Here is a 1,153,433-nt window from a genome sequence, read left to right as displayed (position 1 = left end):
ATTGGCTTGGTAGTTTGGTCTGCCCTGTTCCCATGATGCACTGGGCCAGGGACGGACTAATTTGCATATAGCCAGGTTCTGAGCTGGGATGGGGCAGTGAGATAAATAACGGTGATGGATCAAGCCCTGATCTTTGGACTGGGTAAGAGTGGTCTGCTTAATTCAGACACTCTGTTCATCACCACCCCCTTTTCTGAATCGTTTTTGGCCACTATAGGTGTGGCAGGGTATACTCAGACATGAGTCCCTTTCTCACTGCTCCATCAGGATTCAAGCAAGCCGGGCCGAAGAGGCTGAAATGCCAGAAACCGGTCCCCGGTAGCTTGTCTCCTTTCTGGTGAAGAATTGGCTTGGTAGTTTGGTCTGCCCTGTTCCCATGATGCACTGGGCCAGGGACGGACTAATTTGCATATAGCCAGGTTCTGAGCTGGGATGGGGCAGTGAGATAAATAACGGTGATGGATCAAGCCCTGATCTTTGGACTGGGTAAGAGTGGTCTGCTTAATTCAGACACTCTGTTCATCACCACCCCCTTTTCTGAATCGTTTTTGGCCACTATAGGTGTGGCAGGGTATACTCAGACATGAGTCCCTTTCTCACTGCTCCATCAGGATTCAAGCAAGCCGGGCCGAAGAGGCTGAAATGCCAGAAACCGGTCCCCGGTAGCTTGTCTCCTTTCTGGTGAAGAATTGGCTTGGTAGTTTGGTCTGCCCTGTTCCCATGATGCACTGGGCCAGGGACGGACTAATTTGCATATAGCCAGGTTCTGAGCTGGGATGGGGCAGTGAGATAAATAACGGTGATGGATCAAGCCCTGATCTTTGGACTGGGTAAGAGTGGTCTGCTTAATTCAGACCCTCTGTTCATCACCACCCCCTTTTCTGAATCGTTTTTGGCCACTATAGGTGTGGCAGGGTATACTCAGACATGAGTCCCTTTCTCACTGCTCCATCAGGATTCAAGCAAGCTGGGCCGAAGAGGCTGAAATGCCAGAAACCGGTCCCCGGTAGCTTGTCTCCTTTCTGGTGAAGAATTGGCTTGGTAGTTTGGTCTGCCCTGTTCCCATGATGCACTGGGCCAGGGACGGACTAATTTGCATATAGCCAGGTTCTGAGCTGGGATGGGGCAGTGAGATAAATAACGGTGATGGATCAAGCCCTGATCTTTGGACTGGGTAAGAGTGGTCTGCTTAATTCAGACACTCTGTTCATCACCACCCCCTTTTCTGAATCGTTTTTGGCCACTATAGGTGTGGCAGGGTATACTCAGACATGAGTCCCTTTCTCACTGCTCCATCAGGATTCAAGCAAGCCGGGCCGAAGAGGCTGAAATGCCAGAAACCGGTCCCCGGTAGCTTGTCTCCTTTCTGGTGAAGAATTGGCTTGGTAGTTTGGTCTGCCCTGTTCCCATGATGCACTGGGCCAGGGACGGACTAATTTGCATATAGCCAGGTTCTGAGCTGGGATGGGGCAGTGAGATAAATAACGGTGATGGATCAAGCCCTGATCTTTGGACTGGGTAAGAGTGGTCTGCTTAATTCAGACACTCTGTTCATCACCACCCCCTTTTCTGAATCGTTTTTGGCCACTATAGGTGTGGCAGGGTATACTCAGACATGAGTCCCTTTCTCACTGCTCCATCAGGATTCAAGCAAGCCGGGCCGAAGAGGCTGAAATGCCAGAAACCGGTCCCCGGTAGCTTGTCTCCTTTCTGGTGAAGAATTGGCTTGGTAGTTTGGTCTGCCCTGTTCCCATGATGCACTGGGCCAGGGACGGACTAATTTGCATATAGCCAGGTTCTGAGCTGGGATGGGGCAGTGAGATAAATAACGGTGATGGATCAAGCCCTGATCTTTGGACTGGGTAAGAGTGGTCTGCTTAATTCAGACACTCTGTTCATCACCACCCCCTTTTCTGTACCAAAAAAGTACAGCAACTGGATAATGGTCACATACTTTTAAATCTGCTATACTTGCGCTCAGAGACATTCCACACGCTCATTTCACTCTCGAAGAAGGCAATAGCATGGGCTTTGTTGGCAATATTCCACTCTGGATAATTGCAAAGGTTGGTCATCTATACACACATCTACAGAACATTATAACGTTGACAGTAAGCAAAAAAGGAAACCCGACTGTTCCAGTTTTATTTAAAAAGATGATTGACTACAGCTACCTCTGCTTTCCATCGACCTCAAATTTAAAGGAAGCAGCCACTGTTTTTAAGCCAGCGCAAAGCATATGATCTACAACAAACTAAGCTGCAAACAGAAATATTTGTAGGAAATTGGGTTGCTGGTTGTGGGGGGGGGGGGGGGGTGGGTGATACCCTACTCAGGCAGCAACCACAATTTCTGTCTGGGTGAAGTCACAAGCAGAACCCAAATTAACCTGTGCTCAATCCTCTGGTAGCTTGGCACAAAGCAGTGAGGCTTCACTTAGAGGCAATGTATAAAGTATTTAATGCAGCACTTAAAACCGTAATAAACTGAAAACGGAAACATCACACATCGATTTAGAAAAATTGAGTACAATTTAATACATTTGTGAACAAAACAACAAAAATCCAATCAGTAGAACCACAGATATGCAATTTGAGAGATGTATGTATAGTGCCAAAAAGCTACAAAGCAGCACTTACGGTTACCTGGTCGTGCTGTACTGGGTGAAAGTCCCAACCTCAGGCTGATGGAGCATGGGCCGGAAAAAGGAACCAGGTTAGTCCAGCTGAAAGAGTTACCTTTTAAAGTCCGGCGTGAATAGTTCAGTTCGCACTGGAAGGGGCCATGAGAAGCAGGGAAAGTGTGACTGATGGCTGTTGCTGTATCGTGAAGGGCAGGCCGGTCATCCTGGTTTGTTGACACTGTAATGAGAATATCCTGTCTGGCGTTGCGGCAGCCCGTGGTGACCACCGCCTTTCCCCACTTCCCAAACATCAGAAAATACTATGAGGCACTTTAAATGCCTTTCTTTTGCTACTCTGATGGGTGGCTGCAAATCAAGGCCCTCTGGCAGACAATTCCTTGAATATCTGAGTCAAGTCAACCTCCGGAGCGAGAGAAAACAGCTGGAGTGGGATTAAGAAGCAGAAGGCCCTAAAGCCTGCTCCCAGCTTCAGATAGGACTGCAAGCTCCAGCCCTATGAGAAATTTGGAAGGACACTGGATCGTTTTCATTCTGTGCTATGCAGATTGCAGTTGATCAAAGGTTCACTAATGATGGCCCTGACAGCCAGATTTTAGCAGACATGTCTGACAAATTCTATGGATTGGGCCTGTGTAAAGTGTATTTTCTGACGGACGCATAGACACATGATCAATACTTAAGTTCATCTGCAGACTCCCCTATACACATCACCATACAGATGGATCATAATGATGTCGGGTTTAGTCCTGGCTTGGCGCACTCTTCCTCTTGCACACCGATGACCGATCGCATGAAAACACAATTTAAAATGATCATGTTTTCATGCAAGCTCTCCCAGAGCTCCGAGTATGGTCAATTGTGGAGGCTCACAGTTTGTGGTGGGTCACTGCCTGAAGCCTTGTACACAAACCACCATTGTCCTGAGGTATTTGAAGATTCCAAGGGACAAAAATCTCAATCCCTAAGGTACCTCAACCTCTCATTATTGCAGGAGTAGCATGTATATGCCCTCTTGGCTTCACAGCTCTACTGACAAGTTGGGCATTACCAGAAAAACTTCTCTGTATTAACTGTTTCTGGAAGTTCCTGTGCATAGGCAGGTGCATATGTATCTGTGGGACAACCAGCCCCCTGAGAGCACCAGCTTTACGACCGTGGTCTCTAAAGTAATCTATTTTCGCATGTAACCATGAGACACCCTGAGGATTTCTCGTTGTCCTCATCTTTTCTAGCTTGCTCATGCCTGCCAGAATAATGCATTTGCGGGTACCTGTATTCCAGCATCCGGTCACCTACAAGAGTAAGCAGCTCTTAGTTCTGCACAAGTAAGTATATAGGCAGAATCCTTCTAGGTCTATGCTCTTCATACTGCTAATTGAGGATACTCACCTCAGGTGTCTTCTGGGTTTTCTTTGGGCGAGTGATTTGACAGCGACTCATTTAGCACCTCTAGCTGTATATGGTGGTTTCCCACCAGACAATCCTACTGAGATGTCATCACAAGCACTTTAATCATTACAATCATCTGACTTGTAAGTCCGCCTCAGCAATCGGATATTAGAAACCTAGTGTACTGTTTGTCTGGAAGCACTGTTCAATCCCTCGATTTGTTAATGTATTGTTGCGATTCTCAAAGTTGTGCATAAATGTGGCCATACTCGCGTTGGCGTCCATAGAGCAGTGACCCTCTACCATCAACGTAAACTGTATAGAAACTCAGAGTTGTTGGGAGGCATCTGTGCAGGTGCCTCTTGGCCTTCTTCCCATAATCCCACAGCTATCTTTGCTACCTCCATATAGACCGTGCCGCTATTCCATGGGGAAGAACAGGCGGGCAGGGTGAGGACGTGAAATTGAGGTTTGCTCATGAGAACTCTTTTGAGGTGACTTTTTCTGTTACACCCAAAGCCACTCAGAATCCTGATGTCTCTGCTCTCTTTCCCTGTTTTCTTGACCTGTCCACATTTAGCTGGTCACTTTAGGTTTTCGCTTCCAGTCTCTCTGGGCTTGTCTTATTCTCTGGCCTTCACCGGAAGGAGCCCGATCTCTAGCCTTTTCTTTTCTATGATGTGTGAGATACCGGGGAACTACTAGGAGCCACAATTCTTGGAGGTCCTGGGGCTCCATACGGATGCACCACTGGATGTCACACTGCAGCAGCAACTACCTGGGATACCAGGGCACCATTAGCTTCTGATTCTGAGGGGCCTGAACACACCCGGGTGTTTAAGAGAACCATACCTGATTTTTCCAGCTGGGAATTCAGGCAGAAAGAATCACATGAAGTTTTGGCTGCATAAGCAGCCACAACTCTTTTATCTTTTTTTTTTATATAGTAGGTGGAAGCCTGCTATGAATAAACTTCCTGTTGGTCCCCTCTGCTAGTGAAAAACAGCTAATTCTCTCCCTTATTTGCCCCATCCCTTCTCTCACTCGTCACCCCAACCACAGGCCTGCACAAACATTTACTACTTGTCCATGTGTTAAAATCACCTGGAATGGTCAACTCAGTGCGGGTTTACAAGCAGAAAATACAGACCCACGTGGTAGTTCCCTATTGCTAGGGCAAGGCGCTAGTGCAAAATGACTGCACCATATGGTAGACTCTTGTATGATATTATCATTAACCCAGAACTGTGCAACTTAGAATCATTTACTACCCGGCCTTCCTAGACCCTCTGGGTCCAACCCCAGAGGGAAGAAGACGTTTTTTTGTTCTTGTCAGAGGAAAGGATGCTTCATCTAAATAGAATTAGCTAAAGGAGAGTCAGAGGGGGAACAGAACCTAATTGCTACTGACCCTTTGTTGGACGCCCTGCCGCTCCTGACCTTTTGACTGTGTGGGGAAGCCGTGGGTGTGGTGCTCCCTGCCTCCCGCTGCCTCGCTGTAACTGATCATCCACGCAGCACGGCCGCCGAGTGGAGTGCAGCCTGAGAACTACAATACCCAGCAGCCCATGCGTCACGCGCTCCCTAAACCGCGCCAGGAGGCGCTTAAAAACAGCGTGAGCCCCTGCACGAGCGGGGAACAGAACCTAATTGCTACGGACCCTTTGTTGGACGCCCTGCCACTCCTGACCTTTTGACTGTGTGGGGAAGCCGTGGGTGTGGTGCTCCCTGCCTCCCACTGCCTCGCTGTAACTGATCATCCACGCAGCGCGGCTGCCGAGTGGAGTGCAGCCTGAGAACTACAATACCCAGCAGCCCATGCGCCACGCGCGCTCTGTAACCGCGCCAGGAGGCACTTAAAAACAGCGTGAGCCCCTGCACGAGCGGGGAACAAAACCTAATTGCTACTGACCCTTTGTTGGACGCCCTGCCGCTCCTGACCTTTTGACTGTGTGGGGAAGCCGTGGGTGTGGTTCTCCCTGCCTCCCGCTGCCTCGCTGTAACAGATCATCCACGCAGCGCGGCCGCCGAGTGGAGTGCAGCCTGAGAACTACAATACCCAGCAGCCCATGCGCCACGCGCGCTCTGAAACCGCACCAGGAGGTGCTTAAAAACAGCGTGAGCCCCTGCACGAGCGGGGAACAGAACCTAATTGCTACTGACCCTTTGTTGGACGCCCTGCCGCTCCTGACCTTTTGACTGTGTGGGGAAGCCGTGGGTGTGGTGCTCCCTGCCTCCCGCTGCCTCGCTGTAACTGATCATCCAGGCAGCGCGGCCGCCGAGTGGAGTGCAGCCTGAGAACTACAATACCCAGCAGCCCATGTGCCACGCGCGCTCTGAAACCGCGCCAGGAGGGGGCATGGTCTGTTTCTTGGGTGAGCCGGCCCTAACACTTCTCTTTTCTGACAATTTTTTCCATGTGTCTAGGGTGCTTTCTGCCGCCCCAGTTGGGAGAGGGGTGTCAGGTTGGTTCAATCCTTCATATGGAGCAATCAAGCTGCCATATTGGCACTGACCAGTTTTTGTAAATCGGTCTTTGCCGCAAATCCAGGCATGGCAGATTTTATGGCATACTTCCAAGTGGTTTACCTAGTGGTCATTACTGACTGGATGTTTGGTGCCGTATCCGACTCTGAGGGAGCTTTGGGTGATTAGTGGATTAACGCCTGTACAGGACATCTGTGGGGGCTGGGTGGGTTTGGCATCAGTAGAGTGATGATCCACCAGCCACTAAGATAGTACTGGTAAGAAGGAGAGACTCTTTGCATGCCCTGGAATGGGCAAATAAGTTAACAAGAGAAGCCCCACTCTGTGCAAGGATACTTCAACATAGGGTCCCTGAAGTTGAAGGCTTCAGAGCTGGGATACACTTGACATCTTTATAATGGGGAATGTGGTCACAAGTAAGTCTACAAATTCCTTCACAACACTGCGGAACGAGTTTGGACTTTTATAGCCCCAGTTCTTCTGCTGTTTACAGCTCCGTCGTGCACTAACACCGTACCGAACCATTCTTGAGGAGCTCCCCCAAATCCACCCTTCAGAATTGAAACTCACCATATCTGAACTTACAGATGTAAAGATAATGGGAATGTTTAAGCATTGGTAATACATACGCCTGGCACCTTCCCAGTACTATTAGAGGCATAGAAGGCTGACGTTGGTCCCTTGGATGCAGTGAAGTGGCACACTGCTCTGATGGACCCTAGACCAATAGCTATATCAAGCTACAAGCTTATCCAATTCAAATATTTACGTTGTATACACTTATAACGAATAGGACTCTAGTACTCTGGAATATGGGTAGATCCTCCCCCAACATGTTTGGGTATGGTAACTTTCATCAGGGGCTTCTGGGATGCAGTGCTGGAGATACTGTCAGCATAATAGGACACCGAGCTGTCCTAAACCCTCAACCCCCCCCCCCCCCACCCGTGCTACCAAACGGTCTAGATTAAAAAAGATGTTGCCTTGCTTTTAGGGACCTGGACTTCACAGATGTTAAAGGGGTGACTGATTAGCACAAGAGGGAGGCGGAAGCTCTAAGCCTATGTAAGCAGGGCTAGACCGGGGCAGAAGGCTAGACAAAACAATATACGAGGCTCAGAGCTGCCCGTAGAAGCACAGCAAAGTGTGGGAAATGAAGAAATTTGAAACCCCCCAACTGATGTACTCCATTATGTTTATACATTTAGTAATTGTACTTTCTATGTTCTTTGTTATATCATGTTTTATATGCTCTGTATCTAGAGTCTGCTCTCTCTGTCTATGGTGTCTGTGAGGTGATGTAGAATTTTAGTGTGCAGTAGATGGAGAAGCTCAGAAGGGCTAGACCTGAGCTGATGCCAACATGCTCCTGGGGGGTGCTATTGAATATAACTTCCCTGTTCCATGTCCCATGGCATTCTCTGCTCTTGTTGATCTGGTGCATAGAAAGCTAGTAAAACTGTTTATTAAACAATGAAGTCTAATGAGAACTTTGTAACCGCGCCCTAAGGAGTCTCTGAGGGTCCCACTCAGAATGGTGTTTGTGAGATATGTGGTAGCAAAGTCACCATGTTATCATTGAGAGACACACCAGATGTAGCGTCTTTGATAGCTTTTTCCTAGTTGAAGTCTTTGCGAGCTACAACCAAAACAACTGTCTCTAAGAACTGTGTGAATCTGGCCCAACATGGTGTCTATAAGGGGTTGACAATGCTACCCAAAATATACAGCTGTTTACCGTCTTCCCTTCTTTCTTGTCTCCCAGGGAAAGTCATCATGCATGACCCCTTCGCCATGCGCCCATTCTTTGGATACAACTTTGGCCACTACTTATCACACTGGCTGAGCATGCAGAACCGTCCATCTGTCCACCTTCCCAAGATCTTCCACGTCAACTGGTTCAGAAAGGACTCCGAAAACAACTTCCTTTGGCCAGGCTTTGGGGAGAACTCCCGAGTCCTGGACTGGATCTTCCGTCGTGTGGATGGCGAACCCAGTGCCCGGGTTACACCCATTGGTTATGTGCCGGCAGAAGGAGCCCTGGACTTACAAGGGCTGCCCCCAGTTGATACCAATGAGCTCTTCTCCCTACCGAAGGGATTCTGGGAGCAGGAGGTGGGCGAGGTCAGGCACTACCTGACCGAGCAGGTGAACCAAGACTTGCCTGGTGAGGTAGTGAGTGAGCTGGACGCGCTGGAGGAACGGGTGAAGAAGATGTGAGTGTCTGAACGAAGAAGGTGCAAGTTTTTACTGCCTGCTCTGTTAGTGAGGGAGTAATGGCTACACCCCTTCCAGGGGTGAAACTGTGAAACATTCCATTGTTTACATGATTTCTTCAGGACTAAAATCAGATTATTTTTCAGGGAAGACACTTCATCGCGAACCAAAGAAGGCTTTCTGTGGGGAGGAAGCGGAGGGAAATCGGGACTGGGTTGGGTCTTTCCGGTATTTTTTTGCCTTTTAACTATTTTTGTACAGAAATAAATTGAGGGAAGTGTGTTTTCTTTACTTGTTGATGAAAAATAAAGAACTATGCTGCGAGTTTGGATTACTAGACTCAACTCTGTTGTTTGCGTAAAATGGAGGAAGGGTAATGTAACCCTTCAATGCAAGCCTCAAAACAGCCCATTCCTCAATATTCACTCATATGAGGCCTGTTCTTCTGCCCTATTGCAATCACTGGTCACTAAGGAAAATCAGTGTGGCTTGTTCATTTAGCACTGGTATCCCAGAGCCTCCAATTGAATAACCACATTACTATATTTAGGAGTTTGACTCTTTGTGAGCAGCCATTTTGACAAGTATATTTCCTATTTACAGGGAAGTTTAATAGGTCAGCTGAAATTAATCTATAAACAAAAACAAAGAATGGTAATACGTTCTGGTTTTCAGATATAATCCCAGCCTTCTGTACGGCGACTGATCATCCGGGAGTTGGATATAGGCTGACGCTAGTTTCCCCTACGGGGACTGGGCAGGTCAGGGAATATGTAGGCTCATTACACTTGCTGTCCTAACTTGTACTGCATCCCTGCAGATATGTCTAATATCCGAGTGAACAAGCATCTCAAAAGATCTTGTGATGTTGTCGCATCAGGTAAAGCACAATTTCAATGGGGAATCGGGTATAATCGAACAAAAGGGTGATGGTTTGCAAATTCCAAGCCACATAATACATTAATACAAGGCCCTCTGGCAGACAATTCCTTGAATATCTGAGTCAAGTCAACCTCCGGAGCGAGAGAAAACAGCTGGAGTGGGATTAAGAAGCAGAAGGCCCTAAAGCCTGCTCCCAGCTTCAGATAGGACTGCAAGCTCCAGCCCTATGAGAAATTTGGAAGGACACTGGATCGTTTTCATTCTGTGCTATGCAGATTGCAGTTGATCAAAGGTTCACTAATGATGGCCCTGACAGCCAGATTTTAGCAGACATGTCTGACAAATTCTATGGATTGGGCCTGTGTAAAGTGTATTTTCTGACGGACGCATAGACACATGATCAATACTTAAGTTCATCTGCAGACTCCCCTATACACATCACCATACAGATGGATCATAATGATGTCGGGTTTAGTCCTGGCTTGGCGCACTCTTCCTCTTGCACACCGATGACCGATCGCATGAAAACACAATTTAAAATGATCATGTTTTCATGCAAGCTCTCCCAGAGCTCCGAGTATGGTCAATTGTGGAGGCTCACAGTTTGTGGTGGGTCACTGCCTGAAGCCTTGTACACAAACCACCATTGTCCTGAGGTATTTGAAGATTCCAAGGGACAAAAATCTCAATCCCTAAGGTACCTCAACCTCTCATTATTGCAGGAGTAGCATGTATATGCCCTCTTGGCTTCACAGCTCTACTGACAAGTTGGGCATTACCAGAAAAACTTCTCTGTATTAACTGTTTCTGGAAGTTCCTGTGCATAGGCAGGTGCATATGTATCTGTGGGACAACCAGCCCCCTGAGAGCACCAGCTTTACGACCGTGGTCTCTAAAGTAATCTATTTTCGCATGTAACCATGAGACACCCTGAGGATTTCTCGTTGTCCTCATCTTTTCTAGCTTGCTCATGCCTGCCAGAATAATGCATTTGCGGGTACCTGTATTCCAGCATCCGGTCACCTACAAGAGTAAGCAGCTCTTAGTTCTGCACAAGTAAGTATATAGGCAGAATCCTTCTAGGTCTATGCTCTTCATACTGCTAATTGAGGATACTCACCTCAGGTGTCTTCTGGGTTTTCTTTGGGCGAGTGATTTGACAGCGACTCATTTAGCACCTCTAGCTGTATATGGTGGTTTCCCACCAGACAATCCTACTGAGATGTCATCACAAGCACTTTAATCATTACAATCATCGGACTTGTAAGTCCGCCTCAGCAATCGGATATTAGAAACCTAGTGTACTGTTTGTCTGGAAGCACTGTTCAATCCCTCGATTTGTTAATGTATTGTTGCGATTCTCAAAGTTGTGCATAAATGTGGCCATACTCGCGTTGGCGTCCATAGAGCAGTGACCCTCTACCATCAACGTAAACTGTATAGAAACTCAGAGTTGTTGGGAGGCATCTGTGCAGGTGCCTCTTGGCCTTCTTCCCATAATCCCACAGCTATCTTTGCTACCTCCATATAGACCGTGCCGCTATTCCATGGGGAAGAACAGGCGGGCAGGGTGAGGACGTGAAATTGAGGTTTGCTCATGAGAACTCTTTTGAGGTGACTTTTTCTGTTACACCCAAAGCCACTCAGAATCCTGATGTCTCTGCTCTCTTTCCCTGTTTTCTTGACCTGTCCACATTTAGCTGGTCACTTTAGGTTTTCGCTTCCAGTCTCTCTGGGCTTGTCTTATTCTCTGGCCTTCACCGGAAGGAGCCCGATCTCTAGCCTTTTCTTTTCTATGATGTGTGAGATACCGGGGAACTACTAGGAGCCACAATTCTTGGAGGTCCTGGGGCTCCATACGGATGCACCACTGGATGTCACACTGCAGCAGCAACTACCTGGGATACCAGGGCACCATTAGCTTCTGATTCTGAGGGGCCTGAACACACCCGGGTGTTTAAGAGAACCATACCTGATTTTTCCAGCTGGGAATTCAGGCAGAAAGAATCACATGAAGTTTTGGCTGCATAAGCAGCCACAACTCTTTTATCTTTTTTTTTTATATAGTAGGTGGAAGCCTGCTATGAATAAACTTCCTGTTGGTCCCCTCTGCTAGTGAAAAACAGCTAATTCTCTCCCTTATTTGCCCCATCCCTTCTCTCACTCGTCACCCCAACCACAGGCCTGCACAAACATTTACTACTTGTCCATGTGTTAAAATCACCTGGAATGGTCAACTCAGTGCGGGTTTACAAGCAGAAAATACAGACCCACGTGGTAGTTCCCTATTGCTAGGGCAAGGCGCTAGTGCAAAATGACTGCACCATATGGTAGACTCTTGTATGATATTATCATTAACCCAGAACTGTGCAACTTAGAATCATTTACTACCCGGCCTTCCTAGACCCTCTGGGTCCAACCCCAGAGGGAAGAAGACGTTTTTTTGTTCTTGTCAGAGGAAAGGATGCTTCATCTAAATAGAATTAGCTAAAGGAGAGTCAGAGGGGGAACAGAACCTAATTGCTACTGACCCTTTGTTGGACGCCCTGCCGCTCCTGACCTTTTGACTGTGTGGGGAAGCCGTGGGTGTGGTGCTCCCTGCCTCCCGCTGCCTCGCTGTAACTGATCATCCACGCAGCACGGCCGCCGAGTGGAGTGCAGCCTGAGAACTACAATACCCAGCAGCCCATGCGTCACGCGCTCCCTAAACCGCGCCAGGAGGCGCTTAAAAACAGCGTGAGCCCCTGCACGAGCGGGGAACAGAACCTAATTGCTACGGACCCTTTGTTGGACGCCCTGCCACTCCTGACCTTTTGACTGTGTGGGGAAGCCGTGGGTGTGGTGCTCCCTGCCTCCCACTGCCTCGCTGTAACTGATCATCCACGCAGCGCGGCTGCCGAGTGGAGTGCAGCCTGAGAACTACAATACCCAGCAGCCCATGCGCCACGCGCGCTCTGTAACCGCGCCAGGAGGCACTTAAAAACAGCGTGAGCCCCTGCACGAGCGGGGAACAAAACCTAATTGCTACTGACCCTTTGTTGGACGCCCTGCCGCTCCTGACCTTTTGACTGTGTGGGGAAGCCGTGGGTGTGGTTCTCCCTGCCTCCCGCTGCCTCGCTGTAACTGATCATCCACGCAGCGCGGCCGCCGAGTGGAGTGCAGCCTGAGAACTACAATACCCAGCAGCCCATGCGCCACGCGCGCTCTGAAACCGCACCAGGAGGTGCTTAAAAACAGCGTGAGCCCCTGCACGAGCGGGGAACAGAACCTAATTGCTACTGACCCTTTGTTGGACGCCCTGCCGCTCCTGACCTTTTGACTGTGTGGGGAAGCCGTGGGTGTGGTTCTCCCTGCCTCCCGCTGCCTCGCTGTAACTGATCATCCACGCAGCGCGGCCGCCGAGTGGAGTGCAGCCTGAGAACTACAATACCCAGCAGCCCATGCGCCACGCGCGCTCTGAAACCGCACCAGGAGGTGCTTAAAAACAGCGTGAGCCCCTGCACGAGCGGGGAACAGAACCTAATTGCTACTGACCCTTTGTTGGACGCCCTGCCGCTCCTGACCTTTTGACTGTGTGGGGAAGCCGTGGGTGTGGTGCTCCCTGCCTCCCGCTGCCTCGCTGTAACTGATCATCCAGGCAGCGCGGCCGCCGAGTGGAGTGCAGCCTGAGAACTACAATACCCAGCAGCCCATGTGCCACGCGCGCTCTGAAACCGCGCCAGGAGGCGCTTAAAAACAGCGGGACGCCGGGCGAAGCCCGGGCAAAGGGCAGGCCCTCTTAGGCCCTCAGAGGCCGAGTGAGGCCGGGCAGGGCTTATTCTCGTACATTCACTGCCAGGTACCTAGTTCTTGTTCTATTAAATGAAATGTCTATTAAGGTTATAAGCCCTGAGAAAGTAATTGTAGAAAAACAGGGGGGGTCACTTAATGGCACTCTTGATGGTTACTTTGTAAAAGTTCCAACTGATTTAGACATTGAGATAACACTAGCAGAGCGAAGGGCGCTGCGCCGTCGCTCGGTAGAAAGCATGAAGAACAGAATACCGACAGATCTCATGTCCCATACCCACTCACAAAACGAAGGTAGTTTTAGTGGCAATAATGACTTCACATCCCTGGAGAGTGTGCCACTTCTACTCAGAGATTGTTCACCCACACCTAGTGTCTCCACTGAACAGCCTTCGAGCCATATTCCCTCCCCGAGTTCCACAAGCTTAACAAGCATAACTGAGATTTCGACCGTCCCAACTCTTACACATAGCAAATCTGCCCAAAGTAAAACAAAGAAGGCTATGCCGCTTAAGGCCCATGGCCCACCACCCTGCAAAAGAAGACGTAAGGGGATGGAATGGCAAAAATCGAAAATCAGTCATTCTGACTGGGAAATCTTCTAAGCCTATCATTATTACGGATCAAGTTGTAACTGCTGCACTTGATAAATTGCCAAATGCGACAGTCCCCTTGACTTTTTTACAAATGGACAGGGATGCTAGTACCAGTGTATCAACTGTAGGTATTGCTGAACCCCTGCAGCAACCAACACATTCCACCGTTACACTGGACAGCATAGAACACCTAATTAGGTCTTACACACTACCAATTATTGAGAGGTTAAATAGGGTGGAGGAACGACTCCAAGCAATAGAGTCGGGAATTAGGAGTAAGGATGGTCCTACAAAGGCATTGTCGAATGTGGCTGTGCAACTTCCAACATTGGCTACATTACCCACCACATCTGCCCCAAATGTTACAACTCAACCGACAATAGCTTTATCCAAACCTCCCAAAACAATAAACACCAACCAACATAAGCAATCTCCCCTAAAGCAGACGATTAAATCAGTTGCGAACCCTGCCACTCAACCCACAAGGGGCATGGAGAAGATACGCATGGGGAAATCTCGAGGGGAGGTGGGAGGCATTAGGCACCCGGAGGTTCCAGCAATCGGGGGTCCATTGGTAGAACTCACACCCGAAGCTGTCCCTTTTGTGGTTGTCCTCACAAGTGTCCCCAAACTGGCAGAAAATAAGAGGGAAGGGTTTGCCCAGTTAAAGAATGAAATCATTCATTGGTTTAGTATATATAGACCAATTGCAAACAACATCAACGGCGAAATAGTATACGTACGCCGACTTCAATGGCTGGGTGGAAGAGGCAAAGACATTGAGGGAGATGTAGTTGTAGTCAACTTCAGAGATCCGCATGCGGTCAATTTTATACTAAATTGGCCCCCTGGCAATGGTAATAACAGCATCATCCCTCGTGCCTTGACGTATTTTTATCCTAGATCCCTTGTACTCCCTCCAACTTACACAAGTGGACAATCATTTAATAATACTTATCATCCAATTTCATATAACATCAGGCATCATTTACATGCACAATACCTAGCACCTGCTGTCGATCGCTTTGGGTGGAACATCGTACCTTCTAGGTATAATACTAATGCTAACCGGAGAATGGATCATTTGAGACCATTCACACCCCTGGAGACAGCAAACAGGTTTGATGTATTTTCGGGCATGGAAGACTGCGATTGAAGACTACAGCCTACACGGGGTATGGGTGGTCTAATATACTCTACCAGTCCCTCAGTCAAAGACCATGGGCTATCCAAGGTAAACATATCTAACTTGGAGTTACATCAGCCGTTGGAGGGAACCAATGTAGCCAGTCACAGCTGGGGAAAATACAACCCATTATTTCCACGTCATTCTGTGAATGACATTTATGTGGAATCAACACATGTTAAACCCTTAAGCATACAAATGGCCCAAAAAGTCCCGGGTCTGGAAGAAGCCTTTGCGGGACCAAAAGATACGATCAGATTATATCCTCAAGCAGCTTGTAGGGGGGAGTACAGGGGAAGATACAATTAAACACAGTTTAGTCTCTCACAAACTAAGTAGGAGGGCGATAGGAGTAGCAGAAGTAGATGCCGAAGGACCCAATGATAGTTTGCAGAGTAATGGGTTAGCTGAGACTAATGACACCCCCGGACATACAATTACCGAGAAGGATGTGTATCGACAGTATGACCAGGCCCCAAGTGAAACAAGTAATGACCAGGCTAGACAGTTTATAGTGTCATGGAATGTAGCCGGTCTTAGGAACAAGATGGTTTCCAGGGACTGGTCAAACTTTATGGATAAATATATTGTAATCACCATGCAGGAAACCTGAGCAGTGGAACCCCAGTATAGGTCAGGATACCTAAATTTCTCGATACCGGCAACCCACACAAACGGGGGAAGGCCTATGGGGGGCCTGACCACATGGGTTAAGCAGGATGATAGGTACATTGCTGCTCAACTAGATTCCAATTCTAAGGACATTCTAATTGTAAAAATAAACTCCCCTACGTTTAGAGATTTAATAATCTTCAATGTGTACGCCAGGGGGAAACCAGGAGGTAAATCTTCAAACAGTCGATCAACTGGGTCACCTTATAAAAACACTTAGGGGAAAAGCAAATGTATTGATATGTGGTGATTTTAATTGCTCCTTTGAGCCCCTGGACCAATTTGATATTGACCTTACAGAGGCAGAAGATGATAGCTGGCAAATCCCCCAATTAAACATACCTCCCATAAAGAGGTGGACCCAAGCAGCTCTCCAACTCAAGATCTTAAGTCTTGAGTGTGGACTTAGAGCAGCCAATGGAAGAACAAATGGGGATAAGCATGGAAGTCCCACATTCAATAATGGCATTAGCTCAAGCAGGATAGATTATATCCTAGTCAATCTTGATTTCTGGTCAGCTATTCGGGATATGATTGTCATTAAAAGAACTGAGAGTGACCATAATCCCCTCAGCTTAGAGATACAGCTCCTCAAGGGCAAGGGAGGAGCTGCAAGGGATATAACAAATGACATCGTTCTTGCTAATGATACAAGGCGATTAAAATGGGGTGAATGTCTAGGTAATTGCCATCGCATTACAGAAATGGACGCACTGGTGTTGGGTGCAATTTCCGAGTTACAGGGTTGCTCATCCGATGATTACTATGTGACCAGGGTGGTCCCAATTCACACAGCTCTTTTTTTAAATCTTAGCAAATTTTTTATTAAGGCAAGAAAAGATCCACCTCGCAAAGGTAGAAAGAAGCCAGATTCCTGGTATGGCAAAAGTTGCAAATTTGCTTACAAGTCCCTAGCACTAGCAGTGCGATCAATGGACAGGCTCCTAATACGTGATGCTAGGCGTCACTACAAAACAACTCAGCAGGAAGCAAAAAAATCTTGGGACAACAAATACTGGGATGAATTATATGAGGCAAGTAAGTCCAGAAACATGACAGATTTCTGGAATCTAGTGAGATGGGGCAAAGGGAATAACAAGCCGCAGCTGGAAAATTCTGTCCCTCCAGAACGCTGGATAATGCACTTTAAATCACAGTTTGCACGCCCTGAAGGGGTAAGCGTAGGAAGTTTCGACCCTATTGTAAACTACACAGCGAGTACCCCGCTGGTGTTTAGTCGGAGGGATATCGAACAAGCTCTTAATACAATACCGAGAGGAAGAGCACCGGGTCCAGACATGATTCCGGCAGACCTTTTTCTGCATAGTAAAGAGGTCTGGGTGCCGTATATAGAGTTGCTGGCGAATGCCATCTCTAGGGGCTCGCCAATACCAGAAGTATGGAGAGGAGCTAAAATAATACCAATATTCAAGAAAGGGAATCGTGCTGATCCTGCGAACTACAGGCCAATTAGCCTAATTGCATGCATTCAGAAGGTGGTGGCCAGGCTCGTTCTCCTTAGGATTCAGAACTGGATAGACGACTCAGGGGTCATGTCTGTGCTTCAGGCAGGCTTTCGCCCATTTACGAGCACTGTGGATCAAGTTTTTAGATTTTGTGCCATATATTGGAAATGGGTTATCCTTGGAGGGGGCACTCTCTTTGCAGCCTTTGTCGATTTGAAATCTGCTTTTGATCTCGTGCCACGCACTAGGCTGTGGCAAGTGCTTCACGAACAAGGCATGCCACACGAACTCCTAGCCTTCCTGATCAAATTTCGTGAAAACAATTATGCTCAGGTCAGGTGGGGAAAACAGGGCCAGGTCACTGACAAATTTGCAACGGAAAAGGGAGTCAGATAAGGGTGCGTCCTCGCACCAACTCTGTTTACGTTGTACATAAACAGAGTCACGGAGTACTATAGGGAAGTACACACAGATGCACCCAAACAAAATGGCATCCCGGTTCCCTTATTAATGTTTGCAGACGACACCCTTATACTCTCAAAAACGCAAGAAGGGCTTCAGAAAGCAATTGGCTGTTTCGAGATGTTCTGCAATGATCATGATCTAATCATTAATGTGTCGAAAACAAAATGTATGGTAATGCATAGACACAAAAAAGTAAGGGGCACAGTTTTAATGAATGGTGAGCTCTTAGAACAAACAGATAGTTTCAGTTACTTGGGCATCACACTGGGGTTTCGGTTAGAGTGGAAGCCACATATGACCTATTTAACCACCAAACATGCACAGCTGTCTGGCGTCCTACTGAGAGAGTTAAAAACCTCAGCCACACAACCTATAGCCCCAGCCCTCAAAATATATGACACAAAAGTTAGGGCTTCAATGCTGTATGGGGCGGAACTGTGGGGGGTCTCTGATGTCACAGCTTTGACTATAGCACAAAATAAATTCCTACGGTGCCTAACAAGGCTCCCGCAATCCACACCAATGGTACCCTTGTATATGGATCTGGGCTGTCGGAAAATACAGGACATATGCAGCTTTAGACCTATTGCATATTGGAGGAGGCTATGGGTTAAACCCGAACTTTCCCACTATGCTCTAGCGCTTCTCGAAACCAGGAACATGGATTCGGGGGGTAAAATACAATGGTTTAGACAGGTCAAGCTGCTTTTTAAAGCCCTAGGAATGATGGAATTATGGGAAAACCCCTCAGAAAATACCTTCCCCTCTCAAAAGATCTTAAAAGAGTTGTACTGGGCATATATAACTCAGAAGGAGTTCCAGAAACATACCAATCCATCGCTCACTAGGGATTTTTTGGCACAAAAACACACTCCTGCCTATGAGCGATACTGGGACCTCATTACCATTCCAAATGATAGGAAACGTTTTCATCAATATAGGGTGGGAACGCTTCCTATCAATTCATTTACCAGCAAATGGTCAAGTAACAAAGATCAGCATATGTGTCCTTTCTGTGTAGCCCAATCTGAAAGTTTAGCTCATGTTTTATTTATATGTCCAGCTTACAAAGCCCCTCGTCTTAAACGGATTAGACCTATCTGCATACAGAAAGGCATCCAAAGTGGCTCTGTGGCACTAAGAATTGTTAGAACAGATTGCACCGATAGTATGGTAATCGCACTTGCTAAATTCTTAAAATGGATGTGGACAATACGCAGGAATAAATAAATTGAAATTACAGTAGTCTGCACTATTATAAAATGGATTTTATATTTACACAGTATTTTTTTTTTTAAATGACTGAACTGGAACACCTTGTACATAGCAATGATCGGATAGATCAAAATGAATTTCTCCTGTATATTGAGAATAATGGATGTAACAAGTATGAAATGTAGTTTTTAATGTTTTACTGTGCTGTCTTTTATGACTAATTGTCTAAATAAAGACTTATTTGATGATGATGGAATCAGAGGCCCATAAGATGGAACAAGGAATTAGCGATGTTTGATTCAGGACGTCTGGAAACTTTTCACAGCTTGTGACAGCGGGAGGGCCCTTTGGATCCAATGGTGATGTTCCTGGTAAGTTAATGATATTTCTATATATATTTATATGGTTTATCTGCTGCTGGAACAGCAGCCTCATATGTGTGAAATGTTTGTGAATTTGCATTGACTGCAAGAAATTAAAAATGTCTCTGTTATATGCTTTGTGAGCCTCAACCATGAAGGTAACATTTCCACCGCCATTGACTAGCCCATATCTAGTTGAATGATTAGTTCCTGCTTATCTGCAATCAATAGCAGTAAGTACTGCTTGCAGTGGCATATTAATGAATGAAATTCAAAGAAAGAAAAGACTATAGGGGACTATCTTTTTAAAAGACCATGATTGATTAACCTGCAGAAATACCTAGGTATAAACCTAGGTATACCATGAGCATCTCATGGTGTACCTAGGAGGATAAACCTTGAACATCTCAGTATAAAGGTAATATAGGAGCTTTGGGCACACTAGAGGAATTACTTCGGAGACCCATTAAATAGGTACCAAACCTATAACATCAGTGGTGGCATGTAATATGGCTCCCACAGATTTAGTAGGACTGTGTATTAGGTCAACATAACTTCATAATACAGAGACTGAGTCTTATATCATCAGTAAAAGTTGGTTCGGCTAGCTCTCAGTACCACATCTAAACTCCTAAACCTCCAGAGTTATAAATGCTGTCTTTAACCTCGAACATGATCCCTCTTATTCACAAGGAATTTGTTGAAACAGATATAATTTGTCACATTTGCATGCCGAAAGTTTTACAAAAAAGAAACAATAATGCATTTTCAAATGTTTATTGAAGCGACCTAATTCTTATGAGTAAAACATGAACTCCGATGACTAAACAGATGAGGCACATCATTGTTGTAAGTATTATTAGAATGGTAGCTATCTCTAATATCCCTACTTTTACGAGAGCATAGGATAGGATGAGGATTTATAAAGCGCACTAATACCCGAAGGTGCTAAGGCACTGATGGGAGTACCCTTTTACCAGACTGTTGGACCGGGCCTTGTGGCGCGGTTTCCCCCGTTCCTCAGCAACCCGTTAGCCTAGCCCCGCACCCAGAAACCCCTGGTCGTCCCGTCCCCTGTCCGCCCCGCTCCCTACACGACCCTGCCACCTGACCACCATCCCTGCCTTCCGCCATCCCTCTTTCCGGTACCGGGCGCCCAGAACCTGCATCAACCCACAGGGCCCCCGGCCGCCATTACCCTTCCCGAGGTCCCTGACTCCCTAGGCCTTGCCTGACCCCGGCCCCAGCGAAACTTAGGCTTCAGACGCGCCATGCCCGGCTGGGGGGTAGAGGGCTTCCTGAGTGAGATAAGACATGGAGTTTCGATTGCACCTCTGGCCTCCCCCTGGGAGACTGGTTTCTCTCACACCTCTGGCCTTCCCCTGTGGGCCGGTTTCATTCACACCTTTGGCCTCCCCGAGAGCTGGCTCCAGACCCTGCTGGGCGTCTGGGAATTCCCGGACACATCTTCTAAAGGATCAAAGAGCCAACCGACGGAACACTCCAACGACCAGCCCCGAGGCAGGAGATCCCCGCCTGCGAGGGTCCGGACATCAAAGGGCCACTGCGCTATATCAAGGCCCGTCCAAGAACTAGCGGGTAGTTGTATCCTGGACGAGAGAGCCCTGCTGATTGGATCGCGGCTCAACCCTTGGGGAGAAGAATGAAACTGGGAACTTATCGAGCCCTGCTGACGCTGTCGCGGCTTATCCTCGTGAAGAAGGAACTGGAACCTCGGAGCCCTGCTGACCTCGTCGCAGCTCATCCTTGAACTCTAAGGACATTTGTTGAACACCCTGAGCCCTGCTGACTTGGTCGCGGCTCCTCAAGAACTGACAGACTCTCTGTTCACTCCGGATCGAGCCCTGCTGACCTCATCACGGTTCGAGGAGTACTCTGGTCCGGCGGGACCATCGACGCTACCAACACGACCTGGTTCGAGAAGAAGTGAGTGGAGCAGCCAGTACGATCGCCATCTTCCGTATCCCCGGGCTCGAGGATTGAGAGCTGTGCGCAGCGTACGCTTCTTACTGGCCTAATATTGAGACTGTCTCGCTTCCTTCCTCCTTACCCCTGAGACTTTACGATCCCTAGATCGCTTGTAAATACGTGTTCATTTTGCCTAAATCTCTACTGTGTGATAAAGAACTTGCTTACTGAAATCCACGGTGTGGGGTCCGTTCATAGGTGTGGTGTGAGCTCAGTGTGTACGATCCTAGACTCGAAGTCCTCCCCGGCGAGGACCTCACGTTAAGACTCGGCAATATTCTTGGGAGAGGTGGGTCCCGGAGTGGTCGGGAGAGCATATCCTGGCCCCCCGGTGATCGCCCCTTCCAACATTGGTGGCAAGCGATGGGATAAGAGCCCACGTCTAGAGATTGTACAGTAAAAAGACCACACTACCCGAACGAAGAACACAAGAACAACAGAAGGGAAGAACAATCATGAGTTCCACCGGAACAAGCGAGAAGCCCACATTCCAAAAGGACCTTTTAGAGGATTATACCCACAGAGAACTGAAACAATTCTGCAAGGAACTTCACATCGCTACCACTGGTTTAAGCACCAAAGAAGACTTCCAGAAAGCCCTGACAGCCTGAGTAGAGTCCGGGGCCCCCCTCCGCTCACCGAAACCCGCGCCCAGGAAGGTGAGAGAACTGACTCCCTGGCACGGAGTCCCAGCAAGGAAAGGGGTCTGTCACATGAGGAGATGACAGACCGAGAGCGAACCCGAATCCACGAGCTAGAGCTAGCGCGCCTTAAGATAGAAGGAGAGCTCAAGCTAGCCGAGAAAAAGCTGTCCGTCAAACAATTACGGCTACAAGGGGAACTAGAAGAAAAGAAGCTCCAGAGGGAGCAAGAGGGGAAGAAACTCCAGCTCGAGCATGAGCGCAGCTTAAAGGAACTTGAACTGAAAGCCAGAAGTGAAGACACCCGACCCCCGGGGAACCGAGAAACCCCGTCCCCGGTGGAGGCCAAAGTACACATCCCCAAGGATGTAGTAAAAGAGTACTACAAGGGGGAATGACATCCAGCAGTGGTTCAAAGCCTACGAGGTCGCCATGACCTCCCACCGGGTGCCCGAGAAGGATTGGGGGGCCGGATTGTGGGGGCGCTTCCTCAGTGAGGGAAGAGACACCATGCTGGACCTGCCCTCCACCGTCATGAATTCTTACGCGCATATGAAGGACGCTCTGCTATCCCGATATGGGCTCACTCCGGAGATGTATCGCAGCGGTTCCGAGACTGCAAAAAGATCCCCGGCACCACATGGGTAGAATATGTGAATTTCTACAGCCGGGCCTTGGAAGGGTGGATCAAGGGCAGCAAGGTGACCACCTTTGAAGGACTATTTGACCTCATCGCATATGAACACCTATCCACAAACTGCTTTGTGGAACTGAGAGAGCACCTTCTGGACAGCAAACTGACCGACCCCCGGAAGCTTGCTGTCGAGCCAGATCGTTGGGTGAACACCCGAGTCCCGAGGGGGCCCGTGGGAGACTATGGCCGAAACGAACACTGCCAGAGAGGAGGGGGAGGTCAAGATAGGTAGCGGGGGTCCCAGACCGGGCCCCAGCGGAGCCCCCCCCCCCGAAACCAGTCAGGAAGCTCTCCTTCGGTAACAAGAGCAGGGCCCCCCTCAGGCAGACAGGGACCCCGAGCAAGCATAGCCTGCTTCAGATGTCAGCAACCCGGCCATTATGCCAGTGATGCCCATTGCCCCCTGAACAAGAAACCCGCTGCTGCGAGTCCCCCCGCGCACCAGCTAGCCACTGTGGCCCTAGAAGAGGAAGAGATAGAAGACACAGAGGGGTGGGAACCAGCAGCCATGTCATTAGTCTCCCTTGGGGATAGAGAAATGGTCCCAGGAGCCCCCCTGCCCGACAACACTGAGAAGTACCGACAACAGGTAACCGTCAACGGGCACCGCATTGAGGCCCTCCGAGACACAGGAGCCATCATCACCGCAGTACGCTGTCACCTGGTCACAGAAGACGAAATTATACCCCACGCCTCCTGCAGGGTGATCTCAGCCGACAATTCCGTCCGCACCTGCCGAATAGCGCAGGTCCCGTTTGAGTGGGGAGGAGTCTCCGGTGACTTGCGAGTAGCTGTCCGCACCGACATGCCCGTGGACTGTCTACTGGGCAACGATCTGGAGAGCTCCCCGTGGAAGCAGGTAGAGCGACGGACTCACTTACAGATGGTGGGCCTGCCCGAATGGGCTTGCGTAAGCACACGTGCCATGACCACCAGAGTGTCCACCCTCGGGGAGGTGGAACCAGAGACCCTTCGCCCGGTCCCTGACGACCTGGAGGGCAGCGAGCGACCCGAGGTCCTCGAACTACCCCCCGGGGAAGAAATTGACCCCGATGCAGGTCCCCTCGGCCCTCCCGTTGAACAGACCCCGAACTCGGACGACCTTCCTTAGTTAGCCCAGTTGCGCCAGGAAGGAGGACCTTCCCGAGAGGAATTCTGCAGAGAGCAGACCTCCTGTCCCTCTCTAGTCGGACCGTGGCAGCAGGCCGCCGCCCAGGCTGCCGGAGACCAGTCCGGCTCCCACTTTGTCTATTGGGAAAATGGCCTCTTGTATAGTGAACAGAAGTCCGCCGAACTAGGGTCAGCCCGGGTGCTGGTGGTACCCCCTACGTTTCCGCGGCTTCCTCCTGAACCTAGCCCATGATGTGCCCCTGGCGGGACACCTGGGACAAGACAAAACCTATCACCGTCTGGTCACTCATTTTTATTGGCCCCGTATGCACGCCGATGTGGAGACCCACTGCAAGTCCTGCCCCACGTGCCAGGCCAGCGGGAAGAGCGCAGGGAAGCACAAGGCTCCTCTCCAACCCTTACCCGTTGTCAGTACCCCCTTTGAACGGGTAGGAATAGACATTGTGGGGCCCATGGACCCCCGGACCTCCTTAGGCCACCGGTTCATCCTCGTCCTGGTGGATCATGCCACCCCGTACCCCGAGGCCATTCCCCTCTGAATGGTGACGGCCCCCGTAGTGGGGCGGGCCCTCCTGGGGATCTTCTCCCGGGTGGGATTCCCGTGAGAAGTGGTGAGCGACCGAGGAACGAACTTTATCTCCAAGTACATGAAGTCCCTGTGGCAACAGTGTGGGGTGACGTACAAGTTCACCACTCCATACCACCCCCAAGGTAACGGCCTGGTTGAGCGATTCAACCGTACCCTCAAGGGAATGATCATGGGTCTCGAGGAGCCTCTGAGGCGCAAGTGGGACATCCTCCTACCCTGCCTCCTGTTCCCCTACCGGGAAGTCCCCCAGAAATCCTTGGGGTTTAGCCCATTCGATCTGCTTTACGGGCACCCTGTCCGGGGACCCCTCAGCCTGGTCAAGGAGGGTTGGGAAGTGGCACCCCAGGATCCACCCCCAGATGTGTTTCGATACATTCTGGCCCTCCAGAACCAGACTCTGAGGTTCCGGGAGCTTGCAGAGGCCAACCTCGAGGCAAGCCAAGAAGAAATGAAACGTTGGTATGACCAGAATGCCACTCTGGTCGAGTTTCAGCCCGGCCAGCAGGTTTGGGTGATGGCCCCGGTGGAACCTTGTGCCCTTCAGGACAAGTGGACCGGACCCTTCAAAGTGGTGGAACGCAAGAGCCAAGTTACCTATCTCATAGATGTGCAGTCCCCCAGGAACCCCTTGAGGGTCCTCCATGTGAACCGCCTCAAACCCCACTTCGTGCGGTCCGAGTTGAGTTTGCTCCTCGCCACCGACGACGGAGAGGACACGGAGTCCCTCCCCGATCTCCTGTGTGTGAAGTGAGTCTCTCCTCCTCCTCACCCCCGAGCAACGCGAGGACTGTCGCCAGTTACTGGGACAGTTCTCTGACCTTTTCTCTCTCGTCCCCGGCGTCACCGGTCGGAGCGTCCACGATGTGGACACCGGGGACAGCCCTCCGGTACGGCACAGAGCCTACCGCGTCCCTGACAGAGTCCGGGCCTGCATCAAGGCCGAAGACTCCAAGATGCTAGCCCTGGGAGTGGTCGAGGCATCTGACAGCCCATGGGCCAGCCCCGTGGTCCTGGTGCCGAAGGCGGTCACCCCCGGCGCTGTCCCCGAGCTGAGGTTCTGTGTGGACTACCGTGGGCTCAACGCAGTCACCAGGACCGACGCTCACCCCATTCCACGAGCAGAGGAGCTCATTGACCGCCTAGGGTCTGCTCGCTATCTCAGCACCTTCAACTTAACCTGCGGGTACTGGCAAATCGCACTCACGGAGGGGGCCAGGGAGAGATCCGCTTTCTCCACCCCGGATGGCCACTACCACTTCCGGGTGATGCCCTTTGGAATGAAAAATGCCCCCGCCACCTTCCAGAGGCTGGTTACCCAGGTACTGGCTGGGTTGGAGGGATTCAGCGCCGCGTTTCTAGATGATATCGCGGTATTCAGCGCCCACTGGACCGAACACCTACAACACCTCTGGGAGGTGTTGATGGCCCTGCGTCGAGGGGGTCGCACCATCAAAGCCAGTAAATGTCAGATCGGACAAGGGTCAGTGGTCTACCTGGGGCACCAGGTCGGGAGCGGCCTAGTGGCCCCCCTCCAACCCAAGATCGATGTGATCGTTGCCTGGGAGGCCCCCACGACTCAGACGGAAGTGCGGGCTTTCCTGGGGCTCACAGGGTACTACCAAAGACTCATAAAGGGGTATGGCAGCCTCGTAGTCCCCCTCACGGAATTGACCTCCAAAAAGCAGCCGAAGAGAGTTAGCTGGACCCCCGCCTGCCAGGAGGCGTTTGAAGCATTGAAAGTCGCCATGTGCACTGCCCCCGTACTGCAGGCCCCCGACTACTCCCGAGAGTTCGTGGTCCAAATGGACGCGTCCGAGCATGGCATCGGAGCAGTCCTGTCTCAGATGAATGAAAAGGGCCTAGACCAGCCAGTGGCGTTCATTAGCCGGAGGTTACTCCCTCGAGAGCAAAGGTGGAGCACCATCGAGCGGGAGGCCTTCGGTGTGGTTTGGGCCCTGAAGAAGCTGAGGCCCTACCTGTTCGGTACTCACTTCTGGGTCCAAACCGACCATCGACCCCTCCTGTGGCTAATGCAAATGAGAGGGGAGAACCCCAAACTGTTACGATGGTCCATCTCCCTCCAGGGGATGGATTTCACTGTTGAGCACCGGCCTGGTGCTGACCGAGCCAACGCGGACGGCCTGTCCCGGTTCTTCCGCCTCAGTGAAGAGAACCCCCAAGGGGATGCGTAGTTCTCTCTGCCTTTCAGCTGGGGGGGAAGCGTGTTGGACCTGGCCTCGTGGCGTGGTTACCCCCGTTCCTCAGCAACCCGTTAGCCTAGCCCCACACCCAGAAACCGCTGGTCGTCCCGTCCCCTGTCCGCCCCGCTCCCTACACGACCCTTCCACCCAACGACCATCCCCGCCTTCCGCCATCCCTCTTCCCGTTACCGGGCGCCCAGAACCTGCATCAACCCACAGGGCCCCCGGCCGCCATTACCCTTCCCGAGGTCCCTGACTCCCTAGGCCTTGCCTGACCCCGGCCCCAGCGAAACTTAGGCTTCAGACGCGCCATGCTCGGCTGGGGGATAGAGGGCTTCCTGAGTGAGAAAAGACAAGGAGTTTCGATTGTTCCTCTGGCCTCCCCTGGGAGACTGGTTTCTCTCACACCTCTGGCCTTCCCCTGTGGGCCAGTTTCGATCACACCTTTGGACTTCCCAAGAGCTGGCTCCAGACCCTGCTGGGTGTCTGGGAATTCCCGGACACATCTTCTAAAGGATCAAAGAGCCAACCGACGGAACACTCCAACGACCAGCCCCGAGGCAGGAGATCCCCGCCTGCGAGGGTCCGGACATCAAAGGGCCACTGCGCTATATCAAGGCCCGTCCAAGAACTAGCGGGCAGTTGTATCCTGGACAAGAGAGCCCTGCTGATTCGATCGCGGCTCAACCCTTGGGGAGAAGACTGAAACTGGGAACTTATCGAGCCCTGCTGACGCTGTCGCGGCTTATCCTCGTGAAGAAGGAACTGGAACCTCGGAGCCCTGCTGACCTCGTCGCGGCTCATCCTTGAACTCTAAGGACATTCGTTGAACACCCTGAGCCCTGCTGACGTGGTCGCGGCTCCTCAAGAACTGACAGACTCTCTGTTCACTCCGGATCGAGCCCTGCTGACCTCGTCGTGGTTCGAGGAGTACTCTGGTCCGGCGGGACCATCGACGCTACCAACACGACCTGGTTCGAGAAGAAGTGAGTGGAGCAGCCAGTACGATCGCCATCTTCCATATCCCCCGGCTCGAGGATTGAGAGCTGTGCGCAGGGTATGCTTCGTACTGGCCTAATATTGAGACTGTCCCGCTTCCCTCCTCCTTACCCCTGAGACTTTACGATCCCTTGATCGCTTGTAAATACGTGTTCATTTTGCCTAAATCTCAACTGTGTGATAAAGAAATTGCTTACTGAAATCCACGGTGTGGGGTCCGTTCCTAAGTGTGGTGTGAGCTCAGTGTGTACGATCCTAGACTCGAAGTCCTCCCCGGCGAGGACCTCACGTTAAGACTCGGCAATATTCTTGGGAGAGGTGGGTCCCAGAGTGGTCGGGAGAGTATAGAGTATTAGAATTGTTGGGAGCAGCAAAAGCTGAAGGAGTGACAGAAGAGGATGTAGAAAGTGCAGAGCACAGGCTGTTGATAAAGGTCAGAAAGTTGAAAATGGAGCAGAAGGCAAAAGGGGGAGTGTGTGCCTCAGAGCGTATCCTGTGGGAAGTTTATGTCCAAAGCATTGATGGAAGTGGTACAAGAAGTGGGAGGGTAGCAAGGGTCAGTGGGTGTTCTTGTATAAAGACGGGTCATAGGAAACTGCATTTAAGTTATTAGCTGTGCTGCAAAATTTCTTTAGTTCACCATGCTTGAGGGGAGAAGAGTATGGCACATACTCCTTTAGGATTAAGGTGCGACAGGGCCACATAAACAAGGGTAGATGGCAGGCTTGATTAAGAGTTTGGGAGATGGTTTTGCAGGGATGCTGTTTGGGAACAGAACTTTGCCTGGGATCAAAGAACGTCAGTAAGTAGGGACTGAGTCACCATACCACATCAGTACCCATGAGCCCTAAACCAGACTGACTCACTTCCTAGAGTAGCACCCCAGAGCACAACACTCTAGTCCCCTCAGGGAACCCCGGTAACAAGGCATTACCTTTCGTTCTATCACTCATGCATGTCCACAACAATGAGACACAAAAACAGCTTACAACATTTATTGAAACTATCATGCTCTATTATGAAGCAACAGAGCTGCGACTAGAAAACATACAAAGCTTAGTAGGGTAATTAGCATTACCATTAAACCTTACACAATGAAAAGCCCTATCATGGTTATTGGTGTATTTGCCTAAGCCTAGCCTCACAATAATATAACAAAGATCTCTGTGATGGTATCGGGCCCCATACCTGACATTTGCCGTTAGCTGGTCTGCATCTCAGATTGTGCCGGGCAGGCACTCTCGTCCCGGGACCTTTCCTCTGCTAGAAACCTCTCTGTTTTCAAAACGGCAAGTCTAGGCTTATATGATAAGAAATGCCCTACTTGAAAACAGCAGCTGGGTCTCCTCTATTGTGTCTAGGTGTTAGTGTCCGACCACAGAGAAAAACAGGGCACAATGTTGTTTGACCTAGTATGAAATGTTCCGACTGAATCCCAGCAGAAGAACTGAATAATAAAACACGTAACAATAATAGTGTGACACAAAAACAAGCGTGTTACTTTGTAACATGTGGAAAGCAAAAGCAGCCTCCAACGTGTACAGTTAGGCTAACATGGGGGGAAAACTACAGCAGGTCCTATAGAAGAATCACAACATGATCAGCTGGGTGAACAGGACTTATATGCACAGTGACTTAGAAGAATTGTAAAGAGTGGTTAATTGCTGTTTGTTGATTATTTTTCAGGTTCACTTTTAGGCCTTTTAAGGGGTGACATGTTAATTTGGATTTGTGGACCCTCATTGTTAAATGGGCAGAGAAGCAGCAGCCACACATTGGCAGGGGAAACAGGTATGTTTTGATGAGTAGCGGACAAAAGTTAAGTGGTTGCAGAAGGTTGGTGTGAGGTGGCAAGAATTGTTACTGGCGATAAACAGAATGTTGGGATAGTACGGTTGCCCGGGTGTGCTAGCACTCCACTTAGTTGAGAACGACTTGGTTTCTTTGAAAGGTCTGTACCTTATTAAGGTGATGAAGAAAGATCTAAAGGAAGTGAAGAAAAATTGGGTGGGCACTTATGTGCTGAGGACCAACGTGGTACCTAGAAGAGTGTGGAGAGGTGCAGATACACTGGAGGTGATAGATAAGGACAGATGAAGATCCCATGAGGCGTGGGGACTGTGAGGCCTGGTTCTGCCGACCCCCCGCCCTCCCTCTCTCCAAGACCATCACGGAAGCGAGGAAGCGAAGACCGAGGTAAATGACGACGCCTGGCCTTAAGATGGCCACCGCCTGAGACAGTTGAAGACCCCAGTAGGCTGCTCCTCACTAAGGCCCGGCTCTGCCCCCACACCACGTAGCACGCTAAGGGCTGGGGCGGAAAGATCCACTTCACCATTCCTCCCCCACCACCACCCACGCTGCAAGGTTGAGGGGAACTGGCGATGCCTGGCCTCAAGATGGCTGCCGCCTAGGACTAGAAGGACGGAGGAAGAGCTACTGAGACTATTCCTTCCGAAGCGAAACATGCCTCCCTCGCCCTGTCCTGCACAGTGAGTCCCTTGCTTTACCCCAACAGAGCCGTGGCTAAAGAAAGGGAATCAACCGAAGAACCGACTCAAACTGGGGATGCCTGGCCCTAAGATGTGGACCGGACCTGAATGATCTATTGAAGATCACTGTAGGCAACCCCTTCTGAAGCCGAACACGCTTCCACCTGCCCCGCCCGCAATCAACCTGCCGTTCAAGACAGCCCCTGGATCGCCTAACTAACTGTTCACAAATCCTAAGATCATTCCAATGACTCCTAATCAAGCGTAACCCGCCCCTCCATCTCCTACCCGTTGACAATTAAGGGCAGCCCTCAGAAGATTTCTGGACCCTCTGATGATGGTCAACAGGAACCATCATGGATCACCCTCCGTTCTCCTTCAGGGACACCAGAGACTTCCAGCCTACTGTAAGGTACCTGACCAGCTCTTAGCCCCCTACCGCAATTAACCTTTACCTCGGTCCTCTCCTTATCCCCCTCCTCCTGCCCCCAGCCCCCTCAGCAACCACCCCTTTAACATAGTACACTCTGTGCCCCCCCTACTTGCTCCACGTCGCTTTCCCCCCCTCAGTCACCCTGTCATTATCATAGTCCACGCTTTGCCCCCGTATCCACTCCTCCCATTAGCAGGGCAGAACCACTAGTGCCCTCCTATCACTCATCGTGGCCAGTCACCCCTAGAAGATACTCCCAGTCCTATGGAGGGCTGCCACCTTTTTTAGCTCATCCCTTCCCGCATACACTTTACGCTAAAATGTCTCCAGGCTCACCTGCCGAACAGCCCATGTTGATCCACACAAAACCACATGGCGCTAATACCCTCGCGATCATCTTCCCCCCTAACCTCTCATCAAAAGCGAGAAGAAATCTCAAACATAATCTTATCAGACAACACCCAGAAACGCTATTTGTAGACATATACCACTGCTCCTCCAAAGGGCAGGTAAAGATGGATTTCATCTTCCATACCGATAAACCTGAGAGCTGGAACTCCACTCTACGAATGCAACTACACATATCTAAAACGACGACCACCTCACATAGTTGTAAACTGACGACCTCTCTCCCTAACCAGGCAACTAGAAAAGGTAATACCTCAGTGACCATTTACGCAAATGGCACAGTTCTGATACAGGCCAACATCGAAAACTTGGAGGCCTTTGACAAGCTCTTCCCTACGCTTTGCGCCTCCCATCTACACACTCTGGGTTCCGCATCAACACAGCCCCCCTCCCTGACCAACCGGCCCCCTCAGGAGACCCATTTCTCTACCTCCACTCCCTCATTAAGACCCCCCATACCCCCCTCTAAAATCTTCTCCTCCCACTCCTCTGTCCCCTCGAATCGAGACAAGGACGATCAATCCCCACAGCCCCCTCAACCCGATTCTCCTCTACTTTACCCCACCATCCCTCGGGTCCGGTCTATTGACCCCCTTCCTTCACTCGATGAAGAGCAACCTCCATTGCCCCCTCAATCACACCCTCCTCAACAGTTCAGTAGCAACTCTCGGACTCGGTCTACCGACCCCCCTTCACTCCTCGAGAAGCATTAGGGAAGAGCCATCGACCAATCCCCCTACCAAGGGCCGCGAACAGGGATAGCCTAGTGGTCCCTTCCATCATTAGACCTCAGGAGACGACCCTGCCCCCGACCCCACGAGTTGTCCCAACTCAAAACTGCACCCCACCTGCCTCTAAAGACATGACTCACCGGCTGGATTTGCTAGAAAACCAATTAGAAATTATATTTAGAGGCCTCGAGGAAATCCTCTCCAACCTAAACAAGGCGAGAAAGCCCCAACAATCCCATTCAATCCCTTCCTTTCCGGTGGTGCCTACCCCACTAAAACGCCAACTCGCGACTGCTCCCACACGCGGAAACAGACTTCTGAGGCCCACAAAAACTGACACGATGACCCCCCCACAAACTCTCACTGGAATCACAGCACCGTCGACCGGAGCTCAGAGCCACACTAACAAGGTCATGGAGACACAAAAACAAAGACCACCCAGAGCGATAGCAGCAATGTCTGAAAAAGAAGCCTTGGACCTATCCTCCACTTATGACTCCTCTCTCCTATTGCCCTCGAACTCCAAAATTCAAGTGATCACGGGCTTCGGAAGAGACCTCCCTCCCACAAAAACTGTAAGACCTCCACCCTCCCTCACCTCCATTCCGAGGGCCCTATTAGGAAAACATATGAACAAAATCAATCCAGCAACTAACTGCATGCTCATTAACTGTCGATCCGCCGCCAAACATACAACGGAATTAGCTGAAACCATCCTTTCTCAGAACCTTGATATTGCGTTCATCACGGAGACATGGCTAAAGGAGACCTCCCCACCCTGTCTAGACATGCTGGTACCCTCTGGTTTCACCATCATCAACAAAGACAGAAAAGACCAACGTGGGGGTGGGGTAGCCATCATCCATAAAGATGTCATCGACATCACGGTAACAGACTCATGCAAATACAGCTCCTTTGAATGTCTATCTGTCTCCATCAAGACTAAGGAAAACCGCCCTTTGATAGTTCACCTTCTCTATCACCCTCCTGGCAATTCCCCCACTTTTGGCGAACACCTATCTGACCTGATTGCCCATTGCGCTCTCAAAGACTCTAACTTCATAATCCTGGGTGATCTCAAATTACGCTGGAACGAAACCAACAACACATTAATTCAATCTCTCAACAATCTCCTTTGTGATAATAACCTTTCCCAACACTGCTCTGAAGAAACCCACAACAAAGGAGCGACCCTAGATGCCATCATTGCCCACCAAGACGTAATCACGGTCGACAACATCCTCCCAGTCGACTGGTCGGACCATCACATGATTCTATTCCACATCAACCAAAGACTCCTATCCCTGCCCAAGATCCCCCCAAATGGGCAAGAAATCTAAACCAGATCCCCTTGGACGTTATGGAAGAGAGACTCAAGTTCCTCCTACCCAATGACAACGATCTCTCCACTAACGACCTCACCTCGCTCTATAACGCGAAGTTAGAAACCCTCCTAGACCAACTAGCACCCCTGAAACTTAAAAAAAAGCGAACCATCCCATCAAGATCCTGGTTCGACTCAGACACTAATGAAGAAAGGAGACAACTTAGAGCCACAGAAAGACGCTGAAGGAACCTGCCCTCCATGTACCACCGTGACAAACTCAGAAACATCCGGAAGAAGCATAATAATCACATCAAGAACAAAAAATCTATGTTCTTCTGCTCCGCTCTCGAGACCGCAAAAAACAGACGTAAGGAACTTTTCAATATCATTCGACAGCAAACATCCAAACCAGATACTTCCCTGGAGCTGGCCTCCAAAGAACGATGCGACAACTTTGCCAACTTCTTTGAAGATAAGATCTCCAAGATCGATCACTCCCTGGCCACCAACCACTCCCTCCCCCCCCCCCCCACAGCAAACAAGATGGGGTGCTGGTCAACGCCCCCCTCCCTCTACTAATCCCTGGTCACTCTTTCAGCCCATTCTTGAAGAAGAGATAGTCAAACTTATCGCCACCTCCAAACCATCTTCTCACACCCTTGACCCCCTCCCTGCTCAACTCACTAAAAAACTGAAAGTCTCCCTTGCCCCACTGTGGTGCAAGATTATAAACAGCTCCCTAAAAAGTGGAGAAGTCCCAGACTGTTTGAAAGTGGGACAAGTCACCACAATACTAAAAAAACCAGGCCTGGACAAAAATGACTTAACCTCTTGACCGCGGCGAAAATTCCGCCGTGGTGCGGGTGATTTACGGCGTGGGCGTGGCTCGGATGGCCCCCGGCCGTCCTCCGCACACGCCCACCGTGACGTCGGACTGCCGCCGGCCGTCCGACGCATGGAAGGGGTTAAACAACTTTAGATCCATCTCTAACCTTCCTCTCCTCTCCAAAATCCTAGAAAAATGCGTACTCAACCAACTAACTCGGCACTTGGACAATACCAGTCTCCTAGACTCTCATCAATCGGGAATCAGGAAAGGGTGCAGCACAGAAACTGCAATCCTCAAAGTAATTGATGACCTACTCAATTCTCTGGACTCAGACCATTGTTCCCTCCTCATTCTCCTAGACCTATCGGCGGCATTTGACACGGTCGATCACATTCTTCTTCTCAAAGCTCTGGAAGAAAGGGCCGGGCTCGACGACGTGGTCCTTAATTGGTTCTCCTCATTCCTAAACAATCGCTCACAAAGAATAAAAATCAGAAGCTATGAATCTGACCTACACCCAGTCACAAGGGGAGTACCCCAAGGCTCAGTGCTCTCCCCCCAACTCTTTAACATCTACATGGAACCCCTCACCACCCTACTCAGGAAAGCCAACATGCCCTTCCACCTCTACGCTGACGATACACAACTCTACCTAGAAATTTCCTCTTCTAAAGATATCCATAGACTTAATGAAACACTAAAGGAAGTCCAACGGTGGCTGTCAGGTAACCACTTAAAACTCAACCCGGACAAAACTGATTTACTTCTTATCTCGAACAAAGAAGAGAACCCACAAATGAACGAATGGCTAAAAGAAATTGATGCGCTCAATGGAAACCTCTCCTTGGCTGACTCCGTTAAATCATTAAGCATCACTCTAGACTCTTAACTTGATTTGACCAAACACATCAAGATTTCGGCCAAGAGTGCCTTCCTCAACCTGAAACTTCTAAACAAAATTAAACCTTTCATTCCATCCAAAGATCTCAAACAAGCCACCCAAGCATTGGTTTTGTCACGACTGGACTATGGAAATGCAATCCTCTCGGGAATACCCAAAACTCACCTTGCTCCTCTGAAAACAACCCTAAACGCGGCTGCCAGAATGGTCACTGGAATAAAGAAATTTGATCACATTTCTCCGGCACTAAAAGACCTTAAGTGGCTACCTATAGAAATGCGGGCTAACTTTAGAACAGCCTGCCTCACCCATAAAGCCCTTCACACAGGCAAACCAGAATATCTGGCAGCCAAACTCAGAAAAGCAGGTCAGAACAGGTATCTCTGAAGCTCTAACACCCTACTTCTTATCCCGCTCAAAGCACGAAAACAAAAAACATTGGCCAGATCCTTTGCCGGAAATGCTCCCAAAATATGGAACTCTATCCCCCCCCACATCAGAACTATTCCTTACTTCCCGCTAGGGCGTAGATTTTATTAACATCAAACAGGTTAATTCCACATAACCACTACATGAATATAGGCATACTACTTGGAAAACCGAAGATATACATGCTTCACACTTCAGTGATATTCATATGTCAAACACTAATATGGTAAAATATATATTACATTTCAGCATATCATTAAGCTGTCCAGCCTCTGGAACACTCAACTGCGCACATTATGCCGGCAGGCCACAATGCGCTAACAGTAACAATTGCATTTACCTGAACCAGGGCACCACCTAACGCCTCAGAGGTACCTGACCAATGGATACACCTTCGGGCATACACATACCAAATGTACAATGAAATTATAATTGCAGTCTCAGGTGACACAGCATTAAGTTGTTCATAGTGTAGAATCCTCCGCTGTGTACGTACATTGTGCCGGCAGGCCACAACGTGGTACAATGAACGTTATCTTGCTTGAAAACCAGGGCACCGCATAACGCACCGGCCCTCCGAGGTACCACCTGAACCCAGGCAGCCTCCCAAGAATCAACTCAGTCCTTCAATGACGTGTTACGGCAGTAGAGTTGAGGACCGCGGCAGGCCGGTCCCTCTCCCCGCCACTCCACTGCAGACTTCAATCTTACCCTGTCCTGGGGGTCTATCCCCCTCCATTGTTGAGCATGCCTCTTTGTTAACTGTCAGTGCTCCGCCTGCTCTGCTATACTTTAATGCCGGGCGGGTGGGTGGTTTTCCGGCGCTCTGCGGCTAAGTCCAAGGAGACAAAAGAGGGCGATCCCCAGGAGACCCTGCCTTAAATAGCTTCTACACTAGGAATCGGTTTTGTTTCCTTGATGATGAGAGCCTCAAGATGGCCGCCTGGCAGGAGCTCCCGTGAAGAGCTCCTGGTGCTGGGGATTCCTTCTGGGCTCTATCCCTGTTTAGCACATACCAGCTCGCCGGATCTTGTAGCAGAAAAGTAACTGGAGCATGTAACAGGATTGGGAAGTAACTGGATTGCCCGAGGGGTCCTCTCATGGAGATCGGAGCCTGAAACTGCGTGAACCGGCTGAGCCTCTGGATTCAAGCCCTCGCTTCAACAACGGACAACACCCACTGAGACAGAGTCTGACCTGAAGGAGGCAAGACCTGCTGAGCCGGCACTCGGACTGCGGAGCTATCGCAACCTGCCACTAGACCCGTGCCTTCAGAAACACCACATCGCGGCGCAGCTGAAGCCCCGGGGAGCCGCTGAGTCGGCTCGGCGGATGGTCCCGAGCTAGCACCGCCACAACAGAGGAATCCAGAAACACCACGGCTGAGGTTTTCATCAGACACTCTCCGCGCGGAGTAGCGGAAGCAACAGACCAGCCCAGCAGCATCGGGACCAAGGTGGACCGAGCACCGGACCCATCCCCCCATCTCGAAATTGGCAGATGCTGGCCGCTACGGGGGAACAACGGACAACACGCGCTGTAGGGGAGCACCGCGGGACGAACACCGGACCCCGCCTCCACTCACGAGTTGAAGCAACGGACCCCCCCCCCCACCCAGAAGCCGCCGATCGCACACCGGGATGAGGACATCACCCCCCTCCCCTCTCCCGCCCGCCCCGCAGTAAAGGAACCCCAACGGACTGGAGGGCTGAGAGGAGCAGAGGACTCCGGCATGGAAATAGGTTGCAGACACTGGTGGAGCACATTAGCGTGCAGCGGACACAGTCTTTGACTACAAGAGAAGGTATTTATGTACATTTTCCTGGTTCTGAACTGTATTGTACTTGTACTTGTACAAAATGGCGGGGTCGGAAAAACAAGAACCTAAGGCTATAAATCACCTACTGTGCCCACGAGAGTCCATCGGGATGAGTATCCCTCACAGCGTGAGAAACGAAACTGATCTCACTGCTCACAAGCATGAAAATAAAAAGAGGACTAAATGTCTGATCTCACTGCTCACAAAGCTTGGAAATAAATAGAGGACTAATGTCTCTTCTCCCCATATGTGGTGGCCATTTTGATACAGTCTCCCCCTCGGACCACCATCTTGGCTAATCATTCTTTTGCACCATATGTACTAAGAACTGGACTCCTCAGGCTATCTCTAATCGTATTTGGCACTTTCTCCGTAACTGGTACACATGACACCTTTCCTTCACCTGTGATACAACGTACGCTACCTCATATCTAGCTTGGAACTGGGCTTGCTTCTAACGGAACCTGGAACCTCTCCACCCTGCTCACAAGCAATAACAACAAAAAAAGGACTAGCGTCTCCAGACCCCCTACATGGCGGCCATTTTAGACTGACCTCTCTCTCTACTCAGCGGCCATCATGGACTAGTCATTGCCTTTTACTGCAGGCGCTAATTTTATTTTATCTTATTGTTTTATTATTGGCTTACTACACTGTATGCATTGATATCACATTGCTATCGTATATTCTAGTGTTATATTGTTATTGCTGCAATATGTATGCACATTTATGGGATTTAGTAACTCATTAGTAGTTTAGCCCTATTCTAGCCTGTATTTTATATGCGGCAAGCTGCACATATCTCACCTCTATCCCCATCATTCACTGTCCGCTACCGCATTTATTTATTTACTTATTGGTTTTTCATTGTAAGCTACGTCACGATATTGCACTGATTATTACTACCTCATTCAAGTCGCTCTGTCAGGCAAGCTGCGCCCAGCCACTTTCTAAGCCTAGACTACACTGCTGCTACCTTGTACATTCTGATATGTAACTTAGCTTCCACCTAATAGGCCTTACCTCGCATAGTTGGTCACACGGTGTAAGCTGACTGCTACCTTGTATATAGGACACATTTGGTAAGATGCTCCCACGCACTGGCTGTTCGGGGATCACACTGACTTCTACCTCTTATATCTTTGCTCACTCACTAGTGTCTTCCTTGGCCCTGTAACTAGCGGCTGACAGTTTGTACTATCGCCCTAGTTCATACACCTAACACCACAGCCTCTCTAAAATGGAGCTCAACGGCAAGCACACTTTTAGAATTAACTACCCCTCCACCCCTCTCTCCAAAAATGCCACTAAACGTTTTAAACACAACTTCTTGAGGTCGCACCCGGAAACACCCTTTGCTGACACCTACTTCTCATCGGGCAATGGAGCCCTGAATACTGATATCATCTTCCACACCTCACGCAGAGCCCAATGGAGAAAAACTTTCCTATCTCTACTCACAGTCTCCACCACCAGGAAAACAACCCATGGCTTAATTCTCACCATCACACCTTCCCACCTCTTCCCTGGCAGGTCTACCATTACAATCTACAATAACGGGATTGTCCTGATCCAATCCACGGACAAGAACCTGGAACTACTAGACAACCTGTTCCCCAAGTTCAAAGAGCACCTCTCCAAGCTGCGGACCCACACCCAGAACTCCGCCAGCACTATCCCCCCTGACCTCGCAGCCACCACCTACTACACCTCTACCCCCAGCACCCCAGTAAATGGCCCACCTGCTGTTAACGCCCGCCACTCCCCAAGGACAGTCACAAATATCTCCACCGCACATACTAGCAGCCCCTCTAACATGACCCTTCTTATCCCCACCCACACCCCCTCCATCCCTCTCCCCCCGGACAGAACATCCCCCACCCACAACACACCACCATTTGAACGAGCCACCGCCCAAAGTTTATCCACCCCCCCCTCCCATCCCCCCCTCGACAGACACCTCTCCCTCCCCATCGCCCTCTCCACTCCCACCCACGTGTCTCTCACACCCGACACAACAACTCCCACCCACAACACGCCTACATCTGCACACACCATCACTCGGAGTTTATCCACCCATCCACCCCATCCCCCCCACGGCAGACACCTCTCCCTTCCCTGCTCCCTCCCCACTCCCACTCACAACGCCATCCCCCTCCCAACACAAGATACAGAACATACCTCCTCCCTTACCCTATCACCCCCCTCTCTCCCACTTCCTATTCTTAGCCCTCACTACCCTCCTGTCTCCCCCACTGTCTTCAACCTTCACTCACTCTTCTACTCACCTGTACCGTCTCCCACTGAAGTCACTACCTATGCTTCCCACCCACCGCCTGCCTCACCTTCACCACTCACACCCCTCGCCCACAAACACGTCCACACCTTGAATACCATCCCACTCATTAGCACCGCGGAACACCTCAGCAACCCTCCTGACCTGACTTTATCCACACTCCAACAAGTCAAAGAGGAAATTTTACAAATCAAAAAAGACGTCCACGCAATCAAAGACCTTCTCTCCTCACAGCCCAGTCTACCCCCCACCATCCCACTACCCTACAAACGACGCACCCTTCCTACATACACTCGCCCCCGACGACACCAGCAATGGTCTACTATCCCCGTTCGCAATAACTCCCACCGCCCCCGTCGTGTTCTCAGCCCCTTGTCGGACCTCGACCTTTGCTCTCTCCTACGCTCTTATGGCCCAGGTCCGGTAAAAGACTTTTCCAGTTCGCACATCCCCATACCCACAATTCCCACAAACCCTCTGAGGCTCCCAACACTCAACAACAGAGGCTCCGTCCCTAACAACCTCAGGAAAGTTCCCCTCACACTAGAAAGCTCGACCACCCTTCTCTCTCCCAAACTCAAATGCATCCTACTAAACTGCAGATCGGCCCAGAGACATTCCTCCGACATCGCGGATCTTGTCTCAAAAAGGGAGCTAGACCTAGCCATTCTAACGGAAACGTGGCTCACTGAAGCCTCTACCCCGATTATGGACATACTAGTCCTCCCCAATTATCACATCATTAGGCTGGACAGGTCTCCTGGCAAGACGGGCGGGGGAATTGCATGCATTTTTAAGAGCAACCTCTCTGTTACTCAAGTCACCTCCCCCTCCCTTTCCTCCTGTGAACTCCTCTGCCTAGACATCACCAGTGAGGGCAAACAAGTCTGTACTTTACATCTCATCTATCACCCGCCGGGTGACAATCTCATATTCACCCAACAAGTCATGGACCTGATCACCTCCAATGCCGGTCGGCAGACCACTCAAGTCTACCTGGGTGACTTCAATCTCCACTGGAACGATCAGAAAGACACCGTGGTGAATAGTCTCAAAACTTTCCTCAATGCGCTTGACCTCACCCAATTATGCGATAAACCAACACACGACAAAGGCGCGATACTCGATCTCATCATTGCCAAAGAGAACGCTATTCAACTGGAGGCGATTCTACCCTGCGATTGGTCAGATCACCACATTATCACCTTCTTTATCAACGAAAAAGTTAAACCTAACCCTACTCAACCAATCAAATCCAAAACATGGAAAAGGGATTTGAAGAATCTTAACCCCTCCACCCTACCTCCCCACATCGGCAACCTCCTCCTTCCCCCTTCAGGTGCCTCGGATGTTCAATCACTGACTGACCACTACCTTGACTCTATGAATACAATAGTCAATGAAGTCGCCCCTCTGCAACTGAAGAGAGTCTCCACCAAAATTTCTAACCCCTGGTATGATGACAGACTCAATGACGAAAGGCGTAATATGCGAATGGCAGAGCGCACCTGGAGATCGGACCCTTCAGCACTGCATCTCAAAAAGCTTAAGAACAAGAGAAATGCCTACTTTAGGAAAATAAAGCGCACAAAGTCGGACTTCTTCAGCCGCCAGTTGGACCAAGCGAAGAATAGGCCAAGAAAGCTGTTCGAGCTAATCAAGACCCAAACAAAGGCACAACCCACACAATCAAATAGCACAACAAATGACACCCCACACTGTGAAGCCTTCTCTGCTTTCTTTAAACATAAGACTGACAACATAAGAAGTGACCTCATCATGGATGTAAACCGATACTCCAACTACACCAGAATGGCAGACACTCAACCTAAAAACAAGGCATCCTGGCAGTACTTCGATACCTATTCGGAAGAAGCTATACACAAACTGCTCTGCACCTTGAAGCCCTCTAATCACCTCACAGACCCTCTACCTGCTAATGCTGTAAAAGACTTTATCCCCTTGCTCCTCCCTCTCTGGACCAAGATCATCAACAGCTCTTTGCAACAAGGACACATTCCAGACTCCCTTAAGGTGGGGCAAGTCACGCCTATACTCAAGAAACCTACAGCTGATCCGTCTGACCTAAACAACTATCGGCCCATCACCAATATCCCCACCCTGGCCAAATTGCTGGAGAAATGTGTCCAACTCCAACTAACAAAACACATTGATCAATTTGACCTCCTCAACCCTCATCAATCAGGCTTCAGAGCGAAACATAGCACGGAAACAGCTATGACACACATAATTGATGACGCCCTCCAAATTCTGGATCGCAATGAGTCCTGCCTCCTCATCCTTCTTGATCTCTCGTCAGCATTTGACACGGTCAAACATGAGAACTTGCTGGAGCTGCTAAGTACTAGAATGGGGCTATCGGGAACTGTTCTCAAATGGTTTTCGTCTTTCCTTCACAACCGGTCTCAGAGGTTCAAGATCGACAATGTACTATCTACACCTGTGCCTGCAGATCTAGGGGTTCCACAAGGATCCACCCTCTCCCCTACACTGTTCAACCTCGTTATGGAACCCCTCGCCACCTTGCTTCAAGCATCCAATGTTCAATTCCATATGTACGCTGATGACACACAACTCTACCTAAAGTTACAATCCCCGGAAGATATCAAACATCTGAATTCCACGCTTATCAACACCCAAGCTTGGCTGGCGGATAATCACCTCAAACTAAATGCTCTGAAAACTGAGTTCCTACTCATCTCACCCCCGGCGAAAATCTCCACCACCCAAACCTGGCTCAACAACCTAACAGCACTCAATGTCCAACCTACCATCGTGGACTCGGCGAAATCCCTAGGCATCACACTCGACGCCAAGCTCGACATGCAGCAGCACGTCAGCAAAGCCACAAAAGCAGCTAATTTCCAAATTAACACGCTGAGGAAAATTAAACCCTTCCTCCCGGCCAAAGACTTCCAAACTGCTGTACAAGCTTTAGTCATCCCTCGAATAGACTACGGAATTGCGACCCTCAGCGGTCTCCCACTATCCACAACAGCACCCAGAAGAGCCTCCCTGAACGCTGCCGCGAGACTCATTACTGGCTCTAGAAAGCATTCGCACATATCCCCAGACTTAAAGTCTCTAAAATGGCTGCCTTTTGAAGCCAGAATACAGCTAAAAATTGCAACTATGACACATGCGGCCGTGCACCACAAGGCACCCAACTACCTCGCTCAAAAGCTGTCTATATCAGGAGGTTCGAGATCCAATAGGAGTACAAAAAATCTACTCCTGAAACCTCGTAGATTCCGGAAAGTGAAAACTTACAAACGCTCCTTCTCAGGAATGGCACCCAGGATCTGGAATGCGCTCCCTCCTGAAACAAGGCTAATCTCCTCCACTGCACTCTTCAAGAAAGAGGTGAAAACAATCCTTCTGGCCAAGATCTCCTGATCGCTACAGATGTTGGTTCAGAGACTCTGCATTGCTTTGTACCACTGCTCAGCCTATCCCCTGGCACTATACTCGACTTGTTGGGGGCACTACTATGATACTCTCTTACTACCGACCAAGATATGATACACGTTGGTTTACTGATCCACTTGTACACCGTTGTAGTGGGATCAATGACTTGTGCTGTTCTATATTACTTCCTTACCTGATTGTATATGGATTGGTTTTATGTATGTTTTTATTATCCATGTTATTACCATGTTATTGACTATTATATTGTTCCCATTATCTCTGTTTACTCCTACTGCCCCTTCCCTGTCTTTGTGAAGCGCTCTGATATCTGTAAGGATCATGTTCGCGCTATATAAAACTTTGAATAAATAAATAAAATAAACTCAAAATCCTTTTCCTCGACCGCTCCCTATCGAACAGATAGGAACCGCTAGGAGTGTTCAAAGTGCCTTTACTCTCTTCTCGATGCGGATGGCCATCTATACTCTGATTCATATCCTGAACGCCTCGTTGATTGTACTGTATTTGCTGTCTTTTGCACTGCTCTATACTTGTTGTAAAGCGCTCCGATACCTTCCGGTCTGGCTAGCGCTATATAAAACTTCTTAAATAAATAAATAAATAAGGCATGGAAACAAGTCAACAGGGATATGAGGAAGTTCTGCTGGGAAGAAGGGGGCGGTAGAGTGAGGCACCTTGTGTATGAGGAGGTGGTGTTCTTCCGGGATGACAGGGTCTATTTGTCAGCCATGGGTATGGATTTACACCTCATGCAGTTGAGGGAAGGTCACTAGGGGTAACAATGTTGAAAGGATAAAGACACAGTAAGGCAAAAAGTTGGAGGGGACAGAAAAACCTCTGTTAGGCCGGGGTTCTCCGGGTGGCGATGTTGCTGGAGGTTCATGCTGAAAAACAGTTTAATTTCAAGTTGAGGAGGCAAAATTGCTCAGAGGGGTTGGGAGGAGTAGGAAAAAGTTGACATTTCAGTCATAGACAGGAAGTTTAACGTTTGCAGGTTTAGGAGTTTAACGGAAGTTCGAGGTGTTATGTAAAGATGAGGTGAAGCATGGTTGTTTTGGGAAGGTATGATGGGATGGTTATTTAGGGGTGTGGACAAGTGAGATTATAGATGAGATCAATGTTTGGTGAGGCCTGTTTTTAGTCTGTAAGGCTGAGAGCCAAGAGTGATGGCACCTGCCCCATTAAAGTAGCCTTTTCCGCACAAACTGTAGTCGAATAGTCTGTGGCGGCACCTTCTCGCCCAGACATGTAGTTACTAAACTTTTACATATTTGTCCAAGGCTTTGTTTTAGAAGGCAACCGAAAAAGCCAGCCCAACTGGTCGGGGCGGTGGGAGATGGATGGACCCACACATCCTCAGCTAAGCTCCTGGATACTGGGCAATTCCAAATACAACACAGAAACTTGTGAAGTGGGAGTTTCTACTTTAGTGAAGGGAAACTGGACTGGCAGGGAAGAAAATGTTTCTGCAGCCCCCAGGCAGCTACAGCCCCGGTGCAGGGAACAAGAGAACAAAGCCATGCAGTCTGTCACGTCCACAGAGAGATATGGTAAAGTGCAGCAGGGGAACCAACGTTTTGTGCAGACTTGAACCATGTTTTATAATCCCATTCTCCTTGCACGCCAGGCACTCTTTTAATCCCATACCATGGGAGGAACGCGAAGACAATAGTCTTGTGCGCCGGCATAAATGTACAGGGGACTAGTAGATGCTTCAAGCCAGAAGAACAGGTTTACAGCAACGGTGCCCCCGAATGAGTATGGCTGACATCGACCGTCTGATCGCCATAGGCTGCTTAGAGCGTGCAGCAGCACCCCCTCGAGTACCGGTGAGGCAAGCTTGCCTGGTTCGACTGACCGGGCAGCCTCAATTCTACCATCGAAGGTCAGAAAACAACACGGACGTCCGCCAGCGCACTCCAAGTCTGTCAGGTCCAATGGGAGGGGGAGGGGGTGCACGTCAGAAAACAATGGAACTGGTCTGGGGAGTACAATTTTTAAAAGGCGAGCTAGAACTTCTTTCTCTACAACCTCTGACCTTCTTTGTGGATTTGCACCGAGGCCACTGCGCGCGCTCTCTCTCCTTAGTTACACTGCCTGTCTCAACATGACGAGTCCCTTCTCAAACAGACGTCAGGTGTCTTGTTTTCCCAAAACGCCCTTTCACCTTTTAACTCATGAAAGCCCCGTGGCCTGGCCTAGTAGGTCCCGTGTGTATTAAGTGTGGTGCATGACTCTAGTGCCTCGCTATTTGCTACTGCAAGACATTTATCGACAGTTCCCTATCCTATACGCAGGTCACCGTTATCTCGGAATCCGTAGAATCACCCGGTTTATTCTGCACAGACCTCCCGTGAGACTCGGTAAATGTTCTGGGAAATACAAAATAGCCTACATATACTTTCAGTATCACGAAGTAATGCAAAGCAGGACGCTGACATTACATAGAAACCCCCTCGAAGGGCCCTGCTGCTTCTACGACGATGAAAAAGACTAGATAGTTCCAGAAGGCCAGATGTCTGTCGTGCCTTAGTAAGCGACAGGTATCGCCTATGACAGTTGTCGCTGACCAATGGTGGCCGTAAAGTACAGCGGGGCAGATTTACAAGCCCATTGCGCCACTTTTGCGTTACTTTTCCCATGTTAAAAGTGACGCAAAAGTGGCGCAAGGGGCTTGTAAATCTGCCCAAGCGTTACTTAAGCGATACAAAAGGGGATGATGGACGGAGCGTTTGAACAAATCAAACACTCACCCCCAGTCAACTGATCTGGGTTTAATCCATCACCATTCTTTAGTTCACTCAGCCACCCCAGTTCAGACATGGCTATATGCAAATCAGTCCGACCCTGTGCCTCATGGGAACAGTCCAGCCCGAACTGCCAAGCCATGTCTTCCCTGGACCGGAAACAAGCATCCTGGGACCGGTTTCGGATTCATAATCCTCATCAGCCAGGCTATCTTGAATCCAGTGGCCAAGTGAACAAGGGACTCACGTCTGAGCATACCCTGCCACACTTAGGGCGAACAAAGCGATACAAAAGGGGATGATGGACGGAGCGTTTGAACAAATCAAACACTCACCCCCAGTCAACTGATCTGGGTTTAATCCATCACCATTCTTTAGTTCACTCAGCCACCCCATTTCAGACATGGCTATATGCAAATCAGTCTGACCCTGTGCCTCATGGGAACAGTCCAGCCCGAACTGCCAAGCCATGTCTTCCCTGGACCGGAAACAAGCATCCTGGGACCGGTTTCGGATTCATAATCCTCATCAGCCAGGCTATTTTGAATCCAGTGGCCAAGTGAACAAGGGACTCACATCTGAGCATACCCTGCCACACTTAGGGCGAACAAAGCGATACAAAAGGGGATGATGGATGGAGCGTTTGAACAAATCAAACACTCACCCCCAGTCAACTGATCTGGGTTTAATCCATCACCAGTCTTTAGTTCACACAGCCACCCCAGTTCAGACATGGCTATATGCAAATCAGTCTAACCCTGTGCCTCATGGAACAGTCCAGCCCGGACTGCCAAGCCATGTCTTCCCTGGACCGGAAACAAGCATCCTGGGACCGGTTTCGGATTCATAATCCTCATCAGCCAGGCTATCTTGAATCCAGTGGCCAAGTGAACAAGGGACTCACGTCTGAGCATACCCTGCCACACTTAGGGCGAACAAAGCGATACAAAAGGGGATGATGGACGGAGCGTTTGAACAAATCAAACACTCACCCCCAGTCAACTGATCTGGGTTTAATCCATCACCATTCTTTAGTTCACTCAGCCACCCCAGTTCAGACATGGCTATATGCAAATCAGTCTGACCCTGTGCCTCATGGGAACAGTCCAGCCCGAACTGCCAAGCCATGTCTTCCCTGGACTGGAAACAAGCATCCTGGGACCGGTTTCGGATTCATAATCCTCATCAGTCAGGCTATCTTGAATCCAGTGGCCAAGTGAACAAGGGACTCACGTCTGAGCATACCCTGCCACACTTAGGGCGAACAAAGCGATACAAAAGGGGATGATGGACGGAGCGTTTGAACAAATCAAACACTCACCCCCAGTCAACTGATCTGGGTTTAATCCATCACCATTCTTCAGTTCATTCAGCCACCCCAGTTCAGACATGGCTATATGCAAATCAGTCTGACCCTGTGCCTCATGGGAACAGTCCATCCCGAACTGCCAAGCCATGTCTTCCCTGGACCGGAAACAAGCATCCTGGGACCGGTTTTGGATTCATAATCCTCATCAGCCAGGCTATCTTGAATCCAGTGGCCAAGTGAACAAGGGACTCACGTCTGAGCATACCCTGCCACACTTAGGGCGAACAAAGCGATACAAAAGGGGATGATGGACGGAGCCTTTGAACAAATCAAACACTCACCCCCAGTCAACTGATCTGGGTTTAATCCATCACCATTCTTTAGTTCACTCAGCCACCCCAGTTCAGACATGGCTATATGCAAATCAGTCTGACCCTGTGCCTTATGGGAATGTGGTAAATAAATAAATAATACCCTATTTTTGACTAGACTTATAGCATAACAGATAGCTCAATAAATAAGAGTCAAGATTCGAGGTAGTAGGAGTTTCTGCAGGTTTATTACAGCATAAGGACAGGATCAGGACAACCTGCATAGGAACAGAATGACAGGGCCCAGCAGGGGAAAAGAGGCCCAGCAGCTGCTGGGGCTTGGTCTGGGATGAGCGCGCTAACATTTAATAACAAAACATTGACTTATATACATAGCGCAAACACATAGCATTACATTGCAGTAGGCGTAGCAGTGGGTGGAGCAGAAGGCGTGACATGTAACAGTCTCGAGAGATAACAGTAAAAAGAGGTGTAACTGGGAGTTTACTTAGACATGTGATGCAAACGTAACAGAATATGTCATGAATGGGCGGAAACATTGGAGGGGGCTACCTAAGGAGCCGGGACCTCTAACCTAATGGTGCGCGAAAACTAGCAATGACGTGTTACTAGGAGAAGCTGGGGGCTATGAACTCTGTTCTAGGAGCAGAGACTAGAGTCTAGAGGGTCGGAGCGACATGTACCTAAACCCTATCTGGTATCTAATGTTTAGGGAACATGTTGATATAAACTAGAAGTCATGAGGGGAAAAGCTAACCTGATTCTAAGACTGGACCATGCATTATTCTACATGTAGTGCGTGAAGAATATTAAATGACTATTAAATACAGTATTTCTCTAACGTGGAGACGAGAAGGCTAGACAATGATGGAAACTATTGATGCAGTTCAGTAGCTTAGGAATGCAGAGGAGGAGGACTGAACTGATAGCAGGAACTATAACATACTTTTGGTAGACTCAGAGGCAGAGCCGGGCTGCACCGGGCACTGCAAGGCAGGAAGTGAGTGAAGGGTCGAGGATACAGGTGGGGGCTGTGTCGCTCCTCAGCGAGGCTTTCAGGAGACAGGAGTTGAATCTGTGGTCCGGGCCCTTTTGAGGCCTGGAAACGGGGACTTTATAATTGAATAACGTGCACACTGAGAAACGTGGCAACATTACTTTACATAGGCCTGATATTCGTAGTATTCACGAGGACTAGAAACTAACATACTAGAGGTGGACACAACTGTAATTGCGTCTTTAATCGGGCATAGGGAATAACATATGCATATTGGTCATGCACACATAACATATGATGGATGAGGCGTAGGGACACAGAACATGGCAAAATTTACTTTTCCACATTCCCTCCTTGTCACTACGTTTCCATCAGGAAACATCAATATTCATGATACCGTCTATCATTTCATACAGTACCATTTGCTCGTCTCGAATTGTCTTGGAACGAGATTTAGAACGGGGCTTGGGACTAGGAATACAAGAGGTAGCACACATGCTGCAAATCGCAGGGCCACATTGTATACAGAGGCAGCAGCTAAATATGATCGCTACTGCAATACCTAGAAAGGACAGGACTTTCCATCCCCATGCGGAAATTATATTCCAGAACCAACCGGACCATGTCCAGGTGCCTGGATCTTGGTGTAACAGATGGGCAATTTTATGGAGTCTGGTTATAGCGGAATAAACAGACGGCGCGTTATTTGGAATGAAAATGCAACAACTGGATCCGAGAATTCTACAGGCCCCGCCCCTATCGGCCAGTATGACGTCAAGGACGAGACGATTCTGTAAAACGACAATTCTCATAAAGGACTGCTCTTCAGTTAAGTTACCTAGAGCGGAGGCAGTCTCATCTACTACTGCTTCAAGGGTTCTTGTTAACCTACGGATTAGCTTACTATTTACAACTGTACCTAAATAAGGGAAAACTCCTTTATCTATATCAATGAATTGCTCTGCGGCGGTTTCAGTATAATCGACAATCGGGAGATTTCTCTTGTGTCTAGTGTGTACTAAGAAAGAATTCCTATGATAGTCAGGTGGGGCTAGAAAAACAGGTGGCAGTAGGAAAGCAATGTAACAGGTTCCCTCCCAATCGAGGGGCAGACGAACATATGCAGTTTGACCACAAACAAAATAAGAATGACGTGAAGCTTTAAAAATAGATTTCCCACTGTCACTATACTGGATAACAGTAGTACATTCACTATGACCTATATGTACAGAACCATAACTACGGACACATAATTCGCCTTTGACTGGTAGTACTGAAATAGCGGGTGAGTCTGGAGTAGTATCAGACTGAACATTCAGAACCATGAAATTCGACGAATAATTTCCTAAATTATATACTTCATTTTCTAAATCTAAACCTGTTCTGTGGGGGAAACCTTGCTTGTCTGGAAAACATGTACTGTTAAGAAAAGACATATCTGTTGAAGATGACGTTAACGTGGACCATGCTCCACACGAACCATTGTGTGAGAATGGATAAGGAAAGAGTGGCAGAACTCCCTTCGGTGTCTGAAAAGGGGGGAGTCGACCACACACCCAACAATTAGTGGCATTGCTGGTCTGGTGTGAATAATGTAACATACGGATGAATGTGTTATTACGCATGGCGAGGCGGTATGAATATTCGTGAGGAGGCAGATCACTAAACGTGTGCTCTACTGTAGCATGAGCAGACATATTTACATGAGGAACTGGAAAACACAGATAGAAAGCATAACTGGTGCAGGAAATCATTATGCTAAGAAACAATATGAAACTTAGAAAAACGATGCATTTAAGTGAACTTTGACTGACTCTCTCACTATGGGGGTCTATTTTATACATGTCAGAAACAGTCTAACCGTTTCACCTAGGGGAGGACTTATACAATCAAACTGGCTGACTTATTAGACCTGAGCTTTAACTTATACTCCTGTTGCGGAGTTTTCTCTAACAAGGGAGGGGTTGTAATAATGTCCGGTGCGGGACAGTCCTTTAAAACAATATTCTGGCAATCCTTCGAATCCTGGGAAATGTTCTTGGAAGTGTTTTTGAAGACTGATTTCGGTCCTTTGAAAAGTTTTACATGAGAAAGATGAACCCACCCCTTCCTGCCTTCCAACTTGACGGCAGTTCGGGTGGTCAAGAGGACCTGACGTGGCTCCTTCCAACGTGGTTCCAGCGGACTTGATCTGTCAAAATTTCTGATCATCACCAAGGATCCTGGAACGATCTCGTGCGGTGCCACCTCGGTATTGTCTGGAAATGCGGCGGCAACCTGTGAACGACATGAGTTGAGGGCAGACATCAAGGAAGCTAGGTAATCTGTCAGCATATTACATGAAACATCGGTAATACTTCGGGGTCTAGGAGTACCCCACATATTGGGGGGGCGGCCGAAAACGACCTCATACGGGGACAGACCTGATCTGGAATGTGCGACCATACGCATGTAAAACAGAGCGACTGGCAAAGCTACTAACCAATCCACACCCTTGTCTTTACATACTTTTGCTATACGGATTTTCAGAGTCTGATTATGCCTTTCGACTAGTCCAGCTGCTTCTGGATGGCGTACACAATGGAACCTCCACTGGTACCCTAACAACAGGGAAACGTGTTTCATTAACTCTGAGGAGAATGGCTGACCGTTATCAGAATATACGACTCTAGGGAGTCCATATCTAGGGAAGAATTCACGAACCAACTGCTTGGCAGTGGTCGCGGCTGTGTAATCTGGGACTGGATATGCTTCTGTCCATCTGGACAAGGCGCATACAACTACAAGGACATACTTGAAACCTCGACATCGCTCCATTTGAATATAATCCATCTGGAGGACCTCAAAAGGGTGGTCAGGGGGCTGGAAACCACCTTGTTCCACCGGGACACTTTTACCTGGATTAAACTGACAACATATCATACAGGTACGGACTTTCTGCTTGGCTGCAGCTCGTAAATGCTTATTGAACCAAATGTTCTGGATACTGTCTAACATAGCTTTTTCTCCTAAATGTGCTGGACTATGTGCGGTATTGATAATGACTTGAACCATAGAATCGGGGAGAAACCATGTGGCTCTACCCTTCGTTAACCATCCTTGATCTGTCTGGACCCCTCCTTGTACAGACCATTTCTTGATTTCATCGGGAGTAGCATGTGACTGAATATCTATGACATCTTGAGTAGGGTCCTTAACTGTCATGCATGTAGTCGGATCTGGAATATGTGTCTGATTAACTGGAATGTCTGGAGTCTGTGCTGTAAGCTTGGCTGTGCGGTCTGCTAAATCATTACCTTGGGAAATAATGTCAGTAACTTTCGTATGTGCTTTGCACTTCATGATAGCAATGGATGTCGGTAAATGTATGGCATCTAACAGAGCTTGAATAAGGAGACCATGCTGAATCTTGGTTCCATGAGAAGTCATGAAACCTCTCTCCTGCCAGAGCACTCCGAAGTCGTGTACAACTCCGAATGCGTAACGTGAATCTGTGTAAACATTAACTTTCAGGTTCTTGGCGTGTATGCAGGCTTGTGTCAGAGCAACTAGCTCTGCTGCTTGAGCGGACAGAGTATCAATACGGTGTGTTTCAATAACTTCAGTGTCAGTAGTCACTGCATACGCGGCGACTAGTTCTCCTGTACTAGTTCTCATACATGAACCATCCACATAAAGTGTCAGGTCAGGATCTGGTAACGGAATGTCTGTCAGGTCTTGTCTTGGCTTTGTCGTAATGTTAACTACTTCCACACAATCATGTGTGTCTGGATTTGAACTAACTGATGGTAACAGTGTAGCAGGATTCAGGACGTTGCAGCGTCTAATTTCTATGTGTGGTTGGAACAGTGTCAATTCATAACCTGTTAAACGTGCAATGGTCAAGTGCTGAGTTTGTGTTCGGTTTAAAAGAACTTCTACTGAATGTGGAACTTGTACTGTCAGGGAATGTCCTAAAACTATGGAATCACTTTGTCTGATAGCCAGTGCTGTGGCTGCAACTGACTTGAGGCACGCAGGCAACGCCTGGGCGACTGGATCTAATGTGCTCGAAAAATAAGCACAGGGCTTGTATTGACCTGCTTGATCTTGTGTGAGGACAGATAATGCTGTACCTTCGCGTTCAGTAACGAAAAGTGTAAAAGGCTTACTGTAGTTCGGTGTAGCTAGAACTGGGGCTTGACATAGGGCTTTCTTTAACTCATTAAAACTAAGTGTATGTTCAGATGTCCAAGGGAGGACAGTCGATACGGCTGCCTCCTGTGTCGTTAACTGTATCAGTGGCTTGGCTAGAAACGCATACTGGGGAATCCATTGTCTACAATAAGAAGTAAGGCCGATAAAAGCACGTACCTCCTTCTGGGTTCTGGGCTGGGGAAGACTCGCTATTAACTGGATACGGTCGGGTGTCAACTGCCTACCCCTCTTGGACAGCAAGTGTCCTAAGTATACCACTTGCTGGACACAGAATTGAAGCTTCGAAGGTGACACCTTGTGCCCCATCTCGGCTAGAAAATACAGAACTGTAAGTGATGCTCGCTCGCAAGCACGTTCAGAACGGGCTGTGATCAGTAGATCATCGACATACTGGAGCAGGGCAGTGTCAGTTGGCATGTGAATGTTGTCTAGTTGTCTCTTGAGTGCTTGACTGTAAATACTAGGGCTTTCTGTGAAACCTTGAGGAGCGCGTGTAAACATATAGCTCCTTCCATTTAAACAAAATCCGAAAAGAAACTGGCTGTCCGGATGAATGGGAACACTAAAAAATGCATTCTTGAGGTCAATGACAGTGAAAAACATGGCTTCGGAATCAATGGCTGTTAACAGGGAAGAAATATCTGGGACAACTGGATACTGAGGAATAATACATTTATTAAGCTCTCGCAAATCAATCACTAATCGATATACTGGGGGTGCATTTGGATCAGTACGTTTCATGACTGGAATGATCGGAGAATTGCATACATTGGAGTCAGTTTCTACAACTACTCCTTGAGCCATGAGCTCGTCAATAATTTTGGATAAGGCTGCTACAGCCTCAGGTGGCAATCTGTACTGCCTGATTCGTGGTAACACTACACCTGGTTTGAGAGTCACACGATAGGGTGTGATTTGCATGTAACCTACATCAGTTGGACCTTGCGCCCATAAATGCTGCGGAACATTAGACAATCTTGAATCAAAATCTCGTAATACATAGTGACCCTTAAAGTCACGTAGGAACAGACGTATTCCCTCTGGGGAACAGCAAATAACTGCACCTAATTCTTTCAGTGTCTTAATACCTAATAGATTTTCTGGACATGACTTAGTAAGTAACAGATCAGTAGTACGGGACAATGGACCTACTTCTAGAGTAACTGGCTTAGATATTTCATTAACTATGGGTTTTCCTGAAAATCCAAGGGAAACATTTCTTGAGCCTGAGAGCGGAGCCCCTGGAACTTCGGCGTGACTAATTGTGGTCCTACTTGCCCCTGTATCGATCAAAAACTTTCTGTCTTTCCCTAATACTTGACTATGAACATAGGGACCTTCTTGATCTACAGGAATCTCGATGAGAGGCAAGCCTACCTCCCTCTCTAGGCTGTTTCATGAATATGACTGGTACTCTGGATACTCGGACTGTGCATACTGGTACATCTGTGATGTAACGTGCTGTGTTGCAGCAATAGGCTGCGGTACTGTAACTGTCTGTTGTGCATTCTGTGACTGAGGAGTCTGTGAAACTTGTTCTTGTCTTGGCGGACGTGGTCTTTCTTTGGTCTTACCAGTAGCTATGTTGTGTTTCAGAACTGCACACTCGTTTATAAAATGACCTGGCTGTTTACAATAATTGCAGTTCCCTTTAACGGGAGCCGCAGGATGACTGGCTTGATTCGGACCCCTCTTCTGACTGTCTTGAGGAATAGATTGTGCAACTAGCACTTTCATTTTCGTGTCTTTCATACGTTTTCTTTCGTGTTCTTGCTCTTCTCTGATTCTATTCTGGTGATACTGGAGCATCTGGAGCATCTGGGACGGAGTATTGGCTTGCCAGGTGCTTTCGACTTTCAAAACTCGATTTTTAATTTGTGGACTTGAATTCTCGACTAATTTAGTAACAAAAAGGTGAGGGTATGACTCACTACTTGTCTTGAGACCACTGTTAATACTAAAACATTTCTCAAATCTAGAATAAAAATCACTAATATCCTCATCTTGTTTCTGTTTACAGGCTGAGATTGCATCCCAGTCTTCTTTTCTTGTTGTCAATAATCTGGGTAAAACTTGAATCAATAATTCTGGTAATTCTTTACATTTATCTCCAAGACCGGTACCTGGTACTCGTGCCTTGTCTTCAGCTTCTAGAGCTGCCCAATCGATCTTTTTCTCTCCCACCTCCCATTCTTTTTCCTTTAACTTTTCATACACCCCTGCGGGTAGCAGAACCTTTAACATTTTAATGATATCTGGGTAAGTGTATTCTCCCATACGGAGCATGTCTTTTAATTCTCTATGGAACCCCGCTGGATCTTTGTCATGACAGGGAATTAATTTCTTCATTTCGAGAAGTTCCATCTTTGAAATTGGAGTGTATACAAACACTCGTTGCATTTCGCCACCCGCCCCTTGGACTGGGTGGACTTCTCGTAACGGATGCTGTCTGTCTATGTAGAAGGGTTTACTTTCTGGGGGTGAGACATGAACAAAATGCGGGTTCAAGAACGTTCTATACTTGTGGCGCTGTTCTAGAATGACACTAATTAAATCGGTACCTAGACCTCTCCATCTGTACTGGAGTAACTCGTTCAGGATATCATGTAACGGGCCTGGATCAGAATGTTGACCCTCATACAGAGTAATGAGGTGCTGGATCATATACATACCCACCAGTCGCTGCTCGGCTGGGGGCAGTTTCAGAAACATTTGTGCCACTATTTCGTCTGGAAAAGTGGTAGAATCAGTAATCCATCGGACTGCTGATCGGGCTAGTTCTTGTTCGTGCATGGTACTTAATTCGCTATAACCGACTCGTGATTTCAGAATGTGATCGATAGCTTGAAATACTTGTTCTAGAGAGCAAGGCTCTCGTTCTGGTGCTGGATGATGAAAAATAGACTTAGGTTCTGGACGTAAATGGCGATCTGGAAATCTGGATTTTCCTACATACGCTATTCTGACGGGATTCTCGTCTTCCTCTTCAGGATCAGAGATACTTTCTTTCTCGCTTACTTGTGCTGCTTTACGCTGTTCGTGTAACCTTATTATTTCTTTACGAATTTTCTTGTACATACTCTCCATGGCACCGACGGTCTTGTGCTTACCCTCGGCTATATTATCACTCCACCTTGTTAGGATTCTCATCTCGGCGGGATCTTTAGACGGGTAATCTTGTTCCCTTATTAGACAATTGATCAGGAACTTTAATATCATGAGCTGAATCTCGGCTTTCCTTTGAGACATAATCTCGCCAATACTTTCTGGATCATCCCCTGTACGGATGAAACGATATATTCTGTCTAGATCTTCTTTCATATTCGGTAAGGTGACTAGATACTCGGTCACTCTCCTTACACGTAAGGAATATAAAACCATAGTATATTCGCCTGGAACTGGATCATAGACACATTCGGCAAGGGCTTGTCTGATTTCTGCAACAGACTTATTACTTTTAGGAGTACGCTGTGATGCTTGAGCATGTAATTCGAGTGCTGTTAAACGCTTGTGTGGCGGCGGGGTTTGAGGAGGACCTCCTCCTGCGGCCCCTAGACTAGAATCGTCGACTGACATTCTTCGTGCTTGCAGAGTCGGTAATTGTAACGTGGGCTGAACTTGTACGGCGGGCTGACCCGGGGGTACCGTAACAGGTACTCCGGTGTCAGGAGGAACGGGAAGTGCCTGATTTACAGGGACTGGCGGAGCGCGAACAGGATTTGCATATTCTGGAACTGTGTCGTCCAAATAGGACGAAATAAAAATATCAGCTGCGGTCGGTTTGTGACGTAGCTTGGTCGGAACTAACGGTGGCGGGAAATTACTGGGTGCCTCTGGGGTCGCTTTTGGCAAGCCTTCGGCAAGGAGAGGATACATACCCTTAATAAGGGCATGCCTCTGTCTGTCTGACTGTTCGGCTTTGACTTGTTCACCTATCTCGATTAATTCTCTTTCTTGGGCTCGTTCTTGGGATTCTCTACTTAACTCTGACTTTCTGACTTCCTTTTCCGTTCTTCTATGCACTTCCTTACGCCATAACTCGATGGCATCTTTCTGTGACTGTCTGGCTTTCTTTTTCCATAATGCTTCTTCTACTCGCATGATACATTCGGCATCCCATGTACCCGATACGGGCCATCTATACTTTTCTTCTAACTGTTTGGTATACTCTACCCATAAATCTAGATACAATATGGCGCTTATGCCATGTTTCTGATACATAAAGTGACCTGGACTGTCCCTAGGCGGAACAGGAACTGCTGCTTCCAGCAGACCCTTTCTAGTTTTTAACTGACGTAACTTGGAAAAGAGCGGCATTCTAAACTTGAATCGGAACACAATACAATACACGAAAAACAATAACAATTGGGAAAACAATTCAGGCATACCACGACATTGGAAATACATTAAACAACATTATAAATAACAGTTCGAACAGAATACTACCTGAAAAAACTGAAAACAGAAACAGAACAGAATTCTCGAGAACGGAACAGACTAGAGTTACTGGATGCACTGCTGTAACAGTACGGAACATACCGGTCCCATAAAGGAACACATCAAGACCCGTATCCACCTAGGTGAACACTTCGTTTGTGGGCTTGGGTACCACCAACCCACGGACCAGGAGTCAATTTAGACTGACCCTGTCTAGACACTACCCCAGCAATGGTACTCACCGGGCAGCACGGAACGGAAGGCCTCGGACGGGACTGGACTACGACGACGAACTTCGGACTTCGGACTTCAATTACGGGTGGACCTCCGGATACCTCGGACCTTGGACTCTCGGCTTGGGCTCTGGTCGGGACTCGCCGCGTTCCTCCACCGTCTCGTTCGGATGCTGGACCGCCTCCTCCGTCTCCTCCGTGGGCCTGAGGGATACTTGAAGCAGAAATATCTGCACTTGGCCAGTATGGTTCCGTCACGACTGCAGAGGGTCAGGGGGTCGGCGTGGCTTCACCGACGCGTGGGGAAAGGGCAAGTCCCTATTCGGGCGCCATTATGTGGTAAATAAATAAATAATACCCTATTTTTGACTAGACTTATAGCATAACAGATAGCTCAATAAATAAGAGTCAAGATTCGAGGTAGTAGGAGTTTCTGCAGGTTTATTACAGCATAAGGACAGGATCAGGACAACCTGCATAGGAACAGAATGACAGGGCCCAGCAGGGGAAAAGAGGCCCAGCAGCTGCTGGGGCTTGGTCTGGGATGAGCGCGCTAACATTTAATAACAAAACATTGACTTATATACATAGCGCAAACACATAGCATTACATTGCAGTAGGCGTAGCAGTGGGTGGAGCAGAAGGCGTGACATGTAACAGTCTCGAGAGATAACAGTAAAAAGAGGTGTAACTGGGAGTTTACTTAGACATGTGATGCAAACGTAACAGAATATGTCATGAATGGGCGGAAACATTGGAGGGGGCTACCTAAGGAGCCGGGACCTCTAACCTAATGGTGCGCGAAAACTAGCAATGACGTGTTACTAGGAGAAGCTGGGGGCTATGAACTCTGTTCTAGGAGCAGAGACTAGAGTCTAGAGGGTCGGAGCGACATGTACCTAAACCCTATCTGGTATCTAATGTTTAGGGAACATGTTGATATAAACTAGAAGTCATGAGGGGAAAAGCTAACCTGATTCTAAGACTGGACCATGCATTATTCTACATGTAGTGCGTGAAGAATATTAAATGACTATTAAATACAGTATTTCTCTAACGTGGAGACGAGAAGGCTAGACAATGATGGAAACTATTGATGCAGTTCAGTAGCTTAGGAATGCAGAGGAGGAGGACTGAACTGATAGCAGGAACTATAACATACTTTTGGTAGACTCAGAGGCAGAGCCGGGCTGCACCGGGCACTGCAAGGCAGGAAGTGAGTGAAGGGTCGAGGATACAGGTGGGGGCTGTGTCGCTCCTCAGCGAGGCTTTCAGGAGACAGGAGTTGAATCTGTGGTCCGGGCCCTTTTGAGGCCTGGAAACGGGGACTTTATAATTGAATAACGTGCACACTGAGAAACGTGGCAACATTACTTTACATAGGCCTGATATTCGTAGTATTCACGAGGACTAGAAACTAACATACTAGAGGTGGACACAACTGTAATTGCGTCTTTAATCGGGCATAGGGAATAACATATGCATATTGGTCATGCACACATAACATATGATGGATGAGGCGTAGGGACACAGAACATGGCAAAATTTACTTTTCCACAGGAACAGTCCAGCCCGAACTGCCAAGCCATGTCTTCCCTGGACCGGAAACAAGCATCCTGGGACCGGTTTCGGATTCATAATCCTCATCAGCCAGGCTATCTTGAATCCAGTGGCCAAGTGAACAAGGGACTCACGTCTGAGCATACCCTGCCACACTTAGGGCGAACAAAGCGATACAAAAGGGGATGATGGACGGAGCGTTTGAACAAATCAAACACTCACCCCCAGATCCACAAATATCACAAGCAATAGCCAACACCACTGAATGGGAAAATCTTACAGAGAAAAAAAGAGAGCACATTCGTACCATACTCCACGGTACTATCCTGAAACAATACCTCGTGTCTAACTCAGCACCAAAAGGGTTGTTGGTCACAAATGCCCCTCGGATCTTCCTCAACGATGCGACCTTCAGAAAAGACTGGGCCATGATCGCGTGGCACTGCACACGTGACTGGTTAGTCCTAATAATAAAAACAGCGCTCAGACTTTCCGAGGCTTTGATGGTGGAAATAAGGGAAACCGAATCCAACTTTAAGGCTACTATTACCGGTTTCAAAAAACGGTTAGATGAACTCAACAAAGAACTCAATGAGTATAAAGACAACTTGATGCAGTCAAAAGCAACTAAACTGCAAAAAGACCAAAAGAAATTTGATTTCGAAAAGATCTATCCCTATTCTGCTCCTACTTTCACCCCACCGACTCGGAATACAAATAAATCTGATCACTCTGACGATGATTCGTCCAATAGTAGTGGATCAAGCAATAACTCATTTAAGCAAACGAAGGGAAGAGGCAACCGTGGCAATAGGAACAACAGGGGCAGGCAAGGGAACCAGGGCCAACACCAACAATGGCAACCACCACAAATGATGATGGGCCATCACCCCTTTGCCTTCCAACAGCCACAATTTCCTTTTTTGGGCTGGAACCCAGGTTTCATGCCTCCAGCCAATTTCCAAAACCAATACAGACAGCCTTTTTTAGAGAACGGCAGGAGGGGCAGAGGAAGAAGGAGAGGCAACAACCGAGTATCCTGGGAAGAGGAAGACCCTGTAGCGAATCACACTCGCAGCAACCAACAACCAGGAACGAGCAGGATGTGAGTTTAGTGACTAACCTATCTACAAAAGAACTAACACCCACTGAAATTCAGGTACTTGAGAAAGGCTTAGGATTCGTCCCTAAAGCAAGACCTGATAAGTTCAAGTTACACTGTGAACTTGCAGGCTTTGTCTGGAAACTGAAATTGAAAGCATTTTTTGAAGGGAAGAACGACCCAAATGAGGCAATGAGGAATGGTGACACAGGACTGAGACCAAGTTCAACTTTCACCCCTCCCCCACACACTATACCTGCGGCTATTGTAGCCTTTGAACAGGCAGTATTCAAAGATCTGGAGTCTTGCCAAAACCCTACAGTATTTGGTAATTTCAGCACCGCTGAATATCAAGCATTACAACAACTTCAGAATGACAGTACGATAACCATAAAGCCGGCCGACAAAGGCGGAGGCATTGTCATCCAGGACACTCTTGATTATGAAAGAACCTGTAATCAACTACTTGGGGATACCCGTAATTATACTCCACTGACAACAGACCCTACTGCAGTTCTCACCAGTAAAATCACGACCCTTGTCCAACAGGCTGAGGAACAAGGACACCTGTCCAAAAACGAAGCAGCATTTTTGAAGAACACCAACAGTGTTATACCATATTTTTATACTTTACCGAAAATGCACAAAAATAGATTGCCACCCCCTGGGCGTCCTATCGTCTCAGGCATCGGATCTCTCTTGGAGCCCTTGTCGCAATTTTGTGACTATTTCCTCAAACCTTTGGTTCAATCCACTCCTACCTACCTCAAAGACACAAAAAGTCTTTTACGATTACTATCAGATGTGACCTTCCCTGAAAACTCAGTCACCCTTGTAACTTTGGACGTGGAAAGCCTCTACACGAGTATCCCACAGGACGACACGATTAGGGTCCTTACAGAATCCTTAGACTCGATTGAATGGGATTACCAGACACCCAAAGCCTTCATCATTGAGTGTGCAACCATAGCCTTGAAGGAAAACTTGTTTTCTTTTAAAGACAGGCTATTTCTTCAGTGCTCAGGGACATCCATGGGCAGTATTTTCGCTCCTAGCGTGGCTGGATTGTATGTAGCTGATTTTGAGGCAAAGTACATCCTGCCACCTACCCTAGTTTTTTCGTCATCAATGCTCTTATGGAAGCGTTACATAAATGACATTCTACTCCTATGGACAGGCAATGACACAGACCTAGAATCCTTCCTACAATGGATTAATACTCTAGACCACAACTTGCGGTTCACAAATACCAAAAGCAGATCGGAGATAGTCTTCCTTGACGTTGTAATCACAGTGAATGGAGCTGGCCTTACAACCAAAACTCACCATAAGCCAACTGCGAAAAACAACCTTCTGGAGTTCAGTAGTTTCCACCCTCGCCCACTTAAGGAGAACCTTCCCTATGGGCAATACCTCAGACTGAGACGAAACTGCAGTTCACTCTCGGATTTCAAAGAACAGTCCTCAAGTCTCACAGAAAAACTGAAAGACAGAGGCTATCCAGCACCAATCCTAACTAAGGGTTTTAAAAGAGCAAGGAACCAACCTAGAGAGGCTCTTTTAGAAGAAAAGATCACCAACTCTGATTCTATACCACTCACGTGTGTTACTACATACAGTAGTCTCTCTAATCTGATGAAGAAATCAATCAACAAGCATTGGAGCATATTGACTTCCTACAAAGAAAACTGGGAGAAACCCCTTTTTTCTTTCAAGAAAGGACGGAGTCTTAGAGATGCCTTGGTGCATACTCGCCCCAGGGCAAAGCCACCCAATCCCACACCAACAGTCACCGCTGCTTGGGGTATGCCCAGAGTCATAGGTCATTACCCTTGCTCAGACTGTAGTGTCTGCCACCTAACTGAAGCTACCAAAACTCTGTCGCTTGAAGCAGGAAAAGTATGGACACAAAGAGAACATACAAATTGTAACACTATGAACGCTGTTTACTTGATCACTTGCCCCTGCCAGCTACGCTATGTTGGTATGACCACACGCAAGGTCAAACAACGTATCTGCGAACACCGGAGCAACGTCAGATGCAAAAAAGTGACTACCAAACTGAGCCGTCATTTCTTGGACAGTAATCACACTCCAAATGACATGAGGTGGACAGTAATTGAAGTTGTGAGTGGCACAACTAACGTAACCAGTAGACTATTTGAAAAGGAACAACGCTGGGTGTATCGCTTGGGCACAAATGTAAATGGGCTGAACGATGACATCCCATGGAACACAGTACTACCTTGAGACGAATCCCTTGTGACTCATACGGTTACCACAACCATCTGAGTAACTCTCTAATGATTCTATTGGCATTTACCCTGAGATTAGCCCATTACTCAATATGACTCTGTATATTCCCAACAGTGGCAAACTTAACAGAAATATCGCTTTCTTTGATCTCTGTTTCACCTGTTCGCTTTTTTAACAACAATGTCCGCTAATATTGCACTATCCTTTATAATATGTCTGCATTAGCCATTGAGTTTAATTCATACACGTTTTTTCCCAAATGCACAATCTGACATATACAAAATACATACTGTTGCACTTGATATTTCAAGTGGATCTAGGCACTCTCATTGTACACTCTTAACTTGAATTACGAGATGCGCACTTATGATAACATTGCTAACATCATCGCTCGATTTGCCTATACGGGGAGACGGCAGCCAAGCCTCCCTCTGAATCTCGACCGCGCCTCCCGGGGAGGGCGGGCGTGTTCCAAGCCTCGATGTGGCGGGACACGCCCACCCGGAAGAGCGGCTCACACGGCAAGCGAAACCTTTAAACAGAGCGCTACCAGCCCCGTCTTACCATCCTCGGGGTCCGGTATTGAGGCCACAGCTAGGTTAACGGCGGGTTGAGAGCGCTGAGGGCGTGAGTTGACACTCCTGCGAGATCGCCGAAATTCCGCCTAATAAGCTAAGTGTTCAATCGTGCACTCATCTTTTTCAACAATACCTCTTCTTCCTTCTAGGATGTGCCAGGTCGCTCCACCCCCCCTCCCGAGACCCATGGTGCGAGTAGCGCCCTATTTTAAAGTGAGATTTCAACTTGAGATACCATCTTGAGGGGCACTGACCTTTTAGGTCCATTGATCCCTTCATAAGGAGTACACATATTGTGTTTTAAACCCCCTTTTAATATTCCTTGTAAATAGACACCTTTAGCACTTCACTTCCCAGAGTTATCCGCTACTATCCTCTAGGGGCTATTCGGATGGTGTTTAAAATCAGTGTTACTTTGGGAACACCATATATGCCACATATTATGGAGCACTATGATGATACAGTAAGGCTTATATTAATAATATGTATGTTTGTCTTCTGTTTGTCTATGTTTTTCATATTACAGGTGCTGTAACACTCCTAAAAATTTTTGGAGTATTTTTGGAATGAGCACCACGCTCTTCCCTTTTTTAAGCACTTTTTCACCTTTTTAATTTTCACTTTCACGTCCCCAGGTTAGGGTGGGTGATTAGAGAGCCCATACCGCCGGGGTTTAGTCCTGACGAATGCCTTGGTAAATAAAACCACCCATATGGCAGAAACATGTTGACTGAGATTAATATTAGTATTTTCTGAATTTAACCAATCCTTATACCTTGGCAGCTAAATTCAGACACATAAATGCTCTTTGTTCTGTGCCTTAGGGATCACTTATTAAAATGTATTTTTGATACCCATTCTAGGCACTATTAAAATTTTCACCTTATTTGATAACACGCCCTCCCTACACAAACCAGCTCCGCAGTCTTTCTGGCGTCGCAGCACACCAAAGAGGCACTCGGCCTTTTTGGTGGGGCCCGATGATGAAGCATGACACTGACTAGGTCGGTGTGTGAGGGCTTTCTTTACCACCCAAAGTGGGTGTGTGAACCTTGGAGTGACTCCATCTCTTGTGGTTTTGAGAGATTGTTCTGACCTCTCTTTTCTTGTTTATCTGTTCCCATGAGGCACAGGGTCAGACTGATTTGCATATAGCCATGTCTGAAATGGGGTGGCTGAGTGGGCTAAAGAATGGTGATGGATTAAACCCAGATCAGTTGACTGGGGGTGAGTGTTTGATTTGCTCAAACGCTCCGTCCATCATCTCCTTTTGTATCGCTTTGTTTGCCCTAAGTGTGGCAGGGTATGCTCAGACGTGAGTCCCTTGCTCACTTGGCCACTGGATTCAAGATAGCCTGGCTGATGAGGATTATGAATCCGAAACCGGTCCCAGGATGCTTGTTTCCGGTCCATGGAAGACATGGCTTGGCAGTTTGGGCTGGACTGTTCCCATGAAGCACAGGGTCAGACTGATTTGCATATAGCCATGTCTGAAATGGGGTGGCTGAGTGGGCTAGAAAATGGTGATGGATTAAACCCAGATCAGTTGACTGGGGGTGAGTGTTTGATTTGCTCAAACGCTCCGTCCATCATCCCCTTTGTATCGCCTTGTTCGCCCTAAGTGTGGCAGGGTATGCTCAGATGTGAGTCCCTTGCTCACTTGGCCACTGGATTCAAGATAGCCTGGCTGATGAGGATTATGAATCCGAAACTGGTCCCAGGATGCTTGTTTCCGGTCCATGGAAGACATGGCTTGGCAGTTCGGGCTGGACTGTTCCCTTGAGGCACAGGGTCAGACTGATTTGCATATAGCCATGTCTGAAATGGGGTGGCTGAGTGGGCTAAAGAATGGTGATGGATTAAACCCAGATCAGTTGACGGGGGGGGAGTGTTTGATTTGCTCAAACGCTCCGTCCATCATCCCCTTTTGCATCGCTTTGTTCGCCCTAAGTGTGGCAGGGTATGCTCAGACGTGAGTCCCTTGCTCACTTGGCCACTGGATTCAAGATAGCCTGGCTGATGAGGATTATGAATCCGAAACCGGTTCCTAGGATGCTTGTTTCCGGTCCATGGAAGACATGGCTTGGCAGTTCGGGCTGGACTGTTCCCATGAGGCACAGGGTCAGACTGATTTGCATATAGCCATGTCTGAAATGGGGTGGCTGAGTGGGCTAAAAAATGGTGATGGATTAAACCCAGATCAGTTGACTGGGGGTGAGTGTTTGATTTGCTCAAACGCTCCGTCCATCATCCCCTTTTGTATCGCAAGCGTTACTTAAAACACGAAGATATTGCAAAATTCCTGTTTGACAAACTCCAATGTAAGTTCTTCCGTGCTGTTGCAATTATAAGGGGGCAGGTTTATTTGGAAAGGCCAGAGTTCAGCAGAACGTTGCATTGACAGCAGCTCAAGGAGAAAGAGGGGGCCCTGCCGGGGACGTACCTGCCATGTTTTGTGCTGAGCTCGTGCTTATGTTTTCAAGGCGCGGCCTACCTTTCACGCGCCCCACCTTCCTCGGTGTCACTTCAGACATTTAGCGGCTGCCACTGCATTGTCCTGGTACACATCTTTTTACAATGCCCGTTTGTTTATCCAAGGAGCGTTAATGTTAAGCAGTGAGATGATTACACCTGCATATTGGAGGCTTTCTCTGCCCTCTCACCGGCAGGGATGTTTAAGCTTTGAAAAGACAAGCACTGGCAACCACTAGGCTGTTTAACCCTTAAAAAGACAATCACTGGCAAACCCAATTTGTCCGTCCTTTGCAAGAGCTATTGGATTTGCCAAAGTGGTGTAGAATGAATTGGCATAGAGTGCAGTGGCACAGAGCGCAATGGTGCAGAACGCAGTGGTTACAGTAGAGTGGTGTCGCGCCTTCCCCTCAATCAACACAGGAGCCCGGAGTAGGATTCAACACGTCTTTATTCTCGTGTGCCTACTCGCAACTGAACTACCCAACTTCCCCAACCTCACTTCCTCTTCCTCCCCACACCCCTTCCTGTCCTGCCTGTCCTGTCGCAGACATGGATCAGGCAGTGACGATATGACACCTCCCCCGTTTGTACAAAGTCTCGCTGTTTCTTAGATTTCTTCAATAAGGCGCACTGGCCGCTTGGTCTGTCGCCTGGGCCGGTCATGCTGTTCAGGTGTCCCGGCTTGGCGGCGCATGACATTGCCCCGTCTGGCTGGACTGGGACGGGTTTCATCGCCACTTCCGCTTTGGCCTTCTGTGTCAGTGGTGGATTCCCAGTGTTGACTTTCATTTCGTCCGTGAGAGTTACATTTCTTGAAATGTGAAACATTTCTAGTTATCCGTTTGTGGTCAGCCTCTGCCGTGATCATAGTTCCTTTCCGGCTGCTAACCTTCAGGGGGTGAGCGAGGTAACGGCTGTCTGCTTTTGTTTTCCGGTCACGCCGGACCATCACTCAGTCTCCTACTTGAATGTCAGCGTGTCTTGCATGTCTGCGCTGATCGGCGTATGTCTTCATTTGTAGCTTTCTGTCATAGTCTATCTTGACTAATGTCTCATGATCGATGTTTGCAGCTTGTGGTTGGAGTGCACTGTCTAGAGTGGGCAGTCGAGTGCGGGGAATTATTCCCAACATCAGAGTGGCTGGGCATTGATTGGTAGTGTTGTGGGGCGTAGTGCGGTATGCCCTCAGCACTTCATTCAGGGCTTGCTGGATGTCCCGGTGGGCCAGTTCCGCTTGCTGCACTGCTTTCTTTAAAGTCCCCATAAAGCGTTCCACCATGCCGTTGGCCTGGGGCCATAAGGGTGTGATCTTTTGGTGTTTAAAATTAAGGTGTCTTGCGAATTCTGCAAATTCGTGGCCATTGAATAGTGGGCCATTGTCCGACTTGACTCGCAGTGGAATGCCCCATGCTGCAAAGGTTTCATCGAGAACTGGAATCACTGCAGTCGCCTTGGTGGATGATATCAGGTGTGCAAACGGGAACCGGGAGTATTCGTCCATAATGACGACGATGTATTGGCTTGACTTTAGGGGGCCAAAGAAGTCAACGGCGACTTGCTGCCATACTCCTTCTGGTAATTCCGACATTTGTAAAGGAGCCGGTGGTTCGTCACGGCTTACTAGCTGGCACGAGACGCAGTCTTTGAGTGTGTTCTCTACCATTTGGTTGAGTGTCGGAAACCAGACGCGTTCTCGTAGGGCCTTTTTTGTGGCACTTATCCCTCTGTGCCCTTCATGAGCGAGGTTGATCACTCCTTGTCTTAGTCTTTGAGGAATGACAATCTTCCCCCCTCTCAGGAGTAAGCCGTCTCCGCTGATAGACAGTTCTTCATGAACATGTTTGAATGCAGTTAGTTCTTGAGAACTTTGGCCAGAGTCCTGAGACGTGTCCTTCACGTGTCGCCATGAGTTGTTGCGTATGCGATCCGTGACGTCTTGAATGATGGGGTCCTGAGCGGATGCTTCTTGGATCGCCGGTAGGGGAACTGTTGGCGGACACGCCGTGTCGATGACAAAGTAGATATATTCTTCAGCCACTGAGCGTTCCCCGTTGGAAATTGTCTTAGGATGTCGGGACATATAATCCGCCGGATTTTCCTACTTCCCGGGCTTGTGGACAATGGTATATATGTAGTCCTGAAGTCGTAGTCCCCATCGTTCGATGCGTGGGGGAATCTTGGCTTTGGGGTTACCAAAGATGGTGACAAGTGCTTGGTGGTCAGTGATGATGGTAAAGTGTTGCCATAAACAAAGAGATGGAAATGTTCACAGGCCCACACCACCGCCAGGCTCTCCTTCTCCGGTTGAGAGTATCGTTTCTCAGTGCATGTAAGACTGCGACTGGCATATGCGATGATATGGCGTTGATCTGAATCCTCCTGATTCTGTGCCAGGATGGCGCCGAGGCCCACCGGGCTGGCGTCAACGGTAATTTCAGTACGTTTCTTGGCATCAAAATACGCCAGATTGATGGCAGAGCTAACAGCGTGTTTGATCTTGTGGAAGGAGTGGTCACAGGCATCTGTCCACGCAAAAGGCTGACCCTGACGAGTGAGCTCTCTGAGAGGGTGGCTGATGGTGGCGAAGTCTTGGATGTAACGTGCACAGTTGCTCGCCATTCCGAGGAAGGTACGGAGGTCGCTTACGTCTTGCGGTGTTGGCGTGTCCGCAAGTGCAGATACTTTGTCTGGATCCGGTTTCATGCCATCTTTGGAAAAGATGTGGCCATAACATTTCAAAGTTGACCTGTGAAACTCACATTTCGCGGCATTCAAAGTTAGGTTTGCATTCAGTAATGCGTGGCATACTCTGTCCAGAGCTGTATCGTGCTCGGTCTGATCTTTTCCGAATACTAGCAGATCATCACTGTAATTGAATGCGTTGGGGATCCCTTGAATTACTCGTCTGATAGCCTCTTGAAAGATTTCGGCCGCTGACGAGATGCCAAAATTCAAACGCTTGTAGCGGAAGAATCCTTGATGGGTTGTGAAGGTAGTGATATAACGTGACTTGTCATGGAGCTCTAGCTGATGGTACCCCTTATTGAGGTCGAGTTTTGAGAATACTGTGGCACCGTTGAGGCGGGCGATCATATCACTGATGTGTGGACCAGGGTGGCGTTCTCTTTTGATGGCCACATTTGGTGCACGCATGTCCACACACAGGCGCACTTTGTTGTCTTGTCCCTTTTTTGGTACTAACACTACGGGTGACACCCATGGAGTTGGACCGGAAGTGCGCTCAATGATATCAGTCCTTAGCAGATCCTGGAGTTCGTCATCAACAGCTTGCTGTAAATGGAATGGTACTTTCCTGTGGTGTTGCGCTACTGAAGTCACGCGCTCATCAATATGTAGTTTCACCTTGAATTGGTTTAGCTTCCCTAGCCCCTTGAAAAGATTTGGAAACTTCGTAACAATGTCCAAGGCATCTTCAGTCATGTAAAGGAGTTCCACGAGCTTCAGTCTTTCAGCTTTCGGCAGGCTGAGCAGACAGTCGGCCACGTCTGGGCCTTCAACAACGTGAATATAGGCTGGGATTTGTCGTTCTTTGTACGACAAAGTCGTGTGGAAACGGCCTAGGCATGGCAGTGGCTTCCTGGACATCCACGTGAGTATGCGGACAGCTGCAGGTTCTAGTTTGGGTTGTGGTTTCATGCTCTGGTACTCCAGTGCGCAGATATAGTTCAGAGAGGCTCCCGAGTCTAGGACAAACTTTGCCAGGTGATCTCCTATCCGGATGTCTAGCTCCGGATATCGCTTCAGTCGGTCCGGGTCTGATACCATACAGATGTACTCGTCACTGTCTTGTGACACGGGTGTGCGTGGCGATGACTCGCTGGATGTTGATCTTCGTGATCGGTATGAGCTCACAGACCGGACACTTGACCGGGAAGAACTAGAGGAGCGGTCTTCTCTCCCCTTCACCGCACGGGCGTGATGCTGTGTAGTAGTTCGAGGTTTGGATGACCTTCGCCCCGAGCGTTGAGTTTGACAGACAATTTTGAAGTGATTTTCCCTGTTGCAGCGGTGGCACCTTTGCCCGATAGCTGGGCATTGTCCTGAATGGGGGTAGTCCTGGCGGCATCTGTAACACGCGGGTGCCGGTTTACTTGGTTTGCTATGTCGTGATTCATGACGTGACGACAACCTCCGGGAAGACGTAGAATGTGCTGGTTTACTCGTTTTGTGGCGATCGTTCCGATGCTTATTTTCCTTGTGTGCTTGCATCCTGAATGCTTGCTCTTTCCGGTCAGTCTTATTGGTCTCCATCTTCTTTGCGTGGTCCTCAGCCTGGTCGTTAATGCATGTCATTTCCTCAATGTCTTCGAGGATGTAATGCTTCTTCAGCAGTCGCCGGCGTAGTGACTCAGAGTGACACCCTTCAATTATGCGGAGCCGTAGCGCATCCTCGGTGTTGAAGTTGTCGAACTCGCAGTGACGAGCCAGCCGTCTGATGCGCACGATGAAGTCGCACATGCGCTCGTCTCTCTCTTGCGTGGCCAGGTTGAACGTGTAACGTTCATAGTCCAAGTTGCGCTTGTGTAGAAATCTACGATCAAGGGCTCCCTTGACATCGTCGTATGAGGTGGTGGCCGCGTTAGGCAGTTCCTTCATGATCTGCGCAATATCTTTCCCCACCTGGTTCCGCAGGGCTATTAACTTCTGCTTGGGGTCTTGTACTTGGGACCCGGTCATGTAATCTTCAAAATCCTCGGCCCAGCTCTTCCACTTAGGCCCCATGCTGTTACCGGACGTCAGCTCCAGGGAGTCCGGTGGCCTCAGATACGGCACTCTCATGAGTGCTGGGTGAGCTGGTGCTAGCGTTGGTGGGTTGCCTGGGGCTGTCGATGCTCCTACTGAGGCACCTGTCGAGCTGGTAACCGACATCTTTGCTTGTTGGTCCCCTCAGCTGGCTGCTGCAGTTTAATCAGTGAATTCAGCTTCTCTGACGTTCACCTGGCAGGTTTTATGCATGTAGTTCAATGACGCCTGAATTCAAAATGGCCGACATCAAAATTTAAATGGTTGTCAATGTGCAAATGCCTGACTTTAAGATGGCCGCCCCTCGGGACACGTGGCTTTGGCTCGAGAGTGTCTCATGCTGGGTCAGTGTAGGCACTAAGCTCGCCTGCCAAGTCTTGTAACTAACTTCTGGGCTAATTCTGGTTTTTCGGGCCTCACCCTCGCACCACCGATCGTGGCAGGTTGTCTCCGAGCGCTCCCTGGCTTCCGCGCCGTTTTTGCGCCGTTTTTTTTTTCTTTCTGGTCGCTTCTCCTGAATGCTCTCTGGGTGGCCTTCCAGTCGTGTGGCAATTTCGTGGTTGCCGCCGTCGTTGCATATCAGGGCAGCATTCGGGCGCGGCGTGTGGAACTCTCCGTTTCGCGCGCTCCTTACACGCTGCGCCGACACCGGCTGCAGACTCACTGTTCTTTGGCCGTTCACGGACGGCAGGGGTTTAGGCAGTGTGTGGGCTTGGAGCACATCCCAACCTCGTCGCCAGTGTCGCGCCTTCCCCTCAATCAACACAGGAGCCCGGAGTAGGATTCAACACGTCTTTATTCTCGTGTGCCTACTCGCAACTGAACTACCCAACTTCCCCAACCTCACTTCCTCTTCCTCCCCACACCCCTTCCTGTCCTGCCTGTCCTGTCGCAGACATAGATCAGGCAGTGACGATATGACAAGTGGCATTCAGTGCAGTGGTGTAGAGTGGTGCAGAGCAAAGTAGAGTGGGTCTTAGAGTGGAGTGGTGCACCGCAGATTACAGTGGTCTGATGATTTCAAGATGAAACATGGGTTTCAGAGCAAAATGAAAGTATGGGGCTATTTACAAATGAATGGAGATTTGTTTTTCGCATGTTCAGAAGACGCTGTCACCCAGTTGGTCACCGTTATTTGGAATAGCCCCGCCAGGGCCTAAGTAGCTGTGCTCTACATAGGCAAACAGGTACCATCCTCTACAAGAGTATTTTAAATGGGCGTGGCGTGTACCAGGCGTGCAAAGTCCCAGCCTCGTGCAGGACCTGTTCAGAATGTTGAGGGCGCCAGTGCTTTATGCAGTAAATGCGGCCGGCACACAGATTGGTGCAGAGCCTCTTTATTTGAAAAGCAGATATATATCGCCGATTTCGTTGTGTTTTTTGCCATGTTGCTCAGTTATTTAATGCGCCAGATGTGGGAGAGATCGGTGCACAACCTTCAAGGTAACCAGACTCGACCTCGCTCTGTAAGCTCACGCTAGCACCTTGAAGCTGTGCACTTAAGCCTGTGAGAGAAATCTCTTGCTCCTTCGGTGTCTCTCTGGCCGCTAATCTTCAACCACATCGGCCACCGTGGATTGATTCGGGGGGAGTGGGCGCCCTTTGAACCAAGGGCAGCCATTGTCAGCCCAGCGTGTTCAGACTCAGCAATGTGCCAAGGCTGCAATCTCTCCTCTCTGGGTTATGTTTTAACCAGAAGGGGAGGGCGAGGGTTAAGTGCCAGTGTCCGCTGGGCTCAAGTGATGGAATGAGAGCACTGGCTGCAGGAGTATTTGATTGTAGAGCTGCGCACTCACTCACTCACCCACTCACTCACTCACTCCGTGGTAGTCCTGCCAGAGTTCAGCTGTACTCCTGGGCTCGTAGCAGTATTATTGAGCACACAGTTGCACTCTCGAGAAGTACTGCCTGGGCCCTTGGGACAGATGGTGGATGCCAAGGTTCCATGGGCGTGGTAGGGGGCATGTGGTGTTACTGCTGTGCGCAGGTTTTTAGGGGAGTATTGCCTGGCAGTAATCTTAGTGGCAGTACCGTCTGCCACATGCCTCAGTAGCAGCATTGCTAGGCATCCAGAGAAGCACTGCCATGGGTTGATGATGGCACTGTTGGGTGCATGTCTGGATGATATTGCTGCAGGGTTGTGGTTTCCATGGTGTAATGCAGACACATGGCTTGATGGTACCACTATCTAGTTCAGATTGATGGCCCTGGAAGGCTTGAAGCTCTGCGGTAGGACCGCCAGGCAAAGGGCTCCAGGGTAGGACTGCTGCACAAGGGCTCCATGAGGCTACTTCCGGCCCCACAGCCTGAATATGGTGCAGCAGAAAGTAGGGCTCAAAGTTACTACTGAGGGCCACTGAACTCAGGTGGCACTGCAAGGCGCATGGCTTGGCAGTAGTGCTGTTAGACCAGGGCACACATCTAGTTGGCAGTACTGGCATCCAAACGGTTTCATGGCAGCATTGCTGGGCCGGGACCCCGTGTTAATGCGGGCTAGTGCAGGGCTATTACTGTAAGGTGCAAGGTTTGAAGGGAGCATTGCTAGGCCGGGACCCCATGTAAGTTCTAGCTAGTGCAGGGCTATTACTGTAAGATGCTAGGTTTGATAGCAGCATGGGAGAACTGCTGAACAGGCAATATGGTAGCAGTATCACCATGCTAGAAATTGACGGTAGTACTGCTGGACACAGGGCACAATGGTGATACTTGAAGCACACAGAAGGTGATGGGATGCTGCTTGCAATAAATTTAACCACTGGCAATCGCTCAGGGTAGCACTCCGACCCATCGTTCATTTGCTGACAATGCAACCGCAGATTGGACCCAGCCATATGCAAATCATTCTTGACCCTGCTCCTCACAGAAACGGGAAACAGCCTTTACAACGAGATTTTTACCACGTTGTACCTTTACTACTCATTTTTTACCATTTAGAACGCATATGCTTTGACATCATATGCCTTTACCACGCATTTAAGGTAGTTTCGGGGTTATGGGTGTCTCTTCCCACAAATATGTTGTTTATATATATAAATATATATATAAACAACGACAATGCGTGCTAAAGGCATACCCTGTAAAAGCATATGCACCCTAAAAAATGCAGGTACAAAATGTGTGTTAAAGGCATGCAGAGTATTTCCTTGCATTTTTGCATCATACAACCAATGGGGAACAGTCCAGCCTGAACTGCCAAGCCAGGTCTTCCCTGAACCAGAACACAAGCATCTTGAGACCGGTTTCGCACTCTAGGTATGGGCTCTTTAGATGGATACAGTTTGGTTCCAGTGACACAAAGCGAGCATAGGACCCATGTGGGCATACACATGCCACTTGGAGTGCTACCTTGCGCTAATGCCAGAGGTTATACTTATTGCAAGCAGCCTCCCATCGCCTTTTGTGTGTTTCATGTACCGCACTTGGGCCTAGATGTATCAAGCCTTTTGCGAATCGGCCTTTGCGAATCGCAAACGGTCAATTTGCATGTTTTGGCATGCATCAAACATTCGCAAATTAAGGAATCTCAAAAATTTGCGATTCCTTATTTTGCCATAGCATTTAAGGAATTGCAATTTTGGGTTCCTTAAATGCTATGCTGTAGCATTTTTGAATTGCGATTTTTGGTTAAGAAATCGCAAATTACCACCAACTTGTAGTTGATGGTAATTTGCGAATTCTTTAAAAAATGCACAATTTGGCATTTTTGAAGGTGGCATGTGACTCACACACATGCCCATCGGGCATGTATGTGCGCCATATGCACACACATGTACATTTCAGGGGTGCAGCAGGGTGTCCTTGAGACACCCCTGCACCCTTGAAATTATTCTCAATTTGAGATTAATTTCACAATCATTCCTATGGGCCTCCTGGCCCATAGGAATGCATGGGAAATTATTCCTTAATTGCGAATTCGCAATTTGCGAATTCGCAAATAAGGAAGATTAAGAAATCGCTAAAAAATATCGATTTTTCTACATACATTCCATTTTGCGATTTCTAAATAGGGATTCCTTAAAAATCACTATTTAGAAATCGCAAAATTGAATGTTGATACATCTGCCCCTAAGTGTTATGGGTATGCCCGGGCATGAGTCCCATGCTCACTGTGTCGCTGGAAGCAAGCTGTACCCAGCTGACGAGCCCACAACTAGAACGAAACTGAATTGCTTGTGTTCCGGTTTTGGGTAGATTTGGCCTGGCAGTTCGGGCTGGACTGTTCCTATGAGAAGAGTGAAGACGAATTTGCATATGTCTGGGTCCAAAATGGGGTGGTGATGTGAGCCAAAGAAGGATGGGTTGGAGTGCTACACATGTTGTGTGGTGCAATGGCAGTACTCCCTGCCTAGAAATTGATAGCAGTACTGATGCCACAGGGCATAATGGTAGAACTGCTGGACGATAGATTGTTGACCATACTGCCAGCTGCAGAGTGTGATATTACCTGGCGGCCCACTGACCTCTGGTGATAGTGAACGGGCCTCAGCAGTAGTGCTGCTGGTGCCTAGCGTTAAGGGGCGGTATCGCAGTAGACACAGTCTGGTGCTCGTACTGCCAGCCACAGGGCTCACAGGAGGGACTGCTAGCCTCAAGGACTCGTGATGATACCGCCAGAACTGCCAACATTGCCTGGCTATTCCTACAGAGTGCAGACAGGCAGTGCGGCAGCCCACATGTCACAATGGCCGTAGAGTCAGGGTAGGGGCTGGTGGTAGCACTGCCAAGCGCAGGGCCATTGTCACTCTGCAAAGCCCAAAGGTGGCACTGCTGGGCATAGGGCTGGATGTAACTAGTGAAGGCCACTGAGCGCCAGCCATGACTGCAGGGCGCAGGGCTCGATGGGCTGAGGGAAAAAGGCACCACAACTGACACAGGACCAATGGAAGTAAAGTGGGCCCCTGCCCCACAAGTATTACCGCAGGCCAGCGCTCAGTGGGGTGCGGACAAACGGTGCGGGGCACGCCGGGAGCTGCTGTGGTTTCCCACGACCCACCAGCAGTACTGTGGCGTGTTTGTCTTTAGTGCTGATGGCCGACACCCCACAGCAGTGCTGTCAGACACAGGGTGCAGCGCCTGAGAGCAGTGTGCCTGCCCCACTCAGTCATCCCTTCTGCCTCCTTCCTTCCCCCATACGAGTCAGGAGCCCACCAGGGCCCCTGCCAGGGAATGTCCAACGCTGCTATTAATACAGAGTTATTTTTATTGTCATTACACTCTGTGCCCGGACCCCTCCAGTCACCAGGCGTCTCGGGTGACACACGCTGGCTCGTGAGAGATGCGATTCATTTGTGTTGGTTGCTGGATGTGGGGGTTACGAGGGTCGGTAACAGAAGGGGTAGGTGCTGGGGAAACATGCAGCTGTGTAATGAGGGTGAGGCGGTGTGGCAGGTGCCGGCAAGTGAAGTGATATACAGAGATGTGGTGGGGGCTAAAAAGGAAGTGATGTATAAGCACTGGCAGTGAACGGATCCACGTACCGAAAAAGAGGTGATATGGTGGGTGCTGCTAGAGATGAGATGTGTGTGCTGGGGTGAAGAGACGTGGTAGGTGCTAGGGTGAAGAGAGGTTGTAGGTGCCTGGGTGAAGAGAGGTGGTAGGTGCTGGGGTGAAGAGAGGTGGTAGGTGCTGGGGTGAAGAGAGGTGGTAGGTGCTGGGGTGAAGAGATGTGGTAGGTGCTAGGGTGAAGAGATGTGGTAGGTGCTGGGTTGAAGAGAGGCGGTAGGTGCTGGGTGAAGAGATGTGGTAGGTGGTAGGTGCTAGGGTGAAGAGATGTGGTAGGTGGTAGGTGCTGGGGTGAAGAGATGTGGTAGGTGCTAGGGTGAAGAGATGTGGTAGGTGCTGGGTTGAAGAGAGGCGGTAGGTGCTAGGGTTAAGAGATGTGGTAGGTGCTAGGGTGAAGAGATGTGGTAGGTGCTGGGGTGAAGAGATGTGGTAGGTGCTAGGGTGAAGAGATGTGGTAGGTGCTGGGTTGAAGAGAGGCGGTAGGTGCTGGGGTGAAGAGATGTGGTAGGTGCTAGGGTGAAGAGATGTGGTAGGTGCTGGGTTGAAGAGAGGCGGTAGGTGCTGGGTGAAGAGATGTGGTAGGTGGTAGGTGCTAGGGTGAAGAGATGTGGTAGGTGGTAGGTGCTGGGGTGAAGAGAGATGGTAGGTGCTGGGGTGAAGAGAGGTGGTAGGTGCTCGGGTGAAGAGAGGTGGTAGGTGCTGGGATGAAGAGAGGTGTTATGTGCTAGGGTTAAGAGATGTGGTAGGTGCTGGGGTGAAGAGAGGTGGTAGGTGCTGGGTTGAAGAGAGGTGGTAGGTGCTGGGGTGAAGAGAAGTGGTAGGTGCTTGGGTGATGAGAGGTGGTTGGTGCCAGGGTGTAGAGAGGTTGTAGGTGCTGGGGTGAAGAGAGGTAATAGGTGCTAGGGTGAAGAGATGTGGTAGGTGCTGGGGTGAAGAGAGGTGGTAGGTGCTAGGGTGAAGAGAGGCGGTAGGTGCTGGGGCGAAGAGAGGCGGTAGGTGCTGGGGTGAAGAGATGTGGTAGGTGCCTGGGTGAAGAGAGGTTGTAGGTGCCTGGGTGAAGAGAGGTGGTAGGTGCCTGGGTGAAGACATGTGGTAGGTGCTGGGGTGAAGAGATGTGGTAGGTGCTAGGGTGAAGAGAGGTGGTAGGTGCTGGAGTGAAGGGGTGAAGAGAGGTGGTAGGTGCTGGGGTGAAGAGATGTGGTAGGTGCCTGGGTGAAGAGAGGTGGTAGGTGCTGGGGTGAAGAGAGGTGGTAGGTGCTGGGGTGAATAGAGTTTGTAAGTGCTGGGCTGAAGAAAGATAATAGGTGCTGGAGTGAACCGATGTGGTAGGGACTGGGGTGAAGAGAGGTGGTAGGGGCTGGGGTTAACAGATGTGGTAGGAACTGGGGTGAAGAGAGGTGGTAGGTGCTGGGGTGAAGAGAGGCGGTAAGTGCTGGGGTGAAGAGAGGTGGTAGGTGCTGGGGTGAAGAGAGGTGGTAAGTGCTGGGGTGAAGAAAGGTGGTAGGTGCTGGAGTTAAGGGGTGAAGAGAGGTGGTAGGTGCTGTGGTGTAGAGAGGTGGTAGGTGCTGGGGTGAAGAGAGGTGGTAGGTACTTGGGTGAAGAGAGGTGGTTGGTGCTAGGATGTAGAGAGGTTGTAGGTGCTGGGGTGAAGAGAGGTGGTAGGTGTTGGGATGAAGAGAGGTGGTAGGTGGTAGGGTGAAGAGATGTGGTAGGTGCTGCGGTGAAGAGAGGTGGTAGGTGCTAGGGTGAAGAGATGTGGTAGGTGTTGGGGTGAAGAGAGGTGTTAGGTGCTGGGGTGAAGAGATGTGGTAGGTGCTGGGTGAAGAGAGGTGGTAGGTGCTGGGGTGAAGAGAGGTGGTAAGTGCTGCGGTGAAGAGATGTGGTAGGTGCTGGGGTGAAGAGAGGTGGTAGGTGCTGGGGTGAAGAGAGGTGGTAGGTGCTGGGGTGAAGAGAGTTTGTAAGTGCTGGGCTGAAGAAAGGTGGTAGGTGCTGGAGTGAACAGATGTGGTGGGGACTGGGGTGAAGAGAGGTGGTAAGGGCTGGGGTTAACAGATATGGCAGTAACTGGGGTGAAGAGAGGTGGTAGGTGCTGGGGTGAAGAGAGGCGGTAAGTGCTGGGGTGAAGAGAGGTGGTAGGTGCTGGGGTGAAGAGAGGTGGTAAGTGCTGGGGTGAAGAAAGGTGGTAGGTGCTGAAGTTAAGGGGTGAAGAGAGGTGGTAGGTGGTAGGTGCTGGGGTGAAGAGATGTGGTAGGTGTTTGGGTGAAGAGATGTGGTAGGTGCTGCGGTGAAGAGAGGTGGTAGGTCCTAGGGTAAAGCGATGTGGTAGGTGCTGGGGTGAAGAGATGTGCCAATTGGGGGTGGGGTCGCACACTACTCACACACCAGCGATATCGCCCCTAAGGACTATGGTAATTGTAGTTACGTGTTCCGCGATGCATCTTCTTTCGATTCTCTGCTATATTCGCTGTCTTCGCCATCCCTGGACACGTGTTTCGGGGTATCACCCCTCGTCATCACGGATAGGCAGTGTTCTGGGGTTGCCGGTGGCTGCCAAATATCTGCCAGGTTTAGTACCACTCAGGCGCGTAGGTGCGGGGTCCCAGGCTCGTCAGCCAACTGCTCGAGGGAGCTTTAACATTACAATTGGGGGTGGGGTCGCACACTACTCACACACCAGCGGTATCGCCCCTAAGGACTATGGTAATTGTAGTTACGTGTTCCGCGATGCATCTTCTTTCGATTCTCTGCTATCTTCGCTGTCTTCGCCATCCCTGGACACGTGTTTCGGGGTATCACCCCTTGTCAGCAGGGATAGGCAGTGTTCTGGGGTTGCCGGTGGCTGGCAAATATCCGCCAGGTTTAGTACCATTCAGGCGCGTAGGTGCGGGGTCCCAGGCTTATCAGCCAACTGCTCGAGGGAGCTTTAACATTACAATTGGGGGTGGGGTCGCACACTACTCACACACCTGCGGTATCGCCCCTAAGGACTATGGTAATTGTAGTTATGTGTTCCGCGATGCATCTTCTTTCGATTCTCTGCTATCTTCGCTGTCTTCGCCATCCCTGGACACGTGTTTCGGGGTATCACCCCTCGTCAGCAGGGATAGGCAGTGTTCTGGGGTTGCCGGTGGCTGCCAAATATCTGCCAGGTTTAGTATCACTCAGGCGCGTAGGTGCGGGGTCCCAGGCTCGTCAGCCAACTGCTCGAGGGAGCTTTAACATTACAATTGGGGGTGGGGTCGCACACTACTCACACACCAGCGGTATCGCCCCTAAGGACTATGGTAATTGTAGATACGTGTTCCGCGATGCATCTTCTTTCGATTCTCTATCTTCGCTGTCTTCGCCATCCCTGGACATGTGTTTCGGGGTATCACCCCTCGTCAGCAGGGATAGGCAGTGTTCTGGGGTTGCTGGTGGCTGCCAAATATCTGCCAGGTTTAGTACCACTCAGGCGCGTAGGTGCGGGGTCCCAGGCTCGTCAGCCAACTGCTCGAGGGAGCTTCAACATTACAATTGGGGGTGGGGTCGCACACTACTCACACACCAGCGGTATCGCCCCTAAGGACTATGGTAATTGTAGTTACGTGTTCCGCGATGCATCTTCTTTCGATTCTCTGCTATCTTCTCTGTCTTCGCCATCCCTGGACACGTGTTTCGGGGTATCACCCCTCGTCAGCAGGGATAGGCAGTGTTCTGGGGTTGCCGGTGGCTGCCAAATATCTGCCAGGTTTAGTACCACTCAGGCGCGTAGGTGCGGGGTCCCAGGCTCGTCAGCCAACTGCTCGAGGGAGCGTTAACATTACAATTGGGGGTGGGGTCGCACACTACTCACACACCAGTGGTATCGCCCCTAAGGACTATGGTAATTGTAGTTACGTATTCCGCGATGCATCTTCTTTCGATTCTCTGCTATCTTCGCTGTCTTCGCCATCCCTGGACACGTGTTTCGGGGTATCACCCCTCGTAAGCAGGGATAGGCAGTGTTTTGGGGTTGCCGGTGGCTGCCAAATATCTGCCAGGTTTAGTACCACTCAGGCGCGTAGGTGCGGGGTCTCAGGCTCGTCAGCCAACTGCTCGAGGGAGCTTTAACAATACAATTGGGGGTGGGGTCGCACACTACTCACACACCAGCGGTATCGCCCCTAAGGACTATGGTAATTGTAGTTACGTGTTCCGCGATGCATCTTCTTTCGATTCTCTGCTATCTTCGCTGTCTTTGCCATCCCTGGACACGTGTTTCGGGGTATCACCCCTCGTCAGCAGGGATAGGCAGTGTTCTGGGGTTGCCGGTGGCTGCCAAATATCTGCCAGGTTTAGTACCACTCATGCGCGTAGGTGCGGGGTCCACGGCTCGTCAGCCAACTGCTCGAGGGAGCTTTAACATTACAATTGGGGGTGGGGTAGCACACTACTCACACACCAGCGGTATCGCCCCTAAGGACTATGGTAATTGTAGTTACGTGTTCCGCAATGCATCTTCTTTCGATTCTCTGCTATCTTCGCTGTCTTCGCCATCCCTGGACACGTGTTTCGGGGTATCACCCCTCGTCAGCAGGGATAGGCAGTGTTCTGGGGTTGCGGTGGCTGCCAAATATCTGCCAGGTTTAGTACCACTCAGGCGCGTAGGTGCGGGGTCCCAGGCTCGTCAGCCAACTGCTCGAGGGAGCTTTAACATTACAATTGGGGGTGGGGTCGCACACTACTCACACCCCAGCGGTATCGCCCCTAAGGACTATGGTAATTGTAGTTACGTATTCCGTGATGCATCTTCTTTCGATTCTCTGCTATCTTCGCTGTCTTCGCCATCCCTGGACACGTGTTTCGGGGTATCACCCCTCGTCAGCAGGGATAGGCAGTGTTCTGGGGTTGCCGGTGGCTGCCAAATATCTGCCAGGTTTAGTACCACTCAGGCGCGTAGGTGCGGGGTCCCAGGCTCGTCAGCCAACTGCTCGAGGGAGCTTTAACATTACAATTGGGGGTGGGGTCGCACACTACTCACACACCAGTGGTATCGCCCCTAAGGACTATGGTAATTGTAGTTACGTATTCCGCGATGCATCTTCTTTCGATTCTCTGCTATCTTCGCTGTCTTCGCCATCCCTGGACACGTGTTTCGGGGTATCACCCCTCGTCAGCAGGGATAGGCAGTGTTCTGGGGTTGCCGGTGGCTGCCAAATATCTGCCAGGTTTAGTACCACTCAGGCGCGTAGGTGCAGGGTCCCAGGCTCGTCAGCCAACTGCTCGAGGGAGCTTTAACAATACAATTGGGGGTGGGGTCGCACACTACTCACACACCAGCGGTATCGCCCCTAAGGACTATGGTAATTGTAGTTACGTGTTCCGCGATGCATCTTCTTTCGATTCTCTGCTATCTTCGCTGTCTTCGCCATCCCTGGACACGTGTTTCGGGGTATCACCCCTCGTCAGCAGGGATAGGCAGTGTTCTGGGGTTGCGGTGGCTGCCAAATATCTGCCAGGTTTAGTACCACTCAGGCGCGTAGGTGCGGGGTCCCAGGCTCGTCAGCCAACTGCTCGAGGGTGCTTTAACATTACAATTGGGGGTGGGGTCGCACACTACTCACACCCCAGCGGTATCGCCCCTAAGGACTATGGTAATTGTAGTTACGTGTTCCGCGATGCATCTTCTTTCGATTCTCTGCTATCTTCGCTGTCTTCGCCATCCCTGGACACGTGTTTCGGGGTATCACCCCTCGTCAGCAGGGATAGGCAGTGTTCTGGGGTTGCCGGTGGCTGCCAAATATCCGCCAGGTTTAGTACCATTCAGGCGCGTAGGTGCGGGGTCCCAGGCTTGTCAGCCAACTGCTCGAGGGAGCTTTAACATTACAATTGGGGGTGGGGTCGCACACTACTCACACACCTGCGGTATCGCCCCTAAGGACTATGGTAATTGTAGTTACGTGTTCTGCGATGCATCTTCTTTCGATTCTCTGCTATCTTCGCTGTCTTAGCCATCCCTGGACACGTGTTTCGGGGTATCACCCCTCGTCAGCAGGGATAGGCAGTGTTCTGGGGTTGCTGGTGGCTGCCAAATATCTGCCAGGTTTAGTACCACTCAGGCGCGTAGGTGCGCGGTCCCAGGCTCGTCAGCCAACTGCTCGAGGGAGCTTCAACATTACAATTGGGGGTGGGGTCGCACACTACTCACACACCAGCGGTATCGCCCCTAAGGACTATGGTAATTGTAGTTACGTGTTCCGCGATGCATCTTCTTTCGATTCTCTGCTATCTTCGCTGTCTTCTCCATCCCTGGACACGTGTTTCAGGGTATCACCCCTCGTCAGCAGGGATAGGCAGTGTTCTGGGGTTGCCGGTGGCTGCCAAATATCTGCCAGGTTTAGTACCACTCAGGCGCGTAGGTGCGGGGTCCCAGGCTCGTCAGCCAACTGCTCGAGGGAGCTTTAACAATACAATTGGGGGTGGGGTCGCACACTACTCACACACCAGCGGTATCGCCCCTAAGGACTATGGTAATTGTAGTTACGTGTTCCGCGATGCATCTTCTTTCGATTCTCTGCTATCTTCGCTGTCTTTGCCATCCCTGGACAAGTGTTTTGGGGTATCAGCCCTCGTCAGCAGGGATAGGCAGTGTTCTGGGGTTGCCGGTGGCTGCCAAATATCTGCCAGGTTTAGTACCACTCAGGCGCGTAGGTGCGGGGTCCCAGGCTCGTCAGCTAACTGCTCGAGGGAGCTTTAACATTACAATTGGGGGTGGGGTCGCACACTACTCACACACCAGCGGTATCGCCCCTAAGGACTATGGTAATTGTAGTTACGTGTTCCGCAATGCATCTTCTTTCGATTCTCTGCTATCTTCGCTGTCTTCGCCATCCCTGGACACGTGTTTCGGGGTATCACCCCTCGTCAGCAGGGATAGGCAGTGTTCTGGGGTTGCGGTGGCTGCCAAAAATCTGGCAGGTTTAGTACCACTCAGGCGCGTAGGTGCGGGGTCCCAGGCTCGTCAGCCAACTGCTCAAGGGAGCTTTAACATTATAATTGGGGGTGGGGGTCGCACACTACTCACACACCAGTGGGATCACCCCTAAGGACTATGGTAATTGTAGTTTGTGTTCCGCGATGCATCTTCTTTCGATTCTCTGCTATCTTTGCTATCTTCGCCATCCCTGGACAAGTGTTTCGGGGTATCACCCCTCGTCAGCAAGATTAGGCAGTGTTCTGGGGTTGCCGGTGGCTGCCAAATATTGCCAGGTTTAGTACCACTCAGGCGCGCAGGTGCGGGGTCCCAGGCTCGTCAGCCAACTGCTCGAGGGAGCTTTAACATTATAATTGGGGGTGGGGTCGCACACTACTCACACACCAGTGGGATCGCCCCTAAGGACTGTGGTAAGTGTAGTTCGTGTTCCGCGATGCATCTTCTTTCGATTCTCTGCTATCTTCGCTATCTTCGCCATCCCTGGACACGTGTTTCGGGGTATTTACCCCTCATCAGCAGGGATTAGGCCGTGTTCTGGGGTTGCCGGTGGCTGCCAAATATTGCCAGGTTTAGTACCACTCAGGCGCGCAGGTGCGGGGTCCTAGGCTCGTCAGCCAACTGCTCGAGGGAGCTTTAACATTATAATTGGGGGTGGGGTCGCACACTACTCACACACCACCAGGGATGGCGAAGACAGGGAAGATAGCAGAGAATCGAAAGAAGATGCATCGCGGAACACGTAACTACAATTACCATAGTCCTTAAGGGCGATACCGCTGGTGTGTGAGTAGTGTGCGACCCCACCCCCAATTGTAATGTTAAAGCTCCCTCGAGCAGTTGGCTGACGAGCCTGGGACCCCGCGCCTGAGTGGTACTAAACCTGGCAGATATTTGGCAGCCACCGGCAACCCCAGAACACTGCCTATCCCTGCTGACGAGGGGTGATACCCCGAAACACGTGTCCAGGGATGGCGAAGACAGCGAAGATAGCACAGAATCGAAAGAAGATGCATCGCGGAACACGTAACTACAATTACCATAGTCCTTAGGGGCGATACCGCTGGTGTGTGAGTAGTGTGCGACCCCACCCCCAATTGTAATGTTAAAGCTCCCTCGAGCAGTTGGCTGACGAGCCTGGGACCCCGCACCTACGCGCCTGAGTGGTACTAAACCTGGCAGATATTTGGCAGCCACCGGCAACCCCAGAACACTGCCTATCCCTGCTGACGAGGGTGATACCCCGAAACACGTGTCCAGGGATGGCGAAGAGAGCGAAGATAGCAGAGAATCGAAAGAAGATGCATCGCGGAACACGTAACTACAATTACCATAGTCCTTAGGGGCGATACCGCTGGTGTGTGAGTAGTGTGCGACCCCACCCTCAATTGTAATGTTAAAGCTCCCTCGAGCAGTTGGCTGACGAGCCTGGGACCCCGCACCTACGCGCCTGAGTGGTACTAAACCTGGCAGATATTTGGCAGCCACCGGCAACCCCAGAACACGGCCTAATCCCTGCTGATGAGGGGTAAATACCCCGAAACACGTGTCCAGGGATGGCGAAGATCGCGAAGATAGCAGAGAATCGAAAGAAGATGCATCGTGGAACACGAACTACACTTACCACAGTCCTTAGGGGCGATCCTGCTGGTGTGTGAGTAGTGTCCGACCCCACCCCCAATTAGGGTGAAGAGATGTGGTAGTTGCTGGGGTGAAGAGAGGCGGTAGGTGCTGGGATGAAGAGAGGTGGTAGGTGCTAGGTTGAAGAGAGGTGGTAGGTGCTGATGTGAAGAGAGGTGGTAAGTGCTGTGGTGAAGTAAGGTGGTTGGTGCTGGAATTAAGGGTTGAAGAGAGGTTGTAGGTGGTAGGTGCTGGAGTGAAGAGATGCGGTAGGTGTTTGGCTGAAGAGGTGTGGTAGGTGCTGCTGTGAAGAGAGGTGGTAGGTGTTAGGGCGAAGAGATGTGGTAGGTGCTGGGGTGAAGAGATGTGGTAGGTGCTGGGGTGAAGAGAGTTGGTAGGTGCTTGGATGAAGAGAGGTGTTAGGTGCTGGGGTGAAGAAAGGTGGTAGGTGCTGGGGTGAAGAGAGGCGGTAGGTGCTGGGGTGAAGAGAGCACCTACCTACCAGTAGGTGCTGGGGTGAAGAGATGTGTTGGGGTAAAGAGATGTGTTACGTGCTGCGGTGAAGAGAGGTGGTAGGTTGTAGGTGCTGGGGTAAAGAGAGGTGGTAGGTGCTGCGGTGAAGAGATGTGGTAGGTTATGTTATGTTATGCAGGGGTTTTGTATAGCGTACGGCTACTCAGAAGAGTGTCCCGACGCTTTAGATTGCGCACTAATCTCATAACACAACAGGGAAAATAAGAGACAGAAATAAGAGAAACCTAAAAGGGGCCGAAACTAAGAGGAAAAGAGCCAGGTTTTAAGCCCTTTCCGAAAGGCCAACAAATTAGGAATGCTGCGCAGGGACACAGGAAGTTTATTCCATAACTGAGGTGCTAGTAGTTTAAAAGAGCGGCCTCCGATGCGGGCTCTCTTCACACGAGGAACCGCCGCAAAAGACAGGGCTTCAGACCTGAGCGGCCTAGCAGGCAAATAAAAGGCCAGCCTCTTCTGCAGGTATTTTGCTCCGGAGGCGTGCAAGGCTTTGTGCGCCAGAGTAAGCGTTTTAAAAATTATCCGCTTCCGGACAGGGAGCCAGTGCAGAGCCTCCAGAAGACCCGAGGCTCTGGCACGGCGCGATAGTCCAAAAATGGCCCGTGCTGCCGAATTCTGGACAACCTGTAGCCGTTGGAGCAGATACTCTGGCAAGCCGAGATAAAGGACGTTGGCATAGTCAATTCTCGAGCCTATGATCGCCTGCACCGTGATCTTCCTATGTTCCTCCGATAACAGGGGAAGGAACTTTGCTAGCATCCGGAGTAGGCCAAAGCAGGTACCAGTGAGACCGATTACCTGTGAACGTAGTGTGAGGCCATTATCGATCTTAATCCCAAGGTTTTTAGCCACCTGGGACGAACTTGCTGGTGGAAACATGTTCTCAGGCCACCACACTTTCCAGTCCGGATCCGAACTGCACCCAAAAAAGAGGACCTCGGATTTATCCGAGTTGCACTTGAGGCTATTGTGATGAAACCATTGAAACACCGCCTCAAGGCAACCCTGGATCCTACCTCCATCGAAGTCCGCACCCCTCTCACAGGTGAAGAGGAGCTGGGTGTCATCGGCATAAGAAACGATCTGGGCCCCGAAAGACTCCGCCAATGCCGCCAAAGGGGTCATAAAGATGTTAAATAGAGTTGGACTCAGGACAGAGCCCTGAGGAACTCCGACACCCAATGGCGACATCTCGGCGGAGCAAGCAGAAGCCCAGACCGTTTGTCGACGGCCTGCCAGGAAAGATCGAAACCACTGGAGCACCGTCCCTCTGAGACCAACCTCTGAGAGTCTTACAAGAAGACCCTCATGCGGGACGGTGTCGAAGGCCGCCGACAGATCTAGCATCACCAGCATCGCTCTCCCGCCCGAATCCAGCACCTCCTTAATCGCCTCCGAGACTTCTAGGAGGGCTGTTTCGGTGCTAAGATTGGCGCGGAAACCCGACTGGGTAGGGTGCAGTAGGTCATGTGACTCCAGGTAATCGGCAAGCACCTTATGGACATGCTTTTCAATTACCTTTGCAAAAGCCGGCAGGAGCGAAATAGGTCTATAATTCGCCAACACCTCCACATCCAGGCCAGGCTTTTTAAGCAGGGGAATGATCATGGCCTGCTTCCAGGCCTGGGGAACCACACCCTGTGCAAGAGAACAATTCAACAGGGGGTTCACAAGAGGATTGATGACAGCTGCCATTTTAGCCAAAAATTTTGCCGGACAGGCATCCCGAGGGGAACCTGATTTAAGGCCAGCCATCAGGTCAAATGAGGCGGTCAGCGAGAGAGGAGGGAAAGCTGCCAAGGCCACACCTGCGTTGAGTCGGGTATCAGCGGTTTTCTCCACCCGACCCAGTATCTTAGGCTCCAGCACAAGGAAGGAGTCCTGGATCCGCTGGATCTTAGAGGTGAAAAAATCCGCAATCGCCCTGACCCAAGGCGCAGGAGGGGAAGACTGGGTTGGTACTGCGCGAGACGTTGTGAACTCCCGCACAACGGCGAAAAGCTCCTTACAGGAATTGGAGGCAGCTTCAATTTTTCTCGCGAAATAAGCCTTCTTCTCCGCGAGGATGTTCCGATGGTAAGCTTTCGCCACAGACCTGTAGGTGAGTTTCGCTGCTGCGTCGTAATTTGCGCGCCATGCTCTTTCCGCTACCTTGCATTGGCGCCGAGAGGCCGCCAATGCTTCAGTAAACCAAGGGGCAGAGGCACCTTTTCCAGGTTTGCGGAGGGGTCTCAGAGGAGCCAGATCATTAAGTCTCTCTGAGAACCAGGCCTGCAGTTGTTCCACATCCTCCTCTAAGTTTCCTGCTAACACGAAAGGGTGGTCCGCACAAGCTTGTGCTAGCAGTTCCGGAGTAATCCGGTGAAGTGCCCTGAATCCCACGGAAGACTGCCGGGGGGCGCCGGAGGTGCTGGGGTGAAGAGAGGTGGTCGGTGCTGGGCTGAAGAGAGGTGGTAGGTGTTAGGGTGAACAGATGTGGTAGGTGCTAGGGTGAAGTGAGGTGGTAAGTGCTGGGGTGAAGAGAGGTGGTAGGTGCTGGGGTTAACAGATGTGGTAGAAACTAGGATGAAGAGAGGCGGTAGGTACTGGGGTGAAGAGAGGCGGTAAGTGCTGGGGTGAAGAGAGGAGGTAGGTGCTGGAGTGAGGAGAGGTGGTAGGTGCTGTGGTGAAGAGAGGTGGTAGGGGTTGGGGTGAAGAGATGTGGTAGGTGCTGCTGTGAAGAGAGGTGGTAGGTGTTGGGGTCAAGAGATGTGGTAGGTGCTGCGGTGAAGAGAGGTGGTAGGTGCTGGGGTGAAGAGATGTGGTAGGTGTTGGGGTAAAGAGATGTGGTACGTGCTGCTGTGAAGAGAGGTGGTAGGTGGTAGGTGCTAGGGTGAAGAGATGTGGTAGGTGCTGGGGTGAAGAGATGTGGTAGGTGGTAGGTGTTAGGGTGAAGAGAGGTGGTAGGTGCTGGGGTGAAGGGATGTGGTAGGTGCTGGGGTGAAGAGAGGTGGTAGGTGGTGGGATGATGAGAGGTGGTAGGTGCTAGGGTGAAGAGAGGTGGTAGGTGCTGGGGTGAAGAGAGGGGATTGGTGCTAGGGTGTAGAGAGGTAGTCGGTGCTGGGGTGAAGAGAGGTGGTAGGTGCTGGGGTGAAGAGAGGTGGTAGGTGCTAGAGTGAAGAGATGTGGTAGGTGCTGGGGTGAAGAGTTGTGGTAGGTGCTGGGGTGAAGAGAGGTGGTTAGTGCTGGGGTGAAGAGAGGTGGTAGGTGCTGGGGTGAAGAGAGGTCTTAAGTGCTGGGGTGAAGAAAGGTGGTAGGTGCTGGAGTGAACAGATGTGGTAGGGACTGGGGTGAAAAGAGGTGGTAGGTGTTGGAGTGAAGAGCTGTGGTAGGTGCTGCGGTGAAGAGAGGTGGTAGGTGCTAGGATGAAGAGATGTGGTAGGTGCTGGGGTGAAGATCTGTGGTAGGTGCTGGGGTGAAGAGAGATGGTAGGTGCTGGGATGAAGAGAGGTGGTAGGTGCTAGGGTGAAGAGATGTGGTAGGTGATGGGGTTAAGAGATGTGGTAGGTGCTGGGGTGAAGAGAGGTGGTAGGTGCTGGGATGAATACAGGTGGTAGGTGCTAGGGTGAAGAGATGTGGTAGGTTCTGGGGTGAAGAGAGGGGGTAGGTGCAGGGGTGAAGAAAGGTGGTATGTGCTGGGGTAAAGAAAGGTGGTAGGTGCTGGAGTGAAGGGGTGAAGAGAGGTGGTAGGTGCTGGAGTGAAGAGATGTGGTAGGTGTTGGGGTGAAGAGATGTGGTAGGTGCTGCCGTGAAGAGATGTGGTAAGTGCTAGGGTGAGGAGATGTGGTAGGTGATGGGGTGAAGAGATGTGGTAGGTGCTGGGGTGAAGAGAGGTGGTAGGTGCTTGGATGAAGAGAGGTGTTAGGTGCTGTTGTGAAGAGAGGTGGTGGGTGCTAGGTTGAAGAGATGTGGTAGCTGTTGGGGTGAAGAGATGTGGTAGGTGCTGGGGTGAAGAGAGGTGTTAGGTGCTGTGGTGAAGAGAGATGGTAGGTGCTGGGATGAAGAGAGGTGGTATGTGCTAGGGTGAAGAGATGAGGTAGGTGCTGGGGTGAAGAGAGGTGGTAGGTGTTGGGATGAAGAGAGGTGGTAGGTGGTAGGGTGAAGAGATGTGGTAGGTGCTGCGGTGAAGAGAGGTGGTAGGTGCTAGGGTGAAGAGATGTGGTAGGTGTTGGGGTGAAGAGAGGTGTTAGGTGCTGGGGTGAAGAGATGTGGTAGGTGCTGGGGTGAAGAGAGGTGGTAGGTGCTGGGGTGAAGAGAGGTGGTAAGTGCTGCGGTGAAGAGAGGTGGTAGGTGCTGGGGTGGAGAGAGGCGGTAAGTGCTGGGGTGGAGAGAGGTGGTAGGTGCTGGGGTGAAGAGAGGTGGTAAGTGCTGGGATGAAGAAAGGTGGTAGGGGCTGGAGTGAAGGGGTGAAGAGAGGTGGTAGGATGTAAGTGTTAGGGTGAAGAGATTTGGTAGGTGTTGGGGTGAAGACATGTGGTAGGTGCTGAGGTGAAGAGAGGTGGTAGGTGCTAGGGTGGAGAGAGGTGGTAGGTGCTGGGGTGAAGAGAGGTGGTAAGTGCTGGGGTGAAGAAAGGTGGTTGGTGCTGGAGTGAATGGGTGAAGAGAGGTGGTAGGTGGTAGGTGGTGGAGTGAAGAGGTGTCGTAGGTGTTGGGGTGAAGAGATGTGGTAGGTGCTGTGGTGAAGTGAGGTGGTAGGTGGTAGGTGCTAGGGTGAACAGATGTGGTAGGTGCTAGGGCGGGGAGAGGTGGTAGGTGCTAGGGTGAAGCGATGGGGTTGGTGCTGGGGTGAAGAGAGGTGGTAGGTGCTGGTGTGAAGGGAGGTGGTAGGTGCTGGGATGAAGAGAGGTGGTAGGTTCTGGGGTGAAGAGAGGTGTTAGGTACTGGGGAGAATAAATGTGGTAGGTGCTAGGGTGAAAAGAGATGGTGGGTGCTGGAGTGAAGAGAGGCGGTAGGTGCTGGGATGAACAGAGGAGGTAAGGGGCTGGGTTAGATGATGGGGGTGAAGGAGTGTGGTGGGTCTGAAAGTGAAGTCATATGGTCACCACTAGGGATCTGGAGATAAGGATTCTGAACGTGAAGGGATGGGGTGGCTGCTTGGTAGAGAGTTGTAATAGGGGCTGTAAGTGAAAGGACGGGGACACTGGTAGTGAGTCCTGGTGTGAAGAGTTGTGATGTATGCTAGAAACAACGTGATGTGGGGAATGGTTTGAAAAGACCCCCGAGAGTGATGTAAATTATGGGAGCACTGAGACTGAAGAGTTGTTTGTGCTGTAAGTGGGGCGAGAGGCCGAGAATATAAGGATGAGGGGGCAAATGAAAGGTGTGGTTTAAAATTAAATTCTGTAATCTGTTTGATCCTTCACCTTCATGGAACTACATACAAAATAGCGCAGTGCTTAAAGGAGAAATACATGCACAAAGTTAAGTTAAGCAGTGGCAAATGCACTATAGTACATTATGAAACCTGTATTAGTTAATGCATTGCAAAGGCCTGGGGGTTGCCAGAGAGCCACAGAGTTAAATGTTGGTTGGTGCAGTGGAGAATAGTGACTTCTGTATTTTTAGTGCTACTAGGTCCCAGCCTTGGACAGAAAGCAATGTAAATATGGATTATTTTGAACTTGCATTACACACAGTGTAAAATAGACTGCTTCGAAATGCATAAAAACGTTTAAGATGAAATGGTGCTTCCAAAATATAGATTTTAGTACTATCCAGACTGTACGTAATGCATTTTTAGGTCGAGTCTGGGCAGCGCATGCACTGCAGCGAGGCATGCAGTATTGGTGTGCCCTGCCCACTCTCCACCCATATTTTTAATTGGCATGTGTCATTTTCCTTCATAAACGCTGGCATTGTTAGTCACTTCTTGTTACCGCCTTGTCTGCATTTGTTACCTCCCATAACGACTTGACCTTTTACTTGTCTTGTTACACAGTCTGCTTTATCCTGGCTGTGAGCACTATTTTGTTTAATGATTAGCCCCTATTCCAACCACTACGTCGCAGCATGCCGCCCGCTTTAATTTTATTTACTAATGGTGGTCCGCTAAAACTATAGCGGCCGCATTTCTTACTTTATTTATTTTAGCAGCGCAGTCCACTTTAAGTACAGTGGTTGCACTTACTTAGTTTTTTTTTGGTTTACTAGCGACCATGCAGCGCTTTCACATTCATGGAGGCCGCCCCCCTTTCTTTAGCCAAGCCATAACTAAACATAGGTGCGCAGCCGCTATTAAAGTGAAAGCGTGGCATGGGCACTTTTACAAAAAGAATCTGTTTGTCAACTTGACAAACAGATGCTTTTTTTTGTCAAAGCCCCCATACCCCGGTTTCACTTTACTGTCGGCCACGTCCCTTTCTTTAGACGCGGCTTGTCTAAAGAAAGTGGCATAGGCTCCATGAGCATGAAAACGCTGCATGGGCTCTAGCAAACAAACAAATATTTGCAATGCAATAGGTCTCTCATTTGCAAGAGTTTAAGCTATTGCATTACCAATAGCTCAAACTCTCGTAAATGCGAGACCTTTTGCATTGCAAATGCTTGTTTTTATATAGCTGGCTGTTAAAGCACTTCACCACTCAGCTGGTAACTCTCTTGCACTACCACCCAAAAAGAATAAATCTGTGTCATCACAAATCTTCAAGTAATTCCATCAATTCAAGCCAGTACAGGATCCTAAGCACCTTTTACATTTGCAGATTAATCAATAGCGCAAGCAGGCTCCCTGTCAAGATGGCTTGTTTTTGGTTTAGAAGACTCCATGCCTTACATTTCTGCAGAAGCATTTACATTATTGGAATTAACCGTCCAGGCACGGTTGTTTATTCACAAAAATCTAGGGGTACGGTTTCTAATAAATTAAAAAAGTATGAGCACGCCGTGCCATTCCGATCCCGCCCACTTTGACCACTGAGTGGGTCCTAAAGTGAAACCTGTGTAATTCACGATACATAGGGGCAATGTTGTCACATTTCTTTGTGCCCAGTGCTAGTCTAGTGACAGAGGTGGTGAGTCCACAATGTTTTATTTTATTTTAACATGTAACAAAGAAATTGGGCTTTCTGAGGCAAAGTAGTGCCTTATGCTGTCCATTTAGTTAGTGAAAAATGACAGAAACTTGCCTGAAAGATAATATGTGGGAGAATCCAACTAGGAAGGGGAGCTGGAGCTGGGTGACACCATTTCCTTGTCAGTCTTGATTATTACTTTGGTAAAGTTGGAGGGTTCGGAGATGCAGGCCTGGCAGTGAGCTGACTTTGCTTGCACAAGAAGCTTTATGGATCATGCAAGAGCATGGCACGATGTGTGACTGGATGGTATGTAGGATTTGATCCGGCACCTTCCCAGTGCCCTATCTTGACGTTTCAGTTGGTGCAGATTTTCAGATTACCATTTCTTAGTCTTCAAGGGACCCCATTTAGAAGAGTAGATGTAAGCCGGAGTGCGAAGAGTCAGGGTAAGTTTGGAGACCAAGTGAGATAATGTGTCCTCAGGAGTAACTACAGGAGGGTACAGCTGCTACAGCACTCCACTGTGGAACTGGTAAAAAGCATCCAGGGTGCACAACGAGAACAGATGGCCGAAACAGTCTAGTTCCTGGTTCTCTTACATAACTCATTATCAGTGTACAGGTAGTCTGCCCGTGATAGCTGCAGGAAGTTAAGAAACGGAAGCTACATGTATAGCAGAAACCATGCCAAAAGGCAGCTGAGAGATGTACAGGGTCGAACGTACATCCAAGGAGAGATTGGAGAGGTAGCTCGTTTCTGGGAGGAGAAGTGGACTGTAGTGTTCTTACAAGAGGTACATCTTCACCATTTTCCCAAACTGGAACAATGTTGAGGTGGTTCCTGATGGATACAGTGATGTTGTTCCAGCCCCTATGTGCATAGAAGGAAAAGGCCTTCTGACTTGTTTCTTTATTACACTTCTTAGTTCCAGCCTGATGATGTCTTAGCTGCAGGTTTGAAAAGAGCCATCAGACATGGTGAGCCCATCTTCAAGATAATCAGGGGTGCTGGGTGTGATGCTTTGTTAATGTTGCCGCTCATAAGAATATGATGCGGGCGGAAAGGAAAAGCCAATGGAGCTCCATCAGGATAGGGATGATGTTTTAGTATTTCTGCAGGCCCTGGATATGATGTGCTGCCCTTAAAAGGGGCCAAATGTGAAGTCTGGGAGACCACGAGGCAGGACATTATCACTATTCAGATTTAAGAGTATGAAGGTTCTGAAGCTGTTTTCTGAGAAGGAACGTTTCGCTTTCTTTAGAAGGCAGCTGATAATAGGTCATCTGTGTTTTGTGTTTTTTGGCAATGTGTCCTTTGAGGGTGGGGTTGGGTTCAGGGTGAATTCAAGTGACAGCATTCTGGAAAAGTAGGGCTTGAAGTCATCAAGGTTCTTGCCATTCAGCCAGGTTTGTGCTATTTCTTGCTTGCTGCTCTTGACAAATAATAGGAATTTTGTCTTGGTGGGCTTGAGCTTCAGTTAGGTACTGGACATCCAGGTCTAGAAGATCTGCTGGCAGAGTTTGAGGTATTGGATGTCTGAAGTAGTGGAGACGTTCAAGAAGAGTTCTTTATCAGTTTCCACCATGGTAATGCTGGCTACGAAGTACCACGCCTCCGAGACCCCACCCCCCGGCAATGGCGGTAATGGCGATGCGCTGCTCTCGGAGAGGGTGATGGCGGCGATTTTCTTCTGGCAGTGCGGCGATATGGCGCGTTGAGAGCGCGAGGAGCGCCGAGGTTCAGGATGTTTCCCGGGCGAAGAAGGGACTGCTACACCCGGACTTGAAGTGGTTTCGCGGCAGCTGAGGTAGCAGTGGGGAGTTCAGCGTGCACGCAGCCTGTGGGACACGGCTGATGTGCGGTCTTTTTGAGCCTTTCTGAGCTTGAGTGTCTTGGTTCAGGCTTTTCTCCCCCCTGTGGCTGTTCACATGCTAGCAGCGGGAGGATGCGTGAGGCAGTTATACGCTGGCATACATGAAAAAAAAACTGAATAAAAGAGACAGGAAAAGAGGTGAGGAGGTTGTGGGAGGACGCTCGCTATTCCCTGGCAATTTAATGGCAATCTAGAGCCAGATTTAAGTGAAAAGAGATTACAGGGGCAGTAGCAGAAGTATAGAAGACTCACAGAATATTGAAGACGAAGGTGTATAGGGGGGAAAATGGGCAAGCCCCGGAAGGATGGAAATGCTGCTAGTAAACCTAGCAAAGCAGATGTTGCAGCTCGCCTCAAAGCGAAAACACGGCAAGCTTTGGCAAAAAAAGCTGCACTTCGGGCTGCCAAGTATAAAGACAAGGAAAACAACTCCACCTCCCCGGTCTTAACAGCACCCTTGAGAGTTCAGAGGATGAGCCCTCCCCCACCTTTGCCTCCCCCCAGCGTGAGGGGCAGGGGCAGCCCGAGTCAGTGGAATTAGTGGTTGACCAGTAGAGCGATACATTGGAGCAGATAGAAGCGGTTGCTCTATCAACTAGCCCAGCTCAAGTCGTCCTGAAGAAAGGCGCAAAAGAAGTTAAGAAATTTCCACTGTTTATAAAGGAAACCACCTCACAACCTCTACAACTTCCACACCCACAATCCTCCTCCCTATCCTCCTCACTGATCTCGGACTCAGCTTTAATATCGCCCAACACTCCATTGCTAGAGACAGGACCGGTCTCACCAGGATCATTAGCTCCTAAAGATCAGGCAGCGATGCAGCAAAATCTTGATACCGAGCATTTAGGAGTCCAACAGCAACAGCAGGATCTAATTCAAGTGCAAGCTACGGTAGCACCCTGTATGCTTTCAGCCTCATTGAGTGCAGCAGAAAGACTACGTCTAGGCTAAATCCCTCTCAGGCCCAAGATTCGGTAGATAAAGTTAGAAAGAACTTGATTGAAACCTCTGCAAACTCGATGTCACCACAGCCCCATCGACAATCCCAACTCTAACCTCAATCAGGACCTCAAGGGCAAGTATTGACAGAAGCTGCATTAGTACAGGTAGATCCTAAGGTGGGCAGCATGAGGATTGGCACTGATGATTTGCTAAGTAACTCCAGCCAAAACATGGAGACTACGGGGATTTATCAGCTAGACATCAGAGATATGTTGAATCTAATCTTGGGAGAGATAGGCAAAATGAAAAAAGCGCAGCAAATGGAAATCGCTGCCCTGCATCAAAGATTGCGAAAAATTGAAGATGTAATGTCTGGTTTTCCCATTAGATTGCAGGAGACAGAAGCCAGAATTTCCGTATTGGAGGATCAAATGAATGCGGCCATGGGAGAGGTAAAAGAGGCGGCAAAAAAGAAAAATTACCTTGAGAATAAACTGGAGGAACTTGAGAATCATTCTCGAAGGTCCAACCTCTGGATTGTTGGGGTTCTAGAAGGGATTGAAGGCTCCCAACCCCTCCAATGGGTAAATTAATTTATTAAACAGAATGTTCTGCCTGAGTGTGAGGGCGAATTTACTATTACACAAGCTCGCCGAGTTCCAGCACAACCTTTTCTTAATTCTACGATACCTAGAACTATTCTACTAAATTTCGCCGACTTTCGTATCAAGGAGAGAATTCTGACAAGAGCGATTCAGCAGAGACAGTTTTCTGTGAATGAGACTAACAAGTGTCGCATATTCTCTGATATGACTGCTGCCGCTGCACGCAGGAGAAAAGAATTAGTTAAAATCTTGCATTTGTTTAAAGCTCATGGCGCGCCAGCATCAATCGCTCAGCAGTCAAAACTAAGAGTTTTAGTCAAAGGAAAGTTTTTTTTATGTTTTCAGATCTTGAAGAAGTACATGCTTTGTTCAAAGAGATTTCAGCAGGGTCTAACGCATGAATATTGATATATATATAGAGTTATCAGTAGCAATGGCAATATTAAGGGTGCCCTTCCCAGAGATACAAGCTGGGCTGGCTAGGAAATGTATTTCCTGATAGGCAACTGTCGATTGTAGTTAAGAGTATTGTTGCCATTGGTGCTTATTTAGAACAGCTTTTCGGTAAATTTAAAAGGGGTCCCCTTACATTTAGCGTATTGACTCTGGCATGCACTTAGATTGATTTTTCTTTTTTAAGATTGCTGGGGTTAGCGGGGTCACTGAGGGTTAAATTTCATGACACCCAGGAAGTCTGATGGGAGGGGTGAAATGTGGGCAGCGTGGGTGGCAGGGTTTTTTCCACATTTCAAGGGGTGGGTATTTTTTTTCTGGGGTGGGAAGCAGGGCACAGCAGGAAAAAGAGCACGAGCAGAAGGTTCAGAAAGTATAGGAAATGCACAAGTATGGGCTAATTATGGAAACCAGTAAATGTAAGATCCTATCAGTCAACACTAATGGATTATTAAACAAAATGAAATATGGCGCTCTCATTAGATGGGTATCTTCATTAAATCCCCAGGTTTTGTTTTTACAGGTGACACACTTGAAATCAAATTCTCCTAATCTTTTTATACCTAAGATTTTTTCTAAAGTTATTTTTGCATCTTCAGGTTTTGCAGTTAGAGGGTTAGCAATCTACTTTTCTAGTAAACTTCCCTGGGAATTCATACAAGTGCATAGGGATATACATGGGAGGTGGTTATGGGTAGTAGCCAAGTTACAGGGGAAAACGCTAAATTATATAAATTATTATGGTCCAGTCTCAGATGATATCGCACCTCTGACTCAGATTAATGATTTATTGATAGGATCTCCCGGGCAGGTGGTATTTGGTGGGGGCTTTAATTATATACAGGATATTAGGAAAGATACCTTGAATAAAAATAAAAAACAACTAAAACCAACTACAAAAAAATAGTGGGAACCATTATATAAGAATATCAATTGGTGGACCCATGGCGGGAAGTCAATCTAGATAAAGAATTCTACACCTGCTACTCGCACCGTTTTCGGACGGCATCTCAAATAGATTATTTTCTCACCTCCAGATCCCTTCGGATTCAAGATGCCGGCATAGACTGTAACCCTTTTTCAGACCATGCCTAGGTTGGGATAGATTTGGTGCTTGGGGGAAGAGGTAGGGAATGTCCCAGGTGGCAGCTGGATTGGCTCCTATTGCAAAATGAAGATTGGGTTCAGAGATTTAGAAAGTGGATTCTGGAATATTTTCTGATTAATGAGAGTACAGCTTCCCCTTTTTCAGTATGGGGGGTGTAAGGCAGCAGCCCGTGGACAGATAATAGCTTACACGGCGGACTAAGATAGCTCAAATACAAACCGAAGTGGATCGAGAATACGCTCTTCAACTTCAGCTTCTTCCAAACCTATATGAGCAGGCAAGAACAGCGCTGAGGGACTTTTTTATTTTAGAAGAGGTTTGCTATTCACATATTTTTCAACAGAGGGTCTATGAAGAAGGCCAGTTAAATGGTAAATTCCTGGCAAATTCCACAAGGAAAAACCAAGAATCAGCTACAATACCTAAAATTATGGATCCTCTGACTGGTCAAGAAATAGCCGATAGCAGCAATATTTCACAGATTTTTTTGGACCATTTTTGCCAACTATACTCTACTGAGTATTTAGTGGAGGAGGAGCAAATTCAGGAATATTTTATAAATATGAATGTCCCCAAACTATCAGATAATCGAATTGGCGAATTGGGAAGGGAAATAGAAGCTACCGAGATTTTAGCAGCCATTAAATCAACAGCGGGGGCAAAAGCTTGTGGGCAGGATGGTTTTCCTCTCGAGTTTTATAAAGTATTTTTAAAAGAACTTGCTGCCCCATTGAAAAACTTATTTAACTTTGTTTAAAAAGGTGGTGAAGTCCCAGATGTTTTTAAAGAAGCAATAATTGTTTCTTTTGTTAAAAAGGATAAAAATCCAGAAGATGTGAATTCATATAATTCCCATTAGTCTGTTGAATTCTGACTATAAAATTTTGATGAAGGTATGGGCAGAACGTTTTTTACTTGCCGTCCAAGAAATAATTCATAACGATCAAACCGGCTTCATAGCCGGGAGGTCAATGGCGGCTAACACCCAGTTTTTAATACATGTACTGGATTATTTTAACACAAATTCCTTCCCGGCTAGTATTGTAATGGTTGAGAAAACCTTCGATCTTGTGAATTGGAAAACTTTGTTTTTTACCTTGGGCCGGTTCGGGTTTCCTGCACAGGTAGTTAATATGTTACGAAATATCTACCAGAGGTCACAGACCAGGTCATAATCAACTCAAACCATGCAGGAGCCATTAACATAAACCGTGGAACCAGGCAGGGCTGCCCGCTTTCGCCATTACTTTTTACTTTTTTTATAGAACCTCTGGTTTTAAAGATTCAAAATAATGCTGCTATCCAACCCCCGATACCTGGTATGGCTAAAGCAAAACTTTTCGCTGACGATATTATTTTATACCTGATTCACGACAGAGAGAACCTCGAAACAGCTCTGAGGAAATTCTGGGAGTTTGAGCAAATAGGCGGATATAGAATAAATGCCAATAAAACCGAGGTTCTAGCCCTTAATGCTGATTTGAATTATTTTCCATCTTGTCTAAGGACACAAGCAACAAAAGCTGAGCCCATAAGATATCTCGGGATATATGTATCTAATCAGTATCATCAGTTATTTGAGTTGAACTATCTAAAAATTAAGGGCAAGATTAAGAAGCTGCTAGAACAATGGACATTACTCCCCCTTTCGATTGTGGCTAGAGTCTCAATGATTAAAATGTCTGTACTCCCTCTGCTTATTTTTTTATTTTCTAACGTCCCGATTAAAATAAATCAGTCATACTTTAATGAAATTGATACTATACTCAGGGAATTCATTTGGGGTAGGAAAGCTCCGAGGGTGAAATTAAATGTGGTCCAATTACGCACAGTACTTAAAATTTAGGGAATCTACGAGTCTCAGCCTCCAGTGGCAAGCGAGACATAAAAGTATTTGGGAAGTCTGTGGATTCTCCGAGTTAAGGCATTTTATAATCCAAAATAGGCCGATCTCCTGGCAAGAAATAATGGCAAGGGCGGAAGGCCATCGGAAGCCGACTTTTCTCAAATATCTACGCGTTGTTTATCTGATAACGAATACCAGTGGCATTTTGGACACCCCAAGTCAATTCATGATAGCTCTTTATGGGGCCAATATTAAAGGGGTGGGAAACTGGTTTAGGCTGCTACATAAGCAGGGACAGGCTTCCGTGATAGAGACTCTTCTGGACAAAATAACTCGGGAGACCGGATGTAGGTTGAATATGAAGAAGTGGGAATCTATGTGCCTCCTAGGAAGTAAATCCTTGCGTGACGCAAATTTTAAAAGCATGGCCTTCCTATCACGATGGCTATCTTATTTAACTCCGGCCACTTTAAATAAAAGATTTCCAGGCGTAGAAAATAGGTGCTTTCATTGTCAAATAGATGGGGAGGGCGGGTGGCACCATACTTTTTTTGCATGTTCAGGACTTAGGCTGTTTTGGGAAGAGGTTTTCTCGGATACTGGGCAAGCAATCAGTAAGAGTATTTCGCTCAAGGCTGAAGCTGTCTTGTTTGGTATCAGTCGAGATGAAAAGATACTATTGAAACCCGAAAAGGCCTTCCTATTCATTTCATGTATGGTCGCTCGCTCCCTAATTTTACAGAATTGGAAATCTAGGGAAACACCTTCTCATCTGAAGTGGTTCAATAAAATGAAAAGAACTCGAAAATTTGAGGAAGCTTACACTAGGAGGGTAGGAGCTACCAAACAATTCGAAAAAATTGGAAGTTTTTTAATGAACTGCAAGAATTTAAGGAGAGATCATAGCACCAGGGTTGGCAAATTAATGTAGCAGCTTTTTATTAAATTGCACTAGCACTTTTTCCTTATTGCACTTTAACAGCACCAGCACTTTTTCTGGCACTATATAGAATACATTTTGCACTTTGGGCAATGATGTAAGAAACTGCTACAGCCACAAACAAAAAAATAATAATATATAAACGTGTTGTATTTATGTTGGTTTTAGGCGATAAGATGGCACTAGCACTTTATTTGCATTGCAATTTAGGAGTATTGGGAATTTTTCTTATTGCTACTGTGTTCTAGGATAAATTTGCACTGGTTTTACAAATGAAAACATAATTAGCTGCTTTAGTTTTAGCTCTTTGTCATTTTCTATGTTAAATTGTGACGCTGTCATTTTGATTTTTGAAACTGGTTTTAATGTTAGTAAAAATGTTTTTTGGTACACCATGTATTTTCATGAACCTAATGCTCTGCTCAATAAAAATTCATTAAAAAAAAAGAAGAGTTCTGTATCCTCCGCATTTTGATGAATTGTAATACTGTTATCCCTGAGGAGAGCCTCAAGCGGCGCCATGTAGATGCTGAGCATGATAGGGAACAGTATGGACCCCTGGGGGAAACTGAGGGTGAAAGAGATTTCTTGGAAACTGGAGGTGCTCATGTGAACCAACTAGTGTCAGTTGAAAAGGTAGGAGGAGAACCAGTGAATAACATAGCAGTGAATCTCTTTGAGACTCCATAGTGTGCATGAAAGTGGATGTCAGTAAGACATTGAGTTATTCATTGCAGAGAATGTGAGTCCCTCACGAGCAATAGGTCTGCAATTGTCTTACTGGGAACCTAGTACCCATCAAAGAACTTAACTCTCTTAGGGTAGCGAAGCAGAGCAGCCCACAACATACTCACGAGATGTATTGTGAGCAATCAATCCCAATACAACGGCACACAACGACAAACACTCAAAAAATTATTGTCAAGTTAGTGCCTTTTCTTTTAAAAAGGAAAAGTACTTTTATCACATACATTACTAAATAATACTCATTAAGGTACAAATATATACATCAGTAGATGGAAATGCCTTAGGTGACACCCTCATATCACATTTTACCACTAGTGGATCCTGAACACAATCGCAATAGCTTCCACCTATGTCAGGTGTAGCATCACTACAAGGGGGAGTCATTATGTATAAGGCAGACCTACTGGCTTTGTCATGGTGTGAACACATTAATAAAACCGCCACACATCATGACATCACCAATGTGTCACCATTAAAAGTGATGGGGGCAATAATCTTACTCAGAAGTAAGTATTATAATTATAAGCACTGCAGTGTTCATCAACATTTATATTTAAAACAAACACAAACATATTTGTCAGACTCTTTTACACTCTATAAACCTCACAATGCAGCTATAGAACCCACTACTAGGCATCCGCCACACACTCAAGCCTAAAGGCACAATGCTCCAGCTCAGAGTACTTAGACGTAAGTGGAACCCCTCCCGAGGCCGTTAATTCAATATGTCCTGAGAATGAATGTGAATATTATAAAAACACTTTAGGGGGCTGCTGCAATCTTTGCAGCCCCTCACAACACTTGAAAAATGTGCAGGTGGTGTCCCTGCCCCTCTTTGGGGCATCACAAGACAGGCAGGATGCGGGTACAGGCCAGTGCAGGGCATTATAGGGTACTCCATAGCCCAAGCGAGTGCATATTATATGATGGGCAAAAGCCGTATTCCATATTATGTGTGTGTTCCTTTGTCATTTTGTTAGGTGCCCGAGTCCCACTCAGGACACCCACATGCTGGAGGATTCGTTGGAGGCCTTGGGGGGAGCCTAAGACCCCAACGACCCCACTGGTTCCCTGCACATTCTTCTTTTAGTTCCCGGTTGGAGTGGTGCAGTCCCCTGCCCGTGAGGAGTGCGGGCAGGGTAGGAATTGACAGGTGAGACCCTGACCTAGAAATGTTCCTAGGGAGTGGGAAACATGCTTGGCCACACTTTCTGCTTGCCCAGGGGGATGGGGTTCTCCATGACATTGTTTGACTTGCTTTGGCCCTTCCTTATTTCCACTGCACTGGATCCTGGGGAGATGGGAGCCACCTCGGGCAATCCAGATTAGGGGGAGGGGATCCTTCTAAAGCCCGCACTCCCAATACATTAATTAGTGCACACTGCATTGCCCTCACTCTGGAGGGATTTTTAGAGAAATACAGAGGAGCACTATCTGCCTGTGTTCATGTTTCTTTGAGGTTAAAGGTCAAATCTTTAAAGATGAAGATCTCTGGCCTCTTTGGGCCAATTGTCTCCATCCTGAGCTGTTATGCTCCTAGTGGTGAGCACATGTGTTCATGTGCGACCAGCCTAGTGCCTCATACTCTAGCTGCAAAGCAGCAGCTTTAGCTATACGGTAAACACATTCAGTCCAATTACTGTGAATTTACTGTGAGTGAGATTCAGGTAGTCCAGAAACCGGGTAGTCATAAGTGAAAAATCCTGGTGGCCTAAATGGGCAGAAGCAAGTTCTACACTGTTTTTTGTAATAATTATATTTTTCGTGCTAATTTTAGCGCAAACTGGGCATTTACATAAAAAAATGGCATGAGAAAGCAGTTTCGCCAAAAATATTGCACTGAATAAGAGATTTGCATTTTGCCTAATTATGCAGGGTTGCTCATACATTTCAAGAAATTTTTAATAATTGGGCAAAAGCAAATTATGCAAACTTGGCACAGCACTATGACTGATAGTGAAGTTATGTGGTGCACACTATTGATGACACAGGTTTGTGCTGAAAATGAAGTAATCTAGAGACTGGGGATGAAGAGATGTGGTAGGTGATTGAAGGCAAGTAATGTGGTAACTAATGGCGTAAAGAGTTACGGTTGGTAGCTCAATGGACTGCGAATCAGACACTTTTATACTTAACGGGGAGAACCTGCCTAAAGTATCCCCACAATCTCTGGACAACCTGATCTGAGGGGATGGCACTGGGGTTTTATTACACTGCTGCCTATGATTTGGGACTGAGTACTTATATAGTTGAGGGAAACCGCGAGTGAATAATATTGTTTAGGCTTAATGATGCTGCATGTGGTCATTGTTCAATCTAATGTCCCTGACCAGGAGTTCTTGATAACTATGACACCAGCTGGCTCATGTTCCTGGGCAAAGCCTGAGAAATGGGCTGGCACAACACTGCTGAAGCTCATACTACTTATCCCCCCCGCCCCCAGATTAGCCCCTGCCAGGAGACTTGAGGTGGTCGACTATTAACAATATTTTTACTTTTCAGGTTTGGGTGGCAGGCTGTTGCTGGGCTACTCTTGGATTGGGGACTTTGTAGTTGCGGTTTTGTTTGTTTGTCTCAGGGGTTGCAATGCCTGTGATTCCGAGCGAGCGGGCCACATGGGTGATTGAGGATCGTCACAGGGGTCACATGCACTCTTTTACTAAATGGCAGACCCTAAATTTACCTAAACTTTGTGTCCTGGGACCGCCCTAAACGCCACAACGTTCACAGATATCTGAAGAGGCAAGGAGTGCAAAAGGCTATGTTACAAGAGACTCACCTCGCGGGGGGGTAGACCACTTACTGCATAGATGGCAGGGACTATCATTTGCTACCTCTTACTAGGCCTATTCTAGGGGTGCTCTTATATGGATGTGGGCGAGGACACCTTTTGAATTTACACACTCCACAATCGACCAAGAGGGATGATATGTGCTGATTAGGGGTACAGGGCCGGCTCTAGGCTCATGGTGGCCCTGTGCAGGGAGCGTAGGTGGGGGCCCCGGAAGAGTGGGTCCGGACGGGGTGGAGTTCAGGAAGGTGTTTTAATAATACGTCCAGAAAAGTCGTTAGATGATTGACCAGTACCTGCGGCTGCTCCTACCCTTCCGAATTCGTCTCAGAACGATACAATTTAGGAGGAGGAGGGCATTGTGACACACGACATGAGGAACTGGGCGCACAGACAGCTGCAGTGCCAGGGCCATGACAGGGGCACCGGACCCCCACAACCCCCCACAGAGAAATAATCGGTCATTAGTTATGATTTCTATGCCTATATAAGGATATGGAGATCTATACCTATATAAGGGCAAAGGGCATTAATCTGGAAAATTACACTAGGGTCCTAAAATGATACATATCAATGTATGCAAAAACTGACTGTAGGATATGCAGGCAAATGAAAAACGTGGAGTTAGAATAGTAATTTTGACCTCCCTGTGTTTGCCTCGCCCACTGCGGCCCTGGGGACGCAGTTCAGGACAAGTAATGTGACGAGCGAGTAGTGAGCAGCAGCAGGCCATATCTAATATATGCGGCTCTGTGCTGCTTTAATCTCACCCTTGTGCAGGTCAGTAACTTTTGTTGCTGTGCTGCATTGCGATAAAGAAAATTTGCCCCTTGGTGTGCATGCCTGGCGTGCCCAATCTAGCCTTAACCCTAGCACTCTCCGGCAGTTGGTGGCAATTAAATTTAAAATATACTCTATGGGATTTCCTTATTTCCTTACTTCACTTCACCCTCTCTCTTAACCTAACTCTAGTTCTACTTCTCCATGTACCTTTAACCTCCCTCCATCTCTATGTATCTCACATGTGTCTACGGGACGCCCCACCTGAGGAGTGTGGTGCTCTGGCAGAGCTGGGTGAGTCCCAGTAACGGACAGCAGGACTGCTAGAGAGAGAGATAGCAGCGAGTTCCTTCCCCTGGAGTAACCATAGGTGCTCTCCGCGCTCCACCGGGGCCCGCGCCTGGCTGTGTGAAACTGAAAGCGCTCGGGTTGGCACGGTCGCTCCCCTGCCCCACGAGCTCTAGGGGCCCCCAGGAGTCGCTGGGATTTGGAGCCATATTTCAACTGTCTGCCGCTTAATAGTGCAGAAATACCCTTTCTCTCCAACTTTATTGGCACAGGCGGAGCAGGGGGCCTAAAGAAATCAATCACCACCACCAGTTTACATGGGAGGCCGCGCCCGCTGCCACTTACTGGAAGACAGACAGCGGCCTACGAGTCGATGGATGCGGCACCGCCAAATTGAATAAGCGGCGGGCCCCCCTCGGAGAAAGTGTCAGTGATTCCGAAATGTAATACTCGGCAATGATTAGGCCTTCCGCTGGCTGGGAGCCAGACATATACTGCCGCTTAATTTAATGCAAAATAGTAGAGCCCCCGACTCCACCTTTATTATAGGCCCTGCAGGCACAGGCGGAGAGGGGCCTAAAGGAAATAAGTGGCCGGTGCTGCCACTGGAAGACAGACAGCGGGCGGCCTACCTCGATGCGGCAAAACTCCCGGCTGCAGTAAATTCGCCCCTCCGACCTCAAGCATTAACAGCTACACTCACGCCCGGCTACCTATCTTCATAATATGACTCGCTTGCTTGCCATGACGCGTCGTGATAGTCTCGCCCCTCCGACCTCAAGCATTAACAGCTACACTCACGCCCGGCTACTATCTTCATAATATGACTCGCTTGCTTGCCATGACGCGTCGCGATAGTCAGTCAGTGCCACAAACAGTGTGCAGAAATATCATTATCAATCATCTGAGAGAATGGATCTATTCTGCCTTTACCCGGCAGGTGCGTTCACACTTCTTCATTTTATTCTCAGTCTGAGCTCAGGGGCCGCTCAGCTTTTGTCCGACTCCGACGTCGACGACCACCAAATGGCTGGGTTGTGCAGAGAGAGTCATACGCCACCAGTCCCACAAGTTAGTTACGCACGCGGGGAAGTCAAGCAGCAGCAGATCACTCTATCCTGTCTTCCAGCGTCTGTGCCAGCCAGCCGGGTGACAGTCATGTTGATTTGAAACACCCCGGCGCCCCTGCTGCCCAATCAGGAACGAGGTCGGTGCGGACTCGGAGCCAGAGGCCAGGGAAGTTAAAGGGAGGAGGGGGGGGGGTGACTCACTGTGTCAGGGCTTGGAACTGTGACTGTCGGAACTTAGTATTGGAAGCCGGGGTCGGAGCCGGAGGCCGCCAAATCCTGCCAGGGGGCCGCCAGTGCCACGATGTATCATTGATCCTTCCGATCCTCGTCGTGGCGGCCCCTGGGGTTTGGCGGCCCTGTGCAGGTGCACACTTTGCACATGCCTAGGGCCGGCCCTGAGGGGTAAAATGTTAGGCAAGGACATAATACTGGGGAGCGTGTATGCACCGAACCAAGACCAAGTAGCTTTCTTCCAAGTGCTGTCAACCCCACTGGCTCCTTTGGTAACTGATGACATTTTACTGGGGGGGTTGTGGGGGGGTTAAACTGAGTGGCTGATGTTACACTTGAACTTAAGACACACAAGACCTCCGAAGGCCGTAGGTACTCGAATTATTCCCACAGTTACCATTTGCATACTTGACTGGATGTGTTTGTTTGTTCCACCAGACTAAACCAATATGGGACCCGTATGGAATACTTGGGACGCACAGTGTTGCCCATAGCCCATGACCTTTAGGGTTCCGACTGGTTGAGGAGCGCTCGGAGATCCCCTGTCCCTAGAGGACACATGCTTTAGCAACTCATTAAGCACTGCTATCACTGAATACTTCACTCATAATCAGGGTGCTGCATCATCTGGCCTCCTTGAGTGGGAGACATTTAAAGTGGTGGTGTGAGGCCACTCCCTGTGGCAGTTAGTCGGGGTGAGGAGGGAGCTCAATGAGGAACTTCGCCAGTTGGGTGGTAAGCTACACGATCTGGATAATGCACGAGGGACTGATGAAGCCACACAGGCCTGACTCAAGGAAGCCAGGGAGCAATACAACGCTATACTTGAGGGCCTGTGCTGCCATTATTATAAAGTCTATGGGCCTGAATTAGATCTTGGTGGATGGGTTACTCCGTCACAATGATGACGAATATCCCGTCTACTGAACTATAAATCCCATAGGATATAATGGGATTTATATTTCAGTGGGCTGGATATCTGTCATCTTTGTGAATGAGTAACCCATCCGGCAAGATCTAAAGCAGGCCCTATATTGCTAGGGCACATGACGAGGTGAGTAGACCGGGCAGGCCCTTGGTCTGGCTTATTAGGCCTGAATCCTGAGGGCACCTACTGCGCAGATCTTGTTGAGTGATGACACACAACTCTACTCACCCAGGGCGATCAATACATCGTTCCAGGAATACTATGAATCCTTTTGTATGCATCCAAACCCTCTCTCACCAGGGACCCTGACCACTTTCTTGGACCACATCCCTTAGCGTGAACTGGACCCTGGAGTCTGGGAAGCTCTGGGAGGCTTGGTGTCGACTCAGGAGATCAAATTTGCCATTAAAGAAATGGCCTCCAGGAAAACCCTGGGCTCTGATAGCATACCTGCAGAGTTTTATACCACTTTTGCTGGGACTTTGGCCCCTTGGCTGGAGTCTCTATATGCTGAATTGCTGCAACTAGGTTCTCTACCTGCATCCACTAGAGACCCTATGGTAATTCCACTTCCCAAATCCAATTTACTGAGTACCCACACTTCTGCATTCCATCCCTTATCCATGTTAAATATGGTTTTAAAATTCTTAGTAAGATCCTGGCCCTCAGAATGCTCCCCCATATGACTGCATTGAAACATAACAAACAAAACTGGTTTATTCCTGAGCAGAGCACCTCTCTGAACCTCCGTAGACTATATCATGTTCTTATCACCCAGATGTATTGCACCGCCCAAACACTACCATTGGTGGACCTTAAAAAGGCCTTTGACTCGGTGAGGTGGGACTTTCTTTTTGAGGTCATGCATAAGATGGGGCTGGGGGAGAACTGGGTTAAATGGGTTAAGTTGCTATACTCTGCCCCCACCGCCAGGGAAAACAGGCCACACTATTACCACACAATACAATTTATTTATTTATTTATTTATAAAGTTTTATATAGTGCGAACATGACCCACGTGGGTATCAGAGCGCTTTACAGTATATGGTTAAAGACATAGGAAATGAGGTAGCCTACATGCATTTGATAAACATCATTACTCACAAAAGAGGTAAGAGGTATGAGCTAACATAAGTATAAGATACCATAGGTGACCAATAGACGACACATGATGATCATAGAGGGCAACAGTACATTACAATTTGATCAGTTATTACGCCGTAGGTCAATATTGTGGAAATAAACGAGCATATAATGACATGAAGTAACCAGTTATAAGAGAATTGTAGCATCTTAGGATGTAAATTTGTTGATTAGGAGAATTTTTACCTCCTTTTTGAAGGCGGTAAAGGAGGAGATTCCCCGAACCACTGGAGGTAAGGTTTAGGAGCGAAACCCTGTAGGCTCTGCAACCAGTTCTCGTTTTATGAAAGGACTGTGGTTTCAGAAGTAAAGAACTAGCACTTCTCAGTGGTCTGCAACCTCCGGATCGTTTAAGCTTTAGGGCTAGATAACTGGATGTGTTGGTATAAAGTGCTTTATGGGTTATGCAAGCAACCTTTAGTTGTATTCTTGCCAATTCAGCGTTTTCAAAGTCGTTGAAATGTGGCTATTTCTTTTAGATCCTTATACCAATCTTGCTGCAGCGTTAAGTGAGGCTCTCAGCGGATCCAACTTGTATCTAGGGAGGCAACAGGGAGTGGTGCTTCCATAGTCTAATCTTGACAGCACTAAGGATTGCATTGCCATTTTTAAGTCAGTCTGAGGGAGCAAGGGTTTAAGTTTTCTTAGTAAGCTCATCTGGTGGTTGCTCCCTTGGTGGCCTTAGAGATGTGCGCCTGCATATTCAGGTGTTTGTCTATGGTGACTCCCAGGGATTTCACTGAGTAAATGATGAGGGGTGCACAGTCCATGGCTGTTAGGTGTTTCAACCATTGCTCTATCTTTGGTGTGTGATTGGGTGGGGAGATGAGAATGAATTCTGTTTTTTTTTGTATTAAGCATGAGGTGGTTGTTCATGAGCCAGCTTTGTGTGTTCAGAAGAATAGGTTTGAGGGACATGAAGTCTTCTGGAGTGGAGATTTTCAAATACAGTTGGGTGTCGTTTGAATACAAGTGATAAAGGATATTCACTGATTTCAATGCGTTAGCCAGGGGTTCCATTAGTACATGGGTACTCATAGTACAGCCCGCAGGCCAGGGGCGGCCCGGCATGCCTTCCCTGGCGGCCCGCGGACCTTGCAGACATCCTACCAATGTATTTTTTTTTCTTTTAAAGATTGTCTGCTGCAGCGTGACTCTGAGAGTCTCTGCTGCTCTGTGGGGGCCAGGGGCGGGCAATTCTCACAGTGCAGCTGCAGGGGCCTAAGAAGAGGTGGAATACAACAAAGCCTCATTAGCATGCAAATGGCCTTTAACGACCTGTGAAGTGCTTGGGTGCGGCTGTGTGTGTCAGGAAGCTGTCTCACCCGGGGCTGACACACAGGCAGGGTGAGATGACAGAGGGTAACAGAGGGAGGTCGAGGGACAGAGACAGAGGGAGGGATGGAAAGAGAGGGAGACAGAGGGAGAGAGGGAAAGGGAGGGAGAGAGAGAGAGAGAGAGAGAGAGGGGAGAGGGAAAGGGAGGGAGAGGGACACAGAGAAAGGGAGACAGAGAAAGGGAGAGAGAGGGAGGGTGGCGACAGAGGAGGACGATGGAGGGAGTGATGGTGATGGAGGGAGTGAGGGTGACGGAGGGAGTAAGGTGACGGAGGGAGTGAGGGCGACGGAGGGAGTGAGGGTGACGGAGGGAGTAAGGGCAACAGAGGGAGTGTGGGCGAGGGAGGGAGTATGGGCGAGGGAGTGTGGGCGAGGGAATGTGGGCGAGGGAGTGAGGGCGGGGGAGTGAGGGCGGGGAGTGAGGGCGGGAGTGAGAGGGGGAGGGAGTGGGAGGGAGTGAGAGAGAGAGAGAGAGAGAGAGAGAGAGACAGACAGACAGAGGGAGGGAGCCAGAGGGAGGGATGGAGGGAGCCAGAGGGAGGGAGGGAGGGACAAAGGGAGAGAGGGAGGGAGAGAGAGGGAGCGAGAGAGGGAGTGAGGAAGAGAGAGAGTGAGGGAGAGAGGGAGTGAGAGAGGGAGTGAGAGAGGGAGTGAGAGAGAGGGAGTGAGAGAGAGGGAGTGAGAGAGACAGACAGACAGACGGGGAGGGAGGGAGCGAGGGAGGGAGGGAGAGAGAGGGATCTAGGGAGGGAGAGAGGCAGCGAGAGAGGGATGGAGGGAGAGAGCGAGAGAGGGATGGAGAGAGAGAGCGAGAGAGGGAGGGAGCAAGGGATGGAGAGAGCGAGGTAGCGAGGGATGGAGAGAAAGAGGGAGCGAGGGAGGGAGAGCGAGGGAGGGAGAGAGAGGGAGCGAGAGAGGGATGGAGGGAGACAGAGCAAGAGAGGGAGGAAGGGAGAGAGGGAGCAAGGGAGGGAGATAGATGTGTGTATGCCGGGTGTGGTGGCGCAGTCGAAGAAGGCATCCGCTGCAGGGACCTGTGATCAACCTCATGGTCATAGTTTTTTTTGTTGATCTAGCCCCGCCCCCTCCCCCACTGACCCCGCCCCCACCGGTGCGGCCCTCGGAAACAAACCACACTGTAAATTTGGCCCCCAAGAGAAAGTTTGTGATTACGCATGCATTAGTAGGTTAAAAAGAATAGGTGAGAGGGCTGATCCCTGGGGAACACCTATGTCGACCCCGGATGGTTAAGAGAGAGCATTCTTCATCTTGTTTCTTTGAGACCTGTTATTAAGGAAGGAGGAGAACCATCGTAACACTGTGCCCGAGAGGCACATCCTTCTTTCTAATAGTGATAGTAGGTTGTCATGTTTAACAGTGTTCAAGGCGGAGGATAGATCAAGCAGTATCATTAGGCCGGATTCGTTGCGGTCAAGCATTAATAATATGTCATCCAATATGTGTGTGAGAACAGATTCTGTGCTGTGCCCTTGGCGGAATCCAGATTGGTAAATGTCTAGGAGGTTGTAGTTCTCAATATGGTTGCATAATTGTATTTGTACACATTTCTCTAGCAGTTTCGCCAAAGTGGAGATGTTAGATATAGGGCTGTAATTGTTGAGATCAGATGGGATGGCGTCGGATTTCTTTAGTATAGGCGTAACCTGCCCGTTTTTAAGGCCGTCTGGTATGGAGCCTTGCCTCAGGGAGGCGTTTACAATTTTTGCCCATAATGGTAGGATTGAGGTTTTTATCATTTTGAAGAGGGCAGGAGGAAGGGGGTCGGCGAAGTGATTGGAGGGATTGATTCACAAAAGAATGTTATACATTTTTTGTTCAGCGATTGGCGTGAAGGTGTTCCAGGAGGCGTTGTTTTTTGTGACTTCCCGTGGAGAACTGATGAGGACCTTGAATTGTGAATGACTGTTAGCATCCTTGACCAGAGGTTGTGGGAGGGCCATCTTAGATTGGATTTCAAGCTCGATGACCTTTATCTTTTCACGAAAGAAGTTGGCAAGATCATCGCACGAAGATGTAGCCAGGTCGTTTAGATCCGTAGAATTAGCCATGTTACTAGTTTGTTGCTTGACAATTTCTAAGAGGTTTTTTTGGACGGTTGATTGCTTGCTTCAGCTGGTTTCTAAAAAAGTCTGCCTTGGTCTTTAGAATCTTCCTGTTGTATGAGTTCCTTAATGTTCTAAGGTGATGTAGGTGAACATCGGTGGGTGCGGATTTCCATAATCGTTCAGCAACTCTTAGCTTGCGTCGCTCCGTGTTCAGGGAGTCATTGAACCAAGGTTTGGAAATTTTGGTGGAAACATTTTTTTCTTTGAGGGGTACTGTGGAGTCCAAGATTTCAAGCATCGTGGCATTGTGAAAGGTTGTGAGGTCATGGACATCCTCCATGCCCGTTACTGGTGTCAGGGCGGAGTTGCATCAATTTACCAAGGTGATGGGGTCGATAGTCTGCAAGTTCCGTTTCCATTGTTTAGTTTTTGGTGGTTGACTCCTTTTAGGGATTACTTTGATATTGATGGAGAATGAGATGCTGTAATGGTCAGTCCAGTCACATGGGGTGATGGATTCTATTGAAATGATGCTTGATTTTGCTATGATGAGGTCCAGTGTCTCTCCCTTGTTGTGCGTTGGACTGTCACAGAATTGGGATAAATCCTGGTCTGCCAGAAACGCTTTAAGACTTCCTACACCATGATCGTTTGCATTGTTCCAGTGAAGATTAAAGGCACCCATGAACATTTGTGGTATCTGTGAATTCATGTTTGAGGAAATGACTTCCATAAACTTGTCAATGAAAGTTAGATTATCCCTCGGGGGTGGTAGAATAAATGAAGCTGGCTAGCTAGACGCTTATCTTCAAAGATATTCATGCAGAGATATTCGCAGGCGGTTAGAGTGATGGAGTCTGCTTGCTTGACTGAGATTGTGTTACAATAGATGCAGGTTAACCCTCCTCCGGGCGCAACTTTTCTGTCTAGGCGGATTAGGTCGTTGCTATAGAGGCACCAGACAGGGGTGTCCACTATCCCCTCTCCTATTTGCTTTGACCATTGATTCACTGGCAGAGGTTTTCCACCAGGAGCAGGCAGGCTATGGAGTGACAGTAGAGGGCAGGAAACATATCATCTCCTTGTATGAGGATGAACTGCTGCTTGCTCTATCTTAACGATGGCCCAATGGGAGACGTGACCCCAGCAACCCTACTAGGTGAATCTGCAACACTTTCTGGCCTCTGGGTCAATAAGACCAATCAATCAGGGATTTTTAGAGCGCATTACTCAACCGTGAGGGTCTCAAGGCGTGGGGGGATTCTGGCTACTCAGTAATTTGAAAAGCCGGGTCTTAAGGCTTTTCCTGAATGCTTGCAATGTGGGGCTTTGTCTGATGCTGAGGGGGAGTTTGTTCCAGATCTTGGCCGTGATGTAGGAGAACGATCTGCCTCCCGTTCTGGCTCTGAGGATGCAGGGGATTTGAGCCAAGGCTAGGTCAGCGGAGTGGAGGTTTCTCTTGGGGGCGTAGAAGGAGATTCGTATGTTGAGGTATTGGAGTCCAGTGTTGCGGAGGGGTTCATAGGCATGTGTGAGAAGCTTGAAGGTCACTCTTTTTTCAACAGAGAGCCAGTGGAGGTCTCGTAGGTGCTGGGTGATGTGTTCTTGTCGTGGGATGCTGAGGACAATTCTGGCTGTGGCATGCTGGACTGTCTGGAGTTTGTGGAGTAGAGATTTGGTGATTCGGGCGTAGAGTGCGTTCTTGTAGTCCAGTCTACTGGTGATGGGTGTGTGGGTGAAGGTTTTACTAGATTCGGGGGAGATCCATTTGAAGGTCTTGCAGAGTATGCAGAGGGTGTTGAAGCATGTAGAGAATACATTGTTGATCTGTTGGTTCATTGTGAAGGAGAAGTCGAGTATGATGCCAAGGTTAATGAAAGGAAAGAGCAACTCATGCACACCCTCCAATGTTCCTATATCCCACAAACTATTTTCAGTTTGAGAGATTTGTTCTGACCCAAATATAGAGATCTATTCCTTTAAACAATTTGGCCACTTAGTGAAGATCGTTCCAAATTCGAAGTTCATGCGAGACAAACAGAGTCCACTATATTCAGTTTCTTCAAATTGAATCCTTTTATTTCCTTGTTGCTGTTACATCCATCATAAATGGTTGCCACTATGCCAACATGGGTATCGTCTCCATTGAGACTTTGTCAAGGCGATTGGCAAGACGCTCTTTGTCCTATTGTTCATCAGAAACCAGAGATCCCTTGTACTTCTGGTAGTGTGAGATCCACAGCCGTTATTCTCAAGACTATTCTTCAAAGTCTTACAGAGCACCAGCAATCAGTGCCCTAAATAAAAGTCCTTATTAAAGCGTTTGTTGCTTCTCACTGTGGATAACACCCATTGTATATGGTAGGGCATCCCACCCTAGCTTAGATCGGTAAAATCCCTCCCAATTCAAAGGATAGACATACATGCCCTCTCAGTTGAATAATCAGTGCAAGAGAATGCAAACAAACTCGCTGGTAAGGAACATTAATAACTTCCAACGCAAAGATGCAACAGGGTGCATCCTTCACTGACCTAACTTCCCTCTGGCTGCGACTTGAGCCCTACCATATAAGGACCCTTCTCTGGCTGGTCAGGTACATGTGACTCTGCTTAGCAAGAGAAATGGGTCAGGGCAGGACACAGGAAATGGACACAGACCTACAGATAACTATATAGAGGGAAATGTGAAGTAGAGGAAGAAGGGGGTAGAGCTAGAGATGATGTAGAAAAATATGTGTGTAAGGGAAAGAAGTATATTAAATTGAGAAAGGTATGGTAGACAGAAGGAGAGATAAGGAGCGTTAGAAAGAGGAAGATGTAGGTAGTGAAAGACAGACAATTAGCTAAGGGTTTGGAATGCGACCGAGATCGAGCTAGGGAGAAGGAAATGTGGGGCGAGGCAGACGAGTACAGTACTCCAAGGGGTGAGGTACAGACAGAGGTCAGGTATAAAAAAAGTAAATGAATAGAGAGGTAAAGGTATCGAGAGTTAGACATAGACAGAGAGACTTGAGGAGAAGCAGCTTTGCAAGGAAGAGAGACAGCAAAATGCGAAGAGGGAAAGAAAGAAAGGTAGAGAGAGAGCGGTGAAGGGTAGAAAGAGAAATGTGGTGTAGAGTGGAAAGAAGCCAAGAGGTATACTTGAAATAGGGAAAGGTAGTTGAGATTTATACAGAGGTAGAGAGTAGAAAAAGTGGAAGACGTGAGATTAAGGGATCTATAAAGATAGAGGTTGAAAGAGCTAGTTGAGGTGGAAGGGAGGAGTTGAAATCAAGAAGGCAGTCCAGAGAGATATATGTGTTTGTGTGAGAGAGAAAGTGAGAGTGGCAAATAAAGAAAGAGACAGACAGAGACAGACAGAGAGAGAGAAAAAGACAGAGAGGAGTTTATGATAGCAAAAAAGAAACATAGAAATATAGAGGTAGCCAGAAAGTAGCAAAATATTTAGAGAGACTAAGGAAAGTGAACAAAAAAAAACAGAAGTAGAACAAGAGCAACATGAGGTGGAGAAGTAGGGTAGTGTGCAAATGTTAAGGTAAATTGAGAAGTTGGATAGCAAGAGAGAGAGCGGTGAGGTAGAGAGAATTGAGGTAACGAGGGTGATGTGAGCTAGAGAGAAACAAGCTATAGAGGTGAGAGGAGCAGTGAGATAGAGAGAGAGGTGAGTAGTAGAGGCATGGGGAGAGCGATAGAGATGCTCCTGCATGAGCTGTGAAGTAGATGGAGGCGAGATACAGAGAGGTCAGATGGAAAAAGTACAGTGAGGTCAAAGAAGAGATGATCTAAAGAGAAAGTTGAAGTAGAAAGAGAGGATCAAGGGTGATAGATAAAAGTAGGAACAAAGAGTCATAGAGGGGGCAAGTTAAGTAGTGAGTTGGGCAGAGATGAAGCTGAATGAGGTGTATTAGGTACATTGAGAGTGAGGTAAGGAAGACAAAGGTGAAGTAGGGAAAAAGGAAGCAGGTATACATAGAGAAGCAAAGATGGAAAGACAGAATCTGAGGCTTAACGCAGAAGAGGTGACGTGTAGTAAGGAAAGAGATATGGCACAAATATCATTTTCAATATAATTGCCACCAACTGCCTGAATGTGAGAGAATGTTTAATGCATCTCTGTGTAAGAAAGGACAGTAGATCCATATTTAATAAGCACAGCCTACTGCCTCTCACTAATCATTGCACAGGTGCACAAATAGGCGGCCTAGCACCACGAACAACTTCTGCACCATGGTGCAGAGTGTAGTGTGTGCTGTCTGGCATAGGAATTGCACGTGATGCATTCCTTTCCAGTACAGAATCCTATGCCTAGGCAAATTCTTAAGCATTCCACATATGCAATATCTGAAGCATTTGGAGAAATAAAAACATTTTAGTAGCTATCTTAGTACATCGGACTTTACCACAAAAACTATCCCTAATCAGTCCAATTTAAAGCCAAGTAACACAACCCCCTTGATGCAAAGTGGTGCAAAATGGAGCAGAGACGCTCAAAGTGCTATTTGCTCTTTGAAAAGCGTATTTCCAGAGTAAAATGCCTTTTCGCATTGGAAAGAAAATGTCCTTACAAGCATCACTCTGCTGTCAAATGGGAACAAAGCTGTTTGTTACGAGCAACGTTACTAGAGCAGGAATTTCAACTGTCCATTCACTTTACCAGGGGCCCTCTGGGAAAGAAGGGGCCCTGGGCAAATGCCCAATTAGGCCATGCATTAAAACTCCTCTGATAGACTGGATTACATTGGCCGGTGCTGGGAAGAGTGAAGAGATCTGGTAAGTTCTGAGTAAGGGCAAGAGATGTTACCAAGGGGGAGACTCTATGAGAGTCTGTCAGAACATTAAGGCAGAGGATGGCAGACCTCATTGGAGTCAGTGGGGGCATTGAGTCTCTTCACAACTATGACTTACATTAAAACCCATTAAAACTGAGGCAGTCCAGATGTAAAATGACATTCAAATCTATGAGGCCACGAAGACGGGAGTGGGATTAGTCTCCATTAAAGTCTCTTGGGCTATGGAGCGTGGACAGTGGTCAATCTCGTTAAAATCTGTAGGCGCATTGACGGGGGCAGGAGTAAAATTCCAAAAATGTCTGTAGGGTCACTATGATTAGCTTGGAAAATAATTCAAAAGAACCATTTGGACAGTAGGAGAGAGATGCAATTTGATTATATTGGCTATTTTAGAGTTTGCCAAAAACAATTTTGGGACAGTCCATCATTACACTTCATTAAAGTCTTTGCGGGACCCTAAATAAATATATATTTAATTCTTTCTGACCCAAACATTGTAGAAATCTGCCTCTACCTGACACCAAAATCAATGGCTAATTCCAATGTTAATGTTTCTGCTTCCAGGATCTGCGTGCAACGAATAAATGGTAGCTTAAACTCCACAGAGGGACGTCTGTGACATTCGTCTTTTCCTATCTGGGTGAGGCCTCCAAGGTCCACCCCTACCCAGTTGCATGGACATGACACCAGAGGACTCATTTATGAGGCTGTGCGTCACTTTTGCACCTACTGACGTATCTGTAACTCCTTGCGACATGATGCGTCATATTATGAATATGACGCATCAATCATGTCGCAAGGAGTGCGCACTGAGAAATGACACATCGCTGCTTTCACGCAGCGATGCGTCATTTCTCATAAATGAGGCCCCAGGTTTCTTATTAGAAAATGTACGAAATATACAGACTTATTTACAAGTCCCATGCGCTGCAAGTGTTTCACTTTTAATATGTGAGGAAGTCCGTACCGGCGGCGCAAGGGGCTTGTAAATAAGCCCCCAGGCAATCCCCCGGGGCGCCGCAAGGGTGGGGGCTGGTTTTGGGCCACTGGGGGCCGTTTTTTGTTACAGGGCCGTTTTTGTAGCGTTGCTGCAAAAACGGCCCTGTAACAAAATCGGCGGAAACCGTCCCTGGCAAAGAGCGGGGTCGCACCCTAATCCCCCCTGGGTGGTGTGTGGGCCGGCCGAGCACTTTGCCAGGGCCGGTTTTGGTTCCCAATCCAGCCTTGTAAGCCCCGTACTGTTTTTAGGTCTCGTCTATTATATTCCGCAAGGAATAAATAGACGAGAGTATTGGGGGCAAACCAAGGTCTAAACCATGGGTACTCACAAACTTTCTCTCGGGGGCCAAATATACAGTGTGGTTTGTGCCTGAGGGCCGCACCGGTGGGGGCGGGGTCAGAGGGGGACGGGGCGGGGCTAAAGCAAACAAAAATTGTGACCATGAGGGTAAACACAGGTCCCTGCAGCAGACACCTTCGTCCACTGAGCCACCAGACGCAGCATACACACATCTTTCTCTCTCTCTCTCTCTCCCCATCCCTCCCTCTCCCTCCCTCTCTCTCCCTCCCTCTGTGTCTCCCTCCCTCCGTGTCTCCCTCCCTGTCTCCCACTCTCCCTCTGTGTCTCCCTCCCTGTCTCCCACTCTCCCTCTGTCTCCCTCCCAGTCTCCCACTCTCCCTCTGTCTCCCTCCCAGTCTCCCACTCTCCCTCTGTCTCCCTCCCAGTCTCCCTCTGTGTCTCCCTCCCAGTCTCCCACTCTCCCTATGTGTCTCCCTCCCAGTCTCCCACTCTCCCTCTGTCTCCCTCCCAGTCTCCCTCTGTGTCTCCCTCCCAGTCTCCCACTCTCCCTATGTGTCTCCCTCCCAGTCTCCCACTCTCCCTATGTGTCTCCCTCCCAGTCTCCCACGCTCCCTCTGTGTCTCCCTCCTTGTCTCCCCCCTCCCTCTGTGTCTCTCTCCCTCCCTCAGTGTCTCCCTCCCTCAGTGTCTCCCTCCCTCAGTGTCTCCCTCCCTCCCTCGGTGTCTCCCTCCCAGTCTCCCACTCTCCCTCTGTCTCCCTCCCAGTCTCCCTCCCAGTCTCCCACTCTCCCTCTGTGTCTCCCTCCTAGTCTCCCACTCTCCCTCTGTCTCCCTCCCAGTCTCCCTCTGTGTCTCCCTCCCAGTCTCCCACTCTCCCTATGTGTCTCCCTCCCAGTCTCCCACTCTCCCTCTGTGTCTCCCTCCCAATCTCCCACTCTCCCTCTGTCTCCCTCCCAGTCTCCCTCTGTGTCTCCCTCCCAGTCTCCCACTCTCCCTATGTGTCTCCCTCCCAGTCTCCCACTCTCCCTCTGTGTCTCCCTCCCAGTCTCCCACTCTCCCTCTGTCTCCCTCCCAGTCTCCCTCTGTGTCTCCCTCCCAGTCTCCCACTCTCCCTATGTGTCTCCCTCCCAGTCTCCCACTCTCCCTCTGTGTCTCCCTCCTTGTCTCCCTCCCTCCCTCTGTGTCTCTCTCCCTCCCTCTGTGTCTCCCTCCCTCAGTGTCTCCCTCCCTCAGTGTCTCCCTCCCTCCCTCGGTGTCTCCCTCCCTCCCAGTCTCCCACTCTCCCTCTGTGTCTCCCTCCCAGTCTCTCACTCTCCCTCTGTCTCCCTCCCAGTCTCCCTCTGTGTCTCCCTCCCAGTCTCCCACTCTCCCTATGTGTCTCCCTCCCAGTCTCCCACTCTCCCTATGTGTCTCCCTCCCAGTCTCCCACTCTCCCTCTGTGTCTCCCTCCTTGTCTCCCTCCCTCCCTCTGTGTCTCTCTCCCTCCCTCTGTGTCTCCCTCCCTCAGTGTCTCCCTCCCTCAGTGTCTCCCTCCCTCCCTCGGTGTCTCCCTCCCTCAGTGTCTCCCTCTCTCCCTCTGTGTCTCCCTCCCAGTCTCCCACTCTCCCTATGTGTCTCCCTTCCAGTCTCCCACTCTCTCTCTGTGTCTCCCTCCCAGTCTCCCTCTGTGTCTCCCTCCCAGTCTCCCACTCTCCCTCTGTGTCTCCCTCCCAGTCTCCCACTCTCCCTATGTGTCTCCCTCCCAGTCTCCCACTCTCCCTCTGTGTCTCCCTCCTTGTCTCCCTCCCTCCCTCTGTGTCTCTCTCCCTCCCTCTGTGTCTCCCTCCCTCTGTGTCTCCCTCCTTGTCTCCCTCCCTCCCTCTGTGTCTCTCTCCCTCCCTCTGTGTCTCCCTCCCTCCCAGTCTCCCACTCTCCCTCTGTGTCTCCCTCCCAGTCTCCCTCTGTGTCTCCCTCCCAGTCTCCCACTCTCCCTCTGTGTCTCCCTCCCAGTCTCCCACTCTCCCTATGTGTCTCCCTCCCAGTCTCCCACTCTCCCTCTGTGTCTCCCTCCCAGTCTCCCACTCTCTCTCTGTGTCTCCCTCCCAGTCTCCCACTCTCTCTCTGTGTCTCCCTCCCAGTCTCCCACTCTCTCTCTCTGTCTCCCTCCCAGTCTCCCAGTCTCCCTCTGTGTCTCCCTCCCAGTCTCCCACTCTCTCTCTGTGTCTCCCTCCCAGTCTCCCTCTGTGTCTCCCTCCCAGTCTCCCACTCTCCCTATGTGTCTCCCTCCCAGTCTCCCACTCTCCCTCTGTGTCTCCCTCCTTGTCTCCCTCCCTCCCTCTGTGTCTCTCTCCCTCCCTCTGTGTCTCCCTCCCTCTGTGTCTCCCTCCTTGTCTCCCTCCCTCCCTCTGTGTCTCTCTCCCTCCCTCTGTGTCTCCCTCCCTCCCAGTCTCCCACTCTCCCTCTGTGTCTCCCTCCCAGTCTCCCTCTGTGTCTCCCTCCCAGTCTCCCACTCTCCCTCTGTGTCTCCCTCCCAGTCTCCCACTCTCCCTATGTGTCTCCCTCCCAGTCTCCCACTCTCCCTCTGTGTCTCCCTCCCAGTCTCCCACTCTCTCTCTGTGTCTCCCTCCCAGTCTCCCACTCTCTCTCTGTGTCTCCCTCCCAGTCTCTCACTCTCTCTCTGTGTCTCCCTCCCAGTCTCCCACTCTCTCTCTCTGTCTCCCTCCCAGTCTCCCAGTCTCCCTCTGTGTCTCCCTCCCAGTCTCCCACTCTCCCTATGTGTCTCCCTCCCAGTCTCCCACTCTCCCTATGTGTCTCCCTCCCAGTCTCCCACTCTCCCTCTGTGTCTCCCTCCTTGTCTCCCTCCCTCTGTGTCTCTCTCCCTCCCTCTGTGTCTCCCTCCCTCAGTGTCTCCCTCCCTCAGTGTCTCCCTCCCTCCCTCGGTGTCTCCCTCCCTCAGTGTCTCCCTCTCTCCCTCTGTGTCTCCCTCCCAGTCTCCCACTCTCCCTATGTGTCTCCCTCCCAGTCTCCCACTCTCTCTCTGTGTCTCCCTCCCAGTCTCCCTCTGTGTCTCCCTCCCAGTCTCCCACTCTCCCTCTGTGTCTCCCTCCCAGTCTCCCACTCTCCCTCTGTGTCTCCCTCCCAGTCTCCCACTCTCCCTCTGTGTCTCCCTCCCTGTCTCCCACTCTCTCTCTGTGTCTCCCTCCCAGTCTCCCTCTGTGTCTCCCTCCCAGTCTCCCACTCTCCCTATGTGTCTCCCTCCCAGTCTCCCACTCTCCCTCTGTGTCTCCCTCCTTGTCTCCCTCCCTCCCTCTGTGTCTCTCTCCCTCCCGCTGTGTCTCCCTCCCTCTGTGTCTCCCTCCTTGTCTCCCTCCCTCCCTCTGTGTCTCTCTCCCTCCCTCTGTGTCCCCCTCCCTCCCAGTCTCCCACTCTCCCTCTGTGTCTCCCTCCCAGTCTCCCTCTGTGTCTCCCTCCCAGTCTCCCACTCTCCTTCTGTGTCTCCCTCCCAGTCTCCCACTCTCCCTATGTGTCTCCCTCCCAGTCTCCCACTCTCCCTCTGTGTCTCCCTCCCAGTCTCCCACTCTCCCTCTGTGTCTCCCTCCTTGTCTCCCTCCCTCCCTCTGTGTCTCTCTCCCTCCCTCTGTGTCTCCCTCCCAGTCTCCCACTCTCCCTCTGTGTCTCCCTCCCAGTCTCCCACTCTCTCTCTGTCTCCCTCCCAGTCTCCCACTCTCTCTCTGTGTCTCCCTCCCAGTCTCCCACTCTCTCTCTGTGTCTCCCTCCCAGTCTCCCACTCTCCCTCTGTGTCTCCCTCCCAATCTCCCACTCTCCCTCTCTCCCTCTGGGTCTCCCTCACAGTCTCCCACTCTCCCTCTGTGTCTCCCTCCCAATCTCCCACTCGCCCTCTCTCCCTCTGGGTCTCCCTCCCAGTCTCCCACTCTCCCTCTCTCCCTCTGGGTCTCCTTCCCAGTCTCCCACTCTCCCTCTGTGTCTCTCTTCCAGTCTCCCACTCTCCCTCTGGGTCTCCCTCCCAGTCTCCCACTCTCCCTCTCTCCCTCTGGGTCTCCTTCCCAGTCTCCCACTCTCCCTCTGTGTCTCTCTTCCAGTCTCCCACTCTCCCTCTGTGTCTCCCTCCTTGACTCCCTCCCATCCTCTGTGTCTCCCACCCTTCCTCTGTATCTCCCTCCCTCCCTCTGTGTCTCCCTCACTCAGTGTCTCCCTCCCTCCCTCTGTGTCTCCCTCCCTGTCTCCCACTCTCTGTTTCTCTCCCTCCCTTTGTGTCTCCCTCCCTCCCTCTGTGTCTCCCACTCTCCCTCTGTGTCTCCCTCCCTGACTCCCACTCTCTGTTTACCCCCTCCCTCTGTGTCTCCCGCCTGCCCTCTCTCTGTGTCTCCCTTCTCCCTCCCTCCCTTTCTGTCCTCTTAGCTGTGTGTGTGTGTGTCAGCCCTCAGCCCGGGCTGAGACAGCTTCCCCGGCCGCGTGCACACAGCCCCACCAAGTACTTCATGGGTCTTTAAAAGACCATTTACATGTTAATGAGGCTTTGTTGAATTTCACCTCTTAGGCCCCTGCAGCTCCCCTCCAGCTCCTTGTTGAGCGCAGTCTCACGGCGCTCAGACCAATCATAATACTGCACTACAACGTTTTGATTGGCTGCAGGGAGCCTAAGAGCCCTGGTGCTTCCTGTCTCCCCCAAGAAGCCAGGAAGAAAACGCAGGAGAGGTGGCGGCCGGCCGGGAGATAAGTGATTTTTTTTTTAACCCATCTCTCACCCCGCCCCCCGCCAGACTGCTGCTTCCAGGTAGCAGCCGAAACTGCAGACACACATGTGTTTTTTTCCTCTGACTTTGGGCTGTCTCTCACTGTTCAGTACTTGATTGACTCCCAGCTAGGTTTGTGCTACCCAAGGTACTCTCTCAATCCCAGAGAATCGTCATCGGAGGATGAATTTCCTGATCAATTTGCAATTAAACCCATTTCCCTCATAAACAGACACAACAAAAGTGAATGATCAAATATGCAAGGCAAGAGGCTTCCAATCTGTCACAAAAATCAAGCTAGAATGTAAACGGTTTCAGCTGCACTGCCACCAAAGACCTGACCTGGGGCCAATTCGATCAATTCATGTCCTGCATGTAAATTGATCTCTGCCTTAAAAAAATGTGCAGGAATTTCCAACTGGAATTGTATATTCTTCCAACTTTTAGTTAGTAGGTAGATAGTTTAATCTTTGTGTTTCGTTGTGTGGGAAATGAATTTGATTTGGCATATTTTTAGATCTATTTATTTGAATTTATTCCCAGAAAACCACGTTCATACATCGTCCAAACCTATCCTGATATTATTTACGTCGCGTGCAATATTGTGGAATAGTATTCAAAATGGTCTTCAGGCTTAAAAGCGCTTTACCTTGAAAGCTATATTTGTTATGATAGTTTTGCGTGAAACAGAGGGATAAACAAATCTGGATATTGGGTTTTTGAATGTGAGGAGGGGTGTATGAAGCTGAAATATCAATGTTGTGCATTCTTAAAAAAAAAAAAAAAGAACTTTCCAAAAGCCACGGATTTGGCATTTTTATAAGAAAAAAACCCCAAAAATAGTATATGTAAAAATCCCACAAGATGGTTATGCAGGGAAATATCCCACAAGACTTTTTTTCTGAGCCAAAGCTCCCATACAAAAATAAATGGTGGTACAAAATGGACCCAACTGATGTTTTGCAAGATATTTCACACTAACGTGAGAAACTTTACAGCTGTGTGGTGTTTGCTGCCTTCGGAGGCAGAATAGTTAATTTGCACAATCCTAATGATGAGCAGCTAGGGTCGGACACACCAGTTTCATTTTAATTTTTGCCACTTTAAAGCTCCCTTTCGGGCATAAGGTGATTCGGAAAGTTTGGTAATGAGACCCTCATTGCTTGGAGAGCGTGGGCTGATCACTCGTCACTGACAAAATGCAGTCTTTGGGAGAGCAGGAATTCGATTTCCAAAAGGAAGATTTAAACGTCCATCATTCCGAAGCCAGTAAACTGAGTACCAACAGCAGATCGAATTAGCATCTGTGCGGTATTTACCGCCAAACAGAACGTATTACTGCTACTACTATGGGAATCAATGCAAAACCGGGTTCGGGACAAAAAAAGCGTTTCTCTGGTAACTCGGTTGGAAATACTGTTTATTCAACCTGCTCGAATTAATACTCCATGTCTCCATCCCTCCCTCTGTGTCTCCCTCCCTCCCTCTGTCCTCTCACCTGTGTGTGTGTGTGTGTCAGCCCTCAGCCTGGGCTGAGACAGCTTCCCCGGCCGCGCGCACACAGCCCCATCAAGTACTTCATGGGTCTTTAAAAGACCATTTACATGTTAATGAGGCTTTGTTAAAATTCACCTCTTAGGCCCCTGCCACTCCCCTCTGACAATCACTGGAATCCCCCGGCCCCCTCGCGCTGCTGCGACTGTATTTGCAACACTATTTAATTTATTTATTTTTAAACACATGTGTCTGCAATGTCGCGGGCCGCCCAGGAAGGCTTGCCGGGCCGCCACCGGCCCGCGGGCCGTACTATGAGTACCCCTGGTCTAAACCATCGCGGATTTCATACAGTTCATGTGGAGCACTCGAGCGGAAAGCGCGTCCGCATCAAAGCCATCCGCCGCCCTCCCACAGGCATCTGAACCTTCCCCCAGCGTGCGCTCGGCCTCAGGCATTTCTCCTCCCCCCTAATTATTCACCCCTGCTGTTGCTGCCCACGGCCGGCCGTACTTTCACTTTCACGGCCGCCAGGCCGTGTCTCGCATTTCTCCTCTCCCCTAATTACATCCCGCTATGGTGTTCCCTCCCCGGCCGAAGTTACGATAAGCCCTTTCTTTTCTGTTCTCTGCCAGTCACCGGTTGTACTCTACTTTTTTTAGTATTTTTTGTTCGTTCACCCTCATTTGTAATCATCTCTTTTCCCATTCCTCCTCTTATTATATATATTTTTATTTATGCCCTCTTTTCCATTTGTCCGACAGTCTTGCTTCCTTTCCACCGTGCAATGCAAGCATCCTTGTTATCTAACAACCATTAACGGGAGACTCTGTCTCTTTTTCACCAGGGGTTATGACGTCACAGACACGCATAAACTTAAGCAGCACAGAACCGACACCTATCGGCTGGAGGACACTAAAGTCGGTCTTCCTGCAGGATGCCTAATTAACGTTTTCACGCTCTTTTCATCCACCTTATATAGGGCTTCCCAGGCTCACTAGGGCCACCCTGCACGCATAGCCGATACCTGAGACCGAGATTCTAGGTAAGACTTTTGAACGGCCGCGCTGACATAGACCTTGGGCATTTTTATTGTATTTTTTCTACAGCCCGCACTCCTCTTTCCCCTAGCGGATTCTAGAACATGAGTTGCGGCTTCCTACAACTATCATTCCCAACATGCGCTGTTCATTCACTGCCCTTCTGCCTTTTTCCATTCACTGTCCCACTCAGTGTTCCAATATTCAATTTTCAAGCACCCGCCTCCCTTGTTCCGCCCCCCCCATGTACCAGTATGCCATTGCTTGGCCGGCGGCGTTATAGATGAACAGCATGCATTCTGGCCACTCGTCTCTCCATTAGCCCGTAGGCCCGCTAGCGCACGGGCGGAGTGCCCCACACAGGTCGCCAGCACACGGCACCTGCAGGCCACCACCCTTTCTTTGTATTATTACCATGTAAGGTTGCCACACGCCACTAGTGCAGGTGCACATCACCGCTTATGGGTGACTAGGCTCCTTTCTCCCCTGTGCCATTGTTTCACTTTTCAATATCTGACGACATGGTGCCAATGTCAATCCAGGTTTACCGCCTTAGCTGCCATGTTTGCCCACTAGCTCTCTGCACGCATCCCAGAGAGGTGCTTACCTTAGGCTTCCATCTTTCACGTCAAGCTTGTATTTACGGGCTCTCATTTTCTTCAGGTCTCTCTTCACCAGCACTTATCAAGATGGCCTATTCACCCTTGCCAGCCTTTACTTTGAGTGCCGCTAATTGATTCCTTTTCCACGCACCAGGAGAGGCCCAGGCTGGGCCTACTGCACTCACGTCCTCAATGCACGATCCATCTTACATCTCCATTGGTATGTACCCCTCTGTTTTATTTACCCCACCAGGGCCAGGCGTGGTCTGTCATTATGCCTGTTCCGCCTCAGAAGCACCACGGAGTTCTGTATCCAATTGTATATGACAAGCGCATATGGGGTCCCGTAGTCAATCAGCTGTACATATCCTCTGTAGCCCTTTGTATGTCATTAATATCAATAGCATTTATTTACTCACCTGGTGTCGTTACAGGATTTTCTATACAAATGTGGTCTTAGTTTAGACTTTATGTTCCCTTCACACAATGTTACACCGCCACTGTCTTCCCCCGAGTGTTGTTAGTATACCCCCTGTGGGGGCGGTTGTTACATTTAATCATGACCTAGCATTTCTATGTACCACCGCCTGTGCCCCGGGTGTGATTTTTTACACAATGAGGGATGACTCCGTTTCTTTAATGCGGTGCATGTGCTCATGCACGAGCTTACCATTTGCTCCCCGAGCCGCCTGCCTCCGAGAGCTTCACTTCAAAGGCATCCGCTCCCCCGCCCCCTGCTTCACACTTTTCACGGCCGCCAGGCCGTGTCTCGCATTTCTCCTCCCTCCCTCCCCACAGCAATGCCAAGAGCTTGTTTTATTTTATCCCTGTCAGTGGAGGGGATTTTTACCGATCGACTGGTGTATCTGGTCTCCCCTATGTCTCTTTTTTGGCCTTTACCACACATAGGTTTTGAGTTCCCAGTATTTCGAGTTGCCTATTCTTACTACTGGGCACCCATCACCAACATGCCCTCTGGTGACGTGGATGCATGGTCCAGATGCATCTACAGTCCTGCCACCAGCTTTCTCCTTTCACCACTCCTTTCTAGGCCTCGATATTTTGTCCCCCATGACATGCAGGTATTTGTCATGGTGCCAGTCACTGGTTGTACTCTACTTTTTTTAGTATTCTTTGTTCGTTTACCCTCATTTGTAATCATCTCTTTTCCGATTCCTCCTCTTATTATATATATTTTTTTATTTATGCCCTCTTTTCCATTTGTCCGACAGTCTTGCTTCCTTTCCACCGTGCTATGCAAGCATCCTTGTTATCTAACAACCATTAACGGGAGACTCTGTCTCTTTTCCACCAGGGGTTATGACGTCACAGACACGCATAAACTTAAGCAGCACCGAACCGACACCTATCGGCTGGAGGACACTGCAGTCGGTCTTCCTGCATGCTGCCTAATTAACGTTTTCACGCTCTTTTCATCCACCTTATATACGGCTTCCCAGGCTCACTAGGGCCACCCTGCACGGATAGCCGTTACCTGAGACTGAGATTCTAAGTAAGACTTTTGAATGGCCGCGCTGACATAGACCTTGGGCATTTTTATTGTATTTTCTCTACAGCCCGCACTCCTCTTTCTTCTAGCGGATTCTAGAACGTGAGTTGCGGCTTCCTATAACTATCATTCCCAACATGCGCTGTTCATTCACTGCCCTTCTGCCTTTTTCCATTCACTGTCCCACTCAGTGTTCCAATATTCAATTTTCAAGCACCCGCCTCCCTTGTTCCGACCCCCCATGTACCAGTATGCCATTACTTGGCCGGCGGCGTTATAGACGAACAGCATGCATTCTGGCCCCTCGTGTCTCCATTAGCCCGTAGGCCCGCTAGCGCACGGGCGGAGTGCCCCATACAGGTCGCCAGCACACGGCACCCGTAGGCCACCACCCTTTCTTTGTATTATTACCATGTAAGGTTGCCACACGCCACTATTGCAGGTGCACGTCACCGCTTATGGGTGACTAGGCTCCTTTCTCCCCTGCGCCATTGTTTCACTTTTCAATATCTGACGACATGGTGCCAGTGTCAATCCAGGTTTACCTCCCTAGCTGCCATGTTTGCCCACTAGCTCTCTGCACGCATCCCAGAGAGGTGCTTACCTTAGGCTCCCATCTTTCACGTCAAGCTTGTATTTACGGGCTCTCGTTTTCTTCAGGTCTCTCTTCACCAGCACTTATCAAGATGGCCTATTCACCCTTGCCAGCCTTTACTTTGAGTGCCGCTGATGGATTCCTTTTCCACGCACCAAGAGAGGCCCAGGCTGGGCCTACTGCACTCACGTCCTCAATGCACGATCCATCTTACATCTCCATTGGTATGTACCCCTCTGTTTTATTTACCCCACCAGGGCCAGGCGTGGTCTGTCATTATGCCTGTTCCGCCTCAGAAGCACCACGGAGTTCTGTATCCAATTGTATATGACAAGCGCATATGGGGTCCCGTAGTCAATCAGCTGTACATATCCTCTGTAGCCCTTTGTATGTCATTACATCACTCAGCGACACCACCGCATCAATCTGTGCAACCATTCAACAACAACTGGTTCAAATATGTTCTCTCAATGTTTGAAGCTTCATTACAAATGTCACAAAAAGATGTTAATATTTCACTTCTGTTCTTGGATTTTCGTCACAAAAAAATACACTGAACATAATCTTCACAAAAGTTATTTACAAAAGTTTAAGCTATTGCCATTGTAAATTACAATAACTTTTATTTAAGTATTAATTATTAAAAAAAGTAAAGCCATTGTTATTTGTAATATCAATACATCTAAGTCTCGTAAATACAACACATATTGCATTACAAATGCCATAGGTGTCACATTTGCGAAAGTTAAAACTATTGACATTGTAAATGACAAAGCTAATAATTTCGCTATTTTCAAAACCAACACATAAATAAAAAATGTGTCATTTACAATACCAATAGCTCAAACTTTCCTAATGCGAGATCTATTGCATTGCAAATGCTTGTTGTCTGTGGAATCTGGCCTTAACGGAACAGCACCAAAATGCATTCGATGTATGTATGTTGTATACTTGTATCCCATACTTTGTTTTTCGAGAACGTTTCTAAACTACCCTCTTTGGCCCACGCCGCTGACGTGCTAAACCTGGTTAACTCCCAGATGTAGACACGATAACTAACGCCACCTGTTTTTCAAATCACAGCATATAAAACGCACCTTGACTTGCTGAAATGGGCGGAATTGGCTCGGAGGCGGTAGGCCCGGCACCTACGTGCAGAGGGCGGCAGGCGTAGGTGGCCTTGAGGCCTGGGGCACAGTCCGGCCTCCTCCCACCTCCCTTGTGTTTTCGCTGACAGCTGTTTTTGTGGTCTTTTGCTCTCAGGGTCACAGGGCAGGAAAACAGGGCCTGGTGAGCAAGGGGTGGCAGGACTGACTGAACGAGTGTTCGTTCCTCACATGCCACCTGGTGCAAGGTGGCGGAGTTACAGTATGGTTTTACTCTACCTCTCCTGTTGATTTTTGTGACGTTCTATTTTGTACCATTTCTCTCATGTAACGTAACTGGTTCTATTGTACAGCGCTCTGACACCTTCGGGTAAAGGCCGCGCTTTATAAAAGTGCATTAAATAAACATAAATAAATAAAATAAAAGCTACCAGTTTCCGCGAAGATTAAACAAAGAAAACAAGCATTAGCAAACCCCACCAGGTCTGTCTCGAAAATAGACCTATTGGCTATGCCAATGCTTTTTAGCCATGCTGTTGAGAAACGCAACTGCTGTGCAGCATGGCTTAAAAAGGGAAAAGGTGCGATGGAGCAACCGAGGCGTTATTTTTTAGGCATGCACGTGTTCAACTTGCATGCACATGCCAACAAAATTACACAGCATTTTTTTAATTTACAAATCCGAGAAACGTGAGTACATAAAAATAAAAAAATGTGAAAGTGTTTTAAAATGTAGCACAAAAGTACTTTAAAACATTTTTTACACCAAGTTGCGGGAGCTGGTTGAGAGGGGGTGGAAGGTGAAGCTACACTGCAGGTGGGAAGTAAAGGAACACAGTGGGCAGGAGAGAAGCAACAGGAGGGAGAGAAAATAGGGAGAAAGGAAGAAACACACAGGTGTAATAGAGCAATATGGAGTAGATAGGGGTAGAAGCACGCAAGAGAGCAAGGGGAGGAGGCACCAGGGAGACAGCTGGAAAACACAAGCACTCTCAAGAAGTGCTTGAATAAAAAGAAAGAAGAAGTTTTCTTTTAGCAAGCAGAGGAATCATAGAAGTCAGCCAATCAAAGAGATGTTAAAGGGACTATGCTCCATGGGAGGGAGAAACTCAGGATGGACAGGCTGAAACAAGGAAAGCCATCCAATAGGAAGCAAGCAAATAAGAGCGTCAGTAAAGTCAACCAATGTTAAGCAATGGATGAGCTGCAAGCCCCTATATGTTCTTAATAAGCTCACAATATGTCTTTTGCCACCAGACAGCTTGAGCTGTCTGGTAGGGTCCACCTAATAACTTGCTTCAAGGAGAGCTGTTATCTTCAGTGGGACGGTGGTTAGCAAGGCTGACTGGCTCTTTGCTCTTTAAGCAAGCTCAATTCCATTATTGGGTCCTTCAGAAGTGTGTCACACCTGTCTTTCAGTCTATATGTACTTTGTAACATGCACATACCCAAAGAAATCAACCCCAGACTGAGGTGCCTGTTTAGTATGCTCAAAAATTAATATACAGGTAGTTCAGTGAAGAAAAAAGACATTAAACAAATACGTTTTGAAATCATGACTTATTTTGTACATTCAGTAGGGCCAGTACAAAGGGGGCATAACAGCGTCTTGGGTAATTCAGAAGAAAGAAGTTACCTCTTCATAAATGAGTGAGTTAACAATGAACTATCTTCAGTATATTACGTGTACATAGTTTGTAGCAAACACTCCACAAGCTTGGGGTTGGCTTAATTATTTTGTGGCCTGCTGATGGAATGCTGCATTAATGATCCTCGAAGAACGTTCTTTCCGCAATAAATATGTAGGTTGGTAACATTTTTGTTGAAAGAGGAGCACGTTTCTGTGCTGGAAGTGAGAGGTATTGCCTCCGATGCATATTGTGTAGGGGCAACTATCAATATTACAGCAGTTGTACACGATATGGGACTCAGGGGTGCACAGCATCCAAGTTAGGACTCACTTTCCTTACCCTACTGGGCAGTGCTTTAAGTGGGCTGGGTCCCAGACCCGGCAGTAATTAAAAATGGACCCTATATGCAAGTGCACAACTTTATTGGCAAACACACTGCTTGATTTCTGAGCAATGAATGTACAATTTATTTAAGGTAATCTATATAAGCGATCTAGTTCCTGTTTATATTTCACGTACTTTACTTAATCTTGCATTCCCTAAGAGTTTTAGCTATTTTCAGGATTTAATGTTACTGTATTTTTGTTTTCTTAAAGTATATTACTCTTGTATAGAGCATACTTTGAACTGAGTTGCCCCACGAGTTTAACAGACCGTGATTGAGGGCTCTGAAGTAGAGGCTGAAGGCATTGCGAATTTCTCACAGTGTCTATCAGTGAGTCAAAAAGGTGTTCAGAACACATGGTCATGCAATCCTTGGCCTCTCTGCGGAGCGGAGAGCAATGGTCATGTATTCCAGTTATAATGGTGATTCTGTGCAAATGTGTGTGAAGGTGGTAAACAGCTGTCAAAATATTGACAAGGTAAAAGTAAAAGAAAATGCAGTGCTTACAGTTGAGTGGGAGCGTTGCAAGTTTGTGGGGGAGGTGAAGTGAAGGAGATACGAAGAAGGGCATTCAGGAGAGTGAAAAGAGGGAGCAGTAGAGGAAATAGATGCAGTGTAAGATGTGGCGAGAAAAAGGCATACCTGTCTAACATAGAGGGAACATTAAGGGAATGACTGAGTCACTGCGAAGACCACTAGCCCTTCCCACAGACAGAGGTAGAAGTGGGCGGGTTCAGAGGGGCACCTCGATCCCATACTTTTTTGGTTTAAGGAAAACAGTGCCCTAATTTCTATGAAAAGATGACCATCCAGGGACATTAATTTCGACAGCTGAAATGCTTCAGTTGAAGTATAAAACAAGAGAACACCAAAGGGCCTTGACTCCGACCCAGTAAGGCTGAGTCAATATAACAACACAACTGCCAATACTGGACTGAACTTTCCTTCTTTTCCCACGACCTTTATGAATAAAACATACCGGTCCGTTTTATGAATTACGTCACTTATTGATTTATTTACTTTTCTCAATAGTAACACTTTTTTTCAAACCTTAGAGATTTTTGTGCATAAAGATACAGTTAAATACACATCATAACAATTTTTATACATGACATATAATTCTGTACAAATTTACAACACACCCGCTCACAAATTTGGCCAACACAAACATTCCTAATTCAACCTCATACATGCAACAACAAAAATTGGCCTTCTGTCAAAGTAAATTCACTAGACAAAGGATGAAACAATTTTTCTTAGTGGACTCTATTTTTTAGGATTGTATGGATTTTTCATACAATCTCAATTTCCTCATACACTTTGTAAAAAAGTTTTTTATTTGACAATAGGCCAGGTCGACGCGTTTCGAACCCGATGGTTATGGGGTTCTCCTCAGGACCAATAATTTCTACAAAACAAAACAAAATATGCCAGATTTAGACACCTGAACAATCAAGTGCAACAATGCCAACCTTGCCGCCAACCGGCTTTCAAATTCGTACCTGTAATGATCAGGAAATGAAGCTTCTTTGTAAACTGGTGTATGTTCAAACATATGACTAGACAAGAAAACAAGACAAGGCACGATATTACTAAACATGCTAGTTTGGTCGTCCTCAACTGTCTGTTTGAAACGACCTGCTACTCAGCCTTCCTTAATTGGGAAACCATAGCAGGCGTCAGTGGACCTACAGCAAACAAATGAAAAGAGGGGGCGAGCGTTACCACTCGGCTCACTGGTAGCAGGTCCAACTCTGCAGAAGAACTGTCTAGGGGGAGTTAACAACACGGCTTACCGTATCACACACTGTCGCCGCGGGACAAAGCTTCCGCTAGCTTCGGGTGCCTCGACTCACCCAATCACGGACCCTGCGAATAGAAACGGGTCCGTTATCTTGCTGCCGTAAAGTTTGTGAACATTGAAAAAACGCCATGCACAGCTGGGGCTCACCTTATTGTTGGTCGCGTTGCTCGCATCACCGTATATGCGGAAGTGCCGGGCTTTCCATTCCTACTTCTATTTCTACTAGGTTTCATCGTTGTTGAATCAATCACGGGGACGCGCTTGCTGGGGGAATCTTGCACTTACCCGCCGTGAGGGCAACGGTGCGAGTGCCCTTCTTCTCTTCTTTCCCCAGCCCGGACATTGCCGTGAGCGAAACGGCCAGCGATTCACTAACGTCGATGCCGTGAGGGGAACGGCCACCAACGGGGCAGGAACTACTCTTCCCAGCATTCCCGGGCAGCGCAGAGAGGTGACAACAGCGCCTGCCTGGAATTCCCTTCAATAGTGCCCACGCCATGCGGGACGCGCTTGCTGGGGGAATCTTGCACTTACCCGCCGTGAGGGCAACGGCGCGAGTGCCTCTCTTCTCTTCTTTCCCCAGCTCGGACATTGCCGTGAGGGAAACGGCCAGCAATTCACTAACGTCGACGCCGTGAGGGGAACGGCCACCAACGGGGCAGGAACTACTCTTCCCAGCATTCCCGGGCAGCGCAGAGAGGTGACGACAGCACCTGCCCGGGATTCCCTTCAATAGCGCCCCCGCTATTAAAGACTCACTGCAAGCGAGTACAGGAGAGACTGGGAGGATCTAGGGCTACGGGTTGTTTCAGTGGGGTTGGGTCCACCTCCTTACGAGCGCTAGTGTCCGGGTAGTCAATTGCTATATGATACCTACTATGGCAACTAAAGTAAATACCCGCGCCGCCAAAGCTAAATCAAACATCCCTTTGTCACCAAGGATTGTAGTTCGGGATCCTAAATTGCAGTCATTCCCTACTCCGCAACCGACTGCAATCGATCGTATGTTGAGGAAAGCTTTAGGTGCAGTTACTGACGAATGTGAGCGTAAAGAGTAAAGGTTGTCACTAACTCCAGGGATTGTTCCCCCCTCCCCACCCCCGGAAAATACATAGAGAACATAGTGGTTACCCTCTCCACCAGCACCGATCTTTCCACTCAGGATATTCCTTGTGCACAGTTGTCGACTGGTGATGCACAGGAAATACCCCTGTTAACTAAGAAAGTCTATATTAGGAAGAAAAGAAGTGCTTCAAAAAAGGTCTCAGGTTCCAGGAAAAATAAACCAAGAGAGAGAGTTCCACAGATAGGACAGTCGGAAGCGGAAGGGCCCAAAGCTCAAGTGGACCAACAGCTAGCACCCCCAAGATGGATGGACGAGATGGTTCAAGAGCTAAAATCCTCCCTAGAAACTTTCATAGTAAGTCAGATCAAACCGCTTGTTAGCAGGTTGGACAAAAGTATAAATGAACTCACATTGGATTTCTCCCTTGACACGCGGCTGCCACAGACTTCTGCTGCCTGTTAGATCCTGTTTGCCCGGCTACTTTTCACGACACCCGCTTCGCGGGTGCCGCTCATCTGCTCCCTGGGTCCGTTCCCGCTGGTGTGAGCGGCTCCGCAGTCGGCGGAGAGCACACGCGCTCCCAGTACAAGACGGTCCAGGTTGAGCCCTCTGGTGAGAGGATAGCGCGTGGAGCCTACCGGGGGACTGCGAGGACCAGCATCCTCAGCTTTACACAGCTGGTGCCTCTTCCCCCGGCAGCCACGCCCCCAGCCTCCAGCAACATTAACGCTTGGGATTACCGGCTGAGTTGGTGACTCACATTGGATTTCTCCCTTGACACGCGGCTGCCACAGACTTCTGCTGCCTGTTAGACAATGTTTGCCCGGCTACTTTTCACGACACCCGCTTCGCGGGTGCCGCTCATCTGCTCCCTGGGTCCGTTCCCGCTGGTGTGAGCGGCTCCGCAGTCGGCGGAGAGCACACGCGCTCCCAGTACAAGACGGTCCAGGTTGAGCCCTCTGGTGAGAGGATAGCGCGTGGAGCCTACCGGGGGACTGCGAGGACCAGCATCCTCAGCTTTACACAGCTGGTGCCTCTTCCCCCGGCGGCCACGCCCCCAGCCTCCAGCAACATTAACGCTTGGGATTACCGGCTGAGTGGGTGACTCACATTGGATTTCTCCCTTGACACGCGGCTGCCACAGACTTCTGCTGCCTGTTAGACCCTGTTTGCCCGGCTACTTTTCACGACACCCGCTTCGCGGGTGCCGCTCATCTGCTCCCTGGGTCCGTTCCCGCTGGTGTGAGCGGCTCCGCAGTCGGCGGAGAGCAGACGCGCTCCCAGTACAAGACGGTCCAGGTTGAGCCCTCTGGTGAGAGGATAGCGCGTGGAGCCTACCGGGGGACTGCGAGGACCAGCATCCTCAGCTTTACACAGCTGGTGCCTCTTCCCCCAGCGGCCACGCCCCCAGCCTCCTCGTACTTGACTGGTTCAACTATCACCGCGACGCGGGACGCGCGCGGGACGAAGCACGGGGCAAAGACTGGGCAAAGAGCGGGCCGTTTGAGGCCGTTCGAGACTGTAAGAGACTGGACTGGGCCACCATTCGTTCACCCTCATCTGGCTCTATCATCCTCCTTACTATTTACACCAGCCTCATAGCCCAACAAAAATGGTTGTCACTAGAGGAACTAAAACCAAAGCCCCGGGTAGCGTGGGCAAATTGCTTGGGCCTATGGACGATTTCATTACGAAAGCGAACACGTTCATAGACCAAAGCATATCACTAATCGAAGAAAGGGTCTCCTTAGACCTGGCTTTCGCCAAAAGATCCTCATTGGGGAATTTGGCGGAGGCCAGATCACCAGCTACAGGAGCCTCAAATGCTGAGGTTAACCTGATACGGGAAAGACGTAGTTTATTATTATTATTCCGAGTTTTGTATAGCGCCTGGTTACCAATAGGCATCCCCGCGCTTATCAGAACATAACACAGCTACAAGAATGCAAGGATCAAACAGAGAACAAAAAAGTTTTTAAAAGTTTACGAAACCTGAAGAGACTGGCTTCGGAGCGCAGTTGTAGGGGCAGTGAGTTCCACAAGGAGGCCACATTTATTGAAAACCTTCTGCCCCCAGTTCTTGCCTTTTTCACCCTGCCAACCTGAAGGAGATGTTGGTGGTCAGAGCGGAGGGAACGAGAGGCCTTATAGGGCTGAACCATCTCCTCAAGAATAGGTGGACCCACCCCGTGAAGGACTTTATGGGCGATGCAGAGTGACTTGAATTTCACCCGGTCCTTCACAGGGAGCCAGTGCAGTGCCCTCAACGCCGGGCGGGCAGATTGCCGCCTAGGGAGACCCGTCAAAAGCCTGGCAGCCGCGTTCTGCACTTGCTGCAGTCTGCTCAGGGTAGATTCGGGTGCGCCCAGGAAAAGCGCATTGCTGAAATCCAGCCGCGAGATAATAAGTCCCTGGATGAGAAGCCTTTGAGTGGCCACTGGGAGCAGGGGCAGAATCTTCTGGGCTGAACGGAGCAGGCCAAAGCACACGCCAGCAGTCTTTTTGGCATGGGTTTTAAATGATAGGTCCTGCTCCAGCCATACCCCCAAGCTCTTGATCTCCTGCTTGGGGGGGGGCATCGGTCCCAAACAGTCTGGCCAGCTGCTGGGGGGCAAAGATGGAGAGGAGTACCCCAGCAGCATCAGTTCCGTTTTGGAGCCATTTAACTTTAGGGCTGAGCTGCACATCCACGTGTAGATCTTTTCAAGACACGTGTGCAGCCGGTCGGGATGGTGCGCCGACTGGGAGAGGCCTACCACCAGCTGGGTATCATCAGCGTAACTGATGATCTTGATACCCAGCGGCCGTACCACATTCTCCAGGGGGGCCATGTAAACGTTGAATAGGGTAGGGCTCAATGAAGAGCCCTGTGGCACACCACACTGGAGAGGGGTAGAAGATGATTTTTCCTGGCCTTCCCACACCTCAAATGTACGACCTTCCAAGAAGGAGGCGAACCATTTGAGGGCCAAACCCGTGACCCCCACCCCTGACAGCCGTTGGAGAAGCACCTGATGGTCCACGGTGTCAAAAGCAGCGCTGAGGTCCAGGAGGATCACTGCCACTGATCCCCCCGAATCCAGCATGCTCCTCGCATTCTCCACGACCGCCAGCAGGGCGGTATCGGTCCCCTGACCGGGCCGAAAACCCGTTTGGGAGTCGCCCAGGAGGGAATTGGCTTCCAAGAAGTTGGAGAGGCGGCTATTCACCAGCTTCTCAGCCACCTTACTGATACCCGGCAGCAAAGAGATAGGCCGAAAGTTGGCGAGATCGGCGGGGTCAAGGTTAGGCTTTTTCAAAAGAGCCTTAACCACCGCCCCTTTCCAACTGGGGGGGACCACCCCATGGGCGAGAGACAGGTTTATCAAGTCCGTAGCAGGGCCAACGATAGAAGATGACACCTGTTTAAGATATTTAATAGGTGCTGGGTCTTTCGGGGAGCCGCTCTTCATATATCCCAGCACCGACAGGACTTCCTCCTTAGTAACTGGACCAAGGGAAGCCAACTCCGCCAATGGTGACTCAGGTTGGGAGCTGGGATTGTCCTCCAAAGAGGAGATCTCACCTAGCCGGGGAAGGGAAGCCAGTATGTTGTCGATTTTACTTTTAAAATACGAGGCCAGTTCTGTGCATTTTTTGCGAGGGTCCTCGTGGAAAACCTGGGGGTCGGGGGCATTGAGTAGCTCCTTAATGACCCTAAATGACTCTTTGGAAGAGTTGGCCGCAGAGCCAATGCGCTCTTCGAAGAATCCTGATTTTGCCACCCGAATAGCGGATTTGTACCTGCTCAGGGCCGCACGATATTCTTTACGATTCGCCTCACTCCAGTCTCTCCTCCAGGACCGCTCTAGCCTCTTACATCCTTTCCTCAGAGTTCTTAATTCTGATGAATACCAAGGTGCCGAGCCCACTCTCTTCCCCCTCGTAAGTTGTTTCTTTTTGGGTAGGAGAGTGTCTAGAGAATCCACGAGCCAGGTGTGGAAGTTTGCGTCAGCGACTATCGGGTTGGCTCCCTGAGAGGGCTGCGTGGCCTCCAAGTGTGCCGCCCAGGTGTCAACTGGGAGCCTCGACCAAGCTCTCTCCAGGGTGTGAACCCGTGGGACCATCGCAGCTCGGCTATCGAATTGCCATAACGCGGACACCAAATAATGGTCTGTCCAAGGTAGGTCAAGAGCCGGAGATGGAGTAAGATGGTCCAAGTTAGAAAATAAGGGATCAAGCAGGTGACCCTTCTCGTGGGTCGCGCCCGAATTGGCCAAATTGAGTCCAAAAGATCTGAGATCGTCGAGCAGATCGACTCCTGTGGCATTGGCTGTGTCCTCAAGATGGATATTAAAATCGCCGAGAACAACAAAGTTGGCAGTTGAAGAGGCAAGAAGTGCAGTCATTTCCAAGAGAGAGTTAGGGAAACTACCCAACGGTCCGGGAGGGCGATAGATCAACAAGCCCACCAGAGACACTGTAGGTGACAACCGAAGGGAGAACTGTAAGCTCTCACAATCAGCCACCCCTCCATTCTGGATCTTACAGGCGAGCGTGTCTCTATAGAGAACTGCAGTTCCTCCTCCCCTCCCTTTAGGTCTATCAAGGTGGAGTATATGAAAGCCTGGGGGAGTGCTCTGACCATATCAGGGCCAGAGCTGGGGGAGAGCCAGGTCTCCGTGAGAAATAACACATCGAGCTCGTGGTCTAGGATAAGTGAATTAATTTCAATGGCATGGCTCGGCAAAGACCGGCAGTTTAGTAAAGCCATGGAGAGAACGGATTTCACAGCCACTGAATTGTGGCCGGAGGAACACGCTCTGCACGGTAAAAATGGGCTACTCCCCATCTGTGCAAAGCTACAACTAGTAGGGTGGGGCGGACGCAAGGCGATAAGGGCGTCTCTTCCGTATTGTAACCTGGAGGTGACAGGCGTCACTGTGTGAGGCATGGTGTCAGGCCCTGGGCCCGCCTGGGCGCGGACGAGCGCAGACGGGCAGGACTCTGGCACGACTCCGGCGCAGGTCCGGCGCGTCCGCTAGTCGCGTCCGCTGCGCGGAGCCGGTAGTGCCTTTTATAGTCCTTGTCTATGGCCTCCCCAACCCAGCCCAAACCAAGATGGCCGCCAAAACCGGCGCCCAGCCCTCGGCATCAACAATCAGCCGAGGGTGGGACCGGAGCTGCAGGGAGGGGGGAAAAAAGAGTTTTTAAGCGCTGCTGAGCGCTGGGGGGTCTCTACACACTGCTGCAGGCTAGAAAATACAATTAGCAAGCACAGGTGTAAAAAACGAGTAAAATCACGAAAATTAGTTTAAAATTGAAAGAAAAGCAGGAGATCTCCCGGCTTCCGCCTCAGGAGGGGAAAGGTGTGTGCAAAGTCTGATATTACCGCTTTCCAAGTCTCAGGTGCCTTTTATAGTCCTTGTCTATGGCCTCCCCAACCCAGCCCAAACCAAGATGGCCGCCAAAACCGGCGCCCAGCCCTCGGCATCAACACTCAGCCGAGGGTGGGACCGGAGCTGCAGGGAGGGGGGAAAAAAGAGTTTTTAAGCGCTGCTGAGCGCTGGGGGGTCTCTACACACTGCTGCAGGCTAGAAAATACATTTAGCAAGCACAGGTGTAAAAAACGAGTAAAATCACGAAAATTAGTTTAAAATTGAAAGAAAAGCAGGAGACCTCCCGGCTTCCGCCTCAGGAGGGAAAAGGTGTGTGCAAAGTCTGATATTACCGCTTTCCAAGTCTCAGGTGCCTTTTATAGTCCTTGTCTATGGCCTCCCCAACCCAGCCCAAACCAAGATGGCCGCCAAAACCGGCGCCCAGCCCTCGGCATCAACACTCAGCCGAGGGTGGGACCGGAGCTGCAGGGAGGGGGGAAAAAAGAGTTTTTAAGCGCTGCTGAGCGCTGGGGGGTCTCTACACACTGCTGCAGGCTAGAAAATACAATTAGCAAGCACAGGTGTAAAAAACGAGTAAAATCACGAAAATTAGTTTAAAATTGAAAGAAAAGCAGGAGACCTCCCGGCTTCCGCCTCAGGAGGGGAAAGGTGCGTGCAAAGTCTGATATTTACCTAATACAATTGACCTATCAGTGTCCCAACTTACTGAATCACATCTTAGTTTTGATCTCGAAAAAACACCGGATCTAGTCCCGCAAACGCCCGTACTCATTACCTCCATTGAAAAAATGATAGAAAGGGGAAGGAGGGAGGGAGCGATAAGTAAGAAAAGGGTGGTCCCTAACCCTCCAATACTAAATAACCCGACCCACTTACCTAGCGCCCCAGAAGAAAGACCGGATAGAGTAGAACAATTAGAAGCCCCAGTACTAGTACACCATTCAGAGAATGAAACACTTATTTCGGTAGTTCTGGATCCCGCAATTATCCCGCAATCCCATATGGGCTCGCGCGATATGGAGGTTCCTGATACATTATTAACCAAAATGGCTAATATATTTAAACAATCATTGCAACCCCTAGAACAACGGCTAACGAACTTGGAGTCACAGATCTTAAAACTTGTAAAAACCCAACAACTCAATCATCTTTTAGGCTCTCATAAAGAAGGGGGAAATAACACTAAAAAATCACTTCCCACAAAATCAACAATTGCAAATTTAAATCTGCCTAATCCCCAACAGAAGACTCTTCAAACAACAATTCCCAGGCCCCCTACCAGTATTAATAACCCGAAGTCAGTAAAAGTAACACATATAATAACTACCCCGACTATCCCTAATAATCCAACAAATACCACCCTATTGATTTCCCCAGGAACGCCAATTATAACGGCTCCGAATGCAGAGGTACCTAATAAAACCATCAATAATACTGCCAATAAAAACAAAAATAAATCATCCTTTAAAACGCCGGCCCCTCAGATCCCAGCTTCAAATCCCCTGTCCGCCAGGCCCAGAAGAAACACCGCCAAAAACATAGGCCAGTCAAGACTTCCAGCAGATTTTCCACCTGAGGCCTCACCGTATGTGGCGGTTATGGCCGGTGTCCCTGAGCTAATTGACCACAACTCGGAACCAGGCTGGTCTCTAAAAAATAAGGCACAGCACTGGCTGCAGACTAATCGCCCGATCCCGCCAGCTTGGCAGGGTAGGATTAGATCTGTTGCCAGGGTTCCATGGGTGGGTAATACTCGAAAAACAATTCCTGGGGACTGCATAGCGATTACTTTCGAGGACCCGCGTATAGCAGACTACATCTGTTCATGGGAAGATATCACCTCAAACGGAGGTATTAAGATTAAATCACTTTCTTTTTTCTACCCTTTCAGGCAAACAAATGGACCACAGGAACAAGAGCCCCCCTGGGCAGTTCCACCCCCCAGACAGAATGACTTAGCGAACCCCAGATATCATGGTCCCCCTAGATTCTACGATCCAGATTACTCCTGGCACACAGTGGGACCACGCTATCAGGGGGGAGGTTGGGAAGATAGGAGAACTTACACACAAAGGCCGGTAATCAGAGATCAGCCCCGATGGGACCCATGGCATAACATCCTCTTGTCAAATAGGTATAGCGGACTTGAAATGGTCGATTGACCATCAAGAGAAAGTTTATCCAACAACTTGTACGTACCCCCCAGTCCGGGGAACCCGAACATTTTCTCGGGACCCACGAACTCTGAAGTTATACTCTTAGCAGAACAACCAAAAGATGTGACTCCGCCGACTTCCTTACTCTACTGGAACATAGCAGGCCTTCGCTCCAAAATTGAGGACGGGACCGCCCAAAACTTTTTAAATCCCCACCAAATAATCTGTCTCCAGGAGACTTGGTCAATAGAAGAATTACACTTACAAGGCTATAAAACTTATTTAATTCCAGCCCTAAGTAGTACAATGGGAAGACCCAGAGGCGGGTTAGCAACTTATATAGCGAACACCTTAACCCTCACAAAAGTGGCCATAGTCTCTCAGGATTCAAATTATCAAATCCTTTCTTTATCTTCTGCGAACAAGGAGACTATCTTCCTGACCAATCTATATAATAATCTTCTTGAAGACCAATTTATAAATCTCCTCAGTCATGTACATGAGAGTTTAAAACAAACTTACCAATGGAGAACAGGTAACAGGGCAACCCACTTAATTTGGGGAGGAGATTTCAACCTCCATCCATGTTCAAAGTCTCATCCACTCTGCTGCGGAATGGTGGACGAATTTGACTCCCCATTAGTACACTTCGCACACAGTAAAGTGGGGAACGTATTAAATGCTGTCCTGTCGGACCTGGACCTGCAAATTGCTAATCATCAAAATGCAGACTCCAATTTACTTAGTCCGACCTATGTGGGTAGAGGCTATCACACAACAGTCGACTACATACTCTTATCGCCCGGCCTGTTGGGCATAGCCAAGGACTTCGGGGTCATTGGTAACCCACTTAGTGACCACTCAGCCCTAAGGATTAATCTGCACATGTCCGTTCCTAATACCTTAAATTCGGATATTGCAAACATGCTTGCACAAAATAAAATAGAGGTTGGCATGCAGAATGGTTACTCAATCAAATGGGGTAAAATCAACCCTACTGAAATTACAAAAAAACTCATAACCCAGGCATATCCAAACATCTTAAAATGTCTTGACCTTTTGTCAAGCCATGAGGAAGTCCTAACGAACTTTAAACAAATTTTGGAGTTCATTAAGGACCTACTCTTGTCAAAACCCAAAGCAAATTGTTCAGCAAAGAAAATATGGTTTAATCATAACTGCACAACCGCTCTCACAAAATTAAAATCAGCACTCCATAACAAACCGAGAGACGCAGCCCAAATCCAACTCCTAAGGCGCCAATATTTAGGAGAACGAAAACTGAGAGTCGCACAACTGAAGCAGAAACTCTGGGATGACCTCCATGAGAGTGCGGTCTCAAAAAATAGTGAGCATTTCTGGCGCACAGTCAGAACCCCATATCTCTCGGACTCTGGATCCCCCAGAATAGAAGTTGCAATAGACGAGAACACCTGGGTCACACATTTCTCCAATATTTTTAAAAATAGCTCACTCACAGAGTCATTGCCTCCAAGAGCACAGTACCCCATCCCGCTTCTCTTCGACATTCCTGATCTATTGGAAGCTTTGCAGAAAAGTAAATTGGGCAAAGCGCCAGGCCCAGACGGGGTCCCGGTGGATTTTTTTAAATATAACCTAGATCTCTGGGCCCCGATTTTAACAAGAGTGTGCATTGCTGTCGTGAACGAGGGAGTGTTAAGTTCCTGGACTAAGTCAATAATGGTCCCCATTTTTAAAAAAGGGGATCGACAAGACGTGAAGTGCTATCGGCCCATCTCACTGCTGGACTCGCTCGGGAAAGTAGTGGGGAGAGTCATCCTAGAGCGTCTCCAGCAGTGGAGTGAGGACCGAGGCATTATTTCCGACATCCAATTCGGCTTCCGCGAGGGTTTCGGAACGGTCAAACAGGCCCTCAATCTCACCCTAATAATGGGAAAATACACCCAGGCCAAGGCAAATAAAATCTATATGGTCTTTGTCGACCTGTCCGCAGCATTTGACTGCGTTTCGCATGCAAAGCTGTGGACGGTCCTAGCTCAAATGGGAGTAGAACCCCCTCTACTGGACTTCCTACGAGAACTTTATTCCGGCGCAACGGCAAGAGTGCGATTTGGCCTAAATGGCGAGTTGACGGCCCCGTTTAGCGTAGGGCGTGGAGTCAGGCAGGGATGTGTCCTGGCCCCCTTCCTCTTCTCACTCTATACAAATGATCTGGAGGGGGAGATGTTGAGGGGGGCTCAGGACCTCCCACGCATAAACCAGCGCCTGATTCCCGCCCTGCTCTACGCGGATGACGCCGTCATTCTCGCTCGCACTCCTCGTGAGCTCCAATCTTCATTGAATAGGTACATGACCTTTATGGGTAATTTGGATCTGAGGGTGAACGTGAAGAAAACTTTTGTCATGACAGCAGGCAGGGGAAATAAAAGAACAAAAGCCATTTACCTCGAAAATCATAAACTGGAGGTAACCCCTCAATACCCTTACCTGGGCATCATGATAGATGATCAATTAACATGGAAGCCAGCTGTAGACACAAGGGGTAATCTATTTAAGAGATCAATAGCCGCTCTAACGAGCTTCTCTCAGAGACTAGGAAAAAGGCCCCCGGTGGAGCTACTAAAAATTTACAATGCCAAATGCCAGGCTACCGCCACATACGGTGCGGGAGTCTGGGGGTATACTGATACTAGTACCATCCAGAAGGCGGAAAACGTCTTTCTCAGATTTCTCCTAGCCACTCCGAAAGGCACCTCAACATACGCTATGCACCTGGAATTAGGAATACCCTACATAGAGGACCTAATTAAAATAGAACCTGTGATGCTGTGGCGGCGCGTCTGGACATCCGATAACAATAAGCTGACCCAGTCTATCATTGTTGATGCGATGGCTCTTGACAAATCCACTAAAGTAAAGTGGCTGTCCTACGTAAGAAATTTTCTCAAAGATCTAGGGCTTGAGAACTATTATCTTAAACCAGAATCTATAACGGACATTCCAAAAAGAGATCTTAAACAACTAGCACTAAGACACCTGGAAACTCTAAGACTAGCATCGAACTCATTAAAAGCGGCAGTAGTTCATGCTAACATGGTCCAAATAGCCCATGGCATTCACCCGTATTTGACACTCGAAATGCCAACTTACGAGAGAATGCTAATAACAAGATTTAGGCTAAACACTTTTTTCAGACTGGTTACGTTTCCATTGAAAACCTGTTGGAAAGTTACTCTTCCACCCTGTCCGTGCGATGGACTATCTGCACAATCAAATTTACATGTGATTATGCTTTGCAAATTTCATCAACCGCATAGAAAAATTTGGTTACTACCAATATTAAGGAACTGGGGATTGAGACAATGTAGGCCTGCTCTTCTCAGACTCCAAATGTTGGAAACTGAAAACGTGTGTTACTTTGTGAGCAACTTTTTAAAATGTATTATGAAACACAGGAAAAATCTATAAAACGACCTTATTAAGGATACTTTGAGCAGATCCCTGTTGAAAATTTTGAAAATTTTATAACTAATTTTTTTTAACTTACTAGTTTCTTTACATGAAATTTTATGAAATGTGCTTTTCTTAACTATGTAAAAATGTAATGTATGTTGTTTGCTGTCTCTTTTATGGTTTTTCCTATGTGAATAAGCCGAATAAAGAACTTTATTATTATTATAAATGAACTATGCAAGAGGGGAAGGGCAACGGGTAGTATTGGATTGTCTATCACCACAGCCACAAGTCCGAATGCACACACCATTGTAGTTCCCCAGGAAAGCATACTCTCTAGTTGCACTATTAGCACCCCACCGGGGGCAAAGCAGGATCAACTCCCGCCAGCCCCGATGATACACACTAGTATGGGATCTGATAAGGTGGGGGGCACAACGATCATAGCCAGAGGGACCAGTGCGTGCATTGCACAAACACAAAATAAGAATTCCCTGAATAGTAAATCAAACGAGACAAAACAAACCACTCGGCATAATTAATCCATTAATATCTAACCCTCTACCAAGTATCAATCTACCGCCGGAGGCATGCCCCTATGTAGTGGTACTGGGGGAGTGCCAGCGTTGAAGCCAGACCAGACAGAGTCATACCCTGAACTTAAAAACAAAACAATAGCCTGGCTTAATAAGTATAGACCATTATCAGGGAATAATTGTGGCAAAATTTTGCTCATTAGAGGGGTGAATTGGATTGGTAGAATAAAGAAAAATGTGGAGGGGAACTGTAATTATCAATTTTAAGGACACAAATTCGGTGGAGGATATATTATCCAGGGGGTGGATGCAACCGGAAAGTAATATCAGAACGCTACCACTGGGTTATTTTTATCCCATGCAAAGCACCACTCACAATACTAGGTGGTTCCAGGGGAGCCTTAGGACGGGCCTCATTCCACAAGGGGTACGAAGTTGGTCTTCAAATGCACCCATGGCAATACGCCAAGATAATCCCCATTGGGCAAATAGATTTCGCCCCCTCATGTCTCTAGAAGACAACGATTGACCACGAACTAGGGCAGACGAATCGGTGGTGTCCATCACGAAGGAGTCCGTTAACACAGGTTGCCCAAGAGAGGTAGAGAGAGTGAGGAGGGTAACAAAACCGATAGTGGAGATCTAACCCCATATAAGTTACGCATGTCCCGTACTAGTAACTCAAAGCAGGAAATCACTACAAGTGGAGGAATCTCCATCTAGTCCCCCTGAAGCACATGTTATGGGAGAAGTGTTGAGGGCCCCTGAACCCATTCTATTAACACAGTATCCTGGGCCTCAAAGCAGCCCCTTAAGGACAGAAGAAGGGAGAAGGGCCCAAAGACAGTGTAGTGGATACTCTAATAGGGTAACGCATGCAATGGGAGAGATAAAGTTCATTTCATGGAATATTGCCGGCTTGGTGGGAAAACTGACCAATAACGAATGGAGACAGTATATTGGATAGTTTCAAGTAATTAGTTTACAAGAAACTTGGGCAGTGGATAGTAATCCCCTTCACATGGCAGGGTACAAATGTTTTTTGTGCCGGCTCAAAAATCTAGCTCAGGAAGAGCGAAGGGTGGTCTGTCAATATATGTTGATCTTAATCTGGAAGGGGTTTGGAGTAGCGCCTCTTGGTCCTCATACAATATTCAAGCAATAGGCCATAGTAGTCCTGGTCGTAGCTGGACTTTGTATAATTTATATAATATAGGGCCCACAAAAGGTAACAACCAAACATTTGAGGAGTTAGAATATAGATTGAGTCAGGAATTATCTCATAGGAAAGGGGCGCTACAAGTTACTAATTTGATAATGGGTGATTTTAACTTTCACCTGTGTCCAACCTTGTTCCCCCTCACTGCAGATTGGTCCCGGTGCCCGATCGAGAAAGGCCCCCACTTTGAACATTCTGCAGAGGGAATAGCCCTGAGCAACCTCCTTAGGAACCATGATTTGGTACACACTATCGATCTGGTCCGCCTGGAGTGCGATGGGTCACTCCCTCCGACCTTTAAGGGAAGAGGTTGTCAGTCCTATATAGATTACATGTTAGTATCCAGACAGGTGAAAAATCGGATTAGCACTGTGGGGATCCATTGGAGCGCTTTTAGCGATCACAATCCCCTAACGCTAAGTCTAGTAAATCCATGCCGCCTTAGGATCCGCCCTCAGTTGGACAGTGTGATGGAGGTTACTGACCAAGGAAGACGGATTAGATGGTCCAAGATTGATGGGGCAGTCTTTTATAAAGACTTAATGGCAAAAGGGAAAACACAGATCGATGAGTGCCTCGATCTTAAGATAATGGGGGGCACCCTGGTTAGGGCATTTAGCTCAGTGACCAAAATAGTTGATGGGCTGTTAAAGACTAAAGCCCCCTTGAGGCACACAGCGCATCCAAGGTGATTTGACACCAAGTGCTCTCGAGCCCTGAGAGACCTTAAAGCTAGCCTAAAACTCAAGCCTAAAGACAATTGTAGAATAGCCCAGTGTAGACGGACCTATAAACAGGTGTTAAAACAAAGGAAGTCTACTCTCCAAAATGAAGCATGGGCTGACCTAAGGGAGGCAGGAGAAAGAAGGGACATGAGCCAATTTTGGAGGATTATTAACAATCCTTCCTTCCAGGATAGTAACACCCCAGAGATTGGAACAAATATTCTAGCAGAACAGTGGGTATCTCACTTTCAGGATTTATACAATCCCGACCAAGAATTAGTGCCGGAATGGGGGTGGGAAAACCCACTGGGGCCAGCAATTCAGTTTTCCCTGGTGGAAATCATGCAGGGGATCGAGGGACTCTCTCGAAATAAAGCTCCAGGCTCAGATGACACACCACCAGACTTATATCTGAGTAATGTTGACCTCTGGGCTCCTATTCTCACCAGAGTATTAAATGCGGCAGTCCAGACGGGCCTACCACGCTCTTGGTCAACAGCAGTTATTATCCCCATTTTCATGAAAGGCAATAGGGACAATCCACAATGTTTCAGACCAATCTCCCTGATAGATGTACCTGCCAAAATCCTGGGCCGGCTAATTTTGCAGCGATTGATGGAATGGACAGAGGACAATCATATAATCACGGATATCCAATACGGCTTTAGAGCCGGAAGGTCCACTAGCGACCAATGTCTCAATCTCTATATGCTGGTCACAAAGTACACTAAAGCCAGTAATGAAGCCTTCTATCTAGGGTTTATGGACCTCGCAGGTGCTTTTGATAACGTTAACAGAAATAAGTTATGGTGCCTGGTGAGGGACATGGGTATTGATTTGGGCCTGATTAAGATTCTTAGGGAGCTACACCGGGATACGACAGCTAAAGTTCGTTATAATTTAGAGGGAGGGAACACCAAGTCATTCCCTTGTACGAGCGGTGTGAGGCAGGGGTGCTTTCTTGCCCCCTTCCTGTTCTCGTTATATATTAACAACCTAGAACAGGCACTGCTAGATTTAAATATTGACTGCCCGAGAATGGGAGCGCGCCAAATACCGGTGCTCTTATACGCGGATGACGCGGTGCTGCTTGCCCGTACCCCGAGGGGCCTGCAAAGTCTGTTAGATGGATTTGTGAAATTCATGGATACCCTGGGATTGGCAGTGAACTTGAACAAGTCCTTTGTAATGTTGGCAGGTTCCAAACCTTGTAAGAGGTTTGTGTATAAAATTGGGAGCCACCAACTGGAAACAACTCCCTTATTCACTTATCTGGGGTTGCTTCTAGATGGGGCACTCAATTTTAGACCCTTAGTGGAGGAACGATGCACTAAACTAATCTCCACCAATGGGGCTATATTGAATTATGGCCGAAGGCTGGGCCGGTGGTCCCCAGAACAGGTCATGAACCTATATGGTTCGATCTGCTGGTCTAAAGCCACGTATGGCTCAGAAGTTTGGGGTTATGTCAGCACAGAGCAATTACAGCTGGTGGAAAATAAATTTTTGCGCAGGATCTCAAAGGTCCCCCAGAGTTCCCCAGCTGTAATTGCACACAGGGAATTGGGGAGACCCTTTCTAGAGGACGAACTCAAGTTAAGACCGATTATGGCCTGGCTAAAAATCTGGGTCAACCCAGAGGCAGATCTAACTAGGCAAATTTTGACAGATTGCCTGTCCAGGGATAAGGGACTACAAATACCTTTGCTTAATTATGTTAAAGTAACCCTGGAGGGCATTGACCAGAGGGATCTGTTTACTAATCCTAGCTCTATTGTACCTTCGGATAAATGGAAACTCAAATCGTTGTTGATGGACCAATTCTCCACATCTAGAACAAATCGGGAGATGTTGAAACACACTGTAGTTAACTATAGTTCCATCAAGAATACAGAGGGTATGGAGCCATATCTTTATGTGATGTATAATGCCCAGGATAGGTTTTTAATGACCCGTTTGAGGCTCAATCTTTTACCCCATATACTGGCAAACCCACCAGGTTTTACACGGACGATTGAGCAGAAGGTTGCCTGCGGCTGCGACAATTTGTCTCCGCAGGACACCCTTCATTTTGTACTTTTGTGTCCTTTTTTTAAATATCCTAGAAGTAGATTCCTGGTAGAGCTTTTAAAAAGAGAGAAGTTCTGTCACGCCAAAATGGCCTTATTATTTTTACAAAGAGTACAGGACCCATGGTCACTTTGGTGCATCATGAATTTCATTAGAACTGCTGTAAAGTTATGAAACTCAAGCGGGGAGGGCTTTTGAAGGGACACTTGTAGTGTATACTGTTTACATGACCGCATTTTTAAATCTGCAATAGTTTTATTAATTGTAATGTAATTCTTTTTTTAAAACCTGTATATATATGTACTTTTATGATGTTTTTTAACTATCGAATAAAGAATTACTGACTGACTGACTGAATCGATCACGTGATCCGAGGCTCGCAAATGCGCCTGGGATATGTAGTGAAGTACGTGGCTTTTAAAGTTTGTTCTACCTCCTAATATTTGTAAGCCATATCCTATACTAGAGCAACCTTGTGATCCCACCGTCTATTTCGGCACCCCATAATTCTTGTCGATTAGAAAAAGCTTAATCGGGAGAAAAATACACATGCCAGTGTGCTCGCGGTGTGCGGTATGCCAGAAAACTTTATTGTTCCCTTATCCATCCAATTCTGGTTGTACTTTCCTATCGAAGCAGAAACATTGTATTTGTCCCAGATAATATTGAGGACAATCCCTTTAATACTCTTGGGATATCTAGTGAAAATCGTTGTTTTATACGTTCACTCTGCCTACTGATGTATATTTGTGATCACGACATCTGTGTCGGCTACACCATATTTATTATCCATTAAATCACATGGTCGGCAAGAACGGACCAGTGTGCTTATGATGTGTGGTAAATCAGAAAACGTAATTGTTCCCTTGTAGCTGAACAACCTTAGTCCCCCATTCTGGTTGTCCTCTCTATATGGTCAGGAACATAATGCTTATCCAAGCAAATGTTTATGCAATCCATTGTGCGCATGTGATTGTTATTCATTGCTGGAGCTCCCCTTCAATTTTACACAAAACATCTTCAGGAACTCTCCTTGAATATTTCGGAGACTTCATTCAGTCCATTAATTGCGGTATTGTATTTCATTATTAACAGTGCTTCCCGTTGGTTGAGCCTTGCCTCCATGTCTCCTCCCCGTTGATCTTTCTCAATTTTTGAGAGGACTGTCCAACGCAATTCGTCATCCCTATGATTTTTTGCTGTCCAGTGTTGCACCAAAGGTGCATTTGGTACTTCTCTTCTTATTCTTGATTTATGCTGGGTGATCCGCTGACGTATCTCCTGGCTCGTCTTCCCAATATATAATTTTGGGCACAGGAATACAACACCATAGATGACATTTCTTGTTTTACAATTTATAAAAGCCTCATGTTTCCAATGAATCCCATCGAATGTAAAAACAGATCCTTCATTTGTTTGATCGTAGCAGGTATATGTCCCACATTTGTGGTGTCCCACCACTGGTGATAATCCCAACATACTCCTTAATGTTGCTTCTTGTTTGCTCAGGAGGGCCGCCTTCACAATGTGGTTTGCCCCACTTTTTTTCTTTTTTAAGTGCAAACAGCGGTGGTTCCATAAATTCACTATGCAGATCCTTTACCAAGTGTCAATTTTGCATTACCATTTTTCTCAGCTGATGTGCATTAGGGTAGAACGTAGTGACGCATACTATTCTTCTTTGGTCGGGTCGTACTTTCTTTTGTAGTAGTGTTTCCCTTGGAACCCAACAGGCTCTACGTAAAGAATGCTTTAGTAGCTTCCTCGGGTACCCTCTTTCCAGTAACCGTTCAACCAGTTTGTTGGCATGAATAAAATATTCATCTTTACACGAGCAATTTCTCCGAATTCTGAGAAATTGCCCGAACGGCAGATTTTGCTTAAGGCTTCTGGGATGGTTGCTGGTGTAGTGGAGTGCTTTGTTCCTATCTGTTGTTTTACGGAACAGCGTCGTTGCCAAGCTTCCATCTGAAGCATACACTTTTACGTCCAAAAAAGTGATGACTTTATTAGAAGCAGTGAAACTGAATTTGATATAATCCGTTCTCAAATTGAGCCATGTGACAAATTCATTCAATTGCTCTTGTGTCCCTGACCAAATGAGAAAAACATCGTCGATGTAACGCATATACTTTGTGTTATAGTCACTGTATGGATTGTTGTTGTGTATGAATTTGTTCTCATATAGGCCCATAAATAACACCGCTAATTTCGGCGCAAAGGGGCAGCCCATGGCCACTCCCTTCGTTTGATAGAAAAATTCTGCATCAAACTGGAAATAATTTCTTTGTAAAGCAAATTTGGCTAGTTGTAATATAAAACTAGTAGGTACTCTAGTTGGTCGTTCCCCTTTCCTCAAGGAAGAATGTTAAGGTTTCCAATGCCTGTTCTTGAGGGATCTGTGTATAAAGGGAAACCATGTCCATGGTGACCATTAATTGTTTAGTTTCGTCAAATTGGACCGATGATATTTGGTTGAGAAAAGCTGTGGTGTATTTTAAATGTGCCGGTATTTCCTCGATGAAAGGTTTTAGGAAAAAATCTATGTACTTGGCAACTGGTTCCGTCAGAGATTCACAACCCGACACTATCGGTCGGCCGGGTGGATCGATTTCACTCTTTTGCATTTTGGGAAGGACATAGAATACCGGGTTCTTATTCTGTAAATATATGAACTCTTTAGGTCCTAGGATCTCTAATTCGTGTCCCTCATGAAGGATCCTGAAGAGTTCGTTTTGCAGTTCACTAGTAGGATTTTTGCTGATCCGTCTATAGCAACTTATATCATCAAGTTGACGTCTTACTTCCTTTTTATATCAATTGATATCCCAGAGTACCACCGCGCCGCCCTTATCCGCCTGTTTGATAACTAGCGATTTGTCGTTCTTTAATGAAAAGATTGCATCCTTCTCATCTTTGGAGAGATTAAAATTCACATAGTGTTTCTTATTCTCCATGGCAGCTATTCCTGAGACTATGGTCCTTTCAAATGTGATTACCTCCTTGGGAATCTTATAGCCTGGTTGGCAAAACACAGATTTTTTGCAGAGGCCAGTGACCTCCATGTTGTTCATCTCTGGTGTATCCTTAAAGTAAGTTTTTAGACGAATTTCTTGGCAAAATTCAATTGTCTCAAGCTTCATTTTTACAAAATTTGTAGGTCTTAAAAGGACAAAAGACAGTCCTTTCTCCAACACAGCTATTTCTGCTGTGGATAAAACCCGGTCTGATAGATTAAAGACTGATGATGGTTTTAACTTTGTAATACAAGCGCCGTGTAGTCAACTACCATGGTTGGTAACTGAATCGCGTACGACCCCTTGTCCTCTTTTGGCCTCTGGCTAAAAAAGGCTGGAGATTTTGTGGTTGTTGATGGTTTTGCTGATTCCCTCTGCGGTTCAAATTGCCACTTGTCTCACTTGTATCAGTCTCCCCTCCCGAGGAAGAAGAAGTATCTGAAAATGTTAGAAATTTATTCCGTGAGCGTCCTTGGTTATCTTGAAAGAACCGTCTTGGAACTGGTCGTGTGTAAAAGTCCTGTTGTAAATATGGATACACTGTTTCCGGTGAGAAGTTCTTTTTATCCAAATCGAATTTGTTACCCTTCTGAGTAACAGTGTAGTCTTTAAAATCCAAGATTTCTTTCTCAATTTTTTCTAATAGACTTTTTGCGTCCGTAATCAATTGATTATTTTGGATTTCTGTTTCAGTTTCAGTTGAAGTATAAGGCAGGGAGGCTCCTGTGCTGTGAAACCAAGGGAGGGACAGACAGCTAAACAAGTCTTCTTGCCAGGGCACCTGATTCCCTGAAAGAAATGTAAACGTGCACAACGGGTCAATCTGCATATGTAAAGGGAGCTCATAAGCCTGATGGAATCACTTGACGCTTCTTGATGACATGTATTCTTTTTTAGTGTTCTTGGAAGGGAGTTAGGAAGCGTGTGCTTTTTAAAGAGGCATAACACAGACCCCGGGACCTATGTTAACCCCTAATAATTCTCTACTACTCCAACCATGATTCAGTTCCATAGCTCTCGGATTACTGATACAGACCTCTGCAGTGCATTAACTAACAGAGGTTCATAAAGTAGGTTAGTGCATTGAACGCTGGTTAACTTAACTTGCATTTATTTTACATTTAAGCTGTGCAGTATTTTATATGTAGTTACCTGGAGGTGAAAGACCGAATAAAGTTACATAATATTTTGTTTTTTAGCAACGCCTTTGAGCCCGCCCCCATACCTACTCACCCGTCCCCAATGTGCACAGCCCCACATTTCCCTTACTTTTTTATAATGCCCTTCGACCGCTGCCCACAGGCCTCAGTCATTTTTAATTCACAGTCTCAATTTCACAATGTAAACATTTTCAACATTATTTACAGCAAATTCCTTGTTGTTACTCATTTATCTTGAAGAGCTAACAACCACTGGCAAAGCCAATGCTCCAGGCTGGTTTTAGGTATATCTCAGTTGCTGTGTTACGTACCTAGATGCGATAACAGAAAGCTCGAAGAGGCGCAGAAATGCTGGTAGAGTGACACACTATGGGAAACACAGAAATTCTGTTTATATGTTTAAACCATGCCCTTAATTACATGCACCATGCCCCTCTTAGAGACCCCCCACATTTTGCATCCAAGTTAACGCCCTGCTACCGGGGACACAGGCCCATTTAAACTGCTTTCATTAGGGCAGATGATTCCCTTGCTAAGCTACTGTGCGTCAGCCATTGTTTGAATGAATGCTTAGCGGAGTACAGGTGACTGTTCGGCATATGGCAAACAATTCAATCACAGTTGTGTGGGGTTCAACTTCACACAGGCACTTATATGTGAGGCCACCAAATGTCTTCTTTAGGCTCGTAAAAAGCACGACTGTCACATTCTCTGTTTGTAAAAAATGGCGAGGTAGGATTTCTGGTAGAGTCCGTATGGTAGGAGTTTGCAATAGAATCTGCCATCCCGCTCTTGTTGCTTGCAAGTTCTGCAGATTGCTTTCCAACTCCCGTTTAATAACTCATCTGAATCTGCATATCTTAACCTTTTGGTATATTTAGCATTTTGCACATTCAGTAGGAGCCAGTACAATAGGGTCTTTTACCAATCACTGTTTACAAACATACTTCAGCTCGAATTTTGCTAAAGTTTATTTGAAACACAGATAATAACCTACTAAAGAGGACAAGGGGCATGTGATGTCACTGTTATGAATAGTCCTCAGGATCGTTTTGTTGAAAGGTAAGCCCACCTCTGAATCTAGCCAACACCTGGATAGCCGTTACAGCACAGAGCGTTGACAGGATTGAGTGAGGGAAACAAAAAATAAAGAATAGGAAGGAAAGGATGGGGACAGCAGGGAGGGAGATCTGAAAGACACAAACAAACACAGGCATAAGACTAACTCCCTATACAGTAAATGGGTAGCTTTTATGACTGTTGCTATGAGGTTTCCTACCTGTAAAAGAAAGAATAAAGCCTTGAGGATGTGAAGAGGTACGTAGGGTAGGATATGCTGTAACTATATAAGACTCCAGTAAACCTCACAGGGGTAGAGTGTAATCCACACCTCCTAATCCCCTGTTAATAGAAAAGCCAGAAGAACAAGTTACACATCTGTACATATATATATATGATCCGTGATACCCATTCACTCACAGTGATTGTTATGTCTCTCAAAGCTCCTCTGGAAATCCCAAAGGTGGAATTCCCAACTAATACCTCTTAGCTGGGTTCCAGGTATAGTCATATGTACACAAGAAAAAGATCACACCAAAATAAGTAACTATCCAATGTTCGATAGTTACAACTGAAATCACCGCCGTTGGCCGACAATACCAACCGGGACAAATCCAAAGTAAATCCCCAAAGCAAAACACCAGCACTAAACAAGGTCTCTAATAGTGCTTTACAGCCGAAGGTGGAAGGAAACAAACCGCCGCTGATAAGGAACCCACAGCGTCACGGTAACACACCCTTACCACACCAGCAGGACAGAACTCCAAAGACGAGCAAAGCTACTGGTCCGGAATCACCGACAACTTGCTCCGGCCGCCATTTCCTTTTTTATCGCATCGCGGAAGCGTGATGCGCCGCAAGGAATGCCGGGAGTTGTAGTCTTTTCCCGGAGGATGCCGGGATTTGTAGTTCGCGGTACCTCCGCGATCGTAACAGTCACTTTCTGCAATGTCATTGAGGCCACCTTGCCTGTGGTCTTACGCCCGATACTATGGATATAGTATCAATGGGTGGTGGGGTAATGATGGTAGTTTACTGTTTTTCAGGATGCAGTAAACATAAAAAAAATCCTCAAAAAAAGAAGAGTAGAACCTTGAACTAAACCTAGATAACAGAATATGTAGACGATCAAACTGAAGAGCAAGTTAAAGAGGCATCTCAGCGACCTCTTAAAAAACACAGAAGAAATGTATTTTTACTAACCCTGGGTGGTAAACTCCGCTCTGGTTGTGGAGTTTGTGGAATTCAGACACTTTGTGCTCCGTGGAGGAATGCAAAATTCCTGAATTCCGCAATTAGGGCGCAAAGTGGAGTTTTTTCCGTCCTTGCGCTTGAGTCTTCTTTTGGTGCTCAACTGCGAGCGGTAAGACTCTTAGGCCGCTTGCGAGTGCGTGCAAGACTTCTCATACAGCTAGAGAGCTCCTGCAAGACTAAGTGCTCAATCGCACGACTTCCGAAAGCGACTCCACCAATCTAGCATTCTTAGAGCCGATTGCGATCGCAAACTGAGTTGTGGAGCAGCTTTACAGCTTGAGAATGCAGCTGAGAAGCATTTGGAGTGGATGTGCGAGAAGTCATTAAAACATTTTTTTTCAAACCATAAGGTAATGCCCCAGAGACTCTAACTTCCTGTTCCTGTCCAGCAGGCTCCTCACAGTGCTTTGTCCTTCTCCTGGTCTCTTTTCATTGGAATTTGGAACTGAAAGGATCACTGTCCTTGTCTGCTGCATACATACCATTGTATTCAAGGATTTAAAAAAAAAAGATCACAAGTAAGTTGAAACACTGGTGTAAAAGGGTGTTGTTTGTTTGACTGGGGGCATGCACCTGGATTTATTTGTACTTTTATTCGATTTTTTAAAATTATTGTGGTGGGTGGCCTGCAGTTTTAGTAGGGGCTTAGTTTTTGTGTGCATGGAATTTATATTCTTTCATAAAGGAAAAGTGTTGCATAGTTCAGTACATTTTTCTTTTTCTTCTCCATGATTTTTTAATAAGTTTGCAATAATGATTGATTTAATTAATTCACTGTGTGTGTGTGTATGTGTATGTGTATGTATAGGCATTTATATAGCGCACTACTTACCCGTAGGGTCCCAAGGCGCTTCGACCGCTGCGAAACCCTTCCTGGCTTCCCTGAGAGATGGTCCCTTAATGGGTATCTCCAGGGTGAGACCAGGCATCCCCGGCGGTCTGGTGGGGCCGTTAGTGAAGATGAGGCAAGCTAATGCCCAGAGTTGCCGAGTGTGAACGCTGATCAGAGTGGGCACCGAGGCGAGAGAATTATCGAGTCCGCTGACCCTGGTCCAGAAACCTGCCGCGCCGGGAATCGAACCCTGGTCCCGGGCCGTCCTCTGCTCTCGGGTCTGCCGCCTCTAACCAGTGAGCCACACTACTTCACTCTATGTGGCCGAGTTTGCCAATGAGCCTTCCAGACAGTAGGTCCTGAACTATTCATGGTTGCATGAAACAACTGTTTCTGTGGTGTCTGTAGAATTGAAATATCATTTAGGCCATGGATGGCATTGGATTAAAATACAAAATATGTTCTTTTCACACAAAAATTGTTTTGGGGGTAATGCATTTGGAGGATGTGTGTTGTTGTGAACATTTTTAGCCCTGTTCATTTTTGTTTTTGGCATTGCTGAATTAATGAAGTGTTCTCTGTGTTACCATGCCTCTTTTGTCTGGCCTCTGTTTGTGTGTGTGTGTGTGTGTGTGTGTGTGTGTGTATGTGTGTGTGTGAATGTGTGATTGGCATAGGCCTTCCATTCTATTGAGATTAAACCCTTTCATATGCCCCAATGAAACTCTTCTATTCCTAACATACTCTTTCTTTATTACCACAGGTATTACATCCACAGACTTCAGAGCCAATTGTTTCATACCTCATTTAATTTCTTCGCATTGGTGAGCAATATCAATACATTTTTCTAAAATTAGATTATCCATTAACTTTAGCTACTTTTGTCATTTGGGGTCTGATATTTTGTGTTACATTTGTTCATGAATCATTTGATCTCAAAATGCCCAATAATACACTTATTCGATAAAACTCTAAGATCATTCACAAAAGTATCTATTGATTCATTGGGAAATTGGCTCCTACCCAAGAATGTGTGCTGCGCCACCACTTGCTTTTCTCTTTTTTAATCGTGGAAGTCTAGTCGTCTTATGGCTATCTCATATACAGCAAGTTTCTGTTCTTCCTGATAATCTAAATGTAATGGCGGAAAATGATTTAAAACATGTCTCTCTTCTGGACCAAGGCAATGTATTAGCACAGCAAATTTGCATCTGTCCAAATATACATCCACTCCGATCGACCTCTAGATAAGACTCACAACCATCTTTCCACTGACAGCATTCTACATTTGGATCCCACACTCTACCAAAAATTATGGAGAGGCTGATATTCCTTTCAGTCAATCATTTGTTATGATGTTTTATATATAGATTACCTACTGGTGGCCGCCAGTAGGTAGTTATAGTTAGGACCTAGTTTCCATAGGAAAAGCGTTTTGGAATTACCAATATTTTTGCCGTCGTTTGACGAATAGAGGCAACATTTTCAAAACTAATTAGGCGCATCGGTCAGCTCCTCTCTTGAAAGTTTCGGGGTGATTCGGGTGCCGAGGAATAAGGGGGGTCCCAAAACGCATTTTCTCCATGTTAAGTTCCATAGGAAACTTTTGTTGCAGCTACAGCCCAAACTGCTGAACGGAATTACACCAAATTTGGCAGAGAGGTAGCTCTTGGTTCAGAGTGCACTCTTTGCTTTAAATGGTGTAAATTAATTCAATAGGTTTTGAGAAATTAAAAAATAAAAAGCGAACTATATCTGGCTGCTGCAGTGGATCCGCGAACCCTCCCAAGCATGAGCTTTATTTTGATTGGCTGCCAACACTCCAAACCAAAAAGTGTTGGTGGCCATCTTGTGACTCGGTTGTACCGAGTCACAAGAAAAAAAGGTCAAACAACCTAGATAAGGGGGCAGGGTAGAAACTCCCTGAATCCCTAGGCCTCCTCAAGGGATCCCACAGGGACCCAGAGGGCCCAGAAAATCCTTTTTTTTTTAAATGTTAATGGGATGCGCGTAGGACCCACAAATCCTGCTGGGTGGTTCAGGTCCAGGGGGTAATGTGGTAAATATATGCGGGCCCCATGGGCCCCCCACATCCACGGGGACTGCCACCACACTGGGGCTTTAAAAAAATATAAAGTGGTGGGGGGCTCCTGCCCCCCGTGCTGCCCCAGGGACCACCACCTCTCCAGGGCATTGCATAATAATGAGCGGGTGGGCTTTGCAGGCCCCCCAAACCCCCTGGGACCTTCAATGTTTAAAGGTGGGGCCCGCATCCCCCATGCAGCCCTGGGGACCGCTACCTCCCCGGGTCTAGCTTTAAAAATGTGGGGGGTCGAGCCCCCCACACTGCCCCAGGGACCAAGACCTCGCCAGGGCTTCAATTTATTAGGGGCAGGGGAGCCTTGCAGGCCCCCCAAGCCCCGGATATGGCTATCTCTCCGGGGCTACTTCTAAATACTAAATACTACGTTTGGGAGGGCTCCAGCCCCCCACACTGCCCCAGGACCACCACCTCCCCGGGGCATTGAATAATAAACATACGGGAGTCAGCTGCGGCCCCCCGGCCCCGGGGACCACCACCTCCCTGTGGCTTTAAACACGAAGGGAGGGGGGTCGCATGGCTCCCTGCAGGGTCCTTCAATGGACCTGGGGACCCACACCCCCACGGGCCGGCTGCAGCAATGTCCCGGGATGCCCACTTCCGGGACATTGCAGTTTGCAATGGCAGGGCAGGAGCACAGCTCCTGCCCTGCCACTGCAAACTTCTGTTTTGCTTCATGGAAGCAAGAGCATAAAAACGGTTCTTGCTTCCATAAAGCGAAGCAGAATTGGTTTTGGGCAAAGGGAGCTGCATGTCAGCAGCTTTCTTTGTCCCAAAGCAATGCTGGCTCGCGCAGGAGGTGGGGAGCTGGCAGGGACCGCGAGGGCATTGGGACTCCACCGCGGTCCCCCAACGTGAGGCGAAGCCCCGGGGGATGGCGTCCCTGGGGCCAAAAGTGGCCCAGGGAAGGGGTGCCACGCGGCCCCCCTCCAATTAAATTAAACATTAAAAAAAGTGAAAAAGAGGCTAAGCTCCAGGGGATGGGGTCCCCGGGCCGAAAAAGGCCTCAGGAGGGGGGCTATTTCCCCCCCCTACTTTAAATGTTGTTTATTGTAATTCTTTTTTTAAGTGGCCATGCCATGACCTGTGGGTGAGAATTGGCTGAACAATGATTCACCATGCACTGCCCCTGTGATGGTGGCCAGTGATTTCAGTTGGGGCTTGGCAGCCTATGTCATTTTGTTCCAGACATGATCCAGGCTCATTCATTTTTGCCACATGCATGTAGTTCTGATGCAACGCTGTTTTGTCTTTGTGTGCAGACTTCTGTGTTGACATTTTGCCTGGGGATAACAGTGTGTCCACAATGCAGCAATGATTTTGTTCATCACAATTGCAGACCCATTAGCTTAAGCATTGTCCAGAGTTGGGACATGTGTGCCACTCCACATGACAGCCAGTAGGTTTTATGTGCAAGCAACTGTGTCATCAGGGAATGGATGCCCATGTGAGGACTGACATATTTCAAGTTGTGTCACATAAATGATTGTACCTTGGCACTCACAACACTTGTTAAAAGTTGTTCATGTTTAGAATGTGTTAATATGACGAATTGTCAAGTCAAGTCAAGTCAAAAAGGCTTTATTTCGACATAAAAAATATCTTAAAAAGCGTGCATACATTTAAAATTCATTTTAAGCAATAAGAATAAAACGTATAAAAGACTCCTTGCATGATAGAAATCAGCAATTTTTTTTTGGGGGAGAAATTGTATAAATTACCTAAAAAAGTTATATTCATTAAGCAGACCCAAAAAATAAAAACATGATTAAACAATTTGTCTAAGTCTTTTTGACCGAATCCGCCATGCCCACCCAAGATACTTCGAGGTGGCGCATGCATAAAATGAGCGAGTGTCTGAAAGTAATATCCTTAGTGCCACATTACAATGTCTTGTTCCCAGTGTAAGGCACATGGGTTTTAGCCATTTCGTCCGTGGAACTTTATAGACAGGACACTCGAATAAAAAATGAGGGACAGATTCATAACGCTGTGGGCAGAAAGGGCACCACGGGGCAGTCTGATAAGGAATTTTCCAGTGGCTTGTGAGTTCCATTAAGGGGAGAAGACCTATTCTAAATTTAAAATACAAGGATCTTTCCCATGGGGCTGAGATAATGTCTAAATACAATTCTCTGATGGGGACATCTTTAGACTCCATGAAATTTCTAGACGATTTACAAATCGTTACAGAAGAGTTTCTTTTATTTGCCACCCATTTCCAGTAGAGTTGTTTTAGCACTAGTTTGGGCGGAGCCGTCTGTTGATGCCATGCTTCTTCTAGGCCCAGATTGGCAAGTAATGCTTTGATGTCCCTTAACCATTTTATTTTTGTCCAGCCTGTGGATTTAATTATCTCACGCAGGCCATCCGCATAACTTGAGAGCTCAGGAACTCTCCAGATGCGGGTCCACAGAAGCAAAGGGCGTAACTTAGCTTGGTCTTCAATCGCCCGACAGCCCATATCCAATTGCAACGGCAGGATGGGGACAGAGGGGCCGAGGGACATCAAACTTCTCAAGAAGGTGTTCTCAGCTCGAGTAAGGTCTTTCATGTTTGACGTCCCCCAGAGTTCCGCCCCATAAAGAGCGGCACTTACTCCTCTGGCCGAGTAAATATCCATTACTGCTGCTATGGGTTTTGTAGAGGCTGCTCTCTGCTCTTTCAACAGGGCCCCAGTTACTCTTTTCAAACTTAGCAACATTTTGGTCAAGTGGTGGTCCCATTTCATCGAGTCCACCAACCGGATACCCAGATAATCAAACGTCTTGGTCCTTTCCAGTGCAACAGACCCCAGTGTTGGTGGAGGGCCAAGTTTTTGCGGGGGATTCAGGATAAGATACTTTGTTTTATCAGTGTTAATACAGAGTCCTCTTTGCTTACAAAAGGCATCAAAACCAAAGAGAAGCTGCTGAAGTCCCTTCGGGGATTTTGACAAAAGTAAGGTATCGTCCGCAAAAAGCAGGGTAGGAATTAAACGACCTGCCAGACGGGGTGCATCTGCTGGTATCCCGGTCAGGCAGTCCACCACCCCATTCACGTAGAGCGAGAAGAGTGTTGGTGCAAGTACGCACCCCTGTCTTACACCTCTGTTCACATCTATTCTTGAAGTCTTTTCACCATTCGGCCCCCAGCGAATTTGGGCATAGTTTTTTTCGTGGAACCTCATAATCAGGTGGAGCAAGTAAGATGGCATGCCGAGGTCACACAAAACCTTCCATAAATTATTTCTGGGAACCAAATCGAAGGCTGTGCGGAGGTCGATGAAGGCCAGATATAAGGTACCCTTCCCAATCACGACGACCTTCCAATAAATCATAAGTAGCCTTAATGTTTGTTCAATTGTTCCCGTGCCAGCTCGGAACCCAGCCTGGAAATCTGAAAGTATCTTGTTTTCATCTGCCCACTGCTGGACTCTGGCTAAAAGGACCTTGCCTGCTACTTTCTGCGAACAATCGATCAGGCTAATCGGCCTGTAATTCGCTGGGTCTTCTCTTGAGCCTTTCTTGTGCAGAGGGACCACCTCCGCGGCCATCCATGAGGCGGGCAGGGGTGCACCCACCATAGCAGCGTTTAAAACTGATGCGATTAGCATGCTCCAGTTACCCAAGTCTATACGAAGCAGGTCACCAGGAAGGCCATCGGGACCAGCCGCTTTGCGCGGAACAAGAGATTTTATTGCACCTTCCGCTTCTTTCCTAGTAAACAGGCTTTCCTCGTAACTCCCATCACCTCGAGAGATCTGAGGTAGAGCGAAGTCCATCACTTCTGCTACAGGTGCTGTGTACAATTTTGAAAAATGTAAATACCATAGATCCTCAGTTATGTTACAAGTGATGACAGTGTCCAGGGGTCTGTTTTTCTTGCGTATTAAGTCCCAAAAGCCTCTTGCATTTTTTCCACCACTGGCAACACGAAGTTCCTGCCAAAATGCGTCTTCCCAATCTCTCCTTGCCAACTTTAACTCTGCTTTGTAACTCTTGCGTTTAGTGGCTATTAGGGTAGCATCTCCACTTTTTACAGCCAATATTAGTGCTCTCTTTCCAGCACGACACTTTTTTGAATACCAGCCAAATTTCCCATGACGCTTATCAGGGTTGTTGTTTCCCTTTTTTATTTTAGCCTTAAATAAGCCCCCAATTGACGTCGAAACCTCGCTAAACATTGCTGAAATATGGTTTGGGCTGACAGGCTCATTTTCCAAAATTGCACAGGCCGCAGAGGCAACAGCACGAATGCAGGAAAGTTTTTCTTCATCGATTGCAACTTTGTCCCACTTTAATCGTCTTAGGCAGTTTGAGGGGACCACCCCTCCCAAAGGCATTGGCTCAGGTACATCAAGGTCTCCACTGGCTAAATGACTCTCCCGCCACCAGCGTGTTAGGGATAGTGAAAGTGCATTATGGTCACTGTCCAGGGAGGGTAGAACTATCATGTCCTTCATGTGGGCCCACAAAGAAAAATTTAGAAGGATGTAATCTATCCTGGATGAGTGCCCAACCCTATTATATGTATGTTCCCCCGCTAGGTCTGAGCGTGTTCTCCCATTGGCTGCTCTCAGGCCATACTCAAGTGTAAGGGAGTTCAGCTGAATAATTCTGGGCGTCCATCTATTTATGATTGGAAGGTCTAATGACGGGACGCCTCTCCTTGAATCTTCGTCATACAGATCCAGAGATTCATCTGGCAACAGAGGCTCGAAAGTACAATTGAAATCTCCCATGACCATAATTAACGAGTCTCCACTGCACTCACCTAGGGCTATCTCCAAAGCAGAAAGAGTTGGTGACAATGCTCTCCCAGAAGCCCCACGTGTATAGATATTAATAATCTCCAGTTTTTCAGCTTTCCTTGGGCATGTTATAGTTAAGCGCATCAAATCTGGGGATTTTTGGGGATGATGATATACTCTCCATCCTAAAGAAATATTTACCCAAATTAAGAGACCTCCATAAGGGCGACCTCTACCTGATGCTGGGATGCCTGCCGGGACAAAGAAGGTGGCATAACCCACTCTGTGCCTTGGTTCCACGCACCACGTCTCTTGAAATGCACAGACTGAGTGGGGCTCAATAAGCGCCACCCAGTCCGGGGCATCCAACTTATTATTTAGGCCTGCCACATTCCAGCTGATAGCTTTCAGGATTGCATGATGCAAAGGTTCAGCGCAACCTACTTCCCTACCCTGTATGGCCAGAGTTTGAACTCCGTCCACTAACTCGATAGTCTCAGACCAATCGCCTGAGAAGGAAGGCATAATTGGGGTGAGCGAGGGTTGGGGTACAGAAACATTAATCAAGGTTACCCGCCTAGCTATGTGTGGTGTATTAACCCTAAGCAGGGGGGTATTAGTTGCTACTATATCACCAAGTCACCAACCCCCACCCTGGGATGGGGCTGCTTGGATAGGTGTCCACGCCCTTGCTCTGGCATCCAAGGTTGGGTTATGCGGGAACCATGCGCCTCTACCCCCGTCTTGCGAAAATTTCTTATACCCCATTAGGGGAGGGGGGTGATAGAAGTACCCCAAGTCCCTAGTTTGGATGTCGCAGAAGTTGTACTGCGACTGCTGACTGCAAATCATACCTGCTGCTCTGGGATCGTTAAAATTGATCAGCACGCAGTCCCCCGTTAGATTCTTACGTCTATTTCCAATCCATCCCACACGTCGGACAAAGGCTATTCTACCATCAATATGCCCTGGGAGGGGTCTATTTGCTTTGAGCCAGGAGAGCGTTTTATGTTTAAGGTCAGAATACAACTCACTAGAACCCTCTTCAAGCTCAGGAACCCCCGTTAGAATCACCACATAGGGCTTGCAACCAGGGGGGAGACTAGCATTAGGGGTTTGCCTTCTTGCCCTATCTTTAACCGGGGATTTAGCTACAATTTTTGCTGGGGGGTTGGATACAACCTTATTAGCGGGAATGGGAAGGGATGGTGTTGTGTCACCCTTTGTTGTAATCGATATGTTTCCTGCTGCCTTGGCAGTTGGCACTAAGGACTTGGTGTTTGAAACAGAGTTGACCTTAAAAGCCTTAGGGGCTTGGGTGCTAGATTTGTTCCTTGCACGGGCCAAACTAGGCACAGGGTTAAGGGTTAGTGGTACATGTGTGGTTCCACTATTAGAATGCTGCGATTGGGAAACCATTACCGTTACCGGAACAGGCGTCTTTTGGCAAGGTGCAGACTCAGGATGGACTCTAGGGACAGAGGGAGCTATGGAGACAGCACCACTTGTTAACCCTCCATTTTCTTCAACCTGAGCCTTGGCGTGAAATTTGACTAAGGATTTCACAGCATAAAAGTTGTCCAACATTGACTGTTCAAATGTAGCTAGTTTACGTGTGAGGCTATCGATCTTATCAACGAGGGGCAGCACCACAGACTTAATTAACCCCTTCAGTGCTAATGACAAGGGTAACTCGTCATGGAGTTTCCATTGATTTCAATGGAAAGTCAATGGGAAGAGGGGGATGTACCTTAGCAGCCAAGTGGTTAAGCGCTCGACCTGAGGAAGAATGCTGGTATCTAGAGAAGCCGACGGACCAAGAGTGCCCTCCAACGCGGAAGCTCTATTATAGGTCGTAAGTGATTTTTGATGTGGGACTTGATTTGTGCCGATACCCCCTTTAGGCATAGTGTGCCTCTTAACTTTCCTATGTGGTTTTTGGGAGCCCCCCCTACTGGGGCTTGCAAGACGCTTTCTCTTTTTTTGTTGGACTAGACCTAAAGCTGCCTTCCCTACAGGTGTATTTTGCTGAACCACTACTCTGGGAGTACTAACTACAGTGTGTACAACTGAGGATGGTGTGTTTGGGGCCTCGCAAGCCTCGCTAAGCAATTTGGGGGGACTAGGAGCTATGAGGGTTACAGAGTTGGAATCCAAAGATTGTTCCCCCAGCGAGAGGTCAGTTGGGACAGGTGGAATATGGAGTGTTGGGTCTAGAACTATGCTTGGTGCGGTAGTGGTCACCCTTTCTAAACTTGCCCTAATCCGGCTTAATCTCTCATCAATGAATGAGGAATCAATTATCACCAATGAGGTTGGAGTAGCATGCGCAGGGCTAGGTGCTAGGGCAATGGCGCCTAAAGATGAACGCTTGTTGGGCGTGCCCACAGAGTCCCAGGATAATCTTCGTTCAGCTAGGGTTATCTCCTTTTCTACTATTGAAACAGCTCGGGTTATAAATTGGTCCATAGTACCTATGACAACGTCTCCCGCAGGTTTCTTTATCTTACTAGAACGGGTACCTGAAGCCATTCTCCCGTTAGTTTAGTGTCCACTTTTCGGAGCCAAGAGATGTGGCCCGGCCCGGCCTCTTCTGGCCCCTGATGGCCTAAGATGGTCCCGCCCTTGTCCCGGGCTTCTCCCGCGATACTCCCGCGTGCTCCCGCACAGCGGGGGCTGGGCGTTCCTTTATGGGGGCGTGAAGCAAGTGGTGGGAGGGGCAATCAGTCTGCAGGTGTGCCGTGGCGCAGGGACTCCTGGTTAGTTGAGTCCCCGCGGCGTCACCGGCAGCGCTGATGAACAGAGCGCGACCCTGCTCCCTGATGTCCTTCCAAGGGGCTGTGAGCAAACGTGCTCCCAACAGCCTTACTTCCCCAATCTACGACGCGGCACCCGCGAAGCGGGTGCGGCTAGCTGTAGGTTGAAATCAGGGGGCGGCTACTGCAAAACTCTCCAGCACACGTGGGAAGACGCCGGTAAGCCCTCGGCGTTTCAGTGACGAATTGTGTAAATGACACTTATGTGCCTGCATGATAGATGTCTCACAAGGTAGTGCACACAAAATGACATTTCCACTTTCATGTAAGACGCTGGCACCTTTTCAAAGAGGCCAGTGTTAGCGATTAATGGTGTGCCTTGATCTCCATATACATGTCCCCACAGTGCTCCTGAGGTCTTGAAACTCCTTTATTGTCAATTATACAAACTAATGAGTGTCAAGACACCAAGACCTCCGTTGGACCATGTATATGGACAATCTGCAACGCCATTTGTTTCTAACAGTGTTTTATTTTGAAGGGTGCCTGCTTTTTCAATGAATGTGTAAATGTTTTTTAGTGTGCATTTACTTGTGAGACATCTTCCATGCAGGCACATAAGTGTTCTTTTCACAAAATGGCGATTTACCACATTCAATACATGTTGATTGTGTAAAGTATTGTGAGTCCCAAGGTACCAATATTTATTTAAATTTATTTTTTGCCCAATGTACCTACAGGGCTCTCTGTGGTGACACCTTGGGGAGTGAGGTGGGTTAGTTTGCCCTGAGGGGCACCACTACTGTTTCTTTCTTTGTGAACTTGAGGTGGCATCACTTCATTGTATTGATCTGCTCTCCTGTAAACAAACACTAGCTTCTCTGTGCATTTCTCATTCAAGTTGTGGCCTGGTGTGTTCTTTGGATCCTTGTGTCCAAGTAGCATTGTGTCTATACCAACTGGCCAGTACAAGGCTCAAATATGTGCAGAGTTATCTGTCTGTTACTCATGATGCATGGCATGATTTGCATTGTGACCTACTGATTTTGTGCTCATTTGTCAGATGTGTACAGGTGACTGGTGCATTTCTGTGTCTTCTCCTTGCCCACAGCATCATCACCCGAAACTGGAGGAGACAGCTGCACGGACCAGGAGGAGGGACCCAGCCACAGTGCTACCAGCGTGGAGGAGTCCGAGGGAGCCAGTGGCACGGAGGGTGAGGGGAGTCAGTCTGCAGACCTGTTGGAAGGCGACATATCTTACCACGCCGATAGATCCGATTCTGACTCCCATGAGGGGGAATTTGAAGCAACACCGGGCAGCAGCACCGCGTCTATACCCGCCCCCTCCAGCACCATCTCTACCCTCCCAGTTGCTCCCGTCCCTTCTGTCCGTGCAGCCCCTCATGTCTCCTTCAGCCCTGGCACCGCAGCCCCTGCCCCTGTCAACCCTGCTACCCTCAGTGCGGAGTCTGTGGACTTACTCTGCCAATTACAGGTTGGTCAGATATCAAAGCTGAATGTCCTCCATGTCCACACTCAAATCCTGACACAGTTGTTGTCTTTCATGGAGGGCATGTCAGCAACGATGTCTGACCAACGTCGGATTATGCAGTCCATGGACTCATCACTGATGGCAGCAGTTTCCCTCCTGCAGCGGTCCGTCCCCCCCTCCTTCAGACCCATCCACACTCCCCTCTCCCATACCTGTCCCACACACACGCAGGAAGACACCATCACTCACCCCAACAGATACAGGCAGCACACCCCCAGATATGGTAAAGCGCACACCTCCTGGCACGCACACTCAGGGGGCTGCAGGCACATCCACAGGGGCTGGGGTTAGACCGCATACACGCAGCCAGAGTCACAGTCTGCACTCCTCACAGCCCTCTCCCTCCACTCCAATAGTGTCCTCGGGTGCAGGGGTTGGGCTGGACAAACTGGCTGCAGTGTGCAGCGCAGAGTATCTGTCCACCTTCAGCGCTGCACAAGCCACTGAGGTGGATATGTCCACCCCTGCACCCACCACACCTACCCTTCCCACTCCTGTCCCTGCGGTGCCTGGTCCTGCCCCCAATGATGCCCCCCAAGGGTCAACATCCCATGAGCTACTCCATGTGCAGGCAAGTTAGGGATAGGCAGCCTACCCAACGTCCCCCTCCAAGGACATATGTGTGGACTGGCCATTGGCCTTATTTGAGCACAGACTCATTTTTGCACATCTTATTTTTTCCAGCTGAATAAAGCCTTTTAATTTACGTTCAACACTATTGCATTTCAGGTACTTGATGTTGGTGATGAGGGGCCTGGAGTTGGTATCCTGGTAATGTTTTGGGGTTCTGAAAGATGTTTTTTGTTGATGGTCATGAGGTGGACCATGGTATCTGTGTGCCATCACAATGTCTCTGCAATTAATCATTGGTTGTGTGTGTTCAGTTTAGCTAGAGACATTGTCCCAAGGAGTATTCCTTCCTCTGTGGCACCTGACATCTTCACTGCAGACAGTTGCACAATTGTTGTGCTGACATGTGTGCACATTTCCTTTTTTGGTGACGGTTACCTTCAACAATGGCCATGCCTGCTCACAGATGTCTACTGCTCATTCGTCTGTGCCATCCTTGCAACTCACTGTACTTGTGGTTTGAGTATGTGCAAATGCCTTCAGGGACACATTCACCCTTTTCACCACTATGCATGTGGGTAATCACAGCCTACCCCTATAATAGGAATTGTTATGCAGGGTATTTGGGCACATGACTCACAATTTTGTGCATTGTATCTAAGGGGTTTCAACCCTATTCATTTCACGAGAGACTACATCTTGGTGGTTTGACCACCACCTGGACATTCATATCAGTCCTGGGATGTGCGAGACAGTGTGTGTTCCCTTTCGCTCTCTTTGTTTGGTAGGCTGTTACATCACTATACACTATTGTGTCATGATGGTAGGGTGTGTATTTCACCTGCAGCCTCCATGGGTCGGTATGCATATGGAATTTGACATCACATCCACATGTGGTGTGTCACGCAGTGTGTGAAAGTAATCCATCCTCCAGGGAGTGGGACACTGCTGTAAGTGATGTGTTGCTATGGCACTATCATTATGGTCACAAGTTAAGGATGTGCACATACCCCCATGTAGTTGTGGTATGCTGATGATGATGTACCCCCCCACCCCTATATCTGAGCACTGCTGGGAGTCCTATGCACTCACCGCTCATATGTCTGGCCACTGCTGGGAGTCCTGTGCACCCACCCCCACACTGTTAGCTACTGCTGGGAGTCCTATGCACCCACCCCTCATATGTCTGGCCTCTGCTGGGAGTCCTATGCACCCACCCCTCATATGTCTGGCCACTGCTGGGAGTCCTGTGCACCCACCCCCATATTGTTGGCCACTGCTGGGAGTCATATCCACCCACCCCTCATCTGTCTGGCCTCTGCTGGGAGTCATATCCACCCACCCCTCATATGTCTGGCCACTGCTGGGAGTCCCAGGCACCCACCCCTCATATGTGTGGCCACTGCTGGGAGTCCTGTGCACCCACCCCCATACTGTTGGCTACTGCTGGGAGTCATTTCCACCCACTCCTCATATGTCTGGCCACTGCTGGGAGTCCTATGCACCCACCCCTCATATGCCTGGCCACTGCTGGGAGTCCTGTGCACCCACCCCCATACTGTTGGCCACTGCTGGGAGTCATATACACCCACCCCTCATATATCTGGCCACTGCTGGGAGTCCTGTGCACCTACACTCATACTGTTGGCCACTGCTGGGCTTCATATCCATCTACCCCTCATATGTCTGTCCACAGCTGGGAGTCCTGTGCACCCACCCCTCATATGTCTAGCCACTGCTGGGATTCCTGTGCACCCACCCCCATACTGTTGGCCACTGCTGAGAGTCATATCCACCCACCCCTCATATGTTTGGCCTCTGCTGGGAGTCATATCCACCCACCCCTCATATGTTTGGCCACTGCTGGGAGTCCTGTGCACCCACCCCCATACTGTTGGCCACTGCTGGGAGTCATATCCACCCACCCCTCATATGTCTGGCCTCTGCTGGGAGTCATATCCACCCACCCCTCATATGTCTGGCCACGGCTGGGAGTCCTGTGCACCCACACCCATACTGTTGGCCACTGCTGGGAGTCATATCCACCCACCCCTCATATGTCTGGTCACTGCTGGGAGTCCTATGCACCCACCCCTTATATGTCTGGCCACTGCTGGGAGTCCTGTGGACCCACCCCCATATTGTTGGCCACTGCTGGGAGTCATATCCACCCACCCCTCATATGTCTGGTCACTGCTGGGAGTCCTATGCACCCACCCCTTATATGTCTGGCCACTGCTGGGAGTCCTGTGCACCCACCCCCATACTGTTGGCCACTGGTGGGAGTCATATCCACCCACCCCTCATATGTCTGGCCACTGCTGGGAGTCCTGTGCACCCACCCCCATACTGTTGGCCACTGCTGGGAGTCCTGTGCAACCACCCCATACTGTTGGCCACTGCTGGGAGTCATATCCACCCGCCCCTCATATGCTTGGCCTCTGCTGGGAGTCATATCCACCCACCCCTCATATGTCTGGCCACTGCTGGGAGTCCTGTGCACCTACCCCCATACTGTTGGCCACTGCTGGGAGTCATATCTACCCACCCCTTGTAGTGTAGCTCCTATTTTCCCAATAGGCTCTGCGCATTGGAATAGTACCTACAGCAGTAAAGGCCTAGGCCAGACGTTAACTAGGTCTACTACTGTCGATACTAGACTTAATTTTTGGGTTTGCCAGCTAAGCTCAGAGTTCGCTAGAAACTTTCTCGAATGTTCAAGGAGGAATTAACTTCCCTGATTAGACAAGAAGGGATTTAGTTTCTGACAACCATAGAACATGACAACTTTGCTCTCCCCTAATCAAGAGTCAATCTCGAGAGTCGTGTGAGCACAAGGCAATTATTTTACTCAGTCAGTACGTGCATTCTTAGTCTCATCAGAATGTAGAGAAAAGGAAGAGACGGGCGTGTTCAATAAAAAGGTGTTATTTATTGATCAGTCTCTTTTCTCATACATGAGAAATGGATCGATATTATTGCAATACTTATAGTTAAGTAAAGTGCATACATTAAAAGCAATAGTATAAAATAATACTGTAAAAACATTGATATGGTTTCTGAGCCATATGATGTTTAAAATGATTAAAATATATTTACATACACATATACATTTGACTAAACGTACTCAACTGGTGTTTCTAAATACGCCTACCCCGTGTACCTGACCTAAGTCTAATGCGTGGGCGGGAATAGAAAGTTACAGTTTAAGTTAAGTTTGTTTTTGCCAAGTGAATAACTAAAGAATTCTCTGTGAGGGGTTATTCAGTTCTGTACCTGGAATTTAGGATGGATGAGGAATAGTATCTCTTTCTCTGCTCTCGATATTCCAGGCTGCCTGCGAGGGCTTGCCGAAAGCGCCGGTGCTGGGTCTCTCGGCTTGAGATAGCAGCGCGTCTCTCAGCGCGTCAGGAAGGCGGGGCTGCTGCCAGCGGGGTCTGCTTCTGCTCTCGTCTTCGGCAAGTATGGCTGCTCCGTCTTGTCACCACGCGTGTGTTTGCATAGGGCAAGGTCGGCAATATTTATACCTTAAAGGTGCCGAGATTGACGTAAGGATGGACATAGATACGTCAATAAAGATGTCATACGACTTGCTCGTTAGCACATTCTTTACTAAAGTTCTCTGTGAAATCAAAACAATGGCCGCACGGATTTTCCAGGTTGTCATAGGTTTGATTTGTTATGAGAACGTCGTATGCCTTATCAGGGGCTGGAGGAATGTCGCTTGTCTAATTAGATCTCAAGCGTTATGACCTAATCAGATAACACGTTCCTGTGCCGTAGTGTGACTGCGTCAGATAACGGTATCTGCATCATGGGGGTTTTCTTGCCTCATGGGCTGACTGTTAGTTAACTTGATAGTTAGTTTAACCAGAATAGGGTCAGGAATAGGGGGATCGATTCAGAACCTATAGAAATACACGACACCCACTCCACGCTAACTATGGTCATATCTACTAATCTATGCATAGTATAACATAGTACAACATACTATAGAGTATAGTGTATACCTTACCACCCCAAAATACATAAATGCATTTCGAAATTTTCAAATATACTGAAAAATTGCAGTCATATATATTGTATGCACTTAAGCTATGAATTAAATGCAAAAGTAAACAAGCATTTTTATGCATTATCGCTTATTGGTATATGAGAAATACACATGAAATGGCTCTTAATATGGCTATACAGAAAGGAAGTTCGAGACCATTTCATCACATAATAAAATATTCGTGAACATCCCAGCGAGCAGCTAAAGTCTATAAAGTATCTAAAAATAGAAATTTTAGTTCTCTAGGAATAGTTTCTTACTTTAAGCAGAAGATCAGTGTCCCGGAAAAAAATATGTAGAAAAATATTTTAAGGGGCTTGCTGAAAAATATTGCTGTCCGTGAGCTGGAGTGAAATTGTTCATGTTACTTTATTTTTAAAGTTGAAGGCCGAATTCAGGGAACGCCGTGTGCGAGTTTACTCAAAAGTCTCTATTTCTGTTCTGGAGAGAACATCATATCATTCAGGCTTTCGAAAAAACTGTCAACAGCTTCATGGGAAAGTTCCACTAAGTCGGAAATAGGGGTAACCATGCATTCGTGCGCATGATTGTCTCCATTGACATTCTGATTCGCATTGCTGACAGAAGGTTGTACCTGTTCGATGCTGCTTTCACCTTGAACTTCACTACTCTTCAATCGTAGTGGTGAAGATTCCAGGAATGCCGTCATCAGGATTGGCAGCCTTTGAGGGCAGCACAAAGCGTGAACCTTGGTAGGAACCAACAGTGTATCTGCATCCACTGGCGCATCCGATTGTAGCGTCAGACAGGTGTCTAACACGCATTCTTCTCCGCATAGCAGACACCTTAGTACAGGAAAAACACACCTTTGCCACATTGGTCGAAATGATAGAAACCAAGTCATGTTCAGGTCTCTAAGCCGGGAGAGTCCCAGGATTTTTGATATCCGGTCCCGGTATCCAATGGCTAGGATCGTATCTTCCATTGTCGCGAGAGTTTGATCTGTGACATGGGTTGCCATAACGAAAAATAAGGACTAGGAATAGGATTCCTGCAATCAGTCCCAGGATCAGGGGAAGTCTGCCAAAAATCGAATGGACGAAATCTGGAAAAATACCCAGTATGGCTTTGAATGGTGTTAATGCCATCGAAAATACTGTCTTAAATACCTTTGAGACCCCAGTGGTATCAGAAATATTTAAGATTTCGCTTAGGATTTCCGCGAAATGTACGGGGGAATTAGTTGATAATAATGTATGTATCTCTGCAGTCGTCCTTGCGACTTGTAGATCATACGTTTCTTTTGATGACGTGAGCCTTGTAGGCGTCTGAAGAAGCACTGTTTTCATTCTGCTCAAAGTATCTATTCGAATAGAAGTAATTTTCAAATTGGGCCATGCCCTTGCCTCCCTGTCTGGAAAGGAGCTGGGGAATAAAGAACGTGCACAGCACTTGACCTTCGCCGTTGTAGTGACTAGATAAGGAGTCCCGGGCATAAGACTACAACATCTGCGGTCTACAATAAGAATGTAACTCCCATTATAGAGTCTTTGAAAGAATGGTTCTATTTCAGTTGCAGGTGCGCCTTGCTGGTGACATGAAAGGTTGTATGAATTCCCTTCACAGGCTCCATGCAAACTAATTCCGTTACACAGAAGCGTGCCGCTTAGTGACATAGCACAATTGTTGCCACTAAGAAACACTTTCTGTCCTTTATTACTGACACATGCATGTGAATAGGGCAGGTTCCAAGTTGTTTTAAGGTACCCCTTTCCCAATTTCTCGTACATGCCAGCCTGTATATATTTTTGGCAGTATTGAAACCTGAAGGTTGAGATTGGAATATTTATGATTCCGTGGATTATCCATTCACTGACAGGTCGTTCTGACATTGTCATTGGTAATCTTTCTAGTTTTTCAATGCTCAAGATTGTATAATCAGCACCCTTTTGCGCCATACCGATTTGTCTATCAGTAAGGTTAAAGATTTGGAATAGTGACGTTGTGTTGATTAAACGCCAAGGCACATAGCCTGAATGCAGATTTTGTAACGTCCAGCCAAGCTGTACAATAGAACGCAATTGTGACTGACCATGTTGTAATAACAGTAAGTCTTACGATAATATATCGATTGCTGACGACACAATGCTGTCCAATGAAAAAATTCTGGAGGACAGAGTCATTAACCCATTGTCCACTACAGAAAGTGATTTTTCCAAATTGATACGGTCAATTTCCCGTATTCTTTCTGCTGTCTCAATTTGAGTAACCTTCCAGGCCTCATTGTATGCTGCATATACAGAGGCTGCTATGAAACGCTTTTGACGCTGTTTGCGTGGTCCCAGTATGAAATCACGCAAGTCAGCACCATCAGTAAGTAAAGTTAGGTGTTGCTTAATTTCAGGCAGTGTGGAAGTCTGTAGCCATTGAAGGCATAATTTGCCCACACTGTAGGTTGTTATTATCCCTGGGTGATGTCTTTGGGGATATCTAGGGTCTGTCCTGGTCATTTTGAAACCCTGTGTTTTATTCAGGAATCTATCTTGACAGTAATTTGTATCTGTGGGCCAGATCAACCATTGTTTCCAATCAGGATGTGTTCTGTTTTGGTTTAATATATGGTTTACGTCTATCTCTTCATCTGTATCAGAGCTATTGCTAAACATTGTTGGCTTTGGAATAGACGGTTTAATTAAATCTTTGATTTTGGCTAAGCCAAGACAGGTGGTTTGTTGAACAGTGTCATTTAAAAATATCATTTGTTCTGGGATCATGCAGGCTCTAAACAAAGCTTCTATACCCTGTACTTGCCATTCTTTTGTACCCCAAACACTTTTCAAATCAACATTTTTGTCCCAATAATCAAATCCAAAAGTATTCATTTTTTCGAAGAATGAATCTGAATATATCAATTTTGTGTTGGTTATCATGGTTTTCATCCCTGTCTTGTTTGACAATTTAAAATAAAATGTTTCAGCATTACTTATGTTAAAACCTGAAAAATATGAATATTTGTCATAAACGGTTCTAGAGCTCCCTTTTGGAGGTGTAGCACAATGTTCCCATTGATTATAACTTAAAACATTTCTAGGTTGTGCCGATTTATGCAAAAAATGGTTACCATAATGGTTATAGCAATACATACTATCATAATTTGTAGAACCTTGCAAATAATCATGTTTTGTAAATTTAGCAGACATTACTAAGTCAGACATCATATTGTTGATGCTTTCGAAGTCCCAATCATCAGCAAATGAGTTTGGTTTTGCAAAGTCACTCAAGGAGATCTTGATTTGGTGTGGATATTTCAGGATCTCGACCGGACCATAAATTTCATAGTCAGTGTTGTCCCAGGCTACCCCACCAGGTATCGGATTGGCTGTGAAGTTGGCTGAAGAAAGTTCTGAAGAGAGTTCTCTTTTCTCGACGTGTGAAGATGTGTGTGGTTTGAGGACCAAGTTGATGTTCTGACTTGCTGTGTCCATTTTAGCATATTTTCCCTCAATGAAGCGTCCCAAAGTAAATACCATGATGAGCCAAAGTATGAGGATAAATGCACCAAAACCCACCCAAAATTCAATCCATGGAGAAACCAGATATGTTTCTTTCAGATGTTTCAAAATTTCCTTAGCTTTGTCTTTAAAGGATTTTGATGATGGCTGTGTCTTTGATTCACTGAAGCCGTCAGAGGAATCATCGAAGTTGATGAAGTAACCGGATGCAGTTCTGTCAATTGTTCCAATTGCTTCAGGATTTTTGTTTCTTGCATTGTCACTCGGCACTTCATTGTAGATTGGTGTGTCTCTGCTAAATGTCTTTATTTGGGTTTTAAGAGGTCTGAGTTCTATTGCATTGTTGCATAGTCCTTCTTGTTCTTCTTTAGGCGTTTCGAATGTGATGAGCCTTTTTGTTAGGACCTCTGTGCTGGTAGCAAACCTTGGTGTTCTGCTACTTATTGGGAGTCCACTTGGCCTACTGTTTGTTATCGGCCACATGTTGTGGTTTTACCAGGTCGATGGATACAACTCGGTTCTCCTTTTTACCAGCAAGTGGCGGTAGTACAACTGATCTTGTCCCGTTGACAGACAAGACAGGAACTGCTTTTCTGTAAGAAGGCCCAAATTCCTTCTTTACCGCGATCTTCTCCCTGACTAGATCCCCGACTTTTGGAATCCAGACAGGTCTTGCTGGGACAGGTGGTGATTCTTCAGTGGTTGTTGGCTGTTGTTTCAACTGTATGTTGCTCAGGTCTTTTCTTGTTTTGTTTAAGTCCTGCAAAATAGCCAAACGGTCTTTGACATCAAAGGTTTTTTCTATTACCACTGAAGTCTGACTATCAAGGTCAGAGATCAACATCCTAGTTCCGAATAATAATTCGTACGGACTGAATCCCTTCAGAGAATTTCTTGGCAAGTTATTTAGACTACGTTGGACACTTATTAGATGTTTGACCCACCCAGCTCCCGAACCTAATACCTTTGCCGTTATAGATTGCTTTATGTCACGGTTTTTTCTTTCAACAATTCCGTTCCCCTCAGGGTGAAATGGACAAGAGTACTAGCAATTGCACGCCCATGCTGACCATGGCCTCCTTATAAGCCCGAGAGCTAAAAGCAGGACCATTGTCCGAATGCAGCATGCCAATTGCGTATGTGCCGATAAAGACTCGCAAATCTTTTATAACAGTTCTGGCGTCAGCCGTTCGCTGGGGCCACATCCATATGAATCTTGTGCATGAGTCCACTGCGACCAAGATATATTTATAGTTACCATCCCTTTGTAAGGGACCGCAGTGGTCTAGATAAACACAGGCTAATGGTTTATCCGAGATTAGAAGGGGCGTCTGCGCTGGACGTCTCACCGTTGATACTTTCATTTTTTGACATATTTCACATGCTAGAACATAGTTCCTCGTTTGTCTTCTCATTTGTGGCCACCAGTATCTCTGTTTTAATAATGATACTGTGGCTGAGACGCCAGCATGGATAGAAGCAAGCCCTTCGTGTGCCGCTATTATTAGTCCTAACCTATGTTCCATGTTTGGAATTGCCCTATCCCCCACTCCAGGGATTTGAGCAAAAGGAACATTGTTTGCATCAGTTATGTATGAGTATTTTACTGGAAAGCCTTTAGGGAGTGGTTCTATCGAATCCTTTTCTGAAGCGCTGACAGCTTGTAATATTTCGCTGTCTATTTTTGTTTTTGACCTGGTGACGGCAGCTACGGAAGCCGTTTGCACAGCTGCCTTCGCGGCCTCATCAGCCAATGAATTCCCTGCAACGTGAACGCCATCACGTTGATGACTCAGTGTATGTATCACGTGAGTCTTTGGTAGTTCTTTTTGTAAAAGAGCTACTTGTTCCCAGAGCATTTTATGCTTGATTGTGCCACCTTTCGCATCCTTGAAACCGTTCTGAAGCCAGATCTGCAAGTATTCATTGTAAGACTGAACGCAATAATACGAATCACACACTATGAGTGTGGGGAATTCTCGATCGGTATTTTCAAGCGCCATCTTGAATGCTAGCAGTTCAGCTCGCTGAGCTGTACAATCTCCTAGGGATTGTGTTTTAGTGAGGGTTGGTTTAAATTTCCCTTCGTGCCAACGACCTTTAACAATCGCGCACGCAGCACTGTAAGCTTGTTTACCCCCTACTGCGGGTTGTGCTGATCCGTCTGTATATATTATACAGCCGTAGTGATCTAGAGGCAGAATTTCGGTTGGCGGAGGACATTCAAATTCATATTGGAGAAATTCTTGTGTTTTTAAATAAGGATCAAATTCGTACACCACGTCTGTTGCAGCAAGAGAGTTAGCCCATTGTATCCATCTTGGATGGAGTGCTTTAGCATTTGGAATGCTTGCCTTTGTTACCGCCTCTAAGGCTGGTATTGGTGTTACGATTACTATTCGTTTACCTTGTGCCAGGGCTCGTTCTTTTGCTATAGCTGTCTGTGTTGCTGTAAGAATTTTTTCCGTTGGGCTAAATTTCATTTCAGCCTTAGTGTACAAGTGTGATTTGAATGCAATTGGTACCTTTTCTCCTTCATTAGAAGTCAGGTATGTGAATCCGCATCTCCCTGGGATGACTCGGATCACAAGGTTGCGTGTGTTATCACGTGTTTCTAATTTTGTTTTAATTAGCATGTCTGTTTGTAAGGATCTCAAAATTTCTGTGTGTGTTTGAGTCCAACTGGATCTTTTAAAGTCTGGTTTAATTAGATCATAAAGGGGTTTGACCCTTTCTGCGTAATTTGCAATGTATGTTCTTCCGAAATTCAGGAAACCTAGAATTGACTGTAGGTTTTTTTGTGTTTTAGGAGCTTGGATTACGGCACATTTCTCTAGGAAATTGTCTGCCAGGCTTTTGCCTTCACTTGATAACTCATATCCTAAGAATAGGACTGTCAGATGGGCAATTCTGGACTTTTTGAAGTTAAATTTGTAACCCTCTGCAGTGAACCCAAGTATTATGGTGTTCACTCTTTTCAAGTGAGTATCCAAGTCATCATCTGTTAAGTAAATGTCATCGACATAAGATAATGCTTCATCATCATATAGTTGTAGTAATTCTGTTACTCTCGCTGAGAATACCCCTGGGCTGTTCTTGTACCCCTGGGCTAACCGACAGAATTGTTTTTGAGTGCCATTTACTGAGAATGCAGTTAAATATCTGCTCTCTGGTGCTATGTTTTGACAAAAGAATCCATTGGAGATGTCCAAGGTTGTTTTGTATTTTTTGCGCACTATGTTATTCATTAGTGCAGCACTGTGTGAGTTTTGCACTGCAAAAGTTTTGCAACATTTGTTAAGGTGTCGGTAATCCAAAACTAGACGATATGAATTGTCTGGTTTGGAGACCGGAAACAAAGGGTTGTTCATTTGTGAGGTGCAAGTTTCAATCACCCCCTGGTATTCTAGCTGATCTAGTATTTCATTTACTTGTTTTTTAGCTTCTTGCTTAATTGGGTACTGCCTTTGTGCAGTAGGTTGTGATTTTAACTGGATTTTGTGAGGAGGAGAATCCTCATCCCATCCTACATGATTTTTATATAAAGCAGGTGCTAAGGCCACTGCCCACTTTCTAGCAAGTGTGTATTTTTTATGAATCGGGATTTGATTCGAGAAGGCAGGCATAATTACTTCTTCGCCATGAGGGCACTCCCTGACAAACTCTGGTGGCCAGTCTTTTTCAGCTAGAAGGATGTCATAACCCTTTGAGAGGTTATCCCAAAATAGTCCCCTTATTTTCCTAGTCTTATCTCCCTCTATACGTAATGTTATCTCGTATATCTTGTGGGGCTTGCTAACTCTGGTGTCTGCAGTTTCCACTTGAAGGTATTCATTCGTGTCCACTGTCTCCAGATGATTCATAAGGACTTTGCGAGCTATGCTCACCTCTGCTGCGCTGTCTAGCATTGTCTGAGCCCATTCTCCGTTTTTCAGTTGTGTCCTCAGTATTCTCGGCATTTTTAACTACCTTGATACTGGCTACCTTCTTTTTTGGAAATTGTAATTTCTTTTTTAGCTGAGCAGGTTCCTTGTCTTTGGACTTGGCGTGCTCTTCTGATCGTCCTCTTCTTTCCGATTTCTGCGAGGAAGTCTGAAAAGATTGAGAGGGACGTGTATCAATGTCTTGATATCTATCAGGTTTTTTAATATTATCCCTATTTCTAAGGTTATATCTATTCCCAGAGGGGTCACTCTGCGGTGACCTCTGTCTTTGGTTTGGAGATTTCTCTCTTCGCCTAGGAGACCTTCCTCGGGACTGGAATTTCTTTTCTTTAGGATTGGATTGTTTGTTTCCATCCCAGTTCTTTTTTGGTGAATTATTATTATTAAAAAATATTTTTTCTGGACTTGTAGTCAGTTGCGGTTTTACTGGTATTCCACCTAGGCTATCTCTGCCTAGTTCCTCATAGGATTTTTCTATGATTCTGGCAATTTCAGCTGGTTGGTCTGCTATATCTGTCTCTTTTAACCTCTGGCGGATCGCCACGTTTGCTGCTTCACCTTTTATGTTGGCTAATAATATAGCCGAGACCTGCTTGAAGTCTTTTAGTAATTTCATACCAAGGGTTAAAGCAGGTTCTGGACCGTATTCATCTTGAATTTGTTTTAGCACATCTGGTATTACCGAAATGGATGGAACACCGTGCGTTTTTGTACTGTACCCCAAGTGTCACAGTCCTCAATGTGTGGTGCGATTCCCATTGGGAGACATATAGTCAGAATCCTGTGTTTTTCTAATGGGGTGGTGTCAGGAAACACCGGGTCTATTTGGGTAATTTTCTGTGCCAACCAGAATGGTATCTGTTCCCGTTTAGCTGGAACTTTACCTAGGCAGGATTGGATGTTCTGTGGTGTAATTTTATTTGTGTTCCCCTGGTGAGGGGTCAGCTGTGGAAGTTTAATCGCTGGCTGAATTGTTGAAGTCTGCATTACATACTGAACTAATTGTCTATGAATTTTTAGTAGTTGTTTTAGCTGTATTAACAGCTCTGCTGCAGGCATTCTTTCGATGTCTGGATGTGGTGTGTATCCGGCTAAGACCGGCCACGTTGCTCCTGGTCTTCCTCAAGGACCGAGCCTTGTAATGTGATTGTTATGTATTAGGGCGCCATCAAATAAGAGCAAATGCTCTTGGAAATTGAGTGGTACTTCCACCTCCTCGAAAGGAGTGTACGTTTCAGGAGGTTCCTCTACTTTGTAATAGTGGAAGTACTTTGTTACAGCATTTGCTGCTGGAAAATGTATCCATGAATAGTATACCTCTGTCTGCCGATATTCGTGTGCCTCAATTACGAATATGACTGTGCCACCTCTAGGTGTCAGTCCATTTTCTATAAGTTTTAAGGTTATAGATCTCCTTTTAATGACCGGAATGAGTGTTATATTCGGGTCTGCTGCTTGCATGGTAGCATCAGCATCTGCGAGTTCAGTAGCTAATCTAACTGCCTCTCTTTCTTCATCACTGTCTCCCATTTTACAGACAGGATGGTATTATGTCTATTTGCAGATCAGGTTTCTTTATGGAACAAAGATTAGATGCACAATATTTTGGGACTGTTTTTATCCTTCAACGTTGACTATACCAAGAACCATACATAGGAGTTCCCTCCTGCGAGGTTTTGGAGGATATTACCTTTCACAGACGTCTTTGGAGTATAATGGAAAAAGGGGGTCTGAGTGAGAAAGCACGACTGAGTTACTCTAAATGTCTTACGTTAGTTTTATCGCCCTTTCCAAACGCGTTGGGCGCCATGTAGTGTAGCTCCTATTTTCCCAATAGGCTCTGCGCATTGGAATAGTACCTACAGCAGTAAAGGCCTAGGCCAGACGTTAACTAGGTCTACTACTGTCGATACTAGACTTAATTTTTGGGTTTGCCAGCTAAGCTCAGAGTTCGCTAGAAACTTTCTCGAATGTTCAAGGAGGAATTAACTTCCCTGATTAGACAAGAAGGGATTAAGTTTCTGACAACCATAGAACATGACAACTTTGCTCTCCCCTAATCAAGAGTCAATCTCGAGAGTCGTGTGAGCACAAGGCAATTATTTTACTCAGTCAGTACGTGCATTCTTAGTCTCATCAGAATGTAGAGAAAAGGAAGAGACGGGCGTGTTCAATAAAAAGGTGTTATTTATTGATCTCTTTTCTCATACATGAGAAATGGATCGATATTATTGCAATACTTATAGTTAAGTAAAGTGCATACATTAAAAGCAATAGTATAAAATAATACTGTAAAAACATTGATATGGTTTCTGAGCCATATGATGTTTAAAATGATTAAAATATATTTACATACACATATACATTTGACTAAACGTACTCAACTGGTGTTTCTAAATACGCCTACCCCGTGTACCTGACCTAAGTCTAATGCGTGGGCGGGAATAGAAAGTTACAGTTTAAGTTAAGTTTGTTTTTGCCAAGTGAATAACTAAAGAATTCTCTGTGAGGGGTTATTCAGTTCTGTACCTGGAATTTAGGATGGATGAGGAATAGTATCTCTTTCTCTGCTCTCGATATTCCAGGCTGCCTGCGAGGGCTGCCCGAAAGCGCCGGTGCTGGGTCTCTCGGCTTGAGATAGCAGCGCGTCTCTCAGCGCGTCAGGAAGGCGGGGCTGCTGCCAGCGGGGTCTGCTTCTGCTCTCGGCTTCGGCAAGTATGGCTGCTCCGTCTTGTCACCACGCGTGTGTTTGCATAGGGCAAGGTCGGCAATATTTATACCTTAAAGGTGCCGAGATTGACGTAAGGATGGACATAGATACGTCAATAAAGATGTCATACGACTTGCTCGTTAGCACATTCTTTACTAAAGTTCTCTGTGAAATCAAAACAATGGCCGCACGGATTTTCCAGGTTGTCATAGGTTTGATTTGTTATGAGAACGTCGTATGCCTTATCAGGGGCTGGAGGAATGTCGCTTGTCTAATTAGATCTCAAGCGTTATGACCTAATCAGATAACACGTTCCTGTGCCGTAGTGTGACTGCGTCAGATAACGGTATCTGCATCATGGGGGTTTTCTTGCCTCATGGGCTGACTGTTAGTTAACTTGATAGTTAGTTTAACCAGAATAGGGTCAGGAATAGGGGGATCGATTCAGAACCTATAGAAATACACGACACCCTCATATGTCTGGTCACTGCTGGGAGTCCTATGCACCCACCCCTTATATGTCTGGCCACTGATGGGAGTCCTATGGACCCACCCCCATACCGTTGGCCAGTGCTGGGAGTCATATCCACCCACCCCTCATATGTCTGGTCCCTGCTGGGAGTCCTATGCACCCACCCCTTATATGTCTGGCCACTGCTGGGAGTCATATCCACCCACCCCTCATATGTCTGGCCTCTGCTGGGAGTCCTGTGCACCCACCCCCAAATGAATGGCCACTGGTGGTAGTGATGTACACCCACCCCCCTTGGAGCTGGACTCTGCTGGCCCAGACCTGCACATAACAATGTGAAGGTAATATGCAGGGCCAGATCGACGCGTATCCTTCCGTTTGTGCGGTACGCAGGGGTTGCTGGACACGCCCCACAGGTAACCGGACATTGGTGGTGATGTATGGCATACAGATTATGGGGTGGGACTTTGGTATGGGTGATGTTTCCTGCCCCTCACCCCCCCCAGCCCCTGGTTGTTGTTCTTGCACCAGGTCCTAGGCATACAGGACTGGGCTGACACGGATGATGGGGTTGATGGCGTGTGAGTGCCTCGTGTCACTATTGTAATGGTGCCATACGCGAGTGCGTGAAACGCACCGTACCCCAACATTCCTGGCGTGTGCGCATCGTATCACTATTGTTAAGGTGCCATATGCGAGCGCACCGTACCCCAACATTCCTGGCGTGTGTGCACATCCTATCACTATTGTTATGGTGTTGTACGCGAGCATGTGAAACGCACCGTACCCCAACATTCATGGCGTGTGTGCGCTTTGTATCACTATTGTAATGGTGCCATACGCGAGCGCACCGTACCCCAACATTGCTGGCATGTGTGCGCATCGTATCACTATTGCAATGGTGCCATACGCGAGTGTGTAAGGCACCGTACAAGTACACTTCCGTTGTTGCGGTACGTTGTTCTCACCGTATGCACCATTGTCGGTTTCTGTGCACCAGATCGTAGGCATACAGGACTGGAATGACACGGACAATGGGGTTCATGGCGTGTATGTCGCGTACCGGGGGTGCGGTTCGGGTTGGACTCTGCTTTTACGGACGTTTTGAGCTCCCATAGAAAAAGGGTCGTACGGAGTGTCACAGAGACGAATCATACTTGCTGGGCCAGAAACTGCTGCTTATTTACTGTACGGACGTCGCGTAATGCGTGTTCCCGGATAAAATTTGCACTTTTTTTTGTCATACGGTGTTTAGTACGATTCGTACGGAGATCTGCTTTGGATACGAATCGTACTTCATCGTACGTACGAGAACCTTTACGGGTACGATTTGTACGGGAAATATGCTCCGTACGGCTATTTGTAAGGGATTTTACCGAATCGGAATCGGTCCCTTTGAGTCCTGTTTGCTTTTCTTGGGTATACACATACCCCATATAGCATAATAACATTTTATTTTTTTGAGACATCACAAATTCAGCACCTTCTGCCATGTTTGTATTTGTTGTGCTAGGAGAGATTAGATAAAATACATTTTAAGTATAAGAGTATTTTTGTATATTTTAAAAGCATTTATATTTCAATTATTATACTTACAATGTTTCTTGTGATGCAATTGGAAATGTTCAGGATATTATTTCAAGCTTTTACAAATATTTTGATGATGCATTTTCTGTTCAGAGAAACAAACATTTAATTATTCTATTCTTTTGTTTAATTTTGATATGTTTTTCGAGGGGAAGCTATTTTGGTGTTAGCATTTTATGTTTTTACAATAACTGACGCATATATACTTACTTTTTAAATTTGTGGAGTTGTTTAATTTGAAGAAGTAAGTTTTTGATGTTTTTCAATTTTTCTGTAAAGGAGATATAAAAGAAATAAAATATGTATTAGAGGTTTTGAGTTAAAAACTGTTGTAGGTTTATTTTAGAAATTTAAAATATACTTACATTCATTTTTTTTGAGGAAGAGATGTAGAAAGTTTTGTGCTGTGTTTAGGAGATGTCTGAAGAGGAGATATAAATGGTATAAAATAAAGGTTAGTAACCCCTTTGGTGCTAAGGCAATTCCAGCAATTTACTCTAATTTCCATTGAAATGAATGGGCACTGCATGACGAGCTGACCTTGTCATTAGCATGGAAGTGGAGTGATTTAATAAATAGTTTTACTTTTAGGCTACTACATTTGTTTTAATTTAAGAATAGTTTATCTTACTTTGGGTAGTTCTGTAATATTGTTATCTGGAAGAGTAGTTCTTTCAAGAAACAGTTTCACCTTCTTTTTTCGTTAGAGTTAGAAGTAGGAAATATATGTTGAAAATGTTTCCTTTTAGACTGTGTATTTGATTAGTTGCTTTATTTTATTGGTTTATTAAAAAATGGGAGCATTTCATTGGTTGTTTTGAAATTTTTTTATTTAATTGGCTGTTTGTTTTCATATAGAGGAAATGCTAGTTAGTTATTAATTAGTGTGCATATATTGTATTTTCATTTTTCTCCTTTAAATATATTTTATATTTTTGAGTAATTATATTGTGAAAGTATTATATTTCTTACCAAATTTTGTGAAAGGTTTGTAATATTTTTTTGTGTGACAGTTTTATTTTATGTGTATTAGTAAATTAATATTTTATGTTATATATTTGTTGTGCAGTGTATTATAATATAAATATATATTGTTTTGTTGGAGTTATATTTTATTTGCCTTTTTTTATAGTCGATATTCCTAAATATTCGATGTAGGTGTTATCTATATTTTTGCATTCGATATTTTGTTGGTTTGTCTTTATTTTACTACCAGATGATATTTTTTTTCGATATTTTTTTCTTTCGATATTGGGGTCGGATCCGATTCGGTAAAATCCCCCACGAATCGCCATGCGGAGCGTTATTCCCGTACGAATCATACACCTTCAACGTCCCCGTACGTACGATAAAGTACGATCCGAACCCAAAGCAGATCTCCGTACGAATCGTACAAAAGACCATACGACTTCAAAATACGTACAAATCGCATTCGGAACACGCAGTACGCGACGTCCATACGGATCGAAGCAGCTTGTTTATGTACCAGCAAGTATGATTCGTTAGGACGACACTCCGTACGACTCTTTTTCTACGGGAGTGTAAAACGTCCATAAAGGCATATATCGACTCGAACAGCGTGCGAAACGGACCCCCCCGGGTACGCGATTGCACCCCATGATTGCAGGGGTATGGTGCATAGGGGTTTGGTGCGAAGGGGTACATAGCGTAGGGGTACGGTACATCGGGGTACGGTGTGTAGGTGTATGGTGCGTAGGTGTACGGTGTGTAGGGGACAGAGCATAGGGGTACGGTGCGTATCCCCATGATTGCAGGGGTGCGGTGCGTATGTGAATGTGTGGTTCTCCGTACGAATTGCTCATTCGACGTTTTCTGTACGAATCGCGTTCTCGGTCCCCGGTCCGGATCGTACTTGTCGGGTCGTACAGCATGTTTACGATTCGTACGGTTCGTCGTGCGGGTCCTGTATCGTACGGATTTTCCCTTGCTTTTGCAGTTCGCACACATTCGTACGTATTCTTTTACTACGGATCGTACTACGCAATTCGGATGGGTTTGTACGATTCGTACGGAAATGGCTACGAATATGAATCGTTGTACGGATTTCTCTCCCGAATCGGAATCAACCCCATTGTGTGTTTCGATATTTGTTATTCACGATATTTTGTAGTTAATATTTTTGTACTTTATTAAATAGGTATTAGAATTCAATATTATGGTAGTCGATATTTTTTTGCCTAAATTTTTTGTATTCTATATTTTGGTCGTCCATATTATGTCAGTGATCCGGTTCAAAGTAATGCCTCTGCGAGTTCCTGTTTCCACGACTACATTTTGGTACCGGGAGTGGGGTGGACTCGCTTTCGGCACCCTGTATTACTCGACATTGCTGCTGGAGCCCACCGGTCTGTTTGCTGCACGTATTTCTACTTCTACGACCCTGCCCGTTTATAACTATTTTTCCACATGGAAAATTTGGTGCATTTTAAAAGGTGGGTCAATTTGTTTTATTTCCATTCCCCTCCTTCCATTGGTCGGCCACATTTTCAAATAATTACAGGCTGCACAGCCTCCGTGCTCGCTCTCACCTTTGTCATTTTGGATTCCTCAAGCCTGGGAGTTTCGACATCTACTCCTACATTCTTCCTGTTCCCCGGACTTCACAGCAACACGGATGAAGACCTCCTTGGCATTGTGGGAAGCGTCTTGACATCACACGCACGGCGGCCATCTTGAATGTGTCTTGAAGAGGATTTTCCTCTGACTCCAACAGCTTCTCCTTTTGGTGTGACGCTACAGTCGGTGATTCGCACACCATCAGCACATTTTAGCAGTTTTGCCTACGTTACAACTATTCTGCTGGGCTATTGTGCGTGGCACTACGATTGGTGATTCGCACACCTGTTCACTTATATTTATTGTGCAAGTGAGTTTTATGTACCCTTGTGTGACATCTATTCTACGGTGACTCACACGCCTATTTACTTGTGTTCTCTATTTCATTTATGTCATTTTGAAGCCTCATTTCTTCGGTGATTCACACACCATTTCCTATACTTTTTTTAATATACATACATATTGTTTCTTCTTGCCGTTTTATTTATTTTGTTCACTATGGCAAGCAGTCAAGGTGTCATTCAACCTGCACCTTGCCTACAAAATCCAGGCAAACCTGATTTGAAGTGGACAGAGTACCTAAGGGATTTTGAGAACTACCTTACTGCTATTGACGCTGATGGTTGCTCTCCTTCAAGGAAATTAGCTTTATTGATGAATCATCTTGGAGTGTCTGGCTGCAGGGTTTTTGACAATATTCCACATTTTCCTGCCCCTACATCTGAAGATACTGTCTGGAACATTTTTATTGAAGCTAAGCTGCGTATGGCGAAGCAATATTTCGATTCCTCGAGTGTCCTTTTAGAGAGGTTTAATTTCGCTATGTGTAAGCAATCCGCTGAAGAATCTGTATAGGATTATGTGGCAACTTTAAGGGTTTTAGCTGAAAAATGTGAGTTTGGTCCAAATGTTGATACTTATATAAGAGAACAATTTGTTTTCTATTGCTGCTCCAAAAAGATCCAAGAGCGTCTACTCACTTCTCAAAATTCCACTTTGGCTGAGACGATTGACATTGCCAAAAGCATTAAGAGGTCGACCGTTACATCCAGTCATTCAAACCAGCCCACGGTTCTTCCCACACAGTTACCATACGTCCTGCTGCTGTGAATTTGGTTTCTGATGAAAATACTGTTTGTGCCATCAACCCTAAGCAATTTTCTGAGAAAAGGTTTTCCAAGAATCAACCTTTTAGGAGTCAATTGGTTTGTTTTTGTTGTGGTTCCAGGAGCCACATAGGAAATAATCCTAACAGTCCAGCTATAGGTAAGAAATGCGTTAATTGCTGCAAATTTGGCCATTTTCAAGGTGTGTGCAGGGGAGGAATAAACACAGCATCAAACAGTAACTCTAGTAGGGTTAAAGTCTCAAATATTTCATTAGACACTCCTGATGTCCAAGATTGTGTTTCACAATTTCAAAATATTATAGTTGCTATTGAATGAATGAATGAAAAAGCTTTATTCGATTTTACAAATACATAAAATCATAAAAGCAGCAGATTCAATTTAATACATACAGTAATTCATATGATGCGTTAAAAAATTAAGAAGAACAGTTAAATGTAGAGAATATTTAAGCTTTTCCGTTTTTTTAGTACACTTTTTAAAAAGCCTGTCATTACAGCCACAGTGTATACATCATTGAGTGTCAAAAGAAACAGTAGGGCCGGCCTGCATTGTCTCCAAGTTCCATGCTTTTTTAAGAGTGGTTTAATCCACCTCAACCTTTCTTGAACATAAAATTTACAGAAAAAGGTAGCACGCAGGGTTGATTGAACTGACGTGTTATCACAAGGACAGCTGCATAGCTTCCTATCCCAGTTATTCATATTTGGGAATGTTATTAGGCGAAAGAAGATATTAAACCTAAACCTTGTCAGTAAATATAAATCAAAACCATTTACACACCAATTTAAATAAGGTTGTATAGAGTATGTCACTAGTTTAAGTTGATGATGAGACACAGATTTCTTAACCAGTTCTACACCAGCTCTTAAGGTTTCCAGGTGGTTCCAGCAAAGCAGCTTCAAATCCTTCCTAGTAATGTTACACTGTGATTCAGGTGTGTAATAAAACTCAGGTCTCCCTAAATCGTTAGCAAACTTACAGATATAAGTCAACCAGGGGATTCTAGTTGCCCAGTCTAGACTCATGCAATCAATGATAATATTTCTATTCAGGCCAAGATCAGGTGAGATCCATACTCGGTGCCACAGCAATAGCGGTTGCATGCTGATAAGATCACTAATGTACCGAATGCCCAACTCAGCATGACAATTAAAGTTAGGTGTACTTTGGGGAACAGCCAGAATAAATTTTAAAAATAAATTTTCTATCTTCTGTATATATATTGAATCGGCTATGCCCCAAACTCCGGCCCCATAAATTGCTGTACTAATACACTTTGCCTGATAGACTTTCAGTAAGATATCTGCAGGTCTTTTCCCCATTTTTTTGGAGAATAACATCAGGGCCGATGTAGCTCGTTTGAACATCAGGGACCTAGATCTAATTGCAGGAACCCAGCTACCTGTGTCATCTAAGACAATGCCCAGATAGGAGAAAGTTTTGGTAGGGGCGATCTTCTCTTTCCCTGCAAACAGACGACACTCTCCATTCTTGCGTCTGCCACAGGTCATTACAAATGTCTTTTTTACGTTAAGTTTCAACCCCCTTATGTCCATGAAGTTCATATATGTATTTAGGGCCGTTTGTAGACCTCTTTGAGTTCTGGCCATGACCACAGCATCATCGGCATACTGGAGAGAAACAATTTTATTGTGTTTGACCTGGGGGGAGTCCCGCACCCCTTCCTTCAACTCTTTCTCTAGATCGTTTGTATATAAGTTAAAAAGGAAAGGGGCGAGAACGCATCCTTGTCTAACACCCCGCCGGACATAGAATGGCTTGGTGCATTCGCCGTTAGTGCCAAATCTAACTTTTGCCCTTGCACCCACATAAAGCTGTCTGAGGAAGGAAATTAGGGCCTCGTCCACCTTCATCTCCTCAAGGATCTTCCATAAATGGCTGTGGTTAACACAGTCGAAGGCTGCACTTAGATCTGCAAATACAGCATAGATTTTTCCATCCTTTGCCTTGGTATATTTTCCTTGGAGTAATGAGAAATTAAGGACTTGTTCGACTGTGCCCCGACCTTCCCTAAATCCGTATTGAACAGGTGACAAAATTTCTACTTCTTCAGCCCATTGCTGCAGTCTGTTCAAGATTACTCTTCCAGTTACTTTCATAAAAGAGTCCAGGAGCGATATGGGGCGATAGCAGGAAGGATTATTTCGGTCACCCTTTTTGAAGATAGGGATAATTATTGAGTCTGACCATGTATCGATGAAACCCAGGTTGCAACTGGCCTCAAGCACACGTACAAGGAGCGGGGACCATAGCTCGTTCTTAATCTTGAACAGATCAATTGGGATACCATCCGCTCCCGGCGCTTTGCCTCCCTTGCTTTGATTTATGGCCTCTGAGATTTCTTTAACAGTGATAGATAGGGACAAGGGGGCAAAGCTATCCTGACTCTCCCCTGTTGATACTCTGGTGGCCACGATATTGTTTACCACCCCCGGATTGTATACTTGTGAGAAAAAGGAGATCCAGGACTTTTCAGGTATTGCCACTTCAATTTTTGCCAGGTCTCCTGGGTTAAAGAATGGTGCTCGAACTGCGGCCCAAAACAAAGAACTGTCCTTTTTTTGTAAGGCTTCGTGTAAGTTCACCCATGCTTCATTTTTGATTTTTTGTTTACATGCCTTCCTTGCTAGATTATACTCCTTCCTGCACCTTGTTATATCTGCCTTGTTTCTTAGAGTTTTATGCAGTGCTTTTAACAATTGTGAATTAGTCTTTGTGCAGGATGCGTCAAACCACCTGATATCTCCATGATTCTTTTCGCTAGTTGGTCGCTGGAGGTTTATTTGTATTATCCTTGTTATCTCAGCAAAGGAGTCTAATATATCCAAATAAGAACTCTCGACTCGCGGCTCGAGGTGGGCCGGGACTCTGACCCTGTGGGAGACCTGAGGAGCCGTTCTTCCACCTGGGGACTGTTTGCTGTTTGCTGCTGTCTGCCCCTGTTTTCTGTGTCCGGGGATTCGGCGGGTGCGGCGGCCGGGGACTGCGAGTACCAGCATTCCCTTTGACCATCAACAGCTGGTACTCTTCCCCTGCCGGCCCCGTCTACCTGCCTAATAAATACACTCCCTGTTTCCGTCCCGCGGGACGCACGCGGGACGAAGCGCGGGGCTAAGCCCGGGCAAAGGGCGGGCCCTCTGTGGCCCTCCGAGGCCTGAGGAGGCCGGGACGGGCCACCCCACTTGGTTCCATCACAGAGGGAGGTATCGTGCTTTAAACATTATTTGTTATTTTTCATGGCATTCCTCTAAACTATTACCATCACGATGTCCATATGGGAGGAACTCAACGCCCTGTGCGGTACTAAGTACGCCCCTGATCTTATAACCTCCCCAGCTGTGGATTCTTTTTGTCTTAAAGTAAATGGCCCCGCTGACAAAGCTCATAACCAAGTAAATGCCGCGCCCCTGGGTTCCTACAATAGATGGAAGCATGACATTGAAACTAACTTTGGGAACAATACAAGTATACCATCACTTGCTAATCCAATAGCATTTATCGAGGACCCGGCCGCGGTCAAACCAGAGGTCCCTCTCTTGTCTCTCAACACGACTTTATTGGCCAAAATTGAGCAACTGCTGGTTGCTACCATCTCTCCCTTGGTCACAAAAATGAATGATTTAGGGGAAAGGCTGACCAATATTGAGTCAGTAATAAGAAAGCTCCCGCTTCCTGCTACTATTATGGCCACATGCGTCTGTCCTAACCCTACCACCGCCCCCGAAACGTATAAATCTGGCATAGGGACCACCCAAATACAGCCATTACGCACACCTACTCAAATAGGCCCCAAAGTATTTGTTAAACCCGCACCAAAAACCCATACAGTGGCCAGATCCACCTTGGCAAGATTGCCACATATTAACCTGCCCCCTGAGGCTGCCCCGTATGTATCTGTCCTCTCTGGGGTTCCTGCCCTCACCCAGGGAACACGTGAATCCCAGCAGGATTTGCTAAATAAGGCCATCTATTGGCTAAAAAAGAATAGACCGTTGCCGCCGGGGCTAGACGGGGGTATCTTGAGTGTCAGGAGGGTGGGATGGTTAGGGACACTGCCCAAATGCATTGCTGGGGATCTGGTACTAATTAAATTTAAAAATACCAATGTTGCCCCTTTTTTACGAGTTTGTACCCCCAATGAAAGACAAGGCACAATCCGCATTTGGGATCTACATGATTTTTACCCAAGCTCCCCTCACATTACATAGGACAAACTCTTAAGTTTTGTTTTTTTTTAATGGTAACTGAATTTTGTATAATAATTCTTGAATGATGGTTTTTTACTGTGTATATGAAATGTAATGTTTACGGTTCTTTTTTGTTTGCATTTCTGTATTGTCGATGCTTTCATGATTTTTTTTTAAAAATCGAATAAAGCTTATTATTATATATATTATATTTAAGAACTCTCATCCTGTAGGCATTTAGTAATGGGTATTATAGCTTGCTTGATGATTTTTGAGTTAGTTACCTCAGGATTGCATTGTGTCCATCTCAGTGTATAACCATTTTGACTGGCCAATGTGCAACGAGAGGTCCAGACCAGCCTTTCCACCAATGAGCAGACGTTATCCTTGGGGAGTAAGATTCTAAGACTAAGCGGGAGATGGTCACTAATTCCTATGATATTGGTTGCGAATTCTGCAAACCAAGTTACATACGAGTTAGAAATTGTTATAAAGTCAATCAGAGTACTATGACCTCTCCCCACAAAAGTTGGGCTAAACTCCACTGGCGGTAGACAAAGTAAGTTTGCAAAGCCCAAGTTGTGGGTGGCCATCAACTCATTGAACGCATCGCCCCCATTTTGATGGGCAAAATGTGGTTGGGACTCAGTTTCATCTTCAGCATTATCGCCACATCCGCTCTGGAAGTGTTGGCACAAATTATGGTTAAAATCGCCACCCCAGATAAGGATCGAATCCATCCCTGATTTTACCACCATACTCCTAATTGCCACATCAATGGATTGTACCATCTCGGTTACTTTACACTTTTCTAGACTATTATACATGTTAACAATTGTTATCTGCACCTTGGAGGAAACTTGTATTACCACAATTTGGTATTGGCTACACGATCTTACCATGCCAATTGATACCACTTCAAGGAGATTGGACACATATACACAGAGACCCCCTTTAGACCTCCCATGGCTGGAGGGATCTGCTGGCACGTGGTAGGTTATAAAGCCTTCTAGATGAATTTCCTCCAAGGACCAAGTCTCTTGGAGACACAATATGTCTATATCTTTAATAAAGTTTACCCAGATGCAATTATTAATCTTTCCACGAAGGCCAGCTATATTCCAGAAAGAAATCCTTAAACCTATCCCTGTCTGTTTGCCCGTTGTGATCCGTGGAACCAGTAACTTGTCCTGTGATCCTATACTATTTACCGGGACATAACCAGTGTGATGTGCCTCATTATTTCGCCCCTCCTTCCCAGTAGACTTTGTGAAAATCTGCACACAAGAAAGGTTCTGTGCAGAAATAGGGGAAACGTCCAGAGGTGACCATTTATCCCCGGGACAAGTCTCTAGCTGGTCAGTAGCGGTAACTTCTGACAGGGAGTTATTAGGAGAAGGCTCCAAACTATTACAGATGGAATTCTTAACAGGGTTTGGCTCGAATAAGTTGATCCTGAGCCTGTTCTACATTCTGATAAACATATTAAAGGGCCCTTAGTTGACAGTTCAATCGATGGTAAAACCATTTTGGATATGGCTGACTCAGGAGCACCTGTCACTATTCTTGCGGATCACACATTTTACAAGTTATGGCCTAGTGACTTACCGCTTCTGACTCCTGATATCAGTCCCAAAGCTTTTGGAGAACAGATATCAATCTATTGGGTTATTTTGGGACAAAGTGGAGTGTTTAGGCAGATCTGCTAAAACCAAGATTTATGTGGCTGTCAAAGGAAGGGACATCATAGGATGGAAAGACCTTGCTCTCCTAGGTATCATATTGTGTCCTGGTCAAATCCTCCCACTATTTGGGGTCTGTTGATCAATTTAACTTGACTGTTGATAACTTAGTACAATAATTTCCTGATGTGTTCAAGAATTCTGTGGTTACTGTTAAAGGTTAACATTCTATCATGCTTAAAAGAGGATGTTGTTCCAATTGTACATAAGGTTAGACCTGTGCCTCTCAGTGTCAGAGATGATTTAAAGTTATTACTATCTAATCATTAATCCAAAGGCATTACTTCTCCTATTGATGCCTCAGAGTGGGTTTCTCCAGTGGTTTTAAGGAGGAAGAAGACTTGAGATCTCTTAACCAGAATATTCTCGTCGATCGCCACCCTTTACCTCATATTCATGAAATGCTGGCCAATATCGGAAAATCCAGGTTTTTCTCTACAATTGACCTACATACCACATACCACCAGATCCAGCTTTCCCCAAGTTTTCAAGCACTTAATGCTTTTGTGACTCCTTTTGGTGCCTTTTAGTATTTAAGGTTACCCTTTGGTCTCACTTCAGGTGCAAGCATTTTTCAAAAGCTCATGGACAATCTTTTTGATGGTCTTCCATAAAGAACAAGCGTTTCAAGATGACATTTTAATCCACACAGAAACCAAGGAAGAACACATGCAAGTTCTAAATGAAGTACTCAATAAATAAAGCGACTGTGAAAGCTAGCAAATGCAAACTACTCGTTAGTCAGGTTGAGTACCTTGGACAAATGATTTCAAGTGATGGTATTAAACCAACATTTTACAATGTTGATGCTATACGAGATGCTCCCCTTCTAGTTGATAAAGATGCTTTACCCCCCTTCCTTGGACTCTGTGAATACTACGCCCGGTTTGTTCCTGGCTATGCACAACTAGTCCAACCTCTAAGGTGTCTTCCTAAGAAGGGCACTAAATTTGTATGGACTGATACACTTCGAGACATCTTTGAGAAGGTAAAACGTTGAGTGGTAAACACACCTGCACTACATCCATTTGTTCCTAATGGCAGTTCTTTTGTAACTGTGGATGCCAGTCAGAAAGGTCTTTGTGCAGTTTTTGGACAGTGGGTGGATGGTAAGGAAAACACCATTGCCTTTGCATCCCGTACCCTGACACCCATTGAATGTAACTACAGCACAATTAAACGTGAGGCCCTTGCTATTGTTTGGGCAGTTCAGAAGCTTAAAACATATATTTGGAGCACTAGTTGTGAAGTTTTCACCGACCACAAGCCTTTGGTATTCTTATTATCTGGCAATGGCTTGGGTAAATCCTCTGCTAGGCTAGTAAGATTGCTTTCCAAGTTACAAGAATATAATCTTACTATCAAATACATTCAAGGAGACAAGAACGTCCGGGCAGATTGTCTCTCATATTCCTCTGCCTGATTTCAGTGAAGGTGAAGATGACTTTCATAAGGATTGTGTTGTTGGTCTTGTAGATGATATCTCCATGTGAAGTGGCAGCATCTCACAAGATGAATGGTCATCTGCCATGGCAATGGATGAGACTCTTAAGAAAGTAGAGTTGTTTGTCAAGGGCAACTGGCCTGCTAGCAAAAGCCTAAGTAATGATTTAGGATATTTTGCCCAAATTAGTGAGGAGTTATCTTTTGAAAATGGAGTTTGTGTGAGGAATGACCTCTTTGTACCTCCGGTTTCCCTGAGAGAAAAGATCATCAATATCGCTCACGAAGGCCCCTTAGGTATTTCTGCCACTTGCAGAAAATTAAAAACCATTTACTGGTGGCCAGGTTTTGATAAACAAGTGTCTCTTTTTGTCGATAGTTGTCCAAGTTGTGTTGTTTCTGAAAAACACTGGAAAACAAACAAAAAACTTTGTTCTCAGTTCCTTTTCCTGATCTTCCCTGGGATAAGATTACTTTGGATTTTTCAGGGCCTTTCACGCTGTTACCTTCGGACAAGAAATATTGTGTGGTTGCAATTGATTATCATTTCAAATGGATGTATTATTCTTTTGTGCAAACAGCTAACTCTTCCACTGTTGTTTCTTTCCTTCAGAGTCTTTTTAGTATTAAGGGCACTCCTAATTGTGTTGTCACTGATAATGGTCAACCATTTCTTTCTCATCAAGTCACTAGCTTTCTGGAGAGTTCTGAGGTCAAACATTGTCAAGTAGCTTTGTACATTCCATTCTCAAATGGACTTGTGGAGAGAGCCTATCGGTTCCTCAAAGAAGGTATTAAAACTGCTATTGCAGCCAATGTTGATGCAGGTGATTTTTTGCAAAAGTAGGTTTGGGTTTATCTTACTACAACGCATTCTACCACTGCAGTTATACCTTTCAGAGCTCTCAAGGGTAGAGAAGCTAGGTCCAAACTCATGCCTAAGTGGTTCACTGATTTAGCAGTGGATTCTGCTTTGTCTCAAAAAAGAAACACCTTAGTGGAGCCTCAGTTAGTCAAGGATAGGGCGCTGCCAAGCAGTTACTCTGGAAGAAAGCCTATGAGGGTCCGTCTAGGTCCCAAGGTCTTGCACTCAAAATCAATGATTGGGTTCTCATCAAGAAGCCTTATAAAGTTTGCAAAGGACATTCTAAATTCTCACTACTTGTTCGCGTTGTTAAAGTCACCAAACCTTCTGTTCTATTAGAAAATAGAGGTTGGTGGAATAAGAACAATATTGTCAAACTTACTGACACTCAAGTTGAGATCTTCAACAAAGTTTATGCTAACAGGTTGGATGAAGATGATTCTGATATCACTTTTGGCCCTTGTTTTGACATTATAAATTTCCCAAATGTACTTGACAGTTCTGGGGTAACCATACGTGCTTCATCTTCAAACCCTTCTAATACTGTCTCACCTTACCATTATTCTATTGAGGATGGAGCTGCATGAATCAGCAGGTTTGTAGGGTACCTATCAAATTGCATGACTACGTTTTGTATTTGTTTTTTTGTGTGTTTTATGGGAGGGGGTATGTGGTAAGTTTCTCACTGTTCCTTTAACTTTCAGAATGTTTTCATTGGAAATCCCAATGTGTCATGCTTTGTTCTACTCTGGCCTCGGTAGTTGCTGCTTGTTTCCTTGCCGTGCAGCTGCTCCTGCCGTGGGCTCCTTATTGTTTGTATGCTTACTTGGTTTATTCTAATAAACCCCTCTGGATTCAAAGTGACGCCTCTGCGAGTTCCTTTTTCCACCCTACTACACTGTGTAAGTTGGTGCTAGGTATCTGAGGTCACTACACTTAAAACCTATAAGTCACTCCTATAGCAGGCTCTTAAGTCCTTAGGGCAGTGTGCTTGGTTACAAGTGTGAGGGTGCCCGTGCATGAGCAGAGAACCCTTACAAACACTGGAGTCGATTCTCCAGGCGTTGTAAGTGCAGTTAGCCATTTAATACACATAGTGGACATCAAGTCAATTACTAGATGTCTAACTATATATTAGCTGCCCCGGAACTGGTAATGTTTGGTGTCAAACATGTTGGAATCCTACCCCAACACCGAATCCAGTGTTGGATGTAGGATCCCATGACCGGGGTGCTCCCCTAGGGTGCCTCCATGTATTCCCAGTACCAGACTTTCAGAGTCTAACAGCAAGCTAGTGCTGCTGCCAACCACAGACACGTTTCAGCCCTCCTGCTGCTGAGCTGAGCTCAAGCAGGGGAAGGAAGAACAATAGGTTTCCTGCTACAGGGAGGTATAACCACCTCCCTAACAGGACGTAGTGTATTAGGCTGGGGTGGGGGCGCTTGCCAACGCTACCAGACTGCTTTGAAGGGTGCATTTGGTGCCATCCTTGCATACTCCAGTTTGAACCAGTTCAGGGAGCCCTTGGCTCCCGCTCTGGCACAAAAGTTGACATAGGACATGGGAGTAGCCTCCCCTCTGTTCAGCCCCTCCTGTGGGAGGGACCCTTGAATCGTCCCAACCCTTTCCCTAGGGTACTTAAGAGCTTATCTGTGGGTGGCTCTTCAGATTCATCATGGGGCAAGATTAAAACTCGAAACCACCTCAACTTTAACCGTCTGGGCACTTCAGACTTTGCCTGGAACAGAGACTGCACCAAGTAAGACTCCTACTGCTCCTGGTCTCGCTGTTCTGCCAGTCTTCTTCCTCATCTCAGCAAGTTTGAGGCCAGTATCTCTCTCCGCAACCGCTGGAACAGAACCCCTGTGCACCTCATAGACTTGATGTTGCCAAGGATTGTTGGCTCTGTCCTCCAAAGATCTTCGGGCTACAAGAAGCTCCAGGCTCCAGCATCTCTCCCAGCCAAGATCTTTGTCCTCACTGCATCCTCTGCATCGTGGGCCTGCATCTTTTGTGAGCTGCTCGAAGTCTTCGTGTGACTCCTGTGTCTTTGGACTGTAGGTCCTCTTGCGGGTCTTCTTTGGCTTCAGAGTGCTCCTCTGCTTGCTCGAGCCTGCTCTGACTTTCCTGCATTTGATGAGTCCCTTGGATCTTGCTGGTTCCAACATTGCACCTTCTTCGTTCACCACATCTGTTGCTGCTGCCAAGACTTGTTGGTGCTCCAGCTCCAGCTGGACACTGGCCCCCTGGTTCTTGACTCGCGGCGTGGGACAGATCGTGATTGGCTCCTGGTCTTGCACAGCATTGCCTGGTCTTCACAGCTGCAGCGACAAAGTCACCGTCATCACTCCTGTATCTTCTGGCATTGGTAGTCATTGATCTTCTATGCCTCCTGGTCACTTCAGAGTGGTATACCCTCTATCCCCTTTGCTTGCAGGTAATTCTCTTCCAGAATTCATCCTTGGATTCCACCGGACTCTTCCAACTTCTTTGCCAGCAGCATCTTTCCTGAAGACCTCTATTGTGGTCTATGGCGGTTTCTGACGTCACTTCGCTCCTATGCTCCCGGCTCCCCTGGTGTAGGTATCCTGGTTTCTGGGGTATCCACGGGTGGGGTGACTCTCCAACCTGCTGTCTTCCACGGGGTTTCTTCAGGGTCCACTGGGAAGGGCCATTCGTCTTGAAAAATGCAACCTCGACTTTCCCATTGACTTCCATTGAGTACGCAGCTGTGTTTCCACTCTGGACACAGCCTCCCTGGGGTTCCTGGGTACTTACCTTGGGTGGTTCCTTGTGCCCCCAGCTCTTCTGAGTCTTCTGGTCAAAGTCCCAACTTCTGTTGCAGCTCGCATTCCACTTCTTTAGTATATGGTTTAGTCTCCGCCTGGAGATCACTGTATATTTGTGCTTACTTACCTGTTTACATTTGAAGTAGTGTGTGCATTGTGTTGATATCTCTGGGTAGGAGATATACCGATGTGTTAGTGAGGGTGTATAATAAATATACTTATTTTTATAACTACACTGTGTGGTTCTTTTTCGTTTAACCTACGCTATATGATTAGTTCTGGTAAAACAAGCTGCTTAACACTCCTTCTGGACTTTTCCACAACGACCTCTTAGAAAGCTTTCTATGGATGTCTAAGACCAATAAAATCAATTAGTGTGCACCATATACTTAGCCACCTTCCTACACGTAGTCAACAACTTTACAAGGGGTTTATGATTGCACCCTATTTAAAGCTCCAAACCCCACACAAAATTCCTGAAACGCTCCAAACCCCACACTACTGGCAATGATTCTCTTTCGATCAGAGTAGCATTCTTCTGCAGGAGATAATTCCTTCCAAGCAAACAATATAGATAGCTCTTTTCCATTGCAATCAACCTGTGATAATAAGGATTCAATACTTTTACAATTGGCATCAGTGATTATGATACATTTACTTACTGGATCACACCTACGTAATGTATTGTAAGAGCAAATATCCATTTTTTAACAAATTAAAATCTAATTGCATATGTTCACACCTTACAAATTTGACTTTGTTTGTCATCATTTGTCTCAGGTTATACGTTTTTTCTGAAATAATTTGTAAAAACTTAGCATAGAATTCTAGTAGTCCCAAAAAGGAATGTAATTCATTCTTTTTAGCCGGTGGAAGTGTACCATTATTGCTTTAAGTAGTTCTTTTTTTGGTCTGATTCCATCTTTACAGATGTCAAGCCCTAAATAATACAAGGATTGGATTTTAAACTTAAATTTACATTTTTCTACAGTTAAGACTTTTTTTTCCAAATTGAGTATCACTTTTATTAGATAAGCATCATGTTGTTCTTTGTTTTGTCTAATAATCAAAATATCTTCCTTGCAAAATATAGTACCTTTGAAGTTTTTGAACAATTTGTACATTAAACTTCAGAAAAAACACAGCTGCTGATGCTAGCCCATACGGCGTCCCTACATATCTGTAACAACCCATGTGTGTCCTAAATGCAGTAATATGTTTACTTTCGGGATATAAACACACCTGATGATGGTCAGAAAACATATAAATAGATGAAAACCATTGCAGCCCTTGTTTGCGTTAACATTTAATTATTTTTAGGTAAGGGAAATCTTTTGATCACAATATTCTCATTAAGATCTCTTATATCTACATATAATGCTATTTGCTCACAACTAAAAGGGCAATCTACTCTGACGCATCCATACGTTCTATGATACCAGCTTCCAGTAACTTCCCAATATCCCGTTCCACTACCTCCCTTACACTTTATAGTAAATTCCTCGTCATATGCAACTTTGGTTTAGCATTTCCTTTTAATACTATCTTATGTGAGAAACCCTCTAAAGCCCCAATCTTTCCTGTAAATACCTTTGGAATCCCTCCAATACATCCTTACTGGTGTTGTCACTACTGTACCCGACTACTAGCACCTGATCTGGGCTATTTGGGTCTAAGATTATGTCCAGTGCTCCATCCCAAAACAGAAGGGCCCTCCTCAGCAACATACAATTTGCCCACACTTCTCCTATTTTTTTATTGAAATCTCAGAGTCTTTTACCCAATCATTAGAACAGGTTCACCTGTAAAGATGTCAGGTGAAACATCTGATTCCAATAACTGCGCCCCCAGTATCCCAACCAATTTCTCCTCCCGCCCTTTCCTCTCAACAATAGTATATGGGACACTGGGTCTGCCACAATCAAAATTTGTACTCCTCCTAGTTTTATCTCACAAACTGGTTTGTTTCTGCAACCCTTTGTAAGACTTCTTATCACACCACCGGTTCTACCCTCATCAACACTTACTCCTAAAGCACAAATCATGTTGACCTTATCCAAGTATGGGCTAAGGAGTTTGACTCAATTTCTGAATCTTCAGTTTACGTTACTATTTTCATTCTGGTACTAAGATTAGATTTTCTATACACTTTTGCAAAATGGCCTTTAGTGCCATTAGAACACTTCTGACTAATTGCAGGGCAATTTTTGTTTAAAGCAAGATGGTCTAAACTTCCACATCTACAGCATTTTTTAACATTCACTTTGTTTTTTTTATTTTTTTATATTTATTTTTATTAACACAAGGCATAAAAAAAATAATGACATGGCATGGAGGAGACATTCTCCCCTAGAGTACATCACTTAACAGGATGGGGGGGAGGGGGAAGGGAAAAGCAGGAAACGAAATACACAGCTATACACAATCACGGAGAGGTAGGAATATCAATGGGTGCATCAGCAGGTGGCCCACAAATATCTCCCCGGTAGTGGTTCCACAGCTCCCACACAGGTGCCCACTTATGGGGGCGGCCCCTTGCTATATAAACAGTTTTTTCGCGGAACATACACCAATCCATGTTTTCAGACCATTCTTCTACAGTCGGCAACCTCTCGGACCCCCATCGCTGTGCTATATTCTTTTTCGCTATCATATTACCTAGGCTTACCCATTTGGTATGCGCTATATTTAAATCAGTGGGTTCCCAGATATTCAGGAGACATCTCCGCGCTTCTGGCAACACAGCAACCCCAAAACCTCCCGCATGACTTCATGTATCGCACTCCAGTACTCGGTCACAGAACAACACTCCCAAATAATATGAAGGAAGGTACCCACAGAGCCACACCCACGTCTGCACAGACCCGAATCCGACAGCCCCATCCGAACTAGGCTGGGCCCTGTGACATAAACCCTGTGCAGTATTTTCAGCTGAACAAGCCGCAAGCGAGCAGGGATTGCGACTACCTTCGGCAAAGACACAGCAGCCTGCCAATCCTCATCATGCAGTTCAATACCATCCCGCAACCACTTTCCCTTCAAATCAACCAGAAGATCTGCCCTATGATTAATCAACTTTTTATAAATTAGGGAAATAGCTTTTTCGGGCAGGTGTCCATCTAAAATCCTATCTTCAAGAGGAGAAGACTCGGGCAGGTCCGCCACCGCCGGTTGAGCCGCCGTCAACGCATGCCTGACCTGTGCATAGCGAAAATACTCAGTTCCTTTTAATCTATATTCAGACTGCAATTCCTCAAACGACTTGATCCTTCCCTTAACCCAAACATCACCGATAGTCAAGATCCCAATCAAATCACACTTGTCAAAGCCCTTTGTATTCCAAAGCTTGCCCAACTGTTCGGAGTCAAAAAGTGGGGTAGCCTGTGTCAAACGGTCCCTCCATCCCACACAGCTGGTGGCATCACGCCAAATCCATACTGCATGTTTAGTTGGCCCTGTCAAACCATTCCCTGCCGATCTAGCATACAGCGCCCGACTATAATTGCCACCAGGAAGAATCCATCTATCCATAGAATATCCGAGGTCTGAAGGGGGCCCATAAGTACATAGATTAATGGCCGCCAACTGTGAGGCCCAATAGTATCGTCTGATATCAGGGAGTGCGATCCCGCCATCATACCATGGAATCGTCAGTTTAGCCAATGTGATCTGGGGCCTACCCTCCCATAACAAACTACGTTGTAGCCCTTCGACCTCTCAAAAGTAGCTTGTTGGCACCACATCCAATGTATTCTGAAGGGCATAAAGAAAACGAGGCAAAGACATCATTTTAAAGAGAGTCGCTCGCGCCAACAGAGAGAAAGGGAGTTTTTTCCAACCGGCCACATCGCGTCTCAATCGGATCAAAGGGGGAAGGATATTCTTAGCATAACGGACTGCGGGGTTTAAGGAGATAAATATCCTCAAATACTTAAACCCGTCCGTAGCTATTTGGATCAGACAATTTCGCGGGGGATGCGGGGTCTCCCCACTAAGAACGAATAAAAGCGATTTACCCCAAATTATAGACAGCCCGAGTTCCTACCAAAGGAGGCCAGCACGTCACAAACAGCATCTAGGGATTTCCTAGGTGAGGCCAAATAAAGTAATATATCATCTGCATACAGAGAGATCCTATCCTCCCACTGTGGTGACCACCGGAGACCTCGAACCGAGGGCTCCCAGCGGATCCAGGCGGCCAATGGTTCCATAGCCAGTGAGAACAGGAGAGGAGAGAGGGGACAACCTTGTCAGGTGCCCCGTCCAAGACAAAACGGCGCATAAACCCGGTTATTCACTACCACTTGAGCAAGAGGTTCAGTATATAGCAAGCGAACCCATAGGATAAAATCAGAGCCGAAGCCAAATTTAGCCAGGACAGCCCAGAGATAAGGCCACTCTACCGTATCAAAGGCCATTGTGGCATCAAGCGATGCTATTACAGTGGGTTCCATCAGGGTGTGGGCCCTGGCAAGCACCCAGTGCAGCCTACGCAAATTAAGGGCCCTATTCCTATGAGGGATGAAACCCGACTGATCGGGGTGTACCAATCCACTGATCACCTTAATCAATCTAGTGGAAAGGATCTTAGCGAGGATCTTGGGTTCCGCGTTTAATAACGAAATAGGCCTATATGAGGAACAACGCGATTTTGGTTTGCCCTACTTATGAATGACCACTATAGAAGCTACTCTATGATCGTAGGGCAATATTCCCTTTTCCCGGGCCTCCATGAACATACGTCTCAGGTAGGGAGCAATCTTGTCAGGTCTAAGTTTGTAAAGCTCAATTGGGATCCCGTTAGGTCCCAGCGCCTTACCGGAGTATAAAGAGCGCACTGCCTGGGCCACTTCATCCACGGTGAGGACACTATCCATAAATTCACTATCTTCCTTTGATAAACACGGGAGCTGCAAGTCTCGCAGCATCAACTGAGAATCCTCCATCGGGAGGTCCGAGACCGAGGTGTACACTGTGCGAAAATAATCCGCAAAGCCATCTACTATAGCCTGGGGGTCCGTGAGATGTAGCCGCCCTCTGTTACAATCTCCGGGACAACTCGGTTCTCTCTATCCTTCCTGTTCAACCAAGCAATAAGCTTCCCAGCCTTATCCCCGACGGCGTACAGCCGACCCTGCTGCTCTCTACTCAGGGCTTTAACACTATCCGTAACCAACGTTCTAAACTCATGCTGTTTAAGTTTAAGGACATGTAACTTAGCTTGCGTTACCTCCCGTTCCAGCTCCTCTTCCAGGCCCCCAATCTCAGTCTCCACCTCAACAATTGCCTTGTTTTGATCTCTCTTCGCTCCTGCAATCAACGAAAGAGCCTGACCTCTAAGAACAGTCTTAAAAGCTTCCCAGAACGTGATTGACGAGGGCACCGACCCCTCGTTCTCAAGGAAATAGTCGTCTAATGCCTTAATCAGGTGCCCGTGAATTTTGGGATTACGTAGATGCCAGGGATTGATAGGGGCCACCCTACCCTCAGATCGCAGGGCGACACCGAAACGGATCAAAGCGGGGAGTGATCGGAAATTCCCCAGGCAAGGTGCGTCGCCTCCAATACAGAAGATGCATAAACAGCAGGCAACAGACAATAATCTAATCTAGACAAGCTACCATGAGCTCCAGAGTGAAAGGTGTACTGTTTTTGATTTGGGTGGAGCAATCTCCAACCATCAACCAAACCCATGGCTTTGAGGAAGTCAGGCAACCATCTATGAGCACGTCCCACATCCCTCGGGGGATGTCTATCCATGGTTCCAGAGGCCACCGCATTAAAGTCACCCCCCAATATCAATAAGCCCCTCAGAAGATCCAGCAGAGCCCTTCCCAGATCAAAAATTCACTTTCTTGAACTCGGTACTGCCCTATTTCCCTTTCATGGTATCCTCCTCATGGTCTTTCTTTGTACTTGAATTACTTGTACCCGATTTCAGAATACTCTTTTTGGATCTAACTTTATGCACTACTTCCTTGGATAATGTGTTGCTACTCTGTAAAGCTCCTTTTGCACATCTATTGGACACCACTGCTTTCCTTACTATTGCAATAACGTCTGCTAAAAGAGGACACCCGTGTGCCTATAGGTTTTGCAAACGTACTCATTACTGACAAGTATTATGATTTGGTCTCTAATAAGTTAATCATGCAATTGACCAAATCTACAAGTAATTGCTCATTTTTTAGTGAGAAGACGTAGTCATCAATGGGTACTGACTTTCCTTGTTTTAGCTGTAAAAGTTCAATCTGTCTACAACTATGTAAAGAGAAGGCAAGTAGTAATCATTTAAATCTGCAATAGCATTATTGAAAAACTTCGGCTTCTGTAAGTGGTTTGGGTTTATTGTCTAGCCTGCTGTAAACCTTGAGACCTTGAGGACCGAAAGAATGTAATACAATCTTTTTCTTCTTTTCCTGTGTTAATTCGTCATCTTCAGTTGTATCCATATAATTCATGAAGTACTCTTTACATGTGGCCATTTTATTGGCTGTTGTCTTGAGAGGCTGTAAGAAATTAGAATTTCGGTTGAGGGGGGTGAGAACATCAACCACAATCCTTGTCAGGGTGAACCACAAAAAGCCAGTAAATTAACCTATGCTTTACCCTCTGGTAGATTGGCACAAAGCAGTTAGGCTTAACCTAGAGGCAAGGTGTAAAGTATTTATGCAGCTCACAAACAGTAATGAAGGGAAAACACAACAAAATAAATATCCTACAGGAATTAAAAAAAATAGAGTACATTTAAAAAAAATAGAATGACATTAGAAAGACTAAAATCCAATTAGTAGAACCAGAGATATTCAAAGTTTGTAGGTAAGTATGTCGCCTGAAAGCACAAAGTGCAACTCGCGGTCATCTGGTCACGTTAGAGCAGGGGAAAGTCACCAGTTCAGGCCAACCATGATGGAGAGCGGAATGGATTCAGGAACCAGGTTAGTCCAACTGGAAAAAAAAACCTTCTCTAAGTTCAGTGCAAAGGGTTCCGTTTGCAGAGGAAAAGGCCGCAAGGCGTAAGGAGAGTGTTGCAGATGGTCATCGCTGTAGCGCAAAGAGCAGGCATGGTGTCATGGATGGTCGTTGTTGGATGAGCTTTCCATTGGAGGTCACGCCGGGCTGTCTCTGCTGTAGCACCAGGTGCAGATCTCGCGTTGCCTGTCATCACCAGCAGACGATGTAGTGCAAAGAGTCAGGTTTCCTTGAGCTGTATGTTTGCAGTCGTCGCAGGCGAATGAGTCTTAGCGTGAATGGGCCCATTCGCAGTCGCGAAGAATCCAAAACTTCAGGATTCCACCCTTCTTTAAAAAGACGTGCCATCTGATGCCAGCCAGTGTCCAGAACCTAGGGAAGCACCTCTTGATGATCAGGCACTCACTCTAGCAGAGGCCAGCAGGGCTCATGCAGGGCTAGTTGTAGCTCTGGTCACCTAAGCAGATGCAGAAAAGGTCCCTGTAGCTCATACAGGAGGCCAGTCAGCTAGCCTTTCGACTCAGTCTGGTGGTCCTACATTATAGGAGCAAGTCCAGGCTTCTTTCCTCAGGCAGCAGACCATTCCTTCCAGCAGCAGGGTAAGAGGGCAGTCCTCCTTCCAAGTCTTCTGCAGATCCAGAAGTGATCTCATGATTGGCTCAGGAGGTTTAATATTTATACCTGGTGCCAGCCTTTGAAGTGGGAGGACTCCCTGGACTACCCTCACATCTGGTTCTGGAAAGTTCTTCCCTTCCTCCGTCAAAGCTCCAAGTAGTCTGGGGTGAAAAAGACTAGTGGCAGTTTCCCTTGTGTGTGTGCCGGAGGCAGCTCTTTGAAATATAAGTGGGGCAAGGAACAGCTCTATCCCAACCATCCTGGTAGGATGGGCCATCCTGCCAACACCCCCTTTGTCCCACTGTCTGGAAGAAATACACAAATGCCACCTGTCATGCTATTCACAATCATGTTACTCAGGACACAGGCAGCAGCCACCAAATGGTTAGGACAAGAAAATGTCCACTTTCTCAAAGTGGCATTTTCAGAATTGTGACTTAAAATCTGACTTTACCAATAAAGAGGATTTTAAATTACAATCCATTTGAGTGCAAACATTGTTTTCCTATCTGCTCCCACAATTACGTTATCAATTATTAAGTGTAATAAGGTAACCTAATGTTATCTAATGGGAGTGACAGGCTTTGCAGTAGTAAAAGAATACTTTTGGAGTTTTTTAATACCAGGATATTTAAAACTAAAAACCCACATGTCCTACTTTTTAAATACAATGCACCCTGTCCTATGAGACTTTAGGGCCCACCTTAGGTGGGACTTCTATGTATTAAAAAGGTAGGTTTATACTACCAGCTCAGACACTGGATCCTGCATCCCACTGACAGTGCAGCAGCCAACAGACCATATATGCACTCTGAAAAATGTCTGAGATCATTACAGGGCATGAAGGGACTTTTTCCAAAACCTCCTACGCCTACACCACTCTAAACCCTGATTTCCCCCCAGGCTTACTGAATAAGGGGGGCAACTGACTTGAGAACAGACATGTCAGGAATTAGTCCAGGGTCACAGTATTAACCAAATGAACACAAAGAGATGATGACTGGAGCACTGAAACTTTTCAGACACTCACTCCTAGTCACAGATCTGGGTTTAATCCATTATCCGTCTTTCGGGAAAACACCCATCATCAGCCAGGCTAGCTCAAATCCAGTGGCTGGGTCTGAACTGGGGTGGCGAAGTGAGTTAAAGAACGATGATAGATTCAACCCAGATCTAATAGTGACTGGGGGAAAGTGTCTGTAAAGTTACAGCACTCCATCCATCATCCCTTTGTGCTTGCTTTGTTTGCCCCGAGTTGGCAGGGTAGAGACAGACCTAGACCCTTGCTCACTTTGCCACTGGATTCAAGCTAGCCTGGCTGATGAGGGGTGTTACCCTGAAGCCGTTCCCAAGATGCTTGTTTGCGGTCCAGGGAAGACCTGGCTTGGCAGTTCAGGCTAGACTGTTCCCATGAGGAACAGGGTAAAGACTGATTTACATATGGCTGGGTTTGAGCTTGGGTGGCGAAGTGAGAAAAAGAACATTGATGGATTCAACCCAGATCTAATAGGGACTGGGGGTGAAAAGTTTCAGCGCTCCGTCCATCAGTTCCTTATGTTTGCTCTATTAACCAAACGTCCAGTGATCAATCACTGGACAACTATATAGAGCTCAGGATTAACTCAAAGTTTCAAGATGGTCACTGTATTAGTAGGGGGTTGTAGCATCTCTTGCTATGCATTCGAGCGAAAGTTGAGCGGGGTTAAGACCACCGCGCTAGCTGTGCTCTATGTACTTCAATTTAGTATTAATGAGGTCAGAGTTCTGATTCCCTCATCTACCTCTTGAAATCTGTTTGGGGAGAGTTTAGTCCTAGGATAGATTCTCACCTGCGGACTTCATCTGTTGGTGCATTCAGAGTTCCGTTGGAGAGTGGCATCTCTTTTCCTGCACACCTGTCTCCTGTCAACGAGTATTTCTGACTGAGAGCAGCATCTCTCTCCTGCGCACCTGTTTCCTGTCAGCAAGTCATTGATTGAGAGCAGCATCTCTCTTTTGCGCACTCGTTTCCTGTCAGCGAGTCTTTTCGATTAAGAGCGGCATCTCTCTCCTGCACACCTGTTTCTTATCAGCAAGTCATTCTGACTGAGAGTGGCATCTCTCTTTTGCGCACTCGTTTCCAGTCAGCTCCTCTTTCTGACGGAGAGCGGCGTCTCTCCTCCATACATAGGACACCTGTACTCAGCAGCATAGTTGGAGAGCTGCGTCTCCCCCAGGCACATCACTAGGTCTGGCAGCCTGCCCTTCAATAGGAGAGCAGCATCTCTCCTCAGAACTTGCAGTATCCCTTAGGAATTGGAAAACTCATCGGGCAAACGCTCGCAAACCTTTACACAATATCTTGTATCCTCCTCTTTTTACCTGTTGAAGGTTCCTTTCAGCGTGTTTATCCTTACTCTTTTCTTCCTATTATTCCCAACCCTGCACCTCTTTTGTGCATATATTTGGGGAATAAGAATTAACTGGAAACTAAGAGACTAGCATTCTATAATATACCCAAACGAAAGCAGAAGCATCATCACCTGTATGACATGTATTTATCAGCTGCTGCAAACGACTTTGAAGCCATGCCAAAGGGCAGATTCTAAATTCCCCCCCCCCCCCTTGTCCAGGAACTAATTAGCTTTCCCACGTCCCGGTTTCTAATTGTTCTTTGAGCAAGACTTAGATTGCAAACTGTTTCCTTTTCAGAAAATTGCATAGAAGATGGACAAAAACTCATCAGGCTTCTGGTAGGCAATTGAATATAATGACTAGCATAGTATGCTCTTATGCATGTTAGTTAGGATGTTAACAAATCTTATCTCCTTTTATCTGTGCGTTGAGTACTATCTCAGTTCCAAGGGTACAATTCTATCCGAGAAGAAATTAAGTGGGTAGAGTGAACCCAGCTAAAGGATCTAGCATTGGAGTTGTCTCTTCTTATTTCCCAATCCCCTTCCCCCTCACTGATGAAACACAACTGAAAACTATTGAATGGAGTCACCGATAGGTGGGTATAGGGAAATCACGTCTCTTCTGCTCCTGTGGATAATCAGGTACTTGACAGGACATCTCCTCAAAGGACTGCAACCTCATGTGGACAAACATACCTAACTCCCTACAAAATAACCCTTGGCATACCAAGTGATGTGCCAGTGGTACCTCACCTCGACTGGCATTAACAGGTGTAATAGACGTGGCCCTGCCATCCTGATAGGAGAGGCAAAAAGAGGTGATGAAACACTGAGCAGCTGGAAACTAATGGGCACTTGCTGCTCAGTGATGAAGTTGGCATAATCTGTTTTTTTTTTCTGAAAGCGAAGGTGTTGTACTTTGAGCGTGGCCTGATACGTATGTGCCGAGCGGGAAGGTCTCCTTCGCCCTGGAGGCACAAACCACACCAGTGATACCAAAGTGCGGGGCGTGTTAAGTTGCAATGGAATAAGGAGGGTTTTATAGGGGGGTTTATTTCAATGGCCCAGGGTAGAACTCAGGACCTCTTCCTGGTTTGGTCAGCCATGTCCTGTAGGGAAGGCAGGGCCCTGCTTGCGCACATTGCTATGTTAGCATAGGCATATTAGAAGTTTAAACGCCATTTTACATTTCTGCTGCTTTTGCACACAACACTGCATATAACATTTTGCCTTTTCTCTCTCTCTCACAAAAATCTCTTCCTTTACTTCTCTATTGTCTAGTTTAATATTGCTTCTTGGTCCCTCTTCCTATTTTGGAGATAAGAATTTACCGGCTGACAGGAGTTATGGGCTGATGACCAGATTTGGTGGCCAAATATGGGTTACAGGTAACACAGCAACATCACACTCCTGATTCTCTCCTCTTATCACCCACACACATGCATATGTTTTGCTCTGGTTCACCCCTCTGCCGCCACCTACCCAGCCGGACATCGGACACTGTTTTTCCTCATCTCCCCGTTGTTCCTTCTACATCCTCCCCCTCCTCTTCCCTCCATTATTCTCTGTCTACCGCACCTATTCCTTCCCTCTCTCCCCTAATCTTCTCTCCCCTTGCCTATTTTTTTTTCCTCATGTTTATCCTTACTTTTGTACTCCTGTAATTCCTGTAACTACGCTCCAGTAACTGATGTAAATCTGTAACAATGTTCTGAAACAATGTTTCTTCCTCATGTAAAGCGCTCTGATACCTCCGGGTCTAGACTGCACTATATTAAACTCAATAAATAAACTGTTGTTGTAAGTTAGGCTGCGTGAATTTCTTCACATGAGAATGTGTTGTTTTCAACGTCCGTATACTTACATCGCGACCTTAGTCTGCACAGTGAGTGCTGAAGCCTCCAAGGTTATTATAACAATGTTAGCTGTTATTCGGGCCTATCGGCCGCGGCAAGTTAGCGGTACAGTCGACGACCGGAAATGCAACCACGTCACCAGCGCTTCCGGGGATGGACGCTTATCTGTGGCGATTCCTCCAAGGAAAGCGCTTCGTGTACTTCCTCGACGTGTTCAGAAGCGAAGCACCGTTACCAGTATCTGGATCCTGACCACGCTGGAGCGCTGATCTCTCGTTCGGGAACCACTCTAATATCCACGTCCTCCGTACGTGGTAGAAGCGGTCCTGAGGAACACGAGAGGTACTTAATGCCAGAAACGGTTTACGAACCATACCTTGACTGCGCAGGAGCGCTTTTGACTTTTTCTTTGTGATAGCGCAGAAGCGCTTTTGACATTTCATTTGGTTAGCGCAGGTGCGCTTGACATTTCCTTTGATTAGTGCCATTTCACTTTGGGGATTATCGCTGTGGTAGCGCAGGAGCGCTTGTTTATCTTTTGGTTAACGCAGGAGCGCTTGACATTTCCTTTGACTAGCGCCATTGCGCTTTAGGGATAACCGCTGTGGTAGCGCAGGAGCGCTTGTTTATCTTTTTGGTTGCGCAGGAGCGCTTGACATTTCCTTTGACTAGCGCCGTTGCGCTTTAGGGATAACCGCTGTGGTAGCGCAGGAGTGCTTGTTTGTCTTTTTGGTTAGCGCAGGAGCGCTTGACATTTCCTTTGACTAGCGCTGTTGCGCTTTGGGGATAACCGCTGTGGCAGCGCAGGAGCGCTTGTTAATATCTTTTGGTATGATTTCCATGATGGCAGTAAAGGTGATATAAGAAAGGAGGAGGTAAGCTGGGTCCCATATGAGTGTGTGATGGTATGTGATTGCCAAGCAAGAGAATACAGCTAAATAGTGTTCCCTTGTCTCCCTGTTCAGCTGATACCCCGGAACCACCCACGAGAGGGACTCCTGCCACCACCCACCTCCTCAACCTCCAGGTCCCAGGTTTTATGGCTGCCATCTTCACTTCCACCCTTATCCTGGTTTGTTCTGAACCCAGAACAGGGTAGGGTGTGTGTGGGGACGTTAGCTCATGTCGTCTCTGCGAGGACTCGCCACAAGAATCAGGTACTTGTGGGGACACCCGACAGAAGGGTGGTAAATAAGGCATTATAGGACCTGTTTCCACTATCACTATAATATGATTTCTCCCATTTGTGTTTTATGGAATTACAACAATGCTGATCGTATTATTTTTAATCATATGCCTGCCTATGTTAGCAAAAATACTGCATCTTAGAGCATGTCACTAAAATAAACATTTTAAACTTTTCTGTGTCTCTATTTACTCACGTTGTGGACTGGTATGAGAATAACAAACAAAAGAGTGTTCTTGATTCCTACCATTCCTGAGAGTAACCTAAGTCACATGTTCTGGGTTGTCTAATCATGGTACCTTTGCTATAGGACGAAGAGCTAATGAGGCACTGATGCTAGTCGGTTAGGGGTTCTAGGTACTGAGCTGAGATTTTTGGTCCACCACAATTCACTGAGGTCCTGGGTCTCTGTGCACAGTTCTGTGTATGAGCAGAATCCCTGCAACATGGCGCACCTAATGATGTGGTCTTATTTTGAGACTTTCGAGTAGTGCTTATATCAGTCCACGACACCCTCACTATTGTTTCTGGTTAACGGTGGATACGGTTTAAACCTACCTATATTTACATAGGTTTATTCAAGCTTGAGATTTTAAAAAGGTTCTTTCTTTGAGTTACTACCCATTTGGTGCTACATTTCATTTGCATTGTACTTATTCTTTTCTGTGTCCTTATGGCTGACGTTGAGATCCCACCGCATAGTAGGGTGGCCGTCCGCAATCATTTGCTGACGTATGGCGTCATCGTGGATGGCATGGCAGTTGTTTTTGTGGTGAGTGCTGAAGCGACGTATCTGTTTGAGCTCTACTACTCATGGGTTACCTTTCCTGCAGTTAATGCGGGTACTGGTATGTTTCACACTCCATTTAGGACACTAGAGATTCCTATTACAGCCTGGTAGCATCGAGTTTGGATTGATGGCGCCCTTCCCCAATCTGTAATGGCGGTTCGGTTGGGCCCTTTGTCTATTCCCGGGGCTACGTGGCCGGTTTTGGCCGGTTACACACCACATCCGCGATATCTGACGGTCACTATAGCTGAGTTACGTGTACTCTACGTTTCCTTGGTTGGAGTGCACTGGGCTTTAGTGCAATATGTAACACGCAACGTTCAGGTGGGGGCACCTGGTGCTGCTGCCCAACCAGTTGGACCGGCCGGGATGAAAATGAATCCTGTCATGGTGAATTCGATTATCGGCAAGCGTTCCCAAGATAAGGATAATATGCCTTTTTGGCTTGCTGAGAAATTTGACCAACTGGAAGCAGTGTTTCCTAACACGACTCCTGTTGAAAAACTGGCTGTCCTGCCCTCCGTCATTAAGCGTGTACAAGATGAAGATGGAGCGGAGGTGGCGGTTGAATTGGGAATGAGACTCGTTGGAGTGTTTGAGGTTGTTTCCAATCTAGTCTTTGCTAATGTTAAGGGAGATGCAGTGAACTTCCAGGTGTCTAATGCGAGAAGTTGGTCTGGTATATGATGTCCACTATTCTAGAGGGCACCTTGCACCAGTCCAAACAACCCTTATTGATGGTAGGTTGTAAAGTCAACTTAATAGAAATCTATCCTATTGGTAGCTGTGGAGAGCAGCCTTCAGGCTAAGACTTAGAGGCGAGTTAAGCAAGTTGTTTTACCATTTATAATCTCTTGAATGATCAAATCAAAGCACGCCATACAAGGTATATATCAAATATATATGTATTTATTCTAAACACAACACCTCTGGACTCTTTATGAGGTCAGAGGTAAAAGTACAATACAAGGAACTTAATTAGCATACGATATGATAAGTTGCACAGTATACGTTATGCCCTAGGGGCCTCACAAACCATATACTAAAATAGTGGTATAAGAACCACGTGAAAGTTAGAAAGCAGGCCTAGGGCCTGTAGAACCGCTGGGGCTACCTATAACCACCTAAGGTTAGAATGCAGGAGGCCCACGGGGGACGCGTGCAGTGTCTAAACACATCCGTGGGAGCCGGGTGCATAGGTGTCTTTTGGTGTCGGGTTTTGTCGTCGATTCCAATGGAGAGCTGCGAAGAATGCTGCAGGCGACCAGAGGAACAGTCTCCGGGTGGATACAAGGGTAGATTGGAGATTTGAAGAACCTGAAAGCAGAGGGGACAGAGTCTGGGTCACTAGCCAGTGACCAAGATGGCGATGGGAAGCTGCCAACCAATGTCGGGTGATTTCAATGTGAAAGAGGTGAAGCTTGACTCTTCAGCCACGAGGTCCAGGAGGCGTTGACGGCAACCAGGTGCTGGATTCGAGCTGTTCCACAAAGGATCTAGTTGACTGCGGTGTCGGAATCCGGATTGTACTCAACAAGCCTTGGCAACAGCAATCCATGCAAGATGACAAGATTGGCTTCGGTGCAAACCAGCAAGGTCTGAGGGACTTCTCCTTTGGAGAGGAGTGGGAGCAGGCCTGGAGCAACCAGGAAAGCTCAAGAAATCAAAGATGGCCCTTTGTGGGGGCTCGCTAGCCAATGGACTAGGAACCGTGAAGGGACCTTGAGCGGAAATGCACAAAGCAGAGGCCCACAGGACACTCGTGGATTGTAGGCCTCTGAGCTTCAGTGCAAAAGGTGCTCGGTGCAGGGGCTCCAAATACTCTAATGCACAACTTCGGGATACCTCGGGAAGTAGGTGCAGGTGCAAAAATGCAGGATGTCCAGGAGTTCTGTTCCCACGTCTCTCATGTCAGCTACGGGTTTCAGCTTTGCTGGGAGCTCGGCTCCGCTTTAGAGATGTTTGGAAGTCCATGTCCTGTGTCGCAGATTCTTCGGGAACCGGTGAAAGCCTCGAAAATGCAGACCGACAAAGATGCTTTTGTTGCCCGTTTGGACAGGGTGGTCACTCCTTGACCACAAGGGAGATTTCTTCCGTCTTCCAGTTGATATGGAATGTCGAAGGTCCAAGATATATGTTGCAGAGTTTCGTCCAGGGCAATCTAAAGTCTTAGGGACTGGGGTTCTATACTTATAGCAAGTTTATGGGTTGGACTAACTCTAAGGTCCCTCCTAGGGGTGGACCTGGGGCGGGGTGGTTACACACCTTCCCCTTTGTCCAGTTTTGCTCCAGATCTGGGGCTGAGTGCCCCAGCAACCGGTGTGAACTAGGAAATGCATGGAGCACCTGGTGTGCCCCAGGCAGTGTCTGAAAAGCATTCACTGAATGCAACCCACCCTGCCCCAATACACTAAAGCCTGTCTGGGGAGGTGCTGGCACCTCCCTGAACAGGAAACCTATTGTCCAGGCCTCACCTGCCGGAGTTTCGTCCAGCAGCAGGAGGGCAGACTCGTGTCTGTGGCAGCAGCATCTATTTTGTGATGCTGGGGCTCTGTTTAATTTTAACCGGGTTTACTAGTAACTACATGTCTTCTCCCTCTAGAAGGGTGGAATGCTACCCCCGCCGCCAGAACTGCTGGGAGGGTAGTATTCCAAAGTGTTTGACACATTAAACAAAATGTTTTGATAAAGCCAAACCAAAGTTAGCATTAACCACGAGGATTATAATGCACTTAAGAGTATATGGTATGGCTTTATCATAGAACAGCAATAAGGAGATGGTTCCGAAAGCTGCAGAGGGGTTCAGCTCATGCTAGGGCACCCTCTCACACAAAACCAAGCACTCTACCTTCAGGATTGTCATGGCCTGCCATAGGAGTGACTTATAGGTTACTATGTGTCTATATATAAGGTAGATATAGGTATACCATATCTAAGTAAGGGGTGCTTACACCACTATATCCAGGCTGTAATTACAGTCCTGTGGTGTCAGTTTGAAAGGCTAACCAGGGATGGCACAATACATGCTGCAGCCCCTGGTAGGCCTCTGGGGTCCCTATGCCCTGGGTACCTAAGGTACCATATACAGGGGCTCACAAGGGTGACCCAGTAACCAATCTAGTATGTACCAAAAGTACATGGTATCAATTTAGAGAGAGTACCGCTAGGCTGTGGGCCTGATTAGCAGGGCCACAGCCATATTAAAGTCGAAAAAACTGTGAATCACAGCAAAAAGTGGGGGTAACCATAGGAAGCAGACCCTACTCTCCTACATCTAATGCTTTACGCGATGTCCCTGATGCCAATAAACCCCCGGCAGTTACCGAAAATGATTGTGGAGGCTTATAAGACCATTGGCTGCAAGTTTGGGTGTCAAGCCTTTTGCTAAGACAACAGCACAGAAGCAAACAAAGGAGGTGAATTCTAATAAAAATGTACACATCAATTTTCCAAAGCAGGATTGGAATAGGAATAAAAAACAGGGAAAACAGCAACAGAAACAGGGGTCACGTCCTGCTTCACCAATACCTGCGTCTTCTGAACGCACATATGATTTGGGCGACCGCGTTAATATTAAGTCACCTGATCGTTTTCAGGTTCCTGACCAACGTTCTCCTCGCTCTTTGCGAGATACATCGGTCTCACCAACTGGTGGAGGAGACAGCGGCAGAGGTCGGGGTGCCCAACAGAGCCGTGAGCAGCCCGCAAGACGGAACTTAAAGGCAAGGAAGACGACTTTCCACGTCAACGACCCCAGTTTCAGAAGAAGAAAGTTGCCACTTTAACAGCGAGGTATGCCACGGATAGTGAGAACACAGCTTCGGAACCTGACATGGGCGCTGATGCTGCTAGACAGCACAGCGGAAATTACAGTAGTGCGGGAAGCATTGCGTCCATTTCTGAAGGTGACAGCAACTGACACGTTTGTTGCTGTTGACAGCTGACACTGGAGTGGCTCCCCTGAAAGACTATAAAATAGTGCTTTTAATTGAAGGTGACATACAATGTACTATAAAAGGGGTATTTTGGGAAATCTAACGACTACCTATGACATTTTGTTGGCGGAGACTGACTGGCCCCCACCCTTTGCTCTGGCAGCTCCAAGAGGGGAGGAGGTAATCCTCCCTAGTTTCGGTCACACTGTGCCGAAAGAGTGTGTCCAGATCTGCTCCACGGAATCCGATTGATGCTTATAAGGGTCCACCTCCAAATGTCACAAACCCTCTTGTATAATCACACAGAGGCCTTAAGCCATTAGGCGAAGGATAAAAAGAACAGGGAAGGGTCAGCTGGGGAAGGGATATACCTGAAACTACAAAACAATATACTTAGTATCACTCAAGTGACAACAATCTACTCTCATATATTCTCACTAAATGAACCCTAAGGACCTTATGGTATGAATGAAACCAGCCTTGTCGATATACCTCAATCACCTCTTGCCCTTCAATGTAGCCTATAGGAACACAAACACAGATCAGGGAAAAGGCACAACTTCTAGAACACATAGACCACCTGATTCATCCCATGTATCCAACATACCATGACAGAATGCAAGAGGGTTGAATAACTGGATTCTGGTAAACATACAGCTCGTGGCTGAGATAGAACATGGAATAAATATCCTAAGGTATTCAGGCATATAAACAAGTTCCTTATTTGCAGAAATGGTAGTGCGTGGGATGCAAGAACCACATCACTCCGCTCTACTAGTCATAAGGGCAATAAACAAAACACAGCGATGTACCCCAGCAGGTGTCAGAACAAATCAAAGTATTCGCTGTTATTTCCGAGTAGCGAGTAATCCTCCACGCTCCTGAAAGTCAACAAACGGTGTATGGCAGGAAACATACAGTGCACGGTAGCGTGTGGATTCGACCACCACCACGCTCCGCGGACTGTTAACCCCCAAGACCAGATTATGCAGTACTGTAAAGGGGTGAACCCTTCGATGCTCGCCTCGGAGTTACAGCACTCCCAGTGTAGATAGAAACGGCAACGCGTGGCTGTCAACCACCGCGTTCCGCTCTCTATGCAGAAAACAAACACGGCGAAGCGAAAGCCCGCCCGTAAATGCTTGGCGCTCCCAGCAGTTCCGATCCTACCTGGATCAAACGGGCAACTCAGAATCCAAAGTGACTTAGTCCCAGATAGCCGACAAGCGGCCGCACAGCGTCTCCAATCGGTCCCGGAACCCGGAACCAAAATGAATTACACGCAACAGGAAGCGTGTCTGAGTTGTACAAATACTCCCCTTCAGCGAGGAGTCTGGGAGTTGTAGATTTCACTCCCGTTCCTGATTGAACATGTCATTTCTCCTCGCGCTTGCACTTCCGAGCGCTCAGCAATGCAGGCGCAACCTGATTTCCTGACAGTATGTCCTCCCTCCTAGCGCCTTCTAGGGCCAGGCCGCATAGGGAACCTACGATGGTATGAACGGACAGCCTCAGGAGCATGGATGTTCTGCACAGGTTCCCAATAATCATCCTCAGCCGAGTAACCCTTCCAGGAAAACAGATCCCACAACACACCCCTCCGGTATTTGGAATTCTTGATACTCCTCACCACATACTCATAACCATCATCACAAGATACAGGAGGAGGAGCCCACCTCCTGGCACCAAATGCAGGCTTCAATAAATTGCAATGGAACACTGGATGGATTCTGAGTGTACCTGGTTGTTTCAACTTGTACGCCACCGGATTGATTTGTTTTGTGATGATATAAGGACCGATGTATCTGGGGTGAAAGATACTGCACAATTTGAATCGGATGTTCCTGGTGGAAAGCCATACCTTATCCCCTACATCATATGTTGGACCTATTCTCCGATGTTTGTCCTCTCCTCTTTTGTACTCAGCCTTAGCTTTCTGCAGATGGGCTCTGATCTTTTTGTGCACCGAATGTATTCTACGCATCTGCCCCGAAACCGTAGGTTGATCAGCTACCCCTTCTGGAATGCTGATGGGAAGAATCCGGGCGTCAAAACCATAGGTGGCGCAAAAGGGAGAGACCCCCAGTGAACTGTCCCAGGCGTTGTTGTACCCCACTTCGGCCATCCACAACAGGGAGACCCATGATTCCTGAGCTTCAGCAGCATAGCATCTGAGGTATTATTTCAGTGTTTGGTTAAGTCTCTCTGTTTGCCCATCAGTCTGAGGGTGAAAGCTAGTGGAGAGAGAAGACTGGATCTGCATGGCTTTGCACCAAGCCTTCCAGAACCGGGCGATGAATTGTGGTCCCCTATCCGAGACTATCACCTCGGGTATCCCATGCAAACGAACAACATTGCTTAGCAGTAACTGTGCTGTTTGACTGGCGGTAGGGAGATTCACACTGGAATGAAATGTCCCATTTTAGTGAGACTATCAATTACCACCAGGATAGCCATTTTGTCTTGATCTGGGGGTAGTCCCGTAACAAAGTCAACACTGATGGTCTGCCATGGCCTTTGTGGCGTGGGTAGAGGCATCAGCAGTCCCTTCCTTTTTCCTGTCTCGTTCTTGGCTCGGGCACACACCTCACAAATTCCTATGCATGCGGTTACGTCTCCCTTGATGGTTTCCCACCAGAAATGGCGTTGCAACAGCTGAACCGTTTTGTTCACTCCTGAGTGACCAGCCAATAAGGTATCATGACACCATTCAAAAGCCTTCTTCCTCAAGGCTACGCTAGGTAGAAACAGTTTGCCATCTTGAAAAGGTAACCCTTGCTTCAAGGTACGACCACTCCCCTGAGTAGCCCAAGTCACCCATGCATCATGAAATCTTGCTTGGCGAATCATATCCAAGAAGGTGTTTGCCTGAACTATGCAAACCACCTTTCCTGGATCTACTATCGCCTCTAAGGATTTTTCACTAGAAACATCGCCATTATGAGTCTGTCTGGACAGGGTATCGGCTTTCCTGTTCTCCACCCCAGGTCTATACGTGATAACGAAATCATATTCAGAGAAAAACAACATCCACCTCATCTGTCTCTGGGAGAGGTTCCTTGCTGTTTTCATGTACTGAAGGTTTCTGTGATCCGAGAACACGGTGACAGGGAACGCCACGCCCCACAGATGTTGACGCCATTCCTGGAAGGCTTTCTTTATCGCTAACAGCTCTTTCTCGGCTATTGTATAGTTTGTCTCAGCTGGGCACAGCTTTTTGGACATGTAAGCCACGGGATGTAATTGCCCTGTGGTCTGATTCCTTTGTGACAGGATTGCCCCTATCGCTGTGTCTGAGGCATCCGCTTCCACTATGAACGGAAGTCCTGGTTTGGGATGGCCCAAGATCGGGGCGGTGGTAAAGGCTTCTTTCAGAGTCACGAAAGCGTTATTCGCTTCTTGAGACCAAAGAAAAACAACTCCTTTTCTGAGCAACTTAGACAGAGGTGACGCTACCAAAGAAAACTGTAAAATAAACCTACGGTAATAGTTCGCAAAGCCCAAGAAGCTCTGGACCTCTTTTACACTAGATGGGATTGGCCACTCCTGGACTGCTTTCACTTTTCTCTCAGACATTTGCAACCCAGTAGGACTCAGAATCACCCCCAGGAATTCCACCTCAGTCACACTAAATTCGTATTTACTCAGCTTACAATAGAGTTTGTTTTCCCCCAACCTCTGTAAAACCTGAGAGACATGGTGCCTGTGGTTCTCGGTTTTGTCTGATTAAATGAGAATGTCGTCGATGTAGACGACCGCACATACGTCCACAAACTCCTTCAAGACATCATTAAGAAAGTACTGAAATGTCGCCGGGGCGTTACACAACCCAAACGGCATAACAGTATATTCATACAGTCTGTAACAAGTCTTGAAGGCAGTTTTCCACTCGTCTCCTTCTTTAACACGCACCAGATGGTACGCACCCCTTAAGTCCAAGCTGGTGTACATCTGGGCATCCCTCACTTGATCTAACAGGACCGGAATGAGGGGCAAAGGGTATCGGTTTCTCACCGTGTTCTTATTTAGTACCCGATAGTCCACACAGGCTCTCAATTCTCCGTTTGCTTTTTTGATGAAAAACAAAGGAGAGGCTGCTGGGGAGCTAGAGGGCCTGATGAACCCGATCTCAACATAATGATCAAGATATTCTTTTAGGTGCGCAGTTTCAGGCACCGACAGTGCGTAAACACGACATGACGGTAGTGTGGCTCCCTCCACCAGATCTATCCGACAATCATACATCTGGTGTGGGGGTAGTTGTTTTGCCTGACTTTCACTAAAGACATCCTCAAAACACTGTAATTCAGAGGGTAGGATAACCTTTTTTTCCGCTCCAGTAGCCACTACCACCGGAAGAAAGAAGGCAGCTGTTGGCTGTGTCTGGGAAGTGTCCAGATGTTTCTTGCATTCCTCCGACAAAAACCAGACCTCTTTCGTTTTCCAATCGATCAAAGGGTTGTGATAGCTTAGCCATGGCATTCCCAGAATGACCTCATATTGAGGGGCTTCTATAATGTTTAAGGTTAGTTCCTCTCTGTGCCTTCCCTCTGGTACCATGAAAGACAATTCCACTATGTCGGTCTGCTCCGTAATGAGGCCAGATATCATCCACGGCCAATACCTCCTCGGGGGTCTCTCTCCTTACTCTAACCAGGGACAAAGAGGTTACCAAACTGCTATCTATAAAGTTCCCTGTGGCCCCCGAGTCGATCATGACCTTGACCTGATGTATTCTCCGCTGACTCTCTAGACTCATTGGGAGAACTATATGTGTCTCCGTATCTTGCAAAGCCAGGACTGTTAACGAAGGAATTTTCAAAGGCAGGGATTCCCTATGTGTTTCCTGAGGGTTCTCTGTCACTGACTCGGACACCCCTACCAAAGAGACCGCTATCCTTTTGCTTTTGTTCCATCCCCCAGATGTCTTCGGTTTAGTGGGGCACTCTTTAACGTAATGCCCTTTTTTCCAGCAGTATAGACATAACCCCAGGGCTCTGCGGCTTTCTTTTTCTTCCTTAGATAGGGGCGCTCTTACTGCTCCGATCTCCATGGGCTCCGAGCTAGAATCAGAGGAAGGCAAAGACCTCCGAGGGGCAGACTCGGACCCAACAGAATCCCTGTCCCACCTTCTTCTTTCTCCTCCTCTTTCACTTTGTCTGCCATCTAATCGCAAGGTTAGGTTTATCATATCAGTGCAGGTAACAGGTTGAGGATCTATCTGTGCTATAATGTCTTTTAGTCCATCTCTCAACCCTTGGTAGAAAAGCGACATCCTCTTTTCCTCTGGCCATGATGTCTCTGCCACTAACCTGTTGAAGTCAGTCAAGTATGACACTAAATCCCTCCTGCCCTACCTAAGGGTGAGCAGTTCTGCGCTAAAAGTAGTGGCGCGTCTATCGAAAACCCTCTCAAATTCAGCACGGAAGGCTGTCCAATCTGATAATATAGCATCATTATTCCTCACCAAGGGTACTGCCCAATTGGCAGCATCCCCGATCAGATAGGAAATGGCAAAAGCTACCCTCGAGTGATGGTTTGGAAAAGAGGCCGGTTTGCAGGAGAAATGAAGCATGATCTGCGTTAAAAACACCTGCGTCTTAGTCGGATCGCCAGAATAACGTTCTGGACTAACCAAAGGAATGGGTGGGGGGACAGTGACCTGCACTTGCGAAGAGGACGCATCAAAAGGGTTTAGACTCAGTCTGTCTACCTTATCCCTTAAGGTAGCTGCTTCAGTCTTGGAAGCAGCTAACTCTTGCTGGACCAACACTAAGGCCTGGAGCACGTCTTCCAAAGTAGCCATTATAAGCACAACCGAATCGGGTAGAGCTATATTAGTGGGCGTGTAATTCTGTCCAGATCTGCTCCACGGAATCCGATTGATGCTTATGAGGGTCCACCTCCAAATGTCACAAACCCTCTTGTATAATCACACAGAGGCCTTGAGCCATTAGGCGAGGGATAAAAAGAACAGGGAAGGGAAAGGGAAGGGTCAGCTGGGGAAGGGATATACCTGAAACGACAAAACAATATACTTAGTATCACTCAAGTGACAACAATCTACTCTCATATATTCTCACTACATGAACCCTAAGTACCTTATCGTATGAATGAAACCAGCCTTGTCGAAACACCTCAATCACCTCTTGCCCTTCAATGTAGCCTATAGGAACACAAACACAGATCAGGGAAAAGGCACAACTTCTACAACACATAGACCACCTGATTCATCCCATGTATCCAACATACCATGACAGAATGCAAGAGGGTTGAATAACTGGATTCTGGTAAACATACAGCTCGTGGCTGAGATAGAACATGGAATAAAGATCCTAAGGTATTCAGGCATATAAACAAGTTCCTTATTTGCAGAAACGGTAGTGCATGGGATGCAAGAACCACATCACTCCGCTCTACTAGTCATAAGGGCAATAAACAAAACACAGCGATGTACCCCAGGAGGTGTCAGAACAAATCAAAGTATTCGCTGTTATTTCCGAGTAGCGAGTAATCCCCCCCCGCTCCTGAAAGTCAACAAACGGTGTATGGCAGGAAACATACAGTGCACAGTAGCGTGTGGATTCGACCACCACCACGCTCCGCAGACTGTTAACCCCCAAGACCAGATTATGCAGTACTGTAAAGGGGTGAACCCTTCGATGCTCGCCTCAGAGTTACAGCACTCCCAGTGTAGATAGAAACGGCAACGCGTGGCTGTTAACCACCGCGTTCCGCTCTCTATGCAGAAAACAAACACGGCGAAGCGAAAGCCCGCCCGTAAATGCTTGCCGCTCCCAGCAGTTCCGATCCAACCTGGATCAAACGGGCAACTCAGAATCCAAAGTGACTTAGTCCAAGATAGCCGACAAGCGGCCGCACGGCGTCTCCAATCGGTCCCGGAACCCGGAACCAAAACGAATTACACGCAACAGGAAGCGTGTCTGAGTTGTACAAATACTCCCCTTCAGCGAGGAGTCTGGGAGTTGTAGTTTTCACTCCCGTTCCTGATTGAACATGTCATTCCTCCTCGCGCTTGCACTACAGAGCGCTCAGCAATGCAGGCGCAACCTGATTTCCTGACAGAGTGGGCACTGAACTTTGCAGAAGAGTGGGCTAAGGTGCTTGCGCCTGCTTTGTACCGTACTCAATGTGGATGAGACAAACTTTCCCCCAGACATGAGATACCATTGCGGTCTATGCCACAGCCCCAACCCCAATATCCCATGCGATGTGAAGCGAAGGCTCCCATGGCGTAAATCCTTGAACAATTGGAATATCAAGGTGTGATTGAAACATGTGTGTCACCGATGAATAATCCTGTTTTTACTGTGTCCAAGCCTGATGGCTCGTACCATTTAGTATTGGATTACCCGCACTTCAACTCTCATTGTCTCGGACCTGCGCGGTACAGAATACTCACAGTTCAGCCCTTGTGGATAGTCTCGTGCATAAACGGTTTAAGACCATACTTGACATATCCAATGGCTTTTTTAGCCATAACCTGTCCTATATTAGTAGTCAATGGACGGCTTTTACCTGTGGTGGCAAACAAAAACTGTTCCGAAGATCAGCTATGAGCTCTAAGAACAGTCCAGGCGTCTTTGCCGCCCGTATAGTCTCTCTTTTGGAGGGACTCAACCCTGATGCGTGCTCGTATGTGGATGACATCTATCTCACAGATGACGAATTGTGGACGCATCTGTGTTGCGTTGACCTCATCATTTGCATGTTTGCGGACTTCAGTTACAGATTTAACTTTGCAAAATCAAACATTGCAGAGTACACAGTGTTGTTCCTGAGCTATGAGCTCAACAATGAAGGGTGAGGGTTAGGACGTCACTTCCTGGAGAAATGCGCACAGCTGCACAATCCTACAACTCTGAAAAAAATACAATCTTTGCAGTGTTTTTTGAACTTCGGGCGTACTTATATTCCTGATTATGCCCAGCGTATCAAACCGCGTTATACCTTGATACAACCTGCTTTCACCAAATCTTGCTGGCAGCTTGAACATTCAGCTATCTTGCAATCTTTGCAGGCTGATCTTCTTGAATCTAGTTTCTTGCAGACTCATGACAACCACACCAACATGGTAATAAGAATTGTGCCTGGGGCGGTTGGTTTCATGTACCTGACCTTTAATGAGGGTGACACAGTCCCTTTTGCTTACAAGTCGCACTTGTACACTTCGGCTGAAATGCATTTTTCCACAGTCGAAAAAGTTTTGACTGCAGTGCAGATGGCGATTCTGAAAGAACGAGCATTGTCGCAGGGTAAACTCATGCTGGTTGTTACACCGTATCCTGCCCATGAGGCAGTGACGAAAACCAGAGTACCAAATTCAAAACCTTTGCATCAGAGGTGGATACAATGGGCCACATCGCTGACATCTCCGGATGTCACTTTCATTTTTGATTCCTCTTTGCAAACTCAGGAGTACTTACAGTATGACTTTGTTCATCCGGCTCTTCTGACCATGCGCCTGCTGGAGGATTTCCATTGTATCCTTCACACTGACGGATCGGCGCAACCGGCGACAGAATTAAAGCATGTGTATTCGGTGGCCTGCGCAATAGTGGTTGGTACTATTGTGAATGGAGAGTTCAAGTTCGATGTCGTGCATATACAGACATTAGGGGACTATACCGCCCAATTGGCAGAGCTACGAGCTCTGGTGCTTGCACTGGAGTATGCTGACCCAAGTGTGACTACTCTGATTGTAAGTGACTCTTACTACTATGTTCAGTCTTACAATGACAATTTATTCTTTTGGACTCAAAATTAATTTTGTGACTCCACAGGTAGCACAATCAAACACAAAATGCGATGGGTTCGAGTGGCTGAGCTTCAAGAATGGCTGCCGCTTGTGTTTGTAATTCATTCTCTTGGTCATCAGCGCATTGGGGTACACGCTGTTGGTAACGGTCTTGCTGACGAAGCAGCGAAGACAGCAGTAGCGACATATGTAGTAGCAGCAGTTACACGTTCTACAAGTAAGATTGATGTTGACATCTTGGCTGCCATTGCTGCTACAGAGAAGGGAGGTAATTACCCTAGAGTTGTCCCCTTCCAGATACTCTTATCATTTAAGTCCTGATAAAGTTCCCTATGTGAGAATTAACGACGTTGGTGACATATTGATTCCCAACGCGGACCGCACGCCCTCCTTGATAACTGCCGCTCACAAGGGTATGGCCTCAGCTCATGCTAGCGTTTCTGCGACAGTATCTCTTTTACAACAGCGTTACTGGTGGTGCAGATTGTACAAACAAACGCGTGATTATGTCCTTCATTGTGACATTTGCCAGCAGATTAAACCTTCTGCTGCCGCGCGCCCACCCAGACACAGTTGTACATATCTAATAAACCACTTGGTTGTGTTTAATTAGATCACTGCGGTCCTTTCTCCTCTGATAACGTGTATAAATACATCTTGGTTGCAGTGGATTCGTGCACACCCTTTGACTGGGTGTGACCCGAACGGAGTGCTGATGCCTGAACTGTCATAAGGGATTTGCGTGTCTTTGTGGGAATTTTTGCAATATGGTACCTTTCATTTGGACCAGGGTCCAGCGTTCTCCTCTAGGGGGTTCAAGGATGCCATGTGTTCATTGGGGGTCCAAGTCAAATTTTCATCTCCATACAGGTCTGAGGGCAATTCAGTTGTGGAGCGGATGAACCATGACTTAAAGCAATCCTTGACAGCTAGGGTTTTAGGTACTGGTAGGAACTGGTTGGCCCATCTCTATAGCGTTCAACGTTCACTTAATAATCTCCCTAGAAGGTCTCTGGGTGGGCTGACCCCATATGAAATGCTCTTTGGCATCAAATTGTTTGTTCCGGACCTTGAGGGTCTAGACATGGCGGCGTCTGCCGCACCCTTTGACATAGATGACCATTCTGCTGTGTTACAGAATCTACAAAAGAACAGAGGCAGTCTTACAAACGAACACTTACCCTCCACAACTGATGCTGCTCTTCAGATTCCGGTAGTTGGCTGGCTACCCCGAGTCGGTGACCTGGTCCGTGAGAAGGTGGAGAACAAGAAGGAGTTCGGCCCCTCATATCGTGCACCGGTTCCTGTGCTTGGCGTGCAGGGTACAAGAACAGTCATTTTACCTCCACTTCCTGGTCGCAAGGAAAACAGGTACATCTCCATCGACAATGTCAAATTACAGCGAGTGGCCAATTCTTCTTAGTATAACACCTGCAGTCTCTTGTCCATCGATGCTGAGAAATCCTGTTTTGACTCCGGCACCTACCACAAGGCCTGACGTTGCCATTGAGATGCATAAAGTTACAAATCCTTTATTGAATCCACCGGCTGGTGATCCCCTTGATGATACTAAGTATACTTATCCAACAGACTTGTCGATGCCCGATTTGCAAACATGTGCAGTTAATCAGTCACGCTTTTCTTTTGACACTGACTCTACCACTTCAAAGACCCCATCAACAGTCTCGATTTTTCCTGTTTGGTTTAAAAAACATTTTTTGAAACCCCCTTGGACTTATATTTGGCTGGTGCTTTTTTCTATTTTTTTAATGATGTCAATTGGATTTGTGGTTTATATTTTCCGCTTTATTAATGGACATTATGTTAAGGAAAGAGCTTCAATTAGATTAATTGATGGAACTTTGGCACCCCACTCCTCATCACACATCATGAAGAGAGATCAGACTTTTGTGAATATCAATCAATCAATCAATCACGGCATTTGTATAGCGCGCTACTCACCCGGGAGGGTCTCAAGGCGCTGGGGGAGGGGGGTATGTCACTGCTCGAACAGCCAGGTCTTGAGTTGCTTCCTGAAGGAGAGGTGGTCTTGGGTACGCCGAAGGTGAATGGGGAGGGAGTTCCAAGTCTTGGCTGCCAGGTAGGAGAAGGATCTTCCTCCGGCGGTGGCTTTGCGGATGCGTGGTACGGTGGCGAGTGCGTGGCTTGTTGATCATAGCTGGCGCGCGGGCGTGTGGAGGGCCATGCGGTCGTTGAGGTACTTGGGGCCCAGGTTGTGTAGAGCCTTGTGTGCGTGGGTGAGGAGTCTGAACGTGATTCTCTTGCTGACGGGGAGCCAGTGCAGTTCTTTCAGGTGTCCGGTGATGTGGCTGTGTCGGGGGATGTCTAGGATGAGTCGTGCGGAGGCGTTCTGGATGCGTTGGAGTCTTTTCTGGAGTTTGGCTGTGGTTCCGGCATAGAGGGCGTTCCCGTAGTCCAGTCGGCTGGTGACGAGTGCCTGGGTGACGGTCTTCCTGGTTTCAGTGGGGATCCATCTGAAGATCTTGCGGAGCATGCGCAGGGTGTTGAAGCACGAGGAAGAAACGGCGTTGACTTGTCTGGTCATTGACAGGGAGGAGTCCAGGATGAAGCCCAGGTTGCGTGCGTGGTCTGTTGGTTTGGGAGCGGTGCCCAGGGCTGGGGGCCACCAGGAGTCGTCCCAGGCGGAGGGTGATGATCCCAGGATGAGGACTTCCGTCTTGTCTGAGTTCAGTTTAAGGCGGCTGTTCCTCATCCAGTCGGCGACGTTTTTCATCCCTTCGTGTAGGTTGGCTCTGGCGGTGGTGGGATCGTTGATGAGGGAGAGGATCAGCTGGGTGTCGTCGGCGTAGGAGATGATGTTGAGGTTGTGTTGGCGTGCGATGGCTGCGAGGGGGCTCATGTAGACGTTGAAGAGGGTCGGGCTGAGAGAGGATCCTTGTGGTACGCCGCAGATGACTTTGGTGGCCTCGGACCTGAACGGAGGGAGGCGGACTCTCTGGGTTCTTCCGGTGAGGAATGAGATGATCCATTCCAGCGCTTTATCACGTATCCCGATGTTGCTAAGGCGCTTCACTAGGGTTCGGTGGCAGACCGTGTCAAACGCTGGGGAGAGGTCCAGGAGGATGAGGGCCGCTGTTTCCCCGTTGTCGATCAGGGTTCGGATGTCGTCGGTGGCTGCGATCAGGGCGGTCTCGGTGCTGTGGTTGGCCCGAAAACCGGACTGCGAGTGGTCGAGGGATCCGTTCGTCTCGAGGAAAGCGGCAAGTTGTTTGTTGACGGTCTTCTCGATGACTTTGGCCGGGAAAGGAAGGAGCGAGATGGGACGGTAGTTCTTGAGGTCGGTGGGGTCCGCCGTTGGTTTCTTCAGGAGGGCGGTTAGTTCGGCATGCTTCCAGCTCTCCGGGAAGGTGGCGGTGTGGAAGGAGGAGTTGGTGGTGTCTCAGAGATGGGGTGCGATGGTGGCGACGGCTTTGTTGAAGACGTGGTGTGGGCACGGGTCGGTTGGTGATCCTGAGTGGATGGAGTTCATCGTGCGGGTGGTGTCTTCGGTGCTGATCGGGGTCCAGTTGCAGAGGATGGTGGTGGCTGGCGTTGGTTCGGTGGTAGGGTGCGTGGTCTGTGAGTCGAAGCTGTTGTGTATGTCGGCGATCTTGTGGTGGAAGAACGAGGCGAGGGAGTTGCAGAGGTCTTGCGAGGGAGTGATGTCGTTTGTTCCGGCGCTGGGGTTGGAGAACTCTTTGACGATGCTCAAGAGCTCCTTGCTGTCGTGGGCGTTGTTGTCCAGTCGTTCTTTGAGTGCCGTCTTCTTGGTGGCGCGGATCAGTTGATGGTGTTTGCGGGTGGCGTGCTTGAGGGCGGTCCAGTTGTCTGTGGTGTGGTTGAGCCGCCAGGCTTTCTCGAGGGTGCGGCAGTTCTTCTTGGATTCCTTGAGTTCGTCGGTGAACCAGGGGGTTTTCTTGCTGCCGGGTCTGCTATGGGGGGTTCTTTAGTGGAGCAAGGTCGTCGGCGCAGGCGGTCAGCCAATTCCCAGAATGACCTCATATTGAGGGGCTTCTATAATGTTTAAGGTTAGTTCCTCTCTGTGCCTTCCCTCTGGTACCATGAAAGACAATTCCACTATGTCGGTCTGCTCCGTAATGAGGCCAGATATCATCCACGGCCAATACCTCCTCGGGGGTCTCTCTCCTTACTCTAACCAGGGACAAAGAGGTTACCAAACTGCTATCTATAAAGTTCCCTGTGGCCCCCGAGTCGATCATGACCTTGACCTGATGTATTCTCCGCTGACTCTCTAGACTCATTGGGAGAACTATATGTGTCTCCGTATCTTGCAAAGCCAGGACTGTTAACGAAGGAATTTTCAAAGGCAGGGATTCCCTATGTGTTTCCTGAGGGTTCTCTGTCACTGACTCGGACACCCCTACCAAAGAGACCGCTATCCTTTTGCTTTTGTTCCATCCCCCAGATGTCTTCGGTTTAGTGGGGCACTCTTTAACGTAATGCCCTTTTTTCCAGCAGTATAGACATAACCCCAGGGCTCTGCGGCTTTCTTTTTCTTCCTTAGATAGGGGCGCTCTTACTGCTCCGATCTCCATGGGCTCCGAGCTAGAATCAGAGGAAGGCAAAGACCTCCGAGGGGCAGACTCGGACCCAACAGAATCCCTGTCCCACCTTCTTCTTTCTCCTCCTCTTTCACTTTGTCTGCCATCTAATCGCAAGGTTAGGTTTATCATATCAGTGCAGGTAACAGGTTGAGGATCTATCTGTGCTATAATGTCTTTTAGTCCATCTCTCAACCCTTGGTAGAAAAGCGACATCCTCTTTTCCTCTGGCCATGATGTCTCTGCCACTAACCTGTTGAAGTCAGTCAAGTATGACACTAAATCCCTCCTGCCCTACCTAAGGGTGAGCAGTTCTGCGCTAAAAGTAGTGGCGCGTCTATCGAAAACCCTCTCAAATTCAGCACGGAAGGCTGTCCAATCTGATAATATAGCATCATTATTCCTCACCAAGGGTACTGCCCAATTGGCAGCATCCCCGATCAGATAGGAAATGGCAAAAGCTACCCTCGAGTGATGGTTTGGAAAAGAGGCCGGTTTGCAGGAGAAATGAAGCATGATCTGCGTTAAAAACACCTGCGTCTTAGTCGGATCGCCAGAATAACGTTCTGGACTAACCAAAGGAATGGGTGGGGGGACAGTGACCTGCACTTGCGAAGAGGACGCATCAAAAGGGTTTAGACTCAGTCTGTCTACCTTATCCCTTAAGGTAGCTGCTTCAGTCTTGGAAGCAGCTAACTCTTGCTGGACCAACACTAAGGCCTGGAGCACGTCTTCCAAAGTAGCCATTATAAGCACAACCGAATCGGGTAGAGCTATATTAGTGGGCGTGTAATTCTGTCCAGATCTGCTCCACGGAATCCGATTGATGCTTATGAGGGTCCACCTCCAAATGTCACAAACCCTCTTGTATAATCACACAGAGGCCTTGAGCCATTAGGCGAGGGATAAAAAGAACAGGGAAGGGAAAGGGAAGGGTCAGCTGGGGAAGGGATATACCTGAAACGACAAAACAATATACTTAGTATCACTCAAGTGACAACAATCTACTCTCATATATTCTCACTACATGAACCCTAAGTACCTTATCGTATGAATGAAACCAGCCTTGTCGAAACACCTCAATCACCTCTTGCCCTTCAATGTAGCCTATAGGAACACAAACACAGATCAGGGAAAAGGCACAACTTCTACAACACATAGACCACCTGATTCATCCCATGTATCCAACATACCATGACAGAATGCAAGAGGGTTGAATAACTGGATTCTGGTAAACATACAGCTCGTGGCTGAGATAGAACATGGAATAAAGATCCTAAGGTATTCAGGCATATAAACAAGTTCCTTATTTGCAGAAACGGTAGTGCATGGGATGCAAGAACCACATCACTCCGCTCTACTAGTCATAAGGGCAATAAACAAAACACAGCGATGTACCCCAGGAGGTGTCAGAACAAATCAAAGTATTCGCTGTTATTTCCGAGTAGCGAGTAATCCCCCCCCGCTCCTGAAAGTCAACAAACGGTGTATGGCAGGAAACATACAGTGCACAGTAGCGTGTGGATTCGACCACCACCACGCTCCGCAGACTGTTAACCCCCAAGACCAGATTATGCAGTACTGTAAAGGGGTGAACCCTTCGATGCTCGCCTCAGAGTTACAGCACTCCCAGTGTAGATAGAAACGGCAACGCGTGGCTGTTAACCACCGCGTTCCGCTCTCTATGCAGAAAACAAACACGGCGAAGCGAAAGCCCGCCCGTAAATGCTTGCCGCTCCCAGCAGTTCCGATCCAACCTGGATCAAACGGGCAACTCAGAATCCAAAGTGACTTAGTCCAAGATAGCCGACAAGCGGCCGCACGGCGTCTCCAATCGGTCCCGGAACCCGGAACCAAAACGAATTACACGCAACAGGAAGCGTGTCTGAGTTGTACAAATACTCCCCTTCAGCGAGGAGTCTGGGAGTTGTAGTTTTCACTCCCGTTCCTGATTGAACATGTCATTCCTCCTCGCGCTTGCACTACAGAGCGCTCAGCAATGCAGGCGCAACCTGATTTCCTGACAGAGTGGGCACTGAACTTTGCAGAAGAGTGGGCTAAGGTGCTTGCGCCTGCTTTGTACCGTACTCAATGTGGATGAGACAAACTTTCCCCCAGACATGAGATACCATTGCGGTCTATGCCACAGCCCCAACCCCAATATCCCATGCGATGTGAAGCGAAGGCTCCCATGGCGTAAATCCTTGAACAATTGGAATATCAAGGTGTGATTGAAACATGTGTGTCACCGATGAATAATCCTGTTTTTACTGTGTCCAAGCCTGATGGCTCGTACCATTTAGTATTGGATTACCCGCACTTCAACTCTCATTGTCTCGGACCTGCGCGGTACAGAATACTCACAGTTCAGCCCTTGTGGATAGTCTCGTGCATAAACGGTTTAAGACCATACTTGACATATCCAATGGCTTTTTTAGCCATAACCTGTCCTATATTAGTAGTCAATGGACGGCTTTTACCTGTGGTGGCAAACAAAAACTGTTCCGAAGATCAGCTATGAGCTCTAAGAACAGTCCAGGCGTCTTTGCCGCCCGTATAGTCTCTCTTTTGGAGGGACTCAACCCTGATGCGTGCTCGTATGTGGATGACATCTATCTCACAGATGACGAATTGTGGACGCATCTGTGTTGCGTTGACCTCATCATTTGCATGTTTGCGGACTTCAGTTACAGATTTAACTTTGCAAAATCAAACATTGCAGAGTACACAGTGTTGTTCCTGAGCTATGAGCTCAACAATGAAGGGTGAGGGTTAGGACGTCACTTCCTGGAGAAATGCGCACAGCTGCACAATCCTACAACTCTGAAAAAAATACAATCTTTGCAGTGTTTTTTGAACTTCGGGCGTACTTATATTCCTGATTATGCCCAGCGTATCAAACCGCGTTATACCTTGATACAACCTGCTTTCACCAAATCTTGCTGGCAGCTTGAACATTCAGCTATCTTGCAATCTTTGCAGGCTGATCTTCTTGAATCTAGTTTCTTGCAGACTCATGACAACCACACCAACATGGTAATAAGAATTGTGCCTGGGGCGGTTGGTTTCATGTACCTGACCTTTAATGAGGGTGACACAGTCCCTTTTGCTTACAAGTCGCACTTGTACACTTCGGCTGAAATGCATTTTTCCACAGTCGAAAAAGTTTTGACTGCAGTGCAGATGGCGATTCTGAAAGAACGAGCATTGTCGCAGGGTAAACTCATGCTGGTTGTTACACCGTATCCTGCCCATGAGGCAGTGACGAAAACCAGAGTACCAAATTCAAAACCTTTGCATCAGAGGTGGATACAATGGGCCACATCGCTGACATCTCCGGATGTCACTTTCATTTTTGATTCCTCTTTGCAAACTCAGGAGTACTTACAGTATGACTTTGTTCATCCGGCTCTTCTGACCATGCGCCTGCTGGAGGATTTCCATTGTATCCTTCACACTGACGGATCGGCGCAACCGGCGACAGAATTAAAGCATGTGTATTCGGTGGCCTGCGCAATAGTGGTTGGTACTATTGTGAATGGAGAGTTCAAGTTCGATGTCGTGCATATACAGACATTAGGGGACTATACCGCCCAATTGGCAGAGCTACGAGCTCTGGTGCTTGCACTGGAGTATGCTGACCCAAGTGTGACTACTCTGATTGTAAGTGACTCTTACTACTATGTTCAGTCTTACAATGACAATTTATTCTTTTGGACTCAAAATTAATTTTGTGACTCCACAGGTAGCACAATCAAACACAAAATGCGATGGGTTCGAGTGGCTGAGCTTCAAGAATGGCTGCCGCTTGTGTTTGTAATTCATTCTCTTGGTCATCAGCGCATTGGGGTACACGCTGTTGGTAACGGTCTTGCTGACGAAGCAGCGAAGACAGCAGTAGCGACATATGTAGTAGCAGCAGTTACACGTTCTACAAGTAAGATTGATGTTGACATCTTGGCTGCCATTGCTGCTACAGAGAAGGGAGGTAATTACCCTAGAGTTGTCCCCTTCCAGATACTCTTATCATTTAAGTCCTGATAAAGTTCCCTATGTGAGAATTAACGACGTTGGTGACATATTGATTCCCAACGCGGACCGCACGCCCTCCTTGATAACTGCCGCTCACAAGGGTATGGCCTCAGCTCATGCTAGCGTTTCTGCGACAGTATCTCTTTTACAACAGCGTTACTGGTGGTGCAGATTGTACAAACAAACGCGTGATTATGTCCTTCATTGTGACATTTGCCAGCAGATTAAACCTTCTGCTGCCGCGCGCCCACCCAGACACAGTTGTACATATCTAATAAACCACTTGGTTGTGTTTAATTAGATCACTGCGGTCCTTTCTCCTCTGATAACGTGTATAAATACATCTTGGTTGCAGTGGATTCGTGCACACCCTTTGACTGGGTGTGACCCGAACGGAGTGCTGATGCCTGAACTGTCATAAGGGATTTGCGTGTCTTTGTGGGAATTTTTGCAATATGGTACCTTTCATTTGGACCAGGGTCCAGCGTTCTCCTCTAGGGGGTTCAAGGATGCCATGTGTTCATTGGGGGTCCAAGTCAAATTTTCATCTCCATACAGGTCTGAGGGCAATTCAGTTGTGGAGCGGATGAACCATGACTTAAAGCAATCCTTGACAGCTAGGGTTTTAGGTACTGGTAGGAACTGGTTGGCCCATCTCTATAGCGTTCAACGTTCACTTAATAATCTCCCTAGAAGGTCTCTGGGTGGGCTGACCCCATATGAAATGCTCTTTGGCATCAAATTGTTTGTTCCGGACCTTGAGGGTCTAGACATGGCGGCGTCTGCCGCACCCTTTGACATAGATGACCATTCTGCTGTGTTACAGAATCTACAAAAGAACAGAGGCAGTCTTACAAACGAACACTTACCCTCCACAACTGATGCTGCTCTTCAGATTCCGGTAGTTGGCTGGCTACCCCGAGTCGGTGACCTGGTCCGTGAGAAGGTGGAGAACAAGAAGGAGTTCGGCCCCTCATATCGTGCACCGGTTCCTGTGCTTGGCGTGCAGGGTACAAGAACAGTCATTTTACCTCCACTTCCTGGTCGCAAGGAAAACAGGTACATCTCCATCGACAATGTCAAATTACAGCGAGTGGCCAATTCTTCTTAGTATAACACCTGCAGTCTCTTGTCCATCGATGCTGAGAAATCCTGTTTTGACTCCGGCACCTACCACAAGGCCTGACGTTGCCATTGAGATGCATAAAGTTACAAATCCTTTATTGAATCCACCGGCTGGTGATCCCCTTGATGATACTAAGTATACTTATCCAACAGACTTGTCGATGCCCGATTTGCAAACATGTGCAGTTAATCAGTCACGCTTTTCTTTTGACACTGACTCTACCACTTCAAAGACCCCATCAACAGTCTCGATTTTTCCTGTTTGGTTTAAAAAACATTTTTTGAAACCCCCTTGGACTTATATTTGGCTGGTGCTTTTTTCTATTTTTTTAATGATGTCAATTGGATTTGTGGTTTATATTTTCCGCTTTATTAATGGACATTATGTTAAGGAAAGAGCTTCAATTAGATTAATTGATGGAACTTTGGCACCCCACTCCTCATCACACATCATGAAGAGAGATCAGACTTTTGTGAATATCAATCAATCAATCAATCACGGCATTTGTATAGCGCGCTACTCACCCGGGAGGGTCTCAAGGCGCTGGGGGAGGGGGGTATGTCACTGCTCGAACAGCCAGGTCTTGAGTTGCTTCCTGAAGGAGAGGTGGTCTTGGGTACGCCGAAGGTGAATGGGGAGGGAGTTCCAAGTCTTGGCTGCCAGGTAGGAGAAGGATCTTCCTCCGGCGGTGGCTTTGCGGATGCGTGGTACGGTGGCGAGTGCGTGGCTTGTTGATCATAGCTGGCGCGCGGGCGTGTGGAGGGCCATGCGGTCGTTGAGGTACTTGGGGCCCAGGTTGTGTAGAGCCTTGTGTGCGTGGGTGAGCAGTCTGAACGTGATTCTCTTGCTGACGGGGAGCCAGTGCAGTTCTTTCAGGTGTCCGGTGATGTGGCTGTGTCGGGGGATGTCTAGGATGAGTCGTGCGGAGGCGTTCTGGATGCGTTGGAGTCTTTTCTGGAGTTTGGCTGTGGTTCCGGCATAGAGGGCGTTCCCGTAGTCCAGTCGGCTGGTGACGAGTGCCTGGGTGACGGTCTTCCTGGTTTCAGTGGGGATCCATCTGAAGATCTTGCGGAGCATGCGCAGGGTGTTGAAGCACGAGGAAGAAACGGCGTTGACTTGTCTGGTCATTGACAGGGAGGAGTCCAGGATGAAGCCCAGGTTGCGTGCGTGGTCCGTTGGTTTGGGAGCGGTGCCCAGGGCTGGGGGCCACCAGGAGTCGTCCCAGGCGGAGGGTGATGATCCCAGGATGAGGACTTCCGTCTTGTCTGAGTTCAGTTTAAGGCGGCTGTTCCTCATCCAGTCGGCGACGTTTTTCATCCCTTCGTGTAGGTTGGCTCTGGCGGTGGTGGGATCGTTGATGAGGGAGAGGATCAGCTGGGTGTCGTCGGCGTAGGAGATGATGTTGAGGTTGTGTTGGCGTGCGATGGCTGCGAGGGGGCTCATGTAGACGTTGAAGAGGGTCGGGCTGAGAGAGGATCCTTGTGGTACGCCGCAGATGACTTTGGTGGCCTCGGACCTGAACGGAGGGAGGCGGACTCTCTGGGTTCTTCCGGTGAGGAATGAGATGATCCATTCCAGCGCTTTATCACGTATCCCGATGTTGCTAAGGCGCTTCACTAGGGTTCGGTGGCAGACCGTGTCAAACGCTGGGGAGAGGTCCAGGAGGATGAGGGCCGCTGTTTCCCCGTTGTCGATCAGGGTTCGGATGTCGTCGGTGGCTGCGATCAGGGCGGTCTCGGTGCTGTGGTTGGCCCGAAAACCGGACTGCGAGTGGTCGAGGGATCCGTTCGTCTCGAGGAAAGCGGCAAGTTGTTTGTTGACGGTCTTCTCGATGACTTTGGCCGGGAAAGGAAGGAGCGAGATGGGACGGTAGTTCTTGAGGTCGGTGGGGTCCGCCGTTGGTTTCTTCAGGAGGGCGGTTAGTTCGGCATGCTTCCAGCTCTCCGGGAAGGTGGCGGTGTGGAAGGAGGAGTTGGTGGTGTCTCAGAGATGGGGTGCGATGGTGGCGACGGCTTTGTTGAAGACGTGGTGTGGGCACGGGTCGGTTGGTGATCCTGAGTGGATGGAGTTCATCGTGCGGGTGGTGTCTTCGGTGCTGATCGGGGTCCAGTTGCAGAGGATGGTGGTGGCTGGCGTTGGTTCGGTGGTAGGGTGCGTGGTCTGTGAGTCGAAGCTGTTGTGTATGTCGGCGATCTTGTGGTGGAAGAACGAGGCGAGGGAGTTGCAGAGGTCTTGCGAGGGAGTGATGTCGTTTGTTCCGGCGCTGGGGTTGGAGAACTCTTTGACGATGCTCAAGAGCTCCTTGCTGTCGTGGGCGTTGTTGTCCAGTCGTTCTTTGAGTGCCGTCTTCTTGGTGGCGCGGATCAGTTGATGGTGTTTGCGGGTGGCGTGCTTGAGGGCGGTCCAGTTGTCTGTGGTGTGGTTGAGCCGCCAGGCTTTCTCGAGGGTGCGGCAGTTCTTCTTGGATTCCTTGAGTTCGTCGGTGAACCAGGGGGTTTTCTTGCTGCCGGGTCTGCTATGGGGGGTTCTTTAGTGGAGCAAGGTCGTCGGCGCAGGCGGTCAGCCAATTGGTGAGGTTGCTGGCTGCTACGTTGGGGTCCGTTGTGCTGGTGGGAGTGTTCTGGTTGAGGTAGGCGGTGAGCTGCTCGGCGGTGATCTTGCTCCAGCTGCGGCGGGGGGCCCGTTGCGGTTGGTGGTGGGTCATAGTTCTACTGAAGCTGAAGTGGACGCAGCTGTGATCTGTCCAGTGGAGTCCGGTGGCGTGGCTGAAGGAGACGTGCTTGCTGGATGAGAAGACGGGGTCAAGCGTGTGTCCGGCGTAGTGGGTGGGGATGTCCACCAGTTGCTTGAGTCCGAGGTTGGTGAGGTTGTCCAGCAGGGCGGTGGTGTTTCTGTCGTTGTTGTTCTCCAGGTGGAAGTTGAGGTCCCCTAGGAGGATGTAGTCGGCGGAGGGAAGGGCGTGCGGGCTGATGAAGTCTGCGATGTCTTCGCTGAATTGTGTGCGTGGTCCCGGTGGTCTGTAGATGAGGGTGCCTCGGAGGGTGGTCTTGGAGTTGGTGTGTATCTGGAAGTGCAGGTGCTCGGCGGCGGAGAAGGTTTTGTCGGAGTTAGTCGAGATGCGGGTGGTGTTCTTGTGTACGATGGCGATGCCTCCTCCCGTCTGGTTGACGCGGTCCTTCCGGGTGATCTTGTATCCGTCCGGGATGGCTGTGGCGATGTCGGGCGCTGAGGAGGCGTTCATCCAGGTTTCGGTGAGGAAGGCGACGTCCGGTGCAGTTGCGTCGAGCAGGTCCCAGAGTTCCACGGCGTGTCTGTGGACGGAGCGGGTGTTGACGGGGGCGGTGCAGGTCCGGTGGCAGGTGAAGCGGCAGGCTTTGCAGGCGAAAGGTCCATTGGTGCATCTCGGGGTGGCTAGGTAGCAGGCAGGGTTCCGTCCGGCATTGAGTGCGTTGAGAGTGGCGGCGTCGTAGGTCTGTCGCGAAGTCTTGCTTCGGCGGTGGGGACCAGGGGTTCTGGCGCTGGGCGCGGTCCATGCGCGGACGGGCGCAGACGGGCTTACCTTTGGCGCGCCTTCGGCACACATTCGGCGCGCTCGTTGCGCGTGTGCACGTTCGCCATTTATGGCGAAATGCGAGGGAGGGAGGAGCAGCTGGGAGGCGGGAGCGGGGAGGGCACGGCCTGGCCTGTATTGGATGGGATTGTGTGAGATGCTGTCATATTTCAGATACACATTCCTACAGAGGTTATAAATGTCCCCAATGTACTTTGTGTTTCATACATGCCCTATCTCTGCCTGGGTGTTTGTCACTGCTCTTGTTGTCATGAAGTTGGAATCAAACCTGATACCTGAAATTTTAAATTGCTAGTGTTTTTTCATGTTCTTTTTCTCCTTCTCTCTTTGTAATTTTTCAGGCTGCTATTTTATGATGATGATGATATTGTAACAATATATTGTATTATGTACTTTTGTGGCTGTGTAACTGCCAAAATAAAGTGTTTTGACTGACTGACTGAAACAAAATATACACTCTGATGATTGGGATGTCTGATTTGAAATATGCTGCTTTAGATGCTGAAGATTTGTACTTAGACTCAGCCAATTATGCAGACTTATTTTTCTACCAACATTATGGCAATCATTTTCTGCATAAAGCAAACACGTTTAGAAAGGTGGTTAATTACACACAGTGGGAACATTGTCCAGCTCCTGTTAAAGGCAGCTCAAAATCTCTTTCATGAAAGTTTACTTATTTTACAAATTTTAATCACTCTAATCCTGCCGCATTTTATTTTAAGATGACTGCTAAGTCCTCTTCCAAAGTTAGACTCACCCACACTAAATTACTATATTCAAAGTCCAACTAGCAATAGGGGGCTATGAGCTGTGGAAAGATACAATTGATCTTAAATCAGTTTGGGGTTCGAAAAAATGGCAAGTGCAAGGCACTGAGGCTTTGCATCATGCATGTCTCATCCCAAACCATATGTTGTTTTTGAATTCGACTATTTCACAAACCACTTGCTTTGGATAAAAATTAAATGCTCCTTCCATACCAAATTTGGGAGAATACCCTACATTACACAATAATACTGATAAGTCCATTGCTGACTTGCAGTCCCTGATATTAAATTCCTCTTTCAATATTTCAAGCTTGGATCCTCAAGGTTGGTTATTATGGCAAAAAAGTTCAGATTCATGCCAATATCGTTTTTTGGGACTAGCCCAGGGCTACACAAAGGTTAGGGTGGATCCCCGTTTTGAAAGCGACCATTCTGTTACTACCTATTCAGGAGCAAGCTATGTCAGAACTGGCTCAACATTCCACTTTAGCATCAGTTAAGCTCCACTTATCTAAAATGACTGATGATGTTAACTTGAATGAAGGCCCTGTGGGAGGCAGGTCAGAAAGATGGATATATGCTATTTACAACGAAGTTTGGAAACTGTTTCAAATTGAAGAGGCTTCTATATTAAATGCTATTGATCAATCCAATTTAGAAAAAGTGCTTACAGTTGTTGATAATAGCATTAATACCCTTTCTTCCAGGATTTATACATTAGATAATATTGCTTCATCTGTTATTGATATTGTGCAAGATGAAGTGTCTGTTTTGTACCATGGTCAATGTGAGAAGTTGGCCTGGTATATGATATTCACTATTCTAGTGAGCACCTTGCACCAGTCCAAACAACCCTTATGGTGATGGCTGTAAAGTCAACCTTATAGACCAGCTATCCTAGTGGTAGCATGGACAAAGCATACATTCATTCATTCAATAAATGTTATTTCGGTTAGTTTTAACCATAAAAGTGCATAAAATATAAATTTTCATTTTTCCACAGTTCATTTATAAATATAAAAATTAATATACATCATGTGCAATCGGAGAGGAGAAGGCAAATTGTTAAAACCGTTAAAAAATTTAAATATTTTTTAAATTATTTTGTTTAAAAAAAGTTAAGATAGCATTTATCGATCCAAAATAGTTCTCACGTCTCATCAGATAAGAACATAAAGTGCCCTATTAATTAAGTAATTTCCTTCGAATAGACCACATAGAAAATAGAAATTTAGTTATAGCAGACACTATCAAAGGATTCGTGTCAGACTTCAAGATCCTAAAGAAGGCTTGGTAGTCCCTTATACCCAAATTATTACATAATTGTATTATCCACTTTTTTCGTATATGTGAGTAGGCTGGGCAGAAAAGAGTAACATGCAAAGTGGTTTCATTTTCAGTTCTACAGCCGGGGCATAAATGAACTGGACAAAGCAGTCTTAGGCTAATCTCAAGAGGGCCTGTGAAGCCAGCTGTTTTACCATATGTAACCCCTTTAATACCAGGTGAAAGGACACCACACAGGTTGTATATCAAAATATATATGTATTTATTTCTAACACAATCCTCTGAGCTCTTTATGAGGTCAGAGGCACCAGCGCATAACAAGATACTCAATTAAAATACAATAAGTTGCACAAAATACAGTAATGCCCTAGGGGCACTTCGATCCATATACTAAAATAGTGGTATAAGAACCACATCAAGAACAAAGGAAAGGCCTAGGGCCTGGAGAATCGCTGGGGCTATGCTGTACTACTAAAGGATAGGGAGCAGGAGGCCCACGGGATGCGCGTGCAGTGTCTTTACACGCACGTAAGTTACCATAGAGTTAGAATGGGAACGAAAGAAATGGAAACTAGTTCTTTTAGGACACTTCCGAATGAAATGGAAAGAAATGGAAACTAGTTCTTTTAGGACACTTCCGAATGGTCTAGGGAAAAGCTACTTGAAAGTAGGACACTAGGATAGTCAATACCCACAGGAGTACCGAAATACTCGCGTTACCTCACCCACAGGAAGCGGGTGCATAGGTGTCAAAGTGTGTCGGGTTTCGTCGCTGATTCCTATGGAGCCTTGGAGAAAGATGCTGCAGGCGACCAGGAGTGAAGTGTCCGGTTGGATCCAAGGGTGGATCGAGGATGAAGAGTACCTGAAAGCAGAGGGGACAGAGTGTGGGTCACTAGCCACTGACCAGAAAGGAACCAGGAAGAAACCAGGCGATGTCGCAAAGCAATCAGGTGATGTTGTGAAGCTTGTCTCTGCAGCCAGTGGACCAGGAGGTATCGACGATGACCAGTAGCTGGATACGGACTGCCCACGAAGGCTCTCACTGTCAGCGGTGTCGGTTCTGGATTGGAGTCAACAAGCCTTGGCAAAGGCAACCCACGCAGGAATCGAAGATGGCTTCTTGATCAGACCAGCAAGGTCTGATGGGCTTCTCCTTTTTAGGGAAGCAGGGGCCAGTCTGGAGCATCCAGACCAGCAGTGTAAATCGAAAGGTTCATCGTCACAGAGGCCACTAGCCAACGGGCAAGTGACCGGACAGATGCGTCAAGCAGGAAAATGCAGAAGGGCCCCACGCAGAGCTCATGGAGTGTGGATGGCTGATCTTTGGTGCAGTTGGTGCTCGGGGCTGGGGCTTCTCAATCCCCAATGCACAACTTCGAGGGTTCCTCAGAAGTTGCACGGAAAGCAATTCACTGGCTTTCCAAGATGGCCGGTCCCACGTCTCTCGTCGCCTCCACGGGTCTCAGCTCTGCTGTGACTGTGGATCGAGCTGTTGGAAGTCTGGAAGTCTGGGTCTGGTCAGGCTCTGTGCTCGGGCTCGGGCGGGAGCGTCAACAAAGCAAACCGTTGATCGCTTGATGGTCCCTGCTTGCATAGGGTGGTCACTCCTTGACCACAAGGGAGAATCCTCAGTCTTCTATGTTGAGTAGACTGTCGAAGGTCCAGAGTTTCGTTTCAAGTTTCAGTCAGGATAAAATCTAAAGTCTTTGGACTCACCTCCTACCTGTATACCAAATTTAGGGGCTGGATTACCTGCTAGGTCCCTCCTATGGGTGGGACCCAGGAAGGGGGTGGTTACACCCCTTTCCCTTTGTTCAGTTTCGCGCCAGAACTGGGGCTGGAGTGCCCCAGCACCAGTTTGAACAGGACTATGCATGGGACACCTTGTGTGCCCCAGGCAGTGTCTCATTTCATTCAGCCCTCCCTGCCCCAATACACCTGCAATCCGGCGGTGGAGGAAAAAGACAACACCACTACTGTGCAAACAGACTTTTCAACGAAGCCTGCCCCACCTGAGCATCTGCTCTGGCATCAGAGTCCAGGCAGTAGTGTTTAGCAAAGGTATGGACCGACCTCCATGTGGCACCCCTACAGATATTTGCAATGGGAACCTTATGAAGCAAAGCTGTTGTAGCTGCTTTGCCCCTGGTGGAATGAGCCTTAGGCTTACCCCCTAAGGTTTTGTTAGCCTTTTGGTAACACAACTGGATACAGGACACAATCCACCTCGAGACGGACTGTTTTGAGGTGGCAAGACCAGTCCTGACCGACCTATAATTGACGAACAATTGGTCTAACCTACGAATGTCCTTGGTCTTATCCAAGTAGAATTTCAACACCCTTCTGACATCCAGGGAACAATGAGACCTTTCCGCTGGAGTGGAAGGATCTTGTAAAAAATGTACGTAAAGTTATAGTCTGATAGACATGGAAATCAGAAATCATCTTAGGAAGGAACTTAGGGTGAGTACACATCACAACCTTAGCAGCATGAAATACCGTATAAGGTTCTTGGCAACACAATGCCTGAATTTCACCCCCCCTGAGGGCCAATGTAATGGCCACGAGGAAAGCCACCTTCCATGATAAGTGCTGTAATGAAGCCTTATGAAAAGGTTCAAAGGGATCCTTCGTCAACCTGGACAGAACCACATTCAGCTCCCCCAAAGGCGAAGGACGCCGAACAGGAGGAAACACTTTCTTCAATCCTTCCAAAAATTCTTTAATCACAGGAATCTTGCAGAAGGATGACTCTGAAGGGCCTCTCCTATACACAGTTAATGCTGCAAGGTGAACCTTAATAGAATGAAAATTAAGGCCAGATTGAGCCCAAAGGCAACAGGTACGTACGGAAGGCAGGTCAGAAAGAGGGATATATGCTATTTACAACGAAGTTTGGAAACTGTCTCAAATTGAAGAGGCTTCTATATTAAATGCTATTGATCAATCCAATTTAGAAAAAGTGCTTGCAGTTGTTGATAATAGCATTAATACCCTTTCTTCCAGGATTTATACATTAGATAATATTGCTTCATCTGTTATTGATATTGTGCAAGATGAAGTGTCTGTTTTGTACCATGGTCAATGTGAGAAGTTGGCCTGGTATACGATGTTCACTATTCTAGTGAGCACCTTGCACCAGTCCAAACAAGCCTTATGGTGATGGTTGTAAAGTCAACCTTATAGACCAGCTATCCTAGTGGTAGCATGGACAAAGCAGTCTTAGGCTAAACTCAAGAGGGCATATGAAGCCAGCTGTTTTACCATATGTAACCCCTTTAATATCAAGTGAAAGGACACCACACAGGTTGTATATCAAAATATATATGTATTTATTTCTAACACAATCCTCTGAGCTCTTTATGAGGTCAGAGGCACCAGCACATAACAAGATACTCAATTAAAATACAATAAGTTGCACAAAATACAGTAATGCCCTAGGGGCACTTCGATCCATATACTAAAATAGTGGTATAAGAACCACGTCACGAACAAAGGAAAGGCCTAGGGCCTGGAGAATCGCTGGGGCTACGCTGTACTACCAAAGGATAGGGTGCAGGAGGCCCACGGGATGCGCGTGCAGTGTCTTTACACGCCCGCAAGTTACCATAGAGTTAGAATGGGAACAAAAGAAATGGAAACTAGTTCTTTGAGGACACTTCCGGATGGACTAGGGAAAAGCTACTTGAAACTAGGACACTAGGATAGTCAATACCCACAGGAGTACCGAAATTCTCGCGTTACCTCACCCACAGGAAGCTGGTGCATAGGTGTCAAAGTGTGTCGGGTTTCGTCGCTGATTCCTATGGAGCCTTGGAGAAAGATGCTGCAGGCGACCAGGAGTGAAGTGTCCGGTTGGATCCAAGGGCGGATCGAGGATCTGCAGCCACGTGGACCAGGAGGTGTCGACGATGACCAGGAGCTGGATACGGACTGCCCACGAAGGCTCTCGCTGTCGGCGGTGTCGCCTTCTGGATTGGAGTCAACAAGCCTTGGCAAAGGCAACCCACGCAGGAATCGAAGATGTCTTCTTGATCAGACCAGCAAGGTCTGATGGGCTTCTCCTTTTCAGGGAAGCAGGGGCCAGTCTGGAGCATCCAGACCAGCAGTGTAAATCGAAAGGTTCGTCGTCACAGAGGCCGCTAGCCAACGGGCAAGTGACCGGACAGATGGACAGATGCGTTGAGCATGCCCCACCTGTCGAAGATGTGTCCTAGCACCTCGTCGTGTAGGACCCACATGTCGTTTTCTTGCACCAGCCTGCTGAGTGCGTCCGTCCGAGCATTCTGCACACCTGGCAGAGGGGTAGCCGTTACCGTCAGTCCTCTGGCTAGCAGCCAGTGCCAGATCTCCAGCACTTCTTGTAACAGTGTGCGCGATCTCGGGCCCCCCTGCCTGTGGAGGTAATACATTGCGGTCGTATCTGTACAAGCACGGAGTTGGTCTGGAAGGACGAATGAAAGGCCTTCAGTGCCAAGTGAACAGCTCTGAGATTCAAGAAATTGACGTGATACGTGGAATCTGCCGGGGACCACGTTCCCTGGATCAGTAGATAGTCTAAATGCGCTCCCCAGCCGTGGAGAGAAGCATCCGTGACGATAGACTGACTGGGAATGTCCTTGTGGAATGGAACCCCCTTGAGGAGATTCTCTGTGGAGCACCACCAACTCAGGGACTGTTGAGCGTGAAGGGACAGCCGGATTCTATCGTCCCATATCCCCCGCTTCTGGTCCCACTGATCCTCCAGACATTCCTGCAGCGGCCTCAAGAGGAGGCGTGCGTGTGGCATGAGGAAGATGCCAGAGGCCATCGACCCCAGTAGAGAAGACACAGTCCTCGCTGTCGTAGATGGAACAGCCATGAGAACGTGAGCCTTCCGAAGGATCGATAAGTGTCGCTCATTCGAAAGAGACACGCTTGCTGAAAGAGTATCGATGGAGGCCCCCAAGTACTGTAGGCACTGGACAGGAGTCGGAACAGACTTGGACATGTTCATGTGCAACCCCAGCTTGTTCAGCAGAACGACCGTCCTGTTGAAGTGCAATTGCGCTTCCTGGAAGGTGGAGGCTTTGATCAACCAGCCGTCCAGGCACGGGTAGACAAACACCTCGTTCTTTCTCAGGTGCCATGCATTTTGAAAAAGTCCTGGGTGCAGACTTCAGTCCAAACGGTAGTACGGTGTACTGATAGTGATTGGCGCCGACTAGTAATCGCAGGAACTTCTGATGTTTCCGTGCAATGGGCACATGGAAGTACGCATCCTGCAGATCTTTTGCGCCAAGCCAGTCTCCTCTTTGCAGCTGAGGATAAATCTGGTGCAAAGGCAGCATGCAAAACTTCTCTCTGCGAATCCATTTGCTTTATTGTCGCAAATCCAGAATGGGCATGAACTCGTTCTTGTCCTTCTTGCGTACCAGGAAGAACCGTGAGTAAAGACCCTTTCCCCTTTGAGACAGAGGGACGTCTTCTATCGCCCTTTTACTTAGCAGGGTATCAGCCTCCGCTTGGAGTTCGCGCAGTTGGAACTGCGAGTGAACCGGTGGAATTGCTGGAGTCGGGCTGACAAGACGAAGACTGTATCCATTGCAAACAATATTCAGCACCCACTAGACATGAGTATTTTTTTTTCCAGTCTGCCAGTAATTTGTAGGCTTACCCCCACCGGAGCGGGTAATGGACGAGGGGGAAGTAACTCCTCCGGGCTTAGACCCGGCAGGGCCTTTGTTCGCCGAGGAGCATCGAGCTCTCCCGCGTATCCACTGTGCACAATATACTTGTGAATTATTCAATGGAGGACTGTGACCACAGACAAATTCTGGGAGGAAAAACGCAGCTAGAAAGGGCAGAAGGCCTTAAGCTATTCTCCACGCTTCCCCAAACCTACAGCCTTCAAAAGTCTCCAAATCAGACTTCATGCGGACAACTCGCTACCCGCATAGAAGCCAAAGGGTTGCCCAAAGAGTGGGAGATTTAGAAGCCCACAGCTGAGCCGCAGGCTGCAGAGATGTCAGACGAATACAAGTATGTGCACGTAGAACAAAACCATGGCAATATCAGGGGGTTGCCAGGCGAAAAATATCCAGCGCCAATGATTGGATCTGAAACCATCAGACCCACTATCTCTTGTAAGGCTTCCCTCCTGTCTCTCGGCAGGAGATCCACACAGGGATCTATCACAATGACCCAGCAAGAGCGGGCCACATCATGCTGTTTGTATGCCGTCACCCCTGTGACAAAGTCAGGAGTAGGTTCGAAGCCAGAATCTCCTGGCAGGTGGCAGTGGACGAAAGTAGGAGGAAAATTTGTAAGAGTAGGAGAGCACCTCCCCGCACTCATGGAAGATGCATTCCTGGCATGCCTGAACCGAGACCTTCCATAACGGTGACGTCCGGACCTAATGGAAGACAACGGAGCCCATGCGAACCAAAATGAGATCTCGTTCCAGGTCATCCAGGTTCCACGGGGGGTCGCGACGGAGGGGCCAAAGGCCCCTGAGGCGGTGGAGAGAATTCAGAGGCATCCCCAGTGGTATCACCAGTGGGGGCAGAGCAGGGAGTGACCTAGACAATGAGTAGGTATGCAAATACTCAAAACTAGGCAAAGGGACCAACGTCCCTCGCTTACGAGTGGTAAGCAGCCTCAGGCTCCCCATCAGAAGGGTTCCTCGACGCTGATCCACTGCTCGGCGTCGAGAGGCGACGTTGCCGGGGACCCAAAGTCTCCGCAGCCGGTAATGACCCTGCGGCGATAACCCATGACGTCGTCACTACGATGTCACCATCACTAAGGCATTAACTGTCTCTACGACATTGCCACGGCGTCAAAACGTCACTACGGTCTCCAGTCGACTTCACTTCGACTTCGAGCAGCACTGTACTGAGATGCCGAGCATTACTGTTCTCAAAGCAGAGCATTACTGCTCCTCGAAGTCGAGCATTACTGCTCTTCAAAGCAGAGCATTACTGCTCCTCAAAGCAGAGCATTGCTGCTCCTCGACGTCGAGCCCCACTGCTCCTCGACATCGACGTCGAGCATCGCAGCTCCTCGACGTCGAGCATCACCGCTCTTTGACGTCGAGCATCACCGCTTTTCGACGTCGAGCATCACCGCTCTTCGACGTCGAGCATCACCGCTCTTCGACGTCGAGCATCACCGCTCTTCGACGTTGAGCATCATTGCTCTTCGACATCGAGCATCACTGCTCTTCGACATCGAGCATCACTGCTCTTCGACATCGAGCATCACTGCTCTTCGACATCGAGCATCACTGCTCTTCGACGTCGAGCATCACGTCGACGTCGATACTCACCACAACGTCGAGGTCCTCCAGGGCTACTCCTAGGTGTCGTCCTTTAACGCCGCGTCAACCGGAGTCCTGGGTTGACAGAGAGCATACCTGCCCTCGACGTCTCCGTCCTCGACGTCGACCGGAACCGCGTCATTTTTCAGATGCTTTCCTACTGGGGAGAACCCCATAGGGCACAGCATGGGACTCGGTAGAAGACCTACCCTCTCCTTACTCAGAGGCTGAAGAGGATGCCTTCAAACTTCCCTGCTCCAAACCTGGGAGCCAAAGCCTCATGGAAAAGAATTGACAGAGAAGACAGGTGTCAAAGACATAAGACACGGGTAAGCACAGAATACAAACTCTGTGAGCTTCAGCTTTGGTCTTTATTACAACTGCAGGCAAAGCCCTTGTCAGAAAGAAAGAAACAGCATAAAGACAAGAAGACTGCAGAAATTCTGCCAAACAAACATAGCAGAATGTAGATAAAGGCCAAAGACGTCGTGGGAAGCTGTAAAAAACTAGAAATAATCACTAAAAGTGAATAAAAAAGCTAAAAAATGAAGAGCTAACAGGAGCCGGAAAAAAGAACTGAAAGTAAAAGAACTTGGCTGTGCATGCTGGGATACCGAGGGTCTCTGAAAAGCTCCTTAAAGGCACGATATCCCTTTTCCAGACACATAATGGAAGCCTATGGGGCATGTCTGTACAACCCTTCCTCTCTATCATTTCAAAGGATTTGTGTGAAGGGGAGTTTCTCTCTGTGTGAAACTTGGCAAAATGTATAAAATTTGATTTTATTTGGCTATCCTTTTCACTTCATGGTGAAGTGCTAGCCAGTGTAGCCTTGTAGTTTAGGCTGCATTATTTGTCTTGATTTTCTCTTAAGTGTCTATGCAGGACTGCAGAAGTAGACAACTTAAGAGATTATTTTTGATTGCTCCGGGGTTCCCGCACATGGGCGAGACTATTCACTAGATTATGACTATACACAGAGATCCCCTACTACAGAAGTTGCCCTTACTTCTTCACGTGAAACATTCGTCCTTTACGTTGCAAACACTTGCACTGAAGTGCATGCCATTTTGAATACAAATCTCCCCCTGCATTTCGGTGCTTTGATTCACACAATATTCAATGCCTCGTCAACCACAGACTTGGCACACTTTTCAAAATCGTAAATTCTGGCCTTGTGACCTCATTCCAAACTATATTTGGTGTGATACCGGTATTTTTTCATGCTATTTTTCCCAGCCTCTTTGGCGGTTTACCGTTAATTCTTGCCCTGGCTGCCGGTGTGCTGCTGTTAATTTGCTTGCTAAGAAATGGCTGTACAATCTGCTTCAGCGTCACAACCGGATGCTTGAATACTATGGAACTCTACCTCTGGCTACATTTGAATGCGGCATATGGATTATCATTCCGATTCTCCTACATGCATGCAGCCTGTCTTCCATTGCCTGGATTGCTGTTTTGAATGGGCTCTGGATTTGTGTCTCTGCAATACGGTGTTTCCTAACCCGGATTATGAACAACTGATGAGCCCCTTAGTTGCTCATGTACTGCAATATTCTGGCATCGGGATTATGCCCTTTGCAGCGATGCATGGAGTCCTAGGGAATTGGAATGTTTGTGCAGTGGCACATTGTTGGACCTGGCCCTTTTGGCAGGGTCACCCCGAAACTTTTTTTGCTTTTTCCTAGCCTGTTTCTGTGACCTGCTGTTGGTGATTTTAGGCCTCTGCGCACTTTTTCACTGTGGTACAGTGTAAAGTGCTTGAGCTCTCTGGGTATGTGTGGTGAGTGACCTGCCCTCCCATAGGAATGAATGGGGGATATGTATGCCCATGGTAGTTCCTGATGTGTGGGGAGTGCAGGGTCGAGTTTGGTATGTGCGAACTCATGAGATTGAATGCTGCGCAATGGTATATGCGGCATGATTGTGTCTAGTGTAGAAGTGCCACTTTTAGAAGTTGGCATATTTGTGTAGTCTGTGGCTGGCGTGTGATTGGCTGGAGCCTGCCCCCACGAGTGAGCCTGGGCCTGCTTGTGGATTGACTGTCTGGTTTGAGGGTGACCGGGGCTGGGGAGCCCCAGGAGGTTGTCTGAGTCAGCCCATGGTTGAAAGGCTGCATCTGCTGCCAGGGAAGTGGGAGGAGATAGCACCTGGGAGTGGATAGGGCTGTGCCTGCCTGACCACAATGCTGCGCGACTGTCACCTCTGTCCCTCACACTGAAAGAAAGAAGGAAGCCAGGAAGCCCAAGTGCTCCAGCAACACCCAGAACTGGTTTAGACCGGGCTCAGGGCCCACTTGCACAAAGACTTCAAAGACTTTTTGGGGTATAAGAGAAGGACCCCTGACAACAGAAAAAGAGATTCTACAATCAAGAGGAACCTCTGCTGGAAGAAGGACCGCTGGAGAACTGAAGGAAGATTGCCTTGCTGTGTGCTCTAAGGGCTGACCTGTTCTGCTGACCAACTGAAGCTGAGGAGAAGAGGGACTTTGCTGTGTGCTCTGACCCTGCCTGCTTGACCTAAAGAAAGACTTTGCTGTGTGCTGTGTCTCTGAATCTCCAAGGGCCTGAGAAGAGCTGGCCTCCTGTTTTACAACCCAGGAACAGAAAGGTTGTTAAGGACTACAAAGATCTGCTGTGTCCCCTGAAGCTGCTGTGTGCGGTGGAAATCGGGGGCTGCTCGACTAAGACCTGCTGCGTGCCCCGTGAAGCGCGCTGGCTGCTCTCTGATCTGATTGAGAGCGCCGCGCTGACTGCTGCCTGCCGTGTTACAGATCGTCGTGTTCATCGACACATGTTTTGAGGTGGCCGAAGGGTTGTGAGCCTCCCCAGTGCGAGGCGTGTTCATTTAGCCTGTCCGCCTAAATACCGCCGCGGGCCGGGGCCCTGAAATCAACCTCGAGGGTCCGTTCGCAGCACCGAAGGAGCCGCGCTCTGATTGGCTGTTGACCGAAGGCTGGTCGTGAGGCGCCGCGCTCTGGTTAGCTGAGCCCCGCCGCAGAAGTGCCTACGTCACGAAGGGCTCGTTCGAGCGCCGCGCTGTGATTGGCGGGCTGCGGTAAACTTGGCGTGTGGAGCAGCCTGCTAATTGCTCCACTGTGAAGAGCCGGGACGTCACCAAGGAGGCTCGTCGGCCGAGCCGCGCACTGATTGGTCCGTGTCACCGGGACCGCTGGGGAAGCCGCTGGAACCGTGGTTGCGAGTGCCGAAGCCGGGGAAGAGTGACCCAACCTCGCCGAGGGAGCCACAGAAGCGATCTCTGCCCCTGGCCTGTCGTCCCTGCTCGGAGAGCCGAGCTAACTCCCCGCCGCTCCCTGGAGTGCTGAGAGCGGGCGGTGGGCTGCCGGGACCGGACGGGGCTAAGTAAAAGTCTGCTCTGCTCGGCGCGGAGGTGCTGGCACAATCATCGGTGAGGCGCGCTCGCGTTGCTGGGGCGCAGTAGTTTGAAGGCCAGATTAGTAAGTTAATAACACGCTGGCATTACTTTGCATAAGCATTTAAAGAGCTGATTTGAAATAGACCGGTGTTATTATTTTTAACACTGATTCAAAGAGACTTGAGACTGTTTCTTTTTAAACGTGAGGGACTTCAACAACGGGGCCATAATTGTTTAAGAGCCTGTGTGGCTCCAACGTTTGGGGCATGTGTGATGTCCAGAGCCTGTGTGGCTCCAACGTGCGCAGTTCAGAGCCTGTGGGTCTCCAACAGAGGGCGCATATTTATTCTAGGGGCTAGTGACAGACCCTGTCGCAGTTTTTGATTCCCAGCTGCCCAGCAATTAGTGGGCAGCTGCACCGTTTAGGTCTTGTGATGTTCCCAGGTGCCCAGCAAATAGTGGGCACCTGCAACATTTAGGTTTTGCGCCGGTGGTGTACCCCTGACTGGCGCTGCATTGGCAGCGCGCCTTGACATTCTGGACACAGGGCTCTTTAGTCCCTTTATTAGATGGGGGCTGGTATGTGATTTTATTTAGGCGCAATGTGATTATCTATGTGATGGTATTTGCCTAATGTGAGTTTTGCGCAATGTGATGTGGTGCTAGGAAATGCATTTAATATGATTACGCACCTTGATCTTACACCTCTGAATGTTTTTAGGCATCATGTGTTTTTGCGCTATTGAGTTATGTTCTGGCACCTCTGAATTTTTTTATGCATCATGTGTCTTCCTTGATTTAACACCTCTGAATGTTTTAGGCATCATGTGTTTACCTTTTCCCTACACCTCTGAATGTTGTGATGCATCATGTGTAATGTGTTCTTGCTGATACCCCTAAATGTATTTTATTCTTAGGTGGTTGTTCTTTCCAGTACAGGTGGTCCTAGTGAGGTCCTGGTCCCCTGCGTGACATTCTCCTAAGGTGGTTAGGGTTGCGTAGGTGGTACTTACCTGTTACCAGTAGTTACTGGTTGTGTGCTATACTTGCTAATTTGTGCTACAGTGATTTTATATCCTATATTCTATGATCTACAACGTGCTATTTCTAAAAGTGTTGATTCTGACAGTGGCCCATGTGGCCCTGTCCTGTACATAATCCCTTGTGAATATTGCCCGTGCCAGTTGGCCCAATGTACATGTGTGATTTCTATCTGATGTGATTTTGACAATACAGAAGTTATTTTCATATAACCTTGTGTGGAGTTCCTTTTGTGGTGTGCCTAGGATGTTGTTGCTGTTGTGTGCTGGCGCAAATGCTTTACACATTGCCTCCGAGTTTAGCCTTACTGCTCGTGCCAAGCTACCAAGGGGATGAGCTGGGGTTATCTTGGCGTGTGACTCCCTTGCCCTGACTAGAATGGTGGTTTCTGTCTGGCTTAGGCGTCAGCCTTAGCCTACCAGAAATAGCCAGTTCTAACACACATGAATTCCTGGCACGCAGTTATATTGAAGAATGCCCAAGTTGTCCTCTGATGGTGCTAGAGGCTCCGGCTATCGAAGAACATATATGTTCCTTTCCGTTACTGAATTGGATGGCTGAAATGTTTTCTGATGAGAACAATGACTTCCTGCTCCTCCTGGGTGGGCAAACGATGTATTGACTTATCCACTAAAAGATGCTAACATCTCAACCTGGGGCGACCTGTTTGTAGAAGGGGTTATGCTATCCTGGGAACATTTAGTAAGTAAAGTGGGCCCCAATCTTTCTAGATTGAAGTACTTACAAATTTCGAGCTGGGCACAAGCACTATCCGCTCGGTCATCTAGCCGCGTCCATTTGCACATTGGTGGTAGCAGTAATCTGGAATCTTCTCTACTGGATAAGACATCAGGACCAAAGGAGGTTTCTTTCTTCTATAATTTAATCTTGGAGGAAATAGACGGTGAATTCCATCTCCCGGATCAACTTTGGGGTTCCCTGTTGCCACCTGTTAATCTACATGAACTATGGTTAACATCCTGCAATGTCCTCTGGGACTTAGTGAAACCGGCTTGGCTTCGTAGAAATCATCTTTTTACTTTGCACAGGGCATACTACTCCCCCCAAAGATTGTCTAAATTCACAAGAGAGGAGCCGGTCGCGTGTGCTCGATGTGGACAAGTAGAGGCTTCAGATACACATATGTTCTATGAATGCCCACAGTTAACATCATATTGGCAATCAATAGGTAACAAATTAACATCTCTTACAGGCTCCACCGTAGTAATAGATCTGCGGTTGGTAATACTCGGAGTTATGGAGCAGAAACGCAGCCCAAACAATAACCTATTGTTCTATTCCATGTTATTGGCCCAACGAGAAATATGCAAGCGGTGGAAAGAAGCTTCTCCCCCGACTTTCTATGATTGGTGCTCCTCAATGTTGCAAACATCAATGATGGACATGTCTAGGACTGGAACAACAAATAAAAGAGCATTCTGGCAGTTATTAGTCCTATGAGTTTGAGCTGGGGTTTTTTGTTTTTTTTTCTCCCAGTTCCAATGATTATGAAGCCATAATACTCTTCTTCTGCTAACACCTCTTCGCTCCTTATACAGCGACCATGTGGCAAAAGCAATGGTGGTAAGTGGCTATTGGTAAATATCTGTCTTACACACAAATAACGGGTCTTAAGGTGGAATGGTTTAAATGACATTGCTGAGGGGTGTTGACGGAACCATACAACGAACATGGCCCCTTCCAGCCTGGTGCTGAGGCAGCGTGTCAGACATACTATGAGCCAGACTACCCTGTTTGAATATCTTGACAGATTAGTACCATGGTGGAGATGAGGAACAAAAAAAAAAAGAGAACAATGACTTCCTATTGGAGGCAGTTGCAACGTACTGTGCCTATACACTATTGGATTGAAGTGACATTTATTTTCGCAACTTCAAACGAGGGGGGTGAGAGAGACCAGCACTACAACTCCCAACAGGCCCCCATGTCCACAGGGAGGGTGGCGGTGGGGGGTGGGGGTGAGAGAGACCAGCACTACAACTCCCAACAGCCCCCCATGTCCACAGGGAGGGTGGCGGTGGGGGGGGAGTGCGAGAGAGAGGTAACTGATTAGTAATATTGTTACCAAAACCATGTCATGTCCACAGCATTGATCTTGATAATCTTGTCCCTCAGGTGATCGCAACTTGACTGCCGCAAGAACCAACCGCCAGCACCTGTCGCCCCCCTCACAGCACGGACTATCTGGGGATGAGCCCATTGCCAGCTCAGACGCAGAGGATGAAGCGGGACCAAGCAGACTTCCAGGGCCATCAGGCTCACAGGACATCACTGCCTCCACCACCACGGCCTGTGTCACCACACCATCACCTGCCATAGTGAGCTGTGCAGCCACCACCACCACCACCACCACCACTCCTGCCAGTGCCACCCTGCCTGACCCATCAACCGATGATGGGCCATCTACATCCCAGGCAAGCAGGGAGAGTGGACATGAGAGGACACAGGTGAGGGCACAGCACACAAGCAGGAGTGCAGTTGCCCGGCGAGGTGGGGAAGGACACCCACCCCATCCAGCCGCAGAAACCCTGGAAGCCATCGCAAGAGTCAATGCCTCCTATCAGCGGGCGCAGGAACAGTCTGAACGGGCCCACCAAGACTCACAGGAGAACAGCAATCTGTTGCGGTCCATAGATACGCGCATAGGGCAAATTGTGGACATCATGGGCCAAGCAACTGCTCTGTGGAGGGACTGGCTATCCCGCGCCACACCACCACCCCCTGACCCTAGTGTCCAGCGGGACCGCTCCCCAACACCACCACCACCCACACCTGAGCCTACGGACAGGGAGGTGGCCCCTGACCAACCTGCCCCCACAGCTGTCTCCGCTCCTGCTACAAGACGGAGGGGCCGTCCGAGGCTGGATGCCGTTGAGAGCAGTGGTGTTGCTCCATGTACCCGCTCTAAGAGGGGTCGCCAATGACTTCACCCTTGTCCTAGCCTGCCATTCACCCTGCCAACTATCCTGCCCCACAATGCCAAGCATTGCCACACGTCTGTTGGACTAGGTGGACATCACAGAATGTGGTGTCCCCACGGTGTTTTCATCTGCCATGACCTTCAACTCTCACTCCCCCACCAACACTTCTTTGTAAATATGCACCAACAACAATCCTCAACCTGTAACTAAACATCACATACACACTCAATGATGTGTTGCCTCCATGTTTTAATCACATGAATGTCTTAGAATGTTAAGTTACCAGGTGCAGGGATCAATGTTGTTGAGAATCATGGCTCTGTGGGAGTGACCTAGGGATAATGAGAGAACAACAAACACAGGTCATGAAAGAGATTCACATCCATCACAACACACTGTACTGCAACATCCCACAAACCACACTCATCACCAATTAAGTTGATCACAGGACACACATCAGGGAGCATACCATGTACCCCATGTAACACACACATTTGCAAACTGAACATACCAGAACAGGCAGCATAGACACACCACATCCACACTCACCACCAAACATACATCACGCATTGTCTGGCTGTACAAGCGGTAGTTACTCACATTCAAGGGAAATAGCGATCAATGAGCTGACGCCTCTGGTCCACACCTTCTTCCTTACCACTATCCTCATCAGTCGACATGGGTGGGATGGGAGGCCGAGCAACCTGTTGGTCTTCAGGGTCCATGATCAGTTCTATGTTATTGCGCAAGGCCAGGTTGTGGAGCATGCAGCAGGCAATCACGATTTTGCATACTTTGCCTGGTGAGTATGGCAGGGCCCCTCCGGTTTTATCCAGGCAGCGAAACCTAGACTTCAGCAGTCCAAAAGTACTTTCTATCACTCGACGTGTCCTCCCATGGGCATCATTATAACGCAATTCACCAGGGGTAGTAGGATTACTGATAGGGCTCAGCAGCCACGGCCTGTTTGGGTACGCCAAGTCACCTAGATGGTATGATGACAGACACAAATGTCATTACCATGAATTGTGGAAACACTATGCCACACATACAACACATTTGTCCTCACAACACACTGACAACACAATTGTCCTTTCAGCACACTCACCTACAAGCCACGCACGTTCCGGACGCAGATTAGCCATCAGTTGGGGGACAATGCTGCTCCGCATGATGTGGGAGTCATGGGCGGCACCGGGAAATCTGTCACACACATGCGAGATGATGTTGTCAGCCAGGCACACCACTTGCACGTTGAGGGAATGGAGTGCTTCCGATTCCTATATACAGCTTCACGTGCCCGGGGTGGTATGAGACCAATATGTGTCCCATCAATTGAACCCACAACGTGTGGTAACTGGGCCAGGGCATAGAAGTCCCCTTTGACTGCTGCCAACTCTGCCTAACGTGGAAAATGGATGTAATCATCCTTGTAAAGCATCATGGCATTCAGGACATCCCGCAGAAACATGCTGAACATGGATTGTGACATCCCTCCCGCATGGCCAACGGTGTACTGGAAAGTGCCAGTCGCAAAGAAATGTAGTGCCGCCATCACCTTTGCTGTGGGTGTGAAAGCCCCAGGATATGTCCGGTGTGGCTGCAGATGAGGTGTCAATTGTGTGACAAGCTCCTGCAATCTCAGTCGGTCAAGCCGGTATTTGCGGATCACCTCCTCGTCAACCATGTCCTCCAGCACAGTGTATGGTCGATGCACATTTGGAGCCCTCCTGTGTGGGAATAGATGGCAGCAGATGTCAAATGACCAACAACGCATAGCCGTGCAACACTATCACATCATGAGCACCACAATGCTAATAAGACATGTTGCAGACAGTGATGATATGTGTGACCGGAACAATATATCATGAAATAGAGCTGACTACACACAATGTACAGCCACAAAGAACATCCTGTGGCCTAACATGTACAATGTAACGTGACACATGTTTGAACTTCTTGCAACAACACATGACTGAGGGCCCATATGTGGACAAGCGTCCACACAGACACACATGTACGTGCACAAACAACATGAAATTTGAAGACACCCTACTTGTGTTCATGCACCCATGAACACACAGACAATGCCCCCTCAGCTGACATTCATGGGCACACAACAACAGACACACATACACAGAATGCATGTACACACACATCATTGTTACTTGCACACACAAACAACACACTCACAACAGGTAATGAATGTGTGTACATACCCTTGCGGTACTGTGTAGATGTGTAGAAATGAACACGTGTGTCCACAAGACCAAAACGTCAACACGTCAAAATGCACATCTGATGCTACTTTGGCCCACAACACTAGCCTAAGTTGACCACTGGCAAGGTCTACAGTCTGAGCACACATGCAAAAAATGGACATGAATGTCGCACGTGGACATGGTCCATAGACTACACACCAAAATATCTTACAGCATTCCGGACATGTCCTGACACACTCGTACAACTAAGAAGATTATATGTGTGTGGAGACATGCAGTGTGTGTACATACGCCATCAGGGGAGGCCTTCCACCAACACAGGAGATGACCGATTACACAGCAATTAAGCATGACATATGCTGTATGGTCAATGACAATCCCGGTTGCATCCCGCTAAATGTATGTGCGCACTACCGCGGCGGTGCATCATTTGAAAATATTCACTCACTGGCGCCGCTATGGCGGTGCACGCCTTCCGCGGTGGCGGTGCAGGCAAACACGTACATTTGATGATGCAATCTGAAATGGCAGTTGAAACAACCACTTACAGTGTTATTGCCTCACCCACCGCCAGTCCAGGCCGGTCACCCTCCGCCAGTCCAGGCCGGTCACCCACCGCCAGTCCAGGCCGGTCACCCACCACCAGTCCAGGCCGGTCACCCACCGCCAGTCCAGGCCGGTCACACACCGCCAGGACTGTGCGGTTCCTGGACTGGCGGTGGGTGACCGGCCTGGACTGGCGGTGGGTGACCGGCCTGGACTGGCGGTGGGTGACCGGCCTGGATTGGCGGTGGGTGACCGGCCTGGACTGGCAGTGGGTGACCGGCCTGGACTGGCAGTGGGTGACCGCCCAGTCCTGGTGGTGGGTGACCGGCCTGGACTGGCAGTGGGTGACCGGCCTGGACTGGCGGTGGGTGACCAGCCTGGACTGGCGGTGGGTGACCGGCCTGGACTGGCGGTGGGTGACCGCCCAATCCTTGCGGTGGGTGACCGGCCTGGACTGGCGGTGGGTGACCACCCAGTCCTGGCGGTGGGTGACCGGCCTGGACTGGCAGTGTGTGTCCGGCCTGGACTGGCAGTGGGTGACCGCCCAGTCCTGGTGGTGGGTGACCGGCCTGGACTGGCAGTGGGTGACCGGCCTGGACTGGCGGTGGGTGACCAGCCTGGACTGGCGGTGGGTGACCGGCCTGGACTGGCGGTGGGTGACCGCCCAATCCTTGCGGTGGGTGACCGGCCTGGACTGGCGGTGGGGGACGGGCCTGGACTGGTGGTGGGTGACCGGCCTGGACTGGCAGTGGGTGAGGCAATAACACTGTAAGTGGTTGTTTCAACTGCCATTTCAGATTGCATCATCAAATGTATGTGTTTGCCTGCACCGCCACCACGGAAGGCCTGCACCGCCATAGAGGTGCCAGTGAGTGACTATTTTCAAATGATGCACCGTCGCGGTAGCGCGCACATGCGGTTGCCGTTGTGTGAACGTGACGGTCCGTGCACATGTAGCCAATGGGAACAGGTTACGCGTTGCACGTAAGCGCATTCAAATATTGCGGAAGACGGGATTCGCCACATCAATGTGAATCATTGGCTCATTTTGAATGAAGCATCCATGGAAAACCAATTGCTGCAGACGTATGCCACTGGTATGAGCTCAGGGCCCTATATATGTGTGAAGATTTCCTGCACACATTCACTGCTTCCAGCCACTGCTGCCTGCGACCGTCACCTCGACCTGCTGCTTCTGAGCTATCCAACTACTGCTGCCCGCGACCGTCACCTCGAGCTGCTGCTCCTGAGCTATCCAACAACTGCTGCTGTACTGCCACAGCCGTGAACCTTGCCATGCAGGGAGTGCGAGAGACCCGGTCTCGTCCCTTCACCGCAGCGGAGCTGGATGTCCTTGTGGACGGTGTGCTCAGCCACTATGAACGGCTCTACGGTGCCCCCGGACAGGTGGTAAGTGAAGTGGGTAACATGTTGGTGGGCATGAGGTGGTCACTGACTGCTTGCTTCTGCAAGCTTGGCGGTGTGCTGTGGGACCTTCACATGTGTTGTACTGCGCTTGGCTGCATGAAGATACGTGTTTATGCAATGTATATGATTGTCAAACAGTCCACTGACGTTCCCCTCTTGTCTCCCATCCTGGTAGGTGAAGCTGCACCTTCGCAAGGCCGTGTGGAAGACCATAGCACGTGATGTACGGGCAGTGGGGGTGTGCAATAGACGACACACACACTGCCACAAGCGCTGGGACGACATATCCAGGCTCAGCAAGAACGTTGCGGAGATGACACTGGGGATAATTCCGAGAACAGGCCGCCTTGAACGAAGCACCATCACCCCTCTAATGCACCGTATCATTGCTGTGACGCAACCTGACCTGTCCGCCCGGCTGAGAGGGGATCAACAGCAAACTAGCGGTAAGCAGACTGTATGTGTCTGTAACTTGTGAGTGAATGCATGTATCCGTGCTCAGACACAGTAGTGACATCCGTGGTGCGTATCTGAAGCATATATTGCATGTTGGTGTCATTAGCGGAGTGAACGGTAGCACCCATGTCCGCCAGGTGGACATCCCAGTTCATTAGTATTTGAGGGTTCCAGGACATGCCGTTGAGGTCTGGTGTCCCATGGCATGACATGTGTGGTGGTCTGCATGCACTTGCCCTGTTTGTATGATGTACAGGTTTCACAGGCACCCATGGATCTATGATGTTTGGATGTGTGGTAGGGGTGGTTCGTGTACAGGATGTGTGCTACATGTCATCGACTGTAAGGAACGGTGTACTGAAACCTTCAGTACGTGAGTGTGTCACTTAGGTTACCATCTCTTCTCTCTCTCTTTCAGCTTTGGCCGAGGGCACTGAGACACAGACGACGGAGATGAGTGGTGGCAATGCATCCGGATCCGAGATGACACACACGCAGACTGACACTGAAGATGGCAGCCACGGAGAGGGGGACAGAACCGTCCCTGAGGACTCACATGTGGAGACACCATCGCCCTCATCCTCAGAAAGTGTTGGTGAGTCCGCACTGTTGGCACAGACAGGGAGTGGGCAATCGACACCTTCAGTCGGGACACAGCACACAGGGCCCACACTGCCACCCACTGCAACATGTACTGCTCGTGCTCGCCAGAGGAGGGGGAGCAGAGTTGCCTTCAGTGCAGGAACCGCTGCCCCTGCCCCTGTGACACAAAGTGCACTTTGTGCAGAGGCTGTTGATCTGCTGCGACAGCTGTGTGTAGGGCAGACCAACATTATCAATGCATTCCAAGACCACGATAGGAAGTTGGGGCAGGTGGTGGCATTCATGGGGGGGATGCATGGCAATGTTGCTGGTCTCCACAGAACAGTTCAGTCATTGGCAAACACTGTGTACTCAGCCATTGTACAGTTGCATAGACAGGGTGCTACTTCTGTACAACCATCCACACCACTTGATGTTACAGGGGAGAGTGAGTCATCAGGCCAGGCCTCTTATTCAGGTTATTACACTAGGAGCAGCCACAGGCAGCAAGGCAGGGCTCGGAGCGCACAGACACCATCCCCTAGGCCTGTGATATCTTTATCCGAAGACGACGTGACCAACACTGGAGTTGACACACAGGATCATCTAGGGGTGTGTGTGGAAATGGATTCACATGCTACACAGCCATCCCCCACCAAAGTGACTCCCAAGCCAAGGCCACCTCCCAGGAGCAGGGACACTCCCAAGGACAAGGACACTACCAAGGAAAGGGCACCTCCCAAGAGCAGGGACACTCCCAAGGACAAGGACACTACCAAGGAAAGGGCACCTCCCAAGAGCAGGGACACTCCCAAGGACAAGGACACTACCAAGGAAAGGGCACCTCCCAAGAGCAGGGACACTCCCAAGGACAAGGACACTACCAAGGAAAGGGCACCTCCCAAGAGCAGGGACACTCCCAAGGACAAGGACACTACCAAGGAAAGGGCACCTCCGAAGAGCAAGGTAGCTTCAAAGGAGAGGGACACTACAATGGACAAGTCTGCACCCAGGGACAGGGCACCGGATAGGGATCAGGGCCATTCCAGGGACAGGACACCTAAGACGTCCAAGGCACATCCCATGGCCAAGGGTTCTCCCATGGACACGAGCACAATCAAGGACAGGCATATATCACCCCTGGCTGCACTGAGGCTGATGTTTAAGAAACGTACAACACATGTGTCAGCGGTGGAGTCCCCCATACCTCTACTCCCATCCATGCACCGCAGAAGCAGAGGAAGGAGTACACTGTTGTTGCATCCCCCATTACACATGATGTAGAGGGCAGAAGGCAGGCCCACAGCAAACGGCAGGCAGGGTCCAGCACGTCCCCAGAGAGCAGACCACCACAAGCACATGATACACCTTTGATGTCTGGTGATGCCACTCCACTTACCAGTCCAGGCATGTCCGGGGTGCCCCTACGTTTCACAAAGAAACAGAGACACACACCACTGAGACCTGACCACCCCAATGTCGCTCCAGTACAGCTGTCCCCAGCTCCCAGAGCCACCCTGCCTCCTGGCCTATACAGTCCTGTGGCTCATCATTTCAGTGTTCCTAGTGGCTCAGCTGCAGCTCACTCACTATGTGTCAGATGTGTCAGATGCAGGCATGGTATTTGTTGGTCAGTGTACAGGGACATGTACGGGCAATGTGTCTGCGTCTATGACTCATGTGTCAGTCAGTAGATCTGTGGCTGTGTCTCACACTCCTGTTTCTGGTGCTGGCGGTATGTCTGGGTCTATGGCTCATGTGTCAGTCACTACAGCTGTGGCTGTGTCTCACACTCCTGTTTCTGGTGCTGGCGGTGTGTCTGGGTCTATGGCTCATGTGTCAGTCAGTAGATCGGTGGCTGTGTCTCACACTCCTGTTGCTGGTGCTGGCGGTGTGTCTGGGTCTAGGGCTCATGTGTCAGTCAGTAGATCGGTGGCTGTGTCTCACACTCCTGTTGTTGGTGCTGGCGGTGTGTCTGGGTCTAGGGCTCATGTGTCAGTCAGTAGATCGGTGGCTGTGTCTCACACTCCTGTTGCTGGTGCTGGCGGTGTGTCTGGGTCTATGGCTCATGTGTCAGTCAGTAGATCGGTGGCTGTGTCTCACACTCATGTTCCTGGTGCTGGCGGTGTGTCTGGGTCTATGGCTCATGTGTCAGTCAGTAGATCTGTGGCTGTGTCTCACACTCCTGTTGCTGGTGCTGGCGGTGTGTCCGAGGCGAGTAGTTCAAGCAGTCCACCAAATTCTGTGGTGTGAGGTTTAGTTGCCATCAGTCACATGTCATTTAACTTTGTGTGTAGATTGATGAATGTAACCACCTAGATATTATTATTGTCCTTGTGACGGGTCGCTTGACACACGTACTTGGGTAGCCAATGATGTACTTGCTGTGTTGTCCACAATGCCCTGTTGCTGTTCTGATTCTGCATTCTGCACTCTCATTTGCTGCCAATGATGTACCTGCTGTGTTGTCCACAATGCCCTGGTGCTGTTCTGATACTGCATTCTGCACTCTCATTTGCTGCCAATGATGTACCTGCTGTGTTGTCCACAATGCCCTGTTGCTGTTCTGATACTGCATTCTGCCCTCTCATTTGCTGCCAATGATGTACCTGCTGTGTTGTCCACAATGCCCTGTTGCTGTTCTGATACTGCATTCTGCTCTCTCATTTGCTGCCAATGATGTACCTGCTGTGTTGTCCACAATGCCCTGTTGCTGTTCTGATACTGCATTCTGCCCTCTCATTTGCTGCCAATGATGTAGCTATTCTGTGCAATGGACTGCTGATGCACTTAGCCCCTCTCATGTGATGCCAATGATGTTGCTGTTCTGTGCAATGGACTGTCGATGCACTTATCCCCTCTCATTTGCTGCCAATGATGTACCTGCTGTGTTGTCCACAATGCCCTGTTGCTGTTCTGATACTGCATTCTGCTCTCTCATTTGCTGCCAATGATGTACCTGCTGTGTTGTCCACAATGCCCTGTTGCTGTTCTGATACTGCATTCTACCCTCTCATTTGCTGCCAATGATGTAGCTATTCTGTGCAATGGACTGCTGATGCACTTAGCCCCTCTCATGTGATGCCAATGATGTTGCTGTTATGTGCAATGGACTGTCGATGCACTTATCCCCTCTCATTTGCTGCCAATGATGTACCTGCTGTGTTGTCCACAATGCCCTGTTGCTGTTCTGATACTGCATTCTGCCCTCTCATTTGCTGCCAATGATGTACCTGCTGTGTTGTCCACAATGCCCTGTTGCTGTTCTGATACTGCATTCTGCCCTCTAATTTGCTGCCAATGATGTAGCTATTCTGTGCAATGGACTGCTGATGCACTTAGCCCCTCTCATGTGATGCCAATGATGTTGCTGTTCTGTGCAATGGACTGTCGATGCACTTATCCCCTCTCATTTGCTGCCAATGATGTACCTGCTGTGTTGTCCACAATGCCCTGTTGCTGTTCTGATACTGCATTCTACCCTCTCATTTGCTGCCAATGATGTAGCTATTCTGTGCAATGGACTGCTGATGCACTTAGCCCCTCTCATGTGATGCCAATGATGTTGCTGTTATGTGCAATGGACTGTCGATGCACTTATCCCCTCTCATTTGCTGCCAATGATGTACCTGCTGTGTTGTCCACAATGCCCTGTTGCTGTTCTGATACTGCATTCTGCCCTCTCATTTGCTGCCAATGATGTACCTGCTGTGTTGTCCACAATGCCCTGTTGCTGTTCTGATACTGCATTCTGCCCTCTCATTTGCTGCCAATGATGTACCTGCTGTGTTGTCCACAATGCCCTGTTGCTGTTCTGATACTGCATTCTACCCTCTCATTTGCTGCCAATGATGTAGCTATTCTGTGCAATGGACTGCTGATGCACTTAGCCCCTCTCATGTGATGCCAATGATGTTGCTGTTATGTGCAATGGACTGTCGATGCACTTATCCCCTCTCATTTGCTGCCAATGATGTACCTGCTGTGTTGTCCACAATGCCCTGTTGCTGTTCTGATACTGCATTCTGCCCTCTCATTTGCTGCCAATGATGTACCTGCTGTGTTGTCCACAATGCCCTGTTGCTGTTCTGATACTGCATTCTGCCCTCTCATTTGCTGCCAATGATGTAGCTATTCTGTGCAATGGACTGCTGATGCACTTAGCCCCTCTCATGTGATGCCAATGATGTTGCTGTTCTGTGCAATGGACTGTCGATGCACTTATCCCCTCTCATTTGCTGCAAATGATGTACCTGCTGTGTTGTCCACAATGCCCTATTGCTGTTCTGATACTGCATTCTGCCCTCCCATTTGCTGCCAATGATGTACCTGCTGTGTTGTCCACAATGCCCTGTTGCTGTTCTGATACTGCATTCTGCCCTCTCATTTGCTGCCAATGATGTAGCTATTCTGTGCAATGGACTGTTGATGCACTCAACCCCTCTCATGTTCTGCCAATGATGTTGCTGTTCTGTGCAATGGACTGTCGATGCACTTATCCCCTCTCATTTGCTGCCAATGATGTACCTGCTGTGTTGTCCACAATGTCCTGTTGCTGTTCTGATAGTGCATTCTGCCCTCTCATTTGCTGCCAATGATGTACCTGCTGTGTTGTCCACAATGCCCTGTTGCTGTTCTGATACTGCATTCTGCCCTCTCATTTACTGCCTCTGATATACCTGCTGTGTTGTCCACAATGCCCTGTTGCTGTTCTGATACTGCATTCTGCCCTCTCACGTGCTGCCTCTGATGTACCTGCTGTGTTGGGCACAATGCCCTGTTGCTGTTCTGATACTGTATTCTGCACTCTCACTTACTGCCAATGATGTACCTGCTGTGTTGTCCACAATGCCATGTTGATGTTCTGATACTGCATTCTGCCCTCTCATTTGCTGCCAATGATGTACCTGCTGTGTTGTCCACAATGGCCAGTTGCTGTTCTGATCCTGCATGCTGCCCTCTCATTTGCTGCCAATGATGTACCTGCTGTGTTGTCCACAATGCCCTGGTGCTGTTCTGATACTGCATTGTGCCCTCTCATTTGCTGCCAATGATGTAGCTATTCTGTGCAATGTACTGCTGATGCACTTAGCCCCTCTCATGTGATGCCAATGATGTTGCTGTTCTGTGCAATGGACTGTCGATGCACTTATCCCCTCTCATTTGCTGCCAATGATGTACCTGCTGTGTTGTCCAAAATGCCCTGTTGCTGTTCTGATACTGCATTCTGCCCTCTCATTTGCTGCCAATGATGTACCTGCTGTGTTGTCCACAATGCCCTGTTGCTGTTCTGATACTGCATTCTGCCCTCTCATTTGCTGCCAATGATGTAGCTATTCTGTGCAATGGACTGCTGATGCACTTAGCCCCTCTCATGTGATGCCAATGATGTTGCTGTTCTGTGCAATGGACTGTCGATGCACTTATCCCCTCTCATTTGCTGCCAATGATGTACCTGCTGTGTTGTTCACAATGCCCTGTTGCTGTTCTGATACTGCCATCTGCCCTCTCATTTGCTGCCAATGATGTACCTGCTGTGTTGTCCACAATGCCCTGTTGCTGTTCTGATACTGCATTCTGCCCTCTCATTTGCTGCCAATGTGTAGCTATTCTGTGCAATGGACTGCTGATGCACTTATCGCCTCTCATGTGATACCAATGATGTTGCTGTTCTGTGCAATGGACTGTCGATGCACTTATCCCCTCTCATTTGCTGCCAATGATGTACCTGCTATGTTGTCCACAATGCCCTGTTGCTGTTCTGATACTGCATTCTGCCCTCTCACGTGCTGCCTCTGATGTACCTGCTATGTTGGGCACAATGCCCTGTTGCTGTTCTGATAGTGCATTCCGCCCTCTCATTTACTGCCTCTGATGTACCTGCTGTGTTGTCCACAATGCCCTGTTGCTGTTCTGATAGTGCATTCTGACCTCTCATTTGCTGCCAATGATGTACCTGCTGTGTTGGGCACAATGCCCTGTTGCTGTTCTGATACTGCATTCTGCCCTCTCATTTGCTGCCAATGATGTAGCTATTCTGTGCAATGGACTGCTGATGCACTTAGCCCCTCTCATGTGATGTCAATGATGTTGCTGTTCTGTGCAATGGACGGTCGATGCACTTATCCCCTCTCATATGCTGCCAATGATGTAGCTGTTCTGTGCAATGGACTGTCGATGCACTTAGCCCCTCTCATGTGATGTAAATGATGTAGCTGTTCTGTGCAATGGACTGCTGATACACTTACCCCCTCTCATACGCTGCCTGTGATGTAGCTGTTCTGTGCAATGGACTGCTGATGCACTTAGCCCCTCTCATATGCTGCCTGTTATGTAGCTGTTCTGTGCAATGGACTGCTGATGCACTTACCCCCTCTCATATGCTGCCTGTGATGTTGCTGTTCTGTGCAATGGACTATCGATGCACTTAGCCCCTCTCATGTGATGCCAATGATGTTGCTTTCTGTGCAATGGACTGTGGATGCACTTATCCCCTCTCATGTGATGCCAATGATGTTGCTGTTCTGTGCAATGGACTGCTGATGCACTTACCCCCTCTCATATGCTGCCTGTGATGTAGCTGTTCTGCGCAATGGACTGCTGACGCACTTATACCCTCTCATTTGCTGCCAATGATGTACCTGCTGTGTTGTCCACAATGCCCTGTTTCTGTTTTGATACTGCATTCTGCCCTCTCACGTGCTGCCTCTGATGTACCTGCTATGTTGGGCACAATGCCCTGTTGCTGTTCTGATAGTGCATTCTGCCCTCTCATTTGCTGCCAATGATGTACCTGCTGTGTTGGGCACAATGCCCTGTTGCTGTTCTGATACTGCATTCTGCCCTCTCATTTGCTGCCAATGATGTAGCTATTCTGTGCAATGAACTGCTGATGCACTTAGCCCCCCTCATGTGATGTCAATGATGTTGCTGTTCTGTGCAATGGACGGTCGATGCACTTATCCCCTCTCATATGCTGCCAATGATGTAGCTGTTCTATGCAATGGACTGTCGATGCACTTAGCCCCTCTCATGTGATGCCAATGATGTAGCTGTTCTGTGCAATGGACTGCTGATGCACTTAGCCCCTCTCATATGCTGCCTGTGATGTAGCTGTTCTGTGCAATGGACTGCTGATGCACTTACCCCCTCTCATATGCTGCCTGTAATGTTGCTGTTCTGTGCAATGGACTGTCGATGCACTTAGCCCCTCTCATGTGATGCCAATGATGTTGCTTTCTGTGCAATGGACTGTCGATGCACTTATCCCCTCTTATGTGATGCCAATGATGTTGCTGTTCTGTGCAATGGACTGCTGATGCACTTACCCCCTCTCATATGCTGCCTGTGATGTAGCTGTTCTGTGCAATGGACTGTTGATGCACTTATCCCCTCTCATGTGATGCCAATGATGTACATGATCTGTTGTACACAATGCCCATGCTCTTGGATATTCTGATGTTATCCACCTATTATGTTGAATGAAGCTAATAAATCATGTTTTGTGGAATGTCGTTGTCATTCCTGGTTGTGTACTTCAATTGTGTATATTTTTGTGAGATCGGCAATGTATTTCCTGTGACAAGCCACTCCCCCTTCCAACGTCACAGCCCTGGCAGGTACTCCCCTTCCGGCAGCAATAGGTGCGTACGGAAATTTGACAGTGTTTCCCATCCTAATATGGCAGACGGAGTGTCCGCGGCAGGCGGACAGAAAAAAGGCTTTTTCCGCCTACTCAAGGACGGTGGTCGTCCTTCCGTCCGCCATCCTAATGAGCCCCCAAATTCTAAATAAATACTATTAATTTAAAGTACAACACACTTGAAAGCCAAAGTTTATTTCATGCATCTTTTATCTACCTATACTACCTTCCTTAAAGCATCTATATACCTTTCATGTACTAGGAAGGAGCCCCACTCGGGAGCTCCAGGGTTAGGGATAACTTATATTGTGAAAATCCCTGTTTTTAACCCTGCCACCCACCAGAAACAGCGTCTACAGCGACCAACAACAACTCAAGGAAGCATCAAGCAAAAAGAAGAAGAGGATAAAGGACAACAAAAAAGGATACAGCACATACCGAAGGCACAGCCGGATGGTGACATCTAGGAGGGAGACTCGTCGGAGAGGTCATCGGAACATCAGGGACTGCACCGGGGACGTGTTAGAAGGAAGGAGTGGTGCTGCTCAGGGACTACCGCAGCGGACACACCGGAGGGGGACAGCGGTATCCAAGAGCCGTGCTACGGAATCCGGGAGAGCAGGAATGCGGTGCGAAGAGACGGAGGCAAGTTAAGGTACAGGTGCGCACCAGAGTTACGGCAGGAGACGGAGGAGCAGAGGGGAGAGGAGCAGAGGAGCCGGGACACGGTGAGGACAAGTAATCGAGATACTGGGTGGAGGAGGACGTCGGGGGAGAAGGAGGTGAGAATCCGATTCGCCACTAAGCGGAGGACAGCCTCCGTAGGACAGCCTCTGTGCCGCCGGTGCCACATGGTGCCGAATGGTGGCAAAGCAGATGCCAGAGTTGGTGAAAATATAGCAACCGGGAATAAAGGAAATAAATATCGGCCTGCCTGAACTCAAAATGGCGGCCATAGAGGACGAGTAGTAAGGAAAACGAGGGCCATCTTGAAGGAATAGGATAACTATATCGGCCAGCCTGACATCAAAATGGCGACGACACAGGACACCTAGTAAAACGAGTGCCATCTGAAGATAATCTACAACAGAAAATTATCACCCGAAAATAAAAGAAAATAAAAGAAAGCAAAAACTGGAAATGAAAGGTAAAAAAAGGACAATGGGAAAACATAATGAGGGAAAGGTAGCTCACAGATCAGGGAAAGAGGAGTAGTACTACACTAGAAAGAGAGAAAGACTCTTCAACACAAAAAGACTGCTAAGGTGTCAGACATCTTGAAAGTGCTGCCTATAGAAGAACTGAAAAGGGGAGAAGGGCAAACAGACCTTAATCAATAAGTTATTCAGACTCCATTACTGAAACATCCATAAATAAGCAAATAAAGATTTTGGAAGACTGAAGGTTACCATAAGGTCAACTCTAACTAGTAATAAGACAAAATTAAATTGATAAACTGTTATATACATATATTCAATCTAAAGATTCTCCTTACCAAGGAAAAAATAAATAAATAAATGATGACTGACAACTACTTAGAGCGGGAAGGCGCGAACGCTCATACCATTAAATACCCAGCCAATCTGTCTAAGAACGCAGCTAAAAAGTTCAAACATAATCTACTAAGAAAAAAACCAGACACGCTAATCCTGGACCCATCCTATAGCAATGATAAAGGTACTATAGTGAATGATCTGATATTCTTCACTAGAAGAACGGCGATTTGGCGTAATACCTTCACAGAAATGCTTAACATAAAAAGTATAAAGAACATCCCATATGGCACTAAACTTATGAGCCAACCATCACATAGATGTAGAGCGAGACTATGCATAACGATATTTAAGAATGGTATAGTACTCATACAAGCAACTGACAGTGAATTAAATAAATTTGACAAGATGTTCTCAACATTAAAAGGATGCGTAATAAAGGCAGGACCCCAAACACACTTGACCACACAAGATAACACCATAGATCATCACAGAGTATCCAACTCAGTCCACATACCTGACTCAAACCTGCGGGATCCACTACCATCAGTACACCAAAACGACAGGAGCGGAACAAGAGGTCCCCAAACAAGGAATAGCACAGCAAAAACACTCGTGGACAATAAAGGGGCAAATACAGCCCGGGAAACCTCTCAGATGAAAGATTCTACACAACTTCTCAAGACCAGAAAGGACACAGGAAGTGTTGAGCTGGATACACGAACTGCGAATGCCACCCGGAAATCATATCTGTGGACAGATTCGACATCTATCGTCATTGACAGGTCATCACAGATGAGTAATACACCAAATGAGGAATCGGAAAAGAATGTGATGGACAACAATATGGATGTTCACGACATGGACAGAGGCGGAGCAAACTACCAAACTAAGGATGATTTAGAAGAAAACACAGATGCACACGACAAGGACAGAGGCGGAGGAGACAATCAAAGTAATATCAACATAGAAGACGACACGGCGGTCCTCGACATGAACAGAGGTGGAGCAGAATACCAAACTACTGATGATACAGGAGACAAAACGGCTGTCCACGACATGATCAGAGAAGGAGCTGACTACCAAAGTAGTGACAAAAAGGGAAGAGGTCCAATGAAGAGGTCAAGAATCAAAAGCGTGAACGCAAAACAAAGTTATAGAAGAAGGAAGACGAACGCACTTAACACCTCATTCCAAACTCGAAGAATAATCAAAGAGCTTCAAACTCAGATGGGCAGTATTCTAGCTAAGGTACAAGAAATGAAAAAGATGCTGGAAATCACTGTTAGCACCCACAACAATGTCGAGTACATCAGAGAAGTTCTTCTTAAATCTCAAAAAGAAGGTAATAAGATGGCATTACTACTATCAAACAGACAAAATCGACCTGACAGGAACCTCAACCATCTTACGGAAGAAGAAACTCTATCGTTACTTCGAGAATATGAGTCTTCTGACCCTCCTGAAGGCGAAAAAATCATGACAGTCCAGATCGATGCCAACAGAACTTCAAAACAAAACGAAAGGAAAACCAATCATAACAATCTAAAACAAGTACATCTAACCACGGAAGCACATGTCACGAACACAAGGATAGCAGGGAAACCTTTAAAATGCCTACTCCTTAACTGTCGGTCGGCAGCAAAACATGCGTCTGACATAGCTGATCTCATATTAAATAAAGAAATAGATGTGACATTCCTGACGGAAACATGGCTATCGGAATCCTCGTCTCCTAGTATGGATCTACTAGTACCCCCACAGTATAATATTGTGAGACTCGATAGACAAAAAAAGACCGGGGGTGGGGTAGCCTGCATTTACCGATCGGAAATAGAATTCAAACATGTGCCATCTGAACAGCTCGAAATCTGTGAACACCTAAATCTCAAGATTAGATCAGCAGATAATCATACTTGCAATCTACATGCATTCTACCACCCACCAGGCAATAATACTACCTTCATAGACAATTTAATGGAAATCATCACCACCGACTCCAATTCTGAAAACAATAACATTCTCCTGGGAGACTTTAACTTACACTGGAATGACAGCCAAGACAAACAAGTCAACGCTCTGAAAGACCTCCTAACGGAGTTAAATCTTAACCAAGTCTGCACAGAGCCAACACATGAAAAAGGAGCCACGCTGGATTGGATAATATCAAAAACTAACAATACCTCAATTATAGCAATTGAACCATGCGACTGGTCAGATCACCATGCCATAACTTTCCTGATAAACAATATGAAAAAGAACAAGACGATACAACCTAAGAGACACAAGAAATGGCTGCGAGATACTAGAGATCCGAATATAACATTATTAGTGAAAAGCTGTGAGAAAAAACTGATTCCACCGAACAACTTGCAAAGTGTGGAGGAACTTACTGGACACTACACAGAAACAGTAACAAATATAGTCAACAAAACAATGCCTTTGAAACTGAAAAGAGTCACAGAGAAGATAAAAAACCCATGGTTCAGTGAGACTCTAAATGAAGAAAGGAGGAAACTAAGACTAGCGGAAAGAAGATGGAGACAACACCCAACATCGCCCGAACTGAAATCACTTAGAAGAACTAGAAGCGAATATAACAAAAAAGTACTACACTCCAAAAAAGAATATATCAGATCTGAGCTAGATAACGCCAAAAATAGACCACGGAAATTATTCGAGATACTGAAACAGCAATCCAATAAATTAACTAAAACAGAGCAAGAAACCACAACAACGCAAATAAGCTGTGAAGAATTCGCAACTTTCTTCACAGACAAGGCCAACAAACTAGAAAGAGAGCTCGGGAAAGAGGCTGATAACAGTGGCAATATGGACAGACAAAACCTCAACAGCACCGGGGAAAACGCCCACGATAGGACAAAAAACAAGGCTCATTGGGTTAACTTCAAACCACTGGATCAAAGTACCATAGCCAAAACACTATCAGACATCAAACCCAACAACCACTATAGTGATTCTCTACCCGCTAAATGCGTCAGAGTCATAAACCATATCGTGATTCCCATTTAGACGAAAATAATAAACGCCTCCCTATCACAAGGGATCCTTCCAGACTGCCTAAAAACAGGTCAAGTCGTCCCCATCATCAAAAAACCAACGGCGGACCCAGCTGATCCAAATAACTTTGCCCGGTGACCAACATCCCTATACTTGCCAAACTAATAGAGAAATGCGTACAAAATCAACTAAGTCAACACATCGCGAAATTCGCACTACTTGACGACTGCCAATCAGGATTCAGGACAGGACATAGCACAGAAACAGCGATCCTACATATTATCGATGATGCACTACAAGCACTAGACAGTAATCAAACATGTCTACTTATCCTCCTGGACCTATCATCAGCATTCGACACGGTAAATCATGAAACATTACTAAGCAGGCTTCATGATAGGATTGGAATAACTGGAAACGTGCTAAAATGGTTTGAATCTTTCCTGCAGAATAGAACGCAAAGATTCCTGGTCAATCAAACACTTTCACCAGCTTGCCCTAACTCAATTGGAGTCCCCCAAGGCTCTACTTTATCTCCATCACTGTTCAACCTTTACATCGAACCTCTCACTGAAATCCTTCGAAAATCAAATATCTCCTACCACATGTATGCGGACGATACCCAGATTTACCTCAAGATCACATCCAGGGAAGACATCATGAGAATGAATGAGACCTTAAAACTGACTTTACAATGGCTATCGATCAACCATCTGAAACTAAACGCACAGAAAACGGAATTCTTGCTAATATCTCCACCAAAGAAACACACAGAAGTGAAGGAATGGTCCAATATGATAACAGCATTAAATTGCACCCCTACTCTAGTTGGATCAGCGAAATCTCTAGGAATCACTCTAGATGAGAAACTAAACATGAAAGCCCATATCAACGCAATGGCAAAAAGCGCCCGCTACCATCTGAACTACATCAGAAAAGTGAAACCATTCATATCCAAAGCAGACCTCAAACTGGCAGTTCAGTCGCTAGTTATCGCAAGGATTGAATATGGATGCACTACGCTAACGGGTCTTCCAAAAATTTCAACAGCTCCCCTGAAAGCATGTCTAAATGCAGCCACACGACTGATCACTGGTTCAAGGAAATTTGACCATATATCGCCACACTTGAAGGCATTAAACTGGCTACCATTCGAAGCAAGAATACAGCTAAAAATGGCATGTATAGCACATAAGGCGCTCCACCACAATACTCCCAAATACCTAGCTCAGAAAATTAAGCTATCGGGAGGTAACAGACCAACCAGGAGCATTAATGAGTTAATGCTGAGACCTGCCATCTTCCGGAAGAAGAAAACTTACGACAGGGCTTTTTCAGGAGCAGCCCCTAGAATCTGGAATTCTCTTCCTTCAAACATCAGAAAGATTGAAGATACAGCAACCTTTAAGAGGGAAAGGAAGATCTTCCTAATGAGTAAATTCCTTCCATAGACAAGACACGGGAAGTCAGAACTCTTGCGTAAGGACTGGAGCTGAAATATGCATAGGAAATTGTCCATTAGGAACGATCGACTCTTTTCACATTATAAGCTATTATTTACAAAAAATGTATGTCATACTATATGCTCTTATTATCTTAGAAATGTTCTGATATTATCGTCTTTTGTTTCATTCATGTCCTACCTCATAATACTATATGCTACTATTATCTTAGAAATTTTATTGATATTATCGCCTTTTGTTTCATCCATGTCCTACTTCATAATACTGTGAAAATTATAACAATGCGGGACTATAACTAACTCATGGATTGTGAAGCGCTCTGATACCCAAGGGTCTTGTTCGCGCTATACAAAACTCTTAATAAATAAATAAATAAATAAATATCCAATGCACTACCCTATTTCTCACCCTATACGTCTATCAATATATCCTCTACCTCCACTCTCATTCATCCCAAACACCATACACCACTATGAATCCCAAATTAACCCTTTCTAGACTCTTCCCTACTCTACCCCTCCTTGCATCATCTCGTACCTCTTTTACTATTCCGATCCTGCAAAACAAGCCTTTCTAAACCCTCTCCTCTGACTCTTCCCAAGCCTCCTCCTACTACTTTGAGCTCCAAAACATCCCTCCACTATCCTTTTCAATCCAAATAACAGTCTAACATGTCCACCACTCAAATTACTTTCATATTTCACTATACTAATTCACCACTAATCTTTTACAGGTTCCAGAGTAGCGTGCTACTCGCCGAAAGAGCACTTCAACAACCCATAAAGGGTGGCAAGTGTTATATGAATGGACACCCTTTTCCCTCTTCTATCCTTCCATATCCTTCTCAATCCAAATAACTGACAAACATATCCACCACTCAAATTTCTTTCATTTTTTCACTATACTAATTCACCACTAATCCTTTATGGTTTCCTGAATAACATGATACTCACCGAAAAAGTGCTTTGACGGCTCGTCAGGGGTAGTAAGCGCTATATAAATGCAATTACAATACAAGGCAAGGCAGGAGCAAGAGTACAGTGGAAGGTTGTGTATAATGAACAAAAGAGCTGAAGGATACTGTGTCACGGATGGGAGGCATAGGTAAGAGTACTGTGGAAGGGTATGTATAATCAATGAAGAGAGTAAAAGTGAAGGCTGATGTCGTGAGGATGGAGGGATTGGGGCAAGAGGACTGTGGAAGGGTATGTGCAATGAACTAAGAGGGTAAAGTGGAGGGTTGCTGTCCTGAGGACAAAGGGTGCAGGGGAAAGGGGACTGTGGAAGGGTATGAAGACTGAACACGAGAGTAGAGCTGAAGTTTACAGTGTTGAGGAGAGGTGGCCCGAGAATCCTAGATGTGGCATTCTTTTAAGGTTGGTTATTTTAAGTACAAATCTGTTGTAACTTAATGCATCATCTCCAGTGTTCCTAGTCCGTGCTGCTCAGCCAGTATGAATGTGCTGTAGTGGAATGCTGCGGTGCTTGGTGATGTTCTGGAATGCTTGAGTGTCCGGTGAGGTTGAGAGGTGAGTTGGAGTGTCTGGGCTGAGGAGCAAGAAGGCTGCTCATGGTCGGGCTATACTTTGGCTTAGGTATCTACTTACCTATTTGTAACTGAGATCTAATAAACCTTCTGACAACCTACACTACAGCTACTGGACTTCATTTACAACAAAACCTGCCAACTCAACAAGGGCAGTTCAGGAGTGGACGACTTGCAAACCCCAGCAGCCCACCCTGACCACCATGGACTGGACTCTGAATAAAGTTACGGGGAGAATAAAGTTACTTGCATGGTGATTAGGTTACTCCAAGTCAGCAATCTAGTCCCAGTTACCAATGTGCAGGTACGTGAAACTGCTCCTCAAAGCTGTGAGTGTACAAATATGCTGTATACTGAAATTTGGATAACGTTTATGAAAGGAAGTGAATCTCCACCACTTTGTAAAGGCTTCCTTTATTTTCCGTCCAGACGACAGCTCTCCCGGCAGCAACTGCTGTCCCAGGAGTTCCACTCAGAACACAGCAACAAGCGCTCTCGTGGAGACATCATTAAAGCCACAGTAACATCCCAACACATCCCCCTTCCCTCAATTGATTACACTAAGCAAAATGAATGATCACACTAAACCCACCCCCTCCCTAAATAAAATTAAATACATGTTATAATTAATGATTCAACAGAACAAATGCATGACTAAATTACAAGGTATGACTAATAATGTTCAGTATGTGACAAAATCACGAAATTTTCCAGGAACGAATTTGCACCTGGTGGAACAACGTTTAGTAATTGTGCCATTAGATTCAGCATTTGGTTTAGAACAACGTTTAGTAATTGTGCCATTAGATTCAGCATTTGGTTTAGCAACAGGCAAAACATTTGGACTGGCACCAGAAGACATTGAACCTGAGTCAGGGGTGGATACATTATTAGACTTTAGACCAAATTTGCTCTTTACAAACTCCACCTTATGTCTAGGAACAATGGAGACACGAGATTTGTTCCAAATTTTTCCATTCTCTAGAATGACCACATGATTCTTAACTTCCTTGACTAGAACAGGAGGAGAAAAACGAGCCAAACCTTTACGCAAAAGTACAGGTTTCCTGATCCTCACCCAGTCCCCCGGCTGTACTGGGGACGACCTAAAGCTACTTTGAGCATAATTAGCTTGAGTACATGCCCTGACATCTGCTACCCTGCCTAACTTGACTACATCAACATCTTTCCTTGACATCCAATCCCTGTTCAATTCCGAACCTGCCACTCTACCTCTGAGCAAAGTAAAAGGTGAGACACCCGTGCTGGAATTGGGAGTAACTCTTAATGCCCACAACATGTCAGAAATTACTTTCCTCCAATTCAAACCATTGATGCTGGCTAGTTGTAACTGATCCTTGATTACACGGTTCAACCGTTCTACCAATCCATTACTCGAAGGATGATACAAAGAGGTAAGAATGTGCTTGATTCCATGAGACTTGAAAAAACTGTCCATTTCACTCGACACCAACTGAGTGCCATTATCAGACACCAATTCTTCAGGCCAACCTTCCCGCAAAAAAATGTCATTGAAAAAATTAATAACAGTAGCTGAATTCGTGCACTCAACAAATTTAACCTCCGGCCACTTTGACATGTAATCAATTAAAACCAAAGCATATTTCGGAGTTGCCCCAAGATTGTAAAATGGACCAGCCACATCAAATGCCAATTTATGCCAAGGCAATTCCTGAACTTGTATAGGAGTCACCGGAGAAGGACATGTGACTTGGGACTTGTCACTAAGAACACAAGCACTACAATCACGAACACAGTGTTCAATCGCCTTGTCTACTCCAGGCCACCAAAAGTCTTCACGTACTCTTCTCTTCATCGCACGAATGCCCAAGTGACCAACATGATCCAAATCCAAAACTTTTTTGCAAAGAGAATTCAGAACCACCAATAAACCACCCCTACGTAAGACACCATCAATTAAAGATAGCTCATCACAAATTCTCCTGAACGGTACTAACTCTGAAGGCAAGGATTTGTCATCGGGCCAACCATTAACCAAGTATTCCATTACACAACACAAATTCTTATCTTCAGATACAGCCAACTTCCAATCAGTCTCTGACAGCGTAATTCCAGCTTCAGATAAGGAACTTACCGCACACACCATTTCTAAATCATCACCACCGTGCTCCAAATCATCATGAGGAAGAGGCAACCTAGATAAACAATCAGCCACATTGTTCCTTATGCCAGGGACGTATTCTAGATGATAATCAAATTCACTAAGCCTGTATTGCCACTTGGCAATGCGAGGAGAAGCCCTCCCGCCACCTTTAGTAGTGAAAAGGTCAACAAGAGGCTTGTGGTCAGTCTTGAGTACAATGTGATTTCCCCAAAGAAAATTCCTGAAATGCTGTACACCCCACCATAAAGCTAAGGCTTCTTTTTCGATGGTTGAATATGTGCTCTCCGCTCCACGAAGAGTTCTGGAGGCGAAAGCAATAACCTCTACATTACCATCCAATCTTTTCTGTGACAACACTGCCCCAAGACCCACATTACTGGCATCGGTAATTACAATACATTGGTCATTGATGTTGAAAAGTTTGAGGGGACGTGCTTGTACAATTGCATTTTTAAGTAATGTAAAATCGTTAGCACATTCTCGTGACCAATCATACTTGACATTTTTCTTTAGTAAATTCCTTAAAGACACAGTTCTATCAGAAAAATTACGAACAAATTTGGCGTAATATTCAATTAGCCCCAGAAAAGAACGTAATTGATCTTTGTTAGATGGTTCTGGTGCATTTTGAATGGCGTCTAACAATTTCATTTTGGGTTCAACTCCTTTAGCCGAGATGTGGTGACCCAAATAATCCACACTATCCTTGAAAAACTTGCATTTGTCTTTTTTTAATGTCAAACCAAATTTTCTTAAAATCCCTAAAACTGTTCTTACCCTACTATTATGTTCATCCTCCGACTTCCCATAAATGAGAATGTCATCCTGAAAGAAGACGACTCCCGCAGTCTCTTTAAAAAGGTTACCCATAAGGCGTTGAAAAACTGCGGAAGCCGACGCCAGACCGAATGGCATTCTCAAATAACGGAATGCACCCTCCGGAGTCACAAAAGACGTAAGGTGTCTTGAATCCTTGCTCAACATAACTTGGTGAGACACTGAAAAGATATCCAGAGTGGTAAAATACTTGGCGCCTTCCAATGTTGATAACATTTCATTAATATTCGGTAAGGGTTGCCTATCAACCCAAATGCAAGCATTCAGATCACGCAAATCCACACACATCCTAAGGGACTTATCAGCCTTTCGTGCTAAAACTACAGGCGACAACCATTCTGACGCCTCTATTGGTTCAATCACACCCAAAAGACGCAATCTCTCCAGTTCGTTCTTCAATTCATTTCGCATACTAAGTGGCACTTTACGAACCTTATGTGCTACCGCTTTAGCTCCCTCCTTCAAAATAATTTGGTGCTGAAAACCCTTGAGTTTCCCCAATGTGTCGCAAAAAACTTCTGGAAACTCATGCACCCATTCGCTATCAGAAGAAACACTCAGGGAATGTATGGGCTCAATATCGGGCAAAGAGGCATAGTATTGCTTAGCCTCGCGTCTAGACAAAACCATCTCTTTATGGTTAGGATCAAGGATCATATTAAGCTCACCCTGTTCGTGCCAACCTAGCAAATTGCTACCGTCTTTGACAACATAAATCATGGAAGACGTAACATCACTCTTGAACTCAAGCTCACTCCTAAATTTTCCTAATACTTCCACCCTCTTGCCTCCATAAGCAAACATTTTAATAAAAGATTGAGACAACAAGACATTTCCTATCATGTCTAGATCTTTAACATTTACTATGGAAAAAGGTGAACCAGAATCCGCTAGAAACTTGATACACACACCATTCACACTAATGGAACAGATTGGAGATTTTCTCCTCCGTGCTTCATCAATTGATGCTATTTCCACAATACCATCTGCATCCATTGGAGAAGAAGATAACATTAATAATTCATATCGCTCATCATCCTCATCAATATAGAAACGTTCATCAATGCTCTTCACCATGTGTGAAGATCCTTTCTGTACACTAGTGGCCTTGCACAAACGTGCCAGATGACCTTTCTTGCCACATTTGAAACAAGATTGATTGATTGCAAAGCAGAATTTAAAGTTTCCTAAATGAGATTTACTACCACAGCGATAACAAGATAATCCTTGTACGTCATTCCTCGTCTTGTTGGAAGGAGGTGGAGAACGAAAGGCATTAGGATTCGATGTCCTGCGTTCTGAAGTCTTGACTGCAGTTTTGGTGGTAATGGCATTGACGTCAGAAGATTCTGTTGGTGTTGGAACTGTAACAGAAGATGCAGGAGTACTCATTTCCTTTAAGCAGAATTGGGAATGTTCGACAGATTTGGCTAAAGTCAAAGCAGTCTCTAAATCGGGGTCATCAGAAGACAAAAGTTTTTCACGCACTTTCCTGTCATTGGTGCGTTCAATTAGCTGATCCCTGATTATTTCATCCCTAAATTCCCTGTAGTTGCAATTGACTGCTAGGATCCTTAAAGCAGCAACGAAATCGTCGATGGATTCTCCCGGCATTTGCGCACGTTGCAAAAACTTATGACGTTCCAAGACAGTGTTCCGTTTGGGACTAAATCTTTTGTCTAGCGTTTTGACCAGAGAAGCATATTCGTCCAAAATCTGCGCGTCGCCATTATCACTTGAGATTGACACTCTCACTTCTTCAAGAGGTAAGGTTTCAAGAATGGACCTACCTTCAGGCCCCAAATTGTATACTAGTAGTGCCTTCTTCTTTTTCGACGTGAAGACGTCACCATCAATGGCTTCAATATAAGCGTCAAAGGTAGATTTCCATTGTTTCCAGGGCATAGGAGGGGGCCCAGGAGACTGTAAAAAGGGAGGTGGTGAGGCTACTTTTTCCATTGCGTGGGGAGCTGCTGCCACAAAACCTCACTTATGAATTATACAGAATTTTTTTTTTTTTTTTAAATTGTCTTGTAAAGTCTTGGCATATTTTAATATGTAAGATTATTAAAACACTTTTGAAAAAAATGTTTGTGTAGTGTATTTCCTTCTCTTGTATGTATATATTTTCCTTATTGCTTCATTGAAAATAAGAGTTTCACAAAGACTGATGAAAAATTGTGCATCACAATGCACTTGGAGCTGTAGTATTGAGTGGCGTCATAGTGCGCTGTGAATTACAATGCAAGCGCACGTCATAGAGGTGTTCAGAGTCTGATATGAAAGAATGTAGAAGCGCGAATGCTGATGCGCTCAAAAGAATGCCAGAGCTCGAGATTGCACGGCTCGTGCTTAAGCGTTCGAGTCCGTTTCTGTGAGATTAAAAGTCGCGCTGGCAACAATGTTGCAAGGAAGATCAAAATTAAACTTTTATGAAAGGATAATGATCGCGCTTGTGTTTGAAAGGTTCAGAATGTCTTGAAATATGCGCGGAAGTCTTTAGAGAAGGTAATCAAAACTCACGGTCAGGATTTCACATCTTGCCGCTTTTCTTTCAGGATTGCACGTCTTGCCGCTTTTCTTTTAACACGACGTGCGGTTGCTCCGCTGTGAAAGGCAACCTCTTGGGAAAGATGAAGCTGGACCCGCGTCGCCAGTGAAAGGAAGTGAATCTCCACCACTTTGTAAAGGCTTCCTTTATTTTCCGTCCAGACGACAGCTCTCCCGGCAGCAACTGCTGTCCCAGGAGTTCCACTCAGAACACAGCAACAAGCGCTCTCGTGGAGACATCATTAAAGCCACAGTAACATCCCAACAGTTTATTTAAAACACAGGCAATGATCTACTAATGGGAAGGCCGAAGGCTGTGTGATGTCCCTTCCAGCAAAATAAGTGAGGCCCCCATGTGTATGATGACACGTCAGGAACTGCTGAAACGGTTTCAATGGGTGGCAGGGTTGTAATCATAGTTTAGCATTCTTTATAATACAGTAAAAAAAAAAAAAAACTAAAACTAGATAACGGCAAATGCAGGTCATCAAATTAAAGAACTAGTGTTCAAGAGCCTTTACATCAATAAGCTACAGACAGAAATGCAAACAGATTTCCAGGTAGTAATAAGGGCCCACAGTCTACAAGCCATTTTGCAGTAGGACTATGTTAATAAACTTTTGGCATTGAGGCATTTAAACCTAGCCAAAATGTTAACTTTAAAGGAGGGGAGTTTAACTTATTAAATACGTCCAGATGGAAAAAATCTAATTTAAGGCTGCACTGCAGCTATAAGCTGATCGTGTTTACCTAAGGTTTTGTGGTAAGAAAAAAATAAACACAAAAGATAGTCTGATTAATAAAAAAGGAAAAAATCAGATAGGAGATAATGCAAACAGAGAAATTGCATGTGCTGTTAAGCAGTTAACCCAGGGAAATGTGAAAATATTAAAGACTCTCCTTTAATGTACTATTTTCAGAAAAAACGTACATGGGAACAGGAAGCTAAAAAAAAAAAAGAGCTACTACGTGGCCAGGGCTGGCTACGTTGTAGCTTTTTTTTTCTTATGGCAGGGTGGGGGGGACTAGAAAGAAAAATAGTACCTGAATCACAGTGCCAGCAGAGGAGGGACCCTAATCAAGATGAAGCTATCTGTACTTGGTCCATGCTCCAGACGAAAGAAGAGGAAGTGAAGACGGCTCACACTGTAGAATTATGGGGCAGAAAATAGGAGTGGCAATGAAGCAAATGAATGGTAAGCAATAGGCAGGCTTAAGCCCCTTCTGGTAAACAATACACCTCTCGCAAGCAAGAGTGCATGCACTAGCAGCGGATGTACTGTCATTGGGGAGACCTAAAATTGAGAATCAGTCCATGTTTTGGGTTTTTGGAATATCCAAGAGCTGGCACTTGAATCTCAGCTTGTGTAAAATCCCCTGTACTCGTTTTTAACATGGCAATTCTGCTTCTATATGCTTTAGAGTCATCTGGGAGTTGTATAGTCATTATTAGCATTAATTTCTTGTGGTTTACTCTTGTGTTTGTTGTTTTAAGTTTTGTATTTCAAGTTAGAGAAAAATATTGGACATTCATGATATCCTGTTTTTTATTTTTACCTGTCCTTGCATGAAGGTGGTAAATTATTAACCAGGTGGCAACCCCAACTGCGGCCATGCTGAACACTGCTGCCTAGTGGGATCAATGAAACATTATTGAGGTCAACAATATCAACTTACAAAAAAAGGTAAAAATATAGAATACCAAAATATCGACCTCCTATCTCCAAACAGGTAAGTACAAAAATATCGAATCAAAAATATCGATGTAAAAAATATAGTTAGCCAAAATATCGAATTTTTTAAAATGCTTTAAATTAATTAAAAATTAATGAAATAATCAATATAATTAACTTAAACATACTTAAAATACTTAAATAACCTTAAAATTAATAAATAATTATTGTAAGTAAAAAAACATACAAATTGATTTGTTAATACATATATATATATAAACGTAATATTAATTAAAAAAAATACAATATTTTTACCGTAGGATAGCGGAAAGGTTACAATTTACTATTACCACTCCAGTGAGTGCAACAGTAGGGAAAGCGCTGGATAGCGTAGGGGTAAAAATTACTATTCCAACTCCAGAGAGTGCAACAGTAGGGAAAGTAAATAATTCATATATAAATAAAAATAAATTAAATATTAATACCAATTACAAATTATTTAAAAGTAATTAACAATTTTATATAATATAATAATAAATCAATTCAAAAATATTATTAAAAATTATTACCTATTAATACAAATTATTTACCCATTAACAAATAATTAATTAACAATTAAAAAAAATTACAAATTACAACAAAAACACCAATAAATCAATTAAAATAATTAATTAATTACAATTAAATTACTTCCCACCCTATTCCCCTATAGACACACAACCCACAACAGAAAATACATTAATAAAATTAACATAATTATTAATTAATCAATTAATTAAAATTAATTACCACTTATATTTGAATTAATTACCAATTACAAATTTAAATAACAATTAATTCAAAATAAATACCAATAAATAAAGTAAAACCTTAAATTATTAATAATTAAATTACTTCCCACCCTATTCCCCTATTAACCCACAACCCGCTACAGAAAATAAATTAATAAAATTAACATAATTATCAATTAATCAATTAATTAAAATCAATCACCAATTATATTTTAATTAATTACCAATAAACAATTGATTAACAATTAATTCAAAATAAATACCAATAAATAAATTAAATAATTTAATTAATTATAATTAAATTACTTCCCACCCTATTCCTCTATAAACCCACAACCCGCTGCAGAAAATAAATTAATTAAATTAACATAATTATCAATTAATCAATCAATTAAAATTAATCACCAATTATATTTTAATTAATTACCAATTAACAATTAATTAACAATTAATTCAAAATAAATACCAATAAATAAATTAAAAAATTCAATTATAATTAAATTACTTCCCAACCTATTCCCCTATAAACCCACAACCCGCTACAGAATTATATTACGCAAAAATTGAATACCATAAAATTATTTTCACACAAATACTAAAATAAAAAATCACTTTAACAAATTGGATATTATTAAAAAATTTAAATTAACTTACCTCAAATTCGATATTTTTGTTGTCTATATTCTGTCCATTTTATATTTTTGTTGTCTATATTCTGTCCATTTTATATTTTTGTTTTCTATAGTCTGTCCATTCGATATTTTTGTTGTCTATATTCTGTCCATTCGATATTTTGTCCATTCTATATTTTGTATTCGATAGTAATGCTATTCTATTTGATATTTTTGTAGTCTATATTCTGTCCATTCGATCTTGTGTCCATTCTATATTTTTTATTCGATATTAATGCAAATCGATATTAAAAACTCGATATTTTGAGTGTATACCTGCCTAGTCTTATCTATATGCACCCATTTAACTCCCCTCTGCCTGTCACAAGCTCCACCAGGTCTTTCCATCCAACTGTGGGCACGGGGAACCCCTTAAATTGTACACCCCAAAATATTACCTCAGCAACATGGCGACGGATGGATGAATTGGCGATGGCGTTAAACCTCAATTTCTTGAGGCAATGTGTCCTCGAATACAGTCAATTAAGTAGGACAGACCTAATAATTTCGTTCTTGGGCAGGAATAGAATTGCTAGAAAATCAGAAAGGTGGGGTACAGATATTATAAAGTGCAGCTATGTAAAGAAACAATGCCATGAAGGCTCTGAGTAAGTAGCACAATACAGAATAATGTGCAAATCCAAAACAATTCAAAGTCCTATATGAGCAGCAAAATCATTCAGAAAACAGGCAGAATCCCTAGTAGCATCAGAGGAAAGCTCTGACTCGCTCCCAATATCTGGGGCTTGTATACAGTTTTCTTCGATAGTAAATCATCAGTTTATACAGAATCATTATGATACGAGCAAAAGAAATATACTCTAAACAAACCAAAACACAGTTCTATAAAATATCATGTTTCCTTACCATCTAAGCACTATCCCACTACATGAATATTGACTCTGCCCAGTTTATTCTAATGTCATCCGGAGATGGCAGGTCAAACAAATTACAAGAACATGTGAATGAATGCAGCGCAGTGAGTTAGCAGAAGTGCCTTGAAAAATTAAACATTACTATGTTCACGTTGGAAAGTTTTTCTTCGAGAACAGCAAGAACTACATTAATGATAATAAACAAATATGAGTCTGCTTAAGCGCGCACTGCAGAAATAATGTACGGTGAACATGCAGGGGGAGACATCCCTTTTGAATAAGATGGTGTTGAGGCTAAATTAGACTAGTTAACATAAGCTAGAAAAACACACTTTAACAAAACAGCAAATTGGCTTCAAATGCAATAGCATCATATCAGTGTATACATGTAAATTCAAAAGTTAATCCATGTTCTGCACGTGGTTAATGTTGCACAAACATATAAAAAACACAACTCTAACACACTTTACATTTCTGTTTGCCCATATTGTTTGTACATACACGATAAACTCTTTACACTACCTCTGCCTAGAGACGGTTTGGTTCATAAGACCTTCTATAAAAGTGTTTTAACTCAGTTGGCGTGCCCGGGGGCCTGTTATATGGCGCTGACTGTCTATATGCACCAGCACCCTTGCCCGTTTGTCCATACCTTGAAACCTCATCAGGTTGTCTATCAATGGTCTTGAGAACTGCTCACTGATCATGTGCTGTTAATTGCCCCCCAGTATCAGTTCATTTGTTATGTACCCCTCGGACTGTGTATCCACAGGTCCCAGATCAGCACCCTGGAGATCAATGCTCATCATGCTGACCAATGTGCAGCAAGATTCTCATGCTGGTTTTCCCTGCACTCAGTGTCCATCATAATGTCTGCCAATGAGTCAAACAAGCATTTGCAATGCAATAGGTCTCGCATTTGCAACAGTTTGAGCTCTTGGCATTGTAAATGACAATGCATTTTATTTATGTGTTGGTTTTTAAAACATAAATAAAAGGCATTATCATTTACAATGCCAATAACTTAAACTCTCACAAATGCGAGAACTGTTGCCTTGCAAATGCTTGTTCATTATCTTTTTAGTTGAGACAAATCTGTCCCCTTTACTAACTTGTTTCTGTTGCTCTGAAATCCTTTCACTCTGCATCATTCTGTCTGATCTATTTCTGCGCAAAGCCACTTTAAGTCTTGGCCCTGTGACAACTCATGCCTTCCTGCTTCTCATGTCCCAGTGAGCAGTCTGGGGAACCCCAGTTTCCACGGTATCCTGGTACCCGGCTCCCCGCTCCCCTAGAGTTGAGTGCCTGTGTCCCATGGCTGCAGTGTATAAGACAGAGTGACTGAAGCGTTGTACAGAGAGCCCGATCGGCATATATGGGGTATCCAGCCATCATACGAACCTTGCTTTGCTGTCTGTAATGACTGCGAGGTAGCTGTCACCTGCAGTGCACATGGAGGATATCGGGCAGTCCCAGCCACTTGAGTGTTTAGTTTGGTGCTGAGGTCTCGGGCCCTGTCCCACTGCTGCCTTGTCTGCAGACTCCTGCCCTTGAACTGCAGGGGCAGGTGGGCCTCACTGCTCAGGACTGTCGTGAGAATTAACCACGAAAGACCCCATTGTCGGAGGAGAAGGATCTCTGGGTCTGAGAGAGAGGCCCTTGTCAGGGCACTGAGAGATACAGTGGCGCTCTGATTCCTGACAGCAGGCTGTCTACCTTCCAGTGTGAGTGCACCCTATCAGAGATCGCCCCGTGAGACAAGTGCCCATGACTGCTGCCGATGCCGAGGCAAGAAACATGAAAACAATGTGCGTATAGTCATGCATCTATGCGTGCTAAGCCAGTTGTACGGGCGACAAGTTGGGAATGGAAGCGTGAGATAAAAATTTGTGTGGCACCCAGAACAAGGAGCGGACGCAAGATCAAAGGGTACGCAGCACCAAACAACAACCTCTGGGGATGCCGTCAACTCTCATAATGCTCTGCACCAAACAATTCCTCACCTGCACTGCATTGCACAGAAACCTGGAAAAACCTCCTATGATCCCTGCTGTCTGTTGGTGAAATCGGCATCACAAAAGCTGGTCGGCTCAAAGACCTAGCGGTTTCTCCAACTCCCTATTGTCGCTAATCTGTTTGATAACAAAGCATCAGGCTTGTTGAGTAAATGTACGTTTATTACATGTTCACAGAAGCAACTAACGATCACCTCCAAACAACGAAAGTCTCTCCGTACAGCAACGGTTTACCCTAGAACATATGCAACCTTTTACCCACAACATTCCAGCCCTGCATTCCATTGATGTGCTGCTCACCCCCCCAGGACCAGAATGCAAAACATAACAGGGCGCTCAGTCGAGCAGCCCGGTCTTGAGTCGTTTACTGAATGCCGGTAGAGAGGGTGAAGAGGAAGGTTGTTCCAGGATGTGGCCTCAGGGTAGGAGAAGGAACAACTCCTGCTGTAGCTATGGCATATGCTATGGCTATGAAGGTATTACCTTCAGGAGACAAGGCACCCCATCACGGAGAAAAAAACCTTTCCCCCCCGATACAACTGTGGGGTATGCAATCCAACCTAAAACAGCTCATCAATCTTGAGAGCCGCCTTTTCGGGCGCTTGGCGAATTCATTCAGCAACTGCACAGAATGCTCGCCACACCAGTTTTGCCCAGGCGCTATCTGTCACCAAGCTATGAAGGCTTCAGGGAAACGTTTAGTTCCGTTGTCCTGAAAACACAGCGAGCAGTGAGACAGGAGATGTGCACGCGTAAGGAGCGCACATCTCCTATCCGTACTCGTGCACATCGACGGGAAGGAGATCACGGGGGAGTGGGAGGGAAAGTGAAAGCGCACCATGCGCGCGTTGTCCTGAAAACGCCGCGAGCCGTGGGACAGGAGATATGCACGTGTACATCTCCTGTCCGTACGTGTGCACTGTCCTGTCACCCATCGCCCACCAAACCGACAACTATAGGTCTCGCCAAGGCAAGTAGCGCATGCGCTGCTTCGCTATGCGAGACCTAAAAACTGAGGCGCGGAGTGTCTGTGTCATGAGGTCCTCAGCGTCTGTCCACGTGCCCAAAGCCCCTCGTACAGTCTGCGCAAGTGTCCTAGCAACTGGCCTTATCATGTACACCAGCATTTGTACGTGCTGGGTATTTAATGTAAAATGTTCAGCTTTTTATAAATAATTTAAAGCAAAGAGTACCAAGGCCAATCCCTATTGTGGTCTCTTCTCCCCTTTGTCCTAATGTCAGCTGTCATACAGAAAACTAGCAGAATAAATGATACAGATCCGCAAAGTATCGGTCCTCATGTGTCCAAACCACTCTACCCCCCTACAGAGGTGTAAAATCAACCCGGCTGTGCCGTCAATCCTTAAATATACACATTTCTGTGATCTCGCAACTGTCATGTTTCTGATTAGATCTCTAGTTTTGAACACCTTTCCCTACATATTGTGTCGACAAGCCTGCCTGTGCTGAAACATCTATGAAGACTATTTATTTATTCATTAGTTTGTTTTGTAGAGCTCTACTTATTCCATTTCAGGTACTTCACAGGGCTGCACGTGCATGCCTCGAAGAGAAAGTTAGTTACGTGTAATTTGTTTAGGGAATTAGAGTCTGATCAGTGAAACCTCATCTGATTTTCTTCAGTTCGTTTGTTCAACTTCTTTAGTTGTGGACAAGCTTGCTTGGGCACACAGTTTTGGGTTTAGACCATTCCATAGTCTGGTGTCCTAAACTCCCTACAATCTGCCACCCTATTATAATATTTCGAGCATCAATGGGTGATGGTGTGTGGAGTCATTCAGCGAAGACTCCGGATTAGTGCACAGCGGGGGCTATAGAAAATAACAATTCTGGGCCTTTTACAAGGTAGGCTTTGTGGACAGTGCAGGTAACATGAAACTTGATTCCTCGATTCTTCCATCTACCAAGCATCAAAGGACCACTTTCGTGCTGTTTTCCTGTGGCTAACTTTGCACACATTCATACACTTTCTAGCTGTCGGATTTCTGCAACCTTTGGAGCCTGTCAAGGAGTTTGGTAGCTCTGTATATAAAACATCACAATAATTTAGGCATGCATGACCAACTCTTTTATTAGCTACAACTAGTATTCGGGATAGAGGGGTGTATTTTTCAGAGAAGAGTTGCACGTTCAGCCATTCAACCACTGTGTGGACTTGAAGTCCAAGAAGATGGTCGAAATACAAGGTCTGTGGGCAGTAAGTCTACTTCTGTGCCTCCCACAAACAGGATTTTGGTTTTGACAAGGTTTATACAAAGGTATTTCTCTAGTAGAACATGTGATTTAGGCATGAGGCGATGTAGCCTTGGGTAGTGAGTGTTTCAGTTGAAAGTGTATTTGGCATCATTGGCATATATTTGCCATTTTTTATCATAAATGTTGAGAAGCAGTAAAAAGTGAGGTACAAAGATGTTAAAGAGCAATCAAGAAAAAAGAAAAAGATGACACCGCACATCAAAGATTGTTATGATGGTTCTGCCAAATCATTTCTCATCATTTGGGTGGGGTATGAAAGAAAGGATTGGATACAAGGCAAGGCAATTCCAGGCACTCTTGTCCATTACTTCAAAGTTTCCAAGATGAGTCCATTGTCCCCATGTCACAGGTAGCGGAGATTCCAAGGAGAATTAAGCGTTGTGTATTAGATATCACCCTTTAATAGAGAGGAACCGCAGCAGAGAAGTCACAGGTCCAAAAGTGCACTAAAGTGGTGCTGTCAGAGGTCCAGTACTTTATACCCAGTTTGGCTTTTGAAGAGGTGGAGACTTCAAAGACAAGCCTTTGACGTGCACAGAGGTCCTGCCCTTCATGTCCTGGCTCCAGACTACAGGGAGGTGTGCAACCCTTAGTGTATGGGCAGGACACAGGTTTAAGTGAGGCTGGGTTCAGCGCCTCCGACCGATCCTCCCAGGATGGCCCATCAAGTAACATCTAAGCTCCCATTTTGTGTAGCTGTCTGGGGGGGATACACAAAGAACAGCTGTCACCCACCCCAGTTAAGTAATCAGAGACAGGCAGCAGGCACCAAATGGCTAAAGTAAGAAAATGTTCACTGATAGAATATTGATGCCCAAAATATCCCAATACACAAATATCGAAGCAAAAATATCAATGTCAAAAATATCGATATCCTATATTTAAAATTGTAAACGTCCAAAAATATAAAAACAAAAATATTGATGTAAAAAATATAGATGTACAAAATATCCATTTTTTAAATTTAAATAAAAATGTATGTTATATATATATAATAATACAATTAGCGTTCATTTTTTTATTTAGATTTAATATACATTTTAACATATATAATAAAATTAATGTAATTGAAAAAATATTCAAACATACATATATAAAATGTAATATATATATCTATTTCCTTTAAAACAATTAATAAACTATTAATTTGAATGTATTCTATAATTTTCTAAATATATAAAAGTGTACTAAATAAATACATATATATTTAAATACATTTATAACATAACATTGAATATTTTTTTTATATTATATAGATTAAAACATTAAAATCTTTAATAGTCTTTAAAATTAAATGTTGCACTCCACTGAGTGCAACAGTACGGAAAGTGTTGGATAGTGGATAGGTAAAAATTACTATTCCCACTCCAGTGAGTGCAACAGTAGGGAAAGTGTTGGATAACTGAGAAGTAAACATTACTATTCCCACGCCAGTGGGTGCAAGAGTAGGGAACGTTTTGGATAGCGGATGGGTAAAAATGACTAATCCCACTCCAGTGGGTGCAACAGTAGGGAAAGTGTTGGACAGCGGAGAGGTAAAAATTACTATTCCCACTCCAGTGAGTGCAACAATAGGAAAAGTGTTGGATAGCGGAGGGGTAAAAATTACTATTTCCACTCCAGTGGGTGCAACAGTAGGGAAGTGTTGGGTAGCGGAGGGGGGAAATACTATTCCTTCTCCAGTTTGTGCAACAGTAGGGAAAGTGTTGGTTAGCGGAGCGGTAAAAATGAATATTTCCACTGGAGTCAGTTCAAAATTAAAAACAAAAAAATTAACAACAACAACACTAAATTAAAAAAAAACAATAAAATAAAACATATTTAAATGTTTTAAATATTACAAAAGATAGAAACAGCTTGGAATGTTAAAAAGATAAAACAAATACCTAATAAGATTATTTAAAACAATTAAAAAATGATTTCACAACATTAATTATTACATAAATGTCATTTTTTTTATTTCTTAGCCTATAACACCACACACTTTACAACCCACATTTACAGTTAAAAAAAGATATACCTCCATAATTAACATAATATATTATCAATTAAACAAAGATTATTAATTAAAAAAAATAACACATTTAAAAATGAATTTACTCCCCAAACATTACCCCTATAAAACTAAAACACATACACAAAATAACAATAAACACTTATCATAAATATTTATCTATTGATAAATCAATATTTATAATCAACAAATTATTAATTAATTAAACATAAATTACTTTCCACCCTCTACATCAATCAACATCACAACCCACACCTAAAAATAATTACACATTTTCAATAACTAGTTTTTAATTAATACATTAATATCAATTAACAACTTATTAATTAATTTAAACTAATTTACTTCCCACCCTTTACCACTATAATCCCCAAAACCTACATCAACAATTTATTACACAATTGCCATATTTTAATTTTAATTAATTAACAATTAACAAACAATTATTAATGAATTATGAATAAATTACTTCGCACCTTATTCTCCTACAAACCCCACCACACACTCCTACAAAATGACACAATTAACATGATTAATTACAAATTAACTAATTACAAATTAATGAATGAATAAGAATTACAACCAATTAATAAATATTTAATAATAAAATGACTCCCACAATTAACACTATAAAATGTAATAAATAAATAAAAATATGAATACATTTATTATAATTAAATTACTTCCCAACCTATTCCCCTATAAACACACAACCCCTCCTAAATGACACAATTAACATAATTGCCAATTAATTAATTAATAATAATTGACAGCCAATTAATAAATAATTAATAATACATGAATTCCCCCAATTAACACTATACAATCTAAATTAAATAAATACCAATCCATATAAAATAATAATTAATTTATTATAATTAAATTACTTCCCATCCCATTCCCCTATAAACCCACCACCGCTCCTAAAAAATGACACAATTAACATAATTGCCAATTAATTAATTAAAAATAATTAACAACCAATTAATAAAGAATTAATAATACATTAATTCACACAATTTACACTATAAAATCTAAATTAAATAAATACTGATACATAAAAAATAATCATTAATTTATTATAATTAAATTACTTCCCACCCCAATCTTCTATAAACCCACAACCCGCTACAGAACTTAAAAACGTAGAATTTTATTAACATAAAATTAATAACTAGTAAAAATGTAACACATATATTAAAAAACAAAACAAATTATTATACAAAAAATAGATCACATACTTTTAAAATACATACTAAAATACATAACACTAATTAAAACATTGATATTTTAAACAACTATATTTTGCAAACAATATTAACAACTTCGATATTTCCAAAAACGATATTTCTTACCTGCAATTCGTTATTCTTGACCACAATATTCTTCCTGTCGATATTTCAGTATCACGATATTTAAAACTCGATATTTGTGTATATTTGTGTATGTCGACATTTTAAACTCAATAGTCTCTACACCTTAAGAAAATGCCAACTTTCTAAAATTCGAGAGACAGAACAGGGGTACCCTACTCACTAAGGGTAAATATTAGATTCAAAAGGACAGTGGTTCCTGTGGAAATATACTATCAATATTGATAATGGGATGCGCAATCGCAATGGAGGTATCAAGTGATATCAGAGGGGGAAGAAACCACATACACCAATGACTCAGTATAGCATGGTAGTATTTATATATTTCAAACGGGGATATGTACACTAAAAGAAGAAATGAAAAACCTTTGTGTATGGTGTCTCAAGTGAAAAAAGGAACCTAAAAAAGTAGTGGTAGTTGCAACATTTTTACAAGGTTTCCATAGTTGCAAACAAGTCGACCATTAACAAATAAATACAAGATGAACAGCAGGTATATAAAATAATATGTGCTGTGAATGGTTTGCTTTTTCTTTGTGTCAACAACGTTTCGACCCGTTCAGGGATGTGGGGTCTCATCAGAACCTAGGAATGTAGGGACATCTGATGGAAGGGATACGCAGCTGTGTCAAGGGTGTGTACCTCAAGTGAGTGAAAAGAAAAGGAAAGAATACTCACAATGGGACCCACCACTGAACCAAAGAACTCAGTTTTGATGGATCAAGAGAACAAGGATGAAAAAGAGTCACTATCTGGCGAGAAGTGCAGCAGACCTGTGGACTTTGCACAAATCCCTGCCTGTCCTCAGCCCTCTTTCGACAATCGAGACAGAGAAACTCGTCCTGCAAGCTGGAGAACTACTAAAGCCTTGGGTAGCCTGCCAGCACTTCAAAAATCTCCACCAGTTTCCCTTGTAGTAGGGAAGCTAGTCAGCAGGCACCGACAAGCAGAGTCCAGTCCACTACCTTGCAGCTCCCAGGCCCAAAAGATGCCACAGACAACCGGGAGAAGGTACTCATGCTCTGGAAGGTCAGATCTGTCTCCACATCGAGTGTGAAGACACCAGGACCAACCAGAGCAGTGCAGCACCAACCCCTGGGTTACCGGATGCCCTGCACTAAACACCAACAGTGGGAGTCTAGTCTGGATCTTCACTGCACCAGGACGAAGCAGCCATCGAGGGACGTCACTGAAACCCACTTCATGAGTAGCCCAGCTGCCTTGATTTCTCCTCTGCCAGCTGTTTGTCCCTGACTATGAGGTGCATTTTTGCACACCTAGCCGATCCGACCAAACCACTCTGCACCTGAGCTGCCCAGCCCAGGTCCTGATGAACCGGCTGTGCCCCAATGCTCCAAGACCCCTTGCAACCTGTTTGGGAGCTCTCTGACTTGCCCCCCTGTGTAGCCTATTTCCAGGTGGGCCCCTTCATCGTTGCACACCTGCTACCAGCCTCACCAGCACCCTTCTCCCGGTATAACCTGGACTTTTCCTGAAGAACTGCTTTTAGCACTTTGGACCTTGGCCCACTATAACTCCAAACCCTGAAGGGCAAACCCGAAACCGACTGTACCTACATTTATGCATCTTTGACTTTTCCTCATATAGGATTGCATTGAGCGTAAAAGTGCACAGGTTTAAACGTTTTACTTACCTGTGAATATTGCTATTGAAAACAGTACTTACCTTTGAATGAAGATCTTATTTTTAAAACATATATAAAAAGAAGTGTTATTTTTCTAATTTGGCCTCTGATTTATTCTTTGAGTGTGTGTCTCATTTATTGCCTCTGTGAGTACAACAAATGCTTTGCACTACCCTCTGATAAGCCTAACTGCTCGCTCACACTACAACAAAAGAGAATGTTCGTATTATCTACTTTAGCCTCTGTAAACCATTTTGGGACTCACTGGACTCTCTGCACACTGTGCTTCATTTTAGTACACTATATAGAAAGCCAGGTTCCTACTCTAGCATGTATGCCGTGGTCTGGTCCCCAGCTACGAGACCTAAGTTTTAGTGATCTCATTTTACTTCATTCTCTTTCTGACTTGTAAGGAAGTTCTCCTGATCCCGGGGGACTTTGAGGTAATGGGCGACTCCTGTGACAAGTATTGTCTATTATTCTTTATCCCAGAAGGGTGAGACCTACTGCTTAGCTCAGTGAATGTCAAAAATCTACTGTTCCGGAACCCTTATTTTTAATATACCTAAAGTTGTATAAACCATGTATTAATTATTGAGAGATTCAGATACAAAAAATGTCCTATGCAGCTTTGAGGGCTGGCAGCTTAAGCTGTCTAAGCCAATGATATCAATTTATTAATTGTTGAGAGATTCAGATACAAAAATTGTCCTTTGCAGCTTCAAAGACTTGGTGGTGGTAAGTGAAGCCCATATCTTTGGTCTTTTAAAAGAACAGATTTCATTTTACCTTTCCCCCTTCAAGTGGATCCAGGATTGACAGTGAATTCGCAGAAATTCCTCTATAAAAATATTGGACACCAGAAAAAATGCATAAACTGAATTTGAAATAAAATGATACCTCTAAGCCTGCAAATGGTCAAATAGTTCTCTAGGCCACATGTTCTTCAATGGTTTGAGAGCTAATAGTAAATGTGATGTGGTTAATGAAAGAACATCCATGGTCCTCAGAACATGATTCAAACTATCCAAAATGTTAAGTGTTTTTGAAATGATGAATGGCAAAGCTGACACGTTAACAGGCACATGCATCAACCTTTTAAAAATTCGCTAAATTTGTGAATCACAAAAACAGGCCATTTGTAAACGCAAAGTACCCGCCAGCAATGCATGAACAAAAATATTGCGAAAACACACGTTTTCGCTAAAATAAGGAATCGCAAATAATTCACAGAATAGGATTATGATTCTGTAATCGCGTCTCCCAATTAGCGAATCGCAATCAAAGAATCACAAATCTATCCATGAAAAAATGCAAATTGCGATTTTCTTGAAAATCGCAATTTAGCAAGTGCAAAATAAAAAGGATCACAACCAGGTGGTAGTAATCATGAGTGCAAATTACATACAGCTGAAATCCAACAGAAACTTACTTAAACACACCCAGAATGCCCCTGAACATTTCACAATGGCAGCGCTTTACCTGATGGCGAGGAGGATGAGGCGCCAGGCTGCAGCACACAGAAGGAGGAGAGTACATGAGCGCATCTTCAGAGTCCGCATTACATTGCTAGGACAAACTGAGGAAGAGATATATGACAAGTGTAGGCTCAATGCTGCAATGATCATTGATTTAATAACTGAATTAGATCCCATTTTGCAGCGTCGGACATGTAGGTCCTATGTTGCCTGCACCTACTGGCGTCAGGCAGTTTTCAGGGGGTCATAGCAGTAGCTGGAGGTGTGTCTCAAAGCACTCTTTCACTTATCTTTAAAGCATTCCTTGATGGCATGATGACCCGGATGAAATCCCACATCAGCTTCCCCACAACCGCACATGACCTGACCAAGACCAAACAGGAATTTTATCAGCTAGCCCCCTTCCCACAAGTCTTAGGTTGCATTGATTGCACCCATCTAGCAATATGTTTCCCTCCAGGTAATGAATACATATATAGGAATAGGGAAATGTTATCATTCCCTAAACATACAGGTAGTATGCAATGCAAAAAACATAATAACTGACATAGTGGGTCAATACGCAGGAAGTGCCCATGATTCCTAAATATTCCGCCAGAGCGGCATACACACTCGTCTGTCCAGGGGTGAATTTGGCAAGGGACATCTGCTTGGTAAACATGTGTTATTAATTTTACCCAACATTGCACGTATGCCATTGCACTACCGCCACTGACCCTTTGCTTACTTCCATGTAGGTGACAGTGCATACGCCTTGAGGAATTACATCATGACGCCGTACCTAAATCTAACAACCCCCAATGAGCAGAGGTACAATGCTGCGCATATCTCCACCAGGAACAAAATTGAGCGCACTCTGGGGCTTTTGAAGAGCCACTTCAGATGCCTACACAAAACAGCTGGAGCATTAAAATACAAACCAGAACAATGCTGCAGTGCAGGATAGTGGTTGCATGTGCCATATTACACAACATTGCCACAAGGAAAGGCATTCCTATAAAGGTGTCTAACAGCGAGTCAGAGAACGACGACCAGTAAGGGCCACACCGACGTGCAGCACATGGGGCTAGTGCAGCTGAAGGGCGCAGGAGAGGCACAGAAATCACACAAAACTTTTTCTGAGGTGAGTAATGATGAGACAACACACAGCTAGTGCTATCCAACTTTGTTTAAATCAAATTATAGGTACTTTAGTGTTGTGCACACATACCACATGGCCAGTGGCACAGGAATAGCATTAATGAACAGACATAAATGTTAATGATACCATGAATCAAAAGTCAGTCACAACAGTTGTCACCGTCAATGGTTACCTCACCATGACGCAATGTCTGTGGCCATGCCAGTCTATTTCTTCCTCCCACGCAGACCCAGACGCCTTTCGTATGATGCATCTTCATCCCTCATGTTGGTAGCGGAGGGTGTACTGCTGCGTGTGTTGCGCCTACTTGCACTGGTGACGGGCATAGATAGACTGCTGAGGCTTGAGGCCTCCTCACTTCCCTCTTCCATTGTGGCAAGATTAGACCCAACTGTGGCAGCCTGCATTAGTTCCACTGCAATTGTCACCTGGCCCAGTGCCTTCGCCACATCCCCACTCCTATGGGACAGCTCAGTCTGCATTGTCTCAGACCTACGTGCCAGCAGTGCAGTTGTGGTGGCCAGCCTATTATTCGATTTCGCATACATGTGCATGCGCTGCATCAGCTGGCGATGGTGTCTTCTCTGTGACACATGTCACTCCCTCATCACCCTGGTCAGTTCCCACACGCAATCTGTCAGGGCTGCAATGTTGCCAGACATCCTTCCTATTTGAGCCTGCACTAAGCGCATGTTTTTCGCCTGCAGGCGCTGCACCCGAAGCATCTGGCCCTCCAGACCACCCCAGACATCAGTTGGTTGTTCCTCCTGCCGTGTATTTTGTGACCTGGTTTCTTGCCGCCAGGATCGGACTGTGCTGCTCTGGGGTTGTGCTTGGGGAGTCGACGTGGATGTTACTTGAGCCTGGCTGGACAATGGTGTTGCATGTGCCTCATCCTCTGTCTCCATTGCCACAAGTGGTGGGACTGTTGCCCTGCGTGTTGTAGGGGCATGTGATGATTGTTGTGGTACCACATGTGTGTCCATCTCATCTACAGCGGTTTCTTACAGGGTCTCCATGCAGTCACTGTCGTCTGCCTCTTCACATACTGCATCTGTGATGTTAAACAGTGCAAATCTGCATTAGGTTCCGTCTAATATGTAATGTCACATGAATCATTATTTTCCTGCAATTAAATAGGTTGCTGTTACACTAAATCTGACTTTATTCTTTTATATTTGTGTGTTTGCCGAAGTACCTGCCTGACCTGCCTGTATCTCCCATAATGCACTTTGATGTGATTGTAAGATGCGGACTGGGTTTGCATTATGGACACTTGTGCTGCACTGAGCAGATGTGATACCTAACATATTTATACCGATGGTCACTTGCATGCATCTTACCTTCAGATGTGTTGGCCGCTCCGGAGGTGTCCAGCTGCGTCACTCCAACAACTGCTTCAGGCTGGAGGGTTGACTCCACTATGTCCTCCATGGGTGTGTTCCTGGTCTGTGTCGATGTTCCCCCTCCTGTCTTCCTGGCTTCCTTTAACCTCTCTGCGATGCGTTCTTTAGCACAGATGGGCAGGTCGTACCATCTTTTTTTTAAATCGCCAATGGTGCAGTGTGTAACCAACAGCATTAATTTTACGTTGAATCTGGATCCATATTTTCCGTTTTTCTTGCTCAGGAACTTTCAAAGACAATTTCCCAAACAGCTTATCATGGCTGGTTGCCACATCCTCTATCAGTGTCTCTATTTCCTTTTCTGAGAACTTCATTTTCCTTTTCCTGCCTGTTTGGCTGTCTCCTGTTGGTGTTGCATCCATTTTGGGCAAGGAACCGGTGTTAATCCAAGTTTTTCTTTCAATCCTGTTCAGTTCCTTGCGTCAGCTCCATCCTCTCCCTATGACTGTGCACTGAATGGTGCATAGGCTGCTGACTTCCTGGTTGTGATGTCTTCAATGGGCATCAACTGTGCGACCTAGCTATTTGCGATTTCACTAATATCGAATTCGCTATTTGCAATATCGCTAATAGCGGCTTCGCTTTTTGCGATATCGCAAAATACGATATCGCAAACTGTGTTTGCGATTATCTACGAATCGCTAATAATTCGCCGATTTTTTTTGCATTGATTTTTGTGATTCCTTATTTCTCGCAAATAAGGAATCACTATTTTTTGGGTTGTTGCATGTGCCTGGTAGACTATTAAAAACACAATTCCGCAAAAGACTTTTAATATTAGCAAAAATATTTATCTTATGAATTCGGAAGAGTAGCATACTGCCATGCATTGTGGACTGACTTCAATGTGAACTGACTGGCTTCGTTCTATATGTCTGTACAAAATAAAGTGCACATTATATACGTTTTATATATATAGGAGGGCCGATTTGAAAACAAGCAGAGGAAGGCAGAACGCCGAAACGTGTCCTTGTTAATAAAGCATCTCCAAAGGGGTCCCCTGAGTGCCGCGTGTTTCTTTTATGGAACAGGAGCGTTGATTTTGTGTATGGTTCCACCGCTATACAAGCTTCACCCGTCCGCAAGAGTGCGAATATTGGAACTTTGGAGCTGTGAGATATAGGCTATTGCACCGCCGACAAGGGAGCTGAGCATCGCCACCGACAGACGTCGACAGTAATCCATACTGGTGGAGCTGTGGCCATTGGACCTGCTCCTGCGCCGAGTGCAACGAATCCTTGAGGTAGGACGAGGGACCCCTTGAGGAGATGGGATTTACGGCGCTCTTGTGGTGTGGCTGCAGGAGGACCCGATGATGGAATAAGTAAGACTTGGGGGATAAGCTCATGCAGAGGGAAAAACAGTATTGAGCCATGCAGGTGAAATGCGATGATATGATATGCCCCATGTACATTACATGACTCCAAATCCCAAAAGACATCACGGGGGAAAGAGTGTTTGCTCCGAGGAACAAGTCCTCTTTTTATGTTTACTTGTCACATCCAATGAACTTACCTGTTTTAAATAAGAGCAATCGTGACAGGAGGTGCCGATTTGAAAACAAGCAGAGGAAGGCAGAACGCCGAAACGCGTCCTTGTTAATAAAGCATCTCCAAAGGGGTCCCCTGAGTAATCCATACTGGTGGAGCTGTGGCCATTTGACCCGCTCCTGCGCCGAGTGCAACGAATCCTTGAGGTAGGACGAGGGGCCCCTTGAGGAGATGGGATTTACGGCGTTCTTGTGGTATGGCTGCAAGAGGACCCGATGATGGAATAAGTAAGACTTGGGGGATAAGCTCATGCAGAGGGAACAACAGTATTGAGCCATGCAGGCGAAATGAGACGATCTGATATGCCCCATGCCCATTACGTGACTCCAAAACCCAGAAGCCATCACGGGGGAAAGAGTGTCTGCTCCGAGGAACAAGTCCTCTTTTTATGTTTACTTGCCACATCCAATGAACTTAGCTGTTTTAAATAAGAGCAATCGTGACAGGAGGTGCCGATTTGAAAACAAGCGGAGGAAGGCAAAACGCCAAAACCCGTCCTTGTTAATAAAGCATCTCCAAAGGGGTCCCCTTAGTGCGGCGTGTTTCTTTCATGGAACAGGAGCGTTGATTTTGTGTATGGTTCCACCGCCATACAAGCTGCACCCGTCAGCAAGAGTGTGAATATTGTCCTACGGTGGAACTTTGGAGCTGTGAGATATAGGCAATTGCACCACCGACAAGTGAGCTGAGCATCGCCGCCGACAGACGTCGACAGTAATCCATACTGGTGGAGCTGTGGCCATTTGACCCGCTCCTGCGCCGAGTGCAACGAATCCTTGAGGTAGGACAAGGGGCCCCTTGAGGCGATGGGATTTACGGCGCTCTTGTGGTGTGGCTGCAAGAGGACCCGATGATGGAATAAGTAAGACTTGGGGGATAAGCTCATGCAGAGGGAACAACAGTATTGAGCCATGCAGGCGAAATGCTTCGATCTGATATGCCCCATGTACATTACGTGACTCCAAATCCCAGAAGACATCATGGGGAAAGAGTGTCTGCTCCAAGGAACAATTCCTCTTTTTATGTTTACTTGCCACATCCAATGAACTTACCTGTTTTCAATGAGAGCAATCGTGACAGGAGGTGCCGATTTGAAAACAAGCAGAGGAAGGCAGAACGCCGAAACGCGTCCTTGTTAATAAAGCATCTCCAAAGGGGTCCATTGAGTGCGGCGTGTTTCTTTCATGGAACAGGAGCATTGATATATATACATATATATATCTTTTTTTTTCACTGAAAAAGCCAAAGGTTAAAATAATGTTATAGTTAGGTGAATTTGTTAATGACAAAATTAACGTTTTGATCTAAAAAAAAACACAGAAATTCAGCAGTTATAGTTTGCAGCACTAACTATAAACTGGCACCTTCACCATGATCTGCTTATGACCTCACAAATTGACATAACTCATGATATGTTCTATGACATCACTGATGACATCTCAAATGACATCATTGATGACATCACTGATGGCTTTACTGTAGACATCATCCAATAAGTGTGGTAGTTTGTTTTATAGTTAGGCTTTCCTGTTTTCAGTTTCTATTTTTGGTAATTTCTGGTGTTTTTTTTTCAGTGTTTTCAATACCTTAAGAAAACAGTGGTTATCAGTGGTTACAAATTTTCGCACCATTAAAAACAACAGAAACAGTATTTTTCTGGTGTTTATGGAATGTTTTGCTTTTATTATTGTTTGCTTTCCGCACTGATAGTGCATGTGTATCGACAGTGTGCCCACAGAGTAAATGAGGTCCAAACACATTTTTACAAATCAAACTTATTGTAGTAAAACATACAATACTTTAGTGAGTCTTTGGTCATGTGCATTTGCTCGTTCCTTCCCATGGAAACGTTTATCTGTGAAAAGGCCCTCTCAACATTGGCACTTGGCACATTGGCAACACCAAAACAGCCGGCACACAACTTGCTAACTCTGGTCACTGACATAGCTTTCCATGCCAATACTGGTGCACCTGAAGGTTGTGATTCTCTGGGACTGCTTCTGTAACAAATGTGTACAACTGGGCGCATATGCCTTCAGTTATTGAAGCAGTCAAAAATTAAGCAGTACTTTTCAAAATCCAGAGAAAATTCCCCTTTATGGAAGAGATCCAGAACTTGTGCAGAGTACCTCAGTGAGGCTTCAAATACCATGGTTGGTGAAGGGACATTCCTATGCATTATTGCAAGCCATTTCTCATGCACTGCAAACTAAAATGTTCTGAATTTCCCTCAACATTTCTTTGCCTACTAAGTGGCATGAATTCTAACATGGAACATGTTGAAGTGCCAAAGTCACTAAAGGTGATGCCCAGCCCACTCTCAAGGAGATGTTTCACATCTACAGCAATTACGCTGAACACTTGGTAGAAAAGCGAGTTTTCAGACTCTACCTTATTGGTTTTGTCAACTACAGTGTCATGTTTTCCTGTAAAAATCTAAGAATGCAATAGAGTGTACTTTTTTTCAGATCACTGTCAATATGCGGCCAAAGCTCCTCACATTTCTTGCCTTTGGCATCATCTCTAAGCAAAAATTCTGTAAACGATCACCACATAGATAATATAGCATTCACAGCCTCTGGGACTGAGAACCACCAGCTAAATGAAACAGTTGGGATGACTCTTTGATGCCACACAAAGCACAAAATGAGAAATATTTGTGTTTTAGTTCCCGCGCATAACGAAAGAGTGCACCACAATGGACAACAAAGTCAAAAGTATTCTTCATTAACTCTGAAGATTGTAAAGATGCTTTCAGCAAACCATCTAGCAAGTGGCAAGGATTTCTTACAGGAAAGCACTTCAGCTCAGGTATCGTTTTCGACAGGTCATCACACAACTTTTTCATATGAGTAACTGAATTACTGCAAATACAAACAATATCACTCCAATCTTTGTTAAAGTTGGTAAGAACTTTTTGCAGCAGTATTCCAAATGACACTGTGTTCTTTATTTTCCAAGCGTCTGATGTCATGTTTTCACCACTATCCAAGACGCTTGGTGACAGCACTCTTTTCACATATACCTGTCACTACACCTTGCATTGAATGTTTAAATCCTGGGGTGTTTGGCAATTCACCTACTATCTATATCGACTAGCTAGAAAAGGGAGCTGATGTATCAAAGGGTTTCACCCATTCTCTGTCTGTGGGTAAATGTGATAGTACCCATTCTCTGTCTGTGGGTAAATGTGATGGTACATATTGGGAAAGATTCTTATGAAACCAGCCATTTTACCTATTAATAAAAGAATCAAACATAGCCAAAATATCAAATATGATTTTGATATTTCATGTTCCTCTAGAGTTTATAAAAGAATTAAATAAGACCTAAAACATGCTTCTAAAACCTGTATCTTTAGAACAAAGACCACAAAACTGAAAAAAGTCAAAGGAACAATGAACAATATTTTAGTAACACCCCTAAACAAAAAAAACTCAACCAGAATAATGTTAAGCCAGTCATTCTTGCTACTGCCTTGTATAACAAAGTTACATTGTATTGGGCCCTTCAGAAAGAAATTAAAATGACTCTTTCACTCACCTTTTCCTTTCTTTGAATGGTAATTAATTTGTGATTGTGAAGGTGTTTTTTCAGTGTTATATGTTTACACTGGTAAGGGCTATTTTCCTTTCGGTGGGGTTTTATCAGTTATCATAGGTTTTAACCTAAAACAGGATAGCCTATTTATAGTTTACATAGCGGTTGGCAAGTACCATATTACTTGTTTACCTAATTTTGTAAAGCCTGGGTCCAGTTAATGGGTATAAGTGTTTACTAAACACATGTGCTCCTAATGAACTATAGCTGTGTAGAGGTTTTGAACACATTATACATCTTTGTGTTCAAGAGTAACTCTGTGTGCAGGTGGCAGTTGACTTGTGGTCATTATGTTGCACACAGGTTTTTTGGTTCTGCAGAAAAAGTTTTCAACAGGAGTAAGATCCTATGCAGTAGATACTAACTTCTATAAGCCGCCTTGAGTTATTCAACAGAATCATGTCAGCATGACAATTTCTACAAAACATAGAAGATTGCATGCACCAGGTACTAACCTTTTGTACATGTGCTTGGATTGCTTGAGAAGATGGGCTATCTTTAAAGTTTTCACCATAGTACGAAGGGTGCAGCTAGTATGATGTTTAGCACCTCCAGATCTTGGTAATTGTTAGCCAACAGTGTCTTTTTTGACAACCGTTACATAGAGTGTCCAATGTTAGTAATAGATACTTTTTAATACACTGTGGTGTATTTCTCATGAACGTTTCACTGTTTGCAAACTGTGTGATATAGTTATCTCTCTCCATAGAGTAAGCACTGTTTACAGTACCCAGTTCTTTACTGATATCAACTGCATTTCTCAATGTAGGTTCAGTGAGTTTCAGGAGTTTGATACAGGTAAAAGATGTCAGTAGTAGATCATTTGTTTTGGAAATGTCATTCACTATTTTTAGGAACTTGGCTTTCTGCGAACACTGAACACAGTACTCAATGAGTATTTCCTACATATCTGTGGTTGATTGTGAATGTGAACTATGCTAGCTGTAAAGTGGATGGTATAAGGTCAATGTTGCACATAATGCATTCTTTCTACACCTAAGGGAGTGGTATAATGTGATGGCAGTAATGATTGCTGATATTCTCCTGAGCCAAAACCCCCATTCCAGCCAATCCCATGCTGCACACGGCCGAAGGCCAAGCACAGTGGGGGTTGGCCACAGCACCTGCCTTTTCTTTTTAAAGGAGAAAGGTGCCATGCAGCACCCCTCCCTGAGCCTCTTTAGGCCCTGAGGAGCCCATCCCCCAGGGCTGTACATATAAGTTAAAAGGGGAGGGGCAGCACAACCCTACTCCCTAGTTGAGCCTTTTTAGGCCCTGGGGAACCTATCACCCCAGGGTCACTTATTTAAGAAAAAGGGGGAGGGGGCTGTGTGGCCCTAGGGACCCCAGTTACCGGGGCCCAGCATTAGTATGATGGGGAAGGGGCATGTGTGGCCTCGGCATATGTGGCCTCCCGGGCCGATAGCGGCCCTGGAGACCCTATCCACCGCGGCCCAGTGTTATTTTTAGGGGGAGAGGTGCGCATGGCCTCCTGCCCTGGGCAGATTTTGGTCCTGGGAGCCCCATTTCCAGGGGCCTGGAAATGGGTACTGTACAGTGCTATTGTACAGGATATATTACATGTCTAATCGCGATTTCTATTTTGTCATTCCATATATTTGTTTTATTTTAATTAACTTGTGCACCAATGCATTAAAATCTATGTTTGGTGTAAGTGAATTATTCCGATTTATTACAGATTCCACAATGCTGCTTAATGGCTGGATTTGGTTTGCATGTAAATAAATGGTGATTGACAACAGACTCACATACCGTGAGCAAGACTTGTAGTCGAAACGTGTCGGTGGTGGCTGAGACACAGCTGTTTGTTCGTGAAATAAATGCCTTGATGTGGTGAATCCCTGGAGTGCTGCGCATCATTGTTGGCTAGCAATACCTGATGGAGACGGTTCGGTCTCTGACGGAGGCACCGGCTGGATGGGGCAGTGTATATTTAAGGGGAGGTGGCACGCAGCCCCTGTCCCCAAGCTATTTTCGACTTCAGGGACCCCATATCCCAGGACCCAAAGAATTTTTTAAGGGGTGGGTGTGAACTGCCCCCTGCCTGAGCCGCATTTGGCCCCATGGATTCCATCCCCAGCGCCCAATTAAATATTATAGCAGAGGGGGGCATGCGGGATTTCTCCCCGAGCCATATTCGGCCCCAGGGACACCATTCACTGGGGTACAATTTAATTACTTAGGGGATAAGGGCCACGCAGCACCCCACCCTGAGCCATTAATGGCCCTGGAGACTCAGTACTTTCCCTGCCCGCAATGGCAATGGCAGGAAAACGTGTGTGCTCCTGCCTGCTAACATTTGGTGGGAGATTTTAAAATGCTCCCGTCAGCTGGGAGCAGACTTGAGATCTGTTTCCATGCCCTCACCGATGCAGGGAGGAAACAGATCAACAGATTGCTCTAGTCTGGGGGGAGCAGCATGAATATCTACTCCCTGCGGGTGGGAGCAATGCCGACTCACGTAGTATGCAGGGAGCCAGCTGAGGCTGCGGGGTCCCTGGGCTCCCCTGCGCCCCCTAATGTGTGCTTGGTGGATTCCCTGGGTGGGCAATGGGTTCCCACTTATTTAAAAAGGAGGACAATGGGGTGCCTGGGGCCAAAATAGGCATGGGGAGGGGGGACCCGCGGTCCCTCTCCCCTTTTAAATCCATATGGCCCTGAGCGATTGGGTCCCCAGGGCGTAGTGAGGCTCCGGCAGCGGGGCAAGTGGCTCCCTCTCCTTTAAAATACATAAGGCCCTATGGGATGGAATCCCCTGGGACTAATGAGGCCGGGGAGAAGGCCATGCGGCCCCCCTCCCTTTAAAATACATAAGGAAATGGGCGATGGGGTCTCCCCAACCCCCGCCCCTTAGAAAGAAAATATGGCCCTGGTGGATGGGGTCCAAATGATACTGGGGGAGGGGGCCACTCTCCACTTTAAAAAAACAATAGATGGTCCTGAGGTCCCCAGGGCAGGTAATGGAATAAACTGTGGCCCAATAACTCATGTAATTTGGAGTGACTGTAATAATAAACTTGCATTCACACATAATTTGTCATAGTACAGAAAAATTGACATGAGAAAAACACATTTTACTGCACCACAAATAAATATGAAAATTACTTTATACAGGAAAACAGCCCTCCAAATAATCACAATGGGGCATATGTATCAAAAAAATGTTGAGTCCTTAATAGCGAATTTTAGCGAATCGCTATTAAGGACTCGCAAAATGAAATGTATCTAGGGGTCGCAATATTAATTGCGATTCCTACGTATTCTTTAATTGTGAATCGCAAATTGCAATTCACAATTAAGGAATACCTTCCCATTCATTCCTAAGGGCCTAGGAATGAATGGGAAGACATTCGCAATTTGCGAGTACCCAGTAGGTACTCGCAAATTGCGAATGCAATTTCAAGTGTGCAAGGGTGTCAAAGGACACCCTGTTGCACCCCTGAAATATGTATATGTGTACATGTGGCGCACATACATGCCCTAAGGACATGTTTGTGCACCACGTGGCACTTTGAAAAATGCAAAAAAGTGAATTTTTCGAAGAAATCGCAAATTACCACCAACTTGAAATTGGTGGTAATTATCGATTTCTTTAGGTAAATTCACACAACTTGGATGCTTTCAGAATTGGATTTAAAGAATCGCTATTTACAATTCCTTAAATGCATTCGCAAAATAGGGAATCGCAAATTTTGCGATTCCCTATTTTGCTAGGGCCTTTTGGGAATATACATTGCGTTTTCCCGTTTGCAAACTGGCCAATTCTGAGAATCGGCACGTTTGCGAACAGGAAAAAGGCTTGATACATATGCCCTAATGTTTACCTTGTTGTACTAATTTATTCTCTTGCATCCTGGTTTTGGTAAAGTTCCTTTTGTTAAAACAATTTCACATGAAAAAAATGCCATGCCATAAACCATACATGTACATGTGCAGAGTATAATATGTTATTTATCAGCATTGTTGAAGGAGGGTAAGGGTATCATGATTCACTTGAGGCTTTGTCTCGTGAGAGTCTTTGTCCTCCCCACACTATTACATTCTGTCCTTGTACATATGTACTATATATTACATATTTGTGGGCTTTTATTGCACAAAATGCAATGCTATAAAAACCCAAATTTCCTAGGGAACTGGGGAATATCGCAAATATTTCAGTTTCCTGTGATATATGGATTTATCGTAATAATTACAGACTCAAAACCAGTCCGCAGAGCTTTACCAGTAGGGGTTACTAATAGTATGAGGTATGAAAGACCAAGTTAAGCGTCAAGGTTATACAAAATAGGTGGCATAAAGTGCAAATTAAGCAGCAGTTTCTCCAGCCGTACTTTACGAGCAGAGAGAACAATGATCAGTATATTAGACTGGCACCCCTAGTAAGTATAACTTTGAAGAGCAAAGAGCTGTAGTGTAGACATTTGTGTTCAGCCTAGTCAGTGTTATGGGATTCTGGAATGGGTTGGACACTTGTATTCCTTGTGCACCAGATGTTGCAACCGGAAGCACATACATGGAAGCCATTGAAGCTCACCACCTACAACAGTGGAGCCCAGTTCAAAGCAGCTTACAGCAGCAATATAATTCGGAAGAAGATACTGTAGGGCAGAGGAGCCAATAGATTTAGCCTTCTGGAGTTGGTAAAAGCATGTGACCTTAATAGTCACAAGTTTCAGGTGACATCAGTTGGGAGAACACAGAGACTCTTTCGTGGTGATGCACCCCACAGGATCTCATGTGGTAGCCACAGAAGAGAAACAATTACTTTTTAAGTTCAACCTTTATTGGTGCAGAAAGAGGTCCTTTCACCGGTGGATGTAGAGATAGGTCCAGAAGGTAGTTCTGTGCCTTCGTAGTTTATCTTCATTGCGTTCGACAGCAGCAATCCACTATCAGGAGAGGCTCCTCACCCAAGGGAGGAGAGGGGCATCATGACTGTGGCAGCCATATGATCTTTGGATCTCAAAGCTCGAACCACAAAGTTTAGGCCAGTCGTCGGCACTTTCTGGCATTTACAACCTCAGGCTCGGGAACAAGAGGCTTCTTGCAATCTTTGACCCAGTCCATAAAACTGGAGAAGAACAGCAATGTTCCGTCTCTTGTCCAAGCCTTCTGACGAGGTGCACAGAGGTTTTTTTAAGTTAAAGATGAACTCCAGAAATGCTGTGAGACTTTATATATTCATTACAAAGCTGTGATAGTTAAGGACAAATTACTTAAGTCACTGGTGTTGAGCTAGACTCGAGCATTTGGAGGGAACCAAGCAAGCTCAAGTGCTCTTTCATGTATTTGGTGTTCTAATCCATGGTGAAGATGCATCTTGTAATATGACGAAAGCCCATTCATGGCTCAGATTCCATGGTCAAAGGAGGCTTCCCATAATATTAATCTCTGCAAACACTGTAATGGCTGCATTTTGCGGGAGTGCTGGTGCTGCTTCGTCTTGGAGGCAGTAATTCAGAGTCCAAGATTTAGGGTTCTCACCACATTCCAGGTCATTGCAGTCATTTTCCAATCCTTGACTTTTGCATGATACTCAAACACATTCTGGATGTGTCAGTCTTGCTTTTAGAGAAGACAGATGATGCACCAGTGAGAGTGCCCAGCATCACTTGTCTCCCCTTTAAGGAAGCATCTGGCAAAGATCTGGGAATTGCCATGCTGATCCAAGAACCAGATGACTCCAAGCAGTATGAAGTTATCACCAAGGCCGGTTTGAACCAAAGTAATTTGACCATGCAAAGGAATAAAAGTACACATCTTCCTAGATCCACGTCAATGCACCATCATACAGAGAAAGGGCGTAAAGACAGTTAACAAAGAACTCATCGCAATATGGGTCATGGCCTCCATATGGTTTCCTGCTGGGTGATGGGAAGTCATTCTTACAAACCCAGCAGGAGTATAGGAGTATCTGGACCCGCAGCGCCAGAAAGGAGGCATATACAAAGGGTCGCACAGCCAGAGTTAGCTCTCCCGACCCTGACTAAGTGAGATGGAAGGATTGACGGGATGCCATACCCGCAAGTGGCCCAAAGGGAGAAGCACTCTGTTTTCACTTTCCATGTGAACTGGAACTCTGCTTTATACCTAATATCATTTGTTGGGAACCTGGCTACAGAGATCATGCTTCCCTCATATCCTCGCTCCCTTTTCCCTTCATTTTCCTGACTCCAGTCCTGCCAAGTATCACGCATCCTGTGTGACACTAACGCATTTCAGTGTGGTACTCCGCATTACCGCACTGAAATGCATTGTCACGCATATGCAGGTGTCTCAGTTTCACTGTAAGTGCTGCCTAAAACTGTTAAGTGTGGCAGTGCGTTTTCCATGGCGTTCTCGCTGTTCCTGCAGCCGATGTCGGGCTCCCAGAGTTAAGGCTGCCGGCAGGCTCTCACTCACTCCAACTGCTACAATGTAGCCCAATCCATTATTCCGATTCCCCGGGGCGCGGCTCTGTCAGCCTGACGTCATTGAGGTGGTGTGTCTAATGACTGTCTCTCACTGGACCCCCTCCCCTAGGACTCACGGGAGTCCAGAAAGCCCTGCCTGGACAATTATCAGAAGAGGAGGGTCGGGCGGCAAACCCGTGAATTTCTGCAGCGGCTCATGAGCCTGCCTGCTGCGGCCAGTCCTGCAGAGTAGAGTCCTTCCCCGCAATTATGGAAGTACACCCGCAAGTCTTCTCGTCACTCGTCAGAACTGAGTCATCTGCCAACGGCGGCCGAGGCCCAAATAAGTACCAGCCTGTGTATGGTGACTACAATTGCCGACTCCTAGGGCCCGATGTAGGTAAAAGGGAATTTCCGATTCCAAAATACCGAGGCGGGCCGAATCGGTATTCTGAAATCGGAAAACGAGATGTAGGAAACAAACAGCGAAATAATAGGGAATCGGTCGGCATCGGTAATGTGAATCGGTACGTACCGAATCTGCATGGACCGAATCGGAAAGTACCGAATCGCCTACCACCGATTCGGAACTAGCCGAATCGGCTACCACCGAATCGGAATTAGCCGAGTCGGAAAAATCAGAATCGGCAATTACCGAATCGGAGGTATGAAAACACACCCATGGCCAAAAAGCCCATAGGAATGCATTGAAGAAACCGAATCGGCTATCTCCGAATCGGATGATACCGATTCGGATTTTACCGAATCGGTAATATCCGAATCGGAGATAGCCGATTCGGTAAAAGCCGCTTCAGCCAATGAGGTGGCTCCCCCTCCCCCTCCCAAACAGGGAGTGGCAACCCTGGCAGGTGCAGCCAATTAAGAACTTTCTGGAGAGCCAGCCTGAGCTGAGCAGTCACAGTTAGCAGCAGTGGGAGTAGGAGGTAGTGAACTGTTCAGAGCAAGATGGCAAACCAGAGTGAGAGCCAGAAGTCCAGCCAGAAGAGGAAGCCTAAGTTCAGCAGCACCGAGCTGCAGGTGTTGGTTGAGGAGGTGGTGAGGGTGCACCGGCAGCTATTCGGAAAGCTGTCCCTCAATGTGCCAGAAAGCACCAAGAGGAGGCTCTGGAGCGATATCGGTCAGAAGGTCAACGCTGTGGGTGTCACCCCCAGGTCCCTGGATGAGCTGAAGAAGCGCTTCTACGACATCCGCAGCCTGACCAAACGGAAGATGGCAGAGATCCAGAAGCAGGCTGGAGTCACTGGTGGTGGCAGGAACCCGGCGCCACCCCTCACCGAGCTGGAGGAACTGGTCTCCAGCACCATTGAGAGGGAGAGCGTGACCGGAATTGGGACCCTGGACAGCTCAGCCAGAGCTACAGCTACAGGTAAGAGGCATGCGCATCAGGACACACCCTACCAGACACCTCCCCATTAGACACAATGCATATCCAAACCCCAGCACAGTACTGTAACCAACATACAAGAGACAAGCATCATGGTACATCCAGTCAGCAGTAGGTATCAAAATATGGCAGTGCAGAATCACAAGACATGAAACAGTGGAACACATTCTACGGAGATGCTAGGACATGTGGAATGCTTTAATTGTACTGACTGTAATACATCGGCACTCTATTTACAAATGCTTCTTTGTACCTAGGGGCACCATCAGGCGGACAAACACTGCCAAAGGAGGCAGCAGCACCATCTACCACTGCACTCGCAGGGCCGAGCACGAGTCAGGCTGCCGAGGAGGAGGAGGAAAACACCATAGGCCTGGATATTGAGGGAGACCTGGAAATTGACTTTGATGCACCTCACTCCCCACAAATGCAAAGCACACCCTCCTTGCAATTCTCCCCAGAGAACTCCCCGACAAGGGAGCTCTTTCCACCTACACCAGCTCCTGCCACTGTGGCTCCAGTACACCCTGTCCTGGGAGCAGGGGCTCAGGCCCCGGCCAGCACCACACCCCCACCAGTGGCACCCCAGCCCACGCAGCAGGCGGGCAGCAGCAGTACCCGGCGCCGTGCCATTCCCACCACTGCAGACCCAGCACGGGAGGCCAGTGTGTTCCGGGGCCTCGAAGGCAATATGGTGAAGATCCAAAGGCAGCAGGCGAAATCCATCATGGCATGCCAACGCCAGCTCCTGCAGCACAACCTGCAGATGGGGGAAATGGTGAAAGGATTTCAGGCCTTTGTGGATTCCAACAAGGAGGCAGTAGCAGGTTTAGCCAGGCTAACCACTGCCATCACACAGTTATGTGGCAGAATGGAGGAGCAAGAGGTGGTGCGCAGGCGGGATGCCCGGGTGCAGAACCGCTCCTTGAGCCGCCTTGCTGCAGCAACGGCACAACTCTGTCAGCGTGGTGCCAACATGGAGTCTAGTCTAGCACAAAATACCGCAGAGTTGACAAGGGGAATGGCCCGCATCACGACAGCAATGGAGGCCTTGATCATCTCTAACACTGCCGCAAATCCTGCCCTGGACCTGGGGGATGCTGGGGACAGCAGCAGCCGCAGCAGCCCGGCCAGCGCTGCGTCAGAGCCACGCAGGAGCACCAGGCGCTCCGCAGATGCCGCTGGTCATTCTGAAGGGGGTGAGGGACACCACAGTGGGGCTGCAAAGCGCTCAAAGAAATAGCCTAGCAAGGGCGGGTGAGGCAACCTGGACCCTAGACTTTTGTTTTCATTGACATTACACCTTTTTTTTGTTGCACATCAGTGCAGTAACTGTGTAGCAACAGTATTAAAAATTGCTTATTCAACACAACCATTCACCTGTCTGTGCATTTGTACTCACTCAGAAATAGTTTGCTGTTATCTCCTCACGTCTATATCTGCCATCACTTGGCGTACACACCCCAGCTGGCTGTGTTAGTGGCACAGCTTCGTCGTCATCATGGTCCTCGTAGTCACTCAACTCCACCTCAGTGCCCTTCTTCACCGCAAGGTTGTGTAACTGCACAGACAGCTATGATTTTGCAACAGGTGATGGGGGTGTACTGCCTTGCACCTCCACTCTTGTGCAGGCATCTAAACCTGCTTTTCCAGATGCCGAATGTCCTTTCCACAACATTCCTGGTGCTTTTGTGGGCACGGTTATACCTCCTTTGGCTGGGTGTAGAGGGGTTGAGGTAGGGGGTGAGAATGAATGAACGGAGGGCATATGCACTGTCGCCTAGAAGGAAAAGGGGTAAAATTACTTACATGCATACATGTATTTCACTTTGCTGTTTTTGGTTATGGGGGGCTGATGATGTGTCTCACCTAGGAGGTATCCTTCTCCAAATTCCCCAGCCATCAGCCGTGCATAGATGCCGCTCTGTTGGAAAATGTAGGAGTCGTGGGTACTACCCGGAAATTTTGCTACCAGGTCTGTGATGGTGCATTTCGCATTTCGCATTGCAGATCACCTGTACGTTGATGGTGTGAGTGGACTTCCGATTGCGGTAGATGTATTCTGTGTCAGATGGTGGGCAAATCGGAATGTGTGTGCCGTCTATGCAGCCAATGATGTGGGGGAATCTTGCCATCTGGTAGAAGTCTGCTTTGGTCTGTACAAGTTCTGCCTGGGTTGCAGGGAAGGAAATGTAGTGGGCCATCCTCTGGATCATGGCATCAAGGAACTTGTGGAAGAACCTTGACAGGCTGCTCTGGGTCACCCCTCCTGCCACAGCGACTACACTTTGGTAGCTGCCAGACGCCAGCAGGTGTAGGCAGCATAGCACCTGCACCTGCACAGGGATTGCGTGTGCCCTTGGGGTGGGGTGCTGCAACAGGGGTTGGAGGTCCCTAATGAGGTCTGTGATGGTCTCTGAGTCCAGCCTGTACCGCTGTAGGATCTCTGCATCTGTCAGCATGACCAGGGTGATACGTTGTCTGTATACCTGCTCCTCTCTTTGCCATTCCCTCTCTCCTTGCTGCTGTAGCCGTAGCCGCCTCGCTATGACATAAAAAGCTGCCATCCTGCAAGTTGCAATGCATTTTGGGGCTGTTTTTATGGGTTGGAGTTGGTTACCACCTGATCGTAATCCATGGTAATTGCCGAGTGGATTCTACCGATTTTGAGCCAAAATCGGTGTTTCTGTGTCTCCCTACATCTCCCCATCTGTCCGAAGCGGGGATTTTCCCGATCGGTGAATCTACCGAATTGGTAGGTTCTCCGATTTGCCTTCTGTCCGAATCGGTGTCTCTACCGAATCGGTACATGCACCGAATCGGCTTATGTCCGATTCGGTGTCACTACCGAATCGGTACATGCACCGAATCGGCTTATGTCCGATTCGGTGTCACTACCGAATCGGTACATGCACCGATTCGGCTTATGTCCGATTCGGTGTCACTACCGATTCTGTACATGCACCGATTCGGTGTTTGCATCCGATTCGGTGTGTTACCGATTCGTACTGTATCCGATTTTCGGTATGTACGTATCGCATTCTTTTACATTCGGTAATCATTCCGATTCGGTTTTCGCTCCGATTTGTACTTTTTTTGGTGCCCTACATCTCGATGCCAGTATACCGATCGGTAAGGGCCCAGAATCGGTATTTTCGGCCGTTACCGATCGGTAACGGCCTACCTACATCGGGCCCCTAGTGTTGACTACAGCCCCCATTCCTAAAGCACTAACAATTTAATCTATTGATGTTGGCATGCACTGCCTGTCCTCCTCATACGTAACATGGAGGTAAATAAACTCACCCGAGGTACCAGAAGGGAAGCAGCGATGGCAGCACCTACCTTGTCACCTGAGCCCTCTAGTGCTTCTCTCGCCAGTCGCAGGTCACTGTTCAAGTAAAGTCCGGTCGGAGTTTCAACCTCTCTGGTAAATCCGATCGTTAATCCTTGCTGCAGCGCCATCCATGGGCCCTGGGGGATCATCTTTGTTGGCGTCCAGGTGCCCGTAATTAGGATGATAAAAATCGATCACCCGTCAAGTCAGAGGGCGGGGCGAGTGCCCAGCCTCTTAACCTTTAAGGCCCTGGCGCCATTCCAGCCCACACACTACGCCTAGAGTGCGTACCTGGGAAAATCACATTCTTTTCATGGGAAAGTTGTGATTTTCAAATTCTGCTCCAATAAAAGTTTTACAGGCTGCGAGGCCGGGGTGGACTATAGGCGCATCCAGCCCCATAAATTAATATTGAGCCAGGTTCGAGAGCAGGGCCGCAGCTAATCTTAGCCTGAATCTTACTATGTCAGAGGTAGTGTGAAAACGCCGAGGCACATGCTGTGAGACCCGCAGCGGGGACTCTCCCTGCTTTACAGCTGGTCCTGGTGCACAGAAGCATTCAGCAGCTCATTGACAAGGCAGGGGGCATTTACATCTCAAAGGCTCCCATTTAGAATCGGTAACACCTTGATTGGAAACACAGACAGCCGCCCATCAGCGCAAGGCAGCACACGACCTCACTGCTAAAGAAGCGAAGTAGAAAATGTATTTCCCCTACTGAAAGAGGCAGTGAAGAAAAAGAAAAAAAATATTCACTTCTATTTAGCCCAAAATCAAGAAAGATATCTTAATCAATGCACACCTGGCGAATTACCCGCAATTTTCGGGAACATGCAAAATTTGGTTTAAATACGAACAAAATGTGCATCTCACCCGCAGATGCCCTGTTAGCCCTGCAAGTCAGTTTAAATTGATGTGAAACTTCTCCTGTGGCTGTGAAAGAACTCTTCATTGTCTTTTTATTTGTAACAGCCCCAATAACCAGCAAGCGACAGGCTGAAACAGTGCCCACACCACAGCGCCCCAGTACAGTGAGCATGTTTGTATAGCAGTGTTGGCTTGCACTTGCAGGCTTTAGTATTATAGCTCAGTTGACTCACTTCCAGGCACGACATGGTGCTTTGAAGATCAGACTGTCAAACTGTGGTTGAGGTCCGAGTGTCTTTGCAGAGGTAGCTCAAGGGAAGTATTCAAGGAGGGAAATGTTTTTTCAGGAGCACCAAAGACACTCGTTTCTGCACGAATCTCATGCAAACAGAGCATGACTTTCAACGCATTACACGTAGGAACACTGCGTAATTTGAAGAAAACAAGCATTGCTACCACTTCTATATCTGACGTTATCTGGTATGTTTTCATGTTTTTATTGCATATCTCAAGAGTAGAGGCAGTTGTTGCTTGTTGTGCAGGCAGACACTTCATGTCCAATGGCTACCTGTGTTCTTGTTTAAGGAAGTGTATATATTTCTGTTAAATCCTGCATTCATTTAAGTAGTTCCTAAACTGTCTTGTGAAGTTCATGCTGCATGGAGACATGCAGCCGGGCTGCTGAGTGTGACGGGGCCTGCCTTATGCCACAGCTCCAGCTTGCCAGGCTTACAAAATCAGTAAGTGACTGAGTCTGAGTGACTGACAGTGTAATCTCCTAGTTGCACTTCAGATCATCTTCTGAGCTGCTGCAGTGCCTGCCTGCCCTCTATTACTGATAACTGCAGTCATGCAGGCTGCCTCTGATGAGTGCCCTTCCATTTTTGGTGCTTTGCAGCAGTTTTTAGACCTTCTTAGAGTTTCTCGTGGCTCAAATTGGTCTGAATTTCTGATATTTATATGTTTCTCCTGTCTCCATTCCTTCATGTTGCTCGTGAGAAAGTGTCACTCATGGTCTTTCAAATGTCACTCATAATTACACAAAAATTATGGAAATGTCACACATAGCAATCTGAAACCTTGGCAGCTATGTGACTCTCACGTAGTTTTTGTGTGCAAAGCAGTTTTTCTGCTGCTAACCCTAAGATGGACAATATTGTACAAATGGCACTGAGTTAGTGTTGGAGATGGTGCAGTTTGGCGAAACATTGAGGCTCCTGCTATTGCCCATGTTCATTTTTGGCCATACATTTTTTTGCTTCACCATTTATGAAGGAAGCTTGCACTAATATCACATGTGCTGTATTCGTGCTGCCCGTTGCAATAAGAAAGATCTGAACAAAACGGATTCCTTTCTGTATCCAATACAAGTATGAAATAAAGAATGTAATGTGTGATGATTTAATGAGCGCTTGAGATGTAAAATATCCCTCATGCAATACAATTTATAAATTATTGGTGAATAATACGTTGAACAGGTTTTGCTAATGTGTATATTTATCTTTTGTACTGTATTATTATTATTTAAATCTTTTAAATCCCTTTTGTATCAGTGTATTAGAAAGAGTAGATGGTAATGTCACAAAATATGCTGAATACTTTACTTTTCCCATGCTGCATAATTTAGTTGGAACTGCCACACGATTTGGTAGTCTATTTCCACATTATGTCAGTGCCAGGTCACACGTGGAGTTCTGGCCAGTACTCTAACAGAGACCCCGCTGAAGCCCCTATGGTCAGGGCCAGCTCAGCGCAAGTATCATTTAATCTATGAGGTAGTCAGCAAAAGTAAAATTTTAGAACCCCAAACCAAACTTTGCAGGGGTCCATCATTTTGTCTAGTGACCATGGATCTGGGAGTCTATGCCCTGCCATCAGGGATAATAGAGCTGAGGGCTTGTCTTTTAGCATTCCAGAGACTTAGGGGCAGATGTATCAACATCCTGATTTGCGAATCTAAAATAGCGATTTTTTAGAAATCGCTATTTGAGATTTGCAAATAGGGATGTATTTTAGAAATTCACAATTATTTTGCGATTTCTTAAAATTCCTTAATTGCGGTTAGCAATTTGCGAATCGCAATTAAGGAATAATTTCCCATTCATTTCTATGGGCCAGGAGGCCCATAGGAATGAATGGGAAGTTATTCTCAATTTGTGATTCGCAATTTGAGAATCGCAAATTGAGAATAATTTCAAGGTGCAAGGGTGTCATAAGGTCACCCTGATGCACCCCTGACATGAACATGTGTGCGCATATGGCGCACATACATGCCCTAAGGGTATGTATGTGCACCATATGGCACCTTCACAAATGGCAAAAAGTGCATTTGTGAAAGAAATCGCAAATTACCACCAACTTGAAGTTGGTGGTAATTTGCGATTTCTTAAGGAGAAATCGCAAAAATTGAATGCTTGATGCATTGCATTTAAGGAATCGCAATTTGCAATTCCTTAAATGCTTACGCAAAATTAAGGAATCCCAAATTTTGCAATTTCTTAATTTTGCAATGCGATTTCCATCATACATACAGTTTTGCAAATTTTTTGTCGCAAACGCTGTTTTTTTGCGAATCGCAGCGTTTGCGACTAAAAATTGCTTTGATACATCTGCCCCTTAATGTTTTCCATATATTTGCAGGTAAATCTGGGACGCCCTCCCTCTACATGTTACTGAGCAAGCCCTTGCATTGAGATGGAATACTTCAATATCTATCAAGTGGTTACATTAAAACACATTAAGCAGACACACCAGCGAAAATGCATATTGTGCAGAACGGAAATGGTATCTCATTACATCATTTGACAGGGTGTGGTAAGTCGCACTGCTCGGCTTATTTGTAGCCCTGGGAGTTGGTCTTGAGCTGTAAAATCAGTGTGAAAGGCACCACGCGCCGCACAAGAGGGCGCTGCTTCTTTCTGCTGCTCGAGTAGATGTTCTACTCGAGCGGCAGCTTCCCCAATGCAAGTGGCAGGTATCCCAACACAAGTGGTAGCGACCGCCCGCGTTAAGAAATCTCGCCTGGAGGTGGTCTCGTGTATGATTTTTATCACTCGTCAACTTAAAATTGGTGAGCCACGTGAGAGGGAAAACTCTGCTCTGTGCCGCTTTGCTGAGTTTTTTGGAAGACAGAATTTGTCACCCACCCCTAATTTTGACATGACCTCAATATCACCTTCATGAAATGTCCCCCAAATTCAGATTCACAGAAGGTCCACCAACTTCAGAATCATAGCATGGCCAATACTGGCAGCTCAGAATGTTCCCACCCTCCCACGGTACAGCACTGTGGCATATCTCCCAGTTTCAAAATCAGTGCAAGTCCACTCTAGTCAGGATCATAGCTGGTCCTTTATTTTCAGCTCAGCAGAATGCTATGGCCCTCATCAGGATTTGAACCGTGTAGTGCTCCCCGGTTCCTAATCAAAACAAGTACTCTTGTATCTCTGTTGGACCTTATCTGACAGGCAGAGAGCAGCTGACAATGGGCTGTAAGTTGGGGATCCATTGGCGGGTGCGGGGTAGGACCTCCTGTTGGAGTCTGCTGGCCACACCTGCCGCGACAGGTACTTCACTGTTTTTGAGGTGTAAGGTGGGGGTTGGGGGGAATTGTTGGGTTGTTATAGTTTTTGTCCTCCAATCGCACTGTCCTACACTAGTTTAGAGCCACCTTGCACATACCATACACCTTTTCATATATCAATGATTTGCATCAGGGCCTCACATGGCAGCTCCGTCAGGTAGCCAACGGGATCCCTAAGGGACCCTTCGGATAATCAGCTGGAACGTTAGGGGGGCGGTGGACAAAATCAAACGTGAGGCTATTCTCAAGCAGGCCAAAAGAGCCCACGCCAACATTCTCATGCTGCAAGAAATGCACCTCATGGGGACTAAGGCACCATGCTTTCAACACTTTGGCTACACCCAGATATTCCATTCGGGGTTTGTAAGGGGTTGTCGGGGGGTTGCGATCTTGATTCATCGCCGGGTTCCCTACACACATGTTAAGACATGGGGAGATACTCTGGGCAGATATCTGTTCCTTCAGGGTACTCTGGGTGAGGAAACTATGGTACTGGGGTGTGTTCATGCCCCCCCACCGCTCTTCTGGGGTATGGTAGAGAGACTTATGGCCTTGTGGGCAGGTACACCAGATAGCCTGTCCATAGTGGGGGGATTGGAATGACGTGATGGATCTGGCCAGGGACCGCTGGAGGCCCAGGGGATCTACAGATGTCCGACAGCCTACCAAACTGTACTCTCTGGTGATGGGGCTTGATTGGATGGACCCTTGCCGCCCACTGCACAGGACAGACCAGGGATACACGTATCTCTCGGCGGTTCATGATTCTTAATCCCGTCTTGATTATTTATTTGTCCCCCGGGTGGCTGAAGGCACGGTGGTAGAGGCAAATATCCTTCCACTGGGTCTTTCAGGCCACTCGCCGGTGGCCCTCACCTTGCAGGTGGGCCGTGCGCGACAGCCGTTTCGGTGGCGCCTTTCGGCCTGGAACCTACAGAAAGATGACTATAGTGAGCATAAGGAGGGTGCTATTGATCAATATCTGACACTTAACATAGGTTCAGTGGATGGGACTGATCTTCTATGGGAAGCAATGAAGCCCACAATACGTGGTGTGGATATTTACTTCTGCGCGGCAGCCCCCAGAGCGCGTAGGGAGCCCCTATTACAAGCTGAGGCTAAGATTATCGATCTGGAGAACCGAAGTAGGGATGGCCAGAACAAGCAGGTCCGTCGACAATTGCTGCTGGTACAACAGGGCTTTGCAGATCTCCTGCTGGACGAGGCCCACCAGGCTTGGTTAGCAACCCGTAGCAGGATCTACCAGTGGGGAGATAAATCCAGTAAGCTGCTCCACAGTCTGTGTCAGGGGACACTGTACCCCCATGCCCTCCCTGGTGCTGTAGGCCCAGATGGGGTGTCCCTTACGGATTCCTCTACAATCGCAGAAAGTTTTGCTACATATTATGCAGTTATATGCCCCCAGAGAGTGTTTGCATGCAGATGTGTTAGGCCGCTCCTTGGATGACCTTCCGCCTAAGGCTTTATCAGACAAGGCAAGTGCAGAGCTTGATCTTCCACTCACAGAGGAAGAATTGGGTGCTGCTTTAGGGGACATGCATACGGGAAAGGCCCCAGGGCCAAATGGCTTTCCATGTGAATTTTTTAAACAATAATGTTTGCAGCTAGGGCCCCATAACCGTAGGGTGGTGGAGGAGGCCAGGGAGCGGGGCTTTTTGCCTCGAGACTTGAGACACCCTGAAGTGGTGGTGTTCCACAAGCCCGGTAGACCTCCCGATCACCACAAGTCATATTGCCCTATCTCTCTCCTAAACGTGGAGGCCAAGATTTTGGCTAAGGCCTTGGTTAACCGCCTTCGGTCTCATATGACTTCTCTAGTCCATCTCCAGGTTTATGCCCCAGCGGGCGACTCGCCACAATATTCATCGAGCACATGTTGCTCTTGCGGCCGTTCAGGGGTTAGGAGAACGAGCAGCATTGTTACTGGCAGATATGGATAGGGCACTTGACGTCCTTAGTTGGGTGTATCTATTCGTGTTCCTACGCAGGCTGAATATTGGACCTCGCTTCCTGTCCTATCTGACATTGTTCTATACCGACCTCACCGCGTCAGTGCACGTAGCGGGCTCTATCTCCTCCACGTTTTCCATTGGACGAGGCACCAGGCAGGGTTGCCTATTGTCTCCATACCTGTTCGCTTTAGCTACGGAACCCTTAGCCGCCTGGGTGCGGATTGAAACTCAAGTGACGGGCTTTGAATGAGCACATGGTCTGTCGGATCGTATCGCTCTGTATGCCGACAATGTGCTATTCTTCCTCACCAATTTAGACAGGACGGTACCGAACCTGCTTCCCCTCATGCAGATTTTCGGGGAGACCTCTGGCTTGTACATGAACCCTCGGAAGTCCACCCTCTGGGTTCTCGGGGATGTGGTGGGTCTTGGCTCCTGGGCATCATCCGTTCAGGTAGTTTCTGGGGGGATGAAATATTTGGGAGTGTTTTTATTGGACTCGCCTACCACATCTTGGGATAGAAATCTGGCTTCAGTATGGGACCGTTTGCGGGAGGATCTTAGGGCTTGGTCCCATATGCCATTGTCTATATATGGCACGTCAGCCATCTTTAAGATGGTCTCGCTCCCCCGCTTACTCTATCATCTGCAAAATCACCCATTTCTGATCCCTCCCAGATGGTTTCGACTGGTCAATGTGGCCCTGGGACAGTTTATGTGGGCTGGTGGAGTGGCCAGAGTTGCCCTACAGACTTGTTTTCAATCTACATACTGTGGGGGGCTGGCGACCTCTGATATCTTATCGTACTACATAGCTTCGCGCCTGCTTGTCCTAAATGAATGGTGGTATGGGGATAAGGCCGACCCTCCTTACGTTGTTGAACGGAGATGCATGGGGGTATCTCTCTTTACACACTATACTATACTCTGCACCACTGCGCAACTCCTTGCCGCCTTTCACAAAGGTTGTATTCCAAATCTGGCGGCAGGCTCTAAGGAGGATGGGCTGGTGGAATAGATTGACGCGGGAGACTCCACTCTGGCACAATGGGCGACTGCCACAATTGGCTACTTACCTGGGTTTTTTGGCTGGGACAGTATTGGTATCTCTACTCTGGGTGACGTAATGCGGGGGCCGGTCCTGAAGTACTTTCAGGATCTACAGAAGGATTTCCATATGTCAAAAACCCAATTCTACAGATATCTTCAGTTCAGACATGCTATTTCCCCTAGTTTGGAGGGCTTAGCCGAGTTTAGATCTCCAAGACCACAAGATCTAAAAAATGTTCCAATCCCTGGTTACTCATAGCACCCCCATGATGCAGAACCTTAGAGAGGCCTTGGAGGGTGATGTGTCCCCACTGGAGGAGGAGGACTGGACGGAGGCCCTGGCCTCCCCGCGGGGGGGCTGCCATAGCTGTCAGTCTACGCCTAGCTGTCAGTCTATGCCTCATCCAGTTCAAGTACCTTCATCGGGTAGACTTCACCAGGGTTAGGCTGTGGAAGGCAGGTCTGATGGTTTCCCCTGTGTGTCTCAGATGTGAGCAGGAGGAGGGTACTCTGCTGCATACAGTCTGGAACTGCTCTACATTGGCGCGTTTTTCGAGGGGAGTTTTGGCCTGCCTCTCTGAAGTGTTGGGTTGGGACCTTCCCTGCTCGCCGAAGCTGGTACTCATACATGTTATGGACGGGGTTGGGGGCAACATATACATATGCCATCTTATGCTACTAGGGTTCACTCTGACTAATAGAGATATTGCCAGGGCTTGGAAGGCACCAGTGGCGCCATCAGTGTCTGCGTGGAAGAACGTTCTGGCCTTTTGCATGGGGTTGGAGATTCCCATTTTCACGGCTAGGGGGTGCCCGCTTAAACATTTTAAAATCTGGAAGCGATGGGCGGACTACCGAGGCTTTGAGTTGGAGCCGGTTTCGATGGCAGGCCCCTTGACCCAGCCTAACTTTCTATTTTGTTGATACAGGACTTAGGGCCAGATGTAGGTGTCCAAATACCGGTCGGAAACGGCCGAAAATACCGATTTTCGGCCGTTTCCGACCGGTATTTGGACATTGGTATGTAGGGGTCTGAAAAACCTACAGATTCGGTAATTATACCGAATCGGTAAAATTACAGAATCGGTAAATTTACCGATTCTGTAAATTTTACCGATTCGGTAAAATTACCGATCGGTAAAAATACTGAATCTGTAATTTGCTATGTAGGTTGCACTGTTAACAGTTAATTCAGGATTCGGTATTTACCATGTAATACTATTACATGGTAAATAACGAATTCCTGTGTACATGCACATCTGTGCATGTACACCTGTGCCATGTGGCACACAGACATGCCCTTAGGGCATGTCTGTGTGCCACATGGCACACAAGCCTGAAACAGGGGTGCAACAGGGAGTCAAAGTGACACCCTGTCCCCCTTATAAAATCGGTAAATTTACCGATTCGGTAATTACCGAATCAGTATTTGCTATGGAATCCTATGGGCTTCAAGGCCCAGAGGATTCCATAGCAAATACTGACTCGGTAATTACCGAATCGGTAATTACCGAATCTTACCGATTTGGTATTTTTACCGATTTTTTTACCTACATAGCAATTACCGGATAGTAAATACAGAATCGGTAAAATTCGGTATTTAACATTCGGTAATTTGCTATTACCTACATCTGGGCCATAATCTCTTGTGCGATGACAGACCATGCTTTTTGCAGACAATGCCTTTACTTTTAATGTGTTGCTCTGGAGTGGACGTTAGTACTATGGGGGGTGGGTTTGTGGGGTTATAGTTACTTTATTGGTTTTTCATTTGTATTGCTTTCCATTTTTCCGTGTTTTGCTCATGTAAAGAGTCAAAGTCAGGATGATATATGTTTCTTATGCAGAGGTTTTTGGGGTACAGAACTCTGCTCTATATGTGCTATTTGACAAATCAAATCTGTTTCCCCCCAAAAAAGTACTCTCACACTCTCAAGTCCTCGCAGATCAATATAATGTTCCCTTGTTGAAGAATCCCACATACAGAATCATAGCATATCCACTATTTATAAATCAATATATTAGACCCCAGTTCAAGAATCCCAACATTTCCCTGGTTTCAGAATCACAGAATGTCTACTAGTTGTAGATCAATCTCCTGGACCCCAGTTTAAGAATCCTAACATTTCCCAGTTAGAATCACAGTATGCCCACTACTTGCAGATCGATATAATGTTCCCCAGTTTAAGAATCCTAACATTTCCCAGTTAGAATCACAGTATGCCCACTACTTGCAGATCGATATAATGTTCCCCAGTTTAAGAATCCTAACATTTCCCACGTTCAGAATCACAGCATTTCCACTGGTTGTATATCGATATATTAGACCCCGGGTTAGGTATTCTACCATTCACCCACGTTCAGAATCACAGCATGTCCACTAGTTCAAGATTAATATACTGACCCAAGTTTAAGAATCCTAACATTTACCCAGGTGCAGAACCTGTCATCATTTGCTAATTCCATCTGCCCTCCAGACCCCGCCGCACCAGCTTGAGCCCACCTCGAGTGTTGCTGCGGGCCTGCTGCCACTTCTCTAGGGCCACGCTGTGGACGCGCAGCCCAGTTTTCAATTTAAATTGCTTGGTGTTGCAACTGGAGTCTAGCTTCCAGGACCCTCCCAATGCCTGCGTGTGGCGGTATGTGGTGGTATGCATCTGTTTGGGCTGCGAGTGGCTGCCCAGACCAGGTTTCCCCTGGCAGCGGGCCAGGTTTCCCCTGGCAGCAGGCCTGTGAGTTGGACATTGGCCCTTTTGCTTCTCTACGCACCCGATAAGCTTGTGTGACCTGCTGGTGCCCATGCCTGCTCTTCCACCGGCTGCTGACTTGAGCATTGCTGGGCCCTGTCTATGTGCCTTTTGGGCCCCCTGGGAGGAGTGGGCCTGCTGCCGCAAGCCGCGGGCTGTGGTGATCCTTCTGCATCGAGCCCGCTGCCTGCTGTGGGGCCTGTCCTTGTGTTGTGCCACTGGGGCACGCTGACCGTAGGTGCTGTCGCACACTGCTCTGTGAAATCCACCCAGTGCAGACACACTTGAGGCTACTAAGTTTGGCTTGGCGGTCCATGCACCTAATTAGACTGCCAGCCTTCCCAGGATGTAATTGTACACGGGGCACTGCCTCAGCCATTCCCTACCTGGGCTGCTGCCCCAAAACCTCGGTCTTGTCACTCAGTATCCACGTGGAATAGGGGTCCCTCGGGATCTCTGCATCTAGGCATCTAATTCGGCAGGGGACCTAAAGAACTATCTTACCGAGCATGCAGCACCTCGCCTTCATACGTTACACGCCGTGGTCGACAAGCAGGCTGAACTCTTGTCCTAATGGCTGAGCCTGCTCATGCCCCCTGGCACACAAACCTTCCCTGGGTGTGGGGGCTCCACAGATCTCTTTACTGAGCCACACCATATTCTCCTGGACACCTATCTTTTGGAGTTGAGGGCTGTTCACGTTGGATGCCTTTGCCAGCACCATTGCACACAAGGTGTCCCTTCACAACTAGTACTCTGCTCATTTGTCGCCTGTCTATCGTTTGCGCCTGCAGCCCTCATCATGGGGAAACATGAGGCAAAACAATCAAAACTCTTCGAGAGTAGATGCCTTACTTGCCAGGAAGAGCAAGGCCAGAGCTCTGGGCCCCCTTCAGACTACCCAGAGGATGATAGCCCCCAGGAGATTGACCTCAGACAGCTACTTAGAGACTTAAAGAGAAGTCTGAAAGCCATAGACGCCAAACTGGATCTGTTCACTAGTCGTTTAGATCATATCAAACGTGTTGATAAACATGAAACCAGACTTGATCAACTGGGAAACCATGTCTCCGATGTGGACAACCTTCATGCTGACTCCAAGGAACTCCTGCTGTGCACGAACAAGATTCATGACCTCATCAAAGCCAAACACAAGTATTTGGAGGCTCGATCGAAACGCAACAACCTCCGGATCACTGGGATTCCGGAATCCACTGCGATCTCCAAGATGGAATACTTTGTCGAGACCTTGTTGCAGGACCTCTCTGATGTGGGTTGTCCACGGGCTTCATTGTGGAGCGCGCTCATCGCTCACTTGGCCCTTGGTTGCCCTGGGGCACAGCTGCTCGCCCCATAGTTGCCTGCCTATTAAACTACCGGGATCGCCATGTGGTCCAGCGGCTGGCAAGGTACCGCAGCTCAATTCAATACCAAGGTAACAATTTCTCCATTTACCCAGACTTTACATTGTCAGTACAAGAGGCTCACTGCAACTTCTTGCCTGCCAAGCAAATTCTTAAAAAAGCGTAAATACCCTATGCTCTCTTACACCAGGCCAGGCTGATGGTCTTCTTCGAGGGCAAGTTACAATTCTTTACAGTTGCAAAATCAGCTCTAAAATTTGCCAAACGTGATGTCAAGGGCTGTGGTCCCCCTGGGGATTGCCAAAAGCCACTGAGGAGACCCCACTTAGTGACAATGACTGAACTGTTGCTGCATCTGGCCACCGTCTTCGTCTATCACACCCACACATATTGGGGATCTCTGCTGTTGATATCATTTCTCTTTTTTTATGCAGGGAACCGCACATTTGTTTTACTTGTTGTGTATGTTCCTTTATACTCTGTGTTGGCAATCAAGCTCCAACATTTTTATAGGTCGCCCTTTTGACTCTTTGTTCGGCCACCCAGCCAATTCTGGCAGGGTTGTATGCCTGGTGTTTCCCCGTCCGCAGGAATGATTCCCGCTCTTGCTATGTTATTGGAAACGATTTGCCGGGGAGAAGGTGGGGATGTGCATCACAACTTAATTGGGGTGTTGGAGTGGAAGGGGGGTGGTTTGCGTCATGTTTTTGGGCAATGGTTTTGTTTGCATTTCTTCTCTCAGTTCCTGCCAAGGGACCACTTTTCCTTTGTCCACATCTGCTCACCACTTATCACACTGCACGTGCCCTTCATATGTATTACCTCTTCCCTGTAGGTAACATGGCCAATTTAAATTGCATTACCATTTGTGGCCTCAATGACCACAGGAAAGAAAACCTTGTCCATGCCTTTCTCAACAGACACAATATTTACATTTGCTTCTTACAAGAGACCAACATACACGTTCCTTCGTCCCCTGGTCTGTGCACCCGATGGTGTGGTGATGCCTACTTCTCCGCCTACTCAAACAATGCCAGGGGCATGTTGATTAGGCTGTACAGGGAGCTTCCATAGCAATTGTCCCACTCCCTTATTGATACGAATGGACAGTATGTTATACTTGCGGATCCCCTGCACAGGCAGCCGGTGACACTGGCTACTGTGTATGGTTCCAAAAGGGACGACCCAAGTTTTTCTCTGGTATTTGGCCAATGATTTCCGGTCTTGGGACCTGTGACATCATGTGGGGTGGTGACCTTAACGATGTAATGGATGACTGGCTGGTCTATTCTGGCATCTCTAAAAACCTGCACCCACACGCTACGACAACGTTCAACACAATAGAACCTGACAACTGCTTTCAAGGTGTGTGGTGCCTCCCACACTCCCACACATGTGAATGCACTTGTCTCTCAGTATTTCACAATGGATGGTCTAGGCTGGATTTTTGTTTGGTATCCACGAATGTCCAGACCTGGATTTCCAAGGTATCCCACCTGCTATGGACCCTCTCAGACCATGCTCCTGTCTTGATGGTGCTTGAGGTCCCCCAGGCGATTCTCCGTGCCTTATTGTGGCACTTACCTGCAGGAGCACTGCGAGATGTGGTATTTTGGGAAGAGATTCACAAAGAAAACATAGACTACTTCACACACAATGTGGTCTCAGTTGAATGTCCTTCTGTACTTTGCGAGGCTTTCAAAGTTGTTAATAGTGGTTCTTGTATCGCTAAGGAATCAGTGGTCCTGAAGGCCATTCGGGGGTCTCTAACCTGGCTCGAGCAGGATATCCGAACTCAGGAGCAGTGATACTTGCACTCCAAAGATACTGCCATTCTGGCCAGTATCCGAGACAAGTTATCTGAGTTTCAGGAGGAAGCCTTACATAAGACTCGCTATTTACATCACAATGCTGAAGCTAGATGCTATGGGGAGGGTGACAGGCCGGACAATATTCTTGCAGGTCTGCTGCAGAACCTGCATGCATCCAGCTACGTAGCAGAACTCCTTGACTCCTAGTACAACCTTTGTCCTCCACACCTAGCTACAGAACATGATATCCTTCTGTTATGCCCAGCTTTATATCGCCACCCTGATTCTCAGCTTGGCCGAGTTATCAGAGGAATTCTATACTATACAACTGCTCTGGCTCGACAGTGCTCACCACACCTATCTAGATTCCCCCACCACTAAGGAAGAGATCGAGCAAGTCATCAGTGGCCTCCCCGCGGATAAAGCACCCAGACTCGATGGGCTCACTACCACCTTTTACAAGGAGCTCGCTCACCTACTGGCCCCACAACTTCTGGAAAAGTACCAGGAATCACCAGATACAGGATCCTTTGCCACCCCTGCTGAGGGAGGCAGTTATTATCACACTCCTCAAACCAGCCCTACCTGATGATCGTTGCGATTCATACAGACCTCTCTCCCTCATTAATGTTAATAATAAAATCTTTCGGTGACTGGATGATTATCGTCTCCACTTCCCCCATACTCTAGTGAACTTCTTGGGGAATCCCCTAGCTTTGTATGTGACCCTCTCTGCTGCCATATACATATCCATGCCCCTTCTCCAGTCTCCTTTCCGAGGAGGTATGGGAGCACCCCACGCCCGGGCCACGTCTCTCTTAGCCACCACTAATGCTAGTGCTACAAAAATTAGAGTGGGCGGGTCAGATCGACATCGTTGGTTAGTCCCAGCAGCACCAGTTTGGGCTCCACCAGGAGAGCCGTCGCCAGTATCTCACTCAGTTCCCTCAGTATCTTAGCCCAAAACTATTTTGCACTGGATTTGCTCCTGTAGTAAGCAACCCTCAAGCGGGGCATACTCTGGCAAGGGAGAGGAGAGCGCCCTGTCTGCCCTCCATGCATGGCGCAATTGCGCATATTTCAGGTACTGAGTGTGGTGCAATCCGTAATCCAGCCTCAGCGTCTGGAAGGACATCTAACATGGAGATTCCAATGTCATCCCACCTTTTAAACCCCATTAGTTTATGCAGTTCCTTTAGCCACGAGCAGTGCCATATCGGGGTCTGGTTCATTGGCTTGTGTGTCCAGCCAATCATCCTAGTCGCTCTCTCCCATACCTCAATAGTAACCCGCATTGCTGGGTGCCGTCTTTCTTTCCCCCTACCCCCATATATATAATACAAACAGGTGCAATGCGCCATTGTCCCTCTCTCTAATCTATAGGTGGGGTGATCTGCCGGAGCGTGAAGCCATTCGTTTACCAGTGTTCTGCCCAATAATATGCTTCTCCTCCCCACACTATTACATTCTGTCCTTGTACATATGTACTATATATTACATGTTTGTGGGCTTTTATTGCACAAAATGCAATGCTATAAAAATCCAAATTTCCCAGGGAACTGGGGAATATCGCAAATATTTCAGTTTCCTGTGATATATGGATTTATCGTAATAATTACAGACTCAAAACCAGTCCGCAGAGCTTTACCAGTAGGGGTTACTAATAGTATGAGGTATGAAAGACCAAGTTAAGCGTCAAGGTTATACAAAATAGGTGGCATAAAGTGCAAATTAAGCAGCAGTTTCTCCAGCCGTACTTTACGAGCAGAGAGAACAATGATCAGTATATTAGACTGGCACCCCTAGTAAGTATAACTTTGAAGAGCAAAGAGCTGTAGTGTAGACATTTGTGTTCAGCCTAGTCAGTGTTATGGGATTCTGGAATGGGTCGGACACTTGTATTCCTTGTGCACCAGATGTTGCAATCGGAAGCACATACATGGAAGCCATTGAAGCTCACCACCTACAACAGTGGAGCCCAGTTCAAAGCAGCTTACAACAGCAATATAATTCGGAAGAAGATACTGTAGGGCAGAGGAGCCAATAGATTTAGCCTTCTGGAGTTGGTAAAAGCATGTGACCTTAATAGTCACAAGTTTCAGGTGACATCAGTTGGGAGAACACAGAGACTCTTTCGTGGTGATGCACCCCACAGGATCTCATGTGGTAGCCACAAAGAGAAACAATTACTTTTTAAGTTCTACCTTTATTGGTGCAGAAAGAGGTCCTTTCACCGGTGGATGTAGAGATAGGTCCAGAAGGTAGTTCTGTGCCTTCGTAGTTTATCTTCATTGCGTTCGACAGCAACAATCCACTATCAGGAGAGGCTCCTCACCCAAGGGAGGAGAGGGGCATCATGACTGTGGCAGCCATATGATCTTTGGATCTTAAAGCTCGAAACACAAAGTTTAGGCCAGTCGTCGGCACTTTCTGGCATTTACAACCTCAGGGTCGGGAACAAGAGGCTTTTTGCAATCTTTGACCCAGTCCATGAAACTGGAGAAGAACAGCAATGTTCCGTCTCTCGTCCAAGCCTTCTGACGAGGTGCACAGAGGTTTTTTTAAGTTAAAGATGAACTCCAGAACTGCTGTGAGACTTTATATATTTATTACAAAGCTGTGATAGTTAAGGACAAATTACTTAAGTCACTGGTGTTGAGCTAGACTCGAGCATTTGGAGGGAACCAAGCAAGCTCAAGTGCTCTTTCATGTATTTGGTGTTCTAATCCATGGTGAAGATGCATCTTGTAATATGACGAAAGCCCATTCATGGCTCAGATTCCATGGTCAAAGGAGGCTTCCCATAATATTAATCTCTGCAAACACTGTAATGGCTGCATTTTGCGGGAGTGCTGGTGCTGCTTCGTCTTGGAGGCAGTAATTCAGAGTCCAAGATTTAGGGTTCTCACCACATTCCAGGTCATTGCAGTCATTTTCCAATCCTTGACTTTTGCATGATACTCGAACACATTCTGGATGTGTCAGTCTTGCTTTTAGAGAAGACAGATGATGCACCAGTGAGAGTGCCCAGCATCACTTGTCTCCCCTTTAAGGAAGCATCTGGCAAAGATCTGGGAATTGCCATGCTGATCCAAGAACCAGATGACTCCAAGCAGCATGAAGTTATCACCAAGGCCAGTTTGAACCAAAGTAATTTGACCATGCAAAGGAATAAAAGTACACATCTTCCTAGATCCACGTCAATGCACCATCATACAGAGAAAGGGCGTAAAGACAGTTAACAAAGAACTCATCGCAATATGGGTCATGGCCTCCATATGGTTTCCTGCTGGGTGATGGGAAGTCATTCTTACAAACCCAGCAGGAGTACAGGAGTATCTGGACACGCAGCGCCAGAAAGGAGGCATATACAAAGGGTCGCACAGCCAGAGTTAGCTCTCCCGACCCTGACTGTGTGAGATGAAAGGGTTGACGGGATGCCATAGCCGCAAGTGGCCCAAAGGGAGAAGCACTCTGTTTTCACTTTCCATGTGAACTGGAACTCTGCTTTATACCTAATATCATTTGTTGGGAACCTGGCTACAGAGATCATGCTTCCCTCATATCCTCGCTCCCTTTTCCCTTCATTTTCCTGACTCTCACGTAGTTTTTGTGTGCAAAGCAGTTTTTCTGCTGCTAACCCTAAGATGGACAATATTGTACAAATGGCACTGAGTTAGTGTTGGAGATGGTGCAGTTTGGCGAAACATTGAGGCTCCTGCTATTGCCCATGTTCATTTTTGGCCATACATTTTTTTGCTTCACCATTTATGAAGGAAGCTTGCACTAATATCACATGTGCTGTATTCGTGCTGCCCGTTGCAATAAGAAAGATCTGAACAAAACGGATTCCTTTCTGTATCCAATACAAGTATGAAATAAAGAATGTAATGTGTGATGATTTAATGAGCGCTTGAGATGTAAAATATCCCTCATGCAATACAATTCATAAATTATTGGTGAATAATACGTTGAACAGGTTTTGCTAATGTGTATATTTATCTTTTGTACTGTATTATTATTATTTAAAGCTTTTAAATCCCTTTTGTATCAGTGTATTAGAAAGAGTAGATGGTAATGTCACAAAATATGCTGAATACTTTACTTTTCCCATGCTGTATAATTTAGTTGGAACTGCCACACGATTTGGTAGTCTATTTCCACATTATGTCAGTGCCAGGTCACACGTGGAGTTCTGGCCAGTACTCTAACAGAGACCCCGCTGAAGCCCCTATGGTCAGGGCCAGCTCAGCGCAAGTATCATTTAATCTATGAGGTAGTCAGCAAAAGTAAAATTTTAGAACCCCAAACCAAACTTTGCAGGGGTCCATCATTTTGTCTAGTGACCATGGATCTGGGAGTCTATGCCCTGCCATCAGGGATAAGAGAGCTGAGGGCTTGTCTTTTAGCATTCCAGAGACTTAGGGGCAGATGTATCAACATCCTGATTTGCAAATCTAAAATAGCGATTTTTTAGAAATCGCTATTTGAGATTTGCAAATAGGGATGTATTTTAGAAATTCACAATTATTTTGCGGTTTCTTAAAATTCCTTAATTGCGATTAGCAATTTGCGAATCGCAATTAAGGAATAATTTCCCATTCATTTCTATGGGCCAGGAGGCCCATAGGAATGAATGGGACGTTATTCTCAATTTGTGATTCGCAATTTGAGAATCGCAAATTGAGAATAATTTCAAGGTGCAAGGGTGTCATAAGGTCACCCTGATGCACCCCTGACATGAAAATGTGTGCGCATATGGCGCACATACATGCCCTAAGGGTATGTATGTGCACCATATGGCACCTTCACAAATGGCAAAAAGTGCATTTGTGAAAGAAATCGCAAATTACCACCAACTTGAAGTTGGTGGTAATTTGCGATTTCTTAAGGAGAAATCGCAAAAATTGAATGCTTGATGCATTGCATTTAAGGAATCGCAATTTGCAATTCCTTAAATGCTTACGCAAAATTAAGGAATCCCAAATTTTGCAATTCCTTAATTTTGCAATGCGATTTCCATCATACATATAGTTTTGCAAATTTTTTGTCGCAAACACTGTTTTTTTGCGAATCGCAGCGTTTGCGACTAAAAATTGCTTTGATACATCTGCCCCTTAATGTTTTCCATATATTTGCAGGTAAATCTGGGACGCCCTCCCTCTACATGTTACTGAGCAAGCCCTTGCATTGAGATGGAATACTTCAATATCTATCAAGTGGTTACATTAAAACACATTAAGCAGACACACCAGCGAAAATGCATATTGTGCAGAACGGAAATGGTATCTCATTACATCATTTGACAGGGTGTGGTAAGTCGCACTGCTCGGCCTATTTGTAGCCCTGGGAGTTGGTCTTGAGCTGTAAAATCAGTGTGAAAGGCACCACGCGCCGCACAAGAGGGCGCTGCTTCTTTCTGCTGCTCGAGTAGATGTTCTACTCGAGCGGCAGCTTCCCCAATGCAAGTGGCAGGTATCCCAACACAAGTGGTAGCGACCGCCCACGTTAAGAAATCTCGCCTGGAGGTGGTCTCGTGTATGATTTTTATCACTCGTCAACTTAAAATTGGTGAGCCACGTGAGAGGGAAAACTCTGCTCTGTGCCGCTTTGCTGAGTTTTTTGGAAGACAGAATTTGTCACCCACCCCTAATTTTGACATGACCTCAATATCACCTTCATGAAATGTCCCCCAAATTCAGATTCACAGAAGGTCCACCAACTTCAGAATCATAGTATGGCCAATACTGGCAGCTCAGAATGTTCCCACCCTCCCACGGTACAGCACTGTGGCATATCTCCCAGTTTCAAAATCAGTGCAAGTCCACTCTAGTCAGGATCATAGCTGGTCCTTTATTTTCAGCTCAGCAGAATGCTATGGCCCTCATCAGGATTTGAACCGTGTAGTGCTCCCCGGTTCCTAATCAAAACAAGTACTCTTGTATCTCTGTTGGACCTTATCTGACAGGCAGAGAGCAGCTGACAATGGGCTGTAAGTTGGGGATCCATTGGCGGGTGCGGGGTAGGACCTCCTGTTGGAGTCTGCTGGCCACACCTGCCGCGACAGGTACTTCACTGTTTTTGAGGTGTAAGGTGGGGGGGGGGAAATTGTTGGGTTGTTATAGTTTTTGTCCTCCAATCGCACTGTCCTACACTAGTTTAGAGCCACCTTGTACATACCATACACCTTTTCATATATCAATGATTTGCATCAGGTAGCCAACGGGATCCCTAAGGGACCCTTCGGATAATCAGCTGGAACGTTAGGGGGGCGCTGGACAAAATCAAACGTGAGGCTATTCTCAAGCAGGCCAAAAGAGCCCACGCCAACATTCTCATGCTGCAAGAAATGCACCTCATGGGGACTAAGGCACCATGCTTTCAACACTTTGGCTACACCCAGATATTCCATTCGGGGTTTGTAAGGAGTTCTCGGGGGGTTGCGATCTTGATTCATCGCCGGGTTCCCTACACACATGTTAAGACATGGGGAGATACTCAGGGCAGATATCTGTTCCTTCAGGGTACTCTGGGTGAGGAAACTATGGTACTGGGGTGTGTTCATGCCCCCACACCGCTCTCCTGGGGTATGGTAGAGAGACTTATGGCCCTGTGGGCAGGTACACCAGATAGCCTGTCCATAGTGGGGGGATTGGAATGACGTGATGGATCTGGCCAGGGACCGCTGGAGGCCCAGGGGATCTACAGATGTCCGACAGCCTACCAAACTGTACTCTCTGGTGATGGGGCTTGATTGGGTGTACCCTTGCCGCCCACTGCACAGGACAGACCAGGGATACACGTATCTCTCGGCGGTTCATGATTCTTAATCCCGTCTTGATTATTTATTTGTCCCCCGGGTGGCTGAAGGCACGGTGGTAGAGGCAAATATCCTTCCACTGGGTCTTTCAGGCCACTCGCCGGTGGCCCTCACCTTGCAGGTGGGCCGGGCGCGACAGCCGTTTCGGTGGCGCCTTTCGGCCTGGAACCTACAGAAAGATGACTATAGAGAGCATAAGGAGGGTGCTATTGATCAATATCTGACACTTAACATAGGTTCAGTGGATGGGACTGATCTTCTATGGGAAGCAATGAAGCCCACAATACGTGGTGTGGATATTTCCTTCTGCGCGGCAGCCCCCAGAGCGCGTAGGGAGTCCCTTATACAAGCTGAGGCTAAGATTATCGATCTGGAGAACCGAAGTAGGGATGGCCAGAACAAGCAGGTCCGTCGACAATTGCTGCTGGTACAACATGGCTTTGCAGATCTCCTGCTGGACGAGGCCCACCAGGCTTGGTTAGCAACCCGTAGCAGGATCTACCAGTGGGGAGATAAATCCACAGACTGTGTCAGGGGACACTGTACCCCCATGCCCTCCCTGGTGCTGTAGGCCCAGATGGGGTGTCCCTTACGGATTCCTCTACAATCGCAGAAAGTTTTGCTACATATTATGCAGTTATATGCCCCCAGAGAGTGTTTGCATGCAGATGTGTTAGGCCGCTCCTTGGATGACCTTCCGCCTAAGGCTTTATCCGACAAGGCAAGTGCAGAGCTTGATCTTCCACTCACAGAGGAAGAATTGGGTTCTGCTTTAGGGGACATGCATACGGGAAAGGCCCCAGGGCCAAATGGCTTTCCATGTGAATTTTTTAAACAATATTGTTTGCAGCTAGGGCCCCATTACCGTAGGGTGGTGGAGGAGGCCAGGGAGCGGGGCTGTTTGCCTCGAGACTTGAGACACCCTGAAGTGGTGGTGTTCCACAAGCCCGGTAGACCTCCCGATCACCACAAGTCATATTGCCCTATCTCTCTCCTAAACGTGGAGGCCAAGATTTTGGCTAAGGCCTTGGTTAACCGCCTTCGGTCTCATATGACTTCTCTAGTCCATCTCCAGGTTTATGCCCCAGCGGGCGACTCGCCACAATATTCATCGAGCACATGTTGCTCTTGCGGCCGTTCAGGGGTTAGGAGAACGAGCAGCATTGTTACTGGCAGATATGGATAGGGCACTTGACGTCCTTAGTTGGGTGTATCTATTCGTGCTCCTACGCAGGCTGAATATTGGACCTCGCTTCCTGTCCTATCTGACATTGCTCTATACCGACCTCACCGCGTCAGTGCGCGTAGCGGGCTCTATCTCCTCCACGTTTTCCATTGGACGAGGCACCAGGCAGGGTTGCCCATTGTCTCCATACCTGTTCGCTTTAGCTACGGAACCCTTAGCTGCCTGGGTGCGGATTGAACCTCAAGTGACGGGCTTTGAATGGGCACATGGTCTGTCGGATCGTATCGCTCTGTATGCCGACAATGTGCTATTCTTCCTCACCAATTTAGACAGGACGGTACCGAACCTGCTTCCCATCATGCAGATTTTCGGGGAGACCTCTGGCTTGTACATGAACCCTCGGAAGTCCACCCTCTGGGTTCTCGGGGATGTGGTGGGTCTCGGCTCCTGGGCATCATCCGTTCAGGTAGTTTCTGGGGGGATGAAATATTTGGGAGTGTTTTTATTGGACTCGCCTACCACATCTTGGGATAGAAATCTGGCTCCAGTATGGGACCGTTTGAGGGGGGATCTTAGGGCTTGGTCCCATATGCCATTGTCTATATATGGTACGTCAGCCATCTTTAAGATGGTCTCGCTCCCCCGCTTACTCTATCATCTGCAAAATCACCCATTTCTGATCCCTCCCAGATGGTTTCGACTGGTCAATGTGGCCCTGGGACAGTTTATGTGGGCTGGTGGAGTGGCCAGAGTTGCCCTACAGACTTGTTTTCAATCTACATACTGTGGGGGGCTGGCGACCTCTGATATCTTATCGTACTACATAGCTTCGCGCCTGCTTGTCCTAAATGAATGGTGGTATGGGGATAAGGCCGACCCTCCTTACGTTGTTGAACGGAGATGCATGGGGGTATCTCTCTTTACACACTATACTATACTCTGCACCACTGCGCAACTCCTTGCCGCCTTTCACAAAGGTTGTATTCCAAATCTGGCGGCAGGCTCTAAGGAGGATGGGCTGGTGGAATAGATTGACGCGGGAGACTCCACTCTGGCACAATGGGCGACTGCCACAATTGGCTACTTACCTGGGTTTTTTGGCTGGGACAGTATTGGTATCTCTACTCTGGGTGACGTAATGCGGGGGCCGGTCCTGAAGTACTTTCAGGATCTACAGAAGGATTTCCATATGTCAAAAACCCAATTCTACAGATATCTTCAGTTCAGACATGCTATTTCCCCTAGTTTGGAGGGCTTAGCCGAGTTTAGATCTCCAAGACCACAAGATCTAAAAAATGTTCCAATCCCTGGTTACTCATAGCACCCCCATGATGCAGAACCTTAGAGAGGCCTTGGAGGGTGATGTGTCCCCACTGGAGGAGGAGGACTGGACGGAGGCCCTGGCCTCCCCGCGGGGGGGCTGCCATAGCTGTCAGTCTACGCCTAGCTGTCAGTCTATGCCTCATCCAGTTCAAGTACCTTCATCGGGTAGACTTCACCAGGGTTAGGCTGTGGAAGGCAGGTCTGATGGTTTCCCCTGTGTGTCTCAGATGTGAGCAGGAGGAGGGTACTCTGCTGCATACAGTCTGGAACTGCTCTACATTGGCGCGTTTTTCGAGGGGAGTTTTGGCCTGCCTCTGTGAAGTGTTGGGTTGGGACCTTCCCTGCTCGCCGAAGCTGGTACTCATACATGTTATGGACGGGGTTGGGGGCAACATATACAAACGCCATCTTATGCTACTAGGGTTCACTCTGACTAATAGAGATTTTGCCAGGGCTTGGAAGGCACCAGTGGCGCCATCAGTGTCTGCGTGGAAGAACCTTCTGGCCTTTTGCATGGGGTTGGAGATTCCCTTTTTCACGGCTAGGGGGTGCCCGCTTAAACATTTTAAAATCTGGAAGCGATGTACAAACTACCGAGGCTTTGAGTTGGAGCCGGTTTCGATGGCAGGTCCCTCGACCCAGCCTAACTTTCTATTTTGTTGATACAGGACTTAGGGCCAGATGTAGGTGTCCAAATACCGGTCGGAAACGGCCGAAAATACCAATTTTCGGCCGTTTCCGACCGGTATTTGGACATTGGTATGTAGGGGTCTGAAAAACCTACAGATTCGGTAATTATACCGAATCGGTAAAATTACAGAATCGGTAAATTTACCGATTCGGTAAAAATACCGAATCTGTAATTTGCTATGTAGGTTGCACTGTTAACAGTTAATTCAGGATTCGGTATTTACCATGTAATACTATTACATGGTAAATAACGAATTCCTGTGTACATGCACATCTGTGCATGTACACCTGTGCCATGTGGCACACAGACATGCCCTAAGGGCATGTCTGTGTGTCACATGGCACACAAGCCTGAAACAGGGGTGCAACAGGGAGTCAAAGTGACACCCTGTCCCCCTTGTAAAATCGGTAAATTTACCGATTCGGTAATTACCGAATCAGTATTTGCTATGGAATCCTATGGGGTTCAAGGCCCAGAGGATTCCATAGCAAATACCGACTCGGTAATTACCGAATCTGTAATTACCGAATCTTACCGATTCGGTATTTTTACCGATTTTTTTACCTACATAGCAATTACCGAATAGTAAATACCGAATCGGTAAAATTCGGTATGTACCATTCGGTAATTTACTATTACCTACATCTGGGCCATAATCTCTTGTGCGATGACAGACCATGCTTTTCGCAGACAATGCCTTTACTTTTAATGTGTTGCTCTGGAGTGGACGTTAGTACTATGGGGGGGTGGGTTTGTGGGGTTATAGTTACTTTATTGGTTTTTCATTTGTATTGCTTTCCATTTTTCCGTGTTTTGCTCATGTAAAGAGTCAAAGTCAGGATGATATATGTTTCTTATGCAGAGGTTTTTGGGGTACAGAACTCTGCTCTATATGTGCTATTTGACAAATCAAATCTGTTTCCCCCCAAAAAAGTACTCTCACACTCTCAAGTCCTCGCAGATCAATATAATGTTCCCTTGTTGAAGAATCCCACATACAGAATCATAGCATATCCACTATTTATAAATCAATATATTAGACCCCAGTTCAAGAATCCCAACATTTCCCTGGTTTCAGAATCACAGAATGTCTACTAGTTGTAGATCAATCTCCTGGACCCCAGTTTAAGAATCCTAACATTTCCCAGTTAGAATCACAGTATGCCCACTACTTGCAGATCGATATAATGTTCCCCAGTTTAAGAATCCTAACATTTCCCACGTTCAGAATCACAGCATTTCCACTGGTTGTATATCGAAATATTAGACCCCGGGTTAGGTATTCTACCATTCACCCACGTTCAGAATCACAGCATGTCCACTAGTTCAAGATTAATATACTGGACCCAAGTTTAAGAATCCTAACATTTACCCAGGTGCAGAACCTGTCATCATTTTCTAATTCCATCTGCCCTCCAGACCCCGCCGCACCAGCTTGAGCCCAGCTCGAGTGTTGCTGCGGGCCTGCTGCCACTTCTCTAGGGCCATGCTGTGGACGCGCAGCCCAGTTTTCAATTTAAATTGCTTGGTGTTGCAACTGGAGTCTAGCTTCTAGGACCCTCCCAATGCCTGCGTGTGGCGGTATGTGGTGGTATGCATCTGTTTGGGCTGTGAGTGGCTGCCCAGATCATGGGCGGGCCAGGGGTCCCCTGGCAGCGGGCCAGGTTTCCCCTGGCAGCAGGCCTGTGAGTTGGACATTGTAGTGACCTGACAAGTAGGAAGAGGACACTAGGACCCTGTGGGTCATGAGGGAGGTGACCAGGTCACCGGACACCACATCCGGTCAGGGGACAGGAAGAGGACAGTATGATCAGGACGAGCACGGGGACGGATGCGTGTGACCAGCTGCACCGAATATAAGAATAAAGAATAGCGAATACACTGACCTGTGTCCTGTGTGTGATTCCATTGCATGGTGCCCACTGCGTGGACACGACAACTGGCGACGAAGGCGGGATCGGAGCCGACGTACATCTCGACGAAAAGACGAAGCCATCAGGAAGAACCAGGTGCCCACCCTGGATGTGCACGAAAAGCGAAAAGAAGAGAGAAAAGAAGCGACATCGGAGCCCACCCGACCGCCTCTGAGGAAGCACCGGCAAACTGCGGTAAGCGCGAAGGAACGAGCGCTCCTGAAAGAGAGGCGCGAGCTCTCGCGAGAGTCTCGGCGGCCATTTTAGGATCAGGCGGCTGGGCCAATCAGAGGCGATATCGGGGAAGCGGCCATCTTTGAGTCAGGCGAGCGAGATTTCGATCGCGAAATCTCGCGAGAAAAGGGCGGCCATTTTGAAAAAAAGGACAATAGAAAGAAGGGCCATAGGAATCAACAGAGCGGCCATTTTAGAGTCAGGCGAAGACGAAAAAGGCAGAAATACACAAGAAAAGGTCAAGGAAAGACTGGAAAAGGCTCAAATAAAGCAGAAAATAGAAGAAGAAGAAGAAAAGAAGAACATAAAAGAGACAAAAGAGAAAAGAAAATAGAACAGGTTAAAATAGAAGAAGAAGAAAAGAAGAAAATAAAAGAGACAAAAGAGAAAAGAAAATAGAACAGGTTAAAATAAAGTAAAAGAAAAAGAAGAAGAAGAAAAGAAGAAAAAGAGACAACAAAAAAAGACAAAAAAAAAAAAAAGTGAACGAAAGAAGAAAGAGCAGATAAAGGGAAGAAGGCAAGAATGGCGGATCCAAAGCCCAGCGCACAATACAGGAGTCCACTACCATTCAACTTATCAGAGCCGCAAGCAGGAATAAGGTGGGAGAAGTGGATCAGACGGTTTGAAAGATATGTAGAAGATACAGATGTAGCAGACGGAAAGAAACTAAGGCTACTGCTGAATTTAGCAGGGGATGACGTCGAAGAACTTCTGGTGACACTGCCTACCGAAGAAACAAAAACATATGAAAAACTAAAGAAATGCCTAACAGCCAAATTCGACCCACAACGAAACATTGACTTCGAACGATATACATTTACCGTTGCGTGTCAACAAGTCGGCGTAACACTAGATGACTTCGCAACAAGGCTGAGAAAATTGGTGACACATTGTGAGTTTGACAAATTCGATAACGAGCAAGCAATAAGGCTAAGGATCATAGAAGGCTGTCGCGACACGGGATTCAGGGCGAGAATACTCAAGGAACCGACCTCATTGGAGAACATCCTGTCACTAGCGAGAGCAGAGGCGAGAGCAACGGAACATGCCAAGGAAATGGAAAGAGGGAAGAGTGTTGAAATCGAAAACGCACACTTTACGACACACAGATATCGCACAGACCGAGGGAAGAAGGACTGGAGGGAACAAAAAGAGAGGAGACAACTTGAAGGAACATGCTACAAGTGCGGAATGGGATTTCCACACAGAGGCACATGCCCAGCGTTTGGCCAGACGTGCAGAAGATGTGGTGGAAGAAATCACTATGCCAGTATGTGCCAAAGCGCACAATTCAGAGACGACAGGGGAAGAACAGGAAGACAACAAGAGTCGACGGGAAGAACAGGAAGACAACAAGAGTCGACAACAAGATACGTCAGGTATGTCGACAACGAAAGGAGAAGTTTGTCACGAGAGTCAGGCGAAGAAGAGGAAGAAGAGAAAGTAGAAAGACTATACCACATGTCGGAGGTGCACACAGAGCGGAGCGAGGAAGACGAAACAAGAGAAACAACACAGCCAGCAGACAGAAGCACCCGAGGAAAGACGGACTATGCAAAGATAAGAGTAGGAGCGCATGAAGCAGACTTTGTACTAGACAGTGGTGCAACATGCAACGTCATGTGCGTATCAGAGTACGAGAGAATGGAAGTAAAGCCGACACTGAGAACGTCCACGGCAAAGGTTTTTACCTGGGGGGCAAAGAAACAGGTAATCAACTTGGGAAAGTTCACAGAGGAACTGAGGTACAAGGACAAAATAAAGAAGGAGGACATTCATGTTCTAAAAGGCGATGTCCCAGGACCATGCCTGATGAGCAACAGCACCGCTCAAACGATGGGCCTCATAACGATGACATATGAAAAAGACAAAAGACGTACTGAGAGCAAGCGAAGAGAAGACGCAGTTACCAGAGAAAGAGCAAGAGAACAAAAAAGAATCATTGAGGGAACAAAGACAACAAAGGGCGGCTGTAGAAAGAGAGGAGCAAGAAGCAAAACGGAGGGCGGAGAACAACGATCAAGACGAAGAGAGGCTGGAAAAAAGGGAGCAGACGGAGGACAACTGAAAAGCAGAGGCAAGGATAAGAGGAGAGAACAACGACAAAGAGGAAGAGAGGCTGACAAACGGAGAGCAGACGGAGGACAACTGAAAAGCAGGAGCAAAGACTATGGCAGAAAATGATCAACGAAGGGATGCAAGGGGACAAAGAGACTAAGTAGAAAAACATAGGTGACAGAGACTGGGGAGAAGGGTCGACGAAAGTGACAGACTCTCTCTCTCTCTCTCTCTCTCTCTCTCTCTCTCTCTTTCTTTTCTTTTCTCACCACGACAACAGGCAAATGCGGTCAAGGGTTGAAGGGGCGGAAATGATCAGGAGAACAGCATCATGAACATTTGTTTGCAACAAAGGGGGAGATGTAGTGACCTGACAAGTAGGAAGAGGACACTAGGACCCTGTGGGTCATGAGGGAGGTGACCAGGTCACCGGACACCACATCCAGTCAGGGGACAGGAAGAGGACAGTATGATCAGGACGAGCACGGGGACGGATGCGTGTGACCAGCTGCACCGAATATAAGAATAAAGAATAGCGAATACACTGACCTGTGTCCTGCGTGTGATTCCATTGCATGGTGCCCACTGCGTGGACACGACAACCATTGGCCCTTTTGCTTCTCTACGCACCCGATAAGCTTGTGTGGCCTGCTGGTGCCCATGCCTGCTCTTCCACCGGCTGCTGACTTGAGCATTGCTGGGCCCTGTCTATGTGCCTTTTGGGCCCCCTGGGAGGAGTGGGCCTGCTGCCGCAAGCCACGGGCTGTGGTGATCCTTCTGCATCGAGCCCGCTGCCTGCTGTGGGGCCTGTCCTTGTGTTGTGCCACTGGGGCACGCTGACCGTAGGTGCTGTCGCACACTGCTCTGTGAAATCCACCCAGTGCAGACACACTTGAGGCTACTAAGTTTGGCTTGGCGGTCCATGCACCTAATTAGACTGCCAGCCTTCCCAGGATGTAATTGTACACGGGGCACTGCCTCAGCCATTCCCTACCTGGGCTGCTGCCCCAAAACCTCCGTCTTGTCACTCAGTATCCACGTGGAGTAGGGGTCCCTCGGGATCTCTGCATCTAGGCATCTAATTCGGCAGGGGACCTAAAGAACTATCTTACCGAGCATGCAGCACCTCGCCTTCATACGTTACACGCCGTGGTCGACAAGCAGGCTGAACTCTTGTCCCAATGGCTGAGCCTGCTCATGCCCCCTGGCACACAAACCTTCCCTGGGTGTGGGGGCTCCACAGATCTCTTTACTGAGCCACACCATATTCTCCTGGACACCTATCTTTTGGAGTTGAGGGCTGTTCACGTTGGATGCCTTTGCCAGCACCATTGCACACAAGGTGTCCCTTCACAACTAGTACTCTGCTCATTTGTCGCCTGTCTATCGTTTGCGCCTGCAGCCCTCATCATGGGGAAACATGAGGCAAAACAATCAAAACTCTTCGAGAGTAGATGCCTTACTTTCCAGGAAGAGCAAGGTCAGAGCTCTGGGCCCACTTCAGACTACCCAGAGGATAATAGCCCCCAGGAGATTGACCTCAGACAGCTACTTAGAGACGTAAAGACAAGTCTGAAAGCCATAGACGCCAAACTGGATCTGTTCACTAGTCGTTTAGATCATATCAAACGTGTTGATAAACATGAAACCAGACTTGATCAACTGGGAAACCATGTCTCCGATGTGGACAACCTTCATGCTGACTCCAAGGAACTCCTGCTGTGCACGAACAAGATTCATGACCTCATCAAAGCCAAACACAAGTATTTGGAGGCTCGATCGAAACGCAACAACCTCCGGATCACTGGGATTCCGGAATCCACTGCGATCTCCAAGATGGAATACTTTGTCGAGACCTTGTTGCAGGACCTCTCTGATGTGGGTTGTCCACGGGCTTCATTGTGGAGCGCGCTCATCGCTCACTTGGCCCTTGGTTGCCCTGGGGCACAGCTGCTCGCCCCATAGTTGCCTGCCTATTAAACTACCGGGATCGCCATGTGGTCCAGCGGCTGGCAAGGTACCGCAGCTCAATTCAATACCAAGGTAACAATTTCTCCATTTACCCAGACTTTACATTGTCAGTACAAGAGGCTCACTGCAACTTCTTGCCTGCCAAGCAAATTCTTAAAAAAGCGTAAATACCCTATGCTCTCTTACACCAGGCCAGGCTGATGGTCTTCTTCGAGGGCAAGTTACAATTCTTTACAGTCGCAAAATCAGCTCTAAAATTTGCCAAACGTGATGTCAAGGGCTGTGGTCCCCCTGGGGATTGCCAAAAGCCACTGAGGAGACCCCACTTAGTGACAATGACTGAACTGTTGCTGCATCTGGCCACCGTCTTCGTCTATCACACCCACACATATTGGGGATCTCTGCTGTTGATATCATTTCTCTTTTTTTACGCAGGGAACCGCACATTTGTTTTACTTGTTGTGTATGTTCCTTTATACTCTGTGTTGGCAATCAAGCTCCAACATTTTTATGCGTCGCCCATTTTGACTCTTTGTTCGGCCACCCAGCCAATTCTGGCAGGGTTGTATGCCTGGTGTTTCCCCGTCCGCAGGAATGATTCCCGCTCTTGCTATGTTATTGGAAACGATTTGCCTGGGAGAAGGTGGGGATGTGCATCACAACTTAATTGGGGTGTTGGAGTGGAAGGGGGGTGGTTTGCGTCATGTTTTTGGGCAATGGTTTTGTTTGCATTTCTTCTCTCAGTTCCTGCCAAGGGACCACTTTTCCTTTGTCCACATCTGCTCACCACTTATCACACTGCACGTGCCCTTCATATGTATTACCTCTTCCCTGTAGGTAACATGGCCAATTTAAATTGCATTACCATTTGTGGCCTCAATGACCACAGGAAAGAAAACCTTGTCCATGCCTTTCTCAACAGACACAATATTTACATTTGCTTCTTACAAGAGACCAACATACACGTTCCTTCGTCCCCTGGTCTGTGCACCCGATGGTGTGGTGATGCCTACTTCTCCGCCTACTCAAACAATGCCAGGGGCATGTTGATTAGGCTGTACAGGGAGCTTCCATAGCAATTGTCCCACTCCCTTATTGATCCGAATGGACAGTATGTTATACTTGCGGATCCCCTGCACAGGCAGCCGGTGACACTGGCTACTGTGTATGGTTCCAAAAGGGACGAACCAAGTTTTTCTCTGGTATTTGGCCAATGATTTCCGGTCTTGGGCCCTGTGACATCATGTGGGGTGGTGACCTTAACGATGTAATGGATGACTGGCTGGTCTATTCTGGCATCTCTAAAAACCTGCACCCACACGCTACGACAACGTTCAACACAATAGAACATGACAACTGCTTACAAGGTGTGTGGTGCCTCCCACACTCCCACACATGTGAATGCACTTGTCTCTCAGTATTTCACAATGGATGGTCTAGGCTGGATTTTGTTTGGTATCCAAGAATGTCCAGACCTGGATTTCCAAGGTATCCCACCTGCTATGGACCCTCTCAGACCATGCTCCTGTCTTGATGGCGCTTGAGGTCCCCCAGGCGATTCTCCGTGCCTTATTGTGGCACTTACCTGCAGGAGCACTGCGAGATGTGGTATTTTGGGAAGAGATTCACAAAGAAAACATAGACTACTTCACACACAATGTGGTCTCAGTTGAATGTCCTTCTGTACTTTGCGAGGCTTTCAAAGTTGTTAATAGTGGTTCTTGTATCGCTAAGGAATCAGTGGTCCTGAAGGCCATTCGGGGGTCTCTAACCTGGCTCGAGCAGGATATCCGAACTCAGGAGCAGTGATACTTGCACTCCAAAGATACTGCCATTCTGGCCAGTATCCGAGACAAGTTATCTGAGTTTCAGGAGGAAGCCTTACATAAGACTCGCTATTTACATCACAATGCTGAAGCTAGATGCTATGGGGAGGGTGACAGGCCGGACAATATTCTTGCAGGTCTGCTGCAGAACCTGCATGCATCCAGCTACGTAGCAGAACTCCTTGACTCCTAGTACAACCTTTGTCCTCCACACCTAGCTACAGAACATGATATCCTTCTGTTATGCCCAGCTTTATATCGCCACCCTGATTCTCAGCTTGGCCGAGTTATCAGAGGAATTCTATACTATACAACTGCTCTGGCTCGACAGTGCTCACCACACCTATCTAGATTCCCCCACCACTAAGGAAGAGATCGAGCAGGTCATCAGTGGCCTCCCCGCGGATAAAGCACCCAGACTCGATGGGCTCACTACCACCTTTTACAAGGAGCTCGCTCACCTACTGGCCCCACAACTTCTGGAAAAGTACCAGGAATCACCAGATACAGGATCCTTTGCCATCCCTGCTGAGGGAGGCAGTTATTATCACACTCCTCAAACCAGCCCTACCTGATGATCGTTGCGATTCATACAGACCTCTCTCCCTCATTAATGTTAATAATAAAATCTTCCGGTGACTGGATGATTATCGTCTCCACTTCCCCCATACTCTAGTGAACTTCTTGGGGAATCCCCTAGCTTTGTATGTGACCCTCTCTGCTGCCATATACATATCCATGCCCCTTCTCCAGTCTCCTTTCCGAGGAGGTATGGGAGCACCCCACGCCCGGGCCACGTCTCTCTTAGCCACCACTAATGCTAGTGCTACAAAAATCAGGAGTGAGCGGGTCAGATCGACATCGTTGGTTAGTCCCAGCAGCACCAGTTTGGGCTCCACCAGGAGAGCCGTCACCAGTATCTCACTCAGTTCCCTCAGTATCTTAGCCCAATATTCCTGAATTATATGGCACTCCCAGATAGTATGATAAAAGTCCCCTTGAGCAGGACCACATCTCAGGCCATTAGTGTCTCTAGCCCACCCCATACGATGCAGCCATAGTCTATCGTAATATACCCTCTGGAGAATTTTATATTGTATAAGCCGGAGACGGGACTTTATTGCAACTTCCCTAGGATGCATCAGGGCTGTCTCCCAGTCTACTGTGTCCAACTCCCCCAGGTTTTGTTCCCATGTTTCTCTAAGCTTCACTAGTCCGTCAGGGATATTATTGATCAAAGTTTTATAAGTCAGGGAAACTATTTTGCACTGGATTTGCTCCTGTAGTAAGCAGCCCTCAAGCGGGGCATACTCTGGCAAGGGAGAGGAGAGCGCCCTCTCTGCCCTCCATGCATGGCGCAATTGCGCGTATTTCAGGTACTGAGTGTGGTGCAATCCGTAATCCAGCCTCAGCGTCTGGAAGGACTTCTAACATGGAGATTCCAATGTCATCCCACCTTTTAAACCCCATTAGTTTATGCAGTTCCTTTAGCCACGAGCAGTGCCATATCGGGGTCTGGTTCGTTTGCTTGTGTGTCCAGCCAATCATCCTAGTCGCTCTCTCCCATACCTCAATAGTAACCCGCATTGCTGGGTGCCGTCTTTCTTTCCCCCTACCCCCATACATATAATACAAACAGGTGCGATGCACCATTGTCCCTCTCTCTAATCTATAAGTGGGGTGATCTGCCGGAGCGTGAAGCCATTCGTTTATCGGTGATAAGTGTTCTGCCCAATAATATGCTTCGATATTGGGCAGGAGATCCCCCCCATTGTATTGGTTCCTTTGCAGTGTATCCAGGGCTATCCTGGATTGTATCCCCAACCAAAGCAATGACTGGAGCTTGGCATTTATCTCTTTACAGACCTGTCGGGAGAGGGGGAAATATTCATTTTGTAGGGCATAGAGAAAGCTAGGCAATGTTAACATTTTAAACATTGCGGCGAGGCCTAAAATCATCAGGGGGAGCGTCTTCAATCTAGTGGCGTCATTAATAAAGCTAGTGAGCACTCGCTGAATGTTTCTCTGCTAGGAGAGTTATCTATCCGTGGTTACATATATCCCTAGATATGTAAACCTTTCATCCGTGACCCGGAGGGCACCGGGCTAGAGGGGCCAAACCTCTGCCTGTCTGGGGCTATATAAGATCGACTTGTGCCAATTTATCATATATCCTGATGGGAAGCCATAGCGACCCAGCAGGGTAAACAACACTCGGATTGTAGTAGCTGGGTGGGTGACATACAAGAGGACGTCATCCACATAGAGCGATATTTTCTCCTCAAACGTATCCGCCTGCTCAATTTAAAAACCTCTTATCTCTTTTTCCTGCCGAATTTCAGAGGCCACTATCTCTATGGTAAGGGCGAATAGTAACGGGGATAGGGGACAGCCCTGCCGGGCCCCTCTCCGTGTTGGGAAGTCATCTGATAGCACCCCATTTACTTTAACCCTGGCTCGCGGGTCTGTGTAGAGGAGTTTCACCCAATTCCTGAACGTAGGACCAAAACCAAATTTGGTTAACACTCCCTCAAGGAAGGGCCAATGTACTGCGTCAAATGCTTTTTCAGCGTCTAAGGACAGAAACATATGTGGTTCCTGACAATCTCGCACTTCCATCAGCCAGTTATGGGTTCTCCTAAGATTTAACCTGGTCGCCCTCTCTGGCAGGAAGCCTGTCTGATCCAAGTGGACCAGGCCGGAAATTACCCGGCGCAGTCGAAGAGCCAGAATCGTTGCCAGGAGTTTGACCTCCACATTTAAGAGAGAAATAGGGCGATAGGACGCACATTCCTCGGGAGGTTTACCCTGCTTATAGGTAGGAATAATTGTGGGCATACGAAGGTCAGGTGGTAACATGCCCTCTTGGGCTGCCTCCGTGAACAGGGCCAACAGGTGTCGTTTTTTTAAAGAATTCAGCGGGAAATCCGTTCGGGCCGGGGGATTTCCCAGGTCGGAGCCTGGCTAGGGCCTCTTTGATCTTAGTAATTGTTATATCTCCTTCAAGGCTTAGCTGATCCTCTTTGGTTAAAGTGGGGGTCTCAATGCCGTCCATGTACGGTAGTATCTCTTCTATTGCTCCTAGATCTCTAGCCTTATAAAAATCCTCATAGTAGGCGGCGAATGCCTGAACTATTTGGGCATCTTTCCGCCTAGTTTGTCCCTTCCCGTCAATCACCTGTTCTACCCATCGGGCATCCTGCTCTCTACGACTCAACCACGCAGGAGCTTTCCAGACTTATCCCCTACATCATATAATCTATGAAGGGTCGCCTGTGCCTGTGGTTTGGCTTCATCAGTCATTAGGGCCTTGTACTGTTACTGTTTGTCCACTAAAAGTCTAAGCGTCTGTGCATCTCGGTCTACCACAAGCCTACGCTCTAGCTCCAGGATGTGAGTTTCCAGAGCATGCAGCTCTTCCTGCACTTTCCTTTACTCCCATGCCATCCTATTTTGAGCCCTGTCTCGCATTACGGTCTTATAGAGAACTACACCTGATTGGACTGATCCTATATTTTCTGCTAAGTATACCTTCGCATTTGCCCTGAGTCCCTGCAGCAGGTGCTTATTCTGTAGGTCCCACGTCAACAGACGCCATCTCCCGCCCCCTGCCTTAAGTCTCCCACCCAATCTCACCAGAAGGGGTGAATGATCCGAGATTCCTCGTGTTTGATACTCTACCACATCCTCAATGCTAAGGGCATGTCGGGGAAGGAAGACATAATCTAACCTGGAATACACCTTGTGTGGCCCTGAAAAATATGAGTAAGATTTGGCATACGGGTGTAGCCATCGCCAGACATGTTAGTCCGAGTGTGGAAATAGTTCTAGCTAGGGGGGGTCATTATTGAGTCATCAAGTCGGTCCCTTGACTTATCCAGCTGAGAGGACATAACATCATTAAAGTCCCCGCCCACCACGTGTAATGTGTCTGGTGTGTTCAGGAGGATATCAGCTAGACCAGGGTTCTAGCTTGAAGTTCCGGTGGTGCGTATATTGAGACTATTGTGATCTTCTGGCGCCCCTAAGTTCCCGTTATCCCCACGTACGTCCCCTGTGGGTCCGTCCATGCCCAAAGGGGGGGGATTTCTTAATCAGGATGGCAACCCCTCTGGAGCCTGTCGTATCCAGGATGGGCCAAAACTTTATACGGGCCTCTCACCAGAAATCCGCACCGCGTGCCCTGAAGGTGGGTCTCCTGTAGCAAGACAATATCTGGACCTACCCTCTTCACGTAGGACAGGACCAGCCCACTCTTTATTTTGTTGCCCAGGCCGTTCACGTTCCATGTAAGGATCTTGACACAGTCACTTACGTGCGAAGCAGTCTGGGGACTACTCACCGGTTCAAGAGACATCAGTTGTGAAATGCTTGTGTGGTGTCAGGAGTCGGGTGCCTGGTATACAGGTGTATGGAATGATTCCAACTCTGGCATGCCTTAAAAATATAACTGTAAGCCCCATCAAACTCGTAACCATTCCCTCCCCCCTCCCTCCCCAGAAAACAGCTGAATTCCCCCCAGCAATCTCCCCCCTTCCCACCTCCCCCACCCGCTGTCCCATCTCCGGCCAAATGGCAGAGATTGAGCTTTTTTGGGTGATGGAGGTCTGTCGCCCACCCAGTCCCAAACTCTCAGAAGAAGAGAGGCCAGCTCTAAACCTCTAAAGCAACAACATGTAAAGGTATGAACAAGAGAAAGCAATAACGAATAAGAATAAAGACCAGATAAACAAAACAAACAAGGAGGGGTGTCCAAATTGCGTGCTCCAAGTGAACGCTACAAATGCCTGGTCAGCCATTTCGGTCCCTGCATCATGAGTTAGATAGTCCAGGGGTTCCCCCTGAGACGCCGTGTTATCTGGTGTAGCCTCGTGTTCCATCTCATTTAATTCAGCCGCCAAAGGATGCAGTGATTGTCTGTCCGACTCCTTCCCCTCGGATGAGGAAGGTTGAGGATCTTCCCCCACATCTGAACATGATATCTCTGTAAGGCAAAGAAACCGGGACCCCCTCGGCCGGTTAGAGTCGAGGGAACCATCACTCCGACGTCTCCTCCTTCCAGGTCCGGTTTTGGGGTATGGAGTCGCTCCTGGAAGTCGCTCCCCACGCCTCTGCCGCGTCCTCTGTGGTTTTGGCGCCTCCCACGGGCCTCTGTGGAGCATCTGTCTTTTGAGCACCATTCATGGGTCGCGTCAACGCAGGTCGTTCCTCCAGCCATTGCCACACCTCTTCCGTGTTTTGAAAAAAGTGGGTCTTATCCTTGTAGATCACCTTTAGTTTGGCCGGGGACAATAGCATGTACTGGATTTGGAGGGCTCTCAATTTAGCTTTTATCGAGTCGCAGGAACGTCTCTGCCTCTGCACTTCCTGGCTGTAGTCCGGGAAAATCATTATTTGGGCATTGTCTAGACGGATCTCTCCAAGTTTTCTAGCTTCCCGTAGAATCATGTCTCTGTCTAAAAAATTCAAGAAACGAGCTATTACTGGCCGAGGTCTCGCTCCTGCCGGTGTTTTGTCCAACAGCGCTCGATGAGTCCTTTCTATGATGAAGCAGGTAGAGAATTTATCCTTTGGGAAAGTGCGCAGTAGCCAAGCGTGCAGGAACTCCGCCATATTTGTACCTTCGATTCCCTCTCTAAAACCCACAAATCCAAGGTTGTTGCGTCTTGCCCTATTTTCTGCATCGTCCACCTTCCACAGCAGCTGCTTTTGAGACGATTGAAGCTCGGCCATACTTTTTCTCATATCCTGTATTGTGTCCTCAGCCTTCCCAACCTCGTTTCAGATTCTGTTACTCTTTCTGCCAAATTTCAAAGATCTTGCCGTAAGAGCGTTACTTCCGTACCCACCGCTCCAATCTTATTCTCGAGGGCCTCGCGGGAAGTCTGGATTGCGTTCATCAACAGGGCTGTGTCCGAACAAGTAGCCGCAGAGTCATCATCCGGCGGGGGGGGGTGCGACTTGGCATAGTGGTCCAGTTTTCCCTGCCTGGGAGGTTTATTTATTATTTATTTATTATTTATTATTATTATAATAAATGGGAGGTTTAGGGTCCCTTTCCTTTGTCCTGCCCTTATTGCGCCGCGATGTGCCACACACCTTTAGAGACGGTTCTGTCAGGGCGTTGTCCAGCCCCGTGCTCCTCCTCACCACCTCCAGGTCCCCTTCCGGACAGTCCCTCCGATGCCACGTGCGCGCGCACTCCTCAGCAAAACATTCGCCCTTGCATCCAGCGAATACTCGCCTCTGTGCCTTCACGTGGGAAGGAGAGGGGGCCAGGGGGGGTAGAGTCGGACCCTCAGCCGGTCAAGTCCACCCGGGCCAGGGATTGGTCGTACAGAGCGAACTCCAAGCTGGACTGCCAAGTCCCCTGCGGCCTATGCTGCCTGGGAAGATCAGTTTACGGATTGACTTGGCAGAATTGTGCGTGCCCACACCGCTGTATCTCTCTGATTAGTGCAGCCCTGGTCGCCTCTTATAGCTGTGCAGCAGTTCACAAACAAGCCCAATCTGCGCCTCTGTCCAGAGCTGGCACCCTTCACATTCAAATGGCCTTGGTCTTCTTTTTATTAGTGCATCTCTGGTCTTGTACCCCACCGGGGGGGGGGGTGGAGGAGAGGGGAACAATCCCACACGGTCTCCCCTCTATGCCAATGGAGACTTCCTCTGTCGGAGCAGGTCACTTCCCCAGGCCTCCTACGCCGCAACTGGGGGCCTCGGTGCTTTCCCCGTCACAGTTTGCGGTGTATTGTGTGTCCAATACTGGTGCCTTGGCAAAGGTGTTTGCCCTGAAGAATTTGCATAAAAATTGATGTGGCAATGAAACATGTTGGTGCTGTAAATGGTATGCATGACAAGCAACCGCTTTTTATTTGAAAAAGTGCACATTTGAATAATAAAGTTGGTCTTGAATAAAGTGCATTTATTTCAATTTTATTCAAGCACGGTCACATCGTGGGATGTGATCGTTTCACTTCACAACACTCAGTTTATTTATTATTTCTTTGATTTGGACACCACATTTTCTGAGACAAGATGACTACCAATGATGAGAAAAGTGGGCACAACTGGTGAGTACCAACCAGTGAGCCCGTTGGTGGTGCGCACATGAGGGGTCATCTTGTCTCTTCACACTTTTTTTTTAATCCTTTGGATTCTTTATTACACTGTTTATTATTTCTTCCGTATGGTGATGGAAATATTAAAAGTTGTGGTGACTGCCATGTGTAAAAACAGTTTTAGCTTTAAGTAAAGGCAAAAAAACGGTTGGTTAATACCTTATAACGGAAAAGAGAGGAAGATACGGTATTTACAGGTTGTGAATCCTTACCTCCGTTTGAAAGTGTATAGCCTAAAAAGAGGTGCCTTGTAAACCAGGTCTTTGTGGTTTTTGATTGATTGTCGAGTGGAGGGCGACCTGGTGTTTTTTCCCTCTAAAGCTCCCATTTGTATGAATGATAAAATCTTCGCCAAGTGTTGGCCAATCCATTATTGTGAGGCCTGATCAATCTGGCTTTATTCCCAGCTGCTCTACATCGCATAACCTCAGCATCATCTTCGCGGTTATGCACCACCTTGACCCTCAGGTTTCCGCTGTAGCTGCTCTACCCGACGTCACTAAAGCATTTGATTCCCTGGAATGGGAAACGCTTCCCATGGGCTGAGTGTGCCTAAACAGGCTCACTTCCAGCTCCTTCCGGGTAATATGGGGAACAAGGCAGAAGGGCCCACTATCACAGTTACTTTTCGCTATTGCGATGGAACCTCTGGTGGCCAGACTCCGGCACTGCCATTCAAACATTGGTATAGGCTTTACCACTAGAGGCCTGGTGATCTCGATGTACGCGACTGACATCACCCTATACGCATGCAATCCTTGTGAAAACCTGGCTCTATTGACAAGGAAGGTGGTGAAGTTTGATGGCTATTCTAGTATACAAGTGAACTGGGCCAAATCCATACTCTCTACGCTACACATCCCTTCCCCACTGAATACCCCATGAAGTGGGCAGATGAAACAATGCAGTATCTGGGTATATGGCTGAGCTGGTCAAAACTACTGCTCTCTCTTTTTGGCTGTATTGCGATTGGGAAGATGGTTATCCTCCCTAAGTTCCTCTACCTTTTCCTTACTATACCTCTCACGGCACAATTCCTCAAGCATTTAAGATCTAACATGGTGACCGGCACGAGCGGGTAAACAGCGGTGGATTTCAAGGAAGCTCCTTACTCTACCACTAGCACAGGGTGGACTAGGGGCATCAGTCATGACATCATATGCTCTCTGCTCCCAAGCCCAGTTTCCCCATTACTGGCTTTAACCAACCCCGTTCCAACCTCACACAGCTGTTGAAACAGACTGCTCAGCTCCATGGCCCCTGTCAACTGCACTATATTTAGCTCCTAGGGCTGAAATCAATACAGTTGAATGTGTGCGCTGAGCTTGGAAGGATTTGAGGAAAAGAGCGGGGCTGCCACTTCTATATACTCCCTCCATTCCACTTGCCAATAATCCCATGATACCTCCACTCTCAGACAAAGGTGCCATTGCTCGCGCACACAAACACAACAGTAGACTGTTTTCGGACCTCTTCCCCAATGACCAGTTCCTCCAACCGTTTAAGGCTGCAGCGTCTCCACCCCCCACTCTTCTAGATACATTGTTATATTACCAGTTACATTCCACCTACCACACTCTACATGACACCTGTGGTGCTCCGCCCCTCCTTTCTCTGGAACACCTCCTCACTTCACAGTCTCCCTGTAAACTGACTACTTCTCTTCACAACACTATGCAGTATTCCTCCTCAGTTGTATTCCCGAGTGCACAAGTGGCTTGGCGAAGGACATTGCTCCGGCCATTTCAGACACTCTGTGGTCCTTCTGTCGTGGTCAATTGGAGCTGCTCCCCCCAACCATAGACTTCGGCTCATCCGCTTTCCAGTTTTAATCCGCCTATATTGCACCCCAATTCAGCTATTAAAAATGGGGCTGGTCCTGGATCCCTGCTGTTTGTGCTGCAACCTTACCATGGCATCCTTTATCTGTCTTGCCTGGCAGTTCCCGAAGGTGCATCCTTCTGGACAGAGGTGTCTGCCACCATCCATACGATCACTGGACACTCGCTCCTTTGGTCAGCATATTGGGTTATGTTACAGACGCAGCCAGCTCTTACCATCGCCTCACCACCATGTTACTCTTGCTGGCTAAGGGCAAGGGTTGCCACATACTGGGGCAGGGAGCCCGCTCCCTCCTCTAAAGCATGGTTGGATGATGTGGCATATTGCCAGGATCACTTGTCTAACTTTTGGGAACTATTGCCATTGCGCTCCTTCCCCAGGGATATTAGAGAGCCTTTTGCCTCTTTCCTTTGCAGCAGGGACTCTAATTCACCTGTGAAGGATGTTGCAGTGGATGGGGGACACCCGGATGGGGCTGGGTGAATGTCATTTGGTTTCATACATTGTTTGTTGAACAACACTGTGAAACTTTTCTGCCGTCAATGTCTTCATTTCAGTGTCTCCCTATGTGATTTAAATATTCCTCCTACAATGTGTCTATGCAATCCTTCTTATGTACTTTTATCATCCTTGCACTGACATTCTGGGTATGTGCTTCTACTAGTGCTTTTATTGGACATTTTGAGCGGCTTTGTGAGTATCTCGCCTTGATGAGGGTTGTGTAACTCTGGCTTTGTTCTTAATTGTATTTTCTTGACGTTTTCCCTTCCCTTATCTCTCCCTATCCCCTGCTTTCCTCTTTACCCCACCCCAATGCTTTTGCTGTATTGTTTACTTTGACAAATTCCATTAAAAACATTTCAATTAAAAAATAAAATCCCAACATTCTACTAGTTTCAGATTCACAGCATGTCCACTAGTTTAGGATCAATATACTGGACTCCAGTTTAAGAATTCTAACATTTACCCAGGTTCAGAATCAAAGCATTTTCATTAGTTGTAGATCGATATCATGGACCCCAGTTTAAGAATCCTAACATTCTCCGAGTTCAGAATCACAGCATGCCCACTAGTTGTAGAGCAATATAGTGGACCCCAGTTTAAAAATCCTAACATTCCCCAGGTTCAGAATCACAGCATTTTCATTAGTTGTAGATCGATAAACTGGAACCCAGTTTACGAATCCTAAATTTCTACCAGTTTCAGAATCACAGCATGTTCACTATTGTAGATTGCTGTACTCGACCACATTTTAAGTCCAGTTGTAGATCGATATACTAGACTCGAGTTTAAGAATCCTAACATTCCCCAAGTTCAGAATCACAACACGTCCACTAGTTGTAGAGCGATATACTGGACCCCAGTTTAAGAATTCTAACATTCCCCCAGGTTCAGAATCACAGCATGTCCACTAGTTGTAGAGCAATATAGTGGACCCCAGTTTAAGAATCCTAACATTCCCCAGGTTCAGAATCACAGCATGTCCACTAGTTGTAGATCAATATCATGGACCCCAATTTAAGAATCATAACATTCCCCAGGTTCAGAATCACAACATGTCCACTAGTTGTAGATCGATATATTGGACCCCAGTTTAAGAATCCTAACATTCCCCCAGGTTCAGAATCGCAGCATGCCCACTAGTTGTAGAGCAATATAGCGGACCACAGTTAAGAAATCCTAACATTCCCCAGGTTCAGATTCACTGCATTTCCATTAGTTGTAGATCGATATCATGGACCCCAGTTTAAGAATCATAACATTCCCCAGGTTCAGAATCACAGCATGTCCACTAGTTGTAGAGCAATATAGTGGACCCCAGTTTAAGAATCCTAACATTCCCCAGGTTCAGAATCACAGCATGTTCATTAGTTGTAGATCGATAAACTGGAACCCAGTTTAAGAATCCTAACATTGTGCCAGTTACAGAATCACAGCATGTTCACTATTGGAGATAGCTGTATTCGACCCCATTTTAAGTCCAGTTGTAGATCGATATGCTGGACTCCAGTTTAAGAATCCTAACATTTCCCCAGGTTCAGAATCGCAGCATGTCCACTAGTTGTAGAGCAATATAGTGGACCCCAGTTTAAGAATCCTAACATTCCCCAGGTTCCGAATCACAGCATTTCCACTAGTTGTAGATCAATATCATGGACCCCAATTTAAGAATCCTAACATTCCCCCAGGTTCAGAATCGCGGCATGTCCACTAGTATTAGAGCAATATAGTGGACCCCAGTTTAAGAATCATAACATTCCCCAGGTTCAGAATCACAGCATGTCCACTAGTTGTAGATCGATATATTGGACCCCAGTTTAAGAATCCTAACATTCCCCCAGGTTCAGAATCGCAGCATGCCCACTAGTTGTAGAGCAATATAGCGGACCACAGTTAAGAAATCCTAACATTCCCCAGGTTCAGATTCACTGCATTTCCATTAGTTGTAGATCGATATCATGGACCCCAGTTTAAGATTCCTAACATTCTCCGAGTTCAGAATCACAGCATGTCCACTAGTTGTAGAGCAATATAGTGGACCCCAGTTTAAGAATCCTAACATTCCCCAGGTTCAGAATCACAGCATGTTCATTAGTTGTAGATCGATAAACTGGAACCCAGTTTAAGAATCCTAACATTGTGCCAGTTACAGAATCACAGCATGTTCACTATTGGAGATAGCTGTATTCGACCCCATTTTAAGTCCAGTTGTAGATCGATATGCTGGACTCCAGTTTAAGAATCCTAACATTTCCCCAGGTTCAGAATCGCAGCATGTCCACTAGTTGTAGAGCAATATAGTGGACCCCAGTTTAAGAATCCTAACATTCCCCAGGTTCCGAATCACAGCATTTCCACTAGTTGTAGATCAATATCATGGACCCCAATTTAAGAATCCTAACATTCCCCCAGGTTCAGAATCGCGGCATGTCCACTAGTATTAGAGCAATATAGTGGACCCCAGTTTAAGAATCATAACATTCCCCAGGTTCAGAATCACAGCATGTCCACTAGTTGTAGATCGATATATTGGACCCCAGTTTAAGAATCCTAATATTCCCCCAGGTTCAGAATCGCAGCATGTCCACTAGTTGTAGAGCAATATAGCGGATCACAGTTAAGAAATCCTAACATTCCCCAGGTTCAGAATCACTGCATTTCCATTAGTTGTAGATTGATATCATGGACCCTAGTTTAAGAATCCTAACATTCTCAGAGTTCAGAATCACAGCATGTACACTAGTTGTAGAGCAATATAGTGGACCCCAGTTTAAGAATCCTAACATTCCCCAGGTTCAGAATCACAGCATGTTCATTAGTTGTAGATCGATAAACTGGAACCCAGTTTAGGAATCCTAACATTGTGCCAGTTTCAGAATCACAGCATGTTCACTATTGGAGACAGCTGTACTCGACCCCATTTTAAGTACAGTTGTAGATAGATATGCTGGACTCCAGTTTAAGAATCCTAACATTTCCCCAGGTTCAGAATCGCAGCATGTCCACTAGTTGTAGAGCAATATAGTGGACTTCAGTTTAAGAATCCTAACATTCCCCAGGTTCAGAATTACAGCATGTCCACTAGTTGTAGATCGATATCATGGACCCCAGTTTAAGAATCCTAACATTCCCCAGGTTCAGAATCATAGCATGTCCACTAGTTGTAGATCGATATCATGGACCCCAGTTTAAGAATCCTAATATTCCCCAGGTTCAGAATCACAGCATGTTCATTAGTTGTAGATCGATAAACTGGAACCCAGTTTAAGAATCCTAACATTGTGCCAGTTACAGAATCACAGCATGTTCACTATTGGAGATAGCTGTATTCGACCCCATTTTAAGTCCAGTTGTAGATCGATATGCTGGACTCCAGTTTAAGAATCCTAACATTTCCCCAGGTTCAGAATCGCAGCATGTCCACTAGTTGTAGAGCAATATAGTGGACCCCAGTTTAAGAATCCTAACATTCCCCAGGTTCCGAATCACAGCATTTCCACTAGTTGTAGATCAATATCATGGACCCCAATTTAAGAATCCTAACATTCCCCCAGGTTCAGAATCGCGGCATGTCCACTAGTATTAGAGCAATATAGTGGACCCCAGTTTAAGAATCATAACATTCCCCAGGTTCAGAATCACAGCATGTCCACTAGTTGTAGATCGATATATTGGACCCTAGTTTAAGAATCCTAACATACCCTAGGTTCAGAATCAGCGAGTGTCCACTAGTAGTAGATCGATATCATGGACCCCAGTTTAAGAATCCTAACATTCCCCAGGTTCAGAATCATAGCATGTCCACTAGTTGTAGATCGATATCATGGACCCCAGTTTAAGAATCCTAACATACCCTAGGTTCAGAATCAGCGAGTGTCCACTAGTAGTAGATCAATATCATGGACCCCAGTTTAAGAATCCTAACATTCCCCAGGTTCAGAATTACAGCATGTCCACTAGTTGTAGATCGATATCATGGCCCCCATGTTAAAAATCCTAACATTTTACAGGTTCAGAATTACAGCATGTCCACTAGTTGTAGATCGATATCATGGACCCCAGTTTAAAAATCCTAACATTTTACAGGTTCAGAATTACAGCATGTCCACTAGTTGTAGATCGATATACTGACCCGGTTCAGAATCGCAGCATGTCCACTAGTTGTAGAGCAATATAGTGGACCCCAGTTTAAGAATGCTAACATTCCCCAGGTTCAGAATCACAGCATGTTCATTAGTTGTAGATCGATAAACTGGAACCCAGTTTAAGAATCCTAACATTGTGCCAGTTACAGAATCACAGCATGTTCACTATTGGAGATAGCTGTATTCGACCCCATTTTAAGTCCAGTTGTAGATCGATATGCTGGACTCCAGTTTAAGAATCCTAACATTTCCCCAGGTTCAGAATCGCAGCATGTCCACTAGTTGTAGAGCAATATAGTGGACCCCAGTTTAAGAATCCTAACATTCCCCAGGTTCCGAATCACAGCATTTCCACTAGTTGTAGATCAATATCATGGACCCCAATTTAAGAATCCTAACATTCCCCCAGGTTCAGAATCGCGGCATGTCCACTAGTATTAGAGCAATATAGTGGACCCCAGTTTAAGAATCATAACATTCCCCAGGTTCAGAATCACAGCATGTCCACTAGTTGTAGATCGATATATTGGACCCTAGTTTAAGAATCCTAACATACCCTAGGTTCAGAATCAGCGAGTGTCCACTAGTAGTAGATCGATATCATGGACCCCAGTTTAAGAATCCTAACATTCCCCAGGTTCAGAATCATAGCATGTCCACTAGTTGTAGATCGATATCATGGACCCCAGTTTAAGAATCCTAACATACCCTAGGTTCAGAATCAGCGAGTGTCCACTAGTAGTAGATCAATATCATGGACCCCAGTTTAAGAATCCTAACATTCCCCAGGTTCAGAATTACAGCATGTCCACTAGTTGTAGATCGATATCATGGACCCCAGTTTAAAAATCCTAACATTTTACAGGTTCAGAATTACAGCATGTCCACTAGTTGTAGATCGATATCATGGACCCCAGTTTAAAAATCCTAACATTTTACAGGTTCAGAATTACAGCATGTCCACTAGTTGTAGATCGATATACTGACCCGGTTCAGAATCGCAGCATGTCCACTAGTTGTAGAGCAATATAGTGGACCCCAGTTTAAGAATGCTAACATTCCCCAGGTTCAGAATCACTGCATTTCCATGAGTTGTAGATCGATATCATGGACCCCAGTTTAAGAATCCTAACATTCTTCGAGTTCAGAATCACAGCATGTCCACTATTATAGATCGCTGAACTCAACCCTATTTTAAGTCCAGTTGTAGATCGATATGCTGGACTCCAATTTAAGAATCCTAACATTCCCCAGGTTCAGAACCACAGCATGTCCACTAATTGTAGATCAATACCATGGACCCCAGTTTCAGAATCCTAACATTCCCCAGGTTTAGAATCACAGCATGTCCACTAGTTGTGGATGGATATATTGGACCCCAGTTTAAGAATCCTAACATTCCCCAGGTTCAGAATCACAGCATGCCCACTAGTTGTAGAGCAATATAGTGGACCCCAGTTTAAGAATCCTAACATTCCCCAGGTTCAGAATCACAGCATGTCCACTAGTTGTAGATCGATATCATGGACCCCAGTTTAAGAATCCTAACATTACCCAGGTTCAGAGTCACAGCATGTCCACTAGTTGTAGAGCAATATAGTGGACCCCAGTTTAAGAATCCTAACATTCCCCAGGTTCAGAATCACTGCATTTCCATTAGTTGTAGATAGATATCATGGATCCCAGTTTAAGAATCCTAACATTCCCCAGGTTCAGAATCACAGCATGTTCATTATTTGTAGATCGATAAACTGGAACCCAGTTTAAGAATCCTAGCATTCCCTAGGTACAGAATCACAGCATGTACATTAGTTGTAGATCGATAAACTGGAACCCAGTTTAAGAATCCTAGCATTCCCTAGGTACAGAATCACAGCATGTACATTAGTTGTAGATCGATAAACTGGAACCCAGTTTAAGAATCCTAGCATTCCCTAGGTACAGAATCACAGCATGTACATTAGTTGTAGATCGATAAACTGGAACCCAGGTTAAGAATCCTAGCATTCCCTAGGTACAGAATCACAGCATGTACATTAGTTGTAGATCGATAAACTGGAACCCAGGTTAAGAATCCTAAAATTCTACCAGTTTCAGAATCACAGCATGTTCACTATTGTAGATCGCTGTACTCTACGCCATTTTAAGTCCAGTTGTAGATCGATATGCTGGACTCCAGTTTAAGAATCCTAACATTCCCCCAGGTTCAGAATCGCAGCATGTCCACTAGTTGTAGAGCGATATAGTGGTCCCCAGTTTAAGAATCCTAACATTCCTCAGGTTCAGAATCACAGCATGTTCATTAGTTGTAGATCGATAAACTGGAACTCAGTTTAAGAATCCTAACATTCTACCAGTTTCAGAATCACAACATGTCCACTATTGTAGATCGCTGTACTCGATCCCATTTTAAGTCCAGTTGTAGATCGATATGCCGGACTCCGGTTTAAGAATCCTAACATTCCCCCAGGTTCAGAATCGCAGCATGTCCACTACTTGTAGAGCGATATACTGGACCCCAGTTTAAGAATCCTAACATTCCCCGAGTTTTAGAAGCACAGAATATCCACTATTGTATATCGCTGTACTGGACCCCAGTTTAAGTCCAGTTGTAGATCGATATGCTGGACGACAGTTAAGAATCCTAACATTCTCCCAGGTTCAGAATCATTGATGCTTAAACAAAAAGCCTGTTTTTTAATAGATTGTGAAATTGTAATTCATTTTGTTGTGCGGAAGAATGAATGGAAGCTGATTCCGTGCTTGAGCAGCCATGAAAAAAAAGGACTATCCGTCTATGTTTTTTAGCACCCGGTTTTAGGAACGATTTTCAGCAACACATCAGAAAAACAAAGTCCCCTGGAGGGTCGATCGTGGCTGCGTCTATTCGACAGATACTGAGCGCCCCAATCATAACAGGCATATGGGCAAATACTAAGGGGCAGATTTACAAGCCCCTTTCGCCACTTTTGTGTCATTTTTAAGATGGGAAAATTGACGTAACGGTGGCGCAAGGGGCTTGTAAATCTGCCCCATAAAATGTAAACTGATTCCATTCTATAACTGGTAGTCAATGCAAGGTCAAACGATGGTGAGAGAAATGGGGCTGGAAGGGGGGTTGTAATAAGAGGCGAGCAGCCACCACCTGCAGTGCTAAAATAAGCCTCCCGGAAGGCACAGAGACAGGCTATTTGCGTAATTCATCTTTCAAGTGATAAGAACATGGACTAAAATTCTCTAGAATTAAATCAGCAAAATAAAGAAATTTCTTGAGGGACGGCAAAAACACAAAACACGAGCCCACAACAGCATCAGCCTGGGGTAGGAAGGGGAGCTGTTCAACAAATTTCACACCCAAGTTCCTTGCCACTGTGACTGGTGGATGGGGGAGAAACCACAGACTTGCTAATTCCCACTTGGTACAGACTTGCCAATTCTCTCTGTGCTTGCTAATTATGTGTGCTGAAAGGAAACATATTTAATAATGCACACCTGTCTGCCTAAGTAAACCTTAAAATTGCATTTGAAACACTGGTGAATCACAAAACACTTTAAGCTACTGAAACCACATTTACCAGTTTGCCAAAATGTACTGAAGTTAAAGTTTGAGTGTAGTTTGAATAAAAAATGGAAACAGGGCGTGCAACTGATGCAGCTGCACTGGGCGCTGTCCTGTGGAGGGGTCGCTGACCTTAAGGTGAGTGCTGTCTTTAGCTATAACTTATGATTGGATAGAAGAAGGGCACTTTTATCCGGTGGTAGTGAGAGAATCCAAGGGTGTGGTTATGGGGTTTGGGGCGCCAAAAATGTTGGTTGCACCTGGAGCCACCAGCGTTAAAGCCGGTCCAGAGATGAAACATCATTTTCATTCCGATTCCGATACTCCTAGTCCTTCTTCTACCTTCTTCACGACTTGTTGAGACTAACCTGCTCATCCAGGACTACGAACAACATCTCTAAAGAATGTTGTCGCTTTAAATCGTTTGTGTTTGCCCCATCTATACATCACCGAGAATTTCATTACAAGTAGTCACAGCTTTTTGTTACTAGTCTGCAAGAGTGCCGTGAAGCGAATCCTAGACACCTCCACAGACAGGCCATGATTTCTAACTGTAACAGAAATCACAGCAGCCCATACAGAGGGGAAAATAGAAATGGGAAGAAAGAAAAAAAACACTGATGCGAGGATCATCACGCTTAATCTATAATGAAAGGATACAAGATTAGAAAAAGAACCTTGAAACATTCAAATCATATGCAATATGTTTACCTAATTACCTCAAGTAACAAGTCCTCTAACTCAGCCCTTTCTTCTCTAAAACATAATGCAATTTTCGGAAAATATAGAAAAACAATAGTTATTATTTGTTCCATTGAAAATCTTTGTGATGTAGCCTTTTTATAAGATTCTTATTGACTTACTAGAGAGTTCAATGCACATAAGTTCAAAATCAATTTAGGAGAAACTGGAAAGACACAAAGTGAAAAACAAGCTTGTGCACTTACCCAAAAAACATGATAAGAAATTGTGCGTGTACAGAATAAGTACAACTACTCAAAAACAAGGGGACCCCTGGAGGTGATTCAGGTAGAGGATCAGGGGATATAGACTCACTCAGACTACAGAAAAGGAAACCTCTACCCATATAATTATACTATGCTATACATCAATTCATATTTAACTCATTCAAAACATGCCAGAATAATCATGCTCTTTGAGTCTCAAAATTGAAATAAGCATTACCTTATTTTTAAGTTTTTTATATATATTTGGTGGATAGTGAATATATCATACTAGGATGTCATACATTAATGAATTCAAAAAACAAAGGCGAAGAGCCGTGGAGAAACAGAAGAAAGACAGGTACCATTTATTCATTAATTATTCACAACATACATCCAATGTCATATTCAGGCATACACATTCATACATAAACAAACAAAGATTAGGAGAGTACTAAAAACACATTCAAGTTCCCATTTGTATGATTCAAATGTGATAAAGCGGTTTATAATGGGAACGTTAATCCAAGCGCCGACGCATGTTTCGTCGAACCACCCATTCACTGGGTTTCACCTTCTTCAGGGCACAAATGATGATAAGGAAGAAGGGTAAACAATGTAGACCTGTCTAAAATCGGAAAATGGTGGTAGAGCAATTGCTAGGTAGACAGTGGATAAGGGGACCGGCAAGGGTCCCTGGAAGAATGATGATAGAATGATGGGACAATAGCGGTGTATCTCAATGTTCATATGCCGAGGCGTTTATCGGGGTCCTGAGTTGTTGTATACAGGTGATAAACCGATGTTGAGCAATTGATAAAGACTGATTTCCAATAGTCCGTCGTTCAAATATATTCTTAAAATATGTGCTCAAGTATGGCGGTAGAAGCGAAAGCCACATAACCTAAGTTCCCCTCATTTATATTATTGGCCAACTGGGGAGGCCCTCCAAAGTGACGAGTCCGACCCTAATGCGGTTATTCCTTTCTTCTTCGGCAGCCAAATGGTAGGAGGCGGCCTAAATCAATGGAGAGACAGCATAACAGCAATGGCGTCCAGATCCGAGTTGTACAGAATAAGGGGCCGATTAGGATGGCGGACGGACTTGCGTCCGTCCGCCATCCCAGAGGTGGAGGGACCGTCCGCATGGACTGCGGAGGTCCCTCCATGCAAATCAGGATGTGACCGCCACCCTGGCGGTCACATCCTGGATATTTAACATTGCGGCGGGTGCTGCTTCAAGCAGCACCCGCCGCAATGTTAAAAGTGCATGTGTAACATTTACATGCACAAAGCGGCAGGCACCGCGCGGTGCCTGCCGCTTTGTGCATGTAAATGCTGGGGGGTACCATAGGTACCCCCCATGTGCACCCCCCACCCGCCTACGCCCTGGGGGCCCGCAACGGGCCCCCAAAAGCAAAAGTACACATGCTTTTCCACGGTGGAAAAACCGCCGCGGAAAAGCATGTTTACTAATGCTTCCTAATTTGGCTGGTGGTGTCTGATAGACACTGCCAGCCAAAGGAGAGCTTTTCCGCCGCGGTTGTAATCCGACCGCGGCGGAAAAGCAGCGGACAGATTCCAAGACCCACCAGCCATCGTAATGCGGCGGTGGGTCTTTGGTGACTCCGCAGAGGATTTTCCGCCTCCTCCGGGCCGGCGGTGGCTTCCGCAGGCCCGGAGGAGGTGGAAAATCATCTATCATAATCGGCCCCTTTGTGTCTGGAAATGGACTATAAGAACTGGAGCTCGAAGACCCCAAAATTGTCAACTGCCAAACAGTCTGTCAGACTATATGAGGAGGAGGAGCGCTGCCAGACTTCTGTATGTGACCAGAACTAGTTGCCAAGGCTTGCCAGTCTTCAGCTTGTTGAGGGGTCATCACCCACCGAATCAAAGACCACCTGCCCTTGGAGCCTGAAGCACCAGTGCATGCCTCCTTGCCAAGACCAGTGTGCCCTGTGAGGAAGAGGATAAAGTAAAGTAAAGTCCACATTTGTAAAGCGCACAATCACCCGTAAGGGTCTCTAGGCGCTGGGGGCCGTCGGGAAAATTAAGCGAGCTATTGCCCAGAGTCACATGGTGCTGGGCTAACCTGCCGCCGGAGCCGGGGATCGAACCCTGATCCCCAGATTCCAACGTCAGTCGCCCTGGCCGCGGCGGGAGGCAGCGAGGTCTAGTGGAGCATTCATGTAATTGGATGCTTGTAGCGAGGTGTGAGTAGACAGCTGCTGCGCGGATGGGGTTGCTGTCCTCAGCAATGAATAATATACTGTGAACGTCTTCATTACACCTCCCAGCCCCATTAAAACAAAAAACATTTTCTACTCTGTGTCAATAGAATCTTTGTTCATTTACAACTGGACATGCTTAACAGAAACTTAGTGCGCATGACTGGCCTGTCTGGCACTCAATAACACTCAAGACTTGACCTTATGGCAATTACATTAAAAAAACAATAATTGTCTGACATGTCTCCTAAATTCACATCACCTCCTCTACCTCTCACTTCCCTGTTTATCGTTCTCTCTCTGGCCTCTGTTTACCTACCACTACTCCCTCCCCTCTCTGTTCCCTCAAACTAATTAGGCTTGTTAACTGTGAGTTTATAATGATGTTACCTTAGTAAAGTTGTGCTATTCATTCTGCGTGCTACAGGATAAACCCACGTATCAAGGGGTGTGTATAAACAGTCCATCCATGTACATTACGGCACTGAGTAACTGTATCTTAATTTGTTTTCAAATTTAGAGCAAAAGGTCCACCTTTCACGACTGTGAAAAATAATCTCTAATAAAGTTACTTTTGCAACAGTTCCAAATATGACTATCCATTTAGTTTTTGGGACATTTTGTTTGCCCAAATGCATACATTTTCAACAGAAGCTCTCTCTTTTTAATATATTTTATTGCTTTTGATCGTAGTTCCACAATTATGTAACAGTTCTTGTATATCATATATTATGCTGTATGAATTAAAGTATATATATTCTTCTTTAACTCTAGGCAGAGTGTTCAATATTATAGTCAAACATGTTCTACATAAACATCCATCTTCAAAGATCCTTTTCTAATGTAACCATTTTGCTCTCCGGCTGGACTGGTCAGCTGCATCCTGCAGATTTAGATGTCTTATAGCTCTGTAACAATCATCTACAAAAGAGGGATAGAATGGAAATGAAAAAGTCACCAGGCTCTAGTCTAGTCGCTTCTGACGTCCATACAATTATTGCACAATCCTGCCACATGACCACGTGCCAGACAACAACCCTTCCTTCTTATGCACTGTCCTTCCGCTCACACACTCACCGTTTAGTCATGCCATCTCATTTCAAACACTGCTGTTCAGAGGCCTCGGGGGTTCCTCCCATGCCATACATGCAGTCGCATACTTCCTGTGGCTTTTTCTCTCTTCAACACCTCTGGCCCATTTAATCACATCTCCCATCCACCCCGCCAGCAGACGGCGACTCCGTGCCTGGCGATGCCTCTCTTCGCCAGTAGAAGCTCCAGCCTAATACATCTATCTCACCCTCTTCCTTTTGCCATGGGGTGATAGTCCCAATAGCATCTCGGTGGAGTACACGCACCTCCCTCTCCAGTGCAGTTTACAGACTGGCTACCAGTGCTGCTCTCTCGAAGGATGTCGCCTTCTCTCAGCCCCACACCATGTGTATGTAGAAATTCCGCATCATGGCTTGCACAGCCGGCGCATTTTTGTTTGTCAATCGCTGCTATGCTGTTAAGGCGTTTATGTGTCAAGTAGACAGGGTGTGTATACTGTAATAGCGCATTTTTGGATACCCCTTGAGTGTGCTCTAAAACCCTCATATTCCTCTTCAGCGAGGTCCCTACGGATAAAGCCATCCCACTTCTGTTGCAGACCCTGCAAGTTTTGCATTCAGTGGCTTATGGAACCATAATACTAACCTAGCGGTGGCCCCCAGAGTAAAGAGTGACTGTAATATGTCAGGTGTAAGAGGTCCCTCCCACCTTGGGCCCCAGTGCTCACTCAAACTCCCAGTAACCTCCCATATACTAGAAAGTGCACTGTCAGATTTAATGTCCTCAAAGGACAATAGCTGCCCTTCCCTATAAGAGTTGTCCATATATTGCACTGTTCCCTCTTCCCAAGCGTGCACTTGCTCCAAAGTCAGGATTCCTCTCGATATTAGTAATGCATATAGGGGTACCGTAAGGGCATAGACTGGTGTATTCCTGGTTGTATATACACATCTCTTCCAGCATCTGATTGCCACTCTTACCAACCTAGGTAGCAGCTGTAATTCACTTTCTCCTTTAGCGCCAAGGTTATTAAAGATCCTCCAGCCTGGGGCGCTAGAGGGCGCACAACCGTAATGGCTGCGCATTAGTGTAGCTCCGCCAGACCGGGCGGTAAAATAAACTTCCTACCCATCCTGACGCGAAGAATCAGCCCAAAAAGCTGCCATTTTAGAAACGGAGCTACGCATCGCGGGGGCATGGCGGCACTGCATGGTTTAACTGGGGCCTGTATGAGAGACTGCCCACAAGAAACCGAATAGCCGGTCCCCGCTGCAGGCCCCCATTGACACTGTGGTACGGATAGGGAGAGAATTCAGCAGAGGAGCAGTACTCCCCTGCCAACGCAGTTATCTACGCGGGAGGGAACATCAAAGCATGAATGGTGGCCCACTCATAGAGAGTCAGCAAAGTGAACAGCACATACTGAGGAGAGAGCCTGCAAATGTGCGCGCAGCCCCCGATAACAATTATACTGGGCTGCCTGCGACGACCCAGGCCAGCGGTCCGAGATCTGAGCAGTGACGAGAGAGCCCGGGTACATGCAGAAGTTGGCAGAAGCAGTGGACTGCACATAGGCAGTGAGTTGGGGACACAGAAAGCTGATACTTGGACCCTAGGTCAGTGGCGGTGCGTCCATTAGGGGCGTTCGGGCGTTGCCCCACTAACGAGACGACCGCCGAGTCCGACTGCACTGAATATAAAGTATTACTATTTGCACAATCACTGTCAGCATTATTATGAATTTAAAACTGAGCGCACTAAGGGCCGGGAAAAGCCCGACAGGGTCGGGACTGCATAGGGAAGTGGGCCGGCGGCGTGGGGGACGGGGCTGCGTCAGAGTGACAGCCAGGCAGGCCAGTAAGCAGCGCACAGCCGCACAGGCAGAGGGGTGCGCATGTAAAAGGCCGGAGTAGTCGAGATTTTGACTGGCCTACGCATGCGCACATTTGAGACCTCCACCCCCCCCCCCCCCTACCAATAGTGTCCGACATAGGCATGTACCCGGGGCCCGGGTCTCAAAATGGGCAGATATCAGTCTGCTCTTAGCCCAATCCTGGCGCAGTGGCGCTGCTAACGCCGTGCCAGGATTGGCTACTCCAGCAGGATGGTGCCGTGTTGGCTGCTCTAAGGCATTGGCGTTGGTGATTGGCCACACTGCGCGTGCTGGATTCATGCCACGAGCCGAGGCCCACGACAACAACATCTCGACTCGTGACCAGACGTGTGTGTAGTTTATGCCACTCACTGACTGACTGGTGTCTGCCACTGGAACGCCTGCCTGGAGGGACCTCACCCGACCTAGTGTGACTGACTGACATCATTCGAGACGAGACCGCGTCCCCCCCACCCACGTAAGTTAGTTACTTATGCCACCAACCAATGAATTTACTACCTTGAGTTGAGTTTATGATGAGAGTGAGTGATGATTTTATGTGTGTCAGTGTGTGTGTCAATACTCTGAATCACCCGTAATGTGTGCGCGCGCTGCGCTGGAAGTGGAGGACCGTGATTATTAGAACTGGCTAGTCTCTACTCTGATAATTGTTTTGGGACTTGGGAGGCATCATTGACGTTCGTAATGTTGTTTTCACGGACATTGCCAAAAAGCTTGACGATTCGCACCCAGTGCTGTACTGCAGCGCGCGCCTGCGAATCCGGACACTGTGTGATCCTGGGCGGCACTGTATTACCGAGTCGACCCCAGGGGTCGGGTCGGTAATAACTAGGCCTAGGGGCGACTATCTCAGACGGACCACCACATCAGATAACAACACGTATTTCTGAGCTGCAATGCAAGTCTGTGCAGTGCCTAGATGGATAAATGCATGTAATTTTCTATAGTTGAAAGGGAATCTTTGGCAGGGGTATTAAAGGCAGCAACATATGTTTCCTGAATTAGCTCATGCATTGGGGTTAGGAAGCCAATAAATAATGTCCGATCGATCATGTAACAATTCTGCATTTTTTAACAAAGCCTTTTTAATTAGCACGGGCTTCAGTGGTCCCGATGTGAAGCAAAGGGTCCCGGCACATGTGCATCGGGCGGCATCTCTTCCTAAAGCGCGCTCTCTCTGCTCTGCCTTTGATTGATTCATGGAATAACATATCAGTGGCAGTGCGGTTTTTCACTTCCAGCTGCTGCCATGTTTTCAGAATGACATCAGACCTCACCCAGTAAAAATATTCACATCTTCCTCTCCAAGGAGAGAGACAACATCCTCTCACTCCTTCCGTAAACTTCCAGCCACTGATCTATTTATGTTGATTCTTAAATATAAGCCCATGCCATAGGAATCTGTCACTACTCTGTAAGCCACTGATGTTGATTCTAAAATTGAAAGTCTGACCTGATGAAAGGCTCACCTCCATATGCCCAGCATTTCTTATCGCTGCCAGAGCAAACGAGTGTCCCACCTAGCAGTGCTCGCTCTCTACAAAGTGGCATTTCGTCTATTTATGTTTTCCCTACAGATCATCCTAAACACGCTGCCACTGCTATTAATTATCATTCTCTGAAGTATGATAATAAAATCAGAGACCTGAGAACTCCATCTAAGCAAGCTATGTTCATATGACCGCTTACCATAGTTGATTCCCTACCACATAAAGGTGTACAGCCACTCTGTGTTGCCCAGTTCTTAACTGCAGATCTGCTAACACCTTTTGAGGATGAGTCGTAATTTACACTAACGTTGCCAAACTTGAGGGCATATTTACTAATATATCATGTAACAGAGCGCAGCAAGCAAAGTTGTTGTGCTGCATTGTGTGGGAGAGAGCAGTACAGCACCATTCGTTTTGTATGAAATTCCCAGATATACTTAAGAGCTTTTTCTCACTTCGTATGTGTGCTGTAAACTGCAGTACACAGAAAAAGTGGGAAACATTTGGAGAATTTTTTCCCCCTACTTTGCACACGCCTCAAGAAGGTGTATTATTTGGGCAAAGCCATGTCTAGAAATGTCAGTATATATGAAAGAGGAATACAAGAGGTATTTACCGAGTTCTCTTCCACCTTAGTTGAAAAGTACATCAAACGAGGAGCCCTACGGAACGGGGCATGCTGCTACCTGTGTATTACACTGGAATACTGTATATTATCCACAAAATAATAAAAGGTAGGAGTTGGAGAGGTTTTCTGGAGTTAGAAAGTTTTTTGTTTTTTTTAGAGTTTAATATAGCGCGAACTAGACCCGAAGATATCAGGTATCAGAGCACTTTACATGAGCACCAGTTTCGGTACAGATGGGCACATTAGTTTTTGTTAGGCGCGGGAAGATTAAGTGATTTGCCCAAAATCACAGGATGTTGAGCGTCGTTGCAAAGGCTTGAACCCGGTACCCCAGGTTCGAGGTCGACTGCTCTAGCCACACGGCTAACTCCTCTCCCAAAATCCCAGAAATACTTGCTAGGCCATTGGAAATACACTCCCTGAGACCACTCCTAGTTCAAAATTGATGACAACGCAAATTGTTAAGAATTCGCACACTCTGCATGCAAATGCCAATACACCATACACCTACTTGGTGTTACGTTCTGTATTATCTGAACATATAAAAAGAGAATTATCTTGCCATAGTAAACCGCACATTTACGGGGAGCAGTATATCAGACATGGAGCATCATGCATTTATTAAAGTATGCTCTAATGTGGTTATTGCCCATGCATCTGAAAACAAGCCATTCTCAATGTTGTGTTTTAGTGGACACATCTACTATAATCAATGGTACACTCTTGTGAATTTTAGCGGGGATGTCAATATAGAGCGAATGTGCTATCTACGCCAGCCTTGTTTCATGCAGAAGACCTGCCCCCAGTGTGATTAAGCCAAAGTAGTTACGAGGGGCAGGCCTGTCATCTTTTATTTTTATTTTAGTGTGTTTATGCCCTGGAGTAATGCTTGTGCGTGGTTTGGTCCAAACCTTGAGGGAGGAGGAGTCGAGAAGACTCGAGGGCACGTGGCCTGCGAGTCCTTAGATTGGCATTTAAACTCGTGAAGTGCATATTTTGCACACCCAAATTGAAGCTAGTCATGGAAATTTCTTTGTAAAGCGAGTCCAAAGTGCTAATTCAACACTCTGTTTTGTTATAGAGGTATAAGTTTACCCAATTCTTTCCTGAGGAAAACCTTATGAATAACCAACCAACTTTGGAGAACATCTGCCTGACAACTGCCTTACGTTGTGTTGGGCTTTCTTCAGGACCTTGCTCACAGTGAATTAAAATGTGGTGTGGTTGAGAAAAGTAGTGTGAGGAAAATCCCAGGACGTCTAAATATATAGTGTGAACAATCGGGATGGATCAGTGGTCAAGAAGGAATAATCGAACAATTAACAATGTTTATATAAAGTAAATATTTTTAATGATTATTTGTTTAAAAAACCATACAGTGTATGACCAGAAGGTCAAACCATATGATAAAGGTAAAAGATGCTTCAATTACATACAGTTCTAATAATCATATAACATAAAATTCATAATCAATACAGTGAAATTTATGCACAAAAATACACATAATGAATCAAATAAAAAAGAAAACATAAAAACTCGACGCGCGTTTCGGCAGTGAACCGCCTTCTTCAGGAGACATAGAATAAATCCTGAAAATACACATATGAAAGAGAAATATATATTAAAATATCGTCCATATATATATATAATCATTCATTCAAATGTCAGCTAATATATATTTAATAAAAATTGCAAATGGCTAGAAAAACATATTAAACAATATCACCACATCAAATACGACATTCCTTCCTATCTAACTGACCCTCCATTACAATTTGCTCACCCAATGGCAATAATTGCCAGAAAAATGTCTCATGATTGTACAGTACTGACTCAACAAGGACTGATCATAAATGGATCATTCGTAACCGGTCCTAACCTTTATCTCTGAAGAGCAGAAACTGATAAACTCTTCCTTGACAGCCATATGTTCGCTATATTCCAAACTTTACATTTTGTTTCCCCATTGATGGAGGTTGTAAATATGGGGTTAATCAACTCCTCATATTTCTTTAGATAAAGTGCAGGCAAAACATAACAATACATGATCAATTACTTACAACATTGGACGCTCTATCCATGCAGTAACTATGATGGAAGGTAAAATCCTCTGCAATTTTGATAGTGACAGTGAGGATTCAAAGTGGAGATAGTCCTGGTAATATAAGAGGGGACATGACTGAGACAGGGATACAGCCTACGATATATTCAATCAAAATTGCGACAGAATGGGTCAAGTACACTGCGCAAGACATGTGGATACCCCTACAATTTAAGGTAATTTAGTTACTAATATGGAAGACAAAAAAGGCCGGTGCACATGGGAATTTCAGTGTGCGCACAGCCTGTAGGTTGTAACTCATTTAATTGTCAACCATTCTCATAGAAGGCCGTAGATATATATTTACCTGATCTCCACAGTAGTGAGTAGAAATCAATACTCGGGATAAACGTTGCTTTGTCCAAATACGACTTAATATGGTTCCCAAATACTCTCAAATGACTGGTAGATGGGAAAAGGCGGATGATAAGCAAAAAGGGGGAAAGAGAATATTGAATGATAACTAATCAGCATTGTATACGATAGATAGTACGTATTATTTAAACTCAACATGATTCTACCATTGTGCATAGGTGCGTTATATGCATACCTGGGTATTTCCAAGGGGGCTGGTAGTATATATAGCGCCGATATAAACAATTCTAAAAACGTTGATCACACTGTAGCTGGTAGGAAACATTAAAAGAATGCATAAAGGCACTATTAGAGGCAGTAATACATAGGCTTGATTATTGCGGACTTTATCTAAGAATAGAACTAATATAACAGCTAAACTACTGAGCGTCTCAGTTACCTTTGATTATCACGTGATATAGAGGATGGCAGTTCCGATGAGTATTGCCCGGTATTGGTTGACTCAAAGGGAAGGTAAAAGAAGTGTCTGTAAATAAAGTCACGAGTACGGGTCAAAGACAGTTTAAGCCGCAATCTGCAATAAGGCATGATGCCAAAAGTTCTAAGTGCGCCTGGCAGAATGGAATCCTTACCTAAAATAAGTGGATAATAGACGGACAGCAGAATGGTGCTGCTCCGACGTTCGTGTTGTGGGGATCCGACCTCCACACAGAGAGGAGGATAAGACGTCTCTGTGAGAAAAGTAACGATTGAGAATCAGTTTAGAGTTACATCTCAATCCGTGATAACGCATAATGCTCGTAATGTCAGAGCGCCCATCGCGACGGGATTCTTACCTAGCGATAGTAGACGGTGAACGGACAGCAAGGTAGTGCTGCTCCGACGTTCTGTGGGGACCCGGCCTCCACTCAAAAAGAAGATAGCCGCCGGTTTTTTGGTATCCAATTTAAACGCAGTTCTTGGCGCGAAAATCCCGGCAATACTGCAAATGCTAGTAGATCTAAAAAAAGGACTACTGATGAAATAGAAGTCCTTGATACGTCCCAATCTAACATGGCGCCTCAACACTCTCGGGTTTGTATGATCGTTATAGAGTTACATTAGCATATAACATGATAGCGGTTTCCTTTCAGATGGATATATAGTTTGTATAAAGTCTGGTATTGTAAGCCCACAAAATACGCTATTTAGAATATTATTTTAAAACATTTTTTTTTTTGTTTGTTTTTTTTTTGTTCGAATTGTTCGATTTTAACAGAAAAGACGATACTGTTAGTCAATAGGTATATATATGTAATCCCAACATATATCCATATATCAAAATAGGAGGTTCCTACTAAAGATGCCTCATTATCATTGAATATTGATCCTTAATAATGATGGAGAGTTCAAATAAAGAAATCATATAGGGAGGATGTTCTTACGTGTTGACATTCTATTCCATAAATGGAAGGTGTCTGAAGTATATTTACCTGAATCTTTAACAAACTCTTAGTTGTATTTGCGGAACCCCAAGTTGACAATGTTAACAGTTTAGTAGATCCTGGAGATCTTTACACTCAGGACTGAGATAGTGTGACTCTATATTCTTGGTCACATCTATCAATAGATATGAATGTATGGAGAACATCTGCCTGACAACTGCCTTACGTTGTGTTGGGCTTTCTTCAGGACCTTGCTCACAGTGAATTAAAATGTGGTGTGGTTGAGAAAAGTGAAAGTGAGTGGCAAAATAGTAATTACACCACATGTATATGCATTTTAAACAGCACACACGCTAAGGTGTGCTGGCTTATGCCGTGTGGACTGACCGTATTTCGCGTCCACTTGCGGTATTTTACATTGGTTACGGAAATACAAAGTAAATCGGGACCCGGGGCAGGAGACCCTTAGCTTCCCTACTTGTGTAAAAGGGCTCACCCGGCTCAAAACCTATTCTCGATTCCGCATTCCGATTTCTCACCCACACCACATTTTAATTCACTGTGAGCAAGGTCCTGAAGAAAGCTCAACACAATTTGTATATGGGCTGAAACATGTCGACCTAACAGATAACTTAGACCCAACTAAATAAGTCTCTTATAGTTATCCACTAGTTTTTATTATATCCTGGGCCACTGGGAATAAAGAATTTTTGATCAGTTAAAGTCCCATAGATATTTTTAATACACCACTTCATCACAATTTCAGAAAAATACTGCTCTACTGTAATCAGGTGTCGCAGCACAGCTGAGGAGCCGAATGCTACACAGCTGAGTAGCATTCGGCTCCTCAGCTGGGAACCCGATGATGAAGCATGACACCAACCAGGTTGGTGTGTGAGGGTTATTCTAAAAATCAATACAAAAGGGGATGATGGACGGAGCGTTTGAGCAAATCAAACACTCACCCCCAGTCCACTGATCTGGGTTTAATCCATCACCATTCTTTAGCTCACTCAGCCACCCCAGTTCAGACATGGCTATATGCAAATCAGTCTGACCCTGTGCCTCATGGGAACAGTCCAGCCCGAACTGCCAAGCCATGTCTTCCCTGGACCGGAAACAAGCATCCTGGGACCGGTTTCGGATTCATAATCCTCATCAGCCAGGCTATCTTGAATCCAGTGGCCAAGTGAGCAAGGGACTCACGTCTGAGCATACCCTGCCACACTTAGGGCGTACAAAGCAATACAAAAGGGGATGATGGACGGAGCGTTTGAGCAAATCAAACACTCACCCCCAGTCAACTGATCTGGGTTTAATCCATCACCATTCTTTAGCTCACTCAGCCACCCCAGTTCAGACATGGCTATATGCAAATCAGTCTGACCCTGTGCCTCATGGGAACAGTCCAGCCCGAACTGCCAAGCCATGTCTTCCCTGGACCGGAAACAAGCATCCTGGGACCGGTTTCGGATTCATAATCCTCATCAGCCAGGCTATCTTGAATCCAGTGGCCAAGTGAGCAAGGGACTCACGTCTGAGCATACCCTGCCACACTTAGGGCGAACAAAGCAATACAAAAGGGGATGATGGACGGAGCGTTTGAGCAAATCAAACACTCACCCCCAGTCAACTGATCTGGGTTTAATCCATCACCATTCTTTAGCTCACTCAGCCACCCCAGTTCAGACATGGCTATATGCAAATCAGTCTGACCCTGTGCCTCATGGGAACAGTCCAGCCCGAACTGCCAAGCCATGTCTTCCCTGGACCGGAAACAAGCATCCTGGGACCTGTTTCGGATTCATAATCCTCATCAGCCAGGCTATCTTGAATCCAGTGGCCAAGTGAGCAAGGGACTCACGTCTGAGCATACCCTGCCACACTTAGGGCGAACAAAGCAATACAAAAGGGGATGATGGACGGAGCGTTTGAGCAAATCAAACACTCACCCCCAGTCAACTGATCTGGGTTTAATCCATCACCATTCTTTAGCTCACTCAGCCACCCCAGTTCAGACATGGCTATATGCAAATCAGTCTGACCCTGTGCCTCATGGGAACAATCCATCACCATTCTTTAGCTCACTCACGAGGCACAGGTTCAGACTGATTTGCATATGGCCATGTCTGAACTGGGGTGGCAGAGTGGGCTAAAAAACGGTGATGGATTAAACCCAGATCAGTTGACTGGGGGTGAGTGCTTGTATTGTCAACGCTCCGTCCATCATTTCCTTTGGTTTTTCTTTATTCTAAAAATCTTCATTACAACTCCTATGACAGCCTCAGAGGCAGAACGATCTTTTTCCGCCTTAGAGAGGATTAAGACATTCTTGAGGAACACCATGCTTCAGGAAAGACTCAATGCGTTGGCAATGCTCTCTATAGAGAGCAAGCTTGTCCAAAATATTGCTGACTTTAACGTTCAAGTAATTGAAAAATTTGCTGCGCTTAAAGACAGACGTGCTGAATTTAGATACAAAAAGTAAATATGTTGAATGGTGATAGTTTGTGACCTGTTTAGTTGGTTCTTTTGTTGTTTGCAGTTTAAATAAAAAAAAGTGGTTGGTTTTGTTGTTTGCAGTTTAAATAATAACAATCTGTGAGGTTCTCATCATTGTATCTTGAAGTCTGTTATAAAGCTCTGTTGTTATACTGAATTACTGAATAAGCAGCTACCTAGTATGTTATATGACAGCTCTTTAATAATGTAATACCTGCACTTTGACAATTGCTTTATTAACCTTCCTGCGTCCTCAAATTTGCTTGGAAATGCACCATTTTTCCACTATTTTTTCAAAATTTTCTCGGGGGGAAATCCCCCCGAACCCTCCTTAGGGGGTTCGGGCTCGCTCGCTGCGCTCGCTCGCAATGGTGCAGTATGATTATCAGTTTCCGCCCCACCACTTTCAAATGTCACCAGCCGCCACTGCCCTAGGTGACATATGAAGACAGAAAATATCGCGTGTGGCCTGCACCCCAGACCGCAAGGTGGGCCACCAAGGCGGGGCAGCCTGAGGAAGTAGGCACCTCCAACTGAAAGACAGCAGTGGCCATTTTCCTTGTTCGCAGCCACAGACACGTGGCGGGCAGTCATCATGGGGCGTACCAACGCTTATCAGGTCAAATTAACATTTGTCACTCGCAGACCTCCCAATTCCAAGTCATTGGAGCACACGGACACGGAATCGCCAGAGCAGCAGGAAGAAGACTGGAAAACGCTGCTGATAGGGATGAAACAGAGCCTCACGTCCATAGACGCGAAAATGCAAATACAATCTCTCAACCTGAGCAATACTAGGAAGTAGCAATGTCCCAATCAATAATAAACTTTTCCAAATATTATGAATTCCGTATCGTCTTTATTTATTCCAGTCCAAGTTTCATATTCCAATCCAATCAATGGATACAAATCATAAAGGGTTCTCCAGCGTTACAGATAACCAACAGACTTGCCAACACGTGTTTCGTCTGGCTCCTCAGCCAAAAGACTTCGTCTGGGCAAAGGAAATCTATTTTAAGGATGATATCAAAATTAAGATAAAATTCAAGTTCCAAAGATGACCAATTGTTATTTTAGGATTCCTCAGGTACAGACAAGCGCCGTATATAGCTTGAATTTTTAGGCAGTTCTTCAATCTGACTGCTACCTTGTACACGAGCGATAACTCAAGAAGGAAGAAATATATTCGGCATCTACTCGCGGTGGCGTCTAGCGAAAATGGACACAATGAATGCCAGAATTGATTCAGTGGTCAATAAATTGAGTCAGCATGACCAACGACTCACAGAAGTGGAGTCCAGGGTATCGGATCTGGAAGATGGGGCGAGGGCGAGCAGAGAACAGATGCTCCGGATGGACAAACTGCTTAAACTGATCGCAGATAAAAATGAGGATTTGGAGGCGTGCTCCAGGTGGAACAACGTGCAAGTGCTTGGCCTGGCTGAATCCACCAATACTGGCAAAATGGAGGACTTCATGGAGAAACTGATTGTTGACTGGTTTGGCGCCTTCTCCGCACACATGATCATTGAGAGGGGGCACAGATCGCTTGCGGTGCGACCTCCGCCGGGAGCAACACCACGGCCTATTATAGTTCGCTTCCTGAACTATCGAGACAGGGACGCAGTGTTGCGCATGACTCGGGAGAAACAGTCAGTGAGATATGAAAACACTACGCTGGCATTTTTTCCAGATGTTACACAGGCGGTGGTGCAAGAGGCTCGACGTAAATTCGCTGCAGGCAATAAAAAACTGGTGGCGCAAAACATACCGTATGCCATGATGTATCCGGCAAAACTACGGGTTACACATTATGGAAGACAACACTTCTTCAGTAATCCCCAGCAAGAAGAAGATTACCTCAAGAAAACGCGCCGGGTAGCATCCCAAGAGGCGGAGGCGCATAGGAGGTCCAGATGCCCCTCGCCCATGGCAAATGCAGACTGAGAACCCTGACTGTTACCGAAGTACCCAAGATAACCTGGCACTTAGTAGAACTTCTTTATATGGGGATGTACACTTATGATATTTGCATTGTGATTTGTATCGCCTGGTCACTCACCTCCATCCCGCTGAAAGCGTCCGCTTTACTGAGCGGAGCGATGGTTGGGTGAAATAGGGGAGGTGAGAAAGCAGGTGTTGTCCCCTAGCGTACCCCGTATGAGGGCGTACCCCATAGACTTAATCCTTGGGGAGTTGGAAGTAGCGGGGGGTGGGAAGGCATGCCTGGCAAGTTGGGGGAGCCGGAGTGGGTTGGGGGAGAGGGGGACGGGTGGGGGTTATTATTTTGGGAAGGGGAGTGCACTGAAGGGGAGTTAATTGTGTACAATACTGGCATGTACAGAGAAAATGTCTGATGTCACGAAGAAAGACAGTGAGATAATAGTAATGACTTGGAATGTAAGGAGGTTGAACAATCCAAGGAAACGGAGACAAGTGCTCGGATATCTAGATAGGCACCATATCAAGGTGGCCCTCCTACAGGAAACACACCTAAACCCGACAAGGATGCCCCGGTTTGCGACGAAATGGGCGTCCTGCCAGTGCCTGTCGTCCTACTCGAGCTACTCCAGGGGGGGTAGGCATATTAGTTAAGCAGGGAGTGCAGTTTGTGCTGAGAGGGTCAGAGACAGACAGGGAAGGTAGATATTGCTTGCTCTGGGGACGGCTTAACTCTCAGGAGGTGACGTTTGCAAGTTACTATGGGCCTAACACAGACGATACACACGCCTTAATTTCTCTATGGAGCAAAATCCAAGAAATAGGAACCACTTATGTTATATGGGAGGGGACTTCAACACTGTAGTAGACCAACGGCAAGATAGATCCCATGCTTCTCCAACGCACTACTCTAACTCACATCGCACTCTAAAGGACATAATAGGCACCCATTACTTGTTCGATGCCTGGCGGTATAAGCACCCCACCCGGCAGGAAGGGACACACCACTCTACAGTGCACTCGACTTGGGCATGGCTTGACTACCTTATAATGTTGGTGGGCATGGCACACTGGCTGGAAAAAAACAGCACATTTGGCCCGCACCTACTCTGACCATTCGCCCGTGATGACGACTTTGCAGACCCCATGTTCTCAGGCCCCGTTTGTAAACTGGAGACTCAATCCCTTGCACCTACACGAAGCCGTGTTTAAAGCAAAAATGGAAAAGGACATCCAAGAATTTTTTGAGAAAAATATAGTTTCAGTAGCAAGCCTCACTACTGTGTGGGAGGTCTTTAAGGTCACGGCACGGGGATGGTGCATATCCAGGGGAGGCGGTATACTTAAGGACCTCTGGAGGGAATTGTGTGCGCTGGAAAGGGAGATTAAAAACCTTGAGGAGGAGATAGCGCCGGGAAGGGCGGGAGACGACATGAGGGCCTAGATGCGTGCCAAAATGACAGAATATGATGAGGCGGCGGAAAGGGAAGAAAGGTTCAGGGGTAAATCTCAGATGGCACGGATCTATGGTGAGGGAGACCGCCCTGGAAAGGTACTGGCGAATTGTAAGGCCCTCTAAGTTTACAAACTATGTGACCGAAATACAGTACGCACAGGGGCAAATGCATAGGAACTTAAAGGGGCAAATGGACACTTTTGTTGAGTACTATAAACAACTCTATACATCTCAGAGGGGTACGCCCCTGGAACTACCACAATATTTCGGAGACACAGCCCTTGCATGGCTAGGTAACACGCAGCAACAGTTCCTTGGGCTGGATCTAGAAGTTGACGAAATTAAGGGAGCAATCATGGGCATGAACCCGGGCCATGCACCGGGCATAGACGGGCTGCCGGTCGAATTCTATAAGACTTTTGTGTCGCTACTGGCACCTATTCTAAAGGCAGTGTACTATGAAGCACTGGAGGAGGGTAGACTGCCTGCAACTATGAGGGAAGCCCAGATAATCTCACTACTGAAGCCTGTAAAGGAGCCGTCTTCCTGTGATTCATACCGGCCCCTCTCATTGCTAAATTGCGATACTAAAATATTGGCGAAGGTGTTGGTCACTCGTCTGAACTTGCTAATGGAATGCCGGGTTCTGCCTGACTAGGCGGAATTCATCCCGAACCGTGCTACGTCCCACAACTTAAGAACCCTCCTAGCGGTAATGCAAGATATTGACCCTGAATGTGCAGCAGTGGCGGTGTTTTTAGACGCCACTAAGGCGTTCGATTCCTTAGAGTGGGACTACTTGATGGGAACCCTGAAGTACATAGGAGTTTCGCCAGTATTCCTTGGATGGGTAGAATTAGTATACCAACGCCCTCGGGCTATGGTGTTGCTGAATGGACACAGATCCGCCTCCTTCGCCATAACAAGGGGCACGAGGCAGGGGTGCCCGCTGTCCCCAATATTATTTGGGCTCGCTATAGAACCTCTCGCAGCAAAACTTAGGCAGCACCATAATCATAGGGCACTGATATACCCGTCTCGGCAACTATTGATCTCTCTGTACGCAGACGATATCACCCTTTATATTAAAAAACCCCAGTAAAATTTGAACCCTGTACTGAGGGAAATTACTAAATACGGAGCTATTTCGGGGTGCAAATTAACTGGAACAAGTCTGCAGTATTCCCCCTAACGAGAAAGGCGGTCCGGCATCAACTATACTATCCCCTGATTTGGGAGACGGAGAGCTTCAAATATTTGGGAATTCATGTCACCCGAGATAAAGATGAACTAATGCGGGCTAACTATGGAGTAGCCATAGATAAAATAACTGATAACGTCTCTAAATGGATTAAACTGCCGCTGTCGATTGGTGGCAGGATATCCCTGATCAAAATGACAATTCTGCCTAAGTTTCTGTACTTGTTTATCAATAGACCCTATTACCCCGGAAGATATTTCTTCAACACACTCAGAGCACAACTGGTTAGACCTACATGGGGAGGGAAGCAGACAAGGCTTAACCTAGCCACTCTAATGCTGCCATACCGCCAGGGCGAATTTGAGGTCCCCAATTTCGAGCAGTACTATTATTGTGCACTGGCACATTTTGCGGTATATTGGTATCACCCACTCCCTTTCATGGCCCACCTGGCGGTGGAGGACGGCCACATGGCCCAATACTTCCGGAGAACTACATCTTTACACAGGTGAAGAAGGGAAGGGACCCGACTACGGTAGATTGTACAGTTACGGGGTGGAGGTGGATGGTGAGGAAATTAAACGCATCAATGATGTATTCCTCGTGGGTGAAATTGGCTCGGAACCCGGTTTTGCAGGTCACACATGAAGGGTTGTGCCGCAAGATGTTTAACAGACTAAATTTCAGCTCCTGGGGGGACCTGTAACTGGGGGGTCAATTTCGCACCAAGGAACAGTTCTTTGGGATGGGTACACCCACAGTCATGGACACATTCATGTACACCCGTCTTAGGCAAAGCTTTAAAACCATCACTCCTGCATTTCCTGGGGAGCCTGACACTTTTCCACCGTTACACATGATGCTGCAATCTGAGGCACCTGGGCTTGTCATATCTCACTTATATAGGCAAGTCATGAACAAACCCCCCCCCACCCCCCCCCTCAGACCCTGTGGGCTAGAACGGAATGGGACAAAGATCTAGAAACACCCCTAACTGATGACCAATGGGAGATTTGTTGCATGCAGACGGAAGTTATCACCAATAACAGTAGACTCAGGCTGATACATTACAAATTCATTCATAGAATATACCATACTCCGGTCATGCTGCATAAGTTCCACCTCAGAGCAGACGATAGATGCGAACGCTGTGGGGGAGAGGGAGCAGATTTTATGTATCTAGTGTGGTACTGCCCAAGAGACGCGACCAATTGGGAGGAAGTGTTCGCAGGAATGTCTGGCATGTTAGGAGAACAGATAGCGCCGTCCCCACTGCTGGCTCTGCTGGGCCTACATGGAGAGGTGAAGACGGTGCATAAGAAATTCCTAGCAATGGGCATGTTGCTGGCCAAGCGACAGGTGGCATGTAGATGGGGTAGGGGAGAGCGCTGAAATTCAAGTGCTGGATCACAGATTTGACAATGTGGCAAGAACGACTCCATGGCTACGCAGAAATGCTTCCGAACAAATCCCGACGCAAGAATATCTGGGGTCCATTGATTACCTATCTTCTTGCACCGCGAACTGCTGCTGAGGGGGGCATGAGCGAGACGGGTAGTTTAATTGAAGAAGGAAGGGGGAGACCATGTAGAAGAATAAATTGAGCTGTGATGCATGTTGGGACAGGCGAGGACGGGCACACAGGAGATGTGAGCATGTTTAGGGTGTCTATGGTGGAGGAAGCACGCTGTACTTCCAGTCATCAAGGGAACATGATTGGCCAGAGACTGGGCGCGGACAGTGACGCTTTGGCCCAGTAGGAACTGAGAAAAGGACCATAATCAATGTAATACTTACGTGCACAAGGGAGGGAGGGGAGTTGTTTCGACTAAGTAGACGGAGTTGGAATGCAAGCTGATGCAGAGGCAGATTCTGGAATGTGTTTGTATATAACTGACCTATTGCCCTGCTTTTTTGGAGACTGTAACTTGCTAATCCTCAATAAAGGTTTCTGAAAATCAAAAAAACAAAAAGATCCTCCAGCCTCAGGATTCTTGATCCTGATAGTCTCCAAATGATCACACCTGCCTAACCAGTGAGAGCCATTGTATCTGGCTGCCAAATGATATAGCTCGGAATAAGGCACACCCAGGCCATCCTCGAGAATGAACACTCTCAAACTAGCTAGAGGTTTAAGCGTGGCAAAAGGTTTATTTTGCTAAGTCGAACTGCCAGTTTAAAAACTGCCTACCCAGGCTGCAGATGCCAACCTGGACACAAGCTTTGCATGGCCACTTTAACAGACACAATAAGTATACAAGCAAATCTGTGAGTGTCCAGAGGCCCAGACTGTGGAACTCACTGAATCCCATACTTCAGGGTGGAGCCAAATTACAACCTCTTAATAAAATCCCTGAAAAATGTATTGTTCCAACTTGCAATAAATTAAACCACTCAAATTTTGGGGCTCTGACAGAAGAATATGAGGCCAGAACTCACACTTTATTGACTAGATTCTAATGCCCCATCTGTTTCATTCAGCGCTCTGGGGTAACCAGTGAAAGAGGTAATGCGCTACAAAATCCCTAAATGAATTAATTGATTACTAAATTGTGTCCCATGCAAAGGCTCATTACAATCATTTCTCTATGTGATCATTGGTTTGGGATCAAACATTTAATAATAATAATGAAATAATGTAAATGTATACTGCGCCTGGTTACTTCTTAACAAAGTGTCCCCACTCTAAGGTTTCGCTCTCAGAACAGAACCAGATAGACACACTAACAACTGATCGCTTAGCTTAGTCTAAACAGCCAAGTTTTTAATTTCCTTCGAAAGGAAAATTCAGATTTTTTCTGTCTATGTGATAAGAGTAAAGATTTCCACATCTTAGTGGCCAAAAAACAAAAGGAGCGGACTGTTATCACAGTAAGAATGCAGGCTAGAAAAAGCCCTGCAGATTTAAGATGTCTGTTAGGTAAATAAGGTTTATAAAGGAACGCGATATCGAGGACCCTTGGTATTCAGAATTCTATGACAGTAGCACATGGCTTTAAAAGACACCCTCAGGAGGGCGAGAGGGAAGGCTCCTGTGATGGTTGGCACTAGATGGCACCTACAATCTTTCCTAATTAATCTCTGGAGATCTATCTCAGCTACTGGGTTTACTTCGAAGCATTGTTTTTATTTCTATTGTCACCTTTCTCTTGTGGTACTGGGCTTCTCAAATGCCAAAGACCTTCTTTGACAGAACATTAACTGATTGTGTCTAGTGGAGCGTGTGCCACTTATCCTCTGTGAAGGAAGCATGGAGTCTGCCAAAAGCATGTATGCTTCGGCAGGTGACAAAAGGCCTAAGTTGCCCTTTCTGATATTTGACTCTTTTCTTTGTTTTTGCACCTCTCGGGGGTTCATTATCTCACTGGTTGTTGCTCTGATATTTTAAAGCAGAGAACAGTCTCAAAGTTCATCATACAACCTACTATTTACAGACACTGCAGATAAAACCAAAAAAAGGGTTGCCTGCCAAGTTTTTGATGGAGCTCGGGCCCAGTCAAACATCCATCTCCAGATCGACGACCTCTATAGCAGCATGAGAGGTAAAGAGACCATCACTTGTTAACATCTCGATACAGTGTAACCAATGTGGTCACACAATAACCCACTCGACAACTTAATCTGAGTTTAGCAGGGTTTCATTATAAATATAAAAACAAATAAATGTAAACCAATCGCAACATGATCATATAGAAATATAGAAATATCAAGATAAGTCCAAATCTCCTGAAGAGGTTTACCCTGTATAATACAAAGCAGATAACTAGCTCTATGATGAATGGGTTGGCCAGGCAAGATGCCTAGACGTGTTTCCCTGGAGTTCCCACTCGCACATCAAAAAATCCTCCATCATCTTCTGTTGGCGTTCCAACTGTTCGCCCCCTATAGCAGTAAGAGCACTGTGGCCGTCGTGCCCACTGGCCGGGGCTCAATCGGCCTGATGACTGATGGCCCGGGTGATCTCTGCAGACTCCTGGAACACAAGGCAATTGTGGACTGGTGGAGTCAGATTGCAGGCCACTGAGGGCTGTCTCTGTGGCAGTCTGGGAGATACAAGAGGCACTAATGAGAATGCCTGTAGGAGAAGGGGCATGCAGTTGGGGCCTAGTGGGCTGTGGGGCAATTTTGACACATGGTGCTGCTGAGTGGAGGAGCCGGGACATTATGTTTGGAAGATGATGGATGGGCAACCCTAGTTACTGGTGGTGGTCCTGGGTCCCTGCTAGTCGCCTTAATTGCCGTGCCCCCTTCCGCTCCAGTGCCTGACCTGAAACGACAGAATAGGGTTTCCTGTTTACTGATTTATTGGGTGGAGACAAGATTTGCACCAGGGCTATAGTACTGGGACACCCACATGACCAAGGAAAAACCATTGAAGCCAATTTAGGCTAACAAAATAGATAACTATGCCCAGCCCCTGCCTGTGGAGGAAGCAGCGGGTAGACAAGCGAAGCCGTCCCCCCCCCTGGGGAGCAAGAAGCGTCCATAATGGCAGAGATCCTGGCAGTGAAAAAGGGATTCCAGGTAGATCACATAACAAAAATCGACACTGGGGCACTTGAGGTGGGTTTACTCCACACGGATTTCTGCAAAATGTCAGAGAGGGTCCCTGAGACAGATGGTAATTCTAAAATTGTGGAGAGAATGTGGGCTAATGGCAAGGGCCGTCGACCTCAGAGCTGGGGAACCGGGTTTCGAGTCTCGGCAGGGACGCTCAACATGCTGTGCTTCTGGGCAAATCACTTAATCTCCCTGTGCCTAACAAAAATGTATGTGTCCGTCTGTAACGTAACAGTTGCTCATGTAGAGTGCTCTGATACCTTCGGGTCTAGTTCCTGCTCTATAAAACTCCACACGCAATTCTTCACAACTGAACGGGCCCATCGAGCACTGGCTCCACCACCAAAGCCGGGCGCCCTCATAGCGCACTTGTTCAACTTTAGAGATAGGGACGGGATCCTGCAACATGTTCGGGTTCACGGAGCCCCCCAGTTTGAAGGCTGAAACATTATGGTGTTACCCGATTAAACCCGCAAGGTGCAGGACCTTCGCAGAGACCTAATGTCCACAAAGAAACTGCTATGTGAAAGGGATCGCCACTACATCCTTATGTTTCCTGAGAAACTCAGGGTGCAACACAAGGGGGAAGTGTATTTCTTTGTCACTCCAAGTAAGGCTAATGATTGGCTGGATTCACTGGGGGGCAGCCTCGGTGAGGACCCCCAGACCATGCTAGTGTTGAGAGTGGTGCCAAATGTCAGAAAACTAGAATTCACAGACACTCAGCGGACTTACTACCATGCTCATGCATCCGTCGTACTGGGCGAATTTTGGTATGCTCAGATGGACCTCTAATGGACTCGAACTATGTGCCTGACATCTGTGAATCTTTCACATCACACAGCAATACCCGAGATTATCAAAGTGACGCCACGGCTCTGGAGCGAGATGATGGCATGGGCATTGTGCACGCATGTTGTGTCCCTCAGCTGATTGAGAGTATACATTGTTATCATTCTCTCCCGATTTCTTCACAGCATTCATACCCAGGATGAGGTCAACTGGTCTGGAAAATGCTCCTGCCATTCTTTGTGTGGGGGAGTGATTGTAGTATTAATTTTTCTTTCCATCATAGGTCATATGCTAAAGTCGGCAATGTGGTAAATGTACTAGTGGGAGGGCAAAGTGGGCCACGGTCCAATGGGCAGGTTCAGAGCCTCTGGCCTCGCTGGCCTGGTAGGTTGCTAGGTCCTTTGCTTTATGCGTTTCACTCAGTTGAGTCAGTTGCCTCTAACCCTGGGCGTAGTAGCACTACGCGTAGCTACATAAAGTGGACTTCGAACTACGCGAACTACGCGTAGCTACGCGAACTAACTGCGTAGTGCACTGTGCAAAATGCTGTTCGCACTGATTGCACAGTGCCGGATGCTTGTCCACACTGTGCAATCAGTGCAAACCGCATCAAGAGGTCGTTTTCTGCCGCTTGAGTAGATTTCTACTCGAGCGGTAGCTTTCTCAACGCGGACTGGTAATTTCTCATCGCGAGCGGTCCCAAGCATACGTGACCACTCGCAATGAGAAACCTGACCTCCCCGCATTGAGAATCTCGCCAGGAGGTTTATTTTCCACACTCGCGATTGGCAACTTGATGTTGCTGATCGTGAACAAGGAAAAAGTCTCGCCGGGATGTCATTTTGCTCACTTGTGGTTGCCAACTTGACGTTGAGGACAGTGAGCAAGCAAAAAATGACCGCTACGCTACGCGTGTTTGCACTGTGCTACGTGCACTTCGTGTAGTGCAAAGTAGCGCAAACTATGCGAGCGTAGCGTAGTACTTCACCCAGGGTTACTCTATAGAGGGGGAGTCGGGGCAGTAGGATCTAAGTGTTGGCCGTGTTCGGTTTTGTCATCGTAGGTTGGACTCAAAGCCTGTGGGTGGGGGGAATTGCCTGCCATTTTGGGATCAAGTATTTGACTGGGGGATTGAGGGAGTCTGGCTCTATGATGGTACCTATACATATATGTTACAGTACATGTTTGATGGGGGTGGGCGTGACGAGTGTGGGGACCGCAGTGGGACGGTGGCGCAAATAGCTTAAGCATGATATGGCTACCAGATGGAAAATTGTGACCTGGAATGTTCGGGCACTGTGCCAGTCTAGCAAATGAACAAGGGTTTACTCTTATCTCTGTCGGTATGGGGTCTTCGTTGCCTTCCTTCAGGAGACACACACATGAGGAGCCTGTATTAAGCACCTGCCACACCGGTGCGGTGGTAGGGGCAACTCTTTTCAAAGTCATATTCAAGCAATGATGGGGGCCTTTATTTGGACTGCGCTTAGTGCTCCCTTCTTGGAGAAAGGGCTGAAACTAGATCCTTAGGGTCACTATGTGATCATATCTGGGGTACTGGATGCATTAGCTGCTTCCTTGGTGAATGTCTACACCCCAATTTTGAAGGTTTAGATTTATTTGGGGCAATTTTGAGTGTGACTATGGAACATGTGGGACCAGAAAAAATTCTGGCTGGTGACCTTAATGGTGTGCTAAATAGTGAGATAGATCGTCTCCCCCCCCAAGATTGATGCCAGGTCAGGAATGACAAGTGGTCCTCGGAAATTGATGGGGGGACTGAGACTGCAAGATGTATGGAGGGTGCGCTTCCCACAGGCCAGAACTTATTCCTGCTATGTACCTGCTACCAGAATGCATAGCCACATTGATTATTGTTTGGCTTTGGGTGCCATGATGCTGGGTGTGTAAAATGCTTCTTATTTGGCGCTTCTGATCATTCAACACTACTAGTCTCTTTCCGAATGAACAAAGAGACTACTGGGGTGCCGTTATGGAGGATGATTGTTGATGCACTGTCGGACCCGGTGTTTGTGGGTGCAGTGACGGAAGTCATTGATCACTATTTTGCTGAAAACTGGGGTAGCACGACCAGGAGAGCTGTTGAATGGGACGTGGCTGCTGTTCAGCATGGCTAAAAGGGAATAGCGTAGAGAAGAGTGGCATGTCGTGGAGTGTTGTAGAGTTGAGTAGCGTGTCGTGCAGTGGTGTAGAGTAGAGTGGACTGTTGTGGAGTGAAGTGTTGAGTGTCATGGAGAGGAGTGTCATGGAGTAGAGAGGAGTGGCGTGAAGTGGAGTGGTGTAGAGTGGAGTGGTGTAGAGTGTTGTTGAGTGGAGTAGTATGGTGTGGAGTAGGGTGTTGTAAAGTTGAGTAGAGTCTCGTAGAGCGGAGTCTCGTAGAGCGGAGTGTCCTAGAGTGGAGGAATATAGAGTGCTGTAGAGTGGAGTAGAGTCTTGTAGCGTGGAGTGTCATAGAGTGGCATACATTGGCATGGAGTGGAGTGGCGCAGAGTGTTGAAGAGTTGCATATAGTGTCATAGAGGGGAGTGTCATAGAGTGGCGTAAAGCAGAGCAATGTAGAGCAGATTAGCATAGAATTGAGAGGCATAGAGTGGAGTCGAATAGAGCGGGGAGGATTAGAGTGTCGTGGAGTGGTGTAGAGTGGAGTGGCCCAGAGCGGAGCAGAGTGTTATTTAACGAGTGGCATAGAGTGGTGTATGCATTGTGTGGTAGTGCACTACCATTACAGAAAACACATTTTCAAATGAAATGACCATTACATTTGCACAGACTTACAGTTTTACTGATAAAACTATACAGCTCACAAACTATAATGTGTGTAAATGGGTCACCTAGTGTATTGATTAGTTTTGTTTGTATTAAAATATTTGTTTCCAACACACTTCAAAATGAAAACAAATGTGCTTCATTTGTGCTTTTCCAATTCTGATGTTTTCAAAAAATATTTGCACAGTCCTTTACAGATATTTAAATTTTGTGTGCTAGAAAAAAGCTTTTCCCTTCACACCAGATTGTCAGATGAATCCTCTCACTTTGAAGTCTGAGAAAGAAAAGTAAATACCAAGTTTCTTTACTTGACAGAGCATTACATTTGACGTCTGTCTTTGAATGCACAGCGAATGTAACAAAATAAGAACCAAACTTAAAGGCCTGTTTACAAAAAGTGAGCACTCATGGAAGAATAAACTGTCTATGCTCCATAGGAGGGACAAAGACATGTTGGACAGCCTAAAACAAATATAGCCACCAAATAAAAAGAAAGCAAAGCTAAGCAACGAGAGGAATGCATTCTTAGGTCTGTACCCTGACACACACACTGCCTTTGAAGACTGAGGGCCAGATGTAGGTAAGTTTAATTTACCACCTCTTAAATACCGATTCATACCGAATCAGTATTTAAGAGATGGTAAAATAGAGGGGTGGAGATGTAGGTATTTCAGGGTCGGTAAATACCGAATCGTTAAGATTCGGTATTTACCGATTCTGTAAATACCGAATCGGTATTGCCCATTGATTCCTATGGGCCTTGCAGCCCATAGGAATCAATGGGCAATACCGATTCTGTAATTACAGAATCGGTAAATACCGATTTTTGCAAGGGTGCAGGGGGTGTCACTTTGACACCCTCTGGCACCCCAAAAATAGGCATGTGCGCCATGTGGCACACAGACATGCCCTAAGGGCATGTCTGTGTGTCACATGGCACAGGTGTGCATGCACACATGTGCATGCACACCTGGATTCGGTATTTTACCACCCAATTGGAATGGGTGGTAAAATACCGAATCTGAAAGGCCTGCGGCACTCAAAGATGTGCTACCTACATATGCTTTTACAGACTCGGTATTTTTACCGAGTCTGTATTTACCGATTCGGTAATTTTACCGAATCTGTAAATACAGAATCGATAAAATACCGATTCTGTAGAGCATGCTCCTACATCTCAAAATCCAATTACCGGTCGGTAACGGCCGAATTCGGCCGTTACCGACCGGTAATTGGCCACCTACATCTGGCCCCGAGTGTCCTGGTGCAGAACTAAACGAAGAGTCGACATGGCACGCATCCCTGTGTGCCATGCCCACAAACACACTGCCCTGGCATACATCAGTCACCCTCTAGCTGGGTGCACTATGCTAGAGGTGTGAGCACAGGTGCATGAGCCCTGTGCCCCTACAGTACCCAGGGCCATTCCTGGGCACTGTAAGTGCAGTGATGCCATTAAGAGTATATGGTGCTGGGAGATTGTCATTATGACCACCATCATGGCTACACTGAAGACTGAGAAGTTTGATATTAAACTTCTCAGCACATTAAACCCACACTGATGCCAGTGTGGGATTTAATGCCAAATGCACTACAGAGGGCATCTTAGAGACCTAACCCACTCCCAGTGTCCTGACTGCATGGCTACCGAGGCTGCCACCACCAGACATGTTTCTGGACCCCTGGGTCGAGAGCTTGCCGCTCTTGGGGGCCTGAAACAATGCACAACCTGGGACGAGGTGCCAAGCCTCCTCCCCAAGGATGGGCAGGGGAAGCTTCAAAGGCAGGCCGCCTTTTGTGATCTTCCCCAGGCCAATTGCTGTACTCAGCAACTGGCCCCCACTGGTTCTGACCCCCACTCTGGTGGTAGACAGGCAGGAAACCCTAAGTAAGGAAAGGGGGTATGCCAGCATGTGCCAACTCCATCCTTCAGGTGGGAGAGGCGAGGTGAAACACAACTCTGGGCTCCGGACATCTTGAAGATGGGGAGCCCTGGCCATTCAGAGATAGGCTCCTGCCCCCCTCCTACAGGAGAGGAGCAGGATAGGGGGCAAACTTACCCCAGGACAGGGACCCATTGGTCCCTGCCCTTGCCCTACCTGTAACGCCCCTAAATGTAGTATTTAGGGGCACCCTGAACCTTCCTTTCTCAGATCCCAATTTGAAACAAGCGGGAAGATCAAGGAACCAGAAGTCCTGCCGTGCAGCTGCTAACAAGAGGACGACACCAACTGACTTGGCCCCAGACCTACAGGCCTGTTGATCCTTGAGCCTGTTCCTGCGAAACTCCAGCCCCTTCAGTGGTCCGCAACCTCAAAAACCCTGGAGAACCTGACTGTCTTGTGACTCTACCAACACTGGGACTCCCACGAGCAGTGGTTCTGCTAAAAAAGCAACACCCCTGGTGCCAGCCAGGAACCGCGAATCCAGCACACTCTGCACCCACCGAGCCCGAGGACATCCCCCCAGCGATTGTGACCTGAAATCCAGTGCCTAAGGACCCTCCTTGACGACCCAGACGATGCCTGCAGCCTCACAACAAGGGACCCCTCCAACAGCGACCAGCAGAGGGTAAGATTTACCGACGTCAAAAGACACCCCTGCACCTGGCACCCCACGGCCCCCTGTGCCCAACTCTGGGGTGCCTACCTATCCTCCAAGATCCCAACTTACCCCTCGAAGTGTTGGTCGCTCCTGAAGAATATCTGTCCCCTGAGCCTGCAGCCTTTGTTCATCTTCCAAGTTTTCCTTTGAATAACATTGTGTGCCCGACGGCTCAAAAGCACCCTGCAACCAGCTGCCCGAGTGCCCCTGGCAGTGCAACCTTTTTCCTAATCTACTTCCCCATTTGCCCTGAGCAAGTGACCAGGAGCCCAGCTCCCACAGCCGCGTGGCCTGCTTGCCAGCTGCCACCAACCAAAGGCCCCCTGCCGCCCATAGGCTAACATTGGGCCTAACTCTCTCTGCACTCGGCTGCCCCTGTGCCGCTGAGGGTGTACCAACTGTACCTACCTGACCCTGGGAGACCCCTGAGTTTATGCCCGGAACCTTAACACAGCCAGTCAAGTACTTACCCAAAAGCCGATAACTCACTTTTCTTCCATAGGGTAACATAGGGTAACATTGACTGGTTTCACTTGGAAATTCTTTTAAGTGTGGAGTTTTTAAACTTTAAAATATTCATCTAAAATCAGCAGAACAACGAATTCCGATTGACTCACTTGTTATCAGGAGAGATTCCAGTGCTATATCCTTCAGTCCAGCACTGAGCCCGAAAAGTAACTATAACCGTGATTTACTGTTAACTCAATTTTCCTTCAAAGGAATCCATTGTCTGGTTTTCACCAGAAAAGTTTTTAAGTGTCGATTTTGGAAACTTACAAATATTCCTTAAAAATCGCCTGTCTGACCTAAACGCATTCTTTCAATTGTTTACAGGAGATGCACCAGTATCCAACACTGAGTACGAAAAAGTAACGATAACACTACTTACCTGCTCTGTGCATTCCTCCCACAGGATAACATTGGTGATTCTATGTGAAAAAGTTTTTGTCAACTTTTAAAATACAATATTATTCCTTAAAAATCACTACTGTAACCAAAACGCTTTCACTTAACTGTTTACAGGAGATGTCCCAGGACTGAATCTAGGATCTAGTCCAGTGGTTAGAAAAGTAATCCTTAAAGTAATTAATTGCATTTAACTAGAAATGTTCATTGACCTCAATGTAACATTGTGTCTGAAATTGTGTTGCATATTGCATAACTATAACTATTGTACTCAAAAGTCTATTGCCTATTTGAAAAAGTAATTAACTAAAGTAACTCATTCTGAGAAAGTATATTTTGATACCTTGTTGGTTCTAAAATAAAACTATATATTTATACAAACCATTGGCCTAGAGTTCAGTTATTGAGTGTGTGAGACCATTTGCTGACTGAGTGTGTACAACAAATGCTTTACACTGTCCTCTTATACTGCCTTATTGCTCGCCCAAGCTACCACTTTAGAGAGTAAGGTTATATCTAACTTTAGCCCCTGCCAAACCTCTGGGGACTGTGAACTCTGTGTACACTGTACCTTACTTTGGTCCAGTATATACAGAGGCACTTTCTTACAGTTACCATCCCATATTGGGGACAGTGGAGGTGTTTCTTCTGATGATTTTTCATTGTTTTCGTGAAGTCCAGCTCTGGAGACTGTGGTTTAGGTTGTGTTGTGGTATCTGTGCTCACATAGCATTTGTCTGTGTCCGATGTGTAATAGGTACTGTGCATGGAGGAATGCCATGAATCAGGAGTAGGAGAGTCGAGTGAGGTGTAACATGGGCTTGTGGCTTAGGAGAGCAGCTTCTGGGAAAGTAATTCTAGGGAGAGAGATGGAGAGGGTGGTTTACAGACAGTGTATCATCTCATGCAGGTAATCATGCTTAGGTTTGATGTCAAGCAGTTAAATTTGGAAAGTGGATAAGAAATGTGTGCTCTAGCCAGTAGTAGGTGGCTATAACAATGTATGAGGTGAGCAGTTCCACTTCTCATGTGTTATATTAATAGGCTTTAGAGGGTCACCACGGCCCCGCATGGGGGAGCGGCCCGCAGCTATAGCCCCGGCCTGACTTCCGGGACACTGCTGCAGCCCTACCATCTCCTGAGCTGGGGCCTGATGCTGGTCGAGCTGCACCATTGTAGAGGCTGGGCAGGTGCGACCCCTGCAGCGGCTGAGGTCGGAGGCCGGCCCAGGCCCTGGGAGGCGCCTTTCATCATAGCGAGGAGGGTGCCCGCCCATGATTTAGCCATTGCGACTGGGCACCATCCTCTGCCTATAAACTGTCTGCCTGTGGAGATGATGCGAAAGACCCCTGGCCCTGGGACTGGTGGAGGGCTGCAGCCTCCTGAATTGCACCCCCCCAAACTTGCCATACTGCCAAGCCTGTTCGTGCTAGCATTGGGGGCACGGCCCGACTGAGCATAAACCTTGGTGAAGGAGGCAGCTACGAAGTCTGTGCAGAGTAATATATGCCGCCTCCCGAGCCCATAACCCAACTGAGGCCTCTGCAAGCGTCTGTGGGACGGGACGGAACTTGTGGTTCTCCCCTTGGAGCCTGCCTGGGGGGACCTTAGCCCTGCACCGTCTGCATCCAATGGCTTCCTGCTGTGCTATCCCGATTCCATCTCCCCTCCTGCGGCTGGAGTGCTGCCAGTGACTGATCGGACCATTAGGGACATAGCTCTTAATTGGGGAGAGGCTCACTCCGGCGACTGTGGCTCTGGCCTCCTCTTGGGGGAGCAATCTTGACTTTGGGCCCTTACAGACTGGATGCCCCCAAAGTTGCGATACTGATCGAAAGGGTTTTAGTATAAAGGAAACAATGGCGCACTGCAAAGTGTACGGAAGTAGATGGACATAAAACTAATTGATATGGTGCTAACAGGAAAGGGGCGACCCTACTAACCCCTTACTTTGTGTTTGGAACACCAACCACATGTAACATTTGCAACAGTCCTGTGCACACATAAAATCAAAAACAGAGTAAGTTTTATTCTGCACATAAACGCAATAATCGTTGTGTGTTTTCTTTCTTCTTTTAATGCTTGTTGGCACAAAGAAACAGCAAGCCGACACGTGTTTCGTCAGAGAAACATTAATCTCCGACTCTTCAGAGCTGGATTTGATACAAAAGGAACTCGCTCAGTACAGATTATACATGGTTTAGTTATAGAACAGATCACACGATTGCGCAAACCGTGAATCATCCGGCATACGTGGAAACCAACAACGGAGGAGACTCCAGGGACTCCTATATGTGCCACAAAATTCCACTATATGTGATTACTGAGTAGGGGGTACCATATGTTGTCAAGTGAGCGAATATTCATGCACAACAATACAGTGTGGATGCACAAGTGTATCCTTAGTGAAAAAATTGTGGCGGATACAGTCACTACCACCACGTGAGCATGTGCCTAGTCGAGGCGCATAAGTACATGTGACACACACCCACACAGGTGCCACCAAAAGCCAATTCACAGAGTGGTGGCATAAAATCTCTCCTTAGATGGAGGTGGGAGAAACATATACCCAAGTCGTAATAGACGGTATGTGCAATCTACAATGAGAGGATACAAAAGGGGGGGATTTTTATTAAAAGACCATCATTTAAAAATGGGGCAGAGATTTAAGAGAGTGGAAGACAAAGTGCAATCCACTGATCTTATATCATTTATTTGTTTAATTTATTCAAGTAGAATAATTCTAGTAGAACGGACTAAAATCTGGGAACTCACCCCGGTACCGGTGATAATTCCAACCCGGTCGAGGTCTAGGATACTGAGGAGAAAGTCACGTGTGAATTACAGGCCAGGTCTCCCAGACTGGAACGAAAAGGGATAAAGAATGAAATATTCTAATGACGCCAGATAAGAGTGCACAACTGAGCATAACTAAGTATACAGCATACCTGATGATGAATGCGTATTGTAGATTCTAGACAGGGGGTAAAGCAGAACAAATATACATCAGGCACCTCCTAGCGATGTTTAAGAGTTGAGAGAAATTATACAGGAGGAGCTGAAAAGTGGCGGGGACAGTGCAAATGGCACATTGGAGGAGTAAGGACACAATGACTCCAATGTGTACTACGAACTGAGGAATGCTCACCAGAGTAGAGGAGAGACGTGTAAATTGCATCCACTTTAAAGGGGTGACACAGACAGGGTGATATTCACTGTGTTTGGAATAAAAAAAAAAAATCAGCCTAGTATTTGCTCGCTGACAGGGTATCTTGTGGTTAAGATCCTGTCACCATAGTCAAACTGTGCCTACCTTGTACATGTGCTGAGTATCTAATATGCCGATAAGGGGTAGTTGAGGAACAGATAAGTCCTCCAGAAGGCAATCTGCATCGGACAAAAGCAGAACAGCCTATCAAAACACACGCTCAAGAATCTGAGAAAGAACTATTACACCTAGTGCGGTGAAGTGTTAGAAACTGCGCCACTCACGTTTAAGAGGCTAGAAAATCCACCTAGTCCTCTGTGACACTGGATAAGTGTCGCTGATTTCTGAAGTAAAGACAATTAAAAATCGAAATAAAAATCAGAAATTCTGGCGCTACTGCAGTCTCGCAAAGGTATTGTGGCACTGTAGTATGTTTTTAAATCCACCGGAAAAAAGTATATCGTACTTACATTACTCCGACGTGGACCCCATGTCTCAGCGGTATCTCAAACAATCCAGAAGTAAACTGGCAGAGTGGGACGGGATGGAACTTGTGGTTCTCCCCTGTCGCACCTTGGAGCCTGCCTGGGGGGACCTTAGCCCTGCATCCATTGGCTTCCTGCTGTGCTATCCTGATGCCACCTCCCCTCCTGAGGCTGGAGTGCTGCCAGTGACTGATAGGGCCATTAGGGTCATAGCTCTGAATTGGGGAGAGGCTCACTTCGGCGACTGTGGCTCCGGTCTCCTCTTCAGGGAGCAATCTTGACCATGGGGCCCTACAGACTGGACGCCCCCAAAGTTGCACCCACTTGAGGCTAACTGAGTGTACTACTTGCTCCTTGCGTTTGGAATCTGAGGCTGCTCGCCTGGGACAGGACGTCCCGTCCACATCCCTCTCCAGTGTTGCTGTCAGTCAGTGTACTACTTGCTCCTTGTGTTTGGAATCTGAGGCTGCGCGCCTGGGACAGGACGTCCCGTCCACATCCCTCTCCAGTGTTGCTGTCAGTCAGTGGCCAGGACACTGGCTTTACCGCGCCACCAGTCATGCCGCGTTCCACCTCAGCACGATGGACAAAGACAGAGCAGCCCGCTTTGTTCCTGCACAGACACAGACAAAAATGGAGCAGTACACGGCTGGCTCCTCCAGTGGTCCCCCAGGCCGACCGGCCGGATGGTAACAGGCCATCTCCTCCACTACTAACCTCACAGCGATATTACAGGTGAGCCAGACCTCACAGGCTGAGATGTAGAACAAAATTGGGGAGGTTAGAGTGGATGTAGCCCTGCCGCGACAAGATCTGCATAACGCCACGGCACTGCTCTCCTCAATCGAAGATGACATCTCCACTCTCAAAAAAACAGATCTCCACTTAACTAACTCAAACAGAGGATCTCCATAGGCGCACTGAAGACACCGATAATCGTTCTCGGAACAACAACATAGATCTGTATGGTGTCCCAGAGCGGGCAGAGGGTGATTATCCTCAGTAGGTAGTCGACCACGTGGAAACTCTATTAATTCTTGGATGCCCGGTTATCGTCTCTCCTTGTGGTTTGACATCGAGAGAGCCAATCGAGCCCTGCCCCACCAGTCTCCACCATGGGCCTCGCCCGCCCCATAATTGCCCGCATTCTCAATTACCGGGATAAGGATGCCATTCTCCGAGAGGCACGATAGCATCCTGACCTCCGATACAGAGACACCAAAGTGCTTCTCTTTCCGGATTATACCAGTGAGGTCCAGCAACGTGCTTATATACAGAGGTTAAGCAAAAGCTGAGAGCGATGGGACTTCAATACCTCCTGCTCTTCCCTGTGCACCTCCGGGTTCTCCACCTCAATAAGTCGCATTTCTTTGACACACCTGAATCCGCTTGGCAGTGGCTCACGGAGGAACGTCCACTGCATGGTCCTGTCGCCTACCCCCTGTGACACTGGGAGATGCCAACGCAGACTCTGCCCATGCCGCGCAGACATCGCAACCATCCGCAGAAGGGATGCAGGATGGGACAGTCACTCACCTGCATGGCCCCCCCGAGAGCTTCTCCTTCCCTCTTCTCAGCAGACTTCTAATCCTGCCTCTGGGGGTGAGGAGGAGGACATGGTGACAGACCTCCAATACATTGGTTGGGTATGGGGCACAGACCTTGAGGACCCCAGCGCATTATATATGTGGATGATTTCCTGCTTTATCTTGCCCGTCCACCGGCAAATGGACCCAGATGTCTCCTGTTGCTCGAACAATTCAAGCAGGCCTCTGATCTCCAGATGAACCCCTCTAAGTCAATATTGGTTTCCCTGACACCCCCTAAGTACTGCTCTGGCAAGCTAACTACAATTCCTCTTTGTCTGCTTAGTTTTGAATACCTGGGCATATGGATCACTTTGCACCTTGAGCTCACCTGAGCCCTTAATCTCCAGCCTCTTGTTCAGAAAGCCAAGTCAGACCTCATTAAGTGGCAGACCCTCCCCCTCAATGTCCTGGGGTGCATACCCCTTTACAAAATGATGAATCTACTGCGCTTCCTTTATGCTTTTCCAAATTTACCACTTCACTTTCCCTGGACACGGTTCTCTGCATTAGACAGTGCCGCTAAAACATTTCTGGGGCGGGGCTCACTGCCATGCATTGACTTTGTGTATTGTCAACGAGGACCCTGTGATGGAGGCCTGGGCATTACTATTTATCCTCCAATCTCCTTGTACTCCATGACTGGTGTAATGGGGGTGGTAGGACTCCGCCTACCATTTGGAACTCTCATTATTTGGTTTTCCCTGTCTCCAAGCCATGCTCCATGGGTCTCTGATCTTTCTCTCACTGCCACTGGTGACCCGAGTGATGTTCCTAGCATGTAAGGCAGCCCTTCAACATGTACAATGAGAGGCCACACTTACGCAGCACACACCACTCTGGCACGCCACTTGTTTGAAGGAAAAAGTTGCTCAGCGGATTATGCTCTTGGGACCTCATTGAAATTACAAGATTTGTCGATGTATTGTCAGGGACGCATATGCGTTCCTTTCAAGATCTTTGGCAATCATATAGCCTCACACACACTCAATTTTATAAATATCTCCAACTCAGACATGCCCTCCATGCGCATTCTCTCCCCACTGATACCCTCCCGGAGTTCAGTCCCCTGGAAGCTAAGCTACTGATGGGGCACTTGGACCAGAGCCGGATTTCTAAGATTTACTGCACACTCATTACTAACTCTCCTGGTTCACTGGACCATCTTAGGAACCGATGGGAGGGTTCGATGGGCCCCGTGGAGGACAAGGATTGGTGGGACGCCCTGATGGCCCCTCAAGAGCTTACCACCTCCTCCAAACTGTTATTAAGACCGACTACCTCTACTCGGTATACCTTTCCCCAGTCCGTGTGTGCCGGGAAGGTTTATGCCACACCTCCGCATGTCTTCAGTGCAGAGCCGATCATGCTGAATTTTACCAAATGGTGTGGACTTGCGCTGTGGTGCTCAAGTACTGGACAAGTGTGACCCAGAAGTTGTCAGAGGTGCTGGGATGGGAGGTTCCCCTTTTTCCCTTGTTGGTTCTCCTTGGGGTGTTTAAGAGATCTGGGGGCATGAGGGCTGAGAAGTCATTCCTGGGCACAGCTTTTCTGTTGGCGAAGCAGGACATAGCCGCGCAATGGATGGCCCCTGGATCGCCTGCCCTGTCGAGCTGGTGACGGGGTATAGATTGGTGTACACATCAGGAGCAGGTGGTCTTTGAAGCCAGTGGCTATTCTTAGAAACATGAATTAGATGTAGCTTTGTGCTGGTGGATATTCTGTGTTTACTGTCTTACTATTAACAGATGCCTTGCCTTGTATGGACTGTTTACCACGCTCAGTGCTGTACCACATGTGTGCCATGTACTCTATTTCACCAGCATGGCTGATCTAAAACTCAATAAAGTTAGTTTATAAAAAAAATAGGCTTTATAGAGCACAACAACTCACTACCACAGAAGTTACACAGTAGGAGACAGAGGCTGATGATCCGGCTTTGACTGCTGGTGCACCATCCCTAAGGGTAAGAACGGCCGTGATTCAAGGGCTCCAAAATACAATTGAGGATAAACTTGACCCTGTCACCATCGATGTCAGCCTCTTGAGGGCTAACTTTAGCAATTTCTCTGAAAAAGTGAAGCCAGCAGAACCTCAGATTAGTGGGCTTCAGTCCATGACAAAGAGACTGGAGGAGCAAGTAAACACCCTGTCTAAACAAAATGCCCTTATGACGGCGAAGTTGGCAGACCAGAAAGGGAGGTCCCAGAGATAATAAAGACATTTGAGTGGTTGAGGTCCCAGCGGAGATGGAGGTGCCTAGTCCAGAGCTTTTTTTCTGGAGGACTTTATTCTTAATACCCTTCGCCCCAAGCACTTGTCCAAGTTCTTCTCGATTGAGAGGGTCCATAGGGCTTTGGGCCCTACACCAAAACTGGGTGCACCACCACACACCATTATTGTGTGCATATTTCAACTATAGGGACCAGGATACAATCCTGCAGGTGGCCCGAGTCATGGAGATCTAAATGTCGATAATGCGACTATAAGACTTTTTCCATATTTCACGGTCCAAATGTAGAAGCAGAAATGACGTTTGGAGGGTGTCAAGCGAGCATTAAGTGACATGGAAATAAAATGCATGATGCTTTACCCAACCAAACTTTGGGTAATTTCTGAAGGCAAGATGTGGTGGCATTTCTCTTCCCCGGAAGAGGCCTAGACTGGTTGGAGGATTGGCGAGTGGTGAGGCAGAAAGAAAAAAAGACTGGATGCCAGGGGACAGATCGACACACCAAGGGCTGGGCCTCTCCGGACTGACGGAGGCGTCAAGGGTCAGAATCGGACATATGAACATATTTCAGGGAGGGTTGCACTATGTACTTGTGGTGGGAAGCTCGGGTTGGAGTTTCCCACCAGATCCAAGTTGTGGTTATGGTGGTTATGGTGAAATGTTTGTTGGTTGGATAACTGGGAGAGGAATAGGCCCGGTCAGGTTGGACTTGGGGTGCTGTCCTTTCTGGCTGGTGATATGATACATGATCGTCTGGGCACGCAGTGGCGAAATAGCCCATCCACATTTTCAATTGTCACTATGGGGCGACAGGCACCTTGCAAGTTGGGGTGGTGAGCGGTTCTGAGCTCACGATTCAGAGAAGGGTCGTTGAGGGTTGTTAAACTTATATTCTGGTGTCATATGTGGTATTACCACCAGAAAATATCCCCAAGTTGGAGGAAGCATGCTCGATTCTGTTTATCTACTTTGTCTATGGTTGTATTTGTATGTAATCTTGTTTGCTCATGCGCAGAGGATAAGACTGTGATGGGGACTGACTAGGTGGGCTAGGAGGGTACGCCAAAGAGAGATTGGCAGTGCAGAGATGAGACCTTGAGAGGGACATCATTCTTTACCATGAGAGGTGCTTATCCGATCAGGTTGGAAATTTGGACCTTGAATGTCAATGGCCTTCTGAATAAGATAAAGTGGACACTAGTGCTCTAGTACCTGCGCAGGCACTCCCCGGCCCTAGAACTACTCCAGGAAACACACATTTGGGGCAATAAATATACAGATTTGGCTTCTGGAAGTTGATATGAATGCAATGATGGACCCCTGCTGGGATAGGCAGACGGGTGCGAACATGCTTTCTGAACAGGGTATCCTTAGGCCCTTCCTGGAAGCACTCGTTATGGTAGACCTCTTAGCTCTGACAGGACACATATTTCTCCCCAGCCCACAGTAGTTTCTCTCAGCTGGACTATCTCTGTACGCATCTTGGAATTGCTAGTCACTTTAGGGCAGACTATCATCATCCGTGAGGTATTTCGGATCACTTGCCGGTAGGATTGACCCTAGGAGGCCCCACAAAAGATTTCTCTCTACCCCGAAAGTCGACCCAAGGTATCTGAAAGAAGAGAAGATAGATTAGACGATAGTTTAAGAAAGGGTCACAGTACTTTACAGAGAATGTTGGCTTGATCGAATCCGCGTGTGTGGTGTGGGAGGCTTTTAAGGCAGTCCTGCAGGGCCAGGGCCAGGCCCTGATTGGAGTGGAGGGTGAAAAGGAACATAGATTAACCTGTTCTGCAATTGAAGAGAAGATTATGCAATTGGAGGCCAAGGAGGTACTTTAAGGGGATACAGGTTTGAAGCATCAGCTAAGCCTCAGACAGCATGAATTGATAGTCCTGGTACAGCAAACGGCCCAAAAACATGCCTTTCCAAAGCGGCGTCAGCTTTATGATATTGGGGACAAGGCAGGCAAACTCCTGGCCTGACTTAAGAAGTGAGATAAGAATCACTCTTGAGTCCCTGAGGTAAGGGATAAGTCAGGGGTGCTCCAGGCAACTAGTTCAGCTATACTGTATAAATCTACAGGGGTCCAGTCCCTAGTTGACTGTGTAGACCTCTTGCGGGTTTCGCCCATACCCATGCTCGACGAGGAAGACAGGGAGGCGTTGGAGGCTGATCTAATGGAGGGTGAGCTTGTGATGGCGGTGCGGGACCCTCAGGCGGGCAAGGTGCCTGGACCTAATGGCCTTCCAGTGGAACAGTTTAAGGGGATGTTGAGTAAGGTGGCACCACACATGATAGCTATGTACAATGGGGCAAGGGAAGAGAGGAGTCTTTCCTGGGACTGGAGGACTGCTTCGATAGAGGTCATCTAAAAAAGGGTAATACCCTATGGAATGTGAGTCATACTGACTTAATATCCCTACTCAATGTTGATGTTAAAGATTCTGGCATCCAGATTGTGATCGGTAATTACAAAGCACGTACATTCCGACTAGTCAGATTTTATGCCCCACAGGAGTACCCGATTGAATCTACGCCATCTGTTTGGGGTGTTGCTCGAGTCAGGAACCGGAAATCAGAATGAAGCGGTGACAATGTCATTAGACGCGAAGATGGCCTTCGACAGTACTGAATGGAACTACCTGTTCGCTGCCCTGTCGAGGTTTGGTTCTGTAACTGGGTTTGGCTTCTATACCATCAGCTGTTGGCTAGACTGAAGGTTAACAGTGCAGTGTCTCAGGTTTTCCTCCTACGGAGGCGCAATAGGCAGGGTTTATCTCTCTCCCCGAGGCACTTTATCCTGGACCTTGAGCTGCTTGCGATCTGGATATGGCAGGATCCTTTGTTGAGAGGGGTGTGCTTTGATGGAGGCTGGAAGGATCGTTTATAACTATACGCAGATGACATAATGCTGTACTTTACCAACCCGGCCTCCTCATTTCAGGGTGATGCCCATATTTGATTGTTTCAGTGGCTACTCTGGCTATTGGATTAATTGGTCGAAGTCACTGATCTTTCCGGTGGCTTCTAATAACTTGGAATATTTATTACTAGAGAACCCAAGGACATTTTAGACAAAAATCTCCTATCACAGTTGGAAAGACTGAAGGGAGATGTGAAACATTGGGGTACGCTTCTAATAACTCTGGTGAGAAAGGCAGCATTATATAAAATTATGATATTGCCGCAATTGCTTTATGTGCTCCAAAATACACCTAACCAAGTCTCAAGGACTTTTTCCAGAAGTTTGAGGGTGAAGTTCGCACATTGTTGTGGCAGGACAGAATGCCGCGCATAGCACTTGACAAGCTGCAACGGACAAAGGGGGCGGTCTATGAGGGCGGCTTGGGGATACCGGGCGTTATCAAATATATATATTTTTTTTACAGTAGGAGTAACATACATATTTAAGGTAACAGTTTTACAAAAAAAAATCAGAATTCTTGCATTAAGCTCCAGGATTAGTGAACTGTTGCAGAGACCTGTGTCGGACCCCATAGTGATTGGATAAAATGCCATTGGTCCACTAAAACTATAATCTATCTAAGGTTGTATCATAGGACAACCTACTAACAATAAACATCCAGTATCTGGCAAATATGTTGCAGAGGTCCTAAAGTGACTCAGGATGAAAGTGTGTTCTCCAAATACACCTAACATTCTTACTTTGAGTAAATGTTCATTTTGTGATGCTGAAGTGCTGTGTATGAGTCAGTTGGATATAGCAGGATGATTAGAATGTGACTTACTCTTACGCAAGAAGAAAGACTGATTCATGATTCGTTCTTCCCCAGTTCAGCATGGCTTTCATTGGTGATCCTGATATGTGACTGAGTGTACACTACACTAATAGTCTTTCAGTGACATGTGACTGAATCTGAACAATGTAACCAACACATGACTTCGGCTAATAACAATATAAACACTTAAAATTTTCAACACTAAAACACAATAAATGGTCAACAACCGGAAATTCCACATATAGTATGATCACTTTAAAAAGACAAAAGGTGCCAAATTAACCATTAGCATGCAACTCGTTTTGCTCAGGAACAGCATTATAAAGTGGAGCATGCATAGCCCCTTATCACAATCACATGGGGCTCTCTCAATCAACCTTATTAATAGGTCAATTATTGTATTGTATTATGTTTTTATTTCACTATTTAGGTTACGATCATGTTTATTTTCAACTATTTTTTAATAATACTAATGTATAATTGTTTTCAGAATACTAGGTTTATTGGGAAATTGGGTGGGTAGTGTTTTTCTAAATATAGTCATTTTTATTGATTAATATGTTCAATATTTATTGTTTTCAAGTATTTGTTAACATGTTTACCTGGTTTTAAAAATTATGTAATACAATTTAAATTTGGGTTGTGTGGATTGTGTCACAATTCGCTCACTGCGCTTTTGTGCTAACCATTAGGGGGCCTACCTGTGGGATTTTGCAGTGTTTAACTAAGCTCCCTGACCTCCGGTTATATCCATATACTGATTTGCAGTCTCATGGATAATCTTTTAAAATACCCTATCAATTCAAATTCATGTTGAGGTTTGAGATAGTCAGCAGGCTATTCTTTATTAAGCCTACATTTTTTTCAGAACCCTTGACCTTGTTGCATACACCTAACCTGATTTACAGCTTTGTATTTCAGATCCTTATCGGTTTGTTTTGTAGCTGCCTGTTTTCTTTTTCTGCCAAAGCTTCCAATTCCTAGAACTCCCTGTTCACTTCTTCCTCTTGACCCATGCAGGCAAAGAGTGGGTGGAGGAGTCAGCACACCAGTGGCTGTCAGGTGCTAGCTGGGTTAGAACATGTAATCATTGGTGAGCTCTTTAAAACCTCTGAACCTTCGGTCCAGCATTGGGTCACTGATGCTATGTTCCTGTTTGACTGACCCTCTGTTTCCAAAAGATTTCAGAACAATTGCAAAATCCTTGTTCCTTGAATTAGTATTTTTTCTGCCCTTTCCTGGGTCCCTGCCTTCCTTTTCTTAGTTCAATGTTCCAGTGTGTTACGTTCTTATCTCTGTTGTTTTTGTTGTCAGTTACCTAGTAAGTTTTGTTAACTTGTGTTCTGCCAAGTATTACCGATTTCTCTTATTTCCTTTTTAACTCTTTATTCTCTAGCTTTTTGCTTATCACTCTGTACTTTAGTTCTCCACCATTGTTGTTACTGTCTTGCGTGTTGCTGCGTGTTAGCCAGGATTCATGGGCACAGCACACAACGTAAGTGGTATTTCTTATCCACTGTCAATATTGTCTTTATGTTACTGTTATAAAGGTATCAGTACCACAGACCGCATCTTGACATATACATTTTACATGCAGATGTTGTATCTGTAACAGCAACTGTGGATGTGGAACATACCTAGCTTCAGTCTTACCAAGCTCTTTGCCTAAGTCCCTTTACTAATAATCTTGTTTCTGCATATCCTGCAGATTGTTTAGGATGTGATAAGGGCTTAGAAATCCCTTGGCTAAGCGGTGTGCTGAGTAGTTTGCACACCATAAATATGGAAAATATTTTCTGGGACACTACATTAGCAGCCTCAGTCGCAAAAAAGGAATTGCAAAACACCCTGTACTCCCTGTATAAGGATGAGCGGGAGGTGAAGGAGGCCAGGAAAATAACTGTGCGCAACTACATGGCCATTGAAGGGTATAGCCACCCGCTCCATAGATATTTGTCTTTACCAATGAGCCGTTGGGAGATAATCTTACTGTTTCGTTTAAGAGCTGGCACAATTCGATTCACACTCTGCTTTCCACTAGGCCATAACCCAAATTCGCATTTTAATTTGTGCTCTTGTGATGGGAGAAGTGAGCAAACTATTATGCATTTTATATTTTTCTGTAAACACTATATCAAATATTTTAAACAGTTTTTATGCCCCTTTTTTAACAAAAGAAGAACAATTAGCCTGGAGGCTGCATATCGTTTCATGTTGGATTTAGAGAATGTGGATAATATATTCCGCACTAACACTTTCCTAAAAGCTGTAACAAGGGCACGGAGAACTATGATGGACCCTTGACATTGTTTAATATAAACTGAGAAGTGCCTTTCCTTTTAATAATTATATACACTGAGATGATGGACAGTTTTGCACAAGTCACTTTTGAATGTGTATATTGTATTTTTAATCTTTTGTATTTATCATGTGATGTATTTGTTTTGTGTGCTTTTATGGGTACAGTTGTACCAGAATAAAGTTAAACTGAACTGAACTGAACTGATATCTTGCAGGTCTGAGGTGTTAGTAATTCTGAATGCTGAACTGCCTTGAAAGTACATGTTGCTTCTGAGTTTTGTGTTTCCTGTTACTAATATTCCCTTGTTTGGGACACAAGTAAGAGCTGCATCATCTTCAAATGCATGTGTCTTCTTTTTAAGGGCACGTGTAATCTTGCACCTTCTTGTTTATCGAATAATCTGCTGTGCTCATTAACTTCAAGAACATTGAGCTTCTTAAATACAAATGTGCTATGTTCTTCTTCCTTGCAACTTTCTAAATCAAGAGTGAAAGGATTCTTTCAATAACAAATAATATATCGGTTAAACAAGATATTCTCAGGCTTTGAATACAGGTTTTAACCCTACTTTGTTCTTACATTCCCCTAGCTGTAGTCAATAGCATCCCCAGCACTATTTTTCACGTAATTCTCTACTGTATCAGTGTTATCATCATTATCCTTTCCCATTTCCTTGGCCTGGTCCTTGCAGTCCCCCAAATTTAATAGGCCTACATTGACCTTTATAAAAAAAAAACTTGCTTAGAACCCAAAACTGCTTTTTACTCAAAATCTTCTAAATTTCCCAGCCACCCCTTTTATTCAGACATATAGGGCCTTTATCCTTTGGAGAAGCATATACATTGAAGGTGATATTATGCCTTTCATCCTTGGTAGGTGACAGAAAGGAAAATACCTTCAAACGAAGAATTCAGAACTCCTACTTTATGGGGCAATGTTCTTTTGGAAAAGTAGCAAAATCCCTCTTACCTCAGAAATGTGATATTTCTTGTTTGATGATCTAACACCTACTTTTAACCCCTTCGCTGCTAGGCTTTTTCCCCTCCTGTGCTAAGCCTTTTTTTGGCGATTTGGGGTAGTGCGCGCTTAGGCCCCTGTAACTTTTTGACCACTTTTTGATGCCAAATTTGCGTCCTTTCCTTCCAACATCATGTGGATTCCAAAGGCGCCCAGGGTTTGTGGATTCCCTTGGAGGGGTCCCAGAAATTAACCAAAATATAGTGAAATTTTTGTTTTTTTCAGAAAAATGGGAAAAACGGGCTGCAAATGAAAGCCTCTGGGTTTTTCCCTGAAAATGTTATCAAAAAAGGGTTTGTGGGGCTGAAATCTCAATTTTCTCTGCTTTTAGGGAATGACAGTCTTTTGTCAGAGAACCGACATTTTTCACACAGTTTTGGCATTTTTCTGGGACATAGCCTATTTTTGCTATTTTTAGAGCTTTCCACCTCCTTCCAGTTAATGGTAGAAATGAGTTTGAAAGCAATAATGGATCCTAGAAAGCTGTACAGTTTCGAAAAGTAGACAAAATTCTGAATTCAGAAAGGGGTCATTTGTCTAAATCCATGAAGGTTTCTTTATAGAAACTAACAGTTAAATATTGGAATAATTGAAAATTTGTTGAAAAAAACAGCCTTTTGTCTCAACGTTTTCACCTATAACTTTTTCTAATCTTGACAGCTCTTGGAAAGCAATGTACCATTACATTCGTTAGACCTTCCTGGTTGTGGGGATATATAGGACTTGTAGTTTCACCAAGAACCCGACGAACCCAGAACCAAAAACTGAGCAGCAACTTTCAATGGTGTTTTTTCATTTACTGGGTATAGAGCACTTTGTCTTGGAAAATGTATACATGGAAAAATCTGTATGAAAGACACCTATGTATTTCTGAATTGGGTACAAAATATAGAGTTCAGAAACAGTATATAATTGCACATTTTCAAAATTGGGAATACTCATACTAGCATGAGAATTATTGGTAATTTTTCAAAAACATTTTTTTTTTACACAATGTCTTTCATTGAAAGGGAGAAATGCATGAAAGCTCAATTGGTAATAACAGTTGATTTACAAATCTGAATTACCCGAAGTCTCCCGATAAAAACGGTACCTCACTTGTGTGGGTCGGCCTTGTGCCTGCGACAGGAAACGGCGCAAAATGCAACGTGGTCACACCTCAATTTTGCAGTTACAAATTGACCCTTTTATGGCAAAGTGCCTACCTGTAGTTTTTGAACCCTAGCTCTGCCGGCACCTAGGGAAACCTAGCAAACCTATACATTTTTGAAAATTAGACACCCAGGGGAATTTACGATGGGGTGACTCGACTGCCTACCACCAGGTTTTGTTACCCAGAATCCCTTGCAAAGCTAAGAATTTGACAAAAAAAACATTTTCCTCACATTTCTGTGGTGGAAAGTTCTGTAATCTGCCTGGATCAACAAATTTCCACCCACCCAGCGTTCCCCCAGGTCTCCCGAAAAAAATGGTACCTCACTTGCGTGGGTAGGCATAGTGGCTGCGACACGAAACAGTGCAAAACGCAACGTGGTCGCACCTCAATTTCCCAGTGAAATCTTGTGCTTTTTGGACAAAGAGACTACCTTTTGTTTTTGAATCCTAGCTCTGCCAGCACCTAGGGAAACCTAGCAAACCTATACATTTTTGAAAAGTAGACACCCAGGGGAATTTAGGATGGGGTGACTCGACTGCCTACCACCAGGTTTTGTTACCCAGAATCCCTTGCAAAGCTAAGAATTTGACAAAAACAAACATTTTCCTCACATTTCTGTGGTGGAAAGTTCTGTAATCTGCCTGGATCAACAAATTTCCACTTACCCAGCGTTCCCCCAGGTCTCCCGAAAAAAATGGTACCTCAGTTGCGTGGGTAGGCATAGTGGCTGCGACATGAAACAGCGCAAAACGCAACATGGTCGCACCTCAATTTCCCAGTGAAATCTTGCCCTTTTTGGAGAAAGAGACTACCTTTTGTTTTTGAGCCTTAGCTTTGCCAGCACCTAGGGAAACCTAGCAAACCTATACATTTGTGAAAACTAGACACCCAGGGGATTTTCAGGATGGGGTGACTCGTCTGCCTACCCCCAGGTTTTGTTACCCAGAATCCCTTGCAACTTGCAATGGTGTTTTTTCATTTACTGGGTATAGAGCACTTTGTCTTGGAAAATGTATACATGGAAAATCTGTATGAAAGACACCTATGTATTTCTGAATTGGGTACAAAATATAGAGTTCAGAAACAGTATATAATTGCACATTTTTAAAATTGGGAATACTCATACTAGCATGAGAATTATTGGTCATTTTTCAAAAACATTTTTTTTTTACACAATGTCTTTCATTGAAAGGGAGAAATGCATGAAAGCTCAATTGGTAATAACAGTTGATTTACAAATCTGAATTACCCGAAGTCTCCCGATAAAAACGGTACCTCACTTGTGTGGGTCGGCCTTGTGCCTGCGACAGGAAACGGCGCAAAATGCAACGTGGTCACACCTCAATTTTGCAGTTACAAATTGACCCTTTTATGGCAAAGTGCCTACCTGTAGTTTTTGCACCCTAGCTCTGCCGGCACCTAGGGAAACCTAGCAAACCTATACATTTTTGAAAAGTAGACACCCAGGGGAATTTAGGATGGGGTGACTCGACTGCCTACCACCAGGTTTTGTTACCCAGAATCCCTTGCAAAGCTAAGAATTTGACCAAAAAAAACATTTTCCTCACATTTCTGTGGTGGAAAGTTCTGTAATCTGCCTGGATCAACAAATTTCCACCCACCCAGCGTTCCCCCCGGTCTCCCGAAAAAAATGGTACCTCACTTGCGTGGGTAGGCATAGTGGCTGCGACACGAAACAGCGCAAAACGCAACGTGGTCGCACCTCAATTTCCCAGTGAAATCTTGTGCTTTTTGGACAAAGAGACTACCTTTTGTTTTTGAGTCCTAGCTCTGCCAGCACCTAGGGAAACCTAGCAAACCTATACATTTTTGAAAAGTAGACACCCAGGGGAATTTAGGATGGGGTGACTCGACTGCCTACCACCAGGTTTTGTTACCCAAAATCCCTTGCAAAGCTAATAATTTGACAAAAAAACATATTTTCCTCACATTTCTGTGGTGGAAAGTTCTGGAATCAGCGTAGATCAACAAATTTCCACTTACCCAGCGTTCCCCCAGGTCTCCCGAAAAAAATGGTACCTCAGTTGCGTGGGTAGGCATAGTGGCTGCGACATGAAACAGCGCAAAACGCAACGTGGTCGCACCTCAATTTCCCAGTGAAATCTTGCCCTTTTTGGAGAAAGAGACTACCTTTTGTTTTTGAGCCTTAGCTTTGCCAGCACCTAGGGAAACCTAGCAAACCTATACATTTTTAAAACTAGACACCCAGGGGAATTCAGGATGGGGTGACTCGACTGCCTACCACCAGGTTTTATTACCCAGAATCCCTTGCAAAGCTAAGAATTTGACAAAAAAAACACATTTTCCTCACATTTCTGTGGTGGAAAGTTCTGGAATCTGCGTGGATCAACAAATTTCCACCCACCCAGCGTTCCCCCAGGTCTCCCGAAAAAAATGGTACCTCACTTGCGTTGTTAGGCATAGTGGCTGCGACATGAAACAGCGCAAAACGCAACGTGGTCGCACCTCAATTTCTCAGTGAAATCTTGCACTTTTTGGACAAAGAGACTACCTTTTGTTTTTGAGCCCTAGCTCTGCCAGCACCTAGGGAAACCTAGCAAACCTATACATTTATGAAAAGTAGACACCCAGGGGAATTCAGGATGGAGTGACTCGACTGCCTACCACCAGGTTTTGTTACCCAGAATCCCTTGCAAACCTAAAAATGTGACCAAAAAAACACATTTTCCTCACATTTCTGTGGTGGAAAGTTCTGGAATCTGCGTGGATCAACAAATTTCCACCCACCCAGCGTTCCCCCAGGTCTCCCGAAAAAAATGGTACCTCACTTGCGTGGGTAGGCATAGTGGCTGCGACATGAAACAGCGCAAAACGCAACATGGTCGCACCTCAATTTCCCAGTGAAATGTTGCCCTTTTTGGACAAAAAGACTACCCTTTGTTTTTGAGCCCTAGCTCTGCCAGCACCTAGTGAAACCTAGCAAACCTATACATTTTTGAAAACTAGACACCCAGGGGATTTTCAGGATGGGGTGACTCGTCTGCCTACCCCCAGGTTTTGTTACCCAGAATCCCTTGCAAAGCATTTGAGAAAAAAAAACACATTTTCCTCACATTTCTGTGGTGGAAAGTTCTGGAATCTGCGTGGATCAACAAATTTCCACCCACCCAGCGTTCCCCCAGGTCTCTCGAAAAAAATGGTACCTCACTTGCGTGGGTAGGCATAGTGGCTGCAACAGGAAACGGTTCAAATCGTACGGTGGTGAATTTACAATACCCTATTGCAAAACTACCTTGATTTTTTTGGGGGGGCACCTGAGTTTTTGGCCCGGGGCTCAGTGGCCATCTTTCAAAACTACCAAACCCAAACAGTTCTGAAAACTAGACACCCGGGGGAGTCCAGGGAGGTATGGCATGCGTGGGTCCCCCAATGTTTTCCTACCCAGAATTCCTTGCAAACCTTAAAATTAGGTAAAAATATCACTTTTCCAAACTTTTTTGCGTGGGATCTCCGTGCCGGCAAAAATGTCCTACCACCCAGCGTTCCCCTTGTTCTCCCGAGTAAAAGGATACCTTACTTGTGTGGGTGCCCCAAAACAGAACAGGCTAAAAATGAATTTTTTAAAAAGTAGTATTTAAGTTTGACAAATTAAGCCCCCCTACCTTAGCCACAGGCCTTTGGCCCACCCACACAAGTGAGGTATCATTTTACTCGGGAGAACAAGGGGAACGCTGGGTGGTAGGACATTTGTGCCGGCAGCGAGATCCCACCCAAAAATGTATGGAAAACTGGGTTTTTTAACCTAAATTTAAGGTTTGCAGGGATTTCTGGGTAGGAAAACATTGGGGGACCCACGCATGCCATACCTCCCTGGACTCCCCCGGGTGTCTAGTTTTCAGAACTGTTTGGGTTTGGTAGTTTCCAAAGATGCCCGCCAAGCCCCGGGCCAAAAGCTCAGGTGACCCCCTCAAAAAATAAGATTGTTTTGCTAAAGGTAATTTTTAGGTCTCCACAGTACGAATTGGGCCTTTTCCTGTAGCAGCCACTATGCCTACCCACGCAAGTGAGGTACCATTTTTATCGGGAGACCTGGGGGAACGCTGGGTGGGAGGTAATTTGTGTGAGCCCAGTGATGCCACTCTTTCCCACACAAAAAAGTGAAAAAACTGATTTTTTTCAGCTAAAATTGAGGTTTGCAAGGGATTCTGGGTAAAGGAACGTTGGAGGATCCACGCAAGCCATACCTCCTTGGAAGCCCCCGGGTGTCTACTTTTCAGAAATGTGTGGGTTTGGTAGGTTTCCCTAGATGGCCGTCTAGCACGGGGCCAAAAACCCAGGTAACCCCTCTTGCAAAAGCTGGTGGATTTGACAGTCCACCAGCTTTTGCAAGAGGGGTTACCTGGGTTTTTGGCCCCGTGCTAGACGGCCATCTAGGGAAACCTACCAAACCCACACATTTCTGAAAAGTAGACACCCGGGGGCTTCCAAGGAGGTATGGCTTGCGTGGATCCTCCAACGTTCCTTTACCCAGAATCCCTTGCAAACCTAAATTTTAGCTGAAACAAATCCGTTTTTTCACACTTTTTTGTGTGGGAAAGCGTGGCATCACTGGGCTCACACAAATTACCTCCCACCCAGCGTTTCCCCAGGTCTCCCGATAAAAATGGTATCTCACTTGCGTGGGTAGGCATAGTGGCTGCAACAGGAAAAGGTCCAAATTGTACGGTGGTGAATTTAAAATAGCATGAAGCAAAATAACCTTGATTTTGGGGGGGGGGCACCTGAGTTTTTGGCTCGGGGCTCGGTGGTATTCTTTGGAAACTACCAAACCCGAACAGTTCTGGAAACTAGACACCGGGGGGAGTCCAGGGAGGTATGGCATGCGTGGGTCCCCCAATGTTTTCCTACCCAGAATTTCTTGCAAACCTTAAAATTAGGTAAAAAAATCACTTTTCCAAACTTTTTTGCGTGGGATCTCCGTGCCGGCAAAAATGTCCTACCACCCAGCGTTCCCCTTGTTCTCCCGAGTAAAAGGATACCTCACTTGTGTGGGTGCCCCAAAGCAGAACAGGCTAAAAATGAATTTTTAAAAAAGTCCTATTTAAGTTTGACAAATTAAGCCCCCCTACCTTAGCCACAGGCCTTTGGCCCACCCACACAAGTGAGGTATCATTTTACTCGGGAGAACAAGGGGAACGCTGGGTGGTAGGACATTTGTGCCGGCAGGAAGATCACACCCAAAAATGTATGGAAAAGTGGCTTTTTTAACCTAAATGTAAGGTTTGCTGGGGTTTCTGGGTAGGAAAACATTGGGGGACCCACGCATGCCATTTCTCCCTGGACTCCCCCGGGTGTCTAGTTTTCAGAACTATTTGGGTTTGGTAGTTTCCAAAGATGCCCGCCAAGCCCCGGGCCAAAAACTCATGGGAACACCCTTGCAAAACCAAATTGTTTTGAATGAATTAAGTTTTCAGTTGGAGAACGTGTGATTCAGGGGACAATATCGCATGAAAATTGTGACAGACAATTTCAAGTTTGCAAGAGATTGTGGACAAAAAACAACAATAGAATTCACCAGAAAGACATGACCATATACTACCATGAATTAACAATAATATCTAAATTTAGAAAGTTATTTATAGCTATAATATACACTATAACTGAGTTACTCAAAAGACAAAGAATCAAACACGGCTATCTATTCCTCAAAGACACACACATACAGGTTGGATTTGGCACGAGGGCGAGTGATGGTTCAGTACATAAAATTTTATTAACATGATATTTCAAAAAAATGAAATGCTCTGTTAATAAATAAATGCATAAAAACCGAACCAGTGACTCGCAACTCGTGAGCTGTAAAGCCACGACAAGGCACCAACCGTTTTACAGGCCATTCACGCACCTTTCATACCTGATACAAACCAGACCACTGAGACCATCTGGAAGGAAAAGCAACACATTACAGCAATCACAATAAGGGACAAGGTACACCCTACTGCAGAAAGAGAAAAAAACAAATATTACTGCACAGCCATCTAATCCGCAAGCACACACACATACTGGTTGGATTTGGCACGAGGGTGAGTGATGATTCAGTACATACAATTGTATTCGCAAGTAATTTCACAAAAAATGAAATACACTGCGTATAATTGAAAGTATGATTAACTGAACCACTGACTCACAGCTCGTGAGCTGTAAAGCCACGTCAAGGCACCAACCTCTTTACAGGCCATTCATACACCTTTTGTACGTGAGACACATTCAAAACATTCACACCGCCAGCTGCGGACCCATCACATTTCAACACTCACACCAGCAAACAGCGCCATTCAAGGGCCCATCACTTTCACACGCCCACATTTCTGACACTGCAACAAAATGATGGACTGCGTGGAGTGTCACTCAACTAGCAGTGTGTGTAGTGACCAACAGAAAGTAACTACTCACACACCGCCAGCCGAGCGCCAGTCCACCCACACCACCATCCAAGCACCAGACCATACACACCGCCAGCCAAACACCACTCAGCGCACACCGACAGCCAAGCACAACTCCGTGCACAGACAGCCAAGTACCACTCCACACACACCACCAGCCAAGCACAACTCCGTGCACAGACAGCCAAGTACCACTCCACACACACCACCAGCCAAGCGCCACTCCAAACACACCGCCAGCCAAGCACCACTCTGTGCACAGACAGCCAAGCACCGCTCCACGCACACCATCCAGCCAAGTACCACTCCACACACACCGCCAGCCAAACACCACTCCACACACACCACCAGCCAAACACCACTCCATGCACAGACAGCCAAGAACCACTCCACGAACACCACCAGCCAAGCGCCACTCCACACACATCGCCAGCCAAACACCACTCCATGCACAGACAGCCAAGTACCACTCCACGAACACCACCAGCCAAGCGCCACTCCACACACACCGCCAGCCAAGCACCACTCCGTGCACAGACAGCCAAGTACCACTCCACAAACACCACCAGCCAAGCGCCACTCCACACACACCGCCAGCCAAGCACCACTCCGTGCACAGACAGCCAAGTACCACTCCACACACACCACCAGCCAAGCGCCACTCCACACACACCGCTAGCCAAGCACCACTCCGTGCATAGACAGCCAAGTACCCCTCCACGCACACCACCAGCCAAGCGCAACTCCACACACACCGCCAGCCAAGCACCAGCCGGCACACACCACAAACACATTTAGAATTCTTTTTTCAAAATAACACTAAACAAATGGAAATACCTACAAATCAGCTAACACAAATTCTTAAACTAAACACTTTGCACTAATGCCAATCCTTGAAACAAACTAAAAATTTTTACAGAATGCAGACCAGGCAATTCACTTTACAGCTCATTAAAACTCCCAAAACTTCTTTTGCGTGTGGTACGATTTAAAACAAGCTGACAGACACAATCCAGGCTTAGAAGAACAGTCAGGACAGTATATACGAGACTCCTTCCGCACGCCTCTTCGCCAACAGACTCTGCATCTTCTAGTCGGAAAGTCTCTTGCGGTAGTGGAAGGAATAGATTCAGGAAAGTGGCGATCTTTCAATCTAGCCACTTCCTCCACCACTCCAAATCTAGGAACACTTGCCTGCTCCACAAGTACAAGGCTGCCTATTATAGACTCCTGAAACTTAACAAAAGGCATCTTCGTCTCAGGACAAGACTTCTGGTACACAACAAAAGCATTAAAGGATGCCAAGTGGAACAGATGGATAGCCAACTTCTTGTACCAAACGTAAGCCTTTCGAAGAGCAGCATAAGGTTCCAACCTCTGATCTACTCTGTCAACACCACCCATAAACTTATTGTAAGCTAAAATGCACACAGGTTTGCGCACTTCAGCACCCTGACCCCAAAAAGGCACAGGTTCTGTACTTTCATCGTGGATAGTAGTCAGCATGTACACATCTCTCTTGTCTGAAAACTTCACAGCTAGAAGCTCCCCACATCGCAATGCACTAGACTGTCCCCGCACAAGCCTTTTGCAAACAAGTTCCTTTGGGAAACCTTTACGGTTACTGCGCATTGTGCCACAAGCAACAGTGCCCACTTTGGCCAACTCCTTGAACAACCGCACACCAGTGTAGAAGTTATCTACTTATAAATGATGGCCTTTGTTAAATAATCCTCTACCTAGTTCCCACACAATTTTCTCAGTCACTCCAAAAGTTTAAGGACAACCAGGAGGGTTAATGCTGGACTCCTTACCAGTGTACACCCTGAAATTGTAGACATATCCAGTCTCACTGTCACACAGCATATACAGTTTGATTCCATGGCGTGCCCTCTTACTAGGAATGTATTGCCTAAAACCAAGCGGCCCTTGAACAACAGCAAAGACTCATCCACTGCAATTTCTTTACCAGGGGCAAAGATCTCAGAAAAACGATCTACAAAGTGATCAAGGACAGGCCAAATTTTAAACAAACGGTCACAATCAGGGTGATCGCATGACAACGCTAAACCATTATCAACAAAATGCATCATCCGAAGAAGAAGCATATACCGATCACGACTTATGACTGCTGGAAATATAGCTGTTGCCATCAAGGGACTAGTGGACCAATATGAAGACATTGATGGCTTCCTTAGCAAGCCCATCAAAAAAGTTAATCCCAAAAACTTCTTCATCTCTTCAACGTTTGTGGGAGTCCACCGGATGGCTCTAGCAAAGGGCTTAAGGCGGGCACTGTTGGCCCTCAAAAATTGTTCTGCATACAAATTACTTTGATCAACAATCTCTTGCAAAAACACATCGTCAAAAAACAACTGAAAAAAATGTATTGGCTGAAAATTCTCAGTATTCACTCTACACCCAGGAACACCAGTGAACTCTGGCAATGCCGGCTGCACCATGCCAGGGGGAACCCAGAGGCCATCCCTATCAACGGGGGGAGCAGCCACCCCAGCCTGCAGCCCAGAAGCCTCTTGCTGCTGTTCACCAACGGGAAGCCTAACAGCAACAGATACTTCTGGCTGCACAACACCAACAGAAGACATAGCATCCCCAGAGGGCTCTTCCTGCACTACACCAACGGGAAGCCCAGCAGCCTGAGATGCTTCTTGCTGCACTACACCACCGGGAAACCAAGCAGGCCCAGATGCCTCTTGCCGCTCTACACCAATAGGAAGCCTAACAGCCCCAGATGCCTCTTGCTGCACTACACCAGCAGGAAGACGAAAAGCACCAGATGCCTCTTTGCGCACCACAGCAACGTGAAGCCTTTTGGGCGCAGGCTCCAGCCCACATGCCTCTTGCCGACGTAAAAAGAAAGGAAACCTTGCGGCCCTAGGCAGCAGCGCAGATGCCTCTTGGCCCACTACTGGCACATCAATGTCCTCCTCTACCATAGGCCCTTCATCAGCACTAGAAGAAGATTCATCATCCGATGATGATGATTCCATGCGAAGAGAAAACTCACTGCCTGAATCTTCTGCCCCTACCTCTGAGTCCCAATCAGACTCAGTCTCTGAACCATGGTCAGAGGAAGACTCAAAAAGAAAACCCAGAACCTGCTGAGCAGTAATCCTGCGACTAGCCATTATCCTTACAAAGCAAGAAGACTGCACACACAAGTGAACAACAACCTGCACTGTGCAAAGTAAGAAGTAAACAAGGTAAGGCTTTCACAAAAAGATAAATACAATCCAAAACAATTTCACTCTTACCAAATATAGCTACACTCACCAGCACCTACTCTGCTGAGACACAGCAAAAAGAAATGATATCCCACTAGAAAGAAAAAAAGAAATGACAGATTAGAAAACAAAGTGCACATCAAACACTAATGCTGAAGAAGAAAAAAAAAAACAGCCACACAAACTGCTATAAGTACAACCTTTTTCAAAAAGACAAACATCAAGGGAAAGTAGTACAAAATACATTCACTTACCAAGCACAAGCAACTACACAAGCTGCAAACAGACCCGCAACCTACAACAATCCAAACAGCAAAAGCCTGGAACAAGACAAAAATAGAGAAGAAAAAAAAATTACTACCACATTTCACAAACAATATAACAATTAAAACAACAACACACAAATTTGCCCCCCAAATTTAAATTCGGCCAGATGGGCCATCAAATAGGGCTTAGACCAATTGGGATTAGATGAGGTTTAACATCAAGACGATGGTTAATTTTTTGAATTTTTTTTACTGCCTGACCCCTTTGGTGCCAGTCATTCTTTTGCTCCTACCAGTACCCCCATCACACAGGGGCAGTAAGGACATTCATACACCTTTTGTAAGTGTGACACATACAAAACATTCACACCGCCAGCCGCCAGCGCCATTCAAGGGCCCATCACTTTCACACGCCCACATATCTGACACAGCAACTACAGAAAATGATGGACTGCGTAGAGTGTCACTCAACTAGCAGTGTGTGTAGTGACCAACAGACTACTCACACACCGCCAGCCGAGCGCCAGTCCACCCACACCACCATCCAAGCACCAGACCATGCACACCGCCAGCCAAACACCACTCAGCGCACACCGACAGCCAAGTACCACTCCACGCACACCATCCAGCCAAGCGCCACTCCACACACACCGCCAGCCAAGCACCACTCCGTGCACAGACAGCCAAGTACCACTCCACGCACACCACCAGCCAAGCGCCACTCCACGCTCACCGCCAGCCAAGCACCACTCCTTGCACAGACAGCAAAGTACCACTCTACGCACACCACCAGCCAAGCGCCACTCCACACACACCGTCAGCCAAGCAGCACTCCGTGCACAGACAGCAAAGTACCACTTCACGCACACCACCAGCCAAGCGCCACTCCACACACACCGCCAGCCAAGCACCACTCCGTGCAGACAGCAAAGTAGCACTCCACGCACACCACCAGCCAAGCGCCACTCCACCAACACCACCAGCCAAGCACCACTCCGTGCACAGACAGCCAAGTACCACTCCACACACACCACCAGCCAAGCGCCACTCCACACACACCGCTAGCCAAGCACCACTCCGTGCATAGATAGACAAGTACCCCTCCACGCACACCGCCAGCCAAACACCACTCAGCGAACACCGACAGCCAAGTACCACTCCACACACACCGCCAGCCAAGCACCACTCCACGCACACCGCAAGCCAAGCGCCACTCACCGCCAGCCAAGCACCGCTCCACGCACACCATCCAGCCAAGTACCACTCCACACACACCGCCAGCCAAACACCACTCCACACACACCACCAGCCAAACACCACTCCGTGCACAACCAAGTACCACTCCACGCACACCACCAGCCAAGCGCCACTCCACACACACCGCCAGCCAAGCAGCACTCCGTGCACAGACAGCAAAGTACCACTCCACGCACACCATCCAGCCAAGCGCCACTCCACACACACCGCCAGCCAAACACCACTCCACGCACACTGCAAGCCAAGCGCCACTCCACACACACCGCCAGCCAAGCACCACTCTGTGCACAGACAGCCAAGTACCACTCCACGCACACCACCAGCCAAGCGCCACTCCACACACACCGTCAGCCAAGCACCACTCCACACACACCGCCAGCCAAGGCAGTAAGGACGAAAAAAGACCAACCGGCACCAAGGGAGGCGGACAGTAAAAAACAACCAAAATTAAAACCAACATTGGAACAAAACTCAAATCCTAGGGCCTAGTGGGCCAAAAAACAGGAGGCAAAACGTCAAAAAAACGGGCCGATTTGCCCCAAGGGCGGGCAGAAATTCAAAAACATAATTACTTGCCACCAGGAAGCGACCCTTGCCCAAGGGGTCGCTTCCTAAAAACTAAATTTAAATTCCCTGGTGCTAGTGGGCATTTTCTCCCCCCCCCCCCCCCCCTGGGGGCAAAACGGCAAAAAAAACGGGCCGATTTGCCCCCAGGGTGGACAGAAAAACAAAAACACAATCATGGCCACCTGGAAGCGACCCTTACCCAAGGGGTCGCTTCCCAAAACAAACACATTGCCCCAACAAAAATCCCTGGTGCTAGTGGGAAATTTATGCCCCCCGGGGGGAAAAACGGCCGAAAAACGGGCCGATTTGCCCCCAGGGGGGACAGAAAAACAAAAAGTTAATTGTGAGGCCACCTGGAAGCGACCCTTGCCCAAGGGGTCGCTTCCTAAAAGCTAAAATCAAAATCCCTGGTGCTAGTGGGCATTTTCAGCCCCCCCTGGGGGCAAAACGGCAAAAACAAACGGGCCGATTTGCCCCCAGGGGGGGCAGAAAAACGTAAAGATAATTACACCCCGCCTGGAAGCGACCCTTGCCCAAGGGGTCGCTTCCTATAAACTAAATTTAAATCCCTGGTGCTAGTGGGGGCATTTCCGCCGCACGATCGCGACGCTGTGTGCGATCGTGAGGCAGAAATGCCCTGCAAAGAGACATCAGGGGAGAGGAAAATCTCTTTCCTCTCCCCTGATGCCTCTTTGCGGCCCCAAACCCCCGCCAGCCACGAGAAACTCACCTTCTTCGCCGGCGCTCAGGAAGCAAATGGCTTCCTGAGCACTGGGAATCCCTGATGATGTCAGCGCGCGCTGTGCGCACTGACATCATCAGGGATTCCCATGGGGGGGGGGGGGCGGCAGCGGAAACAGTTTCCGCTGCCAACCCCAGCAAAACGAGCAAGATCGGAGACCCTCGGGGGGAGCGCCAGCGCTTCCCCCGAGGGTGGGGCTGATGACGAGCTGGCCTTGTCATCAGCGCACGACCGGTGTGCGCCATGACGAGCCCAGCTCGTCATCAGCCCCGAAGGGGTTAAAGAAATGGCAATGAAACCCACGTGATGTAAAAGTTGGGCTATAGCTTGTAGAGGAGACTGGAGAGTGACAACAAATCCAGTCTATCGCCAGACTAAAAATGAGTAGCTAGCAATCTCCTAGCTCAATTAGTATGAGAATCATCAGACCACGGTTTTGATGTGAACAAGAAAGAAGCATGTGACTTGTCAAACTACATACGAAACTGGAGAAAACACCTGTGCAAACTGAGATTAAAAAGCATGTGTTTTAGATAATATCAAACCATCCTGACAAATACCTGCTACTCGAGGTAGAACTACTGGAGAGTAATTGCTCTTGAATGGCTAGCAATACCAAAAGTTTTGAAATCATTTCTTTCAACTCTTTGAGAACGTTGTACATTCTGCAAGACTGGGTGAATGTGTGAAGACTAAGGGCCTGATTACAAGTTTGGCAGTGTAAGAGCGGACCCCCACACCAACGCCCTGCTCCCACAACGCCAAACTCTTTTGCTGACAGCCCGCTAGATTAAGAGTTTTCTCCTAGTCTGGCGGGCGGTGCTTTGGTGGTCCCAGGGACTGCAATGGGAACGCCAAAGCAAGTTCCTGCGCGGCAGGGACTGTCAAGTCCATACAGGGCAGGAACTAGGGGTGTGAAGAAATATAAAATCGATATCATGTAATATTGGCCTAATGTATCCAATATATTAGCTTACCATCTTTAGGTTAACCCCTCCATTGTGAATATGCTCGAATCATGTATACATTAAGAATCGGGCCTATTCTGAAGAAACGCCATGTTGGTTTCATTTCTCTGTACCTCTTGCTCTTGCTAGGAAAACACGTGACCAGCCACTGTGTAGACAGAGAGAGCCTAAAAGGTCGGCCTGGGCTATGAATGGACCATTGATTCTAACTTAGGAAACTCAAGGTCGCATCTGCTTTTCTTGTGGGATGAGCACATTCTTGCAGACGCTGTGCCTGTACTCCCGTGCCCGAGAACGAAAGGGAGGCACCTTTACTGACCTACCCCCGAAATAGTCTAAGCTGAGTTTCGAATCAATCAATTGTGCCTTATATGGGTTTTCCTGTTGGCTTCACAAGAAGTGGTACTTTTCCATGTACGGTGGTTTCATGAGGTATGCTGAAAGTATATATGCACTGTGTTGAATGTAATCCAGCGGTCTCCTCTGCGCACCTTTGAGGGTGAAGGCGAGAGAGAGGCTCCCCTATATAGGGCGCTTTGCAAAATAAACAATTGAACCTTCTCCATTGCCGACTGACTTATTCTTGGTAAATCAGGTATACGGCTATTGGTAAGTATAGCTCTATGGTATATTTTTTCTAGTACTTCAGTTGGCGACTCCGCCAGGACTCCGCGATAGGGTTGTCCCCTCCTGTAAACAGGAGAAGAGGGACGGGGAGGGGTTCTGGTCGAGTGGGTGGATTGAAAAAGGATCCTAATTGAGAAACCAGTTTGTGGTAGAAAAGGAAATTCCACTCTCGAGCCCAGTGACCTTCCCAGCTGCTAAATAACCCTTCGCCGGAGTCCTTCGGGCTTAACCCGGGAACAGCTGACCGTGTTGGTCTATAAAGGAGTCGGCAGTGAAGAACACGCAATCAGACCTGAGTGCCCCAGGTGAGTGAATTGTATTGTTAGTCCTTTGATGACTTTGGAATGAGCACTTTGGAGAAATGGCTTAAAGAAACAGTTAACTGTGTATGGAATTTGGTGGTTAGTGAACCACAGGGAATCTGGGGGTCTGACGTGGCAGTGGAGTGACTGCACGGGCAGATGCCCCACGGACTTGTTCGGTGATTAGTTGGTACAACGTCGGACGGCTTAGTGTTGCACAAGGGGTGCTCACTGGGCTCAAGTTCAAGTTCAAGTTTATATATTTAATTTGATTTGGTTCTCCACTGAGGACCACAAATATTTAATACAATATAATCAATTTTGAACCATTTTGTTAAAAGCTTTCATTCTAATACAAAGATAAAAGTGGTTTAAAAAATTAAAAAAGATTATAACATACAAATTCATTTGGCGGAGCTTTGCATAGATTAATCATTTCATGTACAGAATTGATTTTACATTTAGCATAGACTGGGTCCAGAAACCTTTTCCGCGATTTAACAACTGTTACGTTTGGGCAGGTAAACAAGAGATGCTCTAAATCCTGCTCTCTACCGTTACACAGATTACAAATAGTGCTTTCTTTTGGGTGCCATCTGGAAGTTACGGTTTTTACAGGGAGTATTCCTAATCTAAGCAGGACAATCGATCTCCTAGCCCCGTGGTTAAGATTATATTTAATGTACTGTTGAGATTTCTTAAATTCAAAAGATTCTGCAACATTTTTATAGAGGGGCAGTTTAAGACAGTGCTGAGAGTCAAGGTCGAAGCTAAGTCTTGGCGTAAATTGCTTTAAAAAGAGTTTCAGGTGGGCAGGAGTCCAGGATAATAACAAATTAGTATTAGTCTCTGAGAGTTTGTAAGCCATTAAAATGTTTCTTGAGAATACGTACTTCGGTGATTCATGGTCGAATGTTTCTATTTTAAGCAAGGCTCGGAGCGTTCCTTCCTCTGCATGTAGGAGATTGTATGCCCATTTTATTACATTGGCAATTCCTCAGGCATAAGCACTAGTTAGTGAATACTCTAGGCGAAGAGCTTGTACTGGTACTGCCTGGGACAACCTTGTTAGTTTACGTAGAATCTTTCCTTCTCTTAGATCTAAAAAGTTCCATTGACTTATTGGTATGTATTCCAAAGCGTATGACAGAACTGGTGGAATTTTAACACTGTATACTTTAAGCATGGAAAAGAAGTGTCTTTGTCCAGAAGCGGTGTACAGCCTAGAGAGTGCTCCCACGTGCATATCTGACTTCCAGATCAAATTCAAAGTATGAGGCCTATTCTGTAAAGAGTAAGTAAAAATTCAACCCAGATAAGTATATTCCTTTGCGACTTCGACCCTTTTTTCTCCTAGGGACCAGTGATATTTAATACTCCTTTTCCTTCCTGAGAACGGGACTATTTTTGTTTTCGCAATGTTTGGAATTAGAAAGTTTTCCTCCGAGTATTTGTGGAGTGCCTGAAGGTTCCTTTGCAGGCCAAATGGGGTTAGATCTAATATAATTACATTGTCTGCATATAACATCGTGTGTATTTTATGGGAGGCGATTTTTGGTGGAAAATTACTTATCTCCTGGAAGCGCTGAGGTAGATCACTAAGGTACAGGGAAAACAGTAGGGGAGCAAGGAGACATCCTTGCCTTAAGCCATTTGGAGTCGAGATAGAACTAGTGAGACCCTTTTCCCTTCCCATTTGAACCTGGCACCAAGTTTTTGTGTGTAGTGATATTAGTATATGCAGTAATTTGTCTGGGATGCCCATTTTGCTGAGTTTTCTCCAGAGCATTCCTCTATCTACTCTGTCGAATGCAGTGGAAATGTCGATAAATGCAGCGTATACAACCTGAGATTTAGCAGTCACGTATTTGTCTAAAATGGTTTGTAACACTGCAATGTTATCCGTGACTGAATGCTTTGATCTAAAACCAGCCTGATATAGCGGAATTTGACCAGATGAGAAGGCCCAATCTTTAAGGTGATCTAAAACCATTGCAGTAAATATTTTTCCTGTTGCATCCAGGAGGGCTATTTGCCTGTAGTTGCCGGGATGTAGCCTTGTGCCCTTTTTATGTACAGGTATTACTATACTCCCTTTCCATGATTTGGGAATTTCACTGGTGGTGTACATGTAATTAAAAAGGGGAGATAACACCTTGCTCCATTCTTTAGGGTTGCACTGGGGGACCTTAATCGGAATTTGATCTGGGCCTGATGCTCCTGTTGTGCATGCCTTTCTTATGTGTATCTCAATTGAGAGAGGACTCGTTACTCCACTATTTAAAGGATTTGTTTCTTCGTTCATGGCAAAATTGTGGATCATTTCCGAATTGGTGTTTAATTTGTATAAATTGGCGAGGTAGCGATCCCATTCCTTTGGAGGGACCGGGATAGCTTATAAGATTTATTTCGTACCCGTTGCTTTGGCAATTATATTCCAGTAGGCTTGTTAGTTATTTTGCTTTGCTGCGATCTGCAGATCTATTCAATTTTGATCTTGTGCTATTCTCTTGTTTTTTTCCTTTTCTCTCCTGCGTTGGTTTTTTAGTTTATTGATTTCAACCTGTTTAGATGGAGAATTTTCTACAAACTGTTGTCTGATCAGTTTATTCAAAAGTTTTGTGTTAGTAACTAACTTTGGCCTTTTATTTAGATTCTTTATTGTTCTTGATTGATTTAATTTTTCCTGTAATGTTTGTGTTAACTTTTTGATAATCAGTTCAAAGTTTTGTATCGGATTTGCAGAATGAGATACTTGTAGAAGTTGCATTGAATCTATTATGTTGATTATTTTATTAAATGTAGCCGAATTCCAGTGAATACGTCTTTGGTTTGGGTTCACCAGTACTGAGCTGTGTTTATACATCAATCGGCTAGAGAGTTTGGATAGGGTTGTCCACTCTGTTTTTGCTAGTAGAATAGCATGATCACTACCATGAACAAAGTTTATTTTAGGATGTAAGACTGAGCCGTATAGATCGTAGCTACAGATCATGTAGTCCAGTAGAGATGGGTTGCTATTACCCTGCCTTGTGTTTGAGGCAGGAATGTCGCCTTCTACATTGCCATTCAATATTACTCCATGAAGTATAGGGAGTGTTGCAACAAAAATGTTTCCTCTTTTATCCGCCTTGTTTTCTTTCGGAAAAAGTGGTGTGGAGATTCCCAAGGCCTCCTCTTTGTGCCAGTCTGTCCATTTTTGTAGTAACTCATTGGAGATTTTCCCGTTTAGGTCACCCAATATTAAAAACGAAGGATACCCTTGACTTTCTATTGTTTGTTCAATATCTTTTAGGATTTCAATAGCGAGTGTGTCCATGTTTGTTTAGTTTTACCCGCTATGTTCCAAGAGGCGATCGACAAGCCTGTGCTAAACAGGGAATTTTTTGTCTTTGTTTAGATTATTGCAGTTCAGGGTCTCCGAGATCCAGGTCCATGAGTATTCCTCCTTTGTTGTTTCCTCGCCTAGGGTATTTTTCCTCCAGACTTTTCTTTCCCCGTTCTTTATGGAGACGAGTATATTTTTTAAAGTTAGATCTGGGGGATTGGTCCTGGCGTTGGAGATTTGCTTCGACCACTGTGTTTTAAGAGATTCTTCTATTTTGAGTTTTTTGTGGTCGTCGTGCTGTACTACTGGGGTCAGATCATATCCGTATTTATGGAGTGTTTCGCTCTCCTTCAATATAATTCCTGGTATTACTGGAGACCCAAATTCTACAATTGCTGTCGTTGTTTTGGATTTCTCCGGGAACGTAACTCATTTTATTTCGTTTCGCGCTAGCGATTGTAGAGGTTGAATCTTTTGTAACAGGCTAATAATTCAGCCGCAGTTGAGAGGTGCGTCGTCTACCGGAAATAATTCCGTAATTTCCAGAGAATTAGACCTGATTATCTCTGCCTGTAGATACTTTTCCTGAATAGAGACCGATCGTATTGGGCTTTCTTTTAGAACCAGACTTGAAGATCCTTGACCTCCTACAGAAATTTTTTTTGCCTTTGGGTTTAGTTTACTCCGATGGTTAACATTATCAGTTTGCGTTAATACCGATGTGTTCTGCCCCTTAATTTTCATGGTCTAGAGGAGATCTGCTCTTTCCTCATTATCCGAAGATCCAGTTGGTAACACGGGATCCTTCTGGATTATTATTTTACGTGCTTTCTTTTTCTCTATTCTTCTTAACGCCTTTCTCCTTTCCAGCTTAGACCTCTTTTGTTTTCTTTTGCCTTTGTTGCTATCTTGGCCCTGTGTCGTTGCTTAGTGACTCGATCTCAGTAGTGAGTTTGCATTGAGATGTGTCAGGGCTATTCACCGTAGTTTTTGTTTTGTTTGTTGTGAAAATTGGGTAGTACGCTTTGGGCTGATGATATAACGTAGATGTGGTTTCTTCCTTAAAGAGGCTTCTAAGGGAATAAATCTGGTTGTTTTCCTGAGATTTCAAGAGAGGTTTTCTTCCGGTTTGAGTTGCGATTTCTTTTTTTATAGGGTGAGGCGTTTCTGCTGAATCAGCTTTTGAAGTATCAGAGTTTTGCACTTTACATTTTTCGCAGACTCCTATTATTTTTGTTGAATTCATTTGCTCTTTCTTCTTTTTTTCCTCCACTAGAAATTTTAATATTCCTACTTGAGTATCAAGGGTTTGATCGGAATTTTCCAATATATTCCCTAGGTGAATGAGGACCGACTCCAGTATATTTTGCAGAGTAAACAGAGATTTAGAGACTGGTGTATAATTATTAGAGAAGCCTGTATTTTTGAAAAGAGACAGATCTGGGGATTTCTCCAGGTATCCCTCTATGTCAGAAGGTTTTTGCGGAGTGCTATTCTGTATTTTCTCAGTCTCCTTTTGGGATCTCTTATAAAATATTAGGTCTTTGATATTAATATCAGGGCAAGTGATATTATACTCTTGAGATTGTTGCGTTTTGAGTGATTCTAATGTTAAACCTGGGGCGTCATGGTTAGTGATAGAATCCTCCAAGGTAAGTGGAATACTTTTTTGAGGAGCCTCAGGTGTTCTTTGTATTTGAGTGTTGGTTAGATGTAGACCTTCCTCTTCTTCCTCTTTACATCCTTTCTTTTCCTTGATTGTCTGGTCTTTTGTTAATTGCCCCTGTTCGTCTGACTTTAGGTTTTCAAAGTACTTTTTGATCCCTGGAGTTACTATGAGCTTTCCTGCTCTTGTTGTCTTATTAGTGCTCCTCCGAGTTGCCTCTTCCGTTCCCATCCTTTTTATAAAGATGGTTCTTGACCTTAGTTTTTTGTATGCCATAACAGTTTAAGAGGTCACTCAGAATTATTTTGGTTGTAATTTTTAATTGTCCTGTTTATAATGAAGGAACTTTTTCTAGGGGTATTAACCCACGGTGTAGTCGGAGTGCTATTACTTACTGTCCCCTTATGTGTGTCCTATATTGAGAAAGGGGTTATTGCCCGGTTCCAGTCTACCCTACCGGAGGGGTAAAGCTCCAAAGCGCCAGGTGACTGGTGCGCCGCTCATGCAACACCAAAACTGGCGCTCAGTTCGCGTCCCCTATCCCTGTTTTGATATGTATGTAAAACATGGTATTTCTCCCATATTGTTTACTACACTATGGAACAAGTATACTAAAGATAATTCAGAACTACAATGGCCTTTAACGGAGTCTTTTGATGAAAGAAAAATGAATTATTTGCAAAACAAATTGTTTATGAAGAGAAGCCGTCAAACTATGTTCGACTCCCTGAACCTGTGGTTAAAGGAGGCGAAATGACGGCGAATAAGAGAAGAGAAATTGGGAAAAATTAAAGCTGGACAGACTGTTACTCAAAAGGCAGTGGCATATGAGAAAGAAAAGGTAGAGAAAAAAATTGAACAAATGGATAGACAATTTCGATTACAGACCGATAAGAGTTATATGACACGAACTGAGGCAGAAAATGAGATAGAGGAATTATTGCAAGCCGTCCACCACCTCCATATGCCCCTCAAGGTTTATACTCTGCAGTCCCAATAGCTAGGACAGGAGCGGTTGGAGCTCCGGCAGCGGGGCCCTCAGTCGCTACCGCACCAGTAGCCGTGCCCCCTCCGGCTCCAGTGTTTTCTCCCCCTACCCTACGCCCAACTACCTCAGATTTGATTACGTTGTGACCTGGGCCGGTTGCTGCTTCCCCCTTGCCCCAGGTAATTTTAACACCCCCAGCCGTAGGACCAGCGGTCTTCCCTATGGGAATGACCAATGCCTCTTCAGATGTTACGCCACGACGCCCCGTAGGGGGTTTGGAAGGCCGAGGAGATTTTACTTGATGTTCCTTAGGAACTGAAGAAAGACGGGCCATTGTGATTCAGGCATCTCAGTGAATGCGGAATCCGATCTATACTTTAGAAGATATTTGGAGCACTATGAAGGATTTTGAACCAGTTACGCAACAATTGGCATTAGAGCACATGGCAATTCGATTAATTTCCTTATGGGAACAATGTTTTGAGGAAGGGCTGGCCCCTCAGATATTATGTGATATCAGGGATCGAGCTTTTAAGTTCGAATTGCAAGTCGGAGAAGTATTCCAGAATGTTGAGACCCTGATACAATACCAAGAACGAATGCATAGGAAATGTCCAGACTGGGGGGCACAACATCCCATGAGAGAAGTGCATCCTCTTTTCCATCCGGAGATTCCCGAAGTAAGAGATGGAGGTGGGACGGTGACCAGAAATCGTGTAGATGCACGTTTTCAAGAGCAATGGGTTAATACCCCTTGGAAACGAAGTGAAGTTCTTACATTAAAAGCCCAACTTCCTGACCCACGTAAAAATCCTCCAGCTTATTATAAAGAATTAACCAAAGCCGCAAATTTGGCCGTTATGACTTTAGCTGATATTGAGTTATTCTTCGGCCTCTTGATCCCAGTGGATATATGGAGACAGGTACATGACTCAGATCATGCGGCAGAACTTGGAGGGACCTGGGTGCCGGGTGATAAACCTAAAGATGAGATTTTAGCTATACCTGCTCGTATCATAACATAGATGCAAACTCTCATTCCCCCACGGAAGGTGGATTGGGATAAATTAACGGCTTGTAAACAGAAAAAGGATGAGAGTGTGTCTGATTTTTTCACCCGGTTTGAAAAAGTATTTATTGACTTTAGCGGACAAGACTTGTCCATGGAAGGTGGCATACGATTATTTGTGAATAGATTTGTCACTAATTTGTTGCCTGAAGTAATGGCACGATTACAGGCTGTTGAATGTACATGGACCACTTCGACCCCCTCAGTTATTCTTAGCATGGCCCAGTATTATGAACATCGAGAAAATGAGAGCAAGGACAAGTCAGATAAAAAGGTTAAAGAGTTGAAAACCCGAGTGCTGTTGCAACAGGTTAGCAGAGGACAAAGTGCTAGGAGATGAGGAAGAGGTTCCTTTCCAAGAGGAGCAATGATGAGAGGAAGGGGAGGAGGGGGTCCGGTTCCTAATATAGGAATAAATCAGTGTTCCAATTGTAGACAAGAGGGACACTGGCGAGCACAGTGTCCATTATTATATGGATGGGGTGGTTTGAACAGGGGAAGAGGGCGAGGAGGTAATGATCGGAATAGTATGAGACGTGGGGACATGTCCGGTAGTGAGTCAGGAAGGAATTATTTTGATGATCCTCAAGGGAGACAATACTACAATGAGGATTATAGGGAGGATAGATATGATGGAAATGGTTACGCATGAGACAGCCAAGGACAGAGCAGGGGCCACATATCAGTACCAATTGACCAACAGGGGCCTTATGTAAAGGGGCAATTGATGGGGACATCTGAGAAGTTTTGGGTGGATACTGAAGCAATGAATAGTTCTGTTGCTCACTCACTGGTCCCAGGGGCTGCTCTGTCTGGGCAAAATAACGTATCAGTGGGTTTTTCAGGAATCCCGGTAGTAAGCCCCATTTCTAACCCACTGCCATTTACGATTGGCCCGATTACTGTGGATTCCCCATTTTTGCTTACTTCTAGTTATGGCGAGAATCTGTTAGGATTAGATATCTTAAAGAAATTGCATGCTCGCATTTACTGTTCTCCTGATGATGTTTATTTAACCATGCAGCCTCCTACTAAATGCACGTCTCAATGTTTTCTCCACCTGAATTTTCCAAGATTCCCCAGACACTTTGGGCGACAGGGGACACAGATGTGGGATTGTTAAAAATACCCCCTGTATCTATTACCTTAAAACCGAATGCACATTTGCCACGTATCCCACAAAATCGAATTTCGCCAGTAGGCGAACGAGCCTTATTACAGATCATTCGTGACTTGATTAGGAAAGGAGTGGTAGAAGAAACAGCTGCTAATGTTTGTAATAGCCCCATTTTACCGATTTTGAAAAAGGCCCCACTGGACGGTGACCCTGACTATAGAGATACATATCGTTTTGTGATTGACCTCAGAGAGGTTAATAAGATAGTGATGCCCCAATATCCTGTGGTACCAGATATCACTGCAATTTTTACTATGATTCCCCCTACTTCCCAGTATTTCTCAGTGATAGATTTGAAAAATGCTTTCTTTAGCATTCCGATACACCCTGACAGCCGTCATATTTTTGGATTCTCATTATCTGGCCGTAGTTTTAGATTTTGTTGTGCTCCTCAAGGCTATACCAAGAGTCCTAGTATTTATAGCCAAGCATTAAAAGCAGTATTGGATGAATTAGTTTTACCTCCTGGTAATGTTCTCATCCAATACGTGGATGACATACTGGTGGCGTCGGACACAGCGGAAGGTTGCAAAGAGGCCACTGTTAAATTATTGACCCATTTGGCAGCTAACGGTAATATAGTCTCCTTATCTAAATTTCAATATTGTCGACAGGAAGTGACCTATCTTGGTCATTTACTGTTGAAAGCGAGGAGAAGACTAACTCCTGAACGAATAACTGTTATTATTAACATGTCTGTGCCCCGTACTCAACGTGATGTTCGTGCTTTTCTTGGCATAACCTCTTACTGTCGCCAATGGATTCCTAATTTTTCTGTTCTGGCTAAACCCTTGTTGCATTTGATTACCAAAGACGTGCATGAACCCTTGCCCTGGATGGATGAATGTCAGGATGCTTTTGATTCTTTGAACTCTGCCCTTTGCTCTGCACCTGTCTTGGGTACTCCGGACTACCGAAAACCTTTTGTACTTTACGTACATGAGGTGGGCAGTTGTTCACTTTCAGTGTTAACACAAGGTTTTGGCGGAAAGCAACGACCTTGCGCATATTTTTCAGCAGTATTGGATAATGTTGCCAGAGCCCTTCCTAGCTGTTTGAGGGCTACTGCTGCTGTGGCGGTGGCAATTCGACAGTAGGAGGGGATTGTTTTGAATACTGACCTCACAGTGATGGTACCGCATGCTGTGGATATACTATTGAATCGAACAAAAAACCAGCACCTTACGAGTGCACGATTGATGGGTTACGAATTAACTCTATTTGCACCACACATTATTATCAAACTATGTGTCACTCTGAATCCAGCCACGTTACTACCCCTCCCTTCGAGTGATCAAAAGGACGATGTCCATGATTGTATATTTCGGACTGAAGAAGAAACGAAGGGACGTGTAGACCTCACTGACTCCCCTTTATCTGAACCTCAAGGGGAGTTGTATGTGGATGGCTCATGTTTTAAGTAACCAGATGGCACGACAACAGCTGCTTATGCTATAACTACCCTCAGAACAGTAGTGGAGACCGCTCGGGTTTCCCATCACTCAGCACAAGCAGCTGAACTAATAGCATTACTAAGAGCGTGTGAACTAAGCGAAGGTTTAAGATTTTTACAGACAGCCAGTACGCCTTTGGCGTGGCCCATAGTTTTGGGCGGCTGTGGAGGGAACGAGGATTTCTTACCTCCCAGGATCAGAGGATACAGCATGGCCCTTTGATCGAAAGATTCTTGAATGCATTAACCTTACCAGAGAAGGTGGCCATTATCAAGTGTAGTGCCCGCAAGAAAATCATTGATACTACAGGGGAGAGAAATGCCTTTGCCAATCAGGTAGCTAAGGAAACACCGCAAACTAAAATGTCTGCTATGTTCCCCAGTGTATCAGCCAGATGGGTGGCAGAGACAACAGTGTTTGACAAGACTATTGAAAGTGTTAAAGAACTACAGAAAGAAGCTACTCCTAATGAAATAATGAAATGGGAACAGGAAATAGGGAAGTTGGATAAAAATGATTGTTAGATTGATTTGACTGAAAAACAGCGATGGCTTTTACCCAATGCACTGGTGTATGCAGTAGTCGTGATGGGCCATGGTCCCGCTCACATTGGTGCAAAAGGTATTTGTGCATTATTAGACCCTGTGTGGAATAACCAGAATATTCCGAAAGTTGCTGCCCATGTGGTTAAATACTGCATAATCTGCTTACAGCATAGTCCTGGAGGGAGGGAAGACAGTCCTTAGTGGGAATTTTGCGCCTCCTTCTTTACCGTTTGAAGTAATACAAATGGATTATATTCAACTCGAAAGGGTGAATAATCTTAAATATGTGTTGGTGGTGGTATGCGCATTTAGTAAATGGGTTGAAGCATATCCTACTAAAGATAACACCGCTATGGCCACTGCAAAAGCCCTAATCAAAGAGTTCCTGCCCCGATTTGGTTTGCCTCGAGTCATTTGGACAGACAACGGGGTACACTTTAATGCAGAGCTTGTCAAACATGTTTGTAATGGTTTACAGATAAAACAGAAATTTCATGCAGCAAGACATCCGCAGTCTGCAGGACTGGTTGAGAAATATAATGGTATACTGAAACTAAAGATGGCAAAAATTCAAGAAAGCACAGGCTTGAGCTGGCCTGATGCTTTACCTTTAGCGTTAATGTTATTAAGAGTAACCCCCATTCAAGAGTCGGGCTGTCACCGTATGAGGTTGTTTCTGGTCGACCAGCTAATGTGTGGGGTGTCCCAAGACCTAGGTCCTTTCGCAACATTGATTACCCTATGATGACGGATTATTTATACACTTTGACTAAAGATCTTCGTTCCATCCATCAACAGGTATCAGCTGTATTGCAGCCACCAGTGGAGGGTCCAGGACATCGTTTGGAGCCAGGACAGTGGGTCCTCGTCTGAAATTATCAGCGAAAATCGAGTTTGGAAACAAGGTGGAGCCGTCCCTACCAGATCCTTTTGGCAGCGCGGACAGCAGTGAAAGTGGACGGGAAGAAGCACTGGATACATGTCTCCCATGTGAAGAAATTACCCCTTCCGCTACCTTTTGATCAGCAGAACCGAGACGAAGTTCTAACGCAAGAAGGAGAGCGGAGATTGAGTTTCGTGCCTTTCTCAGAAGCCCTTGAAATCGGGCAAGAGGAAGGATTATTGACACCACAAGGAGACGAATCGGCCCTCGTCCCTGAATCTTTTGATAAGGCTGATTCCTCAGAGGCTTCTGAAAATCTTGTTGCACTGAATGTCCCTGCTGCTGTGTTGTTTCATGACCAGGAGCAACCTGGCCATCTTCGATACAATTTACGGCCCCGAAAACAACGCGGTACCCCAGTTTCGGATTGTAGGAGATAGGGAAAGACTTGAGCTGTAGGGTTGGAGATAGCACTTCCCTGGGGTACTGAGCAAGACACAGGACTGAACACGATGAGAGCTTGGAACTGTCACATTGCTCTGTTCAGAAAGAAAGACTGTGTTACATTGAGGGCCTAAATTGCAACGGCGGAATTAAAAGTGAAGTTGTTCCTTTTAGATGAACAATAGGAGCCTGCCTGTGAAGCTCTAAATGGACACAGGGAGAAGAAACCCTCTGGCAGTTGGCTTGCACCCTTTTTCCGAGTTTAGTTTGGACTTTTAGTTAGGATATACCCCTTTGCCCGATTTGCCCTTGAAGATGAGCGACCCCTTGCCCCCGACCCTTTTATGAAAATGTTCCCATGTTTTCCGGTTGGGCTACCAGAGTGAAGGTAGCCTTTGTAATAATCATTGCAGTAATCATGATAATATTAATGAGTGTGTTTGTATATTTAGAATTCAAATATTCTATGCATAAGGTATTAGGTACTACAATAGCTCCGCCTGAACATTTCTTTTATACTTTGCCTCCCCATAAGGAAAGACATCGAGAAACGTATGCTAAAAATGTGTTCATTGAAATGTTACATGAAGCTCACAGCACTACAAATAAGACAAATTGTTGGGTATGTGGCCTTTTGCCATCTGTAATGCAGCGTCATGATTTATTAATTTCTCTGCCGTTATCGCACTTAGCGAGCTGTAAGGCATGGTTTCAGTTGCTATCTCTTATGTATCTACATTATGTAGCCGACCCCAAAAGATATACCGAAAAAGATTATGAAGCTGTTTTAAGCTATATAGAACAACATCAAGGATTTAATGCATTGGGAAACCAAGGAGAGGGATCTTTAGATGCCTGTATGAATATGTATACCACTTATGAGAATGCTACGTGGTTGAATGAAGAAATCTTAGATTTTGAAAATTTTAACTCCACGCAATATTTCCAGTATTTCCAGGACCGTAATGTTACTGATGACAAGGCAATGCCAGTCCCTATTTTAAATAGTACTGCTTCCTTTTGTATTCAAGGTAAAGGTCATGTTAAGGTAGGAGATAGTAGATATAACTACACCTACACTTTACACACCAACAGCACCCCGCCCTTGATAACTCCGCCCAATGTGTATTTTGTATGAGGTGAAAATGCTTACACTTGGCTTCCCCGAGGATGGGCAGGGCAGTGTTACCTGTCGTTCCTTTATCCTCCAGTATATATAGCCCCTTCTAATTATCATAAGAATCATCGGCTGACTAAACGAAATTCAGATCTCTCCCGAGCTAGTAGAAGTATCGATACTGATAGTACTGATCAGACTGACACCGCATCGCAGCAGTTTTATGGACATAGCAAAGGGCCTCTTTCCTATATGGGGTCCCATTTTTACTAGCAGAGACGTTAGACGTCTCTCCTGAGTGGTGGAAAATGTAATTCAAACCACTGCTGGCATTTGACTAATTTGACGGTAGAGCTTCAGGCTACGAGACTTGTTTCGCTTCAAAATCGGATGGTGCTTGACGTCATCCTAGCTGATCGAGGAGGAGCACGCCGCGTGATCGGCAGCTCCTGTTGTGTGTATATCCCTGATTCTGCTCCAACTATACACTTAGCCATTCAGAAATTACATCGCTTGGCTGCGGAAGTTCATGCTGACACTGGTACTTGGTCCTTAACGGGGTGGTTCGGGAATCTCTTTTCCACTTGGGGTTGGAAGATCTTTATGATCCTGGCTGGAGTAATTGGTGTGGTATTTACTTGTTGTCTGTGCCTACATTGCGGGCCAGCATATTGCTCTTATTGCGCTGCCAAGCTTACTTCCTCGTTGACAGTTTCGCGTCAGGCAAAAATAGAGAAACAGTTAGTGCAGAAGGAAGTTGCAGATCTAATGCAAATAGATGAAGGTGTGTTTTTGGATTAAAACCGGTTCTTTCTTTGTATGTATATTGGCTACATCACGCCAAAAGGGCGGTCTGAAGAAATATAAAATCGATATCATGTAATATTGGCCTAATGTATCCAATATATTAGCATACCATCTTTAGGTTAACCCCTCCATTGTGAATATGCTCGAATCATGTATACATTAAGAATCGGGCCTTTTCTGAAGAAACGCCATGTTGGTTTCATTTCTCTGTACCTCTTGCTCTTGCTAGGAAAACACGTGACCAGCCACTGTGTAGACAGAAAGATCCTAAAAGGTCGGCCTGGGCTATGAATGAACCATTGATTCTAACTTAGGAAACTCAAGGTCACATCTGCCTTTCTTGTGGGATGAGCACATTCTTGCAGACGCTGTGCCTGTACTCTCGTGCCCGAGAACGAAAGGGAGGCACCTTTACTGACCTACCCCCTAAATAGTCTAAGCTGAGTTTCGAATCAATCAATTGTGCCTTATATGGGTTTTCCTGTTGGCTTCACAAGAAGTGATACTTTTCCATGTACGGGGGTTTCATGAGGTATGCTGAAAGTATATATGCACTGTGTTGAATGTAATCCAGCAGTCTCCTCTGCGCACCTTTGAGGGTGAAGGCGAGAGAGAGGCTCCCCTATATAGGGCGCTTTCCAAAATAAACGATTGAACCTTCTCCATTGCCGACTGACTTATTCTTGGTAAATCATGTATATGGGCTATTGGTAAGTATAGCTCTATGGTATCTTTTTTCTAGTACTTCAGTTGAAAGCATACATCAATCACCCTGTGCCCCTTTGCATGCATCCTGAAGCGCCTGGGGCAACAGGGGGTCCTCTAGGGCCCCCTTGGTTTCCTCACTGTCACAGTTATCATGGTGAGCTCATGGTGAGCTCAGTGAGCGCATTGAAGTAGTGTGGCTCACTGGTTAGAGGCGGCAGACCCGAGAGCAGAGGACGGCCCGGGACCAGGGTTCGATTCCCGGCGCGGCAGGTTTCTGGACCAGGGTCAGCGGACTCGATAATTCTCTCGCCTCGGTGCCCACTCTGATCAGCGTTCACACTCGGCAACTCTGGGCATTAGCTTGCCTCATCTTCACTAACGGCCCCACCAGACCGCCGGGGATGCCTGGTCTCACCCTGGAGATACCCATTAAGGGACCATCTCTCAGGGAAGCCAGGAAGGGTTTCGCAGCGGTCGAAGCGCCTTGGGACCCTACGGGTAAGTAGTGCGCTATATAAATGCCTATACATACATACATACATACATTGCCATGAAAACTGTGGCGGTGAGAAAGTTCACACAGTTGTGTATAATGTTTGGACGAGCATGGTTTGTGCACTAGTCCTAGTATTGGGAGTGACAGTTGTTTTTAGGGTTTCTGACTCACCCGGCAACACCCCTCACACACAATCCGTCTCACGACCCAGAGAGGGCCAAAGAATCGAACAAAAGCATAAATGGGCACATTGGGTAAATACACTATAATTACTTGGAACATCAGAGGGATGGGAGCAGAACATACGCTCCATAGGATCCACGCCCCGCTGAACAGACTAAAGGCCGAGATAGCTTTGATAGAGGAGTCCCACCTCACAGACTCGGAGGCAGTTAAACTCCGCAAAAAATGGAGGGGCCAAATATTGACACATCATTCTCTGCACTTGCGAGGAGAACAGTCATATGGGTAAGACACGGGGTCCCGTTCATGGCCCTCGAACAACACACAGATGCTCAGGGCAGATACGGATGGTCCATGTCACATTAGATGGCACACACATAGTCATTGGTAGCATATACACCCCAAACTACGAACAGGAAACATTTTTAATAAAACTCAACACAGTATTGGCAGACTGAGTAGGCTACCCATGGGTGCTGGGTGGAGACTACAATTCTAGACGTCCAACTAGATTGCTCTCATCCCCCCATTCAGGGAGCTACCTCAATCACGCAACTATTACAACGCAATGCTATTACAACGCAACTATTACAACGCAAGTTCTATTACAACGCATGTTTTTACAACGCGAGTGCTATTACAACGCATGTTTTTACATCGTAATTATATTTAAAAATGTATTTTATTTTAAATTGATTTCATTTAATTTTATGTAAAAATATAAAGGCTTTATTCTAAATAAAATTGAAAATAAATAAATATTAATAATTGAATTTAATTATAAGAATTTATACTCAGGTATCTTTTTAGAAAATATTAAATTAATATATTAATAAATATTTACTTATATTAAAAAATATTTTTAATTAAAAGAATTAATACTCAGGCATCTTTTTGGAAAATATTAAATTAATATACTAATAAATATTTGTTTATATTGGAAAAATACTTTTAATTAGAAGAATTAATACTCAGGTATGTTTCATGAAAATATTAAATTATTATATTAATAAATATTACTAAATATTTTACAAAAGATTTTAATTAGAAGAATTAATACTCAAGTATATTTTTTGAAAATTTTAAATGAATAAAATAATAAATATTAATACATTTTGGAAAAAATGTTTTAATTAGAAGAATTAATACTCAGGTATCTTTTTTTAAAATATTTAATTAATAAATTAATAAATATTAGTAAATGTTGGAAAAATAATTTTAATTAGAAGAATGAATACTCAGGTATGTTTTTTGAAAATATTAAATTAATAATTAATAAATATATATAAATGTTAGATAAATGATTTTAATTAGAAGAATTAATACTCAGGTATCTTTTTTGAAAATATTAAATTAATATATTAATAAATATTTGTTTATTTTTGAAAAATGATTTAATGATTTAAATTAGAAGAATTATTACTCAGGTATCTTTTTTGAAAATATTAAATTAATATATTAATAAATATTAATAAAAATTGGAAAAATGATTTAAATTAGAAAAATTAATACTCAGGTATCTTTTTTGAACATATTAAATTAATAAATTAATAAATATAAAAAAATATTGGAAATATGATTTTAATTGGAATAATTAATACTCAGGTATCTTTTTATTTATAAATCTTTTTAAAAAATATAAATGTTTTATGTATATTTAATTAATAATTTTTATTTATTTTTAAAATAACAAATTATTAAAATTTAATGTATAATATTAGAAATATAAATTATATCTCATAAATATTTTATGAAATAATACTATGGTAAATTTTAAATAAGAAAATAGAGATTATATTTGAATGTTAATTTAATTACAATTATTAATAATTGGCAGAAGGAAAATAAAATTAATAAAAATTAATTATAAAAATTTATAAATTATTTTAAATATTTTGGACTCTTAAAAAATGATAGAAATATTTTAAGAAACATTATTAGAAATTTTCCCACGGTTTAACATTGATTTCAATGGACGGTTTAGTCCTTCGTTTATTTTAATGACTACTCTATAGTAACCCGCGGAACTGAATAGCAAGGTTCAAAAACAACAGAAGAAGGAGGGAGAAGATGGAATCAAGACTGGCATACTGGTAAGTGATATTTTGGACTCTTAAAAAATGATAGAAATATTTTAAGAAACATTATTAGAAATTTTCCCACGGTTTAACATTGATTTCAATGGACGGTTTAGTCCCTCGTTTATTTTAATGATTACTCTATAGTAACCCGCGGACCTGAATAGCAAGGTTCAAAAACAACAGAAGAAGGAGGGAGAAGATGGAATCAAGACTAGCATACTGGTAAGTGATAATAAACATAATTTATAGTAGATTTAGAATTATTTTTACAGTAAAGATAATAAAATAAAAAAGTACAAAGACCATGACGTTAATGTTTTAGTTTTCTTTATTTTATTAAAAAAATGACAAAAAATAATATACATTTTTATTAACATTCTCCATATTTTTGTAACAATTTATGTTTAAAAATAATATTTATAATAAATAATAACTTCAGAAAAATAAATGTTTAGATATTAGTCCTTTTTTATCTTGGTAGATTTTGATCACGTTGTTACATTAACGTCGACGTTAGCGGCCATCTTGGATAGCATCGATTGCTGGAAGCAGCTGGAAGCTGATCTGCGCTCAGGTAGGAAACTTAAATAACTTTATTAAAAGTAAAAAAAATAACAAAAGGTATATATATTGTAATGAAAGGATAAGGAGAGGTTGCAGATGTTAAAAAAAGTTAATTAGTGTTTGTTTTCAGCATGTCGCCGAACATTTTACTTGTATATGCCTACGTCGGGTTATGTTACGATTAAAGTAATGGGTAAAGATGGAAAAATAACTAAGTGTTTATTTATTAGAAAAGATTTTGAACGTTTAATGTTTTGTGTAGAGATAGAAATGTATTGTGATTGAAGTTTTGTAGAAGAGAAAAAGGATAGTTTTGTTATATTGGGAAAATGATTGTTTTTGGCTTGGTTGGTAATAAAATAAACTGGTTTTTTGAATTGCAAGAGGAAAAAAAGAAGGAAGATGCATTTTCATTAAATTGTTGTGTTTTACGTTTTTGAGGTTTGATTGGTTGTATTGGTTTAATATTAAATAGGCCAGAAATTTAAAGGATTTATTTTGCGTGGTTTTTTTTACAAACTGGATTGAGATCCAATATGATTTAGTTAGCGAGAAAATATCCAGTTAGGATGTGATGTTACATAACCAAAATAAATTACTTTACAGGTTGGGAACGTCACATTTTGCTGCAACCGATTTATAGAAAAAAGAAGAATACAAAAGGATTCGGGCAACGAAGACGGATTTGTTTACAAGAATGAAAATTTTCTGTTTGAAAAAGTACAGAAAAAAGAAAAAAAAATGAAACAATTAAGTTATAATTATGGATGTATTTTATGGCACGTACATTACTTTATTACTTGTAAAAAAGAATGCATTACTAAGGAAATGCATTACATTATCGATTTAAAAATAAAAAATTGATAAAATATCGGTTGGATAAAAAGTGTTTGAAAAATATTCTGACAAGTTTTGCAGATTTTTTGAGGTATAAAATCCCATAAATTTAAGAGATTACAACATTGTTCTTTTTTCCCCTTTTTTAAAACATATGCCAAATACTTAAAAAAAATCTTTAACAAAAAACCAGTTTTTTTTATTATAAAATTCAAACAAACATCATTTTGGAAAAAATAAGTGATGAGGAAGGAAAGGATATTTTTTAAGGAACGTTCAAAATGTTTTCAAAAATACATATAATTCATTTTAAATGCAATGGATAAAAAATATTATTTTAAAAAAAAGAAGGAGAAGAGTGACTTATCTTTGGATTGTAAGGGTTTTTTTAAGAAAAAATTACTAATGGATTTGTCTACATTGGGAAATAGAGGAACAGAAAACAAGAAGACTTCTTAAGGTAAGGGATCCCGACGAAAATTATTTTAAAAAATGTTTTAAAAAAATGCCAATTGAATTAAAGTTAAAAACAATATTTTTGGGCAAAGGCAGGAAAGTAAGTTTGTGAGAATTGGTTAGAAATGTAATATGTTAGCAACATTTTCCAGGTAGTCTAATGCCACACTCAACGAAAATTGTTGAAGTACAGTAAATAGTCTCTCGGACATCTCCTTAGTTTGTTTAGAAGGTCGTGGATTTAGGCTACCTGTTAATGCTTGTGCAAGTCTCATTTCTTGAAAACTTTGCTCCTTCTTCAAAGTTTTCAAAAAAGAGTAGAAATTTGGATGATGTTTTCTAATTGTATGACCGAAGGAGTTGTGCCATCCCTCTATGGCATTGTTTGTTTTAGCACCTCCTTCCAAGCAGGTTGAGTAGCAGTTTCACCACTCCACATGGAAACGTGGTTTCCTCCTGCGACCCGATCGGCTTAGATGACCAATCCATGTGTCTTCAAAGTAATTTAACAAGGGTGCCAATTTTTCTTCATTTTCGACATAATATTCTGATTCAGAAATTGCAGTGTAGTACTCGTCTACACTTTCAGGAGGTACAAAACAAAGTGCTGTTAATTTTTTTAACTCTACTTGTAGTTTGCTATCTGAGAAGTAATCTGAAACCAGGGATGTTTTTTGTAATTTACGCCAATATGCCTGGGAAAAATGAAAAAAACATCCCTGAATTTGGGTATCCACGTACATTTTGTTCATCACATTGATCATACTCAATTCAAAATCTATAATGATTTTCCTAGGACTTTTCCCGGATGTTTTCTCTTTAATCACTGACAAAAATTCAGTGTAGGTTGCAGATTGCTTATCTGGTAGCAAACTATACACTAAGGGAACTACATTATTGGTAATCTGTGCATGAATGCTGTAAATTTGGGTGAAAGGATGGGGCGTACATTTAAACGTCCCATCCATCATCCAAATTTCAGTATTCTCTAACTTAAAAAGGTTGCGGGGAGTGCTAAATATTAGAATACGTTTAAGAGGGTTTTGGTTGTCATAGAGTAAGAAAGGTTCATTAGAGAAAGATAGAGTAAGTTCATGAGGAATATTTATGTCTGCAAAAGTTTGAGGGGTAACTGTGTTAGTGTTACTTGCCTGCTTTTTACGTTGTATAATTCTACGCAAATTGGGTATAATAGGCATATTACAAGCAATATGACCAGGGACATGCTGTGCAACCTCTCTTAAAATTGTACCAGGAGTTTCATTGGAGGTGGATGCAATATCTTTCATTTCGTTTATTGTTTCACGTATTTCTATCTCCATTGCAGAGGCAGAGTGGTTATATTCAGTTGTTTTTATTATGTTGTCACCAACAGTAACCGCTCTGCCGCTGCAACGGGAAGAATAATATTGCACACACCTCCAATGTTTCCTTGGTGCACTTATCCTTTCATTACCATATATATAACCACAATGTTTGAGAAGTCTGTTTCCTTTCCTGGATTTTATGTAAGATGCTGTGGCCTGGCTTGACATTATCTGTTGAAAAAATGAAAAGGGGAAAAAAAATTATTATGTTTTTCTATGTGTTTGTTTTATCTTTTAGAAATGTATCATTATTTTCTTAATTATACAAATTAATGGAGTTAGAATAATAAGTAGCAACCTTACACTATCCAGCACTTACCCTACTGATGCACTTACCTGGAGTTAGAATAGTAAGTGGCAACCCTACACTATCCAGCACTTAACATACTGATGCACATTCATGGAGTTAGAATAGTAAGTTGCACCCCTACACTATCCAGCACTTACCATACAGATGCCCTTTTCTTGAGTTAGAATAGTAAGTTGCACCCCTACACTATCCAGCACTTACCCTACAGATGCACTTTCCTGGAGTTAGAATAGTAAGAGACACCCCTACAATATCCAGCACTTTCCCTACTGATGCACTTTCCTGGAGTTAGAATAGTAAGTGGTATCCTTACAATATCCAGCACTTAACCTACTGATACACTTTCCTGGAGTTAGAATAGTAAGTGGCACGCCTACACTATCCAGCACTTACCCTACTGATGCACTTTCTTGAAGTTTCAATAGTAAGTGGCAACCCTACACTATCCAGCACTTAACCTACTGATGCACTTTCTTGAAGTTACAATAGTAAGTGGCACCCCAACACTATCCAGCACTTAACCTACTGATGCACTTTCTTGAAGTTAGAATAGTAAGTTGCACCCCAACACTATCCAGCACTTACCCTACTGATGCACTTTCCTGGAGTTAGAATAGTAAATGGCACCCTACACTATCCAGCACTTTCCCTAATGATGCACTTTCCTGGAGTTAGAATAGTAAGTGGAATAGTAAGTGGTATCCTTACACTATCCAGCACTTACCCTACTGATGCACTTTCCTGGAGTTAGAATAGTAAGTTGCACCCATACACTATCCAGCACTTATCCTACTCATGCACCTTACTGGAGTTAAAATAGTAAATGGCACTTCTACAATATCCAGCACTTACCCTACTGATGCACTTTCCTTGAGTTAAAAATAGTAAGTGGCATCCTACACTATCCAGCACTTACCCTACTGATGCACTTACATGGAGTTAGAATAGTAAGTGGCACCCCTACAGTATCCAGCACTTACCCTACTCATGCACCTTCCTGGAGTTAAAATAGTAAATGGCACTTCTACAATATCCAGCACTTATCCTACTGATGCACTTTCCTAGAGTTAGAATAGTAAGTGGCATCCTACACTATCCAGCACTTACCCTACTGATGCACTTACATGGAGTTAGAATAGTAAGTGGCACCCCTAACTACCAAATAGGGGGGGGATTGGCAATAATTTTTAAAAGTGAGCTGCACTGCACCTTAAAAAAGATCACATTGCCCAATTGTGAAGGTGGATTTTTCACGATAAAAGTCAACCCCAAATATACTATTAATGGACTCCTCTTATACAGACCTCCTGGGAAGGCTTCACAATTCTGTAATCTTTTAACAGAGCTGATAACTACATATACTCTGCGGTATAAGAAATTTCTTGTATTAGGAGATCTAAATTTACATTTTGAAAACCCCGACGGCACAGGAGGTGATAGTTGCAATGAAGGCTTGGTCACTTAAACTTCAATCTATGGCTCCGTCTCATCAAGGTGGCTACCTTTTAGATCCCATTTTTGCCAACTGGGAAGGAATTAAAACAGCCACGCCACTGCAAATTGCCTGGTCAGACCATTTCGCCATTCCGTTTGAAGTGGAAGCTGATCCTCAGGATGACAGGGGGACTAAAACTCAGCCTGTGAAACATAGAAACTGGAAGAAGTTTACGCCAGAAAATTTTAAATCTGCCCTACTTAAAGACCCGCCGCCCCTCCGCGACACCCTGCTTAAGGCTTGGGCTCACTGTAAGAACTGGGTGTCTAAGGCTCTGGATACAATAGCTCCCTGGTCATCCAAACCTCCCGTTAGGAAAAATAAAAGCGCCCCCTGGTTTTCTAAGGAACTCAGGGAAGCCAAAGCTAAGTGTAAAAATACTGAACGTCACTGGAGGAAAAATTATACTCCAGAGGATAAGCTGCTTTATAAGAAGGAATTAAAAACCTATTATAAACTAGTCAGAGCAGCCAAAGGCGCTCATTACAATGGACGCATTGAATCGGCCAAAAATCCCACTAAAGAGCTCTTACTGATCTATAAGGAGCTCACTATTCCAACTAGGCTTGAGACCCAGGATAACTACACTAATGAAATATGTGAAGATATCGCTGACTTTTTCATAAAAAAAGTGGATTCTCTACATGCCACTTTCACAGGAGGCATGTTGACCACTGACCCAGTCGTGGGAAGTGTCGGTGCTATAAAGGCCTCTCTGACCCAGTTCACTGTTCCTGAGAGGGCTGACTTGCTAAAAATCATCAATGGCATTCAGTCTGGCTCCCCCCTCGATGTGATTGCCCCCAATCGCTGTAAGGCAGTCATTGACTGTATGATTGAGCAATTGGAACACTTGATTACTCTATCCTTTCAGGAATGCTATGTGCCTGATACCTGGAAAATGGCACAAGTAATAGCTCTGAAAAAAAAGGCTAATATACACATTTCCCAGCTACAAAATCTTCGTCCTATCTCTCTCCTCCCCTTCTGTGGGAAGGTTGTGGAGAAGATAGTAAACAGCCAACTTATGAAGTTTGTGGAAGAAAACTTGCTTCTCCACTTCACGCAATCAGGGTTCAGAGCAGGCCACTCTACTGAGTCGGCGGCTCTATTCTCCACAGAATGTTTAAGACAACTTGCAGATGAGGGGCAGACAGCAGCATTAGTATTATTAGACTTGAGTGCAGCTTTTGACACCGTGCTGCACTCAACACTGCTGTCTCGCCTCTCAGATCTGGGAGTAGATGGGCCAGCTCTGAAATGGATGGTATCCTTTCTGGAAAACCGAAGTTTCCAAGTACACTGCCCCCCATATAAATCATCTATCCACAAATTAAAACATGGGGTACCACAGGGCTCAAGCTTGAGCCCCACGCTTTTTAATCTTTATATGGAGCCGCTAGCCCATATAGTGGAAACTTTTGGTGTGGATATCGTCACATACGCTGACGATACCCAATTGATAATTAAACTCACCCACAATCAACCAGAGGATGCCATCAATTTTTCCAACTGCATGCGTTCTCTGGCAGGGTGGATGCATAACAATTGCCTACGCCTCAATGGCGAGAAAACAGAAGTGTTGATAGTGGGCAAATCCCCTTCTGCCTGGTCGCAGGCTTGGTGGCCATCAGAACTGGGCGCACTTCCCCACCCCGCTAACCTGGTGAAAAACTTAGGAATATGGCTAGATGCGGAGCTTTCCTTTAAGCAACAAATCAGTAAAGTTACGGGTAAATGTCTCGGTATTTTAAAAACTCTTCGGAAAGTCCTAGATCTTCTCCCCATCAGCGCCAGGAAGACACTCATTCATGCCCTGGTTACTCCACACCTGGATTACGGCAATGCCCTTTTTTTAGGACTAAGCCGTAAATGTCTACATCAATTACAGTGTGTCCAAAATGCCGCGGCCCGCATGGTATTGAATCTCCCTCGCAGAGCCTCCGGTAAAACAGCACTACGAAAACTTCACTGGCTCCCTATTGAGGAACGTGTTAAGTTTAAAGCTCTATGCTTTGCCCATCGCATTGCCCAGGGAAAAGGACCCAGTTGCCTACGCAACCTGCTGACTATTCACCGCCCCACCAGGAACCTTAGATCTGCGGGAGCGATGCTGTTTCAGCTCCCTCGCGTACGTAAGACCAAGATGGGAGGTAGCTCCTTTCGCTTTCTTGCAAGTAAGCACTGGAACAATCTCCCGCTAGATCTACGCATGGAGCCCTCTGAAACAAGATTCAGGCTCAAACTTAAAACATACCTTTTCCCAAAGTAATATTGGTTTTGTACCCCTGTACCCGCGTGGGCTCCTGACCTCGGCCTCTTTGATATACTGCAGCATTTCTTAGCGCGGGGACACACTGTCATAAGTGTAACCAGGCGCATTATAAGTGTTTTTATTATTATTATTATTATCCAGCACTTACCCTACTCATGCACCTTCCTGGAGTTAAAATAGTAAATGGCACTTCTACAATATCCAGCACTTACCCTACTGATGCACCTTCCTGGAGTTACAATAGTAAGTGATACCTTTAAAAAATTCATCACTTATTCTACTGAGGCTATTTCTTTGCTTTTTACAAACTTTTCAAATCAACTATTGCGATTTATTTTGTGGATTAGATGTGTTTATTTGTATAAATTACCTTTGGTTTTTGGAGTATGCTTCTTTGTCTTCTTCCTGGTCTTCTGAGTTCTTTTTGTTTGGGATTCTTTGTTGATTGCTCTTTCGAGTATGGCTTTTCAGGCTTGGCTGTAGAAAAACAATTGGAGAATGTTTTAAATATATTCTAGATGTTTCATATTATTTACATTTTGAAGTTTTTGAAAGTGTGCTAAATTACTAAATTAATGTGTTTTATTTTAATTTTATTTAACTGTCTTATGTTCCTGGAATTAGAATACTCAGTGGCACCCCTACACTAGCCATCAATTAACCTACTGATGCACTTTCTTGGATTTAGAATAATATGTGACACCCTTACACTATCCAGCACTTACCCTAATGATGCACTTACCTGGAGTTAGAATAGTAAGTGGAAACTCTACACTATCTAGCACTTACCCTACTGATGCACTTTCCTGGAGTTAGAATAGTAAGTGGCACCCCTACACTATCCAGCACTTACCCTACTGATGCACTTTCCTGGAGTTAAAATATTAAATGGCACTTCTACAATATACAGCACTTACCCTACTGATGCACTTTCCTTGAGTTAGAATAGTAAGTGGCACCCCTACACTATCCAGCACTTACCCTACTGATGCACTTTCCTGGAGTTAGAATAGTAAGTGGCACCCCTACACTATCCAGCACTTAACCTAATGATGCACTTTTCTAAAGTTAGCATACTAAGTGGCACCTCTACACTATCCAGCACTTAACATACAGATGCACATTCCTGGAGTTTGAAAAATAAGTTGAAGTTATACACTATCCAGCACTTACCTTAATGATAATCCTAGTTTTTTGCTATGTTTTTCTTTGGCTTTATATGTCGACTGGTATTCCCAGTTTTTGTTCTTGAATGAAAGACTTCAGAAGATAGATTTGAGTATCTAAAATGTATTAAAAAAATTTCATGAAAATTTGATTTCTATTTTTTCTGATTTAGTGATAACTGACAAGTTTTAAATGATAAATAATTGTTATCTTTAAAATATCACATTTTCTTAGTGGCGAATTTTTATTGTGTAGGAATTCTAATTAATTTACAAAATTTTACTATTGCTTTCTCTAGAATGGCATTGTTTTGAAACTGCTTTAGTTATAGTTTATTTTAAACCGTCCCACATTTTTTTCAACAGCTGCACTTTCTAGATGTTGGTTTTGAATTAGAAAATTTAATATAATGTCACATTTTATGTACTGTTGCATTTTCAAGTAGTAAAATCAATATATAAATTTGTTTTTTCGGTGATAATTTCTTTATTATTTATACTTTTATTAAATATAAAAAACATTTACCTTCTTAAAATCTAGACGAATGGATTGTGAAAATAAATGGATTTTTTCTTAAACCAATTTGGTTGTTCTGTGTGAAATAAATAAAATAAAGGTATGGATTATTACATCGGAAGGCGTGTAAAATATTTACTCATGTGTTTAGGTAAATATGAAAATTAGTACCTTATTTTAAATCTTAGTCAGTAGTGTAGCTCTTTTGAAAAAAAAAATGTATTTTGAAAAGCTGGTTTATTCGTCTCACTTGGTTGGAGAACTGTTTATAAAAAAATAAATATTTTTTGTTGTTTAAAAAAATCATAGTATTTTTCAGAATAGAATAAATTCTTTTTAAAAAAATACAACGTTTTAATATTAGTAACGTTTATATTTTTATTGGATTATTTAGAGTTATTTGTGAATTAATTCAAGTATTTCCTTAGTTAAAGGTTAATGTTGTATTATTTATTGTATTTAAAAAGATATATTTCTTACTTATTGCTGTTCAAATGCTATAATCAAACATTTCTTTACTTTGTTTTGTTAACTTACTTGAATGTCATGTAAAAAATGCTTCAAAGTTGTCCACTGTTGATATCACATTGAAGAGGTCAGAGAGTCCGCTTTTGATGTCTTGTCAGTCTGGGAGTTGATAATCAACTGACTTAAAAATGGTGTCTTGCTCGTATTTATATCTTTTACTCAGTAGCATCAATATTTCTTTAAATTACACCGTTAGTTTTCTAATTTTATTTTCAATCATTTAGGGCCAGATGTAGGTAAAATTATTTTACCACCTCTTAAATACCGAATCATACCGATTCGGTATTTAAGAAGTGGTAAAATATAAGTACCGAGATGTAGGTAAATACAGATGTGCATTTACCGAATCGGTAAAATTCGGTATTTACCGATTCGGTAAATACCGACCGGTAAATGCCCATTCATTCCTATGGGCTTTGAAGCCCATAGGAATGATTGGGCATTTACCGGTCGGTATTTACCGAATCGGTAAATACCGAATTTCACAAGGGTGCAGGGGGTGTCACTTTGACACCCTCTAGCACCCCCAAAACGGGTTCAGGTGCCATGTGGCAGGCATACCTGCCCTAAGGGCAGGTCTGCCTGTCATATGGCATAGGTGTGCATGCACACATGTGCATGCACACCTGAATCGGTATTTTACCATCAACTTGTATTTGATGGTAAAATACCGATTTTGTAGGGCTTGTGGGACTCAGAAGAGTCCCACCTACATCTCGATTTTACCGATTCTGTAAATATACTGGTCGGTAAATTTACCGACCGGTATATTTACAGATTCGGTAAAATTACCGAAATGGCCTGTTTTCAGGCACCTACATCTCAAAAGCCAAATACCGGTCGGTAACGGCCGAATTCGGCCGTTACCGACCGGTATTTGGCTACCTACATCTGGCCCTTAATGTGGAAACGTATAATTTAAAATGTTGTGTTATGAAGTGATGTTTTGACAGTTTCGTTTCGTTTTGGCATCCATTTTGAAAATAATGTTGATCTTTAATGTCATGGAAATGGTAGATGGACTTCATTTTAAACTACAGTGCTTAAAATGGCGGTTCTCTGTATGTAAAATGTTTCTGTTTTTGAAAAATTTATGTTTTTCATTTATTTTATAAACGTTTACACGTTGTTTTTAAAAATATATCGTTCTCTCGGTGAAATATGAGAATTTTCATAAATACGAGTATTAATTTTGTTACTCGAGTATTAATTTTGTTACTCGAGTATTAATTTTAAAATATCTGTGATTTCGGGGCATTTCCGTGCAGTTTATCACCACATTTTAAAACACTTCCCCACCCAAAACCCCTAATTTCCCTGCATCCCGTCCCAGATTTTATATTACAAAAATATATATATATATATTATTTAAATGCGCTGTAAAAGTATGCGTCTTAATGGATTTCGTTGTAATGGTACTTTTCATTAGTAATACTATATTGCGTTGTAATAGTATTCGTTGTAAAATATTGCGTTGTAATATCTTCTGCGTTGTAAAAGCATGCGTTGTAATAACATGCGTTGTAACGTCATACATCCCACCATAGGGTCGGCTATCGCGGACTATTTTAAAGAGAATGCCAACTCGGCCTCTTCTCGCCTTATAGAGTGGAATGCAATCAAGATAGTAATTAGAGGCGCAGCCATCTGCGTCACTGTGGGGGCCATACAAGAGATCCATAAGAATCTAACAGTATTGGAGGCCACTTTAAACACACACGAGCAGGAGGCGAGTAATATTCCTTCCAAAAAAGGAGACCTTCAAGAAGAATGTATTCGACACTGGAGCAGCTCTCACTGATAGATTACCAGTCATACACTCAACACAAACATGAGGAAGCAGACAAATCAGGAACATTACTCGCACGACTGCTATGAGAAGTGTCCCCCCTACCCTCACATATAAGGTGGCCCTACCAGATGCTACTATAGTCCACACACAACGCGAAATAAACCAGGCCTTCAGAAAATATTACAAAACATTATCTTGCGCCCCTGATACTATGATAGCAGAGCCCACAGCAATCTTCTTAAATAACCTAACTTACCCCAAGTTAACTGAGGCCGCCCAGGAGGATCTATCCGGCCCATCACCGGCCTGAAATTAAGGAAGGTATCTAAGAGATCCCTAGTAATACGTGTTGTATGATACACCTATTCAGCGGTGATCCCCACACTCCCTGGTCCCCCGGGCATTTGGATAAGAAACGGAACTCTGACCTGAAGCTCTGTGTCTTTCCCTTCTCATACAACCTGGGGTGAGGAAACCGGGGAATGGTACCAAGACCACGGAAGGAGAAGAGCTAAACCGAAGAGACAGTGCCCTGAGGTCACCTATAACGACGGATCCTTCGGTGTATAATCGGGACAGACTCATCACTAGGAATAAGAAAACCTTTAAGAAAATAAAACCCTATTTACCCAGACCTGGTCTCCGGTCCCTTACTTCGACTCCGCCACAGCTGGTGTCAGAAGTGGGATCACTCATTTCCATCCAGCAACCAGGGATGGACCAAGTTATTCAACACCTCATCAAGGGACAGGAGAAATTAGAATGGGCCATAGAAAGGCAAATGACGTCGGCCCGAGCCGATCGCGAGGTATTCAAGCACACCATCTCGGCACAAATTGAAAGTCTCTAAAAATTCATCGAGGAACCTGGAACCCCCACGGCAGTAGAAAGACGGGATCCAATCCCCCACCCCTCTGGGGTCTCTATGCAAAAATACGTTACAGGGGATGACCCGCATGCCTTTCTGACCAACTTTGAAAGGGCAGCCAGAGCATGTGGATGGCCAGAGGAGAAATGGCCCTTCTTCCTGGCACCACTTTTGACTGGAGAGGCTCAGGCTGCCTACCAGGTTGCCAACACGACAGGGAATACCCCGTACCCGGAAATAAAGGAAATAATCCTTGATCACCTGGGACTTGATGTAGAAGCATATAGAGTCAGGTTCCGGAAGGAAAAGGGAATACCAGGGGAGAACCCCAAGACTTTGTTCTTCAGGTTAAAAATGGCCGCAGATACGTGGCTGAGACCCTCTAGCAGCAGTAAGGAGGAAATAATTAACATAATCTATTTAGAACAGTTCATGGAAGCTTTACCTTATGGGACCCAACGATGGCTGAAGCAGCATTCAGGTCTCTCCGCCGCACAAACTATCTTAATGGTGGCTAATTTTTTGAGGGCCCAACCTCGAACTCTTCCTTGGGACAGTGAAAAGAACAACAAGAATACCCCCCATAACAAACCAGATAGAAAACCCAAGATTAGGATGGACTATTTGAAAACAAAGCCCCTCAGAGCAGAACTCCCTCCTTTGTAAAAGGCCTACAATGCTTTCAATGCGGAGAATGGGGGCACATCGCCAGGCTGTGCCCTAGACGAAAACCAGTGGAGGAACCAAAGGAGGTTGGGTACATCCCAAAAGCCGTGATGTACACTGCAGAGATGGCCCCTCTTTTTACGTACGTGTCCAGGTTAACAGTAAAATCATAAGAGCTTTGTTAGATTCGGGGTGGAGGCAATCGGTAATCCAAAAGGGCCTAGTATAACCACATCAGATAATCCCGGACACCTTAGTTCAAATAAGATATGTCCACGGGGACGTAAAGCCCTACCCCATGGCCCTGATAACTATTCATCCCAATGGAAGATCACCGAGCACTGTACGGGTGGGAACGGTGGAATCGCTCCCTGAGGACCTTATAATTGGGGTAGACAACCCAGACTTTCTGACCATGTTCCAGACAGAACTGAAGGGGGTAAAGTTGAACCAAAAATATCCATGCCCAGTCCTGATTACTACCGAACCCTGGATGTTGGACTGTAGTTTCCGGTCCGCCCAGGCCAATGATTCAACCCTTTTTAATGCATGGGAGGCGGCTCATATTTCACTGACATCCCCCACCAACACTTACTCCCGGTTTCTAATAGTGAATGAGTTGCTATACTGGGAGGGAAGGGCCAATGAACCACGCCAACTACTGGTGTCCCAGGTCTTTAGAGAGCAGATCCTCTTCTATGCAAATACTCATCTAACGGCAGGACACTCCGGGGCAGAGATAACGACGCAAAACATTTTAAGACACTTTTACTGGACTGGCGTTTACAATGAGTCCCAAGACTATTGTAAAACCTGCAAGATTTGTCAAAAGAGGAACTTACAAAAACCCCCAGCAGTACCACTGCAACCCCTACCCATTATAGGAAATCCTTTCGAAAGAATAGGAATGGACATAATAGGGCCTCTACCCCGAACATCAAAAGAAAACACATATAAACTTGTTATAGTGGACTATGCCACCCGTTTCCCCGAGGCCTTCACGCTCAGAGCCCCTACTTCCAAGAACATTGCAGAGAAGTTACTTGAACTCTTTTCGCGAGTGGGGTTCCCTAAAGAGATACTAACGGACCAGGGGACTCCCTTTGTATCCCGCCTCATGAGGGAGGTCTGTCGAATGCTGGACCTACACCACATACGAACATCGGCCTACCATCCCCAGACTGATGGTCTGGTTCAACGTTATAAAAGAACCTTAAAAACCACCTTAAAGAAGATGGCCGCGTGAGCTCGGGGCTCCCGAGACCCCCGCAACCGCCATAAATATCCTGTAATGTATCCTGATTTTGCAACACGGATCTGGACGACTGAGTGGGAGAGGCACCGAATGAGATCTTCCGCGATCGAATCTGACAACGGGGAGTAAAGTTGGGTCACTTGAGAAATCGGGGCCTGAGCCGGAGGGGGACCGGGGTTTTGGATGGGAGGTGACCCGGCCCCAAGTTGAACAACATCGGATCGATCTACCGGAAGTGGCCGGCCCGGACCCCCGTTTTGACTTCCGGTCGCGGACAATAGCCTGAGGGTGCCTTTCTCTTTGGGGTGTCCCTTCCCCCCTGATGAAACGGCCACCCCCTTCCCCCGTGTACTGGTTAACAGTGCACAACAACGTCGTCCTTGAGGTGGTGGCCGACTACTTTTTGCTGAGCAGAGACAAAGGGATTACGCTCTTGGAGCGGGCTTGGCTCTAGCAATGGCGACCAAACCGGAGGTGGAGAAGCCCCAGGTGAAATCATCCAGAACAAGCCGTACCGTGCAATCCAATAAATTGCATAGATACACTGTTACGAAGGGCTCGCCTGGAGCATCTGGCCGATCCCAAGATGGCGGAGTGGTAGATCCAAGCCCTACACTGGAACCCACATTGCACGATGTGATGGCGGCTATCAAGGGGGTCCGTACTTCTCTTGGCCAACAGATACAGTCTTTGGACTACAAATTGGACACCGTGACCATTGAGGTCAACTTGATCCGAGCGGATCTCACTAAAACAAATGAGAAGGTGAAGTCCATCGACATAAAGACGGCGAGCCTTACGGACGATGTGGTGGAGCTCCAGCGGGAAGTGCGCAACCTAAGAACGGCTGGAGAGTTGCAGGGCCGGCAGCTGGATGAGTACGAGGGAAGAGCCAGAAGGAATAATGTCCATCTGATCGGAGTACCGCAGAATGCCGAGGGGCAAGCCCCTAACTTATTTGTGGAGGATATTATCACTAAACATTTACAGCCTAAAGGCCTGAGTTCCTTTTTCACGGTCGAGAGGGCACATAGGGTCCCAGGGGGGAGACCGCGTCCGGGTGCTATCCCTCGGCCGATGATCGTGTGACTCCTTAACTTTAGGGACAGAGATACTATCCTCCAGGCCTCAAGGTCGCAAGGGCCTCTGCAATTTGACAACTCGTCACTGAACTTCTATCCTGACTTCACCCAGAAGGTGCAGAAGCAGCGGCAGTGTTTCCAAGGAGTCAAACAACCACTGCGAGCTAAGGGGTACAAGTATGCCTTGATGTATCCAGCAAAACTTCGAGTGGAGGTGCACGGAAAGACTTGGTTCTTTGATAACCCGGAAGCGGCGTCGGACTGGGCTGATAGACTACCGACACAGGCGGAGTCACAGGAGCGTGATGGCAAGGAGACAGAAGAGACGGAAGATCAGTGACATTTTTGGGGTAGCTGGGATGTGGAATTGTGGGGGGGGGGGAGGCACTGTTGCGAATACAACATCCTGATGGACTTGGCTACCAGTGTTGAAGATGGCGGGTTGGTGGGGATCTGGGAAACTGGACTCCTCCTCAAATCTATATTTAGATAGGGGTTAGTTTGTGTGAAGGGCGACAGGCACACTGCGATTTGGGGTTTGGCGATGGCCGAGTGCAGGGGTGCAGGGTGGGGGGAGGGGGTCTGGGTGTGTTGGTGAGAGTGTGTTTTTTCTTTTTTCTTTTTTGTTTTTTGATCTCAGGAATTGCCATACTATTGTATTTAGAAATGTGTAGGTGCGTGGTCACCTAGTTCCCATTGGTCTGGAATGAGGGTACTGAGTTAGAATGTCAAGGGCCTGGGGGATAAGATCAAGAGGGGGATGGTGAACCAGCTTGTTAGTAGAAATGGCCCGGACATAGTGCTTCTCCAGGAGACGCATCTGGTTGGGAATACATGTTTGGCTCTACACACAGGGGGTTATAAGTTGGTGGTACATGCAGGCTTCACAACCTGGTCAAGAGGGGTGGGTAAATTGGTCAAAAACTCCTTTCCATTGTCAGTGCAACACACTTGGGTCGACCAGAGGGGGAGATACGCTGGGGTCTCGGGATTGGTTGGGGGCCGTGCTGTGACTTTGTTATCTGTGTATGTGCCGCCGGGCTTGCAGACTGAAACTTATAGTGATCTGGGGAATGTTTTTCTTTCGTTTCCTTTGGGAGACCTGGTGATTGGTGGAGATTTTAACTCTGTGCTGGATGGGGAATTGGATCGCTGCCCTCCTCGGGTGCTCCGCCCATCGCAGCGGTGGCTGCCAGACTTTCTTGTGTCGTTGGGTTTGGTTGATGGATGGCGCGCACGTCACCCGATGTCTGTTCACTACTCTCATGTATCAGCGGCTCATGGTAGTCTCTCTCGGTTGGACTATGCATTACTCCCCGCGGGGATGACGCCTAAGATTTGTGAGGCTCGTTATCTCGGGAGGGGTATTTCTGATCACTCTCCGTTGTGGCTAGTCATCTGATTGGATTTGTCGGCGGCTGGCAGGGTAGCTCCTATAAGCGCGTTGCAACTGAAGGACCCGGCCATCAGAAAAGATGTCCTCCGTATGTCCGATAGGTATTTCCAAGAGAATGCTGGCTCCGTAGAGTCGGCGCAGACACTGTGGGAGGCATACAAAACAGTGGCGAGAGGGGAAGTGTTGTCCCTGGTAGCCGGGAAAAAGAAGAGGGCGCAGGCAGAGGTGATCCAGTTGGAGGCAGAAATTCTGAGTTTAGAGGAGAAATGTAATGAGTCACGGGCTCCGGAGGACCTGCATCAGTTACGCCTTCGTGAGGAGGAATATCGCGTCTTAGTGCGCAATAAGGCTGTGGCTACTCAAGCGGCTGTGCAGAGCAGAATATATGAACACGGGGACAAGGCCGGTAAACTAATTGCCTGGCTTGAGAGAGGGGATCGGACCTCGATGTTGGTGCCGGAGTTGGAAGATAAGTCGTCCCGCTTGCTAACGGACCCTCAAGAGATAGTAGACGAGTTCGCCGATTATTATCAGGCGGTGTATACGGCGGGGAGTACTTATTCGGAGGCAGAAAACGGTGACATGATCAGGGATATTGTCATGCCTTGCCTGTCGGAGGAACATAGAGAATACCTTGACTCCGCGTTCACGGACTACGAAGTGGCCCAAGCGATTAAACAGGTTAAATCAGGCAAAGCGACTGGTCCAAATGGGATACCTATTGAGTTGTTCAAGCTGAATGCTAATAAACTGGCCCCATATGTTCGTGCTTTGTTCCTAGAGAGTAGGGATGTGGGAGAGCTCCCGTACGATCAACGTATTGCTAATGTGGTGGTATTATACAAGGAGGGCAAACTTAAGACGCAGTGCTCTTCGTACAGGCCTATATCGCTGTTGAACGCGGAACCTAAAATCCTCGCGAAGCTCTTGGCGACCCGACTTGTCAAGGTGATCACGACTCTGATTCACCTGGATCAGTCCGGATTTATGCCACATCGCTATACGGCGTTGAATCTGCGTCGACTGCAGGGGGTCCTGGGCGGTGCCTCGAAGATACATGAACAGACGGTGTTGGTCTCTTTGGATGCGTCGATGGCCTTTGATCGAGAGGAATGGAAGTATTTGTTTGCGGTCTTGGGGAAGCTGGGATTCGGCAGTGAATTTATTGGATGGGTCCGCTTGTTATACTCCAGGCCCTTAGCCAGGATAATAGTTAACAATTGCAAGTCCCGCGATTTTCAGCTCGGGAGAGGGACGAGACAGGGATGTCCGCTGTCTCCCCTGCTGTTTGCACTTGCGATGGAGCCACTGGCCGCGTGGGTGCGCTGGGACCGATCGATTCGGGGTCTGCGTTGGACGTCGGAGTGGGAAGACAAGATTTCGCTTTACGCAGATGATGTCTTGGTATACCTCACTAGACCTAGGGAGTCGTTCGGGGTCTTCTTGGATGTCTTAGTCATTTTTGGTAGGTATTCTGGGTTGGTCATCAACTGGGATACATCGGTGATGTTTGTGGTGGCAGGGGACCCTCCAGTGATTCCGCAGTCTTGTCCGGTGCGGTTAGAAACCGCTGGGTTTCGATACCTTGGCATATACGTGATGCTAGACCCGCAGCTGCGATATGAAAGAAACCTGGTCGCTCTGTTGCTTAGGTGCAGGGCGGATGTGGAGCGTTGGAGGTCCCTTCCGCTCTCTGCTAGGGAGAGCGGTTTTGTTCAAAATGATGGTGCTTCCTCGGTTTCTGTATGCTTTGCAGAATTCGATGGACCTAGTTCCGGCGGCTTATTTCAGGGAGATTGAATCCCTTCAGAGACGGCTTCTCTGGGGGGGTAGTGCCCGAATTGCCTACAGCAAGTTGACCCTTCCTTGGTATGATGGGGGAATTGGGCTCCCAGACATTCGCAAATACTACTGGTCCTCTCAGCTAGCTGCAGAGAATATTATAATATATATGTGTAACAAATCCTAGGCAATTAGAATAAAAACAAAAGGAACTAGTATGTGGAGGGGGAGGACATCCAAAACAAACCTTATTCCAATCAAATAATGTTTAATATACAATTATTAAAAAATAACATTTGTTTCAATATAAAATACACATATGAGAATATTATAATATACGGGATCCCTGGTGACCCTGGTTATGCAATAGATCGAGGTCAGGCACCGGTTGGTTCGTTGAAGAGGGCTTTATACTTTAGGCCGCGTAGATTCCCGCTGACGGGCCCCACTGACCACGCGGTGCGCGTCTGGCACATTGCAAATAAATGTTTGGGGTGGGAGGGTAGACTTACGCTAGCCACCCCCTTACTGAACTCAGAGAAGTTGGGCAGTATGTGGAAGTCAAAGGGCTTTGACAAGTGGGACCTGATTGGCATTGTAAGGATTGGGGGTGTTTGGAAGAAGGGCGCAGTTCACACGTTTGAATCCTTGGTGGCCCAGTACCAATTACACCAGAACAAATATTTTCGGTACCTACAGGTGCGGCAGGCATTAGCCACACATGTCGCTAAAGGTACGGCTCTTCCGGAGGCTTCGCCTCTGGAGGACCGAGTATTGGATGGACATATCCCTGAAATGACGATTTCCCTGATATATCGTAAGCTGGTGAATCATTCAGAGGATCCACTGTGGAAGATCAGGGCCCAGTGGTGTGAAGATGGATTGGAGTTGGATGATGAGGACTGGACAGCAGCGGTGGCCTCTCCCAAGGAGGTAGCGATTCAGATGCGGCTGAGGTTGGTTCAGCTGACAGTCTTGCATAGATCTTATATTACGGGGCCGCGTCTGGTTCGTATGGTACGTGCTGATAGTGGTGCGTGTTGGAGGGGAAGTGCGGAGGATGGTACCCTAATGCATATATTGTGGCATTGTGAGCGAGTGCAGGAATTTTGGTCGACCATGCATGTGGAATTGAGCCGGGCGTTGGGCACCGAGATGAGACCCGAGGCTCGGCGTTGTCTGTTGAATGTTTGGGAACCGACTGATTTGAATGAGTCTCAGAAACAATGGGTGACATTGGCGAAAATGGTTGCCAAGCGCAATATTGCTCAGCTCTGGGGTGCCAGTCAGACGCCAGGAGTCACCAAGTGGGCGGAGGACCTGGACTGGTGTATGGTTCGGGAAAAGTTGGTATATGTGGCCAGAGGGTGCCCTCGTAAGTGGGGGAAGATCTGGGGACCATGGAACAGTTACAGGGGTGATATTTGTGTCCCCCGGAGCCCAGCCCTGATGAAGATGTGCCCGACACCAATGACCCCTGAGACCTTAATGTGGAACATGTATTTCTGAATTTTTCCCTCGTACCAAAGTATTGTAATGTTTTGGCTTCCCTGAGATTTCCTTATTGGTTTGTATGTGTGTTTTATGATTTAATAAAAAGATAAACAAAAAAAAACACCTTATAAAAGATGTTAACGGTAGAGGACAAGAACTGGGATTGCCTACTCCCCCTGGCCCTATATTTACTAAGGGCTCAAGTCCAAAGTAGTCTAGGTTGCTCAGCGTTTGAATTGTTATATGGACGACAACCCAGATCCCTTCTCGAAATCACCAAAGAAGCTTGGGAAAAGGAGGACGAGAAGGTACAGAAGTCTCTGTTGGAATACACCCAGCAGTTGAAATCTAGATTCGGGAAATTAAGAGACTTGGCGTACTCCAATCTGGAAAAAAATCAAGCCAAACAAAAGAAGCATTACGACCGGGGAAAGAGATGGAGGAAGTTGTCCGTAGGAGATTGGGTACTAGTATTGTTGCCATCATCCACGCAGAAGTTCCAGAGTGAGTGGTTGGGCCCGTACCCCGTTACAGAGACCCAAGGGCAGACCACCTATAGGGTACAAATATCCCCGTCTAGACGGCAATGCTTTCACATCAATTTACTTAAAAAATGGCTGGGGCCGCTTCCAAAGACTTCCCAATTCGGACTACCAACCTCAACGAATGTCACCACAGTAGATCAACTACCCCTGAACGAAGACCTCTCCCAGGACATGAAGAGAGAGCTCCTGGAGACCCTGCTCCAATTCTCAGATATATTTTCAGATACACCAGAAATGACAACTCTCACAGAGCATTGTATCGGACCATGGAGGACAAACACGTAAAACAAAGACGATACCGTATACCTGCAGCGAGGAGAAAGGATGTAATAAGAGAAGTACAAGATATGCTTCGTCTCAGAGTGATACGTCCTTCCAGAAGCAACTGGTCGTCGCCTTTAGTGATGGTCCCTAAAACCTGATGGGACAACAAGGTTTTGCATGGACTTTCGCGCAATCAACGCAATATCTTCCTTTGACGCCTAACCTATTCCTCGGGTGGATGAATTGACTGAGCGCATGGGAGGAGCCCGATTCATCACCACGCTCAATTTAACAAAGGGCTATTGGCAAGTACCCCTTCGGGAGGAAAACAAACGCAAGACAGCATTTGCCACAGATGCAGGACTGTCCGAATTTAATGTCCTTCCCTTCGGCCTACATAGAGCCCCTGCCACGTTCCAGCTCCTCATGAACGATATCCTCCAGGCATACGCTCCCTACTGTTCGGTATACTTAGACTACATAGTCATCTTCAGTGCCACCTGATCGGAAAACCTGGAACATCTACAGATGGTCCTACGGGCGTTGGGACTAGCAGAGTTGCATATTACTGCAAAGAAATCCCGGGCAGCCTTCTACCGAGTCAAGTACCTGGGCTACGTTTTGGGAGACGGAGTGATTGCACCCCAAGAGGAAAAAATTAAAGCTAGAGTCAACACCCCCTTCCCATCCCCTCACAAACCTCCTGAAAAAGAACATCAGAGCCCCACATCTACTTACACCACCTGAAGAGGCGAAACAGGCCTTCCAAAAACTAAAAACAGCCATTACCACCAGTCCCATATTAATATCGCCGAATTTCACCAGGACATTTTCACTAGCCACAGACGCCTTCAACACTGGGCTAGGGGCTGTATTATCACAAATAGGGGACGATGGGTTGGAACATCCTATTTTGTTCATCAGTAGGAAACTACACCCGTGGGAATGTAAATACCCCACGATAGAGAGGGAATACCTAGCTATTAAATGGGCCATTGAGAAACTCAAGTATTACCAGGAAGGACAGTCGTTTGTCCTCTATACAGATCATGCCCCCCTCCAGTGGATGTATAGACACAAGGCCCAGAACCCCAGGGTCCTCCGCTGGTTTTTGTTTCTGCAACCTTTTAAATTCGAGATCAGACACCGAAAGGGTAGAGAGAACGGCAATGCCGACAATGTATCCCCTACCTCTCCCCTCCCCGAACGGGAGGAACCAGGGGGGTGGTGTGTGACTGAGAGACTCGGCTGATAGACAAGGACTCCCCTAACAAGGAATGGTGGGTTGTTGACTCTACAATGTCTCCCTCTGTCCATCCCCTTCAGAACTAGTGGAGCAGTGACAGACACCCGCTTTGGTCAACGCAGGAGGAAGAACAGGGTGAAGGCTCCTTTAACTGGGCATATGAGTATGGAGAAGATACACCCCCAGCTGACGCCCACGTGGCAGGATTGGATAAAATAGAGGAAGTCCAGAACACGGTGTGTGAAGTCACCGGAGAGGAGTTACTGGCATGGAGAGAAGATCGAACGGCGTTTGGAGGCAAGGAGCGAGTATGAGAAACAAGGGACCGTGAGGAGAGAGGAATACCGACAGAGGGAGTTGCAGAGCCTGGAGGCCAACGACCCCGTGATTCGCCGAGCCACGTTCCAGGAGGAGCGTGGATTCAGCAGGTACGGCAGAGAGTGTTGGGCTGGGTGTGGGAGGCGGGGAGACTCGTCCTGCTAGAGAAACTCAGCCCATGTTCCCCCCCAACCACCCTTTCCTCACCTATACGTACCTCACACCCACTGTCCAATACGTGTTGTATGATACACCTATTCAGCGGTGATCCCCACACTTTCTGGTTCCCCGGGCATTTGGATAAGAAACGGAACTCTGACCTGAAGCTATGTGTCTTTCCCTCCACATATAAACTGCGGTGAGAAAACCGGGGAATGGTACCAAGACCACAGGAGTAGAAGAGCTAAACCGAAGAGACAGCGCCCTGAGGTCACCTACAACAACGGATCCTTCGGTGTATAATCGGGCCAGACTCACCACTAGGAATAAGAAAACCTTTAAGAAAATAAAACCCTATTTACCCAGACCTGGTCTCCGGTCCCTTACTTCGACCCTGCCACAATTATATAAATTATTGAAGATTAAGTGATGTATTGATGCAGGGAAAGTGCCATTTTCAGGGCAGATGTTAAGATTGATACATACTTTTGGTGAATGTTTTGTTTATTTATTATTTGCCAGCGATGCATAGTTTTTTTTTAATCATGGATATGTTTATGTTACTCAGGTCTTTGCAGTTAGCCGGCGGTTAGCGGCAGTGTCGTGCTGAGCGAGAAAGCAGCAGCTCCTCTGCTCCTCTGTTCCTCGTCAGCGGCCCATTCCCCTGCTCTGCGGTCTGCAGTCTGCAGCAGAGTTGAGCGTGGAGTCGAGCGGAGTTGAGCAGAGTGGGAAAGCAGGAAAGGCTGCTCCTCTGTTCCTCCACTCCTCCGTTCCTCTGCTCCCCCACCATCACCGCCATTGCCGCAGGGACAGGAGCGCCGTGCAAAAATATGGAAGGCTGAAGGTGAGAGGCGCGAGGCGCTGGGAAAAGACCGTCCTTCTGCCCTTCCGCTCTTGGGACCTGAGGACTCTGGACCACTAAAAAATATATATATCCTGGCCCCCTCACAGCACAGTACAGTGTAATAACCAGCAATCTGTACTTCCGAATCCTTGACGTTTGCTTGCCAGCGCCAAGTGCCACGGAAACATTCCATTGGGAGACGGACGCCGCTCTCAGTGCAGTGGGGCAAGTCTGCAGCGCCTGCATGGCAGTACGACACCGCTCATAGAACCGCGGCTGGACCCCGACTGCCTCCCCGGCCCTGTGCAGCTGGCACAACTGCTGCAGGATCTCGAGAGCTGCCCGGTTCTGTACAATTGCTTTGGCACCGGAGGTCTCCGATCTTGGTACCGGATTCCGGTCGCTGCTGTGAGTGCTGAGTGGAGTTTCTCGGAGCCAGACCCGGCTTTCAAAGGTCACGTTTCCCGTCGCCTGCCACTTGCTGCTCGCTGTTTAACTTGTTCTGACTCTGGTTGTTCCCACCTGCGCTTTGCCGAAGGGGAGAGGCTCCATTGAAGCAGTTTTTTTATCCTTGCGCTGTTGAGACCCCCCACCGCCTCCCTCCCGCCGTCCTGCTGTTACTTTACACCTGTCAGCAGGGCCGCCGAGTGGAGCGAGGCGAGGGGCTGCCTACAACTCCCGGCAGCCCTCGAGGTCTCCAGCCACACCCCAGCACGCCGCGCCAGGAGGCGCATAAAGGGCGTCACTGCCATTGGAGCGCTGACACGCTGTTTAACTTGTTCTGACTCTGGTTGTTCCCACCTGCGCTTTGCCGAAGGGGAGAGGCTCCATTGAAGCAGTTTTTTGATCCTTGCGCTGTTGAGACCCCCCACCGCCTCCCTCCCGCCGTCCTGCTGTTACTTTACACCTGTCAGCGGGGCCGCCGAGTGGAGCGAGGCGAGGGGCTGCCTACAACTCCCGGCAGCCCTCGAGGTCTCCAGCCACACCCCCAGCACGCTGCGCCAGGGGGCGCATAAAGGGCGTTATCACTCCCCCTCGCGGGACGCGAGCGGGACGCTGGGCGAAGCCTGGGTCAAGGGTGGGCCCGTTTTAGCCCGTCACAGACCGGAGGAGACTGGGCTGGGCCCACCCCTCTAACATCTACTGTCAGGTAATACTATCTTATAAAATCAAAACACGTGCTTTTTGGGTCTAAGACTCCATAATGTCCACAAGAGGCTCCAGGAGCAAAACGCGGAAAAACAAGATGATTTCTACCGGCCCTATTGACCAATTTATCAGCAAGGTCAATCAAACCATAGATGACACTGTAATGCTGATTGATAGAAGAGTCTCTTATGAACTCGATCAAGCCAGACGCTCCTCATTGGGTCTGCTGGCACAAGCAAAAACACCAAATGTACAACAACATAACATTACTACAGTGGATTTACACACTAATATCCACATAATCCCGAATACAGTCGACCTCTCAGTATCCCTACAATTATCCGATACACAACTTTCTCAGGATCTTGAGCGAACTCCTGACATCTTTGAAAGCCCGAAACTATCTCAAAATGTCCCCATGCAGAATGAAAATAAAGGGATTAGGGAAGGAGCAATTCCGAAACGTCCAACGCTCAATGAAACTCACTCAGGTAATCAAACAAAACCTAACACAGCAACTTCTGAATACATCTGTTCTTCTAACCTCTATGATTCAAATAAACCTCAGAGTATGATTAACACCACCAATATGGTAGTTTCGGAACCCAACAGTAACATCAATACAAATGCTGTCACAATTGAAGACCACAATGGACCTAATTACAACCACAGACATCAAAAAAATTCGAACCCACTGCAACCTAGAAACCTGAATAAGGACAAGCTACAATCAGTTCTAATAAAAGAAGTTGAGAAAATAATTAATCATCAGCTACAACCTATCCAAAAAAGTTTAGAGTTGATAGGAAAACAAGTAGCAATCTTAGTCGCTCTCTCAAAAAAACCTATACATTCGAGCCTACAAGATGTACCAACGTCGATTGGCCTCTCAGCCCAAACTGGAAAAACACAAACTGCGATCAATCCAACACAACCAGAAAAAAATATTACAAAAACAAATACCCAAAACCTAAAACCTGGTCAATCTTTGAATAATTCCAAAAATTCAACTTCTTTAACCAATACTAAATCCTCTCAAGTACCCTCAAAATCAACATCCACTACTCAAAATCAACCATTAGTAACTGCTCCCTCACACAAAGTTCCCCCAGTTAATTCATCTCTCACACCATCTGCACCCCCAATTCCACAGCCCGACCGCATACAAAGGAACCTCAACAAACCAGAACGAACCAAATCAAGATGGACCAAACCAGTAAATCTCCCCCCAGAGGCAGCACCTTTCGTAGTCATTCTAACAGGGGTCCCAGAACTAAGCAATAATACTGAAGAACCAATTTGGTCCCTGCTAAACAAAACCCGGCACTGGTTGAATACCAACAGACCCAACCATCCCAATAACATCACTGGGATCACCACGGTCAGAAGGGTCCCATGGATAGGTTACCAACCAAAAACCATCCCTGGCGACTGCATAATAGTCAATCTTGTTAATCCTCGGGCAGTGGACTATATTTGCTCCTGGGATCCACTGGAAAGTAGTGGCGGAATAAACACTAAACCCCTATCCTTCTTCTATCCCCAACAAGGTCATCGGGACGAGGACCATAATTGGTCCTGGAATCAGTACGATCAAAGAAGCAGGAACCAAGGTGATTGGGGCTTTGGTAACAATCACAGGAGCAGAATCCGAGGAGAATGGGGGTACGACCAAAACGTTCGAGATGACTGGAACTCTCATGGTAGTAGGGCTCAGCAAATACCACAGAGGGTACAATGGGCTGGAATACCAACCTTTAATTCCTACAGTTGCCTGGAGATGGTCGACTGACCACCACCACAGATCCTAGCTAGTCTCACTCCATGTAAATCGTCCGATAAAGAACATTACATCCAAAGTTTCAACTCAAATGAACTAATTAAGATGGAAAAAACTCATACGGATGGTACAAAGACACAGGACTCGCAACGTCCCTCTAAGGTTAACACGAGATTCTCATCAATCCTACAATCTCACCAAAATTGTCAGCTAACAGCCTCTAATATGACACCTGATTCACACCCTACTCCTAGCGAAGAAATAACTCCTCGGATCGTGACACCCACAACAACTCCAGGGAACCCCGACAAGAGGGTGCTTTTCTGGAACGTAGCGGGATTAGCGACTAAACAAACAGAAATAAGTTTCCTTGAACTGATAGAATCAAACGATGTTATCTGTTTACAGGAGACATGGCTAAATAACCCAATCCACCTATTGGGATACAAAACGTTCTTCTCCCAAGCAATAAGATCAAACTCTGGGAGAAGCAAAGGAGGACTAATAGTGTATATCTCTAACCTCTGGCCATGTCATGAAACAACTCCGACAATACTACATCAAAATTATCAGATTATCAATCTTCAAGGACTGAATCGTGAGGTCTATACCATCATTAACTTCTACAACAACATGAATACGATGGAATGGTCAAAAACGTTAAATGAAATTTTACACCAGACCAATGATCTCAAAACAAAGTATGCCAAGGTTCCCCACACGATAATCTGGGGAGGAGATTTTAATCTTCATATATGCAAGGAAAACAACACCTTCATCTGTGGGACTCCCGATGAACATGGAAATTGTTTCACCCACTTCTCCCACACCGTCGAAGGTAATAACATGCAAGCTATCATGGCTGAATTAGATATGGGGTTTGCTAATTTATTAAAACATCCCATGACTCAATTTACTCCCACCTTTCATGGAAGAGGTCTTGAAACTCTGATCGACTACATCTTAATATCTAGCAATAAAGCTACATGTATAAAGACCTTTGAAGTGCTCAATAACGTACTCAGCGATCATTTTCCATTAAGACTAACATACCAAGAACTGATCCATCGAAAGAATAAAGATAAGGTGAAACTCGGAATGCTCAATCAGGAAGCACTGACACTGGACAGACTCAACGGGTTCACCCTCAAATGGAGTACAATAGACCAAGAGGCTATCAGCAAAAGAATAATCACTGCATGTAAAAACCAAATAGAAAGGTGTTTAAATCCCTCCACATCACCAAAAGAGATCATGAGCAACTACGAAGTAATCTTGTTGAAGATAAGAAATGAATTAACCATCCCCCGCAAAGCCAATAAAGCCGCTAGAACAGGATGGTTTGATACAGAATGCACTAAAGCATATACTGAACTAAAGAAGGCCTTAACGAAAAAAGATAGAAATAGACAAGAGGTAACTAACTTACGAAAAACTTATAAACTGGCTATCAGGAAAAGAAAAACGGACCTGAAAACAAATCTTTGGACACAACTGTTAAAAAGCAGTTCTCAAAAAGATAGCGCAGCGTTCTGGAAAGTAGTAAAAAACCCCTTCCTAAACGATAATAATAATGAGCCCTCCCTGGATGTAGCAATTAATGCACAGGATTGGGTGGAACATTTTTCTGGAGTATTCGGACAGGACGAATCCGAAGACTCAACTGCTCAGGGTTCACTTCCGCCAGTAAACTATCCAATTCCCATTCACTTTACACTGAGTGAAACAATAAAAGCCTTAAAATCGGCCAAAACAGGCAAAGCACCAGGACCTGACTCAGTCCCAATGGTTTTTTATAAACTTTTACCTGATCTTTGGTCTCCTCTCCTCAACAAGGTACTAAATGCAGCAAAGAACACTAATCTCCCTGACTCATGGTCCACCTCGATACTGGTCCCTATTTTTAAGAAAGATAATAGGGACAGTCCTTCTTGCTACCGCCCAATCTCCCTCCTGGATTCGATCGGAAAGATGGCGGGCCGCATACTTCTCGATCGTCTCCAGGAGTGGTCAAAAGAACATGGTGCGCTCTCAGATCTGCAATATGGTTTCAGGGCCGGACTGAGTACCGTGGATCAAGTGCTAAATTTAACATTATTGGCCGGAAAATATGTCAAAGCAAAGAGTTCTTGCTTACACATGGTCTATGTCGACCTCACAGCAGCTTTTGACTGTGTCCAACATTCCAAACTCTGGAGAATAATGCTGCAAATGGGGATTGATCCATCAATTGTCGACTTTCTCCGCGAACTATATACTGGCGCCACCGGCAAGGTCAGATTTGGGACAGGAGGACAACTGACAGATAGTTTTCCTATACAGAAGGGGGTCAGACAAGGGTGCGTACTGGCCCCCTTCTTATTCACGCTTTATACCAATGGCCTCGAGAATGCAATGCTGAAGGAAGTAAAAGATCTCCCTGAAGTAGGTCGTCGGCAGATTCCTGCATTATTATACGCCGACGACGCGGTAATTCTCGCTCAAACCCCTGTTCAACTTCAACGGGCTCTAAACAATTATAGCTCTTTTATGTCCAGTTTAAATCTGAAAATTAACATCAAAAAAACGTACGTGATGCACGCAGGTACCAAAGGGAAAAAAATAAAGACTATACACGTGGACAACATACCCCTTGCAAGAACTAAAACGTACCCTTACCTAGGCATCATCATGGACGAGGCCTTTAACTGGAAAGATGCAGTAAATTCTCGAACTTTGTCCCTCATAAGAACTACAGGGGCATTAAAAGCTTTCTCCCTCCGTCTCGGAAAAAGGCCCCCGACTGAAATGATCAAGATCTATAATGCCAAATGCATAAGCACTGCCACCTTTGGAGCAGGGGTTTGGGGAACAACAAACGTCGAGCAACTGCAAAAAATCGAAAATTCCTTTTTCAGATTTTTACTGGCTGTCCCAAGAAGTACAACAACGTATGGATGTCATCTTGAACTTGGGGTGGAATTTATCAGTGACATCATTAAAATTCAACCAATTATGCTATGGCGCAGAATATGGGTTACGGAGGAGTGTCACCTCACAAGGTCAATAATCCAGGACTGTCTGAAATTAGACAATAGGAGAAAGATAAAATGGCTGGCCTACGTGGAATCCTTTTTTGCAGACATTGGTTTCCGGAGGTTTTTTGACGATCCATCCTCAGTTGCAGACATATCAAAAAAAGAACTGAAAACAATCTGTATGTCGCATTTATCCCAACTTCGGCTAATGACAGAAATAGGGAAGCCATCAGTCCAGCACTGTCTAATGATTCAGCTGACCCCTACCATCCAACACTACCTACAGTTTGACTTTACTCAATATGAAAAGCTTCTTCTTACCCGTTTTAGGTTTAATCTGTATCACTATTTGGTCTTGTTTCCCAAACAAAACGACTGGACACATAACATTTCAGTATGCCCTTGTGACTCTATGGCACTACAGTCCACTATTCATGTCTTATTCTTTTGCAAATTCTACATACCATTACGTAACCGATGGATTATACCAGTACTTAAAGCTTTAAAAATTCGTAGATGCCGCCCCGCCTATATGGCACTACAATTCCTGGAGAACCATCTAATGTCCAAATCGGTTGTACATTATCTTAAACTCTGTATCAGACACAGACTGAATCTATGATCAAAGATGAAATACTTGATTTCTTTTTACATGTATCGTTTGGTTCAAAATGAATGCATTTTAAAATTATGTACTGTGTTTTTTATACACTTTTATGGTTTTCAAAGAAAAAGGAAACCGAATAAAGATGATTTGATTTGATTTACTCAGGTCTGTCAATAAAGAGAAAAGAGAGGCGGACTAAGAAGAAGGCGGCCCTAAAATGGACGGTTTCCCTCACCCACTAGAGGTAGCATGCTTCATCATAGGGAATCCTCCTTACACCATAAAACCTAGTCATGGCGTGGGCTACAACCCCATCACTGCGATGGAGGAGCTCAGGGATGTTTTATTTTAAGAGGGTTATTCACTAAAACCCAATGTGAGTTGGCAGAGTGTCGTGAGGGGTGCAGTGCTAGTGAAGGTGAATTAAAACTAGCTACAAGGTTTACCACATACTTTTAGTCTGGCTGCCTCATGCTATGGTTAAAAACAGCAAGGGGAACAAGGGATACAACAAGAACCATTAGATCAAGGCTGAAACATGCCGATCAAAGTTGAGGACGACTTGATCTAATGGTTCATATTGTATCCCTTGTTCTCCTTGCTGTTTTTAACCCTAGCACAAGGGTGCCCTGACGAAGTTGACATATGCCAGGTTTAGCTAGTCCAGTACTATCATTTTTGTCTGCTTGAATGTTTCTCAAGGATGCTGACCACATTAAGTGTTTTCCATGAGTAGACCTTGGAACTAACTGCTGGGTGACTATTTGTCACATTACATTCCCCTTGTCCAGGATGCTAGGCACTAGTGGTACATTTTGAGGAGCTGCGCTGTGGGGGGTACTACTGTCTTCTTCCATGGCATTCACCTCTCACTTCCTCGGTAGAGACTATATACCCGGAGAATGTAAGTCACTATGTCAGAAAATTACTCCGGTCTTTGCAACGCAGAGTTCAATGAAACTCTGGAGTGTTGCCTTCTGTTGCTAATGACATTCATGGTGAGTATGGATATAGATTAGGCTCTCATCACTGACTTCCAAGAGTCCTACAAAGCCCTGCTAGTGTCCTTCAGGTGGTGTTTTGGCACATTTGTTCATTCAAGATATTTCAAAGCTCTGAAAGTATTCTCTGAGTCCCCAGTGCATCAGAACTGTGTCAATGCATTATCTATCTTTGTCTTTGTGGGGATTGGTCCACAATCCGAGCATCAGCCCACATCCGATGCTCGGATTGTGGACCAGGGGGGTGAGTCTGTGAATCTGGTCATATCTAAGATATCTTACTTCATTATCCGCTTGCTCTTGGAGATAGAATGATAACTTTTTTCAACATCTTCAGGTGAACTTAGATACTTTTACAGCATTCAAACAAAAATACATTTGTAGCAGCATATTTAAGTTCTTTTTATTATTCTTTTACAAATATTGTCATACAGTCAATATATTTCACTTGTTTTTTATACTTATTTCTCTCTACATTATTCACCGATTTCTCTATTACACACTTGCTGTATTTTGAACAAAGACATCCTTCAACAAAAGTGATAACTGATACATGAAGCTATCACTTCCTTCAAGTAAGTTAACTTAATTGTCCTGTATTAGCTCTTTTCTTTAAATCTGGATTTTTGCTTTTTGAAATGGATTTAATGGAATTTTGTATTTTATTTATTGATGCTTTTATTTCTTATATTAGTACAGACTGTAAAAGTTGTGGGTGTAACCTGTTATAATGACCTTTATCAGTGATTAAACTAAGGTATGTTAAGAAGAAATAAGAAATAAAGTCGTATTTTCTAACAAATATGGTGCTTGATGGTCACTTTCTCTTTCAAATATTCCAAAGCATTGTCTTGTAGCCTTTCTACTTACTGCTAATGTGCAAAGCATCGTCTTGTAGTCTATCTACTTACTGCTAATGTGTTAAAATCCCACATAACGTACCTCTTTCAACATTGCTTGCCTCTTTTACATCCTCAAATCGGTCCAAATGTGTCCGCCATTATTCAATGAGTGTCTCACAACTCAATGAAAACTCTCAATTACTTATTCCCGCTCATAAAATTAAATGATACAACATTTATCTCTACTCGTACAGACCTATTGCTATCTTTATGTGTAACTGCCAATCACTTTGAGCTTCAATTAATTAAAGGAGGCAACTTAGGGCAACTTTATCATTGATTCAAATCAGTAATTCAGATTGAAATCTTTTTATCTACCAATATTGCTTTCCAGCACAGTTCTTATGTTGTTTCCTCCTTTTTATTTATTTATTTATTTTGAAAGCTTTAAATAGCGCGAACATGACCCTTGAGGTTATCAAAGCGCTCTACAATTGTAGAGATAAATAACATCAATAATTATAGTCTATCAACAATTTCACAAATTTGAAACCTTTATTTGAGACATCTGGTGATTTGTTTAAAGGACATTTTTGGCATGTTGAAACATGTGCCTTGTTTCCAATGGTTGATTTGTGTTATTAAAATTTTAATTTTGTGTGATACCTGTCACAAATATACATGACATTGATACACTTAAATAGATTGAAAAACATTTAATTACACACCCTATAATGTGATACCATAAGCTTTTCTCCACCCATTACACATATGAGTTATTTCAGGAACTCAGATTACCATCCCACAATTGTTAAATCCTATAAACGGATAATTACTATCTTCTAGTGAGGATACTTTACGACTTGTTATACCTTAATTAGGATTTTGCCTACATTTTCTCTTAGGTGTATACAAACATTGATTTTTCTCAACAAATTGTCTTCAGCAAGTCCCCGGTGCTTAAAATATTCATTTTTTCCTGAGAAATTTAACAATATGTTTTGATTGATTATAGTATGGAATACTTAATTTAATTTGAACTACTGTATTTTATTTACTTTACACTTCTGACATTTTATGAACTAATTCTCTTAAAATCTCTTCTACATATATTATTTTTATGACTGAATGAAAATGGTCATAAATATTTAAGGGTGACACTAAATATAAAGCAGTTATTTTTGTTATGAAAGTTGAAACATGTATTTGTAGGAAGATATTCATTTATGAATACTTTCTCCTGATGAAGTGTTTTTCACCTACAATTTGTTGAGTATGGAATTGAGAAATTACTTAGTATTCACCTCTCCATTACATTAATTATTCATTTTCCATTGTTCAATAATTTAATATTTAACAGCCAGCCTCGGTTTCGGATGCTGATAGTGAGTGAGCGCCATCACATTTACAGCAGTGCCCATGTCTATTAGGGCTACGATATTCAGACCTTAGGCTACCACTTAACATTTGAGGTGCCCAATTTGGGCACATCCCAGTTTGCACCACCTATGACATTTGTACATCTTTCTCATAGTTTGGATCCTGGCACTATGTTTGGAATTTATTATGAGGACAGCCCCTTTTGTGCCTCTGATATTGTATTCTCTGTCCTTACAGACTCTTGCAAATTGGCTGAGCTTCCTCTTCTTGGAGACCTCTTTCAACTGGCCTCCACTTGTGAGGGGATCTAGCACATCTACACTAACCAGAGCGGCACATGTTCACCTGACTGGCGGACCTTTCCAGTGGATAGGATTATCCTGTCCAGGAAGATATTTTGTCGGTCAGGTATAGTCTCTTCTTTTCCTTCATGGACTATGCCATGAACACAGTGATCAATTCGAGATGCAAGGACCTATGAAAACTTGCCTCCTCTGCCCAACAAGAGCTATCATGTCAAATTATTTCTGTTATTGTATTCTCTGTCCTTGCAGACTCTTGCAAATTGGCTGAGCTTCCTCTTCTTGGAGACCTCTTTCAACTGGCCTCCACTTGTGAGGGGATCTAGCACATCTACACTAACCAGAGCTGCACATGTTCACCTGACTGGCGGACCTTTCCATTGCATAGGATTATCCTGTCCAGTAAGATATTTTGTCGGTCAGGTATAGTCTCTTCTTTTCCTTCATGGACTATGCCATGAACACAGTGATCAATTTGAGATGCAAGGACCTATGAAAACTTGCCTCCTCTGCCCAACAAGAGGTATCATGTCAAATTATTTGGTGCTCAAATCTAATCTCCTCAGGTAAAGAACAATCAAAGTTAGTTACCAATATATTTGTAAACGTTTTAAATTCTAAAGCACACATCATCATTGTGATTATATGATGTTAGTTATCATATTCAATATGCACATGCAAATGCACATTAAAATCTCAATTGTATAAAAAAAAGTATTTTAATCCCACTAAGTTTCTAAATCTAAAATCATGTCAAACTATTTGGTGATCATTTAAGCCTATTCTAAAATAGGGAAAGTTGAATTAAAATCAGTAACCTATATATGTAAAGCTAGAAACATTCCTCTCTTTTGTTATTAGTCACAACTGATATACTCAGGGGCTAACTTTGTATGCAATATCACGTCACCAGCAATATACTCAAATCAGCTATATAATCGACTCTTACGGATTTTCCTAAATGGGACAGAGGCAAATAGCCACCATTAAAATATCCTTAAATGCATAAGGGTCCTTTTCCTCGCCATGGTAGTGGTCAATTTCTTCTCCCTGTGTCCATTAATTAATTCTGTCTTGAGCATGTAAACAATTCCGGAGGTTCAAAGGCGTTGACACTGCAATAGACTAGGTCCTTTTCTGTCACTAATGGACTAAGCTGTGACTCATTTTAAATAATTGCTCCAGCTTTTGGATTTAATCATAGCTGCTTGTTTCTTTTTTTCCCAAACGTTATCTATTGCATCAAGTAGTAAAAGCATATGCAAACGTTTTTACATAACAATATAACAGCTGCTCAGCTCCATGACACAAACATGGCTGGAAAAAACATGGGCGATGTACATATCCAGGAAGGTATAGTAAAATAGGGAAGGGGTTAAGTCAAGAACTGGTGAAAATAAGAGAAGCGGAGGGGAGTGCCAAGTCTGATCGCTACATGGCAACATGTGTCCATACCGCAGAGCACAGGAGCAGGCCCATCTCCCCCCTTAAGGCAGGGGTCGGAGAGCCAGCTCCACGAACGAGAAACTGTGTTTAGAATGTGGCTGCTCCTGAGGCTGTTGGTTCGCTAGAGCTACTCTCCAAAGATCCTGACTTTCTGTGAAGGGGGCTCCTCTGCACCAAATCGGGGACATGAGGGGTATTATTCAGCCACCGATCCTGGACTTGGTGTAAGTTTTAAATGGGCTTCAAATATGTCTGTACCTGGGCATCTTATTGGCCAGTAAGGCTGTTAGTTTCCTGAGCTGAAAATTTGACAAATCTTTGTCTACCACAGTCCGAACCTCGGGGGAGGAGTAACTGTAGGGGGTTTTCCAGGACTGTGCTAGTGTAACCCTGCCATCCAGGATAAAATGTGTAAGTAAACGACCTATGAGAGAGGACAAAGGGTAAATCTTATCTGCTCCTTAGTGCCTACTGGGTCGAAGGGGAGGACAACTGCTTTGATGTCTTTTATAAAGTTTAACAAAGCTACCCAAACCGAATACACTAAAGGGCAAGACCACCAGACTTGTAGCATTATTCCACACTGTTGACATCCCTTCCAGCAAATATCCAAGGACCCAAACATGGCATGTAGCCTCACTGGAATGAAATACCATCTGATGAGCATTCTTGTTATCCATACTAATATTATAAAGAGAGAGCTCAAACCTTTGTGGCGGGTAATCTCAGTAACCACAGCACCGATCACAACACCCAATACAGCGTTGGAAAGGGCAGTTGCAGCAGAAGGACATAGGCTATGCAGACGGCCACCATATACATTAAATAAAAAAAATATTAAAATTTCAATATTTTTTAAAACATTTTTTTTTCAATTTATATTAAAAATATGTAATGTAATTTAAAAAAATAAAATATCTAAAAATAAATACTTTAAAACAATGTAGTAAATTAGTATACAAAAATAACAATTAATACATTTAAAAATTATCATTTACAAAACCTTTGAAATTCACTGAAAAAACCATAGGTTTCAGCCACGTTATAGTTAGGAATTAGCATTTAAAAAACCTTTGAAATTCACTGAAAAAACCATAGGTTTCAGCCACGTTATAGTTAGGAATTAGCATTTAAAAAACCTTAGAAATTCACTGAAAAAACCATAGGTTTCACACATGTTATAGTTAGCTGGACATTTCACTCATACAAAACCATTGAAATTCCCCCGTTATAGTTTGTTCAGCTAACTATAACTCGCGCGCCCGCAATGCACTGCTGATGACGTCACATATCACATCACTCATGACATGGTCAGTGACATCACTCATGACATCACTGATGACATCTCAAATGACATCACTGATGACATCATCCTTGTGAAAGAGTGGCAGACCTCCTCTCAGCGTAATATAACCTTTGATACACACCTTCAAAAATAGAAACTAAATTTTTAAAAAAAATGGAGATACCAATACCAGTTAGAACAACCTATTCAGTAATTCCAAAATCTACATACACATCCACTCATTCACCAACAGTTCTATATAGTCACTCATAGATGTACTCACTCATCATATGTACTTATACACCTATACATCCTATTACACACCGATACTCATCCATACAGTTACTCACACACATACTCACACATGCAAATAAACTATCAAACATCCATTTACTTGCATATACAGCTATACACACACCACTACACTTACTTTTACAGAAACGTACACATACTTACTCTCTTAAACAATCACTTATAGAAACACATACTTATTTATACAGGAACTCTTCCAATCTCTCACACTCTCACGTATAATCACTTATATACATCAATACTCACAGATAGTAAATTAAAACATATGTAGTCCATCCATACTAATATTATAAAGAGAGAGCCCAAACCTTTGAGGCGGGTAATCTCAGTAACCACAGCACCAATCACAACACCCAATACAGCTTTGGAAAGGGCAGTTGCAGCAGAAGGACATAGGCTATGCAGACGGCCACGATATACATTTAAAATGTAAAAGAACCATGCCAGCAAAGTATTCCCCTGTGGGCGTGTCTGCGTTGTGCTGTGGGCGTGGGCTGGGGGCATGACTAACGCTGGGGGCGTGTGGTACTGCCATCATATAGTGGGCTGTGGGCGTGTGCTGGGGGCATGAGAAACGCTGGGGGCGTGAAAAACCCTGGGGACGTGTGTCCGCCATGTGAGTCGAGTCGTACATACAAGCGCCAATTACGTTGCTGCTCAGCATCAAGGGGCAAGCTGGGGGCGTGACACGCTGGGGGCGTGAGAAACGCTGGGGACGTGTGTCCGGCCTTCATACCATGTGAACGCAATTGTGCCGCATCAAGGGGCACGCTGGGGGCGTGAGAAACGCGGGGGCGTGTGCTACGTTCCGCCCTTTATTTATTTATTTGCAAGCTTATACCGCGCTGGGAATCGACTCCCTAGGGAGTATCTCCGCGCCATTGGCAACCTCAGAAAGCAAATAGCCCTGTCATGTCTAAATAACATACTACAAGTGTCAATAGTTGAATAAAAAAGTTTTTAGTTTTTTCCTGAAAGGAAGATGTTCCCTGCAAGATCTGATTTCCAAGGGGAGTTCGTTCCAGAGTTTCGGGCCGGCCACAGACCGAGCTCTACCACCTTGTCGTGTTTTCCAGAATCTGGGGACACATAGTAGTTCATGGTCTCCAGATCTCAGAGTTCTTACGGGAATATATGGAGTGAATTTCCCTGTTAAGACCTCCGGGCCACTACCAGACAGGCACTTATGGATAGTACAACAAGTTTTAAACAGCACTCTCTGTTTTATGGTAAGCCAGTGGAGTTTTTTTAGAAGGGGTTTTGAGGGGGTTCTGGCCGGGGCGTTTAGAACAAGGCGGGCAGCCGTGTTCTGCACAACTTGAAGTCTAGCGATGACCCCTTCATTGGCGGATAGCAGCAGACCATTGCAATAGTCCAGTCTACTCAGCACGAGTGACTGAACTAAAGTTCTTCTGGTGGAATCGGGTAGCATGGGAAACACCCTACGGAGAAGACCAATAACGTGAAAACAGGAGCCTACTACAGAAGTAGCGTGATGTTTTAAAGTAAGCTCCTGATCCAGTTTGACTCCCAGATCTTTTACTACCATTTTTGGCTCTGGGACTGGGCCAAGATCACAGGGCCACCAGTCCGGAGTCCATAGTTGTTTTGCTTCCCCAAAAAGCATCACCTCCGTCTTGGAGACGTTGCACTGAAGGAGATTTGCTGCCATCCAGTGTGCTACTTCTTTCATCCCTTGAGCAAAGGAGTGGCGCACTTCAGGAGTCAAGATTTTAAAAGGAAAGAGGAGTTGTGTGTCGTCTGCATACGATACAGGCATAAACCCGTGGGATCTCACGATGTTAGCTAGGGGTGCCACGTAGATATTAAATAATGTAGGGCTCAAGCAGGAGCCCTGTGGCACCCCCTTTGAGATCTCCACCTCCTCTGACTGGTAGGAACCCAGTATTACTCTCTGAGTGCGTTTGCTGAAAAAACTCCTCAGCCAAGCTAGCGCCTTGCCACCCAGACCGATGTTAACTAGTCTAGCGGTCATGATCTCGTGTGACACTGTGTCAAACGCCGCTGACAAATCTAATAGCACCAGGATAACGGAGTACCCCTTATCCTGAAGCATACGAAGATTGTCAGTGACGGACAGCAAGGCGGTCTCGGTGCTGTGCCTAGGCCTGAAACCCGATTGAGAGGGATCTAGTCCCCCTACACTCTCAATGAAGTTGGATAAGTGCCGATTAACAAACTTCTCGGCCAGCTTCCCTAGGAAAGGGAGAAGAGAGATGGGTCTCAGGTTCGTGAGGTCAGTCCATGGAATGGAGCTGTTCTTACGTAGAGGCCTCACCAAGGCACGCTTCCAATTAAGGGGAACATCACCTGATGCTAAAGATAAATTAAGCACCTGTTGAATCCCTACTCCTAGATCTTCCCTTAGAAGAGACATGATCCGGGCTGGGACAATATCTGACGGGCAACCGCTCTTGGTCTGGTTGATTAGAGTATCAATTTCCTCGATAGATATAGGGGGGAATTCAACAAGTTTATTAGCACTAACTTCTGTTGTGCAGGGGTGAGGTGGAACCATGCTATCCACAGTACTCGAGATGTTGGAGGAGGAGTTTGAGGCCAGGATCTTTGCATAAATGCCCTCTATTTTCCTTACAAAAAACTGCGAGATACTGTTGCAAAGTACCTGGGACTCAATGTCCTCAGTTTCACAGGCTGTAGGTTTAACAAAGGTCTGTAAGATCTGATAAAGGACTTTCACGTTTTTACCTGCAGCTGTTATTTGGTCTGCTATGTGATGTTTACGAGCAGAACGAATTGCTTTATGGTAATTTTTCTGTGCAGTCCTATAAAGGACCTTATCCTCAGCCTTATGAGTGGCTCTCCATAATTTTTCCGACTTCCGTGCCGTAATTTTTAATTGCCTTAGATCATCTGTGTACCAGATTTCTTGTCTTGGGGCAGGACGGGGCTTATATGTTTTAAAAGGAACAGCATGATTAATGGAAATAGCTACTGCTTCATTGAGAGCGGTTAGTGCCGCATTAACATTGTAGCCATATTCAGGCCAATTGGGTTCAATAAAGTTATCCCTGAAGCTCTTAGGCGTTAGTTTATTCCAGGGTCTTCTAACATCAGCCAATATTTTATGTGCTCCCTTAGGCACGTGAGTGAGTCGAGTATAGAACTCAATAATAGAGTGATCCGTCCAATCCACTTGGCAGGGAGGTAGACACTTTATAGAGGCGGAATTATATAGCACAAGGTCCAAAGTGTGACCAGCTAAGTGCGTGGGTCCCTGATTAACTTGGTGTAGGCCTAGAGTGGTTAGATCTGCCAAAAGAGTCTGCGCCTCCACACAAGAAGAAAGTTCACTGTGGACATTAAAATCCCCTACCAGGAGAAAATCAGTATCAATCTGTATGTGTGGGGCCAGAATTTCAACAAGTTGGAGAGAAAAATTCCCAAGCGAGCCAGGGGGTCGATAGGCTAATGCTCACTTTGTTGTATTTTTCGAGTTGGGGTTTACAGTAAAGATGAGGAGCTCCATTTGTGAATTACATACGGTCTCAGTGACCACAACCTCGAAGTCTTGTTTAAAAACAATAGCCAATCCCCCACCAGTTTTAATGGGTCTGTCATGTGGGTCGTACATTAATCAGAAGATCGTCTGCTGTGGCCGTGTGCTGGGGGCGTGACAAACGCGTTCAGCTAGAGGCGTGGTAAGTAACGTTACTGCAGCCTCTCCTGCGCGCTGTTACTGAACTCTCTCATTCAACGAAATTACACGTGCCTGCTACCATCAACCAGGGCTCTAGCCGGGCTCAGGCGGCGGACCAGTACACTAATTACACGCGCCTGATAACATCAACCAGGGTTGCCGCTGGGCCTCAAGCGGGGGAACACGCGCCTGCTGGCATCAAACAGGCCTGCATCTGGGCCTCAAGCGGGGTAACACGCAAATGAGCGTGTCTGCGGGGACAATTACTGCAGCCTCTTCTACTCGCTGTCACTCAACTCTCTCATTAAACGGATTTAACCGCGGCTGATAACTCTCTCATTCAACGACATTACACGTGCCTGCTAACATCAACCAGGGTTGTAGCCGGGCTCAGGCGGCGGATCACTACACCAATTACATGCGCCTGCTAACAATAACCAGGGCTGCAGCTGGGCCTTCTCCGTCCCGATTCTAATGAAACAAAAAATGTTGTCTACCGCAAGATTTTAAAATAAATTGCCCTTGCCATATACACACATTACACACATTCTATTTCATACCCGGACAATGTCGGGACGGGCTGCTAGTATTAAGTACATGTGGAACTTGTCACTGTTCTATATCGTATTGCTCTTTATATCTCAGCTATATCTATCGTGAGTTCCTCTTACCATTTAAGTAGGCATGGCGAACTGGTTCTGTGCTTGGGTTTAGCACTTGGTAGAGAGGAGTAATGTCTTTTCTATTTGAGGCCTAATTGAGTATAGTCGTCGATTACCTGTGCCTGCCCAGTCCCTGACTTGTAGCAGTTTTAAATGTAGCCTTCTTCTGGGTAGCAAGGGAAATTTCACATTCTTTTAGCATTAGTAAACTGTCACTGTCATCCTTCAATTTGAGTGGGTGCAAACCATAAGAGGCTAAAAAGGATCCCTTTGTTTGTGTAGGTGGAAAGTCAGGGTTCTGAGACATCAGGGCTAAGGGAGACAGATAGGTGGTAATCTTCTCCGATTGAACTAATTGGCTCCAAATTATCAGTAGTGTTTGAGTTGAGTATGAGAATGTATTAGTAGGCGGTCTACGTCATGGGTGGAGCAAAAGAGGGTTTTGTAGAGGCAGGGCTCGGAAAATCCAAAAAATGTTACTAGACCTGTAGTTCTTGTGACTTAAATAATCTACTCAACCTAATTATAATGCTCTTGGCCCATAAACTGGTTTCAAATTATGTGATCCTGGGCAAGTATTTTAAATCACTGAGGCGCCATTTTCTTCTTCATCACTTATGAGAGCACCTTCAAATACGCAAGATCAGCACGTCTGCTGTACAGAAAACGCGTTTGTTTGATTTAATAGACAAAACATTAGCGCCATATAGAATGCAAATCTAGCCACATATAGGATATAATTGACTGTAGACTTGCCTCTTAGTTCATTAAATGCATTGTCATCAGGGCTTAGCCAGGAATGTCTCTCACATCATGTTTGAAAACGATCACTTTTAATTAATACATAACTAAAGCATAAAGTAGCAGCCCACTGTTATTTGCAATCAACAGATTTGACATTGAAATGGTCACAGAATTTGTCACATGTGGTTTTAAAACTATATAGTGTGCAATGTTTGGAAATAAAGTTTCTGCAAATATTTTTCATTTGCATATCATAAAGTAATGTGTTCTGATTTGTTTTCCTCAAATTGAAATCTGTTTGCATCACACTTCTGAATTACGAAAAAATGTTTCATAATTTCTCATCTACTTGTACTAGTCATTTACAAGCTGTTCAAATGTTGTTTTAGAGAAAAAAAGGACATTTCACTGCATTTTTTCCCCCCAATTATTGTCAAATAGCTCACTTGACAAAAAACTTTAGCTGGGAACACATGAGCAACAATTAGTAAAAAGACAAACTGACATTTGACCTCTGTCCTTGAGCAGTTGGCAAATGTGTCAAGATAAAACAAGATTTAAAGGCGTTTTAATTGTTCATTCACTTTCTGAAGGAACAGAACACCTGATTCTTCCAGCTTAAGTTTACTCACCAGCAGGGTTGAGTAAGTGCTAAAAATAGCTCGACCTGCTAAAATTTCACTTGCAATTGCGAGAGGATTTTTCAAGGCCTGAGAGGGACAGGTGAATATGCTCTTACAAGCTGAACCCAGGGGGTACGTTTCTCACGTTGCATCCACAAAATCGCTGGGCTGATCAGGGCTGCCAGAATGTGACAGGGTATGTCAGGTAGTTCCAGGTCTCCCTCTTTTTGGCTTTTACAGAAGGGAGTTCTAGCCACTCTATGAGATTTTGTTTCCCATGTGAATTGCAGTAGTTTCGTTTGTATCTCTTTAAAAGCTTGTTTAGGGAAAATAAGTGGAAGTGTTTGTGTGCAACATGTAGAAGGCGAGGCAGAAAGCTCAATCAAATACTATTAATCCGGGCCATCCAGGAAAGCTCCAGTTTCTTTATCTATACAAGTCTTTGTAGAGTAAATCTAATAAGGGGGAGGTTGCAGTTGTATAAGGATGTACAATGCGAATGCAACCATATTCCAAGATAGTGTAATGGGCTTTTTTGTGTGGGTAAAGGCCGACGCTTGGAGAAATTGTTTCACCCCTTGTGTTGGATCATCTACCCCCATCATTACCCTGCCTCAAAATCCCAGCATAAAAGAAAAAAACATGAGTGGAACTTCTTTCTTTGTTCAAGTGGCTAAACTATGGAATTCATCACCACAAACAAGAACCACAGATAACCATCTTATCTTCAGAAGGTTACTCAAGACCTAGCTCTTCCCGATAAGACCACCATATTTAAAATAAAAATGTACAGCAGTAGTATGCACATGACACCAATGGTGCATATATTTGTGTTTGTAAACATGTATACTTTGATTTTATGTATGTATTCAGATATGTGCATCTCTTTGTACAAATGCACATATTACTTATGAATAACAATAATATTAATGCTTAAGAAATGTATATATTACTTATGGTTAAAATATATACACTACTTATATTGATGCTTAAAATGTATATTGGTCATTACATAAATAACATATAAGTATTCGACTGCATGCTTTTGGGGCTCTATAATGATCACTCATATCACAACATATAAATATGATTATACAGAAGGTATGTGTAAAGTTAACATTTCAATATACTTCTAACTTAAAAATCATTACTACATAAATAAAAAATAACAAAATCAAATAATACTAATTAATTAATGGAAAAAACCAAAACAAATCTAATATTGGTATGTATAGCTTTATATATATATACATATATATATATATATATATATATATATATTATATATATATAATTTTTTTTCCTCCAAAATGAACCTTCAATTAAGGAAAAACTTGGACACATGTCCACCAGTTTGGCTCATTTGTTATTTACTGCACTATGGTGGTTTTACTATGAACTGAGGAGGTGTATTTAAAGATGGCGATTCTCAGTGTTTGACGAGCGTGATCAAGCCGTAATGGAGAAACGCGTCGTTTTTCTACTTGCCGAATAAATGCTTTGCAAGAAGCCCTGGGTGTCCATGTTTTTCCTTAATTGAAGGTTCTTTTTGGAGAAAAGATTTAGGACTGCCGGTAGCCTAACTTTGGACTGCCCACGACAGCCCAGGATCTCTTAACCGGAACTTGTGGATGTTAAATGTTACGGAGATCGAGCTGACCCCCGTTGGGTTGTGACATCGGAAGTCTGGGCATAGTGACTTATGACCATTGGATTGGTTATCAGCAACATTAACAGCCATGATTGTGCTGAGAGACACCGGTGAGCACTTTTAGACACGAGCCGGGGTGCGTTTGGAGTGCCGTGGCCAAATCGCGGGGCAGAGTTGAGGAGTACGCTCTAGTGCAGGGGTTGAGGTGCTCGTGGCTCCGCGGACGTGGATTTTGGCTGGGACACACCGATACGCCGCATCAGCTCACAAACCCAGGGGCAAAGGAGAGTGTGTGAGCTAATAGACAATCACAAGTTACAACCAACGCACAGGTCTCTTGCAGGGACATTGAAAGAGCTATATGATGGCAAGTGGATTAGAAGCTCGTCGCAAACAGACGGCAGATAAATTATTTTTTGCCAAACGGAACCCAGCAATGATGAACTAGAAGCCATATCAAGCATAAGTACAGAGTTCAACTTACAAGCTCTGTTGAGTACTCTGGAAAGATTATACAGGAAAGAGTTATCAAAGTGGTGGGACGCTGAATCACTACAGCGGTATATTGATGTGAAACGCGTCCCTAAGGGCCTTTGAATCTTTACTATTCCCACATACGAGGATCCAGATACAGACATGCTGGAATTTGCACTTTGAAAGACTGCGCAGGTCGTGTTTGATGTTCCCATGTACAAACTGTTTAGTATTCAGGCAAGACACACACATGAGGCAGCCGCCACATTTATAATGTCCGACAGTTTTATTGAGGCCCCACATAGATGGTAAAGTGGGGCTCTCAGCGCGAGGCAAAGCTGCTCGCACCAAATGATCACGAAGATTTTTACCTCGTTTATAAGAAAACAGCGGTATCTCATTGGTAATCCCAGTGGCCACTACCAGTGCCCAGGGTTTCTTAATAATACCAGAAATTTGGTTGCTGCGAGTACCAAATGTGGTCACGCATGGGATGCGGGTCATGGGTTTTTTTGTTTTAGGGATCAACAGGACATCCCGAGGATTATACCATGCTCATTTCATCGAGCGTTTAACAAGTTTGCGGGGATAGCCACGTTGTATCAATTTTTTTGACAGAATATCGGCTTCACGAAAGTAGTCATTTTTAAAGAAACTATTTCTACAAATTCGCAATTTCGAATTGCAATACGGCGAACGTCATATATGCAATTTGGTGTCAATGCGACCTGATCTATATCGGACAAACGACCCAAAAAATTAAAACACAACTTGGACAACATAAAAGCCGTATACGTTGCCAAACTGAGAATGCACCCCTAGTGGCACACTATCAACAGCTTAGCCATGGCCCTGGCGACATGCGTTGGCAGGTTATAGAGGTAGTGAAAACTCCTGAAAGAGGTGGGAGCATCTCTAATATTTTGAACAGAATGGAGTGTTGGTGGATGCTCCGCTGTAATAGCATCAACTGTGGGCTCAACTCTCTGGGAGAATGTCACTCGATTGTAACTAGCTGAGCTCACTATATGATGTGGTAAACCTGCATATCTGTATGTATTGATGGTATTGTTACATTATATGACTTCTCTATGTACTATTTGTATGTACTTAGGGGCCGATTAGGATGGCGGTTTTTCCGCATCCTCCGGGCCGGCGGAAGTGTCCGCCGGCCTGGAGGATGCGGAAAAACCGCTGCGGAGCCTCCAAAGACCCACCGCCAAATTAGGATGGCTGGTGGGTCTGGAATTCCGTCCGCCGCTTTTCCGCCGCGGTCGGCTTCCGACCGTGGCGGAAAAGCTATAACATGGCAGGCGGTGTCTATGAGACACCGTCCGCCATATTAGGATGTTCGTGAATACATGCTTTTCCACGGCGGCTTTTCCGCCATGGAAAAGCATACGGACATTCACTTTGGGGGCCCGTTGCGGGCCCCCTTGGTGAATGGGGGGTGGGGGGTGCACATGGGGGGTACCTATGGTACCCCCCTGCATTTGCGTGCACAAAGCAGCAGGCACCGTGCGGTGCCGGCCGCTTTGTGCATGTAAATGTAAAACATGCTTTTTTAACATTGCGGCGGGTGCAGCTTGAAGCTGCACCCGCCGCAATGTTAAATATAGAGGATGTGACCGCCACCCTGGCGGTCACATCCTAATCAGCACGGAGGGAACGCCGCAGCCCCTGCGGACGTTCCCTCCTCCTCAAGGGTGGCGGACGGACGCAAGTCCGTCCGCCATCCTAATCGGCCCCATAATGTGGTTTTACACTTTGAGGGTGTTCTAGTCTTGTTATTATGTAACTAGACTTTTTCATGGGAAAACACTTTTCTTCATTTCTCTTCATTTTTTATTTTTAGTCCTATTCTTACCATAGATTACTAGGTATTGGGCACTTTTTACATATTGCACATTAGAATATATATTTTATGCCCAAGCCTAATTATATTTTTCATCTATGCTCTTTCTGGGCCCTACATCATTTGGAATATTTCCAGATATGGTGCGTTTTTTGTTGGCACCCTTTTTTAGATACTCTAAGTATACACTGCCTACAACAGTATTATGAAGACATTGTTCTTCTAATCTGCTGTTTGCGAAAGAGAATGCCAATTGGCATTATATATGTAATAATAATTAGTGTGTGGTGGGGCGCCTTATATGAACATTTATAATTGCCCCGTTCCAAAATGGTGCTCACACCTTTTGGTAAATTCCTGTTCCAATATGTCTGCCATTAACGCATGATGCGCATGGCCGTTTACTATTTCTACATGCATTGCCGGCATCCGGGGGTTAACGCTGTGTCGGGAGACCTTCCGTGAGCACACTTCGAGACCGTATTGGGTAAGTGGCTTCTGCCGAGTAATATTTATCGAGCGGATAGCACTAAATACTGTAACTTTGGTAGATACAAACACGCGTCCACTGCGGGGTTGACGCGTTGTATATGTCTATCACTAAAGGGTTATTCTTTACATACTTTGTACATAATGGCTGATTGTAAATTATCCATCACCAAGGACTAACATGGTTTAGTCTGGCTAATGTCTCTAATTGTGCTGAAACTCCCGCTATCTTTTTAACAACATGGAGCATGGGTCGCCTTTTCAGGTGACATGCTCGTATCGAGTGTGGCTCTGTTGAGATTAAAAGCGTAGTCTAATTGTTGAACAAGAGTGACACTTTTTGGGTTGCCTTATAACAGACTGATAAAACGCGTCCCCTCTGTGGTTGACGCATTTTCTATGCGGCAGCATTCTGTGCTGAAGTGAGTTACTACAAAGGATTTATTCCCTTTTGTAATTCCAGTTTACTGATTGAGCAATGTATAACCACTATTTGGTTATTTCCTATATGTGTTTTTTTTAGTTTATATATGGCACATATTTTGTTTTTACAGCCGATTTATTGGGCATAACGGTGATGTGTGACTTAGAGCCCATTCACCGGATCAAACTGTATTGGTGACATTGGAAGGCAGTATTCACACGCCTGAAATAAAACATTGGACTGCCTCCATGCTTGATCGCTTGAAGTAAGTTTTAGGTTCAGCTGGGTACCACAATTGGATCCCAATGCATTAGTAGCATGTTTCCAATTTGCATATTCATTTCTTTTTCAGAACTGATATTTTCATCTATTCGCCATTGTAATTATAACTGGCTTGTTTTACTCCAAGGTTATTATTCTTTCCTCTTATAATTATGTAAGTGGTTAATGAATTCACGAGCAGTGTGGTGGTAGCTTTTTCTATCTCCTTGCCTTGACCTTGATTAGCCACACAGGGTTTCTCTCCCTTTTTCTCCTTTTCCCCTTCTTTCCTTCCCCAGTTTTTTCCTCTGAAGAAGCCTACCATATTTATGTAATCTCTATAGAGAAATTCAAACGCTCAAATGAACTTCTGTCCTGATGATGACCGCACATTCATCTAGCGGTTGAAACGCCGTCGACGCTTTTTGTGGCCATAATTTGTGAAGGACACATCATTTTGTATTGGTTGTTCCTTTTTGTATATATAACGTCTGTTTTTAGCCACTTGTTTGGCATGTGAATTGTTTGTTTTTGTTTTGCCAACTGTCCCCCTTCGAGCGTTCTGGTTCCATTCTGAACCTTTTTAATAATTATATGCTTAATAAATTATAAGTGTTTTTGTAAAACTGTTTAATTGTCTGTATAGGCTCCTTCATTCTTTTTTCTTTGTATAATTATTTTTCTTTCCAAAGTCTGATGGTCTAAATCAGAATTATTTACCTGAACCGCTTGTTAGGTGGTATTATTGAGTGTCCCTGGTTCAGGGTCTTTGGACAAGCCCCTGTAGTCTGTCAAAGGAAACAAGGAGTAGGCGTGCCTTTGGCCAAACGTTGTGTGCTTCCACAAAAAATGTGCTTGCCAGCCAGGCAGTTGTGATAAGTTTGCTTATTATCCAGCCGCGTAAGCTTGAACTTTCTAGGGTACACACAATGGACTGCTATCAAATGTTTCTTAGATTACCAGATAGATTATGCCTTTTTTCTCTGGCAGCAGCAGAGATCGGGGGAGGGCAGTTATTAACCTACATGGATTATTAGGTCTAGCTTGACAGTACAACTGTCACCTTCTAACCTACAATAATATTATTTATAGTTCTTTGCTGCCACACAAATACATATCTATTCCCATGCCATTTACTTGTAATGCTCAACATTATCATACAATAATCCATTAAAGCCAGAGCCAATGCTTGTTTTAAATAACTGACACTGATTATGGATTTAATTGCAGGCACTCGTTGCTACACTGAATATACACACATTCATGTTATTTTTCCAATTTCTTGTTGTGTGATCACCAAGGTTGTTTACTAATAGCTTGATGGTACTGCTTCTGACATCTTCTGTTTACAACTAAAATGCACAATCCTCTTTCAGCATTTATCGCTTATAGTAATTGCTTTTTTCTTTTTTAGATGTATGACTATGGTCAATATTTGCATTTGAAAATTATTACTTTGCTATATAGGTATTTATTGACCTCTGCCCAGTACCAGCATGGTGGACAAGTTTGTATATGGTCCTTTCAGAAGCTGTCATCACTGTTGATATAATTTGAACCCCAAAATGACCTCTACATCTCATCATCATGCATTGGGCACATACTTACCAACTCTTTTAGGGGACACAAAATTATCCAACAAGTCTACTGATACCTAGAGGGCCATGCGAAGTTGGAAGACTTTGCAACCTGGATTTACCTGCAGGAGGTTCTTACATAACAGGAGCAAATCTATCTCGAGGGAGCTCAAGGGAGCTATCTATCAAGGGAGCGAGTCTATCTCGCTCCCTTGGCTACAGTGGTGGAGTCCTGTGGGGTCAGGGTGGTCTCTTATGCTGACGATACTCAGCTGATATTCTCTTTTAGAGACCACTCGGACTCCACCTTTGCCAACTTCCGCCACTGTTTGGATAACATCTGTGCCTGGATGACCATCAACCACCTTAGGCTCAATACTGATAAGACAGAGGTCTTATTCTTTAACCAGAAAGTTCCAATATCCCCTAGCCTGTGGTGGCCCACCGCGCTTAACCCCCCGCCCTCCCCGGTCCAATCAGCACATAACCTTGGCTTTCAGTTTGATGACTCACTCTCCTGTAAAACGCAAATTAACAAGGTCACCTCAGCCTGCTTCGCGAAACTTCGCATGATTAAAAAGATTTTTCCTTACCTCCCTTTAGATGTCCGTAGAACTATCACTCAGGCCCTCATCACATCTCATTTAGATTACGCCAACAGTCTATACGCTGGTGCCCCTCAATACTTGATTGATCGCCTCCAGATCGTGCAGAACGCGGCAGCTAGACTGATTGGAAATATCCCTTACCGTCAGTCGGTTGCTTTTTATTGCAAAGAGCTTCACTGGCTCCCCATTGCAAGCCGCATTCAATTCAAGATTCTCACCCTCGCCTTTCGTGCCTTCAACGGTCTAGGGCCAGGATATCTGAAAAAGCGAGTGGTAATATCTCAATCAGTGAGAACTCTGAGATCCAATAATCTATGTCTCCTGACTGCACCTCGCTTTCGACGATCCAGAATGGGCGGCAGAGGGTTTAGCGTGACGACTGCTAAACTATGGAACTGTCTCCCACCTGACCTCAGGTTTTGCCCTTCAGAATCCCTTTTCCGCAGCAAATTAAAAACGTGGCTCTTCTCTAGAATATGATCCTGTTCTCCATTCCTCCTGCCTCCCCTCTCTAGTCGCGAGTTCCTGTTTTAGCGCCGGGACACCCCTTCGGGGGTAGCTGCGCGCTGTATAAGCTACTTAAATAAATAAATAATAAATGCTTTACTGCAGCATCTCATTATTTAGTGGCAGCCAACATTATCTGCAGTTGGTGAGCCACAACCAAATTCACAGTGCTTGCAAGAAGGGGCTTGCAAATGGATTTAATGAATTACATCATTTTCCTCTAAGAGATGGACATCCCTGGAGTAAACTTTAAATACATTTTTTAAAATTGTGGCAGGGTAGGGGACCGTAGGACCCTTGCCCACATTTTCATTGCCCCGTGACATCCTATGCCTACCTTTGATGGTTCAGGAATGTCTGTGCCAGGCTTTGTTCATTCGCTACCTCACCCACAATTGTGAAAATGTCTATTCTTAAATTCTAAGCAACACCTCATCTTCAGCACTGCTAACAGTTCCAACTGAACATGTTTAGATCTCTGCTAACCAAACACTACAACCATACAGGCCAAACTACAATTAACACCCTATAAGCCATGCACTGTTAAACGGCCCCCATTAATCATGCAAATTGTACCACTTTTTTCCCCTTAGGATTATGAAGTACTACCTAAATTATATAGTACTCTGTCACTGCTCGTCCCAACAACAATTGTTGGAGAGTTATCAGCGGACACAAAAGGTTTATAGGGGTCAGTAAGGTGCGAAAACAGGGCACTCAATGTGGACTCCACAGATATCTGTGGTTTGGGAATTGTGTTTGTACTCCAGAAACCACCTTTACTGCACATCAGACTGATATTCTCAATGCTTGCCGTTTACATGCATGAACTAGACAATGAACTGATTTTGCACCATGGTTCAAGTGACTGTACTACAAATCATGTAGTATGCCCCACTGTTGAAACCTCACGTCCTTTTTTGTCATTATAATATTGAGCTTTTCATTTGGGGTCAGCCTCATGAATGATATAGGCAAGCCCAGCATCAAGCACCCCTGTGCCTTGTGTAACACTTTTGGTCAATTTAAAAACTTCTAGTTTCACACAAATCCCAGCAGACAAAATGCTGTTGGACAAAACAAACACTTCTAGTTGAAGATGTCACACAGAACAAAGAAGTATTCCTTTGTCCCTCTGTCCTCGTCTCAGTCATTACTTTTTTTGTGACGAGGAGACTCCAGACTAAGAATAAATGACGATTAATGGTAAGCAACCAGGCACTAATGCCTGAATTTTAAAAGTTGCTGGTTGGCTCCCTGATGGTGCTGTACACAGATGGGTAACCAGATAGCTTCATGTCGACATGTGTCCGTTTCTGTACTTTGCATTTAAATATCATCTGTACCATGTGTGTTGCTCCAATTGGATAAATTAAAATGAAACAAGACAACAGCTCCCAGTAAATCATAACCAGAACTGGAAAAGTTGCGTCAGGGAGACATGGAATCATATGGTCACCTTTTTTTATGCAAGGATATAGTGTTTACTATTTGTATTGGCACTCGGGCTCACTGTGCGTGCTTTGCATTCCAGTTTGGAATGACAAGTTAGCACCGTCGCAGTTGCAGGCACTAGCTGATCGGAAAGGACGAAATAGCCCCCTGATGGTGCTACTTTGCCGCTGCCCGCGTCCCACGCAGGGGGACATTGGCAGGGCAGCTCCCTTAGTGACCACTACTCCAGGCCCCTCCCCCCGTTTTTCCTCGTGCGCTGGGGTTGGGAGGGAACCCAGGGAGCCCATGCCCCTCCCAGGTACCTGCATGCCACTCCAGTCGGGGGAGGGCCTTCCTGGGGTGGGCGTGCCAGGCCAGGTATATAGGGCCTGGCCCGCCCTTGCCGCGACCTCTGCTTCCTGCCTCTGCCCAGTGCTCGGCCACCGTCCTCGGGCTGCGTCCGTCCGCCCCCCCTCGAGTGCTCCAGGTAAGACCAAAGGTCCTGCGCAGGTACTGACTCTTTTGGGCATCGAGCTTGATACCATCAAGGGTGAATCCAGGCTCCCTGCGGATAAGGTCTGTGGTTTGCAGCAGGAAATTCTGGCATTACTGGGCAGGGATAAGGCGACTTTGGGGGCCATCCAGAGCCTCTTGGGCAAGCTGAACTTCGCAGCTCGTTTGATACCGGCTGGCAGGGTCTTCTCCCGCAGGTTAGCAAGGGCCACGGCCGGCGTAATTAAAAAACACCACCTGGTCCGTTTGAGTTCTGGTCTGAAAGCAGATCTAGCAATGCGGGCTGAGTTTCTAGATCACTATAACGGGACAGTCATGTGGAGGGCCCCCTGGGTGGACAGCCAGGAACTGGGCTTGTTTTCAGATGCGTCAGGCAGAGAGGGCTTTGGAGTGATCCTGGGGGATGAATGGTGCGCCATGCGATGGCCCAATGTTTGGCGGAAGAAGGGGATCACGGACAACATTACTGTCTTGGAGCTCTTCCCCATTGTAGCGGCGTTGCATTTATGGCCAGAGAAGTTGGGCGACAGGAAGGTAGTGTTTTGGTCAGATAACATGGCAGTGGTACAGGGAATCAATGGGTTATCTGCCACCTGCCCCCTTGTGTTGAGCTAACTCAGAGAGCTAGTGAAGAGGGGCCTACACAAAAATATAGAGTTCAGGGCGCGACACATTGCTGGTGTGAAGAATTTGGCAGCTGACACTCTCTCTCGGTTTCAGTGGCTCCGTTTCCGAGAGGCCTGGCCGCAGGCAACGGCGGCGATGACACCATTCCCGGCATCCCTATGGCGACTGCTACGGTGGGGGAGCGACTGAAGAGGATGGGCGAGCGAGCCCTGGCTCCAGCAATACGAAGGAAATATGGCTCCCAGTTGCTCACATTTAGGGCAGTCATGGAGGCGTCAGAAGCAGGGGCCCTGAGTCTTGAGGAACAGGTGGAGACATTTGTGGTTTGGGCGAAAGAAACAGGCAAATCACACTCATGGTTATGCGGCCACCTAGCGGCCTTGAGACATGACGCCAAGCTCAACGGGGGTATGGATCCTACCAGTTCTTTCAGAGTGAGGGCAGCGCTGCGGGGGTGGGCTCGGGAGGAAAGGGCTACCCCAGACACCAGGGCGCCCATAGATTTCCCTTCACTACAGCGGATGATAGACGCCCTACGCTGGGTCACCAACTCTCCTTTTGAGGCACGGTTATTCACCACAGCGTTCTGCCTGGCATTTTTCGGGGCTTTCAGGGTAAGTGAGTTGGTAGCCAAATCTAATACAGATAGAACGGGGACAGCTTTAAGTATGTTGGAGGTCTGTGCAACAGACGCTTTGGCACTCTGTATCCGGAGGTCTAAGACTGGCCAAACTGGGCGGGGCACGACCATTGTGCTGCAGGCGTTGGGGGACCCTAGATACTGCCCGGTTACAACAGTTAAGGAGTTCCTGAGGATAAGTCCAGCGGTGGCGGGACAATTTCTAATCCATGGGGATGAGACACCATTGACCAGGTTTCAGCTCGACCGCATCATGAGGGCAGCCCTGTCCAAATCAGGATTAGCAGGGTATGGGAAGAGGTTCGCAAGCCATTCCTTCAGGATCGGTGCGGCCACGGCTGCATTTAAGGCAGGCATGGGGCCGGAAGGCGTCAAAGGAGTGGGGCGTTGGAATTCAAACTGTTTCCAACGGTACATCCGCCCTTAATACCCCAAGTGAGGACGGTCAAAGAGGCATTTGGTAGAAGTTACCATCATGTAAGTATGACGTATTGACTTTTTGTGTGCAGTGTTTAGGCAATTTAAGAGTGATCTATTCAGAATGTCGCGTGCAGTGCTCAAGAATTAAAAAGTAACTTGTGACAAACTGGCGTCCTCCTTTCTCCAACAGGCCGTCGAGTGTGGGTGATGGGACATTCGTACGTGACAAGGTTGGAACAGTGGGCGGCTCTCAGGGACTGGAGCAGGGGTTTCACTCAGACGCAGTTGGTATAGTTGGGCTCCCCGGGGATGAAATGGAACGACCTAAGGAAGTGCCTGGAGCAGCACCTGGGTAGGGGTCCCCCACCTCACGTCCTGATAATCCACTTGGGGGGCAATGACTCGGTCTCCAAGGGGAGGAGGGTGCTACTCCAGAACATGCAGTCTGATATCATGGCGATTAGCAACAGGATGGGAGCGTGCGAACTGGTGTGGTCCGAGATCGTGCCACGCAGGGAATGGCGGGGCGCCAGATCCACAGCTGCAGTTGAACATTCACGCAAGAGGGTCAATAAGTCCATGCAGAGGTTCATGGAACGAAGGGGCCTAGGATTCATTAGGCATGCATTGATCCAAGAGAAAATAGAGGGTTACTACGAAAAGGATGGGGTGCACTTGTCCAAGGTTGGCATGGATTTTTTCCTACTAGATTTACAAGATGCACTCGCGGCTGCAGGATGTCACTAGGGTACTCTGGTGTGGGGGGCCCTGGCATCCACGGTAGCCTCCTCCAGAGCTGTGGCGGAGTTACAGGGCGATCTGGAGGCAGACAGGTACAGTAAGGGTACTTCTGCGGCAGACGGGTACAGTAAGGGTACCTCTGCGGCAGACGGGTACAGTAAGGGTACCTCTGCCCGGCACAGTAAGGGCGCACGAGCCTAAGACCGTGAGCCGCAGGAGGTTACGGAAACCACGACGGCGCTCCGTTAGTCCTTCGGGCGGTTGGGGGGCCTGAACCAACCGGGGGTGTGCCATTCCGCTCCGCCCTAAAAGGGGCGGGAGTCCGAGATAAGGATCTACAAGGTGCGCACCGTCCGGGCGTCGACCCACCGTGCTGGCGGGCTCTCCAGGCAGGCGGGGCAGCGAGGGGCTGCCTGCCCTGGATCGCCCGTAAGATGACCCACCAATGTCGTACTATGGTTGTATGATAATAAACCTGCAGCAGTTCTTTACCCATAAACAAAGTGTCTGGTGTATCTTTTATGGGTAAAATGTTTTCATGTGCGGGGAGGAGCGGGTGACGGTGTGGGCACTATGCCGCTGCCTGCGTCCCACGCAGGGGGACATTGGCAGGGCAGCCCCCTTAGTGACAACTAGTACAGCCCCCGCTCCCTGTTTTTCCTCGTGCGCTGGGGTTGGGAGGGAACCCAGGGAGCCCCATGCCCCTCCCAGGTACCTGCATGCCACTCCAGTCGGGGGAGGGCCTACCTGGGGTGGGCGTGCCAGGCCAGGTATATAGGGCCTGGCCCGCCCTTGCCGCGACCTCTGCTTCCTGCCTCTGCCCAGTGCTCGGCCACCGTCCTCGGGCTGCGTCCGTCCGCCCCCCCTCGAGTGCTGCACCTACCCTGTCCGCTCACCCAGCAGCATGTCAGGCGGCGCGAAATTATTGGAACGTTTTAATGTTTTTTCTGTGTTGCAGGCGGAGTTACAGGGCGTTCTGGAGGCAGACGGGTACAGTAAGGGTACCTCTGCGGCAGATGGGTACAGTAAGGGTACCTCTGCCCGGCACAGTAAGGGTGCACGAGCCTAAGACCGTGAGCCGCAGGAGGTTCCGGAAACCACGACGGCGCTCCGCTAGTCCTTCGGGCGGTTGGGGGGCCTGAAACAACCGGGGGTGTGCCATTCCGCTCCGCCCTATAAGGGGCGGGAGTCAGCGATAAGGATCTACAAGGTGCGCACTGTCCGGGCGTCGACCTACCGTGCTGGCGGGCTCTCCAGGCGGGCGGGGCAGCGAGGGGGTCTGCCCTGGATCGCCCGTAAGATGACCCACAAATGTCATACTATGGTTGTATGATAATAAACCTGCAGCAGTTCCTTACCCATAAACAAAGTGTTTGGTGTATCTTTTATGGGTAAAATGTTTTCATGTGCGGGGAGGAGCGGGTGACGGTGTGGGCACTATGAGTAATAAACAACTTCTTAAAAGTAATACTTTGGTTCCAGTGATTACTTAACAAGTTGGCGACTAGTTGGGGCACCACCGCACTGGACCTATATGCGAATCTGGCAGGAATATTCTAATTGAAACCTGCATGGAATTGGAAAAACAGTGCCGAGTTGGAGGCTGGTGTTTTTGTGCTTGTTATCGGCTTGAATAGCACTCCCTTCGGCCTGGTAAGGTTTTATTTCTCATTTCAGGCTTTCCCTGCTCCTCCTCCAGGTGTAAGGGTTAAGCTGAGAAGTGTGAGTATACCACGTTACCCAGTGCTTTAAATGGGAAAAAATAAGTGCAGGTACTCATCAATTTAAGTAGTGAATGGAGATGGGGCAATTGTGGGCGGTGCTAGAGGCGGGGCTTGGAGACAGACATTTAATGGGAGCCACATTTTCTTGGTGCCAATTGGGCTTGATAATACAGAAATATTTCTGCTATCTGTAGAGTATTTTGTTGTTCCTCCCTTGTGCAAAAGGTAACGTTTATTATTTTGGCCATGTCATACCAATGCAGATTGTCTCTGAGTCTATGCACATATGAAATATAAAAGTTATGAATATTCTCATTGTGCACATCAACAGCTATTGTAGGCAATTTGACTAAGAAACCTGGATAACAATAGGCCTATTCCCTTTGGCCTCCATTCTTTTGGGCACATCTTGCATCTTTACATCCTTTTCCTCTCTGTTGCCTCCTCCACTTTTCACACAGTAAGCATGAAAACTGAAGTTACAGAACCAACACAAAGGAAAGGGAACATTTTCAATCTGGTCTTCAACACAATGCAGACTACAATAGTGTCTCAGCCTTCATCTATTATTCAGCAGGCACCCACTATGGTCAATCAAAACCATCCACAGCTCCTTCAATGGGAGCACGAGGCGCCTGACGTGAGCAGTGGGCAAGTGAATTGATTACAGGGAACTAGAGGTGTGACATGTGATGAATAGCTTATATAAATGGCTGAGATGAACGCAATGGGATGAGTTTAACTAGCATATGTCAACGTAAAATGAATGAAATGAACAATGAGACGCACCAGGGTAAGCAGGTCAAGCACAGGGCAAATGTGCCTTGAACTGGATGTTTCAGGTGAGAATTGTGAGGAGAGAAAGGATGGGTCAGTTAAGGCAGGTTGAGTAAATCAAACATGGTGAGTCTGTGGCGAGTTGAAGAGCCAAGCACTTCTTGCATGGTGCAATAAGGGGTGGCAAGGAAAATAGAGGGTGGGTGAGTCAAGCACAGGTGAGCACTTGGTGGTCTAGATGATGACCGGTTGAGTAAAGCAAGTAATCTGGGTCTGTGGGAGAGGTAAGCACAGCTTGCATAAAGCAAACAGAAGATATGCAAGGCATGTACAGGCTGGATAAATCTGCACATTGTAGGTACAGTGGGCACCTAAAGGACAGGAGACCATGGGAATTTTAAGTAGTTTTGTAGCATGGACCAGGCCTCCTGGGCATTTGAGAGATGCAAAAGAGATGTTAGTACAACTTTCTAGCATTTGGGTGTTCCCTACAACATCCCTCCAGATAGTACAAGCATAGACATTGGGGAAAAAACATTTTGGTTTCAGAAAAGAAATTCATATGAAAGGTGCAAAAAACAAAGAAGGTTCCACCCCAGCTTCTCTTCTTCACATAATAATGATTGACCAACAAAAGACTTTATGTACAGTCTGAACTTTATGCGCGACTTGAGTTCCCCAAACAAAAGACTCTGGCTGTAATTCTGGCCCAGAATGCAAAGGCTGTGTTGCTTTGCACTAAATGTTATTAAAGCTTTGCTTTACAGCAATATGAAACACAGGCAAACTCACTTCTGTGTCTAAGTACCTCTCATTGAGGCCATCTATTGAATACTGTCCCACTAGATCTCAAAACCCCATCTGACATCATCAAACATTCTATAGTACCTTTATTAGAGAGATGCTGGCCTGGGTTACCAGATTTGTGTTTTTTCTTAGACTGGTGAGTCCTTTAAGGGGTGAGTTCATCGGTTTTTCAAATTTTTTTAGATCATGGTTAGCTGCTTGTATAAGTACAATGCCGTTCTTGTAGATCGTTATGCATAAATCCGCTCTTAGTTTTGGTGATGGGATGATCAGAAATGTTGTGCCATGTGGTATGTTGTTTGTGTTTTTTACGTTAAGCATTTTCGTAATGACGATGCGCCATTTGGCTGTTTTTCCGGTGAAAAATATCAAGTCATTAATAATTATGCTTTTGTTTAGGTTGAAGTAGGGGTCAGGAAACAATGTGTGTGGGTGTTTTCTAATTAGGTTGTGTTTGAATTTTCGTGCCGCATTCTTAGATAGGTTAGTAGGGTAGTTTATGACAAAGGGGTTTGTGCCTGTAGATTCTAAATTATAATAGAATCCGTGGGAGACTATTGCAGTGGACATTATGAGTCCTATAGGAGCCAAGTCTAAGTATGCCACTGCTGCTATTGATGTATTTCAAGGTGGTCAACAGTCAGGAGAGGGGACAAGGTGGACATGGATTCTGTTCTATATTTATTTCCTTGATGTTATATTCACAGATGAGGGGTTGCCCATCCAAATTAGAGCGAGGTTTATATCAGGCAAGGCGAAAGATTACTTCAACAGAATTGGCATTAAACATAATACTTCATCACTTTTTAATCAAAGCGGGAATGGCATGATTGAGAGGTTTAATAGAGTGCTTAAAGGTGTGATTCAGATGGTAGGAAAATGATGAGTGGGAGTTGCAAGTCCTCAAAACGGTGTGGATGCACAGAACTACTTGTCACTTGCCTTTTGAAATTATATGGGGTAGGTCAGAGCTTTAAGTAGGATGAAAAAACTGGGGGGTCTCTCAAAGGGGAGTGGCCAGTGTAATTAAGGGCATGGCTTAAAAACCCATAAGCAAAAAATCTGTACTTAGCAGGCGTGCAACGCCCATTGGGCTCAAAGGGCTTCAGCCCCTGTCGTGTGTGTCAGCCCAGGCTGAGACAGCTTCCTAGGCTGGCGACCGTCTCACTGGAGACGCATCCGAGTACTTCACAGGTCTTTAAAAGACCATTTACTTGTTAATGAGGTTTTGTTGTATTTTCGCCCCTTCTTAGAGCTCCTGCATCTCCACTATGCCTATTGCTGGAAGAATTGCAGCCTCCCCCCCCCCCTCCCACCCCGAATTTTTTATCAGCCCCTCCTGTAACATCCACCTTGCTCCTCAGGATCAGGGCAATGCTCAATAGGGGTCCACCTCCTGACTGCCCCCCACTCTGACTAATAGTACACAGAGTATAGAGGCAATCAAGCGAGGGATAAGGATAGGGTAGTTGCAGCAGTGGAAAGGGATAACCTGCAACAAAAAAAGCATAACGTTAATACTGTACATATATCCTATCTACTCTCATTATTATCTCACTAGATCCAAAGCAATACCTTGTTAGGTTCCTCCCTGAATGTTTTCCTGAATGCTCTTGTAAGATACCTCTCTTACTGCCAGGAGAATACCACCTAGAAACCAAAGTCCATGCATTAAAACCAAACCATAATGTCATACATTCGATATACGTATTTGACAACACATCCATACTCACTTCCACAACCCATTGTATCCCAGAAGAAAAAAAATGCAAAGTCATAAAAATAATAGTTTCCAGAAGTTCTTTGCATATATCCAACAGGTTGTTGGGGAACCTCCACTCTGGGTTTTCACAAGTTTACAGCCACCAGATATGCCCGGAGAAACCATGAGCTCCTCCTGACACAAGAACAAAGTTAGGAACTCCAAATTTAGATCCTTCAATAAGAGAATTCACAAAACAAAGTAATTTGAAAGGCTTTACCAGGACAGAAGTTCGAACGAGGGAACAGCCTTCTATTCCTTCACCTTCTATGGAGAATTCCGCAAATACTCTGTCCAGGATCTCCAGAAAGTAAATCAGGGTTTTGCCCACACCACCGCAGCTGGAAACAACAGTGGGGGAGCCCGCTGCACCCGCGAGTGGGCAGAGATGATGTTAACGCGTTCTCGCTTTGCCGAGCGGAACGTAGAGGAAAGCCTGCCGCAGCCGATTCTTTAAATAAAGATTGCGTCCTCACCGAACGTGAGACGCGAGAAACTCAACGGCTCAGCCGAGCCTCGGAATCCTAGCGAAATCGTCTCTTCCCGAGACAGGAGCGCTGAACCCAAGCAGAAAGTTTGCACAGAGAAAAACAGAGCAGCCGTTCTGTTGCCGGTACAATCCAGAATCACGTACAACACTCCAATGCGTTTGTACGAGATTTAAAGAACTCAGACTTCTCCCAGAAGGCCATCTGGGAAACATAGTTCGGGGCTTGCGTCTCGCAATGCAGGCGCCGTATGAGTCAATCCCTGACACTCCCACCCGAAATTTGGCTCTAGTTGTGCCTCTGGTCCTTAGCATAGTGTGCCACCCGACTTGTATTTTGCTGTTTCTGTCATTGCATCCTGATATATGATACAACAAGTCAGAACTTTTGGCCTTGTCAATGGTCGTTAGTTGCATAAGATAAATAAGCAGCAACTATGGCTTGTATATCATATTGAAAAAGCATCCACTTAAAGCCCTGGTGACACCATGTCAATGTAGCTGCTCCTGAGTTTCAAAAAGAGAAGGGAAATCCAGAGAATAAAAAGACTATCTTTAAAGGATTTCCCTTCCCCCACAATGCTCATCTAGCACAACGTCATGCTTTAACTTCTCCATTAGTGAGAAGTGAGCAGTGTGAGCAAGCGCCTGCTGTCACTGCAGTCCGGAAAAAAACTGACAGCCTGTGCCAGGGAACAAAACAGAGCCCGATAGAGACCTATTTCGAGGCCCCTTTTAAAAAACTGCTGGTGCTCAGACACGGCCCACTTAAAGCCCTGTGGTAGGTTACCTAGAATGAAGAGCAACTCTTTTAATTAGAATCCACCTCTATCAATGTAGATATGAATTAGATAAGGTGGAAGATTGAGGGCACCCAAAGGAATTACAAATCTAAGTATGATTGTAGGAGAGGATCAGTAAGTGGTTCTAGCATTATTGTAGAAATGTGGATTTAGGTTAAAAACCTTGGAAAGTGAGAAAAGGCGAGAGCTAATTTATAGGACCTTTTGAAGTAAAAAAAAAAATGTTAATGCTGTGAATTTAAGTAATGGCAAAGAGTGCAATCTGGAAATAAGAGCCATTATTAAAGGGGAGAAGGAGGTATATATAATACAGAAAGATCTTACACGTACAGTTGTAATGAAACTCACCAGGATTCTCAAAGTGAGGAAGGAGTTCAGGCACATGAAATGGGAGAACTTCTAGGAAGTGAATATGAGACTGTGGAAGGAAATGTTCAAGATGATAAAGAAAAGAATTCAGAAGAGCAAATGGTACGGGGGAAATCTGCATGGCTGTCTGATTACGTTTGCAAAGGGGATGGAGGAAAATGTGTTTTAACTCTGTGTTGCAATTCTGTAGGTTTTTGTTTATCATTTCGTATATTGTTTGTACACTGTGGTATAATGTGCACAATTTTTATTTTTAATAATTCTGTTTGTTATTGATTAGTTTTGTTTCGGTTCGTTAATTTGAAAGAAGGCGGATGTGTAGCGTTCACTATTTGTATAAACCCTCGTGCTCACGGTGCGAGCTCTGCATTTCAGTTGTGAATGACGAGTGAGCACCGTGACAGTTGCGGTCGGGCTCTAGCTGTTAAGAGAGATCGCGCCTCCTGGTGGTGCTATTTGGAATAATAAACAACTTCTTAAAAGTAATTCTTAGGTTCCAGTTATTACTTAACAACGGACTAACACTGAATAAACTATTGCTTACCTTTTCTGCGTTCAATTGCCCTTTTGTGGAACAGGCACTGAAGGCTTTCCATTCCAACATCTGCTGTGGGACTACTATCACCGTATTTCTTTGAATTCCCACATTTACAATACTCGTCTTAAAAAGTGCAGCCCGGCACCAGCGTAACACTTTTGCTTTATACATGTTTCAGACTATAACGGCACCATCCAGTCTTCTTTTCCTAATTCCCTCCCTCTCCCTCTACACTTCGTAGGTGCAGCACACTCTTGACAAGCAACAGCACCGTCCAATCCTAAAAGCAGCAGTTAGCACGCTAGCCCTACTCCGTCACGTGACCCGGAAGCAGACTGTACCGTTCAGCGAAAAAGATGTAAACACCCTGCGCGCGCACCCCCGTACGACCGTCATCTAGGATCCAGCTGCTTGTTCTGTCGATCGCTTGCGGCGCTGTTCCTCGTGCGACTTGCCCATTTGCAGGGGCGTCTTTTCGAGGTGTGAGGTTTCATGCTCAGATTAGATAAGACTTTGGAGTTCAGGGTCACTTGGGTTTCCATGTTCCTAGAGGAGGTCGGTAGTGTTCAGACGGCCCTGCGTCCTCTGCCCTCGTAGGCTAGCTGGGTTGTAGGTGGTGTTTTTAGTGTTGGTCGCGTTTTACGTTTTAATTACCTTTTTGTTCCGATTGATTGATAAGGGCTATTTACCTCTATTATGATTGGTAGGTAGAACATTCGGACTTTTTCTGTGTTAGACTCGACTATAAAACAGACATCAGTGAATGTATTTTGGTGCGTTGTGTACTGACAGGTGTCAGGCAGAGTAAAAGCAACAGTGAATTAGTGTCGTTGCATTTAAAGCGTAAGACATTGTTACACTGCGTTTTGTCCCTCAAAATTCTGGGCTCTGATTGCTCTATATCAGACGAGTGTCTTGACTGTACTGCCTACAGTTATGTAGGTGGTACTTTAGTGTCTGTCCTTTGGAATAGCGATCGAGCTTTAATTTAGTGTATTGCCTGATCTCTGTTAGGCTTTCGTTTAATGAAAGTTACTTCAAGGGTGTAAGTTTGGTATCAATTTCAGGATCGGATTGATTGTTGCCCATAAGCAAGGGAGGCCAGTCATCCGGTGGGTGAGCTGTAGCAGATACCTTTTGACGTGGATTGGGATCGTTTAAAATCGTGTGTGGGCGGTTGATAGTATTTTCTGAAAGTGTGATGATGGCCAGGCAGCCTCGGGACTATTCCAGGCTAGCGGGTCACGGGTAAATGTTGTAAATTATCCGAAAGGGAGCTTGAGTGTCACGTGGCTTCAGTTCCTACCAGAGTTCACGGCGAGATATCATGTAGTGAGGACAGCAGTCGATAACGTGTACAGCCACGAGGTAGAATTTTCTGTAAATATTCTACTATCAGTGTTGTAGAGATTCTGTCACTTTGTGGCCAGGTAGAGTGGATGTCCTTTTCCTCAGACATGGGCGATGGGATCACGCAGTAGCAGCACGAGTCGTGGCGGTGCCGGGGAACCGCCGGAGGGCCGGTCCACAGGTCGCCACGGTAGTGGCGAGGAGAATGAGGAGGAGAACGTGGATCTGGCACAGGTACTGGCTTATCTCCTGCGCAGGTAAATCCTCTTGTGTGAACCATCTCTCACTGACTATGTGCTACACTATTATTATTTCACAACAGGTTGGAGCACGGAAGGGATAGGTAGCATAGTTCAAACTGCACCTTTGAGGTCACTCTGTTGTGTGCGCTCAGTCCTAGATTATACAGTTGTAACTGCGCCAGTCTGTGGTCAGTCTGTTATAGCTTTATGACCTTGGAACATTATCTGCCAACAGAAGGTCCTGGGATGTATACTGTAATAACATGCCAGCCTTGAGTCCTGTCATCTTTGTTGTAACCACTCAGTACTGGTTTTATAATTACGTAATTGCTGGCGTATCTGTTAAGGGGCCATATTGTTGTAGCTGCGTACCCATGGGCTGTACTGTCATCATTTATTGTCTCGCTGTCCTGCTGTCATAACTTTATGCCACTGTGCTATATTGTCATACCAACAGGCATGGTACTATACAAATTTCACAGCTTGATTTTACTTTCGTAATCGCACAGTTGCAAATGTACGACCCTGGATCATACTTTTGTGACTATTCTGGGGAAGCTAGTCTTAACCATGTAAAGTCTTCCTGACACCGCTGTGTACCCAAAAACCACAAACAACACTGCAGGCAAATATATTTACCTGACCTGTAGCTGTACATGCTCAATCTTTGGCTCTAATGCTCTCGTTAATGATCCTTCTTAAAATCGCCCATTCTTCCCATTCGATGAGCTGTCATGTAGGATAACTTCTTCTTTTTTTAGTAGGTGACATGGTGAAAGGCCTACCATTAACAGCAGTGAAGAAAATGGTCCACATTTTCCAATTCTAAAAGTAGATTGGATGGATTTTTTAATTCTAGATAGAGGGTGGCAGCCTCTATCTCATATTCATCGACCTGAAGTCTGCCTTTGACTTAGTTCCCAGGGAAAAATTATGGGAAGTATTGTGTGACCTTGGGATCCCACCTTACCTTCTGGATGTGCTAGTGAGGCTACACACGGGGACCTATGCCTAAGTAAGGTGTGGAAAACATGGGGAACTCACTGCACACTTCCCTGTTAAAAAGGGGGTTCGTCAGGGGTGCGTACTTGCCCCTACTCTATTCTGCCTTTACATCAATGGGCTCATTGAGCATTTAACCAGGTCAAAGATAGCGATGCACCAAGGCTAGTCTCGGGGAGGGTGCCTGCGTTGATGTTTGCGGATGACACTGTTGTTGTCCAAAACATCAATGGGCATACAACGCTCTCTAGATGGTTTTGCTGATTTTTGTAATTTGAGGGGCTTGGAGATCAACCTAACTAAGACCAAATTTATGATCTTCAATCCCCCCAAGACCACCTGCCCAAATCCATCCCTAGACGGCACAACCCTGGAGAGAGTGAGGACTTTTGAGTACCTAGGTATTAACATCTTGAGTGGGATACCCAACTAGCCAAGGCAAGCCTGAAGTTAACACAAACCGTGGGGGGATTATGAAAATGCACAGAACTGCCATGTTCAAGCCAGCTGCCCCTGTGATCGAAATATATAAAGCACAGGCCAGGGGGGCTACCCTATATGGGGCTGAACTGTGGGGACACTGTAGGCCCTCAAACCTCCTGAAAATAGTACACACTCTCATGTGGCATTTAGTGGGTCTCCCTCGTAGCACCCCTTCAGTCCCCCTCCGTATGGATTTGGGCTTGCAACCTATCGATGAAGAGATCACTTTAAGGCCTATTACATTCTGGCGTAGGCTCTGGGCAACACTAGAGCTGTCCTGCTACAGAGCGGAACTCAGGGAGGTCCTACTTGGCCTAACTAACAATAAAATCCCGTGGCTTACCCACATAAGGGTTCCCAGCACAAAGATAGTAAGGCAGGACCACTGGAAAACACCCGAATTAGTGTGCCCACTAATAACCAGGGTGGATCTTGTGCGGCTCTATGGGCACCATAATTTGACAATTCTCAAGAAATGTCCACCTCTAGAGTTTCTACAAGTAAAGGCCGAATATAGAAAAGAAGAGTACCTGGATTTGATCTATCCTCCTCTGGCTAGGAAACTCTATATTCAATTTAGATTGGGGACTCTTCCACTTATGACATTCACCAGCAAATGGGATAAAGAAAAGAAGGAAGAATGCCCGGCGTGCCAACGTAAGGTAGAGTCTGAAATTCGCGTTCTTTTCCTCTGCCCTGTATACTTTGCACCATGCAAACGATGGTTAGCCCCAATATGCAGAAACCTAGGGTTTAGGCACTGATTACGGGCCTATAGGATATTAAAATATGACACCCATCCCCCTATTGTTTTTGCTGTTTCGCGCTTCCTGAATGGTATGTGGCATAAGGCCAAGGGCTTTCTGAAGTGATTGTGTGGAGAGCCTTATGTGTGCCCCTTTTTAACAAATCTATGGAGGCTTATACATTGGGGTCATTTGCACTACTTATCAATTCTATTTTTTTAAGTAACAACCCTAAATGAATTTTATAACTGATTTTATGATAATGGCTAGCTAATATTTTTATACTATAACAAATGTAGGTATATGATTGTATTGTATTGTCTATCGTTATCTAATTTTTTACTTTTCTTTTTGTGGTTTTATGATTGTAATGATGTACTTTTATGGCCCGAGCTGGCCGAAATAAAGTTATTAACTGAACTGAACTTAATTCTAAAAGAAAAATAAAGGCTTACGTTTGAAAAAAACCCTAACAGGAATGTAGAAAAGTATGTTTATAGCAGGACCAAGTATACCATCCCAATGACCAGATAAAGCTAAAAAAGTTACAAAAATGTCAACCGTGACCACAAGTAACATCCCACATTGTGTAAGCGTAGGCAGTCTGAGTTCATGACCATTGAAATTTAGGGGAAAGTTAACGTTTGAAGAAGAGACTGGGACAAAAGCAAGGTTAAAGCCAGCAGACTGACCCGATAGCAGCAAAATATTCTCATATTCAGTGGCCAAATTCCTCTCTTGTGTAACAAAAACCCTACTGGTGAAAGCTATGCGGTCTTAACCCTTTCTTATTTAGCTGATGGTGTGTATCTATACCATCTCATTGTCAGATGCAGCACTCTGGACAATGTATTTTTTGTTACAATTGGTAACTTATAGGGTGCTCCGTCTTTTAGACGTTGCTATATTGCCTGGCAAGCCATCCTTATTTATTTATTTATTTTGTAGTAACATTTGTCTGGTATTTAGTAGGAGTCTCAAAGTCGTCCACAAATATCAAATAACCTGTGCTACTTAGGAGTGCTTGGACTGCTGCCCAGCTTTTGGGCTCCTTCTGTTTCATAGTGACATGGACATTTGTCTGAAGAGACTCTGTCTTATGCCTAGTCAATTGGTGACCTAGGTAGGTTGCAGAACCCTCACTATATGACACTTACTATCCAGATTACCAGAATTTAGCTTGTGAAGCTTCGAGATTGCAGATATGTTCCTGCAGATGGTACTGCAGTATTTCCCACAAATGGCGTACTGTATAAATGCTTGTCAGCAGGCAATTTTGACCATTTTGTTTTTTTAAAGTGGTAGTGTCATTTGAACTGAGACTGACATTCTGAGGTGGAGAACGTAGAACTCGCCAGAGGAGGATTTCTTCACTACCAAGGCCTACAGGTGGCAGTTTCTTCACCACGAAGGCCTCCAAGTGGCAGAAACAAAATTGGTGCTCATTTTTTTTTTTACCACAGATTGCCAAGAGCCCGGGCCCTTAACCTGCTTATAGCTTGAGACAGCTGCCACTAAAAATCTCTTTTAGGGATACCACACATCTGTTGCTGCAATTTGCATAGGTTGTAACCACTAGCTTGAATCTAGCACACATTACATCAAAAGTTAAAAGCTAAGGCAAGTCCTGGCTCGAGCCAGGTTCTTAAAACGTCCTCACATCACCGTATAGCTGCTACTAAACACTCCTGAAGCTCTTTTGGGATACTGTACGTTTCCCCCAGCATTTTGCAGCTTGCTGAATACTACGAGGAACCAAACTGAACACCTGAAGCACCAGGGGTCGTTCTGCTGCTTCCCCTTACTTCCTTAATATTCACTCTTGTGGCCAAAAAAGAACGCCTTGCGGAATGCTATGACTTGCTTGTTGGTGTATTTTGGGGTCAGTATTTGTCCGTCATGCTCTGTGTACCTCCACCACCTCTCCAGGTTTCAAATAGTACCTCTCCAGGTTTCATTAAAAAACCTCAGATAACGAAATATGTGAAAACCATTTTTAAAACCAATTACTATTAAGGAATGTAGAGTATATTTGCCCCCACATTTGCAGCACCTATTATCTGCTTGAATGTGCTTTTTTAAGCCCCGAGTCATCGCCCTTGGTTTATCCAAATGTTTAATCGAAGCCATTGGCTATTAAACTGTGGTCTGGGGATCCGTAAAGCGTACTCTGGGTTCCATGACATCTTAGAAAATTAAATAATATTAATAGTTTTAATAAAGTGTATATAAATAAAAATGCAACATGTACAATTGCTAATTTTAAAACGTTCTGTATATGTAAAGAAATGTTGAAATTGGAGGTTAAAAATTTAGTATCTTCAGAATGATTTGTGAAACAGTGCATCAAACCGATTATACTATGGATGATGAGTGACCTAAATTGAATTAAGAAAAGCTCAAAGCTTCCCATTAAAATGTGTTTTTTTTTTAAATTTGTTCGTGAATTAAAATATTCCATAATTTGTGTATTTGTTTGATGAATGCTTGTTTCTGTATTTGTCCATATATTGTTTTGTGGTTCAAATCATCAGAAAGGCTTAAGCCGGTGTTTCCGGCTCCAGTTAAAACTCAGCGGGGTCTCTGGATTCAATAATGATTCAAGTTGGGGTCCCCGGGTTCCAGATTGATTAAGTGGGTGTCCTCGGAAGTCAAAAGGTTAAGAACCACAGATCTAAACAATTAATGATGAAACTTGGGTTAGGGAACAGTATCCAGTGAGGCACATTATCACAAGAGCCCAGATAATCATAGATTCAGTTCTGAAGGATTCTCCAGAACATACAGATGATCATCTTCTTTACTCTTCTGCAAGATAGTATTTATTCTGCAGAACTGATACAGCCCGTAGAAGATTCCGACCGATTGTAACACAAATTGTAGTCCATTTATTCTCATAAGATGGAAAATTTCTATTGATTCCAAAAAATCAGGAAGTTATCCTTCTGTGACTGATATACTGTTCAATGACCAGGCTTTGACCCTCAACAAGAGAGTACTTACTACCATTCCTATGTGATTTTAGAGTTTATCTGTTTGTATCTCTTCCCTGAGTGACTTTACAACTTGTACATGTGCAATTTTTTCCTGTTTATATCTCTTCCTAGAGTGACTTCACACCTTGTACATTTGCACATTTTTTTCCCTGTTTGTATCTCTTATGTAACTCATGTAATCCAAAGTCCTTATGTAACGCAACTGGTTCTTTTGTAAAGCGCTCTGACACCTTTGGGTAATGTTTGCGCTATATATAATCGCATTAAATAAAATTAAAATAAATAAAAGTAACAGCCATACAGTGGAAGGTTAATGGCCTCCTGCAGGCATACCAGTGGAAGAGAGACCTGATAAAATACGGGGAGAGGGAAAGCTCTGTCATAGTGTCCGGTAATACTGAAGGAATACATGGCAACCCTGGCCAACATTGTCAGGAACCATGGACTCAACCTAATTTCCTAAGCCGACGACACCCAACTCATCCTCTCCCTAAAAAACAACGCAACAACCATCAAAGACAAGTTCCAAAAATGCATAAAGGAGTTGGCTATGAGAATGAACAACAACTGTCTCAAACTAATTACAGACAAGACAGAAGTTTTCATCTTCAGGGAAAGACAATGACACCCTATGCATCAACGATTGGTGGCCATCTGAGCTGGGCCCTACCACCAAACCCATCGAAAATGCCCACAAACTCTGCGTCATCCTTGACAGCCTGTTATCCATGAAGAAGCAGGTCAGCTCTGTCTCCACTTGCTTCCTTACCCTACGTATGCTCAGAAAGGTCTTCAGATGGCTCCCGCCCAACACCAGGAAAACTGTCACTTAAGCTCTCGTCACTAGCAGACTCAACTACAGCAACTCCTTCCACACAGAAGTCACTGCACAACTCTTGAGGAAACTCCAGACCATCCAGAACGCAGCAGCCAGACTCCTCCTCGACCTCCCCAGACAGACGCACATCACCCCGCACCTCAGGAAACTCCTTCGGCTTTCAGTCACAAAGAGATGCCAGTTCAAGCTGCTCACCCATGTATAGAAGGCACTAAATAATGAAGGTCTGGCATACTTCAACAAACGAGTGAAATCCCACCAACCTACCAGAGAACTCCTGCTCTAGATCCATCTCCCAGTCATGGGGTCCACAGTCATACCATAACGTAAGTGTTCAACTCACTGTCGAGCCTTAATGGGACACCCAAACGGCAGAGCTCAATTGCGTCTGCCTGGCTCGCCATCCAGAGAGCACGCAGATGTGATTTAGCTCTGCGCTTTAGACGGCCTTTTGAGGCTCGAGTGAGTTGAACACTTACATTACTGTACTCGTTTTGTTTGTACTTTGCCCCTCACGCACACATATTGCTCATCCAACCTAAAGCACCTCTGCTCCTCTTCTTTGCAGAGTTGTAGCCCACACCAGGCACCTTGCAGTGCAGGTGTGAGAAGGGAACCCAATGATGAAGCATGTCACCTTTTGGGTGAGTGCGGGTTCTTGTCCTATAAAAAGCATCCTCCAACGGACAACTATCTCCTTGGTTCCCCTTCCTTCTATGTACCAAAAGTACTTTGAGCGTATTCTATGTAGTCAGGGAGCAGTACATTACTTGTTTGGACCCCCTGTATGTATTGAATTCACTTTAATAGAAGCCAGTAAATCTGTGTTGGGGCGGGACCAGGCCAGAGAAGACGATGGACACATGATCACTGTGGTCTCGGCTGGCCCTTCATCCCCTGCTCTTTGGTGTACTCTTTGTTCCATTCTTGGATCCCTGGATGCCGCAGCATCCTCATTCACCTGCAGATGCTCGGCGCTCCCGTGGGCTCGGACATACCATTGGGTCCAGGTGTGCAGATTGAAGGGTCTGTCTATCTCACTACAGCCGTCCCTCAGTGACTACGCCTGCCTCTGGGTTTTGGGTGGAGCCTTCGAGCCTCCTCACGCCTTTGCCAGTCACAATTGGAGGACCGGTTCACTTGCTCTTGCTGGCCCTTCATGGTGATGGCTGCCTGCCTGCGTTGGCACGATGCTGTTCATTCACCTTCTGGTGCCTCAGCCCTTGTTACGTGACTTGTCCTGGCCCAATCTGGGAGTTGGCTGCTTGCTCGGTCGGGTCCCCTCCCATCTCACATGTGGGCCCCAGTGACGTCGGAGTTCTCCAGACTAAGAGCTTTCTTCTCCAGCAAAACAAGGATGATATCAAGGGGGCGAAGACCGATCTTCAACATGATCTTCAAGCTCTTCATTGTGACATAGATGACCTCGGGGCTGCATGCACAAACTGAACAGTTTCTCAAGCAATCGATCAATCAATCAATCAATCAAGAAATTTGTATAGCGCGCTACTCACCCGGAGGGTCTCATGGCACTGGGGGGGGGGGGGGTCCGCTACTGCTCGAACAGCCAGGTCTTCAGTTGCCTCCTGAAGGAGAGGTGGCGGTGGATGGGGAGGGAATTCCAGGTCTTGGCTGCCAGGTAGGAGAAGGATCTTCCTCCCATGGTGGATCTTCGGATGCGTGGGACGGCGGCGAGGGCGTGGTTGGTCGATCGTAGTTGGCGGGTGGGAGTGTAGAAGGTCATGCGGTTGTTGAGGTACCTGGGGCCCAGGTCGTGGAGTGCTTTGTGTGCGTGGGTGAGGAGGCGGAACGTGATTCTTTTGCTGACGGGGAGCCAATGCAGGTCTCTCAGGTGTCTGGAGATGTGGCTGTGACGGGGGATGTCCAGGATGAGTCGTGCGGAGGCGTTCTGGATGCGTTGGAGTCTTTTCTGCAGTTTGGCTGTGGTTCCGGTGTAGAGGGTGTTTCCGTAGTCTAGTTGGCTGGTGACAAGTGCCTGGGTGACCGTCTTCCTGGTTTCGGTGGGGATCCATCTGAAGATCTTTCGGAGCATGCGTAGGATGTTGAAGCATGAAGATGAGACAGCGTTGACTTGTCTGGTCATCGACAGGGAGGAGTCCAGGATGAAGCCCAAGTTGCGTGCGTGGTCCGTTGGTTTGGGTGCGCAGCCTAGGGCCGGGGGCCACCAGGAGTCGTCCCAGGCGGATAGTGTTGACCCAAGGATGAGGACTTCCGTCTTGTCTGAGTTCAGTTTCAGGCGGCTGTTCTTCATCCACTCAGCTACTTCTTTCATCCCTTCATGTAGGTTAGTTCTGGCGGTGGCGGGGTCGTTGGTGAGGGAGAGGATCAGCTGGGTGTCGTCGGCGTAGGAGATGATGTTGAGGCTGTATTGGCGTGCGATGGCTGCGAGGGGGCTCATGTACACGTTGAAGAGGGTGGGGCTGAGTGATGAGCCTTGTGGTACGCCGCAGATGACTTCGGTGGCCTCAGATCTGAACGGGGGGAGGCGGACTCTCTGGGTTCTTCCGGCGAGGAACGAGATGATCCACTACAGGGCCTTCTCTTGGATTCCGACGTTGCTGAGGCGTTGAACTAGGGTGCGGTGGCAGACCGTATCGAACGCTGCGGAGAGGTCCAGGAGGATGAGGGCCGCTGTTTCCCCGTTGTCGAGCAGGGTTCGGATGTCGTCAGTGGCTGCGATGAGGGCGGTCTCGGTGCTGTGATTGGCTCGGAAGCCGGACTGTGAGTGGTCGAGGGATCTGTTCGTCTCGAGGAAGGCGGCCAGCTGTTTGTTGACAGTCTTCTCGATGACTTTGGCGGGAAACGGGAGCAGCGAGATGGGGCGGTAGTTCTTGAGGTTGGTGGGGTCTGCCGATGGTTTCTTCAGGGAAGGTGGCGGTGTTGAAGGAGCAGTTGATGATGTCCCGGAGTTGGGGTGCGATGACGGAGTCTGCCTTGTTGAAGACGTGGTGAGGGCATGGGTCGGTTGGTGATTCGGAGTGGATGGTGTTCATCGTCTGGATGGTGTCTTCGGTGTTGACTGGGGTCCAGTCGCGGAGGGTGGTGGTGGGGAGCGTTGGTTCTATGGTTGGGAGCGTGGTCTGTTCACCGAAGCTGTTGTGTATGTCTGCGATCTTGTTGTGGAAGAACGTGGCAAGTGAGTCGCAGAGGTCTTGTGAGGGAGTGATGTTGTTGTTTCCGGCGCTGGGGTTGGAGAGCTCTTTGACGATGCTGAAGAGCTCCTTGCTGTTGTGTGCGTTGTTGTCTAGACGTTCCTTGAATGCTGTCTTCTTGATGGTGTGGATCAGCTGGTGGTGTTTGCGGGTGGCGTGCTTGAGGACGGTCATGTTGTCTGTGGTCGGGTTCTTTCGCCAGGTTTTCTCAAGGGTGCGGCAGTTCTTCTTGGAGTTCTTGAGGTCGTCGTTGAACCACGGGGCTTTCTTGCTTCCGGGCCTGCTGGGACGGGTTTTCAGGGGTGCGAGTTCGTCGGCGCAGTTGGTGATCCATTGTGCGAGGTTGTGGACCGCTTGGTTGGGGTCCGATGATCTGGCGGGAGGGTTCTGGTTCAGTGATGCGGTGAGCTGGTCGTGGTGATCTTGTTCCAGTTCCTGCGGGGAACCTGTTGCGGGAGGTGGTGAGTAGTGTTCTTTCTGAAGCTGAAGTGGACGCAGCTGTGGTCTGTCCAGTGAAGTCCGGTTGAGTGGCTGAAGGAGATGAGCTTACTGGAAGTGAAGACTGGGTCAAGCGTGTGTCCGGCGTAGTGGGTGGGGGTGTTCACCAGTTGCTTGAGTCCGAGGTTAGTGAGGTTGTCCAGTAGGGTGGTGGTGTTATTGTCGTTGTTGTTCTCCAGGTGGAAGTTGAGATCCCCAAGGAGGATGTAGTCGGCGGAGGGGAGGGCGTGCGGACTGATGAAGTCTGCGATGTCTTCGCTGAATTGTGTGCGGGGTCCTGGGGGTCTGTAGATGAGGGTGCCTCTGAGTGTGGTCTTGGGGTCGGTGTGTATCTGGAAGTGGAGATGTTCGGCGGCTGTGAGGGTGTCTTCGGAGTTGGACGAGATGCGGATGGTGTTTTTGTGAACGATGGCGATGCCTCCTCCAGTCTGGTTGACGCGGTCCCTCCGGATGATCTTGTAGCCTTCCGGAATGGCAATGGCGATGTCGGGCGATGAGGAGGCGTTCATCCAGGTCTCCGTGAGGAAGGCGACGTCCGGGGATGTGGTGTCGAGCAGGTTCCATAGTTCCACGGTGTGTCTGTGAACGGAGCGGGTGTTGAGCAGGATGCACTTCAGGTGGTTGCTGTGGGTGCTGGGCTTGGCGGGTGCGGGTGGGTTGCGGGTCCGGATGCAGGTGAACTCGCAGGATTGGCAGGTGAAGGGTCCCTGGGATGGCTCGGTGGCATCCGGGGAGGCGTCCGGTGTGGAGTGCGCAGAGGGTGGCGGCGTCGTACGTCCGGCGGGTGGGTTGGCATCTGCAGGGGCCAGGGGGTCTGGCGCGGTCCAGGCGCGGACGGTCGCAGACGGGCTTACCTTTGGCGCGCCCGCTGCGCGTGAACGCTGCGCGTACGCGTGGACTCCGCCATAAATGGCATAGTGGGGGGGCGGAGCGAGGGAGGAGCAGCTGGGAGGCGGGAGCGGGGTGGCGAGTGGGGGGGAGCGTGCGAGGATGCTGGAGGAAGCGGGGGTGGGGCCGCGGGGAGCAGCGGCAGGGAGCGGGGCAGGGCAGGGAACAACGAGGACAATGGGCACTTACAGGGCACACACGAGAAACGGCAGAAAAATGGACAACGAGGATAAGCAGGCACAGGGACAGTCGGGGACAACAAGCAGGCACAGGGACAGTCAGGGACAGCTTACAACTTACAAGTATACGGGCAACACGAGAAAACCGAGGAAACGTGAAAACGGCAGCAGAAGTACAGCTAACCGCACAGGGACAGGCAAACCAAGACAGGGGCAGTCTTGACTCAGCTCAGCAGCGGCGGCGGCAGCGGGAGGAGAGCGGGCACACTCGGGGTGGCCACGCGGCAGGAGGAGCGACCGGACTGACCAGGTCAGGTCAGGTAGGTCAACCAACAATCTGAGAAATGTGAGGCTCTTCAACAACATATCCTTCCACTAGAGGATCAACAAATTGCCCTCCAAGAGAAATGCGAGGACTTGGAAAACAAGTTGCGTCACAACATCATCCGCGTCTGCGGAAATAGCTTCCAAAGTTTCAGATTGCTTATTTTCTGACATTTTAATAATTTCATGGTAATGAGTGACATTTAACGAGTATGAGTGACACTTTTATGCGATAATAATCAAGCAATCTGGCTGGAATGGTGATGAGAAGTCTTCGCCGGAGTTGTAGAATCAATTTCAAGACGTTCTGCAGGACTCTGTAGCTAGTTGGTGGCAATCTTTCTATGCCAGCTAGTCACTACATAGGATTACTAAGTGTTCCTCAACTATGCACAGGTGGATTTATACCGTGGTGCAACCATACCTGCCTCTCTGGCTGGGTGTTGCATAGTAATTCAGGCCACACTCCAGCACCACACTATAATGTGATGCTGTACTCGCCTTCACTAAAGAAGCATCTCTAGGTCCCTGCCTGTGAGTGTCGGGAGCAGAGGATGGTGACCCCACCTCTGCAGTGTGTCACATGGAGGCCACTGCCTGTTGGCGCTGAGCCCCCCCAGTGAGTGTGATGCACTGTGCCTAAGGGTCTTCCTGTTTCTGTTAGGAATGGGGGCAAGGCGATGGAGCCGAGCGCGGCTCTAAGGATGGTAGCTGTATTCTTGTTGGAAATTGGTGGCCACTGTGGGTGGGGTGTTGTTGCCAAGGCCAGCTCTTCAAGTGAGACCATGTTGTTGTTTACACCACACAGCTGCTTAGAAACACCAATATTGCACCTTTGAGACAACAATGATAGAAACAGGAAACCACAGGTCCCAGAATGCATAAGTTCTCTCAGCTCAGGAGCTTGTGCAGGATAAAGCAGTCTTGCAGCACACTGCATGGAGATTACACAGCAGTTGTGTACTAAACAAGCATTTGCAATGCAATAGGTCGCGCATTTGCGAGGGTTTGAGCTATTGGCATTGTAAATGACAATGCCTTTTATTTATGTTTTGAAAACCAACACAGAAATAAAGGCATTACCATTTACAATGCCAATAGCTCAGACTCTCACAACTGCGAGACCTGTTGCATTGCAAATGCTTGTTAGTCCGCTTTCCGAATCACTAGGCAAAATCACTGTTAGTCTTTAGGGTGCACCATTCCGAGTCCCTTTTATTGTGATCTCGTAAGTTAGCTGCTTGCAGTTGCCAAATTCTTGTATGACTTTGCTCAGGGCCATGTTTGTAATCGTTTTGAATATGTGCTGAATATCTAGCTAATACGTTTGCATCCTTTACCATAGGAAACGGGTGAAAGGGTTTTGCTTCACATTATATGTATCGCCAGCATAGGTAACGAAGCCGTCGTTTACGCAGTATTTTGCTGCGTTCACGTGAAAAGAAATGGAACAGATTTGTTTTTGTCAGCATTTCAAAGATGAAACGCATGAAGAAGCAAAAGATGTGTGCTTTAAAAACAAGTAAAACAAGTTTAAAAATAAAAAAAAAACACTGGGAGGGGGGAGGAGAAACACGAGAGACGGCCTGCGGCCGTCAAAGTGAAAGTATGGACGGCGGAGGGCATTGCTGTGGGGAAGGGGGAGGAGAAATGCGACACAGTGTGAAGCAGCAGAGGCCTTTGAAGTGAAGCTTCACTTCAAAGGTGTGGGAGGAGTGCGGCTCGGCTGAGCCAGAGCGCACGCTGGGGGAAGCTTGTGGGGCGGAGCGGGAAGAGCTGCAGGGGAACAGATGGCTTTCGATTTGATGCTGTGCACGCGACCTAAAAGCGCACGGGCACAGCATCAAATTGACAGTTAGTTAAAGTCTGTTTAAGCCCCTATAGTCTCGCTCCGCTCAATGCGCATGCGCATTGACAGGTCGCGAGACCTAAAAAGGGCTCACGGATGGATGACTTTGACCACCTACACAGCTCCAGCTGCTCAGAACTATTTTGACCTGGGGTACACCAAAGCCACCAAAATTAAGTTCCTGAAGCACCGACTTGGCCTTCTACCCTGCATACAGCATCTGCCACACTGGCTAAAGGAAAAATCAGGTTCTACCTGCCGCCTATGCGGCTCAGCACAGGAAGAGCCGCATAGGCCTGCCGCACCTTCTATGTACATGTAAATACCTGCTGCAAGAACAGAAACAATTACAATTACTAAAACACCACTTCAACCAATGAGGGATACACACTCAGAGACAAGCAGTGCTGGCCTGCTTTGCACCTGACGACCCACAGCCGAATTGCTGTCTAGTGAAGTTCCTGAGACTGGCGGGAAAAAAATGGCCGTACAAAGGATGGGAATTCCTGACCAAGGACAGTCTCTTTGGAACAATTTCATTTTATTTACTATACAGACCGCACTTGGAAGGGGGCAGATTCCAATTATCACATTAGCCCTAATAAACGCCACCTACAACAAGTAAATTATACAGGGGTAAAATATGTGATGTGATCAGCACTTTAATAAGCACTTAAGCACTTTTTGCACTAAGAGCACTTTGCTTCAGCCATGGCATCAGGCGTGATGGGAAGAAGCAGAATGGAACTGAGAACATTGCTCCCTCTAACATGTGCTAATGCAAAAACAGAACTTTTACGGGAGCTACTTCTCAGTCGCCATAGTTTATAAGACATATGAATGTGTAAATGTCTTTTTATTAACATTATATTTATTAACGATCGTATATGCTGTTTTATCGTATTGCAATGGTTTATTTATAACTATGCAAATAAACGATCTATCTATCTGCCTCGTGTGTGCCCTCTGTGAGCTGGGGCCACGCATGACACAACAGTTTGCACGTCACACATGGGAGCTGCACATTGAAGATAATTTTCGATTTCTGTATTTCATGGACATAATTGTTTTGTTCTATTCAGGCTAAAGCGTCATTAAGACTTTAAAATGTCACTCATAAATACGCCAAAAAAATGGAAATGTCCCAAATGAGCAAACTGAAAACTTGCCAGCTATGTCTCACCTCTTAACGTAAGCCTAACTGTTGTCTTGTTGTTGATTTTTTAACGTCCTGGACCACTTCTCCAAACCAAAATAAAAAATTTAAAAATATTTTGCAATGTCTTTTTCATCTCCTGGCAATGTAATAGGCCGTCAATACATTTACCATGGAATTTGATGCAGGGGAAAATGTATTAAAATAGGTCATCCGCTATACAGAAACGTGCGCACATTACATATTTGTGTGCTTTAAGTTTAAGTTAAAGTGACTATATTTTCGCTGATTACGCATACCATCGGTGACTTCAGCCCAATATGCGGTGTCCGTTATTGATCTTATGGGATCGACATTTGTTTTCAATTTCGGTACTTCCGGGTTCGCATGCTATCCAATCCCTCTACAGAACATATTCAGAGAGTCGTCATATGTAAAGTAATCTACGATTGTAGCATTACCAGCACTTTAGCCAATCCTAGAGCTCTGTACTGAATTACAAAGTGCTCACTGGCTGTAGAATCTGCACTTGACTCAGAGGTATGTAAACACTGTCCAAGCTGTCATCTGATCTTTGGTGCCTTGCAGTTTGGAGAGGCAAGGATTTAGCAGGTTAATGACCTATACTGAGCGAGTTCAGGTAGTAAATTTTGAGCCCGGCGGTGACAGTCGGTCACGGCTCTGGTAAACCAGGCTGCCGAGATCCATGATTCCGGATAGGATGAGTGAGAGGCGCGGGGAGGTGTCGGTGTCGCGCCGGTGTTGCTGAAAGCAGCTCTGCTTGGTTTGGCAACGTAGAATCTTCAATGGATCATCACGGCAGCTGGCTGAAAATACACAAGGGTCTATTCACGACTGACAGTCTGTCCGCGGCAAAGAGCTGCCCGAAAGACTCATGCTGACCTACCTGTAGATTTGCACCGTGATTCTGGGGCCCGAGTCTATAACTGACATACGAGGCATGTCCGATAGGCTATGGGGTGGCACCTCTCTAAAGCATATTTAATAATAGCACTGGATTTTTCATTCGTCACTCATACTGTGTAAGAAGTGGGTTTTTGATTGAGGGAAAGGATGTGATCTAGAGCTGCCGACTTCGACTAAACAAGCTGGTGTCTCGGCGCCTCCTCAAAATCTTGTCATTCTGGGCAAGTCACTTCATCTCCCCATGCCTACTAAACATTAATGTTTGCCTTGTGTAATGTACCTGGTGCTCATGTACAGAGCTTCAATATCTTCGGGTCGAGTTTAGGTTATTTAACAAGCAGACACTGAAAGTCGTTGCTGCAAAAACACGAATAGCAAAGACAAGTTTGAAAAATACACTCAGACATAAAGTAAAGTAAAGTAAAGTAAAGTAAAGTCCACATTTGTAAAGCGCACAATCACCCGTAAGGGTCTCTAGGCGCTGGGGGGCCGTCGGGAAGATTAAGCGAGCTATTGCCCAGAGTCACATGGTGCTGGGCTGACCTGCCGCCGGAGCCGGGGATCGAACCGTGGTCCCCAGATTCCAGCGTCAGTCGCCCTGGCCGCGGCGCCACACCTCTTCCTAATGGCCAAAGCGATGACCTCACTCACCTACGAAACCGCAAGCAGCCCGGGCTGAGCATGAGAGGGCGGGGGCTGCCCGCGCATGCGCGCTCCGAGCCCCGGCGCCAAAGCGGAGTGCGGCATCTGAAGTCCCAGGTCCCAGGAGGGGGACCGGGTGAAGACCAGCACTGCGGAGGGAGATCGAGGATCGAGACTGACCCCCTGGCTGACGAGAGACAGAGACTCGGAACACACTAAAAGAGCCCGGTGAGTTGGGGGGAGGGGGATGTGTGTGCGTGCGTCTGTCTGTGTGTGTGTGTGTTGTGTGTGCCTGCGTGTGTGCCTGCCTGTGCCTGCGTGTGTGCCTGCCTGTGCCTGCGTGTGTGCCTGCCTGTGCCTGCGTGTGCATGTGTTGTGAACAGCCGGCCGGGATCGGAGCGCGTGACCTGATCCGATTCCGGCCGGCTGCGTGCGCGTGACAGTCTGTTGTCTCTGCCTAGTCCTTGAAGGGGAAAAGGACGGAAATGATTACAATAGATCGCTTTGCGACAGCAGGGGCTTTCGCCCCTGCAATCGCAGGCGTGACCTAAAAACAAGCTTTGTTCTATCACGGTAAACAAAAAAAACCTCCAATAGGAAAACTCACCAATTTAGACATAGATCAAGTGCATGATAGAGACGCGGGAGAACAAACGGGGGAAATAAAGTCTTTTTTCCGCGTTCTATTCCTGAGGTGCTGCTTCCCTCTTCTTGATGCTCGGAGAGTGTTTTTCACCTTTGTCATAAGAACTCCAGGACATGGAATGAAACTACACACTCCTCCCAGGCCTGCCATAAGTTTACTCTCTTAAAGGGCCAACGCTGCACAGCAATCTTTTCAGCAAATAAATTAAATGGAAAAAGAAATGTATAAAGCACAAACCAATTACCTAACGGTGTCAAGGCGCTATCTCATCAGATAAACATATGTCGTAAGATCTTAGCTCAAAGTCAGAGGTTAAACAAGCATGTATGTCTTCAGCGCCTTCCTGAATGCCAACAGGTGAGTCTCGTCTTTTAACCTTTGGGTAAGAAAGTTCCAGAGTTTAGTTGTCCATTCCAGAAAACTTCTACCACCACAAACACTTTTCTTAAACCTAGAGATCACCAGATTGTGAGATTGAACTAAGCGTAGCTGATGTGAAGGGACATACAAGCAAAGGTTTTGCTTGTAAAAGACGTCCTATATCATAAATTGCTTTAAATTCTATGCACAAAGCTTTATACTCAATGCGTCGCTTCACCGGAAGCTAGTGTAAGGCTGCAGTGGCTGATTTATGCTTGGGAATATTCAATAAAAGACAGGTAGCAGCATTTTGAACAATCTGAAGTTTAGTCCGGCATTTGGACCTCAGATTGATAAAAAGACTGTTGCAATATTCGGCTCTGGATAGGACCAAAGCTGCGATCACCAGCTTACGTAGCTCGGCAGGGATGAACAGGAGAATCTTTCTCAACAGTTTTAACATATAAAAAGATACTTAGGTAACCGGTTCACATGACCTGCAAATGTGAGCTTTGAATCAAAGGTGACCCCTATGTTGTTTACTTTCATTGAGGGGCTGGGCAGAGGGCCCGGTTCCGGTGGCCAGAGAGTGGGGGGCCAAAAGGTAGTGTTACTACCAAAGAGTAACACCTCGGTTTTATTGGAATTATACTTCAAACAATTGGTTGCCATCCAGTCTCCAACTAGACGAAGGCAGCTATAAAACTATGCTGCTGTATCTGATGGTGTCCCTGTCACCAACACCACAATTTGAGTGTCGTCAGGATAAGATATTGCTGAGAACCCCGGTGATCTGATCAGCTGCGCTAATGGGGCCACATAAATGTTAAAAGGGTGGGGCTCAATGATGAGCCCTGAGGGGCCACTGGCAGCGCCATCCGGGCCAGCATATGTGTGTGACTGACATAGTGTCTCCTCTTCTGGCTGTGTCTCAGCAGTCACCTTTGGACATTTCCACACAGACTCACTCCGTGATGTCACGTCAGTGTATTCTGTGCCCTCGGTGAGTATGAACTTCTCGTTACATTGCAGCTGATCCTTCACAAAAGGAACTACAGACAGAAATAACGCAGGTCGCCCTCCACTCAAAACTCTATCATCATTAACAAAACCTGCTATACATCTGGATAAACATCGTGAGCATACCCGAAGCCTACTCTTGGTTAAACTACTTGGGTACTAGCTAATAAATGCTGTACACACTGGGAGATCCTATGCCTTGCTTAAATTTATTTTTATTTATTTTTATTTTTTTTATATTTCTTTTTATTAAATCATAAAACACACATACAAATCAAAAAAATAGAATCTCAGGGAAGCCAAAACATTACAATACTTTGGTGTGAGAAGAAAGTATTACATTGTCACATTAAAAATCTCAGGGGTCGGTGGTGTCTGGCACATCTGCATCAAGGTTAGGCTCCGGAGGGGGCACAGATATCACCCCTATAGCTGTTCCATGGTCCCCAAATCTTCCCCCACTTACGAGGGCACCCTCTGGCCACTTATACCGACTTTTCACGCACCATACACCAGTCCAGGTCCTCAGCCCACTTGGTGACCCCCGGCGCCTGGCTGGCGCTCCAGAGCTGAGCGATGTTGCGTTTGGCAATCATGTTCGCTAATGTTACCCACTGTTTCTGGGGCTCGTTCAAATCAGATGGTTCCCAAACATTCAGCAAACAACCTAGCCACAGGTTTTATTTCTGTGCCCAACGCCTGGCTCATCTCCACATGTATGGTCGAACAGAAGTCTTGCACTCGATCACAATGCCACAGTGTATGCATTAGGGTACCATCTTCCGCACATCCCCTCCGGCATGCACCACTATCAGCACGTCCCATACAAACCAGACGCGGCCCAGTAATATATGATCTATGCAAGATTTTCAGCTGAACCAACCTCAGCCGCATCTGAATCGCCACCTCCTTAGGAGAGGCCACCGCGGCTATCCAGTCCTCATCGTCTAGTTCCAATCCATCCTCGCACCACGGGGTCCTGATCTTCCGCAGTGGATCCTCTGAATGATTCACCAACTTACGGTATATCAGGGAGATCGTCTTTTCAGGGATATGTCCATCTAACTCTCGGTCCTCCAGAGGCGACGCCTCCGGAAGAACCGTACTCTTAGGGACATGTGTATCTAATGAGTGTCGCACCTGTAAGTATCAAAAGTATTCGTTTCGGTGTAGTTCGTACTGGGCCACCAAGGACTCAAACGTGTGCACTGCGCCCTTTTTCCAAACATCCCCAATCTTCACTATGCCAATCAGGTCCCACTTGTCAAAGCCCTTCGACTTCTACATACTGCCCAACTTCTCTGAGTTCAATAAAGGGGTGGCGAGTGTAAGTATACCCTCCCACCCCAAACATTTATTAGCAATATGCCAGACACGGACCGCGTGGTCAGTGGGGCCCGTCAATTGAAATCTACGCAGCCTAGAATATAGAGCCCTCTCCAACGAACCACCCGGCGCTGACCCCGATCCATTGCATAACCAGGGTCACCAGGGATACCGTATATTATGTTGTTCACTGCAGCTAGTTGAGAGGACCAGTAGTACTTGCGAATGTCTGGGAGCCCAATTCCCCCATCGTACCAAGGAAGGGTCAGTTTTCTATAAGCAATTCGAGCACTACCCCCCCAGAGAAGCCGTCTCTGGAGGGATTCTATCTCTCTAAAATAGGCCCCCGGAACCAGGTCCATCGAATTCTGCAACGCATACAAAAACCGAGGAAGCACCATCATCTTGAACAAAGCCGCTCTCCCCAGCAGAGAGAGCGGAAGGGACCTCCAAAGCTCCACATTTGCCCTTCACCTAGTCAATGGAGCGACCAAGTTCCTTTCATACCGCAGCTGCGGGTTCAGCGTCACGTAATGCCTAGGTATCGAAACCCCACTGTTTCCAACCGCACCGGATAAGACTGCGGAATCACAGGAGGGTCCCCTGCCACTACAAACATCACCGATTTATCCCAGTTGATGACTAGACCAGAATATCGACCAAAAATGGCTACGGCATCCAGGAAGACCCCGAACGACTCCCTAGGTCTAGTGAGGTACAGCACAACATCATCAGCGTAAAGCGAAATCTTGTCTTCCCATTCCGACGTCCAACGCAAACCCCGAATCGACCTGTCCCAACGCACCCACGCAGCCAGTGGCTCCATCGCAAGCGCAAACAACAGGGGGGAGAGTGGACATCCCTGTCTCGTCCCCCTCCCAAGCTGAAAATCGCGGGACTTGCAATTGTTGACTATTATTCTAGCCAAGGGCTTGGAGTACAACAGGCGAACCCATCCAATGAATTCACTGCCGAACCCCATCTTCCCCAAGACCGCAAACAAATACTGCCATTCCACTCGATCAAAGGCCATCGACGCATCTAAAGAGACCAGCACCGTCTGTTCATGAATCTTCGAGGCACCTCCCTGGACTCCCTGCAGCCGCCGCAGATTCAACGCCGTGTTTCGATGCGGCATAAATCCAGACTGATCCGGCTGAATCAATGTCGTGATCACCTTGACAAGCCTAGTCGCCAAGAGCTTCGCGAGGATTTTAGGTTCCGTGTTCAACAGCGATATAGGCCTGTACGAAGAACACTGCGTCTTGGGCTTGCCCTCCTTGTATAAAACCACCACATTAGCAATACGCTTATCGTACGGGAGCTCTCCCACTTCCCTACTCTCCAGGAACATAGCACGCACATATGGGGACAACTTGTTAGCATTCAACTTGTACAGTTCAATGGTGATTCCATTCGGACCAGTCGCCTTGCCCGATTTAACCTGCCTAATCGCTTGGGCCACTTCATCGTCCGTGAACGCGGAGTCAAGGTAATCTCTATATTCCTCCGACAGACAAGGCATGACAATGTCCCTGATCATATCGCCGTTTTCCGCCTCCGAATAGGTACTCCCCGCCGTATACACCGCCTGATAATAATCGGCGAACTCGTCCACTATCTCTTGAGGGTCCGTTAGAAAATGTGACGACTTATCTTCCAACTCCGGCACCAACTTTGAGGTCCGATCCCCTCTCTCAAGCCAGGCAATTAGTTTACCGGCCTTATCCCCATGCTCATATATTCTGCTCTGCACAGCCGCTTGTGTAGCCACTGCCTTATTGCGTACTAATACTCGATATTCCTCCTCACAAAGGCGTACCTGATGCAGGTCCTCCGGAGCCCTCGACTCATTGAATTTCTCTTCTAAACTCTGAATTTCTGCCTCCAACCGGACCACTTCTGCCTGCGCCCTCTTCTTCTTCCCGGCAACCAGGGACAAAACTTCCCCTCTCGCCACTGTTTTATATGCCTCCCACAGTGTCCGCGCCGACTCAACGGAGCCAGCATTCTCTTGGAAATATCTTTTGGACATACGGAGGACCTCTTTTCTAATGACTGTGTCTTTCAGTTGCCACGCGCTGATAGGAGCTACCCTGCCAGCCGCCGGCAGATCTAAACGAATGACCAGCCACAACGGGGAGTGATCAGAAATGCCCCTCCCGAGATAGTGCGCTTCACAAATCTTAAGCGCCATCCCGGCGGGGAGCAATGCATAATCCAGCCGAGAAAGACTACCGTGAGCCGCAGAGACATGAGAGTAGTGAACGGACATCGGGTAGCGTGCACGCCATCCATCAATCAAACCCATCGACGCAAGGAAGTCCGATAGCCACCGCTGCGATGGGCGGTGTACCCGAGAAGGGCAGCGATCCAATTCCCCATCCAGCACAGAGTTGAAGTTCCCACCAATCACCAGGTCTCCCAAAGGAAGCGAAAGAAAAACATTCCCCAGATCACGATAGGTTTCGGTTTGTAATCCCGGCGGCACATACACAGACAACAAAGTTACAGTTCGGCCCCCAACCAATCCCGAGACCCCAACGTATCTCGGGATCCCCCTCTGGTCGACCAAGGTGTGTTGCACCGACAGTGGAAAGGACCAAGATCCCCACTCCCCTCGACCCGGTTGTGAATCCTGCGTGCACTACCAATTTATAACCCCCCTGTGGAGGGCCAAACATGTATTACCAACCAGATGTGTCTCCTGTAGAAGCACTATGTCCGGGGCATGTCTCCTAATAAGCTGGTTCACCATCCCTCTCTTGATCTTGTCCCCCAGGCCATTAACATTCTAACTCAGTACCCTCATTCCAGACCCCTGTGAACTACGTGTCTCCGCACCTATACAGTTCAAAATACAATAGCATGGCTGTTCCTGAGATCAAAAAGTAAAAACGAAAAAACACACTCTCACCATCACACCCAGACCCCCACCCCCCACCCTGCACTCGGCCTTTGCCAAACCCCAACTCGCAGTGTGCCTGTCGCCCTTCACTCAAACTAACCCCTATCTAAATATAGATGTGAGGAGGAGTCCAGTATCCCGGATCCCCACCATACCGCCATAATCAAAGTCAACCAGGATGTTATATAAGCAACAGTATCCTCCTCCCTCCCCACGATTCCACGTCCCAGCTACCCTGAAAATGTCACTGGTCTTCCGTCTCTTCCGTCTCCTTGCCATCGCGCTCCTGAGACTCCGCCTGAGTCGGTAGTCCATCAACCCAGTCCGACGCCGCCTCCGGGTTATCGAAGAGCCAAGTCTTTCCACGCACCTCCACTCAAAGCTTTGCTTGATACATCAAGGCATACTTATACCCCTTAGTTTGAAGTCGTTGTTCGACTCCTTGGAAACTCTGCCGCTGCTTCTGGACCTTCTGAGTGAAGTCAGGATAAAAGTTCAGTGACGAGTTCTCAAATTGCAGAGGTCCTTGCGACCTGGAGAATAGTATCCCTGTCTCTAAAGTTCAGGAGACGTACAATCATTGGCCGAGGGGTAGCACCCAGACGCCGTCTCCCACCTAGGACCCTGTGTGCCCTCTTGACTGTAAAGAAGGAACTTAGGCCTTTAGGCTGCAAATGCTTGGTGATTAAGTCCTCCACAAATAGGTCAGGGGATTGTCCCTCAGCATTCTCCGGAACTCCGGTCAGACGAACATTGTTCCTTCTGGCTCTTCCTTCGTACTCATCCAGTTGCTGACCCTGTACCTCTCCAGCAGTTCTCAAGTTTCGCACTTCCCGCTGGAGCTCCACCACATCGTCCGTCAGGCTCGCCGTCTTTATGTCAATGGACTTAACTTCTCATTCGTTTTAGTGAGATCCGCCCGGATCAGGTTGACCTGAATGGTTACAGTGTCCAGTTTGTGGTCCAAGGACTGTATCTGTTGGCCAAGAGAAGTGCGAGCTCCCTCGATGGCCGCCATCACATAGTGCAATGTGGGTTCCAGTGTCTGCTAGGATCCGCCATTCCGCCATCTTGGGACCGGCCAGACGCTCCAGGCGAGCCCTTCGTAACAGTGTACCTATCCAGGTTGTTGGATTGCACTGTACGACTTGTTCTGGACGATTTCACCTGGGGCTTCTCCGTCTCCTGTTTGGACACCATCTCCAGAGCCAGGCCAACCCCAAGATCGCACTTCCGTCGTCTCCGCTCAGCTGAAAGCAGTTAGGCACCTGGCCACCACCTCAAGGGCGACGTAGTCTTCCACCACTTCCAGTACACCAGGGTGCGACGTATCATCGGGAGGGGGAGGGACACCCCAATAAAAGAAGGCACCCACAATCTGTCTTTCGCGACCGGAAGTCAAAACGGGGGTTCGAGCCGGCCACTTCCGGTCGATCGATCCGATGTTGTTCATCTTGGGGCCGGGTCACCTCCCATCTGAGACCCCGGTCCCCTTCCGGCTCAGGCCCCGATCTCTCAGTCGCCCTAACTTCACTTCCCGTCGTCAGATTAGACCGCGGAAAGTCTAATTTGGTGCCTCTACCACAGTCGACCAGATCTATGTCGAAAATTCAGGATATGTTGCAGGATAGTCCCGGCGGTTGCGGGGGTCCCGGGAGCCCCGAGCTCACGCGGCCATCTTGGACGCGCGCCAAGCTCCTCCCCTAAATTTATTTTTAAAAATGTGTCTATCTCCCATGAAAATTAATTTGTGTACGTTTCTCACACCCGTAATATTTGCACATCATATCCAACAAAACATGTGTGAAGGAATTGAAGGCACCTCACGGAAACACCACCATGGGAGCTACTGATAGGTTCTCATCAGTGTGCTCTGATTATCATCATTGGCAGCCTCCACAACCTAAAAAAATTGAAAAGATGTGCATAAATAAATTGAAATGAAAGTGTGAAAAAAGGTAAAAAACACACCTGAAAGATATTCGTGTGCCTGTCCACTCTGACCCCCTACTGAAAGAGCAATGGAACAATCACTGGCACTTCTTCCAGTTTTAATCACTGCTGTGTGTTTGCTCACTTTAAAAAAACAAAAACATTTTATTGGCATTTCACATTAAAGAACAATTGACACATCAGTAAGACATTCGGTATCATATACATGGAATTGCATAACCTGTACACATTGTAGGTTAAACTGTAAGTATCATCTCTTATCAATTTACTGCACATCTGCAGAGATTCCCACCCCACCCCACAGCGTTCCTGTCTCAGCAATTCAGTCACTATCTTCCGATGTAGACTCTTCCTGAGGGGGTTCGCAGATATTGCCTCGGAATATTTTTCATTTCCCCCACCCCTGTGCCCATTTTTTGGGGCATCCCTGGTGAACAAAAACTGATTTCTCAGCAATCATTGCACCATCCATATCACAACACGGCTGTTGATTCTGAGGGGTCATTCTTGAGCCCCATTTCTGCGCTATGTTGTGCTTCGCCAATGTCATGCCTAGTGTTACTCAATCTTGAGCCGCGTGGTTGAGGTCTGTAGGCTCCCAGATGTTGAGCAAACATTTCTTTGGGTCTGGTGGGACCGTAATTCCCTTAACCCGAGAGATCGTGTCCATGATAGCCTCCTAGTAGGGAGTGATAGCCGGGCAGTCCCAAAGTGTGTGCCGAAAAGTGCCTGGTGCACCACACTGCTGTAGGCAGAGCGAAGTGTCTGACCTACCTAATCTGTGCAGGAGCGGCCGCGTATAGTAAGTGTGATGTAGTATTTCAATTGAACTAGTTTTAATGTGGAGGGTATCGCAACATCTCTTGGGGTTGCCAGTGCCTCCTGCCAGTCTGCTTCATCCAATTCTCCCACGTCTGCCTCCCAACGCACTTTAAGAGTTGTTGTGGGGTCCGGATGATTAGTGACTATTTTGCGGTATGTTTGAGAGATGGCTTTTTTGTGTAGTCAGGCCATTAGAAGTCTGTCCTCTAATGGTGATGCCTCTGGCAGTTGTGTGTCTGGTGGGATTGCTGCCATGAGGGCATGTCTGATTCACGTATATCTGAAGGTTTCCTTCCGTGCCAAATCATAGGTGACTTCCAGCTGTGCAAACAGGACCGCCTCACCTTTTTTCCACAGGTCTCCCAACTTTGAGATACCCATCATGTCCCATTGTCTGAATCCCTTGGGGTTTCGTAGTTTCCCCAGTGTTCGGGTGTCCCATAGTGGTGTGACTTGCGTTAATGTTCCATCTCAACCCAGGCCTCGCTGTTCAGCGTGCCAGACATGGACTGTGTGTGCCGTTGGACCTGTGAGGGCTGTTTTGCTGGATCTATTTTATAGTGCCCCATGATCTCCCCCCACCCACCCCCCTGATTCCAGGAGGTGCCTATCCAGACGTGAGTCCCTTGCTCACTTGGCCACTGGATCCAAGATAGCCTGGCTGATGAGGATTATGAATCCGAAACCGGTCCCATGATGCTTGTTTCCGGTCCAGGGAAGACATGGCTTGGCAGTTCGGGCTGGACTGCTCCCATGAGGCACAGGGTCAGACTGATTTGCATATGGCCATGTCTGAACTGGGGTGGCCGAGTGAGCTAAAGAATGGTGATGGATTAAACCCAGATCAGTTGACTGGGGGTGAGTGTTTGATTTGCTCAAACGCTCCGTCCATCATCCCCTTTTGTATCGCTTTATCCATATGGAAGGCTGGATCTTCCTGCGGTGCATGAAGCCATTGATTGATCACTATGAGCTGTGACGCCCAGTAGTACGTTTTTATATTGGGATGGGCTATACTGCCCTCATACCAGCTCTTTACTAGTTTCTACATGGCTACACGGACAGACCGCCCAACCCATAACAAATTGGTTACCTCCGTATTTATCATTGTAAAGTATGAGGGGGAGACCGGGTGTTTTGTAAGGCATATAAGTATCTGGGCAGTGCCATCATCTTAAATAGATCTGCTCTGCCCAGCAGCGTAAGCAGTAATGATCGCAAATGTTTGACATCGCAATGGAACCGTGCTAGGGGCTTCTCCAGGTTTTCTTCGATGAAGTGCGAGGCCTGACGTGTGACATATATGCCTAGGTATTGAAATCCCTTGTCTGCAATCTGGATGTCACAGTTGCGTGGAAGCAGGTACTGCGGGCCGTGAAGTATATAAAGAAGTGATTTCTCCCATTTTATAGTATAGCCTGAGGCCTGTCCAGAGGCGACGCAGATATCCAGAATGCAGTTAATTGAGTGGAAAGGGGATGCCAAATAAAGAAACACGTCATCTGCATAAAGCGAGATGCGGTCTTCCCAACCCATAGTCCATCTCAGCCCACGGTCAACCGGGTCCTGCCTTATCCATGCTGCCAATGGTTCCAGCACCATAGCAAATAGGAGTTGGGGGAGGGGGCAGCCCTGTCTTGTCCCTTTTCCCAGAGGGAAATCCTGTGAGATGTGGCTGTTAGCCACAACCTGCGTCAGGGATTTTTTATATAACAAGTGTACCCAGTGGCAGAATTTGGGGCCGAAACCCATATGGCGGAGGACCGTGAAGAGAAAGGGCCATTCGACCATATCAAATGCCATATGCGCGTCTAGGGAGAGGATACCTGCGTCTTCTTCAATAGTAGACCTACGTGCCATAACTCCATTGAGTCTCCTGAGATTCAGTGCTGTATTACGGTTTGGCATAAAACCGGACTGGTCCGGGTGGATAATTGTTGTAAGGTGTGGCTGCAGTCTCATGGCCAGCGTTTTAGCCAATGTTTTAGCTTCTGCATTTATTAAGGAGATCGGCCTGTAGGACATGCACTCCTCCTGCGGTTTGCCTGGCTTATGGATTGTAACAATTGTTGCTAGGCTCTGATCTCTAGGCAGCCCTCCCGTTTGTAGACTATCCTTGTACATGTTAAGTAGATGTGGTGTAAGCTGAGCCGCTGCTTTTTTGTAGAGTTTAACTGGGATACCATTAGGCCCTAGGGCTTTTCCCGTATGTAGTGCCTCTATTGCTAAAGTGAGCTCATCCGTGTTCAGGTCTGCTTCCAGTGCTTGAGTAGCGTCATTAGATAGTGTAGGCATGTGTATGTCTTTTAGTAAGGCTATATTGTCCTCCACTGTATTTCTGGCTGTGGGCATGTAGATTTTCCTGTAATGGGCGGCTAGTGTGTCCACTATTATCTGAGGTCAGAGTCCCAGTCTCTAATTTGAGTTGGGCTATCCAGCGGTTAGCCCTTTCCTTCCTGTCTAGCCAGGCTAGTAGCTTAACTGCTTTATCCCCGAGTTCATAAACAGTGTGTTGCGTATTGATGAATTTGGATTTAGCTTCCTCCCACGCAAAGGCCCTGTATTTCTGTTGTGCCAGATGTAGTCTGTGCGCCGTGTCATCATCAGTGTCTGTGGTGTGAACTGCTTCTGCATGTGCGACCCCTTGTTCTAGAATCTCAAGCTGCTGTGTTTTCAGTTTTTTATGTCGTGCAACTAGCGAGATTGCCTGCCCACTTAATACAGTCTTATAAGCCTCCCACAGCGTCGTAGGCGAGGATACTGAATGTTCATGTCGGCAAAATAGTGCTTTGTGGACCCCATCAGACACTTCCTAATCTGTCGATTTTTAAGATATCCGGGATGCAGCGGGAACAACCGGCGTCTTATCGTGGTGTGGGAGATGTACGTGAGGTGCATTGGTGAGTGGTCAGAGATGCCCCTGGGTAAGTGCTTAATCTCAGATACCCTCTCCAGGCCCGTAGCCTGAGCAAATATATAGTCTAGTCTAGAAAGACTATTGTGGACTCCCGAGTGAAAGGTGTACTGTTGGTCCCGAGGGTGCTTGGCTCTCCAGATATCAATGAGATCTATAGCTTCTACAAAGTCCACTAATTTGAGATTTGCACTACTTGGACCCCCAGGGGGTTTTCTGTCCAGGGACGCATCTATCGTAGCGTAAAAGTCCCCTCTCACAATGAGCTTACTCTGCAGGAGTGACAGCAAAAATCTCCCCAATGCCGGGAAGGTTACTTGATGAAGCGTCGGCGGGATATAAACAGACACTAGATTATATGAGCGCCCCTCCCATTGACAAGATATTGCTTCAAATTGCCCTTGATCATCAGTCCAGGAATCAGTGAGTATCAGTGGGAAGCGTTTGCTAACCTCTATCCCCACCCCTGCCGGGAGCCAGAGGTAAATTCGGAGTGCACCTTCCATTTTATAGTCCCAACGATCCAGGGCCCTGTAGGCCGAGCCTGTCGAGTGCGATTCTTGTAGTAGTGCCACGGCCGGACCCTTGCGCTTAATATATTGGAGGACCAGTCCTCTCTTTTATCTTGTCGCCCAATCCATTTACATTCCAGGGCAACACCGTAAAAGGAGGTGGCGCCCCTGTAGCGTTTGGTGGGTGATCGGTTAGATCGTCAGTGAGTGTGCAGGCGTGCGCCATATGTAATATCTTCTATGTAAGGGTGTAGAGGGCTCTGAATGAACCAGTTTGTGCTGCCACCATGTTTGCCATCCATTATAGGTCTGCGAGTCAATAATAAACCAAACCATAATCCCCGTACCTGTTCCTTGCCGCCCCCTCCCACCTCCCTGCAAGGCGGACTTAAAACTACACGCCACCCCAACATAGCAGAACGCTTGGTTCCCCAAACTTTGTACTTGCGTGAGGGGGGAGAGCCGTGTAGCGACCTTCTCAGGCTCTCCCTTAAGTCATGTGCATTATAACGGCCTTGTATCCATAATACAATGACACAGCTGCAAGTACGACTGTCTTCATTAACAACAATGCAGTGATCAGTGAAACCTGGGCACCGGATCTCTCACGGCAAAGTATGGGGGCGACCAGACAATGTGTCCGCTTTACTGTGGGTTGTCATCACTAAGTCCTGGAGTCCCAGAAACCCTATCTCAGTCGGAGCTGTCATCCGTAGTTTGCTGTGTGCCCCCTGAAGCCTCCAATGCCTTTGCTCCCAATGGCGCCACCGTCCCAGCTAGAGATCAGTCTTTGTCCCTGTCTTCTGGGCCCTGCGGCCGGACGCCATCCCTCCAGCCAGTCTTGAGCCTCCCCAGGCGTGGTAAAGAACCAGGTTTTTCCTTCTGCCTCTACCCTTATTTGTGAGCATTGAGATGAACAAATACACAAGCTGCGTGGAGTGCATTTAATGTAAGCTGTGTTTAACTAAGTGTTTTGTGTTGTCTGTGTCTACTATCCCTAGGTATACTATTGAATTTACAGTGTGGCGAGGATTGACCCCTAGCCATGAAGACATTGACAGAACTTGTTAAAAGGCAATGAAACATGTTGGCTTCTCATAACAAACTGGTGGAGTGCAACAGTAGGTCTTGTTTTTAAAGTGAGCAAACACACAGCAGTGATTAAAATTGGAAGTAGTGCCAATGATAGTTTAGCTCGTTTTTAGGTCTCGCTAGACGTAAGCAAAAGCGAAGCTTTTGCGTCTAGCGAGACTACTTATGTTGTTACTTTTCTGGGAATGAGGACAGCAAAGTGCCACGCGCATTTGCAGGCCGAGATTCGACCTCGTGAGCGCGCACGTCATCACTCACGCATGCGCACAAAGAAAGGCATACACACACTGCATATACACACACGCACCCCCCTTAAACATACACACGCGCACACAGACAGACAGACACACGCAGAAACACACTCAAACAGACACACACACACGCGTACACCCCACCCCCACTCACCCCTCCTCTCACTCAACACACTTACCTGTTCTGGCGGTGCTCGGCGGCGGATCAGCATCTCGGGCGGCGGTAGCGCTTTGCGGGGCTCTCTCACCACATGAGAGCCCCGCCTTCCCCATGCGCCCGGCCGCTCTTCACCCGGTCCCCCATCTCGGGACCGGGACTGCATCCGGAGACTTCGTGGCTCCTCGGGCAGCTCTCTCTGTCTCTCGCCGCGATGGGGCGGGACTTCCGGTTGGGGCCGCGCTGTGGGCCGCGCTGTGATTGGCCGGCTTCCCAACCGCTTCCGGGTCGTCGCAGGCAGCGCGGCGGCCCGGCGGGGATTTGTTTTATCTGCCTCCTGCTTGTTATCTTACTAGAGGGAAACTATTGTTCGCGCCTGACACTGTCTCACTAACATATTAAAATGTAATCTTAGCTCCCATGTTTTTTATGCCTTTTATTCTAAACTGACTCGAATATTCGTGCAGTAAGTAGGCCTATCTCCTCTCTGGCGTTTCTGGCTTTATGTTTTCATTCCGTGCCTGTGTCCCGCCTGAGACAGGATCCGCTGCATTACTGCTTCAGAATGTTAACATGTGGCCATTCTGGCTCGCTGACGTATGTTTTTCAGACGTGGAAACGGCACACACTCTCTCGTATTTCTATGCAACGGTAAGCGTTAGGAATAATATAATTACAGCCTAGATAAATGTAGAAACTCTATTGACCTTCTGGGCATCTGACGAGAACCTGTTTAACGCGAAGCCTCCTTGCAGCTTGCTCCGCGCCAAAACGCACCGAACTCTCTGAAGCATCCGCGAAAGAACGGGCAACGGGCGCCCTCCACACGTGTGACGCATTCCAATTCCACTGCTGATATTTGTTTTTGTTTTTGCAGACGTTAGTCACCGGATGATCCGGGTTTACAAGTCAATCCTGTAGTTTGTCTCCTGTCTCCTGTCTCTTGTTTTCGTCAGTTGAGTAGTCTGAGGCACGCAATGGCTGTTCAACTAACTCAGTTCAGCAAACGCCACACTGCTGCATTTGAGGCAACTAGGCAGGCGTTGACATTGGTCTTTATATGCGTCGCTCAAGTGTAATAATGTGTTTAATAACCTCATTAATCGGGACACCCTCTGTGCTGCAGCCCCACCTCCCGTTAAAGCATGTAAACAAGTGCTGGCACCGCACACACAAACTGTTCTCACCCCTCCTCAGCTGCGGGTCGGGCTTCTCGGAGGGCTGATCAACGCTTACAGCAGACCTATTTATAGAACGGACGGAGGTATGCCTGCCATCCGAGGGGGCAGGTAAATCCAGCTATAATTAGCCAGTGCAAGTAAAACCCGGCGTGAATAGCATTTGTGCCACGTATGTACTGCCGGTTTGCATCCGATTTTATAAGTGTGAATAATGTAGGCAAACAGTGTGGTGCCTGTTTGCTTCTTATTATTACCCTGTAGCGCCCTTTTTACACAAACACTTCAACAGGTAGAACCTGGTGGTACTTGCCCATGCAAACACAGGAGTGGGGGAAAGTTGCTTTAATCTCTCCACGGGGGGTGGAGGGGTGTATGGGGGTGAACCAATCTCTGATGATTTCCCAGTCGGGTCCTGGCCTGACAATGACAACCAGATCAGCCAAGAAAATATGTGCTAAGTAAGCCATGCACCAAATATCATGATAAAGTCACTTCAAATTTAAACAAGCATTTGCAATGCAATAGGTCTCGCATTTGCGAAAGTTTAAGCTATTGGCATTGTTAATGACAATGCCTTTTTATCTGTTTTGAAACCAACATATAAATAAATGGCATTATCATTTACAATGCCAGTAGCTCAAACTCTCGCAAATGCGAGACCTATTGCATTGCAAATGCTTGTTACATTGTAGGAGCAAAAACTTTCTTCCATTGCTCTAACAGTAGGGGGTCAGGGTTGATAGGCACACGAATATCTTTCAGGTGCCTTTTTTACCTTTTTTCACACCTTCATTTCAATTTATTTGTGCACATCTTTTTAAATTTCTTTGGTTGTGGAGGCTGCCAATAATGATAATCGGAGCACACTGATGAGAAACTACCAGTAGCTCCCATGGTGGTGTTTCCGTGAGGTGCCTTCACTTCCTTCACACATTTTTTGTTGGATATGATGTGCAAAAATTACGGGTGTGAGAAACGTACACAACTTAATTTTCAGGGGAGATAGACATATAAAAAAAAAAATGTTGAGCAAGGGATAGGAGCACCCAGTGTGTACAGCATTTATAAGCTAGTACCTAAGTAGTTTAGCCAAGAGTAGGTTTTGGGTATGCTCTCGATGTTTATCCCGATGTATAGTAGGTTTTGTTTATGATGATACATTGTAGCTGATACCTAAGCCAGCTTGAGCAAGCTGAGTCAGCCACCCCAAACCTTCCGCAAGCAACGCAGACTGAGCCCTGTAGCCAGCTTTCTGATAGTGGTGCTAACAGCACTCTGCTTGAGTGATGAGGCGCTATAAAAATGCGTGACTTTGCATTTTGGTGTGATGATGCAGACACCACGCTGAACTGCATTAGTCTAATGCCTGATGTGTGATACTTGCTGGTGCTGCGTGGAGTCCCCACTGTGATTCCCTTCCACAATACCTGCCAGAGATTGACTCAGGACTACCAATTCCTGTAGACAGAGTGCACAGGGTGGAACCCCACACCCCACACCTGTCCAGGAATCGCCTCCCTGATCTCGTATGTATCCACTGCTTTACTGATAGAGGAAATCATGCCCAGGGCTCATTGAGGGGGGCCCGGCCTCCTTCAGTGGATCCCACCATCTCCTCTTCCAGGACCCGCTCACCCACGCCCTTTCCAAGTGACGGGCCTTTAAACAGATCTTTCTGATCTCCAAAGGCCTCAAATTCCTCTGGGTCACTCATTCCGCATTGTTGTCTTCTGGGAGGGCCACACACACCACACAGCTTCCCTTCAGGAGAACAAGCCCATCCTGAATTTGCCAACTGATGACCAGTGTGAGGTCCCTTCCGGCTCCCAGCCAGCTCCCGTGGATCTGGGTGGCTGCAGGTGCCTGGTTGTGGACGGCACTGTGGCCCCAGTGCCTTGGAGATCGAACATAGCAAGGCCTGGCTCACAGAATACCACCATGGAGGATACTTCAGCCTCATCAAAACCATTGGCTGTGCCCACTGTTTCTCCATGACCTCTGCCGAGCTTCCCTTGCATCTCTCCAACCCCCTCCAGGATCCCCCTCTCCAATGGACTGGGTAAGGCCCACTCCGTTCATGGCATTTCCATGACCTTGACCTCTCCTACTTCAACATGGACACTGGAACTGAAGGCCCCTCGACAGGGGCCCCACCGAGTCTTAAGGGCGCGACCCCAGCTTAGCTATTTGGGTTTTCGATTTGTAATGTTTTATTTCTGTTGCATGTTTGTGATGAAGGAAGGTTTGCACCCTGCCCCTTCACCAACTTTCATCTCCCAATCCGGCTCTCTCGAGGAGGGGGGAGGTTGTGGGGAACACACGTCTAGTCTATTCTTATTCCTTTGCCCTTGACGTGTCTATTGCCCCCTCCCCCCATCTTTAACAGTAGTCACTCACAATATCAGGGGGCACAATAAACCTGCCAAGCGTATAGACATCCTCAATTAGCTCTCCACCTTGAAGACATAAGTTTGCTTTCTCAAGGAAACCAACTGCGTACATTCTGACATTAGCAGACTTTGCTCCTGGAAATTCCCTGCACAATATCATGACGCCTCCCGCACTAAAATCGGAGCGGCAGTCCTGATTGCCTATGCTGCGCCCTTCGTTGAGCGTAACCATAGATCCGGGGAGCAGGTCAATGGATACTGGTCTTTGGCCTTTGGGAGGGTGCCCTGGTTAGCCTGGTCTCCATTTACCTGCCCAGCGCAGGCCAGGAGTGCTATCTCTGTGATACTCTCCTTCAGAAGCGCCTAGACACCCCCGGATAGTTGAGCGCTCTTTAAATATATAAATAAATAAATAAACATCTTTGGTGGCGCTTGCAGAAGCCCCCCTAGTAATAGAAGACGATTTCAGTGCTGTCCCCTCTTCCACCCAGGATAGGTTGCATCATTGGCATGGGGTGGGAACACCGGAGAGGTCCGTGGGGACGTATGCCTGGGTTGTTTAATTGGGGCTGCTAGCTGCTTAGCGTACACGATACCCTCCACTATAGATTATTCCCACTATTCAGCAGCGTATAGCACGTACACACGCATCGACCTCATTCTCCTTAATTAAAATATGGAGCAGGTTATCATAGAGATCGACCAACAAACAAACCAAGGGCCATATGTAGGTAATGTACATTTACAGATTCTAAAATACCGAATTTTACCGATTCGGTATTTTGGAATCAGTAAATGCTATGTAGGAAAAAATTCGGTAAATTTTACCGAATCGGTAAAATTCTGTAATTACCGATTCGGTATTTACCGATTCGGTAATTCCCATTCATTCCTATAGGCCTGGAGTCCCATAGGAATGAATGAGAATTACCGATTCGGTAAATACGGAATCGGTAATAGGGGGAAGACTTACAGGGGTGGCAGGGTGTCACATTGACACCCTGTTGCACCCCTGATTAGTGCATGGGTGCACATGTGGCACACATACATGCCCTAAGGGCATGTATGTCTGCCACATGGCACTGTTAAAAATTGCAAAAAATGGCTTTTTTAACTGTTTTCGATATTTAGCACAAACTTGTAGCTGGTGATAAATAACGAATCCTGAAATGAGAAAAGCACTCATTTGAGTGCTCCCTACATTAAGGATTCGTTAATTTACCGAATCGGTATTTTAAGAATTCGGTAATTTACCGATTGCTTAAATTACCGATTCAGTAAATAAACGAATCCTTCAATTTGGCCTCCTACATCTGAAAAGCCTAATACCGGTCGGTAACGGCCGAAATTCAGTAATTTCGGCCGTTACCGACCGGTATTAGGCTACCTACATCTGGCCCCAAGTCTCTCAGACCACAGCTGTGTTGCTTTGTCCCTTTGCTGGAGTTGGAGTTTCTGTCCACAACACAGTTACTGGACGCCTCAACGACTCCCTTCTCAGCCACCCAACTGTGACGACTACAATCTAGCGGGCCATCACAGACTACTCGCACACAACACAACAAGCAAACCCTGACATACGGGTGATCTGGGATCCACTCAAGTGGTTGTCAGGGGCCACGTCATTCATGAAGCAGTCCGACTCAAGCACACACTGAATCTCACTAGATCCCAAACGTCCACAAAATTAGCGACTCTTGAACACAAACGCTCCCCATGTAACAAGCTCGGGCTCAAAGTCCTGAATGTACGGGGCCAACTCTGTACATTGAAGCTTGATAAGGCCCACTATTTACTAGCCTCTGCTGGTGCACAGTTCCATGATGGGGCAGCCGGCTGTGCACCTTGCTAGCCCATAATTGCACCCCCAACAGGTAATCCGTCATATTGGGAAAATTTGGGTGGGTGGCATGACTTATACTGCGATAGAGGACAAGCTTTAGGCTTTCCAAACTCTGCCCTTACTATGTCCTGATCTCCTTCCTAAATGTGGACCTAAAGGTCCTTGCAAAAGTCTTGACCAACCGCCTTGAACCTGTACTGCCAGACTTTATACATTCTATCAGGAAGACCTTCTTGCCAGTCGTAACACCAGTGATTATACAAAGCTTGCACTCCACCTTATTGACGTTACCAGGAGGAAGAGGAGAGCAGAAGCTCTTCTGTCTTTGGAATCTGGGTAAGGGTTCAATGAGGTGGACTGGGATATGCTCTTTCACTATTTTGGAGTCTGTATAAGGGGATGGATCGCAGCTCTGTACAACACCCCACGGGCGAAGGTGATGGTCATTGGTTACCGCTCGTGCCCCCATTCACATTTCGTAGGACACTCAACAGGGTTGCCCCCCCCACACCTTTTATTCCATCTATTTCTAGAGCCACTACTTCAGAGAACTAGAGATGACCCACACATCTATGGTATCTACTTCTGCAGAGACCCTTTCAAAGTATGTGCCTTTGCGGACAACATCTTGCCCACACAGAGCCTCAATGCTCACTTCAAGCCTTGGTCCTCCTGTTGAAAGAGTTCCAGGTGGTTGCCAGGCTCTGGATTAATATGGACAAGTCGGGGGGCTTGTTTGGGGTTGGGGGTACAACTTGGCAGGGTCCTTTATGGAGGTGACGCTCTTTCGCTGGACGACGGCTTCAGTCAGATACCTGGGTATGTATGTGACACCTGCCCTATCTACTTGTGCGCCCCTCAACTTTGAGTCTCTCCTCCTCAACACCAAGGTGTCACTCCTGGCTTTGGAGGAACCAGTCCCTCTTCTGTGTGGGACGTATTGCAGCCCTTAAATACCAATTCTCCCCTGCATTTTTTTTCAACCTTTTTCAATCTACACCTTTGCTTTTCCCCATGATCGAGATTGACCTCCTTCAGGCTGCTTGCATGTCCTATATCTGAGGTTGGAAGCGATCTAGATTAGCCTTCCAGATTTGCACCCGACATTCCAGGAAGAGGGCTTTGTCAATGCTGCACCTACTTGGCTACTAACAAACTTCCCAACTACACTAAATGATCAACTGGATTAAAGGGGAAAGCAATAATCCCATGTTCTACATGGACCAAAACCTAGCCTGCAACCAATTGGTGAAATCCCATGGGTTTCTCAAAGTCTGAGGGTGTCACCTTTTACACCTCTTCCCAGTCACACCAATTTCGCCAATTTCGCCAGGCATGCACAGGGAGGGTAACCCTCTGCAAAATCTTGTATAATTGGCACCTCACTCCCAATCAACTGCATGTCATTCAACGCAGCCCACCCAGTAGAGTGCTGGTGAGGTTGTGTCGGCACGGGAACTCTCTTCCACATTCTCTGGAAAGGAATGGCAATTAATTTCTGTTGAATAGATATTAAAGTTATTGCTGTTTCTGAGGGGAAAAAAACTCAGCAGGTACAAATACATAATAGTATTAGTGATGATTCCATGAGAATAGTTTTTTGCAGGTGGACTACGAGTCAGGAAGCTGCCATTGAAATTTGCCAAATGATGCGCTACCAAAATGCTTTGAGTAATTTTTAAGTTCTTTTTTATGGGTTACAATGATTACAAGATCCTTTTGACATCCCAAATGAGTCAAGTGCCATTTCCTACCAGTTTTCAATCCCTTGGAGCTCAGTTGCAAATTAAAATATTCCCCTGTTAACAGTTGTATCTTGTGGCAAATATTATTTAGCATTATTAGGTCAAATCTGTTACAATGATACTGCATTTGCCATTTTAAATTGTATTTATAGAACACTTACTACCCCAGACAAGGTGTAGAAGCTCTATGTGGCAAGTAGCATGCCTCTATGGAACCCAAGGTTAGAGGTAAAAAAAAATGTTTTTGCCTTGTGGGTTAGTTGTGGTAAGTGTGTTAAGTTAGTGCTTATTGAGATCTCATTCATTTGCTGTCTTGTTTTAAAGGGCAGAGATTACTTGACGTGGATTAGTAAAGGGGAGATGTGAGTTGTTATTGGTAGTGGTTGACAAGAGTGCCTGTTAGGTAATGGACTTGAATAAAGTATTGAAAAGTTTGGAAAGGGGGTTTGGGGGTCCCTAGTAGTGAGAGGTTTGGGATGAGTCCTGGTGTGGAGGTATGGGAAAATATTGAAAGGGACGTTTCTTTTCTCTCTCCCCAGTAAGTACAAATTAATAAGTAAATGTATGGAGACATATCCAAATCTCCTAAATCTATAACAATATGTATAAACACACTATACTTGTGAAATTCTATGTAGAACGCACACATCCCACTTTATACACATGTAGTATACTTTACATGCTCAGACATTACAAAATAATTTACAACAAGGGGTGGTGATGGACAGAGTCTCTGAATTAAGCAGAGTACTCTCACCCAGTCAAGAGATCAGGGCTAGATCCAACACCGTTTTTTAGCTCATTGCACCATCCCAGTTTCAGAACCTGGCTGTATGCAAATTAGTCTGTCCCTGGCCCAGTGCATCATGGGAACAGGGCAGACCAGACTACAAAAGCCAATTCTTACACTGGGAAGGAAACAAGCTTCCGGGGACCGGTTTCTGCCATTTCAGGCGTCTTCGGCCCGGCTTGCTTGAATCCTGATGGTGCAATGAGCAAGGGACTCACATCTGAGTATACCCTTCCACGCTTAGGGTGGACAAAATAATTTACAACAAGGGGTGGTGATGGACAGAGTCTCTGAATTAAGCAGAGTACTCTCACCCAGTCAAGAGATCAGGGCTAGATCCAACACCGTTTTTTAGCTCATTGCACCATCCCAGTTTCAGAACCTGGCTGTATGCAAATTAGTCTGTCCCTGGCCCAGTGCATCATGGGAACAGGGCAGACCAGACTACAAAAGCCAATTCTTACACTGGGAAGGAAACAAGCTTCCGGGGACCTGTTCCCATGATGCACTGGGCCAGGGACAGACTAATTTGCATATAGCCAGGTTCTGAGCTGGGATGGGGCAGTGAGATAAATAACGGTGATGGATCAAGCCCTGATCTTTGGACTGGGTAAGAGTGGTCTGCTTAATTCAGACACTCTGTTCATCACCACCCCCTTTTCTGAATCGTTTTTGGCCACTACAGGTGTGGCAGGGTATACTCAGACATGAGTCCCTTTCTCACTGCTCCATCAGGATTCAAGCAAGCCGGGCCGAAGAGGCTGAAATGCCAGAAACCGGTCCCCGGTAGCTTGTCTCCTTTCTGGTGAAGAATTGGCTTGGTAGTTTGGTCTGCCCTGTTCCCATGATGCACTGGGCCAGGGACAGACTAATTTGCATATAGCCAGGTTCTGAGCTGGGATGGGGCAGTGAGATAAATAACGGTGATGGATCAAGCCCTGATCTTTGGACTGGGTAAGAGTGGTCTGCTTAATTCAGACACTCTGTTCATCACCACCCCCTTTTCTGAATCGTTTTTGGCCACTACAGGTGTGGCAGGGTATACTCAGACATGAGTCCCTTTCTCACTGCTCCATCAGGATTCAAGCAAGCCGGGCCGAAGAGGCTGAAATGCCAGAAACCGGTCCCCGGTAGCTTGTCTCCTTTCTGGTGAAGAATTGGCTTGGTAGTTTGGTCTGCCCTGTTCCCATGATGCACTGGGCCAGGGACAGACTAATTTGCATATAGCCAGGTTCTGAGCTGGGATGGGGCAGTGAGATAAATAACGGTGATGGATCAAGCCCTGATCTTTGGACTGGGTAAGAGTGGTCTGCTTAATTCAGACACTCTGTTCATCACCACCCCCTTTTCTGAATCGTTTTTGGCCACTACAGGTGTGGCAGGGTATACTCAGACATGAGTCCCTTTCTCACTGCTCCATCAGGATTCAAGCAAGCCGGGCCGAAGAGGCTGAAATGCCAGAAACCGGTCCCCGGTAGCTTGTCTCCTTTCTGGTGAAGAATTGGCTTGGTAGTTTGGTCTGCCCTGTTCCCATGATGCACTGGGCCAGGGACAGACTAATTTGCATATAGCCAGGTTCTGAGCTGGGATGGGGCAGTGAGATAAATAACGGTGATGGATCAAGCCCTGATCTTTGGACTGGGTAAGAGTGGTCTGCTTAATTCAGACACTCTGTTCATCACCACCCCCTTTTCTGAATCGTTTTTGGCCACTACAGGTGTGGCAGGGTATACTCAGACATGAGTCCCTTTCTCACTGCTCCATCAGGATTCAAGCAAGCCGGGCCGAAGAGGCTGAAATGCCAGAAACCGGTCCCCGGTAGCTTGTCTCCTTTCTGGTGAAGAATTGGCTTGGTAGTTTGGTCTGCCCTGTTCCCATGATGCACTGGGCCAGGGACAGACTAATTTGCATATAGCCAGGTTCTGAGCTGGGATGGGGCAGTGAGATAAATAACGGTGATGGATCAAGCCCTGATCTTTGGACTGGGTAAGAGTGGTCTGCTTAATTCAGACACTCTGTTCATCACCACCCCCTTTTCTGAATCGTTTTTGGCCACTACAGGTGTGGCAGGGTATACTCAGACATGAGTCCCTTTCTCACTGCTCCATCAGGATTCAAGCAAGCCGGGCCGAAGAGGCTGAAATGCCAGAAACCGGTCCCCGGTAGCTTGTCTCCTTTCTGGTGAAGAATTGGCTTGGTAGTTTGGTCTGCCCTGTTCCCATGATGCACTGGGCCAGGGACAGACTAATTTGCATATAGCCAGGTTCTGAGCTGGGATGGGGCAGTGAGATAAATAACGGTGATGGATCAAGCCCTGATCTTTGGACAGGGTAAGAGTGGTCTGCTTAATTCAGACACTCTGTTCATCACCACCCCCTTTTCTGAATCGTTTTTGGCCACTACAGGTGTGGCAGGGTATACTCAGACATGAGTCCCTTTCTCACTGCTCCATCAGGATTCAAGCAAGCCGGGCCGAAGAGGCTGAAATGCCAGAAACCGGTCCCCGGTAGCTTGTCTCCTTTCTGGTGAAGAATTGGCTTGGTAGTTTGGTCTGCCCTGTTCCCATGATGCACTGGGCCAGGGACAGACTAATTTGCATATAGCCAGGTTCTGAGCTGGGATGGGGCAGTGAGATAAATAACGGTGATGGATCAAGCCCTGATCTTTGGACTGGGTAAGAGTGGTCTGCTTAATTCAGACACTCTGTTCATCACCACCCCCTTTTCTGAATCAGACATTACAAAGGTAATCGGTGAGCTATCATGTAACAAAATACATGTCTGCAGGCTTTCACCTTGTGCAGTTAATGTCTATTGGCCTTAAAATATGTGTTTCATAATAAAATAAAAAAGTCAGCCTTAACACCTTTGTCATAACTTTTTATAATATACAGATCAGACCTGTGGCATCTAAAATAAGTTTTCCCAATGAACCAATAAGGCCTATAGGCCTCATCATTGACCTGTTACAATAGCCATATCAGACCCCCTGTATTGACCATAAGCTTTCCCACAAGGCAGCGATCAAGAATACTATAGTAAAATTACAAATATGTACAAGATTAGAATTGCAAAAGCAAAATATTTTCTCCTAAGACGGCCTAATCAGGGTTATCACAGTAATAATGTTCTATCCCCACAGTTTGTCAGAGGGACTAACCAACACTAAAACCTTTTCATACAGTAGTAATATGCGAGACTCAATGAAACAAAAGAGATCTCTGTAGGTTTTAATACAGAGTTAACATAATCCTTTCTTAATTGCTTATTAACTTTAACATAAGGCTTTTTACAATAGATACATCAGGCCTACTCTCTTTAGTGTAACATCTTTACAGTAAACAGATCAGACCTATAGCCTTGTCTTTGGCTTTTTACAATGCATAATCCTGACTTATTCAGCATAAGCTTTAACATAAGTCAAAAAGTTAAATACACACACTCTTTTTCAGTGGAAGTCCACAACGTCCTCCCTTATCAAGTGCTGTGTTCAGGGAAATCAACATGAGAGCAGAGCCCGATACTCTCATTAGTGCTTCTGAAATCTCTTTGTAAGGTCGCGTGCGGTTAGGGACAGTGCACAGTTTAGCCAGGCTTAAATTGTCTATTGCTTCTTTTGTCTCTTTTTAAAATCCAACCAGCTTAATATCACCTTCTTGTAGGTCAAACACCCAAAAGGAATTTGCCTATTAATCTAACGTAACTTTATAGATTTCTTGCCACAGTTTTTTCTGTACTAATAAATAGCATAGCCTCCTCCTATTCATAAATTCCATGGTGATCTTGATTGATTTTTGGGCAACCTGTTCTTAAAGATCCTATTTGGCTCTCAGAGTTGGCCCGCCAGACTCCCATTATTTGTTTGTGCTGTTTACCAAAATGTAAACGTTATTTACCAAATATATTTGTTTAAATGTTTTCCCCTTTCCTTAGGTTTACTGCCATATTAGTAGATTTCCCCTAAACGTTTCCAATGTGCTGGAGAAGTATTGAACCCGATTTAATTGCAGTTTTACCTTTATGTGCTTTTTTCAGTTAATTTGACTTGCTTTTACTTTCCACTCTCCTTTTCTTAGTTAACAGCACCCTTATTTCTAAAGAGTCTCCTAGAGAATATAAATTACACGTCTGCCAATGAGGAGCTTTGTTCACTTTGTTCAGAGTTGTTCCTGGTTCACTACTTAAACATATTGGGTCTAGTAACCTTAATTTGAACATTTGACACTCCTTTGTAATTTAAATGCTGCTACACAAGAAGGGACTAAAATGTTAATCCTCTGTAAATTATGCAGCACAATTGTGCAGACTGTTCTGAATCATTGTCACCAGCTTTAAGACTTGAGCTTAAATAGAACATACACAGCATTCTACGTTTCAAGGACCTACAGCATGCCCACCACAAGTTTTGTGCCCTGGAAAAATCAGAATTATTTTCCTAGTTTCCAACCGGATTCAGTAGTAAGTCATACTCGCATAGGAGTAATACATAACTATTGAAATAAACGTTTTGTAGATAGTCCCATTGTTAGCAGCTACGTGTGGTGGAGAGTGCCTGTGTTCCTAACTGCCACTGTGACTGGGTAGAGTTGCAGGACCAGAGTCCGCTGAGAACTTTGAGTCTTTGTTTGTTTTTATAAGAAATGTTATTGACATTTTAAAAGTTGAACAAAATAAAAAACAATGGTTTATAATCAAATGTTCTAATCTGAGGGACGTGTAAACATACTGTTTGTCATGCAGCTTTCCTACCAGCTCCTCCTTTTATTACACAAGAGTTCAAAGCATCATCTCCTCCCGGCCACCACTTCTTATTAGACCACCTGGTCTCAGAAGTATGTATTTTGTTGTCCAAAGACCAGGGCCATCTACGGCAAGGCTTAGCATGATATGCTTGATAGAGGCCTCAATCTCTCTAAATCTTGCTGTGTTTTTGGAGGCAGCTTCTAGCAATACATATAGGCCGTTCCATACTTAACTGTCGATGGTGCTGTGGTATCCTTCCAGGTTTTAGCAATGTTTTGGTTATCTAGTTAGTAGTGTTTTAGTTAGCTAGCACCAAGCCATGCCACAGAAGAGCCTTCTTATATTTGTTGCGGTCTATGTTGTCTGTAATGTGTAATTGTTTGGTTCTTGGTTGATGGAATGTTGTAGTTTCCAGAGTGATATTTATTTTAATTTGAAAGTTTTATTTAGTGCGAACTTGACCCTTGTGGGTATCAGAGCGCTTTACATTTTTTTTATAACAAACTTTATTGAGTGCCACAAAGTAAATTCAATGTGTCATAGCAGGTATAATACGGCATATTCTTTTTCCAATCGTTTACAAATATCACCTTTGTACAGATTACATGGTCTGCCTGCATATGCCAGGGTAACATAAGACAATCTTTGTGACTATGAAACAATAAGTGTATGCATACAAGATGCAATAGTATCTCGCAGAGTAATTGTACAGTGTAGTTCTAAACAACCCCAATAACATAGAACTCCCACCCACCTCCCTCCCTCCTGGCCTGCCGTTTCTTTTAAAGCGTTCAACCTGGTGTATTTGTGTATATACCACTTTCTACAGGGTTCTACTGGTGTGCAGATGAAGTGTATATAGACCTTTAATAAACCTGCGGATCATGTACTACATATCACTGGTTATATTACGGGGTAGGCATCATTTGTGTAGGGAGAAGATCTAACGTTTTAAAACCTTCCAGCATGGGATCCCATTCTATAGAACTGGGATGTTTTCGTAATCCGCGTGCCTCCTCCCGCCTGATTGCTGTGCTTTCGGCACTGCACCATCGTACCATCTCTTCCTGCCATGCAGGTAGTGGAGGGTATCTAGGGGATTTCCATCTCGTAATCGCTCATATGGCCAGTATAACTGCAAGATCCAAGAAGCGCACTTGCACTTTTAAAGTGCTTACGCGCTTGCAGAGACCTAGCCAACACTCCTGAATGTTGTCCTGGATTAGCAATGCATGATCTCCTCAATCGCGTTTCGTACCCCTTCCCAATAGTCACGAAGGCGAGGGCAAGCCCATTGCATGTGGGTAAAGCCCGCCTCTTCCGATTTGCATTATGGGCAACAGTGTGGGGCTTCTGAGAACATGTGATGGATTCTCTTTGGGGTTACATAGGATCTGTGTAGCACCATTGTTTGTATAAATTTAAATTTTACATTGCGGGATACACGTTTGGGGTGTTCTAGAATGCTCGCCCAGGCTTTTAGTTAGTTCCGCGTCAGTAGCCTCTGACCATTTTGTTCTAAGGTCAGTATGTGAGATGGACGCTTGTGTTTCGGATACCAACATATAACCATTTAATAAGATGGCTGCCCTCCCCCATATAATAAAGTGATCGTATCAATTCATGTTGCGGAGGTTCACTGCGTTGAAATGCCCATGTCTTCCTAACGTAGTGGGAAACCGCTGCGTGCACTAAGTAAAGGCGATCTGGTACGCCAGTAGTTTGTACAAAAGTGTTGTAATCAAGGAGGGTTCCATCACCAAATAGCGACTCGACCTCCTCAACTCCGGCGTCGAGCCTTCGTGAACCTACCTCCAGTGATTGGTATTCCCAATAGTGGGATATTACCAGCGTATGGAATCTCACCCGAGGTGTACAGTAAAGCCTTCTTCCAGCAGTGGAGCGCCGATTTAAGTAAGGGAGGCACATCATGGGGTATTTTTACCTTTGGTAGCAATAGAGTATGTAGGGTTCCACGTTCTAAGTCTCGGGTTTTGTAACCTATTTCCTTTATATTCCTGCCTGCTGTCCAATAAAATAACCATTGGAACTGGCAGGCATAATAATAGGCCCTAAAGTCGGGGACCCCTAATCCACCCTTGTGAGGTTCCAACTGTTAATTCCTGAGGCTCACCCTGCTTCGGCCAGTTCCCCAAATGAGCTCAAATAGGATTGTGTCAAGAGTACGAAAGGTGGACTGAGGAATCACTAGAGGCAGATTCATAAAAAAATATAAGAGACGTGGAGCACCACCATCTTGGAGATGGCAGAGATGTCCAAAAAGATTGGCTTGAACGTATTGCAGTGATTGCCTTTGACAAATTACCATCAAGTTGGTCAGGCTGTGTTCTATGTACCTTGATTCCTAAATATTTGAATGTATGATGTGCTACAGGGAGGTTATAATTACCAAATTAAAGCATGTTGGGTGGGGTCCGTCCCGGAGATAGAAGGCGTTTGATTTCCCTTTGTTTATAACAAGGCCAGAGATGCATGCAAAGGTGGTAAAAATTGTGGGAAGAGGCTTCCAGGTCACGTAAGTAGATGATGATGTCATCGGCGTAAATTGATAATAAGTGGGCAGTGCCATCTATCGGTATCCCCAGGTAATCAGCAGATTGCCGCAGGGCAATCGCTAATGGTTCCAATGCAAGGGCAAATAACTGGGGGATAAGGGGACAACCCTGTTATGTGCCCCTGTGTATAGTGTATTCATGGGAAATATGGCTTCTGGGGCGTGCCCTTGCGATTAGTGTATAGCCGCGCTTTACAATTGTTAAGCGAGCTGAAACTAACAACATCAATAATGTCAGTCAAGAAAAATACAGGACAATGGTGCAGCAAAGACTAGTTAATGCTTGATCAGCCAGGCTAGCTTTAATCCAGTGGTGTAGGGAGCACGGCACCAGTTTCAAACTAACTTTCCTGTCTCAGGATGCTTGCTTTCTGGTCCGGGAAGGACCCAGCCTGGCAGTTCGGGCTGGGCTGCTCCCATGAGGAGCAGGGTCAAGGCCGATCTGCACATGGCTAGGTCCTACGTGGAGTGGGGAGCAAAAAAAAAGATGGATTTACTCACAGACTAGACTGATATACCCTAAGGCGAGAGAGTCAGTTGAAGTTGACTGTGGTGGTTGATGGCTTCTCTCTCGTCCTGTTGCACAAGTGGTTGTGTTTGCTTTTAGGAGCTCCAGAGGGGTGGAATCATCATATTCTATGGTGGAGAGAAAAGCCTTGGCATACTGGTGGGGGTATCAACTATTTTAAACCATACTTGTGGGGCACGTGTTTCACTGTACATGTTGATCACAACCCTTTTGTGCAGTTATTTACTACAAGGGGGAGAAAAAGCAACTCGGAGAATTGCTACATGGCAATATAAACTTCATGAGTATGATTATTGGGTGGAGTATGTGTCAGGTGCCATCGCGGAGGTGGTGTGTAATTTGTGTAATCTGTGCACTGTGGAGAGTCACTATGAGGGTGCGATCTCACCAGGTGAGGTTATCTGGATAAAGAAATGATGGAAGTGAGGGACGGTGGTGCCAGTGGAAATCCGTTGAGGGGTCGAGTGATGGGTATAAACGTGTTTGAAGAGTTATCCATAGTTTATGGGCCTCTGTTTTGGTCAAATGTATTAGTTGAGCCTTGTAGAATTCGAAGTAAAGTTTTTTATCTTTGGCACATGAGGGGCACATGAAAATGAGAATTCGTAAAACTTTTTCGTGGCCAGGGCCAGACAGAAGTGTCAATCAATGTGTATGAGATTGCATGTATCGTGCCATCAGTGGCAAATCTATGTCATGTTTGTTTATTTATTTATTTAAGAGTTTTATATAGCGCTAGCTAGACTCGAGGGTATCAGAGCGCTTTACAGCATTAACACACGTAAGATAAATTGACACAGGAACCCTCCTGCACATTTCAATACCAAACATAATGGCAAACTGTGCACCCACTGGTTTAGCTGCAGTCCGTCACATTACACTTCACTTAGGTGTCATATTTTTTTCTACCCAGCCTAAACATGCATCCTGAATTTCCCTAGTTGTGTACAGTGCCTGCATGGGGGTATCAGTTACAACCTGATCCCACAGTAGGAGTATATCAGCATAGGTTGAGGCACAAGACATCAACTCCCTATCTGAAGGGTGTTCAGTTATTCACGATTCCCAGTCCAATGGAAGCTATCAGCCTGATTCATCAAGCTGATTTGCGCTCGCAAAGGGCCAGATTCTGAGAATCTGGCCCTTTGCGAGTGCGATTTTTGCATTTGGGATTCATCATCCCAAATGCAAAAATCACTATTACCGAAATCGCATATTTGCGAGGAATTGGATTTAAGGAATCTCTAATAGAGATTCCTTAAATGCAATTCATCAACCAATTAGAAATAGCGAAATCGCCATATTTTGTCTCAATTTACCACCAAGTCTGACTTGGTGGTAAATTGCGAAAATAGTGTAAAAAGCACTTTAGTGCATTTTTTTCTTTTGCATGTTACACACACACATGTCCTTTGGACATGTGTGTGCGCAACACCTGTTCAAATGTGCATTTAAGGGGTGCTACAGGGTGTCCTTTGGACACCCCTGGCACCCTTAAAATCGCTATCTTATTTGCGAGTAGCAAATTGCTACTCGCAAATAAGGGATACTCCCCATTCATTCCTATGGGCCTTTTGGCCCATAGGAATGAATGGGGAGTTATTCCTTATTTGCGAGTAGCAAATTGTTACTCGCAAATAAGGAATGTGTAGGAATCGCTATTTATTTAGCAATTCCTACATGAATACCGTTTTGCGAGTCCTCAATAGCGATTCGCTATGAATCGCTATTAGGGGCTCGCAAAACGGCCCGTTGATGAATCAGGCTGTATAAGTGTTCCCAACAAGACCTGGAGCAGATTAGAGATGTCCTGGGTCCCATTTGTTGTTTCGGCAGGTGTGCATGAACATCTGTCCAGTTTGTTGAGTTTTTGAATTATTTGGGGGTCAAAAATACCAAGACCTTATTGCATCACCACTGGAGTAATGGTTTCAGCGACAGATGAAACAGAGTCATTAAGGAGAATGTACAATTGGCTAAGGCCAATGGGTTGATTTGTATTTTGGAACCGAGGAAATTGTTGTGGACAGCACCCAATGCTGACACTGTTATATCACCTTTTGTGACGCTCAGAAGCAGATTTCCTTAGTCCAAAATGTTAGAGTGGAGAGGGAAATTTTCCATTTCCAGGCCCAAAGTGGAAGATGTGAGGAAAAAAGATAGCTGGCACAAAGCAAGTATGTTGATAAGAGTGATAGGGATGTCAAAGTGTCAGTTGGTGATTTCATGAGAATTAAGATTTTGAGAATGGGAATCTAGGTTTTCAGCATCAAAGAAAGTGATGGAAGTGAGAAAAAGAATGTGGTGAAATTAGATGATGGTAATTGGTGGAATAAGAACAACATTTCTGTAGCGCATGATGTAGCGATTCGATTATCGACAGGAGAGGTGCTTGTGTTGCACGTTATCATTGAGGAAGGTGTGGCAAATGATGGAGCATCAGTTGCGAGTGGTTGTAGCGTTTTGCAGAGAAGAAGCGTGGCAAATAAATTCCATGATTTTATTATGACTGGATGAGCATGGATGATAGTATCCTGTATTTAACCATTTTCCCCTCATATAGAAAATTCTATGTAAAACCTTGTTTTTTGTTGTTCGTCTGTATATTGCTAAGCAGTTTATGCACTAGTTTTATGGTTATTACATGTACATTTTGTTAGCCTCCTCATTTTGGACTAGCAAGTGTGCATGAGCTTTCAGTTTGTTTATTTTAGTCTCTTTAATTTGATGTTGTAAGGGAAAAGGTATGTTGGATTCTTGGTTGATGGAATGTTGGGTGATAGAACCTAAGGCGAGGGAGTCAGTTTGAGTTGATTGTGGCTGTTGCGGGCTCCTCTTTCGTCCTGTTATACATTTATACAAAGAATTAATAAAGCTCTTACCTCTGATGCAGTGCGCGTTTTTAGGAGACTGTAATTTGGGGTCAGGGAGGAGACTCCAACCCACCAATTCTCTAAATCATGTAAGTCCTACCCTCGTTGTGCGTTGCAGCCTAAGCAATGCAATAAACAAATCACTTGTATTTGTTTTACAGTCTATCCCTAGTGAAATAAGCCCAGTGTAGGTATTTCAATTTTATGGTATGGAATTGAACTGCACAGTAGCAGCCTCCTTTGGAGATCCCAGGGTCTATCACCAATCCTCTTATGTGAGAGGATTCAGGTCTTGGAGACATGTATTACAAAGGTAACCAAGGGTATCTGGGGTGTTAATCACAAGGTCAAAGCTATCTGGGGTGTTAATCACAAGGGATTTGAATATATGAGGGTAATTTGTTGTGGTCTTTCGGCTACTTGATTACTTAGAATCTTTCAAATAGAAGCAGGATGCATTTAATGTATGTAAACCTTTGCATGACTTTCACAAGAGCTAACTTATGTTCACTGTCCCTGATGGAACCCTCGCATGAACAGGCAAGGACAACCCAATCTTTTCTGGACCTTTGTCTGCTCACACAGTCTGTGCATAAACCAATTCCTGGTCCTAGAAACCATAAATGGTTTTACGAATACTCACACAAGTATTTGAAATCACAAGGACCTAAATTATTGATTATGATTGCTGCACCATATTAAATTGTTTGTTACATTTATGTTTTGTTTTGAATTGTTCCATTGTCCTCCATTTTGAGATTAAATAACTGCAAGTTTTACTTGAACAACTCATATTCTATAGATCTGATCGACATGATTTTTACCAAGAAAGCCTAAGAACTAATTTGACACGTCTTCCAAACACTGCAACATTTCAGTGATTTTCCCCCCTCTTCCCCAAATGGGGTTAATTTACAAGTTGCATTTATGTTATCACTACTTCCACCTCTGTGTCGTAATGAAAGGCCATAACCTATGAAACACTGCAAGTTTGTCGCGTGGGCATTGCTGAGTTGTCTTTATAAAATAGGCATGCACCAAAACCGGATATTTATTGAAGCTTCCATTTTAAAAGCACAAAAAACATGAATGTAGTGTTTGGAATGATCAAAAAGAGTAGCTAGTAATCTATGTATAATTACAGGACTTCAAGTATGCAGTGACCCGATTTGAAAAGCAGGAATTCAGCGAAACATTGTCTGTCTGCATGACCCAAAAAGCCCTTCACTTCAATACCCCGAGATACCTTGATCAGAAGCTCAAACTTTCTGGATGCAGCAGATCCTCCAGAAACTCTACTGCTGATACCTCCGAGATTCTTCAAAAAGAAACCTACAACTGAGATTTCTCTGGGATCGCCCCAAGAATTTGTAACGCCTTGCCCCCTGAAATAGACCAAATCCCTCAACTGCATATTTCAAGAAGGAAGTTAAAGTACTACTTATGAACAAGTTTCTACCCTGGATTCTAGGATCTCCCCTCCTTTCGTACCTTTCTTGACACGTCATTTATACTCATCACTACTGCTCCCCTGCTATGTCATTGTTTTCGATTTATCGGTCCTAATATTGTATCGTAAACTTCCTTATCTGGGTGCTGCCTTATCCTGAATTTTCCTTGGCCGTGATTATATATATATATATATATATATATATTTTTTTTAAACCTTTATTATACAAAGAAAGCTCACAAATACGGGCCTACAACCCCACGGGCTGGCCACCACACGGTAAAAAACGTAGCAAAGGAGAATAAGTTCTTCACAGGATATGACACCAGGAGCACAGGAGAAACCACAAAGGCCATCGAGCAATCAGCAAAAACAGGATAACAAAAGGTTAATTTTCTAATACGGGGCGGGGGAACAGAAGAATAACGGGCCGTGAAAGAAACAACAGGGGAGGGGCCGCGGCAAGCCGCCATTTTATGAACACAGGAGAGACAAAAAGCCATACAAACATAGCTACCAAAGAATATACACATAATCGGATTACAAAGAAGCTACAATGGCATCAGTCAAACCGTGCTCACCCTTCACCGCCCCCACCCAAATTGAGGAGACAGAACCAAAAAGGCCCCCATTGCAAAACACAATACGATACGCACCCCAACGAAAATAAAGAGACCCCCATAAAGGAGGAAGGGAAAGAGGGAAAAAGGGGACGAAAGAAGGGACTCCCACCAAATCACGCCCCCCCAGGAGACAAGGCAGGACAACATGATCCGGCAAGTGATATACCAAAAAGTCAATACCAAAATAACCAGCGGGCCACAATCAGACACACACCGGAATACGAACGCCACAGAAACTCCCCAGGGGGACACATGAGGAGACAGAGTCCCGAAAAGGTGAATACACAAGAGCCATAGAACAAAAAAAGAAGAAATAAGGGGGGGAAAGGACCCCCCAATAGAGACAGACCCCCCCCACCCACCCCTAAAGCCCACCCTGCACCCCTGCAGAAGGCTACGGCCTACCCCCCCGCAGCGTGCCTGTCGCCCTAATTAGAACCCGAAATATAGCAGAGCAAAGTTGAGTCGGAAACAGAAGACAAAAACATGAAGGGCAGGGGAAGGGAACACGGGACGGGAGACACATACATACACATACACGGGGGAGGGCCGGGAGACAGGAGGAAACGCACCCGGCCACCCGCCTGAGTCGAAGGTCCAAGAACCCGGGAAGCCAAAGATTATCAGGTTACAGTCCAGGAGCACCAAACAGTCACACATAACCATACCAGGACACGTTGACCATCCAAACCAGTACAAGACTACCGCATGCCGATGTCAGTGCACATCAGCCCTGTCCCTGTTTGTCCAAAGTGGGAACGGTCCAATCCAGCGAGGACCAGGTCACGAAGAACAGAAGGCGGACAGCAGGAAAATCCAACGTCAGTCCAGAAAATACACGTGAAGTACAACACGGAAGATCCAGGAAAGTCACGAAGTGTAGTAAACGATGCAGGCACAGGTCCAAGGATATGTCCAAAGGAACCGACCCATCTGGGCCAGCACAGTAGAGATCGCCGGGCAGTGGCGGCGAAAAGGAAACGGGCGAGTCATGAAGGTCAGGCCAAGCAAAATCCAGCTCCCGGGCCAGAGGCAAAGGAGACAAAGCTGGAGGAGGAGGCGCCATCAAGTTCCGCACACCCACGGACGCGGTTGTAGCCGGCGCCAATTCTGCCAGGATAATTCCACCCGCACCGGCAAAGCCACATCCGGCCGTGGGGGCCCGGGAGGCCCGCAGCGAGGAACCACCTCCGAAGTCATGACAGGCGCGGTCACCAAGAGTCGCCAGGAGAGCAGGGCATCCAGGACCTCCTTAAGTGTAGGAAAACCTTTACAGTATCCGGCACCCGGGCCATGCGGCGGGCCCCCAGCGCTCGTCCAGGCCCGGCCAAGACAATCGGGGTCGGTCGCCATTTGAGAGCCCAACAAGGCCGCGCGGCCGCCAACCTCCGCCGGGGCGACGGCAAGGCAAGTGTAGTTGCGCCGACCAGCGGCAGAGCACCCCGGGCAGGAAGGGGGGCCACCAGAAGAAAGGGACCTCACCGGCCACCCAACGCCACCGGACCCGTTCTCCGAGTCCGGGCTGTAAAATCAAAATGGCCGGACCGGAGAACAAAGGGGGAGCAAGCCGGATACACGAGGAGCTCCGGCAATGAAAGGCAGCGCCTCCACCAAAGGCCTCCTCCCCACGGGAATCAGCCAGGAAGGACCTCCGTCCCACACGAACAACGGCCTTCCGACCACCTCCACCGCGCCCCGAAGGGCAGCACCGCAGGCTCCGTCCGGCCCGGGAGCCGGCAAGAAGATCCAGGCCAGTCCGCTTCCGACTCCTCAAAACGATCGGGGGCACCGCACCGGTTCCACAGCAGCCAGGACAACCGGAACAAGAGGTAAGTGCCTGCAGGGCGTCGTAGCACTACCACACAGCAAAGAGGGCTTCCCGGGGCAGGATAACAGCAGGATAAATGTGAAAATACAGGCGGGCGAACGGAGCCGAGCTAAAGCGCGGCCATCTCGGTCGCGAGCTAGGCTCCTCCCCCGGCCGTGATTATATTGATGTTATTTGTCTCTGCTCTCTGATAGCCGCAAGAGTCATGCTTGCCCGATATAAAACTTTCAAAATAAATACAATAAATCATTGCAGGTAAGGGAGTTTTCCACTGTTTCAAATGTCATGGTCCTTCCACGTGTTGAATACTTGGGAGGTTATAAAAAGTATTACATGCTAGCGTGCCAGATTGTTAAAGTAGCACAGTGGTCAAGCTAGCGATGGCAGCACCGGAGTCAATAACTGGGAACTCTTCCCTCCTCAGATTGGCAACCTGCCACCTAGTTCTAGCTAATGCAAGCTGTATTTATTTTGATGAACTCTGCTTGTAGTTATCTACCATGTATTCAGCAGTGAAAGCAACATCAACTAACATCCACCTCACTGCAGTGACCCGGGTGCGCCAGCTCACTGTCTCACCAGCCGATTGATATTTAGTAAAGTAATAATACAGCACACACAAAGGGGTATTGGGTTCGCCTCCTTCAGCCATTGCTCTATTGCCTTTCCCCGATTTTATAGTTCAGTTTACAGGACAGCATAAATGGAGTCGGACACTAGGTCAGCCTCCTTCAAGCACTGCCTTTTAGGCAACGTTGGTGCCAAGTTGTTTCAGCCGACAGGATCCCCATTCACTTTTTAGTTTGTCAGGTAATGTGAGTGAGAGCATTTTTTTCCTACTTTGTGTCAGCTTGGGCCTCCAGAACTGGCAGACCGTGACAGGCAAGGAAGTTTGAGTCAAATCAAATCAAATCAAAAATAGCTTTATTCAATTTCAATTTAAAAAATCACAAAAGCACAGGTGAAATAAAATAAAAAATGATGATAATTAATCGTCAATAAACATTAAAAGCTCATATGGAAACAAGGCTAAACCTGAGTGCAATTCAATTAAAAATTCAATTCATTGTCAATCTGCATCTAATTATGCTTTTTAAACACATGGATACTATATACATGGTCGTCTCATCTTCTAACACTTGAAGTCTCAATAGAGCAGGTCTACATTGTCTCAAGCTCCACTTCTTCAACAAGAAAATTAAATACTTTTTCCTGGGCAAGGAGTAAAATTTGCAAAACAAAATACAATGAATCATAGATTGTTGTGATATATCGTCGCAGGGACACAAAATCAGGTTTTTAGACCAAATATTGGCCTCTGGGAATGTGAGTAATGTGAAAAAACTACTCCCCCTGAAACGAGTTAGTAGCATCTGAGTGTAGCTACTCTGTGTGAGAATTAAATATTGCTGAATACCCTGACCCTGCAGGATTAATTGATTCTCCATGACAGAAGTCTTATTGCCCTCTAACTGCCATCGTTTATTCTCTAAAAAAAGAAGGCAAATGTCTTTCGACTTTTTTCTTGATATTGTTACTAAACAAGTCGGGCATTCAAAATATTCAGGTTGTCCAATATCTCTTAGGAAGCCTTTAACATCTATAAACTAATCAATTTTAGAGCCCCCCTTCATTTTCAAACAATCCTGAATGATGTCCCTATTAAGTTCAGTCTCTTCAGAGGTCCATACCTTGTGCCACAACAGAATAGGACTCACTTTGATGAGATCCGAGACATGATCTAAGCCTAATTCTTTGTGGCATACATATGTGGAGGTAGACTTAAAGACGGCTAATAGATATCGGAGGAAAGCATTTTCACACAGTTGAATTTCACGAGTATCTGCAATCCCCCAGATTCCTGCTCCGTATGTTACAGTGGACACACATTTTGATTTATATATGTCCACCAAAATGTGTACCGGTCGGCCCCCTAGTTTGATAGCGAAATTTCGGACTGCTCCAATTGCACTGGAAAAGGCTAGTTTCCTTGCGTTAGCAGCTGTCGACCATGTCTCCTTCCTATCAAAATTAATCCCCAAGTAGGAAAATGTATTAGTTGTTTCTATCTTTGAGTTTGCTAAGTAGGTATTACAATGAACATTTCACTTTGTGGTGCAACAAATGGTGAAGGTTTTACTGATATTAATTTTTAGACCTCTGGCACCCATGTAATCTGAGAAAGTAATAACGATCTCTGAAGGCCCACTTGGGTCCTGGCCATGATTACCGCGTCATCTGCGTAAAGTAAAATTGGGGCTGGGCATCCTCTCATTTGGGGATGGTCCTGTCTATCTTGCGTAAGGTGGGATGCTATGCTATTTATATATAAATTAAATAAAAAAGGCGCAAGTATGCATCCCTGGCGGACTCCTTTTTTTATGGGGAATTTGGAAGTACACTCGCCCCTGCTTCCAAAGCGTACCTTTGCACCAGCCCCCGATTATAGTTCTTTAGTAAAATTAAGCAGATTTAGTTTGATACCTAAATGTAGCAGAGTGTCCCTTAAAATTTCATGACTCAAGCAATCAAAGACCGAGCTTAGATCTACAAATGTTAAAAATAACTTATCCTTTTTTGCCACCACATGGTTGCCTATGATTAATGCTAGATTTAAACCTTGTTCCACAGTGCCTAATCCTGCTTTAAAACCATATTGAAATTTTGTTAAAACGCCTGTGTCATCTGCCCATAACTGTAATCTATTTAATATGACCCTTCCTGCTACTTTAATCAGGGAATCCAATAATGAAATTGGCCTGTAACACTTTGGGTCATTTCGGTCCCCTTTCTTAAAAATTGGGACCACAATGGCCTCTTGACATGTGGGAAGGAACCCTGTTTTGTTACAGCTATTTAAAACGTTTGTCAAAAGGGGTGCCCATAGTTTGACATTAGACTTCTAGATATCTACAGCGACCCCATCTGGCCCTGGGACCTTGCCAGCGGCACTCTCCGCTATAGCTACTTCGACTTCAGACAATACAAAATCAATATCTATTGGGAACAATCCCTGTGGGTTATTCTCCTCCTCCTTAGATGTTGCAACGTGCCTAGTCCCTGGTAGGTCGTCTTTTTTATATAGCCCAGTGAAATGATTAACCCAAGTGCCCTCTTCTATTACCATCTCTATAGAATCTGTTTTTCTATCTACAAAGAATGGAGCATTCACCGCCTTCCAGAATCCTACGTTATCTTTCCGGAGGCAGGCTTGATGTAGAACTTGCCACGCCTCCTGCTTTAGTTCCTTCTTCCGATTTTCTTTATAGCTGTGTAATAAGTAACTCTAGCATTTCTGATCTCAATTATATTTTTCGGTTCTCTTTTGAGTGCCAGCTTTAAAACTACATGAGCTTTGCTGCATTCAGAATCGAACCATCCCTCAACCTTGGTTCTTGTATTTTTCCTCGTGGTTCCTGTGAGGGATTTACTAATTTCTTCTGAGATATTACAGAAAGCTGAAATGACTGAAACGCAGTCGTCATTTTCTGAGAGGCAGGTCATAAAATCTTTATACCTGTTTTTTAATAAAGTTTCAAAGAAGGCAACAGGCTCTACTTTATTCCATTTTACAGTGTAACCATTCCTTTTTGCTAGGGTTATCCTGTGACGATATAGGTTGTTAATTACGTCATCGTTTTTGCTGTTTGCTGCAAAAGTTAGGGAAAAACTGTTTGGAAAATGGTCACTTATTGCAATATCACCTGTTTTAAAATTAAGGACATTGCAAGAGTGACTGTTAGAAACCAAGGCGAAGTCTATCAACGAGTTGCAACCCCTGCCATTAAATGTGGGTACAAAAGCAACCTGTGGGATGCATAATTCAATTACAAATCCCAGATCCAGCTGGAATAATAAGTTGTTAAAAAGGTTCCCAGTGGTTGTGTGTACAAATTGAGTGCAGGGGTCGCCTTTAACATTGTCCAGACCGCAAACACCTGAGTGGCTATTTGAGCATAAAAAGCAGTTAAAATCGCCTGTCCATAAAACACATTTCCCCAACTGGCAATTTTCGTCAGGATTCTGCATACTTTGTAGGAGCTCTTCAAGGGCATTAGTTAATTCTGCCTTTTGGAATGTTAATTGTAGAAGTTAATCAGGTTAATTACCTGATTTTCTCCCGCCTTAAATACCAAGGACTGATAATAGTTTGAATCAGTAATGAATTTTTTTACCGTAACATTAAGAGTATTTGAAATATAATTACATAGACCCCCTTTGTTTCTACCCCTTGTTGACAGCTCAGCAGGAGTATGGAAGGTACGGAAAACATTAATGTGAATGTCTTCCCGCTCCCAACACTCCTGGAGGCAAATGATAGAAATTTTTTGTATAAAAGGTAAAAACGCTGGGTCCTTTAACTTATTAGATAATCCCGCTACATTCCAAGATAAAAAAGTAATGGTGTCACCCTTATCTCCTAGATCCTGTTGGTCGTCTATCAAGGCCTGTTTTCGGTGGCCATCCAAGGATATGGCCAGTGATTTGCAAGGTATACCTATGTTATCCTCCAAAATGTCAAGGGCGCTCCTCATGCCCTCTTGGGCAAATGTAGTCAGTCCACCATTTCTAAACTATTGAACCTATTTTGGATAGGTATATGGCTCTGGCCATTTAATGGACCGTGGCATCGATTTTCAACCCTACCCCGAGCGTGGAGCATTACCCGTATCCAATCACCTCCACTGTCAAGTGAGTTAGTTGATGGATAAAAATATGACCGTGGTCGGGGTTCTATGAGTGTCCTTGCGTTATAATTTCTCCATGTGCAGATATAATCAACCGTGCGGGGATCTCTGAAATTTACCAGTACACAGTCACCTGAAATGGATTTTGGGCTATTTCCCACCCAAGAGAGCCTACGTACCATCATTATTTCGCTCATTATGTGTGGAGGTAAGGGTCGGTTTATATTGAGCCAATAGGTCACTTTATTTTTTAAGCACATAAATGATTCCTGACTGGGATTACTTAATTCCGGGACTCTAGTCAGTACTACCACGTATGGGCTAGTTTCTGGTGGTAGGTTAATACTACGATCCCCCTGAAATACCCCTACAGGCAACAACCCTCCACTCTCTTTTTGATTGGTTTTAGGTACTAACGTTCCCTTGCCAGATGTATTGGTGGATCTAGACACTTCTACCAAGGGTTTTATTGTCGGTACATTGGGGATATTTGGGCTGGATTGCTGAACAGAAGGCGGGGATTTATGGATTACTTGTACATCAAGTGCAGTACTTAACTGGGGAAAACCCAGATGTGAGGTCTTTGACTTTGTAATGTCCATGACGCCCCTTGTAACTAATTCGAGCTGGGAAAGCTGCTGCTCAATACGCAGAAGTCTTTTTTCCAGTGGTTCAAGGGAAGATCTCTACAAAGCCCCCAATTTTAAAAGCAGGGAGTCCTCATCCACCTCTGTTGTGCATGAAATATTTGCACCATCTCCGGAAACTAAATCTTGACTCAGTGCATCCGGTGACGAAGGAACATGCCTGATCGAAGTATTACGGGCATTATCCCCCTTTTGCTTAGATGTAATGTCACTGTTACCCAAACCTTTAGCAAGTCTGGGTTTTCTACCTCCAGTAACAGTAGTCGTTGCCCGTTTCCTCTTCGGTATTGCACCCTCGCGTCTTTCCCGTAACTGCCGGGTATTTAATCTTTCTGGCGAGCTTTCCCTTATTGGTGCTGAAGCGGCCTCTCTTTCTGCTGATGATTGTGATTTAGCAGCAGGCAGAGTATGAGACTGTTCCTTTGAGCTGGGTGGGCTATGTAGAAGTACTTCGACATCGGAAATATTAGTTCTTTTGGCGAGCTCAAGTGTGCGGGCAGTCGCAAAGTGACCCACAGAGGATCTTTTGGCCATAGCCACGTCTTGCGAGACCCGGCGTACCATTAAAATTATCCCTTGATCAATGACAGAGTTAGTTCTCGTTATAAAATTATCTAGTGTTCCCATTAAGAGTCCCTGCAGTTGTAGCCTTACTCCTGCTCTAACGTACAGACATATTAATATTTAAGGCTCCGTACAGTACTTACTGGTAGATCGCAATGTTCAAAAAACACAACACAATTGGGTCAGAGCTATTGACTGCCTGCACACTATTCCACTGTTTTTGGTCTAGTATCTGGTATTCTGTAGCCTGTGCGTATAGGTCGAGGGCGTGACCCGTAAACACCCCCTAAAGTATGATGAAAAACATCACATCCAATGATAATTAGCAAAAGGACCCGCACAAGGGAGATTATATATACATTGTACTTTTTGCTCAGTAATGCAATAATCTTAACATAAATAAAACTTTAGCGCTTTCCAAGAAGAAGTGAAGTCCAGATCTTGACAGGTATGTAGTAAGGCTTTTTATTCAAAGATAAGCATGGTGTTCAAGATATTGCTAGCAGCCAACGCGTTTCGTCACCACTGTGACTTCTTCAGGGCTAGAAGCAATTATACATAAAACACAAAGTTACAAAATAGAAAATGTTTTTACATACAACATAAAAAGACACACAAACCTTATATACATCATAAAAAGGTTTCCTTTGATCTTAAAAAATGATAATTTGCATTAGGCCTAATACAAATAAACATTGGTTATTCTATATCTGGAGTCATCACTATATCAGGAGACCCCTATACATGGTTATATTAGATATAATTCAGTTTTGTTACATTTCACTTCACACATTTGGAAAGCATTAAACGATGTCACCAATACATTATTTGTGAACATTAGCTTTTCACAGTAATCGAGTATGAAGCTAAGACAGGGAGGAAATTAACTTCAAAAACTCAATTCAAGATGCTTATAGGGAAAGTGCTAACAGTTGTAACTCCTTTTTAGCCAGAGATGTCCTACGGCACCCAATAGGGATTCAATATTATGCAGTGGGGGAATAAAAACACAGAGCTCCTTCATGTCTCATAATTGTATACTCTTAAGGTCATAGACTCATACATCTCATATCCCATTCCTGAACTATTTTCTTCTTAGAATAAAGCATTTTCGCATACCTCTACGGTTGATTGAGCTGTAAAACATACACCTTGCGTCTTTTTGCACCAAAATTTATCAATCTGAACACCTATAAGATAGCAAATGTGTGCATTAGTTTCCCATGACTGTATCCAGGTGATATACTCAGAGTTTATAGAATTATCTAGCACTTACAAGATAGGGGAATGTATTCCTTCCTTCAATTCCTTGTATTGTTGATCTGACTTATCAGTCTTTCCTCTAACGTGCAGCTTTTAATAGTATTCCAATCTGAATCACCGGGATCTAAAAGTATACAGTTCGCTTTAGTGTCAGGTCAGCACATATAAAGGGAAATATTAAGCACCCAAGTAGTTGTTACTTACAATATCAGAAGTAGTATAATGTATTAAATGTGGCGTCTCTCGTTTTCTATCCTCCGAGTTCAATGAATGTAATTTACGGAACCATCAGAAATTTCTTCATTAAGTATTGGGCATCTAAAGTAACATGCAAAAAATGGAATCTTAGACACTCATGGTAATGATTACACATTATAGCGTTTCTTGTATATTTCATTTAATTCCTTGGCTCTACCTTGGCATGGTGATCTAACACTACACCTGAAAAGGGTATGTTAAGGTACTTGCTATACATAGTCTACAATACCTTATTTCTATGTGAGTTTTTTTGGTATATAGTTATACTAACCAGCTACCACTATCTGGTTATCACAATTGGTTCTTGTAATGTGTAGACTGGTAAGGCCACGAATATCATTTTGCAAAACAAACTGTGGTGATCAATTTCCCCTTTATATTTACAAGAATTTTACCCAACCGGTAAGAACATGTTATAAGCCGGCTGGCCTATTTCTTGATTTTATTTAACAGACCCTGGGCACTTTACAGAGTGGTACTTAGTTTCCCCTCTATATTTGAACGAATTTTACTACACTTGTGAAAACATATAGTGGGCCGGCTAGCCTATTTCCTATTTTTATCTGACCGACCCTGGGCGCTTTGCAGCGTGATGATCAAATTAACCTCTATGTTTATATCAAATTTACCAAACGCAGCCCGAGTACTGAATTGTCAGACTAAAAATCAGTCTCATACAATCATGCGTTGCCTCTTCCAAATCCCACACGTAGTACCAGCCACTGCTTAGTTTTATTTATCAAAGCCCACGCCCCTCCGCTTTACTCTTATATCAATCCCACAATCTAGCGCGGAAGTGTCCCTAATAAACAAGCCTTCGGGCTAGTGACATGAACGCCAACCGGCTGTAACAAAAGCTGGCGCTCAATAGAATCGTGCCGGATTCGCTCAGTACTCACCTTACTACATACCTGTCAAGATCTGGACTTCACTTCTTCTTGGAAAGCGCTAAAGTTTTATTTATGTTAAGATTATTGCATTACTGAGCAAAAAGTACAATGTATATATAATCTCCCTTGTGCGGGTCCTTTTGCTAATTAGATCGCAATGTTCACAGTTTTTCTGGAACGGGCAAAAGAGGGTAGGCCCGGTCCGGTCTGTAACAGGCTAGAACGGGCCCGCCCTTGGCCCGGGCTTCGCCCGGCGGGCGCCCGCCCGCCCGCGTCCCGCTGCACGCGGATATGGGCGCAACTAAATACAGGCAGGGAGTGTGCGAGAAGCCCCAGCTGCAGCCGATGTCCAGGCGCTATGACTGCTGGTCCTCACAGTCCCGCACCGTATGTCCTGGCGGTAAAAGGCTGGTGAAGTGAAGTCCCGCACCCTTGGTCCCAGGTCGGCAAGGCAAAACAACAGTAGCACAGGTAAGCCCACAGACAACAACTGCTGCGAGCGGCTCCCGCAAAGCGGGGGCCGCGAGCATTTAAGTGGAGCAGGGCGGGAGTGGGCGGGAAGAGGCCTCCGCTGCAGCCGATGTCCAGGCGCTATGACTGCTGGTCCTCGCAGTCCCGCACCGTATGTCCTGGCGGTAAAAGGCTGGTGAAGTGAAGTCCCGCACCCGTGGTCCTAGGTCGGCAAGGCAAAACAACAGTAGCACAGGTAAGCCCACAGACAACAACTGCTGCGAGCGGGAAATAAATGGCTTTGTGAATGAGCCCTCTACGCCCCTGAACCTCAGGCAGTTTTGCGCCCTTTAGCAACAGAAATGTCATGTTTGAGTCTATTTGTAAGCTTCTGCTCTACCCCGTCCTTAGTTTCAATACTTCGTCCTTTTCAATGCTTCACTGTGTATCTCATGTTTCCACCTTCTTTTTTTTCTCTGTCCCGCCTTCTTACTGTAACTTCAGCCGGCTAGCAGCATTTCTGTCGCTCAGGATTATAGTGACCTCTGGGGCATGCTGTGGTTTAGAACGCCACTGGGTCTCTACCAGAGTCACGGTTGCAAAAGTTGGAGCCGTTTTTCTTAAGCTTATATACCAGGACTTTATATTGCAAGAGCAAATTATATGTCAGAGTATGGAGGAGTAAAATACTGCTATTTAAAATATTTATGGCCAAAATAGCAGGTGCAAAAATTACAAAATATCATGCAGGTAAGTATATTTAAGTACATATTCTGTTACTATCCATAATTCTGAAGGTGGGTAGAGTGGATGTATGCCAAGGTTTTTCTCTCCACCACAGAATACGATAATTCCGCCCCTCTGAGGCTCCTAGGAGCAAACACGACCACTTGTACAACAGGACAAGAGAGAAGCCAGCAACCACCACAGACTCCAACTGACTGCCACGCCTTAGGGTATATCAGTCCAGTCTGGGAGTAAATCCATCTTTTTTTTTTTTTGCTCGCCACTTCAGTTTGGACCTACCATGTGCAGATCGGTCTTGACCCCTGCTCCTCATGGGAGCAGCCCAGCCTGAACTGCCAGGCCGGGTCATTCCCGGACCAGAAAGCAAGCATCCTGGGACCAGTTTTTGGGTATCACCCCTGATCACCCATGTTAGCTTTAAACTGGTGGCGTGCTCGCTACGCCACTGGATTCAAGCTAGCCTGGTTAGCCTTTGCGGCACCATTATCCTGTATTTTTCTTGACTGATATTATTGATGTTATTTGTCTCAGCTCTCTGAACAATTGTAAAGAGCTCTGATATCCTCAAGGGTCATGTTCATGCTATATAAAACTTTCTATATAAATAAATAGCACATTTTAATGTTATTTTAGCCACACTGCAATGCATATACGCTGCTGTACAGCATGGCTATAAAATATTGCCAACAGCTCCTATATGCGAGACCTATTAGCTTTGTCAATGCGATAGCACATTTTAAAGTTATTTTAGCCACACTGCAATGCATATACGCTGCTGTACAGCATGGCTATAAAATATTGCCAACAGCTCCTATAGGCGAGACCTATTAGCTTTGTCAATGCTTGTTTCTGATCTTACAGATGCTCTGAAAACTCGATCTTCAACCTGTACGACAGCCAATGGGACTTGAAAAACGTTTTCAACTGATCGCAAATGAGATGCTAAAGGCAGCTTGAATTGGCATTTGCATTTTTCCCCCTCTAACTGGACTATTAATCTCTCCTAGATTTTAAGTGCAGACTTATTGTGTGTCCAGCACAGGACACTTGTATTTAATGGAGTAGGAGGTTGATCTAAGTTTACCACGTATTCACTGATAGAAAAAAGAAACAAGGGTTAAAGTGATGTTATAGTTAGGTGTTGAAATTAGATAACAACTAAGGTTTAAAAGCCACTGAAATTCCCTGGTTGTAGTTTAGTGAACTGTGACTTGCTCCCCCCTCTTGCTTTGCGTATGACCTCCCATATTAAATCTCTCATAACATTTTAAATTACATCATTGATGACGTTACTGATGACTTTAGCTGTGGAATTACACTTCTATTTTTTTTTTTAAATGTTCGTTCTTATTTCATTTCAACAACTAACTATAACATCACTTAATTAACCCTTGTTTGTTTTCATTGAATTCTTACTAAACTTAGATCAACTCTATCCCATTACAAACTGCTGTCCTGTGCTGGAATATTGTTTCCAGATGTAAACACAGCACATTGCCACATGGTAACCTTTCTTCGCACAGATTTTTGTAGGTTGGTGTTTTCAAGGCACCGCCATCCAGCTTCAGCTTAACGGAGCAGCTTTTCTCCCCTTCCACTGTTATACTAAGCTGCCAGAAGAGCCTTTCCAGTGGTGTTACATTCCTTCAGGTCAAGTGGATTTGTTCCAACAGAACCTTGCTCATTTATCTCTTGGTAGGGACGAACTGAAGCCAGGTAGGTGCATGATGCCTGCAGGGTGACTTCTCCATCCCACAATGGAAATTGTAGGAAATATATTGGAAGTGCTTTATGTTGTCAACAGACAGTCCACCTGACTAGGCCCTGAGGGTTCTCCTTTTTCTTTTGCACACCTGTAACAATTGTACTTGTTCAAAGCTCACTCGTACATGGAAGTTTGAGCAAGAATAGAAAAGTGTTCTGCAATTATTTTACTAACCTCTCCATGTCTGCTTTCTTCTTTGGGGCAGATTAATATGAAGGAAAAGTGATCATTGTCTATATTGCATAAACTGAACAGTCACCCGATATATTCAACTGCCCTACCTTTATTTGGGAACAGACCCAACATTTCTGATATAACAAACGAAGAGTTAATTAAAGCCACCCTTTCACCTTACTGCCACAGTTCTGTTGGACAAATATATCAAGACAGAAGTGGGGTTGCAAGAACCTAACTTGTTAAAATCTTCCACCTTTATTCACTGGATGCTGGGCCGTTCTTTATGAAACTATCTCTAATGGAGGTTTGGAGGGCAAGCCATGCAAACCAGAATTGGAATGCTTATGGGCCCTAAACCAGACTGATCAAATTGCATAATGACTTTCTTTACTTAATGTCCTTCATGTTTTGTTGACACCACTCTTGTGGCAATGCCTGCAAGTCCATTCCCCAAACAAGTCAGTGACAAGTAAGCCTAGCTAGTTTCCTGCCTCGTTATACCTCGCTGGGATCCTGGTAGTAGCCAGTCATTCAAACATCAGAAATCTTGGGGTGCAAAATTAGGCAGAGATGGATTCTCAACCATATTATAACAGATGTTTACAAATGTACTCCCTCCTTACACCAACTACTAATTGTAGATCTTTATTTTACGACTGCTTCATGGTGTCAAGTGACATCTGCTAATGTTGGGAAAACATGCTGTACTTTGTATACTGTGTTGTGTTTGAACACACCATACTGGTGACAATGCCATGACATCTTTGAATGCAATCAGTCTCTTATAATTAGGTAGGTGTTTTGCCTACTGAATAGAGCTGTTCTATGAGGGGTCCGTCTGCTAATTTCAGTGACCACCTCCGTGTTATTTCATGTCCCAAATTCTATTTGCTTCTCCGTGATCTTGCACATCGGACACTACAGTTGCAGGCTCAACAACTTGGCTGTAATGTTGCAACCAGACACTAAGTTATACTACACATCCGGCAATCTCCAGCACTACCCCAGTTCAGGAAAGACCTCGAGACCTGGCTTTTCGGATGACCCCAGCACTCGGCGGAGTCACCCCCATTTCCCCCTAGCTCTTTGAGACCCTCACAGGTGAGTAGTTGGACTTTACCAACCCCTGATTGATTGCTACCACTGTTCAAACTGGGATTTGTTTAAAATACTAAAGGCCATATGTAGGTAATTTCTTTTTACCGATTCTAAAATACCGATTTCAGAATCGGTAAATGGGATGTAGATAAAAATTCGGTATATTTTACCGAATCAGTAATATTCGGTATTTTTAAGGGACCTGCACCCACTCCTGGAGCACCCAAAACCAAGGGTGCACGCCATACCAGCACATGTGCAGGTGTTCTGTAGCCTACATTTCCTTGCATCTGGCAGTTACCAGGGGGTGATAGCTGCGGTAGGCGGGGTGTCCCAGAGTTGTCTGTCCCGGTTCTTTAGAAAGTTCCTCGATGCCATGATGCAGAGAATGCACCACTACATCAGCTTCCCAAGCACACAAGCGGAACTGCAGAAAACCAAGACAGACTTTTACCAAATGGCACAGTTCCCGCACGTCACAGGCTGTATCGATGGGACACACGTTCCAACCTGCAGCCACAGAATACATCTACAGGAACAGAAAGTCCACCCACTCAATAAATGTTCAGGTGATCTGCGACGCTGGCAACATAATTACCGACATTGTGGCCAAATATCCTGGGAGCACCCACGACTCCTACATATTCCAGAACAGTGGGATCTACACACGCCTTGCTGCTGGAGAATTTGGGGAAGGATACCTGCTAGGTAAATCACTGTGACACACACTGATAGATACTGCAGCCAAATGTTTTTTAAGCATGTAACTAATGGCACTCTATTTCCCACCTAGGCGATAGCGCTTATGCTGTGCGGTCCTTTGTCCTTACCCCCTACCTGAACCCATCAACCCAGAGTGAGAGAGGTTACAATTTGGGACACAGATCAACACGCAACGTTGTGGAGCGCACCTTTGGACTATTGAAAAGCAGGTTCCGCTGCCTCCACAAAAGCGGAGGTGCACGTCAGTACACACCCATCATCTGCTGCAAAATCATTGCTACCTGTGCTATGCTGCACGTTCTTGCTACAGAGAGGTACAGCAGTTGAAATAACTTATCATGAGGACATTGATGAAGGCCTTGAACAGCCAGAGCCCTACGCAGCATTAGCAGCGCCAGCAACAGATGGGAGACTGAGACGGGCAGAGATCACACGCAACTATTTTTAAGTAAATAAGGAGACACAGCCAGGCGTTGCATGTGCATGACGTATTTTAATGAGTGGGCACTACGTCCATCAGCAAATGGCACACCATGCCAGTCAAATTGGGGACAACCAAAATTTCAAGTCACTGGTTACTTCACCCAAATATTGTTCATGAAGGTGTGGGCAGCATTAATGTCTGCGCCCACGCACTACAGTGCTGGCTGCCTGTAGCTGGCTTTCCACACTGGCTGTTGATCCAGGGCCCGTAGCATGGCGCCTGCTGCTCCTCCGGGTTTCTGGTACAGGTGTGCTATTGCTGCTCCTGCTGGTGTTGTCTTCGCTCTCCCCCACACCTAGAGCCCCAGCGTTGGCTGACTGGGTGGTCAGCAGCAGTTCCATAGGGGATGTCACCTTCCCCATCCCCCTGGAGACATCTGTGCAGCAGTGAACAAGCCCCTCCTGCATTGCCACAGAGCGCCTGCATAGCAGGGAAGTGGCCGTAGCCAGACGGTTCACCGCCTTGGTGTGTTGCTGCATGTACTGCCTCTCCCTGCGCCTTCTGGCCCTGTCCTCATCCAGTCTGTCACAGAGTGCCATCATGGACTGGGACATGTCCCGCATTCCCTCTGCCATTTCCCTCATGCTCTCCGCCATGGCGTTGATGCCACGGTCTATGTTGCCCTTGTTCTAATTTAAGTGCCGCATCTGTCTCTGCACTGACTGTATGGCCTTTCCCTGCAGGTGCTGCACTTTCACCATAGTGGCCTCCAGCCCGCCGAAGACCCCCTCACCCTGCCGAGTTGTGCTGCTCTCCCGGACCCTACGGCGTCTTGCACCTGTGTGCACACCCTCGGACGTGGACTGCACCCCAGCATTGGTTGCCTCCAGTGTGGCAGTTGTGGTGTCACCCTCCCTTTCGTCGTCAGAGGACGTCTTTATGATATGGAGAGGGGGTACAGCATGCCTCCTGGGCCTTACCACTTCAGATGAATTTGAGGCTGGTGAGGCTTGCTGTGGTTTTGAGTCCTGCTGTGGTGATACATTCAGCAGTGGCGATGCTGGCTGTGCAGTTGTGGCTGGCTCTGGTGGTGAAGCTGCCTGTGGTGTTGGTGCGGGTGGTGGTTCAATGCTGTAGCCTGCACTCGTGCGGGCATCCTCAGAAGTTCTCTTACGGGATGCTCTTCCATCCTTTTTCTGCCCTGTCCTGCTCGATGACTCTCCTGTTGACAGATATGGACAAAGTGGAGAATGTGTGGCTCAATGGTTAGAGCGGCAGACCCTGATGCAAAGATCTGGCCCGGGACCAGGGTTCAATTCCCGCCTCGGCGGGTCTTTGACTCAATCTCCTTGGACCTGATAATTCTCGCCTCGGTGCCTATTCTAATCATGGGTCCCACTCTGCAACTCTGGGCAATAGCTTGCTTAATCTCCACAACGGCCCCAACAGCGCTGGGATGCCTGGCTTCCCCTTGGGGGTGCCCAGGAGTGGACATTTCACAGGGAAAAGCCAGGAAGGGTTCCACAGCGGTATGCTTTACAGCGCCAGGACACTCATGGGTATTAGTGCGCTTTACAAGTACAAATTACATTTACATTTTACATTTACATTAGCTCAGTGGTGCTGCAACCCTATATTTCACTATTAAATTACAATCCTGTCACACTATCTCAATGTGCTCAACTGCTTCTGAATGATGTTTGTGGCATGCCTTGTTGTTTTGTATGACTGTCATAATGGGTGTTTCAATGACTACCTCTCTCATGATGCATTGCTGGGGTATGCCAAAACCTGTACTGGAGTGTGAGTCACACAGCCCCATTGGGGAAGGGGGACAGGGAAGGGGGTGGGAGGCTTGCTGGGCATGCTCCTTGCCTTGTTTAGTTGCAGCTCTGGCTGAGCTGTCAGCATCCCCAATCCCAAACACACTCTCGGGCTCCAGGGTGGACTCCACCAGCTGCTCCAGGTCAGTGAGGGCAGGTGCCCTGCTCCTTCCTCCCCCTGTGGCACTGGCCTCTTTCTTCTATGCTGCCAGCTTCTTTTTGGTAATGATCCTGAGATCACAACAGCGTTTTTTTTAAATCGTCGATCTCTCGTTGGCTCACACCCATGGCGTTAACCTTCGCCTGGATTTCCAGCCAGGTCTTCCATTTCACAGCCTCTGCTACCTGCAGAGACTGTTTCCCAAAAAGCTGGGTGTGGTGTCTGACCACCTCCTCCACGAGCACCTGAAGCTCACTTGTGCTGAACTTCAGCTTTCTTTTTCTTTCACCTCCTTCCCTCTGTGATTCCTGGGATGCCATCTTGCAGTTCTGCTCAGCTCAGTACAGCCAGTGACTCAGTTGCTCCGTAGCTCCCAGCTCTCCAGAAGGTTCTGATTGTCTGCACCTGCATGGGTGTGACCACTTCCTGGTTGTGGGGTGGGGTAGATGCACAGGATTAGTTGGTTCCTCAGTAACTTGGTTGTGGGGTGGGGTGGATGCACATGATTGGTTAAATCCTCAATTGCTTGTATTTTGAATCTCTGATTCGGGATTTACCGATTCGGTAATTCCCATACATTCCTATAGGCCTCCAGGCCCATAGGTATGAATGGGAATTACCGAATCGGTAAATACCGAATCTGTAATACCGAATATTACCGATTCGGTAAAATATACCGAATTGTTATCTACATCCCATTTACCGATTCTGAAATACCGTATCTGTAAAATTCGGTATTTTATAATCGGTAAAAAGAAATTACCTACATATGGCCCATAGTGTCTATGTGTTCTGTCCTAGTCTAACCAACTCCCGTTATGTTGTGCCTTTCCATTCCACCTTCCTCTGCAGCTCTACGGGTAAGATATGCCTTGTATGGTCCCCAAATGTTTTATGTCTGCAGCATGCTGGCATAAGGGCATTGTAGTTATGTATATACAAAGTGGGTGAAGGGCCTTTCATCCAGCGCATGGCAATTCTCCTTTTTACCAATAATATACCAAGTGCTATCAATCTGCCAGTTCCCTTAGGCAAATCTTTGACGTATCCCAGGAGGGCTCCTAATGGGGTTTCTGGCACAGGTGTCTCAGCCATATCCTGCAGTGCTGTGAACATCACGGACCTGTTCCTGCGGATCCCAGGACAATCCCTAGCAAGAAAAGTGGAATTTGCCTCCCGCATCTTACGCATTTCTTGTCTTCCGCATCCCCTCTGCCTAGTCAAATGCTTTTTCGGCATCTAAGATTAAATGCAGCATGTACTTTTGGGTCAATGTGTGTGTAAGTTACTGGTGAGTGATTGACCAGGTACAAACTCGGACTACTCTTGGCCTACCACAACTGGAAGTAAGGGGGCCAGTCTGTTCACCTAGAATTTGGCCAACAGCTTCATGTCAGTATAGAGCAAGGAGAGTGGCCTGTATGAGGAGGATTGCTCCGGAGGTTTACCAGGTTTTAGTAGAGTAATAAGGATGGCTTCTCACATAATCAGGGGCATTATGCCTTCTCTGCCAATTCTTCAAAGAGATTAACTAGGTGCGGAGTTAGTCGGTACTGATAGGCCTTGTAGAAGGCTTCTGTTAGGCCATCCAAGCCCAGCGCTTTATGATTGGGTATGTCCTTCAATGCTGCGGTGATCTCATTTGGGCGGAGTGGGGCCATCTGCCACTTCATGGTTATTTGGGCCAAGTATTCTTCGGCAGATTCTTCTGTATGTGGGCATCAAGAGGGCTACAGGTCTGCGTATTAATGTCGGAATCTGTCTACTATCTGGCATGCGCTGCACACCTATGCCCCATTGTCGTCTTACAGCAATAACATTTCATTTCCACTGCTTTTAGGCCGAGTCAGAGCTGCTAGTGTGACACTGGGCCTTTCGCACTCGCTGTACACTTTTGCAGTAGGGTATTTCCCTCTGAGAGTTATTTCAGTTTGAGTTAATTCTTTGAATTCACTACCTTTTCCCTGATCTGGGCTAGCACCTCGGGCTCAGACACTCCCTGTGGCATGCGTTCTAGTAAGGATAACTCCATCTCCAATTTCTATAAACGATCTCTAATGGAGCGAAGCACTCCTGCTTGCTTCAAAATAGTGATGCCACGGATATAGGCTTTAAACGCTTCTCAAATAGTGGCCATACTGGAGATGCTACCTAAGTTGGTACTAAAATAGTGGTCTATCGCTTGCGCGAGTTCCTCGCGGAATACTGTATCTATTAGTGAGTACTTCAGGAAATGCCATGTGCTAGCCCTGGGTTGCATATCGCGTATCTTCAGTTTCAGTCTTACTGGGGAATGATCCGAGTATGTGTGTGGTAGATGCTCGCATTCTTTTATAAAGGGTCCTACGTCTCGTGAGGCGAACCAATTATCTATACAAGTATATACTTTGTGCACTGATGAGTAATGAGTACACTCCTTACTAGCCCTTCCACTGCTATAGCTCTGGCTGATGATGAGGGTTTCCTGGGAGGTTCACTTGATCTGTCCAGCTCTGGGGATTGAACGCAGTTAAAATCGCCGCCTCATAGTTTTAGCAAATTTGTATATAAGGCGAGTTTACAGTGTAAGGAGCGATAAAATTGAGGGTCATCATAATTTGGCATGTAAATCCCCACAACTAGCACATCAAGGTTGTCTTTCCGGCAGCGAGCTACTACATATCTTCCTCCAGGGTCGACATCTATTCCATGAATTTGTAAGCCTGCGCCTTGGCAAACCCACACCAAAACCCCTGTGCATGTTTTGTGACTCCCGCTACAATACAAGTACTTTGTGATGACAACCCGGTGTGGAGTGCCAGGTGCGTTTCTTGCAATATGGCAACATCTGTGCGATGTCTCTGTAAGTAAAAAAACACCTTGCGGATTTTCTGTTGGTCGTTAAGTCCCCTAACATTCCACAACAGAAAATTTATCGAGGGGCTACCTTGTCTGGGTGATGTAATATGATCCTTACTTTCGCTCATTGGGTGTATCTGAAGTTACCGTATCTGTGATACTACTAAAGCTTTTCCTGCTTCTGTCCACTAGGCTACTTTAAAAGAATGACTGCCAGTATGTTAATCCCCCATCCCCCACCCACGCCATGCCCCCAAACATCTGACCTGGCTTTTTAGACCCCACTCCTTGGTTCCCCTTCTTAATGGTAAAAAAAACCCCTCCCAAAACAGTGTGTATTACACATGAGGGTGGTGATTACCCGAAAACTGCCCTCGGCTCTGGTACCAATTTCGCCATCAAATTACATATATAATTTATCCATGATGTCTACCTATTATTTTATAGCTTATTTGTGGGCTCTAGCCCCAGCAGCTACATACTAATTATTCACACTTTTCACTTTATACATCCTAAGTGTGAATCCACTTACTGATAGTGAACTACACTCTTGCCCTCTCCGCACAATGTTTATGACTATTTTTACAAGTTAACTGCAACAACCTACACTGTAACTGTTATCATATTTCTGCATAGCTGTTGAAAAGAAATTACTAGTGACCTGTCAGTATTAAAGACCACTTGATTAGTTTCATGCCAATACTGATGCCTAACTCTCGTTCCTGTTGGTCCAATTCGCTGGAAGCGGCGTTTTCTTCTAAGGCGGTGTCCTGCGGGCTTTTACTGGACTTAGTCTTAGTGTAGGCTTTAAGCGTCTGCTGTAGATTGTCAGTGTCCGTGTAAATTTTTTATTTACCATCCAGCTTGACTCTCATATGTGCCGAGTAGAGCATGCATAGTCGATGCTGAGCTCCTGCAGCTTCCACTTCAGTGGGACAAACCATCTTTGTGCCTCTACACCTGGGGGGGTGAAGTCAGGGTAGAGAAAAGGTTTGATACCCTCGTAACAGTGTGTCTGAAGCTCTCTGGCACACCGCTGTGCCGCATTCCTATCTCTATAATTTAGGATTCAGGCTAAATTGTGCTTGCTCCACTGTAAATACGGAAGAGAAAGTGTCTCTGCCCAGTAAGGTCATAAGTAGTTTCTCCACAAAGAGTTCCATGTTCCCGGTCGTAGTGGATTCGGGCAATCCCACTATGCGCAGGTTGTTATGCCTGGAGTACACTTGAAGGGCTTCAGCTTTGTTCTGCAGCTTCGCCATTAGTTTTCCCATTACTTTCTGAGCATCTGTGGGCTCTGCCTGTTGATCTTCGGCCTCTGGCACTCTTCTCTCTACCATATCCAGTCTCTCTGCGTGTTTATCTATACGCTCTGACATGTGATCCATGTGGTAGGAAAGAGAGTCCTTCTTCCTGTTATTGTAGTGAGACTTTGCTGCATAGTTACTAGTAGTTGGTGTAGGTCACCGCCCAGCTCAGTCACAGAGGCACCCTGCTCCATGTTGATGTCTCTGTATCCTCCTCTCTCGTTCTGGTGGATTTACGCTAGTCAAACTGCAATTTCGGCTGATTTTTTTCTTGCTTCCCCATTGTGTTATTGGTTATATGCCCTCGGTGCAGTGCCTGTACTTGCAATGAGTTATGGCGTCTTGGTGGAGTGATCCTGCTTAGTTATGCTGACAAGTTTTTCTTTTATTCACCGGGCTAAGGTATTATCACAGTTGTGCAGCAGTGATTGTGCTTGAGTCTTGCGCGGGGCGGGGTGATGTTTAATGTTTCTCTTGGCCCCACAGGGGATATTATTGCTTAGCCTATAGAACGCACCGCCTTTAATGCCACCACTCAATCTGTGGTGGTTTCAGCCATTGGTTTGCTCCCAGGTGCTTGTCTGTCTTTGTAGTTGACAATCCTCTGATCTCCATTATTTTTGCTGTTCTGCAGCTTAGGAACTCCGGAAGGGGCACAGCAGGAGGAGACAGGCTGTTTGCTACTCGCACGCAGGATCAGGCAGTGTCAGCAGCCTGCCCTGTCTCCGGTCCAGCCCGCGTCGCCCCAGGGGTGTGTTCAGTCCTCCAGGTGCCACGGCCCACGGCTATCCTTTGGCTAGAACCCTCGGTGGCCAAAGGATAGCCGCGAGTGGAGGCCCAACAACGCAGGGAGTATTCGTGCCTCTGGCTGGGTGAAGCTGATGGAAGCGGGACAGGCACAACTCAGCCAGCCGGCCAAGCATGGTCCGCGTGCCGCCTGTCACAGGACCCAGTCAGCACCGCCATCAGGCTCCAGGGGCGGCGGCAGGTGGCTTCTCCGTCGTCGCTGGGTGCGGAGCAGTGGCAAACCCCGGCACATCCCGGGACAGCCGCAGATGTAGTCCCGGTGCGGCCGGCAACCAGGCACCAGTCCGGCTCTTGCAGTAATTCGGGGCCAACAGTGCTGGAGATCAGGTGTCGCACAGCCGTCAGAATGACAAAGTTAAATTGGGATGCTTGTAGGGGTTCTCATCGGCTGCGGGGGTATCGTTCAGTAGCTCGTGGCGAGTGCTGCTTAGAGCCTCTTTTTTATCGCTATTCTGCCCATGGATTACACGTATTTCTGCAGGACTGTAGCTGCGGCCTCGGGAGCTTGCTTAGGTTGCGACCATCTTGAGGCCAGGCAAGCTCAGCACTCGTGCTGTTAGCAGGGTTACCTCATTCTCTTTAAATTCGAAATTAGCAAAGCTAAGGGCAGTAAGGAGGCCCTTCTATTTCCATGCTGTCTTGCCAGTCAATTGGCATATGTAGCAGATTTTGTCATGTCATCCCTAATCGCTGCCTTCCTTGGCTTTTGTGTGTCTACCAGAAAGCTTTTGTGACTGGGCTGGGACCTGGGAAGGGGGCATATTTTAAAGCAGACCCATTTTCTAATAGCATCACTATAATAGGGCTGAACTTCCCTTTGGGGCTAAGATGAAGGAGGAAGATTGAATATTCTTCTGCACTGTGTCTTCGACCCTCAGTTTGTCAAAAGTCAGATTGTCCTGGAAGACATTAGCAAGTCATGGTCTTTGTGTCCCTTAGTATTTAATAACCAATAAAGATCATACTGTTGTTCACTGTGGAAGACAGAAATAGGTTGAAACTATATACTAATGTGACAGTCAATAAACTTGATGCTTCTTATCAATTTATTCCTCTTTATCAACACAGTAGCCAAAGCAGATTCCACAGACATGGCTTTTATGGATCTAACATCACCCTTTGACATAGTCAACAGGGACAAATTATGGAACATTCTTTTGTCTCTGGGGGCAGACCTTGATATTTGTAGTTTTCGTAGGGACCTGCATATGAAAATGTCAGCGGTTATTTGATGCACTAGCGATGGGTCATATACTGACGCTTTTAGGGTCCAGATTGGGATGCTCCAATGGTGTATCTTGGCCCCATTTTTGTTTACTTTATATATCAATGGTCTAAAAAAGCACCTGTTGGATAACGGCCTGAACTGCCCCATGGTAGGCAAACGTGTTCTCCCCGCATTACTGTATGCAGAAAATGCAGTTCTTTTAGCCAGAACGGCGGTCTGATCGCAAAAGTTATTGGACTTTATGGGTGCATTAGACCTAGTGACAAACTATAATAAGCTTTTCGTGATGGGGGCCTAGCTCCAAAAGCTATAGAACGTTTTACATTCGTGGGCATGCTTTGGCTAAACCTAATACTTTGCCCTACTTAGTGTTCAATTTGTTTCCGTCCGTACCTGGCACCGATGGAGGACACTAAGAAATTTGTTTAAGGGTTTTTGCCTCAGTTTCCGATTTTGCTCCAAATTGGGAAAGAAACTGTTGCAGGCTTTTAAGATCAATTATGCAAAATGTACCTCTTAGTTGCTATGGAAGCGATATATAGGGATATATTGACCTCTCAGCTTTTTAGATAGTAGAAAACATTTATCTTAGACATTTTTGAGCGGTCCACAGTGCACCCCTGGGTATTATGGTAATCAAGAATTTGGACTTAATTATTTATCTGATACACTTATCCTCTGCCCACACTTAAGATGGATCTGAATTTGGCTAAGCCGTGAGACTTAATAGCACTCGGGAGTTTTGCAGGATTTTCTATCCCTTCACAGTTGGTTCAAATTTCTTACAAGCTCTTTTTCATCTCTTGGCCCTCACTCTGTTCGACAGCCCTGAGTTGATAAGGTAAATGTATCTAAATTGGACACAAAAAGCTTTTCTGTCTTTATGTTGGGCAAAAAGAGAAGGTCGTGAAATACACAAACCTGTTCGAGTGTGTATACCATTAAAAACTGTTTGTATGATGCAACCTTATCTTCCCTCTATATCTAATTTTAATCATCGTTTCTTGCTGACACCGCACAAGTCGAATTCACTCTATTGGCTGTTAGGAATGTAATGAGAGAACAAATTAAGGACTTTGTGACTACAACTGTGTCTCCACAAGATACACTTCATTTTGTTATGTTCTGCGGTTTTTATGGCTAGCCTCAAAGAGTTTTTATTGTGCCACTTTTTAAAATCTTGGGTGGCGTAGTGACCAAAAGAACAATCGATTCAACCCAGATCTTTGTGACTGGGGGTGAATGTTTGCATTGTTCAGCATTCCGCCGATCATTTGTTCCTTTTGTCGCCCTAAGTGAGAAGGGTATGCCCAGACGTGGGTCCCTTACTCACTGCGCCACTGGGTTCAAGCCAGCCTGGCTGATGAGGGGTGATGCCTTGAAACTGGTCCTGGGATGCTTGTTTCTGGTCCAGGGAGGGCCTGGCTTAGCAGTTTGGACTGGACTGCCCCAGTTGGAGCAGGCTCAAGATTGATTTGCATTTAGGTGGGTCCAGTAAGGTGGAATGTTGAGAAAAAGAACAATGGGTTAAACCCAGATCTTTGTGACTGAGGGTAAATGTTTGCATTGTTCAGCATTCCGTCCATCATTTGTTCTTTTTACTTATTAATAATCAACATTTTAACAAAGTGCACCCAGCGATTGTTTTTTTTAACCATTTCTGAATGATAATTTTGTTATTCTGTATACTGTTTTTTATCTGCTGCTGTCAAACCATTACGTGCAAAATGATTTGTTTTTTTGGTATTGAAGTTTTATATTCGATGATCTTCTATGGATTTTTATAAATTCTGAAATAAAGATTACTGATGATGATATTTATTAATTCATTTAAGGGATTTGCATAGCACTACAGGTTGAACTATGGCTACTTCAAGGGGGTTATCCACACAATAATTTTTAAACTGAAACAAATTTAGTGCCAGTTTGATTTGAAAGATGCATTGAGAGTCCCCAAATGTCGTTCTCCATTCACTGTCGTGTAGGGCATCAGTGAACTGTTATGCATGCTATATCTCTACCAACAGGTAGGTAAAATGGAAACGTTCCATAAATGGAATGGGATGTAGCTATGATTCCAAAAACATAGTGGTGTTTAGGCGCTACAGGTTAATTTTGATAACATTGCCCATGTTATCTTTTTGTGGGAAAATGTGGGTTTTTCTTGTGCCCTTGGAAGTACATGGGATTAATGCTGTTTTAGTCCCAATCAGTGAGTGGGGTAGATATGCTAGGTATAAAGAAACAGAATATCATGTTAGATAGCATATGTCTTTCTTAATTTCTTTGTATTCTTGTGTTCTAAGTGAGCCATCTATGTGGGTTTGACCACATGTAGCTTAATGTCCCTATGTAAAGCCGAAAATAAGCAAACTCCCAAATCCCACCACTCACAATGCACACCACAAGGCCCTAAAGCACATCAGGATGTCTTATTCGTCTTATAAATGGTTCAGTGCTCTTATATGTGTACTGGTTGCCAGTTGTGAAGTATACCAACAGCAGAGACACCTATGAGTGCCAGATTTCAGGTTCCTATGAGGGCCAGATTTCAGGGTCCCATCTCTCAAAAATGGTCAGCCCATCTAAAGCTTTCATTTGACACCATCAATCAAGAGAGCATGGGTACCCACTGGATACATGGTCTTATCCAGTCTCAGCCAGAATCTAGAATGTGGGGTCAAGGGTTATCATTTTAGAGGCTGGAGAGACCGACCATACCGATCCAGAGTCAGATTGACTTGCTGCAGCACACTACCCCGCAGTGTAAATGTTAATGATTCCATGTCTCTTGCTGGATTTGGATAGAAATTGGCTTCCCATGACTGTAGGGTACTAGAGGCACAATGCAGCCTCACAGGTCTTGGAATGCATCTCTTCAGCTTTTCACCATCTGCTATTGAGGTTTCTCCGTAGGAGAGTGTGAGCTAGGCATCAAAGTCCTGATGGCTCCTGGGTAACTCAGCTCCTTGAGGCAGGCTTCAGTGAACCTATATATTGAACATGTATATCAATACGTCCTAGTCATTTTACTGGACTGACATGAAATTTAAAAGCATTGCATGGTCATTGAAATGGAATTTCTAAACCTATGCCACCCCTGAAATATAAACCTTTACTGCTTGACCTCACTACTTCAGTCAAAGGCCAAACAGCAGAGCAGAGGTTCTTGATATATCAGTCATGTGCAGAAGTACCCTTTCCTCAGGGTACAGAATAAATAGGCAACGCCTGTCAAGAGGATTGCCAAGTACCTCTTCGGTGCCCCTCTCCATGGATAATTATCACAAAGAGTTAGAGGTCCAATCGAGTTCATTTATATGCATTTCCTGTTGTGTACAGAATATCATAGATCCAAATATTCGTTAAACAATATTGTTTTTATTTTGATGAAACAAGGATATTGTTTCCAAAAATTGAACCAAGTTGTATAAAGAGCTAACAGCAAACATGTGTTTCACCCCTTCCCAGCACACAGGCCTGGGGGTTTCTCAAAGCTGGTAGACTTGAAAATTGAAGAGACAAATGTTATACATTAAATAAAATTGAAGACATTAAGTATGTGTTATAAAGATATTGCACCAAAAGCAAAACCAGAATTGAAACTACGCCAATAGCTGAAACACTGCACGTAGGTAGCACAATGCATTAGTGTAATAAATGTATATGAAATCAATCCCCAGATTACTGTAGTGGCAACATTATACATTGGAATATTAATCAGGCAGTTCAGTAGTATAGACAATATATCGGAATTTCAAAAGGACGAAAGTAGAAAAACAACATATTAAGAGTATTCCATGTAGGTCCATCAGAATACACGAGATGACCATAGTGTGCCCAAGACAGTGTCAAAATTAAGAACTTTCATCAAGGACAAAAATGTATAACGAAATGTTCAGGTGGAACACGGTTTCAGGTCACCACTGTACTTTTTAATACAGAGACCTCACTGTGTACACCTTTTCACAGCTGACCTAGTTTGAATAATTTTGGTGCAACACGCGGATGTATTAACTTTAATAGGCTCTGGATACACGGGTTAACTTGGTTTTGGGTGAGATACGTGGTCACCACTTGACTATCTGAAAGTGAAGATTCAGATTTCTGGATACTCTCACAGCTAACTTGGTTTGGGTACCTTTGGTGTAACACCTAATGGCACTTATTTTAAGAAATCAGAGTTGAGCACTATACTGCATGACCATCGTGCGGCGACACTCCCCATTTACAGGTGGTGGGTGTAGGGTCTACACACACATTTGAACACATCTATTTAGGGTCAAAAAAGTTGTGCATTGTTTGGACCATGATTGGACAATCATGGTCGATCAAACTTATGTATCAGACTTTACGTAGATCCAGACAAATGACACTGAATTTTAGAGAGGTGGAATGTTCTACACGGGACACTGGCGATGGCGCCTTAAATACAATTGGAGTTATGAATACACTTTACCACGGTATATGATTTGAATAGATATCTGTTACTACCAAATGCTGTTCCATTATACTGTCTGAAAAAAGTAAGGATGCAATTTGGAGTTAGCCAGTTAGGAAGACAACAGTAACTTACTAAAATATGCATAATTTCGTAGAGATTGGCTCTACCAGTTTAGAAGAGCGACCTTGAGATTACCTGAACAGGCGCTAAAAGGTAAGAGATAAGCTTGCATACATGTCCTAGTGACAATACATATATGGCTAAGCCCCAGTAATGGAGATCCCATGTATTTTTAGAAGCTACAGTGAGGCACACGTGATTACATGACGAATACGTTTAATGTCAGAAGAACACCAGACTAGGTGAGCCCTGTTCCTTTCGGGTCTCCTAGACTCTTGTCACAGATTGAGACTACTATTCACATATTGTCAATATCAAACCTTGGCAGCACTGAGTGGCTAGAAAACTGATATATACTTGGGGCATCCACATGCGGCTTATGATACTCGCGCTAACGACTATTCTACTACTACAACTGATACCAAACACTATTGATTATAATAGCTCACTTCTAACTATCTTGCGCTTAGGGTAATTGGGTCATCGTGACCCAGGGGATGGTTTTCTGACAACACCCTACCTAGGTACTCCACCTTAAAATTATGTACATTTATAATTGTAGCCCTGAGGAAGACCGCTGTGCCATCTGCAGTGTGGGGCGAAACACGTGTTGGCGCGGGGCAGATTGAGAGACATTGTGAAAATAAAGAATGTTGATACCACTGACTCAACATTGACTTATTTTGGAGTGTTCAGCGACTTCATTTTATAGCATTTGGATTTGTTCCAGCAGTGGGAGACATGGTGGCTCTTACTCCTCCTTGAACACCGTATACTTAATAGTATCTTCAAATAGAGCCATTTGGAGCTATTTTATCACTATAGTGTGCGCGCTCGTATCCTCTGCCACCAACCCTGATTATTATAACAATTGCGTATGTTCATGTGCTTTGTGGTATAAATGCACTGTTGGGCACACTGTGGTCACCTTGTTTATTCTGATGGATGTATATGGAATAATGTAAGCAAACATAAGGAGAAGATGGACGGAGGGCTGAAACTTTTCAGACACTCAACCCCAGTCACAGATCTGGGTTGAATCCATCATCGTATATGCAAATCAGTCTTGACCCTGTGCCTCATGGTAACAGTCCAGCAAACTGCCAAGCCCAGTCCCCCCTGGACCGGAAACAAGCATCCTGGGACCGGTTTCGGGATAACACCACTTATCAGCCATGGAACAGTTCAGACCGAACTGCCACTGGGGTGGTAAAGTGAGCTAAAGAACGATGATGGATTGAACCCAGATCTGTGACTTGGAGTGAGTGTCTGAAAAGTTTCAGCGCTCCGTCCATCATCCCCTTGTGTTTGCTGTGGAATACTGTAAACATGTGCTGTTTCTACTCTGGTCCCTTTGTAATTATGATATATTTTCTTTGTATTTAACTATCTGAATAAAATTCTAATTTCATAATTTGTTTGTCACACTATATTAATCTAAGGTTTGCTATCAAATATATTTATTATACTAATGCATTGTGCTGTTGCTGTTCCTGCCCTTATTTTAATTCTCTATTTGGTTTTGTAGCGGTATGTTTACTACACATACTTGGTGTCTTCTATCTTATTGAATGTATAAAATTAGTCTTACTCTTTAATTTTCAGCCTTGAGGAAGCCCCAGCCCTACGCTCCATGAAGTAGCGAAACACGTGTTGGCTGTTAGCTCTTCATAGAACTTGGTTCAATGTTCGGAAACAATATTGTGAACTAATATTTGGATGTATGAATGTCTGTACAAAACAGGACAAAGATACAAATGAATTTGATTGGACCTCTAACTCTTAGTGACTTAAATTCTGCAGTAGGTAAGGGGTTCTCCTACTTATGAGGGCAATCAAAAATTTTAGAAATTGACCAAATAACAAAGGATTTGCGACCTCTGGGACTTAAGCCCCTCCTTTATTCTAAACCTGCGGATAGCTGGCCTGAGTGCTCCCGTTCTTGCTGTCAGGTGTTTTTGGAGACATGCTTTTTGTGACCTTCACTCTTAGGCAGACAGACCTGCAGATGACATTTTTTACTCTACAGTACAACTCTTCTCCTGTTTGCAATAATGAGATATGAGCTGTGCCATAGAGTGGGGAGAGGAAACTCTGAATGGAGGGCTCGTGGTGGGAGAGCATGGAGATTTGCATAAACTTTCACCAGGCTCCACTTCCATTAATTTCCTACCACACCAAACTGGTTTTTCATGCTAGCCTTCACAAAACATGATTTGTTAGGGTGTGATCTATTGTGCATATATGTTCTCAGCGCTGCTGCGTTAATTCTTAACTGGCGTTTTCTTTCCACTTGTGTGTTTACCATTAATGTTCTGTTGCTGTGCTTTCTACGTTGTTATGGTGAGATTAATTGAGACCATTAGTTTTGAAGTTTTACTCGCAGTTTTCATAGTTAATATATTTTCCCTAATGAGTATTTTGAAGCATGTCATGGCTCAGTCGGGCAAAAATGCCCTGATTTTTCTGCCCATCACTGTTTTCGACTCAACAGCCCCCGCCCACTTAACCCTTAGTGCAAATTAACTGGGCCGTACTCCAGGATTACTACAATTTACTCCCCAATGTAAATTCAAATATTAACTGGCCAAGTAGAACAGTATTCAGTAGGCTAAAAAATAGAGGGAAAAGTTTTAGAACAGTTGTGCAAGGCATAATATGACCCCTTCTGCTCTCGTTTTTATTACTTCTCTGAAACCAGTTTATTTAATAAAATGTGCTAGTAAACGCAGCCCAGGTCTTTTGTCCTAACTCATGCAATGTGTTTTAATGAAATTGAGATATGGCTGGTTGCAAGGCCTATTTCTTTGCTCTTTGCATTACAGCTATTTCAAAGTGCAGCTCTGTTTGTAGTTCACGTTTTTTCTATGTTTGCCACTCAACTTATCCTTCATTTTGGGGGGAGGGCCTGGGAAGGACTGGGGATAAGAGAGGCCCTAGCTTTAACATTCATGAGTATACTTCTGTTAAAGTCGGATAATGGCTTCTAATAACCCATTTATTGTCTTGTCCCTCTGTTCTGTTCCAATTCAATTAATATAATGTTTCCTCCCTTCTTTTCCCTGCCTTTCCTTTCTCCCTCCTTTCTACCTGGTTTCTGCAAATTCCTTCTCCTCCCCCCCAGGGGCGAGGTGAGACTGGTGCAGGGTGGAGGGTCTGCCAGCCTGCAGCTAGTTCAAGCTCTCTCAGATTCTGATGACGATGATAGTGCATGGGAGGGCCGTCTCGGAGACCGTTATACCCCACCAGGTAAGTTTGGAGTATGAGAGCGGCAATGGGAAGTGTTGGGTAGAGTTGAACACTCGTGGTTCTTGGAGATGCAGATTGTTGAACCCTGTCAGGTTAGTCCGTGGGAGGAGATGAACTAACTCACATTCTTTGCATTCTGTTGGTCCTTTTAAGGCAGCAGGAAGTGAGTGAAAAGACCGGGATAATGGCAGTATGCAAAGTTGTAATGTAGTCTCTGCAATGTAGTGACCCATGTTTTCCTGGCCCTTGTCTTAATTAATGGTACAGTTGGTAGAGCAGGCAGAAATTAAACAGAGGGACTAGTCAGTGGGATCCAATAAAGCCCCAAAGTGGTTCGAAGGAAATGCCTGAATCGCAGCTGTCTTTCCACCCAAGTATAATCAGATCTCTTCTGATGACTCTTCCTCAGTATTTAGCTTCTGTTAATTCTGTGACATACTGGCATTGTTTAGATATTACAGGTATGTTCTGTGTGTTCTAGTGCGTGAAATTCCCATTGGATTGCTAGTTCCTATCCCATCCCTTATTGGCAATTTTGCGTCCAAGAGATTGGTGCAGATGAGGTGGAAAATGAGGAAGATTAAGGAAATATATTTTCTCACTATAGATGATGTACTTTTCCAGCTATCTCAGCTAGAGCACATAGTGCTCTGCAGTTTCTGCACTTTGGTACTATCACCATTATGTGTTTAGATGCTAAAAATTAGACCATGTAACCGGTATTGGGTGGAAAAGTAATCTTGTCTTTGTTTCCTCAGTGGATTCAACTCCAGACACAATGCTGCTGGACCAGAGTGAGATTAAGACCCAAGTGCTTTTGGCTGCTGGGAAGCTCGGAAGTGGTCCAAACTTCAGTATCCCACGCCTCCTGCTCCAGGTATATCATGTCATGGAGTATGTACTAATATTCTGCCTGTGTACTCTGGCACTACCTTTCCCTTTTTTCCTTCCTTATTCATCTGTATTTCCATCAATTTCCCTTGTCATTCTGTGCTTCTCTTCGTCTGCCTTATTCTGGTAGTGATATAAACAAACAATGGTCCGAGACCTATAGATTGAGGTACACAGATCTGATCAGAAAATTGAAATAATATTCACAAAGCAGTAGCACCTTTGATAAGTCTGCTGACTGTACAATAAAGACTGAATCTTTGGGAGAAGAACCTAACAACACGGTTTTGAAAAAATATATTCTTATTTAATTTTTATATTCAAATTTTGGCATATTTTTGTCAATAAAAAACAAACAGGTTGCCCCAAGATAGGAGAGTGCAAGAAAAAGTGTGATTCAAGGGGGTGAACAAGTGAAATAGAAAAGAAATTTGCACAGTAGTGAAAAAGAAAAATTCAATATGATTTAAACAGTCAATACTGCATATATATAATTCAAAACAATTGCAGTAATGAACACCTTGCCAGCAAATATAGATTCATTTAAGTCATAGTTGACAACATTGTAGTATTCATGTTTCAATGTCCATAATTTTGCACAGCCTACAATGTTGGAGAGACACTGGTCTAGGGTGTGTGTTAAAAATGTCGACGTTTCGACTCGACTTGTTCCCAACCGGTGATTTAGACCTGGGGATGGCGAGTCTTCATCAGGACAAAGAGCAAACAACGAGGCAACCAGGGATTATTAAATAACCCTTAAAACGGTGTCTGGGTCCATATGATGGAGTCGTTATTTCTTATATGGACATGGTAGGTGATGCCTTGAAAATATCTCTGGGTCCATGTAATGTAGGCGTGGTTTTCTTTATATGGACCTGTGGTTGGTACCTTAATTGTGTTAGTGCACAACCTCCAAGACGGACAGATAGGGCCAGTCGCTCCAAGGAATGAGGGCGCACTGATTTCCGATTGAGTTGTTTTTAAGACGTTGGGGGAGCTAATCCACTTTCATCCAAATGTAAGCCGTTGTCTACCGGCTTCCAGCGTTGTCATCCGAGCCTCCCAGTGCTTCCGGATGTCTATAGCTTGTGGAGGTAACTTCCACTCGATATAAGGACGCCGTCTTTCCGTCCACGGAACCCTCTATCACCGAGCCTCACGGTGCTTCGGGATATTCTGGTAGTGGAGAGTCCATCTGGAACCCTGAGCATTATATCCTTCAATCGTTCAGCTGATTAGGTATGTCGACCTTTTTCCAGGGTCGTCTTGTAGAATAACTGAGCTGATATGACACCTGTATATGTTATTTTCATTTGTATTTCACTTTCTGACTCTAATAAGGCATCATAGTGCCTTCTTGATCAAGACAATCTGTTTGTGTACGTCGATGATTTTCATGGATTATAAATATTGTAATTGTTATATTTTATTTATTTACACACGGAGGACTAGACCACACTATTTTACTATGAAAAATACACATAACAAAATGTACTATACCTAAGAGTTCCTTGCTTATTGTGGAAAACGCCAGGCCTCCTCCGCACATGTTGCTAACTCTGAACTTCCATTGGGTTAAGTCTCGCCAACTTCTTTGTGGACCTTTTCTAAAATGAGGCATCCTTCTTGCGTCGGTCACTTGCAAACTGAGGGATGTCCAGAGATACAGGGACCAACCCTAGCATGACGGGAAGTACACCCAGTCCTACTTTTCTGTCTGGGTCAGTGTTCTTCCAATCTCATGTTTTAAGGCCTTGTTGGTCCGAGGGATTCTTTATATTCCTAATTCATTCTCTTCTCCTTTTTTTGCACTTGGATATATTCACTAAATACTTAGACCAGGAAAGGGTAGGTGCCCCTACAATGCCAATTTTTAGCAGTGTCCTGCTTTTTCCTTGTGCCCAGAACAAGAAAAAAGTTTATTATAATCCGACCTCACATTTGACATCCGCTCTCAGTCTGGGTTCCCATCAGTATGCAAATTTAGGACCCTGGGACAAGTCGAAAGAAATCTGAGTTAACACTCCAAACTGATGGAAGGACAATTTCTGAATCTTTCGCTCTACTTTATTCGCCCATCTGGCGTTCTCTGTTAGTCTCCCTCTTTCTTTCTCTTCCCCCTCCTCCCTAGATTTTATGACGTACTAGTATTATCATTTCTCATATTCTCTGTGCTTCTGTCTGCAGAGGGAGACTGGCAGTTGCCGAAATAGTAGTTTCTCTGCTGGTGAGAGATCACAGATGTCCTCACAGTAAGTATCACCTGAGCGGATGTGTGCTGGAATGAAAAGAATGTGAAATATGCCGCCTTACACATGGGCCATGTCGTAGTGGATGTCTGTAGGGTTCACTGTCACTGGGATAGGTTGCAAAACCTATTTCAGTTATTCCAATATAGACATTTGTAGCTATGAAGACTGAGTTCTATTGTGGCAGTGTCTGTGAAACTCTAGGCTGTTTAGAGTGCAACAGATATGCTTTGTAAGACTTTAAATGGTTACTCGTGAATAACTGAACATCCTTCAGATAAGGAGTTCATGTCTTGTGCCTCAACCTATGTTGATATACTCCTACTGTGGGATCAGGATGTAACTGATACCCCCATGCATGCACTGTACACAACTAGGGAAATTCAGGATGCATGTTTAGGCTGGGTAGTAATATATGACACCTAAGTGAAGTGTAATGTGATGGACTGCAGCTAAACCAGTGGGTGCACAGCTCACCATTTATGTTTGGTATTGAAATGTGCAGGAGGGTACATATAACCATGTGATCAATATCTTTAATGTGTTGGTGGTAGAAGGATGGGTGCTGCCACTCTGGAGAAAGGATGCTGTTCATTTACTGTATGTCTGGTATGTCTGGTCTTATTTTAATGCTCTGCATCAAAACAAGAAGCATGCTCATCACGTCAGCACTGCCACCGAGATGATTTATTTATTTTCCATATGTATAGAAGTATGGTGCTGTTTGTGGCCAGTGGAATACTGTGTTTGTTCTTGGGTAGATGCTCTACTTGAGAGGTGGTAGTTAATGTGGTGGGGTTTTGTAGGTTGGTGGTTGGATATTCCACCTGAATGTAGCTGTTTTGGATGTATATAAGTAAGTTAGTTAAATGAGTATATACACCTTACTAACATTTTTGTGATAAAGCTGGTCATGAATTTTAATCGCAGCAAGATAATCTTAGCCCTCGATCCTTCTGAGGCTTACATTGGGTATTAGTAAGTCATGTTACACACAGAAGAAGTTGCAGAAGTATGTTATGGAGTATTCCATAAAGACATGTTATTTTATTAGACTAGAGTAGAAACTCCGAGGGTGATGGGTACTCTTAGGTTTAAGGTGTGTCATAGCTGTGAGGCTCTTGAGCAGACTGTATAATCGAAAATGAATAATGCAAAGCATTGAAGCTTTCGTTGTTTCTTGTTTGATGGTGTGCTTGACTCAGTACACGGTATGGACTCTAGCAATCAAGCATCCAACTGCAGCCTTCAACTTTTTCCTTCAACTTTTTCCTAAATATTTAAAAACATGCATTGTAACTCATGTGGAGCTATGCAGAATAAATGTGTATTAGAATTATTGTTCTAGTATATTCATTGTCTAACTGTGAAGTGTGCTGTGGCACCAAAAGACTGAAGTTTAATATGCGACTTTCCCACCTTATGAAACTCTGTGATCTTGGAAAAATGTATTTCAATTTGCGTTGCTCCTCTTAGCTTCAAAAATAAGGCCCACATAGAATCTTTCAAAATGCTGGCTTTATTTGCTATATAAAAATGTGTACACTACCAAACTTACCCCCAGATGCATCAAGCACCCATTTTGCGATTCCTTATTAGCGAAAAATAAGGATTCGCTAATAAGGAATAGCAAAATGCTATGCATGAAGATCTCGCTTAAAAAATAGCGATTTCTTAAAATTCCTTAATTGTGACTCGCAAATTGCGAGTCGCAATTAAGGAATACCTCTCCATTCATTCCTATGGGCCTATAGGCCCATAGGAATGAATGGGAAAACCATCTCAATTTGCGATTCTCAATTAGAGAATCGCAAATTGAGATTGCGATTTCAAGGGTGCCAGGGTGTCAAAAGGACACCCTGTTGCACCCCTGAAATCTGCATATGGGTACATCTTGCACACACACATGCCCTAAGGGCATGTTTGTGTGTAAAATGGAACTTTGAAAAATGCAATTTAGTGCGTTTTTCAAAGTTTTTGCAAATTACCATGAAGTTCAACTTCATCGTAATTTGCTCCCCCTATTAGCGAATTCGCTAATTTTTTAACTTTTATGCATTGCATTTAAGGAATCTCATTCCTTAAATGCAATAGCAATTTAAGTAATCGCAAATTTGCCTTCCTTCATTTCTATAATTTATTAAGCCATAACAATTGCAAAACTAATAAGTTGCATCTCCGCTGCAAGTTAAACACGCACATATTCCATATTTTAAAAAACGTGCGATGAAAATGGTCTGCGTTGTCTTAAAAACATCAAAAAATTTACAATATCCTATTTACTTTTCAGCAGCATATACAATGAGCACATTACATCTGTTTCCTTCTACCTATTTATAAGATAACTTGGATTGATACCAATTCTTATCTTTAATATTTTCACTCGAAGAAACTTTTGAGAATGATTCTGAAGATAATCAATAGTTCTATTGGTGCTTAGGGCATCTTCAACCTACTTACTGTCAAGATACTTAGTTGACTAATCCTGCAGTGCAAAGCTGAGACTTGACCATAGATAGATTATTCAACTCAAAGTTAGTATAATTTAAAAATGGAACATTTACAGATCATCTATTTCACTGAATTGCATTGATTTTCTAGTATTCCAACGTCTAAAGCCTGTCGACAAATGAAGGAAGTTTTTTCATAGTTACTCAGGTTTAACAATGCTTAGAATTTGATGGCATGAATTATTTTCAGCTTCAGGCGATTTGCCAGAGTTACTGAGTTGGAGGGAAATCAAAATAAAGATTGTATGGCAAAAATCTTTACGTTCCTGAGTGCCAACACTTCGACCACATGAAGGGCAATAGGTATAACCTTGGCCTTAAATCCTACTTACTTGCTCATGTAAAGTTGTCTATCTCTCTTTGTAATTGTTGGAGCAGTGAACAGGCCTAACCAAAAGATAATGCCTGAAAGCGGAATAGAATTTTGGAAAGGTCCGCCATTTTCACTGTTGTTGTTCCACCAATTTAGAACAACCCTCCCATGTGCAAGTTCTCAGTTTTCTGAACCATAGGGCATAGTTAGCATGAATCCGTTTCTCTAAGAGAGTGATCTGGAATCCCAGGTATGGGATTGATTTGTGCATTAATTGGAAAAGATACAGCACTAGTTTTTGGTCCGAACCTCAAGATTTGCGATTTTTGGAGATTAACCCCGTTTGCCTCCAGCCCTTTCATAAGGGGCTGAATAAAGAGAAGCGGATCAGTTATTGTTACTAAAACATAGTCTGCATACATGGACTGCTTATAATCATCTTTACCAATTTGTACTACTTTGATAACTGTGCTCCTCCTGACCCATTCAGCAAAGGACTTCATGGACAAGGCAAATGTCAAACTTGAGAGGAGGCAAACTGTTGCGATGACGTTTACACTCTTCTGTGTACATGCTTTTCCATTTTGTCATTATGTGCTCGTCCAGGCATGTTTAACTCATTTCTATGGTCCTCGCACACATTCTATTGTGTCTCATGTGTGAGGCAAGTATTTATTTATTACTATGGTCCTCACACATATTCTATAGAGTCTCATGTGTGAGGCAATTATTTATTAATAGTCGTGTATGACTGTTGCAGCAGTTAGATTGGTGACACACTGGCAGCTGCTCCGCTCTACACTTTAATAAGGTGTTACACCTACTCTCTCCTGTGTCCTGTATCGATCTTTACACTCACAACAATAGACTGTTATGTAGCAGCTTCCTGTATTGTTTGCCGGTTGTGACTATAATTAGGGAGAACAGTAATGTGTCTTTTTTAATAGAAGAGCAAAGCCATATTCTAGTGACTTATGCATTTCTTTTATGTATAGGATTATGACAGGCCAGTACTTATAATATACCAAAACAATATGAATACAGCTTCAATAAGAGATCATTTGATGAGTAGGGAAAGGAATATAGAACTTGTAGAAATAGTCCTCTTCAAACATCTTCCAATCCTTAATGGTTTTCTGGGTATGGAAAAGAATGCAGTAAGTGCTGTCCTAAATGACATTTTAGTGAAATGTGTAAAACCAAAGTCAAATCTAGAGGTGCCCCAAGGCTGATCCAGTTTAGTAAAGACTCTTAAGATTAACCTCGTAAAAGAACACTACATCACAATGCATTAATTGTCCACAACCCAGTTTCCTCTCTCAATACTAGTTTACTTTATGCTTGTTTTTGACCATGTACAGAGCTTTGTTTCTTTTTGGCTAGGTTCGCACTACAGAAATAACATCTGCATACATACTCACATACGTACATTTAGGGTTGCTGGTTGATAACGTGGATGACATTGAAGGGAATAAGTATAGTTTGACTTTGATAGTTATGGAGTGAGCGACAAACCAGTGTGTTTGTTACCCATTTAAACGAGAAAATTAAGTGTATGGTAGATTTTGGATCACTATTATTGATCAGAAGGTGTTTGATAACGGATGGTCTGTTATAAAACTGAGTGAGTCGGATTTAAAGCCTTTTAGATGCCTTGCTGGGCTACCAACTCCCAGATAAGACTTGGACTTATTGTTGTTCACAAGTTAAGGATACCCCTTTTAATTATAACCATAAGCTGATACATTTTAAATTTCTACATCAATATTGATGCACACTTGTTAGAAACTCGCAGTTTAGCAAAAATTCTTATAGTAAGTGTTGCAGATGTGGTCTTAACGCTAACCGTGGCTTTGCCGTGGTCTTGCTGTTTTTTGGCAGATACATTTGTCTCTAAGATTCTCAACACTCCACTTTCCCCATCCTCTCAGACTGCCTTACTGGGTGACACATCCGCATTGCCCTCCCTCTTTCAGGCACCTCGCCTTTGTCTTATTTGTTTTGGCCAAGCGATGTGTCACTAAGGGTTGGATGCAGAGGACTGTTCCACTACACTCACGATGGTTACAGAATGGAATGCCGCCCACTGCCAGGATATGACCGATCAATATGTTAAGTTGGTCTGCCCATCCATCCGTCCTTTGGATATTTGGGCCCCTTTCAGAGACTTTTCGCTATGCACAGCTGATTCTGAGCCCTTACCTCACAGTAGTAGAGTGGCTGTGCCTCCTCACCTTAAATGGTCCCCCGCTTTTGGTCCTGCTCCTGTTTCATCACTATGTACTACAATCTGATTTGTGTTGTGAGTTTTGTATTGTACCTCAAGTGTCTTTATGTTTGGTACTTCTGTATTGAATATGCGCTTTTGAGCTGTACTGAATTAATTTTCAATAAACAAGAAAAGGAAAAAAAAGTGAAGCCTAGTAGGTTTTGGAAGAAAAACGTTTATTGTATTGTGTTTGTATTTTTAGGCCAATATCTCTTTCCATTGGAGAAATGCTTTTATAAAGGTCTAAGTTGTTCAGGATGATGATGATGATGATGATGATATTGTGCTTAAGTCTAAGCCTTTTTAAGAGCTCTGAAGAGGAGATCTGATCCTTTTGCAGACCCGCAGGCATCTGTGAGACAGGTTCTGGATCCAACAACTGAGAGCATGCAATACAAACATGCAAAAGTATTTAGTGAAAGGTTGGGGAAAATAAAAAGGTTTCCATCATATCAGCAAGTTAAACCTGAGAGCATCCCAGTTAAACGTATAGTAAGAGATATACCTCTCATGCGACAAGATGTTTCCAATATATCGAAGAAAAAGAGTAAAGGGAGTATAATTGAGCCCATAGATTACTCCATGTAGTTTGTCAGCAATGGTGATCGCACAGAAAAAAATTGTCAAAGCCACTAGGCTTTGCCTATGCAACTTCCATTAGCTTTGTCAATGTTTTCTTTTTAGTTTTTTCTTTTTAGACATGTTACACCCTAGCTCGTGCTGCTGTGCAACATGGCTTAAAGTAATGTAATCAAAAACGTGATTTGACGTGGCCAGCGCTGACCGCGTCGTCGTGTTTTTTCCCTTTAAGACATGTTACACAGCAGCCCGCGCTGCTGTGTAGTATGTTTAAAAACCGTGCAAGTGGCGGGAATGAGGGGCATGTATCACGAGAGAAGGTCTAGGGGTAGGACAATAAAGCACCGCCAGCAGGAGGAGAGTGGGGGAATGGACAATAAAGTGCAGACAGTGTGAGGAGGGAGGGTGGTATAATAAAGCACGGATGGTGGAGGTAGTATGTTAAAGCATGGATAGCGGAAGGAGGGGGCTGGGGTGGTACAATGAAGCATTTGCTGTGGGAAGAGGCGGTGGGCAGTACCAGTGCTCTGACTTTACAAAGTATATGTTTGATTGGCTTACACCCCATTGGTATCACTTTGCTTACTTAGAAGTCCTAAGTATATGGTACCAAGGCCTGTAAATTACAGTATTCCACCAGCATCTGTTGTCCCACCCTGGATTCCCTCACACCAGGGTCCTACAAATAAAGGACAGTTCATATATTTTCTAGGGTTTTGTGAATACTATTCTAATGTTAGAGCAGTTATTAAAAAATTAAAACCAAGACAAATAACTTTGATAGACAAAAAAAATGATATCAGTTCTGCCAAGGCTCTGTGGTGTTTTAACCCTAAGTGTTTCTTTTTTTTTTTTTTTTAACAGCTAACAAAGGCTAGGCACAGCTCACATGAAATCAAATATAAAATCGCTTGAAATGCATTGTTCCATCTTTTTTGTGGTGTGCCACGCCTGGTCTTGTGGTGTTTTAACCCTAAGTGTTTCTTTTTTTTTTTAACAGCTAACAAAGGCTAGGCACAGCTCACATGAAATCAAACATAAAATCGCTTGAAATGCATTGTTCCATCTTTTTTGTGGTGTGCCACGCCTGGTCTTGTGGTGCATCTGCGGCTATTCCCTTAGGCCTTCAGGGGCCAGGGATATCAGGGAGTTATGCCAGCGGGTTTCTAACTGGGTTGTGCAGCCTATGTTGGGGGAGAAGGGGACTGTGACTCCCCGGGGGTGGGGGGATGGGGGCTGGGTAGAAGGCAGGGGTAGTGCTTCCATTGGAGAACCAAGGACCTGGTCCAAAATCGTAGGGTAGTGGGTACTTAACGTGCAGGCAGGTTTATCGGCTGTGGTGGATGGGTCTGGAGTCCCAGATGTTAAGTTAGGAGGACTGTGAGTCCTCCATTGGAGTGATCATTTTTCCCAGTGGTCCATCCCATTATGGTCCTATTGGACGGCATCAGAGTCCTCAGGTGTTCTCATAGTGTAAGACTCTGGCATCTGCCGCTGCCCATTTGTCGAAGGTGGCACGCCATTGTGTACTGCTTGGGGGAGTTTTGCTCCTCCAAAGCATTGTGACGGTGCATTTTCCTATAAGAAGGGCCAAGTATTAGAATCTGAAGACCACCTTTAGTCTCTTCGGCTCTCTGTACAGACCAAGATCCCCTGCCTCCCAAGTAGCTAAGCCAGGCACCTTAGTGACTGGTGAGAGTCTCAGTCACCTCAGTTTAGTAGGGTGTCCGTTCAGGTCAGCCCCAGAGGGTATGTTTAAAGTCTGCTGCTGGGGTATTGCAGCATAGGGAAGCGTCAGGGGTTTTTGCAAAGATACTATGTAGTTGCAGTGGAGACACATATGCTTTGCAGAGGATATACATTTGTAACAACTGGAACCGTGAGTTATGAGATACCTGATAGAGATATTACAGGGCCCTGGACCACTCCTTGGCTGTGAGAACTTGATCTACTTCTGCCCCCCACTCATTTCTGTAAGAGGGTGAGGGATGTCCCTGAGTGGACAGCCCAGGCTCTATATAGTGATTAGGGCGTTGGTGCTGTTCTAAGCAAGTTCTGTGTTGTCGTTGTTAAATTGGATTGAATTTGCATATAGAACAATAAGGTCTGCCGATTTTTAAATACTATGTGATTGAAAAAGAAACTCTTGTTTGTATGTGGGCTGGTAGAAGAAATCTGCTCATAAAAAAATTTGTTCAGAATTTGTCTGGAGAAACACATTGTACATTTTTCAGCACGATTGAAGTGCCTGGATTCTCACATCAACAACTACTGGTTTGACGTTCACCACATGCAGTGAAAGAAAAATGTATGAGCTGACTGCAGTAGATGTAGATGAGGAGGAAGGTGTTAAGAATGATTTGGAAGGTAGCATCAAGGAAATTGAGTGGATGGAAGAATTACATAAAGATCAAGAATTGGTTATTGTTTCATTTGTAATATCTGAAGTGAGGGTGACCTAAAAAAATAAAATATCACTGTCTTTGCAAGCTTACTGGAAAGTGATAGAAGAGCTGTCAATGAAGTATGCCTATCTCAACACCTCTTCCCTCCTTGAGAACATGGCCAACTTAGAACTTAAACAGCTAGTCACATAGCAGGACACACACTCGACCCCTTCTTCGCCGCAGGAAACAGCATCTCCTACAGCCACACCACCGAACTCTGGACCAACCCCTGCATCCACTTCTCTTCCAACAAATCCAACGCACGCCAGCATGCCCACTGTTTACCCCGCAGAAGCTGGAACAGAGTCACAGAAGATCAACACCCCACCTTCCTCAACGACACATCACCACTGACATCCTCCTGCGTCAGCACCACCGCATGCAACCTCCAGCAATGGATCGCAAACTGCGCCAACACAACTGTGGCCCTCAAGAAACCAGTGGCAAACAACACGTCAAGAAAGCAACCTGGTTCACCCCTACCCTTAAGAGTTCAGATGCACCTGGAGACAGCTCGAGAAGACATGAAGGAACAAGAAAACCCCGATAGCCCATGCTGCTTTCAAAGCAGCCACCACTGGACAACCACCGCCACCTCATCAAAACCACAAAGAAGAAGGGCCTCTAAGACAGCATTACCAACAACTCACACAACATCAAAGAACTCTTCAGCATCATCAATGAGTTCCCCAAACCCAACAGCGAGGCTCAGACAACCGACCCTCCCAAGTCCTCTGCAACTGACTCTGCACCTTCTTATACCACAAAATCAAGACTAGCTACGACACCTTCGACACCCAGGACCACCCCACCGTGCCAGCAACCACCCCAACTGACGCCAACCGATTCTGCACAGCTGGTTCCCACGGACGACACCAAAGAGACCATGTAAAGCATACACTCCCGAGCACATTCGGACCCGTGCCCGGACTGCATCTTCCACAGACCCGCATCGCACCCGAGTTATCCCGAACCATCAACTGCTCCCTCGAGACAGCCACCTTCCTTGATGAATGGAAGCATGTCCAAGTCAAGCCCTCCTAAAAAGAACCTCTGCAGAACCAATGGACCTCAAGACCTTCAGGCCCATCTCCCTGCTCCCCTTCCCAAACAAAGTCATCGAAAAAGACATCAACAACCAGCTCGCTGAATTATCGAATCCAACCAGGTCCTGGACATCTCCCAATCCGTATTCCGAAGCAATCAGGGCACCAAGACTGCCCTCCTCGCTGCCACCGACGACATCCCCTCTGTCCTTGATCAGGGCAAAACCGCAGCCCTCGCCCTACTGTACCTCTTGGTGACCTTCAACACCGTCTCCCATCGCACCCTAGCCACGAGATTCCATGACGCTGGTATCCGAGGCAAGGACCCTCAACAAGGACCCTCAACTGGATCTGCTCCTGCATTACCGGCAGAATGCAAAGGGTTGGACTCCCACCATACCTCTTGAAACCGATAAAGTTCAGTACCCCAGGGCTCCTCCCTCAGCCCCATTCTCTTCAACATCTACATGGCCCCTCTCACCGCCATCGTTGGGAACTATGGCTCAACATCGTCTCCTATGCCGATGACACCCAGCTGATCCTCTCCCTCATCAAAGAACCCAATGTCGCCAGGAACAACTTCCATGAAGGAATGAAAGCCCTCGCCGCCTGGATGAAGTCCTCATCCTGGGAGCCTCCCACTCCACTTGGATGACTCCTGGTGGCTCTCTGCTGTAGTAAGACGATCCACGCAAACAAAACCTCTGCATCGTACTGGACTCCTCCCTCACAATGGACCGCCAGATAAACACCGTCTCCTCTGCCTGCTTCGAAAAAAAATTCAGATGGATCCCCACCGAATCCAGGAAGACAGTCACCCATGCCCTCATCAGCAGCAGACTCGACTACGGGAACGCACTCTATGCTGGCGTCACCCAGAAACTCCTCTAAAGACTGCAGAATGTCCAGAACACCACAGCAAGACTAATCCTCAACATCCACCGTTGCAGCCACATCACTCAATACCTCCATGACCGCCACTCACTCCCAGTCACCAGAAGAATAACTTTCAAACTCCTCACCCATGCATACAAGGCCTTTCACAACTGCCCCACGCCCACCCTTTCCCACAGCGCCTTGAGACCCTAATGGGTGAGTAGCTGTACTTTACAAACTCTGCTTGATTGATGGCTTAATTTGTGCAATTATAAGTTATTGCTTACTATTTCTTTAAGGAGGATTGCATGTCCTGCTCTTATCAGTCATTTAGGCATAACTCTGACTAAAAAAAGTCTTAGGAAAACACACAAGGTGATGGACGGAATGCTGCACATTGGCAAAACATTCACCCCAGTCCCTGATCTGGGTTTAATCCATCATTATTGTGCTCACTACGCCACCCCAGTTCAGACATGTCCATATGCAAATCAGTCTTTGACCTTGTGCCTCATGGGAACAGTCCAGACCGAACTGCCAAGCCATGTCTTCCCTGGACCGGAATCAAGCATCCTAGGACCGGTTTCTGGCTATCAGCTATCAGATTATTACATCCTTCGCGCTGACCGTCAAGGCAACCGCCCGGGTGGCGGAGTGGCCGCCATAATATCCAAACATCTTAAATTCACTTCCACTTCCTCCCGGGTGTCGACAACCTTACCCTTAGCCTAAAAACAGACCTAGGTGCCTTAACACTCCTCCTCCTCTATCGACCCCCCAACCCATGCCTTCCTTCGCAGCCACCTTGACCGACCAGCTGATCTACCTACTCACCTCCAACCCCAGACTTGCCCTCTTTGGTGACCTCAATTACTGGTTCGGCGATGTCAATGCCGGGCCCCATGCTCTGGAGATCTTTGAGGCTCTTGCTAGCCTCAACTTAATCCAACAGGTCACCTCGGCTACCCATATTAAGGGCTACATCCTGGTCTAGATTTGGTCCCAAAACCTGACCGTCTCTCCCCCACTTGTCTCCCCCTGCACTTGGTCAGACCACTATCTAGTGGACACTACCCTTACGATCAGTGGCAAATTGCCCACCCCACTAATGGCAGGTGGTCTCTCTCGCAAATGGAGCTCCCATGACCCCAAAGGCCTGCTCGCGACTCTCTCCGAGACCCGGCCCACTCTCCACCAGCCCACCAACTCCAATATTGACGAGTTGGACTGTGAGATCGGCTCTTGGCTGAAGTCAGCCAGTGACATATTTGCTCCCCTCACCAAATTCCCCCCGACTAGACACCACAATTCCCACAGATGGTTTACGGAGGACCTAAAAAAACTCAAGCTGAAAGTGCGCCAGCTGGAAAGGACATGGAGAAGGAATTACTCTGAAACTGACAGACTGCAATACACCCTAGCCCGGAAAGATTACAAAAACGCAATCTCCTCAGCCAAATCATCTCACTTTGCCAACCGAATTTCCTCTTCGGACAATAAATCGAAAGAAGTGTTCCGCATCATGAACGAACTCACCTCTGATGACAGAACTCTTCCAGGTCAAACCCCCACCCAAGGAACCTGTGACGCCCTCAACCTCTTTTTCATCGAGAAAATCAATAAAATCAAGGCTTCAATCACCATCTTTCCCCGGACCCCCCTCTCTGACACCCCCTGCAACAATCTTTCTGTATACTCGGACTTCCCGCCTCTCAACGCCGCCTCCCTGGCTCAGCTTGCGTCCCGGGTAAAATCAGGCTCCCCGAACGACGCCTGCCCTCCCCCGATTCTACGGAGCATCTGCCACTCCCTACCCGAATGTATCCTACCTCTGCTGAACGGTTCACTCAGCACCGGCACCGTACCCAGCTCCTTCAAAGAGGCCGTCTTAGTCCCGCTGCTAAAAAAACCTGCCGTGGACCCAGCAGATCTGTCCAATTTCCGTCCCATTTCGCTCCTACCCTTCCTGTCCAAAATAATCGAGGCACATGCCACCCAATGCCTTTCCAAATGTATCGAGTCATCTAGCTACCTGGAACCCAACCAGGCAGGCTTCCGGCCTACCTTCTCAACGGAGGCTGTTATCTTGGCCGTCCTCGATACTTTGCGGAGGAACGCCGATATAGGGACCCCCCAGGCCCTCATACTCCTGGACCTATCGGCTGCGTTCGACACGGTGGACCATAACATCCTGCTCCACCGTGTCGAACAGGCCGGCATCCAAGGCCTCGCGCTGAGATGGATACAATCGTTCCTGTCCGGTAGATCACAGGCCGTCCGACAGGGCCCCTACACAGCGCCCAAAACCCCCACGACATGCGGGGTTCCCCAAGGCTCTTCCCTGTCACCCTTATTGTTTAACCTTTACCTCCGGCCCCTTCTTCACTCTCTCCACACCTGGGACATCACAGTATATAACTATGCGGACGACTTACAGATCATTTTCCCCCTCAACTCTCAAAACGCAGTAGCCAATTTCCACGCCGCCATGGTCCACATACAGGAATGGATGAACACCAACCATCTGAAATTGAACCCCGGGAAAACAGAGCTCCTCCTTCCGGGCTCTAGTTCCTCTGTCTGGGGGGCGCATTTCTGGCCCACGGAACTTGGCACCCCACCCACTCCCGCGAACACTGTAAAGAGCCTGGGCGTGACCATCGATGCCGAACTCTCCCTTCGATCTCAAGTCGGCTCGGTGGTTTCATCCTGCTCCTTCCAACTTCGTAAGATCCGCAAAATTAGTCTCCACCGCCTACAGGCAGTCCAAAATCAAGCAGCTCGCCTTATTCACAAATCTCCTAAATGGCAATCAGCCAAACCACTGCTGCACAAATTACACTGGCTGCCTATAGAGCAGAGAGTGGCCTTCAAGGTGGGCTGCCTCACGTTCAGAGCACTTCCGGGCACCAGCCCCGCCTTTATAACCTCACTCATCCACCCTTATCGCCCCACTCGCGATTTACGCTCGTCCCATCTCCAAAAGCTTGTCGTGCCCAAAATAAGAACCAATAAATTCGGTGGACGAAGGTTCGCCTCCTTGGCCCCAAAATTCTGGAACCCCCTCCCTATGGCCATTAAATCCAGCAGCTCCCTCCTTCTTTTTAGGAAACAGCTCAAAACTTTCCTCTTCCCCCACCCTGCTAATCCTTGTAAACATCCTCAGTCTGCTCCCCCACTGTTCTACAGCGCCAGGAAACTCATGGTGTCAGAGCGCTCTATAAATGTCACTTAATAATAATAATAATCAGCTGTCTTCAGCCAGGATAGCTTAACTCCAGTAGCGCAGTCAGCACGGGACCCACGTCTGGGCATACCCTTACCACATAGGGTGAACAGCAAAACACACAAGGTGATGGACGGAATTCTGCACATAGGCAAAACATTCACCCCCAGTCACTGATCTGGGTTTAATCCATTGTTATTTTGCTCACTACGCCACCCCAGTTCAGACATGGCCATATGCAAATCAGTCTTCACCCTGTGCCTCATGAGAACAGTCCAGACCGAACTGCCAAGCCATGTCTTCCCTGGACCGGAATCAAGCATCCTAGGACCGGTTTCTGGCTATCAGCCGTCTTCGGCCAGGATAGCTTGACTCCAGTAGCGCAGTGAGCACGGGACCCACGTCTGGGCATACCCTTCCCACATAGGGTGAACAGCAAAACACACAAGGTGATGGACGGAATGCTGCACATTGGCAAAACATTCACCCCCAGTCACTGATCTGGGTTTAATCCATCGTTATTTTGCTCACTACGCCACCCCAGTTCAGACATGGCCATATGCAAATCGGTCTTGACCCTTTGCCTCATGGGAACAGTCCAGACCGAGCTGCCAAACCATGTCTTCCCTGGACCGGAATCAAGCATCCTAGGACCGGTTTCTGGCTATCAGCCATCTTCAGCCAGGATACTTGACTCCAGTAGCGCAGTGAGCACAGGACCCACATCTGGGCATACCCTTTCCACATTGGGTGAACAGCAAAACTCACAAGGTGATGGACGGAATGCTGCACATTGGCAAAACATTCACCCACAGTCACTGATCTGGGTTTAATCCATTGTTATTTTGCTCACTACGCCACCCCAGTTCAGACATGGCCATATGCAAATCAGTCTTCACCCTGTGCCTCATGAGAACAGTCCAGACCGAACTGCCAAGCCATGTCTTCCCTGGACCGGAATCAAGCATCCTAGGACCGGTTTCTGGCTATCAGCCGTCTTCAGCCAGGATAGCTTGACTCCAGTAGCGCAGTGAGCACGGGACCCACGTCTGGGCATACCCTTCCCACATAGGGTGAACAGCAAAACACACAAGGTGATGGACGGAATGCTGCACATTGGCAAAACATTCACCCCCAGTCAAAAAAAGTCTTGGGCAGATGCTTTATGGTCTAGAATAGCCACAGATGTTTTCCTGGTTGAAAGATATAATTTTGTGTTAATGCAGATAAAATTATGACGCCACAATAAGAACGTTGAGTCAGTCTCTGTTCGTATTATATCTTGGCACACAATAGGTATTTATTTTATTGACCTATTCTCGGTGTTTAAGCCTAAAATTAAGTATTTTGAGCCTTCAACCAGGTACTATTCAACATAGTTCGAGTGAAGTTATATTTGTGAGGTGAATGTAGTTAATGTTATGAAGTTTCTGCATGACATATTATTTAGAGAAGGTTGTACACCTATTATTGTCATTGATAATGATGTGCAGATTACATTGCAGGAAATTAAGGCTTTTTTATTATGTGGTATTACATACACAAACGTATTGGCTTATATCATCCACAGGCTAATGGCTTGGCTGAAAAGGTAAATGAGGCTTTTATGGAGTACATACAATTGACAGCTGCTTCTAGCCTTAATGTGTATCAAGCTTTTAAGTGAATGTCCTGGGCTCATAGGATCCCTCTATGTATGGTTACCAAAGTGACTCCATAATTTTTGATGAGGGGATGGCAACCATCTTCATTGTTATTTCCTGCTTCAATGCAAACAAAGTGTAAAAAGAAGAAAAAAACATAAATTACCCACTGCAGGAAGCAATGTAAAGGTTATTAGGTTCAGAATATATCCAAACCGGAGGGAATCTAAAATATACTATGATAGAAAATCAGAAATTGTTCAAATTATCTTGAGGCCAGAATACACATTAGGGATTAGGAAACCTAATTTGCTGGCTAAAGGTATAGGTTTTCGTAGAAACAAGTAAAGTCTTCCAAGTGAGTAAAAACTCTGTGCATTTGCAAAATGGCTGTTGGTGGAACATTAATAGGGTGTCTAAGTTTTCTTCTGTTCCAAGTTTTAGTTTGGAGTAATCCAGTGATTTTGACTGCTGTGAATTTATGGAAGATCATGGGTTGGTGTGTTGATCATGGGTTGGTGTCAAATGCTCCATTCCAATTGATGAATATTAGTGTTTTAGAGCTTGCAGGAGAGTCAAAGTATCTTCGGTCTGAACATACGGTTGTTGGTGAAGGCAATTATGTGCCAGTGGTAATGGTAAAAGAAGTCACCAGAATAGAAAGGAAGGCTTTCTTTCCTGGTAGTTTGAAGAATTTGGTGATTAAGTAATGGTTGCTTGTTCAGCTGACAACCTAGAGTGTTTTGGGTGCGGTTTTGGTATCTGGTGCCCACATATGCTAGTTATGGGTTGTTCTTGTTCCAGATTCTTCTTGTTCCTTTTTTGCACACTTCATTATTTATTGTATGTTTTGATAATATTTGCATTGTTCTCTGTAATGCATTTTTTAGTCTGTCAGTATATCTTCATTGATAATCATATGCACTGATTAGTCCTGTCCCAAGTGTGGGGATCCCGGAGCACTTTTTTCTAAAGTCACAATGTGTGTAGTATTACTTCGGAAAGGGCAAGAGGTATATCTGGCAAAATGTAAAGTTTTGCAGCCTTAAGACCGGCTATATTGCCATTACGGTTAATTTACTTTAAAAGATGGAAGACATTTTCAATTCTGTTTTTTCCAATAGTCATGATCCTGGAAGATGTCGACATTGGATCTCCCTCTCCCTCTCCTGGTGACCCTTGAGAGAGCGCGAGAAGTTTTGCAAGGAGATTCAATTGCCTGGTCAATATTAACCATGAAAAAGGCAAGATTCCCTGACTGGAGAGACATCTGGGGGGTGCTCTGTGCCAGTGCCTCTATCTCCCCATCTGAGGACACCCACAGGGCAAGATCGAAAAAGAGAAGCGAAGTTGAGAGTCGATTTTCCCCAAAGTTGAGAGTCGATTTCCCCATTCAGCATCGAGAACATTGATGTCAAGAAGAAGTACAGCTCCTATTTGGTAAATAACAAGGCCACATATGATGTTGACAAGGAGGAGACTATTGGCATGGTGAGGTTCATTGATGTCGAGACATCAGTCGACATTGAGGCATTTTTCGACATCGAGATGCCTTTCTGTTGTGAACAAAAATACAGCTGAGTGACTTTCGAGAAGGAGATTGCGCAGGCTTCCCTCTGAGTCAGATTCTGCGTACTCCAGAGCCTACTCACCCGCTAGACGAGCCATCATACCAAATTTACCTTCTGAGCAACCAGCAACGCCACATCCACCACTTACAGGCAGCTGCAAAGTCTCCACCACCTGTAATTCCTGCGGTAATTCCACCAGCCATGCCTTCTAGCTCCCTGCAGTTACCTGCTCCAGTGACTCTCACTGAGGCGCTCCAGGTCTAAATCCCAACATACCAGACCTCGGCATAGTCCTAGGTCTAAGTCAAGGTCTCACCGTCGTTCCTACCTCACAAAGTCACCCAGGCGGCTCCATTCAAGATGAAGATTGTATTCTACACCCTGATTGTGGTCACCCAACTCTTACCAAAGGCCCACGTCTTCAGGCCACTGTTCACCTACGCTTACAGACTCTTGTCCAAAGAGAATATCTCCTGTAGTTAACATTAGCAAATTCCAGGAGGTCCTCATAAGAGGTAACAGCAAGTTAAATATTCTTCTGCTGGCCTCAGCCTCCATAGCTGTAATATTTGAGCCATTGCACCAACTGTCTGTATCAAGATTATTAGCCCCTTTTGTCCCAGGTCTCATTGAACCAGCCATGGATCTGTTCTTGACTCTGGACTTTATTAAGGTGGCCCCTCCTTGCCTACGAAAGAGATACAGGCCCCCTGACCAGGATCTGTTATCCCTCCACGCGGATCCACCACCTAACTGATTGTTTTAGCTCCTCAGAAGCTTCATGCCACAGCCCCTTCCTCTACAGTTTCTTCTGATAACGGAAGGTAGAAACTGAACTAGATTGGCAGAAAAGAATGTGGCACAATGACTATTGCCATAAAGTGAGCGCTCACTTCTGAAGAGGTATGACAGGGCACGGTAGGAGTCACTACAACAGATCATTAAGGACCTGCCCAGAGACTGACACAAAGTTTTCCAGGAAATCATCAATAAAGGCATGATAATATCCAATCTGATCATCAGTGCTGCAGCAGATACATCCATCCAGGCAGCTCATGGATACTCTCATGGGTTGGCTTTTGTCGCACCTTGTGGCTCAGACTCACAGGACTGAAGCCCACCACAGGATCTTAATTCTTCATTCTCAGGGAACACATTGCTTGGATATCATGCTGATGATGAAATGTCTCGCATGAAAACAGAGCTCTGCAGACACTCTGCGGGTGGTTGGTTTCGAAATGAGGAAGCAATACAAGAGACATTCCTGTAGACCCTACGACTGGCTATATTTACATCAGAGGTCAAACCCCTCACTTGCCCCAAGGGCAACAACTACAGCAACAGTACAGGCATCAGAAGCAGAGGTGTCAATCAAGAGGCAGAGGAGGTCAACAACAAGCTCCCTCCGCTACTAAACCTATCATTGTTGGCAAGCAATTAGTTCCTTATCCCCCCGTTACCCTCTTCAGTAGGGGGAAGCATTACATTTTACCAAAATAGTGGAAAAATATATATCCAATGACAAATGGGATCTGAACATTGTGCAAAAAAGATACTATCGTGAGTTCAAGTATCCTCTACCAACAATTCCACTGAAAACATCTCCCACGTTCCTTCAGAAACAACTACAGCAAGAAGTATTCATCCTCTTGCGAAAACACATGGTGGAAACGGTCCAAACTTATCAGAAAGGCATAGGAATTTACTTCTGTTACTTTCTATTGAAGAAGAAAGGACCAAACAAGTAGATTGGAAGATAGCAAATGAGTTTGCAAAGAAAAGTTCAGAATGTTGGCTCTGCATCAGATGTATCCTCCACTCCATCTGGGGGGATTGGCTATGCTCCGTTGATCTGCAAGATGCATATTTTCATATACTGATTGCCAAACAAGTGCTTGAGATTCACAGTGAGAAGCGACTATTAACAATGCAAAATCCTTCCTTTCAGTCTTACACATGCACACTGGACCATTTCATAATGCCTGGCAATCATTGCAGTTCACCTCAGGAAATGGAACATATTTATCTTCCCTTATCTAGACGATTGGCTAACTAAAGCTTCAATTTATCCACAAGTGTGCCAACATGATCAGATTGGTGTTGTCACCCTCAATGGATTGGGATTCCTTGTGAGACACAAAAAATTCTTCCCTGTACAATGCCTTTAAAACCTGTTAGCTGTTTATAAACAAAAGTGTTTCCTTTAGAAGAGTGATGATTTCCATCTTTCAAAAATGTTGCACACTGAAGAGAACTTTCCATCTTCTAGCAATTATTGTATCTGCTAGGGTCGATGGCATCATGCAACGCCATGGTACAGAACGCATGCTTGAACACAAGACCTCTGCAACAGGGTCTGAAGGATCAGCTGGACCACCTCTTGGGCAAATGGGAAGACAGATAGATCGTAACAACTCGAGCAGAACATTCCGTGTCTTCAAGGAAATCTTCACAAGGGAATGAGTTTTCATCAAGACATCCCAACACAGATGATAGATGCCTCCTGTCTGGTTGGGGTGCTCGCATGGAAGTCTTCCCTCCAGAACTTTTCACCAGGACAAACCTGAAGGGCAGGCTCACTGGATTGGCTGGCTAGGTCAAGTCGGTCCACATATGTCGCTTTTTTCCAAAGTTGCTCCAACCGTCTTCAAACTTCTGGAACTTCATCCTGAAGTTCCTTTGAGGGTCCCAAAGTGTCCAAAACATATTCCAATGGTCTGGAAGCTCCAAGATGGGCCTTGCAAGTTTGGGACTTGAATTCCCACAATCCAATTGGACAAAACCCTTACAAATCCACTGGTGGTGATGGTCCAGGTGAGCTCTGTTAACATGTACCTTGCAGGTAGTCCACTCTTTAGTCTTTTTGAAGCAGGTTTGATCCATAGGGCTGTAGTTCCCGATTTGTTCAGCAGGCACAGTCAGTCAGAGTGCAGGGCCTGGTTGGTGTAAATCAAACTTCCAGCATGGACCCTGCTTTTTTTGTAGTTTCAAGCTGCAGATCTGAGAGGAACTGCCCTTCCCAGATAATTATTCAGTGTTATCTGGGGTCACCCAGGAGGGCACTCCTGTCCAATGAGGTGCAGGACGACATCCCAGAGCATAAGTATTTCCTCCAAAGTGTGGCACAGTGGTCTCCCAGAAAGCATTATGTCTCCGAATTTCAATATGGCTAAAGTCCCTGCAGAGAGGCAAGAGCTGTCTAAACCAACCTCCAGGGTGGCTCATCCCCATATTCTCCATCTCCTTCCTTAAGCCTGCTATCTGGCTGGGTTCAAAGAGTAGGGGTGTAAATGAAACTGGTTTCTTCTGTCTGTCTTCTCCTTCTATTAAAGATTATTGTTTAAGACCCCCCCCTTGCTCTGGCATTCCTATGTTGCAGAACCCTCTCCTCCCAGAACGGCTCCTTCACCCCAGTGCTAATTATCACCTCTTCAAAGCAGCGTGGCTAATCCACTTAACTCTGGCCAATCAGGACAGGGCACTGGAAGGCTGAATTTTGGCTTACAGACAAAAAAGTCTCTTAACTTCGTCTCTGTACATTTTAGGATAAATTCAACTTTAGCATATTGTTGGATTTATCAATACTATGCTAGTAAGTCATTAAATTATATTTTATGATTCGCCTGACAGGAATTATTAGTTGATAACTTCTTGTCATGTTAACCTATTTGGCTCTGGATCTCCAATGGGGAAAATGAACTGGGCAATTTCCCAACACCAGTGCCTATAAAACATATTTTATAAGGACCCTGCCTATATCTACAGGTCCCTTCGCCCCTGGAACACCTAGGGGAGACTTTAGGGGTCCTGAATATGCACAAATAGTGCAGATCCTCGCTTCACAGTGCTCTTAGCTCAAATATCGATTTTGGGAAGCACTTGACTACAATGTGGGAATTGAAATGTGCAATTTCACTAAACCAAATACATATAAAACCTATTTTTAAGGGACCTCCTTATAAAAATCGACCTCCCCACTACTGGGACACCTAGCGGAGACCCGGGGGTGGGAGTGGGGGCGGGGGGTACCTAATATGCCAAAATATTGTAGCTTATTTCAAATGCTGAAGTCGAATTTGGACACAATTTGCATTTTAAAAGCAGTCCTTCAACACATGGCTGCTATTAAATGGACCTCAGTCCACTTAAGTACACAATGCAAGGGCAGAAAGGGCTGCTGGCCTCTAAACTGTCATTTCCTATTATATTCTTGGGTCTTAAAGGTAGTTTTAATCCCCATGCTCTATTATGTGTTAGGGCTTTATAGGAGAGGTCAAGGCAATCAAAGGGGTACCCTATCCTATAGTGTACCCTAGTGTATCTAGGTGTTTTCACTGTATTCTAAGTGTGCTTTCAGCATAGCACTGGCCCTGGGCCTCGTTAGGCAGAGCCCATGGATAGTCTGAGTCCGCTACCACCAGTACCAGTCAGCAAAAAATGGGGGTGCCCAGGCCACAGAATTTTTACAATTGGTAGTGATGAGAACTATCCCCAAATTCCTCCCAAAAATGCATCGGACTTTCATGTCAATCAAGTTATCACCTTACACACCTTTTCTAAAAAAAATATCCTGCAGAGAGGTCTCTCCACACTCTCCACATGTGAGAAGGGCGTTAACATTTTATCTGGACAAGTCTGAGGAGTTGAGAAAGTCCAAACAGTTGTTTGTAAACAATGGTCCTTAACTAACAGGATTTGCCACATCAAAACGATCCCTATCCAGTTGGATAGTCTCTTCCCAGGCCTTGAAAAATCTACTCACCCATCCACTATTGCGAGTCAGATTTTATCAGGGCTAGCAATTTTTCAGTCCTACTGACCCATTCTAGCGAGAGAGCTCGCGCTGCCAAACAGGTGTTCTGTCCATTCAGAAAGTGAATGAGTAATATAGATGCCTTTAAATCTTGTTTTTATCGTGTCACATTTGGTGTGCGTTCAAAGACACAAGTCAAATGTTAGCTTATGTCTTCTTACAAATTTCTGCTTTTTTTAACCAGGAGATTGGTATTTACCTTTTCCGGCTACAAAGTTAGAGAATTTTGTAAAGTGAACTCTCTGACAATCATGCTGGAGTACAGGAAGTGTAAAATAAAAGTCTGTAGCATGTCATTTTTTTTTTAACACACAACATTTAAATTGCTGGTAAATGAACTGTTAAAAAATATTTAAAAATATATGAGCCCATTTTCTTTTTGCATTTCTGAAGTGTGATGGAAACAAAGATTTAATAGGATCAAAACAAATCAGATCATCTTACTTGGTGATGAGCAAATGATAAATATTTGCTGAAATCCTTTTCTACACATTGTTTGTACGCTATATAGTTTTATCAGTGAAACTGCATGCCAGTGCTTCAGTTTATGGCAATTTCAATGGAAAATCTGCTGCCTGTAATTGACCGTGTAATATCACATCATGCTTTTGTAATCTTTCTTAAAAGTGAGATATCTTAAGCATGAACTGAGAAACATTCCTGCCTCCACCCTGATGACAATGCTTACAGGGAACTAAAAGGCTGGTCAGAGGGTCCTGTGTACCCTATATGTGGTCTAGATTCTTTTTATACATAGAGCAAAAGTTTAGTATAATAAATCAAACAAGAGTTTTTTGTTTTTGTGTAAATTAAATCTTTTCCGGTATCACACAATTTGAGACCAGTTTATGGGGAAGTGCATCACAGTAGGATGAGTAGATAATTCTGGTCACTAGACCTGCAGGACTGGTAACATGTTTATGATTTTCAAGGCCTGCTTGTTTAATCCTGTGTTACCAGAAAGCTAACGCATTCTTACCTAGAAAACCAAAATCCCATGCAACCAGAGGTAAAGTAGCTACTGCTCCATTACTGAGAAATATTCTCGTCTCAGAGACCTACAAGGCGGAAATTTAGGAGTTCTCTTCACATGTTTACAATGCACTATTGTCTTAATTAAAATTCTTGAGGCGATGCCCAAGTAGGGCAAACCTCTCTTAGAAATCTCAGTGCTTAAACGTTAAACCTTTGTTCATCTCTTCCTTTGTGGCTTAAGGCATGTGCTAGCCATTCTATTAAGTGTTTATGATTATCAATGGAAATTCCCTGAGAGAGAAGGAATTGTTTCTTACCTGTAATCCTAGTTGTCTCTCAAGAGATTCTCCATTGAAATCCTAAACAACCCTCCCTCCTTCCTGATGGAAGAGTAAACATTTTGGTTAATACTATCCTGTCACTTACTATATTAAAAAAACATAGTCAACTGCCTCCTACAGTGCGGCATGGGACACTGGAGGTCGAGGGCCCTCAAAGGCGCAATGTTATATTGTGTTTCTTACAATTCTGCAGCCTCGTTACATTGCCCTATCATTCTTTGTCATTCACTTTAACACAGAATCGAAAGGGTTTCGAAGGATGTTCCAAACTGTCAATTTTCCTTTTTTGTTGACTTTTAAAAACAGTATGTATTTTCTTCCATCTTTTACAGTAAATTAATGAAATTGACCTGAATAGCCGGTCTAAAGGCAGCAAAAGTTTACATTTTTATCACATGTACCTACTGACCCTTCTGAAGTAAGGCGAAGATACTATATAAAATGTGACTTTGGAAAAAAAGTACTCCGGGAGCTGCGCACGTGGATGGGACTATTCGGTGCTTATGATTTCAATGGAGATTCCTCTGAGAGACAAGTAGGGTTATAGGTAGGAAACCATTTCACTAGTATGTTATTGTTTCAGGGGCGTTATAGTTAGCTGGACATTTCACTCGTACAAAACCATTGAAATTCCCCTGTTATAGTTAGTTCAGCTAACTATAACTCACCCGCCCACAATGCACTGCTGATTATGTCACATATTACATCACTCATAACATGGTCAGTGACATCACTTATTACATCACTGAAGACATCTCAAATGACATAACTGATGACATCATCCAGTGAATGTGTATCTTTCTGAAAATTAAATATTTTTTATATATGTATATCTCAAGGTCGATGGAAAAATAAATGGGTAAATAAGTGTCTGAATGGATAGTTTTTTGTAAAATTGATTGTATAACTGACTGATTAAGTGTATCTTAGTGAAGCCTATGTTTTTTTTCAGTGAATATATATATATATATACATACATCCATCCATATACACACATATATAAACACCCTGTCCTGCTCCAATTGAAGAAGGCATGTACACAGGCTGTAAGGATACGGCATTATTTATTTTCGTGGGTATCCCTCAACTCTGCGACCAGAGAGACGCGCTTCGGCTTCGCAGAAGCCTTTGTCAATCTAATTGGCGCCAAATACACATTAAGTATATATAGCCCTTCCCACTTGAGGCACACATAAACATAAAGAAAATACTTTGCATTTGGGGTTATGCACTCGGACAGACCAATTATTTTATTTAAACATTACCATGACAAAATAACTCAACAGTGCGGCTGGTACAAGTGGTCATACGTTATTAAATGTAATGTTGTAAATAAACTGCAAAGTGCAACCCAAGCATGTCTCAACATAATGTGTCCTCCGCCTGCACTGATCCAGGGATAAATAATGCGTGTCTGAACGTGCACATGGGAAGAGTAAATCGTAAGCTTATTACTGATTTAAACCGCGCCAATCCCTCAGAAAAATAAAGCCCTCAATATATAAAACAAAACATCTAAATGTATTATTTAAAAATCGTGCTGTGCATACCAACTTTGCATTGAGGTGAGACCTTTTGACCCCATGATGTTGCCCTTGATGCTGATTGGATATGCCAGTAAATGACCTGTGGTTCGAATTACGGGCTCTAAGAAATTTTATGCTGCGTTTTAGCAAGAACTACACTAAACCGCGTGAGAGGCAGGGAAATACACAGGTTAATAATCTGTCCCGGGGCTAAACATTACAATACAATATGAGTAATTTCGGCATGAACGCCAGCCACCTGGTGAATGCTTGAATTCCCAACCAGACTACTAGTCCCACAATGCTTCTCTGGGGTTGCAACAATGTCTGGAGTTCATAAGCATACAGCCTGAGTTCAAGTCGAAATCATAGGCTCATTATGTTGGTAACCAAAAGTCTCTTTCAAACAGACGGTAAATGCGCAAAGCGGGAACATGTCTCAATGTCACTCATAAGGCACAATGAAAAACATTGCTCCAAATTTTTGTGATTAGAAAAAATCATTGTCTATGGCCATTATATATTATTGTAATTAGTGTTCAATAAACATACAAAACTATTTTTACTTTTGATAAAACATTAAACTGTACATGATCAAGATCTTTCAACACTCAGTCACTCAACATATCCAACTTCAACCACTTCACTCACAGCTGCAACACTCTATTTACAATTGAACACTAATTACAATAATATATAATGGCAATAGACAATGATTTTGTCTAATCACAAAAATTTGGAGCAATCTTTTTCATTTGAAGATCTTATGGCTCAACAATTAATGGTCTACGCGTTTCGAACTCCTACTTGGTAGGGAGTTCTCATCAGGACCCTAAAAGCTTTGCTGAGGAAAAGCCGGGCTCTATTCAACCCGACGCTACACAATCAAGCCGACAACATGCAAACACATCTAACTTTTTGATTCATGTTGGAAACTTATTTAATGAATCGTCGCTTCTTTGTAGTTTGTAGATGCAGACACTCGGTATGGCCTCTGAATGTCGCTGTCAAAAACAACCCAGTTAATGCGGCGTGTACATTCAATGGCGTACGCCATTGAATGTACACGCCACATGGCAATTGTTTCGTTTTCTACTCATAAGGCACAGCACTGGAAATGGATTTGAAATGGGTTGGAGGAGACCGATAAACAAAAGATTGAAGTATGCCAAACAATCATCACGTATCTGCATCGGCGGTGCCCAGTCGCCAAGGGGCACCAGTTTCCTGAGCAAGGCTTTTCTAGACTAGGGACCCCGTGCTGGCAGTCGGCAAAACCGCCTCGTTCCGGTGTCCAATGCTCCCACTGCTGTCATCCTCGTTCTCTTCCCGGCGTACTTCTTGGGGGCTCTCCGATACACATATATACATTCACTGAAAAGATTGCACACACACACAACCAGACAAATTCAGCAGTTCTAGTTAGTTGAGCTACCTCATGAATATAAATGAGGTAGGTTAATTGCAACCTCATTAGGAATCGCTTAATGTTTCTGAGACACATTAGTACAACGCGTTTTGCAACTTCCCAATTGCGAGTCACGAGAGGTCACAATTAGGAACTCTCAAAAAGAAGCGGGTGTACATGTGGCTCTTCATCGTTCTCTTCATATGCAGGACCAGACATACCGATGCTGATGAGGGAGGAGGGAAGAACACTATTGATTTATTTTGAAAGTTTTTAGGGCATTACTTGGTTTGCCACAATCAACCCTGTTGGTGCCCTTATTTTTGGATTTGGGTTGTTTCTGCATTGAGGATTTGGCCCGATTTAGGCCTATAGACTTTTGGAGAAGGCTGTGGGCCAACCCTGATCTCTCATTGTATGCCAAAGCACTTGTTGATTTTAGAAGGGTAGGATGCCTAAGTAGGCTCAAGTGACTCCAGTACATAAAAAAACCCTGATGGATATGGGGATGGGTGCACTCTGGGAGAACCCAGAAACGAGCCCAATGCCGACAAAAAAAGAGTTTAAAGCTAGTTATATGGACATTGTGAAGTCTAAGCGTTTTTTTTATCCATCACAAGGCCAACCCTGACTAGGGACTTCCTGTCAATTAAACATGAGGTTGGTTTCGAACAATATTGGGATATCATCTCAAAACCGATGAATAGGAAGCTTTACCACCAGTTTAGTGTAGGCTCCCTCCCAACCAGAGTTTTCTCCAGTAGATGGCTCATGCGAATGTCAGATCTGTGCCCATTGTGTTTAGTCCAGTCGGAATCAATTGCCCATATCCCATTTGTATGCCGGCCTATAGGCCACCAAGGATGAAATGGCTTAAACCCATTTGTACCATCTTAGGCACGAGAGTGGCTATAGAGGCACTGAGGAGCCTTCAGACATGTCATTCAGGAATCTATTGTCATCGCCATGGCAACATTTCTGAGTTGGGCATGGGTTATTCGGGCAAATAAAATCAAAGGCTTACAGATCTGATCTGTTTAAATCCATGTGTTTCTTTCTTATTCCGTGGATTGTGTTGCAACCTGTGTCTGCCACCTTGCTGAGTATTGTGGTGGGGCCCATTGATTGTGCGAAAGACCTGGGTAGCTTCTATCCTTTAGTCTGTAATGATGTTTTGTTTTACTGTTTTCCGCCTACATTATAATTTAAAACTGAGCGGTTATTTTATTTCTTAATTCTTTTGACTAATTGTCTTAATAGTATATTTGAGCTTGCCGAACTGATGGATTATTCCTTCTTTTAAATACTACTGTGACTGTTCCAGTATAATGTAATATTGTCACAACTCAACCATTTTAACTAAGCTTTTTTATCTTGTCTGTTTCTTAATTGAGTGCATGTCTTTTATGGTTTTATAATCGAAATAAAGACTTTATGACTGTTTTGTAAGTTTTATGTAGCGCAAACATGACTCTTGCAAATGTCATGTGGAGTCTACATGCTGATTTATTGTGGGCTTTGTCAACGTGATCATGAGTAATTCTCAAAAGCAAAGCTTAAATCTTCAAGTAAACAACTTAAATAATATTCTGAACCCAACACTAGATGGCAGAGTTGGGCAAAGCATATGGTCTACAACAGATCCATCTACAGACAGTTGGTTATAGTTAAGTAAAGATTTCCGTATCCAGCTGTCTTTTTTTTTAATTAACCAAGATTTTTTTTTCTATAAAACAACTAAATTGAGTAAATCCTGAATCCAATCCTCCGTTCATGTTTTTAGTTGATTATCCATATCCTTTGCATTACTCAATGTATTCCAGTATAGCTCTCATACCAAATTCATTGTGTTTGCGGGTGAGTGATAGAATTGATTTATCGTAATGCAGCAGGATGAGCATTTGCTGGTGTTTGATTCTAAGGTCTGTTACCGGCAGACGTTTTGGGGAAAAATTAACCAAAATGTGAATAGCCTGTTACCCATGCAGATACCCATGCAGATATTCGTCAAGTGGGGGAGTTTCATTTTGAACAAATAGATTTGAGAGCAACCATTCTAAACAAAGAGAACAGGGTTAAAAAATCTATTACTAAATGATGTACCCATGGTACTTTTATTGTTTCATATACTTCTTCCACATCATACTTTACACACACCTACAGTCAACCCAAACTATGAGCCTTATATTTAGTAAAAATCTCTCCTCCGTTATTATAAATTATTTCAAGTTCAACAATAAAATCTGTTTAAAAAAGCCACAATTCATAAACGTTTCTACAGGAGAAACCACAGGAGTTTTTATGCTGAATTATCCATACATGTGCCTGGTAATCCTTTCTCTTCAACCCCAGTTTATTCTACTCGAGCTTTATTTTGCATTACAAACAGAGTCTCTAGTCACTTTATTTTGTAGTACATATATGGTAATGGACAGCAGTATTCTGATGATATGTCTAACTGTGAGTCTCAAAGGAGAAAACATCAATGAAAATTGCAAATAATAAACAATAGAATAAAAACAAATTGTCAGTCAAAAACAATACAATAAATACAAGCTGTCAGTGCGGCATTTCTGTGGACTTAGGTTGATAGACACCACCTTCTTCAGGACAGACTTAAAAAAACAACAATATTGTTCACTCTGGAAATAAAAACATTGAATACATCAAAGTTCAGTAAAGGAGGACCCCCCCTTTTCCAATTCCTATCAGTGATTACTTACTTACAGTTTATAATATAAACTGAACGGATATCACTCCTACGATTGGGTGGTCAATCACTTCCTTTGGGTTTAAATCACCAAATGATTTATTGGCCAGGATTTCTTCTCTTTTGTCCCTGATTTTCGCTATGGATATATGTTAATATCAATATTTTATGTACTAATTTTACCATAGTTTATTTTCAGTTATGGGTATTAAAATATAGCTGCTTACCCTTAGTTCCGAGGTGTTGTATACTCATTCCTTTAATCAATGGGCTGTTTTCGGCTGCAATCTTAATCTTTTTAAAGTAGTGTGGCATGGGCACCAATAATTTCTTCACCCTTATGCCGTATCCAACTTTTAGGGCACTTTTTAATGTTCCACAGCCTCTAGGTCTATAAAGTATACAAATATATATAAGGAAAGGTTTTTAGGCTTAAAACAAATGTTGTATTTGTATTTTTCCAATACTGAATAGCTCAAACAAAACTTAGCTAATTTATGTATACTATTACTTTGTCAGATTCCCCCCCCCTATTATCTACTTGTTTAATACAGAGATTACAATAAATTAATGTAAGCTTTACCCATCAGCCATTGCATCTTACTTAAACACAACTGCTAAAATGAGGTAATGAAGTGTGATTGGGATTAATCTTACTTATGCATAACCTATTGACGTGTGTGTCCTTGTCGTATTAACCTCCACAAGAACAACATTGTCCTCCAGAATGTTTCTTCCTACACTACAAAGGAATATTCAATAAAATAAAACTGAAATCTGCAAATGCACTTTTTTTCCACTTGTGGAGCATATGTGGGCTTGCTCTGCAGACGAAAAAGTAGGCCCAGGGCAGTTGCTTTGAGGAACACTGTTGTAGACCAGGCAATGTATTTACCTTATTGGTGATTACATCAAGGTAGCTACTATCCCAGGCTCCTTGATTTTGCTCTTGAAAACCACTTGCCCGGCAGGGGAGCCTGTGTCCTGTAGCGCAGAAGGACCCTTATATTCCATGGAAATATCTCTGAAAATCTAGAAACACTTTTTTTTGTTTAAAAAATGAAACTTGGGTCCTACAAGAGTAGATGAGATTTCCAAAGCACTTCAGTCAAACCACAAGTTACCCCCAAGAGAAAGAGGGCGATTATAAGTACTCATGCCTAGACATAAAGTACTAGATATTAAGGCCCCAGATTCATGGCAAAACTCCCCAGTAGTCAGACTTTTTTGCCTCTCCTTTTCCTCCCCAATTTTGTATCCTCTTTGACTTTTCCTGGGCACCTTAAGGCATAGCTCCGTTCTCTACACTTTGGATGAAAACCTGACTGTTTGTCAAAGGTTTTGACTTAAAATTTAGCTAGATTTTCTGAAGTTCTCCCTCTATCAACTCTTCCAGGCTAGCCCACTCCACCAAATTTGCCAGCAGCCTTGTGGATTTTGATATCTGTTGGGTGTTTTAAATGCCCGAAGAATAAAATGCAGACTCCTTTGTTGTAATGTAAGTTGCGTAGTTGATGTTATCTCAGCAGTCCGTAGAATTCGAACACATTTTTTGTACTCCATAGCCATGATGTGTGTTTTATATAAATGTAACATATTCTGTTTTAAATTAAATACATTTAGAATTAAAGTTACAAACTGTTAAGATCCTTGGATTCCAGGTTTCCCAAGCTGTGTCTTTCCTCTGCTCGGACTAGCCATCATGCTGGCCCTACTTGTCAAGAATACCCCCTGTTTTGGCAAAAGTATTAGAAACATGCACAGTAGGAGCTTTGATGTTGAGATTCCCCTATTGTAGAGGAGTGTGACATATAGGAGGTTGGAGGACCGAAAACGAGATTGGCCTTAAATTGTTCATTTTACTGTAATTGCAGGTTAATAAAATTCATTAACGTATCCCAACTATCCCAAATCTAAACATAAAAACACTCATCCCTATGACGTCCAATTTCTGGGGTTTCTTTATAAAAGCATGAATGTACCTATGTGTATTTTGGAGTAGGAGCTGGCCCTTGTTCACAGTATTGAAAACTTGGTGATTCATAACAACTCTGCAGCTTGCAATAACTCAGCAACCTAAGTAGTGGAATATCCATTTTCCCTAAATTAATTAGATCCCAAAATGTTTAGGGATGCACAATATTTTTTTAACTTGTAGTTTGTCCTGCCTGGGAATTCAGCAGATTGGTACTTATTTATGTAGGTGGCAGTGTAAACATTTGGTTAATACTTATTGCACTGAAGGCCCACCTACCTTTGTGGAATACTGCTTTATAATCATTTCACAGCAAAGGACCACACTGTAAATGGAGAAACCTGTGCACAAATTACTGAGGTTTTGCATCTTGAGGCTATTTTAAATTCACCTGGCACTCTCTGACCTCTCCAGTGAAATAAAAATGTGTAGTCTGTATTATTTCATTATATAAACTTTCCCATTGTGCCTCACAAATGAGTATCAGGAAAATCGAGTTTAGGAAGGCAATTAGCTTTGCTGGTCATTTTGGGCTTATTGTCAACATTCCCCTGATTCATGTACTTTTGCCATGGTTGATGCTCAAAAACATTTACCTAGATGCTTTTCAGAACCTAACCTCTAGCTGGTAGAATGATGTACAGTATATGACTCATGACACTAGAGTTGCCTCAAGCTTTAAAACTAGTGTTACAGGTCTGTAACATACCCCTTAGTATTGTTGGAATCTCCACTAATTTGTTAAAATCTACAACAAAAAGCTCTAGCAAGACCCTCTTGTACCTTTGTTCTGTGGCCATAAAACGGTTGATGTACACTTTCCGACACCAGCTTCTGTCAAATTCTGTTAACTACAGAAGAAGTGCATGGCTCCTGAACAGCACTCCCAATTAATTCTGACCCTCCACAGAATTCTAATTATAGCTTCCACTCGCAGGGAAAAGTGTCCTTCATCATCTCCTATTGCTGCCCTAGGCAATGTGAGTAGAAGACCTTAGCAAGCCTTGATACAGCGAACAATGACTGTGTATCTCTGCCCTAACTTCTAAACACGATAATGGGATGGATAATATATTCTCATTTGAAGTGATGGGTATAATCTCCCTCAGATTCAAATCAGCTCCTCCAAATATCTATCCTCTGAACACCTTCCCTATACACTTGGACAGATCTTTCAAGAAGAAAAATCCTTCAAGAGCAGTGGATGAAGCTCTTTGTTTGTGAAGCAGAGCTATCAAAATAAGCTGTACAGACCATTTATTGACTTAACAACCACCAATAACCGGATTAAAAATAATTTAGAATATTCCTATTATCCCAACTATTTCTCCTTTTCCATTAAGGGGAAATATGCATGCTGTATACAAACAAGGTGCAGACTTCCTTAACCACATTATGAATCAACATGGTTTTTGTAATTCAAGATCATGAATTCAGCAGTACAATTCTTGGATCTACACTTTTCATAGTTGAATCAGAACATTCAAAATGCCTTAGAGTATTTACAGCCTGCTTTATCTGAATGATAAGCTTTCCAAAGTCCACCCTTGAGACAAGGTGGTAAGAGGCTTAAATATTGTGGCAAATCTTTCAAGATATGCTCCTCTAGATGAATCGCAACCAATGGACCTTAATTCCTTTTTTAGCAAATTTTGGACAAATCTGGAATGTCAGTTTTGGAAATCTTGCTTTTCTCTTCTTTATTGAAAGGGGATGCCAGGTACCTTCTAAGACTTCATTATCCCCTAATGCCATGAAATCCTAGGGAGTTGCATGTGCTTTACAAAAGCCCAGGTAACATGACCTGTCTTAACCAGAAATGTGTATTTTATTGATTAAATCCTGTTTCTCCAGCCATATGTTTATGGTAACTGGGCTTAGCGCCTTCCTGCATATTTATTGTACTTCATATACAACCACATGGGATGCTCCTTTGTGAATGTTTGGACGACCAGTGAATCCAGCAATCTGGTTAATGGGAACAGACTGTAACCTAGACCTACACACATATTCCTTTTCTTTATTATCAACCCCTGTTGAAAATATTATACTGTGAGTGTAGTTCCAGAGTGTCTCTGCAGAAACATCTACCAAGATGAATAGGGATGTATACATTGATGAATACATGGAATACCCACATGAATCACTGGCAGTTCAGGGCGCATAGGGCTAATTGAATTAGGAGAAATTGTAACACCCAATTAGACAGAACCTGAGTGCTGAATATCTCACTCTAAAATAGATTCCTTTTTGGATTTCATTACATTTCCTTCTCCTTCAAACAACACACCAACAATATACTAATTGACCATGCTTTGAGGTTCAAGATCCCTACTTAAGAGGAGCACTGAGCATCTGCCACTGGCTGAGCGTGGGGAATCTTTGGATAAAAGTAGTCCATTTCTAAGTGTCCGCTGTAAAGGCAGATGAGCTCTGCCGAACACTAGGGGAACACAAGCTTAACAAATATATTCAACATATGGGCCATCTCATTACTTTTTAGGCAGTGATTAAACATCCACCTGGACTGTTTGCAACAAAATAAATAGGAGAGTCCACATTTTAACTGCAGTACTACAATTAGAATAGCTTTTTGGACGGATTGTTAGATCTTTTGGATTACGTGCCCTACAATAAACTTACTTTGGAGGTAGACAAGCTTAAACAGTCTAAGTCTACAATGATCTTTGTTGCATTGCCTTGACTTCACCAATGGCATTATCTGAATCTAGTTCTGGAAAGATCACCCAGCAAATTGTAGTGCCGGCTGGATCTCATCTCCAGAATATCTGTCAGGCGTTTCCTCCGGTAAGAGCCACTCAGCAACCATTGCGACATCGGGAGAACCCTTTCCAAACATCTTTCCTCACTGGTATAGAGGCTAAATATTTTGTGAGAAGGCCTAAATAATTTATTTTACCCACTCAGAAGACCCTTTCTTTCCTGGTATATGCACTGTGTGACATTTGATCACTTGGTTGCTGTAACCTAACAGTGCCAATATTTCTGTTTAGTGAGGATGTTGGATTATATCAAAATTACATTTTAATTGGATTTTGTTTTTCTTATAAGAAAATGAAAATTATTACTTTTAGATAGTCACTGGCTAAACAAATATGCTGAAAAGAGAATTTTCGATCTAAAAGATGTTTGGTAGGTCCCACACATTTTCTGTGGTCTTCTAGGCTTCATTTCAAATAAACTATTCAGGAAGAAATGAAATAACAAGCAATTAACTATGCCGTGGTAAGTACAGTTTTCTCCCCCTTAATTTCCTTCTTTATGCCATTCTTTTTAGTTTCCTCCCCAATCACCTGAGCTTCACAGACTCCTACACCCAGAAGGCTTTTTGTGGGATCTATGCTAAGAGTGGCGACCTCTTCATGTCGGCTTGTCAAGGTACTTCCTGTACTGTCTTTTGTTTTGTATATCAGGCAGCTGCTGCATCTCATCATTTTTTGATCTGTGGTGGTGCATGATGCCTAAAACTTTGAAAAGAGTACCTCAGGTTTGGTATGTTGTTGTGTGTGTTTGCAGCTCCTTCATGTCTCAAAGACTTTGATTGTTCTTATTTTCCCTTTTTCTTGTTTTTTACTCTTTTTCTCAACCCTCCATCCTCAGCTTGTGGAATAGACTGTTTGCTTTCTAAGCTAGTCCTTTTGGGAATTTTGAAAATGCTGTTGTCTGATGTACAGACTACCAAGAATGTGCCTGCACCATTTGCTAAATATTGTGATACATTTTCCTGCAAATAGATGGTCAAATCTCTGACCTCCTGGTACTGATTCTGGCACTAAATGATAAAAATAAGGGGAATGGTGGCTGGAAATGGAGGCTTACTTCCGGACTTGAAGATAAAGTTGAACAAATGTGAAGTTATGAACTGCCATCTGTTCCCCAATGCCCCAGGATCTGAGACTCCAAGCCCATTTTCGGATCCATTAGTTTTTCTGCAGATTACATATAAAGGGGCCTGTGTTGTGAGTGCATGTATCGGTTAGAAACTATAGCACCAGCTTCAGTGAAGGACATTTCAGTGATCTCCCCAACATACATTGACTATGATGACTTCTTTTTTAATTTGCTCTATTTTACTATTTAGAAGCAAAAGAGTAAGGACATATGAGTTTAACAGTACACATGCATGTTATGAAACCTAAGTTTAAGGCACTGGTGGGCGATCGGAATTGGACTAATGCATAATGAGCCACCCATGCACTACACATAAGTTACATGTAACAGTGAGATTTAGTCATTTATAATCGACCCATCAAACCTCTTGAAGGATTTTAGTACTCCATTGCTGTTGGTTTATTGTGACCTCAAGGGGTTGTCAGTCAGAGCTGGGTTCCCAGTAACAACATTTTACTGGTTTTAAATTGATCATCTGTCTTCATGTCTCTGCCCGAAGATCATCCCGGTACTTGGTCATTACAGACTGGACACTGGGTCCAATTTTTTGTTGACCGAGTGCTTCATACACATTGTGTGTTTCTGCCAGGTTGATGATTTCCTCTTACAGTTGCCCCCTCCCTGTCTTTGAGATGCTCCTTTCTGCCATCTTTTTTTGGGTGAAAATTGTGTAGGTGCCTTCTAGCTGTTTCTGCATTAAATATCTGTGTTATAAGGATTATTCTTGACTGTTATGAATAAAGGTTTAAATGGTGCGTCAGTCCCAGTTTCCAAATAGATTCATTGTTATTCCAGTTCGTGCTGTTCTCTGCTCTTTAGCCTCCTGTTCGGTATGTGTCTGTAAAGTTCACTCCACAATTTCATGTATAAGATGAATCTTTATTCAGTAACAGCAACTCGGCATATCACTTTACCAGCTTATCTTCTTAGCCCGCCTCAACTGTTTAACATAGAACTTCCTACCCCATACATTCTATATTCTACCTAGTGATGTGGATACTCTCCAAACATGGAATGCATCAATACCACAGTGTCTATCTAAATACTTAGTGAGGCTTGCCCAGCTTTTCACACCCTGCTTTTAGTTTGTTGCCTAACCACGAGGCCTGCCAACATTCGAGCTGATATTTATTGTGAGGTCATATTGCGAACTCTGGCTGCTATGGAGCTAATCTTGATTGAAAGTATGTATATTTATTTGGTTGATGGTTTCTGCTTAATTTACGCTTCTTTCAAACATCATTGTTTATACCGATGCACTATGTATATCAAGACTGCCCTTTTCACTTACAGGGTAAGAAGGCCTTGAACTCTCTTTGCTCCCCATTACACTGTTCTCTTGTTACTGTGTCTTCTAGATCAGTACATTCGATTGTATGATTGCCGCTATGGCAGATTCAAGAAGTTCAAGACTGTAAAAGCCCGCGATGTTGGGTGGAGCATCTTGGATGTTGCCTTCACACCAGATGGAGCACACTTCCTCTACTCCAGTTGGTCAGACTATAGTAAGTAACCTCTACAACCCTCGAACCTCAACTCCTTTCCTGCCCAGTTCCAGTCTGATTCAGTCATGGACTGGTTATAATGCCTCGGGTAGCATTTAATTGTTGCTTCCTACTATCTTTTTCTCTAGTTCACATCTGTAATATCTATGGAGATTGTAATACACACACAGCCTTGGACTTGAGGTGAGTCATTGTATTCTTTGTATGTCCTCTAGCTCATTATACCACCACGTTATGAATTTGCATGGAAAGCTACATCAGAGTGCTGTTCCTCCTTCTCCTGGATCTGGGTGTTATCCCTGTTCTTCTTCCCGCTCCTCATATATAATACGTGCATTCATCTGCATTGTGGGTGGTCGGAAGGAGTCTCAAACTAAACTAGCCACCCTATGAGGATCTCGCAAAGCATAAGAGCACATAGAGGTAGGGAAGAGAATGTTGTACAAAGTTTAGTGTGGCACCTAAACATGGAGTCAAGTGGAAAAAAGGGTGCATCTGAGGAGAACTGTCTCTTTGCCAAGTGGTTATTGTGATCATACCTAACCCCTTTGTATATATTTTGCTCTCTCTGTCATTACCTATTTTATATTGACTGCTTTCTTATTTTTTTAACCATTCTCCTCTTTACCATTTTTTTCTTGAAAATACTTTTGTCTTCTCTCACTCTCTTGTTTATTTTTATCTCCCATATTCTACCATTTTTGTATTCTTATTTTTCTTCCACTTCTCTGCTGTTTTCTTCTCTTACTCCTTTTCAGTCAACAGTTCATTTGGTTCCTGTTTTTTTTCCCTTCGTTTCTCCCCATTACTCTTGTAACCTTACACCCTCTCTCTCTCCACTGCTCTGCATAGCCTATCTTTCTCTGGTCAGTCTTTCTCTGTTTTCCTGCTCCTTTTTCACTTCATTGCTTCTGTCTCTGCTTCCCATGTCTCTATTTTATTTTCCCTTTTAAATCTCTCTCTCTTGTGTCACTGTTGTGATCCTGTCCTCACTCACTCTCTTTCTGTCTTTCCTCCCCTATGCCTCTATCTTACGTCTTTATCCCTTCTCACTTCAGCCCGGCAGAACGCCGCTTTGCTGTCTTTTCCATCACAGTGTCCTCAGATGGACGGGAAGTACTTGGTGGGTGAGTATTACTCTTATCTGCTTCTCTATACACACTTATTGTGTTTGTTTTGATGGTCAGTTCTATAGTTCCAGTAACTAGTAGTGGAAGCATGCTGTGGTCTCTGGAGAAGTTGTGGGTGAGGTGTGTTTATTCAGGAACTGGGTAAAATATATCTTGTTTAGTACTGTATACATTGAGAAAGCTGCTTTCTAAATTGTACACGTGGATTAGGCAAGGGATAATAAAGCGATATCTCCTGTATTATAATTAGTTGGTTGGTGTTAGGTGTGACCAAGACTAGATTTCTGTTTCAGTAGATCTGCATCAAATGACTGGACAGTAGATGACATTTCCTTGGCAGTGTCATTCTCTCAGAGTTACTTCTATTGCTACAGAGCTTTTAATACCTTTTGCAAGAAAGGGAAGCCTTGCTCCGGACAAAGGTTGTGTTGATTGCCTACAGCTGCATATTGGATTTTGAGACACGGGCCACTTTTGAAGCTGTCTGGAAGATCTCTCTGACTTAAGGAGAGATTCACTACATTTGTCCAGTAAGGTAGTGGGTGATGTGCCAGGTCTTTGGCAATATTGCCCGGTATTGACCCACAATATGGTTAGAGGTTTTGGTCCTAATGATAATTTTAGATGAATCACCCTCCAAGTCAAAGTCAAAATGGTGCCATGTACTCTAATATTTGCAGGGGGCGTTCAGGTTGAGAATCAGGATACTCTTGCAATGATTTCTCAATAGATTTCACTTTATTGTCAAAGGATTGAGCAAATTCTTCTGATTGCCTCGGGCCATCAAATTTAAGAGAGAGTGGGGCTGTTAGCATCTCTGACTAGTTCTTAAAGTTTTTTGAGGAGGCTTTTGGCTGTGTATCGGTGACCTGAAATGGGTTGCCTTTTCATTGAAGATCTTTCTTTTGTAACCTGATCTTGCTGTCCTGTGCTGATCAAGTTGGAAAGCGATTGTCTCCATTTTTTTTTCTAGCAGTCTTCTTATAGATCATTATTGAACCAGGGAGCCAAATGTCTTGGTCTTTTCTTGGTGCTTTATCATCAAGCAGATCAGAGAGACAGCCACAATAGTAGGGAGTAAAGTTGCTGATATCAGCTTCAGGACTGATTGAAGGGAGTAGATTCTGTGCTCTTGAGGCCGTATTCTTAAAAAAAAAGCTTGGGGGGTGTTGCAAAACCAAGTGATATTCTTTTTGGGATTGGCCCAGGATTACAGAGTGTTAGAGGAGCAGAGAGAAGTGGATAAGATGAAAGATGATCATATGACCAGTATACAGGTTTAGAGCCAGAGTCTAGCCTTTGATATTGTACATCTAAGGCTGTGTTGGACTTGATCATTTTCTCAGCGGAAATGAGTCATTGCAGCTTCATCCAGGTTGCCCCAGTGAAGATTGAAATGTTGACAAAAGATATCCTGATTGCAACAAAACAATTGGATTGTCATGAGCTCCATGCAGTCTTCATTAAATGTTGCAATTTCACCAGGGAGTTGCTAAATAACATTTAGGGCCTGATTTAGATCTTGGCGGACGGGTTACTGGATAGTCCATCTGCGGAAATCTAAATCCCATAGGATATCATGGCATTTATATTTTAACATACTCGATATACGTCACTGTTGTGACGGAGTAACCCATCCACCAAGAAATCAGGACCTTACTCTAATAGAGGAATTAAGATATGAGTATAGTGATAGAGGCAAGCACTGAATTGTGGAAAACTAATTATTAGGAATCGCCAATGAAAAGCATTTGTCTAAATCAATGGAATGCCATCCCCAATCATCCCAGTACTATTCCCTCTTATGATGGAATAGGTTGGAGGAAGCAGAAGATCCATGATATTATGAGAAGTATTGTTCAATCAGGTTTTTCGAAGTAACAGTTAATCAGCCTGTGCTTCAGCATGGTTCTACCGTTATGTAGCATGTAGTGCAGATGTGAACTTAGAGTTTTAGTCCTTGTTGTGTCCAGGGGTTTGCAGAGTAAGTTGGACATTTCGCTCTTTGCAACAAGATAGTTAGTATTATGCAGGAGGAGATGTTATCCATTGCGGGTGGCTGGATGTTCCGGCGCGGATCAAAATGGTAGAAGGCTGAATTTGTGAAATAGCTATCTAACAGGTTACGAATGTCATCATATGAGAGATTGGGCGAACTCTAACTAGAAGTTGTTTAATGCTGCTCCTCAGTATTGTGCTCATTGTAAGCTTCTTCCACATTGCAGGGATAGAGATTTCACAAGAGCAGTAAACATAGAGGTGAAGTTAGATATTGAATGTTCTAACTTAGAGATCTTTGAGTTGAGAGCATCAGTTTTGCGATGCACAAAGTTGAGAGAAGAAATTTGTTAGTTACTTACGATGAGGAATGATGCAGGCTTTGTTTTTTTATTATATATTCACATGCTTGATTCATACCCTGTCGTCAGGCTCACAATCCCCATTCCTAGCTTGACAGCAGAGAATGAATCAAGTATGTAGATGTATGAAAGATCCAAAGGCTGGAAAATAAGTTACTTATTTACCTGTGACCCCATTTGTCCAGCATAGGAATCTTTTATATATTCACATGCTTGAATCATACCTATAGTCAGGTTGGGAATGTGGGATCCCAGCCTGACTAAGGGGAATCATTCAAGCATGTGATTAAATGAAAGATCCAGTGTTGGAGAAGTCGAGTTGAACTTATACTGATAGCCAGTGTACACCTTTGTCAGTGAGTCATTGTTGTAAGGCAAAGATGATGCGTGAAAGGTTTTAATCCCACCTACCCCACCACCTAGTGCCAGTAGAGTGGTTATCTGTAAAGTGTAGGGATGAAAGATTGGGTTATGAAGAATTTGTGGGTGAAATCTCATGAGGTTGGTGTGGAAGACCACCAATGGGATTATTTAAATGGCCATATTGTAATGTAATGTAATGTAATGTAATGAGCATTTCTACCGCGCAGCTTCCACTCCAAGGAGTATCTTGGCGCATACACAACTCAGATAGAGGAGTTGGAAGGGGGAAAAAAAAAAAAAAAAGAGGTGCTCTGATTTCTGATCACACATTACACTAAAGTCCTGCAAATGGAGTCGGGCAATGAGAAGATCCAAGTTTTCAATGCCTTCCTGAAGGGGGCTTCTTGAGAGAAGGACCGTAGAAAAAGAGGCAGTTTATTCCAGGCTTTAGACCCGAGTACAAAGAGGGATTTGCCACCCTTTGTGGCTAGTTTAAAATGCGGAAGGGAAAGTAAGTTCTGGCTTGCAGATCTCAGACATCGCGATGGATAATATCTTTTAAACCCATTATATAAATAGGTTGGGCCTCGTTGGTGGAAAGCCCGAAAAGTAATTAAGAGATGGGTGGTTCTTAAGAGGGTGTTGCATGATTATATACTTGTGGTCTGAGTGCTGTGCTCTTTCTAGGGCTAATGATGGCTGCCTGTACGTATACGACCGTGAGCAGAACCAGCGCACTTTGAAGGTATGCATCTCTTTTGAAGACTATCAATCATGATCATTTTTATTAAACATTGTAGATAATGTAATTGTTGCTGTTGCAAATTTCCCATCCCCCTGGAAGGGAAGTGCTTAAACAGCATTCAGAAATTCTTTTAGCTGCAAAAATATATACTGAATTTGATGAATATAGATTTTTTGAACTTGTGGAAAGATATTTTAAATATTTGTAAACAACAATGTGGCTAGGCCTTGAAAGTTCCATGTCGCAAAGAGAGCTCTAAATGTATGGAAATTTTAGATTGTACTTACCTTTTTGCTAAAGTACAGCAAAGACTTGTCTCCATTATCTTTTAGTATGTGGGATATTTAAGAATGATAGCCACATCTCTTAAGATGTTATACTTTTGAGTCTTGTTATTCCCTTGTTTTACAATTGCAGTTTGGTTTGTGTTTATTTTAAAGTGAATACTGTTTTTCGTTAGAAAATGATCATGATATTTTCAGCAAAAAGACACCTGTATGGTTCATTATCGTCTACAGGGGAGTTCATATCCTTCTGTCAGGCTGTGTAAAATTGAATAATGAAAATAGTGAAATATTGAATTAACTCTCTGAAGGTCTTTTCATAATTCTGTGTCCAATAAATAAACATATATATATATATATATATGTGTATATATATATATATATATATGTGTATATATATATATAGTATATATACTATAGTATTTCACCTTGAAGTCTGTTTTCTATTACTATTGGTATGACGTCAATACCAGGTGACTTTGTATATATGTAAGGAAATGCAGTTCACTCGTTCTCGTGATAAAGCAGGTTTACCTGCGAAACGCGTCGAGAGAAAGCCTTCTTTATTAAAGACGCTGTGCAAACTCTAAAAGTGGCCCGGACTTCTTTCTTGTATGGAGGAGAGTGTTTGGCTGAATATATATATATATATATATATATATATATATATATATATATATATATATATTACCTACTGGCGGTCGCGAGTAGGTAGTTATAGTTAGGACCTAGTTTCCATAGGAAATCCGCAACATTCTATTTAGAATAACTTTGACGCCGGTCGACAAATTTTAGCGAAATTCTAGAAGAAGATGGCCTGCTCCGCTCCGGTCCTTCCCTGAAAGTTTGGGGGTGATTTGTGAAGCGGGGGCCGAGGAAAAAAGGGGGTCCCAAAACGTGTTTTCCCCTTGCAATTTTCCATAGGGACCTTTAAGACGGGCTACAGCCCGAACTGCTGAACGGAATTACACCAAATTTGGCAAAAAGGTAGAGTTTGGTTCGCAGAAGACGCTTTTTGTTAAATGGTGGAAATCCGTGCAGTAGTTCCCGAGAAAATCAGAAGTAAAATCATAGATATATCTATGGACGAAGTACCGTCCGAGGATTATACGTGTACCCTTACGAGCACGAGCTGCATGCTAATTGGCTGTCAACTGTCTTTCAACACTCGAAACCAGTGTTGGCAGCCATCTTGTGCCTCGGTAGAACCGAGGCACAAGAAAACTGAAAAAGAAGTGCGCAAAAGACGCAAATGGGGCATGGTAGAAACACCCTGACCCCCTAGGCCTGCTCAGGGGGTCCCACAAAGACCCCCAAGGCCCCAAAAAAAATATATATTTTTTTTAAATCCTGCGCGCATCCTGCCGATAAAAATGTTTTTTTTTCTTTAGCCCCCGCGACGGTGCTGCGTTGCAGAGTGTTGTAAAAAGGGGCGTGGCCTCTGAACACCTCTCTGCAAGGCAGCTCCCTGGCGCATACTGGAGGTACCTGGTGTGCTAGTTGGCCCACAGGGGACCTCAGGATTGAAGAGGAATTAATTACCCAAATTAAAACGCGCCACAGGACGTGTTTTCACACGTCCCCTCAGGCACCACCCCCTTCCTTCAGCATTGTGCAAACATTCCTCTAAAATCGGCCGAACTACGAATTCCGATTTACTCACCTGTTATCAGGAGTGACCTCAGTGCTGCAACTTTGAGCCCAGTACTGATCCTGAAAAGTAATTTTAATCGTACTCACCAGTTACTTGAATTTCCTTCCATAGGAATCCATTGTGTGGTTTCCACCAGAAAAGTTTCGAAGTGTGGAGTTTTGGAACTTAAAAAATTCCTATAAAATCAACCAAACTACAAATTCCAATTTACTCACCTGTTATCAGGAGAGAACCCAGTGCTGCATCTTTTAGCCCAACACTGACCCTGTGGAGAAGTGTGGCTCAGGGGTTAGAGGCAGCAGACCCGGAAGCTGAGATCGGTCCTGGACCAGGGTTCAATTCCCCGCCTCGGCGGGTCTTGGGCTAAAAATTCCACGGACTCGATCATTCTCGCCCCGGTGCCTCCTCGACTCACGGGTTCACACTCTGCGACTCTGGGCAATAGCTTGCTTAATCTCCACAACGGCCCCTCGCGGCGGGATGCCTGACTTTCACCTTGTGGATACCCTGCTATCTCACAGGGGAATACCAGGAAGGGTTCCCTAAGCAAGCGCCGGGAAACCCACTGCGGGTAGCTGTGCGCTATATAAGCTCAACTACATTTACATTTACATTTACATTTACTGACCCTGAAAAGTAATTCTAAGCGTACTTACCAGTAACTTGTATTTCCTTCCATAGGAATCCATTGTCTGGTTTTTAGCAGAACAGTTTCTAAGTGTCTATTTTCACAAACTAAAAATATTCCTTACAAATTGCCTGTATGGCTTAAACGCATTCTTTCGACTGGTTACAGGAGATGCACCCATGCTTTATCAAGGATCCACCACTGTGTAAGAAAAAGTAATGTTAACACTACTTACCTAAGTGAATTTCCTCCCATAGGATAACATTGGTGATTCTATGTGAAAAAGTTTCTAAGTGTCAACTTTTAAAATACAATACTATTCCTTAAAAATCACTACTGTAACCAAAACGCTTTTACTCAACTGTTTACAGGAGAAGTCCTAGGACTGAATCTAGGATTCAGTCCTGTGGTTAGAAAAGTAAGCATTTGACTAGAAATTCACATTGAGCTTAAATCTGTCATTGTGTCTGAAATTGTGTTGTGCATTGCAACAACTGAAACTACTGTACTTAAAAGTCTATTGTTTATTTGCAAAGTATTTAAACTAAAGTAATTCATTCTGAGAAAGTATATTTTGTATTGTAATGGATAATGTAATTATAATGTAATAGTTTAAAAAAATGTAGTAAATCAGTATCAAAACAAAATAAATATAACAATTAATACATTTAAAAATTGTCATTTACATAACCTTTGAAATTCACTGAAAAAACCCATAGGTTTCAGGCCTGATATAGTTAGGAGTTAGCATTTAAAAAACCTTTGAAATTCACTGAAAAAACATAGGTTTTAGGCACGTTATAGTTAAGAATTAGCATTTTAAAAACCTTTGAAATTCACTCAAAAAACCATAGGTTTTAGGCACGTTATAGTTAGGAATTAGCATTTAAAAAACCTTTGAAATTCCACAAAAAAACATAGGTTTTAGGCACGTTATAGTTGGGAATTAGCATTTTAAAAACCTTTGAAACTCACTGAAAAAACCATAGGTTTCACACACGTTATAGTTGGGAATTAGCATTTAAAAAACCTTAGAAATTCACTGAAATAACCATAGGTTATAGTTAGCTGGACATTTCACTCCTACAAAACCATTGAAATTCCCACGTTCTAGTAATTTCAGCTAACTATAACTCGCACGCCCGCAATCCACTGCTGATGACGTCACATATTACATCACTCATGACATGGTCAGTGACATCACTCATGACATCATTCATGACATCACTGATGACATCATCCTTGTGAAAGAGTGGCAGACCTCCTCTCATCCTAATATAACCTTTGATAAACACATTGAAAGATATAAACTAAAATGTTCAAAACAATGGAGATACCAGTTAGAACAACCTATTCAGTAATTCCAAAATCTACATACACATCAGCTCATTCACCAACAGTTCTATATAGTCACTCATACATGTACTCATTCATCATATGTACTCATACACCCATACATCCTGTTACCCACCTACACTCGTACAAAGAGTAACTCACACACATGCAAATAAACTATCAAACATCCATTTACTTGCATATACAGCTACAGCGGGGATAAAGGCCGCTTGCAAGTGCGGTCGCGCTGTGGTTAGTAGGCGGTGGCAGAGCGAACTGCTGGCGCTTCTCATGTTTGGCTAAATCTGCTTTTGAGTGAATCTGTTTTATGCAAAGGTAAACCTTTCTGGGGTTTTAAAAATGTAAGGCAACCTACTTCACTGCTCCTTGTTTGTCCTGTGGCTGGGGGGCTTCAGTACCCCGTGCTTGTGCTCAGTCTTCCATCCTTCCCGCCCCTGTCCGACGCGGAGATTTGCGTGGTTGCGAGGAAGGGAGAACCAAGACACTTCCGGTGGGCCGGTTAGCAGTCTAGTGGTTGGAGGAGAGCGGGGATAAAGGTCACATGCAAAAGCGGCCGCGCAGCGGACGCAAGGCGCGACAAAGGCAAACCCATCTGTGCCCGACGCGGCCGTACGGGGACCGGGGCCAGAATACCTGGCCGGGCACCGGTAAGAATTCAATATAACTCAGCAGAGTTGCAGGAATTAGGCCCCCTTATAGCTAGCAGTTGTAGGCACAGCATGACGGTCACTCAGGAGAATGCGTGCTGCCACTGTTCAATGTGAGAAAAACAAGGACCCCCTGGGTAGTGATTATGAAAAACTACTAGGGCAGGGAAAATCAAGTGTGTGCAAAAAATCCTAGGCAGTCTTAATAGTAGACAACAAGTTATGGTACCCACTTATGACTAGGAACAGGCATGCAAAAAATACATAATCATACGTAAAAGACAAACATATTTTTAATATACATAATGAAATTCATATATAGAACTAGCATAATTCAAATTATATGACAGTACAGAGTTAAAATTATTATATGCAATTGTTACATATAATAACAGAATATACACTATTACAAAAATGATTAAAAAGACACCACAATTGATTGTTACAGGGTGTCCATGAACAAATGAAGAAGAAAATACTCGACGCGTGTTTCGGCGAAAACGCCTTCTTCAGGAGTCACAAATAACCATCTGCAATTACATATAAAAGAAAATTGGTAAATTATATTTCTTAAGTGGCTTACATCTACAAGTAATACTATTAAATCGACAGATAATATACAAACCATACAAAACTACATAACATACTACATGACAATTTGCCGCCGACCTAACATGAGAGGGTACAACATTTCTACTTTGTGTCTAACTAGTGATATGATACACATATTTCAGACAGGAGATTGTATAGTACTCAAAGTCCAACTTCAAAGTCTATTCATAACATTTTGGTAACTATTTAGTTAATCAGAGAGACAAATTCTGGCGTGTTGATATTTGCATAAAATAATGTAAACTTACAGGGTATGACAAAAACAACCTTCGAGTTGGTAGTTTCACGTGAAGAAAAGGTCAAACATGTACCTGAAAAAACATATATGCAGGCAACATATGCATTAAGGTGTGGCAATCAAATATCTTGATACAAAAATTACAATGGGTCAAATGAACACAACATTGCCATACAGATGCAAAGGAACATAGAGTTTCATCTTCTAATCTATGGGTCTCAATCTTGATTAGAACAAATCTGTATATTTAAGATGCCTACAGGTGTAGCGATCAAACCTAAATGTTATGAGAGAAGTCCTAAATACGACAGGTTCAACAAATACTTCTCATAGTACCTGTTAGGAGGATATATTATTTCTTTGGTAAACGTCGATTTTAATTCACAAATATCTGTGGAAGGTTACTTCACTGTGTATCAATGACTGTAAAACATAATAGTAGTAGTTCCTATCGATTAGTTTTTAGAAACATGGAATTTGAAACTAAACACTCAGAATTTAATAAAAATGAGGCATGAAATAGGGAACCATTTACCTTAAATTTCTAAAATTGCCATATATTCGAGATCCGTATATTCAGGAATTATTAGCAAAGTGGGATTGTTAAAATCAATAAATCTAGGAAGAGAAGATATGTAGGAGTGAATCTCTAATGTTTCAAGGGACAACCTAGTAATCAAAACGATAAATAAATCAATTACCTGAGCAAAGGAATGAAATATATCTTGTCATTCATAAGAGTATAATCGATAAAAGGTCCACATATAGTTCCAGTCGTGTTTGTCTATATGTCGCAGGGTAGTGACTTTAAATATGAAAGACGGTCACATTAGGTATAGAGAACATTTATGAGTAAATGTAGGTCTCATATTTAAATTTCGACCCGTATCCCGTCAGCCGATATAAAGCCAGCCGAAGAAACTTGGTTTACAAGTGGGGCGCCTGATATAATTAGTTGAAGTTCCTTATCGCGCAACTGGTAAACAATCTAGCAAGGCATTTTTATAAACGATTCTAGTATAAGACGAGCAAAGGCTGGATACAGACCCTATCTACTGATTTAAGTAAAAGATGGGGGGGGGAGGAAAAAGAAACGTAGATATTAGTAGTTATACGATTAAACTAACGGATTCCGCCGAGCCGGTGAGGGAGTTACCTGATGAATAGACACGCTGAAGCCCAGATGATACTAACGGCGTTCCCGTAATGTGGCGTGCCGTCGGCGAAGCAAGGATCAATCGGCATCTGTTAGCCAATCTCTTTAAATATGTTACTTGGAGGGCGGAGTTGCCAGAGTAGCTCGGAATTAATCATGAAAATAGATAAGGGACTAAAAAATAAAAAAGAGAAAAAAGACTAGAAGATATCCTGAATGGGGGCCTTCATAAATAATGCAATGTATTGGGCATATATCGTCAATTTCGTGAGGGATATCTATGAAACCAGTTTATAATTCAATATTTAGAAACAAGTAATCTCTAAAGGGATTCTTAAAGGAGAACCAGAAGGGATAACCAGGAAAGATTGAAGGAAATAAATTCATCGAAACAAGATATATTAATAATGGCCACATGGATGGGAATTGCTATAAGTACCAAACTATAAACGTGATACATTTCAAATCACACTCGTGAATTAAATAAACTAAAATAAATAGAAAATATAGCTGATAACCACTCATAAAGTGTATAGTTTAAATGCGACAAAGGATAAAAATCCAGAAAAATTATTATCGATCCAATACGAAGTATTTGCGAAAAACAGCATATTAATAGGAACTGGCTCGTTGTTACAAAAGGATATTGGAATGGACAAAGACACTCCCATACTTGGAAGGGCCTAGAATCGCTGTTGTTGATTCACTATATAAGTAATGGAATCATGAGATTATATGAGGGAGACAGACACTGGAAAATTAATACTGGAGCTTTAGTAGATAGCATTTTCCCATGGAATTTCTGAGTTGAGGCCTTTCTTAAAGGTCCCAAGTGAAAAGATAAAAAAAAACTCTCGTTTTTTTCTAATTTTACCTCCACCTTTACTTTCAGGGAGTCTAATTTTTTCGATGATTCGCCATTTGAAATCATCTGGAGCGTGTTGTTTCTCATGGAAATGTTTTACCAATGGAGCTGTTAGTCTGTGGGTGCGAATGGCTGAACGATGCTCAGTGAGTCTCACTTGAATGGGTCTAGATGTTTCACCCACATATCCTAGCTGACAAGGGCATATAATGAAGTAGACACAGTTAGCGGTCTTGCAGTTCCACATATCCTTTGCATCAACACGGCAACCGTTATGTTCAAATGACTCACCTCCTAAAATGTTCAGACACGATTTACAGGTGGAACACTTACGGTACCCTTGTCTGGGAAGTTATTATCAATGGTCCTTTGAATAAATTCAGATCTAGAATGATTACCAGTAAATCGCGAGTGCACAATTAAATCCTTCAGATTTTTGTTTTGCTTATGTGCAAACAACGGTTTATCCAATTTAATCTGTGATGTGGGGTTAGAATTCAGAATGTGCCAATTACTACTCACGATATGTTTCACTGTGTTATCTAGGGTAGAGTGCTTGGTAACACAAACAAGTTGGGTATTTTCTTTTATAGCTTTTTTCCTTAAAAGCGAATCTTGATCATAAAATCTTGCTCGTTTAAACGAGTCCCTCACTAGTCTATGAGGATATCCTCTGTTCAGAAATTTTTGGCGCATAATACTAGCTTGTGCATCGTAATCAGCTAGGTTAGTACAGTTTCTCCTAATTCTGAGGAATTGGGAGAAAGGGATGCTTTCGCGTTGACAGCGGGGATGGAAACTATTAAAATGAAGAAGGGTGTTCCTAGCAGTAGGTTTCACAAAAAGATCAACAATCAATTTGTTATTTTCATGTTTAATAGTTAAATCGAGAAATTCCACTTGATGTTCGTCATGGTGAGCTGTGAATTTTAAATTAACATCGGTAAGATTAATCCATTGAAGAAATTCGAGTAGAGTATCTTTCCCACTGGTCCAGACAAAAAAGATGTCATCAATGTATCTGGACCAGTGGGAAACCGACTCATAGAATGGAGCCATTTCGTTGTAGATGAATTTCATTTCATGCTGCCACTGTTCATTCAGGTGGAACACTGATCACACAAGGCGGCCAGGGAGTGCTGAACTCTGCTGTGGGCTATTGAACTGCAGATCCTTAAGTAAACACAGAAGTGAAATCTATGACCTGCTCTCTGATAGTAAGCCCGATCTCCTGTTCCTCACGCAGACCTGGTTAGACAATGATTCTGAGCCTGATATCCTAGAGGCACTTCCCCCAGGCTATACCATAGCCAGAATAGATAGGATGACAGGCAGAGGAGGAGGGATAGCAGTTATAGTTAAATCTCCCCTTGAGTGCTTTCTCGAACCATTCACGACCCTCCAACACGCTTTCTCCCTAGTTTGGTCGAGGGCATCTCCCAACTGGCTTTACGATACGACAAGCTATTGGTAATGGGTGATTTGAATCTCCATTTGGAGGATCCATTGAACAAGGAGGCCTCTAACTTATGCCAAGACCTTATGTCGCTCCATATGAGCCTGAAATCCTGTGCTCCCACACATCAGCACGGACACCTGCTTGATCCTGTGTTCGCCAGCTGGGAAGATGTAGGCGTAACCACCCACCTCCCATTTCCCTGGTCGTATCATTTTCTGATTCCCTTTGTGGTAAGGGTGCCAGAGATTGGAAGTCGGGATAAAGCCACATGTAATCACCCACGCAGGATTTGGAAATTTTTTGTGCGGGATGATTTTAACAGAGCACTGATTATGGGCGGGCCCCCAGGTGGTAAAGACAGTGAAGCTGCCTGTTCGAACTTAATATGGTGGCCCCGCTGCTCTCGAAAAAAACGGTGGGCAGGGCTCATAAATCTGCACCTTGGTTCACCACAGCTCTGCATCTTGCAAAATCAGAATGCAAACGCCTAGAGAGGCAGTGGAGAAAGGGGTTTTTGGGCCACTTTAAAGTGAGATATACTGAGGAACGGAAAAAATACTATGGTCTTATTAGGCAGGCCAAGGCCACTTACTATCAGGCCAGAATTGGGGCTGCGGAAAATTCCACCAAAGAACTCTTTAAAATATACAAGGAGATCTCTTCCCTCGCAGATACTGCCGCCCCAATAGCTGACTCGGCTGAGTCATGCAACCGGATCGCGACCTACTTTTCGGAGAAAGTGGAGAAAATCTACTCCTTCCCAGGGATCGGAAGGAGGGGTATGGAATTCGAGGAAAAGGCTGGAGAGGCTGAGGTGGGTCGGAGATTGAACGATTTCACTATTCCCTCTCCCGAGATTCTCAGTAAAGTCTGTCTCAGCAGCAAGTCTGGTTCTCCCAGAGACCCCGCCTCACCCAAGTTGTTGGGCGAGAGTATGGAGATTCTTGAGCCCTATATTAGGCATGTTCTGGAGGTCTCGTTTAGGCTCTAAACGGTGCCAGGCAGATGGAAAAGAGCCATTGTTCTCCCTCTCCAGAAGAAGCCGAATATCAGCCCAGACATATTGGAAAATCTGCGACCTATCTTGCTTCTGCCACACCTGGCTAAGGTAGCAGAGAAGGTGGTAAACCAACAGCTTATGATTCATGCTGAAGAAGCTAGACTTCTCCACCTGTCTCAATCGGGCTTCCTGGCTTGTCAGTCCACGGAGTCTGCATTACTCCGTGCCACGGAAACCATTAGACAGGGGGCAGACGCTGGACACACGATGGCCCTGGTTATGCTGGACCTGAGCGCTGCTTTCTACACTGTGGCCAATTACACTCTGCTGCAGTGTCTGAGTAAGGGCGGTATCTCTGGCCCGGCGTTGAAATGGCTGAAATCATTCCTCGTAGAGCGGAGCTTTCAGGTTAGACAGGGAGGACACTACTCCAGGGATATCAAACTGGAACAGGGTGTGCCTCAGGGCTCTGCCCTGAGTCCTACCCTGTTTAACCTGTACGTGACACCTTTGGCGGAGATAGCGCAGGGCTATGGAATTGGGGTCGTCTCATATGCGACGATACCCAGTTGGTGATCTCCCTATCCCGGGCCCCGGACGTTGCCGCCTCTAACTTCAGGGCATGCATGCAGGAGCTTGCCTCCTGGATGGCTAAGAACTGCCTGAAGTTAAATGGCGGCAAGACTGAAGTGCTTGTGGTGGGGGAGATTCATCAGGATGGACGTCGGCGTGGTGGCCTCTGGTTCTGGGCCCTACACCTATACCGTGTACTCTGGCGAACAATCTTGGTGTCTGGTTGGACCCTACTCTTTTCTACGAAGTCCACACCAGACGTGTAGTGCGGAAATGTTTTGGAGTCCTCAAAAAGCTAGGAAAAACGATGGACCTCCTTCCTATAGAGGCTAGGAAGACGCTGGTGCATGCCCTCATTACATCTCGCCTAGACTTTGGCAACGTTCTTTATTTGGGCGCCACGGCTAAATGCCTTGGAAGACTGCAGGTTGTGCAGAACGCCGCTGCACTGTTGGTACTGGCGCAGCCTAGGAGGGCTGCTTCTAAAAGAGCCCTGGATACCTTGCATTGGCTACCAGTCAGGAAAAGAGTGATGTTTAAAGCACTATGCACATGCCTTCGCATCACCCAGGACACTGGTCCTTCGTATTTGAAGGATCTTGATACCAGCTATGTGCCGGGAAGGTCCCCGAGATCTAGTGGGACCGGCCTGCTGATTGTGCCGAAGGTGAAGAAGGCCAGAATGGGAGTTAGATCCTTCCGGTTTTTGGCAGCCCAGAATTGGAACAAACTCCCTGTAAATCTCCGGATGGAGACTTCTGAAGCTAGGTTTAGGAAGGCGCTTAAAACCTATTTGTTCTCAAGCTAAGCAAGGTGGGCACAGTGGAATCTGGCCACTGCCATCCTCCCTCAACCTAACGCGGGGACACGCCGAGATGGCGTAACCATGCGCTTTATAAATCCCTTTATTATTTATACAAACACCACTACACTTAGTTCTACAGAAACGTACACATACTTACTCTCTTAAACAATCACTTATAGAAACACATACTTATTTATACAGGAACTCTTCCAATCTCTCACTCTCATATATACTCACTTATATACATTAAATACTCACATATACTAGTTTAAAACATATGTACTTACTCATAAAGACACTATTGAGACAGTCATTCACTCACTAACACACCCATATACACACTCATCCACCCATACAGTGCTACACACATGCTGTCTTCAAAACACATACAAACAGTGAGTCACTCATTCATGCATCTATGTGCTAAGTAATATCCCCAACGAACCATACAGAAACTCATACTGATACTCAAAAAACCAACTAATAACCCATATACACACTCATGCAGCTACTCACCAACCCATGCAGCCACTTATACACAAAGTGAGACAATGATACAGATATTTAAATATTTAAACATTACTCGCTAATACATGTATTCAGTAAGATACACTTAATAAGTCAGTTGTACAATCAATTTTACAAAAATAAAATCCATTTAGACACTTATTCACCCATTTTTTCTTCCATCGACCTTTAGATATACATATTAAAAAATATTTATTTTTCAGAAAGACACGCATTCACTGGATGATGTCATCTGAGATGTCATCTGAGATGTTATCAGTGATGTCATGAGTGATGTCACTGACCATGTCATGAGTGATGTAATATGTGACGTCATCAGCAGTGGATTGCGGGCGCGCGAGTTATAGTTAGCTGAACTAACTATAACGGGGGAATTTCAATGGTTTTGTATGAGTGAAATGTCCAGCTAACTAGAACGTGTGTGAAACCTATGGTTTTTTCAGTGAATTTCAATGATTTTTTAAATGCTAATTCCTAACTATAACGTGCCTAAAACCTATGGTTATTTTAGTGACTATATATATATATATATATATATATATATATATATATATATTTAGATCTCTGTCTTTAGTTGGAGGATGACACCCCATTGATAAACAATCTGGTAGTAAGTCCACAGCGTTAACAGAATTATTCTAATAAGGAAACAATTCCAGTTTAACATTGCAGCAGCTAAGTGAAGTTATGTGTAACAGTATCCGAATTACACATTTAACCTTCCATCTCTGGAAGAGAAAAATGCAGGGATAGGGTTTCTCTCAGGTCACGGAGTGAAAACAGCTAAAAAGAGTACTGTATCTTTGAGACAAGCAGCTTATCTGTCCCAGCATGCTCTCTACTAGAAGTTTGCCTCACAACACCAGTTCTTTAGGACGACCATAAAGTGAGATGTTATAATAGAAGTTATAGACAACTGTTGAGGTGGATGCGTTGTTTAAGACTTCAGGAAGGATACGCAGAACCAAGATTAAAAGTAATTAACATGTTCTTCTGCATCTTAGGATCCTCACCTCACTAATAGTTATAAACGTAGAATAGAAAGCATGTTCCGTAGTCTTTGGTTGTCAATAAGTTAAACAAACAGTCATAACTAACAGGATAACTAATGTAACATAGTAGTTAACCAAATGCTTTCTTTAATTCAGCTTGGCCTACCTATGTGTCCGTTCTAGAATCGTCATCTCAACAATATTGTTTTATGAAAGTGTATATTATTCTCCAGGCAGCTGCTTTACAATCTCAGTTTAAGGAACTTTTCTTAACCAAGCAGTAGAAGCTACTTTGCTGCAAGTAGAATGAGCTCTTGGTTTCCCTGAAAGTAATTTGTTTGCAAATTGGTAGCAACACAAAAATACTAGAAACTTTCCATCTAGCAAAGTATTGCTTGGAAGAAGCCATACCGTTTCTGAGTGAACCATAGTTAACAAACAATGTTTTTTTTTGTACTTGTATCTTTGAGTCTACCTTCTTAAAACTCAAGGAATTTTCTAGCATGTAATGAATGTAAGGCTCGTTCTGCAAATAAATATTCTGATTTTAAATAGAATTCTAAAAAGACCTTTGGTAAAAATAAAAGCCGGATGTGCTCTAAGAACTGCTCTATTGCTATGGAAAAGAGTGCAGGACTCAATTGCCGAAAGAGCTTTAATTTCAATTACTGTTCTGGCAGAAGTAATGGCTACTAAAAAATACTACCTTCCATAAAGGGTGCTAGAAAGTGGTCCCATCAATTTTGATAAAACCAGATACAATTCCCAAGAGGGTGGAGGCGGTCTAATCGGCGGATACGTTTTCTTCAATCCTTCCAGTAAGTCTTTGATTACTGGAATGGTAAAGAGGTTTTTGAGGCGGGACGTTTTTTGTATGCTGTAATGGCAACCAGATGAACATTAATAGAAGCATGTTGTCATTTTGACTTTGCAAGATGAAGTAAATAAGGTACGACCTCTTCCTGACAAAGAACAAGGTCATATCCATTGACTAAGCACAAGTGGATGGTTGTACAGATAATCGACGATGAGATGAGAAGTGGTGCCTAGCTGAGCAAAGTATCATAGGGAGAATCTGATGGGTCTCTGGAGCAATGGCAACCAAAATCATTATTCTGTTTTGACAAACTTTTAATAATTAAGGCCATGTGAAATGACTTCCTCTAGGTTTTCAGTGTATTAAAAGTGTATCAAATAGGGCTTGACTCAATTTTTTGATACGTTTTAGAATCTTCTGTTACTTACAACTCATTCTCTCTTGCCTGCTTGTCCCTAGTATGGTGCCTCTCCCCTGCTAGTTCCCTGCTGATCTTTTCCACCTTTGTACTAATGTCACTCCTTCCTTTTTTCCCAAACAGATTGAGTCTCATGAGGATGACGTTAACGCTGTTGCCTTTGCTGATGCCAGTTCCCACATCCTCTTCTCAGGCGGGGATGATGCCCTTCTGAAAGTGTGGGACCGGCGTACCATGCGGGAGGATGACCCGCAGCCTGTGGGAGTTCTTGCTGGGCACCAAGACGGAATTACCTTCATTGACAGCAAGGTACACCCGATAGGGGACTTTCCAGGTCTTTTTTTCCTTTTTATAACCTTCTTTTCTCTCCCACATGCTATCTTCCCATTGAGAAGACTTCCTCCTCATTCTTTCTCAATGCTGTCCAGAGTACTTAATTTTACCTCCCTCTCTTTTTATTAAACTCCAAGCCTCGTATCTTCTTTCCCTTCACCTCCCTCGTTTGCTATTTATTTATTTATTTATACGCTTATATAGCGCCGGAATCGACCCCCGAAGGGGTATCTCCGCGCTTTGTTCGCCATAAATACCAGTGTCCAAGCCTTTAAGAGGTGCCAACAAGACTATGCTTCTGAAAACAGGTACGTCTTCAACGCTTTCCTAAAAGAGAGAAGGTTGGAGTTTTGCCTCATGCTAATAGGGAGTTTATTCCAGATGGTGGGCCCTATGTATGACCACCCTGCCTAGCCTTCCTGATTGGAGGAGTTTTTAATAGAAGTTGGCTGCTGGAGCGCAGAAGGCGTTCCGGTTTATGAATCTGAAATTTTTGTGCTAGATAATACGGACCTGTGCCGAAAAGGCTTTTATGTATTATACAGCAGATCTTGAATTTTATACGCTGGCGGATGGGTAGCCAGTGAAGCTCTTCCAAAAGGGGCCTGGATGGAGTTCTCCATGGAACATTAAGGACTAGTCTGGCCGCTGTATTTTGGGCCACTTGCAGTCGGTTAAGCACGTCTTCATTAGCGGAAATGAGAAGACCATTGCAATAGTCTAACCGACTTATTACAAGGGCCTGGACAAGGGTCTTTCTATAGACGTCTGATAGAAAAGGAAATACTCGTCTTAGAAGACCAATTGTCCGGAAGCATGATCCGGTCACCACACTCACATGTTCTTTTAGAACTAGCCCCTGATCTAGTCGCACTCCCAGATTCTTCAATGATTGATTAGGGCATGGGACAGGTCCTAAATCCAATGGCCACCAGTCTGGTGACCATAGGAGGTTGGCTTTCCCGAAAAGCATGACCTCGGTCTTGCCCACGTTGCACTGAAGGCAATTGGAGGCCATCCAATTGGACACTGCTCTCATGCCCTCAGCAAAAGCATTCTTAGTGGCAGGAGTGAGAGTCTGGAAGGGAAACAAAAGTTGGGTGTCGTCAGCGTACGACACTGGAATAAATCTGTGTGCTCTCACAATGTCAGCAAGGGGGGCCACGTACACATTAAATAATGTGGGGCTTAGGCATGAGCCCTGAGGAACCCCCTTAGTGAGCTCCCTAGAAGTGGAACGATAGGAGCCCAGGCTAACGCTTTGTGAGCGACCAGAGAGAGAGCTCTCCAGCCAGGACAGTGCCGTGCCTCCGATCCCCACTCACTGCAAGCGACCGAAAAGAATCTAATGTGACACAGTGTCGAAAGCTGCAGACAGGTCTAACAGCACCAGAATCATAGAGCCTCCTCTGTCTTGTGTCATCTTGATGTTATCTGCCACAGAGAGGAGCGCAGATTCAGTGCTGTAGTTGGGTCTGAACCCAGATTGAGAATAGTCCAGACCCCCTGTTGCTTCGATGAAATTGGACACATGAGTGTTCACATGTTTCTCGGTCAATTTGTTTAAAAATGGCAGTAGAGAGATGGGGCGGAGGTTGGAAAGATCTGTCCATGGCATGGCCGAGTTTTTACGAATCGGATTTACTACCGCTTTTTTCCAGTCTTGGAGTATTTGTCCCTCTTTAAAAGAGAGATTCATGATGGTTTGGATTATTGGGCAGAGTAGATTACTTAGTGAGGCAGTTGTTTTCGCTGGAAGGAGATCGAGAGGGGAACCTGTTTTTATGTTGCTTATCAGAGACAAAATGTCATTTTGACTAGCTTCAGGATAAGCAGTCAGAGTACCCTTATGTATACTAGAATGTGTCGGAGTACAGGTAGCAGTGTCTTTGGAATTGATTGCATGAGTAATTTTTTCATAGCCTCTATTTTGTTTTCAAAAAATAGGGACATGTCATTACATAAGGTTTGAGAGAACTCATCAGGACTCTCGCAGGCAGAGGGTTTCACAAAGGTCTGCAAGATCCTGTATAACTCTCTGGAGGAATTGCCTGCTTCTGCTAGCTGCAATGTCAAGCAGTTTTTCCTGGCTAGCCTGATGTTTTTATAAGTAGGAAGACATGGCTTCGGAATGATTTTTCTGGCTTTCTTCAGTGTGGGTTTTCCTCCATATTTTTTCCAACTTCCTGCAATCCTGCTTTTCTAGTCTAAGATGTTCGGTATACCATACCTCCTGCTTAGATGTAGGATGTTGTTTCATTAATTTCAACAGGGCTAGGAGATTAACTGCTTCCATGAGAGCTGTGTTGTATTTGGAAAGAGCTGACTCTACATTGTCTGTTGCTGCAATGAGCGGCTCTCTCCAAACTTTCTGGATCTCATCTAAAGTGACCCTATGCCATTGTCTACGCCATATGGGAGGGGCGGGGGGTTGTTTGGTGGGTTTAACTAGACCAGGGAGGGAAAATTCAACCACACAATGGTCTGACCAGTTTATTCCGGTCGGGGGATGGCAGTATATCGTGGGACAGTTGGAGAAAATTAAATCTAAGGTATGACCTCCTACATGAGGCGGTAAGGCGACGGTGGCAGCGTCCCCGACCTGCTTGCTTTTGCTAAGGTTGCCTAATTGCGCTCTACGCTGTGCTGGTTAAAATAATTTTAATTTTCACTATATCTGTGTTGTGCTGATTTTAAACCACTCATTCTGTGTTGTGCTGATTTTAAACCACGCCAGAATCTGCACTTGTATAGTGCCATTGTACCGATTTTCCCATACCTGAATTAATAGGAGGGGAATCATTTCTGAAGGGCAGCGGGGAAGCCTCGGCTCAACTTTCATTCCTGACCTCCCCGTTCCGACGAGGTAGCTAGTACCGTTGTGCGGAGGGCGGGTCAGGTGAGAGCCAGGTACTTCCGGTAACCACTGGTGCGGTTAGCGCTCTAGTGGTTTGACTTCAAGGGCTATTTAGCCCTCGCCTCTTTCCGTGCGCGCAGCGGTCGCGCGCAGCCGAAGATACGCCAAAGAGCAGCCAAAGAGCGGCCCGTCTGCGCCCGTCCGCGACTGGCCGGGGCTTGGGGCTAGAGGCTCTGCTTAGATGGATTTACCACCTACGAAGGTAAATGATCTTACTTACACTGCCCAAGTACTAAAGGAGCTGCGACCAACACCGTTGATAGGATGTGCCCGGGACTCTTGGCCATGCCCGGAAGGCCCTTTTTCTTGCCTGAATTGTCATTTTCAAGCATCCCATCATTACACATATACGGCCAGTAATACTGTCAGGGAAAGCCCTTCTCCTAATGGCCTAAAGATTTTTCTTTTGAACATCCGCTCCCTGCCAAAACATTACTGTGAATTATGGGATCTTGTCTACTCGGCTGCCCCGGACATTTGCTTTTTAACGGCAACATGGCTCAAACCCCATACAGTTCCAACCATAATGTTGGGGGTCCCGTAGGATATAAGATTTTACATCTAGACCGCCCAAACAAAATAGGAGGGGGTATAGCGGTCGTATATAAAGAGGGCTTAAAAATCTCTATACTTGAACAACGTAGCAGCACTCTGATGGAAATAATGATATTTAAGGTCAGCTCTATTGCGAAGACTCACTGGAAGGGAGCTTTAGTCTATCGTCCTCCTGGATCAGCGCAGGGTTTTACACTGTCCCTCATGGAACTGCTGGCCCCATATCTTCGGGCAAAGGAAGATTTTATACTCTTAGGAGATTTTAATATTCACACAGATATTCCTATGCACCGGGATACCCTATCCTTGCTCTCAGACTTATCCACACTAGGACTCCACTTGCAAAATAGTGGGCCCACACACATAGGGGGTCATACTTTGGATATGGTTTTTGCTAACTGTTCCAAAATCCAATGTTGTCCTCATAGGTGTGTGAATTGGTCAGATCACTTCTTAGTTGAGTTCTTCCTACTAGACATGAATAGGCCCCCCCCCATAGATCTCCTCTTCCGGCCATCTGGCGCCGTCAATGGCATAAAGTAACAGTGGAAGACTTACAGAGGTTATGGAAGAAACCGGTGATTCTAGAAATAGATGATGTGGAATCTGCATTGTTTAAGTTTAACCTTTTCCATGCTCACGACGAGCTCAGCTCGTCATGAGGCACACTGGAGCTGTGCTAATGACGAGCTGACCTTGTCATGAACAATGGGAAATCTGGGCATGCAGCACAGGAGGGGAAAACCTTTAGCATTGAAGGTGTTAATAACTCCCTAGCAGAGGCAATTAACTACCTGGCCCCCCTTAAACTTCATAAACAACACCCCACTTCTAAACAAGAGGTCTGGTACTCTGAACAGCTTCGAACAGAAAAACAGGGGTGTAGAAAACTGGAGAAAGCATGGAGGAAAACCCGGACAGAGGAAAGCAAGAAAGCATACTTAGAGGCTCAATCCATTTACTATAAACCTATTAGACTAGCCAGAAGGAATTGTTTAACCATGCAAATAGCCGAAGCAGGCAACTCCTCTAAAGAACTTTATAAAATTCTACAAACTTTTGTTAAACCAGGAGCTTGTGAAAGCCCAGATGACTTCTCCCAACCCCTCTGCGATAACATCTCTGTATTTTTCGAGAATAAAATTGAGATAATATATGGAAGAATAACGAAGGCCTCCAGACCTAGTAATATCATCACTAACACTTCGCCCCAGTCATCCATTTATGATGATAGTTCGCTAATGACGTTCCCAGAAGTCAATGACTCTGATTTCACCTCCTTAATCAGTCACATTAAAACAGGGTCCCCTGATGATTTTATACCTGCCAAAATGGTGGCCTCCCTGAGCACGTTGCTCAGGTCAGAGATGCAATCGGTAATGAATCTCTCCCTTAAGGAGGGAAAAGTACCCTTCGAGTGGAAGAAAGCCGTGGTGAACCCTATTCGCAAGAATACAACACTGCCCTGGACAGACCTTTCTAACCTCCGCCCCATCTCCCTTTTGCCATACTTCAGCAAGATGACCGAGAGGCATGTAAACACCCATTTGTCCAAATACATCGAGGCAATCTGGGTTTAGACCTAATCACAGCACCAAATCTGCCCTCCACTCCGTGACTGATAACATCATGATGGCACTGGATAGTGGGGGCTCTATGATTCTGGTGCTGTTAGACCTTTCCGCTGCCTTTGACACGGTATCACATGGCATTCTTCTCGGTCGCTTGCGGAAGGTGGGGATAGGAGGCCAGGCTCTGTCATGGCTGGAGAGCTTTCTCTCCAGTCGCTCACAAAGTGTCAGGCTGGGCTCCCTACGTTCCACCTCTAGGGAGCTCACTAAGGGGGTGCCACAAGGCTCATGCCTAAGCCCTACACTCTTTAATGTGTATGTGGCCCCCTTGGCGGACATTGTGAGAGCGCATGGGTTCACCCCGGTGTCGTACGCTGACGACACCTAGCTTCTGTTCCCGTTCCAAGCCCTCACACCCTCAATTAGGAAATCTTTTGCTGAAGGTATGAGAGCAGTGTCGGATTGGATGGCCTCTAACTGCCTCCAATGTAACGTAGGCAAAACTGAGGTTATGTTGTATGGGGAAGCACCTCTCCTGTGGTCAGCAGATTGGTGGCCTTTGGACCTGGGTCCGGCTCCAAGTCCCAAGCAGATAGCAAAGAATCTTGTAGTACGCCTAGACCAGGCCTTGTTGCTAAGAGAACATGTCAATCAGGTGACTGGGTCTTGTTTCCATACTATCGGACTCTTCCATTTCTGCCTGACTTATATAGAAAGACCCTTGTTCAGACCCTTGTAATGAGTAGACTAGACTACTGCAATGGCCTTTACATCTCTGCCAATGAGGAACAACTCAGTAGACTGCAAGTGGTCCAGAACTGCGGCAAGACTGGTCCTTAATGCCCCAGCCAGATCTCCCTCCCGTCCCGTTCTTGATACACTTCACTGGTTACCAGTGCGGCAACGTATCAAGTTTAAGGTTTGCTGTACCATATTTAAATGTCTCTCTGGTTCTGGACCAAAATACTTGACAGACAAATTCATCCCCTACAGGCCTGAACGTGCTTTACGTTCCAGCAACCAAATGCTCCTTCAGGTACCCCGTGTGAGGAAAGTAAGACAGGGAGGTCGAGCTCTGTCTCACAAGGGTCCCATATTATGGAACTCGCTTCCCTTTATCTTGAGACAGTGTACCAACTTCCAGATTTTTAAGAAATCCCTCAAAACCCATCTTTTCCCATCCTTGTAATTATAGTACACCTCACCTGCGCAAGATTAGGCAACATAGCTTTGGCACAAGCGCGGAGATACCCTCTAGGGGGTCGAATCTTGCGCTATACAAGAAAATAAATAAATAATTAAATAAATAAATAAATGAGTAGAGCCATTATTCTGTATCTTAAATCCCAAAATGGCAAGGTCGGAGAACAAGGACAGGGTTTCAGGATGATCAGGGATATCAGCATGAAAGTTAAAGTCCCCTAGCAGGAGAACATTTTCTTTAGCTCTTAGATGTTGTGCAAGTAACTCAGTTAAAGACAGAGTAAATCCTGTACTTGGCCCAGGGGGGCAATAGATCAGGGCTCCTTTCCAGTGTTCTTTAGGACCTGAGTTAATCTTAAATATCATCACTTCCATCGAGGGGCAACTAATCTGTTCTATTATAGAAACTTTCAAACCTTCCTTATATATAATGGCTATTCCGCCTCCAGTTTTAATCAGGCGGTCCAGCCTTATAATTTTATATCCTGCAGGAATTCCTAATGTAATAGCAGGGGTCGTGTGTGGTTTTAGCCAGGTTTCTGTTAAAAAACAGATTTCTGGATTGGCTGTGTTAATGAGGTCCCATACCTCCAAGATGGTATTTAGGTAGTGAGCGGACATTGAGAAGAAAACTTTTCCAGCCCTTGGGCGCTGAAGTTCTCCTTACAGTGCCTCCAATACAGTTGGCGATGTAAGATGCCTGGAATCTGCACTGAATGAATGAGACTGGGCCTTCAAGACATGGCAATTGATTACGAACACAGCCCACCGCCCCCTGAGGTTGCAGGTCAAATAAGGCTTGGGAAGTGTACCTAGTTCGGGTATCCGCCGTCTGATCCATGTCAATTTCCATTAGAGTTTGTGGCCCCTAGCCCCGTCCTGTCGCGGACGGGCGCAGACGGGCTACTCTTTGGCTACTCTTCGGCGTAGCTTCGGCTCCTCTGCGAGCGACCGCTGCGCGCTCAAGAGGGGGCGAGGGCTAAATAGCACAGAAGAATCGGGCACTAGAGCGCTAACCGCTCCAGCATTCAGCCAACAGGAAGTGCCTGGCTCTCCCTGACCCGCCCTCCGTGCAACGGTACTAGCTACCTCGTCGGACCGGGGCGGGCAGGAGTAGGAATCGAGCTCAGGCTTCCCCCGCTGATCGGCAGTACCGTCCTCCCCCTATTAAATCAGGCCTGAGGAAAAGGTAGCACAAAATAATTCTGTTGCACAGAAATGCTTTAGGTTTTAAAAATTGTACATTTGCACACTTCGATTCAATTATTAAAAATCCGTTTTTAAATCAACGGCAGATAAAAGAAATTCTGCGAGAAGCAATTCCCTGAGCACAGCGTTCGTATTTAGGCACAGCACAAGGCACAGTTCAAAAATACCTCTGGCGAGCAAGCGGATCGGGATGACTCTGCCACAGTCACCCTACCGCATGTCTTTGCATCCTTCCATCATTTCACTCTTCAATAGTCGTCTTACTGTACCTGACCCGTTCTACTCTCACTGTCCCTTATTTCTTATCATTTAGACTTTCTTTTCACATTTCTTGCATTCCTCATTTTTATTTCACTCTTTCCCTTTATCTCTCTGTACCAATCCCTTTTTCAGCTGCTTACCATATCTTTGTCCCTTTCCTCTCACAATTATGGCTATTTTGCTATCCTCAGTTTTGCCATATCAGTTGTGTTTTCTGTTCAGATTTCTTGCCGTCTTCTTCCTTAAGCTCACTCTCTTTCTCCATCTCTGTGGCTCTCTTCTTCAGCTGCTTAACTTTCTCACTTACTTTTCTCTCACTCTAATGATTATTTTACTCTCCACCCCCTCAAATTTTTCTCACAATGTATCACTTGTATACTCTTTCTCGCCTAGTATGGACATTATTTATCTTGGGTGTGGACTAATCTAAGCTGAGGCCAAAAAATCATCTTTTTTATCCTCTGCTTCATTCATATAAGTGTATCATGAGTCCACTTCAGAGATTACTCTTACATCGCAACTGTTTTGGCCCTATTCCTAGTTTTGCAAATAAAGCGGAGTTCCATCTAACTAGCACTTATAGGGAGAAAAATCCTGAATATGGCCAGTCCAGGCCTGCTACCATGTACCTTTACGTTTATGGTAACAAAGAAGTAGGGGGTATGGAAGGAAAGGTGGCTAATGGGGCTAAAGACTCAAGTACTATTTGTTCTACATTATAAACCAGTTTTATTCAGCCTGTTAGACACAGACATCCCCTTTCTAATTTAAGGACTGTGAAGATTACAATAAAGCAACTGCACTCATACACAGAACCAAGTGCATGTCAACTACTCAGGTGATGGCGGTATAGTTTTTAAATTAGTGGGATACTCATTGGAACCTTCGTCATATACGATAATAATTGGAACTGGCATTGAGGGACGGACGCTGACCACAACTTTGAACATAGACCTCAACGGAATGGTTTTATGAAGACCATTCCAGAGATTTTGTAATTGGAATAACTAAAGGCAGCCAATTGGACACCACTGTGAGACCTGAGGTTAGGATGAAAGGCATGTGTTCTTCTGAGACAATTAAAAAAATATGTATCTCTCAGGATTCAGACTTCTTGGTTAGCAAACATCGGAAAGTCTTAACTCAAGCAATCAGGACGGGTGTGGTTTGTGTCTAGGCATCCATGTGAAACTTCAACTGTCTGATAAGTAATGCCCATCATGGTAGAGGAAAGGAGCGAGCTGAGGTTTCAATGCAATGAACAGAAAGAGGTTGGTAGGGAAACTGTTGTGTATTCTTCTTCAGCCAAGCAGCCAGTTACAATTGTGTTGTCTGGAGTCCTGGAATAAAAAAACACGCAGGCAGTAGGGATTGAAAACACCATTTTGATTTGGTTCAGCCATTTTGTCCCACATGGGCATCATTTATCCTGCACATAGCCTCCAATGTGCAAATCTAACAACACATTAAGGGGGAAAGGCATGGACCTCAGTTACAGGAACTGGACGGTGCTGGTTTTACATGCTATGGGTTGCTTCCCCACCAGCAGTACGGATACAAACACGTGTGCCTTGAACTAGTATTGATCTGCCCCCAATTGTCCCATAGTCTAGTATGAGGGGGCCATATCCACTCTCAAATTTGGTTGTGTTTGCTCAGCAATACAAATAATGAAGCACCGCTTATTGACTCGCTGATTGAAAACACATGGGAAAGTCAGGGCAGGGAGCCGCGTTGGTGGGCCTTTGTCTATATAACAGTAGCTTAGTGGGCAGTGGATCTGTACTTAGTGTTTAAAATGTGATTTTTCCTAATTGTAAAAGCAAAAATCAAAAAACAGTATGTTCGAGGCATATGAGCTGCAGATCACACACTATACATAGATCGCCATCTGGTGTTGGGCCTGGATGTTTGCAGTTTGTTATTGTCGTGGAACAATTCTTTGGAAGTCACAAGATAGGTGACTCCTCCTCTGGACAATAGTGCGCATGGACATCAACAGATTGTTTTTTTCTGCCATCGGGCTCGAATGTGTTCAACGCGTTCCAGTTCGGTGTCATTACCGATCTACCTTTCGACGCGCAATCCTTTACCTTTTATTCGGTATTGTCTTCGATCGTGTTTCCCATTCGACACGCATCTCAACAGACTTCAACCCTTTGGTTACAGTGGTCAATGCAGGCCTTCGGGCCTATCTGCGCAATCAGGCCTTTTGGCTCATGGAAAGGACTCCTTTTAAAAAGTGTCCTCAATGTGGATCCAAGTTTCCACACGCTGATCTTCATGAGGTGTGTAACCTCTGCCTTTCGCCTGAGCACGAGACCAAACTCTGTCCAGCTTCTGCCTCTTTCCGCTCTGACAAAACCATACGAGATCGTCAAGCTCGAAGAAGCATGGCTCGATCTTCAATATCGATACTGGACGATATCTTCCAAGAAGGCATCCATGTACCGGAGCAGGAGCAGATCGAAGAGGGCACCTTTAGCGCCTCCGAAGCCGAAGAATCCGACTTCAAAGACATCACTCCAGGGCAGCAGGTCATAAGTACTGACGTCGACCCCTCCCCCCACCCATCCATGCAAAGGCTTCGGTAACACCTTCACCTTCGGCCTAGGTGCACACCAGGATAAAACTTCCCCCCACCCCGCCTTCGGGCCCGGCAAAGAGGTCAACGCATAAGCCTTCAGGCCACTCTGGATTGAGCCAGCCTAGCGTCGGTGCCAAAACCCCATCCTCGGCACCAACAACAAAAGACAAGCCAAAACAGAAACCATTGTCTTCGTCTGCACCGAAGCCTGGTTCCACATCGGCGCACTCAGCACCGAAATCCACAGACACTGAACCTTAGGATCCGAAAAAAATAATTGGAACCAAGGAAATAACCGGTTCCGAAAACCACTAGTAATGAACCTTCGGATCCGAAACAATCCTTGGAACCGGAAAAACAACCGGTTCCGAAGGCCACTGGCGCACACACATCGGATTCGAAAAAATCATCGGAACCGAACAAACTGGTTCCAAAGACCCCAAGCAAAGCCAAGAAATCTCCTGATTCCAAATCTGAGGAGCATAAAACAATGCCAAAATTTGTGCCACACAAACACTCGGAGACGGAAAAACTGGCATCGAAACAACAAACTCCAGAGGAGGAGATTTTTCGACCTGATCCAAACCAAAAAACTCTGGAAATAGACCCAGAAACAGGTCATCTAAAAATGAGTCCTTCCAACAAAAGGAAAATGGACAGACCTACTCCACGTCAAGAGACATTGCTACTTCTCCTTTAAGGATTCTTTCTCCACCTCCTCCTCCACAATACATATCTCCTATCCCATCTCCTGCACCCTCACAATCTCCTCCATTGCCAGATGATGAGGGCACCTTTGGGGACGATGGGGAAGATAAACTTCAAGGGAAACTAGTCATCCTTATATCCCAAATGATCCATGGGAACATTATGGCACATCAGATGTTCCTAATATACCACAAGAGGAGGTCTATCCATCTAGACCATCCCCTCCAGAGGACACTATAGGATTCACTCAGCTTATACACAGGGCTGCAGAATATCATGGAGTAAATTTACACACAGACCCTATAGAAGAAGACTTCCTCATGGACACTTTTGCACCATCTCAAAGTTCCACTTATATTCTCCCAATGTTGAAAGGGGTAGTCAAACAAGCTCCTGAAGTCTTTAAAGGCCCTGTAAGTGCTAGAGTCATTAACCCCAGGGTAGAAAAGAAATACAAGTCTGCCCCAGCTGACCCGGTTTACATGAAAGGCCAGCTCCCCTTAGATTCCTTGGTGATCTCCAAACGCCAGGAAAAGGGCTAATTCCCAGACCACTGCCTGGCAAAGAGCCAAAACTCTTGGACTCATCTGGTAAAAGAACAGCATCACAAGCAGCCAACATATGGAGATTTGCCAACACACAGGCCTTACTAGCTAGGTATGATAGGGCGCGCTATGATGAACTAGAGACCCTACTGCAACACCTTGCAGATCAATATAAAACAAGGGCCAATGATCTCATCTAGAAGGTAAACTAATAAGCAATACCCCCATTCGATGCGCTCTACATGCAGCAGACACAGCCTACCGAGCTATTAATACTAGTGTTCTTTTACGCAGGCATGCCTGGCTACGGATTTCAGGGTTCCATCCCGAGGTTCAGTCTACCATACTGAACCAACCCTTTCACCAACAACATTTATTCGGGAATACTGTAGATTCATCTTTAGAAAAGATAAAAAAATATACAGATACTGCCAAATCAATGGGAGCTTTGCAGTCGCAGGCTCCCTGAAGTTCCTTTCGTCGCTTCTCTTATAGGGTCGCCTCTAGAGGCTTTAACCCTGATAATTCCTCCACCTCCTATAAAAGTCCCACACAGACCTCCTCTACCAGAGGTTATTCCAGAGGAGGCTTCAGGGGCAAAAACAACAAAGGTAGAGGCAAAACTACTAACACTCTCACTGCCTCCACCTCCAAACAATGACTTCCCGCCGCTCCCTCCGGACCATTATACCCCAGTCGGGGGAAGATTAATACAGTTCCTACCTGTCTGGAACACCATTACCATGGACTGGTGGGTGAGACAAATCATCCAATCCGGTTATTGCCTTGAGCTCACTTCAACTCTCTCAAACATACCACTCAAACAACGTCCAATGTCAACAGAGCATTTAACACTTCTAAAAGAAGAGGTGCTTTTCCTCTTGCAAAAACATGCAATAGAACCAGTTCCCCTGCACCATCAAAACACAGGAGTTTACTCCCTGTATTTTCTGATTCCAAAAAAGGATGGAACCCTGAGACCCATCTTGGACCTCAGACCATTAAACCTAGACATACAATCAGACCATTTTCATATGGTCCCGCTTCAACAGGTTTTTACTCTACTCAAAAAAGGCGATTTCCTTGCCACTTTAGATCTCAAGGACGCCTACTTCCACATTCCCATCTACCCTGCTCACAGGAAATATCTTCGATTTGTAGTGGACGGTCAGCATTACCAATTCAAGGTTCTCCCATTCGTAGTCACCACAGCACCCAGAGTATTCACAAAATGTCTAGCAGTGGTAGCAGCCCACTTAAGAAGACAACAAATTCACGTCTTCCCATACTTGGACGACTGGCTCATAAAAGCCAAGTCGCATACCCAGTAGGTAAATCGCACACACACCACAATTTAACTACTTCACGACTTAGGGTTTACAATATCTAGGTACCACAATAGACACCTCAAAAGGCTTTGCATATCCCTATCCAAGCAGGAAAGCAACTATGCAGGCACTTATAACAACATTCCAACTGCAGCATTCACTTCCAGCTTGAGTGTTTATGCAACTAATAGGGATGATGGCCTCTTGCATATTCATAGTACCTCATGCAAGACTCCAGATGCGCCCCTTACAGGAATGCTTAGCACGTCAGTGGAACCAAGCTCAAGGTCAGCTAACAGATCTGGTGTTGGTGGACGGCCGGATACATCGCTCTCTGCAGTGGTGGAACACCCAGAACCTTTCCAAAGGGCGACCGTTCCTAGAGGCGGGTCCACAAATCGTGTTAACAGCAGACGCATCGCTCACCGACTGGGGAGCTCATCTACTACATCACACCATACAGGGCAGATGCACACCTCCGCAAAAGCTACTTCACATCAATCACTTGGAGCTACTAGCAATCTTTCTGGCATTAAAATCATTCCAGAAACACGTATCGGGCAAAGTTGTCTTAGTCCGGACGGACAATATAATAGCGATTTATTATCTACAAAAACAAGGGGGGAAGCACTCTCTGCAACTCTCTCAACTAGCACAGAGCATATGGAGATGGACTATTCCTCAAAACATATCCTTTTAGCCCAACATCTTCCAGGAATACAAAATCAGATGGCAGATTTGTTAAGTCGTCAGACACAACAGATCCACAAGTGGGAACTTCATTCACAAGTCCTTCAACCGTTTTTCCAAATGTGGGGACATCCAGAGATAGACCTCTTTGCCACACATTCAAACACAAAATGCCTAAGCTTCGCCGCCAGATATCCACACCCATTGTCCAAAGGCAATGCGATATGGATGAATTGGTCAGGCAGATTTGCCTATGCTTTTCCTCCTCTCCCACTCATTCCATGATTGGTACGCAAGCTGCAACAACAGTCACTAACACTGATCCTAGTTGCTCCAACATGGGCCAGACAGCCATGGTACACAACATTGCTGGAACTATCAGTAGTCCCGCACCAAAAACTCAATTTTTTAAATGTATAGTGTAAAAAACACATGGAGAAATGGGGTGAAGTGACGCCCCAATACCGGACGTTGCTTCCTGCATAACAAAGATGCCACAATTAATCCAGTTTTTCCCATACGCTAACAGGAATCAAGCAGTGACATTTTAAATTGGCGAAAGGGAAACAAGTGCAATTGTGGAAGTTGGGGAGAGGCTTGTCTGGGAAAATGTTTGATTATGAATTCAGCGGGCAGACGTTGATTGTGGGGTGAGCCGTAGCTTTAGGCATGTATTTTCAACATTTGGTGCATCGTTTAACATGCTTTGGCAGATGAAAGACACAGTCTAACAGGAATGTTTTGAATTTGTAAAGAACCCCTGACGAAGGGCGATGAACGGCCCGAAATGCATTGCGTGATACAGATTAACCTTTGAGGATTACTTATGCACACTCCGTGCTCCAGAGTAAGTTCTGGATGGGCATTTCGACAGCATTTAGGACATAGTGAATAAGTGCCTCTCATTTGATTGGAGAACAGGCAATGAATCTTGAAAAGATGTGGATTTAATTGGAATAAAATCTTGAGAAACTTTAATTGTGGCTTCTTTGTTATTCATGAAGCAACACTGTGCATCCGGTATTGGGGCGTCACTTTGTCCCATTTCTTCATGTGTTTTTTTACACCATACATTTAAAAAATAGAGTGACATTTAAAAAGTCGAATGCTTAGAGTAACCATGCCATTTTGTTTGAATACAGACAGGCCTTGGAAATAAACTCCCCTGTGTGATGCTGACCAAAACCCCACAGTGCCCTTGATTTGACATTATCCTTAGGTTTCTTTATCCACCAGTGTTTGTAGCTTTATGAATTTACAGACTGCCTCAAACTCGTTAAGAGTGGTATTCAGCACTGCTGTGCGAAACCTTAGCAGTTCTGAAAATTGTTTGCAGGTAACACAGGTTATATACAACCCTTAACTGTTTTGGGGATTTTTCTTCTTTCCTGCTTCATAGACTTTTCTAATAGTAAAACTTTTATTTAGCCCTGCCTCAGGTGTCCAAAGTTCTATTGAAGTGGCAAACACTGTTAATGTAATGAGTACCTCCAGGTGGATCATCATGAGCAGAACTAAGCAGAATGTAAAATGTTTCTAACTAAAATTCTGAAGTACTGACTACAGATTTATGTGGCAGTGGTGACTGCTAATAATGAGGGGAGTCTTGGTGATGGTTTTGTCCAAACAGGAATAACATTTTCAAATGAATACTTCTAGCAACTGTTCCTCACCTTGTGACTATCACCAGGTTCCAGACTGGATCTGGAGATTTTTCGTCTCAGTATTGCTCCTGCACACCAGCACCTGCCATCGTACAGCTCTGCATCTAACTGATTCCATCCCGAAATTATGCCTGAGCCACATTTACAGGCCACCGTTGTCTGCTGAGATCAGTTCCTTTCTTCTTTTTAGGATGTATATCCAAAGCTCTCTCCCATAACGTTTTCTCTCCTTTTGATGAATTTTCTTTGAAAATTATCTTCTACAGTGTGCAAGGGAGCATGTACCCTCGGTAGACTACAGGGTTTAAAAAAAAAAAAGGAGGGGGGAGGTTTGGGGCAGCGGCCAGAACGGCTGACTCGAGCTCAGGATCATGGTTCAATCCATGGTGACATCTTAGCTCAGCATCATGCTACTCTGGGCAATAGCTGACTTAATCTCCCCAATGGCCCCCAGCTCCTTGAAACCCTTAAGGGTGTGATATGGGTGCGCTTTAAAAAAAATAGGAATTCATTAAATCTTGTAGGAACTGTCACAAGTAGATGTCTGTGACAGAACCCCATGGGGTCCATTCGGCCTTGCATGACTCAGGTCTTGCGGGCAATGTGCCCGTATGAATCCCATAGAGATTCGGGACCCCCAAGCCATACTCTGCTGTCGAACACCGTTGAGAGACACATAAGGGTCACTCCCAGGTGGAGCCGAGTTTGCGGACCCATTCCCATTCTTGAATTAGTTCCTGCGAAAGAGCTTCCAAGTCGCCAGGTAAGTTCAGGTCTAAAAGAAACACAAGAACTAGAAGTAGGATTCTTTTTCATCCCACACCTCTCGACTACAAAAGTTGTGGGGATCCAAAAGTGTTTCTTGATCCCAGTCCTGGTCTCCTACTGATTCCACACCTCATACTGACTATATCCATTGGTGATGCCACAAGTGGAAGCTTCCTAGGAAGACATGTTCCTAATCTTCAGCACCCTTCTGGCTCCCTCGGGTGCCCCTTTGGGCCCCAAGGATTTGAGGAAGTCTCTAGTTGGAATTCCGTGAAGCGCGTCATCTACTTTGCGCTGGACATCACTGACTGCTTGGGCATGGCAGTCTGTACCAATGTGATATTAGAGCTCCACATGTGGATGAGAGCCACAAGTTTCTTGGGTGACGTTCGGGCATGACTCATGGACATGCTATTTGATGGCACTGTCCCTTTGAGGAAAAGCAAACTCGGCCATGGAGCACCAGAAGAAGAGTAGGGCCTCAGCCTTTATGTAAATGTGCGGCGGTCTCCCCAACACTTTCACCCTTTTCAAGACTTTGGGAAGGGGTTGGCTCAAAGACAATGCCAGGTCCTACATCCAATGCAATAGACGCCCATGTTCTTTCGAGGTTGGGGTTGAAGATCCGACTGACAATGTCTATGCCCTCAGGGGCTGCACACTTCTCAATCTCTAGCTCCTCCTGCTAATGTCATCAAACTGCTTGAACTTGCCCAGAGTGGCCAATGGTCACCCAGTTAGAGGCAGGATGTCATAGATCTACAGGTGGTAGAGCATCAAATCTGACAAATGAATGTTCCAGATTTTCCAGAAAGGTTATGTTCTACCTTTCCTATATGAACCACCGCTTATTCTATCCGCATAATGTGGCCTTTGGAGGACCGTTTGTCCATTGTACAGCAGTAAGTCCGAGCTCTTTTGGACAAAGGATGCATAGAGAGGGTCATTAGGGACTGAATGTTACTTCTTGGTGCCAAAGAAGGATGTAGGCCTTTGTCCTATTTTAAATCTTCTTATATAACTTTGTCCTCTCAATTGTTTTCTTGAAAAACTGTCAGTATAAGAAGCTCACATTAGACCAGCTTCTGTGTGCCCTGGTCCTGGACTGGAAGGACCCGCTGGACACCTATTTTCACATTCCGGTCATACAGTCCTAGATGGGCCAGGCGCAATTTTTGTTTTCCTCTCTCCTATTTGGCCTTACCAGTGCCCGTCAAGTGTTCATGAGAGTGATGGTAGTGGTTTCAGTCAATCAAAAGAAAAGGAGGGACTAGCAGCTAGATCAAGGTTCAGTACCCATGCTACCATCAAGGTTAGGTGTCAGTACAAAGAAGGGGGTATCTGTTCCTGTGGAAAAGAAATAGTCTAAAATGGAGCAGAAGTGGAAATTCTTATTTTAAAGAAAGGATCTTCCAATATGGTTGATGTACCCTTCACACACCCCGATGGGTGTCATGCTTCATCATACGGCTTATTTCCACGTGGGGACTGGCGTTGCAATGCCACATGGGCCTTGCTGGAGGGTCTTAGATCTTCTCTTTAGGCCATATGGGTGTGTGTGGGTTTGTGAATCTAGAGGAGAGTGCACATGAAAAAAACTGTGTTTAAAACTACCCAAGGACTCTAAAAACGGGGATTATTATATGAGCCCTCTGCTTAGGGTATTGTGAGAAAGCGGTCACTAGTGTTTGATGGACTGTGAACGTTTCCACACGTGAAATAGTTGTTAAAAGGTCAACATATATATGCCTATTGGTCCAGGAGGAATCCCGGAGCATTCTTCAGTACCAAAAGTACAGTGTACTTCTACCCTGCACCAGGGCTGGTTTGCGAGGCAGAAGGTCTGGCTGGCAGAGAGGGATAGGTCTTGCACGCGATTCCGCATCTGATCATTGGCTGACCACTGTTGTCACGCGGTACTCTGCCAAGATCAATGGGGGTCTGGAAACAAACAACCATAGGGTTGAATCTGGTATACTCAATTAGGGACCTCGTTACCAGGTACAGTTTACTATTGACTGTCCCATCTGATACACATTAAAAATTATTTTTTAGAGGCTCTTCTCACTTTACATCACCACTCAGAAACCAGCTCTGGTGCAGGATAGAACTGGCCATCACATGGGCATATATACTCGTGCTGACATATCCACACATGCAATTTAATGTACCCCACCATATGGCTCTAAGGCCTGTCGTAGGGGTGACTTTCACATATTACATGCAGTGTTAGGGGAGATGGCACACAGGTGTCACATATTGTGTTTTCATTTATTAGAGCACCTTGTCACGCAGCCTGCAATGTATGCTGCAGATCTAAGGGATCCTATTTAGTACCTATGCCCTAGGTACCAGAGGTACCACTCACTAGCTGCTAAAGGCCTGGTCACTTTGGGATCAAGTGATCAGTTGTCTTGTTTTAGACCCAGAACACTGGCCCTGGGACCTGGTTAGCAGGAACCCGGTGTATTTCAGTCAAAGTTGCATCAAATACCAGGCAAAAAGTGGGAGACTTCTGCAACAAAATCAGTTTCCTACAATGGTTGCATTCAGTTGAATTTAATTTCTTGGTATTTAGATTTTTTTATTTATTTGAAAGTCTAGTCCCTGTTTTTTGGGTTGCAATTTTTATTAGATATGATTTTAAAGGCATGAATCTTGCACTGCTCTAAATGTGTTACATACATTTTTGTAGTGAGGAAAAAGAAACAGAAGATGCAACATGTATAGAAAAGTACATCTGTTTGTCAGAAATCTATGTTCGAGGCATATGAGCTGCAGATCGTACACTTTTGCAATAGATCGCCACCTGGTGTTGGGCTCGGATGATTGCAGGTTGTTGTCTTCTTGGAAGAAGTCTTTGTAGTCACGAGATAGGTGACTCCTCCCTTGGACAATACTGCGCATGGTCATCGACTCCATCCTCAGATTGTTTTTTTCCGCCCCTGGGTTCGGATGAAAGTTTTCTGCTCCGGCTAGAAAAGACTTTTTCAGCAACTTCGAAGCGTAAAAAGTTTATACAAACATTTTCGACATCGAATAGACTTTTCGACATCACCAGCTACATTCCGGTGCGTCGATGCGGGCCGTTGGGCCTATCGGCGCCGTACGGCCTACGCCTCATGGACAGAACTCCATTCAAGAGATGCCCGGTATGTCGAGCAAAATTCCCTCATAGCGACCATCACGAGGTCTGCAACCTCGGTCTATCGCCAGAACACGACGAGTCGACCTGCACAGCTTGTGCATCCTTCCGATCGAAAAAGACCATTCGGGATCGGAGGGCACGTCGACACGAGCTGAGGAGAACGGCCCCAGCACCGGAGGCCATCTTCGAGGAGGAGATCGTCGAAGAAGACTTCTCCGAGGGCGAGGACATCTCTGAGGACGAGGCTCCACTCGCCGCCGAGGAAGACTCGCCTGATCTCCAGATCATATCAGAGGCAGAGGACTCAGATGACTCGATCCCATCTCGTCAACTCGTGAGTACTCTTGCCCCTGCACAACAGACAGTACCCAAGCCAAAGGCAACGGTCAGCACTCCGCCCATGGGGCTCAGTCGAGACCAAAATATTCCCTCAAATGCCCCGCCTTCAGGCTCGGCTCTGAGGAAAACAACTACGCCTTCCGGTGCCTCGGCACCGACAAAAACAAACACGTGCCAATACCAACTCTTCCATCGGCACCGAAGCATACACATCCTTCGACACCGAAGGATTCTTCGACACTGAAGCCAAAACGCCCTCCGGTGCCCAAACACAAAGTTCCTTCGGCACCCAAACCAAAAGATGCACCGGTGCCGAAGCCGAAAACTGTACCGGATCCGCAAAAAGCTCCGGATCCAAAACCTTCCGGTTCCAAAAATAAAGATGGAAAGCCAGCGTCCGAAGCTTCGAGGCCAACGAGACCTGTCTCTATTCCAAAAACTCCAACCTCGGTACCAAAGACTCCAAGGCCTGATTCAGAGACACTTAAACCCTCAAACAAGCCTACCAAGACAAAACCAACTTCTGCACCGAAAAGTTTGCCACGGGACTCTGTAATGTCTCCTACAGCAAAAAACACAAAACAACCCCTATCGGCACCGAAAAAATAGACGCCGAAGAAGGTTGGAGAGGAAGAAGAACTGTTTAGACCAGATCCTAAACAAAAGAAAGTCCATATCAACCCAAAAACTGGACATGTAGAAGCCATTCCTTACAAGAAGAGACCAGCAGACACACCACTTCTACCTGTGGTTCCTGCCAAAAAGAAAGATTGTGGTCCATAGGTAAAGTAGATTCAAAACAGCAAAAATAAAATATAGACTCAATCGTAGCTATATTTGGTTTGTTGTCCTACCCAGCCGGGCGGTGGTCAGATATTTACTATAAATCAATTACACAAAATGTTACAACAAATGTACAATGCGGGGCACAAGCCTGTGTCCCACAGTTCACACATTGACATGTACACAAGGGAAACAAGAAAGAAGGGGGGCTTTTTAGGCAAAAAGCTTAAGGTTAGCACCACTTCCAATTGAGTAGTGGCAAAGTGCAGCACAACAATGAACCATTGCACCTTTACAATTCCAATGCAAATGCTTGTACAGTATAAGGTGTAGGAAGGGTGTCGACGGCGTTTCGATTCGCTTTCTGAATCATGCGACTCATCATCAGGACATTTGTTATGCCTAAAGATAGCCTTAGTAGCCAGTAGTGGCTGTTGCGGCGGCGAATTCCGTTAAAATCAGCGCGACCGTCTCTGCGACTCTACGGACATTGCACCGACCTTCGATCCCCCATACTGGCAAACTACCTCGGGACAAACATATTGGTTAACGGAACAAACCACTTTATCTACCGATTCTGGCAATCCCTACAGTCGCGCCCTTCCTACACCTTATACTCTACAAGCATTTGCATTGGAATTGTTGTTTAAACGCAAAAAGAAAGATTGTGCAACTTCTCCAATGCACCCTTCCTCTCCTTCACCTTCTTCCTCTCCTATCCCTCCTTACTTTTCACCTGCAGTTTCTCCTGTTCAATCTCCTGCATCATCACACCACACTGATGAGGAGTATAATATAGGTGGAGGGAATAACATACCAGACCCAAATGCATACCCTGTAGATGAAGATATCAATGCAGATACATATCCTAGAGAGGACGATTTATATGACTTCCCACCACACAATGTGCCCGACATTCCTGATCCTCAATCCTACCCAACAAAACCTTCCCCTCCAGAAGATAGTGTTGGGTTTAATCATCTCTTAAATAGAGCTGCCCTTTACCACGGGGTTTCAATGCACTCTGATGCTATTGATGAGGATTTTTTACTTGATACATTTGAGCAGTCACAAAGGTCTACGCAAATACTACCCATGATCAAAGGAGTCATTAAACATGCTCCAGAGGTATTTAAGGACCTGGTACGTTGTAGAGTGTTAAATCTAAGAATAGAAAAGAAATATAGACCAGCACCATCTGATCCAGTCTATATTAAGGGACATCTGCCACTAGACTCTTTAGTAGTGTCCAATGCACGGAAAAGGGCTAATTCCCAAACTTCTGGTGACACGCCCCCACCTGACAAGGAATCCAAAGTTATCGATGCGTCAGGGAAATGGATTGCTGCGCAGGCTACAAAGATATGGCGCATAGCAAATACACAAGCCCTGCTCTCACGCTATGACAGGGCTCACTACGACCAATTAGAAAACTGCTAGAGCACCTCCCAGATCAATACAAAGATCAGGTAACAGAGCTCATACAAGAAGGCAAATTAATATCTAATGCCTCAATTAAATGTGCATTAGATGTAGCTGACACAGCATCCAGAGCAGTCAATACTAGTGTTATACTCAGACGACATGCGTGGTTACGGATTTCAGGGTTTAAGACGGAGGTTCAGACTACCATCTTGAACCAGCCCTTCAATCAAAACCAATTGTTTGGGCCGGAAGTAGACACTACATTGGAAAAAATGAAAAAAGACACAGACACAGCTATGTGTGCATTAGAATCCGCACAGACTAGAAGTTATTTTCGCCGCTCCTTTTATAGAGGAGGCTCTAAGCAAACCGGCGCAGATACGACATCTTTCAAAACGCACACACAGACCTCCTCTAACAAAGGCTACTTTAGAGGAGGATACAGAGGCAATAATAATAAGGGAAGAGGTAGATGTAACAATAACAACTGCTCCTCTTTCACTCCCAAACAGTGACTTCCCTCTGCCTCCCCTACAGCATTCCACTCCTGTGGGGGGTAGATTATCACAGTTCCTACCTGTCTGGAACTCCATCACAACAGACAGGTGGGTGAGACAAATTATCCAACATGGCTACTGCCTAGAACTCACAGCAACCCCCCCAAACATACCACCCAGGCAGCGTCCAATGTCTACAGACCATATGACTCTGCTTCAACAGGAAGTTATATCACTTCTACAAAAGGATGCTATTCAATTAGTTCCTTTAGAAGAACAGGGAACAGGAGTTTACTCCCTGTACTTTCTAATCCCGAAGAAGGATGGGACACTACGGCCAATTCACGACCTCAGGCCCCTCAACCATTACATACAATCAGATCATTTTCACATGATCACTTTGCAACAAGTACTCCCACTACTACAACAAGGCGATTTTCTTTCAACACTAGACCTAAAGGACACCTACTTTCACATTCCCATACATCCTGCTCACAGGAAGTATTTAAGGTTTGTCATACAAGGACAGCACTATCAATTCAAAGTCCTTCCATTCGGGGTCACAACAGCACCACGAGTGTTCACAAAGTGCTTAGCAGTAGTGGCAGCACATCTTAGAAGACAGCAGATACATGTCTTCCCTTACCTAGACGATTGGCTCATAAAAGCAAAATCATTCAGTCAATGTGTCCAACACACAAAGCAAACAATTCAAACACTGCATGACTCAGGGTTTACCATAAACTACACCAAGTCGCACCTAGAGCCTTCGCACGTTCATCAGTATCTAGGAGCTACCATAAACACATCTACAGCTCTAGCGTATCCCAGTCCCGCCAGGATACAGAGCATTCAGACCTTAGTCTCCATTTTTCAACACCAGCAGTCTCTCCAAGCCAGAGTGTTCATGAGACTTATAGGCATGATGGCATCTTGCATCTTCATAGTTCCACATGCAACACTGCAAATGTGTCCGTTACAGGAATGTCTAGCACGACAGTGGAATCCGGCTCAAGGTCAGCTCAAAGACCTGGTGTTGGTAGACGACTGTACATATCGCTCTCTGCAATGGTGGAACACCAAAAACATGACCAGAGGACGGCCGTTCCTAGAGCCTGTTCCACGGATAGTACTCACAACAGACGCATCCCTCACAGGATGGGGAGCCCATCTCTTACAATATACCACACAAGGCCAATGGATCAACCAACAAAAAATGTTCCATATCAACCATCTAGAGCTACTAGCAATCATCCAAGCACTCAAAACATTTCAATTGCTAGTACAAAACAAAGCTGTCTTAATCCGGACGGACAATAGGACAGCCATGTACTATATACAAAAACAGGTGGGGACACACTCTCTACAACTGTCCCAGCTCGAGCAGAACATTTGGAGATGGGCCATTCCTCAAAACATACACCTGACTGTAGAACACCTTCCAGGAATTCACAATCAGATAGCAGATCTGTTGAGTCTACAGTCACAACAGATTCACGAATGGGAAATACATCCACAAGTGCTTCAACCATTCTTCCAAATGTGGGGGCATCCACAGATAGATCTGTTTGCCACCCACGAAAACGCAAAATGCCCAACCTTCGCCGCTAGGTTTCCACACCCACAGTCCTAAGGGAATGCGATATGGATGAACTAGTCAGGCAGATTTGCGTACGCTTTTCCGCCTCTCCCACTCATTCCACTAGTAGTGCGCAAACTCAGACAACAGTCTCTCAAGCTAATACTAGTAGCTCCCACATGGGCACGCCAGCCGTGGTTCCTTGTTGCCATCACATCTCTGAGAAGAGTTCGTGAAATACAAGCATTCACAATACAAGAACCATTTTTTCAAATACATCCTAATAAAGTGGTTCTTAGGCCTAATCCAAAATTCCTGCCAAAGGTTATTACTCCTTTTCATCTTAACCAATCAGTAGAGCTACCTTTATTTTTCCAAAACCCAGACTCTGTGGCAGAAAGGGCTTTACACACCTTAGATGTTAGAAGAGTCCTGTTATACTACACAGATAGGACTAAATGCTTTAGAAAGACAAAACAATTATTTGTATCTTTCTCTCCCCCACACAAAGGCAACCCCATCTCTAAGGGGGGAATCGCCAGGTGGATTGTAAAGTGTATACAAATATGCTATCAAAAAGCTAAACATACACTAACAGTTCCTCCTAGAACACACTCCACTCACAAACTAGGAGCCTCTATGACTTTCTTAGGAAATACACCACTAGAGGACATATGCAAGGCAGCAACATGGTCTACACTACACACCTTCACTAAACACTATTGTGTTGATGTGCAGGCCAAGCAGCAAGCTGCAGTGGGCCGAGCTGTCCTTAAAACACTATTTCAGTATGCTGCAACGGATACAAGCGACCACCGCTAGGGGAGACACTGCTGCACAATCGATGCAAAAGTTTACGATCTGCAGCTCATATGCCTCGAACGGAAAATGATACTTACCAGTATGCATCTGTTCTTGGCATGTAGAGCTGCAGAGTCGTACACGCCCTCCCGCCTCCCCGGGACTTGTATCCGTTCCAGTTCTCATCTTATTTAGATGCACACGCATGGACATCCTTTCTCTTTACTTCTACTAACTCCATAATTTCCCATCATGGCGAAAAACAATCTGAGGATGGAGTCGATGACCATGCGCAGTATTGTCCAAGGGAGGAGTCACCTATCTCGTGACTACAAAGAATTCTTCCAAGAAGACAACAATCTGCAATCATCCGAGCCCAACACCAGGTGGCGGTCTATTGCAAAAGTGTACGACTCTGCAGCTCTACATGCCAAGAACAGATGCATATTGGTAAGTAGCATTTTCCTTATTGGGTTTTTAAAGTACATCCATAGAGTAGATTGAAGAAAAGAGCAAATAAACTTTCAGAACCGTGCTGTAAAGGGCTATGAACCCGCAGCTGGAGAATGCGTGTGATGTTGCCAACTTGGCATGCTATTCTACCTCCACACAGAGGGAGGAGCTACCCAATGTCGCCATGTAGTGCGGAGAACTGCGACATTTGCCCTTTGTTGCGTTCGGGTGAGGGAGGTTTGAAAAAGTCTCCCAGGAGTGGAAGGGGAGGAAGCCAGAGCGGACCACAGGGCAGCATGAGGTATTTAGCCATAGGATTGCATATAATTTAGAAGAGGAGAATGCACTGTGACCCCTTTGGTGAGGCCGAGCAGCGGGAGGGTCAGAATGGAAGACCCTGAGAGGATCAATGGAGGGCTATCTTAACGCATAGTGGAAAAGCTGTATGGCTCAGAGCCTTTGAGGTTGGAAGCTCGAAATTCCAAACTCTCCATGTGATCTACTAGTTGTTGCCACTCTTTGGAAAATTGGTTGTCAGAGTGGGTACATGAGTGATCTTTCCCATGGCGAGCACGTGTCCCATTTTGTAAAACCAGTTTATTTCAGATGGCGGTTCCTTCTTTTCCATCAGAATCCGATGAGTTGCTTGGCTTCCCTTATGTGAAAGTGGATTATCTTATTGTGTTTCATTACATCTTCCATAGTGGATGGTAAAATGCAAAGGAGGTTGTTGTGGGGTGGGCAGGGATGGGGTATCCCATATTGCTGCTGATGTGCCCTAGAATATCCTTCCAGTGCTCATTCACATCAAACGTGTAAGAAGTTTTCCTCTGCCTGACCACCTCTCCAGCAATGCGCTTGGTGTTCGAGTACGTTTTGTGGAGGTGGGCCTGTTAGGTACCAATGGTGCATTTTTTTGTAGGCGGATTCCCGCTGAGGTGTGCTGCGTAATGTTTTGGGAATATTACTCCATAGCTGATCCCAAGCTTTATTTTCCATTGGGTCCCCAGGACTAGGTCCCAACTGGCTTAGTAGAGGTGAGGAGGAGATTCTGGTTTGAGGCTTCAACCATCTTATACGTCTCAGATATCAGCCCTGTGGTACCTAGAAGATCTTTGTGAGGGGTTCAAAGGGTGTCCGTTGCATGTAGCCTCCCTCGCATTAGCTGGGTGAAGGGCCCAATGGCGTAACTGACCATATTAGAGTCTTGTGGTTTCGGGGATATGGAATTCTTGTAAGTTTTCTGCAAACTACTTTATGGCACCGTCGTGGAATAAGTCCCAGAGGGTGCGGCAGTCGCTTTTCGTCCATTTAGAGAAGGATCTGAGGTCTAGGGCTGGAGTAAAGTCTGGATTCTGTGCTATTGGTGTGTTAGGCAAAGAGAAAGTTGAAAAGCCCTTTTATATGACCTTCCAGTCCCAGATGTACAAGATTGTTGTCGTTGGTGTGGGTAGCAGCCTGGGATAGCCATGCAAGATCCCATATGGGGTTGGCAGGCTGCTACCTTGTCCATTTGTAACTAGCTTTCCCATGCCGTCCACTCTGAGATAAACCAGAGGTGGGCCTCCCAGCAGCATTCCAGGAGGTTTGGGTAGGCAAGGCCGCCCTCTCTCTGGGGAGCATTAAAAGTTTATTTGATATTGTGGTTGCTTCATATTCCAGCCTAAAGTGCAGAATCTCTTCTGTAAATTGCTAATATCTGCTTCTGGGATGGGTGTTGGAGGAGATATAATAAGCATGTAATTTTTACCACGTTTAAACTACCAAGTCAGGAGAGGTATAGCGGTTGCCATCTCCGCAGGTCCTCGAGAATATCTTGCCGTTAAAGCTTTCAATTAGTACGTGATCAAGCTGGGGGGTGATCTGTAGACCTAAGTAACACAAGGATGTTGAGACCCAATGGAATGAGGCTTGTGCTTTCAGAGCTGGTAAGTCCTGTGACTTTGCCATGAGGTTCAGCACAGACTATCTTTGTTAATTCTGAACCCAGAAACAAGTTCAAATTGGTCTAGTAGCAGTAGTAATGTCGGCAAGCAGTCAGGCGAATTGGTTAAGGTAAGGGGAAGGTCATAAGCAAGCAGACTAAGTTTATGTTAAGCGCCCACAAAGGGGATGTCTGTGATTATATGGTGCTGTCTTGGTGTTGGGATAGTGTCTCTACTACGGGAGCGTACTAAGGGGACATCCTGGTCTCATCCCCCCTCTTGAGTTTTATTGCTGTTTGGGAGCTATAAGCTGCCTATATATTGTCTTTCATTCTGGAACCCATTTGAATTTTTGTTTGGACGACCTTTAGAAATTCCCAGCTCATGCAATCAAATGATTTTTCGCATCCAATGAAATCAAAAGCTGGAATGTCCCTTTTGCAGGCTTTTTCTCCGTAGGTTCTCCCACCTTGTCAGTTGTGTATGTAGCCAACCTGATCCTGGTCAATTAACCAGAGCAGAAGTTGACCGAAGAGCCGCGCCAGGATTTTAGTGTAGACCTTTGCGTCCATATTCAATAAAGCGATATGACATGCAGAAGGCTTGGTCTTTCCCAGATGTGGGAATTAAAATGATCTCTTCTTCACCCATTGTCGGGGTGAGACTAAATAGATGCGTGAAGGAATTAAACAAGGTCCCCAGTGGTATCAATAACTCAGACAGAAATATTCTGTAAAAGGCAGGTGTTAAGCCATCAGAGCCATGGAATTTACCAATGGGGAGTAGCTTGAGGGCCTGTCCAATTTTGTTGTCCGTGTCCGGGCTTTCAGGGGGTCCCAGTTATGGTTGTCGAGGAGTGGCCAATCGCAGTCCTCTAGATATGCCCTCATCTCTTCATGATTATCTGGGGTCACGTGTATAGCACCATTAGTATGTGTGAAACGATGCCTTCTTTCTGGCCCTTCCAGTTGTGTAGGAACCGTGTGCCCGCTTGAAAAGTCTGCGTTTGAGGGCTCATGACGGAGCCTTCTTGTTGTCCGGTTCTGTGTCCTTGATCTGGGCAGTGAGTTTGTCTTCTACAAAGCACACCTTGCTGCTAGCCTTTTTTTTGGCTTAAGAGATCGTGCCCCTTCCTTCCCCCCCCCCCTTATAGTTGCCTAGAAAATGTCCCACAGTTTACGTAACATTACGTCTGGGGTAGTGTTGTGCTGGTATTCAGTGACCACTGTGCCTAGTGTTTGCCTGTTAACAGGATCTCTTAGGAGTTGTGGGTCTAGTAGCCAGCACTGTGGACCTTTTTTGGTAGCCAAGGTGTCTCTCTAGACAAGCTACATGTATGTGGTCAGGTATGGATATATCAGACAAGGAGGCTGAATCTATTGTACAAAGGAGCAACTACGTGACCAGGATATGATCTATTCGTGAGTAGGATGAATGCACAAGAGTAAAAGGAGTAGTCGCTCTCATCAGGGTGTGCATATAACGTCTGTCAGCCACAGGTCTGTGATCTCTTTTTCCAGGACCGCAGACATTGCACCTGTTTATTGGTAGACATGGGTTTGCCTGTCTCGCACAGGGTCCCAGGCTAGCTTTAAATCGCCCCTACTATGATGTGCCCAGTGACCACCTTCAGCTGTCACGTTTGAAGGTCACAGAGGTAAGGGTCTTGTGCTGGGTTTGGGACATAAGAGTTCAGAAGCATGATCTCTGTCCCTCCCCACAAGATCGTGAGTTTGATAAAGCGGCCGCCGGGGTCTTGGGGGACTTGTGGTCCCTGTTTTAAGCTTCCGGGTCCCTCTGGCTGCAAGCAGTGCTGGTGTAACCACAGAACGAAACTTGCTTTTATCCAGGCCTGGCCCTGTTTCCAACTTTTGCTTGTGTCTGCAGATCGTGAATGTATGGAGCGCTGTTAAAATCAGCCTTCTGCAAATCTGCAAACAAATGCCACTTTATCAGTTTGCCAATAGAGCAAACAGTATTCTGCCCTTTACCACCTTAACTGAAGTTCAAGGAGATCTTACACAACCGCCTCTCCAAATGCTGACGTGTTCATTCAAGGGGTATGAGGATCGATATTTTATACAGCAGCGCCCAGAAACGTTTCCATTGTAATAAAAGAATGCCAAACCAGAAGGTACGAAAGAACACCACACAGTCAGCAGCCGGCCCTGTCTTCAATTTAATTATATCACATTGACTGTGGACACACTCCACAAGAAAGGGCATAGACAACACCAGCAGAAAGGGGGGATAGGAACCGTTGAGATGTGTCTAAAATCATGCAGGTCTGTGTTTTTAATAAAACAGTACCTTTTTCGGTAGGAATGCACATTTTCAAGCCGGTTATCAGACGAGAAGCAGCCGACTCGAAGATAGAAAGGAATCCGAACACGACCTCTATGAATGATGATCATTAATACCAAAACAATCTGCCAATGTTTAAACCAAGAAGGATTGACGGAGCCAGGGTTAAAAAGTTAATATATTTTCAGAGTATTGCCTGCCACTTTACTGTACTGCAGGCTGTTCCATAGCATACTATACAATGACAGGCTATACCATACCGTACCATACAATACAATATCTGGCCACAACTCCCCATACCATACATGACCGGCTATAACGTACAATTAATGGTTATACCATACCGTATTATACAACAGCAATCCAAACCATTTTATACCATACTATACAATGACAGCCCATATCATATCATATATCATACCATACTATAACCATACCGTACAATGACAGGCTATAAAATGCTATACATTGACAAGCAATACATATCATACATACCATACAATAACAGGCCATACTATACAATGACCGACCATACCAAACTATACAATGACAGGCTACACCACACCACACCATACAATTGCAGGCCATACCATGTTATACAGTGACAAGCCATATGTACATTTCTGTCCTAGGCAACTACAGACCTTACCATACCGTACTATGACAGGCCATAAATTACCATACTATACTATACTACTTAACTAAAAATCATTGACAAAGCCAATAGATCTCACAAAGGCAAGACATATTGGCTTTGCTAATGCTTGTTTCCATCTTGTTCCTTCACCCTGGAACACTCTTTCCCTGGTTCTGAGGAATTACTCTAATTACAAACCTACCTGTTAAACCTTCCTCCTGATTTAGTTATGTTTTTTCTTTTTAGCACCAAGTGACCTCTGGGTTAACAAGGGATTTTACAAAAATGTTTTATCATAGCATGAAATAGTCAAGTCAAGTCAAAGGATCTTTATTCGGATATGTAAAAAACATCCATAAAAGTACATAAATCATCACAACAATCCTCATAATAATCAATTAAAACAATATAAAACAATTTACAGATAACACAAACAATCCATGCGATGGTTGCCTAACAGTTTATATTAGGTGGGAACTATCTAATTATATCATTATAAAAATACATCACTCTATGGTCTAGGCTAACACTTAGTAGATGTAAACATTGTATAAGCTAATTAGCTGTGTGCCAAGCATTAAAAAAAAAAACGTTTTGCAAAGTGCCATCAATGTACAGTGAGGACTGCCATAAAGTGCAAATGTGCAATAGATAAATAAATATTCAAACTCTTATGCAAAACCGCAATAATGTGCGAGTGGTCAATTTATCAGGGCATATTCATAGTTGCTCGGGAACGTATCGCTGATTGGAGGAAGCAGCTTACTCTGAAAATTACTTCATCATAGCTCAACAGTAATAGTTCCTTAAATGCTAGATTAAAATCCACCACAGCATGAGCTCGTCATGAGGTACACCTCTCGTACACTCATGACGAGCTGAGCTCGTCATGAACCGCAGGTTTTTCCAATCTTCAGCACACCGCGGTAAATCTGCACCGCGTTGATGCGGTTAAAGTAGGGAATTAGGTAATGTTTTGTATATCTAGCATAAAAACCACAGAAAAACAAAAAGTGTAACAAGCTTTGTTTACACCCTAGATTACAGGGACATTGCAATTTCTCCAGGTTTTTATTGAAGCCCAATGGGAATGATAAAGAATATTTGATGCTTCCATCCCTGAGACGAAAGAGCAAACGTCTGTTCCACCTCCCCAAATTTTTTCTAAGATATCCCTGCGGCATGTTGTTAGGCCTACCATCCTGTAACAGGAGGGGAATATATCTTAGGATGGCTGGTTTGTGATACTCAGTCATTTCTCTTTCTTTCTGATATAAATTAGACAATGACCCTCTTACTAGCTTATGTTGTCCTTGCTCGGTGGGAGGAGAATAGGTGCTCCATACCCACGCTTGCTAAGCTTCTTTTTACTGCCCCCAACCAAGGTATGTAATTTGCCCTGTCACACCTTAGGCAATCCATGATTATTTCTTGGGTCAAAGAAGCAGCAGGATTCCGCCATATCTTTAACCAAAATAGTGCTGGTCTTGACCTGATGAAGTCCTCCACATAAAAAAGATTCAGCTCCCTGTGGCAAACATAGGTGGGTGCTGAGATAGATGCCCCCAGAACCTTTCTACAGAATCTGTTCTCTTCAATCTGTATGCTGGCGCTATTTGAGTACCCCCACACCTCTGCACCATAGGTTGCCGTAGGTAGGCATTGGGTTCTGTAAATTTGTAGTAGCGGGATTACTATCTCAGCACGCTTAGGTTGTCGAAGGCTAATTATGGAATTTATTGCCTTACCCAGTTTGTTCCTCCCGTGAGCCACATGGGGCTGCCAGGATCCTGTGTTAGAGAACATCAGGCCATGGTAGGGGAAAGTGCTAGTGCTTTTTAGTGCATCGCTCCCGGACGCAATATGCTGAATGCTATGTTTTTTGGGCCCACACGACATTATATATGATTTATTAAAATTTGTACACAGGCCAAGATCCGCCATATAGGAGACGAAGCCCGTTATTAAAGTGCGCAGTGCTTTGGGTGTGCGGCCTATAAGGACCGCGTCGTCCGCGTATAAGAGACAGGGGAGTAATGTGCCATTAATACTGGGGACATCACTAGTTTGTTTGGACAATAAATTACTTAATTAATTTATATACAAGATAAAAAGCAGGGGAGCTAAAACACAACCTTGTCTAACCCCCCTGCCTATTAAAATGTCCTCTGAAACCTCCCCTTCATTATTTATTCTAACGCAGGCTTTCAAGTCACTGTGCAGGTGGGCCAAAAAATATACAAGTGCTGTGTCCAAACCATAATTTACCACCCATAATTGGGAGCGGTTAACAAAATCGAAAGCTGAACTTAAATCCATCAAACCTAAATACAAAGGGACTTTTTTGGCTATGATGTATTTGCCCATTATTAGGTTTAAGTTCAGACATTGCTCCACAGTCCCCACATTGCTTCTGAAGCCCAGCTGACACGGGTGTAAAATCTTATTGTCCTCCCCCCCCAGGCCCTGGTCTTATTAAAAATGACTCTACCTAGAATCTTCAAGGTGTTATCAATTAAAGATATAGGACGGTAACAACTAGGATTGAGTCTGTCGTCCTTTTTAAAGATGGGGACAATAATACTATTAGACCAGGTCTCCGGGGCAGGGGTGTGGGACAAGTTGTTAAAGACATTACACAATAGAGGTGACCAAAATTCAGGCTCTGATTTAATTTGATCGATGGATAATCCATCATGACCAGGTGCTTTGTTGCCTGCGCTTTGATTTATAGCGTCTTCCACCTCCGTTATCGTGATGTTAAGTGCCATAACTGGGTAGGTGATGTCAACTGATGCGCAAGGTGCAGCATAAATATTTGTGAAGTGGTCTTCCCACATTTGACCTGATATATTACAGTTGATAGGGGTAATATTTGATCCTATAGACCTCAGAGATTTGACCTCGCCCCACAACCCGGCAACATCTTTGAGAGCAGCTGTGCGGGCAAGGGATTCCCACTGGTCCTTTAACAGTTCTTCGGCCCGAGTGTTTGTGGCGCGCTTATAGTGTGCCCTCAATAGTCTTACCAGGGGCTGGTCACGTGGTTCTGCTAAAAGAGCCTCCCGTAGTTCCCGGTTTGCTTTGGAACAGGAGCTATCAAACCACCTGGGATCTTTGTTAGGGCGTGTGACTGGTTTGGAGATCTCCTTTTTAAAAGCCACACATAACCGTGCGAAGGCCACAATAATGTCAGAGCCTTGGAGATCGCTGGATAAGCAGGTATCAACCAATTGGGGGTACTTATTTATAATGCATGCTAAAAGCCCCTTATTGTCTATCCCTTTCCAGATTACTCTGAGTTTATCAGTTGATGCCGCCAGGTTAGTTGCCCCTATTTCCTGTCGCTTATCCAATCTTTTAATAGAATTAAAAATAGTCAGAATTGGGCTGGGGACGTCGGCCTTTATTAAACAGTCCACAAGTAGAGAGGAAATAAATACATAGTCAATTGTGGAGAAACAGCGGCGCCCAATATATGTAGCCAGGGGCCTTCGCCCGTAATGCGACTGGCAATCTCCATAGCATTGACTAGGTCACGGGTGACTATGTGATTAAGTAGTTCCTCCCCTCTTTTGCAAGGTAGCACCCGACTGAAAGGGGTAGCTGAGTTGGTGTTACCCTTGTGAATGTGGGCATTGAAGTCACCTCCCAAAATAATCCCATAAAATTTCCGGTAGGTGTGTCCATCCACAATTTTATCAATAAAATCAAACAGCCTTATAAAATTATTATTTGGTTAAGATCTAAAATCATTATTATAAAAATTAATTAGACACAGCTTTATCCTACTGGAATAGATTAAAGCCTGAAAATTCTCATCATTGGTCACCAGAGTTTTGGTTTTTCCACCAGCAGTAATCTTTACCCATAATGATAAGCCTCCACTAGGTCGTCCTGCGGCCGGACATGGTACAATATGGTTATGACAAGTATAGCCTTCAAGGAGGAGACTACTAGTGCACCATGTTTCCTGGAACATTAGGATGTCGAATTTATTGATCCATTGAATCCAGTCAATGGATTCCATTTTTGCTTTTAGACCAGCTATGTTCCAGCTTAGTACGGTTAACCTATCGGTAGGGGTAGCGGCTGGAATAACAGGATCAGTTGTATTTAGTTTCCCTAGCGATATAACCTCCGTACAAGGCTTAGGAACAGTAATGGTGGTACTTAGTTTGTTATTACACTGGGAGGCGTTATCTTTGATCATGGGCCTGTTCGAGGCATGTGGGCTGCTGAATTCATATCTATAGCATAGATCGCCGCCTAGTGTTGGGTCCGGATGATTGCACATTGTTGTCCTGGAAGAGTCTTCGAAGTATCACGAGATAGGTGGCTCCTCCCCTGGACTACAGTGCGCATGGTCATCGACTCCATCCTCAGATTGTTTTTTTCCGCCATTGGGTTCGGATGCAATTTCGTTATCTCCAGTCGGAATCGACATAAAACTTTTTTCAAGGCCAAAAGGCCTTCTTTTCGAACCGTCGGTATTGTTTGCGTTCGGTCCACGTTCAGTTCCAACTCTTTGAGTCGGATATCCGGGGAGTCGTGTGACTCGACGGTGATCGAGGCCCAGTCGACGCAGCAAGACTTTCGACGGCATGGAACGGAGTCCGTTCAAGAACTGTCCCGTGTGTGGATCGAAGTATCCACACATTGACGTCCATCCAGTGTGCAACAAGTGCCTGTCGCCGGACCACGACGAAGCGAACTGTATGGCCTGCTCCAGGTTTCGTTCGAAGAAGATGATTCGGCTTCGGCGCTTGGCGCGCCTCGAGGCCCGGCGCACGGCTCCGGCACCGATGGACATCTTTGACGACGAAGAAGCAGACGGACAACGGGTTCAGCTGCAGATTTCACCTCCAACGGTGGACATCGAATACGACTACGAAGCGGATGTCGAAGGCCAAGACGCAGAAGTCGTCGACGAGGTAGGAGACGTTGACGAGGCCTATGGGGCCGTGGAAGATAGCTCGGAGGAAGAGCTATGCCCCGTTCGAACAATTACAAAGGCTCAGGTCGAGGGATCGCCACATGGCCTTACCCAAGACCTTATAGCTACATCCACAGCCCCGCCTTCCGGCCCGGCTACGGACACTTCGGCGGAGCCGCCATTGTCAAAAACGAAACCGAAACTGAAACCATCGGTCTCGACAAAAACAAAGATGGTCGACGCGCCATCGAAACCGAAGACGTCTGCTCCCCCATCGACGCCATCGACTCTCGAGGTATCGAGGCAATCGAAGCCGAAGAAAGCCATCGACCCGGTCAAGGTGCCGAGAGTGGCCACGGTCGTCGAGCCGAAACCCAAAAAGGCCATCGACTCGGAGTCCAGCTCACACGTCGAGCCTAAGGCAAAAAAGGCCGTCGAATCGGAGTCACGCAAGGTCGTCGAGCCGAAGCACTAAAAGGCCGTCCAGCTGAAGACGGGCAAGGCCGTCCAGCCGAAGACTGGGACCCCGGCGCCAGTAGTCCAGGCCGCCGATCCGAAACCGGCGGCGTCGACATCAACGGCCACAGACAAAGAGCGTAGCGCCCCTGAGAAGGATGCTCCTACGCCTCGACCAGAAAAGCCGAAGTCAACGACGCTCGGGTCTTCCCGGGGGGTGGCCCGAGGTCCACTGTCTCGTCGACAAAACCGTCCGCTTCCTTCACAAAGCAGGTCTCGGACTCCCTCAAGTGGATTAGGGACAAGGCTTCTGCGTCGGAACCGAAGACACCTTCCACCCAGAAGCAAGCTGTCCCGACGGCAAAGACTTCAACGCTACTACTCTTCACGCTGCCGCCGAAGGCGGCACCGAAGGCCTTCGCACCGCGGTCGGTACCCAAGGACTCTGTGGTGCCAAAGCACACTCGCCAGCCTGGGGGCTTGGAGCATCGTCCTCCTTTGCTGGAAGAGCAGTCGGAACATTTCATCGATGCCGACACCGGGAAGCTTATAATTTACAAAAGGAAAATCACGGCGTCGCAGCCTTTGGAGTCCTATGTAATACCTCTAAAGCGCAAGAAGCCTGCTTCGGAGTCACCAGTGCTGGTAGAACCAATAGTTCCTCACACTCCAAGAATTGCAACACCCTCACCCACTTATTCTGATGGTGAGGATGCAGGGGAACAGGACGAGGAATACAATTTCCCCGCAAACACAGAGCCTGATGAACAACAGGACTCCTGGGTAGAGGCAGGTGACCATGGGGATCAGCAACCCGCCCTTGACCCTCAGGTCTACAACGTCAAGACCTCTCCCACTGAGGATTCTGCGGGTTTTAATGCTTTGGTTGAAAGGGCTGCTAAAAACCACGGCGTTGAAATGCATGCTGACCCTGTGGAGGTGGACTTCCTCTTTGACACTTTCTCCACAGCTGAAAAAACTGTTAAGACTCTTCCAATGTTGAAGGGGGTCCTTAAGCATGCTGCGGACATTTTTAAGGAACCCACACGCTCCAGGGTCGTCAATCCTAGAATTGAAAAAATGTACAGACCGGCACCTGGCGACCCAACATACATCAAGGGCCAGTTGCCGTTGGACTCTTCGGTAGTCTCTAATGCTCGCAAGAGAGCAAATTCACAGACCACCGGTGAAGCTCCTCCCCCAGACAAAGAATCTAAAGTGCTGGAGGCATCGGGAGAGAGAGTAGCAGCTCAGGCCGCCAATATCTGGCGTATCTCCAACACGCAAGCACTATTGGCTAGATACGACAGGGCACACTACGACACCCTAGAGACCCTGTTGCAGCATCTGCCAGATCAATATAAGGAGGCAGGGGAGATGCTTATCCAGGAGGGGAAGCTCATCTCGAACGCTTCCATCAAATGTGCACTAGATGTTGCGGACACTGCAGCTAGGGCGATTAACACCAGTGTGATGCTGAGACGTCAGGCATGGCTTAGAATCTCCGGGTTTAAGCCGGAAATACAAACTACCATCCTTAATCAGCCGGTAAACCCTAACAGATTATTTAGTCCTGAGGTGGATACCACCCTGGAAAAAATAAGGAAGGATACCGAGACTGCAAAGTCCATGGGGGCACTCCAGTCCCAACAGTTTCGGGGGAACACTTTTCGTCGCTCAGGCACTAGAGGTGTTAACAGGGGCCAAATGTCGCAACAAACACAATTCAACAAAGGTGGGGCGCAATCCTCTTACACCAAGTAGAGTAGAGGAGGATACCGCGGCAACAGCTCCAAGGGCAGAGGCAGGGGCAACAACAGCTCCCGTTCCTCAGCCACCAACAAACAGTGACTCCCTGTCACTGCCCCCCGACCATACAACACCTGTCGGGGGGAAACTCCAGCAGTTCCTGCCGGTCTGGAAGACCATCACTACAGACAGGTGGGTCAGGAAACTTATCCAGTTTGGTTATTGTTTGGAGCTAACATCCACTCCACCCAACATACCACCAAAACAACGTCCTATGTCCACAGAGCATTTGCACTTATTGCAGCAGGAGGTTCTTGCCATGCTGCAAAAAGGAGCAATAGAGCTCGTGCCAGTGGAGGAAGAAGGAACAGGTGTTTATTCCCTGTACTTCTTGATCCCGAAGAAGGACGGATCCCTCAGACCTATTCTGGACCGAAGGCCCCTAAATCAATACATTCTCTCAGAACACTTCCACATGCTAACACTGCAGCAAGTTCTTCCATTGCTAAATCAAGGAGACTTCCTCGCAACCTTGGATCTCAAGGATGCTTACTTTCACATCCCACTCCATCCATCCCACAGGAAATACCTCAGGTTCACCATCCGGAACAGGCATTACCAATTCAAGGTCCTTCCTTTCGGAGTGACCACAGCCCCCAGAGTGTTCACGAAATGTCTGGCGACTGTGGCGGCGCACCTCAGGAGACAAAACGTCCATGTCTATCCTTATCTGGACGACTGGCTGGTTCAGGCAAAGTCAGCCCAGCAGTGCGCCGCCGACATGTCCCACACCATTCACCTTCTTCACAGTCTGGGTTTTTCACTGAACTATCCAAAGTCGCACCTTCAGCCAGCCCATGTGCGGCAGTATTTGGGCGCGACCATAAATACTCTGGCGGCCACGGCTCAGCCGAACTCAGTGAGGATCGACAACATCCAGTCGCTAATCCAAAAGTTCAGGCTGCAACACTCCCTTCCAGCGAGAGTGTTCATGCAGTTGATAGGCATGATGGCCTCCTGCATCTTCATAGTCCCGCACGCAAGGTTGCATATGCGTCCGCTCCAAGAATGCTTGGCACATCAGTGGACTCAGGCTCAAGGACAGTTGAAAGACCTAGTGTTGGTGACCGGTCGGGCATTCAACTCTGCATTGGTGGACTCCACACAACCTTTGCAAGGGCCGACCGTTCCAAGAGCCTGTGCCGCAGATTACCCTGACGACGGACGCATCTCTCCAGGGGTGGGGAGCTCATGTGCTCCACTACACGGTGCAGGGACTATGGACGACGCAACAAAAGAAGATGCACATCAACTACCTAGAACTGATGGCAATCTTCTTGGCACTCAAGTCCTTCAAAGTACATCTGTGCAACAAAGTTGTGTTCATCCGGACGGACAACATGACAGCCATGTACTACATCCAAAAACAGGGAGGTACGCACTCTCCACAGTTGTCTCATCTGGCTCAGAGCATGTGGAAGTGGGCCATTCAGAGGAACATCTTCCTCATGGCAGAGCACCTCCCGGGCAAGGACAATCAAATGGCGGACCTGCTCAGCAGGTACAGCCACCAAATGCACGAGTGGGAGATACATCCACCAGTACTCCACCCGTACTTCCAGCAGTGGGGTCATCCAGAGATAGACCTGTTTGCCACAAGGGAAAACGCAAAATGCCGAAGCTTTGCCGCCAGGTTCCCTCACCCGCAGTCGCAGGGCAATGCGATATGGATGAACTGGTCAGGCAGATTTGCGTACGCTTTTCCCCCCATCACCTCTCATACCGCTGGTGGCAAGAAAGCTAAAGCAGCACTCGATGACACTCATCCTGGTTGCTCCAACGTGGGCGCGCCAACCATGGTACACCACGTTTGTAGAACTCTCCGTGGTTCCGCATCAAAGGCTGCACCTCACACCCAGGCTTCTGACGCAGAACCATGGCGACATTCAGCATCCAGATCCGCAACAGCTCAATCTGGCGATCTGGCTCCTGAGGTCTTAGAGTTTGGCTACCTTAACTTGCCTCCTGAATGCATGAACATCATCCGGGAGGCAAGAAAGCCCACTACCAGAGCTTGCTATGCAGCGAAATGGAAGCGGTTTGTCATTTACTGTACAGAACACAAGGTCAACCCGCTAGATGCATCCATTCCTAATATCATCTGCTATTTGTTACATCTTTGCAAATGCAATCTAGCATATGCTTCCATTCGGATACACTTATCCGCCATAGCGGCTTATCTCCAACACAGGCAGCATCTCTTTGTTTTCAGGGTGCCTGCCATTAAAGCCTTCCTCGAAGGGCTGAAGCGGGTTATCCCTCCCAGGACCCCGCCAGCTCCTGTGTGGAACCTCAATGTGGTCCTCACCAGGTTGATGGGCCCACCCTTTGAGCCTCTACATTCATGCGAGATTCAGTTCTTAACATGGTGGAAAGTGGCTTTTCTCATTGCCATTACATCTTTACGACGTGTCAGGGAGCTACAGGCGCTCACTGTCCAAGAGCCATTTATTCAGATTCATTCCAACAGGGTGGTGCTGCGCACTAACCCTAAATTCCTTCTTAAGGTGGTTTCGCAGTTTCATGTCAATCAGACCATCGAACTGCCCGCATTCTTTCAAAACCCTGTGACAGTAGCAGAAAGAATGCTCCACACTCTTGATGTCAAAAGAGCGTTAATGTACTACATTGATAGAACCAAAGATTTTAGAAAAACACAACAGCTTTTTGTTGCCTTCTCGGCCCAGCACAAAGGCAACCCCATTTCAAAAGCAGGGATAGCCAGGTGGATCGTTAAGTGTATTCAGATTTGCTATCACAAGGCTAAGCGCACTTTAACGATCCCCCCCAGAGCCCACTCCACTCGCAAGTTGGGGGCCTCCATGGCATTCCTTGGTAATATCCCTTTGGAAGATATTTGTAGAGCAGCCACATGGTCTACACCACACACATTTACTAAACACTACAGTGTAGATGTGCACTCCAAGCAGCTGTAGGGCAGGCTGTTCTTAAAACACTTTTTCAGACTTCTGCAGCTGGCACGGGCAGCCGCCGTTAATGGAGGGACTGCTATGTATTCTATGCTATAGATATGAATTCAGCAGCCCACATGCCTCGAACTGAATATGCTACTTACCAGTATGCATCTGTTTTTGGCATGTAGGGCTGCTGACATTCATATCGCCCGCCCTCCTCCCCGGCGCCCATAGCGGCTGCAGACTTTCTTGTATTTACTCTTAAGCATGGCCATCGCTTACACTATTACACTCCATCTTTGCCACAATGGCTAAAAACAATCTGAGGATGGAGTCGATGCCCATGCACACTGTAGTCCAGGGGAGGAGCCACCTATCTCGTGATACTTCGAAGACTCTTCCAGGACAACAATGTGCAATCATCCGGACCCAACACTAGGCGGCGATCTATGCTATAGATATGAATGTCAGCAGCCCTACATGCCAAGAACAGATGCATACTGGTAAGTAGCATATTCATTCCGTGACATCTGGGGAGCCCGTGGATAGTCAACCCTGGCTCTCTAGGTCAGATAGGGCACTATGGGCTAGATGTAGGTAATTCTAATTTACCGACTCATAAATACCGAATTTTACCGATTCGGTATTTATGAATCGGTAAATTAGACGGAGGAAGATGTAGGTAATTTTAAATTTTAAATTACTGAATCGGTAACATTCGGTATTTACCGAATCGGTAAATACCGATTCGGTATTGCCCATTGATTCCTATGGGCCTTGAAGCCCATAGGAATCAATGGGCAATACCGATTCGGTATTTACCGATTCGGTAAATACCGAATCCTGCAAGGGTGCAGGGGGTGTCACTTTGACACCCTCTAGCACCCCAAGTTAAGGCTTGTGTGACATTTGGCACACATACATGCCCTGAGGGCATGTCTGTGTGTCACATTGCACAGGTGTGCATGCACAGATGTGCATGCAAACCTGAATTCGGTATTTTACCACCCAATAGGATTGGGTGGTAAAATACCGACTCTTAAGGGTCTGTGGCACTCTTAGGAGTGTCTCCCACATATGGATTTACCAAATCGGTAAATATACCGATTCGGTATTTTACCGATTCTGTAAATTTACCGATTCGGTAAATTTACAGAATCGGTAAAATATAGGCCCCCTACATCGGAAACCCCGAATACCGGTCGGTAACGTCCGAATTCGGCCGTTACCGACCGGTATTACGGCTCCTACATCTGGCCCTAAATCTGTTAAATAATGGGTAGATTGTTGTTGCTGGATTGGATGGTCTCTGTGGGGGTCTATAAAAATATCCCAGAGATTGAGGGGTCACAGCGGTTGAAGGGCTGAAGTAGGTGTTATTACTGTTTAGAAGATATGTTACGGTTGAGGGATACCTGAAATTCATGACAATACAATCTCCATTGATGTTCTTAGGCGAGGGACCAACCCATCCTACCCGTCGTACTGTCAAGATTTCACTAGAAATCTGCATCCCAACGCCTTTATACCTAGATAGCCAATCAACACACTTATTTTTAACTGAACCCAAGACTCTCTTTGATCCTCTTTCAAGAGGGGGACTCCTGCTAGGAATAAAACATACGGGCAGGCTTCAGGGGCAAATGGAGGACTGGCCCGGTTGTTTTTTGGGCCGGGTAACATTGGTTGTCCGGTTGTTGGAGACGACATTTTCTGGTTTCCCCGGTCTCACAGAATCAGACCCCGTTGGGGCTCCCGCCACCCCACCAGTGCAACAGGGCTGCCTATCTGGTACCTGCGACACGGTCTGGGGTGATTTATTCGCAGTCGAACCTTGTGATGGCTGAAGCTGGTTTCTACCTGTATTGCTATCCCTGGTTACACTCTTAGTGTCCAATGTACCACAGGTGGGCCTTTCCCCCATAATGCCCCTATTAACAGCCTCCATATCTTTCAGGAATTGGTCTTCCCTTAACTGGTCAATACTAATAGTACCTTTCCTTTTTACATCCTCCTTTTTCACCAGGCTTTCTAATCTATCCAGTCTTTTAAAAATCATATTAAACTGTTTATCCATTTGACTTTTCATTTGTTTAAAAATTGAACCTACTATAGTTTCAATGAAGTTCCCATTTAATTTGTCCTGTTGAGCATTTCCCGTGGTTGTCTCAGTCTGTGTGCAGGCAGAGTTTTGCTCACAACTTGTGGAGGCAGTGACGGTATTGATGTCAACTGAGGGTGCAATCTCTGTCTCAAGTCCCCTACTGGATGTGGTTTTCCCACGAGACCACATGCTCTGTGGGGTAGGTTGCCCTTTGTTGCGAGGTGGTTGTTTCCTCTTGTTCGGTGTTGGTTTAGTGGGACCTCTCTTCCTTTTCTCTCCAACTGACTTATCACTAGGAGCCGAGGGGGGAATAACAGTAAGGTCCGTGAAATCTTGCTGTGAGTCAGTGATGGTAATAGTGTTACTGTCCACTGATAAAACATGGGGTGAAATTGCCGGCAAGACAGTTCTAATGATTGTAACCACTGGGGAAAGTGGCAAAGTATCAGTCGTACAAGCTGGCTGAGACTCTGGGGGTTCTGAGTGTGAACTTGACAGTCCCATAGACATTCTTCTTTCGGTGTTAGCTATCTCAGTGGTGACTAGGTTAAAGGCATTTTCCAGCATACTTTCAATTGAGGCAGGTATGACAGAGGGAGCCTTCGTAGACTGGATTGTGGAGATATTATTCAGTTTTCCCATGGTAAATAATAATAGGCTCACCTTTGTAGCAGCTTAGAGGGGTGGCCCGCCCGCCCACTGTCGACCCCTGATGGCCACAGACGGCCCGCCCTTTGCCCGGGCTTAGCCCGCCCGCGCGCGTCCCGCGATGCGGGAGGCGTTCCGGTGTTTTCTAGCACCTCCGGGCGCTGCGATGACATTGCAGTTGCGCCCTAACCTCCGGGGCACCTGGGAATTGTAGTGCCGCCGTGCAAGCACCGTGATGGCGGAAGTCGTTCCCCTCACGGCTGGAGATGCGGCTGGCTTGAGGCACCCTGGTCGCTGGAGCCGTTTCCCTCACGGCGTGGATAGCAGCAAGGTAGGCGCTGCCTGAATGACCCCCACGCTGCTCCCGGCGCTCTGGTGTTTTCTAGCGCCTCCGGGCGCTGCGATGACGTTGCAGGTGCGCCCTAACCTCCGGGGCACCTGGGAATTGTAGTGCCGCCGTGCAAGCACCGTGATGGCGGAAGCCGTTCCCCTAACAGCTGGAGATGCGGCTGGCTTGAGGCACCCTGGTCGCTGGAGCCGTTTCCCTCACGGCGTGGATAGCAGCAAGGTAGGCGCTGCCTGAATGACCCCCACGCTGCTCCGGCTTATAATTTTCCACCTCTTTCTGTGAGTTCTCAGGTGGCAGTGGAGTTAAGAGACACATGAACAGTGTTGATCCTCCTTGGTCCTGCATGGGTGATGGCACCCTGTTTCTTTAAACTCGTTAAGATGTCAGTGTATTTATACATGAAGAGCACATTGTCAAAAAGCTTGTTGACCAGCATAATTGTCCGCTTTATCAATCGCAATTCAGGATTTCACTGCGTATCATGTGAGATCATGAAGTATAGAAATGTAATCCATATTTGTATTGATATTAGTAGGCCTTACTTTAAATGAAAATGATGAGTACATCTTTGTTATTCAAGGACAAACATTTACCTAGAATTGCAATTTTACAAGTCTGTCTTTCTTTATTTAGGGTAATCGGGTCTTAGTCCTATTCTCCCAGAGTATTTTAAGGTCTCGCCTGAAACAGCACATATGCTGCTGCTTGCCGTGATCTTTTGTTAACAAAAAACCCAAAAACCTAACAAGTGGTTGGAGCCTACCATTACTTATCACTGGTTTACTTCATCATCACTCTTATTTTGTCTCTTCTCATTGGCCATGATGTCTGGTCATTGCAAACAGTTTCAAATTTTTTTTTTATTTTTTTTTTGCAATCGTCATCAATATAAAGAAAAAACAGCTACATCCGCAGTGTAATATAAGCACATACAAAAGATATCACAAAGATATCTACAACAACATTCTGTCAATTCTGAAAACATGCCCAATTAATGCAATGGACTCCACCAGCGTGATAGCAAACAATTAAAGGAAAAAGCAAATGTAGATCAAAACAAAGAAAATGGAAAAGAAACCCCAATGCAGACAAAAATAAATAAATAATGGAAAAAAATAAAGAAAAAAGACATCCTCAATCACAATACAGTGTCATTGATAAAGCACAATCACAGTGCGAGTCAACTGTCCAAGTGCTCCTGCATCAACCGCGTTGCCCCCATTATTGGACCCCTCAGCCACAAACACCCTGCGCCTCCCGCCGTGCTCAGGCTTCAACCAATGCCCTGCTCAGAATGTGCAAGCAAATACACCCGCAGAGGCTCCCAGATGTCCCTCTGCCTTGACGGTAGGGACAGCTCTTCCGCATAGACGTTGAGGCGATCACGACAATACACCAAATCGGCAAGCCAAGCCTTTAGAACAGGTCGTTTACCTCTCCCCCACGTGATCGCCACCCTCCTAGCAGCCATAAGCAGCGCCAGTCGCACAAACATGCCAGTTGCCCCCTAACATGTGGCACACAACAGAGAAGACACACCAGCGGCGTACAGGGAAGGTCCGCGGTGACCATCTCACGCAAACAACGCACCACAGCGTCCCAGAATGCAGCCACCGTCCGGCAATTCCACGCTAAATGCAGAAAGTCTGCATCATCCTGTCCGCACCTGTCACAACTCGCCGTCTCACGCAAACCATAGCTATGCAATCGTGCCGGGGTGTAATACACCCGATGTATATACTTGAAATGAATAATCTTAAGATTGCCATTCATACAGAGTTTCCCAGTCAGTCCGCATGTATGTTTCCAATTATCCTCAGAAATATCGACAGACAGACCTGTATTCCACTTGGCCCAGCTCTTATCCACGGCCGACACCGTTTCGTCTTTGATAAGTTTATACAATTTAGATATCAGTCTCTCATTATTAGGTATGGTGAGAACAGATTGTAAAGATATCAGTGCAGGAGGCTCGAAGGAAAGGTGATATAATGCTCCCGGGCTGCACGCCGCAACCAATGAATCGCGAATCGGAATAGAAGCGATTGATTCACAATATGGCTCAAGTCTCCCTGCTCAATAAAAGTGCCGTTGGGGTATACATCCCGCATATGTGAAATACCTGCCTCCCTCAACACCCTCATAGACGGGGCCTCATGTGTGACCGACAGATGCGCATGATACTCTAGGCGCAAGTCCGGCGCATACAGTGGCAACTTCTGCGCCAACTTCCCTACCCGTTGCCAGGCCGAGACCGTGGCATCAACCGCATTAATCTCCGATTTCGGGGTGCCGCGCGATCAATGAGTGACCACACTATGCAAAGGGACTGGAGCTGCATCTCCCTCCTCCACCGCAACGTGCGGCGTGAAAGCATGTGGCATACACCAATAATACAGATATTGAGCCTGCGCGTTTAGGTAATATGCATAGAAGTCTGGTGCCACGAAACTGCCCTGCTCATACCCCCTGGTGAAAATCGACCACTGCACTCTCGCCGCCTTACCCCCCCCACACCAGCCGAAGCAGATGGCCTCGAAGGGTCCTAAAGAAGGACAGGTTAAGCACTATGGGCACGTTCACGAACAGATAAAGAAACCTGGGTAGCACCACCATTTTAATAAGAGCGATACGATCTGACAGCGACAGCGGCAGCAACAGCCAAGTTTCAACCACGCTTTCCAATTTCGAACATGCTCTGCCATAATTCTCCCGAATCACAACTGCTGTGTCGCGGTGCACCCACACTCCTAGATATTTAACGGGGTCTACTGACCACACCAGTGGGAACTCAATATCAGGCCGTGTGGTCCCAGTCGTCAGCGGAATTACGAACGACTTCTCCCAGTTTATATGCAAACTGGAAATGCGTCCAAACCTCACATACTCCTGCAGCAACTGCGCCAGATACCGAGACGGTTCACGCACAAACAGTACCATGTCATCCGCGTATAATGAAATAGAAACCGGACGATAATTAAAATTTAATGCGGCGGTCACCCTATGGCGCTGCCGGATAGTGCAGGCCAGCAGTTCCAAAATGATCGCGAACAGCATGGGCGAAAGGGGGCAGCCCTGTCGAGTTCCCCGCTCAATACACAACGAGTCAGATGTCAACCCACCCACTCGCACCCTTGCCGACGGCGCCGTGTAGAGCACTGTTATCCACTGGAGAAACAGTGGGGGGAAACCCCATACATCGCAAGACCCTATGCATATACTGCCATTCTACAGAATCGAACGCTTTGACAGCATCCAATAACACTGCCGCAGCCTCCAAATTGGGCTCCAGCAAATGGAACATGGAGAAAAGCGTGCGTAGGTTATGCGAGGTGGACCGCTCGGGCACAAAACCCGAATGATCCGGCAGAATCAATCCTTGCATCAGGGGCTGCAGCTTAGTGGTTATAATCTTCGCTAAGATCTTGGCGTCGAAATTAATCAATGACAACGGGTGGTATGAATCACATCGCTCCGGGGGCTTATCTTTCTTAAGCAATGTGACAATGAGTGCCTCTCTCATTGATGGGGGAAGCATCCCGGCATCGTATGCTTCCGCATAGACTTCCAGCAAATGCGGCGCAAGGAGCTCTGCATATTTCTTATAAAATTCTACCGGAAGCCCGTCGGGCCCGGCGCCTTACCATTAGACAACGCCGCAATTGCCAATTTAATGTCCTGCTCATCAATGGGAAGACATAGATACTTACGCTGCACATCCGATAACCAAGCGCGCGCGATGTCATCTAAATACCCATCAAATTCCTCAGTCGGCAGCGAACCCCGCGTGCTATACAAATCCGCATAAAATGTACAAAATTGTTCCGTTATAGCCTCCGGAGTGTAATGCTCAGCTCCTGCGTCATCCACTATCCTATCCACCCGCTGCTGTTCAAGTCTCGCCTTAATCTTGAATGCCAGCGTCCGACCTGGCCTGCCCGCTTCCCCGTACCATCGAGCTGCGTGTCTGCGAGATATATACTTAATCTCTGCCTCCGCCTGCGAATCATATTCCGCTATCAGTTCCTGTATCCTGGCCAGTTTAGGTAATTCAGGGCGGCTAGCATAATCCCGCTCTAGGTCGCGCAGCTCAGATTCAATTCTCTGCAGTTGCGTTCTTATATCTCGAAGTATGCCTGCCGCTGTCCCAATACATACCCACCTAATGGTGACCTTGAAGGCCTCCCACAGCGTTGCAGCCTGATCAACCGTGCCCTTATTTAACGCGAAGTATTGCTCGATAGCATCATCTATGGTCTTTTCGTACACAGGATCTAGAAGCGCCTCAGCACGTAACCTCCACGTAAAAGGACGACGTACTCCAGTTGGATTTCTCAAGAGCAGTCGCACCGGGTTATGATCCGACGGTGTACGAGCAAGGGGCGCCACTTCAACAACTACTCCATGAGCTCATCACCAATAATAATAATAATAATAATAGGGAAGTTTGTAGAGCGCCTGGTTACGCACACCGGCGTGTCCCCGCGCTGTGATGAGTGAAAATAACAAGCCCCCCAGAAGTGCTCAAATGTGCCTTAGATTACTGCGTAAATAAATGCGTCTTGAGCTTTCCCCTGAACCTTGCCTCAGAAGGTTCCATGCGCAGATCCAGCGGAAGTTTGTTCCAGCCCTTTGCTGCAAGGAACCGGAAAGACCTGCCCCCCCCATGTGGGTTTTTTTAATTTTCGGGATCTTTAGCAGGCCTGTGCCTGTAGACCTAAGTGGCCGACCAGGTCTGTATTGTGTAATCAAACTCTGTAAAGGCCCAGGTGCTTTGCAATTTTCCCAGAATACGGTGGCACATGCACAGGGCCTTAAACTCAATCCTACTCCTGACCGGAAGCCAGTGTGGTGCCTGCAGCGCGGCCTTCGAGGCAGATCTTATCGGGAGCCTCAGAACCAACCGGGCTGCGGCATTCTGTAGCACCTGCAGACGATCTAAACTCCTGACTGTAGCTCCCAGGTACAGGAGGTTGCCATAGTCCATTCTCGAGGTGACCAAGGCATGCACCAGCGTCCGTCTAGCCTCCATCGGAAGAAGGTCCAGCACCTTCCGCAGAGCTTTCAGGACCCCGAAGCAGACCCCCACCACCCGACTAATCTGTGGCGCAAAAGTAAGGTCCGAATCAAACCATACGCCCAGATTTTTAGCTTGTTAGCAAGGCACGGGTGCTGGTCCCAAACAGGCAGGCCACCACGCAGATGACCACACAGACGGACACCCCCCCCACCACGAGCTCCTCTGTCTTGCTTCCATTCAACCTCAGGCAGTTAGTAGACATCCAGGAGGCCAGCTCCTGCATGCACGCTCTAAAGTTGGATGCAGCAAGACCAGGCGAACGCGACCGGGAGATGGCCAGCTGCGTGTCATCGGCATATGACATAATACGCATGCCGTAGCCCTCAACAATATCAGCTACAGGGGAGACATAAAGATTAAATAGAGTCGGACTCAAGGCCGAGCCCTGTGGCACGCCTTGGTCCAGGTTGATTATCCTGGTAAAGTGCTCACCCTGCCTAACCTGGAATCCCCGATTGGTCAGGAAAGACTGAATCCATTTCAACACTGCCCCCATGATCCCACCGTTATTCAGACACTGTAGCAAGGTGTAATGTGCTACAGTGTCGAAAGCCGCACTCAGGTCAATGAGGATAAGGGCCATGGTCTGACCCTCATCCGCCCCTTGTCTGATGGTCTCAGCGGCCATTAGGAGTGCTGACTCTGTTGAGTGGCGGGGTCTAAAACAAATCAGCCAATAGTCAAGCCTTGATCAACTCCCATGCATAGGGGTAGCATGCGTACCCTCCTGTCGATTCGGATTCCGCATCCTCCACACATCACACAGCCCAAACTCTTCCATAGCCCGCAGCACACTCGCAGCGACTCTGGGGGTGCGATGCGTCTCTGGGTTCGATTTATCCAACTTTGCATCCAAGTACGTATTCAGATCTCCCACCCAAATAACAGGCGCAGCTGGCCATCCCCTCAATCGTTCACAGATACGAGCCACACACGCTGGATCGTCCACAATTGGACCATACATATTTATAATGGTGACTAATGTACCACGCAACTTCCCGCATACTATAGCACACCGCCCCTCATCATCTGTATACGTGTGCAACATTTGAAAATCCACCCCCTTTTTGATCAAGATCAACACACCTCTCGCATAGGAGGAATACGAGGCCGCAAGGCGTAAGCCCGCCCACCTGTCCAGCGCCCCGCACACCTGCTTGGGGAGCCAGATGTGTCTCCTGCAACAGTGCCACCTGCACCCCATGTCTGTTCAGATATGCCAACACCTGCCGCCCCTTTTTGGGGGAGTTGAGGCCGCGAACATTCCAAGTTAACATTGCACATTTATCTTCCATTAAACATACGTTGTTCTTTAGAATAGCAATTCGTGACACAGATCCCTCTGGGAGAATTCGCAAACAATTGCAGAACAGCACTAGCGCTGTATACAGCAAGTATCTCATCTCGCACTTGTGATTGACCTCAATATACAGAAGACTTAAAACATACAAAAATTGCAAAAACCCCGCCGCCCCGCACCCACCACCCACTCCAACCTCCCAATCAGGTCGAGACCAGCCCAACAACCATGCGGGTGATACCCTCTAGGGGAAGAAGCACAGCAGCGTGTACACGCACCGAAGTGCGGCGCCGGAACTATTTCCATCTTACAACTGCTGAGTCTCAGTCAGATAGCCACTGGAGGATCATTACACAGCCCCATCCGGGACCCCCTGGAGAGCGACAATTACAACGAGAGCCCCCGCCCACCCCGACACAGCGAACCACCTGGAACAACAGTGCTCTGCCCAGATCGAAAAAAGGCACATCCATACAATAAGGGGACAGTAACCAACTAGAATAATATATTGTCTATCAATCTGCTTCATCCAATCCGGACACCGTCTGCTCGTCATCTGTCCGTTGCCTCCGTGGCTTTGCCTTGCAGATATGTTTCGTTAACTTCAATGCAGATTTTGCGTCCGTGAAGAAATGAGACTGCTCCTCATGAGTAATTTTCAGCTTCGCTGGGTAGAGCATAGCGTGGGGCACCGCTGCCTCCCTCAGCAGCTTTTTCACTGGGACAAACTCCCGACGTGCAGACTGAACTGCCGGGGTATAATCAGGGAAGAAGGATAGTGTATCACTCTTGTACACCACCGGTTCCTTTGCCCTCGCCTCTCGTGAGGATAGAGTCTCTGTCAGCATAATTGAGTAGTTGGGCGATGATCGGTCGTGGCGGCGCACCCGGCTTAGGTCTGGGCCCTAATGACCTATGAGACCTCTCCACAATCATCACACTGGACAGAGCAGTCCCGAAAAGTTTGCGTAGCATGCAATCAATAAACGGTTCCATCTTGGATATAGGCGTAGTCTCCGATAGGCCAAGAATTCTCACATTATTGCGCCTGGAGCGCGCCTCTAAATCCTCATTTTTTGCGCTGATCACCTCCAGGATCTTTTCCATTTGGAGGAGGTGCGTGCGGGTCTCGGCCTGCGTATCATGACCACCGGACACCCGGTTCTCCAGCACATCCAACCGGTTCTCATGCTTTTCTACCTTTTTCTTTTACTACGTCAAGGCCGGTCGCCAAGGCATCTATCTTGCTGTCTATGGACTTCATCCCGCACGCAGCTCAAGGAGTATCGTGCGGTTAACATCTTCGGCATCATCAGGCGTAGACCTCTGGCATCGCTCTGTTCGCTTGAGCCTTCCATTGCCCATTTTGGCCGTTTGTTTTCTAAGGCCAGTTTGGCTTGCCTGGGCTCGGATTTGCCCATGACGCCACACAGCCTGACCCAGCAGCCCGATAATCCCTGATAGCCGGTGAATAGCAAGCAGCATAAAAGTCCCGCCCTGAGATCCTCACAGACTCCCGCTGCGCCTTCACACTTTAGCCAGGTGTCCTCACCCCACCATGCTACTGGGGCCGCCGGGAGGACCAGTGACACTAGCCACGTGCCTGCGCGGCACAGTCCAAGAAGATGCCGCTTTTCGCCGTCAGTCCGCCGCTATTAACACCTGCAGCAGACGCATGCGGCCCCACACAGGCCCTCCACCGCCCACGGTCCCCAGCCCAAACCGGCCTAGGAACGTAGCAATGCAGCCAACAGGTAGCGCCCCACCGGTCCCGCAATCAGCACAGTACCCAGCTAGGCACCGCGAGCGGCGCTGCCTCGACCACAGCCCCCAGAAGCCCTGCCGCACAAGACCCGCAAGGCGCCGCCGATCACAGGCAGCACGCCTCGCCAGCCCCACGCCGCCCGGCCCAGCGAGCGCAGCCGCACCAGCGCCCCACTCACCAGCACCTCCCTCGTGGCAGACCGCTCTGCGTCCTCCACTCCACAGTTGCAGGGACTCAGTAGAAAGCAGCCGTATCTTCGCCTCCCGCCGTCCGCATCAGCAGGTTGCCAACTCCAGCGCAAGCATCACAGGCTGGGGACCGCCAGGGATCCGCATACAGTCTCCAGTCGGGCACGGTCCGTCCCGCCGATCGACACTCCACGGCTCCCCAAACTGCAGCAAAATCACCATTAGCCAGATTCAAGCTGCAGAAACGCGCTCTGTATCCCAGCGCCGGCCACACAAATTTGCCACACTGTACAGACAGGCCTCCAGGACGCGCTTACAACTCTGAGCGCAGCGCCGCCATTTTGTCAGTCACCCCGCAGACCACAGTTCACGAAAGTTCAGGGTGATAGCGCGGGGCTTATACGTGCTGCACCGCCTCAAAATGCGCCGCCGCTCTCGCAAGATCCCCAGCCGCGCCTATATTCGGTGCTCAGCAGGGTTAAGGATGGTATTTGCCTGGTAGAAGATTCCGGTGCGCAGAGCTCCCTCACAAGGCAGCCATTCCGCTACGCGCCGTAGCCACGCCCCCCTGCATCCAGTTTCACTTTGCCTTTGTGTGCTTGGCCCTTTGATGGAGCATAGACCAAGTAGTGATTGAGTTCCTTATTGGTGTTCTTCCACTGGTCACGCTGGCACTGAGGTACCTTTTTTATTTCTCTCTCCTGCCGCATTGCTTGTTGCCCCGTCACTTGTTTAGCATATAAAGTGAATGAAAACTGATTATGTTTTCAGGGAAGAAACGCAAAAAGCTCTGGGTTCATTAAATAAACTGCATTGCCAAATGGACTGACATGCACCATGCGATCTACTGTGATTCGGCTCATTTGTGATGTTTGCCCCCTCTTTTTTTCTTTATTCTTTCTTACTGTCTTTTTTGTGTTTGTCGTGTTTATATGTGTTCTAAAAACTTCAAAAAATTTAAATGTTATTAGTTTGTGGTCTGACCCTTTGACCAGAGTACTTGCATGCTGTTAACAAGATTTTTACCAAAGAGTAAATGTTCTGAGCTTGTGGACGTGATTCTCTCATCCAGAGAACTTGATTATGCACACTAATAGATATGGGTGAAAGTTAAGCAGAACATTAGTGAAGGACTTATCGTAACCTAGATGCCTGTATTATAATATTATTTTTATGCTAGCATCAACATTAACTGATAGAGCATGTTTTAACACCTATTTTACGGGGCACTTTTTATTGTTGGGTTTTGAATTACAGAGGCACGTATACCACCTCCTTTGCCATTTGTACAATCTGTTCAGAAATATCAGTTAATAGATTGTTTATTATGTAGTTGGAATATATTTAACCATATGTACAATCTGTTCAGAAATATCAGTTAATAGATTGTTTATTATGTAGTTGGAATATATTTAAATGACCCTATGATCAAATTTGACTGTGATGAAATGTTGACCCTTGTGTCTGTGTAGGTGGTACCTCAGAAGACAGTTGAGATTTATGGCCAATTGTGTTATTGTTGGCCATTTTCAAAATGCCTAGTATCATTTGTTGTTTCTTTAGTTCAGGCTGCTGGGAGTGAGGCCAGTTTAACTGCCAGCATTCCTGTATAGTCTGCTTGATACAGATATGGCCTGTGTTATGGGCACCATCTGAGGAGCACCAAGAAAATAATTTCGAAGCAGTGACTGTTTTATTAGTTAAGAGGGTCTTTTGGCAATTTGAGGAGTTAATCCTGTATCTGGTTCTTAAACTGTGGGTGGTATCATGTAAAAGGTGGTAAATTAAAGGTCCAGTGCTCCACAGATACCATGGCTGGATTAACAGGGCCAAGCAAGTTTCCTATTAGCACCACCTATTAGTACCACACATCATTGTTTGTACCTGTCACTCATGAATGATGCCACACCATCATTGCACTCTCTGGGAGCTGTGAACAAGCGTTTTCTGTTTCCTAACTTTCAATGGGCACCATTATGTGGTATTAGAAAGTCAAGTTGCCATGAAGAATACATGATTCTATGAAACAAACCTTTTGCAAAACTGAGCCATGAGCTCTTCAAGTTAAAGAGCAAATGATATGCAACGTGCAAACCTTATATTAGATCTAGCATTAACTTTGTATTTTATTTATTTATTTAAGAGTTTTATATAGCGCTAGCTAGACCTGAGGGTATCAGAGCGCTTTACAGCCTTAACACACGTAAGATAAATTAACACCGGAACCCTCCTGCACATTTCAATACCAAACATAATGGTGAGCTTTGCACCCACTGGTTTAGCTGCAGTCCATCACATTACACTTCACTTAGGTGTCATATTTTACTACCCAGCCTAAACATGCATCCTGAATTTCCCTAGTTGTGTATAGTGCCTGCATGGGGGTATCAGTTGCATCCTGATCCCACAGTAGGACTATATCAACATAGGTTGAGGCACAAGAAATCCACTCCCTATCGGAAGGGTGTTCAGTTATTCACGAGTAACCCTTTAAAGTCTTACAAAGCATATCTGTTGCACTCTAAACATCCTAGAGTTTCACAGACACTTCCACAATAAACCTCAGTCTTCATAGCTTCAAATGTCTATATTGGAATAACTGTATTTTTGTATTTTCATCTAAAATCTTTTAATAAAAAATTGCTAAACAAAAGAAATAGGTTTTGCAACCTATCCCAGTGACTCTGAACCCTACAGACATCCACTACGACAAATGGCAGTCATTTTTGTTTGTGCGTAATCAAAAGAGAGAGGGAGGACCAGATAGCTAGTCCTTGTCCCCGGGGTTATATATGATTTAATCAAAAAGAGACTAGCTCACGATTTATAGTAATTACAACAATTAAAAAGACTCCGCTGCTCCGCTGTAGTCAGGCGTCGAAGCACACCCGGGACACGCTAGGTGTCACTGGGTGGGCCCGATGATGAAGCATGGCACCAACTAGGTTGGTGGGTGAGGGCTTTATGAACACACCCACCAGGTGTTCCCACCCCATGACGAAACATACTTGAGTCTTTTTAATTGTTGTAATTACTATAAATCGTGAGCTAGTCTCTTTTTGATTAAATCAGTCATTTTTGTTTACCTCACTCTCATCCACTCTTTCTTCTCTTGCATATTCTTCCCACTCTCTCCTGATGGAATTACCTCTTTACATCGCTTCCTCAATTATTCCGTTCAGCTCAGTCACTTTTGTTTTGTTTTTCTTTATTCCATGATGCTATATGACTGAGCAGTCACACCTCTTATTGAGAGCTAAACAACTGGTCACTCTCTCTTCTCTCTCCTCCTTCTATATTACTGAGAAACATTCTTCACCTCTGTGTTTCACATTCTTCTTTTCCTTTTTCTCCATCTCCCACTCCTCTGATGGCTGCTACTAACTTGCTTATTTTCTTGCCTCCAAGTTTATTTCTGTGTCCTCTCTCTTCCTCTTACACTGTCTTCATTTCCCTTGTTCACTTGATTTTCATTCTCTTATGTGGGTTATGTTATTGATTTGGTTTCTGTCACTCTCCTAACCTCTTAGTTGCCTCTTCCTTCTCTGTACTTTCCTCCCCCTCTCTCTAACGACCCTACACCTGAGCAGTGTCACTCTCTGTCAATCACTTTCTCACTCACCTTATCGCATCTTCTCCATTCTCTATGTGCCTCTGCCTGATGGCTACTGAATAATCTCTTCCTTCTGCCCTTCCTTTTGACAGGGAGATGCCCGTTACCTCATCTCCAACTCCAAGGATCAAACTGTCAAGCTCTGGGACATTCGTCGTTTTTCAGGAAGAGAAGCACTTGAAGCCTCTCGGCGAGCTGTGACCCAGCAGAACTGGGATTACCGCTGGCAGCAGGTTCCAAAAAAAGGTGAGAGAGCACCTGGCATGCATCTGACTTTTCCTTCACAGCTCAGCCATCACAATATTCTATGCATTCCCCTTGTTTAATCCTCGACCATCCTCTTTCTTAGTCTGTTTTTTCCCCTTATCTCCTCATACCTAATTGTCCTCCATTGCTACCACTCTTTTCTTAAAGTCCCTCACCTTTTGCACTTCTCACTCTATTCTAATCTTACATGGCCAAGCCCACCTTTGCTCTTTCATCTATGCAATTTCCCTCCCCCTTTATTCTCCACTTCCCTTTTTCAAGTTCAATTATACTTCTTCCCATTTTTTAAACCCTGCTGCTATCTTGACCAGCCCTGAGGAAGCATCGCTTGGCAGGGGACACATCCCTCATGACATACAGAGGACATGGCGTCTTGCACACCCTCATCCGCTGCCGGTTCTCGCCTGCCTTCACTACAGCTCAACAATACATCTACTGCGGCTGTTCAACAGGCAAGGTTGTAGGTAAGATTTGCAGCTCTTGGAATGTTGCATATGCTTGACGTTGTACTGTAGTGTTTAATAAAATTATGATAGGGGATTCTGTTCAAACGTTCCCCCCCCAAGGCAATAGCCCAACTTTTGAACTACTGTTAGTTGACATGCGCTGTCTCTGGCAACTGTGTTTGTTTGGAGAGTCACCCAGCTGAGCTGGACCAACAAATTCAAAACAATCACTTCAGTTTATTGGAAAACCTAGAGCCTATAACACTTAGCTGCCACGGCCAACAGCACTGCCCATTTTGCTTGGTCTAGGGCACACATAGTCTGAGGTTTTACCAGACCCATGAAAGTAAAGAGGACGCGTACATGACTGAACTATTTCTTGAATAACAAGATGGAGATTTTGTATGTAGCTGGAGAAGTCACAGGACCTCTTATAGCCTAGAATGCCTGAAAGAACACTGATAGCAATAGTAAAGCTGATGGGTTTTCAAAATGTTGTGCTGTATTGACCTAAGCTAAGGCTTCTTGCTTCATGTGCAACCGTAGGAGGAGTTCTCCGAAGATAAACACATATTATTTATATTTCGGAGAATGTATGGAAGTAATAGTACAGGTGGGTCCTTTTGTGTTGCTTGTTTAATGCAAAAGGGGTAAGAAACTATGGGGCTGATTACGACTTTGGATATGTGGGAGCAGGGTGGCGCGCCACTGCTCCCTCCAAGCATATTGTTTCCCTAGACCACTACGCCACCACCGAGTAACGCGGTTGCTTAGCGGTTGCGGCAGTCCCAAAACAGTCCAACCACCATCCTTGTAATATGACAGTCAGACCACTGGTGCAGCGGTCCCCGACTGCCATCTCATCCACACCACGGGTTACGGACTGCCAAACTCGTAATCAGGTACTGAATACACTTCTGAGTGTTCTTATTTATATTTAATAGTCTACTCATGAACATCTTCTGTAATGGTGGCTGCTGTTAGAAAATTATCCTCTAATGGCAACTTCCTTTACTACAGACAAGAAGAAAGTAAATTGCCTGCATTGTGGAATAAGATAGCCACTAACTGCTGCATATTTCATGCCTGTTCTAAATAGATGTGATTGCAGAATGTGGCACAATATGCATTTGTTTTCTGTTCTAGACAAGAAGTACAGTTCATTATGTCTTAAGATCTTATGTCTGACAGTCAGTCAATCATTGGTAATTCAGGTTTCCAACAGCATCGAAGCAGCTGCAGTCCATGCAGGTACGAGTGGTGAGGAGGAGGGGCCAGGTGAGGGGGGCTTTCAACATACAATGAGGACGGAAAATTAAATAATTAATTTGCCCTCATCATCGTCCGTCGAAATCCCCCCCACCCGGCTCCACCACATTTACCTGCAAGGGACGCGGCTGCATGGAAGCACTCCTTTGGGAGACTGGATTAGTTAAAATCCAATAGCTATGCACAGGCATGCATTGTGGCTCTCCAGATGCGGACCACAACTTTTGGGCAAAGAGAGATGAAAATGGAAATGAAGATTCTGAAAACCATACAAGTGCTGTCTTAGAATAGATGTGTTTGAGGCATGTGTGATGTAGATACACATGCTTTGCATACTCCTGCCATCTAGTGTTGGGTCTGGATGTTTGCAAGTTGTTTTTCTTTCTTCGAAGAAGTCTTTCCGAGTCACGACGTAAGGTGACTCCTCCTTTTGGTGATAGTGCGCATGGGCATTGACTCTATTGTTAGATTGTTTTCTTTTCGTCATTGGGCTTGGACGTGTATTGCTGTGCCTGAAACCGTCCTCCGGGTTCCCCTTGATGCGCAATCCACTGTACCCTTGACGGTATTATCGTACGCGTTTCTCTATTTCTCTGCATATCGGTTTGATCGGGAAACTCTCCATCTTCGGTCGAAAACAATGTGGGCAGAACCGTGTCGGTCCAGGCTTCTGCCGATGGAACGGACTCTGTTTCAATTCTGTCCCCGGTGCCACTCAAAGTACCCTCGCACTGATCTACATAAAGTCTGCAACTTGTACCTCTCACCGGAGCACAAGGAAGAAGAATGTGATGCTTGTCAGTCGTTCCAATTGAAAAAGACTCTTCTGGATCATAGGGCTCGACAACGAGAAATGCTGTGCCAAAGCATCCAACATACTCCAGATATCTTCGGAGAAGAATCCGAACAGCAAGTAGCAACAGCTGCGGAAAAAGTGGGAGCCTTCTGTGTCCCAGAATAGGATTCCGAGCTGGAATTCTAACTTGGATGCAGTTAGTACTAAAGCACATTTTCCCCATAAATTCTCTTCCATAAGGCTTCGGCACCACCTCTGCCTCGGACCTTGGTCGGCACCGAGACGATGTTTCCGAGGCCCGCGCTCTGGCCCGGCACTGAAACAAATGGTCAAGCCTTCCGGCTCAGGATTGTCTCCGTATCCGAAACCTTCCGCTCCGAAACACAAGTCTGTTCCAGAGCAGAAACCTTCTGCTTTGAAGGACAAAAAGGACAAGTCTGGTTCTGCACCGAAACCTCCGGCGCCGAATCGAAAGAAATCTTCTAGAGCCCCAGGAACCAATCCTGGACGTTATGAAAGAAAGATTAGTCCTTAAACAGAAGAAGCTATACATTAATCCAGCTTCTATAGAAAACAGAAAATGTGGCTGACCAAGGTTCGGCACTTCAGTTTCAAAGTTGGCTTGTCAGTATAGGTTTGTGCACAAAGCATCTGGAGCTAGCCACCCGGAAGCTCCACTGTCGAAACAGATACCAAATCTTGAGATTAAGGATGGTGGACCAAAGTTAGAAGTCCAACATATATGTAGTTTTATAAAAAGTCCTTTATTATTTCAGTCTTTAAAAGACCTCAGCCAATGCGTTTCGTTCCTTGTGGAACTTCATCGGGGCTTGAAAATTTCTTGGGAGTACCATACAGCATCCAAGTCATAAGTCGCAACCTTCACGGTGTGGGTAAGTCGAATTCTTCGATGTTTAGATGAGAGGATATATATATATATATATATATATAGCACAAGTGTCAGCAAGTATCAGTAAAACAGGCGTCTCCAGGCTCACGGCAGTTAAGGACCACAATCCTGGACGTTATGAAAGAAAGATTAGACCTTAAACAGAAGAAGCTATACATTAATCCAGCTACTGGACACATTTAAGCCAAAAAGAAAGTCAATTCAGAGGACATTGGTTATAAGAGTTCTCTCAAAAAGGAGGGCGTGGCTACAAGTCCTAATCACATTACTTTGCCATCCCCTCCACCTTCAGTATCTTCACCATTACCTCAACAGTCAGGCTCAGATCCACTACGCATAACACGTCACAAGGGTCTCCTCTTACACAGCCTTATTTAGGGGATGATGATGACGACAATGGTCATTTATCAGCTGATCCATGGGACGACTATAATATTGATCCACCCATGGATAATGATTTAGATTTTTTACCCTGCAAAGCCATCACCTCCAGATGATAATGTAGCTTATCAAGAGTTAATTTCAAGGACAGCAGCTTTTCATGGAGTTAGATTACATAAAGAATCTTTGGATAAAGACTTTTTATTTGAGACACTAGGGTCTTCACATAGGACTAGTCAGAGTCTACTGATGTTAAAAGGAATGATGAGACATGCAGATGAGATATTAAAGGACCCTGTTCGTGCCCACATTTTAGCACCTACGGTTGACAAAAAATACAAACCCCAACCATCTGATCCTATTTTTATTAAAGGACTGCTACCCTTAGACTCACTAGTAGTCTCTAATGCTTGTAAGAGAGCAAACTCCCAGACCTCAGCAGATGCACCTCCCCAGGACAAAGAGTCTACATTGATCGATGCATCTGGTAAAAGGGTGGCCGCCCAAGCCACTAATCAATGGCGTATTGCCAATACACAGGGCCTACTAGCTAGGTATGACAGGGCACACTGAGACGAGATGGAAGGCCTACTTCAATACCTCCTAGAAGAGCACAAAAAGAAAGCACAAGAGTTGGTTCAAGAAGGCAAATTCCTATCTGATTCCTACATTAGATGTGTTTTAGATGCGGCTGACAATGCAGAGAGGGGAGTTACCACCAGCATTCTCCTACGTCGACATGCTTGGCTTAGAATTTCAGGTTTTAAACCTGAGGTCCAGCAGTCTATTTATTTTAAATACCCCTTTTGACTAGCAACATCTTTTTGGACCTCATGTAGCTGAGGCCTTAGAAAAGATGAAGAAAGACACAGACGTGGCGAAATCCTTGGGGACGCTTCAGTGCCCATCAAACAGAGGCTCCTTTCGCCGCTCATTTTATAGGGGACGGTCCAAAAGTACATCCTCATATAAGTCAAACACACAACCCTTTTTCTCTAGAGTCTTCTATAGAGGAGTATACAGAGGAGACAACGTCAAAGGCAGGGGTAAACGCACGCCAACGCATAACTACCCTTCCCCCAATAAACAGTGACATGCCTACACTTCCCCGATCGTTTAACCCCTGTTGGGGGAAGACTTCAACTATTTCTCCCCATTTGGCAAACTATAACATCAGACAAATGCCTGCTAGACATTATCCGACATGGTTATTATCTGGACCTCACCAGCAATCCTCCCAATATTCCACCTTACTCTCACAAATTCTTGTCAGAGCACCTGCAGCTCCTCAAACAAGAGCACAGGCTCTTTTAACAAAAAGAGCTATATAACCAGTTCTGTTACAGTACCAATGTTCAGAAGTTTACTCTCTGTACTTTCTAATCCCCAAAAAGGACATCTCCTTAAAACCAATTTTAGACTTAAAGACATTAAATCTGTACATACTGTCAGAACATTTCCACATGGTCACGCTTTAACAAGTGCATCCACTTCGACTGAAAGGCGATTTTATGTCCACACTGGACTTAAAAAGCTCATTCTGTCATATTCCGGTTCACCCAGCACATCGCAAATATCTGAGATTTGTGATAGGAAAGCACTATCCGTTCAAAGTACTCCTATTCAGAGTAACTACTGCTCCCAGAGTGTCACAAAATGTCTAACAGTAGTAGCAGCACATCTCAGAAGCCAACAGGTTCCTGTCTTCCAATACCTAGACGACTAGCTCATCAAAGCCAGCGTACACCAAAAGTGTTTATAACACTCAGACTAGATTAGACCTACTCCACCAATTGGGTTTCATGGTCAATGCGCAGAAGCCTCATCTTCAGCCTTCCCAAATGCAGTCCTATCTGGGAGCGTCTCTAAACACTTGCACAGCTCTAGCCTCTCACAATGCAGCCAGAATTGAAAATATTCGAACACTGCTAATGCATTGCAATAGTGCACACATGCATCCTCTACAAGAATGCTTAGCATGTCAGTGAAATCAGTTTTAGGGTCAATTAACAGATCTAGTGTTGTTAGACAGCCTCACCCATCGCTCTCTGCATTGGTGGAACACACAAAACTTATCAAAAGAGCGGCGCTTTATCGACTCTGTTCCACAGATCACGCTATTAGCAGACATATCTCTCACAGGTTGGGGTGCCCATCTTCACAATTTGACAATTCAAGGTCTATGGAACGACAAGTACAAGAGTTTTCACATCAACTATCTAGAACTTCTTGCTGTGTATCTAGAACTGAAAGCTTTTCAGTCTCACCTCATAGGGAATGTTGTCCTAGTCCTAGTCCACACAGACAATACGACAGCTATGTACTATGTACAAAAACAGGGAGGGACACACACTCTGCAACTGTCACATCTCTCTCACACCATTTGGCGTTGGGCAGTCTATCACAAAATTCATCCTCTGGCAGAACACCTCCCAGGAGTGAACAATCAGATTGCTGACCTGCTCAGCAGGAGGCAGCAACAAATACATACTTTCAAGTATGGGAATTCCCACAAATAGATCAGTTTGCCACAGTGGACAGCTCAAAAAACCCAAATGTCACCTCCATGTTCCCACACCCTCTATCCAAAGGCAATGCCCTATGGATGAATTGGTCAGGGATATTTGCCTATGCTTTTCCGCCTCTCCCTCTCCTTCCATTTCTGGTTCGGAGCAAGGCAAACATCCCTCACATTGATTCTAGTGGCTCCCTCTTGTGACTGTCAACCGTGGTTCACCACACTCTTGGAACTATCAGTAGTCCCACATCAAAAGCTGCATCTCAGTTCCAGCCTTCTCACTCAGAACCATGGAGAAGTCAGACACCCAAACCCCAAGGAGCTCAATCTAGTTATTTGGCTCCTGAAGTCATAAAGTTTGGATACTTCAACTTGACACTAGAGTGTGTGACTATTCTTAAAGAAGCAAGAAAGCCTACCACCAGAGCATGTTATGCAGCAAAATTAAAAAGATTTGTTGTATATTGTGACAACAACAATATTGATCCACTAACAACAGAAGGAATGTTAACCGTTGTATTTGAGCGCTCTGCATGTAAAGGTAAGAGTATACCTAATCGTAATTAGTCGGTGCTCAGGTAAAAGGAAGTCGGCTACCTCGGCTTCACAGATAAATCACTGAAGTGATTAAAGACTATTCAAATTCTACCGAGCACTCTGAGTCCATAAACGAAAGTCTCTCAATTCATCAAAGTTTTCAATTTATTACTCTTCATTGAAAATTCTTCTCTATAATCCAAATTGTTCTGACGCAGCCAACACGTGTTTCGTCTGGTCTGTGTCGACCTTGACTTCTTCAGGGCTGCAACCCAAAATAATAAAGATATACATATTCAAAAGGGGAAACCCCACATCTAAAGATCTAATACATCTTATAAAAATTTACAAATAATAACATGTCAAGAATTGTTATACTTTCTTACTATATAGTATATCATACTAGTATAAAAAGCAAAACACTAAGACCAAATTCACACTTAAAAACACTTCATAGTTCAAATAACATTTAAGTATATGACGTAAGTCTTTTTCAAATTAGTCACTCAATTTTTCTAACCCATTCTTATAATACTCTGTAAATTCATCTAGAGATGCGATCTAATCAAGCTATAATACACCCATATTATAGCACTGCATATGTTTAGAACTATTTAAAGACTCTGTCTATTAGTAATACTCAGGTTATATCTAATCTGGCTTACCCTTATGAAGAAACTCCTGTATTGTGTAGTGTTCTTAAGATTCAGTATTTTCATTCTAAAGAAAAGAAAGAAGGTAGGACGAGCTATATCAGTCCTTCTCTGTTGATAAGCTAATATGCCTCTAAATCAAAGGATGACGGATTAGCATTAATAAATTCTCACCTGAAACGCAAAAGTAATTCTTATCCTTATATTTCCGTTTTAAATTAATTCGTCTCGTTTATCCTTCGTAATCTTAGGAAGTTCATCCATTAATGTAAATTCGCCACAAATCATCCTCCGTAAATGTTGAATTCTTAGGTGTACGAGTACGTCACCTGAAATGATATTCGTACTATCAGTATTCCATAACTATTAGGGAATGATAGATACGTGCAATAATGATCGAAATGATTTATACTATCAGTATTTCACAGCTGTTAAGTAATGTTAGATACGTGCAATAATAATCGTGCAATCAATGTTCCATAACTTAAAGTAATGATATATAGCAACACGACCCAAAATCATGCTTACCTAGTAACTCTTAACGCAAACGATAGTCTGTAGCGTTCAACATCAGCGCCATGTGTAAAATGTTAAGTTCTTACGGTGTACGAGTACGTCACCTGTAATGATATTGGTACTATCAGTATTCCATAACTATTAAGTGATAGTAGATACGTGCAATACTAAACGCACAGTCAGTATTCCATAACATTACGTAGTGATATATGGCAAAAACTACCCAAGTTCGTGCTTATCTAGTAACTCTAAGCGCAAGCAAAATTCGTAGCGTTCTACGTCGGCGCCATGTTTGTATTCCTATTTGAAGTAAGGCTTCATAAGCGCCATTTTGATTAAGTAGTTCTCAAATTAGATTACAAATTATGTCATTCTATTTTAGCGATGGTTGTTAACTTAGTTGACATAATCTATAATACGGTTGAGACTCCCATATTATAAGTTAATCTAAATCTATGTAGAATCATAATCTATAATACAATTGTCACTTCGTTCTCATCAATCTCATAACTTATACAATTACTGTATACATTTCTTTCATTTGTCCTACGCTCTCTATCACTATATTTATATTTATGTACGTTATTCATCGGTTGATTCGAAAATAGTTGCTTCTAATAACTAAGGAAAAGTATAACAGTCGCCATCTTGGAATGGGTCGTTGTTATTATATACTTCTTAGCTTCAAGTTATCATCGGTTGAGCTAAATCGTGTTATCAGTATTTAATATATAAATAAATACGATGTATAGTTGCTATATTCAATTAGGTGCTATATCCGTTCAGAGTGCTCGGTAGAATTTGAATAATATTGATCCACTAGATGCCTCTATCCAAAATATTATGTTCGAGGCATGTGAGCTGTAGATCACATGCTTGTGCATAGATCGTCATCTGGTGTTGGGTCCGGATGTTTGCACTTTGTTTTTCTTCAAAGAAGTCTTTGTAGTCACGGGGTAGGTGACTCCTCCTTTCGGTGATAGTGCGCATGGTCATCGACTCCATCTTCAGATTGGTTTTTTCCGCCATCTAGTTCGGATGTTAATCGCTGTGCCCCGCTTCGAGACCGATTCTTCGGTTTCCCTCGGCGCATAGACGCCTCACCCTCGATGGTATTGTTTCCGATCGCGTACTGCATTCTTCGCATATCACGTTTGTTTTGGGAAAAACCCACTTTCAATCGGAAAGCTCGTGGTAGGCTGTTTGGCCTAACCGCCTCCATCCAACTTGTGGTCGATGGAACAAACTCCCTTTAAATACTGCCCTCTGTACCGCACGAAATACCCGTGCACCGACCAACACGAAGTGTGTAACCTGTGTTTGTCACCAGGAACACAAAGGAATGTGACACGTGTAATACATTGCGTTCCAAAAAGACGCTTTGCGACCGTCGGGCTTGACAACGCGACATGCAGAACCAACGCACAGACTCCGTTCCGAATCTCTTTGGACCTGAATCTGTAGAAGTAGCGGTGACGCAATCGGTCCGAGGAAAAACAGGATCCGTTTCCGAGGAGGGCTCCGACCAAGATGACATCCCACATGGACAATGTATTGTAAGTACAGTCCCCTCTTTGCCCCGACTCCCATGCGAACCTGTTAAAAAGAAGGCTCCGGACCAACCCACGCCCTCTGGCCCACGCTTCGACGCCCCGCCTTCTTGCTTGGCACTGAAGCCTACCCAAAAGCCCCAAGAACATAAATCTAAAGCACAAGACCTGGTACGTGAGGGGCAACTAATTTCCAAAGATCAAATTAGGTGTTCTCTGGATGTAGCGGATACATCAGCCAGAGCGGTAAACACTAGTGTCCTTTTAAGAAGGCACGCCTGATTACGTATATCAGGATTCAAACCGGAGGTTCAGACCTCAATATTAAACACACCGTTCAATAAAGAACACCTATTGGGCTGGGGGTAAATTCTTCACTTGAAAAGATGAAGAAGGATACAGAACATGCTAAATCAATGGGAGCCCTTAAGTCTCAACAAGGCCGTGATTCCTTTCGACGCTCATTTTATCGAGCAGGGTCCAAAACCATGTCCTCGGACACTGCATCCACATATAAGGGCAATAACAAAACCTCAGGTTCCAAGACTTAGTTCAGGGGTGGTTATAGAGGAAACAACGGCATGGACAGAGGTAGAGGTTCCAGCACACGTACCTCCCCCTCTAATACAAAACAGTGACTTGCCAACAGTTCCCCCCGACCACTTAACACCTGTGGGGGAAGACTGTCACAATTTCTACCAAAGTGGCAGTCAATAACAGACAAGTGGGTTCTCCAAATTATCTGTTCTGTTTACTGCCTAGAGTTCATCAATACTCCTCCAAACATTCCTCCAAAGTCACACAAACTTTCACCGGATCACCTACACCTCCTCAAACAGGAGGTACAATCCCTACTAGTAAAAGGAGCCATAGCGCCCATAACGCTACAACATCAAGGGTCGGTGTGTATTCCTTTTACTTGCTAATTCCCTAAAAGAACGGCTCTCTCAGACCAATATTAAATCTCAGAGAACTACATTTTTACATACAGTCAGACCATTTCCACATGGTAACACTTCAACAAGTACTACCTCTTTTGCAAAAAGACGACTTTCTGTCTACTCTAGATTTAAAAGACACCTACTTTCATATTCCAATCCACCCAGCTCACCGCAAATTTCTCAGGTTCGTGGTAGAAGGTCAACATTATCAATTCAAGGTACTCACATTTGGAGTCACCACTGCCCCCCGAGTCTTCACCAAGTGTCTGGCGGTAGTAGCTGCTAATCTGAGAAGACCAAGCATCCATGTCTTCCCATACCTGGACGATTGGCTCATCAAAGCTGGCACGTATCAACAATGCTGCAACCACACTTCTGTAACCATTCAGTTACTTCACCAACTGGGGTTTACAGTCAATGTGTTAAAATCACATCTTCAGCCAGCCAAAACTCAAAACTACCTAGGAGCCACCTAAGATACTCAAAAGGCTCTAGCGTTTCCCACGCAGCCAGGATTCGAAACATTCTGGTGTTACTTCTCCAGTTCCAAGCCAATCAGTCACTTCCAGCTCGAGCTTTTATGGAGTTGTTGGGAATGATGGAGTCTTGCATCATGATTGCTCCCCATGCCAGGCTGCACATGTGTCCACTTAAAGAATGCTTAGCCAGCCAGTGGAAACAGTCACAAGGTCTATTAACCGATCTAGTGTTGGTAAACAAACATACTCCTCTCTCTCTGCAGTGGTGGAACCCACACAATTTGTCTAAAGGACAGCCGTTCATAGACCCGGTTCCACAGACCGTATTAACAGGAGACGCGTCCCTAACTGGCTGGGGAGCTCATCTTCAAAAACACACAGTGCAACATCTGTGGAGCCAACAACAACGGTTGCTCCACATCAGTCATTTAGAGCTAATGGCAATCTTTCCAGCTCTCAAAACCTTTCAAGATCACCTATCTGGCAAAACTGTCTTGGTTCGAACAGACAACATGACAGCTATGTATTACATACAAAAAAGGGGGGGCGGGGGAGGGAGACACTCTCTCCCACTGTCCCATTTAGCCCAGGACATCCGGAAGTGGGCTATTCACCACAATATCTATCTCCTAGCGGAAGACCTCTCAGGAGTCCACATTCAGATTGCAGACCTCCTCAGCAGGCAGAGGTATCAAATAGACAAATCGGAACTTCACCCTCAAGTTCTCCAGCCCTACTTTCAACCTTGGGGAGTCCCTCACATAGACCTATTTGCGATACCTGAAAACGCAAAATGCCAAAGCGTCGCCTCCAGGTATCCACACCTGTTATCAATTGGCAATGCGCTATGGATGAACTGGTCAGGGATATTTGCTTACGCTTTTCCGCCTCGCCCACTCATTCCATTAGTGGTTCAGAAACTCAGGCAAACATCTCTCACACTAATCCTAGTAGCTCCAACATGGGCATGTCAACCCTGGTTCACAACCCTGTTTGAACTCTCTCTGATACCACATCAGAAATTAAATGTAACCCCCATTCTCCTCACACAGAGCTATGGAGAAATCAAACACCCAGATCCAAACAACTGAACCTCGCGATCTGGCTCCTGAAGTCATAGAGTTTGGTTATCTGAACCTTCCACCAGACTGTTTGAACCTTACTAAGGAGGCCAGAAGGCCTACCACAAGAGCCTGCTATGCAGCCAAATTGAAACAATTTGTTATCTATTGCAATAACATCAACCTTCTTGATGCTCCCATACAGAACATTATCTGCTACCTGTTATATTTGCAGCAGTCATCGTTGGCATAATCATGCATCATTTAATGTAGTGAAACAAGGGGTGAGAGATGCACTCCAGCGGACTCCAAGTTTATTCCATTTTAATTTCATTAACATGTTGAATGCGTGCAAGCTTGCTTCGCGCTTTGCCGAAATGCTCTGCAATCAAACTGAACAACGAAGGGACCTGGCTCAGGTTCCAAATCAAACTGCACAGCCACGACCATTATAGAATGAATCCAATCAATCACAGTTACAATCTTCTTCATCAAATTATTCTTTTCTCGAAAGCTTTTTACTTGTCTTGCTCATCAGTATTTTTAATTCATTTTATTCATCCAAATGCCATAAACAGATGTCATCAAAAACACAGGAGAAGTCAGTCCAAATTTCACTATTTTATTAAAATGTCCCAATGCATTTCGGGAAACCTCCCTTCGTCAGGGGACTCGTTGTTCATAATCATGCATCAGACTGCATCTCGCTGCAATTGCAGCCTATCGTCAAAATATACAACATTTATCCCTCTTTAGAGTCCCTGTAATCAAAGCATTTATGGAAGGACTAGAAGGAGTTATAACACCAAGAATTCCAACGGCCCAGGGGTGGTCGTCGAGGTGGGGGGGTGGAGGGGGCGCTAGAGGGCGCGCTGCGAGATGGCTGCTCTCTGAAGCTGCTCCTCCAGTCAGGAACAGAATCTGGCATTTATATCCTTAAATGGGTGTTCCAGCTTACTAAAAAAAGCTGCAGTATGTATCATAGTGGCTGTGCATTGCGTGGAGGACGCTAAATCCTTGAACAACGCGATCCAGGGCGAGAAGTGGACCTAAATTACTTGAGGCAGCGATCGGCGATCCCAAGATGGCGGCGAGAATCGGGCTTTAACTGTGGGACGTATACAGACTGCTCTGAATTATGCTGCATATCTGAAAATAGTGGGCAAGTACGCAGTACGCTGCAACTGCGGTGCCTTGTGCGATTGCTGCTGTGTCTGGGATCCAGGCAGTACTTTTGTTGATACAGCGCTGTAACTAAGTCCCCTTTCACCACGTCTGTGGAGTAAGCAAAGTGGCGGACTTACGATCAGAGTGCACCACTAACGTGGGGTGGATCGAATGTGCGGCCGTCATCTAAGCCAGTACCGGTGTCAGTCTGCAACCATCAAAGACCAGATCTTCGGCGGGGCGTCCTGCTGTTGCCGCACTGAAACCGGCACGTTTTAAGACCCGCAGGTCAGGTACTGGCACCTTGCATTGGAGTTTTCCCGCGTTGTGGGATCGTTGCTGTGGCTTGGCGATCTCTACGATTTTGAAGTACACATGTGGCCTGCACTTTATATGCCCCTCAAGATTCGGTAGTGATGTATGCAGCTCGCAAGAATGTTGAAATGCCTGGGTGGCAGCTGCCATTGTCTGCGATTGGTGCTGGTCTGCGCTCTGAGACCCCTTCGCCTTGGAGTGTAGATGATGGTCCAAACTTTATTAATGGCACCGTACACACGTGAGATGTACATTACTCAACAACACCATTGGGATCTTGGGTGCTTTTCCACACGCCATGCTTTCTGCGCTATAATACTGAGCTGTTGATGAGATTGCAAATGCCTGGTGTAGCGTAGACATTGCTGTGATTGAAGGAGTGAGGTCTGGGGTGCTAATTCACACACACTGAACAGACTGCTACCGCGACTACCTTACAGAATGTTGTCTGGAAATACAGTACGTTCCGTACCTCCTTGTTAGGTTTTTATTTATTATACCGATATGGGTAAACCAGACAAACAACAGTCGAAGTTGTCATTCGACACCAGGCGCAATCAGAAGGGAGCGACGGCGCACTCAGATACTGAAATAGATGCGGAGCAGGCCACAAGCACAGTTATGGAGACTGCCCTTAAGGCCATACAGCAAAGCCTTCAGGCCATTAATGGGAAACTGGATTCACTTAACGGGTGGATGCCATATCAAGTAAATTGGAAAAGCGAGGCGAAAGACTGTATGCAGCTGAAGAGCGTATCTCTGCGGTGGAAGATGAAGCCCACAGTACGGCGCGAAATTCCACTGGCATGGAAAAGATCCTGGAAGTGATCCAAAGCAAGACCGAAGATTTAGAGGCATGATCGCGACGTAAGAACGTCCGCATAGCAGGTGTTCCCGGAAGTACAAACATGGGTAGAATGGAAACCTATGTGGAAAATATGTTACAGGAAATATTTGGAGCTGATAATCTTTCCCCAGTGCTGATCATCGAACGCGCTCACAGATTGCTGGCGCCCAAACCTCAGTCGGGTGCCCGCCCAAGGCCATATATCGCCAGGATTTTAAATATAGAGACCGTGACGCTATTGTGAGACTTGCCCGGGAAAAACCCACAAATTAACTACCAAGGCAACAATCTGGTGTTCTATCTGGACTTCACAATGGCGGTGCAGACTGCTCGGAGGGAGTTTGCCTTTGCCAAAAAGAAGCTACGGGAGTTGGGAATTGAGTACGCAATGCTGTATCCGGCCAGATTGCAAGTGACCTTTGAAGGGCGAGTATCTATACTGCAATCACCGAAAGCCATGCAGGATTTCATCAAGAAAACACTTATCAGACGGAAGAGACAAGGCGGCAGAGATACAGATCACGACTCCGACTAGACAGTCTTCGGACATCTGGTGATCACTCGGCGCAAGCACATCAACGGCTCATGCTCAGTCGAGATGGTGCTACAGTTGAAAGGGCCCTGAAGCCTGTAATAGACTTACTTTGTGATATATGCTGGCTGTCTTGACATGGGGCGGCCCATATGGGACATGTTTGATGGACACATGCCGTGCCCCTGATGGCCGATTGTTGAATAGTTGCCATGTAACGTAACCTACAATCCCTAACATACATAGACCAGGATATGGGCTGGTAAAAGCTATGGATGGACACCCCTCGGCGGTAAGTCATAATATGTATATGTGCGGGCGGCCCAGAATATTATACATACCTGGCAGGTTGATGACTTTCTTAATGGATAGCTTTTTCCACTAACCTGCAGTACGGACGTCTCTGCCGGCTGTCTGAACACTACTGTTAGATCACAGTGTCCTTGTCATAGGGCTAAATAATATGTGGGCGTTGTTTGTATTGCCACTATGTGCTGACCACAAGGGGGGATTTATATGACTCTTGTGTTTGTTGCCACTATGTGCCGACCACAAGATGAATGTTCCTTACAGACTGAGATGATGACAAACAACTAGTTAATGCGCTTTTATGACTGCTCCTCTGTCAGTCGAATAAAGAAATTTTGAATTTGAATTTGAATTTGAACTAGTTAATGTTCTTTTGTTACTTGACACTATGTCTACGCGAAAATATGTACCCAACTAGTTAACACAATACCTGACCACATCTGCCTCGTGGATGTTGATGCATGCCCTCAGCGGATGTCCCCCATGTGGGTGCTCCCCAACACAGCTCTTGTTCGTTATCTACTAATGTTGGGATGGGTATGGCTTTGGTGTGATTGGGATGCCAAAGTGGGTGGGGCTGGGGAGGGTGGGGAATGTTTGATGTTTCACAGGCTTCCAAAAATGCAGGGCACTACAAAATCCAACACTTACCGGTTCTGATTCTTCGACATTCCTGACTGGGGCGTTCATAACTCAGGAATAGCTAGCACTAACGCAGATGGATAGTTTGCTACCCTCACAACTGAATCTACTGTCCTGGAATGTCCGGGGTTTGAATAACCCCGGAAAGATACGCCAGGTCTTCGCGTACCTGGACAGGTTGCACATGCATATAGCTCTAATACAGGAGTTGCACTTAGCCCCCAATTTGGTAGACATTTGGAGAGCACGGTACCCGCACCATAGAGAAGCCACGTATCACTCGACCGCCAGAAATAGTTGGTCTAGAATAGACTATTGGATTGGAACAGAGGGGATTATGAACTGGACTAAGCAAATTAAACACTTGCCTAAAACCCTGTCTGATCACAAGCCAGTAATACTAAGCATTGAGTTTCCTCATTACACGCCACCACCATATGTGTGGAGCTTTAACGCCAAAACATTGCTGGACCCTCTGTATTCTGAGGCTATAGCGCAGGCGATCACTAAATACTTGACTATGAATCAGACTTCTACTGAAGATCCTAGTTTGTTGTGGGAGGTATTTAAAGCTACTATTCGGGGGGTCTGCATTAGTGTGAACGCAGAAATTCTCAGAGATATCCGTGCTCAATTAACAAAATGAGAACAAAAGTTAAGTGCTTTAGAGCAGGAATTTGAACAGACTAATAATATGGCCATTCTCGGTGAGATTCGGACAATCTTATCAGAGTACCAGGATTTTGCTGAGGATAAACTCAGATATATCTCAAAAGGTCATGTGGCACGAACATATGGTGAGGAAGGTAGACCGGGGCACACTTTGGCTAGTAAAATCTGCACGGCACATAAGGCGCAACCAGTTTTTTCTATTAAAGAAGATGAGGATGGCGAGAATCATTATGATAAGCAAAGTATACTCACCGCGTTCATGAACACAATAGGAGATCTTTATAAATAACGTGGCACATGCACCTCAAATGAGGTTATGACATACTTGGGCGATATTGAATTGGCCTGGCTATCTGATGCCCAGAGAGATTATCTGGCGCAACCGGTGACTGTCGAAGAAGTCATGGACTTTGTGAAGTCTCAGTGGCCGGTAGGCTTTACAAGCGAATTTTATTAGGCATACATCGACATACTTGCACTTCACCTTGTCCAAATGTATGGATATGCCCACAGTAATCAAATTCTACCTTCCAGGTTACGAGAGGCCATGATTATTGCTCTATTGAAGCCTAATAAAGACCCTGAGAAGTGCAAATCATATATGCCGTTATCACTCATAAACACGGATACTAAAATATTGGCTAAGTTGCTTACACTAAGGCTGCAACCATTATTACCCAACCTTGTTCTACCGGATCAATCCGGCTTTATTCCTAGTCGGTCCACTGCACATAATACTAGGATGCTACTCGCACTATCGCACTAGTTGGCCCTGAAAATCCCGGCGATTGCTGTTTTGCTGGACGCCGCAAAAGCCTTCGATTCCATTGAATGGTCGTATCTAGATACTATCCTATATAGGATGGGATTCCCCCCTATGTTCTTACAGTGGACCAAAATACTAGACACTAAACCCAGAGCGCGCATACAAGTTAATAAATATGTATCGGACCCCATCAACATTGTAAGAGGCACACGACAGGGCTGCCCCTATCCCCTTTACTTTTTGCCATAGCCTTAGAACCCTTGGCCTGTAAAATATGACCGGGTCATAAAAGTGCTGCTATTCAATTCTTACAACGGTCATTAAATATTTCCCTATACGCGGACAATATGTGTTATATGTTAAAAATCCCAGTACTACTCTGTCCCCACTGCTTCGAGAATGTCCCCACTGCTTCGAGAATATATTACATTTGGACACCACTCCGGTCTGCAAATTAACTGGTCTAAATCTCTCATTGTTTCTTTAACGGACTCTACTCTTCCCCATCAAGTAGACTACCCTCTTGAATGGCGATCAGATCCAGTCAAATACCTTGGGGTGTGGTTTCATTGTGATCCAGAAACAGTTATTTGGACAAACTATGGTACGGCAATTAGCAGTCTAGAAGAAAAAGTAGATCGATGGATACAGCTACCGCTATTGTTGGCGGATCGGCTGGCCATTGCAAAGATGGTCGTACTTCCTAAGTTCGTGTATCTTTTTAATAACAGTCCTATCACCCCACCTACAACAGTTTTCCAAAGACTGACTGCGGTTGCAAATCGTCTCATATGGGCAGGCAAACCAGCTTGCATTGAATTGCAAGCTTTAACACTGCCATTTGCTATGGGGAGATTCAAGGCTCCTGATTTCCTTCTTCGTTATTTATGTGCTCAGGCGCAATATGCGCACTTTTGGTATCATCCCATCCTATACATGCCTCATGTCGCTATAGAGGATGGGGACGCCCATCCCATCCCACTGAAAGTCATCCTACCTCATCGGCGAACCCGAATACGTGCCAGCGCAATTAATACAATTGATACGACAAATGAAGCCTGGCACAAGATGGGGAATGCCACTATTGTGTCACCCAGATTTATCAGTTATGCAGGAAACAGTGGTAACGGACTTGCTATGCAGGGCAGGTATTGATAAGATGTGAGACCTCTATGCTTACGGTACCTTTTGTGGAGCCTCAAGGGCTGATGTATATTAGTAACCAAACTCTCCTTTTTCATTCACCTACCATAGATTGCAGGGCGCCATTAAGAAACTGTATCCAGACTACCCAAGCGAGCCAAAGTCGCTTAATAAATCACAAATGCTTATTACGACGACAACTAGCTCCCAAATGGTGATACGGATATATACACACATTCAAGCAGATATAGACAACACTACACATAAGGCTTTGGCTAGATGGAATGCTGTGCTATATCCTCCTCTTACGGAGGAGGAATGGGCGGTATGTTGCAACATAACTAGTATGTTAACACCAAATGTAAATCTGCGAATACTCTATTATAAATACCCACATCAAACCTACTACTCTCCAGCGAGTGGATCAGCACGTCTCTCCGGAATTCGGGGAAAGCAGAACTGCTTTCCCCGAATGCCGGAGAGAACTGCTTTCCCCGAATTCCGGAGAGACGTTCTGATCCACTCAGCGCGCATCAAGTACGGCTGATTGACACGGCTGACTCGAACGCTGAATTCCCCAGCAAATACAGACCGACTACGGCTGATTTTCATGACCGTTTCACGCGCTTAAAGCTTCAGCGAGCTCCTCCAAGCAGCCCTATGATTCGGTGACCCAATTGGCTGCCTTAAGTCATCCTCTTCCTGTTGGTTACAAGGATTCCAATTCTCAAAGATCCTTCCAGCACTTCCTAATTCAGACAACCAGTCCTGATGATGATCCAAAATGCTCCGGATCGAAACGCAGAAACGCCGTCGACCTAACAGCCTAACCAACAGGCGCACTTCTTTAGTGGCTTTAAATCTTAACCAAATCAATTGTGCCCACTGTGATATCACAATGTCACATGCGCCGGTTTAGCCACTCACTGTAAATAGTTTGCACAGTGCGCCGACTACGCTGTTCTCTTTTCACTTGCGTCGCCACTTGCACTATTTATTCACGTTTGTTTGCACCAAGTTCCCTGTGGTTGTCATTACATTCTATGCAGTGCTGTTCTTAACTGTACATATCCGACCTTGAAACGAATGTTACCACATAAAATGAATAATTGCCTCAAAAAATTAAAAAATGAATAATCTCCTTCTTGTTCACCCAAGCAATGCTATGTACATGCTACTTATAACTGTCTATTGACGTTTACCTTTCAGGACACTGTGTTCTAGTTGTACCTTACCTACCCAGTCCTGACTTGGTCTATGGGTTATACTCCTGTCTTATTTATGCCATTCCATTAGGGCATATTGGAACGAGATTATACAGATCTTGAGTACCATGTTAGAAGTGTCTCTTGATTGTTCAATTCGCACATGCCTATTAGGCTCAGTCCTTACTGTTAAATCCACGAAGGGTAAATTTTGTAGCGTTACACTCCTTCTGGCCAACCGCAGGATATCAATGTGTTGGTGTAGCAGGATTATCCCAAAGGTTAAGTGATGGATTAAAGTTATGGCTTACTGTAAAGATACTCTCAAGACATACGAAGAACTGCCAACAGGGTCTAAACCCAGAGATTACTCAATGTATCTAGTAGATTATCTCCGGACAAATTAACTAGTATAATGGGGAAGTTGAACTGTTTGTTATAAATATATGATCGCTAATATGACGACTGATAGAAACTGCAATATGTGCCTGTACACTGCAAATGGAAGCTTGTAGTTTTTTGTTTTTTGTAACTGCATTCTATGCTTTCAATAAAATTCCTTAAAAGAAAAAGAATTCCACCGGCCCCAGTCTGGAATCTTAATCTAGTCCTCACATGGTTAGTGGACCCACCATTTGAACCCATTCACAAATGTGAACTACAATTCCTTTCTTGGAAAACAGCTTTTCTCGTTGCAATCACTTCATTAAGGAGAGTTGGGTGAACTTCAGGCACTAACCATAGAAGAACCTTTTTTCCAGTTACACAAAGATAAAGTGGTTCTTCATATCAATCCCAAATTCCTACCTAAGGTAGTATCTGCTTTTCGTATAAATCAGTCAGTTGAGTTACCTGTTTTTTTCCCCTCAACCTGAATCTGTTGCAGAACGAGCTCTACACACATTGGATGTTAGGAGAGCACTGTGGTATTACACTTTAAGAACAAAATCGTTTCTTCAAACCAAACAACTCTTTGTCGCTTTTGCACCACCTTACAATGGCAATCCTTTATCCAAATCAGGTATTGCTAGGTGGATTGTTAAATGCATTCACATTTGCTATGCAGCAGCCAAAAGGACTCTAAAGATACCCCCTAAAGCACATTCCACTCATAAACTAGGGGCTACTATGGCTTTCTTAGGCAAGATCCCTATTACTGACATCTGCAAAGCTGCAGCATGGTCCACACCACACACTTTCAGCTAGCATTATTGTGTAGATGTGTTATCCAGAAAACAAGCTAATGTGGGCAAAGCAGTACTTAGAATGCTGTTTTAGACAACTCCATCAGCTACAGGATAGCCACCGCTTTGGGGAGACTGCTGTATAGTCTATACACAAGCATGTGATCTGCAGCTCACATGCCTCGAACGGAAAATGCTACTTACCCAGTATGCATCTGATCTTGGCATGTAGAGCTGTAGAATCTCATTATTATTATTATTATTTTTGAAGCTTATAAAGCGCACGGCTACCCCCAACGGGTGTCCCGGCGCTACGGACAGCAGTCAACCCTAAGAGGCACAGTAAAATCTAGACATTAGAAAATAGCCAGGTTTCTCATGCGCCCAACCACCTCCCAGGTACCTGTAGCTGCTGTAGTTCTTCTGTTACAATTCATACATACATATGGCCATCTCTTTTCTTTACTACTACTCCATTCTCACCCTCTGCCGGAAAACAATCTGAAGATGGAGTTGATGGCCATGTGCACGATCTCCGAAAGGGGGAGTCACTTACCTTGTGACTACAAAGACTTCTGTGAAGAAAAACAAAGTACAAACACCCGGTCCCAACACTAGATGGCAATCTATGCACAAGCTTGAGATTCTACAGCAGTACATGCCAAGAACAGATGCATACTGGGTAAGTAGCATTTTTCTTCAGCATGCTGGTCTAGCCTACACTTCATATGATTGCATCTTGCGGTACTAATCGCATATTTGCAAAACAGACAACATCTATCTTTGTTCAAGTTTCCAGTAATTAAAGCATTTATGGAGGGCCTCAAAAGAGTAATACCTCCCAAGGTACCTCCTGCACCAGATTGTAATCTGAACTTTGTGCATACGAGACTCGTGGGTCTACCCATTGAGCCATTACACAACTGTCAGTTACAGTTTCTCTCATACAAATTTGCCTCCCTCATTGCTATCACTTCATTGAGGTGAGTTGGTGAGCTATAAGCATTAACCTTAGAAGAACCCTTCTTTCAGCTTCATAACAATAGAGTAGTTCTTTGCACCAATCCAAAATTCCTTCCCAAAGTGGTTTCTGCTTTTCAAATCAACCAATCCGTTTTGTTACCTGTGTTCTTCCCTCAGCATGATTCGTTAGCAGAAAGAGCTCTTCACACACTTGATGTGAGAAGAGCTTTATTGTACTATATTGAAAGAACAAAAAAAGTGTAAAACAAACCACAACTGTTTGTTGCATTTGCTACATCCCACAAAGGCAAGCTTATCTATAAATCTGGTATTTCAAGATGGATTGGTAATTGCATTCGAACTTGCTATGCTAAAGGTAAAAGAGCTATATCTGTACCTCCTAGAGCACATTCTACTCGTGAAGTAGGAGCGTCTATGGCCTTCTTAGGTAACATCCCTATAGCTCACATTATTTAAGGCAGTAACATGGTCCAGACCCCACACATTTCCCAAACACTATTGTGTGGATGTGTTAGCACGCCAACAAGCCAATGTAGGGCAAGCAGTCTAAAGGCACTTTTTCAAACAACTGCAACATCTACCAGTTAGCCACCGCTTGGGAGAATGCTGCTGTATAGTCTATGCAAACGGATTATTACTTACCCAGTAAGCATATTTTCCTGGCATGTAGATGTCACGATTTAGGCCCTTGTTATTGGGAACTGCATCTCCCAGAGTGCCTGGTGATTAGTCTGTTGTTTGTGTTTGCTGTTTGTCCTATCTTTTGCTATATCCTTCTTTCACCCCTTGCTTCCGGTGCTTGTCACTTGTGAGCCTATCTGCCCTGACTCTGAGCGCTTGGTGAGCCTTACGGGGCTTATGGTATTTTTCTTGTGAATGTTTAATTGCTCGGAGTAAGCGGAGACCGAGCATTGCCGTGCTGAAGACTTTTCCGCTTCACGGCTCGTCTATGCCCTTTGACCCTGGGAGCCGCGCTGTTCGCACTAAGGGTGAGAGAAGACGCCTGCTGCCTTCGCTATAAAGTGAGCACCGTTTGGCATAAAGTATACACAGTCAGAGTGAAGGGACAATGATATTACCCGTGCCTCCTCCAGCATAAGAAAGAGAGGTGGGCGCCTGGATTAGTGTTCTGTCCTGGAGCACCGTGACTTTACTTTCTCGATCCCCGCTCCTATGTTTTGGCTCAGTTTGAGTTAGTCACGCGACCCCCAGCATTACTCTCCTGTGGATTGGGAAAGGCATGAACTTGCAAAAGCCTATTCGCCACGGAGAATCAGAACAGGTTTCTTGAAGGTGAAGAGACTTCATTGAGAGAGCACATTAGCTTCATAGATGTGCATTGAGACTAAGATTATTGCTTTCTCTCTGGAGTTGTCGCTCTTTCGAACCTTGATTTCTTTTTTTTTCTTTTTCTTGGATATTTGCTTCTTGGATGTTTGTGGCAGCCCAGATAAGTGAGTACTTATCTTCTTTTTATACCTCTACTGCTTATGGTACTAAGAAGGGGGAGGGGGTTAATATTTATAAGTGTCTTCTTGTGTATTCATGCAGACTCAGCAAGCAAACTTAAAGAGGGACCTCTAACCTGCCTTCGCCTGCTGTAGATGATTTCTGGCTGCCAGCCTGTTATATTTTATTTCTCCATTTTTTCCCCTTCCCTGGGGGAGGTCTTCCTAGAAGAGTGTTGTATTTACGACTCGCCTGGGGGGCCGCTCCTAGGGAGGAAGGAATTACGCTACGGCATCGCTCCTGCTGCATCTGACTCTTAAGGTTAGTCATACTGCCTGGTTTGTGACAGAGTGACAAGCCCACGTCCTCTTGCGGCCTGAGCGATGGACACCAACACTGTATTACAAACTGTGTTGGATTCCTTAACTGCTTTACGGGTTGAGGTTGACGCAGTGAGAGGGGAGAACCATGATATGCGGAGTGAGATGGGTGCCCTTAGACGTGATGTTGAGGGATTGGCCCATTCTAGGGCCACAGGAATGAGAGGAAAGCAGTATATTAGGGAGTCTACCTTACCCCCCCCCGGCCGCCCAAATACCTTCTCATTTAGCCCCAGGAGTGCAGGGTCCATCCACCATTTAGGTTATACAACCTGTTCAATTACCCTTGGCACCGCCTGAAAGGTTCTTAGGGGATCCTAGGAAATTCAGTACCTTTTTAGGGCAGTGTAAGTTGCACTTTATGTGCAAACCCTCGGTTTTCCCTGATGACCATTCTAAGACCGCTTTTATGTTGTCTTATTTGGGAGGCAACGCTGCGAGTTGGTCGTTTCCTTTCCGCAACACCAGCACCCTGCTCGACAACCTCGCCAACCTGGGACTCAAGCAACTGGTGTCCACCCCCACCCACCTCGCCGGACACACACTCGACGCAGTCTTCTCTTCCAGCACAGACATCGACTTCAGCCACGCCACAGAGCTTCAATGGACGGACCACAGCTGCGTCCACTTCACCTTCAAGAGAACAACGACCCACCAACACCAGCAACAGGCCGCCCGCAGAAGCTGGAACAAGATCACGGCAGACCAGCTCGCCACCTCCCTGAACCAGCACCCTCCTGCCAGCTCAGCGAACCCCAGCCAGGCCGCCGACAACCTCACGAAGTGGATCAGCAACTGCGCGGACGAACTCGCCCCACTGAGGACCCCACCTAGCAGACCCGGCAGCAAGAAGGCCCCATGGTTCACCGACGAACTCAAGAGCTCCAAGAAGAACTGCCGAGCCCTCGAGAAAGTCTGGAGAAGGGAACCGACACCAGACAACAGGACCTCCTTCAAACTTGCCACCCGGAAACACCACCAGCTGATCCGCGCCGCCAAGAAAACAGCATTCAAGGACCGGGTGGACAACAACGCACACAACTGCAAGGAACTCTTCAACATCGTGAAAGAGCTTTCCAACCCCAGCGCAGGAAACAACGACATCACCCCATCGCAAGACCTCTGCAACTCCCTCGCTTCATACTTCCACAACAAGATCGCGGACATACACAACAGCTTCAACAACCAACCAACGCACACCAGGACCGAACAACCACCCCCCACCACCACCCTCCACGCCTGGACCCCGATCAGCACCGAAGACACCATCCGCACGATGAACTCCATCCACTCCGGATCACCGACCGACCCCTGCCCTCACCACGTCTTCAACAAGGCCGACGCTGTCATCGCACCCCACCTGCGAGACATCATCAACACATCCTTCGACACCACCATCTTCCCGGAGAGCTGGAAGCACGCCGAACTCAGCGCTCTACTCAAGAAACCAACAGCGGACCCCACCGACCTCAAGAATTACCGCCCCATCTCGCTCCTCCCGTTTCCAGCCAAAGTCATCGAGAAGACCGTCAACAAGCAGATGGCCGCCTTCCTCGAGACGAACGGATCCCTCGACCCCTCACAGTCCGGCTTCCGAGCCAATCACAGCACCGAGACCGCCCTCATCGCCGCCACCGATGACATCCGAACCCTGATGGACAATGGAGAAACAGCGGCCCTCATCCTCCTAGACCTCTCCGCGGCTTTCGACACGGTCTGCCACCGCACCCTAGTGCAGCGTCTCAACAAAGCCGGAATCCAGGGGAAGGCACTGGAATGGATCATCTCCTTCCTCGACGGAAGAACACAGAGAGTCCGCCTACCACCGTACAAGTCAGAGGCCTCCGAAGTCATCTGCGGCGTCCCCCAAGGATCATCTCTGAGCCCCACCCTCTTCAACGTCTACATGAGCCCCCTCGCGGCCATCGTATGCAAACACAACCTCAGCATAATCTCCTACGCCGACGATACCCAGCTGATCCTCTCCCTGACGAACGACCCCGCCGCCGCCAGAGCCAACCTGCACGAAGGGATGAAAGAGGTAGCCGAGTGGATGACGACCAGCCGCCTGAAACTGAACTCAGACAAGACGGAGGTCCTCATCCTGGGCTCCTCACCCTCCGCCTGGGACGACTCCTGGTGGCCCCCCGCCCTGGGCACCGCACCCAAACCGACAGACCATGCACGCAACCTGGGCTTCATCCTGGACTCCTCCCTCTCCATGACCAGGCAAGTCAACAACGTCTCCTCGGCGTGCTTCAACATCCTACGCATGCTACGGAAGATCTTCTGGTGGATCCCCACCGAGACCAGGAAGACCGTCACCCAGGCCCTCGTCACCAGCCGACTGGACTACGGCAACGCCCTCTACGCCGGGACCACCGCCAAGCTCCAGAAGAGACTCCAGCGGATCCAGAACGCCTCAGCCAGACTCATCCTCGACATCCCACGAACCAGCCACATCTCCGGACATCTGAGAGACCTTCACTGGCTCCCCGTCAACAAAAGAATCACCTTCCGCCTCCTCACCCACGCACACAAAGCCCTACACGACCAAGGCCCGAGCTACCTCAACAGCCGAGTCAACTTCTACGCTCCCAAACGCCACCTCCGATCAGCCAACCACGCCCTCGCCGCCGTCCCCCGCATCCGAAGAGCGACTACAGGAGGAAGGTCCTTCTCCTACCTGGCCGCCAAGACCTGGAACTCCCTCCCTCCCGACCTGCGCCTGACCCAAGACCACCTCTCCTTCAGGAAGAAGCTGAAGACCTGGCTGTTCGAGCAGTAGCGGCACCCCCCCCCCCCCCTAGCGCCTTGAGACCCTACGGGTAGGTAGCGCGCTCTATAAGTGTCAATGATTGATTGATTCCTTTAATTGACAAAAATGATCCAGTGTTAGCTAATTTTGACGATTTTTGTGAAGAGATGCGGAAGTTGTTTGATCGCAAGGCTCACATGTTGTCCTTGGATCGGGAACTTATAACGCTTAAACAGGGATCACTGGATTTATTGACCTATATCACCCATTTCAACCGTCTTGTTGTCGAGACTGATTGGCCATCTGCCAAACGAGTTTCCTTGTTTTATCAAGGATTAAGAGGGGAGCTGAAGGATGTTCTGGCTCAGGTGGTGAACATGCCTACTTCTTGCGATGAATTAATAGATCTCACGATACAGCTAGATCACCGGTTACAGGAACGGAAGGGCGATAAGCACCGCTATGAGTTGCGTTTACCAATAACAAAACCTAGAGTGGCGTCGGAGGGTGCATCTCATACAGACACTTCGGAACCTATGCAAATAGGGGGAATCAGAGGTCCTTTGAGTCAGGAAGAACGAACACGCCGACGCAACCAAAAGCTTTGCATGTATTGTGGAAAGCCCGGACACTTTATCAGAGACTGTAAAGCTAAAACCAAGAACATCAGAAATATACCTGCTGTTGAATATCCCTCACAGGATTCGGGAAACGAGAAAGCTCAAACAAACTAGAGGCCCTTGGTTTGAGCTTTGACGAGGTGAAAGAGGTCTCTCATGCAATAGCTAATACCATGCAACCTTCTGTGCCCCACATGAATTTGTGTGTTACCCTAACATGGCCCGGAGAAATACCCGTGATGGTACATGCCATGCTTGATTCAGGAGCTACGGGTAACTTCATTAATGTACAATATGCCAGGAGATTGGGAATTCCTTGCATTGAAAAAGAAGTACCTGAAGCAGTGAAAGCGGTAGATGGATCGGATTTGACATCGGGGCCAGTGTGTTACCATACCTGTCCTTTGGTGATGCAAGTAGGACAAGAACATTACGAACATATATCTTTTGATTTAATCGACGCTCCTCAGTTCAGATTGATCTTGGGTATGCCATGGTTAACCCAACACGACCCAGTTGTTAAGTGGGCAGCTCGTTCTATCACACTGAGCTCTGTATACTGTGCAGAACATTGTACTCCCATGCATCCTCACGAGGAAATCAGAATGGAAACACCTGCAAGTACTTTGGCTTCTGGAGGAAGAACGTTGGGGGTCAACGCAATCACTACCCTTCCGGATGTATATAGAAAGTATCAGGATGTCTTTAGCGAAAAGGAAGCCAGTAAACTGCCCCCACATCGGGAATATGACTGCGTCATAGAGCTGGAACCAGGAGCAAACATTCCGTGTAGCAGGGTATATGCTCTCACCGAAGCAGAAAACACGTACTTGCAACAGCATTTGAAGAAATTGTTGGAATACGGATTCATCCGTCCGTCTACGTCTCCTGCATCGTCGCCCCTGTTTTTCATCCCTAAGAAGGAGGGGGGGTTAAGAACGTGTATAGACTACAGGGCTATCAACAGAGTTACCAGGAAGAACAGGTACCCGCTGCCCCTGATTCCAGTCTTGTTGGATCAGTTAAAAGATGCTCGAATATTCACCAAGTTGGATCTGCGGGGTGCATATCATCTGGTGCGAGTTCGTAGAGGAGACGAGTGGAAGACTGCTTTCCGCACCCGATACGGGCTCTACGAATATCAAGTTATGCCGTTTGGCCTATGTAATGCCCCTGCGGCGTTTCAATTCTTTATGGACGAGGTGTTGAGGGGCTTATTGGATGTTTCATGCATAGTCTATATAGACGACATTTTGATTTATTCCTCAACGGGGAGGAACATGTTCGGCACGTGATGGAAGTTCTGGAACGCTTGCAACGACATGAGTTGTACGCCAAGCTAGAGAAGTGTTTGTTTCATACGAGAGAAGTGGAGTTCCTGGGTTATGTCATCGGCCCGAATGGTATACAGATGGATAAAAAGAAAACACAAGCCATTATCAAGTGGGAATCTCCTTCATCTGTAAAGGCTTTGCAGAGCTTTTTGGGTTTTGCAAACTTTTACAGAAGATTCATCAAAGACTTCTCTAGGATCATACAACCATTAACCCATCTATTGAAGAAGGGAGTCACCTTCAAGTGGACTGATCCTGCGGAATGTGCCTTCCGGACCTTGAAGACATGTTTCGTGACGGCTCCCATTCTCCGACATCCAGATGCTAGCCAACCTTTCATAATGGAGACGGATGCATCATACTACGCCATAGGAGGTATCCTCTCACAGAGAAATCCGGATACTGGTCAACTATATCCTGTGGCATATTTCTCTCGGAAACTAACTTCCTGCGAAATCAACTACAGCATCACAGATAAGGAATTACTAGCCATTAAGAGAGCCTGTGAGGAGTGGAGACACCATCTACTGGGGGCCAGACATACAGTGGAAATCTTCACTGATCATCGTAATCTTCTTTTCTTGAAAAGCGCAAGAGCTTTAACACCACGCCAATTACGGTGGTCTTTGTTTTTCTCAGACTTTGATTTCGTGATTAAATATCGTCCGGGTCCTCAAAATGGTAAAGCCGATGCGCTATCAAGACCGGAATCAGCAGTAAGGGACCTTTCTCCAGACTCCGAGGATCCACCAAGTATTCTCCAAGAGGCTTCCTTCTCTCCATCGGCTTCAGCTATTTCAGGCTCACTTGATTTCCTGAAACGAGTTGAAGAGGAAGTCAAACTGGTGGACGTGCAAACTTGGATAGCTATTGAACCACAGCAAAGAACCTCACGAAACAAACTTCTCTTCAGGGACAGACAACTGTATGTGCCTACGACAGAACTACAAAATCAAGTTCTGAAATGGACTCATGACTCTACATTAGGTGGACATTTGGGAGTTCAGAAAACCTTGCAAACTGTCACCAGGTATTTTTGGTGGGAGAATGTGCGAAAGGACATTGCAGACTATGTGGCTAAGTGTCCTGTATGTACTCAGGGAAAGGCACAGCATCAACGAAGTAGCGGTCTATTACGCCCTATACCGATACCCCCTGCGCCATGGCACACCGTTTCTATGGACTTTATCGTGGAGATGCCTCTCAGTCACGGCAACAACACCATCTTAGTGGTTATAGACCATTTAACCAAAATGGGGCATTTTATAGCTCTAACTAAGTTGCCTACCTCTGGGGAATTGGCCTTAGTCTTCTTGCAAAATGTGGTAAGGCTACATGGCGTTCCCTCTGTTCTTATCACGGATAGGGGAACACAGTTTATGTCTAAGTTTTGGAAGGCATTGTGTGACATCCTGAATATCGATGCACGTCTGTCAACAAGCTATCATCCCCAGACAGACGGGAAAACTGAAAGGCTTAATCAAACACTTGAACAATATTTAAGGTGTTTTACTCTGCAACAGAGTGAGGAATGGAGGACGTTGTTGTGGATGGCGGAGTTCGCCTACAACAGCGCTACCCATTCCTCATTGGGATGTTCACCCTTCTATTGTCTTCATGGCTTTCATCCCAATTTCTTGCCTTTCGATCACCCTGGTGTTTCCACCCTTCCTTCTATACAGGAGCACCATGTTCATCTTATTTCCATAGCGCAGGAGGCTAGAGAACAGTTGGTGGCAGCCAGAGATCATGACAAAAAACAGGCTGACAGAAAAAGAACCCCTGAGCCAGTGTATACGGTAGGAGATAAGGTATGGTTGAGCACGAAGTACTTAAAACTAAAGGGGAACACACGATTGCAACCCAAATTTGTTGGCCCATATCCCATTATTGAGGTTATCAATCCGGTGGCCATGAAGCTTCGCCTTCCCCCTACATGGCACATACATCCTGTGTTTCATGTGTCTCTCTTGAAACCGTATGTGCCAGGGACTAGAGCCTTGGGGAGGCCACAGCCTGTGGAGATAGATGGGGACACTGAATACGAAGTGCGTGCTGTGCTTGATTCCAGGAGAGTGAGAGGTGTCTTACAGTACTTGATTGACTGGAAAGGGTATGGGCATGAGGAACGCTCTTGGGAGCCTCATTCCAATCTCCACTGCCCTAGTCTATTGCGGCATTTTCACGCCATGTACCCGACTAAGCCTGGTGGACCGCCGAGACGTCGGTCCTTGAGAGGGGGTTCTGTCACGATTTAGGCCCTTGTTATTGGGAACTGCATCTCCCAGAGTGCCTGGTGATTAGTCTGTTGTTTGTATTTGCTGTTTGTCCTATCTTTTGCCATATCCTTCTTTCACCCCTTGCTTCCGGTGCTTGTCACTTGTGAGCCTATCTGCCCTGACTGAGCGCTTGGTGAGCCTTACGGGGCTTATGGTATTTTTCTTGTGAATGTTTAATTGCTCGGAGTAAGCGGAGACCGAGCATTGCCGTGCTGAAGACTTTTCCGCTTCACGGCTCGTCTATGCCCTTTGACCCTGTGAGCCGCGCTGAAAGAAGGAGCCGCGCTGTTCGCACTAAGGGTGAGAGAAGACGCCTGCTGCCTTAGCTATAAAGTGAGCACCGTTTGGCATAAAGTATACACAGTCAGAGTGAAGGGACAATGATATTACCCGTGCCTCCTCCAGCATAAGAAAGAGAGGTGGGCGCCTGGATTAGTGTTCTGTCCTGGAGCACCGTGACTTTACTTTCTCGATCCCCGCTCCTATGTTCTGGCTCAGTTTGAGTTAGTCACGCGACCCCCAGCATTACTCTCCTGTGGATTGGGAAAGGCATGAACTTGCAAAAGCCTATTCGCCACGGAGAATCAGAACAGGTTTCTTGAAGGTGAAGAGACTTCATTGAGAGAGCACATTAGCTTCATAGATGTGCATTGAGACTAAGATTATTGCTTTCTCTCTGGAGTTGTCGCTCTTTCGAACCTTGATTTCTTTTTTTTTCTTTTTCTTGGATATTTGCTTCTTGGATGTTTGTGGCAGCCCAGATAAGTGAGTACTTATCTTCTTTTTATACCTCTACTGCTTATGGTACTAAGAAGGGGGAGGGGGTTAATATTTATAAGTGTCTTCTTGTGTATTCATGCAGACTTAAAGAGGGACCTCTAACCTGCCTTCGCCTGCTGTAGATGATTTCTGGCTGCCAGCCTGTTATATTTTATTTCTCCATTTTTTCCCCTTCCCTGGGGGAGGTCTTCCTAGAAGAGTGTTGTATTTACGACTCGCCTGGGGGGCCGCTCCTAGGGAGGAAGGAATTACGCTACGACATCGCTCCTGCTGCATCTGACTCTTAAGGTTAGTCATACTGCCTGGTTTGTGACAGTAGAGCTGTAGATTCACATGCGCCCTCCCCGGGCACCTGTAGTTGCAGTTTTCATTATTTACATTACATACACATGGACATCTCTGTACTACACTCACTTACTCCATCCATTCCTCTTGCGGGAAAACAATTGACCAGAGGAGCTGATGCCCATGCGCATTATACCTGAAAGAAGGAGTCACCTTACCTTGTGATTAGAAAAGACTTCTTCAAAGAAAAAGAACTTGAAAACATCCGGACGCAACACTAGATGGCAGGAGTCTGCTCAGCATGTAAATCTACAGCTCTACATGCCAAGAACAGATGCTTACCGGGTAAGTAACATAATCCTTTCAATGATCCACAAATAACAGCTAATGGACAGAGATAGTCATCGGCTTATCACCGTTGAGGCTAAACTCCTTTTCTAATCACAACATCCTTTCGATTAGAAGTGTCTCGGAAACTCTGGAACTCAAATTCTTTAAAAACATCATGGGCGTTCTACCTTGCACAACTGGTTTGGATCCAGGTAGAAGGGGAGAGCAGTGTGGTACTTCTTAATTTGAAGAACATAATTGACAAATGAAAACTCAAAATCATTACTTAGGAACACATTGAAGTCCAGAAAAATGCCTTTTTATGTACGCTTCAAGAAGACCAAAGCAGACATCTGTGCATCTGAAGAAGAAAGTTGAACAGCTTCAGAAGTCCTAATATAGCAATAATCCAGGGAGTGAATGAAGACTGCTTTGTCATGTAAAGATAAAATGAGGCTAACACCAGATTTTAGATCTTATGATTAAAGTACTTTGAGAAGAAAAAGTTCAAGAAGGTCTCTCAGCATACTATAATTTCACTTTTGATGCAAGGAGAGTTATTCGGTGTCCTGTATATTCTGGACCATTGTATCCAAATTGCTATTATTAAAAGACACAGAAAATAACTGATTAATTGTAGAGGATAACGCTTTCAAGTTTGAGTCTTACTCTTTTGCCTCAGATCAATCCAAAACTTTTGATCTATTTTCTCATTCCAGAGGGGGCGTTCTTGAAAAGAGAAGAGGCTTCTTTAGCGACCTTTCTGGGCAACAGACAGCAAACCAACAGCACAGTTCTGACTCTGAGTTAGGATTTCAGTAAACTCACTAAAATCTTACCTTCAGCCTAAGCTAAATATAGTTGCTCAGGTAACTGCCTTCAGCATAGCTAAGGGTAAGGTCACCCCTCTCCTACACCAATAACAGTTGAAAATACACAAGCCTACTGCCTATTAGCTTAATACCCTTTATTGCAAATGCATCCCCCACCTACCTCCCAACCCCCTCCGCCCCTATTTGTACTCTCCTTCTCACACTAATTTTTAATCGGCACAATGATATAGAACATGTGTGGGATGGTACCATTGACTTCCTACATAGTGCGTATGTCAAGATTTTAAATACGTTGGTTCATAAATATAATCTACTGCCGAAAGACCATAACACCATAGGTAGTTCACATATCTATACGCTTGTGGGTAGAGGTGCACATTCCGCAAGCGATCATTTTTTAACTGGATATACTATCAACTATTTAGTCTCCAACATCAGGGTAAAACAAACCGCAGTGAATGACCACAATCAGATAGTGTTATTCACGACTCTTCGTACTGATAGCCTCTAATGGGATATCAGTTATCGTTCTTGTCAGGCCGAATGGTATACATATCAGATGGTCAAGAGTCCACCCTATGTGCGTACTGTGGAGGTTGTTAACCTTAAAGGTAAATTAGTTTGATGTTTGTTTAACCCTTGATGTGGATAATAGCTTGGTCTCTGCCTTTGAGTTAATCACTGGGGCTCTTAATACCTTCTTGCTGCTCCCTACCAGGAACGAGTCATCTGATAAACGTGCTGGTATCACATGTGTACACAAGCCTCTAAACGTTTAGCGCTTCCCTTTACTGCGTCCCAAGAGACTATTCTATTATTAAGCCTTTAAGGAGTACAATGAGGTGTTAGACTGCAGTAAAAAGGAGCTACGGGAAAAGACCTGGTCAAATCTGGTCCAGGCAGCAGAAACTAATGACAACATTCTGTTTCAGAATATGGTAAATGCCCCTTTTTGAAAAGTGATTCTATTCTCAAATTAACATCACACATTTTTCTGCAAGTCTAGGTAGATAACTTTGAAAGGATCTGTGATCCTTTGGGTAATAATGAGTCAAGGCTCACCCTCTTGGCTCTAGAAGAAACAGTAATGAATCCTACTTCTAAGAGCTGTATGCCCCTGGACTTCGTCCTGGATGAGGTTCTTCATGCTTTGAAAGGCTGCGCCAAAGGTAAATCCCCAGGACCAGACGGGGTCCCGTTTGATGCTTTTATAGGTATGGGTAAGTTATAGGGCCCAATTTTGCCTCAAGTTTTCAAAGCCACACCAATGGGTTGAGTACCTTCAATATGGGTTAAATCCATTATTGTTCCCATTTTCACGAAGGGTAATAGTTCTGACCTGAAGTGCTACCACCCAATTTTCCTCTTGGGCTGCGAAAACCCTGGGCAGGGTCGTCTTGCAGAAACTGGAAGATTGGGCAAACGATAATTACATTTTGTCGGTTGTCCAGTGTGGATTCAGGAAGGGACTTCAGACAGTGGATCAATGTGTAAATCTTGAATCCATGATTGGGAAATACACAAAGGCAAAGCCAGGATCCCTCTACTTTTGTTTTGCTGATCTCAGTAGCACCTTTGATTTAGTGGACCACTCAATTATGTGGCATACTCTACTTTCATATGGGGCAGACCGCCATGAGCTCTCCTACGCTAGACCCGTGAGCGATTCCTGAACCCAGTGAACTTCGCTGCCTGCAGATCGGAGCTGCCTCGATAGAGATCTCCGACTTAGGAGGTGACGGGCGCGATCTACAAAATGGCGGCATCTGCCTGAAGCATCCGAGGCTCACCGCCTTCCCTGCGTTGATCTAAGCCAGGCCTGCGCGGCGGTCCGTTTGATCTGCGCGTTGAACGTTGAGCACCCCCTCCCCCCGTATCACCCTGGGCTCTGCGGGAACAGGGCCCGCATGTGTCCTACAGTGGCGGCCTCCGGGCCATAAGCGGGCTCACGGTAATAGATCTGCAGGGGCAACGCCATAGCCACTGCCAGGTTGCCTCTCCTCTCCCCCTGATGCTTTTGCTGCCAGTTGGTCGTGCAGCCGCCTCCACTGGGCCTATGACGCGGTTGTGATATTTACACCATGATTGCTCTTCATCGCGGCCTCACCTCTTATACCCAGTGATCTGTGAAGTCTGCTACCCTCTTTAAGTGGACCCTACCTCACCGCAAGTGCTGCCTGTCCATCTCCTGCGACCACGTTATGCTCTCCAGCTTGGCCTCCAAAGCAGCAGCTTCCTCCATTGGCGCCTGTTCCTGCTTACCCTACCTGCCTACAGTTGTGCGCATTGTCCATCTGGGCTCTCGCTACTCCCCACAGTTATAAGACTTCCTCTCACAGCCGGCCTGCATTGCCCACCCTCTGGACGAGAAATTGAGCTTGCCGCCCACCGCCCGGTCTTAGGTCCACTGCGTTGAGTGCATACTCTGGTCCCTGCCTTCCGATTGCGGTTTTCCCTTGGGCCATCCTGGTGCCACTTACCTCTTGTACTGGAGAGCGGCATGGGCCGCAAAGACCCAAAACAGAGGATCCTTCCTTTTGAGAAACTTGCTGAGGCAGCCCCTGAGGGTGGTTTGGGCATGGCGGAGGGCGGACGAGAAGCGGAGCGTCTCAACAACTCCCTGCTACAGGAGATGAGAGCGGTATTCAAGGCTCTTGATGGTAGGTTTGATGCCCTAGACAAAAACTGTGCAGATCTTGGCGCTAAAATCCAGGTGCTCGACTGGCAGCCGTCGATTCCTCTTCGGCGGCTGTCTTTCAAGTACTTGGGGATCTGGGTTTCCCTTCTCCCTGACCTCGCATGGGAACTCAATGTCACCCCGCTGGTTAGGCGGGTCCGCGCCGACCTCCTTAAATGGCGCACGTTGCCCCTGAACCCTCTGGGCAGGATTGCCCTTTACAAAATGATGATCTTGCCCTGTTTTTTGTACATGCTCCAGAACACGCACCTCTCCTTTGCCAGATCTTGGTTCCAGGACATGGACGTCATGGCCACTAAATTCCTTTGGGGGGGGGGGTCGGAGGTCCAGGCTGGCCCTGGCCCAATGCCGAATCCCACCTTTTGACGGAGGTCTCGGAATGACGAACCTCTACCTTTACTACTTACCGACTTGTCTCCTCCCGATTCAGGACTGATTTAACCCGTTCATTGCTGCCGTCGGCCAACGGCCGTCGCGAGCACTACCTTGGTAGTCCTGTGCACGTCCGTTGGCCGACGCGGCCTGGCCCACACAATAGCACCCCCGCACAGCGGCAAAACTATCGCCGTGGTAAAGGGGTTCATGGCAGCTGTTCCGACCCGGCGTATCGCTTGGAACTTCACATCTTGGGCTTCTCCTCTATCCAGGGAATGCTTTTAGGGACCGCAGTTCCTCGAGCTCTCCCCGAGGTCACACGCGGCGTATTCATGGCTTGGCATGCATCACTACGTCATACTCAATGGGCAGGCAGGCTGACTCGCTACACTCCCTTGTGGTGTGGCACTAGGCTCTGCGAAGTTGCTACCCTGTCGGGGTTCCGGCAATGGGTTCTCATCGGGGTAACCTTGTTGGGTGACATCTGGAGCGGTACTCGTATCCGATCCTTTCAAGACTTACAGGCTAGGCACTCCCTCCATCCCTCTCAATTCTTTCGATATTTGCAGCTGCGCCACGCCCTTCTCTCCCACATTACAAACTGCACGTCCCTGCCCGAATATAGCCCGCCCGAGGCGCAAGTTCTGACTGGGGATTTGAGGAAGGGTGGAGTTTCTCGGATCTACCGCTCACTCACCAATAATACCCCTAATTCCCTTTCCCTACTCCCCGAGAAGTGTAAGGGCTGGCTTGGGGCTCTGGGGGATGAGGATTGGAAGGACGCCCTGATGGCCCCTAGGACGATTGCGGTATCGGTGAGGCTCCGCCTGGTCCAAGTCTATTTTCTGCACGCCGCCTATCTTACACCCCTGCGTCTCCACCTCGCTGGGCTTCCGCCTGACACCCACTGCCCCCGCTGCACCCACCACCACGCTGATTTCTACCATATGGTTTGGTTGTGTACTTCGATTCAGGGGTATTGGGAATCTTTAACACAAGACCTGACAAGGGTCCTGGGCTGGGAGGTGCCTCTTGACCCCATACGTATTCTGCTGGGCGTCACCGACGGATTGAACGGCTCTAGGGCTGAGAAGCTCTTCCTCAATACAGCGTTGGTGGTAGCCAAGAGGGACATTGCTGGACACTGGCTGGACATTGCCCCTCCCAAACTATGGCGCCGGTGGGTGGATTGGTGCGCTGCACAGGAGAGGCCTCTATATGTAGCCAGGGGGTGTCCTGAGAAATTTCGCCGCATGTGGGGCAAATGGGTCGGGGTACTCGACGAATAAGATGGAGTGGTCCGCTCTTCAGATACACGTGGATACGCTATTATTGATTTCCTTATGTAGCCTTAATGTCACTGCTATGTGTTTTTCTCCCTATTCTTACAATTTACAGTGTAGCTCTGAATGGTGCTGTTTGTTGTTTCATCCAAAACTCAATAAAATTGATTGTAAAAAAAATCCAGGTGCATGACAGATGCCTTGACATTGCAGAAGCCCGCATATCTGACATCAAAGACAGTACAGCGCAATCCCTCAAACTGCTTGAACTCGTAGAACGTATCCTCAAAGACTTCGCAATCCAGAATGAAGGCCTAGAAGCGCACAGTTGGCCGAACAACATACGGATTTTGGGAGAGCCGAAACCCACGCCAAGGGCCGTTTGGACGTTTTTGTTGAGACACTGCTGGCTGGCATGTTTGGGAGAGACTCCTTCACCCCTGGTTTTCTACTGGGGGGGCGCGCCCACCGTACAATGGGCCCGCGACCCAACCCAGGATGCCCACGAAGGCCCATCATTGCACGAGTCATGAACTTTAGGGACTGAGACACTGCACTACGCCTCACTTGTGAACGTGGAGATACCATATGGGAGGGCTCTAAATTGTCACTCTACCCTGATTTCACCATCATGGTCCAGGAGGCCCGCCGCAAGTACAATGGCGTCAAGGCTGCACTCAGGAACCTTGGCCTAAAGTATGGCATGCTATATTCCGCACGACTGCGGGTAGAAGTAAAGCGCAGGGCCCGCATATTCGACAGCTCCACTGAGGTGCAGGAATTCTGCTGCACACACAAGCACAACATTCAGACATTCACAGATGCCACTAGACCCTCTCTGTCACACAGAGGCTTCGAAGGCCAGCATGGAACTTTTCTCTGGGACAGGCTCTGGCTGATCACACCCTGATGACCGTTTTTCCTATCGCTCCATGAGAACTTTGGGATATCACACCTCACCACTCACCGTTCCAGATTGCTGGTTGGCTGACGTTGCGTTGCCACCCCCCTGCTGGTGTACACCATGGTCTTTTTGCATTTTCTTATTACATCGATTGGTACTTTTGGTATATTTGACAATATTGGTTGTGCCTTACTGGTTGGGTAGTGAAACTGGTTGGTGGGAGGGGAGTGGGGGGACAATTGCTATTATTTGGTCAGGTTTGGTTGCTCATATGTTTGATCACAGTCAAACTCCCCATTGAATTGCTACAAAGCGCATTTAACATTCTAGTTCCAACCCCTCAATGGCCCAGCTAGGTAGTATTAGGGGACCCTACAACCTGTCTTTGATGTCGTGTAACATCCAGGGCCTTAATGATAACCGCAAGAAGCGTCATGTCCTACACTATTTACTGCGCCATAAAGTTGACATTGCCTTTCTACAGGAGACCCACTTGCCCACATCTGACCCCACACGCTTCGCTTTAAGTTGGGGCACAGATATTTTGCCAATTTTAGCAAATACGCTAGGGGCACTGCCATTTTTATACACAAGAGGTGCCCTTTCAGCCCACGCACGATTATATGCGACTGTGAGGGCAGATATACCATTGTAGTTGGGACATTGATGGGACATGGGGTAGCACTGGTGTGCGTATATGGCCTGAACACTGACTTTCGATTCTTTAGAGTGGTGCTTTATCGCCTCCAAACGGCTCATCTCCGGTTCAACTGCACGCTCTCCCGACCCTTCTCACTGTCCCGGGGCACATGACAGGGCTGCCCGTTGACGCATTTACTATTTCTTCTTGCTATGGACCCCCTAATCAGGCACTACCAAAAATCTAAGGAGAGGCTTTAATTTAATACAGGCCCCCTCCTAGTCTCACTTTATGTTGACAACACCATCCACTATGTTCGGGAACCACAGGTCAACCTAGAACCCCTCATACGAGAGATACTCCGTTTTGGTCAGCATTCTGGCCTTGGCATCAACTGGCACAAGTCTGTGATTTTCCCCCTAACACCTAGTACGACTCCCTGGGAGCTTGAGTTCCCACTGGAATGGTGCGCGGATTCTGTTAAATATTTGGGTATAAACAAAAAACGTGCTTCCAATGGAACATTAGAAGCATCCCTGTGGGCACACCATTCTCCCCTCAGCAAGAAATAAGGGTTCTTTACACAATGTTGAAGTTGTATATATCCAATGTTTTATTCACATGATATATTTCATATTGTATCTTTTGTTTTTATCTTTTCCTTTTGAACATTTACAAACCACTTGTTGCATTTTACATCTGCGGCATTATCTTACATCCAATGCATTTCGGGCATCCAATACTGCCCTTCATCAGGGAACAATACTACAAAACAAATGATAATAAAGCACTGTCAAAATTTGATATGATAATGGTGTTATGCTTAGTCTACCCCCTAATATTCTGTGAGCAATGTGTAATGACACCTAAAAACCCACAAATGCAATCCAAAATCTAAACGACTGTGTGCATAGCACCGTCCGGTATCCAATACAATGTGTGTTTACTTTGTCACCTTAAATGAAACCTTGTATCCCGTGCAAACCGCAATACTTCACCAAGCACCACACTTACATGCCGGTGTTTGCCGCATGGATTATTACCACATGTTCCAAAGCTAACAAAGACAAAAGAACAATAAAAAGAGCGTTAGAATCGGGGTTTCCAACACAACCATTCTGACCGCTATCTACAAAGTATCTATTAAATACACTAACCTCCTTCCAAGTCGCTTGTCCAAAGCTTACACGAGTGTAGGTAAAACAATTCATAAACGACTAGATGATGTCCTTCTTCTACAATCTAACAACAACCCTCATTGGTCTCCGTTCCGGTCACGTGTTATAGAGCTAAAAGACATACTTAGTACCTGCTCTGTTGATAAACTTGCATGAAAAAACCTTTATTAATCCTGTAAACGTTCGTAGATCAATTCACCTAATCCATTAATGTTGTAAATGCATGCGCTTAAGATTTAGCACCCGAAGGGAAATGAAAAGTTAAAATACACAAAGAATTAAGCTGAGCTTCAAAACTAAAATTCAGGTGGCTAGGGAATACGAACCCTGCATAGTCTGGGATCTAATGATGTGTGGAGGTGTCATATGTATAGTGTTATCTGACAAGTGGTAATGAAAGTACTCAAAATGCAAATCATATTCAAGAATTTCAACAAAAATGAATTTAAAGATCTCGCAAGAATCATTATATGTCCCAAGGCAAATTCATAAGTTCATAAAAAACAAGATAGTTCAATACGGTCATTGAGACCGTGAGGCTTATGAGTACAAAGTTTTTGAATCCAGAAATTCTCCCTTTGCAGGAGATACTGTCTCTTCCTTCAATTTTTTTCGCTGTCTCCAATACGATACATTTTAACTGTGATACATTATGTTGTGCCTCAATGAAATGTACGGCAATAGTCGACTTCATGGTTTTTGTTCGAATATTTGATTTGTGTTCAATCAATCTTGTTTTGATGCGTCTTTCCGTCTTTCCAACGTATAACTTTCCGCAGGGACATTTCAAAGCGTAAATGACATTAGCTGTGTCACATGTTGCATTTGTCCTGAGTTTAATTACGTGGCCCTTCATCGGGTGATTGATCTTGTTCCCCTTAATCACATTATTACAGTTTCCACAATTAAAGCAAGGTTTGGTTCCTTTCAATGTCTCCTCTGTTGTGGATTTGTGTATCAATATTTCCCCTATATTCCGAGCTCGAGTACGGGAACAGTGGTACTTTCTCGAAGATTCAGTTAAAATCTGGTTCAAAGTTTAAGACTGGCCAGTTTTTAATGATAGCTTTTTTGAAACGTTCACTAGATGTTGAAAATTTTGAAACTGCTACTATTCTTGTCTCTTCATTTTTGACTCTCGTTTTTAGTAGTTCTTTTCTTTCTGTTGAATTTACTCTCTTCCTTGATTCTTCAATGATGTGTTCAGGGTACCCTCTTCTAGAAAACCTCATTGCCATTTCCTCCATTCTTGATTCTAGTTTGGATATGATTCTCTTGACTCTCGCCATTTGAGAGAAAGGCAAATGTTTTTTTAAACTCTGATGATGGAAACTTTGACAATGGAGCATGTTATTTCTATCCGTGTTTTTCCTAAATATATCCGTCTCCAGATCTCTGTCTGTGACTGATCTTTACATCCAGAAATGTGACCTCTGTTTCCGAGATGTCCCAGGTCAATTGTATACATTCATCCCTTCTGTTGAATTTAATCAGTTCTTCCTGTAGTTTCTCTTTTGTGCTTTTCCAAACAATGAATATGTCGTGTATATATCTCACTAAAAACTTCAAATTATCCTTCCATTCCTTTTTAGTGAGAATATGAATCTCTTCATAGTCCTGCATAAATATGTTCGCGTATACCGGTGCCGCTGAATTGCCCATAGCTGTTCCCACCAGTTGTTGATACCAGTCGTCTTTGTAACAGAAGTAGCTTTGATACAGGGTAAATAGCATCAGTTCCATCAGGAACGTCTGAAATGGTAGTTCTAAATCAGAGTTGAGTAATGCCTTTTCCACTGCCTCTATCCCCAATGAATGTGGTATCGATGTATAAAGTGAGCAAACATCGGCTGTGCATAGAATTAGCTTTTCTCCTGGTTCTGTTGATATAGTTTCAAGCTTCAGTAAAAAGTCAGTGGTGTCTTTTACATATGTTTTCATGTTTTTGACTATCGGCTGTAAATATTTGTCCAGTAGTTGTCTTACCGGTTCATGCAGACTCCCACAGGTTGTGACAATTGGTCGAAGGGGTGGATCATAAAGGTTTTTGTGAATCTTGGGTATCATGTATAATACCGGACTTCTTGGATTGGTCTTTATCAGAAAGTTCTTGGTTTTGTCGTTTATTGTTCCCACCTCGTGGGCTTTTTCAATTATGTCCTTTAAAATTCTCATGTATTCCTCAGTGGGGTTGCCATCTAGCTTCATATATGTATTTACATCCATGATATGTTGTCTAACTTTCTCCTCATACATTATAGTATTCATGATGACTAGCGCACCACCCTTGTCTGCCTTGGTACACATAATCTCTTGGTTAGATGCCAATTTCCTTAAAGTATCCATGTCTTTTTGGGTGATGTTTTTTTTGGTACGTGTCCCATGTTTGAGTTTCAACAGATCATGTTTTACCAGTTTTTCAAAGAGATCTAGCGTTTTATGGCTTACTGGTGCCTGAAAAGTACTAGACGTTCTTAGACCTAACAGTTGGTCTGGTTCTTGTGTATCAGTCTTAGGTAGAACATTATCAAAAAAATGCCTTAACCTGAGTTTGCGCATGAGTTTAAAAAGGCTTACATCCAATTCTAACGCATCCGTAGTTGTAGTCGGTACGAACGATGCCCCTCTTTGTAAAAGATCTCTTTCATAGGCACTCAATTCATAGTCACTGATGTTGATGACTAGTTGTTCTGTACTGTTTTTTCTTCTGTTCTTTGTCCTTCTTTGGCAGTGTCATACTCCTGGTGTTTGGTGCCTCCCTGTCCTTTTCTTTTGCTTTTTCCCCGCCTGGGTCTCCTTTTTGAGCTTGTCCCTGGTCTAGCACCTGAAAATCCAACGGAGATTGCTATAAATTCTTCAAAAAACGCAGTGCACCTGCCTCAACATATATATAATATATTCACTGAAAAAACCATAGGTTATACACCATATATAGTTAGGAATTAGCATTTACAAAACCTTATTTTACTCACACAAAACCATTGAAATTCGCATATATAGTTAGTTGCACTAACTATATATCGCGCACCCGCAATCCACTGCTGATCATGTCACATATTACATCATTCATGACATGGTCAGTGACATCACTGATGACAACATCCAGTGACTGTATGTTTCGGTAAAGTTAAAATATGTCTTACATATTGAAGAATGAGTGGATGTATAAGTGTCTGGATGAAGGATTTAGTAGGTGCATGACTGGCTGTATGAGTGAGTGATTAAATGTGTCTCACTGAGTGCATGGGTTAGTGACTAAACTGTCTTAATTTGTGCATCATTATGTCTGTTATGTAAACTGCTGCATGTGTTGATCAGTAGCTATATGAGTAACTATGTGGGTTATTGATTGGTTGCCCAAGTATTTGTATGGGAGACTGGGTGTGTGTGTGTGGGTGACTGGGAGGTGTATGACTCTATGCATAGATGTGTGAGCAGTTGATTCACTAGATGTATGGGTTCAAAAGTGCATGTGGAAACAGCTGTATGGGCGGTTGACTGTGTGTATGAGTGTATTGGTGAGTGAATGGATATCTCAGTGCTACATGTCAAAGTAAGTACATATGTAAAACACAGTACATGTGAGAGTTGACATATATAAATAACTGTGCATAAGAGCCAGTGAATGTGTGAGTGGCTGTATGGATCATTGTGAACTTGTATCAGGGATTGTATAAGAGAGTAAATATGTGTTAGTATATGTTTGAATAAGTAAGGTGTGTATAACTTTATAGTTGAGGAAATGGAGGTGTGATTGATTCTTTGCATGACTGACTAGGTGTGTGAGTAACTCCATGGATGAGTGACAGTCTGTGAGTGTCTGTTTACACTGAGTGTATCTAAGGTTATATTAGAGTCTGAAGAGGTTCATCGTATTATCACATGAATGATGTCATCAGTGATGTGATCAGTAATGTCAAATGAGATGTCATCAGTGATGTCATCAGTGATGTCATTTGAGATGTCATCAGTGATGTCATCAGTGATGTCACTGACCATGTCATGAATGATGTAATATGTGACATGATCAGCAGTGGATTGCGGGTGCGCGATATATAGTTAGTGCAACTAACTATATATGCGAATTTCAATGGTTTTGTGTGAGTAAAATAAGGTTTTGTAAATGCTAATTCCTAACTATATATGGTGTATAACCTATGGTTTTTTCAGTGAATTTTCAAGGTTTTGTAAATGCTAATTCCTAACTATATATGGTCTATAACCTATGGTTTTTTTCAGTGAATTTCAATGGTTTTTTAATAGCAAATATCAAAAGCTGTAAAATGTATTCTTCTTTTAAAGGAAAAATATATTTTATATGTTTTTAATATAATTTTTTTATGTATATATATTTTTTATTTTTTTTATTTTTTTGTTTCGCTACCGGTCCGCGCACCGGGTAGCTTCCCGTTAGCTCAATTTGGTGCCGCGACCCGGTCCGCGAGCCGGTAAACGTTCCGTTAGCGCAACTGCCGCGTTAGAAAACAACATCGTGACGCGTCGCGTAAGCGCGACGTATCGCGTTGCCGCGTAATGCGTCTTATGACGCGCCGCGTTAGCGCACCCGGAAGTGCTCTGGAGCGTGTAAATAAGTCTGTTTCAGCTTACATGAGAGACCATGGAATGGGCTCCATCTACAACAATAACTTGCGTTACTACATGCAAGATATCTACAGAGGAGATGGAGTGCACTTCTCAGATGAGGGGAACAGAATTTTCATCCTGAATTTAAGACTATGTATTGGTACCTACTTATAAGTACCTAAATCTACCACAGACCCAAAAGCTCTTTTCAGAGCTACCCTAACTATGATCACTCGAAATAAATTTTAAATGTAACTTTTTTTTTACTAATTTTCACGATTTATGCTTTCCGGAGCGCTACCTGGTTCGCGCACCGGACGCTAACCGCGCGACATATATTGGTCTCCTCATCCACCCTCACAAAACCTAGGGGGTCAGGATATGTCTCCCTTGCCCCCTTTTACACAATCCCAGCATTGTTTAGCATCCATCTTGTGTCCAAATTAGACCTTAACGCAAGATGGCGGACTCCCGTTACGCTACCCGGTTCGCGTACCGGGTAGCGCTTCCACCGCGAAAAATCGAAAACATTTTTTTTTTTTTTTTTTTTGCCCCGCGGGGCCCTTCAATAGGCCCCACATCAATCCTAGGGGGTCAGGAGGGGTCTACCTTGCCCCCTTTTATTCATTTCCCCCTTCGTTTATTTCCACCTCTTGTCTCTCGATCCTACCGAGAGACAAGATGGCGGCCGCGCCGGACTGTTTAGAATGTTGACAGTCACCGGAGAGCCAATCCGCTTCTCCTCGCAAAGTTCCGTTACGCGTCCGTTACGCGAACCGGGACGCTAACCGGGACGCTGTCACAGATATATATATTTTTTTGAACGTTCATTTCTCAAAATCCACTGGAGCACATATCTTGAGACCTAGCAAAGGCACATCGGGCAAACAGTCTCTACAATTTTGCCAAGTTTCATAGAAATCCATTCAGCCGTTCGAGCTAAGAGTCCAACCGCCCTATGGAAATCTCAATGTTAAAAACACGTTTTGGGACCCCCCTTTTTTCTCGGCCCCCGCTTGACGAAACGCCCCCAAACTTTCAGGGGACGCTCAGACACAAAATGTGCCATTTTCCTGAAAATTTCAGCCAATTCCGTCCATCAACGACAAAGTTATTCAACATAGAATTTTCAGAAATCCCTATTCAAAAAAAATCCTAACTATATATACCTACTGGCGACCGCCAGTAGGTAATAATAAATATTTGGGTATACACATACACTTAGACACAGAGCAGATCGTTCGTCTCAATTATGGACAGGCTATCATCACCCTGGAGACACAAATTGACAGATGGCTGAGGTTGCTGCTGTCTATTGCAGGCAGGGTAGCCATCAACAGGATGGTTGTCCTCCCTAAATGTTTATACCTTTTCAACAATATTCCCATACCCCTTCCAAACCATTTTTTCTCGATGTTCAGATCACACTTGATACGATTGGTCTGGGGTGATAAACGGGGCTAGTTTACTGGCAAGTACTCACTCTCCCTTAGGACAAAGGCCGCCACGGGGTGCCTGATCTCCATTTGTATTATCTAGTAGCTCAGTGTAGCTATGGATATGCTTGGTATCACCCAGACACCCTTTTCTTAGCCCAGAGTCTGACCGTATCCTCCCCAAACAATTATCCACTGTCCTCCCCAAAGGCCTCCCCAGAGACCCAAACAACAGACGGCCTTCACAACTAGTTGGGCCTGGGAAAAGCTTTGGCGGGTCACTAACATGGCCACCCTGTACTCAACAGCCTTACCACTCCCTAATGCACGCTGGCTACCAATAGCTGGTGGTGCAACGCACTTTAACCAAATTTACCATTACAAAAACTGGAGACTGTTCCCGCACGGCCACGCCTTTGTGGTGAATGACGACACCCGCTTCCCTAACGCCACATTTATGGACAGGTTAGTGCTGGGGCGAATTCAATCAGCTCTGCGCGCCACACTGCCCGGCTTTCCCCTTAAGCCAGAATCGTTAGCCCCTTATTGCTGGTTATTGAAAGTGAACTGGGGGTCCAAATTGTACAAAGCATGCGCGAGACTCATGCCCGTAAATAATGACAAGATCCGCAGGGACAGAGGGAGATTTGGGAAGCCCGATAACAGACGACCAGTGGGCAGCCTGCTGTGCAGTCACGAAAGATGTCTCCCTCAACAGCTGACACAAACTACTTCACTTCAAGTTTCTACGCAGAATATACATCTCACCTACCAGAGTCCACAAACTAGACCCGTCCAGACCCCATTGCTGCCGCAAATGCGAGGCCCCCAAAGCTGACTTCGCACACCTAGCATGGACCTGCCCTTGCTTACAATCATATTGGGAAGCGGTACACAAAACATTGGGCGACATTATCAGCTTACCAATTGACCCTATACCCGTAATTGCTGTCTTGGGCTACGTGGTTAACTTTCCTAAAAAGGTTCGGAAGCTTGTGGCCATTAGTCTTTTGTTGGCCAAGAGAGAGGTGGCTATCCACTGGGGCCGCAAGACAGTACCTACAGTTCAGAGTTGGTTGGATAGCTTGGCTTCTTGCAACACGAAGAGCGAGGTGTACTCAACTACAGTGTCCTCTTCATCACGTCCCAGAGACATATGGGGTCTTTTCCGAACCTACCTTACATCTAGACAGCGCCACTCTGCTTCCCAGCTGGAGCAAGGCATAGTTCCCACCGGGGTTGGTTAGTGGGGCCCTAACTCACAACCCGAACACTGCAATATCTGTCTCCTCGCCCTCCCAGAGCGTATTCTCTTTCGAATTTACAGTTCTTTTGTACTATGTTCTCGGCTGTGACAATCCCACATTGTGATGACAGTTCCACTCCTCGGATTGTGTGAACTGCTAAGTACTAAACATTGCATTGACGCTGGGCTAGACCTCTTCGTTGTTTATATTTGAAACATGCAGATCTCTGACCGTACAAGCTCCTTTATAACATACTGCTGACAACTGTGTACACTAATGCATATGATGTTACCTTTGTGACAAACTGATAAAGTTAAAAATATATATATATAACGGTTCTTGGACCCAACATATACAGAAAGCTTAGCTCAAGATGAACAGTGTGTGTGAGGGTGTGTTTAAGTACTCTTGGAAACTTGGCTGTCACCCTATTAGGAATATGATTACCATCTATAAAGCGAGAGCATTAGCAGCCGCAACTTATGTTGGCGGTGTGTGGGATCACACGTCTAGTAGCCCTTTACAGGTCAAGGAAAACAACTTTTCAAGGCGCAGTTTGTGTACTCCCTTCTTCAACATTGTCTTCTATTATTCATAAGAGAGTGGGGTTGACTCACCTGGAAGACATGTTGCTATTTAAACCTATTCTACTGTGACGTTCAATATGGGTCATACCCGAGATAGAATTTACAAAGGCAATCATATGAAATTGTTTAACGTTGGATTATGCCTTTCATATCCCATGGTTGTCCTTCATCAGTGACACCCTTAAATTGACGTTTGGTTTTACTGTACTCCAGGAGCCATCTAGAATTAATAAGCTTCTGAAATCTGAGGTGGAGGCAGTTTTATCTGATGTGTGGGCTGAAAAAAGAGCCCTTATTGAGGTTAGGAAACCCACAGTTGTTACATATGTCATATGCACTGCCTGAGGGATTTGTCCTTTGTGATATATAAGTAACACTGTTAGGTTTTGACTAGATTGTGATTACACATTGTATTTCACCTTGTCACTTTCCCCATTATTAATCAATGGCATAGCGTGTCTGTTCCATGTCCATGTGATGGAATCTCAAAACGTAGCACTTAACACGTTCTGCTTGTTTGCCAATTATATTTGTATTTTAAGTAAATATTTTTTAAAACCCATGTTTATTGCACTTAATATTAGAGGTCACAATGCTGCAATGCATTTTTTGCACACTATGGAGTCCCCTGCAGTATGGTTTAGTGTTGCCTCTTACATCTGGAAAGCAAATCATTCTAAGAAAAGCATTTCTTATTGATTATCAAACAGTTTTTTCTGTATGGTAGTGAGTCTTATGTGTATATTTTAATGTTTTATTTTGTTTTGTGCGGTATTGTACTCTAACAATTGCTCTTTTATGGCCCATGATGATAGCATCGAAATTAAGATTTTGAATCGAATCGAGAAGATATGTTTTTATGAACTGGTGGAAACTGCAGCGCCATCACAAATTTGATATGGGCAAACTCATATATTTTCATGAATCACCTGTTCTCATTCAAGCTAATTGTCTGCTGTAAAAGCTTTCTGATATGTTTGTATTTGTGTTAAGGATGTCAGCCAAGAAAGCTTTTCTTTCTGTGACAGTAACAATCTACTCCAACTTTTCTGATCTTTGAGGTATGTCCAATAATCAGCAGAATAACTGGGGAGTCGAGTTTATAAACATAAGATTTTGTACCAGTCTTGTTTCCCAGCAAGATCCCCTCCCAGATCTTTCAGCCTTAAACAGAAGCTGGAAGATTTTATCTTAAACATGGAGTGTTTAGTTTCTTGAATTTGGCCTGCAGATTGGGGAGCTCTGCCTAAAAGAGATTGTTATATAAAAAAGATATTGTTCGCAATACCTGATACTAGCAGGACATCTATTCCAGATTGTATTATATAGTACTTTCTCAGTGACAAATAAACTTAAACTAATTTCTGCAGCAGCAAGATCCGTTATGTCGACAACATCCTTCCAGAACATTTCTCTAGAAATTCCCTAAGAGGAGAACCTAGTTGAGACTTGTTGCAGAATCTGCTATGGTAAATCCATAAAGGGATATTAATCCCATCCATTGTATTGGAACTAACAGTGTGTTCAAGGCATATGAGCTGCAGATCGTACATTTTTCATTAGATCGCCACCTGGTGTTGGGCTCGGATGATTGCAGGTTGTTGTCTTCTTGGAAGAAGTCTTTGTAGTCACGAGATAGGTGACTCCTCCGTTGGACAATACTGTGCATGGGCATCGGCTCTATCGTTAGATTGTTTTTTTCCACCACTGGGTTCGGATGAAAGTTTCTCCGCTCCGGCTAGAATAACACTTTTCAGCAACTTCAAAGCGCAAAAACTTCCTGAACTACTTTCGACATAGAGTACAATAACTTTCGACGCCATCCACTCCATTCCGGTCATCGACGCGGGCCGTTGGGCCTATCGACGCCGTGCGACCTACACCTCATGGACAGAACTCCGTTCAAAAGATGCCCGAAATGTCGATCAAAGTTCCCACATAGCGACCACCACGAGGTTTGCAACCTCTGTCTATCACCGGAACACGACGAGTCGACCTGCACAGCTTGTGTCTCATTCCGATCGAAGAAAACTATCCGGGATCGGAGGGCCCGTCGACACGAAATGAGGAGATCAGCCCCAGAACCGGAAGATAGCTTCGACGACGAAGTTCTACTCGTCCCCGAAGAAGATTTGCCTGATCTCCAGATCGTATCAGAGGCAGACGACTCAGATGACTCCATTCCATTGGGTCAGCGCGTGAGTACTACTGCCCCTGCACCACATACAATGCCCAAACCGAAGGCAAAGGTCAGCACTCCGCCCAAAGGGTCCAGTCGAGACCGAATACCTGCTTCGAAAGCCCCGCCTTCCAGCCCGGCTCCGAAGCCTAAGCCTTCCGGTGCTTCGACACCGAGCAAGCCGCATTTGCCAATTCCACCTATTCCTTCGGCACCAAAACCCAAAGATCCTTCGACACCGAAGCCAAAAGACCCTTCGGCACCGAAGCCTAATGACGTACCGGCACCGAAACCTAAAACTGCACCGGTGCCGAAACCAAAGGAAGTCCCGGCTCTGAAGCCGTCCACTTCTAAACATAAAGATGCGAAGCCAGCGTCCGACGCCTCAAAACCGACGAGACCAGCTTCTGCACCAAAAACACCCTCTTCAGTGCCGAAACCCACGAGGCCTGATTCCGAGGCTCATAAACCCTTGACCACACCTAATAAGCCAAAAACAACACCTTCGGCACCGAAAACTTTGCCACAGGACGTTTTACTACCTCCCAAGGCTAAAGATACAAAGCAACCTCCGCCTGAGCCGAAAAAATTGACGCCTAAGAAGGTTGTAGATGAGGAAGAACTTTTTACACCAGAACCTCGACAAAAGAAGATCTACATAAACCCAAAGACAGGTCATGTAGGTGCTATACCTCCTAAAAAGAGACCAGCAGATACTCCACCCACACCTGTAGTACCTGCCAAGAAAAAGGACTGTGCTACGTCTCCGATGCACCCTCCCTCTCCTATGCCTCCTTCCTCTCCTGTTCGTCCTCACACTTCTCCTCAAGTCTCTCCTGTACATTCTCCAGTATCATCACATTCACCTCAGCATACTGATGATGCATATGATATAGGGGGAGGGGAGGATATAGGAGAACCTGATTCATACCCTGTAGATGAGGGTATATGGGATTTTTCGAACCCCAAAAATGTACCATGGGATTTTACAAACCCTCAAAATGTGCCCGACATTCCTGATCCACAGTCATACCCAACCAAACCTTCTCCTCCAGAAGATAATATGGGTTTTAGTAATCTCTTAAACAGAGCTGCTGTTTACCATGGAGTGCCAATGCATTCTGTTGAGGTGGAGGAAGATTTTCTCCTAGATACATTTGAAAATTCACAAAGATCTGCTCAGATTCTGCCTATGATTAAGGGGGTCATTAAGCATGCTCCAGAATTTCTCAATTCCGGGATAATAAATCCCAGAATTGAGAAATAATATAGGCCTGCACCCACAGATCCAGTCTACATTAAAGGACACCTACCACTAGATTCATTAGTTGTGTCCAATGCTAGGAAACGGGAAAACTCTCAAACTTCTGGTGAAGCGCCCCCACCTGACAAGGAATCCAAAGTTATTGATGTGTCAGGTAAAAGAATAGCTGCACAAGCTACAAATATTTGGCATATAGCAAATACACAAGCCCTCCTCTCTCGTTACGACAGGACTCATTACGATCAATTAGAGAAACTACTTGAGCACCTGCCAGACCAGTAAAAAGATCAGGCAACAGACCTTATACAGGAAGGCAAACTAATATCCAATGCCGTTATAAAATGTGGACTAGATGTCGCAGACACAGCATCTCGAGCTGTAAATACCAGTGTTGTACTCAAGAGACATGTGTGGTTACGCATTTCAGGGTTCAAACAAGAAGTGCAAACCACTATTTTGAACCAACCATTTAATCAGAACCAATTATTTGGCCCAGAAGTAGACACTACATTTGAAAAGATGAAAAAAGACACGGACACCGCCAAGTCTATGGGGGCTTTACAGTCCACACAAGCTAGAGGTTCCTTTCGTCGCTCCTTCTATAGAGGAGGCTCCAAGCAAACTGGAGCAGATACTACCACATCTTTCAAGTCACACACACAAACATCCTCTAACAAGGGATATTTTAGAGGAAGATACAGAGGCAACAATAGCAAAGGAAGAGGTCGCGGTAACAACAGCAACCGATCCTCTTCCGCAACAAAACAGTGACTTCCCTCTGCTCCTCCAACAGCATTCCACTCCTGTAGGGGGCAGATTAACGCAGTTCCTGCCTGTCTGGCACTCCATTACAACAGACAAGTGGGTAAAACAGATTATCCAACATGGCTACTGCCTAGAACTTACAGCAACCCCTCCGAACATACCTCCCAGGCAGCGTCCAATGTCCACAGACCATCTGACTCTGCTTCAACAAGAAGTTCTATCACTTCTACAAAAAGATGCTATTCAACTAGTTCCTTTAGAAGAACAAGGAACAGGGGTTTATTCGCTGTACTTTCTAATTCCCAAGAAGGACGGGACACTGAGACCAATTCTCGACCTCAGGCCCCTCAACCAGTACATTCAGTCAGATCATTTTCATATGATCACTCTGCAACAAGTGCTCCCACTACTGCAGCAAGGCGATTTCCTTTCAACATTAGACCTAAAGGACGCCTACTTTCACATTCCTATACATCCTGCCCACAGGAAGTATCTAAGGTTTGTAATACAAGGACCGCACTATCAGTTCAAAGTCCTTCCCTTTGGAGTCACAACAGCTCCTCGGGTGTTCACAAAGTGCTTAGCAGTAGTAGCGGCACATCTCCGAAGACAGCAGATTCATGTCTTCCCTTATCTGGACGATTGGCTCATAAAAGCCAAATCATTCAACCAATGTGTCCAACACACACATCAGACAATTCAAACATTGCACAACTTGGGGTTCACAATAAACGACACCAAGTCGCACCTGCAACCTTCGCATGTACATCAGTATCTAGCAGCTACAATAGACACTTCAACAGCCCTAGCATATCCCAGTCCAGCCAGGATACAAAGCATTCAAGCCTTAGTTTCCACTTTTCACCAACAACACTCTCTCCAAGCCAGAGTGTTCATGAGACTAATCGGCATGATGGCATCTTGCATCTTCATAGTACCACACGCAAGATTGCCAATGCGACCATTACAGGAATGCATAGCACAACAATGGAACCCGGCTCAAGGTCAACCGACAGTGGACAGCCGCACACATTGCTCTCTGCAGTGGTGGAACACCAAAAACTTAACAAAAGGGCGCAGTTCCTCGAGCCTGTTCCACAAGTAGTGGTACAAAAGGGGGTGGTAACAAAAGGGGGTGGTGATGGACGGAGCATCTGAATCAATCAAACACTCACACCCAGTCAAAAGATCTGGGTTTAATCCATCACCGTTCTTTAGCCCACTCTGCCACCCCAGTTCAGACATGGCTATATGCAAATCAGTCTGACCCTGTGCCTCATGGGAACAGTCCAGCCCGAACCGCCAAGCCATGTCTCCCCTGGACCGGAAACAAGCTTCCGAGGACCGGTTTCTGGCATTCCAGCAGTCTTCAGCCCGGCTTGCGTGAATCCAGTGGCAAAGTGAGCACGGGACTCACGTCTGAGCATACCCTGCCACACCTATGGCGGCCAAAAGCGGTACAAAAGGGGGTGGTGATGGACGGAGCATCTGAATCAATCAAACACTCACACCCAGTCAAAAGATCTGGGTTTAATCCATCACAGTTCTTTAGCCCACTCTGCCACCCCAGTTTAGACATGGCTATATGCAAATCAGTCTGACCCTGTGCCTCATGGGAACAGTCCAGTCCGAACCGCCAAGCCATGTCTTCCCTGGACCGGAAACAAGCTTCCGAGGACCGGTTTCTGGCATTCCAGCCGTCTTCAGCCCGGCTTGCTTGAATCCAGTGGCAAAGTGAGCAAGGGACTCACGTCTGAGCATACCCTGCCACAGTTATGGCGGCCAAAAGCGGTACAAAAGGGGGTGGTGATGGACGGAGCATCTGAATCAATCAAACACTCACACCCAGTCAAAAGATCTGGGTTTAAGTAGTGCTCACTACAGACGCATCCCTCACAGGATGGGGAGCCCATCTCTTACATCATACGACTCAGGGTCAATGGCATAACCAACAAAAACTGTTCCATATCAACCATCTAGAGCAGCTAGCAATATTCTTAGCACTCATGTCGTTCCAACTTCAAGTACGGAACAAAGCTGTCTTAATCCGGACGGACAATATGACAGCCATGTACTATATACAAAAACAGGGGGGGACACACTCTCTGCAACTGTCCCAGCTCGCACAGAACATTTGGAGATGGGCCATTCCTCAAAACCTACATCTGCTAGCAGAACACCTTCCAAGAGTTCACAATCAGATAGCTGAACTGTTGAACTGTTAAGTCGGCAGTCACACCAGATTCACGAATGGGAACTACATCCACAAGTTCTTCAGCCATTCTTCCAAATGTGGGGGCATCCACACATAGATCTGTTTGCCACCCACGACAATGCAAAATGCCCAACCTTTGCCGCCAGGTTTCCACACCCACTGTCCGAAGGCAATGCGATATGGATGAATTGGTTTGGCAGATTTGCATAAGCTTTTCCACCTCTCCCACTCATTCCACTAATAGTGCGCAAGCTCAGACAACAGTCTCTCAAACTGATACTAGTAGCTCCCACATGGGCACGCCAGCCGTGGTTCACCACACTACTAGATCTCTCTCTGGTTCCACATCAAAAGTTACAGCTCACACCATCACTGTTAACACAGAACCATGGAGAAATCAGACACCCAGACCCAAACCAACTGAATTTGGCGATCTGGCTCCTGAAGTCTTTGGATATCTAAACCTACCACCAGACTCTATGAATATCATCAAAGAGGCTAGGAAACCCACTACCAGAGCGTGTTATGCCACTAAATGGAAAAGATTTGCAATCTATTGCAAAAATAATGACATTGATCCACTGGATGCTTCCATCCAAAATATCATTTGTTACCTTTTACATCTACAAAGGTCTAATTTGGCTTATTCTTCCATACGCCTACATCTTGCAGCAATTGCAGCCTATTTACAAAGCAGGCAGCATCTATCTCTTTTCAGAGTACCTGCAATCAAAGCATTCATGGAAGGATTAAAAAGAGTAATCCCACCCAGGTTACCACCTTCTCCTGTATGGAACCTGAACATTGTCCTCACAAGACTCATGGGACCCCCTTTCGAGCCTCTACATAAATGTGAACTGCAATTCCTAACATGGAAAACAGCTTTCCTTGTTGCCTTTACCTCTCTCAGAAGAGTAAGTGAAATACAAGCGTTCACTATACAAGAACCATTTTTTCAAATACATCCTAATAAAGTGGTTCTTAGGTCTAATCCAAAATTTCTCCCAAAGGTTATCACTGCTTTTCACCTAAACCAATTTGTAGAGTTATCTGTGTTTTTCCAAAACCCAGACTTTGTAGCAGAAAGGGCTTTACACACATTAGATGTTAAAAGAGCTCTTTTATACTATATAGATAGGACTAAATCCTTTAGAAAGACAAAACAGTTGTTTGTATCTTTCTCTCCTCGACATAAAGGCAACCCCATCTCTAAAAGTGGGATTGCAAGGTGGATTGTAAAGTGTATACAAATCTGCTATCAAAAAGCTAAACGTACACTAACAGTTCCTCCTAGAGCGCACTCCACTCGCAAACTAGGAGCCTCTATGGCTTTCTTAGGAAACATACCACTAAAGGATACATGTAAGGCAGCAACATGGTCTACACCACACACCTTCACTACACACTATTGTGTTGATGTGCAAGCCAAGCAGCAAGCTGCAGTAGGCCGAGCTGTCCTTAAAACACTCTTTCAAACTACTACAACGGATACAAGCGACCACCGCTAGGGGAGACACTGCTGCACAATCGATGCAAAGTGTACGATCTGCAGCTCGTATGCCTCGAACGGAAAATGCTACTTGCCAGTATGCATCTGTTCTTGGCATGTAGAGCTGCAGAGTCGTACACGCCCTCCCGCCTCCCCGGGACTTGTATCCGTTCCAGTTTTCATCTTACTTAGATGCACACGCATGGACATCCTTTTCTCTTTACTTCTACTAACTCCATCATTTCCCATCATGGCGAAAAACAATCTAACGATGGAGCCGATGCCCATGCGCAGTATTGTCCAAGGGAGGAGTCACCTATCTCGTGACTACAAAGACTTCTTCCAAGAAGACAACACCTGCAATCATCCGAGCCCAACACCAGGTGGCGATCTAATGCAAAGTGTACGACTCTGCAGCTCTACATGCCAAGAACAGATGCATACTGGTAAGTAGCATTTTCCTTTAAATTATATAGGCTCCTTCGTATCTACCCACTGTAGTCTCATAGATAATTCTGCTGTGTGTATAAATCCACTTGACTCCGTGACAACAGTCTAAATTTAGGGCAGATCTAGGAACATTGAAAGAATGTTTATTTTAGTGGATGGAACTTTCTTTTAGATGTTCAGAGCATGGTAGCACTACATTTGGACATTAATCTATTCTCCTACATTTGCCCAAATTCCAGTATTCATCAAGGTCCAAATATAGATTGTTTCTCATCATTTTCCATATGCTGTTCCTATTGGAGCAGGATCAAGACTGATTTGCCACATGACGGGTCTTTGTCTAGAGCAACATAGTGGATGAAATAAGAATTTGCCAGTGGCAGAGATTATTTCAAGTATTCCTTTCATCACTTTGTTGTAGAAGACATCCTAAGTGTGACAAGTATCCCCAGGCAAGGGTCTAGTGCTCATTATGCCATAAGACTCAAGCAATACCTGTCTGACAACGCCCAAGTACGTCAAAACTGGTATGGGTTTGCTTGTGTTGTCTGGAAGAGACCTTGAATGTCTGGTTCGACTGAGTTGTTCTTAATGGAGTGTGGCTAATAACGATTTCCATATGGCTGGTCTCCTCTCAAGTGACAGTGGGTGAAAAAAGATGGACTGCAGTGTGGCCCTAAGCAATAATCAGTGCTTGAGTTCAATTCAGGCATTCTCTATATCAACTTGTAGCATATGTAGAAATAATGGTAGGATAGAATTCAGAGAATTTGAAGCTAAGAGAGGGCTCTTGAGACTCAAACAGATGAGGAAAATTGAGAGAGACAAAAAGATTGGTTAAAGACTGAAGACCTACAGATTGGCGTTTTTTGGAAAAACAGAGGGAGAAAAGTGTCAAGAGTGAGGTGAAGTGAGAAACAGGAATGGAGGGAACTCAAGAAAGATTTGACTACCGGATAGGGGAAAGTAGACTGGACAAATATGATCAAAAAGTAGAGCTAGAAAAGATAATTTCAAATAGAAATGGTATGTTAATAGAAGAGAAGGGACTCGCAGGAGAAAGACTGCAAAGCACAGGCGATGAAGCCTGACCAGATGCACAAGAGATTAAAGATCAAGGGGAGATGTTGAACAGAGTTGAGTAGAGGAATTAGCTAGAACATATAGAGTTTAGTTCATTAGTAGGGGAAATTTCAGTGGGCTCAAAAGAATATTAAAGGCAAAGTGGACAGATGCACATTTACATGTAAAATCTAACATGCTATAGCTTCTGCCAGAAGAGTCACTGAAATACAAGTCTTGAGACAGTGTGGGCTCAAGCATTTGCCTAAAGTTCATTGCTAAAAAAGCAACACCCTTCCTGTTAACGAGACAGTATCTTTGCCTAGTATCCTTTAAAAAAAACTCCTGCAGAGGGATTGTTCCACACTTTGGATATTTAAGATTTGTAAGGAATTGCATCAACTAAACTAGAGAATTGAGAAAATCAATTCAATAGTTTAAATCTTAAGACCTTTTAATAAAGGACAGAATTTACTGATCAACAACATAGGTGGAGGGCTGATTTATTGCATTAAACGGTGCCATTAGAAAACAAACATTACAATCACTGCTGTGTACTGTAATCGGTGAATCTATGAAACCTCCAGCATTGGAAAGAGGTATTTATTTGTAGTTACAGTTTTTCAGCGTTAGTAGCGTTCATGGCTTAACTTGCAACAGTCACTTAGCCCATGAGTCAGATAACAAAAAAATATGCTACTGTTATTCATGATACGAAAATCTGACTTGGCGTCCACTTGTCTTAAAAAAAAAAAAAGACACCGCAAAGAAATTATTTGGATGGGCTTGTAATATGGAATCATATTTTAGTGCTTTTTTGCTTTTGATTGAGCCTACCAGACAGCACAAAAGCCCTATAGCGGGCTTACCAAGAGCTTACAGGGGCTTACAGCCTGCCCATTACTTACCATTGGTTGGTTTTATTGTCACACTCGCTTGCTTATTCGCTAGCTTTCATTGTCGCAGTTTGTTCATCTTGTGTTGTTTGTCCCTCCTGTAGAGCATAGCTTCCTTACCAACCCTCTGATTGGCTGCTCACGTTTTTCAGCTCTCTTCCTCGTGTGCTTCTCACCCATCCGCAAAAAAAAACATTCTCCCAAGTTCCGTGTTGCGGTCTCCCTCGTTTTGCAACCTGTCTCGTGTGCTTTTTCCTCACAAAAACTCCCTTTTTCTTACCCTGTGTTGTTGCGTCTACTCATGTGCTTCTTTTTTCCTTCTGCCCCTCCGTTGCCCCCACTCCCAAGATTGTTTTTCAAAATATTACATTTTTATTTATTTTGATATTGGAGCAGGTAGCAAATTGCTGCCCTACTCTCTATCTTAAAGGGAAAAAAGTGATTTTGTGATACTTCTTTTTAATTTGGTTTTGATTTACATGCCCACAAAAAGACTTTGCGCTGCAAAGCCACTGTATCTCAAAGGCAAGACCTTTTGGCTTTACCAACGCTTGCTAAAGTTAAGACATTTATATACCAGATTTACTCTTTGATGACTGGGCAGTTCATCAGAGCATATAAATCAATATACTGTTGTAACACACAGATGCAGAAAACTCTTAATAGCTAGGTAACTTTTTCAGCTGCTGTGTTAAACATACCATTCAAATTAGACAGTGACAACAATTCAAACCCTTCTTCGATGGTGAAGCGAACAACTTCCATTACATGACTTGTAGAGATATTGCATCTGACTCATGGTGGGACTTTTAGGGCTACAATAATGAGTACCTTACCTTTTAGTCCTCTGTAGCTTGAGAATAAACATGAGGCTGTTTCTGGATTGGCATTTATGTGGCCATTCTGACAGCATTGAAACCAGTACTTGATTTTGTTTTGGTAATTGATTAAAATATATAGATTTCCAACAAGAAACATATGGGTTATCACATGTTAAATTAAAACCAGTATTGCTTCTCATGACTGGTAGAAACTAACATGCCTAATTTTGATAGTCTTACTATGGGTTTTTCTGTTGACAAATTAAGAATCCTGTAGAACAAACTGCATGAAAACTGGGTGATTCAGATACAGATTAACCACCAAACGGGTGCTTGTAGGTGTTAACTTTCTTGCATAAAGCTGATCGCTCCCTACTCACTCTTGCTACTAAGACACGTGGATAGGCTGGCCCACCTTCCTGGAGATCATAGAAGAGACCAGTGGCACAGCCAAGATAGGATGGTGGGCAACGAGAGTCTGGGATATATGAAAACAGTCAGATTTCTGAAATATTTTATGAGAGTCATGCACAGCACTTAAATGTATGAAAGGAGGTGCTTATAATTTCCAGGTTTTGTTGAGTAAAGCACATCTGTGTCAAAAGGATTCAGGCCCAGAACAGTTACACTAATCCATATGCGATAACGTCTCTTCTTACAGCACATATTGCGATTACGATTTGTGTGATAAGCACCGCACTGATAAATTATAGAACATTGATGTGGTCCACACTGTATGCTTTGTTTTTCAGACAGTAGTTTTAACTGGGTGCTATTATTCATACAGAACAAATTCTGATCCCTGCAGTGTCAGAATATATAAGTTGCACCCTTTTTAGGGCCGACTGTAATTATGGTGTAAGTGTTAATATTTTGGTACCATATGAAGAAGAGCTGCATGTTCCTAGTAGTGAGGTTTTAATGCCATTCCGCAGCTGTGTGCGTAAAGTAATTACTTTTTTTCTCTCTTGTAAAAGTATACGACCTCCTGACAGGTAAACTTGTGAAGAGACTGACCAGTCATCGTGCCTGTGTTCGCGACGTCAGCTGGCATCCTTATCAAGAGAAGATTGTCAGTAGTTCGGTAAGTGTTCAATCGGGAGGCCAATAAATATACTAGCCTAACCGGTTGGGTAGTTTATTCCCTGTGCTTCCCATCCAATTTGTACCGATGCACACATAACATTTTATGGAACATGCCATCTTTTGCCAGCACATTTTTCAGTGACACCTTTAACTAACTTTAGTGATGTTTCCTAAAGCTATCATTTTAATATCACTTTAAAATGATATAAACTCGGTGGCCAGAGAAATAATATACTACTATGTTCTTTCTTACCTTCTTATGTGAGTTCTTGTTCTCTTTGCTTCTTATTCAGATGAAGGCTTAAATATTGTTTTATTTAAAACGCCCTTTCACATATTGGTTCAGAAGCACTATACAAATGATATAAATATATTATTTTGCTGGGGCCAAGTGTGAGAAAGGGAGAAATCGTGGTATCATATAATCATCCAAAAACATTAAGAAAAGTCTTGAGATAATTATCTCAGTTCTGTTAATTTATTCAACAATTAATATAATAATTGCAGAAAGCAAAAAGATGAGTTAATCATTCAACAAAGGTAGCATAATCAAATCACGAGCAAAATACTACAAATAGCTAAATAGCCCTATAAAGCAGACTGACATAAGGTCTGCCTCATTCAAAGTCTAAGCAAATGACCTCTTGCCAACCCTCACTGTTTTTTTTTGTAAAAATAATTTTTATTGGCAGTCAGGTGTAGAAATTACATTACAAGGATAAAGCGATCAAGGCATTAGCCGATGAGTCAGTATATCAATACAGTTCCAACAAAATGCCATTTAGATAGAACATTCCCCCAACTAGGTTATCCCGCCCCTTATCCCTCCTCTGTAGCCGGTGTGTCATACTCCTCCCTCCTGATTGTTTACATGTCAACACATTCCCTTCCCTGGTAAGAACCTCGGTAAAGGGCAGGTGTCATCCTCCAGTGTGGTACCAGTGCCCTTGGATCTGCTATCATTAGTGTGTATAGTGTGTGCACCATGGTGGGTGTGAGGAATCCCTTAACTCGGGTTTCTTATCCCAGTGTACCATCTTCGTCCTCGCTCATATCACCCTCTGGTTGCTGGAGCGCCACCACTAGTGCTTCCCACGCCCTAGCCACCTCTAATGCCTTGTCGTTATCTAGGCTTCTGGCCTGTCGCAGCCGCAAGGTACTCTCAGCCTTCGCCCAGCGCTCCAGAGTAGTCTTCCACCGCAAGTAGCTGGGACCCTGGTTAGATTTCCAGTGCATGGTGATTTCCCGTTTGGCCAGTATCAAACCCAAGTCGTAGAATTTACTGGTGACTCGAGTGCGAGGGGTGTGGGGGAACCACAATAGTAGACATGTACCCATGTCGGGATCGATCTGCCGGTCCGTGACAGCATTCAGGCAGGACATCACCGCCTCCCAGTAACCCGCTAGCGTGTTACAGGTCCAAAACATGTGTGCGAAGTCCGCATCCGCTGTCCTACACCTGGGACATAGCGAGGATGCACCCTCGAAATATTGCGAGATTTTAATTGGCGTTAGGTATGCCCGGTGCAGAGTGAAGAACTGGACCAGTTGAAACCTGGCGTTCCTAGTGCCCTTCCATGCTCGGCGCAGCAGTTGCGGCCATGTCGTCTCAGGAATAGGTCGACCAATGTCCCCCTCCCACTTGGTTCGCAGCTCGTCCAGGGGTCTCAGGGCAGCAGTCGACAGCCTTCGGTAGAGGCATGTGACGGCCTTATAGGTGCCAGCGGCCATTACCACGTATTGGCAGCATTCCGAGGTTGGCGGCTCGGTGAGCCCACTCTTCCAGTGGCGGCGAATACCAGCCACTAACGAAGCGTGCAGTAGGTAGCCCCCCCTCGGTAGGTCATAAGCGTCCCGCAGCTCTTGGAACGTGAGCAGCGAGCCATCTTTGTAGAGATCGCCGACCATCTGCAAGCCAAGCTCCTCCCAGATCGCCAGTGCCGACCAGTCACCACCGTGCGGGAAGGCCGTGCACATCCCTAACGGGATTTCAGGTGCGTAGGGGGGAGCGGCACCAGATCGCCTGTGGCACCGAAGCCAACTGCTGCGAATCGTGCGTTCCTCTAGTGTGAGCTGGGCAAGGTCCAGTTTCTGGCCCATGATTATAAAGGAGATGATGTGTCTCGGGAACAGTTTGCCCGCAATTCCCTCTGGGCCCCGGAACTCCAATGCCACCGCCTGGGTGAGCCACTGTAGCTGTGCTGCCAAGTAGTACCATTCAAAATCCGGGGCTGCGAGGCCTCCTTCTGCTCTAGGGCGCATCATCGTGGCCAGCGCTACCCGTCTTCTACCGGAACTCCAGATGAACTCTGATGTTAGGGAGCGGAGTCTGTTGAAAACCGGCGCCGGGATCCAGATCGGCAGGGTGCGAAACAGATATAACAGTCGGGGAAGTGCCACCATTTTCAATAACGCGACTCGCCCCGCAACCGAGAGCGGTAGTGTGCGCCAGAATCCCATACAGCCCTGCAAACTCCGAATCGCTCTGTTAATGTTGCCGTCTAAGAGGGCCGAAGCCGGGAATAGGAGAGAGTAGCGGACGCCCTCCTCCCGAAGCGCCTTCTTGACCGCCAGGAAAGTTGACCTCTGTCTCTGGACTTCCAAGGAGTAGTCTGGATAGATGGAGACCTGGGCATTGTCTACCTTATAGGGCCCCAGAGCTCGTGCCTTTTGTAGAATGAGGTCCCGATCTCTGTAGTGCAGCAATCGCGCCACCACCGGGCGGGGTGGCCGACCCTCGGCCGGGGGGCGAGCCGGCACCCGGTGAGCCCGTTCCAGAGTGTAGAACGGCGACAGACCCTCCGGTACAACCCTGTCTCGCAGCCAGGTCTCCAGATAGCTCAGCATGTCTGTCCCCTCAATCTTCTCCGGCAGGCCCACCACGCGGATGTTGTTGCGGCGGTTGCGCCCTTCAGCATCTTCCGCCCTTTGCTCTAGTAGTCGCACCCTTTGCTGTAGCTCCCCCATCAGGGTGTCCGCCGCTTTCGTCGCGGGTTCCAGTGCGTCTATCCGGATCTCGGTCTGCTTGACCCGGTCCGCCAACTTGCCGTGGTCCGCACGCAAAAGGCCCAGGTTCGTGGACACCAGCCCGATGTCGTGATGCAGGGCCTCCCTGGTGTCGGCGATGGCCTTAAGGATCTGTTCCAGCTGGCTTTGTGGCAGTTCCGCCGCCGGACTAGCGGTCAGTGAGGGGCCCTGGGCGTTCGTCGCTCCTCCAGCAGCAGCCGGGGGGGGCTTCGGGCGTTTCCCCATGATGATGGTCCCGACTCGTCACAGTGGCAGCAGGGATGGCGTCCACCTCCAGTGTCGACTTTCTAGGCCACAAGTCCTGGGGTCACTCCCCACGCTGCCCCCCTGTTGGTTCCGCCGATCCACAAAACCAGCGACTCCCCAGTGGCACCAGGACACCACTTTCTGCTCTGCCGGTCCCCGGTCACTAGGATCCCCTCCTGGCGCGCTGCGCCTCTGGGTTCAGAAGTGACGCCGAGTGCAGTCAGCCCCAAAATGGCGTCGGAGGGCAGCCGTCCAAGGTCCCAACCACGTGGGGGGTCGGGGATCAACTCCCTGGACAAGGGCCGGTCCCGGAGAGCGGGACCCGTCACGTCTGTAGGGTTCCAGGCCGGGCCTCAGCCTCCCACTGCTGCCTCCTCTGGCAGGGCCCTTAGAGATCCAGCCTTCCCGGGTGCCCCCAATGCCGGGTCGTCAGGCCCTCCGGTGCCAGTGGGGCCCCTCTATGACAAGCGGCTAGTGGTTAGCGCTGGGCTGTCTTCGCCTCGGTGGTCCATGCGGGGTCAGGCCCCATCCTAGTCCCGCGTCCCGCTGCTAGTTCTCAGCGGGATACCCCACCAGTGAGCGGACGGGGGCCAGCTGCTGTCCGCCCCCACTCTGGTGGGTCATGCAGGGGCAGGCCTTACCCCAGTCTCGCGCTCCGTCAAGGCGCTCAGCAGGCCTTCAGGGCCGACGGCCGCGGCTGGTCTCTTCTCCCGCAGGCGCCCCGCCTCGCTCCCTCACAAATGCTGCGGCAGGACAGCCCGGGTTCCGCCGTCGTGGGAGCCCGGACCTCCGGAGCTCCGGTCTTCGTGGCCGCCGGCGGCCGACCAGCCACCACCGCGGGCCGGCTTCTCGTTCACCCGAGGTCGGGGATGCGGCCGGTTGTCCAGGCCGCAAAATGGCCGTCTCCGCCCAGCAGTTCACCGGCGCGGCGCGGGCACCACGCTGTCAGGGGGCCGAGCCCACCGCCTCCGATCGGGTCCTCAGGTTAGCGGGAGGAGATGCGGGCAGAATCAGGGCTGCAGAGCCACCAGGATTAGGATTGCCAGTATAACTAGGGGAGGCCGACGCGGAGCTCAGCGCTCACCCGTCTTCCTCCATCGGCTGCCAAGCCACGCCCTCCCCGTGGATCTGCCAACCCTCACTGTTTAACCCTCACTGCTCTGAAGCTAAAAGCAAAATGCATAAAATACTGGTTGTTCCCAAAACAGCATGTATTTTATAGTTTTACAGACAAAGCATACAGGTTTAATAGTATGACATTACGTGAATGTTTAACACCGAAATGTTACTTACATCACCAATCTCATTATTATATTTAAAAAAATACATATTTGCTCTGGTAAACAGTTCACATAATTTGTTGTTAATGTAATATACTGCTAAATAAACATGTTTAGCTACTCTCGGAACAGAATATATTAGTAAGTCAGTGGAAGAAAACAATCAGACTTTCTGTGATCAACTTAACCACACTCTGGATCAGATTATTCCAGTAAAGCGGTTCAAGAACATAAAGAAACCTTCAGCCCTCTGGTACAGAGGGAACCTGAAATTGTTGAGAAAAAACTTCAAAAAGGCCGAAAGAAAATGGAGGAAGCTCTATGCGGACTCAGACAAAAAAGCTCTGAAAATACAACATGTCTCATATAAAAAAGCGATTGCTAGGTCAAAAGCTGAATAAAATGCTAAAACCATCTTGCATGCTCCTAATAGGGCAAGAACCCTCTTTAACATAGTGAAGGACCTATCTAATCCAGCTTATGTGAACAAGAAGATTAGGGAGACACAAAAGCTTTGTGATGATCTTGCTGTCTATTTGATGAGGAGATCAACAAAATTATTGACGGTCTTAATTCAAACAACAAAACTAGCATGGATGCTGAACATGATCTATTCATAACAACCGTGGTAGAGCAACAGGAAGAGGCAATAAACAATGATCAACAAGCAATGCTAGAGTGTGTTCATACTCCCACTGAGGAAATATTTAATAAACTAGCCTGAGAGTGTGTCCTCTGGCTCTCCACTAGTTCCTCTTCCACAGAGGATATGGAAAGATTTAAATGTAGAACTATTTCCGCGGCTGTAGCATATATGCTGCATATCACTGAAAAAAGGAACTGTGCCAGAAGGCTGGAAGCAGGCAGTGGTGACTACGTTGCTCAAGAAACCCACACTTGATCCTGTTTGCCCATCCAATTTTAGGCCTATCTGCTGCCCTAACCTGTAAAAATTCTGGAGCGAGCAGTCAGTAAATCACTCTCCCACTTTCTAGAAGAAAATCATCTGCTAGATGAGTCTCCATTTGGATTTCGTCCTGGGTACGGATCAGAAACCGCCCTAGTGACAGTCCTTGATAACCTGAGAATGCGGGCCGATAATGGGAACTTGACCGTATTGGTTCTATTAGATATGTCTGCCGCATTTGATATGGTGAACCACAGTATTTTACTGAAAAGACTTGAGAATATCGAAGTGAAGCATCTGGCATTGAAATGGCTGCGGTCCTATTTGACGGGCAGGCAGCAGGCGGTGACAATTCCACCTTTCACATCTCCAAAGAACCTCGTTTGCCATGGGGTACCGCAGGTATCAGCAATATGTCCGATCCTATTTAATATTTATCTGTCCCCACTCATTTATTTATTATTATTTATTTATAAGTTTTGTATAGCGCTAGCTGGACCCAAGGGTATCAGTGCGCTTCACAGCAGGTACAATTATGCGCCTTACCCGCGGAGGCAGAATGCACAGCTTGTAAAGTTAAGAGCATTGCATACAAAATTACCATACAGTTCTTGTGGTCAAACGGGAGGGTCGCAGCTGAGGGGTTTGAACAGAGGAGTTAGTTTGCTGATAGCGAGAGGGGTGACTATCAAGTAAGACGAGGTGTGGTTGTAGATTCCGGTGAATGTAATTCTCAGACGAGGTTGTGGTGCGGTGTCGAACTCTTACCGGAGTATCATGTGTTCTTCTTGTTAAGTTCAAGTGCGCTCTAGGAAGAGGGCTTTGAGTAGGGTCTTGAATTTAGGGAAATAGGTGGTAGTTCTAATGGGGGGGGGGGGGTGGAGTTCCAGATCTTGGGTGCATTTCCCGCTAAGGATTTAGTTGTGGTTTTGCGTTTCCGAGATATCAATGGAATAAGAAGGAGCGTGTTGGAGCTTCTGAGATTCCTGGACTGGCCGGCCCTTTTGAGTTTAGCGGCCAGGTATTCTGGTTTGCCTGTGTGAAGGGCTTCGTGCGTAAGGCATGCTGTTCGGAAGCTGGCTCGTTGTTCAATTGGGAGCCATTTCAGCTACTTGAGTGCAGGAGAAATGTAATCGAATTTCTTGGTTCCTGTGACCATTCTTTTTTTTTTTTTTTAAACCTTTATTGAAAGACACGTATAAGTACAAGCGCTGGCCTACAACCACAGGGGCCGGCCGCAAAGTCAGGAGAATCAAAATAACAAAGCAATGTATACGATAGGGTGAATACAGGATGGATGCAAATAAAGTCGTCACATCGCCAGCGCCAGGATAAAAGAGGTTTCATTTTACATTATATAAAGGAGGCAGCAACCATATCTACCAGCGCGTCATGCAACATATACAGAAAAGAAGGGGGGGGGGGGCGGGAGGGAAATAGCCCCCCACGCAAGCAGACGACCACAGTAGGGCGAAGCCCAAAGACCTCACACGCCCATATCAGGTGCAGAATAGAGGAAGAATACCAGCAAACAAATAAAGTGGACGCCACACGTACAGCCCACCCACCCCGAAAAAGGAGAAAGTGCAGACGCTAGCAAAACAGAGGAGTAAACACCAAGGGACATAGCCCACCCCCTGGAAAAAGGCAAAAAAGGGACCATAGAATAAAACAAACTAAAATAACAAACACCCCCCCCACCCTACAACACTGTAATGGCTACGGCCTACCCCACTAAACAGCGTGCCTGTCGCCCAGAGTCACCCGAAATATAGAAAAAGAGAAAGGGAATTATAACGAAGAAAGAGAGGGGAATAAGAAAAGGAAGGAGAGGAAAAGGAAGAAAGAGAGAGGAGAGGAGCCAGCGACCGAGACATAAAACACTACCCCCCCGCAACAATAATGCACTAATCGAGGTCGAAAAGGAGAATCAAGAAAAGCCTACACCAGGATGTAAACAGGAACCATCCAGAATAACGAGGCCCGGAGATGCCATGTAAAAAGGGTCCCACAGGCATCCGGGCACGATCTCCCCTGTCCACTTTTATGAAGAGTCGAGCTTCCCAACCCCGCCACAGCCAAAAAACAGCAGAACACAGTGGGTCCATACCAGTCAGGAAAAGCCGGTGGGATCTCCGCAAAACATCGTCCCGGCAAACTAGAAGCAACCAGGAGAACTCGGCAACAGTCAGAATGCAAAAGTTCCTCAAAGATCCACGTGGTCAAGCACAGTATCTGGGCCGTCCAGCACGAAGCAAAGAAAACAGGATGTAGAAAGCACTGCAGCATCGGCACCGGGTCCGCTAGATCCCATAGAATCGAGCACCCAGCCGGAGATCCCAGCACAGCCGCCGGCGAAGTTTCAGGCAGTACAATTCGGGGAGACGACACTTCGTCACAAAATGGCGGAGCCACCATGGCAGCTATCCGCAACTCCAAGGCTCGACATTTCAAGGACAGGTCGATCCGCAGAGCAGACAGGGCAAACCAGATAACACTCCGAGTAGGGGCCGCCCAAACCAAACGAGGGCCGGAGAAAGCAAATGCGGCAACCTCCCTGTCTCCAGGAGAAAGACACCCCGAGGGGCCATCCGCCATCTTAGGTGCAGCACCCTCCGCCATCGCCGCAGGTTCTTCCAAGTCCATCAGGAGCACCGGCGGCCCCAGGGCTCACCGCCAAACCGCGGCGGATGGCGCTCGGCGGAGAAAGGAGAGTCACCAGAAGAACGGGCGTGCTCCCCACAGCACTCGGGGGGAGCCCAGCACCGGATCCCGGGCGGGACTAACAACAGGAGTGGGTTTCACACTTGAGGGGTGCCGGACAGCGCGGCTTCTCTTCTTCGGGCCGGTAGGCGAACGGACATGCGGGGTGGCCCACCAGCGGGGGCGGGTCTGCCCCGGGGGTCCCGGCCCGCGGCTCTCAGGCTCCCACCATCGGGTCTCTCCACCGGTTCCGGACCGCCGGCACTCCGAACATCTCCGGGCAGACACAGCACTCGAGGCCCCGGCGTCAGGGCCGGGAAGGCCAACAAAGCGACCAGGGCAGAACGCCGGAACCACTGCACGCCAGAGCCCCGGAAAAGGATGGTAAGTGACGGCTCTTCCTCAGTGACCAAATTCGGAACACCCCGAACAGGATGAAATACAGGATAGGTGGCGGGGAGGAAGAGATCACGGAGCGAGGCGGTTATGCGACCGTTCCGATCGCCATCTTGGCTCCTCCCCCCCTGTGACCATTCTTGCTGTTGCATTGAGGGTGGTTTTCAGGGGGCCTAGGTGAGATTTGGCTGACCCAGTCAGGGCTGCGATTCCATAGTCAATTCTGGAGAGCACCAGTGCTTGAGTGGCCTGTTGAAGGTCTTTCGGAGGAAGGCAGGGTTTTATTTTGTATAGAAGTTTCAGATTGAGAAACGTGCTTTTGGCAGATCTAGAGATGTGTTTTTTCATGTCTAGTTTGGGGTCTAGGGTGATACCTAGGGACTTTACCAAGTCCGTTGGCTTGAGGGTACCATTGAGGGCGTCGACGGCTTTAAGCCATTCTTCGATTTTGGGGTTTTCGTCTCTGTTGGAGATGAGTAGAACTTCAGTTTTCTCTTGATTAAGTTTAAGGTGGTTCAGTGAGAGCCATTGTTGGACCTCTTTGAGCATGCCATTTAGTTTGTGTATGTCGTCCATGGAGGTGGTTTCCAGATAAAGCTGCGTGTCATCCGCGTAGAGGTGGAAGGGGATGTTGGAATTCCGGAGTAGTGTGGTGAGGGGTTCCATGTAGATGTTGAAGAGTTGGGGAGAGAGTACTGACCCTTGTGGGACGCCTCTGATGACGGGTTGTGTGTTGGATTCAAAGTTTTTAATTTTTATTCTTTGCGAGCGGTTGTGTAGAAAGGAGGAGAACCAATTTAGGACCGTCTTTCTTGAAGGACTTTGAGGAGCAAGGTGTGATCAACTGTATTGAAAGCAGCTGAAAAGTCTAGGGGAATGAGAAGGCAGCATTGGTCTGAGTCAAGTGATTTGTGTAGATCGTCTATGACGTTTTGGATTGCGGTTTCAGTGCTGCATCCCTTTCTGAATCCTGATTGATTCGGGTCTAGGAGCTTGATGTTCTCCAAGTGTTGGGTTAACTGTGGCCGAACACATCTTTCCAGAATTTTGGATAAGAGAGGTAGGTTCGACATGGGTCTAAAGTTGTTCATATCCTCCCTGTCTAGCCCTGTTTTTTTTAGTAGCGCGTGACTTGGCCGACCTTGAGGCAGTCAGGGATAGTTCCCGAGCTTATAGAGCTGTTGATGATCTTGCACCAAATTGAGGCTAGGATAAGCTTCAAGTCTTTGGCCAGGTTCGTAGGAAGCTGATCTAGGGAGTGAGATGACGGTTTGGCATTGGCGATCAGATTAACTATCTCTGCTTCCTGAATGGGAGTGAAGACGGACCAGTGAGTGGGTGGGTTCACTCGGGTGATGACCTTCATTGCTAGAGTCTTGGTCTCCCTATGAGAGGAGGGATTTGTGCTGAGGAGAGAAAGATCGATCTTGGCAATTTTTTCGTTGAAAAAGCTGGCAAAATTGTCACATTGTTCATTGGAGGCCACTAACTAGGATGTATTCAGTTTGGATGTTTGGCTTCTGATGATGTTAGAGTTCTTTGGGTCGGTTTTTTGCATTGTCTAGAGCGGAGCAGAAGAAAGAGGTCTTTTTGTTCCTGATGTGCTTATTGTAGTTTCTGCGTGCTACCTTGAGTTGATCATGGTGGAGGGAGGAGGGATTGCTCCTCCAGATTCTTTCTAGGGATCTAAGATGTCTTCTTTCATCATAGATGTCTGAGGTGAACCAAGATCGGAAGGGGGTGCTTCTGGTTTTTTTTTAGTTTCAAGGGCGCCAGGCGGTCTAAGGTGGACGTCATGTTGGAATGGTAGAGAGAGATGAGCTCTGTGGTTGAGAGGTGCTCCGTCGTGCTTGGGAGTAGCGTGCTTAGTTCTTCCACAAGGTTGGCCTGCGGGACTTGAGCAGTGTTTCTGACCCATTTGGGAAGAGCTTGTTTTGTGGGTTGAGTTAGGGCCGGTTGGTTCATGCAGAAAAGAATAATGTGATGATCTGACCAGTCTACTGGAATAATATAGTCAATAGTGATGGTGTTTTTGTCCGAAATGATTGTGTCCAGTATCGCTCCTCTGTGGTGCGTTTCTTCTGAGCAGTGTTGTATCAGATCATTTTCTAGCAGGAGGCTGTTGAGAGATTGGATGTGCGGGTTATTTGTTTCGTTCCATCTTATGTTGAGAATGCCCAGGATCATGCTGTTGGCGTTGTTGAGCGCGCAGTGGGTAATTAAGTCAGAGAGCTGTGCTCCAAATTCCTTGGAATTGCCTGGAGGATGATACAAGAGATGGCAGAGTATCGATCTGTTCGCGCATGATTTGATGTTGATTGAGAGGCATTCGAAGGAGCTATACAGGCACGGTGAGCTTTCTGTGATAGAGAAGATACTTTTATGAATGATAGCTAAGCCTCCGCCTCTCTGCTTATGTCGGTCTTTGTAGGTTATTGAAAATCCGGGCGGCACCAGCAAGTCCATGATGGGGTCGGACACGGTGTTGAGCCAGGTTTCCGTGATGAAAGCTACATCAAGTTCATGGAAGAGGATAGCTCTGCTAAATCTGTTTCATGTTTGGAAGCAGATCTGCTGTTGATGAGCATGCATTTGATGAGGGGTTCTTCATCGGACCTCAACTTGCTGGGTTGGGCTCTGGTTAGGGAGGTTAGGTGTGCCGGAGATCTAGGGATTCTAGGGGGTGGGGGGGATGTTCCCTACCCACTCATGTAATTACTTGAATCGAGGACTTGGGTGAGGAGTTAGTTGGGGGGGAGGGGGGTCCTGTGTTAAGACAAGTGGAGTCCCTCTCTGTGAAGGCTGTACGGTGATGTGTTCGGGGTTAGCGGGGAGAAGTGTGCGGTCCTGTCTTGTTGGGAGATGGTGGGCAAGCCGCATGTATCGTTGTTTCTAATAGGGTTCAGTGGAGGTGGGGGGAACTATCTCTGTGGTTTCAAGCTGAGCTTCAAGAAGGCTGAGGCAATGCGACAGGTTATTTGTGCGGGTGGGAGGGGGAAGAAGGGTGGTGCTCTGCGCTGGGGAGGAGTGTGCGGTCCCGTCTTGTTGGATGTAGGTGGGCGAGCCGCAAGTATCGTTATTTCTAGTAGGGTTCCGAGGAAGTGGGAGAGCTATCTCTGGCCGGGTGCCTGGCTGCGCTATGGGTGGTTGTGGGGGTGGGCCGTGGAGCAGTTGTGAATGGGAGTGGGGCTCCTCTAGTGTGCTGACTATGATTGTGGTGGGGTAGGGTTGGGCGGGGGTTGGAACCTTCGTTGCGGGGTACGGTTGGTGGTATATGACGTTGGAGGGTGAGGGAGGGGTTCGGGGAGAGGGCGCGTGCGGGGTCCTATGTCTTGATGGGTGTTGGTGTTTACCCTTATGGGAGGTCCGCGAGTGTGGTGTGATACGAGAAGTTGTCCTCTTCAGCCAGAGGAAAAGGGAGTCAAAGAACTCGAGGTTCTCGTTTTTTGCCTGTGTCAGGATGGTGCCATTTTCGAAAATGGTTATGGAGATGCAGCCGGTAAGGGTCTGGTGTTTCTGTAGGGAGATAGTTAGCTTATGGCTGTGATGGTGGTTTTGAAGACTAGGAGGTGTGAGTTGAGGATGTTGACCCAGTGGTCGGGTCTGTCAGTGGAAAAGATGAAGTCTATTTTCAGCTGCCCTCTAGATGAGCAGTGGTATGTATCTACGATTAGCGTTTCGGGGAATTGTCTGATAACTCTGAGTTCAAAGAGTTTTTTCGCTTTAACAGAGTCTGTGGGGGTAAGTTATAGCGAATGCGTTCTGACCGTGGGGTGTTGGGTAGTTAGGGGTAGGGCGCGGGTAGTCGTCCGTTTGCATGGCCGGAGGCATCTTGGCTAGACTGTACGAGGAGATGATCCTCTAGTGTGTAGGGGGGCAAGTGCCGTGCCGTGCCGTGCCTTGGGGGGGAGCTGCTTGATGAGGTGCACGGTGGGGTAGTTAAAGGGGAAGACTCTCTGGAGGATGGTATTCATAGTGTGGTGTGCCCCCGGGCTCACCTCTTTTGGGTGCACCGCGTGATGAGGGTCCTACTAACCTGATGTTGCTGGGTCGAGGTGAACCTGCGGGTATTTCCAGTCTTGGGCAGTGCTTCCAGACCAGGTGCTCATCCAGGCAGCTCCTTCCTTGGGGCCCGCTAGGGGGGATTCATTCTAGAATGAGGCCTGCTAGATAGGTCATACGGAGGTACAAACCTCCTGCCATGAGGATGTATTATCCTGAAGGATAGAGCGGGCGGTAGGGCTATGTTCACCTCCGAGTGGATAGGCGGCCTGGCACCAGCACAATGATTTCGTCATATGGGCGGCTAATTTGGGGTCAGGCAGCCCCTGTGCAATAATGTGAGTGTTTAAGATGCCCCTGCTTCCTTTTGGCCAGCTTGGGGGGGTTTCCCTCTGACGTAAGGCCTTGAGAATTGTACAGCCAGAGGCCCGTCTCTCCTGCCTGGGGGCTGTATTGCCTTGTTGGAGAATGCAGGCAGTGAGACTCTGATCATCTCCGGATGTGTGAGAGATCTGGTGTGAGTGAGTCTTTTCTTTCTGAGACTGAGTCTGAATTGGTGGCCATTTTGGGGTCAGGCGGCCCCTTATCAGTCGTGCGAGTTGGGGCTTTACCTCCGTTGAGGCTTTCCTGATACTGATGTCCCTTCAGCCCGACTCGGGGGTCATCTCCCATTCAGCAGTGCTCCGGTGCTTTTTTTGCAGTCTCTAACAGGGAGAGCACCGAGTTTGCTGGGACTTTTGCAGGGGGCGTGATGGAGATCGGCCGCTACCATCTCCTCCTCCATCGAATCTGTGTCGCCTTGCCGATTCTGCCTCCCATCAGGGGTCGGACCATTCCCCAAAATGCTCCGAAGTTCCTCTGCCGGTCTCCGGGGGAGGGGGTCTCCGCACCCTAAGCCTTCTGCGCCTCTCCTGGTCCCATGCTCGCTCCCAGGCCTGCTCCGCTACTCCCCCGGGTTCGGTGAGTGCAATTCTGTTTCACTAACTTTCGTTGGGGCTGCGGGGAGGGAGGGTGGGTCGATCCAGTCTCCTTGCCTTTGGTGGTGGCAGCTCTGGCGGATTCACGGCCAGCTCTCCGGGGCAAGCTGACCCGACCCCAGTGCAGTTTACTTCGGGGTTCCAGAGATTCCTTGGTCCTGGATCTTCGCAGTGTCGCCGGTGCGGACAATAGTTTGCTTTGCCGGTCTGAGGAGGGGGCTCGGGGGGGTCGTTGCTGTCAGGATTTACACTCTTGTGATTCCTCGACCAGGAGCTCATCCCAGCAGCTCCCTCCTTTCGGCCATTTTGTTGAAACATTATTAAGTCCTTTGACATTGAAATAGTCAACTATGCAGATGACACGCAACTGATGTTCTCACTAGAAGGAAACCAGGTAGTCTCTATGGATAAATTCCAGGAGTGTATGCAAAGCACCACAAACTGGCTAAAAAATAACTCTCTACAATTTAATGGGGACAAAACGGAAATCGTATATTGTTCTTTGAATAAAATTGCTTGCCTCTTCCCTACTGAATTCCGACTCATCCCCACAGACAAACCATTAACTCCAGCTACAACAGTACTTAATTTGGGAGTCATGCTGGATGACAATCTTCAGCTGGACTCAAAGGTTTATAAAACAGTTGGCACCTGTTTCTCCTTGATTAGAGCCCTAAGAAAGATCCTTTTGCTGCTGCCTACTACCACCAGGTCACAAGTGGTGAGGAGCGTAAATCTGTGTATATTGAAATATTGCAACTCATTGTAACTGGGTGCACCAAATTCAGTGATACTGAAGATGTAATGTAATGTAAATGTAATGTAATGTAAATTGATACTTGTAGAGCGCACTACCCACCCGCAAGGGTCTCAAGGCACTTGTACGAAAACCGCTGTGGAACCCATCCTGGCTTTCCCTGTGAGGTGTCCACTCCTGGGCACCCCCAAGGTGGAGGCCAGGCATCCTTAGCGTTGTGGGGGCCGTTGTGGAGATTAAGCAAGCTATTGCCCAGAGTTGCAGAGTGGGACTCCATGATTGGAATAGGCACCGAGGCGAGAATTATCAGGTCCGTGGAATTTTGAGCCCAAGACCCGCCGAGGCGGGGAATTGAACCCTGGTCCCGGGCTAGACCTCTGCATCAGGGTCTGCCGCTCTAACCATTGAGCCACACTTCTCCACTCTGCCGCTCTAACCATTGAGCCACACTTCTCCACTGCAACGGATCCAGACAATAGGGACCTACATTGGTTACCAATGTGTCAGAGAATACACTTTAAATCCCTCTGTATTGTGTTTAGAGCAGTACATGGAATGGGTCCGAAATCCTTGCAGAAAAAAATTACTCTGTATGTTCTTAAAGAGAAATCTCCGTTCATCAACTGCAAATTTGGTGAATACTATGAGATTTAAAAAAACACGGACTGGTGGCAGAGCCTTTGGCGCGGCAGCCTCACGGTTATGGAATGATCTCCCCTCAAATATTAGACAAAGCCAAACCTTGTTTCAATTCAGGAAGAGGCTGAAGACCTGGTTATACCTTAGGGAGGAGTAACATGAGTCTCACAATCTGGTTTCTGGGGTAGGTCGCCTATACGTACATTGACATTATGGTAACTCGCAGCGCCAGAATACCCTTGGGGTGACAGTCTGCGCTATAAAAGTTCAGCTACAATACAATACAATAATGTAAAACACTAGATAAAAAAAGCAATGAATCGCTTTACAGATAAATAACCTGAGCATGTAACGGAGGCTCAGCTGATTGGCCTTGCAGTGTTACAACATCAGAACATCCTTTCCCAAGGAAGACAGTGAAACATGATTGTTACATGCAAGTAGAGACCATGATTAGCAGTGGAATTAAAATGATTTTCTGAAACAGAATGAAAACATGAACATGCAAGGGTTGTTCACATAAGCAATCATGCTTTTAAATCCTTCAGCATAATGGAGCCTAGTCATGTCAAACAAAGCCAACTTAAATTACGCACCATATTTGTAATATGAAAATCAGCTCCCGCATCATTAATATATCGGTCATCCTGTGTGGTGACCATGTTCGAATGCTTTGTGTTTTTGGTCTTGCTGTGCGGGCTTGGTATTGGGTTGTATTGCATGCTATCTATATTTGGCGGTCTCTCTCGTTTATTGTCACCCTACATGAAGTCAACATTCGGTTACTCTACACATTGTATGTGTATGATAGTTGTGAGACTGGGCCACTCTTCATGAATGTTGAACGTCTGTCTGTAAGTTTCTGTGGTGCTGATTCATAACACATCTAATTTGGCTCATCTTGAACAGCATCAAGGTTGATATGTTCTATCTTCCACAGCTAACTAATTCTGAATGCTTTTGTTGAAGGTTGGGTCTCTGCTTTGTGACTTTGTTGGGTTGTTCAGCTTGGCATCTGGTTGTTTTTTGTCATTGCTTTAAGTCCCACTCAGATCGCATGTCATCCGTAGGTACCACAATCCCCCTGGGAAATGGGTGCTTACACAGGCCAACCATAAATTTGGTGGAGCGCATTTCATTAATGGAGCAGTGTTTGTTTTCTTGCCATTATTCACAATGCCCTTCCCTTCATTTTATTTTATTTTAAAATAGGTTTGTAAAAGAATTTTTCATGCCACTTTGTTTAAACTAGTGACATATTTTGAAATACAGTTTTGCAGCATCAATCCTTTTCTGGATTTACCTGCTGTGCATTATTCCACCATCTAGTGGTCCGGAATAGTCTTTTTTTTCTTCATGTTTTGGTTGCTGTCAACCACCATTTGGTGCCAGGTATGTCCCCTGTGTGACATAAGACGGTATCCTGGAGGTTGACGTGCGTGGTGTCCATCTTCAGATTCTTTTTTCCGCCGTTGGGTCTGGAAGCAAGACAGGAAGCTCCGAAGAAAGTTTCAGTTTTTCCCAAAAACTTCAAAAAAGAAGAGGATTGCCAAGAAATATCATCTATCATCGACGTAACCGGAGGCAATAGCTGAGCTTCGGTTTAACACCAGAGGACCACTCCGGTCCACAAATGGCGAGGTAGGGGTCATGGAGAATACCCCCTTCAAGTTCTGCCCAAGTGCCAACACATGTATGCTCAATATGACCCACACAACGTCCACAACCTTTGCCTACCAGAAGATCATCATGACAAGGACTGTGAGGCCTGCGCAGCGTTCCTCTCGGAAGATGCTGAGGACAGGCCGAACTAAAGACAGGCCCACTAAGCCATAATGTCGCAGACAACAAAGAAAACTTCACTGAGATACCCGGGTTTCTCTAGCAACAAGGAAGAACATGGATCACATGCGGAGTCGACGTAAGGAGACTCCGAAAAAACCCACGCCGAGAAGAAGGAAAGTCCGAAATTGAAGACGGAGAAGGTAAGACACCATAAAGATACGTCGGAACCGAAGGGAGACGAACATAAGGCGTATAAGGCAGCCCCGACGCCGAGCAAGAAGGCGATCGAGGGTCAGCCGCGATTAAAGGAACCCCATCGACCCCAACCAAAGGTTACAGAGGAGGGAAAATCGTCCAAAACGCCGAACCTGCAGAAAAGGGCACAACACCGCTGAAGAATAACGTCGACAAGAAATTAAAATCTTCAACCGCCAACGCCGAGAGGGCCCTCGAGGTCAAAAGGAAAAGACTCGAGGAGGAAATGGCAATGTTCCCACAAAAGAAAATGGAATACAGTGCCTCACTGGATTTTTGAATCCCAAAGACACCGGCTGCCGACCTAGAGAACATCAATGCTGAAGAGGCAGAAGACGCAGAGGGAGAAAAAGGTATCTTCGACTCCCCTCCAACTCTTGAACCTCAAGGCGAAGAACCCGAGGAATACAGAGACATACCTGAAGAAGAGGAAAACTCCGAAATGTTTGAGGATACGTGGAACGACCTCGACACCGATAGCCCAGAATAGGAAATTTGCCGTTACCCTTCGAAAGCTTCACCTCAGATGACCTAGCTTTCTATAATGACATCGAAAAAAGGGCAGCAAATCAATTTGGTGTACCCTTAGAGGAAGAAAAAGGGAACACATATTTCTTGCTTGAAACCCTGGCACCAGCTACAAAAGGAACACAGTACCTTCCTATGCTGCCCAGTATTCTGGATCAAGGCAAAGAAGCCTTCAAGGAACCAGCCTCAAACAAGAGGGTAACCCCCAGAATGGAGACAAAGTATAAACCCTCCTCAAAGGACCCTAAATATATTCAGGGAAGTACAGTACCTGACTCAATTATTGTCACCACGGCCAGAAGGAGAGCAAATGCAGTCTCCAACACCACGCCTCCACCAGAAAAAGAAAATAAGAGGATGGATATGGTGGGAAAAAGGATGGAAAAGGAGGCAGCAACACAATGATGTATTGCGAACTCAAATGCCCTACTAAATAGTTAGTGGCACCACTAATGGGACGCCCTACAAACCCTCACCACGTGCAGGGTAAATAATGACTAGGGAGGGCACAGTGACTTGGGAGGGCACAGTGTTTAAGCCTCCTCACGAAGTTGGTTTCAGTACAGGTTGCCATTTTCCTCTCTGGTTGCAACAGCCTGCATGTCTTTCTTGTTCTCCAAGTCCTTTTTCTGTGTGTGGTTCGTCATCACCTACTAGCTAGAAATACTTTGCTAATGATGTCTGGGGCGAATTAGCAAGCGACCTTATTAGACTGTAAAATATGTGGGGCATTTTCACTTCCTTAAGAACTTCAAGGTCATCTGCCTCACAAGGATAATATGATTGCTAATTTTGGGAAACAGAAGTTTCGCCGATGACTTGCTAAAATAAACACAAGAATTTTGGAAGTCAGGAAAAAAGGCATGTTTGTGTGACTCCCAAGTTATCAGTACTTCAGTGTTACAGGAGTGGAGATCAATGGGACAGTGCCTTGCATGCTTGAGCCAGACTTCCAACCGGAAATCTCAGACCTACCATTCTTTGGCATTACTCTTCTCTTTATCCATGGCGACTAGGGAATGAATGCAGAAGCCAATTTCATGAAGGCTGGAACATTGGAAAAGAGAAATATAAAGTACGAATCATAGGAGCTGTAGATCATATGCTTCAGCATAGATCGCCATCTGGTGTTGGGTCCGGATGTTTGCACTTTGTTTTTCTTTGGAGAAGTCTTTGTAATCATGAGGTAGGTAACGCCTTCCTTTGATGATAGTGCGCATGGGCATCGACTCCATCCCCAGATTGTTTTTTTCCGACATCGGGTTAGAGTGTGTATTGCTGCGCTCCGGTTCAGTATCGTTCTCGAACCCCTTCAACACGCAAACCTCTACCCTCGACGGTATTGTCTTCGATCGCACCTTCCAATTCATCGAGTATCTTCCAAACTGTGAAACCTTCGATCGGGAACTTCGAGGCGGGCCGTCGGGCCTACCTGTGCCGACCACGCCAACAGTCGATGGAACGGACTCCGTTCAAACTATGTCCCGGGTGTCGTGCTAAATTTCCACGCACTGACCTGCACGAGGTCTGCAACCTGTGCCTATCCCCAGAATACGAAGAATCATCCTGCGAAGCGTGTCGATCATTCCGATCGAAAAAGACCATCCGTGATCGTCGGGCTCAACACCATGAGATGCAACGCGGCAGCGGCCCGGACCGGACATCTTCGGCAATGAAACACAACACAGCCCTGCCGCAGAAACCGAAGAAGAACTGGTCTCCGTCTCCGAAACAGACTCCAACATGGAAGAAGACCTGAGCATCACTCCGGCTAAACGGATCGTGAGTACAGACCCACACTTGGCCACTCAACCTAAGGGAAAGGCTCCGTTATCACCATTGCCCTCGGGCTGTGGTCGACACCGTGAAAAAGTTTGCCCCGCCATCCGGCCCGGCTACAAAATACAAACCTAAGCCTTCTGGCTCAGACTCAAACAGATCCTAGTCCTTTGCCGAACTAACACCTTCAGCACCAAAACATAAGGACAAACATAGGGGGCGTGGTCTGCAGCCCAATATGGTGGTCGCTTGAGCAACGTGCTCCGGGCCGGGGTAAATGATCCGGACAAAATCTGACATTCCCTATTTCATTTGGAGGTTGGCGAGATTACAGGGGGCTGGTTGCCCATAACTGGAATGCTGCACGAGTGACTCCGATGCTCCGAGATGGCCATGGACCGGAGATATAAAGTTCGTGGGATTCCGGTGTGATGCTGGGCCTAGACTGTAGATGGGGCCTTAACTGCTGCGGGCTCGCCTGAAACTAAGCTGGGCTGCGGGCACCTGAGTGCGGCTGGCACACCAAATCGAGTCCCCAGACTCTGGCCCCATACCCGATACCTGCCCTCATCGTACAGAGGGTCTCCCGGTGCTCGACTGTGCCCTGTCTACTGTGGTGAGCATAGGCACCCCTGACCCCTCAGTATACGTTGCTGGAGAGTCACTGTTAGGAGCGGGCGGCTCCTCCACCATCTGCGTGGCTGTCTCTCTCTCTGGATCTGCATTGCTGCATTAGCCGGTGGCGGTGTCGCCCCCCTGGAGGGGCCACTGTTGTCGGTGCCATCCCCTGGTGGGACCACGCACACCCTCGAATCGAAGGAGTCTGCCGGAGCCGCGAGAAACGCTGGAGACCCCCCTGCACCCCACCGAGGATGACTGCTGCTTCTGGTTATCAGCCGTGAGTGAATCGCAGCTATGTTGAGCCTCGGGATGGGGCTTAGAGCAGTAGTTTACTGGTGCGCCAGAGCATTGTTTGGAGGTGATCTCTGCCCAGACAGGCCGCCACAACCTCAGAAGAAGCTGGAGAACAGACTGGGATCGGAGTCACTGCTTGCGGTGGTGTTGTGGCGGTCTCTGCCTCCTAATTACTCATCACTTCTTCCGACTGAGCTGGTGTTTCCGGATCAATGAGGGCCCTCCGTCAAACTCCACTGAGGGGGTACAGACTGGTACACAGATATACTGGTTTATGCTAGATTTCCCCCTGCACCTGGCTTTCTGTATATATGTGTGACCTGCTGGAAGGGACTATTGTGAATTGAGGCAATTGGGCACCGGCTAGGATATCTACATCAAGCCCTGAGTGGAAGGTACCACTGTCTCATGTCCGTGGTGGGTCCCCTGCTGTGCCTGTGTGCACTTGGGCAATCTGAATGAGGGTGGGGGTGCAGCGTAAATCATCAACGCCACTTGTTTCCTTTTGCCCCTCCATGGGGCCACATAGGTGAATGTAAACTTGAACGAGGCTGGGGGCTTGATTTTCTCCTGGTGGCTGAGGAGTAGTGAGGTTAAGTGAAGCGCTGACAGCTCAGTGGACCATCTATGCTGGTTGTGGCTCCACTTCAGCTCTGTGATCCTGCATACAGCCTACTTTACTACACTCCTCAATGCCTGTCGATGGTTGTCATGTCTGGACCGGTGCTTTGATATTGGATGGTGTGGGGGACGCTCTTGTTCAATAGTGTAATATTTCTGATCCTGTTGAATTCACTATCCCCCGCGCCCCTTATGCCCCACAGTCATTTACTTACCTGACCTGTGTCACGATCTTGCCACTGTGTACCTCGATTGTGGGTGCTTGGTCCTTCAGTGTTTCCACAATACCTGCACACGTACTCCTTGTACCGCTAAGTCTCGTCACCTACCATGGGCAGAGGAAAGCCCAAAGCGACCACTAGGTCGGGGAGGGCAGGTTCGCTCTCTCCGGCTTTGGGACACTCATCTAGCCAGTCGCATCACACAGAGGGAAGTGTCGATACCAATGCTCCTGAGGATAAACTAGACAGGATTTTGAGATAAATCCGTGATTCCCGTTCTGCACTAGAAGCGGAATTGGGCATAATATCAGTGTATCTCAATTTATTAAAAGCTGATCATAAGAAATTGACCAATAAAGTAAAATCTGCTGAACAAACAGTGGAAACCATGGTACCACTAGTGAAAGCCCATGAAGAACAACTCTGTCAAATGCGCCAACAGATTGATTCCCTCCAGGCCCGGGCCGATGATGCGGAAGGTTCGTCATGACGCAATAATCTCAGAATTGTTGGAATGCCGGAAGGAACGGAGGGCTCAAACCCAACAGAGTTCATAGAAACCTGGCTGAAAACTAGTGTGGCCCCTGTCGGACTATGTGTGCAGTTTACAGTTGAGCCAGCACATCGTGTCCCTACGCGTAGGCCAATACCTGGTACCAACCCACACCCAATATTGGCCACGATTTTGAATTATAGAGACCTGGGTTACTTGTTACAGGCGGCAAAGGATAATGGTCCACCACAGATTGACAACATGAAGGTCTCAATATTCCTCGATTATACCCTGGCAGTACAGCGTAAAAGGTTTTCATTTATGGATGTGAAGGCGCGGGTCCGAGCAGCGGGCCTTCCATTTGCTTTACTATTCCCAGCAAAACTGAAAATCGTATATAACCAGCTCTTGTTATTCTTTGATACTCCAGATAGTGGTTGGGACTGGCTGGACAGGACCTTTCCCGATGTCCAACCTGCCAGGCGAATGGATTCCTCACAACCTAAGTCACAGTGCCTGCCCCGGAGGCGTAAGAGAGGACTTCTTACCCAGAGTGGTCCCCTGCCTCGAGAGCAGATGTTAGAGGGCAGGCAGGAGGCCCTTCGTTCTGCCTCTAACTTCCGTACTTCTTGCCCATCCATCAGCACCAGCCCGTCCGATGATGACAATTCAGACTTGGTCTGACAGCAGTGTGGTACTGTTCCCCTTAGTGGTCTCGCAACTTAGCAATGATCCTTCGGCATGAACTGTTTCTGTATCATTTGACACATTGCTCCAGAACTTGTTCACTGTACACTACAAACTACTTGTACAGGTTGAAGTGCTATTGTTACAGTCATGCTTGCCTCTTTTCCTTGCTGTGAAAAATGTTCTTACTATACTTGAAAGACGGGTAGGGATGGTTTAGTAAGTTCCCTGCTCCGGCTAGCGTTTTGGGCGGTCTTATATGTTACTCATTGCTTTTGTCTGGCTACCAATAGTGTTCGCGACCTTCCCCCACAGGCGTTAGCAACCGCTGAATGTGAAGTATGTTAATTATGTTTTCACAGTTTGGTCGAACGAAGTTTGGTTGTTGGACCCAGTATTGGGACGATGCTGAATTATTTGTATTTTTGCCGCATGGTCTGGGATTTGGGGGTGGGTGTTGGGTGAGCTAGTGACAGGGACCAGGGAGGTTTGTTATTATCTCCAGGTGATGCCACCGAAACTATGAAACTACAAAAATGGTGGAGGGGTCAATTTTATGCAATTGCGTATTCTGCCTTTTCTAGAGGAACTGCAATATTTATTCGGGTGGGAATTCCCTTTTCCCTTAGCGAGAGTAAAATTGATGACCAGGGACGGTTTGTCCTTCTTCTTGGAGCATTGGATGGTAGACAGGTGGTGTTGTTTTCCCTTTATGCTCCGAATACAGATCAAGAAGCATTTTTAACACATGTATCTTGCACGCTCTCAGACTGGTCACACTACCCATGGTTATTGGGAGGGGATTTAAATGCAGTATTTGATGTATATCTTCATCGCTTCCATCCTCCCTTATCTAATACTACAGCCCGCTCACAGGCTGATACCTTGACAAGATGGGCACAGGGCTGGAATTTATTGGATGTGTGAAGGTTCCCTACATGTTAATATGCGGGAATATTCCTTCTATTCTTACCCACATAAGTAACATACTTGTTTGGATTATTTCCTCTGTTCCCCAGACTTCTCCCCTTCCGTTGCGCAGTGTACTTATATGGGCAAGACCATTTCAGATGATAATCTCATTAAATTTATGCTGAACTGGGGCCGTTCCCCCCGCTCCTATCCCGACGTGGAGAATGCAACCTATACAATTAGAGGATCAGGTATACCGAGCCCCTTTGTCTACAGCCATCACTAAACGATTTGGGATATAACTGACCTGGAGAGGGAATTGCAAGCTATGGAAGTAGCTGCCCAGAGGAGCGATGAAGGCTTAGAGCCTCTACAGGCCGCTAGGATTTAATAAGCTGAATTACGGAACGCTTGAGAATGATTGACTTTAATGCCTACACACTGCGCACGTTTTCCGAGGCGGATAGAGCAGGCACATTGTTAGCGCGTTTGATTAAACCTTCTGCAACTGCCTCTCCCATAATGGCAATACATAATGTTCATAACACATTGATTACTACCCAGGCTGAAATAAATGCTGCATGTCAGGAATACTATGCACGCTTATATACCGCTCCCCTCTTAGACATGTCAGATGCTACAACAGGCTTCTTGGCAGAGGTCCAACTTCCCATTATTTCGCACTCGACCGCCAAAGACTTGGCTGCTCCAATTACTACCGTGGAGATTCATATGGCGATTAATGCATTAGCCCGTAATAAAATACCGGGCTCGGGCCGCCTCCCTGTTGAGTTTTACTCAACTTTTGCAGATACTTTAATTCCTAGATGATTGCAACTTTATACCTCCTCCTTAGGAGAAGGTACCCTACCTCCCACTACTAGAGAAGCATTGGTTACGTCCCTATTGAAACTGGACAAGGATCCAACTGAACTAATGTCCTATAGACCTCTCTCGATTCTTAACACCTAATATAAGATACTCAGTAAGGTTTTGGCCTCACGGCTTCATCTGTTGCTTCCCCAATTGGTACATACTGACCAATGTAGGTTTATACCCCAACGTAGCACCTCACTAAATATTCGCCGGCTTCATTCCTTGCTACATGCGGTGTCAGCAACTGCACCACTTTCTGGCTGTTTATCGTTAGACGTGCCACAAGCTTTTGACACCCTAAGCTGGCCCTATGTGTTAGCTGTATTATCCAAATTTGGCCTGCCCCAGCCCTATTGTAATTGTATCAAACTACTCTACACTAGCACTACTGCTCGTGCTAAGACTGGATCGAACATCTCTCCCTCTTATACTGTTTATAGGGGAACGCGCCTGGGCTGCCCCTTATCTCCCTTGCTATTTGTATTGGGCCTCAAACCTCTGGCTCATAATCTGCGTCAGGTCATGGTCCCTTACGGTATTCCATTACAGGGTGTGATCCACTCGGTATCACTATACGCCGATGATATGTTGGTATATTTCTGAGATTTAAAATGAAAATAAACACACAGTAGCCGCTGTTTTCTCAAGATTTTGGAAAAAATATCTGGCTTATGTCTTAACACTTCCAAATCAGTTGACTACTCCTTTTTATGATACCTATGCTTCTCACTATTTGCAATTTGGTCACATGCAATTTAAAGTAGAGCCTGTTACCTTTAAATATTTGGGTATGGACGTCTATAGAGCTAGTGTAGATACCATTGATGGTAATGTGGTGCGGACTATTAATTCATTACGTTCCAAGATTTCCTTCTGGTTCGCGGGCAAACAGTTATTTGAAATTGGGCATTCCCTTGGCTTCTTAAAATATAGAGCCCCTGCTATGCCCAGGAGCGGATAAATTGCATGATCCTCCTTATCTCCTACATATAGCACTACACTATTGGAAACAAGCTCATACATTAGCAAAGCTGCCCTTTCCATACGCCCCGAATATCCCGCTCTGTGGTTTGCCTACTAGACGAGGGATGGACACCTGATGCCTAATACTACGAGGAGTTGGTACACAATCTTTCGTACCTGACACTTTGTTTCTCACTCATGCCGCAATAGTGCATTTTATTCGTAAATATTGGCTCATTTACCAGAGGGAACCTCTCACTTTCCAATTATTGAAGTCTCTTCATATAATGGGGCATGGCCGACACATGGTACGTTAGCTCTATCGGGGCTTGAGGGAGCATCTATATACCCCATTACAACATCTCAGACAGAAATGGGACACCATACTACTACGTGAACTAGAAGATAGAGAATGGACCCTAATGTTGGAACACCCTCGGCGAGTCTCCCATAATTGATGATTAAAAACAATACAACTATTCATATTACACAAAGCATATCTTGCCCCAACGACAATATAAAAGATGTTTCCTAATGCGCCTTTAGTTTGCCCGAGATGTCCGCCACAGGATGCCGATTTATTAATATGTTATGATCCTGCCCATTATTGGGGGGTTCTGGTCAGAAGTTACCCAGAGTCTAGTAGTACTGACAGAACACACACCATGGAACACAATTGAGTCCTATCTCATGGGGCTGTTCCCCCTCCCCAAAAAGGTGAAATGATTACGCTGTTTTGCAGGACTGGCTTTGATGCTTGCCAAAAGACTGATTACACTATCCTGGAAACCAAAATAAGGACAAACATGGGATTCCTCCCATGTCGTCTGTACCGAGGACCTCTTCGGCATCAAAAGCCTCGGAGCCGAAACCCTCCAAGCCAAAAGAGCCAGAACCGAGGTCGTCCAATACAAAATCCTCTGAGCCGAAACGCTCCACACCTAAAAGCTTGGAGCCGACAACCTCCGCGCCGAGAAGTTCGGAGCCGAAACAAACCACTCCAAAGACTACATAGTCTAAACCGGCTAAAACTAAAGAACTAGATCCCAAACACTCAGCACCCAAAGACTCTGAACAAAAATTTTCAATGCCGAAATCCACTCCAAAAGGGACAGAGACTCCTTCCAAAGAACTTCCAAAACAGAAAAAACTCAGTATTGATCCCGAAACTGGACACCTTATGGCTGCTCTTCCCAGGAAACAGAAGCTAGACCTCCCACAAGAGGCGGCTATACCTCTTAAGCAAAAAAGAGACATGGGTACCAACCCTTCTCCCCCTAATATACCTCCATCTTCTCCTCCTATTCCAAACATCACACCATCTAATTCACCACCTGCAATGTCACCAGACTCACAGGATGACAATTTCAATGATGGGGATGGGGATGATGATGGTCATATCCCGCAAGACACAGACTTACCACACGAGACTGACCCATGGATGATTACGATAAGGATCCAGATATACCAAATAACCCTGATCTATATCCCTCTAGGCCTTCCCCCACGCAATGACAACATTGCCTTTGTGCAACTCATCAACAGGGCTGCCCAATATCATAGGGTGGAACTACATAGTGACCCTCTAGAAGAGGAGTTTCTTGTAGAAACGTTTTCATATTCCCAGAGGTCTATTAACACTCTACCCATGCTAAAAGGCTTGTTAAAACATACTAACAAGGTATTCAAGAATCCAGATAGAGCCCGAATACTAACACCTCAGGTAGTTTAAAAATACAAGGCCGCTCCTTCAGACCCTGTATACATAAGAGGTCAGTTACCACTAGACTCTTTTGTTGTGTCGAATACCCGCAAGAGAGCTAACTCTCAAACAACTGGTGACGCTCCTCCTCCTTAAAAGGAGTCAAAACTTATCGATGCATCAGGCAAAAGGGTAGCTTCCCAGGCTGCCAACTTGTGGCTAATTGCCAATGCTCAAGCTCTATTGGCACATTCCAACAGGGCCCATTATGATGAATTAGAAAAACCTCTACAACATTTGTCAGAAGAACATAAGGCCAAAGCTAACAACCTTATTCAGGAAGGAAAGCTCATTACAAACACTTCCATAAAATGCACCCTAGATGCTACAGACGCAGCTTCGCGTGCTATTAATACTAGCATACACTTGAGGAGACGCGCTTGGCTTCGAATCTCTGGATTCAAGCAGGAGGTGCAAACCTCCATACTTAATCAGCCCTTCGATAAAGAACATCTTTTCGGGCCAACAATGGATACTTCATTAGAAAAAACGAAGAAAGAGACTGACACTGCAAAATCCATGGGAGCCCTACAATAACCTTCTAGCAGGGGCTCCTTTCATCGCTCCTTCTACAGGGGTAGCTCAAAAACAATTTAGTCAGAAAATCCCTCCTCTTCCTACAAGGGGAACAACCAATCTAGGACCTCCAGAGGCTCTTTTCGCGGAGACGACAGAGGAAACCATAACAAGGTCCGAGGAAGAGGCAACTCCACCCACACTTCCCCTTCCAACATAGAGTGACTTCCCCCAATACCCCCCGACCATTCCACTCCCGTCGGGGGACATCTCTCACAGTTCCTACCTGTCTGGAATTCAATCACCTCAGACAAGTGGGTAAAACAGATTGTCCAAAATGGTTATTTCCTGGAACTTACCCGCACTCCACCAACAATGTTTTCACGAAAGCGGGCACTGTCACCAGAACATATCAAACTCTTAAAACAGGAGGTTCCCTCTCTCTTACACAAACATGCAATAGAACCAGTCCCCTTACACCACTAAGTAACAGGAGTGTACTCCCTATACTTTCTAATTCCCAAGAAGCATGGCTGTCTTAGGCCCATACTGGACCTCCGACAGCTAAACCTCTACATTCAATCAGACCACTTCCACATGGTCACCCTACAAGTGCTCCCACTTCTTCAGCAAGGCGACTTTCTTTCCATTCTAGATTTAAAGGACGCCTATTTTCATATTTCCATTCACCCAGCTCACAGGAAATATCTTGTGGTGGACGGACAACACTACCAATTCAAAGTCCTCCCATTCGGGGGTCACTACAGCACCAAGAGTATTCACCAAGTGCCTAGCATTAGTAGTAGTTCATTTAAGTAGACAACACATTCACGTCTTCCCTTACTTAGACGGCTGGTTAATAAAAGCCAAGTCACAACACAGCTGCCTACACCACACTCCCAAAACAGTTCAACTACTTCACGACTTGGGATTCACTGTGAACCTCGCCAAGTCTCATCTACATCCACCAACAAACAACAGTATCTTGGAGCTACAATAGACACCCGCAAAGTCTAGCGTACCTCACCCCAACCCAGTCAGAGTAAACAACATCCAAACACTAATATCACAATTTCAACCGCAACACTCACTACCAGCCCGAGTGTTTATGCAGTTAATCGGAATGATGGTGTCTTGCGTTCTAATTGTTCCTTACGCAAGACTACAAATGCGTCCCCTCCAGAAATGCTTAGCACATCAGTGGAACCAGGCTCAAGGTCAGTTAACCGATCTGGTGTTGGTGGATGGCCGCACTCATTGCTCCCTGCAGTGGTGGAACACACAAAACCTTTCCAAAGCGCGGCCATTCCTCGACCCGGTTCCACAGATAGTACTCACAGCAGACGCATCCCTCACTGGTTGGGGAGCTCATCTTCAACAATATACCATTCAAGGCATATGGATACTGCAACAAAAGCAACTCCACATAAATCATCTGGAGCTGCTAGCAATTTTTCTAGCATTGAAAGCTTTTCAACTACACATAGTAGGCAAGGCTGTACTAGTCCATACAGACAATATGACAGCAATGTACTACATACAAAAACAAGGGGACACACGCTCTCTACAGCTTTCACGCCTAGCTCAGTGCATATGGAGATGGGGCTATACCTCAAAAGATATATCTCCTTGCAGAACATCTCCCAGGCGTAAACCAATCAGATTGCAGATCTGCTCATTGGTCAAAGACAGCAGATCCTCGAATGAAAACTACATCCTCAAGTACTCCTCCCATTCTTCCAGATTTGGGGTTACCCAGAAATAAATCTGTTCGCCACACACCTAAACGCAAAATGCCCAAACTTTGCGTCCAGGTATCCCTACCCACTGTCCATAGGCAATGCGCTATGGATGAATTGGTCAGAGAAATTTGCTTACGCTTTTCCACCTCTCCCGCTAATTCCATTAGTGGTGTGGAAGCTCAAGCAGCATTCCCTCACAATGATTCTAGTTGCTCCCACATGGGGTCGACAACCATGGTACACATCCCTGTTAGAACTATCAGTAGTTCCCCATCAAAAGGTACACCTCTCCCCCAAACTTCTCACTCAGAACCATGGAAAGATAGGACACCCAGATCCCAGTAAACTCAACCTTGCGATCTGGCACCTGAAATCATAGAGCTTGGCTACCTTAATTTCCCACCAGACTGCATGGACGTCATTAAAGAGGCTAGACACCCTACCACAAGAGCATGCTATGCAGCAAAATGGAAACAATTTGGTATTTATTGTATTAATAATAAAATCAGTCCGTTAGATGCTTCTACTCAAAACATAATTTGCTATCTGTTACATTTACAACGTGCTAACTTAGCATATACCTCTATACGATTACATCTTGCCGCTAGAGCGTCTTACCTACAAAACAGACAACACTTGTCTTTGTTTCGGGTACCCGCTATCAAAGCTTTTTTGGAAGGACTCAAAAGAATCGTTCCTCCTGAACTTCTACCTTCTCCCATGTGGAATCTTAACATAGTCCTCACAAGACTCATGGGCCCGCCATTTGAGCCTTTGCACAAATGTGATCTACAGTTTCTAACTTGGGAGGAAGCCTTCCTTCTAGCCATCACATCTCTTAGAAGAGTTGGTGAACTCCAGGCACTAACCATACAATAACCATTTTTACAAAGGCACCAGAATAAGGTGGTTCTTAGGACTACCCCAACATTTTTACTCAAAGTAGTTTTGGCCTTTCAGCTCAACCAGTCTGTTGAGTTACCAGTGTTTTTCCTCAACTAGACTCAGTATCCGAACGTGCTCTTCACACGTTAGATGTAAAAAGAGCGATACTTTATTATATTGAGAGAACCAAATATTTTAGGAAAACTAAACAACTCTTTGTTGCTTTTTCCCCAGCACATAAAGGCAATCCTATTTCTAAAGCACATATTGCACGGTGGATAGTTAAGTGCATCCAAATATGCTACCTCAAGGCTAAACACACCTTAACAATTCCCACTAGAGCTCACTCTACACACAACCTCTGGGCTTCTGTGGCATTTTTAGGGAACATACCCTTAGATGACTTCTGCAAGGCTGCAACATGGTCTAACCCACACACATTCACAAAGCACTATTGTGTAGATGTGTTAGCAAAACAGCAAGCTAGTGTGGGCCAGGCAGTTTTAAGAAGACTATTTCAAACCACTGCAACAGATACAGGTTAGCCACCGCTGGGAACATAACTGCTATATAGTCTATGCTAACGCATATGATCTACAGCTCATATGCCTCGAATGGAAAATGCTACTTACCCAGTATGCATCTGTTCTTCGCATATAAAGCTGTAGATTCATATGCACCCACCCGCTTCCCCGGGTACCTTTATCTGTTACAGTATTATCTTATACATGGACATCTCTTTCTACTCTTACTAACTCCATCATCAACCCTCACGGCAATACAATCTGGGAATGGAGTGCGCATGGGCATCGACTATCACCAAAGGGAGGAGTCACCTTCCTCATGACTAAAAAGACTTCTCCAAAGAAAAACAAAGTGCAAACATCCAGACCCAACTCCAGATGGCGATCTATGCTAACGTATATGAATAAACAGCTTTATATGCCAAGAACAGATGCATACTGGGTAAGTAGCACAGATAGTCTGATTGATTCTACGGCTATGAGAAGATTTATCAAAATAACTGGCAGCAGACTTCAGCTTTCCCAGAAACATTACAGGCTACATCTAAGCAATGACTTCCACACTCACATTCATTGTAACACACCTTGGTTGGTTGGAGCGAGAGAGCTCAAGTCATCGGCGCCGTAAATCCTTGCGGCAAGGTCCAAGCAATACCTTCTTGAATACCTTGTACATGAAGTTCTGCTCTTAGAGTAAAAATGCTATAGAATTGAGTTCCAAGACAGTGCTAAAACAGGCATGTGTGAGGCATGTGAGCTGTAGATCACATGCTTTGCGTACTCCTGCCATCTAGTGTTGCGTCCAGATGTTTGCACTTTTTTTTTCTTTGAAGCAGTCTTTCCAGTCACGAAGTAGATGACTCCTCCTATCGGCGATAGTGCGCATGGGCATCAACTCCATTGTTAGATTGTTTTTTTCCGCTATCGGGTTCGGACGTGAATTGCTGTGCTCCGGTTTGACACCGTTTGTCGTGTTCTCCTAGGTGCGCAATACACTTACCCTCGATGGTGTTGTTATTCAATCTTGTTTCCCATTCTCTGTGTATCGTAATTATTCAGAAAATCTCTTTCAATCGGAAACTTTGTGAAAGGCCGTTTGGCTAGCCGCGTCAAGCCTGCTTGTAGTCGATGGAACTGACTCCATTTAAATTCTGTCCTCGTTGCTGCGCCAAGTATCCACGCACTGACTCGCACGAAGTGTGCAACTTGTGTCTATCTCCGGAACGCGACGAACAGCACTTCTACCGGGGGAGCCCTTCTACCGGGGGAGGGTCCAAAAACACATCCACAGACAATAGCTCAACATCATACAGAGGAAACAGTCAGTCACCCTTCAAGAGGTTACTTTCGAGGTGGGTTTCAAGGCAATAATGGTAAAGGAAGAGGTAATGGTTCTACACCACTCACTTCCCCTGCAACAAACAGTGACTTGCCTCCTCTTCCCCCGATCATTCCACACCTGTCGGGGGAGGTCTCTCTCAATTCCTCCCTGTCTGGCATACAATAACGTCAGACAAATGTGTTCCAGGAATTATCCAATCTGGTTATTGCCTGGAGCTTACCAACAATCCCCCAAACATTCCTCTATGTTCACACAAATTGTCACCAGAGCATCTACACCTCCTCAAACAAGAGGTTCACTCTATTCCGCAAAAGGGAGCTATAGAGCCGGTGCCATTACAATATCAAGGATCAGGCGTGTACTCTCTATATTTTCTCATACCCAAAAAGGACAGCTCTCTCAGCCCTATACCGGACCTCAGAGAGCTAAATTAATATATTCACTCCGATCACTTTCACATGATGACACTTTAACAAGTGCTCCCACTCCTACAGCAAGGTGACTTTGTCTACTCTAGACTTAAAGGAGGCATACTTCCATATTCCAATACTTCCCGTTCATTGCAAAGATCTCCGGTTTGTGGTAGCGGGACAAACTTACCAGTTCAACGTGCTTCCATTCAGAGTCACCACTGCTCCCAGAGTATTCACCAAATGGGTAGCAATAGTCGCTGCTCACATGTGAAGACAACATATTCACGTCTTCCCATACTTGGACGATTGGCTCATCAAACCAGTTCCCACACAAAATGTCTACAGCACACTCAGATAACAATGCAATTACTGCACAATCTGTGGTTAAAGTCCCATCTCCAACTTTCCAACACGCAAACATACTTGGGAGCCACTCTCAATACTCAAAAAGTCTAGCCTGTCCCATTGCAGCCAGGATCCACAATATTCAGGCTCTAGTTTCACAGTTTCAGCCCAACCACTCATTACCAGCTTGGGTATTTAAACAGCCACTGGGGATGATGGCATCTTGCATCATGATAGTTCCCCATGTGAGACTTCAAATGCACCCCTTTCAAGAATGCTAAGCACGTCAATGGAATCAGTCTCAGGGTCAATTGTCAGATCTAGTGTTGGTAGATGGCCGCACCTATCCCTCTCTGCAGCGGTGGAATCCACAAAACCTATCAAAAAGGCAGTCCTTCATCATCCCAGTTCCACAGACTGTGCTAACAGCAGTCGCATTGCTCACTGCTTGGGGAGCTCATCTCCAGACTCGCACCATTCAAGGGTTATTGAGTCAAAAGCCAAAGCAACTTCACATAAATCATCTAGAGATGCTAGAAGTATTTCTAACCCTCAAAGCCTTTCAGACTCACCTTGCAGGCAAAACTGCCCTGATATTCACTGATAACATGTTACAAAAAACAGTGGTCCCTACTCGTGGACACAATGGTATACTGAGCTGATAATCACACACCTGATAAGTGTTATGTCTTTTGTCCAGCCGGACAAGGAATTTATTTAACAATTTTCCTAATAAAAAATGAATGAACACATTAATAACAAGTGGGCACAGCCGTGACCCACAACATTCAGACAAAACAACGAACAGAATCGTAAAAGGAGCAAAGCAAAAATATGTCTGTGTACTTGTAGTCAGTGTTACAGACAGAGATTGTTATAACCACACCATTGCATTTCACAATATTTTAAATGTCATATTGCATACGGGGGTTTTTTGGTCGACGACGTTTCGATGCCCAAGTTACAGTTAAATGAGGGGCATCATCATCAGGACAAAATTATAATCATTGTTGTCTTTAAATATTACACTGCCTTTTAACGCAATTCTATACATTTATACATTACATGGAAAAAAGGGGGAGAAAAGGGGAGAAGAAATACATGAAATTAGGCATGATGTATTGGAAACTTGCAACCTCATCTCTTCCATTAAAACAGAGTATATTTATGTGCTCGTGGTGGAGAAAAACGGTGCATTTGTGGGACTCAGTGTCCAGGACTGTGAAGTACAACAGGAAAATGACTTCATCGTGTGAGAGGGGTGTATTTGAGTGCCAGTGATGACAAAATAGCGGCGCATTGAGGAGCAAAATATCAATTCCCGTGAGGGCAGACTATTTAGGTGCAGTGATGGAGACAAATGTTCCGAATTTCGATGTGACACAATGGCCGGAGTGAGAACGGTCGGGATTGAGTAGTTAATGATGGCTGGCAGTGAAGGTCTTTATACTATGAAACACAATTGTAGACGGAGGCTGAACCGGGTTCCGTGGGGCAGTCATGTAGTGAAGGGCACAACCGTTATTAGTGCAGGTGAACATTAACACGGAGCATGCGACTGGGAAAAATAGAGGCTAAAACCTACGTGTATCGCATCAGGCAATTTAACGGATCAGCAGATACCATGAACAATGGAGGAGTCTGGAAAAATAATGGTTGAGCATTAAAAGGGGTCGAGTGCGACCGGGGGGGTGAGCGGCATGGCGTGCTACTGGTAGAATAATTACCGGTACTGCAGTTTCCAGCGTGGAAAGTCGTCTGGATTGGGAGCATAATAGCTCGATCTGGGGAGAAAGTTCAGTGGAGTCAATTACCCAGCGGGGCATGATGGGACTAGAGTGATAAGAGAAACGGCGCGTGCGGGTTACTTACATGCAGAAGGCGGCAGCGCTGTGGCGGACGCTGGGGTTCTGGTGTTAGAGAACTCACGTGTGGCAAGTTTTTAAAGGACCATGTGGTCTGCAGAAAGCGATGGTGGACTATGGAAGTGAGAGCCAGTTAGGGGGTGAACAGTGAAAAAGGACTAGGGAAGGGAAACCTCTAGTCATGGTGTGCAGACGCGGCGGCCATCTTAAGGTGGTGAATATTGTGAAAAGAGTAAACATTGTTCAAGTTAATCAAGCACATTGCAGTACATAGAATAACAATTAGAGGGTTATTTCATGTAAGCTTTGTTTACAGTAGGGAGGTCCAGTCTTCGAGACGATTCAGGCCATTCCTGATGCTGTTGGTTTTAACGATCCAATGGAGTTCCTCCTTGTTGAGCAAAAGGGACATTTCTGCTCCTCTACGGTGGGGTTTGATGATTGTTATCACAGTCCATACCAAGTCTTTGTCACTGTGACCTTTTTCTGAAAAATGTTCAACAAGCGGTGCATTAGCTGTCTTGCACCTTATCCTGCTTCTGTGTTGGCCAATTCGTATTTTCACTTTCTTGCTCGTTTGACCTATATAAATGAGCATGCATGGACATAAAATAGCATATACAAGATTTGCGGAGTTGCAGTTAGAAAAGTATTTACGGTCAAATTTTATATTTCCATACTCAAAAGTTTTGCCTTCAATGGTTGAGTCGCAACATATACAGTTTCCACATTTTGAATGGCCCAAGAGTGGCGGCAGATCCCATGCATCATTTATTGTGGTTTTGAGGGGTTGCTGTGGTAGGGATGTTCTCACTAAATGGTCCTTTATATTCTTGGCTCTTTTAAAAGCAAACCTGGGGCGGTCCAGAGTCAGTTGACCTGCATTGAGAACCGGGCAGTGTTTCAACACACTTTTTCTGACTGCATTGGAAACAAGGCAAAAGGTGGTCACACAGATTAGCCTATCTTGTTCTTTCTTTTGTTTGTGTTCCAAGAGGGCTTCTCTTGGGCAATACCAAGCCCTTTTGAGGGAGCGACGAACCAATTTCCTGGGATAGCCACGGTTTCTGAGTTTCTTACTGAGTGTTTTGGCCTCTGTGAAGTAATCTTCTTTAAAATAGCAGTTACGCCTGATGCGCAAAAACTGGGAAAAGGGGAGTGAGTCACGTAAGGCCCTGGGGTGGTGGCTGCTGTATTCTAGCAGAGTGTTTCGCTCTGTAGGCTTACGGTGTAGGCAGGAGGTAAGGCAACCATCTGTGTGTCTTATCTCTAAGTCTAGAAATGCGATGGATTCAGTACTGGTGGACAGGGTGTATTTTAAACCTCCGCTATTGTTGTTCAACCAATGTTGGAACAGTAAGAGATTGTCAGAGGATTCGGTCCATAACATAAAAATGTCATCTATATATCGTTTCCACAAGGCAATGCCATTGTGGAAAGGATTAGATGTGTGTAAGATGTTATTGGTCTCCAAATGATCCATATACAGAATGGCCAGGTTAGGGGCAAAAATTGCTCCCATGGAAGTACCCCTAACCTGGCCATAGAACTGCCCCTCGAAAAGAAAAAAGTTTTTCGTAAGGCAGATTTCAAGTAATTGTAGGATGAACAAGGATGGAACATTGTGAGGCCGTGTCCTTAAATCAAGTACCTTTTCGATCACACGTAAAGAGTCAAACTGTGGGATGTTAGTGTATAGTGACTCCACATCCAGCGTGCACATGGTGCTGGATGTGGGGTCAAAGGGATGTTCTTCTATCATGTTAATCATGTTCATGCTATCCTTGATATAGCAGAGGGTTTCGGGTACAAAGGGTTTAATGAAATAATCAATATAGTGGCCCAGTGGCTCTAAGACAGACCCGCAACCAGAAACTATGGGGCGTCCTGGTGGGGATAGAGGGTTTTTGTGGATTTTGGGTAAGCAATAGATGACAGGAATGCGGGGAGACTTGGTATTGAGGAAATCAAATTCTTTTTTTGACAAAAAACCTGAGTCGAGTCCTTCTGTGGTAACCTTACTAATCATTTCCTGAATCTCCGTTGTGGGATTTCGAGGGAGTTTGCAGTAGTGCTCAGTTTTGCTCAGTTGGCGTGATATTTCCTGTTGATAGCGTTCTAGATCTTGGATCACAATACCCCCTCCCTTGTCTGCAGGTTTTATTATGAGAGATTGGTTGTTTTTGAGGGAGGAGATTGCTTGTTTTTCTTCAAGCGTGATGTTGTATGGTATGAAGGACCTTTGGTTCTCAAGGTGGCTTAGATCTTTGAGTACTAATTTCTCAAAAGTTGGTATCTCCGCCGGGATCATACCACCTGTTGGGGAGAATTTAGACGGGGGTTTGAAGACCACATGGTCCTTTAAAAACTTGCCACACGTGAGTTCTCTAACACCAGAACCCCACCGTCCGCCACAGCGCTGCCGCCTTCTGCATGTAAGTAACATTCTACCAGTAGCACGCCATGCCGCTCACCCCCCCCCCTCCCGGTCGCACTCGACCCCTTTTAATGCTCAACCATTATTTTTCCAGATTCCTCCATTGTTCGTGGTATCTGCTGATCCATTAAATTGCCTGATGCGATATGCGTAGGTTTTAGCCTCTATTTTTCCCCAGTTGCATGCTCCGTGTTAATGTTCACCTGCACTAATAACGGTTGTGCCCTTCACTACATGACTGCCCCACGGAACCCGGTTCAGCCTCCGTCTACAATTGTGTTTCATAGTATAAAGACCTTCACTGCCAGCCATCATTAACTACTCAATCCCGACCGTTCTCACTCCGGCCATTGTGTCACATAGAAATTCGGAACATTTGCCTCCATCACTGCACCTAAATAGTCTGCCGTCACGGGAATTGATATTTTGCTCCTCAATGCGCCGCTATTTTGTCATCACTGGCACTCAAATACACCCCTCTCACACGATGAAGTCATTTTCCTGTTGTACTTCACAGTCCTGGACACCGAGTCCCACAAATGCGCCATTTTTCTCCACCACGAGCACATAAATATACTCTGCTTTAATGGAAGAGATGAGGTTGCAAGTTTCCAATACAACATGCCTAATTTCATGTATTTCTTCTCCCCTTTTCTCCCCCTTTTTCCCATGTAATGTATAAATGTATAGAATTGCGTTAAAAGGCAGTGTAATATTTAAAGACAACAATGACTATAATTTTGTCCTGATGATGATGCCCCTCATTTAACTTAGGCATCAAAACGTCGTCGACCAAAAAACCCCGTATGCAATATGACTTTTAAAATATTGTGAAATGCAATGGTGTGGTTATAACAATCTCTGTCTGTAACACAGACTACAAGTACACAGACATATTTTTGCTTTGCTCCTTTTACCATTCTGTTCGTTGTTTTGTCTGAATGTTGTGGGTCACGGCTGTGCCCACTTGTTATTAATGTGTTCATTCAGTTTTTATTAAGGAAATTGTTAAATAAATTCCTTGTCCGGCTGGACAAAAGACATAACACTTATCAGGTGTGTGATTATCAGCTCAGTATACCATTGTGTCCACGAGTAGGGACCACTGTTTTTTGTAACATGATACTGCCCAAGGTCCGTATGGCATACCTTTTAGGTTCCCTTGTCTTTCTTAAACATGCACTGATAACATGGCAGCCATGTATTGCATACAGAAACAAGGGGGGGGGACACTCCCCCCAGCTGTCACGCCTTGCACAAGTCGTTTGGAGGTGAGCCATATGTCACAGAATTTATCTCTTGGATGAACATCTCCCAGGAGTGAACAATCAGATCACAGATCTTCTCAGCAGGTAGACACAACAGATTCACAAGTGGGAACTTCACCCTCAAGTTCTCCTCCCATTCTTTCAAATGTGGGATTTTTCACAGATAGATCTATTTGCAACACACGAAAACGCAAAATGCCCAAAGTTCAACTCCAGATATCCACACCCATTGTCCAAAGAAAATGCACTATGGATGAACTGGTCAGGGATATTTGCCTACGCTTTTCCACCTCTCCCACTCATTCCACTAGTGGTTAGGAAGCTCAGACAAACATCCCTCACACTGATCCTAGTAGCTACCACATGGGCCCACCAACCTTGGTTCACTACTCTGTTGGAGCTCTCAGTAGTTCCTCATCAAAAACTACAGCTCTCACCCAGTCTCCTCATACAGAGCCATGGAGAGATAAGACATCCAGAACCCAAAGATCTCAACCTAGCAATCTGGCACCTGAAATCATAGTTTCGCTATCTGATCCTTCTACCAGATTGTATGAATCTCATTAAAGAGGACAGAAGGCCTACTACAAGGGCTTGCCATGCAGCTAAGTGGAAGCCATTTGTTACATATTGTAATAACAACCATATCAACCCCCTGGATGCTTCCGTTCAAAATATAATTTGTTTCTTACTACCCTTGCAGGATCCCGCATTTGCTTACACATCCATGCGCTTACATCTTGCTGCAATAGCAGTATACCTTCAAAATAACAACATCTGTCTCTTTTCAGAGTACCCGTTATCAAGGCTTTTATGAAAGTACTCAAAAGAGTTATTCCACTAAGACTTCCCCCTGCTCCTGTGTGGAATCTTAACATTGTTCTTACCAGACTAATGGACCCACCTTTCAAGCCATTGTACAAATGTGAACTGCAATTGCCCACTTGGAAAGTTGCTGTCCTCATTGCTATTACATTACTCAGGAGAGTGGGTGAGCTTCAGGCACTAACCATAGAAGAACCATTTTGTCAAGTCCACCACAACGAAGTAGTCCTTCGCACTAATCCCAAATTCCTACCCAAAGTGGTATCTGCCTTTCACATCAATCAATCTGTCAAGTTGCCTGTGTTCTTTCCTCAACCAGATTCAGTGTCAGAACGAGCTCTACACACATTAGATGTTAAACTAGCAATATTGTATTACATAGAAAGAACAAAACCTTTTCGTAAAACTATACAGCTCTTTGTGGCTTTTGCTCCACAACACAAAGGCAATCCTATCTCAAAATCAGGTATTACTCTGTGGATAGTTAAATGTATTCAAACAGGATATGCAAAAGAAAAGAGGACTTTCCAATTTCCCCTAGAGCACATTCCACCCACAAACTAGGGGCTACTATGGCTTACCCATAGCTGACATCTGTAAAGCTTCAACATGGTCTACACTGCACACATCCACCAAGCACTATTGTGTAGATGTGTTAGTGAGACAACAAGCTTATGTAGGCCAGGCAGTACTTAGAACACTTTTTCAGACAACTGCAACAGCTACAGTTTAGCCACCGCTTTGGGAGAATACTGCTCTATAGACTATGCAAATGCAAAAACAATTGATGGACAGAAAGCAGAACAATGTCGTACATTCACCCCAGTACAGAGATCTGGGCCTAAATCCATCTTTTTTTTGCTCACCGTGCCTTTCCAGTTTGGACCCAGCCATATGCAAATCAGTCTTAACCCTGTGCTCAATGGGAGCAGTCCAGCCCGAACTGCCAGGCCAGGTCCTCCCTGGACTGGAAACAAGCATCCTAGGACCGGTTGTGTGTCTTTTGTATAGACTATGCAAAGCATGTGATCTACAGCTCACATGCCTCGAACGGAAAATGTTACTTACCCAGTAAGCATCTGTTCTTGACATGTAGAGCTGTAGATTCAAATTCACCCACCCGCCTCACCGGGTACCTATACCTGTTGCAGTTCTCTCTTACTTTATATACAAGCGCATGGGCATCTCTATTCTACTCTTTTTTTTTTTTTCGAAAACCTTTATTAACTTATCAGGCAATTCACAGGATATACAGCCTACTACACAGCGTTCGGCGGCGGGCCTTTGCAACTCTGCTGATTCGCCCAGTCTCATCTTACACAGCCATTTAGCCGACAACCCGGAGGTCTGGCGGCGTACCAATGAAGTTTCGTAACAGCGTCTCCGCGATCACGTTCTATGGTGATGTTGCACCTTTTCCCCCGCCCCCGCCTGTGTATTGCACATTCGTGTGTTGGTCTACAATCTTTGTGGTATCTCATGTAGGCCGTGAACCTGTTGCAGTGTTTAGGACGTTTCAATAAAAAACTCTAACCCCAACAACCCCCTCCCACCCACTATACGCCAGCAGCACACCCTCCCTCTCCACTCCTCACACACTTGACATCACACCTCACGTCCTGTCAACTATCAGGCAAATCCTACATTCCACCCTGATTCAATCTCGTATTACTATTCCAATCTCCCAGTAGGGAACCTCTTCGTATGATAGCTAAGTCAGAACAACCCACCACAGCACTCGAAGTATGTAGACATTTGTCCCGTCTCCCGTCTAGGTCGCCCTCTCCACATGGGATCTGTAAGAACCTAATCTTGCCCAGCGTCCCATTCGACCAATTCTTGTGTGTCGAGTTCCTCACCCTGTGCTTCACCCTTGTCAGCTCTCTCGTTATCCCCTGCATTTAAATATGCCCTATATAACCCCCAGAAATTCTTGGGCCGACTCTTCGGGGGGAGCAATTCACTGTATGTTTCCGATTGCGTGTTGCAGTACAGCATATCCCTAGCCCACCTCTTCTTAGTTGGGAGCGGTCCCCTCATCCAGCACGTTGCCACCACTCTCCTAGCTGTTAGCAAGGCTATGTCCGCCAGGCGCCGTAGTGACGCCGGAAGCGATTTGGAATATCCTAGCAGTGCTAGCGACGGACTGGCTGTTATCTCAGTTTCCAGCATCATGCTCAGTTCCTGAAACACCTCCGTCCAAAACTTATTTATCCGGGGCATTGCCAAGCCATATGCATGACGTCTGCTACTGGAAAGCGACAGCGTTCACACTCCGCTGTGTGCCTAAGCCCATACCTATGTAGCCTCTCTGGTGTGTAATAAACACGTTGCAAATATTTAAAGTGTATCAATCTATGTCGTCCATTCAGTGACAGCTTCCTAGTACTAGCACAACAGTATTCCCACATCTCATCAGTGATTGGGATTTGGAGGTCACGTTGCCATTCAGTCCTTGCCTTGGAGTATTGGTGCTTCTTGTGTTGATTCCCGATTTTATTGAGATGTGTAACCAGTTTGGATGACGACTCCGTCTTAATGACGTATGTTAGCTCCAGAATATCCGGGGGTTCTGCCAAGTCTGGGCCTAGCAATTCTAATAGCGCGCTACGCACCCGATGGAACTGGAAACGTTGCAATAACGTGCAGTTGGGCTGCGCCTGGTCGATCTGATCCCACGTTTTCGCTACCCCATCCAGAAATAGGTCCCACATCTTTGTGATACCTAGCTTATACAGTGCATTTGTTACTCCTTTCTCTGTCATTGGGGAGAGCCAGACCGCCCACTCTATCTTCATTAGCGGGGAATATAGCAGTTCGCAGTCCTGCGCTCGCTTCAGCGCATTCCAGGCATGTGTCGTGGCTTTTAGGGAGTCCAGTCTACCTACCCTGCGGTCTACCTGTTGAAAGACAATGGCAGGCAAGGGGAGCGATTCTGCAAACAATCGTTCTAAGATCACATGCGGGACAGTAGGGCTTCCATGTATCCATGTATGCAGATGAGCCGCCTGCGCTACTCTGTAATATCTTTCCAGGTCTGGAGCACCCAGCCCCCCCAGTTCATATGGGAGTATTAGAATCTTCCTCTGAACTCTAGGTTGTTTTCCTCCCCAGGCTAGCTTCATAAGGATTTGAGTCAATTGTTTGAAAAAGACCTTGGATAGCACCACCGGAATGTTATTGAATAAGAACAGGAATCTTGGTAAAACCACCATCTTCATGATGGCTATCCTTCCCATTCGGGATAAGGGAAGCGCGCACCACCTATCCACATCCTCAACCAGCTTGATGTAGGCTACCCTATAGTTCTCTCGAACTAGTACGTCTGGATCCGTGTGGAGCTGCATCCCCAAATGCCTAATTGAGTCATTTGTCCACTGCAAAGGATATTCCGTTTCAAATGGCAGGGTGACAGGTGTTAACGGGAATGCCACAGACTTGTTCCAGTTCACCGTCAGCCCTGACAGGGCCCCAAATTGAACCACTTCTCTCAGCACAGATGAGAGGTTCGCCTCCGGGTCACGAATATACAGTAGGGTATCGTCTGCATATGTAGAGATACCAATCTTATAGGTGGGAAAATTAATACCCTCAGACCTATGATATTCCCGAATTGCGCAGGCCAAGGGTTCCGCAACTAGAGCATATAAGAGGGGTGAAAGGGGGCAGCCTTGTCTCGTTCCTCTGCTGATTTCAAATGCATAAGTGACGTGATCTCCTATCCTCAGTCTTGCTGTGGGTCTATAATATAATGCTCCTATCATCTGCAAAAAGGGTTCACCCAGTCCCAATTTCCTCAGCACCCTCAGCATGAAGGGCCACTCCACAGAGTCGAAAGCCTTCTCCATGTCAAGGAATATCGCTAAGGCTTTATTTTCCTGACGCATATGTTGCATGGTACCTAGGACGGTTCGAATGTTATACGTGAGGTGTCTGGCCGGTATGAACCCCGCTTGTTCCGGGGCAACTAGTTCCGGGACGAGCAACGCCAGACGCGTAGCTGAAACCTTGGCATACAACTTGGTGTCCACATTAATCAGGGAGAGTGGTCTATAAGATCCACACACGTTAGGGGGTTTTCCCGGCTTTAATATGGTGACGAGTAGAGCCTCTCTCATCGAATCAGGCATTCTACCCTCCTCACAGATGTCAGCGAAGAGGGTCAACAAGTGTGGTATAAGCTTATCCTTAAACGCCTTATAAAAGGCAACCGTCAGCCCATCAGCCCCTGGAGCACTGCTAGATCGCATCCCCTCCAACGCCTCAAGAATCTCTTCCTTTTGTATGGGCGTCATCAGGAATTCCCTCTGGTAGTTAGAAAGAAAGGGCATTTTAATGTAGCTGAGGTAGTCATCTATTTCCTCTTCCATCTGGGAAGATTTGGATGTATAAAGCCCAGCGTAATAACCCCTAAACTCTTCGAGAATCTCCATCTCTCCAGTGCTCTATTCTACTCTTACTAACTCCATTCTCACCCTCTGCGGGAAAACATTCTAACAATTAAGTTGATTCCCATGCACACTATCACGAAAGGAGAAGTCACCTACCTCGAGACTGGAAAGACTTCTTCGAAGAAAAACAGTGCAAACATCTAACACTAAATGGCAGGAGTATGCAAACCATGTGAATCTACAGCTCTACATGCCAAGAACAGATGCTTAATGGGTAAGTAACATTTCCCTTACTGCAGGTGCTTCCCATTTGGGAAAAGCTCAAGGAAAGACATTTGAGACATGTTTGGAACTATCCCTCATGCATAAAAACCAAGAAGGAGAATATTGGTGGAAAGGCTTATGTGATAATTGGATATGTGGTGCAACCTACAGCTGCAAGTAAATATCAAAAACGATGTCCACTGTGATAGAAAGTCCAGCACAGTATCTCAAAGAAACAGCAGGGACGATTAATCTAGGATGACCATTCACTGTTCAGGTTTAGCTTTATTTGTCCAACTTAAAATATCAAAAAGTACCTTTAGATAATCATATACATATATAGAAAAAGAGAGAAACCTGGTCTTGTACAGAATTCCAATTCCAAGTTGCAAGGCATGATGGAGAACTAAGAGTAAAATTAAGTAACATTTTTAGGTCTCGCGTTTGGCTGCGCATGAGCTGCATGCTCTGTATGCTCTGTCTCAGCGAGACTTAAAGTAATCTGTATATTGGCTTCACCTCCGTGTAATTTCTCCTGCCCCTCGTGATTTGCTTAAGTTTGGCATTGCTGTTGTTTTCTTGATTTCTGTTGGCTGTTGGCCCTATGGTCACTTCCGTGTAGTCCCGAGGCAGCGGCGCCTAACTACAGTTTTCGACCGCTTCTTGGCTCACACTTAATTGCCTGATGGACGTGTCAGACCCTGCCGACAAATGGATGGGGGGCATGGCCCCCCTACTCTCCCTCCTCGCCTTGTTTAAGACGCACTTTCTTTTCTTGCCGGTTTATGCGTAATGGGAGGTTTATTCCTGCTGTGTCTAAACTAAAATGAACGCTTTGCTTTGAAGTGGATTTTTTACAGTTCTTCTCTACTTGTTTTCAAAAGGAAGGCTTTGGAGCTGTCATCTGCGGGTGAACTATTTCAAGGGAAGAGACGGCAGTACATTTCCCTCTTTATGGACGTTTTTCAGCGCTGTAATCCATTTTCTGTTTGACTCTGACATAAAATCTGAGCCACGTTTTACGAGCATGACAGGTGTAAGAGTAAAGAAAAGAACTCGAGGCCACACTTGCACTCATAACGGAGAACACATCCTGGAGCTATACGGGTTACTACTGCTTGAAACGCAATAAACCAGAATAGCATCCCATAAAAAGCAGCCCTTAACGTCCCGTGGCCCTGCATTTCATATTTTGAGTACATATTATAGTTCACACTGGTCACTGTAAAAAAACTAGCATGACCTGAAATATGCACCCCCAACAAACCTCTTTCGATTTATAACGGCAGTGTTATTTCTGCACGGGCTTCCTCAGTTTGGTTGCTGTTAATGTCGCATCTCCTCGAGACAGCCTCTTACCGTGATTGTTCAACAGCCCTCCACCCCACACACATAGTAATCACATTTTTGCAGATTTTCAGGGAGACAGTGCCTCACCAGGGGGTAGTAAACGCTAGAACTACAATTGAAGCATCAGTCGAGAAGACAGCAACATATCTCTACTTTGTTTACATCAGCAAGGCGACTTTATGGAATCTGTCTGGGGCAATAATGTGTGTCCCTTTTACAACTTAAATTACATTTCAGAGGTGCAGTTACAGTATTTGAAACAAATGGGGTCAGCCACTGACCTCAATGCACATACATTGTCCTGGTCCAATTTGTCACGTTTGTCACTTGCTCATTAGACAAGATCAAAGAAGCGTGCAAATTACACATCATATATGACTCTCGCCACAGGAGCTGGTGGTGTGTGCAGTATCATTGCAGAGGTCATTGGCTGAGGCGGGATTTCATTGAGTAATCGCCGTGCTTATGAATAAACATGGGCCATACATTATTCCAACAATTCCCAGCAAGTTATCTCATGAGAAGACCCAGCAGAAACAAGCATTTACAATGCAATGGTTTCGCCTTTTGTAAAGTTTGAGCTATTGGCATTGTAAATGACAAAATTTGTATTTATGTGTTGGTTTTGAAAACAGATAAATAAATGGCATTGTCATTTACAATGCCAATAGTTTAATCTCTAGATCGAAACTTGTAAACAGCTACTCCAACTGGAGTGTTCCGGCGCAGCGAGTGTTAAACCGATGTATCAATTGTAAAACGTGCTGCCTTCTAATGTCCCAATTAAATGTGACTGTCCCATTACATCTCAGATCGCTACCACATACCATACTGTTCAATCTACAGCAGTGATACTCGAAGTACAGCCCTGGGGCCGCATGCGACCCTCCTGACCTTTACATGCCGCCCCGGAGCAGCAGCAGAACTGGGCTGCTGTTTAGTTGACTCAGCATGAGCATTACAAGAATGAAATATACCGCAAGCACTTATTTAATGGTTAATTGTAGTTAAACAAAAGGAAGTGGCTAGGCATGTGAAATAATGTGAAATAACAGGAATCACGAAGGTGTGCATCAATTATTGTGATGGGACGCATAAGTCAGAAGATGCTATCCCGAGGTCTTCTACCCATAACAGCTAAGAAAGTGCTTAAGTACCAAGCAGAGCCAAACTGAGAACCAAAACCAGCCCATGCAAAAACGTTCAAACCGCCCCCCTGTACGAACCATATTAGTGTCACAAGCAAGCCTGCCTCTCTCCCGTGGATCTGAAGACAAAGATCTTTCATCAAAGAAGGTTTTAGGAAAAATAGGTCTAAATGATGCAAATTACAGCGTGGTTTATTAAATAGATTAGATAAAAAGCCATCTAAACTGCAAGCAGCTCTGCAGGAGAACTAATGAAATACTGCAACAGTTCAGACTCTGCAGCAGTTGTCAGCAGCATAATGGCACCAAAGCAGAAAAACAAACTCCGCTATGGCTGGTCCCAAGCCCAGCTGCAAAAAGAGGAGGGTTAAGCGTTTGGCTACCTACCCCACTAAGTAAAAAAATAGTATTCTAGCTACAAAAATGTGAAACAAAAGACCAAGAGACATTCTGGGCTTTGAGTATAGCAGAATCTCCTGCAGGGAGAGAGATGACAACACGTGGTAAAAGCTAGAGATCCCTGGCACCCACAAAGCTGACCCACCTGCGTTCAACCAAGACCATCTGCATCGGGACATGAAACATGAGGACCATGTACGAGACAGGTAAGACAACCCAAGGGCAGCAGGGATGAAAAGATACGACTTTGCCCTGCTTGGCATCAGCAAAACCAGATTGATACAGTTCGGTCAAAAAAGACTGGCTCCAGGAGGAATGCTTCTGTATTCTGGACACAAGAAAGAACGCCCCACATACTTAGGAAGTAGCACCAAAGCTAACACCTGCAGTCAACGGGCCAACAGAGTACTGATTGGAAGGGAAGCCACTGTCCCAGAATTATCACAGCAACCTTCCACTCAAAGAGAAAGTGGATCAACAGGAATGTGTACTGACTGATGGATGGACTATATATACCCCCAGGAAGGGTAATAGGCATAAATATGAAAAACATACAATCGTAAATAAACCATGTGACAGATACAAAAAAACTCTATGAAAAGAAGGCAAACATTTGTATCACTGATGATGATTAACTAGGACAATATTCTAGGCATTACAGTCCTGAACACTGGCTACCTGTCATGGGTGCAAGTTTAAGTTTGTAAAGTAAACTGAGCACTCTGTAGGGTGTGGACATTGGTATGGGAACACGGCAAGAATAGGGCCTCTGGCGGTCTCAGGGCTGGATCTCGATACTCCAGCCCAAAAAAAGATCGCAATTTGGAGTCCACCAGGAGGTGCCAGTATGTACAAATTACCAGCACAAATTAGTCAGTACATGTGAAGGCAAAGGTGTAAATTAGGACCATCAGACTTTGGAACAATCAGTCTGACAACAGGAGGGGGTGATATCCGAGATGATGGGGGGTGGTGGGGCATATGTAAGGATGGAGAGAGATACTCCTCGAGAAGGAACAGTGAAGGCACGCTTTATAGCGCCCCCTACAGCCCTGCAGAATGGAAGAGGGGCAGCGCCTAGATGCGACTTCAGAGACCGTGGGAACTAAACACTGTGCTCTCCAAGTGAAATAATAAACACATCCCGCGCTTTCCAAGTGAAATACGCAGCATTTTCAGAGAGCGGTAAAACTGTCTTGCGAGCCCAACTCCCCCCTCCCGAGCCAGGAGTTTAGAGGGAAGTCATCACCCCAGGCAAGCCATGTCCGAGAGCGCCAGCATTGTCCGGGACATCCCGGGAGCAGTGTCTGGGAAGTGGCAGCACCCCTCCCCCGCAGCCTGCCCAGTGAACACAGCACGTCCCCCCAACATCACATGTGTTTACTCTGGTGGAGGGCTGAGTCTGACCGGGGCTCGCGTGGTGGTGGTGGTGGTGGTGGTCACCCACTTACCGTTCACGTCCGCAGCAGCAGCCGTTCCTTCATCTCACGGGCGGGGGGCGGCCGCAGACAGGCCCGTCGGCTCCGCAGACGAGGGGGTCCCAAGCGTCCCTTAAACCCCGTTTCAAGCAGGCTCCACAAACTCCTGATGGGCCAGGCAGAGGCGTCCTTCTCCGGGCGGCAGCGTTGTCTGTGACAAGAAGGGTGAAACTAGCAGAGGAAGGTAGAGGAGGGGAGCGGTACAACTCAGCACAGCACAACCGGGGGAGTTCTTGTCGGGAAACTGGCCCGGACGGCGGGAGGGGGCGGGAGAGGACACGGACGGCGGGAGGGGGCGGGAGAAGACACGGACGGCGGGAGGGGGCGGGAGAAGACACGGACGGCGGGAGGGGGCGGGAGAAGACACGGACGGCGGGAGGGGGCGGGAGAAGACACGGACGGCGGGAGGGGGCGGGAGAGGACACGGACGGCGGGAAACGTGAACAGGACAGCGAGGGGGGCGGAAAGGCACACGGAGGGGGCGGGAATGGACAGCGCATCTGAATTCACTTTCAGTGAAAGGGGAGGGAACAGAAAAAACGTAACTCCCCCCTGGGAAAAAATCTCGGGAACGCCCCCGAATCTGGTCCGGCCTTGACGGACAGATCCGGCACTCAATGGCTAGCCTCCATTTATGGAGCTAGCCAATGAGAGCCGGGGGACGTTCCCGAAGTGCTTATTGTCGACATAGGATTTCACCTGCGCTGAAAAGCTGCGCAGAGCGCAGCCTTCGTCAGGCGAAACCCAAAAATGTCAAAGGATTTCTTAATGGCTCACATATCAGGCGCACCAAAGACAACATTTATTTGGTGCTCAGAATAAATATATTTAGAAACTTGAAAGTAGCAATATGAACTGTACAAGAAAATAACCACAGACCTGCTCTACATGATCAGGGAATAACTGGCTTACTTCAATTCACAAGCAAAGTTAAGATGAACGTTTTTGGGTGCATCGTTTTCCCATTTTTATTTCAGGGAATGAAGTGTGAGGTTTAACAAACAAAAGTACAAATTATGCAATAAGCGTCCCCAAGGAAACCACCACCTCAATACCTAAAATCGTGTGAAAATAGAAAAAACAGAGTTGAATAAGATCTTCCCGAAACAGCACACAGAAAAGGACAACTTTGGAACTCAGTGGCCACTGCTGGAACATGACGAGGACCACATAAGCACTGTTCACTCACCAAGACTTCTTTAAGCGCCGTCAACCTATGAGCAGTCCCTTTTGGAAACACTGCAATGCGGGCAGATCGGCAATGGTATCGGCATGAGACTAGAGACTATAGTGCCCGAGCAGGGTTGTGTTCTCTTACTAAACTAATACACCACATTGATCCCTTACTCCCTGTGTATACAAGCCACGCTAGACATTTCACTTGCACACATTCTTGTCACTAGCACTTTATCAGCTATAACCACTCTGCAATATTTAACTCTAGCACTTTACTACATCAAATCACTTTACAGCTCTGTATGTATGCCACTTGTTGCTGCTGCTATATTTTAGACGATTGCACAAATTGTTGTTTTTAAACAATTTAAATGTATATATTCATGATCGAATGTATTTGTTTTCTCGTGATCAGAATATTGGAAAGATTTTAATTAAATAAATAATAAACCTTACAAATACCAATATAATAGGGATGACATTTCCTTTTATAGTTGCTACTTTACTTTGAGTCCAAACGCTCTTTCCCTTTAAACTTGCCAGAGTCTCTGCTATAAACTGCCGATTCTGTGCACCTGTTCTGCACACATATGCAAGTGTCACATACAGCACATTACCATCCCATACACATCTTTGCCAGTTTCTGCACGAAAGGAGGCAATATGCATCAATTTCCGATGGTTTGACCGACAGCGGTGATTAACAGGAATGATCCACTGAATAAGAGTAACAGAGACAGCATAAAGCTAATGGTCAAGCAACTTTTCTGGGGCTCATGAAACCCAAGGGTAACCAGTCATGCTATGAGGCAAGTACTGCTGTTGTACACAAAGCCACATTAGCCAGATACTTGCAAAGGTCAGGAGGTGCTAAGCTAAAGAGCTGATTGCCCGAAAGCTCTCCGAGCACAGCAGGTAGTGTCATTTGGATTGAAGACTTTTTCTTACACTGGCCAAGAGTGTCCTAATGTTTGAGCAGTCCTCCACTGACCCCATCAGTCACTTAGACAAGTGTCTCTGGGCTATCAACCACCTGCAACTGAAAAGGACTAGATGTTGATCAGCCATTTACTTGCCTGATCAACAGAGTTTAAATCCGGCGCCAGGTGCCTTGGTCAAAACTCTTGTGCGTCAAATTCAATCAACACCTTGTTTCTTAATATTATAATGGGCCAGGGGGCGGGAGAGGACACGGACGGCGGGAGGGGGCGGGAGAAGACACAGACGGCGGGAGGGGGCGGGAGAAGACACGGACGGCGGGAGGGGGCGGGAGAAGACACGGACGGCGGGAGGGGGCGGGGGCTTGTTATGTCAGGTGTTCCTAGACATGTGTACTCCGCCTTTATTTATTTTGGAGCGAGGAGTTGTGGAAGCATATACGATGTTGGATTTGACAATCACAGCTTTGTTTACATACACCGCTGAAAAAACTCCCTTTCTAAATAACGGGTGTTTTCACGCACTGTAATGACATATGCCAGCATTTAGCAACACCTAAAGAGGGAAGGTTAATAGGCTTGGCTAAAATTTGGACGGGGGATAGTTCCCTATTCCCATGGATTGGAGTGGAGGTAATTTTTAGCTGGCGGAAGCTGAAATGCTGGCATTTTTGCTACAATCTAAAATCTAAATCGGATATGTAAAACGTACTCAAACGAACGACCTCAAAAGGATGAACAGCTGATTTCACCCTGCTCGCTTTTGAACCGTTGAACTTGAATTTGCACAGTAGTGCACTCTGACCGAAAGGTACGTGAATACAATATCCAGCGAGCCCCGGTCTCTCAATATCTTTTCACGTTTATGGAGTACCTACTGCGCTTTTTCAATCCATTTTGCCTGTTGCTCACAGCCAACCATGTTTATGCGGTACTGCTCTTTTCTAATTTACATTAATATTCTGTTACTGTTTCACGCCGCACCTCACGTTATTTCACCTACAAAGTAACCCTTGTTCTATTTTCTCATATTTTGCACAGGACGAGGCGGTGACACTTTGTTCTTACTGAAAGGAAGCGTGTTTGGACACAAACATACCCCAAGCCAGACCCCTCTTTTCACAGAACCAGTCCGGCACAAATCACTGTCAACTGCGACTCTGTGGGGAGAAGGGACCCGGGCCGTGCCATCTGCTGGTAGAAACACAGAAGAGGCGTTCCTTGATTTTGTTTATGTGTGTATGTTTGCAGTTTTTTTTCTATTTCACGCCGCCCCCTCAATCTATATTGCATGTAAAATTGTGAACAGATGGGTGGAGAGGAAACCTTTCATCAGTGCCATCCATATGGGAGATACTGGATGTTTGCTTTACCATATCAGGTTAAGAGTACTCTTGTATTGCAGTCAATATGGCGGTCGTGGGTTTTAAGTGGGCAGTGGGATTCAGCGACTGCTGCTCTTTCACTCAATCATCTCGGATTTATAAAGCACCGCCACTCACCCGTGGTTGTATCCAGAGAAGACACGGACGGCGGGAGGGGGCGGGAGAAGACACGGACGGCGGGAGGGGGCGGGAGAAGACACGGACGGCGGGAGGGGGCGGGAGAAGACACGGACGGCGGGAGGGGGCGGGAGAAGACACGGACGGTGCAGTCAATATGGCGGTCGTGGGTTTTAAGTGGGCAGTGGGATTCAGCGACTGCTGCTCTTTCACTCAATCATCTCGGATTTATAAAGCACCGCCACTCACCCGTGGTTGTATCCAGAGAAGACACGGACGGCGGGAGGGGGCGGGAGAAGACACGGACGGCGGGAGGGGGCGGGAGAAGACACGGACGGCGGGAGGGGGCGGGAGAAGACACGGACGGCGGGAGGGGGCGGGAGAAGACACGGACGGTGCAGTCAATATGGCGGTCGTGGGTTTTAAGTGGGCAGTGGGATTCAGCGACTGCTGCTCTTTCACTCAATCATCTCGGATTTATAAAGCACCGCCACTCACCCGTGGTTGTATCCAGAGAAGACACGGATGGCGGGAGGGGGCGGGAGAAGACACGGACGGCGGGAGGGGGCGGGAGAAGACACGGACGGCGGGAGGGGGCGGGAGAAGACACGGACGGCGGGAGGGGGCGGGAGGGGGCGGGAGAAGACACGGACGGCGGGAGGGGGGCGGGAGGGGGCGGGAATGGACAGCGCATCTGAATTCACTTTCAGTGAAAGGGGAGGGAACGGAAAAAACGTAACTCCGCCCTGGGAAAAAATCTCGGGAACGCCCCCGAATCTGGTCCGGCCTTGACGGACAGATCCGGCACTCAATGGCTAGCCTCCATTTATGGAGCTAGCCAATGAGAGCCGGGGGGACGTTCCCGAAGTGCTTATTGTCGACATAGGATTTCACCTGCGCTGAAAAGCTGCGCAGAGCGCAGCCTTCGGCAGGCGAAACCCAAAAAGGTATGCGAGGGGAAGGGCAGTCCGAGCGGTAAAGGACATCTTTTTATACAATGGTGAATGTGCACACTGGTTACAAAAATGCATTTACCAATCCGTATAATCTGTTAAGAAACGCATTGCGGAAAGAGAAAAAGCAACACACTATAATTTTTGGGATAAGGGGGTAAATCCATCAGCATATTTTGGCGCAAACACACTCCTAGATGTGGCTTGAGTTATTTCTGAAATACAAAATCTACTTAAAACTCAGAGAAAGCTTAAAGAGTTTGCCTTCATCTTACCACACCAGTCACACTGGAACCAAATTGTTGCTCCTTTAAAAATACAGAATATTTCTCATTTGATGGCTGTTTGAGAAAAAAGCAAAAACTGTATTTTATTTCTCATAGAGTGGTATTAAACACTGTGCAATGAAATGAGTGTTTTTTCCTAGAAATGTCATCAACAAAAGTACAATTGCAGGCTAAAAGAGAAAATAATTGTTCACTCTTATGATTGCTTTTTTATATCTGGCCAAAAGATAGCTTTAGCTGTCTTGCTGGTCTTCACTTTTCCCCAAAAATAATTATGCTCCCTTCACACAGTACAAGATATTGGGTCAGCCAGCTCCAGCCATTGGATACCTTCAATTTGAGAGACTGCATTTAGCTTTTCACAACACAGCCGCTGAACAAGAAATCCCCCTTTGTTAAACAACTGCGGGGACTTGTATTCCCAGTGGCTACTAGTATCTATGTAGAGTATGGTGTCATCACTTTAATAAAATATTTGTTTCTTAAATTGAAGCCTATGATATCGACTCACTATCTTAAACCAGCTTTGGCATATTTATATTGGATGGAAAACAAGTATAAATTAAGATTTAAAAAAGCAAAAACGCGTATTGAGCCATTGAATGCAGTCTTTTAATTTGGAGACATCATCAAACTTATCGCTGATCCTTTCTGCCGAATTTGAGTAAGTATCTTCGCGCCCAACTTGCTCTTCTTTCTGTGGTTTTCATTTACTATTTTTTTTTTTTTGCAGAGGCGAAAGGAGATGTGAGCCCCTTGTCGAGCCTGGCGTTCTGCATTCTTTGTAGTTTTGCCGTGAACGGCATATGGGCATTCTCTTTGTGGCGAGGCGCATGCCTTTGGATTCAGCTTCACGTAGTACCAGAGTGTTTGCGATTTTGTCTGTGTCGCTCTTCAGCAGTGTATACATTTGTGTCCATCTGCGTTCATTTTTGAGTGGCACATCCCTCCGCTTCAAAGTACGGACTGCAGCAGAACCACGCAGGCTAAAATATATGGCTCTGATAAATCACATTGTATTCAGCTAGGCTTGGGTTGGGTTGCATATCACACAAACCATATGTCTTCGTCTCTGCAGTCAGCATACCGTCTATCCCGGGCGTCCTGCAGCGTCATATGGTGGAGGCAGAATGTTTACAATGTGTACAGTAAACGTCACATTTTGTAACCAGCATTTGCAATGCAATATGTCTCGCAATTGCGAGATTTAGAGCTATTGGCATGGTAAATGACAAGGCCTTTTGTTTGTTTTAAAAACCAAAACATAAATAAAAGTAATTTTCAATTACAATGCCAATAGCTCAAACTGGCGTAAATGCGAGACTTACTGCGTTGCAAATGTTTGTTCTGCATTGCTGCTTATAACATATACCTATTAACAATGGAAAGAAATTGAATATTTAATACAGAGTGTATGCACTATAGTAGGCATGTATCAAACACATTGCATCAAATACTCTTAGATGCAGCAGATGCTAAAACATAGACAAATAACTACTGCTGTTTTTGTGGAAAGGGTAAGATCAAGGTCAGATGCCAAGAGGTGCCAGCTCCTTCCATGCCTCTGTTCCCCATTCCCAGTTTTCTTGATCATATAGCTCCAGTCAGAGGGACTAGCGAGACAGGTTATTCAAGCAAAGCTGGTAGTATATAGCCTCTGATGAGTGGGTACTGTAAACTGTACAATATGGCTTCTACATAATTTGGAGGTGATATGAAATTGATGGCCATGAGAAACCTGTATGAAAGACTATCATATACCTATACTGGAGGAGGAGGAACATACTATTCTAGTAAGGAACAAATGAGAAATCATACCAATATCCGAAAGTCCTTATTTTCAGCAATAAACATATGTTATGGCTGACAATCCATATATAGGTCTTGCCAGGATTCACAACAGTCTTGCTGGCAGGTGTAAATTAATGTTTATGGCATGTGTAGCTGTAGATACGCATGGTGTACATACTCCTTTCATCTAGTGTTGAGTTCGGAAGTGTGCAAGTGTTTTTTTCTTTGAAGAAGTTTTTCCGAATCATGTAGTATAGCGACTCTACCTATTACTGATAATGCACATTGGCATCAGCTCCATTATTAGATTGTTTTTTCTCTGCCGTCAGGTTCAGACGTGTCCCTTTGTGATCCAGTTCGACAACACATGGTGTACTTGCTGCGCCTGCTAGGTTTCACCAATTGCATATCCCCTTCGACTTGTATTCCGCAGATCGGACATTTTCAACGCCCCGCTTGGTGCCAGGTCCCCTCAGGCCACCAACAGCATCTACGACACACAAGTATGTCCTTGTGATGTTAAGTACTCCATTCTGTTTTTGCCCCAACTGTCATTCAAAGTATCGGAGGACAGACTTCCACCTAGTCTGTAACCTCTGCTTGTCTCCCGACCATCAAGAGGATTCCTTCGCCCTCTGTTTCACTTTCCATAACCAGAAGACCTTTCGGATTCGGCAAGCTCGCCGTATCGCCTCGGCCTCGATGGTGCACCATCGACAGGACAACACCCCTGCCTCTTTTCTACCCAAATGGATGCTAATCCCTCGGACGGCCATCTTACCAAAAATTGTAATTCCTTTCCACATTGGGCACTCGATCACCCTAACTGCCTTCCTTGCTCTCCCTTACCTCTTGAAAGAAGAGGAGAGGCTCTATCATTTGGACCCCAAAAGGGCTTTCAGTTTTTACCAAGTTTACCCATGTACACGTCAACATTGTGTTCTGGTTCTCATAAGCAAAGAAAGTGAAGAATGCGCAAAAGAGAACATTGTTGAGGTGGATAGTCCTCTGCATTATGATGTTACATTATACGGAATTGTAGAGCGACTGATCCCACTAAAGGGTATCTTGGCACTTAGCAGGTGTGAGTTTAGCCAAATAAAAGACCTAATCGGACTACTTGATAAACAGAGTCTTCAGCTTCAGTTCAAGAAGTGAGGAGGAGGCTTTTATATGTAGCAGCAGGTCATTCCATGTTTTAGCAGCAACCGCCGGATTTGGTTTCGCGTATGCATGGGTTGTTTGCAAGAAGGAGTCCGAACAAGTGGATGTGTCTGAAATGTTTGTGAAAGTTGATTAAATTGGTTAGATATGCGGGGCAATTGTTATGTAATGCCTTGAAAGTGTGGGGAAGGTGTTTGAATTTTACTCATTTGTGGATGGGGATCCAGTGGAGCTCTTTCAGGTGCGGAGTGACGTGAGTTCGGCATGGGAGGTTAAGAGTGATTCTGGCCACTGTGTTCTGAATGGTCTGCTGCTTTCTGGTGGTGACATTGATCCTGACATAGAGCATGTTCCCATAAGCCAGTTTATTATTGACGAGAGCGTGTGTGACATTTTTCCAGGTGCAGATTGGGAGACCTTTAAAAATCTTTTTCAGTATCCTTGAGGTATGGAAGCATGAGGCAGTGATGACTGCTTAGTCGGTCATGTTCAGCTTGATGTTGATGACAGAGGTTCTTGGCATGGGTGGTGGTGCTGCTATGTGTTGTTCCTAGCTCTGTTGGCCACCAGGTGGAGTGTCACGGTGTAGTGCTCTTCCAGAAGATCGCAATTTTGGTTTTGTTAGGTTCAGCTTCAGGCAGTTAGTCTTCATCCAATGTGCCATTTTAGTTATGCAGGCAGTGAACTTGATCCAAGTACTGTGCGTCCTGTCTGTAATGAAGAGAATGAGTTGTGTTTTGTTGGCATAGGAGAGGACATTTATGTCATGAGAGCAAATGATGAGCAGAAGATTCCTTGCAGAACTCCGCAGATTAGGTCTCGGGCTTCTGAGTTGTACAGTGCCAAGCTAACTGACTGGGTCCTTCCAGGCAGGCAGAAGCAGATCCATCAAATCAGATGTCTTGGAGGAGTTGGATGAGGATGTGGTGGGAGACCATGTGCAATGCTGCAGAGAGGTCCAGGAGGATGAGAGCTATCCAGAGACATGCGAGTGCCATTACTGACTGTGATTAAGGTGGTTTGTATGCTGTAGTTGGGTCTGAAAACAGACTGAGTGGGTGTTGAGTTATTCATTGAGGTGTCTGTTGACGATTTTCCCTAAGACCTTGGCAGAAATGGAAGCGGGCGAATCGGTCTGTAGATGGTGACCTTTTAAGGGTCTGCGGAAGGTTTATTCAGCAATAGGAGGACAGTTGAGTGTTTCCAAGCCTCTGGGAAGGTTGTGGAAGAGATAGAAGTATTCAGAATCGGTGTGAGCATGGCACTGATGGGTTGCAGTCCCCTGAAGTAGGCATGGTGGGATCAGGGGTTCGACAGGGGCTTCTGAGTGGATGGACCTCATGGTGGTGGCTGTTTCTTCTGGGGTGATGACAGGTCATGTGGTTAGCATTCGTTCTTTGGATAAAATCGGCAGGCGTTTGGCGTGATCTGTTGCGGCTTGACGTTGTGGTAAATCGCTGTGATTTTGTTGCTGAAGAATTGAGAGCTATTGTTGCAGAGATTCTATGAAGGGGTGATCGAGTTGGTGGCAGCCGCTAGTGAGGTGAAATCCTTCACCATGGTGATGATTTATTTGCTTTTGTTGGTGCTGTTATTGATGCGGACCCCAAGAGCAGTTAGTTTGGTGGTGCAGATCATTTTGTATTAGATATTGGGCGGGTTTGAATGTGCTTCTGTCTACATAGTTCTGGCTCATTCTCCCGTTCCAGTTCATTGTAGTGGTGTTCCTCCATTTACCAACTCGCTTGGGGTCTAGATCTTGTTGTGTTGCTGTGTTTGAAGCAAGGTAGAAAATCTGCACAGCAGGTGATCTTATTGTTGAAATTCTTGATGACTTTGGGGAGGCCGTTGCTGTTTTCAGTTTGGATGATGTTAACAGCAGTGTTCCAGTCCTAGTCAATGATACTGTTCCAGTTTCGGTGGACTGGTCTGTGCGTTGGACCGAGACAGGGATGCTGAACTTAACAAGGGTCTGGTCAGTGCAGGAGACTCGAAGACTCTGGTGGTGTTGAAGTTGGTGTACATAGGGGTCCAGGAGATGTTCCGTGACATGGGTAGGTCCTTTTATTTATTGGGTGAGGCCTAGGTTTCCAAGGTCTTTTTTGAGTGCTTTTGAGTTGTGGTTGGCTTGGTCTTCCTGGTGAAAGTTCAGATCTCCAAATAGGTAGGCCTTGCTATCATCAAGGGCGAGTTATGTGATGAAGTCTTTGATGGTGTCAGTAAACTTGGTGCCCGGACTCAATGGTCTGTAGATGAGTGGCGCTTTAGAGTGAAGTTGGCTGTGACGTAGAGCTTGAAGGGCAGGTGTTCCATGTTGGAGGGTGTTATTTCCTTGAAGTAGTTCAGCTTATGGCGTTATTGTGGTGAAGGAGAGTAAGACTCAAGGCTTTTGAAGTCTGTCTTGTCTGGCGATCTTGTAGCCAGGGAGAGGGGGATGTCTGTTATGATGTCAGATTCTGTGAAGAAAAGTAAGTCTGGGGTGTTGTCGTGCAGCACGTCCCCAATCTCTGTGGCATGTTTGGTGACTGAGTAGGTGTTGAAAAGCATGCGAGTGCGGAGTATTGTGTGGATAGTTTATTTAATTCGTTTAATGCGAAGGTGTCAGAGCGCTTCACAATAGGAACAGTAGAGATACATGAGGAAAAAATTACAAGTGAGCATGTTACAAAAGCAAACGTTAAGTTAGATGAGGCAATAGTGACAATTGTGCAAGTATCAAGAGCAAACAAAATACAAGAGGTAGCAAACGATACGTTACTAGAGGAAAAAAAGTGACGTGTGTATGATACAAAAGGCGTACAAAATATAAGTAGAGGTATAACACTGCACTAAATGGCAGATACTCGAAACAAAAGAACAAACGTTACCTTACATGAGGCAATGGTGGCAATTGTGCATGTATCAAAAGCAAACAAAATACAAGAGGTAGCCACGATACATTACAAGAGGAAAAGTGGCGTGTGCATGTTACAAAAGAGTACACAATACAAGTAGAACTATAATACTGCAATAACTGGTAGACACTCAAACCACAAGAACACACTGGGAAGGCACTACTTATAGGCATGTAGCACAGAATTTCCTATAATGGAGGGGCTTCCTTCAGATAATAGAGAGGGTGTGAATTAAATTTGGAAGTGTCTTTAAAGGAGGAGAACTTTGAGGTCAGTTTTGAAGGCCTGGGAAGAGGAGGTGGTCCGGGGCTGAGGGGCAAGTGAGTTCCAGATTCTCACCGCGTTGCCTGAAAAGGATGGGCCATCGATCTTTCCTTCTTGAAAGTGGGAGGTTCAAGCAATACATTTTTCGCATTATGTGATGATCTAGAGCATCCAGAGAGTTTCAGTTTATTCGCCAGGTAGCGAGGAGAGGAGGAGTGCAAGGCTTTGTGAGTGACGCAGGCAGTCTGTAGATAGATCTTGCCTCGATGGGAAGCCAACGGAGGGTGGATAAAATGGGTGTGATGTGGTTGTTTCTTTTAGCCCCATATATGAAACGAGATACTGAATGGAGAACAGATTTGAGGGGGGACAGGTGGGATTTGGGGAGGCCAGTAAGAGAGAACCAGCGATTGGACCAGAGTTTTAAGGTCTTGCTCCGTGAAGAACCGACGAATCCCCCAAAGAAGGGGCAGTTGGTATCGAGCAGACTTAGCAATGGAATTGATGTGGGAGAGTAGATAGATTTTTTTGTCGAGTATGACACCAATGGATTTTGCGCTGTTGACAATGATGGGTTTATTGTTAAGTAGATTCATCTGATTCATCCATGATTGAACCGGGGGAGGAGAAAGTGAGGAGGAGAGAAGGAGGAATTCCGTTTTAGAGGAATTCAGAATCAGTTGATGAGTTAACAACCAGTTTTGAATGGAGTCGAGAGTAGAGATTAGGATGGAGAGATCGTGAGTGGAGGCCACCTTAAGGTAGATTTGAGTGTCATCCGCATAGAGATGACAGTGGATCCCGGATTTACTTAGGAGATTTCCCAATGGTTCTAAATAGAGATTGAACAGTGTGGGTGCAAGTATAGAGCCTTTAGGAACACCTTGACCTACTGCCATAGGAGATGAAAGACTGTTCATATTTTGATCATTTGGGGATCTATCAGAGAGGAAGGAAGCAAACCATTTAAGCACAGTGCCCTCCATGCCCATTCTCTGTTGAAGAGTGTTCAGGAGGGTGTTGTGATTGACAGTGTCAAAGGCTGCAGAAAGGTCGAGGAGAATAAGTAGAGAAGACTAGCCCGAATCGAATACCCGCAGTGCGTCATCAATCACTTGTAGCAGGGCTGTTTCAGTGCTGCAGTTTTGAATGAAGCCGGACTGGAAATTGTCAAGGTCATTGTCCTTGATATGACAAGAGAGCTGTTTCGCTACACATCTTTCTGTGATTTTCGCAAGAAAAGGTAGGTTAGTGATGGGGCGGAAGTTGTTGAGGTCGTTCGCATCAGCAGTGGGTTTTTTAAGCAGAGGGGCTACCTGCCCAGTTTTAAAGGAAACAGGAAGGGAGCCTTGACAGAGGGGGAGAGGTTAACCAGAGTGGTCCGATAGGAAAGAGAATGAGTATGAAAGTCAATAGCAATGGCACTAGGGATGGAGTCAAGAGAATGGTTGGAGGGCTTTGTTTCGAGGATGCATTTGAGGAGGGCATCTTCAGAGATGGGGTCAAAGTTCTGCCAAATGGCTAAAAATGTGTGCTCCTCTGGAGCGGTAGGATGAATGACCTGATCCACAAGTGATTTCACTTTTTCGTCAAAGAATATAGCGAATTCCTCTGTTTTCTATGTAGAATCTTCCAACTTGGAGGTTGGGGGAGAGCAGTTTGGATTCTTGATGAGATGGAATAGTTTTTTGGGTCTATTTTTGGCTGAGTCGAGGAGGGTTCTGAAGTGCCAAGGAAGATGTGCTTGTGGTACTTGGATCTTGCTGAACGAAGTGTGGCCAAATTATCGGTGGAGGGCGCTTGTCTCCATTGTTTGTCCAGGGATCTAAGGTACTTCACTTCTTCATAGAGGGATTTGTTGAACCAAGGTGCTGAGGGAGTACGCCTTTTCTTTTTGCTTTGGAGAGGAGCAGCGTTATTGATTTCAACAGCAAGGACTGTGAGGCATTGGGAGGTGAGTGTGTTAACATCTAGGTTCGGGTCTAGCCTTGGAAGTGATAGCATAGCTGATTCACAGAGGGTACTGAGGTCAATATTTTTAATGTCACGGAACTAGGAGGTAGTCCTCTTAGGTTGGCCGAGAGTTATAGAGTGTGATAGGTGAAGAGAGAATGGGATGAGGAGGTGGTCAGACCAGTCTACACGAATAGGGGTAGCGATAGTAATCATGCCTGCTTTCGAAATAACAAGGTCCAGGATTGAGCCCTTAGAGTGTGTTGTTTCTGTGCAGTGTTGGATAAGATCGTTTGCAGAGAGGAAGGTGGCCATCAAATTCGCAGAATAGTCTTGAGACAAGCCCCAGTGGAGATTGAAGTCACCCACGAAGATCTGATTGTCACTTTGCGAGTATTGGTCGCTAATGAGGTCAGTGAGTTTCTCCATAAACGAGAGGCCGCTACAAGGCGGGCTGTAAATGGTATGGAATCTGAAGAGTGCGCGATGGTGCAATTGAAGCTCAAAAGATTGGCATTTAAAAGTGCAGAAGGAGCTGTTAGGAAAAGCTTTAAGTTGAAGGGAGTTTCTAAAGATGATTGCAACACCTCCCCCAACTTTGTCAATTCTGTCATTTTTAGGGCTCGGGGCGGAGCTCCGAGATCCTATTGTAAAAGAAAAGGAAAAAAAAAAGTTTCTTTAGGGCTCGGGAAAGACACATTCCTTAGTGTGCGAGTTTTTGTTTATTATCTGAATGGTGATTGGTCCTCGCGGTGATGTATTTTTAGTAGTCGTGATGCGATTGGGCAGATGTAATTGTCGGGTGCCATTTTGGGCATTTTCTCTGCGGTTACGTGCTCGGCAGTGCATTAATTTTAATTAGGAGCTGTCAGGGTGGCCGTGTAATGCATTCCAGATGGTGTGCGCGCGTTCACCATAGAGCAGTGCGTTTGTCGGGCGCGCGTCCTCCTCACGTGCACACAGGCATAGCGAATCAGTGTCTCATTTTATAAGGGTATCCTCGATCTTAGAAAATGTTCGTTTTTGGATGCACCTATGAAATGCGTATGCTGTACCACTTAAAAATGTTCTGACGAGTGACCCTGTGAGGCAACCTGTTTCTGACACCGCGGTTTCCAGCTACGCCATGGTGACAGGGGTTGTACCGGGCTGGCTGTGATCGGTTGACAGGTGCGTGACAGTCAGAGCTCTGGCAGCATGTACGGCAAAGGCAAGAGTCCCAGCAGCGGCGTGCCGTCCGACAGCCAGGCCCGCGAAAAGTGAGTGCAGAATGGGAGGGCGGCTTTCTGCGTGCTGGCATTGTTAATACTGTGTCCAGGGGATGCGGGGAATGTGCGGCTAGGAGACCAGTAGCACACTGAGCTTCAGCTCCGCACCTTACTGCAACCCCGTCCGCGTACTGCCACTGTCCCAACATTTACCCTGCTGCCCCGCTTCAGCCTGCCCCTGCTTCAACATTTGAACCAAAAACCTTGACCCTGTATCAGCCTTGTCACTACTCCATTACTGTTCTGACCAACCTCCTGAGTCCTGTCAGTGCGCCAGCTCTGAGCCTGACCCTGCTTGAACCCTGGCCATTTCATGACCCTGCTCCGCCTCCAGCCATAACCATTAACCAGCCCAGTTCCGCCCAACCCACTGAGACCTGATACCTGCTTCAGGTAGGCTTTTCTCTCCTGACACACTGCCCCCACCGACATATATCAATAATCCTGCTTATTTTTCGCGCCATGTGTTCTAACTCGTGACTTGAACCTGTAGCTGTAACCGGTATCCCTGACCCAACAGCTTCCGGTCTGTTGTACCACTGCTTGTGCTAGTTTGATACTAATGCCATGTTGATTCTGGTGGTATCCTTGCCGTTCAGCCTGGTCCCTGCTGCTTTTCTCTCACTGTGCTCTCACGCATCCTGTCCAGGCAGACACATGCTCTTTCTTACTTTAGGGACCTATTCACTCTACTCTGACCCTGCTGACCCGAAGTGTGAGATCTGTGGCACCTACAGACACACTTCCTTCTGTCAGCTCTGCTGCTACTCATGCCGGATGCTGCAGGCACTGTGCACAGGTACAGTCCAGTACTGAAATCTAAAGTTGCCCAATATTTCGGTAATATGTTATTTGTGTCAGTATGTTCTGTCCCTTGTCCTTTTGTAACATTTATTTTTGGTAAAAATGTGTTGTCATTGTAACAAGAATCTGCACTGAAGACACTAAGGGTTAATTCCAGCAATGAACAGTGGAGAAGTGTGGCTCATGGGTTAGAGGCAGCAGACCCGGAAGCTGAGATCGGTCCTGGACCAGGGTTCAATTCCCCGCCTCGGCGGGTCTTGGGCTAAAAATTCCACGGACTCGATAATTCTCGCCCCGGTGGCTCCTCGACTCATGGGTTCACACTCTGCGACTCTGGGCAATAGCTTGCTTAATCTCCACAACGGCCCCTCGCGGCGGGATGCCTGACTTTCACCTTGTGGATACCCTGCTATCTCACAGGGGAATACCAGGAAGGGTTCCCTAAGCAAGCGCCGGGAAACCCACTGCGGGTAGCTGTGCGCTATATAAGCTCATTTACATTTACAACAGGAGGTACATACAGTTTCCAGGTGCGTGAGAGATTACTTCATTCAGTTAAGATTTAGGCTTTTATTTTACATTCTCTCAGTTGTTGCCCTCTTTATTCCATTACAAAATCTGAATTACAAGTCCCAGAATGCAAAGCGAGAAAAATATGCACTGAATTTGATACTTAGCCATGGACCAGAAAAACTTGAGCTGTCTGTTGCATTCCACCACATTTGCTCAGTAATACTTACTATGTTACCATGTTTTTTTTTCTGGCATACAAATGGGTTATATTTTTTCATTGCTATTTGTTTGAGCAGCTTTCTTAAAAATAGCTGGTCTTGTTAACAATAATGAACGAACTATCGGTACTAAATAGCAGTTGATAGATGTGTCAGTAATTGTGGTTTACTCTGTGTGTGCTCTTGACTGGAACTGGGAAGATGTGACTATGGAGGCTTTTTGAGTCCTTGGGCATGGCACTTCCTTTGAATCTACAAAAACTTCCCCTTCAGTGTACTGACCTTGACAAATGTGTACTTTATAATGATGTGAGTAGTTTTCATATGTGTTATACATTATTAAGTGGGTTACTTTTTAGGGCTCGGGGCGGAGCTCCGAGATCCTATTGTAAAAGAAAATAAAAAAGTTTCTTTAGGGCTCGAGAAAGACACATTCCTTAGTGCGCGAGTTTTTTTTTATTATCTGAATGGTGATTGGTCCTCGCGGTGATGTATTTTTAGTAGTCGTGATGTGCAGAGTGAGTGTGCAGAGTAGTGAGTAGTGAGTGCAGAGTAGTGAGTGCAGAGCAGTGAGTGCAGAGCAGTGAGTGCAGAGCAGTGAGTGCAGAGCAGTGAGTGCAGAGCAGTGAGTGCAGAGTAGTGAGTGCAGAGTAGTGAGTACTGAGTGCAGAGTAGTGAGTAGAGTAGTGAGTAGTGAGTAGTGAGTAGAGTAGTGAGTAGTGAGTAGAGTAGTGAGTAGAAAGTAGTGAGTAGAGTAGTGAGTAGTGAATAGAGTAGTGAATAGAGTAGTGAATAGAGTAGTGAGTAGTGAATAGAGTAGTGAGTAGTGAATAGAGTAGTGAGTAGTGAATAGAGTAGTGAGTGGAGAGTAGTGAGTAGAGTAGTGAGTAGAGTAGTGATTAGTGAGCAGAGTAGTGAGGTGAGTAGTGAGTAGAGTAGTGAGTAGAGTAGTGAGTAGTGAATAGATTAGTGAGTAGAGTAGTGAGGTGAGTAGAGTGGAGTAGTGAGTAAAGTAGTGAGTGCAGAGTAGTGAGTAGAAAGTAGTGAGTAGAGTAGTGAGTGGAGAGTAGTGAGTAGTGAGTAGAGTAGTGAGTAGTGAGCAGAGTAGTGAGTGCAGAGTAGTGAGTAGAGTAGTGAGTAGAGTAGTGAGTAGTGAGTAGAGTAGTGAGTAGTGAGTAGAGTAGTGAGTAGTGAGTGCAGAGTAGTGAGTAGTGAGTGCAGAGTAGTGAGTAGAGTAGTGAGTAGTGAGTAGAGTAGTGAGTAGAGTAGTGAGTGCAGAGTAGTGAGTAGAGTAGTGAGTAGAGTAGAGTAGTGAGTAGGACATCACAGGCAGCAGCTGTGCAAGCTTCTTACACTCACAAGGAGACCACAGGCAGCTGAGGTGCAATCTTCTCCCACTCACAAGAACGACATCACAGGCAGCAGCAGTGCAAGCTTCTTACACTCACAAGGAGACCACAGGCAGCAGAGGTGCAAGCTTCTCACACTCACATAAGGACATCACAGGCAGTAACGGTGCAATATTCTCACACTCACAAGGAGATCACTGGCAGTACACACCACATGAACACACTCCATAACACATAGCAACAATACATTGGCATTTACAATGGCATTAGCTCAAACTCAAATAAATCCGAGCCCGATTGCATTTCTAATGCTTGTTTAATATAGAATAGCCTGTGGGTATTGGGAGATCAAACATAGAGTGAGAGGTATCGTTGAACCAGGTCACTGTGAGGAAGAGCCTGTCAATATTATGAAGGATGATGGTGTCGGAGATTTCAAGTTTGTGTTTTATTGCAGATCTGCAGTTGTGGAGCAGACAACGCAGCTCTGTCGAGACTGGTTTGGAGACGGAGGCACTTGGGCTATGAGGGGTGATAGGGATATTGAACTTATACGAGGGTACTCGGGGGTGAGGGGGGCGGTTAGGTTGATGAATGGTTCAGACAGAGGAGATGATTGGAATAGTCTAGATAGTAGGGTTACTTGGAGCTGGAAGTGGAAGAAGGGTGGTGTTCGAGGGCTTGTGTTAGTTTGCAGTGTTTGCAGACGACAGGTTGTGCTTGGCTATTATGAGGTGTGGGGGCGAGGTGCATCTCGTGGGAAGGTGGGTGTTTTCCAAATGAATCGAGGTGTAAGGAAGAGTGTAAATCTTGGAGCTTAAAAGTGAAATAGTAGCTTCAAGTTGGGAGATGGAGGTGATAAGAGAGCCTAACTTATTTTCCAGAGAGAATAGGGTAAAGCACATAATGTTGGGTGGCTCGGTGGAAACAGGAGGGGGTGCAATTGGTGGTGGAAGGCAGGGAGAGGTTGGGGGACGGGAGGGGAGTTGGGGTATGGGGTTCAGGGGTGGGGAAAGGTGGAGGTTGAGAGCGGGCGTTGGGGCATCAGAGGTGAAAGGAGAGTTGTCTTTGTTGGCGTTGAAAGAGGGATAGGAATTAAGGACATAATTCGGGGGAGGTAGGTGAGGAGCGAGGCGGTGGTGCAGAAGAAGAGGGGAGGAATGTGTGGAGTCATAAGAATGAAGGAGGTTTGGGGGGGAAGAGGGGCGAGGGTTGGAGAGGTCCTGTCAGCTAGGTGAGGTGGTTGTGAGGAAACAGGCATCTGGCAGAGTAAGGGGGTTGGGAGATAGGGAAGTTGAAGAAAGGAAGTGGTTCTGCTAGGCCCGAGCAAGGGAAAGGGTTACCAAGGGGGGAAAGGGGGTCGCACAATATTGGGGGAAGGAGAGAGATGCAATGGGTTTGTGGAGAAATCGGAGTACAGAGCGAGGGGAAGAGCAGAGAATAAGGGGAACGTAAGGAAGGTTAACAAGGGGAGAAGGTTGGAGGAGAGGTAGACTAAAAAGGGGGTGGCAGGTAGAGATAGGGGGAGGAGATGAGATTGGATGGTGCAGATTGGACGAGGAGCGTATTAGCTAACGTTAAGGCTGAAGTGATGAAGAGGGGCATACTGTGGGGGGGGAAGAATGGGAGAGGAGGGCACAGGAGAGGGGTAGGGAAGAGGGTCGAACTGTGCCTCCCGAGGGCGCAGCCTATTGGAGTGTAGGGTGGTCAGGGGAGGAGAAAGGGAGTAATGGTTGGAGCTAGATGAGGAGTCAAGGGGCAACCCGGTCGCAGGGGAGGGGAGTAAGGAAGGGAAGAGGTGGTCAAATAGCGAGAGACAGGTATCTTTGGCTTGGATCATGACAGTACCGTTGTTATAGAGTCAGATAATAAGGGAGCCGTTAAAACACGCAGAGGGGGAAATGTTTAGCTGTTTTCCATGAGGGATAGTGGAGGAGTAGGTGATGTTAAGGGAATTATATAAGCTGGTGAACCAAGAGGGAATGTCGTGAGTGAAAAAAATGAAATTTGAGCCTCCCATAACGACCATTGTAAAAATGATCAACAAAAAGGGAATCAGGGAAAAATTCCATGGTCTTATGCTTGAATCGTTTTGCTGAAGCTTTAGTCAGGTAAGGAGGATAAATGATTTTGTAGCAATTAATTCCAGACTTAACTCGAGTGGTGGCCATGTTGTAAAAATGAGGAGGAGGGGGGTGATGGGAGTGGGGTGTTGGGTGCTGTCAGTGCAGTGAGTGTTGAAAGTGGGTTAGTACATGGAAACTTACAGGAAGTGCATGGAAACTTTCAGGAAGTGCAGGGAAGTGTATTCTTTGTTTTATGTGCAGCGGCATGGGGAGCAGCAGCCGGGGTTGGGGGCTCGGAGGGTCGCAGTGAGAAGGGGCAGGAATAGGACTTCTGGAACTGGGCATGGGCCAGGCACAGAGAATCTTGCCTTGGGGCGCAGCCGGCAAACCGCAATGTGGAAGGTCTGAAAGCCTATTCCACTAGGACCATGGCCGCTACCACTGCGTTGGTGCAACTGTTGCCTCTACTTTACATCTGCCTGGCTGCAACCTGGGAGCTGCTACATGCCATCACAAAGCACTAATGCCTTGACAGCCAGATTTTGGTCTGAGCCCACACCACCGACCTTTCGCCTTGGAGAGGTACTGTTTAGGTATGTACACTAAGAGGAGGAGTCTGTGGTTCTTATCTATCAGAAGAACAAGTTACTAATCCTTGCTTATGCTCTTTCTGGTAGATACCCTAAATTGGTAGTATTCTGGTAGATTCCCCCTGCCCTCTAATATCCTTCTCTGTGGAAAGGCCTCTTTTTAACATCTAAAAAGTTCCCCAGTTAGTGATCAGCACGCTGTTATCAACAACCTCTCACGCTTTGCGTCTAAGGATAAGGAAAGGAAAAAGAGAAGAAACTGATGTCAACACGTCCACTGAGTGGAGCTGCTTACATGCAGCTCCACTCCGTCACTTGCAGGTCGATATGTGTTAGAACTGGGATTTCTGGTAGGCTAAGGCTGACGCCAAAGCCAGGCAGAAACCACCATTCTAGTCAGGGCAAGGGAGTCACACGCCAAGATAACCCCTGCTCACCCCCTTGGTAGCTTGGCACGAGCAGACAGGCTTATCCCGGAGGCAATGTGTAAAGCATTTGCGCACGCACACAGCAACAACATCCTAGGCACACCACAAAAGGAACTCCACACAAGGTTATATAAAAATAACTTCTGTATTGTCAAAACACATCAGATAGAAATCACACATGTACATTGTGCCAACTGGCACGGGCAATATTCACAAGGGATTATGTATTAGACAGGGCCACATGGGCCACTGTCAGAATCAACACTTTTAGAACTAGAAATACTGTTAGGAATAGCACTTTGTAGATCATAGAATAATAAGAAGTTTCACACATGATGCATAGAACATTCAGAGGTGTAAGGGAAGGAAACACATGATGCATCAAAAACATTCAGAGGTGCAACACAGGAAAAACACATGATGTATAAAAACATTCAGAGGTGTAAGAAAACACAATTGCGCAAAACCTCACCTTAGGCAATTACTATCCTAAGCATATCAAAATCACATTGCGCCAAAAATCACATTAGGGCCTTGCGCCCTACCCACATACCAGCACCCTGGCCATCCAACAAGGGGACTCAACAACCCTGTGTCCAGAATGTCAGGGCGCGCTGCCACGCAGCGCCAGTCAGGGGTGCGCCACTGGCGCAAACCTAAACATTGCAGCTGCCCACTAATTGCTGGGCAGCTGAGAACAATCACAAGGGCCTAAACGCTGCAGCTGGAACTAAGTGCTACGCAGCTGTGGAAGGCCTGGCACCATTGTGCCATCTCTGTACTTCGCAGGGATTCTCAAATTGCGCCTAAACTGTGCAGTTGCCCACTAATTGCTGGGCACCTCTAAATCAACAATACTGCGCCAGGGCCCTCACTGGCCCTATAACAAAAGCTGCGCCAAGCTGGAGCCACACAGGCTCTGACACAAAACATGCACAGGTTGGAGCCCTCTAGGCTCTGGCATCGACTGGGGCCTCGTTGGAGCGCGCAGGCTCAGTAAATAACTTTGCCCCCTTAGAGCCCTCTAGGCTCTTAACTAACATGTGCATTGGGGCCACAGAGGCTCTGATAATAATCAGCCCCATGTCGTTGAAGTCCCTCGTGGGGGACTCGAAATAACCAAATGTGCACTGAGCCTCTCGGGGCTCTAAACAAACATGCCCTCATGGAGCCTCTCGGGGCTTTAGACAACGTTGGGGCGACCCGCTGCCAACCGGGGCCGCCCTAATTGCACCGCCATCACTGTGCCACACGGGGCTCAACTGGATGCTGCCAATACACGGGGAGCAGCCCACTGCCAAACGGGGCTGCTCCAACTTGTGCCCTCAACAGGCACCGCGACATCTGCCCGGAGCTTCCCGCCTAGCCCTTCAACACTCACCGGGCTGGTCGAGGGGGGGCTCGGCTTTACTCGCAGCTGACTCTGCTTCTCTGCTTCATCCCCGCGGCACCCCGGAGCCCTGCCTTTGGAAGACGCCTCTCCCTTCTTCGGCCGGGTCCCCTCCTGGGACCCGGGGCTGCTCTGGTGCTGCGGGACTCTCCTTTGGGCAGCGCGGGGCTCTCCACGACACCGGAGCCCCGCCTGCCTCTACAGCTGCCACATCACCGCGGGGCTCTCCCTTCCACATGGGAGCCCCGCGAAAGCTCACGCCGGCCTCCGCTTCACTCGGGCACATCTCCGGTCTCCCTCCATCGCATGGGAGACAGGCAACGAAAACCAAGGCTTCCCCCCGGCAGGGGAAAGCTGAAATCACGCACGCCAGGCCCCGCCTATGTCCCACAAAGATCGCCTGACTTCCTGTGCGGAGGGCCGCCAATGGCAGCGCGGCCCTTGGCAGGGAGGCGGGCGCAGCGCCTCCGTATTGATCTCCGGGCCAGCGGCGGTGATTCAAAAGGGCACAACGAGGGGTGGGCACCCTCGGTTGCAAAAATAAAAGTAGAAACGGGGTGAGCACCCGTTAGACAAGTAAATAAATGGGGTGGCACCCATCAATACAAAAAATGCAAATAAGCATAAAAGGGACAGGAGCGCTTCCCTCCAAGGGAAAACGACAGCGCTCCGTCCCAGCAAGGAAAATAAAGCGCTCTCAAGGCGCTGGGGGCATAGGTAGCACCAACAAGCCCCCAGAGATGACCCCTTTAGCAAGAAGGGTCCAAAGAAGTCCTGGAGCATCAAGATGGAGCCCAGCAGCTCCCAGCAAGGCAATTCCTCCAGCATCCAGGGATCCAGGGGCTGGGCAGGGCCCAGGGAGGCAAGCCTTCCCCTGGGCCCAAGCAGCAGCACGCCCCTGGCAGGATTCAAGTCAGAAACAAGAACATTTTCAGAGTGTCACAGCACCCTTTTTATACCTAAAATCCTTTGTCTAAAGGGTGCAGGCAATGTAAGAACCAGCTACAACTGGTTATGGGGAACTCCCCTTCACTGGCCAGGCTAGGGACATCAGACGCACCACAGGGGGCGGAGCCAGCATTGTGGCAGGCAGGCACATCCCTATTCACTTCCAGGTGCTATCTCCTCCCACCACTCTAGTTGCAGATGCAGTCATTCAACCAAGGGCTGACTCAGACAACCTCCTGGGGGCTCCCAAGCCCCTGTCACCCTCACACCAGACAGTCAATCCACAAGCAGGCCCAGGCACACTCCTGGAGCCAGGCTCCAGCCAATCACGTGCCAGCAGACTCACTACACACGCACACCCATTTCTAGAAGTGGCACTTCCACACTAGACACATTCATGCCACATACATCATTACGCAGCATTCAATCTCACGAGTTCGCACATACCAAACTCGACCCCGCACTCCCCACACATCAGGAACTACCATGGTCACACATATTCCCCATGCATTCCTATGGGAGGGCAGGTCACTCACCACACATACACAGAGAGCTCACGCACTTTACACTGTACCACAGTGAAGAAGTGCGCAGAAACAGGCTAGTCAAAAGCAAAAAGGTTCGGGGTGAACCTACCAAAAGGGCCAGGTCCAACACAATGGAGTTGCACAACACCATCTCGTGGCATGTGGGAGCCCTGCTAAAGTTCTCCCGAGGCAGTCTGGTGCTTGGTTAGTTAGAGTATCCACCGGAAAGAGTGTTACCGAAAGTAAATGACTTGTTCATCATGGCAAGATTCTGATATTAGTTTGCAGATGTTTAGATGGGATGAGATATCCTGGCAGTGTTCATAGCCATGCTCTTTGATGGCAAACAGCACTTCAGTGAGAAGGCAGTGAACTCTGGAATGCTGCAAGCACTGCAGGGGTACAACTAATTCCCTGGACTTTGCCTCCTCTGTACAGCAATTCCATTACCTGTACCAGAGGTTCTGTGAATATTCCAGTTTTGTGATGTCTTGACAAAGACAAGTTTCTCAGCCTGTTCAAATGCCACAGCAACTGTATTGCTCATCTTGGTGATGGGGTAAATATGGGGAGTGTCTCCAGCAAGAGCAGTAATTCCAGTCCCCACCTTCCTTCAAGGGTTCTGTGGCTTCTAATCCCCTCTGACTGTCATCCTCCGCCAATATCATGTATTAAGGGAGAAAGGATCTTCCACTTTGTCTCCCTCTGGGTATAAGTCACAACAGACCACTGGCTAATCCACTTAGTCTGAGAGTGCTATGCTATCCCTTTCCAATCCTCTACCCCCCTGCCACCGACCATTCTTCAGAGTGTGCTCGCCAGCACACACCACTGATCGGGAGTGTTTCCAGTTGCAACCCATCTCGAAGGTCGCTTCATTGTGAAAGCGGATACATTCACTCATTTCTCTTTGGACAACTACGAGTGGGAGGTACACCCTAAGGTAACAGATGTGCTATTCCCCACATCCTAATTTTTCTCCTCGAGTCTCACCGCCAGAGCTTGGAGCAGGAAGTGTCCTCAGTTTTGTGGCATATTCAAAGTATGTTGTTTGCATTTCTGTTGATTTTGTTTCTATTCAAAGTTCTGTAAGAGGACTGGGTGCAGCTTATTTTGATAGTTGCAAAGTGGGCGAGGAGGTTCTGGTACCACGATCTGTTGTATTCATCATTCACTTAATAAAGAGAGAGGCCCCATGTACCAAAAGGACAGGGCATTATTTTGTCAAAGAAGAATGTAAATTCCCTTCGGTAACCAATTACAAGTGGCATTTCATTATCATCCAGTGGCTGTCTTGTGGAATTGGAAATATAGGCATATTGGTTTTTCGTATAATTGATATGAACGGTTTGTGGTCTACTTTAAGTTGAATGGTTAAAACATTATTATTAATTGGTTACCAAAGGGAATTTACAGTATTCATCATTCAGCCACCTCATGCCTAGTCCTGTACAGAGCAGACTGGTAAGGCCCACCATCCCATTCCCCGGACACTGCTGCTTCATGCGTGGAGGTTGATCAGCACAACTATAATCATTTTACCTCATGGCCAAGTTGCAGATCACATCTTGGCAGCCAGGATGCCTGCCATCAAGACCAGCTTTGGAGGTTGCTGGAACAGGTTTATGCAGGGGTGCGAGTCAGAAGGCATCAATCCTTTTCAATTTTACCTGTCTGGCATCTTATGATTTGAATTGTCCCTTGGACAGCAGGTTGTCACGATGGCTACAGTTAAATGCTATCTGCCAATTGTGTTTGTGTTTGTTTCTGCCTGATCAAGCTTCCCTGTATGAAAGGCCACTAGTGGCAAGTTTTCTGAACCTACTCCATTCATTGATTCTTATTGGGATTTGATCCTTGTTCTGATTTTCTTGATGGCATTGCCATTTTAGTTAATGCATAGATGCCCATTTCAAATGATTATTCTCTACTTTGTGCAGGGTTAAAGAACTTCAGGCCCTTTTGCATTATCTGCCCCTTACAGTCTTCTGGCCCTACACACTTGTCCACTCCTCTTACCCAAAGTAGGCTCCTAATTTAATATGGGCCCTGTATTACCTTCTGTCATCCATATTGAATGTAAGAGGAGTGTCTACGTAGGCTTTACCCTAGGTGTGCAAAGTCCTACTGCACCAATGTCATGCAACAGGATGGAGTTGATGGCCTACTCTTTATAGATTTCAGTAGAGCTAAAAAGGGCTAAGGAATGACCAAACACACCATTTAACATCCGGTCATAATTTGTCCCTAGACAAAATCGCGCCAAAGGCGAGCCCAGTTTGTGTCTGACCGTCACCAGTCGACAGGACCCCTATACATTTCAACAGAGGTGAGAGGTCCCCTGTTAGTGCACACGAGAAGCCTTGCTTGCTATGGCTCCCATTGGTTTGAATGTATCTACTTGTAATAGAAGGCACCTGGAACAACATTTGGACCATTTTCTTCCTCTAATTGTGAGTGGTGCTATTTGAATCAAATAGAGTCAAAGGCAACGTGGAAGGGCTCAAAGATTTGGAGTATCTTGGCAGAGAAACCACTTATTGTGTGTTTTATAGAAGACAATGTGTTGCTTACGGTCCATCAGTTAACTGCATAAACTTCAACACTCTATCACTTCCTAGAAAGACACTGTATGTAAATCTGAGATAGTATTCATATGGTTAGTATTTATCTCAGATGCGTGGCTAAATAGCCACTCTATGCCTGATCTAGCACTGCGATGCCGGCTGGGTATAGGGTGCTAAAAAGTGATTGTGATGGAAGAAAAGATGGGCATTGCAATCATTTATAGAAACATTTATGAATATGTGGAGGTGAGCAATCTCCTGGAGAGGACAGTGAGGTTTTGTTTTTTCAGCTCTCCCTTAACCATGAACATCCTGGTTGGAGCTATTCTTTATAGACCCCCTGGATAGAACTCACAGTTGGCAGTCAATTTAAAAATGTATGCTGTTACAAAATACTGGGGTAACCCAAAAATTAAACCCATAGGACCTGGGTAACATATGGTACATAAAACAGTATGTTCCTACTGGTACATAATCTAAACAAGATGCAACAATTAATTTGCAGTGTAATCGAGCGAAGAATAAAGAAAACACAATGATTGAATCGCACTCCATGCGGAGTCATACAGTCAAAGTATATTATTTATGTATCAAAGATTAATTTATGATCCATTAGGAAAAGAAAACATCAAGTTCATTTCATAACAGTTTCTCCAAACAGAGTAAGAGGAAAAGTGATCATAGTTGTGCTCATGTGTGCAGTGATAAGAAAGAAAAGTAGAATTGCTGCTAGTATTCAAATTAATCTTAATTGACTGCCTATGGCAATGAGGGAATCCAATTTAACCAAGGCCAAATAGCCTGAAGGATGCATAAAATCTCTTATTCCTCCTTATTCACAAAAGGGTGGTGTCTGGATAGAACAACCAACCCCCCCAAAAGTATGGACAATGTATCCAGGCTTAGTAGTGTAATAATGTCCACTAAAGTATGAGCATTTTTTGCTGATTGGTGATTTTAATCATTTCGAGGACAAGGCGGATTTCGTAAGTAGAAACTTGGAGAATGTGATGCAGATGTTACATTTAAATTGGTGGATAAAGGGTCATACTCTAGATTTGCCGTTCTCCAATTTGAGTATGATAACAATACAGTCTATTATTTTTTAATTCATTTCTCCTTCCCTCTGATAGGCGGTTCTCCTGCCAGACATGGCTCAACTCCTGTTCTTGGGAGTTCTTAGAGGAGAGTCAGTCCTGTGTCTTTTACAAAAAGGTTTAGCCCTCCTGCAATCAGATAGGATTTTTCATTAGAATTAAAAGTAAATGGGTTTGCAAAAGCTATGACTAAGGCAATGGATGCCTCTCCATCTCAGAAGCTGAGAAATTCGACCAGACAATTGCTGTCTACGAAGTTGTAACCCAGTGAGTTAAGGAAAGTGAAGCAGGACAATAAAGCCCTTGAGCATCGGTGGCTGCTGTCTAAAAGCTAAGAGGATTGGTTGGCCTACAGTACTCTACGAAAAGCCTACTTTGAACAGCTCAGGCAGGCAAAAAGACAGTGTTTTGTGAGGGAATTGGATTTAAAAAGTGGCTTGTCAAGAGAGCTATTTAAAATAGCTAAGGTGTTGGCTCACCTTGACACCTTAAATGATAAAAGTGACTTTGATTTATTCAGCTTTTGAGAATCAACTCCCCATGGGGGAGAACCTTTTCAGGGACACCAGCCCTCACCCTGGGGCTTCAGTACACTGAGGCGGGTTTCGAACCTAACACCAGAGACGGTCGAAAAGACTTAAGACAAAGGTGAAATATGGTTCAACTTTGGATTCGTGCCCACATTTTATCTTCTCTCGGTTGGCCCGTCTATAAGCCCATTTCTCACTCTGCTTTTTAATAGTTCTTTGAAAAAGGCAGAATATCCCTTAGCTGGAAGCTTGCCCTGGTCTCCCGTTGCCTATTAATGCAGAGATGGCATGAAATTGGCCTGCATTCTTCCACCTTGCATTGGTTTCGCTCTGTTTTAGCACCAGATCCCACTCACTAGAACTGTCCCCTTTCAATTCTAATCCGCGCCTGTCACACTGTGGGGTTCCTCAGGGATCTTCACTTAGCCCCATTTTGTTTGACATATATGGCTCATCTCTGGAGGGTATTGTTGAGGCCTGGGCCACAGTTTATTATTTCAATCGATGGGAGATACATGGAGACACATGGAAACCTAATAGGCTGCCTCTGTGAAGTAGTAAAGTGGATGCAGACACATTGTCTGAAACTCAACACATATAAGACCAAAATCTTTCTCTTTGTTGGGGCTTGGAGAATTTGGAACAGCTCTTGGGGGCCGTCGCTGCCAGGCACTGCCTTTAAGCCAAAGAGGGTAGTCAAGAATTTGGAGTATCTAATTGATGACTATCTCTCTATGCAGTATCACATATATGCATTGGGATTTCTAATTGATGACTCTTTCTCCATGCAGGGTCATGTAAATGCAGTTTGTGGGAGTTGTATTGGACTCCTACGCATGCTGCATACACTCTTTAACTGGATCCCTGTAGCGTGTTGGGGGGACGTTATATAAGCGTTGTATATGAGTAGGCTAAACTAAGGCAATACGCTGTACTTAGGAATGGCTGACTACCTGTTCATTTGTGTCAGGTCTATTAAAAATGTGGCAGCAAGATTGATCTGAACAGGCACCAGAAGGAGTTCGGCTTCAGCCTGTCTTAACTTTCTCCACTGGTTTCCGGTGCGCAAGAGAGCCAAGTTCAAGTTATTATGTTATTAACACAAGACGTTCTATGGCACTGGGCCAGCAAATCCGCTTGACCAAGTTGCTTTTTACAAACCAGGGTGAGCTCTTCGCTCCTCCAATCAGGCTCTGTTAAGTAGCAGATGAATCAAGAAATCCAGAATGCGTGGCCCTAGTCCTACCAGTAGTCCCAACCCAAGACCCTGCAACCGATGGCACAGGAAGCCCTAGTCCCTACTTCCAAAAGAAAGCTTAACCCTACTCTTAGTCCCACACCTAATCCAGCAACCAATCACACCAGAAGCCCTAATCGCTACTTCCAATTAAAGACCTAACCTTAGCTCTAGTCCCTACAACCAATCAAACCGGAAGCCATAGTCCCTACGTCCAATAGAAATTCTAGCCTCAACCCTACATTGATTGAATCACAGACCCAGAAACCAATCAGAACCCTCAAATACCCAACCAATGAGGACACTAACCCTAATCCAATAGAAACACCAGATACAACCACCAATCAGTGTACACATGTACCAAACAATAGCAGACTGTATAAGGTCCCAGCTACCTCAGACAAGGTTTGCTGGCCAGGGAGTTGGATGATGCTCCTCTATTCACAAATCTCCTGGGAGACAGACAGGCTCAATCCACACTTTGGACTTCTGCAGGGAAGGGCCTAACAAACTTTTCCTCGAACAATACTGTTTGTATAAAACTATACTCCCTCTCCTGGCCAAAAAACGAAGTGCACAGTCCCTATTAAACACAACTTAAACAGCTCACAGCAGATTACTGCTGTCTCAGAGCACCCTCTGATGTAGAATATCCCTGTTGCTGGGGGAGTTGGGGGGCATGGGGCCTTTTTCACTGACTTGTTAACACAAAATAGAGGCTGGGGTGCACTGCTTAGCATATAGGTCTTAGCACAAAGCAAAGGAGAAATTTGGAGGGGAAAAACTGATAGTCATGGGGAATGAGGGGGAAAAACTACAGAGTTTGGGCTGCAAATCCCACAATTCAACAGGTTAAATGGAAGCAGTCATAGGCAGAAAAAAAACACAAGTTTAAACACAAAAACATGGAATAAATTATGCAACCACGGGCAGGTTAAAACTACAATTTTAAACTGTAACAACCACAGGCAAAGACAGTTAAAGAAATTGTAAAACAATAGAAAAAGAAAAGATGATGCAATCACAGGCAGGGAAAATCGATTTTAACTTTTTTAAGAAAGAGACAGCACTAGTCTGCCTCCTTACCACTTACTGGACTCTGCTCACTTCAATCTGGGGCACAGGTAGGCTGCAACTCACAAGATGGAGAATTATTGGTGGTGCACCCAGCAAAGCCTTAAGGGGCCTAAGCAGGTGTGAGAGGAGGGCTCAGATTTGTTTGGAGCTGGGGAAACCAATCAGCAGTCCTAGGTCTTCTGGCCGAGGGAGGGGTGGGGGGGGGGGCTGGGGCTTGGGAGCTGCTCTATTCAGAAATCTCCTAAGAGACAAACAGGCGCAATCCATACTTTGGACTTCTGCAGGTAAGGGCCTAACAAACTTGTCCTCTAACAATACTGTTTGTATAAAACTTTACTCCCTCTCCTGGCCAAAAAATGAAGTGCACAGTCCCTATTAAACACAGTTTAAACAGCTCACAGCAGATTACTGCTGTCTCAGAGCACCCTCTGATGTAGAATATCCCTGTGCTGGGGGTGGGGAGCTGGTTTCACTGACTTGTTAACACAAAATGGTGGCTGGGGTGCACTGCTTAGCATACAGGCCTTAGCACAGTGCAAAGGAGAAATTTGGAGGGAAAAGCTGATAGTCACTGGGAATGAGAGGGGAAAATCACAGAGTTTGGACTGCAAATCCCACAATTTAACAGGTTAAATGGAAGCAGTCATCGGTAGGAGAAAACACAAGTTTAAATTAAAAAACATGGGATAAATTATGCAATCATGGGCAGGTAAACTACAATTTTAAACTGTAATGACCACAGGCAAAGGCAGTTAAAGAAATGAAAAAAACTATGTTGATCACCAATCCCTGCTGATAACTAAATGACTTATCTGAACTACACTGATGTAAAGGAGAGGACTGGGGAGTCACTTGAAGCCCTGCTGAACAGCCGTGGAACAATCTGGCTTGGAATTTTAATCATGCACTAATCGGGAAACAATTAATGAATATTCGATTAATAACATTTCTGTGGAGACATAGCCCCTGCGTTTTCACCCAGTTTGATTACTGTAAAATATTTCTAATTAATACTGCTTTAATATATATGTACATATTAGGGTTAATATTTATATTTTTTATATATTTTATTGATACCCACGCTGTTAAGTAGCTTCTTGCAAAGCTGTTTGTTTTAACAATGCCAGGATATTAATTATCAGTTGTTGTCAGTGCTTGGGATGTTGCATCTTAGAAGTGCCTCGCTTGTTCCTATTCTGCCCTGAGCTCACCACATTCTAGAACCGACCCAGTGATCACCTACTCATTACAAAATACTGCAGGACTCGCACACTATGATACTTCCATTCAGAATACAGAAAGAAGCAGAAGATGATGCACAGAGATCAAATAGGAAAGGAGACTAGCAATAAAACATCATAACTGGAACACATGGAAACTGCCAGAGAGCTTGGGAACCCTGGATTCAGGACAAAGAAATAGCTGTATCAACTAGGATACGTTTCCAAGACAATCAAAAAATGTGCTGGAGGTTGTCACGAGCAGCTAGAAAACATGCACTTTGAAATGGATGGACCACGGCCCTTTCCACCCTAGACTGTGGTTTAGTTTGAGATTCAAAGTTGTTTCCGAAAGTTGCGCCAGAAATGTACAAACTTTGGAAAGATCTCAAGAAATGAAACAAGAATATCTAATAAGAAGACTCAACGGTGAACATTCTTTCCAGCCGAAGCCACCATGTCATACAAGTATGATTCCTAGTAGATGGTTAGAGGTGGAAATCCCACCTTTCAAATGTTGGCCCTGCAGTAATTCCCTCTTCTCCTCAAAGGGCCTTCACCTACAAAACAACACACTGTAAACCACTTTTTACTGGAAAGTTAACTTTTCCCATGCTGAGAGAGATGTTGAGTCTCACCAAAACAAACTGGTCATGCATTTTTGTGTTCAGAGTACAGTGTAGTGAGTTTTGAAAATATAGAGTCAAATGAAAGGAACAGGCCTCCGCCATAAAGCAATGAGGAGCGTAGACATCCCTTGCCTTCAAGTAGAAACGGCATTTTCATGTGCTGGTTCTTCAGGAAACGAACTGTGGCAACACTGTATGAAGTGTAGGCTAAAATTGTATTTACTTCAAAACAAAAAGAGTCTGACAAAAACTTGATGGAAACTCGCACTGGACCAGCCAGACCAAAACTGCCAGTCCCAAACAGCTGCCCTTCCAGAGGAACTAGGCCGTGCACCTCTTAGAATCCAAACCCATTTCCTAAATAACTCTATCAGGAATCTTGGGTAACACTGGAGCCAGACCCCTCCACATTAAACCCTGCTTTAACAACGCACACGGGAGTGCTCCTTGCTCCCGGGACAAAACCAGCTGCCACAGCACTGCAGCAAGACAACCACTTTCAACTGTTGCATTAAAATAGCCCTCTTGCACCAGTCCTTCCCGCACAAGCACTTTTCATACGGACTTGCTCATGGCCTTATCGGGGACAACACCTCAAGTCAGGATTACTCTGACTCTACCCCTGCTTGGGCAAGGTGAGTATTAAAAAATTCCTCAAGACAATTCCATTGTCTGCCTGCATTGACAATGACTGCAGAAAAGCAGCTGCTTCGAACTGCCGCTCCCAAACAGCCCTTGCACAAGATCTCTTCTTGTACAAGCGCTTTCTTAGACTGCTCATGGCCTCAAGTGGGGACAATGACAGTTTATTTCACGCGCCTGCTAACTCGCTTATTTGCTAATTGCACAACAAGGGTTCTAATATTACATACGATAGCCCAAGAAAACAATTGCTCCCACTTTTTTTTACCCTACTAGAAAGTTTTTTATCACGATTTTAAAACGTTTTTTACTGAATAATATTCTTATAGTCTTTATTTATTTCGTATGATTTATGTTGTAATGATTTTTAACTAATCGAACAATAAAGTTTACTAGTAGTTTGATGGAAATCTAGCTAGAGGTAATAACAATTGTTACCTTCATGGAATGCAGCCAGTTATAGAGGTTAGTAGTAGTCCCGGAGAAACAGTGTAACCCAGAACAAATTGTAGGTAAAGTTGACAAACTTATTTGCTTCATCTTTAATGTGTAATTCTATATTTGTTGCCTTAGATAATCTGTGTGGTATTTTGACCCATTACTTGAATTTACTGTTGCAGTTTTTTGGGTTGTGTTACTAAAAGTGTACACTTGTTACTTATCTCGACTCTTGTTTTTTCTCGGCAGTGGGACGGGAATGTTCGCCTATGGGATTACCGCCAAGCCGAATACCACGAGGATGACCTCAGGGATCCTAGCCACAGAAGCCCTCCATTGGCAGATGATGCAGCCGCCTCCACCACACAGAGCCAATAATTCCATCGGACTTGTAGATGCCCACATTGGCCCACCCTCCTCTACAGACTTCACGGTGGAGGTGGACATGTCTTGCGTTCACTGTAGAGCGGCAGCAGTGCGCGTGGACCTGAATCTCTGCTCCTTCCGTATGTGCAGTGCATACTCAGGCCTCGAGCAAGGGATTCTCTTGCTCACCTTTCCTCAGGATCAAGGGGTACTGACACCTTGTCTCTTATTTTGAAGCAGCTCCTTCTTGCTATTTCTCTGTCATGTGGATTTGAGTCTTTTGTGAAGGAAATGGAAATTGGGCTGCCTGGATGAGGACACCATAATGTAGCCTGGTGAAGCCGGGGGACCCCAGAGATTTGGTGGAGTAGATGGCACTTTGTTTTTACAAGATCAGCAGCGCCACTATCGCGTCCTAAAGGAGCAATCCATGTGGTGAAGTCAGTCATCCTGCAAGGGCAGCCTTCTTATGAGCATTGCTTGATTGGAAGTAGCACTCCGGTGGCTTTTCATGATCATCACCAGAAACATTCTGGGTGACATATGGCAAATAGAATTTGTCATAGAGATTTCATCATCATTGAGTAGGTATAGGAATGAACGACAGGTAAATTCAGGGGGAGATGCAACTGATGCATGTAGGGCTTAATCCTTCAAATTAAATTTACAGCACTTGAGCAGACTCACTAAGGCAATGATCTCTTCAATTTCGTATTAGAATACATTTTTCTGCTCCTACCTCATTGACTGGCAGATCCTAAGTGACAGGAACTACAGTGGTGTAGTACGGATGCATAGCATGTGCTTCTCTGTTAGCGATTTATCGCATGTGCAGTGGACCAAGTGACTGGAGTCCAAACAGCAGTCTATTTTTAAAACTGCTAGGGTGCTAGGTTCATTGTCCCGTAGGAAAAACAAGGCAGGAGTCATGGAATACAGACAACTGGGCGAGGTAACAGAAACCAATTCCTGTGATAAGGACGGCCATGGTTGAGGTGACAGCCAGGAAAAAGGTGAATAGACTGTCACAGAGAGTCTGGGAGTGTTGCATCAGAGACACGCAGAGTGACAGTCTAATAGTAAGTGAAGAAATGAGAATGTGAGGACGGGCTGACAGAATGCAGTGAGACTGGCATCCTGAGAGGGAATAATTGAAGATAGAGAGAAGGACAGAAGGAAGGTAGATTTACTTACTGAAATTATAGTTCTCTATCATGGATATCTTTGTTCACTCTTTCCTAGTCACTGTTGCTGTCTTTCGTCATCTTTCTCTTTCTCACTGGCCCTTGTGTTTAAGCCAGTACGATCGTTTTATGTGCCTGTTGCACAGATGTGTGTATAATCCTCAAAATCACATGTTTGAACCGCAGTGTTCTCTCCTTACGAGATCGATAAGACGAGGGCCATGATGCTGGGTGATGACATATTTTCTGTACTGTGCTGTAAGATCACATCAGTGGAAGTAAGCCTTAATTGGAAAAGTTAATTTTCCTTTTGCAGTCTTACACTCTTTTTACAGGCTTTTGTAGTTTCACTTGATGTGCATATTGCTGTCATCTACTGGTAGGATTTCAAAGGTACATTAGTTTTTGCAACAAGTTTTACCAATTGTAAGTCTCAGCCATGGGTGTGTCTGTCCCCAAGTTGCGACTCCACTTCTTCTGTCCAACTCCATGCTTCCTCACACGATCAACGACCCAAGTTAAAGGGCACTGTGGGGCCACTTTCATTGACACAGGAAAGGCCTAGTTCAGATACGCCCATGGTTGACACCTGCATCTTCCTTTCCATATTATGGAATATTTACCGTACTTTATAATTAGTCTGGGAATCATTTCAGTGGGTCCTTAGGATCTCGGGACCACGAATGAAATAAAATCAAAAAAGTTACTTAAAGGACACCCGTCTGCCACATGCAGGCTGGGCTTTATCTGGGCTAAGTTCTTCGAGAGTGGCCTCCAACAATGACTGTAACCTCAATTCTATTTTTATGAAAGGATACACAACTGTTTCGATCATGTGGGGTAAAGTTCAGTTATTAAGTTCCTCGTGATAAAATAACTAAAATTACAATTTAGAAGCATTTCCTTCTCTGTTTATGGTATTTTCATTATTATTAGTAAATTTCAGATTGGAGGAGCGGGCAAAAGCCCGAGTATGATGGAAGAAACTGGAAATCGATTTCCCCTTTAAGTTTATTGGTTGATGGCTGCTTGGTCAAGCCACTAGTCTGCTCTGGCGTTGGGACAGTAATGCTTATGTACATGGTTATTTTTCCAGGAAGGCTGCCGTGGGGAGTTTTCTCTAGGATGTCCTGGCTATGCATGCAGGTCGGTAGGGCACCGACAGTTGTCCCAAGTTCTCTCCCTCCTCAGTTATGTTAGGTGAATATGCTAAACTAGTTTTTCCATATGGAAGGCCATTTTTATAGTTCATCTAAAGAATTCTTGTCCACACTCCCCTTAAACGCGTAGGTCATATCTGTTCATAGTGAATTTTGTTCTGCTTTTTCATGCATGATAATGGGCAGGTGCTACTTTTTAACTCGTGGGAATGTGAATGCTTTGTGTAGGCTACTGAGAAGTCGTTGACCACTAGGAGCATGAAGAATGAAGTTTGTTTTGGCTTCTTTCTTTTGGGATATGTTGACTCGTTAAGATGTTAGATGGGAATGTAATGCAGTGAACTATTGTATCCTTTCCCAGGCGAGAAGATGAGTTTAGTCTTTCCTGTAGGCGCTAATTGCAGACCTTTTTATATTTAAAAGCATTTAAGCTGTAGCAAGAGTGAACTATGCTTTTTAAAATTTGCGTTCATTTGTGCTAAAGGCTAGGTGCCTATATCTGACCATCCTTGCATTCCAGTAATTTTGTTAAGAGGCAGCATTGTGCTGGTACATCCACATCTGCTGTTCTGTACTGGAGGCCTGCTGTGCAGGCCAGTGTCACATGAGCGACATCCATTGAAATGCAGAATATCGAAGTAGGACCACTGCCAGAGCCTTACTATAAATATTAATTTGATCTTGTGTCCAGTCAGCTGACTCATCTTGCACAAAAGGGGAAAATAAGGAAAGCTGACTGGCCTGGTGCAAAATGGGAAATATGGTGAACGAGTAGAGACACTTCTTTACCAAACAATCTGAAGAATTAAAAGAGCATTTCCTGGTGTTCTGCTCTGGAGGCCTGGAAATAAGCTTTATCACTCTATCTTGCTTCTTGTGGCAAACAAGATTGTTGTGTTCTCTGATCAATAGAATACCTTCATCGGAATGTCTCGTTTGGGCTCCCAACGGTGCTTTGGTAGTCTGCGTTTACATTTTTCATTCCTGAAAGATGGACGGTGGAAGTGAGATTTGCTACCTAACTGCAGATTGCTAGAAAGGTCTTAGGTTTCTCCTGATGAAACACTTTGCAGTCGCATTGCCTGTTTTAAGTGGTAAAAATGTGGCCTCCGCCATCAGAAGTGGAACCAAGGCCAGTATATTGTCACGAACTTCAGTATGTTTGTGCGACGTGTTCTTTGTCTCCCTCTGCTTATCTTTAGTGATAAAGGAGGCTAGATTAGTCCCTCCTCACGTCATTGTAGGAAGCATTTTGTCAAATGCGAATTCAGTGTCTGAATCCTACACTAGGCCAAGACTCATTGAAACTTGTGCATCAGGCAATATTGGAGAATTCTCATATGTAGTGCATTGAAAAGCAAGATAAAAACCCAAAAGAGACTTTACTGGTCTCACTGAGAGCTTATAACTTGGTTCAAAGAGGTCTATTTGCTGATCGATGATCCATAGATATGAGCTTCTTCTTGGGAGGATACCTCCTCTGCATGTTTCCCATTCTACACGTTTTTCATTCTACACGTTTTTCATGTGCAAGGTACTTGTTTGCTTGGATGAACATTGATTTTTAACAATTTGTGGAAGGAACCATGTGACCTCCTGTGGAGTGGCCTGCCTCACTTTCTGTCCTTGTGGGGGTGGTGGTGGACTGCCACCAGTGTTGTGCAGTTTGACAGAAGCACCTTGAATTGCCTCTGGCAAATCCCAGTAGCCCTTGTGTGTACTGCAGGGTTGGGAAGCGGATGTATGAATCTAGCGGATCTGTGGGAGTAACTGTCCTTCTTTCTTCAAGACGGACAATTTGCTGAAGTGTGACTATTCGGAATTTTTCATTAGTTTCCATTGGGATGAAAGATCTTTCTGGTAGTTTCTGTGTGGAATTTCTGACGACAAGAAAGAAGTCCTCTGCTAAAGGAATCCAGCATAAAGGAACGTTCAAAAAGATTGTAGTCTGGAAATAATTTAATCTCGGAATTAAAAAAAATCTACGGAGGAAAAAAAGGTAAGTAGAGAACGAGGAAGTAACCCATAAATAAGTAGCATCTGACAGAAAGAAAGCTTCAATGGTCCAGATCTCTTTGAGCGGAAATACAGAAATAGCACTGAGGGACCTGCCAACGACTGCGGACTTAAGGATGCCGAGGACTCGTTTTCAGTACATATATGTCGTGGAAAAACAGGAAAACATATTTCTGTTTTATACTAGCGAATAAATAGTATTTTTAGGACCGTCCCTTCGCGTGAATCGCATTCTGAAGATGATCATACATGTTAAAGGGCCTAGAAAGGGAAGACACTTGGAAGAAGACAAATGAGAGGTAGCAGAACAGATGGAGTCACAAGAATACGGCGCTTTTTTCATACAGTGCCTGTTGCCAGCCTTGCAGCTGCTGGGTAAATAGCAGCCGTTGTCATGTTTTGGTTTTTAGTGAACGACCGGAAGCCGAGAGGATGACGCGGGGATTTTTACATGGCGCCTGCTTTTTTGCTTCTAGATCCCAGCAGGTGCGTTAATGAAGCCAACAACTGCCAGCCAACAAGAGACGCGGAAAAAATAAGCCGCGAGGAAGGGAAAGACCACGCGACGAGTCTAAGAGGTGGGAGGAAAGAGGGGTGGGTGAGATCAGATCATCATTAATAAAGCAAGGCTTAGTGAAGGGAAACGACAAGTATCTACGAATAAGTTAAAAAGAGGGAATGGCGGAGTGAGAGAAAGCGAAGGCAGGGAAGAAAAGAGGCAGAGGCAAAACGAGAGCAATGGATAGACAATAGGGGTAATGGACAGATGGAGAATGCCCGTTCAAGGAGAATGTGGGGGTAGCACCAGGGCCCTAGAACACGCGGTCTCGCCTAGAGCAATGAATTTCAAGCTGGATACTGACTAGAACTGCAGCAAACTTGCAGAAGACACTGCCAGCGACCAAGGGCGACACCCCTCCTCCCTCCCCCCCACCCCTCCCTCCCTTCGTTCGTTCCACCTTCAGAGTAGAGGAGACGCACCCTAGCTTTCCAGCCACGGGAAGTATCCCCGAGGCCCCCGAATCTTTGCATTGCTTGGGATTGAACTCTCATAGGTCTGTCCTGCTATAAAATGCCTCGTCTCTGTCTGCTTTACAGGAATGATTGGTAAATTGAGACAAAAACACCATACATAGCAACTATACACCACTGATGTCTTAATTGTGACGCCCTTTCCTGCTGTTGGCACCTACACTGAGTGGTTTTATCCACCGCAAACAACTGCATTATGATAAACCCGGGTATGATTTTTGTGCAAGATTGTCGCGCATTATTCAGTTTGACTTTAGCAGCAGCTTAGGCTTTAGTATAGGTGGGGCTTTAAATGCATCAATTTGTTCACATTTTCTGTGGGGAGCTGCTACCACCAAGTAGAATCCGGATACGCCTTGGTGGTATGTCTGTACATTTGCCACAGAGCTTTAGTTTACCGACTACCACAATTTCAAAGGGAAGTAAAACGTCTGTGAGCTTGAAAGGGAATATCCTAGTTTTCTGCCAGTGGGAATGGCCTGCACCAAAGGTCCTGGGGACGAAAGGGGGAAGAGAAATAAATGGGAGCAGGCATTTCGATATCTGAGAAGTGAAGCTTCTGATGAGGATTTTCAAGAACAAACCTACCGAAAGGATACTGGCAGCAGGGTGCTATGCTGCGGCCCAGGATTTCCAGGGCCACATGTTTTTTCTATTTGATTTCTTTATTTCTGATGATGATCACTTATAAATGAAAATAAAATAAATGACTTTCTGGAAGCAGTCCTGCCGTTTATTCTTGATTTCTTATTTGGGACATTTTTGGGCTTTGTGTTTGTAAAAGATAGTGGGCATGCCACCTCTCTTCCATTTTTATTTAATCACTTTTGTTTTTACTCCGGTTTCTTTGATTTGCCTTTGGTTGATTTCTTTAATATTCAACCAGTGTCAATGTTTGATAACCTCTAGTCAAGGCCTGCCTGCAACTCTTTTCAGTCTGGGTGCCATATTAAGATCCACGGTCAGCCGAAATATGGATCCCTTCTGCTAGCTAAGACCTGTCTCCCTAGGAATAACCTAACATCATTACTAAGCAACAGACCTGTAAGTTAGGTGTGTGTGTCTGTCGATTCTGCATGCAGCTTGTTTGAGCGAAGAAGTCTGAGGATCCAGCAACACTGCTTCCAAGCTTCACCACTGTAGTCCCACCAACAGTGACAATGATGCATTTATGGGTAGGCAGGTCTATTTTTATCTGGTCGAGAGGCCGTAGAGACTTCAGATTAAACCCAAACTCTGTAATGTCTGCTCCATTCAAGTATTTGGAGCCTCTGTAGTACTATCATCATGCCTTCATACATGAACTGCTAACACATCCTCAAGTTACTGGACTTCTGTATCATTCTATCTCGCACATGACCAACTCCAGCAGCTCTTGATTGACATCCAGGACAAGGGTGATGCTATTTCAAGAGCCCAGTCTTGGCCCCCCTTTGGCCCCGTAAATACAAGTCGAACGACCATGCTGCCCATCAAATGTATTTCCTGATTTTAAAGTAAGACATCATTTTCTATCTGACACCATCATAGCCATTTGGAAAACATTGGTCACATCCCAGTGTTTAATTGAAAAGACGTAGCATCGACTCGTTCACGTTTCTCCCTTTTCCACATCAAAACAAACCCGCCTGCTGTAATCAGGCGTTGGATCACACCCAGGAGGCTCTCGCTCCCCAGGGTAGCAACCCTATGATGAAGTATCGATACAAAAGGGGATGATGGACGGAGCGTTTGAGCAAATCAAACACTCACCCCCAGTCAACTGATCTGGGTTTAATCCATCACCATTCTTTAGCCCATTCAGCCACCCCAGTTCAGACATGACTATATGCAAATCAGTCTGACCCTGTGCCTCATGGGAACAGTCCAGCCCGAACTGCCAAGCCATGTCTTCCCTGGACCGGAAACAAGCATCCTGGGACCGGTTTCGGATTCATAACCCTCATCAGCCAGGCTATCTTGAATCCAGTGGCCAAGTGAGCAAGGGACTCACGTCTGAGCATACCCTGCCACACTTAGGGCGAACAAAGCGATACAAAAGGGGATGATGGACGGAGCGTTTGAGCAAATCAAACACTCACCCCAAGTCAACTGATCTGGGTTTAATCCCATCAGTTAATTCCGGAAGCTTGTTTCCGGTCCAGGGAAGACATGGCTTGGCAGTTCGGGCGGGACTGTTCCCATGAGGCACAGCGTCAGACTGATTTGCATATAGCCATGTCTGAACTGGGGTGGCAGAGTGGGCTAAAGAACAGTGATGGATTAAACCCAGATCTTTTGACTGGGTGTGAGTGTTTGATTGATTCAGATGCTCCGTCCATCACCACCCCCTTTTGTACCGCTTTTGGCCGCCATAAGTGTGGCAGGGTATGCTCAGACGTGAGTCCCTTGCTCACTTTGCCACTGGATTCAAGCAAGCCGGGCTGAAGACGGCTGGAATGCCAGAAACCGGTCCTCGGAAGCTTGTTTCCGGTCCAGGGAAGACATGGCTTGGCAGTTCGGGCTGGACTGTTCCCATGAGGCACAGGGTCAGACTGATTTGCATATAGCCATGTCTGAACTGGGGTGGCAGAGTGGGCTAAAGAACGGTGATGGATTAAACCCAGATCTTTTGACTGGGTGTGAGTGTTTGATTGATTCAGATGCTCCGTCCAGCACCACCCCCTTTTGTACCGCTATGATGAAGTATGCCACCAACTTTTAATAACCGAATGGGTTTTCTGTAAGGGAGACTCCTTGGATAACCATATTTGTTAGCCTATTCAAGCTAAATCCCAGCTCGTTCTCGTTGTTTGGTGAGCAAGCATCAGGGGAAACGAAATAGCCCCTTCATTCACTTGTCTCTCTCTGTTGTTGGATAGAAATGATTATGAACTAAGACATCCTTTTCTATATTATAAGTTAAACCGGGCATACCGACACCAGCATAACCATTTGGAACACTCCGGTCACATCCCAGTGTTTAATTGAAAAGGTGTAGCATCGACTCATAGAGCTGAATGTGGTTTTGTCATTACCTTCAAGGAGGAACCCATCCTTGGGGTTGTTGATTTTGCCAACTACAGTCTGGAATTTGGGGCAATTTCCACTGCATTGTTCACTTCCTCTGACTCCAGAAACATGTGTTCCTTAGGAAATTCCGCCTCAAGGCCACATTGGAGATTTTGTTAACTCCTTCCATGACAACATTACCTGCTCCTCGTTTAAGCACCACAAAGCAAGTCTATTGAGTGATTCAAATATCCACATGCAGAGCTCCCATAGTTTATTGGAATGTAGCCTTCTCCCATTTAATCAACTCACTTACCCAGAAGCACTCAAAAAATACCACTCCACCAGTATTGAAAGGGAAAACCAAAGCAAAAATATGTAATCCAAATGAAATCTTATATTGTTAAAAACTGCACATACATATATACCAAATCACAATAAAACAGTTAAAACAGTACAAATAACTGTTTCACACAATAATAAATAGATAAGAGAGAGAGACACAATATGAGAGATATATATTTGTCATTCATAACGGTTAATTTGAAGGAATCAATTCAAGTACAGACATTATTTCACTGTTTACATGCAACACCTCGTTCCTCAAATTTAGCTCAAAAGAGACAAGCGTTCACGCTGTTCAGTGGTGAAAAAGCAGGATGAAGCCACCTTCCTCAGGACAATAAGATATCTATCTGTCTTAACGAATGGCCTAGGTCGAGATTCACCTGTATAGAGACATAGAGCAAATGTCAATTTATACCCCCTTGATTACAATCACTACATCATTTAGGTTACAGAATAGGCCTCCTATATGTATAATGCTTATCCATTTTGTAACATAATTACACAAATAAATTGCAGTTTGAGAATTACACCCAACCTACCCCACCCAATTTTGTGTAGATCTACATAATACTGGGAAGCTCCTGGCGACCAGATTGGTCACAGCTCTTAATCTGCGGAGGTTGCATGGGATACTGGGTGGTTCCCCGAAGATTCATGAGCCGGTGGCGCTGGTGTCCTTGGATGCCACTATGGCTGTGGTTCCCAAACTGTGCATCGCGGCGCCCTGGTGCGCCGTTATCAGGAGCCAGGGGCGCCGCGGGCACGATGTGGAAAGGAAGTGTGAAAGTCACACTAAGAATGTGTCACTTTCACCCCCCCTCGCCTCCGAGATGAATAGGTTGCTCTGCCCCTAGTGTCTGCCTTTCTGAAGCAGAGCATCACGGCTGCGGGGGAGGAGGGGGCGTGCACAAACTGCGCACACAGGACTCGGCTACAGACATAGATAGCTGTGAGGCCCGCCTGCCAATGAAGATCCAGGCACTTCTTACTCAAAGGCAAAAGATGATGGCCATAATCCCGCATCTTGGCGCCTGGCAGTTCTAACCATTAAAAAAGGCAATCAACTCTTTCAGCTGCTGATGAGCTGTGAAAGAGATGCCGGTCAGTGGCTGAAAGGAAGGTGTTGCAGCGCAGGAGGGGGGCATGCTCCTTGTGGAGTCACGAGCACCTTTGGTTATTTAGATGCAAATAGCATTGAAAGAGTAAATGAAACTAATTTTTTTCCCCTCAATTTTTATATAGAGCAAACTCAACCCAAACATATTGGAGTGCTTTACATGAGCACTAATGACATTTCATAAGGAGTGAGTGCGGGGTCAGGGGCCTGGTGGAGAGCGTTGGGTGGGTGGGTGCGGGGTCAGGGGCCTGGTGGAGAGCATTGGGTGGGTGGGTGCGGGGTCAGGGGCCTGGTGGAGAGCGTTGGGTGGGTGGGTGCAGGGTGGGGGGCCTGGTGGAGAACGTTGGGTGGGTGGGTGCGGGGTCAGGGGCCTGGTGGAGAGCGGTGGGTGGGTGGGTGCAGGGTGGGGGTCCTGGTGGAGAGCGTTGGGTGGGTGGGTGCGGAGTCAGGGGCCTGGTGGAGAGCGTTGGGTGGGTGGGTGCAGGGTGGGGGGCCTGGTGGAGAGCGTTGGGTGGGTGCAGGGTGGGGGGGTCTGGTGGAGAGTGTTGGGTGGGTGCAGGGTCAGGGGCCTGGTGGAGAGTGTTGGGTGGGTGGGTGCGAGGTCAGGGGCCTGTTGGAGAGCGTTGGGTGGGTGGGTGCAGGGTGGGGGGCCTGGTGGAGAGCTTAGGGTGGGTGCAGGGTCAGGGGCCTGGTAGAGAGCATTGGGTGGGTGGGTGCGGGGTCAGGGGCCTGGTGGAGAGCGTTGGGTGGGTGGGTGCGGGGTCAGGGGCCTGGTGGAGAGCATTGGGTGGGTGGGTGCAGGGTGGGGGCCTGGTAGAGAGCGTTGGGTGGGTGCAGGTTCAGGGGCCTGGTGGAGAGCATTGGGTGCGTGCAGGGTGAGAGGCCTGGTGGAGAGCGTTGGGTGGGCGCCTTATGCCTTGATGCAGCCGCACTCTGCCAGCTTCTGTCTTTGCCTCACTCCTCGTTGAGGGGTCGTCACTCGTGACTGCTGCATGTTGGAGAGTTTGAGAGGAGAAGGGTGCAAGGCAAAGGGGAGAAGGGTGCGAGGCAGAGGGGAGAAGGGTGCAAGGCAGAGGGGAGAAGGGTGCAAGGCAGAGGGGAGAGGGGTGCAAGGCAGAGGGGAGAAGGGTGCAAGGCAGAGGGGAGAAGGGTGCAAGGCAGAGGGGAGAAGGGTGCAAGGCAGAGGGGAGAAGGGTGCAAGGCAGAGGGAAGAAGGGTGCAAGGCAGAGGGGAGAAGGGTGCAAGGCAGAGGGGAGAAGGGTGCAAGACAGATGGGTGCAAGACAGAGGGGAGAAGGGTGCTAGGCAGAGAGAAGGGTGCAAGGCAGAGGGGAGAAGGGTGCAAGGCAGAGAGAAGGGTGCAAGGTAGAGGGGAGAAGGGTGCAAGGCAGAGAAAAGAGGGGTGCAAGGCAGAGAGGAGAAGGGTACAAGGCAGTGGGGAGAAGGGTGCAAGGCAGAGAAAAGAGGGGTGCAAGGCAGAGAAAAGAGGGGTGCAAGGCAGAGGGGAGAAGGGTGCTAGGCAGAGAGAAGGGTGCAAGGCAGAGGGGAGAAGGGTGCAAGGCAGAGAAAAGAGGGGTGCAAGGCAGAGAAAAGAGGGGTGCAAGGCAGAGAGGAGAAGGGTACAAGGCAGAGAGGAGAAGGGTACAAGGCAGTGGGGAGAATGGTGCAAGGCAGAGGGGAGAAGGGTGCAAGGCAGAAGGGATAAGGGTGCAAGGCAGAGGGGATAAGGATGCAAGGCAGAGGGGATAAGGGTGCTAGGCAGAGGGGAGAAGGGTGCTAGGCAGAGGGGAGAAGGGTGCTAGGCAGAGGGGAGAAGGGTGCAAGGCAGAGGGGAGAAGGGTACAAGAGGAAGGGGGAGAAGGGTGCAAGGTGGAGGGGGAAAGAGTGCAAGGGGGATGGTGATGAAGTTAATAATTACCCCCCCCGAAAACATTTCTGCGGATACCCATGATCAGAGTCCACCTCACGTAAACTTCTTGTAACGCCACAGAGCTGAGCCTTTCTCTAGCCTGGTTACTTTTAGTGGGAGTGCTTTATACTACTCTATGTATGCATTGAGATGTACTTTATAAGATCTTTGTGATTGCAAATTGAGTTTTATGACAGTGATGGCTACTCTCTGAATCCTTCATCATGTCTAGGCTTGATTCTTCATGTAGACCAGTGGTTCCCAATGGGTGCGCCGCGGCACCCCGGTGCGCGGGTAAAAAAATGGTGGGGAGCTTCGGCCAACTGCCAATTAGGTCAAGGGAGCCACGGGTCAAAAAAGTTTGGGAACCACTGCACTATGGCATTCGACAGGGCTGAGTGGTCCTATCTGCTTGCGGTATTGACGAAGATGGGTTTTGGTCCGGAGTTTGTTGGGTGGGTACGCTTATTATATGGTGATCCCTTGGCCAGAGTAGTAGTAAACAACTGTAGGTCGGCAGACTTTCCCCTTGGTAGGGGTACGAGACAGGGGTGCCCCTTGTCCCCGCTCCTCTTCGCTTTCGCATTGAAGCCCCTGGCGGCATGGGTCAGATGGGACCGGACGATACGTGGCTGTGATGTGGACGTCAGACTGGGAGGATCAAATTTCGCTTTATGCCGATGATATATTGCTCTATCTCACTAATCCTAGGGAATCCTTGATCGGATTTCTACATGTGCTGGCCATATATGGGAGATATTCTGGATTTGCGATCAATTGGTCGAAATCGGTGCTCTTCGTCCTTAAGGGCGATCCACCTGTGATTCCGCAGTCATGCCCTATACAAATTGAGCCAGTAGGGTTTAAATACCTAGGTATTTACATCACACTAGATGCGAAGTTGAGATACGCCAATGACCTGGGATTCCCCTTGAATCGGTTTAAAAGGGATGTGAAGCGCTGGAAGGCCCTGCCGCTGTCCCTGTTGGGTAGGGCAGCATTGTTTAAAATGTTGGCTCTCCCCCGGTTTTTATACGTACTCCAAAATACAATGGACCCGGTGCCGGTGTCCTACTTCAAAGAAATAGAGGCCCTTTAGAGGAAGCTACTCTGGGACGGTAGACCCCGTATTGCATTTTCTAAACTCATCCTCCCCTGGTACGACGGAGGGATAGGACTACCGGACCTGTGGAAGTATTATTGTGCGTCACAACATGCGGCAGTGAACCACATAATATACGGACCCCCTAGAGATCCAGGATACGCCATGAATCGTGGCCAATCCCCAGGTGGCGATTTCACCAGGGTGCTTTACGCCAGGCTTCGGCGGTTTCCCCTGACGTGGTATGCGACCAATAGATGTCTTTCCTGGGAGGGGAAGCTAACTTTGGCCACCACCCCTATGGAATTCGGAGAAATGTAAATGTAAATGTACAGGAATTTATATAGCGCAAATCACCAAGCGGTTTCTAAGCGCTTGCTTAGGGAACCCGTCCTGGTATTCCCCTGTGAGATAACCCCGGCAGGGTATCCGCAAGGTGAAAGCCAGGCATCCCGCCGCGAGGGGCCGTTGTGGAGATTAAGCAAGCTATTGCCCAGAGTCGCAGAGTGTGAACCCGTGAATCGAGTAGGCACCGGAGCGAGAATTGTCGAGTCCATGGACATTTTAGGACTCGAGACCCCGCCGAGCCGGGAATTGAACCCTGGTCCCAGGCTGACTTCTGCTTCCAGGTCTGCCTCCTCTAACCAGTGAGCCACACTTCTCCACTTCTCCTCCCAGAAGCTTGGGAGTCTATGGAAATCTAAGGGATTTGACAAGTGGGACCTCATCTGGATCACACAGCTTAAAGACGTGTGGAACGGGGACACGATACAGACAGTTGACTCTCAAACAACAATATAGCCTACATGACGGTGAGTACTATCGTTATCTCTAGATTAGGCATGCTCTTCTTACACATATACCCGTTGACACTATACTTCCAGAGTCCTCTCCCCTGGAGGACCGAGTGTTAGATGATTGCCTTCCCGAGAATGCTATCTCTTTAATATATAAAAAGCTAATCAATAATATGGAGGACCCACTTGAGCGTATTAGGGCACAATTTATTTTCAGAGTTTTATATAGCGCGAACAAGATCTTTGCAGATATCAGAGCGCTTTACAGAAACAAGGTACAATATAGTAGTCGGTAGTACGTGAGTAACAACATAGGATAGCAGTCAGATAAAAACTTAAAAACAGATAGACAATCAGATAACCAATAATACAAAAATGGTGCAAAGTCTTTGATCCAACAAAAATAGAGTTCAAGTGAATTTAGCCATAAGGATGGCTTTTACCTCTTTCTTAAAAAATGCGGTGGAGGAGATAAGTCTGGTTTCAGGAGGGAGTGCATTCCAGATCCTGGGTGCCATCCCTGAGAAGGAGAGTTTGTATGTTTTTTCTTTCCGGAATCTTCGAGGTTTCAGGAGGAGATTTTTTGTGCTTCTATTGGATCTCGAGCCTCCTGATATAGTCAGCTTATTAGTGAGGTAGTTAGGTGACTTGTGGTGTATGGCCAAGTGTGTCATACAGGCAATTTTCAACTGAATTCTGGCTTCAAAAGGCAGCCAGTTCAGGGATTTTAAGTCGGGGGATATATGCGAATGTTTTCTTGATCCAGTGATAAGTCTCGCTGCAGCGTTCAAGGAGGCTCTTAGGGGTGCGGTTGTTGATAGGGGGAGTCCGCTGAGAGCCACAATTCCGTAGTCTATGCGAGGGATGACTAGGGCTTGTACAGCAGTTTGGAAGTCCTTAGCTGGGAGGAAGGGCTTAAGTTTCCTCAAGGTGTTGATTTGGAAATTAGCTCCTTTAGTAGCTTTGCTAATGTGTTGCTGCATGTTGAGATTGGCGTCAAGTGTGATGCCTAAGGATTTCGCGGAGTCCACGATGGTGGGTTGGACATTGAGTGCAGTTAGGTGCTGGAGCCAGGTTTGGGTGATGGCGATTTTCGCAGGAGGAGAGATCAGCAGGAACTCAGTTTTCAGAGCATTTAGTTTGAGGTGATTATCTGCCAACCATGATTGGGTGTTTCTGAGCGTGGAGTTCAGAAGTTTGATGTCATCCGGGGATTGTAGTTTGAGGTAAAGTTGAGTGTCATCGGCGTACATGTGAAAGTGTACATTAGAAGCTTGAAGCAAGGTGGTGAGTGGTTCCATGACGAGGTTGAACAAAGTGGGGGATAGGGAAGATCCTTGTGGGACGCCTAATGTTACAGGCACAGATGAGGACAGCTCGTTGTTGATCTTGAACTTTTGAGCCCGGTTATGTAGGAAGGAAGTGAACCATTTGAGCACAGTTCCGGATAAACCCATTCTGGTGTTTAACAGCTCCAGTAGGTTCTTGTGTTTGACAGTGTCAAATGCTGAGGAGAGATCAAGTAGGATGAGGAGGCAGGAATCGTTGTGATCAAGGATTTGGAGGGCGTCATCAATTATGTGCGTCATAGCCGTTTCCGTACTGTGTTTTGCTCGGAAGCCTGATTGATGAGGGTTGAGGAGGTCAAACTGATCAATGTGTTTTGTCAGTTGGAGTTGTACGCATTTTTCCAGCAGTTTGGCCTGGGTGGGGATATTGGTAATAGGGCGGTAATTGTTTAGGTCGGCCGGGTTAGCTGTAGGTTTCTTGAGTATAGGCGTGACTTGCCCCACCTTGAGTGAGTCTGGGATGAGTCCTTGTTGAAGGGAACTGTTGATGATTTTAGTCCAGAGTGGGAGGAGCAGGGGGGTGAAGTCTTTTACAGCATTAGCAGGTAAGGGATCTGAGAGGTGATTAGAGGGTTTCAAAGTGCTGAGCAGTTTGTAAATTGATTCTTCGGAGTAGGTGTCGAAGGTCGACCATCCCGCGTTGTTTTTGGGTTGAGTGGTAGTGATGCTGATGGGGCTGGAGTATAGGCTTACATCATTGAGGAGATCACTTCTTATATTGTCAGTCTTTAGCTTAAAGAAAGCAGAAAAGCCTTCACAGGATGGTATATCGCTTGTTGTGCTGCTTGATTGTAAAGGTTGCACCTTGGTTTGATTTTTGACTAGTTCGAACAGTTTTCTAGGTCGGTTTTTTGCTTGGTCCAGCTGGAGGCAAAAACACAAAGCAGTAGACCAAGGTTCAGCACATCAACTTATTCTGTTTCTCAAATTTGTGTGGTGCAGCCACTCTCATCATCCACTGCCAGGGATGTCCGTCATAAACAAGAGTTTGATAAGCAATTTGAGAGGTGCACTCAATGGAGTCAGAAATACCAGGAAATTCAAAGATTCTCAGAATCCTCTGTTTTTTCATGTTGATAGAATCACTTCTTGTATTACTGTAACACTTAAGTGGTTTTTCCTTTTTTTTAAATGTGACATGCTCTCATAGATGAGGAAGCAAGATACTTGTGAGGGTGTACTTGCTTCTTAGTACAAATGAACAAAAATGCTGCTTTGAACAAACTGAGATTGTTCCCACTTTTTAATTTGTTGTCTATTGATGTATCCTTCTGTCAGTTTTAAATTTTGTATGTCATGTAAAATGTGTCTGTTAACTTTATATAAGGCAAAAGAATACTTATGTATTTTAAAATCTTTTCTACAGCCCTGATGAAGTTCCCAAGGCAATAATAGGGAACGAAACGCGTTGGCTGTGCCTGCACATCTCAAAAGAGAAAATAAAGAATCTATTAAAGAAAAAACAGAGGATTCTGAGAATCTTTGAATTTCCTGGTATTTCTGACTCCATTGAGTGCACCTCTCAAATTGCTTATCAAACTCTTGTCCAGCTGGAGGCTAAAGAAGTCAGATTTCGAGCGCTTGATTTTCCTAAAGTAGGCATTTCTCTTATTCTTTAGAGTTTTAAGGTGCAGTGCTGAGGGGTCTGATCTCCAGGTGCGCTCTGCCATTCGCATGGTACGCCTGTCTTAATTGAGACTACCATCATACCATGGGTTCGAGTTCTTGATGGAGACTCTCTTCAGTTGCAGGGGGGCGGCTTCGTTGATTATTGAGGTCATAGTGTCGAGGTAGAAGTCGGTCAGAGATTGTACGTCAGAGGCATCCGAAGGGGGAAGGAGGAGACTGCAGGTGTGGGAAGGCAAGGAGTTGGGGTTAAGTTTCTTCAGGTCCCTTTTCCAGATCTTGGATTTGGTGGGTTGAGCCGGGTAAGGTTTAACTTTTTCGTTGATGAAGAATGTGATGATGTGGTGGTCTGACCAGTCACAGGGTTGGATTGCCTCCAGTTGGGTAGAGTCCTCTTTAGCGATGATAAGGTCGAGGATAGAGCCTTTGTCATGTTTCGGGCTGTTGCAGATTTGGGTGAGATCAAGCGCATTAAGGAAGATTTTGAGACTATTCACCACTGCGTCGTTCTGATCGTTCCAGTGGAGATTGAAGTCCCCCGGGTAGATTTGAGTGATCTGTCGTCGGGCATTGGATGAAATCATGTCCATGAGTTGTTGGGTGAAGGAGAGGTTGTCCCCGGGCTGGTGGTAGATGACATGTAAAGAGCATACAGGTTTGCCCTCGCTGGTGATATTGAGGCAGATGAGTTCACAGGAGGTGAGGGTGGGGGAGGTGACTTTAGTAACAGAGAGGTTGCTCCTAAAAATGCATGCGATTCCCCCGCCCGTATTGCCGGTCCTGTCGAGTCTAATGATGTGGTAGTTGGGGGGGGACTAGAATGTCCATTATAGGTGTAGAGGATTCAGTTAGCCAGGTTTCAGTCAGAATGGCTAGGTCAAGGTCCATTGTTATGATGAGATCTGCGATGTCGGAGGAGTGTCTCGGGCCGATCTGCAGTTGAGTAGGATGCATTTGAGTCTGGGGATGAGAGTGGTGGTTGAGTGTTCTAGAGAGAGGGGGACTTTTCTGAGATTATTGGGGACGGAGCTTCTGTTGCTTTGTGTGGGGGGCCTAAGGGGATTTGAAGGAATCGTGGATATGGGAAGGTATGTGGTGATTGTGTGGTTTAAGGGACCTGGGACATATGAGCGGAGGAGGGTGTGAATGTCGTGGTCCAAAAGGGGATTGAGGGCGCGACGGGGGCGGTAGGTGTGATTATGAGTGGGGATAGAGGGCCAACGCGGGGAGTATTGAGTGAGAGGGTCTGTGGGGAGGGTGGAGAGCTTGTTGGGCGAGGAAGTGGCAGTGGGTGTCTAGAGTGTGTGAAAAGAAGTTCTTTGATGGTGTGAAGATCTTCTTTGACTTGTAGGAGGGTGGATAAGATCATGTCCAGAGTTGGAGTGGGGATGGTGTTGGTGATGAGATCCGTGGGTGACTGGTTGAACAGGGGACTGGAGTGGGGGGGGAGGGGTGTGCTAGTGATAGTGCAGGGCTCTGCGGTAATAGTAAGTGGGATGGCATTCGATGGTTGAGAGAGTTTGTGGGTGAGGGGTGTGGATGAAGTAGGGGGAGGTTGGAGGCATAGGTGAGGGCGTTGGTGGGGGGGCGAAGGTGAGTTGGGGATGAGCGTACGCTGGAGATGATGGGGGTGCAGGTAAGGTAGTGGGAGCAGAGAATGGGGGGGAGAGAGGAGGAGGGGATAAGGTAAGGGTGGTGGTGTGTTCTGAGAGTCTAGTTGGGAGAGTGGGGTAGTGGGGTGTGAGAGTGGGGGGGAGATAGGGTGGGAGATGGTCCTGCCGTGGGGAGGGGGAGATGAGTTCAGGGAGGTGGTGGGTTCTGCGAGACTTGTAGGAGGTGTGAGGTGGGGGGTGGGGGTGTGGAGGATGTATGAGGGGGAGTGATCATCCCTGTGATTGAGGGGTGTGAAGAAGTGACATCTGTGAGACTCGTAGGAGGTGTGAGGTGGGGGTAGGGGGGTGGGGGAGTGGAGGATGTAGGGGGGGGGAGTGGTCTACGCCTGTGATTGAGAGGTGTAAAGAAGTAACATCGGGTGGGTGACTGACTAGAGCGCTAGGGGGAGGGGAGAGGTGTGTGTCGTTAGGAATGTTAACTTGACGATTGGGGGTGGAGGGTGTGGTGTAGTCTGAGGTGTTAGGAATGGAGGTCCTGACGGTTGGAGATATGCTCTATGAAGGTGGGGAACAGGTTGTCGAGTAGGTCAAGGTTCCTATCTGTGGATTGGAATAGGATGATCCCGTTGTTGTAGATAGTGATGGTGGCTCTGCCTGGGAAGAGTTGGGATGGTGTGATAGAGAGTGTTAGACCATGCGCGGATTTTCTGGTGGTGGAGGTAGTGAGAAAGGAGAGGAGCGCTTTCCTCCATTGTGTTCTACGTATAGTGTAGAGGATGATATCAGTGCTCGTGGCTCCATTGATCAGAGAGAAGTAGGTGTCTACAAACGGGGTTTCAGGGTGGGCCTTCAGGAAGTTGTGTTTGAAGCGTTTGGCGGTTTTTTTGGTGAGCTCGGGTGGGTAATTAATTTTGTATGTGTGCTTGCCCATGCGTTCCATGATGGAAGAGGTGTAGGTAGATGAGGGGGGGGGTGTGTGAGGGTGGGTGGGAAGTTACAGGGAAAAAAAAATGGAGTGCAGGGGGCATAGAACTTGATGACGAGGACTGGATGGAGGCGGTTTCATCTCCTAGAGTAGTTGCGATTCAGATGAGACTTAGACTGGTGCAGCTAAAGATTTTGCATAGGTCGTATATTACTGGGCCCCGTCTGGTTCGAATGGAGAGTGAGGAGTGCCGCAGGGGATGTGGGGAGCTGGGGACCTTCATGCATATTTTGTGGCACTGCGAGGAAGTGCAAGAATATTGGAAGAAGATACACAAGAAGATGAGTGTTGCCTTGGGGGTGGAGATACGATCGGAGGCCTGGAGCTGTATACTGAATGTGTGGGAACCCACAGACTTGAACACGTGTGGGAAGCAATGGACGACACTGGCGTGTGTGGTAGCGAAGAGAAATATAGCGCAATTGTGGAGGGCCAGCCAATCACCCTGGGTAGCCAAATGGGTGGAGGACCTGGATTGGTGTATGTTCAGGGAGAAGTCAGTGTACTTGACATGGGGTTGCCCTGCGAAATGGGGAAAGGTGTGGGGCGCCTGGAATAGTTATCGAGGAGAGATCTGCGTGCCTCCAACGAGACAGATGGAAGTGGAAGCGCCAGAATCCCTGTGATCCGTACTCACATATTGGCTTTACAATTCTGTTAAATGACATTGAATTCCTGACCAGGATGTAACTGTAACACACTCAATGTCTTTTCTTTTTCTTTGCTTTTTTGTTAATAAATATATATATTTTTTTAAATTGCATCATATGCGGTCAGATGGCCAACACATTATTTGCCCCAAAACATTACTAGAATGGTGGCCCCCATCCTAGGCTCAACTGCCCACCACCCCGTCATGTGATATTTTGCTCCTAAACAGTCTGGTACTACTTTGACAGGATATGTAATGAGTTATACATTCTCTTGTTTATAAACCGACGTTTCCAGCAGGGTAATTGGAAAGCATTAAAAAAAAATGTCAACATCCTGGGCTAGGCAACCCCCACCCCTATCTGGCATAAACCTCTTACTGCTAGAGTTCATCCTATCAGACCGGCATCTTCCGCACCAGTCCATTAGTTTGAAAGCCGGTCCATGGTGAGACCTCATTCTCACATAGCGGGACCAGCGCTCCACGTAGCGTAATGACGTGGGCGCAGTCCGTCCATTTGTATGACTCCCATCCCTCTCATAAAGACACAAATACGGCGCCATGTTGTAAATAGTCCTAACACACGTGCTGCTATCTTCCCAAAGGTTTTTTGAGTAAAAGAATACAAACATCCCAATGGGTAATAGATAAACCCTCCGTGAAATAAAAGGAGGGAAAATATATTTGAACAAAAACAGAAATCATCCATGTATAATTCTCCATAACAGTCCACCCTTTTTAAACGACTAAGCGTGGTGTTATCCACTCAGGATGAACAGCCATTCTAGTTTTTACTTCAATGAGTTGTGGAATAATATTTAGATATTAAAAAACACTGCTCTACTCCCCTATCTACCACCTAATAGTCGAAAATCCCAACGCGTCCAATCTCGGGATAACTTCAGGCCAATATGTTATAGTTGCTCTATATCCATAAGGAATTCCCACAAATAAAGATCAGATAAAAAAGCCCTTGATTTTATCTAAGTATTCAATCCTCCTTATTATTTAAACCATATTTGACAGTGTTCTCTATTTCTCCTTTTTAATTCCAGATCCCCTCCTCTTCTGCTTTCATAGATTCATTCTAAAATGAACCACCTAATGTCTGTGCAGGTGTGACCAGCTTCCTTAAAATGTTCCACTAAAGGTGCATTCTCCTTGTTATTTTTTATTGCTGATTTATGCTCAAGTAGCCTAACCCTTAGTACATGGGCTGTTTCACCTACATATCCCAAACCACAGGGGCAGATGAAAAGATAGATAATATTGCTACTTCTACTATTATTAAGGTCTTTTGCTGATACCGTATGTCCATTATTAAGTAATACTTTTCTCTATTATGCACATCGGGCAGACGGCGCACCGACCGGATTTGTTATTGCCCACTGCTTTAGTGGCAACAATTGCCCTCTGTTGTAGGGTAGTTTTTTCTCTATATGTACAGACTAGAGACTTCCAGAGAATGTTCCGTTTAAATGCAGACAGAGGTCTGTCCATTTTTTATCCTCATTGTCATTTAAGATGTTCCAATTTGAGTTTACTATATTCTTCATTTTGTTTCTAATCTCAGAGAATTGGCTAACAAAACAATCCTGTCATTTGTGAGTTCCTTCTCTCTTTTTTATCCAATGTTCACTAGCATGCTATCAAGTTAATAAAATCTGGCCCTCTTGAACAAATTATTAATTAATTTTTTGGCATACCCTCGCTCCTTCAACTTGGTCTTTAAGGATTCTGAATGTTTGTAAAAATCATCTAAAGATGAACACTAAAGCAGTGAGCGATAACCAATGCGGTAGGTGTGCCGCCTGCCCGATGTGCATAATTGAGAAAAGTATTACATTCAATGGACATACAGTATCGGCAAAATAACTTAATTGTAGAAGTAGCAATATTATCTATCTACTCCTCAGCCCTCGTTGTTTGGGATATGTAGGTGAAGGAAACTGGTTAAACAAAGATTGGTTCTGTCGGGTAGAACGAAGGTGATTTAACAATGCTATTAATGCAATCTAAGAAGAAAGCCCTCTAACAAAAACAATTCTAGGACCTAGCATTAAATGAAAATAGGACATGAGAACAAATGATTGTACTGTGTATTTATCAGAATTAATTCATTCAATTGATGCATACATTGCGTACACAGACTGTCAGAGTCAATTTAGGGTGCAATTGAGTGACATTGGTACATGGTGATAAAGTGATAAAAATATATAAAGTGGAAAATATTTTCATATATACATATATATACAAGTGTTTCAGGTGGCCAGATACTGATATGTATCCAAAGATTCCTATTTTTTCTTTTTTCGGAATCCTGAGGAACTGGACCTATGACAAGCGTCGACGTTTCGACCCTTCGGCGCCCCAGTGTGTGGTCGCGGCGGGTCTTTCTCAAGACAGAAGTATGAAGTGGAAAGCACGACAGTCCTGTTTTCAGGGCCGGAAACTTCTGCCTGAGTCTGTAGGGCACAGGGGCCAATTAATCCGTAGGTCTATACTCATCGGGAAACAACTAAGCGGAGGATGGTTCGGAGTCCCATTAATCGGCTGCAGTCAGTCAGCTCTTGACTGACTGCAGCCGACTACTGTCTTGAGAAACACCCGCCGCTACCACACACTGGGGCGCCGAAGGGTCGAAACGTCGACGCTTGTCATAGGTCCAGTACCTCCAGGATTATGAAAATAGAAAGAATAGGAATCTTTGGATACAAATCAGTATCTGGCCACCTGAAACACTTGTATATATATGTATATATGAAAATATTTTTCACTGTATATATTTTTATCACTTTATCACCATGCACCAATGTCACTCAGATGCACCTTAAATTGACTCTGACAGTCTGTGTACACAATGTATGTATCAATTGAATGAATTAATTCTTATAAATACACAGTACAATCATTTGTTCTCACGTCCTATTTTAATTTAATGCTAGGTCCTAGAATTGTTTTTGTTAGAGGGCTTTCTTCTCAGATTGCATTAATAGCATTGTTAAATCACTTTCGTTCTACCCGACAGAACCAATCTTTGTTTAACCATTAACTACCCAAGTCCTGAGGGACACAGGGTTACCCCTTTTTCTTTAATTGGTGAAGGAAGCTGGTCACACCTCCACAAACATTAGGTGGTCTATTTTAGAACGAATCTTTGGAGGCAGAAGAGGTGGGGATCTGGAATTAAAATGGAGAAATAGAGAACAGTAGTATATTTCAACATTTGACACTGTCAGATATTGTTTAAATAATGATTATTGGATGAAACTGATTATATAAAAACAAGGGCTTTGATATCTGATCCTTATTTGTGAGATATCCTTATGGCTATAGAACGAATATAACATATTGGCCTTAGGTTATCCCGAGATTGGACGCCTTGGGATTATCGACTATTAGGTGGTAGATAGTGGAGAAGAGCAGTGTTTTTTTTAAAATCTAAATATTATTCCATACCTTGTTCAAGTAAAAATTATAACGGGTGTTCATCTTGGATGGATAACACCAGGCTTAGCCGTTTAAAGAGGGTGGACCATTTTTGGGAATTATACTTCGATGATTTCTGTTTTTGTTCAAATATATTTTCCCTCGATTTATTCATCTATTACCCATATCCCATTGCTAAAATTCAGGATATATATACACATATATGTACAGTGTTTAACAATATAAGATTTAATTTGGATTACATATATTTGCTTTGGTTTTCCCTTTCAAGACTCGTGGAGTGGTATTTTTTTAGTGCTTCTAGGTAAGTGAGTTGAAAAATTGAATACTAGTCTTCCAAGAGTAGTTTCAAACCATCAATAATTATGTACAGATTATTGCTAAAGCTGCTGATCTTTCCTCTTCCCGTTTACATTCTTTACACAGAACCTGAGACCTCCTTGCACAGTTCCAGTCGGAAGGACCCCTATTCTACAGCTACATTTAATTTTATCATGGTATCCAAGGTAGACATTTTGAAAGGCTGCTGCTCCTATTTAGAGACCTCTTTGCAATCAATTAGGAGGGGGGGTGGGCGCACACTGCCTCACACTCCAGCACTCAGTTTGCCCCGATGCATCATAATAAATGCAGTGCATGATAACACTTTCTTCGGTGTCAGGCTTTAGTTTTTCACCCTTGTTGGTGCAGCCTGTGCTGTGTATCTCTAGAAACATGTTTCAGGATAATTGTCCTTCTTCAGTAGAGAGCAACACTTTTTTGGGGGTGCTGGAGATGCTGCCCAAAGTCTTCTCAGGTCTCAGTACCACTCGCTGGGCACAAGTGGTACTGAGGCCAACTTTGCAACAGCTCCTTCCATGATTGTTTATTATCAAAAACAACGCCATTATAATTAACCTGTTGACCGCGGCGCGAATTACGCCACGGTGCAGGCAAAATGATTGGGCGGGGCTCGGATGTATGTTGATACATCGCGCACCATTCCATCGCGGGCATTTAGAAATGTGTATCTTAGATCGCTAAGTCCATAACATCGTCACCCTTTACATCGAACGTTGTTGCAACGCCAATGCGTTGATTGCTATTGGGCAGTACATAACTTCGCAGACGACAAAATCGCACGCCCGGTCAACGCGTTTTTTGTCTCCTACCACAGTGTTTGCATTCTTTTGACCGAATGCGTGATCCCGCCTCTATCCCCTGGCCATACTGCCCCCCTCTGTCCAATAGCCTCATTATTGCTTTTTAAGTATATTGTTTCGAAAACATGCAGTTTTGCCTACATTGCAACTCATTTGACATGCTGGTTATGTCATTAATGTGCCAATGGGCACTACACTCCAGTGCCCAAGTTGCCATTTTCCTCTGTTAGGATGGCATAATCTCATTGATCATTGTTAATTAAGGACTGGAGCATTAAACATATTTTTCCTACACTGTCCTAGCAATGCGAAAATAAACAGGCATTTAACTTTTGCTGAGGTGTGCGTGCGCAGTAACAGTGGAGTGCTTCAAAGGGGCACAAGGCGCCCATGCGTTGTAGTGAAGGTGAAACTCTTTCTGACTCAGCGGATCCATTCATGCAGCAAAAACAGCAGGAATATATTTTGCATCCATCCACCCATCCATCATGCATCCATCAACAATTTTCGCCATCCATCCATCATGCATATAACCCGCAATTTTAGCCATCCATTGAGCCATCCATCATGCATCCATCCACACTTTTCTCCATCCATCCGTCCATCATGCATCCATCAGCACTTTTCTCCATCCATCCACCCATCCATCCACCCATCATGCATCCATCCATCCACCCATCATGCATTCCACCCATCCACCCATCATGCATCCATCATCCATACACCCATCATGCATCCGTCCACCCATCCATCCACCCATCATGCATCCACCTACCCATCCATCCACCCATCCATCATGCATCCATCCACAATTTTGGTCATCCATGCATCCATCCACCCATCCATCCATCATGCATCTATCAACAATTTCCGCCATCCATCCATCATTCCACCCATGCATCCACACTTTTAGCCATCCATTCATTCATCCATCGCACATTATATTACCAAAATGAGTGGAATATACTCAGCCTGCACATTTTACATGTCGCGCACGGCCTTCCTTGGTTATTGAAATAAGGCGTCATATCGCTTTTTATGAAAAACAATTGTTTGTACTGTATTTGATTTTCTTCCTCGGCACCTTCCGCCCCCCCCTGCCATTTCTCTGCCTCCCCTACATGTCTTCAGAAGCCGTGTCCCCTATGTCATCGCTAGCGATGTAATCACTGGCGATGTAAATCTCACTGCCCCGTTGTAGCATGCGTTATGAATGCATGCGTTGTAAAGCCGCCTGCGATGTGAAAGTCGCGTTGCGATGGCACCACGTGGAATCGCCGTCGTTGTAACGGGTGTTTCCCGTGGGGTTCGGACAGCCCCCGGCCGTCCTACCCACTGTGACGCCGGACGGTCGGGGGCCGTCCGACGAATGGAAAGGGTTAGAATGAGAACTCCTTTAATGTTTCCCAGTCTAGGGTGTATCTCATTCTCTTCTTTATATCACTACCTATTGCCATGACATAGGATTTGGCTTCATTTATGTGCAGATCCAAGTTGTGCATAAAATCTGAGTATTGTGTAATAAGATTTTTTAGTGCCATGGGTGTCCTAGCCAATAAAACCATTGTCTGCGTAGAGGAAAATGGGGAGGGCAGTTGATGAAAGTAAAGCAGTGTCTTTGGCAACCTCAGTCAATTCCTTGTTTAATTTATTAGTATAGAGGGCGAACAGAAAGGGGGCCAGGACGCATCCTTGCCTGACGCCCCTTTCGATTTGAAATGGTTTGGTTCATTCCCTGTTTTTCCCATAGTGTACCATGGCGGTAGCATCAAATATAACTCTCTAATAAAGTTAGTGACAGTATCGTCCACTCCTATCTCCTTCAGCATGTACCATAGTTTACTATGGACCTTGCAGTCGAAGGCCTTGGATAAATCCATGAAGGCCAGATGGATTTGGGCATTTTTCGCTCTGGTATATTTCCCAATTGTGAGGGTCAAATTGAGACACTGATCTAAAGTTCCCCTGCCTTGTCTAAACCCTTATTGAACTTCCGTGAGGCTGTCCCTTTCCTCAGCCCAAGTTTCCAGTTTGTTTACCAGCAATCGGCCAATTTATTTGGCTGAGCTCTCTAGCAGAGAGATGGGACGATAATTGGCACGGATTGAAGCATCCCCTCTCTTATATATTCGAATAATTACAGATTTTTTCCATCGGGGGGGGGGGGCAGCCTCGGCTATGGCATTAAAAACCACGACTAAAAGGGGCGACCTAAAGGAGATGTTGGCTAAAATGACATCCATGGGGACCCCATTAGGCACTGGTAATTTTCCGGGTGGGGATTTGGATCGGGGCGAGTTTAATTTCGCTGAGATCAAATGCAAGGCAGGTTGTTATAGGTCAATTCTAGGCACTCTTCATGAGTATATACTATAAATAAGGAAATGGACAATCTACTGGAGACTATTGAGGAGGTTGAGGTGTAACATTTGGTCTTGCTAGATATCTCTGCTGCTATTGATCATGACCTGTTTCTATGATGGCTGGGTTCTATAGTTGGCGCCAGAGAGTCTGCCATTAGGTGGTTTTCCTAATTTCTAAGCCAGGGGAAGCAGTGGTGACATTGTGCTACTCTGTTTCTCATCAAATAACATGATCTGAGATGTACTTCCGGATCGCTATTGTCATCATGCCTAGTAAGAATTTATTTAATATATACCTCTTATTGGCACTAATAGTCAAGCAACAAATACATTATAATTCCTCCTAAAATGTCTCCCCAACCATAATCCAAGTCAGTTAAGTCATCTTAATTTTGATAGCTTTGTAAGTTGTTTGAAAGATATCGAGGCCTGGATGTTTGGCTGCTTATTAAGTTTCAGTTTAGAACCAAACATAGGTTATTCCTTGAAAATAACACAAAGATTAGCAGATTTCTGCTTTTTCTCTCAGACTGTTTTTTGAGCATATTAGCCTCATTAAGACTAAGTTTTCTTGGATTTCACTGATTCCCTTTGTTCCTCTGTCAACCATATGATGATAATCAGGATGTTCAATTTCTTTAAGTTATCTAGTACTCTTCGGTGGTGAGCTACTTTGATTAGTGCCTTATTCTGTTCTTACTTGGATACTGCAGCAGTCTTTATCAGGGAACCTCCTTTACCACACAGTTTTTTTCTCCATGCATGCCTTTACCATTCATCCTTTACCACACAGATGCCTTTACCATGCATGCTTTTACCATGCATGCTTTTACCACACATTAAAAAATATATATATGTATGTAAATATATATATATATATATATATATATATATATATATATATATATATATATGATTCTCACCCCGCACAGCGGCCGCTGTGCGAATGCACTTCCAATCCAGCCTCTCACAGAATCCAACCAAAAAAGCGCGTGTGCTCAAGTTAGACTTTTATTCATTTCGGTTCCAGCATGTTGTCAACGGAAATTGTGGAACAAACCCAATGCGTTTCGGCGACCAACACTCGCCTTGCTCACGGGTAGCTCGTGTATCGGAAATTAACTGTTTAAGTAAAGTTATCACCATTCAAAGTGCACATGTGATTTCTCAGTGAAAATACACAAACATAAACAAAGGACATGGAACCTTCATCATTGGCAGCCATCTTATAGTGGTGTTGTTCAAAGGCTAAACCATTTGTACTTATATCTGTCTATTATTCACAGATTAACCCTTCCTACATTATTAACTCATAATGCAATATATTTGTACCATTCCAAGTGGAAAGTCACCCCATCTTACATCGAATACATACGGAGTATCTATTTCTCAATGCGGTATATTTTTAAGAAATTATAATTGATATCCCCTTTCATCCTTAATAAGGTACATTTATATGCATCGTATTCCTGTGATCTGTCAAGGACATGATCGTCTCGCATATATCACTTGAAAATAACTGAGTACCCATGTTATATACAGTGATAATACGCCAGTGCGTGCCCATATTCAATGTAATTCCAATAAATTGCTGGTCACTCAGTAAATAAAGTTTCAATCATCCAATTGGCATTCTCTTGTCCATCTGAGAATTTGTTGAAATAATAATCATCTACTTCCCCAGTGGGAGAATTAAGACAGTCTCAATAGAATAACACATGTTGTCAATCGCATAGGGGGTATCCCGTCAGTTAGCACTCCTCCGTAATCCTGTACATGAGCAGGGGAGAAAAAGAAAGGTGCGAACCTGTCAGAACTGAACAATTCATACCACTTACTGAAAATACCAATATACGTTCCATGAAAGTGCCCCCACCCTCAACCATATGTGATAACTTATAAATAAAATTCTAATAAACCAAAATACTACGTTGTCTCGCATGGGCTCAGGAGCACACAATGTACATTGACATACTTTGGACAGGGTTTCATACACAAGAACAATGTTAAAATTATTTTCATGTCAGACATGGTATCTAAATTCCACATAAAATTCACTCTCCAAGATGCCATATCATTTCTTCCTCCGAATTAAGGCCACCCGGGATCAGAGTATCTAGATTCACAATGTACCTGTTCTCTAGCTGTCGCAACTTACGAATCTTATCTCCTCCTCTTTTCATGGGGGGTAGTTTGTCAATTACGAAGAATTTGAGGAGGTTGCGATTACTGGTATGGTGTTCCCTCATATGCTGTAAAACCCGGGTTTTTGCAGGGAACATAGTGCTCCCTACGTACTTCTTGGAACAAGGACAGACTAGTACATACACACAGTATTCCGATAGGCAGGTTAGATGTTTCTCAATATTTTTATCCTTATCCTCTATCGGATAATATACTCTCTTCACATTTGTACTGTACCTGCAGGCTTTACAAGACTCCCTCTTGGGAGACAGGCCGAGTACAACTTACCGAAGGGCAGACACACTCAGAAGTAAAGTTAGTCACAATGAGGTCAGTACTATCAGACCCAGTACCACCAATATTCAGGGCTTCTTCACATGTATGAAGTGTAAAGCCTGCAGCACTATGTTCCCTGGAAAAACCCGGGTTTTACAGCATATGAGGGCAATTCAGAACAAAGAGCAAAACTCACCTGTTGCCCGACACTTCGAGGAACACCATAGCAGTAATCACAACCTCCTCAAATTCTTCGTAATTGACAAACTACCCCCCATGAAAAGAGGAGGAGATAAGATTCGTAAGTTGCGACAGCTAGAGAACAGGTACATTGTGAATCTAGATACTCTGATCCCGGGTGGCCTTAATTCGGAGGAAGAAATTATATGGCATCTTGGAGAGTGAATTTTATGTGGAATTTCGATACCATGTCTGACATGAAAATAATTTCAACATTGTTCTTGTGTATGAAACCCTGTCCAAAGTATGTCAATGTACATTGTGTGCTCCTGAGCCCATGCGAGACAACGTAGTATTTTGGTTTATTAGAATTTTATTTATAAGTTATCACATATGGTTGAGGTTGGGGGCACTTTCATGGAACGTATATTGGTATTTTCAGTAAGTGGTATGAATTGTTCAGTTCTGACAGGTTCGCACCTTTCTTTTTCTCCCCTGCTCATGTACAGGATTACGGAGGAGTGCTAACTGACGGGATACCCCCCTATGCGATTGACAACATGTGTTATCCTATTGAGACTGTCTTAATTCTCCCACTGGGGAAGTAGATGATTATTATTTCAACAAATTCTCTGATGGACAAGAGAATGCCAATTGGATGATTGAAACTTTATTTACTGAGTGACCAGCAATTTATTGGAATTACATTGAATATGGGCACGCACTGGCGTATTATCACTGTATATAACATGGGTACTCAGTTATTTTCAAGTGATATTTGCGAGACGATCATGTCCTTGACAGATCACAGGAATAAGATGCATATAAATTTACCTTATTAAGGATGAAAGGGGATATCAATTATAGTTTCTTAAAAATGTACCGTATTGAGAAATAGATACTCCGTATGTATTCGATGTAAGATGGGGTGACTTTCCACTTGGAATGGTACAAATATATTGCATTATGAGTTAATAATGTAGGAAGGGTTAATCTGTGAATAATAGACAGATCTAAGTACAAATGGTTTAGCCTTTGAACAACATCACTATAAGATGGCTGCCAATGATGACGGTTCCATGTCCTTTGTTTATGTTTGTGTATTTTCACTGAGAAATCACATGTGCACTTTAAATGGTGATAACTTTACTTAAACAGTTCATTTCTGATACACGAGTTACCCGTGAGCAAGGCGAGTGTTGGTCGCCGAAACGCGTTGGGTTTGTTCCACGATTTCCGTTGACAACATGCTGGAACCGAAATGAATAAAAGTCTAACTTGAGCACATGCGCTTTTTTGGTTGGATTCTGTGAGAGGCTGGATTGGAAGTGCATTCGCACAGCGGCCGCTGTGCGGGGTGAGAATCATATAGTTTCCAGGGCGACCTCTATCCCTGGTTTGCACCGCATCCTGGGTCCCGGTGGAATGGAGGAAGTAGTCTTGGATATATATATATATATATATATATATATATATATATATATATATATATATATATATATATATATATATATATATATATATATATATATATATTTCCTCGCAATTTACCCTGTCGCAGGGGGAGCACTCAAGAGCTGGTGCTGTCAGCGGGACCAAGGCAGTGTCCCGTTGTAATATTACCACAATTTCGAGATCGAAAATGACAGCACTCCACTTCAGGAAAACTTTTCAACAGCGTTTTATTTTCACAGCTGCGATTGCCTACGCGTTTCGAACGTGTCGTTCTTGATCACGGTCTCTAGTCAAACAGTGAGTCCCTTTTCACTTTTGCTTTATAAACATGTATTTTACACGCAATGCATTGTGGGCAATGTAGTTGAATTGACGTCATTCAACCCATATACACAAACAGTTAGTGTAACAATTGACTTAAAATTTTTAAGTAAAGTACATCATATTGAAGTAAAGTCAAATTAATGTCGATATTGCTCTAATGACATTATGTGGACTAAGTGCCCATTGTTGCCCTGCTAACAGTGTTTTGTGACTATGGTAGGTTACATGTAAGTGATTACTTCCTAGTATATTCGTGGTGTAGCGGCATAGAGTGAGCCCTATGTGCCGATTTATGTGCAGTGTTGTGCTGTGAATGAGTTCACTTATTTAAAACAAGCATTTACAATGCAACGGTTTCGCCTTTTCAAAAGTTAAAGCTATTGGCATTGTAAATGACAAAATTTGTATTTATTTGTTGGTTTTGAAAACAGATAAATAAATGGCATTGTCATTTACATTGCCAATAGCTTAATCTCTCGCAAGTGTGAGACCTATTTTACCCTACTGGACGAGCTCAGCAGACAGCAATTACTACCACACACACACACACCCACAGCCACAGACACCCAGAGCCACAGACACCCAGAGCTACACACACACACAGCCAGCCACACACACCCAGAGCCACACACACACACACACACACACACACACACACACACACACCCAGAGCCAAACACACACACACACCCAGAGTCACACACACACACACCCATAGCCACACACTCTCAGTTCCTTAGGTTTCCAGCAGTGCCCCTGTGGGCCTGACCCTGGGAGGTAGTTTCCAGACGCCCCTAGTTACCTGGCTGATGCATGAGAGCGGGTTGCAGGACCCATGGTATCATTGAACGGTGAGGGGGCAGTAAGGACCCTCCTACACACACAGCAGTTCAGCCCTAGTTGTCCTTTAGACGCTCGCCACTGACGTCTGATTCCCCTCCCCTCCCAGGCAGCCTGGACCCACATGCACACACACACTATGGAGGCAGTGGGCCTGCTCCACACCTACGCAGTGATTAGTAGTGTAGACCCGACCCTACGCTGCCACTCACAGTGTGATGCGCCCCCCCCCTGCCAGCACCTGACAAGCTGACACACTTAGGTGGAGCCAGCTCATTGAAGCCCATGGCTCAGTCTTCTGTCAGAGACGCGCACAGCCTGCATGCCCGGTGCCCCTGCCCCTCCGAGTCCCGGACTCTCCCTGGAGGAAGTTACGACACTTCAAAGGAACCGATGTGAAGTGCCGCTGCACCGTACCGGCGAGTGAGAAAGGGGGATTGCTCCTTTGCTTATTTGACTGCAAAGGCTTGGTACCAGCTTCCTGTGGATCTTCGCATTCTCAAGTCGGAATCTTTATTTCATAAGAAGCGTAGGATATGGTTGTTCTGTCCTAAAGGTCAGGTGTTCTGTTGGTTTTTGTTCTGCACACCCGCAGTTACACCACTTAATCCAGAGGAAAACATACCACTCCAAGCATTAAAACCTTTCCATTCCAAACCCCTGAAAATTCAAATTTCAGACTCCCATTAATTTCTTTAGAACAAAGTCACATCCTCCCACCTTCAAACTCGAAGAATAAGGTTCAACAAACAGATTCTGGCACCACAATTTGAAGATATCTCAACACATCAAGCCCTGTATGAGTAAGGCTTTCCAATTGCAATATCATTGTTACAATGGCTATGGTCTCAAAGACAAACTTTTGACATTGATAGTATCCACTTGTCCCTCATTCCACTCTAACCAGAGAGATTTACCTCCCCCTTATGTAGGAGTGTTCACAGTGACAAACTTCTATGCTCAGTTTCCCACCCCTCCCATCCCCTGCTTTAACTGGGGTGCAAAGGATGGAGTGGTGGGGGCACTAAAAGGGGGATGGCAAAAGAAGCATAACAAGGAATCCTTTCCAAGCAAGATGACCTATGTAATTTAACTATAATCCTGTGCTTCAAAGCGGTTGCCAACTGACATATTTGGGAGTCTTTGAGAGATTTCTGTTATTGCATCCAGAATTAACACAACAAAAACATACACGGCTTACTGGCTTTGCAACGTTTGTTACCAGCATCAGATAAACAAAACATTGTTGGTAATAATTAGAAATGAAAATATTTAAATTCTGGAAATATGAGAATGAATTAAACATTAAGGCCAGTGGAATGAGTAGTGATCTTCAGAGTGTCTCAATCACTCCTGCACTGACATCTTTCTGGAATTAACTTTCTGCATCTCACACGTCATCTCTTTCCTCTTTTCACATTGCTCTTCTACATTTATTTCCTTGTGTCAGCTGCTCTTCACCATGCACTCACACACACACACACACACACTCTTCCTTTCTCTTGCCCCACCTGAAAACAAAGCATTTTCTTTGATCTGGCAATAGTTTAACATGTGTGTATAGCTCCTTTACACTTTCTCACAGAATGATAATTACAATTGGTACAAACATCACCATCACTTGTGCTCTGCAGCGAGCTCATGGATTGGATAAGCTTGTAATGTGAAAACCATCATTATGATACACTGACATGCACTGTCAAACTTGTGGCGCTTAAACACTTACACCCGAAAATCAGACAGACAACCAAAGTTAAAGCAGCTTACGGCATACTAAACTATGAAAGAAACTACGGGAGAAACTTAGGGAACACAAGATGAAACAAACAGTGGCAGCATCGCTCCATGGACTACTTTCATGACTTGGCTTTTACAACCACGGTTACTGAACTGATCAGTGTTTTGTCAGTAAAGGACATGAACATTCAGCTCGGTATGGAACTGTTTCATAGCCTTATTTAATTACTGCTAGGTGTGCCCCTACTTAAAGGCCTGCTCCAATGTTTACACGTGTTCTTATTGTGTTCTGTTCAATTAATGAGCCGACCCTTCTCCAACCAATTCAAGATGCTGCTTGTGTACATGCTCTTTCACAAGTACTATTGACGAAAGTGATATGGGTGGACTGATATGTGTATAGCATAACGTGTATAAAGCGCACACCCAAGGGTAGCTTGGCGCTGAATAACAGATGTTTATTGTTACTCAAATCAAGGGTATCAATTGCATGCAGCCTGTATTTCACAATTAATCATATTTGAACAGGTCTGTGCACTTAAGTCGACAGCGTTTGATCCATAACTAATGCGGTATCATCATCAGGACTTGAAGTACAGCTAGCCCGAGAGAGAGGTAAAACCCACATGGATTATGTACAATATTCACTAAATGATGGATGCAGGTGCATCAAGAGTGATGTCCACTGGTGTAAGGTGAGGTCATAAGGAGCAAATAAATTAAATCGCAGGCTGTCGGGAACCATGAAGTGCTGTTCTCGCGCCAATATCGAGCGGCCAAACAGGTAGATTCTGGCTATAAGTGCTTACTGTGTTTCTTCTGTATTTATATTAAGAACCTACCATTTAATTGCTTAGAACCCTGTAACCTGATTTTATATTATTAAAACACCGTTTTGCAACAGATTCGTTCTCTATTTTGACTGCATAATTATCTTCTATGGGCCAATTTTACGTTTGAAATAGCCCACTTACCAGGTCCCTGTGGATTTAATGTGTGACATGAAACTCTTTCACAAGTACTTGCACTGTCCCCGCCCAAAAACGAGCCCTGTCTCCCTACCACGCCCCTTCACTCAAAGGAGCACGGCGCTACAACTGTTTTCAGTACTTCACCATCGCACGCTTTGTCCATGGAACCAGAAAGATTCCCACCACTACCTTGTTTCAAAAGCATCTCATCTCTTTACTCCTCTCAAATAAAACTGAACATTGCTCTCCATTGACAGACCCATGGCCATGAGTCAGTTGAAGCTTCACCTTTAGTATTATCATAATGCACCTCGACACCCCCTCGTCCGTGGATAGACACCCTCACAGCCCATGCAACCCCAAACTCCAGAGTCCCAAAGTGTTGAGTCTACCCCCATCGCCACTCTTCGAGCGCCTCGAATGACTTCTCCCTTTCACATCCCTCTTTCCCAGAGGTGCACACACCCTCTCCCCGTCCAAGGTGTGTCCCTCGCGGTAGCCCTCCCTCCCCTGACTTGTCCTCACCCTGCCTGCGCGCTCTCCAGCTTCAGGCCGAGGGTCTCCTCGATGATGCGGTTGTTCACTTCCAGCAGGATCATGGTGGAACAGTGGGGGCGCGACAGGGGATCCCAGATGTGGTGTGGAAAATGCGGGAAAGCTTGGAGATGACCCGAGCGGGACAGGAGTCCTGCCTGGAAGGGGATGTATGGGGGCACGCTGGTCTTCTGTCCTTTCGGGGTGTCACTTCACCGCCTCCGGTCCCCACCCTATCTCAGCAGCCGCCCGCTTCCGCTCTCGCTGTCACAGCCAGCGCGCAGGCGCAGAACGTCCGCAGCCACCACTTCCTGCTGCTGTCAGAGCAGTAAGACAGCGAAGGAAGTACTCGACTTCCGGGTGTCAGAGCGACGTGCGCATGCGCTGCTCTCCGTTTCCGCATTTCCCTCTTTTCCTCGGCTAGTGCAGACCGTCTGCTTCCGCCTGACACGTTCCGCACCGGAGAGAGTCTCTTTCCGGGTTCTACTTCAGGACCCCACGGCATTCAACCGAAGGATCACTGTACACTGCCAGATCAAAAAAACATACTCCGGCACTACAACACCCGCAGACATTAAAATCTCACCAGAAATTGATGACAAGAAAATACTATTAGTGTGACCATGGCGATCTTCTCGGGACAGTGACAATGGCACGATTTATACAGGTTTTTGACGCACATTATTGAGGTAGTTTATCTGCATGATGTACTGCCTTGATATTCGGCCCAAAAAAATAAAATGAATACCTTTTTAAAGAGCAATTTACCACGACTCCTGAGGTTGCCAAAGTTGTACTATAAGTCGACTACGGTAATCACTATCGAAGCCCTCTTTAACAAGTCAGGTCCCGGGCCGCGCTGTGATTGGCTGACGTCACGGGGGTGTCCCGGGCCGGCAGCCAATCACAGCGCGGCCCGGGAATGACGTCACGGGGGTGTCCCGGGCCCGCAGCCAATCGCAGCGCGGCCCGGGACAAAGGGGCGGGGCTTAAAAAAAGCACCAGAAACGCCCCCGAATCGCGTTTTCTGGAGAACGCGCGATTGACAGCCTCTGTCTCCCAATGGCTAGCCTCCATTTATGGAGCTAGCCAATTGAAAACAGAGGCGGTCCAAACATCCCTACTGAAGACAAAAGTTTTCGATCTGGGAGGGGCTTTGCCCCTCGCCAGGTCGAAACCTAACAACTAGTGCAACATGGCAAAATGGATGTGACTCCGTGTTTCCTGGGCTGAGTGCCCTTGCCACCGCTACTCATTACCACAATTTGAGGAAGTGTTACGCTGTATGTTATTCAAATTAAACAAACAGTTGATTATCTCGATTGTGACAAGTGTTCTGGTCATATCAATTAGAGATGCACATGTAGTTCAGCATCTGCATTCAGTCCCATCGGTTGTATGGTCTTAAATCTCATGATTAATTTCGATTCCAATCGCCTCAATTTCAATCTTCTGTCCCCTCCGCGCTCATGTTGAGGTATTGCAGCTAGGCCCGAGTAAGACATGTTTGTCCATGTATATCCTGAATGGCTGGACATGTGTTTGGCCATGGCATAAGAGAAGTCTTTATTTTGTATTGCCCTTGTGTGCTCAAGAATTCGTTTCTTTAGAGGGCACGTGGTACTGCCAATGTATCTTTTACCACATTGGCATTGGAGTAAGTATACAACGAATGGAGTTTCACACGTTATTTGCTGCTTTATTTCAAATTTCTTATTCAAGGGATCCATTAAGATTGAAATTGAGGCGATTGGAATCGAAATTAATCATGAGATTAAGCAGGGCAACAATGGGCACTTAGTCCACATAAAGTCATTAGAGCAATATCGACATTAATTTGACTTTACTTCAATATGATGTACTTTACTTAAAAAATTTTAAGTCAATTGTTACACTAACTGTTTGTGTATATAGGTTGAATGACGTCAATTCTACTACAATGCCCACAATGCATTGCGTGTAAAATACATGTTTATAAAGCAAAAGTGAAAAGGGACTCACTGTTTGACTAGAGACCGTGATCAAGAACGACACTTTCGAAACGCGTAGGCAATCGCAGCTGTGAAAATAAAACGCTGTTGAAAAGTTTTCCTGAAGTGGAGTGCTGTCATTTTCGATCTCGAAATTGTGGTAATATATATATATCCTCTTCTGTTTGCCTTGTGTATGAGTCGCCTCCACCAAAACAAGAGTTGCTTCGCCTATACAGACCCCACAAGACTCGTGTCCTAATAATGCCGTATTTCTTTCGAAAAGAATGGCGAAGTCGTGTGCGGTTCCATAGGTTTTATTATCGGCCGCTACCAGACGCATTTCGACTGCGTCGCAGTCTTGGTCACTGATAGGAATATATATATATATATATATATATATATATATATATATATATATATATATATATATACATACATATGTATACATATCAAACAACAATAATGTCCATGCGGGGGGAACGGCTTGTAGCTGGTGCGGACAGCGAGAAAAGGACCTGTTCTCGCATAAAATGAACAGCAATTTCATATAGAATACGCCGCACTCCTCTTGGGTAGTTTAACGTATTATATATATATATACATACACTCATATATATGTGTGTGTGTTTGATGGCATGTGTGGCTGTAGATAACACATGCTTAGCATAAGTCTGCCAACTAGTGTTGGGCTCGGAAGTGTGCACGTTGTTTTTCTTGGAAGCAGTTCTTCTAGTCTCGAGTTATAGTGTCTCCTCGCGCTTGCATTGCGCATGGTCATCGACACCATTGTTAGTTTGTTCTGTCATTGGGTTCAGTTGTGTGTTCCTCTGCTCAGGTTGACAAAGTCAATATGATCTTTTTCTATCAATGTCGGTATTGTTTTCGATCGAGATTCATTCTATAATAACTCTAAAATCGTCTAAGAAATTCAGTTCCATACTGGCCTTACGGACCTTCGTCCTTCGGGGCAGAAATATTCTTCAACTTTCTTACTATACAGAAATTATTAAAGGGTATGGAACAGAGACCTTTTAAAATCTAACCTTCTTGTCATTCAAAATTCCCACATAGAGATTTACACAAGGTGTGTAATTCCTGCATCTCACCAGATCATCAAGGGCAAAGCTGCGAGGCCTGTAAATCCTTCAGGTCAAAGAAGAATCTATAAGATCGTAAAGCAAGAAGAATGCAAATAGCTTGACGCGGCATTGATGATACACTGGACATTTTCGGTTCAGAGGAACTGGAAATAGAAATGGAGGCACTTCCGGCGGCTGCAGATGAGGGTACTTTCTCTCAAGAACAAGCTCTGACTCTTAGGCAGAAACCCATACACCTGGGCAACAAACCGTGATTAAAGTGCCCCAAAAATTAACATCCAAGGTACAATAGTCTGCTTTTGGGCCTCCACTGACTTCGGGTCATGGTCGGCACCGAACAACTGATCACGGAAAGTCTGGCCTCGGCTCGGCTCTGAAAAGACAGTCAAAGTCTATGGATCCAAAATTGTCCACCTCCGAATCCAAAAAATCTTCGGAGCCAAAAGCATCCAAAGCAGATACGTCTACATCTTCGGTATCGAAACCTTTGAATCAGAAAAAATGCTTAGACTCCAGCTCTAAATCAAAAGCCTCGTATCCGAAAAACTCATCACCGAGGAATACTGGAGACAAATTAGAGTTTAAAAGCGCACAGCTGAGCAGTCTTTAGAGGCGGTTCAACCAGTGTTCGAACAATTGCAATAGTGCAATTCGACAATAAACAAAAACATCTAGTAATTCATCCAGATACAGGAAGAATACTTACTAGACCTCCTCAAGAATATGTAATTCCTGCTAAGAAAATAAAACAGGAGATAAAGTCACCAGTCCACTTAGGATTACTGCTTCTCCAATACCACATACACCTTCCTCTCAACAGTCTTCCAACCATGACGACATACATTCAGAGGGGTCAGTACACTCTTTTACAGGGGATGGGGATGAGGATGATCAACAAACATTACTCCCACAAGATGACTGGAATATATTTGACACAGATCCTCCTGATGACACGGATCCAAACTGTTATCCCTCTAAACCCTCCCCACCAGACGATACCACCACATATTATGACCTTATCAATAGGGCAAAAAACTTTCATTAGGTGCCTTTACATACTGAGGAAATAGAGGCTGACTTTTTATTTGAAACTCTCTCCTCCACACAAAAATCAACCCAATATCTACCAGGCTGAAAGGTATGCTTAGACATAATACTACCATTTTTAAAGAGCAATTAAAATCTAGAATTATCCCTCCAAGAGTGAACAAAAAATATAAACCTTCTTCAACAGATCCTACTTACATTAGGACTCTGCTTACAACGGATTACTTAGTAGTTGCAGCAGCTCAACTCTCAAGGAACTGGTGATGCTCCACCACCAGACAAAGACAGTAAGCGTGTAGACGCAGCAGGAAAAAAGGTGGAAGCACACTCCTCTAATCACTGGAGAATTGCTAACTCTATAGGTTTGGTATCAAGGTATGACAGGTCACACTGGGACGAAATGGAAGACATTTAACAGCATCTCCCAGAACAGTACTAAAAGGGCATACCAAATTACAACATAGGGCAAACTTATATCAAACATAAGGTGCGCCTTTGATGCCGCTTATCAGCAGCTGGGGGAATAAATACCAGCCTTATGCTAAGACGACATGCATGGCTAAGAGTATTTAGTTTTAAACCAGAAGTGCAACACAATATTATAGGTCTTCATTTCGAATGGGAACACCTTTTTGGTCCACAACTGTACACTTTACTAGAGGAAATCAAAGAAAGACAATGAGACTGCAGTCTCAATGGGGCCCTTTTGTTGCTCCACATATTGCAGAGGATCTAAAACAACTTTCCCAAACACATCCACCTCTTTTAACAAAACTCAAACTCAGGCAAGCTCCCCAAGAGGATATTATAGGGGATCCTACAGGGGAAATAAAAATGGGTTGAGGTTGAGGAGGTTTGAACAAAAATAATTCTCTCCTACAACCAAATAGTGACTCAACTACCTTTCCCCCATACACAGAACCCCTGTCTGGAAAGACTACAGCAATTTCTACAATGGGTAAACATCACATCAGATCAATGGGTGTTAGATGTTATCCAACATGGTTATTGCCTGGAGCTCACCTCAACTCCTCCAAACATACCACCTGAATGTCTACACGACATCCTGTTCCTGTTAAAGGAGGAGATTCAAGCTCTGTTAAAAAAGGAGCCATAGAATCAGTGTCAATACAACAATAGGGAAAGGGGGTTTACTCCCTTTACTTGCTAATTCCACCAAAAGGACAGAACTATAAGACCCATATTAGATCTCAGACTTCTGAACAGGTATATCCTATCAGAACATTTTCATATGGTCTGTCTTCAAGATATAATTCCACCTTTCCAAAAAGGAGATTTCATGACCGCATTGGATCTAAAGGATGATATTTCCACATCCCAATTCATCCAGCACACGGGTAATATCTCAGGTTTGCCTTCAACTGGCAGCACTTTCAATTCAAAGGGCTACCGTTCAGGGTCTCCATGGACCCCAGAGTATTTACCAAATGTCCGTTAGTGGTATCAGCCCATTTAAGGAGGCAAATATACATGTATTTCCATATTTATTCGATTGGCTTATCAAAATTAACACAAATTACACATAATTGCAAAGCGCTCAAACAATCGATTTACTACACAAACTAGGTTTTACAATAAATGCAGTAAAATTACCCCTACAACCACTACAAATACAGCCTTACTTGGGAGCAATTCTAAATTGTCAAACAGGAGTAGCTTACCCGAATGCAGCCAGAATTAAAACTTTCAAAAATCTGGTGCCACTATTTCAGTCTCAAATGCCAATATCTGTGAGGACAATTATGCGTTTCTTAGCAAAGCATGGCTTCATATATAGCCATAGTAATTCATGCCAAACTAAATCTGCAAACTCTACAACAATGCTTAGTGCAATAATTGTCTCAAGCGGTGTCATGTAGTTCCTAGGAATCCCCAGGACCTTTGCGTTTTGGATGACCTAAACGGAGGGCTTCCGGACACCCCCACAGGATCTGTCAGCCGTTAGACCAGCTAGCTCTACAGTGCCACTACAACCCCTCAGTATCCTACAGTAGTGTAGGTAGTTTCTGGCAACCACCGAACATGACAACCCTAATATCTCAGGGATCGTGGAAAACAGTACAGTACTTTTCGCTCAGTCAATCATGCTTACTTATTCTCAGAAAATACACAGGATGGCGATTTAGGAGGGTTCAATAAGTTTTTATTGATCCAGCAACAGGCTTATGTAAATCATATGTGCTGCGACAATTAGGAGACAGAAGCATATCAGAGAAATCCCAAGTACTAATATAGTAAACAGTAGATACATTTCTACCATAGTGCTAAGAAGATGAACAAATACAATTCAGATGAACAGTTGCATTTGCATACTCCTATAATACGTGCCCTATGTAATTGGCCTAAATGTACCTAGCCTAGATTTGTAGGTGTAACATGTATATGTGCATATATGTGTGTATCCAAGAATCCCCTGGGGAAGCTCCAACTCCCTCACCTGGTGGTAGAGAATGAAGGACCCCGTCTCTGCTCTGAGGATGACACCCCGCAAGGGATGTCAGACCGCTGCATGTCGGAGATTCAGCATGCAGGACCCCGTGTCAGCTTGAAAGGAATTCTCCTCTAATTTGTAGGGAGGAATAAGGGTCTTATATACTAGAGTGGTCACTCCAGGGTTTCTTCTAGAATCGATGTGTTTTGAAAACAATCATAAATGTTTTGAAAACAATCATAAATGTTTTTCCAAACAAAAGCGATCATGCACAGCGGGCTGTTGGCCAAGGATAAAGAAAGTAGTGACCATTAAACAGAATAATTATGCAGTACCTGAGGACATGTTTATGTATGTCAGGTACAGGGACTATGATAGAATACTAAGAACCTGGTGTCGAAGAGACAGGAGCAAGCTCCTCGCTAAAAGGTCACCTGTTTAGAACCATTATTGTCGTGTGGATGGGACAATGTATGTAAAAAAAGGGCATACATTACATGACTATCCTTAAGGACATGACAGCGGAGGTTCATTTGGTCGATCCAGTGTTGATCAGCTGTCAAGTTTACCAATCTCTGCAATGGTGGAACTCTGACAAACTAGTACAGGGACAGCCTTTTATAGAGACAATTCTGAAAACAACCTTAACAAAGGACGCATCAATGATAGATTGGGGAGCAGACTTACAAGAAATAACTATAGAAGGGTGTTGGACATACTGCCAATCCCTTCTACATTTCAATCACCTAGAACTCTTAGCAGTTCATCTAGCGATAAATGCATGCCTTCCACACCTAAAAGACAACGTAGTTGCAATCAAGACACACAACATGAATACCATGTATTAGCTGCAAAAGCCAGGTACCAAATCTCCCGAATTGTCTCTCCTAGCACAAAACATCTGGAAGTTTGCACTACAGCACAACATTCAGTTACTTGCAGAATACATACCAGTAGACAATCATCTGGCGGATCTTCTCAGCAGAACACGCCAACAAGTCCACAAGTGGGAAATCAGTATAAAAGTCCTACACCCATTTTTCCAACAATGGGGATAACCGGACATGGAGCTTTTTGCAAAAACGCAAAATGCCAAAGCTTCGCATCCAGGTTCCAACATCCAAGACCCAAGAGCAATTCACTATGGATCAATTGGTCAGGAATATTTGCTTATACTTCTTCACCTCTCCCCTGCTTCCATTTGTCATTCGCAAACTAAAGCATGTATCTCTCACACTAATACTAATTGCTCCACCATGGGTCAGACAACCATGGCATACAACACTGCTGAAGATGTCAGTAATGCCACATCAAATGTTTTTCCCAAACGACAAGATATTCTCACGCAGAACAAAGGAGCAATACTGCATCTAAATCCCAGATCTCTTAAACTTGCAATTTGGCTCCTGAAGTCTTAGAATTCGGATATCTAAACTTACCAAAAGAATGTATGGATATCCTAAAAGAGGCAAGTAGACCCACAACAAGAGCATGTCATGCAGCAAAGTGGAAACGCTTTGTTCATTACTGCTATTCAGAGGACATTAATCCCATGCAATGTATATGGCCACAACACCAAGAATAAAGAAATCAAGAACCGGCGGCAGGACCTTCGCTCATAACGCCTCCAAGCTATGGAACACTCTTCCCCTCCATCTGAGAGCTAACCCAAATCTCTCCTCATTTAGGAAACAGCTTAAAACATTTCTCTTCAACTGCCCTCAGTAAACCCCCACAGCCACTCCTCTCGATATGATGATGGTTCATAGCGCTTGGACGCCCCTGGGCATCAATCGCGCTCTACAAATCGACATAAAATACAATACAATACAATGCAATCATCACCTCAGAATATTATATGTTACATGCTTCATTTGCAAAATGCATATTTGCTTTTACGTCCATTAAAATACACCTTACAGCACTAGCTGGATATCTTCAAAATAGAGAACAAACTTCTATATTTAGAATTCCTGTAATTAAAGCTTGTCTACAAGGACTTAAGAGTTATTACACCTAGAACGTCACCTACACCAATGTGGAATCAAAATATTGTGTTAACAAGGTTAATGGGTCCACCATTTGAACAATGTCATACCTGCCAATTGCATTTTCTATCATGGAAACTCGCTTCTCTCATTGCAATTACCTCACTCAGAAGAGTAGGAGAAATTCAAGCATTAACTTTAGAATTACCACTTTTTCAAGTACATAGGGATAAATTTGTTCTAAGAACTAAACCTAAATTTGAACCTAAAGTAATATCACATTTTCACATGGCACAATCTATAGAATTACCTGTGTTCTTCCCTCAACCAGAATCAGTAGCTGAAAGAGCTATACATAAATTAGACGTCAAAAGAGCACTAATGTACTATATAGATAGAACAAAATTTTTTTTTAAAAACAACTATTTGTGTCATTTTTAAAACCACATAAAGAGAAAAGCAATCTCTAAATCAGGTATTGCACGTTGAATTGTAAAATGTATTCAAACGTTATATTAAAGCCAAAAGAACACTCCCTATTCCACCAAGAGCCCAATCTACATGCAGGAAAGGGGCCTCTATTGCATTTATAGGAAATATTCCAATAGCTGACATATGTAAATCAGCTACATGGACTACACCACATACATTTAAAAAACATTACTGTGTAGATGTTATGGCACGACAACAAGCAAATGTTGGTCAAGTAGTATTACGTATTCTATTTCAAACAAATGCACCAAGCAAAAGTTAATCACCGCTTACAGGGAGGACTGCTTTTTAGTCTATGCTAAGCATGTGTATCTACAGCTACACATGCCATCAAATGGTGAATGTTACTTACCCAGTAAGCATCTGTTTGTGCCATGTAGTGCGGTAGATTCACATGCGCCCACCTTCCTTCCCAGTGACTTCTGTTCTTTGCATTTATATACATATTTCATACATTAATTCACTACATGGTCATCTCTATAACATATGCTATCCTTCCACTCCATCCTCACCTGGCAAACAGAAAACAATATAACAAGGGAGCTGATGATCATGCGCAATGCAAGCAAGAGTAGGAGTCACTAGAACTCGTGACTCTGAGAACTTCTTCCAAGAAAAATAACTTGCACGCTTCTGAGCCCAACACTCAATGGCGGACTTATGCTAAGAATGTGAATCTACAGCGCTGCATGCCACACACAGATGCTTACTGGGTAAGTAACATTCACAATGGATAGATAGATATAGATATATATATCGCAAGTTCCTTTCTCACCAAGACTCCTGCCCTCACGGGCAGGTGCCGGGTCGTGTGAGGGTGCATTTGCATAGATATTTGACTCGAACAGATTTTGACCTCCACTCGGGAAAAGAAAAATCCTTTTATTGGATTCCTTGTACACTAATACACAGACGCATTTCGGCAACACGCCTTTTGCGATGTAGGCAGCTGCCATATTTTCACTTTTTTTAATACCCATTCATTTAGTCATGCTGGCAACAGTGAAAACAGACAATAATTTCATTCCAATGTCGGCGCCATCATATAACATGCATATGTACATTGCTTTCAATACTTTTCAAATTCATATTACATTTAGTTTTGGCCCATACGATGGAGCACAATGCAATTTCACCATAATTAGAATTTTATATTTATAATTTTCTTATAATCTGTTCTTTTCCTGGCGGGAGTTTAGGGAGACACTACTTGTTTTTTGGCCATACCACCCTGAATGGGCTACCTTCCATTTATCCCATCGATCCCAATGCTCACAGTAACAGAAACCTTCAAGGTATATCATTGTGCTCAATATCTCGCCCTGAATGGGCTTTCAATAAACTATATGTAATTGACAATATTATATCTTACTACAGGTGAATCCCCAATTCTTCGCTACTATTCAGACCCATCAGAGTTTTTGTCTGCAGCTCAATTATATAGCGTGATTCCAACCTTCTCAGTCTGAAACTCTCTATTACCACCTCTCACCTTTTGGGGTACGTGGTCTAGACAGAAAAATGTCAATACATTTCTATTGCTATGATGGTATAGCTCAGAATGCCTGGCCACTGGGTAAGTCACATCCTCATTACTGATCGCCCTCGTATGTTCCAAAATGCACTGCTTTGTTGCATGGATCGTACTCCCTATGTATTTCAGTCCACACAGATATATTAGTCAATAGACAGTCTAGGTTGTGAGACAATTCATACATTTCTTTATTCGTTTTGGTTCCTTCACGCCTAGTATTTCAAAGGTAAATACCTTGTTACTAAATACACAGCCTTTACATTTTACGCACAGATAAGAACCTTTCAGATGTTCTGATAACCCTTTCTGTTCTTCCTTTGGTAATTGACTTTCCACTATCATGTCTCTTATTGACCGTGATTTTATAAATGTCACCAAAGGGTGTGGGGTAAGTCTTTTCCAATTATACCATCCAATTTTAGCATCTTTCAATTTCTCTGCATAATTGTCTTGACATTTATAGCAGCATTAGAGAAATTCATAATCGTCCTAAATTTTTTTTTTAAATATTTTTATTTGCATTTTCAAACCATAGAAACATAGCAAGCATGTCACATAAGATTGTCCATCATACCCTGCCCTCCCCCCAACCACCACCCCCGGCGTTGCACAATACATATCACTGCATCTGTATACAATAACATGCCTTCTATTTTTAGAACATATAGCTGCATCCAAATCCCTCCCCTGAACGCCAGGTCTGCAAGTAAGACCGCCATCCCCTCCTCAAAGCCCCCCATCCAGGCCATAATAACGTCGCCATTTCCCCCACACTCTATTAAACTTCTTCGGAGAACCTCTAGCTTTGTAGGTAACCCTTTCGGCTGCCATATAAATATCCATACCCCTCCTCCAGTCGTCAAGACTAGGGGGGTTCGGGGCACCCCAGGCCCGAGCCACATCCCTAATGCCAGTGTTAGGAAAATTATATGAGGTCGGGGCAAATCCACTTCACTCGTTATTCCCAATAGAACCAATTTAGGCTCCAATGGTAGGGTTGTTTCAAGTATTTCACCAAGCTCCCTCAATATCTTGGTCCAGTAGCTCAGGAGGACCTCACATTTACAGATGGTATGATAAAAGTTTCCCTCTGCATGCCCACACCGCAGACAATTGGGATCACTGGCTCTCCCCATTCTATGCAGGCGATATCTATCAAAGTAAACTCTATGAAAATGTTTTAATTGGATGAGTCTGAGTCGGGATTTTATCGCCACTTCCCTGGGATGCATCAAGGCAGTCTCCCAGTCAAGCGTATCCATCTCCCCCAAATTCGATTCCCATACACTTCTTCGTTTCACCAGTCCATCCGGCATATTGTTAATCAGGGTTTTGTAGGTCAAAGAAACTAACTTAGCCGGAACCTGGTCATGGAGCAGGCGACCCTCTAGTGGCGCATACTCCGGCAAGGGGCCCAAAAGCGCCTCTTACGCCCGCCAAGCGTGGCGTACCTGCGCATACTTCAAAAACTGAGTGTGGTGCAAACCGTATTCTGCCCTCAACATCTGCAAGGACTTCATAGCGCCCTCCTTCTGGAGGTCACCCAATACTTAGATACCTATGTCGTCCCACCTTTTGAACCCTCTCAATTTATGTAGTTCCCATAGCCATGTACAGTGCCATATTGGGGTTTGTCTTGACGGTTTGTGCTGCCAAACCATCCGTCTCATCGCCCTGTCCCACAACTCTACAGTCACCTGCGTTGTGGATAGTGGCGCTTCTTTCCCCCTACCACCATATATATAGTGTAGACATGTGCGACGTTCCAATTTCCCCCTTTCCAGTCTATACGTGGGGTGATTAGCCGGGGCGTGTAGCCAGTCATTTATCGGTGCCAGATGCTCTGCCCAATAGTACGCCTCAATATTGGGTAGGAAGATCCCCCCATTATATTGGTTCCTCTGTAGGGTCTCCAGGGCTATCCTAGGCTGTTTTCCCAACCAAAGCAACGTTCTAAGCCCCTTGTCTATCTCTTTAAAAACCTGTCGAGGCAGGGGGAAGTACTCATTTTGCAATGCATACAGGAACCTTGGCATGGTGATCATTTTATACATTGCCGCCCGTCCCAGTATTGTGAGGGGGAGGGTCTTCCATCTAAGCACATCCTCCTCAAAATTTGTGAGTACTCGCTGAATATTTTTCGTATATGAGATAGTACGGTCGTTCGTCATATAGATCTCAAAGTATGTAAACCCTTCAGACATCACCTGTAGCGCCACAGGTAAGGCCGGCCCCAAACTCCCACCCCCGGGCCTGTACAGGACTGACTGGTGCCAATTTATAGTATAGCCTAAGCGTGACCTATATTGGCCCAAAAAAGTGAACAAGCGTGGTATCAATATCTCCGGAGTTGTGATATATAACAGGATGTCATCCGCGTAGAGCAAAATGTTCTCTTTGTAACCATCAGCTTGGTCAATTTTAAAGCCCGTTATCTGTCTATCTTGCCGTATTTCGCATGCCACTACTTCTATGGTGAGGGCGAACAATAACGGGGACAGGGGGCATCCCTGTCGGGTCCCTCTCCTTATAGGGAAGTCCCCAGACAGCACTCATTAACCTTCACCCTTGCTCGCGGTTCCGTATATAGAAGGTTAACCCACTTCCGAAACTTTGGGCCGAATCCAAACTTTAGCAGCACTCCATCTAAAAAGGGCCAGTGCACAGCGTCAAACGCCTTTTCTGCGTCTAGGGAGAGAAAAACACCATCAACCAGTTATGTGTCCTCCTCAAGTTGTGCCGAGTTACCCTGTCTGGCAGGAAGCCCGTCTGATCCAGGTGAATCAGTTCTGTTATCACCTTTCACAGTTGCAAGGCCAGAATAGTCGCTTTTTACTTCCACGTTCAACAATGATATGGGGCGGTATGATGCACACCCCCCTGGTGGTTCACCCTGCTTATATATAGGTACTATTGTGGCCATAGGGAGATCTGGAGGGAGCGTTCCCTCCACCTGCGCCCCGTTGAACAAAGCTAGTATATGAGTAGTAAGGAGGTCCGCCGTTTCTTTAAAGAATTCCGCGGGGAACCCATTAGGACCAGGAGATTTCTCCAAGCGTAGTTTAGCTATTGCCTCCCGCACCTCTGCTACTGTGATCTCTGCCTCCAGGCTCTCACGAGCTTCCATCTCTAAACTGGGGGTCTCAACTGCGTCCAAGTACTGGCCAATCTTGTCCGTCAAGCCTAGGTCTCTAGCCTCATAAAACTGCTCATAATAAGCTGCAAACGTCTGCGCTATCTGCACATCTGTTCTTCTGGGTTGGCCTTCTGCGTCCACCACCTGGTCTACCCACCTCGCCTCCTGTTCCCTATGACTCAACCATGCCAGGAGTTTCCCGGATTTGTCCCTCACATCGTATAGCCGATGCAAGGTAGCCCGCGCCTGAGTCTTGGCCTCGTCGCTCGTGAGGGCCTTGTATTGCTGCTGGGCATCCAGCACTTGTCGGAGTGAACGTACTCCCCTCTCCGTGACATGTCGCTGTTCGAGCTCCAAAATGCACGCCTCAAGGTCACAGAGGTCCCCCTGCAGTCTCCTCTTGTCCTCCGCTACCCTGTTCTGTATTTTATCGCGCATGACAGCCTTCAAAGCTTCCCAGATCGTCACCCCAGATTGTACCGATCCCAGGTTATCTGCCAGGTACACCTTCACATCCGCCCTAAATCCCCTCAAAAAGTCCTTATTCTGGAGATCCCAGGCCGCCAGTCTCCAGCTCTTACCCTTCGCCCCTACTCTCGTCCCAGTGTCACCAACAGCGGCAAGAGGTCCGAGATGCCTTGCGCCGGGTATTCTGCTCAGCTAGCCATATCCAACACGCGGCGTGGCAGGAAGACATAGTTCAGTCTGGAATACACCATGTGCGCCCCAGAGAAATAACAGTACATCCTAGACTCCGGATGCAGCCATCTCCATGCGTCCGTCAGCCTCACCGTGTCAAGAAACCGTGCTAGAGGGGACTGTGTCGAGGGGCCCGTTCGCATCCCTGACCTGTCCAAAGGGGGATGTACAACATCATTGAAGTCCCCTCCCACCACGTATAGAGTGTCCGGCGTGTTCAAAATAATATCCGCTACCCCTGTGAGGGTTCTAGCCTGTAACCTAGGGGGTGCGTACACAGACAGGACCGGAATCTGCTGGCGTCTCCATGTCCCTGTTACCCCAACGTATGTACCCTGTGGGTCCGTCCACGTGTCTGCGACTGTGAAGGGGGGGGGATTTCCTAACCAGAATGGCCACCCCCCTGGAGCCCGATGTGTACCCCGCATGGGCCAACACCTTGTACGCCCCTCTAGCCAAAAAACCACACCGTGTCCCATGTAAATGCGTTTCTTGGAGTAGTACTATGTCGGCGGCCATCCTCTTGACAAAGGCCATCACCAATCCCCGTTTAATCTTAGTGCCCAAGCCGTTCACATTCCATGTAAGGACTTTGACAGTTCTAGTGTCTGGCGCCTCCCTCCCGGGGCCGCCCACCACTTCAGGGGACACCAACCTGGGTCAGGACATGCCCCGGTAGGGACCTGGTGTAGGGTGTACAGGTGTAGGGAACATTCCTCTGCAACATGCTTAAAAAGATAACCAGAACCATGAACCCCCCAGCCTACAACCCGCTGGGCCCCCCTCCCTTCCTCAACCCCCCAACTGGTTCACCCCAGAAACTCCCCTCTCCCCCTTCCAGACCCATCGCCATCCTAAAGATAGAGATACAGCTGTCCAGGAGAAGGAGGCCTGTCGCCCACCCACCGCCGACCCAGATGCTAACGCGCCCGCTTTACACCTCTGCAAGATAAATGTTAGCAGGCATAATCAGAAACATGTAACTAGGAAAGCAGAATGAAACGAAAATCAGTCCAATAAAGTCAAGACAAACAAGTCCTGTGGGTCCCCCTCCAAAACCTCAGTGTCCTGGGTATTTCCTTGCTCCATGTCTTTTATGGCTGCCACAAGGGGGTGCATCGAACTCCCTTCCAGATCGTCTCCCTCCGACGTGGTATCACCAGGCTCGTCCTCCTCCTCCGACCGCGTCTTCTCTGCACCTCCTGGCTGTAATCCGGGAAAATCATTATGTGTGCATTTTCGTGCTGGATGTCCCAAAGTTTCTTAGCCTCCCGGAGGATCATGTCCCGATCTAAAAAGTTTAAGAAACGGGCAATGACTGGGTCTCGCCAGCAGTGCTCTATGTGCCCTCTCAATGACGAAGCAGGTGGAGAATTTGTCTTTTGGGAATGTGCGGAGCAGCCAGGAGTTAAGGAACTCTGCCATGTTTGCACTCTCAAGTCCTTCCCTAAAAGCCCATGAAGCGGAGGTTATTGCGTCTCGCTCGTTTTTCTGCATCATCCACCTTCCACAAAAGTTGTTTATGTGAGGCTTGTAGATCCACCAGGCCCTTTTTGAATTCCAGCACATTATCTTCCGCCTCCCCTATCCTGGTCTCTGCGGCCGTCACTCTTCCGGCTAAGTTGCGGAGGTCCTGGCGCCGGAGCGTCACCTCCGCTCCCACCTCTTCAATTTTGTTTTCCAGGGCCTCACGAGACGCTTGTATGGCGTCACGAGATGCTTGTATTGCGCTCATCAGGAGGGCCGTGTCCGGTCTTGCTCCATTTGGTTCAGCCTTCACCGCAGAAGGGGCCACAAATTATCTGTCCAGGGTGCCCTGTTTAGGGGGGTTGGGGTCCAGATTTTTCTTGGCCATCATGGGCGTGTTACTGTCTCTCCCCACACAGGGACCTCTCTGCTCTGGGCCGGAGTGATGTATGAGTCCCAGCAGCGCCTGCCTCCGACCGCCACCCTCAATGCTCCTAGCTGTCCCCGGCCAATACCAACGTCCACTCAGGCACCACGGGTGGCGCAAAGGCACTCTTCACCCTCAAGTCCCCGCAGGAGGTAGAGACCTCCTCACTGTGTCCACGTCCAAGGGGTCTCACAGCCCCGCTTGCGGATCCAGGCAGCTCGCCCCAGCCCCTTCTTATCGCAATCAACTAGGCCACTCTCTCTACTGTCTGCCAGGCCACCCGACCACGGGGGGCAGGGGGGGATTTTCGCCGCAGTTCTCCGATCTAGTCCCCGCTCCTGACCAGCACTCCGACTCTCCGACCCTCTCACCTTCTCTATGCTGCTCCGCCAGTCGCTCCAGATATATCTAGTAAAGCAGCACACAGGCCTCTCTCTTCCTAGGCATCAGCTATGGAGACCTGTCCTCAGGGCCGGCTCTCCCTCCCCTTACGGCTCACCTCGTGGTATGGTGAGCGTGGGCCATCTCCCCTAGACCTCTCCGTGTCTATTGCCCGTTGTAGTGCAGGGGGGGATCCCAGTGTTCTTGTAGTTTTGGCCCAGGGAGCGGTGAACGTGCAGGGGGGAGAGGCGGCAGGAAGGGGCCTGCCCCCAGAGAGTCCTCCACTACTTCGCGAGGGCAGCCTCTCTCCAGTCCTGGCCGTCGCCGCTCTTGGGTCCCCCCTTGTATCAGCTGGTACCCTGGGGCGGCTATGTTGCAGTGTTCGGGGCCGCGGCACTCGTCTCTCTCGTTCCGCTTACCTTCCTGTGCGGCGGGTGCGGCCCGGCGTCTTGTGGCTCCACAGCGCTCACCCTGCATGAGAAGTCAAGGGCCCAGCAGGCCGCGGCCCAGTCCCGGAGCCCCCGCAGTCCTCTTCGTCTGTCCAAGGCTCGGGGCAGGACTCCGCCAGCAGCCCTACATCCAGCAGGGGTCGTGGGCAGCACCCGGTGCCCAAACCAACAGAGCGGAGAGCACCACTCACGGCGCTGCGTGTCCCGGGGCCTGCAGCAGTGTCGCGGTCGCAGCTATTATGGAGCCGGCGCCATCATAGCGCGCTCGCCCGGCCTCCGGCTCGCTCTCTGTTTTCTCCAGAGAACAGGACAATCACCTTCTCGGAGTGCACCTACCAACATCTATGAGGCGCAGGGATCGCCAAAAATCCGAAATGTCCAATCATCAGGACTCAGGGTCGCCGATATGCTTGTCGGATCGATGATGGCAGCCGAAGCTAGCAAGCTCACGTCTTACCCGGCCATGTTGCTAGCCACGCCTCCCCGTAATTGTCCTAAAATTGGTTTGTATTTTTTTCTCTCTGTTTTTGGTCTTCTCCTTCAACAAGTCCTCTCTTCTTTTCTCTGTTACTTTGTACATTGCTCTTGCAAGTACTGTCTTGCAATAACCTCTTTTCTCAAATCTTTTAAACTTTCATTTGCTGCCTTAAAAAAAGTCAGTTTCTCTTGAGCAGTTTTAGGCTTAATGCGCAAAAGCTCGTCATAGAGAATGCTTCAAAGGGTGGCTGCTTTTCGCGTGTAATATTGTGTTTCCTGCAGTCAGTTTTCTATGAAGTGACAAGCCAATCTTATTCTCACTAACAAATACTTCAAGGTTAAGAACGTACACCTTTTCTTGGCTAATCTCACTGGTAAAACTCAAATTAATGTTGCTGTCATTTAATAAAGGAAATATATTGTTTTGCTGAATCCTCTATACCCTATCATATGATGAATAAATCATCTATATATCTCCTCCAGCTGATGATTCTCTCTTCCCAATTATCTTGAGCCTCTGACCATGCCACCCGCTTCTCCCACCAGCCTACGAAAATATTTGCATAACTGGGGGTGAAGCAGGTGCCTCATATCTGTTTGTACAATTGTTCCTGAAAAATAAAGATGTTATTATTAAGAAAATAGTCCACAAATTACAACAGCATCTCATTGTGCTAGATATATTTTAGTGGACTATCTCTAAGAAAATATCTCATGGCCTCCAGGCCATCTTTGTGTGCTATGCTGGTATACAAATTCGCAACGTCCATTGAGATCATCAGAAAGTTTGGTTCCCAGACTGTCCCTTCAATTTGTTTGATGAAGTCTTTTGTATGTTTTGTGTATGACGTTAGTTGTGTTACCCAGGGGGACAGAAAATGGTCCACATACATCGACATATTTTCAGTCAAGCTTCCAATTGAGGAAGCTGTAGGAAGTCCGGGTGGATGTATTCTATTCTTTTGAATCTTCGGTAGATGGTAAAATGTTGGTAACTTTGGATGTGAGATTGCTAAGAATTGATATTCTTCTGTTGTTAACATCCCTCTCTGATGCCACTTTTGGATTAGTGCAAAAAGAACAATTGATGGACAGAATGCAGAACAATGTCATACATTCACCCCAATACAGAGATCTGGGTCTAAATCCATCGTTTTTTTGCTCACCATGCCATTCTACGTTCTGGAGGTGGGCACCCCGAGACATAGCAGGAGCCGGCCCTTGGTGATAGGGTCCCCATTGCTATTCTGGGCGGGCACCAGGGAATGCCTCAATTCGGTCGCTTCACTGGCTACCAATTCAGGAAAGGATTGTGTTCAAGACCATGTGTTTGGCACATAAGTCCATCCACAATGATGGCCCGTCCATTCTTGATTCCCTGTTCCGCCGTCATCAATCGGTGAGATCTCTTAGATCTAACCAACGAAATTTGCTGGTAGTACCCAGGGTGAAGCTGGCCCGGATGGGCGGCCGCCTGCTTTCCGTCCAAGCAGCCAAAGGATGGAATAAACTCCCAGACAACATCAGGCATGAGGTTAATCATCTGGTTTTCAGGAAGCAACTAAAGACATTTTTGTTTCAATAATGTCCTTTTAACGTCCTCTGGTCTTACAGCGCTGGGATGCTCTAGGGTAGCCATGCGCTATTCAAGAAAGTATTCATTCATATTCATTCATTCATTCAATGGGGTTCCCAGGGCAAAAATCGGTGCCAGGGAGGGGGGGGGGGCTGAATGGGCCCCTCCCCAATACTTTTACAGCTGGGGGATGGGGTCCCGGGGCCAAAATCTACCTAGGGAGTGGGCTAGATGCCCCCCCTCCCTTTTTTTTGTTACTTGGCTAGGGGATGAGACCCCTTGTAGGGAGGCCATGTGCCCCCTCTCAGTTATGAATGAATGAATGCACAAGGGTGAGGACACTGTTCCTAGGGAGGTTTGCAAAGTATTGCTCACTCCTAAAGATGCAGAGAAACAGAAAAAGAGGGATAGGGGTTCTAGGAGTACAAGGCATTGGACTCAGTAGTGAAAGGGAAGAACAAGTATTGTCCCTTGTTGCCCTCACACACCTCGAATTATGTCATGCCTCATCATCGGGCATTTGCTCCCCTGTCGGGCTGGTGCTGCAATGCCCTACGGATCCCCTAAAGGGTCACTTTGTCAGAGATTTTCTGCGAACTGCCATTTGGTGCAGGCGGGTGTGCAGGAGGAGTCCTAAGTGGGGAGTGTGCAGAGTGCGTGCAGTGGTTAAAATTGACTAAGGGTTACCAAAGGCATATGTTTTAATATGGCAGAACCCGTGTCAAAGTAAAAAACCCGGAGGTCAAGTATTACCCCCCAAAGCATAATGTGCCTCGGTAACTCAAAGGCCAACATGCTTCGCGCCTCTGGGGTCCCATAGGATCCGTGGCGCTTCTTCAGTACCAGGTGTGCGTTGTGTGGTCTAGTGCAAGTGGTAGGAAGTGATGCACAAAGCAGAACAAATATCAAGAATTATATATATATATATAAATATATATATATATATATATATATATATATATATATACACACGCACACTATAGTCGCCCTCTAAGGGGATCAAGGCAGGCCCAAACCTGTGGCTACTACTGGTGAGCTACAACTGAATAGTTGAATCTGCTTCACGATCGAAGGCCTAGGGAGAAAGAGAGAAATATCAGGCAAGTGAGTAGGCTCAATGGCAAAACTCTGACGTACGTGGTATCTTAAGGCAAAAGAGAGTCGCATAGTGACATGACAGGCTATTATAGTTGAAGTTGCACTACCCGGTATGGTCATTTACTCCAAGGCGGTCGGTGGAAGGTGCGCAGCCAGGAGCCACACAGGAGGGGGATAAGGCGCACTGAACCACCAAACACCCCAAAATGGGTCTCCGGTAATGCCAAGGTCTGGGGGCACTATGGGACGTCTGGTTCACTCGGGCACTAAGGCACCCAACACGCAGTGCTTAGGAATAGCATGTCTATGAAACACTGTCACCATAAACTATGCTAAAGTGCCCAGCGACAAGGCGAGAGCCCACAGTACATGAGTCATTGTCACCGCTGGTACTAGAGGACATAGTAATGGGACATAATAGTGGGATGTGCAGCGGAACCCTTGCCTAGAATAAGAGGGAGTAGTACTCCAGGGGCCAGGGACCTGGGCTGCCCGCACCTTACCAGACTAAGGGGAGAAAAACACAAGGCGACAGGGCACAGTGCATGAGTATCCTATATATATACACACGCACACTATAGTCGCCCTCTAACGGGATCAAGGCAGGCCCAAACCTGTGACTACTACTGGTGAGCTACAACTGAATAGTTGAATCTGCTTCACGATCGAAGGCCTAGGGAGAAAGAGAGAAATATCAGGCAAGTGAGTAGGCTCAATGGCAAAACTCTGACGTACGTGGTATCTTAAGGCAAAAGAGAGTCACATAGTGACATGACAGGCTATTATAGTTGAAGTTGCACTACCCGGTATGGTCATTTACTCCAAGGCTGTCGGTGGAAGGTGCGCAGCCAGGAGCCACACAGGAGGTGGATAAGGCGCACTGAACCACCAAACACCCCAAAATGGGTCTCCGGTAATGCCAAGGTCTGGGGGCACTATGGGACGTCTGGTTCACTCGGGCACTAAGGCACCCAACACGCAGTGCTTAGGAATAGCATGTCTATGAAACACTGTCACCATAAACTATGCTAAAGTGCCCAGCGACAAGGCGAGAGCCCACAGTACATGAGTCATTGTCACCGCTGGTACTAGAGGACATAGTAATGGGACATAATAGTGGGATGTGCAGCGGAACCCTTGCCTAGAATAAGAGGGAGTAGTACTCCAGTGGCCAGGGACCTGGGCTGCCCGCACCTTACCGGACTAAGGGGAGAAAAACACAAGGCGACAGGGCACAGTGCATGACTATCCTTCAAAGCATACATCCAGCAGTACAGTGACTTACTGTTTGTCTATCCTCTGTCTGCCTCGTAGTATCTTACTTACAAATAAATTTGGGTGCCGGCTCGTCTGCACCTACCCGTACCTCATGTCTGCCCGGTAGTGAAAGGGAACGATGGGGATTCTCCAGTTATAGTAGTGTTAATTGGTCTGAGGGCGGCAACCTCATCCGATATGGCTAGTCATGCCCGGTTTGTGCTGCGCATGCGTGAGGGTAGAGGCCCGTTAAGCGCATGCGCAAAAGAATGCCACTCATCTGGGAGGTGCTGCGCATGTGTTGTGAATAATGTTCAGATGTCGCAAGTAGAGGGAGTCTTGAATGGGAGTTAAAAAGTGATCCAGGTAACTGGTTCAACGCGTATTGGGGTGACCAGATAGGATGTCAAAGTAGATTGAGTGTTTAAACGTTAACATGTCGAGAATGATTAAATTCCTTACCGGATTGATACATAGAAAAGGCAGTGGGGGCACATGCTAATGTCCTTATACGATCCCAAAGTAATGTGAAATGTCAACCTCATGGGCAAAACGTAGTGGTGCTTGAGTGACGTTACCACTCTTGTTTGTCAACCCATGACAGGATCGAGGGGTGGGGGGGAGTAGGATGGATAAGTGATGTTCACCCCTGTATGTGGCTATGTAAGTGCTAGGGTAGTGGTATCATGAGGACAGTGTTGATGTTCTCAGTACCTGGAAGGTGGGATAAGTTGTCACAGAATGTAAAGACCCAAAGTTTCGGCTCATTGTCAGAACACCCCCTGCTAGGCTGGCTACATGGTTGGACAAGTCTATATGGGGGTTATATAAAGGGGCGGGTAAAAGAGAGTGCCTAGGAGTGTGATGATCAGAGCGCGATCCACAGGATCTCTTAGTTCATGCTGTGGCGGTCGGTATGGAGGTGATGGACCCGGCGTTGCTCTCGGCGTAGTAATGAGGTACTGCTCCAAACTTCATTGGCTTCAATGATGGTCCATTGTATTTCTTCACAGGAATGACCTTTCTCAATGAAGTGGTTGGTCATCCTGGTTGCAGATCGTCCACGTCCGATGGTGCTCTTATGCTCACTGATCCTGATCTTGATTGGTCGAGTTGTCATGCCCATGTACCGGAGTGAGCAGGGGTAGGTCAGTAGGTATACGCAGTTGGCTGTATTACAATTTGTGTGTCAGCGCTGCTCCCAGGTTATGTCACCCAGTGATTTAGTGTGTTTTGTTTGGGGGCAGGCGGCACAGCGGCCACACGGGTAATGACCAGTCACGGGAGGCAAGCTCCATATGGTAGTGTCCTGAGCTAGTTTCCTTCTGCGTGGACGGGTATTGACCAGTTTTCTCGTGGGTTAGTGTGCGTTTAAATGCAAAAAGCGGTTGTTCAAGCTGTAGTGTGTCAGTGTTCAGGATCCTCCGGTTAATTGTCTTTTTCAGTTGATTGGACAATGGGGTGAAAGATGTGACACATATAATCACAATGCAGGTCTGTGGTTCTCTAGACTCGAGGAGTCCCTGGTGATTATTGTTTCTCGCATGCTTTTTTGCTTTCTTTATCACTTGCCCGGGGTAGTCCCTGGCCTGCAGGTTGTTGGCCAGAAGGTTAGCTTGGGTGTCAAACTCAGGGAGACTACTGCAATTCCGTCGAAGCCTAAGAAATTGGCTGTAGGGTACATTTTCCCTAAGGGCTTTTGGGGGGTGGCTACTGAAACTGAGGAGATTGTTGCAATCAGTGCCTTTCCCGTATATAGTTGTATGCAGGTATCCGTTATCCAGGGTCATAAGTAGGTCCAGCAACTAGATGTCTTCGTGAACCGTAAGTGAGGGTCCAGGGTGTTGATCCATTCATGGAAATGTAGTGTAGTTCCTATTTCCTTTATGGGCCCTGCTAATTGGAATAATATACACTATAGTTTTTGCATAGGACTGAGGTCAGTATGCCTCTAACGAGTATATTAAACTTAATTACATGTGTGCCAGCTAACTCAGAGGTCACTAGAAACTTCTTGAATAAACAAGAAGGGAGTAGTTTCTGATAACCGCATAAAAAGGAACAACTTTGTTTCCCTTAGAATCGGAACAGTTTTCAGAATCATGGAAACAATAGATAAGTTTCACTCAGTCAATCGTGCATGCTTAGTTTCTTCAGAATTACACAGAAAAAGATAGATGGGCGTTTCAATAAAAGGATTTATTGAACAGTCTTATTTCTTGTGCACGAGATATGAGCTGTTACAATCGCAAGACATTATGTGAAATATAATACGTACAGCGTGAGCAGTAAGAAGAAATAATACTGCAATAGCATGGTCTTTTAGCTATGACATATATTCATACATACATACATAAATAACACAGGCTAAAATGTGAATACTCATCTGATGCTTCTAAATAGTTCTACCCCAGTGTACCTAATCTAAGTGTAGTACGAGGTAAGAAGTATGTGCTGTTTTCTATAGTATGGTAAGCTATAGTTTGTATTGCCAAGAGTCCCTCTAGGTTCTAGTCTGCTCCATATCTTAGAATGAGAGAGGTGGGAATCTCTTTCTGGATATCAATCCCTAACACTCTGCGAATAAAGTCAGGACACTGGAAGCTGGATTCTCTGCGAGCAGCAAGACAGCGTCTGGTCAGTGCGTCAGGCGGGGACTTGAATTCCTTCTGAACTTGCCGTGGCGAGCCGTATCGAGCTGTGTAGCCGAGCCGTGGTTTGCCATGGTAAGTGAAGGTATATTTATACCTGGAAGGTGCCTAGGAATGCTAGCATTGACGTAAAGTCGGGCAAAGGAAGACGTCATGAATAAACCCCTAAAGAATAGTTGTTCATGCATAATAAATGAGTTCTTGGAGAAATCAATCATGCAAGCAGGGAAAGTCCCAATGGCTTACGGGTCTGGTTTCTAAGAACTCGTGACGTGGGATGGACGGATGTAGGTGACCATGCCTGTATTTGGATAGAATGGCTGATGCCTAAATAAGGACTGGGATACTATGCCTAAATAAGGAAAATGTGAGTTGTGCCTATATAAGGGCATGATTCGGGAAACCTATGTACGGTATCTAAATCAAAACACAATACCCACTCCTGTTTCGAATGATCGACATTACTAAATGCTAAACATACTAAAAATAGATTTACACATGAGTTCCTAAACACATGTCTAAAACATATTTTTAAAATGCATTAAAAACTGTGCATGAAATGCAATGGTGCTGTACATATTAAAGCAATGTTCCATTCTAAGCATATGCGTACAGAGAATGCTAAATGAATGAACATAAATATGAACATGAAAAAATGGTTCGTAATTACAGAAGAAAAAGTTTGAAACCATTTCATGTCAGGTTACATAAATGAAATTGTTTGACAAGATGACAATTTGTCTCTGGAGGTGTTCAAGAATTCTGTTCTCTATGAATAGTTCTACTGTAAGGCGATTACTTTGCCATAAAAAAGAAAAATACAAATTTGGAGAAAAAAAATTAATCATTGGAAAAAGTTCCAAGTTTTGTCTTTTGTTTTAAAAAATGAAGGCCAGGGGGGTGTGGCCAAGATGATGACCTGATCAGGCACGAAATCCGGAGGCTTGTTGCCTCGGGCCCTCGCCCTTTGCCAAATCACAAGCATAGTCCCCAGCCGTGCGCCAACAACGGCGGCACAGCTTGCGGGGGCGCATCTCTATCATCGGGAGCTGGCGCTCTCCGGTGGAAATGGCACCCAGGCTGTGAGTCCGGTGGAGCAAGAGGGAACGGACTCCTGCGATGTGAGGGCGACACTAGCCTTGAAGCTGAGTCCCGAGGCGGCGCCCCTGAAAGACTGGGTCTGAGCCAGAGGCGAGGGGGGTGCGGAGCGGCCAACAGGTGCGGCGCAGCCAGACACGGAGGTACGAAAATCCAGGGCGCTGTTTTCACCCCTACACATGCGCCAACCTGAGTCCTGCCAGCCCTGCTCTGAAGATACCACCCAGCTGCCCTTGCCGGAGTCCCGGAGGGGCGATGTCCGATTGAGAGGCCGGCAGGTTAGTGGCGATCGTTGGAGCAGACATCTGCGGGGCCACTGAGCCGGGTCTACCCGGGGAGCGCTAGGCGGCGACGGGGGACCGAAGGCCTGAACCAACACAGCAGCTCGAAACTGTTGTGGCAGGGTCACAAGGCACGGTCGGTCGAGGCTCACAGAAGGAGTTGACCGGACACAGGGGCGCCTGTCCCCGCCGCCGAGACTGCCAGCGGCCTACTCAGCGCCTGGGGCCACCCGAGGGAGACGTAGCCTATGGGAGCACGAGATTGGGCGTATTGAACCTAGACAGCAGCGTGGGCTGGTACACCTATGCCCGTCAATGGGTTGCAACACAGAGGGGGGCGGCGGGGCCTGGAGGACTGCACCCCAGCAACAGGCACACACAAACCAGATGTCGAGGCCTGACCCCGACGAAATTCACGCACAAGATCTGGAGATACACGGAGTGGCCGCCCCCTCCGCCTCCACACAAATACCTTCCGAGCCGCCCAGGACCACATAGCTCGAACCGGGCAGAGCCGCCAGGGCTACTGACTGGAAGAGAACCCCATAGAAGGGAGCACGCCTACTGATCTCCCCCCACAACCCCGCCATGGACACGCGGTGGTCCCCAACACAGATATTACTGCAACACCACATCGTGGGCACCCAGGCGCTTCCCAAGAGCCATTGTAGTACTGAGATGAGACACACAGTCCTCAGCAGGCACCCAAGATAGAGCCACGCATCCTCCACGATAAGGGGAAGAGGAGGAGTCCCTCACGGCAGCAATCGGAGTGGGGCCCACGGCCGTTTTCTCTCCCACCGCCGCTGAGGGATACATTGGCAGCACCGACGCGGTCTAGGAGAAGAGGCCCAAGTCGGACAGTCTAGAGGCCCTGCTATGGCCAGCACGAGGAAAAAAGGGGCGCGCTCGTTAAAAGAAATGCTGGCTAGAGGTTCCACAACGGGAGACGGGGGGGTCTCACTCCGCCGACCACTAGGCCACCAGCCGGTCAGGATGACGGGGAAGTACCTATTACTCGATCTTTTCTGGAAACACTCTTCAACACCCTCCGGGAGGACTTTCAGACCCTTACACAAGAGGTGGGAGGAGTGGTGCAAGAAATACGCCGTGATGTTGACGAACTGGAGGAGCGTGTGGCAACCATAGAGAATGGTGAACAATCCAAAAATGAGGCGGTAGAACACCTGCAATAGCAACCCATCCGCCTCAAAGATCAGCAAGTAGACCTGCAGGCAAACGCGGAAGACCTCGAAAACCAGTCACGACGCAATAACATCAGCGTTCGAGGGGTTCACTAAAGGAGGAAGGTTCTGGGCGTCGGCCCAGACTTTGACATCTGCATTGATCGAGCACACAGAGTGGGCTTGGGGAGGCGAGTGACGGCCCCCCGCCGGATATTCTGGCCTTCCTAACGGATTTCCCATTGAAAGAGCGCATATTACGCAAGGCTAGACTGAAGCAACCCTTCCAATACCAAGGACACACTATAGCCCTCTTTCAAGACCTAGCCTCCGTCACCCTACAGAAAAGGAAAGCATTCAAAGAAATGACCACCTTCTTGAAAGACAAAGGAGTGCCGTATTCCTGGGGCCATCCCTTTTGACTGATCTTTAAATGGAATGGCAAGTTATACCAATTGCGTTCTCTTCAAGAGACGTGACCTTCTAGGCTTAGCACATCGCAGTCCTGAGTCTTCCCCCGGACCATCGCAGCGATCAGTGGGGGACAGATGGCAGAGGGTGGGCCACAGGCGCTCGCCCGCCGCTGCTAAGAAGCCAGACCAAGTAACCATGGCACATGAGTGGGCATCGGCCCTAGCAGCGGTGTCACAGGACACCTCAACACCAGAGAACCTCTAATTGTGGCACGGGGACTTCCACGCACTGAACTATGGCTGGCTGGGGGTGGGGCGGAGGCGAGGAGCCCGGGTTGGCTGGGCTACACGGTTACCCAGATCTTTCCTCCCGATATGCCTTCAGCCTTGGTTGACGGGCATTGGACAATGGATGGGAATGCTCAGTTGGGGTTAGGGAGGGGGAAAGGGGGGAGTTGAAAGGATGGGGCACAGAAGGGATTTGGTTTATGGGGGGATGTTGGGGCTCTGGAAGGGGGGTAGGTGGAGGAGGGGGAGGGGGGAAGAAACTGGTGTGCTATCCATGGAGAGGATCCGCGAGGGGTGTCTGGCAAGGGGAGATCTCTACTGATTAGTCCGTCCCAACTCACATAGACATCATGTCGGGACCTACCATACAAATTATTACCCTTATGTGAAGGGGTTAAATAACCCCATTAAACAAAGTGCCTTCTTGTTCTATTTAGAGAACTCTGGCGCCTCAATATGTCTCCTGCAAGAAACGCATTTACAGTACAGAGATTGGCATAGAATGAGATACCAATCATTTCCCCAGCAGTTTTATTCCTCTACTACAGATAAGATATCGGGGGTAGCTATATTGTTTGCTAGGCATTTCCAGGGCACGGTTGGTGATAAGGTGGCAGAGATTAAGGGCAGGCCGCTGGCATACAAGGTGAGGGAGGTGCCTCCATGGTCGTAGGGTCCCTTTACGTCCCCAACTCTGGTCAGGAAACCTTCCTCAGAGGAGCCCTATCAGAGGTTCTTTGCCCTCAAGACAGACAGATCCTTGTGGGAGGCGATCTCAACCTGGTCATGGACCCAGAGAAAGACAGATCGGGCCATCGCTATGGTTCCACAGGTGCAATATCAACAGCCGGGAGGGACTGGATGAGTCGCAGGGGGTTGGTGGATCTTTGGCGGGAGGCCCACCCCCAGAGCACACACTACTCATTATACTCGCATGTGCACTATACATACGCCAGGCTCGATCACTTTATTGGGACCTCAGAGCTCAACACCCTAGTAGACGAAGTGGACATCATCCCAGCTGCACTTTCCGACCATGCCGCTGTGTTAGTGACTATTGCCGTCCCCCGGACTAAAACAACAAAGGAGAGGTGGCGACTGCGGGAGGCCTTACTACAAAGAAAGGGGGTGACTCAACAGCTACACAAATGCATCAGTGGCTACCTCACAACCAATGACAAGCCAGACACGCCCATGACAGCGCTGTGGGGGGCTCTTAAATCATTGGTGAGGGGGAACTGATAGCTATCTCGGCGGCAGAAACCAAAGAGCGAAAGGGAAAAAGGGAAACACTCACAGCTCAAGTGGTAGAATTAGAGAGAGTGCATAGTCGCACGGGAGCTCCCAGGATATGGCGGCAATTGAAAGCCGCCAGGTCACAGCTTGCAGGCCTTGACCTCGATAGAGCGGAGTATGCGGCCCTGCGGCTAAAGCACACATTCCACGTTGGAGGAGATAAAACAGGGCGTCTTCTTGCAAGCAAACACAGAGCCCGCGTCCAACGGTCTAGAATTACAACCCTCTACAACGCCCAAGGAGAGATGGTGGGAAACGATGACCATATAGCGGAGGCCTTTCGGGACTTCTATACCTCCCTCTATAGCAAGGGCTTGAATATTGACACTGATGGGGAGGCCTATCTCCGACAGGCGGCGACGAGAGCTATCATTGCAACTGGAGCCGCAGCACTAGATGCGCCTATTAGGATAGAGGAAGTGATGGGAGCGATTTCCTGCCTTAAACCCTTGAAATCTCCTGGGCCAGATGGCTTTTCGGACCGTTTTTATAAAACTTTTTGCCCGCTCCTGGCACCTTTTTTAACCCGACTTTTTAGTTTCTTTCAGGGACCTGGTTCTATACCTTCAGACATGCTGGAGGCAAACATAATTGTGTTGCCCAAACCGGGGAAAGACATCACTCAGTGTGCCGCTTATAGACTGATATCCCTACTTAACCTAGACCTAAAACTTTTTGCAGGGGTTCTTACGGCCAGACTTGGACTACGATTACTGGTATCATCGCACCAGATCAATCTGGCTTTATTCCCAACAGACAATGCAGCGCCATGCTACTGTCGGTAGATGCTGAAAAGGCGTTCGACAGGGTGGACTGGGGCTTTTTAGACAAAACAATCCCACATTTTGGCATTGGGGACAGCTTTAGGGACCGGGTCGCGAGCTGCTACGATAAGCCGAGGGTGACGATATGAGTTAACGGTACAAGCTCACGGCCGTTGGACATTAGATGGGCCACGAGGCAGGGGTGCCCGCTGTCGCCCCTCCTCTTCGTGCTCTACGTAGAACCCCTAGCACAGAGGATCCAAAAAAAACTGACATTGCAGGCATTCCCTTTGGAGGGGAACAACACACGATAAGTTTGTACGCAGACGACATCTTGGCAGCTCTAGATTCGCCCAAGCGTTCGGTGCCAGCCTTCCAGCAGGAGCTAGCAGCCTTTGGGTGGGTGTCCGGCTTTAACATAAACATGGGGAAATCGTTGCTCCTACCTCTAGGTCTCAACGAAAATATGCCACGAGTCGCATCTCTGGAATATGGGGAACTTCAACACCACACTTCGATCCCATACCTGGGGATAGTCGTAACCCCGTCTACCGAGCAGACAATCACCCTGAACTACACAAATCTCACCTCTCAAATACACGGCGATTTGAGAAGATGGCAAAAGCAACCACTGTCGCTTCTTGGCCGCATCGCTGCGGTAAAGATGTCCATCTTACCCAAAATACTATACACCTTTCAAATCATTCCTGTTGGGCCCCTTATGGGAACCATTCGTAAGCTGCAAGAAGCAGTGCAACAATTCATATGGGCCAGGAAGAGGCCAAGGATGCACAGAGACCTCTCCTACCGATCTCCCAATGAGGGAGGGCTGGGGATCCCTAACATACCAAGATACTTTCAAGCGGCGCAACTCCGTTACTTAATGGAATAGATCCAGCCCAAATCCGAGAAGAGGTGGCTCTTTCAAGATAGAGTGATGGCGCAGTTACCCTCCGGAAGATACCCTTCTTGAGGCGACCCTATAGACCGACGTACCTCAACAAATCCCCAATTACCCGCACAGTGATGCGTGTATGGGATATGGTAGCGACTATGAGGGGGCTCACTTCCTTTCCCTCGCCGCTCACACCACAGTTCGACAACCCTGAATTTGTACCAGGGATGGAAAGGTGAAGGTTCCCGCAGTGGCGGACCTCAGAGTGCAAATCCGCAGGTCATCTCTTTGACCTCGAAGGGTTGCTTAAGTTCTCTGATCTACCACAGCTATATGATCTCACAGACCTAAAACGACTCCAGTACTTCCAAATTGGGCACTGGTTGACGCAGCCAGAGATACATCCATTGGTAGGTAGAAAGCTGACGACCTACGAGAGATGGCTTATTACCAAGCAGTCAGACCGAAAGCTGATTACCAAACTCTATAAGATGATCTGTCCTCCAGCTCCTCCATGGCCTTCAGCCAGACAGAAACACTGGGGGAAAGGGGTGGGGATAGATCTCTCTGACAAGGAATGGCAAGCCATATACTACAGGGCAAACCATACCGCCAGGAACACGGCAAGCAGGGAAGCAGTGGTCAAAGTAGCAACTTACTGGTACTTAACACTAGTCAAACTGACCAGAGGTAATCCTAACCGTAGTCCGACATAATGGAGGGGCTGCGACGACTAGGGCACACGGACTCATCTCTTATGGGAGTGCCGGGAAGTGACAGGATATTGGACGGCAGTTCTTAATGACATCGACAAACAATTTGACACTGAAATACCTTGCTTTCCTGCCTACACACTCTTGGGGTTGCCCAACGCACTTACATTCCCACTGAAATCAGTTAGGGGGAGACAGATGGGACTGGCAATAGGAGCGGCTGTTCAACACATCCTATCGCTATGGGGTACACAGACTCGCCCTACACACACGGGTTGGCTGCACAAGTTATGGTACATTATCGGTATGGAGCTTATACATGCCAACCTTACACACTCTACGGCCTCTTTAACACTATATGGCACCCTTTACTATCTTTACTAGTGCTAGAATTCAATGAAATCACATGCCCAAAATATCTGCGCCTCCTGCGACTTACTGACATCTCGCAACCAGGGGAAATCTCCGAAGGGTAGATTCACTTCAGTCCACACATGCGCTAACCGAATACGTCATGACCAAAGCACATCATTTCCGGGGGTGGGGGGCGTACAAGGGGGTAGGGTTTTGTTATCCTGAGTTTGCATATCGCTTACCTGGCAGGGGCATCTGCCCTGCTTGGCAGTTCTGGACACTTTGTTCACTGACGAATTCTCGTTTTGGACAGCAACGATGCAGGGTGAATGGGTTGGAGCCGGGGAGGGCTCCAATTGATCAAAAACGGGACTACATGGGGTCAGTAATGTGTCTTATTTCGTTGCCTGAAACTCAATAAAACAAAGTTAAACAAAAAAAAATGAAGGTCAAATTCAGAGTCTTCCCAGTACACTGTGTGCTGAATCAAAAGTCCGTGTATGGGGATGGAGAAAACATGAAATCCTCTATTCCTGTAGACAAAAAATCGTCTCCCGTTGTAGGTGATAGTTGGAATACCTCGTTTAGAAGATTAACCGCACATAGATGAGAAGCATCGCCTTCAGCATTGGAAGCATCAGCAATGTTTGTTTCCGATGTTATCTGCATGCTTGTTGATTCCTCTCGTACCTCAGCAGTAGCAATTTGCATCTGTGAGATCTCAATGAATGCCATCATCAAGATCGGTAGCCTATGGGGACAACACAAAGCATGGGCCGTTACCGAGTCCAGCAGAGTGCCGATATCCGAAGGCATGACTGATGGGAGTGGTAGACCGATGTCTAGCACACAATCTTCACCGCCAAAGCAGGCAGCATAGAACAGGTAAGATGCAATCTTGCCAGATTTGTGTGAATTACAGAAACCATGTGGTATTTAATTTTCGTAGATGAGGTAAACCCAAACGTTGTGCTATGCGCTCACGACACTTCTTTCGCCACGGTGCTGAGAGTGATGCCGGTAGATTGGCTTGCTGTAAAGTAGCAGTAGGAATAAAAACAGGATTCCTGCAACGAGTGCTAGAATTAGCGGCAGACCACCAAACACTGAGTGCAAGAATGATTCTGAGGACTGCTTGAAATGGTGTTAACAGTCCTGAACCTACGTTCTTAAATACAAGCACGATACCTCTTGTATCAGACATGTTTAAGATACGTCCCAACATTTCTGTGAAATGTGTAGAGCAGTTTCTACTTAACAGAGCCTGTATCTATGCTGAAGTCCTTGCAATTTGTAGTCTTTGGCCGAGGTCAAAGGCACGGTTTGTTGTAAAAGAATGGCTTTCATTCTACTTAAAGTATCAATTCGTATAGAAGAGATGGTCAGTGAAGGCCATAAAGGCAACTCCCTAACTGTGTCTATTTGGGGGAACAAAACTTGCATACAGCAAGTGACCCTGGAAGTAACCGTTACTACCAGTGTTCCCAGGAAGCTGAGCGGCTGGGCACCTGTGCACATCAGTGCCCCCAAGCGTGCACTGCTGTGTGTGTGGCGCGCACACACTTCTCCAAGAGCATCTGCGCCACCGAAGCAGCGCGAAAAACCGTCATTTCTAACATGCCGAGGAAGAGGCATTTAGCAAGTGCTCCCTCCTTTTGATTTTTAGAGTGTGGCTGTGGGGCTCATTGTGTGCTTTTGTTTAAAGCATTTGTGTTAATTGCAGAGCCCATCACGAGCTGCGATTAACATGAATGCTTTAAACAAAAGCACACAATATGCCCTGCAGCCACACTCTGGAGAACAAAAAATGCAGCACCAAACAGAGTGTGTGCTTTTAGAATCACCTAAAAGCAAACGCTGTGTTTGTAGACTTGCTACTTTTCTTGTCTTAATAGAGCTGGGCTGTGGGGTGTGATTCTGTGCCTTTCTTTGACGCTGCCATTAACATGAAAACATTAACCAAGGCGCACAATCACCCCACAGCTGCGCTCTTTTAAGATCAGAAATGCAGGAAGCCTACAAACGCGGCATCTAACTGGCACAGTACAATCTGTTATGAGAACACTCATCTGTGCGCGAAGTTCATGGCTCATACTGTGCCTAGCGCCAATACCATATTTAATTGGGACAACTTCTACCTACAAAAGCTGTACCTGCTACCATATCATGGCTGCCAACACTTTAATCTTTAGAGAAGTCAACAGCAAGATAGGACATTTATTGGAGCCATACGGACTCGACTAATTTTCATTAAGCATCACTGTGATTTTGCCGTGCAAAGTGGGGAACTTCAGCTTTCACCTTTTTGTGAGTTTTTGTTACTAGGAAAACAACTTAAGTGATATGGTTGTTCATCTTTACTTATTTTAGAGACTTACTGACACCTGCCATTAATGCAACTTCAAGAAAATGTAGACCATGTATGAGCACAATAACATTTTGTCAGTTATTCCTAGTTTAATAAACCATCCTGATTAGTTACTATTTTAAAACACAGTCATAGCAGACGTGATAAATATTATGCCATCATTGCATGACCTCCAAGACATACTTGCAGTGTGCATGCTCAAAAACATGGTAACAACTCATCTACCTAAAACATATGCTTGAGGTGAGGATACTCTGAAAAATCCTGATGCACCTGCTCCGAAACATGGCTGCAAAATCACGCTCTCAAAAATATGTAGGAAGTAAATGTGCTCATTAAGATGTCAGTAGTGCCCTACTTAAGACACAGCAGTAGCTCCAGTCCACATCACTCAAGTAGGGGGGAGCGGGGCCCTTCATATCTCGACAGTAAAGTGTGTGTATGTGTCAATGTGTAGGTAGGGTGACCAACTGACATGGGTGGAAATTCAGGACATTGAGTGTAAAAATTCAGGACAAAGGGTCAAAATTCAGGAAAAAAATTCAGGAAAGGAGATCAAAATTCAGGACAAAAGGTACGTTTTACTGACACATCAGAGAAGGTTGTGCAATAGTATTTAAGTAAGTAAATAGACAACTACTAAAGTACAAGTGAAAATAAGTTTATATTAGGTTGAGACAATTGTGCACTTTATGGTTTGTCAGAATGCGAGCAGCTTTAAGCAAATGTGCAGGTCTTTTTGTGGTAACAAAGCCGCACCCACCTTTCCAGCTCCCAGAGAAAACGCATGATGCACGGTCCTGCCTGTCTGGCCTTGATACCACCCTCCTATGGTGCCCCTCATCTTCACATATATCCTCTCTCATGTGTACTTCATTTCTTCTTTAGTGCTACTCATCCCAAGTATCTGGGGCAGAGTGTTGGAGTGCGTTACAACACACACATCACTCATAGAAATGTGAAAGACATTGTATAGGAAATGTTGCTTAAGATAATGGGGCTTACAATGTGTAATCATACTTTCATCCATCATCCAGTCTTTCACGATTCATTCTGTCCTTCCATCTTTGTTCCCGTCCATATTCATCCATTCAAACCTATCCATCACGTATCCTTCCATCCATCATTTCACTCATCCATCCCTCAATCCACCCTTTTACTCATCCGTCCACCCTTTCACCCTATCCATCCGTACACTCATCCATCCACTCTTCCACCAATCATCCATTCACTCATCTATCCAGCGGGTGGCCTATCCAGCCATTCTTTCACTTACTCATTCATCCATCCAGTCACTCATCCTTCCACCCATTCAGTCATCCATTTACCCATCCCCTTTCTCTTTCAATTCCCCTTTCACTTAGCCATCCATCCTTCCATCCACCCACCCATGCATCTACTCATCCACTCATGAATCCATCCATTGAACCTATCATTCATCCATCCTTTCACTCATCCATCCATCTTTTCTCTCATCCATCCGCCCTTTCACTCCTTCACTCAATTATCCATCGTTTTGTCCATCTACCAGTCCTTTTACTCGCTCATCCAGCCTTACATCCACTCTTTCACTCATCCGTCCATCTATTCGCCCTTTCACTTATCAATTCACCAATCCACCCTTTCACTTATCAATTCATCAATCCATCCATTATTTCACTCATCTATCCACCCATTCACTGGCCCGTCATCCACCCTTTCACTCTTTCATCCATCATTTCACTCATCTATCCAGCCATCCATCCACCCACCCACCCATCCCTTCACTTACTTACTCACCTTTTCACATTAATTATGAGACCCATCAAGAACTCCACCCTCACTAAAGTTCCTAAAGCAAGGGGTGGGGTGGGGCAGGGTTCACTATGCCCCTGCACATAGGCAATCTGAAAAAGTGGAAGGCATGAGTCATGCATGATGCACAGTGTCTGGGTGTGGGGCGACTGTGACATGGTGTTGTTTCCAGAGCTTTAAGTGGGATGTAAAAATTAGGGGGGGTCTCTCCAAAAGGGTGCTTAATGTAATAAAATGCGTGGCTTAAAACACATAATCTAAAAATCTGTGCTTAATATAATGTGCCGCCCGACTGGTATTTTTGTTGCTTTTGTCATTGCATCCAGATATATAATACAACAAGTAACGTTACACTTAGAACAAGTAACGTCACACCTACAACAAGCCAGAACTATTGGCTTTGTCAATAGTTGTTAGTTGCATAAAATAAAAAAGCAGCCAGCAACCATGGCTGCTATACTATAACTAAAATCCCTTCCTTTGAACTTCTTTCACCGCCTTCCTTTGGTTAACTGGATTCTCACCTAGCAGCAGCATGGGCGCTTTTGCACTTCCGTGTGAAAGAATGCCCTGCCCTGGACTGAGGCTGGAGAAGGCCACCACATGCCATGCCAGCCCAGACTGATCCATTGACATTCTGTATGTGGCAATCAGCCCCACACAGAATGACAATGGGCAGGTGGGGGTGCTCTTGTGATCAGAGGAGTGCGAGGCGGCCCCATCAGGGAGCTGAGGCCTGTCACAGGGGAACAGCTCTGTTCCCCTGCAATGCCTAAAATAACGGACAAAAGGGGTCCGTAAAAAGGATCCTCACGGACGTAAGGACCAATTTACGGACTGTCCGTGAAATCTACGGACGGTTGGTCACCCTATGTGTAGGGCACATTTGTAACAAATCAGTGCATGGCTGAGTGTAACAGAAATCTGTATAAGAAGAGAGCACCTTGAGCGTGGCAGTGTGCAATTTTGTTTATGGAAGTTGTGTACTATTGTTGTGTCCCTGAAATCTTTCTACAGCTAGTGCTGTAAAATTGCAAAATGTGCAGGTGAGTATGAGCGGCAGTCACCAGTGTTTGTGGGCAGTTGGCTTATGCATGTCTTACTGTTACATGTGTGAGCAGGTTGTTTCACAATATTTTGTGTGTATGTGCTCACAGACAATTTGTGAATGGCTATATGCCACCCCATTCCACTTTACTTCACTCTATTCTATAATACACTATTCCATTACTCAATGCCACCCCACTCCGACACTCAATGCCACTCTGCTCTGTGACACTGTGCCACTCCAATTGATGCTACTCAACTCTACTCCTCCACTCTATGACAATCCACTCTGCTCTACCCCACTTCACTCCACAACACTCTACTCTACCCAACACCCTCTATGCCACTCCACTCTGCTGTATACCACTCCACAACATACTATGCCACATGCCTGTTTTGCCATATTTGCACACAAGCTTGAATACACACTTCCTGCCAGCACCCAATGAGCACCATAATACAAGCCGGCAGACTGGCAAGTGCCTGAGGTAAGAAGGGGGGCACACAAACAAAGGGTGAATGTCAGGGGGACGAAGGGGGACATCAGACAAACGTGTGTGATGTACCTCAGACAGCAGGCTCCGCGGCTCCTTTTCCCGCGGTGCTGCAGTATTCGGTCTCCAGTGCAGCTCCTGAATGTAATGCAGGACTGTATAGGCGACGGTAGATGAGCACTGCCGACGACGTGGCACGTAGCAGGGCTAAAGGGCTGCTTAGCGGTGGGGCTGTTGAGGCTGCCACTGCACCAGTGTCTCTCACTCCTCTCGGTCTTCCTTGGCTGCAGCAATGAATAATTGAATTCGATGGGGAGCTGACAGTACACAGTCTGTGGCTCGTGCTGGTGTGAGCTGCAGTAGGCAGCACGATGCTGAGATCGCCATGCTTGAATTGGTGCCACCGGCATAGTTTTCAACAAACTCAACTCCTGCTGGCAGCAGGATGTGACATCCTCCCTGCGGCGCCAAGACACAGTATAATGAATTATTTCTGCTACATTGTAGCAGTGTGTGTTAGCCTTCAGGCGAGCTCCAAGCCTGCCTGCGCCCATCACGGTAGGCGCGCTGCGAGCTGCCACACTTTTAGGCAGCCTTCAGTACAGTGACAGATGCTGACACCCTGACTATGCATATGCCTGACAATTCATTTCAGTGCGGTAATGCGGAGCACCAAACTGAAATGCGTTACTCTAACGCCTGATGCGTGGTACTTGGCAGGACTAAAACCATTTGTCTCTGAGCCATGCAGTTTCTGTCATCAGCACTTCTCCCTTTTTCCACAAGAGCAGTTAAGCATGAATGGCAAAATATCCTAGTTTGCAAATGTTTTCTATATTATTCTGGTTCTGCAATATGTACAAATAAACAAGAAAAGAGAGGTCAGAACAATCTCTCAAAACCACAAGAGATGGAGTCACTTCAAGGTTCACACACCCACTTTGGGTGGTAAAGAAAGCCCTCACACACCGACCTAGTCAGTGTCATGCTTCATCATCGGGCCCCACCAAAAAGGCAGAGTGCCTCTTTGGTGTGCTGCGACGCCAGAAAGACTGCGGAGCTGGTTTGTGTGAGGAGGGCGTGTTATCAAATAAGGTGAAAATTTAATAGTGCCTAGAAAGGGTATCAAAAGTAAATTTTAATAAGTGATCCCTAAGGCACAAAACAAAAAGTATTTATGTGTCTGAATTTAGCTGCCAAGGTATAAGGATTGGTTAAATTCAGAAAATACTAATATTAATCTCAGTCAACATGTTTCTGCCATATGGGTGGTTTTATTTACCAAGGCATTCGTCAGGACTAAACCCCGGCGGTATGGGCTCTCTAATCACCCACCCTAACCTGGGGACGTGAAAGTGAAAATTAAAAAAGGTGAAAAAGTGCTTAAAAAGGGAAGAGCGTGATGCTCATTCCAAAAAATACTCCAAAATGTATGGAGTGTTACAGCACTTTAAAATAGGGCGCTACTCGCACCATGGGTCTCGGGAGGGGGGGTGGAGCGACCTGGCACATCGCCCTCAGCGCTCACAACCCGCCGTCAACCTAGCTGTGGCCTCAATACCAGACCCCGAAGATGTACAGCATAATGCATCGTCTGCTGCAGAATTTGACGATTGTAACTAATAAATCGTTTGTAGCTCAAACGGATCAAATGTTGCTAAAAAATGTGACTTGTGTTTCTGCAAAGTGGACGGCCCTTTGCATAAGTTGAGTGATCACCTTTGTCACTGCTGGATTTGTGTGTTACACTTGTACTACTACTAATAAGGCAACATTTTTCCAGAGACTGTTAGCGTCGGTAAAAATGTAAAAATAATAAAGTATGAGAAAATATACTGCATTACATTCCAGCCTCTTTTTTGCTGCATAATTTAGTCAACACTGCGGCATAATTTTGTCCTCCATTGGTGCATAATTCCAGTGGCCCCAAAACAGGCAGCACATGTTAAAAGTGCTTGTGCATGAAGCAGAGAGACTGTGAAGATTGTGAACTTAGTTTGGTGTGCCTGCAAATCATGCATTGTCGACCCCTGGTGAGTTACTGCTACTACTGCTGAAACAAGGCCAACGGAGGTACCAATGGGTGAGGCCGACTGGCCTCAAGGGCAATGGTGGCATGAGCGCTGGTGGAGCTCTGTGCAACAATGTTTGTTGGTGTCCTCTCAATGACTCCCTCCGCCACTGATTCTCTCACTACCACCCTTTAACAGTGCCCCTCAAGTCTCCATAACCATACTCTCGCTCAGATGAATCTAACTTGATTTACAGCGCCGCTCATACCAGTGTAGGGTGGCATAGCACTTTACATCACACTTCTTACACGGAGACAATTACTCATATGTGTGTAAATCTTTGTATAGGAAATGTTGCATAATAGAAAGGACTACAAGGTGTAGGAGTGACATGACATCCATACTAGTATGCAGTATAGTTTAATAGTGATTGGTTTGGAGAAACACACTGAAATTAGAATGTAATATCATGATTGGGGGTTCTCTTTAATAACCAGAATTTGTTTCTATTCAAATGAACCCTTTTTGCAACAATAGGGTAATCAGACTGGGGAAAACCAGAAAGTTAATAGCTCACTGTTCTATTTTAGAATTTTTGACTTCTAAACTGCAAGTATCAAAAGGATCTTACTGACAAAAGCAGTAACCCACTGACCCATTTACATTATGTGCACTTTGTGATCTGGATGGGACATGTTGTTTGCAGCAGGCAAATTAGCTCTCTGCGCTACCTTTGCATGAGTCAAAACTTCCTGTTGACAAAACTCCATCTATCTCTAGGAAGAACATTAATGACTGGAGTTAACATGACACTTTTATTGTTGCCTAAAATTGCTAGAGGCCAGGCCTGATCAGCGCTGTTCAGGAATATTCTATCTCTGATGCATAGCATTTTAAATTTGAAAACGCAGTTGCATGCTCATTTATGTTAGACAATTTTAGCGTACTGGGGCTGCCTCATTGGCAGTGTACCTCAATTGCAGTATTGTCAGAGGGGCGCTAGAATACGGGACTAATGCATTTTAATGCTGTGATGTGGACACTAGCATTAAAATGTGTTAGTCAAAAGCTTGATGCGGCCCTACCCTAACCCAGCCCTGAAACTGAATTTGTTAAAGTTTCCATGTTAATCGCAGGGCCCATCATGAGCTGAAATTAACATGAAAACTTGAACAAATGCACACAATCAACCCACAGCCCAGCTTTATTAAGAAATGAAATGCAGCAACATAGCTGCCAAGGTTTCAAATTGACATGTGGAATGGTTTCAAACCTGCCTTAACAACATTCACTTGGATCTGTTTGTGAAAAAATGCACCGTCTTTACACTTTTTTAAGGAAGTTTGGAGTGATATTTGGCGCTGCACCCACACGCGTGGTCTGGTTACTGGCGCACATAGCCTTGGTTGCAGCACACATAGACCTAACACTGCCGCACCCAGAGGAAAAATATTAGAGGGAACATTGGTTACTACTAGATACGGGATGCGTGGCAACAGGCCAAAGCAGCTGTGATCATTCAACATGATGTAACTTCCATTTGAAAGTTGTCCAATAATTGGATTAATCACTGCGGCTGGTGAACCTTGCAGGTGACCGGACAAATTTGCAGTAGAACCGTTACAAGCCCCGTGTAAATTAATACCCTGACATAGGATAGAACCGCTTAGTGCATTTTCACAGTGCATTTTCGCTAAGAAACACTTCACGTCTGTGTGTGTGTAAGGTAAATCCTAGGATGTCTTGATGTATTCTTTACCCAACCTTCATATTTGCATGCTGGTATATTTTTGAGGCAATACTGAAAATGGAAAGTTGTAACAGGCAGAGTTATATTGCCGTAAATGATCCACTCAGTAGCTGGTTTTCTGCTACCGTGAATGGCAATTTGTCCAGTTTTTCAATGCTCAGCACTGTATACTTTGCTCCCATTTGTGCCAGTTCGATCTGTTTATCAGTGAGATTGAATTCTGAAAACAGAGACGTTGTGTTGATAAAACGCCGAGGCACATAGCCTGCACACAAGTTTTGTAGTGTCCAGCCTAATAGCAAAATAGAACGTAGTGGAGACTGGCCTTGTCGCAGCATGACCAAATCTTGTTCCATAATGTCTATGGCAGAGGATACAATGTTGCCCAATGAATATATCCTGGATGACAGAGTCGTTAACCCATTGTCGACTACAGTGCGAGATTTCTTTAAATTAATACGATCAATTTCTCATATTGTTTCTGCAGCGTCTGCTTGGGTAACCTTCCATATTTCATTATAAGCAGCATAGATATCGGCATATATGAAACGTTTTTGAGGCGGTTTTCTTGGACCTAGCAAGAAATCCATAAGTTCTGCGCCTTCTTTAAGTAAAGATAAGTGTTGTTTCACATCCTCTAGTGTAGATTTCTGGAGCCAAACAGGGCACAATTTTCCTACACTGTATGTTGTCACTACCCCTGGATGCTGTCTTTGAACATGCTTGTTTACTGAAATGCCTTTTATCCGGCATGCATCTGAGGGGCATGGGGAGCTCATTTCAATGTTTGGCTGCAGCCCCAAGCAGGCAGAACTGACCCATTTTTTTAGTTTCGTGAAGGGGATGAACAGCAGACCGGCTGACTGACCGTAAAAATCTTTTAGGGCAGTGTAAGATCTTCCTGTCAAGTAGGTATTTCGGACCTGCCGTGTAGAAAGCTGAGTGCGCCCCTGTCAGTGTTTTAAAATTTAGTTTTTTCTTCACTGGGAGCCAGTGTAGCTGGCTTCGGGACAGGGAGATCAAGGAGTGTCTAGGAAGATTGAACATAAGGCACACTGCCATGTTTTGTACCTTTTATAGTCTCTGTGTAAGGTAATCTGGCATTCCTAGGTACAAGACGTTGGCATAGTCAAACCTAGATAGGATCAATGCCTGCACCACTGTTTTCTGGATTTCCCATTGCCGGAATTTGAGGAATTTCCTTAACATCCTTAGAATCCAGGATGCGTTTTTTTGTATTAATCTGTTTATTGATACCATGACAGGGTAGAATATAATTTGTACAATTCCATTGCCTATATCAGCTGAGTAATTTACAGTCTTAAGTGCAAACTGCACGTTGCCCTACTCGCACACATTATTGTGTACCATTCAGCCATCCTCCCGGGGGCCCCTCCCTGTTAGTCTGTATCCTTCCACCAGGTTTCCACATGGGTTCCCTCTTTAAGCATTTCATTTGCTCCAGACCTGTTCCCATTTCCTAGGACATCCCCTGCTCTAATATACTGTATTCTGTGCTGTTTTACACCAGTCAAGGTCTTTCATCCAATCTTGTAGTTTCAGTGCATCAGGCGCACCCCATATTTTTGCTATATTGCACTTCGCTATTATCAGACCTTGTGTTACCCAGGTCCGTTCTTTGGCACTGAGGTCAGTGGCTTTCTTTCCACACATTTCGGAGGCACCATTTTGGGGAAGGAGCCATCTCTACTCCCGTAATTCCGCTCTTGCTATGGACAATGGCTGCCCAGTGCCATTTTATAGGTGGTAAATCCCATGTTGTGAGATAGTATGCTCAATCTTGATCACACTTCTGTCTACATTTAGAATCATTCAAAGGTGAGTGCATTTTGAGTTGACCTGCGAGAAGGAGAGTGCAGGCTGTACCGAAGTGGAGGAGGGCTGCCTGCCAACCTGAAAATCGACCGTATTGCCGCCTACACACGGGGCCTGTACCACAGCCCCCAGGGTGCATTACTGCACACACACCTGTTTGAACTCAGGGGGAGGCGCTGACATCGCGCCTAATAGCCACTCCCCTTCTTCCGCGGTGCGGGACGAAGCCGGGACTAAGCCCGGGACCAAGGGCGGGCCTGTCTGTGACTGGGAGAGACTGGACTGGGCCACCCCTCTGTTGCTGTTTGGACTGTGAGTACTAGCATACAGACCTTTTCTATTGCGAGACACTGTAAGAATCCGGGGATTTGGAAATATATACTTTAATGTGTATGTGGGTTTGTCAAACCTCATGGGTTTTAATTTCTCTGTTATTGCTTAGCAACTGATAACATTCTAGTTAGCTTTATTTCTGGTCTAGTTGTACGCAGGAAGGGTAATAGATATGGGGAAAACTACTCCCCCTTGTCAAAGGCCCAACACTAGACAGAAATCTTCCAAGCAAACTGTCCATCCTCACCCTACTGCCATTGATAGAATGTTACAACAGGTTTCCAGTGAAATTGAATGCACAGAGAGGCGTCTGTCCCTCACACCAAGATTACCTAGTGTGACCCAGTTGGTTGAGCTAAGCACCCCTGACACCCCAGAAATATCTATTAATCAAATATCTGTTAATTCACTAGAGCTACCCCCGGCACAAGTTAGTGTACCCATAACTAGCGTCATCAGAGTAGATAAGGGTGGGAGAGGTAAAAGGAAATGCCCTGCACAAAAGAAGAATACAGTTAGGGGGGGACGTAGAGCTGGCTCTCTTGTAGAAAGAGAGCATATTGATACCGCAGAGACTAGCCCTTTGGACATCCACACAAATTCTGATATCCCAGGTTGGGCCAAGGTGCTTAAAACTCTTTTTGATCAGCTCCTTAAATCAGAACTCAGTGATGTTATGAAAAGTATTGTCAAACTAAAAACATCTTTGGACACTTGGGGAGCCAAAATCGATGCTGTATTAAAAATTAGCGACAGCTTAAAGGCTACAAATAGGACTGTCAAGAGCCAAGGCAAGCAGGTTTCCTTTTCCCTTGGTGAGCATAAAGACCTGGAGTCGGGTCGGGGTGAAACATTTATGGAACTGAAAAATAAATTAATTTATCGGCTGAATAAACATAGACCACTTCCTTCCTTGGCACATACTGAAATTTTATTTGCGCGTAGGGTTAGCTGGCTTGGACAGAGACAAAAGGATATTTCCAGGGATTGTGTGGTGATAAACTTTAGAGATAGGAGGGCAGTACATCACATTCTTAAAGGAGGACAAACTGGCACAGGGTTGGGAGGGATTCAAGTTCTCCCACTGGGCTATTTTTATCCGCCCAGTCCTCTCCTAGATAGAATGGATAGTGTGTACAAAAAGTGGGAAAAGCGTTCACAGAATAATGTCCCGCCACACTTAGCCCAAGATTGGGGAAACCAAGAATACTTTAACATATCTGTAAATATTCACTTTAGCCCTCTGGACTTGGTTGATTGACTAGCCCCCTTGCAATAAAATCCGAGTCCAGTCCAGCCCCGAAAATTCATATTGATCTCTGCCATCTAGAAAAACTAAACCTTGGTAAACAGTCCTTTCAATCTTCCCCAAAGAGAATTTCCCTATCTGAACCTTGGTGTATATCTAGTTGTGCACTACATAACCCTGCCCAACAGTTACAGGAGTCACCAGAGTATGAAGATTTGGCAACGGCTATCCCTTTGAACATACAGCAGTGTGGGTCCCTGGATGAGAATAACTCGGGTGGCCATATAGCATTAGAACAGAGTATCAATATTCTATCCTGGAATGTGGCTGGCCTAGGTTCGAAATTGGACCTTCCAGACTGGGGTGTCTATGTTGACGCCCATGAGATCTGCTTGTTCCAGGAAACCTGGCTAAGGGTTCCCGCTAGCAGAGTAGGGTACGTAGCACATTTCATTCCAGCTACTCAAGGGATCAGGGGAAGACATTCGGGTGGCTTATGTATCTGGGTTGGAATCCACTTGGGATGTTAAACTAAAGTGCTAGATACGCTGTCCCCTGATATTCAGTGTATCCTTCTAACATTTAATAATGATATGAAAATAGCGCTTATAAATATATATTCACGCCCAGTGAAACAGGGGTCGACCTCGCAAGTTCTAGATTCTTTGATAACCTTCTTACATATCCTGCCTGAGAGTGCTCACATGATAATTGGGGGAGATTTCAATTGCCATTTTGAACCCTTAAATGGCTTAAATACTCCCATTACTAGTGAGGAGGATTCTGTATGGTCAATAGCTGACTGTAACACCTACCCAGTCAGGGGTTGGTCCCCGTTAGTTCTTCAAATGAACTCTTTTACCCTGATACATATGTTATGGGCATGCAACGGACGTTTCCCTCAGACATCCCGGCCACCCCTACCTATAATAAGATAGGCCAATCTTCAATTATAGACTATATATTGGTAGATGTGAAGTTATGGCACAGAGTCCTGGATTTCACAGTACACCTTCGCTGCGAAAGCGACCATAACCCACTGGTGTTAAAAATTAATCTGCCGATTCTGGAGTCAGTTCAAGGTAATCCTACCCCAGCAAATTTAAATCTGGTAGCTACAGGTGGAGGCAGAATGGTTCGGTGGGAAACTTTTGTTAAATCAGATGATAAAAAGGCTGTTCTTTACGAACAGAATATTCCCGACCTGAAAGTTGCTTCCTAACTACCAATAATTGACCCTAGCCCCGGTTAATTTCTAGAATTAGCTAAAAAACCACCGGGAAATGCTTGGTAAGATCGCAGAGTTCTTTTATAATACGGATGTCATAGCTACTCCCCGTCTCAGCAATGCAAACTCTTGGTATAATAAATCTTGCAGAGACCAAAAGTGCCCTGCTGCTAGCGGTTAAAGATAAGGACATCATTCGCACTAAGGAAACCAGGGCAATATATAAACAAATTGTAGGAAAGAATAAATTCATATGGGAAGCAGACAAATGGGAAGCAATCAAACTGGCCTTAGATAACCGAAACATGAGGGCCTTCTGGAATAGAGTAAAAACCGGCAGGTCTGAAGGTAAACTGGCTTTAGAACCGAACCTAGGGGAGGAAGTCTGGAGGTTGCACTTCCAATCTTTTTATTCTAAATTGGGGGAAGGAGAAAAACCTGACATCCCATAGACCATAGTATCTCTGTGGTTCCTGTTGCCCTGGAGTGTTCAGCAAAAGAAGTCACTGTAGCTTTGGCCAAAATGCTTCCGTGTGAAGCTCTTGGATTAGATAAAATTCCAGGGGATCTATTTAAGAACGAAAGCTCTGTGTGGGTTCCATATTTAACAGAGTTCTTTAATGCCATCTTTCAAGGTATGGAGCTCCCTCCAACATGGGCAGGGGCGGAAATTATCCCTATTTACAAGAAGGGCTCCCCCATGAACCCTGCTAATTATCGCCCAATCAGTTTAATCGACGTGACGCCAAAGTTGGTTGCTCACGTCATTTTGGGCAGGTTGCAGTCCTGGATCGATGAATATAACATCTTAACCCCTTTCCAAGCTGGTTTTAGGAGTAAAACATCAACAATTGACCAGTTATTTCGACTGCAATTAATCCATTGGAAAACTGTTATTCTGGACGGTGGCAGTTTGTACCTAACCTTTATGGATCTCAAATCCGCATTTGACATGGTGCAGCGCGATCAGTTGGGGGATATCCTTCGGGATATGGGTGTTCCACTGTATTTATGCCATCTACTGAGACGTTTGCACCTTGATACTTATGCCAAGATTAGATATGGGAAAAAGGGGGATTTGACAGCCCCCTTTCCAGTGGAGAAGGGGGTGAGGCAGGGCTGTGTGCTTGCTCCTACCCTGTTCTCCCTCTTTTTAAATGGTTTAATAGATGCCCTGCTGGAAACAAAAGATTTAGATTCCCCGAGGTTGGCCAACTATAAAATTCCCGCGCTTATGTTCGCGGATGACACACTGTTACTGTCCAAGTCTCCAATGGGTATGCAGCGGATTCTAGCGGAGTTCTGCAAGTTCTGTAAGAATAGGGATTTGGAAATTAATATTGAAAAAACAAAATATATGGTTTTTAATGCAAAAACCATAAACTGCCCCCAGCCACAAATGAATGGTAAGCCCTTGGAAAGGGTTTACACCTTTGACTACTTGGGTCTTACCCTTAATGATAAAATGAACTGGGTACCCAAGTTAAGAAGGCTAATTTAAAACTTACACAAGCCATTGGGAGCATTTTAAAAGTGTATAAAAACTGTTCTCAAAATGTTGTATGCCCGCCAGTGGAAATATATAAAATTCAGGCCAGGGGAGCTTCTCTGTATGGTGCAGAACTTTGGGGCTCCGGCTATTCCAACGTTCTCACAACAACAGAGAACTCTTTCCTTAGACAACGTGTGAATTTACCAAAGAGTACTCCATTAACTCCTTTGAGGATGGATCTTGGGATTGGCCCGATAATCGATCTAATAGCCTCCCGCCCGTTGTTGTTTTGGCATCGTCTATGGTGCACGCCTGAGCTCTCAAACTATAGGGAGGAACTGAAGGAAATACTTTCTATTTTGGGAGCAGGGAACCTACCATGGATAGCATATATCAAATCTAGTCTTTATCGTGTGGGGCTGACAACTATGTGGTCTTCCCCGGAGGAGACCTGCTCTCTAACTTTAAAAAAAACGTTGAAACACATTATCAAAGAAGATAATTTATCACAACTTCTTCAGAGTACAAATATTAATTCCATGACCTATAGTTTTTTGGGTGTTAAATCGCATTACAGGCTTGAACCTGTGCTAAATGACATTCATCCACTTCTTGCTAAGAAACTATTCCTGCATTTTAGATATGGGGTGCTCCCTCTCAGAGCTTATACTAACAACTGGAAGGGTAGTACCAAGCTGGACTGCCCAGGGTGTGGGTCGTGAAGAAACAGACCTTCACGTTCTTCTTTTTTGCCCAGCCTATAGAAGACCTAGGGCCAAATGGGTACTCCAGCTTTGTAAAAATATGGGAATAAGAGATTATACTAAGGTTTACAGGCTACTGAAATATGATACTAGCCAATTTTCTTTCTTTGTAACCTCGAAATTTTTGCTAGCAATGTGGCATATGCGTAGAGTAATTATAGAGACCCAGAACTCCGTAACCATTTGAAGAGTCAAAATAACATGTTTATGCTGCTTTCCCCATGTAGGAATAAAATCTGCTTCTACCTTTTGTGCAAATTCATAATTACTATTTTGCCATTTTTATTAATTCTTTTAAACCTTTTTTTATTAGGTTTTGCCTTAGCCATGCGTACGAAGTACGCATGCGCTAGCAAAACCTCTTGATTTCTATCTGGGGTGATGACCCGCCTCTGCCTATCATTGGCTAGCTCCATAAATGGAGGCTAGCCATTGGGAGGCAGAGGCTGTCAATCGCGTTTTCTCTCGAAAACGCGATTCGGGGGCGTTTCTGGTGCTTTTTTTAAGCCCCGCCCCTTTGTCCCGGGCCGCGCTGTGATTGGCTGCCGGCCCGGGACACCCCGTGACGTCATTTCCCGGGCCGCGCTGTGATTGGCTGCCGGCCCGGGACCTGACTTGTTTTGTTTAGTCTTTTGAATTGACAAATTGGGTTTAAAAGCAGACAGCTCAAACTTTGCTCAAGGGTTTTTGTTTTTTTTTGGGGGGGGGGGGATGGAGGGGACCACAAACTATGAAGCGAACTCCGGTACGGATGGCAAGAAACAGATAAATCTATCACGCTGTTAACAATACAATATACTACTCTTGGTCGTATAATGACGGAGAAAATACATTGCAAGGAATTGTGCATCTTGTTTTTCGAAAAACGTACTATGCTTTTCAATGGAGAAACCCTACATTAAAGATTACTTGCACTAAAACACTTTGTTCCTTCCACTTGAAAAGGCACAGTTAAACATACCGACCTCGAATCCGCGAAGCCTGAATACACATTCATAGGCACAGACTGGCAGGGGCTACACGCAGGCAAAAACAGCGAGCGGCCCATAAACACCGGAGGGGGCCCAGCACACCAGACACGTGTCAGTCATTAGTCACAGGAAACACCCCCTGCCAAGAATCGAATCACTGCGTCAACAGCTCTGCCCTAAAGATCCGCTCGGGGTGTGCTGCAGGTACACGCGGTGCTAATGAGAGGGCGGTGCCAGGGGCGTAACACAAGCCCCCGCAGGCCCCGCATTGCGGGGGGGCCTCGGGCTCCGGGGGCCCCCGGCCGGGCCCCTCAATACATCTGTGACGCTGACGCACAGCAGGCTCTAAAATGGTGCGCAGACAGTGCCAGTGCGGGCCCCGGCCAGGGCCCCTTCGAGTCTTTGAAATGGTGCGAGTGCCCGGCCGGGGCCCCAGCCAGGCTTTTGAATGGTGCGGTCGGGGGCCCCGGCCGGGGCCCCTGGGAGTCTTCGAAATGGTGCAGGGCCCCGGCCAGGGCCCGAGTCTTCGAAATACTGGGTGCGGGGGCCCCGGCCGTGGCCCCAAGAGTCCAGTCCAGTCCGAAATGGTGGGGGGCCCCCGCCCGTCGTCACCCGTGTGAGTGTCTGAGACTGAATGAGGTGAGCAGTTATTATAATTTATTATCATCAGTACTGTATTATCATATTAGAGTGACAGTGAGTCGATCCTCATGACTCGAATCGATAAAATGGCGGCGGGACACAGGGTGGATGCGCGGCGCGCACACAATTGGTTTCTACACTCCTGGAGTCCTCCTGAGTTTCACTTTCTGCCGCCGCGTATGCGCGTGGGGGGGCGGGGGCAGGGTTGGCTGGTGAGTGGTGACCAATGCCAGACAGCCCCACATGCGCAATGAAATCGCCGGCGGCGCAATGAGCTCACACGCAAAATGCGCGTTAAGTGTGGCATGTGGCATCAGGGCGCGCATAGCCATACTCAAGAAGACAGAGAAGAGAACGAAGACAAAGCCAGGCCCGCCCACGCTCAGGACTGTCCGAACAGCCGAACTCCGAAGTAAGTCCGTCACCGGCGGGGCCTCCAGCCTCAGGGGGGGACACCCCATGGAAGGACAGACCGTGGCCGTGGGGGGAGTAGTTGACGATCTTAAATTACTTTGGCAAACCAAGGGAATGAAGTCACAAAAGCTGCAAATGGATATATGCTTCCTTTGCAAATCAACAAGCCTTCTTCTTTCCATTAATTTTAAACAACCGTAGGCAATCGCACTTTAATGTGCCTAATAAGGCATGCAAACACAGACATACACACGTTCTCACAGATGGAGTCGTGTCTCTGTGGTGCCTGTCTCTTCCGGTGTTCCTTTTTACCTTCTGTGATTTCCAAGTGTTACCTCCCCACCCCCAGCAAATACAGGGCTTTTAAGAGGTCGTGATTGAGCCAAGGGTCACGCCTGTGTGATGTCTGTTCGGGTGAAAGGATGTCACGTCATCTGATGTCCATGATAGATCCTGGTGAATCTCGTCTTTGTTTTTTACCGTTAGTATACAGTATCCACGAGAAGGCTTTGATAGTATTTTCTAAAAATAGTTTACATTTGCTGCAGATTTCTTTTATTATGATTGTATTCTTTTATATATTATATTGATGTGTGGTTTCAGTTATCAGGTGGGCAACAACAAATAATTTGTAATATACAGTTATGAAGAACATAACACTTAAACTAGTGTACCCAGCAGCATTACATGTGGTTGCAATCCAAAGAGAGGGAGACAGAGAGGGAGGGAGAGAGAGAGAGAGAGAGAGAGAGAGAGAGAGAGAGAGAGACAGAGACAGAGAGGGAGAGAGACAGAGAGGGAGGGAGAGAGAGAGAGAGAGAGAGAGAGACAGAGAGGGAGGGAAAGAGAGACAGAGAGGGAGGGAGAGAGAGAGAGAGAGACAGAGAGGGAGGGTGAGAGAGAGAGAGAGGGAGACAGAGAGGGAGGGAGAGAGAGAGACAGAGAGGGAGGGAGGGAGAGAGAGAGACAGAGAGGGAGGGAGAGAGAGAGAGACAGAGAGGGAGGGAGGGAGGGAGAGAGAGAGAGACAGAGAGGGAGGGAGAGAGAGAGACAGGGAGGGAGAGAGAGAGAGAGACAGAGAGGGAGGGAGAGAGAGAGAGAGAGGGAGGGCGAGAGACAGAAAGACAATATAGAGGCATTTCCTTTAAATGTTGGAGGTTTCAAAGCAAAATTTGCTAGATTTCTGGGTGGTAGGGCAAAGAGGTGCATGGTGGGCCGCGCCGCCGGGGGGGGGGGGGGCATAGTGGGCCGGGCCGCGGGGGGCCCCCTCCGTGTGCTTTGCAGGGGGGCCCCCTCAAGTTTCATTACGCCACTGGGCGGTGCCCCGACAGCCCAAGGCCAAGGGGTGCCCCACCTCGTCAGAGATAAGTCTCGGAGGACAGCAAAGGCTGGGCTACAGGAAATGACGGCTAACGACCCAATACACAGCACCTCTAATCCATTTAAAGACGCTTCTACTGTGCGTCAGGGAAAATCTGGCCAAGAGCCCATATTGGAATAGGCTTGTTTTTGGCATCCTGTGATTAGGTAAATAAAAGTACCAAAATATGGTTTCACTTCGGTTTCTAGTATTAACAGTAAAGGTCAGGTCTCATCTTGACCCTCTTTCGTAGAGAGGTGATTTTAGACTAAATAACTTAATTTGCATGTGCTTGTTATATTTCTTCGTAAACTTTCAATCTAAGTGGTAGGGAGTAGCAAAGCTCGTATTTACCATTTAAAAATCTCATTACATTATTTGCTGAAGTACTCAAAACAGCAAATTGAGAAAAAAACGTGTACAAGTGAGTGTATGGTTACGTTATAAAAGCTCAAATTTCTCAGGCTGGCCCGTTCTGGTTACACTTAGATGTATAATGGGTCTAATGAAAGGAAGTGTTTGAGGGGCGGCGGGCGCCTTACTGCAGAGTAGGCGATCAGAACTGCCTACCTTCAGAGGAATTTAGTTATATACGGTTCCCCAGTGCACCTGCCTTCTTTGGAATGATTGGTTTGTTTTTTTCATTCTCGAGTCTGCAGGTAATGAAAATGCTTGTTTCCGTGTTGCATGAATAGTACAGGTAGTCCGGTATGGTGCGGTAGTAGAAAGCAGTCTGCAGTGACGGCTGCAGGAGATATTACATTCCTGGGCTAAGGGGGCAGAGATGAACAAAGCTCTGAGAGCCAACATATGAGCCGAGGCGTCAAAGCATCAAAAGATGTAATTCAATGGACAAACATCTATTCAAATATGGCAAAGGCACTTCAAAATCGTTGACTTTACTGCTAATGTGTGTTTATTTTTTTTAAGGCTTATCCCGTGTCCCGTCGTGCCTGGCTGTCGTCTCCGTTTCCCGTCGTCCATGTATTCCTTTCCTATATTTTTAGATGTAATCCATTTTGACTTTGCTGCAAATTTGTCTTTATTTTAAATTCACTTTTTAGCCTTAACACGTCGCGAATTGGGGGCGTTCCCGTGCATTTTTTAAGTCCCGCCCCCTTTTCTCGTCACCCGCCCCTCTTTTCGTCACGGCATTTTGTTTTGGTGTTCATTACGAGTTTTGGAGGTAAGACGTGTTTATTATTTATTTTTATTAGTAATTTTTGGTTTAGAGTTATGTTGACTCTGCTTTTAATGTTTTTATTAAGGCTTCCTGTGTCCCGTCGTTGACTTTACTGCTAATGTGCCCCCCAGTCACAGGGCTGCGGATGGGGCGTCGAGGGTCACGTAAAAGACATTATGGAGTTCTATAGCACTACACGGCCCTGGCGTGGTTCCTGAAGCTGGGAGATCTCTTCGGGAACCTGCTGCAGTAACAATATCTATTGAGCATCATAACACAGCCGTCGAATGAAAAGCAATAATGGAGCTCGGCATCCTGGCCGCTCACCTGAATCAAATGCGTAATACTTTCATTTTTGGAAATATTTTAGGATAGAAGTATAGCATGGCAGACACGCACAGAGATAAATAGTTATATACGCACACTCGCACATTTTGCAAACGTAGCATTAATATATGCTCATCAATATATATTACTCATCAGTTTTCAAACATAAACAAAAAAAATTGTCATGGAGATTGTCAATAGCTCTAACTTTTTGAAAGGCGAAACCGTTGCATTGTAAATGCTTGTTGGATTTTGTAACCTATTTATTGTAAAATATATATATATATATATATATATATATATATATATATATATATTTTAACATGCGTATATTCGCTCGGTTTTATTCAGATTCTTAGCCTCTGCTTTGCCCAAAAACCAAGTTTTTCCTTAGTATTGTATAGTTCTCTGCAGTTGCCTCAATGATTGTATTTACAACCGCCTGTATACCTTGCTGAGAATGACGTATTGTTGTCTTTGATACATTTTCTTTTGTTGTGCTTTTATGGCTTTTAGCCGAAATAAAGTTTACTTGACTTGACTTGACTTGAGAATCATTCCCTCTCCCTATTTTAGCCAGCATGCCAGCAATAGTATGTTCTATGAAGTATTTTTTTTTTTTTTTTGAAAACCTTTATTGTGCAGAAATTGCTCACAAATACGGGCCTACAACCCCTCGGGCCACAATTATAGAAGAACAATGGTCAGGACAAAAGCTCCAGTAGGGTACCACAGTAATCCAAACGGGAATCAAAGGCGAAAAGCCACAGAGCAACCACCACGAGCAGGATGAGAGAAGGTTGATTTTATAATAGAAGAAAGGGTATAGCAGAATGATGGCAATCATTAAGGTCCAGAGGGCCGTGGCAGGCCGCGAGCAAGCAGTAATACAGAACACAGGAAAATTCAAAAAGAACAGTCACATTTTAACAAAGGCAGAACGTGAGTCCCACATTAGTAAGCAATTGCAACCGCTGCCCAGCGCCCACCCACCACTACGAGAACACACAATGATACAGAGAACGGAAAATAGGCTTACAAAACAAGAGCCCTCTGCTACAACAACCCAGGGGAGGGAAAAAAAAAGAAAAGGGGGAAGGGAAAAAGGAAAGGGACATCGGGAAAAAGGGGGGAAGAAAGAACGCGGCATCACAGCATGCGCCCCATGGCTAACAAAGCACTCAAAAATAGACCGGCACAGGGAACCAGTGGTAACAGGAGTAATAGATGCGTAGTAAACCATGACGGCAGGGAGACCAGAGGGCCCATGCTAGCAAAAACACCCCAGGGGGCCCACATGCAGACACCGCGTCCCGAAAAAAGGGATACATAAGAGCCATAGAACCAAAAAAGAAAAAGAGGGGGAAAAAACAAAATGACAGACCCCCCCCACCCCGCACACCCCACCCTGCACCCCTGCAGAAGGCTATGGCCTACCCCCCAGCAGCATGCCTGTCGCCCTAACTAGAAACCCGAAATATAGAAGAGTTAAAAGTAAAGAAAGAACCACAAAGACAAAAAGAAGAAGGGGAAATAGGGAGACAACGACGGGAGAGGAGCCACATAATCAAAACCATCAGCTCCCACCCCCCCGTCCGAACACACTCAGTGCCCACGGGAAGATACTAATTACGAGGATAAGCTCCAGGAACATGAAGGAGAATCGAACATAGTCATACAGTCACAAAGGGATCATCCGACCATACTGCAAAATAATAGTCCACCGAGGCAAGTTCATCTCAACCCTGTCCTCGTCTATCCAAAGCCGTAGATATCCAACGCACCAGGAACCAGATCATGAGGAACCAGAGGCGAATAGCAGGGAGTCCAATCGTCAATCCACACAAGTCATATCGATTTCGACCCAGATGAACAGGAAAAGACGGTAACCACCGCAGGTAATGCAGGCACAGTTTCGCCGTCAATAGGAGGAAAGCCATTTCGGCGGAGCAACCACAGGATCTTCGTTCGGCCATTCGAGGCAAAAAAGGAATGGGAGATCCAACGAGACCGGTCCGGACGGGACCCGGCCGGCGGACCCCCGGCACAGGGGAAATCACATGATGATTGAGAGCAGCGGGTATCCGTATACCCAAACAAGCGGCAGCCGCCGGGTCCACGACCTCCAGGAAAGTCCCAGCAGCACACAGCAGCGATGAAGCCGCACACATCGGGGGGGGCCCAGCAGGCCCGGCAAAATGATCATCATCCAGTCCAGCGATAGGTGCGGTCACGGAAGCACCCCAGGAGCGCAAGGCGGCGAGAATGTCGCCAAGCGTAGGCTCACCTTTACGGTATTCAGCAAACGAGCCATGTGGCGGACCAGCGTCGCCAGTCTCGGCCAGGCTGAGAGACAGGGAGCCGGCCGCCATCTTAAAAGCCCGGCGGGGCCGCGGCAATCTCCGACCCCCGTCCGGCCACAAGCGGGGTCACACAGGATACAGCCGACCACAAGCAGAGGTACCCCCAGGGCAGGAAGGCGGGCCACCAGGATAAGGAGGGTCGCCGGCTCCCCCACGCCACCGGCTCCGTTCTCCGAGTCCGGGCTGAGGGACTCAAGATGGCCGGACAGGAGAACAAAGGGGAGACGAGCCACATACACGGTCAACCCCCGTCCATGGAAGGCAGCGCCTTAACACCAGGCCGCAGGATCGCCGGTCCAGGCCCGGAGAGCCGTCACCGGTCTAATTGCACATCGGCCTCTCCGACCGAGCCCACACCTCCACCAAGGGCCGGCTGCAGCGCTCCGCCCCGCCCGGGCGCCGCCGAGGAGTTTCAGGCCCGCCCGCTCCGGAGGCCCCGAAGCGAACAAGGGCGCAGCTCAGGATCCGCGGCACCTAGGAACAGACGGATCAGACGGTAAGTGCCAGCAAAATGTCTTAGTTCCATAGTCTACCTAAGAATACTTCCCGGGGCAGGATAAGACACAGGATAGACGTTCCAGGCAGGAAAGCGAACGGAGCCGAGCTAAAACGCGGCCATCACGGACGCGAGCTTGGCTCCTCCCACCTATGAAGTATTTTTAATTGTAGTAATCGGAATTTGATCGATATAGCCACTTCCCTCTGGGATGCCAATGCCTCCTGCCAGGCCTCGTTGTCCAGCTCTCCTATGTCTGGGTGCCACTATTCCCAGAGTTTAAAGAGGGGGTCAGGGAGTTATTGACTAATTTCTGGTATGTCATGGATATGGCTTTACGATGCATGTCTTCTAGTGGGGATGACTCGGGGAGTTCCATACCCTTCGGGATTGCTGCTTGTAGTGAGTGCCTGATTTGGAGATAGTGAAACGTCTATGTGTCAGTCAGCTTGTATTCTTACTGCAGTGTTGTGAAGGGTTTCACCTACCCCCCTTGCCCACAGGTCACCCAAGCTGGATATACCTATTAGGTCCCATTTATCGAAGCTGGGTATTTTTCCCATTGTGCCTAGACTTTCTGCCCCCCATAGTGGAGTGTGTTGTGTTATTTTGCTGCCCTTCCCATGTGCCTCTGGATCGTGTGCCGAAGTTGGACTGTGATATTTGCCGGGCCAGTCAGTGAAAGATGTCAGGGGGAGGTGTAAAGCGCTCTAGTATAGTGCCCCTTGCCTAAGACATTTCTGTCCATTCCATAATCTGGCTCGTCTGGCGGCCAATGTATACACTGGTTGATGGCCAGTAGCTGTGTGGCCCAATAGTATTTCCTTATATCAGGCAACGCAATACCTCCTTCGTACCACCCCAGAACCAGCTTCTTGTATGTTATTCTCGGAGGCTTTCCGCCCCAAAGCCACAACCTTTGTTCACTTTCTATTGTCTGGAAGTACTAGAGGGGGATTGAATAAGGTGTGTTTTGCAGTATATATAGGAAACTGAGGAGAGCCATCATCTTGAGAGGGCGGTTCTCCCAAGTAGGGAGAGCGGTAGAGTCTTCCAGTGACGCACTTTGCCCCATAAGCGCAGTAGTGGGGGCAAGAGATTACTTTGGTAAAAGAGATCAAGGTCTGTAGCGATATAGACCCCGAGGTAGCGGAACCCCTCCGTTACCACCTCTGCCTTGCACTCCTTGGGAAGTGTGGAGAGCGCCCCACGTAACATGTATATAGTGGACTTTGACCAGTTAATGTTGTAGCCCAAATATCTACCAAAGTTGGTAATAAGTTCAATATTCTCTATATTGAAGTTTTGGGGGACACCAGATAAAGGAGCACGTCATCTGCATGTTAAAAAGTTTAATGTTAAAAAGTATTTATTGAGCGCACTGCCACCGGTTGGTTTCCTGGAGCTAGAGTAGACAGAGAACGAATCCTGAGGCGAGAGGGAGGGCAATCAATGATACGCTTGTTTAAAAAGCCATGTTTTTAAGGCTTTCCTAAAGGACATAAGATCCGGGCAAGATCTGATCTCCAAGGGGAAAGTGTTCCAAAGGCGAGATGCAAGAACAGCAAATCTGCAGCCACCAGAGCGTTTGCGTTTGTAGGCAGGTGTCTGGAGGAGAGCTTGCATATAGGGATATTCTGTCTTCCCAATTGTCGGTCCAGCATAGACCTCTTATCAGTGGATCCCTTCTGATCCAAGTAGCTAGAGGTTCTAGCATCAGGGTAAAAATCAATGGCGATAAGTGTCAACCCTGACTTGTCCCTCTCCGTAGGGGGAATCTGCGAGATGTTCTTTTGTTTACCATTACCTGTGCCGTGGAGTCAGTATCCACACCATGTAGTTGGGGCTGAATCCCTTCCTCTCTAACATTGCAAACATGTATGGCCATTCAACTATGTCGAAGGGCATAGGAGCGTCGAGCGACATAACTACCGTATCTTCAGTCTGTGTCCACTCTCCCCAACACACTATGGAGTCTCTGTAGATTAATCGCTGTACTTCGTTCTAGCATGAAGCCTGACTGGTTGGAGCGTACCAGCTGTGGTATAATCTAAATTAAGTGCATGACGAATACTTTTGCTAGGACTTTGACTTCGGCATTAAGCAGTGAAATGGGACATTAGGATGTGCAATTATTTATTGGTTTGCCCTCCTTGTGAATCTCCACTATAGAAGCTACACCTTGGTCCTCTGGGAGCTTCCACACCACTCGACTTTCTAGGTACATATTTTTTAGGTGAGGGGCTATTTTGTTGGCTGCCAGTGTGTAGAGCTCAATTGGGAGCCCATTAGACCCTGTTGCCTTTCCCGATTGTATGCTTTGGATCGCTTGGGCTATCTCTTCGGCTGTTATTTCCTCCTCCTTTAGTTTTACGGCCTCCGGGTTGAGGGTAGGGAGGGGAATGTCTGCCAGTGGTTCTTTTGCTTCCACTCTTGCCGATGTACCGGAAGGGAAGTAGACACCGTAGTAATGGGTCGCAAACTCTTCTGCGGGTCACTTATGGTCTCTCCTGCCTCTGATTTGATGGCTGTTACCACTCTATTTGCTTGTTCCCGTCTGTCAAGCCATTCAAGCAGTTTCCCTGCCTTATCTCCTACCACATACAACTTGTGTCATGTGGCTTTATAATGAGCCTTTGCTGCATCTGTTGTTAGCTCTTTATACTCTTTTCTTTTGAGAATGAGGATGTGTGGCCTGTTCCAGGTTGCTCCTTGTCAGAGCAACCTCCAGCTGTTGGATTTCGCTATCGAGAGTCTCAATTGTGGCTCTTTTCCTTTCTGTACCCTGCATCAGAGAGTTGGCTTGCTCTCTTATCCCTGGTTTGAAAGCTTCCCAGAAGCTCAGTGTAGATTGGACCAACTCCACGTTTTCCTTGAAATACTTTTTTATGGTCTGGAGCAATCTTTCTCACCTGAGGGATTTTGAGCAACCATGGGCTGATTGTTACCCTCCCTTTCGGTCGTGGCACCCCCTCTGAATATACTTCCCAAAGTGGCAAGTGGTCCAATATTCCAATTGCCAGGTGATGTATCTCCTTAAAGCACACCATTTGATCTGCCAGTGTGGTTACGTAGTCAATTCTGGAGAGACTATTGTGAGCTCCCGAGTAGAACGTAAAGATCTGTCCTGAGTTAGGGCCTGATGAGTGTCACATGGAAATCTGTCCTTTTGATCTGATTACGTGGCGTTAAAGTCTCCCCCAATCAAAAGCTCCACTTAGGGAAATTCTAGAAGTACATGAATTATGTCTTGAAAAGCCTGCATGTGTAGAGCGGGGGGAAAATATATTGTCATTATGGTGATCACTTTCCTGTTTCATAACCCGGACACTGCGACATATCTGCCCTGTACATCTACCTAAGTACTGTCAACAGCTAGGGGGAAAGTTTTCTGCTGTAGTATCCCCACCCCCCTTGATCCGGTGATGAAGCCCGCATGCACTAACATTTTATACCCCCAACTGTCCAGTAAGACAACTGGGGATTGACACTTTACGTATTTGAGTACTACTCCTCTCTTCAGCCTAACTCTCAGGCCATTAATGTTCCAGGAGAGGAGTATCAACCCCGGGCCCGTATCAGTGTGTATCATTTCTAATGTGGATTGCCCGCTGCCGCCTCCCCTCTGCTTCAGGGCAAGGTCTTATGGTCAGCATATTACGCAGTGTGGCAATATTATTTTCAAATGTTGTACTAGATATAGTGTAATCAACAAATCTTACCCCTGTCAGTTCATGATGACAACATTCAAACAGTAAGTAGTAGCCATTCTTCCCTCTCGCACCGCTCCCTTCTTGCAGTAGAAAATATGATTAAGAATACCCCCCTCCTTGCAATCTGGGTCTAAAACTGCCAGCATCCCCAACAATGCAGAGTGCATGTTGCCCTATCCCAGTGTGATCCATGGGGGACCAGGGCTTCTCCTCTATGTCTACCGCCTTTCCCCTTTACCGTTAGAGACCCAGATTATATCAACACCTTGCAAGGTGGTTTTCTATCTCTATTTACAGTTTCATGTCTTTGTTCTGCCGTGGGGCTCTCCTGTGTCTAGTCCGCTTCTCCTGAGTCGGTGATTCTGCCACGAGCTCCAACAGTTCAATCCTGTATTTACACCCTCTCCAAGATTCTCCCACTTGGTCTCCAGCGTCCTCTAGTTCCCTTCTATCAGGGGCCTTTCTCATCATCTGTCACGCTGGCCCTTAGGGTAGCTTCCCCTCCCCATCCTCCACCCTTCTGTCCTCTCCCTCTCCGTCTCTGGTGTCTCGAAGAACCACGCTTTAACCTCTGCCTCAATCCTCAGTTTTGTCGGGAAGAGCATAGAGTAATTCACTGTGCAGTTCCTGTTTTACTTCTCCGTGCGATCTTCTTTACTTCTGAACTTTGACAGTGAAGTCGGGGGGAAAAATGTAATAGTGTTATTTTCATAAGTTACTGGTGGTGGGCTCCTAGCCGTCTGCAGGATAATGTCTTGATTGCAGAAGTTGAACAGGTGGGCCAGGATAGGTGGGGTTCCCGGTTTGGGACTGCCTTCGGGGACCCGGTGTGCTCTCTCCACTGAGAAACATTTTGAGGGGCCTTGCGGTTGAAGGTATTTTATGATCAGTTCTTCCGCAAAGAGGTCTGCTGCCGTCCCTCTGCACTCTCCGGCACCCCGATTATCGGACATTGTTGCGTCTCAACTGTCCTTTATAGTCGTCTAGCTTCACTTTCATGATTTGACTGTTGGTTTGTAGCTCCTTGACTTGTTATGATCTCCTTGGAGCCCTGTCACAGTTGTCTCCACGGTGGTGACTTTATCTCTCATTTTTCCCAGGTCTGTTCTGAGCAGCAAGATATCAGTCATGATAGTGCCCAGTCGCTGTTCTAGTGATGAGCATACTACCATGATATATTTGAAGGAGGGGTCTTCTGTCTCTGGTTGCTGTTGAGCCGCGGCAGTAGGTTGTGATGGTACCGCTGCGTCCGCCATTTGGTGTTTATACGTTGTGAACTTGTCGAGCTTGGTTTGATGTGGTCCTCTCAGCCCCTTTCTCCCCGTCAGTCCAGGGGTATGAACCGCCGATTGCCCTTGGGATAACTTCTTGCCACGCGGCCTGTCTGGTTTCACCCCAGTGAGGGTCGGGGGCCTGTGCTCAAGTTAACCTTTTCGCGTATCGCCCTCTGTATCTCTGGTCTTGTAGTGGAGTTGCACAGTATTCACCAAGTGTGTCCCACTACTCAGGCCACGTCTGTAAATTCTGTCGCTCATGGGGGGCCTCCTCTATTGCGGTCACCCCCTTGCCCCACCTTTGCGCTTCCCCGCAACTTTGGACACCAGCGCTGGTGCTCTTTTAACTTTGGCTGCTGACCCGCTGCGTTGTATGCTCACTAGTGGTGTTCCCAGGCATGCTCACCTCCGAGTCAAGACAGCCTTTTCTCCAATCCGTGCTCGTAGCCTGGGGCCTTTCTTCCCTCTCTGAGTCTTCTAATCCCAGCCCTTCCGATCACGGGGCGGGGGGGGGGCGTTGCGTTGCCGGGGAGTAGGTCACCTCTCACTGTGCCAGTCTGGGAATCCTGCCTCTCTTTATGTTTCGCCGCTCTGCTCTCGGTCGGCCACTTTACTCGAGGTCTCGGCATGTTCTTCCCGGAAGGCCTCTGCCGTTGATCTCACCAACTCGAGAGGAAGGGTTTCGCTTCTCCGCCGAGGTTACACGTCAAGGGGGCTTAGATGCTTGATTCTGGTTCCTGGTATCCCGTATAAGTGATCAGATTATTGGGGATTAGGTGACGGAGCGGTGGAGCATTACTAACTTGCATCCTTCTTCCTCAGCGCCTTGCCACACCCCCAGCATGCGGTTTTCTTCACTGCTGAGATCTGTGGTTTAAAGGATATATTTATCTCGACAAGAACCCCTAGGTTTCTTGCCACTTCAGCAGAGGGGAAGTGCAGTGCAACTGGCTCGCCAAGTTGAGCAGTGGGTTGTTACCAAACAGCAGGACCTCAGTTTTTTCAGGGTTGCATTGTAGAGAGTTGGCCTTCAACCATCCCATCACAGGTGTCATACAGGCTGCAAATTTAACTTTGGGCTCTGACTCATTATTATAGGTCAGCAGAAGTTATATACATAACTTAAGAAAGGTGGGGCCCAAGCCTGAGGCATGCTATACTTGAGTGTCTTGGCTTCCGGCTAAGGCCTTCTCCTCCCACTGTGGGTAAGCAGTGTAACATGATCTCAAGCGTGATCGTTTCAAATGCCGTTAAGAAGTCTAATAGAAATTAGTGCAGAATTATGGCCAGCATCCAATATGAATTTGATGGAATCAGTAATTTCCATGAGTGCCATCTCCGTACTGTGAAGGGCCGTAAAACCTCATTGCGATGGCTGTAGGAGATTACAGGTTTCCAGGAATCCAGTTAACTGGGTGTTAACAACTTTTTCGATGATCTTAAGAGACCTCAGGGAGCAGGGAGATGGGTCTAAAATTAAGAGTATTTTTGGATCTGCATTTGTTTTGTTTAAAAGGGGGATGACCTTCGCATTTATCCAGGAGGGGAACTATCCCTGAGCACAAGGAAGTAGTGAAGAGATCTTGTAAAATAGGGCATAGGCTACCCCCTATAAGCTTCATGACTTGTGGGGTAAAGGATCCAGAGGAGAGCCTGATTTACTTTTGGGGAAGAGAAGCTTTCCAGGTCTTCGACCGTTGGAGGGGTAAAATGCATTTGTTTATCCTGAAACTGGGGAATTAAATGACATATGTCGCTTGAGAGCTCATTATCTTGCATTTTTGCAAGGTTGTCCTGGATTTCTTTTTTTATTTTAACTTAAAAAAAATGTTCAATTGAGAACATAGGGTGGCGCTAGTTTCAGAGGGGGAGTGCAGTGCCTTTAAGGTCTGCAAAATCAGATACAATTTTAGAAATTTATTTTTCTTTATTGTTTATTTTTTTGTTCATTCTTTATTGTTTGCTTTTTTAATTATATTAGAATAAAAGGTGGCAAGTGCCAGTTTCAGATTAAAGTGGTAGGTGATAAGTGCCGCTTTGTACCGGCTTTTGTTGGCTTCATTGTATGTTTTTAGCTATACGCGTTCTCGTTTTTTAGAATGCTTTTTTTCTTCTTTTAGTTCACTTGTAAACCAAGGGGCAGTCAGCTTAAGTCTGAGGGTCCTATCGCTTACTACAGGAGGCAGCTATAGAGGCGACTTCAGCGAGCCAATTGTTCACACTGTCTAACACTATGTCGCTCTTTAGTGTAGGTTTGGTGGCAGCAAGAGTATCCTTCAGTAAGAATGCGTCCACCTTATTCCAGGCACATTTCTGGTTGGTAGGCCCGTTCCTCCAAGACACTTAGAAGGGGACTAAGGCCAGGAGAAGGTTAGTATAGATAATGATCTTATAATAAGGCTGGGCCCTCCGGGCCAAAATCGACCAGGAGAGGGGGGCCTCGTGCACCCTCTCACCCGTAATATTCTTTACTAATCCCTCCCCAGGACCTTGCCTATCAAGGGGGCAAAAAAGAAAAACAAACTATTTTTTTTGCCGCAGATCCTCTGCGAATTTGTGGCAATTTCTTTTTTTTTTTTTTTGCTACCACCACTATAATGTCCCTCTAACCTTTGTTTTTTCAGTGAATTTCTAAGGTTTTTCTTTAATTGTATTTCCTAGCTGTAACCTGTAATCCTTCAGAGTGGGTGTGTAAGTGCTTGTGTGGGTCTGTGAGTGGGTGTGTGAGCGGGTTTGCGAGCATCTGTGTGGGTCGGTGAGTGGGTGTGTGAGTACCTGAGTTGGTCTGTGAGTGGGTCTATGAGTGCGTGAGTGGGCCTGTGAGTGGGTGTGTGAGTGCCTGTATGGATCTGTGAGTGGTTGTGTGAGTGCCTTTGTGGGTCTGACTGGGTCTGTGAGTGGTGCAGTGGGTCTGTGAGTTGGTGTGAGAGTGGCTGTGGGTCTGAGTGGGTGTGCGAGTGCCTATGTTGGTATGGATTTTAGGCATTTGCATACTTAGGGCATTTAAAAGGGAGGACCATAGACTCTGCTCTCACCCAGAAACGACCAGAGCACACAGTCACTACAAAACAGATCACGCTCTGATACATTAACAACACATTCACTTCCAACCTGGATTTAAGATCGTTTTTTCAAAGTGGAAAAGCAAAGAAAACACACTTGCTCTGCCTTCGCCAAGCCCAAAGGATCTAGTTAAGCCTAACTACCAGGGGTTATGAAGGAGGATGATACAAATGTGGCATGGATACATAAGAGGTGTGACAGGATATACATTAGGGGACTTTGTTGGGGCAATAGATATGAAGGTGTGGAAGAAATTCTGCCGCCATTTACATGACATGCAAGGGAATGAACGAAAGGAGGGATGGGCTTTTTGTAATGCACGCAACATGGGCATGGTTAATGCCAGGAATATGGTATGGCTATGGCTGAGGTTATTTTCGGTAGTCCGAGTGCACGGCTTGTGGCAGGAGAACACACCTTTATTCAACAAGACAATGGAAGTTTGGGGGAAGATGGGAAGGGCTTTTGAGGGGACAGAAAAAATACTTCTGCGGAGGGTTTCTCTGGTGACAGAAAAGAGATAGATGAGGATAAGGAAGGGGAGAGATGGAAAGGGTAAGAGAAGTGATACACAGGAAATGGTCTGATTGGAGAAGGCGCGTGGGCAGTCGGAAAAAAATAACTATTGGAGATTTAAGGAAACAAGAGGAAATAGGCTTTTTAGAAAAATATATTAGGATGTGGCAAGTTCAAAGTGGGAGGGGATCTGCTCTGCACAGCCTCAAGGGCAGAGTAGGTTTTTAAGGAGGAAGGGATGGGTTAGTTTGTGAATATTATTAGGGGTTTAACTACAAATCAAAGGAGGAAGGGGACGCCTCCCTGGGATGATTTCCGCCCTGGGTACCTAATCCCCCAGGGCCCAGCCATGTCTTCCTGGGTGGCCTGGTCCAACCGAGGGCACCCAGTGGGATTTGAAGGGGACTGCGGAGGAGCCTCAAGGGCCCGCATTGCTGCTGCATGCAGGCAGCTGCTGTAAATGCAGCTCCCTGTGTACAGGAGCAATAGTTTCATCATCTCTTTCCCTCCTCGCATGTCTTGCTTAGTGGGAGCCAAGCAATAGCAAACAGCTATGTCCCGAGTGTGGGCACCTCGAGGCAATCGCAGGAACTGGCCCTGAGGGGTATTGGCCCCCGGGCCATTAATTGCTCCAGGAGGAGGCCGCGTAGCCCCCCTGCGTTGAGCACAGGCCACGGACGTATCTAAAGGAAGATGGTCACGGGTCAGGCACTTCAAACCAAATTACTCATATAGCCTTCCGCCTGGGGCAGTGATACCCAAAGTGCGCCCGGGGGCTGCTTGCTGCCCTCTTGACATTTACATGCACTCCACCCAATGAACAGCAGCATGAGTTGCTGTTCAGTTGCTGATCACTAATATTCAGGAAAAAAATTTAAATAAACGGGCAAGCATTTATTTACAAGTTAAATTAAGTAACTACTGTGGTGTCCTGCATCCCTTAACTTTAGTTAGCCTGCAAATAAGTGCTTGCCAGTTTATTTAACATTTTCTTTTTTAGACCTCCTTACACAATCTCTACCCACCCAGGACACCTACCGCCACAGTGGAGCCCTTGGTCACACCACAGACCATACTTTGTGGCCCCTGGGCAAATGTTTGCGAGTACCCATGGCCCTGAGGAAGACAGGGGTGAGCTCAAGGCTCTGAGTGCACCAGGCAAGGCATAATTAAGAAAGGAGTTCCCCCTAGAGAGCTTTAGGGTAGTTTATCACGCGGAAGGTCAGACTGGCCTATTGGACAGTCTGACAGTGCCCAAAGGGCCGATTTGACAGGTAAGTGTGTGCAGGGCACGAGTCAGGGGTACATGCGGTGGACGGCGCCACCCACTATTTTCACAGGGTGGATGCCATCCATCCTGCCAAGAAGTTGGGCCCCACTGAAAAATATGTTGAATTTGTCCTGGATTAATTTGCAAACACCGGAACACATGCTGCAGCGCCTGCACTTTGTTGCCTGCTTTCGATCAGCAACAACTTTCAGGGGAGGAGGTGGCTTTCTCAGTTCAAACTCCTGCTGGCCATAACAAAGGCCGAATCTGAGGGGTCATCAGGCCTCCTTTTGTTGGAGTATCCTGGCTTGGAGCAGTCACGACCTAAATGTAAATGCAGCAGAGGTGAAACAACGGCTCACACTTTGATAGCACTTCACACATGCTTAAGAGAGGAAGCTTTTCACTTTGTTCAGTCCCTGTTTACAAGATATGCATTTACTGTAAGAATGTCAGATGTGTTGTTCTTTCCCTGTATTTACACAAAATAAATGTAATTTATATAGTTCTTACTACCCCTGAGGAGGGTTGTATGACGATCCATCGTGAACTTTCATTTCGCGTGCGTTTACAGTGCGTCATTTACATCGCAACGGTGCTTACATCGCTATAGTTTGCATCGCACGTTGTTGCGACGCTAATGCGGGCATATCATTGGATAGCGTGTCACATCGCAGCGGTTACATCGCGCGGCATGACAACGCGATGTTTGTGCCAGGTTTAAAATCTCCTCGCTGCTCCTGGGTGGCCTCAAGGAGCCTGCACTTTGCTCCCTGGACCCCTGCAGAGCAGAGTGGCCTGCACAACATTGCAGCTTTGTGCTGCGGCCCCCACCCGATGCTGCGAGAAGGAGGCAAAAATGAGGAATGACACTTGCGACCTGGGCTGGAGCTTGCCAGCATCACTATGACGGCCAGAGGAGAGGTCTCTGGACCGACCTGAGCTTGCCGGGCGTCATGGTCCTACACCAGAGGTACAGGGCGCTCGGCCGCCAAACCGTGCAGAGGGCTTTGCTCCCCACCTTTACCCCTGTGTCACTGCCTTGGCCCCCACTGGGCCTCACTCCTTCCTGGGAACCACGTGGCTTCACTTATTGTCTCTCACAGTTCCTTTGCACATGCTCGCCACCCACCCCTTTGGCACTGCCCTCCTCCCATGCTGCTGACCTGTCGCAGCTATTGGACTTGTTGACCCAGCACTTTGGCACCACTCTAACACTATTGGGGGGCGACGGGTCTGACTTTCCTGCTGTCTCCATGGCCCTACCTTAGGGCCTAGCCTGCACTATTCTGGACTCTGTGACAAACTGCGCTTTGGCTCTTGGGGCCCCTGCGTAGTCACCTGTGGAAGGCCTGCTCTGGCTGCGGTGCTCTCCCCAGGGCCTTTCTCACCTGTCGCTTACTCCAGATTGGACTGTTTAGGGAGCCCCTCGCAGATCTCTAACACGGGGATCATACCACGACTGCCCTGGATCCGCGCAGCTATTGACATATTTTGGCTATTTTGACTATCAGCCACGCCGCAGTTTTGCACCTCGCTGTTCCTCAGACGCTCGCAGGTGGTGGACCTTCCCTCTGCCGTTCCATGTGGCAAAGACATCCCAACCAGCCATCCTAGCGACAACCCGTCACTTCTTTGTGGCTGAAATCAGGCCCCCGACTATGGCTACCATCAATTCTCCTACCGCATCCACGCCCGGTGACCCAGAGACCGCCCACTCAGGCAGGCTTACATGAACAATTTCCTCCAGGAAATAAGGTCTGAAATTGGCTCTCAAGACGGATTTCAAAGCCTGCCTTCACGACCTTAAGTGTAAAATTAAGGAGATCGGGGCGTGTTGATGATCTGGAGCGTACAGTGGATGACCACTCAAAAGACCAGGAGAACTTGTGATGCAGAATGGCTACCCTGGAGGTACCATAGATGTACTGCAGACGATCCGGGGAGACGAGGATACCCCCCCATCCATGCATCCATCCATCCATCCATCCACCCCCCACCCAGCACCCATACATGCATCCATCCACCCAGCACCCATACATGCATCCATCCACCCATACAGCCATCCATTAATCCATCCGCCGCCATGCACCCCTCCACACTTTTATCCATCCATTCATCCATGCATCCTTCCACACCCCACCCAGCATCCATCCATGCATCCATCCACCCCCCACCCCCCACCCCGCACCCATCCACCCACCACCCAGCTCCCATCCATGCATCCATCCACCCATACAGCCATCAACTAATCCATCCGTCGCCATGCACCCATCCACACTTTTATCCATCCATTCCTCCATGCATCCATCCACCCCCCACCCAGCACCCATCCATGCATTCATCCACCCCCCATCCAGCACCCATCCATGCATCCATCCACCCCCCACCCAGCACCCATCCATGCATCCATCCACCCATACACCCATCCATCCACCCATACAACCCATCCATCCACCCATCCAGACGCATCCATCCACCCCCCACCCAGCACCCATACATGCATCCATCCACCCATACACCAATCCATTCACCCATACACCCATCCAGACATCCAGACATCCATCAATATTGCCATCTTTTTTTAGAAAATTGACATCTGCGCCATTACAATACATAACAAGGATTTACAATGCAATGGTTTCGCCTTTTGAAAAGTTTGAGCTATTGGCATTGTAAATGACAACATTTTTATTTATGTGTTGGTTTTGAAAATAAATAAATAAATGGCATTGTCATTTACAAAGCCAATAGCTTAATCTCTCGCAAATGGGGCAGGGCCATGACGAAGTTGTTGCTTTTGAGTAACTACACCGATTTTCAAGAAAATGATATAATGTTACACTTAATTACATAAAATAGGGACCCGCCATTTAACGCTTTATTTTTAGCCCAAAATGATTCCAGCGCAGTACACAATTGTCAAAATAGCTGCTGACGCTCTGGTTGTTCTCATTGTTTTTACGCACTCTCGCTATAATGGTGTTGCGTACTGCAGCGTAATAATTATGTGATCTGGCGTAATTTTGGGAATTTCATACCAATTCCTGAAATGACAATGCTGTTGTTAAAATGTCGCCCGGGCCTAGTTGTTACCAATGGTCAAAATTAAGTCCAGCCTTCCCATTACTCGCTCTTTAGGTGTGCCCGGAGATTTCACCAGTCGCCATCTTGTCAATGCTGGTTGACGTGGGGCAGGAGCGCAGAGTGCCGACCCATGTGTTAAGAGTCACAGTGGCCGCACACATGCAGCCTGCAAACGTCGCTGTCTGGAAAAATGGTTGTCATTGAAATGGGTATCCCGCTAACTACGACCTGGCTAGCGCCTAGAGGCATTCAGCTGAACAGGCGCTCGATAAGTAAGTTGCCAGGAGTGCTCCGTGGCGTGCACCCGCAAGCCCAGTTTACGAGACTGTTGTTCCAAATGTTTTGTGGCAGGCCGGTTGTGCGGTTTGAGTTACACCCGCATTAGCGTCCCGGTTTCCAGGCTCCAGTGTCCGCAGGAGAGGCGGGTACTGGACCTCATAGTTACCTGTTGCTCTAGTCTAACTTTAAATTACTTGAGGGATTCCCCCTGCAAAATAAGAACTTTCTAAATAGTGCTCCAAACCGCCTTGACAAGGCAATCACAACACAACACTAAAGAAGATCAGAAGGGCAATAAAACACAGCATAAGGGCTAAACAAATAAAAAGGTCTTAATGGCCCGTCTGAAGTGAAGAAGCTCATCAATGGCCTGAACGTGCATGGGAAGAGAGTTCCACCAGCTTGCCGCCAGAACTCGGAAAGAGCGGCCACCAGCTCTACTCAGTCTGAAACGCGGAACCACCGCTAAATTCTGACCCAGAGATCTGAGGGTACGCAGAGGAACATAAGGTGTCAGCAAATTCTCTAAAATTTGGGGAGATGTACCCTTGAGAATTTTAAACGCAAGGCAAAGGACCTTGAATTTAATCCTCTGATGCACAGGGAGCCAGTGGAGGGAGCGCAAAGATTTAGACACCGAGCACCGCCTTGGCAGACCTATCACCACTCGGGCTGCAGCATTTTGAACTCGCTGCAGCCGAGAGAGTTCTGATTGATTGATCCCAGCCAGTAGTGAGCTGGCATAGTCCAGCCGAGACAGCACTGATGCTTGAACCACCAGTTGTCTAGTGGATGCATCAAAGAACTTGAGGATAGGTCTAAGTCCTCTGATAATGCCATAGCAAGAAGCCGCCACCTTCTTGGTATGACAGATGAAGCGGAGGGATGGATCAAGCCAAACCCCCAATTTTTTTATCTCTGATGCTGGAAACGGAGTCACACCCAATTCAGAAGGCCACCACGTGTCCCCCCACAATGCCACCTGCTTGCCAACTACCATAATCTCAGTCTTCTTTGTGTTTAACTGGAGACAGTTGGAATTCATCCAGTTAGCCACTGCCCGTAAGCCATCGCAAAATCTGGGAGCCTCCATGTCTGAGTCCCCACTCAGTGTGACCGCCAGCTGCGTGTCATCTGCATATGAGACCATCGTCAGGCCCCACTGCTTGACGACCGCAGCCAGCGGTCTCACGTAAAGATTAAAAAGGGTGGGACTCAACGATGAACCCTGAGGGACCCCCAGATCTAGCGGATAAGATGTCGACTTACCGGGCGGGATCACCACCTGGAATGACCTATCAGCAAGAAAAGATCGAAACCAGCATAGGGCGGAGCCAGAGACACCCACTTCCTCAAGTCGTTGAAGCAGAATCCTGTGCGAGACCGTGTCGAAGGCGGCACTGAGATCTAATAACAATAGTGCCGCCGTCCGACCCGCATCAAGCACAGAACGCAGATGCTCAACCATGAAAAGAAGGGCCGTCTCCGTGCTATGGCCCGCACGGAACCCATTCTGAGTAGGGTCAAGAATGTTAGCCCTGGCTAGATGGTCTGCAAGAATGGCATTCACATGGGCCTCCGTGACTTTCGTGGCCCAAGGAAGTAAAGAGATAGGGCGGTAGTTTTCAGGTTTAAGGGGGTCAAGGGTCGCCTTCTTCAAAATCGGTGTGACTACAGCCTGCTTCCATCTGACGGGAACTACTCCGGAGGAAAGTGACAGGTTAATCAGAGAAAGCACCGGAGTGCGGCAAAACGGCGCCAGATTCTTAAGTTGGGCCGGTTTCAGCGGATCTGCCGGGGATCCTGACTTGATTTTATGGCTGAGAGAGTCAAAGGCCTCCATAGATAGTGAGGGCAGGATGGTAAGACACTCACTGTCTCCCAGAGTGCAGCTGACCCGCTCAGGAATTGGGGAGCCCATTGGAAAAGTTCGATAAATGGCTTGCACTTTTTCACGAAAAAAGGAGGCCAGGCCCTCACAATGGGAGTCCGAACATATTTCCGCCGCGGCTGCCCTCTTAGCCATCAGATCCTTTAGCACCTTAAAAATGAGTTTCGAAGAGTTCACGTTATTCTGAAACTCATGGGCATAGAAGGTTGCTCGTGTTTGACACACCGCCCTATGGTAGATTTTAATCTTAGCAAGATAACAAGCCTTCAACTCAGGATTGAACGATTTCCTCCATGACCTCTCGGCCTGTCTACAGGCTCTTTTGAGGGACGCTAAGGTGCTATCATACCATGGGCTAGGATCCTTCCGCCGATACTTGGACCAGCTCACGGGGATCAGAGAATGGAGGGCACCAGAGATCCACTCACAAAAGGAGTCATATCCGCGATCAACCTCAGTAAGAGGGCCTAGAGGAGCCTCCTCAAGCAGATGGTAAAAGTCTTCCAATCTTAATTTGTTCCAATGTCGTTTCAGAACGGGTCTATCCTGAGGTATAAAAGGAGGTTCAGACATAGGGCATAACATTTTCACCAGCATATGATCTGTCCAGACCAACTGGGAAGAGCCAAGAACTCTAACTCCCTCTAAGTTTGTTAAAAAAGGGTCAAGAATATGACCGTCTCTGTGTGTGGGGGTGGTAATCAACTGGGAGAGCTTTAAGGCTTCAAAATCGGCCAAAAGGCTCCTAATGGAGGGCAAGGACGGGCAGTCAAAATGGAGATTAAGGTCTCCAATAACATTAAAATTAGCACATCCTAATGCCTCTGTGCTAACAAGATCAGGGAGAGCAGCTCTGAAAGCAGAGTCACAACCTGGAGGACGGTAAATTAACAAGCCAGAAAAGGTAAAATGATGGCTAAACGAAATTTTAAAAAAGAGCACTTTCACACCCTGGAAGTTAAGCGGCCTTCCACTCACCCGGATAGCACCGCTTGACGGCCATGGCAATCCCCCCTCCTGCCGCTTCTAAGCACTGTAAATAGCAGGTGTTCCGGTCACCCCATGACTCAGTTTGCCGACCTCAGAAGGATGAGAGGCAGAGGCGTACCTGGGAAGTGATCCTGTGTCTAGCATGCTATGTAGAAGTTTCTGCGGCGCGGGCATTAACCCATTGAGCTCTCTGCATCTTGAAGAGCTTGAGGCCTGCACAGGACCAGGGCACACGTCGCCTCAGGCCGCATTGGAGGGCTGCGGGCTGGGTTACTTGGCAGCTGCGCAGACTTCGCTCAGCCGCTTGTCACTCTTTAATTAAAAGCTCACTCCTGCTGCTGTCTCCTGTGTGCTGCCAGGGAGGCGCCTGGTTCCCGTCCAGAGCCTTACTCCCTGCCTGGGTCCTTTCTGCATCTTCCTCCCCAGCCCCCCACCCATCTTTAATCTCTGTGCACAGGGGTCCGAGTGCAGCTGTGAGCAGAGGCGTCCAAGAACTTCAGCGCTGCCCAAGAGCCATCTTATAGCAACTTCACACCATTGCTAAAAACAAGAAACAGTAATACGAGATATCACGTGGTATACTACTTCAGTGATGCCAGATCGAGGAGTTTAACTTAAGCTCAATTTCGAATGCATTTTAAGGGGGAAAAATAAAACAAGCACGGATACTGGTGCAGGGGCTACAGCTGAAAAGAGCGTGAGCCCCGTATACTGGAGACAGGGGTCAAGACCCCAGCCCCAGCTGCACTACAGGAAAAGCGACTCTACAAAGCGCCTCCTCCTGTTCTGGCAACTCTCCAGTATAGCGCCTGCAGCAGTCCCCTCCCACACATGACAAGCAACAATGACACACATTTAAGTACAGACGATGACCCACAGGCCCCGCCACACACGCAGCACAAGAAGTGATGGCCGGAATGCCTCTTGTACCAGCTCTGGGCCGCAGTCGCGCCATATGCAAATCTGCCAGACCCACATCGAGGCATACCCCACCCACCTATGCACGCTCACAGCGTTCATCACACTCCGCGCGCCTCGGGACGCGTCCGGCACCTCACACTCGCTGCTGAGGTCTGCGGCTGCTAGTGTTTGCTTCACAGGGTTCGTGTCCAGGCAGCTCAGCATGCACTGCTTCTACTGCAGCAGGACCAGGTCTGGTGTGCACAAGGTGGAACCCATGTGTTGGGAGGGGCACAGTAAGCAAACAGACAATGGAAAGGAATGAGGGTCACAGTTATCGACCGTGGCTGAGAGTAAGACTAATTTAGTAATTTCACCCATCATATATTTTGTTTTTATCCCACGACGCATGGTTACTGCTTTCTCTATATGCAGTGTTTGCAATGCGTCGTAATTACACCCCCTAAACAAGTGGGGCCGGTACGTAACGTATAGGGAAATTTAAAAAACTTACCTCCGAGAATCGCCTCGGAGTAATGAGCTGGTCGGGTCTGCGTCCTCACAGGGAGAGCCGTCCGGCTGGTGTGACGAAGGATGCCAACGAAAGAAAAAAAAACCCGCCCACCGCCGCATGACGTGGGCAAAAAGAGAAAAATTCTACGGAACGCACACGAATCGCCTCGCACAATGACGGACATATCTCTGTTCCAATGGATAGCCTCCATTTATGGAGCTAGCCAATGGAACAGAGAGGCGGGACTTTTGTCCATACTGGTAAAACAAAAGTTTTCGCCCTGCGCGAACGCTGCTGCGCAGCGGATCGCGAGGCGAAACCTAAAAAGTGGCGTTGATAGGAGGGTCGAACCCTGGCTGACAGCACCAAAGTCTGCACAGCTATACGTCAGCCCACTGTCATCGAGGAAAACGAAAAGGCCGTTTCTGATTAATTCTAAGGTACGTTCAGATTAATCCCAAGGTACGTGCCAGTCTGCATTTTTTGCACAAAAGTTGATTAATTCCAAGGTACGTGACAGTCTTTTTACAAGGAAAAGAGGATACGTGCCAGTCTGCATTTTTTGCCGTTTCTGATGAATTCCAAGGTACGTTTAGATTAATTCCAAATTGTAATGGCATCTTAACATCGCATGCGTTGTAATTGCATGCGATGTTAATGGCATTGCGCCGTTGTAGCATGCGTACTAAAAGCATGCGATGTGAACGACCATGCGATGTCAAAGTCGCGGTGACCCCGATGTGATGGGTGTTTCCCCTGAGGAGGCGTTGAAATAATTTAAGCACCACTATTTTTTCTTTTAACCCCTTGCGTGCGCATTATGGAACCATGCCGTCATGAGCCACGGGCGGTGTGTGCTTATGACGGCGTGGTTCCGTCATGTGGTTGCCGCTCCGCCTGCGGTGCCGTGATGGAACCATGCCGTCATGAGCACACGCCACCCGTGACTCGTAACGGCATGGTTCCGTCTCGGGCAAAGTAGCGCCGCGCTCAACACCCACCACCCCCACAGCCCCCTCCCGCGCCGCAGTGAAATTCGTGCCACGGCAATGGGGTTGAAGCTCTATGGATAGAGGCAGTTTACGCAGACGAAAGGCAACATTGTTATATGTGTAGCTTACAAAAGTGTGAATCTTCTGCCTAAATCAGGTGGTTTTCCCTATATATTTGAAATATGCTCCAATGTACTCATGATAGACATGTTAAACAGGGCTTAAGATCTGATGTCACTTCTTATGATGTCACGCGGCCTGATGCCACTTGCATTCTGATTAACTCGGTTATTCCTGACACTTCTCTTATTCAGGACTAGTGCCCTGAGTTTGTGGGCCCTTTTACGGTCTGGTGTTACCACAAACATTGCCTAAAACAAGCACAAATGCATGCAGTTGTCTACATCTTGGAAAACATTTTTTTTATTGTAATCAAATGATTAATACAATAAAGTATTTTATTACTACTACAACTGGAGCTAAAACATATACACAGCTTGTCTTTACAAGTTAAAAACTTCCTTGATTTGCTAATCTGGGCCACTTTGTTTAGCTATCTTATTCGCTGATGGGGTACTTTTGTTTTTCTGTGTGGGCCTGTTTTCTGTCACAATCTGGCCCTGACCATGTGGAAAGGAAAGGGAAAGAAAAAGGCGCATTTCAAGGTCCAGAATACAGTGAGTTAGGGAGGGCCAGTGGTGACCAAAAAGCACAGAACACACCGAGAAAGAGTGCTGCTCAAGATCTCCTATAAAGGTTGCTCACTCCCTGCCTGCGCTGGCGGGCGGCTGAAGGACATGGGCACAGCTGAAGGGGAGGAGAGTCCCAGCTGTTCACTGCTGTCACCAGCCTGTGACCTGTCCGCCCCTGGGCTCTGTGACACAGGGCATGCTTCCCTCTTCTCTCCTTGCAGTGCCGTATTCGTCCGTCCCTCTGCTGTGCTCGTCTCACCCTTCCTGCAAGGCCACCGCTGCAGGGCCTGTTACCTCTTCGCTCTCCCTGCCCTGAGATCCTCCCTTCAGGGCCCACCGTTTCCTCCTTGTAGGGCCACCCCTGCTCTCTTTTGATTTGCATCATAAGTTTGGTGCCCACTGCCTAGAGTGTTCCCTGTCCCTTCACCTACCTTGTGTACGCACCCTCGCATTTCCTTGGGCGCACCCTAGCTTTAGCGGCAGCAGCACCCCGTTGTACAGCCCTGCTGTACAGCCCCCGCCCTCCCCGGCACCCCGTCGCTAGCCATGGGCCTCTCGTCCTTCCTGCGCCTGCTGGTTTTCTTCTGGAGTGACCTGTGGTCGCGGGCCCTGGGAAGCACCTGCGTGCGGCGCGGCTACCACCTGTGGATCGCCGCCGTGGTCATCTTCGGACCCCTGCTGCAGTACTACGTGAACCCGCGCACCATTTTCGCCAACCACCGGAACTTCTTCAACATGTGAGTACGGGGCCACGAGGGCAAGGATGGGGGCCCTGGGGCAACAGAAAGGAAGACTAGAGCCGAAGAACCCAAGAGTAAGGCGGGGGCGGGGGGATACAGGAAGGGAACACGAAGATCACCATCCCAGGGCAGAGGACGTCAGGATAAGGTCAAGGGGCATCTTTATTGGGACTGGAGCACTTGACATAGAGAGGGAACACTTCTCAGTTTCAACGGCAACAGGTCTAGTCTCTGTGTTTGTCAGAATAACTCATTCGAGTAGACTGTAGTCCCCGTCGTCCATTAGAACCCCGTCCCACGTACGCTTGGGTGCGTGGCCAAACGTACCGGGCGAGCTACGTCACTTCCTTGCCCTCATCACTGACTAGGTGGCATCGCAGTGCAAAGTGGAGTAGACATTTTGGGCTGAGATTTATAGTCCCCCTATTGAGTACTTTAAATGGGAAAAATAAGCGCAGGTGCTCATTAAATTGAGCTAGGGGCGTGGCTAGTGGGCGGAGTTAGATGCGGAGTGAGACATGGTGATACAAAAAAACTTGTATCGAGTATTCATTTTGCCCTTGCATTGCCCTGGATAGTGGTCTCCAACTTTTTATATGTGCAGATTAACAGCTAAAACCCTGAATGAGCCAAACAATCAACAGTACTTTTAGCACTTTCAGGCTAATTATCAATGTGCTGTAGGACGAGAGAGAATCTGGTACTTACACCAGTTGCGGGACAGAACAAAATAAAATGTGTTAACTCGTTACACAAAATTAAGGCCAAATACCAATTGTTCATGTTTCCTTGTTTTGTAATATTTGCAGCTTCTTAATATCATAATAATTCTAATGCTCCTATGTGCTGGCATTTGTCACAATCCTAATATAAAAAGTAAAAAAATAACACCCCTTTTGGCAAATAAACAATTCAACTCTCACACGTCCTCACCAAGGCTCAACCAATATCACCAAAACAAAAAAAGGACAGATATAATAAAATTTATAAACACAATACCAATCAATTTTCTCTATATAGAAATTCATATATAGTCTATAGTCACTAAAATCACAATAAATAAAAAGTCATTATTTGTACAGAAATCTTCAGTGTTAAAAAGACATAAAAACACATATAGTACACCAATTTATCAGACATCAACAACACATAAACATAGCGGGATAGTTTATTAGAATTCATAATGTCATTAGAGGAACACCAATCTATACCAAATCATCTGCTAAACCGAAGAAGTACTTTTCAATTCGGTTCTCAAGTTATAACAGATGTTCCAAAGATCTAGTGTGTTGAACTATATAGCAATCCTGATATTTGCAAGAGTGCACGGACACAAACAAGCATTTTGCGCATTTCTTTTCCAATACCTCCTGATTCTGTCCCTCTCAAACATACACTCTCCGTCTTCACATCTCTTTCCTCGAGATCCCTCCCGCACTCACCTCTCTCCCGTTTGTAGCTAATTTTGTCCCACTCTCTATATCCCAATTGTATCCTTTCACACTCTCTCTCATCACTTTCTATTTCTAATCTGCCGTTTCTGCACCTCTCTACCTCCTTCCATAGCCTTTTGGGTCTCTATCTGTGCTTAGCCCTTCTGCCTCTCTATCTTTTCCTACTTTAAACTCTCTGCTCCTTACCCTCACTCTTCACCTTCACTCACCCCCATTTTCCTTCCTCTTCCCTCGGCAGAAGACCTCACAGCAGGAGAGCTTGCAGTAGCAGACAGTGAGCACTGCAGGGTCCCAAGCATGTGCAGAGTCCAGCAGGGGAAGAACAATACTGGCATCCGATGGGAAGGTCAGTTGACCTCCTCCCACCTCACCTGGGCACCAGGGAGGCCGCTTAGGTCATCTTCATCACCTCATCCGCACCCATCATGGACTCAATGTCCCAGCAGGCGGGCGGAGTGGGGGGTAGATTCACAGGGGCAAAGGAGTCAGGACAAAGACCTTAGTGGGAAGCCAAGGGGTGTCAATTCTCCATGGAAACCCCTGCACAGGCCCTCGTCGATGTCCCAAAGAACTAACAAGACGACCCAGCAGCAGGCCTCCAATAGACCGTTCAGGCCCCCTCGGGCAGCTTACCACAGCTGAATAATAGAGACAGACGGTAATGGCCATCATGCTGCAAAAAAACGGCAACCAGCTGGCTCTCGGGCACCAGTCCAGTGCCCAATTTATCAATCCAACCCTGATTACCAGTACTCTCCTTGACAGTGGAGAAGTGCCAGTACTCGACTTGGTAAAAATAAGAAGTGCTGGTACTCAGTACCAGTGAGTACTGGCCCAATTTAAGCACTGCCCTTATTGAGAAGCCTAGAGGTAACATACGTTACACAGGTTAATGTACGTCAGTGCTGAGGAAATGGAATATGCACATTCCAGATCAGGCCTTTCCACTGAGTAGCTGGTGAGCTCCTGGTTGCTTCCAGGCTCCCTGTAAGTAGCTCTTATGTGAGCAGCCCAGCCAGGATAGGACTGGCCAATGGGCTGGTGTGAGAGGTCAGTGTGTGGGCCTTCTTTTTTGGCTGTTTGTGGGCTTTCTAAGTCGGTTTGTAGTGCAAAAATTACCTGCACCATGCTCAAATCCATTCAATCTTCCATACCTTCTATAGCACTTATACAGCCTGCCTTTACAAGTTCAAAACAGCCCCATTTTGCACACAGGTCACTTTTTTAGCTATCTAATTTATTAATGGGGGGTCTCTTTTATTTCGGTGCAAGGGCCTATTTGTGTCCCGGTCAGACCCTGAGCCCAGCCTATTAAATTATAAGCTTTTGTATACAAACATTGCAAAATATATATTCAAGATGAAAATGTATGTAGTTTTTAGAATTCGTAAGATAGTTTTGGAGAAAATGGAGTTTCCAAAATGTATTTAAAGCTTATTTTTGAGTGATAAATCATGTGGTGTTGAAGAAATGTATTACTACTATTATTATATTGGTGCCAGGTGTATTGAATCTATGGCTGCTAGGTATTATCCAAGTAAAGCCATTCCAAAGTGATAAAGCTCTTTTGACTATTTCTGCTGGCAAACCTATCTGATGCACTGAGATGATCGCTGCTGGTAATCTTGCATACAACAATGACTAATGTAGTCTTGTCTGATGTGCTCACTATTACCCTACTAACAGTATGAGTAGAGCGGGGTGATTTTCATTGAACATAAGTAGCTCTTGGTATAGAAGAGATTGCAGACCCCTGCTCAAGACCGACTGTTGAGTCTTGCATGGTCGGAACGATGGGGATGGGAATGTTGGGATGTGTGGGGTGGAGAGTCCTTGGGCAGCAGTTGCTGCCAGTACCCCAGTTTCATCAGTGCAACCACTCACAGGTCCTCTTCAGCTTCTTTTCATTGGAGAATGCCATGTAGTCATAGAGAGTGCTCTTGCTTGTGCGCAGTTTTGGCACTTTCTGGGAAGTGCTGGGCTGGGAACTATAGAAAGCACTGTGTTCTACTCTAGTGTGGCAGCGTTAAGAGTCCTGACTTCTCTGATTTTCTACAGCGAATTGAGGTGAGTTCCATTGGTCGCTTTAGCTGCCCGACCATCTGCCCTCTGTATTGCCTTTACCTACCTCACAATAGTACATTCCCTAACCTCAGGCCAACTCTGTCAGTTGAAGCGCAAGCTCATCGTGTGCGGCTTGAGGCTCTTGTGTGAATACAATTGCATCTAAAAGGACCTGCTTCATGATGTAGTACCCCATACATAGCGGCCATTTTCCAACCTTGGTATTGCTTGCATTCACTTTTACTGTTTCCACGGAATATCGATTGTGTTAAGATTAACTTTGCCTTAATCTTCGGTGATAGGCACACCCGTTTGTCTCAATTTAATTCGAAATGCTACTCGTGGATTATCAATATAGCGTGTATTTACTCTACAAGTTCAAGCTATCATCAAAGGGTTTAGTCCTTGGATAAATAATTTTGTTCTCTTTCTATAAAAACTGAAATGAAATTGATCGGCCTCTAACTTGGTGAGAGGGCAGGGCAGGGCAGGCCTCAATAGCTGTGGAGAACGACCACCTGTGTTGCAGAACCTTTCGGAGTCCGTAGGAGCTCAGCATCAGCAGACCAGTCATCTTAGTTGCGGTGCCTGCGAATGCAGGGAAGTGACTCCTTAATTTCAAGGGAGATTGCTTCAGGTGTTTTGGATGCCCATAGGCCTTGGAAGGCACAGGCATAGACGATGCAGCACACTGAAAGGGGATGAAATCAAGTCCAAACGAAGTACAGCGAAGTCCAGCGAAGTCCAGAGTGCCCAGACAGTAGAAATAGAAGTGGTGACTGATTTGAATCTTGTCCCACAACAAATCTAGGGACCAACCCACAGGTAAGCCTCTAAGTACCTTAAGGAAAGGGTTGGGACGATTCAGGGGACCATCCCAGGGCAGGGTTTGGACAGGGGTGGGGGGGTTACTCCCATGGCCTTTGACCAGTGTCGCACCAGAGTGAGAGCCAACGGCTCCCAGAGCAGGTTTAACAGGACTTTGCATGGAGACACCAAATGTGCCCCTCATGCAGACTGAGTGCTGATGGCAAGTGCACCCACCCAGCCCCAATACACTAAATAATGTCTGAGAGGTGGCCACACCTCCTTGTGACAGGATGCCTATTGTTCGGCTTTCCCCTGCTCGAGCTAGGCTCAGCAGCAGGAGGGCAGAATAGTGTCTCTGGTCGGCAGCAACTATTTTATGCTGTCCTGGTCTAGAAGGCTGGCACCGGGAACACTGAGAGCCTAACGGAGGGCTCTCCAGTGCTTGGAATCATACTTTCCACACCGTTTACATGGGTAGGATTTGAACATGTTTTGGTACCAAACATGATATGACTCGTCCCAGCCGATTTCGAGATGGTCATCGCGTAATTACATGGTGCCGTTCTATATGGTATATGGCTGCTTCACTTACAACCCGGGAGAATGGACTCCGGGGTATTGTAGAGGTGTCATGCTCATGCAGGAGCACCCTGCCTTCAGGATTGCAAAGGCCTGCTACAGGGGTGACTTGCAGGTTTCAATTGCAGTGACCCTAGATATAGGACACCTATATCTTTAGGAAGTGGTGTTCGTACCAAGTTACCCAGGCTGCAATGGCAGGCCTGTAGTTCCATTTTGAATGGTTATCCATGGGTGGCATAATGCATGCTTCAGCCCATGGGGACCTCTGGGGTACCTATACTAGGGACTGATAAGGGTACCCCAGTGTCCAATCTGGGATGTACCTAAGTACTGAACATCACAATTTAAGGGAGAAAGCAGATAGACTGGAGTCCTGATTAGAAGAATCTCAGTCAGACTAATCTCAGCTTAGCACCAGGCAAAAATGGGGGTAACCATAAACGCAGATCCTACTTTCCTACAGTGACCATCAGGGGGTGGAGTTCTTCCACCTACAGGCCCGTCCCTTTAGGCCACCATGAGTACCAGGTGAAGGAGTTTTTTTTATATATCTGTAACTGTCAAAGTCTTCATTAATATGTAGAAGTGTAAGTTTAGTATCCAGCAGGAGTCTCCACCCCAGAACTGACCCTAGGCAGGTAAAATTCTTTCCCAATATGATCGAAGGGCTCCACAGCCCCACACAGTATGGAGGACATTTCCTTCCTTCACATTCACATGTGTGTATGTATATGTATGTATATTTGTGTGAATGTATATGTACGTATATATGTATGTACATATGTATACAGATTGCAGTGAGCAGAGTCCAGGAAGTGGTAAGGAGACAGACTAGTGCTGTCTCTTCCGAAGTCAAAAAGTTGTTTAAAAAACGATTTTCACTTTCTGTTGTTACTGTCTTTGCCCGTGGTTGTTACAGTTAGAAATTGTAGTTTTAGCCTGCCTGTAATTGCATATTTGATCACCTGTGTTGTGTTTTAAACTTGTGGTTTTCCCTGCTCATGATTGCCTCTATTTAGCGTGTTGAATTGTGGGATTTGCACTCCAACCTCTGTAGTTTTTGTTCCCTCTCATTCCTTGGTGACAATTCTGTTTTCGCTCCAAATTTCTCCTTTGCTCTGTGCTAAGACCTGTATGTTAAAACAGCACTCCCAGCCACCATGTTGTGTTCACAAGCCAGTGAAACCAGCCCCCCTGCCCCCTCCCCCAGCAACAGGGATTTTCTACATCAGGGGGTGCTTCTGTGAGCTGTTTAAACTGTGTTTACTAGGGCCTGTGCACTTTGTTTTCTGGCCAGCAGAGGGAGTAAAGTTTCATTGAAACAGTATTGTTAGATTTCAAGTTAGTGAGGCCCTTACCTGTTGCAGTCCAAAGTGTGGATTGAGCCTGTCTGTCTCCTAGGAGATTCTGAACAGGAGATGCAGCTGCCCAGCCCCCACCCCCAGGCCAGCAGACCATTGGCTATTCAGCTACCAGGCAAGTCTGAGCCCTCCTCTCACACCTGCCCATGCCCCTTAATGCCTTGCTGGGTGCACCCCAAATCCTTCTCCTCCATCTTGTGAGTTGCAGCCTACCTGTGCCCCAGAGTGCAGTGAGCAGAGTCCAGGAGTGGTAAGGAGACAGACTAGTGCTGTCTCTTCCCAAGACAAAAAGTTGTGTAAAAACGATTTTCACTTTCTGTTTTTACTGTGTTTGCCTGTGGTTGTTACAGTTAAAAATGGTAGTTTTAGCCTGCCTGTAATTACATATTTGATCATCTGTGTTGTGTTTTAAACTTGTGGGTTTCCCTGCTCATGATTGCCTCCATTTAGCGTGTTGAATTGTGGGATTTGCAGTCCAACCTCTGTAGTTTGTCCGTCTCATTCCTTGGTGACAATTCTGTTTTCGCTCCAAATTTCTCCTTTGCTCTGTGCTAAGCCCTGTATGTTAAAACAGTGCACTCCCAGCCACCCTTTTGTGTTCACAAGCCAGTGAAACCAGCCCCCCTGCCCCCCTCCCCCAGCAACAAGGATTTTCTACATCAGAGGGTGCTTCTGTGAGCTGTTTAAACTGTGTTTACTAGGGCCTGTGCACTTCGTTTTTTTGTCTAGCAGAGGGAGTAAAGTTTTATTCAAACAGTATTGTTAGATTTCAAGTTAGTGAGGCCCTTACCTGCTGCAATCCAAAGTGTGGATTGAACCTGAATGTCTCCTAGGAGATCCTGAACAGGAGAAGCAGCTTCCAACTCCCTGGCCAGCAAACCTTGTCTGAGGTCGCTGGGACCTTATATGGTCTGCTAGTGGTTGGTACATGTCTACACTGATTGGTGGTTGTATCTGGTGTTTCTATTGGATTAGGGTTAATGTCCTCATTGGTTGGGTATTTGAGGGTTCTGATTGGTTTCTGGGTCTGTGATTCAATCATTGTAGGGTTGGGACTAGGGCTAGGATTTCTATTGGAAGTAGGGACTAGGGCTTTCTGTGTTATTGGTTGTTGGGAGTAGTGTGGGACTAGGGCTAGGGTTAGACCTTTAATTGGAAGTAGCGATTAGGGCTTCTAGTGTGATTGGTTGCTGGACTAGGTGTGGGACTTAGAGTAGGGTTAGGCTTTCTATTGGAAGTAGGGACTAGGGCTACCTGTGCCATTGGTTGCATGGACTTGTTTTGGGACTACTGGGCCATTATTGGACGTAGAGATCAGGGTTTTTGAACTGATAGGGGGCTTGGACTAGGGCTACGATTGGCTGTAAGGTCCTGGTCTCCTATTGGTTCTAGAGTTTAGGGCTAGTGTTGTGATTGGATAGTGTTAGGGCTAGGGTTCCCATTGGCTGAAGGGGTCACCTGATTACTAGGGCTATAAAAAAGGCCAGGGTTAGGGCGTCTCAGCCCGGGCGTTGAGCCTGTTAAGGGCAGAGAGGACAAGGGCTGCTGCCTGTTTGAGCCTGTTAAGGGCAGAGAGGACAAGGGCTGCTGCCTGTTTAAGCCTGTTCGAGACTGGTCGGGACTAGGGCCAGAAATGCTACCCTTTTTTAGGGCTCGCCTGCTGATGCGCTTCAGCGCATAGCTGGCGAAGCTCTATAGGGGCTTATCCAGTGTTTATCCACTGGCGATTCCACTGGCGATTCCTTCAAGTGCATGTGCTTTTTAGGTCATTGCGCTTGCGCAAGCCCTAAAAAGCGCGTGCACAATGCCACCAGCCGCCTGCCTGCCTGCCTCGCATTACCACATCAAAGGCAGCCCTCCGAGCGCATTTCTCACCCCCTAATTATTCACGGCCGGCCGGCAGGCACATCAAAGGCTGCTGCTGCCTTGACTCGCATTTCTCCTCCCTCCTCCCCTATCACTGCCCAGGCCGGCCGTACTTTCTCTTTACAAGGGCGCCCATTCCTGAATCACTTGAAATCTCTCCACATTATTTGCATTTTGTTAATTAAAAAAATTAACTTCAACACAGCGTTGCACATTTTTCTCGACTTCGGAAGGATGAGTCCCAATCTCATTTGTACAAAGTGTTGTAATGGGATTATTGGAGAGTTAGAGAAACGTGCTCACAAGTTACATTTTTATGCAAATCATCTGAGTAAATAAACAATAGCATGGTGCCGTTTGCGTCCTTGACTTGATCTGGTTTTTATTTTTATTTTGCTATTATTCTCACAAAGGCTAAGAAGGTCTGCCTACTTTAGTATTAAGTGCTATACGTCGCATAAGCAACAGCTAACCATTCACTCACCCACGCAACGCCACTCACCCATGCAACGCCACTCACCCACGCAACGCCACTCACCCACGCAACGCCACTCACCCACGCAACGCCACTCACCCACGCAACACCACTCACACACGCAACGCCACTCACACACGCAACGCCACTCACACACGCAACGCCACTCACACACGCAACGCCACACACGCAACGCCACACACACACGCAACGCCACACACACACGCAACGCCACACACACATGCAACGCCACTCACACATGCAACGCCACTCACACACGCAACGCCACTCACACACGCAACGCCACACACACACGCAACGCCACACACACATGCAACGCCACTCACACATGCAACGCCACTCACACATGCAACGCCACTCACACACGCAACGCCACTCAACCACGCAACGCCACTCACCCACGCAACGCCACTCACCCACGCAACGCCACTCACCCACGCAACGCCACTCACCCACGCAACGCCACTCACCCACGCAACGCCACTCACCCACGCAACGCCACTCACCCACGCAACGCCACACACACACGCAACGCCACACACACACGCAACGCCACACACACACGCAACGCCACACACACACGCAACGCCACACACACACGCAACGCCACTCACACATGCAACGCCACTCACACATGCAACGCCACTCACACATGCAACGCCACTCACACACGCAACGCCACTCACACACGCAACGCCACTCACCCACGCAACGCCACTCACCCACGCAACGCCACTCACCCACGCAACGCCACTCACCCACGCAACGCCACTCACCCACGCAACGCCACTCACCCACGCAACGCCACTCACCCACGCAACGCCACTCACCCACGCAACGCCACTCACCCACGCAACGCCACTCACCCACGCAACGCCACTCACCCACGCAACGCCACTCAGCCACGCAACGCCGCTCAGCCACGCAACGCCGCTCAGCCACGCAACGCCGCTCAGCCACGCAACGCCGCTCAGCCACGCAACGCCGCTCAGCCACGCAACGCCGCTCAGCCACGCAACGCCACTCACCCACGCAACGCCACTCACCCACGCAACGCCACTCACCCACGCAACGCCACTCATCCACGCAACGCCACTCATCTATATGCAAAACGAAAAATGTCAAACTCTTCTATTGCGAGACCTATTGCATTTTCAATGCTTGTCTCATTTAGCAATACCCAGCCCACACCATCCACATCCACAAACGGAACAATACACTCACACCAAATGTACACCACGCACAACACTATGCACAGATTAATGTACCAGCATGCACTACAAACACAACCAAACCACATCTACACACCCTACTATCCCAACTACCACACATATCCACCATCACCTACAAACAGTACACAACTCTATCCTACACCACTAACCAATACACTCATCACTAACACAATGCCAATCAACACCATACATAACTACATCCCATTCAGACACACTCTCCCTGCTGTAAGTACACCTAACAGACCACCTTGTATCACTAACAAACATATAATCATCCTTCCATCAGTTGTCCAACAAACACCCTCCTCTCCCTTCTACCATAATAACACTAACGCACAACACACACACTGCACACCACATTTTGTAACCCTTGCAACAAACCAGTCTAAGATAAACACTGTCACCTCTACTTCATTCCCTCCTACACACAACATACACTCTACTCATAAACACATCACCACCCCCTCTACGTCACAACCTCCTCTCACAAACATTACTACACAACCAAATCCATTGCATGAAACATATACATCAGCACCCTTTTTCACTACTCCTCAAAAGCAAAACATATCACACACACCAGCACAACAAGATCTTCAAAGAGCAACACCTCATAATACTTACCATCACAAAATACAAACATATACCCACCTTTCAAACCACACAAAGGAACAAACTCCAATGCCAAGCTTTCACTCTTCCACTACACCCAACACAGATACAGCAATACAGCACCTCTCTTCTAACCGCCTCTCATCCATTGGACAATTTAGAACATTACTACATGACCCACATGCTGCACCATCTACCCTGACTCATACACCTTCCGCCTTAAACACACGCAAAAAATATAATCAACATGCCACGCCTCACAACTTTGCTTCCCCATGTCTACTTCACAACAATATTACACCACAAAAGCAACACAGCACTCCAACTCACTCTCAAACACCATCTCCAACACATACACATACAGACTCATCAAAAGGCCTTCTTAGCATGCTGGATGAGGAACACGATACAGAACAACTACACAATTGCTATCCTAATACAGCTAATACCAGCACTAAAAACACACCTGCTACAAACCCAATCAATACTGATCGCTCTTCTACCAAACAAAGTCCCACTATCACCAAAGGTCACTCACTAAACTGTCTACTAATAAATGCTTGATCCCTCTCTAAAAACAAGCATCACATCTACGACCTTCTCACCGATGCAAAACCAGACATACTATTCATAACCGAATCATGGTTGGGAGAAGATATGGCTCAAGTCTTGCATGAAGCCATTCCTCTAGGCTATCAAATAATCACCCACAATTGTATAGCCAAAAAAGGAGGGGGTCTAGCTGTTGTAATCGGGCAAACAATACATATCACTAAAATTGACAACATCTCCATAAAGAATTGTGGGGCTCTTCTAACAAGATGCAATCCTACACCGTCTTCCGCCTGTAACTTCCTGCTCCTTTACAGACCTCCACCTAGCAAGGCAACATTCCCAGACGCACTTCTAGACACAGTTACAAACCTGATAACAATACACTCCAGCCTATGCGTTCTGGGTGACCTTAACATTTGGTCTGATAACCCAATATGACCCATCCAAAAACTATAATCACCGGCCTAGACGCATTGAACCTGCATCACATTGTCCACAATCCGACACATACCGCTGGACATATCCTAGATGTCAATACTGAATTGCTAATACTGAACTAGTTACCTTTCAAACTATAACTCCAGTCACATGGTCAGACCACCACTTGCTTGCCTTCCAACATAAAACAACGCTAAGCGACACACCTAAAACTACCTTGCATCCATCCACCTATTGGCCTTGGAACAAACTCAATTTGGAACACTTGGAAACACAACTAGCATCCAGTATAAATCTGGAACCCATACATTCTGTTCACAATCTATATGAGTGGCTACAGGAAGCTTTTATAAACAAACAACTAGAGAGTCAGGGTTATTGGGTTACTCCTGTACCCCTTCATTAACTAATTACCAACAACAGAAGAGTGACATAAGTGCAAGGATGTTAAGAAGTCAATTGTCACGTTGAAGAAAACCGTGAGTGTCACAAAGTAAATCGGGTGAAAAAAGAAAAGAAATATTTTCTTTAAAAGAACCCTCACTCACCAACCTGGTTGGTGACATGCTTCATCATTGGGTTCCCACTAGTCAAGTCAAGTCAAGTCAAAGAATTTATATAGCGCACTACATACCCAGAGGGTCCCAAGGCGCTTAGAGAGGGGAGGAAGATTACTTGTCAAATATCCACGTTTTAAGTTGCTTTCTGAATGCTAGGTGGTTCTGGGTAAGGCGAAGGTAAGCGGGGAGTGAGTTCCATGTTTTAGCACCCTCTACTCTACCGAGTGTCCCCCTAGTGTGCTACAACGCCTGATTTACAGCGGAGCTGGTTCTTTTCGTTGTGAAAGTGTGAAAAAAGTGATGATAATGTGAGTGATTTAAAAGATGCCTGATTGTAACCTGTATTCACTTTAATACCATGACACTCTGAAACAAAGACTCTATGAAGCCGGCATAGAGGGAACTGCTCTAGACTGGATCACGTCCTACCTTCGAAACAGAACTAATGTCATCCATACCCCACCTTTCTCGTCCAAACCGTACTCCACAAAAGCAAGGATCCCTCAAGGTTCTATCATCTCGCCCATGCTTTTCAACATCTACATGAAGTCATTACCAGTACTGATCAATACATTTCACCTTACGTGCTATAACTATGCAGATGACACGCAAATAATCCTTCAACTGGAATGCCCCAAAGACTTTGGAAAATCACCAATTTTCAGCTGTCTCAGAGCCGTGGATCAGCGGATGACCTAGAGCCATCTCAAATTGAATGCTTCAAAAACTGAAATACTCATGTTTGGGGACTGGAAACATTACAACCCGCTTGCCGCATGGATTGATGAACTGGGATCACTGCCTAAAGTATCGAAGGAAGTAAGAAACCTCGGATTGACCGTGGACTCCAAGCTGTCGATGAATGCCCAAGTGGAACTAGCAAGATCAAGCTTTGCTACTATAAAAACGCTGCAACGAATTTTCCCTCATTTGGGATTTCCACACAAGGTCCAAGCTACCATCTCCCTTGTTCTGTCCAAACTCGATTACGCCAATAGCCTCTACCATGGATCACCTTTAACGACCGTGAAAAGACTACAACGATTCAGAACTAGGCTGCCAGACTACTCTTGGATATCAAACCGCGAGACCACATCTCCCCTGCCTTGAAGGCCCTGCATTGGTTACCGGTTGCCAGAACATCCACGTTCAAGCTGCCTTGTATCACCCACAACGCTATACATGGAATGGGACCACTCTTCATCAGGAATAAAATCACCAAACACATTCAACAAAGGAACCTCCGCTCTAAAGGAGCATCTCGCCTCAAAATCCCACCATACAAGAAAAAAACCATGGGTGGCATATCCTTCTCTGTTCAAACAGCCTATGGAACTCTTTACCCCTCCAACATAAGGTCCACCGACAACCACATTAGCTTCAGAAAACTACTCAAGATTTGGCTCTTCCCCACATAAGCACCATACTCAAACAGAAATTTACAGCATATCCCTCTGTATACAAACATTTTTTTTCCTATAGATATGTACCTATCTTTGGGTATTACTTTGTATAAACATGCAAAATAATTATGTTGTTGAGAGAAAATAATAATAAATAAATTTAAAAAAATCATCTTTGGTCTACATGTACATACTTCCAATGTGCATCTATGTGCCTTCCATGTACTTGGATCTGTGTGTCTGTTACTTTTCTCCCGAAAAAGCATATCCAATGCACTACCCTATTTCTCATCCTGTGCCTCTATCAATATCTTTAATCTACATATACTTACCTCCTTTATGTGTCTATATACTTTCAGTGTAATTATTGATCTATATATTTATCACTTTCTTCTAATTTAGCACTTCCAATGCACTACCCTATTTCTCAGCCTATACTTCGTTCAATATATTTTCTAGCCCAACCTTTGACTCATCTCAAACTTCTTCTACTGCTCCTTCCAATGCACTACCCTATCTCTCACCCTATACATCTATCAATATATCCTCTGCATCCACTCTCATTTATCCCAAACTCCATACCACTACTATGATTGCCAAAATAACCCTTTCTTGACTCTCCCCTACTCTACCCCTCCTTGCATCATCTGACACCTCTTTTACTATACCGATCCCCTAAAACAAACCTTTCTAAGCTCTTCCCTCTGAGTCCTCCCCTCCAAAAGTCCTTTTTACTCACCCAAAAGCCTCCTCCTACTGCTCAGACCTAAAAAATAAAAAAACAAATCCTTCACTCTTTTATCCCTCCACTATCCTTTTCAATCGAAATTAACAGACTAACATTGTCACTTCTCAAATTCCTTATTAAACCATACTAATATACTACCCAAATAACTGAATAACATATCCACAACTCAAATTACTTCATATTTATTTACTACACTAATATTCAACAGTAATCCTTTATGAGTTCCGGAGTGGCATGCTACTCGCCAGAAAAGCGCTTCAACACCATCAGGCGTAACAAGTGCTATATGAATGCAAATCTTTCTTCCCCTTTTATCCCTCTGCTAACCTTCTCACTCGAAGTAACTGACTAATATCCACCACTGAAATTACTTCATATTTCACCATATTAATTCACCACTAATCCTTTGTAGGCTTCCTGAATAGCGTGCGTCAACAAGCGCTATATAAATACAAACCTTTGTCCTCCTCTATCCTACTGCTATTATTCCAAATCCAATTAACTGACTAACATATCCACCACTTAAAATGTACTTGCATGCTTCACTATACTAATTCAACACTAATCCTCTATGGATCTCGGAATAGCGTGCTACTCGCCGAAGAAGCGATTCGACACCTCGTTAGGGGTAGTAAGCGCTATATAAATGCAATTACAATACAATACAATATATGTGTGTGTATATACTGCTATGAACTCCAAAAAATAAAGAAATAATGAAAGAAAATACTTTCCATACCCTGCCCTTTTCTATCCTTCCACCACTCCTTTTCATTACAAATAACAGACTAACCTGTCTACCACTCAAATGAATTTCATATTTCCTTATACTAATCCCCCACTAATCCTGTTTGGGTTCCAGAGGAGCATGCGCTACAACACTTCATCAGCGGTAGCAAGCGCTATATAAAGGCAAATCTTTTCCCTCTTCTATCCCTCCACTATCCTTCTCAATTCAAATAACAGGCTAACATATCCACCGCTCAAATTAGTTTTGTATTTCACTATACTATTTCCCCACTAATTCTTAATGGGTTTCGGAGATTCAACGCCTCGTCAGGGGTAGTAAGCGCTATATAAATGCAGTTACAATACAATACATGTTTTCAGTGGGATTATAAAACCATTGTAAGAATAATTCTTTTCTGTATTTGTGTAACCTGTAAAAAGGAAACAAAGTTCTTCTAGCAAACCTCATAAATCTATGCCACTGAACATCATTAAATGATTGGAGTGCCGGGGAAATATAGCATATATATATATATATATATATATATATATATATATATATATATATATATATATATATATATATATATATATATATATATATATACACATACATATACACATACATATATATTGTCATCCAAAGTGCCCGAAAGCTTTTGAAAGCGCACACTTGGCGAGCTGAACCTTCCGGTAATTCGTTGCAAGGCTGAAGCTGGCGCTGAAGTTACTTGGATTCTTTTATGTTAGACCTGACGCGTTTCATGGCTGCTGCCAATCATCAGAGGTCGCTTAATGAAAGACTCGTGCAACTAACTATATATAGAATTTCAATGGTTTTGTGTGAGTAAAATAAGGTTTTTTAAATGCTAATTCCTAACTATATATGGTCTATAACCTATGGTTTTTTCAGTGAATTTTCAAGGTTTTGTAAATGCTAATTCCTAACTATATATGGTCTATAACCTATGGTTTTTTCAGTGAATTTCAATGGTTTTTTAATAGCAAATATCATAAGCTGTCGAATGTCAAGTACGTGGTAAGTGAAAACATTTTCGTGTTTATGCACACTGATCTGCTTTGAATGGTGCCCCCCCCCCCTCATTTCTATTAGGAGTACTCTCTCTTTGCAGATAGTGAAAGGTAGTTAACGCAGGCGTTTGCCCCCGTTGTAATCCGTCGTGCCTGCTTCTCTCTCCATTTGATTGATTGTTATCCAAGTATTTACTGTTTTAGAATTAGTTCTCTTTGGTTCATTCTCTATTTACAAACAAACACAGAGTCGCAATACTCTGTTTAGTCTTTGCAGATAACGAAAAATCGTGTAAAAAAAAAGAAAAGGAATCGAGCAAAATCAGTAGGCCACTAATGGGATCTCTTTTTGACCTCGCTAAAATAGAAACATTAGGAACAACCCCTCATGACAAATACAAAACTAGTGAGATGAACTGAACTCCACACAATGATGGCTGCAAAACAGCTCGGCTCCGCCACCCACCCCGCCCAAAATAACGATAAAGAACGGCTGCCATGATTGGTTGCGGAATGACCACGACGGAGCTACGAAATGGTGCTGCTCTCATGCTAACCCCAGCTTCAGTCTGAAACATCCAGAAACACTGTAGACTACCAATTCGATCAGTTCCGGTAGCGCCCCAATGTAACCCGGTAGAGAAGAACTAGCCCTCCCCTCTTTGACTGATGGTTCTTGTTGCCTGTCCCTTCTGTTGCCATTTAACAGAACTATTTAGCCTGCTGAAAGGGGTTCTGTTCCGACCGCTGGTTGGTGGAGACATTTTGACTATATTCTGTACCTGCGCTGTCGCGTAATGCGTCATATGACGCGCCGCGTTAGCGCATCCGGAAGTCATCCGGGGCGCGCAGCGCGTAACGTAAGCATAACAAGTCATGTGACTTGTTAATAAAACTTTTCATTGGTTCATTTTACTTTTCTTATTGTAATGATGAAAGGCTTGGTCATATGACCTAAAAATTACGCTTTTCATTACTTCCGAACATTATTTTTTCTTAAATATATGTTATAATGTTTCAGGCTAATGTACTTTCCCGGAAATTTTACAACTGTCCTGCAAGTAAAATATATTCTTTTTTCGAGAAAAAGAGCGTTTCTTCGTCCCATGACGGAGCCGTTCAGCAAAAGAGGGTCGACCTGCTGTCTTAGTCGCCGATACGCCTGAATATGAGATTCTTATCGATCACTTTATGTTGCAGGAATAGAAAACACAACAGCCCTTGACCATTTATCTTTACTGCGTTCCTTCGTATTATACCTTTTACCCTTCATGTAATTGGTCTGCTTTATTTCACTTGCCTTTTAATGATTCTAAAACAGTCACTATTATTAAAAACTTTACCAATGTATATACTACTACCATGTTTTCTTTTAAAAACCTTTATTGTGAAAATGTCATTATACAAATACGAGCCTATAACCACGTGGGCCTGCCACAGAGCAAACTGTAATCGTATATGATGAATAGACATTTACACTGTAGAGGAACGTAACGGGCGGGCCATTAGGTTGCAAGAACTAAGGTGTCTAACAGTTACGGAATCGGTGGACGTACATTTTATAATTAAAATACGACCGGGCCAGTTACAATAAAATTATCTAGATATACATTTGCGGGCAAGTACCATGGGTGACGTTAATTCGAACTTTCAACAGTACAGTAATCAATAACACATCAGAACTTAATATCAATAGGGATGTCGAAATATTCAATCAATTCTTGTCCCCGCCCGCCATGTGCTTCAAAACTGCATACGTATCTCGTGATTTCAAGGTTCTGCAACCAGTACACAACAAGGAGTTACGAGTCCCATTTATTCCGGCGCCATTTTGGGCGCGGACGGGCAGGTCCAGGATATAGTCAAAATGTCTCTACCAACCATCGACTATGATGATGTTCATATGCTGTATTTATTAGAGTAACACTCATCTGTCCACATGAAATTAATTTGCCACAATCTAAACATGTCATTTTAATCTTTCCAAAGTTCTTCTAAATATTTGGGACCGTTTCCCTTGCCTCTGAAGCTCTCAGTGCCACTTCTTTGATGAATGTACTAGCAGGTCAGGGGTTCTCCTCCAAATCTCTCTTTTATGCAGCACTATAATTAATTGGTGCCACCTCTCCATATGACGATGCATGGTATAGTTACCACAACTATATTTTTTTTCGGTTCCTCTGGAGAGTTCATCGTGGCAGATGAAGCGTGTAACGTACCGGGCATTTACCTTTTTTTGCATGTACAGGAAAGGAAAAAAAAATCGAGCGTCCGAGTTCTAAGGTGTCCCAGGGCCATTTTAGTGGACCAGGCCCAAATCCAAAGAACAGGCCGCCATTTTGAGAGTACTCTTGCAGCCGCCTGTCGCTGTAGCATCAAGAGCAGCCGAAACTCAGCTGAATGGCAACTGAAACGGTAAAGGGGCGTCCCACTACAGCAGACGAGCCTCCACCTAGGAAGGCCCATTCACGCCGGCTCCCCCCCCCTTCGGGCACCCCACGCCGTTATTCGGAGCAGTATTGTAGGATGGCCACACCAGTGCGGCAACTTGCTAGACATCACCTCGGTGGTAACCGAATCTCAACGCCTTGTGGTGTCTTCTATTCAAAAAACATTGTTATGCTGCCTTCGACCTATTCGCCGCAAGTGCGCACACAACTCAACTGCATAGCTTGCTAGACACCACCTCGGTGCCATCCGGATCTTGGAATGTCAGCACCTTTTGGTGTCTTCTCTTCAGAAAATATTGTTGCGCTGCCTTTGGCCCCATTCGCACATCAGTCCGCTACTGACGCCATCTCACAGGCTAATGGGGCGCCCCACGCCGACTTTCAGCATTGTAGAATGACCACACCAGTACAGCAACTTGCTAGACATCACCTCGGTGACATCCGGATCTTGGCGCGTTGTGCTGCCTTCGGCCTATTCGCACATCGGTCCGCTACTGACGCCATCTCACAGGCTAATGGGGCGACCCACGCCGAGTTTCAGCATTGTAGGATGACCACACCAGTACAGCAACTTGCTAGACATCACCTCGGTGCCATCCGAATCTTGGCATCTCAACGCCTAGTGGTATCTTCCATACAAAAAATATTGTTACGCTGCCTTTGGCCCCATTCGCACATCAGTCCGCAACTTAGACATCACCTCGGTGCCATCCGGATCTTGGCATCTCAGCGCCTTGTGGTGTCAGTCAGAAAATATTGTTGCGCTGCCTTTGGCCCCATTCGCACATCGGTCCGCTACTGACGCCATCTCACAGGCCAACGGGGCGCCCCACGCCGACTTTCAACATTGTAGGATGGCCACAGAAGTGCGACAACTTACTAGACACCACCTCGGTGCCATCCGGATCTTGGCGCGTTGTGCTGCCTTCGGCCTATTCGCACATCGGTCCGCTACTGACGCCATCTCACAGGCCAACGGGGCGCCCCACGCCGACTTTCAGCATTGTTGGATGGCCACACCAGTGCGGCAACTTACTAGACACCACCTCGGTGCCATCCGGATCTTGGCGCGTTGTGCTGCCTTCGGCCTATTCGCACATCGGTCCGCTACTGACGCAAACTCACAGGCCAACGGGGCGCCCCACGCCGACTTTCAGCATTGTAGGATGGCCACACCAGTGCTGCAACTTGCTGGACACCACCTCGGTGCCATCCGGATCTTGGCGCGTTGTATTGCCTTCGGCCTATTCGCACATCGGTCCGCTACTGACGCCGCCTCACGTGCCAACGTATTTTCTACGCATTTTATACCCTATGCCGCATAACAGGTCATGTGACTTGTTTATAAAACTTTTCATTGGTTCATTTTACTTTTGGTTTCCTAATGATGGAAGGCTTGATCATATGACCTAAAAACAACACTTTTCATTGGATGAAAACTTTTTTTTTTTTCCCAAACGATGAAAGCCCCACCTTGTTTCTGGATGTTTCAGACTAAACTGGCGTCAGCATGAGAGCACCACCATCTCGTAGCTCCGTCGTGGTCATTCCGCGAGCAATCATGGCAGCCGCTCCCCACCAGAAGCCTGCAGGAGTCGGGGCCCCCAAAACTTTTGATGAATTCTCAAGGCGGAGGGGACGCTTTCGAGAATGGGGTCCAAGACCTAGCAGACAAGCGTCCGATTTCCAAGGTGTCCCAGGGCCATTTCAGTGGACCAGGCCCAAAAAGGAAAGAGCCTGCCGCCATTTTGAGAGTCCTGTGACAGCCGCCTATCGCTGCACCGCAAGAGTGGGCGCAACTCAGCTGAATTGCGGCTTTTGACACAGTGGACCAAAAACGGACGGAATGGCAACTGAAACGGTAAAGGGGTGCCCCACTACAACAGATGACACTCCACCTGGAGAGGCCCGTTCACGCCGCCTCCCCCGGGGCGCCCCACGCCGTTATTCGGAGCAGCATTGTAGGATGCCAAAACCAGTGCGGCAACTTACTGGACATCACCTTGGTGCCATCGTTCTGCTGCCTTGGAACTATTCGCACAACAGTTTGCTACTGATGACCCACCCCCCGCGACGCCCCACGCCGTTATTTGCTGGGTGGCAACTTACTAGACATCACTTTCGTGTCATCTAGATTTCGGCGCGTTCTGCTGCCTTGGAACTATTCGCACAACAGTTTGCTACTGATGACCCACCCCCCGCGACGCCCCACGCCGGAAATCTGGACGTTGTGCTGCGTTGGGACTATTCGCACAGCCGACCGCTACTTCGTTGTTTTTCCCTAAAAATGTTTATATGTTATTACTATTTTTGTTTTCTTGTATATATTTATAAATTATTAAAGTTTTATAATCTTACTACTTTGTCGGAGTGCTATATATTTTTAATGTGACACATAATTGTAAAAACTTTCATGTACAAAGAGTCATCCCTGGAATCTTCCGCTTCACGCTCGGTCCCCTCCCCAATCACAATACAGGATGGTTTTCAGATAATAGCAACGCTTCTGCTGTGACGGATCTCATCGAGTGTGGACCTTGATCTACTATAACTCCTTTGAAGAGGGGTGATTCTTTACAGCTTTGGCCATAAACTACATCTGCAGGGCTAGCTGATAGCCTAGGACCGGCCTGGACAATCGGACACAGAGGAAAAGAAGTGTCAGAGGGTGCGGTAGTGAATAGGGCGAAAGGGAGGTGTCGGGCGGGCACAGGGTGTGATTCTCAGGGAAGAGCAGCGCAGATGGGGGGAGGTTTATTACCCATGCATAAGACAGAGAGCGGGGGTGACCACTGCCTGGGTGAGATGCTTGCGAGGGTGGGGAGCCATGCTAAGGATCGACAGCGTGCACAGAGTGGGTCTGGTCAAGGCATCTAAAATGGCTGCCGTGCACGACAAAAGTGTGGCATTTGAAAAAAGACAAGATGGCGCAGACAATGTTTTTCAACACTTCCTGATTTCCTTCGAATCGAACGTTAACAGACGTTGGGGCATATTACCAAAGTTAAGCGATATTTATCCCTAATGATGCATTGCAAAGATTTTTTTACCGTCAGAAATTATCGCAGATAAACCTTGCTATTATCAAGGTTTATCGCAAATACGATAAAAAACGACCGCAATGCATTAATATCGCTGAAAACTCAGCGATATTCATGCATTACCGAGCTAATGCTCTTAGCCATGTTATCCACCTCCCATTGGATAACATGGCTAAGAACTGCTCAGGGCAGCTGTTACTTTTTGGAGATATTCGCGCTTATCTCGAATATTTCCAAAAGTTGATAATAGGAGATAGCGATGTTAGCGACTGTTTCCAGTCGCTAACATCTTGGCATGCCCACTTTGCATGTCATTAGTGATAAATATCACTCACATGCAAAGTGGGGCCCAAGATGGTCGCTATCTCCTACTAGCCGTCGCTAACTGGTGTTAGCAACAGCTAGGTAATACAGATATAATTTTATCTCCGCGAAGCGGAGCGCTGTTACAGATATATATCTTGTTTTTGAACGTTAATTTCTCAAAATGCACTGAAGCACATATATTGAGACCTAGCAAAGGCACATCGGGCTACCAGTCCCTACAATTTTGCCAAGTTTCGTGCAAATCCATTCAGCCGTTTTATTATTATTATTTTTTTTTTTTTGCCCCGCGGGGCCCTTTTAAAACCTCCACATCAAACCTAGGGGGTCAGCGAGGATCTACTATGCCCCCTTATGGTCATTTGCCCCTTCGCTTTGGCCTCCTCTTGTCTCTCGATCCTACCGAGAGACAAGATGGCGGCCGCTACGTACTGTTTGGAATGTTTACAGACACCGGAGAGCCAATCAGCTTCGCTTCGCAAAGCTCCGTAACGCGAAAAGTACGCGAAGCGGTGCGCTGTTACAGATATATATCTTTGTTTGAACGTTAATTTCTCAAAATCCACTGAAGCACATATATTGAGACCTAGCAAAGGCACATCGGGCTACCAGTCCCTACAATTTTGCCAAGTTTCGTGCAAATCCATTCAGCCGTTCGATTATTATTATTTTTTTTTTTTTTTGCCCCGCGGGCCCTTTTAAAACCTCCACATCAAACCTAGGGGGTCAGCGAGGATCTACTATTCCCCCTTATGGTCATTTGCCCCTTCGCTTTGGCCTCCTCTTGTCTCTCGATCCTACCGAGAGACAAGATGGCGGCCGCTACGGACTGTTTGGAATGTTGACAGACGCCGGAGAACCAATCAGCTTCGCTTCACAAAGCTCCGTTGCGCGAAAAGTACGCGTCCTGGAGCGCTGCCCGGTCCGCTGTTACAGATATATATCTTTTTTTAAACGTTAATTTCTCAAAATCCACTGTAGCACATATATTGAGACCTACAAAAGGCACATCGGGCTACCAGTCCCTACAATTTTGCCAAGTTTCGTGCAAATCCATTCAGCCGTTCGGGCTAAAAGTGAGGCCAACCGCCCTATGGAAAACTCAATGTTAAAAACACGTTTTGGGACCCCCCTTTTTTCTCGACCCCCCCTGGACGAACCCCCCCCCCAATTTTCAGGGGCTGCTCAGAAACAAAATGTGCCATTTTCCTGAAAATTTCAGCCAATTCCGTCCACAAACGCCAAAGTTATTAGACATAGAATTTTCAAAAAACCCATAGAGAAAAAATCCTAACTATATATACCTACTGGCGACCACCAGTAGGTAATATATATATATGTATGTGTATATGTATGTGTATATATATATATATATATATATATATATATATATCCCCCATACGGTGTATGTGAATGACTTGCCGGGAGTGTATAAATTCAAACAACTTCCAGACAACGTAAATTACAGGATGGCACTCCAAGCAGTGTTATAGTATTTAATCAGCACGTCAGAAAAGTGTTTACAAAGTCAGACGCCTTTCGGCTTCCAAAGCCTTTGTCACGATACCTGCACACAAAAAGCTTCTGATTTACATCACCTTTTCGACACTGAAAACAGACAAATAGCATGCTCATTGAAACCTTTTTGACACCAGTGATTTATGCATCATTGCTACTGACGCTAGCAATCATGGGCTAGGCTCCACGTTAATGCAAAAAAGGAGCAATGGGTGTTAAGAGATCCTAGTCTTTGCTTCCAGAATTTTACGAGGTGCAGAACAAAAGAATCTTTGGGCATGTGGTGAGGAGCTCAATTCTTCAAGAGGTCTGTGTGGGTAAATTAATTTATGCGATGGATAAACCATAAACTATTGGTACCTTTATGTAGCAATTATCAAAAGTAAATTCTCGTGGAGAATTCCATGCATTCATCTATTGTCATACAACAACACCTTAAAGGTTGTACAATCCTCTATACCAGTTTTAAAAGGGACCAACCTGACAATTACTAACCAACAAATTTATCAAATTTTAATATTAGTCATATCAGATAATTCATACATATTTATAAAAAACATCAGTTAAAATCAATTAAAAACAAGTACGAAACGTCTTTTTACACAAATGAGGGAGCCCACACATAAGACATACACATTTGTCATCAGCAAAGGTTAATTTGTAGGAATCAAGAGAAAGTGTGTAGCTTTGAGAGTTTCTTCAACATACAACACTATGGGGTCCATTAGGATGACGGGCGGACTTTGTCCGCCCGTCATCCTACCGGTGAATGGGACCACCCTCCATAAGGGCAGGGGTCCCGTTGTACATATTAAGATGCGCCCGCCACAGTGGCGGGCGCTTCCCGCATTTTTAACATTGCGGCGGGCGGTGCTGAAAGCACCGCCCGCCGCAATGCTAAAAATGCACGTTGTGCATTGAAATGCACAACATGACAGGCACCGCGAGGTGCCTGTTATGTTGTGCATTGAAATGCAGGGGGGTACCATAGGTACCCCCCATGTGCACCCCCCACCCCCACGGAGTCCCTGGGGGCCCGCAACCGGCCCCTGCAGGGGGACTCCGCCTGCCTTTCCGTGGCGGCATTGCCGCCACGGAAAGGCGTGCCAGAATGCGCATTGTAATATGGCTGGTGGTGTCTAACAGACACCGCCACCATATTAAACATATTCCGCCCCGGCCGCAAGGCCACCGGGGCGGAAAACAGGCGGGCGGTGATTTTCACCGCTGCGGTCCCCCCCGCCATCCTAATATGGCGGGGGGGAATTTGGCAATGGATGTCGGGCGGATTGCCTCCGCCAGGCCGGCGGTGGCTACCGCCAGCCTGGCGGAGGCAATCCGCCCGACATCATAATGGACCCCTATGTTCCTCAAATTTATCAACAGCAGGCGTTGACGCATTTCGCTGGGTAAGGAAAATACAATCACCTTCTTTTTTTTTTTTAACAACAAATTTTATTTGGTTATTCCATTGAAATTTGGGCTGCAGCCCTTCAAAGACCTGTAGGAAATAAGATGCAGCAGGAGCACCGACATTTTGAAAATTTTTCAAGGCCTGCATAACATGCAGGTTACATAACTTAAACGATATGCAGACTGCACTAGACTTTCGTAATTGTGCACATGATACATTAGTAGTGTGGCAGGTTATCGTACAATATGGAATAGTCCGGCCGATGAATATTGGAATAGGTGAAGTTGCCTATCAGGAGTTCGTGGATGGTAGGGGGGATATCTATTCTTTGATACATTGCCCATTGGGTCCATATTTTCCTATATTTTTGGGGGCAGCCGCGGGCTACAAACACAGCAATTTTGGCCCCCATACATCTTTCAAATTCGATTTTCCATTTACTTATAGTCGGGGGAGAGGTCCCTTTCCACATCTGGGCGATATCGCGCTTGGCGATAGTGAGGGCTAAAAAATAAAATGTTGCTTGTACTTACTACCCCCAATGTCGTCAGTACTGTGTAAGAGGAAGAGTCGTGGGTCAAGTGGGAGATCCCATGATAGTACTTTGTTTAGGCAGGACAATATTATACGCCATAAGGGCTGCAACGCGGTGCAGCTCCAAACTGTATGTAAGAAAGTCCCATCCTCCCTCCCACACCATAAACATGTAGGGGACTGAATAACCCCCATCTTCCAGAGTCTGACCCATGTGTAATATGCGCGGTGGAGATATTTGAATTGTATACAGAGGTATTGTGTGGACACTACAGATCCTCGGGGGCTGGCAATGGCTTCGGCCCAATCATCGTCAGTCAGGTCAGGAATATCAGCTTGCCATGTTCGTCGCGTCATATTTAGCATTGTCTGCATGCGAGTCCTCAATGTCTGGTATATTTGCTTAATATTATGTAGGCCCAGATCTCCCATCAGTAGACGGCCCTCTAACGGATACAATCACCATCTTCAGGACAAATATAAATAGATATAGTCCCTCCTAGTGAATTACAAAACATTGATCTGCATCATTTTCCCTAATACATAATAATGTGAGGTTCTGTGCAAAATGTTCTTTGATTTATAGAAACAGGTTTCAACCCTTATAAACTACAGCTCCGATATCAGTAATTATCCAGATCGAGTGGGGCGTAGCTTGCCTGGCCCAAAAGATGGGTGTTGGACTTGGGCCCTTAGGGCAGGTTCACCCCTAGACTTTTTGCTTGAAATGGTGACCTGGCAATGGTGATTTTTGGGATTCTGCGCACTTTCACTGTGTCCCAGTGGAAAGTGCGTGCGCACTCTGAGTGCATGTGCTGAGCTAGGCCTGCCCGCCCATAGGAATGCATGGGGAATGTATGTGTCCCTGGTAGTTCCTGATGCGTGGGGTGTACAGGCTTGAGTCTGGTATGTGTGAACTCGTGAGAGTGAATGCTGCGAGATGGTGTATGCAGCATGTATGTGTCTAGTAGCGAAGCGCCATTTCTAGACATGGCTGTACGTGTGCTGTGAGGGTGCTGGCGTGTGATTGGCTGGAGCTGGCTGGCATGCCAGGCTCCAGGAAGTCTGGATGGGTCTGCCCGGTGGTGAGTGGGAGATTAGCATGAGTGATGTGTGGGAGGAATGTACCTGTGTCCTGGATGGGCTGGGTTTTCCCCACACAATGCTGGCTCCGCCCCCCTGTGGTGTGTCTAATGACCCAAGCCCTGCCAGTGAATAGAGAGGGTGGTTGAGGTAAACAGAGTACTCAAGAACCAGCTGCGACTGGTTCCGCCCCCACCCTGCACCTTCAGACAAAGGAATGCACTGTATAAAAATGGGGCTGTGTCCCCACAGATGTTGTTCTTTTCCAGGATCCTGAGGGGGCTGTTGCTGCTGTCGCTGGGCCAGAGGACCGCCACTTGGGGTGTCTCCCTGCCTGGAGACCCAGTGTGCTGGCTCTGGGCCCAGCCTTGCCCCCCTCCTGCCTGCCCAAGGACTGCTGGGACTCTGCCCTGCTTGCTGAGGGCACCTGGGAGCGCTTTATTTTACTTATAGCGCTTAAGAGCGCTTTATTTGGCTTGTAGCGCTTGGGAGCGCTGTGATTGCCCCCGGGCGCTTGGGAGCGCCTTATCGACCTTTTAAAGCGAGTGCCCACCTCGCTGGTTTGGAACATTCGAGCGGCTGCCCACACCGCCTTTACCCCGGGTGAAAAGCACCGCCGCAGCCCGGAGGAAGCAGCCCCGCCTTTCCCAGAGCCGAGGAGAAGCCACGGAGCAGCTGCTGACGTCACCCGGGAGCCGCGCTGCCATTGGTTGTGGCTGCGGGAGGCTCGCCGGGTGACCTGTGCTCTGATTGGTGGAGTGAAGGAAGGCGCTGCCTGCGGGGGCCGCCCGAGGCTCCCGGAGCTGGAGAGGAGCCCCGGACCTGCACCGGAAGCCGGTGAGTCACCAGACACGGGAGGGGCGCTGGGACACATTGTCGGTGTCCGCCCCCCCCCCCTCGGTAGCGCGACCTCGCGCTGTGTGCGTTGAGCCCAGAGGAGGCTCACGGGGGCCTCTGTCTCTCCTCAAGAGCCCCGAGAGGCTCAGGGCGCACCATTGCCTTGGGAGTCCCCGGGAGGGGGACTCCCGCTTACAGCGCCCCCATTGGTTCAGAGCCCCGAGAGGCTCGTAAAGGCGGCATTTGTTTGTTGGAGCCTGCGAGGCTCAGAGGCAAGTTGTATTCACGAGCCCCAGAGGCTCAGAGGGCATTTGGTGTCTGTGGGGGAGTGGCCCCAGAAGGCCCCACCTTGCCCCCACCTTGTTGTGAGCCCGGAGAGAAGGCTCGAGGCGCCAGATTGGTTTGCGAGCCAGAGAGGCTCAGGGGCCATTTATTTCACGAGCCCAGAGAGGCTCAGGAGACAGTCAGTGGGGCAGAGCCTAGAGAGGCTCCCACGTTGGCCCCCTCAATTGCCACACAGCTGCCCAGCACTTCGTGGGCAGCTGCCACGTTTAGGACCCTGGACATTGGACACAGGGCGTCCTAGCCCCAACAAGGCCAGAGGGCCTAGGGACAGTCACAGGTGGTGACTTACGTGAGTTTGGCGCAATTGTACTTTCTATGCACCTCTGAATGTATTGTTTATGCGTCATGTGCCTTTACACCTCTGAATGAATGTTATGCATTGCATCATGTGTTTTCCTCTTACACCCCTACAGGTATTGTAATACATAGGTGGTTGTTTTCTCCCTAGTACAGGTGGTGCTAGTGAGGTCCTGGTTACCAGTGATTACTGGTTGTGTGCTATTAAGTGCTATTTCTGAAAGTGCTACTTCTGATTCCTGACAGTGGTCCAGGTGGCCCTGTCTTGTAAATAATCCCTTGTAAATTCTGCCCGTGCCTCTGGCACATTGTAAAGTGTGTGTTTTATCTAATGTGTTTTGGTGTAATACAAAGGCTATTTTTATATAACCTTATGTGGAGTTTCCTTTGTGGTGGGCCCTGGGAGTTGTTGCTGGGGTGCATGCGCAAATACTTAACTTACATCGCCTCCAAGTTTAGCCTTGCTGCTCGCGCCACGTTACCTAGAGGGCGAGTAGGGGTTATCTTGGCGTGTAACTCCCTTGCCCTGACTTGGGTGTGGTGGTCTCTGACTGACTTTGGCGAAAGCCCTGGCCAGCCGGGGATCCCATTTCCAACATTGGCGGCAAGCGGTGAGGATAAGGATTTGTGTTTGCCTTGTACCTTAGTAGCAGCTGGCTGCACCACAAAACTCTGCATTTTAGATGACCACATTTTAGGGGATTGTTTATGAAATTCCATTGTTTCTTCTCCTGAAGAGTGTCATTTTATAATTGTGTCCAGTACATTTGTCCCCCGCCCTGCTTCCAGAGTTTGGTACCTGTGTCGCTTTTGGTCAGGTTGAGAAGTCAGGGGTGGTAGAAACTGCCTTACCGATCCGAGGGGAGGGTGTGTGTGGATGAATGGTGTGTTTTCCTGGATGCATGAGTATGAGTTCTCTTTGATAGGGAGAGTGTGGAAGTTTTGGAATTGTGTACTCTTACTTCAGATTGCTAAGTCCCCTGTGTTGCACGTGTCTGTAAGCATCTTGCCAAGATGGAGTCTGCTTTTAATGTCTGGGGTCTGTTTTTGCATGAACTGAGAGAGTTTTGCGAAGAGAGAGACATTGCAGTGAATGAGTCAGACACCCAGTCCCAACTTAGGGGTAACCTGATCCAATGGCAGAAGGATGACTGGGAGCGTGAGCACAGTGAGGAGAGGGCCCGGGTCTCACACCATGAGGGTGGTGGGTCAGAGGGGAGCCCTGAAGAGTCTGAGGAGGAAGAAGATGATAGCACAGGGACGCCAGCAGATAGTGAGGACCCCATAGATAGGGAGTCCCTTGCTGGGTCCAGTGTAGGAGGCAGCGCCTCATCCCTTTCCCTGTCCCCAGAGGAGCTGGAAGATAGGAGGAGAGAAAGGGAGCACCAGCTGGCTTTAGAAAAGCTCAGGTTGGAGCATGCCCAGGCTATGGCACAGCTGGGCGTTAGAAAGCAACAGCTGGAGGTTAAGAAGCAACAGCTAGAGACTGAGAGGGTCTTAGCGCAGGACAGGATAGAGGAGGCTGAGAGGGCCGCCACCAGAGGCAAAGTGGCTCTGGAGGGTAGACTATTCCCTGCGCGCAGTGTTGAGTTTCTGGATCCCCCAGGGAGGGTTAGGTCCAGTGGTGGCAGCTATTTAGATTTCAGTGTAGGAAATCCCAGTCCCAGTTCCCCCAGTCTGGTACCTGTTTCCTAAGAGGAGGAGTATAGGTTGAAATTCAGGGACAGTAGGAAACTGTCTCACCAGTCGTGGGAGGAGTTTGAGGATGAATGTCATGGAGCACTGTGGGCTTGGGTAGAGGTTCACACTGACTCTGATTTTGAGAAACTGTTTGATATGATTGTCAAAGAGCAGGTGCTCAGTGGTTGTTGTCCAGAGTTGCGCCAACACCTGTTGCAAGTTGGATTTACTGATCCAGAGTTATTGGCAAGGGAAGCCGACAGCTGGGAAAGGGCCAGAGGTTCTCTAGAGTCATTAGGGAGTGAATCCAAAAGTAGTGGTTCAGGGATCTTCCAGCCCAGCGTGGTGGAAGAGGCTCAGTGTAGCCCAGCTAGGTCCCAGGATAGCGAGGAGGGTGTAGGGGCTCACTGCCTGGCTCAGTGGAGCAGGAGTGAGGGGGAGACCGAGGTTCCCCAGACGCCCGAAGCCCTGCCTCAGGACTTGGATGGTTTCTTGAGGGAACACCAGGTTGGGGACCTAGGCTGTCCTGTTAACCCAGTTGAGGAGGATCTCCTAGTGAGTAGAGGACCTGGAGCGTCTGTAACCAGAGCTCCTGTGGTTCTAGAGTCTGGCAGTACCGCTCCGGTAGGGAGGGTACATGAGTCCAGAGTGAGGAGTGATTGGGGGAGTTCCCCAGTGGAAGGACCAGTGGGTCAGGGACTACCCAGTTGGGCCAGGTTCCCGTGTAGTGACCCGGGTGGCGCCACTTCTGGTCTGGGGGATCGTCACGCACTGTCAGGTGGACAGAGGGCGGGAGATCTGCGCCAGACAGACAATCACACAACAGATGTGTCATTTGTTAGCCTCAGGGGGATTGTGTGCGAGTCCCCAGAAGTCCTGGAGTGCCAGGCAATTGTTCCACCAAAGGTTTTAGACCGGAGGTTGGGAGGCCAGGTTCAGGGTCAGCCTGACCTGAAGGGTAGGACGACTGTAACCAGTGTCCTGACCAGTTCTTCTTCCAGAGGAACTTCTCCAGGTGGGAGAGGGCAGACCTCTGGAAGGGGGTGCAGAGGGTGGGAGAGCCCACCTCTGACCCCGGTGCAACCTGAGTGGATAAGCCCTGGGTTGGAATGGCGTTCTAGGTGTACCCCTCGCCGGAGGAGGAACCCTAGAAGAAGAGGTAAGGGGAGGAGAGCCTTCCCTGAGACTCCTGGTCCGCCTGAGGTTGTAGACCCTAGGCTGGAGAACCAGTGGCAGTCTAGTCCTGTCTTGCAGACAGGAAGAGTGGAAAATGGCTCCTATGTGCCAGGGGTTACTACCCCCCGCTCTGCAAATTGGCATGGACCAGTGGCACCTGGGTGGCCCAGGGCCTGGTCCTGGCCGCGGACAGCTTGGGAGTACCAGTGGGGTAGCCCAGTTGATCCAGACAGTGGTTTGAGATGGAATCCCATGGGTTCACCGTGGCGTAGAACAGGAGGGTGTCCCTGCAGTTGCGGGCCCGCGTCCGTGTTCTATCGCCCCAAGCAGGGAAGTCCATCACGGTGGTGATTGTTCTACCCTGCGTTTTGGCTGGAAGGGGGTTGTGTTGGACTTGGGCCCTTAGGGCAGGTTCACCCCTAGACTTTTTGCTTGAAATGGTGACCTGGCAATGGTGATTTTTGGGATTCTGCGCACTTTCACTGTGTCCCAGTGGAAAGTGCGTGCGCACTCTGAGTGCATGTGCTGAGCTAGGCCTGTCCGCCCATAGGAATGCATGGGGAATGTATGTGTCCCTGGTAGTTCCTGATGCGTGGGGTGTACAGGCTTGAGTCTGGTATGTGTGAACTCGTGAGAGTGAATGCTGCGAGATGGTGTATGCAGCATGTATGTGTCTAGTAGCGAAGCGCCATTTCTAGACATGGCTGTACGTGTGCTGTGAGGGTGCTGGCGTGTGATTGGCTGGAGCTGGCTGGCATGCCAGGCTCCAGGAAGTCTGGATGGGTCTGCCCGGTGGTGAGTGGGAGATTAGCATGAGTGATGTGTGGGAGGAGTGTACCTGTGTCCTGGATGGGCTGGGTTTTCCCCACACAATGCTGGCTCCGCCCCCCTGTGGTGTGTCTAATGACCCAAGCCCTGCCAGTGAATAGAGAGGGTGGTTGAGGTAAACAGAGTACTCAAGAACCAGCTGCGACTGGTTCCGCCCCCACCCTGCACCTTCAGACAAAGGAATGCACTGTATAAAAATGGGGCTGTGTCCCCACAGATGTTGTTCTTTTCCAGGATCCTGAGGGGGCTGTTGCTGCTGTCGCTGGGCCAGAGGACCGCCACTTGGGGTGTCTCCCTGCCTGGAGACCCAGTGTGCTGGCTCTGGGCCCAGCCTTGCCCCCCCCCTGCCTGCCCAAGGACTGCTGGGACTCTGCCCTGCTTGCTGAGGGCACCTGGGAGCGCTTTATTTTACTTATAGCGCTTAAGAGCGCTTTATTTGGCTTGTAGCGCTTGGGAGCGCTGTGATTGCCCCCGGGCGCTTGGGAGCGCCTTATCGACCTTTTAAAGCGAGTGCCCACCTCGCTGGTTTGGAACATTCGAGCGGCTGCCCACACCGCCTTTACCCCGGGTGAAAAGCACCGCCGCAGCCCGGAGGAAGCAGCCCCGCCTTTCCCCGAGCCGAGGAGAAGCCACGGAGCAGCTGCTGACGTCACCCGGGAGCCGCGCTGCCATTGGTTGTGGCTGCGGGAGGCTCGCCGGGTGACCTGTGCTCTGATTGGTGGAGTGAAGGAAGGCGCTGCCTGCGGGGGCCGCCCGAGGCTCCCCGAGCTGGAGAGGAGCCCCGGACCTGCACCGGAAGCCGGTGAGTCACCAGACACGGGAGGGGCGCCGGGACACATTGTCGGTGTCCGCCCCCCCCCCCCTCGGTAGCGCGACCTCGCGCTGTGTGCGTTGAGCCCAGAGGAGGCTCACGGGGGCCTCTGTCTCTCCTCAAGAGCCCCGAGAGGCTCAGGGCGCACCATTGCCTTGGGAGTCCCCGGGAGGGGGACTCCCGCTTACAGCGCCCCCATTGGTTCAGAGCCCCGAGAGGCTCGTAAAGGCGGCATTTGTTTGTTGGAGCCTGCGAGGCTCAGAGGCAAGTTGTATTCACGAGCCCCAGAGGCTCAGAGGGCATTTGGTGTCTGTGGGGGAGTGGCCCCAGAAGGCCCCACCTTGCCCCCACCTTGTTGTGAGCCCGGAGAGAAGGCTCGAGGTGCCAGATTGGTTTGCGAGCCAGAGAGGCTCAGGGGCCATTTATTTCACGAGCCCAGAGAGGCTCAGGAGACAGTCAGTGGGGCAGAGCCTAGAGAGGCTCCCACGTTGGCCCCCTCAATTGCCACACAGCTGCCCAGCACTTCGTGGGCAGCTGCCACGTTTAGGACCCTGGACATTGGACACAGGGCGTCCTAGCCCCAACAAGGCCAGAGGGCCTAGGGACAGTCACAGGTGGTGACTTACGTGAGTTTGGCGCAATTGTACTTTCTATGCACCTCTGAATGTATTGTTTATGCGTCATGTGCCTTTACACCTCTGAATGAATGTTATGCATTGCATCATGTGTTTTCCTCTTACACCCCTACAGGTATTGTAATACATAGGTGGTTGTTTTCTCCCTAGTACAGGTGGTGCTAGTGAGGTCCTGGTTACCAGTGATTACTGGTTGTGTGCTATTAAGTGCTATTTCTGAAAGTGCTACTTCTGATTCCTGACAGTGGTCCAGGTGGCCCTGTCTTGTAAATAATCCCTTGTAAATTCTGCCCGTGCCTCTGGCACATTGTAAAGTGTGTGTTTTATCTAATGTGTTTTGGTGTAATACAAAGGCTATTTTTATATAACCTTGTGTGGAGTTTCCTTTGTGGTGGGCCCTGGGAGTTGTTGCTGGGGTGCATGCGCAAATACTTAACTTACATCGCCTCCAAGTTTAGCCTTGCTGCTCGCGCCACGTTACCTAGAGGGCGAGTAGGGGTTATCTTGGCGTGTAACTCCCTTGCCCTGACTTGGGTGTGGTGGTCTCTGACTGACTTTGGCGAAAGCCCTGGCCAGCCGGGGATCCCATTTCCAACAATGGGTACATTTTGAACTAGCTCCTTAAGCCCGCTCTGCTATCCTGCAAAATCCTACTTCCCAATCTCGATGTTCTGGCCCTTTTTCCCCGCCTGCGACATCCTAGGCACCCGGGAGTGGCAAGCTGCCTGAAACGCCGCTGAGGTCTATTGTGGAGAGCGGTGAGCGGCCGGGGCCTCCACTATGGCCTACCTGTGCGAGTTTCAGTGAGGCGGGGGCATTCTCCCTGAGGACATCCCGGGGTGCGTTGAAGGACATTTCCCTGCTCGCGACTAGCTCGGGTCCAGTGATGCCGGTGGCGAGCGCTTTGCGGGGACAACTGAAGTGAAGGCGGCGCAGTGGGCAGCGATGTTTCTCCATCTGGCTGGGCCGTGCTGCGATCTGTGCTACTCCACGCTCACGTGACTTCGATCTCCGTGGCGCATATCGTTTCCCCATTGTTGCGGTGCTCCTGGGGTCACAGCTGATGGGCAGCACCCAGGGAAGTGCGGCAGCCATAATAATCAGCAGATAAATGAAAAGGTAAGAGTGCCTTCAAGGGAATTCGTTTTAGATAATTCTTAATTTATAGTCTGATTTGTGGAGAATCAACAGATTATCCTCTTTGGAAATAAATTCAACTTCATATAATTAAACTTAGACACACATGACTACATATATACCAAACAAACACATAAAACCAGGTGTATAGAAAATAGAAGTTTATCAAACAATTAAAAATAATTCATATGATATACAGGAAACAAAAATAGGACTGGCGGTTGATACTCAATTTATGTACAAACAACTCAACAGAACCTATAAACGCCTATCCCAAAAGTATACTGAAAAAACAAGCAGGATGAAGCGGAGGTCGACGTTTCGGTCTCCTACAAACTACTTGGCGAGACCATCTTCAGGACTGGTGATATTTTCAATCTGTATATTAAACAATGTAATCTGAAACAGAAATATTTTTGATTACAAATCTTGACTAATTATTCTAAATCATCACACCTTGGTATATGCAACATAGACAACATTCCGACACCTATTTACAAAACACATATTTACAAAAAACATATATTCACAACCTATTAGTTCTTCACACAGAATTTATTCATTTCTATACATATTTACAGTTACCATGCAAACATAAATGCTACCTGATCGCATATAGACAATATGTTTGCTCATAGTATTCATTCTAATATATAGTGATCATTTATAATTCTGATATAAATGTAGCAGATGCCTGTAGCGCCGTGCTTATGTACGGTCGTTTGGCAATTGAAATGGGACTGCGCTCATGGGCGCCATCTTTGAGTAGGTTAAGTAAATTTGCATTATTATACAGATTGTTTTGGGCGTAGCTGCTGTTGAACTCTGGTTATAATTGTTAGCGGCACTCCACCTCCGCATCACTAATCCAAAATAAAGGTAATTTAACCTGTAAGCTTGTTGAAATAGGCACCCATAGAGATCTGCTAGCATACCATTAATGAGGCATTTCTATATCTATTTAGATTGATTTGGATGAGTATACATCCGGGAGTGCCAATACTTTGATTCATACAACGCGACGTGTTTCTGTTGAGAAAATTTATACGCAACAGACACAATTTTCGCTGTAAGTTGCTTTGCTCCTCTATTAAGGGTGGCTGAGTTGAGAGAGATTGTTACCTCTATTGACGACGGCTTGAAATATCATCTTGGCCGCTAGATGCATTAAAATCCTCTGTTTGTGTAAAGTACATGGATTATAAATGCTCTTTCATCAAATTCTGCTACATTTATATCAGAATTATAAATGATCACTATATATTAGAATGAATACTATGAGCAAACATATTGTCTATATGCGATCAGGTAGCATTTATGTTTGCATGGTAACTGTAAATATGTATAGAAATGAATAAATTCTGTGTGAAGAACTAATAGGTTGTGAATATATGTTTTTTGTAAATATGTGTTTTGTAAATAGGTGTCGGAATGTTGTCTATGTTGCATATACCAAGGTGTGATGATTTAGAATAATTAGTCAAGATTTGTAATCAAAAATATTTCTGTTTCAGATTACATTGTTTAATATACAGATTGAAAATATCACCAGTCCTGAAGATGGTCTCGCCAAGTAGTTTGTAGGAGACCGAAACGTCGACCTCCGCTTCATCCTGCTTGTTTTTTCAGTATACTTTTGGGATAGGCGTTTATAGGTTCTGTTGAGTTGTTTGTACATAAATTGAGTATCAACCGCCAGTCCTATTTTTGTTTCCTGTATATCATATGAATTATTTTTAATTGTTTGATAAACTTCTATTTTCTATACACCTGGTTTTATGTGTTTGTTTGGTATATATGTAGTCATGTGTGTCTAAGTTTAATTATATGAAGTTGAATTTATTTCCAAAGAGGATAATCTGTTGATTCTCCACAAATCAGACTATAAATTAAGAATTATCTAAAACAAATTCCCTTGAAGGCACTCTTACCTTTTCATTTAACTACCCAAGCCCTCAAGGGTAAGCTGGGTCGCTCACTTTTGTGTATCACCATAATAATCAGCAATCCCTGATCCCCAGGGGTTTTGGAAGGCAGAGAGTCCTGGTTAGCCTTGAGATGGTCACAACGCAGGACGGGATAATACTCCCCTGGGTACGCATAGATGGGGGCGCTTGATGGACACTGAACTCCGGTCATGGATTGAGACCCCTGTTGTGAATTGATACAGCTCAGCAGCATGCAAGACAACTGGCCTGGCTGAATCTGATTGTTTCCAGTGGTGCATACAATTAGGTAAAAGAACTTCTGAGGTGCCATGATTGCGAGCTAGCGCGCTTTGCAGCTGGAACCTGTGACCCAATGCAGGGGCAGGGTGGAGGCCCCCTGAACCTGGGGTCTAGCGGTGCATGGGGGCCTTGTGTGGCAAGCAAATTGATGTGGATGCCTGGGCAAACACTGGATCTGTAGCCCCAAACTGCTGTGAGGCCTCCTCATATCCAGCCACTTTGGGAGAAAACACAGGGGTGAAGAGACATAGTTTCAGGAGTTTGCTGTACCTATAGCTCCTTGTGCAGTACAGTGTAAACCCACGGGGGCCTCCAGTTTTGCGCTGTTCCACCTTCATCTGCACAACTTGGAGTGAATACTCTTCCATCATGGACAGAACAGAAGAATCACAGTCAAAACTCCAGTTTGAGCTGCGTAAGACCCCCAGGCAACAAGACATACAGAAAAATGCCTCTGAATCGGTCTTGGAAATGGGAGATGCGACAGGAGACCCTGAGCTTAAGCAGATATTGGCTGCCATGCAGTGCAGCCTAACTAAGATTGATAGTAAGATAGACGCTCTTTCCTTCCGGATGGACAGAATTTCTGAAAGACTTGATAAACATACGGAATGCTTGGATTTGGTAGAGCATAGGGTCTCTGAGGCTGAAGATGCTCTGAACTCTACTAAACTTAAGACCATGAAGATAGACAAACACCTACATACCATGCAGGCCAAAAAGGAGGATTTGGAGGCGCGCTTCAGGAGAAACAACCTAAGAATAGTGGGAATTGCCAAATTCACAAACATTCCTAACATGGAGCTGTTTGCTGAACAACTATTGACCTCTCTCTTGGGGAGGGAGATATTCTCTGACATCTTTATAATAGAGCGTGCACAACACTTACATGCCCCAAGACTGGTCCTGGGTGCTCCTCCGCGCCCCATTATTGCCAGGGTGCTACAATTACAGGGACAGAGACACTGCTCTTCATAAAGCCAGATAATTACAATCTCTTAGGTACGAAGAGATGGAGGTATCCCTATACCCAGACTTCACACAGCAGTCGCAGGAGGCACGACGGCAGTTCCTTAAGGTCAAGCGAAAACTTCGGGATCTTCATATGGAGTACAATATGATCTACCCTTCGAAGCTCAGAATACACGCAGATGGGAAATCGTACTATTTCACAAAACCCAAGCTAGTGCTGCAATGTTTGAATAAAAGACAGAGAGGCACCCCCAGAAGGTCTCTCTGAGACAGCAGGTTGCTCAGGATGATAACGCCCCAGATCCTGAGGAACAATAGCTAAGGTCCAGTATTATAACTGCTGAAGACTGGTTGTGCAATTTGCACTTTTGTTCCCTAGTTGTGGTAATGTTTACAGGGTCAGGGGGGCCGTTGAGCCAGTCTTGTTCTATGCAATCAAGGTATATTTTTCAGTCAGCAAACTGTTCATTCGACTGGTTGATTGATATTTTAGTGGGTGGGGAAACTAATTTGTTGATGAGGTTGATATTTAAACACTGTTAGGCCACTTTGCATTAAGTTCTATTGAAATAAGATTGGGATCACTGTATTTCCTTCTGGGTGATGATGTGGTGGCAAGTCGAGTCTTGATGTTGGGGGACTGAGTGGGGGGCTTGATTTATGGAGTGTGTTAAGGCTACCCACGCCTTCTTTTATTCTTGGGAAGTTCTCCTTATAACGTAACAAGGTTGTGTATAGGGGAAAATGCAGGCAACATCTGGCCCGGCGTGTGTTCCACACTGTGTCATTGGTTAGCAAGTCACAGATGTCATTTTACCTTCAGGAACAGGTCATAGCATGCCAGAGCCCAGCGTCCATAACCTTCCACATACAACTATACCAGCTTAATTTTCCATTCATTTAATTTTTATTTAGAGATTAAATCTCCTAGCATGACCTTACTTTTATTCACTCTATTTTAATAATCATTTAAACATTTAATAACCTAGAGAGAAAGAGAAGTTAAATTCAAACATTCATATTTATTAGCATAACAGTTCAGAAAATACATTGAAAATATATTACCAAGATATCAGGACACGGACATCAGAACAAGGACAGAACAGTTCCCAAAAACCACCTCTCTATTCTTTCTTGATGTTCACCTCCCATTAGGACTCCGCACCCATTCAAAAGTTAAAGTCCAGAAAAAGGTCAATGTCTTTGCACCATAGCAAAGGTTTGTCAATCCGGCAGCATGTCGTGGTGCGAAATAAAATCGAAAAGCAAGCTTTTTTCTTACTTCCAAACGTCCTCTTTTATACCCTTTTTCCCTAACTTATCTATTTAAGATTAGAAACTTTTAGGGTCCTCCTTCATTCTTATTGGTCGAATCCAGGGGTGGATGAGCATAACCTCATCTCCTCGTTGTCAATATTTCTGCCAAGTCATCGTTAAAATATAAAAAATAAAGTCTCAATTGTCCTTTAACAGTTCTTTCCGCTGTGTCCTTTAAATTGTTATTTCAGATAATTTTCCCATGCTCACGATGCGGACATACAAATTGTTGGCACTAGCTCAAACGTCCAGGCCACGTTGACCGTGACCCACGCTGTACAGGCACAAGCTGCTTGCACTTCTCTCGAGCACAGTCGTGCATGCGTACATCATCACAATCTCGGAGTCTCGAAACCCTCCATCTTTATGTAGGCCGCATGAGCCATAATGGGAACTATTATAGAAACAAACACAATTAAACGTTAATTTTCGAAGTATAGCCCTTCTGTTTACCTCCCCCATTCTAAAGTAACCCTGTTAGTCATTACCTAGCAATTTAGCCACATATAGGCATGGTTTACTCACCATTCTCCATCATTTCTGCCACAATTAGACATACATAAAGCATATACACACAGATTTTGGTTAGATTATGACATTTGAGCACAGGATTAATATAACAACTATACATAATTAGTAAATTATGATTCACACCATAAGCAAATTAATATGCCACGTGTATTTGTGTGTGCATTCTATTCTATGTTGGTTACTTTCAAAACCACACGATTAGTACATATTACTGTTGTGTGGAAATGACTTCACAAGGGGTATACAAAAATGTTTGTTTTCATCCTCGCTCCATCACCCCACAACTGATGGAACTGAGTTCCCTGTATGCCATTTCAACTAGAAACTTCCTACTCTTAGGAGATTTCAACGTACACAGTGAAAACCTTGCCAACCTAGAGGCATCCTCACTACTGTCAGATCTTTCAACAATGGAGCTAGTCAAAATCAACAATGAACCCACTCACTCGGCAGGGCACACGCTTGATCTAATTAAAAAAAATTCTTCCAACATCTCATGAGGAGCAACTTGCCCCTTAACTTGGTCAGGCCACTCATTGATCGAATTTCAAATCAGAGGCACTATGGAACCCACGATTCCCAAACCACAGCCTAAAGGGTGGTATAGACAGTGGCACAAACTTACGCCTAACCAGTTTCAGGATTTTTTTACTCCACCTCAGAACCCCGACTCTGATAGTGTGGAAGAGCACTTAATAGCCTTTAACCCCAGTATGGAAACCACCTTTAACTGTCTAGCCCCCATAAAACAGTGGTCAATTACAGCCAAACGGACCCAGACAACGTGGTTTTCTGCCAAACTCTGGACTGAAAAAAGCCATTGCAAAAAACTAGAATGCCTCTGGCGCTCTTCCATGACCTTCAAGATGAAGAAAGATTTAAACTAGCACAGACCCAATATCATAAAAATCTGAAATCCACCTGTAAAATGTGTATTGCGTCGCAAGTCGAGCAGGCAGGAAACACTCCTAGAACACTTTTCCAGATTTGAAAAACCTTTACCAACCCTAAGGCCTGCGATACCAAAGAAGCCCCAACCCAAGCTCTATGCGATAATATAGCTACCCATCTCACGCAAAAAATAGAAATAATATACAGCAAAATCACCTCAGCCAGGAATTTTCAGGAAAGTACTAAAATAGATATCCCTCAGTCTATTCCAAAATTCGCAACACTGGAGAACTTTCCGAGACTCACGCCGGAAAAGGTTGAATCTCTTTTAAAAATAGTTAAATCAGGGTCCCCTTTGGACCTCATCCCACAAAATCACCTACCTGCTATCTAAGCAGCTAGCGGTCCCCATCTGCTCAATTCTGAACAGTTCCACGAAGGATGGCAGCCTCCCCCGAGAATGGAAAGCAGCACAGATTATCCCCATCAGAAAATATCCTAATGCCCCCTTGAACGATGCAGCCAATTATCTTCCCATCTCTCTCCTTTCTTTGCAGAGCAAACATCTAGAAAAACATATCAATCAGCACCTATCAGAATTAGCAGAATCTTCTAACTGCCTACATCCTTCTCAGTAGGGGTTCCAACCTAGCCATAGTACAGAGTCTGCACTTGTGGCGGTCACGACAACATCAGAATGTCCCTGGATAATGGTCAAGCAGTGCTCCTGGCGCTGCTTGACCTATCCGCTGCCTTCGATACCATCTCTCACCAGATCCTTCTCAAGAGACTGAGGACAGTGGTATCCAAGGGAAGGCCCTAAAATGGCTGTCCAATTTCCTAACAGACAGAACCCAGACCATCAATTTGGACCCTTTTCACTCCCAGACCACTAAAGTGACCAAGGGAGTACCACATGGCTCTTGTTTGAGCCCCACTTTATTTTACATATACGTGGCACCCTTGGCAAGCTTACTGAGGAAAGTAGGATTCAGTTCTATCTCCTATGCCGATGACACCCAGCTTCTACCTTCCTTTGAAAAAACCAACCCTAACACTCAGACCACCTTCACGGAGAGTATGAAGGTCGTCGCTGACTGGATGAGAGACAACTATCTGCAGCTTAACGCTGAAAAATCTGAGATAATGTTGTTCGGCAACGCAGCAACAAGATGGTCCCCTGAATGGTGGCCCTTGGACCTAGGCTCAGCCCAACCCCTAAACTAGTGGTAAAAAATCTGGAAGTTGGATTAGATCAAAAACTGACCCTAGAGGAGCACTCCACTTCTACGGCCGGGGCTTGCTTCCACCCACTGAGCCTTCTACGAAGAGTGTTTCCCTTTTTGCCATCTCAAACGGGAAGACTCTAATCTAGGAATTGGTGCTTAGCCGTCTGGACTATTGCAACGCTTTGCTTATTTCAGCTAAGGAGAGTTCCTTGAACAAATTGAAATTGGTCCAGAACACTGCGGCCCACCTGGTTGCCAAGGCCCCACCCAGAACAACTTCTCTTCCCTTACTTTGAAAGCCATATTGGCTCAAAATTCGAAAAAGGATCAAATTTAAGATCTGCTGCATGGCCTACAAATCCTTACATGACCTTGGTCCCAGCTATCTAGCGACAAATTTGTCAGATACCAGCCATCCAGGACACTCCGTTCAGGGTCCAAAGCATTGCTGCACACCCCACGCTTCAAAAAAGCTTGCATGGGAGGCAAAGCCTTTTCCCATCTAGCTCCCCAATACTGGAACTACCTCCCTATCCAACTACGCCAATGCACTGATTTCCTGGTATTCAGAAAATTGCTGAAAAACCTACTGTTCTGAATTATCACTCCCTGGTTGGCTACAGCAGTCTTAGCACGGAGAACTCCCGGTTGGGGTGATTCGGGCACTTTATAAATGAAATCAAAGCAAAGCAAATGATATCGCAGATAATAAACACATGGGGAAATATGCGGTGGCCAAAACATATGGGGAAGGCGAGAGGCCTGGGTCAGTACTGATTGCATTGCTACGCGACAGGAGGGAATCGGGCACTGTGACCGAGCTGCGGGCCGCTGGGGGCGAGTTGCCAAGCGACCCTGTGGGGATAGCGGATATGTTTAGCCAATATTATTCTGACTTATACAGATCCAGGGCTGAGAATGAGGGGTCCCAGTTATCACACACAAAGTTATTTACAGAACATAAAGATAGGTCAATTATGAAGACAAACCAGTCAATCTTCTGACATTGTTTTTAATTACAATGAAGCTGAGCCGACTATTAGGGAAACCATTCCTGGAGCAACACTTGAAAATTTAATATAGTGCCCTGGAAAAGGGGGAAGGGAAAGGGTGCAATGAGTGTAGGAAAGGGTAAGTGACATAAAAACAAAGCCACAAAGTAATGGATTGACATATACACAAATTCAAATATCACAGACCATAGGTTCAAATGAATATTTCAAAATAACATGCTTCATGAGTATACTTAATAACACAATTATTGGAATGAAGCTGAAAACACAAGAAAAAGTCGACGTTTCGACCCCTTTTATAAAGGCAGGCTTGAATTGATCCCTTGCAATGGGGTCTTCATCAGGACGGGAGACAGGGACACAAACCAGGGATGCTTGTTTTCAAGGGCGAAGAAGGAACTATCAATCCCACATGGCAGATGAAATAGAACCTGGACTTCTGAACCAACCTCTGGTGTCAGAAACGAGTACAATGGATGAATGGGTAATTAACATAGAAGAGAGGCGTCATTAATGAGCACCATGTCGTAATTTCCCAACCAGGTTCACGCTAGGTCCAGGACATCAAGATCGATGTAATTCTAAGTTACCCAACCGAGTCACATCATTGTGTAAATCGGTAAACGAAAAATCAGGCAACTGTAGGTCTCGGTAGCAAGTTGATTGGAAGGGTCACCGAGCTTGCATAGTGCACTTTGCAAAATGATGTTATTCAATCCGGCACCTGATGCATGATTAATCGATCAGAGTACAAGCAGCAGCAACGTAGCGGAGTTCGCGTAGCAGATCCAGGGCGGAATCAGATATTGCCACAATCCAGGAATATTTGGAGCACATACAGATGCCGTGGTTGACTAACGAGCACAGGAGCATTTAATGAAACCTTTATAGCCTAGCAAGGTGCTTGCAGCTCTTAATGCTATGAGGGTGGGAAGTTCTCCTGGTCAAGACGGTCTCACCGTCGCCTTTTACAAAGAGTTTAAGGAGTTGCTTACTCCGGACTCAATCCCACTCTTCGAGGAGATGGGGAAAGAAGGGTTGATGCCCCCCCTTAAAACTGTGTAAGCCTCCAAACAAATGCTCGTCCTTCAGGCCTGTGTCACTGCTGAAAGCTTTTCATGAAAATGTTAGCCAACCGGCTCTCCCCACCGGTGCCGCTGCTAGTGGGCCCAGAGCAGTCGGGGTTTGTCACAGAGTACAATTTGTCATATAACCTCAGGACTGTGTTAGGGTCGATCCTGCATGTTAAGCCAGAGGTTAAAGCAGCTGCGGTCTTCCTGGATGCAGAAAAGGCTTTTGACTGTGTTGAGTTGGGCTTTATGAAATCTGTGCTGAGGCGGATGGGGGTGGGTGAGGTCTTCCACAACCTAGTGGCTGTTCTATACAACTCACCTGTCACTAGAGTGCAGGCCAGCGACACGGTCACGGCTCCTATTAAGATTTCGATTGGGAATGAGGCAAGGTGCCCTTTATCTCCGATACTTTATGCCCTGGTAGCGGCTCCCCTGGCGTGTGCACTCTGGGAATACCATGGGCACAGTGGGATTTGCTTCCCCAAATACAACCTTATCATATCAGCCTACACTGATGATACGCTCTTATATGTCAGGGACGTGAGGTCTATCCCTGATCTTGAATGAGGTGGTGCGGTATGGGGAACTTTCCGGCCTCAATATCAATTGGGCTTATTCCACCATTTTTCCCTTGTCCCTGGCCATGGTACCTATCGAGCTGGATTATCCCTTGCATTGGTCTTCCGAACTGGTTCGCTATTTAAGAGTGCAGATCCATACAAACTTGGAGCTGGTCTCCAGGGAAAATTATGGCAGAGCGATCGGTATGCTGGAGGAGGATGTTGATCGTTGGATTTGCTTGCCTTTGTCTCTACGAAGGTGTATATTCCTTATGAAAATCGTGGTGCTCCCTAGATTTTTGTTCTTGTTCTGAAACATCCCAATGGTACTGCCTGGGCGTATGTTTAAAGCCATTCACTCTCTACTGGTTAGATTAGCCCGGGCCAGGAAACACCCACGCGTTAAATGGGATATTCTCACATTGCCCTACTCCATGGGGGGCTTAGGGGCTCCGGATCTTGAATTATATTATAGAGTGGTGCAGTGCTTGCATGCATATCATTGGATCCATGACCAACTTGGCCTCCCTCACCAACAAATCGAGAAGGTGGCAGCCGACTCCTCCCTTGTTCCTACGCTGCTATTTCATGCCCCTATTAGGCGGTCCGGTATCCTAGATTCCATTAATTCCACAGTACATGCATGGCAGAATTTGTTGAGGCAGGCGAGCACTATTATATATTCTCCCCTGACGCCGGTAGAATGGTGTCATTGGCTGCCGGTCTGCAGGGAAAGGGAGGTGGTACACGCACTTGCGTCAGTTCGCATTACAAAGAGTGGTCCGGTATTGAGAGGGAGGGACATGAATGCAGGCCACTATCCCAATTTCGTTATAACAGGGTGTGGCATGCTTTGCCCGACCAACCTGATGATGATATGCTGGAGCCACCGGAGCTGACCTCTTTCTCTTTTCATGTGCGTGCCGTCTCCCCCAGGAAGACTGTTTACATTATTTATGATATGTTCCAAGAATTCAGACTGAATCACTTCTCTAAGGCTCGATTAATGTGGCAAAATTGCCTGGGAATTGTTCTTGTTGACGCTACATGACGGTACTGCTGTGAGGTGACACAGTGTGTCTCCCTGAATGGTAGACACTGTCTAATCCATTTTAAGTTCCTTAATAGAGTTTACTATACCCCGGAGAGGTTGCATCGATATGGCCTGCGGGACACTGCAGACTGTGACCATTGTGGCACAGGCTCTGCTGGCTTTGTGAGTGTGGCCTGATCGTGCCCTTTGATTTCCAGATACTTGGTGTAAACTTTCCAGACTCTGAGCAACATTACAGGCCTCACACTATCACCAGATCCACACTTGGCCTTGTTGGGTCACACTAGGACACTGCAAAAGGAAGTGCGCCGTCTAGTCGGTATGAGTCTTCTGCTTGCGAAGCGAATGGTCGTGATGCGTTGGGCACGCAGACCGGCGCCAACAGTTGCAGATTGGTCTAAGGACATGATATATTGCAATACACAGTCCGAGCTGTATAGTGAGCTATTCCCACCCCGCCACCCCCAGAGCCGCCCCAAAAGCTTTTGGTGTCTTTATCAGAGAAATCTAATTGGGAAGGAGACGGGAGAACCTGAGGGCACTGAGTCTGCCCAAAATTGTCAGTCCTGCTGATGTATTATGTTGCAATCTGGTACTCTCCCCCAGCTGGTTGAATACCTTGCACCCCTTTAGTTTAATATTTGTAACTTTCAAGGGGTACAGCGCATGGGAGATCAAGTGCATATATCCTTAGGCCTGTTTAATAGAGGTACAACTGATAGAATTGTTATATCTCTGTGTAAAGTGCTGAATTTATGTCAGGTAATCAATTCATGATGTTGCCCACTGTATGTTGCTAATGTTATTCTGCTTCTTACTAAAAATAAATAAATAAATAAATTGTATCCAGATCGAGTAGTCGTAGATAAAAATATTGATAGGGAATTCTCTGGTGGTCATTCAGAGCTTTATAGGAGAATCAAATTCTATCATCCGGGTTGTACGGTGCTAGTTTCTAGTTCTAGGACGGTAACCAGGGAGCTGAAAAGCCTTTCACCCGCAATTACTTTATACCGACACCACCATCCAGTTATCTGCCGGTATTTTACGGCGTTGCGTAGTTACCACCTACGTCCTGTCTTTATTCCGTCTCGAACATCATTGTGTTGCTTCAGCAGTAGTGGTAGAGCCTCTCCCTATTTTGCTGAGTCACTGTATCGGATTCCAATATAAATTGTAGTATGTACTAGGCGTGCAAAACTTCTCCGCAGATTGTCAATTACTGTTAAGAGAACGGATTGATGATAGTGAAAACGATGATGATGATGATTTGGTGAATGTATCTTTTGTGAAGAGTGTGAAGTAGGTTGCTTTGTCTGAGGACAAATGGAGAAATGCAATTCAGCACAGCAGTAGAATACAAGAGGGCATGAAGTGTATATCTCGATGATGGCTTGTGTCTAAGGTTATGCAGGATAGTTTGGTTCCTTGATGGAGAGTTTCGGAAGAATTATCTATAATGTATGGTATACTGCATAAAGGGGAATTGCTTGTGGCTTCAGATGTTATGTAAAAGCTTTTGTAAAGCGCAGCTAACACCTGACGGTTTCTTGGCGCTGTGAACAAGGGGGGACATATAGAAGCAGATCAGGGGGGACTCAGTTGTGTGCTTTGCGAAACAGATGGGTTTTAAGAAGAAACCTAAAATGGGTGTAGGAAACAGTAAGCCTAAATTCTGGGGGGAGTGCTTTCCAGAAGGACGGGCAAGGAAGGATCTGAGCCCTCCGTGTTTCTTACGTTTAAAAACAGGAGTCTTTAGTAGGGCTAAGTGGGAGGAACGAAGGTTGCGGGAGGGAGCATAATGGTGAAGTAAAGAAGAAATGAATAACGGGCCAGGGCCAGCTAGGGCTTTAAAGATGGTGCAGCCTAGTTTAAAATAGCAGCGTTCCGCTACAGGGAGCCAGTGGAGGGTCTTCAACAGGGGACGCACATGCTGGTGCCTGGGCTGGTGGAAAATTAACCGTGCAGCCTGACTCTGGACCAACTGTATTCGATTCAGTTGATAGACAGGAATACCAACATAAAGGGAGTTGGCATAGTCTATCCTAGAAATGACCAAAGCCAATAGGGTCAAGGTAAGGGCATCGGTAGTAAGGAAACGGCAATTTTACGAATTTTACGTAAATGAAAAAAACTGGAGGAAACTACAGCATTAATCTGGGGCTTCATCTAAAGATCGTTACTGATGATCACCCCAAGACTTTTAGCTGAATTAGTAGGGAGAGGGGGAGGACCCAAACTTGTAGGCCAAAAATTAGACCTCCACGGGTTAGTTGCACCCCCGATAAGAACCAACTTGGTCTTATCGGGGTTAAGTTTGAGGTGATTTGCCCCCATCCAGTCACTGATGTGACACAGGGTAGACTGAAAATTATAAATAGATTGGCCCGATGAATCGATATCAAAACCCAGCTGAATGTCATCCGCACAATTAAATGCGGTGACCTTGCTGCTTCGTAAAGACCGGATGAGGGGGGTAAGATACAAATTAAAAAGAAGAGGGGAAAGGGAAGAGCCCTGTGGGACACCACATGTCATCCCAACTTTCTCAGCAGAGAACTGGGAGAGACGGACAGTCTGGTAACGAATAGGCTTTATGACTAGGTGCTGAGTTTTGCTCAGTGCTCACAAGGGTCGTGTTGGCATATGTGCCATGAAACATAGTTGATGGGATATTTTTGGTGGCCAGAAGTGGACAAATCCATAAAACCTCATGAAGAGGGGGCTGTGCATGTGTCTTTAGTGACAAAACAGACTCACCACACCTGGCTCTGTTATTTCAAGTGGATGCACTAATGTATTATACAACAAATTGGCACTGGATGTTTCTAGACTCTGGAGCATTTGGTAACTTAGAGAGTTCACTCAAATATGCCTTAGTCTTTATAGACTACATGTCAAAGTGGCCAGAAATAACATTTAATGAAAATATTAACACAAACATTGTTAAAGAAATTATGCAAGATGTGCTTTTCAGAGATGGGTACCCGGTAGAATTAGTGATGGAAAATGGTACCCAGTTGGTATTTATAGAAATTCGTGAATTTCTGGTGTATGTCCGCATAAAACATAATAAAACCTCTTTTTATCAACTTCGCAGCAATAAGTTAGTCAAAAGAGCAAATCACACCGTCAAGGTCTTATTGCAGTTGCGTTCAGTTAATGGTTTGATTTGGAAGGATGTGATTTAAGACATGCTCTGGGCTATTAGAACCACTCCTCACATCAGCACAAGAATGTCACCTTTCCCTTAGGAAAGAGGAAGGGTGGTGGGCTCTAGACTGAACAAGGAGTGGATGAACAGTGGTGTTTTTGACAACGCAGATGTGCGGAGAACAGTGAAAGGGAAGAAGAGTACAGTGGCTACATCTGGAGAACTCCCAGTAAAGACAGGAGACTGGGTAAGGATCAAAAACACTGCCATGTTGTAAAAGGTTTGTCAACAATTCCTGCGCCTGTTCTGGTCAAAGATCATGTTGTGGCAATACTGGAACATGGCCAAGTGTGGAATAAGAGCATGGTGGCTATTGTCTGCTTGTGTGCATGAAAGGATGGCTTTGAATTCTGAGAGGAATCTGGTTTTGAGCGGTGACCAGAGTGTTCGTCAGAACGCGGTGAGATCTAGGTCAGTGATTCTGAAGTTTAAGGATTGATTATGTGATGTAATATATTCTAAATGTTATTCTTGCTAATAGCATGCCTATGTTAATAATGCAAAGTGTTTATTTACGTTCCTGACGAAGTATGTTTGTTATTAGTTTTTTTCTGTCACCGGTCCTCTTCAGCTTCTTTTCATCGACCTCTTACATGTTCTTATTTTTTAGCTATATCCCCAGGTCCGCCTTTAATAACAGAAATGTGAACTGCCATGGAGTTGCCCATTCCCTACAATACTCTGTTTGATAGCGAGGTGCCAAGAAGGGTAATAGTCTCAGGCTTTTCCAGGTAGTAGTCGACCCCACGTTTACTTAGACTTGCTACAAATGCCCCTTTTCAGCCGCATGGCCCCCTCCCTGCAATGTCAGCACTCCAGTGGTATTTAAATGTGTCGAAATACTTCCTCCAGGTGCCTTGAATCTTCCCCGTAGCTGGACAGAGCTATATCTCTGCAGCAAGCCAGGTTTTGGCTGTAAGTTTACAAGGGGAAATCATTCACTAGCTTCTGAAAGTGGCTGAAGATTTTGAGCCTAGAAGGCATGACTCCAATCGAGTCTTGTAGAATGCTGAAATCTGCCCTCATCTTAGCCCTTCTCCTCTGACTCACCTGCAAATATCACCATGTCACATCATGGGCAGTGCATTAAATGGGCAGATCTTGTCAGCAACGGAGTACCTGCACTTCTTTAATTTGAAAGGGAGCATACCTGTATTTCTCAGCATTGGTGCAACACTTTTAATGGAAAAGTACCAGCACTTCTCAGTAGCAAACAGGTGCTGTGGTAGTGCGAGTACCAGCACATCTACATTTAAAGCACTGAACATAAGTGAGATGTTTTCCTTACGCGTAGCTGAGATGATAACATTGTGGACTTCTGGCAGTTTCATGAGGGACAAATAACTGGGTGACCTTGAAGCAGGAGACATCTATAAAGGCAGCAGGACACACAATTGTGGTAATCGGGCTCTCTTGGGGTAGGGCTGTGAGCTGCAGCTGGGGAGGCAGATAAAAGCCAAGAAAGAATCAGCTTTGCAGTTGCAGTAGTGGTAGGAGCTCCCTACACCCCTGGACCGCATTGGAAAGTGGAGTGGGCAAGCTTATTCTCTGTCTGGTCTGCATAGATAGGGGCGTTTTGCTGACCATAGAAGGAAGATCATCACACACTAGGCTGTTGAGGTCTCAGTTCTTGTGCCACGTCTTTCGCCTACACTTTCCATCACCTCAACACCCCCTGCTGGAGACTGACCTTGCCAGATGAGTGCCACCCCAGGCACCCACAAGTACTGCATGAGCAACTGGCAGTAGTACCCTGTGTGGCATTGAAGAACAAGGTGACATGGGGGCTTTAAAGTCGTAGACTTGGCTCCCAATCTGAGAGGTGGGCCGGCCTCCAAGTTGATTTTATTCTTGTGAGTGTAGCGGCAGGGCCAGTAGTTGGGCCCCTTCCACCATGTGTGTCAGTTGAGGCAGTATTGTGCAGGTTGCGGAAGAAGACTTGCTTGTGTGTTGCTGTTGACTCTGACTAGATGGCACAACCTAAGAGGCACTCTAAGTGTACGTGGAAAAGGCTGCTTTAATGCAAGAGGTGTGCATAACATCAGACACAAACACCTCCTCAAGTGACTGACATGCTGGCAGTCAAAGCCCCCAGACTACCAGCATATCTGCCTAACCCCTACTAGACCCATAGCAAATCCCACATGCCTCGTTCAGTAATGAAACGCTTTGTCCTACCTTAACTCAAAGTCATTGTAACTTCAAAAATCGTCCTTCCAAGGTGATTCTTCACTTTTCTCAAGAAGTCAGATGTATCCATTACTAGTTTTTACTTCCCTTTATTGCATTAAATTGCAATTCAATACTTACTACCTTGTAAGAAATTGAATCATTGGTTGCAAAGTATGACATCTTCAACAAAGCCAGCAAGTCCATCGCTCCCCACCTGCACAAAATCATCAAACTCTCCTTCGAGACCGCCACCTTCCCTGAGATCTGGAAGCACGCAGAGATCAACGCCCTACTGAAGAAACCCAAGGCGGACCCGAGCGACCTGAAGAACTTCCGGCCCATCTCCTTGCTCCCATTCCCAGCTAAGGTCATCGAGAAGATAGTAAACACCCAGCTCACCCAGCACCTCGATGATAACATCCTAGACCCGTCCCAATCAGGATTCCGCAGCAACCACAGCACCGAGACCGCCCTAATCGCCGCCACAGACGACATCAGGATCCTACTGGACAATGGCGAGACAGCAGCCCTCATCCTCCTCGACCTCTCCGCCGCCTTCGACACCGTCTGCTACCACACACTACGCACACGCCTCCACGACGCAGGGATCTGTAACAAGGCCATGGACTGGACCACCTCCTTCCTCTCCGGCAGAACGCAGAGAGTCCGCCTCCCCCCATTCCGATCCGAGGCCTCCGAGATCATCTGTGGCGTTCCTCAAGGATCCTCCCTCATCCCAACGCTGTTCAACGTCTACATGGCGCCACTACCTCGCATCGCCCGACAGACCTCAACATAATCTCCTACGCCGATGACACTCAGCTGATCCTCTCCCTCACAAAGGACCCCCTCACCGCCAAATCCAACCTCCACCAGGGAATGAAGGCCGTCGCCGACTGGATGGAGGACAGCCCCCTCAAACTGAACACAGACAAGACGAAAATGCTCATCCTCGGATCCAACCCCTCCGCATGGGACGACTCCTGCTGGCCCATGTCACTGGGGTCCTCCCTGGCCCCCACCGACCACGCACGCAACCTGGGAATTTTCCTCGACTCAAAACTCTCCATGACCAAACAGGTCAGCGCAGTCTCCTCCACCTGTTTCAACACCCTCCGCATGCTCCGCAAAATCTACAGATGGATTCCGACCAACACAAGGAAAACAGTCACCCAGGCCCTAGTGAGCAACAGGCTCGACTACGGAAACGCCCTCTACGCCGGAGCCCCATCCAAGTTCATCAGCAGACTACAGAGAATCCAAAATGCCTCCGCACGCCTGATCCTCGACATCCCGTGCCGCGACCACATCACCCCCCCACCTGAGGAACCTGCACTGGCTCCCCGTCGACAAAAGAATCTCCTTAAAGCTCCTGATCCACGCACACAAAGCACTCCACAAAACCGGCCCAGCCTATCTCAACAGTCGACTCTCCTTCTACGTACCCAACAGGAATCTCCGCTCTGCTGACCACGCCCTGGCCGCGGTCCCACGCATCTGTAGAACCACTTCTGGAGGCAGGTCCTTCTCCCATCGCGCCGCCAAGACCTGGAACACCCTCCCCCTCGACCTGCGACAAACCAAAGACCTGCTGACCTTCAGGAGACATCTCAAGACCTGGCTCTTCGACCAGTAACAGCGCACTCCCCCAGTGCCTTGAAACCCTACCGGGTATGTAGTGCGCTTTACAAATTATGTGATTGATTGATTGATTAGTACTGGGAGCCAACTACTCCATTGTAGCACTTGTCACTTTTGGGGTAGCGAAGCAGAGCATGCAAGAGGGCCTACTCAGGGGAGGTAGCGTGGCCTAGAAAATCTAATTTGCTTGCACACAGCAACAAAATGCAATACATTACTGTTCAGTCAGCTCTGTTTCTTTTTAAAAGGAAAAGTATTTCTATTACTCACACACTACTAAATACTGTGCATTAAAATATAAATATGCACATAAGCTATATGGCAATACCTTTGGTTACATCTACATAATCACATTTCAAGCCATAGCTGGTCCTTGTCCCAATATTTACAATACCTCTCACCCCACCTTTACCAGATGCAACATCATAATAGAAGAGGGTGTCATTTTAAATAAAGCAAGTCTACTGGCTTTATCAAGGAGTCACCAAATTAATATATATAAGGCAGGCCTACTGGCTTTGTCAGTATGAAGCATTAGTATAGATAAGGCAGGCCTACTGGCTTTGCTAGGGTGTCACCAAATTAACAAAAATTAGCACGTTATACCACAGCAATATACCATCATTAACCGCGGCGCAAATTCCGCCGCGGTGCAGCAGTTTGATTAGGTGGGAGGGCCGCGTCGGCCAACAGACATGCGCAGCACTACGAAGGTAGTGCTCGCGTTGGCCGACGGGCGCAGCGAAGGGGTTAAAATCAACATGAACAATAATCCTATTCAAATGCAGTCATTATAAATATATGCATTTCAATATATTGATTTAGAAATTTATTTATAGCGCCAACCTGACCCTTGCTGGTATCAGAGCACTTTACAATTGTTCAGAGAGCAGTGAGAAATAACATCAATAATATCAGTTTGTCAATAATCGTACCATCTCCACATGCTCCTCGCTTTTGAGGATGTTAAAAAAAATCTTCCCTTTCATCCAGTGTGCAGCCAGGATCCAGGTAGCTCTGGCTCTGGTAAGGCCAGACTAGAAAACTGCAATGCTCTGTACCTGGCCGCCAGTAAGGGCTTGCAACATAAACTCCAGGTACTGCAGAATGGACCCGCAAGACTCATTCTGAACATCCCCAAAACACAATCAGCCAAAAAGGGACTAGAACACCTACAATGGCTTCCAATTGAACAGCGCATCAGTTTTAAAGCACTGTGTATGGTCCATAAGTCACTGCATGCCTCCTATCCTCTGAGACTGAAGACCATGTTCAGATGGCACTCCCCAGGCTGACTACTGCGCTCCTCTCACCAAATGCAACTTTGGGTACTAAGAACCAAGAAGAGGAAGTGGGGGGATAGGGCTTTCTCAGTGGCAGCGTCTAAGCTCTGGAATTCCCTGCCCGTGGCACTTAGATCTATTCCTCTTCTGCTCCCGTTTAGAAAAGCCCTTATGACCTGGCTGTTCTCAGGCATACCGTGAGCTGAAGCCCTCTGTGGCCTTGATGCCCTCGAGTGATTGTTGCGCTATAGAAATATCAAAATCAAATCAAATATATCTACCTATAAAGCATTAATATTCAAAACAAAGACAACATTTTTTGTGTTATAGTCTTTCTTTACTTGCTTCATGCCATTTACTGCAGCTATAGGACCAACCACTAGAAGTCCCTGCACTAAAGAGCCCAAGAGCCAATGCTCCAGCTCTGGAAATGCTTTGAAATGAATAGAAACCTTTTCCCTGGGTCTCCTTTACTAGGCCCAAGGAGACTTAGGGTTAGTTTATGTAGTATACTTCTGGGGGACAGCTGCACATTAAGATACACCCCACATAACTTGCGCGTAATGTTTGTGGTACCCCTTCCCCTTCTTGGAGCCCCACACTGACCACAGAATATGTAAATAGGCTGTTGCAGTGCATTATAGAGTGCTCGAGCCCTAGAAGAATAAATATTAGAATGGTGGGATTCGCAGCACGATCTGTTTCTCTTGGCTCCATTATTAATACTGGTTGTTTGTGCCCACTAGACACTCAGATGCAGGTAGGGACGTTCGAGGCAGTGCAGGAAATCCACTGCTCGCTCCCTGCTTGCGTGCGCATACCATAAGTGCAGCGCTTCCTTTGCTGCTCTTGCAGTGGGAGCAGCTTGTCTTCCACTTATAGCAGGAGAATGGGGTCTCTAAGGCAGCTGTTTAGTTAAGTCGGTCCTGGTCATTCCTATACACTTGACCCAGTGGCAAACTGGTTTCTATAGAAGTGGCCCAACACGCACCTGCTCCCTCAGAAAAAATAAATCATTCTGAACCAACCCCCTAGCCCGTGGCGCACCCCAGGTGTTTTTAAACAAAGAGTGGTGGAACACTGTATGCCCATTGCTTTGTTTTCCTTCTTAAAAGGTTACATCTTTCTAGCTGTATAAGTTGGGCCCTGTTGGGCCAATGTTCTTCATTTCTGGGTTGTTTGGCTCCTAGTGGCCTGGTCTAGCTACCAGGAATATTTTGAACATCATTCTGGCCTCTAAAGCGGCTCATATTGTAGGGAGCTGAATGTTACGGCTCCCTGCATCAGCCTTCTCCTCTGCCTGGCACCTGGTGCTCCCCTACTGCTAATGAGGGCATCTTGCGTAGCCCCTCGGTTACAGCAGCAGAACACCTGGCTGTCTTACAGAGCACCTGTGGGGTGAGGGGGCAGTGAAGTCCAGGTCTTTACCTTAACTGGTCCTCAGGGGGCATAAGAAGGCAGTGCCACTGGCCCGGGAGAGACCCATCCTAGTCCCCGGGGTAAGCTGGAATCGAAGTCTTTATTCCATCCTTGCAGTGCTTTAGGGGGCTTCTGTTTTCAGCTGTGCCTTTCTTCCGCCGTCGCCTCCCTCGTCCAGGGTAGTTTCAACTGTCTTTCCTTTGTGTAGGGTTGTTTCAAGCACGCAAGTAGCCCGCACACGTGCATGTGCACACATGTAACCAGCACCGTGCCCCTTGCCGTAGCTGCACAGGGGCAGCCTTATATTAAAAGGCAGATCTTGGCGGTTATCAGGCTTGGTCAAATTCCTGTTAATTTACTGAGAGTGAGACTCTGGTAGTGAGACTTGTTCACAGTAAAAGTCCAAAAACTTGGTAGTCATTTGTAAAAACATCCGGTGGACTAAATGGATGGAACACATTGACTACACACCTTATAGATGCCCCACTCTTGTACCACTTTGCCATCACCCCCATACACCAATGCACCTCCCTAGTCATTTGCACCCTTCTATCACTATCCATATGTACGCACTATCCTTAGTTTGCTAAGTGGGCTGTATTGCTGCCACCCTCTTTTCTGTACCACCTGTTCATTTGAACATCTTCAGTGTGTTCCCCCACCCTTACTTGGCTCTGTATTTCAGGAGGTACCTGCAAAAGACCAGACTGCTCCCTGTTGTTACCCGTCTGGCCCTTTCACCCAACCAAGTTCTCCTTACACCATTTCCATTCACCTCTGACCCCACTGTCTTCCATTCCAACAGTTGCCTCAATATTCTCCCCTGCATCATTCTCATCTTCCTTCACCTTGCCATAATTCAACCATATCCTCTTCTGCAAGAGGCCGCAGCGCGAGGCAGTTTTGGAATGGCCAGCTTTATCTTTTTAAATGCTAATTGTAAAATATAATTGTACTGTGCAACAAAGCTTTTTTTTGTTTTAATTTGTTAATGTTTTAACTTTTTTGCTGGGGAATTGGGTTTGAGGCAGTTGGGAGAGGGAATCATTTCCTGATTGAAGGGGGATTGTACTGTGCTCACCATAGCGTCAACCATAGAGTTGCCAATACGGGTTGGAGCTCTAGTGGTTGACTCTGTAGGAATAAAATTATGGTGGGCCAGGGGGTACGTAGCAGGTAAAAGGCCCCACCGTGAGGCAGTTGTGGAAAGGCCCACTTTATCTTTTTAAACGCTGATTGTAAAATATAATTGTACTGTGCGTCGAAGCATTTTTTAGAGTTTTAATTTTGTACGTTTTACCTTTTTGTCTGAGGAATTGGCTTTGAGGCAGTTGGAAAAGGGAATCATTTTCAGATTGAAGGGGGACTGTACTGCACTTTGCTCACCATAGAGTCAACCATAGAGTCGGCAATAAAAGTTGGCGCTCTGGTGGTTGACACTGTAGGGATAAAAAGATGGGGGGCCGCAGTCGCGTAGAGTACGCGCCACTGGTGTGAAAAAGGCAAGCCTGTCTGTGCCCGAACGAGACCAGGGGCCCTGCCTCGTTACTAGCCGACATAAGAGCCTATTCCAGAGACTCTTTGCTTAAGTTAAGAGGAGTGCTCATCAAGGGCTGCAGTCATCTAATGGACATGCATGTAGGAGGCAAAACATGTCAGCATTGTGATTAAAAATTGTCTGCTGAAGCACAATCCAGGGAATCCTTACTCAAGCTGAGAGGGAACATGTCTCTCCCATGCCATAAACTGGAACCAGATGTGGTGTTCCTTACGGTGACTTGGCTTCTTGAGGAATCAGATCCCAACATTGTTCAGGCTCTTACTCCAAACTACCACATAATACATAAGGATAGAGAAAATAGAATAGGTGGAGGTTTGGCCATCATTTTGAAGTCTAGTCTAGCCGACTCCTTTGCAATCCCTGAGCGTGAAAGTTCGTCATTTCAATGTATCATACACCTACTTTTGCAGGAATGTTAGTTTATCGACCTCCAGGCCCGTCTGGTCAATTTATTCAATCTTTTACGAAAGCTGTTTTGAATCTGGCCACTAAGCATAGTCATTTTATGATACAGGAGTTGCAAGCTTCAGGCATGATCTAGCAGCGATTAAAACAAATGGTCCAAGGTCCTATGCGTACAGGAGGTTATCTATTGGATCCTATATTTACTAACAGCCCCCTGCTACAGGTCTTTGATCCTGTACCACTTTTGTGGACAGATCACTACTTAATCCCTATGATCCTCAAGGTACCCAAACCTACTCCCCTCCAGAGGTATAAGGGAGTTAAAGACCGGCTATGGTTTAAATTAAATCAGGATAGCTGGAGATGTACCTTAAGCTCATCTGCACCTTGCCTGGACTCAGACCCACAAATTGCCTATAATATGATCTCGGAATGGTTGACTGAATCTTTAGACCAAACTATTCCTAAGGAGACCATGATCCAAAAACCTAAAAGTAAATTGGCTGCCTGGTATTCTCCTCACCTTAGAACAATACAAAATTACTGCAAAATTGCAGAAAGAGCAGAGGAAGGATTACAATGAAAATAATAAAACACTGTACCGGGAGAAAATAAGGAACCATCACACTGAAATTCGAGAAGTCGAGGCCTCCTTTTTTAAAACTAAAATTACCAATGTGCCTTACTCCCCAGAGAGATGTTCAGAATCACAAAATCCCCGTTAGGGCCTGGCAGGAATACCCTTGTGTCTGAAACCTCATTCAATATGTGCAATGACTTGGCTAACCACTTTAACTCTAAAATTCCGCACATCTATCAATCATTCCAAAAGGTCAACGGAATTAATAACTCCACCTTACTGAAAGTTAGCAAGAACAGAGTTTTGCCGACTCCCTCCTAATTCTTCCTCCCTCTCCCTGGAGGAGTTTACGGATCTTTTGGGGAAAATTAAGGCTGGATCCCCTCTTGACCAGGCACCGCTGAGAATTCTTGCGCTTGAGCCGGAAATAATTTTTCCCGTTTAGTTGGAATTGGTTAATCTTTCCGTGGAAACAGGCTTGGTGCCTCTCACAAGGAAGCATCAATGGTCAGAGACAATTTAAAGAAACCTAATCTTGACCTGTCCTGTTTGAATAATTTTCATCTAATCTCCCTGCTCCCAGGTCTAAGCAAAGGGGTAGAAAAGTTTGTGAATAGATGTCTGTCTAATTTTCTGGAAGCCAACGCAATCTTACATCCTACGCAAACTGGCTTTTGTCCTCAGCACAGTACAGCGACCGCTCTATTTGCGGTGGTGAAAGAGGCAAAAAAAGAGAATGGATCAGGGGGAACCAGAGGCTATTGTGCTTCTTGGTCTTAGTGCGGCCTTTGATACTTTTGACCATTCTAGGCTTTTAGATAGAGTTGGTAGGGCGGGAGTGGAGTGGGTTGGCTCCTTCTTAGAAGAACGATCATTTCACTTTTTTGACAGGGTCTGCTCCACGGATGTCTTGCCTGTGGCTTGTGGTGTTCCGCAGGGGTCCTCACTTAGACCCACGCTGTTGAGCATATTCCTTCAACTTTTGGCAGATATAGTTTCGTATGTAGACGACACCCAGCTGGAGTTCTCTTTCGACCCAGACTCGGATACTTTAACATCTAATCTTGGACCCTGCATGGAACAGGTAGCCAGCTGGCCGAACAAGTCTTGCTTGAAACTCCATGGGTCAAAAACATAAATAATGATTCTTGGGAATAATTCCAGCATCCAAATAGGTTGGGCTGGTCTACTGGCCTTTGTCCTCCTCCCACACATAAGGCTGTTGTAAAAAGCCTAGGGATACGGCTTAAAGATACCTTGACTATGGAAGCCCAGTCTACCAAAACTGTGGGCAGTTGATTTGGAATGATACTGTTGCTACGCAAACGTGAGGAGCGCCATGTTGCGGGGATTCTGTGTGTGCACAGAACTGTGCATAGGAAACCAGGACCTCAGTGACTTGTGGTGTAGCAAGAAACTCACCTCAGTACCCAGAACCCCATCCGACTAGCATCAGTGTCTCATTCGTTCTCCGTCTTACAGCGCAGCTACCAATGATTAGACAAACCAGAACAAGCGACTTAGAATACTCTCAGGAATGGTGGGAATCAAGAACACTCTTTCATTTGTATTTCTCATAAAAGTCCACAACGTGAGTAAGTAGAGACACAATAAAGTTTAAAATATTTATTTCAACGACGTGCTCTAAGATGCTGTATTTGGGCTAACATAAGCAGGCATATGATTAGAAATAAAACAATCAGCATTGCTACAATTCCATGAAACACAAAGGGAGAAATCATATTATACTGATAGTTGTAACAGGTCATATAGCGCCTTGTGTACCACCCTCCCCTTGCTCTAAGCTAAGTTCAGCGGGCATCTAAGAAACATTTCTGCTGCTCTGTGTTGGAAAGTGGGTTATTGGTAGGGGCATAGATCTTAGAAAATCATTCCTATGCTAAACCCTGGGTAACGTGGCTGGGAGCAGACAGCTTAACTTCAAAGACAGGTATGTAAAGCATTTAAAAACACCATTTCAGTAAATAATTAAGACACAACACATAATAAAAATCCAACATCAATTCATACAAATAGGAAATATTTGTATCTTTAAAATGATACCACAATGACAAAAATCTAATGTGGGGAACTGGAGATATGAATTTTCAACGCATTAATCAAATATAGCACTTAGAAGATTATAGCACCATATTGTGATACCTGCTCGCAATAGACTGGGGCAAAGTCAAAGTTTTAGGCTGTGCGCGATGGAGCCCTGAGCGGCTACTGCCCCCGGCAGGTCCCGGTCTCAGTTTCTACCTTCACACTTAGAAACTTTTCTGGAGCTTTTTCTCTCTGGGCCCCTTGAAGCTCCCAACCAGTCCGGATTCGGTAAGGGTTCGCCGGCTTGACTTGTGACAAGGTCCCGGTGAACTTCCCTGGAGCGGACTTATAAAATATTTCAAGTTTGCTTCAGCGGGACAACCCAGGAATCCAGGCTCACATGTGATGGAAGGCTGGCTGCTTGGCTCTCGCGGTTGCTCCCGGTCGACATTTCTACGAGCCGACTTAGAAATTTTTCTGGAGCTTTTTCACGTGGGGTCTGTCGATGCTCCTCATGTAGCCGGATCCGGTGAGGGTTCGCCGGCTACAGATTTTCTCTAGTCCCGGTCAATCTCTGGAAGTTGGAGCTATGGAGCTTTTAGCGGGACAAACCTGGGTAGCTTGGCCGGCTCGCGGTTGAAGGCAAACGGCCTGGCTGACCTGGTTGAGTCGGTCCCTCTATGGAGCTTTTTTCCAAAGTTGGTCCAAAGTTCTTCAAACTTCTTGAACTTCTTCCTGAAGTTCCTCAAGGGGTCCCACCGTGTCTCAAACTTACTCCAAGGGTCTGGAAGCTCCAAGATGGTCCTTGAAAGTTGAGGACTTCAGTTCCCACAATCCACTGGCACAAAACCCTTACAAATCCACTGATGGGTTTCCAAGGTGTAGATTTAGTTGGTGATGTTCCAGTTGCGCTTCTATTAACCTGTAGCTTTCAGGGAGTCCACTCATTAGTTCTTTTCCAGCAAGATAATCCACAGGGCTGTAGTTTCAGATGGTGCAGTCTTCAGAGGTCAGGCCTTAGAATTTTATGCACAGCATAATCTTCTCAGCAGGGCACTTCTTGCCTCATTCAGTTTCAAGCAGCAGATCTGGAGGGCTCTGCCCCCCTCAAAATTCTCTGGGTCAAGCAACAGGTCACTTCTGACCAATGAGAGCAGGGTAACTCCTCATAGTTATGACCACATCCTGTAGAGTGTGGCATTATTTTGTCCCAGAGTGCATCAAATCTTCCAAATCCATAATGGCTTATTTTCCAGCTAGGAGGTAAGAGCTGGCTAAACACGCCCCCTGGGATGGCATATTTCCATAGACTCCCCCCCTACCATCTGCACATACCTTCCTCAAGAGTGTAAAAGTGTAACTGACACCCAGGCCTCCCCTCTGCCTATGAAGAGCATGGTTGACGACTCCACCCCCTGGCCTGGCATTCCTATGGAGCTGCACGCTGCCCTCCCAGCAGTGTTAGTCACCCCAGGGGCTCTTTAACATCTCTTCAAAGCAGCCTGGCTAATCAACTTAACTCTGACCAATCAGGGCAGACCACTGGAAGGCTGAATTTGGACTTACAAACAAGAAGGTCTTATAACTTCTTGTATGTACACTTTAGGAGAAATTCAACAATATAATATTGTTGGATTTACTACTACCATTCTGGGAAGTCTTTGAATGGTCATGCTAGTCCTCTCCTATCAATAGTTATTAATCAATAACTTCCTACCATGTTAACCTATGGGCCATGGGATTTGCAATGGGGAAAATGACTTGGGCCAGTTGTCTAGCACCTGGGCCTATAAAAATACATTTTATAAGTATTTCCCTAATTTCTACAGGACCCCCACCGCCTGTGCAACTAGGGGAGACTTTAGAGGTTCTTAATCTGCAGAAATATTGCAAACCCTCCTTACCCAGTGCTCCTTGCATCAAAGTCGAATTTAAGCAGCACTTTACCAAAATGTGGGGAGTGCAATGTAAAATTTCACTTTACCCAGGCATATCAAAACTCATTTTATAAGGGTGTACCTTATAGATAACTGACCCCCCACCCCTGGGATACCTAGGGGAGACCCAATTTGTATGCTATGGGTACTGTTTTGCCTTCATTGAAGGTTAGATAAGTGTACCCTGACTGACCCGCGATTACACGATCACCAGATTAGTGGTATTCACACGTGTGTGTAGATGTTTGGAAGCTATCATGTCAGCTTGTAAGGAATGAAGGATATCCGTGTGTTCCTGTGTCCAATGTCTAATTAAAAAATCAGGTCTGATTAGATCCTAGAAAGGTTTTACTTTTTTTGCGCAATCCAAAATGTATTTTCCTTCAAAATTTAGGAATCCCAAAATGGAATGTACAGTTTTCAGTCTTTGGAGGTTGGAGCAGTGCACACTTTTCTAAAAAAATAGCTGCTAGGCTTTTCCTTCACTTGAAAGCTCATATCCCAAAAATAGGACATTGGGCTATTTTTGATTTTTTAAAGTTAAATATGTAGCCCTCAGAGGCGAACTCCAAAATGATGTTGCTCACCCTCGTCAAATGATCCATTAAATCATCATCCATCAGATAAATATCATCTACATAGGACAATGCCTCCTCATCAAAAATTTGAAGTAACTCTGTTACCCTAGTTGAGAACAACCTGGGTATATTCTTATACCCTTGAGGGAGTCGACAGAATTGACGCCGAGAGCCTAGGGCTGAGAATTCTGTCACATATCTGCTTTCAGGTGCTATATTGTGGCTGAAAAAGCCATTTGAGATATCTAGTGTCTTTTTCTATTTTTTCCACACAATGTTATTCATTAATATGGCACTGTGTGCATTCTGTACTGCAAATGTCTTTGTGCAAGTGCTTAAATGCCTGTAGTCTAAAACTAAACAATATGAATTATCAGGTTGCATCACAGGAAACAAAGGATTATTCATGAAGGAGGTGCAAGTATTCTATTACACCTTGACATTCAAGGTGATCTAAGTTCTCCCTGACTTGTTTCATCACTTCTTGTTTAATTGGTACTGTCTCCGTGGAGTTGGAGTTGTTTATACTGGGATTACATGGTGAGGTGACTCAGCACCCTACCCTACATGGTTGCAATATAATGCTGGAGCAAGTGCTACCGCCCACTCCTACGCATATGAATGTTTTCAGTATACTGGAACGAGGTCGGAAAAAGCTGGTAAAATTACATTTTCTCCCTTTGGGCAATCCATAACAATCTCGTGGGGGGCAGGGGGAGGGAGGGGGGGGGGTCTCCAATCTTTTTCAGCCAAAAGGATGTCATAGCCATAAGTCAGGATCTCCCAAAAGAGACCTTTAATTTTTCACCAGGAATTCCATCAGGTTATGGTGAGCTATTGTTACTTTTGCTGCCCTGTCTAGCATTGTCAGAGCCCATTCCCCATTCAGAAGTTGAGTCCTCACTATCCTTGGCATGTTTGACTTTAGGACCTGCTACCTTCTTCTTTTTAAATTGAGTTTTTGATTTTGCTTTATCTTCTTTTTTGATATTATAGTCCAAAGCACAATGTGTGTCTCTGGACAATGTCCGTTCTTCTTGTCTTTGTTTTGACCGTCCTTCCCTCTGAGTTTTTTGATGAACCCTAAAATGAACAAGAGGAATGTGTATCAGTATCCCGATACCTATCAAGTTTCTTAATGTTATCGCGATTCCTACAGTTGTATCTCCTTTCGGAGGGCTCCTGTTGAGGAGACCCACCCTTTGAATGTGGTCTTTTCTCTCTATTCATTTGTTATTTATCATCCCATTTCTTCTTGGAAGGATCAGGTGTTTGCTTGGTGTTATCCTTTTCAGGTCCACCCATGAGTTGAGGCTTTGATGCTCTAGCTTCCATATTATCTCTACCTAATTTGGTATATGTATCTTGGATAATTTTAGGTAATTCACGCTCCTGTTGTAAAGGAGTGAAATCCCTCAGGTGTTGGTGTATTGCCACTGCTGCTGCCCCCCTTTTATGTTTGCTAATATAATAGTCGGTACCTGGGCAACATTTCCTAACAATTTCATCCAGGTTCTGCTCCATTCTCATTCTGTATGTGTCTTAATACATCTGGTATTACTGCTATTGAAGGGATACCCTGAGTTCTGGTGTATATGGCAACGAAAACTGTACCCCAACAGGTACAATCTTTTATCTGGGATGCTATCCCCATTGGTAAGCAGATTTTTAGCATTCTGTGTTTTTCTTGAGTACTTGTGTGTGGAAACACTGCGTCTGCTATTTTCTGAGCTATCCAGAATGGCATTTGCTCAAGTTTAGTGAGTATTTTACCCATAACTGTGTTTAGTGTTTGTGGAGTTATTTTAGTTGCAAACCCCTGAATTTGTCCTGCTGGTGTGGCCCTTGTTGGCTGAAGTGTGTGTTCTCAACATGAACTGTGTCAGGTTTCTGTAAAGTTTTATTATTTCTTTGTGTAGTGGATGTAAGTCTGCTACCGGCACAATGTCTGGATGCCCGCTAAGACTGGCCAAGTCGCTCCGTCTCTACCGAGTGAACGGAGTCTTACTTTATCTTTTGTGTGTGGGAGAGCGCATTTAAACCAGTTCATGTGCTCCTGGAAGGTGAGCGGTACTACAATGTCCTCCTATGGACAATATTCTTCTGGTATTTCATCTTCAGTGTATGAATGAAATGTATTTGTTTGTGCATCTGCTGGTGGGAATTTAACCCATGACTAGAATACCTCTGTTCTGCAGGACTTGTGTGCCTCAATCACAAATTACTTACCCACCCCTTGCTGTGACTCCATAGTCTGATAATTTTAAAGTAAGTACGGTGCTGACATTTTCAAAAAAATGTATTTCACCTTCCTACTCTTCTTACCTCACTGCATTCGCACGCAGTGCTGGCACAGCAATGTCTATGTCAGCCATTGTTGAAAAAGTTTCAAGGAAACTGAGATTAGGTTTTATGCACAATAGGAACTATTTGTCCTTCAAGCTTAAATAACCCTACAGCCAATACATAGTGTATGCCTACTCAGCTGTGGCGGATTTTACCTTCTGACTCTAGAAGTCTCTGAGTAATTGTGAGTAGAGGTCTCTGAGAAAAGCATAACTGAACTACTCAGATTTCGCCGTTAAATAAATACCAAACCAACATTGGGCGCTATGTCATGTAGTTCCTATAAACCTATATAGGGATCTGCACGTATAGACAACATAGACTGTGCGATTGGTGTCCAGACTGATTCCAGACACCTTCACCGGGTATTTTCGCCTGTATACCAGCTAGCTCACAGTGCCACTGTAAACTCCTCTTACCAAGGAGAGAAAAGTTCTTGGCAACTATCGAACATGACAACCCTGTCCCATCAGGGATCATGAAAATAGTACAGTAATTTTCACTCAGTCACTCATGCTCAATTTGTCTCAGAGAGATACACAGAATAAAACGGTGGGGACGTTTTCAATAAGCATTTTTTGTACCAGCGTTATTCTAGTGTAAAATAGGTGTGCTGAAACAATAATAAGACTGAAAGAGATATAAATGATTAAAATGATTATAAGCACCAGTAGAGTAAATGGATGGTAGATTCCTACTATATTGCTAGATCAATAAATACAGTCAGGTAAATGAATACATGACTGTAGTAATGCATACTCCTACGATGCAACCCTAACTAGATGTACCTAGGTGTACCTAGCATGTAAGTGTAAAGCCAAGAATCCCCCTTGTCAGAGGCCGACCCCATTATCTGAAGTGAGAGACTGTGGGACCTGTCTTGGTCTCGAGATGGAAACCCCGAGAGGGATGTCAGACCACTGCGAACTGGAGGTTCTGCGTGCAGGTACCTCCGCATCTCATGTCAGCATGGAAGTCTTCCTCCTCTGCCTGCCCCAGCAAAGATATGGTGTATATATACCCAAAAGACACTCTAGGGTCTAGCTTGCTGTGTCATGTCGGCCGAGGATAATGAAAGGGATGGCCCTTATACATAGTTATTATGCAGAAGATGGTAATCCTGCTGTGAAGTCACATCGCTATGGCCGCCCCCTGCGGGACCGCCAGGGCCTCAGTCCAGTCCTCCTCCTCTAATGTGCCTACATCTGCCTCTCAACCCCCCGGAGCTTCTGTAGTGTGGGGGAGCATTGTGGGAGCAATGTGTAACCAGGGACTGGTAAATCCGGGAAATCTTCCAGTCAGTTAAATTCCCCATGAAGACTTTTGCTTCCAGGGGACTGAATTCGGTTAGGGACTCCAGACCCTCCAGACTGGGGGACAGGGCATGTCGAAATTGTAGGAAGTGATAAAACTGAGACCGGGGCATGACGAATTATTTCTGAAGATCTTGAAAAGATTTGAGTGTCAGGCCTGCATAACATCACCCAGGACGGAGGTGCCTATACTGTCCCACCCCTGAAACCCTGCAGAGCTGCCAGCTGGAGTAAACACCCATTGTCCCAGAGGGGGGTTTACCGGGTCAGTGTGTTCCACCACCCCATGTGTCGCAGTGCCTGTCTCCAGATCTGGAACACCACTTGCGTAACATAATTTACTTTTTAAAAGCAGTCCTGGCACCCAGGGCTGTTTTTAAACTGACCTCAGGCTTCAGCAGTGCACACATGCAAGTGCAGAAAAAGCTGCTGGCCTCTAAACTTCCATGCCCCAGGGTACTGGGGAATTCTAGGCAGTTTCAATCCCCTGCCCTATTATATACTAGGGGCTTCTGGGGTAGGCCATGCCAATTACAGGGGTACCCCACCATACCATAGTGTACCCTAGTGTATGTAAGGTGTTTTAACTGTATTCTAATGTGTACCTTTCAGCTTAGCACTGGCCCTGGGCCTTGTGAGGCAGAGCCCAGGGTCATTCAAAATCAGTTACCACCAGCATCAGTCAGCAAAAAGTTGGGGGTGCCCAAGGCACAGGATGACTTTGCAACACGCTGTTCTTCAGGCAAAAGGCAAAGATTTGATGGAGGAAGACTTTCTACTCAGGACATGGGATATAAATACACAATGGTGCTCTGTGCTCAATTTCTGTAAGCCAGTGTCACTCTGCCCTGTTCTTTGCCTTGAGATAACAACAACTAACTAGGCTAACTAGGTTAAACAGTGTGTGATCTGGGTCTTTTCTTGCTCTACTAGGTCATGGAGGAGAAGCTTGCTAAGAAATCCGTATATGCATACAGTTAAGTTATAAGGACGTTGGTTACAGTTAACTATGCTGCTTCATGAAGAAGCAGAAGAGTAGGGCCACTGGCATTATGCAACCCTATGGCTATTGCTTTTTCTTCATAATTATGCATTTGCCGAACACTCTAACATTTGCTGCATAATCTATAGATTTTAACAAAAATCTTTCTTTCAAATGGATCAAAAGGTACTGAAAGCACTGCAAAATGTGTTGCTGGGTAATGGAAGGCTCTATGCAAAGGTTGACCGGCCACCTTTAAGTTGCTTACACTGTTTTTGAATGTTAAACTGGTATTAATGAGGTTAGACCTTTGCCAGACACTGTTAACATACCTAAAATGACAAACTTATGAAGTAATACCACAAAATGTGCAGCATTACCTCGCATAATTTGCATTTTGTTGCTGCATAATTTAGTCTACCCTGTCTCATAATGCCAATGGCACAACAGGTAAGGGAGTGAATTAGGTTTATCACCTGTAGGATGCATTGGGCCGCTTGCATGTGTTGCTCACAATATGACTGTTTTAAATTGTTGGGCTGTCTCTCTTGGATTTTCTTTATATAGGAGCTCTATGCATCGATTTTTACCAAGCATGTGGGTAGGTTTTTTGAAAGCACTTCGGGATTGTGTTCATGTCGGGCATTTGTGACAGTTGCACAAGGCAATTTACCTTTGTATTCCGTGCAATGTGCACTGTTATGGTGCATTTTCCATCTTGGGGAAAAAGAACGAGTGATGCTCAATATGTTTCCGATTAATGCGAACATGACCCTTGTGGTTATCAGAGCGATTTACAACTGTTGTTCAAAGAGCAGAGACAAATAACATAAATATCACAGTCTAGAAAAATACAGATTAATTGTGCAGCAAAGGCTAATCTCAGTTGAAAGGGCTAACCATCTGCAGTATACAGTAGGAAGCTGTACTACTATCTACAGATCACACATCAACTCATAAATGTTCCAAGATAATGTATGCACAAAAAACAAAGCAGCAGTTTCACCAAAACCAACTCATGGACATCTTAGCATGTTACAAGGGCACTGAACATGTCCATGAACATAACCCCCTGACTGTGTGGGTCTGTGGAAATAATACTTGCATGCAGCAAGTAACCCTGGAACTTACAGTGACAAGAAATGTGATGCCTGGAAGCATCCCACAACAACCTTGATCATTCAGCATTAAGTAACTCCCATTTGAGAGCAGCCTGAACACCAGATTAATCACGGCAGCTGGGGAACCTTTCAAATGACAGGATGAGTTGGCTACTGAACCATTACAGGCCTTGTGAAGCATAATGTCCTGGCAAGTGAGTGATCCACTCAAAGAATTCCTGCAGTCTTTATCGCTAAGAACCACTTCAGTGTCCCCGTTCCTGGATCTAAATCTTTACAGTAATTCCAAAGATTCATGGATGAATTCCCTACCCATTGCTTCATACCTGCCTACCTGGTGGTGTTCTAGGCAATATTGAAACTGGAAAGTTTTTACTGGCAATGTTATATGGCCCTGAATAAAGCATTCTGTGGACGGTGACTCTGCTTCAGTGAAAGGTAATTGGTCTAGTTTTCAATGTGCAGCATTGAATATTTTGCATCTCTTTGTGCCCTTGTTCTCTGCTTTTCAGTCAAGTTATATGCAGAGAACAGAGACGTTGATATATTGCCAGGGCACATAACCAGACGCAATGATTGCAGCATCCAGCTTAATGACACAATAGAATGTAACATGATTGTCCGTGTTGTAAGATGGACAGATCCTATTCCATTATATCTATAGCAGTAGATACAATGTTGCCCAGTGAATAAATCCTGGACATCGGTGTGGTCATACCATTGTCAACCACAGCTAAAGCGTTTTCCATGTTAATTCTGTCAATTTCACGTAATCTCTCTGCAGCTTCCTGTTGAGAGATTTTCCAAATATCATTATAAACAACATATAAGAAGCGTTTCTGACGTGGCTTTTGAGGACCTAGTAAAATATCCCTAAGAACCATGTCATCTGACAGTAAGGACAAGTGTGGTTTCACCCGAGACAGTGATGAGGTTCTTAGCCAATCTGGGTATAACTTCCCAACACTGTATGATGTTACCACCCCCGATGTTCTCGTTGTACATAGCGTAAGTCAGGCCTATGGATAAAACCCTTCGGCGGTACCCCTGAATCTTGACTGACACCTATTTGTGTTGATAGGCTAAACTAACCATCCCTTCCAATTGGTGTCTGTTGAATTGTATGAAACACCATGCATGATGTCATCTAGTGTACCCTCACCCTTTCATGTTTTGTATAATTTTGCTATCCCTTCAAGTGTGAAAGCGATGGAATGACAATGTGTGTTCAAGTCCTTAAACTTGGCTAGCCAATGCATGAAGTCTGTTGCACAGTGTCATTCAGAAAAATAATCTGTTGCGGTATGAGGCATGCTCTAAATAGTGCCTCGGTTTCCTGGACCTGCCATTCTTTAGTCTCCCAGACTGATTTAATGTGTATAATGTCTTTCCATAAGCCAAAACCCTGCTCAGACAGTTGGACAATAACACCTTCGCTGCGCCCGTCGGCCAACAGCGAGCACTACCTCCGTAGTGTTGCGCATGTCCGTTGGCCGACGCGGCCTCGCCCACTTATTCAAACCGCCGTGGAATTCGCACCGCGGTTAAGCGGTTAAAGGATGCAGAGTATATCTGTTTTGTGGTAGTTAGTATACTTTTCTTTGCCGATGTAGGTACAAGTTTATAATAGTATAAGCGTGGATCTGATGTACTGAATCCAGAAAAATAAGCAAACTTTTGTGCAAACGTTTGTGAACTACTTTTCGGTGGTGTTGGGCAATGTTCCCATTGCTGGTATGCGAAATCATTACGTGGTGCACCCGTATTATGCAAAAATTGATGACTATAGTTTTGATAACCGTACATTGTGTTAAAATCAGAAGAGTCGTCAAACATTCCAGTTTTTCATAAATGCAGACAATTCTAAATCAGACAACATATTAACAGTTTCAAAATTCCAATTGTCAGAGTATGTAATGGAGGTAATATCATTAAAAGAAATGTGGTATTTTCAAACGTTCAGTGGGACTGAATACATCATATGTAACTCTGTCCCAAACTATTCCGCCTGGAACTGGAACCGCTGTATTGTTCACATAGGACAGGTCTCTCTTTTCACGATGAATTTAGATTTTCAATTTGAATAGGAATGAGTTCCATTTCGTTGTTGGAAACTCCATTACTTAGAATCTTAGATTCTTCAAATGTGATCAGTCTTTCGTCCTCTATGGTAGAGAGAGGAGAGGGGTGACTACCCAGTAGCACACATGACCTGCTATTCAGGATCGGCCACATAGTGTGGTTTGATCAGATCAATTGAGACAAATCTCTCTCTTTCTTGCTGGCAAGAAGCGGAAGAAGTACTGTTCTTGTTCCTTCGACAGCCAGGACAGATACAGGCTTTCTGTATGATGGCCCAGGTTCTTTCTTGTCCACAATCTTTTCTCTGACAAGATCCCCGACTTTTGGGATCCAGGCAGGTCTAGCCGTTACTTATTTCACTTCCCTAGTGGTGGTGTGTTTTATTTGCACTTTGCTTTTAAGTGCTTGGAATTCATTAAGATCCTGTAAAACAGCCAAACATGTATTGATGTGAAAAGGTTTTTCATCCACCACCGTGCTTTCATAATCGAGGTCAGGTGTCCCAAATAGGACTTTGTAAGGGGTGACACCTCCTAGGGAACTTCTTGGCATAATATTTAGTGCCCTCTGGACCCCATATAGTGATGCGCAGGGATGCCCCAGGGTAGCCATGCGCAATAGAAATGCGTATTCATTATTCATTCATTTACCCAACTGCCACCCAAACCGAATACCCTTGCTGTTAAAGATTGCTTTACGTCCTGGGTTTTCTTCTCCATGGCCGAATTTCCCTCGGGATGGTATGGAGAGGAGTACCGCAATGCAACACCCAAACTTCCCATGGCTTCCTTGTAATCCGTAGAGCTAAACGCGGGGCCACGTCAGAATGGAATTGCCAACTGCGAATGTCCCCATGAAGACTCGCAAATCTTGTAAAACAGTTCAAGCGTCAGCCGAGCGCTGAGGCCAAACCCACAGGAATCTAGAGCATTAATCCACTACCACCAAGATGTACTTGTAAGCCTAATCAGATTGTAAAGGCCTGCAGTGGTCCAAATAGACACAAGCGAGAGGTCTGTCTGATATTAGTAATGGTGTTTGTGGTGGGCGTGCTACTGTCAAACCCATCATATGTTGACAGATGTTGCATTTAAGTACAAACGTTTCTGTCTGTTTAGTTAGACCTGGCCACCAATAGCATTTTCTCAGTAATGAAACAGTCGTAGTAATCCTTGCATGTGCAGAGCCCAGACCCTCGTGTGCAGCTAGAATTAAACCATCCATGTTTGTTATAACTCTATCCCCCGCTCCTGGAATTTGAGCATAAGGAATATTTTTTGCATCTAACTTGTAGGAGTACTTGAGTGGAAAACCTTTTAATAAGGCTGTGCTGTTTCTGCATGAAGCAATGACAGCTACCATTGTGCTTCCGTCTATTCTTGTGCTAGAATGAGTGATTGCAGCTATGGCAGCAGTTTGTACTGTAAATAATATATTCATACTGATCTAGAGGCATCATTTAATTCAGGAGAGGATATTATTGTTCGTATTGCAGGAATGCTTGCGTTTTTAATTTAGAATCAAATTTGTAGTATACGTCTGATGCAGTGAGAGAATTAGTCCATTGTATCCATCGTGGATGTAGCACTTTTGCGTTCGTAACGCTAGCTTTTGTAACAGCCTCTATGGCCAGTACTGGGGTTACGACAATTATCCGTTTCCCCTTAGCCAGTGTTCTTTCCCTCACTACAGCAGTCTGTACTGCTGACAGGATTTTTGTCTGTAGAAACAAGGCACATCTCAGCATTTGTGTACAAGTTTGATTTGTATGCTATGGGTACTGTTCGCCTTCATTGTAGGTTAGATAAGTGTACCCTGACTGACCCGCGATTACTCGGATCACCAGATTAGGGGTATTCACACGTGTGTGGAGATATTTGGAAGCTATCATGTCAGCTTGTAAGGAATGAAGGATATCCGTGTGTTCCTGTGTCCAATGTCTAATTAAAAAATCAGGTCTGATTAGATCGTAGAAAGGTTTTACTTTTGTTGCGCAATCCAAAATGTATTTTCCTTCAAAATTTAGGAATCCCAAAATGGATTGTACATTTTTCAGTCTTTGGAGGTTGGAGCAGTGCACACTTTTCTAAAAAAAATAGCTGCTAGGCTTTTCCCTTCACTTGAAAGCTCATATCCCAAAAATAGGACATTGGGCTATTTTTGATTTTTTAAAGTTAAATATGTAGCCCTCAGAGGCGAACCCCAAAATTATGTTGCTCACCCTCATCAAATGATCCATTAAATCATCATCCGTCAGATAAATGTCATCTACATAGGACAAAGACTCCTCAGCAAAATTTTGAAGTAACTCTGTTACCCTAGTTGAGAACAACCTGGGGATATTCTTATACCCTTGGGGCAGTCGACAGAATTGAAGTGGAGAGCCTAGGCCTGAGAATTCTGTCACATATCTGCTTTCAGGTGCTTTATTGTGGCAGAAAAAGCCATTTGAGATATCTAGTGTCTTTTTCTATTTTTTCCACACAATGTTATTCATTAATGAGACACTGTGTGCATTCTGTACTGCAAATGTATTTGTGCAAGTGCTTAAATGCCTGTAGTCTAAAACTAAACAATATGAATTATCAGGTAGCATCACAGGAAACAAAGGATTATTCATGGAGGAGGTGCAAGTTTTCTATTACACCTTGATATTCAAGGTGATCTAAATTATCCCTGACTTGTTTTTTTCACTTCTTGTTTAATTGGGTACTGTCTCTGTGGAGTTGGAGTTGTTTATACTGGGATTACATGGTGAGATGACTCAGCACCCTACCATACATGGTTGCGATATAATGCTGGAGCAAGTGCTACCGCCCACTCCTACACATATGAATATTTTCAGTATACTGGAATGAGGTCAGAAAAAGACGATAAAATTACATTTTCTCCCTTTGGGCTATCCATAACAATCTCGGGGTGGCCAATCTTCAGCCAAAAGGATGCCATAGCCATAGTCAGGATCATTCAAAAGAGACCTTTAATTTTTCACCAGAAATTCCATCAGGTTATGGTGAGCTATTGTTACTTCTGCTGCGCTGTCTAGCATTGTCAGAGCCCACTGACCATTCAAAAGTTGAGTCCTCAGTATCCTTGGCATGTCTGACTTTAGGACCTGCTACCTTCGTCTTTTTAAATTGAGGTTTTGATTTTGCTTTATCTTCTTTTTTGATATTATAGTCCAAAGCACATGCATGTGTCTCTGGACATTGTCCATTCTTCTTGTCTTTGTTTTGACCATCCTTCCCTCTGAGTTTTTTGATGAACCTTAAAATGAACGAGAGGAATGTGTATCGGTATCCCGATACCTATCAGGTTTCTTAATGTTATCGCGATTTCTACAGTTGTATCTCCTTTGGGAGGGCTCCTGTTGAGGAGACCCACCCCTTGATTGTGAATTATTCTCTCATCCCATTTCTTCTTGCAAGGATCAGGTGTTTGCTTGGTGTTATCCTTTTCAGGTCCATCCATGAGTTGAGGCTTTGATGCTCTAGCTTCCATATTATCTCTACCTAATTCGGTATATGTATCTTGGATAATTTTAGGTAATTCACACAGGGGTCCGTGGGGGCTTCTGAGTGGGTGTTCTTCATGGTCGTGGCGGTGTCTTCTGTGGTAGCCGGTGTCCAGGTGGTGATGGTGGGCTGGTTGTCAGTGGTGGAGAGGAGGTTGGTGTCTGGAGTCTGTTCACTGAAGTTGTCGTAGAGGGCCATGATTTTTAGGTAGAAGTAGGAGCTGAGCTTGTTGTAGAGGTCCTGGGATGGTGTGACGTCTGTGGCTTCGCTGGGGGGTTTGTGAACTGCTGTATGATGTTGAAGAGTTCTTTAGCCATACTGGCCTTGGTGTGGCTTTTGTTGTGGATACAGATCCTCTTGGTGGCTCTTATGCGAGGGTGGTATTCAGTCATAGCGTTCCTGTAGGTGTTCTGGTCTTCAGTGGTTTTTGTTCCTCCAGAGTTTCTTGAGGCGTCTGCAGGAGCGCCTGGCTTCTTGGAGGTCGGTGGTGAACTAGGCGGCCTTCAGGGGGAGTTGCTTGATGGTGTGGTGGAGGGGTGCAAGCTGGTCTGAGCTGCTGGTGATCCAGCGGTGTAGTTCTTTGTCTGCAGAGTTGGCATCAGTCATGGCGGAGGGGGGGGTTCATGGAAGAAGGTGGTATTCAGGTGTTCCTCTGTGACTTTGCTCCAGTTCCTTCATGGCGGCCGCGGAGCGGGCTTGGGTGCGGTGGTGGTGTTGAAGGTGAAGTGTAAACAGTGGTAGTCTGTCCAGAGGTGCTGCGTGGTGTGGCTGAAGTGGATGTTTGTCCCTCCTGCAAAAATGGGGTTGAGGATGTGTCCTACTTTGTGGGTGGGGACGAGCTGCTTTAGTCTTGAGGTTGGCGAGGTTGATTAGGAGGATGGTGGAGTCGGGGTCGCTGCGGTTGTCGAGGTGTAAGTTCAGGTCTCCGATTAGAATGTTGTCCATTGAGGCGATGGCGTGGGGTGCAATGAGGTCGGCAATGGTGGTGGCGGAAGAAGTGTGAGGCCCAGGGGGCCTGTAGGTGAGGGTCCTGCGCAGCGTGGTTCTGGGGCTGGTCTAGATCTGGAAGTGGCGGTGCTCTGTGTTGGAGAGGGGGGCGCTTGTGCTGAAGGTGGAGAGTCAGAGGGAGCTCTTGTGCATGATGGTGAGTCCTCCTCCTGGGCGGTGGGGGTGGTCCTTTCTCGGATCTTGTATCCGTCGGGGATGGTGGTGGCAATGTCAGGGGCAGAGGTGGTGTTGGTCCATGTGTCCGTGAAGAAGGCGGTGTCTCCCGAGAGGGTGTCGAGCAGGTCTCATATCTCTATGGAGTGTCTGTGTAAGGAGGGCACATTGAGGAGGATGCATGTCAGTGCTTCGGTGGTACGGGTGTGTGGCGTGGATTCAGCTGTGGTGGGGCGGCTGTCGATGGTGAAGGATTGTCGGCAGTGTTGGCAGGAGAACTGGCCAAGGGTGGTGTTCCGCATCGCTCGCTGGCAGCTTTTGTTTCTTCCGGGGTTGTGTGCAAGGAGGGTGGCAGAGTTGTAGCGGTGGGAGGTGGGTCCTGGCACTGGCCTCAGTCGGGGTGCAGATGGGCTTGCCTTTGGCGCGTCGGCAGCACAGCTGCCATTAAGTAGGGTAGGGGGGCGGGAAGTGCAGCTGGGAGGTGGGAAACAGGAAACCGGCGGGGGAGGACGCTGGGGCAGCAGCGGCGGGAAGGGCTCGGAGGGTAGTGAAGCACGGAGACAGAAAACAGCTAAATAACACATAGGACACAAGCAATGTTCCCTCTAATTTTTTTCCTCTGTGTGCGGCAGTGGAGGGTCTCTGTGCGCTGTAACCATGGCTATGTGCACCAGGAACAAAACCGCGCGTGTCTGCGGCGCCAAATGGCACTCAAAACGTTTACTTTAAAAAGTGAAATGATGGTGCATTTTCACACATACAGCGCCACAATAAGGGTCTTAAGGGCAGTTTGCAAATGTATTGTATTGCCTGTATTTTCATTGTTGTGTCTGTGACTGCTGTTGTCTGTCTTCCCCGCTGCCTGTACGTGGTCCGTGCCCCTTTTTCTTCCCTTTGTTCCCCTCGCTGTCCCCATGCTCTCTCTGCCCAGTCTTTCCTTCTGTACCCCTCGCTGCCCGTGTCTCTGCCCAGTTTCCTCTTCTGTTCCCCTCGATGCCCTGTGCCTCTCTGCCCGTTCTGCCTTCTGTTCTTAGCTGCCCCTATATTTCTGTATTCTGCCTCTGTGCCATTCGTTTTTTGTGCCCCTTTTGCCTTCTGTTCCACTCATGTTTCCCTCGTTTTTTGTGCCTTTCTGCCCTCTGTTCCATTCGTTTTTTATGTGCCTTTCTGCTTTCTGTTCCACTCGTTTTTCCCTCGTTTTATGTGCCTTTCTGCCCTCTGTTCCACTTATTTTTCCCTTGTTTTTTGTGCCCTTCTGCCCTCTGTTCCACTCGTTTTTTGTGCCTTTCTGCCCTCTGTGCCACTTCGTTTTCCACTGGTTTTTTGTGCCTTTCTGCCCTCTGTTCCAGTTGTTTTTTGTTCCTTTCTGCCCTCTGTTCCACTCATTTTTTGTGCCCTTCTGCCCTCTGTTCCACTCGTTTTCTGTGCCTTTTAGCCCTCCTTTCTCCCCTCGTTTTTTGTACCCTCCTGCCCTCTGTTCCACAGGTTTTTTGTGCCTTTCTGCCCTCTGTTCCACTCGTTTTTTGTTCCTTTCTGCCCTCTGTTCCACTCATTTTTGTGCCCTTCTGCCCTCTGTTCCACTCGTTTTCTGTGCCTTTTAGCCCTCCGTTCTCCCCTCATTTTTTGTACCCTCCTGCCCTCTGTTCCACAGGTTTTTTGTTCCTTTCTGCCCTCTATTCCACTCGTTTTTTTGCCTTTCTGCCCTCTGTTCCACTCATTGTGCCCCTTTTGCCTTCTGTTCCGCTCGTTTCCCCAGCCCCTGACTGCCCACTGTGGCCTTTTGTTTAAGTATTGCTGTCCGCTCGTTTAATACCAGGGGTACCGACGGACAGAGCGGGGCCTCATTCTCCCGAGCGGTTGCCGGGTGAGGTGGGGTCGTCACCCACACAAAGCTGGGAAGAAGTCTTGTCTCCCTTCCTCCAGTGAACATTGGAGTGCGAAGTTCCTGGTAGATATGTGACTTCTCATAAGCACAATTTTTATTATTCCTCATATCACATATTATTGTTTGTTGCAGTAGCAAGTTTACATGAAAGGTCCTGAAGAAAGCCGGGGTAGTTCCCCTCTAGGCTGAAACATGTCGACCACCTTGCTCAGCGCCACTGAGTAGTATCCATTTCCAACTACAGGGCGTGCTTTTTAACCTTTGACACTTTGACTTTTACTTCGCAAAACCATTTAAGTCTCAGTAGTCGATTTTATTCACCATTATTATTTGAGCACTGCACTTTATCAACATTATTACATTGAGGAACATTGCACATAGAGTTTCTATGTTACCCTGGCATTAAATGGCCAGATAAAGGTTTGAATATTCACCAATCCCCAAATGATGATATTCCACCGAATGAGTGGTCTGATGGGTTTTATTCAAAACCTCTGTTACTCAAACAGTCTCTGGCATCATCCACATTCCTATCCAACTGTTACACAGTCGCTTGTCCAGACACACACCACTTTCTTGACTTGGTCTACTCTTGTGTTGTCATGTTAATCAGAGACCCTTCAAAAGCTCTGATTAACAACAATACTTAAACAAAAAGGCCACAGTCTGCCCCGCGCTTTACTAACAAAAGCGTAGAGACCGTTTCCAAACACAGCGTGTGCTAAAGTACGCGCTGTGTTTGGAAACTGTCTCTACGCTTTTGTTAGTAAAGCGCGGGGCGGACTGTGGCCTCTTGTTTAAGTATTGTTGTTAATCAGAGCCCGTGAAGGGGCTCTGATTAACAGCAATACTTAGACAAAAGGCCACAGTCTGCCCGCGCTTCCACATAGCCACAAGCCCAACCAGCCCCCCCGCCTCCTTACCTGCACTCCTCGCGACCGCTCCGCCGCACCCCATGGAAAAGTGCCTGATGTTCGCGCCGCTCGCTTCTTTAAAGCAGCCGGCAGCGCGACTGTCTCCCGCGACGTCCTGTGTGCGCGCTCCACGTGAGGCGGTGCGCACTGACGTCAGGGGAGGTGCGCGCGCGCCACCTAGAGGGAACGGTGGATACAAGTACAATTACTGGCACAATAAAGACAGGTACAGGAGAGATATAGGGCCAGATGTAGGTCACCAAATACCGGTTGGTAACGGCCGATTTCGCCGTTACCGACCGGTATTTGGAATTTGGGATGTAGGGGCATGTTAAAATACAGATTTGGTAATTTTACCAAATCGGTAAAAAACCGAATCAGTATTTTGACATGTAGGTAGCACTGTAATCAGTGCTACAGGGGTTTAAGAATTCTTAATTTACCACCAACTAGAAGTTGGTGGTAAATTATGAAAACCTTATAGAAAGCATTTTTTCTCCTTTTTAAACAGTGCCATGTTGCAGACATACATGACCTAAGGGCATGTATGTCTGCAACATGTGCACCCATTCACAATTGAGGGGTGCAACAGGGTGTCAAAGTGACACCCTGCCACCCTTCAATGTTTCCCCCAATTACCGAATCGGTAATTACCGATTCGGTAATTGCCATTGATTCCTATGGGCCTTGAGGTCCATAGGAATCAATGTCAATTACCGAATCGGTAAATACCGATTCATTAATTACCGAATCATACCGATTCGGTAATTAATTCGGTAATATTACCTACATCCCGATTGCCAGTTCTTAAATACCGAATCAATATGATTCGGTATTTAAGAATCGGTAATCTGGGATTACCTACATCGGGCCCATAGTGAGGAGGCTAGAAAGAAGATTGAAAACAGGCATAGAAAGACAGAAAAACAGCACAGGCACAATAGAGATACACTGAGGAGGCTGGAAGAAAAACAGACACAGAAAGACAGAAAAATAGCACAAAGACAGACATGGGCACAGAAAGACAGAAAAACAGCACAAAGACAGACACAGACAACCATGGCCAGCAGAAGAGCAAGGCTCTCCCACTTGACCACCAGGGATGAGGTGCCGGCAGGAGCCTGCGGGTGGAGGAGGGCCTCGAACACCTACCTGAGTGAGCAGAACACAGTGCCCGGAGTGGTGGCCCTTAACAGAAGAGTTGCGGGGGGGGAGCAGGTCTCTGACCAGGAGGTCAGAGGTCTTGCTCCCAGGAGGTCAGAGGCAAGACTCACTTACCTGCAAAAAATTAAGGTGGTGCTCACAATACCCACCAACCGTCCCACCCCATACATCGTGGTCTGACAGCCCAAGCCCTGCCCACCCTTCAAATGCAAATGTGAAACGGGACAGAAGTTCTCAGTAGCAGACGATCTGCAAAGTGCCCCCAACACCTCACACATTCCCCAGGACTGTGCGCCAGTGCTTTTGTGGGAAATTAAAAAAAAATATATATATATATATACATATATATATGTATATATATATATATATATATATATATGTATATATATATATATATATTCACAAAAGCACCTCCGAATGGGGAGCCCCCGACCCTACAGGGCGGCCTCTTGCACCGGGCACGGAGAAACCCGGCTTTGATTCCGTACAACGAAGAAACACAAAAGAGGCCCTTTTCAGTGTCCAGAAAGCGTTTTAATGAAGCTTGTAGCACATAAGATCCATAGTCCCCAACTAGTTTCGGCACATCCGGCCTTGCTCACGGGTGGGAGTGTCGACGAGTGTGTCTGTGACTACAAATATATGAAGTTCCTGGTCACCTGACCGATTGTGGCATACAATTCCCAAAATGCACCTTGTTGAAAGGGTGAGTCCTGGAAAATGTCTCTTTGCAGCTGTCAGTAAAGTAAACTGTTCAGCACCCTTGTGCATTACTGATGGGGTAACGGCATATTTTCCAAGTGGAAATCGGGCAGGATTCCTGGTAAAGGCATAGTGCACAATAGAGAACTTGCTTCATTATCGTGCCTCTGTTTCTGAACGATTGGCGAAGAAATCATCTCCGACCAAATCCCTTCCAGCGTTGCCGTCGTAATACCCTGTGGTTCCCTTGGTGGGTCCGGCGGCAGCGTGTGGGTCATGCTCCATCCTTAAACATTCACAAAAGCACCTCCGAATGGGGAGCCCCCGACCCTACAGGGCGGCCTCTTGCACCGGGCACGGAGAAACCCGGCTTTGATTCCGTACAACGAAGAAACACAAAAGAGGCCCTTTTCAGTGTCCAGAAAGCGTTTTAATGAAGCTTGTAGCACATAAGATCCATAGTCCCCAACTAGTTTCGGCACATCCGGCCTTGCTCACGGGTGGGAGTGTCGACGAGTGTGTCTGTGACTACAAATATATGAAGTTCCTGGTCACCTGACCGATTGTGGCATACAATTCCCAAAATGCACCTTGTTGAAAGGGTGAGTCCTGGAAAATGTCTCTTTGCAGCTGTCAGTAAAGTAAACTGTTCAGCACCCTTGTGCATTACTGATGGGGTAACGGCATATTTTCCAAGTGGAAATCGGGCAGGATTCCTGGTAAAGGCATAGTGCACAATAGAGAACTTGCTTCATTATCGTGCCTCTGTTTCTGAACGATTGGCGAAGAAATCATCTCCGACCAAATCCCTTCCAGCGTTGCCGTCGTAATACCCTGTGGTTCCCTTGGTGGGTCCGGCGGCAGCGTGTGGGTCATGCTCCATCCTTAAACATTCACAAAAGCACCTCCGAATGGGGAGCCCCCGACCCTACAGGGCGGCCTCTTGCACCGGGCACGGAGAAACCCGGCTTTGATTCCGTACAACGAAGAAACACAAAAGAGGCCCTTTTCAGTGTCCAGAAAGCGTTTTAATGAAGCTTGTAGCACATAAGATCCATAGTCCCCAACTAGTTTCGGCACATCCGGCCTTGCTCACGGGTGGGAGTGTCGACGAGTGTGTCTGTGACTACAAATATATGAAGTTCCTGGTCACCTGACCGATTGTGGCATACAATTCCCAAAATGCACCTTGTTGAAAGGGTGAGTCCTGGAAAATGTCTCTTTGCAGCTGTCAGTAAAGTAAACTGTTCAGCACCCTTGTGCATTACTGATGGGGTAACGGCATATTTTCCAAGTGGAAATCGGGCAGGATTCCTGGTAAAGGCATAGTGCACAATAGAGAACTTGCTTCATTATCGTGCCTCTGTTTCTGAACGATTGGCGAAGAAATCATCTCCGACCATATATATATAAGCAGCGACGTTGTCCGGGTATGAAATAGAATGTGTGTATTTAGCAAGGGCAATTTATTTTAAAATCTCGCGGTAGACAACATTTTTTGTTTCATTAGAATAGGGGCGGAGAAGGGCCAGCTGCAGCCCTGGTTGATGTTAGCAGGCGCGTGTAATTGGTGTAGTGATCCGCCGCCTGGGCCCAGCTACAGCCCTGGTTGATGTTAGGAGGTGCGTGTAATGTCGTTGAATGAGAGAGTTATCAGCCGTGGGTAAATCCGTTTAATGAGAGAGTTCAGTGACAGCGAGTAGGAGAGGCTGCAGTAATTGACCCCGCAGATACGCTCATTTGCGTGTTCCCCCGCTTGAGGCCCAGATGCAGGCCTGTTTGATGTTAGCAGGCACGTGATCCCCCGCTTGAGGCCCAGCTGCAGCCCTGGTTGATGTTATCAGGCGCGTGTAATTAGTGTACTGATCCGCCGCCTGAGCCCGGCTAGAGCCCTGGTTGATGGTAGCCGGCGCGTCTAATTTTGTTGAATGAGAGAGTTTAGTAACAGCGCGCAGGAGAGGCTGCAGTAATGTTATTTACCAGACGATCTTCTGAATAATGTACGACCCACATGGCATGAAGGGCGGAACGTAGCACACGCCCCCAGCGTTTCTCACGCCCCCAGCGTGCCCCTTGATGCGGCGCAATTGCGTTCACATGGCATGAAGGCCGGACACATGCCCCCAGCGTTTCTCACGCCCCCAGCGTGCCCCTTGATGCTGCGCAGCAACGTAATTGGCGCTTGTATGTACGACTCACATGACATGAAGGGCGGACACACGCCCCCAGCGTTTGTCACGCCCCCAGCATTTGCCACGCCCCCAGCACACGCCCACAGCCCACGGTGTGATGGCCGTACCACACACCCCCAGCGTTAGTCACGCCCCCAGCCACGCCCACAGCACAACGCAGACATGCCCACAAGGGACTACTTTGCTGGCACGGTTGTTTTACCTTTTAAATGTATATGGTGTCCTACGGTACAATTGTATGTCTTGCACTGTATGATTGTGATGAACACCACTGTTTCTTGAAAAGTTAATAAAAATTATTTTTTTTTAAATAAAAATGTATATGGTGGCCGTCTGCATAGCCTATGTCCTTCTGCTGCAACTGCCCATTCCAACGCTGTATTGGGTGTTGTGATTGGTGCTGTGGTTACTGAGATTACCCGCCTCAAAGGTTTGGGCTCTCTCTTTATAATATTAGTATGGATATATATATATATATATATATATATATATATATATATATATATATATATATATATATTACCTACTGGCGGTCGCCAGTAGGTATATATAGTTAGGATTTTTTCTCTATGGGATTTTTGAAAATTCTATGTCTAATAACTTTGGCGTTTGGGGACGGAATTGGCTGAAATCTTCAGGAAAATGGAACATTTTGTTTCTGAGCAGCCCCTGGAAATTTGGGGGGGATTCGTCAAGGGGGGGCCGAGAAAAAAGGGGGGTCCCAAAACGCGTTTTTCCCATGTTAATTTCCATAGGGCGGTTGGCCTCACTTTTAGCCCGAACGGCTGAATGGATTTGCACGAAACTTGGCAAAATTGTAGGGACTGTTTGCCCAATGTGCCTTTGCTAGGTCTCAATATATGTGCTTCAGTGGATTTTGATAAATTAACGTTCAAAAAAAAATATATATCTGTAAGCGCGCTCCGGGCAGCGCCCCGGTTCGCGTACCTGACGCGTAACGGAACTTCGCGAAGCGAAGCTGATTGGCTCTCCGGTGTCTGTCAACATTCTAAACAGTCCGGAGCGGCCGCCATCTTGTCTCTCGGTAGGATCGAGAGACAAGATGTGGTGAAAAACAAAGGGGGAAATGAAGGAAAGGGGGCAAGGTAGACCCCTCCTGACCCCCTAGGATTGATGAGGGGGATATTAAAGTGCCCCGCGGGGCAAAAAATAAAAAATACATTTTTTTGCGATTTTTCGCCGTAGAGGCGCGTCCCGGTACGCGAACCGGGCAGCTAACCGGGCAGCTAACCGGCAGCGTAACGGAAGTCCGCCATCTTGTGTTTTTGGAGCGTCCGGTTCGCGTACCGGGTAGCGTTACCGGTAAGCGTAACAAGGGGAAAACCAAGAGAAACAGTAAAAAAAAATTAAGGGAACAGATTTCCAGCAAACTTGGCAAAATTGTAGGGACTGTTTGTTTGATGTGCCTTTGCAAGGCCTCAAGATATGTGCATGTGTGGATTTTCTCTAATTAAGGTTAAAAAAAATATATATATCTCTAAGCGTGCTCCGGCGCGCTTACGTTACGGGTTTTGTTTGCGCTGCAGAGCCGATACGTCACGTAATAAAGAATATATTTTACAGCTATAGATATTAGCTTTTAAAAAACCAATGAAATTCACTGAAAAAACCATAGGTTATAGACCATATATAGTTAGGAATTTGCATTTACAAAACCTTGAAAATTCACTGAAAAAACCATAGGTTAGAGACCATATATAGTTAGCTGGACATTTTATTGACATAAAACCAATGAAATTCCATATATAGTTAGTTGCACTAACTATATATCGCGCACCCTGCAATCCACTGCTGATGATGTCACATATTACATCATTCATGACATGGTCAGTGACATCACTGATGACATCACTGATGACATCTCAAATGACATCACTGATGACATCATCTAGTGTCTGTGTGTTTTTGTAAAGTTTAAATATGTTTTACATATTGAAGAATGAGTGGATGTATGGAAGACTGAGTGTGTGTGTGGCTGGCTAGGAGGTGTGTGACTCTGTGCATATCAATGTGTACTTGTATCAGTGATTGTATAAGAGAGTAAGTATGTGTTAGTATATGTGTGAAAAAGTATGGTGTTCTGTGTTTAACTGTATAGATGAGGAAATCAAAGTGTGATTGATTCTTTACAGGACTGACTAGGTGTGTGAGTAACTCCATGGATGAGTGGCAGTGTGTGAGTGTCTGCATAGGTGTATGAGTGCATATGATAGTGTTGTAATAATGAGTGACTGTATGTATGAGTGATTGTATGGGTGAATGAGTGAATGTGTGTGTAGACGTAGGAATCAGTGAGTGCGTACGTAGTAACTGGTATTGGTGTGTTATGATGTCATCAGTGATGTCATTTGAGATGTCATCAGTGATGTCATTTGAGATGTCATCACTGATGACATCATCTAGTGTCTGTGTGTTTTTGTAAAGTTTAAATATGTTTTACATATTGAAGAATGAGTGGATGTATAGAAGACTGAGTGTGTGTGTGGCTGGCTGAGAGGTGTGTGACTCTGTGCATATCAATGTGTACTTGGATCAGTGATTGTATTAGAGAGTAAGTATGTGTTAGTATATGTGTGAAAAAGTATGGTGTTCTGTGTTTAACTGTATAGATGAGGAAATCGAAGTGTGATTGATTCTTTACAGGACTGACTAGGTGTGTGAGTAACTCCATGGATGAGTGGCAGTGTGTGAGTGTCTGCATAGGTGTATGAGTGCATATGATAGTGTTGTAATAATGAGTGACTGTATGTATGAGTGATTGTATGGGTGAATGAGTGAATGTGTGTGTAGACGTAGGAATCAGTGAGTGCGTATGTAGTAACTGGTATTGGTGTGTCATGATGTCATCAGTGATGTCATTTGAGATGTCATCAGTGATGTCATTTGAGATGTCATCAGTGATGTCATCAGTGATGTCACTGACCATGTCATGAATGATGTAATATGTGACATCATCAGCAGTGGATTGCAGGGTGCGCGATATATAGTTAGTGCAACTAACTATATATGGAATTTCATTGGTTTTATGTCAATAAAATGTCCAGCTAACTATATATGGTCTCTAACCTATGGTTTTTTCAGTGAATATATATATATATATATATATATATATATATATATTTATATATATATATATATATATATATATCAGTGGCGGTCACCAGGAAGCTTGCACAACCCATTTCTCCCACCATTGCTGCCGGTGGTAGTACAAACACACCTATGAACATCACGCTCCTTCAGGTGTTGCACTTGAGATTATTCCAGACCTCCAAAGCTATAAGAATGTCTTGGGTGGCTGGTACTAGTCATTTTAATGTATATTGCATTAATAAACAACTGTGTTTTTTAGAGATGAGCACAACAATAAACAGCGCCACCATGTGTCAGACAGTCATAATAAGACCTTGTGTTGGCAATTAAGTGCCGATGCGAGCCCCGAAAAATACTGGCTCAAATTAAGCACTGCCCAAGGCACAGTTCCCCCGCCGGCTGTGAGGGAAGGGCCAATACTGATCAAATAAATTAGAGTACCCTGTGAAGCATGCCAGCTGTAATTGGCCATACCCTAGCATGTCCAGGGGCACTCACCCGAACACTGGGTCCCCACCCCTCCACCGCCTCAAATCAGAGACACCACACTGTCTGTTCACCCACCCTGAGTATGTGGTTAATCGAGTCCTTGTTTACACGCAACACGTGTACCAACCTTGTGCAATGCCTAAGGGAGACAGTGCTTGGCAGAGTGAGAGGCAATGGGTGTGCGCATTACAGCCAGGGGCGCGAGGCGGAGGAAAGTATAAACAAGACGTTTACAAATATCTTCAGCTAAAATATGTCCTTCTCAGTTTCTTTCTACCTGTAAACACGAGGAATGTGGGTCTGTAGAGCAGTGAAGCCATATCAACATTTCTACGCAAACTTTTTCACAAAAAACAGTTGCTGAAAGAACTACAGGGAAATATGTATGAAACACTTTCAGAACAGCTGACTTAATGTAAACATTATATCTGTACATGGCCTTGTTATTATGAACTGAGCTCTAAATGTGGATCTAAGTTTACTGATTTATCACAAAAGGCTTGAGAGGGTGAACCCTCACTACTCAGGTCCTGCCATCACACCACAAACGCTGTGCTGCCAGACGAATTGTGTAACAAATCAGTGAGCTTACAGCCTGGCAAATGCATACCATTAGTTGTTTTCATTGCCACTCTCATTTGCAGTCTTTTAATTGTTAAGCTCGCATAGGTTTCCCTTCCTTTCTTATGTCCTGGAGCTCGGACCAATCTATGTGTGTTCTTCCTCAAATGTCTTCTTCCTTGTCTTTTTGCAGCGCATTCTTTTTTCAAATTTGGAAGCGTTTCTGTATTATTCATGAACATAAAATGTGCCTTCCTACTTTCAGTACAGGCATATAACTTCTTATTTATGTGTCTTTCACCTTATCTGCTGTCTCTATCAACACTTTAGTTACTTATTCCTACAACTGTACTACTGTACTCTGCACCACTCCTCTCTATGCCTCTCTCCTCTATGCCACACCACTCTACTTTATGCCCCCCCACTCTACCATGCTTCCACTCTACACCACCCTACTCCACTCCTCACAATGCCACTCTAAGCCACCCTACTTTAATCTATGCCAGGCTGCACCACTCCAAACTATCCTGCACCATTCCACTCTACGCCACTCAACTCTGCACCACTCCACTCTACGCCACTCTACTCCACACAGTGCCACTCTGACACACAACTCTACCCTGCAGCACTCTACTCAATGCCAATCCACTCTATGCCACTCTACTCTGCAACATTGTACACCACTCTACTCCAACCCCAATTTATGCCACTCCACTCTACGCCAAATAGCTCGTGCTGATGTCAACACGTCTGAAAAACATTGACAAAACCAATAGATCTCGCAAAGGCAAGACCTATTAGCTTTGCCAATGATTGTTCAAATGTTGGTTGCCAATATATTTACCATAAAGTATATTTCTGGAGTCCGTCAATCTTATGCTGGAGGCATACAGCGGTTATATCTAGCATGGCACAGTCTGCAAAAAGGAGAGATTCAATATGTCTATGCTGAGTTCTGAAGAAAAAGAATAATGTATAATGTCAACTACATAGAACATAACTGAAAGTGAGTGTAAGCATTTAACATTGCAGAAAAAATTTTGATTTTAGAAAATATTTCTCTTATTTCGAAAGTCAAATCAAGGCTTCGCCGGCCTCTGCAGAGTAAGCAGGGTCAGTCGTAGTGTCGGACCCTGTAGTGAAGACTAGGCCAACCTTGGATAGTACATCCCAGCTGTGGAGAAGGCATGTGAATATCTTTGCCCTCCTCAGCCTAGCTTGCTGTTGATTGAGCTGTGCTGTCCACCCCCCAAGGACCCCTGAAGATGGCTGTAGAGCCTTTCCTTCAAATCAATGCAAACATAGGTAACAGGGACACAAATACTTGTTTTAGAGTCTTTCAGTCACCTTGCAATATTATAATATTCTTCAGGTCCCAGGAGGCATGGCCAAGCCTTTATCTTTCACCTATCCAAGATAGCTATTACTTCTTTGAGCTTGTCTAAAGTTCCCAATCCAAGATAGCGATATTGAATATCTCCTGACATCACATCCTAGGATGGATCAAGTATAAGGGAGTTTTGTCAGGAAGAGGATGCATAGCAATGCAATTGAAGACTTTTTCATCACATCCATCGCCCCCATTCTATGATTCTAAGTCCCTGATTATTTTCAGCGTAAAGACGTTTGATGGACATTAGTTATGTTATACACACTTATAAAGCTCACTATCACCCCATGGGTATCCTGGTGCTGAATTACGTTAGTTCTGTGGTTAACACATGTTTCTATAAAGATGTCAGTTGCTGGGTATTATCAGGTGATCTGAGTTACTCCTTTGGAAAAAGCCATGTTTTAAACTTCTTCCTAAACTGTAAAAGATGTCCTATCTGTCTTAAATTGGACGGGAGCTCATTCCAGAGTCGTACTGCTGCATTCTTAAATGCTCTTCTTCCAAATCTTGTTGTTCTAAACCCGGGCTTGATTACCAAGTTGGCTGATGATGAATGAAGGCTTCTGGTCGGGACATACCAATTAAATTTTCTCTGCAGTGGTATGGGCCCGAGTCCATGCTGTGCCCTAAATACAATGCAGAGCAATTTAAAATGTATAATCTGTGTCATTGGAAGCCAGTGAAGCTCTTTTAGAGGCAAGGAAGCTGATGATCTATGTGATCTCTTTAGGGCTAGTTTTGCAGCTATTGTCTGGATTCTCTGAAGTCTCTTAATAAGATGATTTGGGGCCCCTAGTAGCAGGTTTACGAAAAGAGGTGACCCTGTGTCCCTCAGAACCTGGGTAATTAATGGTTAAAAAAGAGTGGTTCTGTCGGGTAGAACAAGAGCGATTTGAGGATGCTATTAATGCACCCGCATGACTACCCGCAGTAGATGGATGGGACTGCGAGCATCCTCTCGCTCTGTAACCTGACTGATCCAGGTTACCGATAATTGGCCAATGTGCCCATCTGCTCCAGGCTGAGACCTCCGGCCTACCAGTAGGACTGTCTCGCATCCCCCGCCGCCCCAAATCCAGTCTCGAAAAAGACCCGCCGTGACAACCCATTGGGGCACCATGGGGTCGAAACGTCGACGCTTGTTCTAGGTCCAGTACCACCAGGATTCCACACTAGGAAAGATAGGAATCTCTGGATACAAATCCGCATCTGACCTATCCTAACACCTGTATATATGTGTATATATGAAAATGCTTTCCCTGTATATAGTATTCACCACCTAAACACCATGCACATTTGTCACCCATTTGCACTTTACGTTTATGTTTATTATTAATCTTGACAGTCTACCTAGGTAATATATCATTGAATGAAGTAATTCTGATATAAAATACATAATATCATTCAATCTTTGATCTCACGTCCTATTCATTAAGTGCTAGGATCTAGATCATTGTGTGTTACAGAGCTTTCTTTTTTGATTGCATTAATAGCATCCCCAAATCGCCCCTAGTAGCAGAGCATTACAATAATCCAATCGGCTCAGGATGACACTTCTCACTATTAGTGCTCGGGCTGAAATAGTTAGCATTGGAAGTCTTTTTCGTAGTACTCTGATAAGGGAAAAATAGGGCCCAACCATTTTATTCACTTGGGTTTCTAGACTCAGTTTGTTATCAAATACTATCCTCAGATTGCGCACTGCCTTAGAGGGTACCATCAGCTTGTCTGTAGGGATAGGCTAGAAATTGATCAGGAGAGAGATAGGAACTTTCTTTTCCTAACAGAACAGAAACTCTGTTTTATCGCCGTTGAACTGCAGGGAGTTATCTTTAAGCCATCTTGCAGTCTTTTGCATGCACTCGTGGAAACTGTCGAGTGATATTGATTGACTCCCCTCCAGTGACAGGATAATTTGTGTGTCGTCCACATAGTTCACCAGATTGACTTTATATGATTTAATGTTTGAAATCAGTGGGCTCATATGGATGTTGAACAAAATGGGACTAATTGCTTATCCTTGGGGGACGCCATGCTGAATGTTTCCAAACTTAGATTGAAAGGGAGGTAAGGCCACTGCCTGTTGTCTGTCCGACAAGTATGACTGAAACCACTTCATTGCCATGCCATCTACCCCAATTTCCATGAGACTTTTCAAAAGGGTTCTGTGGTTGACCGTATTGAATGCGGCAGACATATCCAATAGGGTCAATATAACTGATTGTCCTCCGTCTGCTTGCATTCTAAGTTCATCCATGACTGTCAATAAGGTGGTCTCTGTTCCATGACCTGGTCAAAAACTATTAGGACTTAAATATTCCTTGCTGTCGTTCTTCTCTGTCTATATTTTGAAGGGGTTGGGTCCTTGCTCATTCTAATTCGTTCTACCTGGGCTTCTATCAAAAATGTCAAGTTTGCCTTGAAGGGTTTTTCTGCCTCAGGCCTTATCCTTCTTCGGAACTAAGTCCTGGAGGCACAAGTCACCTTTCAAATATTGGAACATAAGCTTACTTTGTCGAGCCCACAACAGCTTCTGGCAATTCTACTTGGTACAGTGAAAAGAAGAGCCTGGCTTAAATACAACCTTATTTTAGCCCTTCTGTACTGGGATGTGTAACTTCAGATTGTACTTACTGTTTGCGCTTGCACCCTGTTGGTTGTAACTGAACTATGATGGCAAGTAGTAACCCAACTATGATGGCAAGTACTGTAGCAGGGTTTCCGTTCTCCCACAGAACTGTGCATAGAGATTTGGAACCTCGGCGAATTAGGGTGACCCAAAACTCACTTCAGTACCCAAAATCCCCTTACCAGGCTAGCTACAGTGTCTCATTGGTCATCACAAACTTCCAATGATTAGACAAACCAGAACATGAACTTACGATACCTCAGGTTACGTGGAACACATGAACACTCTTTCGTTATACAATCATTTCAAACCAGAACGGGGAGTAAATGAGGACACGTGCACATTTGAAATATTTATTTCCTAATGCCGTTTTCTCAAACGCAGTATCTTAGATAATACAAGGAAACATATTATCACAAGCAAAGTTATCAGCATAGTTACTAGTCCATAGAAAGCAAAAGGTGATAGCATGCTAAGATGCTTTAATGAATAAGGGTTAACAACACCTAATTCTCACCCTCCCTAACTAGCATATTATATTAATATCTAAGAAGGTCTCTTTGGGTTTTAACAGGGCGGGCCCAGACCTCAAGATCCTAGTATGAAGAGATCACATCAGCTTCCACCAGCTCTCTCTCTGCATGCGAACCGCATCAAGTGTGTATGTGTGCTCTAAGCAAAGCAATATAAAACGTGCCTAAAGCCAGCATTTGGCAGGAGCTGCACTTATGTTATGTCTATGAAGGTGCGGAGATCAGACCTCACAACAATTCTGTGTCGAGTTATCCTTGAAGCTTCAGCACTCTCTGTACAGACATAGTTTACTAAGCAAAGCTGATATCAGAGCAATAACATATTATTCTCATGTAAATCACAACGCTCTTGTAGGTTGAAAGCTAAATCAACAATTAAGTGTCGTGTGCAGAAGCAGCAAAAGGAAAAAATGGTGTTTAAACTTTAAACAAGCTCGTGCTAACTTAACACAGTATATAGATAAGCAGTAACTATATGACACCCCCCCATGATCCGAGCACGGATAAGATAAGATAACATAAGATAAGGGCCTCTTATGAAAGCAGAGTTCAAGAACAATGAGTAATGTTACAATTTAAAAAGTGATGGAAAAAATTGTCATCCAAAACACCCAAAATGTCAATACAGTGTTTATTGATACAAGCCAATAGTTCGGGGAGGTGAAAAATTGAAGCAAAATTTGCAAAAAAGTATTTCTTGGCTCTAACCTTCTTCCTCTTCAGGAAGAAGCAACTTGGGAGGCAAAGATCGAAGACTGCCTCACAGTATACCAGGTTCCGTCGGAGGACCTCCTGATAGCCACTGCTAAAGGAATCAAATCAGGCTCCCCGCACGATCCTGCCCCTGCCAAATTCCTGGCCAGTGCCATGAGTCTTCTGGCACCTTATGTTGGCCACATATTGTCTACCTCTTTTAACACTGGCAAGGTCCCTCACGGGTGGAAACAGGCAGTCGTACTGCCTCTTAAGAAAAAGCCCAACATCAGTGCGTCCCAGCTTAGTAACCTACGCCCCATTTCGCTTCTACCCTTCTTCTCTAAACTGGCGGAAAAGCTGGTCAACCAACAACTCTCAGCACACATAGAGTCCAGAGGCCTCCTGCATACCAACCAATCGGGCTTCCGGGCCCGCCACTCCACAGAATCAGCCCTCCTTTTTTCGACTGAGGCACTGAGGAAGCACGTGGACGCCGGTCATGTGGCAGCACTAGTGCTCCTGGACCTCAGTGCAGCCTTCGACACTGTGGCACATCATACGTTGCTACAGTGTCTGAAGAAAGGAGGGGTGACAGGCATGGCCTGGTTATGGCTGGAATCATTTCTCACCAACCGTAGCTTCTCGGTGGAGCAAGGAGGAGCACGTTCCGATACCTTTGACCTCGGTCAAGGAGTGCCGCAGGGCTCAAGTCTCAGTCCAACCCTTTTTAATTTATATGTCACCCCCGTGGCTATTACTGCGGAACGCTATGGGGTGGAAGTAGTGACATACGCAGACGACACACAGTTGGTGGTCGCTCTGACCCAACCTGCTGAACAAGCCGCCGCGAACTTCTCAGCATGCCTCCAGGAGCTGGCTGGATGGATGGCGAAGAACTGCCTCCGTCTTAACGGTGACAAGACTGAGGTGTTGATTGTTGGAAAACCCCCCTCAGTCTGGTCATCTGCCTGGTGGCCGCAGACCTTGGGGCCCCTCCCTACCCCTAGTGATCGGGTCAAGAATCTGGGAGTATGGGTGGACGCAAAGTTGGACTACGACTACCATACCAGACGGGTAGCTGGTACGTGCTTCTCGATTCTACGGAAACTCCGCAAAACCATCGACCTGCTCCCAGAATCATCTAGGAAGACCCTGGTCCACGCCCTTGTCACGTCAAGACTGGACTACGGCAACGCCCTGTATCTAGGTGCCAACGCCACTAGTCGGCGGCGACTGCAGACAATTCAGAATGCTGCCGCTCGCCTGGTCCTCCGGCTGCCCAGAAGAGCCGCCTCAAAAAAATCCCTACAAACACTACATTGGCTTCCGATCAATGAAAGAATCGATTTCAAAGTTCTTTGTATTGGTCACAGGATCGTACATGGCAAGGGCCCGGCCTTCCTTCGGAACCTTCTGTGCCCCTATACGCCCACACGACAACTCCGCTCGCTAGGAGCAGGCCTTCTCGCTGTCCCCAGACACAAGAAAGCCAGAATGGGAGGAAGATCCTTTCGTACTTTGGCGGCACACAAATGGAACTCTCTCCCCCTGAGCTTAAGAGTGGAAACATCGGAGCTCATCTTCCGCAGGAAACTTAAAACATTCCTCTTTCCTAAAGACTAGCCCGTCTTGTTCTGACTGACGGAGTAGCTGGCTCTTCTGACAGCGCGGGGACACACTGACAGTGTAACCAGGCGCTTTACAAATTCAGAAATAAATAAAATAAAAATTTCAGTAGAAATTAAGGGGCCGTGATCTGAAACTCGGAAAGCTTTTAGGGCAAGACCGAATATGCAAAATATGCAGCAACAGCCTCCAAAATGAAATCACCGTCTTCATCCGAAAACAGTTCAGCCATCCAATTTAACAACGGGAAAGAACATACATGCTCTTCTAGGACCGGAGCCTCTAGTACCATCAGAGGACAACTCGGTGGGTTCTCAAGAAAGCTATGCTCCAAGAAGTCGAGAGCTGCATCGAGAATGTTCCAATGACCCATTAGTCCATGCATCGCTGCCAAAGCCATAATCCTTTCGCCAGAACAAACCAACTCGTGAGTAACGACGGGACTCATCAGCTGATTAAAATCGACGTCAGGAGATACCGTCTTGCAGAGACACAAATCAAGGGCCCAGTCAAAGTCACAGCTCAGGCAATGAAACACAGGCTGGACACAGGTGAAATAGGAAAATCGAAACGATAATCCATATGCCGTGCTTAAAGTCGCAAGCCGTAGTGTGCCATAGTACTCAAGCATCCGGTTGCAAAACAGTGCCAGGAGGGGGTGCGCGGCTTCTTGCACAGGAAGGGCATCCATGTTTAACGAAACAAAAGATCACCAGAACGCCTGCCGCTAGCGCCAGTAAAACGGGAAATCCACCAAACAGGCTTGAAAAAATAGAATGGAAGAAAGCAGGAATGACCCCAAATATTTTCTCAAATGAAGTCACTAGACCGCTGCTAACTATTTTGAAAAAAATTAGCTAGACCGGTCGTGGAGGACGCGTTAAAGATTGAATGGACCAGCTCGCTGAAATGCAACGGCAAGTCAGTATTTAAAAGTGCCTGAACGTCTGTGCGAGTGTTAGCAATGTGAAGCACAAATGTTTCTCGAGCCGAACTCAAGGCCACTTCTTTTTGGGACAAAAGAGCTCTTATTCTACTCATGCCATTGAACTCCGCTGTCAAGGTTGGGATGCGCGGCCAGATGGAAACATCCCCGTTCCCATGTGTGGGTGGGTAAAGCACATTTTTGCAGCAAACCACACGTTCAGATACGGTTACCACATAAGCAACACCTTTAATTAACCCAAAACAATCCTCATTATTCAAAAGTAAATAACTTCCGTTCGCCAGCAAGGTAAAAGTGGGAACGATAGCGGGAACTGGTGTGCCTTTCAAAACACAGGCTAAATTTGGCCGGTCCTGATTACAAGAACCGTGCAATTGAATGTGTCTACACATTAAGGAGTGATCAGGAGTCTCAGTACACTCCTCCCCATTCAGATAAACTTCTTGTCCGTCTTTTAAACATCTATAAGTAAATGGGAGGGACCAGACTTCATGAAGAAAAGCATTACCTAATGGTTCATATCGACCTATAGCAACATATCGCATACAATTTGTGAACTTATATAAAGCAAACGGCAATGTTATCAAACCGTGGATAAGCCACGTTGCAGCAGTGGCTTCTGCCACAGAGAAAGGCAAGGATTCCAACCTCTCAATATATAACATTGAAAAAGACGCATCGCGCATGGAAAGCAAGCGCTGCTTGTCAGTTAAATTAAAGGGGGCAAAGAGAGAGGAGACATTCATGTAGGTCCATGGCACCTTGCCAGACTTAAGTGTTTGTAGGGTCCACGCAAACTGCATGATAGAACGCAATTGATTTTGACCATGGTACAATACAGATACGTCTTTGTCGACCTTTCCGCAGCTTTCGACTGTGTTTCACATGCAAAGCTGTGGAGGGTCCTAGCCCAATTAGGAGTAGATCCACCTCTCTTGGACTTTCTAAGAGAGCTTTATACCGGAGCAACGGCAAGAGTGCGCTTTGGCGTAAATGGAGAGCTGACGTCGCCGTTTAGCGTAGGGCGTGGGGTCAGGCAGGGATGTGTCCTGGCCCCCTTCCTCTTCTCACTCTATACCAATGGTCTGGAGGGGGAGATGTTGGAGGGGGCTCAGGACCTCCCACGCATAAACCGCCGCCTGATCCCAGCCCTGCTCTACGCGGATGACGCTGTTATCCTCGCACGAACACCTCGCGAACTCCAGAAAGCAGTGAGTAGGTACACGACCTTCATGGGCAACCTAGACCTAATGGTGAACGTGAAAAAAACGTTCGTAATGACAGCTGGTAGAGGCCAAAAAAGAATAAAACCCATACAGCTCAATAACCAAAAGCTTGAAGCTACCCCCCAATATCCTTATTTGGGGGTTATGATAGACGACCAACTTAGCTGGAAGCCAGCAGTGAACACAAGGGCTCATTTGTTCAAGAGGTCAATCGCCGCCCTAACAACTTTTTCTCAGAGACTAGGCAAAAGGGCACCAGTGGAGCTCCTCAAGATCTACAACGCCAAATGTCAGGCTATCGCAACATATGGTGCGGGAGTCTGGGGTTACACCGACATTAGTCTTATTCAGAAGGCAGAAAACGCCTTTTTAAGATTCCTGTTAGCCACCCCCAAAGGTACCTCAACCTATGCAATGCATTTAGAACTAGGCATACCCTACATAGAGGACCTAATTAAAATAGAACCGCTGATGTTGTGGCGCCGCATTTGGATGTCAGACAAAAACGCATTGACACAAGCCATCATTGCAGACTCAATGAACTTGGACAATTCCACAAAAATAAAGTGGCTCCTATATGTTAGAAACTTTTTTAATGATCTAGGCTCAGTGAACTATTACCTGGATCCGGTAACTATAACAGACATCTCGAAAAAAGACCTCAAACAGAAAGCACTAAGACATCTGGAATCCTTAAGACTTGCATCTAACGCATCAAAAACGGCAGTTATCCATGCAAATATGATTCAACTAGCCTATGACATTCACCCGTATCTGGCACTTCAAACATCAACCCACGAAAGAATGTTAATCACAAGATTTAGGCTAAACACCTTCTTTAGAATGGTTACCTTTCCGTCACAAAACTGTTGGAATGTCATTCTCCCGCCCTGTCCATGTGATGGTTCATCAACACAGTCTAATCTGCATGTGATCCTGCTCTGCAAATTCCATCAAGCCCATAGAAAGATCTGGCTATTACCGATATTAAGATCTTGGGGGTTGAGACAATGCAGACCCGCTCTGCAAATGCTGGAAACGGAAAATGTCTGTTATTTTGTTAGTAGTTTCTTAAAATCCATTATGAAACACAGAAAGAACCTTTAAAAATCCTTGTCAAGTTCACTTTGAGCGGCTCCCTGCACATTCTTGATTGACTCTTTTTTTAATTGTGAAATGAATTTTATATGAAATATTATGTAACATATGTATTTTTGCATTGTATGATATTTTCTGCTTCTTTTATGGTTTTTCCATTGTGAACAAGCCGAATAAAGATTTTTTTATATATATATAATACAGATACTTCATCCTGCACAATATCCACGACAGAGGACACAATATTATCCTACGTGTAAATGCGGGAAGAAAGCATGTTAATACTATTATCTACCACTGCAAGCACTTTTTCTAGATTAGCTTGATCAATAGCTCTAAGGCGTGTCGCCGCCTCAATCTGTGATGTCTTCCAGATTTCATTGTAAATAGCATATATCCATCTTTTTGACCTACCACTAGCCGGACCTTTTATGAAATCATTTAAATCCACATCTTCATTCAGCTTGGAAAGATATAATTTAACCGCAGCTAATGTAGAATGTTTCAGCCAATTTTGACATAATTTGCCTACTGAGTAAGTCGTGACAGAATGGTCAGTGTCAAACCGTGGATCAGGTCTGACTTGTTTAAAGCCATCAGATAAACCCAAAAAACGGTGCTGGCATGAATCAGCACTTCTGTGCCACACCAGCCAACCTTTTGGATCCAAACTGGATATGTTAAAAGATGAGTTAAGCAAAAGGGTCTGCAAGTCCCTAATGGAAAACTGAGTAAAATTATTCCAGACAGAATATTCTTCCAATGATGGGATGTTAGGAGTATTTAATTTTTTAGAAGTAGCCAATCCAAAGCATGTTGTTTGTGAAATAGTAGAATTCAGAAACAACATGTGATTTGGGATGAGGCATGCTCGGTGCAAAGCCTCTGTGCCTTGCACCTGCCAGCTTTTAGAACCCCAAACTGATTTAAGGTCAATTATTTCCCTCCATAATTCATAGCCGCCAACAGCCAGCTGATCAAGAAAGGACTTCGAGTACAATAATTTGGTATCGGTAAGTCTAACCTTGGACATTGGCTTCTGTGTCATTTTAAAATAAAAAGACTTGGGATTAGACTGATTGAAGTCGGTAAAATAAGTGTACTTTTTCAAAAAAGTATTTGAACTGCCGTGCTTAGGAACTGGGCAATGCTCCCATTGCGTATAATTAACACTATTCCTTCTGGAAGTAGTTTTATGTAAGAAGTGATTGCCAAAATGTTGAAAGCAAAACAAATCACCATAATTAGCGGATTCTAAGTACAAATCTTCCGCATCAAAGGCAGCATAGTATTTCAAATCAGAAAACAAAGACTCAACGGCCTGAACATCCCAATCATCAGAACGTATGTTTTGTTTCACTACATCCCCCATGTTAACTCTAAGCACATTAGGGACATTAACAACCTCTGTCGGGCCATGAATTTGAAATCTAACTGCATCCCACACAATCCCATCAAGGACAGGCCAAGCAGTGATGTTAACAAAGGTCAAGTCTCTTTTCAGTCTGTGTGCAGAATGCGATGTGGAAAGGGGGGCCAAAGTTCCATTGAGATGACGAATGCATGTTCTCTCCTCGACATAGTGTCCATTGACAATTCGAAAAAAATAAAACACAAAACCAATTGACATAAAAAGGTAAATTGAAAAAAGCACCAGCCAAATATATGTCCAAGGGGGAATCAAAAAATGTTTTTTAAATAAGCTGGCATAAACTGCAAAACGTGAGGGTTTCTTCGAGGCATTGGAAACAGTGTCAAATGAAAATCTGGATTCTGTGGCCAAACGTGTTCGCAGGTCAGGCATGGATAAGTCAGTGGGGTAAGTGTAGTCTATTTCATCACGGTCAGTACCAGGCAAAGTACTTAATAAAGGACTGGAAATTGCAGGCAATTCGATGGCCACTTCAGTTTCAGGAGTAGAAGCAGTGGCCAAAACAGAATTTCTCACAATGGAAGGACAGGAGACTGCCGGTGTCATGCTAAGAAGAATCGGCCACTCTGTGTATCTTGACATTGTCAATTGAGATAAACCTGTTTTCCTTACGACCAGGAAGTGGTGGTAAAATGACTGTTCTTGTGCCCTTCACTCCAAGGACTGGAACCGGAGCTCGATAGGAAGGACCAAATTCTTTCTTGTTATCGATCTTCTCTCGAACCAGTTCTCCAACTTGGGGTAGCCAGCCGACTACCGGGATCTGCAACGCAACATCCGATGTGGAGGGCAAATGTTCCTTTGCAAGACTGTCTCTGGTCTCTTGTAGATCCTGTAAAACATTGCAATGTTCATCTACGTCAAAGGTTGTGGCGCGAGCCACGCAGTCTAGACCGTCAAGGTCAGGGACGTACATCTTGATGCCAAAGAGCATTTCGTATGGGGTCCGCCCACCCAGAGACCTTCTAGGGAGATTATTAAGAGCACGCTGCACGCCATTGAGGTGGGCCAGCCAGTTTCTGCCAGTGCCTATAACTCGAGCTGTCAAAGATTGCTTTAAGTCACGGTTCATTCGCTCCACTACACTATTACCCTCAGGTCTGTAGGGAGACGAAAACTTGACTTGGACCCCCATCGAAGTCATGGCATCCTTATACGCCTTAGAGGCGAAAGCCGGACCCTGATATGAATGGAAGGTACCACAGGCAAAAATCCCTACAAAGACACGCAAATCTCTAATGACAGTCCGTGAATCAGCGCTGCGATGGGGCCAAACCCATACAAAGCGTGTGCATGAATCCACTGCTACTAAGATGTACTTATACGCAGTATCAGAGGAAAAAGGACCGCAGTGATCTAAATAAACACAACCTAGCGGTTTATTAGAAATGTACAGCTGTGTCTGTGGCGGACGCGCAGCAGTCGAAGGTTTAATCTGCTGGCAAATGTCACATTGAAGGACATAATCTCGCCGAGACGCCCGCATGCGCAGATGCAACACCTTCATGTGCCGCTGTAATCAACGTAGCCCTGCGATCCGAGTTGGGAATCAAACGTTCTCCAACTTCAGGAATTTTCACAAAAGGAACCTTTTCGGGACTTAAGTGGTATGTGTACTTCGAAGGGAACCCCGTAGGATGTTTACCTCCCTTCTCAGTGGCTGCAACAGCCGCCAAGATGTCATCATCAATCTTACTTTTGGACCATGTAACTGCTGCAACTAAATATGTAGACACCGCTGATTTCGCTGCCTCATCAGCAAGCGAGTTACCGACAGCGTGGACTCCCACACGCTGATGGCCGAGAGTATGAATCACAAAAATGAGTGGCAACGTAGCCTTAAGCTCAGCCACTCGAACCCAGATCATCTTGTGTTTTATTGTGCTACCCTTGGAATCATGAAAATCATTCTGAATCCAAAAGAACAAGTTTTCATTGTAAGACTGGACACAGTAGTAAGAATCACTCACAATAAGAGTCGTCACACTAGGATCTGCGTACTCCAACGCTAGTAATAGAGCACGAAGCTCTGCCAATTGTGCGGTGCAGTCCCCTAGAGTCTGCGTGTGCACTACTCTGGACTTGAACTCATCGTTCACCATGGCACCGACCACAATGGCGCATGCGGAAACGTAGGCGTGTTTAGAGCCATGCGCAACCTGCGCCGAACCATCAGTGTAAATGATGCACTGGAAGTCCTCCAAAGGTCGCATAGCCAGAGGAGCAGGGTGAACGAATTCATACTGCAAGTACTCTTGCGACCGTAAAGAGGCGTCAAAAATAAACGTGACATCCGTGGACGTCAAGGAAGCAGCCCATTGAATCCACCGAGGGTGCAAAGCTTTACAATTTGGTACACTGGCTTTCGTAACTGCCTCCAAATGAGGACAGGGTGTAACAACCAACATGCGTTTTCCCTGTGACAGAGCATGTTCCTTAAGAATCGCCATCTGTACAGCCGTTAAAACTTTCTCCACAGTGGAAAACCGCATTTCAGCCGAAGTGTACAAGTGTGACTTGTAAGCAATAGGTACCGTGTCTCCTTCATTAAAAGCCAGGTACGTGAAACCCACCGTCCCAGGAATAATTCTTATCACCAGGTTAGTGTGGTTATCACGAGTCAGGAGAAATTTAGAAGCGAGCAGATCAGCCTGCAAGGACTGCAAAACGGCTGAGTGCTCAGGCAGCCAGCATGATTTGGTAAAAGTTGGTTGTATCAAAGCATACAAAGGCTTGATACGCTGGGCATATTCCGGAATGTATGTCCTCCCGAAATTTAAGAAACCCAGCAAAGACTGTAATTTTTTCAGCGTTGTTGGAGCGCGCAATTGTGCGCATTTCTCCAAGAAGTGAGGAGCCAAACCTCTACCTTCATTGTTGAGCTCATAGCCCAGGAACAACACTGTGTACTCCGCAATGTGCGATTTTGCAAAGTTAAATTTGTAACCCATGTCTGCAAAGGTACAAATTATGGAATTCACTCGACACAGATGCTCCCAAATTTCGTCGTCTGTGAGATATATGTCATCCACATACGAGCAAGCATCTGGGTCGATCCTCTCCAAAAGAGAGACTATGCTGGCGGTAATAATACCAGGGCTATTCTTGTAGCTCATTGGGAGACGCCGAAATTGTTTTTGGACCCCAGCGCTTGTAAAACTGGTCCATTGGGAGCTAAAGCTATCCAATCTGTGGGCATAGAAACCGTTGGAAATGTCAAGTGTGGTTTTAAAACGCTTACGCACTAGACTATCCACCAGGGCAGAGCCGTGAGTATTCTGTACTGCACAGTTACAGCAATGCGAGTTTAAATGCCGGTAATCCAATACCAAACGATATGACTTGTCAGGCTTGGTTACAGTAAAAAGAGGGTTATTCATCGGTGACACACATGTTTCAATAACTCCCTGATATTCCAATTGTTCAAGGATTGCCGCGACGGAAGCTTTGGCTTCACGCCGTATGGGATATTGAGGTTGAGGCTGCGGCTGAGACCGCAAAGGAATCTCGTGGCATGGGGACAATTTATCCCAACCACATTGGTTGCGGTACAGTGCCGGTGCTAGAGCCCTAGCCCACTCTTCTGCAAAATGCTGCGCATGCTCTTTCGAGACAGTGTTCGCGAAACTCGGGAGGATTACCTCCTCCCCTCGCGGCGCCGCGAGCACAAAAGGTGGGGGCCAGTCAGCCTCCGAAAGCAAAATGTCATACGTAGACGAAAGATTTTCCCAAATACCCCTTTGATGGTACGTTGTATGTCACCTTCTATTAACAGGACAATTTCATAAAGTCTATCAGGGGGAGCAACTCTTGTATCTGCTGTTTCTACCACAACATAAATATCAGTCGCTGTCACCTTCAGTAGTGGACGCAGGGCCTCTCTCACAATGGTAATCTCCGCCGCGCTGTCCAGCAAAGTCAGAGCCCATGTCAGATTCCGAAGCCGCGTTCTCACTATCTGTGGCATACGATGCGCTGTGAAAGCCGCAACTTTCTTTTTGGCAAACTGCGGTCTCTCCGACGTTGAGCCGTCCTGCTGTCCCGTTCCTTCTGTCTGGCAGGGCTGGTCACAACCTTGCTGACCACCCAGACCCCTTCTGCCTCCTCCACCCCCGGTCTTCGGGGCCAATGAGTCCTGAAAGGAACGAGGAGAGCGTTGATCAGAAACCTGAAATCGATCAGGAGATTTAATCATCGCGCAAGTCATAAACACGTTCTGTTTGCGCAGGCAACTGAGAGGCAGAATGAGACTCCTGTTTTTGCCGCTGTTGCTGTTGCTTACCCTGTTTCTGTTTCTTAGGCCAATTTTGTTTTTTGGACTGGGGCTGAACTTCAGTTTCTGAAGCCTGCCCTTGGGGTTGCTTTTTCTCTTTTACAGAAAAAGGCTTCAGACCCTTGCTATTGCGACCCACCTTTCTATAAGCAGCACCAATAATCCTCGCCAATTGCCTGGGTTTATCGGCATCGGGAATCGCCCCCAAAGCATTAGCAACTTGAAAGTTCACTGCATCCCCCTTGACATTGGCAAGAATGAGATCGCAAACTATATCAAAGGAGCCACACAGGCGCATACCCAATTCAACCGCTGCCTCCGGACTGTGATCATCTTGAACACGTTTTACGATCGCAGGCAGGACAGCCATAGACGGAGTGCCGTAACACCTCGCATAGACCACCGCAAATGTTCTTCCCCAGGTCTCACAGTCAACGAGTTCGGGGGCCAAATCCTTCGGTGAACTAATCGTTAAGATCCTATGTTTATCTCCAGGAGTTGTATTAGGAAACACTGCTTCCAGCAGGTCAAATTTCTCGGCAAGCCAGAAAGGAAAATCATCCTTTTCCTGGGGACGCTTACCCATCACAGCATTGACCATCACAGGACTGAGCTTCAAACTGCCCTGTCCCGCTGGAAGAGCCGGACCCCCCGGGGGCCCACCCGGGAGATGATGACCTATGTATTGCACTAATGCACGAATCACGGCAATAGAAACCACATATAGTCTACGAACCTCCGCTAAGGTACAATTGCCGTGTTGAGGATGAGGAGTAAATCCAGCCAAAACAGGCCAATTTGCGCCTGGAATGGACAAAGGACCTAACCTCGGAGCGGTTAAAGAGTGGGGTAGGGCGCCACCAAACCAAACGTGATGCTGCCAATGATCAATAGGTACTTCCAGTGCCCTGTACGGAGTATATTCATTCGGCACAGGTGAGGGAGTGTAAGTATGGAACACACCAGAATTAGCATCCACAGCCGGAAACGTCACCCACGAATAAAAGAGTTCGTATGGGTAAGCTGCTTCCGCACTCACCACCAAAATCACAGCCAAGCCATCAACGGGCACATTGTAAGTTTGCAAATGATTGCGCACAGCAATTCGACTATGCTGCGGAATGTCCACAGGCTGGGCCATGACTGCACAGGAATCTTAGAAAAACAAAGGAAACTTTGTAGCACAACTGGGTAGTAATTCAAGGAAACCGTTTTAGAGAGATTCAAGCTTGATAAGACCTATTCCAAAAATAGGTAGGTTTTTCCGACACCACCGTTTTCCGGAAACGACAGTGAAGGGGTTAAGGTTTGAATGATATACTACTCGAGTGTCATGATATAAGACCACCAACGTATGGGCGCCATGTAGCAGGGTTTCCGTTCTCCCACAGAACTGTGCATAGAGATTTGGAACCTCGGCGAATTAGGGTGACCCAAAACTCACCTCAGTACCCAAAATCCCCTTACCAGGCTAGCTACAGTGTCTCATTGGTCATCACAAACTTCCAATGATTAGACAAACCAGAACATGAACTTACGATACCTCAGGTTACGTGGAACACATGAACACTCTTTCGTTATACAATCATTTCAAACCAGAACGGGGAGTAAATGAGGACACGTGCACATTTGAAATATTTATTTACTAATGCCGTTTTCTCAAACGCAGTATCTTAGATAATACCCGGAAACATATTATCACAAGCAAAGTTATCAGCATAGTTACTAGTCCATAGAAAGCAAAAGGTGACAGCATGCTAAGATGCTTTAATGAATAAGGGTTAACAACACCTAATTCTCACCCTCCCTAACTAGCATATTATATTAATATCTAAGAAGGTCTCTTTGGGTTTTAACAGGGCGGGCCCATACCTCAAGATCCTAGTATGAAGAGATCACATCAGCTTCCACCAGCTCTCTCTCTGCATGCGAACAGCATCAAGTGTGTATGAGTGCTCTAAGCAAAGCAATATAAAACGCGCCTAAAGCCAGCATTTGGCAGGAGCTGCACTTATGTTATGTCTATGAAGGTGCGGAGATCAGACCTCACAACAATTCTGTGTCGAGTTATCCTTGAAGCTTCAGCACTCTCTGTACAGACATAGTTTACTAAGCAAAGCTGATATCAGAGCAATAACATATTATTCTCATGTAAATCACAACGCTCTTGTAGGTTGAAAGCTAAATCAACAAGTAAGTGTTGTGTGCAGAAGCAGCAAAAGGAAAAAAATGGCATTTAAACTTTTAACAAGCTTGTGCTAACTTAACACAGTATAGAGATAAGCAGTAACTATATGACAGTACCAGAGATGGTATGCAACTATTATTCCGTTCACTCCATAGTAGCAGCCTGTTTTACTATTTTTGTAAAATGTTCAAAACGAGCCATTCTTTTTTTTTCAAATGATGCAGTATTACTGACGGGTACACAGGATGGAATGCATAAATCCCTCAAGAACTTTTATAGCTTTTGCAGTCACAAGTATCTCTGCATCAACACAAAAAAACAAAAATAATGTCAATGTCATCGCCACTCCCCTAAGGAAACCTGCAAGGACAGCTAGACGGGTGCTTGAAAATGTTAACAGCTACGATTATTTGGGGGTTTGTTTTAATAGCAAATTTAAGTGGCGTGATCATATTGAAAAAGCAACCAATTCTTTGCAGCACCTTGCAAACACTCTTCTTGCAGGTGAAGTATAAAATCGTATGCAATGCCTTGAGTGTCATCTTATAAATATACAGGCAAAAAGCGGTAGCAGCAACAGTTTATGATGCAGAGCTATGGGGATGCAGTGATCGTAAAGGATTACAAAAAGTAGAAAACTCTTTTGTGAGATCCCTTTTGAACTTGTGCCCCGGCAAACCTCTCTAATACTGGAGTCTGGTTTGGTGCCAATCTCCAACACTCTTGCCATACCACAGGTATTGTATTGGCTACATTTAAATTGTAACTGCCAATGGGCTTCATATTTTGAAACTGGATGTATCGGTCCCAGGCAATTTGCAGTTCAACCCCTGGTCCATCCTTGTAAGAAAAAAGGCCTGAACGAGTTTGGCTGTTATCATGTTTGGTCCAATGCAACTCTTATCAATCATGCTATAGCTGGTATGGTCAAAGACACCTTTATGAGTCAGTAATTGAAGTCCTGTGTTGGACTGGCACACTCCTCAACCCTGACTGTCAATTATTTGCAAGTAAAACAGACACTGGGTATGGAAACATATTGAAATGAAATTGCTCCTGATGTGCACCACACTTTGTATTTAAAATTTCGACCCGGCACTTTGCCTACTACAGCATATCTGGCTAAACTTGCTGCTAATCAACTTAAGTCTGATCATTACGTCTGTAAAGTTGGAGGTCAAGAGACACTAACACATTTTCTGCTGTTTTGCACAAACACGAAGCACTTACGTGTTAAATGGCTTGTACCACTGTTCAAGCAGTTCTCGATTATAACTTGCACCAGAGCACTCGCACTTTGGGGCCTATTAGGATGGCGGACGGACACCCCCGAGGTGGAGGGACCGTCCGCAAGGGCAGCGGCGTTCCTTCCAAGCCAATTAGGATGTGACCGCCACCCTGGCGGTCACATCCTGTATCTTTAACATTGCGGTGTGTGCTGCTTCAAGCAGCACCCACCGCAATGTTAAAAATGCATGCACTGCATTTGCATGCACAAAGCGGCAGGCACCGCACGGTGCCTGCCGCTTTGTGCATGCAAATGCAGGTGGGTACCATAGGTACCCCCCATGTGCACCCCCAACCCCCTTCACCCTGGGGGCCCATAAGGGCCCCCCAGAAGCAAAGGTCCACATGCTTCCTAATTTGGCTGGCGGTGTCTTGCAGACACCGCCACCAAATAGCAGGCTACACCCCGCGGATCAGCGCCGGACGGACCTGCCGTCCGCCGCTGATCCTACCGCCATTCTGATCTGGCGGGTGGTGTTTAAAGGGACCGCGGTGGTGAATCTGCATCCTCCGGGCCAGTGTTGGCTTCCACGACATCCACGACAGCTTCAACACCTCATCCGCCCCGACCACAATAAACCCCACCACGAACACTACCGGCACCAACCAGCTGACCTCCTGGTCCCACATCAACGACGACGAGACACGCAAGGTCATGAACTCCATCTACTCAGGATCTCCGTCAGACCCCTGCCCACACCACGTTTTCAACAAAGCCGACGTAACCATCACCCCCCCAACTACGGAAGGTCATCAACATCTCTTTCGACACAGCGACATTCCTGGAAAGCTGGAAGCACGCCGAAATCAACGCCCTCCTCAAGAAGCCCAAGGCGGACCACAAAGACCTCAAGAACCTCTGGCCCATCTCCCTGCTCCCCTTCCGGGTGAAGATCATCGAGAAAATCGCCAACATACAGCTGACCCACCACCTCGAGGACAACAACATCCTGGACGCATCCCAGTCCAGATTCAGACTAAACCACAGCACGGAGACAGCCCTCATCGCCGCCACAGACGACATCAGGCACCAACTAGACAACGGCGAAACTTCAGCCCTCATCCTCCTGGACCTGTCAGCCGCCTTCGACACGGTCTGCCACCGCACACTAAGAACACGCCTCCAAGAAGCCGGAATCCAGAAGAAGGCCCTGGACTGAACCACGTCCTTCCTCTCCCGCAGAACCCACCGAGTCCGCCTCCCACCCTTCCGATCCGAAGCCACTGACATCTGCGGCGTACCCCAGGGCTCATCCCTCAGCCCGACCCTGTTCAATGTCTACATGGCTCCCCTCGCACAAGTGGCCCGCCAGCACAACCTGAACATCATCTCCTACGCCGACGACACCCAGCTCATCCTCTCCCTCACCAAGGACCCTCACACCGCCAAAACCAACCTCCACGAGGGAATGAAGGCCGTCGCAGAGTGGATGAGGAACAGCCGCCTGATGCTGAACTCGGACTAGACGGAAGTCCTCATCCTCGGCCCCACCCCCTCTGCGTGGGACGACTCCTGGTGGCCGACCACACTGGGAACAGCTCCAGCACCCACGGACCACGCACGCAACCTAGGATTCATCCTAGACTCCTCCCTCTCCATGTCAAAACAGGTCAAAGCCATCTCCTCCTCCTGCTGCAACACCCTCTGGATGCTTCGCAGGATCTACAAGTGGATCCCGACCGAAACCAGAAAAACGGTGACCCAAGCCCTCGTCAGCAGCAGGCTGGACTACGGCAACGCACTCTATGCAGGAATCCTGGCCAAACACCTGCAGCGACTACATTGCACCCAAAACGCCTCCGCCCAACTGATCCTCAACGTCCCCGCCGCAGCCACATCACCTCCCACCTAAGAGACCTGCACTGGCTCCCCGTCAACAAGAGGATCACCTTCAAGCTCCTCACCCACGCACACAAAGCACTCCACAACACCGGACCAGGCTACCTGAACAACAGACTCAACTTCTACACCTCCGCCTGCCAGCTCCGCTCGGCCAGCCTTGCCCTTGCCACCGTCCCGCGCTTCAAACGTACAATTTCCCACGGCAGATCCTTCCTCGCCGCCAAGACCTGGAACACCCTCCCCACCCATCTGCGGCAGACCCAAGACCTGCTCACCTCCAGTAGCAGCCCCCCCCCCCCGGCGCCTTGTGACCCTCACAGGTAAGTAACGCGCTTTACAAGTTCATTGATTGATTGATTGATTGCATTGCCCCTACCTCCTTTTGAAGGAAACCATCTAAGGTAATGTCAGTGGTTTTCAGCAGACGTGGGTTTCCGTTTCTCATAATAAGATATGTCTTTCTATATACAGCTATGGAAGAATAAAGCTTTTACCTTCACACAGCTCAACCAGATTGGATTGGACCTTGCCGCCTCTATCCCTAAATTAAGGTGAGAGAAACCAAGAGGGTAAGTCCAGCCCAGCCCCCTCCGGTCGTGGACGGCCCGGCCTGCGCTGCAGAAGTGTCTGATGCCTTTTGCGCACCTCCTGGCGCGGAGCAAACATCGGCTGCGACACTCAGGCCGCAAAGGAACCCGGTGCTGAACGTCTGCAGTCTCTTATATCAATCATTCACCGTTCCTGCTGTCTGCCCAGCTCGTTTGGACCTCAGGACAGCACATCCAGTCCAGTATGTACTGTTATTGTCACCAGCTTTTATCCCCTCTAACTATCTACTAGGGGGCCATCGGAGGGAGCAGAGTAACCAGCGCCAAATGGAGCACTCCTTGCTGGTCCTTAGTCACTCCCCCTCAATCTACTTGTCTTGCCCCTCGTTCCACAGATCCAGGCCAGCCGGCCTGCCTCCGCAGCTGTTGGTTACTCCTCCCTGGTTGACGGCCTGCTCCAAGATGGCGAACGCGCCTTTCGTATCACCGCTCCCCCTCCAGCCGAAGAAACCCAGCAAGAGGTGCTAATTCCACACTTCCCGCGGCCTCCTCCTCAGGAATTAGCCTTTGTTGTGGAGGGAGCGCCCGCCGTAATTTAGATGTTGAACAAGCAATCGTCCGAACCAGCCCACTGTCTCACAGTGTTACTCCTCTGCTCTCGCTCCCCTGATCCTCACTGTTTGGCCTGTCCTCCCAATCCGACTGCACCTCCCAGACCACGGTCTATACTAGGGACCCCGCAGCCGTTGCCGCACTCACTGCCCTGTTTGCGCGTCCTTCCTGCCCGCTGGGTGCGATTGCCAGCGTCTGTGTGAGGGGGCACTGTGCTGGAGGTCAGGTGTTCCCATTCAGTATTGTAACTGGCAAGTTATATCCGGGCTGCCTGGACTGTAACTAGAAGGCAACAGAAGGTTCTGCTCCACACTGACAACAACTTAACTGAGTGTTAAGTTCAGGGCGAAGGTTCCCCTGACCTTACGAAGGTGCAGTTAGTGTTGTGTGATCCGCCTCCTAACTAACGGCAACCTATTTTCCTTTTTAGCCTAAACCCTATTATGGAATAGAATATGTAATGCAAAACTAAATTATGGAAATTAGTGATATTAAGTGGACGAAATTGCTGCTATTAACCTTTTAATCTTCCGATTCTGCTATACGCTTATGATGCAGTTCTGATGGCCAGAACTCCGATGGCCCTACAAAACTCTATAGCGACTTATTTGACCTTTATGGCGGACTTGGATATGTATGTGAACAAAACAAAGACCTTTGTCCTGGTGGTGCGCGGTGATAATAAAAGATTAATTAAGTTTCACATAGAGGGTAAAAACATAGAACGCATGGAAACATTTACCTATTTATGCATTCTTTTTTTACTCTCAATTAAAATGAAAGGAGACTGTGATAAACAGAGTAAATCATATGCTTAAAAGCATAGCCACAGTTTTTAAATTTGCAAAAAACCTAGGCAACAAAGCAATCCAGGAAATGACTAAAATGTATCAAGCAAACTCAATGTCTAGAGCCACATATGCGGCAGCAATATGGGGCACAGTACAAGTCGAGCCATTACAAAACATAGAAGACAAGTTTGTCAAAAGACTATTGTCCATCCCTGGTACGTGCTCCAACTTCATCACTCATAAAGACATAGGTTTGCCCTATATTAGCTATACCATCAAAATAGCTCCATTATTATCATGGCTATCGACATGGAAAAGAAAGCGGTCCATCTTATTATAAGGGATATTATGAAGCTTGACCATGCTTTAACTATTCCCTGGCTCACCTATGTTAGACAGTCTCTCATCTCCTTGAGTTTGGAGGAACTTTATGAAACTCCTATTTGTTGTGAAACCTACCCTAAATCTAGATCGAAAGATCTTTTTACAGCTAAAAGCAAACAGGACAGATGGGAAAGACATAAAGCGAAATGTACAGTAATGTCATATCAGGCCTTATCCTCTGTGCTCTCTGGGATATCTTCCCACCTCTCTTTTGTCGAGAACTCCCAGCACCGATATATCTTGACAAGATTCAATTTAAATTAAATCCCCTTAATGCTGGGTTATCCCTCAAACATATACTCACTAAACCATCTTCCATTACTGCAAAAGTTCAGTCTGCATAATCACACTATACCACTTTTAGTCTTGCAACAACTGGAAAAACCATTTGTATGTTTTATGACGGCGTCATTTTTACAGGCTGCATAGCATTTTAAAGTATTTTGTATATGCGGTTTTGAATCATTTTGCACAAAAAGGTACTGCAAAACGAAATTATAGAAAGTAGTGATTTTTTTAATGGACGAAAGTACTGCTATTTGTTTTTAAGGTTTTGTTAATAGTTGCATAATTATACTTGTTCTGTTAACTATATTATGTTATGTCATATATATGATAATAAATACATAAATATGGTAACATTTGTGAAGCTGTTAGATCAGCTTTTTTTATTTTTAGCACATTATTGAGAAATGATCTGGAGGACAATGGTAATATTCAATGTAGGACAGTAACGTTTGAATCTTTCTACTTTGCCGGATTATATGCTGATAATAGGCTCAATTCTGTAGGCATTGGAGAGAATACTTTACAAACAATTAGCCTGTACAAACTGTCCGAGTTCACGTTTGGAGCTCCTCGTATTAATTGATGAAATTGTTCTGCAATGCAGCGACAGGGGCTTTTGACAGCTTGGTATACAATATTCATATATTGTCTGTAAAATGTTAGCCCATTTAGTGGGATTTGCCTGTAGAACAGTTAGCAGACATTGTCCAGTCACATTTGCTAGAACATTTGCCTATGAGGGACAGTATTGGGTTTTACCATGTGTTTAATGTCTATATATCTCATTACAGAACAAGGAGTCTGGTGTGGGAGAACATATTTGCTTGAGGAATTTTGCTTGGTGGATTCAGGCGACTCCAGGAATGGAGATACAATAAACAGTTCAGAAAAATAAAACAAAACAGCAAATGTTACCTTCAAAGGATCCTTCTGACCGTAGGAAATTTAGGCTCATCTCACTGTTGAAATCTCCAGTCAAACTGCACAAACAAATGCAATTTAAAGCTTTTGTAGCTTGAGGAGCATGATTCTTTTTTTGTTGATTTTTTTAAAATTTCATAATTTTTCTGTTCAAACCAACATAGTAATAACTATCTCATCATTGTCAGACACAGGTCAGAATTAGAGAGCTTTACACTTTCGCTCTCACAAAGGATTGAGCATATCCGTTAGCAGCACAGCTAAGCTATACCATGACAAGAGAAAATCCCACATTTTCATCCATTCTGTCACCACCCTTTCCTACCTCGTACTCAATAAAAATCTGGTAAACTTTCGATAAGTGTTATCAGGGTTCATGTGTCTCAAAGACCCACAGTTTTATTGATTTATACTAAAGAATTCTACACAAAACATTGTAAAGATGCATCATTACAATGAGCTCATCCCAAAAACTTACATGTTTTCATATTGCCCAAATATCATGTAAAGTTGAGTTGATGCCGTCGAATCAGTATCTGTTTGAAGAAATCCCCAGGTCAACTCAGTCTGATTGTCTTAAACTATTCCGATTTTTTTAAAACACAATCTAAGTTTTTCATATTAATGCAGGAATTTATGCCACTGGTCTAAAGAAAAGGGAGAATTTATGTTTATGGATAAAATACATACTCGAACGTTGTATAGCTTAATCGGAGAAAGGGTGCAAGAACGGTATGAAAAAGATCCACCATCTTGGAACAATATGAAGATATTATTATGTAGCGAAAATATGTATGCTAAGACTGAACTGCAGTGACATAAACCATAGTTAACCAAGTTGGAAAACATTTATCAAAATCAATCTTGATAATTTGTGGAGAAAGAAAAACGAATTGCTCTCTGAACAGTGAGGTACATTGCACATAGTGCCACTATAATTCATAATATGAATACTTGAGATTCCACGTTCTAGTGATGGCACATAATAATACCACCATCTTGGAAAGAGGAAAAGAGTTGGGACTTAGTATATTAGGACTCTATATCACTATGTTTGCACTAACTTGAAATACTATCGATCTTAGTAAATTGAAAGAGCAAGTACACAATGTAACATAATTAGTAAACAGGAATGCTTCTTTAGCTATTTACTAACAAAGATAGAAGATAATTGCCTCAAAATTATATACATCTAATATAAGCCATGGCTCTGAATTTTAGCACCATCCTAAAAGGGTTGTATAATCTAAAAGTGAACATAATACCTGCACTGCGTATGATACAGCAATATGGTATGCCTACGGCCAAGCAAGTGCCACCTTGAACTCAGATTAATTTATATCCCCAATGAATGTAGTCCTGGCCCAGGAAGTAAAGGGTGAATACTTTTATTGTTTGATTAGTAAAAATTATTAAAATAATGGGCGTGCATCAATAAAAAAACGTATATCAGACGATTGCTAAAATTTTCACACATAGGGTAATAAACAAGCGTTAACTAAACTCCTGTGTCTTTGCTTACATTGATTCTTCGTGCTTTTTTAGACGCCGCCTAAATGCAGCCATTTAATACGTTAATACCGTCACAAGCAAATGGTAAGTAATAGAAGGGTGTGAAGTTCAACAATAAATAATTGTTTGAAAACCTAATAATCTATATTTGTTCATGCTGTTAAAATGTAAACTTCATCTAGACAATTTGCCCTTTTCAAGAAACAGTTAAGAAACACTTGAGAGCCCTGGTGATCCGTCCTAGTTTTGGCGTAGACTAAGGCCATAGGACAAGACATTAGTCATTGTTAAAAAGCTGATAACTAAATCGCTAATAGTGCAATTCTATTTGTAAGTAAGTAGAGCCCCAACATATAATAATTAAAAGTTGTAGAATCACACAAGACAGAGGGCAGTAAGTAAACAATGTGCAAAATGCCATATTCGACCGCTGTCAAATAGTACAATGGAGTAAACAGATCGACAAAACAACATCAGGCTTAGGTCTCCCCGTTATGGATTAACAGTTGCTAGCTTGCTGGCTCTCGCAGTTTATGAGTCTTTTTGGTGCTCTTGCGACAAACTTGGTGAACCGGATATTAAGCACTGGATTGTCCGGATTCATAGATGCAAGAATAGCTTGTCGACAAGTGCAAATGCTGAGTTTATTCCATTCACCTATTAGCAAAATCTTTTGATAATTAAGAAGTGCATGGCAAAAGCATACCACGTGCTCGATGGTTTCCTTGCTGCTCCCACACCCCCTGCACGTTATGTTGGTGTTTGTGCGGCGCCAACCTGGCAAGTGATACAAGAATGGCCATTCACCCATTCTGAGGGCCAAAAATCTTTTTTTGCACATCACTGAATAGGTGCATGACATATGAGGCGCCACAACCCCTTGCTAAAACCCTGATATGATTGATCAGGCATGGTTACGTTGTACCATTTGGGCTCTGTCCGAATGGAAGGAGCAGAAGTGGACGTTTCTTTTGACGTAGATTTTGAGTGCCTGCTGCGATGGGTTGGAGCTCCAGATTTCTTCTGCATCTAGGAGTTTTAAAGAGTCTTGTAATTTCCTGCCACAAAAAAGCCTCCAAGCTACCTTCTCTGGAGGTACATAGCTTGTTGCACAACCTGATGAATGCTCCAGCCCCTACCACTCGGTGATCTTGGAGACCAACATTAAGTCGTATTTGAGCAGGTGATGAGGTTTTTGGAAGGTTCAGCATTTGTTTGAAGATTCTTGTTATTATTTTGTTCACAAGGCTGTTATATTTCCCTTGCATGATCTCCTGGCTGTAAGTGAGGTAATTGAGGGTTTTTGCCTTCATGACACTTATAAGAGGGGTCATGTTTGGACCGGACAACTGCCACCTGGATTGTCAAAGCTTTGGCTTCTACCTTGTCTCTGTGTTTTGAGAATGAACCTCTTCTGTCCATGTGGACCCTCAGATATTTGTATGAAGCGGCCCTATCAATACTTTTACCCTTGAACTGCCAACCGCCACCTTGGTATTTCCTTAACCCGAAGGTGATTGCCCTTGTCTTTGATAAGTTCAGTTCCAATTCATTTTTGATGGTGTAGGGAGGCAGCCGATCGAGTAGTCTCTGCAAACCGACCCTGGTGTGGCTGAACAGGACAAGGTCATCCGCATACAGTAAATTGCTAACTCTTACCCCAGCAAGTTTTGGAGGATGAGAGTTGACTTTGTCGAGTGACTCTGACAGATCGGAAATGAAGAGATTAAAAAGGAGGGGCGCCAGCACACAACCTTGTTTTACTCCACATGATGTTTGTATTTTACTGGAGATATAGGATCAATCTCCAAGTTTTATACGGATCCATTAGTGTGTAGCTCAATTATGGCTTGTAAAAGCACAGGTGGAATCCCCCATTTCCGCAGTTTGAGCCATAGTTGGCGTTTGGGCACGCAATCAAAAGCGGCCTTGAAGTCAATGAAACAGCCATGCATTAGTATTCCTGACTCTGCCGCTTTATCCAACAGGACAGATATTGTAAGCAGGTTGGTTATGGTACCTGATTTTGGCACAAATCCTGTCTGGTTAAAGGGTATAAGATGTTTTTTTGTGGCCCAAAACGCCAGATCTTGAAGGAGCAACTTGGCGTGGTATTTGGATTCCACATCCAATAGAGTAATCATCCTGTCGTTTTTTGGATATGATCTTTTGTCACCTGTGTAAATTGGATGTATAATTGCGCCACGCCAAGATTCCTGTAAGACCTGATTAGTCCAGCAGTAAGTAAATAAGGGTACCAATTGTTTAGCCGAAAGGTCAGTGTCCTATCTGTACAGAGCCCAGGGTAGACCATTTTGCCCGGGAGCTCTGTCTGAGCTGCCCTCGGTTATAATTTGTGTTGTTCTTTTCATTAGAGTTTCTAGTATTGTGGGTACCCATTGAGGCGATTCTTCATGCGGGAGCAACAATTTAGTGTCGGGTACCGATAGCATCCTTATGTTCAATACGGTGGGTTCCTCAGGTGTCCTAACATGTATTGTACCCAGCGATTGGCGTGAGTTAAGTTGAGGGGCCAAAGTTGGAGGTTTGGCCGATAGACCCTCTTCCTTTTCTGTTTTTTCAAAGTGGGTCATTAGAAAGGATACCCATTTGACTTCAGGGATGTTCGCACTTCTTTGTCCTTCTTGGTTGTGTGTTTTCGAGGTAACAAGCGACCAAAAAGATTTTGGGTTATGGTTTTTACTTGCATGTATCAGTTTTAGCCAGGACTACTCGGAGCGCTTATTATTCTCTAAGAATTTTGGTTGTCGAAATGCTTTTTGAGCTTGCTTATATGTATTAAATTAGTGATCTTCCCCTGGGTGCCTACGTGCTTGTCTTAGCGCACAATTACACAATGATTTTAATTTCTTAATTTCAGCAATTGTTATTGTTGAATTACCTTTTTTGATTTTTCGTGTGGTACATGGGAAGTTTTTAAGCAGTTCCCGGGAGAAGAGTTCCCATGATGTAGTGGGCGGGATTTCATCGAAGCTCCTTAAACCTTGCAGTGCTCTGCATTTAATCATTATTGTTGGTATATTAGGATCTGACCATTTCAACCTTTTGAAGTTCTCTGTACGAATCCCTTTTGTTGTCTGGCTTGTCACGTCATGTCGTGCTACGTGGAATGACATAGTGATCACTTGGGGTCGATGATTGCTGTCTCCTCGTGCAACTATAGTGTAATTCTCAATCAGAGGGAGCATTTCCTTGTTGCAAATGGTGTAATCTAGAAAGAAATGAGTACAACCATTTGTTCTTGTCCAATTTGGTGGACTATCCATGGGGAAGTGACCGTTCAAAATTGTGTAACTCACGATGCTGAGTTGTAGCACCATGTATTCTCCAAGTTTGCTATATTTGTTACCGGTAGGCGTTGTTTGTTCCAAGTGTCTGGCCATGGTGCATCATACTCTTCAGAAAGTTCTTGAAAAAGGTTTGTATTGTAGTCCCCGGATATTAAACAGGCTGTTCTTCCGTGATTACTTTGTAGGTTACACAAAATCTGGATTAGTTGATCCAACGTGGATTTTTTCTCCCTGGCGCTTGGTGAGATGTAAACGTTAATCAAGAAGAGCTGTTCAGTCTGTTTGGTGTTGCCAATTCTTATACTGGAAATCCAGCCTTCCTTGAATGTCAGTTGAACTATATTACGGTTTAACTTGGCTACTACGTAGATTGAAAGGCCGTCGCTGGGTCGGCCAGACTTGTGTGGGCCGGGGTTCTTTATTCCAAATATCCTTCTATTGAAAGGCTAGCCAAAGACCATGTTTCCTGCAATAGTATCACCTCATGGTGTTTTAAATACTTTATTACGTCTGGAGATTGAAATTTTGAAGTAAGGCCGTTAATGTTCCACGAACATACTGAGAGGCTGGGTTGAGCACCAGTTCAATTGTGGTTTCCCCCGTCCATGGCCGCTTGCAGCCATGCCCAATCAACCACCGTGGTTTTGGACTCCTCTATTCCGGGGTGGGTAGCCCTTCCGGGGGATCGACCTTTAGCTGATCTTAGTATTGAAAAATATGGAGGCCCGAATTTGTCTAGTGGGTCCGGGGATTTTGCAAGAACCAATGGGTACCGTGGTTTGGTTTAAGGAACTATTTTAATGCCCCATTTGTTGATATTGTCACACCTTAGTATTACCTGCTCCTTAATTGCTACTGTTGAAAAAGTAATTAGCGTTGGTTCGGTGGGTTGGTTACTTCTGATGGATTTAAATTCAATTGAAATTATATCACTAGCTTCAATATGACGCAGATCAGAAATGGATTTGAAAAGTTTGAGGACGTTCCCTCTATTCAAGATGTAATGTGGTCCTTGGGTGAAGTATTCAGGGATAAATAACAATTTAGCTTTTTGGTTTGTTGTAGTAGAATCCTGGCCGGGGATCATTTGGTTAGTTTTATCCGTTGTCTGGGGTTGTTCGATTCTCCTTTGAATGTGTGATAGTTGTTGCTTGTGTCCCACTTGTTCACCTCGAGGTTGGTAATCCACTTTATTGAGAGGGTGTTTACCCATTTGTGTTGTATCCATATTCTTTAACAGTGTTATCTGGAAGTTCTCCTTACCTATTGACCTAAATTCATCCTCATACTGTTCTATGGCTTCCCTATTTTGATTCTCCTTGGGTATGTTTGTCATGTTTATTGGAATTGTCGAGTCTTCTAGTCCAGTCTTTGAGGTGTATGGTGGTGATTTTAACTTGGTGACCTTTTCCAGCTTGTCTAAGATCAAGGGTTGTAGGGTCTTCGCTGAAACCTCTCCCCTGGCTCCGGGTAAATCCTTGTGCTCTTTACAGTGCGTAGATGATGGTGTTGCCTTGCTAATCGGCTTTATTATTGTTTTTAGAGGTGATTGTTGTGGCAAAAGGGAATTGCTGTCATAACTTGCAGAGCTGATCGAGCCTAGTCGTATGTTACCTTATTTGGTGTGGGGGAGATCACTGTTCGTATTTTGAGTCGCTGTACTGCACTTATTATGTTTTTTTCATATGCTCTTTCTTTCCCTTTTGCGCAGTTGATGATTTTGAGGGGATTTATTTGTTATTCCCATCTGTAAGCCGGCATCTCTGATGTCACAACTTTGCGTTATCTCGGTCATAAACAATGGTTCTAATTTTTGCGTAATTGTATTCTTATTGTCCGGTTTGGCTATTTGGAAAATACCATACTCCTTGGGTGCCATTTGATTGTCTAGAGACGGGACTCCTGCTAGGGCGTCGGTCGGTCGGCTGTCAACTTTTACTTGGTCTTTGGCTTTCTGAGTGGTTAAATTGGTTGAATGCGAGCATAAAATATGTGGTTGGCCTTGCAGACCCGATGGTAATTTCCTTATTTCTGTCAGGACCAAGATGAGGGACTGGGGAAGCGAATACAAGCTGTTGATTATTGGCCAGCAACAACGTATTGCTTGGGTCAAGTTGACGCTGGATTGTGCTTTTGTAATTAAGGTGTTCAAGCCTTCCAAATTTTTGTCAATCCCTGCTGTGTATACTGCTAGCGTATTTAGGTCAACTTGTAGGTCAAGTTTATCTGAATGACAATTTAATGCAGACACTGTAAATTGTAGGGTTTACAAATGCTGGGGCCAGACAGTAGTGGGTTCAAACGCTGCTGAATCGTGACCTTCAACCATATCTTTTGTCTTGTTAAATTCTGTCTTGAAAAAAGATAAATCCAAAAGAGAGCGATCATTAGGCTCTCCTGGCTTTGTTTTGGGGGGTTCATGATGAGCCAAAGCAAGAGGCGTCGTTGGAGTAAGTGGTTTGATGTTGCCTGGGAAAGTCCTGGTCCACTGTGCAGCTTGAGGTGTAGAAATTATCTTGTTTCCAGGAAAACCTATGTTGTTAGTATGAAAATGAGTTTCCTGCTGTGAGAGTGATCTCAGGCTGATGGAAGAATCGTCGCCTGAAATAGTTATTGGCGAAGAGCTTTGTTCCTTATTTGATTGATGGACTTGTTGCAAAGGATAAAGCGTGTCTCTTGAATGAGTAACTGATTTTAGCCTATTTTTTACAGGAGTAGAAAATTCGTCCCTAATAAGGTGACCATCTGGGGACGTTCTGGTAACCTGGTTGTGAGGCTGCTCGTGAATCATGGCCTACACTTTAATTGGAACTGAGTCTGTTTTGAGGGGAGTTTGGAAAGGCTGTGCTGATGGAGACCGTGTTTTGTTAGAGTTAATTGAGGCTGGAGCTGTAATTCCACGTTTCTTAAAGTAATCTCCGAGGGTCCTCCTTTTTGCGTCGTTAGTTGTTTCATCTTGCGTATTATAATGTTGAATTGAAGGCTCTAGGGGTGTTGTTGTTTCCATCTCGGGGGTGCAGCCTAGGGAGGCAAATCCCTGTTCAGAGTACTGCAAATGCGGGGGTCGTGACGCCGAGAAGTGGGGTAATACCGTCTCTGATTCCACAGATGATTTAATGGGTTCTTTGTTCAACTTCTTGCGGGTTTTTGCTGTTTCTTTCCTTAGCCTTCCGTACCGCTGTGTGGTATGACTGTAACTTGGTGTTGCTACTCCCCCTTTCCTTGGCACTTTATCTTCCTTCCCTCTTGTTGATTGCGAGTTTGCCCCAGTGGGCGGCAGCAACACTCCACTCTATTTAGGTTACTCCCGCTGCCTGATGTCACCTCTCCCTTGCCCACCCCCACCTGTGCAGGAGCAAGGGGGGGTGAGGAGGTTGGAGGAGGGTGCAGTGAGTAAATACAATGCCAGGCTGGTGCAAGGCTAGGGCCTCCATGGTTTAATTAAATTAGAACCGCTAGGCCAGAGGGCGGACGACTGTAGGCGGCCCCACCGGCTCGCAAGCAGCACCTGCCTAGCTCCCATGCTCAAGTCGCCGCCCTCGCCTTAATGTCTCACGGGAAGGAGTAGGGCAGAGGTAGGGCAGGGCAGATGCGAGACGGGTCTGGTAAGCAGGGGGGCAGAAGCAGGCGGCAGAGCGGGACAGCGCCTCCGACTCTGCTAGCTTCCGCTTTCGGGCGCATTGGAAGTAAAGGGGCCCAAAACACTACTGTGAGCACAAATAGTTATTTGTTGTTAAGAAATGTGTTGGACATAAATATTGTGTTCTAAGTATTTTTTACAGAACTATAGGGTATAGTTTTTCTATTATTGACTCTAATGTGGGCCTTTTTTATAACAATATTTTGGTACCATAAATATTTAAAAGGTTTCGTATCTGATAATTCAAAGTTTATCTGTGTCTCTGTTAAGGTTTCGACTGCAGCAGAACCCATCATGTCTCCTACCTTGATAATACCATTGCCTTCCCATGTGCAGTAGCTTCTTTTGGTCAATTACTTCCCAATTGGCTGTACTCATCCACAACGGGGTTTCATTCATCGACTTGTTGTCCGATTGGATTGGCTTAGGTACCCTGACCCGTAATTTCATCAAAAGAAATGACCACATTACCATCAGCAGCAAGAAGATCTTATACATGAGAAGAAACATTAAGCATTTGGTCTTCTTTAATGCACACAATTCTAAAAATATATTTGTTTCTTTATATTACAGTAATAGAAAACAGTAAATATCTTTCTATATGAGACTTTTCTCAGCGAGTACATAAACACATTTATATCAGATTAATGGATCACAATGAGGAACGCAGTATAAGTGCGGTTGTACATAAAAAATACCACCTCTAGTGTAAAAATAAATTTCATGTGCAGTAGATAGACGTGCATAGAAAATTATTCATCCAAATTCTCTATACGGATCACTGAAACAATATCGATGTGAAGAATATCGATTTACAAAAATATCGAGGAAAAAATATAGAATAACAAAATATCGACCTCCTATCTATCTCAAAACAGGTAAGTACAATATTGAATCAAAAATATCGATGTCAAAAATATACTTAGTCAAAATATCGAATTTTTTGAAATGCTTTAAATTAATTACAAATTAATGAAATAATAAATATCATTAACTTAAACATACATAAAATACTTAAAAAACCTTAAAAGTAATAAATAATTAATGTAAGTAAAAAAAAACATACAAATTGATTTGTTAATACATATATATATAAACATAATATTAATTAAAAAATTACAATATTTTTACCGTAGGATAGCGGAAAGGGTAAAATTTACTATTACCACTCCAGTGAGTGCAACAGTAGGGAAAGCGTTGAATAACGTAGGGGTAAAAATTACTATTCCCACTCCAAAGAGTGCAACAGTAGGGAAAGCGTTGGATAGCGTAGGAGTAAAAATTACTGTTCCAACTCCAGAGAGTGCAACCGTAGGGAAAGCGTTGGATAGTGTAGGGGTAAAAATTACTATTCCCACTCCAGAGAGTGCAACAGTAGGGAAAGCGTTGGATACCATAGGGGTTAAAATGATTATTCCCACTCCAGAGAGTGCAACAGTAGGTAAGCGTTGGATAGCTTAGGGGTAAAAATTACTATTCCCACTCCAGAGAGTGCAACAGTAGGGAAAGCGTTGGATAGCATAGGGGTAAAAATTACTATTCCCACTCCAGAGAGTGCAACAGTAGGGAAAACGTTGAATAGCGGCACGGTAAAGTTTACTATTCCCACTCCAAAGAGTGCAACAGTAGGGAAAGCGTTGGATAGCGTAGGGGTAAAAATTACTATTCCCATTCGAGAGAGTGCAACAGTAGGGAAAGCGTTGGATAGCTTAGGGGTAATAATTACTATTCCAACTCCGGAGAGTGTAACAGTAGGGAAAACGTTGCATAGCGGCAGGGTAAAAATTACTATTCCCACTCCAGAGAGTGCAACAGTAGGAAAAGCGTTGGAGAGCGTAGGTGTAAAAACTACTATTCCCACTTCAGAGAGTGCAACAGTAGGGAAAGCGTTGGATAGCGTAGGGGTAAAAATTACTATTCCCACTCCAGAGAGTGCAACAGTAGGAAAAGCGTTGGCTAGCGTAGGGGTAAACATTACTATTCCAACTCCAGCGAGTGCAACAGTAGGGAAAGCGTTGAATAGCATAGGTGTAAAAATTACTATTCCCACTCCAGAGAGTGCAACAGTAGGGAAAGCGTTGGATAGCGTAGGGGTAAAAATTACTATTCCCACTTCAGAGAGTGCAACAGTAGGGAAAGCGTTGGATAGCGTAGGGGTAAAAATTACTATTCCAACTCCAGAGAGTGCAACAGTAGGGAAAGCATTGGATAGCGGGAGAGTAAAAATTACTATTCCAACTCCAGAGAGTGCAACAGTAGGGAAAGCGTTGGATAGCGTAGGGGTAAAAATTACTATTCCAACTTTAGAGAGTGCAACAGTAGGGAAAGCGTTGGATAGCGTGGGGTAAACCTTACTATTCCCACTCCAGAGAGTGCAACAGTAGGGAAAGTAAATATTTCATACATAAATAAAAATAAATTAAATATTAATACCATTTACAAATTAATTAACAATTTTATATAATATAATAATTAATCAAATAAAAATACAAATACAAATTAATTATTACAAATTATTACCTATTAATACAAATTATTTACCAATTAACAATTATAAAATAATAAAAAATTAGAACATATAAATAGAACCAATAAATAAATTAAAATATGTAATTAATTACAATTAAATTACTTCCCACCCTATTCCCCTCTAAACACACAATCCACAACAGAAAATAAATTAATAAAATTAACATAATTATCAATTAATCAATTATTTAAAATTAATTACCAATTATATTTTAATTAATTACCAATTACAATTTTAAATAACAATTAATTCAAAATAAATACCAATAAATAAATTTAAAATTTTAATTATTTATAATTAAATTACTTCCCACCCTAGTCCCCTATAAACCCACAACAGGCTACAGAAAATACATTAATAAAATTAACATAATTATCAATTAATCAATTAAAATTAATCACCCATTATATTTTAATTAATTACCAATTAACAATTAATTAAGAATTAATTCAAACTAAATACTAATAAATAAATATTTTTTTTTAAATTACTTCCCACCCTATTCCCCTATAAACCCACAACCCGCTACAGAAAATAAATTAATAAAATTAACATAATTATCAATTAATCAATCAATTAAAGTTAATCACCAATTATATTTTAATTAATTACCAATTAACAATTAATTCAAAATAAATACCAATAAATAAATCAAAAAAATTAATTAATTATAATTAAATTACTTCCCACCCTATTCCCCTATAAACCCACTACCCGACACAGAATTATATTAAGCAAAAATGAAATACCATAAAATGAATTCATTAAAATAAATTAGAAAATAAATATACACTTTTCACTCATATACTAACATAATCACTTTAACAAATTGGATATTATTAAAAAATTTAAATTAACTTACCCCAAATTCGATATTTTTGTTGTCTATATTCTGTCCATTCTATATTTTTGTTGTCTATATTCTGTCCATTCTATATTTTTGTTGTCTATATTCTGTCCATTCGATATTTTGTCCATTCTATATTTTGAATTCGATATTACTGCTATTCTATTCAATATTTTTGTAGTCTATATTCTGTCCATTCGATATTGTGTCCATTCTATATTTTTAATTCGATATTAATGCTAATCAATATTAAAAACTCGATATTTTGAGTGTATATCCTCTATACATATAACAAAGGTCCATAAGTTGTCCAGTATCATTCCATAATGGATCGTTTTTCTATCCCCAGCACGTGATTTGAAATGTATAATGTGAGTGTAAGCCAAAGGTTGTCCATATGGGTCAGGAGAGAATCTCATAATTCATATCCCACAGGTACACTCAATCAAGGCGTTCCTTCCACACATGCTTTCTGGATGAGTATCAGCTCTGTGATAACTTAGTCTCCTAAGGACCCGGACCTAGGGGGCAAAGGATTGGGGGGGGGGGGGAGCACCTGTGCCTGTAGGTCATACCTAGAATGCTGTTGAAAATCCTATTGTGGTGATAATTACTGAGCCTGTGGGGCTGGTAGAGCCAACAAAAGATCAGCCTTAATGAATAAAGCGGCTATAAGGTGATGCAGGAAAATTTGATGTAAAACTAAAATGCATACCTAGTATTCTAGCTGGTTACGGATCTGTGGTTCTGGAAGATCCTTGGGTAAAGGAATGAGAATCAGAAAGCTGGTGTCCAGTGCAATCGGGTATTGGTGGTATTTGAAGCAGGCGACTGTGCACACCTTTGTAAAAGGATTAGTGGTACATCATTGAAGTGCTATGATCACGTCCTTATGCGGAGGATCAATGGCAGTTTATGTGGCATCTTTTTGTTAACAAACACGGGGAAAAAAACAGGCATGAATGAAGGTCAGGTAAAGAGAATGTTAAAATCAATTGTTTGCACATACCTTTAATGAAAGAACGTTGGAACTTTAAAGAAATGCTTTGATCAGATCCTGACACTATTATTATTATTATTATTATTAAATTAATTTTGTAACACACGCAGCTACCCAAAAAGGGTTTCCCGGCACCTAGCACACAAATTGCTAGAAAAGGAGCAGTCAAGAACCATTTGCTACTAAAAGAGCCAAGTTTTGCAGGACCCCCTCATCCAGGGCTGGGCCTGGGACTCGAGCCAAGTGGACAAAATAGCCCTATATGCGGACGACGTGCTGCTCTACCTGGCGGATCCGGTGGATTCAGGCCCCACGTGCCTGAAGGTCCTCTCGGCTTTTGAGGAGGTCTCCGGACTTCGTCTTAATGCAGCCAAGTCCACTCTGGTCCCGCTACACCCCTCCAGGGAGTGCTATGACTGGTGGTCGACTATTCGCCTCAGGAGACACTCTGTCAAGTACCTCGGTGTATGGGTGGCTCTCTTACCTGAGCTTGAGTGGGCCCTGAACATTACGCTCCTGGTCGTCCGGATGAAGGCAGACCTTAAGTAGTGGCAGACTCTTCCCCTGAACCCCCTGGGTAGAAGTGCGCTCTTCAAAATGATGGTCCTCCCCCGTTTCCTTTATATCCTGCAGAACATCACGATCCCCCTTCCGAGCAGTTGGTTCCGCGAACTCGACGGGGCCCTCACCCGGTTTCTCTGGGGGGTGGGAGATCGCACATATCCCTGGCACACTGCCGCATTCCCCCCTTTGATGGCAGTATGGGGGTGACCAACCTCCACCTCTACTATCTGGCCACAAAATGTATCATCATGCATGATTGGTATGCGGGAGGCTGGTCCGACCCTGCCTATCGGGTGGAACTCAACGTGATGGACTTTCCACAGGTCCAGGCACTTCTGTACGGCAGCCCAGTGCCACAGGCGATAGCCCCGGTCACTAAAATGGTGTTCCTGGCTTGGCGTACTGCCCTGAGACACGTGGGGTGGGTCCGAAACTCACTCGGCAGACGCCACTCTGGCAGGGGGCCTGGATGTGTGAGGTCTCGTCCCTGCGGGGGTTCCAACGTTGGGACCTGGTTGGAGTTTCGGTGCTCGGAGATGTTTGGGTGGGGGATCACATCCGCTCCTTTGCTGACCTACGGCAACGCCATGCTCTCTCTCACTCCCAACATTTTTGATACTTACAACTACGCCACGCCCTCTACACGCATCTCTCACCGCCTGTCTCCCTTCCGGAGTTTAACCCATTGGAAGCCCAAGTGATGATGGGGAATCTGGGCAGGAGGGGAGTGTCCCGCATTTACCGGTCCCTGGTGAATAATGGTCCCGCTTCCTAGACGAGGCAGATTGGAGGGATGCCCTTATGGCGTTCAAAACCCTGATCAAGTCCTCCAAGCTGCGCCTGGTCCAATTATCCTACCTCCATGCGGCATACCTCACCCCGGCGCAGCTATTCCAAGCCCGACTGAGACCCTCTTCGGAGTGCCCGAGATGTGGTACGGCCTCTGCCGATTTCTACCATATGGTGTGGCTCTGCCCGGCGCTGGCAGCATTCTGGGGGGGGTGGAGCGGGAGCTCACAAAGGCCCTGGGGTGGGAAGTTCCACACGACCCTCTGCGGATGCTCTTGGGGGTCTTTGACGGCCTAGACAGTTCTAGGATGAACAAACGCCTCTTGGGGACGGCTGTGGCGGTGGCCAAGAGGGGCATAGCACTGCACTGGCCACAGGCTAAGGCTCCTACTGTAAAGGGATGGAGGAAGGGAGTGGACTGGTGTGGGATCCAGGAATACACCCTATTTGAAGCCCGGGGATGCCCGGACTTATTCCACAGAGTGTGGGGCAAATGGTTTAATATGATACCACCATGATATTTTGTTTTCTCTTTGTTCTATGTCATAATGCAACTGCTATACAATCTGCCATGTTGGATTGTAATGGACTGTCCCTACCTGTAACATCCCTAATCCCTGACCTGCTCCCTTTGATGCTTAATGAACTGCAACCAATGAATTTCTTTGTTTACGTAAAACCAATAAAGTTGATTATCAAAAAAAAAGAGCCAAGCTTTAAGATTTCTTCAAAAGCTGAGATAGGACGGGTCATTCTTCAAGGAATCCGGAAGAGAATTCCAGATTTGGGGCCAAGACAAGAAAAGGAATGGCCTCCCATTCTTGCAAGTTTAAATCTGGGATCACGAAGTCTCCGTGGGCTGTAGAGCGCAGGGGACGAGAAGGAATGTAAGGATGGATGAGCTCTTGCAGATACGCTGGTGCCACAACTTGTTTGATTTTAAAGATGTAACACAGGGTTTTTAAATTAATTCTTTGGTCAATTCGAAGTCAGTGAAGGTAACGTAAATACGGGGAGATGGAAGCCTGTCTAGGAACTTGACAAAGAAGGCGTACTGCAGAGATCTGAACTACCTGTAGCTTTCTCCATACCGTTTGGCAGCTACCGAGATAGAGAACATTGCCATAATCGAGGCGAGAGGTGATGAGTGCCTGGACTACCGTGCGTTGGGTTGAGGCAGGAAGCATCCAAATGATCTTACGAAGCCACCTCAAGATCGTGAAACAAATGGGAGCTACATTCGCCACCTGTTGTCTCATAGAGAGACTATCATCAATAATAATGTCCAGATTACGGACATGAGTGACAGGTAGGGGAAAGGAACATGGGGGCATATTATCCAGGACCGGTGTTAAAATTATCGCCGATTTATCCGCAGGAAACTGTCGATAAAACGGCGATAATGGGCTTGATAATATCCCCTTGTTAATTCCCATAGAAGCCCATGTTAACATCAGAACATGGGCTTCTATGGGAATTCACAAGGGCGTATTATAAAGCCCATTATCGCCGTTTTATCGGCAGTTTCCTGCCGATAAAACGGCAATAATTTTAACACCAGTCCTTGATAATATGCCCCCCATTTCCTGAGGCCAATGATGAGAGCCCCATAGGTCCTTGTGCTTGCCCAGGATAAGGACCTCAGTCTTATCCCCATTTAACTTCAAAAAGTTAAGGAGCATCCACTCTGTTACTTGCCGTAGGCCGCACTGAAGGGCAGATGTTGTAGCGTCTTTAGTGGAGGAAAGCGAAAAGACAATCTGCATATCATCTGCATACGAATATAGGGAAAGACCCGCCTCTTCCACAATCTCTGCCAGATGTCTGACATAGATGTTGAAGAGCAGGGGGCTTAAAATGGATCCCTGTGGGACTCCATGTGCTGATACGCAGATCTTAGATGATGCCTTAGCAGACAAGACTTGAAAAGTGCGACCATCAAGGAATGAAGCAAACCAGGATAGGGCAGTGCCGTCCAGCCCAAGAGACCTAAGGGCGTTAAGCAAGATGTTAAGCGACACAGTGTCAAATGCGGCACTCAAATCCAATAGAATGAGTGCCGCAGTTTCCCCTTGATCTAAATGCTGGCGCAGTTTCTCGGTAACCCCAAGCAGAGTGGTTTCAGTTGAAAAGTTGGCTCTGAACCAGGATTGTGAATAATGCAGAAAGCCAACTTTGTCTATGTGTTGTGTCAGTTGAGTATTGATATGTTTCTCCAAAATTTCGGAGAAAGCCGGAAGCAGAGATATAGGTCTAAAGTTAGATAGTACAGAAGGATCTGCTCCGGCCTTTTTCAACAAAGGGATGTCCATGGCTCGCTTCCATTCGGGGGTTACCAGGGCCTCCCGCATAGAGGCGTTTAGAAGATCGATAAGGACGCCTTTTGATGTAGCAGAGAGCTGACAAAGGATGTTAATAGGCAAAGGATCAAGAGGAGACCCAGATTTAATACTGTTTAAACAATTTTGGAAAGACGCCTCTTCAAATGGGTGCCGGGAAGAAATCTTGGCTATCTGGTCACAATTACTGTGATATGTAGGGTCAAATGCAGAAGCCATACTACACAAGGAAGGGGAAGGAGCAGAGAGTGACTTGTAAATAAGTTCAACCTACTGTGGGAATTCCTAGTTAACTCATGTTTATGCACTAGCTGGGTCTGGTGGCTTGGTGGACTGATGCGTTCACGGTAGAGACCTGTGTTTGACCTCATAGTCACAGTTTCAAATTCTGGCTGGTCCACTCAACCTTTCATCCTTCTTAGGTCAATAAAATGAGTACCATTGAGTTGGGTAACAATAAACATCAGTTATTCAGCGCCAAGATACCCTTCTGGGTGAACGTGTGCTTTACAGATAGATACACGTTATGTTATTATGTGAATGGTTTGAGCCATACTTCAATCATCACCTTCGTAGCTTGATGTAGTTAATTCAATGATTTAATTCGGTATATGTTGTGTGCATAAATTCTATGTCTCCTGGTTAATCTGTCAAGTATGATAGAAGACTCCTCCACAGAAGAATATGCTCAGCATTACGGTTCCACTAGTTGCATCACTTAGTACTACCCACTTCCCCTTCATTTAGCGAGTTAGAGCGTTTAAAGGGTGCAATGTGAGGTTTCTTGGTACCCCCACAATAAAGTACGCAGAGCTTATTCCGACTGATGAAAAAATTACTCAGAAATTGGAAAGGGATGTTTTGCACTAAAAATAAAATTCTAAACAAAGTTACATTGAATAGTAATAGTCTACCATTGAGAGCTATTGGGAGTTTATTGGAGTCAGCTCTAAATGTCCTAAGTAAGGAAACTAGATAATATTTGTGGTGGACCGGCCTATTTCTTTTGATATCAATGCCCAACTAATGGAACCCGTCTTCCTGCACATTAACATGCCGATCACCATCTTGTTCCAACATCCACGGATGCACTGAAAAAGGTTTAAGTTATAATTATTAGGAAATCTAAAGTGAATACCTTTAGCAGCTGAGGTAGGGTAGGGTGGCCGCAAAGGGCAACGTAACATCTGCACGTTTACTGCATTGTGCTGTGTCTCCAGCAGAAGGCTTGCATGTTTGGGTCACTCCTCAGCCAGTATACCACGGGCTCACCTATCACCGCATAATGGAGTGGCGGATGAAGCCACATGTCTCTAATCCTCCTACCCAGATCTAAACATTAAGTGAGTTTCCTGTTCACTCTTATAGATGCTATTAAAATTTCCAAGCAGCAAAGGAATTAGGTTTGGCCCAGACCTGTTGTCTGGAGGACTCCAAACAAGGGAACCATTTATGCTTTTAGCATACACCTAGCAGATACGGGGTCGTAGAGGTTCATTCTTTTGGCACTCTCTGTTATGAACCCTGACGATTCAAGATATATATTTGCCAGTAAAGGCAAAGCAGTTAGTTTGCCAATACTTTTGCAAAAAATTTTGATTCATGCATCCGCCTCACCATGCTGCCAACCAGGAAAGAACCCAACCACCTCAGATGCATCCTTCTCAACACCCCCTCTACCCGCAAACACGCCGTTGAACTCTGGGACCTACTCGACTCAACCTCCCCAGACCTCGCCTTCCTGATGGAGACCTGGCTGAACCCCGCCTCGGCACCCAACTTAGCCATAGCCGTCCCAGAAGGCTACAAGATCACCCGCAGGGACCGCACCAACGGAGCAGGAGGAGGAATCGCCATCGTCCACAGGAAGACTCTCAGAGTCTCGACCAACACCGACGACACCCTCACCACCGCCAAACACCTGCATGTCCAGATCCACATCGATCCCAACACCACCCTCAGATTAACCCACATCTACAGACCCTCCGGACCCTGACCACAGATCAGCGACTCCATCGCCGCCTTCGTCAGCACACACGCCCTCGCTTCCACGGACTACATCCTCCTCGGGGACCTGAACTTTCACCTCGAGAACAACAACGACACCAACTCCACCACCCTTATCGACAACCTAGCCACCCTCAGACTCAGACAACTCGTCACAACACTCACCCACTCCAAGGGTCACATGCTTGACCCCATCTTCTCCGTAAGCCCCCACATCACCTTTAACCACACCACCGAACTCCAATGAACCCATCGCTGCATCCACTTCACCTTCAAGAAACTCACCACCGCACCCAACAGATGCCTCGCCGCTGCTGGAGCACAGTCACCGAAGACCAGCTAACCACCACCCTCGCCCAGAGCCCACCCACCAACCCCACCTACCCCGACACTGCCAACCCCAACCTCAGACAGTGGATCAATGACTGCGCCAACACCCTTGCCCCGATCAAGAAACCCTCCAACAGTCACACCAACAAGAAAGCAAGCTGGTTCACTGAAGACCTCTGGGCCTCCAAGCAAACCTGCCGAAAGCTGGAGAAGATCTGGCTCCGTGAACGAACATCGGACAGCTACGCAGCCCACAAGAATGCCACCCGCAGACACCATCACCTCATCAGATCTGCCAAAAGGACCTCCTTCAAAGACCGCGTAGACAACAACGCGCACAATAGCAGAGAGCTCTTCAACATCGTGAAGGAACTCTCCAACCCCAGCTCCAACACCAACAACGTCCTACCCTCGCAAAACCTGTGCGACTTGCTGGCCACCTTCTTCCACCGTAAGATCGCAGACATCCACGACAGCTTCAACACCACGACCGCCCCGACAACCACTGAGACATCCACCCCCACGACCACCATCCGCACCAACCACCTGCTCTCCTGGACCAACATCAACGACGACAACACCATCAAGATCATAAACACCATCCACTCCGGATCTCCGTCAGACCCATGCCCACATCACATCTTCAACAAATCCAGCACAGCCATCGCACCCTATCTCCGGAAAGTCATCAACACCTCCTTCAAGACAGCAACCTTCCCGGAGAGCTGGAAGCACGCCGAGGTCAACGCCTTACTCAAAAAACCCAAGAAGGACCTCAAGAACTTCCAGCCCATCTCCCTGCTCCCGTTCCCGGCAAAGGTCATCGAGAAGATCGTCAATGAACAACTGACCTGCTACCTCGATGAGAACAACATCCTGCACCCTTCCCAGTCCGGGTTCCGCAGCAACCACAACACCGAAGCTGCCCTCATTGCCGCCACCAATGACATCAAGTCCCTGCTGGACAACGGAGAAATGGCAGTCCTCATCCTCCTGGACCTGTCAGCCACCTTCAACAAGGTCTGCCATCACGCACTACGAACACGCCTCCACAACGCCGGGATCCAAGAGAAGGCCCTGGACTGGACCACCTCCTTCCAAACCTGCAAAACACAGAGCATCCGCCTTCCCCCCTTTCGCTCTAAAGCCACCGAGATCATCTGCGGTGTACCTCAGGGCTCATCCCTCAGGCCAACTCTGTTTAACATCTACATGGCACCACTCGCCCACATTGCCTGTCGGCATTACCTCAACATCATCTCCTACGCCGATGACACCCAGCTGATCCTCTCCCTCACCAAGGACCCCCACACCGCCAAAACCAACCTTCACGAAGGAATGAAGTCCGTCGCTGAATGGATGAGTAACAGCCGACTGAAGCGACAAGACGGAGGTCCTCATCCTCGGATCCACCCCTTCGGCCTGCGACGACTCATGGTGGCCGACCGCATTGGGAACCGCCCCAACACCCAATGAACACGCACGCAACCTAGGGGTCATCCTCGACTCCACCATCTCCATGACTAAACAGGTCAACGCAATCTCCTCCTCCTGCTTCAACACCCTCCGCATGCTCCGCGGGATCTAAAAGTGGATACCGACTGAAACGAGAAGAACGGTCACCCAGGCCCTCGTCAGCAGCAGGTTGGACTACGGAAATGCCCTCTATGCAGGAGCCTTGGCCAAACTCCTGAGACGGCTCCAACGCATCCAGAGCGCCTCTGCACGCCTGATCCTTGACATCCCTCGCCTTAGCCACATCACACCCTACCTGAGAGATCTGCACTGGCTCCCGGTCAACAAGAGGATAACCTTCAAGCTCCTCACCCACTCACACAAGGCACTCCACAACACCGGACCAACGTACCTCAACAGATTACTCAGCTTCTACACCCTACCCGCCTACTCTGCTTCGCCGGCCTTGCCCTCGCCACAGTCCCCCTCTTCCGAAGAGCGACCTCCGGCGGCAGATCGGTCTCCCACCTCGCCGCCAAGACCTGGAACACCCTCCCCATCCACCTACGGCAGACCCAAGACTTGCTGACCTTCAGAAAACTCCTCAAGAACTGGCATTTCGAGCAGTAGCAGCATTCCCCACCCCATCGCCTTGAGACCCTCACAAGTGAGTAGTGCGCTTTACAAATTATATGATTGATTGATTGATAATAGGTGGTCTGATTGGCACTGCAATGCAGTCTTGCCTGGCTTTTGGATCAGTACCACAGAAGAATGTCTCAGATCTAGAGACATATGGCCTGATTACAATGTCAGTTGGACGAGCGTCTGATCCAACACGGTAGCAGAATGGAGCCACCTGACTATTGGTGCGGGTGGAACCACTCACTATTAGGATGCAACTGTGGTCGTAAATATCCATTTTCCTATTGCAGCTTGGGTGGCGGCTGGAAAGAGGCCGCAGCACAAGCTGCAACAGAAAAAGTTATGTTTTCAAACATCCCTACACCGTGTGGCAGGCACCATGCGGTACCTGCCTCATGATTCCACCCCCCCAGGCCTCTTAGCAGAGGGCCAGAGGGAGCAGGGGTCCTGCTAGGGCCCCCCAAATCACTTTCTGTCTGCCTTTTCATGGCGGGCGGACCGCCCTGAAAGGACATGTGGAAAGCGACATCTTAATACCGACGGTGGAGCTGATGCTGGCTACCCTATTAATTTAGACTTAAAATTCTGCCAGCAGCTATGATGGTGAGCCCATCGGAAGCAGAGCAGAATTCACCTGTGTGTTTCCCTCAGACCTCCAGTATCTTTATACAGCTGTCAGATGGAAACCCATGATGTCAGGCAGAAAGCTTCCAGCGAAATGTCGGATGGCTTTCTGGCCAACATCATAATTAGGGCCATAATGTCTTCCTCCTTCACCCCTTCAAATAAGTGCAAAGATTGAGAACTCCAAGCACTCAACCCTTTAAACAGTAAAATCCCAAAGTCACTTGGGCCAACAAACTTTCCTGTTTGCATTTAATTTCTTCCACGCTATGCTGCTCCCCTAGTTTGCACATATCTGTGACTGAAACTTGGGGCATATTTAGTCTCTGTCGTAAACCATCTATCTCTAGACAACTGCACCGGGATCTCGAGTTGTATAGCCATTTATAGTATTTTCTGAACTTGCCTTTTTTCTTCATACCAGTAGTGGTAAGACGCACTTTTGGTTTGCCCTCAGCTTCTACATTCATTCAGTGACTAACTCACTAACTTTTCCAAAGAACAGCAAATGCAATGTACTTCTAGAATAAATATTAGGTTATATTTACACTTTTATTTTACACTTTCCTTCTTTGTTATTACTATTGTTCAGTTTATCGCCTATGTAAGGCACTCTTATATCTTATGGGTCTGGTTTCCGCTATATATGGCTGCAAATAAATAAATAAATGTAAAATATTGGAAGAACACCATCCATTCTTTTGGAGCAAATAGATGTTTCTAAAGAAATCTAGTCTCACAATCACGGGTGAGAATGTAAATTATGATATAGATTACCCTGAAAACCAAATCAAAACGAGAGGGTGTAAAACTAAAAGAATGTCTTGTGAGGTTCTATTCCTCAGACTGAAGAACTGCTACACTAAATTAATTGCAAATACTGCAGAAAAGACCACGAGTATGTGCATCTCCATGAAGAAATCGGAAAAAAATTCATTGCAGTTGTGTGTATGAGAATGATTTGGTAAGTTGAAGAAAGAAAGAGTTATGGTCCATCCTTGAAACAGTCTGACACCCACTGTGACACCATTGCTGTTTCAGGTGCCAGTTATCAGAGACTAGGCGCAGTCCAAATCCAGGAGAAAGATGGTAGAAGTAACAGTTACCTATGCCTCAAGAGCATTGTTGGGGCAGAAACCAATGATTTGGTTGTCGAAAAAGAGGCATTGACATGTTAGTGGAGTATTTTTAATTTTAGGCAGTTTGTGTGTGGGACGAAATTCACTGTGCGAGCTAATCTTGAGCCCCTTGTTGATCTTTCCTCAACAAATGTGGAAAGTCATGCTACATCACCCATAGCCAAGTGGTTGCGTCTGGTGCAGGAGTATGTTTTCAGGATATATTTACACTTTTCTTGTTTAAGATTCAACCCGCTATCCTGATTTCTAATCTAGATTTCTCTTAAAATGTAAATGCGTTCATGTACATTGATGCACAGTTTAGTTCGTCATCCTGAAATGCTTGCACAACGTTTAAACCTTGAAACAAGGAATAATTATTTGAAATAAAATTGCGGCAGAGCTTAGGCCAAATGGCATGCAGCAAACATTAAAATGTTCCCTTGGGTCTTATGAAAGCGGCCATGAACATGCATTTAGTTTATTTTGATGAAACGAAGTTGTGAAATCCTGTGTTCTAAAAATATTGTATCATTAAAGTTAGTAAGCTTTACTTTTATATGTCAAAGTGTATAGCAGCCCATTAGGACGATATGCTTGTCGGTAAACAGGTCCACACACACTCTCCGGTCCACCCTCTTTTCCTAGCTATAAAAAAAGGACCAATGATGGGTACACACCAACAGTTTGATGATCCCAACAGAACACCAACGTCTGTTTTTATCACTTTCTTAGTTAGGTTAATAAGATAATATTTTATTTTGCATGATTAATTAAAATCTTTGCAAATACATGACAAAAAGATTCCCATTGTACACATATAAAAACTATTAAAGGCCGCATAAATAAAAAGGTCGACAATTGCATATTCCTAATGTATACAATCAGCTGTTTTAAAAGAGATTCTCATAAACTTTTACGTCTCATTTAGTACTAACTGCAATGTTTGGCACAACTACTCAAGTCGGATGGCACAGCTTAACCAGGTCCATTGTCCAAGTTAGAGGCTTTGTGATTAAAGTGCAAGTACAACTAATACAAGATAGGGAATTAATACACTTAAGAAGCATTTTAGCGTGTTTCAGATAACAACAGGGTTTTAAGTCTCTTAGTTACCATCTCAAACATTTTTGTAGCCGGCAGTTAAGCTGGACATCAATAGGATTGAAGCAAAGCTTCACTGCCTGCCTACAGGACCGGATGCCGTAATACCTAAAAAAGGGACATAGCAGGGTGCATCTTATGTTCTTTAAGTTCGGACAGTTGCAGATTACGTGAATGATGTCTTCCTTCCCACTTCCACATAGATGACAAGTCGTAGTGCCTCCTTTCCGTTCCCATGGTGGAAGATGGGGTTTGATCGCAATTACCCCCAAGCGCAACCTTAGAAAGTTTTCCTTCCTGCTTATCTCAATTCCGGCACTCAAGTAGGCTTGGGGTTTTGGCCTTACATAGTCACTGAGCACTATCCAGCCTTGTGCCTTTTTAGTAAGAATTGCTTTGTCTTCTAAAACAGATAGCATAGATGTTGTTTTTCTCACCGCTTTTTTGAAGGAAAGATGATCAGTTAGAACAGCCCAAAGTTTGGACAGGCCCAGTAACTCAATAGAGTCAAACAGATAATCCCTGGCTTGACATTTTTCTTGATTGTGCAAGACTTTCCAGAGGTGGGAGTTTAAAGATCCTGCCTCAGCACTTTGGATTTTGTGCCAACTTTTAACGTGGGTACTTTTTTCACCGTTTTTGGAAGCCGGGTTTGAGCCGGGGAGACATATTTTGGGAGCTGGAATATTGCTCTGTAGGAGTTGGCTATTATGACGTCTAAAACGGCTGCATCTTTACCTTTTAGAGCCTCACTCCCATATGTCAATGTCGGCATCAATTTGGCCCTCAGGACCTGTAAAAGGAGATCAAGCATGAGGCCGGGAAGCCGTCTCTTCAGTGACATCAGTGCTAAATATGTTGTGGTCCCCTTTCTTCGCATGGACTCTAGCTGAAGTTTGAATGAGCTATTAAGATCCATTAGTATTCTCAGGTATTTGTAACTTTGTACTTGATCCAAACGTTGGCCATCAAGGAACCAGCTATTGATCTTCTTTAAAACTGCTTGTTGTGTTTAGTAGGTGCTGAAGTCCAATTGGTGTCCGACTGATTAAAACAGGTCATCAGCATATAGCAAGTTTGACATTAGCTTGTTTCCCAGTATTGGAGCAGGGGATACACAGCTGTCCAGCTCTCCAGGCAGATCGGCCAAAAAGAGATTAAAAAGGACCCCTGCTTGAGGCCTTTCGAGGTCATGATTTGTTTTGAGATGTGTGACCCTGTCCCTAGTTTGACCCTAATCCATGTGTCTGTATGCAGCTGCTTTAGCCAATCCACTTTCTTAGTTGACAATGGAATGTTGCTAATTTTAGCTTTAAATATAACAATTTCATGCTCAAAAATGCAAAGTTCTCCCAATTCTAAGCATAACACATTTGTACTCTTACATTATGCATTTGAAGGTGTTATCCTTAACACAAAACACTTTGTTCTGTATTGGTCAAGTGTCATATTTAAAGTTAATTCTCCCCCAAAATGTTTATTGTTTACTCCCTTGTTCACTAAGCACACTTTTGTTTCTGCATTCCTATCCTTAAATAGCACAATGACATGGTTTCACCCTTTGATACATTATTTTTGCAGCAGCGGGCCTGCCGTTAGGTCAGTGTTGTGTAACATCGTGTTTCTTTGTTTATGCCTAAAGCTACTCTTAAAACATTTAGATTGACATATCTTCTCTTACAAAGTGAACAGTTCCGCCATAAAAAGCAAATACTCCATTTATTTACTTACATCTAGGTCTTCCAAAGCAACCACTCTTTGTGAGTGTTTACAAAAAACATGCAAAATGACAATTTTTCAAAATAAAATTCAGCACACTTGGTCACATGCAGGCTATTTAAAAAAAATAAAAAAGTCACATAGCTCCATGATCCACTGCTATAACGTACCACTTTAAGAACTGTTGCACCTTATCTCATTGATTGATTTCCCTTTAACTTTTGTTGTGTCATAATTTTTCCAAATTAAAATCACCTTGTAGAGGAGTCTTTTAGCAGAATCTTTAACACTCCTTGTTGTCTTTGTTGTCACTATTTCTACTGTAGAACTTATTTTAGCACTATAGCCATTTCTGCACTTTTGTACATTACAGAAAAACATTCCATCGCTGTCAATGAACACAAGTTGAATCTAGTTGAAATTAGGAATGTTGCAGACTCTTTCACATTTTCTCCAACTACTTGGTAAGCTTGGTAAAACTGATGTCTTTCAATTGCGATGCCCACGGTGGCTCCGCATTGATTATCCACTTTTTTTGTTTTGTCCTCCACGTACTCGTGCCAGTTTTCATCTGCATCTTCGCCTTCCAGAGGAGCAATACATCAATCAAACGGTTCCCTGTTCTCCCAGACAACTGTATAACATAGGCTGCTTCTGCTAATCACAGAGTTATTAAATGTGTTTTGAAAAGTCCTAATTGATTGTGACCATTTCTAAGTTGTGGGTGAAGAGTTACTGGAATTTCCACTGCATCTATCATGTTTGCTGCAGTTTGAATATGGTGCTGCATATACTGGTTGACAGGTATATTTGTTCTTTTCTGTTACCATTCCCAAGGTAGGTACTCAAAGAAAGAGTACTAAGACAAGTCGAGGAACATGTGAATATCATTTGGGATACTGTGGAACTAAAAGCTGTACGAAGATTAAGTTGTCACTAGTGCACCTGGCAAGCATTTAAATGATAAGATTGCACTACAAATGAGCCTTGCTTACTGTGGGCGTGCTTGTGCCGCCTCTTGCCTGTCTTGTTAGACTCAACAAGGGACATGTGTGCTTGTTCATGTGCACCCCTAGCTCTCCTAACCATTTCCCTTTCTCTCTCTACAGTAAGTTTGTCCAGTCGGCCTGGGGCTGGACCTGCCTTTTTGTGGGGGGCTTCATCCTGCCGGTGTCCTACTCTGCCAGCGGGAGCATACTCCTCACCCTACGCCACCTCAGCCGTCTGGCGGTGGGTGCTGCAATTTGGTTCTTATCAGGCCAGCTCTTCCTGCTAATCGAGAACGTCACAGGTTCTTGCTACCAGCCAGTGCCAGACGGGCTGCTGCTGCTTGGACACCTGCAGGACAAGTCCTCGTGTACCCGGGAGGGCCACCGATGGCATGGCTACGATGTCTCGGGCCATGCCTTCATGTTGACCTACTGCTGCCTGACACTGTCTGAGGAAATGGCTGTCTTCCACCGCTACCTGACTGCACGGGGAGCTGAGGCCGGTGTCCCTCTACGACTGATCTTCCTGCTGAATGCCACCTTGCTGGCTCTCTGGAACTTCATGCTGTTCTGCACTGTGATCTACTTTCATGAGTATTCTCACAAGATTGTGGGTGCTGCACTAGGAACCCTGTTTTGGCACCTCACCTACCGCTACTGGTACCGGAGTCACTGGTCGCCAGGCCGTCCTGGTCACGGACTCTTCCTCAAGTTCCTCGAGAAGCAGAAACCAAACTGACTGTCAACAGGCGGGATGGGCCGCTCATGGCTGTACAGAACTGCATGTCTAGGTGGATTGCACATGCCTGTTTGGACTTAGCGTACTTGCAGAGAGTGGAGGCTGGTACAGTCTGTGCATGTCTTTATGTATACACGCATACTACATGTAGTTATGAGGGAAACTCGCAGGACTCCTACCAAAACAGCTGATATTTCTACATTTTTCCTTCCCAAATAATTCCTCCTTTTAATGCCATACGAACAATACAGGTTTTTCTCTTTCTATTTAAAATGTTTACCTGTGCACGTATACTTCAAGGGTTAGAGGACAGTGTTTGTACAGACACTACAAGTTTTGGCGGACTGTGCAGGTCTGTATTGACAATGCACGTTTACATCGATTATACATGTCTGTGCACGCCTGTGCAGTATCTGCTCATTTATGTACCATACATGTGTGCCTGTATGTACTGTACACGTCTTCTTGTACTGTGTTCAGCTGCACCAACGGTGCATTTCTATAGACAGGATGCACACTTTTACTGCTGTAATGTTATTGCAAGCTTGAACAGGATGCAGTCCAAGGGGTTTTTCTGATTAATAAAAAATATTTGATCTTGCGTGAGGTTCTGAAGAGTGTAACTTGGTAAGAGATAGCAATGATTTCCATCAACAGGTTTCCTGGATATTTTGAGACACTAAATACCTGGAACAGGTACATCTGGGGTCCCAATTTCTCAGAGGGAGAAAACGTAGGTACTCCCTCCAAAGATAGTACTGAGGACAGTGGATCTGCTAATTCCGTCAGTGTTCTTAGGTAGTGTCCCTGCTGGGGGCTGCGAGCATGTGTGCTTATAAAGTGCATATTCATCTCGAGAGGCCTCTTGGCGCTGATTAACAGATGTTTACTGTTATAGATCTCAACAGTACTCACTTTATCAACCTCAGCAGAAGAAAAGATTGAGTGGATCCATCAGGATTCGAACCTGCAACCCGGAGATCAAAACAAAGATTTCTGCAGTGGATGCAGGAGTCTATCAGACCCTGGTGAAGATGATACTTGAAACTTTGCTGTTCTTTTTGCATTGAATAAGGGCTGTCTCTCTGTCCTGTTTGGGAAAGATACCAGGGACTCACAAGGATCACAGTCTGTCAGCCGCGGCCCGGGCAGGTAAGCACGATGGGGATAGACGATGGACAATTAAATAAATAAATCATTTCCCCTCATCGCAGTCCATCGAAATCCCCCCCACCCGGCCCCACCGTTCTTACCCTCACAGGCCGCGGCTGCAGTCTGTAGAGGGGATACCTGGAGACAGCCTTCCACTGTTGTGTCTGAGTATGGTACCGAAGACCCCTTGGATGTCTCACTGCTTTCTGGGACGATACAAGGGACCCTAAAGAACGGTATGCATATCTCTGTGGCGTCCCTTTAATGGTATCTCTGTCCTTAGTAAGGATCGTGGGAGAGATTCTCAGGAAGATGGGTTACAAGCATTTTTGTATTTCTCATTTCTAAGGGTGTTGTGGAGCCCCTCGTCTGGTAATCAAACCCTAGAGCTGTTTATTGGATCGCTTTATCTGATCTATATAAACTTCGTAGCTCTGCTTGACATAGGGTGCTGGGCACCTCAATTCCATGGGAGACAAGATCCTGAGTTCCTTAGGTTCCGGAGGTCCACACTTCTCAGAATCAAGTTCTCATCTGGTTCCATCACGTTGCATAAGGGAGGTTCATGTACACGGTTTCCCCGTCCTTGCTAAAGCCTGCCTTTCATGCTTTCCTTCTCAGGTGTCAGACCTCAAGGACAAATGAGCAGAATGAACTTTAATTTAACCTAAAAGTTTAGCTTGTTCACTTAGAATAAATGATCAGAAGAGATAACTCCTTCTAGGGGGCAGGCTGAAGGCCACACCTTTCTTGGGAATGTATCTGAAAGAAATACCAGATTTAGTTCTAGCACAAGCACCAGGAACATTTAATAAGCAACAATCAAAGATGTGGTCTATACCAATAGCTGGCACAGGAAGTGAACCACCATAAATCATAAAGATCTTAAACTGCAAGTGTTTTTTTTTTGTTTAAATTTATTTTATTGGGAGTTTTGTAATTCATGTTACAATGGCATAGATTTTGCTTTAATGCATACAAGTAAAAACAAAAGTAGACAGATTGTCAGTCCATATCAAAATTGTGTACAATATCCATCCTACCTTATACTATAAAGTCCCATCACGAGAAAGCATAATTACGTGGATACTGCTTCCCCGGTGAACTAGTGTGTACGAGAATGGACTGATCAGTGTCCGGTGACTGCATGTGTTGGTTTTAGCAAGGGAGCAAACGAAACAATAGTTCCCCACTCCATTACCACTCACTTCTGCATTGTATACCCCTGCCTGAGTTCCCAATACTTAGGAGTCTCTGCCAAAGGGGGCAGAGGAGTAAACATTTAACCATTAACTAGGGGAAAGATAGGGAATAGAGGGGAAGTCGGGGGTCTGCGCTCTATGGTGTGGTAATCATCAATCACTTATTTGGTTGCGTGTCTTATGTGAGGCAGGCCCGGTTCTAGAGGGTGGGCCGGGTGGGCCGGGCCCACCCAAACATGAGCCTGGCCCACCCAAACAGGAGCCTTGGCCCTCGCAGTGAGGGCTTGAAGGCTGGAGCGCAACGGAATTGGCCTCAAAGGGTGTCTGTGTGTGTGCGCTAACCCTGGGCGTAGTTCGCGTAGCCGCACTCCGCGAAGCTACGCGAAGACGCACTTGCACTCCGCGAGCTACGCGTAGCTCCGCGGACATGCGTAGTAGCTTGCTAGACCCGTTCGCGCGCCGTTTTTCGTCTTCGGGAGCGCGGTGCGCGTGTTCGGGGCGCTGCCTGCATGCTCGCAATAGCTAGCGCGCTAAGTTACTCAATGAGGTTTGTCCCGCCCGCTTGCGTTCCCTTATTTCCGGTTCCGGGTCACAAGTAACGTGTTCGCGTTGTGTTAGACATGTTCGGGAACTCATCTTCTCGTTCGCACTGCCAAAGTGCGTGATCGCGTCAAATATCGCGCGAACTTACCGCGGCGGTCGCGACGGGCAGAGCCATCTTCGATTTCACACTCTGGCTATGGTTTTGGGCCTACTTTAGCATCTCACTCCTATCTCTTCCATCCTGGTCTTTTCCCTCAGTTTTTCTAACTTTCTTTACTTCTTACCTATTTCTGTCTGTGCCTAGGTTTATATTTCTCATTTTATTTTTACTTTTACCACTTTTTTTGCAACTTTTCTCTTGTTTTATATTACTTCCTTCTTTTATCTTTCTTCTTTCTTCCCCTAACCTTTTTGTCTTCAACTTTCCTTCTCCCCTCCACCCAGAACCATGGTGAAGGGTGCCAGCAGCATCGGCGGCTCAAAGGGCAAGGCGGCTGTGCCTAAAAAAACCCGGCTGCCTTGCGGCAGAATGCGCCCGGCAGGAGTGACGCCCCGCCAACTTTTTGGGGAGGAGGAGGTGGCCGCCCTGGTCTTTTTTATCCAACGTCACCTCCCCTTGACTTTGGCAGCAGGCGGCAGGCCCGGCTCCGGCTACCAGCGCATTGAAGAGCGTCTCCGGCGGTGGGCGAAGGTGCGCCGTGCAGTCTTCCGCTGCTCCGGTATCCGGCGTACCCACCATCAGCTGTCCCACCGCTGGGCCGACATTTTGGACCGGGAGCAGGACCTGTTGGACCTGCTTGGTGTGGAGGTTGTGGGTCTTGGTGAGTGGCTACCCCAAAAATAAAGTGTGTATATATATATATATATATATATATATATATATATATATATATATAGTTATATACATATATATATATATATATATATATATATATATATATATATATATAGTTGTATAAATATTGTTATTGTATCTTTGTAAATATTGGCTGAATAAGTAACGCGATGACTGTTGCCCCTAGTTACATTTGCGATGTATTCCGGTATATCTACTGTCATTGTATGACAGTGTTCTTCTTCTTCACTGGCTCTTGCGTGTTGTTTCAACTTGGCGCTAGCTGTTGCTGTTTATTGATGTGAGATTTTCTTTATTGTTGAGAACTGAAGTTAGTTAATGCTATTAATAGAGTCTTGTCCTTCCTTTGTCCGTCAGTGAAATAGCGGTGGATGGATAATTGTACGTTGTTTGCATATTGTAGCATTTTTTTCACGGCCTTCTCTTCTGCATGAATCGAATCCTTTTCTTGCAAAGAATGCTAACGTTACTTTGTTCTTCTTACCTCAGCCAGGGCCGGCTCTAGGGGGCATGTGCAAGCTGTGCAACTGCACAGGGGCACCAAACTTCAGGGGCCACCGCACCAATAGATATCCTTAATTTAATAATACTCTAAGGATGGATACATATTTGCGTTGCGGCCCCTGGCATGGATTTGTTGCCTCCGGCTCTGTTCCACTGTAGCAGTGTGATTTGCAATGATGTCTATGTTTCACAGCACTCAATGTTTTTCTCTTTGTTTATTATTTTAATTTTTACATGAACCACAGAACCCAGGGGCAAGCAGAATACAGGGACCGAGTCGGCGGGTGAACCACCAGTTACACAGAGCTCCTCTACTGAGGATCCTGCTGCTGTCCCCAGTAAGTCCAACAGTGCTTGTTTTTTCCTCTGTAATGTGTCTGCAGTGCTTTGTCAATTGACAGCAACCAAGTATGCATCCAGAATGATGTTTGTCTAGTATTTTTGTAAACGTTAGTATACCACTACTAGTCTTGTGGGTATTCTTCTATCTCCTATGGAGTTATATACATATTACACAACTATGTAACTATGCACACGAAAATTGGATGTTGTTGGTACTGATAGGCAGGTTGCACCTTACTTACACCTCAGTCACAGAACTCTGAGGAACGCACAATTCACTGAACGTCAGCCTATATGGCCTGAGTCATTGGTCTATTGTTCAAATCACACTCCTGAACCCCAATACCAAGATGCCGAATGCTTTTAGGACACAAACCGTTACCTAAGAAACCCCCTTTTGCTCACTCACTCGTGTGAGTCTCTAAGACAACAGACACTGAAAATAAACTTCAGAGTCAAAGTGGTCATTCAAAAGCTTTATTTTGTTAGAAGTAAGTAAGTAACATCAATGTTTTTAAGTTGTTCCGTCCAATACGTTGAAGGGCCCACCAGAAAAAATCCAGAGTTAAAACAGGCATAATAAAGTAATCAACATTTGTACAGCTACTAGTGCACAATAGGGAAATGTGGCAACTATCGGAGACCTCTCACCAACGTATACTGGTCAGATATTCCTCTTTTTTTGTAAGCTATGGAAATGTCCGCTTCGTAGAAGGCAATCTTCTCACCTGCCGAAAAATAATGACAAAAGTGGTGCACGTTAGACAGTATTAAATACATTTATGCCAGTTTTATGCAGCCATGCTAAAAAGAAGTTGTAACCTGTAAGCAAACTCTATTCCACAATCCACATAGAAAACTTAAATACGGGCCCTTTTACTTTCCCACCTCTTCAGGTGTATGCATTGAACAATGATGTGTTGCCCCAGAGCGTCTTCTCGTACTGCGAAACAAGCTGCGAGTTAACATGCGCAAAACTGGATACATTGATGTACAAAGGTTACATAGTTCACTTCCAATTTCCAAGGACTAGAGTAGCAGGACAGATGAGATGAGCTTGGGTACCATACCATAACAATGAATGCTAATATGTGTAGTGACTCTGCTGTACTATGCAATGTGGACTCATATTGATTACGTACGTTGTACTTAACTGTTTTGAAGAACTCCATTCTTGGTGAACAAGTACAAAGGGGGCTGTGCATCCATCTAAAAAGGTGTACTTATTTTTATAGGTGCAGAACCCTTACCATCGACCAGTGCCGACGGGGACAGCGGCGCAGCTTCAGCGATCCCGGCGGGGACAGGAGGAACAGAGGCACCTACACCAGCAGCAGTGGGGGGGGAGCCAACAGCGGCGGGCGATGGTAAGTTACATTCAATAGTGATCTGCATTACTTGGTGGGAGGGGAAAACTTTCTCACTGTACTCTACTGGAAAATATATGATGTTACCTTTACTTGTCATTAGCATGCTAAGCATTACCACTACAGTAATGCAAGTGGCTCATAGCAGTCGGATGCATGGGTTGTTGTTAAAGCATGTAAAGGGGAAAACACAGCTGCCAGCGTGGTTGGGAGACACACCCAATACCGGTGGTTAGTGGATAGTCTCAGCAGCAGCGGTGTTTTGGGCAAACCCAAAGGCAAGGGAAGGAGGGGACGACTGGGTGCATGGGTCGTTGCTGGTGAAACACAAACCAAATAAGGTTTGTTGCGCGGTATAAAGTATTATAGTCTTTACTAGACATGTGCTACTAGCTGCCCCCTGTTAATTAATGTTACTTTGAGAGTGTTCCCGCCTTCCCGGAATCAGAGTATATAATACAAAAGGAGATATGAAAAAGACAGGTGTTCGTTCTAATGTGTGTGACTGTTGAAGTACACCCATGCTAATAGGGCAGGCATAATGCCGTGCCAAAAAGTCCCAAAAATTAATAGAGGCTGTAGAATGTTCAAGATAGACGCAACACAATTTCTGGTACTCAGCTTGCTTGCTAGTGCTACTGTGCCGCCCACTATGTGTTGAATCAATGTTGTGTTCTTGATTTGCGGGGAGTTTGGATTACAACAATTCTGTTTCTTTCTTTATAGTTACTCCTTCCCAAAAACCAACAAGGAAGGAGTTGGCAGTCCGGGCCCGGCAGCGGAAACTGCAGGCAATTGTAGAGGCCTACCGCCGGCTGGTGGATCAGGCCGAGGAGGAGGAGGAGGAGGCGGTGGCAGCAGCTGCTGCCTCTTCCAATGCCCCGGGCCCCAAGCCTGCAGGACTACGTCGCCGTGGTCAGGCAGCCGCCCGCCGCCGCATTGTTACATCTTCGGCGGCCCCCCCACAACAACAACAACATGCATGCAAGTGTAGGTGCCGTGATTTCAAAGCAAAGATTCTCCGCCGGGTAGCGAAGTTGGAGGAGGAGCGGAAGAAGCTGGAGGACGGTCTAGAGGAGCGTGTGAAGATACTGGTGGACAAACACCTGAAAGCCCGCCGGCTTTGAAATGGACCCTGTTTTTTGCCCCTTTTTTAATCCTTTTGTTGGTGGGTGGGATGTGGGAGTTGGGGTGTACATTTGGGTTGAAATTTGGTTGGGGTTAGGGGAGGGTAGGGACAGCTCTGGGTCAGGGGGTTACATTTGTTATATATTTTATTTTTCTATTATCATTATGAAAATATAAAAATAAAACAAAGATATTTTCACAAGAAAACATTTGAAGTTCATTTGTGTTTGTTGGGGGGGTGGAGGGGGGACTGTTTCACCAAATAATGTACGTTGTGCAACATGAACATGAACTACGAACGATAAATTAAGTACTGACTGCACCTGTAGTAGTAGGGTCACAAGTGCATAAATAATTTATATTATTAAATAACATGGGAAAATTGCCCATCACGTGAGTCTGAAGTTACTACTAGTATACTTTAATTCCATGCACATTTGCTCAGAGTCGGCTAAACAATCCTATGCAATGCATTGCATCATTCCTTTAATATACCTGTCCTAGTTGTCAGGGAAGAGGAGCTCGTCCTCAAACTCTGTGCGTTCAGACAGAAGTAGGTCATGTAACCCAGTAGTGAGGACGTCTTCTTCACACTCGCTTTCTTCATCCGGCGGTGATTCACGTACTTGATAGTCTGGTGGTATGAAGCGTTGATTCATTTTTATCATTGTCAGCCGCTCCACGCTTTTGGGGGAGAGACTAGTCCTTTTCGATGTGACAATGGCACCAGCAGCACTGAAAACCCGCTCAGAGGAGACACTGGCTACAGGACAAGCCAGATACTTTATCGCCAGCCTGCTCAGCACTGGCCACTGTCTCCTTCTTTCATACCAATAGACCAATGGGCTTTGCTCCATGAACACCTCTGTTGTGTCATCCAAATAGGCCTGAACCATCCGCTCAATGTTCATTGGTGCTCGGCTTTGCTGGTCCTCTTTTCCCTTTGCAACAGCAACGGACTTACCCATCCCTTTCTGTAGAAAAAAAGCAGTTATGCTTTTGGTTGGGTCTGCTGAATCAGATCGTGTAGGTGCTGCTTTTGGTACTGTTGGTGCCTGCTGGAAAGCAGACGCACTGCTCTCACGCTGTGAAGAACTTGCGTCAGGAGTACTTGGACTGGCCTGGGCTGGCAGTGGCAGGCCTTTAAGTAACAGCCGTTCAGTTTCTAACTCATTAGCTTCCGCAGCTATGGAAGTTTTGTACTTGTCAACATCCTCATCTGAAAATGGAATTACTTCGTTACTGCTGACAAATAATTTGTACCGTGGATCCAAGATTGTTGCAGTTATGTAATGTTCACCTGACACAATATTGTTGAGCCTTACATTTTCACACAAGCGGTTGACTAAGCCCTTGGCTAAGGTATATGCATCAACTTTTTGTTCGTCACCTTCGTATGTTTCACAGACCTCCTTCACCTGTTGCTCAAGCATGTACAACAATGGGATGGCTTGGCCCATAGTACAGTCCTCCCTGCTAACTGCACGTGTGAAGACCTCAAAGGGTTGTAGCATCTCTGTGATGCATTTAATGAGGTCCCACTGCCACATCTCAATGGTCAGGGCTTTAAGATTAACAGTAGGATCCCCTAATCTTCTTGACATGACATAAGCATTCAGTGGGATGTACTGCTCAAAGAGACGCTCAAGCATGAAATAAGTTGAGTTCCAACGTGTTGGGACCTCCTGGATCAGTGCTTTGACTGGCAACCTATGCTCTTGCTGAATGACCCGTAGCAGCTTCCGTCCTTTGAAAGAATGGTTAAAGTGCGTGCATATTCTTCTGCAGATGGCCATTATGTTGCTGACTTTGGCTTCATTTTTCAGAAAGTCTTGCACGACTAAGTTTATGCAGTGTGCCAAACAGGGTACCCTGAAATAATGTCCTTCTCTCATTGCCTTCACTACATTACTGCCATTGTCGGTGGAAACAAAACCAATCTTAAGGCCTCTTGGTTTCAGCCATTCAAAGACCTTGTCGTTAAAGTCAGACAAAATGTTTTCAGCAGTATGACTTTTGTCCATACCAAACATGGCTATAGTTGCATGTCTGCGCGTATCATTAAAAATTCCAGCAACGTCACGGAGGCCTGAAGTTAACTTGTCTTTAACACCTGCAAAAGAGATCCAGTGTGCGGTGATGCACATGAAATCTGTAGCATCGCAACTGCTCCACATGTCTGTTGTCAGGTGGATACAATGGACAACACTCTGTTGTAAGGCTTTCCCAATCAATTCCAGCACATCCTGGTGTAGTGCTGGAACAGCCACTCGGGCAAAATAGTAGCGACTGGGAACGTTCCATTTTGGACAGAGGGTTGCCACTAATTCCAGAAATCCAACAGCCTCAACAAATGAAAATGGGAGAAGGTCCAGTGCTAACATTTTCGCAAGTTTGGCATTGTATAAACGTGCTACTGGGTGGTTCCGCTCGTACTTTCCCTCCTGCCTTAACATGCTAGGAATGGTAAGCTGCTTTGCATGTCTTTGAGTTGTGCTAGACGGACCACCTTGCATCGCAGACTTTGCACTCCTTGGTGTTTCCAGCTGACTCTGGTGCCACTGAGAAGTTGCAGATGCGGAGGATGTGGACTTTACCACTCCAGTGCTGGCGACAGGGGTCGATTGTGTACCACTCCTAGATAGAAGGTCATCGTCTCCCTCTTCTTCTACCTCCTGGTCAACCATGAGTGGACCTTGTACCACTGTATCCCCACCAACACGAGTGCTAACATTTTTTAAGCTTGCAAGGTGGTTCTCCCACCTGATCACGTGTGTTTTTTTCAAATGGGTTGTTTGGCCTCCAGTCCCATAGTTTGTACCAAGCTTACCACGACTAACATTGGCATGACAAATGGTGCATACAGCAATGTTCTCCTGAACTGGGTGAACCGTAAAGAAGTCCCACACTGGGGAGGTAAACTTTTGTCTCCTGCCATAGGAAGAGGAGGACCCACTGCCAATGCCGGATGGACTGGAGGATTGTGGAATTTCACTATGGGACAGCTCAGTCCTAGTACTGCCACTACCTCCTTCTGTTGAAGTGGCGCTTCTGCTGGATGTCGGATGCTGCCGGGCCTTCGCTGTTGAAAAAATTGGAGCTGGTGTTACTGTGGGTGTTGAGTGTGTAGGAGTTATGCGTGGTACCTGCTCATCAGTCATTGCAGCATTTCTGGATAGGGTGAAAATGTTGGTCTCTACATCCTCTGCACCAGGAATAACGCTTGTGATGATGACAGTGTCAGACCCGTCTTTATCACCAGCAGTATCCTGCTCACCTACATCGACCTCCATAAGTTCAAGCCTGCCTAGAAACTTCCTTTTTCCTAGCATGGTCTTCTTGGGATGTCTCTCCTTTGAATGCGCAGATAGTTGTGGCTGCCAATCCGTATCAAGGTCATCGGAAGGGATGCTTTGCGAAGAACTCGATGCACTAACCCTCCTTTCCCTTGGTGAATTCAAAGGAAATAGATCACCTACAGAAGTGGCTTCCTCTTCTTCTTGCTCGGAAGGAGGCTCTACTTCCTGAACTGCCCCGACTTCGGGAGGAACAACTACTACTATTTGGTGCGGAGATGGTGGTTGTTGTTCTTGAGGAAGTACTATTGCGGGCTGGGGTTTTTCAACAACAACTGTTGCGGGCGGTGGTTGTGGTTGTTCAACAACTGTTGCGGGAAGTGGTTGTGGTTGTGGGTGAACAACTCCTATTGCGGGCGGTGGTTGTGGTTGTTGAACATCTACTGCTGGCGGTGGTTGTTGAGCACTTCCATCTTGCGTGGATTGTGTACTACTTTGAGACAGCGATAAGTTTAGTTCTGGCTCAGTATCACTGCTCGCAAGCAGAAGGCTGGCTACCTCTTCGACCCTCATCATGTGCTTGGCCCTGGGATGCTGGCTTGCCCCCACTAATGCAGATGTGCTGGTCCCAGCTTGCACCCCAGACCCCGCTGCTGCAGGCGTACCTTTTGGGGTGCCAAAAAAGGTTTTGGGGTCCATACCAGACTTAAGTGACACTTCCTTCTGCTGTTCCTTCTTCGCAGCAACTTTCTTTGTGGTGGAGGACCTGGTAGCTTTCTTAGGGCCCATCTTCTTCTGATGTCAGTCAGCTCACAGCAGCACAAATTGCAGAGATGTCTGGTCAGATGAGTCACACACCACACGTGGCGTACAACTGAAGGACGTCCGTCTGGCAGTAGAACGAGCGATGGATGAAAAAACAACCAGCACCTCCTCAGTCTTTTTTGTGCACCTACAAGTAAAGAAGGCAGAACAACATCAGTCAAACAAGCAGTAAGGCAACATGAACAATTGAAAGACACACAGGTCAATGTATAAAAGACAAAACAGAAGACTAATAATACCAGTCCAGCAGCACCACAGCTCAAAGGCCACATGAAGTCCAGAAAGAACCAATAAAGTCAAGCAGGCCTATAGATACCAATATGGACAGAAAAACGAGGATGCCTGCTGCACATGACAGGTTAATGTGCAAGGAATAAATAGCCCATGGCTAAGACAGAGGTTGTAAACATAACACCGCAAAAACACATACAAAGAAACCCCTGCCCAGGCTCCCAAAACAACAACCAAATGACAAATTCTGTTTTTTTGGGTGCACAAGAAAGACCTGCAACATTTTTGAGAAACTTTTATGCAACTCGGGACATATTGTCCGCGAGAATGCTAAATCGGCATGTTCGGCAGCGCGAACGGAATAAAAAGTCGTGTTCGCGTTCCCGAGCAAGTACATTGAGTGCGCGAACAAGACAAAAAATGTAAGTTCACGTGCTCACACTGTGCGAAGTTACCAAAACTACCCAAGCTGTATTCCTAGGGTTACCTAATGGCAGAAATTGACAGAGTATTTAAAGTTTAAACACACCCAAAACCAGAAATACCCCACACATAAAAATAAGATTTTCTATATCAATCCAAGACATCCATGATTTTCACATTAAGGGTACACCACAAAAACAGTTGATTAACTTTCATGACCCTACTATGAGTAGTACCTATGGCCTACTGCCAGAGTAGGCCACAAGGTTGGAGGCCTATGCCTATGGCAAAAGCACAAAGGAAGGACACACAAAATGGCCGCCGACATAGGGCCTGGCCACCAACAACAACATGGCAAAATCACAAAGGATGTATACACAAAATGGCCTCCACCACATGGCCTGGCCACCAACAACAACATGGCAAAATAAATCACAAAGGAAGCATACACAAAAAGATCACCACCATAGGGCCTGGCCACCAACAACAACATGGACAACTTTACAAAATGGCCTCCACCACATGGCCTGGCCACCAACAACAACATGGCAAAATAAATCACAAAGGAAGCATACACAAAATGGCCGCCACCACATGGCCTGGCCACCAACAACAACATGGCAAAATCACAAAGGATGTATACACAAAATGGCCTCCACCACATGGCCTGGCCACCAACAACAACATGGCAAAATAAATCACAAAGGAAGCATACACAAAAAGATCACCACCATAGGGCCTGGCCACCAACAACAACATGGACAACTTTACAAAATGGCCTCCACCACATGGCCTGGCCACCAACAACAACATGGCAAAATAAATCACAAAGGAAGCATACACAAAATGGCCGCCACCACATGGCCTGGCCACCAACAACAACATGACAAGAAAGAGAAGACAGACAATAATGCCTATGGCAAAGGGACAATGCTTTGCTTCAGAAAATGGACACACCACACCACCGCCCAAATTGGTCACCCCACCCCAAAAAAAAAAAAAAATTACATAGAGGACAGAAAATGGAAGTGGTCCATGCTCCAAAAAGAGAAAACTACTACCAAAATGACAACATAACATAAATGAGGACTTTTTAGGTGCACAAGAAAGACCTGCAACATTTTTGAGAAACTTTTATGCAACTCGGGACATATTGTCCGCGAGAATGCTAAATCGGCATGTTCGGCAGCGCGAACGGAATAAAAAGTCGTGTTTGCGTTCCCGAGCAAGTACATTGAGTGCGCGAACAAGACAAAAAATGTAAGTTCACGTGCTCACACTGTGCGAAGTTACCAAAACTACCCAAGCTGTATTCCTAGGGTTACCTAATGGCAGAAATTGACAGAGTATTTAAAGTTTAAACACACCCAAAACCAGAAATACCCCACACATAAAAATAAGATTTTCTATATCAATCCAAGCCATCCATGATTTTCACATTAAGGGTACACCACAAAAACAGTTGATTAACTTTCATGACCCTATGAGTAGTACCTATGGCCTACTGCCAGAGTAGGCCACAAGGTTGGAGGCCTATGGCAAGAGCAAAGTGGCTGGAAACATTAAATGGCCGCCAACACATGGCCAGGCCAACCACAGAAAGTTAATACAATGAACTCATGCATGCCTACACACTAACTACATGGGGTACTAGGGTCAGATATTGGCTTAAAAATTAGAAACATTTTAAATTCCACAAAATGCAATGTTAGAAACAAATTACAATTTGGGACCTCATGAAAGTACAGGCCTCCATCAATAATTTCATTCCAGGATTGAATACTGTAGTTAAAAAAAAAATCAAATCAAACAAGCACAAGTCTACATCACTCATACATTACACAAACTTACTTGAAAAAGAGAATTCCAATTCAAAAAGTCCTCATTAAATCCAAGGTAAATCAGTAATGCAGCCAACACAGACAGAAAGTGATCCTTCCAGCTCAAAATCCAAAGGAAAGTGAGCACCACATGGACAAAGCACTGGGAGGAGCCTGGTGGACAGGAACAGGAAGTTGTAAACTCAAGAGCCCTTCCTCCTTACTCTGCAAAACAAGAGTAGAAACAAAAAGAGGGGTCCTTCCCCCCTAAAAATAAAGCCAAAGGTACAACTTTAAGGTTTTTTGCTTTTTTTTCCTAACCAAAATGGTAATTTATTATGGTTTTAACATGCTCGCGAGTTATTCTGTGCAAGAATGCAGTTTCTGCGTGTTCGGCAACTCGATCTTACCAAAAAGCATCCTCGCGCATCCTTATGACGCTATCTCGCATCAAAATGACGTTATCGCGTTCGCACAGTCGCACGGGACTGTGCGAGAGTGTTTCCAAACATGGTGGCACAAGCGACCAGGAAAAAACGAACGCAGAACGAAGGTAAGCCATTGCCGCGCACGCGATAATGTTATTCAGCGCGCGAGAACTACGCTACGCACCGGATCGCGGAGTTATCGACAGCTACGCGTTCTCCGCGGAACGCGGAACTGCCGAAACTCCGCAAGCTCCGCGAACGGAGCGTAGTTCTTCGCCCAGGGTTAGTGTGCGCCCGGGCTGAGACAGCTTCCCTGGCGCGCGCACACACACACACACAGAGTACTTGAGATTATCGCAGCCGCACCCGTGTACTTTACAGGTCGCTAAAAGACCATTGATATGTTAACAAGGCTTTGTTTATTTTTTTCACCCATTCATCTCCACTGGCAAAAGGCGACAACGGTCACCATTGCCTACTGTTCGGCAGTGTAGATATTTCATTTTCTATGCGGTGCAGGAGAAAAGTTTCTTTAATCCTATTCACCTTTCCTGACCCCTGCAGCTGCATATCAGATCAGGCTGTGACACAAAGTTTGTTTCATGCAGTAGGTAAGAGAATATGTTACTATTTGTTTTTCTTTTTTAAATCTGCACAGGCCCAGCAGGACACATACTTTTTGGCACAGAAACTACACTTTATTAGATGACTTCATATTTTTTACAGTGGTTATTTTTTAGCTGTTTGCTTTTATGTTTTTTACTTTAATTATTTTAGTTCATTGTACAGTTAATAAATAAAGTCAGTGTGTGCTTAATTTGAACAATTTTTATCATTATCATGGCTGACGCAGTTCAACAATATGACAATAGAAAATGCCCAGATAACCCTGGTGAATAATGATCCTGCTGGAGAACAATCATTTGTCTGTTAGTCGTTTTTAAATACAGATGAACTGTATTTTATGTGGAAGCTCAGTGGGTTACTGCCTTTTTCACAGAGATCCTTGTGTTACTTGCAGTTCAGAAGTTACAACCCTAACATAAAACAGTGACCAATGAACTGTCACCAAAGAGCTGCAAATAAATATGAACGGTAGAGTTAGAACTTTGCTTTTTTTTTTTTTTCACAACCAATTTTATTGAGCAAATGAGCATTGAGAATGTGGCATCTCCACAACCGAAGAACACCACGACAGTATCAAAACAGCAATTACATAGGCAGCAAATGCAAGAGTAGACTCATAAAATATGCTCAGTATAGAAACACCCCAGTGACCCACCCTAACCCACAACTCCACCCCCCCAGCCCCGGACACCCCCCAGCCCCCCGCCACACGTGCATAGAAAGCAATAAAGAAAAGCAAGTAGGTGCAGCGCCACCAGGGCAATGTTACTTCGGGCCAACAGTGTCACTATGATCAAATGTCCTCCTCACGCTCCGCTGGGGGGTCCAGGAGTAGACCACGATAGTCAGCCCACCGCTTCCAAATTTTGAAGTGCTTGTGAGGACAGCCCCGTGCTTCAAAGACCGGCCTCTCCAGACCCATGAAGTAATCCAGCCCCGCCTTCCAAGCAGAAAGGGGGGGGGCCCTCACCGCTTTCCATGCCCGGGCCAGGTCTCGCTTGGCCACAACCAGCCCCAAGAGCAGCAAATGGCGCTTATACATGTTACCCCCAATCCCATCCATGATGTGCAGTAGGCCCAACCGGTGGGTACGAGGAAGGTCCCAGCCCAGCACCTCGGCCAGGCAACTCCACACACCCCTCCAGAACCCAGTCAGTCGGCCACACGTCCACACAGTATGCAGTAAGGACCCAGGCACCGACCCACAGCGCAAGCATTCCGGGGATGCAATCAAACCAGCTTTCCACAATCGTTCGCGTGTATAGTATGCCCGATGCAGGTACTTGAACTGAATGAGCCGGAGCCGGATAGCAATGGCAGTTCCACGTGGGGACTCCAGCGCCTCCCTCCAATCGTCTTCATCGAGGGGACCCACGTCCACCTCCCACGCCTCACGAAGGGAGTGTAGGGTGGAGCAGCAGTGGACAACAAGTGTCTGGTATATCTTGGAGACCTTTCTGTCTCCCAAGTCTCCCATAAACACCTTGGCCTCGATCGGGCTAAACTCTGGCAAGGAGTCGAGACCGGCGATGCTCGGGGCGAGGGCATGGCGCAGCTGAAGGTAGCGGAAGAATTGGGACTGAGGCATCTGGAATTCCGTGCGGAGCTCCTCGAAGGATTTGAGAGTGGTGCCAGACACGACCTGGCCCAGTTGTGTAACCCCTATTGCCTCCCAACCCTCAAAGCCGGCCAGAGCCGCTAGCTCTGGGAGCAGACCATTGTGCCAAAGCGGCGTCTCAGCCGTCAACTTGCCCCACCATCCCATGCGGCGCAAGGATTGTCGCCACACGGCAAAGACCACCCTTGTGACCGAGGGTAACCCACGACGCAGGCGAGCCGAATACAGGATGGTGTGGAGCGTATGGTCACCCATGAGTGACCGTTCCAGGGCGTAGGCCGGATCGCTCCTATCGCCATACCACCACTCATTAAGAACAAGTAACTGGGAAGCCTGGTAGTAGGAGAGGAGGTCCGAGGTGGCCAGACCGCCACAGTATGTGGACAGAAAACACGTCTTCAGTGCTACTCTGGCCGCACCCCCATCCCACAGGAAACGACCCAAAACAGAGTTAACCTGACGGAACCACTCCAGGCCGATGGGGTATGGGAAGTTCTGGAGCTGGTACAGTAGACGCGGAAGCGCCACCATCTTGAAGATGGCCGATCTACCAAAGATAGTGAGCGGCATCCTGGACCAAGTTTTGACATCAGCCTGTACCCGTTCCCACACCGGCAGGACTCCACGCGCCCAGGCCACAACCCGCGACTCCGATAGAAAAACGCCCAAGTACTTTAGGCCTCCCGTCGCCACTCGCAACTCCGCAGCCCAGGGGTCGGCGACCACTCCGCCGCCCAGCACCCACAGGGTCGATTTGTTAAGGTTGAGACGGAGGCCCGATGCCTCGCCGAACGCCCGCATAATCTCCAGGACCCGGGGGCCCGAGCGTTGCAGGTCGGTGAGAAAGAAGAGGACGTCATCCGCATACAGCGCAATTCTGTCCGCCAGGTCCCCATTCCAGACAAAGCCACACAATCGGGCATCCACTCGTACCCGCGACGCCAGGGGCTCCATGGCAAGGGCAAACAGATACGGGGACAGGGGGCAGCCCTGCCGAGTGCCACGTCTTATATGGAAACGCCCAGAGGTAGCTCCGGCCACACGGACCGAGGCCGTCACGTTAGTGTAGAGGAGACGGACATACGACAGGAAAACCGGCCCCAGGTTGAGGCGGGCCAGGAGGGCAAACAGATAAACCCAACTCACAGAATCAAAGGCCCTGTCCATATCTGCCAAGAAGAGTGCCACCTGCTCATCGCTAGCTCCCATAGCATCCACTGCCGCTTGCGCCCGTCGGATGTTGTGTCGGGTGGCCCTCCCTGGCATGAATCCAGCCTGGTCTGGGTGGACCAGATCAGTGATGTGGGGTAGCAGGCGGTTCGCTAAGGCCTTAGCCAGGATCTTAGCCTCGATGTTTAACAAGGAAATAGGCCGGTAAGAGTCGTATCTGTCCGGCTCCCTACCCGGTTTTAAGAAGACCACGATCTCGGCATGGCGCCAGTCCGGCGGCATCTCCCCCTGAACCCGCGCCGCCTCCAGGGCACGCCGATAGTGGGGCCCCAGCTGGACGTGAAACTTTTTATAGAATTCACACGGGTAGCCACTCGGGCCGGGCGCCTTCCCGGCATTCAGTTGACCAAGGGCCTCCCCGAGTTCCTCAGCCGTGAGCGGGGCGTCCAGGGCGGTCCTGGTCTCATCAGGAACGGCCCGCGGTAGCAGGTCGTCAAGATAAGCGGAGATCCCACCCTCCTCCAATTGGTCACAAGGGGCGTACTGCGTCTCGTAATAGCGGGCAAAGCTGGCCGCCAATAGGGCCGGGTCAGTCATAACTGAGCCGTCCTCAGCCGTAAGACCCGGCAACACAAGAGGCTGGAAAGTCGCCTGACACAACCTAAGTAGCATAGTGCAGGATTTGTCGCCCCACTGGTATACCCTGCTGCGCGTGGCGAGCCACGCCTGCCGGGCTTCATCGTGTAAGACGGAGGCGTACGATTGTTGGGCCTGTAGGAGCCGCCGCACCATGTCTTCGTCGCTCCCAAGACTACCACGCCGTTCCAACTCCTCTACACGGGCGGCAGCGGTCACAATGGCTTCCTGATGCTTCCGCCTAGCAGCCACACACCATGCAATATCAATACCCCGCAACGTGGGTTTCAGCGCCTCCCACACCACCATTGCATCCACATCACCCACAAGATTCTCACGCCAATAATGATCAATCGCCACGCGCAGGTGATGCACATACTCGGGCCGTTGCAGCTGCCAGGACGACATCCTCCATCTAAACGGCTGTCGTTGGGAAGGGAGGGTCATAGTTGCCAGGACCGGGGAGTGATCAGACAGGCCCCTGGGGAGTATCACCGCATCCCTGACTCGACTCAGACAGGCACCCGGCACAAACAGATAGTCCAGCCTTGAAAAGGACCCATGCACCGCCGACACAAATGTGAATTCACGCGCAGCAGGATGAAAGTGGCGCCACACATCAACCCATCCCAGGCCACTCGCAGTCGCGCTCAATCTGGTGGGAGCAGCAGCGGGGGGGGGATCCACCACAGCCGGCGCCCGCCTCCGACGGTCCAGGCCCACATCCATAACCTCATTCCAGTCACCTCCCACCATGGTCAGCACCTCCGGAATCTCATCCCACAGCGCGAACAGCCGCTCAGACAGGGCCCATTGGAGAGGGGGGGGGCGTACACGCTACCAAACACCACCTGTTCAGTACCCAGCTGGCCCTTGATGAAAACAAAGCGGCCCTGAGGGTCTATCCATTGCCTCTCGTGCACATAAGCCACCCTGCGGTGCACCAGGATAGCCACCCCCCGCGAGCCCCTTGCAAAACCGGCATGGTACACTTGTTGAAATCCATACCTCTGGAGGCTAAGGGCCTTGGAACCCAGCATGTGGGTCTCCTGAAGCAGCAGCACATCTACCATCTCCCTCTTCCCCCATCGTAGCACAGCCCCACGCTTGATTTTATCCAAAATTCCCCTCACATTCCATGTCACAACACGCAGGGCCTTAGGAGAAGACATAGTCACAGCATCAGCCATAGTCAATACAGGAACCAGCACCCGGCCCTCCACACCACCCCGGCGCACCCCACAAAACAACAAAATCAACGATCATAGGCACGTGTGGTCCCCCCCTACCCATCCCAATACTCAGCAACCCCCCCCAGACCCAAGCCCCCCCAACCATCAGCAACCAAAGAACATCCCCCCACGCCCCACTCCCCCCACCCCAATACCTCAGAGAACATTGAAGCATCTGTCGCGGCATGGAAAGACCCGGGTCCAGAACAGAGAACCCAGGGCCCGCCATACCAATGGATCCCAACACCCCAATCAACACACACACACCACCCCCCCCACTACACTCACAACCGTGAGGGTCAGAGGCCCACAAAAGGTGCCTCCCGAGCCCTACCGTGCTCCCGCTAAAAGCAATAGGAGTCAGTAACCGGGAACAGACTGGTCATAGGAAAGTCAAAAGAGAACAGTCTCACCAGCCTATGAAGGGCAACTCAGGACTCAGCAACAAGGCCCGGTCCCACCAGTGTTCAACTGCCGGCATCAGAGTGTTCCGAGTCCCTCGCACCACTCGTCTGCGATGCACTAGCAGAGGCCGCCCGCCTCCGAGACCGGGACCTCCGGTGTCGACCCCTCCGGTTCTGGTGGTTCGTCCGCTCCGGCGATGACCTCTGGGACCCGCCCGGATTCAGACCCGGCTGGGGATGCGGCCGGAGCTGCACCGTCTCATCGGTCCAACGGAAAACCTCCTCAGGTGAATCAAAGAAATGCGTCCTGGACTGATGTACCACTCGCAGACGGGCCGGGTATAGGAGAGAGTATTGGAGCTTCAAGCCCCTCAACTTGGCCTTGGCGGCCACAAAGGATTGTCTCTGCTTCTGCACCAACCTCGTGTAGTCGGGAAAAATCATGATGGTACGATTTTCAAAGGTAAGCGAGCCTTTGGTCCTTGCCTCCCTCAGGATGACATCACGGTCGTGATAATTCAACAGCCGGGCTATGACTGACCTGGGACGCTCACCCTCCGGTGGCCGCTGGGTTAGGGCCCTATGCGCCCTCTCGATAACGAAGCACGTGGACAGCACCCCTTCGGGGAGCCAACTCTCCAGCCACCGGGTCAAGAACCCCTCCATGTCGTCTTTCTCGCACCTCTCCGGAAAGCCAATAAAGCGGAGGTTGTTCCTCCGTGCGCGCCCCTCGGCATCCTCCACGCGGGCCGCCAACGTCTTCTGGACTCCCTCCACTTCCGCCAACCGCTTCTTCAGGGCGCCGATGTCCGTTTCAGTCACCGTTATCCGGGACTCGGCCTCGGTGATCCGACCCACCGCATTCCGGAGGTCCTGGCGCAGCAGCGCGACATCTTCTCCCACCGCTCCGATTTTGGCATCAAGCGCATCCCGGGATTGGGTGATGGCCGCCAGGATCGCCGCATTGTCCGGTCCAGGGCCACCGCTGCCACCGGCCGCCCCGGAGCCACCACTAGGCCCCGTGAATTTATCGATAGGGCCATGCTTAGGCGGGCCGCCACCTCCGGTTCTGGTCATGGCCCAACACGGGCTCGCCGGGACCGCTCGCCGGGCAAGGCCGGCACTCCTTCCAACAAGGCTCAGGACCCCCCAGGTACTGCCACTAGCGTTGGAGGCCCCAGGCCCCTGAAGAGAACTGCAGTGGGAGAGTCCCAAGAGGCCAGCCCAGGCCCGAGGCCACGAAATCCGAGGACCGGTCTCACCCAGGTGGGACGGGCCGTCCCGGCTTTTATCCCCACAAATGTCTGCCCAAGGTGCAGGAACGGGGAGGCGCTGCCGTGGTCAGAGGGCAATCGTAGCAGTAGGGGTACTGAGGCAGGAGCGGTGCAGCGGACCCCACCGCCACCCGCGGGCCCACAGCCGCCGCCGGGCGTCACTTAACTCGGGAGCCCCGGTCTCCAGCCGGTCACCAGGCCGCTCCTCGCTGGTGCCTCCCCCGGACTGCAGGGGAGAGGCACAAGGATGAGGGGCGCCGCCGCGGTCCACGGGCAGCCGCAGCAATGGGATGGAGCTAGGAGCCGTGCAGCTGAAGCCGTCACCACCCGCGAGCCCGCGACCTCCGCCGGGCGTCCCGAAACTCGAGGACCCCGGTCTCCAGCCGGTCACCAGGCCTCACTCCGTCGTTGCCTCTCCGGGATTTCAGGGGAGAGAGGCGTCCACCCAAGGCACAAGGATGAGGGGTGCCACCGCGGTCCGCGGGCAGCTGCAGCAGTAGGACGGAGCCAGTAGCGGCGCAGCTGAAGCCGCCACCACCCGCGAGCCCGCGACCACCGCCGGGCGTCCCGAAACTCGAGGACCCCGGTCTCCAGCCGGTCACCAGGCCGCAGGGCGCCGTCGCCTCCCAACGGGCACAGGAGAGAGAAGAATGCAGGATCGGGACTCCGGAGCAGGCAAGGGACTCCACCAGCTTCGCGCCAGTCGCCGGGAAGCAGTATCGGGCTCGGGGACCAGGATAAGTGAACAAATTAAGGTCGGGCCGGCGGGAGCTCTACAAGGCTGCGACCGCCATCATCGCCCGGCAAGCCACGCCCCGAACTTTGCTTTTTTTTTTTTTTTTTTTGTTTTGTGATATAGTTAGAACTTCCTCAGTCTTTCATTATTCTAATGTTGCCAAAATGAGTATTTTTGGGCAGATATACATTTTTATCAGTAAAGCTGACCCTCATGAAATACTCTTTAAATCCTACGGTTGTCTTTTCCCAGACCAAACCCTCTTAAAATATACTGCCCATCAGTATGGATGACGTGATTCCTGCACCTTGTAATCCTCAATGGCTTATGTGACATTCCCTGCAGACTGATTTACATACCTGCATGATTGATTGTCTCAGTATAATGTGTGCGTGATGTAAAGTACTGTGACACCCTACACTGATATGAGTAGCGCTATACAACAAATGAAATGCATTTGAGGGAAGGGCTACGGAGAGATGAGTGGCGCTGGAGGAGGGTGGTAGTGAAGGAGTCTGAGGAGGAGGTCATGAGGGGGAGGGGCTACGGAGAGATGAGGGGCTTTGTTGGAGGGTGGCAGTGAGGGAGTTTGAGAAGGTGGTCAATGAGGGGGGCTACGGAGAGATGAGGGGCACTGTTGGAAGGTGTGGCACCAAAAAAGACTTTTGTATCAGCACTATAAAGCCAGCCCTGTCATGGCCTTTCTGTTGTTGTTTATTTATTTAGCAGCCGGGTCATAAGGGCTACTGTGGAACATACTTTAAAGTGCGTACTAATTATATTTACTGCTACATTCAATATTTTAAGTTTGAAGGTGACTTTACTAGTGTTTTTACCCGGAAAAATGAAAGTGGAGCCCAATGGTGCCTGATATGGGGCTGGGGCCCAAGGTTAGCTGTGAGATAAGGTGCACTGGAGAGGAGTAGTGGATAATCAAACCTGTAAGGGAGTGCGTGGCAGAGTCTGGAGTCAGGTCTAGGTAGTAATGAAGAGGGATTCTCCGTGAAGGCTCGCACAGAGGGAGCCTGCTAAGTGTCACTAGCCTGATACTCCCACCTCAGAAAACCTCCACTTCCCATCAAAGGAACATTACGTGGAAAAAACATTTTTTGAGAATGATCATATATAGAAAGAGATTTGGAAAAGAGTGCGTCTTACTGGGCCTTGTAAGACTAAGAAGTGATAAAGGCGGGCTCTGAAGCAGGCCTGCCCAGACATCTATGCAACAAATCGAGCCCGCAGTGGCCCACCCAAATGCACCCTTGGCCCACCCAAATAAAAATTCCTGGAGCCGGGCCTGATGTGAGGTATCTGTGATATCGGTCGGCCAGGGTGCGCGATGTCCTATGGACACTATCTCCTGTATGCTAAGTCAGGGTCCCTATCTAGAGAGGTCATAGTAGAAAGTCAGCCTTCCTCTCCTACCAGCTATACCGTGCCGATGCCGTCCTGCGTCAATGGGGACAGAGGTGGAACTAGGGATTGAGACTGAGTTGGTTCGGGGGAGTCAGCTTGCATAGTTTCCTGTGTGAATTGGAACATAAGTTGTGCCCACTCCATGGATATGGGATGTTTACAGATCCGTTTTAATTCATCATCCCTTATTGCTTCTTCTTCCATCGCCCCCCATTTTTTAACAGCGCCCGTCCAGGCGGCTTCCGGGGGCCTGTCTGAGCCCTCCAGTGCATGGCTATGCCCGCTTCGCCAGGAGTATGGCCAGGGCGCAGATCTGCACTGCACCTTTTACGTCTTCCGCCTGCGGAAGACCCCCAGGGCTCATGCCTCCCATGTGTCAATATTCCTTAAACTGCATGTGTTTATCTGTGAGTGGGAGGAGAACACTGTACTAGTTGTTGGTTTATAGTTTGTCATTTTTGCAATTATGAGATTGAATATGATATACTTGTAGGTATGATGACTGTGCCAGTGCATCATGCTTGATGCTGTATGATATAATAACTAATAAAAAGAATATACACAAAAATTAAAAGAAGAGGCTCTTAAAGAGCTAGGGAGGTTAAGTTATTAAGCACATTCGCAGACAGGGCTTCATTTGCCTCAAGGAGAGAACATGAAGGAGGTTGTGTTAGGAGGCTTCCAGAGGTAATCAAAGACTGCCTCGCGATTCCTCTGTTCCTCCTGAAGCGGGTGCACCGAGGAGCTGAGGCCTCATCAACACACGACATGAACAGCACTAAAACTAAGATACTACACACTTTTCAGAGCCGGTATGAAATTGAGATGGTCAAAGGCAAGTGCCACCAACATTGGGACAGGGTGAAGGGAAAAGAAGTAGGTTAAAGGAAACATGTAGCATTTCAAAGCGAGAAGGGAGTAGCCAGGGTAGAGGTAGATTGAAGGTGCAAGACTGGTGAATGGTGAAGATATATACAGGCGGGAAGTGAGGGAGAGGTTAAAATTGGCAAATGGGAAGGTTTCCTCGAGGAAGAAGAAAATTGGGGGAATACTGGTAGCACAAGATGGAAAATATGGTGATCCTTCTGGAGTTCCTGAAGCAACAGCTGCATTGTTAGGTTGTAGTGAGTAATTACACAAAGGTCCAATGATATCTGTTTTAAGTGTCCTTTTTTAAAAATTCCACATTTTGGTTCTCACTCCTGCTCCTCCAGCAGGATCCCAAAGGCGGTAGAGCAATGAGCATTCGCCACGCTCCTCTGCCTGTGGATTCTAATGGCTGTAGGAGTTCGCACTTCATTACTCATCTGATTTTTGCCCTTTTCCTCATTCTGCTACTTTTCGTCTTCTAAAGCTCTCTTAAAGGTATCCTTGTGGTGTGGGAGCTGCACAGATATGATAAATATCCTACTTTCAGTAGCTGCAGACCTGCGTGATGTGCCTACTGCCCATCCTGAATCAAAAACATCTTTGTGAAATAACTGACCTGCTTGGTGGTAGCCGCAGTGGATGGAGATTATAAGTACTAGCGCACAATGGATACACTTACCTTGTTTAAACCAAAAGATAATACAGTTCCAGAAACTGACCCAGCGCCAAATGATGCCATCTGATTGCTCAATCGATATTTCCTCACAAACTGAAAACGTGTCTTATGAAACTGAAGCCTGGACGGCAAGAGGTGTCTGAAAAGCTGGATAACTTGGGTTGCAAAGTGGGTTCACGTTGGAGGAGGGATGCGAGATGTTTGATTCCTTTTAAATGTCTTTATTCGTGTGTGTATTAATACATCATTCATCATGAACTTAGCAGGCATTCAACAACACAGAGTTGGTTGGCAGCTGTATCAGTTAGACATCCCGCGCAAACATAAACATTGAGAAATGGGTCGCAATGCAATCAAATACACCGCAAACATTTACCATCACAAAGCACATTTGGGACTAGATGTATGCCGATTTTTTTGCGATCACAAGGGGGATTTAGGCCCATTTGCGACTGGCCCATGTACCAATCCTATTTTGCGAGTCGCAAACAATTTGCGACTCGCAAAATAGGGTTTCGCGACAAGTTATTAGGAAAGGACATTCCCTTCCTAATAGCGTCTCCAAAAGCTATGTAAGAAGGTTTTGCAAACGCAATTGCGATTGCAAAACACTCGCAGTTTACCACCCTTCTGAGAAGGGTGGTAAAGCACTTGCAAACAGGATGGGGACCCCTTCCCCTTTAGGAATGCATGCAGAAACATTTTTTAAGGGCAGGCAGTGGTCCCATGGACCACTGCCTGCCCTTAAAAAATGAAAATGAAAAGTTACATTTTTGTTATTTTAAATGCATCCCATTTCCCTTTAAGGAAAATGAGCTGCATTTTTTAAAAACAAACTGCTCTATTTCAAAGCAGTCCCAAATATGGAGTTCTGCTGACCCCAGCAGGCTATCATCCCTGGGCACGCCAGCCATTCCAAATTGCTACAGCTGCGTTAATATGCACGAGGCATGAGATTTGCGACCCCATTGGGAATCGCAAACAGTGTCTCTGAAACTGTTGTACATTGATGTTTGCGACTCGCAATTTAATGCAATATGCGAGTTGCAAACATCAATGTTTATACATCTGGCCCTTAGTGGGATACCGCACTCAGAGAAGGGACAATAATGTCATGATGGCAGTGTACAGGGAAGGATAAAACCTGCATGGAGATGCAGCAGGAACTTGGCGACAACTGGGACTTGGCCTTAAGAGAGGAGACCTGTCTAGTGACAGAGAGAGGCCCTGTGGCCAGGGAGAGGTAGTCTATGGCAGCCCACGCTCACATCCACTGGCAAGAGGCTTCAGGGCAGGAGGAGCCCTGAGGAGGCTGGGCCAGGACCCGGAGTAGAGGACAAGAAGCCAGCTGATCTGAGTCAAACGGGGGTGCTGCTTCTCCTTGAAAGGTCGGAAGCAGGATGCCTGGACTGTGAGTCAATAAGGCGAAGCAGCAAGGATTACACACAGGGAGCACTGTACAGAAGTGCTGTGCTTCTGTATGTGAGGAATGCATTCAGAACTGAACATAAAGTGTACAGATGTGATAGAAGTCCCTTGGATGGACATGGGAAAGCGGTCAAATGCTGTGCTTGTATCTCGTCATTCGAACAACTGCAATGGTTTTATCTTTTGATACAAGCTGCCTATTAGACTGACAGTTACACTGGTTGATTATCAGCTTTACACGCTCACGAGCTCTGTCAGTGCTTTACGCTGTAAGTATCAAGCTTCTCCTACTTCACAATTTTTATGAGCGCAGAAGGCCGTCCCACATGTCCGTGCCCGGTCCTTAGATGCCCAGGTAAAGCGTTCAATAAGTGTGATTTCTGAGCCTCCTCATATGATGGCTGTCGGCACGGCTAACCTCAAGCTGGTGTGCAGGTCCTGGGTGTCCAAATTCTTTGGTGCTCAGTGTCAGTGAAGGGAAAGCAAGAACAAGCACTGGCAAAGCCAATAGATCTCAGCAATGCCCAAGCTATTGCCCTTGTCAATGTGAATGTCTTTTAGCACATCTGCTGTTCACCATGGCTGAAAGTCACTCGAACCCCAGAATCACAGCATGTTGAGCCGATGCTGTCTCTTCGACACCATGTTGAGTTCATTGTCCTTCCCCTCCTAACACAAAAAGTGCTCTGGCGTGGCCTGCGCTTGCCACATTATAGTGCTTTTTTCAATGACTTTCAGCCATGCTGAACAGCAGATGTGCTGCTAGACAACGTGGCTAAAAGACATTCACATTTACACGGCCAAGTGCCTAAATCTATTGGCTTTGTCAATGCTTGTTCAGTGTTGACGAGGTCTTGCTGAACAAATGTGGAAGTGATAGTGAGAAACAGTTGAGCTTCGAAGTGAAGATGTGGTATGACGGCCAGAGCTGCCGACAGGGGAACTAGGGAACCAGATTCGAATCTCGGGGTCGGCTGAAATATTTGTTATTCTGGGCAAATCACTTACACTTTTCCGTGCCTACAACAGTGAATGTATCATTGTGTAATGTAACTAGTAAATACTTAAAGTGCTGCAATACCATCGGCTGGTGTTAGCACTATGGCAAGATAGAGGACAGAACAAGCGCTCAAATCCCATCGAAATAAAATAAACAAGTGCTCTTCATGTATTAACAACTTCTTAAGAAAAGCATTTGTTTAAGTATAGCTGCATGCATTTTAGTGGTATGTGTGTATGTGTAGAAGGGAGACAGCCTTAAAACACAAGTACTCCTATGGAGTGCTTGAAAACAAAGAACAAGATGGAGAGCGGAACAAGCAATAAAATACATTTGGATTGTGCAAAAAAAAAATACACAAGTACTGCTCGTGTTTTAACAACTTTTTATGATATGCATTTGGTTTATGTACACATGAACAGCCGCAGCCCGTGGAAGGAGTTACGGTGGAGGGTGCTAAAAACCGGCATATGGATAGTAGCAGGTAAGTACATAATTTAATTAATAAAACGAAATTCGTAGCGCGCACTGCATGGCAAAATGCGATGCTGTGCGCGCTACGAATTTCGTTTTATTAATTAAATTGTGTACTTACCTGCAACTATCCATATGCCGGTTTTTAGCACCCTCCACCCTGCCCCTCCCCCTCCCCGCCCCACCGTAACTCCCTCCACGGGCCGCGGCTGCACATGAATTCGTTTCTGTTGTATGTGTACGAGGGTGATGGCCTGAAAACACAAGTACACCTATAGAGTGCTTGAAAAGAAAGAAGAAAATTGTTCGGCAAACTGGAAGCAGTGTAAGGAGACGTACTATGGGTGGACCACACAGAAGAAGAGGGCATGACGCCCGCATGCCGTGACGAATGGCATTAAAGAAAACAAGGGCGACGCTGAAGTTTACCAAAGTTTAGATGGGCAGCCTGTATGCCAACAGATAGAACACAACACGTCTCTTTGAGACAGCACATGAGCTGTCTAGTCGAGACCTAAGGAGGAACGCAGGCTTACCTAAGGAGTCGGCTAAGCTCCTATGAGCACTGGCTTGGAGGCGCTCGCCCAAATATGCTTCACTTGGCTATTGAAAACTTTGAACTCCAAAGTGAACAAGTCGGAGTTCCAAGAAGTGAGCTTGGCAGTAGCCATAAAATGAAAGGAAAGGTGGCTGCTCCAGCGAATTTTTCAGTGTTGTTACTGTAGTCAATGTAGGTCTTTAAAAGCAGCGTCCTTGAACAGTATCATAGACAAGGATGATGGACTACTGGCAAAGACAAAGAGGGACTGTGGAAGAGAATATTTTTAGCTTTGTGGTGGTAATATATAGTAGCGGCACGTTTATTTTAAGCCGTGTGACGGGAGAAAAAGTGGTCTTTACCTTTATTGGATGCATTTTATATGTGGGGAATTGTTATACTTGTGTTGCTAAAATGAATGGAGTGGTACAGTCAGCTGAAAGTAGCTTTGGTATTACAGATATGTATAATTTACAACTGATCTAGGATTGAAGAACATTTACAAGGTTAATATATGTGGGAACTGAGATATGTATGCTAAGGGGGAGAGTGATATTTAGTGTTATGATTTTGATCAACGCACTTGTTTATCTTTGCAGTTTTTTGGACATTTACAGCATATGGGGAATTGAACTTCTGTGTTGTGGCGTTGTATATATACTTCAATGTGTTACCTCTCATAAGCATCGCGAGGGCCACATTCTGCAACCTAATCTATTCCAGCACCTCTCTCACTGTGTCTGCCCCTTTACCAGTATCTTGGTCAGACCACTTCCTGATTCACTTCTCATGGCAAACCCAAAGTGAATCTATGATGACTCTGCCACTTAGAGAACATATGATTAAAGCTGTCCATAGAATTGACCCAGCTGCCCTCGGTCTCGCTCTTGCGGAATCACACCCTGTGGTTGCTGACATCTGAACATTGCACTGGAGAATTTCAATAATTAGATTGAGAAGGTGGTAGCGCGCCTCACCCCTGAGTTGCGGCCTAGGCGCTTTAAAAATCCCCTCAATAAGCCTTGGTTTTCTAGCTCCTCGAAAATGCAGAAACAGCAATGTAAAAGACTGGAACAGAAATTGAGGCCTACCGCCACAACCTCCCTCAAAAAGGCACAAAAACATTATCACGCCACCATTGCCCAAGCAAAAAGCGCCTACTATGCTGAGTGTATTGCCCTATCTGGAAATAACGCCAAAGAAATCTTTAATATCGAACAAAGTTTTATAGCTCCTAAAGCAGAGACCAACTGTCACACCTCGTCTCTTCCCTGGTATGAAGAACTCTCTAGCTTTTTTATTAACAAGTTTCTCAGCACCCTTAATAAATCTGGCTCTCCCGCCGATCCCTGCCCGGACAAGCTTTTGGCCAGCTCCGCTGTTGTGATTAATCCAATGATGAACTCACTGTTTAATGCTTCCTTAGCTTCTGCTACAGTTCCTAATTTTTGGAAGCAAGCGCGGAGTGTCCCTCTTTTTAAAAAAAAATCACTAGATCACAATCTTCTTACCAGCTACCGCTCTATTTCTCTTCTCCCGGCTGTGGCTAAGGTTTGTGAGAAATTGGTCAAAAACAGCTGTCTGCTTTTGCGGAACAGCATGACCTGCACCTGGCACAATTGGGCTTTAGAGCCTCGTACACCACGGAATCTGCACTGGTGGAAATCTTGGAATCCATATGCGAAACACTAGATGAGGGGGGCAGGGCGGCACTGGTCCTTTTGAACCTGTCAGCAGCGTTTGACACCGTACCTCACGCCCTGCTCCTATCTCGTCTTCAGAACATTGGCATTACAGGTTCTGCATGGAAGTGGCTGAAATCCCTTCTTCAAGGGCAGAACTCAGCAAGTCTGGATCCCTCCCTTTACAACTAACCCCCAGAATCTGCTTACCGGGGTTCTGCAGGAGTCGGTCCTGAGTCCTCTCATGTTCAACATCTATATGTCGCCCCTCATCTGGAGTGCAGAAGAGTTGGGTGCCAAAGTCATCGCGCATGAGGATGACACAGAAAAAAATGTGACGTCCTCTTCCTATGTCAAAACCTGGCTGACTAATGTTTGACTGCCTCATGGCTGCCCAGCTTAAATGTACTGAGGATATAACTGAGATCCTTTTCTTCTGTAAATTTCCTCCCCAGTACTGGCACTCCTTATGGCCAGATGATACCCCCCGGCCCATCCCCCGGCCGGGACATGGGCTGTTAAGAACTTAGGGATCTGGTTTGACGAAAAGCTAGGCGTTGGCCCTCAGATCAACAAGCTGACTGGAATGCACTAAAAAAAGTTTCTGCCTTTACTCCCTCGTTCCGCTAGGGAAACAGTTACTCGTGCACTCATTACCTCTCGAATTGACTAAGCCAATGCATTGTATATGGGGCTGCCTGGCTACCTTCAGGTAGTTCAGAATGCCACGGCCAGAACCCTTCTCAACCTTCCTAAGAGGACCAGCGTTAGGCAGCACCTTCGTAACCTGCACTGGTTTCCGGTGAAAGCACAGGTGAAATTTAAGTCCCTGGTAATGGCTCATGCTGCCCTCTATGGGCGTGGCCCGGTGTACTTAAGGAAACGCTTTCAGTTGTATGTTCCTATAGGCAGCTCTGCTCCTCCACATTGCTGATGGCCTGCACCCCCAGGTACCGCTTTAAAAGGGTAGGTGGCAGCTCCCTTGCATACATGGCAGCGGCAACCGGGAACCAACTCCCCCTTAACTTATGCAGCATTCAAGATCCCAAACATTTTAGGATATGACTTATAACCTTTCTTTTTAATTAACTGCCTCTCTTTTTTCCCTTCCCTCACACTGGGCTTGCACCGGAACACTCGCTGTGCGCGTTACAAAATGCTATAACATAACATATACTGTGATTATAAGCAGAGTCTGGGTTACATATGGCAGAAATGGTAGTTCCAAAGTGTGTATTGTGGATCCAAGTACTGACTGTGTGGATTCTTGTGTGGAAAGATAGGGAAGTAAAGTTCCTGGTCTCAAGGTGTGTTGTACGGTGTTAGCTGGATGTGCTTATTAAGTTAATGCCGCAATGTACTATTGGAGAAAGAACAGTATCCCAGTTACTGGTGTTGCAAGTTTGGGGCAGTGTAGCACTCTGTTGTGTGAGAAAGTACCATGTTGTGTGCAACATTGGAGTAGAGTAGTACCCTTTGTGTACGGTTGCATGAAGGAGTTCCCTGTTGTGTGCAAAATATGTGAAGAGGAGTACTTTGCCATGTGAATAAGTATGGGGGAGTGCCCTATCATGTTTGAATGTAGGTAAGACTAGTAACCTGTCATATGAGGTTCCATGAAGGAGTGTCCGTGTTGTGGGAAATTAGGGAACAGTATCCTGTCTCGTGAGGGAGCATGGGTGAGTGGCCTGAGGAGTGCAAAAGTGCAGAAGAGTAGTACTCTGCCGTGAGAGGAAGTGTGAGCAAGTGTACTACCCCGTGTGTTATGGCCAGAAGGCACAAGTTCTACTCGCGTGTGCTCTAAGACCTGCTGTCATCGTGTATGAATAGGAAGTTTTACCTGGTGTGTGACCCTGGAGGCACAGTGCATTGGTGATTGCCTTGCCTGTACATCTGGGTGTGGTGGAGTCAGTCATCGTGTGCAAGGATGGGATGATCTGACTTGGCTTCACACAGCATAAGTCTAGGGTATAGTATTTGAGTGATTCCCGATCCGGACACCTTAAGGTAGGTGCTGGTCTAGTGTACTGATATGGAATGGTGTTGGGGTGGCAGTACAGGACTACACCCGTGCTTAAACATTGTGTTTTTAAGAAGCTGCATCCCTCTGTACTGCAGGCTGTCATCATTCTGTGCAGGAGGCATGCCATCTGATGGCTGTCCAGAGGGCATCTTGTGTGGTGCAAATGTAGGTGCTTTCTTCCATCTAGCATAGTGTCATGTTGGTTTAGTCAGCTACTGTGAATGACTAATCAGTGTGGTGAAGTGGTGGGCTTTACTTTTGTGTGTGCAGGAGTGATTAAGTGTTTTGATCTTGTGGGCGTTGTGCCTTGCTTGTGGAAGATGGAGAAGGTGTGAGAGTTTGTCTTGTTGTTTCTGGATCACTGTTACATTGTTCTGATGTTTGTTTTGTGTGTAAGGAAAGAGAATGATGTAGAGCAGTGGAAAGTTAGGTTTGTCCTGCGTAAAGGAAAGGGCATGATGTAGTGATGTGATGTGTCTGCATAGGCTGAGTGGTCATGCTGTACAATGTTGTGGGTGGGTGTTGTGAGAATGTGATGATGCATGGAATGTTGGCGTCTGTGTCCGCATGCTGGATGAAGCCTGGGGCTGAATATAGTTAGCAGGAGAATGGAGCCAGACAGGGTCTATCAGGTTGTGGCTATAGCCAAAAGGCCTAACATGAAAGAAAGAACTTACTTTCCAATATGAATGGGCCCAGAGTCTTGTGTGATGACCATGCACTCCAAATACAATACAGACCAGGTTGAAAATAGAAATGAAATTGTGCAAGCTACTTAAGATGAATTATGAGTTTACAGAGTACCGCTTAAATTAATACATGATATTCGGCCTTCTTGGTCATGCAGTTTAGGTGTGATGTGACTTCAGTGTAAGAGACAATGTAAATTGAAGAAAGTTATAAGACTAACTGTGTAATTTACATGGTGCCCCCATTAGTATGTTGAGTAAATACATGGATTGTAGGAGGGAACCACAGCAGAAGAGAAACTAGGAAAGTAACTGGGGGTGGTAGCTACGAAAAAGCAACCATATTCATGCTCCAGACAATGTCCTATCAGATCCCTAGAAAACCAAATCTGGTACAAAAAGGCCCCAATATACTCGTGTTGTGTATTACACTTTCTAGAGGACTGTGCTGTCACAGGACAGGAGGTGGCTAACAAAAAAGTAGATTTGGGATGATGGACTTGATTCATGGAATTGAGGTAATTTTAATTAACAGTGATGATTTGGGATTCTTTGATAAATATATATGAAAGAAGTGTATGTCATTGATGGGGTGTTAAATTGGGGAGCCAGTATAAATCTGGCCATAGATCCGGTCTCTGAAAGATACAGCAGAAGGGACCACAGAGCATTTTCTAGGAAACCAAAGGTCATACTCTGACTATGTATTAGATGTTCTGTAGATGACAATGAACTCACAAGTGAGTCTATGGTCTTATTACACAGAGAGCGTCCCCAATGGACCAAAGCCTTATCTCTATATGGACCGCAGGGTGAGACAGAATGCAACCAGAGACAGCTCTGCATCCTTTAGCTTTGCTGTGTGGATCCCTATGAAATGGCAGCGGAGGCAGGAATTGTGAGGGTCAGGGCAATTCAAACCTGGTTCCATAACTGCAGTAGTTCCAAGGGCTTCACACATTCGCTAGAGTGTCTGGTTAGGGTACACCAAGTCCTCATGTGTTTCCTGGATTCAAGTTACTGAAGACCTTGGCCGGTGCAATACGGCATGGGGCAAGCAGCGAATATCAAGAGTTAATGCCTCTGCCACGAGCTGCATGTAGCCATTAGTGGGCTCCACACTCTGGAAGTGGTGTCATCCACCAGACGTGATGTCATCCCAGAGCTAGGATAAAAAGGCAACTGATACAGGAACATAACTGCAATTTTTGAGGTTTGTAATTAGACCATGACCAGCCAGGCATGTGAGGTAAGGCGAAGAAGACTTTACTTTCGATACAGATCTACTCAACAGCTTCCAGCCTCATCCTGGCTCCCACAGCCGCCAGCCAACTACCCTATATTCAACATTCCATAACGCACTCTGAATATCCTTTAATATCTGTTCCTAACATTGTAAATTCTCATCTTTCGAGGGCACAAGTTGTTGATGAGTTTCCTTACAATAATTGAAAGGGACCCTCCATTTGGTGGAATTAGAATTCAGCAGTTGGACTGTACAAGACTGGGAGCTAAATGCAGAGTTGGAAACAATGGCAGCAATCAAACACATTCCTTTACTGGAGGCCTTTGAAAGTGATGCACCAAAGCGTTTATTTGGCAAAAAAGCAGAAAAGTGATTCATTTATAGCAGAAATTTCAATATATTTCGGATAAAAGCCAAAGCATTTACTGTCAGTTCTCTAGACAAGTATGTTGATATGTTTCAATAGTACTTCACCTATCACACGGCCAAGCAGTATTTTTTCTTTGCAGGAGCAAATAATTATATGAAAATGACATGATGGTAAAGAGAAATTCTGTGAGAGAGAAAACAGAGATACTGGATATCACCACTTTTACTCGGCACTCAGCTGGATGCTGACATTTACTGAGTCATTGTAGACACCTAAAACCAAGTTTGATATTTATAATACCTTATCTTTGTATAGATTAATCAAACACTCAGTGCTTAATTTGAGTGGGTGCTTTCCGGTGCTCAGCACCAGCACTTAATTGGTTTCCAGTGCTTAGCACCGGCACCCTACTTGGAGTAGTCTACCACATGGTGGCGCCGCTCATTTAGTTTGGGGATGAGCAGAACGATTGTTTAGGAATACAATATACATTAAAAATGCTAATACCGGCCTCCCCAACCTTTCTTTTAGCTTTGGTGACCTGGAATAATCGGAACTGTTGCATTTACATTAGAGAGAGATGGTTAGTAGTTGTTTTGGCAGAAATGACAAGGGGGATGAGTGGTGCAAGCTGCAGTGGCCTCCTGGTCAGAGCCCTTAGTGGTTTACAAATTAAGCACTGCAAACACTTGCTACAAAATATGATATACATCCACAGTATTTCTATGCCTCAGACTCTCTGGAGTATGGGTGGGACTCTGAAATTCCTGGAAAATGACACATAAATAGTATCTATGTCATTGATATTACACAGGTTATCATAATCACTCCCTCCTCACGTAAAGAAAACTGCCTTTTATTTAGTGAGTATATGCTCTCTAGTTCTGATGTACATTTATTGTTATTATTTGAGCTGTAATGTAAACATTCATCACAATGATATAATCACGTTAGAACCAATGAATCATTTGTCTACGAATGTCCAACTACCTAAAATACAAATATGTGCATCATGCATCAACGGCCTTTAATATAATTATGAGGATCCTTTCCGTCGCTCAAGTTCAAGTCTTATTCAGGATTTTGAACTCAAATGAGATCCACATGAACAATTGCAATAAAAAAGGCATTATTATAATACATTTAAAATAACAAACTGTAAAACAATTCATTGCATTATATGAAAAAGTGGGTTTGACAAGTAATTCGATGCAAATGCAAGAAGCATTTAAAAAATGTAAAAACTCGGATACAAACCATTTCAATGAGAGGAGAAAACCAATAAATAAAGTACTTTAACTGTTGCTCTGGCTCAATATTTTAAAAGTAGAGGTCTCAAAAACCCACAGCGGTACAAAAACAGAGCATTAGAGATAACAAGTACATGGTTCAAATCCTACACGTTGTTACCAAAGTTGCATACATTTACTGATTTGAACCATTTTGTGGTAAAAAACCTTTAGGGCCAAAATATTTAGGCTGATGGAGTCAAGACTCGTCTTACACCATACGTCCATATTCCATGCCAGGTAATGTTGCAGTTTTCTCAAAAGAAAGGAATTCATTAACATTTCAAATATTTCTTTTTTAATGCACAATTCAACATCCAAACGTATACTCAAGTTAAGAAAGGCCTGCTTAAGATAATTTTGTAATTAGCTTCAGACGAAGAGCTTATATATCCCTGTTTAATTCAGGCTATAGTAGGGCATGCTTAAAATTCCTATAAAACAAAGACTTTTCTTTTTTCATTAAAAAAATCTCAGTCTGCATATAATGTAATGAATTCCTATTGCTTCGCAGGAGAAGATAGCCCCATCGAATCACTCCTCTAAGGTGTTGTATAAATGTACTTTTTAGTTCAAATTCTAACCTTATGGCTGAAGTAGCCACAAGAGTATTAGAATAACAAGCTCTCTTTAAGATTTGTCCTTGAATTTTATCTAAAAATCCCATTTCGCTACATCAAATAATTTTAACACATACAATAAATTGGTATTTTAACCCAGTATACAATAATCATATGGGCAAAATGCCTGGGCGCCACTGTTTTTAAAAGGCACTCAACCCCTTAGCCTGTGATTTAGCCTTGCAGATGCTACTAGATATATGTTCAACATCATTTAGGGTACAACTAGACAGGATTTCCCCCTAAAAAATATAGGGGCCGATTAGATTGGCGGACGGATCGCCACCGCCATGCAGGCGGTGGCGATCCGTCCGCAATCCGTCACCGTCCGCCAGCAATTTACCCCCGCCATATTACAATGGCGGGGGGACCGCGGTGGACGGAAAGACCGTCCGCCGCTTTTCCGCCGCGGTCGCCTGGTGACCATGGCGTAAAAGGTCTAATATGGTGTCGGTGTCTATCAAACACTGCCAGCCATATTAGGATGGGCTTCGGGGTATGCCTTTCCGTGGCGGCATTAGGCATACGGTCTTTGCTTTGGGGGCCCGTTGCGGGCCCCCAGGGTGAAGGGGGGGTGGGGGGTGCACATGGGGGGTACCTATGGTACCCCCAGAATTTCAATGTACAACATGACAGGCACCGCGCGGTGCCTGTCATGTTGTGCATTGAAATGTACAACGTGCATTTTCAGCATTGCGGCGGGCGGTGCTGAGAGCTCCACCCGCCACAATGTTAAAAATGCTGGATGCGCCCGCCACTGTGGCGGGCGCATCATATTTGCTATGGCGGGACCGCCGCACACGTGGCGGACGGTCCCGTTTCCACCGGGATGGCGGACGGACAAAGTCCGTCCGCCATCCTAATGGACCCCATAATTAGTTGTCTCCAGTTTTTCCTTACCCAGGTACAGGGCTCGAGTCGGGGTACCACGCGGGTGGACGGCGTCCCCCCGCTTATTTTATCGGGTGTTTACCGGGTGGACGCCGTCCCTCCTGCCTCACAGTTCTTTCCTGGAGGAAGAGCTGGATGCCTGAGACTACGGAGCTCTTCCGGGACAACCCGTAAGATGGAGAGACACCAATAAATGCGACCATGCCACAGTTGGTGAGATCGCAGGGCTGAGCTCTATAACAAAAACATGTGTAAAACACACAACATCGTTTTTTGGCACTTTAAATATGCATCATTAATTTACTACTTCTAAAAAATATGATACACTAAATCAGCCAGTCAGGTCCTGAGCGCAGAGGGGCGACAGAGGGTCAAAGTGAAGGACTCCCTGTAATGAGCGGGGACTAAATTTCGTGATGTCACTTTCTGTCGTGACGTCACTTCCGGTGACACCATCTAACTTTGAATGTCCCCCACTTCTTTTTTAGGACTTATGCCCTGCCCAGGTACCAGGCATAAATGGGGTAGTTGCATAATCTTTTACCATAAAAGCATAGAACTTTGCTTTAGGAGACATTCATTTTCAGAAAAAGATCATCAGCATGCTGCCATAAAGAAGCGAGGTAGATGACTGTTTATGGCATGCTCCTCTTCTTTAGCGCCTACCAATACCTTTAAAATTACCAAAAGAATATCTTTAGTGTGGTCTAAATCATTTACTGAAGTATCTGGAGCACATCACAATATTTCCGTAGGGTACTTTCTGGAAAGCTTTAGCGCTGCTCTTTGCGTCTTACACAGCGGGGTGGCAGGAAGGACTAACCCTTCTGCCACTTTTTTTATCAATTCTATACTGACATTAGGTAATGTAAAGTCCCCGTTAAGAGGAATGGGGTTCTCACCATCCGCTGGCAGCACCGATGTTTCTTTTGTCTGCACTGGGGGGGAGAAGAGGCAGACTTTGTGGGGCTCCCTCCAACCCGGCAGGCTGGGGCAGCCTCCTGCTTAATCAGCTGTGACTTGTTACCACCTATCCCAGTATCCTCCTTTTGAAAGAAGGCAACGATGGGATCAAGACCCTTCACTGCGTTTTGATGGATGGACTTGTTCCTTAGAGATATAGATTTCGTCTAATCACAGTCCCCAGATGGATCATTTTCCCAGAACGGAGCTTCCTTATTGCCACTTCTCGCTCGCTCCTATGACATTGTCATATCTCTCTCTCTCTTATATGACTTCCTTGCACCATATCGTTGGAGTTCATCAAATGAGGGCCTTCTGCCCATATATTGTAGGGGAACCGTTGTCCAAAGTATTAAGAAGCACAAGTCGCACTATAAACTAGTCTGGCACTGGCACTGAACATCTGGGGACTTCAACACCCGGGACTTACTGCTACTCAGAGGCAGCCTTCAGGGTTCAAGGGCAAAGGAGGGGCAAGAGCACAAAGGACAAATTAGCAAATTACAAAGGCCACACAACCTCCCTACTTCTATGGTGTCCAGGCTCCACGCCCTTTCTTATTCTAAGCGCAGTGGCAGAGACGGCCACACTGTCACACATCAAGAAAGGAAGGCAGCAGGGGCGAAGGCGGCAGGGAACAGGTGGCCGGAGGAGGACGTCCGTGGACCGTGGTGTCCTTGCTTACACTAGGCTACCACCTCAAACTACCGAAGACAGTTTGCAGCCTGTAACCTCAGGGCGGTAAAAGGAGCCAGAGGCCTAGTGGCTAATAGCCTGCTATGGCCTCTGGAGACAGCCTCAAGACCCGCAAAGTCCTCAGTGCTCCACTTATTTATTTATTTTATTTTATGCGATTTTATATAGCTCGAACTTTACACGGTGTCAGTGCGCTTTACAAAAGGACCAGTTACATTACATAAGGACTTCGGAGTACATGAGTTACATAAAAGATACAAACACAAAAACTCTAATTTCACATAAGAATGATAGAAAGTACAAAAGTCTACTACAAATACTAGTGGTTAGACTTGCATATATATGATGCAAATTCACTCGATTACATTTTAAGGAGCGATTAGGGTTGGACAATTATATAAGAGATATTTACAGAGCATGAACTTCTTGCCGTGGTTCAGCAAGGCCTTCGGGTGCTGTTGCACTCACGGGCGGTGGTCTCAGGCCTGGAGGGATCCCCGAGCTGGTGATGGCCGTAGGGTAGAAGGCCAGGTGATGGTGGGCGGAGACAGCATGCTGCATCCCCTGGCTGATCGAGCTCCGGCTGGACTCCGTCTGTGGAAAGGGGAGGACGCTCAGGGCAAGCGGATCTGTTCCACGAAGTCCGGCCCCCGCCGGGCTCAAGCACCCAGGACCTGCGTCCTCTTCTCAGCGTCCTCGTGCTCCTCTTCGCAAAAGTCTGTAAGGTGGTGGGGAGCCAGAGGCAACATTTTCTTCTATGGCCCCAGGGCCTCGGAGTCGCTTGAACTGCATGTATCATTGGCGCTCCTTCACTTCTGCACTTGCACTGCTTGTGCCGCTCGGGGCACGACAATAGTAGTCTGGCACACTTCTCTCAACTCCAATGTGCGTAACCTCCTGTTTAGTCAACCATGCCTGAAGTTCTTCTCCATGTTTGCACAATAATTTCCGTTATTCACATAACTTAGAAACCATTTGTGAAATGTATAAGTTAAATGTCTTCTGCATGGCTCTAGATAGCATGTTATCTGCCCTAAATCCCAACTACCAATTTGAGCCCTTGGTCCCTGCCACAAGATTTGCATAGTCTCCAGTTCTGTCCTTGCTTGTCCTGCACCAAAAGCAACTAGCACAATCCCATAGACTCTTTACTGTGACATTTTATTTTTAGTTCAAAATATTTTATTAAGATTTTATAATAGACAAAAAACACAAAGACATTCAGAAAATATTAAGAAGATGAAAATCTAATATAATACATACAATAAAATAAATGCATATTCAGTCCAATAGATATGTAAATATCATATATCTAGCAAAAACTAACATATAAGGATAGGAGGGGGAGGGTAAACATTCAATCAGAACACTGAATGAGCTATAAAACAGAGCTACTACATCACTTCAATTAATATAATATAAGTGCAATACAAAGAAGAATAACTGATAAAATCAGTAAGATGATAAATAAATATCTACAGGACTCCAGAATGAGTGGTACGAATTAGAATTATGACTAATCCCAGACAAAGATAACTGAGCACCTCTTCTTGTAAAAATAACCCATGACCACCAAGCATGAACTGATCATTTTGAAACATCTTTCCAGCAAAAGGTAATGGATTTTAACACAGCTGAGATTAAGAAATTAAAGAGTTTGCATTCAAGATCACTTAAATCTTTTGTCAAAATAACAGATTTGCATAATAATATTTTATATGATAAATCTTCATGAATATTAAGAATCTTTTTAATAATAACCCAAACTTCCGTCCAAAATTTGGTGAGAAAAGGACAATTGTAAAGCATATGTTGCAATGAACCAGGGTGTAAATTACAATGCCAACATGTATCAGATTGAAGAAGTTTAGCTTGAAATAACCATAATGGAGTCCATAAACAATTAAGTAAAATATAAGAATTAGTTTGGTAAAGTGAAACGGGCAATCATCCATATATATTATTAAGCCATATAATTTCCCATGTATCAATAGATAATGAAAGTGATAATTCATTATTCCAGAACGTTGAAATCACATTGCTGTTACTACCTAGAGTATTTGTTTGATCATTTTTTATATAAAATAGAAACACCATGAGAATTCGTTGATACAGTTTGGATATTAATGGATAGATCAGCTTGAACTTTTGATGGAAGAACATGTGACAACGAATCTAAAATTTAATTACTTAAATATTCATACTTTATAAATTCAGAATTAGATAAACCAAACTTTGGGGTCGATTAGGATTGCGCTGAATCCGCATCCTCCGGCCCGGAGGATGCGGACTCACTGCTGCGGTAAATGGAAGGACCCCCCGCCACATTAGGATAGCTGGGGGGTCATGGGCGAACGGAAAGACCGTCCGCCGCTTTTCCGCCACGGTCGCCTTCCGACCGTGGCGGAAAAGCTCTAATATGGTGGCGGTGTCTATCAGACACCGCCAGCCATATTAGGATGTGCTTCGGGACTGTCACAGAATAAACAGATTAAGCCACTAACCTGGCCAGACACAGTACAGCAGGAGCGATGATTAGTGGTGTGTTTTCGTCCTTCCCTATGGATGGAATGTGTGTGTATGGTAGCACAACACAACATATGCCAAACCCGGGGAAAGGGAAAAAAGGGATAAACAAAACAAAAAGGTGTCTTCACTGGAGCCCAAAGAAAACCTGGCGAGGAGTCGGGTGGATCACCCTCCTGAATGTAGCCTGGGCTTCCTGCATGGGGAGATAAACAAGAAACACATAAGGCACCCTCCCTATCTCTGCCTGACTTATCAATGTGTAGATGGGATATCACTTACTCTGGTTCAGTTACACCTGGAACAATCATGCAAAGAGGGTCCAAAGTAAACAAGAAAGAAAACATAAAATATGCGCACAGTTCGATTCGCCCTCGTTGTCCACTGACTATCACTGAACCTCAAACACGGAACAGAAAGGTACAATGTTAGATACACTTATCTGTCACCAGACAGTCCACTGGTGCAGTGAGGGTACAGGTTCTCTCCTTGGGTCATGCGGGATGAGTTCTTCCACCAGACGTCTCGACGAAGAGGAAGTGGTGGTTCCCCTGTTTCTGCACAAGGGTTAAATACCAGGGGGATAGCAGAGCGCTGCAAAGTCTATCATCGCATCCATGCGTGAGAGAGAACAAAAACGTTTCCAACAATAAAAAGGTTCCTGTGCTGATTGAAGGTGCGCTCCGAGCGGTCTGGAAATACCGCGGTGTCCAGTTGCAGGGCTGTGGAGTGTCTGCAGGTGGAATGGATCTAAGGGGCACCCGGGGCGGTCTAGAAGTAGCGCAGCGTTCAGAAAGCGGGCTTCAGCTGGTTGCTTTCTTAATGCGGTGTGCAAATACCGCAGGGTCTAGAAAGCGGACTGTTACAGCGGCGTCTGGAAAATAGCCGTTGAATACAAGCGGGCTGCTCTCGGCTTGGCGGCGTTCTCTTCCTGATTCTTCGGAGCTTCGAGGTCAGGTGACAAGCACCTGATGAGAGACTGGGCAGGTAGTTATAGTCTCCCAGTCGTCGAAAAGGAAGAGGTAGAAAGAGAGAACGGACCAAAAGCAAGGATTGTGGGAGATGTAGTTCTACCCATTCGTTCTCACGTTCATACAAGATGCGGCGGGCTCGGGACAGGGGGAAGTAATCGTGACAGGGACATGCATTGCCGCCACGGAATGGCACACGGTCTTTTCTTTGGGGGCCTGTTGCGGGCCCCCAGGGTGAAGAGTGGGGGGCACATGGGGGGTACCTATGGTACCCCTCTGTATTTGCATGCACAATGCGGCAGGCACCACGCGGTGCCTGCCGCTTTGTGCATGCAAATGCACAGCATGCATATTTAACTTTGCGGCGGGTCCTGCTTAAAGCAGCACCCGCCGCAATGTTAAATATACAGGATGTGACCGCCAGGGTGGCGGTCACATCCTAATTCCACCGGAGGGACCGCCGCTGCCCCTGCGGACGGTCCCTCCACCTCGGGGGTGGCTGACGGACGCAGGTCCGTCCGCCATCCTAATAGGCGCCTTTGTTTGTAAATCTTCAAACGATACAAAAGTATTTTGAGAATAAACATCTTTAAGATAAAAAATACCAGCTTTAATCCTTGAAGACCAAAAACTAATATTTCTATTCAGTTTTATAACATTACTATACCATAAAGATAATTCTTCAGTACAACACATGGGATATTTAAAAATTGAGTCTAAATCATTGAAAATCATTTTAGTGGATTTGATGGTAATAGACTTGTGAAAAAATGAGGATTTGTTAGACATAGTTAACAAAGCGGGTAGTGGAAAGGGTTTTACAATGGATTTTTCAATGTGAAGCCAAGTAGGCGGATTTTGCAGAAAGGACTGATTAAACCAAATGGCACATTGTTTTAAAATAAAAGCTTTATGCTAAAGAAAAAAATCTGGGATGCCTAATCCAGCGTTACGTTTAGACATTTTAAATTTTTTATAACCAATACGAGGTGCTTTACTATTCCAAAGAAATTTGGAAAGAAGTTTATCAATATTTTTAGAAAATTTTAATGGAAATTGAATAGGAATCATGGCAAGGGTATAAAAGATTTTAGGAGGAATATTCATTTTAATAGATTCCATTCTACCCCACCATAAAAGATGCAATGGAGACCATTTAGACGTTTTATCTTTAATATAATCTAAAACAAAATTACTGTTTAAAGTCATTGTTTTTAAAAAAAAATATATTTTTATTTGCATTTTTCCATATTTCAACAAAACAGACATGTCATCATTAGTCAACATTTCCCAACCTCCAGCCCCCCACGCCCCCGGCCACACCATTAAAAACAATATTTCACTTTTCTTCCCTCTCCTAGCATGGAATCGTGTCTGCGAACCCATCGGTCCCTGTTTCGCCGCAGTCCCCTGGCTCCCTCTGGTCTGTGTCTGTCTCTGCCGCCCCCCTCCTTTCTCATAGCCCCCCATCAAGTCCTCGATATTTCCTCCATTTACTCCAAACCCTGCCAAATTTTTTAGGACAGCCCCTTGCTTTGTACGTGACCCTTTCGGCTGCCATATATAAGTCCAGGCCTCTCCTCCATTCCTCTATCTGCTCCCCAGTACTTTGCCACATCTCTTTTAGCCACCATCAGGGCCAACACCAAGAAGAGCACCAGCGGGCGGTTAAGATCTATATCATTGGTCATACCTAGCAGGACTAATTTCGGGTCAGTTGGCAGGGATGTTTCCAGGACTTCACCCAGTTCTTTCAAAATCCCCTCCCAGTAGATCTGTATCTCCGGACACGACCAAAGTGTATGGTAGAAGTCTCCCCCCTCTTGGCCACACCTCAGACAGTTTGTGTCACTTATCTTTCCCATTCTATGTAGACGTTCCCTATCGAAATAGGTCCTGTGTAGGACATTAAACTGTATGAGCCTCAGCCGGGATTTAATTGCTACTTCTCTGGGGTGCATAAGGACAGTGTTCCAGTCAACTTCGTCCATTTCTCCCACCTCTCTTTCCAATTTGCTGCGAAGAGCTCCCATGCCATCCGGCATGTTGTTCATAAGGGTCCTGTATGTCAGGGACACCGCTCTCTCCGGTATCTGCTCCTGTAATAGGCGGCCCTCTAAGGGTGCGTATTCAGGGAGTACATCTCCTAGGATCCCTTCAGCCTGCCATGCATGTCTCAGTTGGGCGTATTTCAGATATTGCGTGGGGAGGAGGCCAAACTCTGCTCTCAAGGCTGGGAACGACTTCAAAGCCCCTTTTGCTATTCCGATGTCATCCCATCCTTTGAACCCCTTTAATTTATTCAGCTCTCGCAGCCACGCACTGTGCCATATGGGCGTCTGCCTGGTGTGTTTCTCCTCCCAACCTATGGTCCTATTTGCCCTGTTCCAAAGCGCTAATGTGAGCTTGTGGCAGGCAGTAGCCTTCACTTCCCTTCGCCTCAGTATAAATAGTGATTATATGTGCGGGTACCCATGACTTATCTCTCCAATACATACGTGGGGTGTGTCGCCGGGGCATGAAACCAATCATTGATGACTACCAGGTGCTCTGCCCAGTAATAGGCCTCCGTGTTTGGGAGCGAGATCCCCCCACTGTATTGGTGTCTCTGTAGGGTTGTCAGTGCTACCCTAGGTTGCTTGCCTAGCCAGAGGTACGTGCGAACTTCCGAGTTGATGTCCCTGAACACCCTGCGAGGGAGGGGGTAATATTCGTTTTGAAACGCGTAGAGTAGTTTGGGTAGCGTCATCATTTTAAACATGGCCGCTCAGCCTAGTAATGTGAGAGGTAAAGTCAGCCATCTATTCGCATCTGCCACAAAATTTCGTAGAATCCGTCCGACATTCTTGTCATATGAGGCGTGCACATCTAGTGTCATGAATACTCCAAGGTAGGTAAAGCCCTCCGTCGTTGTTAGCAACCTGTCTGGGAGATACGCCCATTGTTCTCGGCCTCTAGGGTCATACAGGACTGATTTGTGGCAGTTTATCCTATAGGCCGCGTGCGCCCCATACCTCTCCAACTCAGAGAAGAGCACTGGTATCGTTGTGTTGGGGTGTGTAATGTATAGGAGGACATCGTCTGCGTATAGGGAGATCTTTTCTTCCGTGGTATCAAGTGGCCCCAACCGAAATCCCCTAATGTCCGGATGCTGTCGGACAGCCGCCGCAAGCACCTCAATTGTCAATGTGAAGAGCAGGGGGGACAGGGGGCAGCCCTGCCTTGTTCCCCTCCTCACTGGGAAATCCCAGGATAGGATCCCATTTACTTTGACCCTGGCCCCCTCGGGTCTGTGTAGAGCAGCTGTACCCATTGCCTGAAGTTTGGGCCGAAGCCCAGCCGTATCATAACTTCCTCTAGAAAGGGCCAGTGGACTGCATCAAATGCTTTCTCTGCGTCCAGTGACAGGAACCAATGGGGGTCCTTCCTCCCGCTCACCTCCTGCAGCCAGTTATGGGACCGTCTAAGATTGAATCTAGTGGCCCTTCCCAGGAGGAACCCGGTTTGGTCTAGGTGGATCAAATCTGGGATCACCCTTTGTAGTCTAAGTGCCAGCACCGTCGCCAAGAGTTTCACCTCTATATTAAGTAAAGAAATAGGACGGTAGGATGAGCATTCCTCTGGCGGCTTGCCTTCCTTAAATACCGGGATGATCGTGGCCATGCGCAGGTCCGGAGGTAGTACCCCATCCTGCAGTGCCCCATCGAAGAGCCCCAGTAGGTGTCGCGCTACCAGGTCAGCCGTTTTTTTGAAGAATTCTGCCGGGAACCCATTCGGGCCAGGGGCCTTCCCAGATTGTAGTTTAGCCAGTGCCTGTGTAACTTCGTCTAGTGTGATGGGTGCCTCCAAGTCTTGGAGGTCTTGTCTGCCAGTGTCGGAAGTTCAAGATGCTCCATGTATTTCAGGGCATCCTCATGTGTGCCTAGCTCTCTGGCCTCATAAAATGCCCGGTAGTGTTCGGCGAACGTATCTGCGATCTGGGCGTCTGATCTTGTTAAGTTCCCTTGGGTGTCGCGCACTTGTTCGATCCATCTGCAGTCCCTCTCCCTCCTACTCAACCACACCAACAGTTTGCCCGATTTGTCTCCCACGTCATACAGACGATGCAAAGTTGCCAGCGCTTGCGTCTCAGCCTCGCCTGTCGCTAACTCCCTGTACTGGCTTTGGGAGTCTATCAACTGACGTAGGGTCCCTGTAGCTTTAGTATCCTGATATGCCCTTTCTAGCTCTAATATTTTGGCTTCCAGGGCATCAAGCTCTCTCTGGACTTCCCGGTTCGCTTCTGCCAGCATAGATTGGGCCCTGTCTCTCAGGACAGCTTTAAAAGCCTCCCACAGTATCACTTTGGATGTTACTGAGCCCTCATTGTCCGCTATGCAGACTTTGACATCTGCTCTGATACCCTTCAAGACTTTTGGATTTTGTAAGTCCCAGGCTGAGAGCCTCCAGGTCCCCCCTTTCTGGGTCCGTCGTCTCACCCTGACCATGAGCGGGGAGTGGTCCGATATCCCCCTGGCTTTGTATTCGGCTGTGTCTTCTCTCGAAAACACGTGCCTGGCAAGGAACACGTAGTCTAGTCTGGAGTGGACCTGTTGGGCGTTGGAAAAGAAGGAATAGGCTCTATCATCTGGGTGCAGCCATCTCCAAACATCTGTGAGTCCGATAGTGTTGACCATGTTGGAGAGGGCTGTAGGGGTTTGGTCTCTGGGCCTATCTCCCGTTCTATCTAGGGTCTGGGCCATCACGTCGTTAAAATCCCCCACAATATCTGCATAGTGTCGGATGAGTTGAGGAGGACCTCCGTCACCTGCCAGTGTAGCTGCCTGTAGTTTAGGGGTGCGTATGCCGATATGATCGTGTATTCTCTCCGTCTCCAGGTCCCCCTCACTCCCACGTACGTTCCCTGTGTGTCTGTCCAGGTCCGTGCCACTCGGAACGGTTGGTTTTTCCTGATCAGTATCGCCACCCCCCGCGAGCCTTTGGTAAATCCTGCATGTGCCAGTACCCTGTATTGCCCCCTTGCTAAGTAGTTGCAGTTGTTACCCATAAGGTGTGTTTCTTGTAATGGTATGATGTCTGGGCCTGCCCGTTTGATGTATGCGCTCACTAGGCCCCGTTTAATCTTACTGCCCAGACCATTCACATTCCATGTCAGTATTGAGAGCCCCTCTGGACTCTGATTCTAATCCGCGAGTCTATCCGACATCCTGCCATGTCCTGCTGTGGAAGGTGTTCTGGCCCCTTAGTAGTGGGGTGACCTGTACTTCGTCATATGTGACCTTTCTGACATGTCTCAATCCCTCTCCCTCCCCCCACCCTTCGCTCCCTTCGCCTCCCGCACCCCCATCTCGGCCCCCAACCACCCCAACCTGTGAACTTGCGTAACTGTCGTCCCCCCCATCCGTGTAGTCGCATGTAAACAGATTCACTCCGCCTCAGCTTAGAACAGATCCCACTCCCTGTCGTACCCTCCCCCTTCAGCCCCATCATCCACAGAGGCTGCGGCTCTAGGACTGTCCGGCGGAGAAGGTCTGTTGCCCTCCCTCGATTTACCCCCTTCAAACCAACATTAACTGTCTAAGTGGAAACAGTAACCTCACTCCCACCCAAGCTTCGCAGAAGTGCATAAGAATAATACGTCAACAGTTAAAAGGGGGTGGGTATAACTTGCGTGCAGTCTGGTTATGATCTGGAATCTCTGTCACCTTTGTCGTCCCAAATCAAGAGTGTGAGTCCTGGGTATTGTTCTGCGTGCTCCCAGTTTGTTGAGCTTTGTCCTGCTCCATCTCGTGGATTGCTACTACCAAAGGATGCAGAGATGGCGCGTCTTGTGCCTCGTCACCGGAGGTTTGACCCTCTATTTCTTCCTCACCTTCGGATCGTGCGGTCTTCTCTAAGCAGCGGAATCTGGACCCCGCCGTATCTTCTGCACCCAGTGAGACCGAGTCCCGCCTCTGTTTGTCTGCCGCTTCCCGTGAGGGATATGGCATAGTTTGCAGGTGTCTGCCATTTCTTAGGCCTCTCCGCCTTTGAGTTTTTGGCTGTCCCCACTGTGGTCCGTCAGCAAGAGGTGTTGTGGTCGCCATGCGTTTTTTGCCTTCCATCCTCTGTGATGCAGGGCGTTCCTCCAGCCATTGCCATGCATCCTCCGGGTGCGTGAAGAAGTGCGTCTTCTCCTTGTAGATCACTTTTAGTTTCGCCGGGAAGAGCAACATATATTGAACATGCAGTTCTCTAAGCTTGGCCTTCACCGGGTCAAAAGAGAGCCTCTGTTTTTGTACCTCTTGGCTATAGTCTGGGAATATCATTATTTGGGTGTTCTCAAGTCGTATTTCCCCTAGTTTCCTAGCTTCCCTCAGTAGCAGGTCTCGGTCGGCAAAGTTCAGAAATCTTGCGATGACTGGTCGCGGCCTTGCCCCCACCGGCGGTTTTGCCAACAGTGCTCGGTGGGCTCTTTCAATCAGGAAGCAAGTAGAAAACTGCGTCGTCGGGAAAGTTTTCTGTATCCAAGAGTGTAGGAAAGCCGCCATGTTATCCCTTTCGAGTCCTTCCCTAAAGCCCACAAAGCGCAAGTTATTGCGGCGAGCCCTATTTTCGCCGTCATCCACCTTCCATTGTAGTTGGCGGTGTGAAGCCTGCAGTTCCGCCAAGTCCTTCTTGACGGTAGAGAGGGAGTCCTTTGTCTCACCCACCCTTGTCTCCACCGTAGTCACCCTCTCCGCCAGGTTGCGGAAGACTTGTCTTAGTAGCGTGACTTCTGAGCCCACTTCTCCAATTTTTACTTCTAGTGCCGCTTGGGACGCCTGTATATCTTCTCTTGATGCTTGTATGGCACCTAGCAGGCGCTCCGTGTCCGAGCGTGTGCCCGAGGGGGCAGTCCCTGCAGGGGTTCGGGTCGCAGCATATCGGTCCATCGTCTCCTGACGTGGCGTTTTGGTGGCCGTGTCTTTTTTCCCCATTCTACGTTTCCCTATCGGCCTAGCCTTTGCGTCCGTTCCGTATTTGCGCCTTCTGTCTCCACTTCCACGTAGGCCCAGCTGCGGGTCTGGCGCTATGCCGGCAAGCCCTCGGTGGCTCCTGTGGCGTTGGCCGCCAGTCTGGCTTTGCGGCTTGTCCCTGCAGCGTCTCCCCGTGCATCTCCTATGAGTCTATGGGCAGTCCCCTTTGGTCTCCTTCGGTAGGCTGCCCAGGAGATGTGGGCCCCTATCTCCCCCGTACGCCTCTCCCTGTCCTCCTGTGGTTGTCGCCAGTTGTCACCTGGGGGGGCCCCCGATTTCGTATGGCTGCTCTGCTTGAGCTTATTAGTAGCCCTCCCCGGGTGAGACCCCACCACATCCGTGTTCAAGCTAGGCTTCTCTGTGCTGTTTCTTCAGAGTGTGGGCCGGGGCCAGTGATGCTCACCTTCTCTTCTGCGACCCTCCGGGCCTGGGTGGTCTCTGTCCAGCGGTGTCCTGTAGGTGCGCCACTTGGCTTCGGTGAGTGGGCTGCCTGTTCCCGCCCAGGTGCCTCCCTGTAGCTGAGTCCGGTGCGTCTTTTGGGTGTCTACCAGGGCCTGGTATGGCTGCGCTCTCTCTCCGGGGCCCTGTCTCTGGGCCCTCAGTCCCGTTCTCAAGGTCTGGCCGCGCAGTGCCCCCGGGGCGCTCCGCCGGGCCCGGGGCTGCCTGCCTTCCTTCCCCTGCTTCGGCGTCCCTGGGCCTCCGCCGCTGGCGTGGCCCCTGGTTATTGGTATGTGTCGGGGCCGGGCCGCTCACCTTCACTTCTGGATTATGCTGCTTCGGGGTGTCTGGGCCTGGCCGTATGTGCTGTCTGTTTCCGGGCCGCGCGGTGCCCCCGGGGCGCAACTCCAGGTTCCGATACTGTTTGTTCCCTCTGCTCGGCTTTCTTGCCCCCTCTACTTCGACGCAGGGGCAACGCCGCTCTGCCGCTGCTGGGTGGTACGGCCACTCTCCCGCGGTGTGCGTCTCTCGGTAGCTCGACTCGGGCCAGGTTCACTCTCCGTACGCTATCGTCCCGCCGCCATCTTAGGCCCGTCGGCAGTGTTTGGTGCTGGGCTCGGGGCAGCCATACTCCCGATTCCGCTGTTTTGTAGCTCTGGTGATGGTCCCTTAATTATGACTGGACCTTCCGCGATCATTTAGGTGCTAAATTGGGACTTTTCATGCAATATTGACGACGGATTTCGATCAGCTCTCCGGAGCTGCGGAGGTATGAGTACTATCCGGCCATGCTGTTGGCCACGCCTGTTTAAAGTCATTGTTGATTTAATAGAAGAAGAGAATACAATTCCAAGATCTTTTAATTTCGTTTTTTGCCAAATAATGTCACTCATAAGAATCATGTCAGGAGTACAATAAATAAAGGAAATTCCGTTTTGTTAGTGTTTAATTTGTGGCCAGAAACCATAGAATATTTTGTTATTATATCTATTAGGGAAGGAAATGAGGAGACTGGGTCACTGATAAATAAAAGTATGTCATCTGCATATGCTAAGGTTTTAATAATAACATCCTTGATATTGATTCCTTTAATATTAGCACATTTTCTTATATTGGTGAGAAAGGGCTCAATACCGATTAAAAACAATAGTGGAGAAAGGGGACAACCCTGACGTGTACCTCTAAAATGGTAGAATTGATTCGAAACTTGGCCGTTAATAAACAGACGGGCAGTAGGAGCAAAATATAATGCTGAAATCATGTGGATAAAATTGTCACCAAAATTAAATGATGATAATATGTGAAATAAAAATTGCCAATGAAGTTTATCAAAGGCTTTATCAGCATCCAAAGCCATAATTCCTGAAGGGACAGTCAGAGAATGACCTTGTTCAATAACGTGTAATAAAGTTTTTGTATTATTAGCCGAATATCTATTTTTCATAAATCCAGATTGGTCTGAGTGTATGATGGAATCTAATATAGGGGATAATTGTGTAGCCAATATTTTAGCATATCATTTACAATCTTGATTATGTAAAGAAATAGGGTGATAATTACAAACAAGAGTAGGGTCCTTGTCTAGTTTAGGAAGTACAATAATTAAGGCCTCAGTAAAAGAACCAGAAGTAATTCCTGAGGAACCAGTCATTGTAAAAAGTTGAAGTAATAATGGAGAAAGTTGTGACTGGAATTCTTTATAAAACTCTGCTGGTATACCATCAGGACCTGGAGATTTTTTTTTGAGACATTTTATAGCAGATAACATTTCTACCTTAGTAATAGGTAAATCAAGTCCGATTTTATCTGACTGAGAAATCTTAGGTAAACCACATGAGAACAGAAAAGAGTCCACCAAAGAATCATCATTAAAATCAGGTTTATTATATAACTTAGAGTAAAGCGCCAGAAATTCATCAACTATATCTTTATGAGATATATCAATTTTGCCATTGGGGCCATGAATAGATGTGATTTGAGTTTTATCTTTTTTAATACGTAGATAATTTGCTAAAAGTTTTCCAGGTCTATTTGTATTGAAACTAAAATTGGCTTTGGCTTTGGAGATCTGAATACCAGCTCTTTTTACTAAGGATTATATTAAAATCATAGCACAATTTTTGCAGTTTATCTCTATATTGTGGATCATTGGACGTAATAAAAAGTCGTTCATACTTTGCTATTTATTTTTCCAATTGTTTAATATTTGCATTAAAGGTCTTATTTTCATGGGCCACAATAGAAATAGTAACCCCTCTAATATAGGCTTTAAAAGCGTCCCAATTATTAACCATAGAGGTAGAACCCTCAGGATTCAGTTGAAAATAATCATGGATGGCGGATAAAAGTTTTGGCTTATTATGTTCATTGAGTGCTAGACCGGAATTCATTGTCCATCTAGAGTGAGTAGCAAAAGTGGAATTTAGATTTAACATACAAGAGATCATAGCATGATCAGAAACATCATTATTACCAATTGTAGATGATTTAATAGAATTAATAAGTTGCCTAGTGACTAATATATAATCAATTCTAGAATGGGAATTGTGTGGATTTGAAAAGAAAGTAAAACATTTTTCTGTAGGGAAATGGAGACGCCAGATATCGATTAACTTGGGGTTTGAAGAAACGATTTAACCCCTTCCCTGCTGGCTCCATTCCCCTGCTGTGCTGGGGGGAGGGGGGCGCGCACAGCGCCCGCATGCTCATGACGAGCTCAGCTCGTCATGCATACATCTCCCGCATGCTCATGACGAGCTGAGCTCGTCACAGGTGCATTGGCTCCCGTGGAACGCTCAGCACAGCAGGGGAATTCTCCCAGCACCTGAACGTTCCACGGGCCATGACGACCTCAGCTCGTAATGAGCACCCGAGAAGTGTATGCCATGACGAGCGAAGCTCGTCATGAGCATACAACGGGTTAAAAGCAAAATAAACCTTCGGAGGATGGAATTTAGGGGCCGTTTATGATGGCGGACGGACCTGAGTCCGTCCGCCACCATAGAGTAGGAGGGAACCTCCGCATTGCCTGCGGAGTTCCCTCCTGTGCAATTAGGATGTGACCACCACCCTGGCGGTCACATCCTTTATTTTTACCATTGCGGCGGGTGCGGTTTCAAGATGCATCCGCCGCAATGGTAAAAATGAAAGCTGTGCATTTGCATGCACAAAGCGGCAGGCACCGCGCGGTGCCAGCCGCTCTGTGCACGCAAATGCAGTGGTATCCCCCATGTGCACCCCCACCCCCCCTTCACCCCTGGGGGCCCGCAACCGGCCCCCAAACAAGAATCCGAATGCCTTTGCACGGCGGACATGCCGCCGTGTAAAGGCATTGAAATTCAGACATCCTAATATGGCTGGCGGTGCCTGAGAGACACCGCCACCGTATTAGGCCTTTTCCGCCGCGGTTGTAAGCCAACCCTGGCGGAAAAGTAGCAGACTTAAACCAGGACCCACCAGCCATCCTAATGTGGCGGTGGGTCTTTGGTGGGTCCGCAGAGGATTTTCCGCATCCGCCGGGCCGGCGGTGGCTTCCGCCGGCCCGGAGGATGCGGAAAATCCTCCCTCATAATGTGCCTCCTAGTACGAGATAGCCTGTCTAATAACGGATCAGATATAACATTAAAATCACCTGCAACAAGTAAAGGAACGTTACCAATCTTCAACACCTCAGTAGAAAGATTATTCCAAAAAGCAGGATCGTCTGCAGTAGGACCATAGACATTCAATAAAAATATGATAGAATCATGAATTTTAACTTTAACAATTAAGTATCTCCCATCTGTATCTGTAATTTTACTCAAAATTTGACAATGAGACTTTTTGCGAAAAGTATAGCAACACCATTTATTTTACCATTGGCAGGAGAAGATACAATACTGTCAACCCAGTTTTTCTTTATGTATTCTAGGATTTTATCTCGTACATGAGTTTCCTGCAGAAAACAAAAATCAGCCTTGCAATTACCTAAATACTCAAGAATTTTAGTACGCTTAACTGGATGGCGTAGACCTTTAACATTTAATGAAACTACTTTTATATTAGCCATAGTAGAAGAAAAAGATAAGAAAAAAGATTAAAAAGAGGATAATGAGAATAAAGTAGATATAAGAAAAAGCAAGTAGCTCCATAGCATGCATAAGGGAAAGGAGAAAGTAGAACAAAGAAAAACAGACAAACAACATACATAAATATGAACAGTGAAACGCACACACGCTCTACAAGCATGACCGAAACCGTTGGAGCCCTGAATTATGATGGAATAATCATAAAACATATTGTAAAGAGTTCAAGTAGTAGGATCATGAGTGTCCATTGAGTGTTGAAGTTGTTGATCAAGAAAATAGCGCAGTTCTTCAGGCTGGTGAAAGGATTTTGAGAAGGAATCCTTCCATATGCGCATTGTTGAGGGGTCAAAAAGACCGTATTTATATCCAAGACTTCTTAGTTGAGGGCGAAGATCAGTAAATTCCTTTCGTATTGCAACAGTTTCTTTTGCAAAATCCTGATGAATAAAGATGTTGTTGCCATTAGCTATCAATGAGGGAATTTCTCTTGCTGCTTTCCAGATCATAACCAAATGATGATGACGAAACACCTTAAATATCATTTGCCTAGGCTTAGTATGTTGAGGGTTACAATGGGAAGGAATTTTGTGAGCCTTGTCAATTTTAAATTTTTCAGGGAATTAAGTTCTCCAAGTATAATCGACAGGTAGTTCCCTCAAACTCTTCTGGCAAATTAAATATGCGAAGGTTGTATTGCCTATTGCGATTTTCCATATACAAAAGATGTGAGCACATAGGAGATATTTTCACCACAAGTGGGATAAAAGCGTCCACTTTGACTTTATTATCTTGAATTTTAATTGAATTATCAGATATTTTCATTGATAAACATGCCATTTCTTTTCGCACATTTTTAATTTCTGTCGCAATAGTGTCTGTATTAGCATGAAGTGCCTGAATTTCTTCCAAAATTAAGGATAGTGAAGGCTCAGATTATTCTACCACTTTCGATTTTAATGGAGGTGGTGAAACCTGTTGTCTCCTTGTATTGTTAAGAGGAGTTTTATTTTCCATGTTTGCGCAAAAAAAAATTACATTTAAATAAAGATAAAGAAATACGAAGGCAATATAGCAAAAGAAATGAAGCAATCCTCCAAATGACTGGTGCAGCAGCTAAAATGTACTGTGGGTGTGGCTAGGCCCAAGCCATGCCCTTTCCTGAGGTACACTCCGACCCCCTGACAGAGAATCCAGAAGTACCTTCATGGTACCAGGGAGCTGGAAACACCACTTGCGACGCACAGAAGAGGATGAAACCACTTTAGAATACAGGTAAGCGCTTTACTAGCACAGTGACCTCATTAGGCATCAATTGCTGACAAGAATTTGTCGTTTTGGCACAAAAATGGGCGAAAACGAGACAGAGGTCCTCAGGCGGCGGCCATTTTGATTAGCGCGTTTGCGCGTCTCCTTTACTGTGACATTTTGGTTAGATAAAGACCCTTCCCCCGCATTGAGGGACCTGTTGGGTGCTGGTGACACCCTGGGATTGGAACAACTAGTGCATACTCTCTTATCTTTTCAGCTACTGGACTGGCAAAGGTGGGCAAAATTCTGCCACTCTGCTGGACCGATCATGCCCTAATTATATTTTCACTCTTAGGCAGAGGGGCTCGTCTAGCCACAAAAGCTCAAGCCAGTTCTCGCTATGGTAGAGCATGGGTCAAATGTAGGAGAACTTGCCTAGATCATCTCTCATCCTTGTCACTAGCAGCCATTGATGCAGGCGGTTCAGTGGAGGAGACTTATCCTATCTTGGAGAAACATATTTTGGAAACCCTTGATTCAGTGATCCCTTTGAAGAAAATTAAATCTAAGGGGAAACCCTCTGTACCATGGTATAATGCCACTCTAAGACTGCTAAAAAAGCTGCGTAAAAAATTAGGAAATGGCATATAGCCTATACAGAAGAGGGAAAAGGAGCCCTTAAGGACGCCCTACGTGAGTACAAACTAGGCATTATAAAGGCTAAAACCGAATTGTATGCCAATGCCATCTCAGCAGCCTCCAATAGCACAAAGAAGGTGTTTAACACCATGAGCGATATGTCTAACCCTGTTTGTCTAAGTTGTGCTATTGCAGCCGCACAAACACTGTGTGACGACTTAGCTGTGTTCTTTGAAGATAAGTTAACTTCAATTTTAGATGGCAGTAATTTCTCAAATCTGGTGCTGGACTCCTCGGATACACAGAGGGACAGTCTGTATCCTCTGCTGCCAGGTGAGATGATCAAACCAGTCTTTTGCAACTTAGTTTATTTTAAACCTCTCTCTGTAGAAGGCTTTCATACCCTGGCCATCGCCACTCCATCCGCCCTCCACTGGATGTCCTTCCAGTCAAAGTTTAGAAGGTAAAAACAAGTTTTATTTCCCCTGCTCAGGCAAATATGTAATCAATCCCTGTCATCAGGTGTGGTGCCGATGGCATGGAAGAAAGCGACTGTTACTCCCATTTTGAAAAAGCCGTCCTGGGATCCAGCTACCTTGAGTAAGTATAGACCAATGTCTCTCCTGCCTTACCCGGTCAAAATCCTGAAATGCAATGTGAGTAATATATTAGTCCAATATCTTGAAATTCATAACTGTTTGGAGGAAGAACAATTTGGATTTAGACCCGATCACAGAACCGAACTGGCCCTGATCACAGCAATTGAGTCGATGAGGGGCAAACAGCAGTCTTGATTTTATTAGACCTTTCAGCAGCATTCAATACAGTCTGTCACACTACCCTTCTGACTTGATTGAAGACTATTGGGATCGGAGGAACAGTCTTAGAATTATTCTGTTCATATCTTTTGGCTAGAAGTCAAGCAGTTGCTCTCCCCACTTTCCGCTCTCAGATTAGGGCTATCAAACATTGAGTGCCACAGGGCTCTTCCCTCAGTCCGATCTTGTTTAACATCTATATGCCCCCCCCCCACCCCTGATCGGACTTATTCAAGTCTCATGAGGTGACGCTGGTCAGTTAGCTGATGATATTCCACTCATCTTTCGCAGGCAAGTAATCAGCAACTCTCCTTTTTTCACAAGCGTATGAAGGACATCATTCAGGGTCTCAGTCTAAATTCACTAAAATGTATTGGTGACTAGACGGAGCTGCTTTGCTGTGCTGCCCAAAATGTTACAGATGCAATTCCTTCTGACTTCTGGCCTCGGCCAATTGATGAGCCAGTTGTCCCCATCAAAGTGGTTCAGAATCTGTGAGTCATGTTTGACGATGAACTTAGCTTAGACAGCCACGTGAATAAAGTTGCGGGCACCTGCTTTGCGCATGTGAAATCTCTATGTAAGATCCTGCCAGCGCTTCCCCATTCTTCCAGAGCATTGGTAGTCCGTAGTGTAATTCTCAGCCATCTGGGCGACTGCAATCCCCTCTTGTTGGATGCACCGGAGTATCTACTTCATCTTCTGTCAAGAGCACAGGCAGCGGTAGCTAAACTTGCCCTTGATATACCCTAGAAAGCATCTACAACTCTGGCTCTTAAGGAGCTACATTGGATTCCGATTAAGCAAAGAATTTGGTTTAAATCTCTCTGCATCGCATGGAAAGCCTTTCAGGGAGTGGGCCCCGCTCCCTTGCAAAGGAAGGTGAATAGGCATTTCCGTAACAGATCTCTTCGTTCCACATCAGCCAATCTGCTATGCGCTACCAAGTTCAGGAAATCCAGGCAAGGCGATTGGTCCTTTATGGTCAGACTGGCTGTGCTCTGGAATTCCCTTCCTCTCTCATTACGATCTGTGACTGATCAGTTACAATTTTAGAGGGTATTTAAGGCTTGGCTTTTTCGCTTCCCTAAGTAACAGGTGGAGCCTGTAATAGTTCAGGAGAGCGTATTGGAATAAGCTCTTCTCCTGTGTAAATGGACGAAGTTTCAGATGACTTTCTTCTTAAGAGGCTATAGCATTGCTCCTTAGATCTCTTCTCCTTTTTTTCCGCATCTCTCCTTTTCCCTGTTATTGGCTAGAGCCAGGATATATTTCAGGTGGCAGAGAGCTTTATAAATATTATAAATAAATAATCCATTAATTAAATAAATAACCATACCCAGAAACTACCTCGGTCAAACAAAACCTCCTCAGTAATCAAAGGCCCCCCCCCCCCAAAACCCTGATCATATCCAGAAGGAAGAGCAACGGGATTGCCAAGTCAGATTTGTTACTGACTGCCTGTAACCGGGATCAAGGGCTTGAGGGCAGATTGCAAAGGCGGTTTTCCCGCATCCTCCGGGCCGGCGGAAGCCACCGCTGGTCCCGAGGATGCGGGAAAACCGCTGCGGACTGAAAAAGACCACCCGCCAGATTAGGATGGCTGGGGGATCGTTTTTCAGTCCGCAGCTTTTCCGCCACGGTCGCCTTCCGACCGCGGCGGAAAACTTTAACATGGCTGGCGGTGTCTCTCAGACTCCGCCAGCCATATTAGCATGTCTGACTTTCTATGCCTTTACACGGCGGCATGTCAGCCGTGCAAAGGCATACGGAGTCTTGTTTGGGAGCCCGTTAGGGGCCCCCAGGGGTGAAGGGGGGGGTGCACATGGGTGGTACCTATGGTACCCCCCTGCATTTGCGTGCACAGAGCGGCAGGCACCGCGCGGTGCCTACCGCTTTGTGCATGCAAATGCACAACTTACAATTTTTAACATTGCGGCGGGTGCTGCTTAAAGCAGCACCCGCCGCAATGTTAAAAATACAGAATGTGACCGCCAGGGTGGTGGTCACATCCTAATTTGCACGGAGGGACCGCCACTGCCCCTGCGGACGGTCCCTCCTACTCTATGGTGGCGGACGGACTCAGGTTCGTCCGCCATCATAATCGGCCCCTTAGTTAGTAACAGAGCTTCATAGGCTCAGGCCATGTTAGATAGAGTCGAAGATTTCATATAACCGAGGGACGATGGCTAACATATTTTTCAGCTCTGTACGAAGGCCCATTGATCTTTTGCAAACGTAGATTTATTTCCAAGTGAAATAACTACTAACAGAACAACTATTTTTTACCAGACGAAACCAAGGAGGCTATTATAAGCTACAGCTCACATAAAGCTCCATATCTAGACAAATTTCTCATTGACCTTTGTAAAACATAATGCAGAAATATGGATTCTTTACTTGATGCTCTTATGAATTAATAGCCAGTGTTGGCCCCATCCCGTGTAGAAATATGCCCATTTAGAAAACAAATGGCTGTCACAATAAAATCATAGGCGTGATTCTGCCCCTACAAAAATGCTCCTAAGTAGACTACAACTCTGGACTGGGGAGCTTTTTTGCATTGCCAAGCTGGTCTTAATAAAAAGATATGGCTACTGGTAGGAATTGGATTTCAGATATTTCTTTCTAAAAAGGCGCCCCATACATTGCGTTTATTAACTTGAAAACAGCTTTTGACAATGCCTCTCATTCTGTCCTAGAGAATGTTTAGCAAGCCAGCTGTTGTTGTCAACCTCCCTATGCAGGCACATTTGCCAAGGTTAGATGAGGCACAAAGGCACAGGTTGTGGTAAATTTATAGAAGTTTTACAGTTCAAGAGATACATCTGACTGCACTCCGATATTTCAGAAAATGGGGCGTGACACACCTGGCTGACAGCAATAGAACAAACTAGCAGGGGAAAGTGATCATGACCATACATGGACGGAATTACATATTTCCAATCCAGATGAGGTTAACAATGTATATAAATAATGCATAATTTCTGTAACCCGAGTGGTCTTTCCAGCAACCTGTCAAAATACATGCTATACCACCCTGACAAATCCTCCAAATCAAACTCGATTTTGAATGCTATTCCTCATAAAATGATAATGCACTTTCCTTCCTTAAAGGTTAGGAGGAGTGATGATACTTTTGGGTATGTCGCTTGGAATGAAACAACTTTTACTGAATTAGGTTTGTGTCATTATACACTTTAGGGCTAACCATGTAGGGAAAGTAATTACATTCTGAAGATGTACAATGTGCAGGCAAGTCAAATGTAAATATCAAGGAAACCCTGTAAAATTGATTTCACAATTCCTAGGGCAGGACAATAATGCAAAAGAAGAATAAATTCCTAGGCAAAGAACAATTTCGCTAATACCGCCTTAATCAAACAACAAAATTATAAAAAATGATTATAAAAAATTCCCAGTGTAACGATCATGAACTACATATATATTAGACAATCTTTGATAGTATAAAACCGATTTTATAAAAAGGACATCAAATTAATGACACCCTTGTTTTACATTTTTTTTATTACTACATCAACTGTAAATCAATTTTACAAAATGTCACTAACAATAATACACATAAATTACAATAAAATAACAATAATCCGTGGCAAAAGATAAGTCTTCAACCCGCGTTTCGACGCCCTTTGCGCCTTCGTCAGGTATGCCACAATTTACCAGATGAGTTTTATAGTTGGCTTTCTGCTTGATATGAGCACATATTAAATAATCGCTTGAGACCAGTTTGGACGTCAACCTCTCCAACCTGGTTTAAAATAGAATTGTTTTCTTGGGAAAAATAAGAAGAGTATATAACCGGTTTGGCCATTTATTGCCAACATAAATATATTCGAGACCATTTTGACTAACAACTAGGATAGCATCACAAAATAGAAATAAAGAATTCGAACAGCAAGTGCTGCCTAGAAAGTAATATTAATGATATATCCTCAATCTGGAGATAAACGATTACATTTGCTGAGCACACCAAAGTGCATTATTTGGCTTATATCAAGTAGAAAGCCAACTATAAAACTCATCTAGTAAATTGTGGCATTCCTGACGAAGCCTCAAAGAGCGCCGAAACGCGCATTTAAGACTTATCTTTTGCCACGGATTATTGTTTTTTTTGTACTTTATGTGTATTATTGTATTGTGATATTTTGTAAAATTGATTTACTGTTGATGTAGTAATACATTTTTTTTTAAAACAAGGGTGTCATTAATTTGATGTCCTTTTTATAAAATTGGTTTTATACTGTCAACAATTTCTAATTGAAAATAAAGACTGACATATATATGTAGTTCATGGATGTTACACTGGGAATTTTTTATAATATTTTTTTATCATTTTGTTGTTTGATTAAGTCGATAGTAGCAAAATTGTTCTTTGCCTAGGAATGTATTCTTCTTTTGCAAGGTGCAGGCAAGGTCATCTTTGTTTTGAAAGTTGGGATCCATCTACTTGCTCAAACTGACAAGGGTGGAAAATACATTTCTCAGTACCTTTGTTTAGCTGCCTACCTAGCACATCCATCACTAGTTGGCCTTTGGTGCTGGGCATGGTGGATACTAACTCCATAGCTTCTATAAAATCTGTTTTGCATTGGGTCACAGAGGAGCTGTAACTAAATGGAGCTACTCTGAAAGAGGGGATATTCATAGAACTGTGGTACTCCTTAGTTTGAGCATATTTGTAGGACTTTGCTTAACCTACAATTTTCACACTTTTGGCATAAACCCAGGAAAATGAAACTCAACCTCGAGAAAGCATACTTGACCAGATTGCATGAATCACAAGCTTTAGAAACTGCATTTGGTTCCACAGGCTGAATCCAATTTGAAAATGAAAGGGAAGCGCACAGCAAATGCAACCACCACGAGCAAAGCATTATTGGTTAAATATACATTGAGGGTTCTCTCACAGGCCTCCTTCACCCTCAAGTGGAATAATGTTTCCCAAATTCAAGGTGTTGACCCTGGTGTGTTATTGAATACTCTGAGGCTTATTTGCTTTCTTTTCTTTCCACATCATTCCTCAAAGCGTAGGAAATGTTGATTTTTTTTCTCACTTGCCAATCACTGAGTATGTTGTATATTATTGATAAGATCAATATTGTAAGTTTTTTTTCCCCTTGGTTATGTAGTTGAATTGAATTATTAATGATGTCTGAAAATGTTTGATATGTCTTATTAAGGGTTTTTTATTTATATTAAATGTTTGCAAAATTATATTCATGAAATTATGTGATAATACATTTTATAGGTCTATTGATCCAAAATAAACTTTTTCTGATTCTGATCTTTTTTATGAGAGCAATCCTGGACATTCAACCGTTGTAGCATTTCTTCCACAAAACAGATTTCAGACAATTTGACAGAAGGTGGTGAAATTCATCCAGACGTTAGCTCAGCTGACTAGGTCATTTCTGCGCTAGAACCAATAGCCTCTAGAAATTTTCCAGTTATTTAGGCATGTTTCACAATGGGACGTTTGCAGTGGGTTATGAGGCATCAATGGAACCTATTCTAAAGCATCATCAACGTTTTGGTTAATTTTCTTAGAGCTCTGATTCATGCAATTCAGTTGAGAGCCTCTTTAATAAACATTTTAATTGGAGAGTCTTTCTTACCACCGTGGCCCCAAGTGACATTACGTTGAGTGCCTTAATTGTGGCATGGGGTACATACTTGACACATATTGGATCAATGTCTTGTGGTTTCTGAGCATTGGATGCATACAAAAATCCTGGAACTGAGAGCTAAACATCTGGATATAAAGGTCCTTGTTCAGAGTTTGGCGAATGGGATACTCCATCAGAACGTGGCAGATATCCTGTTAACACGCAGTGTGGGCTAAACAGTAGATAGGTGTCATACCAGCAACTGGGACATCTCATAATTATGCAATAACATGAATATGAACTATACATAATTCCGAGCAGTAGCAGTCTGGCTGAAGATCTTTTCCCACCATTACTAATTTCAGCCAATCATTATCTGGGGAGATCCACGGATGACACTAGGATCTAGAGAAAGCTTAACCCACTGTAAGCCCATGACCTAAGTTTGAACAACTCATATAAAAGTACATAACATTAGTTATTCTAGTCATAGCCCCTTCACTTTCATTGACTTGCCCTTCAACAAAGGAAGTGTCTCTTTCTGACTTTTTTCAGCTAAGGTGGTTTCCTGGTGGGAGAAAAGAATCTCGTGCAACCTTGTTCAAGGCTGCAGACGGTAAATTGTCTTAGTGGGCATTTCTGCAGAGGTTGTATTTAGCAATAGATTAGGATGCCATATACAGCCTTGGAAAGAAACCTAGAAAGAGCAAATCGACTTGTAACTCAGCCTTTCATGCTGCACTCTTCTCTCCACAACACCTGTGGAAGGTGCATGAGGACATCCAGGAGGATGTGCCTGTCTAAGGTGCCTAAGCAGTCAGAGGTCGAAGGTGTCGTATGTACGCTGCCTGAGAACAGCTATTTCGTTGCTAGGTGAACTGGTTTGCTAGTGTTACTATCCCATAGGTCCTCACAAAAATTTTCCCAGGTGCCACAAAGAATGATCTGTGGTGTTCATAAGGGCTGCATTGATGACAGCTGGGTAGGAGTGGGGTTTGCAGCGAGGGTGGGTGACTGCAGGGGAGGATAAGGTGGGAGTAGGGAAAAGGAAAGCATCTTCATGGTGTGTTCAGTGAGTCATGGAGTTATTTGAAATGTTTAATTCCATACTGCCCTTTAAATTAAGCCCCTAGTCTCTAGAATAGTCATAGATTTGACAATACGATGCAGGCTTCAAACAATCTACCAGCCCACTCACAATTCAAATAAAATTTCAGCAGATCAAGCTATTTTTAGCACCTACTAGTCCTGTCTTGTGAGTAATCTGGGGCTGGAAAGGAACAGGTGTTCTGTTCACTCAGAAAGTGAATAAGCAATAAAGATTACATCACATCTTGTTTTTATCCTGACACATTTGCTGTCTGTTCAAGGAAAGAGGTCAAATGTCAGTTGTCTTTTAACTAATTGCTGCTTGGAAAATGAGGTTTAGTTTTCTCTCTTACTAGAGTTAGATGTTTTTGTCAAGTGAGCTGTCTGAAAATGTCAGTTATTTTTCTCTTACACAGTTAAATAGCATGTAAATTAATATTACACATATTTCCAAATATATCAGGAATTACAATAAAAATTGTAATTAAGATGGGTGATGCAATCAAAGAGTTAAATACGAGCAAAACAAACCAGAGCACTTTACTTGGTGATGTGCAAATGACACATATTTGCAGAAACTCTATTACCAAACATTATTGTTTGTACACTATATAGTTTTATTAGCAAAGCTACATGTCAGTGGGAAGGTTTGTGGCCATTTCAATGTAAAATCTGCGTGCTACCACTTAAAGCTTTAGGTATGTATTTATTAAAAGTGATAGTTTTTAAACATGATTTGAGAAATGTTCCTGCCCCTGCCCTAATGAAAATGCTGTTAATGAACTAAGAGGCAAGTCAGGGGTCATGTGTATCCTATATGTGGCTAGATTTGCATTATATATAGACATTAAGTTTAGTCTATTAAATCAAACAAAAGAGTTTTTTGTACAGTAGGCATGCTGAACTCGCACATTTGAAGGTGCTCACATATGTGATAATGAAGTAAATGGTGGCTCAATTAATTAAATTATTTGCCACATTATTTGAAACCAGTTTATGGGGCAAGAGCATTACAAATAGGTTGAGTAGATTATTTGTGTCTAGACCTGCAGGTCTAGTAACATTTTTAATATTTCAGAGGCCTGCTGTGTTATGCTGTATCTGACTCGCTATTCCTCTACCACACTTTGGGGGATAGACGTCTGTGCTTGCTATCGCTATCTCGGGAGAGTTAAGTGTAAAAAAGGAAGTAACATGATTATTGAATTGGAATGACATAGGATTGCACAATGTGAAACCAGAAAACTGGGATCAATCACGGCTTCCCTACTTGATCAAATTGTATGATTTTAGGCAACTATTTTATTTCACTTTGCCTCCTTTTTCTTCATGATTAACTGTAAGAGCCCCTTGAAATATATGAGTTCAGGATATGCGCTGCACAAATCCTTTTCTAGTGTTTGATTTAATAAACTATAATGTCCACGTATAATAAAAACCCAGGCCAACTAGAGGGCACCACTTGACAACTCCCTTGCCATTGTTGTAGTGATATAATCTGATGTACTAATGTGAAACCCTTCTGCAAGTTAATGAAATACACTTTTTTGAATTGTATCATATTTTTACACGTTTGTTGCAAGAAGTTTAAAAAAATGAATGTGTGCCTAAACTTAAGTGGTGTAGGACACCTTGTTCGATTATTTTCTTTTACTTCAATTATCATGAAACTTAACCTTTGCACGTTTATTTGACATCTTTTTGCAAGTTAGTGCTCACTCAAGTAAACAGCAGCACAGTGCTGTCATTCACCATTGGGCCACATGTGAAGGTCAGAAGGGCCACAGGCGGACCCAGGGCTGTATTTTGAGCATTACTGCACTATCCAAATGAGCATTGACACAAACCTGTGGGTTGAACAGTACAATAATACAAATCTACAATGGTACACATTAAAATAGTTCTGTGGTGTTGTGGCAGATTGACATTGATTGTACCAGGGATAAGGCATATAACTACAGAATAACAGTGTAAGGGATTATTAGACATATTAGAAGCACTGATCATGCATGCACGCACACACACACCCTTTTGTTACCTTCAAGGTTGAGTACATGCTTTTTCCTGAGTACCATTAGCCATGAGTGTCAAGAGTACATGATGTGTAGATGTGCATGATAACATACAAATATGTGCCACTCCTTCAAGACTATTTCCACTTGCCACTAACTTATCCCATGTGTACTCTGATGATGAGCGCCCAACATGCTCTACTAGCAGACACAGTACATGCACCACACCAGCCAAGAGTGGCCCATCCAGTCTCACCAAGAAAGAACCATCAGCATTTGCCAAAATGCAGCCCCACCACCGCCACCAGGAAACCGCTCTCCGCCCAGACCAAGAATGGTCCCTTCACTACCACCAAAAAGGCACTGTCCACACTGGCCAAAATGCTGCCCTCTACTGGCACCAAAAAGGCACTATGTTTGCAATTGTCACTCCAGTTGGGTTTACCATTGTCAAAGCGACAATGGTAAGCCCAACTGAAGCGACAATTGTAAACACCAGTGCCATC

General features: G+C 46.0%; 3 protein-coding genes across 9 annotated transcripts; all 3 read left to right on the top strand.

Annotated features, from left to right (window-relative positions):
- Positions 1-310,506: 310,506 nt before the first annotated feature.
- LOC144752761 (uncharacterized) lies at positions 310,507-325,859 on the top strand. The gene is made up of 3 exons (XM_078640616.1): positions 310,507-310,927; positions 311,203-311,772; positions 325,297-325,859. Exons 1-3 carry the CDS (start codon positions 310,507-310,509, stop codon positions 325,857-325,859), a joined length of 1,554 nt encoding a protein of 517 aa, XP_078496742.1.
- A 43,421-nt stretch (positions 325,860-369,280) lies between these two features.
- DCAF11 (DDB1 and CUL4 associated factor 11) lies at positions 369,281-1,087,271 on the top strand. 7 transcript variants are annotated; one of them, XM_078644968.1, is made up of 14 exons: positions 369,291-369,446; positions 585,686-585,810; positions 586,569-586,687; positions 588,892-588,956; positions 622,480-622,580; positions 624,452-624,598; positions 624,727-624,781; positions 625,657-625,725; positions 629,139-629,196; positions 643,352-643,537; positions 698,714-698,867; positions 699,200-699,352; positions 758,810-758,916; positions 839,550-845,782. In XM_078644968.1, exons 3-14 carry the CDS (start codon positions 586,589-586,591, stop codon positions 839,676-839,678), a joined length of 1,323 nt encoding a protein of 440 aa, XP_078501094.1. In that variant the 5' UTR covers positions 369,291-369,446; positions 585,686-585,810; positions 586,569-586,588; the 3' UTR covers positions 839,679-845,782. The 7 variants fall into 7 exon arrangements, with proteins under 7 accessions (XP_078501096.1, XP_078501094.1, XP_078501091.1 ...); XM_078644965.1 differs by lacking the exon at positions 369,291-369,446 and adding an exon at positions 502,662-503,924; XM_078644967.1 differs by lacking the exons at positions 369,291-369,446; positions 839,550-845,782 and adding exons at positions 502,667-503,924; positions 1,087,191-1,087,271.
- Positions 949,970-1,088,404, top strand: FITM1 (fat storage inducing transmembrane protein 1). The gene is made up of 2 exons (XM_078644972.1): positions 949,970-950,533; positions 1,087,191-1,088,404. The coding sequence occupies exons 1-2, from the start codon at positions 950,343-950,345 to the stop codon at positions 1,087,807-1,087,809; spliced, it is 810 nt and encodes a 269-aa protein (XP_078501098.1). The 5' UTR covers positions 949,970-950,342; the 3' UTR covers positions 1,087,810-1,088,404.
- The last annotated feature ends 65,029 nt before the right edge of the window (positions 1,088,405-1,153,433 follow it).

The sequence above is a fragment of the Lissotriton helveticus genome, chromosome 5_1 (assembly GCF_964261635.1).
Source record: "Lissotriton helveticus chromosome 5_1, aLisHel1.1, whole genome shotgun sequence".
NCBI lineage: Eukaryota > Metazoa > Chordata > Amphibia > Caudata > Salamandridae > Lissotriton > Lissotriton helveticus.
The sequence above is the reverse complement of the archived record's forward strand: the minus strand, read 5'-3'. Positions and strand labels throughout refer to the sequence as shown.

Coding starts and splice junctions, on each gene's coding strand:
- LOC144752761 (XM_078640616.1), top strand. CDS start 310,507: ATGGCAAACCAGAGTGAGAGCCAGAAGTCCAGCCAGAAGAGGAAGCCT. Junction 310,928..311,202: donor AGCCAGAGCTACAGCTACAG/GTAAGAGGCATG, acceptor CTTTGTACCTAG/GGGCACCATCAGGCGGACAA. Junction 311,773..325,296: donor CAACAAGGAGGCAGTAGCAG/GTTTAGCCAGGC, acceptor TTGCGCCTGCAG/CCCTCATCATGGGGAAACAT.
- DCAF11 (XM_078644965.1), top strand. CDS start 503,782: ATGGGATCACGCAGTAGCAGCACGAGTCGTGGCGGTGCCGGGGAACCG. Junction 622,581..624,451: donor CTTCATGTCGGCTTGTCAAG/GTACTTCCTGTA, acceptor TGTGTCTTCTAG/ATCAGTACATTCGATTGTAT. Junction 629,197..643,351: donor AGAACCAGCGCACTTTGAAG/GTATGCATCTCT, acceptor TTTCCCAAACAG/ATTGAGTCTCATGAGGATGA.
- FITM1 (XM_078644972.1), top strand. CDS start 950,343: ATGGGCCTCTCGTCCTTCCTGCGCCTGCTGGTTTTCTTCTGGAGTGAC. Junction 950,534..1,087,190: donor CACCGGAACTTCTTCAACAT/GTGAGTACGGGG, acceptor CTCTCTCTACAG/TAAGTTTGTCCAGTCGGCCT.